We start from the raw sequence: 1,122,547 nt of genomic DNA on the forward strand, positions 1-1,122,547 counted from the left end.
AAGCCCCACGTGGGGCTCGATGTCACAAACCTGAGATCAGGACCTGAGCTGAAAGCAAGAGTCAGACATGTAACTGACGGAGCCACCCAGGCGCCCCTCTAGCTTGGGAGAGTCTAAGGCAGCAAATCCCCAGCTGGACCGGAGGGGTCTGATTGTAAGCAGCAGCCGGGGAGACTCTGATGCATTTGGTCCCTGGAGAAGTACTGGTATTGCTAGCAACAATTCCAGATTCAAGGAGCCGGATCTGGCTCCTACTCACCAAGATTGCAAGGAAAGCTGTTCGGGCCCGAGAGGAGCCATTCTGTGAGGAACTGGGAACTCAAACATTGGGTCAGGCGGACGCCTACTCAACCTGTTGAGCCCAGAGATGGAGTTAGGGGTAAGGGCCAAAGGATTCCAGAGAGCCAGCTCTCTGAACCACAGCACAGCCAATGTGAGGCTCCTCTCACACGTGCCCTCTGACTGCCGGCGAGGACTGACTACCGGCTCTGGAAGGCATGTTTTCCTAGGAAATGAGCCAACCCCAAAGACTTGGCAGTTCCTCCAAGTTACTTCATGAGTGCTTCTGCTCTAAGCAGCTTGCAGTCCATATTGCCAAAGTGGAATCTTGGAGGATCATAGAGTTAGCTGTAAAATTAATAATCCAGGAGCCCAGTGCCATAGAGCTCAAAAGGCAAAAGCTGGATTATTTGAAACCAAGGCTGTCAGGCGAGGGATGCCTTACTGGGCATGCGTCACCAGAGGGCGCTAGAGGATCCTTCGTCAATAGAAATTTCTGTTCATTAAAACCCGTTAGGCTTCGATTAAATACAATACTTGCCCAAAGCGACAGTCTCCACGGAAATAGCCCTAAAGATGTAGGAGAGCGGACAGGTGGCCCCTTAAAGAGTCTCCCGCGGGCATGCAATTTTGTTGATGTCATCAGTTTTATGTTAAAAACTGATGTAACTTTTCACCGAAGCTCCTGGTTTGTCTCAAGAGAGGATACGATGTTTCACATTCCTTATGCCCAGTCAACAGGATGCTCCGGAGGACGCTGGTGTCGGGCGCACACTGGCGCCTACTCGCCAGCCTGGATCGCTGCAGCCCGGACTCGCTGGGGAGCGCGAACCCACCCGCCTGCTGGCGGCCTCCTGCCAACTCCGACCCTGAGCTTGGAACCCCCGGCTGTCGCGGCTGATGACCTCGGAGAGACCCTCTTCTAGTGTTCTCGTTTCATCCAGGGGGAAACTGGGGCTCACGGAGACGCAGGGACCTGCTCGGGTTAGTCTTGCGGTCGAGGTGAAACATTTTTTTAACCCATGAACGGACACTGGGGTCCCCACTAGGAAGGGGTCTCGGTCCGCTGATGTTCTAAATCCTCAACAAAGATAGTCTGAGACCCGGGAAACAGGGTTCAAAGTGCAAAAAGCTGGCCTGGCGGGCGGGGTGGGGGGCGTGAGGCGGAGGGGTTGGCGGGGCGGATCTCCTGCAAAATTCCTGTGGGGTGCTGCCACCTTCTGTTCAATTAGGGAATTAAACTCTCACTGTCCGGAAAGAGCTTTTTCCAATAAAATGGTATTTTGTGAGAGAGCTGGGACTTGCTGTATTTCTTTCGTAATACTGTTTTCCTAATGCCTTTGCTTGGTATTTTCAAGCTCCATGATCTTCACTAAAGAAATACGAAAAGACAAATACGAAGATACGTGAAAATTTCACAACTAATTACTAAAATTAAATTTTAAAATGTCAATTTCTTCTAGACTCAGCCTTTACGAGTGTAAAGAGCTGTGGATCTGGCATATTTTATAATGGACATTTGCAGTATAATCACTGACTCACAAAACATATTCTGAATTAAAATAATAGTGAACATTTGAGTATTTACTGTATGCCATATCCATTTTTTATGTGGAGGAAGTATTTTGTGGATGAAATACTTTATGGATACGGACAGTTCCCATATTTCATGTGGATTAATTTATTTAATCCTCACCATAACTCCCCCCCCCTATAGATGACATTATTATCCTCATTTTACATAGAAAGGAACTGAGCATGGGATACTGAATATCCCAAGGTCACACAACAAGTGGTGAGCTGGGAGTCCACCCCACTGAGTCTGACCTGGACCCTGTGATCTTAACAAAAAAGCCAGTGGTTCTCAGACTGTCACCCCCGGACCAGCAGTGCCCTCATTATTACCTGGGAACTTGATAGAAATGAAAGTTCTCAAATCCCACTCATAGGTTTCCTAATCAGAGGAATGAAAACCACCAGAGTTTTAACCAGACTTCCAGGTGATTCTGCCACAGGCCAAAGCTTGACAACCACGGATCCAGGCGATGCTATCTCCAAATGTTAGAATATTTTACAAAAACAACTTTGGGCCTCGACCTACCCTAGAGAGCAGAATGATAGATACGGTGTAACTTTACGCAAGTATGGTATATTCAAAAGACACTGTCCTGGAATTAAGTAAAAATATTTTTTGAAGATAATGCTTATATAATTAAAACCCTAAAAAAAAAAAAAATTGCTGCACTTGCCAAACTCCTCAAGAGCCCTGGTGACTCTATGGGATTTTCTGTTTATCGTGACTGAATTTTGACTTTGGGGAGAAAAGGTCCAAGGACAGAGGTTGTGGGTGGTTCCCAAGAGAAGCGAAGGACCCACTCAGGTGTTCAGACCAGCAGCTGACAGCAGGGAATACGCCTTCGTTTTACAACAAAACACAAAGTAAATACTAAAGAAAGGGAATTCTGTAGGCATTTTTTCTCCCTCAGCTTTTTGGACAGCCATTAAGATATGATGGGGTTTGCATGCTCTCCTTCCCCTGATCTGCTGGCTGACCTTGCTGCAGACAGTGGCTGGGCTCACTGCTCCTCTGCCTCCATGAAAGCCTCTTCTAGCTTCTGGCTCTTGGGGTGAGGAGTGTGTATTTAGGGGAGACTATGTATTCCCAAATTTGAGAAACCAACAAAAGGTAGTGGATCCCAAAGGTGGCTTTATGTTAGAGTCTTCTGGGGATTTCCGTAAAATACACATGCCAGGCTCTATCCCAGACCTACTAAATTAGAATTCCCACAAGTGAAGCCATTGCTCTCCAAGTGATCGCGATGATTGGCCATTTTGAGAACCATTGATTGAGAAGCTCCTTTATTTCTCTCCATCAATTAGTGCTTAAATGCATTCTACATTTTCCTGACAAACACTCATCCTGTGTTAGCCTGTGTTAGCCCCAGCGAGGGACCAATCACTTTCCTCTGAGTCAGCCCATTCTAGAGTAGACACTATTGTTTATTTTTTTCTTATATTGAGCTGAACTCCCTTTCCCTCAAATTTTACCTAAGGGTCAGTCTGATGATAAAGAGAACAGACTTAGATCAGAACTTGGAAAATTATTATTAAACAATAATATTTGTCTAGTAACCCTCTTGAGACACCCTGTCTTCTAAAAGGCTGGTAATTCTTGGACAGATTTTTTTGGACACAAAATCCCAGAGTCAACATGCTATGTTCTATATGCTGGGACTGATTGTTATATGCTTTATTTAATCCTGATGATTCATAAACTGTGGTCTGGCTGGACTCATAGGAAGTATGTGTTATTTTCTCTGGGAAATTTTGGGAAAAAATATGTACAAGGATTATATTCAAGGAATGCAATTTGTTAAGGAAGGTAGTTTTTATATTTTTCTCATGATGAATCTTTCTGTTGGTTTCTTTGTTTGGATACCGTTAGTTTATTTTAAAGGAAGTCCATGAGAATTATTTACATGAAGAAGGATTTCACAACTTCAATGGACAGCTTCACTTGATGTCATTTCAGTGATTTATTTTAGTCTACATACTTTCTGAGGATGTCACCATCTCCAAATAAGAAATAATCCTTGTCACCTAGAACTACTTTGGTGCCTCCATGTTCTGGGAAAAGAGCTTTATCTCCAATTTCCATGCTAACTGGTTGAATGTCTCCACTTTTTCCTTTAAAGCCTGACCCACTGGCTACTACTGTTGCTTTTCCTTGAGGTTTTTCAGGAAATATAATACGTCCTCTGGTTACAATTTCAGCTGCACTGCTTTCAATTCAAACTCGGTCAAAGAGGGGAAGAAAGTTTCTAAATGCCTGTTCTGCCCTGACTCCAGCCTCCACAGTTTACACTCTGCTCTCTGGAGCTGTCAGGTCAAGGAGACCTATAGTCTGACCCTTGGGCCACACAAATGTTGGGGGGGAAAAGGGTCTCATGATGAGTCTTTTGATTTTGTCTTCAAATTCTTGAAATTTTTCCAGTATTGTTTTCCTCCTGCCGTCCCTCATTCCTTCCGCCCCTTCCTTCCTGCTTTCCTGAGGCTTGCCAACATGTATTTAGTCTTTCTCCTATGGGGCCGGGGAGAGACTGGAGGAGGAGAGCCAGTTTGGATTTGCTACAGCAACCTAGGAGTAAATAGACAGAGGATAGGGTAGGGGCCATGAGGGGGAAAGAAGAGACAGAAAGGAGAGTCGGGGAGGGAGACAGGCCAGGATGGAATCACCACACGGACACAGGGCACAGAAGGTGGGGGAGGGAAAATTTACTCCAAGATTTAGAGGCAAGGGAAGAGTGATTGACAAGATCTAAAGGAGTAGATGCTGAGGAGAAGATCATATACATTTGAACATACTGGTTTGAAGAACTGGTGGAGAGAGTTTAGTAGGCTTTTATAATGTGATGCTAGAATTTAGGACCAAGGTTAGGACAGAAGAAAAAAGCCTTAAGCCAAAGTAATAAGCCTCAAAGAGATGGAAGGCGTCAGTGAGAAGGCTGGAGGAGTGTTGGTGGAGGCAATATTTCTTAGAACTCCTAGAATTAAAAAGAGAGACTCCATGCCCAGTGATCCCTATTTAATAATCCTTTACTTGTAATCTTGAAACACCAATGTGTCAGGGTCAAATTCCCTTTTGGTTGAAGTTTTCCTGATTTTCTACATAGATTTATCTTAGATTTTTACAATAAATTTTACTTTTCCTCAGGATTGGATTGGTAAATTTTTACTTCCTTTAGGTGACCTGTTTTGTTTTTGTTTTTGTTTTTACTATAGCCATTTTCTGTCCAAACTATATAAGTTATTTAGTCCGTCCTATAGCAAGTTGTCTTTATAACTCTTTTTTTTTAATTGTGGCAACGTATAAATAGATAAAATTTACCATCTTACCAACTGTTAAAAAACATACTGAAATTGCAGTGGCATCAGGTTCATTCACATTATTGTGAAGCCACCACCATCATCCATCCTCAGAACCCTTTCATCTTGCAAAACTGAAACTCGTAGGTATTAAACACTAACTCCCCATTCTCCCCTCCCCTTGGCCCCTGGCAACCACCATTCTACTTTCTATGAACTTGAAGGCTTTAAGTACCACATCTAAGTGGACTCACACAGTATTTGTCCTTCTGTGACTGGCTTACTTCACTCAACATCATGTCCTCCAGGTCCGCCCAGGTTGTAGCTGTGTCAGACCTTCCTTCTATTTTTAAGGCTAAATAACATCCATTCTATGGATATGACACATTGCATTCGTCCATTCATTGATCGTTGGATACTTGAGTTGCTTTCGCCTTCTGATATACATGGGTATATAACTACCTCTTCAAGATGGCTGGGGTGTATACTCTTCAATTACTCAATACGTCTTCATTATTTGGGGGTATATGCTGGGTTATATGTTAATTCTATGTTTGTGGATTTTGGGGGGTTGAGGGGTGGACCTCCATACTATTTTCTGTAGTGGATGCATCATTTTATATTCCCATCAACAGTGCACAAAAATTCCAATTCTCCACATCCTCACCAACACTTGTTATCTTGTTTATTTGTTTCCTTTTTGAATAGTCACCATCCTAATAGGTGTGAGGTGACATCTCATTGTGGTTTTGATGTGCATTTCCCTAATGATTAGTGATGTTGAGCATCTTTTCATATATCTTGGCCATTCTTCCTTGGAGAAATTTCTAATCAAGTCCTTAGCTCGTTTTTAAATTGGGTCATTTGCATTTTTGTTGTTGAGTTGTCCATGTAACTCTTGATGGTTGTGTTTCTCTAAGTAATTTCCATCCTCCTCTTTTTTCTTTTAGCTTTTTTTGTATTTTGCCAGCAAAGCGTGTAGCTTCTTGTGTAGTTTCAGTGTTTATTTAGGAATGTAAACAACTTAAAAAATAAAAATAGAAGAAAGCAAAAGAAATGTAGTAGCTTCCAGCTGGAATCTGGTGAATTATTACATATTTCACCAGCAAGTCTTATGAAAAAGGAATTTTTTGACTCACATAAGCTGAAAAGTATAGATGAAGAGCTGATTCACTAATTTAAAACTTAATGTAGGGCTCCAGCAAAGTCACCCAGACCCACGTCTTGGCTCTGCTTCCTTGGGTCTATTCCATTCTGAGACAGCCTTTCCCAGTGTGGTTTTAAGATGGTTGCCAACAGCAACTCTTTTCTTTTTCCTCCTCCTCTTCTGCCACTTCCTCCTCTCCCTCCTGCTCTTTTTTCTCCAGTAAACTTTATTTTGACATAATTAGATTTACAGAAGAGTTATGAAAATAGGAAAGAATCCCTTTATATCCTCTGTAAAGGAAAACTCGCTTCCTGTGTGACTCCTTTGCTCTCAACACCACTCCCACACTTCACTCCTGACACCAAAGGTGTGCTAGTTTTACACACATTAAGCAATTCTGCAACACCACCTGGGTGTCCTGCAAGTAAACTCAGTTCTGACACTGTCTAATTGGACATAGTGTCAGATCCCACAGTAAAGGGCTGTTTCCGTTTTCACATGGCAATCACAATTCACATGTTTCTGACAAACTGGCTATAAATGGAAGGTTCCCATGACCTTCTTCTTAAGTTTGATTACCATGTTAGAGTCACTCACAGAACTCAGAGAAACATTTACTTCCATTTACTGGTTTATTATAAAGGAACAGATGAATAGTTGGATGGAGAGGTACAGAGGGTAAGGTCTGGAAGCTGGAAGGGCCCCAAGGATAAGACGTTCTGACCCCATGGAACTGGGATGCAAAACCATGGATGTTTTCACCAACCCTAAAGTTCATCAAACCTTGTTCAAGAGTTTTTATGGAGCTCAATCTTCAGCCCCTTCATCCTTCCAGAGGTTGGTGGGCATGGCTGAAATTTCCAGCTCTCTAACTATTTGGTCTCTCTGGTGACCAGCTCCAACCTGAGGCTAGATTTGGGACCCAGCCTAAGTCATCTCATTAGCATGAAAGTGCTCAACACGGGCCTGTTGTGAATGACAAAATACCAAGGGTTTTCAGGACTCTGTCCCAGGAACCATGGACAAAGACCAAATGTATCTGCTAGGGCCCCTGGGTGGCTCAGCCATTAAGCATCAGGTCATCAGGTCATGATCCCAGGGTCTTGGGATTGAGCCCTGCATCAGGCTCCCTGCTCAGCGGGAAGCCTGCTTCTCCCTCTCCCACTCCCTCCGCTAGTGTTCACTCTTGCTGTGTCTCTCTCTGTCCAATGAATAAATAAAATCTTAAAAAAAAAAAAAGACCCATGGGCACCTGGGTGGCTCAGTGGGTTAAAGCCTCTGCCTTTGGCTCAGGTCATGATCCCAGAGTCCTGGAATCGAGCCCCACATCAGGCTCTCTGCTCGGCGGGGAGCCTGCTTCCCCCTCTCTCTATCTCTACCTGCCTCTCTGCCTACTTGTGATTTCTGTCAGATAAATAAATAAAATCTTAAAAAAAAAAAAAAGACTAAATGTATCTCTTATTACACCACACCCTTTAACCAGGTTTCTCCATTGCTAAGTTTTCAGACCATTTGCTCTACCATTCTTTTTCTTGTCCCCTACTTTAATGTATTATCCCTGCATGTGTGAGAGTGTGTGTGTGTGTAATGTAATTCTTCCCGAACCATGGTGACTGAGTTGCAGATGTGATGATGTTTTATGTCTAAATACTTTAGTGTATATCACCTAAAAATAAGGATATCAACCACAATACAGTTATCAAAATACAACGATCAGAGTCCAGATAATATGGTTGATAATGGTGCCTGCTAATCCACACACCTTATTCCAATTTCACTAATTGTCTTAGTAAAAAAAATTTAAGATTTTATTTATTTATTTATTTGAGGGAGAGAATTAAGTGGGGGGTGGGGCAGAGGGAGAAGCAGACTCCCTGTGGAGCAGGGAGCTGGACTCAGGACTCTATCCCAGGACCCTGGAATCATGACCTGAACAGAAAGTAGATGCTTAACTAACTAAGCCACCTAAGAGCTCCCTTTTATAGACAAAGAAAACCGTAGATTAGAAATCATGTTCTGTTGTCAGCCTCTTTGGATATTGCTGAATTCGCCTCTGTAAAGCTGTAACATTTTGCATTCTCCCCAGCAATGCATGATAGCAATAGCTCTACTCTTTTTTGTTTTTTTATTACTTAAATTCAATTAGCCAACAAATACATCATTAGTTTTGGATGTAGAGTTCGAGAATTCATCAGTTGTGTATAATACCCAGTGCTCATCACATCACGTGCTCTCCTTCATGCTCGTCATCCAGTCGTCCCATCCTTCCACCCGCCCCCCTCCAGCAACCCTCAGTTTGTTTCCTACAGTTGAGTCTCTTATGGTTTGTCTCCCTCTCTGATTTCTTCCCATACAATTTTCCCTCCCTTCCCCTATGATCTTCTGTCCTGTTTCTTATATTCCACATATGAGTGAAACCATATGATAATTATCTTTCTCTGCTTGAATTATTTTGCTCAGCATAATGCCCTCCAGTTCCATCCGTGTTGATGTAAATGGTAAGTAATCATCCTTTCTGATGGCTGAGTAATATTCTATTGTGTATCTATCTATATCTGTCTCTATCATCTATTATCTATCTATCTATCTATCTATCTGTCATCTATCTATCTATCATCACATCTTTATCCATTCACATCTTCGGAGAAAGAATCCCCAGGTCCAGGTCACTCATCATTTTTTTTTTTAATTGAATCTTTTATGCCCTGATTGGTCCAATTTGGGTCATGTGTTCTTTCCTGAATCAATTACTGTTGTCAGGGGAAATAGTGTTGATTAGCTTAGCCTGGTTCACACACCACTCCCTGGGGGCAAAGGACTGGATTCAGGTTCATCTGCTGGCCGCAGACTTGGGGGAGGGCTGGTTTTTCACAGCAGAATTGGAATACTATTTCTACAGAATAGAACTGGATGAAAGCAACAGAAACAACAACAAATATCCAATGCATTCTCCCCATAATGGATGCCTGACAGTTACACATACCAAAACAATAAATGCCTACTATGTGTGGCAAAAGTGAGAGATACCAAAATCAGAACGTACGTAGACCCTCACCTAATTTTTCATTTTCGTGCAATAAATATTTTAATATCCCTTCTTCTATTTGTAGCACCACTTACTCTGAGAGATATTTGGATCTGTCTAATTTTATTTTATTTTTCAATTGAACTAACTCTTAGCTCTAGGTAGCAGGAGGAAATTGCATATGTATCCTACTTTTGCAAAGTATGTGCTAAAAAAATAAAAGTATGTCCCTTGAAATAATTTCACTAAATGTTACTCAAGTAAATAAACGTAAGCCCAGTTTTTCCTTTTGTTGTTGTTCTAACCTATAGGTCTTTTTTTTTTTTTAAGATTTTATTTATTTATTTGACAGAGAGAAATCACAAGTAAGCAGAGAGGCAGGCAGAGAGAGAGGAGGAAGCAGGTTCCCTGCTGAGCAGAAAGCCCGATGTGGGGCTCGAACCCAGGACCTGGGATCATGACCTGAGCCGAAGGCAGTGGCTTAACCCACTGAGCCACCCAGGCGCCCCCTATAGGTCTTTTGAGACTGTGATCTGTCTAAAAGAACTTGGCCTCTACTTTCCTCTCAGTTCCACAAACAAACAAACAAACCAAAAAACTGTCATTGTTAGAATGTTTATTTTCCTGCCTTTTCAAATGACAGAGAGTTTTCATCTTGCACAGAAACTGGAGGGCTCTTGGTATAGGGTGATGATCTGTGGCTGTTCCTCACTTCTTCTCATGTTTGTTTTTATTTGGATTATAGAGCTTCTAAGTGATCAAATGCCATCATAACAGACCCTATGGAGTTGTGTTCCCCTGGGGCAGTTTCTTTAAGCCCAGCGGCATTGACCTTCCCAGATGTATCTGTGCCAGGACAAAGGGATCTCTTGTTTTACATCCAAAGAGTATTTGGGAAAATCTTTTCTGAACCTAAGTGCTTAGTGTATTTTGAAGAACACACATTTTATTCCTGTAGTCATCAAACCTCAAAAAGTCCTACCATTCCTTGATGTAGGAATGCATTCATTTTTCCTCTTACTTTCCACTCAGTAGAGTCCAGAAATATCTTAAAAAAAAAAAAAGAATCCAATTTAAGTCAGTCTCTCTCTATTCTTAACCAACAATTAGACAAATATTAAACAAAGGAAACCCAGTGATGGTCGAACCTGTATCTTTCCCTTCATGTGGATCTGAAGAAGAAAAATACAGGGGTGTGTTTTAGAGAGGTGTTGGAGGCTGCAGGGAAGGGGCATGAGCCCTGGGAGATGGACGCAGGACACATGCGTCCTAAGAGGGCTGGGTAACCACAGCCAAGCCACAGATATTTTCTGGAGGTTAGACCATGATATCAAAAAAGCACAAAAAACCCCCAAAACTTCAGAATTTAATCAAAATCATAATTGTCCCCAAAGTGACAATGTGTGTCTTCCTGAAAAAAAAATCATAACTTTGAGATCTCATAATTCAGATAGTCCAGACAGATGTTATTTGTATAAATTCTCCCCCTAATATAATGACAAAATCTGTCCTATCAGATGGATACATTTATTCTATTTGAGAGGGGACAGGGAGAGGCAGATTCCTGTGACCAAGCTCTCTTCACCCAATGCAAGGTCAACCTGAGGCCATTTCTATTATAATAAGGAAGACAAGCCTTAGGAAAAGAAAGGAAAGACAGATGACCTATTCCTTTAAAAACAACTGATGTGACTTCAGATTGAAGGGGCCTGGGAAGATCACTTGAGGTTCTTGTCTTGAGTGATGTTGGCTACTTTTCTGGAAAACCTCTTATCCCAAATTAAACAGCAATTATGTCTTGGAACCCATTTTAGGGGATCTATTTTCTGTAAAACTGGATTAAAATGAAAGACTTTTGAAATAAAAGAGAAACAGAATGGGACAAAATAGTCCCTGAAACCTCTTTAAAATAAAACAAGAGATCAAAATCAATTTCTAGACTTCCAATGGGCAACTCTGGATAGTCCCATTTCATATCAGAGGAACTGTTTTGATAAACAACCAACAGGTCTGAAGGCTTTGCCTCCAGGTCTTAATTAAAAAATTATCCCACAGTGTATGTTCATTATTTTTTAAGGCAAATAGTATCTCAGATTTTCCTTATGTTACCATCACTTAGTCTAGAAGCTACACTTAACTGACCACTGTCCCTCCAAAAATAAAATAATTTAACCACCAGGAAGTGTCCTGGGAGGGATTCTTATTAGAGAATATTTATTCATTCATTTAAATGTTAATTAGGAGCATCTGGGCATGCAGTAATGAACCAAAACAATGGCTCTGATCTCATGAAGCTGGATTCTAATGGAGAGAGACCTATAAGAAACAAATACATATATGACATCAGCTAAAGATGAGTGCTACCAAGAAAAATAAAACATCATATGGATGGATGCAAAGAGCAGATGGGGGGGCATGCATTCCATTGAGGTAGGGGGGTCCACGAAGACTTCTCTGACAAGGTGACATTCGAGTGGAGACCTGAATGAAGGGTGGGAGGGAAATGTGAGGTCATCTAGAGCAAGAGTTTGCAAATTTTTTCTGTGAGGGGACAGACAGCAAATATTTTTGGTTCTGCAGGTCATATGGTCTTTGCTGCAACTGTTTGACTTCACCCTAAGGGCAAGAAAGCAGCCACGGACAGCATAAATGAGTGGATGAGGCTATGTCCTGCCAATCCCACACTTACAGACAGTAAAATTTAAATTTCATGTGCTTGTCATGAGTCACAAAATATTATTTTTCTTTTGTCTTTTCTAACCATTTTAAAATGTAAAAAACATTCTTGGCTCAGAGGCTATACACAAGTAAGCTGTGGGCTATGTTTGCTGACTTCTGATCTGTGACCCCTGATCTTCAGTAAACATTCCAAGAGACGGAAGCATCGGGCCTGGAAGCAGGAGCATGCACAACTTGATGATTGAAAGCAAAGTTCCATCCAGAGACCTCAATCAGTAGTCATCATGGGAGAGAGCCCCCTATACTCATTTCAAATTATTTTTACCTGGATATGTCAAGCTTCTAATTGTTAGGTATCTTTAGGACCAAGATGTGTTCTGTTGGTTTCCCTTCAGAAGAAAGATCTCACATTTCAGAGGGGTGGATGTATTTGGAGAAATTTCTCAGAGGCAGCAGGTTTTGAACTGGTTTGGCTTTGAACAATGAGCAATGTTTTAACAGACAGGCCTGGACGGGGAAAGAGAAAAGAATATTCTAGTTAGAGAAACAAACCTGAATAAAGGCCGGAAAGTAGGAGAGTAGTATCTTGTGGGCTGTATATTTGGTTCTGTTCCAAGTACTGTGTGTGTGTGTGTGTGTGTGTGTGTGTGCGCGCATGTTGCATACCTTGAAATGCAAGCCTCCAAACAATGGTTCTCAAATCTGTCCTGCATCAGAATCACCTGGAGGGCTCATTGCTAGACCCCACTTGAGGGTCTCTGATTCATCAGGTCTGGAGGGGAGCCCGAGAATCTGCATTCCTAGTAAGTTCCCAGGTGAGGCTGCTGCTGCTGGTCCTAGGATCCCACTTGGAAAAGCATTGCTCTGCAAGGGTCGTCTGCTGCAGAGCAAGGGTGGGGTTTGGCTATCGTCTCTTGCCGGGCCTTCAAAATGCGCTAGTCCCTGACCAGTCATGGAATGCATGTTCATCATAGACTTCTTTATACGTGAATTCTGTTTTTAAAAAAAGGTCAGAGAGACAAGTTTTTTTTGCCATCAACAACAAAGCAATAACACGGAGCAGCACACACCACACCGAACATTCAGGGACTCCTAGGATGTCACCAGAGAGACAAAGGAAACTGGAGATATTTTGGGATTGACTCACACAGTGCATTTCTGTATCTTTCTCACAAATTAAAGGCTAAGATTCAACTTAAATTCTCCAGCAGCTAAGAATATCATAATTAAACTTTTTATTATGCATTCTATTGATTCTTCTGTCATAACCATTCTTTAAGACTGGCAGGTAGCAAAGCTAAGCAACATATTATTTCTTTGAAATCATTCACTTGCATCAAATTTCCAATGATTAGCAAAAAACCCAGAAGGTAGGCAACTGGGAGATCAATACGCTCCAAAAGAAATGTTTTTTTTTTTTTTTAATGGACAATACCAAAAATAAAAATTCTCCCTTGTGTTCCAAAATTAAACAGCGGAAGTGAAGTAAAACACCCATATGTATTTGGAAGTGGACTTCAAAAATAATTAAGGTAAGGGGTGCCTGGGTGGCTCAATCAGTTAAGCTCTCGACCTTTGATTTTGGCCTGGGGCATGAACTCAGGTTTGTGGGCTGTGTGCTCAGTGAGGAGTCTGCTTGAGATCCTCTCTCTCCCTCCCTCTCTGCCCCTCCCCCCACTCACATACCCTCTTTCTCTCTAAAATAAATAAATAAATCTTTTTTTTTTTTAAAGTCAAGTTACTATTGAAGTAAAATCTAATTAAGAATGTGGAGCAAAAACTCAAAATTTGAATGATCAGAATAATCTCCGTGTGCTGAGCTTGCTGCTGTCCAATCTCCTAAGAAATAAGGCCCTATTTACAAATTATTTAAAAATTCTGTGGACTTACCTGGCTCATTTGTGTCTCACGACCCTGTCCCATACCCCCAGCTATGGCTTACTGAGCTTTTGATCCAATGGTTACCCATCTCAGGCAAGCCAGCAACCTATGATGTTGGAGCCACTGGGCCAGCTAGCTGTGAGAACCAAGGGAGGGCTCACTGTGGACCACAGGCAAAGTGAAAGTATGAAGAAGCCCAGGGCTAAGAAGAAGAGGGTGGGGTAGACAGACTCACAGGAAACAAGAAGAGAGGCCATTACTTAGAGATCACGGGGCCACTACTGGAGAAAGGGACAGACTTGTTCTGGATAGTTCTCTAGTCCCAGTACACATGTATTCTTAGAGTCAACTACCTTTTCCTTGAGATAACTAACTTGTGTAAGTTTCTTTAAAGGGACCTAATGCAAACAGCATCTATGTTTCTAATTATTATTATTATTTCTCAATGGGAAAGCAGCAAATTTTTTTTTTTTTAAACATTTCAGCACATTGACTAGGGAAAAAATGATTTAGAAGCAGGCATGAATCAGGTTTTGTGCGGTCTGAAGCTTATACAGATTGGGTGGCTATCTTTAAGAAAAAGAATGCCAAGTTACCCATTAAAAAATAGGTAGAGGGCCCTAGAAGAGGAGGAGCCTTAAAGCTCAAGCTTCATTAACTTCATGGTAACTTCAACTCCATCCAGAAGTGAGTACATGATCCAAAGGGCCACTTCTTTCTCCAACAACCGTGTTTAAGTAAAAAGTGTCCCCCAGAAAATCCTCATGCTTTACTTCAGTGTTTAAGCTGTAGCTAAAGAATTAGTCACGGGCATGACTGACACTTTTTAAAGGGTGAAACAGAATAGGAGAGAGAAGAAAATATCAGGATGCATCACATGATATCAGGAAACAATTGTTCTATGAGATTTGTATTACAGTTTTCCACTTAAAATGCCACTGGTTCTTAAGATCTCTTCACAGGCAGGGCCTCCTAAAGTTTTTTGCTTGTGTGGGATACATCTCTTGATATTTGCTGTATTAGAAATTAAATCTGAGAATTAAAATATATACACATGTATGTATATATTTTAGACTAGTCAAGTGAAGTTGGTGAGAAGGGGGGAAAGGGTAGAACAAGGCATTCAATCTGTAATTGTGAACGATCAATAGAGATAACTCACTACCTTCAGCCAAGCCTAAAGCATAGTAATTTATTAATTTTTATATTAACAACTGCTGTGGTCACCCCAGGGAGGCAGGAGGAGCCCAACAGCTGTCACAACGAACGGGGTGTTCCAGTGGTGACCACCGCCAAGAGTCTCTCTTCTCTTGCTTTGGTTTGCTAACTGGCTCCGCTGCCCGCTACTGAGCATGTATTTTGAGCTGCTGCCTGTTCTTTGAGCTGTGCTGCTACCTGCTGGGGACACTGCACTTCGAACTGTGCTATTTTGTGCTGCATTTGCTGTGTCCTATCAAGCCTCTGTTAGAAAGGCAAGCAACCCAAGTGGAAAGTTTCAAGAATTCGTGTTTAGGGCCTGGATCGAGACCTTCTTTATTTATTTTGTATTTTTTTATAAAGATTTTATTTATTCATTTGAGAGCAAGACAGAGAGAGCACAGCAGGGAGACAGGGAGAAGCGGGCCCCCCTGCTGAGCAGGGAGCCCGACATGGGGCTTGACTGCAGGACCTGGAGATCATGACCTGAGCTGAAGGCAGGCGTTTAACCATCTGAGCCACCCAGGTGCCCCAAGACCCCCTTTCAAGTAGTCCTGGGCTATATGTCTCAGCCTTTGCCAGATGCTATGATGCTGGAGGACCCCTTGGCTCCATTAGGAGACCCTGGGGATCAGTAATGAATAGCAATAGGGGTTTGCTACTTTATGACGGTATGGCCATCATCACACATGAGGGAGCCTGCTGGAGAGTTGCTGGTTTCCATCTCTTCCCCGGGACATCCTTTATTAAGGATGGGACACAAGGGTGAACCCAATTAGCTGCACTACAGGAAGTCAGCTTAGCACAGGTCCCTGGCCAACAACTGACCCCATCTGCACATTTTTTACAGGTACTGGGGTCATTTGTTTCCAGTGCTCAGCCATCTGGTGCAGCCAATGGCAGCAACAATTCCCTATCCAAGGCTGCATCCTTATGGATAAAGAATTCTGGAAATCTATTGCTAACAGACACCCAAATTATAAACCAAGTTTACCCATATCTCTGTGCATACTAAAACCACAATATGATTCTAAACTTTACTGATGGTGACCAAGGCACACATTTCACTTTGCAAAATACACGAAGCTGGGCCCTTGAACAAGGTCTTCAACTGAGCTCCCTAACCAGACTCAGGCTACAGGTTTCATCAAGCACTGTAGTAGCTTATCTGTTAAAGTTCACGTTCAGTTAAAGGAACCATGGCATTTTCGGTCGTCAGCCAAATATCAGGAGTGAATTGTGATAATCAGTCTGACTCCATTTTGTATATTGGAGGGCTGACGTCTTTCAGCCTCCTTTCCTCACGTTTCCCTCTTGCCCACATCTGTTAAGAAAGCTCATGAGCATCTTCTGTTGGTGCCAACAAAAAATTCAGACACACAAGTTCTGGTCCATACGAGAGAACACTTGCTCCAGCCCTACGTCCTAACCATCATAAAACTCCAAGCCAGTCACCTCTCTCTGCTTTCTTAAGCCATTTATGGACCATCTTGGTCCCTTCCCTGCTCTTCCCAGAAAGCCTCATTATGTGAGTAATATTTGCTTTATGCCCTCTTGGGGTATATGTGATGTACCAGTCTAAAAAGCTGAGCTAGGGGCGCCTGGGTGGCTCAGTGGGTTAAGCCGCTGCCTTCGGCTCAGGTCATGATCCCAGGTCCTGGGTTCGAGCCCCACATCGGGCTTTCTGCTCAGCAGGGAGCCTGCTTCCTCCTCTCTCTCTGCCTGCCTCTCTGCTTACTTGTGATTTCTCTCTGTCAAATAAATAAATAAAATCTTTAAAAACCACAGTTCTTTAAAAAGCTGAGCTATATTTTGGGTGTGGGGCCCATACAGCTCCAAGAGGTGACCACAACAATAACAATAACAAACCCATTATGTTAAGTAAAAAAAAAATTTATATTTAAAAATACTTATTTATATTTAAAATATTTTAATATTTTATTTTATATTTAGAATTTGTATTTATATTTAATATATTTGTTAATATAGTAAATATTAATATATTCAATATAATTATTAAATATGAGTAATATATTTATTTTATATTAAATATTAAATATATTATTTATTTTTAAAATATTTTATATTTAAAATATTTATATTTAAAAATAAATATTTTTTAAAACAGGAAAACATTCAGTGAGGAGAATGGCATTTTTTTTTTACATTTTGGGGGGAAATCTCTTTGATACCTAGTTTTATAGAAGACACTTTGATTCTCATATTCTTCATTCAGTTAATTGCAATGAGCTTCTCTGGTTAAAGTGTTTGAAGAAAATTCATCCCCACTGTTATACATCTGGAAAGAGGAAGAGTATTTTAATAACATCTTTAGATAACCACAGCTATTTCTGATACTGCCCCAGACTTGACAAGTGGTAGTTTCCTAAGTTTCAGTGTGGAACCTGAAACCATATCAATGTACTTTTCATACTCTGCTGCTGCATTAAAACCCATCCTGCATTTTGAATCGATCTTTTACCCATGCATGTTTTTTTCAACATTATGCATTGATCATTTGGAAAATGCTGATTAACTGAGTTATACAGCTCTTATAAAATGTGACATATTTCATAATATGATATTTTTAAAAACCACCTTTGTTAATATGACTATCAGTCTTAATTATCATATGATCTCCCTGATATGAGGAAGTGGAGAGGCAATGTTGGGGGTTTGGGGGGTAGGAAAAGAATAAATGAAACAAGATGGGATCGGGAGGGAGACAAACCATAAGAGACTCTAAATCTCACAAAACAAACTGAGGGTTGCTGGTGGGGGAGGGGGTATGGAGAGTGTGGTTAGGTTATAGACACTGGGGAGGGTATGTGCTATGGTGAGTGCTGTGAAGTGTGTAAACCTGGCGATTCACAGACCTGTACCCCTGGGGCTAAAAATAAGTTATAGGTTAATAAAATAATAGTAAAAAATAGGACTATCGGTCTTATTCGAAAAATCTTTATATGCTGGAAAACTGTCAAGTTCATACTGGTGGATACGAGTTTTCCAAAAATTCTAATTTTTACTTGAAAACTCAAATTGTATCACTGCCAACAAATGCTGTCAATTGTTGTCCTTAAAGTAACAGGCTCCCTTCATTCATTTTCCAGGAAATGCCTGCCAAATATTCAAGGGTGAATAAACCTGGTTTGTCTGTCTGATGTTCTTCCAGGAAGTAAAAATGGTGCTTCACGAACACTGCAGCTAGTTCAGTCTGCAACTCAAACAGTGGTTCCAGCGCTCTTCTTGGACAACCATTGGACTTCACTTTGCTGCAGAGTGCTTTATGCATACTTATTTCATACACAGATATCAAAAAGATGTGTATGCGAGGAACGAGATTTGATATAATGTGTGAGTTTTTACTGCTTTATCAATAATGTTCTTAAATGATATTGGCTTGTAAAACAACCGACAGGGCACGGAGATGAAGAATGCCACCATGACTCGTACAATTTGGCGCCGCTGCCTTCACTGACACTGACTGAGGCACCAACAAATTTACTGCCACTGCTCTTTGCCGTAACTCAACACAGCACAAAGGCAAGTAATGTCTTATGTTCAGAGGCAGGGGACAGGAGGTTGTAAGCTGAAACAGAGTTCTGTTGTTGTCGTTGTTTAAAGATTTATTTATTTGAGGGGCGCCTGGGTGGCTCGGTCGCTGAGCATCTGCCTTTGGCTCAGGTCATGATCCCAGGGTCCTGGGATCGAGTTCTGCACAGGGCTCCCTGCTCCAAGGGAAGCCTGCTTCTCCATCTCCCACTCCCTCTGCTGTGTTCCCTCTCTCGCTGTGTCTCTCTCTGTCAAATAAATAAATAAAATCTTTTTTTAAAATATTTTTTTAAAGATTTTATTTATTTATTTGACAGACAGAGATCACAAGTTGGCAGAGAGGCAGGCAGAGAGAGAGGAAGGGAAGCAGGCTCCCTGTTGAGCAGAGAGCCTGATGCAGTGCTTGATCCCAGGATCCTGAGATCATGACCCGAGCTGAAGGCAGAGGCTTTAACCCACTGAGCCACCCAGGCACCCCAAATAGATAAAATCTTAAAAAAAAAAAGGTTTATTTATTTGAGAGAGAGAGCATGAATGGGGGGAAGGGGAGAGAGGGAGAAGGGGAGAGGGAGAGAATGTTGAGGAGACTCACCACTGATCGTGGAGTCCAATGTGGGGCTCGATCCCATGACCCATGAGATCACAACCTGAGCTGAAATCAGGAATTGGACCTTAACCAACTGAGACACACAGGTGCCCCTGAAACAGCATTTTAAATAGGAAAAAGCAAAGACCAGGAATCAAACAGTCATGGGTTCTAACCTGGTCCCTGTACTACTGAGTATAGAGATTTTCACGTAGTAGGGGGTCAGTAACTATTTTGTTGGTGACTGATGAACTGTGTGGTCTTGGGAAATCACTCAACCTCCATGGGGCTCAACTGACTATAAACTGAGGTGAACCTGGTTCCTCAAGGCTCCCAAATGATGGTGATTCCATGTTGTTTTGCGGAACGTCAACATTCACTACTGGTCAGGTCTCCCTGGCACTCCTGTCATTCCTTCACTACCTTCCTGAGCGAGCCTTTGTTCCTTGCCAAATTCAAGAACACGTCAGGAGTTTTCTTTATTTTCCCCAACTTTCCTTGAAAAAGAGAACCCTTCAAAGGTGTACTCTCTCCTACATCTGGAAAGGTACCAGTGGGCACAGGTGGTGAAACCCTAAAGGACGCTCCCCTATCCACGTGCCTTTCTATCGGGGAGCAGAGCGCAAGGATAATTTGCTGTGCTAATGCACCTGGGCAGAAGAATATCCTTTTCTGTTCTTTATAAACTGCCACCAGATGGTCGGCAACGACCATTAAAAATCCTTACAAGACTCCAGTTTATTTGGAGCCAGGGGAAGCGAATGAATCCAAATCAAATGAAAAACCAAGAGCTGCACAACCGAGGAGAGAAAACATCTCTCCTGCGTTGAATAGGGTCCCCGCTCTGCCAAATTCATGTCCATCCAAAACCTATGAATATGACATTCTTTTTTTTTTTTAAGATTATTTATTTATGTATTTGACAGAGAGAGACAGCAAGAGCAGGAACACAAACAGGGGGAGTGGGAGAGGGAGAAGCAGGCTTCCTGCCGAGCAGGGAGCCCGATGTGGGGCTCGATCCCAGGACTCCTGAGCTGAAGGCAGATGCTTAATGACTGAGCCACCCAGGTGCCCTGAATGTGACTTTCTATGGAAGGAAAGTCTTTGCAGATGGAATCAAGTTAAGATGAACTCATACCGGATCCAGGGAGGTCCTAAATTCAGTGACCAGGTGGCCTTCTGAGGAGAGGGATATTTGGAGACCGAGACACAGGGACCAGGACAAGGTCGTGGGGCCATGGAGGCAGAGACTGGAGGGACACAGCTGCGTGCTGAGAAGCACAGAGGACTGCCAGCCGCCAGAAGCTAGAAGAACCAAAGAAGGTTTGCCTACAAGTTTCTGAGGGAGCACGCCCCTGCTGACACGTGTTTCGCACTTCCAGCCTCCCACATTGAACACATTGTTCAAAGCCTCCCAGTTCAGAGAACCTGGTTAGAGCAGTCCTAGGACACGAGGACAGCATCTTACATACCTTCCACGTGAGAAAATGTAATGGCAGGAGTTATGAATAATTCTGGGACATCTCTAGGCCCGAAGGCATGCATTTTCTAGAAATATTGCCCTGCGGCTGTGACTAGTAATTAGAGAGATCAGTTTGTTTTTTTTTCAATTTTTATTTATTTATTTATTTGACACCGAGAGAGAGATCACAAGTAGGCAGAGAGGCAGGCAGAGAGAGAGAGAGGGAAGCAGGCTCCCCGCTGAGCAGAGAGCCTGATGCGGGGCTCGATCTCAGGACCCTGAGATCATGACCTGAGCAGAGGCTTAACCCACTGAGCCACCCGGGCGCCCCTAAAGAGATCAGTTTTTAAAAGGTAACAGCGAAAACCCACATCATTTATATCAGGAGGGTTTGTAGGTATGACGTTTGGACGCAGGCCACTGGTGCCAGCTCTCTAAGAAGACCCGTTTCCCCCACACGATTTTAGGAGACCCCAGAGCCAGGCCCTGACTGGGGTGAGGTTAAGCGGCAGTATGAGTTGTTCTCTAAATGCTGCACCTCGGGGCCTGCCTTCCACCACCTTCAGCGGTGCCCCAGTGCGCTCACAAGTGTGCACAAAGAAAAAGCCATATCCGCAAGCCATACCAAAGACACCCCGGATAAGATTTCTCGGCGGGCAGGTGCACCGTGCATTTGATGAAACTCTCCAGGTGACTCGAAGGATGAACCAGGTGGTGCCGGTGGAAGTGATCCCCGCCAGGGCCAGAAATAGGATTCAGGATATATACATGCTTCTTGCCTTACACCTGCTGCGTTCATATCAACTTAAAACGCAGAGACTCCAAGGGATGTTAACACAGGCTCATGCTTCGAAGAGGGAAGTGTTGAGAAGCTAGAGAAGAAGCTGACCACGAGGAACAAATGAATTACAGACAAGAGGGTAGAGGTGCTTGGGGGGTTCAGTCGGTTAAGCATCTGCCTTCAGCTCAGGTCATGGTTCTGGGTCCTGGGATCGAGGTCCTCAACGGGCTCCTTGCTCAGCAGGGAGCCTGCTTCTCTCTCTGCCTGCCGCTCCCCCTGCTTGTGCTCTCTCTCTGTATCTCTCTCTGACAGATAAATAAATAAAATCTTAAAAAAAAAATAAAGACAAGAGTGTAAGGAAGGCAAAGGAACTCATGAGATGCCCTTTGTACGACATGTCTAGATCGGCAAATCCATAGAGACCAAAAGAAGCTCAGTAGTGGCCAGGGGTTGGGGACAGGAGGGCATGGGGAGGGGATGCTTAATGGGTACAGGGTTTCCCTCTGAGGAGATGAAAAGTTTCTGGAATCTTCAGCAGTTACAACATAGAATGTTATTTAGTGCTGAAAAGCAACAGACCATCAAGCCATGAGAAGGCATGGAGGAAACTGAAGTCCGTATTACAGAGTGAAAAAGCCCATCTGGACAGGCTACACACTGAGTGATTCCAGCTCTAGAACATTCTGGTTGTCAGGGAGGAGGGAGCGATGGCTCGGTGGGGCACAGAGGATTTTCAGAGCAGTGAAACTGCTCTGTATGACACTATAATGGTGGATACAGATTATTATAAATACATCCAAACACACAGAATGACAACAGCAAGAGCGAACCCCAGTGTAAGCCATGGACTGGGGTGGCTCTGACGCCTTGATAGTCTACGTAAATAAACCAAAACCAAAGCCAGAGTCAGTGCCCTGGAATCCCAGAAAACAAAATTTAAGGACAAACAGCCAAGTAGGCTATCCCAAATATGGCCACCACTCAAGTGACAGCCAATCACATCATTGCTTGGCTTCCAGACCTTCTCCATGAAAACCTTTCTGCCGTCTCCTGTCCAGAGGGCTCCAGACCGCTTTTTGCTAGTACTGCCTGATTCAAAGGATGCTTGCTCAAATAGCCCCAGATTTTTAACGTGACTCAGTTTACCTATTACTAGTCACCATGTGCTGATGTGCACATTATGTTGGGAAGAATGGCTCTAAACCGTCCTCCAGCTCTGGGATGCTGTGATGAAGGTGACCAGGCAATTCAGCAGAGTCTCCGAAGAAGTCTCCGGTTCTCAGGTCTCCACAGACACCTTCTCTGCCCGCCTGCTGAGATGTGGCACTTTATTTTGTTTTGCACCTTGGAGCTTTTCACTTCACAGTTAATTTTAGAGGCATTCCCACATCAGCATATTCTGCACGACTGCATTCGAGTCTTAAAGCAGCACGGACAGTTTTGCTACAAGAAAGCACCCAGCTTAGTATGCGCAATCCATGCATCAGGGGCTATCTGAGCATAATGGGAATTTCATATTGGCTTCTGTGTGATTTCTTGCTCCGGAAATGCTAGGTGACGCGGAAAACTGCTCGCTGCTGAACTGAGTCCCAGAAGGATCCATGAGCCATACACAGGGCCACAGCTCAGACACCCTCCGGAGGCTCAATGTGCTGCTGGGCAGTGGCAGTGAGCCACACCTATGTAGGGGACGTGGCACCTCCGAAGAAATGTTACACTCCCGCAAGAAGGGATCCACCCAATCTGCATTCTAAACGCCCGAACCTCCTTTTCTGCACAGTTCATGCCAAAACACTGGAACGGCAAAATCACAAGCAGTCAAGACATTTAAAGAGAGCCTGAAACTTCTCCAGTGCAAGAGAACCACATTTGCTTCTGACATTCTAGAGGTTCTGAGCGCTCACGTGGGAGGCTCGGATGAACGCCGATTGGGGAGAGGAGTAACAAAATCGTGAGGCCAGGAGGGGGCGCCTGGCGGCGCGGAGGGAGCCTTCTGGAGAGGACAGGCTCCCCCAGCTGTGAGGCCAGCGCGGAAACAGGGCCCCCGGCAGGAGGGGGGCGATTTTAGTGGCCCAACAGCAGACCAGAATGACTTCTTGCATCTCCCACTCACTCCCCAGCATCAGCTAGTGGTGCGCAAAATGTCAACGGACCCCAACCCAAGATTCAGACCAGCAACTTGTGCGAGTTATAAGCGGCGGCTGGGGAGAGCCTGATGTGGGCGTGGTCCTGAGGTCCCAGGTCTCACGGTTTTGGAAGAAAACAGCACGTTTTGCAACTTCAGGTTTGAGCACATTGATATGGAAAACTGAACCTCATTTGAAACTGAGAAGTACCCTTTTATAAATTTTTATAAAGGGGGGCCCGGTGGGGGGGGCGCGCCTGGGTGGCTCAGTGGGTTAAAGCCTCTGCATTCGGCTTGGGTCGTGGTCCCAAGGTCTTGGGATCGAGCCCCAGAGCCCCGCATCGCATCGGGCTCTCTGCTCAGCAGGGAGCCTGCTTCCTCCTCTCTTTCTGCCTTTCTCCTCTGCCTACTTGCGATCTCTGCCTGTCAAATAAATAAATAAAGGGGGACCGGGAAGATCCAGGCCAGCTCACCACCAGAGCCTTCCATGTGCAATGCACGTGCCTGTTCCCAGGCGGCTTCCCCACCTCCCCTCCCCCCCCCTTCCCCCCACCCTGCACACACACACACCAGGGCCCAGGTCAAAGCCAGACCAGGCATGGGGTAGCTGGGTAGTTCTCCAAACCTGAGATCCAGATCCCCTGGGAACCTGTTACAAGTGTACTTTTGCACGGCCCGCACCAGACCTATGGTTTGGAAACCTCAGGAGGGGGACCCAGCAATCTGTGTTTTAACAGGCCTCTTGAGGGGATGCTGATGCTTAAGAACCATGGAGCGACCTCATCCAGACACTGAAACTTAATGGCATCCTCCATGTCCAGATCCCCCACCACACTGTTGAGCGAAGCCATCACTGGAGGGATGCCGGAGGGTACGGGGGTTCGGTGGGGGGGTGACGGTGAGGGCAGGCTTATTGCTAAACCTTTCCCTCTGGTCCAGCGTAACCTGGTGCCTAGGGCTCCCCCATTTTCTTTTCCTTCTCTGAATGGCTACCCTCTGCCCGCAGTTCCACCCTGCTCCCCAGGAAGTTTATCTGTTATCAGATAAACTTTATCAGAGCCTGCCTGCTTCTTGGCCTCACCCTTCCCTCCCTCAGGCCATCTGGCCTTCCAGACTTCTCTGTCAGGGGCACCAGCCCACCCTCCAGGAACGGACACGTCCTCTTCTTCCGGCTGCCTGCCTGTGACCTGCTGCTGGCTTTCGCTTACCTCTTTCCAGTCGGGCTGTTTGGCTCTAGAAAGCTGAGAATTCCCTGCCTCCCACATGGAGAGGGCTGATACCTTGTCTTGTCTGCAGCACAGGCTCAAACAGCTCCTTTGTGACAGCTTTGCCAGGACCCACCCCAACACCCCAGCTGGGGTGTTTCCAGGAAGAGTGAGCTGGTTCCTTCTCCGGGCTCCTGGGGCACCTGGAGCTCACCTCCAGCACTTGCCTCACTGCGTAACCCCCTGAAATCCTTTTTGGATTCCCAGTATCTGTGCCTATTCCTGGCCCCGTAAGTGTTCAACGGAACATACTAGATGATCCAAGCACTAGCTGGGATGGATGTCTGATTTCCTCCCAAGCGCAGGCTGTGATCAGTGTACCTTGCTTTGTGCATGCGGGTTCCTAGAACGTGGAGCCCAAGCATGGGCGCTCACATAAATGAAGGGGAGCCAGACATGGAGGTGAACCAGAGTGTGTATCCTTGCCATCTGGGTCTGTCCTTTATGAGTCTAGAGCAGTCTAGACCATCTTGCGCCCTCTCCATTCCTTTTACTTCTGGGGAACCACTCCCATGACCCTGGACCCTTTCTCCAAACCCAGGCTTCCAAGTCTTGCTAACTCTTGAAGGAGCAGATCCCAATCAGGTTCCTGGTAAGGAAAACCTGTCACTTATCCCCCATATTGGGGAACTTTGGAGAGAGAAAGCAGCAGGATGAGTCGTGACACCAGGACAAAGGCGTACATGGGGCGTGTTGCAGGCAGGCTGGGAGATGGGGTCACCATCTCTCTGAGCCATGTGACTGCTCCCTCCCCTGGCACTCAGGAGCCGGGTTGGGCTGGGCTGGGCCCATGTGGCAGCTGGACCTGGAGCCCTGAAAGTGGTCACAGGGCTGAGGCAAATAGCCTTTTCCCATGGAAACTAGTGCCCAATTTTGAACTGTGGGCATTCCACTTTGGAAAGAAAATTACATTTTGGGGTGCCTGGGTGGCTCAGTCGGTTAAGTGTCCGCCTTTGGTTCAGGTCTTGATCCTGTGGTCCTGGGATGAGCCCTGCCTTGTGGGGGGGGGTGTCCCTGCTCAGCGGGGAGGCTGCTTCTCCCTCGCCCTCTGCCCCTCCCCCTCTGACTGCTTCGGCTCTCTGGCTCTCAAATAAATAAATTTTAAAAATTAAAAAAAGAAAAGAAAGAAAATTACATTTCAAAGGTCTGATTTGACCTTAAGCTGCCTGGGGCATCACTTCGTTTTTTTTTGGCACTTCCTCTTCTTTCTAATTGGGCTACCTCTGGTCCCAGATGCTCAGGGACCCCAGGAAGTCATCTAATTTAATTATAACCCCCAACCTGTCTAGCTCTTCAGTAAAAAACCACTTTCACACACTAAATCTCTTCGGGGCCACACCATGGCTTCCTGGTGGGCGGGGGAGGCAGTGAGTGGACCGAGCGGGTGTCTGTCATAGAAACACAGGACACAGCAGAGTGTGAGTAAAAGGGATTCCGTGTGTCTACTGCCCACACTGGGCAGTCGTTTACCTGATTAAACAGAAAGCTTCTCACTTACTATCTTACTGCATCAAATTAGAGGGGAAGTTATTCCCATGACCAAAGGATTCCCCATTTTTTTAAGAAGCGGCTTGTCCTGCGTTCACTTGCAGATTGTTAACACGCTTAACAGAGGGAGAACCCAAAAGCTGAAGTGTCCCAGCTTGCTGCTTATTAAACAGAATTAAAAACTGAGGTAAGTCTGCCATGATGGTGCCTAAAAACGTATTTTTATATGTTTCTCTCTCAATGGTCATTTCACCAGTGATGGTTTTTACTTCACTGGTCAGGAAGCTACAACGCCAGATGTTCAGCTCAATGTTGGACGCAGGGAGAGTTAGGTGATTGGCACTCACGCATCCATAGAAGGAGGCCGACTCTGGACCTTGACTCAGTTTCCCCAGGTCCACACCACCTCCCAGACAGGGCCGCTGCACCACTCACTTCCCGCCTCCAGCTCCTTCATACCCTTGGCCACTTCCTTGGGTCTCTCCGGGTCAGCCAGAGTGGTGAGGAGCACCGAGCACTGTGTCCCCAGATGATCCTGCAGATGCTTCCCCACACGGGATGGGAGAGGGGATGGGAAGTGGGGAGGAGGAGGGTGGGGACTCCTTTCAGGACACGCCCCTTACTCACTATAACCTGGCCACAGGCTTCTGTTCCTTTCTCCAAATGTGCTCAGCTCTGTCCCACCACAGGGCCTTTTCCCAGGTGGTTGTTTTGTCTGGAAAGTTCTTGCTTTTACTGGGTAACTTGTGGAATCTCTCCGGTGTGTGGAAACTCAAAACTCTCTACGCGCCTTTAACATCATCTGACGGTTGATGACTCTTCTCAGCACTTAGTCCCTGGCACATGGCCAGGATCAGTGACATGATCCCGTCTGCAGATGTTCCCTGGTCAGCAGGAGTAGAAATTCTGCAGCGACTCCCCAACTGGGAACGCTTCCAACACCACCATGTAATTTGGGATTTCTCTGGAATTCTATGTTATCTTTCACCACCATGCAATTAAAAGCCAAGGGGACACATTATTAAGTCACTGTGAACATTCTAAATGATTGTTTACAAACAAAAGATACAAGCAAAATTTCTGTACGATAACTGAATTTCTAAGCAGTACTCATTTATTTCTTTTGTGCAGTGTCATTTAAAGACCTCCCTAGAAGAAGATCCTATTTACAAAGACAACCAAAGATAAAAACTATCGAGGAATAAACTTAAAAATAAATGCATCAAATGATGTGAAGAAAACTGTAAAAATTTGCCAAGAGACATAAAGGTTTTGATAAGTAAACACTAAATGAGGGGCACCTGGCTGGCTCAGCTGGTGAAGCGTACAACTCTTGATCTCAGGATTGTGAGTTCGAGCTCCATGTTGGGTATAGAGATTACTTAAAAATAAATTCTTTAAATAAACACTGGGGGCACCTGAGTGGCTCAGTGGGTTAAAGCCTCTGCCTTCAGCTCAGGTCATGATCCCAGGGTTCTGGGATAGAGCCTGGCATGGGGCTCTCAGTTCAGCGTGAGCCTGCTTCCTTTCCTCTCTCTCTCTGCCTGCCTCTCTGCCTGCTTGTGATCTCTGTCTGTCAAATAAATAAATAAAATCTTAAAAAAAAAAAAAGAAACTAAATAAACACTGAAGGAGAATTTTCAAAATTAAGGTATTAAATTAACCTATGTGTTTTGCATTACCCAAATCAAAATGCTAACGTTAGCTTTTCTGAGGTTTTTGCCAAATGATACTAAAGAATATCTATGTGAAATAATTACATACAAAAATAGCCCAAGAATTCTGAAAAGGAAAAATAAAGGATAGGGACATTTCCCCTTCAAATATTAAAGACATATACAAGAATGTCCATGTAGAATTATTGCTAGTAGCCAGAAATTAGATAAAATCCTGGTGCCCATCAGCAGTAGAATGGATAAGAAAATCATTGTATATTCATAAAATTTATTTACAGCAATAGAGAATGATCTCCAGTTGCACCCAGCAATGTGGTTGCCTTTGAGAGATATAACGATGAGGGAAATAAGGCAGTCATCAAAGAATACACATACTGTATGATCTAGTTATACAGAAAGTTCAAAAATAGACAAAACAAATCAGGCGTGATCAGAACCAGAAGAGGGGTTACCTTTTAAAAACAGTGACTGCTAACGGGTACAAGAGAGGCTCCTGACATGCTGGTTTCACATGAATATACACTTATTTATTTTTTTATGTTTTTAAATTTTTATTATTTTTACTGTTATTATTAAAGATTTTATTAGGTAATCTCTATACCCAAGGTGGGACTCAAACTTACAACTTCGAGATAAGGGGTCACATGCTTCACCAGCTGAGCCAGCCAGGTGCCTGGAATACAGACTTTTTTTTTTTTTTAATTATTTTTTTTTTAATTTTTTTTTGGAATACAGACTTTTAAAAAATTCACTATTAGAATATACCAAAAAAATACCTCTGTGAGAATGAATGAACTACTGCTGAACCAACAACACGATTAAGTTCACAAGGACAATAGTGAGTGAAAGAGATCAGACACAGATGAGTGCACACTTCTATGGTTCTATGTGTACAAAGCAAAAAGAGCTAGAATCAATCTTTGGCATTAAATTTCAGAAGAGCAGTTACATCTGGAAATGTGAGGGTGGGAAAGGATAGGAGGAGGGACGAGAGGGGTTCTGGTTACTCACATTTTTCTATTTCTTGCTTTGGGTAGTATTTACACAAATGTGTTCCCTTTGAGATACTTGATCAAACTGTATATGAGATATCCTATAATCTACAAATTGGTCTTTTCCCAGGTGCCTTCCCTTTAACCCTGCAATTTCACTTTTATGATTTTTTCCCCTAAGGAAACAATAACAAAATTACCCAAAGATGCACAAAGAAGTGTATCAGAGCACTGTTCATAAAAAATAAAACTAAGAAACAATCTAAATGTCTAATGGTAGGGGCATCAGATGAATAATTTAGGGGGCATACACTGAGATACTATCCAGCCAAGCGTAGATGACACAGATCTACATTTATTGACCTAGAAAAAGGCTCACTACACAGGCTCAGATAACAAAAGCAGGTGAATGTATTGATGTTTTCAGATATAATCCTAAAATGTTTTCGGCAGTAACTTGGGATGGGGGATTGATTATTTGATTGCTTTTGTATTTGCCTCAGTATATTTTCCACCTTTTCTATAAAACCCGTATTTTTCTTTTTAAAAATTTCTTTCTTTATTTAAAGTAGGCTCCATGCCCAGCATGGAGCCCAGTGTGGGGCTTGAACTCACAACCTTGAGATCAAGACCTGAGCTGAAGTCAAGAATCAGACACTTGACTGATGGAGCCACTCAGACGCCCCATAAAACCCACATCTTTAAAAAAACATTTAGTCATTTCATTCACATCAAGACAGTCCAGCAGTTAGTAAAGAGCTGACTTACTTCCCCTAAGAACACAGACTCTGTAGATAGATCCAGAATGGCGTTCCAGCCTTAACCACTTGTCAGCCACATTACCTTGGGGGTGTTGCCTCCATTTCAGAGCTTCCTCTTCTAACTTCACCGCTTCTAACTTCCTCTTCCAATTTCAGAGCTTCCTTTTGCAAACTAACAAAAATGAAGATAATTGGGTTTACAGGATTTGAAATATTTCATTGTACGTAAAGCATTGATCACTGGCTGATGCACCAAAGATGCTCCTAAATGCCGCGGCCCTGCTTCTGCTGTGTTCAAGCCTCTTCGTATCAGAATTTGGATTTGGGATGCAACAATCCTTCCGACAGATGCTCAACTTCCCAGGGAATTAGAAAATGGTCTTTTTTGTTCTTATGAGGTCCTTTTTTGCCTTGTGGTAGCAGCTTTCGATCAAAACTGTTGACAGTTCCTGGACACTTTTCCTTCAGGAGGACGGAAATGTGATTGCCTGGTGAGGGCAGAATAGTCTTGTTCAACCTTGTCAGCAGGTGGCGCTGCTACACCTGTGCTCCAGCTTTTTTTTGTTGTTAAGATTTTATTTATTTATTTGACAGAGATCACAAGTAGGCAGAGAGGCAGGCAGAGAGAGAGGGGGAAGCAGGCTCCCTGCTGAGCAGAGAGCCCAATGCAGGGCTTGATCCCAGGACCCTGAGATCATGACCTGAGCTGAAGGCAGAGGCTTAACCCACTGAACCACCCAAGCGCCCCTTGTGCTCCAACTTTAATATCTGCAGGGTGAGCAGCCCAGAGCACTTGGAAGGAGCTCTGGTGACACAGGAGCTCAGACAAGCTGAGGTCAGGATTCCTGGGCCAGAGCAGCTGGGCTCTCACTATTCAGCATCCATGACCCAGCGACTTCATACAGACAGGGCACAGCACACCCAATGGTCCCTGGTGCTAGAGTGTCAGCCTCCTGAGTGTCTTGTTCCCAATAATCTAGACCAGGATGTCAGGCCACAGGTATAAGCCCCGCATTTGGGTGGTGCAGGGAGATATGGGGTCCTTCCCAAATGTCACTCCATGCCCCAAAAGGCTACAAGGTGCCTTCTCAAACACGACAAGTCCTAGTGTAATCCCCAATGTCTAGCGCTGATGTTCCAAAGGAGGAAAGTGCAATGATCGGAAGTCTGTCGGATCATGAAGCATGTTAGTGAGTGAAAACTACATGATGTGTGAAGCAGAAGTTCACTGATGCTGGGACAGTGTAAACACTGCCACATTTTCATTAAGATAGGAACTAGAGGGGCACCTGGGTGGCTCAGTGGGTTAAGCCTCTGCCTTCAGCTCAGGTCATGATCCAGGGTCCTGGGATGGAGACCGGCACTGGGCTCTCTGCTCAGCGGGGAGCCTGCTTCCCCCCCCCCCCCCGCCCCCCGCCTGTCTCTCTGCCTACTTGTGATTGCTCTCTCATTCTCTGTCAAATAAATAAATAAAACCTTTTAAAAAAGAGAGAGATAGGAACTAGAGACAAAGTTGTCTGTGAACACCTTCCTATAAGGAGACTCCACTAGTAGGGGAGGGGGGGTCCTCCTGGTTTATCCACTAAAACAGCTACCCTGTTTCCTCACCTCTCCAAGCCATAGTCATCGTAGCTAAGACTTAGACTCTGATTACTAACACTTCAGTAGACTGACTCATTTATTCCCCATCATGACTTATGAAGCAGGTAACTTTCCAGTGAGAATGCTGAGATCATCAGCCCATGAGATTGGGCAATACGAGCCTTACTAGTCCTCTTCATCATCCAGCTCTCTCAGCCGCTTTTGTGGTCTGGCTAAAGGCCAATCTTCCCCAGCCAGGCCTCTTGGTGATCAGATCGGAGGTACCAGACCTTGATCCACCCCAGAGATGGCTCCCTGCTACCCGTCGAGATTGGTGATGCCGGATTGTCTGTAATTGACTAGGGCTGCCATTTCCGAGACTGCTGGTCAGATTGACGTTCCCAGGGCTGTGCCACCCAAGTACAGTCTCACCCCATTGTCCCACTGAGGCTGCTTCTACCACTTGAGCAGGAGGGGACCCCAATGATGCCTCAGATCTAACAGTGATTCTGAGTTTGGGGGATGCACACTGGAATCACTGGGAGAACTTCTAAGAATCCATTGGCCAAATGAATACTGTTATGCTGAAAAAATAAAAAATTAAAAAAAAAAAAAAAGAATCCATTGGCCAACCAAGCCCTGGACTAATTACACCAGAATCTCTGGGGGTGGGGATGAGGCATCAGTATTTTTTAAAACTCCCAGGTGAGCTCTACTGTCAGCTGTCACTGACTGGAAAGGGGAAGACGAGATCTCCATGAAAACGGTCTTGGAACGAAACTGTTAGAAAACCCAATACAGAACTATGATCTGCCCCCCCCTTCTTTTCAATTTGTTTATTTAAAAGTATAAAACTTCTAAGTGGGCTAGATTTCATTTTCCTGTTACAGAGAACAGAAAGATAAGCATTCTGTAATAGACATATGGTACACATTATTCTTTCAAATAGAAAGTACTGAATAGAAGAACCCTCTTGGCTAGACCAGAAAGAAGAGTCACAGAATGACCACTTTTTAATAAATATTTAATGAATATCGACCCCTATGTCAGGCACTGTGCTTGATGCTGGGGAGGACAGACAGATAGTATCTATAGTGGAGAGGAATACTATGAAACCATAGTACACACAAAGATAAATACTTGTCAATCAGTCAGTTGCGCCAGAGATCACTCCCCAGACCTGAATGTCAGAGTGTCTAAACAGTGCGGTTTTGCCTGAGATTTTGGCAGGAATGAGTAGGCAGGTTAGAGGTGTGGAGAACTAAACAGTGGGATTGTTTTGCAGTTAGGAGAGGTCTCAGGCAGCTGAATGGACAATGTTTATCTCTGTATCTACCTAGTTTCTTTTTATTTTATTATTTTTAAAAATTTTTTTAAAAAGATTTTGTTTATTTGGGAGAGCTAGAACAAGCAAGCGCAAGCAGGGGGAGCTGCAGAGCTCGATCCCAGGACCCTGACATCATGAGCTGAGCCAAAGGCAGATGCGTAACTGACTGAGCCACCCAGACACCTTTCTGTCTACCTAGTTTCAAGGGGACAAACAGTTCTAAGCCAATCACTCATGAGACAAAGAACAGGATGTTGACCGAAGGCAAAGGGGTCTATGTCTGGCCTTGTCTCTCCTAATCAAGATTTTGTATATTGTATATAGGTGCTTTTCCTCCCTCTCTTTTTTAGTTGGTAGCATTTCAAATATATGCAAAGGAAGAGAGACTAGTATAATGAATTCTCACATACAGTCCTCCAACTTCATTAAGTATCAAAATTTGGTCACTCCTGATCATTTATCCCTCTTTACTTTTTTCAACATAATTTTAAGGCAAATCCTAGACATGTGTCACTTCATTCCTACATACTGTGATATGTATACAGTTAATTATATTTAACCAATTTTTTTAGATTTAGGAAGGCTTCCTCAAAGAGGTGACATCTAAGTTGAGATCAGAAGGATGGGTCACAAATAGCCTGGTGAGGATGTAGGTGGCATGGCCGGGACAAGGTGCCAGGAATGTTCTAGACAGGGAGAAGAACATGCGCTAAGTACATTTTGAGGAGAAAGGGATCCATAAAAGGTTTCGAGAGCCTCGAGCTCCAGAAGGCCTGAGTTAATTAGAGGAGAAGGGAGGAAACGGTGTATCAAAAGATTTCCCTAGCCCAGAGCTCTCTGTAGCTTCACTCTGCTGGGGTCCACTTTCAGTTCCTGCCTGAGTTGGGGAATCTAGAATCTCGTGGGTCTCAAAGCATCAGACTAAGCAAAATGTGTACAGGCGCTCAGTTCTCTCACACAGCATCCCTCATTCCTGCGGGCCGAGGTAGGTGGCCCCCTGCCTGCCCCACCCCTTACCATGCTGTTAGATCCGAAGCGGGGGCTTGTCTTTCACTGATTTGTTCCTCCTGAAACCCACTTAGAGAAGTGAGGAGGTCCATGTTCTCGAATGGAAGAATGAGGACATTGCACAGTACACAGCTGAGTCCACAGGTCAGGAGAGATATGAGCTGGCACCAGATCTGGGAACCGTCTGCAGAGATGCGCTTGAGGTGAAAAGTGAGCCTGGGCCAGTAGCCAGAGGGATGCTAATATTTAATTGCCTAGCAGAGCAGTTCCATTATATCTTGGTATCATTTCCTTAAGCTTCATAATTACATTGGTTCATTATTTTTCTTGCACCCAATTGTGTTCCTGCGCTAAGAACTACAAAACTATTAATTATGGCAAAATCTGTGGCCTTGTCTTTGGAGATAGTAAACCTAGGAGATGGCAGCAGGTTGGGGTACAGGAGGTTGGGGTGGGGGAACAGTGAAGCGATGGGGAGAAGAGAGAAGCAAGCTGAGTCCCTGGGAGTTACAGAATTGAGGGTTGGGGGAGGGAGAAGCACGGGAAGCCAGACTCGCCAAAGGGGGAAATAGTTTCCCACAATCCCAGGGACACCCCACTGAAGGACTCGCAGTCCTGTCTACAGTGAGGAAACGCGGGCTCTGGAAGATCACCCAAGGCCTTGCTGGTTCGAAGCGCTGGAAGCGACCTACGTCCCGACTCAGCCACTGTCTAACTGTGGGACCTGGGACAAGGGCCTTCATCTCGAACCCCTTAAAGACACCAGGCAGTTGAGGGACCCCGGGCTTGGAACCAACAGTCTAGAGGGGCTCTAGCGCCCCTGCACTCCCGCTCGGCGGTCCAGATCTCACCATCCCTATTTTACAGACGAGAAAACGGAGGCCAGAGGCAACGCCGGGTCTAGAACGCAGGGCTCCGGGAGTCGACATGAACCTCTCCTTGTGACTCTGAAGCCGCTCGCGGGCCAGAGCGGACAGTCCCTTCCCGGGGTTCCACGGGAGGAGAACACGCCCGGCGCCAGCGTGAGAAGAACAAAGCTGGCGGCCGGCGCACGGCTGGAGGCTGGAGGCTGCAGGCTGGGCGCCCGCCTCCTCACCGCGCCTCCCTTCCTCAGGTGCGGCCCGGCGGGAGCGGGGAGGATCCGGCTTCCGGTTTCCGGGCACTAAGGACGAAGCCGCCTGTGCCCTGGGAGATCCCGTCTCCTAGAGGCGGCCGGGGAACGCCCAACTTGGTTCCTTCCTGCAGTCGCCACGGAAACCGCCTCTCGCGTCACGGGGGACCACAGCTCCCCCCTCCATCCCACGCAAGGTTTCGACCAATGAGATAGCGGGAGTCCTGTGACGTCGACGGTAGCTAGGTGGGCGTCGGCCGAGAGCTGAGCCCCGGACACGGATGGAGCTTCTGGCTGGGGGTTGGGAAGGACGGGGCTGGGCGAGGAATTGAGGTGGGAGTCCAAGAGGCACAGCTTCCTCTCCTCCTGGATGCCCCACGGGCACCTCCTCTCGCGATCTCTCCAGATTCACCTGCCTCCCCGGCCACCCCCCTACTTGCTCCTTCTCCTGAATTCGGTTTCCAAGCTGGTGGCCCCTGGGTAGGGGAGGGCGGGAGAGGAGCATTGTCAGAGAAGCCTGCGCTAAGGAGTCCGATGGCTGACTGTTGCTTCTGCCTGGGGAGGTTGAATGGGGCGCAGGCAGCAATGGGAGGTACGGGTGAGGAAGGCTTTTCTTGACTGGGGAGGGTGGAGGAGGGAAATTCCACCCTGGAAACAGAAGTCGGCTGAGCTGAGGCGTACCTGGGGGAAGGAGGGGACTGGCCCGAGCGGAGCTGTACTGAGCCTGAATGCCAGCCTCCACTTCCTCCTCCTGGAGGTGACCGGCAGACAGTGAAAAACGTGGGTCTGTACACCGCGGAGACCCGAGGGAACATTCCTATGTGGAAGCGTGTCCTCACTTGTATTTGTGGTTGGGGTCAGGAAGGGGGGTGTCTTTGTTAAGGATTCTTTGGGCCCAGAAGATCCTGGGGCTGTTCCTTAGAAGGCCATAGAACCTGGCTCAACCCAGCGTGGAGAGAGTCCCTGGAGGGAAGTCCATCATTCTTCCTTCCTTCCCTTTCTCACCTCCCTCCCTCCCTTTCTCAGCGCCTGTTAAGGGCCAACTGTGAGCCAGGCCCTGTTCCAAGGACTGGAGGTAGAGTAGTGCGGACCACACACAAGGGAGTTCAAGCCTGCCTTCTAGATGCTAGACCCCAGACTCTGCTCTGAAAGTGATCATTTGTGCTGAATGCAGGGAAGAGATCATGACCAGACATGGTCCTAAAAGAGGGTACCCCCCTTTTTAAAAAAAATTTCAGCTTTGTTGAGGTATAATCAGAATATACAATTATAAGGTGTTTGAAGGGTAGGGATGCCTGGGTTAAGCATTTACCTTCGGCTCAGGTCATGATTCCAGGATCTTGGGATCGAGTCCTGTGTTGGGCTCCTTGATCAATAGGGAGCCTGGTTCTCCTTCTGCCTACCCCTCCCTGTGCTTGTGCTCTCTCACCTGCGCACACGCTCTCTCTGACAAATAAAATCTTCTAAAAAAAAAAAAGATATTTGAAGGGTACATCGCAGTGATTTGATATAGGTTTGTATACATTGTGGAAGGATTCCCCCATCTAGTTAATTAACACATTCATCACCTCCTCAGACCTCATTCATCTTACAGTTGGACGTTTATACCCCTTTACCAAATGTCCCTATTCCCTCTCCCCATCCTAGCTTCTGTTAACCATTTTTCTACGCTGTGTTTCTGTGAATTTGGCTTTTTTTTTTTTTAAGATTCCACATATAAGCAATCCCATGCAGTATGTGTTTTTCACTGGCTTTTCACTAAAGAGTGTATCCTTTCTTCTTCTTCTTCTTTTTTTAAAGATTTTATTTATTTATTTGACAGACAGAGATCACAAGTAGGCAGAGAGGCAGGCAGAGAGAGAGGGGAGAAGCAGGCTCCCTGCTGAGCAGAGAGCTGGATCCCAGGACTCTGGGATCATGACCTGAGGCAGAGGCTTTAACCCACTGAGCCACCCAGGCACCCCAGGAATGTATCCTTTCTTAATGGCATCCCAAGCATATCCCCAAAGCTGCCCTTCCCTTGTGCTAAGGACTAAGGCCTCAGGGCCAATTCTCCAGGCCTCTGGGTAGTATCCATCCCCTCGGCCCCAGTATATTCTCTCCCCTTTGGTCTGGAATCAGAAGATTTACCCAGGAAGAATTGGGCTTGGGTTCGAGCATCTCGGTCCTATCCTCAGCTGCAGTCTTAGGAAGGAGTAAGAGGGGGGTAAGGTATCGAGGTTCGAGGGATTTGGGGCCCAGCCAAGGAAAAACATATGACCTTGAGAGGCAGTAACACACACACCAGTTTAAACAAGGTTGGGCTTGAACAAGAGTGCACTCCGGGGGAAGTCTCTGAGGGCCTGAGAAGCTTAAAGTGAGCTGAAGGAGCCCCCACCCAGCAGAGGGAGACAAGGGAACGCCCAGGGAGGTGGGACTCAGCGAGGGGGCTTACAGGTCTAGCTACTGGGGCTCAGCGGCATGGGGGGCGGGGTAGGGGGTAGTGTCTGAGTCAAATGGCAGCTCGGAGTCATAACTATCAGACTCTATCTTATCTCTGGATCACAGACATCGGGGGGAGCTGTGCCTTGCACGGTATGTGAAGCAGGCAGGCTCTAAATGGCTAAAAATCTGCTGGTTAGAGCTACTTTTTAAATAAGGGGATATGTAAAAATTTGAGTTTTGCCCTGGGAAGGGGGGAGTGCTTTTGAGCTGATGGGTCTCAGCCCACAGTGAAGGAATGAACAGCCTAGGGACTGATACATGGATGCAGGCTGCAGGAGTCTAGAAAGTTCTGTTGACAGCCTTCCCTCTGCACATGACCTTGTCTCAGGATCCTCTCAAAGAGTGAATGCGGGCGTCTGGTGTTGGGTGTTTTCCACCCTTGGAGGACTCCGAAGACTGCCGTTCAAGATCCTTTAAGATCCGGACCCTGCTGGCTCCCATACCAGTGGTTAAGTATCCTAATGGCGCAATAAGGAGACAGTCTCCTTAGAACAACTTTCTTCACATCATTATCACAGTCGGAAGCCACAGTGGCTCTCTACCGTCCATTCCGTCCCACAGACTAGGTGTGCTCAAACAACAGAACTTTATGGTGTCACAGTTCTGGAAGCTAGAGTTCCGAAATCAAGGTGTCACGGGACCGTCTCTCTCAGGAGGCGCTAGGAGAGGAATCCTCTCTTGCCTCTTCCAGCTTCTGCTGCTTGCTGACATTCCCTGAGTTCCTTGGCTTGTAGAGGGATGTCTGCCCCCCCCCACCCCCGCATCACGTGCTGTCTTCTCCCTACGTGTCTCCCAGTGTCTGTGTGTGTCTCTCTGTCCTTACGAGGCCATGGGTCATGTTGGATTAGGGCCCATCCTTGATGACCATCTTAACCTGATTGTATCTGCAAAGATCTTATTTCCAAATGAGGTCATACTCACAGGCATGGGGATTAAGACTTCAACATATCTTTTCGAGGGACATAATTCAACCCATAATACGAGGTGACTAACCTCCTGTTTAGTGACTGTGATAGAAATATGCAAGAGCCGGGCATCTGGGTGGCTCAGTCGGTGAAGCATCTGCCTTCTGCTCAGGTCATGATCTCAGGGTCCTGGGATCGAGTCTCACATTGGGGTCTGTGCCCACTGCAGAGTCTGCTTGTCCCTCTCACTCTCCTCCTGCCTGCTCTCTCTCTCTCAAATAAATAAATAAAATCTTTAAAAGAAAAAAAGAAAAGAAAAGAAGTATGCAAGAGTGTCCCTAGCCCGCCCTTAGGAAACAGCCTGTGGGTTCCCTTTGTTTTGTCACTGTCTCTTCCTCTATCTTGCCACCCAGAACTTGAACTCTGATGCTGAGACCATAGCAAAGCAATGCAGAGGAGCCTGGGTTCCTCATAGTGGGGAGCACATTTCTAGCCCTGGACACCCAACCTGGACTTTTACTTTCAAGAGAAGTAAATTTCAGGGGCGCCTGGGTGGCTCAGTCAGTCTGCCTTCGGCTCAGGTCATGATCTCAGGGTCCCAGATTTGAGCCCCACATTCGGCTCCCTGCTCAACGGGGCAGCCTGCTTCTCCGTCTGCTCCCCCCGCACCCTGCTCTTGTGCTCTCGTGCTCTCTCTCTCTCAAATAAATAAAATCTTTAAAAAAAAAAAAGAAATAAATTTCAGTGCTCACTTTGATATACTAAAAATTGGAAATGATACAGAGATTAGCATGGCGCCTGAGCCAGGATGACATGCAAATGCGTGAAGTGTTTTGTATTCTTATGGATGGATCTAGAAGATATCCTGGGGTCCTGCTTAGTGAAATAATCCAGTGGGAGAAAGACAAATGCCACATGACTTCACTCATATGTGGAATTTAAGAAACAAAACAAATAAGCAAAGGGGAAAAAAAAAAAAAGAACCCAGAGAGAAGAACCAAGGACCAGACTCTTAACTGTAGAGAATAGTCTGATGGTTACGGGGGGGGGGGGGGGGTGGGGGGTGGGGGGGGGGGTGGGGGGGGGTGGGGGTGGGGAGGCAGAGGAAGCAGGTGACCAGGACTGAGGAGTGCACCTGTCAGTGATGGGGGGGGGAGGATGTATGGAAATGCTGGATCACTATATTGTACACCTGAAACCAGTATAACACTGTATGTTAACTACACTGGAATTAAAATATTTTTTTAAAGAAAGAAATTTCAAAGTGTATAAATACTTTATTGTGGAGATTCTACCCATAGCAGCTGACTCCAGTTCCTACTAGTACACTTTGTGCCGTCCTGGGCTTGGGATTTCACTGTGGGGATTGGTTCCCCCTCAGAGTTACCACAGGGAAATGAGCACAGGTCCTTTGGCTTTCAGATTTTCCAACTAACTTGGGTTTCTATCACGTCCTCCCCTTCGCGGGGCCTCACCAGTGCCTCATCTCTCTCTGCTCCTCTGAATTTTTTCTCCTTTCCTCACTTCAGAGAGTCTCCTAAGGCAGGAAAAAAATTACTCCTTTGCATGCACCCAAATCTATGATTTCTGCCATAAACAGCCGCTCTGAGTCCCTTGGGGCTTTGACTTTTGAAACTCAAAACCTTTCTCTCTCATCCTGTTGTGTCAAGATGTAATCCGAAAGCCAGAACTCCAGAATGGACATTTTTGTGTGACTGTTCCCTTCCTTTCCCTGGGGTTGAGAGTCCAGAATGCCATAGCTTATGCCCTCACAGGGGAAAGGTCATGAAGGCTCACAAACGACCAGGAATGAGGACAGGCTGGCTAATTTATCAAATATGAGCCTGCCCGATGAGCATTCACCTCTATGCGGTGTCCGACAATGCCAGTACTGGACGATGTCTTTAAGAATCTACCCCCAGGGGCACCTGAGTGGCTCAGTCGGTGAAGCGTCGGCCTTCGGCTCACGTCATGATCCAGGGGTCCTGGGTTTGAGCTCCACATCAGGCTCCCTGCTCAGCGGGGATTTTGTTCCTCCCTCTGCCTCTCCCCCTGCTTGTGCTCTGTCCCGGAGAAAACGTAAGCTGGTACATAGGATGGCTTCTGGGAATCCAAGGTGGGAAGTTGACTTGCTTTTCGCTGTACAACTTTTGCTCTTCGGGGTTTATGCTTTCTAAGTGCAGGTGTTACCCATTGATCTGGAATGGGCTCGAACTTTGGAAATGAGCGGGTGAGCCCAGAACCCAGGTTGGGGCGGTGGGGGAGGGGGTGGACAAATTGAAAACTTAGCTCTTGGCTGGGTTTGCCAATGCTATTGCTGACCAAACTCAGATAGACCTGTAGCAAGAGAAGCCCGTAACTCAAGAGACAAGGTTTTTGGAAAAGAGAAAGGGAGACACTTATTTCGAGTGCTGGCAGCCAGGACAGGTGTGACAGAACAGGCAGAGAGCCAGTGATCCTACGTGAGGTTGGGTGGGGGGGGGGTTGCTCAGCATGTGATCATAGGCGAGGCGGTGGGGGCACCTGTGGGGGTGGTCTTCTAAGGCGTTTCATTGCTCTCAGGGCTTTCCCAACCTGGCATTGGAATGTTCTAACCATTGCAAAACATCTTCCATGCCTCAAGAAGTTGCAATGAGAAATGAGAACCATGGGTTTCAGTGACAGCATGAGTTGAGCTGTCTTGTCTCTTGTCTGTTTCTGATTTTAATGGTTGGCGTTTATAGTTGAGCAAGAGGGCTTGCTGACTCATGTATTAAAATAGAGACAATGAATTGACAGTTGCTTAGATAAGCCCCAAACCCGTTATCGACTTTACTGAAACCTCCTGGGGATGGATAGCTCTTGTCCTCTACTGAAGGTCTTTATAAAAAGCATCCCGCAGAAGCTCACCACTGAGGGCGATGTAAGAAGGACATTGAGGGTACTGTGAAATCGGAAAGCAAGAAAAACAAGAGCAAAATCTGATTTAACTGTTCTGGTGTGGAACTGGCTGTGGCAGATGTTTTAAAAGCTCTAATGTGTAGCCATAGTTGAGACCCGCTAGGACTGAGAGGGAACAATTCGAGATCTTCATCCAGAACGTGTTTCTCTTATTTTGGGCAAGGCACTGAGGTGGGGGGTGGGGTGGGGGGGGGGGGTTTAAAAGTAAGACTTGGTCTCCAACTTCAGATGTCTCCTGGAGCTGGAAGTTGCTCTGTTTCTTATTGAAGATGTTTCTGGAAAGAGCCTCTCCCCTACTCCCTGTCTACTTCCAGTTTCATTATGTAAGAGCTGGGTCTGGGTTTGCTCAGTGAGAGCTGAACTGAGGCATCGTGTCAGCCTCAGAAGATAAAGAACTTTGGGTCACCTGGAGCCTTGAGGGCAGCTGGCCCTTCCAGGCACTTCTGGGAGAATTCCACATTCCAGATCACACACTCAGGCCTGGGGAACCCCAGGGTGGGGGTGGGGGGCATCCCATGGCTTGCAGAGCCACAGATCCAAGTTTTGCTCTGGAAAAGCCTTTCCGATTGCCACCCCTTCGACAAACTAACTATATATATTTTTTGCCATCTTGATAACGGAGTCACGTAACCTTTTTCAAACTGTAGCAATGGATGGGGGTGCCTGGGTGGCTCAGTGGGTTAGGCCTCTGCCTTTGGCTCCGGTCATGGTCTCAGGGTTCTGGGAGGTTCAGAGACCCCTCATCGAGCTCTCTGCTCAGTGGGGAGCCTGCTTCCCTCTCTCTCTGCCTACTTGTGATCTCTGTCTGTCAAATAAATAAATAAAATCTTTTAAAAAAAACTGTAGCAATGAAGAAATCATCATTTCTCAGAAGAGAGAGCATTCCAAGTTTGGAAAATTCTATTTAATCTTAAATTTTTTATCTTGAAATAATTATAGGCTGTCAGGATACTGCACAATTAGTACAGAGTCCTGTGTCCCCTTCACCTCTCTCCCCCCACCAGTGACATCTTATCTGGCGGTAAGACAGTTTCAAAACCAGGCGATTGACATTGGCGATTGACAAGAGTGTTCTATTTCCTTTGCCTCTGGAGACATGTCTTGAAAGAAGTTGCTGTGGCTGATGTCGAAGAGGTTACTACTGCCTATGTTGTCCCCTAAGATTTTGATAGATTCCTGCCTCATGTTGAGGTCTTTCATCCATTTCGAGTTTATCATTGTGTACGGTGTAAGAGAATGGTCAAGTTTCATTCTTCTACACATAGCTGTCCAATTTTCCCAGCACCATTTATTGAAGAGACCGTCTTTTTTCCACTGTGTATTTTTTCCTGCTTTGTCAAAGATTATTTGACCACAAAAAGTTGCGGGTCCATATCTGGGCTCTCTACTCTGTTCCATTGGTCTATGTGTCTGTTTTTGTGCCAGTACCATGCTATTTTGGTGATCACAGCTTTGTAGTAAATCTTGAAATCAGGCAACATGATGCTCCCAGTTTTGGTTTTCTTTTTCAACATTTCCTTAGCAATTAGGGGTCTTTTCTGGTTCCATACAAATTTTAGGATTGTTTGTTTCAGCACTTCAAAAAATGCCGGTGGAATTTTGATCGGGATGGCATTGAAAGTATAGATGGCTGTGGGTAGTATAGACATTTTAATGGTGTTTATTCTTTGGATCCATGAGCATGGAATGCTCTTCCATCTTTTCGTATCTTCTTCAATTTCTTTCATGAGTGTTTTGTAGTTCCTCAAGTTCAGATCCTTTACCTCTTTGGTTAGGTTTAGTTCTTTCAAGACATGTCTCCAAAGACAAAGGAAACAAAAGTGAAAATGAACTTTTGGGACTTCATCAAGATCAAAATCTTCTGCACGGCAAAGGAAACAGTCAACAAAAAAAGAGGAAACCCACAGAATGGGAGAAGATATTTGCAAATGACACTACAGACAAAGGGCTGATATCCAAGATTTATAAAAAACTTCTCAAACTCAACACACAAAAAACAAATAATCATGTCAAAAAAATGGGCAGAAGACATGAACAGACACTTCTCCAAAGAAGACATACAAATAGCTAACAGACACATGAGAAAATGTTCATCATCATTAGCCATCAGGGAGATTCAAATCAAAGCCACATTGAGATACCACCTTACAGCAGTTAGAATGGCCAAAATTAACAAGAGAGTAAACAACGTGTGCTGGAGAGGATGTGGAGAAACAGGAACCATCTTATACTGTAGGTGGGAATGCAAGTTGGTACGGCCACTTTGGAGAACAGTGTGGAGATTCCTTAAGAAATTAAAAATAGAGCCTCCCTATGACTCTGCAATTGCACTACTGGGTATCTACCCCAAAGATACTGATGTAGTTAAAAAAAGGGCTATCTGTACCCCAATGTTCATAGCAGCAAAGGCCACCGTCAACAAACTGTGGAAAGAACCAAGATGCCCTTCAACAGACAAATGGATAAAGATGTGGTCCATATATACAATGGAGTATTATGCCTCCATCAGAAAGGATGAATACCAAACTTTTGTATCAACATGGATGGAACTGAAGATTATGCTGAGTGAAGTAAGTCAAGCTGAGAGAGTCAATTATCATATGGTTTCACTTACTTGTGGAGCATAAGGAATAAAATGGAAGACATTAGGAGAAGGAAAGGAAAAGTGAGTTGGGGGAATTTGGAGGGGGAGATGAACCACGAGAGACTGTGGATTCTGAGAAAGAAACAGGGTTTTGGAGGGGAGGGGATTGGGAGGTTGGGTGAGCCTGGTGGTGGGTACTAAGGAGGGCACGTATTGCATGGAGCACTGGGTGTGATGCATAAACAATGAATCTTGGAACGCTGAAAAAATAAAATAAAAAAAAAGAGTGATCTAGGCTACAGGTCTTATTCACACTTCATCTTTTTTGTTGTTGTTGTTTAAGATTTTATTTATTTGTGGGGTGCCTCGGTGGCTCAGTTGTTAAGCGTCTGCCTTTGGCTTACGTAATGATCCTACGATCCTGAGATTGAGCCCCGCATCAGGCTCCCTGCTCCGCGGGGAGCCTGCTTCTTCTTCTCCCACTCCCCCTGCTGTGTTCCCTCTCTTGCTGTGTCTCTCTCTGTCCAATAAATAAATAAAATCTTTTATTTTTTTTTAAGATTTATCTATTTATTGGACAGAGAGAGAGAGAGATCACAAGTAGGCACAGAGGCAGGCAGAGAGAGGGGGAAGCAGGCTCCCCACTGAAGGCAGAGGCTTAACCCACTGAGCCACCCAGGTGCCCCAATAAAATCTTTTTTTAAGATTTTGTTGAGCCTGGGTGGCACAGTGGGTTAAGCCTCTGCCTTCGGCTCAGGTCATGATCTCAGGGTCCTGGGATCGAGCCCCACGTCGGGCTCTCTGCTCAGCAGGGAGCCTGCTTCCTCCCACTCTCTCTCTGCCTGCCTCTCTGCCTACTTGTGATCTGTAAAAAAAAAAAAAGATTTTATTTATTTGTTTGTCAGAGAGAGAGACGAGCAGGGGGAGCTGCAGAGGGAGAGGGAGAGGCAGAGGCAGGCTCCTCACTGAGCAGGGTGCCCAGGACCCTGGGATCATGACCTGAGCCAAAGGCAGACTCTTTACCAACTGAGCCACCCAGGCGTCCCACTTTTCATCACTTTTTAAATTAAAACAAACAAACAAAAAATCTGTATTCATTTGTGTTTGCAAGTTGTATGGATCTGCATAGAAATTCCCACATTTAAGATACAGATCTGTTTCATCACTGAAACAGAACTCCTTCCTTCTGCTTCTTTGTGTTCACACCCACCCATTTCTAGATGAGAAATGTTCTATAAATGGACTCGTAAAGTATGCAGTCTTCATTTGAAAGGTGACAGCTTGAGGGATATATAACTCACATACCATTCATTTAAAGTGCACAGTTGAGGGGCCTTAATGTAGTAAAAGACGTCAGCAACCATCAGCATAATCAAGTCAGAATGTTTCTGTCACCCCAAAAAACTTTCCACCAGTCTTCACGGGCTTCTGATTTCTCCCCAACCACTGATCTGCTTTCTGTCTGTAGAGAATCGCCTGTTCTGGCCATTTCCTACAAATGAAATCATCTAATATTTATAATCATATCTATTTAGCCTTTTATAGTCTGACTTCTCTCACTGAGGAGGATGTCATCAAGGTTCATTCCAGCGGTAGCAAGAATCAGGACTTTATTACTTTTTTTGTTTAAAGATTTTATTTATTTATTTGAAATAGAGAGAATGAGAGAGCCGGAGAGGGGGTAGGGCCAGAGGGAAAAACAAACTCCCCGCTGAGCAGGGAGCCCAATGCGGGACTTGATTCTGGGACTCCAAGATCATGACCTGAGCCGAAGGCAGTCTCTTAACCAACTGAGCCACCCAGGTGCCCAGGACTTTATTCATTTTTCCTGCTGACTAATAGTCCCAGGAATGGATGTAGCACCTTTGTTTCTCCATTTATCCATTGTTTCCACTTTGGTCTACAATGAATTGATTGAATTGGTTGGCTATTTTATTGATTGAATTGATTGGCTCTTATGAATTGATCAATTGTTTCTACTCGTGGCTATTATGAATAATACTACTAGGAAAATTTACATACAAGCTTCTGTGTGGATCTAGGTTTTTATTTTTTTTAGGTTGTACCTAGGCATGGATTGCCAGATTTTATGGTAACTCTATGTGTAACCTTTTTGGGAACTGCTAAGGAAGGATAGTTGGAAGAAAGGCAGGCAAGGACCAGGAACCCCTGCCCTAAGAGGAAACCATCCTTAAAAGGATTTGACACACCCTGGAAGGAGCCCTCCACCCTTTCCCAGGTGATAGATGACAAAAACCTGACTGGATGCACGTGAATGATAAATCAGATTAAAACAGCCTGCCCACAAACCCAAACCCACAAGCCCATAAAACCCCCTAGACTTAGAAAATCCAGAGGCAACCAACTGGGGTTCCCTCCCTCTTCTGGAGGTTTGCATTATCGCTCAATAAACGTTGCTTTGCTGCCCACCACTCTTTGTCTGGTCTATCTCCTCATTCTTCAGAGCTGCTCGACCACGAACCCTGGACACTACAGGCAAGGGAATCCTGTAACACTGCCCAGCTGTTCCCCAAGCAGCTGTGCTAGCTCATGTTCTCACCAGTGGTGGACGAGGGTTCCCATCTCTCCACATCCCCACCTGTGATTGTCTGTCTTTTTGATTCCAGCCATCTTGGGGAGTGAGGAGTAGGATCTCATTGTGGTTTATCAAAAAAGATTTTATTTTTATTTATTTATTTTTAAAGATTTTCTTTATTGATTTGGGAGGAAGAGCGAGAGAGCACAAGCAAGGAGGAGAGGGAGAAGCGGGCTCCCCATGGAGCAGGGAGCCTAGTGTGGGGCTTGATCCCAGAACGCTGAAGGCAGATGCTTAACCAACTGAGCCCCCAGCTGCCCCTAAAGATTTTATTTTTAAGGAACCTTTACCCCCAACATGGGGCTCGAACTCACAACCTTGAGATCAAGAGTCACACACTCCGCCGACTGAGCCAGCCAGGTGCCCCTCACTGTGGTTTTGATTTGACTTTTTCTAATGACTAGAGACATTGACCATCTTTTCATATGCTCTATGGCCTTTTGCATATCTTCTTTGGAAAAAATGTCTACTTGAATCCTTTGTCCATTTTTAAATTGGGCTATTTATCTTCTTATTGTTGTAAGAGTTTTCATATATAATCTAGATACAAGTCCCTTAGATTTATGGTTTGCAAATATTTTCTTCCATTCTTTATGCTTCCTTCGTGGTATTCTTTGAAGCACAAATGACTTTAATTTTGATGAAGTCCAATTTATCTATATATGTTTCTTTTGTTGTTTTTGTCTTTTTTAAAAAGATTTTATTTATTTATTTGAATGAGAAAGAGCATGAGAGAGAGCATGAACAGTAGGGAGGGGTAGAGGGAGAGGAAGAAGCAGGCTCCCTCTGAGCAGGCAGCCCGACTCTGGGTTCCATCCCAGGTCCCCAGGATCATGCCCTAAGCCAAAGGCAGACGCTTAACCAACTGAGCCACCCAGGCGCCCCCTCCTTAGGATTTTCTATATACAAAATCATGTTGTCTGCAAATGGAGAGGGTTTTTTAGCATGCATTTTTATTTTTTATTTTTATTTATTTATTTTTAAAGTTTTATTTATTTGAGAGAGAGAGCATGCATGTACGTGGAGGGTGGCGTGGGGGGGGGTTGCAGAGGGAGAGGGAGAGAGAGAATCTCAAGCAGACTCTGTGCTGCCCGCAGAGCCCGTCACGGGGCTGGATGTCCTGATGCTGAGATCACGACCTGAGTTGAAACCAAGAGTGGGACACTTAACTGACTGTGCCTCCCAGGTGCCTGTGTTTTTAAAAATAGACTTTAGGGGTGTCTGGGTGGCTCAGTGGGTTAAAGCCTCTGCCTTCGGCTCAGGTTGTGATCCCAGGATCCTGGGATTGAGCCCCGCATCGGGCTTCCTGCTCAGCAGGGAGCCTGCTTCTCTTCCCCCTCGGCCTGCCTCTCTGCCTACATATTATCTTTGTCTGTCAGATAAATAAATAAAATCTTAAAAAAAATAAAGTCTATTTTTTAAAAAAAGATTTTATTTATTTATCTGAGAGAGAGAGAGAATAAGAGAGCAAACATGAGAGGGTGAAGGTCAGAGGGAGAAGCAGACCCCCTGCTGAGCAGGGGACCCCACCGCCCCACGTGAGATTCCATCTGGGGACTCCAGGATCATGACCTGAACTGAAGAAAATTGCTCAACCAACTAAGCCATTTTTAGATCAGCTTTACGTTCACACCAAAATTAAGAGACATGGACTCCCTGCCCCTACACATGTGTAGCTTCCTTCATTATCAACATCCCCCATAGGAGTGTGGGGCACATTTATTATAATTGGAGAACCTATACAGACACATTGTTATCACCAAGAATCCATCATTTACATTAGGTGTACATCCTGGCATTGCACATTCTCTGGACTTGAACAAATGTATAATGACATGTAACCATCATTATGGTATCGCATGGAATATTTTCACTGCCCTAAAAATCCTCTGTGCTCTGCCTCCTCTCTAAACCCTGGCAACCACCCATCTTTTAACTATTTCCATAATTTTGCCTTTTCTGGAGTGTTATTTAGTTGGGTTATACAATATGGTGTCTTTTCAGGCTCTCTTCGTTCCCTTAGTGGTATGCACTTAATTCTTCAGAATTGAACAACATTCCATTATTAGATGGACCACGATTTATTTATCCATTCCCCTACCAAAGGACATCATGGTTGCTTCCATGTTTCCGCAATTAAAAAATAAAGCTGCTATAAACATCCAAGTTCAGGTTTTTGTGTAGATGTAAGTTTTCAGCTTCTTTGGGTGAATACCTAGGAACACAATTGTTGGACTGTATGGCGAGAATATGTTTAGTTTTCTAAGAACCACCCCGCTGTCCTGCTAAGGGGCTGTTCCATTTCGCATTCCCACCAGCAACAAATGCGGGTTCTTCTTCTCCACATCATCACCAGCATTTGGTGTTGTAACTGTTTTGGATCTTGGCCATTCTGATAGTGGGTAGTGGGATCTCGGTTGTTCTAATCTGCGTGTCCTCAATGACTGAGGATGTGCAGCCTCTTCTCGTATGATTATTTGCTAGCCTGTGTCTTCTTTGATGAAGTATCTGTTAAGTTCTTTGGCCCATTTTTAAATTGAGTTGTTTTCTTATTGTTGAATTTAAAGTGTTCTTTGCGTATTTTTGGATAACGGTTCTTTTAACAGATGTGTCTTCTGCAAATATTTTCTTCCAGTCTGTGACTTATCTTTTCATTATCTTGACAGTGTCTTTAATTTGCATTTTTCTAGTGGTTAATGATGCGGAACATCTTTTCATGTGTTTATTTGCCAGCGAGTGTAATACCTGTTTATGCCTTTTGTCTGTTTCTTGGAGTTTGCTTATCACTGTGGAGTTTTGAGAGTTCTTTGTAAATTCTTGATATAAGGTCTTTGTTGGGTATGTGTACTTGTATACTTAAAAAAATTAGTTTCGATCATGTAAGTAGTACATGAATGTATTTCTCTCTCTCTCTTTTTTTTAAATAGGCTTCATGCTCAACACAGGGTTTGAACTCATGATCCTGAAATCAAGATCTGAGCTGAGATCAAGAGTCAGCTACTTGGTGACCAGACACCTGGTTGGCTCAGTCAATTAAACGTCGGCCTTCGGCTCAGCTCATGATCCTGGAGTCCTTGGATCGAGTCCCCCATCTGGCTCCCTGCTCAGCAGGGAGTCTGCTTCTCCCTCTGCCTGCCACTCCCTGTGCTTGCGTACTCTCTCTCTGACAAATAAATAAATAAAATCTTAAAGAAAAGAGGAGATCCTCAACAAATTGAGCCACTCAGATGACCTACATGGATGTGTTCTTTATTTAAAAATAGTAAAGTAAGTTTGATAAAGTTTCAACCCCCAAATCCATTCCTTCCTCACCATCCCCCCGGGGATAACCATCATAATGTATTTGAGGTATAGCACCTAGATTTTTAAAAAATACTTTTCTCAAGATACACAAACTCACAATGTATATAGTGCTGTTTTGTATATGGGTTTTACAAAAAACTTATACTGTTTATATTGCAGTGCAAGATACATTTTTTGAATGAGGGATATTTTTTCTATTTTTATTTTTTTTTAAGATTTTATTTATTTATTTGACAGACAGAGATCACAAGTAGGCAGAGAGACAGGCAGAGAGAGAGAGGGAAGCAGGCTCCCCGCTAAGCAGGGAGCCCGATGTGGGGCCCGATCCCAGGACCCGATCATGACCTGAGCCGAAGACAGAGGCTTTAACCCACTGAGCCACCCAGGTGCCCTTGAATGAGGGATATTTTAGTGAGCTTCTTAATGTTGATAGATATCTCTGGTCTGTTCCTTCACACTGTCATAAAAAGCCTTGCATTGTGTCACTGAATTATGTTTAGTCACACCTCTGCTCCTAGAACGTCCACGTGGGTCCCAATGGGTCTCCAGCAAACAGTGCTGCAATGAACCGCCCCGTCCAGGGCTCTGGGCACACGTGTGAGTGTTTCTTTAGCACAATACTCCCAGAGAAAGGGAGTGTTGAGAACATTAAGGTATTATATACATATATATATATATTTATATACACACATATGTATATACACACACACACATATTAAGATTGTATTTATTTTAGAGAGGGAGGAGGAGAGAGAGAGAGAAAGAATGAGAGACGGGGCTGAGGGAGGAGAGAGAATCACAAGCAGACTCCATGCTGAGTGCGGAGCCCGACGCGGGGCTGGATCCCACAACTCTGAGATCATGACCTGAGTTGAAATCAAGAGTTGGACACTCAACTGACCGAGCCATCCAGCCACCCTGTGCTTTTTATATTTTAATAGATCCTGCCAAACCACCTTCCAAGATGTTTCTCCACACCTTGGCCGAGAACCACATGCCTTTTGAATGTAAGACCCTCTATTTCATATGTCGATCGCCTACCAGCTGCCAAGATGGGGGCTGTCTGGGGGCGAAGAGGAGTGGGATTCAGACTCGTGGCCGGTGAGGGGAAGCGGGGAGCTCACACCGGACGGTGCCTTCTCTGCCACGGGGCCGTGCTCACACACTTTCAGCTCAATTCTGTTAGGAACTGTCATCAACTGGAGGGGACAGTGGAGACATGAAGACTACGTCCAGTGCGGATAGGGGGTTAGAACGTGAAACAGAAAGAGTGGGGACACGGGTGGTATCCCATGAAGTCCGTAGTTAACTGCTGTGTACCAATGTTAATTATGCCTTGTGACAAGTGTGACTGGGCTCTGCTGGGAGGAGATATACAGGAACGCTCTGTCCAATCTTGGCAACTGGACTGTAAATCTAAAATTATTGTAACACAAAATTTGTAAAATAAAAGACTTGAACATGAAATAAAATATATGATGTGTGTACCGTATTTGGATCCCAACAGAAACAAACAAACAAACAAACAAAAAAGAGAGTTGGCAGGAGAAAACAGCAAAAATTTGAATATAGACTGGGTATTAGACAGTATTAAGGGATTACTATTAATTTTGTTAGCATGTTTGATGAACAAAAATCATCTTTACCTATTGAAGGTTCATCTTTACCTATCTTTACCTATGCTGAAGTATTCACAGGTGAAATGATGTAATAGCTGGAATTTGTTTTAAAATATTCAGAAACAATGGGGGTGCTTGGAGCGTGCGACTCTTGGTCTCGGAGTCGTGCGTTTGAGCCCCATGTTGGGTGTAGATGTTACTTAAAGAAGATAAAAATGGACACATCCTTTAAAAAAAAGTTAAAATATTCACGAACAAAAGAGAAGTACGGGGCGCCTGGGTGGCTCAGTGGGTTAAGCCTCTGCCTTCAGCTTGGGTCATGATCCCAGGGTCCTGGGATCGAGCCCCACATGGGCTCTCTGCTCAGCGGGGAGCCTCCTTCCCCCCCCCCTCTCTCTGCCTGCCTCTCTGCCAACTTGTGATCTCTGTCAAATAAGTAAATAAAATCTTTAAAAACAAAAACAAAAGAGAAGTACTTAAGGGTAAAGTGTTATAATTTCTTGGGATTACTTTAAAATATTCCAGAAAGAAAAATGTAGTTGGCAAAATGTTGCTGCTTAGTGAACCTGGATGGACCATACAGGGTGTGTGTGGGTGTCTGTCCTACTTTTCTCTCTACTCTTATGAATGACGAAGTTTTTCCGTAATAAAAAGTTAAATAGACAACACTGGTCCATGGATAGGAGTGACTCGGTGACCCCCCCCCCAACTTTTTCTTCCCACGGGACTTTTCCACGCTTCGATAGCACTTCCTCTGTTGTTTGATGCCGTCCATAGAACCTGTCTTCTCTCTGGTCTGAAGGCTCCTTGCGGCTGTTTTATCTGTGGGGCAACTTCATCCAGTCCTGTAAACCCTTGGGGAGCCTTGCTAAGTACCAGACTCTGTGCTGCCCTGGGGGATGGGCTGGTAGGGAAAAGCAACATTGTTGCTAACTGATTGAATTTATAATCCACTCTGGATCAGATCCTTGGGTCATGGCACTGAATCGCTTGGCTCTCTGTTTCTGTTGTCCTGACTCCTTCTCTGACTTTAACTCTGACCTTTCCGCCTCCAGCATATAAATCTTGTGATTACCCTGGGTCCACCGACATAATCCAGGATGATCCCCCATCTCAAGATCCTTACTTCCTCATGCCTGCAAAGCCCCTTTTGCCACGTAAGGTAGTAACATATTCGCAAATTCTGGGGGCGAGGACAGAGACATCTTTGAGGGGGTGTTTTTGAGCCGACTCCATCTTATTTTTTTGAGTTCTGCGTTCATCCTGAAAAGGACCTGTGAAACCATCTCAGTGAATGAGATGGTTTAAGCCAAGGGAGGACCCAATCAGGTCCGCCCTTTGCCCTGATTGTTGTATCCAGAATGGACTGGGTGGGGGTTAGGAGGGGAGCAAGGGCAGGGTAAGGTGGGAAACTAGGAGTCTGTTGGGTGAAATCCTTTAGTCTGGATGAGAATGGAGGTGGTAAAGATGGAGAAGAATGAAGAATTGTGTTTGATGAATGAATGAATGAATGAACAGTCAGTTTTGGAACAAGAGGAACGTGCTTCCCCGCTGTGAGGTTTCCACTCTGAAAGCACAGTGTGCTGCTGAGACGGGCAGCCCCTGACCATCACAGCACGGCCTTCCAAGGCCCACGTGGTTGAACGTTGCACAGACACGGTTTTTATTAAGAACGGAGGCCAGGCACAGTTAGAACCTTCCTCTGCATTAAAAAGCATATGCCCTCTAGTAAAAATAGTGTATTCTCTGGGCCCTCTTTGTAATCATCCCAGGAGGTAGGCAGTGACTGCCTGTTTTACAGTCAAGAACCTGGGGTCTGTGGGAGCTCCTCAAGGCCACAGAGAAGTCACGGAGGCCAGACAAGTCAGCTCACCGGGTTCTGGGAGGCTGGGTCTCTCTCGAGCCGTCTCCAGGTCAGGCAGCCTCGACATCACCCCCAAGCTGGTAAGGGGAAGGAAATTTGATCCCAAGACTGCACACCTGATTCTGGTTCTTACCTGACTCATGGGATCTTGGGCAATGCCCTCCCCCTGCCGGCCTGTAAACCCGGTGAAATGGTGGTTACGGCCCTTTCTAAGCCAACTTCTAGGACCCTGCTCTTTCCACCGCATCAGACGTCCTTTGCCAAGGTCAGTCCGCAGACAATTCCGGGGGCTGCAGCCTGAAATTCCTTGCCCTTGCTCCGCAGAGGCCCCAGGGATGTCAGCTTCCAATCTCTCTGCTCCTTTCCCTTCCAGTCAACAGACCCTTGTGTGTGGAACGCTCTGCCCTTAGGAGCATTTCCTGCGGGGGTGTGGGGGGCTGGAAGCACCTGAACACGCCGCCGGCTGCTGGGTTTCGTCGGGGCTTTGGATAAAAGCCGTCTCGTTCTTCTATCAGATCAGCGCCCCCCCCCCCCCCGCCCCGGCCGCCCCCCAGGAGTGTGTTCTGCGGAGACTGAGACTACGGATGGCCCAGACTCCCCGCTCCCCACCCCGGCAGCCTCCAGGCCTCTGTCCGCAGCAGCTGTGTGCGGGGCTGCTGGAGCGCAGGGCCAGGACGTTACTCTGCAGCCAGGAGACTCTGGATGAAACTGCTGGCCATCCCCGAGGAAGGCTGCTCCTTCCCGAGGTTCCGGAAAACGCACAGTGAGACCTGAGTCTGCGGTGGAGCACTGCACAAAGCTTTCCCTCCGGGCACTTGGCCTTTCTCTTACCAACCAGGCTGTCCACACAGGGGCCTCTTCGCCTCCGGCTCCCAGCCAGGCCATCAGCGCTGAAGCGGCTGCCGCCACTGTGGGGACACCTGGGGCGCATCCCACCTTGGTACTGGCTACCCAACAATTCGTTCTTGTCTCCACTCTGCTCCTCCTGCACTGTGCAGCGGAGAAGGGCATGGGCCCCCCCCTGCTGTACTTCCTTTGCCGGCTGGTAGTTGCTAGCCTTGTGGCCCTGGGCGTTACTGGTCCTTCATCCGCAAAATAGGGGTTAGTGACAGCACCTGCCTCGTAGGATGAACGTTAAATTTAACTACATGTACACAATATCTGGCACATAAGATGCATTGTTTGCTATTATTAAGTAGGTTCCGTACCCAATGCAGGGCTCAAACTCACGAACCTGAGATCAAGACCCGAGATCGAGTCTGACGCTCAGACTGAGTTGCCAATCAGGTGCCCCTTCTTAGGATTGCTTCACATGTTGGCAATCATAAGAAATAGGGAGGCGGTCCAGCCCAGAGTAAGTAGACCTAATTTTTTTTTTTTTTATATTTACCCTCTTTCTACATGGGGTACAGAGGTCCCTTCTTTTTTTTTTTTTTTTAATGGATAGTTAAGAATTTTTTTTTTTTAAGATTTTTTATTTATTTGTCAGAGAGAGGAGAGCGAGCGAGCACAGGCAGACAGAATGGCAGGCAGAGGCAGAGGGAGAAGCAGGCTCCCCGCCAAGCAAGGAGCCCGATGTGGGACTCGATCCCAGGACGCTGGGATCATGACCTGAGCCGAAGGCAGCTGCTTAACCAACTGAGCCACCCAGGCGTCCCCAGAGGTCCCTTCTTTAGTGTGACTCCCTAATCGCCCCAACCCCTGTTTGTCCTTTCCCTGTTCTATTCCCAGCAGCGCCCACAAATATGGACTGAAAAGGAAAGGCACGAACGAAGGCCTCTAGTGACCGGCCACTCTTGCGGTTGGCTGAAGGAGACTTACAACACTGGATTCAATCAAAAGGGTTATTTTGAAAACTTTGCAGGAACTTTTGGTAAATGATTTGACAGTTTTACTCTAATGGTGGTAACATAAGGTTGCCAAGTATTTTTTTTTTTTTAAAGATTTTATTTATTTATTTGACAGACAGAGATCACAAGCAGACGGAGAGGCAGGCAGAGAGAGAGAGAGAGGGAAGCAGGCTTCTTGCTGAGCAGAGAGCCCGATGCGGGACTCGATCCCAGGACCCTGAGATCATGACCTGAGCCGAAGGCAGCGGCTTAACCCACTGAGCCACCCAGGCGCCCAAGGTTGCCAAGTATTAACTTTTATGGCCCTGTCGCACAATTTTGAGACATGGCATTCTGATTTAGTTTAAGACTGGAACTTACTCTAACCTTTGTTGGTATGTAATACTTAACAGCATACTCCATATTGGTGTTAAAAACAGGTCCAGGGACTCAGTTGGTCAAGCGTTTGACTCCTGGTTTCAGCTCAAGTCATGATCTCGGGTCATGGGATTGAGCTCCATGCTCAGTGGAGGTCCCCTTCTCTCCCTCTGCAACCCCCTCCATCCCCGCTCATGCACCCTCACTCTCTCCCCGCCAAATAAATAAAATCTTAAAAAAAAATGGGTCCAGTGAGGTTAAAACTATGCCAACTATAACTCAAATGTGCTCATTCTAGCACTGTTTATGAATTAAGAAATTAAAATCAACTGGCTTTTGAATAGGTAGTGCTCAGTCAAAATTGGGCCAGATCGTTCCTAACCCCCAGGCTCTTTGATAGTTCCCACCACCATTTCCCACCAGACATCCGATGTGAGGGAGAATGAATGGCCTGAGGCTCGTGAGATGGTAGCAGCGTGGTGACTCCTGCCACAATTTGGAAATTAAATTACCTGTGGGGATCATTCTGATTAGAACATGAATATAAAGCCATCCCCTGATCACTCTGGACATCAGCAGTACTCAGAAAGTACTGCACACAATGTGACTTTCATGACCACATAAGGGAATCTTCCTTGTAATTATGCTCATGGGATTCTCCCACCGAGCACCAAGGCTAGTCACTGAGGGAATCTGGTGTTACCCAAAAGCAAGCCCTAAACTGAGAGTTCAAGAGATTTAGTGTTTTTTGTTTGTTTGTTTGTTTTTAAGGTTCTCTTTCTTTATTTGACAGAGAAAGTGCACAAGTAGGGGGAGCAGCAGGCTACCCGCTGAGCAGGGAGCCGGACACGGGGCTCGAATCCTGGGATCATGACCCAAGCCAAAGGCAGATGTTTAACCGACTAAGCACCCAGGTGCCTGGAGATTTAGCGGTTTTATTTATTTATATATTTTTAAAGATTTTATTTTAGAGAGAGCGAAAGCGATCACAGAAGCAGAGGGAGAGGCCGACTCGCTGTGGAGCTGACAGCCCGACACGTGGCTCGATCCCAGGACCGCGAGCTCATGACCCATGAGGAAGGTAGACGCTCAACCGAATGAGCCACCCAGGTGCCCTGAGATTTAGCGGTTTTAAAATCTCCTGTAAAGCTGCCCAGGTTGGTAAGTCTAAATGTTACATATTACATATATATAATAAACATCAAGTAACACCACAAGCATTTAAAAAAAGGAAGTTTATTGGTCTTTAAATGGCTCAATTTTGCAAATAAACCATTTGGGTAGTGGCATCAGCCTAAGACATGTGATGCATCTTTGTCAGTTGGCTTCATAGCACCTCAGTACCCAGGAGAGGAAAGGTCTAAAGCAAAGTCACAATGTTAGTGGTTAGGACCCCTGGTTAGATGAGACTGCAGTGAGTACACACGGAGATCGCTGGGCCCGCGGGGCGGCTGTCACACGGGTAACTTAAATTCTGCACATGGCATAGCCTATGAAAAATACGAAATGAAAGATGTACATCTCCAACCCTTTAAGGACAAATATTTAACAGGACAAGCCAGATGGAGTATCTAAAGAGCTGAGTTCCTAAAAAGCCTATTTTTGTTAACTTTACGTACACACCTGTTACCTGGAATGCCTGAACACATCTTGGACTTGTTGAAATTAGGACTGAGCCAAGAGAAAGACGAACTTTGTTGAATCAACTCTCTTAGACCCATTCCGAGGAAGAAAAGAAAACTCTGGACAGCAGTGTATTTCCTGTTGAAATTATGTTCCCAGATAGCATGCTAGATTTCTTCTAGGGGACGCACCACACAACGGCCTGCGTTTGCCACACATGCTTCCTGCACTACACTCGGGGCTGACGGCCTGGTGTTAATGTCAGGACAATGTGGCTCTGGTGTTCTTCGTGATGACTCCTGAAAACTCTCCCAGAGCCCAGCTGGCCAGCATGCGCGCCTTCCCCAAGTGTTCCAGGGCAAAATGCACTAACGACGTTCTTCCCGTGCCCTTGTTCCAGAGAGACCAACAACAACTTAACACATGCTCACCACTTGCAGAAAGGGATTTCCGGGCACCAGCATTTTAAAGAAAAAGAGGGATCACTGAAACGTGACTGCGCTGAATCCTCACGGCCTCAAGGTATCTTACAAGCATATGCTGGCCCTTTTTTGCAAACTACCTTACAGTTAGTCAAAAGTAATCGAGGTGCTCTGGAACCTTACTTTCAAGAACCAGAGTATGGCACACATTGTAAATTTGGACAGATCCTAGCAGACGGTTATTTTTTTACGAATCTTCTATACAAAAGTTGTACTCCACACCAGGCAAATTTTCTCACCAGGACACGCGGGGCGATGGGCCCACGGCACCAGTGAGGACACACCCAGGATGATGTCACCGGGTATTTTTCGGTTTCTAAATTAAGGCATATTCAAAAATTTCCATGTACAAGTTTACACCACTTTTCCACGTTAATCACCAGGTAATTAATGCAGGTTCACAGATGAATCACTCTCAATTGAACTATATGCAACAATCATGCCAACAACTTTGCTTCTATATTTTGCATAACAATGGTTTAAAAAAGTGGTACAGTTTAACTACCATGTTCACAATTGTCATTTTTCAAGGCAGTAGAAGACCAAGACATTTTAAAATGATATAAAATTTAAGCTTTATAATAAACCAGAGGAAGTAGCCTTTCCTCCCTTCCCCCCAACCCCATCTCAGCTCTAACAGTTCCAGAAAGACTGCCCTCGAAACACAAGCCCACACGCTACGTTCAGGACCGCAATAAATGTAGGCAATTATGAAAGAAGTTGAACTTTGCTTCTTGGTGAAGCCACATTAATTTCTTTTTTTTAAAGTGAATTTGACTTTCAGTGCAGTTCCAATTCATGCTTTTAGTGATACATGACAATTTCCAAATTGTTAAAGTAATTTCAGTCAATTGAGCCTTCGATGGCAATGCTTATAAATTATATTTATTAGTATGGTCAAGATAAGAAAGGAGTTTGGGCTTTGATTATAAAATGCAGCATCTTTCTCTGATTCTCTTGGCTAAACTTTTCCTCTTCTTTTTTCCATTCTTTTCTTTGCTGTCTTCCATCTTTCTGGCTCGAATTTCCCTCATCAGATCAAAAAATACCTGGAAAGAAGAAAACAGGGTACATAAAGCCAACAGATAACATGAGCTTGGTACTTCTTGGAACCACAGCAGTAAGCCCTGGGAATGAACTAAGAGTAACTACTTAAGTGCTCTTGTTTAGGGAGTACAGGGAGAAGAGAGCATAAAACCAAAGTCTCCTTCTCCAGGTATACTGAGAAAGCTGGGACATTTTCTGAGTTACACTTTTTGGTACAATTGTTCACATCATATAACCTAATCTTCTCATCCCAATTTTTAAGATAAAGAAGATAATAACCTATAGATGACGACAGCTCCAAAGATAAAGACGATAATAACACTATAGATGATGTGGATTCTGTTTATACAATAATGAATGTATTTCACCAATTCATATTTATTTATTTATTTTTAAAGATTTTATTTATTTATTTGACAGAGAGAAATCACAAGTAAGCAGAGAGGCAGGCAGAGAGAGAGGAGGAAGCAGGCTCCCTGCTGAGCAGAAAGCCCGATGTGGGGCTCGAACCCAGGACCTGGGATCATGACCTGAGCCGAAGGCAGCGGCTTAACCCACTGAGCCACCCAGGCGCCCCACCAATTCATATTTAAAGGTAATTTATGTTTAATACAATTTATATTTAATAACTTGTTTGTTTTCAGCTCCATTTTGAGAAACAAAGCTGAGGAAAATGAGTGCTTCCTTTATCATTCTGATACCAGGTACTAAGAAAACAATTTTCTTTGTGGCAACATACTTGAGATTTTATCAATTCTGTCTCCTATCCAGAAACTGGCAAATGAGAGCTATTAGCACAATAACTAAAAAATTATTAGAACAACTCAAAAGTTAAATATTGCTGACAAATGCCGGAGGGCAGACAGACAAGGGTCTAAAAGGACATGGGCTCACATCGTACGTAAGTAGTTACAAGTATGTGTATGATGACTTTATGAAAAAATTTCAGGGTCTACACTCTAAAATTCTGAATTAAAAACATTCAGTTATTACTTTGGTTTTGTTTATTTTTCTCATAAGCATGAAATAAGAAGTGACACCACACCGACATATTAAGAACTCAGCTGAATATAAAGATTTCAAAATTTCTAGTTGGCCTGTGCATTGCGAAGGTGCAAAGTAAACAAATGTATGTTACATAGTGGCCGGCGCGCCTCTAGCTCTCTGAAGGAAAGGCTAACTGGGAAGGCGCGGTGCTGTAAAGCTCAGGCAGAGGGCTACCTGCAGGAGTTATGTGGGTTTGCCTGCATTTGAAACAGAAACAATGAAAGAATAAACCAAACACTGCTATTATTTTCAGGACGAAGGGAACAGGGGACACAGAACAGTGAGGCATCTGTGAATATACTTCATGGTACAACTTCTACTTTGGAACGGTAAATGTTTTACATATTAAAAAATGGAATTAAACACAAAAAAGCAGCTGCCGAAAACTGAAAATCAAACTAAAACACTTTAAGGCGAGCTACACAGAGAGTTGGTGACATAATCATACAGAGGAGAGAATTCAAGAGACTTTAAAACACGGCATAGAGAATATACATCTCAGACTAGAAGCTAAGAATAAAAATTTTAAAAACCTCAACAAATAAAAAAACAAGACAACTCTTGAACTTCACTTTGTAACTGAGCTGTTCACAGCAACGGCGGCGTTGCTGACTTGGAACAATCTTGTACAACGGGTTGCAGGACACTGCAAGAGAGCAATCACGCTAATGCAGGTAAGGAACCAAGACTTCCAGTGTAAGAGAGAAGATACGAACATAAAGTCAAAGAAGCAGAAAGTCCTGAATGCTAAAACTGAATCAGAAGTAACAGTATGCTCTCATGATTTGTTTTCTTTACTACATATTTCCCAGCACTTCAAGGAAGGCCACGAAGCAACGACAAGGCAACAGCGGTGAGCACATTCGTCCTCAGGCTATGGCTGCTAAATACCATTCCTCCCAGGGGAACTGTGTTCCTTAGATAAATGGCTGATCCCTGATCTGGAGTAAGAAACAGAATGTGAGTCAGAAAGCAAGGAAGCTATTAAAAAAAAAAAGGCAAGGAAGTGATTAGAGACTAATGGCTTAAGTCAAATGGACACAGGACCAACACTCAAAGGGGTGCAAGTGGTTAGAACAGGGAAAAACCGAGCAGAGAAAACTCACAGAGAATTCAGGAGACTGAAACAGGTGACACAGACGCCAGAGGTCTCTGCCCCCCCTTGATGCACCTCGGCTTCCCTGGGGTGATTTCGGAACACCTGCCCTTCGAGTCTACAGCTGGCCCGCCGAGGCAGGAAGCTTCCAAACTAGCTGCAAGTAACATCAGAGGACGCCCCTGCAGCCTTCTGATGCAGATATATCACTATGGACTGCACTCCAGAAGGTGGTTTAATTTTTTTTTTTAATTTTTTTTTTTTTTTTTTTTTTTTTTTAAAGATTTTATTTATTTTATTTATTTGTCAGAGAGAGAGAGCAAGCACAGGCAGACAGAGTGGCAGGCAGAGGCAGAGGGAGAAGCAGGCTCCCCACAGAACAAGGAGCCCGACGCGGGACTCGATCCCAGGACGCTGGGATCATGACCTGAGCCGAAGGCAGCGGCTTAACCCACTGAGCCACCCAGGCGTCCCTAATTTTTTTTTTTAAAGTAGGTTCTATGCCTGGCACTTGATCTCACGACCCTGAAATCATGACCTGAGTGAAAGTCAAGAGGTGGACGCTCAACGGATTGTGCCACCCAGGTGCCCTGTTATAAAATTCAGAAAGCAAACTACAGAAATGCATGATCTACACACACAGAAATACCATATGTGTGTGCGTGTGTACACACACATATACATACATTATATATATATACATATACATATATATACTATATGTACACTATGTATATATATACATAAATATACTATATATGCGCTATAAAAATCCTACATATACAGGGGAAACACAAGCAAACACAAGTCTTCCCTTAGACTCTATAGACTGGTCTTTAAATGTGGATAAACATCTGGAAAGACGTCTGAGTTAGCAGTGGTTACCTCACAGCAAGGAGAGTGAAGTGGAATCTGGGTGAGGAGTGACTCCCTTTTTCTCCTTACTACAAATTTTTCTTTATACAATAAGCATATGTCCATGTTTTTAGTGAAAAAAAAAAATTAAAAACACAGTACATTTGTACTAAAATTCTCTCCCCAACATAAACTTGGCTCTCTTCATGTAATAAATCATCCTCTCTACCCATCTACTTGCTCAACCTCTTCCCATTCCTTCAAGATGTTCCTTAAAAATTAGGAGCAACCTTGGAGTTACGCTTCAAGAGCGAGAGCGTTCAGCCAGAAGGCCGCTAACAAGGTCATGAGGACGAACCAGCACCCAGCGAGTCCGTGAGCAGGACTGCCAGGTGTCCTCTGTGACAGGCGTGGCCTCTGTGATGGGCAAGGCCCCTGCTCGACCACTCAGATGGTCATGAAGCTTTTCACAGAGTGGATTCAAAATCTGCCTCTTTGAAACTTCTTTGCAATGGTCTATGTGGAAGCCAGAGGAGGGCACGGCATGAGCCCTTACTGTCTTGTAGGGGAGCTAGGATTTGTTTCCTCTGACAAAACAAGATACTTCCCAATATAATAGAAGGAGACAGTGTTAACACGCACGACCCCAGGAAACCTGTATGTGGCTCCCACAGAGGGTGACATACACCTGGGGGATACCTCAGGGGCTCCAACCATCGTGTGGAGTAGAAGAGTGAGATGACGTGGGCTCCAGAGCCGGCCACACGCAGGGCGAGCAGCTGCCATCACAGGCCTTCTGAACTCGACTCAGGTATGTAATCTCTCCACATCTCAGTTTCCTCATCCCAAAAGTGAGCATGAAAAGAGTCCTTCTGCTTTATTGGGTTAAAGATGCATGGCTAGTGCTGGCCACAGTGCCTGCGTCTTATAAACGCGACTGAATATGAGCTCTTTTAACTACTAACATTATTTCCTCAGCAAGAAACCAAGTATCACCTAATTCTAGAAACTGAGTAAGTTGCAGCAAGGCTACTTCTACGTAGCCACTGAGGTGTTTTATGCGGCCCGGCACGCACACCGCTCAGGGTGTAGCAGCACGCGCAGCGAGAGCAGTTAGCGGGAACTTCTACCCTGCTGTACAAGCCGCCACGTTTCATCTCGTTTTGCTTTGGAGAGGTGACCGTTGACTACAGAGCACATGTTCCCACACCGGCCACAGCAATCCTCCCCGCTTTCTTCGGGCATCTTGCCACTCTCCATCAGGAGGTGGAGTCCATTTCCCTCCCTTCTGACCCGGGCTGGGACTCTGGGACTACTCTGGCCAACAGAACGGAGTCGAAATTAAGGCTGTGTAACTTCTGTGGCCAGGCCAGAGAAGGTGATGCGGTTTCTGCCTGGTTCTTCTTCTCTTGTGACACTGGCCCTTGGCACTTACCCTGCCTCCCTGCCGGAAGAAAGCCTGAAGTAGGACACCTGGAAGAGGTCACATGGTGAGGAACCGAGGCGTCCCTGGACGACAGCCAGCATGGACTGGCTGAATCAGACATGTGCGAATGGTGTTTAGAACCTAAGCCGAGCCGCTTCCCGTTTCTGGACTTGAAGCTTTTCAGCGCAGGCACCAGACACTGTGGAGCAGAGACAAGCCATCTCCCCCGTGAGCTGTCCAGATTCTTGGCCCAGAGATTAAAGGAGCATAAGAAATGGTTGTTTTCACCCATAAATTTTGGGGGTATAGTCTATGTTACACAGCCAGAGTAAGCCCTATCCCTTGACCTTTCTTTCTTTGACAATACAAGCATATGGCAAAAAACTTCACTCCAGCAGATGACAGCACAGGGATTATTAGAATGACAGCTCTGTGGCTTGGATGGTTACTGGTCACCTCCTCTCCCCACTTTCCTCAGTTTAAATAGGTTTTAGAGTGTGCTCTATAGCCTGCTCAAGACCTCAATTAGGAGGAACCCCAAAACACACATAATGATAATATCCAATGTTGCCTCTCAAAACTCCAAACACATTGAACTTTAAGACATATTTTCATTACCAGTTTAAATACATTTGCCGTAGCTTTAGAGAAAACTGGTATACTAAGTAGAAATCTTGTAACACTCATTTTGTACAGATATCTTGGGCCTATGGGAATCTGACCACGTGGCCAAAAAAACCTAATTGGCTTAAGACAGTATAATGACATTGTCATCAGGCCCACAGAAACTGAACAGAACGAATCTCTAATTTTTCTTTTTTTAAGGATTCCTAATTTTTTTTTTAACTTAATGATTTCTGGATCGGTGTTATAAATCTACAGGCACAAGCAGACCAGTTCACTAAAACTCGAGGCCACCTAGAAGTGGTGTTACTTGAAGTATGGTCCCCTGGGCCATAGTCTGCACTGCAGGGGAGCTTAGTGGAAATGCAAATTCTCAGGTTCAACCCACAGCAAAGGAATCACAATCTCTGGGGGTCAGACCCAGGAATCTGCGTTCATGGAGTTTCACAGACGATTCTGCCCATTAGAGTCCAAGAGGCACTCGGTAGAGCCTAGATGCTTGGTGTCGGACAAAGGCCCCACGTGGGGGCTCAGGGAGCCCATGCCTCGGCCCAGTGGACGGCCCCCCGAACACTGAAGATGTGGGTCTCCGGCAGCAGGATGAAATAATGCACTTGGGCCGGCTCCTAGAAAGGACCCCGGACTCAGGGAAGGGCCACCTGAACAAAGGGGGGAAGATACAGAAGAGGGCAGAGAGGAGAAAAGAGGTTGAGGGTGGGGAGTGTAGGTGCAGTAAAAGATTTCAAAGTCCTCTGGCCTGCGGCTCCTTTGTCTTGGGAGCGAACCTACGTGGGGCCGGGCAGGTGTCAGCTCAGAGGACTTACGCCATGCCTTCTAAACTACCCAGCCCATCACGATAAGAAAAAAGAAAACTTTAAAAAGGCCAGGGATTCAGGTCAGAAATCCCGTCAGCGCTAGAAAAAAAGTCGTGTCTCGTGTTTCAGTGTCTCTTGGGAACCTGAGGACAAGGTAAAGCAACAAATTCCTAACAGGCCGTGCTTGAGCACTCAGGGCGGATGAGAATCAGCACATACTACATCACTATCTGCAAGTGTCACAAATCTCTAGACACAATGGAGCTGAGTTAGAGCGAATCAACTTGTTAACACGATGTAGCCTGATGTAGCCGTAAGGAGGGCCGCCCTTTACCTTGTCAACATTAGCTCGAGTTTTAGCAGATGTTTCCACATAGTTGACATTCCACTGGTCGGCTCTGGTTTTTGCCTCTTCTACGGAAACCTGCCTTTTATCTTCTAAATCTGATTTGTTACCAACCAGCAGAAATGGAACGTTCTCATCTTCTTTTACTCTTAAAATCTGCTCCCTGGATAAGAGGAAATGAGAAAGAAATATTAATATTATCCCCGTGTCTGACCAACAAAACAACAAACACCAGCTGCAATGAGCATTTATTCACAGGATTCTTTACAGTAACCACGAGCTCATTCATTGCATGATGGGAAATGAGCATCACATCCTCCTTATTTTATCATCAATCACTTGCATTACATACTCACTTCTTGGATGAAGGAAAGATACACCAGAGAAGGGAGTATAAAATGGCAGTGGAGGTACAAAATGGAAGTGTCAGAAGCAACTTCCTCCTTTTCCTGCTTTTTTAAAAATACACTTTTACGAGAAGGGTGGTTTTAGATGTGCAGAGAAGTTGTGAAGACAGTACAGAGTTCCCTTCCCGTACTCTCTGCACCCAGTGTCTCCTACTGGTAACATCTTACTCTGGTGTGTGCATTTATCACAACTAATAAGCCGATCTTGATCCGTCTTTATTAACTGAAGTCCAAATTTTATTCAGATGTCCTTCGTTTTTACCTAATGTCCTTTTCCTGTCCCAGGATTCTGTCCAGGATCCCATGCGACATTTAGTCATCAACTCTCCTTAGAGTGGCTCAAACAGTTCCCAGACTTGCCTTGTTTTTGATGACCCTGACAGTTCTGAGGCTTGCTGGTCAGCTCATTTGTAGAAAATCTCTCAATAGGGATTTGTCTGATGTTTTTCTCGTGTGATTAAACTGGGGTCATGGGATTTGGGGAGGAGGACCACGGAGGGAGAGAGTGCCATTCTTATTACCTCAGATCAATGGTCCCACTAAATGTTTTTAAAAGCCCCGCCTAGGCCAGACATCTCTTGAGTATAGATTTTGTGTTCAGAGAGAAGTTATATGCCATCATCAATTTTATTTTATTTTTATTTTTTTTAGATTTTGTTTATTTATTTGACAGACAGAGATCACAAGTAGGCAGAGAGGCAGGCAGAGAGAGAGGAGGGGAAGCAGGCTCCCCGCTGAGCAGAGAGCCCGATGCGGGGCTCGATCCCAAGACCCTGGGATCATCACCTGAGCCAAAGGCAGAGGCTTTAACCCACTGAGCCACCCAGGCGCCCCGCCATCACCAATTTTAAAGGTATGACGGCTCTCTGTTCCTCCTAATCACGTGCCTCTAAGCAATGAGTACTTCTCTGCCTCGGTCTCCTCGTGTATAAAATGAGGCTAACAACAGAACAGTTGCTCGGAGGATGAAACGTAAAGTGCTTACAATTGGGTCTGACACACAGGAAATGTTCAACAAATGCAAGCTATTCTTAATGATTACTAGGACTCTACTGGAGAAAGAAGTTTTCTTCTAAAATCATCATTCTCTTGCTACCCTTCTGATGCCTCTCCTTTGAAACAAAGAGACACTGAAACTACAGGAACGATATTTTAGACTAAAAGAAAATGAGAAAATTAAAGGGGTGATTAGAATGGCAGGTCAGCTGAGGACACTGACCTTGCAGGGATCTATCATGATATTTGAGATGGAACAGGAATCTCTGCCAATCTTAATCTCAGATCTGTCTACACTGTGCTTCCTCGGCAGTGTCGCCTGAATACCACTGCCACCACCACCACCACCACGGTGAGCCATTTACTGAGTGTTCCCCATGGGCCCCGGGCTTTCAGTGCCACTAACTGCACACAATACGTTACGCACCGCAGAGAAAAAGCCGCTGCCACTTACAACCGTAGGCTGTCCTCCTACAGGACATGGCCCCGATTTTGAGAGATGATAAAATGCAAAAAATGTGTGTCTTCGAGTCTATGAAATTCGCTAGTATCTAGCGCATGTTGTTGATGCTCAGAGCAGTGCCTGGTGTGTGGTGAGCGCTGCGTGAGTACTAGGCAGGGTTACTTTCAGCATTCCTTCATTCACCTGATTGCCGATGTCGTCAACACCCGAGCAGGCTCCGTGTATGCGGGCAGCTCTCTGGACCCTAATTCCTAGTTTCTAGCATGAACGGATTATGGACTACACAGTCACCTCCATCTTTCGGGGATCTGTACTTACCTTAACCACCCCACTGAGGAAAGAACGCGGTCACTGGGGCATAGTAACTTGGGGACACAAGCTGAGCTGTACAGGACTGGAGGGCTGGATGTTTCCCACCACACAAGCAACCTCTTGCAAGGAGTGCATCCACGCTCACCATTACTACTGTCACATTTCTGATGTGGTTGTGAAGAGGATACTGGCCAGCCATCATCTTTTTCCCGTAACAACAAATGTGCTGGTACCTTCTTAGCCAGCTTCCTTTGTGATCTACAGTCTCAACTAAGATGTTCACAACAACAGACTTACCACCTGTCTCACTAACCGGTAGAGACCGACACTGGTTTTCAGGACTCTGGTACTTCTGGTCATATGTGTATATGTATATATAGTCATTAGTTTATTTCTTAATAAACACCCACTAAGGCACTCTGAGTCCCTCCTTCAGGAAGACCAACAGAGAAAGTGCAGTGATAGCATTAATCAGTGCTATCAGAAACGTGGCCACGGAAAGCCTGGACTTAACTGGGTTCAGGGGTGAGAGGACAACATTCTTAAGTTAATTAGTTGGTTTGAATGAGCTACTTTCCTGGATGTCGGAGAAAGGCAATGTTATGTCTACAATCTTCAGACACATTTTATTTTAAATTGAGTGTTAGAGGCTGTTACAGAATTTTGGAATAGCAAAGTACCTTCACAAACTGGTCCAATTTCTTCATTTTTGACATAAGAAAAGTGAGAACCCAAAAAAAAAAAAAAAAAAAAGAGAGAGAGAGAGTTTCCTAACACTTCTATCAAATGTTTACTGAGCAGGCCCTGTATGATACATGGCAGGAACCGTGCCAAATATGGGCACTAGGGATACTTGGACAGGTGGGAAATGGGTCCTGCTCTGAAGAGTTTTCCACTCCTCAGGAAAAACACAGGCACATCAAGCTGACTCTGGAGAGTGTAGTAAGTGTGCCAGTGGCACTGTCGCAAACACTTTACCACATACAAAGCTCCTACTTTAGAGAAGCCAACAAAGTTAATTTTATAAATAAATCAGCATTTTATTTCTTTATTTATTTAAGAGTGAGAGGGAGTACAAGCAGGGGGAGCAGCAGGCAGAGGGAGAAGCAAGTTCCCCACGAGCAGGGAGCCCGATTGCAGGGCTCGATCCCAGGAACCTGGGATCATGGCCTGAGCAGAAGTCAGACACTTAACCAACTGAGCCACCCAGGCGCCCCATAAATTTGCATTTTAAAAGTTTCTCAATGACGTTTTTTTGCAAAGAATGCTCTCTTAGATTCCTTTAAGTTCTTGAGACTTTCAAGTGTACATGAAAAGCAAGCTTTATATAGGCTCAGGTATACAGGCCCAGGTTCAGTTTTTGCTCAACCCCTGGAAAACTTTCCTCATCGGTGGAAATCCTTCTTATCCTTCAGGCTCAGCTATCTCATGAAGGCCCCCGGGCTTCTCTCCTCTCCTGGGTCCCTGCAATGATCACGGGCCACATCTCCTACTTTGTCACCACCTTGCTCTTGGTTTCACCCCCTTTTCAACTAGGCTGTATGAATCTCGAAAATAGAGGATATACTACGTGTTTCTTTTGTGTCCCTCATACCAAGGCAAATTCATAACACAGAAATAAAAAAGATATAATTAAGGAATACTTTTGGGGATACCTGGGTGGTTCGGTGGGTTGAGTGTCTGTTGGTTTTGGCTCAGGTCATGACCCTGGGGTGGTAGGACTGAGCCCTGCATCTGGCTCCGCACTCAGTGCGGAGTCTACTTGGGATCTCTCCCTCTCCCCGCTCACACTCTCTCTCTCTCTAAAATAAATAAATAAATAAATAAATAAAATCTTTACCCCCCCCAAAGAATACTTTTGATTATGCATATAGGATATGAGACTACTCAAGAACTTATTTATGCCGTATATCTCTCAGAACTTCTCTCCCCTTCACCAGCCAACCCCCTGCAAACCAAATGGCTGACAGATTTTGATTAAGTAAATAGTAAATAAGATATTAAAAAATATATAACACAACCTCGTATGCCAATCTATAGTATTTTTATTTCTATTAAAAAAATCAGTGTGTGCTGTCTGGCATCTGTGTCGTGAGAAGGATGGCGATGAGCCCGCTGAGCATTACACAGGTGCGTGACACCGGTGACCAACACTGAGAGATCTAAAATCTGGGGCAGAGCTCCATGATATGAGCCAATGTCAACTCTGATGGCAGCAACAATGTTCTACTCCAAAGAGAAATACTTCAGGAACAGGTACTGAGGCTGTCACAGTGTCACACCCCGGTGCAGGCGGCACGGGGACAGCGGTAAGACAGCAGTAAGGTGTACGGGGTATCTGAGTGTCAGTACACCGGGGATGGAGTCATAGACTGCCATCAAAGAGGGAGTGAACACGATCACAGCAGAGTGCAAGACTGACAAATAACCACCTCTAGCTGTCCGCCTGTTTCGGGGGAAGACACTACTGTGCACAAAGTGCGAAGGCCTCAGTCCCCGCCATACCTGAAGTCGGCTGTGGCTGCAAAGGATTCCATTTCTGTAATAGAGAAGACACAGAGGAAACCCTCCCCGCTCCGAAAGTAGTTGTCTCTAATTGCAGCATAGTCCTCCTGCCCAGCTGTGTCCAAGATATCGATCTGCACTTCCTCCCCATCCAGCACTACCTTCTTCCGATAGCTGTCGGCTTTGGTAGGCTCATAGTCCTCCACAAACTGGAAAAGATGAGATACAGATTCATGTGAAGTTGCCAAAACAGTAGAGAGGTCCCATGCACTCTTCCTTCCATGTTCCTCAATGGTTAACACTATATTAATTCACATTTTCATTTTAGATAATTCGGTGGCTTCTACTCTTTCAAAAAGCAAGGGTTGAAGGAGTACGTCTAGACTCTTTACAGCTTGACAGCTAGGCCTTTTTCTTCCTGAAAACACCATACCTGCAAAAACGATTATATATCTGTTCAAGAAAATACCCAAAAACTCCTTTCAGCGTGACTCTAGATAAAAATTTTCATGCCAGAATTGTGGAAATAACTTGAAAGTGAGTCAATATTGAGGTGAGCACTGAAAGCTGCTATGAGATCTCTTCTCTAAAATGAACCAAGTCAATAAGGTGGCTTATACTACTCGGTATAATGGCAAAGCATGGACTTTTGAGATCGTTCTCTAAATGTCTGCTTTATAAAATAATAAAATTAAACAACTTTACGTTCCCACATCTATCTTCAACTCTGTAATCTCACCTTGGTATTTTTGATAAGTGTATCACTGTTAGCATGTGTCTATGTATACATACATACTTTTGCAAGTTTTTCATGCTTATTTTTATAAGCATTCAGTATTTATGAAGATTTAACAAATAGAAATATTCAGATATCATATCAGATACTACTGTGAATATTAATATTGTTGAATACTAAGTGAAAGCTTAACCATTTATCAAATGTCAGGTATGTGACTAGTCCTACCTTTGACCTCCTCCTTACTGTTAAGGGGCTGGATTTAGCTATTAGTTTGAAAGACTAGCTATTAAAATGAATAGTATAGAAAACAGATTGAACAGATAAATTAGCAAGTTCAAATTCTTTGTTATGGTCCCCTATAAGCAAGATAACGGCTGGGTTTAAGCTGTTTGCGGGTGTGACAGATGCTGATGAGCAGCATCTGGGGGGTAAGGCAACTGGGGGGTAAGGACCTGCAGGGTCTGCTGTTAGAGGGGACCAGGCTTCAGGCTCTGTTTCTCAATGGAGATCACTCCTCTGGGGCAGGTTGAGAAACCTCTCCGAGGTTCTGTTTTCTCATCTGTAAAATGGGGATACTACCACACCGTGCAGGATTGTTATGAGGATTAAGTAAGAAAGAGAAACATATAACCTTGCTGCTCTGGAAGGAAGAGTTGAGGATAAATGCTTCAACTGGATTTTCAACTCTTAAATCATTCAAGCTTGATAAGAATCTTCTAGGGAAAGAATATACTGCTGTATGTGGGCTGAGACCTTAACTCTGGGGCAGTCAAGTCTGATACACATACAGGCACACAAATCTGTAGCCTTCTCAGAATTATGTTTTAGGGATACAGCCTTTACCTAATGGTGAGTGTAGCGCCATGCCAAATACTACAACTAATTTTTCCACTATTATTAGAATTGTTTTATTAGTATTACTATTATTATCACAGGACACCTTATTACGTCAACTTTAAGTCTCAATTAGGTACTATATCTACCAGTTCCATTAATTCAAGATGGGAACCTCCATTAAACACTTAAAACGAAAAAGCCAAAGTTAGATTGCTTTAAAGGCGGTACTGCTTCCAGGTTTGATTTGTTTTTAAAGTATAACGTTTTTAAGGCTCTTGAGTTATTGACTTGCTAAATCAGGATGTGTATAAATGTTGCCTCTGAACTGAAAAATGGGAAAAAAAAAGTTTAGTAGCTTTCAAGGATTCAGGAATATATTTAAAATAGCACCAAAACGAAGCCATAGAAATCCTCTCGAAACCCAAAGTTTGCTATCCATTATAAAATGGGCACTCACCTCATCGTACATGAACTGTAGGGTCAGAGCAGACTTGCCCACACCACCACTGCCCACCATGATGACTTTGTGTAGGGCCAAAGAATTCTGACCCTTGGGCTTGTTTGCAGCCATCTCGTGTCACGGAGTTTGCAGCAAAGAAGTAAGAAGAATCTAGAAAGGATGAAAAAATAAGCAACGTTCAGTACATTCTTCTTCAGAATCACAAGTGTAGGGAAGAGATACGGTGTCCTTGGGCTTCAAGATACTAGTTTTCATTTTCATGAAATCACTGTGGTGATTTGAAACAGATGGCAAATGAAGTATGCTCCTTTAGAGGAAGAAGCACTTATCAGGGAACACCAAGACAATACGACAAGTATATGAGTCAAGGGCATTTCTCCTAGAACAGCTCATTTTCAGTAATGAGCTGTGACCCACAATGAAAATTTCCCAGTGCAACCACATGCTGACGATAATGGAGTACTGCAGGTATTAGAGCATAATCACAGACTATGAAAACACGCCAAATGATCACTCTGTTCTCATGTTAACCTTTACTGACAATAATGAGAGAGATGTTTCTTCTAATTCTAGTAAGAAACAACTGACGCCCCTCCCACCCCACCTGCCAAAAAAAAAAGGTTGCCGACTGAAAGGCTTACTCCGTGTCAGTTTATAAATGAAGGAATCTCATCCCAGTAACTTGGTAGCAGAGTTACAGATAGACTCCGATACTGTGTATCACACCTCCCAAGGGATGCCATGGAGTAGACGTAATTTACATAGCGGGATCCAGTGTGCCCCCGCTTTCTCCATCCATTTTTTTTTTTTTTAAGTTTTATGCTGTTTACTCAAACAGTATTCAAAGGTTACTTAATAATAATAATAATAATAATACTCAAATAATAATAACCTTACAGGTTACTCAAATAAGCAACACTCCAGTAACAGGTGAGAATCAGAGATAATATAATGCTTAAAATTTATACAACCAAACCATACCTCAAATGTGTATTTTTCTCTATTATTAAAGAGCATTAATATGGTCATCTGGAAAGTGGAGACCTGCAATATGTGCTTCCGCGTATTAGAGCCAGTTACTTGTGCCCCTCCAACACGAACTTCGGATCCATCTTCCTTTTTAACTGGTCCATAAAATGTAGCATTGAGATCTGCAGAACCCATATGATGCTGGAGTGTGAGCTGTCGACCACTGTGTTTGGCTAAGTAAAACCTTCTGAATATCTCAAAAGCATGTCTTGGTGCTGGTGGGATGTTACACTTTGGTGTGGCTGACTGAGTGGGCCAATATCCTGTCGTGAGCACCCGGACTGTGAGATCAACACCACCTAAAGATATCCCAGTTGCCTGTAGATGCTGCCTGAATTCATCCATAGTTGTGTTTGAGATGCTCATATCCCTAAACATTCCTTCCAGTTTTGACGTGGACATGCATTTGTGTACTACCTGTCCGTCTGCGCTCAGGGTGGGAGGACCAGGTTCCTCCAGAAGCTGGCTGCTGCTCTATGCTAATGGCACCCAGTACCCAGCCTTAGAGAAAGAGGCCATGAGGTCACAACCAACAGCCTGTGGGCAGCCCAAGCCAGAAGCCTTTTTGTTTTTCGATGTTCCAGGGGACTGCTGCTACCCTTCCTTCTCAGCATCCTTTGACTGCTTTTGGTTACCGTTCGGCTTTCCCAAATTGCAGCTTGCAGGGCCACACCGCCTCCTGCCTGCCTTCCCGTTCCGTGCCAGTGTCTCCCACCTCCGCTGCACCAGATCCCCACTGGCCTCCCTCGGTTCTTCAGGTATCCTGGCCCTTGCCATGCAGTATCCTGCGTCTGGATTCCAGTTGGCTGAGACCTCTCAGTTTGGGGTCTCAGCCTTACCTGAAACTCTCAGCTCTCCCCTGCCCTGTGTTCTCCTACAGCATCTGCTGATACTTTCCCTCATAACCATTATTCCAGGTTGAAACTGCCAGAATGTGTTAGCTGCTTCTTCAGAGGTCTTCTTCCCTAATACACCAGAAACAACTCGAATGCCGGGAGCCAGGTCTACCTGCCTTACTCTACACCCGACATGAGTAACACAATTTGGCAAAATCAGCCATTTGGTACAAACATGTTTAATGAACAAATAAATGTTCTCAGACTGACAACTGTGGGGAGTGATTTAGACAGTACTGGTATAAAGTGGTCATTGCTACTAGAGATCCGACCACAAGTCCGGGCAAGGCCAGTCTGCTGGGGGTCTGGGCCTCATCCACTAGCTTACAGGCACCCAAGAGTTGGGCAATTCTCAGCTGCACCCAGAAATCACACCCATATGACTATTTGCCCAAACAGAAAAGTCTTTTTTTTTTTTTTTTTTAAGATTTGTTTATTTATTGTACAGAGACGGAGAAAGAAAGAGTGTGCAAGTGAGTGGGGAGGAGGGGCAGAAGGAGAGGCTCCATGCTGAGTGCAGAACCCCACAAGGGGCTCAGTCTCAGACCCACGAAGTCATGACCTGAGCCAAAACCAAGAGTCCCACACTTGAGCCACCCAGGAGCCCCCTCAAACAGAAAAGTCTTAAGGAGAAAAACAAAACAAAATAAAACAAAACACAACCTCCCATAATCTTACTATCCATTTAACAACATGAACATGTTGTACTTTGAGACTGCTTTCAAACTGTATGGAGCATAACTTGAGCTGACACTATATATGCAATTTCTGATCCTGTTCTTAGTGTGGATCATAAACATTTTAGCAGAAGCAACTTGCACTGCAAAGTGTCCTGTAAAGAATCCATACTTGGAGGCTAGCAATTTGATCAACTCAACAAACAAGCATTGAGTCCCCCCTTTTTCTGGGTACCGAGGACATGATCATTAGAGTGTGAATGACTATCATTCCTCAGAAATAGTGAAAAATAACAGCATATTGCAGATAAGGAACTAAAAGCCTGAAGTCCTCCCAGCCTACGCAGTTTATGGAACACAATGCTGCTGGTGTTCCTGGGTGAATCAGGAAATGACTTCTCACCATTATGATCCTTACTTGCTGGTAGATGCAATCACTTCACGACTATGTAACCACTGTCTTATTTTTAAAACAGTTAAGTATACTCTACGAGCTGTGTGTGTGTGTTTTGAAAGCAAAACATTTAGCAGCTATAGCAACTGGGTTAGAACACTTTTCCTTCCAGAGCAATTTAAAATACTGTTTAAATATTTGTAAATACGTAATTTAAATAGCTACATTGTATTTATTTCAAATATACACATATGTAAAATTTAAATATTATAAAATATTGTGACGTAGATGTAAAAAAAGCAGATTCCCAAAGACATTCTTCCAAAGTGCAATCGGTTCCTAATAACTAGGAGCTGCACGTCCCATACATTCAAGAGGTTATGCAGGGTGAGAAGCTTCCACTGAGGAGACACTCCGCTCTCCCCAGTTCAAAAACTTGGCATTCCACAATTTAGCTCCCAAACCCTAGCCTAGATGTTGTTTTGATGGTAAAAAGCTGAAGCCCTTGCCTACCTAGAACTTAGAACAAACACATATGCAAATAAGAAAATTCCATAGTGCTGAGTGCAATACAGAAGATGAGGGGCACAGGGCTAGTTTAACCAGGACAGTCAAGGATGACTCCTTTGAGGAGGTGGCATTTGAGCTGAGACCTGAATTTTAAGAGAGAACCAACCAGGCAGCTCTGAAGGAAGAGCATTCCAGACAAATGACAAATGCGAAGACCTAAAATGGGAGAGTTTGGCATGTTTTAGGGACCAAGTGAAGTCCAGAAGGGATGGAGCCTTGGGGGTAAGAGTGGGGAGAGTAACAGGAGGTGAGACCGAGAGTTAAAAGAGGCCAATGACAAAAAGCCTTGAAGGCCATGGAAAAATTTTGGAGTTTACTTTTAATTGTAATGGGAAGCCCTGGAGAGTTTTTAAGCAAGACAGCGACATAACTTCACTTCTATCTTTTAAAAGATCAGCCTGGCGGGTGTGTGCAGAGTGGCTGGTAGAGGTGCAAGGGCGGAGAGCACAGGTGGCTGCCTCATGGTCCATGCAGGAGAGGTCAGAGGCTTGGCCTACGGCAGCTGCGGCCCAACTGGTAATACTACTTGTCCCCCTAACTAGTACTTGCATAACTACCAATACTATCTATACTGGGGACAACAATGACAAATCTTCACTGAGCACTCACTAGTGCCAGGCACTGCTCGGAGCACCGCAGACGTATCAGTTCAGTTGGGTACCACAGGTTATGAATGAACAGTCCTGTGAGATGTGCAGCATCTTAATTTCATTTGAAAGCTGAAGAATCTGGATCACAGAACTTGACTCGCTCAAGGCCGAGTCAGGACTCAAACTGAGGCAACCTGGCTCTCCCAACTACTATGCTATGTGGCATACTTCTGGAGAAACAGCTGACATGGGGGAAAAGCGGAGCGGGGGAGGGTAAGAGTATCTTCTAAAAATACTGAATGGGTGGTGGTACCACTAGCTAACAGAAAAAGACAGGAAGGAATAGGTCTGGGAAAGCAATCCTAAGCTTTGCTTGTATATTAGATATCCAGTTGGGAACTGAAAAGGACATTGGATGTTCTGGTCTGGAATTCAGGAGTGAGGGCAGAGATGGGCACAAAAATTTGAAAGTTAGTTTACAGACGCATTTAAAATTTTTATTTATTTATTTATTTGAGAGAGATGGAGAAAGCACATGCATGCATGAGTTGGGAGGGCAGAGAGAGGAGAATCTCACAGACTCCCCACTGAGTGCGGAGCCTTATGTGGGGCTCAATCTCACATCCCTGAGATCGTGATCTGAGCTGAAACCAAGAGTCAGATGCTTAACCAACTGAGCCACCCAGGAGCCTCAGTTTACAGATGTATTTAAAGTCACAAAACTGAATGAACTCACTTGGAGATTGAGCCCCATATCTGGTTCTGCGCTGGGCATGGAGCCTGCCTGAGATTTTCTCCCTCTCCCTCCAACCATCACCACCAGCCCCCTATATTCTCTCTTTTAAAACAAATGAAGACATGGGGCACCTGGGTGGCTCAGTGGGTTAAGCCTCTGCCTTCGGCTCAGGTCATGATCTCAGGGTCTTGGGATCGAGCCCCACATTGGGCTCTCTGCTCAGCGGGGAGCCTGCTTCCCCTTCTCTCTCTTGCCTGCCTCTCTGCCTACTTGTGATCTCTCTGTCAAATAAATAAATAAAATCTTAAAAAAAAATGAAGACAGCACTTATTGTGATGAGCACCAAGTAATCTACAGAATTGTTGAACCATTATATTGTACACCTGAAACTAATATAACACTGTATGTTAACTGTACTTCAAAAATTAAAAAAACAGAAATTAATGACATAGAAGAGAGGGTACTTCCAGGAGCAAAGTGCCTTTAAGAGAGTGGCCAGAGGAGTGGAGATGCATCACGCAGGAGGGCCATCTCTTTCTTTGTAACAGGAGGGGAGTTAAAGCGAAGAAAAGGGGTCCAGGTGAAGGTTGCAGAGAGATTTGATCATTTCTCTATTTAACTACATCTATATTTCCTCCATGAAATATGATCACACAGCAATTCAGTGAGGGAGTTGTAATTCAAAGGCAAAGCCTGTCTAGATAGATCAATGGAACAGAATATACAGCCATAAATCTGACTACATGCTATGGTTTAGTGCGTAATTTCAAACAGAGGTGTGGAGGGAAGCATGGAGGATAATTTAATAAGTGGTACTGGGACAACTGGTGAGCCATCTGGAAAAAAATAAAGTTAGATCTCTTCTCACACCAATATAAACTACCTGGATCAAAGATTTGGATGAGAAATTAAAATCACAACAGCACTGAGGGCGCCTGGGTAGCTCTGTTGGTTAAGCGTCTGACTCTTGATTTCAGCTCAGGTCACAATCTCAGGGTTGTGGCATGGGCTCCTCGCTCAAAGGGGTGTCTGCTTGAGATTCGCTCGCCCTCTGCCCCTCCCCCCACTCATGTGCACACACTCACTCTCTCAGATAAATAAATAAATCTTAAAAAAAAATCACAAAAGCATCAGGGGGGGGAAAAAACTCCAGAAGAATTGTTTGATAATCTCAGAATGGGAAAGGCATGAAGTATTACATAACACTCATCATCAAATAACTGACAAATTTTACTACTCAAAACAATTTCTTTTTTTTTTCTTTTTTAAGATTTATTTATTTATTTGACACACAGAGAGAGAGAGAGAGATCACAAGTAGGCAGAGAGGCAGGCAGAGGAGGAGGAGGAAGCAGGCTCCCTACTGAGCAGAGAACCCGATGTGGGGCTCGATCCCAGGACCTCGAGATCGTGACCTGAGCTGAAGGCAGAGGCTTAACCACTGAGCCATTCAGGCACCCCTCAAAACAATTTCTACCTGACAAAATCTTCTACGAGTAAAGAGATAAAGATAAAACTGGGGAAAATATTTGCAATTCATTTCAAAGAGATAATTTCCCTTATATAAAATGCTACTATAAATAACAATCATAGGAGAATGGACAAAAGATATGAACAGTCACAGAAAAGAAAATGTAAATGGCTCTGATATGCTCAACTTTGCTGATAAGAAAAATACAAATAAATTACACTGGGACACCATTGTTTTACTCGTCACGCTGATAACAATATGTTTGCAAAAGTCAGCAAACTATAGCCCCTTGGCCTCCTTTTTGAGCCAACAATGGTTTTATGTTTTTGAAGGATTGTAAACAAAACAAACCAAACAAAACCAAACCAAGAATATACAACAGAGTATGCCTGTGAGCCACAAGTCTAAAATGTTTACTTCTGGCCTTTACAGTTTATTTACCCCTGGTGGAAAGAAACGGGCACATCCATTCACTGCAGCAGGAGTGCAAGCTGGAGATATGGAATAACCCCAACCACGAAACACAAGGATGCTCTTCACCCAGTGACAGGGAGGGAGCTCCGACATATTGTTAAACCGAAAGAAACAAGAGGTAGAACAATGTATGAACCGCATACACAGATGAGGAAGAGGCTTATTTAGGAATTCACTTGTCTACTGTATCTGGAACAATATAAAATACTGGTAACAGAGGCTGTGTGAGGACAGAAATGAAATCGCTAGCGGACAGGAGTGCGACAATGGGTTTTCACTGCACACCATTTTTTGCATTTTGATTTTTGTATCGTGCATATACAACTTGTTTTAAACAAAGAATTAAAATTAGTCACAAAATAAAATAAGAATATATGCTTGTTTATTGCTCGCATTCACTTGGCAAAAGTGCAATTAAGTACCTCGTTGGAACTTTCATCCCAACTAGGAATTGGAGGACTGAACCTACATTTTAATTAAGGTATGACACCTCCATGTGTGTGCATGGGTTTTCCCCCTCAACTCACGAGACAGAGATTCTTGGATTTCAAATGGTTTGGTTTATTTGGTTTCTCAATTATCTTCTACTTTTTACTGTTCAATTTTTAATAAGGAATGTCCTAGAATAATACTATAGAATCTACTGGTTATGGGTAGGCTTCAAGTTTTCAGCCTACTGTTTTTCTCTGCTTCATTCAGAAACTAGACACCTGTACCATGCTCAAAAAGACTCGTGTAAAATACAAATCCCCTGACTTTCCCTTCCTCTTTGTCTTCCTCTATTCACAAAGGCACTCTTTTTCCGGGCTGGGGCTGTGGAGTTGAACCCACGGGCGGAAGCCTGGCTGCCGAGGTTTAGTGGATGGGTAGCCACACTGCATGGGCTTCCTGCGGCTGCTGTAACAAATCACCACAAACCTACAGGGGCTTCAAACAACACACATTGATTGTCTTACGGTTCTGATTGCCAGAAATCCAAAATGAGTCTTAAGGTTCAGTCAAGGTGTCAGCTGGGCAGATTCCTTTTGGAGGCTCCAGGGGAGAATCTTCTCCTAGCTTTTTCCAGCTTTTAGAGACTGACTTTCCTTGGCCCTTAAATCCCTTTGCAAAAAGACTTAAATCCCCTGGCTACATCACACAATCTGTTTCTGTGGTCATACTGTGTTCTCCTCTACTGTAGTCAAACCCCCCTCTACCTCTCTCATAAAAGGACACATGATTACATTTAAGGTCCACCCAGAATTGTCCAGAATAAGCATCCCATCGTAAGATCCTTAATTTAATCACACCTGTAAAGTCACTTTTGTCACAGAAATAACATTCACAGATTCCAGGGATTAGGTCATGGATGTCGTGGGCCATTACTCAGCTTACCACATACAGAAAGGGCAAGGAGATTCAGACTACAAATCTTCAATCCAAATACTAAACTATTTTAAACTTTAAGAAACTTTCTAACAAACGATCAGTCTAGTTCTCCAATACTGAATAAGGAATACTTTATCAAGTAAGAGATCAAATAGTCCCTGCCACCCAAAACAAAAATCCCAATGGTCTTCATATTTCCAGAGTTCATTATTGTCTTTAGAGTTTCCTAATAAAGGTACTTACTATTGGGCTTTAGTCTAACAAAAATGCTAGCTGTAAAAGCTCCTAATGAGAGATTCTTTGTAATAAAGAGGTTAAATGAAGCATTCACCTCCCCTCCAATTTCAATAGTGCATTAAAGGTTTATGATCATTCAAGTTTAGTTCCTATCGCCAAATCAGTGACTAATTCTCAAAATGTAAGGTACTTCATACAAACAACTCACCCACGACATTCCCTATCTGCATTAAGAATATCTGCTCAAGGGCGCCTGGGTGGCTCAGTGGGTTAAGCCTCTGCCTTCAGCTCAGGTCATGATCCCAGAATCCTGGGATCGAGCCCCGCATCGGGCTCTCGGCTCAGTGGAAAGCCTGTTTCCTTCTCTCTCTCTGCCTGCCTCTCTGCCTACTTGTGATCTCTGTCTGTCAAATAAATAAATAACACCTTTTAGGGGAAAAAAAAAAAAAAGAATATCTGCTCAATAAAACAAAACAAAACAAAACAAAACAAATCCAACCCAGGAATTTCGTATAAAATCAACAATTTTAGAAGAGTTAAGAGTATACTTGACCATGGAAATGAGACACACTATTGTTTTTTGAAAGGGCTTTAAGACTATTTAGATTTACTACCAGCCACAAATAATATCACTGGTATAATTTTTCCAGCAATTTAAACAGGTATTATCAATACTATTTACTGTTCCAGAAAAAGCTTCCAAATTCTCTTCAGAGAGCCAGCTTAACACCAATGAAATCCTAACAAAGAGAGACTAGAGGAATTGTAGATTACCTGACCTATTATGTGAACACAGTGCAAAAACTCTAAATAAAAAAAATGTTACCATATAGAATCCAGCACATTAAAAGAATAAGTCAACGTGACCAAATAAACCAATGTGACCAACCAGATATTGCAAGAACAGCTTTATATTTTAGGACGTCACTATAATTCCTCATATTAACAGTTGAAAAAAATCATATTAGTACCTTCACAGGATCTAGAATATTTGATAAAATTCAAAATCCACTACTTATAAAAACCCTTAATAAAGCAGAAATTTATTAGTACTCACACAGTAGAGAAACTGGTGACCTTAAAACCAAAACCCTAAAAATCTCATTGTGCTTCATGATAAAAATAAAAGCATTCCCACTAACGTTTTTGTCAGGAGTAAGACAAGAATGCCCACTACCATCACTCCTTTAGCACCGTTCTGGAAATAGCATCTGATGACATCAGAAAGAGAAGTAAGGAGCAAATGATCATTAACTGATAATATAATTTCATATTTAGGCCAAAGGAACCAACTGAAAAATTGCTATTACAAGAACATTTCAAAGAGTAAGTGGTTCTACTAACAAATATGTTATATAAAACATAAATTTCTTTTCAAATAACCAGTTAGCATGTATAATGAAAGAAGGGGCCAAAGCAATTAAATGGGAGAAATGACAATCTTTTCAACAAATGGTCCTGGAACAACTATATAAATCTTGGGAGAAAAGAACCTCTATGCATTTCTCACACTACACCAAAAAATTAATTTGTATGTACGACAGGCTCAAATGTAAAGCGAACATACAAAGTTTTCAGAAAACAGGAAAATACTTCTGACCCTGAAGGAGAAAAAGATTTCTTAGAGAGAACACAAAACATATGAAGTACAAAAGAAAACACTGAAAAATTGAGCCTATCAAAACTAACATCTTTTGCTCACCAGAAGAGATTGTTAAGAAAACTAAATGGTAAGCCACAGCCTGCGAAAAAATATTCGCAATATATATGTCTGTCAAAGGACTTGCATCCCTAATATATAAATAACTCCAACAAAGTAATGGAAAAAATACAAGCAACCCAATAAAAACTGGACATAGTACTTGACCTTCATAAACGCTTCATAAAAGATATTTCTTTGGCCAAAAAGTTCATTAAAAATTGTTCAACGTTGCATTTACTGCATTTGTTACAAGATACTGCCTTGGAGAAAAGCTGCAATGGAGTGAAGCAAGAAGTGGTCATTCTCTGGAGGTTACTGAAAAGCAGACTGTGAGGCTTGTGGTCAGACATGGTAAGAAATGTCAGGAAATAAGAAGAACAGAGAATTGGATCAATATTTTGGAATAAAATCTGGAAGTAAGAAATCCTCATATTACCATCAAGGAAAACCACAGGAACGATACTTCCATCATTTGGTTCCTTTGTGCCTTTCAGTATCAGCACCTCAACTCTGCAATGTATAATGAAGTCATCATTATTCTGACTTCCATCAACACTGAGTGGAAGCTCTTTTTAACAGAATCAAACAAAAATTTCTTTTGTGCATCTGCCTTCTTTTTCTCAGTGTTTATGAGATGCAAACTTTATAATGTAACCAATAATGCTATTGCTTTCTCTGAATCATTTGATATTTTCAGATATTATGAATAAAAATGCTATAATCCTCCCTATTAAAAAAACTGGTCATCGTTAGAGGGAAATTCAAATTAAAGTCAGATGCCCACTAGAATAGCTAAAGCTAAAAAGTCAACATTGAATGTAGGCAAGGATGTGGAACTATCAGAACTCTTTTGCTTTGCTGATGGGAGTGCAAATATGGTACAGTCATTTTGAAAAATGGCAATTTCTCAAAAAGCTAAATAAAACACATACATACCCCATGACCCATAAGTTCTACTTGTACGCTTTACCCAAGTGATATAAGTCCACAAAAAGACTTGTAAAAGAATGTTAGTATTTTCATCCACAGTAGCCAAAAACTGGTAACAACCAAATGTCTAACAATTAAAAAAAAAAAAAAAAAAAAATATATATATATATATATATATATATATATATAAAAAATGGAAAAAAAGACTGAATTTACAACAGCACTCACAAAGGGTACATAAGAAAGAATAAGACTGACACAAACTGACTAAGATATACATGAAGACAATTTAATAATATACTTAGTAACTTTATAAAGATTCAAATAAATGAAGAGAGATCCTGTTTGGGGGGCAAGAAGATTATACATTGATACAGGCACAAAATCCTATAATAAAAAAAAGACTATTACTTTTAGTACATAAGAATTTATTCATGATTTAAAAAAACACCACTGAGTCAAAAGACAAGGGACCTGATTTAGGAGTCATCTGATCTATCTCCTGGAGTTTTCTTTACCCTTATATTTGTGAAGATAATTTCCGATGGTGAAAACTGGCTTTAACTTTTTCTTTAAAGGCAGTTTGGTTTGCATACAATAAAATCACACCTACTTTTTCTTTTAAGGATTTTATTTATTTATTTGACAGAGAGAGAGAGACACACAGTGAAAGAGGGAACACAAACAGGGGAAGTGGGAGAAGGAGAAGCAGGCTTCCCACTGAGCAGGGAGCTGATGTGGGGTTTGATCCCAGGACCCTGGGATCATGACCTGAGCAGAAGGTAGAAGCTTAATGACTAAGCCACCCAGGTGCCCTGAAATCACCCTTTTAGTGAATTTTGATAAATGTATAGAGTCACATAACTACCACTACAGTCAAGAAACATAACATTTCCATTCCCCCCAAAAAGTTCCTCTTACCCCTTTGCGGTCAATCTTCTCCCATGACCCCATCCCCTGGCAACCACTGATCCAACTTCAGTTCCTATCACCTTTCCAGAATGTTATATTAATGGACCATATTGTATGTAACCTTTTGTACCTGGTTTCTTTTACCTAGCTATGGCTTTTGAGACACATCCATATTGTTACATGTAGCAGTAGTGCATACATCTTTCTGTAATGTTGGATGGTATTCAGCTGTCTGCAAATAGCACAATTTGTTTATCCATTCACATTTATTTGGATTGTTTCCACTTAAGATGTTAAGGATAAAGAAACTATAAACATTCACATACAAGTCTTATGTGTGTGTTTGTAGATAAATAAATAAATAAATAAGTAACTTCCTACCTCTCTCGGGTAAATACCTAGGAATGGGATTGCTAAACTGCATGGTGTGTTTAAATATGTTTTCCAAGTGGCTGTACCCTTCTGCATTTCCACTAAGATACAGAAGATTTCTATTGCTTTCTGTCCGGGTACTGTTAGTCTAATAGATGAGTACTAGTATTTCACTGGTTGTAATTTGCATTTTCCTAATAGCTAATCATGTTAAGCATCTTTTCAAGTGGTTGTCTACCATCTATGTTATTGGTGTTCAAATCTTTTGCCCATTTATAAAAATTGGGTTTTGTTTTTTCAGGGAGTTTTAAGAGTTCTTTATATTTTCTGGAATAAAACCCTTTACCAGAAAATATTTTCTCCCAATCTGTGGCTTATCTTTTCATTTTCCTTACATGTTTTTTTGAAGAGGAGCAGCTTTTAATTTTGACAAAGTCTAATTCATCATTTTTTTGTTTCATACTTTTGGAATTCCAATGAATCTTTGACAAATATTAAATGACAAAGAAACTACCGTTTTGAATATTTATAAACAAAACCTTATTAATTTGTCATTGTTAAAAAGAGAAGGTGGAAGGAAGTCCAGGTGAAACATGACATTAGTAGTAATTGTCACCCTAAACTCTTAGGAGGTCTTCCTCCACTTTAAAGTATACAATCAAGGTCTACATGAGCAACATTCAAAGTCAGAAAGTTTAATTTTTGAGGCACTGTTTTATTTTTGAAATATAACAACATAATATTTTCTAATTATTCAAGCTGTACTGACTAAGGAGAGTACAAAATCATAATAAAGACTGAACTAAGGAAAGCAATACTGTTTTAAAGGCACAGTGGCTGGAAACCACTTAAAGATGTCCTAACATTTTGCTTTGTCTGAATAATAACATTATTTATATGACTTGCCAAACATGTCAGATATCAAAGCACAGACTTAAAATCACAAAGGCTTGAATTATTTTATCTCCTTGGGTCTCCACCTGTTTGTAAAGCCAAGGTTAACGTGAATAAAACAGTACTGTAAGATGTCTGATAGAGTAAGCATGGATAATATAAACATTCAACTTTTTAAGCATCTTTTCAGAAGATCCAACCTTTCTCTGCAGCAAATATTCAGCCACCAGTCAGGAAAAATTACTATTATCAGCACAAAGGTAAAGCCCTTGCCTCAGTTAAAACTAACAAAAAATTCTCTAGAACAAATGAGAAACTGAGAGCTGAGACTTAAAAGACAAAGCACTAGCCAACCAGAGGTAAACCCAGGAGGGAGAGAGTGAGATGAAGCCAGAAGTAAAAAGGGCCAGGAATAGAACCTTATGTACCAGGAATTTAGATTTTTGTCTTCAGAGCAGTGGAGACCCACCAGGAGTTCCGAAGAGAGAGACTATTACTCAGAGGCTGGCAGAATGGCTGGAAGGCTAGAGGGCCACGTGAGCTTGAATGTGGACCAGGGAGAAGGTGTGGATGGATTTAAGAGATACTCAACCAGTCTGGGGACAGATTAGATGTGAGGGGTGAATGGGGAAGTTCAAGCCAAATCACCCAACTTTCTGGCTAGAATGGACATGGGTAAGGAAAAGAGGAGGAAGGAGCAGCCTTTTGTTGGCAGGGGGGCAGGGGGGGCTTGGGGGTTGATGGTGAGAAGGATTCATTCAGGGAAATAATGGAAATCAATACTGATCTTTTAACAGATCAAAATAATTTAAAACAAGGTGCGCCTGGGTGGCTCAGTGGGTTGGGCCTCTGCTCAGGTCATGATCTTGGGGTCCTGGGATCGAATCCCGCATCGGGCTCTCTGCTTGGCAGGGAGCCTGCTTCCTCCTCTCTCTCTCTGCCTGCCTCTCTGCCTACTTGTGATCTCTCTCTGTCAAATAAATAAATAAATAAAATCTTTAAAAAAAATAAAAAAAATAATTTAAAACAAGAATCTAAGTATAGCCTAAGTATAAGTGTCTTTTTCTCACCTTAGCCTCAATCTTTTGTTACCACATTATGACTTGATTTCTTTCTTTCTTTTTTTTTTTTTTTAACGATTTCATTTGAGAGAGAACAAGAGGGAGAGAGCCCATGAGTAGGGGAGGAGGGGCAGGGGGAGAGAGAGAGAAACAGACCTCCTGCGGAGCAAGGAGCCGATGACAGACTCGATCCTAGAACCCTGAGATCATGACCTGAGCTGAAGGCAGACACCTAACCAACTGAGCCACCCAGGAGTCCTTTTATGACTTGATTTCAGTAATGTTGAGAAATAAACAACAGAGTGGAACCCGAAAGGTAAAAGAAGAAAAAACTGATAAAACTACTATTTACAGCTATTTTAACACTTGTCTTTGAGCCCCTAAATGTGGTTTTGAAATAAGATTACATAGTTTATGAAAACAGTAAATAATAATTATAAATAATATACATTTTGCTTCTGTACTGCTATGGTAACTATGGAGGATACATAACAGATAGTAATCATCTGAATTTTGAATGATGCGAATATGTTACTTATTTGAAAATTAAATACATTAAGTGTTATTTACTGAATTTTACTAGCTACAAAACTGGATGAAGAAATAATACTCAGAGCCTGGATGCTTAACAGATCAAATAAAAAAGTATGTAACATATCTGCTTTAGGTTCCACTGGGTGTGAGCTATAAATTATATATATACATATATATATAAAATTACAGTTTCTCTTATTGATAGTTTATGAACTTCATATTGTCTATCAAAGCTCTGCTAAGTTAAAAAATGCAACCAGAAAAAATAACTGAATTGATCATATATGAATGATTCAGCTTAAAAATTATTCAAATAAGACATATCAAACCTAGATATTAGTGGGGTGCCTGGGAGGTATGGTCAGTTAGGCAACTGACTCTTGGTTTTGGCCTGGGTCGTGATCTTAGGGTTGTGGGATGGAGCCAGTGTTGGGCTCCACGCTCAGCATGGAGTCTGCTTCAGTCTCTCTCTCTCTCCCCCCCTCTGCCCCCTCCCTGCGCGCTCTCTAAAATAAGTAAGTCAATCATAAAAAAAAAAGCACTACATATTAGAATACAAAAAGTTTAACAGTAAACAGTTATGAACACATGAAATATTTTTAAGGAATCTAATTTCACATGAAGACATCTGTTAAATTCCACTCTAACGCATGTAAGTTAGCTCTCTCTGTGTAAAGTGGCTTCTCCGATCTTTTGGCTTATTTCTGGATTTCCTTCCCGTTTCTTTTTCCTACGCCCATCTTCGGAGTCAACATAATTACTGAGAGTCAGGTACCATGCTAGGCATGGGAGGGGGCAGTAGTGGATGGGCAGAGAGATATAAGCGAGTCATAATCAAGCACTGAGACAGGATGGGAAGAGGTCAAGTTGCAATACACAAGTTCGCTTTCTGCCTCCCTTTCCATTTAAGTCACACTTGTTTTCCTGTGTTTTGTTGACTCGATGGTTATAATTCTTATGGCTATTTAACAGTCATTCTGTAGATGTACATCAGTTTGCTTACCAAGTGTTGTAATAGAAGATGCTATAGCCAGTTAGAATTCTTCAGTGTAACAATGAATGACCATTTATTTCTACATTCAAAATGCTTTTCATGAGGTAGAGTCTAAGAAATAGAAATGAATGAATGGATTGTTTAAGGTTTATTAGGCATAATGTCCAACTCCTTTTCAAAAGGGCTGTACAATTGTTCAAACATTCCTGTTAGCAATTGGTATTCTTTAAAAGAAAAACCTGCTTAAAAAAATCTGCTCATTATATATTAGGAAAAAGATCTCATTGTTATTTCTATTCCGTCTTTGATTACATGAAGAGGATGAATATCTTTTCCATTTAGTTATTTTGTGAACTGTTAATTCATATCCTGTACTAATCCAGCAATAGTATTGTACTACATTTTATAAAATTTCATGTCACCACTGGTTAGGCTTTATTTCCTCTAGCTTCCCCAGGCCATTTCCACTGGTGGTGGGTGACCTACTTCCCGTTACAGATCTGGAGACTCTAGGTTCACTGGCATTTTAACAGACACACTTCACTTCAGGGCTCTTGGGCAAGGAACAGCATGACAGGTTGGATTCTTCCCCAAAGATCAAACCAAGGAGAGTTTACCTTGGGTCACTAACACTTTCACTGGAACTCCGAGTCCTCCTCAGGCTGAGAGTTTAAAAGGAAACGTTTTCTGAACATCGATTTCCAAAATTACCATGGGAACCAGTGTTGTTGCACCATTTGTATAGGCTGGGTGTATGGGCAGGGATTATCCAGTTAACTCTTGACACATACATACATAATACCGTGTCCTATCATCTCTTCTGCTGTTCCTCCTGACTCAGCACCAAGCCTCTTCAGCAACCTATGGGAAGAAGAGATTCCCCTTGCAGGCTTTGCTCCTGGGTATGCCGGACTGGGGCTTCCACCACCCCGGTTCATCCCTCAGTGCCATCTGTTTTCTGTCTTCCAAAACCTGGAAAGTCTGCTTTGTTGATGGTCACTTCATCTGTTCCCATTCTCAGTGCTGTTGCAAATTTACAAATTTCTGTCTGTAAATTTTATTTTCCTCTGTCATTTGACTGGGAGCTCTCCTTGACACAGAGGAGTCAGTCTACTGGCTTTCACTTACACAAACCTTAATTAAAATCCTTGGTGATGAGGAGCCTGGCTAGCTCAGTCGGTAGGGCATGAGACTCTTAAAATCCTTGGTGACTTCCTTGAAATCCCAAAATATTTCAAATTCAGGAACTACAAAAATCTCATTAAAGACATCTAATTAAAATTAACCTCAGTTTTATCTTTTAAGATTATTTATTTACAATGGGCGCCTGGGTGGCTCAGTGGGTTAAGCCGCTGCCTTCGGCTCAGGTCATGATCCCAGGTCCTGGGTTCGAGCCCCACATCGGGCTTTCTGCTCAGCAGGGAGCCTGCTTCCTCCTCTCTCTCTGCCTGCCTCTCTGCCTACTTGTGATTTCTCTCTGTCAAATAAATAAATAAAATCTTAAAAAAAAAAAAAGATTATTTATTTACTTATTTGAAAGAGAGCAAGTGAGAGAGCATGGGCTGGGGGTGGGGGGCAGGCAGGAGAGGAACACACAGACTCCCTCCCTGCTCAGCGGGGACTGTGACACAGGGCTTAATCCCAAGACCTTGGGATCATGGCCTCAGCCAAAGGCAGATGCTTAACTGACTGAGCCACCCAGGTGCCCCAAATTTGCATCAGTTTTAAAGAATACAAGTATCCAGAACCAGTTTTAAAAATAAATAGGTTTCCTGAAATGAGTGACCAAATAATCATAAATAAAAAAGTTAAGATTAGGCAAATTCTGGCACAGAAACGGAGTAGGAGTGAGGCACAAGTGGGAGAAAAGAGAAAGGAGAGCCAGTAGTCTTCACTGCTGCTATAGAGAAGTGTTGAAGTGATTTTTTTTAAGAGATTTTATTTATCTATTTGACAGACAGAGATCACAAGTAGGCAGAGAGGCAAGCAGAGAGAGAGGAAGGGAAGCAGGCTCCCTGCCAAGCAGAGAGAGAGAGAGCGCCCGATGCGGGGCTCGATCCCAGGACCCCAGGATCATGACCTGAGCCGAAGGCAGAGGCTTTAACCCACTGAGCCACCCAGGCACCCCTAAAAAATGTTTTCTTTAGAGCATTGAGACAGGTTAGCTAAAACTAGGAATTTACAAAGGGCCATACTGATCAGTCATGCTCTGCAAATGAAGTACTGAAACTATTTTTATAAACCAGGAATTTAGTTTTAAGATTTTACGTATCTGAGAGTGAGAGAGAGCGAGCACGCACAAACGGGGAGGGGCAGAGGGAGAGGGAGAAGCAGACTCCAGGCCGAGCAGGAAGCCCAACACGGGGCTGGATCCTCCAAGTGCCAGGATCGTGACCTGAGCTGAAGGGAGATGCTTCACCACCCGAGCCACCCAGGCGCCCCATAAACCAGGAATTTAAAGCTAAAGATTAACTCTACGGCAATAAAGAGAACCTTTGTACCAACTGACCTCTACTACAGCTCTTTCCTAGACCACATGCTGAGTTCCTACTTTACGGAAATAAGGTTCAAGAGCCAATGGTTTATTTAATTTTATTCGGCGCGGGGATCTATAGATACTTTAGCAGAGAAACCAGACTGTACTGAGTCTATGTGACTGGAGCAGCTGACGGTCATCTTTCCAAAGGGAAATGTGGAGCCTGAGTGCAGCTGGTGGCACACACAGGTTACAACTGGAGCCAGGATACTCCTCTTTTCTGGTTCTGCCCTGCATCGCCCGCTCATGCGGTGAGATGAGAGACTGACGGCTGTACTGAAGGAAGGAAGAGGTCCGACGGGCAGAGGCGGCATCCCGACAGGAGACAGTCAATCACTGAAGAGGAAGCCGAACTAAGCCCTATAGGACTGGGTTGACGGTCAAGCAGTAGGACAGGATGAGAACCTGGGCTCGGTACAGATCTCTGTGCCTAATGAAAAGAACAGCAATGCTAAGGGAGAAGACAGGAACGTTAAAATGCCTGAAAGTATTAAAAAGAAGAGCCTATTGTCTTTATTAAATAAGACAGGAAATGCCGTCTTTATTTTCCTCGCGGCAGGGGAAGCACACTTGCTAGTTTTCATGCACCACGATTTCTGGAACGAGGCCTGCGGGTCGGCTCGCTCAATCACGGGAGGACGAGCACGAGGCTGCCTGCTAATGCCGGAGCACGGCTTCCCGCAACACCGCCCCGTGGGTGCTATGCTCATGCTGGATCTACAGAGCTGCCCCCAACAGCATCATGTGCAGCAGCGAAAGCTTCTGGAACATCGCAATGGCATGATCGACAAGTGTTCTGTTTTGTTTTGGGCCTATTTCTTGCCTGTATGTGTAAACTCTTTTGAACAGCTGGAGTTAACGGATGAGCAGGAGTTTGGTTCTGAGCCACAAAGCTTCAGACACCCGCCACAGATGCCTCTGCCCTATTTCACGACATGTCCTTCTCTAAGAAACACATTCAGTGATCTCTTCCCTTCTGTGGCCATCGCTGAGGCTCCTGTGGCCGAGATGAAGTTCAATCCCTTCGTGACTTCCGACCGGAGCAAGAACCGGAAGCGGCACTTCAACGCGCCGTCCCACATTCACAGGAAGATCATGTCCTCCCCTCTTTCCAAGGAGCTGAGGCAGAAGTACAACGTGCGCTCCATGCCCATCCGGAAGGATGACGAAGTGCAGGCTGTGCAAGGACACTACAAAGGTCAGCAGATTGGCAAGGTCATCCAGGTCTACAGGAAGAAGTACATCATCTACATTGAACGAGTGCAGCGAGAGAAGGCGAATGGCACAACCGTCCATGTGGGCATTCACCCTAGCAAGGTGGTTATCACTAGACTAAAACTGGACAAAGACCGCAAAAAGATCCTTGAACGGAAAGCCAAATCTCGCCAAGTAGGAAAGGAAAAGGGCAAATACAAGGAAGAAACAATTGAGAAGATACAGGAGTAAAGTAGTCTTCTCTGTGACTTGAAATAAAAACTGTTAAAACGAAAAAAAAAAAAAAAAAAAGAAACATTCAGTGGCTGAGTGTTAAGTCCTGTGGTTGAAAGAAATGACGAGCGGGCCACCACCCGCCCTCCTTCTTCCTCCGTGTGAACCTCAGTGGAGGCCATAGATGGGAAGGTTGTCTCTGTTTCCTCTCACCAGGGAAATGACGTGGTGACCTAGTGAAAGGCATGGGCAAGGTAGCCCCCTGCCACAGAGGTGCGGCCATCCTCTGTCATGCAGGCGGAGAACTCCTTGGCCTCTCAGCCTGCTCGAGCTTTAGTTCTGTGAAACAGAACACGCCAGTCTGGTCGGTGATGTGCTGCCGGTGTGGAAGGAGCCCTCTTTGAGGCTGGAGACCAGTGAAGTCAGCACGCTCATGATGCTGTGGGCCACACACACAGGGCCTGCCTCCTGGTTGGGGCTGACCAGGATGGTGGAGGCAATCTGGGCCCCACGGATCAGGGAGGGTTGGAATACGTCGGGTGGATCAAGATCTTCAACTGTGACTCCGCCCTTCTGGCTGTGTCAGCTTCTTGGTGGACCACAGTGAAGGCTCCCATGTGCTCTCCATACAGACCCCTGTTCTTGGCACGAGACTGGCAGAGGCCAACCTGAATGTCCTGTCCGATGAGGTGGCGTACAGCCCAGGCGTCCTTGTTGCCATCACCGCTAGCGAAGCCTTGGGAGGCCATGTCAAAGAACGCAAAGAAACTTCTTCACCACCATTGCAATTTCCTTCCACTGCTCAGGGTGAGGGTCCACTCCCGTGGGACTGTGGGCACAGGCATGCAGAAGAACACTTTGCTGCGGCATTTTCTAAATGTTCTCCATCGTGTCTGTGAAGTCAAAGCTGCACGTCTTAGGGTTATCGTATCAATTAACCTTGGGGCTGCATGCCAGCGTCCCTGATTTCCCCAGGATGATTCCCCAAGAAGATATTTGGCTGAACTTAAAAAATCTCTGCAGAAAACTGGCTCCAATCCTCAAGGTCCAGAAATGGTCTTCAGGGTGACCTATGTGCTACTTTTCAGCACTTGGCTGGTCTTACCCGGGGCTAGTTCTGCAGCTGCCTTACAAAATTCAGCAAGGCTCATGACACGCAGGTATTCTTGTCCACGTATTTTGGAGCAGTCTCGGCCTCTGCCTTCCAGACACTGGGAAGCACATAGGCTTTCCATACCACCCAGTAGGCACCAACTCCCAGATTCATCTTTTTGCTGTTGTCTCTCTGAAAGGCTTCTGGGACTTCCAGGATGGAATCTGGGAGTCCCATTTCCACATGGGTCCACCAGGAACTGGCTCTGGCAGAGACCGCAGAGAGAGGCCTAGGTGGAAGGTGGCAGTGAACCGGGACAGTACGCCCGCGGGGAGGCGCAGCAAGGCCAAGGTGGGCGGAGAGAAGGCAGTGGTGGAACTGCAAGGTGGAGCAGAGGGCCAGCCGCCAATTCTTCTTAAATAATAGCAGGGAGTCATTCAAAACACAGAAAGAAAGAAAACAGAAACTGGTAACCTCTGAAATTCTGACTTGCTATCACGCATGGCACGAGGCATCCATGTAGTCTCATTAAGCTTCTAGTATGTACTCTCTGATGCTTGCTGTATAAACATGACACAGCAAAAAACCAGGAAATATCAATGTTTTTCATTAAAAACTCTAAAAATGAATATAAAAATAGACAATCTGAACTTATGTTTAATAACAGCTTGAGTATTTATCAACTTTCTCCTTTGCAAAACTGTTTACCACAGGCTGATTTCTTTTCCTGCTTTCTTTCTTTCTAAGATTTTATTTATTTACTTGACAGAGAGACAGCGAGAGAGAGAACAGTGGGAGAGGGAGAAGCAGGCTTCCTGCTGAGCAGGAGCCCAATGCGGGGCTCGATCCCAGGACTCTGGGATCATGACTTAAGCTAAAGGCAGATGCTTACTGACTGAGCCACCGAGGCGCTTAACCACAGGCCCATATCTGAAGGCTATCTTGAATGCTGTTGAGTACTCTTAATGTTACCAATAGTGTTGATCAACCGCCCACATGCATACACACACGCACATGGGATGTGTGCTTCTCTTCCACTAAATTTTTCATTATATATATATATATAAAGATTTTATTTCTTTGGCAGAGATCACAAGTAGGCAGAGGAAGGCAGAGAGAGAAAGAGAAAGAAAGAGAGACAGAGAGAGGAGGAAGCAGGCTCCCTGCAGAGCAAAGAGCCCAATGCGGGGCTCGATCCCAGGAATCAGGACCTGAGCCGAAGGCAGAGGCTTTAACCCACTGAGCCACCCAGGTGCCCCAATATTTCATTATTATAAAAAGCAACATGTATTCATATAAAACTTGGAGAGTAAAAGTAAAAGGGAAAAGTCACCTGTGTGGTAACTTAATGTTAATATTTTTGAATTTTATCTTCTTCTAGGACTACCTTATCTTTTTTATAAGATTTTGTTTATTTATTTGAGAGAGAGAATGAGCAGAGGAGCAGGGAAGGGGATGAGGGCTGCGGCATAGAGGGAGAAGCCGACTCTCTGCCAAGGAGGGAGACCCACACAGGACTCAATCCTGGGACTCTGGGATCTGGACCTGAGCCCAACGCAGATGCTTAACTGCTTAACCGACTGAGCCATCCAGATGCCCCACGAGAACTATTTTATACAGAGCATTCAACCGATCATATGGTTCAAGAAACTGGGAGAAAAATTCCAAGGAAAGCAGGAAAAAGAATAAAAGGGAAATTAAAAAAAAAAAAACAAACTGAAGATAAGACAGTAACACTGCAGGAAAATAAATATTTTCATTTATTGAGTATTTAAGTTGGACACTTTTTCAACTACTTGATTATCTTAAGAAACTCTTAAAGGACATCAAAACTATAACCCACATTTTACAGCTCAGCCACAGAGAGCCTTGAGAAGGTGCCCAAAGTCACACTGTTGGTGCGAAGCCAGGATTTTTTAAAAAATCCACATCCTAAGTGTTTACCATCTAAACTTTACTACCACTATGGAAGAAACTGATAAGATTGACCTTTCTACAGGGCCTGGGCCCCAGACAGTTTTTGTTTGTTTTTTAAAGATTTTATTTATTCAAGAGAAAGAGTGAGTGAGTGGGGAGTGGCAAGGGGGAAGGAGAGGGAGAAAGAATCTGAAGCAGACTCCTCACTGTGCACAGAGTTGGACATGGGCCTCGACCCCACAACCATGAGATCATGACCTGAGCCACAGCCAAGAGTTGGAAGCTCAAATGACTGAGCCACCCAGGAGCCCCAGGCCCCAGAGAGGTTTAAAGGCAATTCCTCTTAAACCTAAAGAGATAATTCTCATGGGTAGCACAGAAAAGCTACCCTAATCATTTCATTTGGGTAATAAAAGCCAGGGGTACTAAATGGCAGCAATCATACTAAAAAGAAGGCCACATTGTAATCTCATTAAAGAACAGGCATTTCATAAAATATAAATACTTCATTTTTACCTCTTAGTAATGTATAATCCATTACAGTTAAATGTGTTAGATCCCAGAAATACTAACAGCTTAATATCAAGAATGCTAGAGTAAGATCTAATCACATGAATAAGCCAAATGAGAAAACCCATATAATCAACAGAAAAGAAAAAGGCATTAGGTAAAATTCAATATTCCTTCCTCAGAAAAAAATTTTAAGGTAACTAAGCAAAGGCTGCATGTTGTTTAGTGTATATATACACTTTAATGAAGTGCTTTACAAATTTGAGAGTCATTTTTCTTCAGGAGCCGCACTGAACTTAAACTTCTCTGTATTTTAAGAAACTATATATGCCACTAAAGCAACCCCACTTCATGAGTAAGGAGTGCAAATCAGAGAGAACACAGTGGTGGGAGGTAGAAAAAAGCCCAGAATTCTCTTTTCGGGGTTTTAATATTTTGTCTACAGCTGTCAATGAACTAACAGAAATTTTGCTCGTAATTTTGGGCTTATCTAGAACCCACTTACCAGAAATTTCAAAACACTGGTTAACAATAAGAGAACAAGAAACAAATTCGTATCAGTGAAGGAAGAAAGCTGCTGTTCAAAGAAACTCCCTCCATTTTCTCTTGGCTACATTAAAATTATGTGGGTAAGCTGCCATTGTGAGTCAGGTGAGTCAATGTATGTTACACTGAATTGTGGCCTGCTTACTACTACTTATTCTCTTTTGCATGAAAAGGCAAAAGTATATTGGAAAAGTGTAAAATCCTACATTTAAGCTGCATGAAAAATAATGTGAAGTGATCTTTCAGAACTGGGGGAAAAAAGACCTGGAAGTTCCTTGAAAATCATGAAAACATCCTATAGCACCTAGATTTTCCTCCCCAAGATTAAATACTGATAAATCTAAATTCGAGATTTGATCATATCTTGAAGTTAAAAATGACAATAATTTGAGGAGTCATAAAAATAAAGTTTCAATTGATGACCAAAAAATGGATTACATGAGAAACATAGAAGTCTGTAGAAAAGAACTTGTACGTTAAAAGAAAACAATCTGAAAGGGAGATTCTCTGACAGGTATTTTAGCAGAAATATGAATTTGAATCATCTGGAGAGCTTTTTAAAAATGCTTTACTCATGGGGCACCTGGTTGGCTCAGTGGGTTAAAGCCTCTGCCTTCAGCTCAGCTCATGATCCCAGGGTCCTGGGATTTGAGTCCTGCATTGGGCTCTGCTGGCAGGGAGCCTGCTTCTCCCTCTGCCTCTGCCCTTCTCTCTCTCATGAATAAATAAATCTTAAAAAAAAAAATACATTTACCCAGGGGGCACCTGGGTGGCTGTTGATTGGGTGCCAGACTTGATTTCGGCTCAGGTCAGACAATCTCAGGGTTGTGAGACTGAACCCAGCAGTGGGTTCAACACTGGGTGTGAAGCCTGTTTGGGATTCTCTTTCTCTGTGCACTGACCCCCTGCCCCGCTCATGTTCCCTCTCTTAAAAAAAAAAAAAAAAAAAAAAGGGACTTATCCAGGACCCATGCATGAAGATCCTGATTCAATGGGCTGGGATGGGGCCAGTGTATATTTACATACAGTAAAATGCTGACTAGATAATTCTAATTCGCATCCTGGTTTAAAACAATCACTCTCTGTATCTATAAAGTTGAACTATATAAAACTGCCCACATTAGATTTCTTTTTTAGCTTATAAAACAGCAGTTTCATATGATTCATTTAATAGGAAGTGGCCACAACTAAAAACAGCTAACATTTACTGAATATACTACTTTGTACCAGGTACTAAATTCTGCACACCTATTGCTCCAAGTCTCCTAACACTAGTCAAGAAGTGGGCAAAAATATACCCGGATTTTGATGGGGAAGTGAGAGGGTAAGAAATGCAGCTGAGAAGAGGAGTGATGGTCAGGGATGATACCACAGGACAAATCATCATTACATCTGGAATAAAGACCACTGGGGTTCTAGATGGATTGATGGAGGCAGAAGAAGAGACTGGACAACATTAATTTAAAATGATTCCCACACAGAGCGACTGTCTATGTGGTCAAGGAAGGATAAGCCTCCTCGGTCATTTCCAACATGTCTAACAGCCAGAACACAGAGCAGAACGCCTGTCCTATTACTCTGGGGGTGGGGGCTGGCTGTGGGCGAGAGTGGGTAGAAGGAGCTGATTGGGGATAGTCAGAGCTCATCATGAATGGTCAAGAATCATAGGCTGGGTAGCAGGCCCATCTACAACGAAGCTTCCCATCTCAACTGCATCACCCAAAACCAACCATGTATTAAAATGAAAACACTACACATGTGCACCAAAATTCAAACTGGGGGTTAGAAGCAAAGTTGTAGCATGTCATTATCATCTCTGATAATCAAAGTGAAAACATCTGGAAGGTCCAGGCCCCATAGAAAGTGATATTTCCTTAGGGACCTCATTCAATACAATATCCCCTTTGGTATACAAGCCTAGTTCTTCCAGTTTTATATGTGATGGGATTTAAAAAGTCATTTCCATTTTTACCTAGAAGTTTCACTGCAAGATGTTAAGTCAAGTCAATACAATGTAACTGAAGAACTACAGAAGGAAGTCTTAAAATAGTCAATTCTCTCATTTTTCCTAAGAAGTATCAGGGCTAGAGAAGAGTTAAGTCACTTGTAAGAAATTCCACAGAAAGCTGTGGTAGAGTTAAAAAGAACTGACCCAGGATGGTAACGATCCGGCAGAATCTGTGTATCTGCGTCTATGTAGTTAGAGCAGACGTGAAATCACTGGGTACTCACATATGACTTTTGAAGCCAGTATCCCTTATCCTCTTTCGTTTGCTCTATCCCAAAACCAAGGGTTCATTTCAAGGGCTGAGCATGTTTATTTTACTAGTAACTGGTAACCACTTATGGGCTTCCACAGACCAATCCATCCTACTGAAGGACTGAGTTCAACTAACCTCTCGAAGGATTGGTCTCTTATGATTTAGTAGTTTCAGGTTATGCCAGGTGTTGAAAAACATGGTCTTGGTTAGGCAGTGACAGGTGCTGTATGAAGACAAAGAAACTTCTAACCATAAACTCACTTTAACAACAGAGCATTCCGGTTGCCAGAAAACTGGCCGCTGCTCATAAATCACCTTTGTCCTTTCTGGGTTCTTGCCATCCCTTGCTGTCATGAAGAATCAGTAGTGCCTTACTGAGAATGGTGACTAATCCCAAATCAGTGAACCTTGACTCTTAAGGTTTGAAAGGAAGAAAAATATAATATTAAAACCACTTACATGCCATTTTATAAGATTTCATACTCAAAAACAGCAAGGATGAATATGTGAAGCCTGTATTTAATTCCAGCAAACTAAATTCTTAAGCCTAAATATAGTTGTCATTCTCATAAATCCAAGAAGCAGAAGCAAGAAAATTCAGGTAGTTCTGAACTTTGAATTGTTAGCTATATTTCACCAGACAGGATGCAACTATAAGGTACAGAGCCTGGGGATAAATTAAAGTATCAGAAGAAGAGTACTGACCTTGCCACCCCCCAAAAACTACATATTAACTAAAATACCAAAGAGACTGACATGAAGCCCCTCACTGTTAATATTGCCTGCCTCTTTATGTAACCACGACCTATCACATTAGAAGGGAAATTAGTCCAACATGGCCTAAGATTCCATAGTGCTCTTAGGTTAAAATCTAAATTCTGAATACTGTCTCCCTATGTCATCTGCCCCTGATCATTTCCTTTTTTATACTTCTCCCCTTAAACCTTATATATCTTGATCCTATGCATTTTTCAGTTTCTACTAGTGAAATATGTGTGGACATTTGGGGAAGTTTGAGTTAAATGGATAACAAAATGGTTTGTATGCAGTTGAACAATGGTAACAAGGAAAGATAACAGACCTTGTAGGAACTGACAGGACATAAGGACTTGAATAAAGAAGTAGAAGGTATACCTGAAGTGAGTTTACAAATCACATTTTCTGAATGCTATATTAAGAACTACACACCATTTAAAAAAAGATTTTATTTATTTGTTTGACAGAGAGCTCACAAGTAGGCAGAGAGGCAGGCAGAGAGAGGAGAAAGCAGGCTCCTCGCTGAGCAGAGAGCCTGATATGGGGCTCGATCCCAGGACCCTGAGATCATGACCTGAGCCAAAGGCAGAGGCTTCACCCACTGAGCCACCCAGGTGCCCCTACACATTTTTTAATAGGAATAACAAAGCGGGAGTTATTATACGAAGAAAAGATTAAGGAATAAGAAAAGAAAAATTTTAGCTATCAAGACATAGTTTGCTGTATTATTCTATAAAATTTTTAGAATTTTATTTGTAACAGCTTTATTGAGGTATAACATATAATAAACTGCACGTATTTGAAAGTCTGACCCATTGTAATCTCCCCTTCCATTGTCACCCTCCTTAATACATTGAATTACATACATTACATACATACATACATTGAATTGTTTTCTATATAGGTTAATTAGCATTTTCTAGAGTTTCTAGAATTACGCTGTATGTATCCCTCAGGTTTCCTGCACTGCATATAATTCTGAGATACATCCCTGTTGTATCAGCAGCCCTTCTTTTCCTTCTACTCTGCACAGCACTCTACTGTATGGATATACTACTACAATTCGTTTATCCATCCAACACCTGGTGGACAAGTGGGTTGTTCAGATTTTGACCCCTGTTGACAAAGGTGCAAAAGGCAATGCGGTACAGAAAGTCTTTTCAAAAATGATACTGGACAATTATGATATCCATACGTTAAAAAAAAAAAAAAAGGAAAGTACCATATACAAAAGTTAACTCAAATTGGACCATTCTTACATGTAAAACCTAAAACCCTAAACTTCTAGAAGAAAGCACAGAATTAGGCATGTGGCCTTGGATTAAGTAATGACTTCTTAGATAGAGTATCAAGAGCAGAATCCACCAAAGAACAAAACGATAAATGGGACATCAAAATGAGAAACTGCTACTCTTTTTTTTTTTTTTTTAAGATTTTATTTATTTGACAGACGAAGATCACAAGTAGGCAGAAAGGGCAGGTAGAGAGAGAGATAGGAGGAAGCAGGCTCCCCGCAGAGCAGAGAGCCCGATGTGGGGCTCAATCCCAGGACCCTGGGGATCGTGACCTGAGGCGAAGGCAGAGGCTTTAACCCACTGAGCCACCCAGGAACCCCGAGAAACTGCTACTCTTTAAAAGACAGTTAAGTAAATGATTACACCGTCATCCGCTATATTCCTACGGTGTGCCTTTTATTCCTGTGATTTATTCATTCATTCATTCCAAGTGGTAGCTACATTTGTGGTGAGCACAGCGTAACACAGACTTGTTGAATCACTATGCTACACACCTGATACTAATGTAATGTTGTGTGTCAGCTATACTCAAAATAAAGAAATAAAAAAACATATTTTCTGCCTTCAAAAAATAAAAGACAGTTAAAAAAATGAAAGGAGAGGGACGCCTGGGTGGCTCAGTTGGTTGGACGACTGCCTTCGGCTCAGGTCATGATCTCGGAGTTCCGGGATCGAGTCCCGCATCGGGCTCCCAGCTCCATGGGGAGTCTGCTTCTCCCTCTGACCTTCTCACTCATGCTCCCTCTCACTGTCTCTCTCTCAAATAAATAAATAAAAATCTTTAAAAAAAAAAAAAAAAAAAGAGAAAAAAAAAAAAAAAATGAAAGGAGAGGTGCCTGGCTGGCTCAGTTGGTACAGCATGAGACTCTTGATGTTATTAGGGTCACGATTTCAAGCCACATACCGGGTATGGAGCTTGCTTTAAAAAATGAAAAAAGAAATGATGCAGGTAGAAGAAAATGAAAGGACAGAAAGGTCCCAGTGAAGAAGCTGAGGTCAACACGAAATCTGACATACTCAAAAAAGATACAAAACTGTTTGAGCACTGCAGATGTAAACAAGGGCACTGTTGTGCGTGATGGGGCCGCTGGTAAAAGGTGTCTCCTGATTCCCTACATTTCCATCTGAATATGGACCAACTGTTTTTGACAACCATGCAGTCATGGTTATGATCGGTGGAGAGCCACATACTCTTGGACTTTGTGTGTTTCACTGTTTTCTCTGTCCTCATTCAAACTGTGAGAGAATAGTAAGTGCCTGCGATAATTCACCACCGTGCAAAGACTCCTTTCTTGCTTGCTGGGATCCAAACTGATCTCGGAGATGATCCCTCTCCGACTGAGAAGCTTTAAGAACAAACAGAAGAAGCCTAACCAGAGACTGCTTGAATGCTATCAAGGACACGGAGGGCTTTGGACTCACACAGAAAGGCCGAGGAAGAGCTGCAGATGTGCGCCGCTGTGAATGTCTCTCCAGAGCCCTTTCTGCACAGCTGGCATCAGCATCGTACTAAATGTAATGTTTTACTCAAGCCAAAGACGAAAAGTAAAAATTTGTCTTTCCAATAATGACAAATGCCCTGCACCTTCCCACATGCACTTGTGTGAGACAAGGCCCATTGGTATGACCCCCCCCACCTCCCCCAATACTAGTTAATTCTGAAGAGTTCTATGTTGTCAGAAAAGTGGTCAGTACTGGTCTTTGATCTGTAGTTTCCAAAAAAAGTAATGCTTTCGTTGTTGTTTAAAAGCCAGGCATATTTGAGCTAACTCTGTAACAGACTAATCTGGACTGCGGAAGCTGCTCCCTGGTTCCACTTGGGAGAGTAATCAGGGATATCTTAGTGGTATCTGTTTCTTTTCCATTTTCAGGGTGTGTGCTTGGTTTGTTTTTATTTAGTCTTTTAAAAAAAGCCATTAATCAGTGGACAGCTGTTAAGGTGTAGAGGACAAACTGATTCCACTTCCTAGATCTAGTTTAAAAAACATGTCGTTGTCCCCTACTCTGCGTTTCCCCCCACGCTCCCGTGACATGCTCTTAGGAAGGCGTGTAGTAAAAGCCTTATGAGTAATATACTCCTTTTTGAGAGTTGACTTTTCTGTTCACCGTTGAGTAGGTCTAGTGTCCGATGAACCTCATAAAAGCAGGTGGTATCTGATCTGCCCCTCCTCTTTTCTGGGATGTTTTCTCTATGTGACTGTGACTTCCAAGATTTGTCTGCCATTTGCTGAGGATTTTTAAAGCTAATTTCTAACTTCTACTATTAATAAATGTACTGAAAAGCGCTGCATCTTTTGAGATAATATCAAATGGACTGAGTTCATAATTTAAAAAAATTTTTTTTCCTCAAAAAGAAAATGAGGGGCGTCTGGCTAGCTCGGTTGGTAGAGCATGTGACTCTTGATCTCAGGGTTTTAAGCTCAAGCCTCGTGTTGAGTGCAAAGATTACTTTAAGATAGTATCTTTAAAAAAAAATAAAATGAAGGGATAAACTACGGACTGGGAAAAAATGTTTAGAATTTAAAACTAAAAATACTGAGGAAAAGGGGCTCAGTTGATTAGGAGGCTGCCTTTGGCTCAGGTCATGATCTCGGTGGGCCTGCATCGGGCTCTCTGCTGAGCAGGGAGTCTGCTTCTCCCCTTCTCTCTGTCCTTCCCCTTGCCTGTGCTCTCTCTAATAGATTAAAAAAAAAAAAAATCTTAAAAAATTAAAATACTGGGCGCCTGGGTGGCTCAGTGGGTTAAAGCCTCTGCCTTCGGCTCAGGTCACGGTTCCAGGGTCCTGGGATCGAGGCCCGCATCGGGCTCTCTCTCAGCAGGGAGCCTGCTTCCTCCTCTCTCTCTGACTGCCTCTCTGCCTACTTGTGATCTCTCTGTCAAATAAATAAATAAAATCTTTAAAAAAATACTGAGGAAAAGAAAAAGGCAAATTTTGGCTCACTCGCAGATTCTTTCTGATTACTTATTATGGTAAAAAATGAATGAACTGTATATAAGCTCCCAACAAAGGATTCAAACAGTAGGAAAGAGGGTGGTAGGGACTCAGATAATTAAATTTAAATTGCTTCTTACTCTGTAAATATACTTTTTAGCTATTTCTAAGATGACTAATTTAATGCATATTGATACCATATTAAATCAATGAGGAAAATAGTTCTTGATCCATACAACTTGATCAAAACATTTTCAATGAAAACAACAGCTGAACAGGGTGATGTGAAATGTGTACATAAGGGTAAAGAAAGCTGTTTAAACAGAACCTCTTTTGTGAAGCATGTCCAGCCCTCCGACTGCTCTCTGGGGCCTGAGTGGCTACTTCCTCAGTGATTTCAAAGCACTGTGGACATAACTTCTATCAGTGCTTCACACCGCATTAATTACTGGGGGCTTTTCAACAGCAAAGAGCTTTTTTTTTTTTTTCCAGTTCTGAAATCCCTGCATCGAGCACAGTATCTAGCAAATACTAATACATACAAATATTTTGAAAAAGAAATCAAACTCTAGAAAATGACTGAGGAACAGGTAATCAGTATTGGTAAAATCTTGACACATTCCCCCAACAAGAATAGGAACCCTAGTTAAGAATTGTTTATTGAGGGGCGCCTGGGTGGCTTAGTCATTAAGCATCTGCCTTCTGCTCGGGTCATGATCCAAGGATCCTGGGATGGAGTCCCGCATTGGGATCCTTGCTTCTCCCTCTCTCTCTGTCCCTCCTTCCCTGCCCTGTTCATGCTCTCTCTCTCTCTATTTCTTACTAAAAAAAAAAAGAAGAAAAAAAGATTGCTGATTAAGGGAATGGGCAAAGGAAGGAGAGCCAGCACAGAGTCAGACTGCTCCCACATCTGATAATGCGATGTTGTATTACTTGGAATTACAATGTATTTTGCATTATGGACAAATTAAACACTGGTCTCACAAGCTAAGTTAGCTTTTCCAAGACTAATGTACTTAAAAAAGCCTCAGAAAAAAATTAAATGGAATAGTAAGAGATAATTTTAAGCTCAGCAGATACTTTATGCAATTTTCTTAATAAAATTAATATAACCATGTCAACGTTATATAACATCTGACTACAAAGCAATTCAATCTTCTGACAATGAGGTCATTTACTAAGATCACCATAGCAAGTGGCAAATCTCCACGAACAGATTTTTTGCTTTTTACCTTACATATATATTATAAGATTTAGGAGTCTGGGGGATATTAGATATGTGCTATGTTCTTATATCCAACCCAAGAGGTTTATGTAAGGTTAAGTTTGTAGTCACTGACCTATTTTTGCAAATTAACTGAGGACATGAATATCCCAGTCACTTCTGAGAACATTTATGGACACTCAACATAGAAGTCTCACCATGGTCCTATTTAAAAACTAATATAAATGTTACAAAATCAATACCTACAGTTTTCGCTTTTGTTGAATTTGTGTATGAATTATTAGTAAGAACTGATAATTGAAAAAAAGGCTATCATAACATGGCTGTGCAAAGAGAATTAACAACAAGGATATTTACAGTAACACTATTCATAATAAAAAATGAAGAATTAAATTATGGATAGTCATATAATGGGATTATAAAACAGTCATTAAAAATGAAACTGAGTACTGAAGGACACTGAAAAATGTTCACAAAATACGTGAACGCAGCTCACAAATAAGGTGAAATAGGAAAACAGATTACATATTAGTACAAACAGGAAAAACATCAGATAGCAAAATAAGTAAGAGCAGGAAGAGCAATCAAAACAGAGGCACAATAAAAATGTTTAATTTCCAGAGCATTTTACTTCTCTGAATTCCAGTGTTCTATCATGAATGTTGCTTCTGTAAAAGAAAAAAGCTTAGGAAAAAAGAAAAAAATATTTAAACAGTGTTTGTGGCTGGACTTTAATAAAATCGAACTGTCAATAACAGCTGCTCTGGGCAGTGAGGAAAACACTGGTCACCACCTGGCAAAGCTGGAGGTCTACAATGTAATTCTGTCAAAGTTCAAGTGAGTCTGTGTAGTCAGCCTCCAAGATGGCTTGGACAACCCCCGCCTCCCAGGATTCACACAGTATCCTCCTGTAACGTAACCAGGATTGATCTGTATGACCATTACAGTACAGCAGAAGTGAAGGCATGTCACTTCCGGGACTAGGTTATAAAAGACTAAGGCTTCTGCCCTGGGCGCACTCTCTCACCACTCTCTTTGGGGGAAACCGTGTTGCGAGTCGTCCCACGGAGAAGCCCCTGTGGCAAGACACTGAAGCCTCCTGCCAGCACCGTGTGAGCAAGACAGAAAGCCAGACCTGGAGACCGAGCCAAGTCTCAGATGCCGGGAGTTCTGGCTGACACCTTGATTGCAGCTTCATGAGAGACTGAGCCAGAACCATACCACTAAGCTGCTTCTGATGCCTCACCCCCAGAAACTGTAAGATAATAAATGTTGGTTGTTTAAAGCCGCCAAGATTGGGGTCATTTGTAACACAGCAATAGCTGACTATACGGTTAGCTTATACCTTTGGAGACTTCGGTCCTTCTAAGAACCCAACTTAGTTTGAAAAAGCCCCTAGGCTGTAACTCATTTTGCTCTAAATTCAAGGTTCTGATTTCCTTCTGATCTGACCCAAACCAGAAATGACATTTGAGTACCCCTTTCAAAATGTTCAGTTCCTTAGAACTGCCTTCTACTTCTCCTCTCCCACTCGTATTTCACCTCCTCTTTCAGTTACTGTAAATCTAGGGTCGACAAACCCGTTCTGCAAAGAGCCAGACAGTAAATATCTTGGGCTTCTCTGTAGGAACTATCACTACAACTTGAAAGCAGCAATAGACAACAGCTAAATAAATGGGTACAGATGCATCCCAATAAAACTTTATTTCAGTAACAGTTGGTAGGCTGATTTTAGCTCCAGAACTGTGGCTTGCCAACCTGCTATAAATGAAAACTGGTAAGATCAATGCTTCCAACTCATGCAGTAGATCCCATTCCCTCTAGCCGACTCCAAATATTGCTCCAGAAAGCCCAGAAAACCAATGTATCAATTTGTCCCACTCTACTAAAAGTACACGTTATTTCTTTTTTAAAAAACAAAATTCAAAACAAAACAAAACAAAAAACCCAAAATGAACTCTCTCAACCCAGCTTCCATTTCTCCAATTCACTGGCTTTATGTTCCTCCCCAAGCCTACTCTTAACAGGCTTTTGTTAAGATCATCAATGATTGTCAATTCTCAACCTTCATTATACTTCACTTAGCAGTATCAGCCGACTCAGATGATCAACCCCTTTTTCGTGAAGTGTCTGCCTTTGGCTCAGGTCCTGATCCCAGGATCCTGGGATCAAGCCCCACGTCGGGCTCCCTGCTTGACGGGAAGCCTGCCCTCCTCCCACTCTGCTTGTGTTCCCTCTCTCACTGTCTCTCTCTCTCTGTCAAATAAATAAATAAAATCTTTTAAAAAAATACCTTGTTTTATTTCCTGGATACCATAATCACTTGGTTTTCCTCAAATTTCTATGGCTGCTCCCTTTTGATCCCCTTTGTTCTAAGTGTGGTGGATCTCAGGGTTCAACTTGAACCTCTGTTTTCTGTCTATACTCATTCCTTCATAACCTCACTCAGTATATTTCTATATGAGATAGCACCCAAATTTATACCTCCAGATTTCATCTCTCCCCTGAAGGCCAGACTTATATTCGGCTGCCTACTCGACATCTTCAGCTGGTTGGGTTCCAAACTCCAAGCTGTCCCAAACTAACCTCCTAGTATCACCTACCTCAACCTCTCTCTTTCTCAGTTTTCCTCTTTTCTTAGTAAACGGCAACCCCATTCTTTGAGTTGCCCAGGCCGAAACCCTTGAGTCATTTTTGCCTCCTTTTTCACAGCCCACATCTGATGATGTGCTGGCAAATCTGTAAGCTCTACCCTCAAAATAGATCTACTCCTGTGAAGAATTTCCATGTTACTCTGAATAATACAGTCTTACAATGAAATGTAAGGTCCTAAGTTATCTTGCCATTCCTTCTACTAGAAGATAAACACATGGCTCACTCCCTCACATCATTTAGGACTCCCCTCAGCAGAATGTGAGATTTATGGGGGCAGGGAATTTTTCTTTGTTTACTGTTTGTTACATCGCCATTACTTTATATAGTGCATAACACACACTGGATCCTAATGTAGTATTTGCTGAATGAATGAGTTAACTGTGAAAAATGACAAAAAATATTTTCTAGTTGATGGAAAACTTACTGGTAAAACAGATGGGTATGTTAACTTTTCTTCTCATTTCCTACTTTCATAGTGTTCCTTAAATATAATCAAAGCCCCTGGTAACACAGAGTATAAAAAAAGACTAGAATATCAGTCAGTGGTCTAGGTTCTGCCACCTACCAGCCTCTGAAGTCTTTAGCTTTTCTATTTAATGACCATGGTTTTCAGATCCGTAAAATGAAAACTGCACTAGGAACCCTGGATCCTTTTAAAACTGACAAACATCCAAAATTGTGCATATGACTTCAGAGACTTAAGCAGTTACAGATACTCTTCAAGCCCACGGGCATCTGACCGCAGTCTCTATAAAGGTGTGCTCATAGGGAAGTGTAAACCTAACTTCCTGGAAAAAAAAAGTGTAAACCTAACTTCCTATAGGAGAAGTGGCAGAGCAGCTGATAAGTTGGTGACAGGAGGTAAAACACTTACTTAAGGGCTTTAAATGTCCAAGGCTTTATGTTAGATACAATAATAATGCTGGAAAGTAGATAGGAATTTTCTTGGTTTATTTATTATTTTTAAAGGTTTTATTTATCTGAGAGACACAGAGGCAGTATGAATGGGGGAGGGGCAAGCAGATTCCGTGGGGAGCTTGACAAGGGGCTGGATCCCGGAACCCTAAGATCATGACCAGAGCTAAAGTCGGATGCTTAACTGACTGAGCCACCCAGGCACCCCAAGAATTTTCTTTGCTTAGATTTCTGTAATAGACCATGTAAATTATGTAATAGCCCCCAAAGTTATGTAACATATCCAAGGCTATGCAGCTAATAAATGGCTGAGCCATTTATTCAAATACAGGTTTATGAAATTTTTCATATTAACGCGCTGAGTGGTGATGTGAACAGAGCCCATGTTTCCAAGTGCTACCACTCATACGTATTCGGATATTCACAGACAACTGAAACTCAAATGATGATCCATTCAGGCTCAGGGACTCATACCAGAAACTTCACTTATTCTTCATGCCTCTCCTCAACTTTTCATGTGTCATTAATCACTCAAGCCCTACACGTTCTATCTCCTCAGTATTTCAAATTGAGCTGCTTTTCTTAATCCCCCTTATCCTTTTTAGGAACCTATCCTATCAGCCTGGGCTGTTCTAAGAATCTTATTAGCCCTGCCTGATAGCCTGACCCCTTCCAGTGCCTTCTCTAGAGACTGACCCCGAAAGTAGGCTTATATGCACACCAGGATGAATAGAAAACCAGCCACAGGAATATGGGAAAATATTACAACTTGTTATTTTTATGTGTTTGTCATCTTAAAAAATGAGAAAGAAATTAAACTTTACCAATAGCCAACATGCTGACTTACACTGGCATCCTCACTGGGTCTCTGTCAAATGGAGAAGGTCAGTGTGAAATTTGAGGGGTCGGATCTAAAGGAAGAGCGAGCAATCTGAGAGACGTGAAGAGTGGTGCTTTCCCAGCTGTTCAATGTCAGGATATCGGGGGGGTATTTTAGTCTACATGACCAAGGTAGATAGACATAAAAAATATTATCTAAGTTTTACCTAAAACATCTTTACAAGATAGATAATTTAATAAACTTCCTGAAAAGAAACCATGAATTAAAAAGATTCGCAGAAGCACGGGTGAGCAACAAGACAATGGCAGAATGTCAACTCATTTTCACTTCTAGTGTAAGCTCTCCAGTTTCATTGAAGAAAACAATGACAAAGTAAATCAGATCTGAGAAGTAGGCCAACCTGAATGAAAGACGGAAATGGTAATAGGGATTTATAGATCTAATTCTGTGTTAGGTTTAGGTTGGGCTGCTAATGACAGAAAACCCCAAGTAACAGTTAAAAAGAGAAATTAATTTCCATGATGATGTAAGCATACAGAGACAGGCAATCCAGCGCTGACAACATGGCTCCATAGTTATCTAGCCACCAGCATGCTTCTGGTTTTTTAGGGAGCAGCTGTCCCCAAGGTGCAGAGGATTCCCAGTCATTTTAAGTAAGTTGAAGGCGTGCAACCCTCTCAACTTTGAGAGCCCTTCACAGAGTTTCACCAAGCACTTCTGCTTGATCTCACTGGCCAGAAATGAGTCAGCTGGCCATGGTTAATTGTAAGGGAGATGGGGAATTGTAGTCTTTATCCCGGGCAGTAGCATGGGCAGTAGCACGCTCTGCCTCTATGCGGGAAGTTTACAAAAGAAGGGGAACACTGAGATGAGCTGTCTCCAACAACCTATCAACAATAACCCTCATTTCTGTTCCTCATTGTTAACCAGGAGTCAGCCACAGTATCAAAATACAAAAAGGTCTGAGTGATGAAGTTTTTTTCAGGTGAGTATGGTGCAAACTGATGTGAGGCAAACCTGAACTGAACAGACAAGAGGTTGTTTGTACTACTGATTTATTTAGTGTGAATAGTCATACATTTTGATGTATAAATACTATCTGATTAATGGGAACTGCCCCAAATTAGAAAATATTTAATATATGCATAAAATTATCTTTCTTAAATTCTAAGGATTCCAAATCCTAGAACACATCCGTTTTGGATAAGATTATAGAATGGTAGTATGAAAGTACTAGAACTACTAAGGTATTTGAAAACTAAGTGTTAGAACAAGAAAATCTCCATGTTTTTTGGTCATCTTTAAAGTAATCCAATACTGAGTCAAAACTTTTATTACTTGTAATTACTCTGAAATTAACAATAAAGGTTCATAAGCATCCAATAAGGCTTCTTACTTAATAGCGAAATCCACATTATATTCTATTAAGACTTGTTCTTCCTGCCACGGTAAACATGTCTAAACACACACAGAAAACAAAAGGCAAAATTCAACTGAATTTCACTAACAACAAACACTGCTGGAAATCATATAGGTTTTAGGTAAACAAGAACAAGATTCTTGGACAGGCAGATTTAAAGGGCAAGTGTTTAACGTATTTTCTAGATTCTAGAATAATGTAACACACAAGAGCTGTTTTTTAATTGCTAAAAAAGCAAGAGGTAGCAGAGAAGAGATCTCCAAAAGTAAATTACTTCTTTCATAAAAACAATGTGCTACATGGAAAAACTATGTAAATGTATCCCTGATGGAGCTATTTGGATGAATAAGAGGATTCTAGGATAAGCACAGAGGTAGCACCACGTCTGAAATTTATTCTCTGCATAATTCACAGCTAGTGTAACAAAACTGAAACTGGAAGTGCACAAAGTGTTATGCCATTAATATGGTTCATTTTATAAAAATAAGACCCTTAAAATACAGAAGAGAAGAGGGGCTGTATCCCCACTCATGTTGTAATACCAATCTAATCTTGACATAAAAAACTGAAAAGGAAAAGAAGTTAATTACAGGCCAATCTCTCAAAAAACAAAGATGTAAAGACATTAAAGATAACAGCAGACCAAAACCAACAATACATCAAAAACCAAACCAAACAAAACCAAAAACCCAACATCATGATCCAACTGGATTTATTCGAGGAATATAAACTTCTATTCACAAATCTATGTGTAATTCACAAAAGGGGAGAAAATCATATCATTATCTCAACGAATGCAAAAAATTGCATCTGACAAAATTCAACATTCATTCATAAGAAAAGCCTTATTAGCAAACCAGAAACAGAAGGAAACCTCTTAATACTGATAAGTAATATTTACAAAAACTTCACAGGTAAAAGAGCAAAATGTTTTCCCCATGAGATGAAGGATAAGACAAGACTGCTTACTATCATCACTGCTAGTCAGTAAAATCTTGGAAATTCTAGTCAGTGCAATAAAGCAAGACCAGAAATAAAGGGCAGAAGACTGGATAGGAAGAAGGATAAATTCAAAAAATTGAATTTATAGGCAACATTCCAAAAGAATCAAATTATCAATATTAACAAGTGAATTTAGCAAAATTGCTGAAAATGTGGTCCTAACTTAACATTATATTTCAATATTTAAAAAGTAATTACAGGATAAAGGACCTAAATGTAAGACCTAAAACAATACAACTCTTGGAAGGAAAAAAGGACAAAAGCTTTATGATATTCGATTTGGCAATGGTTTCTTGGCTATGACACCAAAGGCATAGGTAACAGAAGAAAGTATAGACAAACTGGACTTCATGAAAATTACAAGATTTTGTGCATCAAAAGATGTTATCAACAGAGTAAGAAGGCAACCACAGAACAGGAGAAAATATCTGCAAACCATATATCTGACAAGGGATTGATATCCACAATAAACCATTTATCTGACAAGGGATTGATAGCCACAACAAAAGCACCAAGCAACCTAGTTTAAAAACAGACAAAGGACTTGAACAGACACTTCTTCACAGAAGATAAATGAATGGCCGACAAGCACAGGAAAGGCTGGCTCAACATCATTAATAGTTAGGGAAATGCAAGTTAAAATTACGATAAGACACCAACTCACATGCATTAGGATGACCACTAAAAAACAAAACAAAACAAAACAAACCAGAAACAAGTGCGGGCAAAGACGTGGAGAAATCAGAACCCCTGTGCACTGTGGTAGGAATGTAAAATGGAGCAGCTGCTGTAGAAAACAGTATGGCAGTTCCCCCCACCCCAAAATAAAAAACACACTTAATACAGGATCCAGCAATTCCATGTCTTGCTTTGTATCCTAAAGAATTGAAAGCAGGGTCTTGCAGAAATATTTGTATACCCATGTTCAGAGCAGCGTTATTCACAATAGCAACCCAAGTGTCCATGGGTAGATGAGTACACATACACACACACACACACACGTACTGAAATATTATTCGGCCTTAAAAAGCAAGTAAGTTCTGACACATGCTACAACATGGATGAACCTTGAGGACATTATGCTAAAGCAAAGTAAGCTAACACAGAAAGGCAAATACTGTAAGATTCTGCATATATGAAGTACGTCGAGCAATCAACATCATAAGGACAGCAAGAATAGTGGTGGTTTAGGGACTAAGAGGAAGGGAGAATGTGAAGTTATTATTTACTGAGTCCAGAGTTTCATTTTTACAAGATGAAAAGAGTTATGGGGATGGATGACAGCAGTGATGGTTGCTGAACAATGTGGATGTGAATGTATCTAAAACTGCAAAATTGTACACTTAAAATGGTTAAGATGGTAAATGGCCAATGTATTTTACCAGAAAAACAGGGAAACAAAACTAGTAATTACATAGAATTTGAGGATGAAAACTTAGAAGTATGTATTAAGACTGTTGTCTTTCAGGGGCGCCTGGGTGGCTCAGTGGGTTAAGCCGCTGCCTTCGGCTCAGGTCATGATCTCAGGGTCCTGGGATCGAGTCCCGCATCGGGCTCTCTGCTCAGCAGGGAGCCTGCTTCCTCCTCTCTCTCTCTGCTTGCCTCTCTGTCTACTTGTGATCTCTGTCTGTCAAATGGATAAATAAAATCTTTAAAAAAAAAAAAAAAAAAGACTGTTGTCTTTCAGTGCACAACAAATTACCCTAAAACTTAGTGACTTAAAATAAAATTTATTATCCTACGGTTCAAGCAGCCTAGCCAGGTGCTTCTTCCTCAAAGACTCTCATAAGGCTTCAGTTAGATGTTGTCAAACTGCAGTCATCTAGAGGCTTAAACACTGGAGAATCTGCCTCCAAGATGGCTCACTCACATCACTGTTGCGGCAGAAAGCCTCTGAGCTCTTACCATGTGGGCCTCTCCACTGGGCTGTTAAATGTTCTCTTAACATGACAGTTGCTTTCTCCAGATGAGTGACCCAAAACAGCAAGGCAGAGGCCAAAATGTCTTTTATGACTTCGAAGTCACACAGTGTCATTTGGTCAATGTGAAAGGTAACGAAGAGGCAACAATCTTTGGGGGCAATTTGGAGGATGGCAACCACAGAGAACTTCATATAGACAATTATAAAACACTGATGAGAAAATTTAAAGAAGACCTAAGTAATGCTTTAGTTTATGTTTACGGATTGGAAGACTCATTACTGTAAAAAAATGTCGATTTTCCTCAAATTTATTTATAGATTTAATGCAATCCCAATCAAAATCCCAGCAGGCTTTTTGGTGGAACCTGGCAGTTGGTTTTAAAATTTGTATGCAAACATGGGGCACTGGGGTAGTTAAGTTGGTTGAATAATCCGTCTTCAGCTCAGATCATGGTACTGTGGTCCGGGGATCGAGTCCCGAGTCAGGCTCTATGCTCAGCAATGATTCTACTCCCCGCCCCCCAACTCATGCCTTCTCTCTCTCAAATAAAGAAATAAAACCTTAAAAAAAAATTTTTTTTTGTATAGAAACAGTTACACCAACAATATCCAAGACCAATGTTGAAGAACAGTCATCAAAGTACCCAGTGGTTGGCAAATTAGGCTGCTTGGGTTTTTTTCTATAATAAATTTGTTTTACTTACTTTTAATGATATGTATTTATTAAATGTTGGAACAATCTCAAATTTACAGAAAAGTTACAAGTACAATACAGAAAGTTTGTCTCTGAGCCACTTAAGAGTAAGTTGCTAGGATGCTTGGTGGCTCAGTGGAGTAAGGGTCCGACTCCTGATTTCAGCTTAGGTTATGCATGATCTCAGGGTTGTGAGACTGAGCCATACATCTGGCTCTGTGCTGGGCACTGAACCTGCTTAAGGCTCTCTCTCTCTTTCCTTCTCCCTCTGCTCCTCCCCTGCTCTCTCTCAAGGGAAAAAAAAAAAAAAAGAAGAGAAGAGTAAGTTGCTGATATGATGCTTCATCTCACCCGAACACTTGAGTTTATTTCCAACAAACAAGGACAATCCCCTACAAACCAAAACACAGTCATCACCCCTGGGATATGAACGTCAACAAAGTCCTATCACAGAATCCTCAGACCCTACCCAAAGTTCTGCACAGGCTTAGAATCCGATGTTGTGTTGAGTTGTTCCATCTCTTTGGCCTCCTTCGGTCTAGACCAATTCTTCATACTTTGACTTTCATGAACTCAACCATTTTGAAGATTACTAACCAATTATTTTATAGATTGTCTCTTAATTGAATTTTGTCTGATGATTAGATTCCGGTTATGCGTGTTCCACAGGAACACCACAAAAGTGATGATGCTGTTTCTTCTCTCTGCACTTCTTTTTAATGGACTATTTTTTTAGGGTGGTTTTAGGCTTATGGCAAAATGTTTCTCTTTGTAAATAAAGTTTTACTGGGAAAATGCCACTCCCATCTGTTTATGTGTTGACCATGGCTGCTTTTTATTATAGCAGCTGAGGTGAGTGGTTTTAACAGAGACCATATGGCCTACAAAGTGTACACTGGATATTTTGGCCCTTTGAGAAAACCTTTGCTGACTCCCACTCTAGTGACTAAAAAGACTTTTTATAAAACTACAGTAAATTAAGATCTGTGATATTAGTGAATGGATACACCAAGAGCTGGCAAATTTTTACTGTTACGAATGTAAATGTACCCATTTTAAAAGATAATCTCACCCGAACAGCAACTTGCAAATTAATTTCTAACCTGTGTAAATCTATAGATACACTGGATTTTGAAAACATTTATTACAAATACACACAAAAAAGGAAACACATTTTGATGAATTTGCAAGAACCGACTAACATCAGAGAAAACAGAAATCAGCATGACAAATTTCATTAAAAATCTGTCCTTATTTATTAGATAAAATTAAGAACTGAGGATTATCATTAAGCCAAAACAATCGACAACATCATTCTCCCATTTTTGATCTATATCTTCATAAGGCATATGTTTCAAATGTGGCAAGCATTCAAACAAATATAAAACAGACTGTACCCAAAACCAAGCCTTTGAATCACCATTTCACGAAGTGTTAACTTTCACTAGAATGAAGACCATGGGAAGCAGAGACAGTTTTTTTTAGTATATATTATGGTCTACTGTATCCCCCAGCATCTATAAGAGGGCCTGAATAATACTTTTTACTTTTTTTTTTTCCTCAGCTTTATTGAGGTAAAATTGACAAATTTCTATTTGGACAAACTGTATACCACAAGATGATTTAATATACTATTTATCTGTTGTATGAATGAAACAAGACTTGTACAAGTTATAATAAAGCACATCTGACTATAGTGCTTTCACTAAATAATGTTTTAGTGCCAACAAAAAAATTTTATACTACCAAAATTTTTAAATTTAAAATAGCTTATATAACCTCCCAATATTTTACAATTTATATTCTTTGATTTGTAATGTATAACTGCACAGCAGTATACGTGTGTTATTTAAAAATAAATATACACATGGGAGTTTCTAGAATTCTGTAGTGATGGGGCATATGATCAAAAAGAGATCACTCCCCTGTAGCAGAGGTACCAAAAGCCTAACTAGTTAACGACCAGGAAAGAACTAAATTGAGAGTATATATTCAGAGACTTACAAAACTTAAGAGTAATTGTATGTCGGGGTGCCTGGGTGGCTCAGTGGGTTAAAGCCCCTGCCTTCGGCTCAGGTCATGATCTCAGGGTCCTGGAATCGAGCCCCGCATCGGGATCTCTGCTCAGCAGGGAGCCTGCTTCCACCTCTCTCTCTCTGCCTGCCTCTCGGCCTACTTGTGATCTCTGTCAAATAAATAAATAAAATCTTTAAAAAAAAAAAAGAGTAATTTTATGTCTATTCAATCTAACTTTTGAAATGGACTTGTTTTCTGTTTTAAAATTTCATTTTTCTGGTAATTAATTTTTATCATATTGTATTTTAAAAACTCCTCAGTCTGATATATATTGAAAATTTTAAAAACAGTTCTTCACCAAAGTTAATTTCAGAAGCACTGCTGTAGAGAATGATCAAAACACAAATCTGATCATAATGCTTCCTAAATGTATTTGATGGCCCCAAGGGCCTGAGATGACAGGCTTTATGATCGGTCTACAACCCTCAGGGCCTTTGCACTTTCTCCTCCTTTCCCCTCAAGAATACACCACACTCACTCTAAATTCATGGCATGAATTTGATTCCCCAGTCCTGAACCCTCAATGTCCAATTCAGCCAGACCCTGATTTCTTTTACCAAATTCCTACTCATCCTCCTGGTGGTCACTTCCAAAAAACTCTCCTTGTTCCTTAAGCCTAGGTTGAGTGCTTGTCCTTTTATGTGTCCAGCACAGTACCTTGGCACACAACAGGTGCTTATTAATTCAACAAACATTTTATTAAACAAAACCTACGCTCATGTTGCCACACATACTGTCTCCCCCAAAGTGTTCTATACTTCTCTTAAAAACATTTCATACTACTGACAAATAAATGCGTATCTATCAGCTTCAAATATTAAACAAAACAAATGATAATTTCTAAAAGGAAAAAAAACCCTCAACTACTATCAATCTTCCCTTTCTTGTTTCCATTTATGAAACATTATTGGCAATGTGTCCAAGTTTTGGAATGAAGAAAACACACATTATTAACAACTTTCATCTCAAAATTACTTTCATATGACTGCCTTAAAAGGGAATCCTTCCTGGGATGCCTGTGTGGCTTAATTGGTTAAGTATCCGACTCTTGATTTCAGTTCAGGTCGTGATCTCAGGGTCCTGAGATCCAGCCTCACGTAGGGCTCTGCCCGGGCATGGAGCTGCTTAAGATTCTTTCTCTCCATAAATGAAACAAGATGGGATCGGGAGGGAGACAAACCGTAAGACTCTTAATCTCACAAAACACTGAGGGTTGCCAGGGGGAGGGGGGTGGGGAGAGGGTGGTGGGGTTATGGACATTGGGGAAGGTATGTGCTACGAAGTATGTAAACCTGGCAATTCACAGACCTGTACACCTGGGGCTAATAATACATTATATGGTAATAAAAAAATAAAAAATTTAAAAAAACTCTCTCCTCCTCCCCCTACCAACTCCCCCCACCCACTCCCACGAGTGCACGCACTCTTGAGCTCTCTCCCCAAGAAAACAAAAACAATAAACGGAATGCTTCTTTCTAAACCCTTCTGCCCTAAAACAGAGGTTTACTGACTAACCTACAAAAATAAACTACAAAAAGTAAACCTGCTGCTATTTACCCTTGGCCCAAATACTTTAATGTCAGTGAAAATATTTTACACTGACAGTAAGTAAAAAAATGAGTCCTGAGTTCTGAACCCAAATGATGTTATAATTATACTCTCGGTACTTTAAGCCAAAGAGCACTTCACACTTTTAAGGAAAATCACTGGAAAGTCTGAATGTATCCTACTTCTTCATCTACCAACATAAAGAAACAGCACAAAGTAATTTATAAGCAGAGGTTGGGTTTCCCACATTTTTCACAAGTCTGTCAGGTAATTATATACGTTCTATAATTCTATATTGCATTACAAATTGTTCTTAGTGTGAAGTTACTAAAACTTCACTGAAAGCACAGATAAGATTACTACTTTATAATCGTCAATGGTAGCAATGCTCTGACAAGATTACTGCTAGGTTTTGAGCAACCAAAAAAAACCCCCCAAAAACAAAAAACCAAAAAAACAAAAAACCAAACCCCCCAAAACAAGACCCCATCAATATTCTGGCACTATACACTTTTATCTTTTTTGATTGAAAAACAAGGTGTCAATATGTACATCAAAGACTTAAAGATGTAATAATATTAGAGACAGTTGAAACTTATAAGAATAAAGGGCAATTGACTACTTCTATCAAAATAGGAACCAAATGAACAGCTAGGGTTTGGAAGAAAAGGAGAGGAAGGGTAAAATCTAAAGTATTTCCGGAGTAATAGAATCTTAAACTTTTACTTCCCAATCCAAAAGAAAGCAACTGCTAGTTAGGTAATTTTAAAAGTACTCACATACCTTTTTCTATGAAAAGTTAAATAGCATTCTCTAAATATTTATCAACTGATGGCAGGGAAAGTGGACCAGAATGTGCCCGCACACAAAGGGAAGACAAGTTGTAACAAACTGTTAACACATCAAAGACGGGAGAACCTTGGTAATTCAGCCAACGTTATAGGGTTATAGGAAATGACAAATTCTAACTGTATAGGTCACCTCCCACATCAATCAACAAGTAAACAGCTTATTCTACTTAGTGCTTAACATTCATTAAAAAAGAGAATCAGGGGCGCCTGGGTGGCTCAGTGGGTTGAGCCGCTGCCTTCAGCTCAGGTCATGATCTCAGGGTCCTGGGATCGAGTTCCGCATCGGGCTCTCTGCTCAGCAGGGAGCCTGCTTCCCTCTCTCTCTCTCTCTTTCTCTGCCTGCCTCTCTGTCTACTTGTGATCTCTCTCTGTCAGGTGAACAAATAAAAAATAAAAAAAAAAAATCTAAAAAAAAATAAATAAAATAAAAAAAATAAAAAAGAGAATCATCATGGGACTTTAGTAAAGATCTGATAACCGATGAGAAGCGATTTAGCCACCAGCAGTATCCAGGAAGGATAGTAGCTAATTTTTGAGGTGCACTCAACAAAGATTTTGAGTTCCTAATCGTATGTCTCACAAATTCCTCAACTTAACTGAATAGTTTTTAAAAAATTCCTTGATAACCCAGAATCATAAGGAGCCACTATTCTTCTGTTCTCAGAGGTTCTTCTGAATCTGGGGCAGGTTTCCCTGGATGCAGTAGCCCTAGACTATGGAACTCTGAATTCTCCTAAAGTCGTGTTTTAGCTTTGTGCCTCCTGCCTTCCCTTCATAGTTGTCCCTAACTGATCACTACTGCCTACGTGCTTGCCTTCAGCAGCATCCCTTCACCCCTAAAAATTGTTTGGACGCACACTACCAGGCTTACTGCAACTAGATATAAAGTAAGACTTCGGAAGATGGCGTAATTATTCTCTTGAGCATCAGATGCATAACAGCCTGTAGTGCTAGGACCTTGCTTTTCTACTGTGGATGTTCAAAGGTATGTTGTTTTTTTCTGTGTTTTTATACTTGAATTCCTGATTCTTATAGCCTTTAATGTTTCCTTATCTTCTGCCCCATCTGGCTGAATCTGGACAATTAAATGGAAATAATGAATCTGATATTGTTTAGGATCAGGGCCTGGCCATAGAAGGAAATCTACAAATTCTAGTCTCCTCCTTCCTCTCTGAGTGTGTTTAATATTTTAAGTTGTAAAATTTGACCTCAAAATAAATGAATGTTACTGCATTATTATAGGAAGCCTGTGATCAGGAGAGTTACGAACTAACTAAAGAAATGAAGGACGTCTGGCCTGAATAGGCAGACACTTGGGAAGCTGGCAAAGAAATTGTATCACTGCCATCTTCAATTATTTGAAGAAAGATATCTGCAAAATGCCTGTTCTCAATTCCATCAACAGATGTACTGTTTAACAAGGGCTCAAAAACGTTTGTGTACCAAGTGCTTCTTTAGAGAGCAAACCAGGCACAGAGAAGTCACAGGATAACACACTTCAGTACAAAACAAGAATGAATTTTAAATGCAAACATCCCCAAATGGCCCAGATTTCCACAAGATCACTGCAAGAGCTTAAGCAATGGCTAGTGGCTGGGTAGTTTTGAAGGGATTTTTGTTAACTGTGGAAGAACACACTAGAAAACCGTTCAAGGCCCATTCTTCTAACTCAATGAGACATGACACATTTTATACAGACGACCCCAAACCGTAAGTTCTCATTTCTGCATTTCACTTTCATATTGAAAACAAATCCTAAAGAGCACTGGAAAAGTATGGAAGCAACGTAAGAGCCACACAGTATCCAGAGTTATTTGTTCAACTTCAGGGACAGACAGTATTTATACAGCAATTTTATCTATCTATTAAAGGCTTTAGACAAGAAACATTTTAAGTGATAAAAATTATTTCCTTTTCAGAGCTGGAAACTCACAATTACATCAACAGCACCGTCACTATCACCATACACATCATAAACCCAATGTCATGAAAAGGAATTGGGAACTATCCTTACTTTAAAAAAAAAATCACTTTGAAGATGAATCATACAACATATGGACACTGACAGAGCTTGAGAATCCAAGTAAATGAAAGAGGAGAGGAAGGAAACTAATTATAAAAAATTGATTTCAGCAATCTGTAGGAATGTAGGAACTCCAAGACAGTTGGATACAACCCCCACTCAGCTAAAGAAAACTACATGAAAGAACAATCAAGACAAGTAGAGAAAAATCAGCTACAATTACCAAGTTGTTACCATTGTTAATGTCAGTTGCTCCTCACCTCCACGGGAGGAGGAAAGAGGTGAGTGGGATGCTTTAGTTTAAATCAAATACTGCATCAGTTTATTTAAGAAAAAGTACTACTGGTAAAGGCTCATTCAAGGTTAAAATTAATCGGATAACAAACGTGATTTTTTTCCCCCAAACTCCAGATATCAACTTTCTTTGTATTACTTTCGGTTTAATTTCATAAAAGTGGGCAAAAAAGAAGGACCCGAAACCCCTAAAGAAGCAGACATATGGCTTGTCTGCTGAGCATTCCTTCTTCTGGTGGGAACCACCCTCTCCTTACTCACCGCATCACAACAGGCCTGCAAATCTGGATGCTCTGCCTCCCTCAAAAGCGGACAAGAGACCCAGACTGGCCAGAGTGCTCCTTTCCCCGGGCTACAGAGAAAGACTGGCTCTTTCTGCTGAGCTGGGAAGAACTGAATCTGGAGATGAAAGTGGGAACCATGTGAAGAGGTGGCCAACAGAATGAAGAAAGAATCAGAGCTGAAGAAGGGAGAGAAAAACACCAACATTCTGTCTTGCCCAAGACAGTCAAGGGTTGTGGGCGTGGCTCACTTTGCTGAGAGACTGTCTTCAGCTCAAGGTCATGATCCGGGGTCCAGGGATGGAGCCCCACGTTGGGCTCCCTGCTCATCGGGGATCATGCTTCTTCCTCTCCCACTCACCCTGCTGGTGCTCTCTCTCTGTCAAATAAATAAAATCTTAAAAAAAAAAAAAACCAAAACCCTCAGTCTTAACAGGATTTCTAGATGTTATGGTTCAGAAGGGAAGTTTCTCACTGCTTAATTGCAGAATGAAGATCAAGGTAACTATCACTGTCTTTAACTCTGCTTCTGTAGTAGCTAGACATGTGGAAGAATTAAGAAAAGATTTATCTTTTATTTCAATTGTCTAAAAAAGCCCCATGGCAAATGAGAAAAATTAAGCAGAGCTCATGGCTAACATCATTACAAAAACCAAACAGCATTCTCTGGGAGAAAATCCTTGCAAATCACATATCTGATGAAGGACTGTATGCGGAACACACAGAGAACCCACAATTCAATGATAAGACAGATAACACAATTTAAAAAAAACAAACAGGAAAAAGATCTGAGTAGACATTCCACCAAAGAAAATTTGTGAATGGTTAATAAGCACATGAAAAGATGCTCAACACCATTAGTCATTAAAGATGCAATTAAATCACAACGAGATACCAATTTATACCCAGCCGAATGGCCATAATAATTACTGGAAAGACTATAACCACTGTTCAAGATGCAGAGATAGGGGAACTTTCAGGCATGGCTGGTAGAAATGCAAAATAACATGCAGCCACCTTGGAAAATAGTTTAGCACCTCCTTAAAAGGTTAAGCATAAATGTACGATACCACTAAGCATTTCTACTCCTAGGTATATGCCCAGGGGAAATAAAAACATATGCCCACACACCGCAGAATTATTCATAATAACCAAAAAGGGGAAACAATCCAAATGTAAACGGTAAATCAAACTGGTAAATGGGGGCGCCTGGGTGGCTCAGTGGGTTAAGGCGCTGCCTTCGGCTCAGGTCATGATCTCAGGGTCCTGGGATCGAGTCCCGCATCGGGTTCTCTGCTCGGCAGAGATCCTGCTTCCCTCTCTCTCTCTCTGCCTGCCTCTCCGTCTACTTGTGATCTCTCTCTGTCAAATCAATAAATAAAATCTTTAAAAACAACAACAACAAACTGGTAAATGGATAAGCAAAATGTGGCGTTTCCATAAAATGGAATACATACCTACTGCTCGCCAATAAAGAGAGTTATGGACACTTGCCACAACCTGAGGAACCAGGAACAAACAAACAAGCCCAACGACGACTTATGGAATGATTCCATTTATAGTAATGGCCAGAAAAGGCAGATCTGTGGAGACAGAATGTACGTTAATGGTTGCCTGGGGCTGGAGGTGCGAATGGGGATTATTGACTACAAGTGGGCAGAGGGATTTTACTGAAGTGATAAAAATGCTTTAAAACTGGATTATGGTGACGTTTACATAATCAGTTACTAAAAATGACTGTAAACTTAAGCGGGTGAATTTTATGATACGTAAATTATCTCTCAAAAGAGTTAATTAGAAAAAATGAAATAAGAGACTAAAGAAGACGTAATAAGCAAACAGAAATCCTGAACCTTGATCGGACCCAGCATCACAGGAAGAACAGCTACTAAAGACACTGGGTGGCAGCGAGGGAAGGAAATCTGAATTTGGGCTACATATTAAATGATGGTATGGAATTAATACTAATTTCCTTATGCGTTACAATAGCATTAAGTTATACAGGAGAATGCCTTTATTCTCAGAAGATGCAAGATTAAGCATACAGAGGTCAAGTTTCATGAGGTCTTCAGCCTTCTTTCATAAATAGTAGAGAAAAATAAAAACATCTAACTTAGAAAGATGAAGCAAATGGGGCTAAATAATAACTGGGGATTGGGAAATACAGGTTTACAATATAATACTCTATTAATTTTTTTATAAGTTTGGACTATTTCAAAATACAAGGCTGGTGGGGTGAGCAAAGAGCACTCTCATTTTAAAATGTAACCACATGTTGAAGAATCACCAATGCACTTCTCTATGCATTTCAGAAAAAGGCCTATAGTTGAGCTAGAGAGATCGTCCTCTCTTTATGAACATGCAGATAATAATAGGGAACAATGGGAACTAAAGTATAAGATAATTACGCAGAGACTTAGCAAGTTAGAGCTTTACATGCTAATACTAACCAATACTTTTTGAAATAATCATTGAAGACAAAGCATCAGAGTTATTTGTTGGTGTGGAAATATTTAAGTTATAGGTATATCCAAGAAAATATTGTTGAATGAAGGTCAATTTTCCCACCCCAAAGAGCACCCATCCCACCTATAACTCTTGGCTGACATAAAGATCAAACGAGATCATGTACACAGGAGTGCTAAATTTCAATTTTTAAAAACTTAGGCATTTATACTTGGTACCTTCTGGGTAAGAAGAGGAATACAAACATAGGATCAAACCTAACATCTTTTTTGGTTACTCTTGTGTATAATTGGTGTTTCTCAATTTTGTAGCCAACACTGCACAAGCAAATCTTCAAAACATTGTCAGTGTCCACTATGAATGATTCCCCTTCACTCTCTAACTTAGGCATTTTGTCTTTCTACTTGTTATGCCACATTTTTTAACAGTATGCTTTTAACAGTTTAAAGTTATAACAGCTTGAACCTCATCAGACACACTAATATAAAACAGAAATCTTGTTATGAATCAAAAGCAAAGTTCACCTGGAAGTTCGAACAAAAAGCCACCTTTATTATAGCTTTTACAATAAAGAAAACATTCTTGGAATTGGGCCTCAAAGTAAAATATCTAAGAAGAAAAAGACATGCTATGCTAAGATGTCATTACTTCACATACACAGGGCAGCTTAGACAAAGTATTCTAGCAAATGAAAGAAGACAATCACACCCACTTGGATGGCTGTAATTAAAAACAGGGACTATACCAAATGTTGGGGAGGAGAAACTGGGAAGGAGGAGGAGAAAATGGGAAGCCTCATACACCCATATTGGGCAAGTAAAACGGTACAGGTGTTTTAGAAAACAGTTTGGCAGCTTCTCAAAATGTTAAGCATGGACTTACCACATGACTGACTAATTCCGTTCCTATCTATATCCCCAGGAGAAATGAAAACACATGTCCACGCAAAAACATGTACATCAATGTTCATGGCAGCATTTTCCATTGTAAGTCAAAAAGTGGAAACACCCAAATCTGTCCCTCAACTGATAAACAAACAAAATGTGGTACATCTATTCAAGGGAACATTATTCAGCCATAAAAAGGCATGCAGTACTGATACATGCTATAACCTGGATGAACACTGAAAACACGCTGAGTGAAAGAAGCCATACACAAAAGACCGCACATTGTATGATTCCATTTATGGAATCGAGCAATGTCCGGAATGGGAAAATCTGTACAGGTGGCAAGTGGATCAGAGCTAGAGGGAATCAGGAGTGACAGCTAACGAGCATGGGGTTTCTTTTTGGGGTCATGAAAATGTTCTTAAATCAGACAGCAGTGATGGCTGCACAACTCTGTGACTGTACTAAAAACCACTGAATTATACTTAAAAGAGTAAATTTTATGGTATGTGAATTATGTCTCAATAAATCTGTTATCTTTTTAAGTCCAGCCCCTCCATTCCCCCAAAATAAGCAAATGACATAAAGACAATTCACAGAATAAAAAACATAAATGACCAGCTGCTGTACAAAGAGTTTAAACAGTTGTACCCAAATAAACTTAAACAAAACAAAACAAAATATAAAGACAAGAAGGAGTTTTATGATCTGAGCCAAAGCAAAGAATAAGAAACAAGCAGAGCAACTGATCAAGTTTTATTTATTCTGAGGGATCAAGAAAGCTACTAAAACCCACCAGCAGCAAACAAGTATAAAGGAAGTAATAGACACAGAGAACCATCTCAGTTGTAGCATGCAGACACAGAAACAGGAAGACCCTGGAGACCAACAGGGTAGTGGGAAAGTTACCAATAATTCAAGCATTAAGACTAGGACAACTGAAGACCTCGGGGAATGGGGATTTTCTGTCACAGACAATATGTCTTACGCAGAAGGTTAGGGGAAACAGGGACACGGTCCTCAGCCTTAAAAGGTGGGGGTAGGTGAAGTAAGGGGAAAAAATATGAATAGAAAAAAAATCAGCCTCCTCCCCAAACTTTACCATCAAGGTGCCATCCATGTACCAGAGGGTGGGATGTGAGGGTCTTCAAGGCAGGCAGTCCCCACACCACGTTAAGGCTGAACTGCAAGCCAGAGAGGCCACATGACCCAAAGAGAAAAAGGCAACGCAGGTCCAGGAAAAGTGGAGATGGCCAAATGATCGTGGATCACTCACCAGGTGAGTGAGAGCTCTTCAACCTAGGGACAAGAAGAAATTATTGGACACCCTACCTATCCGTGTTCCCGGGCCAGTGAAGATGGACAATAGGCCAAGGACTAAGACTTGTAGGGATTTCTGGGGAGGAGCTCCTCAGCCTAAGGGGCAAGAAATTAATAAATATCCTGCCACCCAGCACTCTTGGGGAAGGAAATACTTAGAATGACAAAAACAACAGGATGTGGATTGGGAGTTCACAGATGGACCTAGATAATTGTGAAATTATAAGAATCTATAGAAAGTATGCTATTATAGAAACTTCCTGGGTGACTTAGATGGCAGTGAAATCAAAGTACCCTCTAGAACTTGGGAGACAGCACTGGTGTGTGTCCACAACTGACGTGTGGATGGAATGTGTGCTGGATGCCCAACACGTGATTCCACACAAACACATCGCTTCCAGCTAGAGGACTAAATCTTTGAAAATGCATTCTGGAGAAAGAACAGATGATCCAGGCTCTACAAACTTGTCAGGAACCACCCCACATCTGTGTACTTTAGGTCACCTCCATGGATAAACTCATCTAATTACAAACCTGCCTTGCCATATGACCTAAAGCCCCAAGAAGCCAAGCCATAACCACATCAATACAAGGTAAGCCTAATTTATCTGTTTACAATGGAAAGAAACCACTTGAGACTGCGAAAGCCAGGAAAGACACCCTTAGATCACCACAGACCCACGGCAGCTTTAGCCTAGAGGAGAAAAGGAGGTCACCCTGTGGCATCCATGACTGACTGAGAGAAGATCACAATGAAGTTCGACAAAACTGCGTGGCAAGATAAGAAAGAACAAAACTTAGGACTGGATGCGTGAACTGGGAAACTATAGATCAGTCCTTACCTTGCTTATCTTTGTACTTTGCCCGCTAGGAAAGTCCATTTTTCCTGCCTCTCACCACACACATCTCCATTAATAATTACAGAGACAGTGAAGGACTGCAATCTTCGAAAGTCACTTCCATATCTACGTTAGTGTCTAGTACAATGTGTATCTTTGTATATCCACAGGAAAAAAATAATAAAGCAAGCAGCATCTCTTATTAAAGACACGGTTAAAGTGCAGTTTAATTGTCCTGGAGAAATTAACTGATGCGGTTAGATAGGATAAACAACTGGAGGCATAACCATTGGGAAAGAAAAGACTGAAATCTCTGCAGGTGAAAGAACAGTATCTGAGCCTAAAAGAAGCAATGATGAAAGTAACTCAAACACTGAGTTTAGCAAGGTAGCAGGAAAACGTGCAAAAACCTGCAATATCATACACGTGAGTAATAACCAGAAGATATAATGTACAAGAAAATTCTATTTATAATAGCGGCAGCAACAACACAGCAACAAAGATAAAATGCCTAGGAATAAACTTAACAAGAAACGTTCAAAACTGGTATGAAGAAAACTATAACCATTCTGCAAAGACATAAGAGTAGTTTTAAGAAAATGAAAAGACATTGCTCGTTCTAGGTTAAGATGTCTCCACACCATCAAGAAATTAGTTCTAAGCTAAATCAGAAGTTTAGTGCAATCTCAATAAAAATAGCAAAACGCTTTTTAATGAATGGACTTAGACAAACTGATGCTAAAGTTCATATGGAAAAGTAAACATGCACGAATAGTAGGGAAAACAATGAACAGGACGAACTATAATGGGGACTAGTCCTACATGGTATGAAATCATATACAACACCTCTATGACTAAACAGTTTCATACTGGTGCATGAATAGTCAGATAGTCCAACGGAATAAAATACACCCAACTACATAGAGAAATCTAGTGTACGATAAAGGAAACAAAGATTTTCTAAAAATAAATAGCACTGGGACAACTGGATAGCCATGTAGAAAATGGTAACATTATATCCATTCCTCACACCATATACAGAAATATCCTCCAAACGATCAGAAAACTAAATGTGGTAAATGAAACTATACTGAGTATTAGAAGGCATGGGTAAATTTCTCTATAACCAGGGGATAAAGAAAGGCTCTCTGATGATAACTAAAAATCCAGATGTAATACATTTAAGATTAATATATTTGATGGGACACCTGGGTGGCTTAGTTGGTTGGGCATCTGCCTTCGGCTCAGGTCACTATCCTAGGGTCCTGGGATTGAGCCCCACATCGGGCTCCCTTCTCAGTTCTCCCTCTTCCTCTGCTGCCCTCCTGCTTGTATGCTTTCTCTCTCTCAGAGATATAAATAAAATCTTAAAAAAAAACTGGGGCGCCTGGGTGGCTCAGTGGGTTAAACCTTCTGCCTTCGGCTCGGGTCATGATCGCAGGGTCCTGGGATCCTCGGAGCCCCACATTGGGCTCTCTGCTCAGCGGGGAGCCTGCTTCCACCTCTCTCTCTCTCTCTGCCTGCCTCTCTGCCTACTTGTGATCTCTGTCTGTCAAATAAATAAATAAAATCTTTAAAAAAAATAAGAGTGGGCAAATAACATGAACAATTCTTTTTTAAAATGTAAAAAATGGCACTTTAATATACAAAAAAAAGTTCAGTTCACAAATTAAAACTACACTGAGATACCATTTCTCACCTATTAGATTGGCAGAAATTCAAAAGCCCGGCCATATACTCCATCGGTGAGGCCATGGCACTCTTACGCACTGCTGGTAGGTATTCAAAATAGTATATAGCTCCATTAAGGAGCAGAATCTGGCAAAATCTAACAAATCTTGTATATGCATTTATCCTGAATATCTACTTCCAACAATACAAAGACACATGTACGTAAAGATTTTCATTATAACATCATTTGTAATTGAATAATACTGGAAATTACTTAAATGTCCAAGGACATGGGGCGCTTCGGTGGCTCAGTCGGTTAAACATCTGCCTTTGGCTCAGGTCATGATCCCAGGGTCCTGGGATTGAGCCCCATGTCAGGCTCCCTTCGTAGCAGGGTGTCTGCTTCTCCTCTCTCTCTGTCTACCACTCTGCCTACTTGTGCCTCTTCCTCTCTCTCCAAATAAGTAAAATTAAAGAAAAAAAAATGTCCAAGTACAGGAGACTGGTTGAATAAACCATGGAGTACTATGCAGTTAAGAAAGAAATTATTGGGGGCACCTGGGTGGTTCAGTGGGTTAAAGCCTCTGCCTTCGGCTCGGATCATGATCCCGGGGTCCTGGGATCAAGCCCCACATCAGGCTCTCTGCTTGGCAGGGAGCCTGCTCCCCCCCACCCCGCCTCTCTGCCGACTTGTGATCAGATAAATAAATTTTAAAAAATCTTAAAAAAAAAAAAGAAAGAAAATTATTTATTTTAATTCACATGTATTTTTTTTTCATGTAGCTACTGAATTTTTAGGACTTAAATACTTATTAAGTTGCTTAGGCCTATTTAATAAATTAAACCGTTAGGTGGTTTTTTTGACCTAGGGATGCTGTGAAACAATTATTGGTATGATAAGGACGTCATGAACTAAGAAAGTTTGGGAACTTCTGGTAAAGGCCTGTGAAGACTTTTAAGAGTGTATTTATGTGTGTAGTTATGAGCTCTGCGTGTAGTTACTATGGATTGTGGTCAACAAAATTTTATGAAGGCACTGCCCATAGTGGTAAAAGTGCTATGCTGGATTTTATGGCAGCCCATAAAAAGAGCAACCAGTCCAGTGTCGAAAGTTGTTGAAGTTTTTATTTGTTGGTTTTTCAGTTTCTTGTTTTTAGAGATGAGATCAAGAGAAAGAATCTAATCCAGACACAGTTTTTGGAGAGGCATAACCCACAGTGAGTGCTGGGAGACAAGCAGGCATACACCAGATTGGGGTAAAGAGGGATGGCTACAACTACCAGAAGAGGAAATGGGGCGCCAAGAAAACGCTAGCATTCTAGAAGTTTGGTCCTGCTGGAACAGAATATCCTAGAAGAGAAGAGATGAGACTAGAGAGTTAGGGAAAGAGCAGGTCTTGAAAGTTTCGTATGTGAGATTAAGGATTATAGGAGTTTGGATTTTATTAATAGGCAAGAAGGAGCTAGGAAAGGGCTTTAAGCAGGGGAGTGTCACAGGGCTGCCCTAAGCAAGAGTGGGTGGGGTGGGCAACAAAAGGCTAAGGAGCTGCGGCAGCAATCCAGAACAGACCTAGACCGAGCAGCTGAACTAAAGCACTTGCAATCAGTAGCGGCCAGCCTCCATTTTCAATGAGGAACGATGATAGCTACTCAACTGCATTAGGAAGCAGAGGTCCTGTGGCTTAGAGGACTACCATCACGATCTTTGTGGAAACGGGATCTCTGCCCACCCTTCATTATGCATCTGGGAGTAGAAGTCATTTCATAATCTTGCTATGTTTTATTCTCCAACCTGACATTGTCAAACCCGATACCTAGTTCCAGTAAGTGAATTCAGCAACCCAACTGGATCCCAGACATCAAAGGGATTATGTGTGTCAAGCGTTAGGTCTATTCCATCTAACAGGGAACTCTAACTGTGAAGGACCTGGAGAATAGTATCCTAATACTTTACGTACTTTAAGTACGTAATACTTTGCTGGTTTTGGCTTGTACAGACTACCCTCTTGATGCTGAGGAACTGTACCTTAGTATAATTATATCAAAGATTCAAATTCTCTTCCAAAATTTACTCACATGACTATTAAAACTCACAGAGCTTTACTTTCACTTTTTCTATATTGTAACCAAATCCTCTGGAGTGTAATAAGGTAGTAAGAAAGGTGTCTTAGAAAAACAAAGAATAACTCTTCCTAATGGGGGCTGGGGAATGAGCCATTTTTTACTCAGAGCTACATACTTTAAAAAAAACAAAAAACAAAAAAACAAGAGATGAACACATCCTTCAAATTAAGCCCATTAAAAGCACATTCCCCCCCCCCCCAAAAAAAACAAAAAAAAACAAAACCAAAAAAACCCCAAAACCGCACAGGCTTGGGAAGAGTAAAGAGAGTTGGCCAGCACTGAATAGCAATCAGACACTTACAAGAACTCGGCCACTTTTAAGCCTCTATATTAAACCCAAAGTGAAAATGATACCTGGTTTGAAATGGTAAAAACAGATCCAGGATACCTTCGCCTCTTCTACATTCTTCCCAATTCCGCCTCCGGCTTCCCAACATTCCCCCACCACCTCCTTTAGTCAAAGAACTAAAAAACAAGGTTTCAGGAGAGGTCACCACAAAATAGATTTTCCATGGTCCTCTCCAGTAGGGATTATTCAGGTATTTCAGAGCAAAAAGCGGTAATCGACTGCTTGAGTTCCTGACATTCTACTCCTCCAAGACTCCTATTCCAACAAGACCCAACCACTTCTTCACGGCACAGCCAGGCGGATGAACACTGCATCTGTAGGCACTCACAACAGAAACAGCCGCAACCCTAGGGCCCACTGGATAGCCAAGAGGGCTGAGATCATTGGATTCCTGTTCCTGAAGCTCAGCTCAATCAGAAACTTGTTTTTCCTCAGCATTTAAGGATTAACTGCAATATGCAATGCTCTCAGAAATCGGTACTTTCAAATCCCAACTCTCCTGAATACTAGCTACCAGCCTCCAGCCAACAGCTTTTCTTAGCCTTAGTAAAGTACGGAAAAACTACCTATCTTACAGAGGTACTGCGGAGATTAAGAATAATGTAACTAAAGGTCTTATCACAGTGTTTGGCAGGCAATCAATGTTATATGGACTGTTATTACCAAGAGGGTTGCTGAATTAAAAAAGAGATCTCACCTCTGTACAGAGATGTTGCTAAGAAACTGCAGGCCTCCCTCTCCTTAGTGTCTAAGAGTTAAAACATTTTACAAAACAATAAAAATCATAAACTTTCTCCCTACTACTTCCAAATCATAATATTTTTCCTCATCAAGAATACATACTATTTTTTAATTTTATTTATTTATTTATTTGACAGAGAGAGAGATCACAAGTAGGCGGAGAGGCAGGCAGAGAGAGAGAGAGGAAGAAGCAGGCTCCCCGCTGAGCAGAGAGCCCGATGCGGGGCTCGATCCCAGGACCCTGGGATCATGACCCGAGCTGAAGGCAGAGGCTTTAACCCACTGAGCCACCCAGGCGCCCCAAGAATACATACTATTTTAAAAATGACTGTTCTTGCGACCCATTTATATGGATTACAAGTGTGTATAACAGTGATACACACATATCCAAAAAGTGATTCTGGTACATTCATGTATATCCTGCAGACACTGAGCTTTGGAAACAAGTGTAGGACCATCACCAGGCATTTGGAGAGGAAAGAAGATATCAGCACTTTTTTTTTGGACCTCTCAGAAGTGAAAACAACCCGACCATCTATACACAAAAATTATTCCCCCACACAAATGGCAGAAAAGATCCTTCCCTATAATTAGCCCTTCTTTTCCCCTGAAAGCCCTGCAAAGAAAGGATTGTATGAAACTACTTTAAAATAAGTGATAAGATGGCTGCACATTCAGCAGACACACTAGAGAACACCAGGATCTTGACAAAGAAATGTGAAAGTGGCTACTGGTAAATCATGCCAAGGTCATATCAGGATGTCAGAGGATTTCCTCTACCCATGGGAGAAACAAGCCACTATAAGCAAGTCTACGATGTGTCGTGTTTTCCAAACAGTGGTGACTTCTAATTTCCTCTTTTGCATTAAAATTACTGTATGGCTATCAACCCCAAACATAAACTTACTATCACTAGGAAATCTCTTCTTAATAACCCTGGATAAACATGTTTAAGTAGTTAAGTACTGAAGACTGGAATACAAGCTATTATAATGCCCAATCACAATATCCCAAATATAATTTTAACCTTTCAGAGGATAGTTTTGGAAGGACAGCAAAGGATTCTTCTTAAATTGTCCTTTTCATCACGTTAAAAAACATTAAGACAAAGCAAAGTCTGTATGTGCCAAGAAACTGGGACACAAACAAAAAACCAACAAAATAAATGATTCCTGAGGCAACTGTGGGGTCAGCTACACGTTCATTCATTCAGTGAAGAAATACGGGAATAACTTCTATGTATCAGTCATCACTTATGAACACAGGGATGCATAAGACATAGTTCCTGGCCGCAAAAAATTTAAGTCTAAAATTAACGTCTGAAGAGTCACAAGTCATTTTACAATAATATTGTATTAATAGACACAGAAATATATAAACTAGTAAAATACATTTAAATATATTAAGAAACAAGCTGCGGGGGGGGGACCCTCTACTGCAAATTTACTAACAAATTTTGTTATCCGAGTCTGGAAACATGACTAAAGTTGTACTTTCAGGACAAAAATTAACTAATGACACACGTTTTACAAAGGCCTCCACACTCCCCACCCCTCCCCCCAACACACACCAAACACAATTTGTAAACTGGGTGCTTTTCACCTTGACACGCAGGGCGTGGCACGGGAGTTCTCACACAACCCCAAAGACACCTGGATAAGCTCTCACAAGTCTGGACATTCAGGTTTCTCAAGCAAAGGTCAGTTAACTCCCTAATTCTCCTTAAACCTTGAAACAACACTGCCACCTCTCTGTGCTGTCATCCCTGCCCACTTACACACATATACCCAGACTAAAACATACAAATCACATCTTCCACTCCTGGAAAACCTTAAGGAACAAATCCAGAGGAATTACCCTCTCACTCAAAAAATATCTGTATTCTCTTCCTCGCTTTAGAGGCTAGATTACCTTAATACGGGTAAAGCTGTGCAGTTCAATGCTGATCATCTAATGACTTCAGTCTGAAAAAGCCATTCCTTTAACTGGCACAAAACCCTGGCGGAGATGCTTAAAAAGCAACTGCTCTAGTACAGGCGAGGAGTGGAAGAAAGGGAAGGAGGGGAGAGGGGCGGAGTGAAGCGCGGGGACTGCGGCGGTGGCGACGGGTCCCCCCAGGTCGCGGGCACCGCCCAGGCGGGGACCTCGGCGCGGCGGGCCAGAGATGCAGGGTGACCTTCCGACGAGGCTAACTCAAGGAGGTGCTGGGCTCGGAGGACCGAGCCGCAGCCGCCGGCTCTCGGGAGTGCACTCGCCCGCACAGCAGTGAACACCGCGCCCCGGATTCCAGCCCGGGCTCGTCCCGCAGCTCGTTCCGGGACAGAACGCGGGATGTGCAATCTCGGCGTCCGGGCCCTGAGCCTGGGCCTCGGCCCGCTGCCGCCCGGACACACCCCCGCCGCCGCCGCCCCGGCCGCCCCAACCCCTCCCTGGGCGGCCCGGGCAGGCATCGCTCACCTGCACCGCAAGCCGGTCCGCCGCCCCGCGGGTTCCGGAAGCCGCGGCTGGGCTGGCCTCGGCCGGAGAGAGCTTGGCCCTGACGTCTGGGAGGCTCCCCGCCGCGAGCGGCAGAAGGACGAGTTCGACGGGCGGCGGCGGAGCCTGGGCGGCAGGAGGAGGAGGACGACTCGGGGTGCTCCGATCTCCGGAGATCCACCCTCCTCCTGGCCGCTCTGCAGCAGCCGCCACAGATCACTTCCGGGGCGCTGGGGGAGCGGGGCGGGGCCGACTGGGGAGCAACTTCCTGTCCGTGGGCGGAGAGGAGGTTGTTGGGGGCCGGGGCTGGAGAACAATGGCCAGCAGGGCGCGGACTTGCCGGCGTCTACCCGCTGCGTGCCGAGAGCTGGCTGCGCTGCCTTTCGGACCGCCCCACCCCCGGCTCCCCGCGCCGGGCGAGGTGGAATCGCCTCCCGGGGGCCCGGGAGCTGCCGCAGGCCTCGCGGAGGTTCCCGGATCTCGGCGTCGGCGCCGCGACGTCCTTGTCTCTCTTCTGGGGACCAAGAGGGGGTTCTCGGGGAGGGAGGGGAAAGCGGAGGCCGCCATCTTGCTTTCGGGGGCCGCCGCTTCTCCCTGGTTGTCCAAGGGTGGAGGCCGCTTGTCCCGTGGCCGGGGTTTTCCCGAGTGGAGCTGGCTTCGTGGCTCGTTGCGGGCGGAATACTTGGAGATGGTTTGGTCAGTTCCCTGCCCTGGCTGGAGAGTTTCGGTAGCCGCCCTGGGCCTCAAGTCTAACTGGTGATCCCTGGAGAGCTCAGACCTTAGGGTGGTTTGTGATCTTTTACTGAGGGTCCTCGAGCCCCCGGACACCGCAGGTCTCGAGTCTGGTGCGGCCCTGAGATCAAACGGCGCCCCCATCTTGTGATTTGGTAGCTTGAGTTAGAAGGAGTTGCACTAAATCGGTTGCTCTATTTGACTCCTTCCACAGATTTGAAATAGATCGTTTGCCTAAGATCCATTAGCACTTGGAGTCTTACCTGTTGACATTTATTTACCCCCTTATCTCCTCCCACTGTTGAGTAGCAATTCCCAGCTTTGCGCAGCTCGTTCAAGGAATGCCCACTCTGATGGGCCGACATGGAAGCAAATAATTATGATTGGAAGGATGGTGTATCAAGGTATACAGAGGAAAGAATGGATGACTCATAACTGCGTTAGATTTTCAAGATAAGGGATTTTCCAGCACAAACTTAAGGGTGGAATGGTAAATCCAGATCCTAGCAAAAAGGACATGCAGCAAAGGGAAAAATAATATGTGTTTAGAAGTCTGGGTAGTAATTACTGGACTTAAAAGTTAAAGCCTGAGTTGCTGAAAAGGATGAATCTGGAGAAGCAGATAGGAACCAAATTGTGAACCGTCTTTCACTCCTTGGTGAGGCAATGAATAGAGGAATTACCCCGGACAGTTTTACAATTTAGGCTGTTGGTAGAGGACATTAGTTGAGGGGAAGAAGAGGGGAAGAGGACTTGTGGACAAGGGGACTTGACAGAAATCAAGAGAAAGGATTAGGACCATTATGGGGAGTGTCTGTGAGCACCCAAAGAAGATGGATTCCTAAGATACCAGGATGCCAAATCAAGTGATTGTAATTGTAATTGATTGCTGGGGGGAAGATTCTGGGTAAGCCAACGGAAGTAGCAACATGATGCCTTGTTTTGCGTTGGGGAGAGGGTAAAGGTGTAATTTACCAAATGGAATAGGGAATGGCTGGGATGGGAAAGGGGAGGGGACGTGGAAACAAGTGCTGTTTTGGACCTGGCCAGGTGATGCTGTCTCATGGCAGTTGCTACATGGGTCTGGAGTTCTGGGCTGAAGTTAGAAACACCACAGGCTTGTATCACCACATCCAAGCCCACTGCAGGCCCACTTTGTCAAGCACAGTTTCAAAACCACTTCTCCCTACCTTTTCTTGGGAAAATTGCGGAAATACTACATTTTTAAAATCCCGATGTGGTAATCATACATATGCCCATGCCAATACTCCAATGTTTAATGTTTCTATTGGACCGGAAAGGTCAGGCTTACGAAAAACAGTATGACAGTGATAACTAGTATATAAGCATAAACTCAAAGATGAAATATCATTAATTTTCAAAATTGTTAGGTTTAATCATTGACAATAAACAGCTTCTTTAAAACCAGCCAGAAAGGACTGAGGACAGTAGTTTGCACAAATACCTGTTGAGTGGAGAATGAGGAAGATGACTTCAAGAAGAGTGAGCAATGGGAACACAATGACAGACAACCTCAAGTTCATTAGTCAGCCTGTCTCAGTTGCTTCTTCATTGTTGATAGCCACGCTAACTTAGCTGAAAGCAGTCAGAAATAGAATGGATCATTTTGAGCAGAGGCTTTGGAAAGCAACAAATAATAAAAGCCCTATGAATAAGAGCTACAGTGGCAAACCAAAGAGTAATTATTAGTTTTTATTCAACATTTTTGAATATAAAAAAGAATTCTCACCTTTAGTCCTAGATTATTCAAATACATTATTTGCAGTTTTCCTAGAGTAGAAATACATGTAGGCGTATTAAACAACCCTTTAATGGGTACCATACTGAACTGGTAATGAGAACAATGATCTCGAGGCATTTTTTGTTCTTTGTTCACCCTGTGACCCTAGCACAGTGCCTTAACCTCTCCATGCCCTAGTTTCTTTGTAAAATAGAGATAATAATAACCCTCTACTGGCCTACCTCTCAGAGATATTATAAGAAATAACAAATTAATGCTTTAAAAGCTCTTTGAGGTACTTGGATGAAAGGGTATAATTGTGACTACATTTCATTAATAATTAGCACTAATATCCAGTAGAACTCATGAGCGTTCCTAAATTTGCTGCCCGGGCAGCTCAAAGAACCTGAAGGATTCTGTTTATAAAATAGGCTTAGATTTTAAAAAAAAAAATGAGATTTCTTCTTGTGAGTGTAAATTTTTATTATGATCAAACCTTGTGTATTAAATATACTATGAGTAAGAAGTAAAATGGAATTTTTAGTAACTACAGTTCTTATGTTCACTGCTGTTATAGATAATCTATTTTAGGGGGGATGTATAGAGTGGTATGCTTTTGTCAGAATCTTGTTTTAGAACTAATGATTAGTTTACTGAAGTTAGTTTACTAGAATTTTCTATGAAAGCATTACACGTCACAAAAGCATAGTAAGAATTTTATCTGCAGTTCCGTGTTTATCTGAAACCTGAAGCATTCCTGTGAATCTTTTGTCATTCCCATCATTGTTTAATCAGAAATACAGAATGAAATATATAGGTCCCTGAGGTTTTATCCAAAGTCTACCCCACAGTAGATGAAATTTTGCCCATTAGATTCGTGGCTTCGGTATTTCTATGTTGAAAGGCATATGCATAAACCCATTTAAACATATTCATGGGTATATTATGTGCATATTTTATACATATACTTATTACATACCAATTTATAAAAATGTTATATGAATGTACATTAACTGCACATATAGAAACAACTGTTAACAACAAAAACCTCTTTGGGTGTATTGGCCAGATAAGAAAGCAGTGGTTATTAGCAATTTGTCATTATTGATGGAAAAACAACTCAAAATACATGTCGTTGTCTATAATACCCATGGTACCTTAACCTTTATATTACTTCATTTTGTTTTCACAACAACTTTGTGAGGCACACATTATTCAGAAAAAGCGGCCCAGAGGGCTTAAAGACTTGCTACAAATTGTCCAGTAGCATACTCAAAGTCAAACTTTGGAGACTCCCAGAGACACTGTTCCCTGTAGTACTTGATACTGTGATTACCAGCTTGATAAGACTGTTAGACCAGAACGTATTTATAATATGACATTCCTGGCTTATGAGTGATAGACTGCAGGATCTAAAATTCAGCCACACTTGAATTTTTGAAAATTAAGCCGCTATTCTTATGTTTATGGCAGTGTCTTCACCAAAAACTTTGTTTTATTCATCTTTGTATTCTTCATGATGTCAGGCATAAATACTCAAAGTATTTTAGGGATGAAAATAAAAAGTATACTGTGATGATCAGTTGACTAAGAAAAAAAAAAATATATATATATATAGATGAGTGGCTCAGTCGGTTAAGTGTCTGCCTTCAGCTCAGGTCATGATCCTGGGGTCCTGGAATCAAGTCCTGCATTGGGCTCCTTGCTTGGCAGGGAGTCTGCTTCTCTCTCTGCCTTCCACTCCCCAGCTTGTGCTTTTTTTTTTTTCCCTCTCTCTCTGTGGCAAATAAACAAAATCTTTTAAAAAATTAAAAAACAGGTGGGTGTGTGTGTGCACGTATAACAGCTTCCTAATTCTGATCATCAGTCAAGTCAGGATTGGGAAGCTCCGGTTTCATTAACTTATCCAAAGTCACCCAGAATCATAAATAGAGCCAGAAACAAACAAATCTTGTAAGTCCAAGCTACAGATCTTTTCACTGGACCTTTACTGTCTACATATGACAGGGTAGGAGAGCAAAATAGCGATTTCATTTTTAAAATTATTTGTTTTACTATATTGTGTTGTACGGTTTTATTTTTACTTTTTAAAGATTTTATTTTTAAGTATCTACACCCAGCTTAGGGCTCAAACTCATGACCTCAAGATAAGAGTTGCATTCTCCACAGATGGAGGCAGCCAGGTACCCCTCTGTTACATGGTTTTAAGATTAAATGAGTTTATACCTGTGGAGTGCTTAGAACCTTATCTGGCATGAGGCAAGTACGGTGTTAAATAATAAGTTTTCCAACTACATTGCTCCCGTTGCCCAGGGTTAAAATTGGTAAGATTATGTTAGATACAGGCATTTTCTATGTAGAAAAAAAATGTATGTAAACAATGGTGGAATCCTTTTTTTTTTTTTTTTTTGGTCCTAGAAGCTTTAAATTTGTATAGCTGAAAGTATTTCTATGTTGTTTCTTTTAATCTTTCCTGACATAGTAAAAGAAATGTTAATAATATACCTATTAAATAAAGTTTTGGACTTGAGACTGTGTAGTATTTTCATATCATTTTCTTAAGACATAGTTAAGGTACATGAGATGATGTACTTTATTTTACATTGTCCTCCTATCACTAAACTAGTTCCAAAAATTGATTCTTACTGTTGTGTAATCAAATATTCACTGTTTAGAAGCCATTGGCTGCTCGGATTGACCTTTCAAATGAAATATTTCCCTGGAACAAGGTAATAGATAAACTCGGTTCTTTTTAATTTCTCTACTTCTCTACAGGTTTCTCTGTAGTCTTTCAGCCTTGAACAAATGTTTGTACTTGTTAACTATAAATAAAATCGTACATTTTCATCCCGAGTAAATGAGGAACCCAATTTGATATTTAAGGGCTCTTTGATATATTTGGAGAAAGTCTGGCAAAGTATGCCTTTGGTCATCATCTGTGACTGTGAAAATTGATACTCATCTTAGTTTTCGTTCCATTTTATAAGTTGTATGACTTTTCAGAAGAATTATCACATAGCAGCAATTTCTAGTGGCTCCGGTATTCCTTTGTGGGGGGGGGGGCGGGCATACACATACACGGGGTGCCTTCACATCTTCATGCAGAACATGAATTTAGTCTTTAATATACTTCATTAAGTGAATTATACTATACCCTTTCCTGAAGGTGAGGATAGACCAGAACAGAAGGTATTTACAAAGTCAGGAGGGACCTGGTAAGTAGGATTAGACCAGAAGGTACAGATCTGAGAAGCCAGACGGGAGAACTAGATGCTGTTAGTGGTGAAACATCTGACTACTGCAGTCCAGAGTCAGCCAACAGAAGGGAATTAAATTAGCATTTATTGAATATCTACTATATTTCAGACTTTGCAGCCAATTAGCTTACAAAAGAAGGAACATTTGGCTAGGCTTCATAAATCTAGGTGGTTTGAGTCTTGGAAGTCAGAGAAAATAGTATTAATAAGCAGGACACTCGAACAAATCCCATTATTCTCTGCCTTTTAAAATACTTATACTGGGGGGCGCCTGGCTGGCTCAGTTGATACAGCATGTGACTCTGATCTCGGGGTTGTGAGTTTGAGCCCCACATTGGGTATAGAGATCACTTAAAAATAAACACGTAAAAAATATTTAGGGGCACCCGAGTGGCTCAGTTGGTTGAACAACTGACTCTTGATTTCAGCTTAGGTCATGATCTCAGGATCGTGGGAGCATGCTTGGACTCCACGCTCAGTGGGGATTCTGCTTGCCCCTCTCTCTCTGCTCCCACCACAACCCGCTCATGCTCACTTTCTTTTTCAAATGGATGAATGGGTAAAATCTTAAAAAAAAAAAAATACTTTTACTGTGTAGTTTATCATAAGAATTAAAAATTACATGAGATGTTATGTTAGTTATTATAACCAAACACACGTCTTTTGAACCGTATCCATCCCTTCTTTGTTCTTTCTACCATAGACAAGCATTGTTCTGTCTGTTCTGAATCTCAACTCCTCCTATCTACTGGAGGACCTATCTCCATCCGTTGTTCTCTTCATTGTGTACTCAGCTCTTACCCTACTAGTTCCTTGTCATTGGTATTTTTATTGGTACAAGGTATCTCCCTCATATCCTCTCTCCCTCTAGCTTCCACCTAGATTCTTCTTCCTTTCAGTAAAGAAAATTTTCCAGAGAATTTTTTGTGCTTGTTATCTCCCCTTCCTCACCTCCACGTCACTCCTCAACCATTTGTAGTCAAGCTTGCATCCCCAACACTACTCTGAAACTACTCTGATAAAGTCACCAATATCACCCCTATTATATGATCTCTCTCTCTCTCTTTTTTTTTTTTTGAAGAGGGTGAGGGGCATAGGGAGACAGAGGGAATCTTAAGCATGCTCCACTCCCACCACAGAGCAGGACATGGGGTTTGATCTCACCACCTGAAATCACAACCTGAGCTGAAACCAAGAGCTGAATCCTTGACCAACTGAGCTACCCAGGCACCCCATGATATCTCTAACTTCTTAATGTTTCAACAACTTTTGAATTTATCGATCATTCCTTTCTTTTTGAAACAATCTGTTCTCTTAGCTTCTGTAATACTACACTTCATTGTTTCTTTTCTGGCCACTCCTCGTTATCCTTGGTCCTTCTGTCTTCCTTGGTCCTTCTGTCTTTGCTTAAATTTTGCCATTCCAAGGAAGTCTAAAGCTCTTATCACTCTTCTCTGGTCTACATGTTCTCTTGGATGATCTCATCCATGCCCAACATATGGATAATATGTTGATGACTTCTAGCCATGAGCCCACTCCTGAGCTCCTGAGCTCCTGAGCTCCTGACACCCATATATTCAGTTCCTTCCTTATATCTCTTTGGTGTTTCATAGGCATCCAACTCAAACACAGAATGTCCACACTGAACTGATGCCATCACTCACCCCAAATGCCCCAAACTGGAAATCTAAATGTTTACTTTGCATTTTCCATCTTCTCCCTCAACATCTACTCTATCACCACAATCTTTTAAACTTTCCCCCTTAGGATATCTCGAAGTCATCCATTCCACTCCGTATCTACTCCCACTCTCCTAATCTGAGCCATTTCTACCTGCTTACCATTACTGCCGTCCAGATCCAGTGAGTTTAGTGTATTCCCCCCTATATCCACTCTTTATGCTGCAACTCTTATGATCTTCCAGAGGCAAATGGATTCATATAATTCCTCTGCTTCAATACTTTTGGTACTTCCATTAATCTCAGGATGGTTCTGAATTCCTTTATGTGTCCTATGCAGCCTTATACAATCTAATGTCAACTGATCTCTGTAGTCTCATCTCTGGTCACTCATCATTTCCCTCATTACACACACACACACACACACACACACACACACATATCCAGGTCCAAGAATACAAGTAGTTGTCTGCTTTTATATATTCTGTGGTCCCCCAAAATGTGTGAAAGTTAAATGAACAAAAGTTAAGATATATTGTACAAGGTTTGTAAGATTATAATACAAACACTAGAATATTTCCAATTATTGTACAAAGTTTTTATTTTTTCACCCCTGCCATACGTATACCTAATATATTTGAAACCTAGGTTAAACATTGAATATGATAAATTTCTTAACACACATTCCAGTTCTCCCACTTATGGTGACATTTAGTAGACAAAATTCATTTTCATGTTGGAAAGAAGTTGGTGATGTATATTTTGTAGAGTAGTGATCATTTTTGTTAATGTTAGGAAATTACTGAGAGAAACTTGAATTCCAGCTTTCTCTTGGTAACAGGTTCATTAGTGAGGTGTGTCCCTATATCTGTTTGCACAATGTTTTTTCTATGTTCTAATCACTAGAATACTTAAGGATGGCAATGAGCAATCCATAATTTTAACAATATCTCCATTTCCATTGTCACTGTATTTTATGTTTTAGACACAACTGTAAAGGGTAAATTTCCAGGATTTTTAAAACATGCTTGAATAGCATTCTTTTCTTTCACTGAACTCACAGGAAATCCACTTCAACAAGCATCTGATTTGGGCTAAAGATTCACAACATGAGGAAAACCTAATGATTTTTTTTTGGCCTTTGTCTCAATTACACTGTTAGTAGCAACATTTTAAAATTTCTTTCATTAATTTTTATAAAAGATGAAGTTCCAATGCAGTAAAATAATCAAATAATTGCACAAGCACTGCAGTACAAAGATTATCTGAAAGTCAGTTGTCAGATGGCAATGAACATTGCTGTGTCATAAAAACTTCCCATTTTTATCAGTGGATATGTTGTGATCTCAATTCAGCCTAGGAAAATGTAGAGGGTGGGGTGGGAGTGGATTCAGTGAAGTCTAGTACCACTTCATGTGGCGTTCTTGTTGCTGCTGTGTCTCCTGCCTGGAGAAAATCTCTCACCTCCCCCTCCAGCCTCCTACCTCCACTTCGCTTCTCTTTCACACCACATGGCAACCACTCATCACTACATTCTACTCTCCTTTCACATTGCAACTTAGATGTCACTTCAAAAGGACTTTCCACACCTTCCCTGACTACCGCAGGGCTGACATAGGCATGGGCTCCCTTCGTGTCCCTGGGGGCTTTGCTTAACACCTAGTACAGTATATTAGAATTGCTTGTTTGTATTTCTTACTTGATAGGGAGGGAAGGAATTATATCTATTTTGTTTATAGTTATGTCTTAGATTGATATCAACTTCTTATTTAAAGATTTTATTTATTTGAAAGAGAGAGAGCACGAGCAGGGAGTGGGATGGAGAGAGAGGGACAAGAAAGATCTCCATTGGGCGCCTGGGTGGCTCAGTGGGTTAAGCCGCTGCCTTCGGCTCAGGTCATGATCTCAGGGTCCTGGGATCGAGTCCCACATCCGGCTCTCTGCTCAGCAGGGAGCCTGCTTCCCTTCCTCTCTCTCTGCCTGCCTCTCTGCCTACTTGTGATCTCCGTCTGTCAAATAAATAAATAAAATCTTTAAAAAAAAAAAAAAGAAAGATCTCCATTGAGCTGAGCACAGAGCCCGAGACAGAGCTCCACGTGGGGCTCAGTCCCAGAAACCTGAGATCGTGACACAAGCTGAAGGCAGGCGCTTAATTGACTGAGCCACCCAGGTGCCCCAGGGATTTTGAAGTTCTCAGAGACCTTTGATGTGGTCTAGACCAGAGAATTTCTCAAAAATCATTTTACCATCACCCCTGGAGGTAGGCCCAAAGATCCTGCAGCCCACCAGTTTCAATTTTCTTTTCTTTTCTGGTTTTTCTAAGATTTTATTTTAAAGTAATCCCCACACCCAGTGTGGGACATCCCTGAGATCGAGTCTCATGTTCCACTGACTGAGCCAGCCAGGTGCCCCTGTTTCCATTTTCTAATGAAAAGAACTCAACAATGATGAATGGATCAATAAAAATTGTAGAACCAGAATTCTAGTTTTTCCTCAGACCAGCAATAAGTAAAAAGGATAATCTACAGAACATGAATCACTCACCTGTAAAAACTGAAGAAAAGGCTTGACTTATAAAACGTTCTCAGTACATATATGTCAGGGTTCTCTAGAGAAGGAGAGCCAACAAGAGATTATCTATCTATCTATCTATCTATCTATCTATCATCTATCTATCTATATCTAGGAATTGGCTCACACAACATGGAGGCTGAGAAGCTTCAAGATCTGTAGTCAGCAAGCTGGGGACTTGGTAGGGGGGGACAATGCTATACGTTCCAGTCCAAAGGCCAGTAGGCCACAGAGTCAAGAAGAGCCAGTGTTTAAGTTTGACTCTGAAGGAAGAAAAAGAGCTGATGTCCCGGTTCAAAGGCAGTCCGGTAGGAGGAGTTCCCTCTTCTCTGCTGGAGGGTCAGCTGCTTTGTTTTACTTTGTTTGATTAACATTGAACATAACACTTTGACCTGATCTGGTTTCCTACTGAAGCAAGAATCTGTCGATAACACCGCTGCAAGCTGGCTATGTTCCTTGACTTGAAGGATGTCTCACTATAATTTTAGCCAATTGTCCTACTTTTAACCTGTTGAACTATCCAGGAATAGTTCTATACCATATCCCCCATACTAACTTTTCAAATAAATTAAGATTCCTGTTATAGTCTCCCAAGTGTTTTTCTTCCCCCAGGTTAAATAGCCCCAGCTTATTCTTCTAATCCTCATAGTACAGGATTTCTTTGATGCACTCCACTTTTGTCAGTTTTCATAAAATATAATGCTTTGAACTAAAAACATTTCCTAAATGGGTTCTAACTTCTTTATGCTGAAAAAAAAAAAATCAACTTTGAGTCTCTGTTTATATTCTTACCATAAAACAAAAGGAACTTCCTGTTGTGAGAACCACTAAAACCATTATTTATGACTAATAATCACACTAGTCTTAATATAGTATACATTATATTGTGTGTATACACACACACACACACCCTACAAAGTATATATGTATATATGTATACGTTTTACACATCCAGCAATGAATCATTTTCCTTGAGACTCAAATACCTGTGGAAGTCACACTGTGGACCTAAAATCCTGATTTTTTAGGTATCTGCCTATACCTGCTTTGTGACTCAGGTGAAGATGACTCATACCCAACCTAGGAGAAAATCTTGATTGGTTTAAACCAATTAGGGTGTTTCTGAAGGGAAGCAATCTTCCTTGTCAGGACATTGGCTTAATAGCAGGCGTGCGATATAATTCTGGCCAACTGGGTATGTAGGGAAGTCTGCTGGAGTTTCTTCTTGGAAAGATTTCCTCTTCGTAAAAAGGAGATTCCAAGAAATGGCCTCTTTCCTGCCTCTGGATATTATATCAGGATGTGTTGCCAGGAACTGCTTTTTGCTGTCAGCCGGAAATGTCAGAGTGAAGATACTGAAAGCACCTAAGTCCTTAACATCAATCAACCCCTCCTCTTATTTTCTGCCCTTCTTTTATCCTTGCTATTATGTGAGATAATTAACTATCTTATCATTTAAGTCAGATTGAACCAGGTTTCTCTTGCATCCAAAATCATCTTACTTGATAAACTCTGCCCTTGATCTATTTCCCAAAAACCGAGTTAACCCTCATCTTGCCATTGGTGGGAAATCCAAAATCCTCCCAATATTTTTTTTTTTTGAAGTTCCTCAGGCTGACATTCTTCAAGTCCAACTTCTTGGTTCTACTGAATTCTTCACCACCCATCTCCTGCGGCAAAGTGTGTCCTTGTGCACTGTGTTCATCCAACCATTGGAACATGACTTCTTTTCCTCCATATAAAAAAACCCATTCATATCAGACACACAGAGCTATGTGTATGCGTGTATGTGTGTATGTGTGTGCACCCAACTTTACTGAAGTTTCAGAATAAGGGAATAGAGCTTACGTTACTCCAGTTAGACATCTTAAAATGGACATTAATGTTTCTAGACATCCTCAGGAATTCTGTCTATTGGAAATTTTCACTGATCACCTTCCACAGTAGTCTCTGCTTTCAATCTTCAAGCTAATCTCTTCAGGATGAAGTACTTCATCACAATTCTCAGACCTCGTTTTCAGATTAATTTAGTTTTCCACCTACTTAGGGACTGGGGCTTATCTTTGCATACCAAAACTCATTAACTGCACTGCTGAATTAAGAGGCATTTACTTCAGGTCTTACTTTTTGGGGAATGTGGAAAAGTTGGCAGATACTTGAAAACTTCAGTCCCTGCTATGAGTATCTGCCAAAGGAAGCAACAGGTAGTAATGTTCTCCCTGATAGGAATTCTGCCACTTCATCTTAGAAGAAACAGCTGTAGTAACTGTGAGTTTTGTTTGTTTGTTTGTATTTGTTTATTATTTTAGAGAGAGAGAAAGAGGGAGCACACATGAGCAGAGTGGTGGGGGGAGAGCTGGCAGATGGAGAGGGAGAGAGAGAATCTTTTTTTTTTTTAAAGATTTTGTTTATTTATTTGACAGACAGAGATGACAAGCAGGCAGAGAGGCAGGCAGAGATTGGAGGAAGCAGATTCACCGCTGAGCAGAGAGCCTGACGTGGGGCTCGATCCCAGGACCCTGGGATCATGACCCGAGCCGAAGGCAGAGGCTTTAACCCACTGAGCCACCCAGGCACCCCGAGAGAGAGAATCTTAAGTAGGCTCCATGCTCAGCGTGGAGCCGGATGCAGGGCTCGACCCCATGACCTTGAGATCATGACCTGAAATGAAACCCAGAGTTGGACACTCAACCAACTGAGCCATCCAGGCGCCCCAAAGTCACTGTGAGTTTTAAAGAATATCTTTCCTTTGTATATGCATTACATGAATGCTAATACAAGGACTGTGTGAGAACATTTGTAAAATGGATCTTCTCAGAAACCTTGAATCTTTTTGTGTGCTAACAACCTCTACGGCATGGGAATCCTCTTTTCATCACCAGTTTCTATTCATGGTAAAGCTCTGAGTAGGGGCGCCTGGGTGGCTCAGTCAGTTAAGCGACTGCTTTTGGCTCAGGTCATGATCCTGGAGTTCTGGGATCGAGTCCCACATCGGCTCCTTGCTCAGCAGCGAGTCTGCTTCTCCCCCTGACATCTCTCCTCTCATGCTTTCTCTCTCTCTCTCAAATAAATAAATAAAAATCGTAAAAAAAAAAAAACCAACTCTGAGTGAAATAAAACTTGGCTTTTAAAAACTCTTAGAGGGGCACTTGGGTGGCTCAGTGGGTTAAGCCTCTGCCTTTGGCTCGGGTCATGATCTCAGGGTCCTGGGATCGAGCCCCTCTGCCTGCCTCTCTACTGGTGATCTCTCTTTCTGTCAAATAAATAAATAAAATCTTAAAAAAATAAAACCTCTTAGAAATGTGCTGTCTACCTACCTCTCTGCAAGACTCTTCAGTATCCAGAAAACCAACTATGTCACTGATTTGCTTCAGGGGTGTGTTGGTTGGATTGGGCTGGGGTGTGGCACGTTTCTGGCAGTAGCAGATTGGGGAATTTTCAGGGAGAGACTGGATAGGCTGAGTCCGGGCTAAATTTAACCACGTCTCTCTAACCAGATATTCTCTTAGCTCTCCTTTCTGACTGGCTGTCTTTTTGAGTCCCTCTGATCTGCTTCTAGAAAGGATGGAGGTAGCAAACATGATCCCAAGACAGTCACTAGTCCACAAAAATTCCCACTAATTACTCTTTTGGGGTTCCATTTTCAAAAGTAATCTGCTCTCTCTCTCTCTTTTTTTTTTTAAGATTTTATTTATTTATTTGACAGACAGAGATCACAAGTAGGCAGAGAGGCAGGCAGAGAGGCAGGCAGAGAGAGAGAGGAAGGGAAGCAGGCTCCCTGCTGAGCAGAGAGCCCGATGCGGGGCTCGATCCCAGGACCCTGAGATCATGACCTGAGCCGAAGGCAGAGGCTTAACCCACTGAGCCAACCAGGCGCCCCAGTAATCTGCTCTCTTAATCCACTCATTGTTTTCATTCATTCCTTCATTTAATATTCATTGTTTTCTATATACTGAGTATGGCTCATCATTAACTCTCCTTGAGGTTAGAATATTCATGAATATACTTCAAACTCTTGTTATTTCATATCAGTGTCAAATCGATATAATGCTCTTCCTAAGAATCTAAATGGGATTCAACGCAACAAGGACCAGTTAGGTCAAGGAAAGCTGGGCTGTTCTTCATAGTTTATCGTTACACTTATTGTCAGTTATTCTTGAGAATTCAAAAACAATAGTGCCATAAACAGATTTGCTTACTAGTGTTACTTGACCCTGTAAACATTTTACAGTGTTTTCATAAAATAGAGGTAATTACAGAACTTTGACTTGAATAAAATTAAACAATGAGATTTCTTCTGCTGCTGATCTCAGTCTGCTTACTGTAGCTACTGACTTAGCTCTAATGTCAGATACTGAGCATGCTCTTGGCATAGGGTTTAGTAATATGACGGCATTTCCAAAAAAAACTTAGATAACTTCTTAGAATTGTGCCTCCCAGAAAACGATTTCATTTTGCTCTTGATTATGTTTGGTTTGTATAACTTTTGCTTAGGCAAAATACTACCAACCAAAGCATCTCTTTCAGAATAGATTCAAACCACCAAGAACTACACTTATAAATAAACATACCCAGTTTTTTAAAGATGATGATGTCACTAACTTAGTGAATTCATTTCCTGAGGCTGCCATAACAAAGTAACAGACTTGGGAGGCTGAAACAAGGGAACCTCACAGTTCTGGAGGCTAGATGTTTAAGTTCAAGGTATGGTCAGGGTGGTTCCTTCTGCCAGGATGGGGTTGTGAGGGAGAATCTGTTCCATCCTCCCTTGTGGCTTCCGGTCTTCTGTTGACAATCACGGGTTGTCCGTGGCTTGCGGAAGCATCCCCCCATAGCTGTCATCATCTTCACATGGTGTTCTCCCTGACGTATGTGTCTGTCCCCAAATCTACCCCTTTTTTAAAAATATTTTTTTCAAGATTTTATTTATTTATTTGACAGAGATCACAAGTAGGCAGAGAGGCAGGCAGAGAGAGGTGGGGGAAGCAGGCTCCCTGCTGAGCAGAGAGCCCGATGCAGGGCTCAATCCCAGGACTCTGGGATCATGACCTGAGACGAAGGCAGAGGCTTTAACCCACTGAGCCACCCACGCGTCCCCAAATCCCTTTTAATAAGGACATCAATAATCCTGGATTAGGGTCTGCACATCTCTGGTATGACCTCCATCTTAATTATATCTGCAAAGACCCTATTTCCAAATGAGATCACATCTGAAGTACTGGGGATTAGGACTTCAACATAAGAATTTGGGGGGACAGTGGGTACCTGGGTGGCTCAGTCAGTTAAGCGTCCAACTCTTGATTTCAGCTCAGGTCATGAGCTCAGGATCCTGGGACCAAGCCTCGTGCCACGTTCCTCACTCTGCTTGAGATTCTCTCTCTCCCTCTCTCTCTGGCCCTCCCCCATCCTCTCTCTCTCAAAATAAATGAATAAAATCTTTTAAAAAAGAATTTGAGGGGGACACAATTCAACCCTTAATACTTGTAATTAGAATTATGTTTTGTAATAATTGTTCTTCCTTCAACAAATATTTACCATTTGTGTGCCAAGCACTGTGCTAGATACTGGGAATAACAGAATAAATAAGATAGACACCTTGACCTCAAAAAACTTTAGTTCATGGATTTGTGCCCCTTCTCACTTCTGAGGAAATGAAATAAAACACAAAGGGACTATAAATGATCATAAACCATATGGCAGGGCAGCTAAAGACAATAATAATGGCCAACTTTTGTTGGACACTATGCAGTGTCATCCTGTAAATTATCTCACTGAACGCTTAAAACAACACTACGAAGTAGGAACTATTGTCACTTCTATTTGTAGATAAGGAAACTGAAGCTCTGGGAAGGCTAACAGATGGCCGTGGGAGAATTTAACCCGATGGTCTGGTACTTGAGCGGGAGTCCCCGTTACCTACTCCCTACATTTACATACATCTAATAATGGCAGGAAGAATTGAAACATGGCAGGCCTGCCTGCCTGCCTGCCTGCCTTTCTTCCCTCTTTCCCTCTCACCCTCCTCCCTCCCTCCCTCTTTCTTTCTTTCTTTAAGATTTTATTTATTTATTTTAGAAAGAGAGAGCGAGCAAGAAAGAGCAGAAGGGAGAGGGAGAAGCAGGTTCCCTGTGGAGCAGGGATCCCAAGGTGGGACTTGATCCCAGGACTCTGAGATCATGACCTGAGCTGAAGGCAGACGCTTAACCAACTGAGCCACCCAGGTGCCCCTGAAAACATGTCTTTTCAACATCTTCAGAGGGTGTGTAAAGTAATACTACGGTTAATCCAGGGTAGGTTATAATTTCTTCTCTTTCTCTGTTGCTTTCTTTCGGACTTGTCAACATTCACAATCCATTTGTTCCTTTTGTCAGCATTTCTTCCTATATATCTTATTTTGCCTTTCTTCCCCCTTCCCATAGAGGGCTCCCCTTTCTGTGAATTTGCACCACAAACTATGTTAAATCCAGTTCCATGAAATCCAGACTATGTTAAAAACTAAGTTTATTTATTTATTTTTTTTAAAGATTTTATTTATTTATTTGACAGAGAGATCACAAGTAGATGGAGAGGCAGGCAGAGAGAGAGAGAGAGAGAGAGAGAGAAGCAGGCTCCCTGCTGAGCAGAGAGCCTGATGCGGGACTCGATCCCAGGACCCTGAGATCATGACCTGAGCCGAAGGCAGCGGCTTAACCCACTGAGCCACCCAGGTGCCCTTAAAAACTAAGTTTAATGGGAAGGTAGTAGGCATATTATTCTAGGACAGAGTACAGAAAACATCTTACCTCTTAGAAATAAACCGCATGGAAAGCGGAGGGGTGGGATTCAGCTCTTTCCAGAATTGAAAACAATCCTGTTTTCAGCTATATCTAGTGATTCTACCCCTTCCTCTATCAAAAGTCCAGGATTTTGGTGCTACTGCTGGTTTCTTCTAGACCAGGTGACAGTAGATAGGGGTTGCTGGCTGATCAGAGGGGTATCTTTCCTCCAGGATTTAAGGCAAAATCATATTTCGGCAATGGTACCTTTGTGGGAAAAAAATGCAATAAACTGAGGCCAGCTAGTTCCTTGAGCTAATAAGTCTCTGAAATTAAACAGTAAATTAATAGATAGGTGCTCATTCATATGTTCCACTGTCTCTTTTCTAATAAGTGACATGATTCTGAGGGTGAAACTATTCTGTTTGATTATGTAGAACATCATGAGTAATACAAATGTATCATGAGTAACACAAAAAGGATATCTAGACTAAATGTGTGTGTATATATATATGTGTGTGTGTGTGTGTGTGTATATATATATATATATATATATATATATATATATATATACTTTTTTTTTTTTACATTCCCTAAAGACTTTAACAGGATCCTTTCTATTGTGAAGAAGGCACAGTTAAAAAATAACTCCATTTTAGAGACAAGTCTTGCATTTCCAATCTGTTACATGATGGCAAACCCCACAGTTACTGTGACTTATTCCAGGAATGTCTTTAAAGTTTAGGTGTTAATTGTCGCTGGAAGCACAAAGGGAAAGAAGGTAAATTCCAGTGATACAGAATCATGTTTGTTTCTAAAATCTTTCCCTTGAGATTTGTATAGACATGACCTGTTTACTTCTTGTAATGTTAATTAATTTCCCTATATCAGTTGTGTCTTGGGCACAGTCATTCATTTATCCAACAAACATGTATTGAAGGTTTACTTTATTCCAGGTACTGACCTAAAAGCCAAGGATTCAGAGTGAAGTGAGACATAAGAGCATATCCTCAAAGAGCAGATGGTCTAATGGGGGGAGACAGGGAGGTAAATTGGGCATATCATTGTAGTGTGGTAAGTAATAGGTCGCAAGCCGGTACAGAGGGCATGCCAGCCCCAGCATAAGCCAGGCTGTGAGGTGAGTGGAGTCAGAAAAGTGGTCAGGAGACGGAAACATTTAAGCTACCTCATGGGGAATATCTATTGTTAGCGGTGACTTACAGATTGTGAGATTGGGTAAAACTCAATTTTGTCAGTTCCCAAATGTTCCAAATAATAAGTGGCTTCCTTTTGCAGACTCTAAAAAAAAATTATTTTAATGACAGAGAATTCAGCCATATGTGACTTCCTTTGTCTTTTCTACTTCAAATCATTAAGGCCAGAGAGACATTAAGAAAAAGATGTATTCAATAGAGAAAATGAACAACTGGGCAGAACCTTAACTGCTTGAGTTAGAGAAAAAAAATACCCCGTATGCAGCCTTAACCAGGAAAAAGCAAGAAAAATTCCTTCTCATCTTAGGAGGGCTTGAAGTGAAGCAGTTTCCAAATGCGTTCCTTAGATACCAAATCTTGGTTCTTTCCATCTTTAAGCCCAATCATTCCAGGCTTGAAAGGTAGCCAGGTATCTGCTTATGGCCACCACACACAGCTTTGAATAAGTGTGATAGTAGCAACACTAATTGTACTTGAGAGTTGGAGGTGAGGGGCCCATTTCCCCCTCCTTTTGTAATACAGTAGTTACTGAAAAATTTGTCTAGGAACTTTGTATTCATTTATTCCGATAGTATTCATCCTTAAAAAATTATTGTATGGGTGGGGCGCCTGGGTGGCTCAGTGGGTTAAGCCTCTGCCTTCGGCTTGGGTCCTGGTCTCAGGGTCCTGGGATCGAGCCCCGCATCGGGCTCTCTGCTCAGCAGGGAGCCTGCTTCCCCCCCCCCCCGCCCCGCTCTGCCTGCCTCTCTGCCTACTTGTTCTCTCTCTCTCTCTGTCAAATAAAATAAAATCTTTTAAAAATTATTGTATGGGATGTAAATTATATCTTAATGAAGATGTTTTATTATTTTTAAAATGTTTATTTATTTGAGAGAGAGAGAGAGGGTGTGCCAGGGGAGGGGCGAAGGAGAGAGAGAGGGAGAGAAGCAGACTCCCTGCTGGGCTTAATCTCACAACCCTGAGATCCTGACCTGAACGGAAATGAAGAGTTAGACACTTAACATACTAAGCCACCCAGGCACCCCCAAAACACTGTTTTAAAAAGATACTTATAGTGTGCTCCAATGTCATCTTCCACTCCCAGCCCCAGTGAGATCAGCAGCATATTTGGCACATAAAGATCTTTCTTCTCCTTCTTCTTCTTCTTCTTCTTCTTCTTCTTCTTCTTCTTCTTCTTCTTCTTTCTTCTTTCTTCTCTTCCTCCTCCTCTTCTCCTCCTTCTCTTCCTCCTCCTCCTCCTCTCCTTCCTACTTCTCCTCCTTCTTCTCTAAGGTTCCTTGAATTGAGTAGACCATGCAGCCTAGTTGTGTCTCCATCTTCTTTGGTACATTGTGACAATCTTTCCTCCTTTCATGGTTATGCCATTAGATATGAACTAAAAATCCCTTTTATTCAGAAATTGACTGTGCAATCCTCTAGAAAAACTCTAGATAAACACTTCTATCAAAAAAAAAGAGAACAGGGGCGCCTGGGTGGCTCAGTGGTTAAAGCCTCTGCCTTCGGCTCAGGTCGTGATCCCAGGGTCCTGGGATCGAGCCCCGCATCGGGCTCTCTGCTCAGTGGGGAGCCTGCTTCCCCCCTGCCCTGCCTCTCTGCCTGCCTCTCTGCCTGCCTCTCTGCCTACTTGTGATCTCTGTCTGTCAAATGAATAAATAAAATCTTGAAAAAAAAAAAAAAAAAGAGAACAATTGAATGGAATGCTTGGAAATGCTCCCGGGCACTTCCTCAACCTTGGGAAAACAATCCCCCATCTATATTGTTTCTATTCACTAATCCACAGGAATAGAATTGGAAAGATAAATCAGGACAAGTAAAAATCCTATTAGTAGAGCGGTTCTGGGAAAAAAGTAGCCTGACAGCTTCTTTTCAGCAAAGAAATGAAATACAAGCACCAGAAGATGAATGGAGAGGTTGTCCTCTTTCCAAATATTTTATCTCTAAAAGGTGAAAAAAACAAATCAAAGCATATTATGGTAGGGAGCAACAGGGTTGGTATAAGTAAATACAATATATATTATAATTATGTCTATGAATATATAGGCATAAATATATAGACATAATATCTATTATGTCTATATATGGAGCAGATTTTTCTTGGTTAAAGGAAGAAAATGAGGTTCCACTTCTATGAATGGTTGAGTAGCTTGTACCAGATCAACCATTCCATAGGTAACACTTTGAAGCTCTGTGTAAGATATAAGAAAACAACTATATGAAAGCACTGAAAAGTAACCAAATCAGGCAGAAAGTGGAGAGAGTGGACACTTGGAAGAAGGGAAGGACATTAGATGAGTTTTCAATTTTTAATGACTCTACCTGAGGGCCAACTCCCATCAGCATCATGCAGGCTAGCTAAGGCTCAGTAACCTGTGATCTCACAGGTTAAATATTCAGAATCAGTGCCTGGAGCAACTACAGCAGAAACATGAAGGAGAATAATCCAGAAAGGAGAGAGCCATAGAGGGGTCTCCAATTTAAGAGTATAAACTCTGCACGAACTTCTGGCGGACCCCTGTACTATGTGTGTGCAGGGCAGAATCTAAGCAGCTTCTGGAATACTAAAAGAACTGAACAGAGATTTCAGCTGCTGCCCAACAAAGAAGAGTCAGAGTTTGGAGCCCACGTTCTGCCAAGTTAACTGTCTTCTGTAACAAAAATTGATACTTTTGAGAACATAATGGAGGTCAGTCTCTACAATGGAGTTCAGTCTCTACAATTCAACATGTCCAGTGCAAGATCCAAAATTACTAGAGTGAAGAAGACACAGGAAAGTGTGACCAATACTTAAAGAAAAAGATAATGAATAGACACCAACCCTAGGATGTCTCTGATTATAATCAGCAGACAAGGATTTTAAAGACAGTTACTATAACATAGTTAAGGATATAAAAGAAAATATAATTGTAATGAACAAACATTAGGACACTCCAGCAGAGAAACAGAAATTAAAAAGAAATAGCTAAATGGGGGCACTTAGGTGGCTCAGTTGGTTGAGCATCTCACTCTTTTTTTTTTTTTAAAGACTGCATTTATTTATTTGAGAGAGAGCGAGAGAGAGCATGTGCTCGTGAGCGTTCACGAGTGGGGGGTGGGGAGCTGAGGGGGAGGGAGAAAGAAACTCAAGGAGACTGCACTGAACGTGGAGCCCTACACGGGGCTCAGTCTCATGACCCTGAGATCATGACCTGAGTGGAAACCGAGAGTTGGACACTCAACCATCCAGGTGCCCCAAGTATCTGACTTTTGATCTCAGCTCAGGTCTTGGTCTCAGGGTAGTGAGTGCAAGCCCTGTGTTGGGCTCCAAACTGGGTGTGGAGTGTACTAAAAAAAGAAAAAGAAAAAGAAAAAAAAAGAACAAAAACCACACATACAGAGAAAGAAAAGAAAGAAATAGCCAAATGGAAATTCTAGAACTAGATATTAAAATACCTGATATAAAAAATCCACTGGCTAGCTTTAACTTCAGATTGGAGATAACAGAAGAAAAGAATTAGTACCCTTAAAAATAGGTCAGTAAAATTATCTAATCTGAACAAACAGAAGAAAACCTGGGGGAAAAAAATGAGCAGAGCCCCAGTGACTTGTTAAACAATATCAAGAGGTCTAACATTGTGTGCAAATGGAGTCCTTTAAGGAAAGAGAGATGTTTCCAAATTTGGTGAACTATCCAAGATTCTTGGCAAACTCCCAAGCACATTAAGTACAAAGATAACCACACCTAGGCACATCCTCCTTGAACTAAGGAAATCCACAATTAAAGAGAAAATCTTTAAAGCAGCCAGAGAAAAAGAGCACATTGTAAACAGGGCAAGCAATGATACAAAACGGCAGCTGACTTCTTACCAGAAGCCAGAAGGCAATTAAATGACACATTTAAGGTACTCAAAGAACAAAACAAAACAAAAACCAACTTGGAACTTTACTTTATATCTAGTAAAATTATCTACAATTTAACAGCTGGCAAAGATACCTTCAAGAATAAAAATGAAATAAGGTATTTTAATGTCCATGAAAACTAAGAGACCCCAGTGCTGGTACAACAGCTTTTTTCAAAAAACATTAAAGAAATATTTAGGATTGGGACGCCTGGGTGGCTCAGTTGGTTAAGCAGCTGCCTTCGGCTCGGGTCATGATCCCAGCGTTCTGGGATCGAGTCCCGCATTGGGCTCCTTGCTCGGCAAGGAGCCTGCTTCTCCCTCTGCCTCTGCCTGCCATTCTGTCTGCCTGTGCTTGCTCTCTCTCCCTCTCTCTCTGACAAATAAATTAAAAAAAAAAAAAAAAAAGAAAGAAATATTTAGGACTGTGTGCCAAACAGCACCCTTCTTGTTTGATGTAGTTGTTTGTGTTCCCAAGAAGCCAAGCCTGGAACAAAGTTACAGCTGAAGTAGTGTATTTAGTAGAGGTTATGGGCTGAATGGGGTCCCTCCCCAGTTTATATGTTGGAAGTCCTAATCCCCAGTACCTCCGAATGTGACCGTATTTTGAGACAAAGACTTTGAAGAGCTGATTAAGCTAAAAAGAGGTCTTCAGGGCAGGCCCTAACCCAGTAGGACTGCTGTTTTTATAAGAAGAGTAGACAGGAACACGGGAAGAGATAGCAGGGCTGTGAGTGCATGGAGAGACGACTCCGTAGAGGACACAGGGAGGAGGTGACCATGTGAAGTTCTATTATGAAGCTGTGTGGGCAATGACCAAGATGGGCCATCCAGTGGGGAGGCCCGAGGGGATGTAGCCAAAGATCACACTGTTTAGGGGCACAGGGCTTGCTGCCAGGCAGGTACGGGTTCAATCTTATTGGCTCTTAATTTATCTGTAAAGTAGTTATAACATTAACACTTACTGAGAATAACAGTTTTTCTACAAAACCCAAAACCAGTGTTTGACACAATCAAAGCGCTCAGTAAGTGTCATGATTTTATCATTTAACAACTAGGTAATAAATAAATAAATAAATAAATAAATAAATAAATAAATCGTTTCATGACAACTCTGTGAGATTAGTGTAAGTGATGATAATTACACCTAAATATGTCTCCACTAACTGAAATGATTAAAACTTAAGTTATGTTGGGAATCGTAACCCTATTATTGTAGTTTATAAGTGTTTAGCATAGTGTCTTAGTATATATTTAATATACTTAATACTTAAATATGTAGTATATACTCGGTCATAATCCATTTGTATACACATGCAGTTTTCACGCTGATGGGGCTGGGCTGTACGGAAATGATATTCCCTCGTGTTCTGACTTTCCTGCTTCCACAATCACAAACTGACAAGTATAATACATATTTTATTAGTGACACATATCAGGTGTTTACTTCCTCTAAGGCCCAAGGTTTGGAAAGGGACTTTTGGTGAGTCATCGTCTCCGTGTCTCATGATGTATGACCTCATTGTCTGCCTGCTACCTCCAAGCATGGCTTCCCGAAATAAGGCTGCATTTCCCTAAATTTTAGGTACCTTTTTTACTGCTCTTGTTGCTGGGGCCAGATTCCTGGAATCGCCCTTGATGGGCTCATGGTGTCTCCTGGCAAACACAAGTGTATTTTGTGACAGAGGTATCAGTAAATCTTACTTACAGAGGTAAGTAAATCACCTTCAGTTATGGAAAACACAAAGGTTCATAACAGTGTTAGTGATCAAAACAGATTATCCTTTCATAAGTTGCAGTTAAGAGAAATAAAAATTTAAATATAGAAGTTCTACTTTCATATTTTATTTTTTTAAATTGTTTCAGATTTTATTTATTTATTTAACAAAGAGAGAGAGAGAGAGAGCACAAGTAGGCAGAGGAGCAGGCAGAGGGAGAGGGAGAAGCAGGCCCCCCGCTGAGCAGGGACCCTGACACAGGACTGGATCCCAGGACCCCAGGATCATGACCTGAGCCGAAGGCAGAAGCCCAACCAACTTAGCCACCCAGGAGCACCGCCCCTATTTTCAAATTTTAAAAAACAATTTTCGGGGCGCCTGGGTGGCTCAGTGGGTTAAGCCGCTGCCTTCGGCTCAGGTCATGATCTCAGGGTCCTGGGATCGAGCCCCGCATCGGGCTCTCTGCTTGGCGGGGAGCCTGCTTCCTCCTCTCTCTCTGCCTGCCCCTCTGCCTGCTTGTGATCTCTCCCTGTCAAATAAATAAATAAAATCTAAAAAAAAAAAAAAACAATTTTCAGGTCATGCAACTGAAACTAAAAGAGCCAATTCACTTTAATTTAATTTAATTTATTTATTTGTCAGAGAGTGTTAGAGCACAAGCACCACCCCTTTACTGTGCCTTCTAGACGCCACCCCAGACAGGCCACGCTCCCTGGGGCTGCAGCCGCCCAGAGAAGCTTCTGTCACGTGACACTTTCTAGGCTTTTTAAACATGTGGCAGGCAGAGGGACAACCAGGCTCCCCACTGAGCAGGGAGCCTGACATGGGACTCGATCCCAGGACCCCGAGATCATGACCTGAGCCGAAGTCAGACGCTTTACTGTCTGACCCACCCAGGCATCCTGAGCCAAGTCACTTAAAAAAAAAAAATTCTTTAAAAGAATGTTGAAAACACATTTTTAATAATTTTGTTTCTATTAAAAGCATAAGCATTTTACTGATGTCAATGACAGGAAAAAAAAATCAATTTGTGTCTTATAACCAGTATTAGGAATTGGAAGATTTATTTATTTATTTTTTAAGATTTTATTTATTTATTTCACAGAGAGAGATCACAAGTAGGCAGAGAGGCAGGCAGAGAGAGAGAGAGAGAGGAGGAAGCAGGCTCTCCGCTGAGCAGAGAGCCCGATCCCAGGACCCCGAGATCATGACCTGAGCCGAAGGCAGCGGCTTAACCCACTGAGCCACCCAGGCGCCCCCAGGAATTGGGAGATTTAAAAAAAAGAATTGATTTAAAATATTTACTCATTTTATTTATTTATTTAGTAAGATTTTTATTTGGCAGAGAGAGAGACATCGAAAAAGGGAACACAAGCAGGGGAAGTGGGAGAGGGAGAAGCAGGCTTTCTGCTGAGCAGGAAGCCCAATGAGGGGCTCCAGCCCAGGATCCTGGCATCATGACCTGAGCCCAAGGCAAGTGCCTGAGCCACCCAAGTGCCCCCTGCTCATTCATTTAAGATATTTATTAAGCACCACATATTACTGAGCACTGGTCTAGGTGGGGTATTCACAACTGTGAATAACATACAATTGTTTCTTGAACAACACAGGTTTGAACTGCGTAGATCCACTTATGCACTTTTTTTTAACAGTAAAGTATGTAAATGTATTTTTGTTACGATTTTCTTAATAACATTTTCTTTTCTCTAGCTGATTTTATTGTAAGAATACAGTATACAATACCCGTAACATACAAAATATGTGTTGATTGACTCTATGTTATCAGTGAGTTTTCCAGCCCAAAGCAAGCTATTAGCAGTTAAGTTTTGGGGGAGTCAAAATTAAACATGTGGATTTTCAGCTGTGCTGGAGATGAGCATCCCTAATCCCTGCATGGCTCAAGGGTCAAGGGTCAACTGTACATTTAAAAAAATTACTCTCAGGGTGCCTGGCTAGCTCAGTGGCATAGAGCATGAGACTCTTGATCTTGGAATCATGAGTTCAAGCCCCATGGTGGGTGGAGAAATTGCTTAAAAATAAAATCTTTAAAAAAAATTGACTACTTTCACATTTGAAAGAATTATTTCAATAAACAAAAATATCTGGAATAAATTACGAAAGAATAAGGAACAAAAACAGTTCCTGGCATTTAGCAAATGTCAAAGACACAGTCAAATCCCAGATGAGGAGTCAGGGATAGGCAAATTATTTCCAATTTGGAAGGTAATCGACTGAAGACAAAAGAAAAACAAAAATAGAAACAGTAACACATTACACATAATCAAAAAAACTACCATGAAAATGGTTGGGTAATAATGGCACAAAATAGTCAAGGAATCTTGTCGGCCATTTAAAGTTTTGAACCCATGCACCAACAAGCAATCCCAAAGGGATCTTAGCCATCAGATCCAATAAGACAAAATTCTCGGGATGGAATAAAATAAAAGAGGAAAATCCAACAGTCATCTGAATGTTCCACAAGGTCTATGTCTTGGTGGACTCTCTTGGATGCTTGCAAGGCTTTTAAGCTGTGTTCAGCAATTCTATGTCTTCTGTTCAGAGCCATTAAGTTCTGTCAAATTAAGTCATCTAGACTAAATTCAAGAGACCCAAACAAACCAGGGCAATTACGTCACTTTATGCATTAATACCTTTCCAATGGACAAAATCTTCATAGACATCCAAGATGCCCTTCTCCGGAAAACAAAGTGACTTGTATGCATTTAAGGAAATGTTGTCTAGACTGTGGGAGAGAAAAGGATCATTCTGTGGAATGTTATTTGTCTAATACATGTATACTGAGAACTTACTGGATGTCTAGCAGTGTGCTAAACGTCAAGGATCCAGATTTTAATAAAATCTGTTTAATCTTTGTAAGAGCTCACAGACCAATGGGGCAACCCTGAGGACTAATTATACTGTGTGATGTGGCAAGGCAGGAGGTCCCAGGGAGGCAGGGAGGAAAACGTTATTACTTTAGCCCTGGCAGAATGAGTAATGCCTTCCTAGAGATGGTACTTTAGTTGGATGTAAAGGAGAAGACAGTGGAAAAAATTTATTCCAGGCACAGCAGTAAATACTTAGAAGAACACAGAGTACTTACAGAACAGCATGTGTTACTCTCACTGGTGGGTGAGGCTCTGTTGTACTAACAGGAGATGACATTGAAAACAAGGCTGGGTGGGGTATCGGGCGGGCTCAGTTGGAGGAGCATGGGACTCTTGATCTTGGGGTTGGAGTTCGAGCCCCATGTAGGGTGTAGAGATTACTTCAACAATTAAATGAATTAAGAAAAAAAAAAAAAACAATAGGAAGGCTAGGACCAGTTGTTTCAGTCATGGAGACACATAGAAGAGAACAGTATGACCAAACGTGAGTTAGAAAGATCCTCCTTGGCAATATTGCGCAGGACAAGGGAGCTACAGGAAGTAAGTAGGGAAGTTGAGAGGGTATTCCAATGGCTCAGGTAAAAATGGTAAGGCAGTGGAAGTTAGAGTCAATGCGTTAACATTTGTCCCTGAGCATGACTGGTGCTTAGCTAAAGAAAATAATTTTTTTCCTTAGGGCAGTGTTCGATGCATACCAACAAATATTTCTTCATGGATTCTCCTTTTTCTCAAATCTATCCAAACAATTGGTGAACAATTAACTCAATAGACAATTAACTCTTTTAGACCTTAGACTTCTGTCTCCCCCTGAAGTTCAGGAGATAGTCTAAATCACTCACAAGATTTTAAGAGAGGGTAGCCTATTGTGTATTGAAGTCTAATGTTGCCTTAACAGGAAGAAACAGGTCTTTTGTTAACACCACAGTTCCTCAGGTGTTTGGGAGTCAAAAGGGAATACTATTTTTGGGGGGTGAGGAGGGTGGGTGGAATTTAGACTCTGCTGGTGAAACACCAGCTTGAAGAAAATCGGGTTTCCTGCATAGCTAAGAACCAAGTTTGAACTATTTCATAGTCTATCAAAAAGAATATGGGGACTTCTACTAAAACTCAGTAGGATTTGGGGTCCCCAATTATATAAGAAAAGATAACTTATCTATACATATTTTATACACATTAGTAAGTTTGAACACTACTGTATTCTAATTAAACAATTTAGATGCTGCGAAATTGGCATGCCATCAGAAGGACACATTTCGGTTTTGGAACATCAGCAGAGCACCAGTAAGTACTTCTTTGTAAATGTTTAAGGACGTTCTTCCCAAACAATCAAAAAATAGCTTCAATTTCAGATTTCAGATCCTAAAATCCATGTGAGCTAGCTATACAGAAGGCTACACAGTAGGGATGTTTATCTAGGACAACCACTTTTCAAAATCCATCAATTTCCAAGGGAAATTAGTTTCTATTGCTTCTAAAATGACTGCAAGTGGCTTACTTTATAACTTTTTTATTTTACACTAAACTAAAACTAAAATTGCTCAGTGTATTCATTTTTAAGGTAAATTCTAAACACAGAGGGTGATGTCTTTAGAAATCAGAAGCAAGAAAATAAACAGGAATCCTGGCTTGTTGCAAGTGATGTAATCAGCAAACAGCTTGTAACCAAATAGCTACATACTTGGTAGGAGTGGGGAAGCCTTCTCCTTTGAGGGGAGACTTATTGCCCAAAAAGAAACACTGGAAATTCTTGTCCCTGCTGAGCAGTGTGGGGGGTAGATGTGATGTTTCCTTCTTCCAAGCTTTGCCAAGTTTACAAGCTCCCTACATGTACACAAAGGACTAAGGGTCACTAGCTTTTCAAGACCAGAAAGCCCACAGTAATATATTAATTAAATCTAGGCTCAAGCAAAAGAGAGACTGGAGAAAATGTAACATCTCTCAGAGACAGATATAGTTTGGGAGCTTTAAAAAGACCTGGGGAAAAAAAAGAAGAAGAAGAAGAAAAAAAAAAAAAAAAAAAACCCTGGAAACCAGTAGAGACTAAGAATAAATCGGAGCCAATTAAACCAAGAAGAGGAAACAAAGAAACTAAATAGAATTTTAAAAAAGTAAAAGGTAGTCAGGAAGATACATACAAAATTTTGTTTTCCAGATTCTATCCTGAGTTGCTACCCTTAAAGCAGTGGTTTTTAAACCCACATTGACCCATGTGTCTACTCACTTTTCCATGGGTAATAGGTTGTAATGAATCCTTGACTCCCTTGAAGTGAGATTTATGATAACTTTACCTCCAGACATAATTTAAAAAGTTGTGATGGAGCTCAGTTGGTTGGGCTTCTGACTCTTGACTTCCACTAAGGTCATGATCATGGGGTCGTGGAATCGAGCCCCGCATTCTGCTTGGGATTCTCTCTCTCCCTCTCCTTCTGCCCCTCCCCCTTCAACGAAATAAATAAAATCTTTTTTTAAAAGGGCTATAATTGTAATATAAGGGAGAAGTAAAAGGAAGATAATTATCAGCCAAAGCATCGGTATTTTAAGATGTGAATGTGTGGGCATTACCTCACCAAGGCAGGACAGAGTCTGCAGCTGACAGGGTCATGTGACAGAGAAGTTAGCAGCCTTGGTGACTTGATTCCAGGAGCTGTTTTTTGTCAGTTGGCAAAATTCCAAACACAACCTATTACAATGCTCTTTCTTTTTAGGTAGTAGTTGTATCCACAGAAAAATTCTGTGTGTACTAAACTGCACCAAAAAAAAAAATTAAATTAAAAAAGATATCTCATGTTTTATTTTATTTTATTTTATTTTTTGATATCTCATGTTTTTAAAGAAACCATGGTACCAGGGTGGGAAAGGAAGGGGTTGTAGAACAAAAGATTGACCTGAAAGTCAGGACACCTGGTCCTGAGCCCAAATCTCCCCTTTGGTGGTAGACATGGGCTGCTGTGTGCCCACCATCTGAGTCTCCTTCTGTGACTGGGGGATCCTCCCACCATCTGAGGCTTGCTGGTAGACACAGCTCTTCCCCAACAATGTGAGCTACCACACAGTCCTTCTGCCTGTCTCTGACAGAAAAATTAGCTGAACACTCTTCCCTAGAACTTAGAATCTGAAGGGAGAGGACGAAAACCTTGGAGTAGTTCTGGATTGTTTCTGGTGGCAGTGGTGTTGTTGAGTCCAATGGCAGACTCAGGAGCCCACGCTGCCTGGGGGCTCACAGTGGCTGGGTGAGCTGTGGACCCACTTCCTTAACCTCCTGAGCTTGGTTCTTCTGTGGTTACCCGAGATCCTGCAAGAAATTATTTTTTGGGCTTCTGTTGACCAGAATCAATTTAAGGATCCCAGCCACGAGCTCTGACAGGCCCCGTTTCTCCTGGGTCTCAGTTTCCTCCCATGTATGGTGAATAAAAGCTCCTTCCAGGTTTGATGGTTTCCAGTCAGTGAATCCATGAAGACCACTGGTGGGGAGACCTCCTTTGCATGTAGTTTAAGCTTTAGAGTTTCCAAAGGGCTCTCAAGTCTATTATCTCTTCTGGCTTCGAGGAATAGGGAGTAAGACATTGCAAGCAAAGTGTTTATTCCAGTGCCTGGAACATAGGAAGCCCTCAGTAAACGACAGAGGCTGACACCTAGGATATGTTATAAAGTGAAGAGATCAAGCTGCTTTTTGTATATTTGGTATGATTTCATTTTAGTAGAGAATTTGTTCTGCACCACAAAGTATCCTCTCTGAAAATACTACATATTCAGTATGTCTGTTGAAGCAATGAATTTCTATGAAATAAAATCGTGCCATTTACTAGTATGTACCTAGAAAGATTTTTTGGAAGAATCTGGAGTGGGGGTGGTGGTTATCAGTTTGCACAGGCTGCCATAACAAGGTAGTAGAGACTGGGTGGCTTAAACAATGGAGATTTATTTCCTCAGAGTTCTGGATCAAGGTCAGGACGTCAGCAGGTATGTTTCCTTCTGGAGCCTCTCTTCTTGGCTTACAGACGACTGTCTTCTCCAGTGTCCTCACGTGGCCTTTCTTCTGCGTCTCCGTGGATGTCCAATTTTCCTCTTCTTCTAAGCGTTAGGGCCCTACTAGTCTCCAACCTCATTTTAAGCTAATCACCTCCCTAAAGACCCTGTCTCCAAATACAGTCACATTCAGAGGTACTAGGGAATAAGATTCCAACGTGAATTTCCGGGGGTGGGGTGGGGAACACAATTCAGTCCATAACAGGTAGCAATATGAAAGGCTTACTTTCCCTAAATACTATTTTCTACCTTCTTTCTATAATGTTGAAGATACTTCATGAAGAACCTAATTATTTAAAACTTGGAAAAGCAATAATGTTTGAACAGAGAAAACCCATTTGTGTTCATATTTAATAAGTAGTTAGATTCTAGGCTTAGATCATCATAAGCAGATTTTCCAGTGACACGAATGTCTCCTGGGGCGTTTGGGTGACGTGAGCAATGCAGGACAGTTCTGTGTTGTGAAGGGTCGACCAGGCATTACAGCTTGGACGGCAGCGCTTCCCTTACTACTGCCAGAGACACCCCTCCTCTATCCCTCTGACAACCAAAAAAAGGTCCCCACCGTTTCCAAAAACTCCCCCATCGATCATCACTTTAAAGTATAATTTGATACTAATATCTGTAAATCTTTAAAGCATTTTCTCCTTTTCTCTCCGTAACCATCCTTCCTCCCAACCCCTGTGAAACAAAAAAAGTAAGAGAGGAAGAAATCATGCTAATTACCTTTAGGCAGGGCAGTGGTCCCGGCAGAACTTCGGGATAGCTCAAGTTGTCTAAAGGCAGCTGTTTACCCAAATAACAGGCAGAAGCTCTGAAGAGCAGAAAATAAACAGCTGCTGGGGAGTGAGCATCGCAGATGTACCCGGCATTGTCTGGAAGGCTCCACCTGTAGGAATTCGTTTATTCTTCTCCACAACCCCATTAGGTAGGCTCTATTATTTGAGAGATGAAAGAACAGGCACGGAAAGGTGATGGGACTTGCCAATGACGGAGCTTCAGAGCGGACGATCTGCGGTTCAACCACCAGGGGTATCAGCTGTCGGTACCGAGCATCTCCTGGGTATCCCACAGACGTTACGGCAGGTGAGCCTCAGAGAAACAGTGAAATTGCTACTGTTACCTCCATTTTACAGAAGTGGGAATGGACAGGCTCCAAGAGTTTGCGGAAGCAGAGAGCATACAGTATGTCCGGATGCATACAGTTTATTGACATGCACGGAATAATGGCCGGTTTGACCAGTTACTGCCCTGGTCCAGTCTACACGGAGAACCAAAGAAATGAGAGGGACATATTTGTTCTCTTCCGAAGCTACTTAACTTAGCAGTCGGTCACTTCTTGCTGAATTTTTGGGGGTTCTGGGTATCTTACTATTGGGTAAGACGTATTGTGTACAAATGATTCATAGATATGATATTGGTTTTCCCTGGGAGTCAATGAAAAATAACTAAATTGGGCTAAGAGGAATTCCAATTTTGTGAGTGATCTTTCTCTTTTAAAATGGAAGCAATATTGCGGACAAATCCAATAAAACACTTTTTTTTTTTTTAAAGATTTTATTTATTTATTTGACAGACGGAGATCACAAGTAGGCAGAGAGGCAGGCAGAGAGAGAGGAAGGGAAACAGGCTCCCTGCTGAGCAGAGAGCCCGATGCGGGACTCGATCCCAGAACCCCGAGATCATGACCTGAGCCGAAGGCAGAGGCTTAACCCACTGAGCCACCCAGGTGCCCCAATAAAACCCTTTTTTAATTTTAATTTTTTTTTTTTTTAGTTTGTTAAGGCCAGTCTACTCAGGCGACTGAGAATGTACTCCTGGGGCACTCCTCCTCCCCCGCCAGCTGGTATAATTGTTAGTATCTTACTATTGTTAGTATCTTACAAGGGCCACTAGAAAGTGCACTGAAAGCAGGTAGAAATGGCTTCTAGCATACCCCCCTTTCTCTTCTATTGGAGTTTAAAGTTGACTATGTATACTTCAAGGGATAAATTTCAGGTTTTGATATAATTGAAAAAATAGTAAACCATAAATATATTTTGATTTATTGTTGTATGCCTCCTCACCAGACAGTAGCCAGAGATGTTTTTCTGATCCACTGTTTTGAATTAAGTGCATTTGCTTTTTTTCCAGAGTCTGATTTTCAGGATAAAGCACACGTGGTTCCTTTTCTTAAAAATGAATAGTTGTCCAAATATTTTTCTTACTGTAAAACAGCTCAACATAGAAGAAAATTCTGAAAAAGGAAAAACTCCTCTAATCCTATCACATTAATACATTACCATATCTGAGCATAATCTTCCTATTTTTATCTGTAAAATACACATTTTTTAACATAATTTGTCCACATAGGTATGTAACATATTACTGTGGCTTTCACTTAAAAATACCCCTAAGTACCTCCCGTTTCTCAAAATGATAATCTGTAACGGGTGTGTGTCCTTGCTGTGAATAGATGGGTTATAATTTACGTGGCTATTCTTTTTTTTTGAAGACTTATTTATTTGAAAGAGAAAGTGTGCCCAGGGGGAAGGGCAGAGGAAGAGAATCTTGAAGCAGACTTCCTGCTGAGCACGGAGCCCAGGGTGGGGCTCAATCCTATGACCCCGAGATCATGCCCTGAGTCATGACCAAGAGTTGGACGTTTAACCACCTGAGCCACCCAGCTGCTGGTTATTTAGGTTGTTTTTAATTCTTCTTTACTTTAGATAGAATGTGGCAATGAGTATCTTTGGGCAGAGTTTTCATAACCTGTTCAATCATTTCCTTGGATCAGTCCTAGAAGTAGGGTATCTTTGATTTGATACAGACCCTACCATAGCAGACAAAAAGCTGTGGACCTTCAGTATTCTTCTTTGTCAGCCTCTCTACTCACTCTCTCTGTCAACTGAAAAGTATCTGTCAATGGCCACTTACTCTGCCTGACCTTTAACTCCCCATCGTCCCTTGGTTGCTTCCCTTGAGACAGCTGTAACCTGGGATGAGGTCAGGAGTGTCATGTTCACACTACAGGGATAGAGCCAGCGAGCAGCTGAGTGAAGCCGGATCACATCTCTGACCCCGTTCTGCTGCTACCTTCACGAAGGCAGTCCTTTGTTCTAACATATGGACAGAAATAAAAACTGTCTCTGAGCGGAAAAATGGGGTCATAATGAACACTGCCAGATTGCCGATTTTGTGGGAACCTCATACATTCCTATAAGAAGATTAAAACATAGATTAATATATCAGTTGGTAACTTGAATAGCAAAACAAAGTGATTTCATGTGACAATAGTTTAATTGACTCCTGCTTGGGATTTAAATGTCTAAGTGCACTAAGTGAATTTTCCTTCTGTAATCGACTCTGTGACCATAATTTCTAGTAGTGATGAAAAATTTGTGGTTAGTTTTTAACAAGTAAATGAATTCATCATTGAGGTTTCCTAAAGTATGCTTTGATGTTTTACAGGATAAGTTTATCATCACAAATGAGAGTCCCTGGTTATTTTAGGATCTGAATTTGTAAGAAATATCTTGTAGTGTTTCCAAAGAAGAAAAAGGAAGGTCTTTTATTTTCAGGTTATTTACGTTATACCCTCATTTCAGTCCAGTTTTGCTTTATTGATAAGGACTGTCAAATCACTCTTATTGTTGTCAAATCACTCTTATTATTATAAAAGATTTGGCAAGTTATTTATATTTTATGTTAAACATTTTCTTATAGAACTTATATACTTATTTTATAGCTAATTTTACATAATGGTGACTATGCAACTCCTAAGGAAACAGACTTAAAGAGTAGCTGGAAAGAGATGTATTTGATAGGAGGAAAACCTCTGGCTGTCGACTTATTGGTGAAAAAAAAGAAGGGTTGTGACATATTGGAGAGGTTAACAAAGTAAGTTGTTGTCTCTCCCTAAGTTTGAATCCTGAGAAGTTGTGTTTGTGTGTGTGTATGAGAGAAAAAGAGAGACACAGAGATGAGATAGAGGGAAAGAGGAAGAGAGGGAGAGAGGGAGGGAATGTGGGAGAGTGGGAGAGAAGAGAGAGCTAGAGAGGGAGGGAGAGAGGGATGGGGGGAGAGATTAAGATTCTTTGAAACACGTTAGGGACAGTCCTGGTTGACAAAATGGAGATGCTTCAAGCATGTGAAATTATAATTTTTTTTTATCACTTCTGATTAAGGTTCCTATACTTTACGTTCTAGGTGTTTATCTTTAGGCCACAGGGATTTGGAGAATAAAAGGTGCTTTTTTTCTTGCGAACATGTTTCCTTAAGATTGGTTATTTCGATTTAGAAAAATTCTACCTTAAGATTGGTTATTTTGATTTAGAAAAATTCTCAGCCTAGAATTGAAAAAGGCTGGGGGGGAGGGGCTTCTCATTTCGTGATTTTCTTCACTCCCAACCTTCCCAGCATTACGCGTGACTCAACCTGTCTGACATAGCTACAGGCATAATCACCGGCTTGTCCTTGTGACGCTGAAGACCAAGCAAAGAGCACGTTACATTTCGGGATGCAGCAGCGCCACCCAGTGGCCAAGGAACTCCCTAGCTCCCGGGAAATAAACAGGATCCAGACCGTCCCCGCCTCCTTTCCCGCCGCGAATTGCGCGCGCAAGCCTTAAAAGAACAGGGAGCTCAACTTCTCAACCTCCGCAGCATTGAGTCCATTATAGGTAGGTCTCATTGTACTTGGCTATCCTTCTTTCTTGAAAAATCACACTGCTTACAGGGCAATGAAATGGAACTTGGTGTACGTTAAGGACTCTTAAGCTCCTTTGGGCAGATCGGTAGCAATGCACGTATTTTGTAAGCCCTGAGCTTTTGTGAAAGTTAAGTAGAAATTTATGAAAGCTAAAGGAATATTATCACAGAATAGATGGCACAAATATCCTCTTCATGAGCAGTGTAGAAAGTCTAAGGAGTCCAAGGACAATTTAATTTCGTAATATGCTAAATGCACCTTGCTGTACCACTCCCTATGGAGAGATTTTCTCCCCCTTCCTCCCAAGAAGGGAATGGTATTTTTCTTTTTCTAGGTATATGGCAAACAAATTAATGATCAATTTATTGTTATTTGTCACTCTGATTATTATTATTTTTTAAAGATTGTATTTGTGAGAGAGAACGTGCACACGAGTGGGGGAGGGGCAGAGGGAGACGCAGACTCCTCGCTGAGCAGGGAGTCCCATGCAGGACTGGATCCCAGGACCCCAGGATCATGACCTGACCTGAGGGCAGATGCTTAACCGACTGAGCCACCCAGGTGTCCTGTAGCTGCTGATTATTATTAACATTTTATTAGAAAATAATACTCGAGATGATTTGAAAAATGCAGAGAAGTAGAAATGAATAATGAAGACAAAATGCAGTTCATAGACCCTCTACTGAACGCAGCCCCTGCTACTGGGCTATTACTCAGTACACAACTACCCTGAGCACAGAATCTGGAGTTAGATTCTCCTTGATTTACATCTCATCTGAGCCATATACGTAACGGCGAATTGGAAGAGTTACTTGGTCTTCTCAGTGTCCTGGTTCCACATTGCTGGGATGGGGATAATTAATAGCTCGGTCACATGGGGTTGTTGTGAGAAATGAGCGAATTAATACATGCAAAGTTTTCAGAACGGTGCTTGTGTATCATGAACACTGTATTTTTAGCTATTACCCCCCCCCCTCCTGCATTTCCTCCAGCTCCTTACTGCTATCAGAGATTAGGCACCAGGCATCCTGCTAGAAACAAGTATTTTTCTTTCTTTCCAGTTTTTTCACTTGTGGTGTTCTTCAGTCCCTTCTTGCTTAATAGCTGAAACTGAACTCCAAACATAATTTTGTATCTTTAAAAATTATGCTGTAATTTTATTCATTAGTGCAATTTCAAATGGTGAGTAGTATTGCTTTTTTTTTTTTTTTCAAAGATTTACTTACTTTGTTGGGAGGGGGAGGCAGAAGGAGAGAGAATCCCAAGCAGACTCCCCGCTGAGTGCGGAGCCCTCGTGGGGCCTGATCTCACGACGTTGAGATCATGACCCTGAGATCATGACCCTGATATCACAACCTGAGCCAAAATCAAGAGTTGGACGCTCAGCTGACTGAGCCACCCAGGTGCCCCGGTGAGTAGTAGTGTCTAATGCTACTGTTAGCCTGGTATAAGACGATGACACAATTTGGGTATGTGGATTTTATTAACGTGCAAAATGAAAGTAAATTTTTTTTCTTCAAGTTAAATACAAAGGTTCCTTTTCCCTTTTAAAGACAAAAGAACATGATGTATTTTTAATCCTAAATTTCTGGGCTTATTTTCATTTTGTCTAGTTGATTCACTTGTTCTCTAATCAGGCACCACCTAAGTATGGGCACTGCTGGGACGTAACAATGAATAAGGCGATTTCCTGAATAAATCTGAAGACCGAGAGTCAAAATGATGCAGAGGGAATACTGGGGAGAACAACTAACTCTGCCTGAGGAAGTTGAAATTTGAGGCGGTATTGAAGGGTAAGTAGGAATTTGCTGGGAAGGAAGGATGTGGAATAATATATTCTGGGAAGAAGAGTCAGCAAGGAACAAAATTAGAAGCTTGTAACTGTCCATAAAGCATGGAGTATTTTTTTTTTTAAGATTTTATTTATTCATTTGACAGACAGAGATCACAAGTAGGCAGAGAGGCAGGCAGAGAGAGAGGGGGAAGCAGGCTCCCCACTGAGCAGAGAGCCCGATGTGGGGCTGGATCCCAGGACCCTGGGATCATGACCTGAGCCGAAGGCAGAGGCTTTAACCCACTGAGCCACCCAGGCTCCCCTAAATAAATAAAATCTTTAAAAAAAAAATCTGGCGATTAAAATGAAAGGGGACCAGGGCGCCTGGGTGGCTCAGTTGGTTAAGCGACTGCCTTCAGCTCAGGTCATGATCCTGGAGTCCCAGGATCGAGTCCCGCATCGGGCTCCCAGCTCCACGGGGAGTCTGCTTCTCCCTCTGACCTTCTCCTCGCTCATGCTCTCTCTCACTGTCTCTCTCTTCTCTCAAATAAATAAATTAAAAAAAATGTTTAAAATGAAAGGGGACCAGATTCAAGGCATTTTTTAAAAAAAGATTTTATTTATTTGAGAGAAAAAGAGCACGATTGGGGAGAGGAGGTGGAGAGAGGGAGAGGGAGAAGCAGGCTCCCCGCTGAGCAGACAGCCCGATGCGGGGCTCTATCCCAGAACCCTGGGGTCATGACCTGAGCCGAAGGCAGAGACTTAACCCACTGAGCCACCCAGGTTCCCCTCAAGGCATGTTTTAAAGTAAGACGGATAAACTCCCCAGTGGAAGTAGGGTCAGATAGCAAAGGAAAAGCAAAGAAAGACTTAAATGTTTCTAGCTTTTACAAACTATAAAATAAATGTCATGGGGATGTGATGTGCAGCATGGTAACTACAGTTAATAATTCTGCATTGTATATTTGAAAGTTGCTAAGATTAGATTTCCAAAGTTCTCATTATAAGAAAAAAAATCATAACTGTTTGTGGTGATGGATGTTAATTAGCTCATTGTGGTGACCACTCTGCAACATACACAAATATCAAATAATTATACCGGCCACCTGAAACTAATATAGTGTTTATGTATCAATTATATCTTAAAAGAAAAGATTCCTGGCTTTGAGTGAACAGAGATGACAGGAGAAGATCGCCAGCGCAAAAGGCACAGCAGTTTGGGCGGGTGGGAGGGGAGAAGATGGAAATGAGGACAGTTTTAGACATGCTGTGCAGCTACGCCGGGAGACAGGCAGGAGAAATTGCCATTGGAAATATGGATCTAGAGCTTGGGAGAAAAAGAGGGGTGGGAACATCAGCTTTGGGATAGTCAGTGTATTTGAAACTGTGGGATCAAGTGAGACGATCTGGTTAGAGTATAAAAACAGAAAGAGGTCCAAGGATGGAAGTATCATAGCCTCCCGCAAGCAGAGAAGGGGAGACTTGGCAGAATGATAGGACAGAGTGAGAGACCAGGGTAAGCAGGAGAAGAAGACGTGCCGCTGCAGAAGGCAAGCAGAGGGACCATAAAAAGTCGGGGATGGTCACCATGTCCGGTGACAGGGGAGACAAGTCAGGGAGGGGCCGCTGTGGGACCTCAGCCACAGGTGACCTTAACAAGAAGCAGTTTGATGCTGAGGAGTGAATGAGCAGAAAGCAATCTGAGAGTGACAGCAGACTCCTCTTGTGGGGAGTTTGTCGGGAAGAGGCGATGACAGCCGAAGCAAGAAAGGCCGACTGTGGGTCAAGTACCACCAGGATGGAGAGTTGAGAAGTTCTGTCGAGCCAGAAGTCTGACCGGTAGTTTATTAGCACGACATATTACATTTACTTCATCCACTGGTCTGGAATTAGTAAGATTTTCATTTTTATTTGATTGAAATTAGAAAGATTTTTAAAATAAGGCCTTTTCCTATATTATCTCTATGCCTCTCTATCTTGGACTGGAACACAAACCTTCATCTTTAGTTTGAAGGTGGGTGAGAGTCCCAACTTGGACTTGGTTCAAGGCTCTTATTTGGGTTTACCACAAAAGCAGTTCATAAGCAGGGCTAAGGATATAAATGAGATAAGGATGCAGGTAGGGTAAATTCAGCTGCCCACTTCCTGTTGTCTTTCACACACATTTTCCTGGCCTCAGCAGCTCTAGCAACTGAGATAGCCAAAAAGCAGGGTATTGTGGACTCTTTCTCCCATTGAAACAAAAATGGTCTAGGGATTTCAGTAACTAGAAATTATTTAAGGTGAAAATTCTGTTTGTAAGGAAGCCATGCCACTCGGGCCTCATGTATGGGTTCTGGGCCTTAAAACTCTGGCTGTGCCTGCTTTGGGACAGTCTTGCTTTAACCTTCTGTTCTAGAACCAGCAGGAGTGAGGAAAAGAAACCGTGCTTGCCACGTGCTTCTTGTCCTGACTCATGCTATAGGCCTGCTGGCTGTTACCATGAAAAGGCCCTAGATGACCATAAAGGTAAAACAGAGGCTCTGTTCATTAGACACAGGTGTAATGGGTGTACCATTAACATTCCTCTGCATCCATAAACTTCTTTAAAAGGCAAAGCAAGGGGCACCTGGGTGGCTCAGTGGGTTAAAGCCTCTGCCTTCTGCTCAGGTCATGATCCCAGGGTCCTGGGATCGAGCCCCACATCGGGCTCTCTGCTCTGCAGGGAACCTGCTTCCTCCCCTCTTTCTCTCTGCCTGCCTCTCTACCTACTTGCGATTTCTCTCTCTCTGTCAAATAAATAAAATCTTTAAAAAAAAAAAGGCAAAGCAAGTTTAAAAGATGTTTTTGACCAAATTGCTTCATCAGCTCGGCTAATTCTTTTTGATTTACTTCTCTATGAACATCTGCACAAAAACACCATATTATCAGTGGTGGCAAGGAGTATTACCTTCGGAGAATCTTAGCAGGGTGAGCCCAAATAAAATCTCAAGATTTACTGCACTGGTGAAATTTCCATTCAGGGTGTGACTTTTTTGAGATGCATCATTAGAGATGGAGATTTCATATCTGATATGCAGGGCAGAACAACACTTTTTAAAGATTTTAGAGTCTGTGCATAATATCCATATATATATAGAGAGAGAGATTAGTAAATATCTGAATTAATGTTTATACCTAGAGAGATATAAACACTTAAAAAAAAGATTTATTATTTTTTAAAGTGTTATTTGAGAGAGGGAGAGAGGAGAGCACCAAAGCAGAGTGAGAGGGAGAAGCAGACTCCCCGTTGAGCAGGGAGCCCAACGTGGGGCTCGATCCCACGATCCCGGAGATCATGACCTGAGCTGAAACTAAGAGACGCTCAACCGAGTCATCCAGGTGCCCCTAAGAACTTTTTTTAAAGTAGCTGTCAAGTGTCACTTGATATCTTCAACATGTTTTAGAAATCCTCAAACAGTATATGGTCTTATTTTTAAAGATTTTAAATAATCTCTAAATCCAGTGCGGGGCTTGAAGACCAAGAACCACATGCTTTTCTGACTGAGTCAGCCGGCGCCCCAGGATAGGAACTCTGACTTCAAATTTGTTGCTTAATTTCTTAATGTTCTGTGAACTTTGAACTTTTTTTTTTTTTAATATTTTATTTTTAAGCAATGTCTATATCCAAGGTGGGGCTGGAACTCACAACCCTGAGATCCAGAGTCGGATGCTCCAACAGAGCCAGCCAGGCTTACCTTTCAATGTTCTATGAGCTTGAAGGAGGTTGTGAGATCACAGTAGAACATTTTATCAATCTCTGGAAAGACTTATTTTCTATTCTCTATCTGAGTAGGTCTATCTTTTAGAGAAAAGAAGGCACCTCATACAACTTTGTATTTTAGCCAAGAAGGTGCTGAAAAATCCTTTCCTGTTCTCATCTGCTTAGGTGCTGGAGCAAAAGCTTGAATCTTCATCTTGTCTGTGCTAGACTAAGAATATTGCTACAAGGTAATAGAGAAGTCAGTGGTTCCAGTGTTTATTCCTATTTGAATACGTGAAACAAAACTCGCTTAGAAATAACCTGGCACATTGTTAGAACCACTACTAACTCCTTACTATGTGGAAAAACCAGGTACTTGAGCATGAAAGGTATTTTTTACTTCCCATGGAATTGTATGTCCTTGTTTTTAACATAAAACGAAAATGAATTTTATGGGGCGCCTGGTTGGCTCAGTTGGAGAAGCAAGTGGCTCTTGATCTGGGGGCTGTGAGCTCCAGCGGGTGCTGGGTGTGGAGATTACGTGAGAATAAAAAAGCAAAACAAAAACAAAAATGAATTTTAATATTTTGCTTTTAATCATCAGTATAAACATTTCTTCAGTTTCTTACACTTATAGCCTCTTAATTTCAGTATATATATTTCTATATACTTACGTGTGTCTATTTACAATGTTATCCACTAGATTATTATTATTTTTTTAAGATTTTATTTATTTATCTGACAGACAGAGATCACAAGCAGGCAGAGAGAGAGAGGGAAGCAGGCTCCCCGCCGAGCAGAGAGCCCGATGCGGGGCCCGATCCCAGGACCCTGAGATCATGACCTGAGCCGAAGGCAGCGGCCTAACCCACTGAGCCACCCAGGTGCCCCTCCACTAGATTATTTATGGTAACTTTGGTCTGATTAGTTGGTGGTAAGGCCCTAACCGCTTGATGGTGACTAAATCAGGAAAGCAGGGTTAGGTCCTTACAAAATGTGTTTGATTCTTTTTCACATTTGCTAAGGAGTCTGAAAAATGCTTGATTTTGATCAGAAACTTGAAAATGACAATGGCAACTCGAGTCTCTGAGCATATCTTAAATGACATAAAAATTACCAGTGGCAAAGAAAAAAGCTCTTATTACATTTAATAGTGTTAATTTTGAAGATATTGCACATTTCCATGAAGGATAACCTACAAATGATGTGTTCAACGTAGAAACTGGTACAAATTTTGGTTAGTTTGTTAAAAAACAAAATGTTCTAAGACATGTTATGAACATTACTTTCATCAAAAAAGTGAAGAGAATTTTTATAGTTGTTTGAGGTGCTGTAATATGTCGAGTGACATTCCCAGCTGTTTTACTAAACCGGCTGTCTGTTCTAAAATCCAAGTGAGGCTTGGGTTTTCAGAATGTTCACAGTCCTGCATTCCACAACATTCTAAAGAGGAACAACCTGCCTCACTAAGGCTCTTGCTGCAGTTTTTGTGAAGCTCAGCGTTATTTTCACAGAGTCTTTCATCAGTAGCTTCATCCATCTTTTTCTCGGCTGGAGCTACGTGACAAAGGTCCATATCCTCAATAGAGTCCAATAAATCTACAACGTGGGGCGGGGAAGTGATTGATTTTAGATGTTTGAGCACATAATCTTCACACTGGCCAACTGCATCCAGAAGATTATTTATTTTACTGATCAGAGCCGAACCATTATCATGAAGGTGACACCAGGAGAGCAAGGCACTGAATGAAAATATTAACAAGAGTTAAATAGGAAAAAAAATGAAACAATCACAGGCTTTTCAAATTTTTGATGCTAAACCCTACACGTTTCTTTTCCAGATAACACAATGCAAAAATGATTCAATAATAATGCAAGTCAAAATCAGGAAAGTAATGATGCTAAAATGGCTTTTAATGTATATAAAGATTTATCTTTTGATAAAAATTAAACTGGAGGGGCACCTGGGTGGCTCAGTGGGTTAAGCCTCTGCCTTCGGCTCAGGTCATGATCTCAGGGTCCTGGGATCGAGTCCCGCATCGGGCTCTCTGCTCGGCAGGGAGCCTGCTTCCTCCTCTCTCTCTGCCTACTTGTGATCTCTCTGTCAACAAAATAAATAAAATCTTAAAAAAAAAAATTAAACTGGAAGTAATCATATAAACTGCTTATAATTCCTAACATCTTCTTCACAACTCCACATCCACTTTTCTTGATTTTAGATTTTTTCTTTATGACTGTGTAGCTTTCGCTGAAGAGGGATGCAACTCAGAGGAAGAGATCACTAAAATCAGTTTCTCCTTGAAGGACATCACACGGCTTCCGGACTAGTGATTCTCAGACTTGGATGTACATTGGAATCACCTGGGCGGCTCTTAAAACTGTCAAGGCCTAGGTCACATCCCAGACCAATGAAATCAGAATCTCTGGGGTTTTTATTTTTTAAAGCTTCCCAGCTGATATCAAGGTGCAGCCAACATTGAAAACAACTGCTCTAAGCATATAGTTACTTGCCATCAAAACTAAAGGGTAGAAAAAAAGTTCTGAGGCAACTTTCCTGACTTTGTTATAATCACTGTTGAATTAACTAATCATCTTCTTAGAGAAGGTAAGAATGTGGGACACCTGGATGGCTCAGTCGGTTGAGCATATGTCTTTGGCCTAGGTCGTGATCCCAGTGTCCTGGGATCAAGTCCCACATCGTTCTCCATCTGCCTGCTGTTCCTGCTTGTGCACGTGCTCTCTCTGACAAATAAATAAAATCTTAAAAAAAAAAAAAGGTAAGAATTCTTCTAGCCTATTTCTACTACAGATAACACTTTTGTTTTCTGACATTTCAGACTGTTCAGGTAACCATGACATAAAATAATGGTTACTGAGAAAAGTAATCCTGTCTTTTTTTTTTTTAAAGAGAGGGAGAGAGAGGTGGGGAGGAGAGGCAGAAAGAGAGGGAGAGTGAGAATCCTAAGCAGGCTCCATGCCCAGGGTCCACCCTGACTTGGGGCTCAGTCTCACAACCCTGAGATCATGACCTGAGCAGAAATCAAGAGTTAGACGCTTAACTGACCCAGCCCCCCAGGCGCACTGAAGAATAATCATGTTTTAAAAATGGAATCAAGTGATATACAAGATTTAGTAATAAACTTTCTGAGCTTGTAGAAGATTTAACTTGATGTAAAATGAATACTTGATCATTTTCCTACTGGAGACTTATAAATTCTGATTTCTGACAGCTGAATTTTCTAAAACCTCAAACAATGAATTTTTTTGTTTTGATAACTTTTATTTCCTACCCTTTTTAAAATTAGTGATTCTTTGAACCATTTTATGTTTTGTTTGTTTTCTACAGAGGACAATTTAAAAGGTATGTGTCATACCTTTTAGTGTCAAAGTGTCAAAGATGACAAGTCTGTCATACTCCTAGCTCTTTCCGTCATTTGACCACTTGGCTCTGATATATGCCATTATTACTATGGAATCTTGACAGGTATTCAATGTCCAGCACTAAAGTAAATGGAATCATTTTTCTCTCTATTACCAGTTATAATTTTCATCATTTCTAGTCTAGAAGTCTGTTATACTGTGTTCTGTCACATGTGCAAGATTAAAAGCTTTATTCAAAACCTGAAGATCTTTTAAATTACTTTGAGATACAGATTAGTGGTAGTTCAGGCAGCAAAAGATATACACCTTCCTAGCATTTCTTTGCAATAAAGGACAATACCTTTATTGTTGTCCTTTATTAAAGTGGGTGAACTTGTTAAAGTTCACATATTAAAGTAGATGAACTTATGATTTTGACTTTTTGAAGGCAATATTATTCTGTGCTCCGCAGTACTCTTTTGTGGATTTAACACTAGAAAAAGTACTTCAGTATAAATGCTTTATTTTTACGTACTACTTTTAAAACATCCTCCGGTAGTACTGGGGTTAAAATGACTCAGCATTTAAGTTTTAAAAATTACCTCAACGTTCCTCGGAGTTGTCCATAGTTTATAATGATTTCGGCACCTTCCTTGTAACCTTGGTTGAAGCCTTGTTGAAGAGTAACTGCTTTGCCGGCATCTATTCCATCTCTATAGCCTTCCTAAAAATAAGTAATGAAGAGCTGCAGCTGTAATGAACACCAGGTAAACCACTGTAGGTTTTTCTAGAAAGTCATAGAGCCAACTTGGAAAGTTGATGAAATAGGCCTTTGCTACTTACTAGTTAACATAATGGTTCTACAGCAGATGACACACACAACCAAAGCAGACTATGCCTCTCGTAAAGGTTTATAATTGGCATATCCCGCCTTTGAAGTCGACTTATTTGGCACAAATAAATACTGATTCTTATACAGCTTTAAAAACCTTGTGTTAACAATGCCTTCACGGAAAGGATACAGAGGGAGTTGCATGTCTGGCCCCTGGGCAACACTGACTGAGGTGGGTGGGAGAGAAGGCAGGGCAGTAAATAGGTTAACCAAGGTCTTCAATAATCAGCTCAAGCAGGGAAAGAGGAAACTGTGTTAGCAAAAAAGATGGGAAGTGTGGTTTTAGAAATTTTGCTTGATACCTAAATTCAAATAAACTGCGAATTTTCTGTCAGTAGGGATTTTGTCCTGCATCTCCGATGGCGCCACAGCACTCAAAGATGATGGCGGCTTACTGGTCTAACCCCCGCCTCACATAAAGCGTTTCTGAAACTGATTGCGCGGTTGTTGGGCTAAGCAAACATTTTACTGAAGCAAACAAGGGCGGATCAGGGGCAATATTAGGTTGGCAAGGATTCTAGGTGGAAGCGGACCTCACCATGTGAACTCAGCTCTGAGCGCTCCAGCTGGAAACTGAGTGTGTGGTATTAAGCTTAGTTCCAATGAACAGTGAGACACAGTAGATATGGGTAACTCACACCTAACAAATAAAAAACCGACTCCGGCGTTCCTTCACCTAGCCGCCAGTATTCCACAGTGGCTTTCCTTTATTGCTCTTCGACATTCCTAAGTTCATTTTTCCCCTAAGTCTCGATTAATGCCATTCCTAACTTCAGGGTCTTCACTCATTCAAGCACGCATGTGCACATGTCCTTCGACAGCCATAGTTGGTATAGTCTGGGTCTATGTTTCTCCCCCAGCCTCTCTGCGATCCTCGTCAAACTGCAATCTCTTCAAAGTCTAGACCTGCTTCATTCTGTCTGTTCCCAGCGTCTAACGCGCCCCGTGGTTTCACACGCTTTAGAGCGGAACATCCCAGCAGGATCTGGGTGGCAGAGGGAGGAAGGGCAGCGCCGGGCCAGGCTGAGACCACGCTGTCCTCTCCTCTCGCGACCCTGACTCCCGACAGCTCCGTGTCCCTCTCCCCGCAATCCGGCATATGTCCCCCGCACCCGCCGCGCAGCTTTACTTTGACTCGTCTCTGCATGTGGCTCCGCCATTCCCGCTGCACCAGGAGCGACTCGTCCGCTTCCTCGTCAAACACGTCCCCCTCCTCTCCGGGACCCCCGACCAAGTGAGCCCTTTGAACCCACGACATCACCGAGGCAACCACAGGGCGGCTGGGCGCCGGAAGCATCATCAACTTCTTCCGGTCCGAGGGGCGGGGCGAGGGCTGCGAGTCGGGCTCGCCCGGCGTCTGCTACTGCGCATGCGTGTGTGATGCGGGTGATGCCGGTGTTACCCGTGTTGCCGGTTAGGCTCGGTCGCGGCTCTTCCTCGCTGGTGTGTGGGGCTCCCTCCGTGGACCCAGTGTGGCGGCGAGTGCCTGTTGTGGGCGAGGCGGGTGGCTTCCTCGCTGGGTCCGTCCGAGCTTGAGCTCTGCGGAGGGCAGCCGGAACGCTCAGTGAAGCACTTTGCATCCCCGCCGCGGTCTCTGCAGTGTTGTGGGGTTTGGAGCCCGGTGCCTTGGGAAAGCCATTCCAGGTCGTTCAGGGGATGGGCGATTACCGGCCAAGGTCGCTGTCTCTTTTAGAAGCCCCCCTCAATACATTTTATGGATTTGACAGCCGATGCTTTTTAACTGTGAGAAGCAGAGCACAAGAAGAGTCGAAAAGGTGGCCACTGCGGCCATTTTGAGATCAGTACACACACAGAATACATTTACGAGAAGAATCCATTTCTCGTGGATTCGCGGTGTCCCGGCTCCCGTTCCTTTTCGGATGCCCTATAGGCTGGGTGAGGACGGGGACTTGTCTGTTTACATATATGTAGCACCTGCGTGGTTCTGACACGTGGCAGATGTCGAAACAGATGGTCGTGAATGAACGGACACCAGTCGTATTGCTATTTTGCTTTTTGTGTGATCATGATGATTTATGTATTTTAGTTTCTGGTGCCAGGCTCCGTTGTAGCTTTTGGGATACATCAGTGAGCGGCAGCTAAAACTTAGCGGCTCTGCTCCGTCTTACAGTCATGTAGAATTGACAGGATAAACAGTAAGCACTGTATAAGTAAATTACATAGTTTGTTACAAGAGCATAAAGGATATATGCTATGAAAAAATAAGTAAGGGGAACCATGATCGTGTGTGTGAGGGTGGGTGGGCGATTTAGTTGATAATTTTATAAATGCTTAGAATTTTGCATCAAATATATAGTAATTACAACATATAGTACATATGTAGTATATATATTATATATATATAGTGTGTGTGTGTGTGTGTGTGTGTGTGTGTGTATACCTACAGGTCCGTGGACTATGTATAAAAACACTTAGCCACATAAAACAATCTTAATAAACTTAAAAACTCAGACATTTTACAAGTCATAATCTCTGATCATAATCCTACAAAATTAGTAATAAATAGTAAAAGACTCCAATAATTTAAACTATTACAGGGGGCATTAGAATCACTTTATTTCCTTTTGAATCAAAAAGGAAATAAAAATTAAAATGATATACAATAAACAATTAAAATATGAACACTTCCTACCAGAAAACATGGGACCAAATGAAAGTTGTACTGAGGCAATACTATAGGCTTAAATGTCATTATAATTTAAGAAAAAAGAAAAAATACATAAACTTATCATGTATTTTAATTGGCAACGAAATGGTAGTAAGAGAAGCAATAAAAATATCATTGAAATTAATAAAATAGAAAAATCCCCGAACTCACATAAATAAATCCTAAAGCTAGTTCTTTGAAGAGACCATTAAGATAGATGATTCCTTTCTTCTTCTTCTTCTTTTTTAAAGATTTTATTTATTTATTTGACAGAGAGAGATCACAAGTAGGTAGAGAGGCAGGCAGAGAGAGGGGGAAGCAGGCTCCCGGCGGAGCAGAGAACCCAGTGAAGGGCTTGATCCCAGGATCCTGAGATAATGACTGGAGCTGAAGGCAGAGGCTTAACCCACTGAGCCACCCAGGTGCCCCTTCTTTTTTTTAAAGTATGCTCTACACCCAGCATGGGACTTGAACTCACTACCCCGAGATCAGGAGTCACATGCTTCAGCAACTGAGCCAGCCAGGGGCCCCATATGTGTGTGAGTGTATTATTTTTTACTTTTTATTTTTTAAATAAGACATGCCCAATGTGGGGCTCAGACTCCTGACTTTGAGATTAGGGTTCACATGCTTTGCCAAATGAGGCCAGCCAGGTGTCCTAGGTAATCCTCTTTTGACCTTGATTAAAAAAAAAAAAGAACAAAATTATACAAGGTAGAAATGAGAAAGAAGGTAATGATAGAGAAATAAATTCGAGTACTATAGGGAAATTCAAAAGCCACACATTTGAAAACCTAGGAGATGTGAATGACTTTCTAATAAAACCGACTCAATAAACAAAAAACAGAAACTAATTGCCCTAGAAAAATTAAAGATTAAATATCCATTATAAAAAATAGCATGAAGACTTGACACACAAGTAAATCATTTAAATCCTTTTTAATCTTTAAAGAACAATGGATGGGGCAACTGGATGGCTCAGTTGGTTAAGCCTCTGACTTTGGCTGAGCTCATGATCTCAGGGTCTTGAAATCGAGCCCCAAGATGGGCTCCACACTCAGTGGGGAGTCTGCTTGAGATTCTCCCTCTGCCCTTCCCTCCCTTACTCTCTCTCAAATAAACAAATCTTTAACAAAAAGAACAATACATAATTAAATATTTTTTAGGGTAAAGGCAAAGAAGCTCCCTAAATCATTTTACGAAGCCAGCCTTAGAGTAACCTGATAAAGATAGTATAAGAAAATTCCCAAGTCAAGTTAGCTTATGAATATGTATTTAAAAGAGAATCCAGTACCACAGCAAAAGAGTAATTCAGGATGTTTTATTCAAGGGAGTCAAACTATTGCAATATTAGATATATTGCAATATTAAATATAAGTATATTTAATTGGAATCAAGTTTTTTTTTTGAATCAACAGTTTAAAGGAGAAAAGCTGTATGTTATCTAAGCTGCAAAGTCATTTGAAAAAATTTAACAAAATGAAATGGAAAGAAACTGCAAATTGATAAACAGTTTACGAAAAATCCAACCACAAGTAGTAGTGTAAACACTCAGAGATTTCCTTGACGGTCGAGAAAAGAAAGGCCATCTGGTGATGCCCGTTATTATTCAACATTATTTTGAAGACTCGTAAATGCAATAAGAGAGGTAAAGTAATCTATAAAATGTTGGACAATAAGAGATGAAGTTATTTCTTTTTGCTGTTTATATGATTATATGCCTATAAAACCCAAAAGATTTCTGTCAAAAAACAGAATAAGGCCATTGGCTATAAGAAAAATAAACAGACCAACAGCCTCTTTATTTTGTAGCAATAACCATCTAAATGTAAATGAGATAAATATTCCACTTGCAGTACCAACAGATACTCTTAGATATAGTATTTATATATTTGCTTAGTATTTATTTAATAAAGGATTTACACATGCCAGGAATATATTTTAAGGAATCAATTTTATTGAGGTATAATTTACTTGTAGCAATATGCATACATTTTGTGTCTAGAGTTTGATGAGTTTTAACAGATATATACACCTGCGTAACCACCACTGAATCAAGGTATAGAAATTTCCATCACCCCAGGAAATTTCCTCTTACTTCTTTGCAGTCTGTCCCTCCCTCCTTGATGCACCTCTGATTCAATTTCTATCACCCAAGATTAATTTTGCCAGTGTTAGAACCTTATAGAAATGGAATCATAAATGCCCTTTTAAGTATTTGACTTCTTTGATGCAGAAGCCACTTTGACTCAGTGTTTTTGAGATTCAGTCACGTGGTTGGACTTACATTGTTCTTTTTAAGTGCTAGGTACTCTTCCTGGAACGGACATACTGTAATTCACTTATTGTTTGGGTTCGTTCCCATTTTGGCTATTGCCAATAAAGCTTCTGTGAACATTTACGTACAAGTTGTTCTGTGTGCAAGTTTTCATTTCTCTGGAGTAAATGTCTGGAAGTGTTGAGTCATGTGGTAAATACAAATTTAACTTTATAAGAAACTGCCGAGCTGGTTTCCAAAGTGATCGTACCATTTTACACTCCCACCAGCAATGGATGCAAATATCAGTTGTTGCACATCCTCTTTCGCACTTGGAATTATCAATCTGTTCAATATTAGCTGTTCTGACAGGTGTGTTGCGGTATCTGACTGTACTTTTACTTTGCATTTTTCAGCTGGCTTGTGATATTGGCCATCTTTTCCTGGCCTTGTTTACCATTTGCATATCTTTGTCAATGAAGTCTTTGTCCATCTAAAAAAAAATTGGGTTGTCTTACTGTATTTCGAAGATTCTTTGTATACTCTGCCTTTGTCACATATGTGAATTGTATGTTCTTCACATTAGTTGTATCCATCAGGAGACAGCCGTGGAGGTAGAGTTAGGAGTTCATGAAATTTCCTGGGGGTTAGGCAACATAATGCCTGTGTGAGCTAAAAAGCTGAGGAGGCATGATTAGGTGGAGAAAGCCTATGCAAAGGGATGCTGATCTGATCCCTGTGATAGGAGGTGTGAGCTAGGGAGATCTCAGAGTCCTGGGCCACATAAAAGGGAGCTTGGGAGCAGAGGGCAAAGAGGAGGCTTTTGTTAGGTGCACAGGGCCAGACTTTGGTAACCCGGCGGTGCTCAGTTACTGGCTGGGTGATGCCCTGGAGGAGTGTGACCTTGGCTAGAGGTCTGAGACAGATGCTGCAGGTGCTGCTGGAGGCTGACAGCTGTACTCCTTTGTCAAGAATCAGATATCTTTCAAGGTCCTTTCAAGTGTGCGATTCATTTTTTCCCCAAAATAGCTATCCTTTTCCTTTTTTTTTCTTTTTTAATGAACTGTAAATAACAATGACATCTCCTGCATAAATTTTGGTGTCGTAGCTTTGCGCAGTGGCAGTATCGTAGCCAATGAGGTTTATCCGAGGCGCGATTATTGCTAATTGAAATTTTGGTGTCGTGATGTGAACTTACTCAAAGTATTTAGCAAACTTATCTTGCAGCTCCATATCTCTTATATAAATACTCTGTGATGAGGTCAACCTTTAGGATTCACTCTATCCCTTTTCTGTTCTTCTGCTTATCATTCATCCTTGTCTTTTTTTTTCAAAGCCTTCAACAATTCTTTTTTATGTCCCTCTATTCCCCATTTCTTGCTAAGTTTCATTCTTTATCTCAGTCTTCCACACTTTATTTGTGCCTTTGCAAACTGCTATTTTGTAGTTAGTGTAATAAACTCTAAGAGGGCACTGACCTTTTCTAGGTTTCTGTTCTGAGTTTCTGGCATACTGGCTTTAATCATTAAGCACTGGCAGCCAGCCAGCAGAACTCCTAATTTCCATATGCCTAGTGAAGTAGTTTTCCACTTTTCCTTATCCTTCCTAAACTTTCATACATTCTACGATTCTCAGTGGTATTCAGTGATTAAGTCCTTGGGTGCTGTCTTTTTTTTTTTTTTTTTTTTTTTTTTTTTTTTTTAAATAAGATCCGTGCCTAGCATGGAGCCCGACATGGGGCTTGAACCCATGACCCTGAAATCAAGACCTGAGCTAAGATCAAGAGTTAGATGCTTAACCCAATGAGTCACACAGCCGCCCCTGGGTGCCGTCTTTTAATTGCTTATGTCAGGTTTGCTCCAAGGGCATATAAATTGTAATATGATATATAATAGTAATACGAAAAATAAAACTGTTGGTGGTGAAAATGAAAGGAAAGCATTCTTCAGTATAAGGCTTTTAGAGAGAGCCTTAGAATAAGGTGAGTAGGTAGTAGGTAGATCCTAGGCAGAGTTGCCTTCTTCACGTTCTGTTATTGTGTCTGTAGGAGACTCCAGTTATAATATCGCTGTCAAAGCTAACAGGAAAATTATTAGTCCAATACAGAATGTTTGGTGATGATGTGGAACTGTCAGACAGGAAGCCCGACTGATCGTCCTAAGGGCCTATTGACGGACAGCTGGGTCTAACAGCGTTTAAGCATGTTCAAGTCAGTCTTATCTTAAAAAAAAAAAAATCCTTTCTCAACCTTACCCTGTCATCTAGCTATGGCTCTATGCTTCTCTGTCCCTTTACAACTGAATTTTCTGAGTCCATGTCTCCACCGCTGTACCTTTCACTTCTGAACCCACTGCCATCTGGCTTCCAACCCCACTATAGCATTTAAAACAGGAGAGGGGGTGGCGGCAACTTCCACAATATTTTTACTGGTGACTCAAACCTCTGCTCCCAGCCCAGCTCTTGTCTGCGTGTCAGACTCGTGTCTCTAACTGCCTACAGGAGGAGAGCGCCACTTGAATGTACCATATGGATTTCAGTGCGTTACATCTCTTTTTTCTTTTCTTCCTCCTCTTCTGTTTTCTGCTCCTTGATGTTCCCACTGTGCTGCAGGCACCTGGGAGCTGTCAGAAATGCGGAGCCCTGGTCCCATCCCAGATGGGATGGGTCAGGGTCTGTGTCCTCAAGTGATTTATCTGCTGAGTCAAGTTTGAGAGGCTTTGCAGCTCACTGAATGGCCACCGCATCCGCTAACTCACCATGTCATAAATTTGTGCCCATTTTCCTTCATCCCCACTTCCACTTCCCTGATTCAGGCTACGATCCCATTCTACCTGGATGTTCTAACAGCCTCCTAACTGGCCCCGCTGCCTGGTGTCCTATCCCTCTTTCAATCCCTTCTCCCTAGTCAGAGCATTATTCCTAAAGCAACATCTGATAGGACGATCCCTTGCTTAATTCCCTAGGGTACCTTCTGATTGCTCCCCAGAGACACTCCAAATGCCTTTATGTGCTTAGTTCCTACTTATGTCCTGGCCTCGTTTCTGGCCACTCTTCACTTGCACACATCTGTTTTCCGGCCTTTCCCAGATAGCTTTTCCTCTGCCTAGAAATGTAGTCCTCACCTCCATCAAAGCCCGCTTATATTAGATGTCACTTCCACTTGGAAGTTTTTTCTGGTTAGTTGTCCTTCTTACGTGTGTTCTGGTATTTACTGCCTTATATTATAAATGCCTAATTGTCTGCCTTCCCTTCTAGACTGATAAGCTCTTTGAGGCAGGGACCGTGTGTCCTAGTTAACTGTTTTATCCTTTTTGCCTAGTATAATCCTCAATAAATATTTATTAAATAAATGAATGAATTTCATTAAAAATGCTTCAAACACTATATTCTAAGCAGTTCCGTGTTCCAGTTAGAATTATGTAGTAATAAACTGTGTCTATAAATCCAGATTAAATAAGAATTAACTAAGATTAGGTTGTTACAGGGGAATGTGGTTGGGGAAGATACAGAAAGTTATAATAAAAATCACATTTCATGGATTTGTAAGAACTTTCAGGTTTTATAATCATGTTTTTATATTTATTCTAAAGTCTATATATTTAACTGATTTTGGCAAGCACAGTGAACCTTATGTTTCTTGGTCTTGCCCATGTTGTGTTTCTAGTTTTAACTCACTTCTCGGTTTTGAGATCTTCAGGTTCTCCAGTGATGACTTACGAGTGATTCTTTCCTGACTCCATGTATATCTGATGTCAACATTGTCATCCCTGTGTCCTTTTTAGTTGTATTTGACTGATATTTAATTACATGTCCTGTTACTTTTAACTTTTGGATCACTTTAGGGGCACCTGGGTGGCTCAGTGGGTTAGGCCGCTGCCTTTGGCTCAGGTCATGATCTCAGAGTCCTGGGATCAAGCCCCACGTCGGGCTCTCTGCTCAGCGGGGAGCCTGCTTCCTCCTCTCTCTCTCTGCCTGCCTCTCTGCCTGCTTGTGATCTCTCTGTCAAATAAATAAATAAAATCTTTAAAAAAAAAACAACTTTTGGATCACTTTATGATAAGTCTGTCCCCTGAACAGATCTGTATTATATGTGAATGTATGCTCACACACACTGACACATATCCTGTGTGTGTTTGTGTGTATGTGTGTGTATTTTGGTATGCTCTGAGAGACACATGTCCTATATATGGATGTATATGTGTTGTGATATGATCTGAGTTTTAACAGGGATATTTAGTCCATAAACATTCGTTACACTTTGGCCATGTAGTTGAAGTATAAGCCTATGGAGGAGATCTTTTTTCTCTCCTTTCATGAGAGACAGGGTAGAGGCTAATGGGGTTCAGAGGATTAGGGAACAATGCCTTGGAAACAGTAGGATCCAGGAGCTCCCATAGGCTGTCAAACAGCTTCTGATTTTAAAGAGAAGTGTCAGAGGTCTGCAGGGTGGTGGTGATATAGCAGAGACCTCTGGCTTCAAGGGGTGTTAGTGCATTCCTGCTTTGTTAGCAAGAGGTCAAAACAACCAGGTCTGACCTTTTGGGATCCTCATAAACATCCCTGGGGATTTGTTAGGCATAGAAATATCGAGAAAGTTCCTCAGGGAAAGATTGGAAGTGACTCCAGTCAGGTTCGGTTATTAATAATTGTTTTCTCCCCTCTGTGTCACACATTAAATGCAGCAATTACTGAGGCAGCTGGAGTGGTCGGCACAGAGATGAACCGGGGTTCACCTTCTTGCCTTCTTCCCACTTTGGTTTTCTCTTCCTCTCTTGTGGTTTTCTCCTTCTTTGGGATGGGCCGAGTTGAAGCCAGCATCATGCTTCCTGTGTTCCTTTAGATCCAGTTACTGGGCAAGTGAGGTCACATGGCATTATACCTCAGTGACACCTCACCTGCGGGGGCTACTTGGCCTATCAGGTCCATGGAGTCATACTCCCTCGGGGTGATCTCTTGTTCAGGTTCTCTCTGTATATACCTTGGGAGTGAATAATTGTCCCCATAGGAACTATGATAGACATGGCTAATACCCACCATTACCTGCTTCTCCCATTTCTGGTTACCCATAGTACTACACTTCCTAAAGTATTGGCACACTTAGTGGGGGCCAAACATAACTAGTAAGTGACTTGTAAGTGGCATAAGAAGCAGTGATGCTCTTCACTCCCCAACCTCAGCTGTTGTAGCTCCTGCCTAGTGCAGCAATCCTTAGTGCTGATGGATCAAAGTGGTGGAGGCACATGGTGGAGCCAGCCTGGGTCTCTGAGTTACCACTTGGCGGGAGATTCCCTGGAGAATGGATGGACCCATAGTAGACCCTGTATGTAGGAGAAATGAACTTTAATTTCTTAAAATACTGAGATTTAGGGGTCACTGTGTTATCTAGTAAAGCCCTACAAATACAATACTATATGTGCTCTGTCTCATCTCTCTGGATGTTTTCCAATACACTCCCATGGTTTCAGCGTCCCCTAGGTGTTTCAGCTCGCCCTCTCCTCATCAGTATGTCCGTACCAGACCTTTAGACTGCTTTACACTTGCCCATTGAACTTAAACAACTGGATATCTGCATCCAGAGGTACCACAGGAACTTCATACATAGTATGTCTAAAACTAAACTCATTGTCTTTCTGCATTAAACCTGGTCTTCCTCCTGTATTCTCAGTATCAGACAGTGATGGCACTCTGCCCTCTATTCTGATGGGCCACGTAGTAGAGAAGTTTGAGTATGAGTCTGAATGGATAAACAGATGGTGGTATATCTATACAATGGAATATTATTCAGCCATAAAAAGGAATGAAATTTGGATACATACTCCAGCCTGGATGAACCTTGGGAACATGCTTAGTGAAAGAAACCAGTCACAAAAAACTACATATTTTGTGATTCCATTATATGAAGTGTCCAGAGTAAGCAAGTCTATAGAGATAGGAAATATATTAATGTGTGTCTGGGGCTGAGAGAAAGGTGAAGTGGAGAGTGACTGCTAATGGGTACAAGGTTTCTTTGGGGATAATAAAAACATTCTGGAATTAGATAATGTTGATAATCATACAATTTTGTGTATATGCTAAAAGAAATTGAATCATACACTTAATTTTTTAAAAAAGATTTTATTTATTTATTTGAGAGAGAGAGTAAGTGGTGAGGAGGGGCAGAGGGGAGTGGGGAAGGGAGAAGCAGACTCTCTGTGGAGCAGGGCGCCTGATGCAAGGGTCGATCCCAGCACACTGGGATCATGACCTGAGCTGAAGGCACCCAGGAGCCCCCAAATCGTATACTTTAAAAGGTGAATTTTATGCCATGAGAATTATATTTCTTTCTTCTTTCTTAAAATATTTTTTTTATAAACATATAATGTGTTATTAGCCCCAGGGGCACAGGTCTGTGAATTGCTAGGTTTACACACTTCACAGCACTCACCATAGCACATACTGTCCCCAATGTCTATAACCCAGTCTATAACTCCCCCCATCAACCCTCAGTTTGTTTTGAGAGATTAAGTCTCTTATGGTTTGTCTCCCTCCCGATCCCATCTTGTTTCATTTAGAGAATTATATTTCAATTAAAAAGATTACCAGTAGAGAAGAATGAAATTAAATCAATAATAGATTATACTTTAAAATAAAACAGAAGATTGAAGGTCAGTTTTTAAAAAAAAAATATTTTATTTACTTATTTGACAGAGAGAAACACGGCAAGAGAGGGAACACAAGCAGGGAGAGTGGGAGAGGGAGAAGCAGGCTTCCTGCTGAGCAGGGATCCCAATGTGGGGCTCAATCCCAGGACCCTGGGATCATGGTCCGAGCCAAAGGCAGATGCTTAAGGACTGAGCCACCCAGGTGCCCCTGAAGGTCAGTTTAGAAGATAGTCTTTCATTGCACACATTTCACTGAAAGAATAAAACACACCATCAGTGTTTAGAAAGCACGATGTCTCCACTAATGATATAACATTAGTGTTTATACCTTGAGGCCAAATTCAGCAGTGCAATTTATACTAAACAATATCACTTCAAGATGGCTAGTAGAATGAAAATGGAGGCAGGGAAAAAGTTTTAAAAATGTGTTAGGTTGGGGCACCTGGGTGGCTCAGTGGGCTAAAGCCTCTGCCTTCGGCTCGGGTCATGATCTCAGGGTCCTGGGATCGAGCCCCGAATCGGGCTCTCTGCTCAGCAGGGAGCCTGCTTCCCCCTCTCTCTCTGCCTGCCTCTCTGCCTACGTGTGATCTCCCTCTGTCAAATAAATAAATACAATAAAATAAAAATGTATTAAGTTGAAGCATATGCAAGTGTAAGGTTACAGACTACATCGTACAAGTTACGAAATCAGAAATGTTTGCGGAATGTCAGTTAAAGTTATATTCACTTGTACAGTTATTTATCATCTACTTAAGGTCTAGTTGGTTAAAAAAAGTGTCGGTTCTGGTGTTATGATGCCTGGGGTCAGTAAAGATCAGTTCTTAACAATTTTTAACTCTATAACCTTGGACTTAACTTTCTTATGCTTCATTTCCTCACCCATAAAATTGTAAAATGTGTCATTATGAGGTACCACTAAAAAACAAATGCTGTGATCCAAACCACAGTGAGACACCACAAAATACCCACTTGACGACTATAATCAAAAAGTTACTGAGAGACTTCAGTTTTGGGGCTGGCACATAAGGGACTTAGAAGTTGTCACTTCACCCTAATGACAATTAAAATGCTGAACAAATATAAAAATCAGCAACTCTTCTTAGATCCATGAGAGAAGTGAGGTCACAGAGCAAACTTCTGTCCCCAAAATTGCAGAGAGAGATAAGTAGATAACAGAGAATCCCAGTTTACTAGAGCACAAACCTGAAAGCAGAAACCTCTGTGGGCAACAGTGCCAGGGTAGAAAAATCTGGACTGGTATCCGACAAATTTCTGAAAGCCCAATGTGAATAAATCTAAGAGTTAAAAGTTCTAGGGAGACCCCCACTTAGAAGCAAGTAAGATGGCTTTCAGTAGGTGCATGGGTTAATAAATTCTGGTACATCCAGGCAATGGAATATTAGTCAGCACTCAAAAAGAATGAGGTATCAAGGCATGAAATGATATGGAGGAAAGTTAAATGCATATTACTAAGTGAAAAAGCCAGAGTGAAAAGGCTCTGTATTATATGTTTCCAACTATAAAGACATTCAGGAAATGGCAAAATTATGGAGATAGTAAAAAGATCAGTGGTTGTCAGGGTTTAGTGGAGAGAGACTAGGTGGTGTACAGAGAATTATTGGGGGCCAGTGAAACTACTTGCATGATATTTTATCGTGGTGAATATGTATCATAAATTTGCTTAAATCACAGAATGTATAACACCAAGAATGAATCCTAATGTAAACTATGGACTGTAGGTGATGATGATGTATCCATGTAGGTTCATCAGTTGTAAAAATGGACCACTACAAGGTCAGCATTACCTTGATACCAGAACCAGATAGACACCACTGAAAAAAGAGAACTACAGGCCAATATCCCTGATGAACATAGAAACAAAAATCGTCAACAAAATATCAGTAGACTGAATTCAACAATACATTAAAATAATCATTCACCACAACCAAATGGGTTTTATTTCTGGGTTACTGGATGGTTCAGTATTTGCAAACCAATCAATGTGATACATCACATCAATAAGAGAAAAAAATAAGAATAATATGATCATTTCAATAGACACAGTAAAAGCATTTGACAAAGTACGACATCCATTCATGACAAAAATCCTCAACAAAGTAGATTTAGAGAGAACATACTTCAACATAATACAGGCCATTTATGAAAAGCCCACAGCTAACATCATCTTTAGTGGGGAAAAACTGAGAACTTTTCCCCTGAGTTCAGGAACAAGATAAGGATGTTCAGTCTCACCACTTTTATTCAACATAGTACTGGAAGTCCTAAAAAACAACCCTAAAATTTGTATGGATTCACAAAGGACACTGAATAGCCAAAGCAATCCTGAAAAAGAAAAGCAATTCTGGAGGCATCACAATTCTGGACTTCAAGTTATATTACAAAGCTGTAGTTATCAAAACAGCTAGCACAAAAATATGTGCTAGCACAAAATTGGTACTAGCACAAAAATAGACACATGAATCAATAGAAACCCAGAAAATAAACCCACAATTATATGGATAATCGATCTCCAACAAAGCAGGAAAGGATATCTACTGGAAAAAAGACACTCCCTTCAACAAATAGTGTTGGGAAAACTGGACAGCCACATGCCAAAGAATGAAACTGGACAACTTCCTTACACCATACACAAAAATAAACTGAAAATGGAGGGAAGAATTACATGTGAGACCTGAAACCATACAAATCTCTGATGAGAACATAGGCAGTAACTTCTTTGACATCGGCCATAGCAACATTTTTCTAGCTGTGTCTCCTGAGGCAAGGGAAACAAAAGTGAAAATAAACCACTGGGACTACATCAAAATAAAAAGCTTCTCACAGTGAGGGAAACAACAAAACTAAAAGGCAACCCACTGAATGGGAGAAGATATTTGCAAATGACATCTGATAAAGGATTCGTATCCAAAACATGTAAAGAATTATCCAAATCAACACCCCAAAACCAAATAATCCAATCCAATAAAAAATGCACAGAAGACATGACTAGACATTTTTCATATAGATGGCCAACAGACATGTGAAAAGATGCTCGGTATCACTCATCATCAGGGTACTGTGAATCAAAACTCTAATGAGATATCACCCTGTCAGAATGGCTAAAATCAACAACACCAGAAACAACAGGTGTTGCTGAGGATGTGGAGAAAAAGGAATCCCCTTGCACCATTGGTGGCAATGCAAATGGTGCAACCACTCTGGAAAACAGTATGGAGGTTCCTTAACAAGTTAAAAATAGAAGTACCTTATGGATCCAGCAATCACACTAATGGGTATTTACCCCAAGAATCAAAGATCACTAATTCAAAGGGATACATGCATCCCTATGTTCATATCAGCATTATTTACAATAGCCAAGCTAGGGAAGCAGCCCAAGTGTCCATCAATCGATGAACAGATAAAGAAGATGTAGTGTGTATACGTACAGTAGAATATTACTCAGCCATAAAGAAGAATGAAATCTTGCTATTTGCAATGACATGGTTGGAGCTAGAGACTGTAATACTGGGCAAAACAAGTCAGTTAAAGAAAGACGAATACCACATGATCTAAGTCCTATGTGAAATTTAAGAAACAAAACAAACAAGCAAAGGGAAAAAAAGAGAGAGAGAGAGAGGGAAATCAAGAAATAGACTCTATAGAGAACAAATTGATTGTTACCAGAAGGGAGAGGGTGGGGGGCTGGGCTAAATAGGTGTTGGGGATTAAGGAGCGCACTTGTGATGAGCACTGGGTGATGTACGGAATTGTTGAATCACTATATTGTATTGTGCACCTGAAACTAATATAACACTGTATGTTAACTGGAATTAAAATTAAAACTTAAACTATAAAGAGAATGGACCACTGTAATTCAGGATGTTGACTGTGGAGGAGATAGAGGCTGGCAGGAGTTATAGTTGAAACTGGTGTACCTTCTGCTCAATTTTGGTGTGAACCTAAAACTACACTAAAAGTAAAATATTGTTTAAAACAACCTGAGCAGCTTCTTAAAAAATATTTAATTTTTTAAGAGAATGGGAAGGGAGCAAAAAAGAGGTAAAAAGTTTTCGTCTTCATATGACCCTGCACTTCAACTTTTGCTGGCCATTGTAAAAATATGCACAACAGAAGATTATGGCAAACGTTTTGCCAAAGAAGATACACAAATGAAAAGATGCTCAACATCACTAGTCATTATGGAAATGCAAATAAAAATAAAAAGTAGGTACCACCTTATTTAGAATGGCTAATATTTAAAACACTTACTATACTAAATGCTGATGAAGCTGTGAAGAACTGGAAGTCTTGAACGCTCCCAAATGATGTGAAGTGCTATAAACTTTTATGGCCACTTAGTAAAACATTTTGGCAGCTTTTAAAAAAGTGTCATATAACCCAGCCATTTCACTCAAAGATAATTCTGCAAGAGAAAGTAATATGTCCATACAAAGACTTATACATGAATGTTCATAGCAGGGTTTTTTTAAAAATAGCCAAATTGTAGTTTATCCATCCTATGGATACCACTACTTAGCGATAAAAAGGAATGACTATTGATACATGCAACAACATAGATAAATTTCAAAATAATTATGCTGAGTGAAAGGAGCCATATAAAAAAGAATATATACCCTATGAGTCCATTTATATAGAATTCTAGAAAATGAAAGCTAACCAAAGGGACAGCAAGCAGATCAGTGGTTGCCCAGGGATTAGCAGGTAGAGAAGCAAATAGCGTGGGAGGAAAGGATTATAGAGATGTATGGAGAAATTTGGGGGTGATGATATGTTCATTATCTTGATTGTGATGACTTCATGAGCATAAAAATATGTCAAAGTTTACCAAACTGTATATATATATATATATTTAAAGATTTATTTATTTTAGGGAGAGTGCACGTGCATATGGGGTGGGGGGAGAAGGAGAGAGAGAATCTCAAGGAGACTCCCCTCTGAGCATAGAGCCCAATGCAGGGCTCGATCCCACCACCTGGAGATCATGACCTGAGCTGAAGTCAAGAGTACAACACTTAACCCACTGATCCACCCAGGTGCCCAATCAAATTGCATATTTTAAGCATTTGCATGTCTAGGAGAAAAAAGGATAAAAATCAGATGATCATCCCATTGGATGCACCGTTAGTACTTGACAATATTCACCAAAATTCACAATAAAAAAAACTTAGCAAAGAAGGCAAACCAGTAACACATAAAAAATAGCATTCATAATAGCATCAAAAAATCAAATATTTTGGAATAAATCTGACAAAAACGTGTAAAACTTCTATGCTAAAAATTATAAATATTAGGTAAATTAAATAAGAGTTTCATGGATTGAAAGAGTCAATATTGTGCAGATGTTGATCTTCTCAATCTGATTTGGGTTAGAGTTAGGACTGTGAGGAGTGGAGCAACCAGAATTCTCAGACACTGATAGTGGGAGTGTAAATTTCATCGTCACTTTGAAAAATTGGCAGTACCTGAACATCACATAGAGCTGAACATAAACATTTCACATAGCTCAGCAATTCCACTCCCAGTTATATATCCCAACAGAAATGAGCATACAGTGACCAAAAGGCATGGACAAGAATATTCATAGCAGGGTTATTCTTAATACTTAAAAACCTGGAAAATGCTCAAATATTCATCACTAGTAAAATGGATAAATGCCAAGTAGATGCAATGGAATACTGAACCTCAATGAGAATGAACGAATTACAGGTTTATATGGGTGAACAGCATAACATTGATCAAAAAGAGTTAAGTACAAAAAAAAAGTACATACTGTGATTCTATGAATAATAAATTCAAAACCACCCAGAATTAACTCACAATATTGGAAGTCAGGAGACTGGTTACTCCTTGAGAAGAGCAGTGAGTGACAAGGGGCACAAAGGGGCTTTTGGACTAATGTTCTATTTCTTGATCTGTGTGCTGGCTACACATATTTGCGCATGCTTCTGTATGTGTATTATACTTAAAAAATATTTATATAAAAATGAAAAACACGTTTGCTTAAAAAACATGCATGTCAATAGTACTTCAATAAAACTGTTCTCAAAAGAGACTGTATAAGGATAAGGAAATGCTTGACTTGGGAAAAAAAATGCATTACAAAGTGAAATAAATGGGGCGCCTGGGTGGCTCAGTGGGTTAAAGCCTTCGGCTCAGGTCATGATCCCAGGGTCCTGGGATCCAGTCCTGCATTGGGCTCTCTGCTTAGCAGGGAGCCTGCTTCCCCCTCTCTCTCTGCCTGTCTCTCTGCCTACTTGTGATCTCTGTCTGTCAAATAAATAAATAAAATCTTAAGAAAAAAGGGAAATAAGCTAAAATAGGAGGAAAAACTAGAAGACCAGCCTAAGAAAAATGGAAGAAAGTGAAGACTAAAGAAAATGTTATAGGCAAAGGAAACATGAAAGGGAAAACAATAACTGCTAATATTTATTGAGAAATTTACTAGATTCCAATTTTTCTTTAATTAATACACTTTATTTATTTATTTTTTTAAAGATTTTATTTATTTATTTGTCAGAGAGAGAGAGGGAGAGAGAGCGAGCACAGGCAGACAGAGGCAGAGGGAGAAGCAGGTTCCCTGACGAGCAAGGAGCCCGATGTGGGACTCGATCCCAGGACGCTGGGATCATGACCTGAGCCGAAGGCAGCTGCTTAACCAACTGAGCCACCCAGGCGTCCCTAATACACTTTATTTTTTAGAGCAGTTTTGGTTCACACCCAAATGGAGCAGAGGTAGAGAGATTTCCTATACAGCTCCGGCACCCTTCCATCTCCCCTACTATCAACATTCTGAACTGTAGTGGTGTATTTGTTATAACTGATGAGTTTACATGGACATGTTATCACCCAGAATCCGTAGTCTACTTGGGGGTTCACTCTTGATGTTGTTCATTATATGAGTTTGGACAAATGTATAATGATGTGCATCCACTGTGATAAAATAACATGCAGGGTAGTTTTACTGCCCTAAAAATGACCTATGTTCTACTTGTTCATCCCTCCCTCCCTCCCAACTGATCTTTTGTCTCTGTAACTGTGTCTTTTCCAGAATGTCTTATAATTGGGATCTACAGTGCATAGCTTTTCCAGACTAGCTTCTTTCACTTAGTAATATGTATTGAAGTTTCCTCCCTGTCCTTTCATAGCTGAATGGTTCATTTCTTTTGAGCACTGAATAATATTCCATTGTCTGGATGTACCAGGGTTTATTTACCCAGGTGCCCCCAAATCATTCTTTTTTTTTAATTAAAGATTTTATTTATTTATTTATTTGAGAGAGAGAGAGAGAGAGAGAGAGAGAATGTGAGAGGAGAGGTCAGAGGGAGAAGCAGACTCCCCGCCGAGCAGGGAGCCCGATGCGGGACTCGATCCCAGGACTCCAGGATCATGATCTGAGCCGAAGGCAGTCGCTTAACCAACTGAGCCACCCAGGTGCCCCCCAAATCATTCTTTTTAATGATTGAGAAATACTCCGTTGTGTGTGTGTGTGTGTGTGTGTGTGTGTGTGCGCGCGCGCGCGCGTGCCCGTGTGTGTGTACTACATCTTTTTTATGCATTTATCGTTCTATAGACATTTGGGCTGCTTCCCTATCTTGGCTATTGAAAATAAAGCTGATATGAACATAGGGATGCATGTATCCCTTCTTCTTAGTTTCATTGATCTCTTTTATTTTTCTAGTCTCTATTTCACTTTGCTCTGATTTTTGTTATTTCCTTTCTTCTGCTAACTGTGGGCTTAGGTTGTTCTTTTTCTAGTTCCTTGGATGTAAAATTGGGTTCTTATTTGAAATCTTTCTTTTTTTTTCCTGAAGATTTTATTTATTTATTTGTCAGAGAGATAGAGAGCAGAAGTAGGCAGAGCAGCTGGCAGAGGGAGAGGGAGAAGCAGGCTCCCCGCTGAGCAGGGAGCCTGACATGCGACCCATCCCAAGACCCAGAGATCATGACCTGAGCCGAAGCAATAGACGCTTTACTGACTGGGCCACCCAGGTGCCCCAAGATATATATATATATATATTTAAATATATGCATTTATTGCTATAGACTCCCCTCTAAAAACTGCTTTTGCAGCATCCCATTGGTATATTGTGTTTTCATTTTCATTAGTTTGGACATATTTTTTGATTTCCCTTTTGATTTCTTCTTTGATTCATTGGTTATTCAGGAATGTACTGTTTAGTTTCCGTGTGTGTGTAAATTTACTAGTTTCTCATGACCTTGACAGTCCTGTGGAGTACTGGCTAGATATCATGTAGAATGCTCCTGATATGAGTTTACTTGATGTTTCCTCACAATCAGACTAGAGTTAATGTTATTTTTTTTTGAAAGAGCACCACAGAGGTGAAATGCCCTTTTTATCATATCAGGGCACAAATGATGTGGGAAAAAAAATCCACGCATTATTGGTGATGCTAAACTTCAGCATTTGATTAAGGTAGTGTTTGCCAGGTTTCTCCATAATAAAGATATTATTTATTACCTGTCTTCACCATTAGAATGTATGATCTATGAGCCTAGAAATGCCATCTGATTTGTTTACTGCTATATCCCCATTGACTAGAGCAGTGCATGGTCTTAGGTACTCAGTAAATATTTGTTGAATGAATAAATCTAAGCATGAATTAGATGATCCTTAGCTTCCCATTCTACTCCATTCTTTTTTTTTTTTTTTAATTTATTTATTTGACAGAGATCACAAGTAGGCAGAGAGGCAGAGAGAGAGGAGGAAGCAGGCTCCCTGTGGAGCAGAGAGCCCGATGTGGGGCTCGATCCCAGGACCCTGAGATCATGACCTGAGCCGAAGGCAGAGGCTTAACCCACTGAGCCACCCAGGCGCCCCTCTACTCCATTCTTTTAAAAAAATTTTGGGGTGCCTGGGTGGCTCCCCCAGGTTGGTTAAGTGGCTGACTCTTGATTGGTTAAGTGTCTGACTCTTGGTTTCAGCTCACGTCAGGATCTCAGGGTCATGAAATTGAGACCCACATTGAGCCTCTTTTGCAGCGGAGACTCTGCTTGGGATTCTTTCCCCCTTCTTCTCCCTCCCCGTCCACCCTCCCCGTATTCATGCTCTCTCTCTCAAATAAGTAAATAAATAAATAAAATCTTAAAAAAAATTGGTTCTGACAATTTTTAAAGGAGATTTTATTTATTTATTTGACAGAGAGACAGTGAGAGAGGGAACACAAGCAGGTGGAGTGGGAAAGGAGAAGCAGGCCTCCACTGAGCAGAGAGCTCGATGCAGGGCTCCATCCCAGGGCAGAGGCTTAACAACTGAGCCACCCAGGCACCTCTGTTCTGACCCTTTTTTTGACCAGCAAGTCTTCTGTTTTGCTAACAGCAATTATACTAGGGCATATAGTCTGTATGTATGAAATATCCAGTGCATGCCACCAATTACTGAAAATATATGAGCATTAGCACCTGTTGGTTGATAGGAGACTGACTTACTGCAGATGATTAACTTATATTTAATTTTGGCTTGAAAAGCAAGGGCAAGAATATCTAGGCCTACTTTGTCCAGGTTGGGAGTTAGCATACGGCATTTAAATGAGCTTAGTTTTTAGTAAGACCTAGATTTTCAAGTCTCATTTCTACCACTTCTTAGCATTATGTCTCTGGGTAAGTGATCCAGGGTCTTGGAATTTTCTCATCTCTGATATGGGAGTAATTTTTCTTTTTTGTAGATTGGTAATAACAAAGTCACACAGCAAATGCCTACTCAGTGCCTGGCATTTTGCTCAATAAATATTGGTTTTGTTACCTTTCCACAATCTCCTGAAGCATGTGGTTGAATTAACTGTCCTATTCTGGGATAGTCATCTTCTATGAAAGAGCATCTTTTAGCTGGAAGATCCATGTAGACAATTCCATTTCATTAAAAAGCTGATGATTTAATAATTTATTTAGAAATAAGCTATGGCTTCTATAATTAAATTCATCTGGCATATGTACAAAGCACCATGACTTCTTTCCTCTGGCAAGAAAGCTGATGGAATATAAACATTTTACTGGCGTGCACAGCACAGTTTACCTTCATGCAATGCCCACACCTTGAAGAAATAGCATATAGTGCCCTGCAGTGGATGTGACTCAATATAAAATTTGCCATTTCCCAAGCCCTTGAAATATTGTTCCATTTCTTATACTTATGCACTGCACATGCTAATTTGGTAATGCCAGTCTGCTTCCTTATTTCAGTAGCTGAAGTGACATAGCCCTGTTCTAGAATTTGCCAAGTGATTGAAGGTGCCAGGCAGGTCCATATTATCCCAGCAATGTCACTGATTCCTAGTGCTTGAAGAAGGGAGGACGGTGAGCACTTAGCTTGAGGGTGATATGTTCTGTGGGAATGTATGTTCTTGGCAAGTTGTTTATGACTTTTTTTCTTCAGTACAGCCGAAGAAGCAGAGGAACATATTTCAAATTCCCATTGGCAAGGGCTCCCAGTTCTTTAGTAAGGATTTGTAAAATTCCATCCCTTTGAATCTTGTCAGCAATCTCTGGATATCCTGCAGGCTCTTGTTCATAAAGCGTTCAGTGCCCAGAGCTGAGGGGGCTGGGCAGGGAGCACGCATGAAAGAGTGTGTGCTTGTGCGTGTGCATGTGTGTATTTATGGGGGGCTTCCGGCTTGAAATGACCATATTATGTTGCTTTCTGGTTTGAATTTACTACAGCAATGAAATGGAAGCATCCCCCTACATAGTGAGGTATAGCCAGTGAGTCTCACCACTTGTTTAGTTGTCAGTGTTCAGGTCTTCCTTTTGGTTCCTTTCCTGTTTCTCTTCTTCGGAGCTTCTCATCATTTGCTGAGTTTAGGGGAAAATGTTGTCCTGGAGCTGTCATAGTTCTCCACAGAGAGAGAAGGAGGGATCCTGTTCAGGCTTCAGGGATGATCACTGTGGTAGAATTTGCCATATTTCATTGTTCGAAAGTGTGCACATTTTTTTTAAGAGATTTTATTTATTTGACAGAGAGAGAGTGTGTGCACAAGCAGGGGAGCTCCAGGCAGGTGGAGAGGGAGGAGCAGGCTCCACGTTGAGCAGAGGGTCAATGCGGGGCTCCATCCCAGGAGCCCCGGATCATGACCTAAGCCAAAGGTAGATGCTTAACTGACTGTCAACCGGGTGCCCCAAGTGTGCACATTTTCTATTTGTAACTTCTTTTGGAAAGTATAAGTCACCAAATATTGGTGAGACAGTTTTCACTTCTTCCCAAATCATCAGATAATGGATATTGAGGTTGTCTAACCACAAGTTGGTTTGTGGTTTGCAGGTTCTAAAAAGCACTTCATAACTGATGTTAGAATTTGGCATGGCCTAGAGATTTTGAGGTTTGGGAGAAAAGGACAGAAAAGCGTAGTCATCTGACTAGGAGGAAGGACCTCAGTGATTTATTCTTTGGGGGTTGATTCAGATCCCAGTTCCTTTGTCCTAAACCAGGATTCTGGGCAAAAAATAAATTGGGTGATAAGCACAGTTGAACAGGTTTGATTTCCTCATGAGCCCTATGATGGTTAATTTTATGTTTAAACTTGATTGGATACCCATGTAGCTGGTAAAACATTATTTCGGGGTGTGTCTGTGAAGATATCTCAGGAAGAGATAAGCATTCAAATCGGTAGACAGATTAATGAAAATTGCCCTCACCAATGTGGGTGGGCATCACCCAAACCACTGGGGGCCTGAATAAAACAAAAAGGCAGAGGAAGGGTGAGTTTGCTCTTTCTGCTACAGCTGAGATGTTCATCTTCTCCTTCCTTCAGATACTGGTGGTCTTGGGCTTTTGGACTCAGACTGGGACTTAAGCCATTTTCCCCCTGATTCTCAGACTTTTGGACTTGGACGGAATTACATTCCTCACTCTCCTGGTCATGGGACAGGTTGGCCTATATAAGCAAGTCAGCCAATTCCTAAAATAAAACTCTTCTTACATCTCTTTCTGTCTCTATATATATCTTATTGGTTCTGTTTCTCTGAAGAATCCTGATTAACACAAGCCCCATGTGTAGAAAGGGTCAGACTTTTTACTTCAGATTTTGCATATGTTCAGTTCAGTGATCATTCTCTTGAGGCTGGTAGGTTTCATGTAGCACGTTTGGAATTGATTGACTCATTTATGGAATTATTTTGTGAATACTGAGAGCCAAACACCAAGCCAGGTTGTGAATACAAAGATAATTCAACCAAGGATCACAATATATCTCCCTGACTCGACTGCGAGTTCCTTGTCAGAAAAGGGTTTATAGCCTAGTAGGGAAAATGAGTGATGAATGTCAGAAAAACATAATATAAGATAGAAAGTGACATGTCATTAAAGTATATAGGCCAAGAGAGGTAGAGATTAATTGTTCTAAAGTAGGGAGGGATGACATTTGGTGGAGGAATGTGGTAAGATTTTAAGAAGTTATTTGAGCTGGACTTCAAATTTATAGGAAAAGAAAGCAGACATTACAGGTGGGCAAAGACACAGATGTGGAAAGGCACAGGGCATAGAATACAGGGATTTCTTGTGGGGGTGGGCAGGGGAGATGAGAGGAGAAAGGGATTGTTTCATAGTTTAGGACCTGTTTTGGATTTAGGATTCATAGAGTTCTTGGAGTCCTTCTGGGGATCCAAGGAGAATGGTTAAGGTTAGGTGGTACTTGGGGTGTGGGGGTTGGGATAGGAAGTCTGGGACTGGGTGATGTTTTCTGATACCGCTTCTGATAACAAATATGTGTCATTTTTCTACATCACTTCTCCAATACTCTGACACCAACTGAGTGTCCAATTCAATTCAATTTGGACCCTATCTACCTGGAGTTACTGTCGAATCCCACAAATTAAAGGGCCCAGCTCCACAAGACTGCCCTTACTTCAGATGCCAGCTGTAAGTGGGATAACCAGGTGGCCCACACTTCTTCCCAGCTAACTACATATTTGAAAATTCCCTTGACCAACCCACACTAAGTTTGATAATTGACCAGATAACTCACAGAACTCAGGAAGTGCTCTACTTCCTATTCCAGTTGATTATAAAGGGTCCAACTCAAGAAGAGCCACGTGAAGGAGATGCATCTGGCAAGGTATGGGACAAGGGTTGTAGAGCTTCCCTGGTGTCTCCAAATGCACCAGCCTTCTAGCACACTGGTGTGTTTACCAACCTAGAAGCTCCCTGATGTCTGCCATTTAGGGTTTTTTTTTTTTTTGTGGAAGTTTCATTACATAGGCATGATTGATGAAATCATTGGCCATGGATGATTAAACTTCATCTTCAGCCCTTCTCTGCTCCCTGGAGGTTGGTGGGAGAGTTGGAAGTTCTAATCCTCTAATCATGTGGTTGGCTTTTCTGCTGACCAGTCCCCACTATGAGTCACCTCATGAGCACAAAAAAGATAATAAATTCCATGGATTTTAGGACTCTGTGCCAGGAACCAGGGTCAAAGACCAAATATTTATTTATTTTTTATTATACCACAGAAGTAAAAACCAATTACCTCACAGTCTCGCTGAGAGGACAATGCCTAGAGCAGGCTTGGTGGGGCGTCTGCGTGTAGCTTAGCTCTGATGTAACAACAGGTAACACGGCTTGGGTCAAGGCTGAGTGTGCTGTGGCTTTTCTGGAACAGGATGAGAGCCTTGGGCCAAGGTCGAGTGAAGCCGGACAGGGTTGTTGAGACCTTGCTAAAGATTAGTTTACAATGTGTGGTTTGTGGGCTCTGCCTAGAGATTTCTGGCTCTAACTTAGGGCAACATGGGGGAGAAAATGGATTTACCTTACATTTCTATTTTGTTCCTTTTTAAAGAGATAATTCCCATCGTTGGAATAATGTCCTCATGGAAAAAGGAAACTAGTTTCAAGTTACGGTCAGTTCTGGGATAATCATCCAGGGTAGTTCCTTTCTCTGACTGACTGAGGATGGTCTGTCCTGTTAATAATCAGAGAGCACATACACATAAAGATGTGACCAACATGTTAACCAGCTGGCTTGAATCCTTTAAAATAGTCACACTTCTCAGCGGCTGGCGGAAGGATCTTCGCAGGCAAGCACTTCACTGGTCCTAACAGCGAAATAAAGAGGGTGCCTCTGGACTCCACAAAAACTGAAGGTTTCTGTCCATATGACATCCTTGAGTGCTCCGAGGAATCAGTCTTAGAATCTGTCTTCGTCTGTTCGGGCTGCTGTAACTGAATCACACAGACTGGGCGGCTTGCAAACCGCAGACATCTACCCCTCACCGTTCTGGAGGTGGGAAGTTCAATATCAGGGTGCCAGCCTGTTTGGGTTCTGATGAAGGCCTTCTTCTGGGCTGCAGACCTGCGACTTCTCATTATGTTCTCACATGGCAGGAAGTGGGCAAGTGGCTCTCTGGGGCTTCTTTGTGAGAGGCGCGAATTCCATTCGTGAGGGCTCTGTTCTCAGGACCTAGTCACCACCCCAAGACCCCACCTCCTAAAACCATCATATTGGGCGTTAGGATGTCAACATATGAATTTTGGGGGCCATATCCATTTAAACCATAGCAGAATTCTTTTTCAAAGACACCCTAATGCCTTGAAAGATACCGAGCAGGACTGGGAGCCTGCTCCAGGTGTAGCACAGCAGGAATGCTGAAAAGGGAGAAGGGAGCTAACATTTCAAGAGCACTCACCATATGCCGGCCCCCATGCTGGCTGTTTTACCTACCTGATCTCTTACTTCTCTCCCAAAAGCTCCGAGAGGTTGATTTAACCCACTTCTATTTACAAATAAGGAAGCTGAGATTCAGAGAAGTTAAATAAGTTGTCTAAGGTCATTTGACTTGTTTAAGGTCTGCGTGGTAGTCTATCTGACCACAAGCTGTTCTCTTTCCAATACATAACAAAAGAGTTGTGGGTACTAAAGTTCCGGAGACTGATTTTCGAGTTAGAAGTGATCTTGGGGTAAACGGAACAACGACTAAATAGACTTAGAATGATTTTTAGTGATTACCCACTCCCATACCTCTACCAGGTGGCCTCCGGGCTTTGGTTTTACTTCCAGTCAAGGGAGCCCCAACTACCACTAAGGCAGAGCCCAAAGGGTCAGCAAATTGAGGACCGATTCCAAACTTAACCTACAAGAATAGAAAGATGAAAATGGGAGAAAGTATGAAAAGAAGATTAATGGAAAGTGAAGGGCTCATCTTGTGAGAAATTTAGAATATTGTATCTGAAATAATTAGTTAATGTGGCTCAAGGACAGACTCATACATGAGTGGAAAAGAAGATACTTCTGTGGAAGCAAACTCAAAGTTAACACACAATAAAGGAAATATTGCAAGTCACTGAGAGATATTAGTCTGCATAATTGATAGTTTGTGGAAATTTAGATAGCTGTGTAAAAAAGAATTAATGCAAATCACAACCATAGGTTATGCCCAGGTAAATTCCAGGTGCATGAGTGAATTGTATTTAAAAAGTGAAAATACTCTAAGAAAATTAAGAATAATATTTATCGGGGGAAGGAGTCAAGATGGCGGAGAAGTAGCAGGCTGAGACTACTTCGGGTAGCGGGAGATCAGCTAAATAGCTTATCTAAAGATTGCAAACACCTACAAATCCAACGGGAGATTGAAGAGAAGAACAGCAATTCCAGAAACAGAAAATCAACCACTTTCTGCAAGGTAGGACTGGCGGAGAAGTGAATCCAAAGCGACGGGAAGACCGACCGCGGGGGGAGGGGCCGGCTCCCGGCGAGCGGCAGAGCAACGGAGCAAAATCAGGACTTTTAAAAGTCTGTTCCGCTGAGGGACATCGCTCCAGAGGCTTAACTGGGGTGAAGCCCAGGCGGGGTAAGCGCGGCCTCAGGTCCCGCAGGGTCGCAGAAGGATCGGGGGTGTCTGAGTGTCGCAGAGCTTACCGGTATTAGAACGGGGAAGCCGGCTGCAGAGACAGAGCCGAGGAGTGACTCTCAGCTCAGGGTTGCCTTGAACCGGTCGCAGGCTCGGTCAGCTCGGAGCGCGGCCGGAGGCCAGGGTGACGGGAGTCATTTGGCGCTGTTCTCTGAGGGCTCACTGAGGAGTGGGGCCCCGGGCTCTCGGCTCCTCTGGGCCGGAGACCGGGAGGCCGCCATCTTTATTCCCGTCCTCCGGACTCTACGGAAAGCGCTCAGGGAACAAAAGCTCCCGAAAGCGAACCCGAGCGGATGACTCAGCGCGGCCCCGGGTAAGGGCGGTGCAACTCCGCCTGGGGCAAAGACGCTTGAGAATCACTACAACAGGCCCCTCCCCCAGAAGATCAACGGGAAACCCAGCCAGGACCAAGTTCACCTACCAAGGAGAACGGCGGAATTCCAGAGGAGAAGAAAGCAAAGCACAGAACTCATGGCTTTCTCCCCATGATTTTTTAGCCTTGCAGTTAATTTAATTTTTTTTTCTTTTTCAATTTTTTTTTCTTTTTCTCTTCTTCTGCTAATTTTTTTTTAACTTTTACCGTTTTCTTTTTTTTAACGTTTTTTAAATAGTTTATCTAATATATATATATTTTTTCCTGTTTTTATATTTTTTCTTTATCGGCTTTCTTTTTTTTAATAGTTTTTTTTTTTTCTTTCTTTCTGAACCCCTTTTTATCCCCTTTCTCCCCCCTCACAATTCAGGATCTCTTCTGATTTGGCTAAAGCATATTTTCCTGGGGTTGTTGCCACCCTTTTAGTATTTTACTTACTCCTTCATAAACTCTTATCTGGACAAAATGACAAGGCGGAAAAATTCACAACAAAAAAAAGAACAAGAGGCAATACCAAAGGCTAGGGACCTAATCAATACAGACATTGGTAATATGTCAGATATAGAGTTCAGAATGATGATTCTCAAGGTTCTAGCCGGGCTTGAAAAAGGCATGGAAGATATTAAAGCAACCCTCTCGGGAGATATAAAAGCCCTTTCTGGAGAAATAAAAGAACTAAAATCTAACCAAGTTGAAATCAAAAAAGCTATTAATGAGGTGCAATCAAAAATGGAGGCTCTCACTGCTAGGATAAATGAGGCAGAAGAAAGAATTAGCGATCTAGAAGACCAAATGACAGAGAATAAAGAAGCTGAGCAAAAGAGGGACAAACAGCTACTGGACCACGAGGGGAGAATTCGAGAGATAAGTGACACCATAAGACGAAACAACATTAGAATAATTGGGATTCCAGAAGAAGAGGAAACAGAGAGGGGAGCAGAAGGTATATTGGAGAGAATTATTGGAGAGAATTTCCCCAATATGGCAAAGGGAACAAGCATCAAAATCCAGGAGGTTCAGAGAACCCCCCTCAAAATCAATAAGAATAGGTCTACACCCCGTCACCTAATAGTAAAATTGACAAGTCTTAGTGACAAAGAAAAGATCCTGAAAGCAGCCCGGGAAAAGAAGTCTGTAACGTACAATGGTAAAAATATTAGATTGGCAGCAGACTTATCCACAGAGACCTGGCAGGCCAGAAAGAGCTGGCATGATATATTCAGAGTACTAATGAGAAAAACATGCAGCCAAGAATACTATATCCAGCTAGGCTATCATTGAAAATAGAAGGAGAGATTAAAAGCTTCCAGGACAAACAAAAACTGAAAGAATTTGCAAATACCAAACCAGCTCTACAGGAAATATTGAAAGGGGTCCTCTAAGCAAAGAGAGACCCTCAAAGTAGTAGATCAGAAAGAAACAGAGACAATATACAATAACAGTCACCTTACAGGCAATACAATGGCACTAAATTCATATCTCTCAATACTTACCCTGAATGTTAATGGGCTAAATGCCCCAATCAAAAGACACAGGGTATCAGAATGGATAAAAAAACAAAAACCATCTATATGTTGCCTACAAGAAACTCATCTTAAACCCGAAGACACCTCCAGGTTTAAAGTGAGGGGGTGGAAAAGAATTTACCATGCTAATGGACATCAGAAGAAAGCAGGAGTGGCAATCCTTATATCAGATCAATTAGATTTTAAGCCAAAGATTATAATAAGAGATGAGGAAGGACACTATATCATACTCAAAGGAACTGTCCAACAAGAAGATCTAACAATTTTAAATATCTATGCCCCTAACGTGGGAGCAGCCAACTATATAAACCAATTAATAACAAAATCAAAGAAACACATCGACAAGAATACAATAATAGTAGGGGATTTTAATACTCCCCTCACTGAAATGGACAGATCATCCAAGCAAAAGATCAACAAGGAAATCAAGGCCTTAAATGACACACTGGACCAGATGGACATCACAGATATATTCAGAACATTTCATCCCAAAGCAACAGAATACACATTCTTCTCTAGTGCACATGGAACGTTCTCCAGAATAGATCACATTCTTGGTCCTAAATCAAGTCTCAACCGGTATCAAAAGATTGGGATCATTCCCTGCATATTTTCAGACCACAATGCTCTAAAGCTAGAACTCAATCACAAGAGGAAATTTGGAAAGAACCCAATCCATGGAGACTAAACAGCATCCTTCTAAAGAATGAATGGGTCAACCAGGAAATCAAAGAAGAATTGAAAAAATTTATGGAAACAAATGATAATGAAAACACAACGGTTCAGAATCTGTGGGACACAACAAAGGCAGTCCTGAGAGGAAAATATATAGCAGTACAAGCCTTTCTCAAGAAACAAGAAAGGTCTCAGGTACACAACCTAACCCTACACCTAAAGGAGCTGGAGAAAGAACAAGAAAGAAACCCTAAACCCAGCAGGAGAAGAGAAATCATGAAGATTAGAGCAGAAATCAATGAAATAGAAACCAAAAAACAATAGAACAAATCAACGAAACTAGGAGCTGGTTCTTTGAAAGAATTAATAAGATTGATAAACCCCTGGCCAGACTTATCAAAAAGAAAAGAGAGAGGACCCAAATAAATAAAATCATGAATGAAAGAGGAGAGATCACAACGAACACCAAAGAAATACAGACAATTATAAGAACATACTATGAGCAACTCTACGCCAACAAATTTGACAATCTGGAAGAAATGGATGCATTCCTAGAGACATATAAACTACCACAACTGAACCAGGAAGAAATAGAAAGCCTGAACAGACCCATAACCAGTAAGGAGATTGAAACAGTCATCAAAAATCTCCAAACAAACAAAAGCCCAGGGCCAGACGGCTTCCCGGGGGAATTCTACCAAACATTTAAAGAAGAACTAATTCCTATTCTCCTGAAACTGTTCCAAAAAATAGCAATAGAAGGAAAACTTCCAAACTCATTTTATGAGGCCAGCATCACCTTGATCCCAAACCAGACAAGGATCCCAACAAAAAAGAGAACTACAGGACCAATATCCTTGATGAACACAGATGCAAAAATTCTCGCCAAAATACTAGCCAATAGGATTCAACAGTACGTTAAAAGGATTATTCACCACGACCAAGTGGGATTTATTCCAGGGCTGCAAGGCTGGTTCAACATCCGCAAATCAATCAATGTGATACAACACATTAATAAAAGAAAGAACAAGAACCATATGATACTCTCCATAGATGCTGAAAAAGCATTTGACAAAGTACAGCATCCCTTCCTGATCAAACTCTTCAAAGTGTAGGGATAGACGGCACATACCTCAATATTATCAAAGCCATCTATGAAAAACCCACCGCAAATATCATTCTCAATGGAGAAAAACTGAAGGCTTTTCCGCTAAGGTCAGGAACACGGCAGGGATGTCCGTTATCACCACTGCTATTCAACATAGTACTAGAAGTCCTAGCCTCAGCAATCAGACAACAAAAGGAAATTAAAGGCATCCAAATCAGCAAAGAAGAAGTCAAACTATCACTCTTCGCAGATGATATGATACTCTATTTGGAAAACCCAAAAGACTCCACTCCAAAACTGCTAGAACTTGTACAGGAATTCAGTAAAGTGTCAGGATATAAATCAATGTACAGAAATCAGTTGCATTTCTCTACACCAACAACAAGACAGAAGAAAGAGAAATTAAGGAGTCCATCCCATTTACAATTGCACCCACAAACTATAAGATACCTAGGAATAAACCTAACCAAGAGACTAAGAATCTATACACAGAAAACTATAAAGGACTCATGAAAGAAATTGAGGAAGACACAAAGAAATGGAAAAATGTTCCATGCTCCTGGATTGGAAGAATAATATTGTGAAAATGTCTATGCTACCTAAAGCAATCTACACATTTAATGCAATTCCTATCAAAGTACCATCCATTTTTTCAAAGAAATGGAACAAATAATCCTAAAATTTATATGGAACCAGAAAAGACCCTCGAATAGCCAAAGGAATATTGAAAAAGAAAGCCAAAGTTGGTGGCATCACAATTCCGGACTTCAAGCTCTATTACAAAGCTGTCATCATCAAGACAGCATGGTACTGGCACAAAAACAGACACATAGATCAATGGAACAGAATAGAGAGCCCAGAAATGGACCCTCAACTCTATGGTCAACTCATCTTACGACAAAGCAGGAAGAATGTCCAATGGACAAAGGACAGCCTCTTCAATAAATGGTGTTGGGAAAATTGGACAGCACATGCAGAAAAATGAAATTGGATCATTTCCTTACACCACACACGAAAATAGACTCAAATGGATGAAGGATCTCAATGTGAGAAAGGAATCCATCAAAATCCTCGAGGAGAACAACAGGCACACCTCTTCGACCTCAGCCGCAGCAAACATCTTCCTAGGAAACATCACCAAAGGCAAGGGAAGCAAAGGGCAAAATGAACTTTGGGATTTTATCAAGATCAAAAGCTTTTGCACAGCAAAGGAAACAGTGAACAAAACCAAAAGACAACTGACAGAATGGGAGAGATATTTGCAAATGACATATCAGATAAAGGGCTAGTGTCCAAAATCTATAAAGAACTTAGCAAACTCAACACCCAAAGAACAAATATCCCAATCAAGAAATGGGCAGAGGACATGAACAGACATTTCTGCAAAGAAGACATCCAGATGGCCAACAGACACATGAAAAAGTGCTCCATATCACTCGGCATCAGGGAAATACAAATCAAAACCACCATGAGATATCACCTCACACCAGTCAGAATGGCTAAAATTAACAAGTCAGGAAATGACAGATGCTGGCGAGGATGCGGAGAAAGGGGAACCCTCCTACACTGTTGGTGGGAATGCAAGCTGGTGCAACCACTCTGGAAAAACAGCATGGAGGTTCCTCAAAATGTTGAAAATAGAACTACCCTATGACCCTGCAATTGCACTGCTGGGTATTTACCCTAAAGATACAAACTTAGTGATCCGAAGGGGCACATGCACCCGAATGTTTATAGCAGCAATGTCTACAATAGCCAAACTATGGAAAGAACCTAGATGTCCATCTACAGACGAATGGATAAAGAAGAAGTGGTATATATACACAATGGAATACTATGCAGCCATCAAAAGAAATGAAATCTTGCCATTTGCGACGACGTGGATGGACTAGAGGGTATCATGCTTAGCGAAATAAGTCAATCGGAGAAAGACAACTATCATATGATCTCCCTGATATGAGGGAGAGGAGATGCAACATGGGGGGCGAGGGGGTAGGAGAAGAGTAAATGAAACAAGATGGGATTGGGAGGGAGACAAACCATAAGTGACTCTTAATCTCACAAAACAAACTGAGGGTTGATGGGGGGAGGGGGTGGGGGGAGGGGTGGAGTTATGGATATTGGGGAGGGTATGTGCTATGGTGAGTGTTGTGAAGTGTGTAAACCTGTCGATTCGCAGACCTGTACCCCTGGGGATAAAAATATATGTTTATAAGCTGTAAAAAAAAAAAAAAAAAAAAAAAAAAAGAAGGATGAATCCCCAAGTTTAAAAAAAAAAAAAAATAATATTTATCTGACCTCTGATTGGGAAAGGGTATTTTAAGCATAAAATTTGTAGGAGAAATCACAAAAGAAAAGTTGGATAGATTTGACTATAGACAAATTAGAATTTTGTGTATATAAAAAAGAAAAACTTAAAATAATTGATAATTTGGGGAACATTGCAAGAAATATGATAAGGGTGAGTATCTTTAATATGTAATGTGTTCACTAAATCAACAAGAAAAAATGTTAATGTCCTAAATTAAAATTAGCCATGTGTATAAATTACCTCAAGAGAAATTATAAATGATTAGTTAACATTTAAAAAGTACACCCTCACTAGTAACCAAAGCAATGGAAATGAAAAATTTCATTCAATCACTGGGAATTATCAGAAGTAAGATTTAAACTTGGTGTGGGAAATGTGTGCTCACATACTGTAGGTAGAGAGTAATCTGTTAATCGTTTGCTGTAGGCCTATCTCTGACGTTTGGGAGCCTGGTCCAAAAGTATAAATGGAAGTTCATATACCAGTTATCTAAATATTTAAAATATATAATTGTATTCAAACGATATACATCTGGAAACGTCCCCATTACACATATAAATTAAAGGAATAGAAAATTAAAGTTATGTATTACATATTTTTTTTTAAAGATTTTATGTATTTACTTGACAGACAGAGATCACAAGCAGTCAGAGAGGCAGGCAGAGAGAGAGAGGAGGAAGCAGGCTCCCCACTGAGCCCTATGCGGGGCTCAATCCCAGGACCCTGAGACCATGACCCGAGCCGAAAGCAGAGGCCCCAACCCACTTTTAAAAGGTTATTTTTCTTCCAAAATATTCAGAATTATTTTAAAATTAAAAGGGTCAGTCAGTTAAGCATCTGACTTTGGCTCAGGTCATGATCAGAGTCTGGGATCAAACTCCAGTTGGGCTTCCTGCTCAGTGGGGGAGTCGGCTTGTCCCTCTGCCCTTCCCCCCACTCATGCACACGTGCACTCTCTCTCTCAAATAATAAAATCTTAAAAAAATTAAAAGGCAAAATGAAAATTATAACTAGTGACTATCAGAATTTTATCTTAGTTTTTTTTTTTAAAGATTTTATTTATTTATTTGACAGAGAGATCACAAGCAGGCAGAGAGGCAGGCAGAGAGAGAGGAGGAAGCAGGCCCCCTGCCGAGCAGAGAGCCCGATGCGGGGCTTGATCCTAGGACTCTGAGATCATGACCTGAGCCGAAGGCAGCGGCTTAACCCACTGAGCCACCCAGGCGCCCCTTTATCTTAGTTTTTAAAAAAATTATTTTAGACAGCATGTGAGCAAGTGTAAGTGGGGGAGGGGCAGAGGGAGAAGAGAGAGAATCATAATCCCATTCCCCCCTCAGTGTGGGGCTAAATCTTATTAACTCTGAGATCATGATCTGAACTGAAACCAAGAGCCGGGCTCAGCTGACTAAGCCACCTAGGTGCCCCTGACGGGGGCATTTTGGATAATTTTGGATAAAACTTATTTAGATAAATTTTAGTTTAATTTAAATATTTAATTAATATTAGTAAACATTTTTATGAAATAAAGCTACTCAAAATTGTTCAATGTCAATTTCCATGGACTTAAGTAAAGAACTTATCATGCATCATGCACGTTATGTCTTTACCAACATGGACTCTAATTTAAGGAATCGTATAATTGGTTAATATTGCAAAGTGCCCCTCCTCAAAGTGCAGAGCACCAACTCATGAGTATGTCAGGAGCTGTACATTTACAAGAAGGGAAGTGGAAAATAGGCACCAGTACCGCTTTTCTAAGTGGTATTCTTTTTTTTTAATTTTAAAAAAGGTTTATTTATTTATTTGACAGAGATCACAAGTAGGCAGAGAAGCAGGCAGAGAGAGAGGGAGAGGGAAGCAGGCTCCCTGCTGAGCAGAGAGCCCGATGTGGGACTTGATCCCAGGACCCGAGCTGAAGGCAGCAGCTTAACCCACTGAGCCACCCAGGCGCCCCAGTGGTATTCTTTTCTAAGAAGCTATTGCACTGATATTGATGGGAAGGGCTTGTCTGGTTAACTTGTCTCTTTCTTACCTATGTGCTTTCTATCTCTGCAGAGAAGTGTCCATCTCTGAGGTGGGAGGGGCATAACTCCTAGATCTTACAGGTATTTAGATGCAGCTCTTCTTTGTTGTAAGGACATCAGGCAGGAGAGGTGAAGCTGTGTGTTCCTGGGGTCTACATAGTCTTATTCATGCTGTGCCCTGGAAGCTGATTGATTCTGGCCCCGACGTGTTCTTACTAAATGTAGAGTGTGCATGAGTGTGCATGTGCGCACGCATGTGTGTGTGTGTATGTTTTGACATTGGCGGACTTCTGATGTGTGGGCCTAGGGCAGGATTCCTTGTTATCTGGGTTCAGAGGCAGTTAGTACAATATGCATCAAAAGCCTTAGAACTATGAAGATGCTGTCATTACATCTTTGTTAGGCTAGGTTAGGGTAGGACAAAGGAATTACATAGGCTTTAACTCGTGATTCCATTAAAAATAAAACTACCCTAAATAATGAATGAATACTAGAGAGTGTGAACAAAAATTGACATACCAAGGTGCTTGTTAGACAGTATTTTTTAAATATTTATTTATTTAGTTACTTATTTTTTATATTATATATATTTTTTGACTGTTTATAAACATTTGGAATTTTATTTAAAAAAAAAAAATCACAACCATGAACATTGTTACAGTTAGAGGCCCTCTTGGTTCTCCACAATGATACTGAGCATGCTCACAAGGGGTTCCCATTATTTAGTCTTAGTTAACAACCATCTTTAAAAGAAGGAAAAAAAAAAACTCGGCACACTACCATTTAACTTGTTTTAATGTTTCTTCACAAATGGTGAAAAATACTAAAGTACAGACAAGGAATAATCATAATGTTGTGACCAACATTATAAATATGGAATTATAAATTTAAAACATTTTCTGGTTTAAAAAATAAATCTGGTAGTCAATGCAGCTCTGCGGGGTCTCTGCGTCTAGTAGGGCCGGTCTCTGCGTTCCTGACGGTGCTCGCCTTTATCCATTTTTCCAGGTCCTCCACGCCCACCTCTTCTTCCTCCCATCTGTTCCATCAAAGGTCCAGGGGGTCCGCCGGGGCCACCCGGTCTTCCTCCACCAAAGCCGCCTTGGTCCATGCCCCGGCCACCACGGAAGCCCCCTCTGTCTCCACCACGGCCACCTCTAAACATCCCACCAGGACCACCACGGTCCATGAGGCCGCCTCTTCCGCCCCGGATTCCACCAGGGCCACCTCTGCCACGGTCACCGCCAAGAGGTGGAAAGGGTGGTGGAAGGAAGCCTTCAGGCTTCGGGGCCTTACACTGGTTGCATTCTGTTCTCCAGGCAAAGTTCTGGTTTCCACAACCCGGATTGGGGCACTGCCAGTCTCCAGCTCGGTGCTGGACATTTCCTCCTCCAGATGGGTTCCCTCGGGAACCCCGGGGCCCTCTTGGGGGAAAGCCACCTCTGTCTCCTCCACGGCCTCCCATGTGACCCATGGGGCCCCCAGGACCTCCTGGGCCCCCCAGACCTGCACGGAGGGGTGGCGGCATCCCTCTGCCCTCACGGGGCGGCATGCCACCCCTCAGGCTCTTCATTGGAGGCTTCTTCCAAGCAAGAGACACCTTAAGTTTGCTCCCTTGAAAATCTTTCCCATCAAACCACTCCACAGCGGCCTTGGCAGTTGGTGGGTCTTCATAGGACACTGTAGCGTCACCTTTGGGCTTTCCTGTTTCCTTGTCCAAGTAGATATGGATCATGGGTTGTCCGGTTCTCTTGTTCATCTTAACAACTCCACACTGCTTAAAAAAGTCAGCCAGATCATCTAAAGTCACATTGTCATTTAAGCCTTGCACATAAATTGCACTGTTGTCAGAGTCTTCATCTGGATCTACAGGTGGGCCTTGATCAAGATCTGGTCCTTCATCCATGGGTCCACCAGGCTTATTGAAGCCACCTCGCTCTCCAGCGCTGCCCATTCCACCGCGTCCTCCTCCCCGCCCACCTCTGCTCATACCTCCACGATCAAATCCCCCTCTTCCCCTGACCCGGTTATCAGGGCCACTCATGCTCCGGTTTTCTCCTGGTCTGGAAAATCCTCCAGACTCCTGCCCATAAACACCCATGCTACTGGGGTGGTCCTGTCGGAATGAACTCTGCTGCCCGTAGCTGCTGCTCTGTTGGCTATATTGACTTGGAGCCTGGCTGTAGGATCCAGTTTGGGGGGGATAACTAGTGGGCGGCTGCTGCCCATAGCTGCTTTGTTGACCATAGCTACTCTGCTGTCCATAGCTGCTCGGCTGCCCATAGGTGTTCTGCTGAGAGTAACTGCTCTGATCATAACTAGTCGGCTGTGTAGAGGAGTAGCTGGTAGGAGGATAAGATGGTGGTGCCATGACTGGCTGCATGGGGTAGCTCCCAGGTACCTGGGGATAACTGTAGTTACTCTGTCCATATCCTAGGCTGGGCTGGTTGTAACCCCCTGTGCTAGATTGAGGTTGACTAGTCTCAGCGGGTTTGTTACCATCCTGCGGTCTTGCAGGTGTGGTGGCTGCCGGCTGCTGCCCATAGGCTGGGTAAGCAGGTTGAGTGCCATAAGCAGACTGAGCTGCATAGGAGGCCTGGGTGGTAGTGACCGTAGCAGTGGTGGTATCATAAGCACCAGTGCCATACCCCTGGACAGGCTGGCTGTATGCCTGGGGGGCAGTTGGAGTAGTATAACCAGCAGGAGGCTGTCCATAAGAAGTTGCATAGGCGGTCTGCCCATAGGTAGCAGTGGTCTGGGCTTGGGTATAGCTGACATCAGTGGGCTGTCCATAGGTTCCATAACTTTGTTGCCCATATGCCTGGGTGGTCTGTGCATATCCTTGAGTGGGTTGGGCGGTGTATGCACTGTAGCCCTGCTGGGCTGCAGCTTGGCTGTATGTACTGTAATCCGTGGACGCCATTTTCTCTCCTTCCTTCTCGTTCCTATTTTTTATATTATTTTAAAATGTCCAAGTAGAGGGGACTAGCACATAACATTGTGGTGTCTATATAGTGGAATGCAATGCTAGGTCTTTTTAAACATGTGGGAAATACTTGTGGCTATGACGTGAAGTCACAATTTAAATTGCATCAAATAGGATCCCAATTAGGAGAACCAAGTGCATAGAAACAAAGACAGGAAATGCATTGACATTTTATAGTGTTTATGTTTGAGTTGTGGGTACATGGCTAATTTATCTTTTAAAAAATATTCGTATAATTTTCCCAGTTTAGTATTACAAGCACATTATTTTCAAATGAAGGAAAGCGATTTTAAAGAGAGAGCACTAATGTTAACATACTGCTTCACAAGTACTCCCTGGGAGCCTTAGAGGCAATGCCTAATTCACAGCAGAGGGTGAGACCTGGAGCATTGGTTCTTGCTAAAAAAGGGGGCTTGGGGTTATTCTAAGGTTCTCTTAGATGTCTCTATGATCAAGTAAGTTTGTCACATCTTTGGGAAGCATTGGTTTTAACTAGGGCACACTACCTAGTTGTTTCTGTTAGGCTATATTCTGGAGATTCCTTTAGGTCTCCTGAAAAGAAAACTGAAAGAATAAAAGGTTCTCGGTTTGATAGGAGAAGAAGGGGATGGGGATGCATGAGCTGGTAAAAAAGAATGTTTTATCTTGGCTTGAAAAATCATAAGGGCCAAACATAGTTTTAAGTTCATTGTCTGACTAAACCTCATAATTGGCTTTATTGACAGCCCTTTGTCTGTTACCACTGGGTAAGTATTAAGTTACAGTATGCAGACTGAACCTGAGGCCACAAAACTCCTTTCTCCAACCCTAACTTAGCCCGACAAAGTGGTAATGGCAATGTTCTTCCTCGTCCGTAGACTGGTTGTATTCTGTTTCCTTCCCGGGCAAGCCTCTGACATGGAGAGGCAGCTTAACCTAGTAGTTGAGAACTCAGGATTCAAGATATGTTACAATGAAAAGAGGAAGTCTTAAGAGTGATATTTATGTTCTGAACAGTTGTTGAAAAACACACAGTTGCATCTTTTGTATATTGTATTAGGCAGCTTAGGTTAGGATATGCTGCAGTTACAAACAATCCACAAATCTTGGTGGTGTTCAATAATAAAGCTGGTGGCTTACCCACATCACATGCTGGCTGTGGTTTGACTGTTGCTCTGCTTTTCTTCTTCACTCTGGCATCCAGGTTGAAGGCGTAGTCCCTGACAGGGACATCACTATTCTCATGGCAAAGGAAAAAGAAGATGGTGGAAGACATGATGGCTTTTAGAGCTTCTGTTTGGAAGTAGAACATACCTTTGGCCAAAAAAGACACATGAGGAAGCCTGAGGTCTATGCGGCAGGAAATGTAATCCTTCCTGTGGCCCCTACAGAGGGGCTACAAATGTTTTGAATAATAATTTAACCTACTTCATATATGTGTGTAATTGTGTGTGTGTGTGTGTGTGTGTGTGTGTGTGTGTGTGTGTGTAAACAGCAAGAATTAGACAGAAATCAATAAAATTGGAAGCAGGGGGGCGCCTGGGTGGCTCAGTGGGTTAAAGCCTCTGCCTTCAGCTCAGGTCATGATTCTGGGGTCCTGGGATCGAGCCCCGCATCGGGCTCTCTGCTCAGCAGGGAGCCTGATTCCCCGCTTTCTGTCTCTGCCTGCCTCTCTGCCTACTTGTGATCTCTGTCTGTCAAATAAATAAATAAAATCTTAAAAAAAATAAAATTGCAAGCAGGAAATCAATAGAGAAAGTCACCAGACCTTTTATTAGTTAAGGCACACTATAGCTAGGTAGTAATACAACTCCATAAAATACTTTTGACAGCTTCCTAAACAAAAGTTTTTTCAAAAATAATCTTTAGATAATTTAGACAAGAGAAATGTTTGAGGAGGATGTACTTTCGAAATTGAAGCAGTAAATTGGTTTAAAAGAACATAGGGACTCATTGGGAAAGGTCTTGGACAAGCTAAGAGAAGTCAGGACCAACACACATTGTCAAGGAGAGACAATGAGACCCAGAGCCAGAACTCTGGGCGACAGACCAATAGTGTCTTGCCCTTGGGTAGTCCATTTACCTCTGCCCTCCCTCACATTTCTCAGATTAAAAGCATCTGCTTCACCTGATAGGGTTGTAGAGAAGATCTTTCTCAAGATAGCAAAAAAAAAAATGCTTTGTAAACCTAAAATAGAAAAGATTGTAATTTAGGTCATGAGACAAGTTTTGCCCGATTATTTCAGTTGGAAGTTTTTTTCTTCTTTTTTCCTTTCTTAAGTCATGTGAATATTTGTCTCAGCTCTTTGGAACACTTGCTATCATAGTCTAAGTATGGAAAATATCTTAGCAACAACCATTTCCCAGAGAAATCCTATTTGGGCACCACGACCTCTTGGTAAAGCAAAAAGGAGTAAATGTGAAGTTTTATGTAGCAACCACACACCTTTGGAAAAAAATTAATTCAAGTATTCTAAGTATTTGATTATTGATATCATATACACCCATGCTGCCTGTTATAGTAACAACTAGTGGCATGTGGCCATTTAACTTAAATTAATTAAAATGAAAAAAGTTCAGTTCCTTGGTATGATCTACCCCAGCCCTCATCCACCCCAACTTCTATGACTGTCACCCTCACTCACTTGGGGCCCCCCATCCTGGCCATCTTGGGTTTTAGGACATAGGTCCTACCTAAGGGTCTTTGCACACACTGTCTGCCCCTCTCTCTGCCCCCGCATTCACTCCTCAGTTATTTTTATGACCCACTCTCACTTCATTCAGGTTTCTGCTCAAAGTCCCTTCATCTGAGAAGCTTTTATTTTTATTTTGTTACATTTACCATATGTAAGGTAAATAAGTAAGATATATAGTATGATAGGTAGCAATAGATGATTAGGAGACAAGTAAAGGAGGTGGGGGGAGAGTTTTATTTTGTTTTGCTTTTGAATGATTTTAAATAATCCAGGTCCATGAGACATCTTAGTAAAGAGTTAAGAAGGTGAAGAAGCGAGCCATGGAGATACTTGGAGAAAGAATATTTCCAGCAGAGAAAACAACAAATGCAGTGACCCTGAGGCAGGTGTGGGCTGGGCCTGTTGGAGAACTGATGAGCCATTCCTAGCTCAGCGGTGCTTCACTGCCGTTGAACTCCCTTTACCCTCCCTGCACCTTTGTAAATATTCAATATACTCTTCTCAGTTACTCCTCGTGAGGGTGCCATCTGTTTCCTGCAGGGACCTGATGTATATGAGTGAATCCATCCTGTTCGGGAAGGTTGTACAGTTTATAAAAAGAAATGCTGGAGGAGTTCAGAGCAGGAGAAAATCACTGTAGGATGAAGCATGTGAATCTTTGTTTTGTCCTTGAAGGGAATACAGTAGAACCAAGTTATTTCTAGGACTATGCTTCAAGATTAATGGTAACCCTTCAACATGTGGCCTCAGCCAGAAATCTCTCTGGGTATTATCTTGGATTCTTCTTTCTTCCTCACCCCAGCATATAACTGATCACTAAATCCTGTCTGATTTTCTAAGTTTCTCTTGCATCATGCTTTGCAGGACCTTGTTATCCAATCCTGGGTGTCTACAGTAGCCTTCCTGGTTGTGGTCTTACCCTTTCTCCAAAGTGACCTTTATAAAATACAAGTTGACTATCTTACTGCTCCTTTGAAAACCACTCACTAGCTCTCCCTGGTCTCTAGGAGAGTGTCCATAGTCTTTGGCCAGCATTTCCAGCTCATTACCCACCATCCGTCTTTGGAACTTTATGTTCAAGCCATACATAGTAACAGTGTTCTTGTGTGGTCATGCCTCCAGATCTGCATATGCCTCACCAGAAGCCAGCAATGCCACTTCCCTGTTAACTAACTCTTGCCTGTCCTTCAGGACTCTGCTCAAGTATGACCTCATCAGAAAATCACTTCTTCTTTTTTAAAACAGAGATAGAGAGAGAGAAAGAGCACAAAGAGGGGGAAGGGTAGGCAGAGGGAAAGGCATGCTCCCCACTGAGCAAGGAGTCTGACTTGGGACTTAGTCCCAGGACCCTGGGGTCATGACCTGAGCTGAAGGCAGATACTTAACTGACTGAGCCACCCAGGCATCCCAGGAAGTCATTCTTTCAAGTATTTGTTAACTCAGTCTATAAAGGCACTGAATTAGGCATTTTGTGTATAAAACATACAAGTTCCTTGTTTTCATAGAGATTCTGTCTAATAAATCTTACTTTGTTTTTAAAGTAATTGAACAAGGCAGCCACTGTACCAAAATGGTTCTAATGTCTTGGCAGCCTATGCAAATGAACTGAAAGCCAAGCCAGAGTCAAGTCCTATAAATACCTCAAGGTTAGGAAATTGAAATTTAAGAACCATAAGTCACAAGCAACCAACTAGGCTTTCCTAAATCAGACAACTCAAATTAGAGCCAATCAAGTAACTTCTTTGCTGTGTTTCTGTGTCTTCTCTCTAAAAGTCTTTCCCTTAGCTTCTGTCAGTGGAGCACGTCTACTCACCTTTGGTTTGACATTACCTGAGTCAACTCAATCATTGTTCAGAAAAATTTAAAAAATTTGCCTCATTTTATCTTTTAGTAGACTAATTTGTCTTTGGAAAGATAAACACTAAATGGGGAAGTGTACAGATAAATATATAGCAAAAATTATGGGAGTTGCCTTGAGGGAAACAGAGAACAATGAAAAGTGACTGTGGAATGGGAAAGGGACATGGGTTGGGTTGGGTTGGGCATCTGCTCTAAGTAGAAGGCTGAGGAGGTGACAGTAAATTCAATACCTGAGAAATGACAATGAACTAGCCAGGTAAACCAGGTGATGCTGTGGAGAGAGTTGATGCTCATTGGAAAGGATTCAGGGCAGCGTTTCAGACAGGAGGAACCAAAGGAGAATACGTATGTAGGAAGGCTCTGTGCAGACAAGAAGAACTGTATGCATTCTCAGAATTGAAAGCAGGTAAGTAATGGAGTTGGAATTTGGTGGGCCATGGAGAGTGAAGGAGGTGGTGGAGGTGCAGAGGTGGGTGGGGTCAGACCTTGCGTGACCGGGTGCCCACGCAGGAAGTGTGGATTTGGTTTGAATATATAGCAAGACCCTGGCTTTTGCTAAGCAGAGGAATGACCTGATTTTGTTCATGTTTTAAAAAGTTCACTCTGACTACAGTCTGGAGAATGGCTTGAAGGGAGCTCAAAAGGAAAAAGAATGATGCTTCCCACACTGAATTTGAGGTCCCCCCTATATATGCTAGAGTACCTGGAGTTCAAAGAGTGCTTCTTTGAACATAGTGGTATATTGATCACAATTACAATTTTCTATTCACTTGTCCATTGCCTCCACCAGCCTGAAAGCTCCTTCAGGGTAGGGATTATGTCTTTTATCTCCATGCCATATGGTAAGTGTACGAAGAATGTCTTTCTTAAGGAAGGAGAGAGAAGTGCACCAAACTGAGTATCAGATCCAACTTTCCTCTCTAGGAAAGGTATCAGAGTATCAGAGAATCAGATCCAACTTTCCTCTCTAGCTGTCTTGTCTGAAAGAAAAAAAAAAAGTCTTAACTAAGGAATTGTCCAGCTATAAAATTCAGTGACCATTGTCTAGAGAAAAAAAATGGACATCTTGGTGAGGCATCATAGTAAGAGGTCTGAAGGAGATTGGACTGAACAGGGTGTGTGCTAGATGTGGGGTGTGGACAGGAAACAGAGGGAGACTCGTTTGACTGGAGTAGGCAGTTGAGTAGCCATTATTAATTACTGGAGTTTTCCTGGATTGTGAATAAAGGTTCTAAATGTAGGGAGAAAACAGCTGACTCTCCCACCATTCATCAGGATGGTAATGAGGCTAATGTCCTCTTGGGCAGCCCACTCTCAGGGCCCATTCTGACTCCTTTACTTACAGCAAGGAGCTGGCAAGCTCTTGACACTCCCAAGTTTGTGCAATGAGAATTTATACACCAGCAGCATAACACAGTAAGATAAAAAGTCTACCAAGTGGGGGCAAATGCAATTAAAGATACATATGAGAAGATAAATTCAGCATTTCACAAACTCATTTTGGGGGAGGGAGAACTCATTAGGTTGTGAAAATGAATCATGGAGAGAAAAGGGTCCCCTTGGCAAAACATCGCTCACTGCAGAGTAATTCTCCTGTTGTCGTGGGGTTCTGCGTAGAGGGTGGATTGATGATGATCCCTTTATTGAAATTTTGGGCTCACATCTCATTTATGTTTATGCCTGCCAGATGGCAGAGCCTTTATTTGTCACTGCATTCCTTAGCCATTTTTTGATCTCTGAGACTCGAGTGCAGAGATGCTGAAATGGTACAACAAGGATATCCGGGAGATGCATCGGTAAATGCTTAAGGGAGACACACAATGCCAAGGGCAAGAGTTTATTCCACAGGATAACAGGGATGAAGTTAAGAAGAAGAAATATGGATGTTCAATATCAAGGAAAAACATCCTGGCCATTCGACTTTAAGAATGACTTCCCAAGGGAAGCTCTGAAAATCCCACTACTTGAGGCATTTGAGAATACTCAAGTATTTGAGATATTTGAGAATACCGGATGATGTACTGGAGATTATCCTGCAGGGAGTCCAATGTACCGTCGTCCAGGGAGTGAATGAAAATAGCCACAAAACCCACAAAAACAAACAAACAAAAAATAGCCACAAAACCCACAAAATGGTCATTTGTGGTTACGATTCTGGCAGCCCAGGAAGGTCTTGCTTTTGGTACAACCAGCTTTTTGCTACAACCAGTATGAATTTCCCAAAGCTGAACTGAAGAACAGCACCTTAGAATAGGAGCCTTCGTGGGCCCCCATGTTCATGGCCGGGCTGGCTAAGAGGAGATGCAATGTGGCATCTGTCTTACACATTGCCCTGATTCCTCCATATCCCTCCTCTCCGCTCTCTTCCTCTTTCCTCCTTTGCCCTCTCCTTCTCTTCTCTGCTCTCCCTTCCTCTCCTCCCCTCCCTTCTTTATTCTCTTCTCCTTAATAAAGGAAATAGATAAGGGGTGACAAAGCCTTGGGAAACCATTCCTCTGAGTCTTCTGATGTGTCTGTTGGTTGCTTGCTCTCTGCTGTTCACTGTCCTGTGGTTTGGTGTTTGGTGGGTTGAAGTCCACCGGTCAGTGTGAGACATGGGAACTGCTGAGGTCTGCTGGCCATTCCCCAGTGAACAAGCCCTGCCAAGCCTGCAAAACTGCAGTAAAACTCTCTTGTCTGCTTCTGCCCCTGCCCACCCAGAAATGTGCTGGGGGTTCTGAGTCTTCTCTGGTTCACAGCTATTGTTTGTGATTTGGTGGAGGCGAGGTGAGGGAGGAAGGTTTTCATTCCCCAAGGACAGACTGAACTTGTCATTTAAGTTCAGCTGGAAGTATCTAGAGTGTGATGTTGAAGGCCAGATGCTCATTTTTCTTTCTTTTCCTGTTTAATTGCAATTGATCTACAAATACTTGTATTGGGGGGAAAGTCTGAAGCTGGAGGTGGGACGAGTTGCTGACACAGACTGAGGCAAGCACAGGGGTCCAGGTAAGTCAGGAGGCTGAGGAGGACTGGTGAGTCACCCGTGGGGGTTTCCCCCTTATTAGTTGAGTATATTCTGTACATTCTCAGTTGATTGCGAGGCTCAGCAATTTCCCCGTGGAGTAGACTCTGGCTATTTATGGTTGTAACATTTACGTTTAAGTTACTTGAGTGTGATCTGGACGTCCATTCTATAAGGTAGAATGCAAGATGTTGCTGAGGCATGAACTTGAATCACTGAAACTCTAAGGTCATTGTGATCGAGTTGTTACCTAGGGACTGGACCCCCTTGTGGGCCAGTCTCCACTCCTTATTGCAACCCTTCTCATTCTTTGTGTGTGTGTGTGTTTTTAAATTTTGTATTTTTTATTAACATATAATGTATTATTAACCTCAGGGGTACAAGTCTATGAATTGCCAGGTTTACACACTTCGCTGCACTTACCATAGCACATACCCTCCCCAATGTCCATAAGCCCTTCTCATTCTTAATGTTCTTTCTGTGTGAGAACTTTGGCAAGACACATCCTTGGTGAAAGCCATGATTCAATGCCTTGTCACTCCACGCGAAAGCCCAGCCCGCCCAGCTCTGCCTTCCTAAACACACACGATCATAAAGATCCAAAAAATTTTTTGACACACAAAAAACTGGAACCCGTTCAACATAGTTTATCCATCTTTCATTGTGGGCTAGGTCCTGTGCTAGGTGTTGTAAGGAATACAAGGATGAATAAGACCCAGTTGGGCTCTCAGGGAAAATAGAACTAATAGGAGAAAAGAGGAAAAAAAAAACCAAACCAAAAACCGCAACACAAATCATCATAACAAAGGGCAGTGCCAGGGGTGCCTGGGTGGCTCAGTGGGTTAAATCCTCTGCCTTCGGCTCAGGTCATGATCTAGGGGTCTTGGGATCGAGCCCCTCATCGGGCTCTCTGCTCAGCAGGGAGCCTGCTTCCTCCTCTCTCTCCGCCTGCCTCTCTGCCTACTTGTGATATCTGTCTGTCAAATACATAAATAAAATCTTAGAAAGAAAAAAGAAAAGGGCAGTTCCAGATAACCACTCCAGGGTGTTTCCACACCAACAACCAATTCTCTGATTGTCCAGACACCAACTCGGTTTGCAGTGATTCCATTCATTCTGACACGACTTTGTGTCAGTGCAGACCCCACAGGTCAAGGGCTCAGTCCTACAAGACTGCCTGCCTCCCACTTCAGAGGCAAGTCACCAGTCCTGGGCCTCCCATAATTCTGACCCATGAACTGTAAATGGGAGGGGTGTCATATGACTCCTTCCTTAGGTTCAGTAATTTGCTAGACTGGCTCATAGAACTCAGGAACATATTCACTTACATTTTCTAATTTATTATAAAGGATATTATAAAGGACGCAAATGAACAGCCAGATGAAGAGGTATGTATATAAGATGAGGTCCGAGGAGGTCTCGAGCACAGGAGTTGTTGTGCACCACCATACCAGCAAGGGGATACGGTCACCAACCTAGATGCTCTGGGAACTCTGCTGTTTAAGGGCTTTATGGAGGTTTTAGTACATATGCACAATTGATCGAATCATCTGTCATTGGTGATTAAACTCAGCCTCCAGCCCCTCTCCTATTCCTGGCGGTTGGAGGGTGAGGCTGAAAGTTCCTAGCTTCTAATCAAGACTTGGTCATTTTTGAGACTGGTCCCCATCCTGAAGTGAAGTAGGGGACCCCAATCGCCAGTCTTCTCATTAGCATGCACAAGACTCTCATCATTTTAGAGATTCCAAGGGTTTTAGGACCCGAGTGTTAGAAACTGGGAACAAGGGCTATTTTTATTATGCTGTAACCACCACAAGGAAATTATATGGAAAGTGTTGTGTGACTTTAAAGAGAAGAATATCCGATACTTTTTTTTTTTTTAAGACTTCATATTGTCATATCACGTAACGTGACAGAACTTGGATTCTGGAGCGAATCTCATAGCCACTCTTTCGCTTCCTCATTGGAAGCCTCAATCACAAAATACAACAATGTCAGTTCCCCTGGAAAGAGTGTAAGGCTCCTCAGATATCTTCCAAGATGGGAACCTCTTGTTGCAGAATATTATTTTGCTTGTCTGTTCAGTCCTCTGTGGAGCTCAACTACATTGCCTTTTTTCCCTCCCAGAAATCACAATAAGATGAGGAGATTACTGCTTGAAACTTGGAATCCCATTATCTGTCAGCCTATGAAAGATAAAAAGTGCCACTAGTGTCTCCAGAAAGTCATTTTTCAGTAGCCATGGGTGACAAGAATTACATTTCTTTGCCAGGACATCTTGATGTGGCATATCATAAATATTCAGGTTCTGTAGACTTTTAAAGAAGATATAATATCTCCTTTTTTGTATAACACCAGCTTCAAGGTCAGATTCAGGATGACTCAAAAATAGGAACTAGGAATTCTTATGCATGAGCATAAAGTAGCAGTTGGGGAGAGGGGCTGAAGGAGGCTGAGGAAGTAGAAACTGAAAAATGAAGTAGGGGTTGGGGCCTGGGTTTGGTAATCCTATGCTGGGGTCTTTTACCCTTAGAAGCAGGCAGATGGGCCTGGCTCTGGCTCTTTCCCCTCTGCACCTGCCCCATGGGATGATGTCCCCACGGGATGAGAGGTCCAGGAGGTCCATGTGTCCATGTGGAGTCCCTGCCCCGCCCCCCCACTTCAAAAACATATCCTAGGTACCAGGGACACCAGAATTCCTTGCCCGATAACTAAGGCCTGTGTGAGAGTCTGTCCTTTTGAGTAATGGCTAACAATACCACCTGTGTACCCAAAGGGTGGCCAAGGACTGATTGTGTGGCAGGGATTGGGGGAGACAGAGATAGACTGTGTGAGCTGGGATGCCCATATGCATATGGAAAAGGTCGTTTGTGGTCCGAGTAAAACTAACAGAGAAAAGAGAGAAATGAATGGGGTGTGGGGCAGGGGTCTCCATTTGACTATTGCCCTAGACCTGCAACTTTTAGGGGCACGCCTGTGCCAGAGTCTGGGCTTCTAATTTTCCAGGCAGAAATGATAAATTTGCAAATAGCTCCTGACAGAATTGAGCTGGCTTGTCCTTGTGCCTGATTCAATCCTAATTGTTTCTTTCTCTATCTGCCGTGTCACAATAGAGCAAATAGTTCATGGTGATAGCATTAAGACCTCCTGGTCCATAGCAATGGTCCTTGAGATACAGGAGTAACCTGAAGAGAAAGACTGTCTGGCCTAGAATTTAGGAGAACACCACATTGTCCACACACTGAGAGCAAGGAGGCAATGTTCCTTCTGAGCCTGATTCAGAGAGGGAAACTGTCAGAGGTTTTGGTGTCAAATGCAGTCCTGTCCTGAGTCCTGGCCCAGCCCAGCGCCTCTGGGGACTCTGCTTTTTGGAGTGCCTTCCTTGGGCTTGTCTCATTCCCTGCTCAGTGCTGGAGTCAGGCAGGAGTCAGCCGTGCCACCCAGGGGGAACTCTTTGGGTCTGAACCAGGACCCATGTGGGCTTTGGTGCAGATTTCTCCCCTGTAGGGCTTTCTTCCATCCACCATCACTCCCAGAGGGTTGACCAGATGCTCCAGAAAATATGAGCGCCATGCCTGTGACTTTGTCCCCAGACTGGGACTGGGAGCAGGACACAGACCCAGTTCCAAGAGGGTGGTCTGGAGATTAGATATCTCCTGCTGACTGATTGGTTTTTCTTTTCCTTTTTTAAGATTTTATTTATTTATTTGTTGGAGAGGGAGAAAGAGTGCAAGCAGGGGGAACAGAAGGCAGAGGGAGAAGCAGGCTTCCCACTGAGCAGGGAGCCCGATGAGGGTCTCAATCCCAGGACCCCAGGATGATGACCTGAGCTGAAGGCTCAGGTGCCCCATGATTGATATTTCTTCCATGAGATCATCTGAAATTGGGCTGCCAGATGTGCTAATAGGCAGATTTTGGCGACTCAAATTGTTTATACATAATTGTTTATATATTTGCCTGAGCCCAACACACCCTGGAAACAGCCCTGGTCAAATGCTTGTGCAAATATCAATCTTTCCCCCAGTTTCCCTCCTAATTTTGTTGTCTCCTAAATCCCACAACAAGGGCCCAGATTCTATAAAGAGCAGAAACACAGAGGCAGAGGAGGAAGTCCCAAGTGTTTACTTCTGTCTTCTCAGACATAGAAGCCCTAGTTTCCCGACGGGCAGCTGCGCGGAGTTTTGCCTTCAGTTTTCACATGGGACAGTGGCTTGGTTGAATCCTATGAGACAGGAAGCTGGAGGGTGCCCCACAGGCACTGGGGGTAATTGGTCGAGGCTTTAAGGAAAACATTGTTGGATCTAGAGTGGCTAGAGGAGGAGGTGATGTGGAGAGGTTTTCTGTCGACATTGTGAGCTCCCCACCCATCCTACCAGGTCCAGAGTGGACCCCTCTACCACCAAAACCTCTGGTGTCTGAGAAAGGGCACGTGGACGAGACCAGATGCACAAGAGTGAGAGACGTTGCCGCAGCTACTGCCAATCCCGTTGAGAGTCTCGACTCACACTGAGTGGGCACCTGCTATCTATTACCTGGGCTGTTCCCAGTGGTGAATTCGAGGTGGCTGCTGCTGTTATTTCCACTTCATAGATAAGGTAACAGAAGCCAGAGGCTGAAATAATGTGCCCAGACTCATGCAGCCGCTCAGCGGTGGAGCCGGGACTTGAACCCAGGGCTGTTTGACGGCTCCCGGCCAGCTTGCGCTCTGAGGCCCTTACTGCTGGGGTGGTGTGAGGCAAAGCTGTCCTGCAAGAGAAACTCAGGGGCCCGGAGGGCCTCACTGGGGCCCGGGAGTGAGCCCCTGGATGGGCTCTTTTAGCTGTTTTTAAAAAGCCCTGAAGTCCTTTCAGTGACTGATTCCTCATTCCGAGTCAGCAGCCTTGGAGCAGGACGCACATCAGCGGCTCTTAAAAGGTGACTGAAAAGTGGGTGTGATGAGGTATTGACGTTCCTCCCCACCCTCCAAAAAGAAGATTATATTACGGTTCTTTTCACCCAAGCACTTCAAAACCTTTCCAGAACACCTCATGGGAAATGCTATTATCACACTTTACAGAGTAACAACTGAATGTCTGATCCAATCAGTCAGGAAACCAATGGCCGATCGAGTGTGATTTGGGGAAATGGAGGCTGGCTTCAGCCCCTCTCGCCGCTCAGACTCAGGCTGTGCCTGGCGGCTGGGCCAACCCTGTCCTGGGCAATTTGGAATCTGCATTATCAGTGGCTTTCTTTTTCATTCATTTACATGTTTTCTTTTTCAAGGAGGTTTTATATTTTACCGCGCGTTATGAAGGCCTCGGAGAAGACTGGAAATATGACTGAAGAGCATAGAAGGGTAAGAAAGTCAGATAAGAGTTGGCCACAAAATGGTGCCTGCGAACACGGGGAAGCCAGCCTGGATGAAGTCGGGAGCTCGCAGCCACAGGCTCCTCAGATCGCCTTTGGGGAGCGCCGGGCACAGGAGCCTTCACGTTGAGGCCTCCCTCTCCCATCACACACATTTCTCAAGTTCATGCTTGGAGCCTGGAAGCTCTGATTCAGATCTGGGTCCGAGTTAACTCTGTGCTTTGGAACAAATGATCTAAGGGCTCTGAGCCTTGGTATCCTCATCTTCAAAAAGGGATAATAGAATCTCCCTCCTTATATTGTTTTGAGGAATAAATGAGGACAGATGCAGACTATGTAGTGCTATGGTCTAAAAACGTTCATGTCCCCATGTTGAAGCCCTAATCCCAAGGTGAGAGTGGGTGGGCCCTGGAAGATGATTAGGTCATGAGGGTGGGCCCTCAGCGTGGATTAGTGCCCTTATGGAAGAGGCACCCAGGGAGTGTCTGCCCCTTCCCTGCCTCCCAAATGGTAAGAGATAAATTTCTTTTTTTTTTTAAAGATTTTATTTATTTATTTGACAGAGAGAGATCACAAGCAGGCAGAGAGGCAGTCAGAGAGAGAGGAGGAAGCAGGCTCCCTGCTGAGCAGAGAGCCCGATGCGGGGCTCGATCCCAGGACCCTGAGATCATGACCTGAGCCGAAGGCAGCGGCTTAACCCACGGAGCCACCCAGGCACCCCAAGAGATAAATTTCTGTTGTTTATAAGCTACGTAGTCTATGGTATTTAAGTTACAGGTGCCCAAATGGACCGAGGCACTTAGCACAGCATTTGTACCTTGCAGACACTTAGAAAGGGTTACGGACTTGTCTCCCTCTTTCCCTTCCTCTGTTTTTCTTTCTTTCCTCAAGTTTTCTTTCAAAAGTGATAGAAGCAAATTCAATTTTTCTTTTGGAATTGGTCGAATCTTAAACTGCTTCTTCTAGGAGCATAACCCAGGACAAACAGACTTTCTAGGGGAGTGGTGTTTGGGATCCCCAGTCCCTGGGCACCGTTCCCGAGGAGGATCAGGCTTCAGGTCGTCTGTCCACTGTGCGGCAAAGTACGGGGCTGGTAGGTGCTTAAAGCTAGGGGATTGGGGGTTCCCAAAGGAGAGGTGTGAGTGTGAGTGTGTGTGTGTATAGGATCCGAGGGAAAGTCTGCCTGTAGCCCAAAACTCGCTGTTCACTCTGGAGGTGAAGAAACTAATTAAGGGCATCCTCCTCAAACTTTTGGTGTTTGCCGAAGACTGGAGGCTTCCCCCGCTCTCAGAAATCCCTTGAGAGAAATGTGGATGCAAGGGGAAACATGTGAAGTCTTTTGGACAAAGGCCCTCTTTCTTCAGGTGTAGAGGGCTCTCTGGGTCCATGGTGAGAGCTCCGGACTCTCATTCTACCTCCACTTCCCCCTTTTCCTTTCTTTGCTTCATTCCTTCGTGTTGACTCTTGCTCCTTGTGGCCCCGCCCCAGCCGGGTCCCTCCCGCATAGCCTCTCCCAGGCTTTTTCAACGATCCTTCTCATTTCTCCTCTTCCTTCTCTTCTTCTTCTTGCTTTCATCCCAGAACGAGGGAAGCATGGTAGAAAGGGCCTCTTTTCTCTTCTCCTCAACTCCTGTTAACATCCCAAGGGCCTGAGAAACGTCTGTTTCTTGGTCTCCTGTTTCTGGAAACCATGATTTATTTAACATTTTCTCTCTGGCTTGCTGAGGCTACCTGTTCTTCTGTGGGATATTCCTGACCAGGATTCCGGAGCCTGCTGCTAAGAAGTGCTGTCGTTCCTATCTTTTCTGTCACCAAACAATCGCCAGCTTCCTTCGCGTGAGCAGAAGTGGGAAAAAATGCCAGCGGGGCAAAACTGCCCCAACCCACGGCCCCCTCCCTCGGGTGCTCCAAACCGCCATGGCCCACCGCGCAAGAGTGGCTTTACTTAAAAAAGAAAAATTTACCTGAGCTGGTCTTTCTAGTCATCGTTTTTGTTTAAAACACGTGTCTCTATTTTAAATAAATAGAAGAGGAATTAGAGTCCAACTGGTTCCCAGTAATAAGGATGGACACAGATTGTGCTTTTAAAATTATTGGCCGCCTGTCAGCGTCTGTGGCTTGAATTATTGATGCTGGGATAGTTACAGGCGGCGAAAACAAAGGCCTTCCCAGAAGACAGTGGCCCTGTTAGTGGCTGAACCCAGGGCTGGCTCCCTCCAGCTCCCCCAAACTTTCTGGGGCAGGAGGAGCCTTCAACTGGGAGAGGCTGGCGGGGATTTTCCTGCTGCTTTTGCCAGAAGTGGGCTCAGGCCACACTCCGCTGGTAATGAGCCTGTGACACTTTGAACAAGTAATGTTACCTCTCTCAACACGGTTTTCTCCTCCACTCTCAAACGCAGAAAACGAGTATGTGCAGGAAAGTGTGAGGAAGACGTGAGAATTATATTTGCATGAGGAGTTCACTGTTGCCCCTCAGAAATCTTCTCATAAACAGTGTGCGACAGATGGAGTATGTTCGAAGCCACAGCCTTCTTCAGCCCCGGGGGACGTACTGTGAGGGAGGCTAGTGTTCCTAAGATTGTGCACTTTCCTCCTCCTTCTCGAGAGATGAGAGAACTTCTCTGAGGTCTGTGCTTGTGGCTGAAGAGATTCCTGGTGTCCCAGGAGGGGTTTGGGTAAACAGCCTGGTGGTGGACTGTGGGCAGGACATAGGGGACAGGCAGCCAGGTTGGACATCACAAAACAGGTGACCAATCTGTTGTAGACCTGATTTCCCCCTGTCCCCTCATCTCCTGAATGAGGTCATCCATTCAGTCCTGCCTCGTCCTTCCTCTTTCAGAACACATAGCTTGTGTTTCTTGTTTCTCACACGGGTCTTGCTATGGCCCAAACCCTCATCTCCTGCCTGAGTTATTGTCAGGGTTTTTCTCCACAATGGCGTATTGTCCCGCCATAAAAAGAATGAGATCTTACCATTTGTGACAACATGGACAGGCCTGGGGGGCACTGTGCTGAGTGAAATGAGTCAGAGGGAGAAAAAACAAATACCACGATGGAACTGGAAACACAAAAAATGAACAAACGAACAAAAAAAAGGGAGAGAAACGACCCATAGATGCAGAGAACAAACTGGTGGGTTGGTGGGGGGTGGGAGAGGGATGGGCAAAATGGATGAAGGGGAGTGGGAGGAGGGGCCTCAAGTTACAGAATGAGCAAGTCCCTGGGGACAAAAGGGACAGCACAGGGGATATAGTCCATGGTGATGTAATAGTGTTGGGTGGTGACAGGGGGTGGCTAAGCTGTGGTGAGCATAGCATCCTGTCAAGACCGGTTAAATCACCGTTTGCACACCTGAAATTATGGGACATTGTGCCAAAACACACTTCAAAAAAAAGTCTTTCTCCACCCTGGCTTACGTGTAATATATAAAAAATTCAAAGTAACTTCAATTTCTTTTTATTAATGAAAGATTCATTATAGAAAGGTATGAGAATAAAGAGAATTTAAAGGAAAATGCAAACAATCTCTCCACTTAGAGATGCAATATCTGTGATTTTTTTCCTATACAGGCATAGATATATTTTCTTTTTTTAATTTAAATTCAGTTGATTTAACATATAAGGTATTATTACTTTCAGAGGTAGAGATTAGTGATGCATCAGTCTTATATAATACCTATACTCCTTACATCACGTGTCCCTCCTTAATGTCCAGGACCCAGTTACCCCCCTCCCCCACCTCCTTCCCCTCCAGCAACCCTCATAGGTATATTTTAAACAACTAAAAACAAAAGGAATCCATAGTGTGCGTATATTGCGCTACTTGCTTTTCCATTCAAGAATGTAGACGTGCTTTGGAGGTATCGTGGGTTTCAGTTCCAGAGCAGCACAATAAACTGATTACTGCAATAAAGCGAGTCAAATGAATTTTTTGGTTTCCCACTGCATATCAAAGTTATGTGCACACTATACTGGAGTCACTTAAGTGAGCAATAGCATTATTTCTTAAAAAAAAAAAAAACAACAATGTATATACCTTAATTAAAAAAAAAATCCTTTATTGCTAAAAAATGCCAATCAGCATCTGAACTTTTAGGGAGTTGTAATGTGATCACCATTACAAATATAATAGTAATCACCATCACAAATACAATAGTCATAATGAAAGAGCCTGAAACGTTGCCAGAATTACCAAAATGTGACATGGTGACACAGCAAGCAAACATTCGGAAAAATGGTGCTGAGGGCCTTGCTTGAGGTAAGGTTGTCACAAACATTCAGTTTGTAAAAAACGCAATTATCTGTGAAGTACACCACGCAATAAAATGGGGTATGCCTGTATGGTCTACTGCTGTGTAACAATTACCCCAAAACTCAGCAGCTTCGGCAACAAACTCATCATCTCACAGGGTGTGAGGGTCAGGGGCCCTGGGGAATGGCTCAGCCTGTGGTTCAGGCTCAGGGAATCTTGGAAGATTCCAGTCAAGAATCTCAACCAGGGCTTCCGTCACTGGAAGGCTTGGCTGGGATGGAAGATCTGCTTTCAAGATGACTCCCTCCCATGGTTATTGCCCGGAGGCTGGGTTCCTTGCCACATGGACTTTCCCAACATGGCGGCGGGCCTCCTCCTACAGTGAGTGATCCAGGAGAAAGCAGGAGCAAGGCAGAAACCACACTTTTTAAAAAAGTTATCTTTTTGAGATATCATTCATCTACCATCCAATTCACCCAATTCAAAGTATATGATCAATGTTTCAGTATATTCATAGGATTGTGCCAATGTCCACCAAGGCCTTGTTCCGGAACTTTTCAGTACTCCTGACAGAATGCAATCACTCCCCACTCCCTCCTCTTCCCACCTCCCTTGGCAACCACTGTCTACCTTCTCTCTGTGTAAACTTGACTATTCTGGACATTTGTATAAACAGAACATATAATATGTGGCGTCTTTCACTCAGCATAATGTTTTCAAGGGTCAATCCATGTTCTAGCATTTATCAAGTATTCTCTCTCTCTCTTTTGGTTTTATATGTCTCTTTATTAAAAAACAAAACATCCCAAATCCCACATTGTGCTGGTCCCAGAACATGAAAAGGTATTTAAGAGACAGGCCTACGTTCTCATTTCTTGACGTATTTCCTCATCAGGATTGGTCAAGGGAAGCACTGAGTTCTCATGACCGGACAGCTTGGAACTGCATGGGGGTTCTTTCTTCCCTCCCCCCTGCCCGCCCATTCTGATGGCATGTTCTGGAGACATCCCTCCCTCTGCATCATCATCAGCGTCACCCATGTGCTTGGAGAAAAGCTCTGCTGCAGGACCCCTGTGTCGGAACAGCAGTCATGGGAGTCTGGGGAGAGTTCACTGATTCCCCGGTCTGCCAGAGTGAAGTGTGTTCCTTGGCTGGAATCTGTCTGACTCCCACTGAATGGCTTTATGGGAGGGACCCACTGCAAAGCCAGCAACAAAGAAGACTTGGTCTGCTTGGGCAGGTACAAAGCTGGATGTAACCCAGAACCTTCTTTCCCTGGGTTTGCAAACCTGTTCTCCTCATTAGTCCTGTCATCCATCAGTATCTTCCTTTCCCTGCTAAATACCGTTCATAGTCTATGCATAAATTTGGTTCATCCATTCATCAGATGATGGACAATGGTTGTTGGCACTTTTGGCTAACGTGAATATTGTCGCTATGATCATTCACATATGCTTTTGTGTGGACAGTTATTTTCATTTCTCGTATAGATGGTAGAGGAACTGCTGAGTCAACGGTAACTCTATGTTTAACATTTGGGGGAAACTGCCTGTTTTCCAGATTGGCCGCACCATTTTACATTCCCATCAGCAGTGTATGGGGGTTCTGAGTTTTCGAATCTCGGCTGACACTTCGTGAGCCGAGGGTTTTCTGTGTAGTTATCCTGGTGGGTATGAAGCAGTGCTCTCGATTTGCATTTCCCATCATGATTAATGGCGCTGAACACTTTGTCATGTGTTTTATTGGCCATTTCTCTTGAGAAATGTTTGCTCAGACTCTTCACCCATTTATGAAACTGGGCTGTTTTTTTTTCATTATTGAGTTGTATGAGATTTTTTTATATACACTGGAGACAAGTTTCTTTTCAGATATATGAGTTGCAAATATTTTTTCCTAGTCACATTCTTGATGGTATTGTTTGCAGCAAGAAGAAGTTGCACTTTGATGTTGTAGAAACCACACTGACCTCTAGGGAACCATTGGCCATCCCTCTGCCATATTCCCTTGGCTAGAATGAGTAAAGTCCAGCCACACTCAAGGGAGTACAGCGGACCACGTTCTACCTCTGAAGGAGGAGAATCAAAGAATTTGTGGACATATTTAAAAATGACCACCTATACTAATATCCATTTAAAATGCCATATTCAGTGGCTACAAAATAAGAATCTATAGCCAAGGTGGGTTTCAACGGTGGTTTCGTCACATCATTGCTGTGTGGCCCTGGAAAGAGTGCCTCATTCTTGTTGCTTCGGTTTTCTTCACTGTAAAATGACAGTGATGATAATATGTATTTCTGCTTTACTATCATATGCCTTCCACACATTCCTAAAAAGCACACGTTCTGCCAAATCGTGTGATCAAAGTAACAGGGCTGATGGGAACTATAGGGTTGCGTTGTGCCAAGTAAGACCTGTAGGGCTCTGTAATCAGGGTGCTAATGAAGAGTCCCAGTCATAATAAAAGGATGAGCGTGGTTCTCTGCAGGGACTAACGCCTAAAATCTCGGTCAGTCTGTGCTCAGCAGCCTTTACACTTGGACTCGTGTTTCTTCCTTCAAGTTGCGGGTCCTGGAGGGCATTTTTTCCTCATTTTCATGAATGTGCTGTTTTAATAAAGAAGCTAATTTTCACACCTTTTCATGAGCAAATGTTGTTTTCTCAAATGGATCAGCACGGTGGAAAGCTGAGTGGTCTGAAGCCTCGAAACCAGGCTTCGCTTGCAATAAATAATGACAACTTGATACTTCCCCCCTTTTCTCGAAGTCTCTATTTATTGCTAAGTCTCCTCTTTCATTGTGAGAACATGTGTCTCTGATTACTTTCCCACACTCATGTGCCGGGAGGAATCAGGCGTGGGCTAGCATGATGTGCTGCAAACACCAGTCTCCATTAGCCATCGTGTCTGAGCTAATCTGTGACGAAGCATCGTGGTACTCCATCTCCTCAGGTGGTTGTGAAGATTACCTCCGATGACACGTGTTCAACACCGAGAACAGCACTGTTGGGGAGTAAGTGCTCAACAGTTAGTTGTTTTGATTATGCCCATATTTGTTTACCCAATTCCTTCTTAGTTTCCCCATTCCAATATAGGAGAACTACACCACTGGAGAACTCTTTTCCAGATGACATATTTCTCATTATTGGGTAGATCACAGCCCTCATTGATTTCTTTTGGGCCTTGAGTCCTTGGGGCAGGTTAGATATAAGAATTTACAAAGAGGCATTCACTTATAGTGTATTCATGTGTATATAGTCTGGCTTTAATGTTTTGCTGTGCTTAGTTTTAGGGAAAAGTATAATGATAAAACACATATATCTGCTTTCAGGTACACCCTGAATTCTGAGTAGGTGTTTGCCTTCTGTGTGTACACTATTTTCAGAAAGATAACTTCAAGGCCCTGAGGTAATCCTGGAAGAATCAGAGCTTCTGTTATTTCTTATATTTTCTCAGGGGGGATGGGCACCGATATCCCTACTTTACAGGGACGTTCTAAATGGTGCAAAAAAACAAACTTGTTATTTTCATTAACCTTTTTTAATGGGTAGAATTCAACTAGGGAAAACTCACCTTTGGGATTTTAATTACACAACATATTATCTCTTTAACAATAAAACTGCATTTTTTTTTTTTTTGAGAGGGAGAGAGAGGAAAGGAGGGGCAGAAGGAGAGAGAGAGAGAATCTTAAGCAGGCTCCACGCCCACCCCCACCCCTGATAGGGGGGGTCTTGATTTCACGACCCTGAGATCATGATTTGGGTCTAAATCAAGAGTCAGACGTTTAACCAACTTAGCTACCCAGGTGACTGTATTTATTAGATTTTCAAGTAACTATTATTTATGCCTCATAAAAGGCAATTCATTGATAATTTGCAAAAGCTGCTATATCAGAGACTCTGCAAGTTCTCCTGAGCCTCCCTCCTTTGAGTTCTTGGGTAATAACAACCGTGACAATAAAAACAATGTTTGCTGTAGCGTGTATGGTGTGCTATGCCCTGTGATTCACCAACTGAATGGCAACGCTAACTTTGTCCTTTAACCTGAACATGACCTGCATATGTGAACTTGTGTTCATCAGACTTTTGTGTAGTTAGCACTTTTGAAAAAGAAATTTATAAAGGTATTCTTCATTTTATGGACTAAAGCGCGATTAGCGAGGTTAACACCAGGTGGCGCTAAAGGACTGAACTTGGAAATACTCCGTGCTCTTACCTGGGACTGAGTCTGGGCGATGCTGTTTATTTAACCGGTGGGTTAAAGGAAAAGAAGGGCAAGCGTTGCCCTTACTGCGCCCTGTTATCCGCTCACGCTAAGGATTGCTCCCGTCAAATTGTCTAGTTCCCTTCTCTGGAGAGTTGACACTCCCTAAAGCTATGGAGCATACAGTAGCTTTCTTGAGGTCTCGAGTGGTAAAAAAAAATATTCACAGTTTTTCTAAAGGAAAATGAAAACAAATCTCACATGAAATTGCTTTTTGGAGTGGATTCAGTCCTGCTCTCACTGTTGTAGGTGCCCAGGAATGTAGATTGGATGAGAGTAGCAAAAGAAGAAGATAAGGTCCCCTGAAACTCCTTCCCCCAGGATTAGACTGAGCAAAACCAGCTTTATCACTGTAGGGTGCCTGGGATGAGAATTCCCACCAGCTCAGGCTTTATTACTTAATGCAACTCCCTTTCCTAGAAGTCTTCAATGTGCTCATAAGTGTTTTTCTCTAGGGCTGTTATAGGGAAAATAAAATCTCAAAACAGAGATTGTAGATTTAAAAATGAGAACAAACTTCCAGTGGGCATCCAAGGGGCCAGAAAAGAAAAGAGCAGGAGGTGAAAAGGTGTGCCACAAGGAAATGTGGATGGAGGAGCCTGACACACGGAGGCTGCCAGGTTAGAGAAGGACAAACACTCCTGGAAGGAGCCAGGCACACTGAAGGCGGTCCCAGGAAGCACTGATGGACCTGTGGGAAAGGACTTTGGGGATAGGATGGGGAAGGAGCGAAATCCGAAGTGTTCACTAACCTCTTTTCTGGTCAAGTCAGTGGAAAGAGTAGCCAAGAGTGAAGCATCTTGTGGATTGCTTGATTTACACAAATCCTTGCAGAGTGGTCATGGGCACCTTTAGAGGAAGGTGTGTGTCACCAAGGGACATTTTTAAAAAAGACTTTATTTATTTATTTGAGAGAGAGAATGAGAGAGAGCATGAGAGGAGGGAGGCTTAGAGAAAGAAGACTCCCCACTGAGCAGGGAGCCTGATACAGGACTTGATCCCGGGACTCTAGGATCATGACCTGAGCTGACGGCAGTCACTTAATCAACTAAGCCACCTAGGTGCCCCACCAAGGGACATTTCTGATACAACTTTTGAACCAAGCAATTCACCCCCTATCAGTGATTCAGCACCTTGTCTAACCCCATCCTGCCTGGGTCCACATCACGTGTGCACCTGCTGTCATTTCCTGTTTGGGTCTTGCCGTCAGAAGAGAGGTTGAGTCCAGAACTCCCCTGAGTGGGATAAACCAGGATGGGGGCACCAGGAGCTGGGTTGATGACTTGGAATCAAATGATTTATTCTTCTCTCCCCACTCTATTTCCTCCTTGTTTCAAGGTCCTCTGCGAGATGAGGGAGAGGAGAAGTTGGTGGGAGGGAGCACCGTCTCGGCATCTTTGACTTAGTTTTAGTCATTTTGTTTGGTATCACTTGGACGGCAGGTCATTCCTTGGCCAAACAAAGAATAACATTTCTCCTAGGTCTTCTGTGCTTGTTCCATTTATCTCAACAGTCTCCTTTGGAATCTCAATTTTGGCATTTTGCTGCAAATTGAAACTCAGTCAGCCTCTGGAAGCAGTCGGACCAGGGAGAGCATGTCATTAGCTTTTTAAAGAGTTGATTCTAAAGTTAGAAATGAGATTAAGATAAACTTGTCTTCCTAAAAACAGCCAGTGATTCTACAGGAAAACAGATATCCCTCTACACTATAATGTTCTTCATTTAAGGCCTCAAAAGGTTTTATAAACATGTGCTCCTGTGGGTGGGAGTGTAAGATGGTTTTTTCCCCTGAGTTTAATTGACAGATAACATTGTATAAGCTTAAGGTGTACATCATAATGATCTGATATATGTATGTATTACAAGATGATCACCACATTAACTTCAGTTAATATGATATGGTTTAAGATGGGTAAATCATGTAGGAAAATGAACTCAGTATTTGGAAACCAGAGTATGAATCTTGGCAAGAATGATTAGCTGTGGTGTCATCTCTGTAGGTTTCAATGGCTTGTGAGCAAAATCAGTTGTCATACAAAGGAGGTGCCCCCTTCCCTCAAAGGGAAGGGTGGACCCTCCCACTTACATTCCTGTCCTGAGATCTTGCCTTTCTTTTTTCTCTCTTTCTTTCTTTTAAGATTTTATTTATTTATTTGTCAGAGAGGGAGAGAGAGAGAGCACAGGCAGAGGGAGAAGCAGGCTCCCCACTGAGCAGGAAGTCCAATGTGGGACTCGATCTTGGGACCCTGCGGTCATGAGGTCATGACGTGAGCCAAAGGCGGATACTTAACTGACTGAGCCATCTAGGCGTCCCGAGATCTTGCCTTTCTAATACGATAGGAAGATGCGCCACTCTCTGGCTTGTGTTACTCCAACTTGCTGGGGCTGAGGTTTTTCAGTGCTTCTGCTCCCCACAGCAGAGACCCCGTCTCTCCAGGCCCTACAGTGAAGAAAAACAGGAGGATGAGGGGGGCCTGAACCTATCGAGAACTGTCCTTTCCTACCTGTCCTAACAACAGGCAAAGCGATGCCACTCAGGTTGGCCCTGCTACCTTGGCTGTTATTTTTAGCAGAGTGAGTCCTTTCAGGCTTTCACACAATAGCTTCTGTTGACACAACTTACTATCCGGTGATTACAGAGAGGCACCATTATACTGGGCGGCGGGACAGAAAAAGCACAGTGTGTGTATTATTCAGAGGTGACCAGGACCGGCTGCATTCTCTAAGTGCATGTGGCTCAATAACCGAAGTGTGGGCCCGGGCAGGCCACCGCCACCCTTTCCGCCAGGAGAAGCGATGTTCTACAGACTTGTGTGGTGTCTGGGCAAAACCACCACAGACAGTGTTGAAAAAAACGTCTTTTATTCCCCTTTCAAAGGTGACTTCCTTCTGTGTCAGTGAACTCAAAGTCTTGATGCTTTGCAGGGACTTCTCCCTGAGTAGATTGTGGGAAAGAGGTGGGATCCTATATGAGTTAGTAAGATACTTATGAAACCACCTCTGTCTGGAAGGAGACTTGGGGCTGGAAATCAGGCAGGGACATACCGAACACCCCCAGGAACATCAACCTCTTGATGTCCACTCAGTGTCCAACCGAGCAGAAGTTCCCCCCCAACCACCCCAGCTATCTCAGTGGACAGTACCAGGGAGCCCTGTGCATTTAGGAACAGAAGGTATTTAGAAAACACTGAAGACACTGATTACAATGTAAAGGGGCATTTTGCTAGTTCGGATATATCGTCCAGGTCTGTTAGTACCTGTAAAGTCTTACACATAATGTGCTATGAAAAAATCTCCACATTCAGTCTACTCCGTATGGGTGCATGAGCGTGTGTGGGTGAGTGTGTGTGTGCATGTGTGCCCAGTGCTCACTTATTGACACACTGCTTGTATTTTAACATTTTTATAACGACAGGGTGTATGTACAGATGCATTTTTTTCTTCTGTCACCAGAAGCTTTTAAGGAGTCAGAAAATTTGAACTAATAAGGATAATGTTTTATGTAGTCCCCGAGTGCCTTTGTTGAACGTATAGTCAAAGGAGTTCATTGAAATAAACACCGCGGTTGAATTTTTAACAATGGCTGCATAAACATGGGACCATCTATAACCTTTATGCCCACGGGAGCCAGGAAAATGATCTGTATAATTAACCCCTTGATTGATCTGGTCTTTCAGCTGTCAGGGTGAAGAGTCTGATTTCCTGCGTGGAGCGAGATGTACCTGAGAAGCTCAAGGCAGCTGGGCCTGTTTGCAGGGGGGTTTCTTTTGGAGGACTTAATGGGCGTTTGTGCGACAAAATCCTTAAATTATTCTCTCTCCTTAAGTTTCTCAGTTTATGCTGAAGATGTGGGGGACATGGAGAAGGCATCGGGATCTCAGATTGGGGACTGAGATTGGTGTAGCGGGTAGAATTGTGGGATGGACCCCAAGATCTCACCCCATTGTCATCCTCTCCCTTTGAGTGTGGGCAGGGCCTATAAGTATGATGGCATGTCACTCCCTCAATGAGGTTATGGATATGGCAAAGTTGATGAGACACTCATCATGACAGTATGTCATCTTTGGCTTTGTCCCAGCAGACTGGAGAGATTCAAAGCTGGAGAGTTCTCCTGCTGCCTGGAGGAAGGCGGCTGCCATGGTATGGAAGAGGGTTCTGACAGGGAACAGCGACAACCTCTAGGAGCTGGAATGACCCCTAGCCAGCAAGAAGGCAAGCCCAGCCCTGTAACGGCAAGGAATTGAATTTTTCCAACAACCAGTGACCTTGGAAGAGGACTCCACCTTCAGATGAGATCACAGCCCCTGACAATGCCTTGATTTTCATCTGATTTGGATGTGGCTAAACCAGTGCCTACATCCTAACCCATTAAAACTGTGAGATAACACACATGTGTTGTTTTAAATCGCTTAATTTGTGCTGATTTGTTGTGCAGAGAGAGAAAACTAAAAAAAAAAAAAAATACGGGTCTGGTAGGCAGCAGCTGAGAATTTCCATCTGTAATAAATTCTCAGGTGAAGCCGGACTGCTGGTCCAGGAGCTCCCCTTTGAGAACCACAGTCATACTTCAGCCTCCTCTGGTGCTGGGTTTTCTTCACAATGTGATGAATGGACACTCTCTGTGCCCTTCTGGAATATAGCCAAGATAAACCAGAAGGGATTCAGCAGTGTGGTTTAAGCCCCAAATAAATATAAGCAATATGGTTCAAGCCTTTAAAAATAATTTAAATGTGACCAACAACAATAAATATGCAATACAATATTAGAAAAGCCATTAGGAAATGAGAGCAGGAAAAATAACGTAAAACAAAGCATGAGGTTGGCACGCAAAACGCACACTCACTGAAGTTCACGCCTATGTGGCAAGAGAGGCTTAACTATGGATTCCTGTTTCTCCTTTTGAGAATCCTGTCTCATCCATACTACTTGTGAACAAGCTTGATGTGATTACTGTACTCAATTAAAAATAAGTGAAGATTTTATTTAAAGAGAGTGAGAACGCGTGCGTGCATGCATGGCTGCGAAGGGGGACGGAGGTGCAGAGGGAGAGAGACTCTTAAGCAGGCTCTATGCCCAGCGCGCCCCCAGTCTGGTGTTCAATCTCACAACCCCGAGATCATGATCTGGGCTGAAATCAAGGGTTGGGCGCTAAACTGACTGAGCCACCCAAGCATCCCCGAGAAGTCAGTGACAATTTCTGACACCACACAAACTTTCCAATTTCTACCACGATAGAGAGGATGAAAGATGGGGTACATTTTGTAATTCTTGAAAATACTGGCAAATTCTCTGGCGTTGCTGGGTCTGTGTGGGTAATTGGGAGGGCCTCCTTCGTAGGCAGATAAATGAATTCCGTGTGGCTACCTCTGTGTGTCAGCTGTCTTCAATTACTTTCGAACCCCTTCTGTGACCAACGTCTTCCCCTCCCCACCTCTCTCTCTCCTGTCTTCCCTTGTTTTCGTTGAGCCATTTTTGAAGTTAAGAAGAGTCAGCTCCATTGAGGTTTTCCTAGTAGAAAACAGCTAGAGCCGTGCTTAATCCTGAGGCAGTTTACTTCTCTCGTCGTGATCTCAGTGCCCCCTGGTAGGATAGAGGCTTACTGCTGGGGCTCTATTACCGGAACCATCTGGACGGTTGTTGTTCTTTTGTTTCATACTGTACCCATCACCCAAATGTGAAGGCTTTCCAGGCACTTCCGTAGCGGGAGGTGTTTTCCACAGCCACGCCACAGGGGCTCTGAGGGAAGAGTCCGAAACCGGATTTTGAAACTATTCTGAATGTTGCTTGGTGTGATGGCTGTCCTGCCTGGGTCTGTTGGAAATTGGAGTGTGAATATGGGTGTGAGAGTCTGTGTGTGTGTGTGTGTGTGTGTGTGTGTGTGTGTGAGTATGAGCGAGTATGAGCGAATGTGAGTGTGAGACGAGCAAGTGTGTGTGAGTGTGAGGGTAAGTGAACACGAGTGTGAGTAAACCCATGTATGAGTGTGAGCATGATGAGTGAGTGTGGGCGTAGAATGAGCATGGGTCCATGTGTGAATATGAACATGCACGTGTGTGCATGTGAGCATGAATATGTGCGTGTATGTGGGTGCGTATGAGTGTGAGCATAAGTGAGTGTGCGTGTGTGGTGGGCGGGGCAGGGGCTGCGATGCTGTGTGTTCCAAAGAAGTCCTGCACAGCTCGCTCTTCTCGGGGAACCAGACCCAAAGGCAGGTTTCCTGACTAAGATTCTTTGTTCAGCCCTCTTGAAATGGTAACTTTATTTTTATAATTTTTTTTTTTCTCTTTGGAGATTCCTGAGTCTCTTCTGCAGCCCAGGCACCAGCCAGGAAGTAAGCGTCTCCAGGCTTTCACCCAACTGTGGTCCCCTCTGCTCGATTCTCTGTCATTAAGAAATAACTTTACATGCGTTAGCAGCCTTTTGGTGGTGTACCTTCATCTCTGGGTTTGACTACTAATTTAATATGTTTCTCCCCCCTGAGGAAGTTAAGAGGTAGAAGAAAGTATCTTTAACTTGCACGGTCTTCCCTCATTTATAAAGCTTCATAAACAAATAAAAATGTTGTGTTTAGGATGACTCCTGGGGGCTGAGGAATCACATCCAAGCGTGACACGTGTGATCTTCTGATGTGGAGACCGAGTTAGGCGGCTGGAGTGCTTGCAATGACCTCTGTTTTGTAGAGTAGGAAACAGGGGTGCAGAGGGGTGCTCAGCTTCCCGAGTTACTGATGAGGATGCTGGTCCACACTGCCAGTCTGCACACACGCAGCCTCTTTGGACAAGGTTGCCACTCAGATAGGAATACGGATGGAAGACCCAGCTTGGTGTTTGTGGCGTCAGAAATCTCAGACGTGGGCAGCTGAATTCCAGTTCTATTCTGGAGCAGTTATGGGCCCTTAAGAATCCTGCTGTCTGAGGGGCACCTTGGTGGCTTAGTCAGTTTGAGCATAGGACACCTGACCTCAGTTCAGGTCTTGATCTCAGGGTCGTGAGTTCAAGCTCTGTGTTGGGCTCCATGCTGGGCTGAAGTCTACTTAAGAAAAATAGTAATCAGGCTATCTGACAGTGAAATTTCTCTAGAAAGTCTATATTTAAGTTTAGAAATATGTATTGTTTAACAATAGTGATTTGAAGGCAAGTAGTGTGAGACCTACAGGTGGTGATTAATAGAGATTATAAACTTGACTGAGAAGTTTCAGGTTCTGGGAAGTCCAGCTCTCTTGTGGATGTGTTCTCTGTAGGAGGCACTTCTCTGACAATAGCTCCTTGTCAGCACTGCTCCAACTGTTGCCATGTGCTAGATTATCAGCTGGCCAAGGATGGCAGGCTATCTGAAGAGTGAGTGGGCTTTGGTCATGGATCTGAAGTCTGGGGTGTTTGAATCTATGTGTTAACTGATCTCATAAATGGTCCATATACCCAAGGGTGTACCTTACTTTTAACCTTAAGCCTGGTGTTAAGTGATCTTGGAACACTTACCCAAAAACAGCTTTGAGAGCTTTGCTTTGAGTACAGTGCCGCCGATGTGACTGGGACTCAGCCCAGAGGCACGCACGATCTAGCACACATCAGCTTCTTTGGAATGAGAATTGTGGCGTGGAACGAGTCAGCTCAGTGATCCCTATTTGGACATGGATGAGGTCCAGCCTGGGTGAGCCAGCTGGGAGCTGAGGAGAGAGAAGTGCTTGGTGCCCAGGAAGGAGTGCAGCGAGGAGGGCAATTTCATGTCACCAAACCAGTGTCGGCTTTTAGCTTATAGCCTGTGACGTTGCCTACAATGCCCCTGAGACTGCTGGGGAGACTCTGGAGGACATCCAGCATCTCACCTCAGGGCCAAATTTCCTCAGCTGTGTTATGCCAAATGTTAGGGTTTCTCAAGATGTCAAGACTTCCAAGATTGAGTGAGTGTGACAAACACTCCATAGAATGTCCTCATTATGAAATTCATAATACAAATTGGCTTGCTAAAGATTCTAGTTAAAATTATGAGGATACAACCCTAATTACTTTGTTTAATTGACCACTTACTGCACTTACCTGACCATGAAGATGCCTTTAGCTCTTAGTTATACAGCAAGAAGACCTACAGATGTTCAATGGGTGACCCAGCCTTTCTGGTCCAGCTTTTTAATCCTGTGGTTTTCCTCTGGTTGTCTCTAGATGATTCTGGTGAGCAGTGGAGTGAGGGATCATTTCCATTTTTAAAAGAGCCAAAATACCTAAAGCATATATTAACAGTGACAGTCACTATTCTCTCTTTAGTCTTCCATGCTTACAATGACTTAAATTTTTACAAATCTCTTTAGACTCCATCAATTGAGAAGTTGAGTAGATAGTCCACAATCCTGGGAGACTTGATCTTTGTTCTATAAAATGCTATTCTAAGATGCCTAGTAAAAGCATCAGGAAGAAATTATAAAGACCACTGTATACATTGAGGAAGAATATTTTAGTTGAGGGAAGCAAGCAATTTCTCTGACCTGTTACATAAAATACAATCTAAATATTCCCTCTCTGTTGTAGGGATGTCTAATGCTTGCTCGGGTGTAGTTCTCTTCTTTTAGGACATGCAGATGGTTTTTCCCTCCCTGTAGGTAGGCGGGTCCACAGAACTAATTCTGGCTAATGCATTATAAGTAGAAGTGACTTGTGTAATTTTCCAGCTGAAGCATTTAAGTGCTGGTGTAAAAAACTCCAACCCTCTCTTCTATCTCTGCTCTGCGTTTTTTTTTTTTTTTGAGGTTTTCAGTTCCAGACGACGAGGCCTGGATCTTTGAGTCTCTGTGTGGAGGATAGTGGCCTAGGTGAGTCACCTGGATCCACAGCTGAATCATATATATATTTTTCATTTTTGCCAATTTGAAAGGGGACAAAGGTACTTTGTTCTTGTTTTTATCTACCTTTATTCCATCACCAAAGGTCTTCTTTCAGGATCTGGTCAGATACTTCTTTGCAGTATCTGTTTCTCCAGAATAATGATGACTGATTTTTTTTTTTTAATTAGTTGGAGGGGTTCAAATTTACGACATCATGATGCTTCCCCTACCTGATAGATACTCCACTTCTGTCACTAAATATTTAATCATATATCAGGATGTGTTAGTCTGAGTTCCAATGAGAAGCAGATGTCAAGACTGGAGTAAAAGTGGAGTAGCTTACTGGGGGAAACATCTGTGTGAGAGAAGACAGGAAAGGAGCTGTGAGAAGATGGGAGAGCCATCAGACTACAGAGTAAGTCTGATCCTGTGAGAGGAAGAGGAGGAGGCAAGGTTGGATGCAGATATCCTTAGACTGTCTTGCAGTCTAAGGCAAGTTAGCCTCAGCTGTATGGGTGTCCTTGAGCTGAGGTTTTTCCTTAGAGAGGCCTTGCATCTTCTGGGAGAGGCCTGCCTTGGGAGACCTGCCATGCTGAGTTGTTGGCTGAGCACCCAAGGGAAACATGGCCTTGGCAGACATGGTGATGGTTTCCAGAGCACAGCAGCTGGGTCCTTAGGTCCATAGGCTCCCACAGTGCATGAGTTTGGGAGCCTGAGTTCTCTTCCCTGTGGAGTTTCTCCTCCAGTGGAGCAGGCTTGTTAGAAGACTGTTTGTAGGAGGGACTAAGAAGCCTTGTGGAGAAGAAGTCATTCTAGAAGAATAGCTAAAGCTTCCCTTGTGATGGGGGAGCAGTTCAGAGTAAAGTCTCTTGCCTGGTTGTTGGCTTGGCCTCCTGGCCAGGAGGGGGGGAAGCTACAAATACCAACCAAAAGAGCTGACTCCACTAAAATTCTGAAAGATATAGGCAGGGCTCTTATCATAGTCTTCAAATAGAGTAACACACAGAGGACAAGGAGAAGTATTCTTGTCTGTGTCTCAAAATCCTAAACTATAGCCCATTTGCAGGCCCTGATGGGAAGTGGTGGTAGAAACAGGGAACTGCAGTGGTGCTAGGTGGGGATGGCATCCCCCGATAGAGAGGTGCTGTCAGAACCACGGAGGGAGCCTGGCATGGGATGGGGGGAAGGAGAGAGAGAGGAAAGAAAGGAAACTAACCCAGGATAGGCTCCTCCATGAGCCACATGCAGTAGCCCCTGGGAATTCTCAGAGGTAGTTGTGGCGGGCGGGGTATCGGGGGGGAGTATTTTGGGAGGCCAGTTAGATAACTACTTCTATTTAGAACTGGCATAATTTTAGGGCATTTCTCAGGGACCCCGTATCAGTCAGGCTGGGCAAAATAGCTGCAGTAACATACCCCCCCCCAATATAGTGGTTCAAACAACAAAGGTTTACTTCTTGCTTCTGTTACTTTGACAGTGGGTTGGCCAAGGTCTTTGTTCTGCATCATTGCCTTCCTCATCCCAGAACACAGTCTAATAGGACTGTCATTTCCTGGAATACTGTTGGTGCCTTGGCAGGTGGGGAAGAGAAAGGACTCAACAAAGTGCAATTTAGCTGTAAAACTTTTTCCTGCGAGTGACACCCGTCACACATCATTGGTTCAAACAAGTCCTGTGACTCCACCTGAGTTCAAGGAGGTGGGCAGAACAGTCCCTCCGGAGGATGGGGAAGAGAATGTTGGTACAGAGTAATCAGGTCTGCTTTTCTGGGGGCTCCTCCTCAGCTGTTTCAGGTGTCAGAGCATTGAAAGGAGGAGGAAGTAGGAGGCTGTTCTATGAATGAGTTCCAGGCATCCGTCCCTGCCTCTGCTGTACCAGTACAATCATGCCAGGCTTATTTCCGCTTTAGGGATGTTGCTCTAGCTGTTGCCTCTTCCTTGCATGTCCTTTATCAGACAAAACAGTTCTCTCAGTTGTTCACAAGACCAGCTTTCCCTTGTTGCTTAGATGTCACCTCCTCAGAAATGTCTCTCCTGGCTTCCTAATCCACGTGACGCTGGTCCTCCTCCCCAAAGGCTCTCCTTTGCATTTTACCATCTCCTCCCTTCTTTGTGGCACTGTGTTAATCAGAAAACACACCCTAGGGGGTAGGTTCTGTTCACCGCTCATTTACTTATTGTCTATTTCCTCACCAGAATGTAAGCTTCATATTTGTTGCCCAGTGCTGTTTTTGCCAGCCAACATCCAGGCTGTTATGATGGGGTAGAAAGGGTCTGACTGGGGGCACAAGGAAAGGGGAAGGGAGCAAAAGCCAAAGCAAAGCCTGCATGCATGGGGGTAGGTCGCAAGAAGACCTTGGATTTGAGACAAGTTGGTGTATGGAGTGAGCGTTTTCCAAGGGCCAGGAGATGTGAGGAGATAAGAGGGAAAAAGAACAGGACTTTTAAAGTGCTATTGAGTGTTAATCTTCCTTGAGAGATTCAAGAAAAGGTTAAACTACTCTATAGTTATCTCGATGGCTGTAATGTGTGTATTTGATCATGACATCCTATAGGAAAAGTAGCCTGGCTTGCCCAACCCAAGGACTAGGCGTTGCTAGAACATCATTCTCTGCTGAGATTTTGGTTGTTTGTATTATCCTCCATAAAGGTCGTGCCTGGAATAACCCAGGATGACTTTTTGGTCTCTATAACTGATCAAGGGTTTGAGGATTCTGAAGGGGTCAGAACAATACTTAGCCCATGATGGGCACTGAAGAAATGTCAGCTCCTGGGGAAGCTGTGGTGCTCACAGGCCAGCGGGGGAGAGGGTGGTGTCAGAGAGGTGGGCTGATGCTCTCCTACATTCCCTTGAAATTAGGTCAAGGGGGCAGTACTGGAGACAGAAAAAGGGCAGGAAGAAGGAAGGAGAATCCTCTTGTTTGGACAAGTTAAAACATTATATTCTTGGACTTGTCCTTTTGGGAGAGTACACTGAGAAGAGAACATTCTAGAAAGTGAAAGTTTGCTGAACAGGAACAGAAGACCTTATACTACTCTTTCCCTACCTTTTTTTACTTGTAAAGTTACAAGTTAATATGGTGTCCTATGAATTGTGAGGCTACCCAGGGCATTTCAGTAGTTAGGTGTTAAGTAAGATGCCTCTGAGTCCTGCAAATGGGATATTTAAGAGAGAATCTGACCGCATAGCTAGACCTCAGCCTGACAGCCCGATGATGAGGAAGATCCTGCTTTGGCAGATAGCCAGGGGAAGGGGCTTCTGAGTCTAAGTGTCCTTGATAATAACATATCATTATCTGAGCTTACACTCTGAGGATCAAAACTTCTTGGTGTACCCCGTTCATGTTCCTGGATGGGACAGGCCTGAAGAAAAGGTGTTTTGTCCAACCCCTTCAAGCCCCAGCCCACTTTTCCCAGTAAACTTGACCATGGGCAGCACATCACACCCTAAACAGAAACTTGTAGGCCACTTTCGAGTAAAGAAATCAGGGTGTGTGTCTGTCTGAGGTGTAGAGACTAATATAATTTTCATGACCAGGCATGAAATAGTTGAATAGTTGAAGGAGAGTTTTATTCTAAATTCTTTTTGAATAAATAACAGCAAATCCTCAAGACATCCCTAGAATTAAGTATTTTTTGTCAATTATTTAGTAAGTGCCTAATTTGCTCTTGCTAGGGAAGAAAATTACATGTTGTTCCTAAATTATTAAACAATATTTTGATGGCATTGACAGAACAAGTAGTGAGGTATTGACCAGTTACCCTGCTATAGGAAAATTCTAGCACAGCTCTGTCTTATCTTGCTAGGTGAAATTGAAGAGAACAAAAGTCATTAACTCCTGTGAACGACATCTGCAAAGGCTGATGGAAAGTCACACATAAAGTTCATTGTCCTTTATCAGACAAAGTGGAAAAGCCCACAAACTAATTCTTTTGAGAAATGCCTAAATGAACCTCAAATCCAAAATCTGATTATTGTTCTAAGTTTCACTGTCTTGGCTTCTTCAGGGAAATTTAGTTTGGTGGTAAGATCTTATTCAAGTTTTCCATGAGTGTTCTGTAGTTCCTCAAGTACAGATCCTTTACCTCTTTGGTTAGGTTTATTCCCAGGTATCTTATGGTTCTTGGTGCTATAGTAAATGGAATCGATTCTCTAATTTCCCTTTCTGTATTTTCATTGTTAGTGTATAAGAAAGCCACTGATTTCTGTACATTGACTTTGTATCCTGCCACGTTACTCAATTGCTGTATGAGTTCTAGTAGTTTGGGGGTGGAGTCTTTTGGGTTTTCCATATAAAGAATCATGTCATCTGCGAAGAGAGAGAGTTCGACTTCTTCATTGCCAATTTGGATACCTTTTATTTCTCTTTGTTGTCTGATTGCTGTTGCTAGGACTTCTAATACTATGTTGAACAAGAGTGGTGAGAGTGGGCATCCTTGTCGTGTTCCTGATCTCAACGGGAAGGCTGCAAGTTTTTTCCCATTGAGGATAATATTTGCTGTGGGTTTTTCATAGATAGATTTGATGAAGTTCAGGAATGTTCCCTCTATCCCTATACTTTGAAGCGTTTTAATCAGGAACGGATGCTGGATTTTGTCAAATGCTTTTTCTGCATCAATTGAGAGGACCATGTGGTTCTTCTCTCTTTTATTATTAATTTGTTCTATCACATTGACTGATTTGCGAATGTTGAAACATCCTTGTAGCCCAGGAATGAATCCCACCTGGTCATGGTGGATAATCTTTTTAATGTGCTGTTGGATCCTGTTTGCTAGGATCTTGTTTAGAATCTTAGCATCCATATTCATCAGTGATATTGGTCTGAAATTCTCCTTTTTTTTTTAAATTTTTTTATTTTTTCAGCATAACAGTATTCATTATTTTTGCACCACACCCAGTGCTCCATGCAATCCGTGCCCTCTACAATACCCACCACCTGGTGCCCCCAACCTCCCACCCCCCACCCCTTCAAAATTCTCAGATCGTTTTTCAGAGTCCATAGTCTCTCATGGTTCACCTCCCCTTCCAATTTCCCTCAACTCCCTTCTCCTTTCCATCTCCCCTTGTCCTCCATGCTATTTGTTATGCTCCACAAATAAGTGAAACCATATGATAATTGACTCTCTCTGCTTGACTTATGAAATTCTCCTTTTTGGTAGGGTCTTTGCCTGGTTTGGGGATCAGGATAATGCTGGCTTCATAGAAAGAGCCTGGAAGTTTTCCTTCTGCTTCAATTTTTTGAAACAGCTTCAGGAGAATAGGTGTTATTTCTTCTTTGAAAGTTTGGTAGAATTCCGCAGGGAATCCGTCAGGTCCTGGGCTCTTGTTTTTTGGGAGTTTTTTTTTTTTTTAATTTTAAAACATTTTATTTATTTATTTGAGAGAAGAGAGAGACAGTGAGAGAGAGCATGAGCGAGGAGAAGGTCAGAGGGAGAAGCAGACTCCCCGTGGAGCTGGGAGCCTGATGCGGGACTCGATCCCCGGACTCCAGGATCATGACCTGAGCTGAAGGCAGTCGCTTAACCAACTGAGCCACCCAGGCGCCCTTTTGGGAGGTTTTTGATCACTGCTTCAATCTCGTTACTAGATATCGGTCTATTTAGGTTGTCGATTTCTTCCTGGTTCAAGTTTTCCTTTATGGGATTTCATAATCCAGCCTTCTTTGCCTTTTAAGTTAATCTCTATCACCTTCTCAACATCTAGCATGGTGAATAGATGAATGATCTTTCTGGAAAGTTTCTCCTAAGTTTGCCCTCCCTGTTGCATCCTCTGAGGAGGATGAGTTTTGGGAGAAAAGAAGGAGAAACGCTAAGATTAACGCTAAATCCTGAGGTTAATTGTATCTTGACTCCATGAGTTGTTTCAGCAGTTTGGTTTGGACCGCTGTATGCAAGGTCAAGTTGCTCTCTTCTGGGTCAGGAACCTTCAGCATTCAATGAATGAGGAGATATGATATTTTGGGAGAATTTTTGACCCAAGACTGAAAGACTGAATCCCATCCCTCTTCGAATCATGGGGCAGGCAGAAGCGTTATCTAGACACAACCTATCAAAATTAAAGAAGGTTTCTTTAGGAAAAAGGAAAAAAGTGATTTATTTAGGAAAAAGGTGATTCTTTTATGGAACACCTACCAAGTGCCCATCGTGTGTTAGGTACTTCTGTCATCGGTTCTCACATGAACCCTGTGATGATTATTATTTCAGCCTCACCTGCTGAGGTAGTTGGGACTTCAAGAGACCCAATAACTTGTTCAAACTTTCACAGGTAAGGAAAGGAATGGTGGATAGGTGGGGGAGATTGGACTTGAACTCATCATCTTTACCTTCAACTCTCACCAGGCTACCTTAGAAGTGCCTAAGGAGGGAAGTGGCCACTGCATTTGAGGAGCTCACAGTATAGTTGGAAAGGTGTGGTGAAGGGCTCAAAGTACGGGGGCGGGAGGGATTAGGACGTATTGAGCATCCACTGTGAAGTAGTGTTCAAGTCCATTCTTTCGAATCAAGACCTCTCAGATGGCTAATGGGCCAGGAAGTTAGGCTAAGCAAGCTAAAGTCATTTTTCCAAGGGTCTCCCCATCAGCTCTTGATCCCAGTTTAGTTTGATTCCAAATGTCATGCCTCCCTAGTGCTTCACCCTTCCACTTACAGCAAAGACCTCCAAAAAATATTGTCAGGGAATAATGTATGTCAGTGTGCTTCTGACTGAGATGGAAGGAAGGGAAAGGACACAGTGAGCTGAGTTAATTAGAAAAGGTAGAACAATTTGAGTCAAAATAGAGATTAGAAAGATGTGCCAGTGGTGGGACAACATGGAATTCCATTCTAACATCAGTGGCATCCCCTGTTTCCATAACTGAGATAGCACCTAGCATGGGGTGCCAGTGTGTGCACGCATGCCTAGTGACAGGTGCATGTACAGTGGGCTCTGTGATAGCCCGGGTGCATAGCTGGTTGGTGGCCTCCATGACCCCCCAACCATCTGAGTATGGGACAAAGGAAGCGGGGAGACGGGTAGATGGGTTCTCCTCATGGAGTTTTGGGCTTTCTGCTATGCTGCCTGGGCTCCTCTTTTAGGGATTATGCCTTTGTAACCTGTTATACAACAATGCTTAAGATGAAATGTTCCAGACCAGAAAATGTGATTCCAGTACACCAATGACTTTTTCAGAGGACATATAGGGATGTTACTTAAGCGGAAGCAAGGGCTTTCTTAAGAAACTTCTGCTTACCTTGCTAGTTCTAAAATTTTCACTTTCTCGCTACATAGTTTGGGAAGAATAACTGAGAATTTGTTCTTTTTAGAATGATTAAGGAAGGAGACTCTTTCGAATTAGTCGCAGGTGTATTTTGAATATCTTTTTTCTCTTTCAACATTGTTTCAAGACTGGTTTGGTTTAATAGAAACCAAGGACATGCACAGGCACTGTCATTTGGGCTGTCGGCAAACATTACGAGTCAGCTGAGAATTTTGGCATCAAGTTACCTCAGAGCCGACAAAGTCAGAGGGGGATTGGATCGAATCATTGTTTTAGGCAAGCATTTACTTTTCAAGATCGACCACATCTGGAGACCCCACAGGACTTACTGTAAATACCTTTCCCTCAACGCATGCAAATACTACATCGTCATTGTGCTTGTGTACAGAAAACACCTCTTATTCAGAGTTTGCAAAGGGGAGTACCAGGAGTTCTGAGAACATGATCTAAAAATCTTCTCAGTAATCTTTTAGAGACGTCCCGTATATTGTAGAAGACATCAGAATTCTGGAACCAGTAGACAAGATGGCCAAAGAATAAATTCTCAGATTCCTTGTTCAGTGCTCCTGGCCTTACATTGCACTGGGATAGGGCTCGATCTGTTTCTAGTATGTGGGAGGGTGATGTTCTAATGTAGAAATAAGAGAGAGACTTTCTGAGCCCTGATATTTAGGATCCTCTATGAAAGTGAAATTATTTTGGTATAATCAATTATCATGCCAAGTTCTTCAGTCTTCATTTGCTTAGGGGAAGATGTCAGACTGGATTTTGACAGTTCTCTTTTCATCTGTTCAGAAATCTTATATTTATTTTGTGATGGGCCTAGCAGATCTGCAACCAGGAAAAGGAATACTGTAATTCCTCAGATGACTGTGTGTTAGGACATACTGTGTTTAATGTGATTTCCTCTTCCCAGTTGCAAGCAGGGGCGAGGAAGCATTCTCACGTAACTTTGTTAAGTCATCGAGTATTCAGTTTAAGAATAATCCACACTTTTTTGAAGAGTGAAATTCATACTATCTTAATTATACCGAGGGGTCACTAATTAGAGGACCTGGGGGGCTCAGGCTGCTCTAGCAAATTAAAATATGGAAATGAGATGCCTTCTGTGGGACTGTGGGCTGGCAGGCCATCCAATGGGCTCTAGCTTCTGTTTTCTTCTCAAAGGTCCTTTTCTCCCCCTCTGAACAATGAACATTGTCCACGTGAGCCATAGTCTGGAGAGCAAGCTGTTAGGCCCGGATAACAAGATGCTCTTGGAAGCATCTGGAGTACCGGAGCCCACCCAGCAATTTCGAAGCTTTTCTTTCCTAAATGTAGGTCTCAAGATATTCTGCTGGCATCTCTACTTACTCCCGAGGAAGAGGAGTCTAATGAAGTCACCATGGGTGATGAGGCTGAGCCCCGTGGCCCTCTCCTGCAGGGGCCGTTTCTGCTGCCTGGTTGTTAGCTGTGTGACTGCTGTTTTTGCCTTTGGTATCTGCAGGGAAAGGTGCTCAGAGAAGGAGGTGAGCCTCACCTTGGCAATTCCTCTCCCAGCAAAATGAATACAAACATCTTGTATCATGACCCTCCCCCCTCCCTTTTCACGCATTCAGCATGTTTGACACTGTTAGCTGCCACAGTGTGGGCCCAGAGTACATCAGCAAGTAGATTAAAATGTCCTTTTGCACTGGGAGATAAGCCTGCATCTTGGTGGGCAGGGGCTGGGGGCCCGACACTTGGGTGGAGATGCTGCAGAAGCAGTCCTGTGAAGGCACGTGCATTATTGACATACTCAGCGGGTTCCATCTTCCTTTTAATTTTTCTCTCCCGATCCAAAAAACTAACCAGGAATTTCTGCTGTCTTTTTTTTTTTTTTTAAATTTTTATTTATTATTTTTTCAGTGTTCCAAGATGCATTGTTTATGCACCACACCCAGTACTCCATGCAATCAATACATGCCCTCCTTAATACCCACCACCAGGCTCACCTAACCTTCCACCCCTGTCCCCTCCAAAACCCTGTTTGTTTCTCAGAGTCCACAGTCTCTCATGGTTCGTCTCCCCCTCCGAATTCCCCCAACTCACTTCTCCTCTCCACCTCCCCATGTCCTCTGTGTTATTCCTTATGTTCCGCAAGTAAGTGAAACCATATGATCATTGACTCTCTCTGTTTGACTTATTTCACTCGGCATAATCTCCTCCAGTCCCGTCCATGTTGCTACAAAAGTTGGGAGTTTGTGCTGTCTTGCCAAGCAAAATGGAAAGCTTAGTTGTTTGAAAGCAACCCCTTGTCTCTGTGTTGGTTTTTGGCATAAAAAGCTTATTGAGGAGACTCAAGGGGGGCGGGGAGGAGAGGGGTGCATGTCTCTTAGGGAAGATGGCAGAAAGCTGAGAGGATTGGGGATCCTGATCCTTGGCCCTAGAACTCCCAGGTTGGCAAGGTTTTCTGTCTCTGAGTGAGAACCACCTGCTTTCTAGAACTCCCCACGGTGACCAGTATGGCCAGAAGAACAGAAGGGTGTCCCTGAACCTTTGCTCTATCAAAATGCTGGAGCCTTTTTGTCACCCTGGGGATGGAGAGACATTTCTCCCATCCAAGTACTAACCAGGCCCGACCCTGCTTAGCTTCCGAGATCAGACGAGATCGGGCGCGTTCAGGGTGGTATGGCCGTAGACTGGAGAGACATTTCTAATGAGGACTGACGGCCTCAGAATCAGACTTCATTTGATTGGAAGGAAATAAAGCCAGGAGGATTTGCATGTAGTAGAGTCTGGGGAATTCCTCCCTGCCACATACCAACTGCGCAAGTTGGGAGAGGCCCTGAAAGCCAGTGACATTAGCACACACGAAGAGTTGGAACTTGCCTCTTGCAGAAGTTTTTAGCTGAAGAAACCTAACAGACAGGAGAGGGAGGAGTGTTACTTTATATGTGACAAAGACATTACATTGTCATTAATATTGCAGGTCACTGCTTTTGGGGAAAAAATCTTTGTTTTATTTTAAGATTCTTAGTAGGGTTTATTCTGAGGCTTGGAAAACTCAGGAGAGTTGGGCCTTCCAGACAAATGCATTTGCCTTGACGAAACACATTTGCAATAGCTCTCCAACAATGGCCTAGAGACTACTCCCAACTCGCACTGGACTTAAAACATATACATATATTTTTTACCCTGTTTTGAAAATGGACTTGGGTTTGGGGCACTAATTCACATAGCTACCACACCCACTCTTTCTGCCCAGAGAGTGAGGAGAATGAATGGGTCAATCAGCTGACATATTTCCATCCAATTTCAAGGATAGAATGTGTTCATTTTCCGACTAATGGCATGTCATTTTGCAGAAGCCTTTGGTTGTGAATTAATCCTGGAATCAAAACAGATTTTCCGGGGAGCAATCTTCCATCAAGTATTGATTTTTTTACACTCATGGAGTCTGTACTCCCTAATTTAACCTGACAATGATTCTGCACAATGGCCTGGGAGCACCTTGGCAGCTCACTGAAGGAACTTTTACTGTCTTTTCTCTCTGCAAAGTAGAAGGGAAAAAACCCACACAGCTAGCCCAGTCAGTCACTGGGGGGCATTTATGACTTGATACTTTACTTCTGGCCATTTGGAACAGGCAGAGAGATGCCTTCTAACTTTTAAAGAAGTGCCGGGAGAGAGAGCTTCGCCTTGCTGAGACTGTTCAAAGAAACATTTTTTTTTTTAACTGCCAATATAAAAGAAATCTTTAATATATCGTTCAGTCATGGCCAATGTTTTCTAATGATGCCATCTTGCTGTGCCCACTAAGCATGAGGAAATGAGGAAGGATTTTTGGAAGAGGGGTTTTTGCTTCTGAATTTCAATAAACATGGCTGTTCTTTTCTTCCCCCTCTGTTTTCTCAAAGGTGCTTTTGGATTTCTATATTGTTTGGTTCCTATTTGATTCTTGCGAACTCAGCAAAGATTCCTGAGTAGTGCTAGGTTTGAAACAGAGCCTTACAGAGCGGAATGTGACATGGCTCCCTACTTCAAGAAGCATAGGATTTGGAAAGTGTGGATAAAGCAAGCGCACTCCACCTATGGCAGAGACTATAAATGATGAAGGATGTGGCTGTGGGTCCTTGGGACGTGGGGAAGTTGAGAAAGATTGGAAAGGACTTTGTGGAAGAGAAGACATTTGAGTTGGGTCTTGAAGGATGGTGTCAGAGACTGTTAGTAAATGTTTCCTAAGTGTCTAGGTGCTTCCCATCATTTCCCAGCTTCCCTTGCAAGTGGGTTGGGACCATGTGACCAGTTCTGACCAATGGACTATGAGTTCAAGAGACAGGAGTCACTCTTATGAGGGGGCAGTTGCCCCCCTCCATCTGCTCTCTTCCCTGGCCATAGTGACTGGCTAGAGGATGACCTTGCTCTCCAAAACAAGGACTTGTATGAGCAAAACCTAAGTTTACATTATAAGCCACCAAGAAATCAGGGTTTATTTGATTTCACAGCATGGGTTAACCAAACTAATACAGATGAGTAGGAAGGATTACTTAGTGAGAAATGATATCAAAATCCAGAGTGATGTAATTAAGAAAGTTCATTCACAGATAAGAATTTTGATGGACTCCTGTTCCAAGCTCATAAAAAATAAGTGCTTAAGTAGCTCATGGAAACTAGTGGCAGGTATTCAGTGAGGTTGAATTACCTGATTCTTACTGAGACTTTTTTTGGAAAGAGGACACATTTATTACAGATGGAAAATAAAATCAATAAACTGAATAATGCATTAAGCAGTATTAGTGAGCCCTGAGTCATGGGTATCCTCATAGATTAGAGTTGTTTGGAAGTTATATCACCTGCATTCAACATCTTCAACCTGAATGAGAATAAAATGATCACTGGTGCATTAATTTAACAGGTGCCTGGAATGACAGAAGAAATAGAAGGAGAATTTTGAACCTTGCAGAACTTAGTCTGGCTGTGGAAGCAAGATTCCAAGCTCTGTGATGAAAGAAGGAAGGGAAGAGGACTCAGGCATGGGGAACAGCAAGTCAAAGAAGGCTTTCTGGAAGGTGAGAGTTCGGTTCTGGAGGAAGTGATTTATAGATTTGTGGAAAGGAGGTGAACAGATAGTCTGACTGGAGTGAGTGAAGGACTGAATGACCTAGAACTCAGACAGTTTGTGGGAAAGCAGTGCCAAGTGCCCTAATCAAAGAAAAAGGAAGGGATCTAAAGAAAGGAACTGTGAGAAATTCTCTCTTCCCAACTTTCCCCCACTATCTGCAGTTTCTTGCTGACCTGGCAATCTCATTAAATGTGGCCAGTAGCTGGCCATGACCATGCTACTCTTTTGAAGAGTGGCCATCCTGCCTATTAGATCTGAGCCTTCTTTCTTTCTCGCCATTGGGTGTTATTGCCTGTGAGAGTCATAAAATTACTCCATCGGGCCAACTATGCATCTTACAGGAGCCAAGACGATGGCCTTACCGGCGCTTCCTGGTGCTGTGACCCTCGTGAGCGTTAGTTTCTGCATATGCAAAGAGAGAATTAAATAATTTATACAAAGCTCTTAGGAAAGTATTGGTTTAGGAGAGACTTTTAACAATTGTTAACATTATTATTACTCATCTATTGTTTTCATCCTTATATCAGAATGTGATCCTGGGGAAAACTCTTTTGGTTGATGATAAAAAATGAAAATGGACTTCGTCTTAAAACCATTCCAGGACATGCTTACGTACCCTACTAAAAATCCACATTTCCAAACTGTTGAGAACGAAGCTATGACTAATATTTACGGTTTTTAGCAATTCATCTTTTCCCCTGCTTTTTCCTTTCATATCATCAAAGAAGCTGTTTCCATGTACGTGTTCCACAAATGAGAAATAAACATACTAACTCATGTTTAGTAACTTTTGAAAATTCCCAATTTTCAAAAACGGGGCAAGATACATCAATTATTATTTTGGAAATTCTCGGAAATTTCATCTTCCCTTCTTGTTGCCTTCGTGGTGGGAGACATCCAGCTCTTTCCCCTCTGCCTTGACCTAAAACGGGAGAAAGCTACAGTTTCCGTGCCTGAAATTCTTGCCTTTTTTTTCACTTTAGCAACGCAATGTTCAATTAAAAAAGAATACATCAAACGTTATTTGAACAAGGGAACAGTACAGAATGAGTTTTGAGGAGGTTAAACTACAGGTTGTCATGTAAAAACTACAGTGGTCATGTAAAATCCCTTGTGTTTAGGGAACAGTGGTTGAAACAGCCCATTTCATCCACTTAACACAGATGTTGTTTTAAGGAAGAACTCTTTTCTCCTTCCTTGCAAATTAAAGGAAACTTCTGCTCCATTGAAAGAGTACCACTTTTTTCTTCCTTTTAACTCTTTTTTTTTTTTTTAATCAAAGCAGGTCTGTACATTAGTGAAGCACTTTATAACAACCTCCTCCCTGCACAATCCCGAGCGCTCAATTGCGCAGCGAGCGCCACATGGAGACAAACGGCACATTTCATAAATTGTAGATTCCAAACTTTCTCCCTTTTAAAAACATATCAGTGATTCCGCTGCAATAAAGATATTTAGATTTGCGTGAGACCACTTTTCGATTCTCGAAAGATGGTAACATTTTATTATATTTGGGGTTGGAGTGGTGTTTTGGAATCAGTCGCCAAAGCAGCGAGAACAGCTAAAGATTCCTCCGAGCCTATAATGTGGGAGTCGTTTGCAGGGCTGGACACACTGGTTATTATTATTTTATTTCTTTCCCCCTGACTTCCAGGTGTGAGTGATTGTTAGAGAACACACATGGCAAGTAATCTTCATTGCCTGTGTAGACCTCCGTGTTGAGAAATTCTAGAAGCCTCGGAAAGTTGGAGAACTTTTGCTCTGTTTCCAGTAGGATAGGTGGAGACCTTCCTCTGATGATTCTGGGGCTGGAGACCCATGTTCTTAGATGAGAAGCTCTTTAAAAATGAGGAGTATACAACAAATATGATATGGGGCTTTTGGGGAGAGATTCGGGGCACAGATAGGCATGGGTTTGATTTCTACTGCCAACATTTTCCTGGGTAACATACTTAAACTTTCTAAGCTTTCTTTTTCTCATCTTTATAAAGGAGGTAATAAAGCCTCTTTCATTGTCATGGAATCAAATACCCACAAGTCCATGCATGTGCAAATGCACACACGTATGCAAACACACACACATACACACAATTTTTTTGTGAAGTGCTTAGTTCAGTTCCTGGCAGGAAGTTAATAAGTAACAGTTATTATTCTTATTAAAGCTAATTAGCTTTTCTAAAACCTCTGTTGTACTACTGTAGGGGCCCCTGGATGGCTCAGTAGGTTAAGCGTCTGACTCTTGATTTTGGCTCAGGTCATGATCTCAGGGTTGTGAGATGGAGCCCCAAACTGGGCTGAACGCTGGGCATGGACCCTGCTTAAGATTCTTTCTCTCCCTTTCTCTGTGCCCCCCAACCCCATCGCTTGTGCTTGCTCTCTCTCTCTAAATTTTTTTTAAAGAAGGCATTATAATCAGATAAAATAAAAAAAATCGAAACAGAGAGATAGTTGTCCGTTAAAGTGAGATGAAGAAAAACCACATTTCAGTTTCAGTTGGCCTGTTCCTTCTGTGCACACGCTGGTGTGTCTTTCCTGTCTGGGCATTGAGGATAGAAACAAGACTCTGGACATCTGCAACGAGTACTCCTCAGGTAGAATCCTGTTGTATTTTGACGGTTGAATAGAACCAGGTAGGAAAAAACCAGGACATTCAAGTCTGGGATCAATCAGGATTGTGTGTGTTTTCAATGAGTATAATCTCGTTGGCAGAAGAATGAGTGAAGGGTTTAAATCTGGGTTTCAAGATCTTAAAAGCCATTTAAAGTACATCAATACATAGAGTTGATTTACACAGTTTAGAAAAAGTGAGGAAAAGGAAGCATCAAAGCTTAATATTTTATTCTGGTTTGGCTATTTTTGTTTGAAAAGAACTTTAAAATGCAGGTTCTTAAAAACAGTCTCAAGGGCTGTTCTGTTCACTTTTTTTTTTTGATATTTAAGCTTTATTTTATTTTTTCAATGTTCCACGATTCTTTGTTTATGCACCACACCCAGTGCTCCATGCAATACGTGCCCTCCTTAATACCCACCACCAGGCTCACCAAACCCCCCATCACTTTTAAAGATTCACCTGCTCTCACTAAGTGGTAATGATCCTTTGAAATAATGAGATTTAAAATCCCAAACAGAAAAACATGTAGTCATGTCACAATAGTGCCAAACATTAATAAAATTTTGTGGAAGTTTACATTAGAACAAAGAGAGACACGAGCCCAGAAATTACACGTCAAGAACACAAAACAGAACAGATCCAAAGATCTGGTTTTCAGCTTTTCAATATGTATAAAATCCCATAGTAATTACATAATAAAACACCTTGTAGGTGGCATGCCCCTAAGATGTTTGCATTTTAATTTGGGGATTTTGGAACCTGTCTTATCAAATACAATTTTCCAAACAAAATTTGGTAGACTTGAGCAAAATTTCTGATGTGCAGTGGGAAAACAAGAACCTCAAACAGTTAGAAAGCAAATCGTCTTTGTGGATTTAATTGCAATTGACAGAGAAAGGCCGTTGGGCTGGAAAGATAATCATCGTTCAGCCAAAAGGCACGATATAGTCTGAAATTAAGGAAAAAAAATTCTATCAAGTTAAAACAGCTGGAAAATGAAATCTAATAAAGAAAATATTTAATTTAAATGATTTGCTTTATTTTTTATTTTATTTTTTTGGTCAGTGAACTTTCTCACTGCAAATGTGACATGTATGGCCAAATATCACATGTCTAGGCCAGGTATAAATGGATATTTATTGATAAATGTCAATCTTGAGAGAAAACATAATGGACCCACTGCTTTTAAGTTTATTGCATTTTCATACCAGGCCAAGTTTTTTTTTCCCCTCTATGGCTTAAGAAGAAGAACCCTAGTCCATTTTATGTCCAGGCCCAGGGAAGATATTTTTTAAAAAAATGTATTTACTTGAGAGCGAGAAAGAGAGAGAGAGCCGAGAGGGAGAGGGAGAAGCAGGCTCCCCACTGAGCAGAGAGTCTGGCTTGGGGCGTGATCCCAGGACCTTGGGATCATGACCTGAGCCCAAAGGCAGACGCATAACTGACTGAGCCACCCAGGTGCCCTCAGGGAAGACATTTTGATCCAACAGTGCCCTCATAAAGGGGAACTCCCCTTCCCTTCCTGGTTTGGACCTCAGCTCAGATGAAGGCATCTGTCCCTTCCAAACCGAAGCTGCCGCCGTGGCTTGGTTTCGTGTTTGTGGAGCGTGCTGTCTCTTCTGGTTTCCTTGCTGCCTTTTCTCACTTTGCTCCCTTTGCGAATGTCCTAGCCTAGCCTGACCCCGATGCAGAGCACCTTCTCTCAACCTTCACCCTCATGCTGGAGAGCCACGGCAGCCACGACTCCTCCAGGTGGGCCCTGCGATTGAAATACAAGCAGTGATGCAGACATGGCTTGAATTTCAGTGAGCTTTCCCCCCATTGCCCAGAGCCCGAGCCCCCGTACTGAAGACAGACAGCACCTGCTGTCTTCATATTCATGGGTCTGAATGAAGTCCCTGGGCTAATATTGGTTTGACTATTAAGTCTGTCGTTCTCAAATCTCCTTTCTTCAGGAGACATTAAGTTCCCCTAGTTGGGGAACCACTAATTCATCTACTTGTTCGTTCATTTATTCATCTTGTTTTTATGAGGGGCCGGACACTTGCATCCGTCCCTGGAAATACAAAGATTATTGAGAAGGAGCCAATGTTAAAGGAAAAGGGGTGCTTTCAACTGAGGCTGGGTTTTCTTTCACAGTGTCCCTGAGATCGGACCCGGCGTTTAGGCGTCCTAGACTCAGACCTGTTCACTCGACTTCTGTTCTTTCTCATTAACACTCCCCTCCATCCCTGAAGGGTGCTCTGGCCTGTTTGCCCTCTCTCATTACTGTCATTCCTATTGTAGGAATTCAGGTCCAGAATTTGGGCTCAGTATTTGGAGATGAGGTAAAAATCATGGAAGCCTGTATCTCAGGGCCTGCATGTTCTCTGTGCAGTGGGAGGCAGACACAGTGCCCCAAGACAGGGTAAAAACTAAGGAGAGCAGTCAGTCAGCTGTTCCCGTGGTCACTCTAGCTCTACATCTCCTTTTTCATTAGAGCCGGCAACCCCGCCAAAACCCCCCAAGTACCCCAGAGGATACCAGAGCATCTTTTTTTTTTTTTAATTTATTTGACAGTGAGAGAGAGAGAGAGAGATCACAAGCAGGGGGAGAGGCAGCTAGAAGGAGAGGGAGAAGCAGGCTCCCTGCTGAGCAGGGAACCCAATGTGGGGCTGGATCCCAGGACGCTGGAATCAATACCCGAGCCGAAGGCAGATGCCTAACTGACTGAGTAACCTGGGTGCCCCACCAGAGTATCTTTTATAGGCTCAAGGACACATTCACTCCACAGTGTCAGAGTTTCCATAATGCCCGTGGGCACTGTGGGTTTCCACCAGTGGCCCCAGCAGGTGGCTGCTGCTGCACAACTAGGTACAGAAGCTGCGCCTTGGACCCTTTGTGCTCCTCTGGGCTGTGATCCCGCTCACTGCTCCTTCCGGCCTGGTAGTTCCAGCTGAGGCCCCTCTGAGCACTCTCCGTTAGCGTCCTCCAAAGCTGTGTTGCTGAGGGCTTCGTGGGCTCTAATATGAGAAGAAACAGCTTATTCCATTTTTATTTTCTCTCTTGTATACAGACAAGCCCCTCAAGGGCTGGCTTAAGCATACATCTGAATGAGCCGCCTTGCTGTTCTCAAAATCTCTAGTATGTTTTATGGACTAAGGCTCTGTTACTCAGTTAACATCACCGAGCTGGAAATGAATTCCATCCTGGAGGCTCTGCAGATCCCATCATCTCCCACCTCACCCCATTAAATGGTCTCGAACCCCACTATGGATACAACCTGAGTCACTGTGTCAGCAGACCTCAGAGAACCCTCTCTCCATAGCTCCCCAGCCTGTCTACACAGCCCAGAAGGTGACAGCAGTAAAGTAGGCTTAGCTTAAAACCCATGCCAAGAAAATTTTAGAACAAGAAAGTTTTAGAACAGCTGCCTAGAGGCTGGAAAATGTAGGAGACCAAGGAAGGTTACAAACTGCTGAAAGTTACAAAATTCTACTCACTTCTTCACGGAGACTAGAGACCTTCGATTGAAATGGCAGCATCCAGCATCTGTCTGTAATTTTTCCAGCAGTATTGGGCAGCCCAGGAAGAAAAGAGAGGTTTGAATTGAATCAGGGTTGAGGATGAGCAGGGCTGGTAAGGTGTGGTGATCCAGAGCGTGAGGGGACTGAGAAAGTTTGTAAAATTGTTGTTGGAATGATGGATTGGGAAGCTCAGCTGGGTGGAGCCCAGGAGGAAGGGGAATCTCGGGAGTTGGTAGAGTCATTTGTTCAGCAAATCTTTATTGATCACTGATGATGTGCCAGGCAGGTACAGGTACAAGTTCTAGGAAAACTGCCCTTGAGAAGTTTACAGGCTAGTTGGAAAGGTAGATCAGTATAGAGAAGACTATGCTCCCTGCTATGATGATCCACAATGCATTAGGAGTACAGCAAAGGAGCACTGAACTTTATTTTGGAAGCTTGATTTGAGGAAGTTCTACCTCCACGGAGACCAGGTAGGCAAGAAGGAGTTAACCAGAGAGAGGGAAATGTGCTCCCAGGCAGATGGACCTGCTGGGTGAAGGCTGGAAGGTAAGAGGGAAAGAGGATGGCAAGATCACGACCCGAGCCGAAGGCAGAGGCTTTAACCCACTGAGCCACCCAGGTGCCCCAAGGATGGCAAGATCAGACTGGGATGGCTGGGGCAGAAAGATCACAGAAGAGTTGTGACAGATGAAGTTGACGGGTAGCAGGGAGCTGTATCAGGAGGAGTCATGTGGCCTCGTAGGATGCTTGCAGGGTTATCTACACAGCCTGGTCCTTCCCCTTTCACCCTGACCCCCACTAAACTGCTTCACCGTCAAGGGGAGAGTCCAAAATCCAACTCTGTGTGATGCTGACTGGGCTTCCCCTGTCATAGCTGGTCCGACCACCAGGATCATAGTCCAGCATATTCACAGAGGAACATTGAGAGCTGGTTGATGGAGAGAGACAGACAGACAGAGAGAAAGAGAGAGTGAGAGAGATGCTGAGAGAGAGGGGGAGGGGAGAGATTTATTGAGTAGCAAACTTCCAGGTTTTCCAAGAGGTTGTAATAAATAACAAAGCTGTGTCTATGTAATTAATTACCCCCCTTTTGAACCCAATCTAGCACAAGTGGGCAACTCTTTCTTTCAGCCGAAGGAGCTTTGGACTAGGCTTACCAGGGCCAGATTATAAAATGATAGGAATGAGCCCCAGGTAGAACTCTGGAACAGCAATAGGAGTAGACTTGTTTTATGTTTGAAATAGTCACAGACTTTTCTAATCAAGTCTGTGGTTTCCTTGCCTGTACAAGAGACTTCAAAGCTTACTGAGTTCAGGGGTCAGCAAACCATGGCCAGTGGGCCACATCTAGGCCACCACTTATTTTTGTAAATAAAGTTTTTTGGAACAGAGACATCACTTCCTTTACATGTTGTTTACAGCTGCTTTGACCCTACAACAGTGGAGTCCCATAATTGTAACAGAGACACAATGGTCAGCAAGACCTAATCTCTTTCCTCTATGTCCCTTTATAGAAGTTTGCTGACCCTTGATCTAGTTGATTCCTCTGTGTTCCATGACCATGCCCACATGCCTTTTCTAGATGCACTTCTTAAGTTTTTTTTTGTTTGTTTGTTTTTTTTTTTTGGTAATTCTTTGCATTCTTATCTCCAATCCAGTTCTTTCTTTCTATTATCCAAATTGTCCAGTCCCTTGAGCTTGTCAGGGTGTGGGTGGAAGATCCACACTTTGTCTCCGTTGACTGAAGTGTTCCTTCCAACAGAAAGGATTTTCTGTGCACCACACCTTTGGTTGAACCATTCTTCTGATATGCCTCAACTCGTTCAAAGTTTTTAACAACAGTTCACAGCGTGGCCTTGACCTGACCCTTACGGGATAAAGCTGGGTATTATTTGGCCCTTATTGCTTAGAGGCCTTCTCAATTTTATCTTTCCCCAGTTGGCCTCCATTGGTTTTCTTCTTTCAGACTACAAGTCCCTGAATTTCCAGACTTCTGTTTTGTTCATACTCGTAAACCTGCCAACACTTTTCTGAACTCATCCTTTCCTTGTGCTACCTTGTCAGCCTCAGCCAACAACAGCCAACATGTCTACTAATGCTCTGTTTTCCGATCATCTCTCTAGAGTTGTGAGTTCATGAAGTACATGATCTTCCTTCCATGTAATCTGAGTGACAGGTTTGCCCATTTTTCACCACTTCATGCTGCATGTCACCTTCCCAGCCTCCAATGACTGGTTCCCCAATGCACTAAATACTTGCTAGCCAGTGGACTGTATTGTAAGTATTTGGTATGGTGGCACCTCGCTTCTAGGTACTGTGGAAGCCTATTCACGAAAAGGCACTGGAAATACTCTTACAGTCAAATAAAACTCACTTCATTGCAAGTAGGGGCATTGAGGGAGGGTGTCTTGGACTATGAATCAGGAGAGACTTGCTGTAGGACTTGGGTTTGTACACAGCGGTGGCAGAGAGGGTTTAAGGAAGTGAGGCCTCATTTCAGATTGGGAGCTTTCAGGAACTGGGGGCGGTTCAGTGATGGAGAATCTCACTAATTTTTATCTAGGAGATGAAAGGCACAAAGTGGGGCTAAGATTGTCACTGGTAAGGAAGCAGCGATTATTCGTGTGGTGACAGTCCTGAGGTCTGTTCATTAGGACATCCAAGATATCCAGGAAGGACCATGGGACCAAACCCAAAAAAAGCTGGTGATGCAACAGCTACTGCCCAGGGTGGAGGAAACTTTCCTTTTGATCTCTTGAGCAAACCTTCTTTGGATGGTTTGACCTTCAGTGCATGGCATAAAGTCTATCCTTTAATGTGCATTAAAAAAAAAAAAAAAAAAAAACCCTTGAGTGGCAAGAGGAAGCCTTTGGGACAAAGAACCTCTACCTCTTTATGTTGCTTAATGTTACTGTCCTAGAGGTGCCCAGAGACCTTGGCAGTGAGTGCATTTCTATAAATCTTAAAAATCAATCAACTGATCAATATGTAGGGAGGGTTGGTAGATGTGCCCACTTAAAGCACTAAACTCCTGGTCCAGGTTGGCCTTTCTCATTATTGAGGAGACATTGATAAACTGGGGATGTGTAAAGGATCATAAAGATGACCCTCGTTTCACTCTCTCCTTCCTACTCGTTTCAAAATCATGCATTTTGAAGTCATCTGGGATCAAGGGAATTGAATATGCACATTTTGAAGGAAAGAAACCACTGAAGCATCTATAAATACTGAGGAAAGATAACGGAAGGAAAAGGGACAAGTTATTGACTGTCGTTAAAAGTACAGCAAAGAATAATGGGCCTCACCGGGATGAGGATAAACTTTTCAGTTATGATGGATCCAACTTCTAACGCTGAGGAGTGGGGAGAGGTCTATAGACAGAGACCACTTTCTGGGTGCTCAGAGGCAAGCAGATGAAAATCGGAAGGGTTTAGTACAGCGAACAGTATTGCCTCCACCAGGGGCTTTCCGTGGTCCTAGGGGTTTGTTTTTTCGTCCCTGAAATCTAGAATCCAGTTTTTCTTTGTAGATTTTGTGTTGACTCGCTTTGATTCCTTCATTTCTTCCTCCCCTGGCCTCCTGTGCCTGTGGTTGTCTCTTTTAAAAATTTTATCTTGTGAGTCCAGTTTACTTTCCTCTTCTTGTTGATCCTTATGGTCCACTGAACGCGTACCATGTTCCTCATTCAGATGCCTTTCCTCGAAACTCTCTCCTTAGGGTGGACGCTAGGTGATTGGAACATAGGAACTACCCCTTGAGAGACATTTTTCTTTTACTCACTTTCTTAGCCCATGTTGCTTATTGCCATTCTTCGCAAAGCTCATGTTTGACTAAGAAGCTCATGACTAAGAATAATTGGTCCAGCCCTACTGTCTTTGTGCAGGAAGGATTTGAAAAAAAAAAAAAATGTGGCTTCATTTATCCTGGCTCCATGAGGTAAAAAGATGGCTTTTTGCAAATACGATACAAATAAACCAGCATTTATATACAAAAAACAAAACTAACAAAAACCAGACTATCCCTCACTGCAGCCTCCTTATTCTACTGCTATTGCCAAAAATAAAAAAAAATCTGGACGGTTCTTTGGGAGTTGTTTACGGAGATTATTTATAAACCATCCCGGGAAAGTAGTCTCATTGCTTATTAATCGCATCTTTCTATTTTACCTAAAATTATGTTACCTAGCATTGACACGCATCTGATTTAGTTCAATCTGCCTCATAAGGCTTTACTTACAGGATGACATCAGGATGATCATCAACGTGTTTGACAACACATTTCATTCAGAACAGATGTGGATAATGACCAGCAGTGGTATACATTGTCTGAATATCAACTCTGCTCTGTGATATTCCACATTTTTTGAAATAAAAATACCCTATTTATGGTGAACTTCGACATTTGTTTGACTTTCCAATGTCCAATCCTAAGTGCTCCAGTGGGGAAATCCCCGTAGTGTGTGGTCTTTTTGAGACATGGACGGTACCTTGGCTTCTCACTCCTGATGGGAAAAGACTGGAAACTTTCCTCTCCCCTTCTGCTGGCTTCCCAGGTCTGTGGCAGGGTCCTGACCCGTTAGATACTCTGTCGAGCAAGTCCAAACAAGGCATGGAGGTCAAATGTCAGTTTCTTTCTTTTTTTTTTTAAGATTTTATTTATTAATTTTTCAGAAAGAGAGAAAGAGTACGCACACAGAAGCAGGAGGAGCGGCAGGCAGAGGGAGAAACGGGTTCCCAGCTGAGCAGGGACCCCCATGTGGGGCTCGATCCCAAGACCCCGGGCCCATGACTCGAGCTGAAGGCAGATGCTTAACCAACTGAGCCACCTGGACACCTACGTCAGTTCCTTTTAATCCTTGTGCTTATACTGTTCTCCTGGGTTCATTTGACTCATATACATTATCTCGCAGCCCTGTAAGCATTTGGGTTTATGACCTCTATTACAACTTTAATTCTCGTGAAAAGCCACATATAGATGAGAACCAAATGAGTATTTTATTTAACCACCAATGTTGAAGGGAAGTCTGTTTATGCCTGTTGTCCTCAGCAGCATTCCCTCCAACGTGCCCTCCATATGTCATAGCCAAAGCTGACATTTATCATCAGCAGGATTCCAAATAACAGACAAGGGAGCATCCTTCCCATCTCTCTCTGCTCAGATCTGGAGAAGAATGCTGGGCCATTTTGGTATGATTTATCAGAGTTTGGCTGAAAACTCTGATAGTGATATCTGTCACTATTTAAGACATTCATCTTCTCTCAAGTTGGCCTTGTGCCTCCTCTTTCAGACGAAAGGTCTGGGGTAGGATCTGGGGTGAGCCCCTGTAGCTGGACAGAGCCTAGGCTCAGCCCCAGGGTTTCCGCCAGCGATGAGGGTGATTGCACTTTGTCCCATCATAATTAGACTGGGAGGGTGAATAGGCCAGGTGGCAGGTGTTGGGAGGCAAAGTTGTGCTGGGAAGAAACACAAAGGAAGTGCCTCAGAAGGTGTGCTTGTGCATTCCATGGGCATCTGGGTTAGCGAGAACCTGCATTTTGGTGGTGGGCTTAGGGTATGTCAGTATGGCCTTGACCTGGCAAATAGGCCTTTGGGTCCGGACAGACCTGGTCTCTTATCTTCATTGTCCCACTGACTAGCTTGTGGGACTTAGGGCTGGAGACAGCCTCTCTCTGCTTTGGTTTTCTTTTTTGCAAGAGGGAAGAAACTGGTAGTATCTTCTAGGGTTGTTGTAAAGATTAGATGTAAAAACACAGTGCCGTGCCTGGTGTGTGACAATGTTCAGCCAACAAATAGTACTTTCTGTTGTTGTAGTAGTAACCCGTGTAGGAAAAATACAGAACGCTTGGTGCCCAGCTACCCTTGAATTTCAGGTAGACTACATACACACATAAATGTACGAAGAAGTCCCAGGCAATACTACACTTACACTAAAAAATTTTGTGGTTGATCACAAGTTCAAATGTACCTGAGTGTTTTGTATGTTTATTTGCTAAATCGGGTGGCTCTAAGCAGGTGTGCTCCCAAACCTCATTCACTCAGGCAACACATGTTTATTGAGTGCCTAGTAAATGCCAGGCACTGTTCTTGGCTGACGGAAAAGAAATCGAACAAGACTGCTGATTGTGGGGGCACCTGGGTGGCTCAGTGGGTCAAGCCTCTACCTTTGGCTCAGGTCATGATCTCAGGGTTCTGGGATCGAGCCCCACATCGGGCTCTCTGTTCAGCGGGGAGCCTGCTTCCCCCCACTTCTCACTTGACTTTCTGCCTACTTGTGATCTCTCTGTCAGATAAATAAATAAAATCTTAAAAAAAAAAGACTCCTGAATGTGAGAAGGTTATATTTGAGCGGGAAGAGACGGGTAATGAATGGCAGGTATTAAACAATTAAACTGTGTAGAATAGGAGAGGATTATAAGTGTTATAAGGGGGAAAAAAGAAGAATGAGTTAGGGTTCAGGGAGTGTTGGGGGCTGGTGGTATAGCCAGTGACTTCCTTTAAGGGGGTGCCAGGAAGCCACTTGAAAGATGAGATCTGAGCAAAGACTGGAAGAAGGTGAGGGGCTAGGAGCCTCCAGGGCAGTGCACACGGTTGGAAAAGCTGCAGAGCTAGGGTGGGTGTCCAGCACATTCAAGGAAAAGCAAGGAGGCCGAGTCCCTTGTACACCACGGAGAGCACAACCACAAAGCTGGAGCCAGTACTTTAAGCCGCCAATGTCTGCGCGGAAGCTGCCCTCTGCAGCTCTTCTTAGGTCAGCAGAAACTCTCCTTCAGCTTCTTGGACCAGCCCCCTAGAAAGGCCCTGACCAAGGTGAGGTCACTGAGGCACCAGGAAGTGAAATTTCAGGAGATGCTCACACTCAGGGGCTTGTCCTGGGCTCTTCTTGAAATTTTCTGCCCTACGGACTTCACCTGTGTCACTCTAGTCCTGGCTCTGCTTCTAGAGATGGGGAGTTCTTTAGTCCTAAAGCCTGTTCCCTTCCCACATGCCCACTTCACCCCTACTGGAACATGTGCTCTCGCTCAGGTGAAGCTCAGGCTCGTCCTCTCCACTGGGTCCTTCCATGCTCACCCCCATCTCCTCTCAAGGACCCCACTCTCTCCCTCTAATCTAGGTTCTAGAGGGACCCTCGTGTCTCAGGTGTTCTGCTTATATTTGAACCTCAATTGTGGGATGGGTTAAAGGTCTTTTCCATAAGGCTCCTAGACCCAGTGCAAATGTGGGCTGTGTCTGACCATTTGTTCCAGAGTCAGTAAACATTTCATGGAGGCAAGAATTTCCTAGAACATTCTGAGATGGTGCCTGATGTCAGGTTCCCCAGAGATGAGGATTTGGGTGCTTCAGTGATTTATTAAGGAAGATCTGCCAGGAAAAAACTGGCAAGGGAGCGGAGAAGTGGGACAAGCAAGGGAGAGATTTCAGGCAGATCCCTGGGGAGGGCAACTGCAGCCGGATCCCTCAATCTGGTTGGATCTGAAAAGTACAGGAGCCTCACAGATGTTCAGACCAGAGGCAAGGAGCTTGCAGACATCCTCCCACACCCATCAGTCATAGGCTAAGGGCTGCCCTTGGCTGGGGGGCTTGGGGACATACATTCCCAGGGACTTGGAGCTCTGTGCTCCTGAAGGCAAAAGTGACTCCAGTAGTTTGAGGGAGTTTTCCAGAAGAAGAGTCGCTGGAACACAGTTTTGAGGGTGAAGGTTTTTGAAGCAGGTGGAAGGATGCATAGAAGACAGGTAAAAGAATTCTAGGGGGTCTGAGTGGAACAGAAGGCAGGCCGGGGTCTGAGTCTGTGAAAGACTTATGGGGACTCTGTTATCCCCAAACCAACTTAATCTAATAGCCCAGGGTGAGCAACCTTCAGTCTACAGGCCAAATCCAGCTATGGCTTATTTTTGTTCATAAAGTTTTATTGAACAATCATTTCCATTTTGCTTACACACTACCGATGAGAGCTTTTGTGCTAAAATAGCAGAGTACCATACCTCAAAGCCTGAAGTATGTGCTGCCTCCGGAAAACGTTTGCCAGCCCCTGTAGCAGATTCTCCTCTTGACCTCTGCTCTAAATATTCAGTTACACAATTATCTTTTCACATATTAGGGTTCTCATCTGGACTTTGGATGCTGATTGGGCTTTGGGTGTGAGAACAGGGAAGGAGCAAGAGGCCGAGAGAACACAAAATGCAAGGAGGGGACCCTGGCTAAGAAAGTTGAGGAAGTGTGTGCAAGCAACAGTGAATGATCTCATCTGGTGAAACTGGTGATGCTTCTTACCCCTCTGGTTTTGGGGAAAGCAAGGAAAAGTAAGTTTTAAAGAGTGGCAGAAAACAAAGGACTAGGGAGAGAAGAAGTGGGGTCAGTTGGCTGTTCTGCCAAGGGCAGGCCAGGTGGCTTTGGGGTGTCCCCAGGTTTTTGCTCTCTGCATTAGTATAAATAGTTCCCTCAGAGGCTAATGCTTCCTGTGGAAGCAGACATTTTCTGCTCGTATCTTCTGGGAGCCTTCATTTTCCTCTTTGGGTTCCTCCTGAGAGGTCTGATAGTTGTAGTAGCAGACATAGAGAATACGTACATACATGGCAAGTGTTTGAGCCACATCCGTTTTTGGAAAGACAGATTGTACTCTAACCTCCCAGGAGGAGAGCCAGGAGCCTATGAAGGATTTCTCTCTCCATTTAAAGCAGAAGTAGGAGATGAGCATCCATGGCATAGCTGGAGTTGGAAGGTAAGCATGAAGCTTGTGTCATTGGAAAGAAACAATTGAAAATATCTGATGTGTGTGTGTTGGGGTGCGTGTTGTCAAATTAGACGGCAGGGAATGGGTTTGGTGGATTTCAGTTGTCTTTCTATGCTGTTACAGCTTAGACTGGGTCCCCATGGGGTACATGAGTAAAATGCTTAGTGCAAAAATGGTATGGTCATCCAAAGTGTTGATATGGCTTCGACTTATCGGAAGATAAAACCATTTTTTAAAAAAATGCAAGGTAGAGGTTCTCATCCTAAGAAGGAATTCTTGATGTTGGCCACTACAGTCCTGCCAATGCCTGGGGACACCCACTTTTCTTCACTACCATCTCTTGATTGGTTAGTAGAGTGCGGAGACAGTGTCAGGCATCATATCCCCCAGACAATCAGGGTCTGTTGTGTTTTCCTTCAAGATGAGCTGCATGATGGGTCTAGTTAAAGTTCTGGGTGAAGAGTTACTAAGTTTAGACAACTCACACAGCTATGGTGTTTTCACAGAGATGGGATTTAAGATACATGAGTTCCATTTTTGATTTCCTAATTTGCCCTCTATCTCTGTAGTTCAAGACAGTCATGTAAAGCAGCTCATAAATGTTAAAATAGAGCAATATAGAGATGAACAGTTGACCTATAATATGCTGACAATGGAAATATCATTGTGTCTTGGGATTTTCTCATTTTTCTCCAACAAACAGAGTAATTTATAAAATATAAGATATCAACAACAAGAAAAACTGGAAGCAAAAATGTTTCCCTGTTGGTATCTTGTCCTTCATCTGTAGTCATGATGTGGTCCAAGTGACCAGAACCACAGGATCCAAAGTTGACTCATCTGAAGCCCAGTGATCCACTTCGATGATGCATTAAAGAGCTTAGTCAGTCTGCATGTAAGTAAGTCTTGATGGATCTTCCTCTTTGAGAATGTTTATTGGTAGCATAAGTAAGTCTAAGCAAGCTGTGAATCTCAGATAAGAGTGCAGGATTTGGAAATGAGGACAGTAATACTTACATATAGTAGGAAGCTAAAAAATGCCTGTCTCTTTTCTGCTTGTATCCAGCATCTTAATAAGAGCATCAATGAAGGACATCAGTAGTACTGTTCACCACTAATGTTATTGCATATGGGTGGATGTCTTATCTTGCAGAAGTTCAGTTTTTGGAACTACTCCTTTCTGGTTCTGTGTGATGATATTGGCCTCCCTACCATTGCATATGTGCAAATCACCAAACATCCTAGACACATTGCCAGTTTCAGAGATCATGACCTTGATAATGAAGCCCATATACATATACAAAGGCTGACACACAGATGCCAAACTATAGTAGTACAAATAAAGCAGAGGGTGTGACTCGTTCCTGAATGACCAATCAGCAGGTCTGGGGAAGCTAGAAGAACTTAACAGCTGGGAGCACACCCAGAATTCTTAAGGAGTAGCAAAGAAAATTCTGGAGTGGACTCACTACTGTAGGTCCAAGGTCAGATTCCTGATTCTACACTTATTCTTGTTTTTCACCTGCTGATGAGATTAGTCAAACAACCTGTACGATTTATAAACTTTCTCTTTCACTTTTCAACTGGTTTCAATGCCTTTGTCTTTGGATCAATTAGAATTCTGTATTCTAACCTGGAGTTCCTGACTCTCAGTGGTAATGGAACGGCATGATGTATGGAGGCATTTCTAATTTCCCTTTATGTATCTTACTGTTTCTGCAAAGCAGCAGTAATCATTCAGGCTGTATTCATCTAAATCATAGTGGACTTGGTAATTAGACCATTGGAATTTATCTTCAACAACAGCCTTTCCTGAACTATACAATAGATCAGATACTGTATACTGGTGGATTGAGAGACACGGTCTCACTGGGGTTCAGTGTTTACCCACCTTGCTGAGTACTCTAATTCCTAATATATTTAAATGCCAGCTCTACTCATGAACTCTGGAGTCTTCGTCAAGCCCATTAAATTTTATGATTCTTAGTTCTCACCTATAAAATAGAAATTACTACACTTCCAAGGGTTTATGCTAGGAGAAAATTAAGAAAAACATACAGTAGTCTCCTCTTATCCAGAGTTTTGCTTTTTGTGGTTTCTGTTGCCAATGGTCAACCACGGTCTAGAAGCAGATGAGTCTCCTTCTGACATGTCTTCAGAAGGTCAGGAGTAGCTTAATGCTATGTCACGTAGACAGTCTATACCATCTGCCATCATCACAAGAAGAATGGTGACTACTCTACAATAGGATATTTTGAGAGAGACCACATTCATATAACTTTTATTACAGTATATTGCTCTAATTATTGTATTTTATTGCTAGTTATTGTTACCAATCTCTTGCCGTGACTAGTTTGTAAATTAAGCTTTACTATAGCTAGGTATGTTTAGGGAAAAAACATAGTACATACAGGGTTCAGTATCATCCACAGTTTCAGGCATCCACTGGGCGTGGTCTTGGGCCATCTCCTCTGTGGATAAGGGGGAACTAGTGTACATGAAGGAACTTTGCAAATTATACAAATATAAAATTGTTACTCTTACCAGACAGGAAGAACTGTCACACACAAATGACAGGTGGCTAAGAGAATATATTGCCAAACTACAAGTCCACAGGTAAGCCAGATCTGTGGGCATTTAGAATTCTCTGTCTGTGATTCTGTAATGTGTAAATGGTGACTGATAAAAACACAGACTCAGTGCCTGTTATGATGAAGGCAGCAGAGTGCCCAGCACACAGTAGAATAACTATTTATGTAATGGAATAGAATGGAGTCTTAAAGAGTGACTAAAGTTAGATAGGCTGACAAGGCAGGGGCTGGCCTGCCAAGCAGAAGCACAAAATGTTCCTTGGCTATTGGAGAAATTTTAGGAAGTTTGGTTTGAGAGTTGATGAGAGATGACACCGAAGAAGTAAACAAGGGGGTCGGGTCCTAAAAGACCTTGTATGCTAGGCTGGAGTTTCTTGTCCACTCTGAAGGCAATGGCAGGCATTGGGAAGATTTTTAAAAAAATTTTTTTATTATTTTTATTTTTTAAAATATTTTATTTATTTATTTGACAGACAGAGATCACAAGTAGGCAGAGAGGCAGGCAGAGAGAGAGGAAGGGAAACAGGCTCCCTGCTGAGCAGACAGCCTGATGTGGGGCTCAATCCCAGGACCCTGGGACCATGACCCGAGCTGAAGGCAGAGGCTTTAACCTGCTGAGCCACCCAGGTGCCCCGAGAAGATTTTAAATAAAAGAGAAATACATTCATATTGGCCTTTTAGAATGATTTCTTTGGTGGCACGTTTATGATGGGTAGAGAGACCAGGAGAAGCCTATCATGGCGGTCTGGGTGAGCAGTGGGTAGGTTTGAGCTAAGTAGAAGCAGTGGGAGATGGAGAGAAGGAGACAGAGTTGTGAAGAATTGACATGACTAGAGCCATTTTTTAACAGACGGGAGTGGCCAATGCAGAGAAATTGCCTTACCTGTGTTCGTTTGGACTGGGCCAAATGGCAGTTGTTTGAATAATGGCTTGAGAAGTCAGTGGGAGGAAGACATCCTGATCGTAAGACCGGTGGTTGTGGATTTTCTGAAGATAGAATGTTTAACCCAAGCAGTTAGCTTGTTAACGCCTATAGAAAATGTTTCTCCCCGCCTCTACTCATGTAATTGTCCCTGTCACTCACTATAATCCCTTCCTTTCATCCTACAAGCGGGACACTATCTGGGTTTCTATCTGCATCTGTGCAATTCTCTGATGCTGAGTAAGTTCTCATTTGCCTCTTACTGTAGCTCTTCATTTTTGGGTTAACAGTGTCAAAAGGAATTCATGAGGTGTAATTTTCAGTGACTTGGGTGTGTGTACGTGGGTGTGTATGGGGTCAGGATAAATTCCAGATCTCTGCTTTGGATGCCTGGTGGATGGAACCATTAACAAGGATAAAACAAATAGATAGAGAGCATCCATAAAGAAGAGGGTGAATTATGTCCACCATCTGCTTTAAGAAAACACAGCAGTGTTTCATCTGTTCTAGATAGATTTTCATCTAATATCCAGAAACCCTCCATAGGTGTCTTCTTCCCTTGACCCTGACTTTCCTCTTGGTACTGCTGATAAGCTGAATGGTTCTTAAGGGCTATCTGTTCAGACTCCTTTCAAAGGGTCAAATGATGGATAAGGAGCCCAAACCTGTGTGTGTTAGTGAGGAACTGGTTTCATCTACTTTGTGATAGCTTCCCCCTGAACTCTTTCCAACCATGGATTTTTGATTATATTCATCAACCTTTGTCTTGCTACAGTTGCCACTGAATAGATTATGTGTAGATGGTTGGCTTAGTGGAAGATTTTATTGGAACAGTTTTTGGAATCATTTAAAACAGATATTGGTGATTGTCTTGTAACCGAGGCTGGGTCTTTTTCCATTCATTTACTGTTTCAAAGTCAGTGTCAGAACTATGTTTCGTGATTTTAATTCTGAAATTTGTGTTATTTTTGAAATATTACAGGAAACATGGGATGATTCCAGTTTCTGTTTTTTGCATTATAACTATGAGTTTCTTGAAGGCAAGGATTCATTTTGTTCATTTCTGAGTTTTCACAACAAAAAGTTTCTGGCACAGGGGCGCCTGGGTGGCTCAGTGGCTTAAAGCCTCAGCCTTCAGCTCAGGTCATGATCCCAGGGTCCTGGGATTGAGGCCCGCATCGTGCTCTCTGCTCAGCAGGGAGCCTGCTTCCCCCTCCTTCTCTCTGCCTGCCTCTATGCCTATTTGTGATCTGTCAAATAAATAAATTAATAAAATCTTTAAAAAAAAGTTTCTGGCACATATGAAGTGTTTAACACATATTGGTGGAATGTGAAATGATTGAATTTAAGTGATGGGTATCTTTATTTTTTCTTTTATTTTGAACTATTTTTTGTCTATTTTATTGTATTTTGTTACATGACTTTTTTTTTTTAAAGATTTATTTATTTATTTGAGGAAGAGAGAGAGAATGGGGGAAAGGTACAGGTGGAGGGGAGAGAGAGTATCTCAGATTTCCTGCTAAGCACAGAGCCAGATGTGGCAGTGGATCTCACAACTGTGATCATGACCTGAGCTGAAATCAAGAGTTGGGTGCTTAACCGACTGAGCCACCCAGGTGCCCTGTTCCATGACTTCTAATAGGTAAAGAATATTGGCACAATGATTGGCACAATGAGTACAAAGTGATTATACTTATATCAGTGGTTGTTGTCCAAATATTGTATTATTATGTCCTTGTTAGAATGGAGACAATTATTCCACTGTTTCTCTTCCAGTCAGCATGACAGTAGAACCCAGCTCTGCTGAAGGTACTGGTGTTGGGTGGTGAAAACTATTTGATTTTTTATTGTGACAGTTGAAATAACTGTGTCCTTTTATTATTTATTTATTTATTCATTTTAAGGTTTTTATTTATTTATTTGAGACAGAGAGAGAGAGTATAAGCAGGGAGGAGGGTCAGAGGGAGAGGGAGAAGCAGGGTCCCCACTGAGCAAGGACCCTGACTTGGGACTCGATCCCAGGACCTTGAGATCATGAACTGAGTGGAAGGCAGCTGCTTAACCGACTGAGCCACGTGGGTGCCCCAAACTGTGTCCCTTTAGTATATTAAGCATTTGTATAATGAACAAAAGACAACACAGTTTATTTTTATATCTTGGCTACTGTGAATGGTGCTGTAATGAAATGGAAAGTTAAAATCTCTCTTTGAGATACTTGTTTTATTTTTAATTTGGGTATAGTTGAGAAGGTTGTCTTTTTAAAGACATGTTATCAAACATATTTTATAATGATGGGTTTAATCATGGGCATGGCCTTTGCCCAGTGTATTTTTAGAGGACTCGAAATGGAAAGAAAGTTCAACAAGGACTGTATCTTGTCTCTACCCACGAGGGCAGAAGTGTTAGTATCTTCTCGCTCCTCTTAGAAATCCATCTCGAAGTTTTCTGCCACTTTCCTCGCCTATTTATAATGTCTGAGCACTCCAATTTTTGGTTCCGTTGCTTGTCCTAAAGCACTTCTTATCAATCACAACATGAAGTCCATCTATGGACCTCCCTGCAGCCTAAGAAATGTTTGCGAAGGTCACTAAAAGTATGCAGATCGTCATTCTAATTAAAAAAAAAATTTTTTTTACTGGCATTTTAGCAAGATATTCCCGTCTTCCTTTTGATCTAGTCAACTATAAAATGACGGTAACTTACCTCTCGTTCTCACATTACAATTAATCAGGACCATATGCTAAACGCTTTAATGTTCCAGAACGCGCAACAACAGGCATTGCTTGGGGGCAGCAAAAGCTCTTTCCCAGCAGAATCCTCTGCAGTACTTGGCCTGCGGTGGAGTGTTAATAGGAGACTGGGGTGGCTGTGGGCTCCATCTGCCTGGGGTTTAACATCTTCCGTCTTCAGGTCCTTGTGGAGACCTCTTCTTTCCATCCTGGGGGTCCCGTGGGGTTGTCATCATGAGGCCCCATCCCCCAACCACAGACATGGTGGGTCTGTGACCCTGAGTGGCCGTTTCCCATGCATCACCCCCCAACATAGCGCCTTGTCTAGAGACATGTGCGAGACTCCACATTGTGGGGGGTCAGGTGTCTCCATCTGAGAAGGAAGCTGAGTAGGGGAGGCCGATGACGTCCTTGGAACCACTGTATCCAGCGGTGCGTGAGGTCCCCAGCAGGATTTCCGCGTTGGTGTGAACAGCATTGGCTCTTTTTGTCTCCGCAACTTCAAGTTGGAATTCTGTAACCTACAACCAGCGGAGTCCTAATTTATCTAGTATTTTATTTGAAAAGTGAAAATAATCATGATGTTGACCAGTCTGCCTGGTGCCCCTGCCTTTCCTGAACCCCCGGGGCCATAACACACGCTCATTTACATGCTTGCCATTTAAATGACATATCTGAGTTCAAGACACACTTAGCCTAGAAGCTCATGTCAAACAATTCTTTATTTTTTATGGTACAAATTAAAAGTGACAGATCTGAAGCTGTTAAGAAATACACAAAGTGCAGCTTTACTGACCATACAGATATTGCTCTAGATTAAGTACAGTTTTGTCAGTTTTTTTTTTTTTTTTAAACGTTAAGCAACCTGTGCAGATAAATCAGCTTTGGTTTCAATGTCAGAGCAAGTAAGGAGCTTTTAAATATCAAGTTTGGCTTCTCGGTCACAAGTCCATCATGTCAACTTCTCATCATGACGATTTTTTTTTTTTTTCCAAAATAACCCAGTCTGTCTTCCTGCCCTCCTTCCTGCTGCCCCCTCCCCAATGTGGGGGGAGCAGGCAGCTGTCTGTGGGGCCTCATTAGTGACCCTGGGGACCAGTCTAGATCACAGCACGTAGGACAAAAAGAAAAAAAAAATCACTTTCTCAACAACAAATAAAACAAATGTGCCTCACACAATTTCAGGTTGAAGACAAGCAAACCACATGACGAAAAGCTCATTACAAAATGTTATCCGAACAGATTTTACACTCAAACATTAAAATGAAAATCAATTTCTTTTTTCTCCATTTCTTTAAGCTTGGTCATTAACTGGGTACAAGTAGAGTGCTGAGGTAAAACATTGATGAACAGTTTGTATTTCTTTTTTTTTTTTCTTAAAATAGGAACAGTTTAGTATTGCGAGATTGTCAGCAACATTTAAGCCATATCTGTACAATGTGCATATACCTACATTGAGCTTTGGTCCAGCGTAGAGAAGATGAGCAAAGGCATTTTACAATTTCTTTTTGGTTATAGCTTGAGTTCTTTGATACGCCTCTACTTGGTTTTCTTTTTTCCTAGCTCCTTTTGCTTTTTTGTTCTCTCTTTTGTGGGGTGTTTGTGTGTATGTGTGTGTGTGTGTGTGTGTATGCGTGTGTATGCGTGTGACGGGTGTGTGATTACAACATGTAGAAACCAAAACCTTGCAATGCAATTAAAACTCTCAGTTGTTCAAAATGGTTTTTGGTTGGAAAAAAAAAAAAGCCCACAAACAAGGGTGAAGTTGAATCAGTCCTTTCTCTATTTTATCAAACAAGGAAGGAAATGAGGATGACCATGATTAAAGACTACGTAAGAAAAATATTGAAGCTTGAAATACAATCACGTATGCCTGAAGTGGCTTTTATTTTTTTGTTAGTGGCAACCTTATCCTTCAGTTCATGGAAACGTAAAAGACACTTAAGAGCTACTGGCATAGACAAAGTTGTTTACAGGAATAAGGAAATAAGAAATGTCATAATAAAATTAAGCAGTAGGTGAGGTCCCGAAGACTTACAAATCACACAGTATAATTTATATTCCTAGGAATTTGTTCAGGCACCTTTTTATGCCTTGTAGCAAAAAATTCATCTGTAAAAAATTAATATAAGAAGCATTACAACACCTTATAAATAATTTATAAAACAATACAAAATTATAAAACTATAAAAAAAAGCACTGCACATGAATGGTTTTACGACTGTGGGATGAATATATTTCTTTTTTATTCCACTCTGGAAGATTACTTTTATTTTATATTTTCACTGTCCTAGTTATACCCTCCCAATTATAGATCTCCGAACCGAGCAGGCCTTATGTAACTGCTGCTGGCGTATGTTTAAACATTTAACATCCATCATACGTCCTCTTGTTAACTTCTCTTCCTGGGGAGTTTTTCTTGATGGAATTTGGAGCAGGTCCTAGGAGAATACAAAATATGTCTAATCGATACATTTTTGGATTTCTGGGTTGTCGGTCTTTGTGTGCAGTTTTGGAGGTGGAGAAATGGGTACCATGATCTTGTTGGCATCGAAGATCAAGTTAGCTGTGGTCCAGTTAGCCTCAGGCTGGCAGAATGGAGATGCCTTTACAAGCAAATGATTCCACTTGCAGGATTTCTTTTTGAGTTTCCTTGATGGTGGTCTCCTGCTTGGCACAGGAGCCCTCTGGAGTTGGGGGTAGGGGATAGAGTGGGGACAGTCCCACCATCGCACTGATACCGGCAGCAAAGGGGCCCACTCACACTCCCATGGGGAAGGGAGCGTGTTAGGGGAAGAAAAGGACATTTCTATTCAGTTGGGCAACTTGAGGTTTTGTTTTGTTTTTTTTTTTTTTTTTCTTTCACAGTTTACTTCTAGAGAGTACATGAGCGTGATTAGTAACTAATTACTCGGGAATATTTGCATCTAGACAGCAGGCGGATTGGTGATTCCCTTTGACTAAACACATTGCACGTGGCCCTATGGGAAAGAGCAGCTGTGGGCTCCACGTGGCCACCTGCCCAGCCATCCTCACGTCTCATCCCCTCCTTCTGGCTTATTGGGTGATTTTGGCCCATGGACCTTTGGAGTTGGTTATCTTGAAACCTGAACTAATCCCCTAGTTCTAATGGTGAAGGCTACTCTGATGTGTTAGAGAAGCTCCTTCTAGAATTTTCCTTGTAGTGGAGGTGCTTCACTGTTACAACTTCTCTTCCCCTCAAGAACACAACTTCCAAACCTAATTGTTTAAATCCGTCCTCCAACTTTCTGCTTTCTTGCTCTCTCTATATACATATCCCAAAAACAATGCCTCCCCCGCCCCGCTGAAAAAAGTCTGCCATCCCTATTGGAATGACAAGAGTAGCAGAAAAGATGGGATTTACAGGATGCATGATGGCCTCTAATGATCCACTTACCATCCCTTTCTTTTTGGCCTGTTGTCTTTGTGTGTGTGCATATGGGTGTGTGCATGCTATGTGTGTGTTTTGACTGAAATCTTGAGACATTTCTTTGGCTATCAGACTTCTGAGAGAAATTGCTTTGCACAGAAGCATAACATAGATGTAAGTATTGAACCAAATGTGCAGTTTATGTTTATATTACAAAATTAGTTTTGGTCAGCTCTCCATGTACGTGGCCAACAGACTGAGAAAAATCCCAAGCTCTGGTGTGGACAACAACGGCTTATGCCAGTGTTGACAGTTCATCGAGCAAAGCCCTAGTTATTTCGGAGTCTCTCCTGCATTTCACTGGGATCGGAGTGGAAAAGACACCGTTCCCACTCTGTGGCCCTCCAGCAGACCCTGGAGGCCGCACACGAGGGAGATGGAGATATGGAGGAAGAATGGGAAATGCGAGCTCCGTTTTCTTTTCTCAAACCCACAAGTCATAGTGAGAAGAAAGCAATGGATGCTTTGGCACACGATCCAGGACGTCCCCTCCCTCCGCCCCCTCCCCCCCCCAAAAAAACAAAACCAAGACAAAGAAAAAAGAACCCCCCCACCCCAAATGAAAACCAACAGTGAGCCTCAGAGAATGGCTTCAACAACAGCACCCACCCCGCAGGTGGGGACAGAGATGGGTAAGATGGGAGAAATCAGGCTTCTTAATTTTCCTTTAAGTACAAATGTAAAAATTCGTAACACAACTTTACACGCAGAGAAGAGTAGACCAAGGAGATCGCGTTTGCAATGCCATGTTTCTGACTTTGGTTAATAGGGTTTCAGAGTGAAATCAGCACTTGGAACCTGAAAGAACGAAGTCCCTCCTCCAGGTGGCAGGCTTGTGTTTGCTTTGAACAGATACAAGTTCTTGTTGGTTGTTGGGTCTTCCATTCTTTCTCTTTCCTTTTTTTTTTTTCCGTTTTTTGTTTTTTTTGTTTTGTTTTGTTTTTTTTTTTTGTTTTTTTTTTTTTGGTTTGGTTGTTTTTCTTTTTCCTTAAAATGTGTTCACATTTTCATAATATACACAAAAAAAGTTTGTGGTTATTTGGTTTAAGTCCTTTAGAAAACTGGCTTCGGGGCGGGGGGGCGGGCGGGCCAGGGGACTATGCTACCGCACACACCAGCAGGTATGCTGTGTGCCTTGTTAAAAATTTTCAAAAATTGTTTTTTTTTTTTTTTGTTGTTTTTTGTTTTTTCTAACTTTTTGGAAAACCAACGGACACGTATAAACCATTCTGTCCGCTTGGTAGTTTTCTTAGTCTTTCTACTTACAAGGGTGACTGACGACGGGGGCTCTCTTTCGATTTTATTCTCAACCTATTATTCTTAATGATCGTTATTCTCACGAATTCTGAGCTGCGGCGTCCGAGGGCGGAGCTGGAAGTTTCTGCGGGTTTCGCCTCTGCTTCCGGGCTGGGCGTGCGTTTAGGCGTTTTCCTCCAGAGAGTCCGTCAGGGGCTCCAGGGGGACCGCCGTGGCCGGCTCGTGCTGTTTTAAGCGCTTAATGGTGTTCTTCAGGGCTTGCCTCTTATTGCAGAACCAAACTCTAACTACTTCCCGGTCATAGTTCAGCTTCTCGGCAATTTCGGTCATTTCCTGCCCCGAGGGGTGTGTGTTCTTCTCAAAGTGGGCATTGAGGATCTCAAGGGCCTGGGGTGTGAAGGAGGTGCGCCTCTTGCGCTTTTTGGACGGCTCACTCCCGATAAACTCGGTCAGGTTCTGCATACCTGCTCGATGGCGGGCCTCAGCCTCAGCCATCCACCGCTCAAGCACCGGCTTGATCTTCTGGGCACTTTTAGGGGTGATGTCCAGCTTTTCAAACCTGGCAGGATACAAAAGGCCAGGGTTCAGTTTGGCTGTCAGACTGCTAGCTATAGTGTTCTCTTGGGCTTCCTGTGGTAGGAAAAAGTGGCTTCTCAGGATGGTGTGTCTGGGGGGAGAATTGAGAAAGAACAGTCTTACACTGAGTCCTCTGCCAGGGTGGGCCTCCTGCCTGCCTGCCTGCCTGCCTGCCTGGCAGAGCCACGTCCCTCCGGATGAGCAGCCGGCTGCGAGGTAGCCCCCCCCAGGCCGCTCAAGCCAGCGCCCCCCCGCCCCGGCCCGGCCCGCACGCATGCTTCATGCCCCGCATGCAGCCCGCCCCGCACGGCCACGCGGAGGGGGATGGGGAAGGGTGCAGACGGCAGGACCCGGGAGCTCCGGGCACCCACACCCAAACCACCCGCCCATCTTTTCCCTGCACGCGCTGGGAGCTGAGCTTTCACCACGACCGCCTGGCAATGGTCTCCCCCCAGCGTCAGAAGCCCCCAGGCAAAAATGAACCCCAGGAAGGGGCGTCGGAGACAACCGCTGTCATGTTCTTTCATTTAAAACGATTCTTTTTGTGTGTGTTGCGTTTAGTTTTCCTGAAACTCCTCCCATGGACTCGGTGATGAAAATCTTGTATGTTACCAGAGTCAGGGATGGCGACTGGGACGCAGCTCTTTTCAGCTCTGTTTAGTGTCTCATTTTAATCTCTCTCTCCCTCTGTCTGTCTCTCCCTTCCCCCCACGCCTGTGCTCTCTCTGGTAACAAACAATTTGCACCCTATGTCAGTTAACAACTTGCCCCCTTTCCAGGTAAAACACAGCCCGTTGCTGCTTTACTGGGGGGACCCGAGCAGCTGGACACCTTGTAATTGCTACGAACCCCCACTCCCCGGATGTGCGAAGGCCACCTCGTGCCTTTCAAACGCTGTCCGTTGTAATGGTGTACTTTGGCACCGAGGCATCAAGCTGTGTTTAATGTGTGATATCTGCAAACTGCACTCCAATGATATCATTTTCTGGAAATGAGGTCTTCTATGTATCAATCGCCATCAGCAATTCCTTGCTACACTGATTTTAAAAAGTATGAAGCATCTTGGGACAAAATTATATGGAGTGTTTTAAGAGGTCATCCTGGTATCAAATTCAGCCTCACGCTCAATGAAATATACCAAAGTGCCAGTTGCTTTTCTTCCTTCATTTGTTTATTCTAAATCCAAATTCAGGGCCCTCCAGTATGACGACCTCGGATACACAGATCCTCTCTTTTGGATCCCCTTTGGATACACGCTTTCTAAGTGTTCAGCAGTCTGACTGCACAGTACATCTTACAGGACCAAAATGAACCTGCTCTAGCCAGTCAGGGTATGTTTCAGAAGGACGCTTGCAGGAGGACACAAAAGGATAGGCTTCCTTTCCCGGCTATAATCTTATCTTTGACACTGCATTTTTAGATACTGTGATAAGCAGTGCAAAGAGTATCAAGTTTTAATGTGATTTCCATAGCTTTGCCTTCCCTGTAGAATTCAAGGGTTTTTTTTTTTTTTTTAAACCCAACTTCCACTGCTGATCAAAGGGGGAAGAAGTACATTTTGCTTTCAATAGAAAATGAACTAATCATGTCATGTCATTTAATGAGCTTACCACAAAGCTCTAACTTTCGTGGTAATTTGTCACATACCACATTTTACCGTGGAAGCCAAGCCGCAGAGCTTAAACTCTGGACAGCACGACAGTAGACCTCACAGTGCCAGGGCGTGAGGCACAAAGTTTGCACTAGGGATGTTCAGTGTGTTGGTGGTGTTTCCTTCTCTGTGTCTCTGTTACGGAGGGACTCGTCAGAGCTGTGTCTAGGAGTCGCCCAAGTGACACCTGGGTGTGTAGGCTGAAATGCGGATTCTTTCACTCCTCTTCAATAAATGTGAATTATTTCAATGTCAGATCTCCGTCTCTTTCAAGACTTTCATTTTTTTTTTTTCTCTTGGTAGTAAGCTCCTAAAACTAGCTCACCCAAACACTAGAAACTAGAGAAAGGCTGTCAAGTCAAGGCATCTGGCATATTCTGTGATATGAATTCCCAGGGTCTCTCTCTCTCTCTCCATTTCAGCCATAGCTTTCTTGGCTTCCCTTGGGGAAGACTTTAGAAATCTACATATTCGATTGGGAATGCCCCAGACACTCTATGGGTGTTGGTGAAAACATTAGATGGCACTTAAGCCAATAAAAGGAAATCACATTTTAGGACTAAAAATAAGCCAGAGAGGACTTTAGCAAAAATAACAAATTGACAACTTAAAAAACCTGTGGTTGCCTTCATCACAAGGCTGTCAAGATGAAACGAAATTAATGTTTCCTAGCAGGGAGCAACAGTATTCATATCATTGATGCTGCTTGTTAGTGTTGATGTTTCTTTCCGTGTTGTTGGGAATAACGTATACAAGCCTTGAAACAAATTTCCCAGCAGTCGTATCCTTGTATAGACTGAATAAAGGTTATTTTCTGCAGGGAGGTATCTTATAAGAAAAAACAGTAGGGGAGACCATAGAAGTGAGAGGATCCTATGGCGCTTTTTGTATTTAACAACAATCAATGGGTTTTATGGAAAATCATTGAGCAAAATGTGAGCTGCCAGCTACTACCCCATACTGATGTTATTTATAACCTTAGTCTTAAACTGCAGGAAAAGTACACTTCCGTCCTTTGGGGAATACATTAAAAGTATAAAGAGCAGATAAAAAGACAGCATTTCATGGATCACCAAGAACAAAATCCACTTAAATGAGTTTAGAGTTGGTTTCTTGGCTTTTCCTGATGGAGGAGGACTCATAAGGCATTGCCCAAGAGGGAAAAGCTCTTACAGAAGTGCCTTTGTTACCTCATGCATAAACATGGGATTAGTGCAACACACACACACACACACACACACAGAGGCATGCACGGGGTCTGCTGCTGGCGGCTTGACCCAGATCAACTTGAACACAACCAAGGCTGGATTCTGTCATTTATTTATTTATTTATTTATTTATTTATTTATTTATTTGGAGGGGTGAGGACAGTGTAGGCCAGGTTCTCATTACCCCTTTCTGAGCCACGTAAAGCAGCTGCTTCTTTGGAATGAAAAAAAAAATGGGCTTTTAGAGTTATGTCTGGGAAGGCAATGCTAAAGCATTCCTTTGCGGTCACGAGAGGGTTAATTTTCTTTTTAAGGTATTATTTCCTTGGAAAAATCCCGATAGCCCTCCCTGGGCAGAAATGGGAGGAGTGTTGGGACTGGCAGCTTTACCGTGTTTGCTCGGGATACCCATCTGCAGGTGGGAGATGGGGGCTCTCAGGGGGTAGGAGGGTGGGTCCAGAAGGAAGCTTCTGGCCCACAGTGGGTGGGGGTTTTCCAATGACACTGCCTTCTTTGTGAGTTGACAGGAGTTGTCAAGCCAGGCCCCAGAATCTGCTTTAGCACCTTCGTTTCTGTCAATATCACCGGTTGCAACGTATCAACACCCCACCCCCCAAACTTAGTCCCCATACTCTACCCCTCCAGCTCTGCCCACCCGAAGAAGAAAAGCTGAGCCATGAGGACAAACGAGGCCCAGGCCGGCCAGGAGAGGTGACAGCACGTGGGCACGGGTTACCTGCAGATGGCCGACTGGCTGTACGCGGGGCCCTCGGTAGCACTGAGAGCCTGTCCCACCTGAGTCTGGGTCAGGCCAAGGGACAGGCGCCGGATTTTAAAAGCTTTGGCAAATTCTCGGATCTCTTCCAGATTAACCCCATCCACCTCACCCGCTGCCGTTTGAGGATCTGTGGAGATGTTTTTAAAAATAGGATCAATACATCAACGCACATCCAAGTAATATCTGTTTGTTACGGTTTTTAGGAAAGCGGCTCTCTTAACAGCAGATGCTGGGGAAACTGACCCTGCAGGACGTTCTCTTTGTCTCCCAAGTGAGGCACCCGGGACTCCATCCTCAAGTGGTTACACCTCCACAAATCACCCTTCGGGATGTTTCTATCCCAGATAAAACCACGGGTAGTTCACCCACGGCCACTTTCATGATACGACAGCCTGTTCCCCTGGGCTTAACGGGTAACAGCCAGGGGAAGGCATGAGCTAGGGGATGCAACTCCATTTTGCCCGTCGATAGTTCAATTACGGTACAAAAACATAAACATGGAAAGCTTTCAATGTGAAATGCCTTAAATTGGGTTCTTTAGGGCTAAAATTTGCCCTTGAAGAAAATACGATTTTTGGTTTTTTTTTTTCCTTCACCAGATCACTGCTGCAGTCAGGCTACCAGATGGTAATGTTGTCTAATTTCTTAGTTCACGTTAGCCCCTCAGAAGAGAGTGCTTATGAAGCTGTGAGGATAATATTGTCTTTTTTTCCCCCTGGTAGCAGTTTACTGACACAATGTCTTTGTCCCCTAAAAGGGCACATAATAAAAAATGCCTACTGCAGGAAGGCTCCTTTGGTGCCGGATAACGCGGTCAATTTAGGACTTATCAAGGGAAATGACACAACAGCTGGAGAACGAACCCCCCAGCTTCCCGCTACTGATCCCCAGATAAATGATAAATGAAAGCATACACCAAGCTGGAGACAGCATGGGTTGGGATAGGGGAAAATTTCAAAGTGCCGCTCGCTCCTGCCTGGCGCGAAGCCCTTCTCCCTGAGAGCTGACTCTATTGTTTTCCACCTCATTCCTCGTACTTAGGTGAAAAGTTTTTCTCTTCCTCTTTCTGCACAATAATCCATCAATTTCAGTAAATTCAAGTACTTGTCTAGGGACTCTGGTGGACTAGATTCGCCTTTTGGGCTACGGGGAGACTCCCGTTATCATGAAGAGAAATAAACATTTGCATTTCAAGGGCCAATTGTTCAAAGACTTTTAAATAAACATGTTAATATCTGTGGGGGCTTGGAGCTTCCTAGTACAGATCCTCTCAATACAGGGGAAGTGGACTCTGTCAATAGAATCAGCAAGACACTTCTGCACAGTACCTTCTTTATCTTCACATCCAAAAAAGTCCTGTAAAATTTTTGCATGTCATTCATCGTAAGTTTGTTGAGGAAAGATTGAAAAGGGGTACAACCACTGAGACCCGTCTGTGAGTATTTAAGATATACTCCTGGGCATCCAACCGAGTGTTAAGGGGGAGCAGGAGAAATAGGGGAGGCAGTTCCAGCTTCTTGTGGGATTTACGGTCTAAAGGGGGTTGGGGCTCAATATTATGAATGAGAATCACCCATGAAAAATACCAAGCTGAGTAAAATCAAGAACTAATGGTGTCACCCCCACAGCAGAATTTACAGAGAAGCATGGGTTGACTGGAGGGAGGATTCATGTGGGTCCTACCCCATGGCCAGCTGTTGCAGAATGGAGGGGCCACGTTCTGGCCAGTGGGAGCCGCGGGCAGACAGGCAGGAGCAAAGTGCCGCGGGGGTGTCTGCGAGCATTTTGGCAGGATGGACTGGGGAGCTCGTGCTAGGAGTGGCGGCTCTTTCATTGTAAGACACTGAGAATCTGTGTCCATGGCAAGGGCAGAGGGTGACTATAAAACTGATTAAGATTAATTAAAATCTTACTCCCCCTCCCAAATCCCCCCCAGGAGGGCTGGCAACCCTGGTTAAGGAGAGACTTGTTTGGGTTGTCGTGAGCGGCTGCCCTCTGGATCTTAAATCCCACCAGCGCAGCAGCCTGGAAGCAACTTCAAGGGTTTGCTAAGGATTCTGGGAAGTCGCGTCCGTGCACACAGCAGCCTGGAGCCTCGTCTCTCATTTCTTCCTTTAAACATTCCTAGAGCAGAAGTTGCAAATGAGCAGCTTGCACAAACAGCTCAGCTTTCCTAGAGCTTACAGGTTTTTGGAATTGCCAACATTTAAACATTGGGAGGTTTCTCAAGAAACACATCTCATTTTTTTTTTTTAAATGTTCTTTTGGAATGTTTAGAAGGTTTGGCTGTACCAGGCCTCCATTGGCACTTAGTTGGGCACAATCAGTCAGCTCGAACTGGTTCTGGCTGCCTGTTCTGCTCGTCCTCCTCCTCCTCAGCAGCCCCCCTTACACCCGCTGCTTGGCTCAGCCTAGTTTGGAGACTCTATGTTCAGGTTGTGCATTCTCAATGGGGGGGTGGGTAGTGCCCCCCCAGAGGCCTGTGGGACATAAACAGTAGAGAAGTGCAGTAGATGTGTGATATTAACATTTTGCGGGGGAAGGAGGGCAACCGGGATTTAAAAAAGCATAACAGGGCTTCTTGTAGGGGAAGAAAGTGATGATAAAATAGTAGTCAGGAAGATCTGGTTTGGAACTGAGCTGGCCACTTGGTGCAGATGGGCGCAGGGAGGGAAGCCTGAGAGTCCTGGGAGGCTTACCAGCGTGGGCAGCAGAGGTTCAAAATCAAGGGTGAAAAATTGGAAACTGCAGACTTTCCTTATAACGCTATAGCTTTTAGGACGGTGCTTTCTTCCTTTGGCAGGACTAGGAGTCGCCCGATGGGGCCCGGGACATGCATTTTGAACAAGTACCCCACGTGATTCTGCAGCAGGGAATCCCTTGCCCCCACAGATGGGGGTCTCTATGTTTCTGGCCTGGCCTGGGGCCAGGAGTGTCACCCTCTGCAAATGGCTGTCTTCTCTCCACTCTTTACCGTCCTTATTCACCAGGTTCTACCACACAGGAAGGTTGCTGTGCCACCTGCGTAAAGAGTGATGAGCCAAAAAGGCGCTGGGAGTGGGGACCCCGGGCAGGCACCCCATCCCTTGCGTTCCCTGAACCCAACTCCTCTATTTCTGGCAAGTGGCAGACGTCTGGACTGGGGTTGCCAGTGTAGTCCCTAGTTAGGGGGAGAGTTTTTCTCTGAGTCAAGCTAAGTAGTCCTTGTGGGAGATAAACCTATTGCCTTACATTAGCTCCCTCTCTAGATCAACAGGAATCAGTGGAGTTACCCAGCATGTGGGGGGTGGGTCTTCCATCTCGGAGAACACTGTGTTCCGCTTCAGCCCTGTCGTCTCTGCGGTTGCATTTTATGTAAATCCGTTCTCTCTTACTTCTTCCTTTCGCCTGCTGCCTTTCATGCTTATATCTCCTTCCTGGTTCCCGGAGACTAGCGACAAAATCTATGCATGTGCCTGATTACTGATGATAACCAGGGTTGACCAGAAAGCTGTGGGCTCTTAACTCCCTGCACTGAACGGACTGTCAAAGCTGTCACTCTAGAGCTCAGAGAGGTGGGCCCCTGCCCCACTGAGCCCAGGGACCTCCATGGGGCTCCGGAGGAACACTCATCACAGCAGGAAGCTGAGTTCCTTCTTCCTCTTCTCACACATTTCCCTTCTTGTCTTTTTCCTCATTCTACTCAGAGAGCTGATGAGACAGGAATTCTTGTGAAATTTAAACAGGTTGATGATGGGTTGGATAAAGGCCCAGGGAAGGGAAGCCAGTATCTCCTTCTTTGCGCAATTTGTTAATGCTGGAGATGAGCTGCCCAGTTTTCTTTATATTATTTTTCTTACTCATAAAATCAGATGGTAAAATGTCTTACTACAGTTTTCTCCATGAGTCCCAAGACTACAAAGGCCTCATCATGCAAAGAAGGGGCCCACCTGTGGGCAAAAATTAGTTTTATCCTGATTACAACATGTGGGAATTGTTTTCACACTTTGGAAGAATTCATGAGGTGGTTTTTATAAGATGTTTTTGAATTGATAAAAAAAATTGGTGTTTTCTTTTCTTCTTCTTTTTTTTTGATACTAAAGTTTCTGTTTTAAACTCTTGAGGATCCCTCCCCAGCCCCATCAGAACAATACTCTTCCTTAAGAGATATATGCTTTTCTGTCTGAGGAGGGGAAATGTAATGGGACCCTCTTCCCTGAGATATGACCTCAGCCCTCAGTCTGGCTCAGAGATTGACATTCCATCCTGGGACAGCTCAGTCTGGTTTTCCCTCACCCAGTCTCCTGGCTTGGGGAGATTGGGTTAATTTCAAGGAGAATTCTGGGGCTACCTTGATGGGGGCCTCAGAAGGATCTCTCAGATCCCCTCCCGGATCGATCCAGCACTAGGGCAACCCAGTCTGGAATTTCTGTGCATTGAGGAGGAAGTGACACCTTTTCGAGACGTTTGCTCCTGATGAAGTCAGACCAACAGATTAAGTAATAGGGTCAGGAAGCAATGACTGCCAGAGTCTGCCCCAAACCTGACCTTTGCTAGGGGAGCCAGAAGATCAACCCACAGAGAGATTAACTGGCCCAGAGATTTAGAATGAGCGGGCCTTGAAAACTGGCAAGATCTCATAAGCAGGATGTTTCCCAAATCAAATCTGGAATGCAAGGGCTGAAAAGCATTTTTTTTTTTTAAATGGTAAATAAATGCAAATTGGGTGAAAAAAATCCTGTTCTGCAGAATCTGGTTGTATGGTCCCTGGGTCCACACCAACCTGAGGGCCCAGGATGGACCAGCACAGATGCTTTTTTTTTTTTGTTTAATTTTTAAAATTTAGCTCCTTCTACCAGTTAACGTGGACATCAGTGTAAGGGTTTGCTAAGTGGGTTGAACTATCACCATCCATCAACATCATCCTTCTACAACCTCTGCTTATGGGATTTTTCTATGAATAATATGCAATTTTAAAGAAGCTGTCAAGTCTGAATTAACAGACTTATGTAAACACCCATCTACTTTTTTATGCAATTCTCACAGCAAATAATGGGTGTATTTACCAAATATTTCTGAGAAGTAAGAAACTGCTTGAGAATGGGCAATGTAATTTGGGAGAACAGTTTACTTGCAATACGGTGACTTCATTGTGGAAAATGGTGGAAGTCGTGATCATGGGAATCAGGGGTGCCATAAGCTATCACCATGCATCTTTATGTTCACTTTATGGTTTGTTTTTTTCTGGTAATAGCCAGTGGTCCTTTGCTGTCTAAAAAAAAAAAAAAAAAAATCAAGTTTACAGGCCAGGGGTTTAAAGAGTGTGCACTGAAAAATAATACAAAACCAAACTCAGCAAGGAATTAAAAAAAAAAAACAAACAACCTGAAATCTACCTGTTTTTAAACAGTGCTGTGGAAGTCTTGAGCCAATTTGGGACATCTGTCAAGTCATTTGTTTGACTCTGTTCGACTTTCCAAAAGCCCTGCTTTTAGAAAATATATTTACCTCTGATGACTGTGAAGACCAAGCAAGGTTTAACACAGGGTACAGGGTAAGCTGTATGGGTACAGAGAACAGGTGCCCACAAGGTGTTCTGGGAAGTAAGGAGTGTGCTTATTTGGTGATGCTGAGCTAAGATGTGATGTCCTTTGCATATGAAGCTCCCATTATCATTGCTAAGGCATTAACTCTGGGTTCTTTTGCCTGGAGTGGGGAAGATTTGAGGGTGACTTTTGGTCCCATTTTATCTGGGATAGTGGCAAGTTGAGCAGTGTTATGACAGTCTTTGACCGTGACATGGGAGGGATCATTGACCAAGGTCTTGGCCACAGGTTCAAGTCCAGTTTGACCTGGTTCCTTCTATGGCCTTCGTTTCTTGGAGGAATTTGTTGATTAACCATCCAACTCAAGGATTATTTATTCTAGGAGGTCCTTCTGGTCTGTTCAACCTCTAAAACCAAGTTAACCATCGACTGTATTGCCATAGTCCTTGTTCACGTGTTGATTATAGCATTTATTTCTTTTAGTTATAACTGTGTTTCTTTGTTACCGGTTCATGACCTCCCCCAGGACAGGGAGCCCATATTACTTATTTTTGCTTTCTTAATTTCTATTCCCGTGCTCAGCATATACATGGCACTGTGTTTTTATTTTTAAGTTGACAGCCTCTAATGAAACCACCCTTTTCCCCCTGTAATTTAACCGGTATCACAACTACATCTGAAGTATGGGGTTAGGTCTCCCCACATTATCTTACCTGCAGATTTGGTGAAGTGCCATCTCAGACAAAAATAATTCTAGATGGATATTTCATGCTTGAATACAATTTCAAAACATGAACGATGTCTAGTTTTTCTCTTTATATTATCTCAGGGAAAGGCCTGTGCTTTAATTGTAAGGCATGGGTCCAGGCTTTTAAAGAGCTATTGAGGACTATTTAGGTAATCTGATATATGCCACTGGATGTATGTCAAATGTCACTGGATAAAATTTAGGTGTAAACATCCTAATTTTTAAGGCAGCTGTGCTGTGTGTCGTGTGTGCGACCCATTGAATCAGACTCTTCGGGTCATCATCCTTGCCTGCCACCCGTTAGATTTCTCACACAGACTGTCACAGCCTCTCAGCCAAGACAGAATGTGGTTCCTCGGACAGAAGTTGGCCAAAATGGGTTGCACTTTCAGGAGCTATTCGATGTCAGTTTCAAGATCTGCGAATGAGGATTTCTATGGCCTTGGTGTATTAAAATGAGCAGAGTATTGAAAGTGCTTTAAAACCCTACTTTACAAATCAAGTCTTAGACAGAGATTTGTTCGGGGGAATCAGCATCAGAGAAATGCTCTGTATATCATTCACTGTGTAGTTGGGTTTTGAGACGGAAGTCAATTAAACGACATGCTCAAAATTGGTAGCAATTTTAAGGCAAGGAATGGGTTTCTGTAAAGTCTGACCCTCCATGTAATTGCTAGAGCCGCTCCTGTATCTTCCAGAGAAGGTTTCTCATTCGAGCTCTGCGTATGAGTTTGGGGTTTCATGCCTCAAGTGCATATAGTAAAGGAGTCTCTGTCCCCATTCTTTATATCCAATACCAGGATATGTAATATGGTTCACTCATTATACACCCAGAACTCAGATGCCCCATTGGCAACTGTGCAATTGAAATTCCATCTGTCCCACCACTCTGTGATGGATTTCTGAAAAAGGCTACTCCTTTCCTGCCCAGTTTGAGACAAGTGACGAGAGAGAACCTGGTATCATCCATCTGTCTGTCCGTGCGTTCAACCACTCACTCATCTCCAACGTGGACTGAGTGTTTAACATTGTGCAAAATGCTGTATTTGTGGGGGTGATTAGTCCTGTATTTCATATTTAACTTATTTTTTCTCTCTGTTTGATCTCAGTTCCTTTTCTTTTAGGACCAAAGCTTAAAAGCCTCTCCTACACTTAAGACCGTGCTGCTATCTACAACTAGAGTATTTTGCAGAAACTTATGCAGAATATTGAATGGGAATGACATTGAAACCTTTTCTAACACCCCTATGAGGAGTGTCTTTATCGGGGAAAATCTGGCTATAATTAAATTAACTTTGTGGTTTTATTCCAGTAAAACTAGAGTTTCTGGCCCAGACGAGAGGGGTTGTATATGCAAACATCCTATAATGACTGGTTGATGGCCACTCTGTGTGCACCCTGACACTGTGTTTGGTGTTGACCCATCTTTGGGGTCAGGGGTCTCCAAGCTAGTTGACATACTTGGGCATTTTAATATCTCCCCATAATTCCTCATTCTCTTCTCCCTTCCATATCCTTTTTGCTGGAATTATCCATGTACTTGAATGTACATGTATGTATGCACGCACATATATATTCTTTTTTGCAGGTGGGGTTGCTTGCATGGGGTGGGCATGGCAACCCTCCGTTTTGCTTCACATTACAGATATGTGAAAATCCCTGCTGTTCCCATTATAACAAGTTATTCATGACACCTGATCAACACAGATACTCAGCTGTATCCTTATTTTACAGCCCAGATGTCTATGCAGTACTTTAGCCCTTTAAACCTGTAATTACTGGATTTTCGGTTACTGGAGCATTATAATTGAAGTGCACACTCAGTGATTTTATTCACGAGTAAGAATGGCACCGACAGTCAACGACTAACCTGGAAGCAGACCACGGTCCCAGTCATCTTCGGCTGTTTCGATCTGCGTGTGATACGTACGCTGTCTTTACGTGGGGCCACATACCAGCTCTCAAAATTATGTATATATGTGGCCCCCTCAGGGAAGCAGACCCGTAGGCTTCTTTTATTTTATGAATGGTGGCTCAGAGATTTCCCATCTCGTTCCAGCCCAGGCAGCTTCCCCACGTGCCCCTGGAGGCCGCTCGTTGTGCGTACACACCCACCCGCCCACGGGCACGCTCTCTTTTATTTCCTCTGACACCTACAAACAGAATGGCAGGGGACTTCAAACGCACGGAAAAGCAGCTTGACCTGCTGGCTGAGTGCCTGTTGTTGGTTTATTTCAGTTCTGAGCTCCGCGGCTCATGGCCTGCAAGCTGATCAGCTGCTCCCTTCTGAAAGCGGCAGGACTGACTCAGTGTGGCAGAAAGCACTTGAGATAGAGACCGGCCCCTGAGCACACTCATCAAGGGGGCGTGCTTTGGGGCCCTGATTCCCTAAGGAGCCATCTGGCCCTGGGCAGAGACTTTATTCTGCTATTGGCCTAGAAAGGCCAGGAGATTCCTCTTTGATGTTGAAAAAGAACAAGAGAATGAAGGACGGAGGGCCGGTGGGGAGAGAGACAGGGAGGAGGAGGGGGAGAAAGAGAGAGAGAGAGAGAGGAGGGAAGGCATTGCAGATAGGCAACAAGAAGGCCACCACGATTTAACCGAGCCAGAAAGGATACTTACTGCTGACTAACTGGCCCACGCTCAAAGCTGAGGAAGAGGAGGATGAAGAGGAAGAAGAGGAAGCCTGGCGGACGGGGCTTTGAGACATGGATGCTTGGCTGTGAGCCAGGTGCAGAAGGCTGCCTTGGGAAGCTGCTTGACCCACTGACGTCTGGGAGGGTTGGTGGAGCTACATGGGAGGGGGATGTAAAAAATACACACAGGAGTGAGAAATCAGGGTGGGGAGACACCAGAGGGTAGAAGTTTCATCTGGGGTTGAAGCATTTATTTCCAAGAACATTATACTTCTCAGGAACAGTGCAAACTCTACACCAACTGGCAGGAATTTTGTGTGTGTGTGTGTGTGTGTGTGTGTATAATATGTTGCTGCTTGCTTGACAGGCATTTTATTAGTAATCCTAAATATATTATTAATTCCCTACTTGGCTGGCAGGAGCATCCAATTTTCTACCTTTCTAGACCACAGTGTGTGGCTGGACTCTTTTCTGCCTGTTCACACAATTATAGCGCACTTGACAGGCCTCTCCGGGAGGTACAGATAAAATACAGTGTTTGCAATGAACTTGGAGTGCGCAACTCAGGCTCACGGGTGTGTCTGCGCCCAAGCATTTTGGCTTCTGTAACTGGTAGTTTTAGGAAAGTTCCCCTTTAGGCTCAGTGTGAATTGAGTCTAGGAACTGTCTGTTCCCCCTGATCCAAGAATCTGGCTGGATTACTATAAAGTGGGGGGAAAACGTTTTCTGATGTCCTGTAGGAACTGGAGAGAGAATTTGGGGCAGCCGGGACAAAAACAACCTGTAGAATTTGCATTTTCCAGTTGTCGCTTTCTTACTCTGTGCTACTCCGTGTTAAGGACTTTGAAACCCTCGCTCATTTAATTCTTACATCGGCCTGTGAAGTGGGTGTTATTTTGACCTCTGTTCTGCAGACAAGGAAGCTGAAGCTCTGAGAGGTTAAAGGGTTTTGTGGGTTCATCCGGTAGGTGTGGGGGAGCTGATGTCTGGCCCGGAGGCTTGAGCTCTTAATCATCATGCCAGAAGCAAGAATAAACCTAATTTTCAAAATTCAGTGTGCCTTGACAAAGGCTGACTTTATGTCCATTTCTTCATGACTCCTTTAGAGCCTCTCAAAGGCTGGTTGTTCTGAGGTGAAAAAGCCCAGCTCAGGAGAGGAAGGTTGGAGGGAAGGGAAGCGAGTGCCAGTACCAAGTTCCCTTGAAGGCCCAGGAGGGGTCTTTCTCCATCTGCGTGTTGCCCTCCCCTCCCCCGCCGGCCAGGAAGTTGACACAAAGGGGGCAGCCCAAGGTCCCAGACAGGTGCATGACCAGGTCAGCCATTGCGTCCTTTGTGATTGAAGATGGCCCTCCTTGGTTTACGAATGTCTTTCGTGGCCATCTTCACACTCACAGAGGTGTAGCAGAGTTTCTACAAAAGGAAGTCAGCTGGGGAGTAGAATCAGGTCAGGCCCGGGAACGGTGGTTGGCCCTCCCACCAAAGTTCACGGCCTCACCTGATCTCTGACCACCTTCTCAGGATCTGACAGTCAGCCTGGGACGTGTCAACTGCACATGTGTCACTGTTTCCCCTGTGTGTTGTGTGTGTGTTTGTGTGTTCATTTTTTCATTCAAATTTACCAAGAGATCATTTATACATAATAAAATATACCCATTTCAAGCCTGCAGTTTGAAGAGTTTTGTCGAATAGATACTCTGTGAAAGCACCAGCATAATCAAGACGTAGAACTTTCCTTCCCATCATTCTGTAAAGTTCCCCCATCCCCTTTGAATCAGTTTCCCCCAGTGGGACATTGGACTTTGTCACAACGGACTCGTTTGGCATGATTCTAAGAACGGAACCGTACAGTACGTACTCTTCTTTTATCTGGCTTTTTTGGCTTGAATATTGTTTTTAAGATTCATTTTGTTGCATGTGTCAGCAGTGTCATCGCTTTTTTTTATTGCCGAGTAGTATATATAGTATATATTTGTGGTGCATATCTCTATATTTATAAAGATATCTACGCCACAAGTTGCTCATCCATTCACCTGTTGATGGACATATGGGTTATTTCCGTTTTGGGGCTATCAAGAACAGAGTGGTTGTAAATACCGATGTTCGGATGTTTGTGTATACCTGTGTTTTCATTTCTCTTCTGTAAATACCTGGGAGGGGAATTGTAGAATTCTTGCCTCGTACTATAAATGCATGTTGAACTTTTTAAAGAAATTATCAGACAGACTGATTTCCACCGTGGTTGTAGCATTTCGTGTTCCAACAAGAAATGTACGAAAATTCCAGCTGCTCTCCGTCCTTACCAACGTTTGGGGTTTCTCAGTCTTTTAAATTCCTTAACGAGTTTTTAACCATCAATTAACATTTTACCCGCAAAGAGCTGTTAGTAAGATGCTACTCTGGAAATGCATAAGAAGCTCTTTCCTCTTCTGGTCCCTCGTGGTAATGCTTTTGCTCCCCGGGATTCACATGACATTCCCATGCAGCAGATACACCGAGCATGATTACGAGGAGTGAATGGCCCAGATCATGTGTTCCGGAGCACATTAGAACCCGAGCTCTCATTCATAGCTCTGGGCTCCTTCTGGGTGCCATCTTGTCCCCCTTCAGAATTGCTTGAAGTTGCCTTCCAAGTGCACGTCCTTACTGTTACTGAACTGTGCTACTAAATGGAGGCTATATTGTGAATAAAAGATAGTGATAATTGACATGGAACCCAAATTAATATGCATCAAGTATATGTCCCAAGGTAATTAGCCAATCTACCAAGCACATAATCAACATTGAATCCCGTAAATTTTATTCTGTAGGGACACATATTAAAGATTAAATCTATTTTTAATTTGCTTAATAAAAGGTGATAGATATTTGCATGTCAGTCTACCCCTTCTAACTTATTGAGTTGTCCTTCTAAATATTGTTACTTGACAAAAGCTTTTCACAGTTTTGAGTCACTGGATCATGAGATAGCCTTCTATTTTACCATTCCATCAATATTTTATTGGCCCTGGGTGTGGTAAAGTACCATCAAGGAACTGGGTAAGACAATAATCAATTAAAATTTTCTTCCTCAGATACAACTCAGTAGAGAAACAAATTAGTGGGTTGCAGCCTCACTAAGGACTCAAAAAGCAAACTAAGGCTTATGCAGGAGAAGAAATTCAAGAAGAAAATAAAATAGTTCTTTTAAGAGCTTGTGCGGTGTCCACACAGTCAGAGAATGAGATGATTCTAAGATATCTAAGAATCTAAGAAAGATACATTTCTTCCAAAGAAAATAAGCATTTTCTTTTTAGGACATTGGGGTTCTGCTTTCCCTCCAGAGTTTAACCAGACAATATGGAGAGACCAAGAAAAATTCTGAGAAGTTCTTACTTATCAAGAATTGACATTATATAAGCAGTAGCATCCTTACTGGAGCCCATATGTCTCACTCCAATGTAGGGAATGTATAAACATGTATCTGTTAATTCTAGAATCACTTGTAAGTCCAGATGGAATGGCCTTTTGTACACATCAAAGTGAGCCCAGAGATTGACCCTCTTTGATAACTTCTTCCCTCAGAAAAAGATGATGTTAGAGTAATACATCTGTTACTTCCCAACCCTAACATTGTATTTCTTTGAGGTAAATGACAAAAAAAAGCTTTATCTATGATATTCTTAGTCTAAAGATTCTGATGCATTAATCTTTAGAAATATCATACTTAAAAATACATGTATCAAATAAAGAAAGGGAAAGCAGAGATTTAAGCTCCCTCATGAAACAACTGTGGTTTTCCATATAAAAAGTTCAAAGACTTTAAATAAGAAGCATTAGAAAAATGTCATTTAATTAGATGTAGCTTTGCAGACCCTGACTTGAATCTGAAAATCATGTATTGTAATGTGCAATTACTGGCAAAAGAAATAGGTGTATAAATACCTCAAACATAATGGACCACAAAAAGTGACAGAAAGTGCAGGGAATTCGGGAATAAGGAGAAGCCTGGAGGAAAAGCTTCTTTCCTTTTCCTTCCTGGAGAAAAAGGAGAACTTGGAAGCTTCTATAGAGGGAGATGTTTTATTACATTGCCTTGATCTTGAGAAGCCAATTACATAGGTACCATTGATGGGATGCTTCCTATGTGTTTTTGTGTGTACTTTAAAAAATTTTGGTATTAGCCCTCTTGGTTAGATGATGGTGTTGTCCTTATAGAAGAGGAAACAGACTTAAGATGGCTTAGCTGGGGTCACACAGCTGGTATAACTGAGCTTTGAGTCCAGAGAAGTCTGACTCAGGAGCCAGAGCTCCTTCCAGCAGGCACACCGCTGCCCCACTCCTGTCTACCACTGGAGGCAAGTATGAGTCAGGGAGATAGCAGGAAGCTCTAGCTGGGGGTGTGGGAACAGACGAGGTGTGTTCAGACTGGGCATGCTGAGCTACACTCTAGAGTTGATCAGCATGAGCGTACATTGTGGTCTATCATTTTGAACACATCTCATCTCTTTTTGCTAAATATGACAATTTAAGTACTTTTCCATTTAGGATTATTTTCTACATACAGGTCCTGAAGTATTTAAAAATGTCATATTTTTTAGGGAAACATGGTAGTCAGAGGTGGCCAGAGCATTATGACTTACTTCAGTGTCGTTTGGGACACACCTCGGATGGGGTTGTCTATAGATTGTCCTTTGTTTAATGTAATGAGTCCCAGTTATTTGGAGCACCCCACATTTACTTTTCTCAGTATCCTGTTTATATGATCATATTTCCTATTAATTCACTATACCCCCTCTGTGCTGCCTAAAGGAGCTGGAGTTTATTTTCATTAAGTTCCAGGAATCCCTTGCTTGCCTTTTACTGGGCTGTAAGTCAGATGTAAATAGGCTGTGTTATGGACTGAAATGTGTTCCACCCCAAATTCGTATGATAAAGTCCTAACCTCCTGTATCTCAGAATGGGACTATAATGGGAGATCGGGTCTTCAAAGAGGTAATTAACTTAAAATGAGGTCCTTAGGATGGGCTTCATCCAGTATGACTGGTGTCTGCCAAAGAAGAGATTAGGACACAGACTGGAAAAGTGGGGAGACCACATGAAAACACATGAAGGAGGTGACCACCTGCAAACCCAGGAGAGGGGCCTCAGGGGAAGGCATCCCTCCCCAACACAGTGATCTTGGACTTCCAGCTTCCAGAACTGTGAGACAATAAACTTCATCCTATCTATGGCATTTTGTTATGGTAGCCCAAGCAGGCTCATACAATCTGAGAGCACAGAGTCAACAAAACAGGAGAGGGAAGGGGCAATTCATGTTAGCTGGGCTTTGGATTACCCAGGGAAGGAGGGAGGAATGTCCATCTCCTCCAGGAAATGGCAAACAGGGAAGGACAGGATTCAGGGACTCAAAAACTTCTCCCTTTCCATTGCTTTTCAGAGGCTGGCTTCATTGGTTTGTTTGTGTTGGCTGGAACTGAAGGATGTTTAATATATTCAACAAAAGTAAATTCAAGTGCAAGCATGCTTTATAGACGTTCTTGCTTTTCTATGCCCTTGGCTCCCTGTATAGCTTCCATGGGTAATATAGAATATCCTTAATAATGTTTTAGTTTCTGGAATAAAGCATCTCTTCCAATTGAATCCACAATTGCTATAAAAATAAGTGGAGGTGACAAGTGTCTTGGAAGTGGAATAAAATGTGGAATGTGCTAGACAAGTTGGAAAAATGAGTGCATATAATGAGTAGAATTCAAATGGAATTAAATATAGAGAGATTAATTCAGGGAAGAAAAAACTCTCCAGTTATGCCAAGGCCAAATGCAGGAGGTCTGGCCTTTTACAAGTATGTCAGGGAGCCATAATGAATGCCAGGCTGTATCCCCAGGTGGTGCGATGAGAATGTGAACACAATCCCAAGAGTTCTAGCAGGAACAAGAGCATGAAGGAGGATATGGTGATTCTCCCTCCCTGCACTGGCTGGCATTTTTCTGAGTACCTACTGTGTACCTTATAATAGCCTGAAGAGAAATTAAGTCAGTGGGTCTCAAGATACAGCATTTGTCAGAATCACCTGGAAGGGCTGTTAAAACACAGATCATACCCCACCCTTGCCTGGAGGGTCTGATGCAGTAGATCTGGGATGAGGCTCAAGAATTTGTATTTCCAACAAGTTCCTAGGTGATGCTCATGGTTGGGGGACCACACAAAGGTTTTGAAGGAGCTTTTCTTCAAAAAAGGGTAAAGGAATAGGATTTATTATGCCCAGACGAGAGAAGCAACAACTCAGACTTAATAAGAACCTTCAAGAATGAGGAGGACTGCCTGAGTGTTACTGTGTTACTGAGCTGCTCGTTCTACGGTGGGTAGGACAGGAGCCCAGGTCTTAGATCTGTTAAGATTTAGAGTTTACATCAGGACAAGCCAGCTTGAAAATTTTGAGGACCTGGACCATGACAGGAAGTGGACATTTGAATTCCTTTCTAGAAGGCTTGAAAAAAGCAAGGAGGGAGTTGTCCTTTTGGCAGGGTCCAGGAGAATCCCTGAATTTTCCTTCCAGTTCTCTCCATGACCCTGAAACAGCTCTTTAACTTGGGCAGGAAGAAGAGCCCCAGATGTAAGCCTCCCTCAGACACTTCCGGTCTGCAGAGTTGTTAAGCACCGGAAGCGGAAACACCAGTGGACGCAAGAAGGCGTCACACTCGGCACTGGAGCCTGGGGGGAGATGAGGAGAGGCAACATGGGGACGGGATTCAGGGAGATCCCTGCACACAGGCAGGCAAGGCCAGTGGCAGTCCTGAAAAGCACCAGGGACACACAGTGATGGGACAGAGCAGGGCACAAAACCAGGGAGTACACGTAGTTGAGAGGGTAAGGTGGGCGAGTGCGGTGGGCAAGAGGAACGTGTTGACATTCAGAAAAGAGGTGACTAGAGAAGGACGTGCTGTGTGGACTTCTCAAGCTCCTCTGCAGGTGCTGACGTGGAAACTACAGCAAACCGGCAGAAGGCACGGCAAGGCCTGGGCTGGGCTGCTCTGGAAGCATGGCTCTGGGACGCTGCTGCCTGTAAGTGGGCAGCGATTCACCCGAACGCCATCGACTGAGCCCCCATTGTGGGCAGGGCCCAGAGCGAGGCCAAGTCAGTCAGGTCCCCGTCTTCAGGCAGGCGTAGATTCCAAATGACAGCACAAGTGATGAAAATGAATGGAACGGAGGGGAAAGCAGAGAGGAGGGAGCGTGTAGGGAAGCTTCGAGAAGGAGGGATCCGGAACAGAGGGACGGTAGCCGGAGTTTGCCAGACAGAAGCGGTGGGAAAGGCACTGCGGGCCAGGGCACTGTGGCCGGGCTTGGCAGGGAGTGACAAGGGGAGACCAGAAGGCGAGATGCTCAGCTGTGTGGCTGGAAGGTCAAAGGGCTCTTCTGCATTGGAGTCAATGATACACGTTGTATCCATCTAGGAAAATTCCTATGCTATTTCAGATCCCTTGTGGGTGGAAACGCCTCATTTATGTCTCATTGTGGGTGGCTCCAAGAAAGAGATCAGGGACCACTGTTACAGGCAGGTAGGGGCTGGGAAGGACAGCTGACTTTCAAAAACAGGTAAGGGAGTACATGTTGTATTTACTTGAAAAACAAATGAATGGATTTGGATAATCAGATGGCATTGGGGGGGGCAATTTAAATGAACTACCTTCCTTTGGTTTCCTATTAACACCAAGATTACTTTTTGAAGAGAAGTCACGTGCCTTCGTAGATGGCAGTCTCCAAGGATTATATCCACAGCCTTTAATTTTTGAAAAATTTCATTGCTTTGATTTTACAGATTGCAACATTTTTTCCTTTCAAATGTCCATACGCTCTTAAGCGTGCTAAAAACTCCTGCTAAATTTTGTTGGAATTTAGTCAAAGGGAGAATAAATATACATAAAAATGATGTTTGTGCTGCTTATGGACAAATCGTTAATGCACAGTCACAGTTGTAAAGGGATCTGGGGCCTCTCACTTTGGTGGGGAGTTAGTTCACCATAATCCTCAGTAGCTGTAGAGTCCCATGGAAGGAACAAAAGGCTCCTTTCAAAAATCCACCAAATATTTTGGATTAAGTAGCTTTTTTTTTTCCCCATGCACAGAAAGATACTTACATCTATCTGTCCCCCCCCCCTTTTTTTTTTAAAAAATCTGGTCTTTTTCTGACTTTTATTCTCTTGCATTGCTCACCAAGAATCTCTGCTGTGATACTGTGAAGACTATATCTAGGACCATCAAGTCGTGGTATGTATTTAAGAAATATTTTGCTTGCATTCCAGATGATAACTTTGTAGTTTCGCAGTCTTTTATCATTGGCATAAATCATCATCAAGAGTAGCTGAGGGTTCACTCTTAGAATGCATTCATTCATTCATTCATTCATTCATTCATTCTACCCTTAGATTTTATTCAGGTTCTTTTAATTAATGCTAGGCAGATATAAAAATAAAGTTAAAGATGTAATTATTTTTGTTAAATTAAAACAAATCACCCCAGGCAATCTGGTCCAAGCTACTTCACTCCATGGAAGTGAACTCCCTTCTGAGTGTGAGTTAGGGAACTTTCTGCTCCTATAATTTATGATGTATTTTACTGTTGGAACTAAGCTCTTGTGAGATCAGGCATTTGTCATAAATCACATGAAAAAATAAATTGAGAAAGTTCTCTACTGTATGATAGAAATCCTTTATTTTTTAGTGGTTGTCTGTATTATATTTCTTCAATGTAAAGGGTAATATTTAAAGAAAAAAAATTGAAGACCACTATCCTTACACCTCCAGCTCTGAGCTTTTTACTCTTGGACCCTTGGGCATTTTATGATCCGCTCTCCTCAGGATCCCAGCTTTTATATCCAGGACTCAGACTTGCTCGTTTCCCATCAATTCACCCAACTTGTTAACCATACTAGGTGCTCTGAGGTGTTTCATGGTGTTTCAGAATGGATGGCAAGAAACAGTACCAGTAATTCATTTCTTTCCACCATTTCCTGATATTTCCGACCAGGTTCAACCACTGGTTCCCTCGAACTTTCTGGGACTAGAATAGACCATGGGCATGTGGCTAGAACAAGAAGGATGCGCCCCGGGGAGACTGCTGTGACTTGGAGTTTCAGGAAGGTTCGCTTGCCACTATTCTCCAGCTGTGCTCACGTGTTCTCTCAGCATGAAGGTACACGAGAGGCACTTGTGCACACACCAGTCCAGGACAGTCCTGCTTGTAACTGATGTGAAATGGATTTGCAAGGCACACCCCCCAGGGGCTGGCTGTTTCTTAGGAGTTGCTGGGTCCCAATTCTACAGTAAAGAAGACAGCCATGGAGGTTAGAGCAGCAGAGGACCAAATCTTCCCGCAGTGATAATGAAGTTTGCTCCAGCGACCAACAGGTGCAGGGTGAGAACGTTTCTGAGGTGTGTCTGTGCTCACAAGAGAGGCTGCGGAAATGGATCAATGATATGTACTTTGGGCAAAGAGTGAAGGAATGGCACCATATTCTGCCTTTTTTTTTTTTTTATGCCATTTCTTGGTTAGGTCCTTCTCCTGGATTAAAACCGTTCTACCTCAAATCTAGAGCTGTAATTTTATGTAACTCGAATTGTCTATCACCTACACGCCCTCCACTGAAATCCAAGGTGAGAACGAGAGCTACTTTGTACTAAATGTTGATGATTTCTAATTAATTCATCACCTTCGTGGCAATTTACAACTTGGCTTTGCTGACAGAAATAGTTTTAGCATATTGTATGAAAAGAGGCTGATCTCATTTTCTCCCCCCTAGAGATAATTTTAGCCTAAGTTTGAACAGATAGAAATAAGTCTTAAAAAGCCAATAAAAGATAGAATCTCTTGCCTTATTTAAGGAACCATTTAGAAGGCAGAGAGTCCAATGGCATCTTGTATATAGTATAAGAAATAAGCCAGCTGAGAGACGGGGTGGGGAGGAGGAGTGACGTCCTCAGTGGTATATTTGGCAGGGACTGCACCACGGCCTAGGATTAAGCTGAGGAAGAAGAGGGGAAGAGGGATGCTGGGAGCCTTGGCTCTCCAGGCAGTAGACTTACAGATTCGATGGGAGAACCAAAGGGCATAAGACCAGAGTCACCATCTCTGGGAAGTGTGTTCAGGCCTGACTTGGTTTTTTCCTCCTCCCTCAGTGGAGGAGGTGTCCTTGCTGGACCCGCTCATAGATCCCCTCGCTACTCCCTCATGGCATTTACCAGAGATCTCAGGTACATATTTGTGCAAGTCTTTGATGAATGTCCGCCTTCCTCCCTAGACTCATGGTATCTGTCATGTCTATGACATGACATGTCTATGTCTATGTCATGTCTATGTCATGTCTCATGTCATGTCTATGAGCCTAGCTTCCAGGAACAGTGCCTGACAAATAGCAGGTGGGGACATACACACACACACACACACACACACACATATATTCAGTTACTTGTTCAATAAATTTTTTTTTTTTAAAGATTTTATTTATTTATTTGACAGAGATCACAAGTAGACAGAGAGGCAGGCAGAGAGAGAGAGAGGGAAGCAGGCTCTCTGCTGAGCAGAGAGCCCGATGCGGGACTCGATCCCAGGACCCTGAGATCATGACCTGAGCCGAAGGCAGCGGCTTAACCCACTGAGCCACCCAGGCGCCCTCAATAAATATTTTTAAATAAATATTTTTTTAAAAATCTGTTTTATACATATATACACATATATATACATATATATGTATAAAACAGATTTTTAAAAATATTTATTGAACAAGTAACTGAATTTCCAAGCATAGCCTTCAAGTGCCACCAAGAATGGGCTCTATGCATGGCTGGATCAGAAGCCAAATGGCTGAGATCTCTGGAAAGATACTTCTACTTTGTTACAGTTGAATGATGAATCGAGCAGTGCTTTCTTCTTCCTTTTTCTTTCACATCCTATTTCCTTGCTAGATGCTTTCCATTATAGAGTTTTCCAACAACTCATAAGGCCATGTACTCAGTCACGTACTCACTGTTAGTATCTGTCTTCTCCCACCACCTTTCCTGGTAGTGCACCCTACAACTGCAAATCTGGGTCTCAGCCTGGTCCAACTTTGGCTTCTTCACTCACTCTGCTGCTGGTTTCAAAATGTTTCAAACAGAGCAGCTCCAGACTTTAAAGCGTTACAACAAAGAGAGAACTGATATTTCTCCATTGCTTTACCCGATATCATCTCTGCAGTGTTTGACACTGTGTTGGTTCCTCCTTTAAAAAAAAAACAAACTCTTGGATGCTCAATCATTACCCTCTAGATTCCTTGCCTCCTTAACTAGCCATTTCTTCCATCTCTCCCTTCCTCTTCCATTCCTTAAAAGCTGATGTTTCCCCAAGTGACTCCGTTGTCTTCCTTCCTTCTCTCGCTCCTCCTGAGTTTTCTGAAAGTTGGTTTTGTTTTCAGTGACAACGTATGCACTCATTGACTCTCAGGTCCTGTCCTGGCACTACTACAGTTCCAGACTCTTGGTTTCAGCTGTCCGGCACATGCTTTCATAAATTCCCATCCGTGTTTTACTATAGTCTCCTAAATGGTTTGTTGACAATCGATGTTCCGCCTCTTCAACTCAGCCTCCATCTGCTCCCCAAGTTAGAGTTGTTTTCTTGAAAAATAAAACTGAACATGTCACTCCTCCCTTTAAATACCTCTTATAGATTTCCAGGGCTGCGGAGTAGACGGTCATTACCATCATCATGAGCATGTAAGCACTTACTGTGTACCAGGCACGAATCACTTCATCCAGATGGACTCATTGAATCCTCATGACCACTCTGCGAGATGGGTACCGGATATTCCCATTACTCAGATGAGGATGCTGGGGCACCGAGATGATGCATAATGCGTTCAAGATCACACAAAGTCCATCCTTTCCAGCTTGATTATGGAGCCCTTTCCATGAGCCTTTCTTCTGTTTTGTGACATTCCATCCTCTTCATTTCCCTGTCTTTGTGCCTGCTGGTCTTGTGGCCTGGATGTTGTGATCCCATCATTGTTCCATCTTCATTCATCAAGACTCTGTCCCCAAACAGAGTCTTTTCTCTGTAAGAACTCAAAACTCCTCAGACAGAGTTGGCCGCTCCCACCTCTGTGATGATTCTAAACCTTGTACACACCCGCCCTGCTACAGGACAGTCCCTGCTTTATTTCACAATGGAGCAATTTTTTTTCATTCACAGTTAAGGCATAAGTGGCCTTGGTTTCTTCTTGACCCCTTTTTAAATTGTCTGAAAATTAAGTATCACCAGGGTCCAAGCAAGGACGCATCCCTATTGAATTTTAGGTGGTTATTTGTTTATAACTTAATATATTCATATTTGTAGCTTAGAGAACTAGCTCTTACCCATATTTTCTAAGAATGAAAAAAGAGCTACTTGCCTTTTAAAATTATTGATGTGTCAGGATTCAGGTTGGAATCTTATGTGGTTTTATAAAAATTACCCGTCATTGATTGAGCGCAAACAGAAGACGAGTGGGAAGGAGGGGGTCCATGCAGCCACGGCTGCCTGGACATGGGGCTGTTACCTGCTGGCCGGGCTTGATGGGTGAGAGCGTGATGCCCTGGGTGTTGATCACTGGCAGGATCTGGTTCCCGATGACTGTGGCAATGATCTGGCCCTGGGCATTGGTCAGGAGCTGGGGGGTGATGGGTTGCACTTGAAGGCCCTGAGTGCCACTCGCTGCTTGACTTGATGGCCCCGGATTCGGCATCAGAGGGATGGTCCCAATAATCTGCAAGAGATGGGCCCAGAGGTGAGGAGCCGGGCTCTGCTCTGGTTCTGCACATGCAGCTGAAGGTCACTCATGCCTTGCTCTGTGCAGGAGCCTCCCAAGAGCCAACGGAAAGACTGCGACCAGATCTGGAGGAGGGTGTAGAAGACAGGGGTAGGGCTCGAGCACCTGCAGGAGAGATAAGCACACATGAGCGGGATGCATGGAAAGGCAGGGGAAAACACCTTCCTCGAAAGCAAAATCAACCTTCAGTGAAGACATAAACCTAGGGTTTCACAGACATCTGCTTTGTTGTCTCAGAACCAGCCAGAAGATGGACTTCTCATGGTACCCAAGATGCTCTTCTAGCAGGGAAGCCACATCCCTTCCCCAGAGGAGCGCCTCAGATGGGCTGTGGTCCCTCACATCTTTCCCCTGCCTTGTTCTCTTCTGCTCTCTCCATCCCTGCATCCTTTCACCTTCCATCCTACTCCCCCAAGGTCCCCGGCAGCCCAGCCGGAGTGTGTCTCTCCACCCTGGTTCTGGCATCAGGGAGACACGGTTGCCTTCCCAGCTCTGCCACCTACCAGCTCAGTCAGGGAGCTTCCGCTTTCTGAAGGTTTGAGAGAACTGGGATCATAAACAAATGTCTGAAACTCTTAAAATAGAGTTGGAATGACAACTGAAAACGGCAATTTTTGAAAATGTGCATTTTAGATAACGTGTTTGCAACCGGGTCTTAAGGGTTAGAAGTTCAGGGCTTCTGTGGTGGGTGGCAGAGAAGGTTTCTGCTTGCGTCTAGCAACTTCTGGCTTCAGCGAGGGGATGGGGCGGAGTGTTGCAGGAGGGACCTGGCTGGTGACGGCGCTGAGGAGGAAGGGAGCAAAGGGAGCGTGGGCAAGACGGCAAATGGTCAAGGTGTCTCTGAGAGCTGGAAACATGGATCACATTCATATGCTGCTAGGGGCAAATTTAATCAGTACAGAATGAAAAGACGATCTGTCTTTCAAAGTTATGGACTCATCTGGGGGAGTCACGGAGCTGGCGGTTGGAGGCTTTCCTCTCCCACACAGCGCAGAATGGTTCAGCAGCGCTGCTCTTGTAGTCACATTCCGGATTCTCTCCCAGGGTGAACCGTGGTCGCATGGCCTGGGGACCACCCAGACGTATTCATAATATTGTCTCCAGAAGTGCTTTTACGTTCATGGTTTCGTTTCCTTCCATGTTCTTACTTCCATTAGTCTGCCCCCTTTAAGTGGCTGGGACCGTGGAGGCCCAGCTGTCGCTTGATGGAGGTGGTGGTAGGTGACAGCGGGGCAGTCCAGGTCCTCCGAGCCCCTGATGGTGGCGCTTTCATCATATGACATCATATTCCTGATTTCCTTGGAATACACCGCAGGGAGGACATGGGAGAGGACCCACTCTTCGGGAGGGCACTGTGTCCCATGGGGATCTTCTGTCCAGACAACATGCAGCTTGCAGTCCGAGTTTATAAACGACTCTGTTTTCTGCCCCCACAGCCCTCCAGAGAGGGCTTTTAACACAGGTTCTCAACACACGTCTTTCTGACGAATGGTTTCTAGCCTCTGCTACTCCCAGGATTCCAGAAGCAACAAGACCTGCAGGAGAACCACAAGGGCAAACATGGTTCGGTGATGAGGATAGCGATGAGAGGGCACCCCTCCTGGCGTGGCCGTTGCTCCCACCACAGGAGCCCTCGAGGGACGGTGCTAATGGAGCAGCTGTGTGCATACAAAGCAGCGGCGGCCGTTGTCATCGGATGCTGGTGGAGGTCACGTAATGCGTGCGAGAGCGGTCAGCAGGCCCTGAAGGAGTCCGTCGCTCTGCGGGTCTCCCTGAGCAAGCCTGCGGGTCCGTCTGGCAGCATCAGCGGTGAACCCATCCCAGCAGGGCAGCCAGGTCAGGACGAGTCCACATCAATAGACGAGAGCACATAAGTGCTGCACTGATGAGTGGTCTTGCACGAAGTAGCTCAGGACCCAGAAGCTATCCCTCTGGCCCCACAGGCGGTGTGTAGAGACCTGGGGAGCAGGCTCCTTGTCCCACACCTACGTGCACCTGTCCGGTCTGGCCTTCCTGTGTCTTCAACCTGAGAAACCCCAGTCCACCGGGTTGGCCTGAGTTGGAAGCCGAGAGAAGCCAGATTGGTTTAGGTGGCGGGGTTGTGGGTTCTATTTTAGGCAGCATGTCAGTGTGTTTATGAGCTTGTGTGAGTAAGTAAGCCGGGAGAAGGCTTCCGAGTGAGGCACAGCGCCTGACAGCTAAGCCCACTGCAATGCTGGGAGGCATTTTGCTCCCAGAAGATTGACATGAGTCTCTGCTCCCCTCACGGTAATGAGATGCTTTGCCTTCTTTCCCAGTGCAAAGAAGAAAGGCAAATGCAAACGACTCTCCAGCCTTTCCCGAAAGTGCATCCTTGCTCCAAACACTGTGCTTGACATTACTAAAACATAGCGCCACTAAAACTCCTCCCCACCGGCTCCTCTTTTCTTTCGGGGGCCCCAGCATCACTTGCCGTGGCTAGCGTGGGAGCCAGAGGGATCTGGAACTGCACACCTGGAGGAATCCTTTAATAAGGAGGCTTTGTCTGCCAGGTGGTGGGGTGGGGTCGGACCGTTCTAAGGTCTGGAAGCCTTCTGTGAAGCTGTGCATTTCTCATTTTTGTCCTTGCAGGGGAGTTGGGATGACCATCTGGGCACGGCAAGAACTTGGCAATGCTGTGGGGGTTTCCCAACAGCCCCCAGTGAAAACCAGAACGCTGGTTTTCATTTGCTCCCATTCATTGAGGGTAGAGATGATCACACAGTGTGGTCTACAGATTCCCAGATGTGCCTGTTTTGTTCAGGTTGGCCCCGACTCCTCTCAGTACTTCCACAGACCTCACCAAAAAGCTTCCTCCGATCCTGATGCCAGAGAGATCTCAACAAGGAAGCCAGAGATGCTGAGGCAACCATGGTGTGAGGCTCTTGGCACTTGTGTAAAGTTGACAGTTTACTTGTGGAAACTGTATTTGAAATCAGAGGCCTTTTAATATTCAAGGGAAGTATTTACATCAACATGTATTCCAAGGAAATCAGGAAATTAAAACTGACCTTTGATATTTGGAGAGCTCCTTCTTGAGGGCAGAGAGAGAAGGGATGCTTCTGAGACATCTGGAGACCATGCCCTTTGGAGTCTGAGTTTCTGGCTCCCAGAGCTAAGGATTTGCTGCTAGGGGAGTCCTGAAGGAAAGACGCGGTGCTGAGTGAGCAAAGCCAGCCAGTAGGCTGTGACTCCTGGTCAAGGCATTAACTACAACAAGAGAACTGACTTTGTCAGAGCAGCCTAGTGCCTGCTGACTCTTCTCTGCGTGGAGTGTGGCATCATGTGCCATGGAGAAGACCGAGAAGATGCAATTAGGGATGAGGAGGGGGTAACAAGGCAGGCACATCTCATGCAAAGATTCTATCAATTCAACAGAAAAATGATATATACCAAACAAGTAGCAAGGACTATTGATAAGAATCTCTATATCCACGTGGTGGGTATTCCAAGGTCTATTGGGAATGAAGAGTGGTATCAGAGGAAGAACGATGAAGGAGTTCAGGGAGACTTGACCGAAGAAATGGGGCAGAGCCGAGTCTCGATGTTTGGGTGGGATTCGGCAGGGCAGAGAAACCATTCCAAACAAGAGACGAGCTGGCCATGAGAGACACGGGGGATGGGGCATTGACTAGTTTTCAAGCAAGAGGGTTGAGACAGTGGATCTGGGACAGGTCAGCACGGAAGCTGTCAAATCGCATCCAGGCAAGGAGGTTCAAGGATGGTTTTGAGCATGTGGAGAGGAGCGCTGAAATGGGAGTTACTTCCAGGATAAAGACAAAGATGTGGACGGAAGAGACAGAAGTAGTGAGAAGCTCTGCATAGGAGCTCCGTTGCCAGGATGCCATTCTAGTTGGCCAAGGGTGAGGCAAAATGCCTCCATGAATCCTTGACAGAGGGGTTGTTGGAGTCATTGACTGCCACCTCAATTCAAAATGCATGGCCTACTTTATGCCTTGGTTACAACATTAGAAATTTTGGGGTGAAGTTATTAGTCTCATCAGTCCCACAGCAAATAGCTTGGGCATTGCTTGCAATGATCCTCGATGTCTTTGCCCTGGTTCTAACTGTAATGACTCATCTTCTGATGAATGCTGTAACCGGGGCTGGGCCCTTCGTATCGTAATGACATCTTGAGATCTAAAAAAGAGTTCTGGCCTCTTTGACAGAGGACTTCCTTGGCTGTTGCTGTTCGTGTCCACCTGTCTTTGTCCTTAGAAAAGTTATGAGCATAAACCACAACAGAAAATGAAGTCTGTGGTACAAGAGCAACTAAAAAAATATAGTTAAAATGGCCGCTGGTGTTCGTTAGCACGTGTAATCCCTGTTTCCGTAAAAGTTTGGGTGGCATACACATAAAAGTGACTGTTGTACATTCAGCGGCAATGAGGACTTTAGCCATCATAAAGATTGTCTTGGAACTGTAGCAAATTTCAGCAATTTGGGGTCACCCGGTTAACTTTACAGTGTCCTTAGAGACTTCGTATTAGTTGAGGTGCTTAGTAGGGACGAATTAGAACTGATGGAGATAACATGTACTGAATTCATTCACTGCCTGCATGTGGTGTCCTCAGCAGCAGCAGACGCTGGCATCACAGAAGCCCAGGGCACCAGACAAGTCATCTGATGGGCCACGTGTCGTAATTGTCTATGACATGCTGTTAAACTCTGCCACGGAGAATGTGTTTGCAGATGTCACATTGACAAGTAATTTCGTTGCATGTATCTTTAAGAAAAGGAAATCCGTCAATGCTGTGAATCGGTGACTTTCTCAGCAACTTCAATCCATCAGCAGAGACGATTCTTTGCCAAATATTTGTGTAACCTCAGCACTTTTTGGTCAAGAGGCTTTTGTTAACACTAGCATCCAACAAAGAGCACCAGAGAGCCAAGGAACCGGTGTGAGTGATCCCCAGGATAGAAGCAGCTCATTACCTTCTCCTTCCTCTCTGGTCTGGCAACAGCCATTCTCTCTCTTTCTCCGAGGGAGGATTTTGTCTTCTTTATATAACACATTCAGTGTGGGGTGCCCGGGTGGCTCAGTCAGTTACGCATCTGCCTGTGGCTTAGTTCATGGTCCCTGGGTCCTGGGACAAGTCCCACATCGGGTTCCTTGCTCAGCAGGGAGCCTGCTTCTCCTTCTCCCTCTGCCTGCCTCCCCCATGATTGTGCTCTAGCTCTCTCATTCTCTCTCTTTCTCTCTCTCTCTCTGTCAAATAAATAAATAAAATTTTACAAAAATAACACATTCAGTGTGATTTCACTGGGCTCCAACTGTAAGGTTAAACCCACTTAGCATTATTTTGGCAGCTCCGATTAGGATGTTGGTTCCAGGAAAGGTAGGAGAATACAGTTACTCCTCAAACGAAATTTATTTTTTCTGAGATGCAATGGTGCCTTCTTGCATTTAGCACTCTGTCCACGATGGGGAAGAAGAGAGGCGTGGGTGTTGAGAGGGGCTTTCGCAGAGAATCTGAACCGGAGAAGAGTAAAGGCACGAAGATAAGCAGATGAAGGAGCTCAAAAGAGGGAGACGCTCAACTAAGGACCCTTGGGTTTAATCTTGGAGGCAACGCCCATCAGTTGGCCGTGGCTTCCCCGAACTCTGGAGGTGTCAGCGTTCAGGACAAATATACCATGAGGGATGAACAATGTCTGGCTTAGGCATGGGCAGCGGGAATGGCGGTGCCTGAAGGTGGTATCACCGAAGCCCAGGAGAGGAGGCAAATTATCTCAGACCAATTTGCAAGAAAGGGACACCACGTGGTTCTTTAATGAGCAACTGCGAAAAAGAAGGGCTGAAGGTGTACATTTTGATGCTTGTGTTCTGGGTGTTGAGAGGTGTTCTACCCCTGGGAACATGTACCTACTCAGTGTTTCCTGCTGTCAGTTAGAATTAGGATCCCTGTTGGATGATTGGTTTTCAACTTCAGAAACCCACTCACAGACAAGAGTAAAGAATTAGAAGTGCCAGGATCTTTGCAGTGTCACTTGTGGTCACATTAGGAGAAGGATAATTTGCATGAAAACCAGATGTTGTAAAGACAGCCATAATATCAATAAAAATAATCCTCTTCTCTAAAATCTTCCTAAGAGCCATTAAAGATCATTCTGCTTAATGGAATTTAGGATATGTTTATAGAGGAATTAAATTCTCCACTGCCCAGGTGCAAACCCAGGTTTTGCCACTAACTGGTGGGAGATTGTTGGCAAATGACTTCACTACCTAGAACCTCAGGGTATTCATCTGTAAAATGGGAATAATGACATCCACTGCATAAGGGCATTGTGAGGACAAAATGGGACACAAGTCTCCGAACAATACTTCACTAACGAAATTGACGTTCAATAAATGTTTGTTCTTAGCTTAATTTTGTTTATATGCGTATGTGTAACTCCTGGCATTTGTACTAATTTGTACAACTCTCTTGTATTTTTCTGAGTGGTATGACTTTACTATGAAAATAGTTTACCAAGAAGAACAGAAAACAGTAGTTCACCATGAAAAATAATTACATCCTTCCTGTCTTATAATAGAATGCTAAGCCGAAAGTTTCCATCGAAGCACCAAGATTCAGTAGGTGTTGCGTTCCAAGGGAGGGACTGGACTATGCTGCTGAAAACCAGGAGGACAATTCTAGAACTCAGAGGGCAGACACAGAAAGATTTTGAAATTCTGTGTGTCTTCCTCACTCCCAGGAAGGGGGCATGGGGAGTTTTTCCTCACCTCCAGGTTAATAAAGGTAGTTAAGTATATAGTGTTCCCTCAAAGTTGGGGAACATACACCATAAGGAATCTAAAGGTGAGAGGCTATGGTTTTTGAGCTGAGGAGGGAAGAGAGAAAAAGACAGAAGAGCAAAGAAGAGGAAGGAAGAGAAAGGAGAGGGATGAGAGGGAGGGGGACAGAGAGAGAGCGCTCTACTGCATTGGCCTTTGCTACCCTCCCACTGAGAGCAGGCAAAGATGGGTGAGTGTTTTCCTGGACTCATTATCAGGGATCTGAGCCATTTATAATCCTTTCCCAGAGGACCCCCTTGGGGAATGGGCACTGGGACAGAAAGCCTTGGAGAGTAGACTTGGAGAAAACCAATCCCTGGGAGGGGAGGGTGTAGCTGGAAGAAAACACATTGCCTATAGCACTGTGCTAATAACATAACACAGAGCTGTAGCACTGTCCTATAGCTGTTGGAAGGTCCCAGCTGGGCCTCAGACAATCTCGTGGGAGAGCTGGCTTGAGCCATCTGCTGGCCCAGAGGGAAGAGGCTGTCTCTCAGCAGTTCAAACTAGGGCCGCATTTATGCCCATCTGTCCTCTCCCCACCTCAGCCTGCCCTGTCAGGAACGGAAGCAGCAAGCTGAAGGAAGGAGAATCACTCCACCAGAGAAAGACTACCCTTTCCCACAGCAGCAGTAGCAGGAAGGAGGCCCACCTGGGGACGCTTCTGGTGGCTGTGGGACATTTAAGTTAGGTTCCAAGTGTTGATTACTGTCATGGAATGGGGCATCTTGTTGGCACCTTAAGGTCACTCTAGAAGACTCTGTTTCCTTAAGGGCCTATGAGAAGTTGTGGGACAAGAGTCTGAGGTTTAATCCAAGGGGAGGGGACAGCCTGTGGCCACCGAGCCGGTTGACAGGGACAGTGAGAGGCTCTGAGGATCTTACCCTGCTGGGTATCACTTCTGTCCTCATTCCCCACTTTAGGGGAAGGGTCTTCATAACTGCCAATTACCAAGAGATTTAAGTTCGTCCTTCTCTCCTGACCATCTCTCATCACTGCCTGTGAGAGGGCCAAGTGTGAGCAGAAGGTACCATCTCTTTATGTTTTTCTTTGAATGCTAGCATTTCGGGCCCATAGTTCAGTGGGTTTTCTTAAAATAAGTTAAACATGACTTAATCATGAATATTAACAAGTATTTTCTAAGCCATTCCCATCTATAATTTTAAAAACAACTAAAGAGAGGGGACCGCCTTTACCTCAATCATCAAGGTCAGTAATACTAAAAAAGGAGTCCCTGTGGGTCACGGGACTTTGTTCACTAAGAACACTTGCAAGGTAGAGGAGAAATAAAGGCAAGAAGGAGGCTTGGAAGACGAGAGAGAGTGATGGCTACTGGAGGAGTTACAGCTGTGAGCACAATATACACGTTCCCACGGACTATGAACTTGGTTTGGTTCTGAGAGCCTGGGCTGCTATATGCTGACTGTGGACAGATCAGCTGGTAAATTACTGAAATCTACATCCAAAACTCATGAAGTACTCTATGTTGGCTAATTGAATTTAAATTAAAAAAAAAATGTCAGCCGACTTAAAAATGAATAGTATGACAATGGCTTCATTGCTGAAATGCCACTGAGGCTCTTGATAACCTGGGAGCTGCACTAGGGAAAGCCAGTGGCCCCCAAAGTAGGGGAGGGTGTCAACACCCAAGGGAAGGTCAGAAGAGTCAGGGGGATTTTCAACCCGGTCGTTTGGCAGTTATCTTAGCAAGACCGTTCTCATCAGCAACAGCAGATTTATAAGATGTGATAAAGATGTGCATATGGGTCTACCTTTCTTGTCTTAACTTTAATTAAACATATGATTAAGGAGCACAAGACCACCCAGAACTCCCAAACGCAGCCTGGAACACGGTCTTTAATTTGTTTAATTGTCGAGAAAGAAAAAGTCTAATGTAAATGTGTTTGTTTTCCAATTCCAAATGGTGAGTCAGGGGGAAAGGGATCCCACTCATCTTCACAAGGAGAATGATTTGCTTATAGAGCATGGCCTGAATCCTGGTTCTGTGGCCCATTAGCAGCAAACACTGTGGAAGAAACTCCACATCTCAGGGAACTGACAGGCCTCCCAGGTTAGAGTCAACTCAATTGATACAATGATCATTCTTATTGGACCTGAGTCTTTCTTGAGTCCTTTGGCAAAATGAAGTTAGCAGCTGCGGCCACGGTCTGAATTGTTGACAGTTTCTATTATAATAACACCTACAACTGAATCTGGAACACTCAACACTCTGCATGCAGGTGTTTTTGTTTGTTTGTTTTTTTCCCTTAATTTTTTTTTAATTTTAAGATGCATCACAATATGTGTTCTTACATATTTTACTGTAAATGTGAGCTTTTTCTATTCTCTCTTTTATTTGGTTTTGTACTCAAGCATTAGGAATCATTGATAGAATAAAAGTTTTGATCTAGAGTGTAGTCTAAAGATTAAATTAAATGTACACAAGATGATCCTACAGTGAGATAGGAATTAAGTGGGGAGTCATTGTAATTGACTGCCTGTCTTACTCATGGAGTGACTGATGGGCAGGGATCAGTGTCCAGGACATTAATGCTTTTCTTGAGCACAGTATAGGTGCCCACTGTCAACACAAGCTCTTTTTTTTTAAGATTTTTTTAAAAATTTATTTGTCAGAGAGCGAGAGAGAGCACAAGCAGAGGGAGCAGCAGGTAGAGGGAAAGGGAGAAGCAGACTCCCCACTGAGCAGGGACCCCACTGTAGGGCTTGATCCCAGGACCCTGGGATCATGCCCCAAGCCAAAGGCACGTGCTTAACCACTGAGCCACCCAGACGTCCCTCAACACAAGTTTTAAAATTGTATCTGAATTATAAATCTACTCTATTGAAAGGCATATTGGTAAGCTCTGGATTATTTAGGAGTTCTTTATTTCTCTGTGGTGCTATTTTCCCTCTACTACTCTGCTTTTACTTAACTAGAAGGTGGGAAGAGGAAGACAGAGAGGGGAGAATGAATTTTGTAAAATATTTGCCCAGAGTTTGATTAGGCCTGATGTGGAATTCAAAGCTGACTGACTTCATCTGTGATTGGACAGAAATATCCAGTGATACAGAAAAGGTTCTCCTAGCAAAGCTCAAATAAACACAACTCTCAGGACTAAATGCAATTTTCTTTGGGGAAGGGAAGTGGAATTTGGAGAGATTCTTTTGGAAATGGAAGGAGAAATTGCCACTTTGTTCGATGCCCATCTTCCCCTTGGAAATTTATTGCTTATGGTTAGCAATTTTTGTTTGTTTATATGAATATTAATATTTACATATTAAAAGTATTTTTATATAAAGAGATAATACAGACATATTAGCAATTCTTTTTTTTTTTAATTTTTTTTATTTTTTTCAGCGTAACAGTATTCATTATTTTTGCACCACACCCAGTGCTCCATGCAATCCGTGGCCTCTACAATACCCACCACCTGGTGCCCCCAACCTCCCACCCCCCACCCCTTCGACATATTAGCAATTCTTTCATTGTCAGAAAGAGTAGGGGATTGAAGTGACTGTAGATGATTCTAGCAAAGAAAAAAAAATCTCTTCCACATTATCTGGAAAAGTCAGGTAATTGAACATCTCTGTTTTATTCTGAACGGCTTCAAAATTAGAAGTGTTGCTTTATTCATTCATTTGTTTCATGCACAAGTTAAGCCCTTATATACTCACTCACTCACTCAGCAAATCCTTTCTGGGGTCTGCTCTGTGCCCATCACCCAGCCATACCACCTGCTCTCATTCCTACTGTAGAAGATGGGGAAATCACCCAGCCATCTGAGTTCATGAAAATCCCTTCTTTTGGATCAACAAGAGCATTCTGCAAAGCTTGCTGTCTATGGCACCAGCAACTGGCCAGTGAAGAAGACAGCCTAGGTTTCTAGTAGGCAGGACGGTCGAGATGGCAGCCATTGTATAAAGCCCCAGCCCTTGCTCTTGACGAGTAGGGCTACAGGCTCTTTTCTCCTTCTGGGAAACAGCTGCACTGATCAGTGGCTTGAGGTGATCTCCCGAGTGATCCCCTTTTTAAGGTGATCCCCTTTTTAAGGACTGCCTGTTTGCATGCTCACATGTGTCATTGGACAGCTGAATTCACCCATCATTGAAAGAGGTCCTTATTTTCTCCTGAAAAGTAGCAGAGTTCTTTGTTTAATCTTTGAAGAAGGCCACTAGGTGCCAGGCACCGTTCTAGATTTTGGGAGACTGAGGGGAAAAACAAAAGAAAAGGAAGAAGAAGCTGGATTTGATGCCTGCAGAAATCAGGTAGCTATCAGGGGGCTAGGTAGAGGTAGATCCATTGGGACCTCTGGTCCCCAAGAACATAAACAGAAACTGCTGGTTTCCCACTGGAGATGAGGAAGGACAGGGCCGTGGTGGGGAATGCCCCTCGGTTTGCACAGAATGACATTCTTCCTCAGCGACCACACCCCAGTTGCAAGACCTCTGCCATCTTGATTCCACTGCAGGGATCCTCGTATGAATTCATTTTTGTGGTAAACGAGGGCTCTGGGTCACTGTGCTGTCACATAGTTCCCCCCCTCTTCATCTGTGAACGTATCAAAACTTTCCTATAGAGAATCTGAATTGGAATTTAAGGAATGCATATTTCAGCGCATGGTTAATACATAAATAACAAGGGCAAGCGTGACGCCTGGTACAAAAGCAAATTCCTTCAAGCCATTGTGGTCCAGGCTTCTCACTCGATATTCAATGGTAGGGAGTGAAAATGTTTGTAAATATGATCTAATGCCCCAATTTCCAATTCTCTGCAGAGCCTTTACATTTCCGTTTTTAATAGTCGCTATATTTGCCCGGAGGGTTGTTCCACATACCAGATAGCAAAGACAGATTCTTAAGGATGAACTGTAACATTCGTTATTCATCATCTTTCCCTTTTCCCCCAACGACTACAAATTAAACTCTGAGTCCTATTTATTTTCTTTGCTGCCGCTAACGCTGTGGAATTCCAAAAACATTATTTTTCCCTTCCAAAGAGGATCATCACTGTAGTGAAGCCATCATTTTGCAGACAGACCAACTTTGTAAGATTTTATATGGCTTTGCCTAAGAGTTTAAGTTTTAATACCAGCAAAAAAATACCTAGAATGTGGGGAAGTATTTCTGCTTCTGCCTGCCGATGCCAGATTAAGTGACTAAATCAGATTAATGTTATTTATTGCTTGGGAGAACACCTTTTAGTTTGACTCAGCCTTGGTCCTTAGAAGCTTTAGTAAACATCCCTAGATGAAGCTCTGGACCTATGAACTGTATATTTTATATTTCTTCCCAGATGGGAGGGGGAAAAAAAAAAGCAATAACAATGAGCTAAAAACAAAACCAAAAACAAAAACAAAAAAACAAAAAAAAATCAAAAAAATACAAAAAACCCACAAAAAACAAACAAACCAAAAAAATATAAATTGGGGACCAGTGATCTCCAACATTCTAGGTTCTTTGGAGCAGTGGGTCCCAGCGAAGGAAACGTTTGGCAATTGCTCAAGAAAAGTGCTGCCCACATTTAGCATTACCTCGTGCTGTGAGGGCATCCAGCCTGCAAAGCTGAATTTAAATGAATATAAACAAGAAAACAAGCATCTAAAAAAAAAAAAAAAAGAAGAGTAGGGAATGAAACCACTCCAAGCGTCATTAAAAAATGCATCTATTTATTACTACCTGGTTTCATGAGTCTGAGGTGATTCATATGCTTTTTGTCAAGAGAATATCCATTGTTGTGGCAAAATTAAATGTATTTTGACACTGCTTGCCATATTTATCTATCTGTTCAATCAGAAAAAAAGTTGCCTCATCACTCCGACATATATTACTTTTTCAATTTCCTCTTAGTAATTTTTTTTAATACTCTTTAGGGTGAGACCACGGAGTTTCTCATTTCTCACAACAAAGACGGTAACTCATTAGAATGATGCTGATGAGTTTTTCTCATAAAATTGCAACCTCATTTTCAAAGGTGACCAATCTGCCCCCTTAGCCCCAGCCATCGGGCAGGTGTCGATGGATGTGATTGAAAGGGCCAATGCACCTGTCCTGGTATGGTTTCTCATGGTTTTGTGCTTCCTATTTTAAATGTCCCTATGTGTGTGTATGTGTGTGTGTGTGTACTGACTCAGGTTCCTCTAATGCAGTCCGAAAAAATGTAATTTATCATAATGAATCAACCACCACTGTAATGATTTTTTAACTGTCCTCTTCTAAGCTCAGTAATGTATAATTTATACCAATGGAATGAATTTTGGAATTTTTAATTTCAAAAGCTGTTTTTGAAGTATAGCCTTATCAGGAATAAGTTTGGTTCCTTTTAGGATTTTATTTATTTGAGAGAGAGCATGAGCGAGAGAGAGCACAAGCTGTGGGAGGGGCAGGGAGATAGGGAGGAGCAGACTCCCGGCTGAGCAGAGACCGGATGTGGGACTCGATCCCAGGACCCTGGGGTCCTGACCTGAGCTGCAGGCAGCAGCTTAACCACCTGAGCCACCCAGGTGCCCCAACGTTGTCACCTTTTATATTAAAAAACGCAAATAGTTCCTTTCTAATTCAATGATACTGAGAAGATCCTACATTAAAAATCCATCCGTAACTTGCAATGAGATCCTCCAATTCCGTGTCAGGTTAAAAGAGAGTTTTGTTTTGGTAGCTATACATATCACTAAATCTCTTCCTTTTGGTTGCCTGGGAGAGCTTGCTAACGTCACCTAAAGATTTACTGAAGGCAGGTGAACATGTTTTTTATTCTAGAGCATCAAGGAAAGCAGCAGTAGTTAAATGAACCTAGCAGGTAATAATACTCCTGTGCCCCTGCCTTTTGATTAAATGAAGTCCAGCAGCCACGTAGTCATGATAGAGAGGGAAAGTACACATTGCCTAGCCTTCTGCTGCTGACACTGTAGAGAAAGCGAGGCAGCCAGCTTAACCTGTTACTAACGGTGTGGGCAGTGGATTCAAAATCCTCCTCCTGGCCCTCCATGTGCTGGAGTAGGTCCCAAGACGCACGGGGTCAAGGGAACAAGACGGCAGGGGCGGAGTTTGCTGGCTAACTCCGCTGTGTTAAGCATTTAACATCCTTTCTGACTTGTACTCCTTACAGCAGCCCCTAAATGTTAGTAGTTTAAAAAACTGAACAAAGTAAACAGACAATGCCATTTTCATCAGGCACCTTAATGCTGGGTGTTTAAAAGCATTTCCCTGTAGACTTCAATATAGTTAACAACTCTACTTTAGATCAACCACCCTAAGTGGATTAAAATATATGCGGGTGAGGAGCCCGAGATATTTATGGCAAGGCTGCCGTATGGCAGGCTGTGTCTTAAGCACTCATTCCCGAGGTGCTGAAAGCGGTTTCACTCAGAAGAAAGCCGAGCTTCGAAGAAACTAGATCTGCCCTCAAATCCACACTCTTTCCCTTACTAACCGTGTGGCCATGGGAAGCTGGTTCCCTTCTCTGAACCCGTGCTTGCTCAGCTGTAAATTAGAGATATTAGGCCAAGAGCAATGTGAGAATGAAATGAAATGATGAATTTTTGTACAATGCTTATCGAATAGCGTATTAGCTTATATGAAGTGCTCTATTCATTCACTCCACAGATTTTATTACTATGTTTATGCTTACTGTGGGCCGGGGTCATTCTAGCCGCTTGGGATACATCGGTGAATAAGAAAGTTTTAAATTCGTATCAGATCACAGTGATTAAGAGCGATCACTGATAGCAGACAAGAATTGAGCTTGTGTCCTGCCATCAGCTGGGTGATCTTGGAGGTTTGTTAATCTGTACGATAGGGATAAGGCATTGTCCATGGTTGGGGTAAAGGTGAAATGAAATAATAGAATATTATTGGATGCTAAGCAAATCTTTGCTATGTAGAAAGTGCTCAGTAGGGGCACCTGGGTGGCTCAGTCAGTTGAGCGTCTGCCTTTGGCTCAGGTCATGATGCCAGCGTCCTGGGATTGAGTCCCGCACGGCGCTCCTTGCTCAGCGAGGATCCTGCTTCTCCTTCTCCCTCTGCTGCTCCTCCCCACCTTGTGCTCTCTCACTCTCAAATAACTAACTAACTAAATAAAATCTTAAAGAAAAAAAAAAAAAAGAAAGTGCTCAATAGATGGCAGGAATTTAGGAATTTTATTACTGTTAGTACAAATCCCTCTAACAACCCGGAGAGGAAGGGACTGTTGTCAGTGCACAGAAGCGAAGACAGCCGCTGAGTTAGACTAGCTGCCTTGCCTGGGGTGGCAGAGCTGCTTGGAGATGGTGCCTAACTTGGAAGCCTGTACTCTTTACAGTGGGCGCCTTCCATGGGACCAAGTAGACCTTCCTACTGTCCACCTCTAACTCTCAGACACAGTGTTCTGGTGAATATCTATCGAGAAGTGTCAGAGGTAGGGAGTGTGTAACGTGTTTCCTTTGTGTACCGGGGTGGTGCTTGATTGATGGCATTCACTTCTAGTTACAAAGCTGTATCACATCTCGACTTTGCTGTCACCTTGAATGTCCCACCTTATGACATCTCAGGATCTACTTATATTGTTACTTTTATAAGATGGAAAAGGTTAGTTGATGAACTGATTCTCAGTTTGGAGCAATGTTCTATGTGAATGCATTGAATTCGGTTGGATTGTGCAAAGGCCTCCTTCTGTATGTTTGAACTCGAACCTGGCTCTTCCCACTGTTCTGAATTATGACTTTTCCATTCCTACCTACTTCTGATCTATTTCTCATTTCTCTCTTATTGGCCTGTGAGTTGAGGACATGTTGCCCACGTCTTTAAGAAGAATGTGTCATGTCAACAACTGACAAGCCAACAAAAAGTTGGGTGTATCATTGGGCATCTGGTGTAGTAAACGGTTGGGTGAACATTTATTTGGAGGTTGAATGCATCTTACATGTGAATTTAACGTTTTCTCCTCTTTAGGAATGTTCTGCTTAACCATAAAAATCTTTCACTGAAAAAACTGATATTGATATAGGGATGCTAAGTCAAAATTCAGTACTTCCTCTCTTTCCTCACCCTCAGACCCAAATCAGGTTTAATTTTCATTCTCTAGTTGTGAAAACTGAGACATAAATAGCTTCTACTTCCATCCCTGACTTTCTACTATAAAATGTGATTACTGAAAAGAGAATCATTGTCAACAGCCCAGTCTTTTTGATATTGTATTTGGTTAAGGTTATTCATCAAATAAATAATACACTTCCTCAATTATAAGAGTCCCACATTTTTTCTATTTTTAATATCTGTGAAATCAGGTTGCCCTAACAGTTGATGTATCTGTTTAGTGCGGTAGTATTTTCTTCCATTGTAAAAAAGCTGTTCTTAAACTGATGGTGTAATTTACTATCAGTGACTTCCTAAACTCAGAATACAGTATTAGCTATTACTCTTTTTCTTTGGAAGGGCTTACTTCCTTAGAAGGCAGCTTCCAAAGGTAAGGATATAGAAATGTATAGTGCCTTGCCACTCTGGGAGCTTCCTCAATTCCAAAATCACTTTACTGAGGGATACTACAAAAACCTCCAAGCCAAGATTCGCTGACATTGAGTTTCCTATGTGGCTCTGAAAGGCTCACTTTGACGAGCACCCATATCAAGCACACACCATGCACTCTTCCAGCCTGTCTCAGCTGTCTGTCTGGCAGGCAGGGGACCTGCAGTCCCCCAGACCCTGATGCCCTGGGGCTGATATTCCCCTCGACAAGATAAAGTGGAGACCTAAGGTCATTTTTTTCAAGATTATCTCATTGCTTTAGAGACTCCCTCCTTTTCTGGTTCCTCGGATCAGCAAAAATAATAAGGTGATAATACTGATTAAAATAACATATTTATCTTGGCAAGGTTTACAGTTTTTTATAGTTTTCAAGTGTGTGTTTATATATCTTCAAGAGAAATCTTTGAGGTTCAAAGGGTGAGAATTACAGTTACCATTTGCCGATGGACCGAGGAAGTTTCTGGAGTCCGTGTCCTGTCTAACAGAGCATCCAGGAAATGAACCCAGGTCTTTAAACCCAAGAAAGTGATGGTGGTACTGGAAGATGAGGTTGGACTTGGGGCTCAGATCTCAGTTCTGCCAGTTTCTTAAGGTTTCATCTCAATAGTTTGCTCGTGTGCACGGCTGGGGTAATCAAACTGCATGCTCTTCTAAGAACTAACACGGTTCTAGAGCTTTGCGCACTGAAATGAGCTAAATGTGCACGGGTTAGTGATACTACATTGCGGTCGGGATGGAATGTCAACGCTGCTAGTCAAAGATGCGAGAAGTCGGATCAGTTCCGAGGGAGCTGTCTGTGAATAGTACCTCGAAACCCATTACCTGTTTGGAATTATAGCTCTTAATAGGTTGTTTCATTAGTTAATTGGCCCCTTTCCTATTTACCCTGAAAGAATGTGCCCATTCTCCATTCAGGAGCCTACACAAGAACACATTTCCCTGTTCCCAGGAAAATGAAATATTATGTTGAAGAATTGAAAAAAAAAATGCAGTGGAGAAAAAAATGTAACGCCACCACCATCCAAAGTTCTGCTGTAGATAAGAGACCTTGGTTCTCTCTGGCTCAATCTACAGGGTAAATCCCCTAAAACAAGATTTTTTTTTTTTTTTAAATTGTGTATTTCTGGCCACTCCTTTAATTGCGCACGACAGGTTGCACTGGGTGGAGCGTGGGAAGAAAGATTTCAGAGGGTGCTTCGTTTTTAGTTCAAACTGGCCAGCTCTCCGGGGTGTTGGCATTAATAGGATTAACCCTCTCATTTCAGAAATGGGGGCTGTAAAGAGGAACCACACGGTGGGGAGGGACAGGCGACCTCTGGCCCGGCAGCCAAGGTGTGGGCTGAACCATTCACTGTCAGGGGCAGGGGCAGGGGCAGGGCGTGCTCCTGCCGCTGGCGTTGACCAGCTCAGAGACCCCATTACCGTCCCGCGCGTCAGCAGGCGAGCCACTGCAGATGCAAGGCCTCCCATGAAATCCATCTCCCGCGAAATCACTGCGGAGCCCAGGGCCAACAGGGCTCATTAGCGCCGTTTACCATCCAGGGAGGCCCACTCCTCAAAAGGGCGAGGACCCAGGACCCGAGGGCCAGGGCCGGGGTCACTCCACCAGCCGGCCCCCTCCTCTCCGGTCCTGACCGGAGGATCCGGGCGGCGGGTCCCCAGGGGACCTGCGATGGCCCTGCGCGCTCTCGGCGCAGCCGCGGGGTCAGAGCGGCGTCCCCCCACCTCCCGTCTCCGCTCCCCGCAAACGTGCTCTGGGATGTGCGCGCCCTCAAAGCCGGGAGGGGGCTCTTTCGGACTGAATCATCAGCTCGCAATCCAAAGCGCAGACAGGAACCAACGCGAATGACTCCCCGCAGCATTTCCCAAAGCGTGCTCTGCAGAGGTCCATTCTGCGAAATGTGGGGTGGACAGGAAGTTTAGGGGAAAGCGGGGTCCGACAAGTTAAAGGGGTCTGGGGCGCGTCGGAGCCCAGCTGCCCGGGCCGGCGGAGCTCCTACACGGCGGAGCCCGCGCCCCCCCCCCCCCCCCCCACCTCCCGGCCGGGACCCTCCTTCGTGCACCGCCCCGGGGGGCTCATTCATTTCCAAGGCGCACACTTAGGGAAACGGGGCTTTAATGCAATGGTCTCTCCTGAAATGAGGAAATAAAGCTCTCAATCGGGCTCGAAGGGGAAATTTGATATGTTAGTAGAAAGATTGAGGTTGTTTATTGTTGTTACTGTTTCATCTTTATTACTCAGATGAAGCCAGGGTAAAATTCTTATAATATTACTAACCCCATGAACATTTATTTCCCAGTCTCCGGAAAGAGCCGATTTTAAAAGTGTTAAAAAATGCTATTAAGGGGCGCCTGGTGGCTCAGTCGGTTGAGCCTCTGATTCTTGGTTTAGGCTCAGGTCAGGATCTCAGGGTCCTGAGCGGAAGCCTCCCTCCCCACCCCAACTGGCTGGTCCTGGGTTTGGAGCCTGCTTGGGATTCTCTGTCTCCCTCCCTACCTTGCACATGCACGCTCTCTCTCCCTCTGGAGATGTGATTAACAAAATGCATATTTGATAAGTATTCTACTGCATGTGATTGAATTTTTACACCCTTTTAAGACTTCATAGAATGATATTTGCAAGTGAGAGAAGAAAATCTTTGGTCAGACTGTTTTGAGTTTTGGTTTAGAAAATATGGCCAAAACCATTATCTAAATAGATTGTTCTGTTCATATTTGGGGAAAAATATACAGACACCAACCCTGAATTTTTAGATACCTACTCTGAATTTTCAGCAAAACATACTTGATTCTTAGTTATGCAACATGTCTAAGCAATATGTTCTATTTTTTGTATTAAAAGTGGTATTCTGTACATATGATTTTGTAGCTTTTTAGAAAGATACCTTTTTTCTTTTTCTTTTTTTTTTTTTTTAGTAAAGATGTAAAACTTGCATGAAAGGAATTACCAATGTTATAGTATCTATCACCTTGGAGGGGAGGGGCATGAGGAGAAAGTGTCAAGGCCTCAACTGTATCAGTAATGTTTTATTTCTTCTAAAAATAAACAAGAGAACTAAAGCTTATATGGAAAAATGCTAATACTTAACATTTCTGAAGGATACTTTTTTTTTTTTTGTAAAATATTATTATTATTATTTTTTTAAGTAGCCTCCATGCCCAATGTGGAGGCCCACTTGGGGCTTGAACTTAAGACCTTGAGATCAAGACCTGAGCTGGAATTAAGAGTCAGATGCTTAACTGACTGAGCCACCCAAGTGCTCCTGTAAAAAATTATATTTACCTTTTCATACATCTAATGTGTTTTATTATAAAAAATAAAATAAGAGGCACCTGGGTGCTTCCATTTTTTTAGCATCTGCCTCTGGCTCAGGTCACAATCCTTGGGTCCTGGGATCAAGCCCTGCATTGGGCTCCCTGTTCAGCGGGAAGTCTGCCTCTCCCTCTTCCTCTGCCCCTACCTCTCCCACTCCCACGCTTGTTCACTCTCTCTCGATTTCAAATCAATAAATAAAATCTTTAATAAAATACAATAAGAATATGTGTGAAACTCCCTAAATTCCTGATCCACTCGCTTTAGCTGGGTGTGTGTGAGGCACCCCATTTGCTCTAGTCACATTGTCCGAGTTAACACACTTTATCTCCTTTGCACAGGGTTTGAAATTCGTTTTACAAAGGTGGGCAGCTATGGCTTTATTTGTTCTCCTGTACAGATCTAATAAAGCCCACAGAGAGGTTCAATGGACACTTATTGAATAAATGTATTACATCTCAATTCTCTGGTGGAGATTTGCATTTATTATAACTTCATCTTCGTTCATCTTGTAGTGATTTTCTCTGAAAGAGTCTCCTCTTTCCATTTAAATTATGTGTTGGATTACTTTAGCCACCTATAGTTCAGGGCCACTTGCTGGCTTTTCATTTAAAGAAGAATAGCTATAACATGAATTTATTGATAACAATATACTTTATTAAATACTTAAGACATATCGGGCACTGTGCTCAGCCCATTGCTTGCTCTCTCATGTTTAACGCCCTGTGAAGTATGTGAGATCTCTTATCAGTCCCATCTTCACTGATGAGGAGATAGGGGCCCAGACGAGCTCTGTAACTTATCCAAGGCCACATAGCTAGAAATGTGTGCCAATCAGACCTGTTTCCTTCAAAGCCTGGCATTCAAGCTGCTCTACTCCCTTCTAGAGATGCTCTTCAGCCTTTGAGGATTATAATTCAGAGGAATGTCCCAACTTAGAATTCTTCAATTCTAAGACATGTATTTTTCACATATTTGAAAGTTATGGTATTAGGATGGTCTCCCAATTGATGTGTACAGACGCGGGGCTGGTGGTGTTCCTGCCTTGGCGGTGTTCCTGCCTTGGCCTTCTCCAGCCCAGGGCTGCCATGAATAGAGGCAACTCACCGTCCATGGTTTTGCACAGTCAAGGGTGTACTTTCTAAGCTACATTGCAGAGGCTACTACTGGAATTGGGAGATTGCTTTTCTTTGAGCATGACCTGTGGTCCTTTTAGATGGCAGCACCTCCCTACTGCAAATCCTTCTGTCTTGCCAAAGCAGCTCTGCTCAACTACTGTTTATTCATATAATGCTGTGTGTATTCTTGACTCATGAAGTGAAAGGGTAGGTCCTTTAAATTTTTCTCCTTTTTATACATTAAAAAAAATAAGGGCGCCCAGGTGGCTAGTCCATTAAGTGTCTGCCTTCGGCTCAAATCATCATCTTGGGGTCCTGGATCGAACCCTTGCATCAGGCTCCCGCTCAGTGGGGAGTCTGCTTCTCCCCCATCCTCTGCGGTACCCCCTGCCTGTGTTCTTTCTCTCTGTCAAATAAATAAATAAAATATTTTAAAAAATAAAAATAATAAAAAGATTAAAAAAAGTAATGTTGTTTTGTTGATTTTTTTTTTTTTTTTTTTACTCGACTGTTTCTTTAAGGATGGTTGGGAAGGACTTTGGTTTGACTTGTTGCCACTTAAGAAAATTTCACAGCGGTCGAGAACTAATTTCATCAGGAAACATTCTGAGCTTCAGTTAAAATGTAAAATGCTTTTCTTAGCCCCAGGATAAAATGAAATTTCATTTGCTTTTACTTTTCTGCAATAATGCCAATAAGGAGATATTGCCAGGGGCAATAGGGAAGCCAGTTCTATAGCTGAACAAATCGATGGTAAATCTACTTGCCAAATCCTGAGTATACCCACTGTACGAGTGTTAACACACACACACACACACACACACACACACACACATCCCTACTGCACTATCTGGGGTAAGGCTAAAATTTCCTTAAAATAATTTAATGTTCTCCTGCTAAGATTCTCACATTTTCAAACTCCTTGCACACACAGTGGGGTTTGTGTGCACAGTGTGAACTGAAAACACATAGCATCTTAATTAATAATAACAGCATATACTGAGTGTTAGCCTTATTGAATGATGTCTATGTGCCTGACCACTGGCTGAACTATTTAATCCTAGAAGATGGTTCCCTTCTTCTCCACATTTTTCTTTTTTAAGTTTACTTATTTATTTATTCGAGAGAGAGAACCCACATGACCGGGGGGAGGGGCAGGGTCAGAGGGAGAGGGAGAAGCAGATTCCTTGCCTAGTGTGGAGCCTGACGCAGAGCTCGATCCCAGGACCCTGAGATCATGAGCAGAGCCGAAGGCAGATGCTTAACTGACTGAGGCACCTAGGTGCCCCTTATCCCCACTTTTCAGATGAGGAAATTAAGGCACGAGAGAATTAAGTCAACCTGCGGTCTCACCGCCGATGAATGGCTGCCTGGTTCCAGAGCCCATTCGTTTTGCCTGTGTGCTGTACTGCCTCTTCCTATATATCCAAACCAAAGAGAGGTTTCCAGAAAATGCTAGACCGAACTCTAAACCATGATGATGATGATGATGATGATGATATTGATAATTTCTGCAGCCGCTAATTATTACTGAGTCTTTAACTATATACTCCAGAACTATGATAGGCTTCTTACACAACTGACCCCACTTAATCTTCAGAATCTAGGGACTTCGATTTTATTATCTTTATTTCATAGTGAAACTGAAACCCAGAGAGCTCACGTAACTTGCTTGAGGTCAGAGCTAGTTAGTTATTGGCTGACCTGGGATTCAAACATGTGTCTTGCTAGTGCCCATTCCCTTGTCTGGCTTCCACACTCACAGGAGTTCCTGATTTAGGAAGCAAAGGGAACGAGAATGTTCTTCTCAGATGTGTGATAGTCATTACACATTCCAAGATTATGAATTACCAATAGGACACTTGCTACCTTTTCACCTCAGAGTGAAGGTGGGTATGATACCATTTTTTAAAAATGGGGTACGATATTGCTTTGTGACTTCGGAATATAGTGTTTCTGTGAAAACGAATCACTCTTTGGAATAGTGCATGACTTCTGAATTAACCATAAATGGATGGCAGAGGCAGAAGGGGAAAAGAATGACTGAACTGGTTAGGGGGAAAAAAAAGGAACTAAAAAACTAAAGTCCTTTAATATATGGAGATTTCCCATCCCTTTAAATTCATTGAAAACCTGTAAATGGAAACATTCAGATTCCAAGATAAGGAGACAAAAACGGCAAGTCCCCGATAAAGGGGCGCTTTCTCCCGGTTGAGATGGGGGCATGTCTCCCTCCCCGCGTGGGGTGGGCATCTGTCCTTCTCTGCAGGAAGACCGAGAGCCTTTTGCCCAGAAACCATGGTCCATGGCCCTGGGCCTCCTCACCGAGGTTGTCTTAAACTTTGAGGATGAGGCTCTGGTTTAGAAAGATTAAATCACTGATTGCCCCAAGGTCCAAATTTAGAAACAGGTAGAGCTTGAACCCTATTCCAGGCAGGTCTGAAATTAGTCAGGGTTCTTTTCCTGGGTAAAACCGTCTCCGTTTCCAAGTAGCCAAGAGAGAGAATCTTAGCAGGAGGGAGCAAGTTTCAGGGGACCCCCCCACCGGTGCCTTCTCTGCAGCCCCGACCTCCCCAAATTATCAGCAGAGTAAAACAAGCTTTCCAAACCTAGGTGTAGATTTTAATGTTATGACTTCTGCACAGACTTTCAAATGTAAAAAAATAGTTGATGTCAAGAACTCAAATGAAAGGATCTATAAATATATTAAGAGTTTTCTCTTTGTACCTTCTCTGGTAAAGCTCTGTGGAGATTTTTAAGGAATTGAAAATGGGCTGGGTGAAGTAATTCTCATTTACATGGGTTTTTGAGCAAGGCTAATTATATGAACCTGATTCCAATGCAGTCTTATTTTTTGTACTGCATTAATAAAGGGTAAGGAACACACACACACACACACACACAACCCAAATAATGTTTGCCCTTCTTTTTTGTTGTAATCTCACCACTTCATGAGGTTCAAACAAGTATCTTTATGCCAAGAGGTACAAAGCATGCACTTTTCTCTGGAAAGATGAATGTGTTTATATTATAAATTTTTTAAAAAACACACACAGACACACGCACACACAGACACACACACAAACACACACACACACAGAGCACTACGGGAACGTGGCCAATTCATTAGCTTTGGAAACTGAGTACCTCGGTCTTTTCCAGCACTGGGAGGAGTACATGACACCCCAGGGTATGTTTCTAAAACTCTCAGACAAGACTTCACGAGTGGGCAGTATCGATTCCTCTGTGATGTGGTTTTTTTTTTTTTTCACTTTAGGAGGTTTGTACGCCATATCAAATCAACTATTACAGCATAGTTTCTAGGACAGAAGAATTTTACAATTAGAACCAACCCTTATTCGATATATGCAGAGTGCCCATCAAGCCTTTAATGGGAAGCTCATTTCCCTGTGGGTCCTCCAGGGAGGGAGAACCATCCCTGGGGGTGGGAGCTGGCAAAAGCCAAACGGAGTGGAAAGGCTGTAACTCAAGCCCCTGAGAAGGGGATGGATTTGTAACTGGCAAGATGACCCGCCATTAAATCACGGGAAGAATAAACTCCTAATAATTCCTTCTCAGCAATAAAGCATTTTCTCCATCACAAACTCACAAGTGGTGGGGCAGAGTGGGACATTTTCCTTGGACTCTGGTACCGGAAAAATCAGGGGGAAATACACATCAGTGGATATGCTTTCTATCTGGAACTCGTAAAATCTCCATCTCAAGGGCCAGCTGCTGGCAGGAATGAATCGGGGTGTTCTATTTTGGGCAGAACTCTGGGAAGCAGCTTCCAGGACCGACCCGATCGGAGTATGAATTACAGATATTATAACCAACTTTTCCTCCATGCCAAAACCCCATCCCTCCAGAAATCTTAATAGGCTTTTGAGAGCCTCCATTTAGAGCCGGCTGCATAAAATGATCCTTTGATGAAAAGGGATTGGAACAAGGGTTAAAGCCGACATTGAGAGGTGACTGTGGAGGGCACGGTGTTCATACAACCCTCCTTTAATATGTGTGGTGTGCACCTGTGATAAGATGATTCATTACCTGGGGCTGCTCTTTGACAAGCTCCATCGTTCAGCCCTCGGGGTTCTGACGGGACAATCCCGCACCCGCCCAGGAAATATACCAAGGTCAGCTTTTTTTTCCCTGGGACGTAGATTGAGACGGTTTAGCTTATAATGCATCTCTGTTTACTCTTTATGTAAAATAAAAACAGGGTGCAAGACGTCACCATTCCTGTTCTTCACAGAGCAGGCCAAGCAGGGATCCGTAAACTCACTGCTGAGTAAATAAGTCTGGGAGGGAAAATCCTGAGAGCATGCAAGCTGCTTCCACCTTGGGCTCCCACCCTCAGAAGTGGCCACACTTGAGGTCAAGGTGCTCTATCCACTGAGGGTCAATGTCGAGACTTTGAGTGGAGGGCGCTTCTGATACCCTCAGCTTTAACTTTGGTTTGCTTTCCCTGCAGCTTTTAGGTTTACTGAGGTCTTAAAGGGGGAGCCCCGTCATCTGAAGCTCTGTCAGTGTCCTCGGGACCATGAGGCGGGCGCATGAGGGGCGTAAAGGGACCAGCATGCTGCCTATGACACGAGGAGGGTTTGCCGGCCCTGGCCCTGGCTGACTGAAGCAAGCCTTTAGACATACCCGACCCAGCCTGGCTTCCAGAAGAAGAGACCCTCACCCCTTCCCTTTGCTGCTCTCCCAAGAATGCACTGGTCCTTCCCATCACGTCCCCACACATTCAGAACCTGGCTTGCTTACGGCTACTTTAGAAATCTTAGAGCAATTGGGAAAGGAAACGTCCCAGTTTCCCCCCGCTGTCCAAGTTTAAAATGAATGAATGAATAAAAGAGGAAAACTGAATTTTTATTTTAAAAATTACCTTTAAAAAAAAGAAAAAGAAAAAAAGAATGCCCTGTCATGGAAAGTGTTTTCCTTCAGTTAAGGTCAGAACACGAGCCATTGTACAGAAATAAGAACAAACGAAAACTTAGCCATTCTTGGGGAAGGAAAAAAAAAATCTTGCTTCTAAAATATAGAAACACCTCCCAACCCTTCTCCTATTCTTGACGTTGCTAGTAAACATTATTTATTTGCCTCGAATGGATGCGGTTACATATCATTGTCATGCAAAAGAAATTCATTTCCTTTCCGAGTTCAATCTGCCATAAAAATTCACTCTTGTTCCCATCTCCCACTCACCTGTCCTTGTGCATTAGTAACTAGTTGACCCGTGACCCCCTGAAGACTGGAGAGAGCATTGCCAAAGGCTTGTGAACTTGCTATGGAGCCCATGGCGGCTGCTGCAGCAGCCTGACTTGCTAGTGGATTATTAACCAGCTGCAAAGAGAGAAAAGATCAGGGTGAAACCACCAAGAGAGGCACAGGCACAGCACACCATACGACATTCACGTGGGGGAAGGACGGTCCCCCTCCAACTGGTTCATGCAAAGGGCCCGGAACCTCCCGGAGGGAGCCTGCTGAACAAGCTGTGGGCTCTTGGGGAGGTTGGCCATGAGGCGGGGAAGAAAACAGGCTCCACCGACCCTGGGCTGCTTAGTGGAGCCCCAGGAGAGAAGGAGGTGGACCCTGGGGTTGTTTGGGGGGCTGTCAGGGTCTTGCCAGGTGGATGAACAATTTTGGAGAAGTCCCTGGATTGTGTCCTCTAGCCTACCTAAAACTCTGGGAAAAGGTCTCCTTTCCTTGAGGCCAGCAGACGGAATGTGGATTCACGTAGGTTGGGAGTAGAAGTGGAGGGGAGGAACAGATGTTAGGGATTCTGCAAATGAATTTATCATTTTCATTTGTGAGTCGCTCCCCATGGTGAAAGGCAGGTGCCTCACCCCACCTTCTTCTCCAAGGAAGAAGGAAACCAAAGTCAGTAGCAATGGAAACCTCTAACCTCTGTGTTCTCAGAGAGCGAGTCCAGGGTTGTGACTTGGGGGGAGGGGTGGCTCATGCCAACCATGGGATTCAAGGCCAATGAGGAAGGTCCTTTGGTGATCGGCCAAGTTGAAGCCTAGCTGCTTGCCGTTGGACTAGTATGTGGCCTTGCCTGGGTCTCTATCCTGGGACCCGGGTGAAATAGGGAGGAGAATTTGACTTGGGTGGGGGGACCCACTCGAGGAGCAGGGTATAGCTGCCAAAACCCGTTTTTCCATGGAGACCAATTCAATATTCTTTATCCTGCCAATTTTCCACGCCACAGGTTTTCAGGCCTTCTGACCATGAGGCAGAAGTGTAGCTTGAACTAAAATCTGCATTTAGGTTAATGACTAGATATAAATTCAAGAAACATTTAAACTATTTTCACAGTATTGGTTTTGATACATGAATTTCATTTGTATTTATTCTAGGGTGTTATTTTTTCCCATATAGTTCCTCTCAAGTACAACGATTGTTGTGTATAATAATGCATTTTCCATCACCAGTTCCCACATCCATGAAATTCCTGCATTTTAGAAGAAGCCTGCCAAGACTAAGACTTGGTGGGAAAAAAATTAATGCCATACTTAATTCAGGTCCCAGAAGCTTTTCTTCCACTTTCTTCTTTACTTTCTCAATTCTCTTAGTCTTTCTTATTTCTTTCTTTTCCTCATTCCCTCTTTCCCTCAAATTGTATCTTATTGCTTACCTCCTCTGGAAATTTGCCTAGAGTTTTATATCATCTGATGAGGATGGGAAAACTAATTGTCAGGGGAAACATCAAAAGGGACAGGAATTTAACAATTCTTTTTTCATTAATGTGATATCCTTATCTCTCTGGTTTCTTTATTCATCTATAACTGAATTTCACGTAACTAGTTCTACAGAAAATCCCATTGACCTAGCGCATTTTTTTTTTTTTAAAGAAGTGAAAAATCCATTTTAAGCTCATTACTTTATGTGTCTTTTGCCTTTATCTCTCTCCTAAAAGACAGGAATGATTTTCTTTTTAAGGAGAAAAAAAATTCTCATTCATCAGCCTCAAAGAAACCCTGTCTCATCCCAGATTACCACCATGGGATTTAAAATTCAGGTTGGCTGTGTTCTTGACTTTCGATGTTTATAGTGTAGATGAGGCAAATAATGGTGGATGGTAAGTGGAACCCTCCCTATTTACGGATTGACTACCTTAGGTGAGAGTGTTTGTACTGTGTACCTTTTTTTTTTTTTTTTTTTTTCCCCACTGATGAAGTGAGAAGATCTTTGGGAATACCTTCCCCAAACTGCCCGGACAGATCCTGCCTAGAGGCATACTATCTCGGCTCATATGCCATATGCTATGTTTACTCTTCTTTTATGCCATACAAGTTAAAATCACAATGAAATTCCCCAGGTTCAGAGAGATCTCCAAATAAGCTTCTCAATCTCGGAGAAAAATGAAATCATGTGCTGCTTGGTGTTTGTGTCGAATATGCCCTTTTGTGCAGGAATTTTGGGTGCAAAATTTAAATCGGTATGTGCAGAATGTTTTCTGAAGAAGAGAGACAGTGATTCCTCCTTAATGAAGAGAAAATATTTTCAGAAGTTGTAAGACATTTCCCTAACATCTAGGTCAATCAGAAATTCAAAATAGGAAATTAGGGAATTACTCTCTGGAGACAGTGGTGTCCTAGGAGAATTCCTTACATTTAGGATTTGAGTGTATGTTCCGCTGTAGTCCCATATATTTGCTGTAAATTCAGGCGTTCTACAAAGAATGAATTATGGTTCTGAATATGAAACAAAGTAGCTACTTAAGCCTCCTTGTCATGGGAGCAGGAACAGGTATCCTTGCCCTGTTCTGGAAGGTTGCCAAAGCAACCGCAAACGCAAGGATCTTGTTGATTTTTAATGTTTCTTTCCTCTCTATCCTGGTCTTAGTTCCCCCCTCTTTGCTGCCTTTCCCTCTTACTGGAACAAGAGCCAACTCGGTGACTCTCTTCTTTCCTGTCCCCATCCCTAGGTCTTTGCGAAAGGCGTAGGGGCTCTGGGGAGATGCCCCCCTGCCCCCCGGAAGTACAGCTAGAGCTGAAGGCAGGGGGGTGTGGTGCAGAGAGACAGCCCGGACGAGTCAGTCTGCACGCTGACAGCCTTTCAGGTGGACCATTGGTGGTGTTGACGGATGCAGCTCTGTAAATATCTTTGGGCTTTTCTGTCTGTGACTGCCAAGGCAGGGATGTAATATGCTTCGAGATTTGTGGCAGAGAGGGGGAGGGAATGGTCGGGAAACCATAAGTGTTTCCTTCATCACCTCGGGTCACGTCACTCTGTATTGTCCCCAGTCATGTCATATTAGCAGTGTTCCTATCAGTCCTTCTCCTTGATTGGAGGCTCAGAGTAGATTTGGACAGCGAGGAGCCCGGGCACAATAAATGTACATAATGAGCAAGTCAACATTCTAGGAATGACTGGATATTTTGAAGTCACTGCCAAGTTTATGCCTTCAGATCTTTCATTGCCGATGTACCTAAGCAGCTAAAGGATGGCCCTGATGAAGTCCGATTGTATTGCATACTTGACTTTTCCACAGACCGACTCAAAAGTCAGGCTGAATTCCGGGGCAGGCTTGTTTATAAATGTGGACGCCCCCAAGCAAGCGGGAGCAGAGCGCTCGAGCTCTCATGCTGCCTCCAAACGGAATCTGGACCGCGAATGCATCAAGCTTTAGCTGTATAATTCACAGATAGTCTAAATACCTTCTAATGGAAAAACTAACTTCTTGAGATAGTTCCCTGCCTCCCCCACAATATTAGAGAGTAACATAACAGGGAAATTTTTAAAAATAATTTTTACTGGGGGAGGGGTGGGCATCGCCTCTGAAACCAGACTGCGTTGGCTTGTGACTTTTAGCAAATCAGGTCTCATTGTCTCATGGGTAAAAGGAGTATAAAGACGGTACCAGCCACAGAATTACCATGAGGATGAAATGAGCTAATACGGACAAAAGTTTTAGAATAATACTTGACATTTATCACGTTCTGAATACATGCTCACTATCATTCTCACGGTTCATATGGTGCAGGAGGGTTTTGAACTCATCAGTATGTCAGAATTAGGACTCACCTTTACAAAAATCTTCTCCCTTTGGAAATAATGGGGATGCAGGCAACTGCATTCTCTATTTTGATATTTTAACTGTATTCTCTGATTTTATTTGACTTATTTTTTTAAAAGAGTTTATTCATTTATTTGACAGAGAGAGAGAGAGAGTACGCACAAGTCGGCAGAGTGGCAGGTAGAGGCAGATTCTCCTCTGAACAAGGAGCCTGATGTGGGACTCGATCCCAGGATGCTGGGATCATGACCAGAGCTAAAGGCAGCTGCTTAACCGACTGAGCCACTCAGGCGCCCCTATTTGACTTATTGTAAAGAGTAGCTTCAAGGAAGCTATTAGCTAACTAACACGATTATTAGGTGAGGTGAGTTTCGTGAGTTAAAAAAGACAAATCTGCCCCCTGAAAATATTTCGGACTGGAGGACATCGAAAAGAAGTACTGAAAACCTGACATTACCTGCTTATCTTGGGCTTCCTGTAGTTGGTTATTTATAGAGAAATTTAGAGGGAAGGCACAGTTCTGACTCTGAGGCCGGGTTGTTCACAACAGACCAGCAAAAGGGGACCTTTCTAGCATGTTATCCTCATACTTTGTTGACAACATTTGTTGGGTATCCACAAGGACACCCATTTTGGAGTTTAATTCCTGCCTCGTGTCAAAATATTGTGAATGAATCTACCCCATGCTTGCTGATTTGAGAGTGAAGGCATGCAGAGAGAGCTGTAAAAATCTTTCCTTAGGATTCGCAATGGTTTATTTCCATACAAACATATCAATACGGATATTGGGTGCTCACCTCATAATGAGAAAAAAATCCATATTCCCAGCTCTACAGAGCTTTGTGCTAATCTTTGTTCTCTGAGGTCACTAAATGGTGATGAGAGGAAAAACTCAGATAGAGTCTCTTCCAGGAGCATTCGATGATGTCATATGTAGGTCACTGCATAACTGTCACATAAATTATGTCACTCCCTGATGGAGGGCTATCTTTCTCCAAGTCCCGCCCCATCTTCTCTTTCTCTGAAAGACTCACAACCTAGAGCCTGGTAAAGAATTCAGGTTTCTTGAATCTGGGCATTAGCAGTCAGAATACTTCTCAGGAGACATTGCTGATTACAGTATTCTATTATTATGAACCTTATTTATGAAAATAAGGCAGGACGATGAGGCAACTGACTTATGGTGTCATATTCTTCTTATGCCTAAATTCCGAGAGGGACCTGTGAATGCAGCAGGCTCAAAACATTTCTTTGGAGCAGAATTGCCCGTGATGGATAATTTTGTCCTACTCTTCGTGAGCTACGTGGATTTCATAGAGCATGGACTGTGGAGCAGCTCTTTTTGTTACTAACTTCTCAATTTAGAACCTGGAAACTGTGGCGCCATTTGTTTTTAAATGAGGATGTTGATAAATGCATTCATCATCGCTCACTCCCGCAGAAGGTCCTAGAGACTTGCAGGGGCTGCCTGGACACAGGACGGCAAATACGGCTGCCTGAGTTCATTTACGTGCATGAGGTCCTTGTCTTTCTTAGGCACTAGATGTGACATAGTTTGGTCTCCTGTGACTCTTAACTGAATCAGTGCTTGCATTCACTACCCTCAAGTCTTCTCTTAAAAGGGGGAGGAAATACCAGTAGACAAGTGTTGGAAGGTTGGCCACGTTTATCTCAACGACCTATTTGATGAGGGTTTTATTCTACTAGGCTTTCCCCCTAGGTCTCATGATTGTTCCGTGATACAAACAGAAAGTTAGGAATCAGGTTGGTGAGTTTCAGTACCAAGCCCGGCTCTTCCACTCGCTGTCTGCCCGCTTCTGCGCAGAGACGGTGAAGTGTTAGATGCCAACCCTCTGACCCTCTGCCTGTCAGAAGTCTCTGGCTGGAGGGCCTGAGGTTTGCAGGGATGACCCAGGCACCACCATACCCTAAAATATCTTTGGTTCATCAATGTCAAATCACACTGATTTCACTATAGTTTTAGAATAAACTTGACTTTATTTTTATTTTTTGACAAAACTGTAAGTATAGTAACTTCCAAATAATGCTCTACTGTCCAGCCACATTCAGTAACGAGAAATTTTCATTTTATTTTACTTAAAAAAATTTTTTTAGGATTTTATTTATGTATTTGAGAGAGAGAGAGAGCGAGCGAGCGAGCACAGGCATGGGGAGCAGCAGAGGGAGAAGGAGAAGCAGGCTCCCCACTGAGCAGGGATCCCAATGTGGGGTTCGATCCTAGGACTCTGGGATCATGACCTGAGCCGAAGGCAGCTGCTTAACCAACTGAGCCACCTTGGCACCCCAACAGATAAATTTTTAAAGTGATCTCATGTCTGAGGTTTGGGTCCCCAGAACCAGGGTGGAGAAGGGAAGGGTTCTGATCCTGTAGGGGCTGTGGAGTGTGACTAAGGTTTCAGAGCTGTCCTACCCCAAGGCAAGGAAGTTGGATGCTCTCCCTTGACACTTGATGCTCCCAGTTGAGAGATAGCCCCTAGGGTCAAGGAAGGGTTGGAAATCAAATCCCTGGCCCTGGTGGCTCTTTGCTCTTGGGGTAAAGTGTATATGGGGGGCTGAGGGATGGAAGAAGGGCTGCAGGTGCTGGTTGTTGAAAGCCCCTAAAGGGGTAAAGGCAACTCACAGAAAAGAGCAATTCCAGGGACCTGGGTGGGACATTATCATGACCTGCCACAGTGCAAACAACACTTCCTTCCACTCATTATGTCTTCATCCCACAAACACTGATTCAGCACCCACTGTGTTGTGGGCACAGTATGAGGGGAAACAGTGTGATGACCAACCTATCTCCTCCCTACGCTCATGGGGCTTTAAACAGGGAAGAGCCTTTGGTGGAGAGGGAGGGGAAGTAGGAAAAGATGAGGGATGTCTCATTAAGGAGGGATATCCAGACCTGGAGAGGGTGGTAGTCTGGGGTGGTGTGTCCAAAGAGACCTAGAAGGGGCAGCTCTGAGTATTTGCACCTGTAGTTCCTCCAAGTTGCACAGAAATGTGCCTGGCAAGAGACAAGCCATTCTACTTGAGAGGATTAAGAGGTGGCATTCTGGAGCCAGATTTTTTGGGGTCTAATTCTGAGTCTGCTAGTAACTAGCTGGTAACTAGAAGTACCTGTCTGCTACAGTCTGAATGTTAGGGCCCGCTCCCCTCCTGCTTCATATATTGGCACCTTAACCCCCAAAGAAGATGGAATTAGGAGGAGGGGCTTTGAGGAGGGACTTTACGTCACAAGGGCAGAGCCTTCATGAGTGGGATTAGTGCCTTATAACAGAGACCCTCTAGACACCCCGAGCCCCTTCCACCATGGGAGGACACGGTGAGCAGGTGCTGTGAACTGGGACCAGGGCTCTCGCCAGAGCCTGATGGTGAGGGTGCCTTGCTCATGGACTTCCCAGATGCTAGAATTGTGAGGAATAAATTTCTGTTGTTTATAATCCATCCAATCTGTGGTCTCTCATTACAGCCCTCTGAAAGGACTGGCACACTTTCTGCATCCAGGCTCCCTCAGTGTTTGTAAAAGGGGACTATTAGTGGTGGTCGTGACGTCACAGGGGTATTGGGAAAAACCACACAGCATATGCAAAACATGGGAGGAATTTCTGGCACACGGTAAGCATGATACATGTTTTGCTGTAAGAATTTTCTCTCCTTCTAGGAACTTCATGCTGTTGTAGGATTGGGTCCCCTCTGGCCCTCACTCCCTCCAGGGCGGACACACTGGCCCTTTTGCTGATCCTCAACTATGTAAGGATGTTCGCATTTGCTGGCTCTATGTCCGCAGCTCTCTTCCCTGTCCACACATCTCTTCCCCCAGGTCATCCCTTAGAGGCACCTGCCTGGACCACCTTATCTGAGAGGTCATTCCCTTTCTTTCAGAGATTTATGCCAAGACATGTATAAGGAAACCGTAGGGTGCCGGGGATTTTTTTCTACGCAATCCGTGGTGGGATGGTGAGAATGGCGGGAAGGACGAGGCGGTCTTGGGTTGAGTACATGGAAGCTGGGTGGTAGACATACACGGTTTGTTTGACTATTTGTTCTACTTTTGTATATACTTGCAATTTTGCCGCTGTAAAGTTTTTTGAAAACTCTATTCACTCGTCATCTTGTCTTCTTGACTGCTTACCTCGTAGCACCAAGAGAGCTTCATAGTCTCATTTGTTTATCCCCATCACCCCCCTCTCTAGAATATAGATTTCGGCTCACTGGTCTGTCTTGGGCTCCTCCAACAGTGCCAGGCACCCAGGGGGCCCTCAATCAACGTTTAGTTGAATGTAGGAAGGAGTGAGTCGAGGATGTGTAGGCCTGACTGGGACCTCAGTGGGAGTTTGGCCCTTTATTTAATATTTACAGAAAAAAGCAAACATTTGGGAGGCAAATTCATCTAAACTCTTCTTTTTTAAAACACAGCACCACACCTTATAGTCTCTCATGACACGCTGGTTGGACTGGCAGGAGCCTCGAACATGGTGACGCAGTCCTGAGGTTCTGGAATCTTCCCTGGTGTGTCCCTCCCTCCTGTGAGTCAGCCCTTCCAGGCTCCTCTCAGTGGCTCAAACAGAATCCTGCCAGGAACCCTGGGATCCTCCAGGGTATAAAACTCAATAATGGCAGGCTCTAAAGGTGACGACCCAGGCATTCTGGACACAAATTTTGGACCCAAATCCCTAGACATCCCTAGAAATTGCATGCCTAGAATTGGGTGTGGATAAGGCTAGGTGGAAGGCTTCATCTTTAGGTATCTGGAAGCTGCAGGACAAGGAGGCAGGGAAGGAAGCTTTTATATTTTTATATTTTATATAAAATATATTTTATATTTTTATCCTTGGGCTGCGGTGGTGGAAATGGAACTGGGGGTTGGGAGTCTCCTTCCCCAGCCCAGCCGCCTAGGCTATATAGAGCAAAGCCCATGTAGACAGCAGCAAGGGTGGGAACAGAAGGGACAGTTACCCCGGATAAGGATGGATCTATCTGTCATTGGGCACAAGCCATGATGCTTTGAAGACAGGTGATAAGGTGTGGATCTATTAAGGAGAGATATGTTTTCTCTTCTTGGGGTCCCACTGGAGTAGGACTCAGGAAGTGCTGGGCAACTTGGGTATCTAGATGGTTCATGGCTCCTGATGGTCCTGGGTGCAGGGGCAGAAGGGAGACTCTGACCAGAGGGGTTTACAAACCCTGAACATCATTGTGGGTGGACAGAGGGGACTCTGCAAGCACAGATGGATGCCCTAGAGTCTATTCTAGAAGTACCCTCAAGAGAGAGGTGGATCCTGCAGGGGCCCCCGGGCCCAGGTAACGCAGGATGATCAACAGATCTGTAAGGAGGAAGCGACGACACTGGAGGAAGGGAAGGAAATAAACAAGTGGCCAGCGCACTGTGATTTAGGAGCAAATTATGGCGAAGCTCTTCGAAGGGATGCACTTCTCTTTTATTTTTAAATTTACTGATAAAACAGTCAAGTCCAGAGTTGAGGAGGGAAACAAAACAAAACAAAACACCAGCTTTTAACTCAACCCAATACATCTGATTTTGAAGTAGAGAGGTCAGCATTATGGAAGCACACCAACTCTAAATCAGATTTTATCCAAGTTATATGGAGCCCAATACTGTGTTACCACAAGCTTACACATCTCATTTCCTTTTCCGTCTAGTCCTCCATTTAATAACCTGAAAATCTATCCTTTTATTGAGTTTCATGCTATTTTCTTACTTACATACAATAGTGCTCCTCTTACCAATTGCCTATTGTCATGGCACATTAGTTAGGTGAATTTGTTGATATTTCAAAATTACTCTTCCTGTATTTTTTATTCTATCATCCAGTTTAAACAAGTGATTGGGAGCACTCCTGGGATGAAAGAAAAAGGCTTTACTTTTTTTTTCTTTTAAAGAATAAATTGCTGCTACAGTAGAGTAGTTGGCATTATTCTGGCTCCTAGCTATGGGAATGTACAGTTTAGTCCATCCTCGGCCGTACCTAATGTACTTACGGTGCTTCCCCAATCGAAGAAAGACAAGGCACAGTCTGCCCTATGGAGCCTCTGGACGATTTTGGACATGATCTGTTTCCTGATGACTATGGTACTGGCTCCAAGCCAGACCCCAGGGGCACAGACACAAGGCAAGAGCCTCTGGCCCTAGGTGCTTCCAGTCTGGTCCAGAACTGTGGATTTCCATCCTGTAAGAAGGGGGCGCCCCGAGCCCAGGTGAGCCCTCATGAGGCCTCAGGCAACCAGACCACTTGGGAACTGAATTTTAAAGGATGATGAGGAGTTGACTGGGGAAAAGGTGGGAAGGGGAGAGAAAACTTCCCGATCAGCGGCGATAGTAGGATTGCAGCTTGGAGGCAGGGGGTGGTGTTTTGGGGACGTGGAGCCCCTCAGTTGTCACTTAGACCTTTGGGAAGACAAAGTGGAGAGAAGGAAAGGGCAGAGACAAGGTAAATCATGGGATTATGGAGGGATGACTGTCACTTTAAGGGGCTTGTCCTTTATTCTATAGGCAAGGGTGGAGAGGTGTGATGAGATCTAAACTTGAGAGTCATTACTTTGGAGACTGAGTCCAACTGGGTAGGACTGGGTCAGACTAAGGTAGAGGAGAACAGAAGGCTGCTGGAGCCAGAACAGGGGCAGAGGGTGGCCCTGCACTGGGGGAGGGCAGTGGCTTCCTGTATTCACACACGGAATGAAGTCTGGTTCACGGTTCACTGATTCAGCAAACACTGAGCACCAACTATAAGTCAGGTACCTCGATATGGTCTTTCTCCCCAAAGAGCTTTCAAGGTATGGGGAAGGCAGATACACAGACACATGAATCAAGAGCCAACAGTGCAAATCACAGTAAGCTGTCACCTCACACCTGTTAGAATGGCTATCAGCCAGAAAACAATGGATAACAGGTGTTGGTGAGAATGTGGAGAAAAGGGAACCCTTGTGCCCTCCTGGTGGGAGAATAAATTGGTGCAGCCACTGTAGAAAACAGTATAGAGGTTCCTCAAAAAGTCAAAAACAGGATTACTGGGTCCAGTAATCCAGCAATTCCATTTCTGGATATTTATCCAAGGAATATAAAAACACTCACTCGAAAAGATATATGCAATGGCCGAGATATGGAAACAGCCTAAGGGTCCATTGTGATTCTGTGTGTATGTGTGTACATACATTTATGTATATATATAATGGAATATTATTTAGCTATAAAAAATAATGAAATCTTGCCATGGGCAACAACATGGATGGACCTCAAGTTGCATTATGCTAAGTAAAATAAGTCAGACGAAGAGTAATATTGTATGATCTCACTTACATATGGAGCAACAAAACCAACAACAACAACAAAAAAACCCAGGGAATATGTTCCCTGACAGACACAGGGAACATATTGGTGGTTGCCAATATGGGCGGGTGGGGTGAAATGGATAAAGGGGGTCAAAAGGTTCACACTTCCAGCTACAAAATAAATAAGTCATGGGATGTAATGGCATTAACTATAGTTAATAATACCGTGTTGCATAGCTGAAAATGGCTAAGTGAGTAAATCTTAAAGTTCTCATCCCCCCCAAAATAATTTTGTAACTACGTGTGATGATGGATGTTAACTAGACTGATCATGGTGATCATTTTGTAATCCATGCAACTATCAAATCATTACGTTCTACACCTGAAACGATACAATGTTATATGTCAAGTATACATCAATTTAAAAAAAGAACCAATGGGTACGAGCCAGGCTAGGGATATGCTCCGTTAGCTGTGGGAACACTGGGGAACTGACTAGTTCAGTGGGGGAAGAGAGATGTCAGGGAAGCTTCCTGAAGTAACTGACAGGAGCTCAGTCCTGAAAAAATGGCAGATCACCTAAGCAGACAGAAGAAGGGCAGATAGAACAGAAGAATAAGTATAAAGTTATGGAAACATCAGAATGCCTGGTGTGTTCTGAAGGGCCAGAGCACAGTTAGGGCAGGAAATGGGGTTAGGAAAATTCTGGGTGGGGTCCTGAAGGCCGAGCAAGAAGGTGGGAAGATATAAATTAGGAAGCACACGTGTGAGTGGCATGCCAGTGTATCTATGGTACAGAGCATTTCCTGAGTGATTTCACTACAAGCTGTTGCTATGAAAGTACCTGAATATTACCATTCATGGAGATAGTTTAGCAGCCTTGCGGCACAGGAAACAACACTACTTATAGTAATTGAGTCATAAAATCCTTTCATGTATTTTACATAAAGGGAAACCTAAACTGCTAACTGACCAAAAATTAACCATTGAATTTTGATTAATAAAAAACCAAAGCCATCATCTTTTAAAATACGGAATGTATTTCATAATTTTATGAAAAATTACAAAGATGGATGATAAGTGATACATTGTATCTGTGTATTCACCTTGGTATCCACAACTGGGTCCCTGTGTGAAGACTGAGCTATGAATTTAGAAATTATAATTTTATAGATTAATTATACAGGTTGCATTAGTTTATAAGACTTCAGGTCTCTGACATGCTGCGCAGAGAAGATGGAAGTCTTTATTCACTTTGGAGTTATTTTACTCCCGAAAACATATATATTGTATGGGTAGATAGTAATGTTACTATTGAAACTCAAGAAACTTTTTATTAAGTGCAAACCAGTTAAATTTATCACTTAGGAGGAACACAACATATGCTTCTTCTTCCTTTCATCCCTATAGCCACATTGAGTATGAAAATGTGCTTGTAACAAATGTTACACATTATATCGTGGTTTGATCCTCCCACTGGCAAATGGGAAGGCTGTTTCAACTGTTACTGATTTTTATTATTATGCATAATGTCTTGCTTGCCTCATAAAACGGATTCACTGAACAGCTGTTGCACACCAAAGCTAGTGAGAAGAAATGTTACGCTTCCACAAAACAATACGACGGTTGGGTCACTCATGCATGTCTTTTTCCCCAAGGACAGCAAATCAGCAGAAATCAACCCATTTCCTGTTGGTCTGCCATTGACCCTTTAGAACTTCTACTTCCTTGGATTCACAATGAGGGTCAGATGGACCATTTAAACTCTAAGATGAAGAAAATGCCATTTTTGGTCGGGTCACCCCCGTCTCCTTCTGAAGAGGTGGGCGAAAACCTGGGAAGAGTTCCTTCCTTCCCTGTAAAGAGATTTGTGGCAGATGTGGGCATGTCTGCCTATCCTAAGAGCCCCCACCTGTGCCAGACCCATGGCCGCCTCCATGCCCAGAAGAGAACTTTGACATTAGGAAAAACGAATGGTCCAAATTATTAAAGGAAATACGATTCTGTAGAAAGAGGAAGAGAAGTACATGAACGAGAAAGCAAAAAACACGGCCAGAATGCTCAGAGGTAAATAAAATTCTTCTGCGTTCACAAAATATATTGGTTATAGGTTGTTCTAAAAACATTAAGCTAACAGTAAGAACCGCTACCTGTAGGAGCCGTAAGCCAGGAAAATATAAAAAGTTGTTGTATAGATCGTTCGGGAAGTTTCCATTAATAAAACGGAACATAGGTTAAAAAACATAAAGCTTAATCTCACCAAGAGCAAAAGCAAAGCTGGGTCAGAATTTTCCGCGTGGAGGGAGAAGAGAGCAGAAAGTCACTGGAGAAATCAATCCACCCAATCAGCAAGGAGAAAAATCGGTTCAAAAATTTCTTGCCAATAATGGTAACTTCTGAGCAATGAGTGGCCCTGCATTTATAGGCAGAAACCAGGCAACCAGGAAGGGACGAGGGAATGTGCGGAAAGGGTGAGAAGTCAGGGCGCACGGGGACTCCCTCCCGAGTCTGCAGCTGACAGGGTCTGTGTGGGCCTCCACGCCCTGCCCAAGCTCCATTTGCTGGTCTATGAAATAAGAAGGTTGAACTAGATCCACTAGATCAGTGGTTCTCGAAAATGGTCCCCGAAGGGCAGCTAAGCTGCAGCAGTTTTGGGGACGTGTGTTTTGGAGTTTGCCTTTCCTAATGGACACCCCTGATGAACAGTAAGGCTCACCCATCCATCATCCCCCGAGCTGCCCGCAGGCCTAGAGAATTCATGATTTCCTGCCTCCACTGATAGCTCTGCTGGGTTTGGGTTTCCAGCCCGCTCCAAGAATGTTCAGTCTCTGGAGTAGACTGGAGAAAGGCTTTTCTAGGATAGTGGTTCCCGGCACAGGTCCTGGGACTAGCACCATTGGCATCACAGGGGAAATGTGCAAAATGTCAATTCTTGGCTTCATCCAGACCTGCTGAATCAGAACCTCTAAAGGGGGAGTGGCAATCATCTGGGTTTTAACAGCAACCTAGGGGGTGCTAGCTAAGGCACACTGAGGCCTGGGAACCCTGAACAAGATGATTTCCAAGGTTCCATCAAACAGTAAAAATCTATGGTGATGCTAAAATGATGGAAAAATATTTGGAACAATGCTATACTCTTTCCAGTTCTCTTCCTGTAAGAGGTACAAAATGTTTTCTAGATCTGCCCTGGCATATGGGGACATAGTGCTGGAAATGTGTTTAGGTCAGGGCTTAAAGCAAATTCCCAAAGTGACCACACTGTTCATTGACTTCTGGGCTGGTGGCCAGCAGCCGCCAGGCAGCAGTGGGAGGGTGTAGCACATGGTTGTAGCACATGGTTGAGGTGGGGGCTACCGGCCTTTCCAACACGATCAGAGCAATCCCAATGTTCTATCATTGAGATCAGCAGTAGAATTTTAAATCTGTGATAGAGCTTTAATAAAAAACTAATTACTTGGGAGCGGGGTGTCTGGGTGGCTCAGTCAGTTAAGCATCTGCCTTCAGCTGAGGTCATGATCCAGGGGTCCTGGGATCAAGCCCAGAATCGGGCTCTCTGCTCAGCAGGGAGCCTGCTTCTGCTTCTGTCTCTACCTCCTACCCCGCTTGCACACTCTATCAAATAAATAAATAAAGTCTTAAAAAACCCTGATTACCTGGTATTAAAAGATAAATTACTACAAGCCAACCAAGCCAAGGCTTTCAAGGACAAGAACAAAGAAAGACTAAGAACTGGCATATTCCAGTTCTGTCTGAATACAGAGGAAAACCACCGCTGACGGGAGGCAGGAGGGCTGGTCACCGCTAGTAAACCTGGGTGGACGCACATGCCGGGGATTAGCCTCCGAGTCTCTTTAGCATAAAACTCCCATTCTTTAGGTTTGGGGGGATATATTCCTGGGCCTGGATGGTAGAAAGTTTTCCTCATGCTTTGTTTGAGTTTTCAGATTAGCGTATATGCTGTTTACTTCTTGTTTGGTACCTGACTTTAAAAAAAATAAGAGTACTTTTTTTTGTACTTGATATCCTGTGTTTCTATATTGTAGTACATTAAGGAAAAATAAAGCAAAATGGCCAAGAGTTAAAAAAAAAAAGAGGTGATTATACAATCACTTTATAGAAAATATCACTTAAAATACAGAAATAGAAGATGAAAAAAATCACATTAAATAAGCAGGTATACTTCCCCTAAATTTTGGTTTCAAGAACTTGGACACATTAAGTAAGATAGATTTTGTTGTTGTTGTTGTTTGTTTTTTGTTTTAAGAAAAGAGGCATGCAGTGAAAAGGGGAAATGGACTTTCAAAGGACTTATCAAAATAATGTGGAAGTCCATGATGCCTTTCTTTAGAGCTCTACATGCTAGAAGCAATGAAATTTTGGCGGAACCCTTGAGAATTACAGCAGTTCCCAAAGTGTGCCTAATAGGACTCTGGTCTTGGGATTTGTTCTGGAATAAAAGGTCTGGGAGTAATATAGTTTTGGGAAACATTGCAGGAAGCATCTGCCTCTAGGTGATGGACGGTGTATCTTGGTATGGTAATGGTTCTGGAAATTGCCCAGAGGTAAAGAAACCTGTTCATCTTATTGAACTCAGCATTCCCCAACATTTGATTGTATTGTCCCCTTTGCCACTAATGTCCCTAGAACTTGCGTTTCTTGGTGTGCCATCTAAGAAAAGTTGGGTGATGTTATTACTTGGTCATCCACAGATTTATCAAACGGGCTAGTGCAATAAGCTTGCAATCCACCTTGGCTAGTCTCATCTATGATAACTAAAGGAAAGACTTTATATTCCAAACCCAGATGTTCAGACCATCTAGGTCTCATCTATGATAACTGAAGGAAAGACTTTATATTCCAAACCCAGATGTTCACACCATCTAGGTCTCATCTATGATAACTAAAGGAAAGACTTTATATTCCAAACCCAGATGTTCAGACCATCTAGGTCTGAACAAAATTCCCTCTGGTACTTTTGCAAATGTTCATGCAGACTGGTTAAGACAAAATTCATGGATTGAAAAAGAATCCTGGAGATCACGCACACTTTGAGAATTCACAAACACGTATGTTCACAAACACATGTGAGCAGGATGATAATACTTTCAAATTACCATTAGGGAAGTATCACTGTGAAGTGAGCACGACGGTGTCCTCACTATTATCTCCTGCTGTGGCCCAGGATGTGACCTGCTGAGGTCAGGATGGCCTGGAGTGCAGGAGAAACCAAGCCCTTGTGTTAGAGAAGAAACCCACGTGAAGGGAGGGCTGGAAGATGATTCTCTGTCCTCCTACACAGCGCTGTGTGTGTCCATGTGTTTACTTTGAAGGCTATGCATTTTGAACTTGCCTCACTTGCCTAATTCTGGCTTGAAAGTAAATATTCTTTTCTTTTTCTTTTTTTTAAAGTTTTTTTATTTATTTGTCAGAGAGAGAGAGAGAACACAAGCAGGGGGAGTGGCAGGCAGAGGGAGAAGGAGACTCCCTGCTGAGACCGGTGATGTGGGACTTGATTCCAGGATTCTGGAATCATGAGCTGAGCTGGAGACAGATGCTTAACTAACTGAGCCACCCAGGTGTCCTTTTATTATTATTATTTTTTATTTTAAAAAGTATTTTTATTATCACTTTATTTATTATTTATTATTATTATATTATTATTTTTATTTTGTTATTTTCTATTGTGTGTGCCCTAGTAGATAATTGCTAAACAGAGGGGGGAAGTTACCAGGAAAGCTTTTGTTTTGTTTTTAAAACATCCATGGTAACGAAACCAAGAAAAATATATTTTCATATATCCAGGACATTATATAGTTAAGAAAAAAATATTTTGGGGCAATAAGAAGCAAATTCACCAATTCACATTTGGTCTTCATTTTCCTTATTTCCTGTCACCACAGCATTTTTTTTTTTTTTAAACCTTGGCATCTAAATATATTTCCATCTCTGGATGGGTTGCTTTATCTTACAATTACAAAAAAGGCGAGTTACTCAACGGTGTTGGTTTGGCTATATCCAAAGTCCTGAAAAAATAAAGTTTCCTTAACACAAAATATAATCATTGTACATTATAATGAAATCTCACAATTAAAAAGCCTGGTTCTAAAATAACTCCATTTTGTATTTTATTATTATTTTAGAGAGGGAATGGAGGGGCAGAAAGAAAGAGAGAGAGAATCTCAAACAGATTCCGTGCTGAGCGTAGAGCCAAACTCGAGGCTTGATCCCACAACCCTGAGATCATGACTTGAGCCGAATCAAGAGTTGGTGGCTCAACTGACTGAGCCACCTAGGCTCCCCACCCATCTTGTTTGAGAGCTTGTCATTGCCAAGGTTATTTTGAAGCATGTCAGAATAAAACCAAAGCATGTGGAATTATTGCTCTGGGAAATAAACTTATTCAAAACACAAGAGAATCATGTATTACTGTCTTTTCTCCTAATTATCTCTTGAGTGTTTAGAAAAGTAACAGGATACAGGGACTTCTATATTTCTATATTTGAAAACAAATAACACTAGTTTTCCTTCCCATAGCCATTGTTACTCCCGTTAGGACCACCATGGACACAGTTTTCTGCAGCAAACATCTTCACAGGGAGGGGTGGGGGGGAGTCAGTAAACTGATGGCTATAGATGTCTACAAATTGCCCAAAGTATAACAGTAAAACTATGGTAAGTAAACCCAGGAAATGTCCTGAAAATTGCATTCCATTTCAGAAAATTTTTGAAACAATACTATAATTTTCTAATGCATTTCCCTTCTGTGAACTTTGTCACCTAGTATTCAAATAGTAATCACGGAATACATTATAAAATAGGTTACTTCAAGGAAAAATGATTTTGAATATAAAAGGGGGTTAATGTACCAGCCATTAATTTAACTGAAGATGTAGAATATGGACTTGGCAGAAAAATCAGGTCTTTGCCCCCACTTTCTGGTTTTTGTTTTTCTTGGAAGAAGATCAGGGAATTCAATTCACCATTAAGAGGGTCTTCCACAGCCAACTTTTCTTGGTTTAAAAAATCATTTTGACAATCAAACAAGGATACTAACAGGACATTCAAATAATAGAAGCAAGGAGGTGATTCTTATTGGTTGGGGGGAATTGTGGAGTTGCGCCCTCTGGTCCTGCCCGGGGTGGTTCAGTTCTCCACATGAGCACTGCACAAGGTAGGGAAAACCCTCACCCAGAAAGCAGTTGTGGGGTCAGTTCTTGCTTTCGGCCAAATACCTCTTCGTTCCCTTCCATATAAAGGCTGGAGAAACATGTATTTTGCTCCTTGATGGAGGGGTCATAAACAGAGATATTATGATTTCCTAGAAATAACTGCTTTGGGAGGTCCCTTTATTTTCATGTTCTGAGTAAATGATATGAAGTGATTTTTAGACAGTTGGGATGGTTGCTTTTGAGACAGGAGGCCAGTAGACTAGAAGCAGCATCAGCAATCAGACGGCCACGTCAGACATGCACATTGAAGGCAGTAGCTGAATTCTGCATCCATTCCGTGACTTCTATGGGTAGCTCAGTGTCTGACATTCAAAGGACCTTATCAATGTTTGATTAAAGCATGATTCTCCACTATCAAGACAGCAGGTTAAGAACACTGTATCAAAGACAACTGCTTTGGTCAGAAATTATTTTTTATCCCAAAGGACAAAGCTAAGTAACTGGACCCGGATCATCAGTTCTATTGTTTGGAGGCAGGAAACCTTCAACATTGTGGAGGTTCCTCTGGATACAAAATATGCTCCCAGCATAACAACTGAGGGCCAGCATTCCAATGCAATCCCCTATTCTTTAAAGGGGAATAATAATGGACTTGTTGGAGCCATAATGGAATTGTAGGCAGTACCTACTCTCAGCTACATAAACTGAAATGCAAGCCACGTTTCTCTGGGTTCTGCCATTGTGACATATGTTCAAAGGTGGGAAGATGGACAATAACGTCAGGATTGCGAGTGCCTTCTCATGGAGATAGCCCAGCGTGGAGAGAAGAGCAGTGCTGTCTCCTGGGTGACCCCAGCTTCCTGGAGGATGACTTGGGTCCAATGGCTTCCCATTCCCCCTGCAGCAGGTGCTCCATGTGGGCTCAAAAGGGCCTTTTGGTACAACTGGTCCCAGGCAGCGTGTGCTCCCAGTTGACCTACATCTCCTCTGAACAGTCCGTGCTCAAGCTTAGACTGTTTCTACTCCACTTTCAAGACTGATGTCATGAGCCCAGTAAAAGGGGAGAAGCAGGGGGAGCCCAGCAATGACTCTTCCAATCATCTCCTAACTGTGGACCATGACTTCAAAGACCTTTTTGTGTTGAAGATAAACTAGAAGTCAACGATCTACCTGAGGATTATGCACGGGATAAGTGTGCTCCTGTGTATCCTTCCACTAATCCAATTTATGTCTGTTTTTTTTTGCATTTTTTTCAGAAAGTTAAAGAAGGGTTTGTAAAGAAGGCGAGACTCATCAACAGCCATTATGGAGATAAGGTGACCTTTCCCTTATTGTCCAGGCTCTGTGATGTTGCCATAGAAACCATCTTAAAACATTTGCTGATATCACCTTCCCATTTAAAATCCTTGCTGGATCCCCCCTGGACTTTGAATAACATCTCACCTCTTTGGGATGACACAAAAGGGCATTCAAAGCCTGGCCCAAATTGATAATTCTGACTTCATCTCCATTCTGCATCTCCATTCTGCATCAATAGTTGAGCTCTGGAGTCCTGTTGTCTGTGTTCTAAACAAGGCTCCAGCACCCTATCACCTTGACTGAGTCACAGGTGGGTTGGACAGGAAGCCAACTTTGAGACTGCTGGTCAAGGACAAGGACTGTCTGCCTTTGGGACTGACCCCTGAGGGAGGGCAGGGTGGAGACATCCAGCTGGGACACCGGCCTGATGTCACTGCCAACCTCATGAGGAAGCTTTGGAGCCAGAAGTGTCCATAAAAGTGGCCAGAGTTGAGCCTTTGAACTCCCACATGGATAGGTCCCTGGAGGTGGACCATCCTGGAAGGGCCATGGCCTTGGGCAAGGCTTTGGATGAAGAGGTTTCTCTGCAACTGAGGCCATGCCAGAAGGGTTGTTGGGAGCTGAAGCCCGTGTGACAAGAGCATTCCCAAGCAGCCAGGGTGACAAGTCCTCAACACCCCTTCGCCACTCTGACTAACTCGCTGCTCCAGGAGACCCCAGCATGCTCTCACATCTTCGGGCCTCTGACTGGAATACTTCCCTATCACTGGTGAGCTTCTTCCCAACCCGAAGCCGACACGATCCCCCCTCCAACACGTATCCCCAGGCCGAATGAATTGCTGCCTACCTGTTACTCCCATTGCACTTTGTATATGACTCTAATATAATATTTATCTTATTATAATTAATTATGACCATAATTAATTATAGCCTGGTCTGATCCTTTCCCCTTCCCCCAGGACCATGAGCAGAGGAATGCAAGGGTAGAGCCATGTCTTTCTCCTCTTATCTCCTCCCTGTACTTCCGGCACGGAGCACACAGACTTGCCAGGAAAGCAGTGTGTGTTTGCTGAATGAATATACGAAAGAGAGGAGGGTCATTTGTGACACACTCAGCTCTTCCTCCTGTAAGGATTTAAGATTTACAGAAACCATTGCTTCCTTTTATATCTTTGCCCTGAGAAGGTCCTGGGTTAAGTTTAACGAGCAACTGTAGAAATGCTATCAGCCTTGGCACTGAGTGTCTTCTTTTTATACTGCATGGATTTGGGTGTTTGTTTTATTGACTCTACTTATGAGTATTGTATGTTTTCGATCCTACATCATCTCAGATCACTTTTGGAAGCAGGCAGGTATAAATTACATATATGCAAATAGCAACATCTACTTAATTCTGGCCTTCAAAACACATGGCTAGTACTACCTGATGAAATTCATCCCTCCACTTATAAGCGTTTGTTACAGAATGCAGAGCTTCTAAATGTGTTCTGAATCATCTTGTCCGAATATAATTTGTTCCCATCTGACATTTACAGGGACATAGGTAAGATATGGTGGGGATTTTGTCTAAATATGGTCCACACAGCAGAAACATAAATGCTGAAACAAAGGGGAAGTAAGTAGAATCATCCATTCGGCATGTATTTACTGAGTGCCTGGCATTTTCTAGGTAATTGGGTTGGAATAAAGGGCAAGATCAATGCGGGGGACAAGGTGCCTGCAGTCTAGTTGAGGGAAGACAGGCATAAATGGGTAAGCAATAGGCAAGATCACTGTAGGCAGTGGAAAGTGCAAAGGAGAAATCAGAACAGGAAAATGTGATAGAGGGACTGATGGTGGGAAGAGGGAACACCTGCTTTCGATAGGGAAGTCGGGAAAGATCTTTGTGAGAAGGTGGGATTTGAGGTGAGAGTTTAGAAAGACAGAAGCTAGCCATTTAAATGTCTGGACATAGAACTGTGCATATGAGGGACAGCAAGTGCAAAGGCCCAGAGGCAGGAACAAGCAAGGCTGTTTACAAGCCCTCTGCTTGAAAATATGCATAATTATTTGGATATTAGTTATTTCAATTTATAGTCAGTACATATGAAAATTTTTTAAAAAATTAAATTTAAAATTTTAAAAAATTTTTTCACAGAGAGAGAGAATTTCAAGCAGGCTGCACGCTCAGGGCAGAACTGAACGTGGGGCTTGATCTCATGACCGTGAGGTCATGACCTGAGCTGAAATCAAGAGTCAGACACTTAACCAACTGAGCCACCTAGGTGTCCAGGCAAAATTTTTTACCTTGGTAAAGAATCACAAAAACCTTCTGCAGACTCCAAATGACTCTTCCATTCCCACAGACTTCAGCCTCAGCCATGAGTGTGAGCCTGCTCTGGGTCACAGCATGCTTTGTTAAAACTTTAAAGAACTCAATAAGGTTTTCACCATAGTGATCTGTCATTACTATTTGCAAGAAAGGAAACATCCCGGCCGTGGTGGCTAGCCCAATCTCCAGAGCATTTGATCTGAACCAACTGCAAGAATTTCTAGGAATGGAGTCTCTACTATTTTATGCAGCACAAGCACAAAAATCCCTCTCTCCAGATGTCAGTGGAACAAACGAGAACCACTGGGGCTACTGTGGATTGATCCCCTATTCCCTGACCTCTAATCCGGACAGTGCTTTCAGTTATTGAACTCTTTGAGTTCCTTATGTTTCAATGGTTTGTGATTTACCGCATATGTCAAGACCCCTATGGGGGGGCGTTGATTACATTCGAATTAAGCATCTAAGGAGAAGGTGATAGAATGAAACGTGTGGCTCTTGCAGAAACGGGTGAGAGAAACACCGAACATGCATTTGCGTGGGATCTCATACAACAGGGATGCTGGGAGGTATGCGACTGACAAATGAAGAAATCGAAACTCAGGGAGATCTCGCAGGGGCTTACAGGTGCAGAAAGCCCTGACTACTTAAAACTCGTGCAGCTTTCCCAGCATGGTTGGGAATCCCTGCGGCTTTGGCAGGTAGAAATGCAATCATCCTTCAGGGGCTTGGGTTCTAGCACCGTAATCACTGGTGTGTTTTGTGACTGAGGACACCTCGTAACCCTTCTAGGGTTTGGTCAAAGGATAAACACCTCTGAGTGACTTCTACGGACTCCATGCTGATTTCAATACTCTGCTGGTGGAAACAAAAGACGTCAAAGAAATAGATCTTGATGCTAAAAGAGTTTGCATGGGTGGATTTACCAAATTAGAGGTCTTTGCTCACAGAAAATATAACATCTTCCTTGTAAGAATAAGATACAATGTTGCAGGAAATGGTGGCACGGGAAGATTCTGTTGGCGTGGTGTAGACTGAGGTTCTCATTTCACAGACAGAAGAAAATCTTAGCTGTCTGGGGTTCCTAGAGGCGTGAATTACTGCAGAACACCAGGAGTTTAGACTGAGGATTTTTTAAATCCTATTTTAATCTTGTACATGGAAATATTAAAAAAATGCATTGCCAATGTCTCTACCTTCTTTTTACCCTTTATCACTTTTAGTATACTCCAGGCACCTGTTTGTCATGGAAAATTGTGAAATAGAAACAAGCAAATAAGATATAAATTAATACTACCCCAATCTCAGAGATAAAAATGCCAACATTTGGAAGCCTGTCCCATATGTCTCTCTGGTGATGCACATTTTAACAGTAATAGGAGCATAATATGGGTACTTCTTGGGGGGGGGGTAAGGTAATCTTTACTTCGCTTTTTTTAACTGCATTATATGTGATCCATATTTTGTCACACCAGTAAATTTTTTGTGCCTTGCTAAGCTTAATGGAGTTTCTTTTTTCTGATGACTCTAGGTCATCATTCTGAAAATCAATTAGTGTCGTAGGCCCTGCCAGGTTGTCTGTCCCAGGTCCTGTCCTCTCTAGGAGCTTAAGAATCTTGGTTTGGGGAACTCCACCCTTGAAGGACAACTGTATCCTTCGAGCTGCTCCAATTTTGTGGCTGACTGCAAGCTCTGCTAACAGGGTCCCTGATCACATTCTCTCTGACTTCAGTTCTCCCCTGAGACCTGCTAGGTGGTGTTCTTCCAGGCTGGGCGCTGCTCTGCCTTCCCCGCCTCCCAAGGGAGCACAACTCTGTCCTGAACTTGGTCCTGTAGGGTCTGCTTGTCTCTGTGTCTGGGGAGTTCCTGGGTGCAGTGCTCTGTGTCCTCTGCCTGGGGTCTGTAGCTGGGGTCTGTTCCAGTTACCTGCCTCCCCGCGTCTCCTCTCTGGACTTGGTTCCCCCTGTTGTCCCGGAGCGGGGACACTGAGCTGGCATTGCCGTCTTGGCTAATGTGCATTTGCTCCCTTTGCTTCCATCCTACACAGGCCCAAAGGGCTGTTCTTTCTGAGTTGTATGTTTCTAGATCTTCCAGTCCCAATAGTGCTATTTTTCTCAGCTATCACTGGGTCTGTTTCTAAAAGCAAGTCTACCTCTTCTTCTCCTTCTTTTAAAGCTTTTATTTATTTATTTGAGAGAAAGAAAGAACAAGCAGTGGGGAGGAACAAAGGCAGAGGGAGAAGGGAGAAGCAGACTCTGTACGAAGCAGAGAGCCCGATGCAAGGCTCAGTCCTGGGACCCTGAGACCATGACCTGAACCGAAGGCAGACGCCTAACCACCCAGGCACCCTGACTCTACCCCTTCTCATATGTTGTTTTATAATCTGCTGTGGCTTTGGGAACCAGAAAGTCCATCTGGCTGGTTCTGGATGAGAGCTTAAGTGTCTTCTCTCTCCTCTAAAGGACGTGCATGGCTATTCTGACAAAGAGCTCACAATTTTTATATTATTATTATTATTTTCTGCTTGTCTCTTGGTTCTCAACTGTTTCAAAGAGTCAAGCTGATGGATAGAGGAATTTCCAATAAAAGAGGTGTTTACCCTGAAAAATTTGTTTTTCTTACACTCCATCTGGAATGGCATAGCTATTAGCTCAAGAGATTTCTAAAGGTATAAACAGGTTCTAAGAAAGAGTTTGTCTAACTTTACGAAAGATACAGGCTGGGTTAAGAAGCGGAAATCAGGAATCTAATCAACTGATAATGAGACTCCATTTCATAATTAGGTCACTTTTCTGTTTAAATTGGAACAGGGGCATGGTTCTCCCCGCCCCTCCCATCATGCAAATATCCTGAGAGGGAAACACTGAATACGTACAGATCAGTCTGTTACAACCCATACTGAAAGACCTTCCTGGGCTTCTCCTGGGAGAGCTTTGGATGAGTTGGTGAGAGCTGGCTTAAGGTGAAACTTCTGTGTCTGGGGAGGAGGAAGAACCCACCAATGATGTAAAAATGGGAAGACGCAAGAGGTGGGAATGCTGATTGTATCTGGGCTCCATGACATACACGCTATATGGGCTCATGGGTAAGCCTCTATCTCATCTGGGGGATGGGTAACTGAAGAGTAGCAAGCCTACCCACCCCCCAAGTGTTGTGTGGCGTTTCTAACAGAGACCCCTGATGAAACCAGTGGTCTGGGTAGTATGAGCAGAATTTCTGGTAGACATGGTGCCCAGAAACAGGAGCTTGGAGTCTGTTGTGAAATCTGTCTTTCCAAAGACATTTATTAAATATCCCAGTGAAGGGAGCCCGAGAAAGGAGAACTTCCAGGAGCAAAAGGGCAGGAGGCTGTGCCTTGGCAACTTTTCAGGACTTTGTCTCTGTACAGAGAGTGATCACACAAGCAGGTAGCTCATACGATGATAAAATAGAGTGACGTGGGGCACCTGGGTGGCTCAGTGGGTTAAAGCCTCTGCCTTTGGCTCAGGTCATGGTCTCAGGGTCCTGGGATCGAGCCCCACATCGGGCTCTCTTCTCGGCGGGGAGCGTGCTTCCCTCTCTCTCTCTCTGCCTGCCTCTCTGCCTACTTGTGATCTCTCTCTGTATCAAATAAATAAATAAAATCTTAAAAAAAAATAGAGTGACGTAAAAAAGAACTCGATGTATAATGAAGCGATTTTTTTTTTATTGAGCACTGTCACCCTGACAATGTTCTTATTTTATGATAGTCTAAACATCTCCTGTAATTTGCAATACAGTCTGTGCTGAATTGAGAACAAATGTGTGAAATGGTGTCCTTTCCATCAGGTGTGCAGAGCAGCATACGTACGTGGATAAGGTTCTGGAGATGCAAAAAAGATCCGTGCAAAATATGACTTTTTACATGTGATAATATTTACCACATCACATCGTATGTGTCAGATGCTTAACATCTCATTGAATCCCTCAATACCTGGAAAAATAGATTCTATTATCCTTGAAGCTCAATAACTTGTCTAAGGGTCATGGGAGCAGCTGCCATTAGAATCTGGGTCTCACTCACTCCAGGGATTAGGCTGCCTTCTTCGAGTGTCACAAATAAAAGTGAATTTTGTAGGCCAGGTTGATACAACCCAAATTAAATGGAGCTGTGAACATATTCAGTGGGAACATCTATACTCCTCATGTGAATAATATGGCAATTTTTTCCCTGTTATCTATATTTCTTCAATTGGGTTGGGATGAATAGATCATTTCTAAATAAAACAGGAGAGCATAAAAAAGTAAAATGAATGGGCTCAATCCCAGTTGAAGCAAGAAGAGTAAAATACATTTCCCTGCTTGAAAGAAAACGATTCATCTATTTGAGGTTCAGTAAATGCCCTCTTTCAGAAAGTCATACAGCTCTGTCTGGAAGGGCATTTTACCTCAAAATGACAAGGGCTTTCATTTTGAGAAGGAATATCCTCACACACATTGACCCAAGTGAACAGTTCCCTCTGAAAACCAAGGGAGCTGGTGATGGTTGATATGGAGGGAGGCAGCTTGGTAGAACCAGGACGCAAACTGGCCCTGGATTTCTTTTTGTTTAAAAGAATTTTTTTTTTTTTTTTTTTTTTTTTAAATAATGGAGAACAATAATAACTGTGGTGGGAAGCAGCGGAGCTTGTGAGCTATCTGGCTCCACCGGGGGATCGGAGATCTTGGGTAGAATTTTTCCTAAGGAGCATTGAGTGGTGGGTCATGCCAAAGAAAGACAATAAACTATGAACATATGTTCCTTGACCGCTATGTCAGGAGGGTTGGAACTTGAGGAAAGGAGCTGAGCTAAGGCTGGCCGGAAGTGGGTGATGGGTACAGAGGCTGGTCGTTTGGGGACAGAAGGGGAAGGTGGGAGCTGAGTGGCTAAATGGACTCAAAAATACAATAGGAGCTATAAAGCCAAGAATATACACACAGGGCAGTGGTCGTTGGAGGACAGGCAGAGTAGCAAAGGCCGTGCGCCCCCCCAGGAGAGATTTTAGTCCCCATAATTCCATATCAAAATCTACGACTTCGGCTCCAGCTTGGCCTGCCTCCAGACAAATCTCAAAAGTCTGCTGTTTTATTTCCATGGAAGGGAGAACAGCCCCTAAAACTCTGGAACTCAATTTCTCCCCTGAACCCCATCTCCTCATTCCTGGGTCATTCCTCCCCAGTTCCTCTCTCTCTCCACTTCTCAACTCCAGTCAACGACTAAATCTTATCATTTAGATTTTGAAGCTCCATTCATTTCTCTGCCTCCTTTCTACCCATGGTGGTCTCGTTCAGGTCCCCATCTCTTCTCGTTTGGAGGATTATAAGATCATCTCTTTGTTCTGCTTCTAGAATTTTCTATGTCTAACTAATCTTCCCCACAGGAGAAAATCTTGAATAACCATATAATTGGGTCACAAAATGAACGTCAGACATTTCTGCGCTCACATTAATTGTCAAGAATGGCTTTGTCATTCAAATGATCAGAAATCATCTAATAAGGATCTCACGTGGGTCCTCCTAGAACATGAAGAGTTTCTGCCACTGTTTGAATGACCCAGTTACAAGGGGGACACCCCACATTTTCTTGGATAAATGTCACAATGCTGGAGAATGACGGGGTCTTTCATATGAGCTATTGATGGGCTCATTTGTCAGAAGGAGAAACTGAGGCTCAGGGATGACAACAGATTTATAGGACCCAGACTGAGTGGCAGAGGTAGCCCTTGCTTGCACTCTGCCATCTGCTTCTCCATGCCAGGCCACACCATGTTCCATGACACGTCATGCCTCCAACATGAGCGGGTCATTGCTCATGTTTCAGAAGTTTGTCTTGGTCTGTACAATGGGTTGGGAGGGGCCTTAGGGAAGCATGGAGTCAGGGAAGCCGGAAAGAAGATCCAGAGCTATTACACCCCAGATGTCACCTGGGATGGCGGCAGTGGGGACAGAGAAAAGAGAATGATTTTGAGAAAGAGAACACAATTCTGCACCCATAAAACCGTGCCTTTACTTGCATAGTTTCCTGGGACAGAGACTGTCTCTTGAAACACAATTTCATCATTTTTTAAAAAAAGATTTTATGTATTTATTTGAGAAAGAGAGAGAGCATAAGCAGGGGGCACAGCAGAGGAAGGGGGAGAAGCAGACTTCTGCTGAGCAGGGAGCCCGATACAGGACTCGAACCCAGGACCCCAGGATTGTGACCTGAGCTGAAGGCAGATGCTTAACCAACTGAGCCCCCCAGATACCCAGCATGTTCTCATCCTTATGGGAGGTAGAGTAGTGGCAAAGGGCCAGGAAGCTCACGTCAGCAGATGGGCTACGTGCACACACTTCTATCAGTGGATAAATTGGTTATGCAAAATATCTGGCATTATGTTTTCAATGTCCATTTGAGTTGCGTGCATCTAGGCTAGATTCTGGAGACCACAGACAAGAGATTGTGGTTATTTTAAACAGCAAATAGTCAAGAGGATCATAAACTCAGAAGTGGAAAAGTCCTTAGACATTATTTACTTACTGGGCACATGTGGCCCTTAGGTTTATTTCTTAAATGCTCTGGGCCTTACTTTTCCTAATCTGTGGAATGAGCGTGGCTGAGAGTGGCATTCAGGTGTAGGACCCAGGAGACACCAAGTCCCCTTCAGCGGAAAGCTCAAGACCCTTTCAAGGCTCATGTGGACACCGCAAGACCAGGCAGCCTCTGTCATTCACAGCTCGATGGTCCAGATGCTCCAGCCGTTGCTTCCCGTCCTGTGGCCACCCCCCACGCCCATGCCAGCACTTAGTTTGTCCATTTGCTTTGACTCAGACTTTGAGCCCTTGCTGATAGAGCTCATGCAAGGTTCAAGCAGTCCTGCAGTCCAGAAAAAAAGCAAGTGTCAGGTTCAAACCATGAATCTCTTTGATTGCCTCCTGAGGCACGTACCCAGTAGCACCTGCCACTGAACAGCTTGACAGTGGAGTCTCAACTGATACCATAAGGCAAATTAATCCCCAATTTGTGATATACTTGCAAATCTTTTTGAGTTCACCATAATACCAGCTGCAGTTTATGGAGGGCACACAGCAGTCATGCCAAGTTGTTTCTTTTATTTTTTTTCAAGTTGTTTTTTTTTTCCCTTCCAACAGAAAAGCTACTATGATAGCTCCATTTTACAGATGAGGAAACAGGTTCAGAGTGTTTAAGGAGTTTGCCCAGGGTTACACAGCTAGTGAGCGGCAGAGTAGGATCTGAATGACAGTATCTCCAGCCTTCCTGAAAGGGGTCAAGGATAGTTTGAGGGGGAGGGCCAGGAGCCACAGGACAACCTCCCTCCCAGTGAATGACTCTGCCAAAGTATAGCAGGGACCAGGAATGCTGATCCGAAGGCTTAGACAAAGGACTGCTCAGGGTGTGTCTCTTGGGATTGGTTCTCCTTTAGGGCTAATCACTTCTCCTATGTTGTGGGGGGTGGGGGGGTAGGAGGCAGTGTTCAGTTGTACCTTCTGCCTTCCCTTCTATTTCCTCAGCTAAGTGGGAAAATTAGATTTTTTTTTTTTTAAATCAAGGAGGAAGCATCAGCCCTAACCAAAGAGCTCAATGATTCTCACATCCTGGCAAAGGACAAGGGCAGTGGTGAGCGCAGGGGGGGACTCCAAGGGCATCAGAGACTCAGGGGACATGGCCCAAATGAAGGTTGAATTTACCAGCCCTTGCGCTCATCACCTGAGTAAGACCTGGAGAGTAAATGAAAATAGCCATCCCCAAGAGAAACATATTTATTCATTTAATGGCCAAAACAGAGTACCATCTCTGTTGTGATGACAAAAGGTTTGAAGTGCATTACTGTCGTTTCTCAATACGCTTGTGGTCTGGCTGTGGGGTCATATGGAGCAACAGCCCATGTAATCCCCTGAATGGAAAAAAATTAGGCTCAAAGTACCAAATGGACGCCCACAACATAATATCAGGTAAAACAAGCATATTCTTTCTCCCACCCCCTCCGAAACCTCCCCAAATGTTAGAGAAATAGAGAGAAATTCCAGTCATTTCTCATTACTGTGAAGGTCAGCCTGGCTGGGAAAATTGTTTCTGCTTTACAATTCCCCAAACTGTAGAAAGCAGTTAGACTTCTGGACAAAAACTAATGTTGCATTCAAAGGGAAAAGAGGCTGAGACGGCATTGCTGTAGTAATAAGAGAATTTTTTACTCTTTCCACTTCCCTGTGAACCTAATCAACTGTGACATGAGAAAATATACTGGGCTCACCCAGCCAGAATCTGACTGCCACCTGAAAATGTCCTCAATATTCCACTGTTTGGGACTTTACAATGATCTGTCTGACATCAATTTCGTGCATGTACATCAAAATGCCATTAGAAATGCCTACACACTGCTCCGTTCATGGGCCTGCCCTGGGCCTCCAATAGAAGGCTCCCAGGGAAGACCCCCGTGGTTGACTAATGGTTCCTTCCTGTCACCCGCGCGAAAATATTTGCTTATATGGAAAGTTGTCTTGGGAAAACACAAGAGATCTCAGGATCATGATGGCCGATCTCTCCTCAGAAGCATTCTTGAATAGAACGAGGCAGAACTTCGAGAATCAGAGGGGATTTAAGGATCAGCTCCAAGCCCGTGATTAGTATTATTCGTTGACTTGAGTTCTAAGGCTTTCCTCCAGACCCAGAAAGCTGGTCAGCCTCCCATAGCAGATTGGAATGCAAGGAAAGCGAACCCACACGTGTCTGTGTGCAGGGCCTGTTGCAAATTCCTAGCAGCTATCAGACACTGAGAGGCATGGGCCCAGCGTAGGTGGACAGGCAAACAGATGGCTCCCCCATACATTCTCCTCTAGAGGACATGCGTGTGCACGCTTTCTGGGCTCATCCACCGGCACGTACACATGCATAAATGATGTGCAGCAGGTTTTGACAAGTGCTTGGCATATATAATGAAATTCTTGATGACACTTTTATTATTTCTCAGTTATGTAAAGTTGAACAAATCTGATGTGACTCTTCACGGTGGCATTATCATCGTTTCCCTTGCCCTAATATTTACAGGAAATATTACAAGTGTTTGACATATAAATTCAGCATTTGACTGGCTTTAATAACCATGTGATCAATAACAAGTGATATTTTTGTAGTCTAAGTTCAATATTTAAAGGGTCATGGGTGGCAAATTTTCATCAAAGCAATAAGCCTAGATCTTTTTGTTTTTCAGAATCTATTCTCTCTCTTTTTAAAAATTCTCTTCAGAATGAGTACGATTAAGGGTTAAGATCTAGAAAAAGTTGGCCGCATTTCAAAGTCGTGGCATTATAGGGGCTCAGACGCATAGATACATCTATTTCCTCCATGGCTTCATTTTTGGATACTAAGGAGAAATTCAACGTGATGAACATAGATAGAAACTGGATAGGAAATCAATGAATGTAAATCTGGAACTTATTCTTTATTCAATAAGGACACCAATTCCCACCTTCTTTGTAAAATTATTACTTCTCCAGTAAACTCACAGTTAGCTAAGACTACTAGGTAGGCAGGTCTTCATCTCCTGTGTGCTGGGTTCTGAATCACCTCTGAGCTCAAGTGCCAACTTTCTCCTTCCCTTGCCCCCACATCTCTTCCAGCTCACAGTCCTCCAGATCGTAGGGTCTCCAGAGTAAAAGAAACACTCATAATCTTGCTGAGTGAACTGTAACCCAAGACCATGACTCTCGGTGCTTGGAATTCCAGTGGAAGTCCCACATTTGGCTTGCCACGTTTGGCAGGCTTGGCCAGTCTCAGAAGGCAACCAGTTTCTGAGCAGCACTCCCAGCCTGTGGAAACTACTCAGGGCCCTGGCATCATGAGGACTCACTGGCCATCTTCTTCATGGCCTTCCTTCTTCCATGATCCTGGCCAGCATCAGCTTCACATCTAGCACTTGGGCAGTGCTCACTCTGTATCAGGCAAAGTTTTTCTAAGGACTTTACAGACAACTAACTCCTTTCGTGTCCACAGGAAGCTAATGAGGTAGATACTTTTATTTGCATCTTTGAAAGCAGAAAACCAGAAGCACAGAGGGGTTAAGGAACGTGCCTAAAGTCCTGAGCTCACAGTGAGAAGTCAGGATCCCAGCACAGACTGTCAGGTTTCAGCCTCCTCTCCTAACCATTATTCACCACACCAACTCTCACTACCTTCCTTGTTTGGTGGGGCAGGGTGCTGTCATTATTATTATTATTATTATTTTTTAAAGATTTTATTTATTTATTTGACAGAGAGAGATCACAAGCAGATGGAGAGGCAGGCAGAGAGAGAGAGAGAGGGAAGCAGGATCTCCGCCGAGCAGAGAACCCGATGCGGGACTCGATCCCAGGACCCTGAGATCATGACCTGAGCCGAAGGCAGCAGCTTAACCCACTGAGCCACCCAGGCGCCCTGTCATTATTATTATTAAAATATTATTCGATAGCAATTATTGGCAAACTGTTGCTCATAGACTGAATTTAGTCCACAATCCAAGAATGGTTTTTACAGACGAACACTTACCATTGCCTTGATGAGGAGGAACACTAATTTTGCCCTCCAGTTAACGAATCATTATCCCCCTGTGATGGCTAACTTTATGTGTCAACTTGACTAGGCCACAAGGTGCCTCAGAAAGTTGGTCAAACTTATTCTGGATATTTCTGTGAGGGTGTTTTTAGATGATTTACATTTACATAAGTGGGCTTTGAATCAAGCAGACTTCTCTTCTCAATGTGGGTGGGCCTTTCCCAATTCGTTGAAGGCCTGACTAGACCAAGAGCTGAACTTCCTCCGAGTAAGAGGGAATTCTCTTGCCTGTTGCCCTTTGGACTCCTGTTGGGACATCAGCTCTGCAAATTTGGATTTGCCAGCTTCCATGATCACATGAAGTGATTTCCTGGGATAAGTCATATATACATATATATATGAAAATACAGCCCTATTGGTCTGTTTCTCTGGAGAGCTCTAGCTAATACACCTCCCTCAGAAAAATACCAGAATTCTGTTCTCATTCAGAGCCTGTATTAAAAAATTCTATTCAGCTACTGTTATAATATTTTGGATTTCACCAATAAGAAATCTGTGGAAATCTGTTTACCCTTGTTATTATATAAGCACATAAAAGTATCCCCAATTTTTCCTCAACACACAAAGCCTAAAGCATTTTCTACTTATCCCTTTACATAAAATGTTTGCCAACTCCTGCAGTATAACAAAAGCCCATGGTTGAACCTGAACTAGCTGGTTAGTTTGGCCAATCATCCACCTAGCTTGAATGCTTGGAGGAATTATCAGTGGAGTCAAATGACAGAAGGTAACCGCAGGGGAAAGAGATAACAGACCCACTGCAGAAGAGCAAGGGATGAAAGATGGGGCTTCTGACACTCCAGGACTGGGTTACGCCCAGAATGCACTCTGAGAATCACTCGCCAGACTTTTTGGATTCTTTTGCCCCAATAAATAAAGCAATGTCTGTGATCCTATTGACTTTATGGGAAAGACTTCCTCCATTCTCCCACAGGTCTGGAGAAGAACTGTACCCCTACTGTCTTCATATAATCCATGAGAAAGGGACAGGATGGTCAGATTCTCCAGAAAAACAGAACCAACAGAATGTGTGTGTGTGTGTGTGTGTGTGTGTCTGTCTGTCTCTATCTCTATATATCTATATCTATCTATCTATCTATCTATCTAGAGACAGAGATAGATAAACAGATTTGTTTTACAGAATTGGTTCATGCAAATATAGAGGATGAGTCCAAAATCTGCAGGGTAGGCTGGCAAGATGGAGATCCAGGGAGAAGCTGATGTTGAAGTTCAAGTTGGAATCTGCTGCAGAATTCCCTCTTGCTCAGGGGAGAGGTCAGTCCTTTGTTCTCTTCAGGCCTTCAACTGATTGGATGTGGCCCACCCACAGCATGGAAGGAACTCTGCTTCACTAAAAGCCTACTGATTTAACTGTATATTCCTTCCAGAAACACTCTCATGGAAACATACACAATAACGTTTGAGCACATATCTGGGCACGATGGCCCAGTCAAGTACAGAGGGCACAACTGGCCAACGTGGTGGTGCCTATCTGCCACAAAGTAGAGACCATCTAAATGAAAAAACTACTATTCAAACATTCAGCAGCATGATTACTTACTATGTCTTCCTCTGGATTTTCCTGCCCTTCTAAAATCTACTAAACTTTGGAGCCCTGCTCAAGTTCCACCACCTCCAGAAAGTCCTCTCAGACATTCCCCTCTTCAGTTGGCTCCTTTCTTGGTCTCTGATAGCCCTTGCTGTCTGTCCACCCAGTTTGATCCTTCATGATGTTGTCTTACAGTGCACAAGAGTCTTGCTTTCCCAGAACATATATAATTTATATTGACAATAATGATCCAACATCATCAGGAAGTCGCAGTTATGTTCCCTTTCATCCACACCTGGCAAAACACACCCCTGCGACTGTCTATCTCACCAATCTGTCAAATCTGTGAAATGCCCACTTTGCTGGGATGTTGGTAGATAATAGGAGATAATGTTTGTGAAAGTACTTTGTAAACCACGAGGCATGATACAGATAGAAGATTTTTATTATGATGATACTTTGTTTAAGAAGGCAGGGGATGGGAGTAAAATGCTTTTAAGTGATTTACATTTTCCAACTTTTATAGTTCTGGCACTAAAAGGTTTAACCCTTAGCTCTTCTGGGAAAACTCAGCTATAAAGAGGAAGTTATTTCTTTGGGGGTGATGAATAGCCAACCTTTTCCTGTGCTATCTTGATGTTCTATGTGCAACAGATCCCATCCCTCCCCCCTCTTCCAGAATACCCCTGATTTGTTTCATCAAATGCCCCTCTCTATTGGATCACTACCATCTGCCTGTAAGCAAGATGTTTCAATTTCCATCTTAAAAAAAACAGACCCATCTTGACCACCCCCCTCCAGCTAGTGCACCAGTTGCTTCCTTTCAGAGAAGGTGCTTGGAAAGAGTTGTCCATTCTCAATGCCGCCAACTCTTCTCTTTTTGTCCTTTTTTTTTTTTGTATCCACTTTAATCCCTGCAATCCCTTACCACCACCCCTCAGAAGCTCTTGTCAAGGGCACTGCTTCCCTACACATGCTGGCTCCAATGTTTATTCTCAGCTCCCCTCTTACTTGATCTGTCAAAACTAGTTGGCACTGTTGATCACTCCTTCCTGGAAGTATAGATTTACTTCAGCTTCTGAGTGCTTCTCCCTTCCTTCCTCCTTGACCTCTTCTTAGTCTCTTTGGATGATTTTTTTTCCTTTATAGGAATTTTTCATATTAGGTGCTTCAGAAATGCTTGAACCTCTTTTCTATCTGGGCCCACCCTTTGGGTGATCTGGTTCAGGGTTATGGCTTTAAAATACCAGGGGAACACCAATGAGCTCCCAAATTTATCTCCAACATGGACCTTTCTCTAGAACTTGAGATCCACCTGCTTTCTCAACCTTTCCTCCGAGACATTTAGCAGCTCTTGAACATAACCTGCCCAAGACTGACATGCCAAAAACCAAACATGTCCCCAAACCTCTTCATCCTATCGGCTTCCTCATGTGGAAGCTCCATGCCTCCCGTTGCATAGACCAAAGTCATTGGAGACAACCTTGACCTCCTGTCCTTTTCTTACGCATCAAAGCCAGTCCTTTAATGAATCCTGTCAGTTCTTCTTCATACTACATGCAGTTTGATTACTTTGCACCATCTCTACCTCATCCAACTTGGTACAAGACCTTGTCACCCTGTTGAAATCAGTGCAGTAGCCTCCTAACTGGACTCCCCATTTTTGCTTTTGAGACCCCACAGTCTCTTCCCCTGAGAGGGTCCTGATTCATTCAAGGTGATTGCTGACATCCTAGCAGTGGCATACAGGCTCCAAGACCATCTGGTCCCTGCTTCCTTTATGGCCCCATCTGCTGCTACTACCGCCCTCACTCAAGACTGTAGTCTTGTTGCCCTTCCTGCTCTTTCTGGAATCAGCCCAGCACCCTCCTACCTCAGGGCTCTGTCCTGGTCTCTCCCCTGGAGCCCATTCTCTCCATATGTTGGCAGGTTCTCTCCCAACATCTGTAGATGCTCAAGGCATCATTATTGAATAAATGAATGCATGACTTAAAGGATTTGAGTGGCATGAGAAATCTAATAAGGAACCTGAAAAAAGTTCCCCAGATGTAAAGGTCTGGGTTAGCTTGCCACAGAATCCCAGAATACTCTGTGAATCTCAGTACCACACGAATCCTTCTGGATTTGCTATTCTTCTAAGCAGACATGCCCAGAAAGGAGAGACCTCCCAAGTCAAACCTGGGAGGTTCCTTCCTGGGCTACTCAGCTCTTATATGTGTTGCAGTAAACATTTCCATTTCCTCCTCTCCCCTCTTCCTTTTTTTCCTGGAAGTTGATAGATTTCAATAGGAAATAAAATGGCATTGACTAAAAGCATGTTCTCTGAGTTTGGGGCAGGAGTGGAAGCTTCAAGATATATTTTTAGTGGAGGGTATTTTTTGAGCAATTGAAGACTAGATTATAATTTTGTTTGGACTCTCCAAAACAGGAACTCATATTTGCAGACAAGGGAGGCAAAGACTGCTATAGAGATGGAGGCTGAGTGAACAAACACGTTCTCAGACACTGCCACCAGGGGATGGTACCCAGAGGGAGTCAAGAACCGTCCTGCATGGCTCAGTACTTTGTCCCCTGGCAGCCGGTGAAGGACGGGCTGTCTCTATGTGACAGAGACACTTTCTATGGGCTTTTCCCCATTGTCTGACCCACTCATTTCTGCAAATAACCTCAGGTCCTCTCTACAACCAGAGCTCAAACATTTGTGGATGTTCTTTCTTCAGACTCAAGAACTGGCAATTTCACGGTGACCCTTTCAAACTGTGTGAGCCGGGCAACGTGGTGAGAGAAACACATCTTTTGGTGCTGTTTCCTGGCTCTAAACTAAGTTACGTAAAGAGGGAGAGAATAAACTTTAAAATGTTTTTTTGAACTGTCATTTGATGATGTGTTCTGCAATCTTCAGAAAATAGGTACATGTTACTACCACATTAGGGAGAAAATAAGTTAAATAAAAATTTCTAGCAGCAAGCCTGAAGGCTATCATATTATCACTCAATAATCTTTTTCTGAAAATCCCCCACTGCATTTTAGTAGGTCTGCAAGCTTTCAACTTTCTGGATCACATACCGTGTGCAGTACACCCAAAAGAAACAGAGGCAGTCAAAGTGACAGATTCTAATTTAGAAACCAAAAAGTGAATTTTCTATTGTTTTTGAAGGTAAAAAAATGACAGTCTTGCCTCTTCTCCTGAAAACTTATCTATAATTATGCTTTGTGGTAGAAGGAAAACAGCCTACTTGCTGTGCACAACACTTGGGTTTTAAAAGCTGCTTTTGATTAATTAATTCATATTTTTATCAGGAGGTCAAGAAGTCGGCTTTTCAGAGCTCCACCTACATTTTGCAGCAAGTCTTGATTTATGAGACAAATCAAGCTGAGCCCAGTCGAATACAGGGAAATCACCACCTACAAAGGGAAAGGAAGTTTTCCAGTGAGGGCTTCATTAGATTAGGATCTTTGGTCTCTTTGTGGTATGCTCTTTCCTGTTGTGTTTCTGGGTTCCTTCAGGCTGAGAGAAAAACCCCTACTCCCCACGCTTTAGAGGACTCTTGCGTCTCAGGAGTGCTGGCGCCTCGGATTTGGTCAGGCTCTCAGTGCACACTCAGAAGGAAGAATCAGATGTCTTGGCAGCATCTCCAAAGGCAACGCTGTCTTGGTGAGAACAGACCGGTGGGGTGGTTGGGTTGAACCAGTCAGCAGAGAAGAAGGGAGGGAGGGAGCCAAACTCAGATGCGCTGAGTGACTACTGCGTTCTACTTCCTGAAAGGCACTTTAGCACCTTTGTTTATTTAATCCTCATGACAAACGAGCGTGCCTTGTAACATTTCACAGTTGTAGAAAGTCTCAGAATGTTTCTATGTGACTTCAAAGATTAGGTACCTGGAGTTTACAGAAATTGTTTCTGTTTCATTCACATCTGTGCCTTGCTTGTAACTCATCTCTAAGAATACATCCAGGGTATTCGTGAGAAAGTTTTTGGCTGATACTCAGTAACTAATACTAATCAACAAAATCTTAATTGGTAAAGAATGGCATTGAGGGACACTTGGCCTTGGCTCCTATTTCACAGGTCCTCTCACAGACAATGAAGATCCTATCTGGAAATGCAATTCTAAATAAGGACATTAACTACTCCCTTGAAAAGTACCTGGAAACTTCCCCGCAAGCCAATCTTGCACGTGAAATACAAAAATCCTCTGTGTTGCATTTGAAATCTGATAAATATTTATTATCAATGCTGTTTGCTTTTAATCTGTTCAGGATATCATTTCTCCAGCTTCTTAGTAGTTAAACAAAAATGGCATTTACATTACAATATTGCTTGCCAACAATCTCATTTTCTGGTTTAGTCAGCAGCCCTTCATGCTTGATTAGTCTTTAATTACACAAATACCTACATATTAAAAAAAGTTTTCTTTTTTCCATACTTTGAGCATGTAATTATTTTCTCTTGCATGCAATAACCTTTAATTTTAGGATTAAGCAACTGATTCTTTTTAGTATGGATGGGCCTTTTCAAGTGTTAAAACAAATTTGGTTATTGTATTATGAGAAAAATTAACTTTGGGAAACCTCTCATCAGTGTCTTTGACACAGCACTCTGATCGGCTGTTACAGAAAGCGCCGGGTATCCAAAAGATAAAACAAGATTTCATTCCTCCAGTTTTTTTTTTTTTCCCCAATTTCTCCCTCCCTGTCTCTCTGGTCTAGGAATGTGATAATTTAAGCACTGAAGACCTGAATATATCAATTTTCCAATTTGTGCCAATTAGGGCTGAGAGCAGATGTTTCATATAGAAAATATTCCAACACAAAGGCTGTTTATAGTCTGAGTTGGAAAAATCTACAAACTATAAACTTTTATAATTAAAGATTTTCCTATAAGAAATCCACAGAATCCTTAAAAATATAGGAGTATTTTGTTGAGTTACATGGCGTTTCTCTCCACACATCATGTGTAATACTTGGGGCCAATGAGAAGCCAGAGCAATGAAATGGTGCCTCCCTTTCTAAAGCCAAACAGGGGAAATCCTTAATATACTGCCTGACACACTTCTGGACATTTGCTTTAGTTTTCTTCTCTCTCCTCTCATACTAAACCTGGAAAAAATGACATGCATTTCCTTATGAGAGTCCTCTCCAGGAGCAAACTAATCTCAGAACTTCATGGCATTCAGCTGGTCATCTTAAAGATGCCCCAGGTTCTGGGTTCCAAGTGAGGCTTGCAGGATACAGAGGCAAATAAGACTCACAGATGAATTAAACCAAACCCATGCAGTAAGACTTGAGCCAGGTTCAGCACTTGAACTTGAGTTCAAAGCATTGCCAGGAAGATATTTTAACTTTCCTCCATTGCGCATTGCAAAGTTTAGTCCAGCTGATGATAAAAGCATCATCCTCTCATACCCTGCTTTTATGGAGAGGTATAACATTCTCTTTTGTTTTGTCCTCAGGACTGATCACAGGATCTGAGAACTGGACGGGATCATCAGGCTCCTCTGGTCCAACGTCTCTACAAGAGAACCTCTGAAGTGGCTACCCCTTTTCTGAGAGGGACATCTCGCTGGCTTTCCCAACAGCACACCCCTCTGTGCGTATATCTCCTAGGAAGCTCTGTTTTCTAGAGATTGCCCCTATAGTCCTAGGTCTACCAGTGTGGGCACTTGACTCTTGCTGGATTGTAGCAGTGAATGGGACAAAGTCTTGTGATTATGAAATTTCCATTCTAGTCGAAAGAAGAAAAAAGACAAGCAAGTCATCAAATAAATATATAGCGTATCAGGTAGCAATAAGACCTCTGAAGAATGATGAAGGAGCAGAGGTGTCTTGTGTGCAATTTTATATAAGATCGTGTGGGTAGGACTCCCTGATGAGGCAAAATGTAAGGCAAGACCTGAATAAAGTGAGGGAACAAGCTGGATATCTAGGGGGAAAGTGTCCAGGCAGAGGGATTGATAAACACGCAGGGTCTTGGTGTAGAAAGTCGAACACAGAAATACACTGAACTTGTGTAACTCAAGCCTCGTTACTCCTAAAACCAAATTCCCCATGTTCTCCAAAATCTTTTAAATGTTCCTTTTGGGATTTGCCTCCCCTATTTCTAAATAATAGCTTCATTGTTTTTCTTGATTTGCCAGTTTGGGGCACTAGTGATTGACTTCTAGTGTGGAAGGTGAGAATTGAACACCGACGCACCCACTCCCTATTTCCCCTCCTCCTGCGTCCCTTTGTTCTGACAACAGAGTTTCTGATTTAATCAGAACTTCTTTTGGGGGACTACAAAAGTTCTGTTTACCTCTGACTCTTTTTTTTTTTCTCCTTCCTTGTAAAAGGTTTTGCTCTTATCAAAGTTAGTCATTGCATTTCTATTTGCTTAGTTTTCTTTCTTTCTATTCATAATTCTTCCCAAACTCATCTCAAGAATGATGAACACTGCTTTCCTTTAGGTTAACCATACCAGGTGTTCTCTTGGTTTCTCATCTGCTCCCTTCCCTCCCCCTCCCCTGTCTCTTCTCCAGGGACAACATTTCTAGAGTCCTCAATGTTCTGCCCCAGTGGAAACTGGTTGCTTTCTAAGCCTGCTATGTAACTATCAGCCTGGGGGTTCCTTCATGGCCCTTTTGATGGTAAAGCTCCAATCTTCCTGTCCTTTGGCCTATTCTCTTGTTTTGGTGGAACGTTTTCAGTTAACGTTGATGATGAATGCATGACAGATCAACTTGAGACAAATTTTCCAGAGACTCTACACCTGGATCGTTAGTTTACTCTTATATTTGATTGGTTGCTCAGCAGTATATTAAATACAAGCTAAAAACCATTTTCCCTCAAAGTTTTGAGGAAAATTATTCCAGCTTCATTGTCTTCCAGCTTCAATAATTGCTATGGAAACCCAGTGTTATTCTGATTCTTGATTCCTTGTATTTTATCTATTCTCCCCTAGAAAATATTCACAATGATACATTTTAGGTGTTCTGTTTTGTTTTCATTCATTAGGTTATTTACTCAGTGAGACTTTCAATGAGGTAATATCCTTCAAGTCTGGGAAGTTTTCTTGGATTATTTCTTTGATAATTTTCTCTCTCTCTCTCTCCCCTCCCTGCTTTGGATTCTATAATTCTGTTAGTCAGAAGTTAGATCTCCTGGATTGATTTGCCATTTTCTCCTTGTTTTACTAATTTGTTCTCTTTTTTGTCTTTTTGTTCTACATTCTGACAGATTTTCTTTATTTTCTAAACCTTCTACTGAATTTTTATTTCTGCTATAATTATTTTAACTATTATCTATCTCCTGAATTATTTTTAAGTGTTCTGTGTGTACTGCACCTATTACATGTTTTGTGGATACATGATCTCTATGGATATTCTATAGGATATTAGTTTTAACATTTTTATAGAATTGTTCTCCTTCCTCTACTGCTTCTATTTCCAACAAATGTCTCCTCTCATTTGTTTTTGTTTCTGATTTCAGACAAAGGCATTTCTCAAATATTTAGTAATTCTTTGTTGTCTTTTCACATGTAAAAATAGAGCAGGGACCTGGCGATGTTGGAGATGGCAAATATTGATAACTGAGTCTTTTCTCTCTCTGATTAGTGGTCAGGTTCCTCCAGAGAAAAATCCACCAATTACCTGGGGTGGTTGAGGTGGGAAGGCAGTGAGATGCCTGCATACTCGAGCATCTGTGTACCATGTAAGTGGCCCAGGGAGGCCAGGTTTTATCATTCAGGTTATAGACTTCCCCTTTGATGCCCTGATCAGCAGTAAGGAGCTCTCTCCAGCATGCAGCCAGCCAGACTTATATCTCCAGTCTAGAGGGTCTCTTCTTTCAATTTCTCATACATAAAGCTGTTAGAAGGATAGTTGCCTGCCTGCTTGGATTGGGGAAGCAGCTGAGAGTCTAACTGTTCATTATGCAGTCATTAACTTATGTCCTTGTTTTCAGCAACATGGCTTGCCATCCCCATCTTCCATGGCACCTGGCGTCTGCAACCCCCAAGTGCTGCCTTGCTTCTTGCTGTGTCCCTTTCAGACCCTTGGTGTTTAGCTTTCTCAGCTTGGTTATCTCCTCCACCTGCTTCTCCAGAATTTGGTTGACATTACTTGCCCACTGTTGTCTTTTCTACACTTCTCTTTGTCCTTTTGGATTTATATGATTAAAAAAATTTTTCCTTGAGTATTGTTTTAGTGCAGTTCCCAGAAGATGTATAGAGATAAATGTTCATATTCAATCTACTTCACTGAAGAAGAAGCCCTCCCATTTTCTTTTTCTTTTTGAGAATTGGAAAGATCTTTTCTATCTTTAGTTTCCTAGTACTCTTCCTATTCTTATATTTCATCAGATATTAATAACTATCTTCACTTTTCAATCTTACACTTGAAAAAACCTGTTTCTTAAGATGCTGTGTTTCAACCCATCAACCATTTTTCATCTGTATATTGCCCTGAGCCTTGGCCAACCTATCCTGATCTAAGAAACTGTTTATAGTTCCATAGGGCAAGAGTTCTTCAACTTCTTTGATCATCAAAATCACTGGCTTCACCCCAGAGATTCTGATCTTGTAATTGTTGGGTGGAGTGAAGGGAATCTATATTATTAAAGAATCCTCAAGTCATTTAAACTTCTTTCTTTATTTTTTCCTATGGAAAATTTTAAACACATGTAAAAGAAGACACAATGTTATCATGAACTCCCATGGACCCATCACCCAGCTTCAATACTTATCAGCTCATGGCCAAACTTCTTTTATCCATACTCTACACAACAACCTCCACCAGTATTATTTTCTTCCTCCGCACAACATCTGAGGAAAATCTAGACATCCTACCATTTCATTTGTATTTAAGTATGTATCTTCAGAAAACACTCCTAAAAATATAACTACATACCACCATTACACCTACAAATATTAAAAATAATCCCTAAACATGATCAGACATCCCATCAGCAGCCATATTTCCAACTGCCTCATAAATGTTATTCTTTTTCCTTTCCACCTTTGCGTGAACTGTAATCTAAACAAAGCCCACATCATGAAATTCTTTGCGGTATCTTTTGATCTACATGTCCAACCTCCTCTAGTCCTTCATTTCAATCTCTCTTTCTCTCTCTTTCTTATGATTTACTTGCTGCAGAAACTTCCCATGTGGTTTTGATGTGTGGCCAATCTGGGAATTATGGCTTCTCTGAAGCACCCTCCAGGCCCACCTAAATGAGAGAGGCTGGAGCAATCAGTACTCTGGAGCCCCCACTTTCGTTAAGGAAATGTTGTACCCCTTCCCCTCCATGTCACCTGCAAACCTTTTAATAATATTGCATTTTTGGCTCCCATTCACCTTGATTTTAAAAATCATTAGTTCTGGGATGCCTAAGTGGCTCAGTCAGCTAAGTGTCTGACTCTTGATTTTTGGCTCAGGTCATGACCTCAGGGTGGTGAAATGGAGCCCCACATTGAGCTCCACACTCAGCATGGAGTTTGCTTGAGGTTCTTTCTGTCCCTCTCCTTTGGCCTCTTGCCCCATGTACATGTGCATGTTCTCTCTCTAAGTAAATAAACAAATAAAATCTTTTTAAAAATTATTAGTTCTTTTTTTGTGCATGTGAGTGTGAGTTCTTTTCCTCTCCTTATAATTTATGTTGAACACCATCTTTGGGAGGTGGTTTGTTGTTGTGTTGAACATCTCATTGAACATCATCTTTTAGGAGATGGTTGGTAAAGCTTTCTGTTCTAAATTACAATTCTGTTAGCATGGTGTTAGTCACCTCAGCCAGGATCCAAGAACCATCTCAGTTAGGTTTTTCCAAATTATTTGGGAAAAGGAGGTGTCTCCTGTGGCTCTCATCCAAAGATTCTCTTGTCTCAAATAGGATTGTATTTGAAAAATTATTAAAGTTGCCAAGTAGAAAGAACACAACATATTTCTAAAAATGACTAATTCCATCTTTTCACTAAATTAAGATGACATCCAAATGCCTTAGCTTTTATGGCCGAACAATTTCACCCGTGAGGTGAAAACAGGTAGAGGTAGTTTGGACAAATGTTGGAGGTGACATAGAGAGCAGAGCTTGGGAGAAGGGACTCCAATGATTTATTGTCCAAACCATGACAGTTCTGAGTGTGAAATGGGTTCTATTAGCAATTACACTGGTCAACAGGCATACAGAGACCATCCCAGTTAAAAGACTATTTGACATCCCCCAGGTTGGAGCCAGACACTCTGGACTCAAATCCCAGCCCCACCTCTAAGAAGCTGTGGTCTTTTGGTGAATTACTGGCTTCTCTAAGTCTTGGTTTTCTTACTACTATAAGTGATTGTAAGGCATAAGTAGGAAAACAGAGACAAAACACCTACCACAGTTCCTGGCACGAAAAGCTCAATGGTATTTTCATTTTTAAACTGGATCATCATTTTTCTACTGGGAGATTCTGTACCAGTGGGGTTTGGGCAGCACAGCATGTCACATGAGAGTTTCTGGTATCCATGTGGGGGCCTGAAGTACACCCTTGGTGGGAGATTCCCTTTCATCTTCCTTGGATCTTTCTATCTGTTTTATAATACTTTTATGCTTTGGAAAATACGACTTAACTCCCAGATCAATCAGATCTATAAAATACTAAGAAGGCCTGCATTTCTCTCTATTATCAAGAACCACCATGGGTCATTGAGATGAGGGGGAAGGAAACAGAAGATTAAATGGAAAATGGTGGTCCTTGCTTTGATGAACATTGCCCGCCAAAGCAAAGAAGCTGATTTGAAACAGTCTAAATGAAGTTCTGGATTTCCCCAAGCCCACTGAGAAGACACTGCAAAGAACAACAGTGTTAGAACCATTTCAAAGAAATCATAATCATAGGGGTGCCTGCTGGCTTAGTTGGAAGAACACGTGACTCTTGATCTTGGGGTTGTGAGTTCAAGTCCCATGTTGGGTGTAGAGATTACTAAAATAAATAAATAAACAAACAAACGGACTTGGGAAAAAAAAAGAAATCACATTCAAAACAAGATCTAAGGTTTGGGGTGCCTGGGTGGCTCAGTGGGTTAAGCCGCTGCCTTCGGCTCAGGTCATGATCTCAGGGTCCTGGGATCGAGTCCCACATGGGGCTCTCTGCTCAGCAAGAAGCCTGCTTCCCTCTCTCTCTCTCTCTCTCTCTGCCTTCCTCTCCGTCTACTTGTGATCTCTCTCTGTCAAATAAATAAATAAAATCTTTAAAGAAAAAAAAAAAAGATCTAAGGTTTTCATAGTCCTTACTATGTATGAGGCATTGTTCTAAATATAAAAATAAATGGGTAACATTTCTTTCATTACTAATGAAACAAACATGAAGATAACAAGTACTACTTGTTATCTTCATGGAGTAATTTTGCAAATAAATTTAAGGTAGTCGGATAACAGGCAGCTAACGTATTTGTGCAATAAGTAGCTATGACATGAGAAATCACCAAAAAAATTGTTGACAGTCCTGGGATGTACCGAGGTGTGAAACATAGTATCTGTTCTTAAGGGGCTTATAATTCAAGTAAGTAAGTAAGTAATGTGTGAGTCAGAGAGGAGTGCACTCACTGAGGGCTGGACAACCAGGTAGGGAGTAGGAAGTTCAGGGAAGTGTAGGGAAGCATGCAGGGCAGTGGTGAGGAGAACAGGCATGCCTGGTAATGGCCAGGGGCCCAGCACAGCCAGTGAGGTGGACTGCACAAGGCACCTGAGGCCTGAGAGGTGGGGGGAGTCCTGGGCGGGGGTCAGTGGGAGATGGAGTGGAAGGGAGGGCTAGAGCACCCAGGATAAGAAGGCCCAAAGAGGGCTTTTTAAGTATGAGGGTGATGGAACAAAGCGCTCTTTTAGGCAGGTTAGCTTGGACGTGGTTTGCCCAGTGGATAGGATCAGGGAGGAAACAGAAGTAGGAAGACCAGGTCAGGGAGGATGATGCTAGTTCTGCCCCAGGGTAGAAGAACCGAGAAAGTTTCTGATACTGTGGATGTGGAGCTCTCCAGCCCATGAGTGTTCTGAGAGCCCGTGGACCCCGCTCCCATCCTGTAACTCTCAAGACAGTATTTTCCCCTTGATTAATGTTCCAGGAACCCAAATCAGTGTGGGGTCCTGGGCTTCCTTCCCACCGCATTCTCTCTCCCCTCCCCTTTCCACTTTCTCTTTAGAATGGCTTCTTCACTTTCCCTGGGACTGCTTTGTCCTTTTTAAATATGTTGCTCCATTTCTCATTTAATAGGTTTGTTAAGCTATGAATTTTATGTGAATTTTCCACCACGGGGGCAATGGTATAACGTTGAAGACCGCTGCAATGTTGTGTATGTGGCAGGGTTGGGAGTGGATGGCAGAACTGTTCAGGTCCTTTTTGACTGTTGGGGATGGTGGTCAGTGTTGAGGAGCTCATCGTCACTTTCAGTATGTTGGAACACCAATAACCTGGCTTCCTGCGCTATTCTATGTTTAAAGAATTCCCACCTTGGCCTCCCTGAAGAGCTCGATTTTTCAGGACAGTGTTCTTCAAATTCTTGTGACCTTGCTTCATGGTAAGAAATACACTTGACAACTCAATCTAACACATAGATACATAGAGAATACACACAAACGTATATGAACGAATCTCTCTCTATATGTATCTCTATCTGGAACTATATACATGTATCTATATGTATATACTTTAAATAGGAGCTTCAAGAAAAAACATGTAGCTTTACTACCTGTGATAGGATGTCTTGTTATTTTCTATTCTCTTTTATTATTTTCTTTAAAAATTTAGGTTACAAACCTGATACTAAGCCCATGTAATAACCACGCCAAATGTGGTTATTATATCCTCCCCCAATCTGGGCACGTTGTCCCACCTAAATCTTCATAAAGATCCAAAGAAAGGTGCAGGAAGCAGAGTCTCTTGAGCGCCAAGGCCATCATTATCTTCTGTGACTGCCTAGCTCCCTCATTTACAAAATGTACCCGATTTATTACTGGTGGTATGAAGACAGGATGGGGGCCTTTTCACACTGGGGATGAAAAGGTATAAGCATCTGGTATAGGGATGACTGGATGGGATTTGGGCCACCATCATATGGTCAAAGAGGAAGAACGTGGTGCCCCAAACATATTATTCACCATTGATTGGGAAGGAAGCTTCCTTTCTCTGTACCTTCCTGTCACCTCTGTTTTAAAAGGGCTCTCCCCAAGTGAGGCGTCCATAGCTCCCCGATAAAGCAGACCTGGTTGGAAAGAGGTTCTACATTGCTCCTAAATTCTAACTTCTGAGGTCTGCCAATGGTAAGTCTAGACCGGGATGTCCTTTAGGGCACCTTCTCTGCATTGCTAATAGGGCAATGTGTTTTGTAAATACTGAATGAATCACTGCTCAGTGTCAAGGCTCCTGTTGAAAAGAATCTGGACTCTGAATTGTTTTCTTAAAAAAGTTAGTGCACAGCTACCTACTCACCTACTTCTCTCTCCTGCCCCACCCTAACACACCACGTGGGTTTATTTAAAATATAGAAACTCGGTGTTTATTTAAAAATTAGAGTTCCAGGACCACACCCTCTTGGGGGACAATCAGCTCTTACAGCTGAGGTTTCTTCCCCTTCTGTTGGGACACTTTAGATTAGTTCTATCCGGGCCCTAGTTGTAGAGCCCTGTTGGCAAGGAGATTTTTCTAAAGGCCTATTTTCTCATTGCTTAGAGCCAAAGATTTTGTCCTATGACCTTTTGATTCCCGTTCTGCATCTAATCAATGTCAGGTCACCGCAAGGAAAGCTAAGATGAGGTTAAGTGGAAAAAGCCAGAGCAAAAATCCCAACTAGATACAAAGCCCCTAGCCCGCCCCGCTAACTTTTAAAAGCTCACCATGTTGAAATAGTACAATCACTTGGATAAGAGAACATTTCTGGCTTACCTCCCCACTCACCGCCCCCCCCACCCCCATTTGTTTGGTGCCTGATTTGTTTCTGGTTGCAGCAGGGAGGTCAGAGGCAGCCCGGAAAATGAATGGAATCAGCCTCCTGCCCGGGCGCCTGGAGCGGGCGGGTGTTACGGATCAGCGTAAAGCCAGCTCCCTTTCCCGGGCCGGGCCGATGTAACTCACTGGAGTGGCAAATTACATCAGACCTACAGCTGTAACCCGACATTATGATTAATTTGATCAGTAATTTCTCCTGTTTTTCATTTTAATCGGTGTGACTATTCTGCTGTGGCAGGTCTTTCAGATCTAATTAAGATAAATTTCCGAGTAAAAGACTTGGCAGACTTTCCGAGTCAAATCCAGGCATCGAGTGTGAAGACCTGAAGCCCCAGTCAATCACCTTCGGGGAGGGCCAGCACCGCACGCGGCAATCAGCCATTCACACTTAAGCAAATTCATAATCTCTGGCACTGCTTAGTCATTCTCTCCAAAACTTCCTACGCAGAAGAGGAAAGAAAGGAAGACTGCAGACAATGTCATTTCTCCCCTTGGGCTCACACTCCACTGATCTGGCCAGACTACATGGATAACCCTATAAGTGGACACTCTACAGAATTCCTGAGTTGATGTTCAAAAAAAAAAAAATTAAGTAAATATGTGCCAGTACATACATTGAATAAACGCAATTATATATACACACACAGATGTGGAACACACATACATGTAACTAGGAAGACTGGAAAGCCTACGTAATAGGTCTTTTGCAGCAAACGCCGAGAGTGAAGGGCTTCTTTCAGGATAAGACAGAGGACGGGAGAAAGCCGTACCATGAGAAATGGAAGTATGAGCTGGGAAGCCTCAGTGCCAACATTAAGATGGGGCCTCACCGCCCAAATACACGTCGTCTGCTTTCAGGGAGGCCAGAAGAAGTCCTGTGCCTTGAGGGTGGACGTTGCGGACATCCCCGGGGGCTCTGAGGGTCGTAAGTGCAAAACGAGGGTTACCGATGTTGTCTACAATGCTTCCAGCAAGGAACTGGTCCGCACCAGTGATGAACCATATTGTGCGCAAGGAAAGTGCCCGCTCTGAGGGTGGTAGGAGCCCCACTACGCACTGCCTCTGGGCTGCAAAAGGGGGCCATGCTGACTGCCCAGGAGGAAGAGATTTTAAACAAAAAACAATCAAAGAAAATTTGGAAGAAATATGTGGAAAGGCAAAAGAATGCCTAGATCAGCAGTCTTCTGGAGGAACATTTCCAGCAGGGCGAGTTTCTCCCGCGCATCTCTCCGAGAGCAGATGGACCCGCGCTAGAGGGGAAGAAGCTAGAGTTCTTCCTGAGGAAAATCAAAGCTGGAAAGACAAATAAATCTTCCTCCCTCCTAACACTGGTGATGTAAAAAAGGTGTTTACTGTTCAAAAAGAAAAAAAAAATGGTCTACGTAATACGCATACAGTTGCTTTAACGCAAATACACATCCATGCACATATTGGACTTGGGTGGGCAGGGATTAAGAGCTTAATTCCCCTGTTTGTTTTCTTGTAGGTCAATCCATGCATTCATGTGTGTATCCTAAGGCTAGCGACTAATATTTGCACAAGTTCTGTTAGGTTTCTTCTGTTCCTTGAAAATGAAGATGTTAATGAGATTATTTTTTTCCTAAAGCCATTTAATCAGCAAGACCCGCCTGTCCAACCTGGTAGAGGCAGACACTGGGCAAGTGGTAAGGATTTGCCTGGGCTACTGGGTTTACATGTCCACTTACAGGAAGTCCAAAATGATGTGCTTAGAACCTCGAGCGGGTGGATGTTCTTGAAGACTTCTCTTGCATTTTATGAAGAATACATCACTTCACCATGATGGCACCCCTCCTGATGATCACACAGCAAATTCTCCATTCTTATGGAAACAGCCATTTTGGAAAGTAGATGTGACTGGAGAGATAGTGCTCGATGTGAATGTCGCTGTGTACCCTACTCCCACACTCCTGATGAAGACGGGAAGGAGCTTTAACAAAACACACTATTGGAACTTTCATCAGGGAAAAAGGACTATGTTCTGACTCTGTATGGCTTCTACATCTAGAGGATGATTTTGCTACCATTTTACATTTATTTTGGCTTTTGCTCTTGAAATGATGGTGTAGAAGACTCCCTTGCCCCCCACTGAAAGAGAGTCTCAGGTGCAATTCTGTGGCTGTATGACAGATGGTGGGGATATAGGAAGGGGTGAGCTTCCCAGTCGTATAGCCAGGCGATCTTGGGCCTAAAAATTGGAATGAGACCCACCAACTTTACAGCTCTGATTTTTTGGTGGTCACAGAGCATTTCAATCTCTTTGTACCTCAGTTTCAGTTGGGTAGAAACGGTTCCAACAGAAACTAGTAGATTTACCAAATAAAGAGAAGAATGTGAGGCTGTACCCTCCTCCCTAACTTCAGAGTTTCTGTTCACGAGCAATGATAAGATTGAAATTGAGATCAGGAGCTATAAGACAGACCAAAGAGGGGATGGAGAGAGCCTTTCTTCTAACTGTGCAATTACCTCCATCTTCATCTGCAAGCGAGAAATCCTTATGGATTTAAATGAGATCTTTTCAAACAGATGGACATCCACAATGAAAAAAAAAAAAGACTAAAAAGAGGCAGTTGAACACAGTAGACAAGGTCTTATGTCAGACAGACTTTGGTTTGAATCTTGACTCTTAAAGGTCCTTACTTCTAACTTCCTCGCCATGAAGAGAGAAATTGGGACATATAAGGTTCATTGAGCTTTGCTACTCCAGATGTGGGCAGAAGGCCAGGTGCATCAGCCTCACCTGAGCTGGTTAGAAATGCAGAATTTGGGGTGGGCCCTCTAACCAAGAGCTACTGAATCTGAGTCTACATTTATCAAGGTCCTAGGGGAATTCGTATGCAAAGAAAAGCTTGAGAAGCCCAGGTATAGATTGGATGAGACATCATCTAGCAGTAGTCTGGAGATCTAATAAACTCCCAGCCAGTTGCAGATAGTTCTTATTTGGAACAAGAGGGTGTTAAAAGATTATTTATTTCTCCTATTTTGAGTGTCAGAGGTGAATCACAAGGTGTGAGATTCTTCTGCAAATATTGGCTAATAACCCAACTTCAGAGTCTGGGAAAGGCTCCAGTGGATAACAAAGTACATTTATGGCTGTTTTCATTTCCTGATGGGCTGTGAATCTGGGGAGGGAGAGGGTCGAAGTAACACTGGCTCCATCTTCTTAGAAATGAAGACCTAGTTTTATTATATCATAGAAGTAAAGTTAGCACCAACTCCTGCAATGGACATTTCATGTAAAAGGCATTTTGTAGGAATAAGAGGTAGGAACTTGCTTTTTAGTAATGAATAATTAGGAGCCTATTTACAAGACAATAGGTAGTTGTCCTTAACCCTTGCTTCAAGTTGGAATCATTTGGGCTGCTTTAAGAATGCTGATGCCCATGCTTTACCCCACTTGGGTTCGCCCAAGTGTTGGCATTGAAGAAAAAAATCCCCACAGAGGATTCCCAAGGTGCAGCTAATGCTGGGAACCACTGCCATTGAGTTTGTAAAAGAATTGAACAAAACACAGTGTGGGCATGGCCACAGCTATTTGGAGATGACATTGCTTGTGTGAGCCAAGAAGAAGGAGGGGGGTCAGACAAGGCAGCGAATTAATAGGGCCCTATGGCCCTGAAAATATTTGATTACATGGAGGTCTGCCTTTCCCGTATGAAGATACCTCCTTTATCACTTAAGGAAATCCAGTAGTAATGAAAATGGTATGCACGTTGTGCCTTAAAGATGCTTAAAATATATTCATGGTGATATTTACACTGGGGGAGCTTGGAAAATACCCCATATTTACTTTCTGCCTTTAATAACTTTCTGTCTTGTCCAGGTTGGTTCCAAGGACAATTTGGTTTTCTAGCACTAGATTGGTCAAATTCTTTCCATAGTGTGCAAAATACGGAAGGTGGTAATTACACTAAGGAATGTTAATTTTTAAAACCTCAGACAGAGGCACAAGATGACTGACTTTCCCTCTGATTTAACAACATACAAGTTTCCAAGACAACCAGACTCAAGAGAGCTTTCTTTGGGGGGAAGTGAGAGGGTTTCTCTGAACTCTTCAACATTGCTTTGTTCTCTTTAAATGCCACATTCATAACCTCACAATGCAATGACAGAGAGCTCAACTCTGGAAAGAGCGGCCAGCCTCGGGGAGGATATGGAGCCCAGCTGAGAAAAGAAGGAGCTCCCTGACTTGACTTCTCTTTTATGACAGTTCCATTTCTTCTGGTGTAGAAAACTAAGTGATGGTTGATCCCAGTGAAATGACAGTTCAGGCGAAATGTGTCGGGCTGGAAAGTTGCATTGATCAGAGCCCAACTGGGCTTTCAGATGAGAGCCACTAGTTCCCAGAAGAAAGCCATCAGCATCTACATGCAGGGAGCTCTCCCAACCACTGCGTTCATCTCTGTCCTCACAGGCATCCCCACCGAGGGGCCAAGGTCTGGGAAATTCCCTGCCAGTGGACGGCCACTCTAAGGAGCACCCGAACCTTTGCCATGTGGATTCCTCTTACACATGAAAGAAGAGATTCTCAACATGGCACCTTTCTATGTCTTATCTCCGTACGGAAGCCAGAATGCCCAATTTAGTTCTCCACAGAGAAGGATGAAAGAGAAGGAAAACACCAGTGTCTCTGAGGCACTACCTCTCTCTTTTCAAATAGGAAAGAAGAAAAGAGTCAGGATGGGAGAATTACCGCTGAGAGAGAGTGCCCCACAGACAGAGAGTACTGAGATCCGGTACTCTAGATGCCTGACACCTGTATGCCAAACTGACTTGACCTGTTGCTTGGATTCCAATCACTCTTAAACCCGGGAGTTGAGAAGGTGGTTACCCGGGAGTTGAGAAGGTGGTTGTCAGGGTATTGGGAAAATGTCCTGACCACCAGTCAAAAGGCAGGAGGGTGGAGGTGTAGTGGGGAGGGAGCATGCTCTCTCTGCCCTGTTGATTCCACGGGGTTGCCAGGGGCCATGGGGTCCCGGGGTACCCTGCTGTACTTCTCCATGCCCTGGCATGGTAGGCATGACTCCAGGTGCAGTGCTGTGTGAAAAGGAGGAAAAACAGGCAGTGAAGAAGAGGAAAAGGGGGAGCCCAGCTGGAGGAGAAGCTCTCTAATACCTCAGCTGCCCTGAGGGGCAACCCAAGCAGACCTTCCCTTAATTTTTTGACCCACTGTTTTTTTTTTTTTTTTTTTTCATTGCCAACTATAAGGACCATGCTTGGTTTTAGCTTTCCCTCCTCTTACTTTGGTTTTGAAATTTTTTCTTCACTCTTTCCCCACTTTTCTATACTTCGTTTTCTCGACTGTCTAGTCTATAGGATTTGGTCTGTGGATTTTTGCATAATGTTCTAGGTAAGAAAATGCAAGATTATTTTAGTTGTGTGGATGCAGCTGTGATAATTAGAGAAAGCAGGCTTAGAGTAGTTGCTGAGGGATTTTTTTCATGGGATATTAATTAGTGTTATGTGAAAAAAAAGAGGTTCAGAGGTTACATGAGTTTGAGAATTTCTTGGTTAAATAATGTTGACTAGACATCTCTACTGCAGGATGTGTTTTAGCTTTTAGTGTCTTACTATTCATTGAGAAATATCTAAGAGTGGCATTCAGTGTGTGGTATCTTCCTATCTTTCTCTCTGTCCATCCATCCACCCACCATCCATCCAACCATCCATCCATCCATCCATCCATCCACCCTCCTGTCCATCTATCTGTCATCTCCTTAACTACCATGAAATCTGTTTTCATGCAATTTCTTTGGCCTTGGTGTTTAATGGATGACACTTTGGGAATGCCGCCTTAGAAAATGCTGACAGCCAAATAAGGGAGTAAGAATATATAACTCACCAACAACCCAAATGAACAATAGCAGAGGCAGTAAAATATAAACAGAGATGCTTTGAGGTCTGCCAATAATGTTGAGAATGTCCCTTCAGCTTTCTGACAGTCTGCTTCCCTGTATCTGAACCGAAGATCCAGGCTCTTGTGAGGAGGAAAGGGGAGGCCAAAGTACTAAGAAAGTACAAAGATACATAGATAGAGCCCATAAATGATAATGGTTATTCCAGGAGACCACTGCATGAAATACTGTTTATAAAATGCACTTTGTAAATTTCAAAACACACTGCAAATACTGGCCACATATTATCAGGAGTCTTTCTGGAATGTTGCATACCTGTTCTGGGTTATGATGTGGTACATACATTGCTCTTTCTTTCCATGGAATTCAAACCACCTTATTTGTGATATTTCATAAATAGAATGTGGAGCTGGAAAGGGCTGTAAGATCATCTAATACAGGGGCGCCTGGGTGGCTCAGTGGTTTAAAGCCTCTGCCTTCGGCTCAGGTCATGATCCCAGGATCCTGGGATCGAGCCCTACCTCAGGCTCTCTGCTCGGCAGGGAGCCTGCTTCCTCCTCTCTCTGTCTCTCTGCCTCTCTGCCTACTTGTGATCTCTCTCTGTCAAATAAATAAATAAAATTAAAAAAAAATCATCTAATACAGAGTTTTCATATACTAAGTGACACAATGGAGGCCCTGAGATTAGGCAACTTGTCCATGGTCAGTCAGTGGCAGAATCCAGATTACCAAGATTCTTCCTGTTCACCACATATTAAAAACCCACAACTTTGGGAATTTAGAAGGAAGAAAATAATTTTGGGATCTTAATAACATTGGTGGATAATCTGACATTCTATGGGTTGAAGTGCTAATTCTTTAAGATTCCAAGAGTGCATGGCTTCAATTCGTTCTTGCTCCCCACCTTCTCCAAGGCCTTTGTGCAGACTTGCCTTTGCTGTGTATGACCAGCCCTGCTCTGCCGTGTTCCCCATCTCAGAAATCCTCCTTGCCTCTCCAGCTGGACTCTGCAAAACTTATTAGCCTCATGTTAGCTTAGATGGGTTTTCTGGTGGTGTGCTGTGCATGATTCTATTGTGGACATGTAGAGTTTTATATTCCCATGAATATTCACTTTTTATTCAACTTCAAGTGGGTCTTTTTGCCTCCTGTCCCTCTCAGATGGTAGTATTGGTAGTCAAGAATGAAGGCAGGCAGGATACTGGTATTTTTTCAGTACCTGTTATCTATCAGGGACCCTCATGTAAGTCATCTCATTTACCCTCTCATCATCCCTCCAGCCAAGGAGGAGATCGAGGCTAAGGATGGGCAGACCTCACCCAAGTGCCCAGCAGAGCTGGCATTCATTCAAGTTCAAGTCTGTCTGCTTCTAAAGACCCACGTCCTCTATGGCACCACACCGTCTGTTCTGCAAACCTTCCCTGGGGCCCCCAAGCACACCATAGATACTCCCTAAATGTTTGCAAATCATGAGAGAAGTGCTTCCTCTACAACCTGGAGAATATTCACTTGCAAGTCTATACTGTGAAAGTCAATTTAAAAGCCCGTGGAAAATTTATCCCAAACCTGTGGGAAGTGAATTGAGGCTCAAACACAAGGAGTAATGGTTGATCAGGCAAGCCCCAAGAAGATGGTATTACGTTAGCATAAACGTGGCTGTATTTTGCTCATTCGGAGCGAGGTGCCAGCCAGCCCATTTGGGGTATCTCAAATTGCCACTAAAACCTGCATCTATGCACCTGGAGGCGAAACGGCTTAGAAATATTCTGAACTAGGCTTTGAGATTCGCTTATCAGCCCCATCCGACAGACGGTGACGGGACTGGACGTCGTGTGTGGCTCCAGCCTCATGGCTGCACTTGTTGCCGATGAGCCACAGATCTGCCCACTGTGATGCTCAGAGTGGGCTGCTTCCCTGAGGAAGTTATAACTTGCCATGTCCAATGCAGCAATAATCTCTCCACCCTCTTTGAATCTGGCACCCCTCCTATCTATCACTACTTGACGTGAGCTTCCGTAGTCAGTGGGGTGAACATGCTGTCTGCTTTGTTAAACCCTTTTCTACATGATTTGACTAATCTACACAGCACTACCCAGAAATGGTAAATCTAGACAATGACAAAGAAGCACCACACTGTATAAGTATATTCTTTGTAAACTAATTTTCCCCCTGCCACTCTCAAAGCAATATAAACTTTGTTGTTCCTCCTGGATCTCAAATGCTTGTAATAAATTCTTTGAAATGTCAGTAATGTTGAACTGAGAGTTTTTTTTTTTTTTTTAAGGAGATTTTCTTTCTTTCATAAAAGGAAAGACTGTCCCTTGCAGACAATGTGGATAAATATGTTTTGTTTATTTTACTCAGTGCTGAGTATGGTTGGGTAAAGGGACTCCCGTTTCCCACCCAATCTCTTGCTGAAAGAGTGAATGATAAATGAAACCCTCAGTTTCCTGGACAGTAGTATAGCCAAATAAATTCATACTCTTTCATATATGTAGTATAATCAACAATGCTGCACGCATTTATAGCCTATAATAAATATAAATATAAGTATAAATATAAACACTGTCACCAAACTCACTCATTTTCATAAGACCATAAACCAGTTCAGTGAAAAATATCAACCAAATTAAAAACATTTCAATTCAATCAAAATGATTGGTTTATTAGACCCATGGATACACTATTTAGTGAGCATGGATTTCCACCATACCCCCCTGCTCCGATCCACTCTCCAACACACACTTGTCTTTCTACTGCACAAAATTTGGTACAACTGTCAAGTTCAACTGGAAAGTGGGATCCAAGACCTGGATGGAATTTATATTGGATGCAAAGTCACTGGCCTTGGAGGGTATTTGCCAACTGAATCATTTACACAGTTGGTATCCAAATGGTGGGGGTTGAGGGTGAGGGAAGTGAGGCAGTCATTTCAGGCACAAAATTAAACAGTTTCCCCTAAAACACAATTATCAAGATGAATCTAATGTGATATTTAAAAAAATCAAAATGAATGCAAAAGAATTCATGATCAACAAAATCAGTATTGCTGACTTTTTATCTTGCCTCAGACTCCAATATGACTCAAGGTTATTACTGATCCTATATCCAAAATTTTGATATCCAGTGCATCATGGATTTTGGCATTCATTTTGATTTCTAAAAATACTGCATTAAAACACTATCGTCAGGGTGCCTGGGTGGCTCAGTCAGTTAAGCGTCTGCCTTCAGCTCAGATCATGATCTCAGGGTCCTGGAATTGAGCCCCGCATCAGGCTCTCTGCTCAGTGGGGAGCCTGCTTCCCCCTCTCCCTCTGCCCACCCCCCTTTGTGGTCTCTCTTGCTTGTTCTGCCCTCTCTCTCTCACACACAAATAAATAAATTTTCAAAAATCTTTAAAGAAATATCTGTCTTGACAATTGCATTTTTGGGGAGCACCTTGAATTTTGCATCTGAGTACATCCCTTGCTTCACTTTAGTTTTGGTCCAGGCCAGGAGAATTCTACACTGTGATTCAGCCTCATGTGGGCATGGAGATATCTGAGTTCTCTTAGAATAACCAAGGCCCCAAAGGGGTTATGTGACTATGCCTACAAGGGTAGCAGACTATGCCACCCCAAAAGGTGTCACTTCAGCATGAGGATTATTTTGAGTTGAGGACAACTGAGAAGTAGATATAGGAAAAGCTCTCTAAAGAGGAACTCTTCTACACTGTTGGTAGGAATGCAAGTGTGGAGATTCCTTAAGAAATTAAAGATAGAGCTACCCTATGACCCTGCAATTGCACTACTGGGTATTTACCCCAAAGATACAGATGTAGTGAAAAGAAGGGCCATCTGTACCCCAATGTTCATAGCAGCAATGGCCACAGTCGCCAAACTGTGGAAAGAGCCAAGATGTCCTTCAACAGACGAATGGATAAGGAAGATGTGGTCCATATATACAATGGGATATTATGTCTTTATCAGAAAGGATGAATACCCAACTTTTGTATCAACATGGACGGGACTGGAGGAGATTGTGCCGAGTGAAATAAGTCAAGCAGAGAGAGTCAATTATCATATGGTTTCACTTACTTATGGAGCATAAAGAATAACACAGAGGATATTGGGAGAAGGAAAGGAAAAGTGAATTGGGGGAAATTGGAGGGGGAGATGAACCAGGGGAGATGAACCAGGAGAGTCTGTGGACTCTGAGAAACAAGCCGAGGGTTTTGGAGGGGAGAGGGGTGGGAAGTTGGGTGAGCCTGGTGGTGGGTATTAAGGAGGGCATGTATTGCATGGAGCACTGGGTGTGGTGCATAAACAATGAATCTTGGAACACTGAAAAAAAAATTAAATTAAAAAAAAAAAAGAAAAGAAAAGTTCTCTAGCATTCCTTATTTGCCAAAAGCAGGACATAAATGTGTTAAAATGTCCCTCCTTCCTCTTTCTACCAAGAAGGACAGCAGTTGGTGGCAAGGAACAACTGGAGACCTTTCTAGCATGAGAGGAATTGATAACAGATTTTGCCAAAATTAGCCTTTACTTTCTATGAAATTCTCAGTACAGGGGTGCCTGGGTGGCAAAGCCAGTTAAGCATCCTACTCTTGGTTTCTGTTCAGGTGGTGATCTCAGGGTCATGATCTCAGGGTCGTGAGATGGAGCCCCCATGTCCAGCTTTGGGCTCTGGGCTCCACACTCAGTACAGAGTTTGCTTAAGACTCTCTCCCTCTCCCTCTGCCCCTTTCCATCACATGCATGTGCACGCATTCTCTCTCTTTCTAACATAAATAAATCCAAAAAGAAAGAAAGAAAGAAAGAAAGAAAGAAAGAAAGAAAGAAAGAGAAAAGAAATAATTTTCCCATATTTGCCTTCCCACAATCTGCCTTCCCTGGAAGCTCCAAGTCCTTCTCCTTTGTCTTGTCACTTCTCTGCCAGTATATTGTTTTGCTAAAATGCTGTGTGAACCCACCCCCTTTGAGTTACTCCTCACTGAGTGCTCCCACCTGTGATGCCCAAGTTGATAAGCTCCTATTTATTTTCCTCCTGTTGGGTCTGTCTTTTGTTAGTCAAATTTATGGGCCCCAGCCTAGGAACCTGGAATGAAAAGAGAAAAAAGATTGTGTTTTTCCCCTGCACCTGTATGGGTCAGTCAACACAGTTTCAGAGGTTTGTTAACCTAAAACTGTAAGAACAATGGAAGGTGGAGCTCGAGAAAGTTTCATTTTACCCCCCTCCCTTTAGAGATGAAAAAACTTCCGACCCACAGAGTTTTGACTAATCCCATGTTAAATTAAGACTAACCCCTAGAGAAAAAGGAGGTTGGCCCAGGGCACCAAGCCTTTCTTTTCTTTTTTTAAGTTTTATTTTTAATTCCAATTAACATAGAGCGTTCTTTAGAGCCTTTCTATAGGAAGAAGCCCTTTGGAGACTATTTTCTTTTCTTTTCTTTTTTTTTTTTTTTTAAAGATTTTATTTATTTATTTGACAGTGACACAGCGAGAGAGGGAACACAAGCAGGGAGAGTGGGAGAGGGAGAAGCAGGCTTCCCGCCAAGCTGGGAGCCAGACACAGGACCCTGGGATCACAACCTGAGCTGAAGGCGGACCCTTAACGACTGAGCCACCCAGGTCTCTGTTTTAACAAGGGATACTGTACCATCCTCTCCATCACTCACACACTTTGGAACTTCATACTGAAAGTCTGCCAGGGGGAAAATGTCCCAAATCAGATTAGGAGGCGGGGGTCCGCTACATGGCACAGGTGGAATCTGGACGCAGTTTTACTCCCGGATGCCTGAGTGGTAACAAGACCTTTACCTTGGCAAATGCACACGGTCGAGAACAATTTTACACTATCTCTCGAGCAACTTCACCTCTGAGGAGGTGACCATGCCCCTCATTCCTCATCCAAGCACAGATAACTTTCCCTCCCCTAACTGCTTCCACAGATCTCTCTCTCCCTCTGTTATTTATTAAAATGTGCAATACAACAAGAAAAGGAAAAGATTATCCTGCCTCCTGCCATGCAAGACAGCATGCGGAAGTCCAAGGTTAAATGCAGCATTTGGTTTCTTAAGCTTCTCTAATGCATAGGTGTGGAAAAGCAATCTGGGACCAGAGCTTACAGCGGTGACTGTCTAAGGATAAAACCTTGACTTTAATTTGGACTCTCTGGCTAAGATAAAATCTGCTTCTGCTATCATTATCCCACTTATGTTTGTCCCCACTCTCTTTCCACTCTGCCACCCAGCTGAGTGGGAAGAAATTAACATGACCTTGAAGAATACCCAGAGACTCCTTAGGACCATCGCGTTTTCAGTGGCCAATACAGAGGCCTACGAACATTTTCATAGACTCCGGGGCCTGAAAGGGATCTTAAAAATCATCCAGACCACACATTTAACAGAGAAGAAAAATCAAGTCCAAAAGCTCATGTGACTTGTCCCAAATGGTCAGCTAGTTGGAAGAAGGGTCAGACGAGTATGAAACCTCAAAACCGGGAGCTCCCTTCCCAGGGCACCGTGACTAGTCTCCAACCACGGCCGGCTCACCCCCAGATCACTGACCAAGGAACATGCACACATTGGGGCGTTTATACACATTTAGAATTTCTCTCGGGCCAATAAAAAATCTCAAGGAATGGGATAAAGACAAGCCATCTCAAAGGTCACAGAAAGGAGGTATTTCAATATTCTTCGGTTTATAGGGGCTTTATCCAGATCAAAATTATGTACTCAAATTAGAACTGAACATTTTTTTCCTACCTAGGAATGAGACCCTCTGTTTTCTGCCCCCGAAGTTGCTTCCGTTTATGTTTCTGATTTGCTCCTACCCAACACACTCTGTTTTTCTAGTTTTAGATTCCAGCACAGCCCATGGCCAGTGGGTTAGAGGAAAAGGATGAAGTGTGGATTGATATTTATCCAGGAACCTCTGGATTAAATTCAACCCACCAACGTGTTTTGTAAATCCAATCTGTTTTTCTTATTTATACTGGGAAGTGTAAATTCTCTCTTCACCCCTGCTGAGAATGAATTTGTGGGTGGGTAGCCTTTAAGCCTCAATGTAAAGACAGCCCTCCAGGGGCCAGATGCTGGTATTCATGCTGGATGGCGGGCTCCCTTATAACCCTGAGCAACCAAGATTAGTTCTCGGAAGTGACCATCCTAGAGACTCCTATGTGTCTGGAAGCAACAACTGGGTTTTGCAAATGCAGTCAATTTCATGGACTTGAGTAAAAGGGTGAAAACCTTATATGGCAGTCTTAGAGAAAAACCTGACAAGAACTATTTGGAGAATTTCAGTCTAGAGTGATACTCTCTGCCAGCACGATTCATCTTTTTTCTCATCTCAAGAAATGACCTCACCCAACTAGACCCACACAAACCACTGCTTTTAATTTATTTTTTTCCCGAAGATACGACAGCCTCTGCACACTGTAGAAGTAATTATTATCCTTCAAAGTTTTTGGTTTTTTAAACCTCCTGCATTACTGGTTCTCCCTGACAACCTAGGTTGCGTTGTTCTTAACTACTCTCTCTCAAGCAGAGTTGGAAAAACATAGGACAAAGCCCACATGAAAATAAAGAATCACAAAATAGAATTTAAACCGTCACATATGAATTTAGTTGATCTTTGTTCCCCTTAATAATATTCAAACAAAAACACTGTGTTCTGGTTCATGAAGATCATTACCTTTGAGAGTTAAATATCTTCGCAGGTCCTTTTAAAGTTTTCTCTTTAAAAAGTTCAAACATTTCATGTTCCACAAACTCAAAAATCCTTCAACTAGTGTAGAAAAAACTGGTATTTCAAAACCATGGAATTAATTTCCTTTACATACGTCTATCGTGAAGGGAAAAATCCTTTTATGCCCACTGATATATATTTATTCAAAATTAGTTCTCTATCTACTCGGTAAAAATTTTAAAAGCTCTACAGATTAATTCCTTCAGTGGTCATCCATTAGATCTACAGAAGTTACAACGTATTCATTAAGTTTATAAGTTAAAACCCCAAGAGCAAAAAATGAGAATATTCTCTCAAGGTTGTAATGTAAGGAATGAAATGTGGCTCCAACCCTTCATTTCTTGCAAAATAATACAAAACAAAACATAGCCCCTGGACTTTCATAGGAAACCATTAGGACAACTTTGGGAAATTCTCCTAGTAGAATTTATTTCCATGGGGCGGATTGGTCACCTCATCCACAAGTCCTGTCAACAGCCATTCAGATGGGTTGTCTACACCTGGCTTTCACTGGCCAATAGAGAGATCTATAAGATGTTGACAGTGTTCCGAGAAGACTGTTGTCCACAGAGTTCAAAGTTTCACTCCACCGTAATGAACACCGGATTCTACATGAAAACAGAGGACTGAGCTAAGCAACCTCACCCCTCAGAAAAGGACACATTTTTTCTTTAGTAATTTCACCTGTTTAGGTGGTTCAGGTAGAAGAAGTCTTTAACCGGACGGTGTATAGGTCCGTCAAATTTAACTGCTCCTGAAAAGCATTAAACTCATTCTTTGGAATAACAGAGTTGAATTCCGGACATTAAAAACATTGGGACGGCTACGATTGTGCATCTTGTAAGTTTGATCGTACCTTTTTTCTCTGTAGATGTCAAGTGCACACTGAAGATGTTTATAGCCTGTGTTCATGTCAGTCCCAGGTCAAAGGTATTACGCTGTCTCACACTTGTAAGATTTTAAAAAACACATCTTCAAAACCGACTCAAGAGAGCGTTCACGTTGAAAGTAGTCATGACCCAAGTGCCAGGGAAAACGCAATTACTCATCTCACTCAAATGCTTTCATTTCCAAGAAAACTTTGGACTACCATTGAGAATTCAAGTTCACAGAAACAAAGGGACAACAAACAAAGTCAGTTCTTAAAATACTAAGTCTCTAATCCACTTGCCTTTCTGTCCGTGTGTCATTCTAGCGTGACCTCGCATACTTTGCTGTTGGGGACCTAAGGATGCAGTGTGACTGTCGCCCTCAGGTAGGGGAGGGCTGCCTGTGTCCCACACTGAGGATCAAGGAGGAGGTTGAGTTGGCATTTGAAATGAGCGCCCAGGCTGCTCACTTGGTACTAAATCGTTGGTCATCTCACTGGGAGCCCATCATTATATAAGTCAAAACCTGCGCTATTAATTTCTGGATTGGAGGTGCTGACGTCATGGCCATTATGTTTTGAAGCTAATTTATTTTAAAGGTATCTAAGTTAAGAATGGCTTTCTGAACTTTAAAGTTATGTACTCCCGAATGAGGGGAGATTAAAGATCAGCTTTCATAATTAGCCTGAATATCTTTTTTTTTTTTTTTTTTTTTTTTTGATGCCCACAGCCTCAAAGTAATAAAGTAAATGTCCGGAAGCTTTATTATTTTATAAAGATGTGGATTTGTTGAGGCTCTGTGCATCATATTAGAGGACTTGTTAGAGCATGGTTGGAATGGTTGGAATCTGGGACACAGACTGGGGCTGAATTTCTTTACCCTCTTAACCCCAGAGAGTCTTTAGAAAAATAGAAACAAAAGAGCACAAAGTACTTAAGGTAAGACACTGTTGTATTCATAATATAGAGAAATAACCACCATGCCTCATGGACAGGAGATGCAGTTCTCCACGGGGCTACAAAACTGTGCTAGTAATAATTTTAATTGGATGCTATCTTTGCTGCCTTCAGAAAGTATCATAAAATGGAATTATTACGGGCTACAAGTGCACTTCCAGTGCCGGCCTCTCACAGGAGGAAAGAGAAAACATTTATCCATCGGAGGGCAACATCAGCGGGCTTCTATTTGTTTCGTTTACATGCCTCCCCAGCTGCCTGCTCTCACTTCCTCCTCCCTGGGTCTGAGAGATCAATTCGAATTAGGCGCTGTGGACCCGGATGCCAAGTTTTGCAGGCCCTGGGCTTCGGTGGGGGGTGGGGGGAGGTGTGTGGGTGCTGGGGGGGCGGGGAGGGGGTGAGGCCGCCCGAGGGCAGGGCCCGGGGCCGGCAGGGCGGGGCGGGGAGCATACCTGCAGAGGATTGGGTGGCGTGAGCGGCGACGGAAGGCCATGTCCCGGAGACTGGCTGGGTTTCTGAGGGGGGCTTGCACTCTGCTGAGTTGGAGACGGTTGGTTCTGGTTCTGGTTCTGGGGGTGGGGGTGGGGCTGCTGGGGCTGAGCGGGCGGAGCCGGCGGCTGCTGGGAGGCGGGAGGCGGCTGCTGGGGCGGGGCGGGCTGGGGCTGCGGCTGCGGGGGCTGCGGGGGCGCGTGCGGCCCGGGCGGCGGGTGCTGGCCGGCGGGCGGCGGCGGCGGCGGCGGCGGCGGCTGGAGCTGCTGGAGCTGCTGGAGCTGCTGGAGCTGGGAGTTCAGGGATGAGGTAGCTACAAGGAGAGAAAGGGAACGTGGAGTTGAGACACACGCGACCACAGCTGGCGGGGTCTCCGACAGCTTGTCCGGCGGGAGCCGCGAGGGGAAGAGTTTGCTCGCCCGCCCTCGTCTCTTCCGGGCTGGCACTGGGAGACAAGAGTCCCTTCGAGGGGGAGACTTTGCCGTTGGGAGGGGACCATCCTGTCCCCCATCAGGCGTGACTTTCAAGGGTACCGAGCCGAGTCAGGCAGGGCTGCGCCCGAAGTGGGAGTAACGTCTACTCGCTTTCTCTCTCTTCCTTCGCACACGGGCCTGGGAAAGCCACGGAGGCTTTCAAGATTGGCTTTCCAGTGTAAAAGTTCAGTCCCTTTAGTTCTTTTGGCAAATGCCCGGCCGGAGTTAAGAACAGAAACTGAACTGTAATCTGCTTTGGATCACAGGTCCCATCAACGGCGTCTCTCCCACCTGCCGCTTCAGACCTCCCCAGTTTGCACAGACATGTTAGTTTCAAGTTTCTACATTTTGGGTGGCTTTTTTTTTTTTTTTCTTAAACGTGGCACATGCTTCTAGGCTTTGCAGAGACAAAAGCCTGAGTCTGAATATTTTGTCTGCTGATCAAAGAGACAGAACCCCCTCACCCCTCACCTCCACACGGAAGGGTCAAAGTAGGCTACTGCGAACTCTGCAGTGGTAACTAGACATGACCTGTCAGCACCTCAAAAACAGGCCAGGAACTGAGAGAACAAAATCATCTTTTTAAGATTTCCTTGCTATTTGAAAAGTAAGGTGAGCTTCTTCACACTAAACACACTAAATTTGTTCTATGCCCATCTAGCACTGGACAGTTTCTGCAGCAGGAAGATTGTGAGTTTGGCCAGTGAATGATCTAGAGAAAATTATTGCCACAAGTTCACTTCCTCCTTTACCTGAATCTCAGGCTAAAAGCTTTCCGACACGCCTACAAACACATACAAGGATCAATGTTGAACCCATAGGTCTTGACTGAAATGTTTTCCTGCTTTTCCTTTACTTAGAATTAATTAGTCAACAATTTGAACAGTAATAACTCCTGTTTGTAACATTAAACTAGTTCCTATTTTTTTTTTTTTAAGTGCTCCTTTAGGGACGATTGAGTGGTTCAGTCAATTAAGCATCTGCCTTGGGCTCTGGTCATGATCCCAGTGTCCTGGGATAGAGTTCACATCAGGCTTCTTGCTCCGTGGGGAGCCTGCTTCTAAGTCTGCCCTTCTGTTGCTTGTGTGCATGCTCTCTTTCTCTCTCTCTCTCTGTCAAATAAATAAATAAATAAATAAATCTTTAAAAAAATGCTCCTTTAGAAAAAAATCCAGTGGTTCTGTAAAGTGGAATATTGCTTTACCTGCCTTCATACAACAAATATGTTCTTGAGAAGTGTGTGCACATTGAACCCTATGTTGAGGACACCTAGAGGATGTGGTAAGAAAATCAAGCAGTGACTGTAAATTTAAGAATCATTTTGTTAAATTTATTGAACATCAGCTAGGCACTAGTACTGCGCCAGACAGTAGGTAGGATTTAATCCTGCCTTCAAGGAGTTCATAGTCTATTTATGGAGATAAGATTAACTCATAAAAAAACAATCAGGTCTGGGAGTAACTGTTATAGAGCCCTACTGATGGTAGACCAGAAGGACCCAGGGAATCAGGCCAGGGGTTTTCTGTGGGTTAGAGAGGCCAAGGCAGTGTCCATGGAGGTTGTGGAATGAGAGCAGAGAGGGTTCAAGAGAGAGAGGGTCATTCCTCGAAAGGAAGGAAGAGAGGATATTACCGTCTGGGATGTGAGAAATAGCCAGATGACACAGCATGGCCTAAGTGATATTTCTGAAGGACAATGTGGAGAACGGAGTGCCTGCAACAGAGGCTCTGGGAAGTTTGAATGACTTTAAACCTTAGAGAAAGAGGAGAGCTTATCTTTTGAAAGTGGTGCAAAGATTGCTCCCAGTTAGCCGCCGATGTTAAGTCAGATTTTAAACCTATAATCCGGTTTATTAGTATTTCTTTTTAAATTGGGTTTGTTCAAAGCCAGGCACACCTGTATCGGCGAAATGATAGCTTGACAGTTCCCAGGGGCACCAAATACCTATCTGTGCCCCCGAGTCCCTTGTAGAGCTTTCCTGTTGGACGGGTTGGGACGGCCAGTGCTCACTGGGTTGGTGAATGACTCTAGGTCTATTCAGCACTTGGTGCAGTGCATGTCCTGCCTTGCATGGAAGTCCGGGGTGCTCTGGGACTCCAGAGGTAGAGATAGTGTGTATGAGACAAGGCCGCGAAATACCCAGTCAGTGGGAACTCTCTGAAGCTTCTGCTCCGTTCTGCAGCAAACCTAAAAATGCTCTGAGAAATTAAGTCTCTCTGGAAAAAGTACCCAGTCTTTCCATGTATTGGAACCTCAAGAGACTGGCCCGATTTTGTCACTCGCACATTCCTATTATACAAAATCACATTTTATTGAAGATTTGGGAGCCCCGCTCAATTCTGACCTCCCAGGATCTCCCGCAATCTGTAGGGTCCCAGGAGAATGGGGTTTGATCTTTCCTTTTGGTGAGTTTACAGATTTGGGGAATCTGATTGCATCTGGCCTCCTGCCTGATTCAAATCAAGCCTGTCCTGCTTCCTTTCAGGTGAGGGGCACATATGTCAGTGCTTATTTTCATGGTTGACTTAAATACCATACTGTTTCATTTTGGTTAGAAAAGCATTTATCTAAATCAGCATTTAGAAGCAGGATAGACTGGGGAATATTGGCAGACAGATATTGGCAGATGGGTAGGTGCAGCAGACCCTAACCTACTAATGAGACACCGTTCCAAATGTGTCTTCGTTCCTTTATGTTGGTGCGTTCACGCTGCTTGGCTATTTCTTTCCCATAATCTGCAGCTTGCCTGGGAAGGCATTAAATTAAGCTAAACAAAACTTCTTTGAGTTACATAAACTAATTTGGCATCTTCAAGCAAAAAATGGTGGACTATAAAATATGTCCAGGTATGTACTGGGTGCAAAGAAAGGCACAAGGGAGTGATACAAGAAGGTAACTCTGGTCTGAAGAACTAAAGCCACTTACATAACAACAAAAGCTTTAAAAAAGTGGTAAAGCAGGGAGCGTCTGAAGGGCTCATTGTGTAAAGCATAGTGAGATACGGACACAAGGTAGGAGGGTTCAAAGACATTTAACTACAGAGAATGTGGATAAAATGAAGATTTTTAGGGATGAAACCCTGACCTTATGCATGAAAGATTAGAGATTTTTATGGTAGATGGTAAATATAAAATGTAACTACAATACCAATAGCTATGAAAGAAAGAGATGCATAGAAATATACATTAGGGCATTTAACTTTTTTTTTTTTTTTAACTTACAATGTTAAAAAAGAAACATAAAACAAAACTCCAGCAAACTCTGAATTTCCTAGAGAGAACACTATGGCAAAATCTGTGGCTCGAAACCTCCCAAATAATTTAATATGACAAAGGAGTAGCCAAGAATCCTCCATTTCTCCATTTGCTCAGTTTCTATTTATCAACTGTACATTAGGAAAAAATTCTTCTTTTGAATCTTTGTGAGGGGTTTCCTTGGAAGTCTCACATGTAATAGAGCCATGCCACCAAAGGAATCAATTACATTGGCTGGGATTTACGTAGACTACTTCCAAGGCTGGGGAATGGAAAAGGGGAAGCATCATGCATATCCATGTTTGAAGGGCAAGTCCACAGAAGATTCTGGAAGATGCATATCTGCATTGGAAGGGCAAGTCCACAGGTGTGTTTTATGCCTTCAAGATATTTGAAACATCTTGGGATAACAGAAAGCAAAATGGCAAATACTACAGGAAGTGTTCACTTTTGTTAACACCAAGTATAACATTGCACTCATATAATCACTCCATCTGGGATCTCAACCTCAGCATTTCCTTGCCCTTTCCAGGGCTCAAGCAAATGTGGGCTCTGTTGGCAAACTGGTGATTTGGGTTTGACGGTGGGCAGGAAAGAAGTACAAGCTATTACTTAGCTGTTGATGCCATACCTCTGGGCATGTCTGGGAACTAGAGGAGCCTCATAGAAATGCTTTTACAGAGAGTAGAGCACTCATGCTAAGGAGAAGGAACCGGGAGAGGGCTTCTCATTGAAAGTGCCCAGAATCCTGAAAAGAGCAGCATGGTAAAGACTATTCAAATTCATCCTTAGCCCTGTCCCCTGGTGCAAGCCTGCTCCTAGGGAAACAGAGGGCACCAAGTAAAAACAGAAAGGGCAATGTGTGATGCAAAGTGTAAGAAGCCAGATGCCAAAGGCCATATACTGTATAATTCCATTTATATGAAGTGTGCAGAATAGGTGAATCCGTAGACACAGAAAGCACATTATTGGTCACCAGGACCTGGGGGTGGGGAATGGAGAGTCACTGCTGACAGGTATGGAGTTTCTGGAAAGGGTGATAAAAAGTTCTAGAAGTAGGTAGTGGTGGTGGTTGGACATCACAAATGTACTTAATGCCATGGAATGTACACCTTAAAATGGTTAAAATGACAAATTTTATGCCATGCATATTTTACTGCAATAATAAAAAAAGCTGCTTTTCTATATCCACACACTGGGGACCAAGCTATACTGTCTTGGGATGCCACAAGGGGAGAGGACAGTCCTTCTCCACTCTGCACATCTTTGCAGTTCCGAGGGCTCAGGGAGACACCAGCAAAAGTTGTGCCTGGTGGAGCAGAGGGAGAGACACAGGTGGGGCCTCTGGTAAGAGAATGTCTCATCTACACTTAGACATTGGGCAGCTGCCTCACTGGGCTCATCTTGACATTTTAAGGAAAGTAACCAAGTAGGGTATCAGCTTATGTTGCCCATAGAACTCTGTGACATTGTCGTCTCTGGAGTATTATTGGTGGCAGTGAAGAGTTCTCTAGATAGATTTGTCCTTCATTGGAAACAATGACTAGACTCCTAAATCCATTCAGTTTTACAAATCAATGGGCTCATGGGTCTCCAAATAGAAAACTTACGCTTCCTAATGTGGCCTTTGCTTCCCTAATGCTGTATTTATCGTTCATGTTTGTTGCTCACTAAAATCCCTAGGAGAAGCAAAAAGAACAGAATCTAGGACAACCCAACCAGAAGAACTTAAATTGGTAAAACTGGATATCTGCCCTCCCCCAGTTCCCCAGAAAATAACATCCAAGATGGCAGAAGCAAGTGCACAGGTCAGGAACCCTTTGTTTCCCTGATTAAGGGCATTTTCAGCCTGCACCAGTAGACAGAAGCTTCGCTAAGTGGGTGGGAAAAAGAGTGTGCCCAGAAGGGAGGACTTCAAAAAAGTGCAGAAGGTGAACTTTGGGGGAAAACTGTTTTTATTTTTGGCAATAGTGTTAAAAACAAGCAAAATCAGTTCTGCTTCAGAGTATGACATACTCATCTCACATGTGGTCTTTGTTACCATCTCCAGAGATATCTTTAATCTGTTCCTTGTTTCTTTTGCACGTAAGGCAGAGATCTCAGTATCTTTTGGATAGCAAGAGAAAACAAAGAGAAAAATACTCTTCCAATTAAAAATCCCTACAAATTACCAGCTAGTGCTGAACCATGCAAGCTTCTTTCTTTTGTGGGTTGTTTTTTGGCCAACTCTAGGCAGCCTATCTCAAATTGTGGACAGAATCACTTGGGGAGCTTGTTAGAAAAGTCAGTTCCAGAGAGTAGGCCAAAATCTGCATTCTAAAGCACCACCCAGGGGGTCTGGAGCCCTTTCCATTGGGGGTCCCAGCAGCCCAGACCAGAGGGAGTGGCTCTTCCCCTGGCCTTCAACTGGAGCAGCTTGCTTTGCCATCTCTCCGTAACTTTGAGAATGTTCTTCTGAAAAATGAATCTGTTCTTCCACTAGCAAAAAAATATTGAAATAAAACCACTGTTTGGGAAAAAGGGGAAAACAGACACCTGGGAATCTTTCAGTATCTTTAGCATATTTTTTAGATATGAGGGCAATTTGCCACCCGTTACTGCCTTTGTGGACATATTTGGGGCTACTCTTGTTGGAGTATTTTTACAAGTATTTAAGTATGAGACATAATGTTAGCTTTCAGATGCTGCATTAAACAAGGAAGATTAAAAGCAAAGGAGCACCCATAGCAAAGCAAAAGGAAGAAGCTGCAGCACGGGCCATCCCAAAGGCAGCCGCACCTTCCCAGAATGCATCAGGGAGGCTGGGGACTCATAGGTGGCCAGCAGGATTTGCCAGGGAGCCCTTCGGTGACAGCTGATCTCCTACCATCACCACAGCTAGGACAACCTAAACTCTCAGGAAAAATCATGGGAAGGCTCTCCTCTAAAGAAATTGAGAAGCATGTCTGGGGAAGAATTAGCATTTCCAATGTGGATGTAGGCACATCAAAGTAAAGTCCTCTTCTTATGTACCCTAAAAAAGCCAGTCAGTTCCCAATCTCACCCCAATACACTGAGCTATCAACACTCTTCCAAGCCCTTAGGAAGCCATTCCAGTTTCCAATTGTTCCAACCAAGTTGGAAGAAGAGAGGACCAATTGGATACTTTCCCATTAAATTGCAGAATACCAAAGATAAAGATTTTTTTAAAAACTTAGAAAAATTTCAGAGAGACAAGAGGCAATCTACAAAGCAATGTAAGTCAAACTAGCATTAGACCTCCCATTAGCAAAACCATATGGCTAAGATCAGAGGAGCACTGCCTTCAAAGTTCTGAAAGAAGATGATTCCCAGCCAAGAGTTCTATTGCTGGCTCAACTTTCTGTCAAAAGCAAGAGCAGAGTAAGGTCCATTCTGGAAATTGTCAAAGCTTATACATCCTATCTTTACACACTTTTTTCTTAGGAAATGAAAAGGTACTTCAACAAAATAAGGTGGTGAGCCAAGAAAGAGGAATATTTAGGACCCAGGGAGCAGTGTGTGACACACAGGCCAGAAATACCAGAAGCCCCACTACAACCATGTCTGGAAGTTCTAGAAAGCAATGAGTCTAGATTGCAGCATGAAGTCAAGGTTTAGGTGAACTCTCTCCAGAAAAAAAAGGAAGATTCCATAGAAGTGATAGAATATATAAGATCATGGAAGAATTTGAAAATATGGAAAAAAAGAAAGGAAACTAGAAACTTTAGCAAAATCAAAAGCTCTTTGGGAAAGCCATGATCAAGAAATGAAAGGTTTGTTCCAAATCAGAACAAGAAATCACTGAGCTCCAAGGAGAAAGGTGGAACCGGTTCAATGCTGTAGAAAAAGAAGAAGCTGGAAGATGGTAGCCACTTCCTAAAAAAAGTATACATTTCTTCTCACAATAAAAAAAGATGGATAATAAGATACTTCAGGCAAGACAAACAAACAATATAAGAACAAGGTATGGTTTTATAAGAAACAATAAAAGAAACAGACAACATGACCCAGTTGTGCAGTGAGATGTGGTGTGATTTTGAGGACTTGGTGAAGGACAAAAGGAGAGTCTATCTGAATGTTTTCTTTGAGTGGCACTAAAATCCAGACTAGAAGGGCATGTGATCACAACACATGTCTTGGCTTTGTAGGAAATAATAAGGTAGCCATATTAAGGTTAAAAGTATTTACTGGCTTTCAAGTTTTGAAACAGCCTGTAAATAAGGTATGCAAGATTTAATGAGAACATAAATGCTACTAAAATCCTTGACAATGTGAAGTGAAAGTTTCCTGGGAGGGAGGAGGGGAAGTGAGAACCAGAGCATTAAGTGGGGACTCAAGAGACCCCTCCATAGGGGACCGAACAAATGGGGATTTAAAGGTGATATTTGAAGTCACAAAGGTAACTAAGATTAGGGCTATATTTCCATCAGTGGATGGGAGGAAAAGGAAGCAGACATTGTAAAGGAACTAAACCCTCATACACCATAGCAGGAAATGAGCAGATGAGACATCCAGCTAATAAATGAAGAGGCAGATAGAGATGGAAAGTATTCAGAAACACGGAGATAAGCCCGTAAGACCTGAATGAAACTGGGAATTGTTCAATGTACTCACCTTGGAGGAGTACTCCTGAGGGTAGGGAGGAGTACAGCTGCATTTCTTCACAAACCCTCTCACTGTAATGATTTTTAACTACATGCCTGCATTACATCAACAAAGGTTTCTAGAAAATCAGTGTCAACTCTTGGGCTGCATCTTGTAGGACAATAGCTAATTCTTTGGGGCCAGGCATGGTTCTAGACCCTCATATTTCTTTTCCAGCCTCCCAACAACCTTATAAAGTCAGTCTCCTAGATTCAATTTTTCCCAGTGCAAACCCTGAGCCAAGGCTTCAAGTGGCAGTGACTTATTAAGAAGGGCTTCCAGAAGAAACTAGGATGGGAGTAAAGAAAAACAGGATAGAGAAGGGCAAGAAGCAAAGGGTGGTGAGATTTTAGGTGAACTCCCCACCCGTCCCCTATCTCATCCTCTCCCCAGGGGCTCTGAAGCATGAACTGCACTCAGAGCCTGTCCTGTCTTGAAGTTCATCTTCTCCTCTTCCTGCACCAGGAAGTCATTGGCTCCAGGTGGTCTGTAGCATAAACTCCCGGAGCTTCTTATTCTCGAATGGGGGGAAGTGACTCCAGTGCCCCAGAATCAAAGAACTTCCTAAGAACCACCATACAGTATCTGAAAATTACCACCAGAGGTCATGATGCTGTGTAGCAGGCCCAGAAGGGTACTCAGAAATGCCCTCAGAGTGACAGGATATGAATTTGCATGGAACTCATCTATAATGGTTTGGTCACAACACAATCATATCAGGTCCCCTTGACTATTTCTCTATGTAGACAAGGATATATCTATTTATATCTATGAATACACCATCACATACATATCTGTATCTGCATTCATGCCACCATATCTATATATAATCCCATACCTACAGACATAATGTATGTCATCTGTATATCTATCTATATTTACATCTATATCTGCACCAAGCCAAGTTAAAGAGACAGGTGGTCTCCAGCCTCTAACACTCTGGTCAATTAATTACTGAACAGAATGCTGGTGATAGAGGATTGAACAAAACAGAAATGGGTGTTGCTATTATATTGCTTAGAGATCATTTCCACTGAAGGCCTTGAACTGATGAAAGTTTTAACATAGCAATAGGAAGTAACTAACCATCAGACAGAGGCTAGTTATCACCAGAAGCACAGAAAGAGATGTGTTACAGAAACCAGTTCTGGGCTTGGAATGGTGTTCTGAGGCCATGACCTACCTGGCCCAGGGGACAGATATACCTCCTTGTGCCATATTATCTTTGAATAATCGACATGCTTAATTTCATATTTATGGTCATCTGCAAATCTTCTGCCAAGATTAGAATTTTCATGGTTTTGTCCTTCTATAAGCAGAGAAATTGTTTGCCAAAGGACAACCATATCAGGTCCACTTAACAATTATATTTCTTTTTGTAAATTAAAAAAGACATTCTCGTTTTGTAAACCTGTCTTTTTGGGTGTGAGTGAGTATAGTGATATTTGGATCCATTCTGCAACACTAATTAGATAGAGGTCCTTGAGCTCCCTGGGCTGGATGGAACAAATTTCGGCCTTGTGCTCCATCAATGACACCAACTGTGACTTAAACCTTCTTTTGAAAAGTCCACAATAGACATTCTTTCCTCATGTGAGACATATTCCCAAACATCATTCCATAGGATCTCATGAAAAAACAGCATTCTGTGGTCAAATAATTTGAGAGATACTGTATGTTGTATTCTATATTTGGAAACCCACAGTGAGCATTAGAATATCAATAACTTAGAATTTTGGCATTAAAGAAACCTGATTAGCATTTTTCATTCAACACTCACCAAACTCACTTGATCTGGGAACACCATCATCTTGCTTTTTCTGACTCAAACTTATGCATGCATATATGTAGAACTAATACTGTGAATGGTCCAATTAGGAGTAATCTAAAGATGTTTCTGTCTGTTGTAGTCAAACATGACCGTTCAATAGATAAAGAAATTATATACCTATATGTAAACAAAAAATGTACATTATACAATGTATATATATATAATGTACATATGTACAATATAGACACATAATTGCAAATATATATACACATATATACCGTGTATATATAATGTACATATACATAATATGCATATATGCAATGCATATACATATGTATATAATGTATTTTAATATATTTTTATATATACAATGTACATATACATACAATGCACTTATATACATATATACATATGTATATGTATATATACATACATATATACAATGTATATGCACATACATAATTGCATATATAACTATATATATGACTTACATATATATCAGTGTCTCTGGAGAAAATAATAAACTATTTTTAAAATAAAATAAGTTTAATAAGATTGTTTTCTTTTTGGGGTATAATTGATTGTATTAGGTTTAGGTGTATGACATTATGATTGTTATATTTATATATTGCAAAATAATTACTAGAAAAATTTTAGTTAACAACCTTCATCACACAGAGTTACAATTGTTTTAGCCTTGCAAGATGAGAACTTGTAAGATCTTCTCTCTCAGTAATTTTCAAATATATGATCTAGTATTGTCAACTGTATTCACTATGCTGCGTGTTACATCCCCAGAACTTATGTATCTTCTAACTGGAAGTTGGTAATTTTTGAGCACCTTGACCCATTTCATCCACTCCAAATCCCACTCCTCTGGCAACCACCTATCTGGTCTCTGAATCTATGAGTTGTTTTTTTTTTTTTTTTTAAAGATTCCACATATAAGTGAAATCATACAGTATTTGTCTTTCTGTCTGGCTTAGGATATATGGATATCCTGAGGATAATGCTCTCAGGATCCATACAGGTTGTTGTAAACAGCAGGATTTCCTTTTCTCTCATGGCTGAAGAATCTTCCATGGTATACATATGTACCACATTTTCTTTATCCTTTATCTGTCAGTGGACACTCTAATAAGGCTGCCTGGATTAATCTGTAATCAGATTTATCCAGTGTGGTGAAACCTAGTTAGTTCATGCTGAAGAGAAGCTGTAAGTGAGTGTGGTAAACATCTTTAATTGATTAAAAATGTAAATAGGTGTTAAGAGGGGTTTACGCATATGGATTTCTTAACCAATGCAGTTTTTTTGAAGGCAAAGACAGCCTTTCAGGTAGTTAGACAAAAATATAAAGTAGAAAAGAGAAAGACATACAAAAAAAGTTCTTGAAAGGTGCAGAGGGAAACTAGAGCTGGAAATTTCTATGACTTGCTAGAACAACCTGGGAACTAGCCAGACTCTTCCCAGCACTGGAAAAGCATCACTGTGAGCTGTTGAGGAACGTGGGATGGATATCGTGGGATATCGTGGGATATAACGTGGGATGCTTATCTTCAAATAAGCATACAACATGAGTAAAGGACGAAAATGCAGTTCTATCAATACTAAACCTTTTTTAAAAATAAGATCTTCCTTCCAAAAAAGATTTAAATAACCCCCTCCTGCTTTTTCCCATCAGATTTTTAAGTCTTCTTCAGGTGTTAATAGCATATCAAATGAGAACGCCTAGGATTTGAATGTGCATTTTGACTAAATTCCCGTGGATAGATTCTACATGTTCCTTGATTTTGCTTGATTGATTTTTCCATAACCTGCAGGGAGTCATAGACTGTCTATGGCAACATTCATTCTTGATTTGAAATCTATTTGTTCGACAGATGAGACCAAATTTATTCATCAGCAAATCCTAACCCTTCCATAATAACTGGTTTCCTTCTCTTCTGGAGGTCAGCAGAGACTCAGCAAAGAATACGGTTGAAAGCAATGAGACCCCTAACGGATGATGGTTCTCCAACACAGGAATAATCAGGGGTAGGTTTTTGTTTTGTTTTGAGAGATTTGAGGGTCCGAGAACATCACTGATTATGACACTTCACCTTCTTAAATGCCATGTGAGTTAAATGACAGAAAATGCATTTGGGTAGAATAAGAAGCAGCTCAAAGAAGTGCTTGCGTAACATTCGATCCCATTATTTTCCCCCCATAAATGTGAGAAACAGTTATTAACTTCCTTGGTGACCTCTCCTCAAAAGGCCAATCCACCTTTTAAGTGGAGGTTAAAAGGTTTAAAATTATAGCTAACATTTATGGAGCGTGGTGTTCCCAGAGAAAATTTCAAATCGTTAGCGTAGAAGTGAAGCCGTGTTCACTAAAAAGGGAGCTATGGGTATGGGGGAAAGAGAAGGAGTATGTCCATCTGCTATTCCTATGCTAAGAAAATAATAACATAATTCTCTACACTTATCAGACAAAGCAAGATGTACGCTGGCCTTCAAAACAGCAGTCTCTCTTCGCTTTTCCCTTCCAATGAACATTTGCAGGAGAACATATTACAGGCGATTCAAAGTATATGGTGCCTGGTTTAAACACAGCACTATGTTCACTCAAATTTCTTTTAGGCTATAGACACATGGGCCAGTGCTTATTTTCATGGTTGATTTAATCCATCCCTCTGCCACTGTGGGGATTATTCCCTACAGTTATTCTCCAGTGAGCTGTCAGTTCAGATTAAAAAAAGTTAAGTGACAAAGATGCGGTAGCTGATTCCTTTCGAAGGCTCTGGATGCTAGAGTGTACAGCAAGAGAGTTTTTTTTAAGAACTGGACCGGGATCTCCTCTTTTTCACTTCCCCCATAGTACTACAAGCCTTCCTTATGGGGACTGAACGTCAAACTCTATGCAGGTGATGCTCTGTTGTTCCCATATGACAACGTCAAGGTTACCAATAAGGCTTAATAGTTCTTATCTCATGGGTTCTTGCTTATTTCTCAAAAAGAGGAAATGTATTTCCTCTTACTTTACAGATGAAGTTGTCTGTAGATGGAGAATCTGCAGATGACCCTAGGACCGCGTGTATCCTAGCATTGTTTGGCTCACGCAATAAATGATAAAACTCTCCTTAAGCTACACCTATTTTCGTATTTTGAAACAAAGGAATTAACCATATGTCCTTGCTAGATTTGCAGTTCCATTCCAGATTCATTGAAAAGAAACCTGTTCCAAAATGACTTTAATTGTACGGCAAAAAGTTACTCCTCTTACATCACCAGATTATTGTAATTCTCATTTGTGTTTTCTTTTCCCAACTCTGCAGCAAAATTCTTTAGTGGAATAATTACTACACCTCAAGGCTAATTTGATGAGGTTGCATTGACATGCAAATTAAGCCACCCGATTCACATAGTTCGTTTTAAGCTTTCGTATGTAGTAAGTTAGAAAGAGGAAAACTAATAGTTTCAATGAAATAATTATATTAATGAAAACCCTACTGGAAGAACAGAGCCATCAAAAGAAGAATTTTTGGAAAATTCATAAAAAGCAATAGATGCTGGAATGTAATATGGTCTCACCTATGCTGGCACCCGTGTTTTTGCAATAAATTTTGTGGATTTCTGCCAGTCTGGTTTATCTTGCTCATGAAAAGTAAAGCAACATTATTTTTACTTTGTTAATGCAGTATGGACGCAAAAGGCAAACACAAACGTGATCAGTGAGGGTAGATCAGGTTATACTGTGGTAATAAACAGCCCTAACATCCCAGTGGATTAGCTCAACAAAGTTTATTTCTTTTCATGTCATCATCAGTTGGCAGGGGGTCTTAGCTCGTTGCAGTCACTTCCGTGTCCAAGCTGATGGAGCACTCACTATCTTGAACGTGGCCAACATGATGCCAGAAGGAATGACAGCTTTTGAGGGGTGGGGATTAAACTCTCCGGTTTGGAAGTCACGTCATCACTTTCTACAGCAGCTCATTGGCCATTAACAACATGTGGCAGTGCTAAATAAAACACCAGACCAGGAGGTGTTATCCCATCAACTCCCAGGGAGGAGGAAAGCCAGACAAATTTGGGAGAGGTAATTAATGACCTCCATGAGGGCATCACTCTGCCTCTCAGATAGTCTCTGTATTTATTACTTTCTTTCCATGTTTGTTTTCCTAAATTTAACCTCATTATTGTCTGGATCATTGAAAGAGCCTAATTACCTGGCCTCTAATGGCTTAACTCTCTGCTCTTTTGTCTCATTCATTAATTCGACAAATGTTATCAAGTCATGAGTTGAGTGCCCATCTGCCACCAGAATTATCTTCCTAAAACACTGCTAATGGAAGAAAAAAAAAAAAAAAGACTGCATGATAGTTTCCATGGTCCGGAGAATGGAACCAGAATGCTCTATCCATATTTGAGAATGACTGTCTTTGCTCCAGCCCTCCTTTCCAGACTCATTTTAACCCCATCTGAGAACTCTTAGTCCAAATCAGAGGGAGAAGGTGGTGGTACAGAACTCAGCACGACTTATGGAAACGGGGCTTTAAAAAAGTTTGAATTGGTTAACAAAATTAAAGAAGCAGGAGATCCTGCATAAAATATGCACTGCTCATTTTTCTAAAAAAAAAAAAAAAAAAAAAAAAAAAGTCCAGAAGATCTTGCAGCAAGTTCTGGAGCTGAGTAACTCTGTACTGCTAGCCAGGGCTGGTCCCCACTGTAGCCAGAATGAACTGCTCTTCTCCCCACACCTGTAAGGAGACAGTCATGGGGCGCCTCGCATTATGATGAATAACATGTATCCGGTTGCTTCTTTTGCCAAATATCTTCCTACAGGAAGTAACCATTTCAGTCAAGTCTGTTTTTCCCTCTTAATCTTCCTCCTTCCTCTCAGCAACTTGCATATAATAGATGCTCACTAAATAATTGAGAAATGATAATTGTGGGGAATGTAACCTGATTTACCACTTGCTCACTTTATCTTGTTCCTTTTTTTAAAAAGATTTTATTTATTTACTTGAGAGAGAGGGAGAGCACAGGTGGGGGAGGAGTAGAGGGAGAGGGAGAAGCAGACTCCCTGCTGGACAGGTAGTCCGACACGGGGCTGGATCCCAGGACCCTGGGATCATGACCTGAGCCAAAGGCAGACGCTTAACTTCCTGAGCCACCCAGGCGCCCCTGTCTTGTTATTTTTACCTTGTCATGTGCTTGCTCTGGCTTGGCTCACAAGAGAAGAGATGCCATGGGAGAATTCTTGAGGTTAAAGAGATTCATTGCCGAGGTTTCTAAAAGACTAGGATCTACAATCAACTTTGTGGAGGGGTATGGATTCCTGTGTTCCTTTTTGGTGACCATACAGGCAAAGGTAGACATATGCATCTGGAGCCTGGACCAAGTCCTAAAAATTCTGTGGAATAATTTTGTTTATGAACTAGGATGTTCATAAAGGAAGTCCATGAACATTTAGGGATTCCAGATTTGAAGGTGTGCTACAGAAATTCAACATGAAATATGCATATAAAATGTGGTCAAAGAGGAAATGACAAGCTTAGAATGCTCGGAAAGGTTATCTGGAAAAACAGTAAAGAGCTTCAGGTGGGTCTGCCACAGACAGATTAAATCATAATCTTAGAAGTGCAAAAAATGTCATCAGAACCCAGGACTGATCCAAATTCCCCCTAATCTGAGAAGAAACATCATAGAGCATGTGGATTAGAGAGTCTGAGTTGAAGGTCAGGTTTTTAGTACATCCCTGCCAGCAGTATTTGCGAGTCAGCCAGGCATAACAATGGCTTTGGCTGGTTAAGTAGGAAGCGAGTAGTAGAAGGGCAGGGACAGATGTAGTAGATGTGGGGGCCCCATGGGTCAGTGGCTGTCTCCTCTCTCCATGCCCACACTCTACTCCTCACCATCAGCAGATGCATGCTCTGTTCATCAGGGAAACCGGGCAAAAGTGTGGGATGGATGATCGTAAATTCACTAACAGCGTTGGTAAAGCAACACTTACAGATCCTTTCTACTTATAATGAATTAAGATATTAAATAAAAATCTTGAACATGTTGTAGATTAACTGTTTAGAGGAAGATGAGAATTTGAATTTTATGGCAACACTAGCTTCTCATAAATATAAGTAATTCTCATTGTTGCTTGCCTGGACCAATGTAATGGTCTTCTGTTTTCTCTTCCGTTACATATGTGTGTGTGTGTGTGTGTGTGTGTGTGTATGTGTGTGTGTGTGTGTGTGTGTATTTTTTCACCTTCATAGCGATAGTTTATATATTGTAAGTGCTCCTTTTCTTTTTCTTTTACTTTTTTTTTTTAGATTGATTGATTGATTGATTGATTTGACAGAGAGCGAGCACAAGCAGGGAGAGCAGCAGGCAGAGGGAGGGGGAGAAGCAAGCTCCTCACTGATCAGAAAGCCCAATGAGGGGACTCCATCCCAGGACCCTGGAATCATGACCTGAGCCCAAAACAGATGCTTAACCCACTGAGCCACCCAGCTTCTTTTTAAACTGAAGCATAATTGACCCATAATGTTACATTAGTTTCAGGTGTACAACATAGTGATTCAACAACTCTATACTTTATACTATGCTGACCACAAGAGTAGCTACCATCTACAAAATGTATATAATAAAAAATACATTTTGAAAGTACAGTTCCCCCTTTCTTTTTCTCCCTCTGCTTTCTTCCTTCTTTCCCCCATTTTCCTCTCTTCCTTCCTTTTGCCCTATCTTCCCTCTTGACTCTAACAAGTTATTAAGCATCTAAAATTGCGAGGGAAGTATTAACATGAATTAGACTCTGATTTCCCACAGTTCATTTACATCCCACTGGGGGGAAAGACAGCAGAAGGCCAATCGCAACACAATGTGATAGTTTAATACTCTTTGTTTAATTGTATTCCCCTCTTGCCTTCTTCTCCAAGATGAGTATAAGTCTTCAGCCTTCACATTAAAACTGCCCACAGCTTAGCCTCAGCCCCCTTTTCTGGAGTTTGCTCCCCCGATTCTCCTACGTGAGACCTCCAGTCTGACTGAATGGCTTGAGTGCACAGTAGGTGCATCACAATGCTGTCCTGGCTATGGGATGTATACATATCCTCTGTAGCTCTCACGCAGACTGTGTTACAGTACAGTGTCGTTGTCCTTGTTGAGACCATGTTGAGACTCTGAGGCTGCGTTGAGCCCGGATCATGAACCCTCTTGAGAATCTGTTAAAAATACGTACCTGTGTTTGATAGACGTGTTCATATTTGAAAATTTAACGTAACTTTTCAGGAGATTTCAGATGCCTGTGAAGCCCACCCATAGATGTCTACCCAAGGCTAAGAACTGCTGGGATCAGGCTACAGGTGAGGGTGAAGGGCACTGGCTTTCTCTGAAACATGGGGCCCCCAATGGTGTCCACTGATGTGGAGAGGTGGGTCTTTATACTGAGACTCAGAGTGCGGAAGGTGGGCTGCAGGTGACAGAGGGAATTCCAGCCCCTTTGATGGTTTTATTCTCTTGGGTCCGGTCTTGACAGTCCTTGCTTATGCTCTGGACCTCCCAGGCGGGAAGAGTTAAAGGTCTCTCTGCCACATGGAGATTCATTCTGAGTGAGCTCAAAGACTATCTGATGGCAGCTTACTCTTTGAGCTTTTAGTAAAGGCATGATAAAATATTCCAGTGCAGTCTCATTCTGTTAGAGGGGTTAACGTGATCCTGTAATGGCAGATATCAGACACTATAGAACATTCCTGGACCAAGGGGCTGATTTTTTAAAGATGCTGTCTGAGAATGAGGTGGATGTCTCGTAACTCTTCATCTACATCATAAAGGAAAATACTTTTAAATAGTACATTTGGAAAGAGTTATTGGTGTTCTGTGAGTAGAGAGTAGGGACTCTGTATCCTTCACTTCATGTCAAGAAAGAGGGGCTTCATAGAACAACACGGAGGGCTTATTTGTATCTTGGCACTGGGGAGACACACTGGACTTGTGTAGGGCTTTAGCTCGGAAGATGCAAAAGGTGGAAGACAGGCTGACTGGCTTCTCTGATGGGGAAACAAAGGAAAGATGGCGGGTCTAGTGGCTGGCACCTCAGGTTTGTGTGAGGATTTCCTAGGGGCCAGGTGTGGGCCAGGTGCCTGAGGGAGTGCTAGTGTGGACCATCTTAGATCCCATCTGAGAGAGTTCTGAGGAGGGTGAACAGATCTCAGCATGAAGCATTTAGAGGTAGAGTATCACCCACATCAAAGGATCTATAGTCAAAAGGCCAGGACTGGGAGGTGGACTGGAAATTTTCTCAAATCCACGAAACCACCCCTCAGAGAAAGAAGAGTCGCCTATAAATATTTCCAAGTCCAGTGAGCATGAAGGTGGCTGACAGACTGCCAGTCAAGTTGGGTGTCCCTGCCCTCCTCACCTCTGTAGGAGTCAGAACCTGTCAGTGGTCAGGGGTAGAGGAGCTGGAACCTGAGGTGGGAAACAGCTGGGATGTTGACTGTTACTGCATCTGGACATTGTTCTTATTAAAGTGAAGTGGTGTTGGGGTGCCTGAATGGCTCAGTTGGTGAAGTGTCTGTGTCTTGGTTCTGGCTCAGGCCGTGATCTCAGGGTTCTGGGATCAAGTTTCACACTGGGTTCCCTGCTTCCCTCTCCCTCTGACCCTCCCCCTGCATGCATGTTCTCTCTCACACACGCTCTCTCAGTAAATAAAGAAATAAATCGAGGTAGTGTTTCTATTACTCAGGAGTGGCCAAAGTGGGACCTCTGTGAATTGTCATCTGGAGGCAGGGGAAGAACCAGCCCTAGTCCATGAATTTGAAGTGACAGCAGGGGTCACTATGACGTTGAGCAAGTCCTGCTTGTTCAACCTGTGGTTACACTAATGTTAGAGGATGGGAGCCTTGGTTTGTTTTTTCCTGAGAGGGAAGATAGGGTCCTTTGCAGTACACACTTGGTAACTGCTGGTTTGAGTGCTAAGTACTTTTTCTGTGCTTTTTCTTCCTAGTGTTACCCTTGTGAGGCCAAGACCTTTGTCGGGGAGAAAGGGTAAATGTCCTTTCCTTTGGAAACATGCATTCAGCATTGGGCACGTATTTATTGACTGTACTATTAAGGAAGCTGTCAATTTTTGGGATGTGGGGGGATCACTTAGGATGCTTATAAAAATGCTGATTCTAGGCTCCATGGATTTTGATTAGGTAGACCTCCAGTGGGCTGAGGAACTAGCCACTTTTCACCAAGCTGCTCCTGATACATGAAGGAAGTAGTTCATCCTCGAGTAGCACTGGCCTTCAATGGGTTCTAGGCACTGTGCTGGGTGCCTGGGAACGCCCAGATAACCGAGGATATTTCTTACCCTCCCAAATCTAACAAATTGGGGGCACCTGGGTGGCTCAGTGGGTTAAGCACCTACCTTCAACTCGGGTCCTGATCCTGGCGCCCTAGGATCGAACCCCGAGTGGGGCTCCTGGCTCAGCAGGAGGTCTGCATCTCCCTCTGCCCCTCCCACTGCTGGTGTGCTCTGTTTCTCTCTCTTAAATAAATAAATAGATAAATAAATATCTTTAAAGGAAAAACGCCTAACAGATTGATGGCATATGTACATTGCCTGTAAGTTATTGACATACATGAGTATGTATTTCTTTTGGAGGCATTTACAAACCCCTGGACAGCAGTAGGATTAGTGTGGGGGAAAGAGAGAGAAAACCCAGCGCAAGTGGCAAGAAAGAAGGGTGTTTCTGCTGGTGTGAAGATCAGGTTGACAAGGGAGAGAAATAGAACGCAAAGTCTTTAAGAGGCCAACTGCAACAAAAGAGTGACTTCTAATTTGATGGTTCCTCTGCCAGGATTCTGCCAAATGTATGAGAATCAGAGCTGGCAAGGTCCTTGGTACTTATTGCACCCAACCTCACCCTTGAGAAATAAGGAAAATGAGACCCAGAGACCTCATATGATTGGCCCAAGTGCACACAGAGGACAAGGTAGGCTTGTATATCTGTAAACTTTGGATATATTTTGAACCAATAACCGCTTATACTCAAGGTAGACTCTTACTGGCTTAGAATTCTAGGGGCAGTTCAAGTCCAATGGGTAATAACCCGGCAAACACATGGTTGAATGAGTGAACTAATTAGAAAGGCCTCCAAAAGTGTCTTCTTAAAGAACTATTTCATCGCAGATAACACAAGTAAGTGAAAAAAAAAATCCTCACGGTAATTTATTATCGCTTAGCTTTTGACCATAAATTATTAAACTTGAAAAATATCATTGGCACAGAAACTGAATTGTGTATACATCTTCATTTGTTTAGGCAACAGATATTTTCCGAAGGCCTCCTATGTTCCAGGCACTGGGGCCTCTCCCAAGCAATCTGGCATGTGAAAGAAGGCGGTGTGCACGTTAGAAGGGACCGCAGCTCTCTCTGGGCATCTGCTGCCTTTCATAAACCATCAATGAGGGCCAGCCCTGTGGGCAGCGTATTTCTAGTTCAGCTGGGAGTCATTTTATCTGTGAGTGACTTAGGGGATCCTCTGGGAAATAGAGCCCTTCCCACACATTCAAGGCCAGGTAAAGAATTTCAGTGATACCCATTCCCTTTTAGCCTATAGAATGGCTTTCTGCAGAGGGAGAAGGATTGAAGAAAGAGATAGTGCTGCTCTGGAATAGAGTGACTTGCTTATCTTTGCAGGAAGGGGAGCTCTTGATGCTTTCCTCTCTCAGATTGAGACAACCCCACATCACCAGGGATCTCCTGTCATCTTGCACTGTGTTTGCACTGGACCTCTCTGGTTTTGCCCCTTGCTTTTCAAGTGAAGGTATACAAGCAGAGATTGGATATTCAAAAAGACTCAAACCCACAGTAGTAAAATTTTTTTCCCTTTTTAAAATTATTAGGCAGTTAATGCAATAAATTTCTTTCTTGGAATTCAGAATTGCCACGATGTCTCCTCTTCCTCCTGCCGCAGCAACGTGGGGCCAGAGGACAGAGGAACCTCCTGCCTTGCCTTAGAAACTCCGACTTCAAAAAATATGCAGATGCAAAATTAGGAAGATGATTAAGAAAATGAGTCTTTCAGATGATACTGTACCTAGAGCACCGTGTGCTAGACCAACTGAGGTGTTCCCAAGTCATACAGAGCTGGACACAAAAAACTTCTCAGATGTAGGAACTGCTGGTGATGCCCCCCAACCCCTGCCAGCCCCCCAGCCTTGATTTGCCTGCACCTGCCTGACACACAACCACTGGGATCTGGCCAGGAGCTCAAAGGGGTCTCAGGGTTCTTAGGTCTTTCTCAGCCTCATTACGGGAGATCCGAACACCTTGCTGTCAAACCTTTTCATTTGAGTCTCTGGATCTGGCGGGGATGAATGTCAAAAGCAGCACTGCACAAGATCACAACGCTTTGTTAGCATTCTAGTTAAAAATGGAAATCAAAAACGATGTCCTTTTTAGTGTTCAGGGGGTCGTTGGCAATGGCATAAATTCAATTCCATTGACTGAGGGACCTGAATAGCACCATGTGAGCATTTAGAACAGGAACGCTGAAAAGACCTCACGTTGAATATTGAAGCCTGTCAATAGGAGGGGGAGGCATAAACCTTCTGAGATCTCTGCTACCGTCATTACTACTCTTATTAGTGTTGTTGCTATTATTGCTTTTTCTACTCTCATTGCTGTTATTCTCATTGTTACCAATATTACTATTAAATAGAACTTGAATTCAAGGAGGGCTTCAGTCTGCTCTCCACCAACATCTCCCACCTGAACTGGCAGGATTTCCCCATAGGACAAGTATAGCAAAAGGATGAGGTAATTAATTTTGGGCAAATGGTTTACTGAATCTTAGGTCTTAGGAAAATTAGGGACTCCACATGGATATTATGAACAAAAATGATACAGCCCATGTAGAGCCCCTAGCTCAGAGCCATCTAAAGTAGGAACATTGAAAGTGTTTGTTCTTTCCTCTTTTCTCCCTAATCTACCACTGTTTCTGCTGCTGGAGACTCCAACCTGGACTGAAGTAGGAGGTCTGTGAGATAAGCCGGGTGGGGAGGGTTCTGGAGGGGAGACAGGTGGAAAAGGGAAGGTAGACCCCCAGAAGAGCAGAGCCGCACTGTTCCAGAAGCTACAATAAGAGGCCATTGGTACAGAAAGGCTGCCTGCCAGAAACAGAGGAGAATGGAAATTATCCCTAAACTAGTGGACTTAATCTTTCTAACAGTGCAGAGTTCTCAATCTGAAAACACCAAGTAACACAGCCAAAAAGTTTTCTGATGATTCACTTATTACATGCAGCATTCCACCTCCTATGGTTCTTATAAAAAGCCTTTGTGGTTAACCGGCACCAGTCAACCCAGCAGAATCCTTCTTGCTGTGACTCCAGAGTCCTTAGGCTTCCCTGGAAAAATCAGCATTGTACATTGCTAAGGAAACATTTACAAAAGAAAGGTTCTCTCAGATGGTTTACAGAATTAGAACAGCCAGGGAGCTTCCTTCAAAAGTCCTAACCTATACATAGCTGGCCTCCAGCAACGAACTGGAAACACAAACCTTTCTTTCTATGGCTGTAAAAGCAGGATACTAAAATAGGCAGTGCCATAAATCTCAGTCACGGAAATGCTGCGAAACACAGTGAAATGTTGTACGTAAGACCCCAGAAGTTTGGATTTTTGTTGTGTTTTAATTTTGATCACCTGATGCTTCATCCAAACCAGCTCTATGAAGGTTATCGCTGTCATGGTTCCATGGCCAAGAGATTTTTGAAAAGTTACCTCCTTAAAGGCCTCACTGAAACTTAAGGAGGTGGACTTCTGAAGAGCTATTGGGAGTAATTCTTTCCTTTCTTTCTTTTTTCCCCCCAGAGCCTTGTATCTCTCTGTCTTTGCTACAGTTGAGTTCACGTATCCCATAAAATAAAAGTATGACTAATTTATCTCCCAACTTTCCAGTACAAACAAGTTGTTGTTGTTGTTTTTTTTAATATAGCAACACAAGTTCAAAATTTTCATTGTTGCAATGAACAAGAAGGCTGTATTCTGTCAGTTGGACTCAGAAACAACATTAGCCACACACAGTATGATTATTAGAAAAATGAACACAACAAAACTGAAATGCAGACAAACAGAAACATTCTTTCCGTGCTCTTCCTTCTGACACCCAGCATGAATGTGCCTCTCACCGAAATGCCTGGTACCAGCTCAACCCTGTTTAGACACTTTAGCACCGTCTTATAAGTCTTTTATTTTCACTGCCAGGAAATGTAGGATCTTGCTTTAGCCAGGGCCCACGTCTAGCTTGGAGGAATTGCCTAGAGGTCATATTAATGTAGTTACAATTTTCAAAAGAAATTGGAGGTGTCCTGCTTACTCCATTACAGGAGATGGATTTCTCCAGTTGGAATTAACTGATGAATTGTAAATCTTTTCAGGAAAGACCAGGCAACCAGCTGTCCACTGGAGGTGCTGCGATTCAATGGGTAGTCCGTAGGAACAGGTGAAGCAGCTGGCCACCTGCAGTCAGGAGTATAGTTCCAGTCCCCAGATGTCAACATCTGCAAAGCACCATTACTACAATGGAACCACACGTGCATCACAGAATCTCAGAGCAGAAGAAGACCTTGGGGGCTCTCTCTAAAGGAGCTGGACTGAACTCCTCTACATGGTGAGAATTTCTTGCCTAGGGTCCCTTTCAGGAAACATCCAACCTCTGTTTTAACAGTCTTCCTTGGCAGGGAGGCCAATTCTATTATCAGCTCTGACTGCAAGATGATTGTCTTGGAAAACTGAAAAAACTACCTCTCTGTCAATGTCCAAACTATTTTTACAACAATCCAAAAGAAGCAGTACAAGACTTCTTGGATGTTCTTTCTAATTCATTTAGGTTCAATTTACACAAAGGCTCAGTATTCATTAGGAGGTCCTAACAAGACGTGGGTTTCAGACTCCTCAGACTCATCAACTTCTGGGTTCACTCTGGTTTCAAAATTGTAAGGAGATTGATGGGAAGGGATGGAATTTCAGTCCAGGGGATTTATTCCTTTATTTGGTAAATATTTGTATGCCTACTATGCTTCAGGACTGTTAAAGGAATAAAGAGATAGATAGAAATTTGTGTCCTTAGGGAACTTTGTTCTAGTGGGGGAAGAGAGATAGGAAACAAGATACATAAAGGAAGTCTGTGAGGTGGTGATAATAGCTAAGGAGAAAAATCAAGCAGAGAAGAGAAAAAGAGGGTATCTGTGGGTACTGACATTTTAGATAGGATAACAAGGGGGGCACAAGACAGGTGAGAGAATAAGACATTCCAACATGTGGTGAAAACCCTCTAGGAAGAGGACACAGTGCAAGGCCAGTGGTGTGGTTGATGTGTTTAGGGATCAGCCAGGAAGTGAGTGAGTCTGGAGTACGTGGGGCAAGAAGGAAGGGAGTGGGCAATGGAGTTAGAAACATGGAGGTGTGGGATCTCGTAAACCATTGTAAGAACTTTGGTTTTTACTATGAGCCAGGTGGGTCTCTATCCATCTCCTTGCTGAGTTGGTATTCAGTAGAGCCACGTTCCTTGGGTTCTTACACAGTAGTGATATTAGTGCTGGGGGATAGCTTGGCTTGGGATAAAATGCTTAGGCCATTTTTCTCTCAAAGGTTTATTGACTTGGCCTCATCATCTTCTGAAATATTAGAAGTTGGAGACCAACTTACTAGTTACTCTTTCTAGATAAGTTCCTTTTGATGCCTATGTGTTTGAATAATTAACCTTTAAGTTCTGTAGTAGTACCAAAAATATGTCTTATAGCAAATATTCTGCATTAATTCCCTCCCCCCAAACATATTTTTCATGCTGATTCAGTCCTTCATTCATGTCCAGATATTTTTTCTTTTTTTTTCTTTTTTTTTTTTTTAAAGATTTTATTTATTTATTTGTCAGAGAGAGAGAGAGCGAGAGTGAGCACAGGCAGATAGAGTGGCAGGCAGAGGCAGAGGGAGAAGCAGGCTCCCTGCTGAGCAAGGAGCCCGATGTGGGACTCGATCCCAGGACCCTGAGATCATGACCTGAGCCTAAAGCAGCCGCTTAACCAACTGAGCCACCCAGGTGTCCCCATATATTTTTTCTATTACATCTCTCATTTTCTTTGGAAAATCACTTATATTATGTTGGATCATCATTGTCTATTCTCCATATCTTTTTTCCCTTCTGGTTTATTTAATCTATGATTCTTTTATTTTCACCACATAAAGGTACATTGTATTCTGTTTTCCAGCTATGTATATTCTGTTCATTGATGTTTCTGATAATTCATGTTGTATTTTGCTAGCTCCTCTATTCTTTCTTTATAAATTTTGTTCAATGTTACCATCAGCTCTTTGTAGTCTGTTCATTGATGGCTCTGGTTTATTCATCTATTTTTAAATGGTATTATTCTGATTCGTTTTGTGTTTTGGTAGCTCCTAAATTCCTTACAAATCTAATTCAATGTCACCATCACCTCTTTGAAGTCTTGCTTTATTAATTTCATGTTCTCTTTCATTTCCTTTCAAGAGGATTTCTTTCTTTTAAAAAAATTCTTCACTTAGTTTTTGCACACTGTGCTCCTTTATTTACATCTACCCATACGTATCTATCTTTAAAAAAAAAAAGATTTTATTTATTTATTTGAGATAGAGAGGGAGCATGAGTAGGAGGGCAGTGGGAGTGGAAGAGGCAGGAACCCCACTGAACAGGGAGCCCTATATGGGGCTCGATCCCAGGACCTTGGGATCATGACCTAAGCTGAAGGCAGCCACTTAACTGACTGAGCCACCCAGGTGCCCCCTATGTATCTATCTGCCTTTTCATGTGGCTTTTTCTACCATCATAGCCACTTTCTTCTATATTTTTATACTTACACCCACATAACTGCATCATCGAATTACTTCCATCTTGTTTAGTGCTGTAATGTTATTCATGGATAACTAATTCGTTAGTTCAGCAACACTTATTGGGCTCCTAGCGAGGGCCAGCTACTATTTTAGGTACTAAAGAAAAATAAGGGAAAAAAGCAGACGAAATCTCTGCCCTTGGGGAGCTTACATTCTAGTGGAGAGGAACAGAAGGCTACTAACTATAATAAGTAGGTACATTTCATACGTGTGAAAAGGTGGTAAGTGTTATAGAAAAAATCTGAAGCGAGAGAAGGCAACTAGGAGGGACATGGTTAACCATTAGAAGGTTTTGAGAAGACCGATGCGATTTTATGTATTTTTAAAAATAAGTGGGGCACCTGGGAGGCTCAGTAGGTTAAGCCTTTGCCTTCGGCTCAGGTCATGATCCCAGGGTCCTGGGATCAAGCCCCGCATCAGGCTCTCTGCTCAGCGGGGAGCCTGCTTCCTCTTCTCTCTCTGCCTACTTGTGATCTGTGTCTGTCAGATAAATAAATAAAATCTTAAAAAAAAAAAATAAGTACCCAAGCTGCTTTTTTACATTTATAGCTTGTGCCCCATCTGGCTACTATTTCCTCCTGCTTAGTAGGAATAGGTTCTCTCCTTGACTCTTCAGAAAAGAGCTTCAGCTGAGGGCTTTTCATTGCTTCAGGGAATGAGGAGGGGAAAGAGGTCAGTGGGAACCTTGGGCAGACCCTGGGAGATAATCTACTCCCTACCCTCTCTTCCTGAGATCTCATTAAAAACCATGCACCATGATGGCTCTCTCCAAACAGGAAGGCAGCCTGCTTCCCTGGAGTTATTTCCTTCTGATCGTTCCCTAGTTCAGGTTGAGGTCCCTTCCAAGCGGGTCCACTGCAGGGGTCCATTTCCCTGCTTTCCGTCTTCGCTGGCTCTTCTCAAGCAGCAGTCCTTGTTCGGCTCTTGAACAGAAGGTGGAAAAGGCACAAGATTGCGGGGGCCCATGGCCGAGGCACGGGCAGGTGGATTTCCTGCTGGTGCCTCTTGACTCCGTGGGTTTTCGCTCTTGTCTTCAATCAGTCAAGTCCGTGGTTTTGGCTCTGGGTGACGACAGTAGTGCTGCCTTCCTCCTGGCTGGGTGATCAGAACTGGTGTGCTCTATGTGAGAAATTGAATACCGTCCTTCAGCATCACAAAGTTGAAACCTACATGTGCTGGTGTTCTCTTCATTTTAAAAGAATCCATCTCAGTTTATGGGGGCCGCATTTTCATATTGATAGTTAAGGCAACAGGTGTTTTTCATCAACACTTGAGGATCTGGATTTCTATCTCAAATCTTGTTATAGGAAGGAGGTTTTTATAAATAAGTCTGTGTTCATGGATGGCAAACTCCTGTGTCTTCCTGAGTCTTCTGAGATGAAAACATAAAAAGACATTTGTGTATAAACCAATAAGGACACTCATCCTTTCTGTACCTTCTATGTAAAGCTTTTCTTTTCCTAAGTGTCATTTTCCTAACGTGTTGAAACTTACTTCAGTTACTTTTCCACCTTGCAGAGTTATTTAAAAAAAAAAAATTAGATCCAGTGCACAGATCTGAAAGGCTTCCCATCTTTTACAAGATTTTTTTTTTCTTTTTCTTCTGCCGCTCATTGTAAAACACTCTGAAGCATGGCACGGTGGGGCTGTATCCTCCGGACTGCCCTAGATTCAGCGAATTCAGAGTTAAGGCTCCAACAGTAACCTTGACTTTGGCTTCTTGCAAGGTTACGGCAGCCTTTTGTTATGTGATCCCATCATCCCAAAGAGCTATATTCTCTGCGGCTGATCTGCCAGTCCACCTGCAAACCCCTCTTTGAAGCTGATGGGCTCTGGGCACAGAGAGGCCAGACATACTACAGGAGAATTAGGCCCCGTGCATTCAAAGCTACAAAACGACACACATATGTGCATTTCTTATCTGTGAGGAAAGGTTTAAAAGGTCACCATTTAGCTACTTTAGCTACTTGATGGCGCCTTCTGGAGGAGCTATATGGGAAAAAAGAGTGTGAACTCTTCCATTTATGTAAGTCACATTCTGTGTCATGGCTCCAACTCGCATATAGTTGGTGGATAAAAGCCTCCATTGTACAGGAAAGGTAACCTTGTAAAAAATGACAAGCGTAGGCTTTCTTGGTGTTTTATGCAATTAAAATGTTAACCTTGACATTATACTAGCCCTTCAGTTTTCTTTAAACGTCCTTCAGTTTGCAAACCAGAGGAAAATTTTTTTCTTAAAGTGTGGCATATCTATAGCTAGGTAATCTGCCTTTTCACTTGTGTTCTCTTCACCGATAGCCACGGGGATGGGCTGTCCCAGCCAGTGGCCATGGCCATGTTGGGCTCCCCTGCACTATCATCATTCCACTGTCTCTCCCCAGAACTTTCTTCACCCTCTCCTGCCTACCCTGCTATGCGGCAATAGAGCATTAGGGGAGAGAAGGGAGAGGCCAGAGAGTGAAGGTCGCTCCCCCTGCCTCGGTCCTCCCCAGCGTGGACACAGGGAGGCAGGATCCTCTGTACCATGGTCTCACTCACAGAGGGCCCTGGGTTGTTCCTGAGAGAAAATTCCTTCGATCTTCTCCAGGTCCTGATTTCCCTAAAAAGCAGTGGAGTCTTTTCCAGTTCTGTTTCCATTCCAGGCCCTTTTCTTTGTTATCTTTAAGCAGGCATGCATCGTTTTTATCTATATAGTGGAAATACAAAAAGGGAGATGGAAGACACGGAAGGAGCCTTTTAGTGGCTATTTGCCTGCAGTAACGTCCTATTAGGAAAAAATCCTAAAGGTAAAGGAGGGGGATGGCAGTGTTTTAGCCACAGGACATAAGGGCGAAAGCTGTGGGACAGCTTCCAAAACAGCCATCAGAGCCCTGTGCTGACAAGATGAAAGGCAGTAAGGAAACAAGGCGGGGGTGGGTCGGCTCCTGGGGCCCTGAGTAGGTGATGGGCAGCCAGACTGTTTGCTGAGATGCGATGGGGTACCCGGGCCTGTAATGCAATCCTTGGCCCTGGCTTGGGAGAGCCAGAAGTGCCCCCTTGGGCACTACCCCAGTGGCTTGGGGCCAGATGATGTTCTGCTTCTGTCTGGTGGGGGGAGCAAAGGAACCGAAAGTCTTACTGTTTTTAAGGAAAGTGTTCTGGTATTCCATTTGGAACCATCAGGTTATTTTTGCAGAGAAACACAGACTACCTGCTCATTCATGTCTACGATCCAGACTCTACTTGGGGTGGGTTCTGAATCGAAAGCTTATAGAGACACCCTGACAATCTTACTTTTCCCATGAAACTAATGAAGCTTAAGCCCCAAGCCCCTCTTTAAAAACCTTCAAAGCCCCTGGGGAATGTCCACCTGAAGACATGCTTTACTGAGATACTTGACAATTGGCAATACCTGCTGAGTCTTTCCAGTGGATCCCTGCCCCACCCCCCACCTTGGAGTGGTTGTGGGCATTTGTGGGGAAGCTGAGTTGAGACTATACTTAGTATTGGTTTAATGGGATGTCTTTATGCGGTTTGCAGTTCCCTTCTACGAATAGTTTAGCTACTGCTAGATGTCTTAGAGTGGGAAGTGCTTCGAGTGATATCCTTACCACCTGCCTGTGATAGGCATGATGTAGCACTTGTCCAATGGTGTCCGGCACCAGAGATCTGTGGACATCAGAGGCCATGAATGTAATGTGCAAAGGCAGAAGTTGTTTGTGAAAAAGTCTTCTAAATGTCACAACTCTCCTAGTGAAAGTGACTCCATAGAGATTTTTCTCAAATTTGACAACAGTCCTAAAACTTCACAATTCCAATAACAAATGAAGCTCCAAGAAACCTCTGAAGTATCAATCATTTCTTTTTAAAAGATTACTCAGGACAAAAGAAACCCTGAATTATCTCTTAATAATCACCACAGAAAGTGATATTATAAAATTTCTGTCATGTGAAGAGGTGATCAAAATATATTAACCAAAAAATGTAGGTGATATAAGAGTATGATTGATTATACTTGTGGGTTTTGTGATACTTGTAGGCTTTTCCAACATTTATACTTCTGCTTTCTTTCCCCATTCTAAAAAAACTATGAACCCTAACACATAATTTTGTATTCTTAATTATATATTCTTTTTTTTTAAATGAAGACTTCTCCAAATTATAGAAGCTTCAGGCTCTACAACCCTAGACTTGCCGCTGAAGAAAGAATATTCTGATTTGTTAAATACTGACTTAGCAAAATGTTGTCTGCTATTTAAAGTGGTGGTTGGCTGTCAGTTATTTAACCTGTACAATAGTAACTACAAAAACGGTCCCTTGAGAGCTTTTTAGAATTCTAATCAACATCTCTTAAGTCAACACTTGGTGATTTTCTTGGACATCTGAAATAATGCAATGCCCTTGAATACCTCATCCATGAACGACTTCTTCTACACCTCTTCCAATGGATCCTCCCAAGTCCTGACCTCAAATCAGAGCCGAATGTTTGTGATATTGAAGACAATTAAAAACAGAATCCAAGAAATCCAGGGACAATGTAAATCCCAACACTGACAGAAGCAACCAATAAACAGAGCCCTCTGGCATAGGAAATAGAAACTGGAAACTCCTGTTTGGACAGAAGTCTCCAATCCAAGGAGTGACATGAACAAATGATGCTCCATGTCTTCTGAGAATAGACACAAATAGCATGCCTTTCTATTTGGGATGGCAGCCCCCAGGCTTTTGGTATTCTGTAGAAATTTCTAAAATCCTGGATAGTTTTTCTGAGTTTAGCTAACTATTAAAATTAGGTAATGCCCCCCAAAGTGAGCCTGGAGCTAAAAATCCGGAGGCAATGATGACACCACATGACACCACATTCTAGAAAGTAGAATCACACAAAAAATCTCAGCTGCCATCTTTGTAGTGATATAATAGTGGCAGGGTGATGGCGTGGAGGGACCATTAGTGATCCTGGTTATGTTACTTAATCTCTCTGAACCTCGCTTTCCTTATCCATAAAACTAGCTTAATGGTACCTACCTGCAAAGATGTTAGCAAGAGTAAATACTGTGTTCTGGGCAAGTGTCTGGATACCAACATGTCCTCAACAAATGAGAGCTATTATTCCTCTATGCGCTTATGCCACCACTGCTGTTAGAAGGTCAAAGTCTCAGGCTCATTAATAAAAGCTGTTTTTATAAGCAAAGGTGACTTTATTTTCAATCATGCTAATGTATTGGCTACTGACTGGCTGGCTGTTCTGGTGGATCTAATGGGTTGGGGCTGTCTTGATTTTTGAACATGGTTTCTTTTTGTTACATGCCCGGAAATTTCCAATATTGTTCACAGACTGAACAATATTTGAACAATAGTCCCAATATTGTTCATGGAGTGAATTTGCAAATATAGTGTCTGTCCCTAAGCAACCACAGATAGAAGAAAAAAAAAAGAGAAAAGAGAAAGAAGCAATAATGAATGCTACTCTTAAAGGCAAGGAAATTGAGTCATATTCCAGGAACAAATCTGTCTCATATCTCTTCTTTTATAAATGTTTGGTGGAAATCACATAGATGACAATTTAAGGAATCTTGCTTTGGGATGTTCTTAGCACACTGGAGAAATTAGCTAAGACTTGTTTACTATCTTACATTTTCTGAGGTGTATTGTCAACCTAAGCCAGCTTTTTCCCCTTCAGGCGGTACTTGTATATTCTTATTGGAATTGCATAGCAGGGAAAAAGCCACTAGCAAAGTCCCCACATGTAAGTATGATGCCTGAAAATCTCCACATGGCCTGTGTCAAGGACTACTAATGGAAGTCATTAAAGCTTTCAGGACAGCTGTATAAACGTTCTACCTGTGGCATGACCACCTGTGACCAACCCCGTTCATACCGGATCTATGTTAATAAGCTCAGTATAACATTAGAGTGCCATTATGATTTTTGTTACCCATGAAGAGTTATAAGAGAAGCATTTTCCAGTTAATACATTTTGAAAAAAAATTAGATAAATAGCTGTCTTTGATTATAGAGTAATAAGTACAAAATTAGTGCCATTATTATTACTAATGGTATGGCCTCAGGCAAGTTACTTGATCTCATTAAGCATTAGCTTCATCAAGAGTAACATGGGGGAGGAATGTCTTCTTAATAAAGTTACAGAGGAGGGGTGCCTGGGTGGCTCAGTGGGTTAAAGCCTCTGCCTGCAGCTCAGGTCATGATCCTAGGGTCCTGGGATCAAGCCCTGCATCGGGCTCTCTGCTCAGCAGGGAGCCTGCTTCCCTTCCTCTCTCTCTGGCTGCCTCTCTACCTACCTGTGATCTCTGTCTGTCAAATAAATTAAAAAAAAAAAAGTTACAGAGGAAATCATGTGTCTACAGAATTTATTTTAGCACTAAACATTCAAAATTGGTCATTGTTATTTTGGCCTGTAAGACTTCTATTGATTTTTGGCATCAAAAATGCTAACTTATGAATTGTTATATTATATATGGCTGAAGAAAAGTTTTTTTTTTTTTTTTTAAAGTTAGGTTGGGGCGCCTGGGTGGCTCAGTCGGTTAAAGCCTCGCCTTCGGCTCGGGTCATGATTCCAGGGTCCTGGGATCGAGCCCCACATCGGGCTCTCTGCTCGGCAGGGAGCCTGCTTCCTCCTCTCTCTCTCTCTCTCTCTCTCTCTGCCTACTTGTGATCTCTGTCAAATTAATAATAAAATCTTTAAAAAAAAAAAGTTACGTTGTGAACTTGGGCAAGGATAGGCCTAAAGGGATAAATCTTGCCTTTTTTTTTTTTTTTAACATACCTTACTGAACTGAAACACTTTGAACTAAAAGATGGTCTGTGTAATTCCACTTTGTAGAATGAGTTCTAACATCCATAGTAATCTCTGTCTCAGGAATTTTAGCTCTAGGTTCACATCTTGGAGTCACTACCTAATCTAAGAATCTAGTGAAACTATCCAAGAATTGAGAGTTTTCTGCAGAATACTCCAAACTGAGGAACTTCTTTTCCAAATAGAAAAGCATACATTTGTGCTTGTTTTTGGCTTGTAGGTAGCATCATTTTTATGTACATTTTTGGATAGGGATTTCTGTCTAAAACTGAGGAGATGATTTTCATTTCTGGTGCCAGGGGACCCTATTTACATTGAGTTTCACTCAGGACTGAGATCACAATAATGCCTTGATTTCTTTGCTCCTTTAAAAAAATTTTTTTTAAGATTATTTATTTATTTATTTGACAGAGAGAGATCACAAGTAGGCAGAGAGGCAGGCAGAGAGAGAGGAGGAAGCAGGCTCCCTGCCAAGCGGAGTACCCAATTTGGGGCTCGATACCAGGACCCTGGGATCATGACCCGAGCTGAAGGCAGAGACCTTAACCCAATGAATCACCCACGCGCCCCTTTTGCTCCTTTTTTTTTTTTTTTTTTTTTAACTTTGCTTGGTTTTACTTAATCTCTTGGCTCTGATTTGGGGTAGGAATCTTGGAGAGATCCTTTTAACACAGAGACTTGTGAGGTGATTCGATTGTTCAGCATTCCAAGAGACCTACCAGATGTGGGCTCAAAAAATATTGAGTTGAATTCTGAAAAGGTCTCTGAAGACTATTTCTGTTTATTCATTTGCATTGTTTTTTAGATTCCACATATAAGTGAAATCATATGGTATTTGTCTTTTTCTGACTTGCTTCACTTAGCATTATACATTCTGGGTCCATATATGGTGCCGTGAATGGCAAGATTTCATTCTTTTTTATAGCTGAGTAATGGTCCATTGTGTCCAATGGTCCAATGGTCCATTATTGATTCAGTATTTCGTACACCCGAAACTAATGTGTCAATTATACTTCAATAAAAAATAATTTTTTAATTAAAAAAGACTTTTTGTAGTTTGCACATTTTTCTTTTGTGTCCTTGCCCATTTTTTCCCTGTAATGAGTCATTCTTTCATTATTAATTTGTAAAATCTTTGTATATTAAAGGTATTTCTGTCATATTTGTCTCAACTCTTTTTTCTCTATTTTTTTATTTTTGCTTTTTTAATTTAAAATCTTTTACATTTTTGTATATTAAATTTTTAAAGATTTCCCTCTAATGGAGCTTTTTTTCTTTTTGCTTTCAGTTTTAAAAATATCTATTCCCATTTGAGATGAGATTAATATCCTATATTAAAATACTATATTTGGGACGAAGTGTGTTGAAGTGGGAGTTGGGAAGTGCCGAGTGTAGGAGATCATAACATTTTGAGTTGGTGGTCTTTCATAAATTAGAGTTCCTAACTACTTTTTTTCCTCTGAGAGGAATCAATGAGACTATTTCTTAGGATCTAAGCACAGTCTTCTCTTCCTCTCTCCTTTCCTTTTCTGTGAATAGGCAGATCACATGGGTATTCCTTTTTTTTTTTTCTTCCAGATTCCATTTATTTATTTGAGAGAGACAGAGAGAGAGCATGAGTTGGGAGGAGAGGAGAGGAAGAGGCAGACTCCTGGCAGAGCAGGGAGCCCAACGCGATGTAGGACTCAATCCCAGGTCCCCAAGATCATGACCTGAGCTGAAGGCAGACGCTTAACCGACTGAGCCACCCAGGCACCCCATCCATATGGGTATTCCTAAGGATGCAGCCTGATGGGCTGGGCCAGGCTGGGTGTGCTGTGCACATCACCACATCGGACATAGCTGATAGCAACATTTAGTTCCCACATTCTCTGAAGGAGGGGAAGTCAGCCTGATGTCCAGAGTGCCGTCCACCCAATAAACTTGGTCCACAAAATCAACTCCATTTGCACCTTCCAAAAGCCACAGGGATGATAATATTGTGAAAAGATTAAGATAAAAACAATTACAATCAGAGAGTGTGAGGTGTTTCTACATAGTCATATAAAATATCCAAGCAGAGGAACAGAGACCTAAAGCAGCGTTAGTAGTAAAGGAGGCATCTGTGTTCTAACAACACATCAGCAAGAGTGGTGTCCCTGTCTGACAGTATCAGCATCATCTATGAACTTGTTGGAAATGCAGATTCTCTGGCCCCATTGCAGACCAACTGATGGAAAATTCTGGGTGGGGCCCAGCAATCTGGGTCCTCACAAGTCCACGGGATTCTAATGCATGTTCGAGTCTCAGAATCACGGGACTAAATTAGACCTCAGATTTAGGATCTCTGACAGTCACTCATCACTCAACAAACATGAATGTCTACACTTGTGTTCCATTCTACAAGCACTGGTTCTGCTCTGCCTGTGACCACCTGATGATGATTGAACTGAAAAGAAAGAAAAAATACAGGTGCTCATCTTACTTAGGAAAAACATAATTTTGATTTTATTCCAGTTTCTTGGCTCTCATCGATTGTTTCTTTCAAGACCGGACATACTAGTATATATTGAAAATCTGTTTAAGTCTTGTGTTCTTCTAGTCATGGTGGAAGCTCCAAAAAAAGATCAGATATGACCCCCACCCTTGAGGAACTTAGAATTTCATCTGGCCAGATTAAACATGCAGGAAAGAAAGTGCCATGATAAGGTGTGGATTAAGAACTTGATCCAGTGGTACAACCCTGAACTACTTAAGAGTTTCTCCTTTCCTCTCTCTTGTCAAATGACTTTTACTCAAACATTTTGGCTTTGGCAAAAAATTCTCAAGAACATGGCATGTGAAGGAAATAAGTATCATTGTTAAAAGCCTGCATTTTGGTATGGCTTCTGTCTGTTTTGGTCTTTATTCCTGGAGTGGGGCAGATTTCTCCTCAAGTCCTTTATCCTCCTTTTGGGGAGTTGTTAGGTGACACTAATTCAAAGCTGATTTGAACAACACTTGCCTTTATAACTTGTGAACTTGCCTAGGAGAATGGGTGTGAAATTGAGAAAATGTAAAAACTTTCAAAAGAGGGAAGAAGATGGTCTTTGACAACTGCAGACTGGAGAAATTAAATTTTCTCTCCTACAAAATTCACTGCATATGTATTAAATAAGTGATTTGCAACTGCGTAAAAGGGTGAGCACTAACAACTGAGAACAGGCATACATTAAAAGGAAGAATTCACTTCCCCTCCCCCACCACAAAACATATTAGTTTTGTAGATTTGGGGGAAGCTGTAAGCAAATTTCTATTATTATTTTGGTTTAGATAGAATAGTCTAATAGCCTCTCATATGTCTGTGTGAATATGTTGGGAAAGTGTAGACTACTGGGGGATTCATCAAGTTCATAACTGGCTGAGCAAACAAACCCAGAGGACTGTTTAATGGGCAGTGTGGAGCCAGACAGAACCCTCTGATGTGCTGCCTCTCATAGATCTGCCCTTGACCTTTCCTATTTAACATGTTCATTACTGACTGGAGTACAGGTACGGAGGGTGTGACTGCCCAGGCGACGAACAACTGAACGAGGGTCTAAGACGTTCGTGAGAGTTTGGATGGTGAAACGAAGGTGACAAAATAACCTATGATGAAGATAGAGTAGACAATCCGTGTGGTGGTTTAAATACACGCACTGACACCGGCATGCACACAAGCACACGTGTGCACTCATGCTCACGCACAGAGGCATACACGTGCACAGACGCACGTGCCTCTGCAGAAAGTGCTAGAATGGGGGTCTGGGGTGACAGCGGCACATGTGAAACAGACTTATGGGTTCTGGATGACAATGAGCAGCAACATTCAAGAGAGTTGCCCAAAGCTGATGTGTTTGATAGAACAACAGAGCCTGGAACAAAGACTGTAAAATCCCCCTGCACGCAAGGCTGTCAGGTCCTACTGGGGGATATAGTGTTCAGTTCTGGACGCCATGACTTTTAAGGGGCACTGAGAAGAATCCATCTTTTCTTGGTGCTGCTGGAAGACCCTAAAGTAAACAAAATGGAAACTTCTAGAAATATGTCAATTCTTATTTCACAAGATGGCCAAGAAGTGGAGTTAAAATGCTATTAAATGACACTGAAAAACACTTTTGAACCTCTAGATAGCGTTTTTCCATCACAGAGGACTGAAACGTAATGATCCTGAGAATAAAAAAGACAAAATTACTCTACAGAATTTCATCAAAATACAAATGAGGTACAATTTTCTCTATAAAATTAAAGAAAGCATGCCAAGGAAAATGACTTCAAAAGACTGAGTGGTAAAGTTTGCAGTAAGAGGAGGAGTCAAAATGGCGGAGAAGTAGCAGGCTGAGACTACTTCAGGTAGCGGGAGATCAGCTAGATAGCTTATCTAAAGATTGCAAACACCTACAAATCCAACGGGAGATTGAAGAGAAGAAGAACAGCAACTCTAGAAACAGAAAATCAACCACTTTCTGCAAGGTAGGACTGGTGGAGAAGTGAATCCAAAGCGACGGGAAGATAGACCGCGGGGGGAGGGGCTGGCTCCCGGCGAGCGCCGGAGCAACGGAGCACAAAATTGAGACTTTTCAAAGTCTGTTCCGCTGAGGGACATTGCTCCAGAGGCTTAACCGGGGTGAAGCCCACGCAGGGTCAGTGTGGCCTCAGGTCCCGAAGGGTCACAGAAGGATCGGGGGTGTCTGAGTGTCGCAGAGCTCACAGGTATTAGAACGGGGAAGCCGGCTACAGATACAGATCCGAGGAGTGACTCTCAGCTCGGGGTTACCTTGAACCGGTCGCAGGCTCGGTCAGCTTGGAGCGCGGCCGGAGGCCAGGGTGGCGGGAGTCATTGGGCGCTGTTCTCTGGGGACGCACTGAGGAGTGGGGCACCGGATTCTAGGCTCCTCCGGGCCGGAGACTGGGAGGCCGCCATCTTCATTCCCGCCCTCCAAAACTCTACGGAAAGCGCTCAGGGAACAAAAGCTCCCGAAAGCAAACGCGAGCGGATTACTCAGCCCGCCCGGGGTAAGGGTGGTGCAACTCCGCCTGGGGCAAAGACGCTTGAGAATCACTACAACAGGCCCCTCTCCCAGAAGATCAGCAAGAAACCCAGCCAGGACCAAGTTCACCTACCAAGGAGTGTAGTTTCAACACCAAGGAGAGCGGCGGAATTCCAGAGGAGGAGAAAGCAAAGCACGGAACTCATGGCTTTCTCCCCATGATTCTTTAGCCTTGCAGTTAAATTAATTTTTTTTTCTTTTCTTTTTCAATTTTTTTTCTTCTTCTGCAAAATTTTTTTAACTTTTACCCTTTTCTTTTTTAACATTTTTTAACTAGTTTATCTAATATATATATATATATATATATATATATATATATATATATATATTTTTTTTTTTCCTTTTTATACTTTTTCTTTATTGGTTTTCTTTTTTTAATTTTTTTTCTCTTTCTTTCGAAACCTCTTTTTATCCCCTTTCTCCCCCCCCACGATTTGGGATCTCTTCTGATTTGGCTAAAGCATATTTTCCTGGGGTTGTTGCCACCCTTTTAGTATTTTACTTGCTCCTTCATATACTCTTATCTGGACAAAATGACAAGGCGGAAAAATTCACCACAAAACAAAGAACAAGAGGCAGTACCAAAGGCTAGGGACCTAATCAATACAGACATTGGTAATATGTCAGATCCAGAGTTCAGAATGACGATTCTCAAGGTCCTAGCCGGGCTCGAAAAAGGCATGGAAGATATTAGAGAAACCCTCTCGGGAGATATAAAAGCCCTTTCTGGAGAAATAAAAGAACTAAAATCTAACCAAGTTGAAGTCAAAAAAAGCTATTAATGAGGTGCAATCAAAAATGGAGGCTCTCACTGCTAGGATAAATGAGGCAGAAGAAAGAATTAGCGATATAGAAGACCAAATGACAGAGAATAAAGAAGCTGAGCAAAAGAGGGACAAACAGCTACTAGATCACGAGGGGAGAATTCGAGAGATAAGTGACACCATAAGATGAAACAACATTAGAATAATTGGGATTCCAGAAGAAGAGGAAACAGAGAGGGGAGCAGAAGGTATATTGGAGAGAAATATTGGAGAGAATTTCCCCAATATGGCAAAGGGAACAAGCATCAAAATCCAGGAGGTTCCGAGAACCCCCCTCAAAATCAATAAGAATAGGTCCACACCCCATCACCTAATAGTAAAATTTACAAGTCTTAGTGACAAAGAAAAGATCCTGAAAGCAGCCCGGGAAAAGAAGTCTGTAACGTGCAATGGTAAAAATATTAGATTGGCAGCAGACTTATCCACAGAGACCTGGCAGGCCAGAAAGAGCTGGCATGATATATTCAGAGCACTAAACAAGAAAAACATGCAGCCAAGAATACTATATCCAGCTAGGCTATCATTGAAAATAGAAGGAGAGATTAAAAGCTTCCAGGACAAACAAAAACTGAAAGAATTTGCAAATACCAAACCAGCTCTACAGGAAATATTGAAAGGGGTCCTCTAAGCAAAGAGAGACCCTAAAAGTAGTAGATCAGAAAGAAACAGAGACAATATACAATAACAGTCACCTTACAGGCAATACAATGGCACTAAATTCATATCTCTCAATACTTACCCTGAATGTTAATGGGCTAAATGCCGCAATCAAAAGACACAGGGTATCAGAATGGATAAAAAAACAAAACCCATCTATATGTTGCCTACAAGAAACTCATCTTAAACCCGAAGACACCTCCAGGTTTAAAGTGAGGGGGTGGAAAAGAATTTATCATGCTAATGGACATCAGAAGAAAGCAGGAGTGGCAATCCTTATATCAGATCAATTAGATTTTAAGCCAAAGACTACAATAAGAGATGAGGAAGGACACTATATCATACTCAAAGGAACTATCCAACAAGAAGATCTAACAATTTTAAATATCTATGCCCCTAACGTGGGAGCAGCCAACTATATAAACCAATTAATAACAAAATCAAAGAAACACATCAACAATAATACAATAATAGTAGCGGACTTTAACACTCCCCTCACTGAAATGGACAGATCATCCAAGCAAAAGATCAACAAGGAAATCAAGGCCTTAAATGACACACTGGACCAGATGGACATCACAGATATATTCAGAACTTTTCATCCCAAAGCAACAGAATACACATTCTTCTCTAGTGCACATGGAACATTCTCCAGAATAGATCACATTCTTGGTCCTAAATCAGGTCTCAACCATTATCAAAAGATTGGAATCATTCCCTGCATATTCTCAGACCACAATGCTCTGAAGCTAGAACTCAATCACAAGAGGAAATTTGGAAAGAACCCAAATACATGGAGACTAAACAGCATCCTTCTAAAGAATGAATGGGTCAACCAGGAAATTAAAGAAGAATTGAAAAAATTCATGGAAACAAATGATAATGAAAACACAACGGTTCAAAATCTGTGGGACACAACAAAGGCAGTCCTGAGAGGAAAATATATAGCGGTACAAGCCTTTCTCAAGAAACAAGAAAGGTCTCAGGTACACAATCTAACCCTACACCTAAAGGAGCTGGAGAAAGAACAAGAAAGAAACCCTAAACCCAGCAGGAGAAGAGAAATCATAAAGATCAGAGCAGACATCAATGAAATAGAATCCAAAAAAACAATAGAACAAATCAACGAAACGAGGAGCTGGTTCTTTGAAAGAATTAATAAGATTGATAAACCCCTGGCCAGACTTATCAAAAAGAAAAGAGAGAGGACCCAAATAAATAAAATCATGAATGAAAGAGGAGAGATCACAACGAACACCAAAGAAATACAGACAATTATAAGAACATACTATGAGCAACTCTACGCCAACAAATTTGACAATCTGGAAGAAATGGATGCATTCCTAGAGACATATAAACTACCACAACTGAACCTGGAAGAAATAGAAAGCTTCAACAGACCCATAACCAGTAAGGAGATTGAAACAGTCATCAAAAATCTCCAAACAAACAAAAGCCCAGGGCCAGACGGCTTCCCGGGGGAATTCTACCAAACATTTAAAGAAGAACTAATTCCTATTCTCCTGAAACTGTTCCAAAAAATAGAAATAGAAGGAAAACTTCCAAACTCATTTTATGAGGCCAGCATCACCTTGATCCCAAAACCAGACAAGGATCCCATCAAAAAAGAGAACTACAGACCAATATCCTTGATGAACACAGATGCAAAAATTCTCGCCAAAATACTAGCCAATAGGATTCAACAGTACATTAAAAGGATTATTCACCACGACCAAGTGGGATTTATTCCAGGCCTGCAAGGCTGGTTCAACATCTGCAAATCAATCAATGTGATACAACACATTAATAAAAGAAAGAACAAGAACCATATGATACTCTCCATAGATGCTGAAAAAGCATTTGACAAAGTACAGCATCCCTTCCTGATCAAAACTCTTCAAAGTGTAGGGATAGAGGGCACATACCTCAATATTATCAAAGCCATCTATGAAAAACCCACTGCAAATATCATTCTCAATGGAGAAAAACTGAAAGCCTTTCCGCTAAGGTCAGGAACATGGCAGGGATGTCAGTTATCACCACTGCTATTCAACATAGTACTAGAAGTCCTAGCCTCAGCAATCAGACAACAAAAGGAAATTAAAGGCATCCAAATCGGCAAAGAAGAAGTCAAACTATCACTCTTCGCAGATGATATGATACTCTATGTGGAAAACCCAAAAGACTCCACTCCAAAACTGCTAGAACTTGTACAGGAATTCAGTCAAGTGTCAGGATATAAAATCAATGCACAGAAATCAGTTGCATTTCTCTACACCAACAACAAGACAGAAGAAAGAGAAATTAAGGAGTCCATCCCATTTACAATTGCACCCAAAACTATAAGATACCTAGGAATAAACCTAACCAAAGAGACTAAGAATCTATACACAGAAAACTATAAAGTACTCATGAAAGAAATTGAGGAAGACACAAAGAAATGGAAAAATGTTCCATGCTCCTGGATTGGAAGAATAAATATTGTGAAAATGTCTATGCTACCTAAAGCAATCTACACATTTAATGCAATTCCTATCAAAGTACCATCCATTTTTTTCAAAGAAATGGAACAAATAATCCTAAAATTTATATGGAACCAGAAAAGACCTCGAATAGCCAAAGGAATATTGAAAAAGAAAGCCAAAGTTGGTGGCATCACAATTCCGGACTTCAAGCTCTATTACAAAGCTGTCATCATCAAGACAGCATGGTACTGGCACAAAAACAGACACCTAGATCAATGGAACAGAATAGAGAGCCCAGAAATAGACCCTCAATTCTGTGGTCAACTCATCTTCAACAAAGCAGGAAAGAATGTCCAATGGAAAAAAGACAGCCTCTTCAATAAATGGTGTTGGGAAAATTGGACAGCCACATGCAGAAAAATGAAATTGGATCATTTCCTTACACCACACACGAAAATAGACTCAAAATGGATGAAGGATCTCAATGTGAGAAAGGAATCCATCAAAATCCTCGAGGAGAACACAGGCAGCAACCTCATCGACCTCAGGCGCAGCAACATCTTCCTAGGAACATCGCCAAAAGCAAGGGAAGCAAGGGTAAAAATGAACTATTGGGATTTTTATCAAGATCAAAAGCTTTTGCACAGCAAAGGAAACAGTGAACAAAACCAAAAGACAACTGACAGAATGGGAGAAGATATTTGCAAATGACATATCAAATAAAGTGCTAGTGTCCAAAATCTATAAAGAACTTAGCAAACTCAACACCCAAAGAACAAATAATCCAATCAAGAAATGGGCAGAGGACATGAACAGACATTTCTGTAAAGAAGACATCCAGATGGCCAACAGACACATGAAAAAGTGCTCCACATCACTTGGCATCAGGGAAATACAAATCAAAACCACCATGAGATATCACCTCACACCAGTCAGAATGGCTAAAATTAACAAGTCAGGAAATGACAGATGCTGGTGAGGATGTGGAGAAAGGGGAACCCTCCTACACTGTTGGTGGGAATGCAAGCTGGTGCAACCACTCTGGAAAACAGCATGGAGGTTCCTCAAAATGTTGAAAATAGAACTATCCTATGACCCAGCAATTGTACTGCTGGGTATTTACCCTAAAGATACAAACGTAGTGATCCAAAGGGGCACGTGCACCCAAATGTTTATAGCAGCAATGTCTACAATAGCCAAACTATGGAAAGAACCTAGATGTCCATCTACAGACGAATGGATAAAGAAGGTGTGGTATATATACACAATGGAATACTATGCAGCCATCAAAAGAAATGAAATCTTGCCATTTGCGACGACGTGGATGGAACTAGAGGGTATCATGCTTAGTGAAATAAGTCAATCGGAGAAAGACAACTATCATATGATCTCCGTGATATGAGGGAGAGGAGATGCAACATGGGGGGTTAAGGGGGTAGGAGAAGAGTAAATGAAACAAGATGGGATTGGGAGGGAGACAAACCATAAGTGACTCTTAATCTCACAAAACAAACTGAGGGTTGATGGGGAGGTGGGGGGTTGGGAGGGGGGGTGGGATTATGGACACTGGGGAGGGTATGTGCTATGGTGAGTGCTGTGAAGTGTGTAAACCTGGCGATTCGCAGACCTGTACCCCTGGGGATAAAAATATATGTTTATAAAGCTGTAAAAAAAAAAAAAAAAAAAAAAAAAAAGAAAGAAAGGATGAATACCCAAGTTTTGTAGCAACATGGACGGGACTGGAAGAGATTATGCTGAGTGAAATAAGTCAAGCAGAGAGAGTCAATTATCATATGGTTTCACTTATTTGTGGAGCATAACAAATAGCATGGAGGACAAGGGGAGATGGAGAGGAGAGGGGAGTTGAGGGAAATTGGAAGGGGAGGTGAACCATGAGAGACTATGGACTCTGAAAAATGATCTGGGAATTTTGAAGGGGTGGGGGGTGGGAGGTTGGGGGCACCAGGTGGTGGGTATTGTGGAGGGCACAGATTGCATGGAGCACTGGGTGTGGTGCAAAAATAATGAATACTGTTATGCTGAAAAAATAAAAATTAAAGCTCAAAATAAATAAATAAATAAATAAATAAATAAATAAATAAAATCTTAAAAAAAAAAAAAAGAAATGAATTCTTGCCATTTGCGACGACGTGGATGGAACTAGAGGGTATCATGCTTAGTGAAATAAGTCAATCGGAGAAAGACAACTATCATATGATCTCCGTGATATGAGGGAGAGGAGATGCAACATGGGGGGTTAAGGGGGTAGGAGAAGAGTAAATGAAACAAGATGGGAACGGGAGGGAGACAAACCATAAGTGACTCTTAATCTCACAAAACAAACTGAGGGTTGATGGGGAGGTGGGGGGTTGGGAGGGGGGGTGGGATTATGGACACTGGGGAGGGTATGTGCTATGGTTAGTGCTGTGAAGTGTGTAAACCTGGCGATTCACAGACCTGTACCCCTGGGGATAAAAATATATTATATGTTTATAAAAAATAAAATTAATAAAAAAATTTAAAAAAAAAAGAAAATAACCAAAAACAAACAGTAAAAAAGAACCCACTTTTTTTTAAATGGGGGCTTTGCTTGTTTCTAAATGTAAATTAAATAAGAGTATGCTGTTTTTACTGGTATTTTCATCGCTTTGTTTCGAGCTTGGCGTCAATAATTTATACACATAAATATAGCAAAATTTCTTCTCTCAAAGAGCACACATACAATAATAAAAATTACATTACAATGTCAAGAAAAAAAAAAGTTTGCAGTAAGAGATTTTATAAGCTACGTTGTGTCTCCCCTGAACTTCCTATGTTGAAGCCCTTATCCTCAGTACCTCAGATAGGACTGTATTTGCCAGATAGGTTCTTTAAAAAGGACATTTCGTTAGAATGAAGTCATTAGGGTGGGCCCTAATCCAATAGGACTGTTATCCTTATAAGAAGAGGAAATCTGGGAGCACCTGGGTGGCTCAGTGAGTTAAAGCCTCTGCCTTCGGCTCAGGTCATGATCCCAGGGTCCTGGGATCGAGCCCCACATCGGGCTCTTTGCTCAGTGGGGAGCCTGCTTCCTTCTCTCTCTGCCTGCCTCTCTGCCTACTTGTGATCTCTGTCTGTCAAATAAATAAATAAAATCTTAAAAAAAAAAAAAAAGAAGAGGAAATCTGGATACAGACACAGAGAGAAGATGCTGTGAACACACAGGGAGAAGATGGCTGTCTACAGCCCAAGGAGGGGGTCAGAACAGATCCTTCCCTCATGCTTTCAGAAGGAAACAACGGTGTTGACACCTTGATCTTGGACCTTCAGCCTCCAGAACTGTGAGAAAATAAATTTTTATTGTTTAAACCCCTCAGTCTGTGGCCCTTTGTTACACAGCCTGAGCTGACTACTACAGAACTTCAGTGAGGGCTGAAGGTGTTGGCTGTCCTCTGGTGCCAGCATTTGTCACTGGCTATGGGAGGAAGGGCCTGAGAGTCACAAGCCCCTCCCCAGCACTTTCCTAAGGTCCCTGTCACTGCACTACCAGCTTTCCATTCCCTGGTCTTCAGGGAATCTTGGCATGTCCTCTATTATTTGGGACATCTCCATTCCACACCTGACTGAATTGTGACTCTATTTCTAGTTATTTATGACAATACTAAGTGGAGTTGTGCCAAAGTTTTAAACTTGTACAAAGTCATATTTATTCATCTTTTTCCTTACAACCTTTTTGGGGAAAGGACGTAACTTTTCTGTACTTGGGCTTGAGGGTTTTTCTTCTTTTTTTTTATTTTTTCAGTGTTCCAAGATTCATTGTTTACACACCACACCCAGTGCTCCATGCAACACAAGCCTCGTGGTGGGTATTAAGGGGGCTTGAGGGTTTCATTAGTGACTGGAGGCCATCCATTTTGGGAAATGTCCCAGGTCACGGGTCTTCCCGGTCAGGCTCGCCTTGAGGAGGGGAACAAGAGCTTTGCCTCCTCAGTCAGGCAGGCAGGATGTGGAGTCTTGCCTGCCAGCAGGAGGAATAAAAGCTCTCTGGCAGCAATCAGCATGGCCTGAAGGAAGCCAGCCACCTAGGGGTCAATCAAGCTGTAGCTCACCACGGCTTTCCTCCCCGAGGAATTCTCCCAGGCCTTTCCTGCCTAAGGGACCCTGACATCACTAAAGGCCCTTTGGAGTTGAATGAGGACCCACATGGGGCACCAATCCCAGAGCAAATGTCAGTGAGGTGGAGAAACTCCTAGCATTGTTTAGGTTATAAGCCAAGGCTCCTTAAACCCAGTGTATTTAATTCTAGCAATCTCTGAATTTTAACATTCAGTTTTGAAGGAAGCCCAGAGCAGATCTGAAACAACTCGGGTCCCTCATTACCAGTAGCAGCTTCCTGTGGGGCAGGGAGGGACGTTTTATGGCCTTCTGCGAAGTCGACACACTTCTAGCTGGTTCGATTTTGTTTATTTTCAGTGCCTTTCAGACGGGCCATTGCTGGGGGCACAATTCAGGCAGCAAATTATTTGGGCTCCCTCTCTAAGCGGACCGGAGCAGAGCTCTGCGAGAGGGTTGAAATGCACAGCAGTAGCCAAAAGGGTGGGCAGAGAAGATTGTTTATTCAAAAGGGATGAAAAGAAATTACGAGAAGCAAGTGATGAAAATTAAAACTGCAAGTATCTGACAGGCCACCGGTGGGAAGCCAGTGAAGGGCGGCTTCCTTTGACGGCGCTGGGTCCCAGCCCACACTGACAGTGACATTACGTGAGCGCTCCCCACCCTCTCCCCACCCTCTTAGCTCTTTTGTAGGAATATTGGCGGTTACCCACTTTTATTGAAGACTGGAATGAAAAGCTAGAAATGGATGTCAGAAGGGTTTCCCAGAAAAATTCAGGCGATGATGATATATGTGAAAGCAATGGATTTCCAGTCCCCCTACTTTCCGGTTCTAGGAATAGTCAGATAAGGGACTGGTCTGAGGCAAAACTACCTACTTAACCAACTTTTTTCTTTTATAATGATGATGTGGCTCAAGGCGTCACTTACTGAATGTGTTCCAAGTGATTTTCTTCTGGTACAGGTAAAATGCCAACAGGAAGCTGGTGATGGTTAGTTAGGGTGTCCTGGTACAAATATCCAGATGTCCATGCTTAATGTGGTCTAAGGAAAGAATGTCGTGTGTACTGTATAGTGTGTTGTGTGTTTGTGTGTGGCTCAGTCAGTTGCGTATCTGCCGTTGGCTCAGGTCATGATTCCAGGGTCCTGGGATCAAGCCCCCGTTCGGGCTCTGGGCTCAGCAGGATTCTGCTTCTCCCTCTGACCCTTCCCCACGCTCGTGTTCTCTCTCTCACTTTCTCTCAAATAAATAAATAAAATCTTTAAAAAACGTGAAGCACAAACATTAAAGAATACAACTTAAACAGCATTTTATTTTTATTTATTTATTTTTAAAGATTTTATTATTTATTTATTTGACAGGCAGAGATCACAAGTAGGCAGAGAGGCAGACAGAGAGAGAGAGAGAGAGGAGGAAGCAGGCTCCCTGCGGAGCAAAGAGCCCGATGTGGGGCTCGATCCCAGGACCCTGGGATCATGACCTGAGCTGAAGGCAGAAGCTTTAACCCACTGAGCCACCCAGGCACTCCTTAAACAGCATTTTAATTGGAGATTTTACTCTCATCAATGGCTCTTAGTTTTCATCAATTTTGTTCACTTCTCTCCGAGGTATAAATAGACCTAGGCTTTTAAAATCATTTTAAAATATGGGGCGCCTGGGTGGCTCAGTGAGTTAAGCCTCTGCCTTCGACTCAGGTCATGGTCTCAGGGTCCTGGGATAGAGCCCCGCATCAGGCTCTCTGCTCAGCAGGGAGCCTGCTTCCCCCTCTCTCTCTGCCTGCCTCTCTGACTACTTGTGATCTCTGTCAAGTAAATTAATAAAAAATATTAAAAAATAAAATAACATCATTTTAGAATAAAAAACCCTCAAGTTTTACATATTGTTGGGATACCTTAGGGTTTCAGAACATTTTAGTGTTAAAAACTCTTGTGTCCTTCAATAAGATCTGAGCCTTAATGGAGCAGCTAAACCATTCATTCATTCATTCATTCATTGTCTGATACAGGCAAGGCACTGGGGAAACAATAGTGAACAAAACCAGGCATTGAGCCTGTTGTCACAGAGCTATGAGGATCTCACTTTTAAGAGGGGAAAACACACATTTGGCCCATAATCACACATAAAAATGCCAAAAAGACACTTTGCTTTCTTCTGGGAGTGGTGCAGGCAGGAGTCAGCTTCTAGGCACAGGGACTAGCATCTGTGAAAACTCTGAGCAGGAGGAAGTGGGTGTAACTGGAGATGGAACTAGAGATGGGGGCTTCGGGGCTGTGTTTAGGGATTTGGGATTGGATTCCCAGGCCTATAGGGGTGCAACGTGCTAGGGTTTGCATTTTGAAAAGATCACTTTGTTGCAATGTGGAGAACAGATGGGATTTGTGGAGGGGAGAGGAGAGAGGACAGTGGCTTATTTAAGTGCATTTACAACTAAGACAGTATCTTGTCCTCCAGGGTGCTTAGCAGGGTAGACAAAAATTAAGATTTAACATTTGTTTGATAGGGAAAATAGAGGGGAAATGATTAACTCTAGAGTTCTTATCATTAATAAGCATCAACTAACTCTTGTTTTCTCACGTTTCCACAAAAGATAAAAAGCCAGAGAATTCTCCGTAGGAGTTTTTGTGGGAAACCGGACTCCACTCTGAAATCACTAAATAGAAAATTGTAAACTTACTATCTCTAGGTTTCTATTCCCTTAAATCTGTGATGTGACTTTGTTCTCATCAAGCCCTCCCAAAAGACATTTATGTGACAAATTCATTCACGTTAAGGTGTGAAGGGCTGATAACTGTGAAACACAGCTCTGCGAATGCAGGGACCAGGTCCCTCTTTATATCCTCAGGTCTGGTCTGCTGTCCAGTATATAGTTATTCATATAGAAGGAACTAGGTCACTTGTCCTACATGGCTTCTGTTTTGAAATAACATGTACGATAACATATAGGAAGAACTTTCTAAGGGGTGAATTTTAGACAATTTGGTATAAAGATCAGGGAGATCATTTTTAGTAATATGGTCTTCTTGATGCTGGACAAGAAGGACGACAAGAATTCAAACCTGTAAATGGGGTCCTTTGGCTAAGGTAATTAGCAATTACCTTGCTAAAGTAATTAGCAACATGACTCACAGATGAGAACATGTTAACAGTTCTTTCTCCATTATGTGGGAGGTTTTTTTTGTTTTGTTTTGTTTTGTTTTCCTGGACCCATCCCCGATCCAACTGCGTGCATTCACGGATCCCTAGTCCCAGATCTGACTCTGGAATAGTCTCCTCTCCTGGGCTCAATCCAGCAAGTGTCCCACCAGAGGTCTTTCCCGAGGTCAAATATGAGTCAGGCTTGAGGGAGGAGGAAGTCAAATGACACATCTATCACATGCTGGTCAGGCTGTATAAGTGACAGTCACCCACATGAAGCTGACTAGCTCTAGGTCCCGCAGTCTTGGTGATCTGGCTTTACCACGATCAGCCAATCTCTTTCTTGAGCTCTGGAATGAATCAGGATACATCTGGTAGACCCCAATGGGACAGACACTAAGCAAAAAAATGTTTTTAGTCCATAAGATTCAAGAGTAAGATGAATGTTTGTTGTTGTTTTTTCTCTTTCTTTGAATCAAGTTGATGTAAGCTTTGTTCTGGAGTCAGACAGACTTGGACCACTTGCTACTTCATTTGTTCTTTGTGTCTAGATGGGCAGAAAAAAGAGTAGTGTGCTTTTATTTATTTATCTAACTATTTTTCTTTGTTTTTTCACCATTTCTGAACAATGAAATGCTGTTAGCAGAAAAATTATACACAACGCACCTTGTTAATAATTTGGCTGAGGACCCCTACTTTTAATACTTTCAGTTGACAAGTCATACTGAGTCAAAGTAAAAACTGAGACAGCAGCCTCCATCATGGTGGCAGCTTTCTGGACAGATGGACATTCGATTCTCCCACAGTGAAGTGATCCCATTAGAATGAATTCTCAAAATGTAAAAACAGGCAATAATTTATTCCGTTACTAGTCAACCTTGTCTGTGACTAGTTTTTCCAAGTAATAATTCTACTGGCAAACTGTCTCCTCATTTTCATGCCAGAAATGATTTTGCTTATCTTCTCGTTTTTCCTTCTTCCCTTTCCCTTTTCAAATCTTTTGCTCTGTTCTTATTTCATCCAACTTGTACATCCATGTGGAGTCTTCCCTGATTGTTCAGGTCACGGTGGTTTTACTCCAGGAACAAGACAATTTACCTTCACTTCACAGAGTTATGGAAAAAAGAGATGTCCCCATTCATTGGATTTAAAAGGACATCGGACTTTAAAAAGGAACTGCCACAAGTTTCTTATGTTAAGCTGAACATTTGAACTTGGTCTTGAGATGCTGCCAATTTGACAATATGTTAAGATTTAATACGAAACCTGACCAAGGGCCTGGCCCACAGGACTCTCCCATGGTTCCCATGTAGCCCAGAGAGTGGGCCCATCAGGCCTTAGGAGGAAATGCGCCATTTACCTCAGCTACGCCGGGGTCCAGAGTAATCATGTTCTATGTGGATCAGAAAAGAAAGCCAACAAAAAGGAAAGAAGAAGAAAAGAAAATTCAAGGGGAGGAACGACCAGCCCCCAGTGGCCTTATTATATGAATAGACTGTAGATAACTCCATCTTTCTACCACAGTGGTTCATAAATTCTGTCATCTTGTTAGCACTGTCAGAACACTGACCTCACTTCCTCCATTAACGAGCTCACCCTATTTTGAGGGGAGAGTCTTTACGAACACACAGCCCAGAAACACCTCATAAACAGCTTGTCAGCCTTGCGATTCTGGAGGTAATGAACTCCATGCCAGGGAGAGGGAGGGCGGCGGGTGGGAGACCAGGGGACCGCACAGGTGTGCCTGGCTCAGTCAACGGTTGAGGAGGGGCCACACACGACTAGGTCTGGGAAGGGGCTGGAGACAAAGTGTAATCCTATTTACCCAGAAAGGTGTCATCGACGGATTGGTGGCTTTTCACACAATAACTGGGCTTCTTTTTATTTGCCTGGGAGCTGTCTTTATCCGGTAAGAGAGAGGCAGCCTGAGTGCATGAGTCAGGCACTGCAGCAGGCTCCTGAAAGAGCCCATTTATGTAAACCCCTCCCCCCACCCCCACTATTTCACTTTTGTTTTTGAGAGCTACTGGAAGACTCCATCCATCTCCCCCGCATCCATCCTGGTTCTCTTATCTCGGGCTAGATGAGTAAAACGGCTTTGAGTTCCCAGGGATCTGGGATGGATTAAATGGTCAAAAATTGCACTCCGATTCTAAGAGCCTAAATTTGCGTGGAGTCTCCAGCATGGCCATGAGAAGGAAATTGCAAATCTATAAAGCCAAGGAGAAGTCCCCGCGGCGAGCTCGTGCCCCAGGCAAGCTCCATAAAGTTGCTTTTGCGGATGAGCCTGGGTTTGAGGGTCTCAAGACACACAGCGTCAAATTATATATAAAAACAAAGCATTTTGAATGCCCAAGAGGACCTTGTGGCTCATTCGTAAGGTCTCCTCTCCCACCCCAGCAAGAGACTTTTTACCCCTGTTGATTTACGCTCCCTCAGCGGACCCAAGGGGGAACGGAGCACACACTGTCTAGTGCTTCTTCTGGTGCCTTCAATGCATAACGAAAACAGCTCGGTGGCCTGGACACAGTGTCCTCTCTTTCCTGCAATGGTTGGCACCAAAACCCTTCCCAGCACACCATAATCAGAGTCTGCACACAAGGGATGGATTCATCAAAATTCATTTGACACCTTTGGGGGCCAGTGGAGATGGGGAGCAGAGGTAGGCTGAGCTGGCGGGCGGGCTCAGAGCTCACCCAACTCTTCTGGGTGTCTCCTCTAGACCAGGTGTACAGGGTCATCCATTATTTCCAGTTGCTATTTTGGTCAGCCCCATAAAAAATATCCCTGACAATTCTGAATTGCATGTATAAACCATTTTATGGCTGTTGGTCTTGTTGCTCTCTCCTCTCTTTCTCAGGTTTTTTTTCCCCTTCTGAGGATCCCATATTTCCTCCTCTCTGTTGTATACAACATAAACATTTATCTTCTTGGACCATGTATTCAGAAAAAAAAAAAAAAAAGGTAAAGGGAATAGTAAAAATCCAGAGTCAAATGTGAGTGGCAGAGCTATAATTCTTTATGAAGTAGCAGGTAAGATTGATTGTCAAGGGTCAAAAGGCTAGGTCAAACTCCGCTCATTCGTCAGCTGAATGTCATTTTTGTTTTCCCTGTCACCAGATAGCTTTAAAAAAAAATTGCAACTCCTTCCTCATTATCTGGGACTTGGCTCCTTTTCTGCCATCCAGTATTAATGAAACCGTGCGTCAAGCCTGGCCCTCATCTTCTGAGGTTCTTCTTCACGTCCTGCCTTCCTTTCTTAAGCACTACAGAGAAAGCGCCATTTCAAAGGCCATTTTCTCCCACAGCCATGTTGGGGAATTGCTACTAGCGTGAGGATGATTTGCAAACACACATGGAGTCTAAGTGTTTGAATGAACAAAAATGTAATTAAATCTAGCAGGTGTAAAGCTCGTGACCCAATGTAATTGGAGGGTGGCAATATCTTTGCCTCTCATAAGTGGGAAAATAAAACAAGCTGTGAAATCTGGAAGCCATCTCAAATTACGTGTCATGTCTATAGAAAAAAAAAATTTCCCTTGTAATCACAGCCGGTCACGACAACATAATGCAAAACCTAAAAGAACACACTGATTTCGCTGGGAGTCTGACATGTCACCCACAGCAGGTCAAATGTAGGTCAACAGTATCAAATTCCTCCTCCAGAAGATTCACTTAATTAGCTCATGTTTGCATCTCCTGAAGTGAAAGAGAATGATGATTAGCTAGATGGGGATTCATTTGTGAATTTTTAAGCATACATGTGCCAAACGCTGTAAGTTATCAGCTGAGAGAGATACTCTTGAAACACGAATTTCTATCCACAGCTAAATAAAAGCGTAGAGTTGAACCTTTAAGCAATCACTATGAGTTCCTTATTTTGTAAGTCTGCGCTATTTTGTTTTCTAACCCCTTTGCCTCTAAATAGTGTTAGTACAGAGATGTGGACCAAAGTGCATTGATAAATCAAAGTTAGAGTTTTCTTTATAACAGTGACATCATTTGGGCCAATCATATAGTCTTCTCTACAAGCGTTTATAATTTCCATTAGTTTGGTTCATTCCTATTGGTTGGCAACCATATGGTGTGACCAAAGTCTTAACATGGGCCAGTGAGTTTCGCTTTGTTTCTATTTCCTGATCATGGGCCTATAGTCACCACAGAGGTCCTGCAAAGTATCTCAGGAGGCTGGAAAGAGAGGGCATTGCCGGATGGGCTTAAGATCAGCATACAGTCTCCTTAGGGAGGAAGAAGAATGACAACAGCAAACCAAAAACCTCAGTGAAATTCTAGGCTAATTTCAATTTACCAGAAATGATAATTCACTTTGAATATAGCATCTATTGATTTTGCAGCAGTATGTTTGGTCTTGGAAAAATGGCCCTCGCAAAGCCATCCACTAGGTTCAGCTCACAGAAGTTGATTAAAAGGAAGATGGCTCAGGGGCGCCTGGGTGGCTCAGCAGGTTAAAGCCTCTGCCTTCAGCTCAGGTCATGATCCCGGGGTCCTGGGATCGAGCCCCACATCGGGCTCTCTGTGAAGCGGGGAGCCTGCTTCCCTCTCTCTCTCTCTGCCTGCCTCTCTGTCTACTTGTGACCTCTGTCTGTCAAATAAATAAAATAAAATCTTAAAAAAAAAAAAAAGGAAGATGGCTCATCTTTAGAATCTGGAATATAAGAGCCAAAAGCCCAGAGGAAAAAAAAATAATTCTCCATGGGAGTGGCTTGCTAGAGACGCTTGTCCAGCCAACCCATAACTGTTAACCCAGCCCCAGGGAGAGGCCCCAGGGGAAAGCTGACTGGCTGTAGCGACAAGGGTCCTGGGAGTGAGATTTGGATTCTGAAAGTGTGGTGGGAGGCCCCAGGGGTGGGAGCCATGAAAAGCAATTCGGTCCATTCTCTAATAAGGAGACAGACTAGTATGAAAGAGGAAGCTGACAGCCCAAAACCTGAAAGGGATGAAAGAAAACTCAAAATCCATGTAGACAAAAAAGGACCTAAAATAAACTCAATAAAATGTTATGTTAAAAAATATATACTTTTCCTTAAGTTGTATTTCCCCCCCAACTTTGGATGGTGTTTTATTTGATACTTTCTAATAAAAAGAAATAGATTCACCTTTTGTTGTTATGATTCTTATTCTTTGTAAGTTTTACCAGGACTGCCCAGGGGTCAGTAGGAAGGCCCACGTCCATGTTGTTAGACTAAGATGTCTTAACAGCAACACTGCTCACCCTGCTTACAGTGACTAAGAGGAACAGGGCCAGACATGATATAATAAATCCCATGAGGATTGTCCCAAACCACAAATAATAATGGCAATGTCACATATCTGACTGTAAATGGCCTAGATTCTATCTTGTGACACCAAGGTGTTTGTTCTAATGGACTATGAAAAGCAGGGCCAATCACTTCAAACCATGAATTCAGATTATTGGAGAGAAGTATTAAAAACCGACTGCATGCATTTTCCTTTAAAAGACCATGTTCGTGTTGTTGAAAGATCAACAGCCACACTGGAATTGCAAACCGCCAGGCACCAGATCACTGATAGACGTTATCAGTGAAAGAGGAGAGCTAATATTTTCCACAATTGAATCAAATTGCTAAAAGACTGATAGTTTTTAACGTGGGCATCGTCGGGAAAAATGTGAAGTCCTGCTTTTAGGTTAGCAAAAGAGCTCTAAGCATAAAAGAGCAGGAGAACTTAGCTTCACAGCAGCTCATATGAAACAAACAGAAGACTTTATTATAATCCAACAATTTGACACTGTGATAGAATGGTGATGTGGTGGGTGGATTAATGGCTGGAGTGGTATCTAAGTCAGGGATACACCAGCCTGTCTGGCCTTTGCTGTCTACTTTCTGGTGCTGGGCCAGAGTGGCCCCTGGGAAGTGTAGTTTGGTTGGGATGACGCTGGGGATAGAAGACCTGTGGCCAGACAGAATCGCCAGTGGTGTCTGCCAGAGGCAGCTGGAGGAGGTGCCAACATGGAAGGGATCATGGGGAGAGGGGATATCAATGGAAAAGGGAGGTATTGGTGCTACATTTTGAGATGTTCTCAGAAAAGCAATGATATTTAGGTAGCATAGCTCTAGTTTAGGGCAAGATCAGGAACAATGTTTGGAAGCTGGATGAAGGTGAGATTTGGGCTCAAAGTAAACACAAAGTCTTAATAATTTGATTATAAGGAGAGAATGTGCTATCTTGGGAAGCCCCTAGTACCTACCACTAGGCTTCCAGGTGGAGACTGGGTGACCACCTGTATTGTAGAAGAGCTGAACTGAATGGGGCTTGGACTACCCATCCTCTAGGGCTATATATAACTCTCATTTTATTGACCAACAGATGAATAAATTTGAAAACAATGATTGAACATCTTCACTGTACTGGACACTATAATCTTATGAAGTATCTGGTATGGTCCCCACACACGTGATGGGCTGATTCGACTGCTTTTTCATCATGTAGTCTCCACTGGGGGTAAATGGAGAATGGACTGAAAACTCCTCCCTTTGCTCACCACGATGACTACAGCACTGTGGGACAGGTGGTTCATGATCCATGCTTCGAAGATGGGCTTCCAAACCAATGATCGTGGGGCTGTACATCTAAAGAACTTCCTGGTTTTCCCCTCCATCATGGCTTTGATGAAGAGAAAGTTGGAACGTGCTGAAAAGGGAAGGAATATTTGTGGATTTGCTGTTCACGTGTGAGTCACTGTGCTAGAAGCTCTGTGTATATTATATTAGCTTTTCCTCCTTTGCCAACATTACATAGACACAGAGTTAATAAGAGGTGGAGCTAAGCTTTGAACTCAGGTCTGTCTTAATGCAAAGACCATAGTCTTGACCTTACCTCTTATTGCTTCTAAGGATAACTATAGCCCACTGAATTGTCAGCACTATCGCTTGCATTTAGAATTTGATTATAATCAAAAGAAGATTAAGTAATGAGAAAACAAATCAATGAAAAGATAATTCAAAAGCAAGGTTTTTATTTTTTTAGTGTTTAAAACTGTTTCTGTGGGCGCCTGGGTGGCTCAGTGGGTTAAGCTGCTGCCTTCGGCTCAGGTCATGATCTCAGGGTCCTGGGATTGAGTCCCTCATCGGGCTCTCTGCTCAGCAAGAAGCCTGCTTCCCTCTCTCTCTCTCTCTGCCTGCCTCTCCGTCTACTTGTGATCTCTCTCTGTCAAATAAATAAATAAAAAATCTTAAAAAAAAAAATAAAACTGTTTCTGCTCTTTGATCTTATGTAAACAAATTATAGTAATTGTTTTGAGGCAAGCCCCTTCCTGTTTACTCTATACATGCCTCTGGCTCCAGAATTTTCCAGTTATCAGTCCCCCGTACTAACAAGTTTCATGCAGCTTCAGTTAATAAGCATGGCTGCTAGAAAACCCCATTGAGTCCCTGCTGTGTGCAAAGTCCAGGCTGGGTGCCATGAAGGATGGAGGCTCAGGGCTGGGCGCATCATCATCTGTAGACTATTGCTTCTCAACCCACATAACCACAAATCACCTGGAGATCTCAAGAAAATGCAGGTTCTGATTCAGTAGTCCAGGCTGGGTTCTGAGAGTCTCCATTTCTAACCAGGTCCCAGATGATTTTGAAGTAGCCAAGCTCTTGGGAACCAAATAATGACCACGGACAGGTAAGATTTAGATCATTACATGATTGACCCAATATTTTGTCTGTGTGTGTCTTCTAGAATCTGAATGTGAAAGGTAAGACTAAAACACGTGTAAGAGGAACTAAGTCCTAAATAGTAGAGAAGATGGAAAAACAACACACAGCTAACGCTTTATGTACATTAACATACTTAATTTTCAAAACTACTCAGCGAGATTGGTTGACTTTGACTTTTCATACTTGTAAGTGAGGAAATTAAAGCCAGAGGGGATAAAGAACACATCCAGCAGCAACTACAGGTTTGGAGTTCTGCTTTAACATGTTGTGTGTTAGAAGAGGTATAACGTATCTAGAGAAGAATCTAGGGGAGAGGGTCTAGGATGCAGAGAAGGTCTATAAACCTTATCACAGGCACAGTTCTTTGAGAAACTAGGATATTTAGGCTGGATTTTTAAAATTTTTTAATTTTAACTAGGCTCCATGCCCAGTGTGAGGCTTGAACTCATGATCCTGAGATTAAGAGACACGTTCTGTACCAATGGAGCCAGCCAGGAACCCCTAATCTGGATTTTCAACTTACGTTCATTATTTTTTTTTTCAGATAGTATTTAAAGAGCTTTATGTGGAAGGAAAAGTAGATTTGCTTGATGTTTATTTTGCATAACTGTTTACAAACATTGCTTGCTGAATGAATTTTTAGAGATGCTCTGTAGAACAAGAGATGCTGTGGTCACGAGAACACCTTATCGTCCCCCCACTCCTTGCAGGGATTCACAGCATCCAGATGTCTAGTAAAGGCTCTGAGAAGTCCCAGTGCAAGCTGCCCTTTTAAGTTAGGATTTTCCTTCTTATTTGATCACAACTCCAAAAACCATACTTCTTAACTAGTCTCCTCAGGTCTCACTTGGGAAAATGTTCCTGTCCACGGATGAGGTAGGGCCAATGAGTGAAAGTTTCAGGGAAGCAGATTTCAGAGTCATAGAAAGGAGAACTTTCCAAATATGTGGACTGTCCATACCAATAAACTCCCCACCAGGGGAAGGGAGAGAAGATTCACCATGTCTGGAAAGACACACCATTCTATGGAACAAGTGGTTTGTGTTATAACACTATCTGTGTCTTGGGTGGTCTTGTTGATTTTGTCCTATAATTTGATGGTAAGATTAAACCATGTTATGGTACTCAAACCACCACATTAGGAAGTAACGTCATAAAAAGAGTAAATAATAAAAATCTTTTAGATTCACTGCCGAGTCAAGAAGTTTTCTACTTAAAACCACTATGTGTCCCAGGCATCCTCTTCCAGTAATACCTTTGTAATCTTCAGCCCAGTAACAGCTGTAGAGTCTTCCAATTTATGTAACATGGCACAGAGACCCACCTCATAAATAAGTAGGACAGATGTGTGCCCATATAAACCATGACTTCAGAGGTCCTTGCCCCACCCCTCACTTCATAGCTAACTTGCTCAGGGATGCCCTGAAGGCTCAACTTCCTTTACCAAGGGAAAAACTGTACAGTTAATAAGCAGAGATGAAGCTTCCAGTTCAAATGCTGGTGAGAGAAGGAACTCACTGACTCTGAGTCACCCATTCATTCATTCACTGATTCACGCCATCAATCAACATCTATGAGCATCGACTTATGCCACGCACTGGGAATACAGAGCCACGTGTTCCCTTCCCCAGGCAGCAGATGCCTTCCTGAATACAGGTTTAGATAGGACGATGGGGAGGAGGTCTCTGGGAAGAGGAAATGGTGGGAGGAGCTACGCTAAGGGGAGAACATGGAGTTCCCTAGATGGTATTGAGAAACCTCTGCATCTCCTTAAGGCCAGTCCTATTAAGGAATTTTAGATAATTTCAGATTTCTTAAATATTTATTTACTTATTTGAAAGAGGGAGAGAGAGAGAGCAGAATAAGTGAGAACATGAGCCAGGGGAGGGACAGAGGGAGAGGCAGACTCTCACTGAGCAGGGACCCTGGGATCATGACCTGAGCTGAAGGCAGACACTTAACCAACTGAGCCACCCAGGTCCCCCTATAATTTCAGATTTCTTTACTCTATGGCTAAGATATATATTTTTTCAAAATCTAAATCACATGTAAAAGGAAAAAGGTTTTCGTTTCTTAATAAGGGAGTGTTTGAGTTTGAAAAGTGTGAAAATCCATACATTTAGGTTTTTGAAATAATACATAGCAATTGGGTTCTGCCCAAATATGACTTTTTAAAAAACTTAGTTGGTAAGTCTGCCTATATTCCCAAGTAGGAATTCCTAAATCTTTACTTCTTACCATGGAAATAAACCTCATGTTCAAAAGGTCTTTTTGCTGGTTGGTCAGTTGGTCAAAAAACCGTGGGTGACTAACACATCAGGTACACAATGAATATAGCAGCCATACATCCTAGGTTTCTGGGGGTAGTCTCAAAATATCCTGTATTCATTTCCAGCATCACACACATACCAACCATGGTCCCAGAGTTTTTAGTGGGGTATATGATATCCAGAGTGAGGGGGTACAAAGGTAGAGGAGGAAAATTCTAACAAATAAAGCTGTGGCAGAGTAGAAAGAATTGTTGATTTTGGATTTGAAGGCCTGGGAGTGAAATCCAGACTTTGGCACATTTGGTGTGACCAAGGCAATCCACTGCAAAGGCTGGGGTTCCCTGTCTACAGAATGGGAGGTTATCCACTGTGAGGACCTCACAGCATGCACTACAAGCTCAAGAATTATGTGGAGAGGCCCACGGATGAATTTGGCATAGAGGGAGTGAAGCCTTCAGATCATGTGTGGACCCCATAGGCTTGGGTGAGAAGCAACGCTGCTGAGAACACCCCCTTCTGAGGAGTCAGGCCATCAGGTATTGGGATATAAATATACCTGGGGATCTCACACAGCGGGAGGAGGAGGAGACAGCCCCTGAGAGGGCTGATACCACATTCTTTCCAACCTTCACTCAGTTTAACTTGGAGGGGAAAAAAAAAACCCTTTCTTATTCCTTGAATACATGGAAAAACCCAATCCTGTTATGATGTTAATGTTGAGTACTTCCCAAACAGAAGTATTTCAAAGCACTCGGAAAAAGAGATTGTGTGTTTCTCCAAAGGATATATAACATCTTATTCCCACTCAGAAGGCTGTATCACCCTTCTAAAGAACAAAGATCAAATTAAGTGTTCGGCACGGCAATGTGCTGTCGCCAAGTATGTCAGTATATTTATGAACAATTTATAACTTGAACTGCTTTCCAGACAGCTGGTCATATGTACATTAAAATAGTCATAATAACCTGTCAGGAGAAATTTCCGATAGCATGTTCACTGCAGAAAATACAGAGAAGCTTGGCGGCCTTTTCAAACTCCACCAAATCCCGTTATCTTCTAAACAGAGACCACCACAGCTGCAAACCCTGCTGAAAACCCAGAGCTCACAAGGGTTTATTGTATCCCTGCCTTGTCCGTTTGCTCCTCACTGTGAAGACTTTGGGTTACAAATATTCCTTTACCCATACAGAGTTGCCCCAGAACCGCCTGGGATGTGTTAAAGTCAACCAGATCTCCAAAAGACATAAGAAGGCTCTATCTTCATCATGTGCCAGCAGGGAAAATGGATCTCACTACCAGGGATCTTTTACAAAGGAAATCTCCTGGCTCTGTGAGACTGTAGGATCTCTATAAGGTGAGGAGGGCTTGGACAGTGGAAAAGGGAAAAGGCTCAGACTTCATTGGTAAGGGAATCAACTTTTGTGTCTTGCATTCTTGGTATTTTCCATTAGTAAGTATTAAAACTTGAAGATGCATTCATCTTGGAAAGTGTCCTTTGGTGTAACCCTAAGGCATTTTGCATCAAGGTGCTGTGGATTCTAGCAAGGTCGTGAATGTCTGGGAATTCACTGGTTTCTGCCAAGTGGATCACCACATCTTGGGCACCTAGAAAGGTATTTGATGATCACTTTGTAGCAGAAGGTATCTTTACTCACAGATCCTCCCCAGTGCTCCAGTCATGAGATTCTAGTGAAATCCCAAAGCAATCAGCATGTTAACTTATTTTCTCTTGGTTGCATTATCTTATGCTCACTTACGTGGTTTTCTTCCTCCATTACGTTGCTCAATTATCTTGTGTGAGCTTTCAGGGAAAGAACCCACATATCTTACTTCACTGCCCCCTTAAATTACCTATGAGAAATGGATCAAATACATAATTTCAGAAAGTAGTCATAATTATTTCCATTACCAACATGCAACTGTAATTTCCTCTTTAGCAATTTTTGGAAGCAGTTGAAAGGAGAGTAAGTTTCAGATACATGGTCCATTTGAATCTTTATATTTGGGTTTGTATGTAGTTTTGGATTCTGGGGTTCCTAAAGGTGAGCTATGAATGCGTTGAGGAAGGCAGGGGAAGAAAGCAGCACCAACTATCTTTCCTTTATCGAACATACATGTTAAGTCACCTGTTCTGTGCTGGTGTGTGGGGGGGTTGTCCCTGAGAGTGGAAGGGGCAAGGCATCTGAATGCATGGTGAGAGAGCACAGGCTTAGTACATACCCTAACCTGCTATTTATTATTTCTCTCGGGTTGACGTAAGTTCCCCCCAAAGATACATTGAAGTCCCAACCATCAGTACTTTAGAGAGTGACCTTACTTGGGAATAATGCCTTTATAGATGGAATCAAGTTACAATGAGGTCATCAGGGGGCTCTCATCCGATAAGACTGGTGTCTTAATAAAGGGGGAAATTTGGGTACAGACATGGACACACACAGGGAAGGTGGCTATGGGAAGATGGAGGATTGGGAGGACGTATCTATAAGCAAGGGGTGTCAGATTGTGCTGGCACACCACAAAAAGCTAGGAAGAGGCAAAGAGGGATTTCCCTAGTGTTCAGAGGGAGCAAGTCCCTCTCAGTCCCTTGGTTTTAGACTCCTGGTCTCTAGAACTGTGAGACAATGAGCTTCCTGGTTGTGATACATCATTATGACAGCCCTAAGAAACCAATGTGTTATTTCATTTCATTTCTCTCACCACCCTACGGGACAGGTGTTATTTTTTTCTATCCTATTTTGTGGATGTAGAACTGAATTCAGCTCAGAAAGGGAATGGCTGTAATAAAAAGCCCCTTGAACATCATGAGAACCTCTAGGGTGCCTAGGGTGTCTGTGAAGGTTGGTTGGTGGTGTCTGAGTTGGGCTCATGGCATGTGCAGAGTTTGCTTGGTGGAAATAGGAGTGCATTCCTGGGGGATGTGAGAGAAGAAGTTGCCGGGCATGAAGGGAAGTTCTTGATGGCTAGAATACAAAATGTGAAGCATGGACGGCCACGAGGTGAGGTGGGAAAGAGTGATCAGAGCCCAATTCTGAATAACCATGTGTGTCATGCCAGGCAGATTGGAGAGAATCGAGCCAGCGGAGAGTGGAGGACAGGCTGCGCAGCTCCTAACCCCAGTTAGAACCAGTGAGGGTTGGGATTAAGACTGTGAGAGTGGGGATAAAGAGTAGGAAGTGAATTTGGGGGACATTTCAGAGACAGAACCTAGAATGGGGGGGCTCATGGGGTTGGATATTGTTGGTGATGAGGGAGAAGGACGTTTCAGACACAGTTCTCTAGTCTTTGGGATTTTGGATGTTGATGCCTTGATTGAGAAAGGTAATACATGGGAAGAAATGCACAAAAACGCATCTCAGCCAAGTCACGTGCTTGACTTAGTGACAAGCACATGTCTCGTTCATGAGTGAATACTGGTGTGAAGAAGGAGCATGAGCACAGAGGCCCTCAGAGAGGAGGCTTTGCTGAGTGAGTAAGCAAAGGATTATCAATGGTCAGAAAGAAGGGCCCTAAAGCATTCACAGGGATCTTGCCACCAGGAACAGAGTGGGACAAGTGCAAGGGCGTATCTACTTAAGAAGAAGATCTAGAAACCAGCACTGGAATCCACTGAACATCCTTTGTTTACTGCACCCCCTGCATCCAGTAAGTTGTAGAGCACTCGTGTTAGAGAGTGTGGGCTCAGCCACTGTCTACTAACTTCTTTTCATGAGACACAGGCTAAAGAGTGTCACCACCTGGGCCATGTGGACTCTGATCTCTGTGGAGAATGAGTAACACAGGGTGGGCAAGCCCTCCTTGGCCCTAATACCACACTGAAGGATAAGCTGTAAACATACTCATCACCATCGGCTTGGGCTTTCTAGACCCAGAAGTGGAATGGACTTTTGGTTTCTGACCACACTCAAATGCTGATGTGTCCAGAGGCTTGTATCCCAGGGGATCTTTCTGAAATGCTCTTCTTTGCCTTTGCCCTGCGTTACTCTGCATATGGGCCAGGAGGAGCTCTTCCTTACATGCGGTCCTCCTTGTCCTGCCCTATATGTACCTTCCCCAGGACAGCTTCCCTCCCACCATACTGGTGACCCCCGATCAATGTGTGTGAAGGGGAGTTAACCTGGGAGTCAATCTTCTCCCCTTCCCTGAGCCTATCCAGCTCCATTGATAATGACAAAAGTTCTGCCATCCTAATCCTCCCTACTCCTCCAGGGCTGAAATCAGGGCACTGGGGCCTGGAGACTCGATGCTGTGTGTTTTTCTGATTATGTCTATCTATTAGCTAGAGGATTTGAAAAAAACAGAGATCTTCCTTTCTAGCTTTGTTTACTCGAACTTGTACTATTTCTTAAATCTTAGTTATTGTTTTTCCAATTGAGAGACACAGTTTGCCCAGAAGCACAATGCTGTTAGCAATGTTCTGAAAAAGAATTTTATATATAGTTCGTTCAAATTAAATGCCAGTGGGCAACAATAAATATTTTGGTGAGTAGTTTGAAGGTGAAGTGAAGTGGTCACCAAACTCTTGAATACAGTTGCTATTTATGTTAAGCAAATTAAATTTGTTGGGAGTAAGCATGCAAAGTTGTTATATCCATAGGGTTACTATTCATATTTTTCTTCATTATTTTTCTCCTTACCTTTATATTTTGTAGATGAATAAAGTGATATTGCTATATAATCTTTTACTCATTTACATTTTTTCATTGCTAATTACTAGAATTTTGTCAACACAGACTTCTTCTTCTTCTTCTTCTTCTTTTTTTTTTTTTGGATACATTGTAAAAGGATTCCTCCCATCTAGTTAGTTAACACATTCATCACCTCATAATTATTGTTTTTTTAAATTATCGTTTTTTTCCCCATCTGGTGAGATCATGTAAGTTCTATGTTCTTAGCAAATTTCAGTTCTACAATGCAATGCATCAACCACCGTCACCACGTTTTTACGTTAGATCCTCAGATACTTACTCATCTCAACACAGACTTTTACAAACTTTAACTTTAAAGACTTTAACTTTTCTGAAGCAGCAAAAGTGTTATATTGAGAAACTAGTTGACATGTTATAATCTACCAGGATAAAGGAAGGAAAAGGGCAGAATTAAGCTTCACGTCCCAAGGGGTGGGGCACATCTATGTATCTCATTTGGAATTCCTCTTTAAGGAAGATATGAGGCTGTTACTTGCCAGGTTGATAGTCTAGGCTTCCTGGTTAATATCCTGTGAATTCTTGTGTTCCCATAATTTCCCCTAAAAATTTCCCTAAAAGGTTTATAGTTTGTTTAAAGTCATCTTCCATCCTCAGTATCATGGGCTTCCAGAAGGAAGTCAGTGGCTCTAACTTCCTCACTGCTGGCTGCTTCACCAGTGTGGAGTGCAGAGCTTGCTTCGGTAATGTCATCTAAATATTCGCTGGTTCCCTTCCTACTTGTTTTAGGATGGAAGATTTTAGGGGAAGGAGAAATATTTAGTCCTGAAATTATCACTTTTATTTAAGGACTGTCCTTTTTTTTTTTTAAGTAGGTCTTTCTAAAAACAAATAATTATGAATCTAAAAGTAAAACATAGCAAATTGACTCACATTTTTTGGCTGATGTGGGTTTAACCAATGCTTGAGGAACTAGATCTTGAAATTTAGGTTTAAATAATGTTTGGTACTGTTTATTTTCAGAGAGATCCAAACTCAACAAGAAGTTCCTCCTTCCCACCCCCTCACCAAAGTTGAGCTCACTAGGTATTTGTTTTTTGTTCAGCAGACATTTTATTTATTGGGTGCCTATTATGACTCTGGCCTTGAGGGCAGCCCTTGGATTCCGTGAAGAAGACTTCCAGGTTGATAGGGAAGGAAGACACATCTAGGGAGACATTCAATGCAATCTGGCAATGGTGGGATGGACAGAGGGTGCCCCGTGTGCTGTGGGAGCCTTGGAGAGGGTTCCCTGGCCCGGAGGGAGATTCCAGGGTGGGGTGGCTAGGAGGAGTCCCGCAGCTGGCTGTATGTCTCTGTGGTAGCCACAAGGATGAGGAACTGAAGAGTCAGCGCATTTCCATTCAGTATTTCTGACTCCTCTCTGTCCACCCAACTGCTAAGTGCTGTGTTTTCTTCAACACGACAGAAGAGTATCTGTCCTACAACCCTGAGCTACCACCGGATCTCCCCCAACTGTCTATGGCATCCTAATACTTAAATTTCTCTCCACGTCTATCACTGACATGTGTTTCAGAAGTACCAGGCTTTGGGAAATCTGATCTAACAAAAACCACACACATACACACACACACACACACACACACACACACACACACACACACACACTCACACTCACAAAAACCCATTCCTCATCTTCTTCCTCATCTTATGGATCCAGCCTCCTACTTGATCAGAAATAATCAAATCTCTGGGCTTTTTTTTTTTTCTTCCACAGCAAATTGGTTTTCCTGAAAATGTTTTCCATTTCCAGGATTTTTAGTATTTTTTTTTTTTCAAGGGAAGAGTAAAGTAAATCGAATGACCAGTTGAACTCTGCCAGGGTCTCTCACTCCCACCCCCACCCCCATTACAGCAAATTATCCCTCCTGGCAGAGATAATGTTTGAAAATGAGCATTTAGGCGTGTTCCTGATGGAAAGTTGTGGCCCACGAAGCAGGTTTCCTCAGGCACGAGACTGGGGCATTTCGAGAAGCTTGTGCGGCTGCTATAATCTGTTGCTCCCTATGGCTCATGCACGCTTCTGTGGCCCGCTGCCAGCGCCCGGGCTGTCTGTAATTTCTCGACCGTGGGGACGGCTCCCTGCTCATAAGGATTATTTGTTTCATGGACTAAACACAGGACAGGACCTGGGATTTCCTTTGGGAAAGAAAAACAAAAAAGCCAAACAAAGCCAACCTGGAAATTTTCTTCTTGCTGTTCCTTGAATTCCAGGGGTGGTAAACTTTCTATAAAGTGCCAGATAGAACAGGCTTTAGGCTTTGTGGCTACATAATCTCGATGACAGCTACTCACCTCTGCCGTTGCCCGCAAAAAGTGCCAGACTCAATTAATACGTAAAAGAAGGAGCGAGCCTGAGTGCCAATAACACAGCATTTATGAATGCTAAAACTTGGACTTCATGTAATTTTCGTGTGTCATAAAAGGCTGTTGGCTTTTTAATTTTTTTCAACCATTGAAACATGTACACACCATTCTAAGAACATGGTGTATGGAAGTAGAGGTCGGCTGGGTTTGGCCTGCTGGCTGTTGGCCGACCCCCATTCAGAGGAATACAAGGAAGGATCACCCAGTTGGTCTCCGGGCAACACTGGCCTCCCTCCTGCACAGGGCTGCTCCCTGCTCTGTGGGGTGTGTGATGGTACTCTGGCCTAGGACTCTGAAAGAGAGTCCAGAAATCCTCAAGAAGGAAAGGGGCTTGGAGCACATAGAAATCAAACAGCCTGGTTTTACAGGGGAACAAAGGGAGTCTAGGTGAGGTTAACCGGCTGATCTGTGGTTAGGAGACAAGTTGGGACCAAAATACTGGTGTTCTGCCTCTCTAATCTAGGAGTCTTCCTACTATTCCATGTTTTCAAGAATGAAAGATAATTGATAGGAAAACAACATTTGAGTGGCACTGTGACCCTCCATGCGTCACAGTGACCAACAGAATGAATGTGCGCCATAGCCTCATTTATTACTGTGACAAGACTCAGGTCGTGGCGGTATAAGCTATGAAAACAAAAGCCCCATGGACATTGCAAAGGCTTGTGCCCGTTCACTCGCCTCCACCCCACAGAAGAAGGGAAGAAAAATAGGGATAACAGTAATCACAGCTACCATTTACGAAATACACTTCCTAGAGACAGTATAGCATAGATGTTAAAAGCACGCTCTCCAAAATCAAGCTGCCTGGATTCATGAGCCGTTCCTACCATGTGCTCCCTAAAGGGACCCTGGCGAATTCTTTAGCCTCTCTGTACACTGTATTGAGTCCCTACTGTAAGGTGCTTACGCTAGTACTAGGCACCTGTAGGTTTTTCCTCTCTCCATCCTCCTTGGAAGGACTCTTAGAGGCAGGTGTCACATGTCACGACACCAAGGCTCAGGATAGTTCCCTCCCACTGGAACTGCATATTATCTTAACTATGATGTTGCTCTGTGTCCTCTGAAGGGAATGACAAGGAGAGATGCACAGGGATGCTGTGGACTCATTACCCCTCTGCTCTCCTGTGTTCTGTCATGGCTTCTCTCCTAATGATTACTGTTTCAGCAACGATACTGACAAGGCTACTTCCTGTGTTTGACGAAATGTGGAGAATCCTTCTTGACTCTGTCCTGGCATTGAGAGTCCAGCTTTGGGGAGTCTGGAACTGGGCACTGTGATTTCATTCTATCTACTCTCCTTTTTTTTTTTTTTTGATGGGGTATATGATGGCAACAAAATACAGCAGGAGTGGCCATGATTATATGCCTCTCACCCTCTGATGCCTCACTTCTCCATGCAAACAATACTCAAAAGAGCCCACGGCAGGTCCATTATCCACATCAAGAACTGAACATAAAGCCCAAGCAGGTGGCGCTCCAACAGGCCCAGGCGGGCCTCCCAGGGAGAAGAGTTGCCAGGCAGCCATGTCTGGCCTCAGACTCTGGAAGACAAGATGTCCTGGGAGGCAGATCCTGTGCCCTGAGTTAAAAGAAGCTAATGAAGACAGGAGAGCCATGAGGAATTAAAGGAATAGTTTGGCCCTGGTTGGCTGGCTTGTAGAAGCCAGGCTGGGCAGGCTGTCTGCACCGGCCAGGAGGCCTCCATCTCAGGGCTCAGGTGTGTCCCATGGGGAACCTTGGGAAGGTCATGGTGTCCCTCCTGATCCCCCCACCCCCACTTACTGGCCTAAAATGAAGCAGTATAACTTTCCTATGCACAAAATTTCTTAAGAAATAATCAATATGATCTCTCAATTATACCATCAAGAAGAAATAAAAGGAAGATAATGGATTAAAAAAAAAAACACATATTTCCACCTGGAAATGCCCAAGCATGACTATTCTAAAAGACACAGAAAGTCTGATTTTCGTACCTACAGGTGGAATCTGAATCCCACGGAGATTACGCTATTAGGCGCATGATGCGGGAGCATGAGATGAGCGAGATAAACACCCCCAGTGGCATTTGGATTGGAGTCTTTCTCAAAGCCATGGACACTCTTGGTAAATCTGACGGCAGATCAAAACAAGCCAAAGTCCAGCCCTCCCTTGATGTCAACGTCAAGTAGTCGCATCCTGGAAAACTCGATGCATATTAATTCTGTACAAAAAAATCATTTGGATTGATTGGCTTTCAGTTTTTCAGTTTGGATCATTATAAAAAGGGTTTTCCTGAATGTGGATGCCTGGCAGGACATGGGGGAGTCCCGCTGAATCAGAGCAGTCTTCCTTGTGCGAGGCTGGCCCCCGTGTCCCAGGACAGCAGCTTCTCTGTCCCTCACCCATTATTCTATGGACTATGAGGCAACGAAGGAGTTCTTTCTAAACAGGGCTATTTGGAGTGCCCGAAAATACTTCTGTTTGAGCAACCTCACAACAGTTCTATCTCTTTGCTTAAAAACACCAACTAAAAGTCACCACGTGCTTTGTGCCTCGGTGTTTTATGTACTTTCCACCCTCACCAGGATGAGCCAGAGCCTTGGTGTGCTTCTACGACTGTCCCACATGTACAAACACTCATAAAGAGAACATCAGGCAGATCTAAAGTGGCACCAATTAGTGTCCTGGCCCTGAAATTCCAGCTTGGATGGGTGCAGAACGGGCATGTGATTTTATTTTATCTCCTTTCCATTATCTTTGATGGACTCGACAGCGGTAACAAAATCACAGTCCATCTGGCATGTGAGTCCGTGACTTTCACACTCTGTTGCCACATCTCCCTATGCACACAACACATAAAAACACAGCATATTATCTCGGAGGCTAAAATTGAGAAAGTCACCAAGAGCTCATGCTTCTCTGGAATTAGTTTACTTTAAAGGGAAGCCCAGCAATGCTATAGGACACACCTGAAGGATGGGCGTCAGTATCCCCTTCTATTCAAACTCTCCTCATCAGCGAGCCCTGTATTAGTCACTTTGTTTCAAGACCTGACAGTTGGACAATAAACCTCTTATTAGGACTAAAGTAAACAGTGGAAAAAAAAATCTGACGAGAGGAATTGGAGTGTTAGCAGAGGGCTAAAGGGTTAATAGTAAGTGCTTAATTAAATGTTATAAATTACACACAAAGTCACAGATAGTCCTTATCAGTTGGAAATGTTACCTTACAGGGGAAATCCTGCAAATGACAGAAAGTTCCTGGGATTCTCCCTGTGTCAGACTGATCACAGATTGGATTTTCACTGGATACGCAGTGACAGGCAACATTGCTGCTTTCCCAGGGCCTGGCTCATGTCCTGCTCAGGGAGGTGCTCTGTGAACATGTATTCAACACATAAATGAGTGGATTGGGGAACAAATGAAAATAAGGGGTGCTCAAAGGGTATGGACACTATAGAAAATGACGCTTGTGTATTTGAAGAAGAGGAGCCCAACTGTGTTTTTCTACAATGAAACTTTCCAAAATAGACTTGATTTTTTTCAGAGAAGGTTTTGGTTCACTGCAGAAGGTACACAGATTTCCCATATGCCTCCTGCCCCCAGTCACGCAGAGACCCCAACCTGTTACCATCCTCCTCCACCAGACTGGTTCGTTTGTTACAACTGTTAGCACTAACACAGCATTGTCATTGTTCATAGTTTACATCAGGGCTCTCTATTTTTTTGGGTTCAATCTTGATGTGGTACATTCTAAGGATTCAGACAGATTTATGCTGTCATGTATCCACTGTTGGAGAATCGTACAGAGTATTTCTGCTGCCCCTGATAATCCTCTGTATTTGTCTCTTGCTTTCCCCTAACCCCCGATAACTACTGGTGTCTTTCCTGTCTCCCCAGTTTTGTGTTTTCCAGAGTGTCATGTAATTGGAATCATATAGCATATAGTCTTTTCAGATTGGCTTTTTTAAAAAAGATTTTATTTATTCATGAAAGACAGAGAGAGAGGGGCAAAGACAGAAGGAGAAGCAGGCTCCCCAAGAAGCAGGGAGCCCAATGCAGGGTTTGATCCCAGGACCCCAGGCTCATGCCCTGAGCTGAAGGCAGATGCTTAATGGACTGAGCCACCCAGGCACCCCAAGATTGGCTTTTTCACTTAGTAATATGTGTATGAGTTTCCTCCATGTATTTTCATGACTTGGTAGCTCATTTCTTTTTAGCCCTGAATAACATTCCTTTGTCTCCATGGACCACGTTTTATTTATCTCTTCACCTGCTGAAGGACATCTTGGTTGCTTCCAGTACGATACAACTTTTGTGTCGTGTGTGTTCTCTTTCTTATTTCCATTCTCTGCGTACACTGTTACTCAACTATCATTTTTTACCTGGTTCTTTAGTTTTCTACACTTCTGCCATTTTACTCTCTGGTTACATTCTTCAAGCAAGCACACCACCCCTCCTCCCCCTGCACCCACCAGGATAATTCTTGGCATGATGATAATAAACACAAGGCAGCTTGTGTTCAAAAGATGGAGTATTTCACCTCAAAGTCGCTACATGAAATGCAAGGGCCAAACCCAGAAATGGGTTGAGGGTGATTCTTGAAGGCCAGATGAACAGTGTAGATGAGCAGTGCCTGAAGGGTGTCCCTCTGCAATTTCCTGGGGAAAGCAGCTCACCCAGGAGCAATTTGCTGAAGACCTACTACATCCTTGCGATCTGGGGCAAAATGATGTCTGATGACCTTGAACCCTTCTTCCAGTCAACACGGGCTTTCACCTGCCCCTGAGTACATGGATTTCCCCTGCCCCCAATTCAAGTTGTCTTCTGGACCCTTTTTAACTACCAAAACTACATTAAAGTCTCCGTCGATCTTTGCCAAGGGAACTCAACTGGTGGGTCCAACACAAACCCACTCCATGAAAAGGGCTGAAGGATTCCAGTGTCTTCAAGGGAACCCTTCCTTCCTAGGGAGGTGAGATGTTTGGATACATCTGAAAACCCACTGTTGGAAGGAGAAGGCAGACCAGGCTTTCTCTTCCCCATTATTACCTGATATTTTAACAATGAGAAAATGTACGGACTTTGAACAGGAAGGGTTAAACAGACTTTAACTGATAAGGGAGAATTCTTCCTGGAAACTCCTTGGAGACACTTGTAATTAATTTGATCTTCTTCAGTCATTAACTCAGACCCATAGTGAGTCGTCGGCACACTGCTCTATTAATTCACTGGAGATCACTTCCTAGGATTCATTTAGTTAAGCAGCACTGTTGGATTACATTTTAAAACCCTTAAAACTGGTTGTAATTGATGTCTGTTTATAGAAGCTTACTTTAATGGAGTCAAAGTGAGATGGAAATGTCGCCTGCCAGCCCGAGCCGCTGCCTTCCTGCATAAAGCCTGGCTCTGGGAGCCCCAAGCAAAATAAAAATCACTGCTGATTAAAATAAATTATTATTTTAACCTGGATAATAGTTTCTAAAATAGGGAGTATTTCAACTGTAACAATATGAATAAGTTATTTAAAACTGCACGGTCCTCTTGAAATGCACATGTAAATGTACATACTTGCTTGGACTGAACTTTCGAAGAGAGGAAACGTAAGTGAGAACAACATGGGTTAGATTAGATGGGTCTGAGTCTACGGCCATACCACCCTGAACGCGCCCGATCTCTTGTCTGATCTCGGAAGCTAAGCAGGGTCGGGCCTGGTTAGTACTTGGATGGGATATTAGATGGGTCTGAGATTTTGTGGGGCTCTGGTTTTCTCCCTGGAGGAGTCAGGGTGGAATGGTGGTAACGCCCCAGTAAGCCTCCCCGAAGCCGGCTTCGTACCCGCATCACCCAATAGGCCTGGCTGGCTCTGTGAAGGCAGTCCAAATGCTGACCGTGCACTCTGACCCCAGGCCTGGGGCATCGATCACAGGCCTGGATTTTCTATCCCAAATGCTCAGAGCCAGAGGGTCTCAGTGTTTCCACTAGGCTGCTGGGGGGGTGTCTTTATTTTTTCGATGAAACGGTAGATCACGAACTGCCTGAGACACACATTCTGACCTTTTCCATTTATTTCACTGGGCCAGCTTTTCTCTGCTTGGCCGACCTTTACCTTTCCTTCAAAGTTCACCTCCAGGCCTAATGACCGCTCTCATAATCCTTCTCTGGCCACACCTGACAATACGAACTAATTTTTTGTTGTTGTTGTCTAGACATTTTCAGTTTTTCCAATCAATTTTGGATACCCTCTTAGACTTAAACTCTTGAGAACCATTCTGACAGTATAGACAGTGTGTGTGTACGTGTGTGTATCTATATACACATCTGTACCTAGACACACACACATACTCATACATATACACACATACTCTGAACACTTAGACGATTTATTGAACATATTATTTATTTGTTGACTCATTCATTCCACATACATTGAATACTAAACTGGTGGGGAGCACTGGCTAGGTACGAGGGATGCAGACTTATAACACGGGGTGGGGCAGATGGGTAAGTGATGGATGACGTTACGCCCGGCCCCCCAATGGCCCCTACCTGGCCAGGCAAGACAGAATCAGAGGGCACGCACCATTTAGGCACAAAGTGGGACTCTCCCCACATCCAAAACAACACACTCTGAGAATAATCTTATGGACCGCAAGCCCACTTTTGGAGTCAAAGAGGCATTTTCTGACCTTCATTATAATTCAAGGATTGAATTTTCTAACGGGGCAATTTACTTTCTTTGAAAATTGCTCAATTTCCCATGTCCAGGCCTCAAACCCCTATTTGTTACCTACTCTCCAGGGGACACACACTCTTGTTTGCCTTTGTAGTCCAATGACATTTTCCCAGAAGCGACAGCTTACATGAGGAGTGGAGGCGAGAGCAAAAATGGGGACCAGTCTGGGTTGGGTGTCCAAGTCCCTGGGAAGAGCGCTTCCACCTCTACTTCCCTACTTGCTCCCTGATTTCCTTTAATAACAGCTAATGCTAACAGAGCACTTACTACACACCAGACCTCATTCTAAGAATCTCATGGATATTAACTCACTGAATGCGCATGGTGGCTGAGAGGCCGCACAGGTAGGAAGTGCGCCAGTGGAGAGCACAGACCCAGGAAGTCAGGTCTGGAGCCCGAGTCCTGACCCTGACACTGAGCGGCCTGTACTTTTGTTCCGGTTTTGATCTCCCAGACACCTTGGGACTATCGAGCCACATAGGCTGCCACAGTCAGCTCTTCTGTTAGTGGGCAGAAAATCAGTGAATTGGCCCCAGATGCCAGACCCAGGGGTGGAATGCAAAACAGGAAGTGGCCCTGGGTCTATATGCCCCAAGTGCTTATTGAGGACTTACTATATGCCAGGCACTATTCTAGGCTCTGGAGATATGAGAGGGATGGAAACAGAGTCCCTGGCTTCATGCAGGTTATCTTTGGGAGCGATAAGCTATAATAAGGGCAAATAGGAAACAGGCAGCAGGGCAGGTGACAGAACACGTGTGGTTTAGGAGTGGAGGACAAGACTTTCTGGGGAGGTGAAGCTTGACCTGAAGAAAGTACGGCAGGAGCCATGTGAATATGCATGGGAAGAAAATTCTAGGCACGGTAAGTAATGAGTATGAAGACACAAGCACACCTGTGTGTGTGTGTGTGTGTGTGTGTGTGTGTGCGCGCGCGTGTGTGTGTGTGCACGTGCTCACGTGCGCGTGCGTGTGGGAGATCATGGGCATTGTTAGCGGTTTCATAACTCAAAGACCAATATGGGGTGCCAGGGTGGCTTAGTCCATTAGGCATCTGACTCTTGGTTTCAGTTATGGTCATGATCTCAGGGTCCTGGGATGGAGCCCTACATCGGGCTCCCCACTCGGTAGGAACTCTGCTTGTCTCCCTCTCTCTCTGCCTCTCTCCACCGCTCATGTGCACTCTCCCTAAAATAAACAAATAAATCCTTTAAAAAAAAAAGACCAACGTACATTATATCAGAATTCTGCTTTTGACTCCATTTTTCTTTATCTAGTACACCATAGTCAAGAGGAAGCGACATTATACAACCATTGTTATTTTAATGAAACAAATATATCAATCCTCTGAAGTATACAGGTTCACTTACGTTCAAAGCTAAAGGAACAGCGTGAGGAATACATTTAAAATATGCTAAATGAAAAAACCCTGGCTCCTATAAAGAGCGGGATTTAAAAATTTTAAGACATAGACCATATAGGTGTGATGAGATAAAACAGTGGAAAGAAAAACACCAAAATATTACGAGTAGTTAACTGAATTCTAAGAATCTGAGTGATTTTAAAACAAATTTTTTCATTTTAATAATGCGAGAAAGAGAAAGAAGGATATAAAATTTTCCTTAATCTCATGACAAATTAGGAGTGATTTTGATTTCCTTTTTAATATTTTTCTGCATTTTTTGAGTTTTCAAGTTGTGCATATATGTCTTTATAATAATGAAAAGCACACAAAAGAGGTCTCTAAAAATGTGATTGAATTTCTGGGGACAGCATGTGGTTTCACAACAAGAAGAAACAAATTGCCACAATCATCTTTAACGTGATCTCATATCAGATGAGCTGAACACTGTACCTTAGGAAACCCATAGAAACTCGGCTGTTTTCAGCCAAATAAAAGTGAAGGGAAATGGTGATTTTCTGAGCAATAGCACTCTTGTTGTCAGAAGAGAAGGTAAAAGGAGTTGGGTACTATTCACAGAAAATGCACTGGGTAATTTTGTTAAGTATATGGTATAGGTGCCAATGCATTTTATATTAAAAAAAGTCCAACTTCATGATTCCTATAGGTTGGGGAAAAAAACAACAACTATAAATAAAATGCATACTATAAGACTTAAAAGTGAAGAAGTTTATATTCTGATCTGAGAATTCTATACATTTCTGAGCTGATAACTTTAAAGTTTTCCCAGTGTGACATTGATCAGTATAATATGATGCTTTTCATAAGAACTAAAAAAAAAGTCCTAGTTATTTATAAAAAGGAGCTCAAGTTGCTCCCTCAAAAAGGTGGGTTTGGCATTTGTAGATTAAATAGCTGAACAATGATCCAATGAGGGTTCCATTAATGACCTTTTTTTTTTTTCAAAGAACAACAAAATAATTTATTTAGAATATTATCAGACACATTATCGTTTGGGCTAACCAACTAAAGAAGGGTGGAAAATGAGCCCAAATCTAAATTTCAGACTTCCTACTGTATTCAAAACTTAATCATTCCTTCTGAATCTGAGTCTAACGACCTTTTATTAATATCCATGCACACTGAGAAAAAGAAATAGGTTCTAAAATTGAGTCTAATCAAGTCTGATGGGACTTGAGCCTGTTGTCTCTAGCCACTGTGACCTAGATACAAGTGCAAGGGAGTGGTTCAGAGGCCCCTCGTTACTGTCCTGCTAAGCTGTTTCTTTCCCAAATCTGACTGTTGGTAGATGAGTCTCTTCCTCTTGAGGTCCTACTGAAGCTTAAAACAACCTTATTGAGCCACTGTTTTCAACTCAGTTCTGTCATGTATGAAGCTCATCTATGGCTTTAAATTTATTTAAGGTGAAAGATTTTGAGCCTCAAGAGGTCTCCCAAAACTGATCCCATTGAGCAGCCTTTTCTTTGTGCCCCAGACCCTTCCCCCCCTGGTTACTCCACACTTCTGCATTGCTGTCTGCAGCCGCCAACTCAGGAAACACATTTCGAGCTCTCCCTCTCACACCGATTCCCATGGGGCCTAAAATCAAGAAGGGAGAAAATACTGAATGTGTTTTAAATTTACTGGCTCATTTCCTTTACCTCTACTGGGTCTTCTTAAAGACCTAAGCCCTAGCGTATTTTCTGGTTAAGTCAATCTGCATAAATATGACAAAAATAAAAACCTATTTACCTGACTGGCATCGTATGGAAGCATCACCGAACTATACAGATGAGAAGGACCTTGGGGATCGCTAGCTCATTTCGCCATTTCTTAGTGGAGACATGGCAGCAGAGGGCAATGTGGTCAGGTCCAAGCTCAAATGCTGTCTCTGCCACTTGCCAGCTGAGCGGTCTTGAACAAATTAAAGTTCGGAGCCTCCGTTTTCTCATCGGGAACACCACCACCCACCTGAGCAAGTCACGTCTAGCAAACTGATGAGAACAGTGTCTTCTACAAGTGGGTTCTGGACAAGCTCTTTTCTCAAGGTAGCCTGAAAGAGGAAGTTGGTGCCAAGCAAATAGAGAAACACATATCATGGCCTGGAAAAGTTCTAAGGTGATCATTAGCATTTGCTACTTCATAAAGCGACATGAAGAGTTAGCAGAGGTGCTGGGGAGGAATTTGACATATTAGAGATGGCGGGCTGAGTGAAGGAAGGTGAGCCAGTGGCAACAGGAAGAGCCTCTGGTTATAACACGTTTCCAGCAGGACAGGCAGCCTGCTTGAGCCCTGGCTGGCTGTGGAATTAGAGCTGCCAGAACTCTTGCCTAGATGTCTCCACCGCAGCTCTTGCTGTTGGCTCAATGAGGCAGGAGACAGACCCATGTGGGGTGTGCACGCGCACCTATGTGTGAGTGCGCGCGTGTCTGCGCTTGGGCCCAAATGTGTGCGTGTGCGTGTTTGCGTGTGCACGTGTGTGTGCGTGCACGCCTGTGTGTGTGCACTCTTATGTCTGCGAGTGCACGTATGTGTGTGTGAGTGCGCACATGCATGCACATGGGCTCCCAACCGTGTCTGAGGTCGTAGTTATGCTCGCAGGCTGGGGAATCCCTAGGCATCCAGGCTCTGCACAAGTTATAACAAAGCTGGGAGCTGGGGGTGGGCAAACGGCTGAAATGAGCTCTCCACAAATTTCCCTAAGGAGCAGCGGAGGCTGTTAGAGAGTACAAGGAGACCAACAAAGAGCTAGAATCTGGAGCAGGCTGGTGAAGGGCGGAAAGTTTTAGTGCATGTACAAGTCTGTACTTGGCAGGGAAATGCCAGGTTCGTCCAAGTGGAGGTGGAGGGATGGGGAAGTAGCGGTTGGGGAGGAGAAAAGCTTCATTCAGAGAAACCGTGGGCAAGAGGGGCTCGACTGGTGCTTCGATGGGCTTTTCCAGGTCCCACACATGTGCTCTCAGGGCCTGGGGAAACTTGGAATGCACGTGCCACGCCACCTAATAATCATTGACTTCAGAGGAGCAACTTTGCCCTTGGGAGTCCTCAAGGACGAATGTGACCCCATACAGGGTCGGGGCTGGGCATGTTCCCCAAGCTTGCTGCACACCCCTGGGCCATGTCCAGGCTTGCTTCTTGCCTTTAACCTTGCACACAATCTGAACAGCCCTGACATCTCCCTACGAGGACCAGATGTGTTACATCCAAAGAAGTAGTTGATGGGCTTAAAAAAACCCGTCCACTGTTAATTTAGATTTTTTCATCATTCTAGGATAACACTGAGACTGGAAAACCAAAATCAGCTGCTCCAAAGTTCATAGACTGTACTGTTATGAAGGCCTAGTTGGCCGGATTTTTTTTCTTTTGAATCAGTCTGTGGTCTTTAAATGTCTCTGCTTAACATGGCTTCTAGATAATCATCCAACTTCTGATGGAGTGATTACCAGGTAATGCTATCAAATAACAATCATGATTAAACAAGTTACGTGAACCCTCAGGCCCTGAAGCAATTTCTGTGAAGAATGAGTTTGGCCTTCAAATGGCATAATAAGAAAAAAATTAGGTGCAATTCACCCTGAACGGTGTGTTATGCTGGGAGAAGCATAATGTGTTTATCCATTCTTAGCAGTTATAAATGGCCTACAATTAGCTTGCTTTCTTCTCAGCTTCCCTTCTTTCTCATTTGTGTTTTACATTCTTCGTCATACGAAATGAGCGAAGTAGTTTATAGCTGCCACTGGCTTTTTGTGTCTACCTGAACCCCTCTTTTAGATCATCACAAATTCTGGCCCCTGCTTTTTATCATCTAGAATAAAAACACACAAAGTGGGAAGAAAACATTTTGTGGCTCTGGGTGATTTTTATACTTGACATGTCGAAAAGCTGTTAAACATAATTGAGCTCAGGGGCGCCTGAGTGGCTCAGTGGGTTAAAGCCTCTGCCTTCAGCTCAGGTCATGAACCCCGGGGTCCTGGGATCGAGTCCCGCATTGGGCTTTCTGCTCAGTGGGGAGCCTTCTTCCTGCTCCCCTCCCACCCCCTGCCTGCCTCTCTGCCTACTTGTGATCTCTGTCAAATAAATAAATAAAATGTTATAAAAAAAATAATTGAGCTCAGTAAAAAATGAGCAAGCAACAATTATGTTACCACGCTACAGATTGTCCTAGATGAGTCTCTGTGGACCGAAACAACTGGAAAAAGGATGGGTTGGTTGATTCATTATATGCAAGGTTTAGGCACAAGATTCTGATTGATTCATTATACGCAAGGTTTAGACATAAGATTCTTAAAATGTGGAACTTGGGGCTCATGCCAGCTAGCAAAGAGAAAACAGAGAGAAGGGAAGCACAGTGTAAAAACCCACATGGAAATCTGCAGATGAAAATCCAAACCTCCAGAATAAAGGTATTGTGAATATTCCTTCCTATTTTTCTCTTCTACACCTGGGAAATGTCTTCAAAAAGTAAAAGGCAAATCAGCATCTGCTGTTGCCTCTGCATTTTTTTTTTTTTTTCTGTTTGGGGAGGCAAACAAATGAAAACATAAAAATACGTAATTATTGTTTCTACTGTGAGTTACTGTCATAACCAATGGAAGTGAATTCCACCACCCAAGCATAGTAGCGCCTAGAACCTTTGATGTCCTCACCTCTGCGCAGTCTCCATTTAAGTTTCCTTTCCACAGCAAATCTGGTACTGGTACCAAATGGGGGGGCGGGTGGGGGAGATACACTGGTGGACCCAATAATTTAGTTTCAAAATTGTGCATGTAAATAGCATTCAGCACTAATATTTTCCTTTCAGAATTTTTTTGTTCCCTTTCCATAAAAGTTACAGATGTCTGAAAGCTGTTATATGCATGAAAACATGTCTATGGAAGGGGAATAAAAATAGAATCAGCGTGGGGGTGTGGGGCACATATACATTTCCCCTGTTCTCATTCTGCCTCCTAGGCACACAAAGGTTCAGTAATGTGTATTTTCTCAGTGGAAGATGGGATGCTGCACGTGATTTTTATTCCAATGCATAAACATTATCTTTTTATTTGAGGTGTTCAAGGGCTGGGCTTGTAGTTTCAGGCTCTAATTTAAGCCCGTTTCTGTAATCTTCTTAATTTTGCTCTTTATTTCCCAGAAGGTGTCTTCTTGAAGCTCACTAGGTATGCGTGGAGTCCAAGGGTGGTGCCTTTCACGCCCACCTATGGCTGGCTTGGTGGTGCCCATCGTGTGGAGACAATGTGTAGGCAGTTTCAGGAAGGTTGATGATGGTTTTTGTTACTGGATAGTGGGTGATGATTTTCACCTGGGCAGCGGGGAGAGGAAAGCCAGTCCAAATAGCAATTTAGAATTTTACTGTGTGAGTAAGATGTCATCTCCCTTTCAAAAGTTAAAAATTATATCTATGCATATTAAATTATTTGAAATTCTAACTAGGCTTTCTAGTGGCTGATATTATCTAGGTTTTTCAGAACTCAAGTTACTCCTGACTCTGGGCACAATGCATTTTTCCTAACATATTAGGAAGTATATCGGTCACAATACTAGGGAGCAGAAAATCTCCACCGGTACCTTCCCTCGAGAACCCATTCCTCTTTGTTATCTAGGCCACGTTTCCCAAAATATAAATATATGTGGTTGCTGAGTTTAGCTCTGGCTTGGAAACCACCAGATGTGACCGCCTGCCTTTGAGAGGGTCTGATGGGAGTTCTCCATGAAAGAGCCACTGAACTTTTATGTGCATACGTGCCAATTCATGATAGACTCCCAGGGCACGTATAAGTTTTCTGTTTGCTGCTGTAACAGATGATGCAAACTTAGCAGTAAAAACAACATGAATTTTGTTATCTTCGATTTCTAGAGGTCAAGAGTTGGAAGCGGGTTTTACCATGCTAAATTCAAGGTGTTGGCAGAGTTACATTCTTTCTGGAGGCTCGAGGGGAGTATCTGCTTTTGAGCCTCTTCCTAGCTTCCAGGGAACCCCAACATTTCTTGGCTCGCAGTCCCCCTCCTCTAGCTTCAAATCCAGCAGCGGTGGGGCAAGTCATCTCTTGATGACTCGAACTCACAATGCCAAGGTCAAGAGCTGCATGCTCTACTGATTGAGCCAGCCAGACACTCCCTCTCTTGGGAGCCTTCCTTTGCTCCCTGGCCTTTGAGCACATTGTTCTTTGGCTCCATCAGATTCCATCCTTTTTGGTCCTTGTTAGTAGATAAACGAGTACTTTGTTACTTAGAACTAGATACTCCTGGTACTTGATACTAGGTACTAGGTACACATAAAGCCATGTGCTTTATGAAGGAGAAGTATATAAGAAGCTTATAGGGATGAAAGTTATGAATGAGAAAATGATAGAGACCAGGAAAGAGGAGTACAGCAGACGATCTCAACATGGACTGAAGAAACGTCAAAGGAGACTCAAGGGACCTAGTTGGGAAGCACAGAAGTCCTTCTTGTACTTGTAGTCCTCTTAAATGCCTCAACCCAGTGAAACCCTATTCCATATTCTTAGGTGATTTCTGATCTTATCCACATATGGGGCAATCCATTCATTCAGCAAACATGTACTAGGCACTGTGTTAGAAGGCAGAAAAGCAGAAGGATATACTTATTCCTCAGAGGGAGCTCACGGTCCAAAAATTGGGAGGGAAGAGAGGAACTGTTTTTAAAGGGGAAGGAAAGGAGAAGAGAGATAAGCACCCACCACCTTCTTCAAAAGAAGTCTTCTGGAGTCTCCTAGAGCACCCTCAGCTTTGGACGGATGTTGTCTGAAATGTCATTCCTTGCCTAGGAAGATACTGTCACTTCTAAAGCTAGACAAATTACAGATGAACAATGATTTGTCTGGTGATTGGTGAAACCAAACCAGGCATTTAGCTAGTTTAATTTTTAAATAACTTGAGCTAAAACCTTTTACTTCCCCCAAGTAGTTTACATTCTGCTCCATTTCCCAAAATATTAAGACCAGAGTCATTTATTATTAATTTCCCAAACATTTATTGACCACCAAATATGTGTCAGATTCTGAGCTTCACACCAGACACACAAAAATGAAAAAGGCTTTTTCCTTGTCCTGAATTGTAACCCAGAGAATAAAGTATTTTCTTTCCATTAGGTATGTCTGTTAATTTGGTGGACTGTGTTCTCATCCACTTGGTGAAGGTATCCTTTTATAATTTATCTTTCTATCTAGGCTTTGTAAGATTTTCTTCTAATCTAATAGTTGTGACTTTCTGATTCCCAGTGAAAATAATTTTAACAATAGTAAATGTTTATAATTAAGTGAGAAGGCCCCTTGCACTTAAAAAAAAACAAACAAACTACTATTCGTTGTCAAAAGTTGCAATAATTTCTTTAAAACCAAAGCTTCCTTTCTTGAGAGGGTTTCAAACTATCTTTTCTAATTTGTATGTTCAACTATGAATCAAAGGATACACTCATGCCCTCAAAATTTGTCTAGATGTTTTATAAATCTATCATAGTATTAACCTCTGCAGATTAATCTGTGTAGTTGTTCTTGGGCTGCAAAATGACCTGGATGGGTAGAGAAGAATGACAACAGGATTTTGAAATGTTCTAGATTTTGAAATGTCTAGAGCTTCTGTCCCTGCTGGGGCCACGAACTGGTCCCATGAAGCCTCCACAATATCCCAGCTCACAATTAAATCTCTCTTAGAGGATGTCTGTGTTGTGGCTCAAATGAATAAGCAGAAGCAATCATATTTCTCTCTGAAAGTTGACATTAGGAACTAAAAAACTTTAGTGATGGCCTCTGAAACTCAAGTTATCAAAAGGAGCCAGAAAGCAGACTGAGGGTGAGCTGCATGGCCCCAGAAGCTGAAGGTATAGGGGATTTAGAAATCACTGGAGTTCTACAGTTTGGGGAGGGAGGGCAAGAGCATCAGGCAGAGAAGCCAGAACGCTGTGAAAAAGCACATACAAGCCACCAGAAGCTCCAGATGGTTTCTCAAAAGTTGGTTCCCCAGATGGTTTCTCAAAAGTTGGCTTCTCAGAACAACTGTTCTACTATTTCGTGCCTAGAGATCCTCATTCATATCCATAACAGAGTCCCTCCTACTTGAAGCAACCCAAGCCAGCCTCCGCTTCTCACACTAACACGGAAGTGGAGGGTGGACATATTCAAGCTCATTCATTGTAAGTATCTTGATTCTTCCATTTGACAACTTTTGGTATGCGAGAGCTGCCCTTTTCTTGGAAGGAATGGTGCAAAGATTATAGCTTGGTGGATATTAGGCTGTTGGGAATATCTTAGCAAAAAAAAAAAACAAATAAAGAAAGAAAGAAAGCAAATTTTATTGTCATTGGCTTCGAAATTCCTCAGTGTTTCATCTCTTCAGCAAATATTTGTGCAAGGGTCTGTGTTAGGGGTCAAAACTACAGAGAGGAATGAGCCAGTGCCGACCCTGGAGATGTCTAGCCTCGGGGTACGGCTTGGGAAGATTGTGCAGTGAGGAAATTATGACACGGAGCAGCATGTGCAATGAGGAAAGGAAGCCTAGATTCATGAACACTTCCCTTGTGCTGATTTTCCACTGACCCTAAAGTGTGTCCTGCCTTTGCCATGGGCTCATGCAGCTCCTTGTGGTTCACGGTCAGGTACTTACAAGTGCTTTCCAGGCAAGACCAATGTTAGCAAATCAGTGCGGATGAATCCAGATATAAAGAGGCAGAAATCTGGTGACGAGTAAATTCTAGAAGGAAACCATGGTTTGGGGACCTCAGTGGAGAAGCATAATGGGAAAAAGTTAACTTCACCCTCCGCTTATAAGGGAAAGGAAGCATAGCCTGCTTCCCAGTGTCTCATTTTCCAAGGTTGCTCTAGGCATCTCTGTGCCTCCTCTCCTCCCTGCTCTGAGCCTTCCTCTACCAGCTCCACCACTTTGCATGAGACTGGGGGCCCAGGCTTCCCCATCTTGTGACCTACGTTACCTGCTTCTCACTCCTACAGCCGGCAGTAGTGATCGGCTGTTGTTCTGGGCTGAGTAGCAATTCTGTAATTTTGTTCCCTCATTAGAAGGTGTCTGTTTATTTATTAAAGCTGCACACTGCCCAAAGGCAATGAACAAAAAATATAGAAATACCGAAATTAAATAAAAGCTATTATTGCTGTTATTTTATAAAGCTTGTCTCTCACAAGCCACTGTGTAGCTTTGGAGAATAGAGGCTCTGTTAATCAGGCACTCTCAGGCACCTCAGTCAGCAAACTTAGTCACTACCCTGTTCCCTGCTTCTGTCCATGCACAGGCCCTCTTTATCTGAGGTTCTTGCGAGAGGCCCAGAGGGTGGCAGACATGTCTAGAGTCTCGCACCTTCTAGAAAATTCTGCAGCCTCTGAACCTCCACACCAAGCAGTGCCTCCATGGGGTCTTTCTGCTGAGCTCAAACGCCCTGGAGACAGAAGGAACATTTTTGTTCCTAAATGGGTCTTTCCTCAGTTGGATAAAGAAATGCAGGGAACTACTGAGTCTCCTTTTGGTGCATGGCTGTTGATGGGATGCTCACGGGGGCTGAGAGGCCAGCAGAGAGCGCACACAGTCACAGCCCTACAGGAGCTCATGCATCATGGGGGAGGCAGAAAATGGCAAATACTCAGGGCAATATATGACCTCTCACATGATATTAGAGCTATGGCTAAAAATAAAGCCAGGAGAGGGCATCAGGTGTGCCAGTGGGGTTGTTCTATAGGGTGGTTCAAGAAGGTCTCACTGAGGCAGTGAGTAAGAGGGTCATGTGGACCTGGAAGGGAAAAGCATTGCAAGGGAAGGGAAGAGCAAACGCAAAGACTCTGAGCACATGGGAACAAAAGCATAGGTTGTATGTTTTTCTAAACACAAGTGTTAGCATTTGTAAATACCTAGCTCCCTGCTGTCACTTAATAAAGAGTAGTCCCTCCCACCCCACCCCTTTCTCTCTCTATCTCTTCATTTCTCTCCTAACACACACACACGCTCACACACACACACACACACACACACACACACACATCCCACATCCGATTGGATTTGGGATCAGAAGAAGCTCCGGGAAGCTGTTTTGGCAGCATCCCATAATGCTCATTCCTAAAAACCCATAAGAGCAAGAAAAGTTCTAGGGCTGCTCAAAATTGTGTGTGTGTGTGTATGTTCCTGGTGACTGTGGAGAGGCTATAAAACCTTTGAATGCAAACATTGCAACTCTCCTGTAGGAGAATCCCAGCCTCCCCCTCTTTGCCTCAGTGGGGCTGGGCCCGCTTTCAGGTAACAAGTAAAGGGAAGCCTGTTGGGGTGTTTGCCCTGGGATGAGAAATGTTGAGAAACTCATGAAGGGGCGGGGCTCCTGGGACAGATTCTGGCCACGGAGTCACTTCATTTCCTTCCCTATTACATCCTGATCTCTCTACAGAGACTCGATGGGAATGAGAGGGAACACAAGGAAAGCCACGTGCTCAGAAGTCTGTAGGGCTGGCCATCACAGTTCAGACAGGCCATGAACAGAGGGGAACAGTTTTTAGATGAAGGGACGGATTCGAGGCAACAGGCGCTAAAGGGAACCACTATAGAGTCGGCTACTAGCCCTTTGATGACTCTGAGCTTCCTTATTTTTTTCCTTTGGTTATGATCAATTTCATGGAGGGGGAAGGGAAAGGAGGGGGGAAAAAAACAAAGACAGGAAAGAAGACAAAACAAAGGAAAGAAGAAGGAGCCCCTTTCCTCCCCAGGCTGGTGGTCTGGGAATTAGGTTCTGTTTTCTGGGGGACACAGTCTTAACCCCTGTCCTGGCCCCCAGGTCTTTGAGAGTATGTCCCAGGATCCAGAGTTGCGACTGCATTTTAAAAATTTCCTCCCCAAGGGGCGCCTGGGTGGCTCAGTGGGTTAAAGCCTCTGCCTTCAGCTCGGGTCATGGTCTCAGGGTCCTGGGATCGAGCCCCACGTTGGGCTCTCCACTCAGCAGGGAGCCTGCTTCCCTTCCTCTCTCTCTGCCTGCTTCTCTGCCTGCTTGTGATCTCTGTCTGTCAAATAAATAAATAAAAATCTAAAAAAAAAAAAAAAATTTCCGGGGCGCCTGGGTGGCTCAGTGGGTTAAGCCGCTGCCTTTGGCTCAGGTCATGATCCCAGGTCCTGGGTTCAAGCCCCACATCGGGCTTTCTGCTCAGCAGGGAGCCTGCTTCCTCCTCTCTCTCTGCCTGCCTCTCTGCCTACTTGTGATTTCTCTCTGTCAAATAAATAAATAAAAATCTTTAAAAAAAAAAAATTTCCTCCCCAAGAGACACCCCTCAGAGCGGGAGCTCAGCTGGGGCCAGGAGCCATTTTTCCCTTTTATTTCTTTTTAACGTTGAAGCAGCCTCAATTTGACCAGTAGGTACTTGTGCCAATTTTCAGGGTAGGAGACCATCAAATAAGACATTAGCAAGAAAGTTTAGGATATTCTCCACAGATTTCTAGTTTCCTATAAAGAAGAGACAAGCCTGGCCTGCCTTCCCCCACACACTCCAGCCTGAGAACAAACTCTTCTCCAAGCTTGGCTCACCAGTGTCATTTTGCTCATTCTCCTCGGCCAAAACTCATTTCAGAGAACACTGCTCGCTATAATAACTTTGCTTTAAGTAGAAATATCTCCTGTGATGCCATCAACTGGAAATAAAAAGAATAATTTTCAAAACTCTTTTCAAACAACCAGCAGCACTGATGAAGCCGATCCCAGAAAGCAGGCAGCTGCCACCGGCAGGCGGATATTAAAAGAATTAAAAATGATGGAATCGTGTCCCTTTTCTGAGCAATGGACAAATTCCAGATGAATGCAGGGCCAGTTCTCTTAAAAAAAAAAAATCAGACCATGCTTAGGTTCACCATAAGCTCATATCTCCTATGTATCAAGTTGGGAGCCTTTATAAGATACTGGAGTTTGAAGTGCTTTATTCCGGCTATAGCTCCTTGCTTCCCCCAGGTTAGCAGGCTGCAAGGTGAATGTTATTTTTGCTATTCCAAATGGTTACACAAAAGGAAAAAGCAAACACATTTGCAATTATTCATTAGACCAAGCCTCTGTTTTGCACCATGATTTTTATTTAACATAAAATAGTGTTTTCCTTCTGGTTGACTCTATCTGGCCAACAGGGACTTTTTTTTTTTTTTTTCTTGGTTCTTTTAATAGATAATTTCCCTTCCCAGGCCAATTCAACTTGAGAATTCTTCCCATAATGTAAGTTAATTACATCAAATTGCTTAAGTTTGTGCGAGGGGGCAGGGTAGCTGTGACTCCTCTGGGCTAAGGGGCCCGGGTGGGATGAGGGGGAATCAGATCCTTGGGGGGGGGGATTATATTCACCTCTTGTTTCCACAGGCACAATCCCCTAACAGAATGATTGCACTTCCCATGGAACGTTTTAAATCATAAGGACACAAGCTAGAGAACTATTAATGAATAAGGAGCGCTCCAAGAGGGCCTGTGCAGGTTAAATGGAATGCGGCTATTAAGGAGGTTGGTTTTTCTTGTCCCTGCGTATCAATGAGCCACATCTTTCGATAAGGCTTTTTTTCAGCCCGATACCAGATCTTATCCAATGTTGTTACACACTGTTTAGTCTCCGGGGCCGACACAAAAGAAATGACATCAAGGTCGGATCGCCCCGAACGACGTGGAGAAAACCAGAGGGAGGTGCAGCGAGTGGGCTCAGTGGCCGTCGCAGGGGTGCTCTCTCCACAAAGCTGAGCGTCCCCCCCTCCCGGAGTGGGTGGAGACCACCAGACGCGTGCAAGCGAGTGTGCGAGCGCGTGTGTTGGTTGGGGGCGGGCGGGTGTGGGGGGAGCGCTTTCATAAAAGGAGATCCGTGAAAACGCAGGAAGGGAAAGAGAAAATAATATGGCACGCGGGCTGCCAAGATGGAGATGGAATTTGTTTTCCCTGGTGCGGCCCCGGCCGGGCAGCCCCCCGCCCCAGCCAGCTTTTGTCCTTCAGAGCCGCGAGAGCCCACGCTTTAATGCCTGCAGGTTGACCATGCATTGTTATTATACAGTCTTCATGTTCACATCATGTGTCATCTGACCAAAGGAGAGTCTACAAAGTGAAAGGCTCATGCAAAATTTATGCTTATATGGCTGTTTCAGTCAGTGGAAAAATCAATACTGCAGGCTTGATGCACAGAAATGACTGAGTGCTCTCTGACTGACACTAAGAGCACGGGGAGATTGAGAGCAGCATTTGCTGTTCAAGGAATGGAGTGTATTAGAGCTCTTCTAATAGTCTGCTCACCTTATATTAGCCTTTCCTTGGGATTATTTTTTGATAACAATTATGATTGTGGGGTTTAAGGCAATTACACTATTACAAAGAAAAAGCTGCTTTTTATGTCCTGTAAAGCTGTCATATATTTCACACCGCAACTGCCTTCCAATTATTTTGCTACAATGCACTTTGGAAGGAAAATGTCCTAACGGATATATATTAGTCCTTTATGTTTTATAAATAAAAATCAAAGCCGTAATGTAATCCTTCAAAAGGAGCCTCTCAGTTTCCCCAGACATGATTTTAGAGAGAGCAGGAACGGAGTGGGTGCCGTATGTTTTGAAAGAGACACATTAGAGCGTCTGTGGTTCCTGGAGAAGATGCACATTCCAGGGGTGCCGCCGAAGATAAAGAGAGAGACCCCATCTGGACCTGGGTGGAAAATGCTAATAGCCTCTGTTACGGGTGGGTTCCAGGGAGGGGGAGCGCTTATAAGTTAGAATTTAATGATGAAGCCAAAAAACCATCCTTGAAATTAATTCAGTCAGAAAGGAACTCAAAGCCATGGGACAGAACATTCAGGAGTCGGCAACAATATGGATAAGATTTTTCTCTTATTTTCCAAGCCCTTTCATGGTGAAGATTTGACAGCTATACAGAGTCCCCTGTGTCCGAGGGTTGGGCAAGGGGAGTACAGAGACCGGCACACAGGGAACCAGGTAGGAAAATCGTGGACCACAATGAGTCATCACAATGGGGATCTGGAAGTTAAGAAGAGGCAAGAGAGAGCTCCTTGTTGGTGAGCCATGAAAAACCATGCTTACACATTCTTGTCCCGGGGATGGTGGGAAAGGCTGTTGTTTCCAGCCCTGAAAACCCTCCAGCAAGCTGGGCAGTCAGCTCAGGGGGTTCGGGAGAGACCCCTGTGTGGTGACTGATGACGCCTGCCTATCTCTTTCACCATATGACCCATGATTCCTCTGCAGCCACCAAGGCAAGTGAGTTCAGCCTCTAAGTGAACGGTAGGTATGAAGGTTGTTTTATGTCTGTGTTCCAAAAATTAAACAACAGCATTGCTGGAAACAGCTGGAAGCACACTGGTTATTCTGATGATAAGGGTGCGACATAGAAGGATGCATTCCACAAAACTGATCCACCAAAGAATTTTATCCACGCGTGCATGGAGGAGGGCCTTTGGGGCTTTAACACTCAGTGTGCAAAGGATTTCCATGATCCCTGGGATGCCATGTTGCAGTAGAGAGGCACAGCCATCTGGCCGGCCTGGGAGCACCCTCTCGCTGGAGTTCTGTGATTGGCCAAGGACAGGAAAGCCAAGAGAAGCAGCATGGATGATCTTTCATCTTGTGTGCATTCTTAAACACACGTCACCATTTTGAAATATGTTTCTATTAGCTCCCTGGTAAGGATTGTTTCCTCAGGACTGTTCCATTTTTAATTGGAAGATCCCATTTCCTTTTGCTGATGCTTAGTCCCAAAGTGAGCTCATCGGCCAGAACTACTATTTCATCCCATATCCTGTTAAACATCTTGCTGGCACTTGAAATGTCAACAGTATCTTAGTAAGTCAATATGGCCACTTCCCCCGGAGCGGTAATGCCACTGTGCTTTTGTCCTGGGAAACAGAACACTTACTGTGAGATCTGTCAGAATCAACACACCACATCTTCCCTTTACTTTTTAGTATATTCTGAGGCTTCCACCTGTGACACATGCTAAGGGATTTTATGTAGTTTATAATTTCTTAGGAAAATGATCCATCTCAGACTTAGAGGAAATATCTAACCTCTACCTGGAAATAGCAGTGGAAAATAAAAAGATCTAGGGATGCCCAGGAAATCGCAAAGGACTTCCACACTCTGACAGGGAAACCATGTACTAGATGCCCTGGAACGTTGTGTCAGAACCTGAAACCTGAAAAGTCTGAAACCTTTTAACCTGAAAGTCTGGAACATCTTGATTTTGGTTGAAGCCAATGGTAGCCCAGGGAAGTGGGTGGTTTCTGAAATTCTATCATAGTTTCTTCTGGGAATGAGGCTGATCATTAAGTAGATGTTGATGAGTATGTTCACTGGTATGTCAGTGAACAGACCAATGTGTCCATGACCACGTAAAAGGAGACGGGGCACTGGACTTGAGGTCAGATAGCCTCACTCTAGATCCTTTTCTGTCCTTTATTAGCTGTGTGACACTAAGCAAACATCTCGAGCTTCATTGAGCCTCCATTTCCCCATCTGTACAGAAGAAATAATAACCCCTGTCCAACAATGGCCTGCTGAGGGGGTGCCTGACACAGTGTGTCAGGCAGTGAAGAAATGTTTGTTCTTTAACTCGTTCCCTAATCAGAGTGACTCCTGGCTATAAATAAATAAATAAATAAAGCCATCCTGGATCTGAGGTGAGCTGGAGTGTGTCTCAAAACTGAACAGAAAGACCATTTTCAATCTCTCTCTCTTTGGCTAGAAACATCCATGGAACAAATGGCTACAGAAAAACTGAATGAAAAAGACTGTCCTGATTTATGAGATTCCCTGGGTCTCCGCTTGTTACTATTATCACTACTGGCAAAAACACCACTGATGATGATGATGATGATGATGATGGTAGCTGATATTTATTAAACCTTTTTATTAAAAACTAACCTTTCCTAGAGAATCATCCCATCAATTCCATCAGATAAATAAGTGATTATTGTCATCCTAATTTTATGTGAAGGAACCAAGGTTCAGGTAGGTTAAGTGACTTACCCAAGGTCAAATAAGACCCAATACTAGCCAGCCTGGCTTAACCACTCCATCACATTGCCTTCCAAAATGTTCCTTACATGTCACTTTCAGGATGTGGTAAACCTGAATTGTTTTCATCTAAATTACACACCCCTTTTTCTCTACCCTGACAGTGTTTTCCCTCTTCATACTACCAATAGGTACTATGCTGACCATTCATTTATTTGGTTAAATGACTGCTCTTTAGTAGAATGTCCCTGGGGCACCCATCCTGTATTATAGTCCCAGTGCTTACCTCATGCCTGGGACACAGAAGGGACTCAGTATGTATTTCCTGATGGAAGGAAAACATGACTTCATTGATTGTGTTTCTAAAGATTGACCAACAGCCATCGAATGAGACAATTTTTTAAGGCCGGTGATATCAAGTAGCAAAAAAGGCCTTGGATTTGGTCTCAAGCATGTCAAAATCTTGTTTCTTTCTCTCTTAGCAGTTACCCCAAGACTCAGGAATATGCAGTTTCGCGGGGAAAAGAAAGAAGCTGAAACATACATCTATATCCCCACATCTTATCTCCAAATGCCATCTTTGTCCCCTTTACCATGTTGGTAGAAAAGGGTTGGAAATGGTGGTAAAGGAAGCAACAAAGATCATCAGACAAGCTTGGTCAAATCATTTGGTTCTTTTCCTGGTTTTTAAGAATTCTTTCCCCATCAGTGCCCTCTACTGAAAATCTAGCTGGTGCCACGGACAGTCCCTTTTGTTACACTGGAGACAACTGAGGACTTTACTGAGGTGGACAACATGATTTTCTGAGAAAACTAAGCTCTTCCTTAGATAGAGGCTTGTATTCATGTTCAATCTGATTCAGCAGGTAGAGTTAGGAGACTGCCAGACAGTGGCAGGGACAACAGTCTCTTGCTCATAGGTTTAAAGGAGAGGTGAAAAATTGATCAAAAACCCAGTGATAAAGAAAAATTTTTCTTTCAGATTGGTAGATACTGTTCCTGAGGCATTATATGAGGCTCATGACTTTGCTAATTTTTTCCCAGTGTGTCTGAATAACAAACAGAATGGGGAGACCCCGATGACTTGGTGCAGAAGTGGAAGGGCAGGTGATCACACATCATTTACACCTTTCAGAATCTAAAACTAGAGCAGAACTGGGCAGTCCTCAGAAAAACTCTACAAGGGTCCAGTTTTATGAAGCTGTCTGCTTGCTTCTGAATAAATTAATTTTGATATTATTTTCAACTCAAGATCTTAAAGGAGAGCCAGATATTTTCCCCCAAGCAGGCTTAACCTTTAAAGATATTTACTTCCATGATTTTAGAGATATTTATTTCCATGACCTAAAGAACCAAGGTAGACTTTAGCTTTGCGGGGTAGTAATTCACTCAACAAAATTCTACTTTTAGTAATTCATTATCTAAGCCCCACATTATTTCTATGAAATACCTGCAAGGTTATAGAATTTTAATTTTAATTTTAATTTCAATCTTATAGAATTTGGACACCTTCAGGACCCTTTCCCCCCCCTCAATCTTAATTGATAACCAAATTCTCCACAACGGAGGAATCATTTCTGGGCGAGGACAGCTGTAAAGTGATACTGAGGAAGAAATGATGGCGATTTGGGTCCTCTGAGCTGGAGATGGTGAATATGCTCATGGTAAGTATAATGGGAATCATGACTTTAGACACCTGGCTTGGATTTGGGGTCTTCACATGATAGATCATCTTAGGATCTTTCCTATATTAACCCTACACAGTTCATCTGAAACATATGTGTGTATGTGTGTACACATCATGAACTATTAGTGTTTATGGGATTCCTTGAGATTTCATAATATTAGAATTTTAGGAAAAAAGGACTATGAGTAAGTCAATGACTATTCAAGGTTCACACACTAATGTAATTAAGACTTACAGCAACCCTAAGTATAAATATTCTCATGCTACTTTATTGATGAAGAAATTTGGTCTCAGAGAAGGAAATTCATCGTGGCTTATAGGCAGTGAGTGGGGTAGTACCAAAACCTGGTTCTTGCCCCCAGAACAGATTTTCCACAGTTAACCAAATGGGTATGTGTGGGATTTTTCATAGTATAGACATAATACTGAGGGGGTAAGGTGTTGTTTTCTGTCTTCCTCTTAGAAGCAATTTTAAATATGACTCTGCCTCAGAAAGACAGCACAAAGTTACGGATTTCATTATAAAATCTCACCGCAAAATTGTTTTTCTTTTTTAAATAGGAGGTTTTAGAGGGTTTCTGTTTTTCTACTTCATTGAGAAATATTATTTAGGAGAGGTTAAGTCAATTAATGGTAATTTATCAAATGTTGTTACCTTTTTGATTAAAAAATTTCCTTTCTCAATGAGCAGATCTTGTCTTAAGAAGTTGAAGACCACTGTTGTAAGTCTTGAATTGTCAATGGCCTGAAAACTTTCTGCCCTCCCAAATGGGCCTGACACTTCTACGCAACCTCCTACACCTTTGCTCTCCACAGAGGAATCTTTGCTAGAGCACAGTATCCTACACCTGTTTCAAAGGAGTTTCCCAGTTTGAAAAAAAAAAAAAAAAAGAGCAAATTCTCAATTTCCTGACTGACTGAGGGACAAATCAGATAGATTCCTGGGACTTCATATCTGGGGATTAATGTACTATCCTGACAAAGCTGGGCTTTTCACACTCTTATGATATACAATCTCTAAAAATATATCCATTTTGATCTAGTAGCACAAATTGCCCAGGTCTATAGACTAAATTATTGATACTACAATTAGCACCTCTTATCTCTTCTTGGGGAACTCAGCAAAATAACTCCCCTATAGCTGGGCCAAGAAATGAGAAAGGATAAAAGAGCTTTTTGTTGTGTTTTTTTTTGTTTGTTTTCCCTTATCCTTCTGGCACCGTACAAGTGGTTTCAAAGGTGGGTGCTGCCATGCCCTTGAAGGGAATAAGTGCTCCAAGCAGTGATGCTGGACATCCATGAAAACATGGACCGGAGAGAGGGAGGAAACTGCTCTAATATGCACTGGCTAAGTGAGGAAGGAATGAAGAGGTGTGTCTCCTTTCTGCCAGCAGAAGAACAAATCTGGGCCAGAATCACTAAAAATTGATAAAGAATCCTACAGTCTGCCAAGTTTGGGGGCCACTGATCTTAATCCAGTTGGATAAAGAAGAAAGAACATCATCACTATTATTGTCCAAGCAATATGGCATATGTGCTGTACATTATGGAGAAGAGTTACATTTAATGTTTGTTGGGCCAGTTTTGATTCTCAGTAGGGATGACTGATGATTTCCCATCGTTTATTAATTTGGTTAATTCACCAACTATGAATGGAGGTGCTTCTGGGAGGGCAGTATTGTGTGGCAGGCAGAGACAGATTATGAGCATTCAAATCCCCCCGCAGCCATTTACTAGCTATATGACTCTGAGTGGTTTTGCTCTCCATACCTCAGTTTCCCCAGATATAAAACAGGGGAAAGAACTAGAACCCCACAGTGTGATGTGAAGATCTATAAAGGTATATGTGTGCCTACATGTGTCTTGGGTGTCATCCAATGGTAGAAGTCATTGTTTTCTAGGCAGGCACAGTGCAAGGGGTTTTCATGTCGGGTGTCTGCATGTTAGGACAAATATGCCAGCTAGAGATATTCTGCCCAACTCATCGCCTCCAACCCAGCTTGTGCAGTAGCCCCTATCTGATCTCTGCCTCACCGGCACCCTGGTTCCAGACCCAGACTCATCTTTCCTAAGTTCTGCTTTTACCATGTCATGATACAAAAAGAAAAAATAAATAAGACCTTTCTCATTAGATACTTTACCAAAGAAAATAAGTGGAAAGCAAAGAAGCACATGAAAATGTGCTCAATATTCTTAGTTTTTAAAGAAATGAAAATTAAGGCCACGGTGAGACCCCACTAGACAACTGTTAATGGGCTAAACTGAAAGAAAAAAAAGAGAGAGAGAGAGAGAAAGAATAAACCTAAATTGACTAAACACAAATGCTGAAAGGATGTGGAGTGACTGGTCCCTCAGATATTGCTGATGGGATTACAAAATGATAAATAAAAAAAGAGCCTAATTTTAAAAAATTAAAAATAAAAAAATAAAAAGATAAAATGGTAAAGCGATTTTAGAAGATAATTTTAGAAGATAATTTTAGAAGATAATTTAGCAGTTTCTAATACAGTGAAATAAATACTTGCCATACGACCCAGTGGTCTCTTTCCTAAATATTTGCCAAAGAGAAATAAACACTTATGTCCATAGAAAAACTTGTATGCACATGTTTGTAGTGGCTTTATTTATAATTGCTAGGAAATGAGAAACTGTCCAAATACCTTTCAAATGGGTACACAAACTGTGGTATATCCATATAATAAAATCCCACTCGAATCAAATGAACGACTGCTACACACAGCATGGGTGAAGCTCCGATGGATGAACTAAGTGAAAGGAGCCACACTCAGAAGACCACATATGACATTCAGGAAATGTCAAAACTTTTGGGACAGAAAACAGAGCAGTAGCTAGCAGGAGCTGGGGGCCAAGGGGGAGTTAGCTGCAAACAGACAAGAAAGTTTTGGAAACTACTCTCTACCTTGATTATGGTAGCAGTTACACCGGCTGGATGCATTTGTCAAAACTCATGGAAAATATACTAGAAAGGGTGAATTTTACTTTATGTAAAGTATAGCTCAATAAAAGGGAGATGTGGTATATATATATATATATATATACAATGGAATACTAGGCAGCCATCAAATGACGTGGATGGAACTAGAGGGTATTACACTAAAGGGAATAAGTCAATCAGAGAAAAACAATGATCATATGATCTCGCTGATATGAGGAATTTGAGAGGCAGGGTGGGGGCTCATGGGGGGAGGGAGGGAAAAATGAAACAAGATGGGACCGGGGAGGGAGACAAACCATAAGCGACACTTAATCTCAGGAAACAAACTGAAGGTGCCTGGAGTAGTGGGGGAGGGATGGGGTGACTGGGTGGTGGACGTTGAAGAGGATATGTGCTACGGTGAGTGCTGTGAATTGTGTTAAGTCTGATGATTCTCAGACCTGTAGCCCTAAAGCAAATAATATACATTACATGTTAATAAGAAAAGAACTTGACAAAAACCCAGTTCTTTCCATTACCAATAGAATAAAGGCATTCCAATGAGCCGAGCATTAAAATCTGCTCTTCCAGACCAATCCTTAATTTTTGTCCCCCACTGAGTCTTCCTCTCTTCAATCTGTCCTCCTTGTCATAACACTTGTTTTATGTGTTTCTACTGCTCTATGTTGGATCAAATGGTCCTGACAAATAAAATAACTTCACCAGCCCTTGAGCCATACCAAACCATCCAAATTCAGGCCATATGCTATTATCTCAGTGGTCTCTTCCTGCTCACACCAATCCCCAGTGATATCTTCAGAAAACTCCTTTGGCATTTATTCTTTGGATCACTCGCTTGGCTGTTGTGTTTTTTTGTTTTGTCTTAATCTTGATGCCATTGGTTCCCCTTTTGTTCATTTATTAATTCATTTATTGATCAGGTACTTAATACAGGTGTGATCGCTATTGGCTGATCACTATGATCAACCTATTCCTATGTAAGCCTATTCCTTTGCTTCCTTCTGTGTAAGATGATCCTGATTTTGTTTCAGGAAGATAACCATGCCTCTTAATTATCTAAGACAGCAGGGATCCCAGACCTTCTGCCAGCGATAGATTAAGGGTGGGCATGTGACCCAATTCTGGTCAATAAGAAATGAGACAAAGTCAGCTGGAATCTTCTGGAAAAGGTGACACCTGGAAACTGCTACAACTATTCTGTGACAACAGGTGAGTCAGCTGCGAGAAAGCTAATATGCCAAAGACAGTGGGGTACAACGTAGAAGAACACTGGGTCTTTGGTGAGCCTTTTGAACCCTGAATGAGCCAATATGGGTGCTGTCTACCTCTTTAATTCTTTTTTGTTTTGTTTTGTGTTCCCCCAGTTTTATTTAGATATAATTGACATATAACATTGTATCCATTTAAGGTGTACCACATATAATGATTTGATATATTTGCACATACAACAAAACCAATTGTTCTAATCGATGGGAAACTGATGCTTATAGAGCATAATGGATTGTGAATAAGCAGGTGATATTCACAAACTTTAACAAAACACCTAAGTTATAATAAAAATACAGAATATCTGCAAAGCCTTATTTTCTACAGTGTAGGTTTTAGTATGGAGATATTTTCAATTATTACCAATGTTATAAGTAAGATACAAGATATTTTCATGAGATATGTTTTACCTACAGCCAGGTAACTTAAAATAAGTCATAATTCACACTCAGTTGATTTTACCTCTTTAATTCTTATTGCATGTAATTTTCCATATGGCTGGAAGTATCTTACTGGTTATTTACAAGAGTCATGGAAGAACATAAACTTCCTTAGTTTCTATTCATCAAAGAAGCAAGCATGAAAATTACCACTCATTCATTTATTCAGCAATAATTTTGAGCACTTACATTGTGCCAAGCCCTGTTTTAGATACTGGGGATACCACAGTAAACCAAACAAAGTCCTGTGTTCAAATAACTGTTTTGTAAGCTTCCTCCCATCTGTAGATCCTTAAGTCTTATCCTTATGTCATATGTAGGATTTTGAAGTGATTGGTAAGAACTGGTTTCTGGCCTTCTGAAATTGAGACCATCGGAAATTCACAGAACTGGGTAAAGGTAAGGAATTCATTTCAATCTACAAGATCCCTTTGACTCACAAATGAGGAAACTGAGGCACGCAGAGTTTAAGTGGCTCGTCCAACGCTGCCCAGAGAGTAGTGACAAAAGCCAGAGCGGGGTTTGGTCCCCAGAACCAAACATGTCAGTACCCTTTCCGCTAAAGCAGGGACCTCTTCTTTTGATTATTTCTAGGTACATCTGGAAAATCCTGGCGCGGGATCATTTCTGCAGTTTGCTTCTCTGGTGAACTTTTCTTTCCCTTGTCCTAATTTGGGGGAATTTCCCTGCTCACTGCTCTAGCAAGCAGAGATGTCAGGGACCTTGGAGTCCTTTCACTGGAATGCTTCAAATACACACAGCACAGCAGGAACTCTAGAAATGGTGTGATCTTAGAAAACTCAGGTAGAATCAGCACTAGATAAAACCCCTCACCTAGTCCTTCAGAGAAACCCTCCTGCCCTGTTCAAGGACACTTAGCAATTTCTGTCTTAGTGGAAGAAGTTGCCACTTTGAGATGTGGTTGAACACAGCCTCTCTTAAGAGAGTCCCATTTGTGCAGTTTTCCTGGTGATAATTCAGGGCTTTGCCCCTTTATGAGCTTTCCACCTCTCTCCCATCAAAGCTGCTCCAAGAAAAGTTTACAGGTTATGGGCCCTGGAGATTGGGTATCAACTAGCTCTATGGAAACTAACAGTTATGACCTTTCTTGGAATGGGAGCAGAGACCACAGTTAATAATAATATTAATCTTGTGTTGGCTGTTTGCATGGGACAGGCGTTGTTCTAAGTGCTCCTTAGGCATTGCCTAATTTCATTCTCCTAAACTCCAGGAAGCAGGTATAAACCCACAATCCCTTATAAGAAACTCTGCATCAGGTGTTTAAGAATTCAGAATGTTTTATCATTTAAAAAGTTAATATGGAAAATATGTACTATACATCACCTAACAGCCTCTGTATGATCTAGGGCAGGATTCCATAATCAAACACATCAATGATTCTGTAACAAAACCTACTACTTTTCATACTAAGCGAGACCGATAAGAACTCCAAATATCCCGATACTAGTTCAGCTCAGTTTTGCTGCCACATGAATTATGAAAACAACCTTTTGCTTTTCAGAGATGTCTGGGATTTTGGAATTGTAGATGAGAAAATTTAGGGCAATACAACTATTTGGCCATTTCACAGTGGAGGAAATAAGAGGTTGCCCCAAGTCCCATGACTGGCCAGGAGGGGAGTCAGGATTCAAACCTTGGCAGCCTCCTCTCAGAGCTCTGCTTTATCGTTCTCCTGTCTCCTGTCCCTTTAGTCTCATGCATTCAGATACAACATACCAAGTACAGGAAGGGCACTGACTCTAAACATACAGCTCAACGCAGTCTTGCCCATGTCACTCCATCTTGAGCTTAGTGATCAAGGTATTTAACAGAAAGTCCCCCTTGCACCTCTTTCCAGGGACTCTCCTTTCCCCCACGACTCTGACTTGCATCTTCATGATTAATTTTGCACATTCTAGAACTTTATGAACAGTCAAGGAACTGAATGTGCTCCTTTACACCCAGCTACCTTTGCTGGCCCAGTGTTTCTAGTTCATCCTTTTCATTGCTGTATACTATGTCCCTGTACCAATGTCTTATCCATTTCCTCCCCATGGACATTTGAGTCCATTCCAGTCTGGAGCCAGAGTCTTAACTATCAGACCTTCTTGCCACCACCTGCCAACATCCAGATCATCAACTAACCCTAGAGAATTTATTCTCTAAAGAGCCTGAATAGTAGATACTTTTGGTTTTGTGAGCCATGTAAGCTTTATTACAACCCCTCATCTCTGACATATAGCCTTAAAGCAACCACAGACAATCTGTAAACAAATAAGGGTGGTTGTGTTTCAATAAAGCTTTATTTAGAAACACGGGTAATGGATCAGCTGGCCCCACCCTGCTCTGCCATGGCTGACTGCTGCTTCCTGGTTAAGGAAGCCAACCAAATGGGCACTAAATGGAACAGTACTACGTGCCAGGTGGAGTCTGTCTTTGTACACATATTGTCTTGTTTCCTCTCCACAACAGCGCACTCAGGCAAATATCACCTCTGTGCCCATTTTACAGATGCCCAAACTGAGTTCAAAGAGGCCAAAATACCTGCCCAGTCTGCGGCTAGTGATTTGAAGGCAGTGCTCTTCCCCCAGTGTTCAGGGCTCCCCAGTTGAAGCTCAGAGCCTCTGTATTATATGCAGACCTCTACGTGTCCCCACTGCATGCATTTTTCTATGGAGAAGATCCACAGCTTTCATTAGCATCTCAAAGACTTTGTGATCCAAAGAACAGGAAGAAACAAGACATAGCGACAGTTTTGTTAACACAAGGAAGGGAGAAAACCAAATGGCTTGTTGCCTTCTATGTAGTCAAAGTGTTTTCTCAGTGGCCAGAAGTGATGTTCCATTTAAATTCTGCAATCCTAATCCTATATTCCAGGAAGGGAATTTTTTTTTTTTTTAATAAAACAATAAGTGAGTTTTCATTTGAGAGACATCTCCCCTTTTATGTGAACACCTCCTACCAGCCAGGCAGGCCGGGCTGAGCCATATTTACATGCAAATAAGGGAACTCAGGCTGAAACCCACTGAAGGACTGTGGTCCTATATAAATAAGAACACAGGGGCCTCTGTCTATATTTACATCTTTAAGTAAGTGCCTGTAACCATCATCTGTCTGCCCGGGTTCCCTTCAGCCGAGCTCCTTCCTAGACTAAAGAACAGGGAGACAAGCAACTGTGTAATTATGAACTGTATTTCACGGCCACAATTCCTTTGAGAAAGGCCCTAATTAGTCTAAGCCGTGTTTAATGTAAATCAAGTTTCACTTTCAAAATTTCAAGGGCCCATTCTGACAGAACGTAGATTTTTTTTATGCTCCGCATAAAACATGGGTGCTAGTAAACACAGTAATGACAGGCAGGGAAGGGCAGAAATCAATACATGAAAAGTCACTGAAATTAGGTAGGCCTGACCTCCTGGAGCTGCCTTGGAAAATCACCCTTTAAAAAAAAAGACTATCGAAGGGAGATGCTCGAGCTGTGTTTTTCTTGCTCTCCCTTCACAGATGCCCACAGAAACCCCAAATCATAGTGTCTCTCTCCAGCTTAATTCAAACTTCTCACCGTGTTGGTTCTGACTCATGGCAGGACTCCCGTAAAGGAAAAACGTGGTAACCCTTCCTCTGGTGAGAAGGGTGGTTCCCCAGAACCCTTCAAGCACTGTGGAGATTCCCCATAGTCCTGATTTATTTCACAATGTAATTCAATTACTGAAAATACCATTTTTATATCTTCCAATTCTCTTATAGACCAAATCACAAAAGCCAGATCCTTTCTATGAGTATTTGATAGCATGTGGTTAGCAGGGTTATAAAAAAAAAAAAAAGGATACTTACAGATTTAGTATAAACTATGATTAATTTTTATTAAGAGGATACATTTATATATCATAAACCGACAATTTATTTGAAGATCTTTTTTTTTTCCCCTTGTGAGTTAGGTACTTCCACTCGGTGCCGAATGCAGAATTGTATATGAGATATTTGAGTGTCTAAAACGATGTATGATAAATGAAGTAGCATGCTACTTATACGCTTATCATGTTCTCTGACTAGCAACAGGTTCAGCAAAGGGCACAGCCAGTAAATGAAATTTTCCACCAGGACAATATATCATCACAAAAAGGAGATGCGCTGGAAACTTACAAGCTTGCTCAAGATGCGGACAAGGTGTGAAATGGTAAAAAATGAAAAGCAGAAGCATCGTACAGTAAATTTCAAATTCAGCTGCATATTGGTTGCAGATGATGCTTTAATTGTTTCAAACCACAGGAATGAGCGAAAAATGCAAACGCCATCTGAAGGCAGAAATAAGTTTCCACTGTTACTGAATTTCTAAATTATTTTTATCATAGGCACCACTGAAGCAGAGAAAAGTAAGGGGCATGGAAATGTATATGACTGTCACGGTATTAATTTGAGGGGAGAGAGAGACACTTGAGTTATATTTGAGGAGCCTTCACCGTATTTAACCTTGAGTGAATCCCTTAGTCTTTCTGTACCTCAATTTCTTCACTTGCTAAACAGAAGGTGGGGACAAATAATTTCTAAAGTCTCTCCCATTTAACAAAAGCTCAGTGGTTCTCTGATGCTGATCTGTGAGCACTCAAAAGGAAACGGTCAGTACAGTTTTTGTTTTCGTAACATATGTCATATTAATAGTTTCTTGGGAGAATATTGTAACTGCATTTGCCCATGTAAAAGATCTACTGAAGGAAGTTCCAGAAAATGCAGAAGCTCCTGTCCAGTATTTCATTTCAATAGTGATCATATCTCAGGAGTTAATTCCCTCTACTGGCTCCCAAGTCGTCAAATGATGCTCTTATTGAGAAAAAACAAACAAAAACCAAAAACAAACAAACAAACAAAAAACCATACAGGTGATCCAAGAGGTACAGACTCATCTTCCCTCACATAAGGGTGGGCTGCATCAGGGAACACCAAGGTCCTCTGTTGATAGGCACCATGCATAAAATTTCCCTTTGCTAGCTACTTCGGGTGACAGTGCACAGTGACAGTTTGCAAGGGTGAATTACCCGCAGCATAGTGTCAATAGGTATAAATTACAATAGACCCAAGTGACAGCTATTCTAAGAAAGGGCTCCCTGTATGTTAAAAAGCTCAGTGAGACAATGCAAGGGGAATAAAGGGCTAAAACTAATCTGATCTAGACTAAGGCCTTGTCAACACCAAAGACCTCCATGAGGAGACAGGCTGAGACTGTGACTGGGGGAGAAAACCCAGAGAACTGGAAAGAGAAAAGGCAGTGTGGCAGAATGGTTAAGGCAGGGAGTCTTTGGTGTGTGTGTGTGTGTGTGTGTGTGTGTGTGTGTGTGTGTGTCTGTGTTTAAATAATCTCTGTGCCCAACACAGAACTCAAACTCATGACCCTGAGATCAAGGGTGGCACACTCTCTCGACCGAGCCAGCCAGGTGCCCTGAGACCTTGGTTTTGAATCTCAATGCCACCACTTACTGTGTGACCTTGAAGAACTGAGATGACAATAACTACCTAGCAAATCATAATGTGTATAAATGAGATAATAGATGGAAAGTCGTGCGCACAGGACTGGATACTTGGGAGCTATTTTTATTACCGATCTGCCTAGATACATCTATTACACTGCTTTTGTTGCTACCTTTCTCTTTTATAAAAACGAGTGGCTATAGATCCGGGTCGGATAAAGGTAGGCTGCCAGGAGGGGTGAGCATGTGAGCAGTAGGTATGTATATAGCAAGGAAAGGGAAAGGTGGTATAATATTAATTAGGAAGGTAAGGGTAGCAATCATAGAATGTAAGAGGTTGAACCAGAATCACCACCTTGGAGGTATAGAGTATAACATCAAAAAGGCAGCAGAGTAGGGATCTACAAGGCATCAGAAATGCAGGAACTAAAAAAAGGAAGAGAGATGTTTTTGTTGGATTAGCATGAAAGCACAGGTTTCTGAACACAGCAAGAAAGCCAAGCCCAGGGAGTAATGCGCAAGATAGCTCATATTCACTTAGCAGTCTGGCCAAAAAAAAAAAAAAAAAAAAAAAAAAAAAAAAAAAAGTTATTTTGTTGGCGGACGCCTTATCTAGTTAGTTTTACCTCTGGAAAAAATACTATGTGTAACAGAAATAGATGGGAACAATGGCATTAATGATGCATGGAAAATGCAATGTGTTGGCAAGAAAATTGACATTAGTAGAGAACAAATTTCTTGATAAGCCTCGATTAAGTAATCGTTTTGCTCATGCGAAAAAGCAGTGAGTGGATTGCAACCAAAGACGCTTTTGCGTCGAGACAGAGGTTGTGCGTGAGGCAGCCAATAGACAAGCAAGAACACAAAGAAAAGAGAGTTTCCAAAGCATCACACTGTGATCTCATTCCTTTGCTGTTGGCTTCCTTCCCAGAGATGAACACGCAGCAACACTGCTGTATTTTGTGCTCACCTGAAAATATCACTAAATTCAATAACTGATGGAAATGAATCTTCTACACATCAAAACTCATTGAGGCAAAGGCTTTGGAGGGTGTGGGCTATAGGATCGCACAACAGCAGGGGGCGCCATTTGCACTGTGTTCTATGGGATGAGGGCGCTTCATTGGAACACAGTGAGCATGGTGCTCGCTGATGAGAGGCCACAGAATATTTCCATTCAGACTCTTTTTCTCCCTCAATAATCTAATTTTAATCATGAGGAATCCTGAGAGTACCATCCTATTCAATATTTGAGTGAACCAATTTCCTCATTAAAAGTGAGGCATGCGTTTTGCCCAACAGAAATTACAATATCCTTGGATTACTTTCCACAGGGTTGGGCTCCTATGGCGCTGTATGCTTAGCATACCCTAAAGATGAAGTTTCCATAAAATTTATACCCAGACAAGCAGGACAGGAGGCCCACATTATATGGGTAGTGGAACATTAAAGATTCAACACTGCCTTTCTCTGTGCTGAATACCATTTAATGAAAAGTCTCCAAGGAAATATCCACATGTCCTGATTTCACAACTGGGAGCCTGGAAAACACAAGAGGGGGACAACTGAGCAGATGGATTGATATAATTAAAGTTATCGGGTTTTATGTTTTTTTTTTTTTTTCAAGACCCAGCTATGCGGGAGAAAATGAGTCATCAGGAGGTTCAGTAATGTGACCACACTGGTTCACATTCACAGAACCCTGGCCACTGGCATTAATAGTGTGATCACATGGAGGGAGCACAGCAAAAAATAAAGAGCCCCAGGTCCTTAGCCTAAAATCCAGCTCACCATCTAACCCCTGGACATGCGTTTGTCTCCACGTAATCAGGGAGGGGCAAGGATCATCCTGGGGACAGACTCTTTCTACAGCCCCCAAGAATGAAAACAAATAGTGTGAGAAGATTTGCAGTCACAGATTTCTAAGAAAAAAGCTTTATATTGTTGACAATATTGGCAACTCAACAAGGAAAAACGTTAATGATAGTTGTGAGAAAAACCAAATGCTAATGGAGATTGGTTACTGCTTAGGATGAATATATTTTGGGCAAGAGAGATGAGACCACCATTTCTTTAGTTCTCATTTGTTTCCATAGTATGTATGTATGTATGTATGTGTATGTATGTATGTATATATATATATATATTTTTTTTTTTTGAGAGAGAGAGAGAACATGTGCGTGCATGTGTTTGTGTGCATGAGTTTTAGGGGGGACAGAGGGAGAGGGAGAGAGAGAATCTTAAGCAGGCTCCACACTCAGCAAGGAGCCCAATGCAGGGCTCGATCTCACAACCCTGGGATCATGACCTGAGCCGAAATCAAGAGTTGGAGGCTTAAACGACTGAACCACCCAGGTGCCTTCATCTCCATATCCTATTAAATTATTTTGTAAATTGCCTGTTTATATGTCTACTTTCCTTCTAAACTACGAGCTCTGTCTTATTTGTGTTAGAATATCACAACAGCGAGAATTGGGTGAGATGCTGGGTAACTGGAGCATAGCATGAGCTAGTTAGTTAATAAAATGTCTGATCCATAAATGAATAAATGAATCAAAAGCACATCATTTGTAAGAAAACATCTTAAATGTATGATAAGACACAACATGATCCACAGTAAGCTAGACTAGTGTTGCCAATAATCTTCAAAGCTTAAAGACCAAAAAATTGTCCCCCAAAGAATGAAAATATTTACATGCAAGAGTCAAGAAATCTTGTTGGTGTTCCCGAGAGAGCACAAAACTTCATTTCATGGGCGAGTCCTTAGATTAATGCCATGGAAATTGAGGCCACACTAGAAGATTCCTCCCTTTTTAGCACATAACCTCATTCCAGGCAAATGGCATGAACTATACCTACTTCTGATGTTAGCATGTCATGGCGATATAAAATGATTGCTACTGTAATAGTATTTGCTCGATATGTTGAGTTCAATGAAATCATTGGCAGCAAGAAGTGAAAGGAACCTTACCAACAAATTCAGTATGGTTTTATTGTGTTTCGATCTGAGAACTATAATAATAGAGTACTATTCAGATTCATTCGATAGGTATTTGAATACTTCCTATATGCTGGAGGAAGCTGTACATATTCTTATGAAATTGCACCTTTTCTATTTAGGGGAGTTCTCAACCGGGCAACCATGGTCTCAGTCTTAGAGACTCTCTTCTTGGTTTCTCAGTTTGGAAATGCAAAGTTTGCTTTTCTAGTTGATGGCCCCTACCATTCATCAAGAGTCAGCATTTTTATTTAATTTGGAATAGGAACTAGTAAGCAGCACTTGGTTCTTCTAGTCTAGAAACCTTTTTTCTCTTCTCTCCATGTTTTTTTCTGAAATCTTTGTAACCCATTTACCTGCATTTTTGTGCTTGGAAAGTGGAACAACTTGTAGGCATCTAGTTAACATCTGAGGAACATGTTAACAACAGTGTTTATTCATATGGTAATCATAAAATCACACATTTTTATCTGCTTCTAAAATTTTTGACTATTTATACACTCCAGGGCTATATTTGTATTGATTTATGAAATCACCATAATGAGAAAATTTCAATGATAGCTATATACTTTGACTTTTCTATACAGAAGAAGCACCGAGAAAATTATAGATGTCTTTTCCTATCTATTGCTTGAAAATAATTTGTACTTGTCTTAAAAACATTAATAATCATTTATTTGTGGCATAATGTAATAGACATGACCTAGGGCTTTGGGAACTGAAAAACATGGGTTCAAATTCCAGCTTACTTAATAGGTACTTGTATTTGTCATGACACATCAATTGTTCCAAGAAAAAAATCCCAATTTCTTAATGGCTGCAAGCAATAGAAGTTTTATTCTCTGTCACATTAAGGCCCCACAAGGGGCCAGGGGAGCTCTGCTCCACACAGTCATTCAGGATCCAGGCCATTCTGTAGGACCCCTGGAGTCTTCTATTGGATTCTTTGTATCTGGCCAGCAGCTGAGGGAAGAGAGAACATGCAAAGGATTGCATAGGAGAGATTTTTAGGAGACAGTCCTGGAAACCAACCCACTCTACCCATTCCCTTGGCCAGGACCAGTCACAGAGCCTTGCTTATGTGCAAGAGAGGATAGAAAATATGGTCCAGGAGGAAAAGGAAAGAGGGTTTGGTGGACAAGGACTAAATATCTCTTCTACACTGTTCCATCTCTCACAAGCCAAAATTTCATCATATATAAAAGGGTAAAATTCTATGCATCTCAGAAAGTTGTGAAGGTTCAATAAGATATTTGTAAAGCATGAAGTAAATGCCTGGCATATGGCAGGTGGTCAAAACATACTACTTCTTATCATGGCTGTTTTCCAGGAATTTGACTCCATGGCTGATTGAAATTTCTTATGAGGCTAATCCCATTAAACTATGAAAGATACTGAAATAATTTTTCAATCAAACTAACCATATTAAGACTTTTCTTATCTCAATTTCTAGCCAGAACACACTTTCACTTAGAGATTATAAATTCAATCACATTTCTTTACCTTTCATCATTTTCCCCCCCTAACATTAATTCTCTAACTCAGGGGTTCTCAGTGTTAGCACAATTGATATTTGGGGCCAGAAAATTCTTCCTTGTGGGGGCTGTCCTGGGCATTATAGGATGTTGAGCAACATCGCTGGTCTCTACCCTCTGGATGCCCCACCCTCGGTGGTAACAAAACTGGTTCTAGAAATTACCAAGTGTCTCCTGCTAGGTGTTAGGGGATCTCTCTCAGTAAAGTACCATTGCTTTAATCCTTTGTTTAGCATCTTCTGACTCTATTAGCACACTGATCTATTGTGGGGAGGTTTTAATTCTCATTTTAAAATTCCAGCAATAATATGCATCAGACGTACACACAAAAAGCCACATTAAGAATACTGACTGGTACTCGGGTGCCTGGGTGGCTCAGTGGGTTAAGCCGCTACCTTCGGCTCAGGTCATGATCTCAGGGTCCTGGGATCGAGTCCCGCATCTGGCTCTCTGCTCAGCGGGGAGCCTGCTTCCCTCTCTCTCTCTCTCTGCCTGCCTCTCCGTCTACTTGTGTTCTCTCTCTGTCAAATAAATAAATAAAATCTTTAAAAAAAAAAAAGAATACTGACTGGTACTGACTGACATTCTTCCTTTGCTTATCTATTTTCAGAATGACAAAAACGATTTGAATCAGTTCTGATATTGCTGTGGGACCCCCAAGAATTACCTCCCTTTCTGGATTGATTTACAAATTCTTCCACTGCTGTGGGAAGAAGAAATGCTGTATTAAGAGGCATGAGGCTGCTCCAATTAATCCACTTAATTGTTTTACTGAGCATCTTAGCATCCTGGGATTATGCAATCCAACCACACCACCTTGAATTTTTTATAGAGCTTGTGGGAGCCATTTTAAATCTTCCAAACCAATGGCAGGCAAAGACTTTCCAAGTCACTGTAGCATTTTAGTAGAAGGAGAAAGGGAGGAGAAGCCAGAGACTTCAAGTTTAGACTTAGAGGGGGGCTACTTCCTAGTTGTATTGTTGTGGGGAAATCCCAGAAGCACATCTGTTCCTCCACTAACTACTGTGCACAGTGAGGAGAATAATGTCCACTCACTGAGAGTCTGTGGGAGGAAAGCGAGATGAGTTTTGAGAACACTCAGCATTTAGCATAAGCTCAATAAATGTGAATGGGATCTGAATCGGAACACCACCATTAACATCCTGACAATATTTTCATTAGCTTCCCCCTTCCCTCACCATGTCCAGGACCACACGGCTTGTTTAGGGCAAAGATTGCGGGGTAAATAGAGACACCTATGGCTCTTAGAAAACACCCACCTGCTTCCCTAACACATACACTTGGAAAGTGTGGATGTGGATGACGTCTTCTGTGTAGATGATATTTGGATTATTGTGGAGAAAATTTTGATCACCAGTGGGTCTTCATACATCTTACAGGGATCAGTTTACACAATGAGTAAATCAATAAATCAATGAAGATAGCAGGTCCTCAATACCTAATACCTCTTTAGTGAAGTCGATCGGGTCACATACAGGATGAGGCTATAAGGTGAATATTTTTTTTTTTTGCCCCTTCCAAAATAATGCCCAAACCCAGCTGACTGATGCCAAGCTTGTGATTTTGCTTTCTTCTAAGTATTTCTGGAAGCAATATTGGGAAACTATACCTCAAACGTGCAAGTTCATTGGAATCTTTTCCAAGAAGAGGTTTGGACCAGAAGAGGAAGCAGGCGCAGCCACCCGTCTGGACAGTTGGGGGAGGGTGAGGAGGGCAGAAAAAAACAAGCATCACTAAAGAGAGCAAAGGAAAACGGAGGGCCAGAAAACAAACTTGGCCTTGGTCACAGTTTTGCCTAGGCCCCTGCCCTTCAGAAGAGAGTCTGTCTTCATCTCTTAAAGATGTACTGAAGTAGGACTGGAGGGTCCCAAACAAATCTGTCCTGGTGTTCTGTCCCTCCAGCTCTTTATAGGAGCACAGGCACAGGTCGAGAGGGCTGCTGTCTCCCCACCAGAGCTTCCAATCCCCCGGAAGCAGCATACATTGAAGTCTCTCTTTCCCAAACAGGAACTGAGGGCAGAAACGGATCCCCTCACCCTACCCCGCGGCCCCCGCTCACCACTTTGTGATCTGTGATAAGAGAGCTGTCTGATCACCAGGGATGTTCTTGTGGTTAGGAAAAGATGGGGGCCAGGAGGCCTTCCCCAGGGTCTGTTTACCTCACTGACACTTTGGGCAGAGCCCAGAGACACTCCCAGGACCTTGATGGCAAACTCATGCATGCGCCCAGCAGCAAGGGTCCAGGGTTTAACAGCTATTAATTAGGGTAATGATTCCCAGGGCTGCAATTACAAACCCAAAGATCCACTTAGCATCTCCTCTTGAATCTCTTGTTTCTGTAATGCTGATGTCCCTAAAAGATTCATTTGCAACCACTTACTGATTGCATTTACCCAGTATATTGTTTCGGATGGACGGACGGAAAGCCGATACGGAATATTGACCTCGGCGGCATCCTGTGATTACTCGGGCTGCCCCAGCTATCATTAACCACCCCATTTTATTTTCTGAGTGCCACGAACACTGTGGTGACAGATCCGTGACCTTTCCCCTAGAAATGTTATGAAGTGAATGTGCTGTAGAAATGACAGGAGGGACGGATGTCAAATGGCTGTTTAAATGCTACGTCAGCAGCCACAGCCATGGTCTTGGGTTCTGACGTTAAAGGACATTTCGATTGGGGGTCGGGGGTGGAGGGTGGGGGGTGCTCTGTTTGCTTTCCACTTGTAGGAAACAACTAAAAACCAAGCAAGAAGAATGGAAACCATAGGCCGTCCTCTGCCTCCAAAAATAGACACTTCACCTAGCTCTCAGAAGTAAGTCTGAAGTTTTCTAGTCTTTTATTTTAAACCAGAACAGAAATCTCAATTTAAGTCATTAAAGAAAAAAAATTCAAAGTGTATTTTGAGCATATGATTGAAAATGCAATTAAACAACGCAGAAGTCTCTGGGAATCTGATTATGCATATTTAGGTCACATGTACACATCCACATACTGAGGGTCCCATAATGATTCCTGGACCATAAGAACTGTATGTAGAGGAAGAAGGTGGAGCTGTGTCCTTGGGTAAAGCGAGTGAATCCAGCTCCCTCCTCTTGCCACACACATACAATAGAGTAATCTCACAAAGAGTTTTTCTAGGACCTGTTCTTACAGACTATAGGCTGAATCCTGGCTGTGCATTTAGCTCCACTAGGGAGTTTTAAAAAGGTACCAATGTCAGCACTGACCCTGGACCCATTAAACCAGAACCCTGCGATGGGACCTGGACAGTGACATTTTCTGTAAGGCTTCTGGGTGATTCTGATGGGCAACGCTGCTTGAGAGCCATCCCCAACCCCCAGCCCCGCCGTAGTGTGCAGGGATGGAAAGCTGCCACTCTGGTCGAAATGAAGATGGTCCTGCTGAATCTACTGAAATAACTAGCTATTTTCTTATTAGAGAAAACAGTGAGGGAAAAATGAGAAACTTCGCAAATAAGAAATACTGATGAAAATTATTTCAAAGAGGAAAATCCAAACTGTCAATTCCTAAAAGTAAGATTCCCTACATGGTGGATTTATTTAAATATGCACAAGTAGGTATCAATTTAGCCCAAAACCCTAATCTTTGAAATTGTGGAAGTTCTACCTACCCTCAGCTGTGGTTCCTGGAGCAGGCGATTAAAGGGAAAAAAAATAAAAGAGATAGAATTTGGATTTTGAAATTCTAGGGTAAACAATTTCATGGCCTATGCTTCAGTGCAGGGTCAACATATTTAAATGATATCAAATGTTTAAGTTACAGTAATCCAGAAATTATATACTTTCGAAAAGTTATGGCCATCTGTCAAATACATTAAAAGCAGGGAGAAAAAAAGAATAGCATATGGACTTAAACCCACTAGGTATTCTCCCTTATAATATTTATATCCACTAATTAATACTGAAATCTGATGATGTTTCCTCCTCAGCAGAAAAAGAAGAGAGTCTTCTTCGCCTTTTTGTACCAGAACATACTTCTCTGACAACAGAACAACAGGGATTGCTTTTACAAAATTGGAATAGAAGGAGAGGAAATGGACAATTTCTGAATGATTTATTTCTAGGAAGGTCAGAATTTCCCATTCTGCTAACAAGCTCTAGGTTTTGGTGAGGGGTTAATTGGAGTTTTGAATCCTCCCCCTCCCCCAGGCCAAATACCCAGCGTAGAGCACAAGCTTCACATTCAGTGTCCTTGGTTCTTTTGTGAACATCTTGGAGGTCTCTCCTGGACGTGACCTAGACAATGCAGAACTAAGCGGAAGTTGCAAGACTGCTTGAAATGTGCGCTTAGATTGTATTTGTGAGCGTTTGATGTTCTTCTTTAATAACCTCAAGTAAAAGGCTGAATGCATTCAACAACAGTAGCTGAAAAAAGTGCAATGAGTCATATTATAGGAAAATGGAGAAAAGGATACAGGACTCTCCACTGAACACAATCCTATATTGTAGGCAATCTGTGATAACACCCTTTTCATTTCAGTTCAGTCCCATAAAATTACCACTAACATTACAACTCATGCAGAACACAGATAAATGTAAAAATGTCACAGAATTCTTCCAGATGGGACTTTTAGTTCCACTAGATCACCATCTACTTTTTTACTTGTCTAATATTTCATTACAACCTTCCATAAGTTAATTTTCTTTCCACTGACCATGTAAATCACAAATCAATTTTCATTTAAAATGCCTGACTACAGATTGCTCCTGAAAGCTCAGAGCATATGCTTCAGTGAACTTCTCCAACATCCTTAATGTACATTAGAAAAATGTTGTGTTCTTAAAAGTCTTTTTTTAAGAAGAACTAATTGTACATTAAAATCTGGCATGAGACCTGAGGCATCCTATTTCCCCCCTAAAATGCAGATGTGTTATTTGTAAGGCATGAAATCACACGTGGCCAAATATTTGTATGACAAAATTGACAAATACAGCAACATTTTACACCAGCAAAAAATACAGCACATTTGCTAAGGAACACACATGTACATACATATATATTACACACAGAAACATGTGGCTAGATAGTCTAGTTTTTAAAAATAAAATTATAGGTAGGGGCACCTGGGTGGGTCAGTCGGTTAAGTGTCTACCTTTGGCTCAGGGCATGATCTCAGGGTCCTGGGATCGAGTCCCGCGTTCCTGCTCAGTGGGCTGTCTGCTTCCCGATCTCCCTCTGCCTGCCCCGTCCCCTGCTTGTGCTCTCTCTCTGTCTCACTCACTCTCTCTCCAATAAATAAATAATAAAAATAAAATCTTTTTTTTAATAATTTTTAAAAAGATTTTATTTATTTATTTGACAGAGAGGAAGAGATCACAAGTAGGCAGAGAGGCAGGCGGGGGTGGGGGGAAGCAGGCTCCCCGCAGAGCAGAGAGCCTGATGCGATGCGGGGCTTGATCCTAGGATCCTGAGATCATGACCTGAGCCTAAGGCAGAGGCTTGACCCACTGAGCCACCCAGGCGCCCCAATAAAAATAAAATCTTAAAAAAAATAAAATTATAGATAAAATTTTTTATAAAGTCTTTGTGTCTTTCCTATCTGCTAATTCCATGAATGTTTGGATGTGGAAATTTTACCTGGAAGGGGAATGTGCTTTGGAATCTGGGTTTCTCATTAATGGAGAAGGAGTTGAGACTCAGTGCACTGAGATTTTCTCAGAAATATTCAGACCAAAAAGGCGATTGTACACTTTTGTTATGAGAATATAAAATACCTTGATTACAACAATAATGTGGGAAGAAGTTGGGCAGTTATGGACAAAAACGTCATTATGAAACAGGCCTCTTTTCAAGTTTTAGCTCCTTAATTAAATGCTTATTACTTTAATGGTATTCTGAATTGAAAAGGGTTTTTTTTTTAATTTGGTAATATTCCTAATTTCTCCTAAGAGCCTGTGAAAGTCAAAGTGCTTTAAAGTTGTTGTTATTTTTTTTTTATTTAAATTCATAAATGGTATTTCTGTGTGAAGACAGTATTGAAATACTTCAGGCGAAAAGAGCTTCGACTTCTCATTTTTTAAAATACAGTTGACAGATGACTGTAAATAAGTAAATCACATGGTCCTATAATATTCCAGAACATTGAGGAGGGCAAGAACCAACATGGAAGTTTGTCCCAGGTCTCAGAGACAAGACTGCACTTCCAGACTCAGTCACATTTACCGAGAGATACCCAGAATTTCTGAAAAGCTGTGATGGTGGGTGGGCCTGTCCTCTTTCTGTACCATGTGAGTAAATATATGTACTCTGTGACAGAATCTGGGGACTGATCTGGGGACTGATAAGGTAAGCATGCATCTGTGGGTCTAAGATATGTGTGCTGGGGACTCTTGCTAGCATTCTGCTCCAGCATCCTCCTTTTCCTCCCCACAAAGGGGGTACTTTAGCTGAAGACACACCTGAGCACACACCTGGCCAGGTACACCGGCTAGCTTGATGATTTCCACAACTGCTTTTCCTATTTTTATTTCTTTACCAAGTGAAGAAATCCAATGGCATTAGTGTTTTGAACTGCAAATATTCTCAGAGCAAGTCTCTGGCAGCTGGGAAACACACAACTTTCTGACTGGAATTTGGCCAAAAAATTAATGCTGTTTTATGACCCACTCATTAATCTCCTGAAAAAGTGTGCAATACAGTTTTATGAGCACCAATGACTTTATGATTTTGAGGGGCTTTTGTATACCTGCTCTTTTCTTTGAGGTAAGCTGTCTACTTTACCCTGTATTCTCTTCCTTGCGAGAGTAGAGGGCAGCCTGTGTAGATTATGAAAATGATAAACAGACCAAAACTTGATGGTGAAGTGTAGCTCTGCTAAGCATAGTTTGCACTTTTTTTTTTTAAGATTTTTTTTATTTATTCATTTGAGAGAGAGAGAGAACCAGGGGTGGAGGGAGAGGGGGAAGCAGACTCCCTGATGAGCTGGGAGCCTGATGTGGAACTCAATCCCAGGACCCAGAGACCCCGACCCGAGCCGAAGGCAGATGCTTAACTATCTGAGCCACCCAGGCACCCCAAGTGTAGTTTACACTTGACAGACAATACCACCTATTGCACATGAAGAGGCACCAGAAATGTCTAAGAAATATATTAGGCATGTAAGATTGGACAGAAATGGTGAAGTGGGGAACAAGTTTACTTCTTAAATAGAACTTGAAGCCTTCAATGATAAAAATTTAGGCTAGGATAAAACAAGAACTAGAGTATAGAATTTATTAGAAAAATAAACATCAACCTCTTAAGGATTTGAGGGTGGTTTCTACCAGACCGAAGCATGAACATGGTAGAAACATCTGTGGCATTCAAAACAGAAAGTAAAGCAGTGCCCTGGCATGGAAGGAATTCTTATGATTCAGAAAGGTGCTTAGAGAGCTCTCCAAGGTAGGGAACATTTCAAGATTGAAAAAATGCCACAAAGGAAAGGACAACTATCGTCTAGGCCCTGAATGTCTTCATAGAGTCTTTCCATTGGATTCCAGTAGTCAGAATCCCAGGGAGTGAGCCGCAGCTTGAAAATCTTCTTCAAGAAAAGTTTTCATTTTATCTATAGGTAAATACATTTTTTATTTAGTGGACTCTTTAATTGTAAGGGAATTCAATAGGAAAAGAACATTTGCACTGAAGGGATTTCTTTCATGACGAACGTTGCTAGTGTTCACCTGTATATGAGATACGTTTATAGGTCTTGAAAATGGAAATCCAACTGCAATTATACCTATAACTGTACCTATAATAGTTACCATTTGCGGGCCATGAAGCAAAAATAAGGCAACTTCTAAAGTGTACATTCTCTCCTTAGGGTTATTTTCTCCCTAGGTTATTAGGTTATTTGGAATATGTGATTAAGCAGTATCAGGAGAAGTCAGTAGGTAATTAATTATTGTCTCAAAAAGGCTCTTTCAACAACAATGAGATACCACTTCGTACCTGTTAGTAGAACTACTATCAAAACAATACAAGAAAAAAAAAACAGATTTTAACAAGTATTGATGAAGACGTGGAAGATTGCAATCCTGTGCGTTGTTGGTGGAATGTGAAATGGTGCTATTGCTAAGAAAAATGGTATGGCGACTCCTCAGGCAGCTAAGCACAGAATTACCATATGATCTTGCAACTATATTCCTGGGTGTGTACCCCCAAAGCACTAAGAGCAGGGACAAACAGATTATTTGTACGCCCACATTCACAGCGGCATTATTCGCTATAGTCAAAGGGTGAAAGCAGCCCCAAGTATCTATTGACAGATGAGTGAATAAGTAGCATATGCTTACAATGGAAACTTATCCAGTCTTGGGGAGGAAGGGAATTCTGACACGTGCTACAACATGGATGAATCTTGAAGACGTTATGATAAGTGAAATAAGTCAGTCACAAAAGGACAAATGCTGTGTGATTCCACTTAATGAAATACTCAGAGCACTCAAATTCATAGAGCCTGAAAATAGTAGGGTGGTTGCCCGGGGCAGGGAGTAATGGAGTTATTGTTTAATGGACACAGAGTTTCAGCTGCTAAAGATGAAAAAGTTCTAGAGATGATGATGATGATGATTGCATAATAATGTGAATGTGTGTAATGCCCTGAATAGTGTTTAAAGTGTTAAATATTATGTTATGTATATTTTAACCATAGCAAAAAAAAGAAAAAAAGGCAAAAAAAAACCCCCACAAAAAACAAATATGACGGAGGAATATGGGATCTGGGAGTATTATAAAGACCACTTACAAATATTTGTAATATTTTAAAGAAGTAATATGAAGCAAGAAGGGAAAAATGTTAGAATTTGATAGAACACTGCACATAGGTATTTACTATATTCCTCTGTTATGGCTTGAATACTTCAGAATAAAAACATTAAGAACTTTTAAAATGCAGAATTAATTCAGAATTAACTTCCACATCCTTAACAGATACAAAATTTATTAAATTAATAAATTAAAATTTATTTTAAAATCAATATCAGAATTTAGAAATATCCTAAAAACAAAAACTAAACTATGTTTTTCTGAAACTGAGAAATTTCTTAACTTTTTTGTGATCCCTGCTGGTTACTTATTTTTGAGACCAAAGCTTAGCTGAATAATCTTGGGCATCCACACAGAATTTGGTTTATTTAATAAGAACCACAGATATATCTATTATTCAAGAATATCCAGAGGATTACAATATTAGTATTCGTAATGGTCTCATGCTTTCTTTCTAAAAGTTTCCAATAATTCCACAAAGAGTATTTACAAATTTCTGAAAGCTCCAGAAAAAATAGAATTTAAGTCACTACCAAATTTAACTGAATGCTTGAAATGTTTAGGAATCATCTATCTGCTAAGGATTAGTTATCCAGACTTGACTTACTTACAGAAATTGAAAAAAGGGAGAGGAAGAGACTTTTCATGAAAAATATTTGACCTAACATAGACAACCTTTCTGCTTCCAATATATAGAAATTATGCCTAAAATATGTCAAAAATTTAGATACACAAGCAAAAAGGGAAACCCTCACATATCAGAAATCAAGAACAGCAAGACCACTAGCTGACACCTTGGTCCTCTGAGGCCAGACCATGAGTTAGGCCTGGCCAGCATGAGGCTGATGTTTGGCTACCAACAAAGGGACAGGATCTGGGGACTTGGGCCCATGGGAAAAAAGCTGTTTGAACTGAGCCCCTTCTAAAATTCCGAAACCTGAAAGGGCGTTGGTGGTATAGTGGTGAGCATAGCTGCCTTCCGAAACCTGAAAGGGCTGCCCCAACAGTGAAAAGAGATGAGATGGATCCCATTTACTAGTCCAGGGAATTAACAGAAATGTTTGTTTCTGTTAATGGCCTCAAGTAGGGAAAACTCTGTGAGAATACTTCCTAATGTAGTTGAAATTTATGCTATGTATATGGTGCAGGTATCTCCAAGCAGAGAAATAAATCATTTATGAAACTTGTTGGGCATTTGACACAAACAAATAAATATTTAACAATATTTATGGCACCCCAAAGTTCAAAGGACTTTATAGAAAAACTATCTCTGTTTAAAGTGAGTTCAAAATAAAAAATTTCTTACCATATATGGACAGACATATTCCACTATGAATAAGAAAAAGACTGCTATCTCTTTAATCAGCTCCTTGAGTACTTAAGCTAAAAGACAGTCTGAAGATATAAAATGAGCATACTTAAAGTGATTTTAAAAATCTAGAAAAAAAAACCCAGAAACCATAAAGGAAAAAAAATATGTAGTTTCTGCTAGTGAAAAATACAGTCTTTAAAATGAAAAATTTTAAGTGAAACAAGATTAAACATAACTACAAAGAGAATTAGAAAACTGGATGATTGATCTAAGGAAATTACAGGAAAAATGCAGTACAAAATATAATGGGAGAGAAAATATGAAAGGCTCAGAGACATGGAAGACAGCGGACATGTAACAGGAGTTCTGGGAGGAGAGAAGTGAAAGACTGGGGGAGAAGACGTAATAACGGAAATGTAAGGATTCCCAAATACCAAGCAGGATAAATAAGAATAAATCCATACCAAGGTCTTTCACAATAAAACTGGTGAATCCCAAAAACAAAGAGAAAAATCTTTACATCAGCCATGATTAAAAAAGGCATTTTGTCCATGAAGGAATGACAATTAAACTGACAATAAACTTACTATCAACAAAAAACAGAGCCCAGAAGATAATTTCTTCATCTGCTGAAAATATAAGTTATTAACCTGTAATTCTAACTCCAGCTAAACAATAGAAAATAAGGACAGAAAGAGTCTTTTAAGCAAATGAAACTAAGCTTATCATTCAAAAACCTCCTTTAAAAGAATCAGAAAGCTCTGAAAGGAAGTAATGGGATATAAGACATAATGAAGGGTAAAGAATTTTGCAAATGCAATGAAAGCTAAGGGAGATTCTTAACTAATGCTGGAGAGTTACATTATAGAAGATGAGAGGAGGTGATCAAAAAGTTGCAATGTTATTTGGGAGGAAAGATGAAAATACTGACGTGACACCTTAAAACATATGTTCCAAATATATGGATAACAACGAAAAGAATAAAAATAGATGTTTAGTTTCTAATCCAGTAGGTGGAAAAAAGAAAACTCAACAAATCCATTAGAATGCAAGGAGGGAGAAAAAGGGCAGAAGAAGCATGATGAAAAAAACCACACGAAATAAGATGATCGAAATAATTCTAATAATTTCTATCTACATGTATCAACATATGACAAACCTCAAATGAAAAATGCAAAATATAAAAATATATCAAGAGTGTGCTACCATTATGTAAAATTTTAATACACCCCAAGTACTATATATTTATAGTAAGTATACTATACTTATACTTTATAGTAAATATACTATATATTTAATGTATATATGTATATATAATATATATATAACCATATATATTTAGTAAATTTATAAACACGGGGTAGTGGTTACTTCTAGGAGTGGGAATACTATGGAATGACTAGAGAGAGGTAGAAGAGGATTTCAGCATTTTTGATGATGTTTCATTTTTTTAAGATAAAAGATTTCAGGCAAAGTTGGCCAAATGTTAATGGCTATTAATTCTAGATCATTTTATTGTCTCTCTCTCTCTCTCTCTCTCTCTCTCTCTCTATATATATATATATATATATATATATATATATATATATTCCTCTATATTTCAAAGTACAAAGTACAATAATTTTTAAAAAGGAAAGAGTACTTTAGATTCTGATCACTGGAAGTTGTTAATAAAAATTATATATACACAGTATCTCCTAATCAGTCCCTAAACTTCAGCAGAGAACCTCCAAATTTTATTCTCTCTAATTTTTGCCGCCAAAGCGGATCCTTTGTGATTTTTCTGCATGAGGGTCCAAAATTTAAATGTATGCTAAAAATGTTCATTTTTAATGAACATAACTTTTAATTAGTGCCCCATGTATATGGGATTTAGGGAGATCCTCCAGGCCAGGCCAATGTTGTCCAATAGAAATATAATGCAAGCCCCAAACGTGAACCACATACATAATTTAAAATATTCTAGTATCCATATTTAAAAAAATAAAAAAGAACAGGTGAAATTAACTTTGATAACATATTATATCCAAATTTAACAAACTAATATATCCAAAACATCTTTTCAACATGGTATCAAGATAAAAATATTAATGAGATATTTGCAACTGTCTGGATTTTACATCTATAGCATATGTCAGTTTGGACTTCCTTCCTTCCTTTCTTCCTTCCTTTCTTCCTCTCTCCCTCCCTTTCTTCGTTCCATGATTGTATCTCTTTATTTGACAGAGAGCTAGAGAGAGCAACATTTCAAAGGCTCGATAGCCACATGTGGCTCATGGGTTTCATTGTGGACTTTGCAACTCTAAGTAATAAAAGTACAGTAGTCCCCTTTTATTTGCGGTTTTGCTTTCTGCAGTTTCTGTTACCTATGGCCAACTGTGGTCTGGAAGCAGATGACCTTCCTTCTGACATGTCATCACAAGGTCAGCAGTGGTCCAATCCCACATCATAATGCCTACGTCATTCGCCTCACTTCATCTCATCACACGGTATTTGAACATCTCACGTCAGCACGAGAAGGATGCATTACAGTACAATAAGATATTCTGAGAGAAAGACCACACTCACGCATTTGTATTACAGTATACTGTTATAACTGTTCTGTTTTTTATTACTACTGTTAACCCCTTACTGTGCCTAATTTATAAATTAAACTTTACCATAGCTAGGTATATATAGGAAATAGCACTGTACATACAGTGTTTGGTACCACGAGCAAGCAGCGGACTCCCCGCCCATTCTGTTAAACCCTTTGCTCAACAGTTACCTTCTGCTGATCAAGCCTCCCTTGGCCATTTAGCTTCTACATTTACCAAGCGCCTCCAATCTTATTGTCCACCAGGCATGAGGGTTTTCAGTCAGGTAATCCCCCTCCCCCATCTGCTGGGCTCAGAAATGGTGCCGAGCACAACCCTCCTTTTTGCCCATCTCCTGTCCAGGGGCAGAAAAATGAGATCTAATACTTGCCCTGACCCACGATGTCTTCAGAATGAGCCTAAACGCAAGAGAGCAGCAAACTTGCCGAAGAAAGGGACAGGCTGATAGCATTCAGCTTGGCACGCTCTAGCCATTTCCCATCCTTTTGTCTATAGCTGCTGTTCAAATATTTGACAAACTTCTATTTCTAGCCTCTCCATAAAAGTCTCCCTAGTTGGGCAAGTCGTGCACCTTTCATGGTTTCCTAATAAACTGGAGGGGAGCACCAGTACGGAATCAAAGGAAATAAAACTCTAGTTGCTGTTGCTGCTAGGGCTGCCTTTTGAATGTGGCTTATACAATATTTCATCTGTGCTGACACCTTTCACTCTCAATTATTTGGCTGCTGTCAAAACAAATCAATCAAATTATAGCACTGTGTCTTCATGTTACCGTTCTATTGTAAGTTAGCAACATTAGCTTTGAAATATATAGAAGTATAAATTTTATCTCTATTATTTATTTAATGCAACTTTCTCCCATGTGAGTTATTTTCCAAACACAGCAAACTCAAATTATCTTATGTCAAGTGTTGAATATATATATGTTCTGCTAAGAATTTCTAAAATAATGGCACACAGGGGAACAGAGATACGTAAGAATGTTTTAATGGACCTGCATATTTGTGCTAATCCTAATCTGGTGGCAAATGGCAAATGGACTAAGTTTTTGGGGGGGGGTTTTGAAAGTTCTGGCTAGAAAGTTGGTGAACCTGGTTGATTAATATAATTGGGGTAATGATGACACTAATATCAAAGGAAAGGTTAACGTGAAATGAAAGGATGTTCAGAGACTAATTTTGCTAGCAACAAGACGTCATTTCTCAAGAGAAATAATTTCCAAAAATTAAAATTACATTATCTGAACTACAGTTTTTCCCAGGCCCAGATATCCTCTTCTACCCAAACCCCAGTACCCTCGAGCTAAGCCCAACTTGCTGCTTCCTCTGCCCTGCATGGCTATAATGGGCATGACCCAAAGAGCTTTAAAAAGAAGAATGGCAGGGGAGAAAAGACTCAAACATTTTCATTTTGAGATTTTTAAGATGACAACGACGTTTTTAAATAATAGATTCAAATCAGTGGAGTTACTTTTCAGCAAAAGAGCAACACTGTTGAAGCTTTTATGTACATGCTCTCAAAATAGCTTCTTTTATACATGGAAACTTGGCGGGTTTTCAGAAGATAAAGAGCAGACTGACAGACACAGTTTGTTGGCTCCTTCTTGTGGCACTCTGGCTATTAAACGGGTAAGCAACAACCAAAGCTGCAACGTGAATGTGTAGATTATGTCCAAAGGAAGAATCCAAACACGAAGACCCACAGGAGCCCCACATTCCGCTGGTACGGAGCAATCCTAACGCACTGGGACCTCTCTCCTGGGTCTGTGCTGTGTCTGCATCTCCCTCTTCTGATGGCCTGGACTGTGTTCCTTCACTAACCTCTTCCTCCCCAGAAAGTTCTTCCCTCCCTGGCTTCTATCACATCCGTTGATGGTTTCTACATCAGAGTCTCCAGCATCAGCCCCATTCTGAATTTTAGATCCACGTATTTCCAACCAGCTCCTGGTGTATCCACTTAAAACAACCACAGGAAATGAACTTACAGGTCCAGCTGAACTACCCGTCTCCTTCTCTGGCCTCCTACCCCTCTGTATTTAATCCATCACCAAGTCTTCCCAAATGAACCTCATTAATGTCTCGTAACTCAGTCTTCTGCTCTTCATCACTGTCACCGTGTCCCTTTCTCAGGATTACCACAGTAGTCTCTTTCCTAACTAGACTCTGAGTGCCTACCACAGTGCCTGGCAAAGAGTAGATGCTTAGTGAATATTTGTGAAATCAATCAATCAATCAATCAATCAGTCTTTGTGCACGCCTCAGGACAGGAAACGAGGACTAAGTTTTGCCCTGGAGGGGCTGAGAAATAATAGCTGTGACCTCTCACTGGAAAGCTGCCCTGTAAGAATCACACACGTAAGAAAAGACAGGACTTGCTTGGTGAACTTTAACTCTTCATTCTCTGAAAAGTGGGCAGAGGAGAAGGGAGGACCAGCTCCCACCTCCTTATTTTCAGTACCTCCCCTCTCTCTGCCTGACCCCTCTTCACTTCCCTCAGATACAGAAGACATTTTTATTTTGGTTCCAGAGGAAATTTGAACACCCCATCCCGGTTCCCTCTCACCCTTGGTAACGGAGTGAGACTGAGAAGCATTTCGAGCATAATCTTTTCCTTTGTTTATGTTCAGCACCATTCTAGCGGCAGCCATCTTGGAGCAGAGCGCTGATGGCTGCTGCCTTGGAATCTAATCCAGTTTGCACATCCTAGTGTAGACACATCGCTGCATACCATCAAGAGCCCTGATGGATTTACAGCCTTATTATGTACAAACTGGGGATCACATTACTTCCCTGCCTTTTGCTTTGAAAATAAATGCTTTGGCTTTGCTTTGACATTTATGTGGCAGCTGGAAACCATTATCCTTTGACAATGCTTTATTCCATTGACAGTATCTCTTAAATACACAGTATACTAGTCATACTCCTCATTCATGTGCTTCCAGTTTAATCCATACCCCAGTGCCTCAGTAACGCCTGCTTCAAGGATAATGTACTGCAGACCAGGCTCTCCAGGTATTTTAAATAAGAAGTCTGAAGCCTCAGAGATACAGAGGTTTGAAAAACTGTCGAAGTTAAGACACATGCAACAACTTTGATAACTTCTTTATGGTGGATGGGGTATTATTGTACACTGTGTCATGTGCAGCTCTTCTGAATAACACCGCAGATATGAATTTATGCACTAGGTATTTTTAATATTGGACTTTGTGACAGCAAGCCACCTATCAGAGGTTGAGAAATCATTGCATACTAAAAGCCAGAGTCCATTCTTCTTGTTTCTGTAGCACGAGCTACACTGCCCTTTCTGTGAGTGGTATCATGCTCTCGAGGTCCCTGGGGATGCAACTTTCTGTGTGTAGGCATCACTCGAATAGCACGAAAGTAAATCATTAGGAAAAGCAGCATACATGGCCACCTACTGTTTTCTTCTTCAAGAGCGGTACCAGAATGCTCAGCACTCGTTTCTACCCCTCACCCGCTCCCTGACAATAAATCCTCCTTTGATCAATAAAATCAGGCACATTTAAAGGCAATTTTACTGGTATTAAAGATTGCTCATACATAATAAATGCACAGAGTTGCTTTGTGGTTGTATTGTTAATTTGAAAATTAATCCACTTTGGGTTGAGGGATGCTTTTTTAAAAAGGTGGTTAGAAGGTCAAGATGGCAGACCTATATAGACGTAAGCTCATCAATGCTAATGATGACGCTTTGGATATGACTTTTAACCTAAATGAGTATAAAGTATAAGAAGGAAAGCAATCATTCATCATTTCTTACTGTCTAGAGTCTCCTGGTAACTCTTCGTCATATGCAGTATTTTTCTTTTCCTCTCTCTGTGGGGTATGTGTGTGTTTGGGTTTCTTTCAAACAACCGGGATCAAATTGTGCACATGTGAAATCTTTACTACTTTAGAGTTCATTTGTACATCTGAGAAGCAGAGCCATTAACACTTTAATGGGAGAACCTGAGTCTCTCATTTCCATGAAGCTTTCCCCAGCTTTCATTTCATTAACAGTTTTGTACTCCCATGTTCTTTTCTATGTTTTAACATAAGTTGGTATTTTGTTGATATTTTATAAACACCACGCCACCTACTTCCCTTTTTTTTTAAATTGAGGTACATTTTATATACAGTAAAATTCACCCTTTCCAGCATTCTGTTTTAAAAGTTTGACACATAGAGTCATGTAACCACCACCAGGATCAAGACAAGAGCACCATCGCGTCAGCCCCCCAAATTCCCCTGCACTGCTTTATAATCAACTCCGACTCCAAGCCCCGCCCCTGGTCACCACTGATCTCCTTCTGTCGCTGTAATTTTGCCTTTTCCTGAATGTTGCATAAGTGGATTCATGCTTTTACATGTGTTCATGTGCTGTTTTTAAAAGTCCCTAATTTTTCCATCTATTTGTAATCTATTTTTATATTTATCATTTGAATGTCACACTTTAAGAAGTTGTTCTTGTGTTGTGTTCAAAGGAACCACATGGATAGCCCATGTTACCTCATGGACTAATGGAACTGTAGAATCTCAGTGTTGGAAGAATCTTCCAGGGGACTCAAGTCAAATGTTCATGCAGTGTATCTTCCATTGAGCAATGCAGCACCTTGTAATACAGTTTCTAATTATGAGCTGGAGAAACGGCCCTCCCTTTAGGAGCATCCTCATCTCCAATGGCAGCAGGCTTGCGAAGGACCTGACTGGAAGTGATACGGGCCACTTCCAAGCCAAAGCTTTGAAGGCCATTGCTGTTCTGCCATTCTTTCTTCCCTCTGTGATGAGAAAGGCCTACCCCAGGAAGAGGCTGCTTCTTTAGCCTGATCCTAGATTGAGCATGGACAGCAAGGCCACTGCTGACTGCAGCTAAAATGTATTATTAAATAAAGACACAAACCTTGGTTGTACCTCACTGAGATTTTGTGCTTGTCTGTTACTATAGCGTGACCTCGTGAAAGCTCAAAGAGAACCAGTGTCCTGCCCATCAGGTGGTTCCATGTTTCTTCATTGGCAATCTGTGTGATTAACTCTTCTTAGCACCTCCAACTTCAACCCGGTACACTCTTCATCCAGGTATTGTATGGCTTTGTTGCTCACGTCCTTTGGGTCTCTGTCTCTGTCCCCATCCCTGCCACCCTTCATCCTGTCCATCTTCTTTATCCCCTGCACGAGCACAGAGGTGCCTTCCGAGACTCTCTTCACTTTGTTTACTGTTATACCCTAAGCTGAGATCATAACCTAATATGCTATGGAAGCTCAGTGTTGAGTAAATAAATAAAATCAGTGAAAAGCAAAAACAAAAATAAATAAGGCTTTCTTGTAAAGCTGGTATGTTTCTATTTACTGTCAGATAATTAAAAGTATGGAATGTGATGTGGCTCCTCTTCAACTTGTCCCATTGTTCCAAATCTCCATCTAGGTTTCTTCCTTTTCTAATAAACAGTGTCTGGACTTTTTTTGTTTCTTATATGAAACCTGCTCTGAGTCCTTGGAATTACACAGGCATAACATATAAGTGTAAAACTATATAAAAAAATATATCAAAAATATCATTGTATAATTACACGTCTTTAAGTGTGTTCATCTCTAACGCATTAGCCCTACAATGCCCACTCCTCATGCATATGCAAGGTGTACGCAGCCCTCCTTCCTGCCCCTCTGGTCTGATTTCTTGCCAACTCAGACTCTTAACCTTCATTTGACCAACCAACAAAACTGTTCAGAGGACTCTAGACTCCATGTTCCTCATGTCTTCTCCTCTACACTGAATGTCTCTTTACTCCTTTTCACTTAACTCACTCCTACTTTAAAATCCATCCATCCATCCATCAATCCTTGAGCACTTATGAGCCAAGCACTGTTTGAGTTCTTGGGCCATATCACCAAACCGAACACAGATGCCTACTGTATGGCTTACATTCTGAGGGCAGGCCAGAAAAACACTACATCTTACAAACACATTGGACGCAGATATCGTCCCTTAGACCATCAGTGCCAAGCATCACGATACTGCTACCACTGCCCAGTGTTGCTGTAGGAAGCATGACCCAAAGTGCTTATAGAGAAAGAACCAAAAATGTCTCAACTTTCTGAGATTTTAAGGCTCTGTAGAAGGTAGTAAGTATTATGGACAAAGGAAATAAAGGAAAGCAGGTAGGGGGGAACAATAGTATTGAGGGGCCGTGGGGAGAAAGTAGACTGATGCTTTCTGGGGAAAGAGTCCTTCAGGCAGAGGAAATGTTCTGTGCAAAGGCCCTTGGGTATGTGTGTGTTTAGAGAACACCAAGGAGGTCAGAGTGCCTGCACCCCGAGGCCGATTGAGTTGAAAGAACCGTGAGAGTGAAAAAGCAAAAATAAATTAGACTGAAGATGTATGCCTCAGAAAAAACTGTGGCACCTGGAACTGACTGAAAGCAAAAAGATCGGAAGCATTCTCGGTTTCTGAGAGAACCACATTCCCAAGGAAGCTACAAATCTTTAACTATTGGAAATTTCAAGCAATCCCTTCAGCCCCCAGAGCTTCCATAAGCCACACATGGACTGAGGAAGTGCTCAAATAAAGGCATATTTCTCAACTTTCTCTTCAGATGTGGTCAAGAAAGATAATGGACAGGGAAGAATCTTCCAGGGGTAGAGATAAGGACCAAGGAGAACCGTGGCCAAGCATGCTTCCTAAGGGATGTCCAATGGGGGAACCTATTCCTACCCCCAGAGGAGGGGATCTTCACCATATCTGCCCTGCTAAGACATCAGACTAGCTATGGATAAACCAATTGTGGCATATTCTTACAATGGAACACTGCTCAGAAATGCAAAGAAAGGAAACTCTGACACACACAATGGCATGGTGGAATCTCAAAAACATGAGACTGAGTGAAAAAAGCCAGAAACTAAAGTATACATACTATAAAAATCCATTTACATGAAGTTCTAGAACAACGACAACAAAAAAACCCAATCCATAGTGATAGAAAGCAGGTCAGGGTTGCTTGCCTGGTTGGAAGGCCAGGACTGACCACAAAGAGACACAGGGGAACCTTTTGGGGAGAATGAAATGTCTTTTGTATTGACTGTGGTAGGCGGAGATTGCATGGGTACACACAATTATCAAGACCCATTGAGCTATACTCCCAAGATCCATGCATTTTATTGTATGTAAATGATGCCTCAATTCAAACAACAAATACCAACAAAACAAACAAAAATGAACTGTGATGTGACTCGCACATGAAATTCCTAAAACCAAAAGCATTCCCACATACTTTACCCTGAACAAGCTTTAATTTGGAGAGTGAGAGAAAACCAGGGCTGGTTTCCTGCCAGCATGAAGGGTAGGAAATCCACCCTTGGTCTTGATTTTTCAACTTTCCTTGAACCTAATTGCTTTTCCATGTTCAGGTTACGCAGCTCTCTCTAATGAATTTTTGGTCATTAATTTAAATGTTATGCTTGAATGAACTGGAATGTTCGCACTTTGATATAAATCTCCTACGTAGCACATTTATATTCTCCATTTATGTTGCCCGCAGTGGTTAGTGGGTTATCTCTCAGCCTGTGCAATGAGAACAAGTCACTAACTTGAATCATCTGTCCTAGACGTAGAACCACCTCTGCTGTCCTATTAACCCTTCTGCTGCTTGCCACTTGTTTGGGGGTTCTATTTGACTACATTTTCTGCCTCAATTGAAAAAAAGCAGAAAACACAACCCATTTGCATGAATTCCATCATGGGGACTTTATTCTGCCACATCAAATAATAATCTAGTTCCCACACTAGGACAAATGCAAATTATATTTTTAACACTGCTATTTGTGTGTCAGAATGGTAAGTAAATGGAAGCCTGACTTTCAACAAAGTTCATAAAGTATGTGACAGAGCTTCCTGAGCCGTTTTTCCTTCTTGAAGATTCATGGTCAGCATGAGTCTCCTCTCACTGGTGTGGGTTCGCTGATAGTCTCCTGAAACTGAATCCCTGTGAGCAGAGGACAGACAAAGGACACAGCAATGGAAGGACCCAGAGTGGTGATGGTGGGAGGTGCTTGGCATGGGGCAGGGCTCTCAGAGGAGAAAGAAGAGAATGCAAAATTTTATCTATTTCATGCAAGGACATAGAATGTTGAGGAGTAGATCATTCCTAGGTCTCATCTGATTTTAGGGCACATCTGGGCTTGAATCCCAGCCAGAACTTCCACAGACTTCCCCTAAATTATTCAGAACCTAGACCCCACCCATGGCATCTCTGAGTTCAGAGCTGTTCTCCATCTCTGCCCAGGCACATAGGAGGGCCTCCTGATCTGTATGGTAATCTCAGCAGACAGGCCAATACCTAGCCTTCTCCCTCGGTGCCCTTCTACTGATGAGGGAGGCCCTAGTGTTTCTCTTCAGCATGCTGCGCGTGCTCCATTTCACATCATCCCGGCTCCCCCTTTCACCCACATTACACCTGACTGGACAGGAATGCATACTTCCACACAGGGCAGTCAATCTCTAGTCTAGCTAATGACCTACAAGATAGCCTAGAATGCAAAAATCTCACCCCATTGGGAATCGGAATGTTGGTGAGTTTGAGCTGTTGATAGACATAGAGATGCTAGAGATAGCAATGGAGTGTTCCTAAAAGGTACATGGGTTGGGAAGATGTGTGTACTCCAAGAAGACAGAGTGGAATATGAGTGAACTAAAATTAGGGGCTAGTCAGAAGTCAACCAACACAGCAGAGAAGAGTCACATGGAGATACAGGGAAGAGTGGAGACAGGTTAGAAGTAGGGGTACAGGCCTGTCTAGTCAGAGGGAATGAGACAGTCTGCAACTTGGTGGTTCACTGGATTCTTTGATCCCCAAACTCTAATCCCTATTGTCTAATCTCTAATCTCACTGGGTCCTCTGATCCCCAAACCTCATGTCCAGGGCCCCTGAGGCTGGGCCATAAGGTGTTCCTAGGATTCTGCAAGATTTCTATCTCCTAATTCCCAGCCGTTTCCTTACAAGAAAAGCCCTTCTTTGATGGCGTAGGTGTGCTCTCTTTCCTGCCTGGAAGGATCTGAGGAGAAAGGGGAAACAATCCCCAGGCTATGCAGATGGCTTTCCTGCAGGTCTCTTTTTCAGCAATGCAAGCTTTTGTTGGATAAAATCTCAGAGCAAGGGCTTTAACCGTGCTTTAATTGTCTAAGAGAACGCCTCTTGGTCTTGGGGACTTGAATGTCCTAACAGGAGCAATGAGTTAATTCCCAAATAAGTTATTCCTTTCAGTCCTTCTCCTCATTAGAGGCCAGGTTTGGTGAGTTAGAGCCGGAAAGTTAACAAGGGCACTCCTCACAAGCACATGGCTCCCATCACCCTAGGATGCTCAGAATCTGGGCAGACTGCTGGAGATAGCAGGGGAGTTGCCAAACGGATTTTGGAAAAGGCCCCTAGACCAGGCTTCCTTAAACTGTCATGTAAGTAGGAATCTCCTGGGACTCTTTTAAAATGCAGATTCTGTTCCATGAGCCTGCATTTCTAATAAGCTCCCGTGAGGGCTGATACCGGCTGGCAGGGAGTACGCTTAGAGAAGGAGACAGTGATAGGACCCCTGCTGCCTGAGCAGAGAAAAGCTGCTCAGTGTAACATGATGTCATTAGTGCTCATTAAAATACATGCATGAATCATGGCCTCTGAGGGTCTGAGAGTAATTCCGTGTCATTTGACAGTGAACGTAAATGAACCGGCTCCCAATCCCTTTAGTAAAGAAGAAGATACTTGAAAACTTATCCCTGAATGCCAAACCACAATGAAACTGATGTCAGCACTTTTCTTTCGTAGCAAATGTGTAGCTTTTGAGCTAGAAGCATGGACAGGCTGAAGGGCTGGGCAGGAAGGCTGGAGGAGAGTCAGAGATAATTCCAGATGGCAGGCTTCTTTCATGAATAAACCTTAACGTTTCACAATGAGGAAAGGGGGAACCATCCAGGGCCAAGTGCTCAGGTTGGAAACAGGTTCTATTTCAGAGCAGGGGTTTAACACTTAAGTCCCTCCCCATCACATTGACAGATCACAGCTCTTTTATAAAACCACCCAAGATGGTGTGGTGTTAATTAGTGTTGGGGAGACTTACCGGTGGTTTCAAGACTCGTAAAAGCCTTGGAGGCTACTGGGCTCCTTGTCTAAGGTGGGCCATGGGGAGGGGCGGAGCATTCTACCCTGTCAATGACACAAATGTGTGTAAGGACTTCCTCTGGGGTATCATAGCCCGTGAGCCAGGTTGCCATCCTCAAAAGAGCCTGAGACTGGATTATGTCAGGATTGGCTCAGTCTCAAAGTCAACCAGGACTCTGGCAGATGGACTGCCAGCCAGCCAGCTACCATCCCTGGAGTCCCACTACCTTCTGTGATATAACCTGGAAAACCACACAAACCATAGACACTGCCTATGGATTGCCAAGGACTACAGTAGGTTTCCTAAAGGGGGTGAGATCACCCTTGGGTTAGATGCTGGCTGACAAGGTAGCCAACTGCCATTGCCCTTCTGGCCGTGAACACCCATCTTGGGCACTGTGGAGATTCAAGACATTTACCTGATTCTCATTCTTATTGCCCCTGGACTTCTGGCAGGGTGACCAACTCCTTCTTGTTTGCCCAGGACTATCCTGATTCCAACAGTGAAAGTCGCATGTCCCCAGAAAAGCCCCAGTCACCAGCAAACCAGGACAGTTGGTTACTTCTCAAACTAGTGAGGTCTGGGTGGTCCAGAAATCATGTGGGAAGATATGAAAGGAAGAAGAAGGCCCAACAGAACTGCATGGGAATTTACGTGGATCCTAACAGTGACTTAGGAACGGGGATTCATTCACAAGGTTATTAAAGAACAAAGTGTTGGAAGAGAGGCTTGAGTGTTAAGACTGATGAGGAAGGTTTCCTTATAATAGGCTGACTTGCAACCAGGAGGTGTTTTATTTTAATGACCTTACCACCTGCCTTCCAATGTCACTGAGATGACAAAGGGAGACATATTTCCTTGTGTTTGTGCAGTAGACAAGAGCTTAACCATCAACTCCAATCAACACACTTCTGAAGATGAGACCATTAAGAAAATCATGTAAGGGGCGCCTGGGTGGCTCAGTGGGTTAAGCCGCTGCCTTCGGCTCAGGTCATGATCTCAGGGTCCTGGGATCGAGGCCCGCATCGGGCTCTCTGCTCAGCGGGGAGCCTGCTTCCCTCTCTCTCTCTCTCTCTCTGCCTGCCTCTCTGTCTACTTGTGATCTCTCTCTGTCAAATAAATAAATAAAATCTTTAAAAAAAAAAAAAGAAAAAAGAAAATCATGTAAGAAGCACCAAGCAGTAAAGAGAGTCAGAACTCTTGTTGAACCGACTCACTCAAGACACAAATCTTAGGATTTCTTTTCTGAAACCAAAAGTGCCCCAAAGAACCAAATTCCAAACTATAAGCACTCCAAAATTTGATATTTAAAGAAAAGAGAAAATCTTGATGGAAGTCCACATTCCACATTAGTCCACAGTCACTAACTTTGAGCCTTTAAAATAACCAGGTAATAAAATCCTAAGAACACCAAACCATAATAAAGATACAATAAGCTTGATTTTTTTGGACTCTGACTTTGGCATCTATTTTAACCAAGCAAGATTAATTCATGACCTAGGAGCTCTGTGAGCTTATGTTTATTTATAATATTCAATATTCCCATAAGCACAGATGTTGCAAATGGAAGGTTGCATTTTGATAATGCCCATTTCTTCATTAAGATTTCATCATCCACCTGCATTAGAAAGCCTCTCCCTACACTTTGTTACTTCTGCTTTCACCTTGTTTATTCCTGCCTTATTTGCTTAATCTTGGGATCCTGGCTCCCAGGCACTCTCAAATTTTAAACAAGTGAAGTTTGTGCATTAGCGTGTCCTGGGCATGCATGATTTATGAATGGCGGGCTTCTTGGCACAATTTAATGGTATGAGAGAGACTTCGTTTTAAACATTAAAGGGAAAGTCAAGAAGTGGCAACAATAGGAGGGATATTAGAACATACGGTGTGTAAAAAAGTTTGGGTTGAGAATTAACTAGTTCTTCTATGGTTTGTTTCTTAGTCTTTGGGCTGATGACATTTGACCAACTACAAAAAGTGCTTTAAGTTAACTCTGATAACTTAACCCATTGAACTTACTCTGAAAAAAATAAAAAAAGCAAGCAAGCAGAAAAATTTCTTTCTAATTGCTAACATCAAAGGGGAAAACAAACATCTTTGAGCAGCCTCAAACGAATTCATTTTCTCTTTGTTAGGCATCCTATCATATTCCTATCATATTCAGGCCATTTTTCACCATAAAATTCTTCCTCCGACAGAATCTTTTGTAAATCAATCTAACAATCAGTGTTAGCAAATCTTTCCTAGAAAAGTGAAACCCTTTGTAAAACCGAAAGAAATATCCTTCCAGAGTTAAATGAGTCCAGCTCTTATTAAATGCCCACATAATATAAAGGCCCGATCTACAAGTCTGTTTTTCTCATTATAAAGTATGATCCCAAATAATACATTTCTGTTTAATAATTAAAACTAAAAATACTTAGCAAGAGAACAATAATTAAGAATTCCAAATGCTACTTTGTATTGGAGATTTTCCAATCACTTCTCACACAAACAAATCACGTATAACTTTTCTTTGTAGATGGCTATACTGAAGAAGTCACAAAATCATAATCTGGGTCCTCAAATAACAACAGAATAATTTTACATCTAAGTTTCTGATGATTTGCAGGACTGACAAAGCCCAGGGCTTGAGCAAGCCAGGGATTCACACACAACTTGAAACTTTGCTTCCTACACAAGCCTTCCATCTCCCTTGATAATGGGGGCTGCTCTGAACCATATTCACCAGCCGAGGGCATGTGAGCACTGCAGAGTACAACAGGCAGCGGATAGAGCTCTACATGGTGCAAGGAGACAATGGGTTACCTTGTAGATTTTGCAATGGTAGAGTCATTATGCCTCCGGCTGCAGCGGCTGCTACCAGCCCTTGGATGTTGGTGAGATTCGCGGTAGGCAACGTGAGGACCAGTCCTTGTTGTCCTCCTAGCTGTCCAGCCATGTTGAAGGGGATGAGGATGGGCTGGTTGAGGGCTGGCGTGCCTCCCGGCATCACGCCAGTGACAGCAGAGGCTAACTGTTGTGCTGTCAGAAGTGGCTGCAAGGAAACAGATAATCCTAGCTCACTTTCCAGTAGAACCAAGACGTGGCCTTTCAGAGCATTTTCTTCTCAGGGTTTAGTTTTAGCAGGGTCTAAAATTTCCTGAACAAGGAGTAAACACACACGCTCTGTTCCAAAATGAACCAGTAGGAAAAAAAAAAAAAATTGAAATCACATTTCATTTATTTCCTTGGCAAACTTCATTTGGTTTGGATTTCTTTTGAGGAACTCTAATACCTTTAAAAGTAATACCTTACACTTATATATTATTCTTCTAATAAATTTCCATTTGATCTTAACCTTACATATTTGAAATTCTTTGCTAATTTGTTCTTTCTTGTTCCAGAAAGAACTCATTGGCATCAGAGGGTTTTGTTTTGTTTTGGCTCAAAAGTAGCAATAAAATACTATTTTTTATTTATTAAGTTAGCAAAAATGATGTAAAATAGTTACAACATGCTGGTAGGTCTCTAGTGTCACCATCATGTGGATTTAGGACATACACACAATTGTAAGCCTTTTGGAAAGCAATTTGGAAATCTATATCAAGAGCTGCAAAATATTCAGTCCCTCTTGACTCAGAATATACTCTTGGGATGTAGCTCAAAGATACCATTCAAAAAGACAAAAAACAAATGCATAAAAACATGCATTACATTTAAAAATATTTAAATGTCGAAAAATACTTTGTTAACAGTACTAAACCTGACAAGATATTACACGGTCTTTAAAGTGGATCATTATGACCGCCTCTTTAGAAAACCAGAAAATGTTTATAATACGAGAATACACAAAATAAACTGGATAATCATTCAACAGTGACAATGAAATCATTAAAATGGTAAAATTGTGCCTGTATACTTACAGTTCTGAGAAAAGCATAGGAAAACAAAAGTGTTGGCATTTGATGTGGATAAGTTGGAAAAACTTTTGAATATGGCTTTTGCTATTACTCTAACATCCTTTGCTCAGTTCATACGAGATCAGAAACACGGGTTTGTGTCCACCCTTCATCCAATAGCCATTGCTCAAAGTGGAAAGGCAGCGCCGCCGGTGTGCGCTGTGGGCACCAGGAGTATTTGAGCCCGGATGTGGGCTCTTCACCGGGATGACCTAGGCAGTATTCCTGTGCTGAGCGGGCCATGTGACCAGAAGGGTCATTGGTTTTATAGTCCTTTATCCAGGACCTTCACTGCTCTCTTTTGGGAACCACGTGACAGATAATGCCACGTCCATTTTTCTTCTGGAGGAACCAAGACAAAACTCTTATGGAGGGGTGGCAACTTTTTTTTTGTTTTTGATGCAGCATGATTCTATAAAGTAACAAGTAATTAAATATAGGCATAATACAAAGCCCAATGAATTATAGGCAGGCACTATTCTAATATTGCCATGTATGTATTAATGCAGTTGTCCTACTGGTGAGATACAGAGGGATTAGTAATTTGCCCAGAACCCCATATCTGGTGGGCGTGGGAGGGTGGGGTCATGCCAAGGCAGGCTCCTCCAGAACCCATGGCTCACCCCTTTCTGGCCATGCCCTGTCATGCATGGAAGTGATTCAGAGAAAGTAGTGTTGCTCTATATGCAGAAGGAGGGGAGGAGGGCTGAACCCGACCTCTGACCGCTGCCTACAGCCTCCCCTCATGGCTCCTTCTGGTGAGGCCTCTGCAGAAGCCCTGGGACACCAGATGCAGCCTGGTTTTAGACCACTCCAGTCTCCAAGGGCCTAGCCCCTGTTCGTTAGAGTCTACTAAATTCACAAAAAGTAACTGCCTCTCTTTAGAAAATAAATAAATAAATAAAGCTGCCCTAAAGCACAAAACCAACATATTTTCCAAGAGTAAACACAAAAGTGATAAACCAGTCCTCAGATCACTGATTTCCTATCACTGCCCACAGCAATATCGTGATAAGAACGGGGGCCAATGGCTGGTTCTCAGACCACGCAGGTCAGAGATTTGGGGGGTTGGTATGTAGTATTTTCTTAAATTCAATTCTTGGTGTGGAAGCAGAGCATGCATTCTCCAGCTTGTCAAGGTGCCAACCATGTCTCACTGTCTGGGTCTGTCACACACTTACCTGACCTGGAGGCATGACTTTGTCACCCCTGGTATGTTCACACACATGCATGCACATACACACAATGTCACAAGCGTGGGATTTTTAGAAAAGGCATAGCTAGGAGATTCCGGCTTCCGGGGGTCCCTATAGAACCTTCTCTGGGCTTCCATAGACGAGCACACCCCTCCCCAACCTTTCTGTCCTTGAGCACCAAGGCATCCATGCTCTGAGATGGATCTTAGGACCTGAGACCACAGGGAGACTTGGTGGCTACTGGAACAAAAGGGAGGACCAACCCAAGCCCTACATGTGGGTTTCCAAATCTTGAATTGGTGAGCCCTCAAAGGGCTGAAGGTGATTAATTTGCAGGAATAACAATGACTGCAAAGGGGAGAGATGGGCTCCCATAGCTGCCTCTTCTCCCATAAAAGCAGGTGAACTCTGAAAGCTTCCCACTAAATGCCAGAGCTAAAACAACAACGGCCAAGAGCCCAGCTCTCATAATTGTGTTCTACACCTCCGTATAACCATACCAGGCTGCAAAAAACAAATATTGGACTTTAAAAAATAATGAATGTATTTCTTTATTAATGCAAGAGCTGTATGTGATATACAGTATTGTCAAACCCAATAAGCTGAACTTGCATTAAAATTGCATTAACTTTTTTATATTAAATCACATCCTGTATTTCAAAAATGGTTCCAGTAAGGTTGAAATAACTTAATTTTCTTCACACCCCAGTCATTAAAGTTTTACTTTCTCGAAAACTGCATGGTAACCAACGGCACATTGGTAAGTAGGTTATAAGAAGATGAAAAAAAAAGTTTCCAAATGATTAAAACCAACATTGCCTTTAAAAAGAGAGGAGTTCTGCAAACACTTTTTTTTCCCTTGATGGCATTTAATAAATAATGCAGCCGTACAGTTTCCCACACAAAAATTTATCACCATGTTTGCTCTGTTGGAGTTGATTGGATTTAACTCATTACTATTTATTCGGTTATTTATATGGTTAAACCATCCTAAATGCAGCCTAATGGAAAAGTAGTTGAGAGATACTGACCTGCGGCCCAACCGGGAAAGAGGGGTGGTTCTGACTGGCCTGGTGTTGGTCAGGAGTGCCTGGGTCTGATAGAGCCGGGTTTCCTCTGGCCCCTGGAATTCAAAAGAGAAGTGCTCCCTTTAATAGAAGATCCAGCCCGGGAACTGCCCATGACCCCATTTTCCTGTGATGTCACATAACATTAAGGTACAGACGACATGCCAGAGTGGTTTATCAATAGCTCCAGTGCTCAAATCACTTGTCAACTGCATAAATTATGCTAATGGATATTCAGGATGGCCAGTCATTCCGGGAGGGAGAAGGCTGGGACCAGGGCGGGGGGAGTGACACCATCATCAGTCGCACTAACAGGCTTCCATGATCCATCGGTTTGCACCTCGTATCCCAATGCCCTGTGTGGGTGGGAAACCGCATCCTTTATGCACAGGTGGGCGATAGCTAATCTAATTTCCCAAAGCCAGAGAACTCGAGATCTCAGATGTGACCAAGTACATCTGTATTATCCCTTATTATGACTGTAGAGCCTTGGAAGCCTTTTCTCTGTATCCATTGCAGATACCAACTCATATGAATGTGTTTTCTTAGAGACGGCCTTTTTCAATTCACCTTAGGTGATACCCTGGACATCACAGGGATGTCCTGAAGCCAGTTTCCTGGGCGCTAAATGAAACAGTAGGAATAACACCCTAACTCCGGGGATCCCCGCTGTGCTGTGTGTGGATCACAGTTTCCTGCCTGTGCCAGAATCCTGTTGGATGCCAAAGCACAAAGAATGAATTCCCACCAAAATGGCAAGTCTTTCACATCTTCTTCAAACAGAGTAGTTTCTCTGTGTGTGGCGGTGTGCTCTGTTTTCCGAATAGACGGGAGCAGGTAACATAGCCGTAGGAACCATAAACAGATGAATAGGTAAGCAAAAAATAAATAAATAGATCCGGCTGCAATTTTTGAGGGGCTTGACTCAGTAGCTTTTGTTTTCTTGGTGGTTGAAATCCAATTCCAAGCCACCCTTAACGAGATCCTCTTTCCTGATGTTTGTCCTATGAATAGCAAGTGGGAGACAATTCAAACTCTGTTTACTGGCATGCCATGGACAGCGGAGAAAAAAAGATACGATTCTGTCACGCTTATAAATTTTAAAGAAGGTATTATTGGCTCATTTAAAACAAATTCTTCTATATATTCTCCAAAGGGACAGACTTATAAATAATGGAAATGTGGAAAAAAATATTTCAGCACATTAAGCTACAAATAAAATTGACTGCTACATATTATTCAATTGACTTCTATCTCCACTGCGATGTGTCAATCATAACAGCATTTTATAATAGGATTAAGCAATAAATGTGCAAAGCCATTATGCAGAAATCTGAAAATCTGATTAATTTGTAATATTTTTTTTTGCAGAAAGTCAGGACTGGACATTGCTTGGGGAATACTTACAAGCATTCTATTGAAATTTCTAAATTGATTTGGAACAAACTAATAAAAACACAGACTTGCTGACATTTTATAAAGTGAATTCTGTCAAAATATGTTTGGCATTTTAATGATTGCTGTCATTTAATAACAAGGCTAAGATGACCCATCATAAGACACCAACAATTTCCTCATAATGTGCATGAGAGCTTTCTTCTAAATTTTTTATAGGTGATGTATTCATTATGCTTGAGTAGTAAGGCACTTTAAATGGTGAACTTTGCTGGTTGAATCTCATATTTTCTGTTCTCATGTAATCAAGTCCAACTTTGCCTTAAAATTCTCAGCAGGGCTTTGTGGACTTTTATAGAGCAAACCCAGGTCCCTGAGGGATGCTTTTGGTCACTTAGGCATATTCTGAAATAGCTAAAAACCCACTTTGGTTTAGTTTTGAAGACACTTTAAAATTTTGGGGTGGCTTCCTCATTCCCACTGGGCATGGATTTTGACACCAGACTGCGGAAAGAAAGTTTTACAATACACAGAAAGAGAGAAAACCCCTTCTGCACCCATTAAAATACATGTATGTCTTAATTTCAAAACTTTTCTATGCTATGCTAGGCCCTCTGGCCTCAATTTTTTTTCATGTGGACCAGGTCTGCTTTTGGACCTTGTTCTTAATGATAAGCCATTGTAAGGGATAGGATCTGTCCCGAACAAGCGCTGTATCAATGAGATGTTGTTTGTTGTTTGTTGCCCATAACTTTACACAGATTACATTTGCTTACAATTTATTCTTTGTTGCTGGAGGCCCACCCCAGCACAGGGCAGCTTGTCTTGAGGCTGATTATTCTCAAAAACCATGTTCAGGGCAGTACAGGGCAATTCCACACAATTTCATGTGTAAAATGAAGTCTTTCACAGGCTTTAGAAGAGATTATGTATGCTCTCCTGCAGGATCAAAAAGTAATGTCTCTTCTTAATGCACGTCTCCACTTTCCCCAAACACATGTATCATGCTTAACCTTGTAGGACCATAAATGGATCTGTCTGGTCGGAAGGCATCTCCCAAATCAGGGGCCTTCTCAGAGCCAGAGCGGGGAGCCAGCAGTCAGAATGAATAAATGATGTTGGCTAAGGGTTTCCGAGAGATTTGAAGCAGCACGTAGCTGCGTGTTAGGGGAGACTGTGAGGTCACCTATTTCCCGTGCCACAGATGTGAAAACATGAACTTTAACAGGTTGGGCAAGTTCCTCTTGATCAGGATCCTAAGACACACATTACCTCTCTGGAGATCAGGGATGCCCAGAGTGCTCTCCATGGCCTGTTCTGAGTGTAATAGGCTGCACTTACCAGGCAGCACCTGTGGGCTTTCGTGGAGCAGGGACAGTCTGCACTCTGCACACCCAGTCCCTAAGGCAGGCAGGGTATTTGCACTGACTGAAATCTTCACTTAGTGGAAATAGAGGTTTGGCTTTTAATTTGGGAGTGGTAGAATTCCCAGAAGACAGGCATTGACATCCACCTGACTATTTACTATTTAGTATAAGCCTGGAAATACCTTTAAATGATTAGCTTATTGGCAGATTCTACCTCAATTCCAATTCAGAGACGAGAAGGAGTTTGATGTCCAGGTTAAAAGCAAGGGCTCTTTTAAACTTTAAGCTCTGCCTGGGTCTCATTTTATGCCACTTAGCTAGGTATGGGAACTTGGGCTTGTTTTCCAACTTCTTTATGCATCAGCTGGCTTCTCTAAAAGTCTGGGATGATAATAATGCCTCCCTCATAGGGTTGCTGTTTATAAGGATTAAATGAGCACAGAGATTTGTAAATTTCATGGGTGCTAATTCTGTTGACTGCTATGATTTAACTCAATTTGTTTTTAATGTATTTAATATTATTTAATTTTTAAAAGATAGATTTATTTATTTATTTATTTATTTATTTATTTATTTATTTAAGAGAAAGAACAGAGGGAGAGTAGAGGGAAAAGTAGACTCCTTGCTGAACAGGGACCCCAATGCAGGGCTGGATTCCAAGACTCTAGGATCAGGACCTGAGCTAGAGGCAGATGCTTAACAGACTGAGACACCCAAGTGTCCCAATATTATTTAATTTGCCCATGACATTTGCCTTCCCCACGTGAACTTAATACATACTCCTGTCCCTATGTGTGTGGTACACGTTCCCACCCATGCTGCTCTGTGTATTCTGTATCATTTGATGAATGTATGACATTGAACCGTAAGAGCTCACAAAGCTAGAGGTTTACATAGAACCCTTACTTCAGTCCATGGTAACGTGATCAGGAAATGTGACAAAATGATACTGGCAAACAGCTTCCGAATTCTCACAGACCAGGGCTTGGACCTGAGTTCCTGCTCAGGCCTGAGATCCAGAATCACTCGTGGAGCTTCTTGAACATAGAGATTCACATCGCTCGTTGCTCACATGTGTGTTTTCTGAAACCCACCAATGACTGAGGACCCCAGAGGGGACAAGGGGTGTAGGTGCTGCCCACACAAATCCGGATCTGCCTTGTGCTGAGGAACCACACGTGAGGAGTTCATGAGCAGCACGTAGGGCACGAGCTGGCACGGCCCCCTTGCCTTCCAAGTGTCTGCACCCAGAGCCGCCTTCTGTCTGATCCTGATTGACTTCTAGCTTCGCAAGGGGAAGAACCATCTCAAATATGTCAATTTCGTAATCAGGATTTGTTCCCGGGTAATCAAGGACTAATTCAAGGAGTGTGATAACGGGTTTTAAAGGGATTATAACATAAAATGTTCAGTAGCTACACAATAGGAGTCCATTCTCTATAGATACAGGGACCCCTAGTGTGAGTCTCTTAAGGAAAGGATAGATCCTAAATGGTGAGATACTGGAACACTGAGGAGGAGTTACGCTCCGGTAAAACTTATTTTCAATTGTTGAGATGCCTGCTTGTCAGAGCGTGGGTTCCTTCCACACCATCTTTCCGGTGTTGATCTCACATCTGAAACCTGAAAAGCTGCCTGCAGATCTCTCTGCTGTGGAGGGAATGGACAGTCTGCAGAAATGAGAGGGGGACACCCAGACTCTGTTCTTCGGGGCGTTCCTCAAGTAGCCTTGCAGGTTCCACCCCCGACCCAGCTCAAGTTGGGAGTTCGCTGAACTACCACTCACTGTGTTCCTTATATCAGGTTCATTTTTTTTTGCAAATTTTCCTTCTCCTCCTCCTCCTCCTCCTTCCTCCCCTCCCCCTCTCCTCCACTCTTCCTCCTCCCAACTTCCTCCTCCCCCTCATTTTCCTCCTCCCTCTCCTCCTCCTCCTCTTCCTCTTGCCCTTCTTTTCCTCTTCCTCCTCCTTCTTCTTCTTCATACAATGCGTTTTCATTAACTAAGGCAAACCCAGGCTTGGCACCTCCCTGTTACTCTACAGGTAACAAAGGTATTTATTCTAGTAGAGGATTAAATGCTCCCAGCCACCCCTCCCCCCTTCCAGCCCTTTTGGGAGTTGACTTTTCCAAAAAAGTCATTTTAAGAAGCAAATATAACATCTTTAATCCTGAGACGGTATACTCCTTTCTGGAGCCTTATCCTGTTCCCTTTGTGAAGAGACTACGAGGCCAATATAGATTGAGAAGGAACCAGAACTGCAAATACGGATTGCTTATCCAGAATAAGCCAGTTCCACCTTCTCCCCCGCGCTGGGCATCCCTCCCACGGATACATTTTTAAAAACTGGTTTCTTCAGAGAGAAAGAGTTTGGGTTTCTGTCTTCCACACATTAGCACGGACATAATCATGTAAAGGTCGCAGGGATCGCTTAGCTTTTTCTGGTATTCGGACCTTCCTTAGCCACTGTTGGCGGTTTTCACCGGCCAGCGAGCGGACGCAAAGGTTGCTTATTATAAGATGGACAGTTGAAGGCATTATTATTTCATGTTGGGTATGTGAACCCAGCTAAACAGGGCAGAGGCCCCCCTCAATTACACTCTGTTTTCTTTCAGTTTCTTCAAGATTCCTAAATGCCAAGGAGGGAGTGAGTGTGTCTATAAAAATCTTTTTCAAGCCTCTCCCATGGCTTGCCCCTGCTTTTGCCAGTTGGGATTTCTTTAGGATACAGGCCGCACATGAATCTATATACAGAACGCCGTCCAGACTCCTGGAAGAATTGGAGACTCTAGAGTAATAAGCCGCACTTGGAAATTAAATGTTCGTTCATTCACGTAAGGGTTTGCGTGTTTTTTGCAAGTCCTGCTGACAAGTACTTATAGCTCCACTCATGGAAGCCTGGAGAACAGAGGTCTGATGACATTCATGTGATAAATGAATTTCTTTATTCTTCTAGCAGGTGACTTCCCTGGCCTTTAGTGGAGGGAAATCCAGTTTTCTCTGAGGGAGGGTCTAAGTCTTCAGTGGTCCTTAAGGCTGGTATTTATTTAAAGGCTGCACGTATGCATGAGAAGTCGAAGGGAGATTTGAGATATCTCGATAAAGTATAACAAGAAATCCTACAAATCCTTATTTGAACTTGATTATCTTCAGGTGTTTTGTAATATCTACCAGAATTATTCCAAAGTAGAAAATTCTGTTCTACCAGTGAGCTTAATCTATGCGTGCTGGAGAATAAAGACATTTTTTTTTTCCTTTCTCAGAATTTACTAAATCTCTCTCCAGTCTCCCTGCAACAATTTTTTAATCATTTGTTTTCACATCCATCTAATAAAAGCAGAGCTGAACTCCTGTGATATCTAGGCCAGTAAAGGTCTCCACTTCTGTAAATGCTTCCTTTCGGAAAAGAGATGAAAAAACAGAGAGTCATCAAACCCATTAAAGCAAAATTCCATGACATACTACTGGCACAGAGGGAGTTTTGGGGTATGGATTATTCCTCGAGGACTGCTATCTTCACAAGAATAGGAGTTCTTCCAGGGCAAAGATTCGCATCTCCTGCAGGCCAGCTTTTCACCATGTACGTATGTAAATCCATAGGTATGCATGTATGTGTGCATGGGAAAATATGCATGCATGCCGGTGAATATGTATGCTCTAGTGAGTTGGTATTTTTTTTTTAAGATTTTATTTATTTATTTGAGAGAGAGAGAGAGAGCGAGCACAAGCAGGGGTAGCAGCAGGCAGAGAGAGAAACAGACTCCCCACTGAGCAGGGAGCCCACTGCAGGACTCAATCCTGGGACTCTGGGATCATGCCCCGAGCCAAAGTCAGACGTTTAACTAACTGAGCCACCCAGGTGCCCCAAGAGTTGGTATTCTTAAAATGATGGAGATTTGTATCAAAGTGAACTGAACACATTTAGACACAGATTTTAAACCACCTGAAAATGGTTTGTCTAATTTTTACAATGTCTTTTTAAATCAACACTATTTCCAACTCAGGGAAATGCGATTGATGGGACTCTGCCACAGCCCAGGGAGAAGACGGTCGAGTATACCCTGTGCTTTTAGGCCTATATATGGAGTCTCCTCCTTTCATGCTTCATCCATGCTTAACCCTACACCAGGTCCTGCTGACATAATTTGTGGGGTTCGTTGCCAAATAAAACTGCAGGTCCCTGGTGTGAGGCTGGGAAGGCCATCTCCTCTTTCCCGAGACTGCTGTTTCCCTCCATGGCACCTGGGTAGACCCACAGGTTTGCAACCTCCTTGCTGGGATGAGCTAAACACCTGAATCCGGGGTAGGTGGGGGAGCCTCTGTTGAAATGTACACTGAGCAGATGACCCTCTGTGCACCTGACCTTGGCCCCCAGGAAAGGCAGGATGGAGAGAGTGACAGTCATAGCCAGGCTTCCAGGGGTCCTGGGGTGCCAGGGGTAGGGAGCAGGTCCTGGGGGAAGTGAGGAGACAGCGGCTAGACTGCCAGAGACTCTAAGCCCCCACCCACCCACTCACTCACTTTTGTTGTCCCATCAGTCTTGACTTAGAAGACATAATTTCAAAGGTAAATTATTAAGAATGGCCAGACAGTGGTCTCAGAGCCCTGCTTTGTGAGGAGTCCCGGGTGCCTACAGCCACTCCCAGGCCCATAGAGTGACCCCTGCTTTGGCTCGCTGTCAACTCCCACTGACAATTTTGGATTACTAGTTTTCTGTCGAGGGACTTCCTTATAAAAAGGGTCCTCGAAATTTGAAAGTTGCACCTATACCCTCATTGGGGAGTCATTTTTCCAAATCAATACAAATTTTGAAAATAATGTTTGCATCCACAGAGGGATTTAGATACGGTCTTTTTCCCCAACAAGAGACTGAACTCACAAATCATCAGCGCATCTATTAGACATCACTACCAATGACCACATAAACATTTGGTAGAAAATTAAGATAAAACATGGCTTTATTTCCTATGACTCCTCAGTTACCTATCCCTAAATTGGGAGGACAAGGCATGCATCCGGCGAAAGGGAAATCATAGAGAACATGTCACATATCTTCTTGAGTTGTAGACCTCGCTTTTGAACAGTGTGTTCTCACTAACAAAAAACAACAATAAAAAAAACCAAACTCGCAACCTTTCTCCTCTGACTAGCTGTCTACTGGACCTTCGCCAAGCTTGCCGACAAGGGGACATGATCTAAATACTCCAGGACGATATAATCGGCCTATTGTAAAAGTTCTCCCACATTAGCTATGGATGGTACAACGTGCAAGAAGAACTGAGAACTCCGGGGCGTCCGGGTGGCTCAGTGGGTTAGGCCGCTGCCTTCGGCTCAGGTCATGATCTCAGGGTCCTGGGATCGAGTCCCGCATCGGGCTCTCTGCTCAGCGGGGAGCCTGCTTCCCTTCCTCTCTCTCTGCCTGCCTCTCCGTCTACTTGTGATCTCTCTCTGTCAAATAAATAAATAAAATCTTAAAAAAAAAAAAAGAATAACTGAGAACTGACCTTAAATGTGCTTGAAGGAGGGCCAGAGCAGTTAATTAATCTGCTTTAAGAGCTTAGGTGAAAACACATGTGTGCGTGCATGTGTGTTTCAGAGTAGGAAGATGAGGCCAAAACCGGGGAACCTGGTCTACCGTCTCCCACATAACACCTGTGCTATAGCGCTGCGGCATTCCAATGGTATGGGGTAGAGGTCATTGGAGCTCTTGTGATAGTCCATCCTCCAGCCTCATCTAGCAACATTCAGGTTTGTTTTTGAATATCTGCAAGCCTGTCTTGCGGCCCTACAGAGGTCTGTAGGGCTGCCCCATCAGAAGTCTCAGTAGCAGATTTAGACTGTTTCAGTGTTCTGATGCTCTTCACTGAGCAGCCCCATACAGACACCTGGAAACCCCAAGCCTGAAAGGGAGGGGGGATGTCAAACAGACATTGCTGTGTCATGGTAACATGAGCCCCAAATCCTGGCTCACACCAAAGTGTCCTGGATCATCCCCACTCTGCTCCTCAGCGACCCTAGATGCCTTCCAGAGGCCTGAACTCAGCACCATCCTTCTGCTGCAAGGAGGCCAATGATCCCACGTTCTGAACATGATTTAACCATTAGTTACAACGGAATAAATCATTATTTCAATTGGAAAGGATAGCCTCTGGGTACAGTTCCTTCTGATAAAATACTCAGAATACAGGATCTCAGAGACATCCCCCTACCCTGGTGCAGAAACTTGTGGTCCTCTATCTTCGGTGGGTGCGTTTCTGACGCAAAGATCAGGTGGTTGGATTGTCACAGATCACGGGCTTTCCCAGAGTCTGGTATGTCACAGATCAGTCAAATTAAAGGGGCATGCTAATAATTGTGTGGCTAGGAAGATCTTAGCATTTAATTTTGCCAAGCAAAAATATCTTTAAGAACTGCCAGGAACAGGGGCGCCTGGGTGGCTCAGTGGGTTAAAGCCTCTGCCTTCAGCTCAGGTCATGATCCCAGGGTCCTGGGATCGAGCCCTGCATCGGGCACTCTGCTCAATGGGGAGCCTGCTCCTCCCTCTCTCTGCCTGCCTCCTCTGCCAACTTGTGATCTCTGTCTGTCAAATAAATAAATAAAATATTAAAAAAAAAAAACCTGCCAGGAACTGTCGTTATCAAACAAAGGCATTTTAATGTTCCTCTCTTACCCAAAAAGATGTGTTTACATTTCTTTGTTTTTTTTTTAAATATTTCATTTATTTGTTTGAGAGAAAGTACACAAGTGGAGGGGAAAGGCAGTGGGAGAGGCAGAGGGAGAAGAAGGATCCCGGCTGAGCAGGGAGCCCGATGGGGGACTCAATCTCAGGACCCTGGAATCATGACCTGAGCCAAAGGCAGACACTTCACCCAGGGGCCCCATGGGTGTGTTTACATTTAAAAGATAATCCTTTAAATAGAAAAAAATTAGACTAATGAAAAACTCCCTGCGTTGGACTTTTTTTTTTTTCCATCTTCCACTTAAACAGTGTCTGTTTAATCTTAGGGGACACTGGTGTGTCACAGAGCACTGGGGATCTTTTTGTTTGCATACTACGGTTTAAAGAATCAGTGTGCCTCTCCCTAGCATCCTCCAGAAACAGAATATATCTGAGAAAAACTCTGAAAATATTTCTTCTTGAAATAACTAATCCCTCTTTTCCCCTCCATCCTTATTTTTAGAGACATCAGTATAATTTTCTTTATATAAAGTTCTTTGTGCTAAATAATACATTGATTTCTTTGTATATATTATTTTATCAACCCTTACAATAACCCTGTAATGTAAGTTTATGACTGTTATGTCCACTTACGCAGGAAACTAAGCTTTATAGAGGTTAACTCACTATCACTTACATAACAACTAAATGACACCTTATCCCAGGCCATCTGATCAATGGAAAGCCCATGTCCTTATCAGCTAGACTATCTACTACTCAAATATCTCAAAACAGCTACCATTTACTGAATGCTTACTGAAGGCCAGACACTTTGCTCAGTATTTTATGTACATTTTCTCATTTAATCTCCATAGAAGCCCCGTGTTATCAGGATTATCATTCCCATTTTATAGATGCGTAAGCTAAGTTTTAGACATGCTAAGTAACTCATCTGTGGTCCCAGAGTTAATGAGTGATAGCTTCAGGATTTGAATCCAGCTTCACTAGACGCCAAGGCTACACTATCCCATGCATCAAATGCAAATGTTTTAGGGAGAGAGAACACAATAAGTCCCCAATGCCATGATAGAAATGATGTTTTTCGGGTATTTTCCTAGTGGAACTTGGCTCTGGAGACCTCTAGGTTCCAGGTGTGGGAAAGAGGGTGATGGAGGACTAGAAATGGTGCATGCATGACGGGAGGAGAGCAAAGGGTGGGTCCCACCAGATACAAGATTTTTCTGTGCCACATTTTTTCCCAGAGAGACTGTGACATATTCTTAAGAAATAAACACCCCCATCTTCCTTAAAATAATGTTTATAATGAGTTAGCTACATGACAGCTGCATTCTTAGGGTCCCCATTCTCAAGGCATGATCTCTGGGCCAGCAGCAACTCCCCTCTGCAGGTCCCAGCCCATCCGGGCCTGAGATCCACTGAATCAGAATCCACATTGTGACAAAATCCCCAGGTAATTCACACCCACAGTGAAGTGTGCAAATTACTGGTTTTGAGTTTGTAAATAAGTCTTTCCTTCCCACCCACCCCTTTCCTTCTTCCTTTCTCCTGCCCGCATCCCTTCCTTGTTTCCCTTCTCCTTCCTTCCTTCCTTCCTTTACTTGCGTGGCCTTTAAGCACAAATATACCTGAAACACCTAACTTTCACCAGACGCTCACAGGAGACTGTGGTATCCTATCTCACAGAAGTCAGGGCAGGAGCACATGGGGATGCAGAAAAACACATTCAAGAGGAATACTCTGTCACAGTAATAACCCTCGACAAGTCCTCACCGTGCGCAACCTGTGGGAGGACCCTCAGCAACGAGGTTCACAGCAGGAAGAGTAGGTCCTACATTCTTAAAGGGAAGCATATTTATCCTTTTTAAAACACAACAAAACTGATGCCAGATGCAGCCCCGTATTCTTGCTTTGTGATTTATGGCAATTTTCCTGACACTTTCTCCTTCCGTATCCACATCTTCGCTTTTCCATTTGTGAGGATCTGTGTAGATAAGAGTCTGGCCTATCCATTTCAGTTATTTACTCTCAGAACAGCACATTCTTTGCAAAAGTAGCCAGAGCACCACTTTAAAAAGGGGGAATAAAAATTTTAAATCTCTTAAAGCTGAAATAAAACCGCATTTCTACGGATCCACCAAAAGTATAGGGTTTGCGATCATTCTTGTGTGCAACTCAAGATGGGTGGAAGAGGAATCATGCAAACCTCAGCAAAGCACAGGAAGGAGAGCCTCCCAGAGGAACCGCATGATGTGTGCCTGTAGCATCCCCTCTAGTTAACAGCCCCTTATGGTCCCAGAGCTTCTGTGACAAAACTGCATGGGAAGAGACAGAAGGATGTTGCACAGCTCACTGCGAACAAGTTACCAAGGGCTACCAAATCTTCAGAGAAGGGGTAACAACACATTGCAACTGTAACACGATTGAAGGGATCCAGAATATAACACGCAAATTCATGCCCCATCCATAGATCCTTGGTTAGACGTTTTTCCCCCAACAGTTGGTTATAAAAAACCAAACAGCCAAACATCTAGTCCGATTCCTGTGTCCGTGACCATTTTTCTCTCACTTAGTCTATTTATACCTTAGCATTCCTGTAATTGAAAAAGTATCTATTGCTAAAAGATGCTATTAACTTGAGTGCATTCATAGAGTGTTATATCGCTAATAGACTTAGGTCATATTCTCTTATCCTTTTAGCAAAGCATTATTTTGTTGTCCTCTTGTTCTGAAGGTTTCATTCCACTTAAAGTCAAATAGAACAAAAGCTTCACAGAACTTGTTCGTATTGTTTTTTACCATTATCTTCACTCCATTACATGACAGTATCAAATGTGTTGCAATTTCTATTTGTTATATCAACTTATTTTTGGATCTGTGTCAGAGCTCATAATGTAAAAATGTGCCTCCCAAATGTGACTTGGACTCAGACGATAACTGTAAGGTTTTAAGTCCAAATACTTTTAAGATCTACTTGTTGAGTTTACATTTGACTTGAGAATGGTAAGGTCAGAACTGAAATAAGAAACAGCAAACCACTAACTACAACTGTGAAAAGGTGAAATAGTGAAAGAAAACATATGCCATCATTTAAAAATATATACAGGTTTCTTCAAATCTCGACTGCTATTGATGTATAACTCATGAATATTTTATGTTTTCACTAAGAAAGAAAAAAGCTCCCGATTAAACCATGACATGCTGCTGATTATAATACACATCCATTTTTTTATCCCCAAATCTTCCTCTTAAGATATCACATTAAAATATGGGGAATAAGTTGCATTTCTCAGAATGAATAAAATACATTAGTACTCATTGACTTGATTATATCTATAAAAGTTTGGGCACAGAAAACATCCAATAGAATAAACTGGAAATTTTACATACAATGTTCAAATATCTTCAAAATTTGGTGGGTTAGAATTTGTGAGTGGACTATGGTAGTTGGATAAAATTCCTTACTTAGAACGAACCAATCCAGTCAAGAAGGGATCCCAGGAAGACCCCAGAGAAAGGTAACAGTCATAGAGTATCAGGCAAGAGTCTGGCAACACACTAGAATATTCTCCATAGGTCATCTCCTTCAGTCCTCATACCAATCCCATGACATTAGAATTCAGGCTCTGGAAATTTAAGTAACTGACTCCAATCCACAGCTTGTTTAAAAAAATGGAAAAAGGGGTGCCTTAACCTCAGTGGGTTAAAGCCTCTGCCTTCAGCTTAGGTCATGATCCCAGGGTCCTGGGATCGAGTCCCGCCTCGGGCTCTCTGCTCAGCAGGGAGCCTGCTTCCTCCTCTCTCTCTCTGCCTGCCTGTCTGCCTACTTGTGATCTGTCTGTCAAATAAATAAATAAAAAAATCTTTGAAAAATAAAAAAAATAAAATAAAATAAATTTTAAAAAGAAGAAGGAGGAGAAGCTGGGGTTCAAACTCACATCCGGTCAAGTTATTGTGTTCTTTCAAACCCACCCTGCCTCGTAAGCAAATCTTTGGTTATATGCGAATCTAAGAATGTATATAATGAGGAGTGTCTAGGTAGGTCAGTCCTTCAGCAAGGACCATCATGTAGTTGAGCTAATTTTGATTTATAGACTCATTGGAAGGAGGGAGAATGCTTACCACGGAAGCCAAGAGGCATCGCGGTAGGAAGGTGTTGAAAGTAATGACTCAGAGGGTTTGGGCTCAGGTCAAGTGATTTGGGGAGGCAGAGGTAAGTGGGACTTTGCTCCACATTGGGAGTGGTGGCAATTTAATGACTGAGTGTTTTAACAAGTCTCGTGAAGAAGACAGGAAAGGCGAAGTCAAACCAAAGCTGTTTATTGGTAAGAGCATGGTATTCACTCACTGTAGCCAGGATGGATGAATATTTGGTCATTTTGTAGTCTGGACAATATTCTTGTGTTTGTCTGCCTTCAGACATGATTATGGAGTGACCTTAGTTTTGTCCCGACCCATCATGGGCAGAGTGGTCCTGTTTGACGTTGATGTTCTATGAGATTGTGTTTAGGAGGTGAGTGCCAGGCCAGCTCCTGAATGTTGGGGACTGCTTTTCTCTTCCTCAGTTAAAAAATATTACTTCCATTTTGAGGATCTGTGTAGATAAGAGTCTGGCCTTATCCAGACTCTGGATATCTGGTATCTGATGGATCCCAAATCAGATGGAGGATATGGATGATGTTATCTAATGCAAATTATAAAATTTTTGTTTGGGAGAAGTGTTTGGTGATGAAGGGTTTCTCCTGGAGTGTCTACTAAAAGCAGAACATCTGATAAGTTCCTCGTTAGTCTGTCTGACAGTTTCATCTCTTGGGAGGCTGAGCAAGCAGGAAGTGGTATTCTTAGTCTAGACTTAATTCCCAGCAACAGGGCCACGCTGAAGTAACAGGATCCCAGGGATAATATGACTGTATTTCTAGACGGTTTATTTGTCAAGAACAGAAATGTGGAGCAGAGTCAGATGTCTAGAAAGTAGGATTCTGAAAAATGCAAGAAAATCATTTTCTTGAGCCCATAAATAGAACTCATAAAAAGGAGGATACAGAAGTCTTTAAACAGAGTGTGGTGTCAGAATGACTTGTGTTTTTAACTTTGCTTCATGGGTGCCATCTATGTGACTTTGGATAAGTTACTCAACCTCTCTGATCTTAAGTTTTCCCAACTGTAACATGGAGGTAGTCATAGCAATTGCATTACAGCTGTGAAGGTGAAACAGAGTACTGAGTAGAAAGAGCCCAGCATTGTGCCTGGAATGTAATAAAAGCTTCACAGTGTTAGCTGTCTTTATCAATTATAACTGGAGTATTGTTACAAAGGATCTAGAGAAAGAAGGAAAGGAAAACATGTGGCCATAGAGGACACCCTGCAGTGAAGGGACACTTCAGAGGAACATGAAAAATCAGACACATGGCAGCCAATGTCTAAGAATGAATTCAGGAAGGGGAAGACAATGCTGGAAGACTGGAGAATGAGGATGTTTTCCAAATCTAAATGGTTACATCTAAAAACTCCTCTGAGATCCTGTCCAGTGTTTCTCAACAGCACACCTCCCACAGGTCCAAAAAAACACAGCATCTCCTCTCTCAAAAGCTCCAATGCCTCCTAACTGCACAATTTCCACTCGTGTTCACCCTTCTAATCACACATCCTCCGAAAATAAATCTCTAACTTCCTTTTGCCTGGGTAGCCCCAGGGAGGGATCTAACGAGACCATGAGAGCCTTACGATGAGGAGCAGAAGCTCTGAAATCAGGTTGCTCATCTCTACCACTTACAAGACGTGGGACCTCAAGCAAGTTGCTTAATCTTGCCAGCTCAATTTCATCATCTGTAAAATTGAAATAAGAACGGTACCTTCTTCAGAAACGAGGATGAAGTACACTAATCCACATAAGGAAGTTGCATCACCTAGTAAACATGCAGCAAATGTGAGCTTGCTCATCATCGCCATTGGGTCTGGGGGGAGTTAGACCCCTCAGCCTGGGCTTCACAATGCATCGCAGGGCTCCAAAACACAGAGCAGGCAGTGCTCCACGCAATGCATGGGAAACCCGCCACAGCTGTTGGACTTGACAACCCGCCGAGCCTTCACCTCTGACAATGTCAGTGCCTCGAGGGCAGAGTAGAGCCCACAGGTATGTCAGGAAAAGGAACACAGAGGCAGGATGGAGCTGCACCTAACAGCAACCTCCCCTAGCATTTGCAAAGGCTCTGGGGGTGCAGGCGTGACAGGTATCGCTCAGACGCAAGGGAGACAGAACTCAGGACAGAAGTACCTATAATCATATGGGGCCAATGTGGGAAAGAAGGAAAGAAATGATAGCCTTGGAACAGGAGGTATGATTTTCAGGGCAATATCTGGTGGGGATGGCTTTGGTCAAAAATGGCTCCATTGTGCCTAGGAATCAAACATAGGCTGGGGTGGTGTCTGAATGTGAGTCCAAAACAGAACTTGGCTCTACATTAGGGCAAAGAAGCACAGATGTGTGTACAGGGGGACTCAGAAAATAAAGACAAGGTGTGCCTGGGTGGCTCAGTGGGTTGGGCCTCTGCCTTTGGCTCAGGTCATGATCTCGGGGTCCTGGGATCAAGTCCTGCATCGGGCTCTCTGCTCAGTGGGGAGCCTGCTTCCCCCTCTCTCTCTCTCTGCCTGCCTGACTACCAGTGATCTGTCAAATAAATAAATAAATAAATAAATAAAAATTAAAAAGAAAAGAAAGACAAAATAAATACCTAAGGTCCAGGGAGACCAAGCCACAAAGGAGGTGGTCACAGTCCTCATGGGTAAGCATGTGGCAAGTGATTGCTTAGAGCCCAGCCTGGATTCCGTTTGCATTTTCTACTTTATTTTATTATTTGATTTTATTGTGGTAAGAACACTTAACATGAGATCTACCCTCTTAATGAAGTTTTAAGTGTACCAGTAGTATTGTTAACTATAGGCACAATGTTGTGCTTAGAGGATTTAGTCATCTTATATAACCAGAACATTATAACCACCCAACAGCAACTCCCCCCACCTGTCTCTCCCCCACCCCAGCTCCTGGCAACCACCATTCTACTATCCATTTCTATGAGTTTGACTATTTTAGATGCTTCATATACATGGAATCATGAAGTATTTCTTTTTCTGGGACTGGATTATTTCACCTAACATAACATCCCAAGGCTCATCCATGTTGCGTACAGCAGAATTTCCTTCCTTTTTTAAAGGCTGAAACGTGTTCTATTTTATGGATCCACCATATTTTCTTTATCCATTCATCCATGGCTGGGCATTTAGGTTGTTTCCATACCTTGGATACTGTGGACAATGAGTTATCATCTGACACCTGTTAGGATAGCTGTTACCAACCCCCCCCCCCCAAAATAAAAAAAGATTAGAAAATGTCAGAGGGGATGTGGAGAAACTGAAACCCTCGCATGGTACTGGTGTGAATGAAGATGGTACAGCTTCTGGGAGAACAGTAAAAAAATTCCTCCCCCACCCCCCCACATTAAAAATTGAACTGCCATCTGAGCCAACAATCTCCATTCTGGGTATATCCCTGAAGGAATTGAAATCAGGATCTCGAAGAGACTGTGTCCTATGTTGATTGCGGTATCCTTCACGATAGCCAAGATATGCTCACATTTTCTTACAAGATGCCTTTGCTCTCTGGCTCTTGCTCTGTGGGGCAGCTGTTCTTGGGGGACTCTGAGGCCCAAGACCTGTGTCCGAGTTCCAGGATGACAACTGACTCTGAATGCTAGCCACCTCCTCTGGGAAATGGTGATGCTAAACAACCCTTCGCTCATTCATTATCCACGAAATTAGGTGGGGGGCTATTTTGCAAGGTGCTGGAGACACGTACAAAGAATAGTGTGTGGTCCCACTTCTCATCATTTAATTTATCCACTCATTCCCAACAAATATTTACTGAATGATGACCAGGCAAGACCCTTGGGCCTTTGGAGCTTCCAGCTAAAAGGGAAGCTATGCTTTAGACTAACAATTAAACAAAGAATTATTTCTAGAGACTCTGAACAAGGCTACAGGGAACTGTAGGCAACTAGGGACAGCCCCCAGGATGTCCTCTCCATTTCCACTAGTTGCCCCGTCAAGAGAAGACTTTCGGGAATATTTGATCCTATTCGTATCAAACTTCCTTTGAGACATACCCTTCATGTTTAAAAATCTAAAGCCTGGAAGAAAAAAAACTACAAAGACTGGACTATAATCATAATGGCTTGTATAACTGAAAAGGAAGTTTAAACACCTGGATCCTTTAAGCCAACCTTCTCCAGTGACAGTTTTCCCATGCTGGCCAAAGGAGTAATAATTCAGCGACTCTGTGAGCGATCTGATTACCCCCAAGATTATTTACTGTAGACCTTAGCTGGGCTGAGACCCCCTCCTTAGTTCATTCTTGCTCTTTTGCCTGCAATCCTTTCTTCTCCATAGCCTATTGTAATGCTGTTCTAATGACCACAGGCAGGTGTATGCGTACCCTGTCTGCAACTTCCTTGGGTAACAATGGATAAACATCAGCTCGAGAAATCCCAGGTCTATATTATTTATGAAGCAGCAATTCTCCTGTAAATAACCCAGTTGTTAAAATGATATGTATCTATGTAATTGAGTCTTCTGTATACAAATAAATAAGACTTTATTGCAATGTCAGAAGTTAACAGACCAGTCAATAAAATCAATAACTCACTTTTTCTTGCTTATATATCTAACTTTTCTCCACCTTTCCTATGTCCTCTGTTTGTTCTGGTTACATATTACTGCTCACAAGAAAACACAGCTCTGTGCTCTGCCTATTAAATGGTAGGTGGGGGGAGCGGCAAACAAAGGGAAAAAGAAAACCATGGAACCTTCTACCCAGGTGGTGTTTCAAGTTTCATGTCTATTTATTTAAGGAAACTAAAGAGTGCAGATAGTTCTAATAGGAGTGCCCTACTGCGAGCACAAGTAAATCAGGCCACAGCCACAGGCTGGGTGAGCATCCAGGCGTCCAGCCTGGTATGGCTTTGTCCCCTAACTGCTGTCAGAACGACGCTGCTGGATTAGAGCTGCACTCTTTTGCAACCACAGTTGAAGTTCCTGTCAGCATTTCCCTTGTAAATCCCCAGTTTTGAGAAGCTGGTATTCAGCTGGCAAAATTTGTCCTGCATAAACCTTAACAGGCACTATCTCTGAAGTAGGGAAGAGGTTATTTGGAGCCGGTAGGTTATTTTTTAAAGCAATTTGCTTAATTGATTTGGCCCTTGTTGAGCTCACTGAAAGAGCTCAGAAGGACGGCTTGGTATTTTTTTGTGTCTATGCTTATTTTAAAAATCCAATTAAACAAACTGGCATTGATCCAAATTTTCTGCACCTGAGGGGGGAAAGATAACCAAAAGAGAGAGAGAGAAAAATTAATGGACGGGGGTCACTCTAATCTTCATGATGGTTCTACTGCTGTGCAAATAAGTCCATGATTTAATGGTCCATTTGCATGGACCAGTTTGTCCTCTCCCATGGACTAGATAGATACAAGAAATTGTCCTCGTTATTATCTATCAGAACAGTAATGGGACTCTGGGGAAAGGAGGCCCCTGGCATAAATTTATGAGACTTGATGGAGAATGCAGGTATCATCCTGGACTGACTTAGCCTTTAATCAGGCTGGGTGGGATCCTAGATTCTTAGTGGTTTTCTGTTAAGAACATGGTAGTGTTCATACTTGGGCTTGGAGCATGAAGGACTAATTCAGATTTGCATAGCCTATTCTGTATTATAATAATAAGGCATTACCTTCATCACGGTGGATCATGAATAGCAATGCCAAGTTTTAAATTTATTCTTTGGCAAGGTAGGAGAAGATAGTTATAGGAGAAGGTAGTCTACGAGAACTCTTGGTGTCTTCGGGGCTAGGGAAATGTGGAATTATCTGTCTAGAGAATACTGTAAATAGTAGCCACTATTTTCTCCACTGCATTTCTCCCAAAATAAAAAGTTCAGGTTTGGGTGTAATGCATCCAAAGTGCCTGTGGACATGTTGATCCTGCCAGATGCTCAAGGAAGAGAGGCTAAGTGTAGACGTGGACTTGGGAGCCATCAAGAAACAGGTGGCACATAAAAACTGTAGAGTGGATAACTCCCAGGACAAGTGTGTTAGAAGAGCCACGACTTAAAGATGCAATTTTGGGGAACAGCAACAGTTCATGACTGCAGCAGGAAAGATGGGCCCAGGAGTTCACTGAGGGGGGGAAGACTTCAGGGTTCAAAGTCATTTAGTGACCAAGGAAGGAAAGACTCAGTCAGAGGATGGTGCCATTGGTCATCCCAAATGCTTTGAAGAGTCAAGTAAGAGAAGAGAAAGACATCTACTAGACTCATAAATATGGGTGTTTTTTTTCTATTAAAATATGTTAACACATCCTAGCTACTTAAAATATTATTTAGAATGATAAAGGCTAACGAGCACTTTCATTGGAATAATGGAAACTTACGGCTGCATTTCAGGGAGTGGAGGGATGTTACAGGAAGTGAAGTATAGACTATGTGTTTAAACAAGTTAGTTTAGGTCAGTGATTTTCAAAATTTGGGGTATAGTCTTTAGAGGGTATGAAATAAGTTTAAGTGAGTTGCAACCAGCATTTAAAAAACACATCATAGTAAAGAATATAGTAGAATCGAGTAGAATAAGATAGAAATAAAATGTTTGGAACATATTAAGAGCAAATGCCATTTTAAGAGATTTTTAGTTTCAGCTACATTTATTGTGTACACTAAGTTCAAATGTGTTTTGTAATGTGTTTTGTACTGCAAATCAAAGTTAAAAAGTTGGAAAATCTTCTGGACTAAAATACAAAAAAGATAGTTTGGAGTTAAGTTTTTTGTTTGTTTAACGAAAGTACAGATGAAAGCCTGTTATCTGGGTAGAAGGAGATGGTTAAGAAGGAAAGGTTAAAATTTTTTAGTAAAAACATTGGTGCTCCTCATGGAATAAGGACCTCAAAGAAGTGGGGGGATGGACTCAGAGCTCAGGCCAGGTGCTGGCTTTGAACAAGGAGAAGAAAAAATCACTCTTGAGACCAGAAGGAAAGAGAATGAGCATGTTTGAATGAAGCAGGTAGAGAAGAAACCTGATTACTTCAATTTTCTAAGAGAAGGAGGACATCAGCTGATCTGCTATGAGAGAGATAGGAATGGCTTGATTCCAGGGGGCAACCAGTGATGTTCTAGACAGCTGCTGAAAGCAGTGGGGATGTGAGCTTTTGTGAACAAGTAACAGGACAGGTTAAAGAAATTCCTGGTTTTGTGTGGTTCCAGTCTACAGAGCCATATGCTTGTGTAGTGAAACACAGGGGAGCCCCCAAAAGACATATTCATCTCCTAATCCCCAGACACTGTAAATGTTGCTTTTTTTGAGTGGGAGCATAGGCATGGTAGGAATAAGGGCTGAGAAATGACCTTAGAACGAGGCCAAGCTCAGCCCATGATCTTTGAAATGGAAGAGTGTCAGGTGACAAGAGTTAGGTATGACAGTGCATGTCCACAGAGAGAAGATGATGCCCCATAGCATGGAGGGGGTCAAAGAACGTCACCTTCAGTAACAGAAACAACATCTGTAGTACATCCCAGAAGAGCAAGGTTCTCATTGGGATACGACAGAGGAGTAATGGTGTATTGCAACATTTGGGGAATGTGATGATACTGACCGGCTGATGCCATGCTGTATATATGGGACAAGAATGGCAGTCTCTACTTGAAAGAACGCTAGAGAAAGCCACACCCATGATAGAAAGCCAAGTTTTTTTTACAGCCAGAAGATAGAGAATGCTTTCTGCAAATAGAACACTTATTCTCAACCCTGGACGGGATGCACGTTAGAATTATATGCATACCTTCCTTGTGCTTAAGACCCAGCCCCAGAAATTCTAGTCTGATTGTCTGGGGTAGAACTTAAATATTAGTTTTGATTGATTGATTCATTTATTTATCTGAGAGAAGGAGGAGGGGCAGAGGTAGAGGGAAAGAGAGAATCCCCAAGCAGACTCCCACTGCTCGCAGAGCCAAATGTGGGACTCAGTCCCAGGACCCTGAGATCATGACCTGAGCCAAAATCAAGAGTCAGATACTTAACTGACTGAGCCACCCAGGTGCCCCAAATATTAGTATTATCTAAAACGCTTCAGCTGATGCTGAAGGGTAGTCACTTGAGAACAGTCCATGGGACTAATTATCCTAAAAAGGTATTCTAGAAGGCAAAAGGAAAAGGTTGGCAGGAAGGTCAGCAGTGGGTAGTTGGTAAAGAGAGGAGGGAACCGAAGCCAGTGTGGGACCCAGCGCAAAATGACAAGGCAGCATCCCTTGTTCAAAATGATTAGGAATTTCAAGACAAGGACAGCAGAGCCTGAAACTAAACCCAGGTCCTTCTGAGGGCAGGGCCTGTGCAGCTGCCCAGACCACGCTCACCAGCAGCTGGCCCTATCCCAAGTAGGAGGCAAGGGATCAAGATGGCAAAGGTATAAAGCAGGAGTTCCCCGTACAATTTTGGGATCCATCCTTTGGTGCAGGGACCAGCTAATCATTAGCAGCACAGGGGCCTAACAGAGCCAGTCATCACTGGGCAGGTGTGTGCAGGGGCCACTATGTCATGCTTGGCAGCTGGAGAGCCCTGTCTGCTAAAGGAGAAACATGGAAAGTGCTTGGTCACATGATTCCTTTTGTCAAAAGGTTTCAATGGAGAGTTGAGATGCAGCATTTTACCTTCTCTTTTATGCTCTTATCCTTTGACAACTTTTTTTTTTTTAAGATCTTATTTATTTGACACAGAGAGAGCACAAGCAGGGGGAGAGGGAGAAGCAGACTCCCCGCCGAGCAGGGAGCCGGAAAGCAGGGCTCAATCCCAGGACCCTGGGATCATGACCTGGGCTGTAGGCAGACCTACTGAGCCACCCAGGGGGTCCCAATTCTGACTACTTTTCTAAAAAACCCAGTAGCCCATTAACTCTTCAGGATAGACCCTCCATGGAGGACCCCAGGAGCTTGCTGTCCTCCTGTGTGCCTGGGCACGTGCAGCTGGACTTCATTGCTGCTGTCTTTGTGCCCTTTTCTGCATCAGCAGTTACTTCTCAGTTGGAATAACAGTGAATGGGCCTCTCTTGCCGCCTCCTTCCAACACCAGCTCAGAATTTACTCTTCCGGGGAGCTCTCCATTACCAGCCAAACATCACTCAGCCAGCCCCTCCTTCCGCTACTATTGATCCCTTTACAATTGGGCAGCACTTTTAATTTTTCAAAGAGCTTTCACATACATTTTCTCATTTGACCCTTACAACAATCTCGTGAAGTAGGTAAGGCAAGTATGATTATCCCCATTTGGAAGACGGAAAATGAAATACGATGCACTTAAGTGGCAGGTCCTGAGTGATGTGACATGCAGGTGGTCCATGGCCACGTGGGCCAGAGTGGGACCCTCCCCACTCCCCACCGGTGCGGAGAACCTGCCAGTGGACACAGAGTGATTGTAATGGGGGCCACGTTAATTTTCCAGTCTCAGTATTTGCTATAAACACTGTTCTTGGTCTGCTCCAGGGCCCTATGACTCAGAGCATGGTCCATGGGCAGGCAGTGACTGCATAATCTTAGATCATCCTAGACTTATAGGATCACAATTTGTGGTCCCCAGATTTAAGATCCCCAGATATCTGCAACAACGCAGATGGACCTCGAAGGCATTATACGAAGTGAAATAAGTCAGAGAAAGACACATACTGGATGAGCTCACTTATATGGGGAAATCTAAAAAAGAAGAAGAAAACAAACCCAAACTCATAGGAAAAGCAATTTGTGGTCATGAGAAGTGTAGGAAGGTGGTAGAAGGGGGAACTGGAGGAGAGGAGACAGAGGAAAGGTACAAACTGCCAGCGTGATGACTACAACTACCACTGCTGTATGGTACATTTGACAGTTGCCAAGGGAGCAGATCCTAAGAATCCTCATAATGGGATAAAAATCTTTTTCTTTTTCTTTCTTTCTTTTTTTTTTTTTTTTGTATCTACGTGAAATGACAGATGCTAACCAAACTTATTGTGACAATCATTTCATGGCATAGGTAAATTAAATCATGATGCTAGACCTTAAACAAATTATATCTCATATAATTTATCAATTATATCTCATATAACTGGGGGGAAAAGTCCCAGGTGGTTTCGAGAGCCACTGCTGTTGATCATGTGCATGTGTGTGTGTGTGTGTGTGTGGTCTCTCTGAGTCTCATGAACAATACCAACAGCAAAGTCTCACGTAGATATTATTACACATAATATCTGCAAATTCAGTTACTCCCTATGCCAGGTGCAGCTGGAGAAGAGGAGGGTGCCATTGCAGTCTATCTTCTACAAACAACCAGCTCAAAGCATGGGGAGGTTAAGTGACTTTGCCCAACCCAAGTAACAGTGACACAATTGGGATTTGAACCCACGTAGTGTGGCGCCAGCATGAGTGTTTTTGAGCCCACCTCCCTGGGGCAAGAAAGGCATGCCCTCCCTGGTCTTTGCAGACTGTTCCAGAGCACTTAAAAGACACCAGTCTCAATACAGTAGTGGTGACATAGGTTTTCTGCACTGATCAATAATCCTATAATAAAGTGAATACAATCACATTATCATAATGCAACTGTCTCTGCAATTATCTGGAGTCCAGCACCCTGGAAACTCAGGCTTCCAGAAGACCTTCAGAGCTCCAGGAAGCAATTTAATTAGGAAAAGGTGGCTTTCACTCCCCTAATGAAACTCCTCCCCCAGAACACCCCTCCCCCAGGTCATTATTAGTTAGACACCAGTAGAGCAGTGATGATTGAGGAAGCATGTTTTAGGAAGTGAAAACTTTCTTGCCTGCCCTAGTCTTGCCTAATGGGACCAATCTGTGGAGCAGATGCTAAGTCACCAGATAAAATGTGACAACAGAGGGGGCTCAGCAATGGTGTTGAATAACCCTCCGGGCAGGAAAAATCCAGGCACCGCAGAGAATTCTCATTCTTGTTAGCCATCACATTAAAGATGAAATCGACATTCTCTACAGCTGTGATTTCTCTCAAAATCAAACATAAGGAATAATCCAGAAAAACGTGAGGCTGCTTTGGTGATGTGAGCCATACTTGTTCTCTCTGACAAAGTTATAGGTTGAGGAATGAGCACTCCAGACCCAAATAGCACTGCAGAAATCTTGAGGCGGGAGATGTTCCTCCTCCACTACTCGTGGGAAAGAGGAGACAGGGTCCTGCACAGGGAGGGATCGGCTGGCCAGTGGTGGCTGTGTGGTAGAGGTTAAGTATGTCGCTGCTGGCCCAGAGAAGGGTGCTGACAGCTCTGAAGGAGGGAGAGGAGAAAAGATGAGGGAAGAGAACAAGAAAAATGGGAACAAATCTGGCAAAACTACACTCTTTGCTTTGCTGACTGACTTCAGATAAAGACACCTGTGGGACAGAATGGCTAAATCACAGGGATCCTTCTGGTAAGTGGTATGAGCATGGAAAGGGAGGGGTGGAGGGCAGGCAAGGGTGAAATCCAGGTGTTCAGTTTGGGATCTTTTGAATGGAGGATGAGGATGTCAGTCTGTGAGCTGAAGAAACCAGCAAAGGAAACAATGATTTTTGTGGATCCTTAGATATTGAAGCTTCTTCCACACACACACACACAAAATTATATTTTAAGATTGCATTGGTATAAAGACAGATATAATCTGGGGGATTCATTATTACATTTATTATTATATGTGTTTATTATTATTATTATGTGCTATATTTGTAAACTGCAAATACCTTTATTACATTGGTTTTTCTTCTGATCTTAAGCACAATTAAAATTAAAACATTGTCATGGGACCCTACAAGTATCAGGGTCACTGGGCTTCACCTATTGTGCCTAACAAAGTTAGCCCTAGACATATGTCCTTACTTGCCTGGAAGTCAAGGACTTGCCTTGTCTGTTCTTACGGCTTCATTGTTAGTAGTGTACCATTTTCACATTCAAAATTGACCTAATTTGGATGGTCAAACATATGGTCACCTTACAGTGATGCCCTATGTTTGGGAAACACTTAGTTTGGGGTGCCCATTGAGACATCTGAATGGTGTCTAGTAAAACATTGACGGTACGATTGGAAGTCTGAGTAAAGACTTGGAGTTGAAATATAGGGTGTGAACTATTGGTATTTAAATCTCATTAAAGCCATGGGACTGAATGTATGAGAAAAACAGAGGAGGAAAGACAGCACCCCAGGAAAGCACATTCCAGGGAGGGAGAGAAGAAGGACTACCGAGGGAAAAAAAAGGGGGGGGGGTAGGAAGAGAAAATAGTGTGGTGTTGCAAAACCAGGGAAAAATAATTTGATGTTGGAGGGAAGAGACAACAGCATGGAACCCTGAAGAGAGGTCACGTGAGAAAGGGAGTCAAGTGCTTCTGGCTTTGGCTACAAGGATCATGTTACCACTCCAGGTGAGAGAAATAGGACTGCAGTGGTTGGAGGGGTCCACACGACAGTAACTTGAAGAGGACATGGGGTGCGGGAGGGGATGCAGCCAGCAATGCCCTCCCTCAGCTGTCAGGGCCCTGACAGGGAAGAGAGAGAGCAGGGCATAACAGGCAAGGATGTGGGGACTTTGTTTTTCTTAAGATGAGAAGGACATGGCTGTCTGGGTGGCTCAGTTGGTTGAGCAACTGCCATCAAGTACTGTGTAGGGCTCCCTGCTCAGCAGGGTGTCTGCTTCTCCCTGTGACCTTCCCCCTCTCATGCTCACTCTCTCTCAAATAAATGAATAAAATCTTAAGAAAAAAAAAAAGAAGGACATGAGTAGATGAAAGACTAGACCTGAAGGAGCCACTTGAGAGCGATCAGCATTGAAGACTGAGGAGAGAGGAGCAATCACCTGGGGAGATTTGACCGGACCAGGAACACCTTTTCTACATGAACAGGAGCAAGGACAGGTGTGGCTGCAGGTAAGTGTATAGATGTTTTCTAAGTACAATGATAATGAAGAGATCACAATAATATATGAATGCAATGAAAATCAGACAGTGCTGGTCATGATTTTCTAATTACAATTACCCTTAAAAATAAGACTCTTTACGTACACAATATAAAAACACTGAGACTAAAATCCAATTTTCAAGCCTGCAGAGCTGATAGAAGTGGCAACCATTAGAAATTCATACTTTATTGTGACCTCTGAATTCAACAATGGGTTCCAAGTTATGCCTGTGAAGTTCATTCTGCCTGGGGATGTCTGTTGGTCAGCAAGAGTGCTTGCCTTTAATATAGCATTTCCATCAGCTTCTGGCACAGTCTCCAAGAGCAAAGCTTTTGTGTGCAGCCAGGGTCCTTCTGCCCTAAGGAATCCAATCCACTTCCAAGGTGAACCCAAGGGAGCCTTCTTCATTCACATCCCCACATGGGCTCTCCATGGGGTCTCTCTCTTCATCTGGCAGAAGCACTGATGCACCCACACTTGAACTAGCGTGAAAAGCAAGCTCTGTGGCTCAGAAATTTCTGCCAAACTCTTTGATTGTTTCTGTTTCAGGTTGGAATATTAGAAGTTGAGAAGAGAGGCAGAATAGGCTTAACTCTTTTCTATATAGTCCTTGCACACTATCATGGCAGCCCGCAGGCAAAGAAGGCGTCTATGCTAAGAATCTGTGATTCCCATCCACCACTTAGAGGAACTATGTTTGGAACATATTATCATATTTGGTACATATATGTATGTATTTGGTACATACATATCCAACATATTTGGAACATACATAGCCACAAGGAAATAGTGCAGATCTTTACTAGAAGAGGCCCAATATGAGTCATAGAAAAGGACCATCATCAATTTATAAAAATAACAAAGAGCTACAGGATTCCATGTTGTTTTGGTTATTAGGGAATGGATTCCATGAGAGACCAAAGCATGAGAGCAGTGATTATCTTCTAAATAATTCATTCTTAGGGAAAATAGTGACAAGATTAAGAGGGAAGATCATGGATACTGAAACTAGTTGGTTAAATTAGAGTCAGATCACTCACTACACTTTTTTGGGATTTCCTATACAAAATGTTTATTGAGTCCTTCATGGATTGTCTCATGAATCCCTACATCAACTCTACACAGTAGTTACTGTTGTCATTCCCATTTAACAGATACAGAAAACTCATTAAGAAAGTTAAGTGATTTGCCTGAGGTTAGCTAATCAGTGATAGAACTAGCTCAGACTCCAGATGGAGTCCACATTTTTATCAATTGCCCATCCTTTTTCTCTCTACAGCTGTGCTTTCCAATATGGTAGCCACCAGCTCCACATAAATACAGAGCTCTTGAATTGTAGCTAGACTAAATAGAGATGTGATGTTAGGATAAAATACACATCAGATTTTTAACACAGTATGAGAATTATTTGTAGAATATCCTATTCTTGAGCACCTGGGTGGCTCACCTGGTTGAGCAACTGCCTTCAGTCATAATCCTGGGGTCCTCGGATCAAGTCCCACACTGAGCTTCCCCTGGTCTGTGAGGAGACTGCTTCTCCCTCTGCCTCTGCCTGCAACTCCCCCTGCTTGTGCATGCTCATTCTCCCTCTCTGTCAAATAAATAAATAAAATCTTTTAAAAAATAAAATAAAATATTTCATTCTTAAGTTTTTAGACTGACTGCATTTGAAATGATAAGATATTGGGGGTTTTTTGGAATAAGTAAATTAAATTAATTTCTTCTTTCTACTTTTTCAAAATTTAAAATTATATCTGTGGCTTGCATTTGTGGCTCATGTCATATTTCTATGGGGCAGCATTTCTCTACAGTTTTAAAAAGGGATCTGAAGGGGTAAACCTTTGGCAAGTCTCATCTTCAATTTTCTGAAACATGGGGGAGAGATATGTAGTAACTGATTTTCAAGTATTTTCCTATGCTCCCATGGTTACATATGTCTTAAAAATAATAACATTCTAGTTAAAAATGACCTTCCATGTATTAGGTTCTATAGAGTAATCCTGTAAGTTTTGTAGAATAAGCTGTTTATGTCTATGCAAGCAAGGAATTAAACTGAAGTAGGAGTTCAGTCTAAAACAACATGTCATAAATAAAACAAGACAAAATCAGAGAGGGAGAAAAACCATACAAGACTCTTAATCACAGAAAATAAACTGAGGATTGGGGGAGGTGAGGGAGTTGGGAAGACGGGGTAACTGGGTGATGGACATTAAGGAGGGCACACGATATAATGAGCACTGGGTGTTATATAAAACAGATGAATTGGGGCGCTTGAGTGGCTCAGTGGGTTAAGCCTCTGCCTTTGGCTCAGGTCATGATCCCAGGGTTCTGGGATCGAGCCCCGCATCGGGCTCTCTGCTCAGCAGGGAGCCTGCTTCCCTTCCTCTCTCTCTACCTGCCTCTCTGCCTACTTGTGATCTCTGTCAAATAAATAAATAAAATCTTAAAAAAAAAAAGACTGATGAATCACTGACCTCTACCTCTGAAACCAATAATATATTATATGTCAATTTAATTGAATTTAAATAAAAAAAAACAATTTTATGATCAATCATTAACAGTCTACATATCCAACAAGAGAGAATGGTTATAGAAATTACAGAATATATGGAAATTACAGAGGTGAAATGTTAAATAAAATATTAAATATGATGCATCTAAGATTTTACAATACTGGGAAATGTTTGTGATCTAATGTTAAATGTATACTATTATCTTAACTATAGGAATTATATATCTTAACTATGGGAACATATATGTACAAGGACAAAGTAGAAAACAGAGCACTGAAATGTTAACAGTGGCTATCTCTTGGGAAGAATAAGGTTTGGGGTGATTTTTCTAAGAAAACTAATCTCCTTATACCTTTCTGATTTCTCTACCAGGAGCAAGTGTTTCTTTTCAAGAAATGATGCTTTAGCAAAGCCAACAACCTTTCCTTTTCCAGACTCTCTGCTCTCCTCCTCCACTGACATTAAAAACAAATCAACAAGTAAACACACAAACAAAAAACAATTGCAAAAATTGTCTGAAGAAATCTTTAACTCTTTGGCAATCATAGAACTGTGGAACGTGAGGAAGTTAAGTTAAATAAAGGCCTGTCTCATTTTATTGTACTTCACAGATGTTGCATTTTTTACATATGGAAGGTTTGTTGCAGCAAAGCTTCAAGCAAGTCCTTTGGTGCCATTTTCCCAAAAGCATTTGCTCACTCTATGTCTCTGGGTCTCATTTTGGTCATTCTTGCAATATTTCTAACTTTTTCACTATTATTATTTTTTTATGGAGATCTGTGATCAGTGATCTTTGGTATAACTATTGTAATTGTTTGGGGGCACCAAAAACATAAGACGACAAACTTGATGATAAATGTCAGAGTGTCTGACCATTCTACCAACAGGCCATTCCCCCACTTCTCTCCCCCTCCTTGGGTCTCCTTGTTCTCTGAGACACAAGGCTATTAAAATTTGGCCAACTAATAGTGGCCTCTGAGCGTTCAAATGAGAAGAGTCGCATGTCTCTCACTTTACATAAAAAACTAGAAATGATTAAGCCTAGTGAAGAAGGCATGTTGAAAGCCGAGACAGGCCTGCCAAGCCAAAAAAACCAAGATGTGAGTGCAAAGGAAAAGTTCTTGAAGGAAATTAAAAGTGCTACTCCAGTGAACACATGAATAATAAGAAAGCAGAACAGCATTACTAGTGATGTGGAGAAATTTCAAGTGGTCTGAATAGAAGATCAAACCAGCCACAGTATTCCCTTAAGCCAAAGCCTGACCCAGAAAGAGGCCCTAACTCTCTTCGACTCCGTGAAGGCTGAGAGAGGTGAGGAAAGCTGCAGAAGAAAAGTCTGAAGCTAGCAGAGGTTGGTTCTTGAGGTTTAAGGCAAGAAACCATCTCCATGATACAAAAGTATAAGGTGCTACAGCAGATGCTGATGTAGAAGCCACAGCAAGTTCTCCAGAAGATCCAGCTGAAATGCTAAGTGATAGTGACTGCACTAAACAAGAGATTCTCAGCGTAGATGGGACAGATTTCTACCAGAAGATGATGCCATTTAGGCCGGGCTTCAAAGTTTCAAAGGACAGGCTGACTCTCTTAGAGTCTAATGCAGCTGCTGACTTTATGTAGAAGCCAATGCTCATTTACCATTCTGAAAACCCAAAGGCCTTAAGAATTTGCTAAATCTACTCTGCCAGTGCTCTCTCAGTGCAACAACAAAGCCTGGGTGACAGCACATCTGTTTCCAACACAGTTTACTGAGTATTTTAAGCCCACTGTTGAGAACTACTGCTCAGGAAAAAAAAAATCAAAATATGACTCTTCATTGGCAATGTACCTGATCACCCAAGAGCTCCAATGGAAATGGACAAGGAGATTATTGCTGCTTTTGGGCCTGCTGACACAATATCCATTCTACTGCTCATGGATCAAGGAGTAATTCTGACTCTTAAGTCTTATTACTTAAGAAATACGTTTCATAAGGCTATTGCTGCCACTGATAGTGATTTATCTAATAGATCTGAGCAAAATAAATTGAATATCTTCTAGAGACCATCAAAAACATTCACAATTCATGGGAAGAAATCAAATCAGAATTAACAGGAATTTAGAAGAAGCTGAGTCCACGCCTCACGGATGACTTTGAGAGGTTCAAGACTTCGGTGGAAGAAGTCACTGCAGCAGTGGTGGAAACAGGAGAGAACTAGAGTAAAAAGTGGAGCCTGAAGATGGGATTGAATTGCTGCGATCTCATGATAAAACTTGAACAAATGGGGGCGCCCGGGGGTCTCAGTGGGTTAAACCTCTGCCTTCGGCTCAGGTCGTGATCTCAGGGTCCTGAGATCAAGCCCCACATTGGGCTCTCTGCTCAGCAGGGAGCCTGCTTCTCCCTCTCTCTCTGCCTGCCTCTCTGCCTATTTGTGATCTCTCTCTCTGTCCAATAAATAAATAAATAAAATCTTAAAAAAAAAAACCTTGAACAAATGAAGAGTTCCTTCTCATGGATGAGCAAAAAAGAATTTCCTTGAGATGGAATCTTACTCCTAATGCAGATACTGTGAAGATTATTGAAATAACCACAAAGGAGTTAGAATATTATCTAAACTTAGTTGATAAAGTAGAGCAGGATTCGAGAAGACTGACTCCATCTTTGAAAAAGTCCTATTGTGGGCAAAATGCAATCAAACAGCATCTCATGCTACAGAGAAATTATTTGAGGAAGAAAAAGTCAATTGAGGCAGCAAACTTCATTGCCTTATTTTAAGAAATTGCCAGGGCCACCCCAACCTTCAGCAACCACCACCCTGATCAGCCAGCAACCATCAACTTCAAGGCAAGACCCTCCATCAACAATAAGATTACAACTCCCTGAAAACTCAGATGATAGCAGTTTTTGGCAATAAAGTATTTTTTCAACTATGGTATGATTAATTTTTTTTAGAAATAAGGCTATTGCACACTTAATAGACTCCAGTATAATGTAAATATAACTTTTATAGGCACCAGGAGATTAAAAAAAATTCATTTGACTGGCTTTATTGCACTATTTGCTTTATTGTGTGGTCTGGAACTGAATCCACGTCTCTGAGATATGCCTGGATAAGGATGTCTTTCCTGACTTTCGAAATTGCTAACACTTGGACGTGTTACAGCCTGGAGTGATTTTCAAAGAGGAGCTTGAGTAGATGATGCTGCTGCCAAAGACAGGGCCAAGAACAGGCTACCAGGTCTTCCTATCTGAAACCATATGGAAAGAAATAATGGTGGGTGTCTTAGGGCTAAGTACTTGGAATTTGGATTTCTTGCTAGAGTCTATTAAGGATGGCCATTAACCAACTGAAGGATTATTTTGTTTTATAGTTGAACATTTTTCTTTTTTTTTTTTTAATTCGACAGCCTCCTCTTCTTTTTTTTTTTGACTCAACTTTTTATAACATAACACTGAGGGATGCTTGCTAAAACTGGCTAAGAAAAATCTAAATCTAAGTAATAGAAATCTTATAACTTACAGATTATTTGTTTTCCAAATTAAAATGCCCCCCCTGATGATTAAAAGTCAGGTATTCTGTCTTTAAATACAGCTACTAAAACATTTCGACTAAAGAAAATTATTTAATTTCTAGCTAATAATCTTATAGCAGAACTCACAGCAGTATTACATAGCAGAACTTGTGGGATGAATATATACTATAAAATACATCTAAGATATAAGTAAACTCCATTTTAATTCTGATGTTTGTTCCATATTTGCTAAAAAGTAATTTAAAATGGTTCATCATTATAAGGAGATATGGAGGTTCTTGGATAAATGAAGATTAGGTAGGTCTCAATATGTCTTCTGTGTCTATTGTTCCTCCTCTCCGATTAAGTACATATAAGGATTTTGCAACATTGAAATTGCATGGTTACGTTGTTCAAAGCCAGGAAATTGGAAATTTTCAGCTCTTCTGGTCATATGAACTCATCCATAGTACACAGATTGCATTGCATGTAGTACATGCATAACAATTCTCTGCAAAAATTTGATTCTCAAAGCATAATGACTTTTATTTTATTTTATTTTATTTTAAAGATTTTATTTATTTATTTGACAGAGAGAGATCACAAGTAGACAGAGAGGCAGGCAGAGAGAGAGAGAGAGGGAAGCAGGCTCCCTGCTGAGCAGAGAGCCCGATGCGGGACTCGATCCCAGGACCCTGAGATCATGACCTGAGCCGAAGGCAGCGGCCTAACCCACTGAGCCACCCAGGCGCCCGCATAATGACTTTTAAAAATTAAGTAATAAAGGAGAGGAATCAAAGGGGGTTTCTAATCATTTTTTTTTTTTTTAAAGAACAGGAATTTTCTCTGAGAATAGAAATCAGGAGGGGTTAAGATAATGGTGTGAAATTTAGATGCTGGATCTAATCAGATCTCAAGAGCAGTTGTCCAAAGGAAATAAAACTCTCTTTTGCTGTTCAAACTTCCTCTCCCCTGATCTGCGTTCTCTTCGTGGTCCAGACTTTCTTTGCATAGGACAGGGGCGGGGCCTGTGCTATTGAAATGTACATCTCTGCTAATTCCACAATGTAGGATTGTTAAACATAAAATAATGTACTGAGGTAGAGCATCACGCCATCCATCACAACAGACAAGTCGGGAAACAGAAATGCACTGCATTTTCAGAGTAAAATGCAATATAATGACCATTGCTTTGAAATAGATCAATCTGGCCGCGCTGGCGCAGCTGCCCGGCATTCAAAGCAGCAATCACCGCCGGCTCTGGTGTGGTACTTTTCTTCCCAATGTCATCTCATTTTATCCCCTCGGAAAATGGCAGTGGGGACAAAAAGATGCAGGAGACACACATCAGGTTTTCCTCCAGAGTCCTTTCTATTGTGTTAACAACTCTCAATTGTGCTAGCAATTTTCTCCTGGCTTGTATTAGGAATTACAGGGGCACAATTTGTACCTCTCCAGGTAAGCCTGCACCTGCACCTAGCCTTGTCCCATTTCCAGAGAGTGTGTAACTCAGTCACAGTCATTTATATTAGGACAGAGATGGGCAGAAAGGCCTCATGACCAATGGTTTTAACAAATCTATACTGCTTAACCTACGTCTTTCACTTTGATCATAGTCAAGACTTTCTGCCTTGGGGGTTCTTTCTCATGCGGAAAGGAGGGAAGACGTCGAATGCAGACAAGGGAAAACATCTATGTTGTTTGACTATGCTACCTTGTGATTATAAATGCTGTATATAGACAGAGTACTGGGTTTAAACAGAGTTGACCTCTAGTGTCAATACAACCATTAATTATCTCAGAGACCTTAGACAAGTCATTTGAGATAGATAATAGCTCCTGCTCTGTCTACCCTGCTGAAAAAGAGACTCCAGATACAAAGATGTTCGGATGATTTTAAGGATCTTCACAAATACAAAGCATTTTGTCATATGACTCTTAAGAAAATAAACATGGATTCTCACTGAACCGATACTTGACCAAAATATCTAATTTTATTTTTCTAAGACTTTAAAAATTCTTTGGTAAGATGTAATAGAGAGTGTTAATATCCTTCCCAACTTGAAAATTCCTACTGCACGCCATCCCCCAAAATAAATTCCATATAGATTAAATATCTGTTTGTAAAAAAAAAAATTAATAAACTTGAGGAAGTGCCAAATGAAAATATAGGCATAGTTTTATAGGCCTGAGTTAGAAAAAGCCTTACTAGCATAACATGAACCTAAAAGGCAAAAGAAAAAGTGTTACATATGTGACTATATAAGATTTATAACTTCTCTGGGACACAAATGAATTTGGAAGACCATAAAGAATTGGTATATGATCTTTCCTTATATAGAATAGTCAGAGTACTAACATTCATACAATATAACATCGCTATAAATCAACAATAAAATATAATCTAATAGGAAATAACAAAAGACATGAATAAACAATTCATAAAGGAAATATAAATAGCTAACAAACATGAGAAAAGGTGCTTAACAGCCTTAGGAATTGGAGAAGTATATATAATGGTACAGTCCTTTTGAAGGGCAAGTCTGTAGTATCTCTGAGAGTGAAAGACAATCATACACGAGACATAGAAATTTCATTTCTAGATGTCCCTTCTGTAGTAAGAGTCATGCTAACGTGAAGATGGTTACAGGAGCATATTCATGGGGACATTATCTTTACAGGTAAGTATTTTACAAATGACTCAAAGATAAACCAATAATAGGAGACTCCTTAAACAAATTATGAATCATCCATATCTTGAGATACTAGGATACTATGTAGATATCAGAAACTAAGCCATGGAAAGATGTGGATGATATTTTGTTGGATAAAAACAAAAGTTCTAAATGATATTCCTAGGATGAATCTACTTAGTAACAAAACAAAAGTATTTTTTGTAGACCTATATATTATCTATTTACTTTCATGTATATATGAGTTTGGGGGCACCTAGGTGGCTCAGTTGGTTAACCATTTGCCTTCGATCAGGTCATGATCCTAGAATGGAGCCCCATGTCAGACTCCCTGCTCAGCAGGGAGCCTGCTTCTCTCTCTCCCTTAACCCCTCCCCCTGCTTTTGCATGTGCTCTCTCTCTCTCTCTCTCTCACTATCTCTCTCTTTCAAATAAATAAATAAAATCTTTAAAAAAATAAAGTTTGTCTGAATATGCACAAAGTCTTGAGGAATTTAAACCAAAATATTTGAAATGTTTACTGGAGAATAAATGGGACATGAGGAATGAGGGAAGAAGTCTATAACTTTTGACTGTGCTACCAAGAGCATGTCTTAGAAGAGAGCAGCAAATGCCAGAAAAATTCCCCAAGATCTTGGTCCTTTTTATCCATATATAAAACTCACTGAGCTTAGTCTGTAAGGAAATCCCCTCAAAGTTGGGACCCTATTGGTAAGAGAAATATCTCTTTTATCCTCTAAAAAGTCTCTTTCCAAGTTGAACATTCCAACTGCATTCCACAGGTAGGTTTAACAGTTCATCAATCATGAGCAAGGATCAGTTAGGGGAAACAAGGATCCTAGGGAAGGAAAAAGCTTCCGAGAGCCCAGGAGTGGGAATAGGTAGGGACAAGGTCCCAGTTCCCTTGGGGTGTGATTCTTTTAATCGTTAGCGATATAATCCAGCTTTCACAGGTGATAGACTGACCTTGGGCTCTGACAAAATTGAAAGTCTACTGCATCTCTCCCTAATCACATCTTCCTTCTCCAAAAAAGTGTTTTTAGTGTCTTGCAGAATATTAATTCCCAGGGAACTATAAGTTAGTGGGTAAATAAAGTTTCCATGGTCAAATAAGTTTGAGAAATACCAAGTCAAGTCAAATTTATCTTGGTGAGAATGTCCAACTACTTCTACTAATATGTAAAATGTACTATGAACATGTATAAAGTATGATGGTATCTAACATACTGCGAGGTTATTTTTTAATTGTGGAACCAACAAACCAAATGACTGTCTATAGGATACTAGTTTGGAAAAATGGGACTAAAATGATAAAATATCCTAGGTCTTGGCAGCAAGGCTCATTCATTTTTTAATTAATTCAACCAACATGCATGAAATACTTCATTTGTATTTGACACTATGCTGGGTACTGAAAATGTCAAGATATTTGACAGAGTCTGGTGGACTAGAGAAACACAAAGAGAAATTCGTGGCTAGGTGTAATGACAGAGATACGACAGAGATATATCAGGAACAGATTGTTGACACGAGCAATCCTGAAGGGGTGGGGAATGGATAGGGAGAGGTTCTTTGGAGGCTCTGCTTACTAATCACCAATCAAGAATTCTCACTTTGGATCTACAACACTTGACATGGATTTGTGAGTTGGGATTGAGAAAAGTTTTACTCACTGAGGTTGATCAGTTCCTGATTTCATTATATTTATTGGCTTATTATTATTATGTTTGCCTTTGGATCTTTATTCACCTAGATCCCTTATTTGAAGAACTCTGTTTTTCCTCCCTCTTCTTTCTCTTAGGTTCTCAGGTTTTCCCGCCATCAAGAGCTTGACTAATTTTTTCCCCAAAGGGATACAGGTCTTACAAAACTTTTCTGCCAAATAAACTGCACTTACTTAACCATAATAATACCTTCATTTCACTTTTATTTACAAAACACATATGAGAGGCAGCTGGGTGGCCCAGTTCGTTAAGCATTCAACTCTGGATTTCGGGTCAGGTCATGATCTCAGGGTTGTGAGTTCAAACCCTGTGTGGGGCTCTGCCCTGTGTGTGGCTCCTGCTTGAGATTCTCTCTTTCCATCTCCCTCTGTCCCTCCCCATCCCCAAGCACGTGGACTCTCTCTCTCTTTCTAAACACACACACATGCACACACACAAACACATACACACTATCTTTTAGAGTTATAGCTTACCATGTTTCTACAAAGGTAATATCATTTCAGCCTAACAAAAGAAATCTGATTTTCCAGGTGCTTACCATGAATAAATCTGCAATTCTTATTTATTTCTGAAACAAGAAAAATGGTTGATGAACTGTCACTCTTGTCTTCAGAGTCTCTAGGGAATCCAGTGACTCAAGTAAAATATCACTGTTTTAGGCAATTAATTTTATATCTGGTCTAACTTTAATCTTTCATATTTTAGTGGAAATACATTCCCTCATATAGTCTTCATTTGGGGCTGAGGGCAAAGAGGAAATTTGGGAGTTGAACATACTTCTAGTACAAGGGAACCATTAAGTAATTCATTTTTTAGTCCTCTCTGTTGTGGGCCAGGGGAGGGGTGCCCTGAACTTTTTTAAAGATCCTGAACAAAATTTTCACACTGCATAATTGTTAATACCAGGAATTTTCTGCATGATGGGAAAAGGTGATGGCCTGCAAGTTGTATGTATTTCTCAGAACTATCATCATTTCCTGGTTTAGTACGTTTTTTTTCTTAAGGAAACTAAGTATTTCTAAGGGATAAAATTCAAACACAAGGTTCTGGGAAATACCTATGCCAGGCATGGAGCAGTTTAAGAATCATTTACATATAATCCCCTCTAACATCCTCCATCCTGGGCTGGGAAACATGAACACAACTGTTACTCATTCCAGAGCTCTCACTCTGATACTAGATGTCTGCCCAGCTCTCACATCCTGTTATTTCATTATTTTTTTAACAAGAGAAATACACATTTAATAATATGCATACCTTCTGTACACATGCGAGAGGTTCAGGAGCATGGAGTAACTCCCTCTCACCTCTTTCTAGTATGAAAAATTGGAGGCTACTAAGTTAGAGAATTCCTGCCTGTGGTTGAATTGGGTCCGGGAAATCTGCTTCATCTCTCCACATGTTTGGGGTTACTACAGGAGAGGACTTTACAAAGTAGCCTGGAGATGTTTCTGATCTGGGAAATGATGGATCAGACGAATTGTCCTCTAAGATCGGTGGTGCCTCTTGCAACACAGCAACCACAAAATCAACAGAAGGAAAAGGAAGCCATGCAGAAAAATCACAGGCAGATTGAATTCAAGGTGTTTATGGAAAATCCAGGTGGAGATGGTCTGGACACAGACAGATGGGAGTCCCATGCTCCAGACAGAGGTTTGAGATAGAAAAACTCAGATTGGAATCATACAAATAGGAATGAAAGCTTGGGACTGAAAAAGCCCAGGAAGGGCATGGGGACAGAACACTTGGGAACACCAGCATTTAAGTGGAAGGTGGAGGAAGGAAAACCAATAGAGACAGAAGAAACTATCAGAAAAAAAAAAAAAAAGAAAGAAATAGAAGACCTAGAAGAGAATGATGTCACAGAGCCAAAGTAGGAGAGAAATGGTCACAAGAGAGCCAACTGTGTCCAAGCCAACAAGAAAAGTGAGAAGCCCACTGGCTTTTCCAACAAGGGGGTCATCTCACAGCAACCCAGTATGTTAAGTATGGTAGGTATGGTAAGATTGGTGAATGTGGACTTTGAAGCTATAGGCACATGCGCTGGGGTGTCAGCTCTGTCAGCTGTATGAACTTGAACTAGATATGCAACCTCACTGAGCCTGAAAATCCTCATGTACAAAGTGAAAATTCTGCATATATGTCTGATTTTCTAGGTGATCTGTGGAATGAATGAACCAATGCATAGAAAGCTTTTATTATAATGTGTGATACTGTGTTCATAAAGCAGAGTCTCAATAAATTTTGGGTTTCTTCCTCAAAACAGGATCTCTACCAACACTCATGTTTGAAATCCTGGAGCCAGTTTCAACTCACCCCCTTCATCTTGCATGTCTAATAATCATATACTTTTGTTTTATCTCTGTTAGCAGCTCACCTCACATCCTTATTCCCCCAGCCACCAACTCTAGCTTCTCACTACCTTGTGCCTGTTTTGCTATAGCGAGCTCCTGTCTGCTCTCCCTGCTGGTGTCGGTTCCCCCTTGCTCCCACTCATCCATCACACATCATTGTCATTAAGTTTTCCTGACCCTTCAGTGCTCTGCACCACCCTTCGGAGAAAGCATGAGTCTTCAAAGGAGTTTCTGAGTCCCCTACCCCAGGGTCTGGGCCTTTCAAGGTGACCCTTATCTCCCAGGACTGCTCAAGTTGCAGAGCAAATTTAGCCACAGTCTTTCCAACCCCTTCTGACTGAGTCACCTGTGTGCACAGGCTCATGTGTGGCTCTTTAACTCTGTCCCTGACATCTGTGGACCTGGAACATTCTCTTCCTATTTGTCACAGTCAAGCCCACCATTTGAGCTCCAGTTCAAGTCCCTGAAATCCATAGACTGTTTTCTCTGAATAGCTCTGAGGGCATTTACCACCCATGATGATTTTTTTTTTTATTTTGTACATTCAGTTTAAGCTGTTTCCTGATTTTATGTCATGCAGACTAGAAGCTCCTTAAGGACTAAAAGTGCATGTTACACCTCCTTGCTCCCTTTCACAATGCTTAGAGGTATACTGGACAGGTTTCAAATGCTTGACAAATACTCATTAAAATAAAATAAAAATTTTGAAACTGCCCAAAGCAACTTAATAATTGTTTTAACGGGGTCAAGATGGTGGAGGAGTAGCAGACTGAGATGACATCAGGTCGCAGGAGTTCAGCGAGATAGTTATCAAACCATTCCAAACACCTACAAATGCAAGAGGAAATCAAAGAAGAGCAGCAATTCTAGAAACAGAAAATCGACCACTTTCTGAAAGGTAGGACATGTGGATAAGTGAATCCGAAGCCACGGGAAGATAGACCGCAGGGGGAGAGGCCAGCTCCCAGCAAGCCATGGAGCAACAGAGCACAAAATTTGAACTTTTAAAAGTCTGCTCCACTGAGGGACATCTCTCCAGAGGCCAAGTGGGGGTGGACCCCCGGCGGGGACAGTGTGGTCTCAGGTCCCGTGGGATCACAGAAGGATTGGAGGTGTCTGAGTATAGCAGAGCTCTCAGGTGTCAGAGAAGGGAAGCTGGCTACAGAGACGGAGCTGAGGAGTGAGCTCTCAACTTGGGGTTACCTTAAACTGTGATCCGTAGCACAATCAGGCAACTGCTCTTTGAGCAGGGACCCCCACAAGTGGCAGATCTAGGGAGACCCACCTTCCTTCTCTGGAGGCAGGAATCTGCTGGGTTTGGAGACTCCATATGGGGCTGTGTGCCAGAGATGGCGGCACCGGGTCACAGGCTGGGTGAGCTTGGAGTGCAGCCAGAGATCGGGAGTGATTGACCGCTTTTCCCCGAGGGCACACTAAGGAGTGGGGCCCCGAGCTCTTGGCTCCTCCGGGCTGGAGATTGGGAGGCCACCATTTTCATTCCCATCCTCCAGAGCTCTACTGAGAGTGTTCAGGAAACAAAAGCTCCCAAGAACGAACCTGAGAAGTTTACTTAGTCCCGCCCCTGGCAGCTGCAGTGCAATTCCCCCTTGGGCAAAGACATTTGAGAATCACTACAACAGGCCCTTCCCCAGAAGATCAGCAAGAACATCCAGCTAAGACCAAACTCACTGATCAAGGACAATAGTGGAATTCCAGAGGAGGGAAAAGCAAAGCATGGAATTCATGGCTTTCTCCTGCTGATTATTTAGTCTTGCAAAGTTAATTAAATTTTTTTAATTTTATTTTTTCTTATTCTAATTTTTTAAACTTTTCTTCTTTCCTCTTTTAACAGTTTTTAACTAGTTTATCTTAACAATACCTTTCTAAAAAAATCTTTTTAAACCTTCATTATTGTAGTCATATTTTATCCTTCATTGTATCTAAATTTATTTTTTGTATACATATAGGGTTTTTCCTTCTAAAAAATTTTTGGGATACACTTTCTTCTAATAGATCAAAATATACCCTAAATATAGCACAGGGCTTTGTTCTAGTCTCCAGCCTGAGTAAATTCTCTCCACTTGCTTTTTCCAACCAACTTATCTTATCAATTCCTTTATTAGAATTCTTCTTAAAATTTTCACCTTTACTGTTTTATTCCATCCCTTCATTGTGTTTACCCTTATTTTTGTGTGTGTGTGTATATATATATACATATATGTATATATATATATACACACTACTTTGGAAACTACTTCCAAAATTTTAAAGAAAGAAAAACTTATATATATATAAGTAAATTTTGGAAGTAGTTTCTTCTAAGAGACCAAAATACACCCAAAATCAAGTGGGTGGCTCTGTTCTATTCACCAGTCATATATATGGTTTTGTTTTTTTTTTTTTTTAATTTTTAACTTCTTTTTATTCACTTCCTTCTCCCCCTGATTTGGGGTCGTTGCTGATTTAGTTAGCATGTTTTTCTGGGGTCTTTCCCACATTTTTAGCATTTTATTTGCTCATTCATATATTCTTATCTGGATAAAATTACAAGGTGGGGAAGGGGGAGTCAAGATGGCAGAGAAGTAGCAGGCTGAGATGACATCAGGTAGCAGATCAGCTCGATAGCTTATCTAACCATTGCAAACACCTACAAATCCAACAGGAGATTGAAGAGAAGAAGAGCAACAATTATAGAAACAGAAAATCAACCACGTTCTGAAAGGTAGGACCGGCAGAGAAGTGAATCCAAAGCTACTGGAAGATAGACCGCGGGGGGAGGGGTCGGCTCCTGGCAAGCGGCAGAACAATGGAGCACAAAATCAGGACTTTTAAAAGTCTGCTCCACTGCAGGACATCACTCCAGAGGCTAAACCGGGGTGAAGCCCATGCGGGGACAGCGTGGCCTCAGGTCCTGCGGGGTCACAGAAAGATCAGGGAGACTGAGTGTCAGAGAGCTCGCAGGTATTAGAGTGGGGAAGCCGACTACAGACAGAGCCGAGGAGTGAACTCTCAGCTCGGGGTTACCTTGAACCATAATCCGTGGCACAGGCCACTGCTCTGTGAGTGGGGTCCCCACAGGATCCCGGGAGACTCCCTTGGAAGAGCTCAGGGATGTGTGGGGTTCAGAGACTCCATGCAGAGTGGTGTGCCGGAGACAGAGATGCTCATTAACAGGCGGGGTGAGCTCGGAGCGAGGCTGGAGGCCAGGGAGATGGGAATGATTGAGTGCTTTTCTATGAGGGCACACTGAGGAGCAGGCCCGAGCTCTCGGCTCCTTCAGGTCGGAGACTGGGAGGCCGCCATTTTCATTCCCGTCCTGCGGAACTCTACAGAAAGCGTTCAGGGAACAAAAGCTCCCGAAAGCAAACCTGAGCAGATTACTTAGCCTGGCCCCTGGTAAGGGCAGTGCAATTCTGCCTCGGGCAAAGATACTTGAGAATCACTACAACAGGCCCCTCCCCCAGAAGATCAACAAGAAATCCAGCCAAGACCAAGTTCACTTACCAGGGAGAACAGTGGAAATCCAGAGGAGGAGAAAGCAAAGCATGGAATTCATGGCTTTCTCCCCATGATTCTTTAGTCTTGCAAAGTTAATTAACGTTTTTAATTTTTTTTCCTTCTGCTAATTTTTTTTTAACTTTTACACTTTCCTCTTAACGATTTTTAACTTATCTAACATTTTTAACTTAACAATACCTTTCATAAAAAAATAATCTTTTTTGAAACTTCTTTATTATAGTCATATTTTATCCTTCATTGTATCTAACTTTAATTTTTGAATACACATAGGGTTTTTTCTTCTAAAAAATTTGGGGTACAAATTCTTTTAATAGATCAAAATACACCCTAAATCTAGCACCAGGCTTGTTCTAGTCACCAGCCTGAGCAAATTCTCTCCACTTTCTTTTTCTTTATTATCCTAAACAACTTACCTTATCCACTCCTTTTATAGAAATTAAAATAAATTTTTTTTTCATCTATACAGTCATATTCCATCCCCTCATTGTGTTTACCCTTATATATGTTTTTCATTCTTTAAAATTTTGGGAGGTAGTTTCTTCTAGGAGAACAAAATACTCCAAAATTAAGTGGGTGACCCTGTTCTAGTCACCAGTCTAATATATATATATATTTTTTTCTTTTTTATATTTGTTTTCTTTTTTTAATTTTTTCTTTCTGTACTTCTTTTTACCCCCTTTCTCCCCCACCATGATTTGAGATCTTTTGTAATTTGGTTAAAGCACATTTTCCTGGGGCCTTTGCCCTTTTTATTTGCTCCTTTTATTTGCTCCTTCATATATTCTTATATGGACAAAATGACAAGGCGGAAAAACTCACCACAAGAAAAAGAACAAGAGACAGTACTGAAGGCTAGGGACCTAATCAATACGGGCATTGGTAATATGTCAGATCTAGAGTTCAGAATGATGATTCTCAAGGTTCTATCCAGGCTTGAAAAAGGCATATTAGAGAAATCCTGTCCAGAGAAATAAAAGCCCTTTCTGGAGAAATAAAAGAACTAAAATCTAACCAAGTTGAAATAAAAAAAAGCTATTAATGAGGTGCAATAAAAAATGGAGGCTCTTACTGATAGGATAAATGAGGCAGAAGAAAGAATTAGTGATATAGAAGACCAAATAACAGAGAATAAAGAAGCTGAGCAAAAGAGACAAACAACTACTGGACCACGAGGGGAGAATTAGAGAGATAAGTGATACCATAAGATGAAACAACATTAGAATAATTGGGATTCCATAAGAAGAAGAAAGAGAGAGGGGAGCAGAAGGTATATTGCAGAGAATTATCGTAGAGAATTTCCCTAATATGGCAAAGGGAACAAACATCAAAATCCAGGAAGTACAGAGAACCCCCCACAAAATCACTAAGAATAAGTCCACACCCCGTCATCTAATAGTAAAATTTACAAGTTTTAGTGACAAAGAGAAAATCCTGAAAGCAGCCCAGGACAAGAAGTCTGTAATATACAATTGTAAAAGTGTTAGATTGGCAGCAGACTTATCCACAGAGACCTGGCAGTCCAGAAAGAACTGGCATGATATATTCAGAGCACTAAATGAGAAAAACATGCAGCCAAGAATACTATATCCAGCTAGGCTATCATTGAAAATAGAAGGAGAGAGAAAAAGCTTCCAGGCAAATAAAAACTGAAAGAATTTGCAAACACCAAACCAGCTCTACAGGAAATATTCACAGGGGTCCTCTAAGCAAAGAGAGAGCCTAAAAGTAGTAGATCAGAAAGGAACAGAGAAAATATACAGTAACAGTCACCTTACAGGCAATACAATGGCACTAAATTCATATCTCTCAATAGTTACCCTGAATGTAAATGGGCTAAATGCCCCAATCAAAAGACACAGGATATCAGAATGGATAAAAAAAAAAATCAGGGGAGGAGTCAAGATGGCGGAGAAGTAGCAGGCTGAGACTACTTCAGGTAGCGGGAGATCAGCTAAATAGCTTATCTAAAGATTGCAAACACCTACAAATCCAACGGGAGATTGAAGAGAAGAAGAACAGCAATTCTAGAAACAGAAAATCAACCACTATCTGAAAGGTAGGACTGGTGGAGAAGTGAATCCAAAGCAACGGGAAGATAGACCGCGGGGGGAGGGGCCGGCTCCCGGAGAGCAGCGGAGCAATGGAGCACAAAATCGGGACTTTTAAAAGTCTGTTGGGCGCCTGGGTGGCTCAGTGGGTTGGGCCGCTGCCTTCGGCTCAGGTCATGATCTCGGGGTCCTGGGATCGAGTCCCGCATCGGGCTCTCTGCTCTGCGGGGAGCCTGCTTCCCTCTCTCTCTCTCTCTCTCTCTGCCTGCCTCTCTGTCTGCTTGTGATCTCTCTCTGTCAAATAAATAAATAAAATCTTTAAAAAAAAAAAAAAAAGTCTGTTCCGCTGAGGGACATCGCCCTAGAGGCTTAACCGGGGTGAAGCCCAGGCGGGGTCAGCGTGGCCTCAGGTCCCACAGGGTCACAGAAGGATCGGGGGTGTCTGAGTGTCACAGAGCTTACAAGTATTAGAACAGGGAAGCCGGCTACAGAGACAGAGCCGAGGAGTGAGCTCTAAACTCGGGGTTACCTTGAACCGGTCGCAGGCTCAGTCAGCTTGGAGCGCAGCCGGAGGCCAGGGTGATGGGAGTCATTGGGCGCTGTTCTCTGAGGGCGCACTGAAGAGTGGGGCCCTGGGCTCTCGGCTGCTCTGGGCCGGAGACTGGGAGGCCGCCATCTTCATTCCCGTCTTCCAGAACTCTACAGAAAGTGCTCAGGGAACAAAAGCAAACCCAGCAAACCCGAGCAGATTACTCAGCCTGGCCCCTGGTAAGGGCCGTGCAACTCCGCCTGGGGCAAAGACACTTGAGAATCACTACAACAGGCCCCTCCCCCAGAAGATCAACGAGAAACCCAGCCAGGACCAAGTTCACCTACCAAAGAGTGCAGTTTCAATACCAAGGAGAGCAGCGGAATTCCAGAGGAGAAGACAGCAAAGCATGGAACTCATGGCTTTCTCCCCATGATTCTTTAGCCTTGCACTTAATTTAATTTTTTTTCTTTTTCAATTTTTTTTCTCTTCTTCTGATAAATTATTTTAACTTTTACCATTTTCTTTTTTAACGTTTTTTAAATAGTTTATCTAATATATATATATATGTATATATATATATATACATATATATATATATATTCCTTTTTATATTTTTTATTGGCTTTCTTTTTTTAATAGTTTCTTTCTTTTTTTTTTCTTTCTGAACCCCTTTTTATCCCCTTTCTCCCCCCTCACGATTTGGGATCTCTTCTGATTTGGCTAAAGCATATATTCCTGGGGTTGTTGCCACCCTTTTAGTGTCTTACTTGCTCCTTCATATACTCTTATCTGGACAAAATGACAAGGCGGAAAAATTCACAACAAAAAAAAAAACAAGAAGCAGTACCAAAGGCTAGGGACCTAATCAATACAGATATTGGTAATATGTCAGATATAGAGTTCAGAATGATGATTCTCAAGGTTCTAGCCCAGCTTGAAAAAGGCATGGAAGATATTAAAGCAACCCTCTCGGGAGATATAAAAGCCCTTTCTGGAGAGATAAAAGAACTAAAATCTAACCAAGTTGAAGTCAAAAAAGCTATTAATGAGGTGCAATAAAAAATGGAGGCTCTCACTGCTAGGATAAATGAGGCAGAAGAAAGAATTAGCGATATAGAAGACCAAATGACAGAGAATAAAGAAGCTGAGCAAAAGAGGGACAAACAGCTACTGGACCACGAGGGGAGAATTCGAGAGATAAGTGACACCATAAGACGAAACAACATTAGAATAATTGGGATTCCAGAAGAAGAGGAAACAGAGAGGGGAGCAGAAGGTATGTTGGAGAGAATTATTGGAGAGAATTTCCCCAATATGGCAAAGGGAACAAGCATCAAAATCCAGGAGGTTCAGAGGAACCCCCTCAAAATCAATAAGAATAGGTCCACACGCCGTCACCTAATAGTAAAAGTTACAAGTCTTAGTAACAAAGAAAACATCCTGAAAGCAGCCCGGGAAAAGAAGTCTGTAACGTACAATGGTAAAAATATTAGATTGGCAGCAGATTTATCCACAGAGACCTGGCAGGCCAGAAAGAGCTGGCATGATATATTCAGAGTACTAAATGAGAAAAACATGCAGCCAAGAATACTATATCCAGCTAGGCTATCATTGAAAATAGAAGGAGAGATTAAAAGCTTCCAGGACAAACAAAAACTGAAAGAATTTGCAAATACCAAACCAGCTCTACAGGAAATATTGAAAGGGGTCCTCTAAGCAAAGAGAGACCCTAAAAGAAGTAGATCAGAAAGAAACAGAGACAATATACAATAACAGTCACCTTACAGGCAATACAATGGCACTAAATTCATATCTCTCAATACTTACGCTGAATGTTAATGGGCTAAATGCCCCAATCAAAAGACACAGGGTATCAGAATGGATACAAAAACAAACCCATCTATATGTTGCCTACAAAAAACTCATCTTAAACCCGAAGACACCTCCAGGTTTAAAGTGAGGGGGTGGAAAAGAATTTACCATGCTAATGGACATCAGAAGAAAGCAGGAGTGGCAATCCTTATAGCAGATCAATTAGATTTTAAGCCAAAGACTATAATAAGAGATGAGGAAGGACACTATATCATACTCAAAGGAACTGTCCAACAAGAAGATGTAACAATTTTAAATATCTATGCCCCTAACGTGGGAGCAGCCAACTATATAAACCAATTAATAACAAAATCAAAGAAACACATCGACAAGAATACAATAATAGTAGGGGATTTTAACACTCCCCTCACTGAAATGGACAGATCATCCAAGCAAAAGATCAACAAGGAAATCAAGGCCTTAAATGACACACTGGACCAGATGGACATCACAGATATATTCAGAACATTTCATCCCAAAGCAACAGAATACACATTCTTCTCTAGTGCACATGGAACGTTCTCCAGAATAGATCACATTCTTGGTCCTAAATCAAGTCTCAACCGGTATCAAAAGATTGGGATCATTCCCTGCATATTTTCAGACCACAATGCTCTGAAGCTAGAACTCAATCACAAGAGGAAATTTGGAAAGAACCCAAATACATGGAGACTAAACAGCATCCTTCTAAAGAATGAATGGGTCAACCAGGAAATTAAAGAAGAATTGAAAAAAATTATGGAAACAAATGATAAATGAAAACACAACGGTTCAGAATCTGTGGGACACAACAAAGGCAGTCCTGAGAGGAAAATATATAGCGGTACAAGCCTTTCTCAAGAAACAAGAAAGGTCTCAGGTACACAACCTAACCCTACACCTAAAGGAGCTGGAGAAAGAACAAGAAAGAAACACTAAACCCAGCAGGAGAAGAGAAATCATAAAGATCAGAGCAGAAATCAATGAAATAGAAACCAAAAAACAATAGAACAAATCAACGAAACTAGGAGCTGGTTCTTTGAAAGAATTAATAAGATTGATAAACCCCTGGCCAGACTTATCAAAAAGAAAAGAGAAAGGACCCAAATAAATAAAATCATGAATGAAAGAGGAGAGATCACAACGAACACCAAAGAAATACAGACAATTATAAGAACATACTATGAGCAACTCTACGCCAACAAATTTGACAATCTGGAAGAAATGGATGCATTCCTAGAGACATATAAACTACCACAACTGAACCAGGAAGAAATGGAAAGCCTGAACAGACCCATAAGCAGTAAGGAGATTGAAACAGTCATCAAAAATCTCCAAACAAACAAAAGCCCAGGGCCAGACGGCTTCCTGGGGGAATTCTACCAAACATTTAAAGAAGAACTAATTCCTATTCTCCTGAAACTGTTCCAAAAAATAGCAATAGAAGGAAAACTTCCAAACTCATTTTATGAGGCCAGCATCACCTTGATCCATAAACCAGACAAGGATCCCATCAAAAAAGAGAACTACAGACCAATATCCTTGATGAACACAGATGCAAAAATTCTCGCCAAAATACTAGCCAATAGGATTCAACAGTACATTAAAAGGATTATTCACCACGACCAAGTGGGATTTATTCCAGGGCTACAAGGTTGGTTCAACATCCGCAAATCAATCAATGTGATACAACACATTAATAAAAGAAAGAACAAGAACCATATGATACTCTCCATAGATGCTGAAAAAGCATTTGACAAAGTACAGCATCCCTTCCTGATCAAAACTCTTCAAAGTGTAGGGATAGACGGCACATACCTCAATATTATCAAAGCCATCTATGAAAAACCCACTGCAAATATCATTCTCAATGGAGAAAAACTGAAAGCTTTTCCGCTAAGGGCAGGAACACGGCAGGGATTTCCATTATCACCACTGCTATTCAACATAGTACTAGAAGTCCTAGCCTCAGCAATCAGACAACAAAAGGAAATTAAAGGCATCCAAATCGGCACAGAAGAAGTCAAACTATCACTCTTCACAGATGATATGATACTCTATGTGGAAAACCCAAAAGACTCCACTCCAAAACTGCTAGAACTTATACAGGAATTCAGTAAAGTGTCAGGATATAAAATCAATGCACAGAAATCAGTTGCATTTCTCTACACCAACAACAAGACAGAAGAAAGAGAAATTAAGGAGTCCATCCCATTTACAATTGCACCCAAAACTATAAGATACCTAGGAATAAACCTAACCAAAGAGACTAAGACTCTATACACAGAAAACTATAAAGTACTCATGAAAGAAATTGAGGAAGACACAAAGAAATGGAAAAATGTTCCATGCTCCTGGATTGGAAGAATAAATGTTGTGAAAATGTCTATGCTACCTAAAGCAATCTACACATTTAATGCAATTCCTATCAAAGTACCATCCATTTTTTTCAAAGAAATGGAACAAATAATCCTAAAATTTATATGGAACCAGAAAAGACCTCGAATAGCCAAAGGAATGTTGAAAAAGAAAGCCAAAGTTGGTGGCATCACAATTCCGGACTTGAAGCTCTATTACAAAGCTGTCATCATCAAGACAGCATGGTACTGGCACAAAAACAGACACCTAGATCAATGGAACAGAGTAGAGAGCCCAGAAATAGACCCTCAATTCTATGGTCAACTCATCTTTGACAAAGCAGGAAAGAATGTCCAATGGAAAAAAGACAGCCTCTTCAATAAATGGTGTTGGGAAAATTGGACAGCCACATGCAGAAAAATGAAATTGGATCATTTCCTTACACCACACAGGAAAATAGACTCAAAATGGATGAAGGATCTCAATGTGAGAAAGGAATCCATCAAAATCCTCGAGGAGAACACAGGCAGCAACCTCATCGACCTCAGCCGCAGCAACATCTTCCTAGGAACATCGCCAAAAGCAAGGGAAGCAAGGGCAAAAATGAACTATTGGGATTTTATCAAGATCAAAAGCTTTTGCACAGCAAAGGAAACAGTCAACAAAACCAAAAGACAACTGACAGAATGGGAGAAGATATTTGCAAATGACATATCAGATAAAGGGCTAGTGTCCAAATCTATAAAGAACTTCGCAAACTCAACACCCAAAGAACAAATAATCCAATCAAGAAATGGGCAGAGGACATGAACAGACATTTCTGCAAAGAAGACATCCAGATGGCCAACAGACATGAAAAAGTGCTCCACATCACTCAGCATCAGGGAAATACAAATCAAAACCACAATGAGATATCACCTCACACCAGTCAGAATGGCTAAAATTAACACGTCAGGAAATGACAGATGCTGGCGAGGATGAGGAGAAAGGGGAACCCTCCTACACTGTTGGTGGGAATGCAAGCTGGTGCAACCACTCTGGAAAACAGCATGGAGGTTCCTCAAAATGTTGAAAATAGAACTACCCTATGACCCAGCAATTGCACTGCTGGGTATTTACCCTAAAGATACAAACATAGTGATCCGAAGGGGCACGTGCACCCAAATGTTTATAGCAGCAATGTCTACAATAGCCAAACTATGGAAAGAACCTAGATGTCCATCAACAGACGAATGGATAAAGAAGAGGTGGTATATATACACAATGGAATACTATGCAGCCATCAAAAGAAATGAAATCTTGCCATTTGCGACGATGTGGATGGAACTAGAGGGTATCATGCTTAGCGAAATAAGTCAATCGGAGAAAGACAACTATCATATGATCTCCCTGATATGAGGGAGAGGAGATGCAACATGGGAGGTTAAGGGGGTAGGAGAAGTATAAATGTAACAAGATGGGATTGGGAGGGAGACAAACCATAAGTGACTCTTAATCTCACAAAACAAATGAGGGTTGATGGGGGGAGGGGGGTTGGGAGAGGGGTGGTGGGGTTATGGATATTGGGGAGGGTATGTGCTATGGTGAGTGCTGTGAAGTGTGTAAACCTGGCGATTCGCAGACCTGTACCCCTGGGGATAAAAATATATGTTTATAAAAAATAAAATTTAAATGAGCAAAAAAAAAAAAAAAAAGATCAAAAGCTTCTGCACAGCAAAGGAAACAGTCAAGAAAACAAAGAGACAACCCACGGAATGGGAGAAGATATTTGCAAATGACAGTACAGACAAAAGGTTGATATCCAGGATCTATGAAGAACTCCTCAAACTCAACACACACAAAACAGACAATCATATCAAAAAATGGGCAGAAGATATGAACAGACACTTCTCCAATGAAGACATACAAATGGCTATCAGACACATGAAAAAATGTTCATCATCACTAGCCATCAGGGAGAATCAAATTAAAACCACATTGAGATACCACCTTACACCAGTTAGAATGGCCAAAATTAGCAAGACAGGAAACAAAATGTGTTGGGGGAGGATGTGGAGAAAGGGGAACCCTCTTACACTGTTGGTGGGAATGTACGTTGGTGAAGCCACTTTGGAAAACAGTGTGGAGATTCCTCAAGAAATTAAAAATAGAACTTCCATATGACCTTGCAATTGCACTACTGGGTATTTACCCCAAAGATACAGATGTAGTGAAAAGAAGGGCCTTCTGTACCCCAATGTTTATAGCAGCAATGGCCACAGTTGCCAAACTGTGGAAAGAACCAATATGCCCTTCAACGGATGTATGGAAAAGGAAGATGTGGTCCATACACACTATGGAGTATTATGGTTCCATCAGAAAGGATGAATACCGGGGCGCCTGGGTGGCTCAGTGGGTTAAGCCGCTGCCTTCGCCTCGGGTCATGATCTCAGGGTCCTGGGATCGAGGCCCGCGTCGGGCTCTCTGCTCAGCAGGGAGCCTGCTTCCCTCTCTCTCTCTCTCTCTGCCTGCCTCTCAGTCTACTTGTGATCTCTCTCTGTCAAATAAATAAATAAAATCTTTAAAAAAAAAAAAGAAAGGATGAATACCCAACTTTTGTATCAACATGGACGGGACTGGAAGAGATTGTCCTGAGTGAAATAAGTCAAACGGAGAGAGTCAATTATCCTATGGTTTCACTTATTTGTGGAGCATAACAAATAGCATGGAGGACAAGGGTAATGGAGAGGAGAAGGGAGTTGAGGGAAATTGGAAGGGGAGGTTAACCATGAGAGACTGTGGACTCTGAAAAACAATCTGAGGGTTTTGAAGGGGCGGGGGGTGGGAGGTTGGGGGAACCAGGTGGTGGGTATTGGAGAGGGCACAGATTGCATGGAGCACTGGGTGTGGTCCAAAAACAATGAATACTGTTACGCTGAAACAAAAATAATAAAAAAAATGCAAGAAAAAAATAAAAAAAAAATCAATATGCTGCCTACAAGAAACCCATTTTAGACCCGAAGACACCTCCAGATTTAATGTGAGGGGGTGGAAGACAATTTACCATGCTAATGGACATCAGAAGAAAGCTGGGGTGGCAATGCTTATATCAGATCAATTAGATTTTAAGCCAAAGATTATAATAAGAGATGAGGAAGGACACTATATCATACTCAAAGGGTCTGTCCAACAAGAAGATCTAACAATTTTAAATATCTATGCCCCTAATGTGGGAGCAGCCAACTATATAAACCAATTAATAACAAAATCAAAGAAACACATAAAAAATAATACAATAATAGGAGGGGACTTTAACCACCCCTCTCACTGAAATAGACAGATCATCCAAGCAAAAGATCAACAAGGAAATCAAGGCCTTAAATGACACACTGGACCAGATGAACATCACAGATATATTCAGAACATTCCAACCCAAAGCGACAGAATACACATTCTTCTCTAGTGCACATGGTACATTCTCCAGAATAGATCACATCCTCGGTCCTAAATCAGGTCTCAACCGGTATCAAAAGATTGGGATCATTCCCTGCATATTTTCAGACCACAATGCTCTGAAGCTAAACTAAATCACAAGAGGAAATTTGGAAAAACCCAAATACGTGGAGACTAAACAGCATCCTTCTAAAGAATGAATGGGTCAATCAGGAAATTAAAGAGGAATTGAAAAAAAATCATGGAAACAAATGATAATGAAAACCCAACGGTTCAAAATCTGTGGGACACAGCAAATGCAGTCCTGAGAGGAAAATATATAGCGGTACAAGACTTTCTCAAGAACCAAGAGAGGTCTCAAATACACAACCTAACCTTACACCTAAAGGAGCTAGAGAAAGAACAACAAAAAAACCCAGCAGGAGAAGAGAAATAATAAAGATCAGAGCAGAAATCAATGAAATAGAAACCAAAAAACAGTAGAACAAATCAATGAAACCAAGAGCTGGTTCTTTGAAAGAATTAATAAGATTGATAAACCCCTGGCCAGATTTATCAAAAAGAAGAGAAAGGACCCAAATAAATAAAATCATGAATGAAAGAGGAGAGATCACAAACAACGCCAAAGAAATACAATTACAAGAACATATTATGAGCAACTCTACACCAGCAAATTTGACAAATCTGGAAGAAATGTCTGCATTCCTAGAGACATATAAACTACCACAACTGAAACAGGAAGAAATAGAAAACCTGAACAGACCCATAAACAATAAAGAGATTGAAGCAGTCATCAAAAATCTCCCAACAAACAAGAGCCCAGGGCCAGATAGCTTCCCAGGGGAATTCCACAAACTTTTAGAGAATTAATACCTGTTCTCCTAAAACTGTTCCAAAAAATAGAAATGGAAGGAAAACTGCCAAACTCGTTTTATGAGGCCAGCATTACCTTGATCCCAAAACCAGATAAAGACCCCTACAAAAAGAATTACAGAACAATATCATTGATGAACACAGATGAGAAAATTCTCACCAAAATAGCAGCCAGTAGGAGCCAACACTACATTAAAAGGATTATTCACGATGACCAAGTGGGATTTATTCCAGGGCTGCAAGGTTGGTTCAACACCCACAAATCAATCAATGTGATACAATACATTAATAAAAGAAAGAACAAGAACCATATGATACTCTCAATAGATGCTGCAAAAGCATTTGAAAAGTACAGCATCCCTTCCTGATCAAAACTCTTCAAAGTGTAGGGATAGAGGGCACATACCTCAATGTTATCAAAGCCATCTATGAAAAACCCACTTCAAATATCTTTCTCAATGGAGAAAAACAGAGCTTTTCTGCTAAGGTCAGGAACACGGCAGGGATGTCCATTATCACCACTGCTATTCAACATAGTACTAGAAGTCCTAGCCTCAGCAATCAGACAACAAAAAGAAATTAAAGTCATCCAAATCGACAAAGAAGAAATCAAACTATCACTCTTTGCAGATGATATGATACTTTATGTGGAAAACCCAAAAGATTCCACTCCAAATCTGCTAGAACTTGTACAGGAATTCAGTAAAGTGTCAGGATATAAAATCAATGCACAGAAATCAGTTGCATTTCTATACTCAAACAACAAGACAGAAGAAAGAGAAATTAAGGAGTTAATCCCGTTTATAATTGTACCCAAAACCATAAGATACCTAGGAATAAACCTAACCAAAGAGACAAAGAATCTGTACTCAGAAAATTATAAAGTACTCATGAAAGAAACTGAGGAAGACAGAAAGAAATGGAAAAATGTTACCTGCTCATGGATTGGAAGAACAAATATTGTGAAAATGTCTAAGTTACCTAAAGCAATCTATACATTTAATGCAATCCCTATCAAAATACCATCAATTTTTTTCAAAGAAATGGTACAAATTATCATAAAGTTTATAAGGAACCAGAAAAGACATCGAATAGCCAGAGGAATGTTGAAAAAGAAAGCCAAAGTTGGCAGCATCACAATTCCAGACTTCAAGCTCTATTACAAAGCTGTCATCATCAAGACAGTATAGCACAAAAACAGACATATAGATCAATAGAACAGAATAGAGAGCACAGAAATAGACCCTCAGCTCTATGGTCAACTAATCTTCAACAAAGTAAGAAAGAATGTCCAATGGAAAAAAGACAGTCTCTTCAACAAATGGGGTTGGGACAACTGGACGGCCACATGCAGAAGAATGAAACTGGACCATTTCCTTATATCACACACAAAAATAGACTCAAAATGGATGAAAGACTTCATGTGAGGCCAGAATCCGTCAAAATCCTTGAGGAGAACACAGGCAGCAACCTCTTCGACCTTAGGCACAGCAGCTTCTTCCTAGGAACATCGCCAAAGTAAGGGAAGCAAGGGCAAAAATGAACTATTGGGATTTCATCAAGATCAAAAGCTTTTGCTCAGCAAAGGAAACAGTCAACAAAACCAAAAGACAGCTGACAGAATGGGAGAAGATATTTGCAAATGACATATCAGATAAAGGGCTAATATCCAAAATCTATAAAGAACTTAGCAAACTCAACACCCAAAGAACAAATAATCCAATCAAGAAATGGGCAGAGGACATGAACAGATATTTCTGCAAAGAAGACATCCAGATGGCCAACAGACATGAAAAAGTGCTCCACATCACTCAGCATCAGGGAAATACAAATCAAAACCACAATGAGATACCACTTCACACCAGTCTGAATGGCTAAAATTAACAAGTCAGGAAACGAGAGATGCTGGCGAGGATGTGGAGAAAGGGGAACCCTCCTACACTGTTGGTGGGAATACAAGCTGGTGCAACCACTCTGGAAAACAGCATGGAGGTTCCTCAAAAAGTTGAAAATAGCGCTACCCTATGACCTAGCAATTGCACTACTGGATATTTACCTTAAAGATATAAGGTAGTGATCCGAAGGGGCATGGGCATCTGAATGTTTATAGCAGCAATGCCCACAATAGCCAAACTATGGAAAGATCCTAGATGTCCATCAACAGATGAATGGATAAAGAAGATGTGGTATTTATATACAATGGAATACTCTGCAGCCATCAAAAGAAATGAAATCTTGCCATTTGAGATGACGTGGATGGAACTAGAGGGTATTATGCTTAGCGAAATAAGCCAATCAGAGAAAAACAATTATCATATGATCTCCCTGATATGAGGAAGTTGAGAGGCAGAGTGGGGGGTTTGGGAGGTAGAGAAGGGAAAAATGAAACAAGATGGGATTTGGAGGGAGACAAACCATAGGAGACTCTTAATCTCACAGAACAAACTGAGGGTTGCCAGGGGGAGGGAGGTAGGGAGAGGGTGGCGGGGTTATGAACATTGGGGAAGGTATGTGCTATGGTGAGTGCTGTGAAATGTGTAAGCCTGATGATTCATTGACCTGTACCCCTGGGGCTAATAATACATTATGTGTTAATAAAAAAATAATAATTGTTTTAACGGTGGCTAGCTCACAAAAACTGTCACTAATAGATAAAAGTCTTTTTAAAAATTCATAAATAATGCAGGAACATGATACTAGTGCTAGAGATACACAAAGAAAATAATCTTTCTGGTGCAGGGAAGAAACTAATAAGGTACATAGATCCCAGCGCAGGTATAATATGAACTGTGCCCAACCAGGGTTCAGGAACTTGGCCTTAATCTATACCAGTCCTTCACAGCTGTACTCTGGTCTAGGGGTGGGCTGCAAACCCAAGCAGGGTGGGCTTCCAAATTTTGATGAATGTATATCTTTACTTGTCCTACAGCTGAAGAGATATTTACTATGATATGTCCATTAGACAGAACTAGGAGCCGAAAAGTTCAAAGATATGAAGTGGAAAGAGATAGTTGCAGCAGATGAAACTTAAAACCAGAATTCCTGAGGCGCCTGGGTGGCTCAGTGGGTTAAGCCTCTGCCTTCAGCCCAGGTCATGAACCCAGTGTCCTGGGATCGAGCCCCACATCAGGCTCTGTGCTCAGCGGGAGCCTCCTTCCTCCTCTCTCTCTGCCTGCCTTTCTGTCTACTTATGATCTCTCTCTCTCTCTCTCTGTGTCAAATAAATAAATAAAATCTTTAAAAAAAAAAACAACCAGAATTCCTATCTAAGCACATTCCTATCCAGAATGTGCTAGAATGATACACATCAAGAAGAGAGTGTCGTTTGGGCACTGGGCAGCACTAGCAAGAGGGCAATACAATCTGACAGGGAGATTGACTGAGCATTGTAGGCAGGTTGTTTTCCTCTAGTTTTCTTCCTTCCTTTTCTTCCTTCCTTCCTTCCTTCCTCCTCCCTTTCTTTCTTTTGTAAGAATTGCATTTTTCAATTGCAGAGCCACCAAAAACTCTAGTTTAATAATATAGCACAAGAACATAAAAAAACAAAAAGGCAAGTACCACAGTTCTAGGCATTGCAGTGGGGCCAGGAAGGCGGGGAGGTAGGGAAATGGGGAGCAGGGGAGGTGAGGGAGAATATGCTCTGAGCCAAACAGAAGGGGTTCGGTCAAACCCACCACTGACGTGTCACTTTATGGACTTGGACAAATGACCTAAGTTCCATGACCTTCAACTTTCTCATTTGCAAAGTGAGGCTACTATTTCCCTCCCGGCAATGTTAGAGAAAATGAAGCTCAATAATATGGAAAGTGCTTAGACTGTGCTCAGCACATGGCCAAGGCTTAGAAAGGGCTGTATTATCATCTCACCTCTACTTTGGCAAGTCACATCTCTGCATTCTCTCATATGAGCCAGCGTAGAACATGCAACACACATGATCTCTGCCCCTGAGTTCCATTAGCTTTCCTCCCATCAACCCTAACCAATACACAGTCTAAGCTGTGCTTAAAAGGGTCAACATATGAAGGAGGAGTAGTTCCAACTGGGGTGCACTTTGTGAGGGGCTGGGTGGCGTGGCTGCTTCTCCATTGAGTACTTTAGATTACAGTCAGGCTGGAAAAGCCTCATGAAAACTCTGAGCGGGACTGCCAGTCACAGTGGGCTTAATCCCCTGGGAATTGTGACACAATCATTGATCCCAGTGAAGTTGTACTCTTGGGGAATTCAAACTCTTTGCATAATTGAAATAAATAGGCCAAAGAGGACTTTGAAGAGCTAGAAACATGGATGGTGTGGTGGTTGGTATGAATGAGAAGGAAAAGCAGGGCCCTACCCAATGCCAAGGTGGGAACTGAGCTCCCTCAGGGTGGAGAACCTTACCTGGCTCCTGGAAGGACCCACACCACTTGGTAAAGTCTTCTGTAAAGAAATACTTGGTAGACAAAGTCTACAAAGTCCTTGATAAAAACCCACTTTTTTTTTCCTATCAATTCTTTTTTTTCAAATTTTTTATTTTTTATTAACATACAATGTATTATTAGCCCCAGGGGTACAGGTCTGTGAATCGCCAAGTTTACACACTTCACAGCACTCACCATAGCACATACCTTCCCCAATGTTCATAACCCCGCCACCCTCTCCTTACCTCCCTCCCCCTGGCAACCCTCAGTTTGTTCTGTGAGATTAAGAGTCTCCTATGGTTTGTCTCCCTCCAAATCCCATCTTGTTTCATTTATTCTTTTCCTACCCCCTAAACCCCCCACATTGCCTCTCAACTTCCTCATATCAGGGAGATCCTATGATAATCGTCTTTCTCTGATTGACTTATTTCGCTAAGCATAATACCCTCTAGTTCCATCCACGTCATCACAAAAGGCAAGAATTCATTTCTTTTGATGGCTGCAGAGTATTCCATTGTGTATATATACCACATCTTCTTTATCCATTCATCTGTTGATGGACATCTAGGTTCCTGCCGTAGTTTGGCTAATGTGGACATTGCTGCTATAAACATTCAGGTGCACGTGCCCCTTCAGATCACTACATTCGTATCTTTAGGATAAATACCCAGTTGTGTAATTGCTGGGTCGTAGGGTAGCTCTATTAGAAACCCAGTTTTAACTTCAGGGGTAGACTTGAGTTTTCCTTTCTGTCTTTATTGCTTTCCTTCGTATAAACAGGTAAAGCCCACATGCACTTTCCATCCCTTTCCTGACATGGGATGGCACCATATACACCCTCCTCATGGGCTTTGGGCCTGCAGCCCCCTACACTCTAATGACTACCAGAAGCTTTGGGTGGTAAGTGCCTGTGGTCTCCCTGCCCACCTGACACTGGGCCCAGCAGGACTCAGTGGGAGCATGGCCTGATGGTTGATGGGGCCTGAAGGAGCAGTAGTGCTCATATCGCCAGGCCCCCAGAGTCCTGCCTGGGGCTCCCGGGAGTGTGCTGGTGCTTCCTCTGGGGAATGAGGGGACAGGACGGCAGAGCAGTGGAACTCTGAGCCCCACTTCCATCTTAGTACACAGCCTTTATCCATTCTATAGACACGATCTTGTTTGGAAAAAAGAAATGGCAAAAAACATCAGTGGTTTCACTGCCGTATGTGAAAGAGGAAACTGAGGCCAGGAGAGGCTTTAGGGGATATGTGTAAAGTCACCTCCTAAGGAAAGCATCAAAGTAGGAACTAGACCCTGCATCTCCCTCTACAACCTCACCCATTACCTACAGTGCCTCACGCTCAATGCTTGGTTCCCTGTGCTGCCTCTTCCATTACCACGTGCTCTAGAAACTCCTCCATGATGCTATGACCAGGCAGCCTGCTGTGTCCCCTAGAGAATCAGGCAGGTGGGGGGCGGGGAACCAGAGCAGCTCCTTTAAATCGATACCAAGGGTTTAGACATGCTTCTTAGGGACTTTTCAGAAATGCTCTAATGGACTGGGGCTTGATACTCATCTCACCTCTGTCAGCATTTATTTGACCACACCCTCTCCAACACCTTGCGTTTATAGTCGTCTCTGAAGGGAACATAAGAGTTAATTAAAGTCATGCTGGCAAAGGGTCACAAGTCAGCTCTCTGACAGACAGAACAGCAGCATGTGGACCCTCTAGCATGTGTGGGGAGGCAGGAAAGGCAAGCGGTGACTAGGTCCTACCTTTCCTGGGGTGATGCAATGACTGATGTCACAGGTGGTGCCTACAAAACAGGATTTATGCCATGTCTTTGTGTCTCAAAAGATCGTAATGTATGTTCTAGGAAAAGTGTTTTATTTATTTAGAAGTCTGGGAAACCCTGAATACCAGCTGGCCCCCACCCCAGAAATTAACCAGCGGAATGACATAATGACTCTGAGAAGACCAGACTGTTAAATTTAGTTTATACTGAACTTCTTTAATCCCAGAACTGTAGCTTTATCCCCGTGAAAATTCTGCTGAAGTGGTACTCCATGGAACACACTTTGAGAAACACAGTACCACAGGCCCGAGAACAGCCTGCCTCGTGGGGATTTATCTGAATTGCTACATGGAGAATATCTGATTCTTGGGGAAAATGAGGGCTACCAGAAATAGAACACAGTCAGTTTGGCATGCAATCACGCCTGCTGAGTCGACATGTACCATTTTTCTATAGAGCGTCCATTGTGAGAAACAAAAATTTAAAGAAGAAAGAAGAGAAAAAGAGAGGGAAGGAAAGAAAGAACAAACAAACGACGAGAAGGAAGAAGGGAGGGGAGGAAAAGAAAAGAAAGTGCCCTGAGTTACTTTAAATGCTCCTCACTAAGTCTTAGTCACGTCTCCCCCTCCCCGTGCAATTTCCATAATATTACGTGGCTGCATTTACAAAGTTCTCTTTTGCTGCACGCACTTAGCTTTTTCATGTTCTACAGCCACAGATGGTACCCATAGCCCCTAACCATGTGTCTTGTAATAATGTATCCTGGTTGCCATGGAAACTCCATGAGAGCATATAGATGGACCAGTGGAAAGGAATCCCCACAAACAGGAAAAACCGCCCAAAGCTTGTGTCATGTTGGATGGTGGATCAGGTGCATGTTTTCTGATTAAAGGGCAGCATTACTACACCATGCAGATTAAGTGAACGTTGAGGAAGATGACTAGTACATGGGATACTGATGGGTAAGAAGACACCAAGTTCTTACCCTAAATACCACAGCAAAATGGACTTACGTAGGAACAGGGCAGTCTATGTCCTCTCATGCACTATCTATTTACCTTTTCTCCTCTTCTTCATCACTTTTTCCCTGATAGTCCCTAGCTTCCAGAGTAGTGCTTTTCTATCATGAAGCTGAGGGGAGATGAGGCACTGTCCCTGACCAATGGAACCAGGAACCCAGTGACACCCACTTGGCTTTGCTCTCAGGACTTGAAGGATACCTCATCAGTTTACATGGGCCATTCTGCAGCCAGCTGCCTTGAAAAAAATCACTTGACCTCTCTGGGCTCCTTTGTTTCACCTATAAAACAAAGACACCAATACAGATCTGTCTCGCAAGGTTAATACTTATGCCAACATATCTGTCATATGGCTGTCTTTGGCAGATTGAAAACTGGGAAAATACTAAATTTTAGTACTACAATTCTAGTGACCTTTGCAGAAATGAGACCAAGTGAGCACGAAGAAATATACTCGAGGCAGATGGAGGTGACTCGAGTAGCATATCCGTTTCAATGTAGGTGATACGCTTTTGAAAAGATAAAGGACTTGATGAAGTGTTAAGGTATTAAGCCATGTCCCTATCAAGAGATTTGTGATGATAAATCTCGGCATTGAAAAGAAAGCAAAAAAGGAGGAAAAGAGACTAAGAGACTGTGATGGTGACTAGATAGTGACTAGAATACGTGGTGATGAGAAGAGATAAATAGGATGTGGTGAATCCCTTCTTCAGCGTTTGCTACTACTCCAAGTGCTCACAGTTCTGATAGTCTGACCCAGAATTTTCATCGTAATTTATTCCCACTTTGTGCCCCAAGTATGAAGACTTGAAGATTAATGGAAGACATCTGTGATTGCCATGAGTTCAAGTCAACATCTTTTTAACAAGTAACTGTCACGTGCAAGACACTATGTTGGGAATTCAGGGAGGCACAAAAAGGCGGAATGTTCTTTCTCAACAATTCTCTGACAAAGGTTATCCTCTGGGAACTTACAACACTCCAGTCGCCAGCCCTTCCGAGGGACTCACCTCCAGCAAGGAAATGTTTCCAATTCCACAACTTTCATATGAGTTAGAATATTACACATGCTTTCAGAACAAATATAATATTCTAAATTGTATGAAGAAATCATTTGCAAAGAATTACTCAGCAACGTCTTCACGAAGGATGCTGAAGTTACATAGAGCTTGTGGGTGGGATTCCTTTTTTTTTTTTTAAAGATTTTATTTATTTATTTGTCAGAGAGAGAAAGAGAGAGACAGCGTGAGCGAGCCAGGCAGACAGAGCGGCAGGCAGAGGCAGAGGGAGAAGCAGGCTTCCTGCCAAGCTAGGAGCCCGATGTGGGACTCGATCCCAGGACATTGGGATCATGACCTGAGCCAAAGGCAGCCGCTCAACCAACTGAGCCACCCAGGCGTCCCTGTGGGTGGGATTTCAATGAACAGAGGGGAGAATAGGCTTGAGCAGGCATCCAGAAGTGAGAAGACATAAGCCCAGTTTGAGATGCATATCAGGTTCAAATAAAGCAGTATCCCATTAGCAGAACACAGAAGGGCCCCCTCTTATAGATGACTGAGGAGTGGGTCATGGAGTAGTGGGGACCGGGAAGGGGGACACTGAAGGGTTTGTGTTGCCCCAAGCCAAGACACCAGTTGGAGACACTAAGGTGGAAGGAACCAGAAGAGTCATGAAGGAGGGATGAAGTGACCTTTCTCTTGCCCTACTATCCCCTAAGCTCTAGAATAAGCCTTCTACCACCAGTTTATGGAAACTATAAATTCCACTTGCCTCTTCCTACTCTTCAACTTATTGGATGCTCCATACAGGATTTATGAGTGATTTTAATAGCTAGCATTTATTAAGTATTTGCTATATGTTAGAGCTCTAACATGTAGCCCCATCCTCTTTTGGAAACAGTCTCTCAACTTTGGGGAACTTGCCCTGCCCAGGGTCTCCTGATAGCTCCCCAACTCCCCAAATCAGTGTCCCTTACTGATTCCACTTCTGTCCACACCGTCAGACACACTAGGTCAGGAAGGCAACCCTCTCATGTTATATGAGAATCTCAGCTTGTGGGTTGGCTTGTTTAAACTGTGCATGCCATCCTAAGATTCTGAGAAGGCATGTTTTTCTAGTTGGGAACCCGGTCCTCTCTCATTTCAACAAGTTTAAGTAGATTCTTTTCTTTGCTCTTCCCTCCCCTATCTTCGTCTCTCCTTTACTTCCCTCCCCAACTCCCCTCTCTCATTTTTCTCATTACCAAATTCCCAAATTCAGCTCTGCATTTTGCCTTATTTCCTCCCTCTGTCCGTCCTTCCCTTCCCTCCCTCCTCCTTCCTCCTCTCATTTCTATTTCTCATCTATCATCTTCCTTTTTGTTACCTCTTCCCACTGCATTGCCTAACATAACACCCATTTCAATACGTGTTTTACGCATTTTTTTCTTGAAGTGCCATGCACAGAGTAGGTCTGCAATAATTCTGTAGATGGGGTTATATGCTTATCTGTTTACCCCATAGAAAGGCACATACAATTTCAACCTTCAGAGAACACTGAAGAACCTTCATATGAACCTTCATAGAGAGAATTCTCTATGGGAATTAAAAATGATAGGCAAGGCTATAACAGTGAGTCTCTGAACAATATATTCTGAGAGGCTTAATTATATTCAGGAGCTTCACAGAGCTGAGACTTCGGGGACCTTTCTGGCCAATAGCACTCTTTGGATGAGCATTGAAGACCAGACTGGGGAAGAAACAGAGAAAGAAAAAGCAGCTGTTACATCTTTGAGTAATTAGAAAGTGCCAGTGAACGATGAGAGTAAGCCTGGGGACGAAAGGCACAGCCTCGGGGACCTAGTCAGTGGCCGATGGTAGCTACACTTGTGGTCAAAAGAGCACGATGTACAGAGTTGTCGAATCACTGCACTGTACACCTGAAACTAATGTGACATTGGATGTCCCCTGTATTTCAAATAAACAAAGAAATAAAATTTTAAAAAAAGAAGAAGAAGAAGAAGAAGCCTATAAGAACACAACAATCCCATAAAATCGCTAGAGGAGGGCTTTTAAACTCCCTCAGCAAAATTTCCAAAACTCAAGGAATAGTATTTATCACTGTATCCTCAGGCCTGCCAGATGGCATAGTTAACAATTCCGTACTATAACTTAATACAATTTTTATTATTAAAAATTTATTAATTTTTATTATTTCTTCCTAATTCACCAGGGTGAATGAAAACCACTCTTAAAAAAGAGCTAACAATTACTGAGCACCATGAGCAGTGTACTTTGTTTCATGCTTACTGGGTGCTAGTCCTTCTATCTCCCAACCCAGGAGGAATGTATCGTTGCTGCTCTCACCCTACAGATGAAGATACGGAAGTTCAGAGAAGTTACGCAACTGGCTGAAGTTGGAAAAATGGAATCCAGGCAGCCTGCTTCCAACCCCCGCTCCTGAGCGAGGGGTGGTTTCCTGGGTGAATGACTGGCATCCTGAATGTTTATCTACTCTATGAAGCATTTTACTCCAAGGAGAAAAATTGGCTGGTAACCATCTAGCATTCATTTTTCCTGCTTTATTACAGTCCCGAGAAGGAAGAGAAGTTAACTATTTAGGGATGCCTCAATGTTTGGGAGATTACTGAAGTCACCCCTCCAACAATTTGCTGCCCATTAAAAGAGTGCATGTTTAATCCAACTCGATTCTTTATGGCCATTCAGGATCCAGCCACGGGATAGAATCACTTGCCATCACCCAAACCATTCACCAGAGGGATGTTTACAATGTGCATTTTGTGCAACAACAGGGCAAAACCTTGGAAAGGTTTTATTTGCTGAGTAAATGTAGCTTCAAATTAATTTCTTGCAATCATTGTTCATTAATATTTAATATATTTATATGAAGGATACCACTTCACAATTCCCTATACGTTCAGCATTTAATAATGTAGAAACAGCTTATCTTCAACTCATGGAGACTGGATTTGCAATAACTAGTAAAGTTAAATGTATTTTTAAAAAATCAATAATAAATAAATGCATAAGCACTTCCCTCTAGTGCTTCTGATGTTATTTACAAAATTAAAAAAAAGATGACAGGCCCACCAGGGACTTTATAACCATTTCATTACCACCTCCCTAATTGTATATGGTGGAACTGCGTAATCTGTTTATTGAAATTGAAATCTTTGGAACGGGTCCTCCCCACAGACATTAACAATAAGCATCTCGTGCAATAACATAGTACTTAATGTAATATTAACATTATATGCAGCAGGCCTTAAACGCTCGCTGGTTCCCCCGCTGGAATTGAACATTTTTAACACTCTGTGCTCTGCCTCGGTATCCAATTCTATATCTAATTTACAAGCTGTAAAACACAATATTCACAGATTACAATAAATACAAAGAAATTCTAAGGACATATCTGGTGGTGACTAGGATGAGAGAGAGCACTTTCTCTGAAGTAGAAACAAAGGAAAACCCTACTGGAAAATGCGAGGTATTTATAAAGTCTGATGAGGAAGAAAGCCGTTCTGTTTGGGGCCACCTGGCCAGGGGACACAGAAGCATTATTTTGACATCAGGTGAAGGTTTTGTACCTATGTGGCCCATGGTTCAAATCTAGATATCCCTCCCCGGCTAGATATCCCTTCCCAGAGGAAAGCAGGGAAGGGAGGACAACCTGGAGGTGGGGAGGGCTGGTTTCCATCCTGAATCTTCTCAAAGGATCCTGAGTGTTTGGAGCAGGTTCTTTAACTTCTCTGCTGAGATTCTCATCTTCATATGAACGGGATGAACTGGACCATCTCAAAGATTCCTTCCAGCCATAGAGCTCTAAAAATCTTAAGACTAAGTCCTTCATGTGTAATAACTCGTTTGCAAAGCCCACCCTGAGATTTTGTTCTTTTTTCCTTTAACAGGCCCCTTTGCACCTCTGGCTTCTTTGTCGCTAACAGAGCAATTACAACGACATTTATCTTGTGCTGTACAGTTCCACAAACCCTTTTAACATATTATCCCAATTCATCACAAGCACAGTCCTGGGCATATGAAGCTATGATGAAGACTAGTGACAGGGCTAGGAGGGCAGAATCACAGGAAACTGCAAAATAACTACTGAATAACGGAAAAGTCTCAAAAGTCAATGAACACTCACTAATTCTTTCATGCTCATTCAGCTAACTAAAAGATGCAGGTCTGTGGTTAGGATGGCCTTTTGCAAAATGTGTGTTTAGCTATCACACCATAATCCAGAAATCTCGGCCAGAGGCTATATAGCCTTCCATTACTTGTGTTATATGCCGCGCTAGGCAAGAAACTCACAATTGGGATTTGACTTGGTGATTTAGACAAGATACCTTTAGACATTTCCTTAGGTCATCAGATCCCGATCAGCCCAACTGTGTACTTGATATGCATTTGTGGGAAAATGTTGGATAGTTATTTGATATGAAAAATAATATGACCTACCAGATGAAAGATAGGTGTCACATTTTATTTATTTATTTATTTATTTATTTATTTATTTATTTATTTGAGAAAGAGAGAGGGAGAGAGCATGAGCAGAGGGAGCAGAGGGAGAGGGAGAGAGAATCTGAAGCAGACTCTGTGCTGAGCTCAGAGCCTGACCTGGGGCTCGATCTCCCGACCATGAGATCAGGACCTGAGCCAAAACCAGGAGTTGGACACTGAACTGACTGAGCCACCCAGGCGCCCCTACATGTTACATTTTAGAAATAGGGACGGGAATTTGTTCAAGGAGGGGAACTCAGGGACTTCACCTGTAGGCAGTGTTACATTGCTTAATCTGGGTGGCTGGTAGCCTGGTGTTTGCCTTATTGTTATTTACATATTTTATCTTAAACATATAAATTAAATTTTCAGAGTAAAGATTAGATAATAGGTTAACCTTTAAAATGAGCTGTGTTCTCTCAAGCCTGTCTTCCTTTCAGAAAGCCTAGGGGACAAAGATTAAGACCATTGAATTATAATGTGAATTATACTATTGGGTGTTTTCCTTTTTTAGTTTATTCTCTGACATGACATAACATTCTCTGACATGACATAAAACATAACAGTAAACATGAAACCAGTTTAAGATAAATACTACAGAATACTCTTGATTTAAATCTGCTAACAAAGTTTTTCGAAGGCATTTGCCATATTAGAGATTACTTTTTGCAAGTTGAGTTCTTCTGAGTGAAATTATACTCTTTCAGAAATGCCTTCCAAAAAATCACCCTTTTATTCGCTTCCTTCCCTTCCCAAAATGAAAATTACTTTTTACCACCTTCTTAGACCTTTAGAAAGCAGGACATTCCAGCTATAGTGAAAAAAATACTTTCTTTCCAAAGCCCCCCTTCTGCCCCTTCCTACCACAAAAGTTACTCCAACTCATGAAAGAAAAGGAAAAAAAAAGAAAAAAAGAGGAAACCTCTAGGACTCCTCAAAAAAAAAAAAAATCAATAAATGCAAGAGAAATATTGGTTTAGAATTATCATTCCTTTCTAAAGTTGCTCAGTGCCCTTCAAACCCCCAAATGCTTTATCTTCAGTCTGATTTTCCTTTGTCTGCTTTGGGGAGGAGGTTGCTTTATTACTCTCCTCATTGCCTCAGTCATCTGGGAGAGTCACTGCTAAACCTAACTTTATGAAGAGGATCCTTCAGGTATGGGATGGGGTTGTTTTGCTTTGTTTTTTGGGGGATGCATGTAGTGGAGTCATTTCATCCAACAGGTCCACCTCCTTTACACAGATCCAATTTTCCTACAACCTGGAAGCCTGAATCAGCACACAGCTTTGGTTAGACGAGGTATGTTGAAGTATGCTCCAATTTCTGTGCCTGGGATCTCTATAGAGATACAGCTGGGCTCTCCGGTGGTCTGGTTCTCCCCAGATTAGCAGCAAACAGATGGCTATCATCACCGAGCCATGAAAGAGGACACTTAGCAGCATTTTCCTTGCGATGGAGGGATTATTGTCCTCCCCAAACACCATCTTCATTTCAACTTAGCCAGGGGGCCTCAACCTCACCCAGAGAACCTCTGTACAAAAGAATGACAGGAATTCATATTGCGCTCAGGGTCTGTCAACACTTGGAAGTGGCTCTACCCATAGGTGCAATTTTGAACCCAAATAATTAAAAAATGAATCAACTATTCTCAAATGTATCGCGGTTCTTTAGAAGAGCCTATGATGTAAGACTTGCCCTTAAGGATCTTACATGTTTCTGAACTGAGACATAATTATCAGACACGTAAAAAAGCACGTAAGAATAACAGGCACTATTAGGTGGGCACTTACTATGTCAGTCACTAAGCCAAGACCTGTATCTATCTTAGCTCATTTAATTGTACAAGAATCTCACCTGCGCATTATTATTCTGGGGCCAAGAGAGCTTACATACCAAGGTTGTAAGGCATTGTGACAGCAAGAGGCAAACCCACGTCTACCTTTCTCAGAAGCCCGGGCTCTGACGTTATATGTGGCAGAGAATATTAAATTAGCTTTCCCTTCTTCTTACCACCCAGAGCAAGGGTACCCATCTGAGCAAGGGTACCCACCCATCTGGTCCCTTGCCCTCTTGGCAACCTGGCTGAATGAGTTTGTCAAATGCAGCCTCTTTGCCCCAGAGGCCAATCGTGGTACTGCAGCCCCTTGCCAGGACACTCAGGGACTTGGCTACCTACTGTTAAATTGTTACTGGTTAGAAAAACAAGCACCATGCAAAAATAAGGGAAGAAAACTGAGCAAGTAGCACCACACTTTCACTCTGGCTATTGAAATCTAAAGACCATCAGCTAAATCACTGCACTATATCCGTACCCTTTTTATATTAATGTTTAAATTAGTTCTCAAGCATGGGGCTGGTATGAAGACTGATTTCCCTGATTTACCCCAAAATAGAAATGCACCACAACCCTTCTGTTGAAATCCATTTCTGTTGAAATGTTTTGAAATGACTTCATTTTTTCATGCTCTTGGCTCCCTTTGTCCCAAATAATAGGATGCAATCCTGTTGTAGCAAAATGAGAAAAGACGCCGTGTCTGGGCACCTTGGTTGGTGCTGGGATACTGCTGGCTATCTCTCCGCCTGGCGTCATGAACAGATGTCATATCAGTTCAAGTACAGATCAATTTATTTCTTTAAAGCAATAAAAACTGCCATGATTGGTGTTGAAAGCTCAGGATCACTCTTCCACCTGTAACCTTAATAATAAATAAATTAAATAAATAAATAAATAAATAAATAAATAAATAAATAAAATATGTATATATAATATATAAAGGATATATATATATCTATATATATATATATATCCTTTTCCTCCATCAACATTACATCAGTTGCTGCCTTTGACACTAAGTCTCCCCAAACCACCTTTGTCCAATGCACATCACTGCAGAAACCATTTCTTATTGGCTAAAAGCAGATAAACCTGCCAAAAGCTAGCGCTTATTTCTCTCCCACGAGACCGCACTTGAGTAAGCATAAGCGAGCATAACTCTGTGTGTTTCCTTACCCAAAGTGACAGGCAGCCTGAGAACAGAAGATCTCCGTTTCTTAACGCGGCACCCTGGATTTGGATGATTTAACTATATATAAAGGCAGCACTGGGTTGATTTGAAAGATACATTTTATCAAGTTGTCAGCTTTCCAGGGCCAACTGTTTCAGAATCACTTATAAGTAAACTAGAAAATGATTTGGATTGTAGGAAATTCAAGCCTTACTTTCCCGGAATGTTGTAGCAAATAGCTGAAAAATAGACATCGAATCAGACTCTGAAATTAAAGTGTCCTGAGTGTGTCTCCCTGGTGGGGAGAGGCTGCATGGTCTAATGGATGGAGAGGAGGACGTGGAGTCAGGGGACCTAGGAACTGATTGCCACATTGGCAGCATCGCACCGAATGACCTTGCAAACCTCAGGCAGCCCAGCCACAGAGAAACTAGAGCCCTTGCACTTGGGCTGCTCACTGCCCGCCCACCTGCTACCTCCTTGGTGGGCTCTGCCAACAGGAATGAGAGAGTCCTCGGTAGAAGGACAAGGTAGGAGAAGCTTAGGATCCGAACAGAACTACAGCCCCACACTTTGCTCACATCTTTCTCCAGGGGCCAGGACGATGGGTAAGACCTTTGGGGATCAAACGGTTCTTAAGCCATTTCCAGCCTGGTGAGATAAACAATTGCCATGGTCAGTCCCTAACGACCATCCGGGGGCTCCTTCTCCATGCACAAGCCCAGAAGATAATATTGACCCTTGGTTGACTTCCCAGGGATTCTTGGATGAGGATTCATCATGTATGGACTGTTGGGGACTTTTTTTTTAAAGGATGCTGAATGTCTCAATTAGGGGACTATTCTGATACTTTCAGATTCCAGTTTTAGTCATAACCGTACCCAACTAAAACTCATAGTTAGCTGCATTTCTATTTCAAGGTAAATCATAGCCGGCTGCATTTTCTAACATTGCACCAGCGTGTGCGTGTAAATACACAGTGTGAGCAAGGTCCCTGGGCCTTCAGGTCGCTCCTTCTTTATCGTGTGCCTTCCAGGCGACAGAATGACAATAAGGCTGTTACTCTCATCCTGATAATCTCACCTGTCACAAGCCACACGGAGAGAAAAAAAAAAAATACCTAACAGAAATCTCTGTTAGCGCCTGATAGGGAGAATCCCGGTGATAGGACCTCAACATCTTCATTGACAGCCCTGCCTGGGACTACAACGTGACAGAATGCGGTAGAAGGCCAGTCCCCATCTTTTCAAGGCGGCTTACAACCGTCCCATTCTTTAGTGAGTCCTGAGTGTGACCACCTTCTGTAGTTTGGGGATCGCTGGTTTTGCAACCAAAAATGTCTATTTTTCAGCATCTGGCCACAGTCAAGGGTGCGGGATTATTGACAAAAGGCCTTCTTTAAAGAATCAAATGAGTCCAGCCATTTCAGAAGCCATAGATCTTCCTTATTTGACAGTTGGATGAAAAGAAAAGGTATAAAGAGAGGATCGGGCATTGTCTCCTTTTAAAAAAAAGGGGGGTGGTCAGAGATATTGTTCTGCCACTGCCTAGCAGATGATGTTTTGTAGAAATCTCTATACAACAAACTGCGGAGCTCAATTTATCTACCTCAGAAGAGCCAAGAGCTACCCTAGCTCAACAGGGATTTGAACTCGCAGTCCCAAGGACTTCTGGTCTAAGGAAGCTGATGGTGAGATGACTAAGTCATCACCACTGGCTAATGGGCCCCCAGAGAGGATACATATGATCAGAATGATTTATTGATTAATGCTGACCTCTAAAGCTACTTTAGGACGGACATCGGAAACATAAAACCACTTTTACTGTGCAGTGGCTCAGACTGTAAAATGTCATGCGGGGTTGGGATCAATCATGGCTAGACCTTGCAGTTTGTTGACCTCCAGCAGGAAAAGAACCTTCCAGAAGAGGCAAAAAAAAAAAAAGAAAGAAAAGAAAAGAAAAAACCCCGTTTAATAGCAAAGACAGCCATGCCACTTCGGCATTGTATCTGAGATCATGGGACCTTAGAGGGCAGAGCTCCCCACTTCCCAAAGGACTAGAGATTTCCAAGAGAATGAGGGCTCGAAGATCCAATCCCACATAATCCCCCAGGAACAAGTTGTATTACCAGAAAAACCTTTTATTTTCCAGAATGAGGAGACTTCCCTCAGTTCAATAAATTACTTCATCTATTTTTTTTTTCAAAAGGAATTCCAATGAGATTTTACCATAAAATTTCCTGCAAGTAGGCATATGGCTGGATATAGACTGCACTTTTATATGGGCTCATTAATGGATGCTCCATGATCATTAAGAGACGGCAAGCCCATATCTTATCTGGAGATGTGATGGGCTTCTCTGCCTGAGGGACCCAGAGAAACAGTCATGGATGGAACAAAGCAAATGTAGCAAGAGCTACAGAACGCCAATTCAAGAGTGCCTCAGCCAGAGTCTGTTTCCTCCTCAATTCCTTCTTCCCCCCCTTGCTCACCACTCCTTTCATCAATACCCCCGCCCAGATCCTCACCTTCTTCTCTACTAGGGCTCTCCCCTCTGCAGATACATATGCTCAAGTTTCTACTATCAAAAAGCAAGCCCTCTATCCTTTGACATAATTCCTTCCACTCTCACGGGCAAAATTCTTAACTCTTAACTGCTCAGTCTCCGCATTAACTCCCATCCCTGCTCACCCATGCTCTACCCACCCTATTCAGGGTTACCAAGAAGTATTTTGACCAGATTGCATCCTTGGTGTCAGATGCTTGGCTGGAATGCCAGGTCTGCATTGCCCTAGCTCCATTAAAGTAAGCAAATTACAGGGTGCCTGGGTGGCTCAGTTGTTGGGCGTCTGTCCCAGGGTCCTGGGATCCAGCCCTGCATCCAGCTCCCTGCTCAGCAGGAAGCCTGTTTCTCCCTCTCTCTCTGCCCCTCCCCCCACTTGTTCCCCACCCCCAGCTTGCTCTATCTTAAATAATTTTTTTTTTTAAAGAAGTCGTCATCATCATCATCAAAGTTAACACTTCACTGGGGAGGGAATTCAAGACCAGTGTTGACAAAAGAAATTGAAGCTAGGACAAGCAAACGATTGTGCCAGAGGTAACAAAATTGAGAGTAAGAATGTAGAAGCCTAAATCCAGTGAGCAGTAAGGGGCGGCCACAGTCAGAAGGTAAACAGGCTCTGAATCTAAATGCCCTGGTCTCGCCCCGGGTCTTATCCTCTCTGCTCTCAAAAGAGATCCAACCTGAACTTTGAGCCACCTGTCTACAGGGCAGTGCCCGGGGCAAAGAGGCTGATCATACCCCAATCAAGATGGAAACTCCTCTGTTCCGGGTCAACCTTTCTGTCAATGGGCAGACGGAGTTGTCCCAGTTGTGAAAAGCATCTTTATTTCTCAACGAGAGCTCCTGCCAAGTTCATGGTTGTGAAAGTGATGAAAAAGGATATGGTTGGGAGCAGAGCCTGGGGGGGAGTGGGAAGGAGCAAAGCCCCCTTTGGAAAATATCTAAAATATTTTAAAAACGACTTTTTGAGGATTGTGTGTGTGTGGGTGTGTGTGATTTACTGCATAACGTGAACGTCAGTGCAGATTTTCATCCCTTCTAGGTATATGGGTTCTGTGTGATAAGGACGTCTTCTGAAATGAAGCATGGGGTGAAAGTATATGGTAGAAAGTAGGCTACAAGCTGTAGCCCAAGGTTACGTATTTGTTCTCTTGTTTCAAATGATTGCCCCCTATAATTTCCAGGGCATCCTAAGTTCCCCCAGTAACCTAGCCCTTCCTATCCCTCTCAGTTATGTGCAGGCTGGAAAGGAAAATAGAAATTCACAAACACTGGAGTATTTTTTCCATGGTGGAGGCCCAGGGGGAGGGGAGGAGAGAAAACTGAATGGCGTGGAGACACATCTACCCTGGTCTGGGGCTCCTTCCCGCTCCCGTGAAAGGCATGGTTTATGAAATCCATCTTTACCAATGAAAACTGCTTTATGCATAAGCAACTTCAGCTAAAGTATAGGTTAAAATTGCATTTTTCCAGGATGTTTGTGTTCTCTACACTCGGATTCCAATAGCTCACAGAGCGTTTCCTACAATAAAATACACACACTTGTGCTCTACCCTTGCCATAGGATTTACTTGATTATGCTATACTTAGTTTTCCTGAAAATGTTTACACACAGGAAAATATTTACAACATAAAATCATTTTTAATAATTTTAAAAAATATATTGCTTTTTGTAGAACATTTGGAAATGTTGTTCTCTCTCACACGCATGCCCTCTCTCTCAAATAAATAAAATCCTTAAAAAATGAAATTTTAAAAATTTTAAAAAGAATTTTAAAAAAGAAGTATATGGAAATGTATTTATTTAGTCAAACTCTTATTTGTATCTAGTGTTATGTGACTTAATTTTTCACACAATGTTATATATTTGAAAAATATTTATGCTATTAAATTCTCTATAAGACTATTTTAAGTGATGGGAACTGATCATTTTAAGCATAAAAATGAGCCTGGTGAAAAGATCTCTTGCCTGAGGATGGTCTGCTCTGCTACTAACATGCTGTGTGGCCTTGGGCAAGTCACTATACTTCTCTGACTCTTGGTTTCCTGTGCGTTGATTGAGAGTTAGGAACAAAATAATTTCACCAACCCACCCCTGCCACCTCCATGGAGGAAATTCATGACTTGAATTCCCAGCCTTCCCTGGTCCCTCAGAAGCGCTTCCTTTCCCAGGCTCTACTGCAATCTCTCTGCCCATTGCTGGGCTCATTTTTTTTTCTCTATGTTGTGACCCTGTTATCAAATATATGAAACCTTATTCACTGTGTCTCAACCTCATTTTATCTCTCTTCTGCTGTTGTTGTAAAAACAAAGCTAGGGCGCCTGGCTGGCTCAGTTGGTGAAGCATCTGCCTTCAGCTCAGGTCATGGTCCCGGGGTCCTGGGATCGAGTCCTACATTGGGCTCCCAGCTTGGCTGGGAGACTGCTTCTCCCTCTCTCTCTGCCACTCCCCCTGCTTATGATCTCCCTCTGTCTCTCGATCAAATAAATAAATAAAATCTTAAAAAAAAAAAAAAGAAAGCAAAAAACCCAAATCTAAGACATCGTTCTCTGGATGATACTCTTCAATAGTGCATAATTGCTTTTCCAAAGCTCCTGCCCAAGGTCCCCCCCCACGCCCCCCCACCGTCCATCCCCCTCGCCCCCAGCCACCAGACAGCCTCTGTGCTCACTGGCCTTCCAACACTCCAATACCTTCCAGTTCCTGAAAGGCATCAAGTCCTGAGGCCTGGGGGCTTTGGTGTCCACTGTTCCCCCAGCCTGTGACTGCCACATTCAGCAGAAATAGCTTATCTTTGTTTAACCTTTAGGGAGCGCTAATACTATCCATCTTCCTTCCCTTTTGTTAATTAGATCACAGTTTCTTGCTCTCCTTCTCCCATAACATTTATCCTAGTGTGTACGTCTGTGTGTGAGCGTGTGTGCGCGTGGTCTTTTGACAGCTACCGGCCTTCCTCTCTAGACTCAAACCACCACAGAGGCAGAACCGTGTAGTTCATTACCATCTCTCTGCTGCCTAGCCCAATTCTAGCACATAGTAGGCACTCAATAAATATCTGTTAAAAAATGAATGAATTTTATCTATGCCTGTTTCCTTCTTCAAATGAAGTTGACCCTTGAACAGTACAGATTTAAACTACACGGGACCACCAACAAAGTGAATATTTTTTTGATAAGTACAGTACGGTAATGTAGATGTATTTTCTCTTATGGTTTTCTTAATACCATTTTCTCTAGCTCATTTTATTGTAAGAATACAGTATATAATATTTATAGCATACAAAATACGTGTTAATCAACTGCTCATGTTATTGGCCTACAGTAGGCTAAGTTTTGGGGAGTCAAAAGTTATATGTGGATTTTAGACGGGGTGTTGGTACACCGACTCCTGCATTGTTCAAGCTGACTGTATTTTAAATGTCATTTCCCCTTAAATTCTGTTAAGGTGAACTTTCTTACCACCTTTCTGTATCCAGGCAGAGAAAAGGAAGGAAATAAATGAATGAATGAATGAATGAATGAATGAATAAATACAAATGCTTTTCTTTCTTGAAGAAAACATAAAAAACAAAGTAAGAATCACCCACAATCTTACCTTCTTAAAAATATACACAGTAGCTCCCAAAGAAGGTGCAGAGAGGCCCATTGCTAGACAGAAGCAGAAAAGTCTGGATTCAGGTATGTCCTCTCTGCACATTCGCAAACAGGCCCAACGAATGCACCAAAGTTATTTTTCTCTGCTTGGGCAGGTTGAATTGGGATGCATCTAATAAATGACATAGGTTTGTCAAAAAGGAGTAATGCGGCTCTTTCTCTGCCCACCAATGCATATGCCCACCAATTCCCAGTGTGTTCTAAAATGGACTACAACTGTTTCCAGAACCTGTTTTTATATACTACCTGGTCTTGGTGCAGATTTCTTAATGAGCTTGTTGATTGTCAATTTCTGGAGGGAATAATTTGTTTTGATGTTTAGTAAATGTTTAAGGATATTAGAGTGTCATAAAAAACTAGCTTACTTTTGTCTTGAATTACCAGGTTGAAGTGGAGAAAGAAGTCTGAAGAAGGTGCAGCTGGGAAATCGGTCTGGAAAATCCAGCGTGAGGGACTGAGCATGCTGCCGCGCAAGAGAAGCACGGCCTTCTTTAGATAAAGCCATCCATGTCTTCGAGCTAATAAGACCGGCCTAAGACCCCCGGTCTCCCCTGGAGAAAGAAGGCAAGGATAGGCCAATGATGCCTCCAAGAGAAGCAAGAAGAACCCTCCGAGTCTTCAGAATTGTGCCCCTGAAATATGTCCAACACCTCAGAAGAAGAATTACAGCCTTGGGCGATTCTCAGGAGATCTGTTACCACAATTACACTAAATGAGAGTTTTGTCTGAGATCTTCCACGTAAAAAGTAAGTATTTTGAGAAAGATCGTTGGTAATTTCCATGAGGTATATGAGAGCAAGAGAGACGATCGAAGCCACTAGAGAAACTCACAAAGGGGCTGCCTGACTGCGGATAAATTATGGGGTACTACTCACACTCCAAATGCCACTTCACCTTACAAATATTTCTTTAAACAGCAGCTTCCCAAATAATCTAGTTATTTACTTGGAGTGTCAATTAGGGATGGAAAGAGGGTGAACAGGATGACAGAATAAAGCTGGAAGAAACTGACTCAAAGGCCATGGGCAATCAACTGATTAAGTTTTTTAAAGATCTGTTTATTTGAGAGAGAGTGAGAGTGTATGAGAGGGGATGGGGGGAGAGGCAGAAAGAAAATCCCAAACAGACTCCTCAGGGACCACAGAGTCATACAGGGGGCTCAATCCCAGGACCCTGAGATCATGACCTGAGCCAAAATCAAAAGCCAGATGCCTAGCCAAGTGAGCCACCCAGGTGCCCTTTACCTGATTAATTAACAAAGCTCTGACAAAGTTCTAATGCATGTCAAGGGAAATATGACTTCATTTTGAAATTATGCCTTTGTCCATAGTTTTTCAGAAATAGTCAATTATGAAGTAGAAGCTTTTTCTTTCAGATCAACACTTTTACTTCTGATATATGATGGTCAGACATAGATACTCCTTATTAAAAATGAGCTTTTTCGTGTATTCACCCTACAACGTCATGCAGAAGCAAGGAGAGTATAGTAGTTTTCTTAAAAAGCCAAATTCTTTGAAGGCAGAGGCCAAGAGGTGTTTCATTTCAGTTTCTCCATGCTTGACACCTGATAACAGGTGTTTATTTTGCCTACTTAATAAATATTTGAAGAAGGCAGGGAGGAAGAACAGGAAGGAAGGGCTGTTTTGATGTTACCAGCTGTTTGGCTTGTGGTGGTAACCCTAGCATTTGAGAAGTCTAAATATGTCCGCTCCTTTTGCCTACTTGTCCAAAGTCCTCCATTCAACTTTTGAAACCTTTTGAAGACTTCTCAGGAACTCAGCTTCTTCAGTCTGTCAGTGAACCTTTAAGAAGGCCACCATACATGTCATAATTCAATAATCCTGCCACCTAGAATGCGCTAATTCAAGTTCGGGCTCTTGAATCCAATGGTCCAGACCCTCAGGAAGGCTCCTCCCTTCACCTCCACCCCCAGCCCCCTTCTCTTTCTTTAAACAACGATCTGAGTGCCTATCACATGCCAAAACCCCAGTTAGATCTGGGAGATTCAAGGGCCAATGCAAAACCCTCTGCCCCCAGCTCCCCGAACCCTTCATTTGCTCTTCATCCCCCAAATGCTCACCTCTGCTATGTCAAGAAGATACACTTGGCTAAATGCTGCTGTTTGTCTGGCATACAACAGTCCTCCTTTTTGCTACTTTTAAAATGCTTCATCTTCAAAGTCTTTAACAAACTGAGCCTTGAGGAATCCTTCATTGATGAACCAAATCTGACTTCAGCCCATCCTCTCTGCATGCCCGGTCAGCAGTTCTCTGGAAACCATGCATAACCATTTTATCGCCTCAATTAGACCAAATTCTTTGCTGGGGAGTTCATATCCTTATCTTCCCACCCCTCGCTAGGCACTGAGTTGTTCCTTCCTTTAGGCCCTACGTTCCCTCTGACAGCTTCCTCCTGACTCAAAACTATCACAGGGAGGACTGACTTGAAGACCACCCATGGTAGGTGACCCCCAAAACTGTTTCAGAAATACCACACCTTCATCTCCTATATTCCTTTAAACCAGAGTTATTCCAGATCTTGAGACTTTCATCAAAAGAAACAACAACAACAAAAACCCAACAACAATCCCACTAGAATGTGAGGACAGTGGTTTTTATTGGTTTTGTTCAATCTTATATCCCCAGCATCTAGAACAGTGCTGGATGCACATAACAGTCCAATGAAAATATTTTGAATTAATAAATTATTACTTTAAGTAAGTGTATATTAAATAAATAAATGTGTGTGCTTTTGTAAATCTAAATATATTTACATATGTTTTTAAATAGGTAACAAAGCACATAACATGTGGAAAATTGCATGCACAACTGCTCACATCCATTAGCTCAGGGAACTGATTTAAAGTGAAGGAGGTGGGGTGACTTTATTTTTCCTTTCTCCAATACAAGGAGAATAAGATGACCAAGTAGAGGACTTCAGCTAAAAATGCAAAGTTTTTCCAGGGTGATAACTAGGTGACTCCATGTATTTCTGATAGCCAAGAGTTTTATGATTCAACAACAGCAAAACATCAATAAGGAAACAAAATCAAGGGTAGATGAAGTTTCGCGAAAATCTAATCTCATCATGTGAACTTTATTAAGTCATATTTTTATCTGTGTCTAAAAAGCGGTCTTTGTCTTTTCTTTTTTTCATTAGTTACCAGAGTGATTCCTTCTCTTCCTCTGAAACAGACTTGCAGCCAAATGCAAAGGAACATCTACAAGCATGTAAACAATTTTTGGCTGCTCATTACCCAACTCTCTGCCTGACGGAAGGTATGACACGACAGTAGCAAGACAATAACATGAACACTCTCTCTACTGGCTCATTGGTATAATGTTCTGAGAGCAAGGAGCAGACTCTGGCCACTAGGGCAGCCCTCATACCGTATGCTTTCGCAGAATTGGATAGAGAGCTGAGCCCTACATTATAGGACACTTACGTATTTTGTTGTTCAGTGTGACAGTATGGGTGATACTTTTTTTTATAGCATTCATGAGGTTCCATCTGTAAACATAGTTTTTAATGATGCAAATATTCATCATGATTATTACTGGTAATATATTGTGTAGCTGAGCCCAGAATTTTTTTACTTGTGGTATTAGGATATATGCTTTGGGACAGTGGGATAAACCCTAAAGATAAAATGACATAATACCAAAGATCTCCAGAATTATGTTTAATACATATAAAGAATATGATAAGACTTCATTAAATGAGGCTACTGGTAATCTCGAAGACTAAATAAATCAGAGAACTTTAGTCTTGAGTCTCCCTGCCTTTCCTCATCCTACATCCCAACCATAAGGAAGCCCCAGATATCTGGCATACATTGGGATCTGGGACTTCCCCACAGTGGGAAGGAAAGTCCGTTTTCCCCCTACCCTCTTACAGCTGCTTTCCAGCCAAGTTGCTTTATTAAGACGTTGTTGCTCATTAAATTAAAAATATTCCTGGGAAAGGTGAGATGTTGCAGCATTAGTCAGTCCAGCTTGCATGGGTTAACTCTCCCCTAGTGAAAGACAGAGAACATGAGAATGGGTGTGCCCTGTGGAAGAACACAGTCCCTTGGATGTTTGAGCTCGGGTTCAAAGGCTCCGGTGTGGATGAAGTCAGAGGACGCAGATGACCTCAGAATAATTTATGACTTTAAAACTGGCCAACAAAACACTCTCTCCAGAGTTGAAGGAGGGGGCACAGGGGCCCCCCAGTGCCCAGGCATGGACTGGAGTACTTCTCTAACAAGGTTTCCTATCTCTGTGCTGGATCCTTCATCCCAACTCCTCAGATCCTTACAAGCCTCCAGTGCCTCCCCACTGCACTCCGGATAAATTCCAAACTCCCAAGCAAGGCTCAGATCAAGATCCCTCCATCTCTACCCCTAATGGTAGGCACAATGATGGCCCTTCAAAGGTATCTACTTCCTCATCTCTGGAACCTGTGGATGCTACCTTATATACTAAAAAGAGATCCTTGCAGATATGATAGAGTCAAAGATCTTGAGATGGGGAGATAATCCCGGATTATCTATGGGAGCCCTGAATGCAATCACAAATGCCCTTAAAAGAGGAGGGGCAGAGGGAGATTTGACCACACAGAGGAGGAAGAAAGATGTTCCCAGAGGCAGAGCCTGGAGGGATGTGGCCCCAAGCCAAGGAATGGCAGCAGCCCCCAGAAACTGGGAAGAGGCAGGAAAAGATTCTCCCCTGGAGCCTCCAAAGGAAACCCGGCCAGCTGACACTGTGATTTGGGACTTCTGGCCTCTAGGACAGTGAAAGAATAAACTTCCGTTTATTCCCCTGGGCTGTGGGAGTTTGTTAGACCAGCCACAGAAAACAAACACACACCTCCCCTTCCACCTCTTCTGGACCCTGGCCTTCTGAACCGATTTGTCATTAACCAAATACATGGTTCCACTTCACCTCTAGCCCTTAGCATAGGCTATTCCCTCTGCTGAGAGACTCCTGTCCACTCAAAGTCAGGAGGTGGAGGGATGCCAAAATGGAAAATAGAAATAAACTTTGGTTCTGTGTCTCAATTCATAAAATAGGAGTTGCAGGTGCAGATCGTACACATGCGCAGGGTTCTGCAGGTTATGGAGGGCTTGTCCACATCCCATTTGATCCCCACAATAGCCCTAAGATATAGGGAAAGGGAAGGAAATAATACCACCCTTTCCATGTAAGAAAATTGGGGCTAAGAGACAATCTCCCGACAGCTGGTCAAGGACAACATTAGGCTCCTGGCTCTGTCTGCAGTTCCTTTTTTTGTTCCGAATCTACTAATGTTCAGTGTCCCATAAAAGCAGCACCGGCATCTAATTTCCAACCCAAGTTCAAATTGTCTTGCTACTGGTTGCTCTTGAGGCTTTCCTAGATGTAGGACAGCCATTAAGCACCAGGCCGACTCAGATATCGTTCTAGGAGGGATGGCCCGGATCAATCTGTAAATCAAGAACTGACAAGTCCCAGAGCAAGCCAGGACTACGGGCCAGCTGCACTCTCCCGGTGTTCCACTCTCCTGGTGTTCACAAGCAATGAAAAACAACTCGGCAAGCTGCCCTGAAGCCAAGAAACCCTCTTGTGTTTGCACACGAGATCACTCCCTCAAAAGACTTTCCCAGCCTAGCTTCTGAAGCCGTCCTCACAGGAGAAGGGGGATCTAAGTGCCAATGACAGTGGAACCTTGTCCAGAGCCTCGGGATTAGAAAGCACAAATACCACCAGTGGCAGGAGCAATGTGGCTTTTTGTAATGTATAAAAAATAAGCAAAAACCAACCACAGTTAGTGTCCATGGCAAAAGAATGACGGCCACTCTTCGGAAGAAATCAGGTTGCAGACCCACAAGCAGAACGGAAGAGATTTAAACCCAGACTCCTAGGATGAGCAATAAAACGTCAGCATCCAAAACAAACAAACAAACAAACAAAAAAGGTCAGCATCCCAGCCACTTCCAGGTGCTGCCCCTTTAAGGCAAAGGCAGCTTCTTATTACCTCGGAGGAAAGGTAGACCGTTAGAAGCCCCTCATGCGTGGGGAATCTAGGAGCCACCAGTCCACCAGTGAGCGTAACCTGCCCACTAGAGAGCTCACTGGGCTGGCTACGTCACTGGCATCAACCAGTGCAAATTGAAAATGTGGAGCCCCTGGTACGAAATTAGTAAAAACGTCACGATGGTGACAGTAGAGCATGAAACAAAGCATAAACCCTTCTGTGCCCAGGCCCTTTGTGAATGCTTGGGTCTCAAGCTCCTGCAGCTGCCCATACAAAAACACGACAGCTCCCTCTCCGTACAGGTGATCAATGACCGTTTACTGTGTCAAAGCCAGAGGGAGGCTCTCTAGCTATGACTCTGTGATGTAAAAGATGAGATGCGGATGTTCCCATCAGACTGCTGTAACTGAGTTCTCATGGTGGCGTATTTCTGTTATAATAGACTCGTTGTGGGTCAGACATTTTCCCTGCGAACTTGCATCATCTTATTTAATTCTCACCACCATCCACGAGTGCATAATAGTGCTCTCTCCATTTTATAGGTGAGGAAACTGCTTATTTTCCCGGGTTTAGTGTCCAAATGTCTCATTCCTAATTACTACATTATACCATTGCCTTACACTCAACAAGCATCCAGAGAAGCACCACCACCTACACGAACAGCAAAATATTACTGAGCCCCGCCCACTGTAATACACACGAACACACCCACTTGCTAGGGCAGACTTTGCCTTGCACTCATGCCATTCTACGTCCATGCTGAAGCATCTCTTGACAGGACTCTGTACTTGCAGACATTTTCTGGAATCTCATAATGTACCTCAAGGGAGGTCCTTAGTTAGGACACGCAATCCTGAGAAGCCTAGAATCAAATGGAAACCTCAACATGCATACACTTAACTGCACCTCACCCAGGAGTATTATATAGAGAGGTCCAAAGAGACACAGGCAGTTTATGGGAGCTTGAAGAAGGGAGATTAATTCTGATTGGGAAATTTGAAAAAATTCATGGATGAGGTGATAGTTGAGTTGGGCGTGAAATGACATGAGTGTTTAATGTTTGTGTTATGTTTGTTAATGTTTATTTTTGTGGTAATTAGAGAAGTTGACAAATTAAAGGCTTTTATACCTGTAAAAAATCTATAAGCCCATCATCTCAGAAGTAATCACTATTGACAATTAGATACATTTCTCTCTATGATATTTTGCATGTGTGCATATTGATTAAAGGTGGGATTTTATAGTGAATATGGTTTTGAATCCTGGTTTTTCACCTAACATATCTGGGTCAGTCAAATCACATTTTTTAATAGTTTCAAAGAATTCCATTTTATGGAAGGGCCATAATTTATTGACACGTTCCTTGCTGGAGGTCACTTATATTGTTTTTAGTTTCAATGTTACTATTGACAGTGTTTCAAGGAACATCTCTAGTCCCATCTGATTTGTACCTCTAACTACTCCTTTCTAGGATTCTTCGAGGAAGAGTCAGTGGATCAAAGACTATTGTTATATTTAAAATTGCATGTTTTAAAAGCATATGAAAATCACTTTCTTAAAAAGTTTGTTCTGGGGCACCTGGGTGGCTCGGTCAGTTAAGTGTCTGCCTTCAGCTCAAGTTATAATCCCAGGGTCCTGGGATCAAGTCCCACATCAGGTTCCTTGCTCAGTGGGGGGTCTGTTTCTCCCTCCCTCTCTGCCTCTCTCCCTGTTCATGCATGCGCTTGCTCTCTCTCTCTCTCTCTCTCTCTCTCAAATAAAATTTTAAGGAAAAAAAAAAGTGTGTTCTGTGGGACACCTGGGGGCTCAGTCAATTAAGGCTCTAACTCTCGATTTTGGCTCAGGTTGTGATCTCAGGGTCCTGAGATTGAGCCCTGTGTTGGGCTCCATGCTAAGCATCGAGCCTGCTTAAAATTCTTCATCTCTCCGCCTGCTCCCCCCACCCCTACTCACACACTCTCTCTCTCAAAAAATTTTTAAAAAGTTTGTTCCACAGATGTTAGCAAGGATATGGAAAATAAGAACCCTTGGACACTGATGATAGGAAGGTCAGTTGGTGCTGTCACTGAGGAAAACCAAAAAATAAAAAATAGGAATACCATATATGGCAATTCCACTATTGGATATTTACCCAAAGAAAACAAAAACACTAGTTTAAAAAGATATATGCACCCTATCTTTATTATAGCATTATTTACAGTAACCAAGATACGGAAGTAACTCAAGTATCCATCAACAGAGAAATGGTTAAAGAAGACGTGGTACACACACACATACACACACACATACACACACACACACACACACGTATACACCCTGGAATATCACTTGGCTATAAAAAAGGAATGAGATTTTGCCATGGGTGGACTTAGAGGGTATTATACTAAGTGAAATAAGTCAGACAGAGGAAGACAAATACCATATGATTTCACTTATATGTGGAATCTAAAAAACAAAACAAGAATAAACAGATGGTAGAATCAGACCCATAAGCACAGGGGATAAACTGACAGTTGCCAAAGGGAAGGAGTTGGGGGATGGGAAAAATGGATGAAGGGGCATGGGGGACAGTTCACTTTCAGTTATGAAATGAATACATCATGTGGATAAAAGATACAGTGCCGGGAATATAGTCAGTGGTACTGTAATAGCATTGGATAGTGACAGATGGTAGCTACACTTGTGGGGAGCAGGGCATAAGGTAGACTTGTGGAATCACTATGTTGCACACTGGAGACTAATGTAACGTGTGTCAACTATACTTCAACTAAAAAAAAAAAAAGTTGGTTTCAATGCGTACTAAACTTATTTACACCCCAGGGTCATTAGGCTTCAGTTCTCATCTTGATCCCCTTCTACCCCAGGACTTTGGCACATGCTCTTCCATTCACACTGCTTGGAACATTCACATATCCCATCCTAGGATCTGTCTCAGAAGTATCTGTGACTCTTCCTCGGACTGACCTTTAAATCTCGGTACAGTACCTTGCTGTTTCAATGTTTACACCATTATAACACATTTTAGTATTTACTATCTAGGCAAATCCTATTCTGCTTACTCTCTCATTCATTTTTCAAATTTTTCTTGACATTTTTATATCTTTTATTTTTTACATTTAGGCTTTGTCCAGCCAGCCAGATAATCCCATATGGATTTCAGTGGGAATATGAGAACTGTTAGGGAGGAAGTAAGATCATTTGATTTTACAGTATTTCCATCAAAGAACACAATATGCACTTCCACTTACTCAAATCTCCTTTGCTATTGCTCAGTAAAATTGTGTGGTTTGCTTCACACAGCTATTATACATTCCTTGATAATTCATGGCTTGAGTTGCCATTATATCTTCTAACATGTTTATTGCTGTTATATAGAAATGTCACTGGTTCTTGCATACTTATCCTGCAGCCATTCACTTTTGATAAACTTGCTTATTAATTCAAAAGATTATTTAGTTGTTGCCCTGGATTTCCTAGATGTGTCTAATCATACTGTCATCATATTACCATAATTTTATCTCTCCTTTCTATAGTTATTCTTCTTATTTTCATGGCTTATTGTATTTGGCTGACTTTCAGACAAGGCTACATAACAACAGTGACAGTAAGAATTCATCTCTGGTTTCTGGTTTAAATGGAAATGCCTCCACTGTCTCACCATGAAGTATGACATTGGCTCCTGGATTCAGATATCCCTTATCAGGTAAAGGAACTCTCCTCCTCTTACTGTTTCAAGATACAATAAATATTTAATTTTATTGAATATCTTTTCTGCATCTACAGAGGTCAACATTAAAATTAGTGGATATATTGATTTGATGCATTATATTAATGCATTTGTTAATATTAAACTATCATAATCCTGGACTGAGTATGGATGAGTGTTCTTTTAATGTACTGTTGAATGTAGCTTCCTTTTACTTATAGTTTCCCATCTTTATATATGACTGCTCTATTGCCTTCTGTGTGTGGGTTTTGGGGGTTTGACACTCAAATTCATAAAAGTAAACTACAAGGTTTGGGTTTTTGCTTTTTTGTTTGTTTTTTTGTTGGGTTTTTTTTTGCTGTTGTTGTTTTTTTTTTTTTTTTTTGGTCTGTTTTGTTCACACTCTTCTGCTTAGGACAGTGCCTGGTGTACAGTAATGACAAACTCAACTATCTATTAATAGACTATAATTGGTATTTTTTTAAAGTTCCTGAGTCAGTGTTCATAAGTGCTTCCTCACAAAATGTTCCGTTTCATTGTTTTCACATTTCTTGGTAGATGTTTGTTCATGTACTTATCAGAGGCTTGCACCTTACCAGTTCAGTTTCTTGAAGATCCATGGTCTAGATTTCTCTTTCCTTTCTATTTGTCGTTTTCTTTTTCTTTACAGATTTATTTATTTGAGAGAGAGAGAGAGAGAGTGCACCAGCAGGGGTAAGGGGAGAGGGAGAGAGTGAATCCTCAAGCAGACTCCCTGCTGAATGGGGAGCCCAATGCCCAGGTCTCACCGACGAATTGAGCTAAAACCAAGAGACGCTTAACCGACTGAGCCACCACGCACCCCTAATTATTGTTTGTTTGCTAATTTATTGAATCCTCTTGTCCTCATTTTCATCTCCATCTACATATTTTCTTTTATTCTTCTCTTCCTAATTTCCTAACATTGCCTCTTTCGATTGTTTTTATTCATTTATTTGTAGTGAAAGATTATGAAGTTATGAACATGCTTTTGACTATAACCTTGCCCACATCCTATAAACTGGTAGTTTAGAGCAGCAGTACATGAGAACTCCTCGTGAAGCTTTTTGAAAAGGCAGGGCTCACCTGGGACCTATGGAACCAGACTCATTGGAACAGGGTCCAGGCATCTGCATCTTTTGAGAGCTCCGTGAGTGATTCTGACACAGAGCCAGGGTGGAGAGAAGTTGTTCCATTGTGCCTGGAGCTTGCACACAGGGTCCAAGCTGGGGTAGTAGAGGATGGCTGGTGGCTCTCAATGATGACAGATGGGTCTAAGCACTATGTGAAGGGATTTGGACCTTGTGATACAGATTTAAGAGGTGATACAGATTTACAGACAAAAGTTTGTAGCAGGGTTGGAATTTCGATTAGATCAGTTCTTTGGGATATGATCACTACAGTTCCAATGTGAAAGACAGAATGAAGAAGGAGAAAGAAGAGCTGTCATTTTCATCAGCTCTCATCACTGTTCTCATCATCATTACCTGTGGGCCTGACAGCAGTGGTTTTCGAACTGTGGTTCTGGACCAGAAGCATTAGCATTCTCAGGAAACTGTTAAAATGTAAATTCTTGAGTCTCACTCCAGATCTACTCTCTTAGGCACCCTGGGAGTTAGGCTCAGCAATTTGTGTTTTTAAAGACCTTCTAGATTATTCTCATGCATGCCAAAGAACAACAGGCTTAATGTTATTCATTGTTCAGTCATAAAAGGAGCGTATTTTATCTATCCACAGTGTTTATTATCTGTGTTCTAGCTCCTCAGGCCTCCCATGTAGAGCTTATGCAGATGGTACATTATAATCTATATGAATAGCACCCCTGGAGTAGTGCAGTGCACAACACAGTCTACCAAACCATAGTTTCTTGCTTTGCATTAGGGTGATGCTATGGAGAACAAGACAGACAATGTTACAATACTCATGGAGTGTCCATTCTACTGGGGGAGACCCACATGAAACTGGTAAACGACCAAATGCATAAGATAAATATAAATTCTGAGAGGGCTTTGAAGAAACTAAACGACTACACAATAGAGACATCTATTTCACATTCAAATCCTTGAGTATATTCACCAATGAACCTACAGTCATTTTGAAACAAAGCAAGGAAAGAGATGCCTCCCTTTCCACCATATTGTAACTCTGGACCTTACTCACTGCAGAGACAAGACATTGACACATTCCTGCTCTCTCTTTGGCAGTACTTGAAAAATCGCAGCAATTGATGTGGGTACTCTTGACTCAAAACACACACTCAGGCTACACACAGCAGCTCTCTCTGTGATGGGGACATTCTCTTACTAGCCATATGCTTAAGGAGGCTTAAGGCAGAAGAAGCCCCAGAAATAGCTGAGTACAATGTTCAGAAGCACCATGAGGGGGGCACCTGGGTGGCTCAGTGGTTAAGCCTCTGCCTTCAGCTCAGGTCATGATCTCAGGGGCCTGGGATCGAGTCCCGCATCGGGCTCTCTGCTCTGCAGGGAGCCTGCTTCTTCCTCTCTCTCTCTCTCTGCTTGCCTGTCTGCCCACTTGTGATCTCTCTCTGTCAGATAAATAAAATCTTTAAAAAAAAAGAAGCACCATGAGGAATGATATGGCCTGGCTTTCCTGGCCACAGGAGTTTGCAATATTCTTTGACTACATGCAAATGACAGAAACATTTCCAGAAATTATAACTGACAAGCAGATTCCTGCTCATAGATATAGGGGCTATAGTAGAATGTGATGTTTTATGCATTAGGTTGACCTGTTTTGTTGTCCACAGGAATCCGTAGGACTTCTGTCAAAGAGGTAACGTCACTTGCCAGCAAGAAGATGTTCCTTGAGTGTAATACCATCTCTAAACTCTTAGAGTGAGCTATCTCAAGTTCCTTCCTCTATGCCACCAATGGAGAAAGAGTCAAGGTCCTGACTCCCACAGTGATGTACAGTGACTAAAGAAAACAAAAATCATGTTGTAAGTAGATGAAGCAAAAACAATTCTCATTGCTCTCTCCCCTGCCCAATAAACCCAGAGTCTAAAGGCTTCAGGCTACTTCTACCCTGAACTCTGTTTTTGTCAGATCAATGATAAGTCACGTTAACAGCAGTGTTTAATTCTATCAATATGTGACCAATTGTGTTAGATTGTTTGGCCATTGATTTTACTTAGTGCTACAGTTGAGTCTGAAAGGAAATGCTTTTCCTTGCAATGCTTCACACAGTGACAAATGCCGAGTGCTGACTTTCTGTCAGGCTCGTACATACGGAGTCTACCCAAAGAATAGTCAGCTCACATATCAAAGCCCAACCACACGATACAAATATTATTTCTGAAATCATAGGGTCATCACTTGCCCCCTTGATCAGCCCTGAAAGAGAGCATGGCCCAAAATGAACAAGGACAAAGAAAAGAAATCAAGAGGTATTAGAATTAAGCAACTGAAAAAAAATTCAATATCCCAGTTGGTCACGAAAAATAGAGTCATGAGCACTTCTGAATTCAGATGGGTAGATTCGGATGCTTTTCTATCACTTCAGCCTTATCAATGGTTTTCCAAAATGGCCAGCCAAGTGATTTTTTGATTTGGAAATATGGTTGTTATTCATGACTCCCACCAGTTCTCTCCGTTGCACATTCACAAGCGCTCCTGGACCTATTAGTACATCTCTCCTTTTCTTCCAGAATGGTTGCCACTCATAGGAAGGTGAGTGGATGGCTCAGCGTGGGAGGGTAGGGGGGTGTCAAAGGTGCCTTTCTATTGTCTAGGTGAGAGATCATAAGATAAGGCAAAATAAAGTTAGTAATTTCCTCAACACCAAGCCACTTCTCAAAATGGGCTTAGTATGGTACTTACACTCCTAGTCCCACATCCAGGATGTGGACAGTGAGGATTATCCTTGAACAAAGAGGAGACCCCAGTCATTCAAGGGGACCTTAGGTTTCGAGGCTTCGCTCTTCTGACCCAACTGAGCCACCATCAAGGGCTTTTTTAAAAGCAGGCAGCTGTGGTCCCTACAGGGGGTCAGAAAGGATCCTGGCCCATCCTCTGATCTCCAGCCACCAGGCTCCAGCAGCCCGTGCCACGGCCAAAGTCCTGAGCCCCTCAGGCGCCCGTTACAGCACTCAGCTTATCAATTTACTTGCAAATGGCTCCCTGAAGTATTAACCCAGGTTAATTATTCGTCAAATATGATTATGCAATGGTAATGTAAAAAATCGGAAATGCAGGATGGAATTTTTCACTCCAGCGGTTTGGCGATTGTGGCAGCTGGCGGAGGAGCTGGAGTAATTACCAGGCCATTCCAGCTGGTGGATCAGCACTCTGGTTCAGGAGGGGAAGGGGAAAAAAAAGCAATAAAGAACTAGAGGAGCGGGAATATGAGCCGTGCCAATCGACGTGGGGAAAATTTCACAGCTGCTGGTGGTGATAAATGAGAAACGGTGGCCCTACTTCTAATCAATACATGTAAATGCTACTCATTACAGCCTTTATACACACTTCTCAATTAGCCTTTCCTCCCACTGGTAACAGGGAATGTCATGCTTTCTGGACTGTGAAAGTGGTTCAGTACTGGGTTCACCTGCATCCGGGAGCCACAGCGACAAGCCTCGCAGCATGCTGGGCAGCAGGTGGCAGCGCTCAAGGTCCCGATTCCTCCCAAAAGCACGGAAGCCAAATCCGAAATCCCACGTGAGCCTTTTTAATTAGACTGTCTCTTTGAAGGCACCACTTGCTCATTTTGGGTGACTGACGGTCTTGCCCGAGCCCTACTTAGCATCCCAAAGCTCAGAACTGTTTTAGGATAAGGTCCAGAAAAGATCGTTTTTAAGCAAATTACTTTCTTCCTTTTAGGAAACAAATGTGGGGTTTTTTTTGGCGGGGGAGGGGGGGACGTTATTCTTCTGAGTAAAAAAATTCATTGGGATCCAGTTATTTTCCATATAATTACAAAACTTCTTTCTAAAAACCTGAAAGATCCTCTAATTTGTTGTGTGTAGTTTCATTTTACTTTTGTGTAGGGAGCTGAGGGAACGCTCTGAATCAGGAAATTCTGAGACATAGTCGCTGAACTCGGCAGGCTGGTTGTACTGAAATAGCTTCTCTCCAGTGGATTTTTGACAGCTATGACGCGGTTGCATACACTGTCAACAAAGTCAGATACGATGGCCTCTGTGTGTCTAAATCGGGAATCCTGTTTTTAAAGAGTAAAATTCTTAAGGACAAATGCAGGTCTCCTAATCTATAGGTAGGTGGCATTTCCCTACCTTCCAAAAGTTACTTTAATTGGATTACCTCTGTTGGTTTTATTTTGTCTGATAAGAAATATCATTTTTCCCAGTTAATAAAGAAGATACACACATGCCTTTTTTCAGTTCTTTTAATGATATTTTACTTGAGTCTGTGCTGTAAAAATATTATAATTATGCTAGTTAAAGTTTGAACTGTTACCTGATGGGGGGGGAAGCCTTCAAATTGTGTGAAAAATAATGAGTAAGGAGCTGGAAGTTTGACGACCTTTCTATCTGTCTATCTGTCTATCTATCAATCTATCTGTCTATCTATCCATCTATCATGGCTGTGTTACCGGGTTGAAGATGATATTATGATACTACAATTCAGGGGCGCCTGGATGGCTCAGTGGGTTAAAGCCTCTGCCTTCGGCTCAGGTCATGATCTCGGGGTTCTGGGATCGAGTCCCACATCGGGCTCTCTGCTCAGCAGGGAGCCTGCTTCCTCCTCTCTCTGCCTTCCTCTCTGCCTACTTCTGATCTGTCTCTGTCAAAGAAATAAATAAAAAAAATTAAAAAAAAAAAAGATACTACAATTCAAATTTAAATGCTAAGTACTGTCCCTTACTACACAGTCAAATTTCATAGATGAGTCCACGTTCAAATAAAGTGAAGATGCAGGGAGGGAAAGCAGATGTAATTTTGAAGGCTGCCCTAAAAGATATTTTATATTTAAACCAATTCAGGTCAGATTTCCCCTCACTGGTATTTATAGAGCAGCCATTGTAGGCTAAGTGCCCTTCTAGACATTAAAAATGTTTTGGTGAATGCGACAGGCCCAGTTTCTGCTCTCGTGGAACTGGGGATTCTAACGGACTTCTTTGGTGTTACTAAATCTTGGGACTTCCAAGGAGAAAGCTGTTCTCCAAAGAAAGCACAGATACGATGGCCAGGCACAACCTTAAAAAACAATTTTTCAGACCACACTAAGAAATGGCCAATTACCAAGATAAAGAGTGTCCCCTTTGAATCCGATGGCGGCCTTTTATTCAGTCTGAACTCCTGAGGGGGCATTCATGTCTTTTCAGATATGTTTATTTTCACCATGATATTCCAGAAGCAATATCCACTCGTATTCTGATCTTGGATTTTGTCCTAACTGTATTTAGAGAGTCTTTTACTAAATAAGGATGCCGGCAAGAGATTTGTTCTTAGAGTCCAATATACTCCCACAGAATTTCAGTTGAATTCTTTCTCGGAGGGAAATGTACTTTCCTCACTCTGCAGAAAACTTAAAGCAGAGAGCAGGAATAACTTATGATTCTAATAGGAGATAAGGCTGGTCTGCCTGAGAACACATGGTGATCAGAGATCCAAGTAACTGGAAACCCTTTGGTTTTCTTTCTTTTTTTTTTTTTTTTTAGATTTTATTTATTTATTTGACAGAGAGAAAGAGGTCACAGGTAGGCAGAGAGGCAGGCAGAGAGAGAAAGAGGGGGAAGCAGGCTCCCTGCTGAGCAGAGAGTCCGATGCGGGGCTCGATCCCAGGACCCTGGGACCATGACCTGAGCCGAAGGCAGAGGCTTTAACCCACTGAGCCACCCAGGTGCCCCTGGTTTTCTTTCTTGTTTCCTAGCAATACACATGTTGAATAAGAATAAAATACCACCAGTTTCACCCTGTGCACATTCAGCACTGATGATAATCGGAATTTTGTGTGAAGACTGACAGAAGGACTTGAGTTCTGCGCTTATGCACCCAAAAGTCTGAATATGAAGTCTCTGTGTGCAAATATTCCCCATTAATAACCAGCAAATTAAGAGACACATCTAACGTAACCCATTTTTTAGGTAATAATCTGCACATTCCAATTTTTGCTGGTGTTCAGATGAGCTGCTTGATCTCTGCATCAGCCCGAACATGCAAGATTTGTCTGGGACCCAGCTCCTCCCTATTTGAGACTGATATCTCACCATTAGTTGCATAGTTGATAATGGCATTGTTTGAGTAGAATGCAGGAATGTCATTTTGCCTCCTATTGAATTTAATCTTGGAGAGATGACACGTTTCAAAGGGAAATGGACCAATACAAAGAAATAAACATATATATGCATGTGTATCGAAATGATACTGGCCTCTCTACCCAGAATCCCCAAACTGTCTATTTTCAAAGAGAATCTAGATAATCTTGTCATTTCTTGACTCAAAACTCAAACAGTGGCCCACGGGACCATTTGAGGCAGGGCCTTCCTGCCTCAGGGCCTTTGCAGCTGTTTCCTGCAACAATTTCTTTCTAGATAGCCACAGGACTCAATGTCTCCCTTTTTCTAGGCTTCTGTTCAAATGTCCCCTTATCAGACACCTGTGTAGTCCCCTGAAACCTAGCATGGTACCCCACCACACTCTAATTCTCTCCCTGTTTTATTCTTTTTTATAACGCTTGTCTCCAACATATTCATTGGTCTCTCTTCCTCTATCCCCCACTGGAATGTCAACTCCCTGGCAGAAAAGACCTTGTTTGTCCCTTCCACTTCTACACACTGTCCCCATTCCATCCATGTTACATGTCTTGCATGTATCATAAAAGTACATGGTTGGTATATGATGGGCCCCAGATACTGGCTGAATGAATAAAACTGATCCAATATTTCTAGCCTAAGCTGAGATGCAATCAAGATCCCTGCTATGGTCTGAATGTTACTGCCCCCGCCCCCCCCCCCAACACTCCTCCCACCCCAGGCACAGAATTCTAGTTTTGGAATCTTAATGGCCAATGTGATGGTATTAGGAGGTAAGAAATCTGGGAGGTGCTTAGGTCATGCAGGTGGAGGGCTCTTAACAAGAGACTCCACAGAAATCCCGAGCCCCTTCCTCTATGCTAAGGCAGAGTCAGACCTCTCCAGCACATGACCCAAAAGAAGGGCTTTATTAGAACCCACCCACGCCAGCGCCCTGATCTTGGACTTCCGAGAACCATGAGAAACAAATCTCTGGTTTTTTTGGTTTAAGGCTCCCAATCTGTAGTATTTTGTTATAGCAGCCTGAACAGCCTGAGACAAGCCCCTCTTCGTTATTTTTAACATGGTCACACTTGAGTTCCTTCCAAGTCACTCTGTCTGTCTAAAGCTATTACAGCAGCCGTGAGCCCCGTGTTGCTGCTGAGGCACTTCAAATGTGACAAGAACAAGTGAAATGCACTATACGTGAAAACAACATACTATATTTCAAAGACAAAATACAAAAAAGAATAATGTAAACAATCTCAATAATTTTTAGCTCATACATACATTTAGCGTGTATACCGGCATTTGCATACATTAGCTCAAACAGAATAAGTTACTGAAACTGACTTCACCTGTTCCTTTTTACTTATTAAGTGTGGTTACTAGAAAATCTAAAATGACCTGTGAGGCTCACATTTAATTTCTACTGGGCTGTGCAAGTAAAGCGTATCCAAAGCATATTTTACCTACATGTTAGGTCCTTCATCTATTCTTTTAGCCCACGGATCTAACTTCTCCTGTCTATACTTGATACTCAGTACCAATAAGCCCCTTGCAGATAAGTAGATCCTGGCATAGGCTGTAACATCTCTGTGGATCCCTGTGCACATTCAAGGAAATGATACACACAAGTGATTTCAGCTTTCTCACGAGCAGCCTTAGAGAGCGTTAGCTTCCAGGAACTCAATTACCAAAAAACTGAGAATCTCAGTGGTTGGCTGAGGCCTGCTTAGGAAAAGCTCAGGCTAGATTTGATAATTTCCATTTCTAAATAAAGGCTGAGTGTGGCAGAAACCCATGAACCATGGCACAGTTCATGAAGCCATTGCTAGAAGAAAAAGAAATGCATCCCACATGCTTAACAGGCATGGACTAACTCGATCTTCTGTTCAACGACTGAGCACTCCCAGACCACTGTGACGATCACCAGTAGCCATCACAGAGAACCAAGGAGCCCTGGTCCCATTTCCAGATCCACATACTCAATCTGCTTTCCTTTCTCACGACTGGACCTTCCTCAGAAGTGTTCCTGACCTCTCAGTGGGGGGTTTCAACCAAACAGAAGTTTTTCAGCTTATGAATCCTGAGGCACCAGGCCTGGTGTCCACACACCTCTTCTTTTTCCCAACCCCTCTGGATTGCACGCATGCCCACATTATTTTATACCTTAAACCTTAGCCATGGCCGAATTCTGTTCTCATGGCGGCCAGGGTTGGTGTATCCTTGCCGTCTGGTGTAAGAGCTGATAATGAGCCAGACTGGAATGGAAGCTGTCACTTTGCATCGCATCAGAGCAACCTGAACAATGTAAAGAAATTAAAAGCTTCCAGTGGCAATGGATCCCATTTCAGTCATTAGCTGCGTGGGAAGCATAGGCACCATTCAGGAGACCCGACCCAGTGGGAGTCTTTGGTCCTCAAGGGAATTTGCCACTAATGTTGCTTTATGCCCCCACTTCTTTTTACTGCACACAAAGTACAAATGAATTGTTATTCTTTGTTTTTATTATTATTTGGGTCTAGCTACTGTAGATGGAGGGAAGAAAACAAAAACAAAAACAAAAACAAGGAAAGCAAGAAAGACCCAATTCTTTAATCTAGCAATCAAGGTAACAACATTTTTTTTTTTAACAAATGGATACGCAAAAGTATATTTGTGTGTTTACATGACAGCTCTTATAACATAATGAATATAAAAATGTGACTTCTTTCTACTTTTTCTCTCCCCCCACCCTCCCTCTCCTTTCTCTCTTGTGGGTTGTTTGGTGAGGGTTTTTGAAGCTGGCCTGGTGAAAATGAATGAGACAAGCAAACCCACGACTGACTCTTATTTCAGGCTCAGAAATATGAAAAAAACGTAATATATTTTTTAACAGAAAATCTCAGAATATATGCTTCAATCTTGGAGTTTCAAAAAAGGCAGCGAATCAGGCAGAAGGACAGAAGGTTACAGATTAGTACTGGTCATTGCTCAAAGAGTACGGGTTATAAATAATAAAAGAGGAAAGGGTGAAGGACACTCAAATAGAACTGGGGACCCACAATGAAATAATCAAAGCAGAGAATCTAATTTCAGCTTTAAAAATACCATCTAACATTGAACTCCAACTGTATGGGAATCTTTCTGTGAGAGCTCTGCTATGGATACAAAAATGCCTGCCTCCCCTACACACGGTCTTCAGGTTTCAAGGTAAGTACTGGACTAGTATATGATTTCAAGTCTAACAGCTTGGTCTTTTTTTTTCATTTGTCAAGTGAGTAATAATATTTTCCATGGGAGTTTAAGTGCAAATAAAAAGAAAGGAAAAACAAAGAGTATTGTGACAAGTATTTTCAAGTAAAGGTTCCATATCTATAATTTTATGCATCATATAAATTATATAATAGATAGACATTTTGACAGACATTTAACATTAGGGGCCTGACACACGCTTGGTTGGTTTTGGGAAATGTATCTATGGGCGATATCGATTTTGCCTTCCTCCATACACAAACATCCATGTAAAGAAAATATAAAGCTCATCATCCCAACCAAAATGTAGGTAACCTCAACTTCTGAAAATACATGCAGCTTTACAGTGATAAGAAAACCTAGTAGAGGAGCCTCCATCACTATTTAGTTACTCTGAGCCTCATGATTTGTGTCCACTGAATGTCTGTGGTGGTTTTGCTACAAGACCCAGCCTTGTAATTTACTTTTAATCTGCTTCTACCTTACTGGGGTACAAGAGGACACTAAGGAATTACATTCTCCAGGATGTCTCAGAAGCCACTGTTGTTGTCACCAGCATGATGACAGCTATGATGATGAAAATGGCAGGAGTCTTCATGCTCTTAAGGGAAAGCTTCTCTTATTTATTTCAAAATTTAAGGGGCTGTTTCATGGAAAGGATAGTTGGAGATCACCACATGCTACACTTGCATGTGCAACTTCATTTCTGAAAATAATAAAGGGAAACTGAGAGGGGGAAAGGGAAACTGAGTCTCTTCAACTGTTAGTGTGCAGAAGGTCCCACAGGAGGCAGTGGAATTTTTTTTTTTTTTTAAGATTTTATTTATTTTTCAGAGACAGAGTGTGCACAAGCAGGGGGAGCCAGAGAGGGACAGGGAGAAGCAGACTCCTCACAGAGCAGGGAGCCAGATGTGGGGCTCAATCCCAGAACCCTGGGATCATTACCCGAGCCGAAGGTGGGCGCTTAACCAACCAAGCCACCCAGGCGCCCCTGGACTTTTGAGTGGAAATCTGGTTGCCTCACAGCATGTGCTCCTTCCACTAGGTAAGGAGAAACAGAATTTCCATATCAGTGGAAATTTAGTAGCAAACTGAATTTTGTAGCAAACTAACCATGAATTGAAGTGTTCTTTTCCACTGACCTTATTTCCCAAAGGGTTCAGATAAAACGTTCCATAGATGTGAACGCATTCATCTGCACATATCTGCGTTAAGTCAGGAAAAGCCCACTCTACAGATGGGAAAATGAAGGTAGCACAAGGTCACGCAGGGACTGAAGAACACTTTTGGTTTCTTAGTCATGTAGCCTCATGTGGGTATCCATGTATGCAATTTAATCTACATCCTATATAGGCATACACACGCTTATTAGTAATTTACAGATTTCAAAACTAGTTACTTGATTTTTTTCTCCTGACAAATGTGAAGTTGTCAAAATGTTGATATATATCCTGTAATTTAAAAAAGAATAAAACAGGTCAAGGAAAGCTGAAAGTTCCTCTCTGAAACTGAGGAACCATTGCTTTGAGCAGACGCGATCGAATAGATGCCCAAGACATCTTGAAAATGAGCAAGAGATAATAGAAATGTTATTGTCTTTTAAATCCTGGCCAGGCCAAAAGGGACAACAAGAGAAAGTGCAACAAAAAGTTTGAAAAGTCCCCAATTCCCAAGCAACTGATTCTCTACTATTGGAGATAATCGTGTTTTAACTGTAAGGAACTACATGTTAGGGGTGGGTGTGTTATTCAGGCCCAAAGCAGAGAAAACAGATTTTTTTTTCTCACAAATATCTAATCAAACAACAGCTCTATTTCCTACCAACTTTCAGAACATGTGATTTCATGATTATTAACTTAGATTTGTGTTTGGAATTTTCCTATTTCCACTGACAGAGGAACCGATCTGCCAGTTGTCCCTGGGGGATGAGCCGTGTGTATATCTGTGTGGAGAAAGCGTGAAAGTCACACTACACAGGACACAATGGCTTCTGTCGCCTAGATACCTCATTTGCATAATTTTAGCACTTATTAAGGACCTACTATTTTTATTTGCATCCTTCATGCTCTTTTTTAAAAGACATTTTGATGGCTTATACCACATGAGGCCAGTCTTCATTTCACACATTGGTCTCTGAACATGCCCATTTAACTGAAGGGGAAACTGAGTCTCTTTAGCAGTTAGCATGTGTTCTTTCCACTAGGTCATGCTGCTTCTTGGACTTCACCCAAATTCCAGTCCGTGTGAGTCGTTTGAATTTTATAAATTAGTCACATTCTGAACATACAAGGGACGTTCATGACTTAAAGGTGGGTTGCAATACAACTTTCAGGAAGTGTAGAATCCTTCTGGAAAAAATACATATCTATATACACATTTCATAAAACAGATATTCACCCAAAGGCTCAAGTGATAGGCTCAAGATTGCCTTACAAATGAGGTATGAACATGGGGATGGAATCAGATCTCTTACTCTTGATATACTACTAGTGATCACCACCATTACCTAAACCTGGTGATCAAGTATTTATCTGCATACGGCATCATCTTAACTAAGTTAATGCACACAAATCTTTTCCTCCTGGATGGACATAGAAACTTACCAAAAATGATACACTGGGCAGAGACATAAATTATTTTTTCAAATGCATAAATTAAATAAGAAAACAGCAATAGATTATGTGCCTGTTCTAGAGTAATGGATGAGGGAGAATGAGGAGAAGCCCATGTTTTGACAGAGAAATCTGACCAATCTTTTCTAACTACTTTGGAAAAATAAGTTTCCTGTCTTAACTTGGCCCCTTCACAAAGAATTCTGAGAAGACAGAAATCTGGGTGGGAGAAAACATTTGATAATGAAAACCAGCATCTACTGCTCTGAACTGGGAAAAACACCATAACGGGGATTATTACATTTAATCCTGGAAAGCATCATGCGAAAACTATACTAATATTCCCACTTGCCAGGCGAGGAAAGTGAGGTTCACAAAGGGTAAATAACTTGCCCAAGTTATTAATATTAATATTAATATTAATGGGAAAGAGATCTCATTGAAACAAAAGTTTTACAACAATAACTTCCATTTTTTTTTCATTATGAGTCATGGTAAAAACAAACAAACAAATTAAAGTCATCATACTCTACAGTACCATCCTCAGGACTTTCTTATATTAAAACTAAGGTTTGTACTTTTTGACCACCTTCACCCATGTCACTTAGAACACTTTGATGGGATTGAAAAAAATAACTGAGTGGCCTAGCAGAATCTTGCAAGTTGACTGGAAAGTCTGTCAGGTGCCCCAGATTTCTCTGGTTTATGTTATTCCTTTTTTTTCCTTTTTTAAGATTTTATTTATTTATTTGACAGAGAAAGAGAGTGCACATGAGCTGGGAGCCCAACATGGGGCTTGAACCCAGGACTCTAGATCAATCAATCGATCGATCTATCTATCTATCTATATCTCCCCCCACCCCAATATTGAGTTCACCTTGGGGATGCCTGGGTGGCTCATTCAATTAAACCTCTGCCTTCAGCTCAGGTCATGATTCTGGAGTCCCAGGATTGAGCCCCACATTGGGCTCCCTGAGGCAGGGAGTCTGCTTCTCCTTCTGTCCCTCATCCCTCTTGTGCTCTCTCTTGCTTGCTCTCTCTCTCTCTCTCTCTCAAGTAAAGAAATAAAATCTTTTAAAAAATCACCTTGTTGAGTCAATAAATTAGAAAATTTGGGTCTTCCCTTCAGTTATTTTCTATCATAGAGTAGCTATGAAAAAGCAATGTATTCCATTGCTCAACAGGTTGACATAATCGTCAGAAATATATTACATATGATATTATGTTGCTTTTTATTCAAAGTATGAATTTTCATGAAAGAGAGAGGTAATATTCCTTTGCCTTCATTGGTATCTTATTCTAATGTTATAAGCAATTGTTGAAGTATACAGGGCCTATAATCAGACACATGAAGTTTAATATAGTACTGAATTTGTTTGATATTGTCCTACCCATGAAATGAAGGGTCTTCCAATCAGTAAATGTCTAGTAGCTCTCGTAGAGAAGAGCCAGTTTACAACTTCTTCCTACCCCACCTTCACGTGGCCTGGATTTTATTTTATGCCATGTCAAGTCAGGGCATCAAACTGGGGCCTGCTGCTCCCCTGCCTGGAGAACCCTAATTCGTCATACACACCTCCCTCTTTCATGAATAATAAGCCCTTGGTTTCAACACATTGCCCTGCATCTGAACCATTCGTGACATATATCCTTTAAAAAAAAAAAAAGATTTTATTTATTCATTTGACAGAGAGAGGAAAAGAGAGAGAGAGAGCACAAGCAGGGAGAGGGGCAGAGGGAAAGGGAGAAACAGGCTCCCGGTTGAGAAGGCAGCCCACTGCAGGGCTCAATCCCAAGACCCTGGGATCATGACCTGAGCCAAAGGCAGATGCTTAACTGACTGAGCCAGCCAGGCATCCTTATGACATATAATCTTATTAACCTGAAGAAACTGTGGCATAAGTAACCAGAGCCATTATTAATTTCTTTGGGGTCTTAAATAAGAGTAACTTTTGTATAGGCCAAGTTTTCAGGTTTCTTAACTTAGTGTTAATTTTTACTGAAGTAATACATTGGTGCATTTTAAAGTCAAGCAGTATAAGGCTTATAGGAAAAACTGCTTATCCCAACTCATCTTTCCTCACTCCTTGGTCCCCAGCACACATACATTTCTACATGCGCTCACCATGGTGTGTCTTGCTTTTCCCACCTTAGCTGCTAGTTACAGGTTTTCTTTTAAAAGATGAGGACTTTTTTTTTTTTAAGATTTTATTTATTTATTTGAGAGAGAGGCAGTGAGAGAGAGCATGAGCAACGAGAAGGTCAGAGGGAGAAGCAGACTCCCCGTGGAGCTGGGAGCCCGATGCGGGACTCAATCCCGGGACTCCGGGATCATGACCCAAGCCGAAGGCAGTCGTCCAACCAACTGAGCCACCCAGGCGTCCCAGATGAGGACTTTCTTATCTCAACCCCATTTTCCTTCTCCTCCCCCACATCCTTCTTGAGGCCCTACTCCTAAAATAATATCACTGCCTCTGGAAAAATCAGTTTTTGATGTCTACACTATTATTATGCATTTATATTTCACAATTGAGACTCTTACTGTGCAGTTATTATATTTATTCTTAAAACTTTTTGAGTAATTAATCATTGCTTTGTCTACCAGCAAATCATTGTTTCTTCTCCTGAACACTTTAGTAAAATGTCTTCAGCACTGTCGAAAACAGCAGGCGTCTAACGGTGCCTAGAGACACCCCTGGACACCCCAGCTCTTTCCTCTTCCAAACAGGACCTCCTGTTCTCCAGACCCTGCATTATCATCCTCCTGGGAATTCCCTCCGCCCATCTCCCAGGTTACAACCCCTTTATGACTCTTGGGTCTTCTTTCTTGGTTTATCCTCTCATTTTGGTGGAGCACATCCTCTGATAGCTTCCCAAGAAGCAGTGTATGAAAAATACATTTTCTGAAAGTTGAGCATGAGTGTTTGAAAATTATCTCCTGCTGCCATACATTGGCTGTGCTTTGAACCCTAACATTGTTCTGTTGTCCTCTCACTGGCGGAGTTACTATTGAGAAATCTGCCACCATCTCAATTCCAAGTATGTGTCCTTTTGCTTCTGAAAATGTGTAGAACCTTCTAAAATGTCATGATATGTGATATGTTGTCATTCATTGTATGCAGGGTGCTTGGTGGGCCTTCTTGATCTGGAAGCACCTGTCCTTCATTTATTTATAGAGCATGTTCTCATGTCATTTCTTTGTTAAATTTCTCTTATTCTTCTGCTCCTCCTGTTAACCAGACAGTGAATTTCCTGGTTCTATTGGCTCATTTTCTCTTCAGTCTTTTCTGTCCTATGTTCAATCTCTGTATGTTATGAAAACAACCGGTAGATTTCAATTAGGCATTTCAAACCTTCTGTTGAACTTTCTATTTCTACTATCATATCTTTTTATTCCAAGAGCTCTTTCTTGATCTCTGGAACATCCTTTTCTGTAGCATCCTTTTCTTGTTTCATCATTATAATGTCTCAAGTTGCTGAGGGGGTTGTTCTATTCTCCAAGTTTTATTTTGTTGTAACCATGTTTTATTTTTTTTTTCAGAGTTCCTTCTTCAAAACCTGTTTCTTTATTATCTGTCCTTCCTATTGAAAGTTTTCCTCAAATATCAGTTCATCCTTAGCTAGTAGCAGTTGTTTAAAAGTAGGGTAATAAAAGGCTGACTGGTCTATGCATAGGTGAGTTTTATCGACTTATGATTGTTAGGCTGAGAACTTGTTATTTTTCGGAAAACAACCAACATCAAGCCTGTGGGGCTTTTCTGCTGGACCGTACCATTTCTCCCAAGAAGATTCCTCTAATCTTCTGGTAAGAGGGTACATAGCGGTGTTGGTATAAGGGCATAAGACCAACTACTGGCATTGTAGAAAGTGAGCAGGAAAAAGGAATCGAGGGTCTGACATCACTATGTCCAACTTTTCATTCATTGCCTTTGCTTTCAGTGCTGTGTGTTTCCTCCTTGCTGGTCTGGTTGTTCCTGGGATTGAAATCTCTCTGTTTCATTTTCCCTAAAGAGTAAGACTCCCAACTCTGCTGGATGGCAAACAATCTCTAACCTTCTAAGGGGGAAGCAGGGAAGGTCTTGAAGCTCTAACTGCCCTTTATGGGACTTCCAACCAATTGTCCTGCTTGCAGTTACACCCCAACACAACCTGTGGGGAAGTCCTAGGCATCCCCGGGTGCAGAAAGGAAAGGAGCTCCAGTGTGAGGATTGGCTCCCCTCTTGCTGGCTTTTCTTCCTGCTGGCCGGAGAGGCTCACCTTTCTCTCCTCAGTTATATTAGCAGTTACTCAGCCATTTCCCTTCTTCTGAAAGCTCATGGACATGTCTCATTCAGGCTCATCTCTTCCCAGTTCCACATCGAACTTATAGTTGTACAACTTCTTTTTTTTTTTTTTAAAGATTTTATTTATTTATTTGACAGACAGAGATCACAGGTAGGCAGAGAGGCAAGGCAGAGAGAGGAAGGGAAGCAGGCTCCCTGCAGAGCAGAGAGCCCGATGCGGGGCTCGATCCCAGGACTCTGGGATCATGACCTGAGCTGAAGGCAGAGGCTTTAACCCACTGAGCCACCCAGGCGCCCCTAGTTGTACAACTTCTAAAATTCTTTTTTGGTATGTTCATCATGTTTCAGTACAAGTGGAGAGAAATGCATGGGTTCAATCTCCCATGTTTAACTAAAAGTCTACTGTAGTATTTTTGGTTTTGTTTACTTGTTTGTTTGGTCTAGCCCCTGGTGGGGTCAGTGTGGGACTTGGTTTCCCGGCGAGGTAATTTGGTCATTAGAGTGTGTCTGTCTTTGTGGAGCATTTGTGTTTATCTCTCTGCTTCTTATACCCCTATACCCAAACTGTCAGCAACCACACAGAGTTATCATCATAATGATTTATGATACAACAAGTGAAGCAATAATTCACTTGCTATTAAGTAATTTTCTGGGGGCACCTGGGTGTCTCGGTCGGTTAAACGTCTGCCTTCAGTTCAGGTCGTGATCTCAGGACCCTGGAATCGAGTCCCGCATCAGGCTCCCTGCTCAGAGGGTGGCCTGCTTCTCCCTCTCCCTCTGCTCCTCCCCCTGCTTGTGCTTCAAATAAATAAATAAATAAAATCTTTTTCTTTAAAGTAATTTTCTGGGTACACACTACGGAATTCTCTTGAAACATGCCTATCTTTCAAAATACAAAAAATTGATATGCAACTGAATACATGACCTCCTGGCTGTAATTCACCTGAAAAAGGAGATTTCTCAGGCTCGATATACAAAAAAGAAGGTACCCACTATGGAACGGTGTTTCAGAGAATTCAGGATAGGCTTCTAATCCACTCTAAACTCCCACAATTGCAGTCCGACTTGCTGCCTAAAATTCTACTTTTAGTTAAAAATTTTTCCCCCCAAGACTTTCCCCTCCTTGATGTGCAAGTACTCTTGGGAGGTGTTAACACACAGAAGTCTTGGTATAAATTAAAAAATACGAAGATTTTTACTCAGAGGGAGGGAGACTTTCAAGGACCTGATGTTGGAAGGAAATGAGAAAGATGTTCTAGAAAAAAGAAGGGCCTGAGGTGGTTGGTGAGGGGAAGGTACCACACGTCTGTTTTATGCAGATCGGTAGTGTAGTGGCTAAGAGGAGGGCTCTGGGGGCCAGAGAGACATGAATTCAAATCCCACTTCTGTCATTATTGGCTGTGTACTGTTAAACAGTTAGCCTGTCTCTGTGTTTTCTCATTTGCAAAACAGAGACAATACCTATTTCAAAATAGTCTTTAAGAATGAATGGGGTTGTATATGTCAAGGGCTTAGCAAAGTGCTTGGCACCTGTAAACGCTTGATAACAAGTAACCAACAAACACATGTAGTGATCATGATATCATGACCAAACTGCCTCCAAGTGGTTTAGCGCCCAAAGATGCCCATAGTGGAGGTGCAGTTCTGCTGGGTCGATTTGCCCAAATTCACTGTAAGGCAGTGAACGGCTTACTTTATCTCAAAAGGATCTCCTACTTTCTGCGAATGAGAATAAGTGCTCAAGTTTGAATTTGGTGCATAATCCAACAAATTCTTCCATAATCCAGGGAGGAAGAGCCACTGCCAGGGTTAGATACTTAGATTATACAAAGAGAAAATGTTTTGTTTTGTTTTTTCAGATTTTTTTATTTATTGGAGAGAGAGAGAGAACATGAGCTGGGAGGAAAGGGAGAAGCAGGCTCTCTTGCTGAGCAGGGAGCCTGACATGGGGCTCGATTCCAGGACCCCGGGATCATGACCTGAGCTGAAGGTAGATGCTTAACCGATTGAGCCACCCAGGAGCCCCATAGGTGTCTTTTTTCAAAAAGAGATCTTACGGGGCGCCTCAGTGATGGCACGATCAGGGGCTCCAGTCTAGATTCCACACTCCTTGTCTGTGACGTGAAGAGTGGGGCAATCATCGCAAAGGTTTGATTTCCATGCCTGCGTGGTATTTGGGGTGTCTCTCTTCTCTTCCACAACTGGGAACATAAACTACTAATTATGTATCTTTTAGCTGCTATATGTATTTTTGCTACCTAAAGTCACTAAAACACATACCTGTATGAAAGGAATACAAGCAGATAACACAAACCCATCGTTACACACGTATCTACCTCCCTATCAGCATATGTACTCACATGTGTATGTGTGTGATTACTTGGTTATACATCTTCTATAAAATTTAAAATTCCTCGTCAGCAGAGCTACATTGGTAATTTCTCCAACTGACAGCAAGCATGGTGTTTCCAGCACAAAAATTTTTATTACGATTAAGCATTTAAAGACAATAATCTTCCTTTGTATAAGGGTTAACAACTTCTTTTTTATGGTAGAAAAACCATAATTCGGCACCTTGCCAGCAACAATTTTTTAAATAAAATTCCTTGCCTTTAATACCATCAAAAATCAATTCCATCTCTTTCTTTCTTCCTTCCTTTCTTTCTTTCTTTCTTCTTTCTTTTTTCAGAAAAATCACCTTTTCATTAAGTCTAGGTGATGATTTCCATGTGAATGATATTGTTTATCTGCACTTTCCCCACATTTGACCTTATTTCTTCTAAGAAATATGGAATATTGCTTTGGGCCTTTGAAAGGCAGGGGGCTGGAGGAAGTTTCTATTAGAATAATCTCCACCTAAAGAGGTTTTAAGACTCACCTATCCATTGACCCATGAAGGGTAAATGCTAAATTCCTACAGTCAAATATTCATTCTTACCCTTCAGAATAGATGAATGAGTTTGCCTCTTATTTAAATTACTCTAAGATGGATAAGATTTTTACTGTCAGATGAAAGGTGATAATCATGACCAGCACCATCACTATCACTTGGGTTGTTAACAATGACAAAAGTGACAAAGAAATTTGGCTTCTCCCAGTGATTTCCTTTGTAATGTTTATTTGTGTATGTCTGTGTGATCTCGGCACTTTTCTGTGGACTCCCGAGTCCATATTCAATCTATGTTTACCTAGATCCTCATGTACTCGCGCATTCTTTGTGAACCCTGTTGTCTAGCTTCCTGGTGGGCCCTGAATTAGCATTCAATTAAGTGTTTCTTAAGAGCTATAACCTGCTGACCCTTGCATATTTCAAGTGTGCTCTGGACGTGGTATTTTCCTCAAATTTCCTTCCTCATCATGGGTCATCCATTCTTCACGCTAGCTCACCTTCGGTCAGCCTGTGACACTCAGTGATGCGCCATGTTGGAAACAAACCTACTCTGGTGAATTTCCCTTGTAAGCGTGGTTCCCAGAGGACTTTGATCTAGGGTCGATTTCATTGAAATGAGGCACTTTTCCCAGCTTACAGAAAGAAGAGATGAGCTATTTCAGAGGCCCAGTTTCTCAACAGCCAATTTGCAATGAGAAAAAACACATCTAGGGTGGGAGATGCTGTGATATCATACCCAGGACGCCTTCAAATTTCTTCCTCATTTGTGAGTCGACTGGGTTGGTTGCCACATCATCAGGACTCCTGATTTCACCCTCGCCCATTTCAGCCCTTGTTTCCCCTACATAATTTTAGGGAAGATGTTCTGTTCCTTTGCTGTTTTCTCTCCTTGTATGTTTTCTTCCCTTCCTATTCAGACTTGAGGAGAAGCAGAGATATGTTTTTCCCATAGTGACCTACCCCAAGCAGTAGCCCAGACTAGCAGCAGCAGTGAACCTCTGTGACTTCACCGCTTGCCCCAGGAAAAGATGGTTTGGTCATGTGGTATTAAAATTCTAGTAAATTCTACCCATTCATTGCACTTAGAGTGTTTCTCTCTTCTATCTCTGACGCTTAAAAAATTAAATTAAATGGGGCACCTTCATGGCTCAGTTGGGTACGCTTCTGTCTTCAGCTTAGGTCAGGATCCCAGGGTCCTGGTACTGAGTCCCAAATCAGGCTCCTTGCTCAGCAGGGAACCTGCTTCTCCCTCTCTCTCTGACCCTCCCCCAGCTTATGCTTTGCTCTGTCCCGCTCACTCTCTCTCTCAAATAAATAAATAAAATCTTTTTAAAAATTAAGTTAATTAAAGTCAAATTAAGTCAAAACTAAACTAAGAGCAGTTTCTTTTCCCTCATTTCATTGTTTTACAAACAATGGCGATGTATTTTCATGAAGTGGGCACCAAGGGGCATTTTTCTGATTTTAAAGTCAAGACAATGGTATACTTTAAGTTTTTCCCATTTTTTTAATATCTTGTATTTCTTTGTAATTTATATTGCAAACTGGCACAAAGATCAAACCAGGACATTCATACGAGCTTTCTTATCCCTGGAAATAGGTGTTTAGTTTTTTTTTTTTTTTTTTTTTCCTGTAAGAGTAAAATTACAACTTAAAAATTTCAACCGCCTTGTAAAATTCAAGAATAGTTAATTAGAGGGTTAAAAATATAAACATCTAATCCATAATAGCTTAAGATGGCAGTATCTTGTCTCTGGGGAAGAGAAACTTTAGAAATCTGATTAGCATTGCTAATCAACACAGATCCTTTTAGTACATAGTTATTATATTGCTACATGCCAAGTCTAATTAATATTCCAGAGTACCAGTCATGATTCATTTTTGTTCATTTGATCTATGAACTTTTTCAAGTAAACCACTGATTTGGGGGCTATAATTGGCCCCTAGAGGGTATACTGTATTTTAAAAGTAGAAGAAAAAAACCCACCCAATTCTTATGCCTTAAGCAATTCTATGAGGATACTTATTGAAATAGTTGGCCAGTGGCAACTCATTTCAAATAGTAGTTTTCAATGTTTTATCTCTGCCCTGCCCTTTATTCTTTTCATTGGTTATAAAATAACTGTACCCCCCAAAAAAGGGTTGGCAAAGTGGGAATTTGTGATCAAGCAGAGTACTAATAGTATAAGCATAGAATACAATGGTATCATCTACTGCTAAGAGATCACAGGGCTTATGTGCTATGTGCTACCTTCAATATTCAGAAATATTTTTTGTTATAGAATGCAGTTCTTTGTAGAAGGATTTATTCCAATGGGATTTTACTTGAGTTCATTCATTTAGTAGTATATGATCATGTATATATTTCAGTTATCATACTTGCAAGACTAATTTCAACATTTAACTTTCTAAGGCACCACTTTCAGCAAATTTCAGATAAGCACATTCACAAGGACTAGCTCCTGCTCTGCGTTTAATATACAAGTGAGAAGTCGAGTCACTCAGAATCACAGAATTGGAAAGGTCCAAGGTCAACTGAATCCCATCTTTAACAACTCTCAACCCCTCCTGAGGACTTCAAACATGAAGAAATCACGGCCTCGTTGGGAAGCACATTTTCATTTGGACAGTTCTAACTACTGGATAATTCTTCTTACATCGGACCAAATCTACCCTCCCCCTAAAAAACACATACATGACTCCATCCATTGGGCTTTGTTAGGCCCTCTGAAACCACCTAGAATAAACCTAGTCTTTCTCCAACATTTTAATAAAACTTTCCAATATTTACAGCCCTCTCTCCAAGCTCTCTTGAGTGCAGACTGAATGTTTTGTTTCACTGTTCAGTCCTTCTGTGCCATGGCTGTGAATCCTTTGTTTTTTCCAGGGCATTCTCATTTGAACATGCTGCATTTCTGTACTTTCTAAACAGAGCAGTGTCTAGAACTAAATGTTCTCCACTTTTAAGAGAATTGTGTCATTTTAGCTTATATTTATATATATAGCACATACATGCATATATATACTGTTTATATATATATTTATATTTATATATCATGTATATTTATATCTGTACCAGTAATCAATGTATATATATATGCTTATAATACAGCTGTGGAATATAATAGCTAACATCCATGATTTTAATCTTTCTTCAAGTCCTTTTTTATCCTTCAATTCCTTATGCAGAGAAACATGAACCCCAAGAACTAAGAGATTGGGCAGAAAGGCTATATTCATCTAAATTTTCTAGATTTTCACTTTAATTTTACTATCCACAGAAATCTAAATCATTCATAAACAGTTTCTTCTTTCAGGAAAACAAAAAATGCATTAGTATTAAAGGCAAAATACTACTATAGAAATTCTTCCTAAAAGTCTTCAGGATATTTCTGGGGTCAAACTTTTCTTAGTAAAACTTTTTAATCTCTTTGTGGATCCCCACAAACCTACAGCTGGTATGTTGAGACTAAGATGCAGAGTGTCCCAGACTTGTTAAAGAACTAGTAACGTCCAAACAATTGTGTGCTGGTAACTGCTTCCCAGCCAGCATTCTGGGAAAAATAAAAAGTATGCATATAGATAGGTGCATGCATTTATTATAAACTGTTATAAAGAATGGTAACAGTTTACAAATAATAACAAAATATACAACATTATTTATTTAAAATTCTGTACATCTCTAATTCTGTTCTTTTACTGTTTCCTGCAAAATTCACTGTAAGTTTCTATCGCCAACAGCAGTGTTACAAAATTAGACTACAAATAGATGTTTGATTACTATGTGATTCAGCAAAAAGCCACTCGTGCCATTAACAAATATCCTGACTGAATACTGGATGATAGTTTCATTTATGTTAGCAAAAGGAAAGTGAAATACTGAAGTCTCATGTTGGAAATTCACTCATTCATCAATGATGTAAGTGATGTCCTTGTAGAACTGTATTATATTTTTTGAATACTAGAAGAATATTTATTTCTTTGTGCTCATCACAATCTAATACCTATCGAGACAGCACTCTTTAAAGTTTAATTTCCATTATTAGCATTTTCTCCATCACTTTCTCAAGTCCAGATAATAACACAATCAATAGAAGTCCTGATTTTTAGCATTTGCAAATTTCCATAGTATACCCTCTCCATGGCCAATTTCAAGCTACCAAAGTTACCTCACTGAATGTAGGGTTGGGAAAAGATACACAATATCATTGTATAGTATTCCTACCATACAAATACAATAAATACATAGGACCATAAATAATAAAGTATAGAAAAATATTTACGAAATGACGAATTTTGAGCATTTACTATCTTTGTTTTAAAATATAATTTATGTAATTATAGACGTATATAATCTAACTCTTGGTAGTGATTTTGTTTAACAACTGGCTCACAAAATTCCTGAATGTGGGGCGCCTGGGTGGCTCAGTGGGTTAAAGCCTCTGCCTTCGGCTCAGGTCATGATCTCAGGGTCCTGGAATCAAGCCCCGCATCGGGCTTTCTGCTCTGCGAGGAGCCTGCTTCCCCCTCTCTATCTGCCTCTCTGCCTACTTGTGATCTCTGTCTGTCAAATAAATAAATAAAATTTTAAAAAAAATTCCTGAATGTTTACAATCATCTCTCACAAGGCAGCGTGAGCTGGCTTCAGCGTGTCACTGGCAACAGACCTGGAGAGAGATTCAAGTTTTTAGAATCTACCTTGATCGACTCCTCCCTGAGCTTTAGAATCATTGACTCGAACTGGAACTATGACTCAAAATTTAAATCCAAAGTAACTTCATCAGTAATGCCACTCATATGATTTACATTTCCTACTGTGCAAATAAATGTACCAGAACACCATCCCTAATATTTATTCTGAGTCATTTAAATGTGACATAAATTACTCTATGAAACCAAACAATTCTTGTCACCAATGCTATAAAAACACTGTAAGCCCATACACAAGAACTAAAGTTGCTCTTAGAATAATCTAAACTCCCCATCAAACAGATGGAGGGAATATCTCACCTTACGCTCATATTTATCAGGCAGAATTTATTGCTTCCCAAATACCAACTCAGGTTAGATATCAATACCTTGAATTCATACCAACAAACACAATGTGGCAATTTCATACCTATTAGTGAGCATTAAGATGACAATAATTATATACAGAATTATCCTTACTTCATTCAGAAATTAGTAACCAACAGTAAACTCAAGTAACCTAATACACAACCAAAGTAATTTCTGCTCATAACTCTATGCTCGAAATTTTCTTCTGGTTTTGATCAGGAAATTCATCTACTAATGCTACAAAGGAGATATACTTTTTGTTGCAAATTATTACCTAGAAAATCTAGATTACATGTAACTACACGTATAAATGCATACTTAATACACCTCTCCACATACTCAGCTTGTTGGTTTGATGATTTTATTTTTTAATCCAGAAAACTAACATTGAAACAAAAAAAAAATCTGTAGATAGCTTCTAGAGACCCAAGTCATAAGGTTATTGTGAGAACAAGAAAAAACTAACTGGTAAGGAGTATATTTATTTTATTTCACAGTTTCTCTGAGCAAGTTGAAAGCATCTCTGGGAAAGAGCACCCGAGTGTGTGTGCCACAGCTGAGAGTACCTAGGCCAAAGGAATGTCATAAAACATCTGGCATGACACAGGGCAGCCCAGAGTCTCCCCTGGGTCGGTGGTCTGAGGATCCACAGGGAGATGTGTAGGTCTGTCTGGATGCTGGGTGGGAGCCATTGCCACAAACTCTCTAGCTGAGCTCTGGGAATAGGTTGGCCCCTGGTGATTTACACCCTGGGTGCCCAACAAAATCTCAACCAGCCACCAGGCTAGGATGGAAACAGGGGTTATTAAAGAAGACTAGAAAAGAGAAAGAGAAAGAAAACATTCCAGCTTCCTTAGACCCTCAACTGCATATATACTAGATACACTCACTACATGTCAAGACTGTATCAAGGGCTTTAACTCCAACTCTCACAGTAGCAGTGTAATACAGGTATTATGTGTTCCTCACGTTACAGGTGAAGGTCATAGATGTTAAGTAACAGTTAAGTGGCAAGGCTGGGGACTAGAGCCTTCTTGAGACCAGTGTCAGAATCACAGTTATATTACACTGTGCAGAAACCATGTGTCCCTCCAGATTATTACTCTCCTCTTTTCCATCTTCCTCAGTGCCCCAGGAACCTGACCTATATGGGCTACATCAAAACCTCTTTTTTCTCTCTGGTTTCTAGTTGAGTTTTGTCAATGGAAGGAAGGAAGAGAACAAAATTGGGACATTTATTCCCTCATCTCTCTTCCTGTGGGGTCTAAGAATGCCTGTATCATCCAACAGAGGTTGTCCTATCCAAATGACATTCCCCTTCTAGGTTTTGGTACCTGCCCAGTCTTTAAACCCTTTCAAGATAACTTTACCCTTTTAAGTAAAGGGAGAAACCATGGGTCCAGGGATGATGAGGTCTAAGGGTTGAGGGTGATAAGGACACTGTGTTACTAATCTTTGGGAGAGGAGTTTTCCACTATTCCTTATATTTCGCTACATTCTATCTAAATCTGTGTAAATAGTACCATTAGTGAACTCAACTTCACTCATTTGAGTGTGCCTTCTCTTTCTTGCCAGGATCCTGACTAAAACAATTACTGTATTATTCCTCCATGTATAGAAATTTTTGGTCTTTAGATAACTAGCTAATTCAAAAGGAAATGTTTTCCTACCATATTCTTGTTTTATGTTTCATTTGTTCTTAGGTAGCAAAGTCTAGGGAAGTTTATAAGTATGGGAAAATTAATACTGGTGTCCTTTTATATAAAAAGCTTACATAAAGCAAAAAGAAAAAAGATGGATTCTCCATTAGAAGAAGCCAAAACAGGAAATTCACAGAGGAATTACCAATAGCCAAAAATCACAAAAAGACTATTTAAACCTGATTAGTAATCAAAGAAATGCAAAGGAAAAGAAATCCCATTTCTTACCTAACAAATTATCCAGGATCAAAAATAATTTTTAAAAATTCAGGTTTAGTGGAAGACTCAGAAAATGGTTAATCTCAAATATAGTTCACGGATATATAAATTTGCATATATATATAAATATATATATATGCAAAATATATAAATTTGCATATCTTTTATGGAGGTCTTCAAAATGTGTATACCTATTAATCTAGTAATTATCCTTAATTAATTAGTTAATTAACCCTAAGAAAATGATTCAGGATATAAACAGAGTTTAAATTAAAATTAGAAACAATCTAACTGTCCAACTACAGGGGATTAAATAAATAAATGATGATTTGCATGCTGTGCTCTTCACAGCATTATTTACTGATATGGAAGCAACCTAAATGTCCATTTCTAGATGAATGGATAAAGAATACATGGTTTATATGCACAATGGACTACTACTCAGCCACGGAAAAGAATAAAATCTCGCCATATGCAACAATTTGGACAGACCTAGAGGGTATTATGCTAAGTGAAATAAATTAGACAAAGACAAACACAGTGTGATTTCACTTATATATGGAATATAAAAAACAAAACAACTGAACAAATGAAACAAACAGAAAGAGACTCACATACAGAAAACAAACCAGTGGTTACCAGAGGGAAAAGCCTGTGGGATTTGGGTGACCTAATGATCCCGGACTCGATCCCAGGACCCTAAGATGATGACTTAAGCCCAACACATCATTGAGCCACCCAAGCACACTTTAATTTTAAGTTTTTATTAAAGAATAACTAATATAGGGGCACCTGGGTGGCTCAGTCAATTACCCATCTGCCTTCCATTCAAGACCCCATGTCGCTGGGGCACCTGGGTGGCTCAGTGGGTTAAAGCCTCTGCCTTCAGCTCAGGTCATGATCCCAGGGTCCTGGGATCAAGCCCCGAATCGGGCTCCGCTCAGCAGGGAGTCTGCTTCCTCCTCTCTCTGCCTGCCTCTCTGCCTACTTGTGATCTCCATCTTTCAAATAAATAAATAAATAATCTTTAAACAAACAAAAAAAAGACCCATGTCGCTGGGCTCCATGCTCAGCAGGGAGTCTGCTTCTCCCTCTCCCTTTACCCCTCTTCCTGCTCATGCTCTCTCTCTTGCAAATAAATAAAATCTTTAAAAAAATTAAAATAAAAAAAACTATCTTGCTACAAAGCCAATAGATAAATAAATAAATAGACACATCCATATGATAAAATATTTCAGTCATTTAAGCTATTGCTATAAAAATCATTTACTTTTTATTTTGTCTTTAAGATTTATTTGTTTGAGAGAAAGAGTGCACACAAAGAGAGAGGGAGAAGCAGATTCTTCACTGAACAGAGAACTAAATGCAGGGCTCAATTCCAGGACCCTGGGATTATGACCTGAGCTGAAGGCAGATGCTTAACTGACTATAACACCCTGGTGCCCCTAAAAATGTTTGTTTAGAAAAATGTTTACCTCTCACTCTCTCTTTCAAATAAATAAATAAAATCTTAAAAAAAAGTTTAGCTTGTAGACACCTTTGGAAATCTACTTTATTATGAAGTTCTTCTCATGGGGTTTAAAGGAAATCTTTCTGTGAAGGGTTCTGTAGACTGGCATTTCATATTTCATATTTGTGGCATATGCCCTGACCTACAGAGGATGGTTACAAGTAACAAATTGGACATTTTTCCCATGGGCTCCCCTTCCCCTGTGGGCTCATTTGCTGACAGCATTGCATGTGAAGGCTGGAACTGAGGGAAGTTCCATCCTGGCTTCTCATGTATCTCCTGAGGGATAGAAGGGCTGGAGGGTATTGGTCCAAAAAAACTAAGATTCTGAGCTAGAACTTTTGTCATGGTGAAAAAAAACCCTCAGAATTCAGTTCATGACTTTCCAGTTAATAAAAACCTCTCAGTCTGGCCACTATTTGAAAAACTTAGAGCAGCTGAGCAGATTTTAATTTGCTGAATCCATACTTAAAATAGCAACAGATAACTCCGAGTTTTAGTGGAGCCTTTTGCTCCCCACTTTACTCAACCAGAAAAAAACCTTCTATTTCACGTATATACCTGTCTGTGTAAAACACCAAGAACAGGGCACCTGGATGGCTCAGTCTGTTAAGCATCTGCCTTTGGCTCAGGCAGTGATCCCAGGATCCTGGAGATCATCCCACATTGGGCTCCCTGCTTAGCGGGGAGCTTGCTTCTCCCTCCCACTCTGCTGCTCCCCCTGTTTGTGCTCTCTCTTTGTCAAATAAATAGATTTTAAAAAAGAAACAGAAAATAAAATACCAAGAACATGCATTCTTGCCCCTGATGATCCTTCTTTATAGAAATTCCATACATTAGAAATGTGGAATCAATTAAGAATTCAAGATTTTTAAAGAAAGATTATTTTAGATATAGTCAGAAAAAAATTTTCAAGTACAAATGTAGAATTCATTTAATTTTAAAAGATCTTTAGAAAATTGTGGTACAGATGATTTTCTTACAAACAACAATAATTACATGAAATGCCTTCAAACATACCAACTTCCTTTTACTAGCACATCCTTCTTTAGAATGTCTAGTGGTAGACATAAAGGCTCAGAAATGGTTTATTATAACTGAAATTTCTGTCTGTTATTACCAAAGAGAAATGTATTGAACTTAATATGTTAGGTTTGGGAAATCTGTTTTCATTCGCTATAACCAATGGTCTGTCATAAGTGTGGACATAGTGGGCTTTCAGATTCTACCCTCCATCTGCCCCTGACACCCTAAGATGAGACTTCCTTTATTTTTCTTGTGTTTATAAAAACCCAGTTTCCAAAACCTAAACTAAATCTCTTCATCTCTAAGAAAAATGGAAGTGATAAAGAAGGTAACTTTCAGGAGAACTAGACACACAAATATCTAGAAGATATTGATATATGCTCACTAAATGGTGTAGAAGCTATCCTTCGCTTACCCTTGTCTCAAACAAGGTCTTCTGATTTCCTTAGGAATACCTATTCACTAATAAGGGGACACTCCCCCCTCCAAAAAAAAATGACATTTACTTATTTTAATTTATCAGAAAGAAAAGGAATAGATGTGTAGAAGTAACAGTGCCTTTGTGGTGGTTTTGAAAGTTTCCATGAATTTGTTGATAGTCTCCTCATCAAAAAAGTATAGACTAGTTCCCCTCTTGTTGAATATGAGGGAGCCTTAATGACTCATGATTCTAATGAATAGAAAGTGGAAGAGATGCTGTTGACTTCCAAGGACAAGGTAGAGAGGTCTAGTTTATAAAAGCCAGATTCTCCTCTCTCTTCTCTCCCTTTGCCCTGGGAATACAGCCACCATATTGAGAGGAAACCCAGGTCACATGGAGAATACGTAGGTATTCCAGTCAACAACCCCAGAAAAGATCCCAGCCAACAGTTGACATCGACCGCCTGACATGTGAAGAAACAAGCCTTCAGACAATTCCAACTGCCTCTGCTTTGAACTGCCTCTGCTGACATCAAGTGTAAGAAAAATGCATGGACTCCACCAACCTATCGGCAAAGCAAAGATTTGTGAGCAAAATAACTGTTGTCATTGTTTAAGCCACTAAGTTTTGGGTTGGGTAATAATGCAGCCACAGATAATGTGATCAACCATATGACTGTAATGACAGTATTTGTACTTTAAGAAGCAATGGCATTTTAACTGACACTTCAGTAGAAGGCATTAGTGCTGGTGGTAGGTGCTCTGGATAGGTCTGAGGCTAGGCAGGAGGAATGGGAAGAACGTTTAGAATTCTAGCCTATGCCCTTTCTTCTCTCAAACTTTCCCAGCTTAGCTAATTCAGAAGGCCCATTTCAGTCTTTGTAATTAACACTCCACCCGGCCCTACCCCTCTTTCTACCAGGATGAATTAGAATTCTTCTCATTCCTTAACTCCTATCAGAAAAATTTATAGCTGAACACAACTCTCTCACTCTGTTCCCTTTGCCCATGGAATGGCTTCTCTGTTCTAACTTGGAGATAATCAATCTTAGAAAAATGTCTTGTCTAAATGTAGCTCTGGAGATCATGAACATACAAGTACAAGTGTTATTCAGTTGCATGTAACATGACCCTAGTCTGGCCTACTTAAGCAAAAACAAGAAAGTGGGGGAAAGGATTTGTTGTAAGGGTCTGGAGTTGTTCATGGAATCAAAGGAAAAAGCTAAACATCTAGATCTTCGAAAAGATATTAATCAAGACTTCTAGGAAATCAAAGTGGTAAAAACTACAGGCAGTTTCTAGGATCACCGCCATCTTGGATATACTCCAGCTGTTTTTCAGTCCTTGGATACCTCAGTTCAAGAATTATCTTCCTAGAAGAAAGCAAACTAATTCTCTACTTTGGGGCACATACAATCTCTTTGTCCAGAAGAAGATGGAACATCTAGGTTGATAGTTCCAGCAAGACTATCTTTCACTGGAAAGGGGTCTTTTGCCAAAGTAATACCCACAAATTGTTCACTCAATGTCCACCACAACACCTGATCTTTCAAACTAAGTTCTGGCCCTCAGTTATTCATTTGTCTAGCATCCAGTGCTTCTCTTGGAAAATACTTCTCACTATGGTAAATTTCCTACCATCTATAAACTCCATGAAAACAGGAACAAAGTCTAATTCATTAGGACATTCTCAGCCCTCAGCACAATGCTTAGTGCAAAGGTGTTCAATAAATATTTGTTGAATATGTGAACAAACCCTTATTTACCTTTGTTTTGTGATTCATTTTTGCTCACACACACACATACACATGCACGCACACACATTCTTCCTTTAGCTGAAGAGTAGACTCCTGTGGGTAGAGTCTATTTCCCCTTAATATTCACTAAGTATTTACCAGGTGTGGATGATGTCTAGAAACATCCAATTCAGAAGCAGTTCAATTCAAAAAACATTTATCTGGCACTTAATATATGCAAGATCTATTATCTGTCCTCTAGGGACTTGCTACTCAGCAAGGGAGGCAGACAAATGCACAAGTCATTATAATACTAGGCAAACAGTGGAAATGGCTGCAAAAGAGGTTAAAAAAATGAGGGAATAGTTGGAAAGCAAGGGAAGGCAAGATTCATCATAATGTGTGAAATCAAGAAGCTTGGCCAAAACATTTTGACCACAGAAAGGGGAAGGGACAGCAGAATGGGACACACTCAGTAAGTGGATCTAAATAAATTAACCTCTCAATAAGTTCATTATAAGCAGCTTAGAGAACACATCAAGATATTAAATGTTATTTGTCCCTGGCCCCTTTCACCTAATTGAAATGAAGTGATGGTAGCTAACAGTGTATGGCTATATAGATTCTATAGATTTTTCTCTAACAGAATGATACCTGAATAGGAAAAAAATCCCTCTCTGAGGGGTCATAAGACCAAGAACCAAAAGGTCCTTCCAAAAGGTAGTATAAAAGTATTGCCATTTTCATGAGGCAAATAGCCTTTAAAAAGGTCTAATACAAGCCCACTTTAGTATTTATTTTTTTTAATTTTTATTTATTTTTTAATTTCTTTTCAGCATTCCAGAACTCAATGTTTATGCACCACACCCAGTGCTCCATGCAATACGTGCCACTTTAGTATTTAAATGCAGAAGGTAAGCTATGAACGCCTACAGGTGTCTAAGACTGTTACAGTCTTGAAGATTTTTGAGCCACCAGATATAAAAGCAGAGAAATCAGTAAAAAAAAAAAAAAAAAGAAAAGAAAGAAAGAAAGAAGAAAAAAGAAAAAAAGAAAGAAAGAAAGAAGAAAAAAGAAAAAAAGAAAAAGGTCTTAACCTGGAAGAAGCAATTCTTCTCCTAAGCACTGACTTTTAGTCAGGACTGATTAAAAAGGCAACTTAACAACTTCTTCTCCTTCTCCTCTTCCTCCTCCTTCTTCTTCTTCTTTTGAGATTTTATTTATTTATTTGACACAGAAAGAGAGAGAAAGAGCACAACCAGGGGGAGAGGCAGAGGGACAAGCAGATTCCCTGCTGAGCAGGGATTCTGATGAGGGACTCAATCCCAGGACACTGTGATCATGACCTTAGCCAAAGGCAGTCACTTAACCGACTGAGCCACCCAGGCACCCAGCAACTTAACTTTCATAAAAATATGAAAAATTGGGCAATTCAGCTGTTGCATGCACTGCTTGAAGAAAGTATCTTCCAGGTTGTGGTTAGAAGACACGGGTGTGGGAAAGACACATCAGAGCTGGAGGTGAGGCTCAGTAAATAAAACCTGTACCCAATCTACAGCACAGCCTGAAGAGGGGAGTTCCCTTCTCTCTGTACAAACCCTTAATAGAGCCACACATCATGTTAGATTTCCCAACATCATCCTTTCCAGGCTCATTACTACCCAACGGCACAGCCAAGTGGAGACAGGTCTGTACGGTTACCCAAACAAAAGATCACAGAGGGTGATAAAAGTTGGGACCAGTAAGAGACAAAACATCCTACATATACACTCAGTGAAGAAACTCAGAACTGTCAAATAGACACTTTATATGAAGGGGAGGGTCACTGGCATGAACTTCAAGGAAAACTTTTCTCCTCTACTTAAAAATTTTTAAAGGTTTTATTTATTTATTTATTTATTTATTTATTTATTTATTTGAGAGAATGAGAGACAGAGAGAGACAGATAGAGAGAGAGAGCACAAGGGAGAGGAAGAAGCAGGCTCCCCTGCTGAGCAAGAAGCCCGAGGTGAGGCTCGATCCCAGGACCCCGGGATCAGGACCTGAGCCGAAGGCAGAAACCCAACTGAGTGAGCCACGTAGGTGCCTCAGAAGTGCCAATAATTTCTGACAAATGTACATGGGGCATGGATAAATATGTAATTAAAAATGTGTGGGGTTGTCATGGTAACCACAACAGAAGGATGCTCCTCTAGTGATCCTGACTTCTTTGGTGGTGTCTATAAAAGGAAGTAGGTTTTAGCGATATCAACCAAAATCTCTAAATATCCTTAATAAATGTCATAGCACATTGCCCCCTAAATATGGCCTCAAATATCAATTTAACCTACTTAAATTTCACAGCATGTTCAGCTCTTTAAAATGTGGCTTTTTGAAAGACTTTTTTGAGGCTGTCATTTTATTTTAGGTTTATTCGTTAAAAAAGAATGTATAAAGGGTTCATTGTGGAAGATTAGAAAGTCCTAATTAAACATTGGCTATAAAAAATCCCCAAAGGAATGAAGACACCATGGATTTCTACTTGCAGCTCAATTCCAATACTTAACACATAACCAACGCTTTGAGAGGAGGGCATTACTGTGGAGACAGAAGAGAGCTCCCCACTGGGACAGAGAAGACCCACAGCTAATTTAATCCTCTTTAGTTCTGGAGCAGAGATGATTCTCTCTATACCTAGCTCCAGTCCTGTCTTTTATGGAGAAAGTTAGATTAGGAAGACAGACCTTAGTGTTTAAAACACTTACCTCGTTTGACCATTAATGTCTGATCCACACTTCCTGTGGGGGCATTTCTCAGACCTGAGAAAGGGAACACTATTGGTCCAAGAAGTGGGCAAAAGAACCTCACAATCCTGAAATCTACCCCCCCACCCAAGTACAGGCACTTCACTTGCCTTCCTGTACATAATTTTCAACACCTTGTCAGATGTGATCTGACTTCTCACATTATAGAGGAGGAAATGGGCGTACAAGAAATCATACCCATCTGTGTAGGTCAAGAGCAGTATTTTGAGCCCTGGTTACAATCCTTCTGGCAAGCCATTGTTCCCCTATCTTCCTGGGAGTTCAATGGAATGTTTCTTTCTCCGAAATGTTGCAGAGTTCACCTTGGTATGGTGAACATCGGAGGATGTTCTGAGAAGATCTCTGAGCATTGAATCAGAGGCAAATGCTATGCTCTCAATTTTGGCAACAATGTGGTCCAGGAGGAAAGAAATAAGGGCTTGGCCTAAGATCTGGCAAGTGCCCTTGGAGAGACAATGAACTCGCCTCAGAGGGAAAGCACCGAGAGGCACGCTGCCATCAGGGTAGCGACCTAACCACACGTTAGAGAAGCATTTGCTGTCGCCCACGGACATCTGGTTTCATGTCACTTCTCAGTGCCAAAATTATTTTTAGAATTTCTATGATTTGAAAGAATCACACACTCCAATATTTTAAATTTAGAGAAGAGTAAGATATATAACTGCCCACTTCCATCCTTGCCCATCACACTGCCCACATACTCCCCAAGATGAAAAAGTGAATTATTGCCTCCTCTAGAACTTGTTTGACATCTACTTGTAAGTCTGAATCCTTTCTTCAACGGACTGTGGAGGAAAGCAGTACCTTATGTCCTAAAGAAGGAAGGAGTGTTGTCTCTAGGAGAAAAAAGATCCCCAGAACTTTACTTTGGCCAAGAGAGCTCTGGGGGCTGACACTTCCTCAGGGAGGAGTGTGGCTAATTCCGCAGGCCTCAGAAATTTCCCTGTTGGTTTTCTAATATCTGCTGCTAAAATTTAATTGAATTCCTTCTAACAACGGCAAGTTGAGTTTCAGCTCTTAAGAAAAGTGTGGGATGGCTGATATTTGTTGAATGCTGGGCTTGACACACGTCACCTCATTTCAACATGAAGCTGCCCCATGAAGGAAATACCATCAATGGCTGCATACAGGAATGGGGAAGCCGAGGCCTGGACACGCTCCGCACCTCGCCCATCCAGCCAACAAAAAAGCAGCCTGTCTCCAAAGCCTGGACCCACTACATTATATTACACGACAAACAAGAATCTTGGGAGGAGAATGGAAGCGGGAGAGATGGGGAGGAAAAGATAAATTCAGTTCATTCTCCCTTTGGACAAGACGGAGAAACAATGGCTGAAGAATCCCAATTGTGTTTTAGAGTGTAAGCACCAAACCCTGGGATGAAAACATCATGAACGCAGTGTGTCCTGGATCATACCAAGAAGCCTTTCTTCCTCCTCACTTTTTTGGGGGATAATGGTTTTTCTCAACTGTTTCGGCTTCTGACCAATGAACTACGCCTGGTTTTGACGGTGAAGTTTTCCCGAAGAGGCATGGGAAACGTGGAATGTCAATATGCCATGTGGGTCTAGGGAGCGACCCTGTCTGCCTCAGCATCCAGGGTAAGGGGTGTTCAAGACGGGGCAGTTGATTCTTTCCAGTGTATTCTCCACTGAGGCCACAGAGCACATCACCGTTCCTACCACAGAACACACACTCAGCTTGCTGAGTGGATGAATTCACTGTTGAATGTGGAACACACACACTGCACGGCACGGAAAAGGCTGATATAACAAACAGAACAAATGATGAGATTCTACGATGCCATGAGGTACCTACACTGGGCATATGCTCATCTCCTTTGTCTGGATGCGTGAAACATAGCACGAGAGCATGGAAGTTAGTTTCAAAACACTTCGCAGCATAAAAGAGAAATATAAGAAACGCCGACGCAGAGTGTTGAGGAAAATTCCTAGGAAAAGTAATTTTGAAGACTCAATATAGAAATGATCCCAGGATATCATGGTCTTATTTTCATCAATTGTTTTATTTTGAGACAAAAACTGGCTCTTCTAACTTCTACAGATGCACTCCCTCCACCAAAAATAAAAAAATAAAAAAGAATGTTATGTGATATAGCTCTCTGACTGTCACAGAGCAAAGGAGGAAATGTGATAAATTTTGACAGAGAATAATAATAATAATTTAAAAACTCCTTTATTTATTCTTTAGTGCCCTCCCTGGAAAAGGGCACAAATACTAAGAATGGCATAAAATGACAAATATAATGATGTTGTAATTTCAAAGAGCGCCAAATGTTAAAAATTTGATGACCAGCATAAAATAGCCTCATAATTACATTTATATTGAAAATGTCATCCCCTTTTACCTATATATTAAATATATGAAATCAATGTTTCACGTATTTAAAAAATAATCTCACCTATGTATTTCTTTCCTCCGATAGGCACACCTGGGCTGTTTTGTTTTGGCGCTAAATGAAGAATTTCGTTAGATAAGCTAATTTTCAAATATTGTTAAACTAAGCCATTCAATTATTTTTACGTTCACTTGTTAAATGTTCAAATACGGCCACATTATAAGCACCAATTTTTGCGTTTGGCTGTCTCTCTTTAAATTTTAAGTCGTCTTTTTTTCTTCTTCTTCCCAGGCTGCAAAAGTGTATTACCAAATGAACTAACACAACATCTGAGCAACTAACATAAACGTGCAATTTTAATGCCTTCTAATCACACAAATCAATATGAGATGTTTGTGCCTGCGCCTGACCTCCTTCAAATTATCCCCCCATTTTGGTGGAATCAGAACGAGTGTGGGCTATTTGATAAAAAACCCTAAGTGTGTGAAATGAGAGCTCTCGCCTCTTCTGCCAGACTCCCCTTGACAGAAAGATGATAGAAGCATCACATCCTTGGAAGAGTAAATGCAAACTGACAAGAGATGAGCCTTTAGATGTTGAATATAATCTTGAATTGTGCTTGAAGTGTCTTATTATCTTGTCTTTTGATGTCTGAAGGGGCGGCTCATTGTTAGAAAAAGGAAAAGCCGCTGCGCATCTTTGCCATCTTTAAAAATTGTTTGGCCTTTAACAACTGCTTCTCCAACTAATGTCCATTTCTCCTGACAATAAATACGGCAGGTCGTCAGCAAGTGACAAACAATTTACTTTACATGCCACACTTTTATGGGTTTTGAGAGCTCATGTGGAAGCAGATTTTTTAAAAGTCCGGAGAAATTAGCAGTGTTACGAACGTTAAGAGGACAGAGGTCTCTGTGCGTACGCTGATGCGGCCACGTGGTTATTTCCTGCTGGCCTGGGGCTCGTTTTCTTCCTCACTCGTGCTGGATTCAAACTTTCAGCTCTTTATTTATCATGGACTAAAAAGGTCCTGGGAAAATGAAACTGCAACACCCCAGTCTGAGATATCCCATGAAGGAAAGGCCCTACAGCGGAATTTGGAACCGTACATAAATGGAAGCATAAATGAGACATAATGAGACATACATGTCTCAGAAGGGTATCAGGTTCAACACGGGGTTGAAGGAATTTGGCCTTTGCCCTCAGAGCCTTTAGCACTTCCTAATTTCTGCTGTCCTTCTGGGTGCCCCGCACCTTTTGCGTCTACCATTTGTTTTGTGGGTTTTGTTTTAACTTGAAATTTTAATGATGCTCCCAGTCAACGGGATTCCACAGGAGCTAAATCACAGGCATGCTACTTTTCTGTCACCCAGCCAGATTTTGTGAAAGCTTTCAAGATCTTTTCTCAGACCTCCGTCACTCTAAGAATCCATAAGAATTCTCAGAAGGACCATAAACTGTTACAGGGTTCAGGTTATTGTATCATTATAAAAACATATTGATACACTGCAGACGACAAGAGAGGTGACCACCAGCCTAAGCTTGTATGGCCATCCCCATGCCATCAGCAATGGCCAATCTGACCATTTCTGGTTTTGTGAGTGTTTGCGTGTGTGTGTGTGTGTGTGTGTGTGTGCGCGCGCGCGCGCGTGTGCGTGTCGGTACACATGTGCTTGTTTGATTGTTTTAAGCAGGCAGCATAGCCATTAATCCCTTTTGAGGCATGGCAGCTAATTTTCGACACTTTTCTGATTGCCTGTGGATTCTGATTGGATTATTCGCAAATTACAATAAACGTGAATTCTAATGGCTGAAAGAGAGATTCTGACCTACGGCAAGGAAATAGATGAGCATCCCTGAGAATCTAATTTTTTGGTGACTCTTAAGAGTAAAACCTGCCTTAATCTAAGGCATCAGAAAGAGAGGAACCAGTCAATTCTAAAATAGTGATGTAGGTTTCTTTCCAAAAGTTTATGAAAGTTTTCCCACATAATCCAGATAATCTCTTTTCTGACTATTCATGCAGGGATTAAAGGATAGCGTGTTTGCTTTCTTCCCTGTTTCTTTCCTGCTTCTCCTTTTGAAAATACTGGGCTTCCTCTTTTAACATGTTTCTATCTCACGATATTTTGCTATATGAAATTAGATCTATCAAAGAGAAAATGCAGGTTTGGAAAAGGGCATTTCACTACCCCCCCCATACCACTACACAGTTTTAAATACAGGAAAATGTGTTTTTCCATTTGATTTTTTATTCTCTTCTACCCTTGGTTGATTTTGGCAAAAAATTCACTCTGCAGTAATAATTTTTCATGCTTTATAAACAGCTTCAAATGTTTGCATTTTTAAATCAAATTAATCCCTCACAGCCCTTCTACTTTGACGGTGGTGATTCTCTCCTGCAATAAGTCACCCCAAACCATTCATTCATAAAAGTAAATCTTGCCATACTGCTGTTCAAAGACAAATCAGCACATACGTGGCCATCAAGAACTGCGAAAGGAGATTCAGTACACCATGCTATTTTAATAGCAAATGTTTAAAATGTGATTTCTTTATTGTGCATCAGACACCCATTCTATCTGGATGTGCGTCCAGGTAAATGTTCATTTAGGTCCGTGAAATCCTTCTAGGCAAAAATTGTGTTTTCAGTGCAGCGAACAAATGCTTTTTACTTAAAAGAGAAAAAGATAAATGTTGGGTGCATATACCCACAAGTAGACAAATACTCAGGTTCCTAATATTTAGATTCCAAGCGTCTTTCTCTCATTTGGGCAAGTTTTGCATGCTTTAAATATATATATTGCCTATAAATCAAACTGTGCAGAAACGCTCAAATCTCTTTGCTGCATTAACTGCACAAATTCTAAGAAATCCTGTTGTCTCCTCCGCTCAGTAAAGAGCAGCTTCAAACAAGACACTAGAGCTTGGATAATAGCCCAACTATGCCCGAAGCAATACTATGTAATATGATTAGTTGTCCTTTATTGGTAAACTATTCATTTTGATAATTTTACCTGGAAACTATGTCTTTGAGAGTTCATAGGTACAGAAGAAGCACATTTAAATGATCGTGTGAACTAAAAAAAAAAAAAAGCCTATTATTATAAATTAGGCTTTATTAATTTTATGATAAAGACATACCTATGACAAAGTGAGTGAGACAAATCTGAAGTATCACATGAACACAGGAGAAAATACGGAGAACACGCCATAGACACACACATATGTGTTTGACACACCCATGTTTTACATGGATAGCATTGCAATAATTCACTGTGTATTCACGGTGTTGAAGAAAGAAAACACAGGGAAACAAAGTATGAAAGTGATAAGAAAATGGAAAACATGCACTGTTATTTTAAAACACTAGGCTAATATGAGTCTTTAAATATGAGTTTCTTGGATTTCACAAACTTTTATCACCATTTCTCATCATTAATAGGAAGAAATCAAAGTAACGCAAGAGATTTGGAAAGCACATCCACCTAAAAAACATTGATTATTTCAGAAAAAGACATAACACTGAGAAATGCCAAACAGCACAGAGCAGGACAAACACATTCCTGACATTGTGAAATTTTTTCATGGTAGCTACCACTGGCACATACTGAGTGTCCTAAAAATCCCTTAATAGTCTACCTCGTCATCATTACCAAGAACATTTTTTAACCATCTCAATAAAGGCAAGTTTCATCACAGAATCCCACTTTCCAATGAACTTCAGGATGGCAGGCGGCTTAAGCATTTACTTTCTGTGTAATGCTATCATTTAATTCCTTCATTGTAATGTGATCACTTCCCTTATATTTTCAATTTGTTTTGAGGACAGTGCAGTCCTCTAAGAATAAAGTGACTTAGATTGCATTAGTTCTGTTGTTCCAGGTGGCTAATTTTTTAATGAAAATAAAAACCAATGTATTCTCACCACATGTAGCACTTTCAAAGGAAAGACTGTAAGAGCCATTTGAGCCTGGATTTTCTTTTAAATTCTCAAATAAAATAAAGACATTCATATAACATAGCAGGATGTTCAAAAAGTAGCAGCTAACTATTACAAAGAGATGTCAAGAGCTACGCATCTTTATTAGGTGGCTTTTAAAAATGATCTTTGAATATCTAACAAAACAAAGGGTTGGGTTTTTTTTCCATTTCTCTGAGAATGACAGACTTCAACCAAAAGAGAGTCAGTGTTGTTCTTGCTGACCTCTGTGTTCGCATTAAAATGGCTGAGTCGATTTTTGATAGCTCACAGTAGTAACACAACACAGAGGAAGAGCTGTTACCCAACCAGTCTGCACTTGTTTCATATTTTTATAAAATCTAACTCTGGGAGTCAGGAGGTGGGAGTTCACATGGAAAAGGCTGAGTAAAGTCCACATGTGTAATAAACAGGCATCCTCAGAAGCCCCCATACTGCCAAAGCCCAAATACTCCTTCTGAACAAATTTTAATATAAATATTACTATGGTCTTTCCAAAGAGAAGTCCAGTGTTAACAGACTCAGAGCACCGCCCAGCTCATAGCACGAAGGGACATGCCCCACTGTAAACACCAGCTTGCAACAAATCACGCTCACTTACTTCCCTCTTTTAAAAAAAAAAAAAAAGATACTTGAAATTTTAAAGGATAAACATTTTAAAAGTAAGACCGAAATGTCATTAATAAAAGGAAAGCTGAACAAAAACACCAGCGAAGTAGAGACCCTCGGAAGACAACAAACAAGAAAATTCCAGAGCCATGCTGGAGAATGGCAACTGTTACTAGAAACTCTCTCTCTATCTCGCTACCTCTGCCTTTGGATATTTTTTAAAAATTTATTAACCTGACAGCAGGAAACTTTACACAGATTGCCCCCTGACAGGGTGCCAGTTTGGTATAAACACTTTGCTATCTTTTTCTTTAGCATAAGAAAATCAAGAAACATGTTAAGTGGAGCCAGGTACATATTTGGGCAAACGTGACTGCTCCTTGCCCGGTCTCGGCACCCAGGGGAAGGCCTGAGAATAATCAGGAGCCCAATAGCAGAGCGGCACCCTTCCTCCTTCCTCCTTCACATCCACTTTCTTTTTAATGTGTGGGTGTCTGATGTATTATTAATCCCCAAACATAAGCCAGCAAGATCGCCAATCAAAGGAAGTACCAGTCTTCTCGCAAATTATTTGTTTACTGTTTAAGAGCAAGCAAGGTGCTTTCGAAATAGTCACTTAAGTCTCATTTCTCAAGTGGGGGAAGTTTTTATTTGGCCAGTTCTTACAAGAAGAACACGATCTCTATAATTAAGTCGGGTAATTGAGAAAGAAGACAATCTACTTAAGGGCCGAGCCTTGGGAGCTTGAATCTGGAATGCACCTCTATTTATTAATTATGACACAAACTGGGCTGGGTGAACGATAAAACCTCTCCTGTGCCCCGTAACCTTTAAGTCAGAAACATCCAAGATGCTAAAAAGACGAAAATGAATGCCTTAAAAGGGGGGGATGATGCAGATTAATGTAATTCCTAATACTTTGTCTTATTTCCAATCCTATATAGGACCATTTAACAACAATGACAACAAAATAGAAGAATGGTAGCCACCAAGGTAGAAGAAAAATGTAAAACCATACCAGCATTTTCGTTTGCTAGTGTGTTAGCACGGACATCTTCAGACACTTGCAATATCGAACTTTCTTCTATAAACAGATGTCTGACCTGAGCACCCCAGGCTCGGCAGAAACAGAAAAGGGAGCCACTAAGAGAGTCCCCACTGAATCTCGTGTCACGTACTGTGTCCATTAAAGTGTCACTTAGAAATGAGCATAGCTCAGCCAACAAATATGGCGAAAAGTTTGAACATCCGTGCTAGTGCCTATGGATTTATTTGTATTTCAAAACTTACACATTAACCCTATTTCAAGTGGATTTACTTATCAAGGTAGTATCACAATGGTTTTCGGGGGGAGGGGGAGGAACACTAAAACGAAGTCTGTCTACATACACGGAGTGGATTTTTTTTTAAAAAGAAATACCTAGGTGCATTAGGTTGCCCTAAATGTTCAGGAATGTATCCAAATGTGCATTTCCACCTCAGTAGTCAGAGAAAAACACCATAAGGGTTTGTTTGCCTATTAAATAATAACTGATGTTTGACAAATACTTTATCATGCATCTCATTTACTTACACAAATATAGGTTTCCATTGGTTTCTTTTAAATAGCTATTTGGGCATAGAATCTATTCTCCAAATTATTTAGTTAAAAGTAGAGATCTTGGATATTTCCCAAGCAACATACACTTTCTTCAGTGAAAAAATTGAGTACATTTTCCATTAAAAGACTATCAAAACTCATAAAAATATAAAAGCACAATGCATATGGTAAATAAATTTATTTCTCTAGGGAATATTCCCCATCACCTGCCGGCTAAATCCTTCTTGGGCTTCAGCCTGACATCCTGGTTACTGGTCCCAGCATATTTCATGAGAATATTATAAATATCCAAGACACTGGAACCTTGAGAGAGATGTTTCAATAAAGTCATACAGTGATGCCATAATGAAGGCTTCTACTCGTTCACAGGCAGCCTGGCCACAAAGAGCAGCCCCCCCCCATAATGCCCCACCAGTGACCTCCATGTTGACCTGCAGGGACCACTGTCTCAAGGGGTGACAAGACAATTTAATCCTTTATCCCTTTGTCATTGAAAAGGACTCCACTGCCATAAATTCTAATCAAGTCAAACTGGCTGGCAATTAAAAAAAAATCTTATAAAGCATGTTTTTATGAGAAAGATAACAGAAAGGAAGGGAAAAAGAAAAACCCTACAGATGGGACATTTTCCAGCCAGGAAGAATCACTGACCCAACTTTCAACCCTTTTCTGAAAGTTCACAGGTAAATGATATTGAAAACACCCACGCCTGCACGTATCTGCAATTTCTCTTAACCCAGAAAAACACAGCAGCGTGACAGAAAACTAAGCATCCCTCTTTACCTCGGGTCCAACATGTATAAATGTTTTTTCTGTTTACATCTCAGCTCAGGGCTTTGGAGCTGTGTGCCCAGTTCACGGACGGTGGGGTACAACCGAGCAGCGGAGCAAGTCAGGGGCCCAGCCACCCGAGGTCGTTGCGACTTTAAGAAAAGCAATCATGAGGTTTATCTTGAAACAATAAAACTACTCCCAGGAGGAGCACAGTTAATAAATCATCTTTCAAATTTCAAATATATCTGGGAGAAAATATTTAGGGCCTGTTTTATGCGCTCTCGCTTCCTCAGCCAAGACTGCATGGGAAAACTTTAGTACAGATATTTTTCTGGGGATATATATTACTTTTATCCTTCCTGTGGCCATCTTTCCGATGAAGTTGTTGATGCTCCACCATTTGAATTTTAGCATCCAACTTGACGGAATGGGGACCACTGAATTCTTGATGAGCATGACTAAAAACGAAGCACCACATTTAGACGGGGGCATAAATGTCACCCAAGAAACACAGCAACCTCTTCCTTTTGAGATCCTTTGCCAAAGGCCAGTTCTGAGAATGGTTTCGAATATGTACATCACCGGTCACATATTAAATGGCTGGCCCCGTGCGCCATCGCTCATTCGATCCTGCAACGGAAACCCAGGGAGATGGGGAGCCCCATTCTCTGATAGCACCCTCCACACACACACCATCAACATGCAAGTCTCTTCTCGTCCATACCATTTCCTACAGCTCAGAGCTCAGCAGAATACAGTCAAGGACCGAAAAGAAGGAGACGGTTATTCCACAGGCTTTCCAAGAATAAATAACGTACCACTTAATGATATCACAGAGAACTACCTCCCGACACGTTTCTCAATGAAACGTGGATTCAGCTCTCCTAAGTGTACTTGAGTCTCCATAGCTGTTCAAGTTAAGCAAAATGTTACCTCTGATGTAATTACTTCATAAAACACAAGGGCCCTTTTCTGAACTTTCTACTGAGGCTGGCATATGACTTCTGGTTTTCTCCTTCCGGTATTCTGAGCTGCACGGAGCACGGAAACATCCTGGACAGTGTGTTTCCCTTTGGATGCTGTTAAGAGCAGAGGTGCAATTTCAGGAGAGGCATCAAAGACCCACCGGTTCCTGGAATTTCCTTTGTTTATCCATAGAGGGCATCCGTATTAGCCTTTCTGCTGCAGTTTTGGGCTGAAGGTGCCCATACTGTGACAGAAACAGGCTTGTGCTCTGGGCTGCTGATTTCAATGAGGCAGAGAAGGGGGAATAATTTCCAAAGAAATCCATCAATACTGAAATTTCAGGTACAGTAAAAAAACAAAACAAAACTAAAAAACAAACAAAAAACCAAACTGAGCTCTTCTTGCCTCCTGTTGTTGCTAAATGTCTCTCCACAAAAGTGAACACATCGAGATGTTCACAGTTTGTCTTAATCTGCTCCTTTCCTTACGGGAAGCAGGGTTTTCAAGAACGCAATACGCATACCATGAGGGTGACCGTTTGAGGGAGTGTTTAGGAAATCACGGTTAAGAGCTAAACCTGGATGCTCTCAGTTATTTGGGAAAAAATGTAATTCTTCATTGTCAGGCTAAGAGGATCATGAAAACCATGGATAAGAACAAAACCACTTGAGTGTATTCATGTCAAATGAAACAATGGTCCATTCAATGGTCACTCGTTAAGGGCAGCCAAAGTTGATAAAAATCCTGGGAGAGAATTATTCTAAAAAGTTTTAGTCAGTTACACAAGCTGGGATTTCTAAGGCTAAGTCTCAGTGATATTAACAGCATAGAACACAATAAAAAGCTCAAGAAGCCTCAGGGAACATTGGGTGCTTCCTTCAATGGACCTTCTAGTCCCTCTGCCTCCCAACCTCTCCAGCAGTTTTCGAAACTGCTAACCTACTGGTTGCTTCTTTACTGAACTGGAAACTGGAAAATAGTCACACTGTATTCAAAAAGCACTCTAGAGACCAAATAAAATTAAGTGACTCTATAAGGACTATAGATGAAAGGTGGAGATTTTACCTGGTGCCCTCTCACAAATTCAGAAGTTGGGAATTTTAAAGTGAGGAAGAGTGCCTTTAAACGCCCACCATGATTTCTACCCTGTAAATATTCCACTTCAGATTATATTTTCAATGAACTTTTAATTCAAACCTCTTTGACTCTCTTCGGGTTTTTAAAAAAAATTTTTAAGTTTATTTCCCTCTCCATGTAAAATAACAGATCTATAACAATTTTCAAAAGCAGGAAATCTAAACAAATATTGAGAAGCCAAATGAAACATCCTTCTATTGGTTTACTTGAAGGAAAAACAAAACAAAACAAAACAAGTTGGGGTTATAAGTGAAAGTCTCCAAAATGTATTTACTTTTTAAAAATGCATGCAAAGTTTAGGAGGAAGTAACCCACTATCCACAGTTCTGTTGAATTCACAGTTGATTACTTTTTAAAAGTCAAAATGCTCGGTATTAGCATCCCCAACATCAGAAAGACTGGAGCGTGGCTTTGTCCTTCTGTAATTTATAATTTTATCTGACTTCTCTCCCTAACCCCCTGAAAGGAAATGAGTGTTCTAGGACATGACTCTCCCTACACGCATAAAAACTGAAACTACAACAAAATATTCCTTTAGAGGGCAAATGCTAAAATCTTAATGCCTATGTGTAAAAAAGAAAAAAAAATCTATGTGGCAGGTGGAATCGCTGCTTTTTGAAAAAGTGTAGCTTAACAAGAATTTCTTGAAACTGAGATCTATTCTACTCTGAACTATAAAGCTGTATTTTACCAATAGAAAATCTGAAACAGAAAGTTTCTCAGCAACACCCCTCTCGTGTTTGACTGAGTGAGCATTTCAAATCAAAGAAAAGCTCCTCTGTTGAAGCTGGCCTAGAGTTGCCAAACACCGAAGCTGCTTTCTTCCTGGAGGCTAAAAAAAAAAATTAAGGATTTTTTTTTTTTTAGCTGAATTAACGACTTTCTCAACAAAGCAGTCTATGCAGCAGTGTTGTTTCTCTTTGACATTCAGGCACACGGCTGTGTTTTTAACCTGAGACCCAGCAGTGCTCTGCTCAGTATACATGTATCTCTATCTATCTATAAAATCAGGTATATATCAGGTTAATATACATAGGTATAAACAGGTTAGTAGGTATATACACATATTCAGTGTTATGAGTATACAAACACTGGAAAATAATTAAAAGCAAGTGTTTCAGGAGCAAGGTTTCTGAAAACCTACTGTCACTCTATCCCACAAAGTGCTTCTCCAGCCCAGACATCTCTCGCCATCCATCACTCAGTCACGCGCCTCAACAGCCCGCTCCCCTTTCTGATTAGAGATCACAGTTGCTTGAGTTGGCTTACAGAGTGTCATCTGTTTGAATGACAGATGTCTTTGCTGGAGTGGCACTCTGCTCGCTCTTGTTTTGTTTACGGAACAAAGATTCCTGAAAGGTCCTGGGCTGCCTGCACGTTTAGGAAGAGCCTGTAAACACCTGGTCAAGGGAAGACAGGCAGAGGAGGGCTGCAAAGGACTTCTTCTCTTCCCTGGCCCCCCTGCTAGAAGGAGACATACCCACTCTAACCGTGATCACAAAAATGTTATTTCTCTGAGCAATTCCCATAGCCACCTTTGTTTACCTGGCACACAGAGACCTGTATCGATATTTCCCAGTTCCCTCTTTCGTCTTTTGACTACAGATAATAACTCTTAACTCTCCTTCCCCTTAACAAAAGGCTGCGAAGCAACCCGAAACCGAGTCGATATTTATTCAATAAATGTTAACCAATTCTCACAATGGAACTGATTTCCTGATTATTATTACCATCTTCATCTTCATCTTCTTTTCCTTCTTTTTTTTTTTTTTTTTTAATTATTTCTAACCCCGGGGACTCTGGCAGTATCTGGCAAGCCCCAAGGAGCAGCGAGGAAGTTCCTTGCTGGGAAAAGTTTGGAGGACATCCTGCCAGCCGCCTGGAATGGGCTCCGGTGGCTCGGCCCCTCCAAGATGCGACGCTCCTCTTTAGCACTTACAAGAAAATTGAATGAACAACAGGGAAAAGGTGGTGGGGATGGGGGGGGTGGATTGCTCTTCCGGACAACATGGTAGGGCTGAAATGAAATACCTAGACAGACTTACCGAAGAGCTTGCTGGGAGTGTCCTCGCTGTCATTTGATTCCACAGGCGCAAGCAGGGGCTCATTCAGCTCGCTGTCTGAAGTAGCAGCCTTGTCCTCACCTCTCAACTCCGCATTCATTTCACTCCGCGCTGACAGCGAGGGCTTACTGACTTGTCCAGCTATCATTGGATCCTAGGATGGGGGAAAAGAGTGAAGGGGAGGAAAAAAAAAGTGGCAGCTTTAGTGTGCGTGTCCTCTCTCCCTCTCCCTCTCTCCTCTCTCTCTCTCTCTCTCTTCCACACACACACTCTCCCTCTCTCCTCTCTCTCTTATCTCTGGCTGCTCCCGCTGTTATTGCCGGCTGCAGTCAAGTGAAGAGCTATTACAGATCCGAGGAGTTCTCCATTACTCCCCACCCTATTAAAGCTCCGCTAGCATGTGAGAGATTCAGGAAGCTTCGGAGGGAAGAAGGGGGGAAAAAAAAAACTTCTTTGAAAGCCACCTAACCAACACAGCTTTAATTGTGGGATGTGCTTTTTTGTACGAATGTTTTTTACACCTTGTTCGGTCTTTAATGCAGTAAGAAAAAAGAAAGTGCTGGGTTTGTACTTCAGCAACACACTCAAAAGGAAGGAGCACCCTATGGAGGAACCAGGGGCTATTTTAAGAAGCACTCTCCCTGGGGGAGAAGCAATTAAACCCTATCCCCAGAGCAGAGAAAAGAGATAGGGAGAAAAGAGTCCTCAAAAGGCTTTCAATGGAATAAAAGAGATTTCTCATGTAAATTCCATCAGCACCCTTAGAAGTTGACTTGCTGTTCCCAGATTTGGGGCTGAAGCTGACCCCGAAGCCAATGAACATGTTAAACCAAACAATACACAGCAAAACAGATGAAAATTGGTTTAAAAAAAAATTTTTTTTAAGGAATTGGAAAAATACTTACAAACTGTGTTCAATAATCCCGAAACCCAGAGCATCGTACGCTCCGAGCATGAGAGAAAAAGAAAGCAAAAAAAATCACCTCCAAAAAAGGCAAGCCTCCCCCCCTCTTCCCAATAATTTGAATCTGCTTTATCTTCAGCTCATTAGGAGGGCGTCTTGGGATCAGAAATATTTCCCAAGGAGAGCCGGCTCTTCCATTTGCCAACTAAGATGCATGATACTGTTTGGGCACAAACGTCGGCTGCAGAAGGCAAAGGAACGCAAAAGTGCCCTTTTTGCGTTATCTGGGAGCTATTTATTGCCAAGTTCATGCCTAAGTGGTTCCTGAGCAGGAAACAGGTGACCAGCAAAGGAGCAGGTGGGGCGGCAGGCTCTCTTGTCCCATCCTTACATTGGTCGCGGTATGCCTGTGGTTATTTTTTTTTAATGTATTCATGCCTGAAAAGTGAATTTGATATGACACATGATAATCTATGAAAATGTTAATCAATACAAATAGTTTAAGCTGTCATCAAATGCACTTCTTTGGTCAATACTCATACCACTGAAAACAATGTCACTGTCACCAGGGCTTAATGTGCACAGCACTTAATATTGGACTCTGTGCATCAATGCACTTCTTCTTCAAATACTGTAGGTAAACACATTTTCTCCCTATTTAAGGCTGAGGCACTCAGCACGCATTTAGCTGAGCCGAATCCTCCCTTTTGAATACCTTGATAGGTCCACTGGAGGGCAAAATTAATACTTAATTGAATCTCACAGTCATCAAAATAATCAATACTTTTTTATTATTTATTCTTTACAGTCTGTTGACTGTTTCAAACCTCTGAGGGAATGGTGGAAAGGATTCATGGCTTTGAAACACTGTCATTTAACAAGGTAATTTTCAGTGGGGCATTAGGGGTTGTGAAACATATAATAAAACAAAAATGGTGGCTTATAATAGGAAGAAAGAAAAGAATTATATTTCTGCCATCTAACAAAACAGGATAAATAAAAAAGCAAGTGCAGAGAGAGAGAGAGAGAGAGAGAGGGAGCGGGAAAGGAGGGGGATGAGGGAGAGAAAGACTGGCTTTTGAAGGGTTTTATCATATCAAGAGCAGAGCCGGGCTTTCATAATGCTGACATTTCTCATCCTGACAATCCTAAACAAGTGGAAAGGATGAGATCGTAGATATCATCTTTCATCACATTCCCCGGCTTAAGAACCAACATGACAGCTCCTCTCCCCTTTACACTGTTAATTACTAAATAAAATACTACTCTCTGTCAGCATCAGATGATTGCAGATAGCAACCACAAACATTTCTCCATTGTTTCCCCCCTCTGGATGGGTGATACCTACCTTGAACTCTTTAGAAAATAAATTAGGCTTGTCTCACCATATTGTAAATATTTGAAATATAATCAATGTCATCAATGTGGTCGATTCACGGTATTGTCAGCCTGAATTTGCTGGTGATAGATTAGCATTTCCTTGACTGTGTTTGGTCACTGAGATGGGGAGGAAAGCAGGCGCAGGGGAAAGGAGACGCGAAATTCTCAAATTCTCCCCCAATTTCTTTCCTAGGCAGCTAAGAGAATGTGTTTGGATTCTTCTGAGTCAGTTCCTGGAGCAGGGTGGAGAGGGAAGGGAACATGGTCTTGCCTCCCGCTTTTGGTTAAGTGTACTCCTCACCCGAAGTAAAGAGCCCAGGTTTAAATTCTAGGACATTTTTACTTCACAAAAGGCTGAATACTCAGTCTGTCTAATCTAGAGGAAGGGTTGCGATCTGTGCCTTTGAGACACCCTATCTCTGAGGCCACATGGCTCATTTTGGCTTTCTTTCTTTTTTTTTTTTTTAAGAAAGCGTTCATGGGAAACTTATGTTTAGAATGGCATTCAAACCCCAGAATCAACCAAACATGGTATCGGAGAATATCTGAGTAGTCTTCCCCAAAACAAAGAATATTTTCCTTTTGTTTTATCTGTGAATGGTCAAACTGAATCCTGAAGCATGCAGAGGAGCCGAAATGCAGCTGCTAAGTTCAAGGTGCACTTAAATCTTGAAGGCGTTCAGTCTGGCTGATGTGTGCAAAGCATGTGCTGGCGGATGGTATGTGTTCACTGACCATTAGCTCTTCTTCCTTAAATTACTTTTATGTACCTCATACATGGCTAGGTTCCCAACTAGTGCCTCTCGGGGACTCGAGCTTAGGAAATTCAGGAGTTTGTCAACCAGGTACTCATTTGATTTTTCATCTTACAAAACACTTTACGTTTTCCATGATGCAGCTGTAGCCCACATCTATATGTGCATGACATGGTTAAACAGCAAACCCCCAGTGAGGCAGAGAGCAGACAGCTTTTAATCACAGCTGCAGCCACTGGGGGGTCCATTTGAAAATGTGTCACAAGCAGTAACCACTGAGTACAGTCATAAGTGATGCGGGAGTGCCTCTTTCAAGCAGCACTCGGCTCAGAAGTCATTCTTCCCCTGCCAAAAGGGATGGCAGTCCATAAAAATCCTTTCTGCCAGGGCGAAGAAAGGATTTTCCAAAAGGCACCAACATAGGTGCTTGCGGGAATGCAAGAGAGTTGCAGTGGTACCATGCACAAGGACCTCTGCAGCAGCCTGCGGGAACGGAAATAGCTAGGAGAGGCAAAAAATAGAAGCGGCGAAGACATCTTACTTAAAAATCAGAAACTGTCATGACTGCAGGCGAAGAAGCTGGGACTTCTCTGCAATTCTTTTATCAGCCCTGATAGAGGAAAAATGACTGATTCAATATGGAGGAGTGGCGAGTAGGTGTAAGAACAGGACATGGTGGGTGTCAATAGAGGCCAATCCATGACGACGCATGAGGCTCATCAGAGACCCAAGAGCCAGACGCTGAGAGAAGAAACAGGAGAAGTGGCTTCCATGAGCAAAATCTGAACAAGAAGTTTCGCCATGTCCTACAATGAAAGGACTGTGATCAACATCACACCCACCCAGCGATGACTGAAATTCCAGCACTGTCAAAGAACAAAAATCGGTCCCATGTCTCAAAGGAAGAGAGACACTTCAGATGTATGTAACGTCACCCAAACTGTGCAAGGCAGTAGTCCCCCTTTGAGGGACACAGGTCTGAGACTCAGCAAAGCCGAGTGACTTGTCCCAACACAGCTCGTGAGTGGTGATGCAGTATTTTGAACTTTAGTAGATTCATCTTTTAATACTGCCCAGTAGGCACTGGATGAAAAACTAAGGCTCATAAATTTAGTAACTCATGAGGTGTCCCAGAACTTGAATTATGAACCCTGAAGGGCATTAAACCCTGGATAACTGATTCCCAGAGCATGTTGTGTGTAGTGCCTTCCTCCCTGCAGACTCTAAGAACAAAACACTTCTCTGTCCAACACTGCTCGTGTGAAATCTATGGGATGATACAATGTAGTAGACAGGACATCAGATAGTGTCAAACATCCAGGCTTGCATTCAGGTTCATGGCCTACAGAAACTTAGCAAATCATTTGACTACCAATACCCTCAATTATTTCATCTGGAAAATGAAAAGGTTGGAGTAAAACAGCATTTCCCAAAGTGTATTCCCCAGGACATTTGTCCCCCAAAATATTCTACTTAAAAGAGTTTTGCAATCATACCCGCATGGAAAATGCAACAGACGAGTCTTCCAGGAAAGAAACCAATTCAGCTCTGCTTAACCCTGGCATTTCCCCAAATCATCTGAATGCAGAAGGACCTCTCCTTGTAATCTCTGTTGCATTGTCCACTGGATCCGGTGCCTCTTGAAACTCATTTTAGAGTTTCTCCTAAATTTACATTCACAGTACTGCTAACGTAAACTAGAGCTCTAACTATCAGTGATGCTGCAATAATTACCCAGAAGCCTTCAACAAGTACACATCTGCCCGGTGCTTCCCACACTTTAATAACTTTTACCTACAGCTCATTTCGATATAGTCACATACAACTTAGCATATACTAAATGTCTATATTCTCACTGTATACTAATTCCTGATGTCTTTTAATATAATTTTAAAGTACAGATGTCCCTGTACAGCTCAGGTCATGATTTGAGGTCATGAGATTGAGCCCCACGTCCAGCTCTGTGCCCAGCATGGGGTCTGCTTGGGATTTCCCTTCTCCCTTTGCCCCTCCCCCACTTGCACGCGTGCTCTCTCTGTCTCTCAAAATAAGAACAATTTTTTAATAAAAAAAATATATCCCTGTGTATTTCCGTTGTAATCCCCCCTTTATCTGAAGAGCAGATATAGGACACTGTATGAAGGAAGAGGATTCAGTTTGGGCTTTCACTCAGCTGTCAACAATCACCCCCAATAAACAAAGAGGTAATTCAGCTAAAGGCCTGCAGTAATTTAGCCAACAGAGTTTTTGTAAGCAGAATCATTCTCATTTGACAGTCAGAGAAACTTAAGATAGCGAGATGATTAACTCAGCAAAGCATCCGTGTCCAGTGGCACCCACATGATAGAAATAGCCACCCCCGTCTAAACTGAGCTTGAACAGGGTCCAGCATATTTTTATGTACATACAAACCAACTATGAAACAGGCAATCAGAAGATTTTGAGGGAAGTGTAAATAAGACAGGCAGGTTTCACAAATCTGAGGAAACAATTCATTTGTTTGCAAAGTGCCAAAGTATGGCAAAGTGATGCTCAACGGATCTATTTCTAGAATTCAATAGAAAAATTATATCCATTATAAAGAAAAAAAAATGTATCAGGCCTTCCCCCACCCCCTTAGAAGACCACATTTCAATTTAGGAAAAAGGTCGATGCATTTACCTACAGCTCATTTAAGATGCAAAAACAGCACGATATTTTGTATTTAATTTCTCCCGCTGAGAAGAGGTAAAATCAAAATCACAGATAATTAAGAGGATAAAACTAGATTTTCATGGGTTTTGGGAAAGAAAATTTCAGGTGTGAATTTTGTTACCTTGATTATGAAGTAAAACAGTCTTTATCTTTCTTTTACCAATTACCAAATATTATTAAGTCAGTTGGTTCTCATTAAAATAGTTAACGTACTGAAGAATCGTTCCTCGAAAGTTACGAGGCATTTCTATTTTTTTTAACCATGCAATATTTCCTCTTTTTAATAATAATTTGTAAAGACATTCTATTTTACTTTTAGAAATAAGATCATTGTGGGGTGCCTGGGTGGCTCAGTGGGTTAAAGCCTCTGCCTTCAGCTCAGGTCATGATCCCGGGGTCCTGGGATTGAGCCCCGCATCAGGCTCTCTGTTCAGCGGGGAGCCTACTTCCCCATCTCTCTCTGCCTACCTCTCTGCCTACTTGTGATCTCTGTCTGTCAAAGAAATAAATAAAATCTTTAAAAAAAAAGAAAAGAAAGAAGACCATTGTTTATTTTTATATTTTTTCTACTGTTGTAAGTATATATATTTATTGTTGAAAATTCTGAAAATTAGTAACGATCGAAACACTAAAAATACCATAAATTCACCCACCACCATGTCTTTCATTTTAAATGTCACTTTCTAAACTGCGAACAAAAATTGTTTTGAAGAAAGCAGAAAAACCCACATTTTTAACAAATACTCAATAGATAGAAATTTACATTATAATGACTTTAATTACAAAGCTTACACAAACACACTCTTGTTCATCTCGCAATAGATTTTCACAGTGAAATGTTGATACCAACCTGGGTTTCTGTCCTCAGCCCAAGGTTCCCAACTGTTATCTATCTCCCCCACCTCTCCACCTCCCAGTGTGGCTGGGATATTATTGGACCCCATCCCAAAAGAAACGAGCTGAGTATTCTGTGCAAATCAAGCAGGCATTCAAACTTCAAAAGAAAGGCTGGGTTTGAGGGTAAATCACTAAGGAGGCTTCCCAAGAACTCATGGATATTCTCTGGTTTTGCATCAAGCACCTGCATGACCACAAGTGAGTCACTATGTCTGCATCTTGGTTTCCATACCAACGGGGCTTTCTATTCTCAAGGGGGACCCTGCGAGACTTGAGTGAAGTAATGCACAGATAATGCACATGAGTATGGTTAGAAAGATAGATGCATTGCACAGAAACACCACCTTCCATCACACCACCTCCCGCATTGAGGCATCCAACGGACCATGGGTCCAGTTGGACCAGAAGTCTACGCCACAGTGGATGCTGTGGTGTGCCTCCCAGAACCCCCTTCACCACCAGCATACTCATTTCCCAGCTGTCACGAGTGCTGGCCGAGATGGCTCACAGCTGAGTCCTCCCTCAGGACTTGCCTTTGCCCAAAGGCAGCTGCCTCTCCAAGGTCATGTCCCTTCTTCAGGAGGCAGCCTCCATTTTGTTGTGTGGGCTGCAAAGCTGAAAATATTTACTCTCTGTCTCCTGACAGGAAAGGTTTTCTGACTCCTGAGCTCCACCCTAGCTTCAGTCAGTTGCCTCAACCAACAATCCTGCTCTGGGAGCTACCATTTCCTCAGAAAGGCCCTACCTCAGGCTTGGATACCATCCAAATTCAGTTACCTCCATTCACCCTCCACCATTCCCTCACCCTGCATTTTGCTGATTTGTATAATTGATATCAATTTTCGTGAGATTAGGATCTCATTGACCAGCCTTACTGGAAGCTAGAAATGGGTTTTCATTTAGTTAGTCACATTCAAGATATATGCCCGAACTAAAATATCCCTCCCTTGAGCGGAATCAGAGGATATTAAGAACCTAGCAAGTCCTGTTGCCTCAGTGTTTCGGGCTAGAAGCCTAAACTGTCCCACATCCAGTCTATGGTTCGGAGAGTTCTAGCTGCCTGATGCTGTGAGAGAAACAGACCTTGCTTCTGAAATCTTGCCTTATCTGCCTTAAGAGAACTTCCATCCATGCTGTGCTAGGTTCACCTGAAATGACAGATGGTTATAACGTCTTCAAGCTTTCAGAGAGGTTGAACGAACAATTTGGGGATTATCTGCTAATAAAAGTGTGCTCAATAAATGTCTCTATGTATGGCAATATCTGGCCTCCGAGCTTATTTTCATTCTAAGCAGGTGGCAAGGCTTTGGGGACATAGCAAGCCCTCATCCACCTGTAACCACGACCGACTACCATTATCCACCAGAAAGAACCCAACAGCTGTGTGTAAGAAGTGTACTCTAGGCCATTTGCAACACAACCCGCCCTACTAGATATCGATCCCCAATTAGAGGAATGTTGTCTTAGGGGTGGGCAGGTCATTACAGAGTGAAATGGGGTCCCCTCTTCAGAAGACGGTCTCAGCAAATTAGACTCTTTGCTGCCCCACCAATCCCCAACACTGTCTCAGGTTAGTTTAGTTAAGGTAGATGGCTGCAATCATGTTGAAAGGAAAAATAAGACTGCCAAATATCTGATTTGCCTGGATGTCAGAAGATGGTATTTAATTTAAATGTACATATGGGCACAGTCGAAACATCTCTTGTCTTCTTATGGAACCTCAAATAATCAACCTCCTCCTCCCCTATTAATCACCACCCAGGGGCTCTATTTTTCTCCTAGCACCACCTCCTTTTCACTATGCTTATACTTCTGTTGATTAGTGTTAACCATCAACACATTTATGAGAACTCCAATTAAAGATGACAGAATTAGACATGGAACTACATCTAAACAGAAACAAGCAAATAAACAAAACAGCTCATCAGTACCAACCTCTAAGTTGGAATAACAACGTAACAATCAGTCAAATGGGAGTCTGTGAGTTCTGGACTTCTAGAGTGCACTCAAGACACAAATCTAGATCATCACCTTGAACCCATAGCTCTGAGTTCTTTTGGCCCCAAGAGGTTAAAATGACGGTGTGGTTGATGCTTCATGTATACTTACTTATCTGGGAAAAAAGGGAGACATTGCTATTGATAACTTAATAACACCATCAATTCCATTTCTGCTGCTTTGCGAAAAAGCATCAATAAAAGTTCAGTTCAGGCTCATCGAGATCTGGTCTTTTGGTAATGGTGTTACATAGCGGTATTGACATCGCATATGCACACCCCCTATTCACACATTCTTCATAATCTGATGGCTTCAAATAGGTATCAGGATTGAATCAGAATACAACTCAAATTAAAGCAAACTGGCATTTAGTGGTTTGAATGTACAAAGAGAGAACAACCAATCTCTGTCCTAAAAATGCTTTCTTTCTGGAGGTACTCACTACATATAATCTCAGACATTTGCAATCTTCTGCAGAAGTGGATGATGCGGTAAGTTCACAGAATGGAAAGACCATGCCTCTAGTTTCAGAGTTTGCAAACTGAGTACTGAACTGAAAAGCCCTAAGGTTTTAGGGAGGGGCCTCCAGGACCTCCAAGGGAGAAAAGGGAGGACCAAAGCATCCACTCCAAGCCTTTAACCACCATATTGGCTTCTCTCATCCATTTTGGGAGGAGTTTCCAATATACTTGGAGAAAGAGTCTCATAGTTCTGCCCATCTTAACCTATTTGTGATGCATCACAGATGCAGTAAAATCATGACAGTTTTCCATTGGTTAATCACTTCCTTTTCCAGAATACTTAAGCCTTTGCCTCAAGCTGAGATGTTTGAGTTTTTTGTAGGTAAATAAGTCTCAGAGTTCTGAATATTGTGTCTGATACAAAATAGGCTCTTAATAAATGTGTTTGGATTGATTGATAGGTTGATTGATGACTGATTAATGACTGTGAGGAAGGCAGACAGGAAGGAAGGAAAGTGTATGTAGTACACATATGTGCACACACATACACACTGACTTGTATCCGGCTTCCAAAAATGTGAGTTTGGTCTTGTGCGCTGTGTTACTTTATCACAGGATAAAATGGAAGAATTTAATATGGACACTGAAAAGGAATAAGAAAGGTTCCTCCCCCCACACCCCCCCGGGACTGAGGTTGAAAAGGAGAAAAGCTAACACTGGCAGGGGAGATAAGATTTCCCAAGCAGCGCACCAATGCTGGAGCTTGGGGTGGCCCCAGATGAGTCCAACACCCACCCCCAATCCAAGCCTGGGCCTCCTAGCTCTGTCATGTCCTTTGTTCACCTCACAAGAATCCCCAACTCACCAAGGGGAGTCTAACACTGTTCCTACACAATTGGCTCTCATGTCATTCAGGGGCAAGTGTCGCCAAACCCTCTGAGCATATTAGAAAGAGGATTTTATTACAAATGCTCTAACTCCATCATTTTTCTCAGAGGCAAATACTCACTTAAATGAATAATACATTAAATATGGGGATCCTTCTCATTCTGTTCTTCCAGCACAAATGGGAAAGGACACACAGTTGGGGCGAAAAACTTTTGATTCAAAAAATAGCCCAGTTCCCTATAGTTTCAAATTTCCATAAATAAATAGAAAAATCCATTCTGCCCCCTGCTGACAGACTAACATTCCTAAAAAAATCCAGCTCTGAAACCTGACAGTCTCACAGTACCTTCGGAGTTGGGTCAAAATTCCTGTTTAGCACCCCAGACCCTCCACACTCAGCCAGGGTACAGCTTTCCCCTGGTGGTGGCATGTGGGTAGGCACTGCTTGGCCAAAAAATGCATCAGCCACATCTTTCTAAGCATTGTAAACATACTGGGACAGTTTTCCCGCAGGTGATGATACAATGTCAGCTGACCACCTGGTCTACCCCGCACAGACGCCCTCGCTCTGGCCCACCCCGGGCAGCGGTGGTCAGCTTCACCGGGACCTTGCAAGTCCCCAGGCCAGCGCTGGCCACTGGGGCCGAGAGCCTGTGCTAGCGCCAGGACCACTTCCTACTCACCGAGGAACCTGGGGCAAGGGTCGTAACACATCTTTCTGCACAGTTTCCCTGGAAGGAAAGGGGAATAATAATACATGCCTCTCAAGATAGGTTTGCATCTAAATAAATAATCCACAGAAAGTGCTTACAGTTGACCCCGTTGCATAGTTATAATCAGAGATGTATATACTGTTCTGTCTAGCAACTGTCCTGACAAAGAATGAGTGCGTGTGCATTTTATTACGGGGAAACTCCTTCGTCTTCAGCACATTTTCAAAGGGATTCAGGATCCATCTGCCAATCCCCCCCACCTCCCTCCCAAATCGGGAGGGAACCAAAGCTGACAAGTAGGGGCCTGCCCCTACGTACGTCCTCCCTTTCCAAATTTCAGGGCAGTGCTTGGCACATACTAAGTCCCCGCTAAATATTCATTGATTTTATTTAAGAAAACAAAAATAAGGATCAATACCTATAAATGATGGAAGAAAGGTCAAAACACAGATTTCTGAAGACTAAATTACTCTGACATCTTTTGAGTAGGAATTTATAAATCTTAAGCCCTTGTTATTTTAGGAAAGAAGTATCGGTCCGCCGGCTGTAAATCTTATAGAACTGGATCCTTGAATTAAAATAGTCCCTTGGCTTTTAATTTTTCAGGGTTCAAGTTTCCTGTATCCGCGGTCTCTAAAGAAACCCTTCTATTTCTGTTCAAAGGACCATAGCCTAATTGATTTCGCTAATACGTGTTTTGCTTTTCTTTCCTCTCAGACTGCAGCAGCCAGCGCCTGGACACGAATAATGTGGGTTGTGATGTTCGCTACTACCTCCCGTCCTTTGGAGCAATCCAGACGCTCTCTCGGCCAACACCAGCTCCTCCGGAGTTTTCCTCCCATTTTCCGCCCTGGGTCTGCACAGGGCTCCGCCTAGCCCAGCTGCTCCCTTTCCCTCCCTCTCCTGTAATCCACTTGCCTTTAATATTCCGAGGGTGACCCTTGGCTGTCCTTTGAATGCCGCTCCAATTCAAAAGGCTTCTGAGCTTTTAAAAGGAGCAGAGATAACATAATTCCAAGGAGCTGGGGGTGGGGAGGGAGGGAGACTGTGATTGGAAAGATTAGCTATATGTTCCCCTTCCTGAGGATTTGGGCTCTCACAAATACGTGAACTGGGAGGTTGGTTTTTAGGGGTTCTCCCCACACCATCAGCTATCTTATTAACCACTATTAAAAATATTTGTTTCCAACCCAAACTATAAAAAGAGACTTAGCTAAATATTTCTTTGAATCTCGGGTCTTCGAAATCGAGTTAAACAAGGCTGGCTTTTATTAATATTTATTTATGTCCTCTTTAGTTTGCAGGATTGGGGCGATGGTTCTGAATCAGGGTCTACTAAGACAAGACGGATGCAGCTCGAGAAATATTTTATTGACAATTCATCACGTGCGAAGTGTTGTGCTGGGGACTGTGGGGCATGAAAGGATCAAGAAACATTTGCTACCATCAAAAATTCCGCCTTCTAGTAGACACCAGTAAAGGAAAGAGAGTAACGGTATTAGCGTCTTCTATGAGCCTAGTATACTTGCTTTCACAGACATAAAGTTTTCTTGGCATCCTTATCCTCCCGTTCTGTAAGACACCAATGTATACCCAGCACGTGGAGCACGCGTGCGCACATGCGCACACAACATCCTTTCTTTGAAGCACTGTTTTACGGATGCTAATGAATAAACATGCTATTCTGCCCGGCGATCTTCAACTGGCCTTTTCTGGACCTCATTCTTTATTTTAGGGAGCTAACTGGGAACTGATGACTTCCACAATAAAAATAAGGTATCAATACAGCCAATGGCAGGATCACTGACAATGAGGGCCTGCCCCTATGGTGTAGATGAGCATCTGAGTTACTACTGTGTGTCACCGAATATTTTTAAAGAATCTCTTCCCTAATATCCTCAAGTACCTAGAGTATTAAGAATAGGTAACATGTTGGGGCACCTGGGTGGCTCAGTGGGTTAAGCCTCTGCCTTCAGCTGGGGTCATGATCCCAGCGTCCTGGGATCGAGCCCCCGCATGGGGCTGCAGGGAACCTGCTTCCTCCTCTCTCTCTGCCTGCCTCTCTGCCTACTTGTGATCTCTGTCAAATAAATAAATAAAATCTTAAAAAAAAAAAAGAATAGATAACATGTTGTCAGAGGAAAACAGATCCATTTTTAACAAATCAGTAAGGCACACTCACTATCTATCTATCTATCTATCTATATATATATATATATATATACGTATACACACACACACACATATAATATACGTACATATACATATACGTGTATATACATATACATAATATGTAGATGTTATGTATATAATATATATACTATAGATGGGCTACGGTCTTTATAAACAATTGGCTCTTTTCAGTGGCTTTGGAAGCCTTTTTTCCCTATTCTAAACCCATTGCCATGAATTTGCTCAGACAAATCCTCAATAGATTGAAAATAAACAATTTCAACTCAGTGCTGGCTGACTTATCCCAAATCTGGTGGGCAAGTGGGTCTACTCCACTGACATCCATGTACCAGGGCCCCAAGAGGGCTCCCTCATCCATGGCTGGAATGTAGCGTCATTACACAGTCCTTTCTCCTTCTGCTCCACTGACCTTCTGTATTCTTCCTCTACATGCCCATGCCTTTGGCCTAAAAAGTTTTCTGTCTCCTGCACAAAACAAATGAGACATGGATTGTTCCCAGGTTCCCTTACTTCTTACCTAACCCCAGCTATGGGACCCATGTCTCTAATTCCCTGCTGGGCAGTCCTGTAGGATCTGGGGTCCGCCTCTAAGGCTGGCCCCTGGCTTTCAGATCTTTCGGGGTCTGCTTGTGGGAGCTCATTTCCTTGGTATGTCAAGCAAACCTGCAGAGGACTCCCTGAAAAAGAAATCAGCAAGAAATCATCTTATTGGTTAAAAACAAGCAGAAAAGTAAATTCAGATGAGCACTGAAATAACCTGGGAAGCCAATTTCGAGTTTTTTCAATACAAAAATAGAGTCAATTACAATCAGTTTTTAATAATCGGATACATTTGTTTTTGATCCGGTGGAAAACGGTTTGCTTTGTTGTTGTGTGAGAATTATGGGAGATTTTTTTCCCTCCCCATTTAACTTTGATATGGGGGAGTGTTTTTAAATGCTAGTTATTCATTTATTTGACAAATATGTGTTGAGGGAATATTGCCTGCCATTCACTCTTCAAGGTACTGGGCACAAATCACGGAACGAGATGGATCACATGCAGGCCCTCGCACACTGAAATGAGCCTGGGAGACGGACAAACACTGTTGAGGTGATACCACTGTGCTGGGGAGTGGGAAGGGTTATAAGCGGAGATAAAGCAGGGTCAAGTGTGCAGAGGAATGTGGGTGTGTAACTCACATAAGAGGAGAGAGGTCACACAGATAAGGGAGTGAGGGGAGGCTCTGGAACATCATAAGGGGATAGTGAGAAAACGGCCCTGGTCTGGGAGTCTGCGTGGTGGTCTCCAGAGATCAGGAGGTCAAGGTGGCTGAGGGCAGGTGGGTGGGCGTGGTTGGAGGTGAGGCCAGAGAAGCGGGTGCCAGAGAAGTGGCCAAGGGCAAGATCAGGTGGGATCTTCTGGGCTACTGTGGGAACCTGGGATTTAATTCCCAACATGAGGAGAAACCATTTGGGAATGGGAAAACATTCCTAGCATGTGAGGAAACCAAGATGTGACAGGATCTGGTTCACCTTTCAAAAGGTTGCTTTGTGGGGGAGACAGGAAGGAAGCATAGAGGGATAGACCTTGTCGTTTGGGTACTAGATTAAAAACAAAAAATAATTTAACAACTTCACTGAGCTATAATTGATAATTTTTTTTATAATTGATATTTTTAAAGCTGCACATATTCAGTGTATGCAATTTGTGAGTTTGAACATACGCATACCCAATATGCGTACCTGTGTGAACTCAACCCCACAATGTAGGTAATAAACCCATCCATCACTCCCGGAAGTTTCTTTGTGGCCCCTTTTCCAGACAAAGTTTTCGTTAAAAATAAAGGATTGCGATAAACCATAAGTGACTCTTAATGTCACAAAAAACTGAGAGTTGCTGGGGGGAGGGTGGTTGGGAGAAGGGGGATGGGGTTATGGACATTGGGGAGGGTATGTGCTATGATGAGTGCTGTGAAGTGTGTAAACCTGGCGATTCACAGAGCTGTACCCCTGGGGATAAAAATATATTATATGTTTAAAAAAAATTAAAAAATTTAATAATAAAATAAAGGATTGCAGAAGGCATGCACTCAAATCTTACAAAAACCCAAATTTAAGCCACATTTTTTTTCTCACTACCTTATCACACAGCCTTTCTGTCAACTTAATTTCTTTTGAAAAATTTATCAAATGAACTGTCTCTCGGCTTTAGCTGCTTTGGTAGAACCTGTACTGGCTGTCTCTTGCTCACCTGTGAGGCCTGACGGGATTGTTACCGAAGTGCCCCTGGGCAGGGGCGGGCAGGTGCAGCCAGGAGTGGCCAGGTGAGGAAGGCGGGAGTCCCCAACATCACTGAGTCGGTCCTTGTGAACAGTCGACTAGATAGACCCCAATGCAGTTTTAGAAAAGTGTCTTTAACCTCTCTGAGTAGTTCTTTCATCTAAAATAATATCTGTCACTTCCCAGTGGGGCTTAAGGATGACACATGGAAAAAGACCATCACCTACAGGAGTCTCCCAGCATTAAGGCCCCTCCCAAGCCTGGGAACAGTTTTGGAAGCAAGTTCTCATGGTCACTTGGGTTCTCTGATCTCCACAGGATAAAAAGCACCCTTTTCAACTGTTAATAGCTTGCACGGACTTCAGTTTGGAAATTTCTGCTCCTCAAGTCCTCTTCCTAAGGCAGCTTTGGGTTCTATGGTGGCACTTGGAAGAAGCTAGTGCCTTTCTAGCCTCCTTTCCAGTCTACGCCATCTCTCTGTTGCCATCCACTCTGGGATGGGCCGTGTCCCTGAGGTTCTGTGTGACTCAGGACAAGGGCTTGGTCCTACTCTCTGCAACCCCCAACTGTGAGTGTCACATCCTGGGGATCAGACCCAGCTGGGGAGGGTCGCAGGGTTGGGTTCCTGGACCCTTCCTCACACCTGCCAATCAGTATTGCAGAGGGAGGGGCTCAGGAATCTACACTTTTAACACGTTCCTCAGGAAACTCTTCAGAACATTTACATGCGAGAACTCCCAACATAATGGCATATCCTAAGGACCCAGATGGAAAGCGGAAAGCATCACCAAGTGTCCCCAACTTTTCAGAAGGAAGCATGCCATAGCACTACCCAGATTCATAACTTTGACATTGGAGAAACCCTCTATAAATGCCTCTTATTCTGTCCTCTGAGTCATACAATTTGAGGTCTTGAACTGTTTATTTCATATTCTCGGTATTTCAGAGTTTATCTTTTATCCTTTGAAAATTGTCGTTCACTTTGACAGTTATATTTTGAGCTCCATTTTTTTAATTCATTTCTACCTTGACTTTTAGTTTATAATTATGTAATGCATTGTAGGAGTTTTTGAAAATTATCTCTACATATTATATATATATGCATAATATGTGTATATGCACACACATACATAGTATGTCTGTATACAATTTTTGTCATCTTTGTTCATGCTTTTAAATCCACATCGCATATACAAGCTAGTGTCCTGCTTTTGTAATTCCCTTTTTCCTTCAAGAAATATTTATTGAAGACCTAACTTGCGCTTACCAGCTGACAAACAGTGAGCCAGCTGGACACTACATTCGCCTTCACAAATATTATTATATAGAAACCATGTTCTCAAAATTCAACATTATCCAAAATTGTGATCTCAAATAGCTAAATAGTTTTTACTGATGGATGTGCCATGATTTATTTAATTATTTTCTAACTGCAAAATATTCTGGGCTGTGGTCTTTGAAATGGGATCCCTGCACGTTAGGAACTAGGCAAAACAATGGAGTAAGTAAGGCACAGGAAGAAAGTATTAAAATTTCGATTTTTATTTCAACTTTTTCAGTTCTATTTGGGGTATGTTTTTAAGTGGTAAAAATAAATGGTACAAAAACCCATAAACAAATAAACTTACATACATTAGGAGTATAGGCAAAAATTATTTTCATCAATAAAGCTGAGTTATCACAAAACCCTGGAGTCCCTTGATTTAAGATGTGTCCAATTATTCACACAAAAATAAAATTTTGACAGTTTTAAATATATTCTCAGGAGTGAAATTACAGGTAAAAGAGTGTGGCCCATTGCCAAATTGCTTTCAAGGTCAGTTGGTGGGAAATTTATGCTCCCAGTGTATGAGGAAGCTTCTCTTTTATATCATATATATATTTTTAATTTTTTCTAATTTATTAGATGGAAACTGGCATTTTTTAATGTTTTAATTTGCATCTCATTAGCAAGGTTAAATTTTTCAAGTTTATTAGCTAATTAAGTTTCTTCTTTCATAAATTACTCACATCCTTTACCTGTCTTTCTGTTAGGGTCTAAGTATTTTCCACATTGAACTTTCTATAGATATAGAGTACAAGAAAGAATGGCTAACACTTACTTTGCTCTAAGTATATACTTTATTTCTAGTCCTCTCAACAAACAAGAGTGTTATTATCCCTGATTCACTGATGATGAAATTGAGATGAATGAAGTGAAATAACATGTAAGTTGGAAGCCTTCTTGATTCTAAGCTGTAAGAATTCCAAATATTTTTTCTAGAATTTGTTATTTCCCTGTGACTTTTTTGATGTTGATTTTTAAAGAAAGTTTTAAAGAATTCTTATCCAGTCATATTTATTAATTCTTTCCCTTATGCCCTATTCTATTGCTTTTGTGATGAGAAATCATCCATGAGAAGGCATATTCACCAATATTTTTTATTTTCTATGATTTTTAGTTTCAGTGTAAGTTTAGAATCTGTCTGGAATTTGTGTGAGCATATGGCATTAGCTGAAAATGTTAAATTTCCCCAAGTAGAACATTTTTAGATCACAATTAATTGAGTAACCCATTTGCATATTATGCTTTTTTTTTCTTTTAATCAAAAACCAAGTTCTAATGGAATCTAAGGGAACATTCTAATAGAACTCAGGCCTGGTTTTGTACGATACATATGTGTGACCACACATAATACCATATGTATGTATTAAGCATAAAAATATATACCATATATAATATATACATTTTAGAAATTATATAACATATATTTATATGTAATTGTATGGTATTATATATTATGTACTATATATATTAGAGCAAAAATCCTCTGTACTCTATTCTTCTTTTTCAAAAGTTTCTGCATATTCTCAGCTGTTTAGTTTCCAGGAGAAATTTAGAATCACTTTTGTCACATCCGAAAATTTAAAAAAGGAGAAATAAATGTCATCTTTATAATACTCAGTGTCATTACCAAGAAATGTCCTTTTTCTTCATTTATTTAAATCGTCTTTTATTATTACCAGTCGTGTGTGGGTTTTTTTTTTCATATTTATTACAGACATTTTCATCTAAAATTTTCCAAATATTTTGTTTTATTCCCCTTTTGAATAAAATCAATTTCTCTGTCTATAACAAAGTTATGTATATGGTTACTGTTCTTATATAGAAAATATGAGGAGTCAGCAGTTGATTTTATCTTATTTTTATCCCCTAGTATTTCTTGTCTTGAATTCTACTTTTTGTTTTTTAAATTTTACTAATAAACATTTGCTTTTCCTTTGCTTTTACCATTTTTATAATATTTTATTTTAGTTGTGCTTCCTGTTACTAAGATGTTTGGATTTTTTAATTTTTAATTTTTATTTTTTTTTAGTATTTTATTTATTTTTTTGACGGAGAAGGAGAGGGAGAAGCAGACTCCCCGCTAAGCAGGGAGCCCTGTGGGGGACTCAGTTCCAGAACTCTGGGATCATGCCCTGAGCTGAAGGCAGACACTTACCCTGAGCCACCCAGGTGCCCCTGTGTATGGATTTTTTTTTTAAACGATTATTTATTTATTTATTTGACAGAGAGAGACAGCGAGAGAGGAACACAAGCAGGGGGAGTGGGAGAGGGAGAATCAGCCTTCATGTGGAGCAGGGATCCCGATGGGGGCTCGAACCTAGGACCTTGGGATCATGACCTGAGCCCTGAAGGCAGACACTTAAGGACTGAGCCACCCAGGCGCCCCAATGTCTGGATTTTTTTAATGCAAATTTGCAGTTTGTATCTCATGGAGAAATTTAAAACATTTATGTTCATTTATCAGTATATTTGGTCTTATTTCAGTTATCTCAGCATTTGTTTTCAGTTATTTATAATTTTCTAATTTTTTATTATTTTTATTTCCATTATATTTAATTATTATTATTATTTTCCATCTTATTTTAATTTTTTCAGTTACTCTGCCTCTTTATTTGTCTTGTCCGGTTTTTGTTTCATTTCTCTGTGTTTGTATTGATCTTTGCTAGAAATTTAAAGTTTTATATCCTGCTTTTAGTCCTTTAACTGGTCACTATTTAAAAATTTAAAAGTATATATATTAGGTTTTCGTTTTTAACTATTGTAGTTGAGAATACAAAGATACTAATAAAGCACCACCTCTCTTTAAGATTTTTTTTTTAAAGAATGGCTTCATATAGCTGTATACAACCACTCAAGTCTTTAAGTTAGTATTTTACACCAAATTTACTATTATTATAGAAGTTTTTTGTATTCTGCAACTTTTTATTTTTATTTCTTTTCAGCGTAACGGTATTCACTGTTTTTGCACCACACCCAGTGCTCTTTCAATATTATTTTGTCTCTGTATTTAATTTCTTAACTATTAAATATATAATATTTAATATTTAGTCTACTCTATATTAATTGGGTTCTAAGTTCAATAGCAGCCCAAGTTCAATAGATTCCCCTTTTGATTCATCTTTCATTTGCCTTTTACTAATTTCTAAAAGAAAATTACGCATGTGGTATATTGTCCAAGTTCTTATTTATCTGGTAATGTCTTTCCAATGCCTTCCCACATTGAAGATATCTTAACTGAGTAAATTTCTATACTGCCACTTGAAACTCTACAGAGATTCTTCAAATGTCCCTTGAAATTTGCTTCTAAATGATTCCCATTAGTTTGAGACTAACCCAGTTTTGGTTCCTTTGTAAATAACTTTATTTTTGTTTGTTATCACACTCTTATAAAATTATTCTGTTTCTCTTTGTTATTAAAGAAAAAAAAAGTCCAAGGCATCTCTGGGGTGGGTCTCTTTCACCGATTTTCTTAGAACTGAGAGAATCCTCTCAATCTTCATTTCTCAGGGATTTTTCCACCATTCAGTTTCAAGTTTTACATCATTATGGCAATAACCAATGCTTTAAATTCTTTCCATGTAGTCTTCAGGAAATCTTAGACTGTTGTCCACTTTCTGTCCTTTATAAATGATTATCTCTCACCATTTTAAGGTCCTCTGGCTCTGGTTCTGTTTTCCAACAGTTTTGTTGAGTCTCTCTCTGTACACTCACTTAATTTGTCAATGGAAAGCCTACATGTTTATCCTCTAATTTTGTTAACCAAGTGACCTAAATCTAATGGATTTTCTAAAGCCTTCTTCCGATTCTCACCATAAATCACATCTCCAAGCTTGTTTTTATTGAGTGTTCATAATAATGTCCTTGCCCCATAGCATCTTTACATAAGTCCAATATTATAATTTTTTTTCTATTATCTGTACCTCAAAAGAAAGCTATCCAGGCTGTTATTTACGAAGCCAAAAGGTGACGTTGGCCACATTTTCAAAGTCCACATAAGTGAATCCCCGAACCTGTTTCTCAAGATTACGGTAACGAGGAGTTTGCTTACCAGAGAGCTCCTGGCTCATTTGCACCGTCTTGTATTTCTTCTTCTTTGTCTCTACTCTGTTTGTTTCCCTGCCCTGGCCATTCTCCCATAAAAGGCTCTCTATCTATTCCAGCTCTCTGGAGTATGACTGACCCTGGATATTCTGCTCCCTCTGCTTGACTGTCTGCCCCTCTGATGTCCTACGTGAGAAAGTGCTGTCCCTAGCATGCGGGACTCGTGGGCTTCTGCTTCTATCTGCCGCCACTCGCTGCCTTCGTGGGCAAACTTCCCATCTCAGGACAGAACGGCCAATTGCCTTCTCCCTTCTACGTTCTATGCTGTTATTTTTGGCAATAATATATGAAAGGGGAAAAAAGAGTGGAGGAAGGTTCACAGTTTGATTCATGTTCAAACTGTCTCAAATGCGATATGCCGTGAGAAAAGGGACACCTTTCAAGTTCTTCCATTCAGCAGTTCTCAAAGCACGGTCAGCAAATCCCCTGGGGTCCCTGAGACTCTTTAAAGGTAGCTGCAGGGTCAAAATTATTTTCATAGTAATGCTGTAATGTTGCAATGCTAAATACTTCGTGATAATGTTAGACATTATTTGCCTTTTCACTGAGTTGTCATTCATACTCATGATGCAAGAGCAATGGTGGAAAAAATTGTTGGAGTCTTGTCATAAATCAAAATAATGGCACCAAACTATGCTTGTAGTATCCATGAACTCACACTAAAATTTTAAAAAAAAAAAAAAAAAAAGGAGGGGGCGCTTGGGTGGTTCAGTTGTTAAGCTTCTGCCTTTGGCTCAGGTTATGATCCCAGGTTTCGGAGATGGAGGCTCAAATTGTGTTCCCTCCTCAGCAGAGAACCTGCTTCTCCCTCTCCCTTTGCCTTGCTGCTCCCACTGCTTGTGCTTGCTCTCTCTATATCAAATAAATAAATAAAATCTTTTTAAAAAGCTAATATTACTTAAAAATGTCCTTGATGGAGTAGCAAAAATATTAATATGATTAAACTCCAAACCTTGAACACATTTTTTTTTTTAAGTACGCATGAAGCACCTTGGCTGCATACCAAAGTATAATGATTGCTTCAAAGAAAAGCACTTGCATGATTATTTGAGTCGTATACTTGAAAGACCAGCAATAGACAAACTATGGTTTTTCAACCTCGGGTATTTGGCAAGCAGACTTGGGGAGGGGAGTGAATGAAATGAGCGTGTCACTTCAAAAAAAAAAAAAAAAAAACACAACTGAAGGTACGTGTTTCCAATGAGAAAATTCAAGCACTAAAGAGAAAATTAGAATTCAAGAAACATACTTGCCACCAAAAGTTTAAGAACTGCCCAATACTTATAGCTTCTGATAAAATAGTGATATTAATAAATTTTTTATTGTGCAATGAAACATGTCAATGTTTGAAAAACCTGCCAAACACACTGAATCAATATTTTCCAGATGACCAATGCATGATGCTGCAAAATTATGCATTGGTAAAAGGTCCTTTCCAAGCACAAGACAGATTAATGGATTTTAATGTTAATGGTGTTAGTATGGCTTTTGGTACCACATTGCAATGAAGCTTTTTGAAACTGCCACTTGTCAGATTTTGGTGTATCAAAGAATAATCACAATTGTCCTAGAAGGCAACTAAAATACTCCTTTCCTTTCCTATCACCTATCTGTGTGACACTTGATGTCTTCGTAAATCTCCACCAAAGGAACATAGCACAATAGGATAAATAGAGAAGCAATGGTCTTCTATAACATTTTTATTAAAGAAAATTTTCAAAATGTAAAACTGTCACCCTTCTAAATTATTGTATTTGAAAAATAGTTTTTAATAATAAAAACATCTATGCTGACACCTACCTTTGTTATTTAAAATGCATTTATATAAAAATTAAATGTATTAATATAATTTTTCAGAATTTCCTCAACCTCTATTTCTAATTTGACAAACATCATTAGGTGTTACCCACATAAATGAAAACTCTTTGTGGCTTTTAGTAATTTGTAAGATTGTAATGAAGTCTTAAGATCAAAAAGCTTGATCTTAAGACTTCATTACAATCTTTCTTTTTGCCTCTGTGGATTACCTGCTCTAGACATCTTGTATAGAAGGAGTCATTCCCTATGAGACCTTTTGTTCCTGGCTTCCTTAACTTAGCACAGTATTGGCAAAGCTTATTCAACTCATAGCATGTGTTAGTATTTCGTTTCTTCCTAACACTGAATACTATTCCATTGTATGAATTATTGACTGATGGGTATCTCGGTTGTTCCCGTTTTTTTTTTTTTTTTTCTGTTGTGAGTAATGTTGCTATAGACACTTGTGTACAAGTTTTTATATACACATGTTTTTACATCTCTTGGAAATATACTTAAGAGGATAATTATAGGATTATATGGTAAATATATGTTTCACTTTGGAGGCACTGCTACTGTTTTCCACAGCATCTACGACATTTCTTCTCCCACCAACAATGTATACAGGTTCTGATTTCTCTAGATCTTTTCTAACACTTGTGATTTTCCACTTTTTTTTTTTTTAAACCGTAGGCATCCTAGTGGTATCTCATCGTGGTTCTGAGCAATTGAAAATGTTTTTATTATTACACCTATGAATGAAATCTGTTCACTCATTTAAACTATTACATGCAAGTCTGTGAAGTTTTTCAATCAGCCTATGATTCTTTTTTTGGTTCTCCTGAGCCTTCTAGAATACATATGCATTTATTTATCTGAGAACTTGGTCTCAAGGATCTTGGCATTGCCATCTTCCTTAATTAAAAGCTTTGTCATGGACATTGGGGAGGGTATGTGCTATGGTGAGTGCTGTGAAGTGTGTAAACCTGGTGATTCACAGACCTGTACCCCTGGAGATAAAAAAATATTATATGTTTATAAAAAATAAAATTAAAATATATATATATATAGAAAAACAACAGCTAAAAAAAAAAAAAAAAGCTTTGTCTTATCTGTAATATCCCAAAATTCTTCTTGGAGCCTATGATTTGAGTTTCTGTGCGAACACTTAAGAATGACTGGCTCATTCTCTGAAAAGTCATGGAAATGATTATGCTGCTTCATTATTTCCATACTGTTTTGTCAGCTTACCAAAAAGATGCCACACAGAACATTCCAAGAACCTTTGTTTGCTGTGACAGCATCTGTCTGAAAGGTGTGTATTTTTACATTTTTATTTTCCTACTTCTTTGAGACTGTTTCTTACCCTCTCAGGAAATTAAACACTTGACTTTCATAAAAATAAATATAAAAAATAAAATGGGTGCCTGGGTGGCTCAGTGGGTTAAGCCGCTGCCTTGGGCTCAGGTCATGATTCCAGGATCCTGGGATCAAGTCCCGCATCGGGCTCTCTGTTCGGCAGGGAGCCTGCTTCTCCCTGCCACCTCCCTGCCCCACGGCCCTCTGCCTGCCTCTCTGCCTACTTGTGATCTCTGTCTGTCAAATAAATAAATGAAATCTTAAAAAAAAAAAGATTTTAAAATGAAGATTCTGAGCGTTAGTTTGAAGTCAGGAGCCATGAATACCAAAATTAACAAAACTCCTTTCCGAATTACAAATTACCCACAATTTGAATTTTCATAGATGTTCCTTTCATCATTCAAATTACATGGAAATGTTAATGACTATTTGCAATGCCAAACTGATAAGTAAGTTAACCCCCATACATATCTAATCATATAAAAATATTTAATTTCCCTAAGACTTTGCAAGTATTAGAATCATCTAAATCTGTTCCTTGTAATTTCAGTTTTCCATGGTGATAGATTCACTCATCTCCAAATTCTAGTCCTTGAGAACCTGACAATGACGAAATTCTAGAAACAAGAATGCAGACTAATGAAAAAAGATGATTTCCCAAATTCCAGGGGGAGATACAAAGCAGCTGCAGTGCCTGTGATGGGAGATGAGTTGAAATCACTGCAGAAATGCACTCCCACAATGTAGGCACTCTGAGGTGTGCAGAAAACTGGTTGGTTCATGCCCTGTGTCTGGACTACTCCTGATACATAAGGATTCACCACTAAGAATCTTACACCTTTTCTAATTTCTCTTCTAACTTACCCCTCCCCTCAGTAGCTCCTTTCACTATCCCAGTTCATCCATAAGACTTTGGTTGACTCCTAGCATAGAATTCACTAAGATGCTCATGTATTGCTCTCTGGTAGACCAAGTCACATAAAGGAAGTGCTGGAGGATGCTATGCTGCAGGTACATTTAAACAAAGAGCAAATAGACACCATTACTGGCTTTATAGAACGATGAGAAAGTCCAAAAGTTGGAAGAAGAGAAACATTAAATTGAGTCTACCAGACTTTATAGTCTGAGGATCTGCTGGGCACAAGAGGCAGACAGATTCTATTCATTAACCTCACTGGTTAGCCAGGAGCTGTGGACAGGAAGACTGCTGGAGACAATACCGATCGTCATCCAGAGTAATAAACCAACATCTAGTGTGAGCCTCCCTATGTGAGGAATAGACTATGTTAGAAAACACTTACCATAAAAAACATCACAAATCACTGGGAAAGGAAAAGAGTTTCAGTGAATGATTTTGGAAAAATGACTACTTGGGGAACTCTCAACTGAAAGTCTCATCTCACATTAAACCTAAAATAAATTCAAAGAGAATAAAAAGCTAAACACAAAGAGAAAACTAAAATAAAAATACAATAAAATGTGAAAATTAACAGGTCTTAGAATAGGGAACAATTTTCTAATCATAAAGCAGTGAAAAAAATAAGAATTAAAAATCACAATATCAATTTACACAAAACTATTGAATTTCTTTGTGTTAAAAACACTCCGAAACAATTGTGCAAATGATAGGCTGAGACTGATAACTTCGGCTTGAATAAACTAAAATCACAATCTACCATTTTTTTCAAAATTAAAAAAAATTAATTATATTTTTGGTTTTAAAATGGAGGTGTAAACATGAGGCTTCCCCAATTAGCTATTTAAAGGCATGAAAAGTAGTAAGGATAGTGAGGAATAGAAGTCACGAACTTCACCTTCAACAAGATAATGAGACTAAATACTTTAGCCATAAAGCAGTGAAAGTATAGTGGGGTAAGGAAAGACTTTGAGAGGACAGCCACATCTGCAGAGCTCAGAAAATGCTGTCAAGCACCCTTCTCCAAGATGAAGGGTACATTCTGAGGTCAAAACCAACAATCATTACTTTTTAACAATGGAACTGGGAAACAGGAGCTAACAGAGAAATGAAGCTCTTCTCAATCTTGTTTGATTCCAAAAGGAAAAGAAGGAAAAAAAATCACACATACAAGTCATATTTTCAAAAAGCATTCTACTGGTAAGACAGAGTAAGGAAAAATTTACATTATCAGCTTATGAGCAACCCTGCAGTGCCTATTTCAGTTCTCAGTTGACTGGGGATAAGTAAGGTCTAAAAGAGCACCCCCATATGCACAATCTTGTCACTAAATAAATTTTTGCTGGCACAGAACACAGCATTGTCAACCCCTGCCATCACCATCACTGCTCCCAATATACATGTATAGCTTCAATTTCACTCTAATCCTGAGTTCTAGAAAGTTCTGAGTTCCTACAGTAATAACAAAAAGGAACCAAAACTTTATCCATATAAAAATAAAACTATAAAAAGGATGGGATACCAGCAAAAAAAAAAAAAAAAAAAAAAAAAAGGCAAGGAACATACACCAGAAAGGTTCTGTCATGAAAGAGTTTAAAAAACATGTCAAAATATGTTGTTATCCATTTTTAAACCTAATGGAACAATAACCTATATAAAACAAGAATACAAAGCAGGGATTTAATAACTCAGGGAAGACATGATAAGACCACAGAGATAAAACATGAGTTGGCAGAGCTCAAGAGAAAAGTAGAAAAACAAAATCACAAAAATAAAGACAAAACTGAAGCCACACCTGTGAAAACAGATATGCTAAAAATAGAATGGACCAAAAGCCAAGCAAAATTAAATGCAACAAAACAAAAAGTTGTATTTTTTATAAGGTTGGAGGGCTATTGGTATGTGAGGAATCCAGATAAAAAATATTCAAACTGAGTACCAGAAGAAGAGAACCAAAATATTGGGAAAAAACAAAGCATAATTTAATGACATTTTTAGAAATTAAAGAAGACTTGACCCTAAAGTTTGAAAGGGCCACCATGCCTCAGGAAAAATTGACAGAACAGTCAACATCAAGACACAATAATATTATTAGATCCAAAAAAGAAAACAGTGTGTTGTGTTTTTATGGATCTAGAAGCATTCTATTATTTTCAGTTTTAGGAGCATTTTTTCTATCATTATCTAGAATATTATTTACCTGTTTTGAATGTTTGTTTTGGCCAAACATATAGAATATAACCATGAAATGAAAGAAACAGGACTTAACAGAGAAGGGAAAGAAGAAGAAAAAGTCATGGTTTGAAGGAAAAAGAAATTTTCATTTGCCTAATTGAAGGGCTTAAGAATAAACATCCTTAACAGGCAGAGTAACCTCAATAACATTTATTTAATATTCTCACTCACGAGGGACAAATTTTTTAAAATTATTAATATGCCCATTACTGTTCAGAAAAGTAGGATTTGCTGTCAAAAATAAGATTCGGGGCGCCTGGGTGGCTCAGTGGGTTAAGCCTCTGCCTTCAGCTCAGCTCATGATGTCAGGGTCCTGAGATCGAGCCCCGCATCAGGCTCTCTGCTCGGCAGGAAGCCTGCTTCCTCCCCTCTCTCTCTGCCTGCCTGTCTGCCTACTTGTGATCTCTGTCAAATAAATAAATAAAATCTTAAAAAAAAATAAGATTCAAATCTGGCAGTGTTCTAAGCCTGGTGGCTTCTGGGATACAAAGATGAATCATCTTCTGTGTTAGGAAGAAAGCCTGCCATTGCATCTTTTCTCATATCCAAAGAGAAAGCTGCAAATGATGTATAAATCATTGTACCACACAGCTCTTTTAGAGCTTAAAGAAACAATAAAAAAAATTCTAAAAACCACACATTCAAATACCATTTCCCCTTGCTCACCAACAACACTTAATCCCCAAATCTAATAAATTTATTCTCCTGATGTCTTTTGACTGTTTCTACTTTGTGCCTGTGGGCCACCATTTCTTTTTCTTTTTTTCATTTTTTTTTTTTTAATTTAAGATTTCATTCATCCACTTGTCAGTCAGAGAGAGAGCACAAGCGGTGAGCGCAGCAGGCAGAGGAAGAAGCAGGCTCTCCGCTGAGCAAGGAATAGGTCACCATTTCTAGCCCAAGTCACTTCCCAGTAATCTTGCCCCCATTCAATCTACTCTCTTCTCTGTACCCAGTGATCATTTTCAGTGGCAAATGTGATCATGTCATCTCCCCCCACGAATAGACTCTAGCACTCTTTAAGATTCTTCAGGACTTCCTATGATCTGGAGAATAATGAATAATCCTTACACGATGTGCCCTCACCCACCTCTCTTCAACTTCTACAGTTTTTTCCCTTGGGCTTACACTGTTGTTATTTCAGTTCCTTCAAAAGGTCTAATCTTTGCCTATGCTCTGTGAGAAGCATATCTCTCCTTCCTCTTCCTCAATCCCTACCTGAGCTCAAGCTGTCTCCCACTCAACTTTTGTCTCTGTACCAACATCCTTCCTCAGGGCAGCCTTTTCTGAGCCATTGTTCCCCTCTCCTCTCAATATTTGTCTCCTCTAACTCTATGCCCATATTTGAAGAAATGTGATGTATATTAATTTATAACTATGTTTTACCTCTCAATCCCAGAAAATTAAATAAAACCTGGTTATTTTGAAGGTATCAGAGATCCAAAATGACCCCCCCATTTTAGATTTACATTCACTCCAGTATTCAATGTCACCATAATATTGTAGGCTTGAGTAAGTTGCTTAAGCTTCCTATGGCTTATTAGTCTTACCTATAAAATATAAACAATTATACCTTCACTGACTGTTGTGAGGTTGAGAATGGTTAATGACTTTTACAACTTTTTATAAAGGATTGTATAATGGTAATTAAGAGAATAATCATTATTGTTTGCAAAAGGCATTATTTGACTGGTCATATCTAAATATAAGATGTAGAAAATTGCCTTCTAGTTGCTCTGATTATAAAAGGAAGAAATACAAACTTTAAAAATGTTTAAGAATTTTTTATTTTAAGTAGGCTCTGTGCATGGAGCCCAACATTGGGGCTTGAACTCACGATCCTGAAATCAAGACCTAAGCTGAGATCAAGAGTAGGAGGCTCAACTGACTGAGCCTCCCAGGTGCCCTCAAGGGAATATTTTTTTCAAATTTCATTTTGTTGTTTCATTTGCCAGCGCTGATTTCTTTTAAATCAGAGACATGGAAGGTTCAAAATTATTTATACAGCATTTCAGCCTGAAGACTTTCTAATGCCCTCCAAAGAATGGTAAAACTAATGGTGAAGGGCAGAAAAAAAACTGGCAATTACCTATATCATATGCTTAAAGATCATCCAGTGCACATGTGACCAATTCATGTATTTAGAAAAAGAACATTTTACATATTAAGTATTCCATCTTCACCCTGGAATCTTCTGAGAGGAAAAAGGGTAGTGGTGGTATTGTCAGATGTGTATATATATTTCATATAGCTGAGGAAGAAGGAGAGAAATAGGGAGAAAGGGACAGAGGGACAGGGAAGAAAGGGAAAAGGAGGAAAAGAAAAGAGAAAAGAATTACCATTCTCTACCATAGAGTACCTTCATGGACAAAAAGTTACCGGGAATTAAATGTAGAAAAGGAAGTTTGATATAGTTAATACATGGTAAACTACCCCCATTGAAAACCTACTTTCCGGAATAAACATAAAAGGCCCATATGATAGACTTGTGATGTAGTCTTTGAATTTTCCTTCTTTACTTTGGGAGTTATGTCTGCAAAAGAACCAATCCTTTCTTCTCCCATTATCCTTAAGGGACTGTTCCATCATAGATTGGCCCTGCCATGGCCTTTCAAAGAAGGTGAGAGATTCTGCCTCTTCAGTATATTCCTAGAGTTTCTGATTCCTAGGACTGGGGCAGACCCAAGAATTTGCCTTTTTATTAAGTTCCCAGATTATGCTGATGCTGCTGGTCTGGAAGTCCTTATATTTGGGATCAGGAGCTCGAAAGCCCAAAGGCAAGGACAGAAGATCTTAGTCATTCAAAAGAGCTAAGAGAGTGGACAAAGCCAAGAACTAGCATGGTTCTGGCACATTTTGGGCACCCTATAAATACTGAATATACAAATAAATGAATGGCTAAACGAATGAGGGACATTTGTTTTTTGCTAAGCTTCCCTGAATGGCCCATAGAAGCCATATATCAATTTGGTCAAGAGGACAGGCATTGCAATCAGATACATGAAATTTCAAATCTTACTTTCCACTTACTGGCCTTGTCACATTGGATTATTATTTAGTTTCTCCATGTCTAAATATTTCTCAAGTTTATACTGGAGTCATATCTATTTTATGGAGTTTTTCTGAAGATTAAGAATAATGGACATTAAACCAGTCTAGTACAGCACCTGAAACATTGCAAAGACACCCTATGCTTGCCTTCTGCTGTTATCCCAAGATTCCTGAAAGTTGTTTGTGTCATTTGGTAGGTCCTGTGCTCCAGGGCTGGGTCCTCTGACACTCAAATGTTCAGTGGTCACTCTCCCATGACCTGCCATAGTTACTGGAAGGAAAGAGCCTGGCCATGAGTATGTGAGAGGTAAATAGCCATACAAATGACAAATATATTATATATGTATTTGTATATGTAGTTGATTTATGCAACTCTCAACATATTATTGTGCATCACAAGAACACCTTTAGCTTCATTAATCAAAGACTAAATGAACTAGAGGAGTAAATTACTCATGGATACACTGAATTTGAGTAAGGAGATAGAATCAAACACTTTGTCAGGCACTTCCTGTTCCCTTGCCAACCCACTAGATCCATACTGCCTCTGAGAATATGCCTTAATAACATGTTTTTCAATGGAACACACTTCCTTTTCCTGGAGAGGATAGCAATCAACATGAAAGGAATAGTTACATCTCAGTGCAAAAAAATTCTCTCCATAAAAGTCTCAAAGATTATTACTAAATGCCCTACTCAAACATTGTTCAATTCTTATACCACAAGCTTTGACTTGCTTTTTCAAGAGAAATATTTCTGCAGAGTATCTCTGAAGAGCATGGGTACAAAAATATGAGCATTCCTCAGATGTTCTGATGGTTTCCAGCAGATACCTCAGCACTCTGGATATTATATGCATATAAACTAACAAGTAGACTATTGAGCACAGGATCTTATGGGTATTTTCTAACCAAACCCTTTCAAACATATACATTAGGATACAGAACAACATGAAAAGTAGCCAGCTCTACAGTTTGATTTTTAACAAAAACAGAAAGTGAGTTGTCTATGTTCACTACAACACGACTGGGGTTCTTCCTTTCCTTGGGGTCCTCCTTTGCTGCTATCACTCTTGCCTATCAAAAACTCACTCTAAGTAATGACCTGAGACTCACCAGAATGAAAATACAAATGACTTAAAACATATTTAATTCTATCTTCTCCAGGAGGCCTGAACCCCTTCATTAGAGCACTAGACTGGGCTACAGGAGGTATCTTATGACCTGGACTAATCTTAGGACATGCAGGTTCTCAGGAAATAATTCAAGATGCTACAGTTTGTGGGGACACAAAAAGCAATGCAGGTGGACTGGTGGAGTGAGGGGGTCACCAAACAGTTATTATAAAACTGGACAAATGTTTCAAAAACAAGAATTACAGTACCCTAGAAATGGACCAAATGCTTAAGACAAACATATAGGCACAGATTAATGAAAAACTACTAAATTTGGGGTCAAAACAGTGGGACTCCATCAGCTTAACTGTAGGAGGAAAGGGACTTGATTTGGAGCAGTAGTTGGAAAATTCCATGCCTACCAGTTTCATCGGTGGTGACAATCTCAATGACAAATGAATTGGGGCAGTCAGCATATCCGATAACCTGAGGTTGCAAACCTGGTAGACCTGGTGGGCCAACCAGAACTTGAACAGATCAGGGAAATGAGACAGTCATAGAGACATTCTTGACTTATTCTTGACTGATGGAAGGGCAGGTGCACACATGAGGAAGAATGGAGGCCCAGCCTATTCACATACCTATGTTGTACCAGGAGACTTCCTGTATTGGCAGAGAAGATACTAGAATGTCTGGTGGGAAGGAAGAGAAGGAAAAGATCTGAAAACTGCTTACACTTTGAATGTGTTCAGGAACCCACATACAAACCCACAAACTGAGAGGAGGAGATTTACCAGTGTTAAGATGTTTGAGCCCAACCTCTGACCAATCACTAGTTCACCACTAGGCCATGTAGAAAGAGAGGAACTCCTAAGAGGCTGGGCTGAAAAGCAGGAGCAAGATGGGAGGGGAGAAGTGAGCCAAGAGATCAGTGGCCACATATTGCAGAGGATATGAATTTCAAAAATTCAGTCTAAAGAAATTATTAAATAAAGATCTAAGCAAATTTTTAAAACAGCAACGATAATAACCCTCTGGGAAGGAAAAGTCAGAAGCCAGAGTTGCTATCATATGATTCCCAAAAATGTTCCATATTCAACAAAAAGCCATGCAAGGAACCAGGAAAGTGTTAACCAGAGCGAAGGGGGAAAGGGAAGTACATAGAAATTGCTTAGTGTCCTCAGATGTCAGATGGAGCTGATAAAGACTTCAACTTATTATTATATGTATGTTCAAAGAACTAAAGGAAATTACATTTAAGAATTCAAGAAAGGACTCCTGGGTGGCTCAGTTGGTTAATTGTCTGCCTTCAGCTCAGGTCATGATCCCAGGGTCCTGGGGTCTTGGGATCTAGCGCCCCATTGAGCTCCCTTCTCAGCTGGGAGTCTGCTTCTCCCTCTGCCTCTGCCCCTCCCCTACTCCATTTGTGTGCATGCTCTCTTTCTCAAATAAATAAATAAAATCTTAAAAAAAGAAGGAGGAAAAAAAATTAAAGTACCATAACAATGACCAAAATAAAGGACCTCAATAAATATATAGAAACTATTTCTAAAAACCAAATGGAAATTCTGGAAAAAAAAACAAGAACTGAATTAAAAATTTCACTTCAGGGGCTCAATGGCAGATAGGACACAGCAGAATTCAGTTAGTATTATGGTGAGGCAGAGTATAATAAGTTAAGAGGTATGGATGAGAGTCAAGATGGCAGAGAAGTAGCAGGCTAAGACGACATCAGGTAGCAGGAGATCAGCTAGATAGTTATCAAACCATTACAAACACCTACAAATCCAACAGGAGATCGAAGAGAAGAAGAGCAACAATTCTAGAAACAGAAAATCGACCACTTTCTGAAAGGTAGGACCGGCGGAGAAGTGAATCCCAAGCGATGGGAAGATAGACCACGGGGGGAGGGGCCAGCTCCCAGCAAGCGGCGGAGCAACGGAGCACAAAATCAGGACTTAAAAGTCTGCGCCACTGAGGGACATCGCTCCAGAGGCTAAACTGGGGTGAAGCCCACGTGGGGTCAACATGGCCCCAATTTCCACAGAGTCACAGAAGGAACGGAGGTGTCTGAGTATCACAGAGCTTGCAGATAGTAGAGCGGGGAAGCCGGCTAGAGAGACAGAGTTCAGGAGTGAGCTCTCAACTCGGGGTTACCCTGAACCATAATCCAGGACACAGGCCACTGCTCTGTGAGTGGGGTCTCCATAAGATCTGGGGAGATCCCCCCTGGAAGAGCCCAGGGATCTGCAGGGTTCAGAGACTCCAGGCGGAGCTGTGGGCCAGAGACAGAGATGCTTGGTCACAGGTGGGGTGAGCTCGGAGCGCAGCCGGAGACCAGGGAGATGGGAGTGATTGAGCACTTTTCTCTGAGGGCTCACTGAGGAGGGGGGCGCCGAGCCATCGGCTCCTCCAGGCCAGAGATTGGGAGGCCGCCATTTGCATTCCCGTCCTCCGGAACTCGATGGAAAGTGTTCAGGGAACAAAAGCTCCTGAAAGCGAACCAGAGGGGATTACTTAGCCTTGCCCCTGGTAAGGGCGGTGCAATTCCGCCTCAGGCAAAGACACTTGAGAATCACTACAACATCCCCCTCCCCGAGAAGATCAACAAGAAATCCAGCCAAGACCAAGTTCACTTACCAAGGAGAACAGCAGAATTCCACAGGAGGAGAGAGCAAAGCATAGAATTCATGGCTTTCTCCCCATGATTCTTTAGTCTTGCAAAATTAATTAATTTTTTAAATTTTTTTTAATTTTTTTTCTTCTGCATAATTTTTTTTAACTTTTACCCTTTCCTCTTTTAACATTTTTTAACTAGTTTATCTTAACAATACCTTTCATTAAGAAGAAATTTTTTTTTGACCCTTCATTATTATAGTCACATTTTATCCTTCATTGTATCTAACTTTATTTTTTGTATACACATAGGGTTTTTTCTTCAAAAAAAATTGGGGTACAAATTCTTCTAATAGATCAAAATACACCCTAGATCTAGCACTGGGCTTGTTCTAGTCTCCAGCCCGGGTAAATTCTCTCCACTTTCTTTTTCTTTATTCTCCCAAACAACTTACCTTATCAACTCCTTTTTTAGAAATTTAAAAAAATTTCTTTTCATCTTTATAGTCATATTCCATCCCTTCATTGTGTTTACACTTAATGTGTTTTTCATTCTTTAAAATTTTGGGAGGTAGTTTCTTCTAGGAGACCAAAATTCTCCCAAAATTAAGTGGGTGACCCTGTTCTAGTCACCAGTCTAATATATATATATATCTTTTTCTTTTTATAGTTTTTCTTTGTTTTCTTTTTTTAATTTTTTTTTTCTGAACTTCTTTTTACCCCTCTCCCCCCCGCCACGATTTGGGGTATATTCTGATTTGGTTAAAGCACATTTTACTGGGGTCTTTGCCACCCTTTTAGTATTTTATTTGCTCCTTCATATATTCTTATCTGGACAAAATGACAAGGCGGAAAAACTCACCACAAAAAAAAAGAACAAGAGGCAGTACCGAAGGCTAGGGATGTAATCAGTATGGATATTAGTAATATGTCAGATCTAGAGTTCAGAATGACGATTCTCAAGGTTCTAGCCGGGCTCAAAAAAGGTATGGAAGATATTAGAGAAACCCTGTCTGGAGAAATAAAAGCCCTTTCTGGAGAAATAAAAGAACTAAAATCTAACCAACTTGAAATCAAAAAAGCTACTAATGAGGTGCAATAAAAAATGGAGGCTCTTACTACTAGGATAAATGAGGCAGAAGAAAGAATTAGTGATATAGAAGACCAAAAGACAGAGAATAAAGAAGCTGAGCAAAAGAGAGACAAACAACTACTGGACCACGGGGGGATAATCCGAGAGATAAGTGATACCATAAGATGAAACAACATTAGAATAATTGGGATTCCAGAAGAAGAAAAGAGAGGGGAGCAGAAGGTATATTGGAGAGAATTATTGGAGAGAATTTCCCTAATATGGCAAAGAGAATAAGCATCAAAATCCAAGAGGTGCAGAGAACCCCCCTCAAAATCAATAACAATAGGTCCACATCCCGTCATCTAATAGTAAAATTTATGAATCTTAGCGACAAAGAGAAAATCCTGAAAGCAGCCCAGGACAAGAAGTCTGTAATATACAATTGTAAAAGTATTATATTGGCAGCGGACTTATCCACAGAGACCTGGCAGGCCAGAAAGAACTGGCATGATATATTCAGAGCACTAAACAAGAAAAACATGCAGCCAAGAATACTATATCCAGCTAGGCTATCACTGAAAATAGAAGGAGAGAGAAAAAGCTTCCAGGCAAATAAAAACTGAAAGAATTTGCAAACACCAAGCCAGCTCTACAGGAAGTATTGAAAGGGGTCCTCTAAGCAAAGAGAGAGCCTAAAAGTAGTAGATCAGAAAGGAACAGAGACAATATACAATAACAGTCACCTTACAGGCAATACAATGGCACTAAATTCATATCTCTCAATAGTTAACCTGAATGTAAATGGGCTAAATGCCCCAATCAAAAGACACAGGATATCAGAATGGATAAAAAAAAAAACAAAGCCCATCAATATGCTGCCTACAAGAAACTCATTTTAGACCCAAAGACACCTCCAGATTTAAAGTGAGGGGGTGGGAAACAATTTACCATGCTAATGGACATCAGAAGAAAGCTGGGGTGGCAATGCTTATATCAGATCAATTAGATTTTAAGCCAAAGATTATAATAAGAGATGAGGAAGGACACTATATCATACTCAAAGGGTCTGTCCAACAAGAAGATCTAACAATTTTAAATATCTATGCCCCTAACGTGGGAACAGCCAACTATATAAACCAATTAATAACAAAATCAAAGAAACACATCAACAATAATACAATAATAATAGTGGACTTTAACACTCCCCTCACTGAAATGGACAGATCATCCAAGCAAAAGATCAACAAGGAAATCAAGGCCTTAAATGACACACTGGACCAGATGAACATCACAGATATATTCAGAATATTTCATCCCAAAGCAACAGAATACACACTCTTCTCTAGTGCACATGGAACATTCTCCAAAATAGATCACATCCTCGGTCCTAAATCAGGTCTCAACTGGTATCAAAAGATTGGGATCATTCCCTGCATATTTTCAGACCACAATGCTCTGAAGCTAGAACTCAATCACAAGAGGAAATTTGGAAAGAACCCAAATACATGGGGACTAAACAGCATCCTTCTAAAGAATGAATGGATCAACCAGGAAATTAAAGAAGAATTGAAAAAATTCATGGAAACAAATGATAATGAAAACACAACGGTTCAGAATCTGTGGGACACAACAAAGGCAGTCCTGAGAGGAAAATATATAGCGGTACAAGCCTTTCTCAAGAAACAAGAAAGGTCTCAGGTACACAACCTAACTCTACACCTAAAGGAGCTGGAGAAAGAACAAGAAAGAAACACTAAACCCAGCAGGAGAAGAGAAATCATAAAGATCAGAGAAGAAATCAATGAAATAGAAATTTAAAAAAAAACAATAGAACAAATCAACGAAACTAGGAGCTGGTTCTTTGAAAGAATTAATAAGATTGATAAACCCCTGGCCAGACTTATCAAAAAGAAAAGAGAAAGGACACAAATAAATAAAATCATGAATGAAAGAGGAGAGATCACAACGAACACCAAAGAAATACAGACAATTATAAGAACATACTATGAGCAACTCTATGCCAACGAATTTGACAATCTGGAAAATTGGATGCATTCCTGGAGACATATAAACTACCACAACTGAACCAGGAAGAAATAGAAAGACTGAACAGACCCATAACCAGTAAGGAGATTGAAACAGTCATCAAAAATCTCCCAACAAACAAGAGCCCAGGGCCAAACGGCTTCCCAGGGGAATTCTTCCAAACATTTAAAGAAGAATTAATTCCTATTCTCCTGAAACTGTTCCAAAAAATAGAAATGGAAGGAAAACTGCCAAACTCATTTTATGAGGCCAGCATCACCTTGATCCCAAAACCATACAAGGATCCCAACAAAAAAGAGAACTACAGACCAATATCCTTGATGAACACAGATGTGAAAATTCTCACCAAAATACTAGCCAATAGGATTCAACAGTACATTAAAAGGATTATTCACCACGACCAAGTGGATTTATTCCTGAGCTGCAAGGTTGGTTCAACATCCACAAATCAATCAGTGTGATACAATACATTAATAAAAGAAAGAACAAGAACCATATGATACTCTCCATAGATGCTGCAAAAGCATTTGAAAAGTACAGCATCCCTTCCTGATCAAAACTCTTCAAAGTGTAGGGATAGAGGGCACATACCTCAATGTTATCAAAGCCATCTATGAAAAACCCACTTCAAATATCTTTCTCAATGGAGAAAAACTGAGAGCTTTTCCACTATGGTCAGGAACATGGTAGGGATGTCCATTATCACCACTGCTACTCAACATAGTACTAGAGTCCTAGCCTCAGCAATCAGACAACAAAAAGAAATTAAAGGCATCCAAATTGGTAAAGAAGAAGTCAAACTATCACTCTTTGCAGATGATATGATACTATATGTGGAAAACCCAAAAGACTCCACTCCAAATCTGCTAGAACTTGTACAGGAATTCAGTAAAGTGTCAGGATGTAAAATCAATGCACAGAAATCAGTTGCATCTCTCTACACCAACAACAAGACAGAAGAAAGAGAAATTAAGGAGTCCATCCCATTTACCATAAGATACCTAGGAATAAATCAAACCAAAGAGGCAAAGAATCTATACTCAGAAAACTATAAAATACTTATGAAAGAAATTGCGGAAGACAAAGAAATGGAAAAATGTTCCATGCTCTTGGATTGGAAGAACAAATATTGTGAAAATGTCTATGCTACCTAAAGTAATCTACACATTTAATGCAATCCCTATCAAAATCCCATCCATTTGTTTTTCAAAGAAATAGAATAAATAATCCTAAAATTTATATGGAACCAGAAAAGACCTTGAATAGCCAAAGGAGTATTGAAAAAGAAAGCCAAAGTTGGTGGCATCACAATTCTGGACTTCAAGCTCTATTACAAAGCTGTCATCATCAAGACAGTATGGTACTGGCACAAAAACAGACACATTGATCAATGGAACAGACTAGAGAGTCCAGAAATAGACCCTCAACTCTATGATCAACTAATCTTCGACAAAGAAGGACAGAATGTCCAATGGAAAAAAGACAGCCTCTTCAACAAATGGTGTTGGGGAAATTGGACAGCCACATGCAGAAAAATGAAATTGGACCATTTCCTTATACCACATACAAAAATAGACTAAAAATGTATAAAGGACCTCAATGTGAGAAAGGAATCCATCAAAATCCTTGAGGAGAGCACAGGCAGCAACCTCTTTGACCTCAGCCACAGCAACTTCTTCCTAGGAACTACACCAAAGGCAAGGGAAGCAAGGGCAAAAATGAACTATTGGGACTTGGTCAAATTCAAAAGCTTTTGCACAGCAAAGGAAACAGTTAACAAAACCAAAAGACAACTGACAGAATGGGAGAAGATATTTGCAAATGACATGTCAGATAAAGGGCTAGTATCCAAAATTTATAAAGAACTTATCAAACTCAACACCCAAAGAACAAATGATCCAATCAAGAAATGGGCAGAGGACATTGACAGACATTTCTGCAAAGAAGACATCCAGATGGCCAACAGACACATGAAAAAGTGCTCCATATCACTTGGCATCAGGGAAATACAAATCAAAACCATAATGAGATACCTCCTCACACCAGTCAGGATAGCTAAAATTGACAAGTCAGGAAATGACAGATGCTGGTGAGGATGTGGAGAAAGAGGAAACACCTACACTGTTGGTGGGAATGCAAGCTGGTGCAGCCACTCTGGAAAACAGCATGGAGGTTCCTCAAAATGTTGAAAATAGAGCTACCTTACGACCCAGCAATTGCACTACTGGGTATTTACCCTAAAGATACAAATGTAGTGATCCGAAGGGGCACATGCACCTGAATGTTTATAGCAGCAATGTCCACAATAGCCAAACTATGGAGAGAACCTAGATGTCCATCAACAGATGAATGGATAAAGAAGAAGTGGTATATATATATAATGGAATACTATGCAGCCATCAAAAGAAATGAAATCTCGCCATTTGCGACAACATGGATGGAAGTAGAGGGTATTATGCTTAGCAGTTCTAAGTCAATCGGAGAAAGACAACTATCATATGATCTCCCTGATATGAGGAAGTGGAGATGCAGCATGTGGGGTTTGAGGGGTAGAAAAAGAATAAATGGAACAAGATGGGATCAGGAGGGAGACAAACCATAAGAGACTCTTTTTTTTTTTTCTAAAGATTTTACTTATTTATTTGACAGACAGAGATCACAAGTAGGCAGAGAGGCAGACAGATAGAGAGAGAGGGGGAAGCAGGCTCCCTGCAGAGCACAGAGCCCGATGTGGGGCTCGATCCCAGGACACTGGGACCATGACCTGAGCCGAAGGCAGAGGCTTTAACCCACTGAGCCACCCAGGTGCCCCCCATAAGAGACTCTTAATGTCACAAAACTGAGGGGGACGGGGAGGGAGTAAGAGGGTGGTGGGGTTATGGACATTGGGGAGGGTATGTGCTATGGTGAGTGCTGTGAAGTGTGTAAACCTGGCGATTCACAGACCTGTACCCCTGGGGCTAATAATACATTATATGTTTATAAAAAATAAAAACATTTTAAATAAAAAAAGAGGTATGACCACAAGCCATAGTTTGCTGATCTTTGTGCTCAGCTATACAATAAATCTCAACAAGTTCAAAGGGTTGAAGTCATGTAATATGTTTTATGACTATGACAAAATTAAATAGATCAACAAAAGAAAGAAATCTGATAAATCCCCAAGTGTTTGGAAATTAAAGAACACACTTCTTAAAGCTCATGGTCAAAGAGAATTGCAAAATATTGTGAACTGAATCAAAACAAAAACATGAAATATCAAGATGTATGACATGCAGCTAAAGCAGTGCATATAGGGAAACTGATAGCTGTATTACAAAAGAAGAAAGTTCTCAAATCAATAACCTAAACTTTTATTTAAAAAACTAGGTAAACAAGAGTAAACTGAAACCCAAACAAAGATAGAAATTACATAGGCTCACATGGAAATCAAAGAAATACTAAAAAACTAGGGAAAATAGTCAAACCAAAGGGTGATTCTTTGAAAAGAGCAACAAAATTGACATATCTTGAGTGAAATTAAGAAAAAAAGAAAAGGGGCGCCAGGGTGGCTCAGCGGGTTAAAGCCTCTGCCTTCGGCTCAGGTCATGATCCCAGGGTCCTGGGATCAAGCCCCACATCAGGCTCTCTGCTCAGCAGAGAGCCTGCTTCCCTTCCTCTCTCTGCCTGCCTCTCTGCCTACCTGTGATCTCTGTCTGTCAAATAAATAAATAAAATCTTTAAAAAAGAAAAAAGGCACAAATTGATAAAATGAAAACTAAAATAGAGAACACATTACAGAAACTAAAAAGATTATAAGTAGATATTAATAACAAAAAATGTGACAAATTAGATGAAATGGACGTTTCTAGAAAGAGAAATTTTCAGTATATGTGCTGCCGAAGCGAGCACAGAAAGAGAAATTTTCAAAGCTGACTCAAGAAGGAATAGAAAATATGTATAAATCTTTAGTAAAGAAATTGAAGTAATAATTTAAAAATCTTCCTATAAAGCAAGCCCCAATTCTGGATCACCTCACTAATGAATTCTATCATCCATTCAAATACCAATCTTCCAGAAAACAGGCAGAGAGGAAAGAATCTCAAAATCATGCTATGAGAGCCAAAAACATCATAATAAAATAAAATCGTATGACAAGATTCCTCAGGACTAGAGAAGCATAGGTCCTCTTAAAAATTCGCAAACCACAGATTAAAAAATATTTTTACAGCATTACCAACTGAGATTTATCCTAGGAATGCAAGTTCAATTTAACATCTGAAAATCATCTTATGTGACCACTTCAATAGATACAGAAAAGAAAAGACACTTGACAAAACTCCACACCCGCTCCTAAAAAGTGAAACATAACTATATCAATATGACCCAGAAATTCCACGCCAAGGAATCTACCTAAGAGAAACAAAAACACATGTCCGTACAAAGACTTGTATATGAATGGTCATAGCAACATGACTTATAATAGCAAAAGATTGGAAACAATCCAAGTGTCCATCAACTGTGAATGGATAAATAAAATGTGGTGGAAATTAAAATAAAACCAGATAAATAAAGCATTTGAAAAGGGCAAATTTGTAGTGACAGAAAGCAGATCAGGGGTTGGGAGGGAATGGTTGGAGGAGGGAACGGAGACTGGTTGCCAGTGGGCATGAGGAAACACTGGAATGATGGAAATGTTCTAAAACTGGTCTGTGGGGATGGCTGCACAATTCTGCAAATTTACTAGAAATCATCAGAGTGTTACCTTCACCATGAGTGAATGAATGGTATGTAAATTATGCCTCAACGAAGATTCTTTTTTTTTTTTTTAAATCAAAGTTGGCCATCACTCCAAAGAATCTAGTCTCAGTGTAAAAATGCAGGTAATGATGGAAGAGAAGTCAGAAGAGAGCAAAGTTTAAGGCAAACAGACATTGGAAAATACCATCAAGTCTAATTGCAGTGTGCTGAGAATCCCGGTGAGGAGAGTAAAAAGAGTCATAGCCTAGCCTGGAAACTCCTCCTTCCACCTCTTAGGATACATGGGCTTGCCACCAGTTTGCTTTTAGAAAGCCGCAGTGCTCTGGAGCATTCGAAGGTGGAGCATTCCAGGCCCCCTCCTCTGGCCTCCACCTACTGGGACCTGTAGCTGACCAAGGTGCTGACAAGTTCTCAACTCAAGATGTGGGTCTAGGTGTGAATTCACGACTTCATAGCATGCAAAATTGAAACTGATAGAGGGGAGTGTACTAGAGTCATAATATTGGGTTATCAATCTTAAAGAGTTTTGAAGAAAAGTATTGCAAGGTGTGGGGTGGTGCATGTATATGTAGAGAAGTCACAAACTAGAAAGCCATGTACCTGTCGCACCAGCCTGCCTTCACACACGTGCTCCAAAGTAAATCAGATACGATTTGCATATGGTAAGGGCTCAGAAATGGGTCAAATCACACCTCTGGAATGATCACAGATAGGAACCCACCTTTTGCACCTTCAAGGAGGGCTGGTGGTAATTATTGCTTCATATGTGTCCCAGCTAAACCAATCACAATTGCAAAACAATAAAAATAAAAATAAATACATCACACCCTTCTTATAAAACATCATATGAAAAGACATCTTTTCTTAACTTTGAATGCTAACTTGACCACATTTTTTTTTCTGCAGAAAAAAATGTCCATATTTATCAACTTATTCATGACTCGGTCAGCAATTTTTAGCCTATGAGAAATGACATCTCATGTTGACCACAACTTGTAAGAAGAGAAAATGGATTTCTAATTTAATCACATCACAGTAGTGGTCAGCCTCAGAAAACATTTATTATTTCACGACAGAGGTGGCAATATTTTTAAGATCATTTTATAAACTTGGATCAGTCTCAGAAAAACTAACATGTTTTAATTTCCAATATAAATGCTATATTCTGCTCCTTCATTAGATACAATTCTCTCAAAATATCTTGAAGCATTTCAGTGTTGAAAGTGTCACAGGTGAACTCCAAACCAGGTCTTTACATAAAATATACATATATAAGATCTATTCTTAGGCACGTATTCTTATGCACAACAAATCTTTAAGGTGACTGTGCCTGAAAGCAGTATGAAAATTATTTGGAAAGCTGATATAAACTTGGATTTCCAGGTTTTTCTGAACAAAGGTACAATACAAATGTAAAACAAGATGATAATGAAAGTGAAACGTATACATTCTTTCTTTTTAAGATCTTATTTATTTATTTGACACAGAGAGACACAGCAAGAGAGGGAGCACAAGCAGGGGGAGTGGAGAAGGGAGAAGCAGACTTTCCGCTGAGCAGGGAGCCTGATGCAATGCTGGGCTCCATCCCAGGATCCTGGGATCATGACCTGAGCCAAAGGCAGATGCTTAACGACTGAGCCACCCAGGCACCCAAACTTATACATTCTTTAATATTTTCATTTGAGTCATTGTTTACATTCATCTTTCCTCACTTCCAAGTACCCACACTCTGCTGGGCGTAAGAATCTCCTAGGGTGTTTGTTCAAAATGCAATTCTCAAGACCCCACTCCCTTGAGAGCCCACTTCAGTACCTCTGAGTCAAGGCCTAGCAACCTGGTGATTCTGAGGCAGGTCCTATGAGAATCACACCTTGACAACATTACTCCAGACTCAGGTGCTCTGCTGAAAGAGAGCAGTATTTCCTAAAGTTTTTGTCCTGGAGAGCCTGAGGTATGTTGAAGTGTATAACAGAGAATGTTGATGAAAATGTGGACAGTTGGAGACCAAAGAGACAGAAGGAGTCTAGACGAAACCAAGAAAACAACAGGAAGATGATTTTCTTAGGATGATTCAAATGTGTGTCCTAAAACCCAATCCAAGCCATACAACATCTGTGCCTTCGATGAGTATTCAAGCATGACAATTGCTAATAATAACTCCCTGATTACCAACCAGCCATAAATGCAGGCAGCCTGAGGAATCTGTGTGGGCATTACCATGTTCTTTTCTGGTCATAAAATCCAGTTGGGGTGCAATTACTCCAATGTGACACCTTATAGAAGCTAGAAATCATGTCTTCACTTTCAACATTGTAAATCAATGAAATTACATTGTAGCCATTGACAACACATACAATTTTGCCTGTTTGATGCCCCATTACTGCAATGGCACTTGCCTTGGTTTGGAAAACAGTCCTTCTCTTCACTAAGTGGGCATTACAGGGGAGTTCACCCTCTGTGGTCTTCTTTCATCTAGGACATATTTATAGATAGCAGAATAATGTCACACAGATTGCTCTCACAAACAGTCCTTACTGCTTTGCAGTATTGGTGTCCATTCTTCGGCCAGAGAGTGAAATTGCCAAGGGTTACATTTTTTCTCTAATGGAGTTCCTTGCCATTTTTACACTGAAAGGTGGTGGAGTTGAGGACTGCATTCCTGAATTAAATGTGTCACATTAAACACAATAATGTGCAAAATATAACTTGTTAAAACTTCACTCTATGATCTAAATATAAAATTCTTACAAGAATAAAACGAAGGAGGATATCTTCTGTGGGATATTAAAAAGTCCAGTACTCTCCATTATCCCCTCTGGGTTCCAACCTACAGAGAACATATACACATTCAAGAATCACTTGCCCAATGGGATCAAAGTGCCAGTTTTATTCATGTCCTGGCAGGTGTTCCCGATACCACCACCCCCTGCGCCCCTCCCCCAACCCCCCCCCCCCCGCAAAGGCAGTCCTTCTGATTGGAGGCAGCATAGGAAAGAGCCCAAGATAAAAAGGTTTCTATTCACTCTGCCCCAATTAAAAACAGGTCAAGTGTGCACGACTTCGCCATCCACATGGAAATGAAAAGCTGAAACAGGGGAGGGGCAGGCATCTCACTGGGTCGCCAGCAGGCTCAGATAAGATCCATTTACCACTTGGAGACAGGTGGCGCAAGGCAAACTCCACTAAGGAGGCTGACATTAAAAGGCATGAGCTGAGGGGTGGGGCTGACGCCATTTGCTGGCGGATGGGACAGCCCCAGAGGCTGCATTAGGCTGCGGTAATAAATGACATCAGAATCTCAGGGACGTTAAAACAGGGCTGTTTTCTTGCTCATGCTACATCCTCTGTGTTGGCAGGAGTCTCTGCTCACAGAGTCACTCAGAGACGGTGCTGACAGAGGCTCCTCAACACATGTTTCCATGACCACTGCCGCTGAAGGTCTCACAGCCTCCTGTGAACACTCTGGCTGGTCAGTAACACACATCACTCCTCCCCACAGTCCACCTGCCAAGCTGTCAGATGGCTCTCTCTAACTGCAAAGGGACAAAAAAGCCCAATCCTTCCATGAACCAGCAAACCAAACACTATTCCTAGTAGTAGGAAAATATGTGCTTGTGTATTTGCATATGAGCATAGAGGTGCAGGAAAAAAAATATCAGAAAGAGTGAACAGAAACAGAAGCATAATGTAGGCTACATTGAGGGGTAGCATTTTGAAATCACCATTTAGGGGGAGCCTGGGCGGCTCAGTTGGTTAAGCATCTGAATCTAGATCTCAGCTGAGGTTTTGCTCTCAGGGTCATAAGTTCAAGCCCAGAGTTGGGCTCCCCACTGGCTGCAGAGCCTAAGTAAATAAAAAAGGTAAGTAAGTAAGTAAGTAAGTAAATAAATAAATAAATAAATAAATGAAATTGCCATTTGTTTTACTTCCTATGTATCTCACATCTTGACCACTCACATTTTATTTTTTATTTTTTATTTATTGACAAAGAGAGAGACAGCAAGAGAGGAACACAGGCAGGGGGAGTGAGACAGGGAAAAGCAGACTCCCCACTGAGCAAGGAGCCCAATGCAGGGCTCGATCCCAGGACCCTGGGATCATGACCTGAGTCTAAGGCAGACACTTAACAACTGAGCCACCCAGGCAACCCAACCACTCACATTCTAATTGTCTGGTTCTTCGTTTGTTTCTCTCCTCAAATCTCTTATTTTCATAGTTTTAACAAGCACTGAAAAGTCCCTTCTATAAAACTGTGTGATGAAAGACCAACAGTTTTCTCCACATCCTCTTCTGCCCACCTCCTCTACCTCCCACTCCCGTGCTTTAGTGTATATGCCCAGGAACCAAGAGTCGGTGCCACAGAAAACTATGACTTTTAATACTCAAGTCACACATTTGTAAATCTGGCTCCAAAACACTCATAATTCTCACCAACCAAATTAATAATTTCTCCTCTCACAGGGACAAGTAAAGAAGCAGAGAGGAGATCATTCCAGCATTCCTTGGGTTTTTGATTAAGAACTGAAGTGCCCTTTTCCATGAAAAAAGAGGGAAGAAGTCTAAGGACATCACCTAACAATTTTACGGCCTAATTAGAGAAAACTTTATAATTCTGACAGGAAACTTGGATATCATGAAACAAGATTTTAAGTCTCATAAGGCAAAAGAAGCCTTAAATAAGATAAAAGAAAAATAATATGTTGGAAGAAAATGTTTACTACACATATAACAGAAATGTAGTATCCATAATATGTAAAAAGTGCCTACAAATCAGTAACAAAAGACTAAGAAGAAATGGGTATGAACAATAAATTTGTAAAATATGATTAGTTTATTAAACAGAGTACCAATTATTTTGCCTATAAATTAGAAAATTTTTAAAAATGGATAATATCAGGTTGTGGTTAGAAGGTAGAGAATTGGTTGATGTACAAACTAGAACACTGATTTTAGAGAGCAATTTGCCAGTAGCAGTCAAACTTGAAATTTATATGTTTTAAGACCAAAGAACATCCACTTCTAAGAATGTGTTCTATAGAATGACTTGCATAAGATTCACAGACCGGTACCCCTGGGGCTAATAATACATTACATGTTTATTTAAAAATTTTAAAAATTATTTAAAAAGAAAAGAGAAAACCAAAATACCAAAAACCTAGAATATCAAGTTAACTGTAGCCCCTGTGGTGCTTATCATGAATGTGTAAACACTTCAAGGGAGAAGTTAGTGTATCTTTTCACTTGGAGATCCCACACTTAACTACACATACTCAGTAAGCTTGTTGAAAGGAAAAATGAATTGGGGGAAATCAGAGGGGGAGACAAACCATGAGAGACTGTGGACTCTGAGAAACAAACTGAGCGTTTTTGGGTGGGGCAGATTGGGTGAGCCTGGTAGTGGGTATTATGGAGGGCACATATTACATGGAGTACTGGGTGTGTTGCATAAACAATGAATCTTGGAACACTGAAAAAATAAAATTTAAAAAAAAAGAATGACTTGCACAAATACGTCAAAAGATATAAGCATGGTATGTCTTACAGTATTGTTTCTGGAAAAGTTATAAAATTTTATCAATAGAGAGATCCATACAAAAGAAGATCATGCAACGAGAAAAAGACTCAGATAAGAGCTGTATTTACTGACATGGAATATGGTTTGCATTACTAAGCAAAAAGCAAATTATAGAATAAAATATATACTATGGGTCAGTGGGATATCGAGAAACCAGCTCTCATTTAAAGAGGAAGCTTTGATTAGTGTTGCTGATATCTGCAAGGTAAAACCTCTCACCATGGCTGCATTGAAGCCACTAACAGTTTACTAATTGGCTTACAAAATTCTGGAGGCCATTATAGGAGACAATTTTTATTTTTATGTGTGGGGGTGCCTGGGTGGCTCAGTCAGTTAAGCATCAGACTCTTGGTTTCAGCTCACGTCCTGGGATTGAGTCTGTGTCAGGCTCCACACTCAGTGGGAAGTCTCCTTGTCCCTCTCCTTTTGCTTCTCTCCACACCCCCTCTCTGGAATAAATAAATAAAATCTTCTTTAAAAATAAAAAAAAAGTACATATGCATATGTGAGTAGGTAAATATGTGCATGTGTATTTGCATATGAGCATAGAGGTGCAAGAAAAAATATCAGAAAGAGTGAACAGAAACAGGAGCAGGACCATAGTGGGACAAAGGGCAAAGTGCTACTTTGTACTTTTCATACTTTGGTATTGTTTGAATTTGTCCCACTGAACATGTATTGCTTCAGTAGTTAAGTTAGGATTTAAGAATTTTATTATGGAAGTAATACATTATGACTACAGAAAAATTGCAAAATATGAAAAATAATAAAAGGAAAATAGAAATTATCCATAATTCTTCTATTTCTACTTCACTGTAATATTTTGGAGTATTTCAGTTGTTTTTCCCAGAAACAGCTTTTTGTTTTTTTCAAACAAGTTCACATTTTATGAGGAATTTGTTAACATAAATTCTGCCTCCATTTCAGATTATTTCCTTAGGAAATAGTGTTGTTTATTTTCTTAGGAGTGGCATTAATTATTGATGAAAGGTGAGAATACAAAATAGATCTTAGAAAGAGGATGACTACATTTTATTCAATGCAGTTCAGACCAATACTATGTCACCAAATTTTATTTCTTCAACTTACTAAAAACATATAGGTAAGTTTTTATAGCAGTAGAGAAAAAAAAAAGAGATTTGTTATAGATTTTACTACACACACATTATCTTATATGAAGAGAACTGTTGGCTCTGTGATGCTTGCAGCAGACACAAAAGACAGTGCAGATGACTGGGTAAATTCCAGATAAGGGAGTTTAAGGAGGAAAAGATGGGTTCACAGATATGTCAGGAAGAAAAAAGGTATCAGAGAGGAAACAGGGCCATTAATAAATGGGAAGGATGATGAGATTGGTGGTGACTAAAATGGTAGAGCTACCAATGGCTTTTATACATATATATATGTATATATACATATATATATATACATATACATATACATACGTATATATATGTATATTGTATATGATATATGTATATCAAATATATATATTTGATATATATATGATATATATATATATCAAACTTTAACAAGAAAAATAAAGCAAGCCAGCGCAGACATTTAGGAAGTAATGAAAATCTTGTCAATACAGCTGCTGATAAAAGGCAGGTGAGGGAATTCAGCACAACCACTTAAGCCCCGGATTCCGGACACCTGCAGTCCCTAGGTATTTGAAGTCATCCCCTGGAGCTCTGGCTTCAGCAATTCACACCCCAATCAACACCCCCCCCACCCCAATCTAATTTCCAAATGCATTCTTCTCTTTACCCTTGGCTCAAAAACAGGAAATGCAAATTTCCAGCCATCTTTCATTGGGTACCACACTCAAGAGGTATCTTGAGACTAGAGTGCAGGACTTTACCTGCGTTGCAAGCCAATTGTTTTACTTGGGACCACCAGTCCAAATGCTGATGGCTCTTCACCCCACAGCCCCCCACTCCTTAAGTTGTTTAAGTAATTGATAGAGCTCATATATCCATTGAACTAATTAAGATTCATTGGGAGAGCTATTGTACTTTTCTTTTTGCAATTAGGAAGAATGTCTACTATGAATGAATGAAGGAAAAAAAATAGTCTCTTCCTTTTTTCTTTAACCCAATGCAATTAGTTGATGCATCCATAAAGGGGCTCATCTGTACTTCGCAAAATTAAAGATGTCGCTGTTAGAAGATTTAGATGACCAAAAAAAAAGTCAGATTCCAATGGAAATTAACTATTAAGGTTGCTCAACTATTGATTCTTCTTCTTCTTTTAATAAACTGTAGAGAACAAAGTGAGTGTCCCAGAATCAGGGAAATTAAATGTGATGCCGGCATTCTGAACAAGACTACCCCTTGTATCTGTCATCCCCAAACAGAACTTTTGACCACAGTAAAATAGCAAGGGAAATGTTGAGAAAATCAGTTAGAGAGTAATGGAATCGCAGAACCAATAAACTGCAAATCAGTAGAGAAAGGGGCACCCCAGAGGCCCTAATCTGGACTTGAGTCAATATTGTGATACAATTGTCCAACAAAAGTTATGTGAATTCAGACTGGCTTGAATGTATGCCCTTAATCCATGTATTTATATATTACCTCTTCCCAAGGAACTAAAAGCATTTTGTAAGCAGTTTGGTCTTCCACCCTTATTAAGCACCCCCATTTTCCCTTCTAGTGATGTAAGATTCTCCATCAGCAGAAGATAGAGGAAGCCAGGGTAAGAGGAATCTTTTTCATTTGCCCAAGAGAAATCAAGAAGGTATAACTAAAGTCAGCCCCAAAAAGTGTTATTTTCATTGGGGCACGCTCTACACCAGCTAGGTTTTAACTAGGGGACTGAACGATTTAATTAAGGGAACAGGAAAAACTCAAGTGAGTATAGGTAAGGAGGCAAAGTTTTTAGGAATTCAACAGCACTACTAAAGACGTTTTCAAAGGATCTACAAGAAAGAATAAACACTGCCCTGAATTCCAAGGTTTAATAAAGTCGAGCCATCTTGAGAAGTGGGTAGACTTTTCTTCAAGATCCAAATTACCTTAATTAAGGCTAAGGTTTAGGGAAAGAAACTTTTTGTGGGTGGTTCTTGTTACTGGTTATCTTCTTTCACACATAAACCTTTTGGGATTCCCATATATTTACTCTTGGCAAAATAAAGCTACCATTTTCTGTGATAAATAAAGGCCTTCAAATATCTACAGGAGTATCCAAGTTCCTTAGAAATAGCTTAATGTCCACCAAGATTTTAGTGTCCAGAGGGACTGGATAAGCTAAATGGGGGGAAAGGATGATTCAAAAATGAGGAGACATGTCAGAAAAGCGTGAGCAGCACCTATATCCTGGTGGGACAGAACGTCCCACAGACGGTTCCTCTCAGTGGAAAAGAACAACCTATGCTGCAAACGAGAAGGACTCGAGGATCAAGAAGCCACTCTCTTCCTTAATCTGTGAATCCTCAGTTAGCTGTAGCTTCGATTGGCATGGGTCTGTGGGCAACACCCATCAGTTCAACCGGTCCCTTCAGCAGACTATCCAAGAGAGTAAAAGTTTCCAGTGAGGGCCTCTTGCTCTAGACCATCAACAGATCTGAATTATGGGAGACTTATGGGAAACTGCTAATTACACATTTCCTCTTTGCCTAATCGAAGCTGGGGTGATAAGTGGTGAGGAGATATTTTATTTTCTAACCTCTACCGATGGTATTTCTAACCAATCAGGGTGATTGGTAAAAGGATCTTTCCAGAGAGCTTCATGGATCAAACCCTTTCCTTGGGACTAAACCAGTTTTTGAGAAAAATCAATAAATATGACTTGTTGGTCTGCACTACTGGCAACAAGGAAGGGAGGCCTCCAAGTAAAAACAAAAACACGGAAGTGCAGAATAAGATCATATATTCCTTTACTCACCTGCTATATTGCTGGAGAAGCCCCGCAGAAGGCAAACATGACAGGAAAGTGGGAATTTCCCAGAAAGAACCACCCCCCCCCCGCAAATATTAAGGAAAAAAAAAAAGGCAGCCTTCATCTCTGAAATCTAGGAAAGGCCTCTTTGGGTCTAAGACACTGAATTGATTGCACATGAGCAGCTCATCTGGGTGAAAATATGACCTCTGTGCGATTGTCAAGGTCACTGAGCCTGGGGTTCTGTTGAGTAAGTGCCAGTCACATAAAGTAGGGCAGCTAAAGGGACACTTTAATTTATATCCTCAATTTTCCTGAGATCTCAAAAAAGAAAAAAAAATGGAGGTGGGGGAAGGGGATGAATGAGGTTAATTTTCAGGGTGGCACATTCAGGGATGCTTTCGAGATTAAGAGTTTTCCCATTACCCCAGTATCCTCATCTGAAGAGAGGAGATTTTATAGGAAGAAACATCTCAGGGACAATCTTAATTCACCCATTCACCCTCCCCAAAAGACCTCTGTGCCTCTAAACAGGGACTGAGCCTCTTAAATCCATTTTTCAAATGAAAGCTATGTAAGAAAGATTTCAAAATCGTAATTAATGAGAGGGTACCTTTTCACTTTCCCAAGTTAAAATACTAGGACACTAAAGAGTTAAATGGAATAATAAATATAATAATAAATATAAAAGATAATAAATATAAGGAATAGTATGTATAAATGGAATGATAAATATAACATAAAAATATAAATAAATATAATATCATATATTGCAAAATACAAAATGGCATATGTTGTAGGTTCACATGCAAAGTACATTTCCTCTTTTCCATTTATCAGGTGTTCCTTCTTGGAATATAAACATATGGTTCAGGTGCATCTGGGTGGCTCAGTCAGTTAAGTGTCTCCCTTTGGCTTGGGTCATGATCTCAGGGTCATGGGATCAAGCTCCACATCAGGCTCTCTGCTTAATGGGGAGTCTGCTTCTCCCTCTCCCTCTGCCTCTATCCCTTGCTTGTGCTCTCTCTCTCACTCACTCTCTCTCTCTCTTTCTTTATCAAATAAATAAGGATAATCTCAAAAAAATAAAACAAAGTTAGAAAGAAATCTATGTTGGGGAAAACTTAAGCATCCTATTATTTTCACAAATAAAGTTATTCTGGAAAGAATCACAACTGAAAATCTCAAAATTTCCCCTTCCTCTCCTTTCTAAAGGGCACATGTCTTGTAAAACCACTGGTAAGACAAAGAAAAAAAAAATCATTCTGCCTATATGTGAATTTTGTATTTAGTATTATGTAGAATAAACATTGAGGACTCAAGAAAGTTGCTTAGTAATTAGATTCAGACAATACTGCATCACTGATGACAATTAATTATAATTAAACCATGCTTTCCACACCAGATCTTTACATAGTATTTCAAAATCCTGAACTTAAGGTTTCACCCAATGGAAACATACTCTGAAATGCCACAGCTTTATTTCTGAGTTGTTTGGAGATTGTAATAATTAAATACACAAACTCAAAACGGTTGGGCCAAAAATCCTAATCATTCCCACTGCAAGCAAGAAAAAAAAAAAATCTCTAGAGGTCATTAAAAGAAGACTTTTGAGGGATAAACCCAAATGTTCCAATTGGACCCTAGAATCAAAAGAATCAAAAGACACATAATTGAGGGCTAAAGACTCCCATCCAGGTTACAGATGTCCAGGTAGCCAATACCCCATAGGCAAAATTCTTCATCTGTTCTCCAACACCTCACCACCCCACAATCTTACCACCTTCTATTCTCTGGTGCCATCTTTCCAGTTTCAGCAAATAAACTTCAACCTCTTTGTACTTGACCTGTACTATTACATATACTATACTCAAATTAGCTCTGGGTTTAAAAAAAAAAAAAAGTTTATTTGAATGGGCAAGGCTGCTAGGTCCGAGTGAGGGAGGGTGAACTTGGCTTTCCACCACGGGCCAACAGTGATCTCAACCTATTTCCTCCCACCTTCTTTTACTAAATTAAAACCTGAAAGTTCAAATCAAATTAAGTTTAAATTAAAAGCCAGGTAGCTTAGAGTGGAAGAGAAAACATCAAGTAGCAAGTCAGTGGTAAATGTGTTCCAATTTAATGGAAGATTTATGTTCCTTAATTTCTCCAGCTTTTGGCCCTTTCAATAACTGAGAGTCCTTGGCTTATTTTTCTCAGTGGATTAGAAGAACCCTGATTTGCAGGAAGAGGAAAAGTATTACCCTAAGTAAAATGCAGAATCTGCCAGTTACTCTCATCTGTGTCCCTGCCAGTCCTCCTGGGGGAGAGAACAAAAAAGGTGTCCGTCGGAGACTTACATAGAGTATTTTATAAATCCTGGTCCTTCCTCACTTGCCTTCTCCCCTAAACAGAAAACGACAGTGCCTTCCTTCAGCAATCTGTTTCCCTAAATGACACAAAGCCTCTCTCACTGGTGATGTGACATGATGAAGAGAAACCCATGAAAGATCCTTCAGCAGCTCCAGAACTTTCATTCTGCTGGGAAGACTGCATTTATAATTTCTTTTTTTTTTTTTAGATTTTATTTATTTATTTGTCAGAGAGAGAGAGGGAGAGAGAGCGAGCACAGGCAGACAGAATGGCAGGCAGAGGCAGAGGGAGAAGCAGGCTCCCTGACGAGCAAGGAGCCCGATGGGGGACTCGATCCCAGGACGCTGGGATCATGACCTGAGCCGAAGGCAGCTGCTTAACCAACTGAGCCACCCAGGTGTCCCATAATTTGTTCTTTTAAATAGAAAGCTGCTTGCTACTGCAGAGACGCAGAGAGCCCGAAGAATCAGTGCAAAATCGGACCTCTTCTAGCTTCGAGGGCAATCAAAAAATCTTCCCTCCGCACTCTGACCAGATCAAACTTTAAAAATTTTAATTGTAGAGGAATGATACTAATAACCAAATGTTACTGACACAACATTGCTATGATATTGATAAGTAAGTCATAGTCATGAAAAAATACACATTAAAGAACCTTTCTTTTAATCAACAAACCCTTATGATGGATAGGTAGATGGCTGGTTGGATAGGTGGATCAAGAGAATCTAGAAAAGATGCAGAAATGATTTGTATTGGTAACAATTTATTTTTCATTTTAGAGTGTTCATTTGTTTTTTCAAATCATTAAAATTAGCAACATAAGCAGAGAACCAGGTATCCCCCACCAGTCAAGTGGCTACTAATTTGGTTGCTCGAATAACAGGGCGCCAAACTCGAAAGAAGCGTTTGCAGACTGCCTCTCCTGTTCTATGTGCACCGTAGCCTCCCACCTCAATTATGATAATCAACAAACAGCCCATTTACATTGCAATCTACTCTTGATCCAAAAAGCTGAGCCAAACCACATTTGAAGCTTGAGACTCCCACCCAGCAGTGTCCACTTTAAATAGAAAAATCACATTGATTGCATGAAACTCAGGGCTCATTTTGGTCCATCGATTCCCCTAGTGACCTTCTGCAGCATCAAAGCCCAGAGCGAACCCAGTCTGACCCCGACTTTATGTGCATTATTATATCAAGAGACAGGAGCTACTTACAGTCTATGCCATTGTCTCCATAGATAGGTAATAAAGTATTCTAGAACTGCTCCTGCCGACAACAATTCAGGTGCACGTCATCTTCTCTAGCTTTCTCTCCCCCTCAACCCCTCCTACTTGCATGCAAACACATACACCCTAGCCTCCTGTTGCTATTAAAATTCTCATTTACTGAACATTTCTTTCCCTCCCGATACAGAGCGACTGAAAGAGCAACTTCAGACTTTGACTAACACTCAGGTGACTCCCAGAACACAACATCCTTTACCCAAATCCATAACTAATAATAACGCTCTTTATTAAGCTCATCTGTGAAACAGTAAGTCTAATACAAAGCTCCCCTCCACACTGTTTTAATTATAATAAATCACCTTCGTTATGATGCATTCTTCAGTATAACACGCAGGCTCCCTCGCTACCTCAGATACTCCAGTAATGAGAGGAGAGCAGAAATGTATGATTCCAAAAAAGTTATTTACACACACACACACACATGCACACACACAGAGAGACACACGGAGAAATTCCACAGCATTCCACGGCTTTGCAGCATGAATTTCAACAACTTTTATCTTACCTCACTGTTCATAACATCACAGCCGAGAAGACAGGGGGAAAAAAAGAAAAAGAAAAAGCACCACATCTGAAAAACGCTGTTTACACAAATACGGGACCCTGAATATATCCACTAGCATGGAAAAATAAGTCCTTGCAGTACAATCATTTCTCTATCAATGTATGAAAGTATTTTACTGCCTGGGGCAACAAATCAGTGATGAGACTCTGGGCTGCGGTGCGAGCGTTCCAAGGGACTGCGAGTCAAAGTCAACTTCCCCCGGCAGTCCCCTGAGAACGGCGCTGGGCACATTCTCCTGAAAGGTGTGAAAATCTGATTTTCTAAAATGGATCAGTAATTCTCTATGAAGGGGGAAAGGATCGATAAATCTTTGCTAAGTAGATTGTAAAGGAAAAATTATTCTTTCAGTGACAGTACATTAGGTCCCTCCAAACAATCTCAATAAACTAAAGACGAAGCGTTTCTCCACCAGCTACTTTTGACTTCTGATCTATTTTTGTCATCTCGGATCATTCTGCAACGCACATACATTTATATCTGCTCAGCAACGCTCCGTGTGGATGTTGATTTATGGTGTGTGCCATTATAATGTTTGGCTGTGACTAGAAAAAGAAAATTATAAGCTGCTTGTAACCTGATAGATAGGATACAGGGAAATGTGATTATAGGCGGACACACATGCATGTTTCCAACTACATCGCTTCTCCCGGCAGCCGCCTGACACACTTCTCAGCCACTTACGCCTGTGTTCCTTTTAGGTACCTGTTCGTATGCATGTGGCGTACACTCCCTCAATGCCTAAAATTACCTGAGCTGTGATATGCTCAGAATCGCGGGTGTCACTTGTCCTTCCAGGAATATTTGTCTCTCCCTACACAAAGACCAAGGAAAGCGCCCACCCGGGTTTTGTCACACACACACCCCATGACGTGGAACTGGTGTAGCCACGATCGTCACCGGGCTCACGATCGGGGGTGTCCACACCCTTTACCACACAGAGGCCTTGCTAAAGAGTTTAGACAGACGATGTGCGTCACGAGAAAACAGGCCCAGGGGAGCGGACCGACTGCTCCCAGGAGGCTCCCGGATTAGAGCGTCCAGAGCCGCGCGTGGCGGAGCCGTCCCTGCACCGCGTTACAGTGGTTAGTAAAAAAGACGGCCTGTGTGCTGGCGAGGTGTTTCGGGGCTTCAGAGCATGCAGGATAGCCTGCGTCCTGGAAAACAAAGCAAACTCTCCGCACAGCAGGCTTCACAGCCCGCACTTCCCAGTCCTCCGTGCAAGGTGGTGCCGGAATTAACGTCGGGACAGCTCTCCGGGGAATACAGCCTCTGCCGTGCAACGCACCACGTTTCATGGACAGCATCCTGGCTCGAAGAAGGGGAGGAGGAGGATGGGCGTGTGGAACCCTAGCACACGGGTGTGATGCGTGTACGGATACCCCGTTCAAGCCACTGTCCTGCTAAATAAAGCTCCCGCACGAGGAATTCCATCCGCGAGTACGTTTCCAGGGGCGGGGCTGTGCCAGTGTTTTGATTAAATACCTTTTCTCACTTCTTACTGAATAATGCTATATTGGTGCTCATTCGGGTACAATAGAGAGGGAATCTAACTTCTCTTAGCACGTAGAAGGACTATGATTATAAACTCTCCCACAATCTGGCCTTTGTGAAATGTTCTGATGGGCGGTGCCTGGGTGGCTCAGTCGGTTAGGTGTCTGCCTTCCATTCAGGTCATGATCCCAGGGTCCTCTGACCCAGCCTGGCATGGGGCTCACGGATCAGTGGGAGCCTGCTTCTCCCCCCTGCTCCCCCTGCTTGTGTTCTCTCTCTTCTTGTCAAATAAAGAAATAAATAATCTTAAAAAAAGAGAGAGAGAGAGAGAAGGAAGGAAGGAAGGAGAGAAAAGGAAGAAAAAAGAGAAAAGGAGAAAAGAAAAGGAAAGGAAAGGAGAAAGTTCTGACTAGAGGGTTGAAGAGTTCTAAGAGTCTAAGCTTCTCCATCAAGCCCACCATTCATGCCCGCAGGGAGGTCTGTGGAGATTGCAAAAGAACCAGCTCTTGGCATCTCTAAACATTTTAGGGATATGTGTCTTCATTCAAGCATCCTAAACACAACATTGGTCTAAAAAAAAATGGGTAATATCCTTTTTGGTTCACAAGTCAGATCCAGTAAAACGTACTAGTAAAACATGAAAACACAAAATCTTCAAGTCAGAGACTGTGAAAGCATGGAGTCCCGAGTCATATCTATCAGATGAGAAGAGCAATTCTAAGAGAGGGTGAATGAGGGGCACCTGGGTGGCTCAGTTGGTTAGGCGCCTGCCTTCAGCTCAGGTCATGACCTCAGGGTCCTGGGATTGAGACTCACATTGGGCTCTCTGCTCAGTGGGGAGTCTGGTTCTCTCCCTCCCTCTGTGCTCGAGCTCTCTTTCTTTCAAACAAATAAATAAAATTTTTTTTAGAATTTTTAGAATTTAGAATTTTTAAAGAAAAGAAAAGAAAGAAAGAAAGAAAGAAAGAGAAAGAACGAAAGAGCAAGCTCAATGATACGATGGAGGAAACTCAGCTCCTAATCAAAGGATAAATCAGGGCCATTTAATGAATAAAACACTAACACATAGAGGTCTGGAGTAGGTGTTTTGTTGCATGCTCATACTCAAATGACATGTTTTCTCTGATACTGTTTCAATCTGAATTATACACCTGAAAAGTATTCTTAGTATCACAAACTCATTTTGCTGATTCTAAGAATTGTCCTTTACTAAGCTTCTAATACGAGGCTTACAGATAATTTTTCTAAAAATCAGTATAATGGTAGGTTCTGGTCAAAGGCCCTGCCTCTTGGGCAACATCCTGAGGTGACCGTGACACACAGAAGGTGCCAACCACCAAAAGGGCCATTTCGCCCACCCTCTGGCCCACAGCTGCTACATCAAGGTTTTGGTAAATGTAGTAGTTCTTCTTGTCCCCTTTTGTTTATACTTGGAGATATTTTCTTTGTGCAAGGAAATTATTTCAGTGATCCAGTTGATAATCTTAGGCAAAAATGGAAATCATCACATTCATATCTCTGGACCAGCTTCCTCAAGGCTTGGGAAAAATCAATTCCATCAGTTCTCTAGAGACAGTTGTGAAAAATAGAAAAAGTATCTGCCTTAGAAAATGCCCCTTTACCCCCTACATGGCCCTGGATGAATTCTACAGTCCTTGGTAATATCCCTCCTGGGTTTTATTTTTTTTCTCTTGGCCTCTTTGCATTAAAATAATACTTATTATTAGAAGTATTAATAATATAAGAATTCATATATTACTAAATAGTATTTAAAGAAGCACAAGCTTATTGAAGAGAATTTGGAAAATGCATATATATATATTTATTTATCTATGTATATAAAAAATAGAAAAAATATATCAACCACAGTCACACTACTTGATATATTTCTTTAATACATACATACTAATGCAAATTTGGTATCATATAGCCTATTTACTATCCTGTTTCATTCCCTTAAGATTATATTGCTGGGGGCGCCTGTGTGGCTCAGTGAGTTAAGCCTCTGCCTTTGGCTCGGGTCATGATCTCAGGGTCCTGGGATCGAGCCCCACATTGGGCTCTCTGCTCAGTGGGGAGCCTGCTTCCCCTCTTTCTCTCTGCCTGCCTCTCTGCCTGCTTGTGATCTCTGTCAAATAAATAAATAAAATCTTAGAAAATAAAAAAGATTATATTGCTGCCATTTTTCCACTCATTATTCCTCAAGAATCTCACCATCACAGTTGTGTAATATTTAAGGTAACCACTGTGTATGGTGGGATACTTAAAGCTATTTACAATATATTATTTTTTTAAGATTTTTAAAATTTGTAGAGAGAGAGAGTGGGGGAATGGGCAGAGGGAGAGGGAGGGATAATCCCAAGCAGACTCCATACCAAGCATGGGGTCCGATGCAGGGCCCCATCTCACGACCCTGAAATCATGACCTGAGCTGAAATCAAGAGTCAGGCACTCAACCAGCTGAGCCACCCAGTGCCCCAATACTTTAATATTTAAAGAGAATATGATGTCTATTTTGTTCAACATATATAGCCTGGATCACTATAATCACATAATGGTTTCTAATATGAAAAATTTAAATAATCATAAGAATTTTAGTCAGAATGTTTTGACTAAAGCAAATAATGTCAAATTGTTTTCCAAAAAAGGTCTAAGTACCATGCATTTCAACACACTCTTCCTTGAACATTTTACATATTGTCAATTGTTTTCATTTTTGGAAACTTCTCAGATGTAGAATAGCATCTCATACATTTAACTTTCTTCTTTTAATTTGTGGGTGTGTCTAGATATTTCATGTATTTTTTACTGTATGTGTTTATCATTTCTTTGAACATTTTCTACCCTGGAGTATTATTTCAGTAATCGATTGGGGGAATTGTTTACAAGAATGATGCCAACCCTTCATCATATTCATGCATATATTTTTGAGTTTCTAGTGTCTTCTAAAGTTTGTTTATAGCATGTTTGCCCTATAGACATTTCACATTTTTATTTAGCCAAATCCCTTAGCTTTCCACTTCGGCAGCTTTTCCTGGGCTTCTTTATACCTGGGGAAATTTCTTTCTGAACCAGGGGCAGGTAAATATTCTCCTATTTTTTTATTCTATCTTTTTAATATTAGTTCTTTTTCTATTTAACTATTAAATATGTCTGGAATTTATTTGGGTGTACAAATGTGAGATGAAGTGCTAACATTTTTTAAAGAGATAATCTATTCAATAACAGCTCCTGGAGAGCCATCTGGTCTACCGACAGAGGCTTTCTTTAGCACTGAATGAGATTCTCTGTTAAAACACAGATCACCTGGGGCACCTGGGTGGCTCAGTGGGTTAAGGCTTCTGCCTTCTGCTCAGGTCATGATCCCAGGGTCCTGGGATCCAGCCCCACATTGGGCTCTCTGCTCAGCAGGGAGCCTGCTTCCTCCCCTCTTTCTGCCTGCCTCTCTGCCTACTTGTGATCTTTGTCTGTCAAATAAATAAATAAAATCTTTAAAAAAAAATAAAATAAAAACACAGATCACCCATATGCTGCATGTGGGCACTGCCCTGGCCAGGCTCTCCTCCTACTCCCCTGACCACTCCTTCCCAATCATCTTTGCTTTTCCTAAACATCCTAGGGTTTTCTTGAAGACTATCAGTCATAAACCTGTATCATTGGCTCCCCCTAGCTTCTTTCCTGGCATCCTCTCTCCTTGCAAAACTCAATCCATACTCTGTCCACGCCAGTTATTGGAAGGGGACAGGGTTAACACTATTTTTTTTTTATTTAATCAAGATTTTAATTCTGCTGTAAGAGTGACAGTGTCTCCCCAAACAACTCGTCCCCAGGGTTTGTATTTATTTTTTATTTTTTTTAAAGATTTTATTAATTTGAGAGGGAGATAGAGCACAAGCAGAGGAAGTAGCAGGCAGAAGGAGAAGTAGGTTCCCTGCTGAGTGGGGAGCCCAATGTGGAGCTCAATACCAGGACCTTGGGATCATGACCTGAGCCGAAATAGACAGCCCCCGACTATATTCCAGGGCCTGGCTGTGGTCTGCCTGGAGTGCCACTGCTGCTCCAAAGCAGAGGGAAAGGATTGGCCACCATCCTCATGGACCATACCTCCGGGGCATTCTGTCACTGGGAGAGCACAGGAGGTGGCCTCTGTCCACCCATGTGTTACCGACACCCCGTGTCTCTAAGGCAGCAGCACGTGGCTGGGTGGAAACACTGATCGTTCTTTGTGACAGTTGTTTCCTCCAAAGCGAGGTAGAAGCTGAGCTCTGGATTGGTCGGATTAATGGGGATGCCAACAGTGAGGGGGCGCTCATTTACATGGTGCCCGATGCTGGACGTGTCTCTCCTCTCAACAGCCCAAGGAGGTAGGTACTGTTGACTGGATATTGCTCTGCTAAAGGTCACCAGATCAGCCACATTTCTAAATCCAATAGTCAATTCTCGGTTCTCATATGACTTGACCTTTTCACAGCCTTTGACACAATCAATCACTCCTTCTCCTGAAAACCCTCTTGGCTTCCAGGACGCTACATTATTAGATGTCCCTTGTCCTCCCAGGCCTCCGCTGTCCCCTTGCAGGTTTCTCTTCCTGGCCCATCCTCTGAGCACTAGAGTGCCCGTGGGTCCGGTCCTCTGACTCTCTGTTCTTTCCACCCTCTCTCCTTCGGAGACACTCCCCAGCCTCCTGGCTTGAAAGCCCACCCATGTGATGACATCCCCAAATACTTAATTCCAGCCTAGAGCTGGTTTCTAAGTGCTAGTCTCAAACATTCAACTACTCGCTCAATATATTTCCACTTGAGTATCTAATAACATCTTAAGCTCTACTTGTCAAAAACTGAATGACCGCTTTTCACCCTGAAAAACCTGCTCCTCCTACAGGCTTCCCCATCTCAGCAAATGGCAATTTCATCCCTCCAGCAGTTCAGGGCAAAGTCTCTGGGTCATGCATCTTTTTTTCTCACATCCTGCTGCCAATCCAACAGCACATCAAAATATGCCCAGGATCCAAACAATTGTGACTGATTCTAGCACATCCGCCTTGGCCCATGCTACCACACCCTCAGATTATTTCAGCGGCTTCCTCACTGATCACCCTGCTGTCACCCTTGTCAGTGGACCATCTGTTGTTGTGTTGTGGATCTGTTGTTCGTGTCATGGCACTCTGACTAAAATCTGATGGCTTTTAACGTACTCAGAGGAAAAACCAAAGTCCTTATAATGACCTAGAAGCCATGCAGGGTATGTCCACTAGCTTTGCACCCCTTCCTCTCCCCCCCTTGCCCCCACCCCAACCAGTTCCCTCTGTTGGCTGCCCTGGCCTCCCTGCAATACCTCTGACCCCCAGCACACTCTCATATCAGAGTCTGGGCACCTGCTGTCCCTCTGCCTAGATGCTTCTCCTTTAAAGAGCCAAACTGCCTTTGTATCCCTGTTTCAATTGCACTTTGTGGGGTAGGTTCATTTAAAAGCAAATTAGGTATAATCAAAGTCAGAATCGAAATACTGAAAGATATAGCTAAAGAAATGTTCTGGGGTGAGGTACAGAGAAACTAGCAGAAGGAAAATAAGAAAGAGAAATTAAGAGACATAGTAGATAACATAAAATTCAACATATCTTTAATTCTTGGAAGGAGAGAATACAGAGAATTCAGGGAAGGCAATATTTGAAGAGATGACTAATCCAAATTTTCCAGAAATGTTGGAAGTATAAATTCACAGACTTAGGAAACAAAACAAATAAATAAAAAGAAGTGTGAACCTGGACGTATTTTAGTGGTACTGCAGAACACCAAAGACAGAGTTATATATCTACAGAGATTACCTTTCAAGAATGGGGTGAAAAAGAGACATTTTAGTTAAGTATAAAGAAATTTACCACCAACAGATTTTCATGATTAGAACTTTGAGGGGAAAAAAAATGTAGTCAAGAGAGAAGAATGAAAATGCTTAAAATGCTAACCATGGGGCAACTGGGTGGCTTAGTTAAGTATCAAATTCGTGATTTCGGCTCAGGTCATGATCTCAGGGTCATGAGATAGAATCCAGTGTCAGGTGTGGAAACTGTTTTAAGATTCTCTCCCTCTCTCTCTCTCTCTCCCGCTCTAGCCCTCCTTTCTTTCTCTCCCTCTCTTAATAAAATAAATAAGTAAATAAATAAATAAAGTGCTAACACGTAGATAAATCCAAGCAAACATATCTATATAAAACAATGATGACTAACCTGTAGAATATTCAAAATAACTAAAATATCAAACACAAGTAACATGTAACTAGGGAAGGAAGTAAATGGAATTAGATTTTTAAACTATCCGTTTATTATTTCTAAAAGAAGTTAGAAGTGTTCTAACTTCTGGAAGAAGTTAGAAGTTAGAAGTTTATTATTCCTAAAAAAAGGTTAGAAGTGTTAGAAGCTAGAAGTTAGAAGCGTTCAGCTCTTTGTAAAAGTTAAATATGCCTGTAGAAATAACAAATGTAACCATTTACTGAATCAAAACAGTGTAGGATCACGTAAACAGTAAAGATAAGAAGCTGAGATGAGAAAGGAAACAGAAACCTCAAAAACTCAAACTGTCTCAACAAGGATTTTAAAAAAAGAGCCAGCCCGAGAGAAAAATGCATAGAAACAGTTGTAGATTGTAAATAAAAATGAAGGGGGGGAGAACGAAAATGAGGGGGACCCGGCTGTATCAGTCGGTGAAGTGTGCAACTCTTGATCTCAGGGTTGTGAGTTTGAGCCCTATGTTGGGTGTAGAGATTACTTAAAAATAAAATGTTTATAAAAAAGAAGCTGAAAAACAATCTGAGGGTTTTGAAGGGGCGGGGGGTGGGAGGTTGAGGGAACCAGGTGGTGGGTATTGGAGAGGGCACGGATTGCATGGAGCACTGGGTGTGGTGCAAAAACAATGAATACTGTTACGCTGAAAAAAAATAAAAAATTTAAAAAAAAAAGAAACTGAAAAAAGTAAGCCCAATTTTATATAAACCTCATAAATGTAAACAGTTTTAAATCACCATTTCATAAAGAGATGGTCAGACATTATTAAAATCAGTTCTGTGTTGTTTTAAAAGAGACATTTATAAACCATAAGAACATAAAATGTAGGAAGGTTAATACGAAAGTTAGAAGAAACATATATCAGACATGTACTACTCAAAAGAACTGAAGACAAACTATATTAACTCAAATAATCTTTAAGAAAAAACTTACTTAGAGATGATCACTAGATAGCGATAATTGTTCATCTGAAAGCTAAAAAATATTAAACTTTAATGCATCTCACCAAAACAGACTAAAAATATATAAAGAAATAATGGACCTGTAAGAGACGTTTTTTAAATTTACCACCAGAGTGGGAGATTTTCATATATCTCTTTCATATATCTCTATTTTTGCTAGGGCAAACATATAAAAATTGATAAAATACAGACAATGTGAACAAGACCAGTACCAAGCTTGAGATAATGGACCTGTACAGAATTCTGTATCTAGTAATAATAAAATTAATATTTTCAAAAACATGGAACAATATGCAAACTAACAAGGTCATAAAGCAGATCTCAAATTTCAAAAAATTTCAACTTCGAGTATACTGCATTGTTAGACCAAAATATGACTAATTTAGAAGTCACTATCAAGGGGGCACCTGGGTAGCTCAGTCAGGTAAACGTCTGCCTTCAGCTTAGGTCAGGATCCCAGAGTCCTGGGATTGAGCCCACATAGGGCTCGTCTCCCTGCTCAGCAGGGAGTCTGCTTCTCACTCTGCCTCGGCTCCTCCTCACTGATCATGCTCTCTCTCTCTCAAATGAATAAATAATACCTTAAAAAAGAAATCAATGTCAAAATATATTTTTTCAGAATCTCCATATATCTGATAATGTTTAGAAAATCTAGTAAATAATTCATAGGTCAGAGAAGAAATCATGACAGAAATTTAAAATACTTAGACCTGAATTATGATGAATATATTATATAATAAAATTTGTTAGATATAGAGAAAATAGTTCTTCTGGGGAAAGTTACAGACTTAAATGTATACATTGGAAAATAAGAAAGAGGAAATTAATGACCTAAACATTCACTTCAATAGTTAATGAAAAAATAACAGAATGAACTCAAAGATAGTAGAAGAAAATAACTAATAGAAATAAGAAAGTTCAGCTAACTTTAAAAAAATGATTCAATAGAGATAAGCAAAAAAAATGCTCCTTTGAACAAGCTAATAAACATTCAGATCTGAAGCAAGAACAATCTAGATCAAAAAAAAAAAAGAGAGAGAGAGAGTGTGTGTGTGCAAGTAAACCATATTAGGAATAAAAATGGAAATATACCTACAAATAAAACAGATATTGTAAGCAGCTCCTAAATTAAATCACACTATCAAATTTAAATATTCCAAGATATTGAAAAGATAATGAGAAATGAAAAATGCTTGCCAATAAATATTAATTCCTGGTCAAATTGATAATTTTTCAGAAAATGAAAGCCTCCCAAGGGACTCAAAGCATGGACACCTCCCATCATTATTAAATAAATTAAATCCTTAATTTCAAATATATATATATAATATGTATACATACATATTATATATATATAATTTGTGTGTGTGTGTGTATATATATATGTATATATATATCCAATTTGTGTGTATATGTATAGATATACACACACACAAATTGGATCAGATGATTCTACAAATAAAACTTATAAGAAGTCGGGGTGCCTGGGTGGCTCAGTGGGTTAAGCCTCTGCCTTTGGCTCAGGTCATGATCTCAGGGTCCTGGGATCGAGTTCACAGTCTCACAAAAAGAACTGTACAATTTCTCTATGAATATGTATAAATTATTATGAAAATATACTAATGAAACCCTATTAATTAAGGAGGTATACCATGATCACTGATTGGAAAATTCAATGACATCAAGATGTTAATTCTCCCCAATTCTTTAAAAAAGACTTTCAAGTCAAAACCTGATCAAGATTTTGGGCACTTGCCCTTCCATATATCAGGACCTTTATGAAGCAGAGTTAATTAAGACAGAATGTAAGTAACAAAATTAAAAGCCAAGAAACAGACACTCACATAAATGAAATTTTAGTCTATGACAGAGCTAACAGGGCAGATAACTGGGAAAAGATTGAGGAGTGAGAAAAGATTGAGACATTGGGTTATCCATTTAGAAAAGAAGAGATGAAATTTGATCCCTGTACCCAGCAAATGAAAATAAATAATAATTATAGGTGGACTGAAGACTTAAATGTGAACGGCAAAAGTCTAAATGTTTAAAAATATAAGAGAACATCTTTAAAACATGGAGGTGGGTCAAGATTTCTGAATCACAACACTAAAAGCAACAAACATAAAATATGACATTCATTCTTCTGCATCAACATTAAAAACTCTGCTTACCAAAATGCACCATAAGGAAAGTAAAAAATCTAAGGGCAAAAATAGGGATACTATTTTTAGAATGACCATTACAGACAAAATATTAGTATTTTAAGTACCTAATGAATATGTAATATGAGAAAAACAATATAAAGTGTGAGCTAAACAAAAAAATAGACTTTTCAAAGAAGATAAAAAAGAAAGAGTAAATAAATGTATGAAAAGATGCTTAACCTCATGTATACTCAAGGAAATCCAATTAGAAAACAATGAGATACAATTTTACACTCCTTAAATTAGAAAAAATTAACAAATTTGATTACACGAAGTATTGGAGAGCACATGGGTCGATGGACCATCTTATATATGCTCTGGAAGAACATAAATTGGTATATCCATTTGAAAGACAAACTGGTGTTATCTTTTAAATTTAAACATGGGAATGGGAATACCCCAAATAGAAAGGAATGTCAAAGAATACAAAACAAAACAAAACAAAACAATCCAGCATCTACTAAGAGACGGAAGTATGGAAAAAACAAGACACCTTCAGATGATTCCAGAGAACAACACAAACTTTCTATGGATGGAGCTCAAGTTGCATGTTCATGAGGGAGAGAAACAGAAGTGATCAGCAACATTGTCAAAGAGGTAACTCACAGTCCGCCATTTTTTCAGTGTTAAATGTTTGTGCTTTGTCCCACATATCAAAAATTTTCAAGCAATTTTAATCATAAAACCACTTGAAATCGAACTTCAGAAATGTAAAAAGAAATCACAATAGCAGAGTTGCTCTAAATGAATTTAGAGGACCTTGGTCCAGGTGGGCACAATCCCCCACTTTGCTCTCCTTGGAGGTCCCTGAGGACACAACATTGTATTCCTCAGGCTTGGGCACAGGTTGAAAACAGCTCTTGTGGACAATGGGATTTTGAACTCTGCGGGACCACAATCTTAATTCACATCACATGGGCAAAGAACATCAATGCAGTTGGATGACGGCAGAAAGCCTAATGAGTGATTTGGAGAACACCTGCTCAATGTGTGGTAATGGGTGGGATTTCTGGAAAGATATCCAGTTGTAGTATCAAAGGTAACCAATATTTTTCAAAGAAGCATCAAAGGTGTCCGCATACAAATATGTTTCCTATTACTCATTCAAATTGCTCAAAACACTCTGGAAGTACACTACAATTTTCATAAGTAATTTATTTACATTGTTTTCTGGGCTGTCAGGAAAAATTGCTTATATCTTTTATTAATCCTAAGCAAAACCTACTCTATACTACTTTCAGTCATCAGAAAGTTGGACAGTCAGATAGAAAACAAAAACAAAAATAGAGGGAAGAGCAATAAATTGCCTAAATTCATTCCTGGGTATCAGAGGAAGCACTTGACCTCTGTTCCATAGCTGGGCATTCTCTAAAGTGTAAATGAAAATATCTATCTCCTTACTGCACCATGATTCAACCTGAAGTGTTCTATCATCATAATGCAGGCAGAGCACACCTTTTTTTGAGTATCAGTATTATTATAATTATAATATTAAAATATAATTATTTATTTAAGCGATAATTAAATTTCATATGAAAATAAAGACAAAGAATACTTTGAGCCTTATAGGAAACTATCACACTGATCTGGACAGACATCTTGGTTCTTTGACCTCTGGGGATTTTCCCTTTCTGGCTTCAGTTTCTCTATCCGTAAAGTGGGGAGAACTCCTACTTGTCAGACATTGAGTACATAGGATATGCTTGACGAATGGTAGCTATGGTATAATATAGATTACAAAACCTTACAAATGAATGAACTGGAAAATGAATAAATGAATTCAATGGAAAAAACCTCCTAATAAGAAACCTCCAAAAGAAAAATGGAAAAGTCATTTGGACCACATTTCTTTTGACACTATTGACATATGGAGCTGGATAATTCTAGGTTGTGAGGAAACTGTCCTGTCCGTGGCATGATGCTCAGCACTATCCTTGACCTCTACCCATTAGGTGCTCGTAGCTCCCCACCTACCCAAGTTGTGACAAAAAAAAAAAAATGTCTCTAGACATTGCAGATATTGCCAAGTGGCCACTGGGGGACAAGGCATCTTAGACAAGATACAAAAAGCAGCAACCGCAAAAGGAAAACATAACACATTGGGCTTTATCAAAATCTAAAATATCTGCTCTGAAAAACTTTAGTTTAGAAATAAAAATGCAGGGGCGCCTGGGTGGCTTAGTCAGTTAAGGGTCTGCCTTCGGCTCAGGTCATGGTCCCAAGGTCATGGATCAAGCCCCCCCATCGGGCTCCCTGCTCAGGGGGAGTCTACTTCTCCCTCTCCCCCTCCCCCGCTTGTGCATTCCTCTCTCTCTCTGTCTCTGTCTCTCTCTCAAATAAATAAATAAAATATTTTTAAAAATGCAAGCTAGAAATTGATAAAAAAATCCTCCCTATATAGATATAGTTATAGAACCAAGATATCCATTAAGGGCTAGCATACTTATATATTTTAAAACTACCACAAAATAATTCTTTTTTTTTTTTTAATGAATTTTGGGACACCTAGGCAGTGCAATCAGTTAAGCATACAACTCTTGGTTTTGGCTCAGGATGTGAGATGGAGCCCCACATCAGGATCTGGGATGAATGGTGGAGTCTGCTTAAGTTTCTCTCTCCCTCCCCTTTCCTTCCCTCTCTCTAAAATAAATAAGTAAGTCTTAAAAATAAATAAATAAACAAATAAATAAATAATGAATTTTTAAAACTAGGTAAAAGACTTAAACAAATACTTGAAAAAGGAAGACATACAAATGGTCAATAAGTATATTAAAAGATGTCCAACATCATTATTTGTCAAGGAAATACAACATAAAACTACAATGAGGGTCGCCTGGGTGGCTCAGACAGTTAAGCACCAGACTCTTGATTTCAGCTCAAGTCATGAGCTCAGGGTTGTGGGATTGAGCCCTGGGGCTCAGCACTCAGCAGGAAGTTGGCTTGAGATTCTCTCCTTCTCCCTCTGCCCCCGCTCCACTCATGCATGCACACACATACACACTCTCTCTCCCTCTCCTTTTCTCTTAAATAGTAAATACATACATTTTTTTAAGCCACAATGAAGGACCACTACATACTTATTAGAATGGCTGAAGGTAGACTCAAACATACCAAGTGCTGGTGAGGATATGGGGCAGCTTGACTATCATACACTGCTATTAGATGTGTAAAATGGGTCAACCTTCTGGAAAGCCGACAGTTTATATACCTACAAAGATATATACCTACCCAATGATTTAACAATTCCACTCCTAGATATTTACCCCAAAGAAATGAAAGCATATGTCTCTACAAAGACTTGCAGAAGAATGTTCATAGCAGTTTGTTCATAGAAGCTCAGAACTTCAAACAACCCAAATATTTAAGAGATAAGTGGGTGAACAAGGTCTATCTGCCAATGGTACACTCCTCCAAGTTTATTTCCCAATGGAATATTCCTCAATACTCCTCAAAGGAAAAAGGATGAGAGAAAGAAAAGGGAAGGGAAGGGAAGGGAAAGGATGGGAAGGGAAGGGAAGGGAAGGAGGAAGAAAGGAGGGAGGGAGGGAGAAAGAGAGAGAGGAAAGAAGGAAGGAGGGAAGGAAAGTAGCTTGGTTCATCTTGTAGACATTATGCTGAGGGGAAGAAGCAAGTCATAAAAGGGAACACACTGTATGGTTCTATTTATATGAAGCTCTAGAACAAGAAAAACATAAACTATAATGACAAAATTAAAATAACAAATGCCTCTGAGGCACTAGGGAGCTTTCTGGTCCCTGAGATTGTTCTATGCCTTGGTAGGGTTGGTGGTAACCAAGGCACACACACGTCAAAACTGACTGAAATGCACATCTGTGTGTTTTATTATAAAAAATGAGGGGTGAGGAGGTAATCAGGATATGCAATCAGAATTAACAACACGTATAGAAAATATCAACGTAGGAAACTGGACAACATTTAGTAGACATATATTCAAACCATTTCAGTGGATTTTGAGAAAACACTTTATTCAGAAAAAAGGATGGGGAGCTGCCAGGCATAACAAACAAACAATTGGCAAAGGGGAAAAAGACAAATTAAAAAAACTGGAAGGCCAAAGGAAAGAATGCAGAAAATAGCACATACAAGATATCACAAAAGAAAAGAGAAAAGAACAGAGAAAATCAAAGAAAAGCATTACTTAGAGATAAAATAAAGACATTTTTCCTGAATTGAAGAAAGTCACAAGTCCTTATATCCAAAGGCCTTCTAGGAGCAAGGCAGGATTATTCTCTAAGGCCCATCTCCTGACATATCCTGACAAATTTCTGGATTCCAAGGATAAAGATAAAATCATGAATATGTATAGAAAAGAAGTGCTAGAACTGTGGGTTGCCAGAATTGGATTTTAGAAACCAATATAAAAAATCTTGAAATGCTTGCCAAATTTTATTTGCACACGTAAAATACTTAAAATATCTCCTCTACTATCACCATCACCTAATATCATGAAAAGAAAACAGGAAGAATATGCCAAAATTACAGGCAGGCCATTCCTCAAAAATGACAGTATATACATATATTCACACTAATATACACATTGTCCTTAATGCCTCAATTCTTTACAGGTAAGTCAAAAAAGTTTCTCACAAGGATCTTCCAACTAACACTAAGGAATGCAGTACGATTTCTAGAAATATTTAGCAAAACGAACTACTTTCCTGGAATTCTATTCTTACATAAATCATAATTTTTCACTTTTTTAATGCAGTGATTGAGACTTCTATGGTCTTTCTACTTAAAAAAAATCACTAAGGCAGATGGGAATCAACATAATTGTAATAGAATAAAAGGAATTTTTACTATACATGAAATGTTTTGGGAATAAAATCAAGAAAATAAATGTTAAGTGTAAGAAATTACTAACAATGTATTTTTGAAGCCTAGATCAATTATGAAGAAAGGATTTTTAAAGGAAAAATAAACTTCTTTTTAATAAATTCTGAAGCTAAAATTTCATATACTTTTTTTTTTAGAGAAGGAGGGAGAGAGCAAGAGAAAGCAAGCAAGCTAGCAAGGTTGTAGGGCCTGGGGAAGGACAGAAGGAGAAGGAGAGAGAGAATTCTAAGCAGGCTTCAAGCTCAGTGTGGAGCCAGATGCTGTGCTCAGACTCATGACTCAGAGATCATGACCTTAGCCAAAATCAAGTTTGTCACTTAACCAACTGAGTCAACCAGGTGCCCCCCAAATTTTATATACTTTTAATAAAAGATGGCATTACTGGGATAGAGTGAATTAATATTAAAATTCTTAACTTTATCCTGGGATTATGGAGAGAGGCTACAAATACAAGTTTAGATCTTGTTGTTAAAAAAAAAAAGTTGGTCAAGTACATTTCTTACGAAAATTCCTCACTAGTAGAAGATAAATGAGATGCAGAATTAAATCAGTAAGAAAAAAATTAATCACTCCCAGGGAAGGAAGGGAGGGAGAGAGAGAGAGAGAGACACACAAAACATAGAAGGTATCAGGTAAGAATAAGACCAAGACCAAACAAATCGATTAACATAACACGTGGAGTGAACTAAATTTCTGTATATAAGACAATGTCTAAAATTAGAGAAGAAAGGTAAACCTCAGTTCAGAGGCTGTTTAAGAGAGCATTTTAATAAAATGATAAAGGTTGAAAATAGCTGAAGATATGCAAAGCAAATGGAAACAAAAGGAAAGCAAGTGGTAATATTACTATTAAAGTAAAGCTGAAGCAAAATGCACTAAATGGGATATTTCATATTTATAAAAGGTACACTCTGCCAAACAGTTATGTCAAGAAACTTTTTACACTGAAAAAAAAAAAAAACTAATCACGAAATATATTAGACAAAGAACAGTCTGCAGTCTTAAGGGAAATAACATGCCTCTTTCAAAATGTGACAGATCAAGTAGATAAAAAATGCAGAGTACTTAAATAACACAATTATGAGTCTGATTTACTGAGAAGAAAGAGTAAGAGAGAAACTTCATATGTTACAGATGTAAAATACATATTCTTTTCAAATTGCCAAGGAACAGTAATGAAAAGGAATCATGGATAAGACTATACAGACCATCTCAACAAACTCGTTAAGCAGATACACCAGTTAGCCCACACTTGGTCCTGACTGCCATAATTGTGGAAACTAACACTTCTGCATAGACTTTGGAGATGAAAGAAATCACATCATCAATAGTAGACTTATCAATAGTAGACTGAGAAAATAATATGGGTGATACCTGATTGTTATATAACAATATCCTGATTAGATATTTGAGTATTGGGATTAATATCATTTTCCCCTTTTTCTTACCATTCTGAATATTTCATCTCATTGTCTGATAAAAAGATTTCATTATATAATCAGGGCCTGAATAAGGCAGTCCCCTCTGATCCTTGTCAACATTTTTCAAAATGGAGGCACTGGCTTCCAGAGTAAGGATGGGACCCCAGAGTGGGGGCCAACTTTCTTTTGGGGCTGAGAGGGCACACCCAACCTGTTCAACTACTCCTAGTTCCATACAACCTAGGGTGAGGTCTGACATAGCTAAGCAGCAAAGGAAAGCCATGAAAGCAACATGTAATGCTTATCCTACGCTTTATTCATAAATACAAATGGATAATCAACTATTGTCAATTACTTGAGAAAAATCATAGCAAAAAACAAACCAAAAGTGGGCACTTGGGTGGCTCAGTGGGTTAAGCCTCTGCCTTTGGCCCAGGTCATGATCCCAGGGTCCTGGGATCGAGCCCCATATCCGGCTCTCTGCTTAGCAGGGAGCCTGCTTCCCTCTCTCTCTGCCTGCCTCTCTGCCTATTTGTGATCTCTGTCTGTCAAATAAATAAATAAAATCTTTAAAAAAATAAAAAAATAAACCAAAAGAATCCAAACAAACAGCAATATCCACTATTGCTAGAGGAAAGAGAAACAATTCAAGGAAGAGCAAGGAATCTTAAAATAATTTTAGTTGGTTTTATGAGGGAGATCTGACAAATTATTTTATTCATAAAACAAGAACACTTTGCAATGGTAAGAAGAACAAGGTTTATCAAAATTCATAATGTAATTCTTGACATTTGAAAGTTTGATAGAATACTAAATGAAAAAAATCAAGGAAACTTTGCAGAATCTAGGAAAAAATGACAAATAATCAGAAAATGTGAAGAATTTCAGCACACTCAATCCATTAGGACCCACATCTACTACTAGTAGTTCCAGAAAGAGGTAGGGAAGCAAAGGGATGTGAGTAATTTACCAAAGGAATAAAAAGAATGAAATTATTCAAAGATGAAACAAACCAACAAAAAGAATATGTCGTCATTTTGGAAGATTCTATATGGTGCTGAGCAGAAAGAATGGGGGGAAAAATCTGAATACAGTATTATAAAATTTCAAGAACATCAGGATTCTTAAAGAAGATCCTAAAAGCTTCCAAAGAGATTACATACATCTTCAAACAAAGAAGGACCAAATTGGTTTTGGACATTTCTAAGTAGCGCTATATGCCCAAAACAGTGGAGCAATGCCTTTGTAAGTTCTGAGTGAAAATGATTTTGAGTCTAAATTCTAGCTGTCCATAAAGAGTAATGACAAAATAAAGTCATTTTCAGACATGCAGGGACTCCCAAAATTTACCATCTACAGATTTGTTCTTAAAGAATTACTTATAAAGGGATGGCTAGGTGGCTCTGTCGGTTAAGCATCTGTCTTTACTCTGGTCATGATCCCAGTGTCCTGGGATCGATTCCGGCATCGGGTTCCTTGCTCTGCCTGCCACTCTCCCTGCTTGTGCTCGCTCACTCTCGCTCTCTCTCTCTGACAAATAAATAAACAAAATCTTAAAAAAAAAAAAAGAATTACTTGAAAATGTACTCCAAGAATAAAAACAACAAAAAATGGAATTTAAGAGTGAGGAAAATATGAGATTTAAGAAACCCTGGACCAAATAAGGCAGCAAAATGAAAGGAAATTCCAGAAGATAGCCATGCAGGGGATCTGGAAAGCCAGGCTACAACAGAACTTGGAGCCAGGGAACTCTGAAAAGGGTGTTTCCAAAAGCAAATGAATTCTAAGGAATGAATTTCTTGGCAGAGGAAGTGAATCTTCTTCAGGAAAAGGCAAAAGCTTATTAAAATATTCGAGAATAAAAATATCCTGCTCCATTTCCCTCCCTACTTCCAATTTTCTATTTCTACTTTTAGTGACCCTGCTTTGAAGACATAAGATTCTATGTCTTAAAATACACTTTTGTTGTTGTTGTTGTTGTTTTAATTTTTATGTATTTATTAGAGAGAGAGAGAGAGCACAAGCACAAGCAGGGGGAACAGCAGGGGGAGGGAGAAGCAGACTCCCCACTGAGCAAGGAGTCTGATGCAGGGCTTGATTCTAGGATCCTGGGATCATGACCTGAGCTGAAAGCAGATGCTTAACCAACTAAGCCACCCAGGTGCCCCTTTTTTGTTGTTTTATAACAAAACACACAAACAAACAAAAACCACTTAATTTGGTTTTATAGTGACTATTTCAAATACTGGAATTTTTTCCTCATTTTTTAGACTCAATTTACGGATAAATATAAAAACCTAATTATATGGGCTCACAATCCCTTATATGATTCCACTGGAGCAAGATATGAGTCAGGACTCAGAATCTGAGAGATTTTATAAGCATAATACAATGCTTAGGATATATATTAAGTCACAGTCCAGCACATTCTGGAACATAGCACTAATTAACATTTCTTCAGAAAAAAAATATGTAAGTGATTTGAATGATCTGAACATACCAGTTCAGGTGAGGTTTTGTAACCACATAAGTTCAGGTCATTGCCTCAAGCACGGTTACTCCTGCCAATTGAGAGAAATTGAACGAGCAGTCAGAAACATTGCATATTTCCTACTGCAGGAGAAAGTAATGGGAGAAAGAAAGGAAAATACTGGTGAGCCACTGAGACAGAGACATAGCCCTGATAGAATTATTTGAACCTCAGAGTCTGCCTCTGTCTGAAGATAATCCTATCCCTGGATTCATCAATTAGGTGAGCCAGGAATTAGCCCCTCTGTTACATAACAGCTTGTTTTTGGTTTCTGCCATTTGCAACAGAAAGAGGTCGGACCAACGCCCAAAATAGCCATGTCAGAGTCAAAGGGATGTGTGGCAGATGAGGTCTCCTGGTAAGAAGACAGAAACTTTACTCCTCATACCATGATTCTTAGGAATGTGCTCAGCTCATAGTAGGGACTCAATATTTGTTGGTTGGATGAATTAAGGCAAATATCATTACATTGTAATTATGTGTTGACCTTTTTTTTTTTTTTTTTTACAATAAACCATAAGCTCTTTGGGGGCAAAAAAACATGTGTTTTTTACTTTTTTCTTCAGTATTCAACAAAATCCTACCAAATAACCGTTGATTAATTGGTGAGTGAATAAGTGAATGAATAAAACGAATGAATGAATGAGTAAACAAATGAATAAGCAAATTAATCTGTTTCCAAAAACCAACTTCTACCTCCAAACTGAACGTCCTACTTTACATCATAAGAAAAGAGATATAGACATAATTAGAGCTACAGGTACAATTAATAGTCTTCATGATATTTTTTTTTAAGCAGAAGGAGAAAATAGATTTGAAGAACAAGAAATTCGTAGGCATCCAAGGATTTTTGAAATTCTGCTTGTCAATGAAATACAACATTCTGACAATGTTACTAATATAATTGTTTAAATTCAGTGGAGTTTTTTTAAACATCATAATTAAAAGAAGCTAAATATTCTCAGTGTTCATCTGAATGGGAACTACAAGGAGGAAGACAATTATTTATCTTCATATGCCATACGTCTGAAAAAAAAGGGGGGTCATTAGTACTAGAAAGAAGGAAGCAATGGCTTTATGGAAATAATTCAGCTTCTGCCAAAAGGAAACTAAGAATGGGGGAGGACCCACCATTTTTTTTTTTAAGATTTTATTTATTTGACAGAGAGAGAGATCACAAGCAGAGAGAGAGAGAGAGAGAGAGAGGAGGAAGGAGGCTCCCCGCCTAGCAGAGAGCCCGATGTGGGACTCGATCCCAGAACCCTGAGATCAGGACCTGAGCCGAAGGCAGAGGCTTAACCCACTGAGCCACCCAGGCAGCCCCGGACCCACCATTTATTAAACCAGGGGTATATTTTTATTGCCTTCTGTGAAAAAAAGCTCTCCAACCTGTGTGAGACAGAGTTCCACACAATCCTCCAAGTTCCAAGGAAGCCCAGCAAACAAAACACAAAAACAAAAGCCTGCAGTTCCCTTTCCAGGACTGAGCCATACTGACAATTAGAAGGTTTCAGAAGAATAAAAAATAAGTTGACCAAGTATAAAAAGTCTATAGTTCAGTTTCCTCTGAATCCATGAGATTCCACATTCAGTATTTTAATGGGATGCATCAGCTGGAGTAGGACGTGCCATACCCATAAGCATCCCATGCAAGTCAGTAATGTCATCTTCATATTACCCAAGGCACAGAAGGATTTTTAACATTATAAGTTGCTGTAGAGTATCTAAAATCTTATTATTTCTGGAAAACTAATTTTATCCATTTATTTTACTGTATGTTCACCTTCATTTTTAAATGTAAAGCGTCTACTGTCATGAAAACCTGCTTTTCCAATCAGCTGAAAGAGAACTCCATGCCACCTGCCATTTCCACAGATTCATCTGAAATAATCTCCTGTGGGGAAATGTTCATTTAAAGCAGCTTTGCTGAACTGCTAGCGTCGGGTTATGTTTCTCTGAAAGTTCTGCTGGTAAACACTGGCTTTTAAATAACCGCTTAAGGACACTCCCAAGAGATACACAGTTAACGGTCCCATAATGAGTCGCTTCTTCTGGCAAGAAAAGATATTTCTGCAACATCCATATTTGATTTTCTGGAAAATCTATAGTAGTCTAAGCTTCACGCATGAGCCAGTATAAGCTTATTATAAGCCTATAGTTTTTCTCTTTGCAGCAGCTCAATGTGGACTCTCCCCATTGCTCTGCGGGGGAAAATCCAGAAACAAAGTAACTTGACAAGCTGAGTACATAAATTAAGTGCATAAATTCTTTACAAATAGGGCTCTTGATAGTACATTTAAAGTACAAATAGGAGTTCTGCAGCACATTCAAGGAGTTCGTTTTTTAAATGAATGAAATGGTGCTGGAGAGATGACATTTCAGAATTATTGCCCTCACTCGCTGACTTACAGCAGCTCTACATTCTTAATGTTTTTAGCCAAATGCTGTTATTGGGAAAAAAGGGACACAGTTTTACATAAATGATGCTTTCTTCCAGCTAGGGGCCACCACAAAATAGCATTATCACAGCAAACTTGCTGATTATATTATCTCCAGGGTCTAAAACTCTATAGATCAAGACATTCTAAATGTTGTCCCATTTTAGAGATGCAAACATCTAATACAAAGAGAAGAAAACTAGAAAGCTGCAGTCAAGTCCTGCTCCCAGACCCAGGAGCACTGACCTAGGCTGCCCTTAATCACAAGTCTTTCGTGCCTTCAAAGAGTACATTCAGCTGAAATTTTTGTCCCATCTTCTTCATGAGGAAGCTATGAGTTTCACTGAACTAATCCCCTGAATGCGTTTGGGCTTTCCAGATAGAAAGATCTATCAAAATACAAGTGTAAAGTAACACACAAAGATCTATAGCATCTTTCCCCATGAAAGCTGCAACCCCTTCATCTTATTCTTTTAAATGAGATAGAAAAAAAAATTCCACAGGGGGCCATCTAGACACAGTTTGTGTTCAGAATCTAAGCTCTAACAGTCAAGTGTATGAACAACATGTACTCGATGTAGGTGTTCAGCAAAATAAACCCCAATAGCACTCATGGATACAGAACTAACCAGAGGCAAGACCAGGCAATGAATTAAGGAATAATTCTGGCCAAAAAAAAAAAAAAAAAAAAAAAAAAGAATTTTAACCTTTGAGAGAAACAACACATCAGACCAGAAAGGTGATCATACTCGTTTCACTAAAGGGAACATATGACAATGCTTTCTCCCAGATTGATACAGTAAACTCACAAGTTATGGTTTTGTGGAAATGTTCCTATTGGTAGGCAGTCTGAAAAATCAACAAAATACCTGAAGAAGAGCATTCATTTGCCACTTCCTCTTGGGTCATTATAAGAACATTCTCTCAGCGTCTTGACAGTAAACAGGAAACAGGGTAACACAACCCCAGAGAGTTCATGCCTAGAAGAAAACCCCAACATTTGATTTCAATGATGGCATTGCAAAGAAAACTCAGCTGAAGAGACACACACAGTAGTTTTTATAGGACTTGGCGGATGGAACACCGAGCCTCTGAGTTCCCTCTGACTCGGCCACAGATCTCCCAAGGAACTCTATGGAAAAAAAAAACCCAGAAACCCATATGTCAGTCCTCCGACCTCATCTCCAATGAAGGAAAAGTAATTTGGAAAGTGTGGCTGGTAGATTAGTTTTGGGTTTGGGTTTGCTCTTAACTGATCTGGGCTCTGCTAAATAACATGCTATTAATGAGGAATTTGGAAAGGTGACCAGGTTTCATCAGTGTATGGATGCCCTGACCCCCACAGTTTTAAAGTGTACTTCTCACCCCTAATCATGTTCTCCAACACCACCAAAATGCTGGTACAAGCTTCCGTCCTCCAGGGATTATTTTTCAGGTGGAAAATTTGCTACCGTGTTTCTATCATTAAATATTGTCCTGAGTCCCGCCTCCCCCCAGCAGAGATTGAATAAATATTAATTCGGGTGGGGATCGCTCCTTTCTGTAATGCTTCTTTTACCTCTCGCTGCCAAGATGTGATGAAGAACTCCAGTTATTTCTGAAAATAAACTTAAACTTGCAGAGATCCGGTGGACCACTTAAAAGAGAAGGCCTTATTATAAATGACTGGCCTGCTACAAGATTTTGAGAAAAATCTCAAAACTCATAACCAAACCAGAGAGCTATCCATTCCCTCCCGCTTATGCTCAGTCGACATTGGATCACATTCACTTCAGGGATGAAACAAACAAACAAGAAACCCCACCCCCGTTGGTGAAGATCACACGCGGCTATCAACCAGACCTGTGCACACGTTCCTCCCTTTTCCCCAAAAGCATTCGTAGGATATCTCCACGCAGACAAAAGCCTCCTTTGCCTACTGCTTTTGTGTGCTGTGGCAGGAAGCAGTTGTCGGCGGCCTTAGTGGGGGGGGGGGGGGGGGGGGACAACCGCAGACACTCAGATACATGCCGCAATGTTCCCGTGGAAATCAAACTCTGAGAAATTTTTTAAATGTTTTCAACACATCAGCATGAAGCATCGACCTAGTTGGAATCACTTAGATCTAAAGCAAATGCACTGATTGTTTTCACAGCAGGCTTTTCTTCTTGGAGCTGAAACAGGCACAGTGGCGCGGGGGGGCGCGGAAAGGTTTTCAGCCCCCTGCCTTGGTCGGCTATAGCCTGGGACTCGATCAATACCAGGGTGAGCCGCAGAGGAAGCTCAGGGAAGATTATGAAGATGAGGTGAGTGACAGAATTCCCTTACAGGATTTGTTCTTTCTCTCACCTTGAATCTCATCTGCCTCGGACAGAGCTGGAACACCATCAGGGTGCGGACCAAAACGGAACGGTGGGCAGGGGGGTGAAGGGCGTTAGACATCACGGATGCCGAGAGCCTGGCCATTGTTTCTTTACATGTTATAGCCATCAGGAGAAGGCGAGTCCCATAGCAGCCCTGGGGTGGGCGCCACCAGTAAACGGGAAGACAAACACCCAGCCTCTCTTGCAGGGCCTGGCGCGCTGCAGGGGCACAGTAATTGGCAACTGGGATTTTCAGTATCTTTTTATTATTGTTAATACAATTACTCCTCCTGGCTTTGCCTTTTTACCCCAGACAGGGACCATTCATGTAAACAGCATACATAAAGTATCTGCTTTGCAGTCAAAACCCTGGGATGGGAGATGGTCAGGATCAAATGTGCTTTAGGTGCCCCTGACCGGTCACCTATATACTAAGGACCTCCTCTGTATGTCCACAGCCTTCGTCCCCTAAGCCAGAGGTCCAAGGATGTCCAAGCGATTGGTCAGTTCATACAATGGGTATGTCCTGTAGCTCAACAGGTCAGTACAGCCCATTCTTATTCTCTACGTCCAGTATGCAAGACAGCCTTTAGGAAACTCTCCTGTGGCTTTCTGATGGGCTTGAACTCTCCTGATCAATTGCACAGAGTTGGTAACATGTCTAATAATCATATGAACAACAATACATACGAGCTGTGACCGGTTAGACAAGCCAATAGTCCAGCCCTGAAGCTTGGGATTTCTTTGAATTTCTCTAGAGTTTTGACAACGTCACAGAAATTCAAGGCTATTATTTGCTATTGTTTACTTGAGCCACAGGATGAACGCAGAGGAAAGTAAGATGGTGAAGGGTTAATTATTTTCACCAAAACATCTGAATAATTCCTGTCTGGGTCATCCTGTTCTGACTCGTTAAAATAGACGTTTTTATATATGTATATTCATTTATGTATTTCATTTTAAAGGGAATGCTTATTCATGGAAAAATGAAGAAACATGATTCCCCGCACCTAGAAATTACCATAGCCAAAGTGTGCTTATTTATTTATGGTCTTTTATCCTACATCCATATATTTTCACTTTTATGTAATTAGTATCTTACTACATAAACTAACTTTTTTCCACTTAACATTCACATTATAATAGTCATTCAAAGTCTTTGAAACCATAATTTTGATGTCACGTGATCTATGGATTTACCTTCATATATTTAACCACTCCCCTCCTCTTAGACACTAGGCAGTTCCTTTTTGTGCACAAGTGCTAATATAAGTGACAAGAGGAACACAATTTGTTCACCCAAATCTCTGATTATTTTCTAAGTGACCAGAATAACCAGGTCAAAGGCCCAAACATGCCAGTGTTTTGTCTGTAGTTTATTTCAAAGTTATCCCTTTTATCGCTGAAATTTTAGAATTTAGAAAAAGAAAAAAAAATTTTTCAAAATATCCCACTAGTAAGAGATTAACATCTTATCATAATCTTGATGTTTTATGTTTTTGTATTTATAAAATTGAAACATTTAGTCCATAATGTTTTATAACTTGCTTTTTCAATTAACAAAAATAGCTGAGATTTTTTTCCATGTCCTTAAATCTCAAATTCAAAAACAAAAGATAAATAAAATAAAGTGTGTTGGTTTTTCACCAGTGCTCTGCCATAGATAATGCAGAAGACTGAATATAATCAACAGCAACTCAGCAAATTTTAAAACTTATTATCTCTATATTGTCACTTAACATTAATACCTGGTCCTTAACGAAATCCACACATTTCTATGCTGAGGCTGTTTCTGCAGAGCAGGAGGGGAAGGAAAAGAGGGAAGATCATGGCAGGGAAGAAGGAGATAATCATCAGGAAGTATTCAGAAATTCTCCCTGAAGAGAAAAATAAACTTAGTGCTTTGAAGAAATTGATCAAATCAATAAATTACCAAAATAGCATGTCAGTAACCAGTTTGCTGCCCCAAAATGTTATTCTTCTCCCTGATACTTGTAAAATCATTGACCTCAAGGCAAAACTAGTACTATATTAAGAAACTGCTTTCACAACTCCGGGATTTTGCCTAAAGAAGAAAAGAATCAAAGCAGTCACCTTGTATTTTTCTAGGATTCATTATCAACAAAAGAAAATTCAAAAGTGATGGAAGTATTTCTTGCTCTCTTGTTACTAAGAATAGTTTCAAGGATAAACTCTTCCCTGGCAAAGGTAAGATTAAATAAGTTATTTAATATCATTCTAATCATTATTATTTCTAGGTCTTCTTGGCTAAAATGTCAAGCAGTAACATTTGATGTAGCTGTTTTTTTTTTAACCCGTTTTTACTCTTTTGTTTTTTTTAATCCTCATTATGACTCGTAAGCACTGTCGCCACCTCTACCTCCATCAACCGTCATCAACATCACATCACCACCACCAAATCCATCATCATCCCCGTCTCTCCCACCCCATCACCAACCCCATTCCCCATAAGCTGACCATTCAACTTTTAGGATTTAGCTTAAACATGGCCTTCCCATATATCCCCATCTAAAGTAAGTTTTACACCTTCAATCATAATTCACCATCTTAGCCAAAATTTTTATCTCCTTCCTGGTACTTATCACAGCTTTTTTATTTCTATATATTTTTTACTGGTTTTTCATTTCTTTCCTTATCTACACTGCAATCTAAGTAAGGACAATGACCACAATTATCTTGGTTATCATTCTATCCCCCATGCATTATGTATTGCCTGACCCATAGCCAGTACTCAATAAAAATCACATGAATTAATTAATCAATCATCATTGACCTGTCGTCAACTCAGACTGTGAACTCTAACCCAATGCAAAAAAAAAAAAAAGACAAGGAAAAGGAAAAGAAAAAAAGTCAGAATTGGCTATGATACAAAATGATCTTTCTAGCATATTTTGTCTCAGCATGGGAATTGAGTGATTCCAGACCCATAAGCGGTCATTTTTAAACTGTCTGCAACCCATACAGACACTATCAAGTACAAGCATTGCCTAAGGGCAGAGGAAGCGGCCTTGTAAGTGGTATGGGTTGAGAGGGTGAGTGAACTATTCGCCCAGAAACATCTGTCTCACCTGCCTAATGTGAAATCTCCATCATTACATTAATATTGAAGGTTAATATACTATAATGCCATGAAACTCCTTTTAAACTATAAATATGGTGTGGTAATTCACATATTAACACTTAGGTATAAATTCATTTATCAGTCTATTTGAACAGGTCATTTTTGACTTGCAAGAGGTGAGGTATTGGAAGATAGAAGGAAAAGGAAAGGTCGTGTTGTTGATGTTGAGAAGGAAGTACAGACACTGCACCAGACCCTGTGCATGGGGACCATGAAGGCTTCACCAATGGACAGTAGTGGGAACAAATGCCTCCTTTAAGTCCAGCCTTTCCTAGATATTCTATAATTAAAATTTCAGAGCATTTTTATTCCATTGCAACAAATATGTTTGAGTGTACCCATTTATGTCTTACGAAAGAAACAAAGATCATAAACATTCAGTCTGGAGGCCAGGGCTCAAATGTAAAAGAGAGAGATTGGTATCTAGCTGTCATTTGGGGAGGGTGGTGTCCCCGCGTGTATGTACATGCGTGTTGAGAGAATAGAGAGGGTGGGAGACATGGAAGGGACGAAGAGAACATTTAGCAGAAGAATCACACTGGAGTCTGATGCTAGTTGCTGATGTGTAATAAACACTGGTAAAGAATCATACTTGTTTCACTAACCGTTTAAGTCATCACCAGACGAGTAAAAGCCTTATATGTAAATCAGCCTGAAACAGTAAGGTGCTCTCAATTTAGGAAGACATAGATAAATTGAGGTATTCCCTTGAGAGTACAACAGATAGCTCACCAAGCAGAAATATCTGCTGGCTCTGGGCCAGTTCGCTTCAACAGTGTGCTCCCATGCCCACCAGCGCGTGTCTGGGCGCCTGGGGAAGAGAATGTTCTACCCCACTACACTTCCCCAACTGCCCCCCACCGGCACACTGCCCCCTTTCTTTGGTTTTCTGTTTGCAAAGCTGAGTTACAAGAATAACTAAGATGAAGTTTAGTCATTTCTCTAGGCGTCACCAAACTCCCTTTTAAAACTTTGCGATGCTGAACAGAAGAGGAAAAGTTAAGAGTATCCACTCTAGGAAAACAGCCAATGCTTTTCAGTTTTGGTTGCACAAGGCAGGAGGATGAAACATGGGTGTTCTATGTCACCGTCCTTCGGAACATCTCACATAACCAGACCAACTCTTGAACTGATCCCTCTTTTCCAAAGGCAGGTACAACATAAAAGCACCCCCCAATAAAAGAATAGTAAATATGAACGTGGCCGTGAGAAATATTAATGGCATAGTGCAGCTAGCACAAGGCTAGTAAACACTGAGTTGTCATTATACTCAGTACCTATGCTTGAAACTGGATGTGTCTACCAAATTGGGGGTCCGAGGTCAGGGGGAGGGAGGTAGGGATGAAAAGGTCATCCAGTGAATGTTACCTCGTCACAGACCAGGATGGCTGGCTAGCAAGGGCTTATTTTCGATGGAAAAAAGCCTGTGGTTCCCAAAACAACTGTAACTTAACCAGTTACATATATAGTATATTATGACATGAGAGTTGACACTACATACAGAAATACTAAATACTACATATGCTCCAGGGGTACAAGTTACAGTTGCTAGGGGAGCCATAAGTTCAGAATGGCAATAAAAAAGGAGTAAGAATCACCTGAACAGTTTTGGATCATGCCTTTATGGAAACCCTATGCATTCATACGCTTGACACATCTTTATTGAGTGCCTACTATGTGTTAAGCATTGTATTAGAGGCTGTGGGAAAATACGGCCCCTGCCTCAAATAGCTTATAAGGAAATATATCCACTGGGACCATACAGTTCTGCAAAGAATGGGGAATTCCTTCCTCTGGCTAGACAGCAGAAACTTGCCACAATATTCTCCAAATGTCATGTGGAGAAGTCTGTAAAGTGGAAATGTTATTAGAATCGACCCCCAAATGCCCACTACTTCAACTCTAGCTAAGTCTCCTATAGCTAACCCTCTAATGGCCATTACTGGGCTTTCCACTGTTGGGTCTTTAAGCTTAATGGTCTACCTGTCTTCCCTTGCTCCCTTCTAACTCACCCTTAAGGAACTAAAACAATTAACATCAAAACATGTTTGTTTGCTGCTTAAATTTTTCTCTCATCCCCCTTGCATTAAAACTACAGAGCATGTCAATACTTATAATACATGTTCAGGTCTTCTAATGTACACCTTTGCATCCCAGGAAATCTCAATAAATATCAAAATGTTCCTATGTCTAGATATAGGTATGCTTTTTAAACATGAGACATATTATATATCATGTAAGCTCCCTCTCTCTTTGGGATTTGGCTGCAACCCCATCTTCCTGAGTTGTTAAAATTCACTCTAACCCACCTTAATCACTTAAGACAGCTCAAGCTAGAATGTACCTGGTGAAGAATATGGGAGAAGATTCCTTCCCTGACTCCTAACCTCAGGAAGTTTCAGGGTCTAGGCAATGTCACAGGTAATTTATTAACTGGGATGAGGAGTAGAGCAATACATAACTACATACATTGTTCACGTGATTGTTTAGGGTGGGGGCGGGGAGCTGGCAGGGGTGGAGAGGGAGAGGGGGGAAAGAGAGGGAGGGGGGAAAAGGGAAAAGAGTTCATCATTATAAAAACGGAGAAAATAGGATATAAAGGTAATTTTGCAAAGAACAGTCTTTGTTTTGCACATTTTTCTAAACTAATAAGATATTATGCTTAGGGACCAATCAGAGGGTGGCCTAAAAGCTGTGACATGATGCTTAGCGAATGGGATCTTTCTCACCCAGGCCTGGCCACTAGCCTTGGTCTAATCACTTCATGTCTTTGAGCAAAACAAGGGGCTTAGGTCAATTGGGCTGGATGACCTCTTCTTCGTCTACAACTTCTATAACCACGTGAAATGTATACTTCTGCAGAGGAAAACCATTTCTGCTTATTCCATACCTGCTGTCAGTGCCGTAATAGCTGGAACCCTGTATCCCCAGGGCCTAAAAACTTGCCTAACAAATACCCTGAAATCCTTACTGAATGGCTGAATTGTTTTCGCCATATGCAATATGTTTGGGTTCAGTAGGTCTGGATTTAAGGCTGTTATGTTTAGTGCTGGTGCCAAAGGGATACAGAGTGGACAAACCCTGTGAGGGTATCATCTAATGGGAAATTGAACACATGTTTACAATAATCCCAGTACAAAACAGAAGGTGGATGCCACAAGGTGGCCCATCACACTCTCAGGGCTCAGATGGTTAGGCCAATGGGTTAAGGCTTCCTGGAAGAGCTGTCATCTCAGAAAAATAGACAGCATTTCAATAAACAGAAATTGTGGTGAAAACTGAAGGACATGAGGAATGATGTTTTAGGAAAGGGAATAGTCTAGTTCCTCTAGACTAGAGTGGGAACAGTGAAAGGACACAAACAACTGGAAAACAGAGTGGGACATCACCGAGTCTTTGAACCATCGAGTTCCAGATGGGGAAGGATACACTCAGAGCTGTGTCATCAAAAAACGATCCAACAACTGGCTCAGTAGTGGATTTTATACCCCGAAGTTTCCACTGAGGCACCAGGAGCCACCATAGGGGACAAAGTCAACACAGAGCAAGTTGGAATCGGGGTTCCTCTCCTAACTTCTGCCAGAGCTCCACTAACTTTGCTCTACATTTAGGGCTTTTGTGTAAAATTTATCTGAAAGTAGAAATGTTTGAAGGTCAGTGATGTGGAACGGAGAGACTGGAGGGCAGCTGTTAGTTTAGTAGTCCAGGTGAGAGGAACAAAAGTCTGAAAAGAGAGGGTGGAACCAAGAGTAGACAGAGAGATTTCCAATCCAGGTAGATCCCGAGAGTTCTGTCCATTCATAAAACGTGGGAGGTGAGGGAGAGGGAGGAACTGAGGTGAAGAGAAGGCTGTGATAATCTCTGCAGAAATGAGCAGGTCAAGAGCTACAAACATAGTCAGACCACCAGAATTTGAATCCCAACTTTGCCGCTGGTTCTGCTGAGCCAGATACACATATAAAGTTATGAACACCGTCTGGCACACAGTAGGAGTTTAATAAGTTCTCATCATTATTCTTGTAGGTGGAATGGTTTTGTAGGAAAGATGTGTTTAGGTTCCAACATGATGCTAGTAAGGGAGAAACCGAGTGTCCAGGTCGATACGGGTGAAAAGGTGGTCAGGGCTGGAAGTGGATTCAAGAACAGATGTGCAGAAAAATGCTAGTTGAAGTTACTGAAGGTGATGGGAATATAGAAGAAAACAGAAGAGAACCCAGGACTGAACCGTGGGGGATGCCTGTTTCTGGGAAGGAGACAAAGTAAGTATCAAGTTAAACAGAAGAGAGGTAAGAAAACTAGGAGAATCCTTGGGTCGAGGAAACCAAGATGCTAAGGAACTTCAAGAAGTGTGTTCAGCAGTGTCACACACAAAAGGCAAAGGTGGAGGGCTACTTCCATTTCTCTTACAAGGAAAGTTCCAGTAGAGAGGGAACGGACAAGGAAAAGTCATTGGATGACAATCGTTAGAACAGTGAAGGCACGGTAGTGTTTTCTGTGCACCCGGCACTGCGCTTTGTTCATATGAATGGTCTTATTAAATCACTCTTTGTGAGGGGGGAAGTTCAACACCCCACCTCACCATTCAAGAAACTGAAGCCCAAAGAGGCCAAGTAAGTTGTCCAAGGTGTAAAGGGTCATGGGCCTGGTATTCCAAGGCTTGCATTCCCATATCCCAGCCCTCTCTCCTAACCACTGGGCAATATTCTCTTGAGGATGTGGGAGGAACAAATGCTATACAGATAGCTCACTGAAAGAGACAAGTTTCAGAGGTGAAATTCCTGGAAGTTAGTTCCTTTAATAATATTTTAGTATTTTTGAGTATGAAAAAAATCACTTGGGGCCCAATGTTTCAATTTTTCTAATGAAATTGTCCTGGTTTGTATAGTTCTAAGACACAGTCTCAAGACACAGATAGAACAAATACACAGTCGTGATCCCAAGGAATCTCTGGGAAGCAACTCTGTAGTTTCCATGCCTTTTTAAATAGAAATAATTGAGGCACAAAGGCATCAAGATGCTACCCAATGAGATAGGGGAAAGATCTTGTGAACTAGGCTGCAGATTCTGTGACTTATACAAGTGCTAGTTTGTTCCTTTCAGAGGATTTCCCCTGGGGAATGAATCCCTGTAGAAGGCGCCATAAGGAGATCTGAGGAGACTGGCCTGGAGCAGGGGCTGCAGGAAGTCAGGCCCAAGGAAAGTAAGCTGGTGTTAGAGGCAGAGGGGACAAATCTGGCCATAGTAGCCAGAGGCTGTGGCAGGGAGGGGAGCCTGAGCAGACAAGTGATGAGATCAAAATGGCACATGTGAGCACTTACCTGGGGATTGAAGGAACAGGGAACAGAGTGGAGGCCTGAGCTGAGGAGGGGCTGAGCCAGGGTAGGAAACGGAAAAGGGGGAAGAAACTGGGCAAAGCAGAAAATAAGACAAGGCCAGCCTGATTCTCTGCCCTCACCACCCTTCTTTATCCAGAGAGCCGCTGACCAGTGCCTCACGCTCAGGCCTGCGGGGAGCGTTAACCATCTCTGTCATGAGCACTATAACCCAGTCCTGCTCTGTCCCTGTGCTCTGAGAGTCATAATCAGACCACCATCTTGCTTCTATGCCCAAATGCTCCCTCTGCACCCTGGTCCCGGGGGGAATGCATCTCCTGGCCTAAATTACCTTCCCTTTCTCCTCTGGGTCTTGTAGAATTCCTTTTCCTCCCCATTGACCCCTTGCCTCGCCTGTTACCAGCCAGCTGCCAGTCCTTCTGCCCCCACCACAAGACACACAGCACCTCTTCCGGCTGGCCTTCCCTGTTTCCGGGTTGTTGGTTCCCGCCCCTCATCCAGGGGCGCTCCTGCAACTAGGGGCTCCCATCCTTTCTGGAAAGGATGACATGCTATTCATCCAAATCTCAACTAATTGAGACTAACAAAGAAGAATTGGCACTAATATGATCGATCGGTTTGCCCTTTTATTAGCTTCGAATATTTTGAATTACAGGTGAACAAAATGTTTGTTCCGCCAAGGAGACACATTTTAGGAGAGGGAAAAAAAAAAAAAAAGATGCATATTACAGAGGGCAGTAACGGTACCAAAGAATGGAGTTAAATTTTGCCTGCCCCCAAGGTGGGGGTGGGTGGGCGGGGGACAGTGCTCAAACCCCTGAGAGCATGTTGCTTCTCTGGGTATTAAGAGGCCAGATGTTCTGAAACATGAACTCAAGCACCTGACTCATCCTGTTCCATGGAATTCCATGTTGACAGATTAAACATGAGGGTTTCACAAGCTTTGACCTCTGTGAGGAAAAACAAAGTAAAGGTTTTCTATATGGAAAGACCATCGATTTATACATGCGTGCGTACCTGTGTGTGTGTGTATAAAATCCTGAAATTCAACTATCTGTATTGTTCAATCTCACTTGAGATCTTAGATGGACTTTCCTTTCACTTGTTTTTGGAACTGTAAGCCTAAACCTATAACCCTTGAAAAATCCCCGTTTTGCCCTTAGACATTATCCCTGACATTTTCATGGTTTTTCTTTTTAGATACCATTCATATTTTATAACATTACAGAATTCTAATTTGAGACTCGAAGCTCCTAACTGATTCGGCACCATACTCATCCAAACAAACAACACTTTTTTACTAATCTGGTAAAACTCTTTTTTTTCCCCCTAAGTAAGCCTATATTTCGTTTCCCTCAATTTATATGCAAAACAGCAATACTTATTTCATTAAAAAAGGAATAGACAATCATATATATATATATATGTATTCTCTTCATTGTTATGTTTAAAATTCAGCATGAAAAACCAAGAAAAAATTAAATGTCAAATATTCAGATATTGCTATTTGCTTATCCCACTGAAATATAAATTATGAAACAGTTCATTAACAGAACTGTACTTGTGCGTTATTTTGAAAAAAATTTTATTCAAGAATCAACTAGAGTCGTCTAAATTCATGCTTTTGTCTTCTAAGTACCAAAATAATTTCTTTATTCATTATATTCCTTATTCATTAACTTTTTCAATTCATAAGTACACATGTAGCTGCCAACTTAACAGGATCTTCTGTGGCCCTTTGTATTAAAAGTTTTAAAACATGATTTGAATAATCCGTATCCTGGACTGGAAAGATGAAAATTAGTCACAGTCAATTGATTTGTGTTGCATAAAACACTACTAAAGTGAGGAGTAATACAAGCTTTCCACTCAGAGTAGTATTTTACGGAACATGTTTAGAAGCAGCGAAGTGTTAAACAGACTTGTTTTTACCACTAAACAAAGATAAGAGTATTTTCATGAAACTTCTGAAAATGATATCGGATCTATGAGGTGTCCCTGAGTTGTGTTGTTCTGATCATGTCTTATTTATTTGATCCACATACAACTTACCAGCTAGTCAACATAAACTTCTGAAACACAAATTCTATGCCCTCATTTCCTCACTCCTCTTTGTCTTTTTTTAAATTAACATATAGTATATTATTAGTTTCAAAGGCAGAGTTTAGTGATTCGTCAGTTGCATATAACACCCAGTGCTCATCACATCAGCTACCATCCTTTATGCCCATCACCCAGTTACCCCATCCCCTCATCCCTCCCCCCTCCAGAAACCCTCAGTTTGTTTCCTTTACTCAAGAGTCTCTTATGGTTTGTCTCCCTCTCTTTGTCTTTTAAGTCTTCTCAATAAGACCTTGTATCCTCCTTCATTTTTTAAGATTCAACATTAAGATGTGCCAAAAGTAAGCAGCCATTGAATATCATGGGGATGGTGGCTTAAATTAAACACAATACGAAATATGAATAACAAATTGTGGGTGAGGAAGCCACTTTCCTTTCAGACAGCAATATGAAAATGGAAAATAATTTTCAAGTCCTATTCCCATATTCTAAAATGAAATTAGTAGCACAACACACAAAAATTCCCAGACAAGGAATTTTGAGAGGAAACTTAGAGCAAAGACGACTCAAGATTTCAAACCACTTGAGAAGTCCATTCTACTTCTAGAAAGAAGAGAGAGAGCTGTGACGGAGAAGAGCTCTGCAGCGGGTACCAGGTGCCCAGACATGCCAGCAGGTACCTCCAGAAAGACTTAGAGTTGTGAAAAGTGGAGGGCAGGGGAGGGTAAGACAGTGAGAATAAAGAAGACAAACCTATAGCATCTCTAGCAACTCCTTCAATTCATCTAAGATGACTGTGGGCCAATTTCACAGAAAGAAAGGTGGCAGGCAGGAAGGACTGGAGGGCAGGGGGGGGATGGAGAAAGGAAGGAAAAGAGGAAAGAAAGTGATAAGGATAAAGAAGCAGCAGAGGAGAGGGAAATGCAGAAATCCCAGAGCCTTATTTTATCCAAACCCCATTGTTTGGATTCTCAGTTTGACAAGAACTCCAATAAGATACCAATACCACCCATTTCCTGTAAAAATAGGCCACATAGAATTGCCCAGAGAAATGGTGTGGGTGGGGGTGGCGCTGATCTCTTGACCTCTTGTTTTCATGTGAATGGACTTCTCACCCCCACGGAGGAGGAATTCTGTATCGCACTGGTGGGTGAAAAGAGTGTGATACTCATGGTCCTCCACATCAGTAAAGAATTTGTTTCCCTCTTGACCCCACTCCCCAGGGGAGACAGAAATCCTGCGTAAATGGGTCTCTTCGTCCCATCCAAACTCTCCTTTGATCAAAATATAAGCAATTAGCAGGCCCGTCTGGCTGCAGACACGAAGCCACATTTTTCAATGTAGCTGTAAGTAATAAAGGGAAAATAAACCTGAGAATTAAAGAAAGGGTCTTATTTCCTGTCCATTAAAATCCCAATGAAAGAAATGAGCACATTAGGCACCAATTTATTTTATATTAATACATAATCATAATTTTTCCCAATCTTAAATAACGGCTAGTGGGTCAGGGATACAGTCTTCTGTTTGTTTGCTCAGAAACATAAGATAAGCCCCTGTTCTGTGACGTGGTATCAACTTTTCCCGCTGATTTTAACCAACCAACCAGGAGGTAGCATGGTCTCTTGCCTTCGATGTTTCCTTTAGAGCTCTCCAAAAAAAATTTGGTCAAACTGAAAAGAGAAAAAAAACTTCCAAGAAATATTGAAGGGTAAGAGGTGTGAACAGGTGAGAAGCCGTCCAAACTCTTCAGCTCATATCCTCATCTACCTTCTTTTTTCTAGCACACACCTCACTTTTTTGTGAGGATCCCAGTGTCAGGTTTGACTTGCCTTGTATTTATTTGTCATCGTGGCCATGATCCTACCCCGCCAAATGACTGTTCGGCCATTAGGATTCGTGGATTTATCCTGTACTAGGTCCACTGGGGTAAAAATAGGAGAGAAAGCGAGAGAGCCGAAGAGAAGCAACATTCATGGGTTAAAATAAGAGAGTTAAGTTACTAGTAGGGCTTCTACCTGACACTGTCCAAGGAAGGGAAACGTCCTGGCGGGGTCACCATCTTGACATAAGGAAGTCTGACAGATCTGGTTAGCCTAATTTAGGTATGCAGAAAAATTCTTTTGTCACCAATATCGTGGTAACTACCAAGCCACCCTCCCGGCTGACGTGCTCTGAATGTGGCACAGGAGAAGAGGAAACACCCCCCACCCCCGACCATATTCTTGTTGCTGTATCTCAGACAGCACTAGAAGCCCCTGTTTCTTCTAATGAGCAGAGACAAGGGTGGTCTACAGTATAAGAAGTGGACAAGGAAGAGAAGTTTTCAGCACGCACACTCCCCTCTACGTTGCATTGAAACGAAGCTTGAATGAAAAGTGAACTAAGAGCACCTTGTAGACCCTGCTGTTGGGCATACACCTCACTTTGACTCCCTCTCCACAAGCTTAACCCAGTGTCTCCCAGTGCCGGGCCCCTGCCCGAGGTGTTAGCCACGCTCGGCTCATCTGTCAGGTCAGCGACCATGTCTCCTTCCCATGTCCCCTTCCCGTGATGCACGGTGGTCACGGAGAGGAGGTGGAGGTCTGAAAGAGGTGGCAGGCCAAGGTATAAGATGAATTATACCACAGGGGATTACAAGCTCCAGGCAAAACCACTATCATTTTTTTTTTAAGATTTTACTTATTTATTTCACAAAGAGACACAGAGAGAGAGGGAACACAGACGGGGGAGTGGGGTAGGTAGGGAGAAGCAGGCTTCCTGCCGGGCAGGGAGCCCAACAGGGGGCTCAATCTCAGGACCCTGGGATCATGACCTGAGCGGTAGGCAGATGGCTACTGAGCCACCCAGGAGCCCCACAAGCTGTCTTTACCAAGTGTTCTGTTCACTTCTGGTGTTCCAAAGTAGTGAGTGCTTTGTTGAGGACCGTGGTGATTCATTTCACCAAACCATTCTACTACTAACCATATATCCGTGCGTTCTAACCTAACTGCGTTAGGTGTAAAGGTTAAAAAGATACTTAAAAGTAAACTCTAGGGGCACCTGGGTGGCTCAGTGGGTTGAGGCCTCTGCCCCGGGACAATGGCTCCGGTCATTGTCCTGGGGTCCTGGGATCAAGCCCCGCATCGGACTCTCTGCTTGGTGGGGAGCCTGCTTCCTCCTCTCTCTCTGCTGCTTCTCTGCCTACTTGTGGTCTCTGTCTGTCAAATAAACAAAATCTTAAAAAAAAAAAAAGTAAACTCTACTTGGTCCTACATCCATAACACACAAATGTAAACAGAATTAATGTTTTACTGGGTAGAGAAAGATTTCTCCTTTCCAGCCCCACAGTGGCCTCCAGGGAGACAAATGTCAAAAATGCCACTTGACAGGAAGAAATTTCATTGAAAATAGTTAAGCAGGATAGAAGAAAACCTTTATTTACCTGAATTTTTTAAAAAAATGGAATTGATACAGGAAAAATGCCACAATATTATTAAAGTTTTCCAAAATTTGAGTTAAGAAACATCTTCTTGGGAAAATCACGGATTTCCCACCACCACAATCTTAATTACAAAACATAATTAGTTTATAAAAATTAGTTTCAAAGTGTCAATGCACATTTGGCTAGAATTTAGTTGAGTTAGGTTTTTCTTGTTTTTGTTTTGTTTTGTTTGCTTTGGGTGTTTTTATTTTTGTGTTTGTCCTTGTTTTTTGTGAGAGGGAGAGCAAACAGGGGGGAGGGGAAGAGGGAGAAGGAGGGAGAGAATCTTAAGCAGGCTCCATGCTTAGAGCAGACCCCAATTCAGGGCTTCATCTCAGGACGCTGAGATCATGACCTGAACAGAAATCAGGAGTTGGATGCTTAACCAACTGAGCCACCCAGGCATCCCTCGAATTTACTTAAGTGTTTATGAAGAATTAATAGAGAAAGCAAGGTCATCTTATAAATTTAACTCACTGACTTTAAATGCAAGTAAGATTGTTAATCAGTTAAAAAACAATGTTAATCAGCTAAAAGATAAAAACAAGAGTTCTGAGACAATTAATCTCCAATAGTGAGGACCATTATAAAATACATACTTGTTTTCTATTTTACATATTTATATATTATAATATGTTACGTATGACATAATATCATATATCAATTTGTTTTGAAAATGTTCAAGCCCTCCCCAAAACCAGGGGAATTTTGTTCCTCATACACACAGAACAGTGCCAGCTGTGCTCTGTTTAAGTCTGTTGTGTCTGAAGGCATATCTCCCGGAGCACAAAGAAATGGAGGCCAGGGTGACCCCTTGTTTAGTAGCAGCAGCTGTTTCTATGGAAGCCTACCATGGAGGACCAACCTACTCTTCCATCCTTCCATTCAGCGTCTCTTCTCTTGTTCTGTATAAAAGACCACCAGGTACAGCCCAATTACAACAGGTCATGATACCAACAATAAAATTCATGTATAGGAAACACTTAAGTCATGGATTCTTCTCAAGGAAGGGGAGGAGAAAACAGAAAAAGAGAGGGAGAAAAGAAGGGAGGGATGGTGGAGTGATGGGAACAACGAAAGGCATTTCTGTCATAAACTCTGCCTTCATCAAGGGATGATACTAAGAATCATACTTTCCGCAGGAAATGTGTAGGCCATGCTACATTTCTGTGATTTTATCTATGATTAAAGGCTTCCAGCATCCTTAGCTGAAATTCCAGCTTTGCCACTTGGGACAAATTTGTGTCAATTCCTCAGTTACCTAGTTGGTAGACTGGAAATAATAACAGTAATTACCTCACAAAGGTATCATAAGGTTTAAAGTATGCTTATAATGTTCCCAACACCTGGGAAGTGCTTACTAATTGGTAGATCATTATCATTATTGTTATTTTCAAGATGGTTAAATACCTAGTTCTTTTCTAGGTATCAATGGGATCAAGCCCCATGACAGGTTCCACACTCAGTCGGGAGCCTGCTTGAGAATCTCTCTCTCTTCCTTTCCCTCTGCCCCTCCCCACCTCAAAAAGAAATAAAATAACTCTTAAAAAAAAAAAAAAAGAACTTCTGAGGATGGATCCTGGATACCAGTAGATTTTCCAACAGTGGCTCCTGGTGGTTCTAAAAGGCAGCCAGGGTAAGAAGTGGTTTAGAGGAAAACCTTGAACCCTTAGAAAGGATTTCTAAGTTTGTAGCTCATTTCTTTTCTTCACTGGCAATATGGCTGTGAAGAAGGCATCTAACCTCTCTGAGCTGGTTTCCACTTCCATAAAACGGGAATGATGAGTTACACCTAACTTCTCAGAGCTGTGGATTGCAGAGGAGAGCAGAAGGACCCAAGCTTTGCTCTGCAGCTTGTTCTTGGGAAGCACTTTTGAGCGCCGCGTGAGGGAGCCAGCCACTTTTAAACTCATAAATGAAGCACGATTGTTTCCTACTCGGGTTACTTGACCATCCACCCACCCAAGGACTCCGTGCTGGGAATCTGGACAGCGAAAGACGTCCCAGTTAGCTCACACTCCCATCGCTTACACAAATAAAGATTACTACCCACTTCCTTTCCTTAGTATATGTGCAGTGATGTGGTTAAGATGAATGAGCACAGACCTATCCTAAAAGAAATGTAAAACATAACTTCACATTCTCTTAAATATTTAAGGAGCCTATGTTTTGTCCACCTTCCCCAAAACCCTAAATTAACCGAATTCAAGGGCTATGTTTGATTGGTTTTGATCCGGCCCTTCTCCTGACTGCATTATTTAACCTATGAATCATGGTTGAAGGATTGGTCTGACATTATGAAATATAGAAAACAGGAATTTAACTGACATGCATTACCATGAATTTGTTCTGGTCTCTTTTTCACTAATCTAGGTGTACTAACTGAATCATGCATTGGAAACATACATCTCTGTCAATTATCTTAATAAATAGCACTGAGACCCACGTGAGAAAATCAGTTATGCGTTTTGTTCAGCTGAACTGGTGGCTCAAAACAAACACAGAAGTTTTAAAGTCATAATGCATCTGATTGAGAACTGGCTCCCTATGTTGTTATCACTTAGTCTTCTTTCACTAAATACGATGTTGCGGTCTTTACTGGGATTTTCATGGGCTCGAGTGTTCAATATAGAAATGATAAATCTGTATTCTTATGGCATAAAGCTAACCTTCACCTCTAACATCACTCATCATCTTCTCTTAGGAGATACTCCTTACGAGTTCCTTTGGTAAAGCAAACCCCAGTTAGAAGATTCTGGGATTTGTGGATGCTAAGAGAAACGAAACATCTCTGTGTGTTAGTCTTATTGCCGAGGCTAACTTATTTCTGAAGAGTAGTTGGTCATCAGGAGAGAACTGGTTACATATTTTGATGATCATTTCACAATACACGCAGATGTTGAATCACTATATTGTACACCTGAAACTAACATAATGCTGTATGTCAGTTAGAACTCAACGAGGAAAGGAAATGGTTTAATAGGTCAGTGTCTACCTGTATGAGGGAATTCCATGGAGAAAGATGGAAACCTATTCATAATAGGATGAGATGTTGAATGTATGTTTTTAAACTGTGGAAGTTGTAGAACTCTGTATATAGTATGAATCTACTTGGGCTATTTGAAGATTATCTGTGCTTACACATGCATAGACAATTTCTGGAAAGATATGATGAATTATTGATGATGGTTATTTGTGGGGTGGAATGATGGGCTACTTTACTTTTCACTTTATATTCTCCTGCGTTGTTGAAATTGTTTGTCATAAGCACACATTGCTTTTATAATTTGTTTAATAAAACATTTAAAAAGACTCTTAGGATTCTACTATGTAACTCGCCTCAATCATCTGCATATAACAATTGTCTTCATGTTCTGTAGGTTTTACTCAGACGCTCCACTCCTTGCCTGAACTAGCTATTTAACTCCTATTTGATGGATTATGATAGAAAGAAAGAAAACCATCCCAGTTAATATGTCTCAGCATATGTAGAAAGTAGCTACAAAATGGAAATACACTGCAAAACAAAGTGCCCTTGTTTTTGGAAGGTACCAAATGTATCTTGTACATGTACATTACCATGTAATGGTAATCCATTACCATAATAATCATCCAGTAGAGTGTTCAACTATGTACTCAGCAGTAATCCTGATTTCTAGAACTTGTAAAGTATTTTCCCATTCTCTTGAACAACTTAGTTGAAAGGAAGAGTATTTTAAATCATTTTTATGATTATATTTTATTTTTATTTTATTTATTTTATTTAATATTTTACTTATTATATTTGATTTTAAATTTTAAACTAAATTTAAACTAAATAATTTTTATATATTAAAATTGAAAACAGTTCAAATATTTTTACATTATTAGAAGTTAAATAAGCACATATTCCCAAAATGTCTACGGTGTGTGTGTGTGTTTTTACTAATTTGATTGCCTCATTTTCATTTTTATTCCAAATTCTTTAGTCCCTGGAAATCTACATATAGGTTTGTTTACAAGTGGAAAAAGTTTTCAAAACAGAGAAACTTTAGTCCCTGAATCAGGTATTAACATTTTGCCAAGAAACACAGTATAACTGTCTTGGATTTGAGCAATAATGTTCATCTTTGCTCCTAGGAACCTTTTGAATAGTATTTCCAGTGCCTACATATTAGCAACATCAGTAAGACACTAAGAAATACATCTCAGGATGTGTAAAAATTAACTCTGTTAACGAGAGCTTTGAAACAGAAAAAATGAATACAGCCAAAGATGTACTTCTCAGACCCTTGAACACCATCTGCAGATATGAGCACTGAGAAATTTTCAAATTTGGGGTTCTTCCAACACAGCCAAATTTCCACAAAATCTCCTCTTTTCCCAAATTCTGACCTGGGGCATTTCATCCTTACAATCACTTCTGCCTCCCGTTCAACCAGCATCTTGTCAAATCTGGCTGCAAGATTAAGTTTCCCGATTCAGAATTCAATATTGTAACCCTAAGGATATAAGATCCAAGCTGGAACATTCTGTTTTTTAAAAAAAAATGGATAAAATTGTTTCAGCCCAGAGACCACAGTTTGCTCTGACCATAATGATGAATCATCAGGGCTGACACTAAGTGAAATGAGCTTGATGTTCCTGGCTTTATTCGCGCAAGTTAAGCAGGGTTTTACATTTGTCCCGACCCTCAACCTTTTCTCTAAAAGGCTGAGAGAGCCTCGTTTGCTAGTATTATTTAAGGCTTACGAAATGAACTGGTCTATCTGTAGCAGGTTTGGCCAGCCAGAGCCCAGGACTGTGTACCCAGCCCCATCCGCGCCCACGCCGACATCCAATTTTGAAAGAATACAACTGACAATCTAAGAAATATCTACTCCCCTCCACCCCACACACCTTTCATTCTAATTAGGGTTTCTGATATCCATGCTTCTCTATTGGCGATTTGCCTCTCACTCTCAACAATAAAGTATTACATTTAAAAAGGTGAGAAAATACCGTTTAACAAGTATTTAATCTTTTTAAAGTAGGTCTGTTTCTGTAAGGTTTTAGGTGCTAGACATAGATATTTTCTCCTTCAAATACTTTCTCATTAGTCCTGAAAAATCAAAGTTGTCCAATATGCAGAGTCAACACCCTATTAGTCACACAAAACACCTATTTGCATAAGACTGCTCTTCCCGGGCGCCCAAGCACCTGTTCAACTCTAGTAGAAAGCTCCAGAGATCAAGTGCTCCTTAATTTCAAAATTCCTGTTTCATGGCACTAGGACTGCAAAGCTTTTTTTTTTTTTTTTTACCCCTTTTGGCTTTGTTTTAAAATTGTATTTGTTTTGTCCTAAAGTAATTGTCTCGCTGCTTATTTCTGGGATCGGAAATCACTAGGTGAGATGAAAGCAGCTTACAAAATAACTTCACACAAATACTAACTATGGAGTGTTGGTGAGTTTCCTGCTCCGTGTCTGCTTTGTTTTGCTTCTGGTCTCGCCTCTCTCTCTCTCTCTCTCTCTCTCTCTCTCGCTCTCTCACTCTCTCTCTCTCTTATGCCCTTTGCTGCCTAGGCAGCCCACAAGGATTCACTTTTCACTTATTACTCATCAAACTGACTCTGGATTACAGTGAGGAAGAGAGGAAAAGCTGAGGGCAGAGATGACAGTGAAGGAAGAGAGCAAAATACCAGAGCAATGCGTCTGAGTTACTATTTCCTTTTCCTTCACTGAAGGTGTGGACACATTTATTTGCATCTCTGACCTTAGGAGGCAGGAGCTGGAAATTGCATGGGCGTCTTTCCCCACCAAAATAACCCAGCCCTTGGTTGGGGTTGGGTGTGGGAGGACCCTGAAATAGGTGAAATTTAAAAGATTCTGTGGATCTTCAATTTTTTTTTTCTTGTGCTTCTGGTTAGCTGGTTAGAAAAAATGTGGCTGAAGGGAATCGGGTTGCAGTTCACCTGGAATCAGTACCAAGTAACAACAGCTAATCTCAGTTTTTTAGAGTCTTTCCTATCACAGGGGTTTTAAAGCTAGTGATAAAAACAAAACGCTATTTTCTGAAACCAACCAACTTGAAAAATACTTGTTTTAAACCCTGGAGATTTGCCTTTGGTATAAATAATCAGAAATGTTTTCAATTATTTTGCTCTTCTTTGCGTGCAATGGTTTTATATTTAGAAGTGGTGGGCCTGAGATAATAATATGGCCATTTATAGCTTTATAGGTAAAGTGAAGAAAATAACACAAACATTGGGCAAATCAGGGGGGAATTCATCAGATAAAAATTAGGCATTTTTCACCATCATTGGTTCCCATTGAAGAATCAGGAAGAGCAAGAAAATATTAGAAAAGAAAAAATGAATTTTAGTGAAATGGAATGACAGCTTCTCAGAGCTCCTTCTTCAACTTAAAGTTCAGAAAAATGTGTAAAGAGCACCACTGGCACAAATTTTGATTATAATTTTGGACCAGCTCAAGACAACTTGACTCTGAACAGATATTGACATGTGATCCCAGAACGGGGTTTGGTAATTTACTTTCTTGGACATATGTTTCACCAACCCCAGTCCCCTCAAAAAAGGAGGGAGGGGAGGGAGAAAAAAAAGGAAGTACATAAGTGAAAATGAGAAATTATAGTGAGAACAGCTACTAACTTCCTCCCAGGTAAAAGCTTGGCCCCAAAATAAGAATGAATTTCAACATCGTATCATTTAAATTTTCTGTTAGTGTTCAAAATGATGGTCAGTATTTACCTTGTTGCCTATTTTTCTTCAGGTCTGATCTTTTGATATTTGCATTATATTTCACAACCTTACTTTTTACTCAGGTGTTAGAAAAAAGGAACAGGTATGATGTCACAATATAAGGAAGGCGGAGCTTCTCGTTATTTGCAGACATTTCTTAAATTCCAATTTTGGGAAACCATAAAGACGAAAACAGAAAGGTGCTTTCAACCCGTGGGGAAAATGCAGTTTACATGGCAAAGTGACTGTCAACGGGGGGATGCCCTCTTTCACTCACCTCCCCAGGAAGTACTGAAGAACTGATATACAGGAAACATATTACATTCAAACTTTCTTTCGTTAAGTACTCATATTTCAGTGTTCCAGCAACCTCTCTCCATATTCTAGAGACGTGAATCCAAAAGCTTCAAATTCTTAACCACTGAAATCTATACCCTGATAGAGTTTCATTCAGTGATCTTAGAAATAGAAAAGAAGGTGTGATTTCAAGACCAGCTCTCATGGGCTTGGTGAGTATTATTAAAGACATTATTGTACAGTATCATTACTATATTGAGACATTGTTACTTTAATGGGCAAAATTGGCTTTACAATTTAAACACGGCTCAGGTAACACCCTGAACTTCAATTTTAAAATATTTTAAAGGTAATACAAATTGAGTCCATTCAAAGAACACAAAAAGCCAGCCCTCCTTTAAGTCTAAGAGTATTGACTCAATCGGAAATACATGGTACTGATTCAATTCCTTACAAAAGGGGCATTGGCACCATTTTGTATTCAGAAAGAATAATCCTTAATTAATTTATATTTTTCTAGTATACTCTTCACCGATAATACCCTGAAAAGAAGTATTCTCCGTTAAATCCAAACAACAATTTCGGAGCCCTCAAGTATATGAATCCGTTGAAGTGATACGTTGGTTTCCCAAGGAAAGGGCGTTCACACCTCCAAAAATGAGTTTTTAGAGCACGTGCAAGTTAGGCTTGGCATGGGTAAAACAGGGTTAAGTTAGTCCTCAAGTATAATTTTTATATGAAGGGCATGAAAATCAGTCAAAATGGACTGAGGACGATAGGCAAGTGCATGGTCTACATACCCGCGGGGTCCCCTCTCCCTGGACCACCTTCATTTCATGTCAGCCTGGGTATGTACTGGTTAAACATATTGTCCTCAGAGCCATGCTAAATACTTTTGGGAACAGGAACAGTATAAATAAACCCACACACACACAATTGTTTTACTGCCACAACAACGAAATATTTCTGTTTTAAAATCGTCATATGAGAAACCACGCACTGATCAGCGCACACACTTGAGCTCGGTCTCAGATGACGACATTCCCCTTCTAACGTGCCACCTTCAAACACTTTAAGTTGTCTACACTTATTGTGTAAGTGGTTTTTTTTTTTATTTTTTGAAAAAAAAAAGACCCATTTTACTGATAAGGAAAACTGCAAAAGCTTTTGAATGCACTTCCAATCTACTAAGCCTCCTTTCTCCACTCTTCCACTGATCCCTTGGCCACATCCATTGGACGTGGATCCCTGAGCACTTTTACCCAGCTGTGTCTCTCCCATTCCTAGCAAACTCTCAGATATGCTTGATAAATATCTTTATCTAATTTGCCTCATCTGTTGTTTTTATTAACAACTAATTTAATATCCTCTATTCTGTAATATCTGCAGAAGCCAGTATAAGGAAGCGTGCATCCAGCCCAGACCCTCAGGCCTGTGCATCAAGATGGCAGGCTGGCCAAGGATCCTCTGGGGACAGCAGTGCCAGAAGGAGGATTGGACACGGTGACCCGTCTGCATGAGATGAGGGGGGTGGGGGGGGAAGACAACCAGGAGGTCTGTAATACTGATGAACTAATCTGTCACTCACAAGCTCAGGTCTGCAAAAAAGAAAAAATGCAGTAAACATTTAATGACCATGAGAGGTGGAAATGCGAGTCCTCATTTTTAAATCGTATTCAAACCCATGGCTCAGATTCTGAATAACTCTTTAGTTGGAGTCGATTTGAAAAAAACATTGGAAGGCAGCAAGCCACCCTGTAGTTCAAAGGGTTAGGAAGCGTGCTACAGGTAACTCTCAAAAATCCAGGTGATTTCCAGGAACTATATGAATGAACCAAGTTTCTTGATCTTGGTATCCTAGGTGGGGAGTTTGTTCTTAAATACTAGACTGCTTAATTGCTTGCTGGGGGGAGAGAAAATCCTGGGGGAAAGACATTTATGAACAATATCTGTTCTATGGAGCCAGGACACTGTCTCGAGCTGGATCATGGCCAGCAACACAGAAAAGTCCACTCTTCCCCTCCAGTGGAAGCAATTGGATATTTGATCCTAGACATGAATGAAAAACCTAAAAGATCATATTTCATGGGAATCTTTCAGTATTCTGAATGGAAAACATCATTGAAAATGGGTTATATGCTCCTCTAACCCAAGTCCACTTAGGAACAGAACTAAGAACAGGGAAAAGAAAAAAAAAAAAGACAAATAATTATCATTCTAATATGTATCTGAGGAGGAACGCAAACAAACATTTGCATGATCAAATGGAACAATTCACACCTGCTGAGTAGGTATGATACAGCTGAAAAAAAGACATTTCTTTTTTATTATGATTGATTGAAAAGCAGCAAAGATTATTGTCACTTTCTCTTCATTGTTTGAAGTAGTCATTTGGGAAAGTATTTTTATCTGTGCTTCAACAATTAAAAAGGAAATCATTTCAAATATCTATGCCTTCTTCGTTTTTCATCTATAGACAGGGGCTCAATTTAGGCTTCTGACTTTTATGATATGCAGATGGGGTAGTTTGCCATTTTTCTTTCTTTTTGCATACTAGTGTTTCAGTTTCAGAAGAAGTAAGCATTGTAGTTTGTACATTTTTAATACAGACAATTTGTATAACCTTCAGAAAAACTGCTTTTATAATTTACCAGCTTGACAAAAGTCTCTGAGTTTTTTTAAGCAAATAATTTATGAGAAAAGAAATCTTCAGAAAACATGCAGCTACTTTGATGCAACTATTTAGAAAGTATTTGTGACAAGTCATTACATGTGTAATTCCTGGACGTAGTGAGTCTCTAAAAATTAGAGTACATACAAAATACCCAGCTATGTAATAATAACAACCAATTTTAACTCCTGACAAATCAGAAACTTAAATCTGGCATCTGTAAAATCTATACCAATTTCCTTTTTTCAAGTACATAGTTGAACCTTCTAAAAAGTATATACATTTGCAGCTATTTCCAAAAAACAATACTGATTACAAATTAAAAATATCTCTCCTGTCTTTTTTTTAAACCAAGTTTCTTTTCCCAACTAAGGGAAATGTACATGAAATGAAATCCTATTTATTTTGGGGGACTGAAATACAGTAATTTTGCACAAGATTATGACCATACCATGACATGCAGGTGACAGAACATGTTTGCAACCCGAGAAAAGTTTTATTAAACAGGACAAAACTGGTATCAGGAGCTCAAGCCTTATTTATCTACAAAAAGTCATCTTTTTTTAACAGGTTATTTATTTAATCCTATACGTCAGGATTATTTTAGATAAACTTGATATCCTTACTTGCTCATCAGTGAACACTTAACACCGAAGTGGGTATTAGCCACATGTAAAATCAGTCTTTACATATTTTCCCCTGCCAAATATATGCCCAGAGACTTCACTTTATATCTGTCTGTATAACAAAAACCAACTTGCAAGTTTTTAAAAAATATTATTCCACCAAAGCAGATATCTACTGCTTTTAAGAGTGTGAGCCTGTGGAAACATGGTATTATGTATCTGACATTTCCCATCTAAAAATACATTATGAAGCATGCTGGTATTAATAAACCATGTGCCTTCAGAACCCGAAAGTGCTTTGCTATAATTTGGTTGAAAACAGAGTCAAACGGTATATTTTCCACCATGCTATTAACATAGAGCAAACAAATTTCACAGCATCCCTTTGGCAGCTTGTCTCAATTGGAAAGTGTGCAAAGAAAAAAAAAAAACTTTTAGGAGTTTATCAATATTCGTAACCCCATTCAGACTGATGAAGTAACAGTTCATAAGGAAGTCTGGATAACTCAGAGAAAATCAGATCAAAAATACATTACCAGAAGAAGAAAAGAAAGAAAGAAACCACATATATTCTCATTTTCCTCACCCCACCCCCATCACAGAAAATTCACCCTTCCTTTGCAGCTGGGCACTATCATTCCTTTCCCCTCCTCAGTTATTGGAAGGCAAATGAAAATACAAAGATCCCTTCCTCTCCTGATTGAGCTCTCAACGCAAACATTTAAGCACAAACATAAAGTACCGATTTCATAGAAAGCGCGGAACGAACGGAAAGATCAAGACTCACTGACCCATTTGGAAGACAAAGACGACAGAACAGCAAAGCTCTAAAAATCAGCTTGTGAGGCCTCAGAGAGAGATTCTTCTGGCATTTCATCACAGCAGCCCCAGACCAGTTCACCTCCCTGGATCCAGGGAGGGGGAACTAAATAGAGCTGTTTATTAAAGCTCTGGTGCTGGATTGCATTAGGAAGCCGAGCAGACCACCTGGACCTTTCGGAGTGTGGCAGTGTTTAATTTGCCGCCCGTCCCTCTGCAGCGGCCAAAACCCCTGCCACGTTTACCAGGCTCCATCCCACATTATCTGGGTTAGAAGTAAAGGCACGTGTGTTGCTATATTTCCATTTTCCATATAGACAGGGAGAGGGAGAGGAAGAGAGAGAATACAGCCCAAATAAAAATATGGAACAGAACAATTTTAACTACTACCTAGGAAACATAGCACTTTATTCCCTCCTCACAGTTTCTTCCAGAGCTCACCATCTCAACAGAAAATAAATTCTGAGACATAGATTTTTTTTTTTTAAACATCCAGGCCAAATTATAAATTAGAGCCATCCTTAGATTTTTTTTTTCCCCCTGTTGTTTTAATTTTTGTTGTGAAGCCTGGCGTGGAAGTTTGAGGCTGAGGTTCCCTGGCTAGATTTACTGGGTGCCTTTTGCCTCTCACACTTTCAGCACTACGTAGCAGGTCGCTGGAGACACAGATAGAAAGATGGTACTGTAAATATGAATTATGTGAATCATATGGTGAGACCCTTGTGGAAAAAAAGGGGAGTTGAGAAATGGCTGACTCCATACCTGACCAATTACAGCTTGCATGGTCCCCGTATCCTGCTGGGCTGAGAGATCGCAATCCATCATATGTTGTCTTTGAAAAGGAGAATGGGGGTTTCTGGCATGCATCTGTCAATCAACTTCTGCACTCACAACCATCACCAAAAGCAAGGGGAAAAAAAGTCAAGCTGCTCCACCAAATAGGATGAAACCGTCATGTGACCTCCGGCAGACACACACACACACATTCACTACCTCCATAGAGCGTAAGAATTTTCTGTAGATATGAAATGACATTGACAAATATCCAATACCAAGTAAATAAAGTGAGACAAACAGCTATTCGCCAAAGACAAAACATGGGCTGTAATCTTCCGCTAAAGGTTTAACAAACCTCTGAGGATTTTTTTTTGTAATGCTCTAGCAACCTGTGTTTAAAACCAAAACCAAAAATAATTAACTATTTCATGTGATAATTGAGGCTTTGCTTGATACTCTACCACATATATTCTTTTCAATTATAAGTCATCACCCTACTTCTGAGAAGCTGTCCCTAATGATTTTATTTTCAGATTCTCTAAATGACCTTTGGACGAGATGCAGTAATCTTTGCAGTTTTCTATAACATCACCTTTACAGAAAAGCTTGAAATGTTAACCGTCGCATAACACGGATACCCTGATATTTGTTGATTGGAAATGGATATATACAATCATTTGTGTAAACTGTGATGACCACTCAAATATAAAATATTCAAAGCGTGTAAATAGTCGTCACTAAACTTTTCACTTTCTAAAAGGTTAGGAAATGATTTACTTGCCGCTCATCTAAACTGATGTAAGATGATGACAAAGATTTCAACCCTTTTTCATTTAATTTAAGCTATTTGATCCCACACACTTGAGGATAGATTGTTGATGGATTATGGGTCAGCTGTTATAAGGGTGACATGTATGTAACTTCGAGCTTTTTAACCCTTTCAGCATTGAGATCACAACCTGATTTCCTACACAACCTGATAGGCATTGCCAAGTTGCCCTTGGCAATCCAAAGCCACGAATAGTAACTATTAGTCTGGTGGCTTTGTGAAGGTGTTAACGTTGGCATGTGTCGGCTTTTTAAACTTCAGTTCATCAGTTGGCATACTCCTGACTTGTGGGAGAAAATTTTGCAGGGAAACTTGGTGGTATTAAAATGGGGGCACTTTTTCAAGGTTCAAAACTAACATCAAGCCCGAGAAGTAGAGCGGTTTTGAGGAACGTTTAATACAGACTATAGACCACATATATACTCTAGCATCGTATTATGTCATTGCTCAGAAATTAATTAAAAGGAATTTCAAGTAAGAAAAAACACTTTTTTGCAACATTTCTAAAGACAGCTTTAGGAGGAAAGAACGGAAGGTTGAAGTCTCATAGACTTCTCATCAGGAGTTGCCCCACAATATAAACAAATTCACACACACACACACACACACACACACACACACTCACTCACTCCTAAGTCGGATCACCAGACAAAACGAAACCGTGCACCAACTGGGTAGCCCTCCTGGGAACTGACGACTGGAAAGGTCCTCCTAACGTGATTAAAATGCACAGCTCGCGCGGAAACCCAGTCCTTCCGCGCCCCTGCAGGCACAGACCTCCCCGGGGGTTTCTGCGGCCGCCCCGGGTCGGGGAGGGGAGGCAGGGGTAGCCGAGCCGGGACAGCCGGGGGCCGGGCCGCAGTGGGCAGCGGCGAGGGCCGGGCCAAACTTGCCCGAAGCCTGCGGGCTCGCGGGGGTCGGGGGACCGTGGGGGGACCGGTGCGGGGTGGGGGACGATGCGATCGCTGCCAGCGCGGCCTTTCGGGACCTCGCGCGGGCGCACCTCGGAGAGACGCCGAGAGCGGCGGGACCAGGGAAAGTTGGGAGGAGGGGCGCGCCGAGCGGCCTGCACTGCGCTCCGGACCCCCGGCGCCCCCGCGGCGCCGCCCTGCGGGAGCCCCGCACCCGCCGCCCGCGCCCACCCGGGAGCCCAGCTTGAAGCTGTGCGGCAGCCCCGCAGCGTCCGAGCGCTGGGTGTCGGCTGCACGCTCCGCCTCCCGCCGAGATCTTCGCCGCCTGGGCGTCTCACCCGGGAGGGGCCTGCGGGGTGCAGGTTGCAGGATGAGGCCAAGACCCCCGGGAAGCTCCACCCTCCAAATTAGGGTGGGCCCGGTCCGCAAAGGGACGACTGTTTGCCCGCGCTCGGGTTATTTACATGACCATCTGGCCTGTATTAATTACAGTCCTTACTAGTCCACAGGGCTGGAGCCCCCTGCCAAGCACGGTGTCAGACGCTTGACAGGACATTAGCTTACTAAATCTGCCTAACAACTCGGTAAGGCTGGTACAATTATTCCCATTTTAGAGAGGAGACACAAAAAGATAACTGCTCGAGATGAGCAGGACCATGATTTGAACTTGCTCTGAATCTGAAGCTGGAGTTTTTCATAAGACACTCGGGAGTCTGGTAACATTCAGAGTAATGGTTACCATATATAAAGTACAGACTCAGTCAACAATTATTTATTGAAACTGTACTATGTGCTGGGTACTGTATTAAGCACTGGAGGTACAGCAATACTGACAGTTCCTCAGGGGTCTTATATTGGAGTAGTTTGGCCAGATATTTGTGGAAAATCACAGAAATGTAAAATGTTAAACTATTCTTAAAACTATGGAGGAAAGGAAAAGAGTTAATAGAAGAACCTGTATCAAAGGAATTGACCTAGTGTCTGGTGTGTATGTGAGCAAAGGGAAATGAGCAAAGCAAAGGGAAATTGGCAAAACTTCCCTGAGCAATTGACTTGAATTAAACTAGAATTGGAAGATGGTAGGAAAAAAAGAGAAAGGGGTTATAGGGATAAACATTCTCCAAAAAAGAAATGTGCAAATGGTGGAGAGGTATATGGCTGATTGGAGAAGCTTAAGGAAAGCACAGACCACAAGTCAAGGCGGGAGGCAAAGACCAGAGCACACCCAGTCTCTTAGTTTGTATCCAAGATTCTTTACCTTAAGCACTGGGAAGCCTCAGAAGAAGCATGTAGTCTCACACCAAAAAAAAAAAAAAAAAAAAAGTTAAAGAATTTATTTATTTATTTATTTGAGAGATAGAGAGAGAGCATGAGCAGGGGAAGGGGCAGAGGGAGAAGCAGACTCCCTGCTAAGCAGGGAGCTGGTGGTGGGGTTCTGGGGCCTCCATCCCCCGGCCCTGAGATTATGACCTGAGCCAAAGGCAAACACTTCACCCACTGAGCGACTCAGGAGCCCCTCACACTTAAATTTGAAAGATGTCTCTGGTTATACAGTGAAAAGCTAGCAGTGTGTGTTGAGGGGATGGGTAATAAAAGTGGATTTGGTGAGCTTATTTAGCTATGGGGTGATGGTGCTGGTGTTGCAGGGGATGGTTTCAAAACAAGATGTATCATTCACAGAACCCAGTGGCTGGTTGACAGTGGAACTTGAAAGAGAGACAGGTCTCCTTCTGGTTTGTACAAGCATGTACCTAGTGATGCCACTCACCGAGCTAGGGGAGCAGGCAGAAGACAGGGTTGAGGAAGGGCGGTAGGAATGATCATTTTGGTTGGAGACTTATTTTCACTGCAATCCTCAGGGTAAGAATGATGAGCCCCTCCGCCCCTTTTTCAGGTGAAAAATCAGAGTCTGAGAGATAAAACAACATTGCCCATGACCAGAGAGGAGCAGGAAAGTTTCCTCTGAGGGAAAATCAAGGTTCTTGACCCTTGCATAAGACTGCTTTGAAATGAGTTGGTGGTTCTGGGGTTTTCCAGTTGATTAAAATCTTCCTACCAGGAAACCAAAGTAAAATTGAAGGCTAGAGCCATTCTCCTAAGAACCAGTCCTCATAATGAAGAGTCTTCAGACAGCATGAATTAAGGCATCTCCTTTTGCCAAAGGAGAAAGTTTGGCTGGGACCCTAAGCCTCTGCCCAAATAAAATGGAGGGACTAATTTCTAGGTATAGCATGGCAATGGCAAGAAGGATGTACAGATAAAAACACAAAGGTAGTTTTGAATTATCTAACTAACAACTTATATATTTATTGTGAATAAGATCTCCTAATATGCTTGCTGGATAATATAGAGACTTAAATAAGACCCATTTCCTGACATAATTCATAATCTAGTGGGAAACACAGATACATATACAAATGACTTAAATTCAGCATAGATTGCTTTTAAAAAATAAACCGAATGCATAAAAGATTTATCTGAGAGGATTGTTCAATTTTTTTTCTGGCGAAAGATGCTTATTATTTTTAGGTATCATGATATACAGGCTTGGGTTTGGATCCTCTCTAACCCTTACTTCTGACTAGGCATGGCCTCAGGGAACTGGCAACTTCCCTGGGTCCTGAGTTTCTCATCTTCTAACTTCTCAATGGTGCTGTCAGAATTTGGGGATATATTTCCTAAGAGCTATTGAGTTATACTTTTTAAGTTAACCGGGAAATGTTAATCATTTTCCCATATGGGAAGACTCCAGAGGGGCAGGAAAGATGAATTTGGCTGGGAACGGAGGAAGATGGGTGGAAGGATTTTGACTGTGATATAAACAGAGGGAATCTTCTATTTAGGGCAAAGGGAATAGCATCACGAAAGCTCCTGTTCCTCCATCAGTGTGGGTGGCCGCCATTTTTAGGGTTAGAACAATAAAAAACCAAAGAAGAAGGGCGAACTAATTTTTACTCCTACTTCCATACTAGAATTTAGCAAGGAAAATTGATTAAGTCAAATTATTTGCCCTTCCCATCAGCAAATATGGTGCTTTCTCTCCTTGCCTCACAGCTTAGACATACCTGCCCTTTCTCAGCAGCTGGTGATCTTGAATACAAGAAGCAACAGGTCACCACAAATCAGGCCAAGTCCCCAGCTTCTCAGGATAGGACACCCTTCATTTCTTAATCACCAAACCACAAAGGATACTGAGAGACCAATGCTACGCAGGGGACCAGGAGACAGTTGGAGTTGTTGGTCACGTCTGTCATTCAAGAAATCCTGGCAACGTTTAAGGTAAAAAGAGATAATGTAGCTGAGAACCACTAGAACAGAAGAACCAAAAGAAGCAAAGGTTTAAGAAGTCACCAAGAGGAATCGACTCTGGTTGGACTTGGTACATTTTCAATCATGCTATCACAACACGTGGGTTTACTTCAATCCTATATTCCTCTTCTTTTTCTCTGTTAAAATCTGTTCTTTCTCATGTGTATTGTTCAGTCCTTGGTTCCAGTTGTATTTTCTCATTTCTTTACTACTCTTTGCTTTCCATTCTTCAGCTTGCTGGTCTCTCCAAGACGAACCTCACCCTTCCTCCGGCTCGTTTATTTATATTTTCCCCCAGATCTTGGGGGAGAAATGGGGGGAAATGGGGAAGGAATGGTTCCCCCCCATTCTTCTTATGTGTCCTCATGACTTTGGCCTTTTTCCTAAAATATGAATCATGGCAGAACATCCTCTAGAGTATGCCCACCATGCTGCGGTCACGTGACTTCAAGGCTGATGTAGGAACCAGGTAACAGGTGGACAGGAGACAGTCCTGGGGGCGTAGAACATAGTCAAGTCTTCTCAGTGGCTCCATTCCTCACAGTCTTAGGTTCGCCACTGTCAGACACATCTCCTGCCCTCTTTCTTCATGGTCTGTTTTTTCCTGGGGTTTCACTGGGTGCCATCAGTTTCTGGAATGATCTTTTGCTTTCTCTCTTTGTACCCCACTCAATACCACATTTTTGGCTATACTTTCGAGTTTTGTAGACCATTTCTCTGGGACGGTCTTTTTAACCTCCATCAGTTAGTTTCCTTAAGCAACAGGAGACAGATTTTACTTCCACAGGCCTCTGAGCAGTTATAACTAATCTGTACCCCGGGATCTTTCATTGTTGTTACTTTCATATTTCTAGGGAAAAGGAGCACAGGATAAGGACCCAAAGCAAAATGATTACTTTTAAAAGAGAAGAGTGGGAGGAGGGTCACTCTGACCCGCCACGACCCAGGACTGCAGATTTGGGGGCAGCTTGGCTGTGCCGAGTCACATGCTATTGACCTTGAGGACCTGTTATGCAGTTTTCATCTACCACAGGAATTGGGAGTGCTGCTTTTCCCCCAAGAGACGGTGACAAGGTTTTACCTTTCAAATGACTAGCTGAGAGTCCAAGAGCCTGTTGACTCCGGACCCGTGAACATACTAATGCCTGATCACACCCCAGACTTCGTCACCTTTTCTACCAGAAGACTGTATCCGGACCGCAAACAGAAAAAGCTGGAGCAAGTAGCCAATTGTCCCTTAATTTCCATTTGCCCCTTTCATGAAGTGCTTTGGTTACAGCTGGGCATTTTGTTCTTCCAGAAATATTTCTTCTGCTTGCACATCCTCAGAAAAAGGCTTTGAAATGCTCCTGGGTTTCACTGTACTCTCCGCAGTGTTGGCGCCTGAGTCCAAATGCTAACCCATAACTTCCCATGAAAATTCTCCACGGCGGTACAAACACAGCCTCTGTCTCCTTACAGTACGCCAGGGAGACTTTTTCCTCTTTATCTCATGGCTATAGCTCCACATGCCTGAAAAAGCTAAATACTACTGTCTTTTTATTCCTCATCTCAATAGGTTAACAGCACTTCGACTTAAACGCGTTCCTGTCTGTTACAGACAAGCGTTTCTAAATGAACGGGTGCATGGAGCCAAGTGTGAGAACTTCACAACCCACAGCTCTAATTTCTGGGCATTAATTTCTATCATCAATGTTGTCATCAATAATTGTAACAATAAAAACAGGAAGTATTGGGGTGGTTCTCAAGGTACAGTTTAATTTGAGGACTCCTGATGGTTCCTGAGATCCCTTCAGAGGGTCCTCGAGGTCAGAGCTCATTCAAAATAATGTTAAAGTGAGATTTTCCTTTCCACTTTCGGTTTCTGAGGAGAGTATAACAGACTTTCCCAAAGCTTCTGACGTGTGATTTCAGAGCAGATTGAACGAAGAAGAAGCAGGTTCCAAGTATCTTCTAGTAAGTCAGACATCACCAAGATTCGCAAAAATGTAAAACATTGTCACTTTTCTAACTAATTGTTTTGTTTAGGGAAAACTCTGGTTATTTTTTCATTTAAAAAATTATGTTATTGGGCGCCTGGGTGGCTCAGTGGGTTAGGCCACTGCCTTCGGCTCGGGTCATGATCTCAGGGTCTTGGGATCGAGTCCCGCATTGGGCTCTCTGCTCAGCAGGGAGCCGGCTTCCCTCTCTCTCTCTGCCTGCCTCTCTGCCTACTTGTGATCTCTTTCTGTCAAATAAATAAAATATTTTTTTTAAAAATTATGTTATTATGTAACTACCTTAAATACCTGTAAATACCTTAAGTGATTTCATAAATATGATTAAAAGCTTCTTGGTTTCGATTTCTAACATAGTAAATATTGATAAATGTAACCCACAACACAGAAACATCTTGGGGTGCTAGAAAATTTTATAATAGTGTAAAGAAATCCTAAGACCAAAAAGTTTGAGAATTGAAGACATACGAGAGTATTGACTATATGCCAAATATCCTAAGCACTTCACACACACACACAAACATATTTCATCCTCACATCGCCTGTAGGAGGCAGACTTTTTTTTATCTTGATTTTACAAATGAGGACACTGATTGAAGTATTTTGACTTTTATGGAGGCAAAGTTTCTTAGAGATGAACCCACCCAAAACAATAATTATAATTACAAAATTATAATTATAAAATTACAAATTATAGGGGCGCCTGGGTGGCTCAGTGGGTTAAGCCGCTGCCTTCGGCTCAGGTCATGATCCCAGGTCCTGGGTTCGAGCCCCACATCGGGTTTACTGCTCAGCGGGGAGCCTGCTTCCTCCTCTCTCTCTGCCTGCCTCTCTGCTTACTTGTGATTTCTCTCTGTCAAATAAATAAAATCTTTAAAAAAAATTATAAATTATAAAATAAAAATAAATTATAAAATTATAAACTGAGCTATGCAATGCCTCCTGGATGGAAGTGTTGTAAAAATCATTAGAGTCTTTAAAAGTTTTATGCCGAATTGAATGGGTGATGAGTATCAACCCTTTGTTCAGTAATTCAGAAGTGTCCCTAGTAACAGCCACATGCCTCAAAGTCGAATCCAAAGGAGCAAAACTGTTTGGTTCCTCTACCATCTCTACCACTAGCAACTTTACGGGATTGTGCCTGAGCAAGGTGTTGGGCTTTTAATACCCTTTCCAGTGACAACATTTTGTATCTACCAAATCCCCAAGTCAAATAGACAAATCAACACAGAACATAAAAAATACAGGGTATGCTTCTGAAACAGCTATTTGATTATAAAACTACAGTTGAAGTACTAGACCAAAAAAAAGATGACAGTCACGAAACAGAATCTAATGTGTATAATAGCATAATCATCCAACACATTAGTCCAAATTCTAAAAGGATTATCCTTTTAGGGAGGGAATTTTATTTCTTCAGGAAAATATGTGATGAACTGCTTAGCCAGGAATGTCTAAGGGCAAGGTAGAAGAAGACAAAGTAACAAAGACAGAGCTCAATAAAATTAAATTATGGGTCAGGAAGAACAGAAAGGAAGGGCAAGGAGCCTGAGAGGGGGGAGTGGGTGAGATGTTCCCCACCATACCCCAAGAGGTGAATCAGCGAGACTCTTACGAGTAAGAATAGCTAACATTCAATATTTTTTTTAATATGTTGTTGCCACTGTTGTTTTTCCCTGCAACTGCGTATACTCTGATTCCCAAACCTGCAGCAAACTCTGCTACACACACAAACCCTTGTGTGAGAGATAATTTTTTTTCCGGGTGAAGGAAGAGCTTAATGCCACATCTGAGTCAGTCGCCACAAGCAGACAGGAGAGCCCCAGGAAGTGAGATGTCATGAGTTCCAGCAGAGCTTGAATGAGAGACAGCATGTAAACTAGTATTTGTTATGCAAGAAATGCAAAACTAGACTCTGGCTTTCTCAAATAACAAAGGGAGTTTGCTGGCTCACCACACTGGAAAGTGCAGAAGTGGGTAAGCTTCAGGTCTGGCTTGATCTAATTGTTTATAATGTCAGTAGAGCTACATCTCTCCATCAGTCTCTTGACTCTTTCAAACTGAGCATCGGTTTGGCTCAGACTGGCTTCCCCCAGGAGAGCAGTGGTTCTAACTGTGCCAGCCCTTACACCACACCATTAGCCATATCATCCGGAACAGGAGAGAGGCTTTTGTTTCAGATGTCCAAACAAATGCCCAAAGATTCTCTCTGATTAGACCAGACTAGGTTATACATCCAGCCCTTGGTGGCAGAACACACTGGACGGCTTCACCTAGGATGTGTGACCCACTGTGGTGATCTTTGGCTGGAGACAGAATCAGGAGCCCTGAACACGTGTAAATCCACAAATAGCAATAGGGAGTTATAGGAAAAAGAGAATGAATGCTGGGTGAAAAGCAGGACAATAAAAAAGAAGTCTACTGTAACAACCCCTGAGAATTCACTACCCTTTCTCGAATCCCTGAGTAATGCATGATAGGGAGATTGGCATATATTTTATTTACATGTCAAAGGACAGGCTGACTTCAGCTGGCCTGATAGGTGTATAGAATTTAATTAATTTATTTTTTTAAAGATTCACTTCTGTATTTGAGAGAGAGAGAGAGAGATAGTTCATACCCAGCAGGAAGGACAGAAGGAGAGGATAGGAAAGAATCCGTTGTGAGTGTGGAGCTGGACTCAGGGCTTGACCCCGGGACCCTGAGATCACAACCTGAGCTGAAATCAAGAGCCGGCCACTTAACTGAATGAGCCACCCAGGTGTCCTGGTTGTATAGAGTTTTGGAAGAGAACATTTCAGAAATGCCTGTCCCAGTGCCCAGAATAATGGGACATTCTTACAAATTGTAATTCCCTCTTCCACTTTCTTTTTTTCCTCCTACAGAATATAGTGCATATGACTTGGAGTTTAAGGGAGAGTGTTGATTTTTGGAAACACTGTTCCTCAATGAGAAAGAACACTTGCAAGTTATAAAACTACATAAAAAGAACAGGTGGTCATCTTGGCATAGAGAAGAACCGTGGTAGTTGTGTTTATTACAGCATATAGAAATTTGAGGACACAAATAGAAACAGAAATGAGAAACACATCAATAAAACCCTGCAAAGTGCTTGTTTTGTTTCACACATCACATTAGTGAATGAATTCACATTTACAGATGCTGTTGTTGGGGACACTAAGGTGTCAGCAATGGTGGGATTTACCAGAAGGAGGGATGCTGAGAGCAAGAAAGAGTCCAGTGAAGACTGGCCTTTGGCTGGGCCTGAGTGAAGAGGAGAGTTGATCTGGAAATAAGACGAGACTGTAGCTTAAAACACAAAAATCACACTTAAAGGAACAGATTATTCTAAACAGATTATTATTATTATATCTAAAGATAAATCTTATTAAATACCCATTGTATTGGCAGTCTCCTTGAGCACAAATTGAACACTTCCTAGAGGCAGCAGCACAAACCCACGTAGTCAAAAATGTAGCATTTAATCTACTTTAATCTCTATTGGTTTACCCACCAGTAGACGACCCTTCCAGGATGTTAGCCCTTCAGCAGCTCATCCTCAGAGCTCTCGTCCCTACCCCATGTCAGCCACCCACTCCGCATCATACCCAGAGCCCACCAACAACTATTTATTGCCCTTGATGTCATTCCATCCTTAAAAAGCTTACATTTCATGGGTCATAGTTACAATCATTTTCTTGTTGGAAGGAAAAGATTGCCAGCTGGTTCTTTGAATGTTCCTCTAGCCTCATGGACAGAGAATTTGACTAGTGGTTGAGGACACTTGCAACTTTAACGCAAAGAATTGTTAGGAGTTCACCTCATGCCAGATTGAAGAATGAAAATCTGGTGAAGGACTAGGCACCAGACCAAGGCTTTGGGAACTGTAAATTGAGAACTTGCCCCTGAGGGGGCTTCGTGGCCAGCTAGGTAAAAAAGCTGGGGAGATCCCGAGCCCATGGCTTCCCCAAGCTGATGTCATCTGGGGACTAAGTAACTCCCAAGTGCAGAATGACTGGGAAATCGTGGTGTTCATAGAGGAGTCATACACAGCTTCTATGCTGTCACTCCACACATTGTATTGCCCATCACTTATTCGTTCTTAAACCCAAGTGAAGCCCATTGGGTCTCATGCATTTGATTGTCTAACTGAACCCAAGACCCCTACAGAGAAGGCATTGCATTGACCACAATCTCACCGCCTCTTCACCTGTCATACTAATAACAGAACCCAGCCCACATTCAATACAACACTTCGTGGACTCTGTTCTTGCAGAAGAATGTAGGAGGGGTAGGACACAGAGTCATGCCCACTGGTTTCACTTCAAACACGTTTACCTCAAAGGAGCCTTTGGTGCTGCTTTCAGTTCATGACTCCATTTTCCCAGTCAAGTTCCTTTTTTCACTTTCCAACTGACAATTCCACATTTCCTTCTCCCTCCTTAAGCCTGTAGCAATCTTGGGCCCCTCCATCCTCTCCATGACAACCTTCCTTCTGCTTTCACCAGAGCTGCAGAAGCGGAGAATGTCCACCCATTGTTGCCACCGAAACTGCCAATCTGCACGCAATTTTACTGAAGGCTCTCCCTTCGCTCTGCTACAATGGTTGACCTGTCCTTGCTTCTGAGTAAGAACGCTGCCACTTGTGCATAACATCTCATTTCCTCTCAGTTACTCTAGGATTTTGCCCTTACAGTTTTACCCTCTCTCTCCTGCATTAGTAAAACTTCTATCTCCGGCAGATCACTCCCATTAACATAAAGAACACTCTAGATTATCTCTTAAAGCACCTGCCCCCAGCATCTCTTTCAGGTATCACCCCCCCTTTCCCTGCTTTGTTTACAGAAAAAGGGCTCAGAATGTCTCTATCCCTATCTCCTCCCATTCCCATGAGAGTTAAGGAAAACTAGCATACTTATACTTCTATTGTATTAAAACTATCCTTTTAAAACTTGATGTAGAAAAGCTAATGAAATATACCCCCAGAAGCTACTAAGCTGATAAGTGAGGTCAGAAAGGTTACCAAATTCAAGAGCAATATACAGTAATCAATTGCAATTCAGATACTAGCAAGAAGCCATCAGAAATTGAAATTAAGAAACAATGGCATTCAAACAAGAAATTCTGTAGGGATAAATCTGGCAGAGAATGTAAAAGACCTGTATCTTAGAAACTACCCAACATTGCTTGAAAGAAAGTAAACACCTAAATAAATGAGAGATTTATTATGCTCTCTAGGCTGGAAGACTCGATATTGTTAAGATATCAGTTCTTCCAAAATTGATCTATGGAGTCAATGTAGTAACCATCAAAAGCAGAGCAGACTTTCTTGTAGCAACTGGCAAACTGGTTCTAAAATTCATCTGAATGCCGGAGTATCTGGAAGAACCCAAACAACATTGAACAAGACGAAAAAGTTGGAGGACCAACATTAGCTGATATGAAGACTTATTATCAAAACAGTGCACTGTAGTACCAGCATCAAGACAGGCAAAGAGATGAATGGAACAGATTAGAGAGCCCAGAAATAGACTCACATATATATGGACAACTGAGTTTTTATAAAAATGCAAAACCAATTCATAGGATATTCTCAACACATGATGCTAGAACAACTAGATAGCTCCTCGTATAAAGTAAGTGAATTTTGAGCCGTACCTTATGCACTGTAAAACAATGGGACTCAAAGTGGATCAGAGACCTAATGTTAAACCTGAAACTCTAAGATACTTAGGAGAAATAAAAGAAAAACCTCCACTACCATGGAGTAGGTAAAGATTTCTTAACATGAAACCAAAAACACAGTTCAAAAAAAGATCAATATGATAAACTGGACTTCATCAAAATTAAAAACACTACTTTTCTCAAAAGCCTCTGTAAAGAGAATGAAAAGACAAACCACAGAATGGTAGAAAATACCAGCAAGTTATATATCTAATAAAGCTACTACACTCCTAACTGGAATGGCTTGAGCCATCCCAAATAAGGGCAAAGATGTGGAGGAACTGGAACTCCCTTATGCTGCTGGTGGGAATATAAAATGGAACGACTATTTTATAAAAGTTTGGATTGCTTAAAAAGTTAAAAACAGGGGCGCCTGGGTGGCTCAGTGGGTTAAGCCGCTGCCTTCGGCTCAGGTCATGATCTCAGGGTCCTGGGATCGAGTCCCACATCGGGCTCTCTGCTCAGCAAGAAGCCTGCTTCCCTCTCTCTCTCTCTCTCTGCCTGCCTCTCCGTCTACTTGTGATCTCTCTCTGTCAAATAAATAAATAAAATCTTTTAAAAAAAAAAAAAGTTAAAAACAGATCTCTGACATGGTGCAGCCTTTCCACTACCGGGTGTTTATCTGAGAAAAATGAAAGCATATGTCCATTCTATGACTTGCACACAGATGTTCATAACACCTTTATTTGTAGTAACCCAAAGCTGAAAACAACCTAAATGTTCATCGATAGATGAATGGATAAATTGTGTATATCCATACAATGGAATGTTACTTAGGAATAAAAAAGAATTGAACAGTTGATATACATGACAACATGAATAAATTTCAAAATAATTATCTGGAGTAGAAGATGCTAGATTAAAAAAAAATAGTATAAAAAAATCCTACTGTATGATTGGATATATAAAATTCTAGATAATGCAAACTAGTGCATAGCAACAGACAGGAGATAAGGGTGTAATGGATATACAACAAGCTGCTGTATTTAAAACATGCTAGTTGGTAACTTTTGACCTGTACATGGGGCCAGGAACAGAATAAGGAAGAGCAAGGAGGAGTTAAAAGGGTCCCAAGAAAACATTTGGGGATGATAGATAATGTTCACCACCCTGATTGTGGTGAGTGTTCCAAGGAATACAATCATGGCTGGTATGTCAAAATGTACCAAAGTGTACATTTTAAATATGGCAGTCTGTTGTGTTTCAATTATACCTCAATAAGGCTGCTAAAAAGTAAAACTTCCCCAACTCTGAGGTGTTATATTCATCTTTGGGGATTTTGCCTTAATGAATAATTGCAATTTATTATTTAATTATTTATTCAAAAAATTCTTAAATTCCTATTACGTGGGGGGCATTATGTTAGATGTTGGGAGCCTGCTGTGATGAAAATTAAACACACTTTTAGAAAGTGGCCCCTGCTGTTAACCAGTTTACAGACTGCTGAGTGGAGTCAGATCTTAGTGAAATAAACTTATAAATAGTTATGATAAATACTATAAAGGAACATAGATAAAGGTATGTTAAGGAACACTGGGTTCTTCTATCATTAATTTTCTTTTTTTTAATATTTTATTTATTTATTGTCAGAGGGGGAGAGAGAGAGAGAGAACAAGCAGGGGAGGGGCAGGCAGAGGGAGAAGCAGGCTCCGTGCTGAGCATGGAGCCCGATGAGGAACTCCACCCCAGGACCTTGGGATCATGACCTGAACCAAAGGCACACACTTAACGGACTGAGCCACCCAGGCATCCCTTATCGTTAATTTTTCAAAACTACATCATGTTTTACAAAAATAATTAGCACAATTATTTCAAATTATCTCATGATTGACTGGACTCATGCTTTTCACCATAACACAAATCCTCCATTCATAGATTCCTGATTTTGATTAATCTTGAAGTAGACTGGATTATTTTTCCAAACTGGATTTTTAGGCTATTACAGTCCTGAGTGATTGCATATTTAAAAGCATCTTCTCTGTAGCCTTGATTGTAATTAAGTTCCTGGTTGGGTAAAGGGGCCTTGAATTACCTTATGTTTTTGGCAACCCTTATAGACATTTCTCCATGATTTCTGATTTCCTGCTGTTTAATTTATCAGAGGAAAAAAAAATTTTGTGGGTGACCGGCCTCATATGCATAACTACTTGAAGAGTTTTCCTTTTTCTTCTTTAAATTTTCTGCTAAGAGACACATCATTCTCCTTTGTTGCTTTTATTAGGAAAAATTTCAGAATACACAAAAGAGTACAAGGAAACTCTGTAACTACCTTTTGACCCCAACAACCATCCACATTAATAGACTTAGCTTTTGGGGGGGAAGTATTCCAAAGGAGATCCGATGCCAGTTCTTTCACCCCTAAACACTTCAATGTGGATTTAAAAAATAAAGGACATTTTCTTACATTATAAAAACCGGTTACATTCCTACTTAATATAATTAGTTGTTTTTTTTTGTTTTTTTTTAAGATTTTATTTATTTATTTGACAGAGAGAGATCACAAGTAGACAGAGAGGCAGGCAGAGAGAGAGAGAGAGAGGGAAGCAGGCTCCCTGCTGAGCAGAGAGCCCGACGCGGGACTCGATCCCAGGACCCCGAGATCATGACCTGAGCCGAAGGCAGCGGCTTAACTCACTGAGCCACCCAGGCGCCCCTAATTAGTTGTTTAATAATGTTTCATATTATCTAACATTCAATGTTATAATATTCAGCCCATATTCAAACTTTCAAAATCGATATTTTGTCCAAAAATGTCTTCTTCCTGTCGGTTTGGTTGAACAAAAATTCAAATAAGGTCCATTATTTGTATTTTCTTATATTGCTTAGTTTCTCATTAAGTTCTTACTATAAAACATTCTTCGTTTTAATTTTTTTTTTGCTTTAAATGTTGAAAAAAGTGAATCTGTTCCCTGTTCTGAATTTTCCCAACTGTTCTCTCTGAATATGATTTAACTTGTTTCTCCTGGGAGTTGGGTGTGGAGGGCTGCTTATATTTCAGCTCAAATTTCATCGCGGATGGTGCTGTCATTTTGCACTGCATCTTAGTAGAAGGCATTTCAAGTCTGGTTGTCTCACTTTTAAGAGGTACTTGGGTTCAGGGTTCAGGTGCTGACACTGTTTCCTTCATTATAAAAATTTCCATCAACATTTCATCTAGCAGTCTTATAGCCCATTGATGAAAATTGTCTGAAGTGTTTATTTTTTAGAAGTTGTAAAACGGTGCTTTTTCGAATTCTGGAACTCTTTCTGCACTTATTAACAGGTTTTATACAGACCAAAGCATGCTCCCAACCACTGAAGATATTTGATTCCTCTGAAACACACAGTTCATGCTGCAAAGACAGGATAAATGCTGTTCTTTTCCTTTTGTTATCAATTTTCAAAATGATTTTGTGCCCTGGTAACCTCCGATATTGTGCAATGAGTTATACTTTCTTTCTTTTTTTATTCTTTTTCTAATATCCCTAATAACTCAGAGAATTTTATATTTTTTTAGTGAGTTTTAAACAATTGCAATCATTATTCTCATTGATGCTCAAATTGTCACATCTTTTGCCATGGGAGCCCATCAAGCTGGCTGTATATACTTTTGACACAATCCATTAGCCTTTGGTGTCTTCCTTGTTTTTTGTGCCAAGATGTTCCAGAATATTCCTATACATTTACTATAGCAGCTCTAGGTTCTGTTCAGAGAAGAATGGTACATAGAAGCACTGATTATACATTGTTTCAGAGGTCAAAACTAGGAAGAAAAATTGTAAGGGAGAAAAATCCTGAGTTTACACTGATATTTCTAATTGAAAATTTAAGATTAGAGATTTGTTGTAACTTATGTTATGCTTTCATCTCCTGTTTGCTCTTATAATAAATATTGTGGTTCAAGATAATATTAATGTAATTATGTGCTTATTTTACCGTAGAGAATAAGTAAAATATAGCATAAAATGAAACTTATTCTTGGTTATTTTATGTATGTCTAGTGATTTATTTTTCAGAAACAAGATAAGCCATTTTTGTTGAACATATTCAGTCTTTCATTTGTGGGAAATGAGTATTTTTTGTTCATTTTTTGTGTATGTATCATTTGAACCTTCTTCCTCTGCTATACATATTTAGCATTTATTATATAATCACTTAAATCTGTTAGTCCTTTTCCTTTCTATGGTTTTCTGCTCGGTTGGGTGAAGCCCATGTGGACAGCACAGGGCCGAGTTTCAGGAGAGAGCCCCCTTCCTGTTGTCATGGTTACCATTCATGAAAGTATGAGTGGTCTTATAGGATTTGAGGATAAACAAGCTGCTTTAGTGCCAAATAGTCTGTGTTTAGATATGAGTATCTGGAAATTTTGGGCATTCCCATCTGCCTCAAATTTTGGGCTTGGATGCAATATCTCCCACTGGGGACACACTAGTCCCAGCAAATGTGTAGATCTTTCCTTGGACAGGTAATTCTGACTGCTGAGCCCACTTCAAACTATACATGTCACATGTTAGGGTATCATTTAACAGTACATTTTTAGAAGTAAAACTGGTCTGATCCGAGGGAAGGGAAATATTAGAGAAACAAATAGAAAGAAAGTGGGAAACCTACATAGTAAGCAATTGAGTTCACAAGAAAACACCAAGAAAGACGTGGGGGGTTTTTTCAAGTTTTTTTTTTTTTTAAGATTTTATTTATTTATTTGAGAGAGAGACAGTGAGAGAGAGCATGAGCTAGGAGAAGGTCAGAGAGAGAAGCAGACTCCCCGTGGAGCTGGGAGCCCGATGCGGGACTCGATCCCAGGACTCCAGGATCATGACCTGAGTGAAGGCAGTCGTCCAACCAACTGAGCCACCCAGGCGTCCCATTTTCAAGTTTTTATTTAAATCCCAGTTAGCTAACATAGTGTAATACTAGTTTCAGGTATAGAATTTAGTGATTCAACACATACAACACCTGGCGCTCATCACCAATGCCCCTCCTTAGTCCCCATCACCTATTCAACCCATTCCCCCACCACTGCCACCCCTCTGGTGACCATCAGTTGGATCTCTATAGTTAAGAGTCCCTCTCTCAGTTTTCCTCGCTCTCTTTTTTCCCCCTTTCATTTGTTTTGTTTCTTAAAGGGAATGAGCTTTTATATTTGGTAATGAAGAGGGACTGGGATTTTATTGCCCTGTAAGGACAGGTAATGAGGCTTCCAGGTAGTGATAGATATGAAATGGAATCAAGCATCTTTATATAGCTCATCTTTCCAATTGGTTGAAACCCAAAGCTAGTCTTAGCAACTAGAAATAGTTTGAAGCATGAATTTACTTCTTCTGTTTATTTACACTGTAATATAATGAAAATTCATCCAAAGCTTTATGACTTACCTGGGGTATCCAATAGAAGCAAATGCAAAACTATTCTAGAAGATAGTGTCATAATTTTTTTGCATATAGAATTCCTACAGGGAGGAAAAAAAAAACTTAAAAAATGAGCTTCTAATTTAAAAAAAAATTAAAATATGTGACGAAAGTATCCACCAACAGGAAAAATCAGAAACAACAAACAGGAGAATAAACACCCCACACATTTTAGATTTAAAAATGGTAAAATGGGAAGCACCTGGGTGGCTCAGTGTCTTCAACCTCCGAATCTTGAGTTTGGCTTAGGTCCTGATCTCAGGGTCCTGAGATCAACCCCTGCCCTAGGCTCTGCATTGGGCATGGAGGTTGATTAAGTTCCTCCGTCTCCCCCTCCCTCTGCCCCACCCCCTTGTGCACAATCTCTCTCTTTCAAAAAAAAAAAAAAAAGACTAAGCAGGCATGATTGTAATAACTAAACAAATGAAAGAAGGTACTAAATCTTAAAGAAAGAAGAAAACCAGTGGAAAAGAAGAGGGTCACAGAATCAGATCTTCTAGTAATGAAAAACTTCTCTATACTCAAAGCTTGAGGGACAGGCTAAATAGCAGAATGTAAGTACAGACAGTAAAGCAAAGAGGGGGAGCTCAAACACAAGATGACAGTTATACAAGTGCACTTAAGAAACAGGAACAAAAGGGGGTCCAACATATGTCCAATGTGTGAGAAGTATTGCTGAAAGAACTATACTTTTCAGTTTTCTTGTAGACATGAAATCAGTATCATGATTGTATACATGAAGTATCATGAATGATATACATGAGATATCATGTATATCATATTGTATACATGTATACATGAAATATCATGATCGTATACATGAAATATCATGATCGTATACATGAAAACAGAGCAAAGGATTCAAGAACTAGTGGTAAACCCCCCCAAAGCTCCCAAAACAAACAACCACAATTTAAAAAAACAATCTAAACTAAAACAAAACCATGGATGGATCTAAATAAGCAAAGAGTGGGGGGAAAAGAGTAAAATATCATTCATGGTGGATTAGATATAAATATAAGGTGGAATTAGAGTGCTAAACTGTAACTTATAAAATGGGAGGAATGGAGATTGGAGTTAAAATATTGAAAGGTCTTTTATTATTCAGAAGAAAGTTATAAAAATTGATCATCTCTAGGTATAAAGTATGCATGTTAAATTTTTATGGGCAATACTATTACTACTACTACTACTAATAATAATAATAAATAGTAATATGACTTCTTAGCCAATAGAGATAAAAGTAAATAAAGTATAATCCACTTAATAGAAGGCAAGAATGGAAAAAATATTAAAGGAATGCATCATTGTAAATATACACTCTTAGCATTGTACATTGTATATACAATGTATACAAGTATACATTGTAAGTATCAAGTATAAAGCAAAACATTTGATGGTATAAATAAATATATATTGAAAGTTTTTAATGAAATTACTTGTGGATTAAAGATATGATTATATTAGAAATTATAAAATACTTAGAATGAACAGTGAGATCATCACAATGACATCAGTGTATGAAATGTAATAAGAGTGCAAATATATAGCCTCAAATACTGTGGTTAGCAGCTTCTGAAACGGTTCCTCTTCATTCCATGCCCTGGTATTTTGATCCTTGTGTAATCCCGTCCAGCTGAGTGTGAGCCGGACCTAATGACTTGTTTTCAATGAATAGAACATAGCAACATGGGAGTATGTCACACAGTGACATCCTAGGGTGTAGGAGATGGTTACTTCTATCTTGCTCGCCCTGCTAGCTCTTCTCCTTGCTCACTGTTGAAGCTGCCATGCAGAGAGCTGCTGTAAGGGGAGGCCCATGGGGTAAGGAACCCGGGGCAGCCTCTAACCAAGAGTCAGCAAGTAACTGAGGCCTTCAGTGCAACAAAACGTGAAGAACTAAAATCGGCTAACACCCCAGTGGGTGCACCTGGAAGTACTTCCTTCCCCACTCCAGCCTTGAGCTCACTGCTGTCCCAGCTAGAACCTTCCCTGCAGCCTCTTGAAAGCCCCAAAGTCTGAGAAACCAGCTAAGCTGAGCCCAGATTCCTGGCCCACAGAAGTCGTGAGGTTACTAATGTTTGTTGTCTTAAACTACCACCTTTGGGGATCGTTTTTTATGCAGAAACACATGATCAACACAAAGACCCTTGCAGGACACAGCAAAGAATTAAAAATTACAAGCTAAGCATCCAACTGAAGAAATTAAAAATGGAAAAAAAAGAAAAAGGAAAAAGAGTAAATCAAAATAAATAAATAAATAAAAAGAAGGAAATAATAAGAGTAACCATGGGGGCGCCTGGGTGGCTCAGTCGTTTAAGTCTCTGCCTTTGGCTCAGGTCCTGATCCCGGGGTCCTAGGATGGAGTCCCCCCTCAGGCTCCCTGCTCACCGGCGAGCCTGCCTCTCCCCCTGCCTTGTGTGCTCTCTCTCTCTCTCACTGTTGCTCTATCTCAAATAAAAAAAGCAAACTCTTTTAAAAAATTTTTATCAAAACCAAGAAATTAACGCAGTTAATACTATACCGCTAACTATTCTATCTACAGGGTGTCTGCTGTTGCTTCTTGTTAGGCTCACGATTCAATCCAGGGTTCCAGGCAGCATTCAGTGGTTGTGCTCTCGAAGTTTCTTTAATCTGGGAAAGTTGGTATTCTTCCTTTGTTTTTCATAAACATGAGAATCTTGAAGAACTGTATTGTAGAATGTCTTTCAATTCAGGTTCATCTGATGCTCCTTATATTTAAATTTTAGTTATGCATGTTTTGGCAAAATGTCCACAGAAACAACATATGCTCTCCTCCTTATAACAGAAGATGCATGATGTCAGTATAGTTCATTACTGAGGATGTTAATTTTGATCACCTGGTTAAGGTGATCTCTGGGAGGTTTCTCCAATGGAAGGTGCCTTTTTTACTCTTTGTACTTAACACATATCTTGTGGGGAGATAATTTAAGACTCACAAATACCCCTTTTTTTTTTTAAGATTTTGTTTATTTGACAGAGAGAGAGAGAGAGATCACAAGTAGGCAGAGAGGCAGGCAGAGAGAGAGAGGGAAGCAGGCTCCCGGCCGAGCAGAGAGCCCGATGTGGGGCTCGATCCCAGGACCCTGAGACCATGACCTGAGCCGAAGGCAGAGGCTTTAACCCACTGAGCCACCCAGGTGCCCCACAAATATCCCATTTTTTAAATCAAACTTTGACCTATTAATTTTAGCATCTACTAATGATTCTTGCAAGTTTATTACTGTGGTGCTTACCAAATGGTGATTGTCTATCCTATCATTCCTTCATTTATTAAAGATATTCTCTAGAGGAAGAGATGTCCCTTCCCTTCCACAGAAAAGCTCTTTTGTTGTCTTGACAAAACAAATAAAATGGACATTATTGGACTGTGATGATTATCTCAAAAATGAAAACATGCAAATGAACAATCTTAGGGTTAAAAATGTGAAGATTATCAGAGATCCAAGAGAGATTTTAGAATCATAATGAGTAAGGGACAGGTGAGGCTAGGTAGGGAGAGAAAGTTAAAGGGCTACATAACTAGGCTCAAAGAAATCCCAGGTGTGGAGATGTGTTATAAACAAGATAGTAACCAGAGAGCAGGGAACATAACAGATGGACCTTGTTTGTTCTAAGTATAGATGAGGTATTTACAAATCCACCTTGTTTGTCTTACGTGTTATAGACAAGGTATTTACCAAGTTTCCTGGTCAGTTTTCTACAAAAGACCGAGCATAAAAACGCTCAGCGGCAACCCATTTGGGACCTCTCTCGCTCTAGAGAACTTTTCTTTCTTTCTGTTCTCACCTTCCCTTAATAAACTTTCCCTTCATTTCACCCTTTTGTTTTGGCGAGATTCATTCTTCCACCCGGTGACAAGAACCCTGCAACCCTGCAACTATACCAATTTATAACACTTCATGCCCATGCATTAGAAAACAGTTGAAATGAACAATGTCATGTAAAAATCTAAATTACCAGAAAATTTTTAAATGATGAAAAATCAATAGTTAAGTATCTACCCATCATAGGTGTCAGGCCCAGGTATTTTCACACTCCTAACAAATATTCAAGGAACGAGTAATGTAATTATTATAACTCCCTTATAACCTGTTACCATCTTTTTAACAAGCTGGACAAGGACTTACAATAAAGGAAAATGATACATTAGTCTCACTTAACCAAAGTCACCGAGTTCTAATAAAATGTTAGGAACCAAATGCATCAATGCCTTGGAGAAATAGGTGATTTTGCATTGTATTATACAGTTAATTTTGAAGTCACTTTTTTTATCTTATTTACAAAATAACTTTTGCAAGGACAGCTCCTTTTCTTCCAAGTTGCCTTCTAGATTGTCTCATTAACTTGGGTTGGTATTTGGAAATGCAAATTATTTGGGGTTTATCTCTTTTTCTCATCATATTAAAATACTAGTAATCAAAAAATATCATAAGTAGCAGGGGTTTTGTGAATGCAAAGAAGGCTTGCACTCCCAATAAATTGGAAAATCTATTAATGTGTTAAATTATATAGACAGATTAGCAGAAAAACCATTGGTACATTTCAATAGGTGTAGAAATGGTATTTGATAAAATTCAACAAACATTTATGATTTTTTCAAAAAATTTCTCAGGCCTAATTATGAAAAGGAAAAACTTTAAACTTTGAGAAGGTCCATGAGATTATTTTATTACATAAGAGAAGAAATAGTGTCTTTAGACATAAAACCCAAATCACAAATGGCAAATTCTGTGCATTTTAAAGTTATAGATTTCTGCCTAACAAATAAATAATTTTAAACATTAAAGGAAAAGTTATTCCTTTTCAAGAAAATATTTGCAATTCCTTTAGCCCAGGAAGGGGCTAATAAATCAATAAGAAAAGCCAATTAACCCAATCTCAAAATATATGAATGAGCAATTCACATAAGTGGACTCATGATGGGCTATGAAACTTAGGAAAATTTGTTCAACCACATAGCAATCAGGGAATGCAAATTGAAATCACTCTGAGTTACCATTTCATGTTATAAATTGTCAAGTGTTTGGGAAGGGCGGTAGGAAATTAGAACTATTTACATTCTGATGAGAATATAATTTAGAGAAATATTGACAATACATTGTCAAGTCAAAGTTGTACATAGTTTTGACCCCCTTTTAGGAGTCTACTCTAGAAGAGATTTTGCATCTATCTGAGCTTAAGGAGAAATAAAGGGATATGTATTCCAGAGCTATTTGTAATAACAAAAGGTAATTAAAGAAAATCCTAATATCAGTAGGAGAATGGATAAGCTGAGGATTATTTATGCAATGAAATGCTAGACAGTGATTTGACCGAAATAGATCAATGTGAAAAAAACTTTTTTAAGGTAGTTCTTAGTTTAAAAAAATGAGTTACAATAGTAATATGTAATTTATATAATGATATGGGTCATGTGAATTCCAGAAGCATAAAATACTGTTATTCATTACTTATAATCACATATATTTGTAGTAAAGGTATGAAGGAAACACACCAAATTAGAATATGATTATGTTTGGGGATGGAAGGATTAGAAAGGAAAGGGAGATCACATTAGCTGTATTTATCCTGTTATATGTCTCTTACTATAAAAGATATTTGAAACAAAAAAATGTAATGAGTTTTATATCTACCATTTTTTATAGCTCTAATGGTTCCATTTTCATTTCTTACTGTATCACATATTCTTTGGTGCTTTCACAGCACTCAAGTTCTTTGAAATTTTCCTAAGTTACTATTTCTGTATAAAAATGATCTTTTCTAATTCTCAATCTAATCTGTGGTTGGCAGTCTACATTTTTCTTATTTACTTCTTACATATCTTTGCAAGATGCTTCCATGGGTTCTATGTTGATTTATCTTTGGTTTTTAGTTCTTCATGTTGGAATGGGGCCCCCACATCCATATCCATGATTTTGCCAAGAATAGGAATGGCGGGGTCCTTCTAGACTCTCATTTTGGTATACGTACACACTTACTGAATCATTCCCTTTTAAAAATGGGTGGTGTGGGAGCTGGGTGTTGATAGTTTGGATTCTTTATTAAACCACTTGGGTTCTCACGGGTCTTTGGGGATTGAGTTGGGACAATGAACATCCATGGCCCAGAAATATTACTTTCTTTTTATTCTAAATCTCCTTTGTAGAATGTCTACCACATTTTAGCTCTTTCTTTAATGCATTATTTTCTCTCTTCAGTAGATAACTTTCAGTAGCTATAAAATTGGCCCTGAGCTTCCTGTCTCATTTCTTTCCAGCTCTCCTATCTGGTACCACTCCCTTCGGAAGTTCAACAAGTAATTGAAAATAAAAATAGTGTGTGGCCTCTTAGTATCTTCCCACTGTTGGGTAGAAAATAGTTCGCAAGCTGGATTTTTTAAAAATTCTTTCATGGTTAATTTTTCTTGGCACAGGGTTTTTGTGCTTAATCTTCTATCTTGGGTCTTTTTCAAATCTAAAAATTTTCTTAGTGAAGTCTAATACATTTTCTTTCCTCTCAATTTGCCTTGTTTTCTTCTAGAAGATAGTTGCAATGCCTTAATTAATTCGTCATACCTGATTTCTCCCTCATCTTCCCATTTCTTTGTTAGTAATTTTGTGATGTTTGAAAATATTTGGAATTTATGTTGTCATCAGAATTTTTTTTTTAAGATTTTAGTTATTTATTTGACACAGAGAGTGAGTAAGACAGGGAACACAGCTGGGGGTGTGGAAGTAGAAGAAGGATTCCCGCTGAGCAAGAAGCCCAATGCAGAGCTCCATTCCAGGATCCTGGGATCATGACCTGAGCTGAGGGCAGATACTTAACAACTGAGCTACCCAGGTGCCCCTGTCATCAGACTTTTATCCAAAAGAAAGGGATCATATTAAGGTAATGTCTACAGCATTTTTACATTCAGCCAATGTATTATTTTTCTGTGGGAAAACAGAGAGATATTCTCAGGAACATAAAAATTTAAGATATATCTTATTACTATATTCTTGATCCGAAAATTACCCAAAGAATTGATTAAAAAAGAAAACACAAAACCAGATTTAAAAAATGGGCAGAAGACCTCAACAGACACTTCACCAAGGAAAATATACAGCAGGCAAATAAGCATATGAAAAGATGTTCCATATCATTTATGATTAAGGAAATGCAAATTAGAACAATGACATACGGGGCGCCTGGGTGGCTCAGTGGGTTGAGCCGCTGCCTTCGGCTCAGGTCATGATCCCGGGTCCTGGGTTCGAGCCCCACATCGGGCTTTCTGCTCAGCAGGGAGCCTGCTTCCTCCTCTCTCTCTGCCTGCCTCTCTGCTTACTTGTGATTTCTCTCTGTCAAATAAATAAATTAATAAAATCTTTAAAAAAAAAAAAAAAGAACAATGACATACCACACCACACCTATTAGAATGGCCAAAATCCAGAACACTGACATCAGCAAATGCTGGTGAGGATGTGTGGCAACAGAGCTCTCATGTATTGCTGGGGGATGTAAAATGGATCAGGGACTTTGAAAGACAGCTTGGTGGTTTCTTTCAAAACCAAGCATACTCATCCCATATGATCTGGCGTTCTTCCTCCTTGGTATTTACTCAACGCAGTTGAAAATTTATCTCCTCACAAAGCCGTGCACATGGCTGTTTATTCATGCTTGCCAAAACTTGGAAGCAACCAAGATGTCCTTCAGTAGATGAATGGATAAACATGTTTATCCCGACAGTGAAATGCTGTTTAGTAGCCACCCCCCAACACAAAAAAAGAGCTATCGATCTATAAAAAAGCATGGAGGGAACTTAAATACATATCACTAAGTGAAAGAAGCCAATGTGAAAAAAAAAAAAACTATATGCCGTATGATTCTAACTATATGACACTCTGGAAGAGGCAAAACTATGGAGACGGTAAAAAGATCCGTGGTTGCTAGGAGTCAGGGAGTGGGAAATTGGGACGAATAGGTGGAACACAGAGCATTTTTAGGGCAGTGAAATATTCTATATGATAATAATGATGAATATATGTCATTTTACATTTGTCTAAACCCAGAGAATGTACAATAACAAGAGTGGAGACCTCTAAAGTCAAGACCTCTAAAGTCATGGATTCTGGGTGATAAAGATACATCAGTGAGGTGCATCAGTTGTCATAAAGTATGCCCTCTGGTGGGGGTTGTTGGTAGTGGGGGGCTATACACGGGTTGGCGGGGGGGTGAGGGGGGATATAAGAAATCTCTGTACCTCCTTCCTCTCAGTTTTGCTGTGAACCTTGAAGTGCTCTAAAAAAAAGTAAGTCTCAAACACACACACACACGTGCGCGCGCGCATACACGGAGTGACCCAGATAAATATTTTTTAGCTCAGTGAAAGTAACCAAAAGTAAGGAATTCAAGTCTGGGTGCAAAGAGGTCCAAAAGAAGAGACAGAGAACAATAAAACCTATAGAACATGGGGTCATGGCTAAGTACACATTGTGGATGAGTTAAAGAGATCTATGTTACCAACTAGCACCGGACTTCCTCCTAACATAGAAATTTTTGTTTACGGCAATGTTTTAGTAAGCCTGGTTAGATAGCAAGTAAACATAATTATAAAATGTGTATTTCAGGTCAGTTTATGGAGTCTTTCTCTACCTCCAATATCCCACTTGTAAAATGGGGATGGTTGATTCCAACTCACAGGGTTGCGAGAGTGGACAATCTATCTAAGGCAGTGAGTACATAGTCAGTAATGTCATTAGTCATTGAGTGGGAATTTGAGTGTGGGAGCCACGAAGAGAGGAGAGGGAAAGGGCTGCACACCTTGGTAAGAACTACAACTGAGCTGATAGCATGGAGGCTTCCTAGGAACGGGCAGTTTGTCTTCTGCTCTGTTATCCACTCTGTAGCACTGGAAGGAGCCCAACTCTACGCCCCACCTTCCCACCACGGGCTTTACGCTCCCTAGAACTCCTCCCTGGCTGAGTAGCATTTTGAAGGATGGAAGACTTAAGGAGAAGGAGGTCTGTTGTATGATTGGGAGACAGTGGGCTAGGAATGTAAAATGAATTTTGAAAACCCAGAACCATAGGTAATTTGGATGAAAGCAAACTTCGGAATTTTTTAGAAATCTTGGTAAAACCATAGAGTTTCCACAGACAGGAGTTTGAGGAGATCATAATATGATCCTAAAGGACAATGTTAGCCCTATTGATATCTGGTTTTGCAACTTGATTTCGAAAGGTAATACAGGTGACACGAATAATGACTTAAGAGATAGATTACATTAGAGATAAGCATAAGGTAGACCTAAAGTTTTGATATTTCACCCCAAAACTGAGGACTGAGGAAAAGAGATGAAGCAAACCCCCCTAAGTGCATCCTACACAGTCAATAGTTGCAATTTCGTGCTTTGTGTTAATATACGAACTCAAGTTTATTCCTGCAAGACATGACATCAGACTGGTCCACTATCTTAATGACATCCTACTGAAAGGGCATGGAGAGCTAGAAGAATCAGGAACCCTAGATACCTTGGTGACACACCAGCATACCGAAAGGTGTGGGTAAATCTCTAGAGTCAGAGTCTCAAGGTTCTGGCTCTGGTATTTCTGATGGCTCAGTATTATAGGGCATGTGAGCCTATTTCTTCCAAAGTAAGCAACAAATCGTGCACGCATAAGAAGAGTCAAAAAACTTTGTGGGCATCTTTAGATATTAGGTACCGATTTTAAGGTACGACTTTGACCCATTTGATCTGAAAAGTCACTTACTTGGAATAGAGCACTCAACGAGAGAAGATTCTATGGCGGCTGCCTACAGCAGTGCACGTGGCTATTCCAACTGGGTACTTTCCTGATGGACCCTAATTGATAGTAATGCTAATAAAGCCCCAATAAAAGACTAAATCAGGAATTCTGGTTTGCAACTATCTTAGGAAGAGAAAGTTATTCTCAGCCTAATAGCAAAAGAGAAAACTAAGTTAGAAACCTGTTGCTTCTTGCTAGAAGAAACTAGGAAGGCATGGCTGTTTTCTATTATAAGCCTCTTACACTATATGACTTGTGATTAAAATTAAGATTAATTTGAAAATTATTCGTTTTTGTTAGTAAATTAATTCACAAAATGAAAACGTCCTGTTTTCAAAAGTAATCTCCTCGTTTTCAAAACTATATGTTCAGTAGAAAAATTTGGGAAATCAAAATCTCTCTCTCTTTTTTTTTATCAGTTTTTTGGGTCAGTTTTATTTATTGCCACATTTTATTCTACCTTTCTTTTTTCTTGCTGGAAAACCTCTTTTTAATACATTGCTGGGTAACACATGCTTTTTGAGCCATGTCTGTTTCTTCACTGAATTATTAGGGAAACAGTAGGTCCACTAAGTTAAAGCTCTGATCCTATCAAAGAAAACACATGTGCAGCCTCTGTGAAATCTAGGTGGCATGCGCAACGTGGAGAGGAGATTCGCTGTTGCTATATGAAGGACACAGGAAACAAACATTGTTTAGAACTTACGAGAAAAACCAAAAATGTACACTGTATTGGATATTTAGATTTTGCAAAGAAGTATGGAATTACATACTCACAAAAGTTAATCATTCAGTGGGTTTTTTAAAGCCGAAATCTGTCCTTTCTATACAGCACTATCTGTAATCAGTGTTGGCATCATTGCTGCTACCGGTCAGCTGAGTGATGGGCAGCTAATGACTGGCTTTCCAACACACCAGCACTTAAATTCCCTTCTAGGTGAAGAGTTCTGGCTAGGGTTTAGAAACTTCTTGATGGGGTGTGCTGGTTTTTCATTAAAACAATGGAAAGCTTTAAAATACCTTCAGAGCTTTATGACAATCCTGTTTTCAATCTGGTGAAATTTCTATAACTTGGTGATGTGACCTCTCAGGTAAAGTAAATTATCTACTAAAAATAAACGGGGTGTTTTTGTTTAGGTTTTAAAGAGAAAGAAGAGAAGGCTTTCCTTGGAGTTCGGGGAAAAGCAAGAACAAAAATCACTCAGTGTTCCAGGTCAGGTCAACCTGTACAGTAGCTTAGGCTGTGGACTGCACAACTCCAGAGAGTGATACTCACATAAACTGTGATGAGAATGGTACTCCCAGAGATGCACAGCACAGTGGCCCTGCAGTTTCAACTAAAGACACTGGATCTTGAGATTACCAACAGAGGAATTTTACTGTAATTATGAGCAGAGTAAAATTCTAATAACTTGTATTTCTGATTTTTAAAAAATACACTCTTTTTACAAAATTTAGTATCTCCTGGAAAGCATAACCAAGAGAAGAGAAATTACCAGAAATATACCACAAATGTATCTATTGGGATTGAATTAATTTGCAAATCATTGACATCTTCATTATATGAAGAGAGTCATCCAAGATCCCCACTTAAAGTCACTTCCTTTTACTTTTCTTTTCTTTCTTTCTTTCTTTCTTTCTTTCTCTCTCTCTCTCTCTTTTTAAGAGAAAGAGAGTCAGGGATGGAGGAGTTCAGGAGGAGAGAGAGATTTTAAGCAAGTTCCACTCTCAGGGCAGAGCCCCACGCAGGGCTCGATCTCACAACCCAGACATCATGACCTGAGTCAAAATCAAGAGTCAGACACTTAGTTGACCTAGCCACCCAGGCGTCCTTTCACTTTTTTTTTTTCAAGTTTCAATGAAATTTTCTAATTTTTCTAATTTTCTTCTTATAACTTCCTCACAATTCCTCCTAAGGTTCTTGCTGGACGGCTTTTGTTTTCGGTTCTTACTGTACTTTTTTTTTTTTTTAACTGTGTAAATCCTGACCTCTGGCTATACTGCACTTCTTCTAAATGTACTCTCCTGAACCCTCCCAAACTAGGCTGTTTACCTTCTCTTAACACCATCCTTTGATTCTGTACTCCTCAACTCAGAATATCTACCGGTATCTACCGAGTGCTCAGTAACTAGGTGGAAACCATAGATCAAAATGAAACCATTGATATTTTGTTATTTCTTGTGTTCCCGTCAGAGCAAATGATTAACACTGTGTTTGACGCCCCTGCTGCTACTCTGAAAAAACTCTGATCCAAGACATACTCTTGCTATGTACTTTATTCAATTACAGATATAAAAAGCGCCCTTCATGATAAATAGCAAATCATTATCATGTCCCTCTAAATGAGACATCTCACTGGTTAAGGAACCCTGTAACAAATGTTTCATCAGGTTTTTAGCTTGAATAATGTAATTCTATTCAAACTGAGGTACTTTAAGTATATCCTGCTTTGAGTATTTCCAACACATCTCCCTCTGTGTGTACAATTATGTCTTCCTCAACAGCAGGTTGAAGTGCATCAAAGGGAACAACTACTTTAACCATCCAGTGCCGTGAATAGGATGTCAAGAAATCTTAGTTTTGCAACCACCGAACACAGATAATAGCATTGCCTATAACTTGCGTATGAGTATTGAAGGTTAGTACTTCCCACTGAGAAAATATTTGCAACTTCAAGATTCCTGTGGCATTAATGTTGAGCACAGTAAACAGAGCAGACTGAGAAGCAACAGAATTGTCTAATATGAAATTTGAAAGAAATGAAATTTGAAAGACCACCCAGCCCAACTCTTCCAAAAGATAGGTGTGATCTAAGGATGTCTTTTTAAGGATGACAGCAAGATGAGACTGTAGACTGAAACCAGCCCACAGCTATCAGCTACAACTTAGCTACCCCAGTAGAACACCTGATCCTGTAACGTTCTAACTACTGAATGCTTCATAAAATAGACTCTAAATAGGGGCACCTGGGTGGCTCATTCTGTTAAGCGTCTGCCTTCAGCTTAGGTCATGATCTCAGGATCCTGGAATATAGCTCCACATCAGGATCCCTGCTCAGCGGGAAGCCTACTTCTCCCTCTGTCCCTCTCCACCCCGTGCTCACTAGCTCTCTCTCTAAAGTAAATAAATAAAAGATATTTTTTAAAAAATAGACTTTAGGGGCTCCTGGGTGGCTCAGTGGGTTGGGTCTCTGCCTTCAGCTTGGGTCGTTGTCTCGGGGTCCTGGGATCGAGCCTCAAGTTGGTCTCTCTGCTCCGCGGGGGGGCCTGCTTCTCCCTCTCTCTCTCTCTGTCTGCCTCTCTGCCTGCTTGTGGTCTCTGTGTGTCAAATAAATAAATAAAATCTTAAAAAAAATAGACTTTAAATTGACAGCCCAGGGCATAAGAAATTAAATGCCATTAATGCATATTTTTCTTACCAATCTCAGCCATTCTTAACAGCAGATTAAAATATTTTCATTTGGCATTTAGTATTTTCCTATTAAAAAGCCAACTTTGGATCATCTACCAGTAGTTTCTCTACATGATAAACCCTGATGGTTTGTTTGACACATATGTAAATTTGGGGGTGACTACCTGAGAGTAATCAAAATTAAATATTTAACTAAATCACAAGATGCCAGTCCCTGTGTGAGTCTGTTAGGGCTGCCATCACAAAGTACCTGCACTGGATGGTTTAACAGCAGGAGCCTATATTTTCACAGTCCCAGAGGCTGAAGTCCAAGCTCAAAGCATCAGTGGGGCTGGTTTCTTCTGAGGCCTCTTTCCCTACCTTGTAGACGGCTACCTTCTCCTTGTGTCTTCATTCGGTCTTCCCCTGTTTGTGTCTGGGTCTTTATCGCCTCTTCTTTTTCTTTTTTTAAGAGTTTATTTATTTATTTGACAGAAAGAGATCACAAGTAGGCAGGCAGAGAGAGGGGGCGGGAAGCAGGCTCCCTGCTGAGCAGAGAGCCTGATGCAGGGCTCGATCCCAGCACCGTGAGATCATGACTTGAGCCGAGGGAAGAGGCTTAACCCACTGAGCCACTCAGGCGCCCCCTTATCGCCTCTTCTTATAAAAATACCCCTCATGTCAGATTAGGGCCCACACACGCGACCACACATACTACTACTAATTACAACCCTGTTCTAAATACAAATCACATTCTGAAGTACAGGGACTTAAGATTTCAACATGTGAACTTTGGGAGGGATAATCCAGCCTGTAACAGTTCCCCTACTCAAAAACTTTCCCTGCCTAGTTTTAAAATCTCCTCCCTCGCAATGCTCCCTTTGCTTATTAATCTGCGGTCCAAACCTCCACAGTGCTGTTGGCCTGCTCTTAATGACTAAAAAGCACTGAGATCTTTTCTGCAATGGCCCCCTGAATTGCTCTGCCTGCCCAGCCTATTGCATAGAAAAAAACTGCATAAAATAAGATAGGAATATATCCATCTGTGTAAGCAGCCATCATCAATATAAAATGGACCACATAATCTAAGAAAGTGGGAAATATTGTCAGATTGGCTAAAAAGCACAAAATCCAGCTCTATGTCATCTACAAGAAACATAAGCTTGAAAATAAAAACAAAAATGATCTATGCAAATCATAATCAAAAGAAAATTGGTATGTCCACATTAGTGCCAGACTAAACAGAGTTGAAACACAAAGAATAAAAACCAATCTTTTATGAGTGGTAAAATTTATAACATCAAAATTATGTCCTTCCATTTCTCAAAGTGAAATGATAAGCCATAAAACAACAAAAAAAAAAGATATTTTCAAAACTACGCCTGGAAAACAATTAGAATTTGTAATATATAAATAACCTCTTCAAATTAATGACAGTGAGACAAACCCCCCCATAGGAAATGGAGATATCATTTCAACAAATAACTCATTAAAGAGAAAACACATGAGAAGGTGTTCCTTCTCATTAGTTATCAAGGAAATGCATTTTAAATCACAGATGGCAGTTTGTCCCCTTTAAGTTAGCAAAAGGATAAAAATCTGATCTTTTCAAGTCTTGGCAAGGATGTAAAGCATCTGGAAACTTTCTAAAAAGCTGGCGGGGATGTAAATTGATGCAATCACTCTGGGAAACAACTTGCCACTAAAATCAAGTTAAACGTAAATACGCACTAAATATGACTCAGCAGTTTCACTCCTACTTAATAACCAGGAGCAGGGGCCAACAAGCCATGCTGTGATGGCCCAGTCCAGCCCCGTGTCCATGTGCTTATGTATTGTCTATGGCTGCTTTCACAATACATGGGCCGAGTTGAATAGTAACAACAGAAAACATGTAGCCCAAGGGGTGCCTGGGTGGCTCCGTTGGTCACGTGTCCGCCTTCAGCTTAGGTCATGATCTCATAGTCCTGGGATCGAGTCCTGCACTGGGCTCCCTGCTCAGCAGGGGTCTGCTTCTCCCTCTCCCTCTGCTCCTCCCCCCTGCTCGGCTCTCTCTCTCAAATAAATAAAGTCTTAAAAAAAAAAAAAAGAAAGAAAGAAAACATGTAGCCTTCAAAGTCTAAAATATTTACTATTTAGCCCTTAACAGAAAAATTTGCCAACCCCTGACCTAAAGAAATCTTGCATTTATCCACTGAAAGAGATTCTGTGAGGCAGCTGGAGCCGGAGCCTGGTGTCCGGCTGGCTGGGTGTCCGCAGAGGCCATGAGGCGGAGAGGCCATGAGGAAGAGGCCTGCGGTGTGTGGCTGGACGCTGCGGCGCTGAAGCGGCGGAGAGTGCAGTTCTGGAAACTGGAAGCCCAAGATCAGAGTGCTGCCATGGTCAAGTTCCAACATATTTAATGAAGCCAAACACCAAAATGTTAACACACTTTCCTGGAGAGAAAAAGGCTAAGATTTCTTTTACTCAAAGAATTCCACCTACAGGCATTCGGCAGACCAGCATGGCTTCCTTCTTTACCGTGCAGCCAGGAAAGATGAATGATGGTGACCAGAGGAGTGTTTCCTCTCATATAGAAAGATCAACAAAAGTCTGAGAAAGATGCAGCCCATCTAGATCATCTGATCCAGGGCTTGGAGGACGAGTGTATGTCACCCCCATTAGCCACTTCAACCCCTGCAGATACCCAGGAAGCTGGACTTTCTCTTCATTCCCTCCAGGCTTCTGACCACCACAGAATGGGAACTTCGTTTTGGACTATGCTGTCTTTGCCCCAGCCTGACCCCTTGGTCTGTGCTGGAAAGAGCAAAGCCTCATTCTCTTGTTCCTTCGCTCAGAACTTGGAAGGTCCTTACTTGCTGGACCAACAGGAAGGAGATAAAGACTCTTTCTGGAAAAGGGAATGGCTTCATGGATCTAAGGAAAAAAACTATCAGGATGTGGAGAGACGCATTCAACCACCGGGGGGCAAAGGCCTTCAGTCCTTGGACAAGATTAAATTGGGAAAGGTGTCTGCCCGAGAAACCAGGCAGGACCCCATCCTCCTTCAAACATTCCATTCCCGGAACGGAGAAAACACAGACTTAGTGAAACAAAGCCCTTGTCCTGTCCCTGCGTTTTCCTGGGACAGTGAAAAGAATGACTCCTGGAGTCAGCTTTTCACTGAGGATTCTCAGGGCCAGCGGGTCATTGCCCACAACTCTAGAGCTCCTTTCCGAGATGTAACGAACAATCAGAATCGGGACTTAGGGCAGTTGCACAATAGCTCTTGGGCTCAGTGCCAGGAGAGGCCAACTCAGTTAAATCTGCAGCCTGATTTGCTCTTTACCCAGGACTCTGAAGGTAATCAAGTTATCAGCCACCAAGTCTAAATACCTTGATGATGGTTTGGTTCTAGAAGTACCTTGAGATGACAGAGCTATAGGAAAATATTGGGCGGGAGGGCAGCGGAGGGAGGCGAGGGATGAAGTTATTATTGAGCATTTCTTTGTGTAAATAAACCAGGTGGTGGCACTTGTTAAAAAAAAATAATAATAATAAGGTTCTCACATACCCTAAATCCACCTGCCATTTACATTTTCTAGTTTCATTGCCTAAGTTTGTTTGTCCTTTCCCTAGCAAGACGAAGGATGCAGAACTGTTCCCATGGGAAGCTGTGTCAATGGTCTGGTACATGAAAAATAGCTTTGAATTTCATGAACACCCCCCAAAGTTTCTTCATTTACTAATTGTCCCATCCATTGCAAGATGAACTTTTAAGGTGAAGATAACAGAAGCTGGTGCTGGAAACCTGAGCTCTTGCATTTCCTCTCGGGGAGAGTTGCAAAAGAATGACATTTTTCCATATGTAATAGACCTCAGATATTTACGTGCTAACACACATATAATTTACACTTGTGGCACACAATGGCTCTGTAAGAATATGATTATCTGTTGAATCTGTTTCCACTTTTATGATGCAGACCTCAATGTAATATTTCATAAAGTCTCTGCCTTCTCAAGTTTCAAGGGCTCACTACCTCATTTTCTTATGTCAGGACTTGATGAGTTAGTCATTTTTGTGTATCCATCACATTTATGTCATTATATATTTCAATATAAAAACAATAATAAATAGTATTTGTATAGTACTTTATGTTTTGCAAGATGCCTTAACATTAAGTATTTCATTTGTTATATCTCTTTGATTCCAAGATTTCACATTTTAGCAGTTCCAACATCAGTGTGCATCTTTTTTTTTTCTTTTTTGAGAGAGAGAGAGTGCACAAGCTAGGGAGGGGCAAAGGGAGAGAAGCAGGTTCCCCACTGCATGGGGATCCCAACGTAAGACTCAATCCCAGGACCGTAAGATCATGACTTGAGCTGAAGGCAGATGCTTAACAGACTAAGCCACCTAGGCGCCCACAGAGTGCATCTTATAGTTGACAGTGTTATACTCTGATTGGCGGTTTTCCTCTTAGTTGTACATAAAACAATTTACTTACAAAAACTTACATCACTTAGAATCATTTACATCACTTAGAATCAAACCTATCTTAGAGTCTATGAAATATTATAATTCTGACCAAAATCTTCCCTCTGATATAATCATAATAATTTTACTGAGGGAAAAACCGAGGCTAAAAGGAGTAATATTTTTACAAAGATTTGTAGGTAGTTAGTAGTGAATCCTGTGTTCGAAACCTGATTCTTGACCCATTATTGATAGTGGTGGTACCCATCCAGGGTGGCCAACTGGTGTGGGAAATAAAGAGCACATAAAAGTGGGTCTAGACACAGAACTATAGGTGATGGGCTAGAACACGAATCATCTCTTCACATCTTTGCAAACTCCTCACCTGTGTCCTCTACCCCAACACAACCCCTCATATATCCAATCCCAAATCCTGTTCCTTCAAGTTATTCCAAGTCTCCCCATTTCTGCCCTAAAGACCACAACTCTAAATACTCAGATGCAGTACATTAAATCTTCCTCTATGTTGCAACTAACACCTATCTGAGTCAGTGTACCAAAACACCCCAAAAGTAACTCCCCCAGCATTCTTTGGATTATATCACTCTCATCTCAGGAAGCCAAATAAGCCTCCTTTTTAATATTATCTGGATGTTGGGGCGCCTGGGTGGCTCAGTGGGTTAAGCCGCTGCCTTCGGCTCAGGTCATGATCTCAGGGTCCTGGGATCGAGTCCCGCATCGGGCTCTCTGCTCAGCAGGGAGCCTGCTCCCTCCTCTCTCTCCACCTGCCTCTCTCTCTACTTGTGATCTCTCTCTGTCAAATAAATAAATAAAATCTTTAAAAAAAATATTATCTGGATGCCATGTAGGAATGAACTGTGAGTATACCTACAAAATAAAAACAATTCAGATGTTCCAAACAAGAAAAAACCACAGCCTAGATATGTTAAAACCCAAATTAGACATGTTAAAACCCAAATTAGGTCAACGGAAAGCCCAAAATGATCAGTGACCTTGAGAATCATCATAACTGCTTGGATGGGGAATGGGGAAGAGGCAGAGAAATTGTTTATAAATAAATTTTATTCTAAAAGGCAAATGTGGCCTCCTCAGAATCAGAATCTAAAGTTGAGCCTTCCCAGAATATCCACAGTTCAAAGAATCTCGCTGGGAAACATTTTTGAGGAATGCCTATTTTATGACCCTGAAGTCATCATGTTAAGTTTTGGAAGGCTGCTCAGGGTGAATGAAGAAGAAGCTCATTTCATTAAATTTGACAGTATTTATCTTTCTGCCAGCAGCAGCTTGAATATGACAGCAAACTTCTTTTTCTCTGTGTATTTCCAACACTTAGTACCATGCCAGACCCATGGTCCTGGGCAGAATCTATAGGCAGAGCTGCTAAGATTTATGACATGATCTTGCTTTAAGCACCAAATCATTCTGGCATCAAAAAATTTTGAATGAGAACATATTTTTAATCAGAGAGAATATTGCCTCTAAAAAAATTCCAATGTAAGAAAAAAATTCATTTTCTTAGTTAAATAAATACAAATGTCTTAGAAACTCTGTTTATCTGGGAACAGTTAATATTGGATGAGACTTTTCTCATTATTCTCCTTGAAGTTCAACTTGCTTTGTTATCTAAGATGAAATCTAACAAATGGGTCATATAAATATCAAGGGTTGCATTCTAGATTTAGATCTGCTTTTATTTGATACAAATTCTAGGTCTAGATGCCTATAATCTCCTGGGGCTATTCTTTAGTTTATAGCTAGAGTAGAATGCAGCAACCTATGCTACATATATTTTAGGAAGTCCAAACCTTCCCCAGGGGGACCTTACAAGCTCACGATCACCTCCCACTGTAATGTATAATCTTTCTAAATTCTCAATTAGTCAGCTGAGTTCAGAGACCAGTCAGTACTCATTGGTCAATGCCCAGGCTGCTATCCTCTCCTGAACCTCCTTAGTCCATGCTCAACCCCACCTCTCTTCCATCATTCTCTCAAAAGACCAATAACCACAGCTGTTCTGTGTAGCAGACATTTAATTGCTGGCTTAGGCTAACAGAAATGAATTCCATGCAGACAGGTTAGAACTGGCAACAGCATAAAATTGAGTATTAGACATCACTGTGCTAAGATCTGGAGGTCATCTCTACTGCAGATAATATTTTGTGAATCCTTCCTCTTCAGTCTTCACTTGTTCCTCACCTATCACATGTCTTCTGCATCTTGGCCTCTCTGATCCCCTCCCGCTCAAGCTGGGAGCCTCCTAATGACTCTCTTCATCCAAGAGGGAAAAAATTCCAGTGACTTTGTAATGAGGAGTAATTCAGTTCTTTTTTGTTGTTGTTACATTAAAATTTAACTTAATAAATTTTTTTGAGGTTTTTGCTGCTTACAGGGAGAAACTGTTTAAACATTCACGTTGATCAGAGGTGATGACCATGGCACTTATCAATCAGGAAAGGCACAAATTCAGTGTCCTCAAGGTGCCCTACTATAACAGGATTAACCTTTTATTTTATTGTATTATTATTTTTTTTCATCATGGTCAGTGTACTCCTTAATCCTCATCACCTATTTCATCCACCTCTTACTCCCTCCCTCTGGTAACCATGAGTTTGTCCTTTATAGTTAAGAGTCTGTTTCTTGGTTTGTTTCTCTTCTTTTCCCATTTGCTCATTTTTTTTCCCCTTAAACTCCACATATGAGTGAGATCATATAGTATTTGCTTTTCTCTGATTGACTTATTTTGCTTTGCATAATGCTCTGTAGCTCTATCCATGTTGTGTATATGGCAAGATATCATCCTTTTCATAGCTGAGTAATATTCTATCCTCTATATATACCACATCTTCTTTATCCATCCATCAATGGATGTCTGGGCTGCTTCCATAGTTTGGCTTTTGTAAATAATCCTGCAATAAGCAGTGATTCATGCATCTCTTTGAATTAGTGTTCTTGAATTTTGGGGGGTTACTACCCCATAGTGTGATTACTGGATTGTAAGGAAGTTTTTTAATTTTTTGAAGAACTTCCTTACTGTTTTCCACAGTATCTGCTTCGGCTTACATTCCCACCAACAGTGTAAGAGGATTCCTTTTTCTCCAAATCCTTGTCAATACCTGTTGTTTTTGATTTTAGCCATTCTGACAGATGTTAGATGATGTCTTATTGTAGTTTTGATTTGCCTTTCCCTGATGATGAGCGATGTTGAGCATCTTTACATGTCTGTTGGCGATCTGGATGTCTTCTTGGAGAAATGTCTGTTCACGTCTCTGCCCATTTTTTAATTGGATTATTTGTTTTCCAGATGTTGAGTTGTATCAGTTCTTCATATATTTTAGATACTAATCCTTTACCAAATATGTCATTTGCAAATATCTTCTCTCACTCAGTAGGTTGTCTTTTAGTTTTGTTGATTGTTTCCTTTGTTGTGCAAAACATTTTATTTTGATGCAGTCCTAATAGTTTATTTATTTATTTTTGTTTCCCTTGTCTCTGGAGACAAATGTAGAAAAATGTTACTAAGGCCAATGTCAGAGAAATTACTGCCTGTGCTCTCTTCTGGGATTTTTATGGTTTCATATTTCACATTCCATTTTGAGTTTCTTTTTGCGTGTGGTGAAAGAAAATGGTCCAGTTTCATTCTTTTGCATGTAGCTGACCAGTTTTCCCAACACCATTTGTTGAAGACTGTCTTTTCCCTTTGTATATTCATTGCTCCTTTGTCAAAGATTGTCTATAAAATTGTGGGTTTGTTTCTGGGTTTTCTGTTCCATTCCTTTGATCTATGTGTCTATTTTTATGTCAGTACCACACTGTTTTAATTACTACCACTTTGTAATATAATTTGAAGTTTGGGGTTGTGATATCTCTAGCTTTGTTTTTATTTTTCAAGACTCCTTTGGCTATTTGGGGTCTTTTGTGGTTCCATACAAATTTTAGAATTGTTTGCTCTAGTTTTGTGAAAAATGCTGTTGGTATTTTGACTGAGAGTGCATTAAATCTGCAGATTGCTTTGGGGAGTAGAGATATTTTAACAATTTTGTTTTCCAACCCAACTCAGGAGCATGGAATATCCTATCATTTCTTTACATTGTCTTGAATACCTTCTATCAATGTTCTATAGTTTTCAGAGTGCAGATCTTTCACCTCTTTAGTTATGTTGATTCCTAGATATTTTGTTGTTTTTGGTGCATTGTAAACAGGATTGGTTTTTTTACTTTCACATTATGCTGCTTCATTATTAGTGTATAGAAATGCAACAAATTTCTGTAGGTTGAGTTTGTATCCTAAGACTTTGTGGAACTCATTTATCAGTTCTAAATTCAGTTCTTTATGGGCCTCCATTTTAACTTTCCTAGGCTATACCCTACAGAATTTCAGTATCAAATAGATGATTTAACTCTACAAAGGGAAATTTTTACCCTATGAGGAATTCTGCCTTTATTCTACGTTGGTCAGCTTAAACTGAAAAATAATTGGATAGGTAGATAGATAGATAGATAGATATGTAGATAGGTAGGTAAATTTAAAATAGCATTTTTCCTTTCCTAGGTAAAGTTGTCATTAAGGAGTATATTTAATACAAATCATTGCAGGGAAGGGGACAAAAGTCTGTTCTTTCTGACCTCTAATACTATTTGGAAGAAACTGAAATAGTATTAAAACTGTATAAATCTTAAAACCCTGTTTTATAATGTCTATAATTTGCTTAAAAATGCTTCAGTACAGACAGCATGATGTAGAGAGATGTTGTGCGTTAATTTTAACGTACACCCTAGGGGCTGTCACTTATCCTAATCAGGAATTTACACTCAAAGGGGGGTCAGCTAGCATTTAATCAGAAAGGCCACAGCTATGCAGAGACCACAGCTATCTTAATCTTCAATCAAAACTAGACACTTGTCTAATTTACATATTGAGTATTGAAATGGATTTGTGTTGGTGAAATTACTGGCTTGATCCTTAGTGCAAAAAAAGTTAGAATTGTCTAAATTAGTTAAACAAGTGGCATTTGAGATAGGAAAATTGAGTACATTACTTTAGGTATGCCCTTACCTTACATGAACCAGCAAGTCCTCAAGATGCCATGTGAGATATGATTCCAGGCTCCACTTCAAAGGCTCACTGGTCATCTGCTACCAATTATCGGGTAAAACTACACCTTTAGACTTTGACTTCTGTTTCTATTGAAGTCTTAAATAGGATTTTCCTTGCTCATCTCGCTTCAAGTGAACCTTCCATTTAAGGTGTTTGCAGATCACCTGAAGTACCGAGAGGCAGATCTTCATGAATTCACAGAATGGGTTCTTTGATGGTTAATGGGCCTGCTTACTAAAGCTGTTTATCTAATAAATGTTTGCATGTGTGGCAGAATTTGTCCTGCGACCTTTCTTTCCTTTAAAACCAGATTGTGGAGGATTAGTTAACTATTAGAGTACCGACATTTGTAGCTACTACTATCTACCAAAAAGGACCTAATAGTTGCACATCCCCAACTGATTTAGGTGGGTTCAAAGCCCTCTGTGTAGCCAACAGTTTCACTGTGCCAGGGTGAATATCTGCTCCCACAACACATTGCAGAGGGCTGGATATATAACGCTTTTCTCTATATGTGTTCTATGGATGCGTAGCAAGGGTATACCATAAATCTCCCTAGGAGATAAGAATGAGGAGAAGACGGGGCGCCTGGGTGGCTCAGTGGGTTAGGCCGCTGCCTTCGGCTCAGGTCATGATCTCGGAGTCCTGGGATCGAGTCTCGCATCGGGCTCTCAGCTCAGCAGGGAGCCTGCTTCCTCCTGTCTCTCTGCCTGCCTCTCTGCCTGCTTGTGATCTCTCTCTGTCAAATAAATAAATAAAATCTTTAAAAAAAAAAAAAGAATGAGGAGAAGGGATTACATTGGCTCACTTTGTCGTTTTGGTGTATCATGGAGAAATGTGAATATGGGTGCAATAGAGGTGAAATCAGATAGGGTGACTAGAGCAGGACAGGGCCTCTCAAGGAATACCTGAATTAGATACCTATCGGTGTGCAGGAGTGACCAAGCCCAAGAAACTTGCAAAACTAAATTGTTCGGAAAATGAAGGTAAGCACAGGAAGTACCAGGCTATTGATTTGAAATGAAAAATAAAGGTCATGTGGGCTAAATTTCTGGCATCAAGATGAGCAAGGAAAATCTTATTTAAGACTTCAATAGAAAGACAAGTCAAAATAAGAAAGTTACCAGGGGAATACAGGTGTTAAGTAGATGAACCAACAAGTCACATGTTTAACATCTGGATTATACTGTTTCAACTTATCTTCCTCTACTTTAGTGACAATATTGACAATAGAGCACAAAGTCAATGGCCAAGGCTCCTTCTCCATTGACAAGTTGTGTTTGTGTTACAAGTCTGCCTTTTTGTGGAAAACTTGTACCTTAAATTTGGTCACCATCAAATCTTGCAATCCTATGTTCGTTGTATCACTTTAAGGTAATTTTTCATCATATTTTATGTGGTCCCTTAAAGATATGCTTCGATTTGAAATCTATGTGGCATCTTCCAACCTTGGTAACAATAGCTCATAAATAACATTCTTTGTGTAAAAAAAAACCAAAAACAAAAATAAAAACAAAACCACAACACTCATTCCAAGACCCTCCACAAATAACCTGCTTTACTTTGTACATTTTTGTGAGAAGCATGGTGATCTCAATCACAAAGCTTGAGAAGATATTTGAAGATAGTCTGTTCTAAGCTCCCTTTCTTTCTTAAATATGAACATCTAAATTATTCTGTTTACCATATTTTTCAGAGCTCATTATTATGAAAACATCACATTAAGCTTTATGGACCAATCAAAGGAAGCACAAAAATTGTATTCCTATTCATGAGGAATCTTGAATTCAATTGGGAAAACATATTCACAACTTTGCTCATTGTTACCTCATGCCTGCAGCTGCCATTACAGGAGGAAAAAATAGTGAAATAAGACTATAGAGATCAACATGGGGTGGAATAAGGCAAAGAGATGTCTTGTAGAAAGGGAAGTGAATTGGATCTTGTATGATATTTAGAATGGGTGAAGGAGGTAGGAAGAATTTTCTAGAATAGAGGCACAGCAGGAGGAAAGGCTGAGGATAGGAATGAACACAGTGAGTGAGGGAGGGGGAGAAGATATAATGAAACTGGCGATGTTGGAGCCAAGAGACTAGCCTGTCAATGAGAGAGAAGAGAAATAACATGTCAGGTCTGTATGTTCCTGATCTGTTGAGACCTCAAGAAAATTTAGGGAGGTCAGTATAAATATCCCCATTTTACTGAGGAGACTAAAGCTCACACACAAACTGCCCCACAGCTAGGGGTTTCAGAAACAAAACTCTAGGAAAGAAATACTCTCGTTTCTCAAAAACAGTTAAGTAGGCTGCTTTGTCCTGTGAGGCAAAGGGACCCTGATGTGACATTAAGCAGGGGTCACATACTGGAGAGCAACTCCAACAGAGAACAGCCCATGAGTTTTGGTTTTGTGGTTTACTTTTCTGATGGTCATATCTAAAGAACAGGACGTTTCCCATAAAGATACTGAGTGCACGGTCACACTGAGCCTGCTTTGCTGTTCAGATGGCATCAGAAGGGAAGAGTTAATGGGCACAAGTGACACAAGTCCTCTGCAGTCATCAGTGTGGCTGAGTAAAGACATTCTACTCGTGTTGAGAGGTAAGCTGAGCTACATCATGGTATCACTACCTTGCCATCCATTTTGTTTGGCCAGGCAGTCTGCAAGTACCTTAAATTAACATCAGCCTCTCACGTATATGTGTGCCCTAAACAGCAGCTTGCAGAGTCCCCAGCAAACATAAGTCCCCAATATGACTACCCCATGGCTCTTGTGATCCACAGTCTCCCCTGCCTCCTACTGCCTTCCCTTTGCCCACCCTTTAGGTATGACTCCTGTGGAGTTTACCAGAAGCCCACTCTTTGGGTTGGAATTGACCAGTCAGGCTCTAGCTTGGGAACCCCAAACACTCCACTCTGAAACCCTGAGAGAGGCATTGTGCCTCAGGTCCTGCCCTGTTCTCTCTGCCTGCATTCCACCTTGACCTCCCCATGTGGCCCCTCCCGACGTGCCATTTACTTCCTCCTGAACGTGGGAGCAGTAAACTCATTTTCAATTTCTCTTGAGGTTTGTTGTTGAATTGTGACTCAGCAACTGGTCCCCTGGGCTCCACAAGACAGATGTTAATTTAATAAAATCATAACAACTCATTTTTTACAACCACCGGCCCCTTTGAACATTTGCAAGCCCCGCATTAAGAGAATTCTTTGGAAAAAATTATGGAAGAAAAACAAAGAGTTAAAATCCCATACATGTTTCCCAGAAGGCTTTCTGTCCCAAGAAATCCCTTCCATCTCACAGAATTCCCGATTCTGTTTGGGACTCAACCCTGGGGGTAGAAGGGACCCAGCCTCTTGGCCCCATGTAGTCCTTTCCCTACATCATTGATCTGAAAATAGCTGTCCCCAAACCACACTATTCTGATAGACTTCTGTGAAGATAGTGCAAATGGACTTTGACAGACTTACAGATTCAAGCTATACAAATCCTAAATAGCCCATTTTTGTTGGACTCACTCAGGCCCAAGGAGGGAGGCAGGAAGATGCCAACATCAAGTCTTAATTACAAGTGTAATTAAAAGCAAGTGTGCCAGACTCTCACTTAGGTCATGGAAACAGAAAATTCCATGGTTAGAGACTTGGCATGTCTGTCATTCCAGTGTTGTTTCAATGCCACTTTTATTCTCTGAACAGAAAAGTTTGTGATTTTTATTTTTGAGATTATACCAAATTGTTCCACTGATCTTAAAATCAATTTCAAGAGACATGAAATATTGCATTTTATTCCTAAAGCAGGTGGTATAAAATGCAGAAATTGTCATACACAAGAGTTTCCTAAAAACCTGGAGTGTCTGTTCTAGTCGAATGTGTTTTTGTAAGAAGAATTGTTGATTTTCTTTTCATGATTAAAAAGCCTATTTTAGCATCTAATCAAACCTGGTGCGTGCAAGCCATTTTACAAAGAGAACTGGTTGACAACAACTACAAAATCCCTTGTAGTCTCATCCCATGATAAAAGAATGATCCCTTAAAGTACTACCCAACATTTTTCATGTGGACATTCATATAATTATAGCCTAAGAAAGGAATTTATCAAGAGACTCATACATGTTTGAGATAAATAAATCTATTTTATAATGAAATGCTAGTTATCCTCTCCTTTGAGACCCCTGGCAGGCAGTAGGGGAGGCATTGTTCTTGGCTCCTCCCTGCACCTTGCCATAACATCATTGTGACTGCAGGCCCTCAACTGTCCCCAGCACCCTCCCTTGAACTGCAGCTCTACCACCGGGCTTCTCTCCTGTGCATGGGTGAAATCTGCGCCATATTTAATGCTCAGCCATTCCCAAGAGTTTCCTTGGATTCTCTCCAGTGTTGAGTGTTAACATTTTCTTAAAATATGCTATCTGTCAAGCAAAATATGAGTATTTCATTTTTATTTTAATCTTGCATTTTTAAACACAAACCATGTTAATTTCATCATGTGCTTATTGGCATTTTCAGTTTCTCTTTTGTGAATTGATTGTCTCTTCCCCCTTTTCTCCTTGAATAGTTTCTTACTAATTTATATGTGATCTTTAGCATTCAACATTTTCTGATAGATTTGTTGTTTCCTTTTAAAATGTTTTGGATGCACACAATTTTTATGAAATCTATCGTTTCTCTTTTAATATTTATAGTCAGGAAGTCTTCCTCCAGACTAAGATTCGTGAACTGTATTCACCTGTATCGTGCTTTGTTTTTAAATGTTAAATATTTCACTTACATTCACTTGCTATTTTTATTTTGGTGTGTTAGATCTGAAATAAAAGCTATACTATTATTGTTTTTTCAAATAACTAATATCCTGGACACCATTTGTTGGATATTTCATCTTTTACCATGTAGCTGCAGTGATTTTTTTTCATCGAATATTATTGAATATTTTCATTGAATGTTTTATTCATTGAATAATAAGTAAAATTTATTTTAGGCTCTTTATTCCATTCCACTAATCTGTATTTACACAGGTTTTTTTAAAAGATTTTATTTATTTATTTGACCGACAGAGATCACAAGTAGGCAGAGAGGCAGGCAGAGAGAGAGGAAGGGAAAGAGGCTCCCTGCCTAGCAGAGAGCCCGACACAGGGCTCGATCCCAGGACCCTGGGATCATGACCTGAGCCTAAGGCAGAGGCTTTAACCCGCTGAGCCACCCTGGCACCCACACAGTTTTAATTATTGTAGCTTTGTTATATGTTAATAATATATAATATATATATTTAAAATAAGCATTTTCCATTTTTTTATCATGCAACTTTTGCTAATGGTTATTTTAATCCATGCTGAATTTATGTTGTTCTGACCAGAGAGTTATATTTTGCTATTTATTTATTTACATATTTCTGTTGCCAATATAAGGGAAATGTGAGTGATTATATAATTCTAGAGCCACGTCTTTTCTCCCTCAGGCCCTGCAGATGTTAATCCACTTTTTTTCCCCTCAAATTCGGGATTAAAAGAATAAAAATGGAGGCCAACTGGAGTCTGACCGAATTCGTCATGGTTCTCCTTTCTACGTATGGACAGAGTGGGAACCCAGCAGCATCTTTGAAGCCCAGGCTACAACTGTTGGTTCCACAGGCAGCTCCACAGAGGTCCTGTCCCAACCAATGTGTTTTCACTAGCTGGTCTAAGCTGCCTCAACAGTTACCTAGAGTGAGGAAGCCAGGACTCCCCCTACTCTCCATAACCCCACATTGCTACCCCCAAGGTCACCAGTAAAGGAGGAAACCTGGTATTTAGTCAGGGAAGGCTAACATGTGCTGCAGTAACAAACAACCCCAAAACCCAGAGTCTTCATACTACACAAATTCATTTCTTGCTCCTCCACATCTCCTGTTTACAACAGAGGACAACTGTCCTCCTCATGAAGTAGATTTAGGCTGCCTTCAACTTGCTTTAGTTTCCTCTCAACACAAGGCCTTCTCTGTGGTGGCTCCATGATGGGTGAGTGTGCTCACACTGGCAACTAGATACACTCACATCACTTCTGCTTATGCTGCAAGACTCTCCATGCAGCGAGGAGGTGTGGAAGTATAATGTTCATGGGTACCTGCAAGGAGAGCAGAATGAGATGGAGGTTGAACAAGGTAAACCTTTAACTACAGCTCTGTTTCTGCTGGACATGCTGAATTTTCCAGCCAACAATGAACTGGAAAATGGCTCAGGTAGAGCTACCTGCTCTTACTGCATTCCTGTAGATCTCTGTCAATTCACCTCGAAGTTGACAGCAGATGATTCTATGAGGCAAGATGGAGATTATAAGATTCCTCCCTCACAGAATGTCTCCTGGGAAAACTAACCTGGGCTCAACAATCTTATAGTTTTCAGTAAAATCTTTCTTTCTAGTTGTATACACTCATATGTGTGTGTTTTATCCAAGGAAGTGGCAGGAGATGATTTGGGGACTAGTATATATATTGCTTCTAGAACTTACTCTTTCCTATCAAGTCTCCCTATTTGTCAAGGGTTCTTTCTTCCTGATGATATTGTTTTCATATTTATCTGATGTAGCCACTGCCACTAGTACTCAATTTCACAAATTCTTAATTTCACTTCTGTGATTATCTTGATTGATCTGTGATTATCTTGATTGAGCACAGATATCCCCTGGCTGAAGTCTGCCTGAGCCATGTGTACTATGGCCTGTGTAGGACCTGTGTAGGGCCTGTACTGTGGTGATGTAGGGCATAGGGAATGAGAGGCCTTCTCCCAAATTTATGTGGCCCTGAGATGCACATTTTATGCTGGACCATGTAGTTGGTCCACATTGGTCCTTATCTCCTGGTATTCACACTCTTGTATAATTCTCTCTTTTTAAATATGTCAAGGATTCAAACACTTGCTTCCAGAGAATAGAACACATAAGAAGAGATCAAAAGCCACGTACTAGATTAAGTTACAAAAAAAAAAAAAAATGGCATCCATCATAAATGTTCTCTTGCTCAGTCACTAAGGGAAGTCAGCTGCCATGTTGTAAACTTTCTTATGGAAAGCCACATGTGGCAAGGAACTGAGGGAGGCCTCTAGCTAATAACCAGCATGACACTCAAGCCCGTGAGGAGCTGAATCCTGTGAACTATATGAGCCAGTTTGGAAGTGAAACCTTCCCCAGTCAAACCTTCAGAAAAGACCACGACTCAGGCTGACACACTGTGACTGCAGTTTCATGAGAGACATTGAATTGGGCACATGAAAACCAGATTCCTGAGCATATAATATAACAATGTTCATTGTTTTAAGCCACCGAGTTTCAGAGTCATTTGTTACACTGCAGGACATAACTAAAGAAGATCCACAGTCACACGAGGCATTTCACAAATAGATCTCCTTCCATTTCAACTTCCCAACTCTTTCTTAAAGGTCCAAACAACCCCTCAGGCCAGTGAACTCAGTCACTCTCTTCCATTTTGCTGCTTTCATTCTTTCTGTCAGGCTGGTACCTCTGCAGTACACAAACAAGGAAGGATACATCTTCTGAGATATTATTAATTAATTAGTTAATTAATTAATAGACTTATGTTTCAACAAATGGAGTTGGGAAAACTGGATATATGCATGCAAAGGAATAAGGTTGAATCTTACCTGACAGCGTGTACAAAAAAAAATAACTCAAAATGGACTAAATAACGAAATATCAGAGCTATAACTATAAAACTCTCAAGAAAAAATATTGGAAAAAAACTTTTTGACTTTGGATTTGGCAATTTCTTGTATATGGCACCAAAAAATAGGCAACAAAAGAAAAGAGAAGAGAAATTCATAAATTATATTTCTGATAAGGGGTTAATATCCAGAATATATGAAGAGCTCCTACAATTCAACAACAGCAATTTTAACTTGATTAAAAAAGGGGCAAAGGGCTTGAATAGACATTTCTCCAAAGAAGACATACACACAGCCAATAAGCATGTGAAAAGATGCTTAACTTCACTAGTCACTAAGTAAATGCCAATCAAAATCACAAAGAGATACCATCTTGCACCCATCAGGGTGGCTGTCATCCAAAAAAAATCCCCCCAGAAAATAACAAGTTTGATGATGATGTTGAGAAAAGAAAACACACTGTTGGTGAGAATGTAGAACGGTGCAGCCACAATGGAAACCAGTATGGAGGTTCCTCAAAAAATTAAAAACAGAATTACCATGTGGTCCAGCAATTCCCCCCTGGGTATATATACATGCAGTAGAACTGAAAGTAGGGTCTCAAAGAGATATTTGTACCCCCGTGTTTATACCAGTCTCATTCACAATACCCAAAAGACAGAAGTGACCCAAGTGTCCTCCAACGAATGAATGGATAAATCAGATGTAGTATATTTACAATGGAGTGTTGTTCAGCTTTAAAAGGGAAGGAAATTCTGACACACGCAACAGCTGATAAAGGTAAGGACGTTATGTTAAGTGAAATAAGCCAGTCACGAAAAGACAAATACTGCATGGTTGCACTTACATGAAGTACCTAGAGTAGTCAAATTCATAGACACAGAAAGTAGAATGATGGTTGCCAGGAGCTAAGAAAGGGAGAAATGGGGAGATGTTGTTTAATGGGTACAGAGCTTCAGTTTTACAAGATGAAAAGAATTCTTGAGATTAACTAAACAACAATGTGAACTACCTACAACTACTGAACTACATCCTTAAGAATGGTTGAATGGTATATTTTGTGTTATGTGTATTTTATCACAATTTTAAAAAAATTTTAGTTGGATATCTGGAGGACAAATGGGGGTAGAGAGAATGGGAGGGGCAGAGGAGGACTGCCTGATCCCAATCACCAGAAACCTCCGTTCCTACCAGGGCCCCAGCCATTCCCTAAGTCCCGTGCAGCTGCAGTGCTACATTTCCTGGATACTTCAGAGGGAAAATGGGGCAGACTGAGTCTGTAGCTGTCAGCTAGCCATCATTTTAAGATCTTCCTTTTAAAAAATACGCATACGGCATTTAACAAAAATACTCATGTCCAATATCATGCTGGGCCACATGATGGTACTGTGGAAGGAGTGGGAAAGAATGCATATTTGTTTTAAGGCTTATGGTATGCCAGGGCATTTGGATGCTATTCCTTTTCACCTTGGCTCTTCTGATTCCAAACTTAGAGGTCCACATCCTCCTCTTCCTAATTCTTCCTGCTCATTTTAAGAAGCAAACTGTGATTTAGAGCAATAGCACAGGGACAGGAATATAATTTCAACCACTGTCCTTAGAGAGGACAGGCTTAGTGTAAACCATTTTTTTTCCCTTCAGGAGCTCTGTGTGTGGGTGAGTGTGTGCATGCGTGTGTGTGTGTGTGTGTGTGTGTGTGTGTGTGTACACCTTTGAACTGCTTATTTGCCCATTCGTGAAGGAGGGATTCCCACCTTGGGGTTGAAGGATGGTTGAACACATGATACCAACATTGGATTGAGATGATGAGATAGGGAGCAGTTTATTATTTACATATACTCACAATCCAGAGAGGGGAACACCACAGGCGCCATGCTGGACCACGTGGAGTTTGTGCTCAGGAACAGACTGAACTGTGAGAGGCAGTCTTTGTAGTATCAAGAGGATGAGGTGCCTCTGGGAACGTGTGATTGGCTCATTTGCATAATTCCATGCTCCCAGAGAACTGAAACTCCTAAGGAATAAGAAGGAATTGTGCCTGGTCCTTTGATGAGGAAATTTATTTAGGAAAGGTTCTTATCCAAAGTAGCAAAATTAGGAGGGGAATTTGTGATCAGATCATTTAAGGCCCTCCAAATTTTACAAGGTATCAAGGCAGTATATTACACCAAGCCTTAATTTGAGGGCTTCAACCACTGTGTGCGCATGTGTGCCCATGTGTTGGAGTGAGGTTGGGATGGAGATCTTTGGGGAAACGGAGGACACTGGAGAGAAGAAGAAGCTGACACATGTCCCCTTCCTTCTCATACTCAGACCAGTGCTCCTCAAAGTGTGGTCCACAGACCAGCACTGGTCCATAAACCATTTGTCACCCATCCACAAAAATGGTTGAGACAGGTACAAAAATCCAGAGTAAGCATTTAGATACTTTGATGGCGGGGCACCTGGGTGGCTCAGTGGGTTAAAGCCTCTCCTTCGGCTCGGGTCATGATCTCAGGGTCCTGGGATCGAACCCCACATCGGGCTCTCTGCTCAGCGGAGAGCCTGCTTCCTCCTCTCTCTCTGCCTGCCTCTCTGCCTACTTGTGATCTTTGTCTGTCAAAAAATAAATAAATAAAATCTTTAGATACTTTGATGGCAATGTGACCCAGTTCTAGTTGCAGGGTTCTTGTCTCATCGAGTTGAAGAATGAATCTCCCAGACAAAAGGGTGTAGTGAAGTGAAGTTTATTAAGTAAAGATGAAAACAGAGAGTAAAGAAAATGTGCTCTCTAGAGTGAAAGCAGTCCCAAATGGGTTACCACTGGGGACCTTTATGGTTTCTCTTTTATAGGAAACTGACCAGGGAACTTGATAAATTTGTCAATATCATGGTGGATTTTTGAATATCATGTCTATATTTAGAACAAACATGGCTGGACTTATAACATGAGAAGGAACAAGGTGTTCTTATAAATATCATGTCTGTTTCTCCACATCTGGGATTTCTGAGAGCCTGGTTATATAGACCCCTGCCTGACCCTGGTCACGTTGCCTCCTACCTACCTCTCCCTACCTAGCCTCATCTGTCCCTTACTCAACAGTGCATAGTTCTAGGCACAAAGCATATGTACCTCAGTGGACATGGTTTCACACCAAGGAATGTTCAAGCATTTTGCCAACCAAGTTAGAAATTGGGGAATGTTGGTCAAAAGGAGTCTTATTTCATTAATGGTTAATTCTGCTCCTGTGCTCCTATCCCCATTCCAATTAAGTATAAAATACACATTTCAAGATTTGATGCCAAACCATAAAGGCTAGAGACAAGCCTTGCCACCCAGCAGTAAATACTAAGGGAAAGATTTAATGTAACCGGCAGCATATGGCAGGGCTGATGATTTCTCATAAACTACATGGACTAATTTAGAAAGCAAAAAAAGAAAGAAAAAAAAAAGGCAGAGAAGCCTTCAAGGAAGTAATAACCCAGAGGTAAAAAATATTGATTAGGGAAAAATATTATCTTAATCAAAATATGTCTTTTAGCTAGAAGTTGTTTGGGCTCCAGAAAGAGAAAACAAAGTATGTTTCTAAGATGCACATTTTTCCTTGTGGTTTTGTTGAATAATGAGTAAGGCCATCAGTCTTTTTGACGTATTTGCTGTGTAAATCAAAATAAAGGCTTTAATAAGTCTACAGGAAACCTTATTTACTACTTGGATAAAAAGGAAGCAATATTAATTATTTTAAAAATATTTCAATATGTACCTATGGCTTTTGGTATTTCTTGATGATACATTCAGATAAATTTTATTTGGCTTGCCACATACTATATTTTCTTTTAATTAGAGTTTTTTACTTCTGATCTTTTTCATCTGTCTTCAGAGGCAAATGATTCAAAATAACTTGTTTCTGTCAGCATTTGTCAACTGTTCAGGCAACTTCTTTTTAATCTCCTTCCCAGTTTAAGCTTGATCTTTTAAACATTATGATCAGACAATATTTGAATATGTCACATGTACTTTTATTTTTAGGGATCTTATGAATTCAAGCCGAATCTGAATCTAAGTCTGTAAGAGCTACTTCAAATCCTAACACCTCTCCAGTTTTTCCTTAATCTTATAATGTATGGCTGTCCTCCAAATTTTATATACCAAAATGTCTTTATTATTTCCATTTGCCATTTGAACGTCAAGGGGTTTATTCATGGCAGAAACTGTCAGTGGGAACGCATGATCCCATTCGGCATTCTATTCATGGAGAAGCCAAGACTGAATGCTTAGTGATGTGCTAAAGAGTAACAAGGAAAAGCAAAATTAGAACGTATTTTCTCCAGTCACTCTGTTTCTATGTACACAAGGTAAGCAGTTGATAAATTATCCAATAAACTTAGTCATTATAGCTGAGAAAATTCAGGTGTAATTGATAGATCAATGACCCAGATCCTTCAGGGACCCGATCCCCCAAACCTCAATCCTGCCTCGTGTATAAATTCTGCCTCTCCCCAAGGTCCTCTTCACTAACCTATGCATTTCCTCCCTTTGCTTCTGAGCATATTTGCAAAACCTTTGTGTGTGTGAGAACTATAGTCTTTACTTTTGCATCCAAAGTAGAGACAAATAAAACTGAAGATTGTTAGGAATGAAATCTTGTTTTCCCTTCATCCAAATATGCATTGAGCACCCCCTGTTGGCGGCCTACTAGCAAGCAGGTTACAAACACTGCCTCGCTAGTCATCAATGCACAAAGAAGGAAGCAAACCAAAAGGGCCATGGTCATTTGGACTCTTGGATCAAAACCGGAGGGAGGGGAAATCAATATATGCTTAATAGAAAAGGAAAACATTGATAGGGAAGGAAGTTTTATTTTCAAGATTTTAATATGGTGCTTCAATGTTAGGGAAAGAAAAATCCTCTCTCTTTTTTTTTTTTTAAGCTTAAAGTTATGTTCACTTTCAATGTTAGATGAGTATGTTTCTGAAAAGAACAGTGGGCAGAAAACCTAACAAATATATTTGTTTTTATTCAGGCCACGTATTACTTTATAGGTTGTGCCTCTCCTCTATTCTATGTACAACAAGGGCTAAGAAATCTACTGTAAATCCTAGATTTCCCCTCATATTTTTAAGCAGGACCACCTGGGCACTGAAGGGAAGAAAAATGCTTAGAAGATTAATACATAAGCATTCATATATATATATATATATATATATTCATTCTGATATCCTAAGGATTGAGTCAATAAAAATAGATTTCCTTTCTATTTATCATAAATGTGCTTCTAGCCCCTTTAAGCTTACAAAATCTGATTTTGTTCATCTACAGAGAAGCATAGATTTTACTTTAAAATTCTGTTTTAAAAGAACAATAATGGGTTACTTTTAACAATAGGTATTTTGACAATCTTGTCAATAGAAGAGTAGGATGAATTTTTCTCCACAAAAAATCTCTTCCTTAGGAAGTTTAAATATTCGTTCTTTTATTGTCAATTACACCCCTCTCTAATTATAAATTTTAAATATATGATTAGTGAGAGGCTTGGCAAGAACAATAGACTAAGAATCAAAGGACTTGGGTTCTAATCTTGACTTTGCCACTTTCTATCCCTAGAACTATGCAGGCTGCTTAACCCCCCTGAGTTTCAATTTCCTCATTTGAGAAATGGAAGTCATTAACCTGATCATTAATTCAAGACACATGAGATGCCAATTACCAGAGATATTGTCAGGTGCTTAGTTCTGGAGCCATGTGGGTGAGGGACTTAAAATAAGCTTGTATTGTATTGAATTTCTGCTATGTCCCAATCACTGTGACTGCCTGTCATTGACTTGACTTAAAGGAACCCATAGGAGCTCAGTTCTGGAACCAAACAGACTTGGTCCTAATCCCATCTCTGCCATTTTCCACCCAAGTAATCTTGGAGAAACTAGTTAATGTATCTGAAACTCAGTGTCCTTATATGGAAACACTGAGCTGTTTCTCCAAAGTCACACAGATGGAAAATGGCTGAGACAGGATTATAAGGCAATTATGTCCTGGAGGACCACAGTCTAGAAGGGGATTGGTCACAATTAAAACATTGTGGTGCTGTTAAACTTTGTTCCTTTATTTTTCTTTCTACTGCTTGAAGGGCCCTGAATGTCATGCTAAAGAGTTTGGAATCTATCTTGTCATTAAAGGGAAGTTTGTGGAATATTTTGAGTAGGAAGTAAACCATGATCATGATTTATTCACCAGGATGTTGAGAAAATTTGAAGAGCATCTATATATGAATAGAATACATTTGTGTAAGTAATTATGGTTCTAGTTATTATAGATGATTGTGTAGAGAAAAGACCCACACATTATCTCTTATCCTGATGTTGGACTATGTGTGTTAACATGATATCCTATCAAGATAAAATAAGCCCAACCCTATAGTTGAGAAATATTTTCCCCCAGAGGAGGAAACTTCCTCGGTGTAAGTCATACTAGATAGCATATCCCAGGACAGGAAATTCGAAATTGGTAATTGAGCCTTAATGAGTGGCCAGAGGCAAAATCTTCCTGTCTCCAGTCATTTCTTCTGAATTCTAAGAAAACGTGAGAATAATGTGTACATTGATGTGGGGAGAAAATGGCCTCTGCCAAGGGAGGCAGCCAAGCCTGGGCCGCCAGTCCTTCCCATCTGAAAATTGTCTTTCCAATGCCAACCTTGGAACATATCGATAAGATGAAGTTGCTGCTGTACATATGAAGAGCATGAATGGAGTTTATTTAATTATCTTAAAGAAGGGCACCCATTATAGTGTTACTTTAAAGCAAATATAGATCAACAATGGCACTTAGTTTCAATTTCTAATTCTTGACAATCAATAGGGATATGTCACATTTAATAGGACATCTAACTAATTTGTTGCCAAAATGCGACAGGTTTATGTTACACGTTGGCTGTAATAATTCCTAGTGCGTGTAGTTCCCGGCTTTTTTTTTCCTTTAAAGTTCATTTTGGGCTGGGAGTCAGGAGGGGGTGAACTGAGCTTATTTTGAAAGGTTAGCATGCAATGACTCCAGCTTTTCTAAATCTGGGGCGTGGGTTCATGAAAGGCTTATGATCCTTCAAAATACCTTCTCTGAACCTACGGAATGAAAAGAATGTAGAAGAACTATTGTTCCCAGAAATGTTTTGTCTGTTCCTCAGATGTGGTCAGTTCAGTTACTAACTTATTCTGTAGAGCAGTCACTCAATTAGAATGTTCTACTTAAAGTGTAGGTCTTTGGGATGCCACCTAATCTTTTCAAAATCATAGGTCTTCCATTTCTGAAAAATTCCTTTCCCTCACATGTCTTAGGAAGGCAGTTCACTTCCTTACGACGGACAGCCTCCTCCTGTCTCTGGGGAATCTCTGGGCTCCATTTTGACTATGGTGGCAGGGAGTCCCCGGGTTTTTAATTCCTTAGACTCTCCACCCTGGAAGAGGCTCTCAGCTCCAAATGTATCTCTTCAGTAAGGCTCACTGATAAGAAGCTGAGGGGGAAAAACCACCACAAAGCCATGGACTTAAGCAGTCTCTTTCAAGCACCACTTAATGGCGTGGAGCGGAGTGCAGAGCTCAGGATTCAGACGTGGGAACTCAGCGGCTTCTTAATCAAGAGCTGCCCAAGGTTGGACGTCCGGGCCTCCCGGTGCTGGGTTGGCGTCAATTATTGAAGGAGTCTGAGGAGGAAGAGAGGAAATAGGAAGGGCTGGCTATTTCTGTGAAGAGGAGAGAAGTGATAACAGCGCTTAAGTGGAACTAGTACAGGAGGAGGCTGTTGGCTGGCAAGGCTGTCATTGGGAGCCAGACCCCATGGAAAGCCCTTGCCTCACGTGGAACTGGCGCCATGCTCTTCCGCCAGAGTTTATCAACAGAGCTGGGGAACGCGATCCATCAGAGGCTCTCGCGCGCATCGTTTACTCTGGGCTTCTTAAACTGCAATTAATGTCAAATTTCTCCCCTCAGGAAACAGGGGAACCTCCTTTATTGAACATTACCAGTGAAATGTTGATGGCTAAACTGAAATGAAAAGTGTGACAATGCAGGGTAGTTTTTGACACCCCCTCCCCGCACCAAAAAAAAAAAAAAAAAAGAAAGAAAGAAAGAAAGAAAAGAAAAAAATATCTATGATAGAATGGAAGTGGCCTTGGGACGCCACCCAGGAGGGACCCCCTTTCTATCAACCCTTTCAGTGGGATAGTTACACACATTTCTGCATTCACCCACTACCCATTGCTGTGGGCAACGATGAGATTACGGAAATCTGTATTATTCATCCTTATATTACCAATGCCCCATACCCGGGCTTGATTAACATTTGTTAACATTCACTGAGAAGCCATGTAACAAAAATGTGTAAAATATTTTATTGCTGATTGACTAAATCCCTGCTCAGCACAACATAAAATACTCAAGTGTGATGGTGGTGGAGCTACTGGTGTGTGGGTGGGAGGGAGGCTTGGGGGGTCAGCTCAAGGTTGTTGGTTTTTGTTTTTTGTTTTGTTTTGTTTTGTTTTTTAATTACTGCCTGATTCTGGAGAGAGTTCAGGCTGATAAGAAATTGCTTCATCCAAGTTCACATTTCTCCTCAAATATCTCTCCGTATCTAAGTCCACTCTCCATTTCGAGGGGCTTTGGCAGATTCAGGTGGGTGTTGGCTACCTAGCATTAGCAGGATCATTACATTGGGACAGAGAAAGGCAGGCAGCTTTCCTACCTGACTGACACTCAGCAGGTCATGCAGTAACTTCTGTGGGAGACAGATTCTCATGAACCCTTTATGCAAGAATGACTGACAAAACTCAGCACAGGGACTGTGTAGTCTTCACCTAAATGCAGCTGGCAAGTCCCCCAAGGATTGGTGTTGGCCCTTGTTCATGGGACCAGAAGCTGAAGCAGAACTGGGTGGCATTCTCTAGGGCCTCTCCTAACTCTCCCTCACATTCTGTCTCCTTTATCTGTCACTTGCCTCAGCCTGGGAATTCCTTTCGGATGTTATGGCTAGAAAGCTTTTTGTCTTACTCATCACAACTCTTTCATGGTCTTCTGAAGCCTAAACAACTGAAAGCAAAAGCCCAGACTTTGTGTTTCTGGGGGTGTCACCCCTTTTCTGAGGAAATGAATAAAAAATACCAAACTGGCTGAATTGAGGGGTAAGACAAGGGCTATAAGAACTGGTGGGAGAAGGACATATGAGTTAATATTGAAAATATTCTTAAAATATATTATCCTGCTATGTAAGTCACCAGATAGCCCATTTCTCAATGGACATAGAAGGGAGGCAGAGGATAGCTTTTATGAGTATTTCCAGTATGGTCATAAGCATGTGGTGTTTGCATTGCTTAGCCATGCTATCAAGACTCTTCCACCGGGCAAGTGAAAAAACTCCATTCAAAACAGCTTAAAGAAAAAGGAAACAATAAGGCAATTTAATACGCCAATTAAATTTAAATTTAATAAGATAAATTTAGAATTCTTCAAGCTTGATCCAATCCCTCACACATTGCTTCCATGGCACTCTCTCTTTCTCGTCATCCCTCAGCAAAGCTTGGCTCCACTCTTCAATCAAGCTTTCTCCATACAAGCAAGATAAAGATGGCTGCCGACTGTCTACACCCACCTCATCAAAGCTGAGCAGCCCCAGAAAATAGAGACCATCTTCCATACTCATTCTAGCAGAGAAGTTTTGATCAGTGCACCTGGGGTTAAACATACTTACATGCAAGAATTATGTGCCCAGGAGGAAATCTTATAACTGACTCAACTTAGTCACATGTTCACCTCAAAGACCAAAAATGTGAAGAAGCCACTGTGACTGAGCCCCACCTGCATCACCTAAAGATCAAAGGATGAAAGGATGGCGAAATGTGCCAGAAAGCCTGCCTTACTTGCCTTGTTATTTTCTTATTGTCAAAAATTATAAGGCAGTGTTTATCAATTGCAGGTAATGAAATCAACTTAATGGGTAGTAAACCGAACATTGTAGGATAGCATAGGGTTGGATAGAATAAAAAAAATGTCAATGATGCCAGTGTGAACCACGTATACCAAGGTTCAATATTATTTATGGAAATTTTGTTTCAATTGAGTGTGTGCATATATATATATATATATATATATATATATATATATACACACACACATATATGTGTGCATATATATATACACACATATATATGTGTATATATATTCTTTTGATGTGTGTGTGCATGTATGTATATGTATGTGTGTGTGCATATATATATACATATATATGTATATATATTAAAAACACCTGTTTCTCACTGTGAGATGCAGTAGGTAAAACAAAACAAAACAAAAAACAAAATAAACAAGCACCTTTAAGATGCACTGAATGAATCCACCTAGCAGTGAGACGTTCAAGCACACTCTTAACTCTTTAGAAGATGAAAATTAACTGTGATCAGCACTTGGAAAGATTAAGTTCTCCCATTAAGAAACAAAACTTGCCTTCCATATTTAATGACTTTATGCCAATATGTTTCTAAAGGCTTCGGCCATGAAAGTGATAAAGCAAAAACAATTCCTATTGGCCTAGCTGTATGTGCCCACGGTTTGAATGTTCCACGCTTGGTACTGTAAACTCAGCAAATAGATCAGAACAACAATCTGCAAAGATTCAAGAAAACTGGGTCACCCGGGTGGCTCAGTTGGTTAAGCATCTGCATTCGGCTTGGGTCATGATCCTGGGGTCCAGAGATCGAGCCCCACATTTGGCTCCCTTGGTTGGTGGGGAGTCTGCTTCTCCCTCTGCATCTCCTCTACTCCCCAACTTGTGCTTTTTCTCTTTCTCACTCTCTCTCAAATATATAAATATGATCTAAAAAAAAAAAAGAATTAAGAAAACTAAGCTAAGGTTTCAAGAGTCAGAGGTTGTTTTGAGAACTAAGTTATTTTAGAAGTTATTTTATAACTTCCTGGGTGGAAGATACAAAGTAAAATATCAAGTTGTTTTCATCAAGTGATAGGCAGGAAGAGTAGGAAAAGTTATTGTAGGCAGTATTAGCCTAAAGAAACTTACTCAACTCAGAGTCAAAGTAAATAGTCATATGTTTATTGAATAATAACCTAGTGGCTTGAAAGAGCTCTAGTTTGCCAGGGTCCCTAATTCACTTGCTTAGGACAGAAGCACCAGTTTATGTCTGCAAAAGCTATTAGAGACTCATGATAACCAGGCGTAGGTAAACTGGCACCATGACCTGCCTAAAATTCTAGGAAATGTGCTGCAAGTACAACCTAGAAATGGAAAGCATATTTCCTTGAGAAAAGATTATTAATACAGTTTTTCTTGCTGTTGTTAGGGCAATAACAATGAGTGATAGTTCTGAAGCCAGGTGCTGCTGTGGTCAAGTATGGAGGTGGAGTAAGGGAATAGGGGACAAGGAGGATCTTCCAGATAGAGAATGGTCCATCTGAAGGCCCAGAAATTGGAAGGAGTGGGACACATAAGGTGCTCCAAGTGATTCCATATGACCAGAAAAGACAGTGAAAGAGGAGGGGCATATGGGGCTGGAGAGATGGGGAATACAAAGCCATTGGATTTTTCTCCCCAGAGCAATGGAGAGCCAGTGAAAGGTTTGAAGCAGAGGAGCTGTCCCATTATGTCTCCTTCCTAAAGTTTCACTGTAGCAACAATGAGATAAGGAAGTAGACAGAGAGGAATAGAGGCAGAGAGACGGAAGGAGGGCTGTTATAATAACCTAGGGGGAGGTTGATGGTGACACGAACTGGGGATAGGCAGAAGGCATTGAGAAAGATGTTCACAGGACAAATGAACAGAGCTTGGTACTTGTTAGGGTCTGTGAGCAAAGGAGACACCCCAGGGAAGATATCTCATTCTGTGACAGGTCAAGTGCATGTAGAATGGAGCCAATCATCAAGAAAAGAATTGGGAGGAGGAGGTATTGGAGAGCAGGTGATGGATTAGGATACATCCTCAAAGGGGGATAGGAAGAGACAAAAACTTCGTCAATAACTATATCAGGCAACAGCAATTAATCTGAGTCTCTATAAATTTAATCCGACAGTTAGGGAGTCTTAGGTAGAACTGTCCCCTAATCTTTGGGTTGGTGTGCCTACCCCTAATACAGGCTAATGGTTAAATGAATGGATGCCTTCTGTATAAAAACTCTTGCCTTTTGATCAATCCTCAAAACAAGTTATATAATAATATTGTACTATTGATATTTCTGAAAGGGAAATGGGGACCTTTAGACACATTTCATGGGTGAAAGAATCTGGTAAATAGATCAGGAACAAAGTTCTAGAGTTCCAGAACAAGCTGCTTCCCCATATAAGTCTATGAATAGGCTGAATAAAACCCTCCCAGAAACCTTCTTGCAATAAACAATGTGAGAAGCATTTAAGCACACTTTACTCTGACAATATTAGCTACATATCACCAGATTTAGAATATTATACATGCCACTATCTGGTGCATGGAGTGAGGAACGGCTTCCAGACACCAAAAATGAGGGCGGTGCCAAGGGAGGAAACAATGACTCCTTGCTTTGCAAGAATCCACATCCTGTTGAGGGAGGGAGAGGGTTCTGTGGTTGAAATGGCTATTATCTGTAAGGGAGTACAGATCTTACATGGATCTGGGAGTCACTCCGGCATTATCTCTAAGAGTTTCAACTAGGCCAGCCCAATTTGTGGAATACAGAACATGCAAACATAGGAAAAAGCCACCATTGCGGGATAAGATGACTCTTGGGGTTTGTAGATGCACTGAAGGCATTGATTCTCTGGCCATTTGCAGCATTGTGGCTCTTGGAGCATTTTATATAACTGTCACCAGTGAATCCTTTTCCAGGTATGAAATTATATTGAAATCATATCATGTTTGCAAAGACTATCATTATTAGAGTCTGAATATTTGCTTCCATTGCACAGTTTAGCAGAAGAGAAGTATCTTGGATAATATTTACAACTTGTGGACCAGAATGCAAACTTTGCAATACTTTAGATCATTAGAAAGAGAAAAACCTGTTGATTAATTTTAGTTTGTTTGTGGAAGAGGAAGACTTCCAAGCATTACAAGATGGGAACTCAAAGAAGGTGGAAATTCAATGCTCTAAGAGTAAACTATATTATTATTAGTTAGGAAGTGTTTTATTGCAAAAAGGTACGTCTAGGTCTTGGTTGTTCAGTACTTTATTCCTTTCTACCAATAAGAAGGAGCCTTCTTGCCAACCACATGCCACTTAAGCAAGAAGGAGGTGTGTTCTTTTTAACTCAAAGTGTGTTCTTACAGTAAGAATACTATTGTGGCAATCACAGGTAGGTTTTCGGCTGGCTGCCTGGTTGGCCTCAAGATTTTCCTGAACGCTCTCTCCTTCAGAATCATCCCACCTCTAGATCAGCCAAGAATGGACATGTAAGACTAATACCATCTACTTCCTGAACCAAATAATTGATTCAGTATCTTTGAGGGGCTCAATATTATAATTTCTCCTGAACTTGAAACTGCCTTTCAAAATGGCTCCTGGCCTGACATCCAGGTTCATCTGCAATTACTTACTCATCTGATATCTAGCTAAGAAGGCATGGCAAAAATCAGTTACTGGGTGAAATTCAGCTGGCATTCAAACAGTAGCATAGTCCTTGCAAATAAGGGAATATATCAAAATGAGGTGGGAGTGGCAATTGAATGGACCATCCAAAGATCAGGGAATTCAGGCCTGTTTCTATTCTGACTCCCTCCTTTAACCCATTAGGGCTGAGAATCAAGACTGGTTCTCTGGCTGCCAAAGTCCTTTTATAAGAGCGAAAAAGCAGGAAAAATATGATATAAAGATTGCTTAGAGGAGAAAGCCCACATCTGTGTGTGTGTGCGCACGTGTGTGTGTGTGTGTGTGTGTGTGTTCATATCAGTTCGAGATCTTTTAACTGTAAGTATCAGAAAACTAATTTGAAATTGTTTCAACCACAAAAGATTCCTGGAATATTTCACAGAATCAGGAAATAGTTTGATTTCTTTCGGTCTTAATTCCTAAATTCCTAGGAAAGGGATAAAGATCAAGAAACTGAATCCAGTAAGTATAAAGACTTTGCAGGTACCCATGGGCCAGGAGCATGGGGTGGTAGGGAGGCCAATCCCAGGAAAGGGGCTGGGCTGACAACCCAATAAATGCCTACTGCACATATCATAGATACTTAAAATAAGCTTTTTCTGCCATTAGGTCTTCTCAGTTGCAACACACAGACCAGAGATAGGAGAAACCCAGTATCAGACTTGGTAGAGTCTATCCCATCATCTGTATCAACAGAGGGTATGGCACAGTTTTTTTTCTCCCTGGCCAATCCTATCATAAAGACTTCTCCCTTTCCTCCTTTCCACTCACCTGCACCATTGACAGGCATTGAAACACAATGAAAAGAAGAGGAAGTAGGGTCTGCAGCATGGGATAAAGGAAAAGGGGTAGGAGCTGGTTTATGGAAATAGCAAGGCCAGAACTTCCCAGTTTGAAGCAAGATCTTCAGGAACCAGAGTGAGGGACGGGCATAGAGGGAGAGCATGTCAGATGGCTCTGGGAGGCAGTTGGTAGGGAGTTAGGGTTTTTGGTGGTGGGGTTCCTCTCTTACCTTCCAGGCGCTTATATGTCAAAGAAGTTCATGAAGTATATCAACTAGGGACACCAGACCTAGCTGCTGCATTTGGTGAGGACCAAGGCAATGATTTTTCTCCAGTAGCTGTCAAACCAGCTGGAAATACCACACGAAAGTCTAACACAGATTACCCAAAGATGCAGGTCTGGCTTCTCCTTAAGTGTGCAATGTGATCTTACCTTTCATTTTGTAAACCTCCTTTTTCTTCATATTTTCCTTGGTATGGTCTTTTTTTGGGGGGATTTCCCTAGTGGTGCTTAAAGTCATTCTTCTTCTTAAAGGGACAATCAGAAGGCTCTAGACTTCATATCTGAGTCAGGGGCTGGAAGCTAAGGCTGTGCTGTCCTGTGAAAACAATGCCAGAAATGGTAGATAAACTCCTTGGTTATCATATTCCAATAAATGACTGGAGAAACACAGTGAGGTAAACAAAGACAAAAACAAAAACAAACAAAAAGATCCTGGGATGATTAAGTTTGGTTTTCTTCATGAACCAATATTCAAAGTAAATACGAACTATTAAACCAACATACAGTGTTTTTTTTTTTTTAATTTAATTACTGGGACTGCAATGGTAGTGTTTTCTATTGTTCAGACCATACAGATTCAGCAGTATTGTGGATTAGTTTTCTAGCTAAGAAACATATTACTATTTAAACTAAACAAGAGATTATTAAGTTTCAGTGAGCTAATATGCTGGTTATGTTACATTTTGGAACATGGTTGGGGATGGCCATTGTTTTCACCTGGAACAGTAGAACCATCTTCCTCCTCCTTTTTTCTCCTGTCTTCTTGTTCTTTTTCAATGTTTAATGTCTTTGTGTCTGAAGGATGTGAGATATATGGAAGAGAAAGGGTCTTGATCCACAAACATACCTTGAAATTGGATTCTTGCTGAAAAATGGACCTTGTTTCATAAATGATATTTGGATCCAATGGCAGGATGTGTTTAAGTATTTTGTTTCAAAATTTTGATTGAAAATGAAAGATTCTCTATAAAATAATACATTTCCTTGGCACAGCTAAACACCTGGATTCTGAACAGATTGAATTCATGCTTTAAGTTAAAAAATTAGTTTTGTGCTCTTCTGTCAAAAATATGAAAGAAGTTCGGTAAGTGGATTGCACAGAAGCAGTCTATGTCTGGGGAAAATCCAAACAGATGGTCTTTGAAATATTTCTTAGTAAGACATAAAATAGGAAATCCAAAGGATAAATAAAAGACTTAATAAATTATTCAAAATTACCACATAATAGTATTCAAAAATTATTTTTAAGGCATTTCTTGATAATTCCAAAGAACTTTTATGACAACTTCAAGGGACCTCTGACCAAGCCATTCCATTTCTACACAGTTTTCTAAGGAAATGTTTGTAAAATGGACAAATGCTCAAAGAAACAATGTTTATCACAATATCATTTATAATAGTGAAAACTGAAAGCAATCTACACATTCAAAGTAAGGGATTGGCTACATAAATTATGATAACCAACTCAATAGAAGACTATACAAGCAACAGCAATTCTGTAGCCCCATATTTATATAAGCGGAATTGCGTTTATGACATATTAATAAATTTTAAAAATTTGCCATATATCTGTAGATTACAATCCAAATTATGTTCAAAATTCACATATAGGTATTCCTATGTAGAAAATCTGGAAAAATAGTCCCCCAGAATATTGCAATGAACATACATACTCTCCATACATTACTGACTTATATTTGACAGATCACTTACATATTACGATTTTCTTTTTACAAACAAATTAATCTTCATCATTCCCTTTAGAAATCCATATATGTGAAGTACTAACATACATAAAGTGATGATCATTTATGGGAAGTTACCATGGAAAGAGTAACCACAGGGATTTTCCACCCTCGCAATGGGTAAGATACTATTTTATGTTCTCTATAATTGTACAGAAAATGACATTTTCTTTAAAAAGGGGGGAATGGCAGAGGAACACAGAGAGAGAATCCTCAAGCAGACATCCCCTTGAGCACAGAGCCCTACTCGGGGCTTGATCTCATGACTCTGAGATCACAATCTGAGCCAAAATCAAGAGTTGGCCACTTAACTGACTGAACCACCCAGGTGCCCCCTCCCAAAATACTTCTTTAAGAGCAGTTTTAGGTTCACAATAAAGTTGAAAGAAAGGTCCAGAGATTCCCCTTATTATGTCCTGCCCCCACACATGCAACTTCCCCCTAGAGTGATGCATTTGTTTCAATGGATGAACCTGCACTGACACATCACCCAAAATCCATAGTTTACATTACATTTCACTCTTGATGTTCATTCTGCGGGATTGGACAATTGTATAATGACAAACATTCAACATTATGATAACTTCAGAGTATATTCGCTGCCCTAAAAATCCTGTGCTCTTCCTACCTATTCTAAACCCCTCTTGGCCACCCCCAGCTCCTCACCACTGGCAACTGCTGATCAATTTACTGTCTCTATAGTCTTGCCTTTTCCAGAATGTCATTTAGTTGGAATCATACAGTATATAAACTTCTCAGATTTGTTTCTTCCAGCCAGTAATATGCACATCACTTTGTTCCATGTCTTTTCATTTATTGATAACTTATTTCTATTTAGTGATGAATAATATACTGTTGTTTGGACATACAATTTATTTATAGACACTAAATAAACTGGGCATACAGTTTATTTGTTTATTCATCTTTGGAAAGACATCTTGTTTGCTTCCAAGTTTTACCAATTGTAAGTTAAGCTGCTATAAATAGGTTTCTGGATAGGTTTTTATGTGGACATGTGTTTTCAACTTTTTTTGGATAAATACCAAGGCACGTGATTCCTAGGTTGTATAGTAAGAGTATGTTTTGTTTTGAAAAAAATGACAAACTGTCTTCTAGAGTGGCTATACTCTTTAGCATTCCCATCAGCAATATACAGCACATCCTTGCCAGCATTTGGTACTGTGAATGTTCCAGATTTTGGACATTCTAATAGGTGCGTAGTGCTGTATGTCATTGTTGTTTTAATTTTCCTTTCCCTGATGACATGCGAGGTGGAGCATCTTTTCATATGCTTATGTGCTCTCTGTTTATCTTTTTTGGTGAGCTATCAGCTAAGGTCTTTGCCCCATGTTTTGTTTTTGTTGTTGTTTTTTGTTTTCTTACTGTTGAGTTTTAAGAGTTCTTTGCATATTTTGGATAACAGTCCTTTATCAGGTAAGTCTTTTGCAAATATTTTCTCCCAATCTATGTTTTGTCTTCTCATTCTCTTGACAGTTGTCTCTTCAAGAGCAGAAGTTTTACATTTTAATAAAATCTAACTTATCCTCAATTTCTTTCATGGATCGTGTCTTTGGTGTTGTATCAAAAAGGCATTACCACACCCAAAGTCATCCAGGTTTTCTCCTTTATCATCTAGGAGTTTTACATTTTTGCATTTTACATTGAGGTCTATGTCCATTTTGGGTTAATTTTTGTTATGTGTGTAAGGTCTGTGTCTAGATTTTTTTTTTTTTGCATGTGAATAGCTACCTAGTTGTTCCAGCACCATTTGTTGAAGAGCCTATCTTTGCTCCATTGTATTGCCTTTGCTCCTTTGTCAAAGATTGCTTGACAACATTGAGTCTTCCAAACTAAGAACATGGAATGTCTTTTTACTCATTTAGTTCTTTTTTATTATATTAATCAGTATTTTATAGATTCGTTGTATAAATCCTGTACATATTAGTTAGATTTATATAAAAGCATTTCAATTTGGGGGATGCAATGTAAATTGTGTTGTGTTGTTCATGTCAAATTCTACTTGTTCATTGTTGGTATGTAGGGAAGCAATCAGTTTTGTATACTAAGCTTGTGTCCTGAAAACTTGCCATAATCACTTAATACTTCCAGAAGATTTTGATCAAGTCTTTCAAATTTTCTAGATAGACAATCATGTCAACTGTGAACAAAGAGTTTTATGTCTTCCTTTCCAATCTGTATATTTCTGTTTCTTTTCTTTTTCTTTTTTTTTTTTTTTTTTGCCTTGTTGCATTAGCAAGGACTTCCAAAATGATGTTGAAAATGTTGAGAGGGAATATCTTTGCCTTATACTTGGTCTTAGTGGGAAAGCTTTGAGTTTCTGATTGTTAAGTATTATATTAGCTGCAGGTTTTTGTAGATAGTCTTTAACAACTTGAGAAGGTTCCCTCTATTTCTAGTTTACCAAGACTTTTCATCATGAATGGGTATTTCTGTATTTATTGGCATGATCATGTGATTTTTTTCTTTTTGAGTCTATTGATTTAATGGATTATGTTAATTGATTTTTGAATATTAACCAGTCTTGCATACCTGAGATAAATCCCACTTGATTGTGGTCTGTAATGTTTTTATATATTTTTAAAAAGATTTTACTTATTTATTTGACAGAGAGAGACACAGAGAGAGGGAACACAAGCAGGGGGAGCAGGAGAGGGAGAAACAGGCTTCCTGCTGAGCAGAGAGCCCGATGTGGGCCTCGATCCCAGGACCCTGGGATCATGACCTGAGCCAAAGGCAGCTGCTTAACAACTGAGCCACCCAGGTGCCCTAAACATTTTTTTATACAATTTGTTAATATTTTTTTTTAAGATTTTATTTATTTATTTGACAGAGAGAAATCACAAGTAGGCAGAGAGGCAGGCAGAGAGAGAGGAGGAAGCAGGCTCCCCGCTGAGCAGAAAGCCCAACGCGGGGCTCGAACCCAGGACCCGGGATCATGACCCGAGCCGAAGGCAGCGGCCCAACCCACTGAGCCACCCAGGCGCCCCACAATTTGTTAATATTTTGTTGAGGATTTTTGGATCTGTTTGTGAGAGATATTGGTCTATGGCTTTCTTGTAACCTTTTTTGTCTCATTCGTTTTTAGAGCAATGCTGGTCTCATAGAATGAATTAGGAACTATTCTCTCTGCTTCTATCCTCTGAAAGAGACTGTAAAGAATTGGTATAATTTCTCCTGTAAATTTTTGGTATAATTCACCAATGAACACATCTAGGCCTTTTGAAAAGTTATCAATTATTATTATTATTATTTTAAAGATTTTATTTATTTGACAGAGACAGCAAGAGAAGGAATGCAAGCAGGGGGAGTAGGACAGGGAGAAACAGGCTTCCCGCTGAGCAGGGAGCCCAATGCGGGGCTTGATCCCAGGACCCTGAGATCATGACCTGAGCTGAAGGCAGACACTGACTGAGCCACCCAGATGCCCCGAAGTGTTATTAATTATTGATTTTCTTTTTTATAGAGAGAGAGAGAGTGGGAGGAGGAAAGGGAGAGGAAGAAAGAGAACCACACACAGGTTTCACACCTAGCTCAGAGTCCAATGCAGGGCTCTATCTCATGATCCTGAGATCATGACTTGAAGCAAAATCAGGAGTCGAACACTTCATGGACTGAGTCACCCAGGTGCCCTGATCTTATTTTTTTAATAGATATAGACATAACATTGTCTATTTCCTCTTGGGTGCTTTTGGCAGATTGTATCTTTTAAGGAATTGGTTTATTTCATCTAGATTATCAAATTTGTGGGCATAAAATTATTTACAATATTCCTTTATCATCCTCCCAAAGTCCACAGAAATTGTATTTGATGTCTCCTCTTTCATTTCTGAGATTAGTAATTTATGTCCTCTTAGCCTGCCTCTTAGCCTGCCTTATTGATTTTACTGATCTTTTCATAGAACCAGCTTTTGATTTTGTTGATTTTCTCAATTGACTTTTGGTTACCAATTTCATTGATCTGCTCTAATTCTTAATATTTTTCTTCTGGTTACTTTGGATTTAGTTTGCTTATCTTTTGCTGGTTTCCCAGTGTGGAAACTTAGGTTATTGATTTTAGAGTCCCTCTTTTTTTCTAATGTATGCCTTCAATGCTACAAATTCCCCTCTCAACACTGCTTTTACTACATGCTACAACTTTTGACAAGTTGTATTTTCATTTTTATTTATTTCAAAATATTTAAAAATATTTCTCAAGGATTATTTTTTGACCCAGGTACTATTTAGAAGTGTGTTGTTTAAGCTCTATATTTATGATTTTCCAGTTATCTTTCTGTTACTGATTTCCGGTTTAATCCCATTATGGTCTATGAAAAGAAGTTTTATGATTTCTGATCTTTTGAATTTTTTAAGGTGTGTCTTATGGCCAAGAATATGGTCTATATTTGTGAACTTTCCATGTGAGTTTGAGAAAAATGTTTACTCTTACTATTATCTCCACAGTTTAAAGATAGAAGGGTGAAGGAACGATGGGCAAGAAAAAGCAGTTGATTTGACATAGAATGAAAGACTGTTGGGTTGAGCACGTTTTAGACTCTATTGTACATATATTTCCCCTGGGGTTATTATTAAAGCCCAGCTTTTGGCTCTAGATTTTTGGAGGGCCTTAAACTCTTCAGTTGTAACAAGCTCCCAGATGATATTGATGTTGCTGGTCTGTGGACCACACTTTCAGTAGCAGGAGGTGAGAAGATCTCTTATACAAGATAGCCCAAAACTCTCATTTCACAGGAAAAAACTTAGGGCTCTGAGGTCACATGTGAATTTCATCTTGCCCACAGGCACAGTGTGAACCTGCTAGCCTGTAGTGGGTTTCTTCTGCTAGTGCATCATTCAGTATCCCAGTCTCTTCACTTTCCAGTCTGTCCAAAAAGAAACAAAAGATCCAAGACAGTACACTGAATGGGAACAGCCTCGGGGAATCCAGAGTCTCTGAGGTTTGAGGGAACAGAGGAAATTCTGCAGTAAACTTTGGCTGTATCTTCCATCAGACCCACTAGAGTTTTATGGGTGAGCCTAGATCTTATTGAAAACATAAAATTACATTTTTTTAGGAAAATCTGAAAAGTAGAAGGGCTAGGCTTATTTCTTTTCCCTGTGGATCGAAGGCTTGCACATCTTTGTGGTCTGTATAAGGGTTCTTGTAGGACTTGAAGTAATGGAACTTGAGAGCAATGTTTGGGTTCAAGCTGCTTTACAAGAGATCTTAGAAACTCTCTGATTGGAAAGGTCAAAACTTAGGGTACTTGGCGCTTGGTTATAGATACATAAAGGCCTTGAGTTGGTCTTTTATCATTCCTTTGTGACTGACTGATCAGCAGACTGGGAGAGGGACCCCAGCAAGCATTAGAGAAAGAGGGTGGGGCTAAGACCATTTAAATCCTGGGGAAAACACAAGTGTCTCACACGAGGTCAGTTACTTAGACCACAGGAATCATGGGTTGACCAGGCTACAGTTACAGACCTCCTTTTATGAGTTACTTCTAGATCAGAGTCAGTGAGGCACGGGAGGCAAAAAGGGCACTGGGAACCCACCTTCTATTGTCATTTGTGGCACTTTTTTGCTAGTTATCACCTCCTGGAGATAACCAGAAAGAAGAAAATGTCTATTTTTGGATGAGATACTACAAATGTCTGAGGATTAGAAAGAAGAGCTCATAATGTCCAGAAACATGGAGAGGATGAAAGAAATACAATGGTTTTACAGATTTTACCAAGGACAAATTTATATTCTATCTTAAATATTTACCTATAGAATAGATCCAATAAAAGTTTAACAATTAATTTAATGAAACAACAGTTTTTAACTTCAATGTCCAGATGCCAAGAAGATTGCAACTTAAAGCAACAAGCAGTACAAGCTAACCAAATATTTTTGAAATATAAATTTGTATCTGATTCTCCACTGCCAAGACTGACGTATGCTTTATATTCACGTAACATTTTTTTTAAAAAGGACAAGAACACTCGTAGACTGAGCAGCATTTGCTATAAATGGGGAAAGCACTAGGGATTGCCGGAAGGATTAAATGAGAAAATTCATCCAAAACTCTAACCCCAGGCCCTGATATATAATAAATATTAGTAAATAATATCATAATCATGGGACCAGTAAGAGCAAAAGTAAAATAAATCATAGAATTAACAACGGTTCTGCTCAGATTCCGCACAGTACAACTCCATTGAGCTTGGAAAAGTCAAAAGCAGAGATGAAGCCCAATCTGCTCACCAACTGGAAAAGAAGTCCCGGTCAGATGCTGCTGAAACTACAGTTCCCAGCAGCCCCTGGGCCCCAGTGTCTCGGTTTCCCTCATTTCCGGGTCTGTCATGTGACTCCCCGGGGACACCATGGCGGAAGCGGAGGAGCAGGTAAAGGCTGTAACTGTTAGGCAAGGGAGTGAGAAGCGAGGATGAGCCGGTTGGGGCTTGGAGCGGAGGGTGATGGGTTGCGGAACTGCGGGAGGGCGAGGCAGGTCCGCCCACGGTGGGGCGCGCAGCTGGCAATGTCCATTTCGGGGAGCAGAGGAGTGGGTGGGGTGTCAGCTCTTGGAGGGCACCGGGCGGGGGGGAAGCGCTCTGACTGCACCCCCCGGCGCTGGTGAGGCGGCCTTGCTTTGCCGCTGCCCCTGTGGCCTTTCCTCCGTGAAATTTTGGCTTGAAGGCAGCCTGGCTATCCCAGGGACTGACTGCTCTTGGGGAAGCATAAAAGATGGCTTGAGTTTTGAGGCCAGGTGATTGAAATGTAAGTTCCTTTCCAGTCGAAGTTAAGGCAGAGTTGCTTTGCAAAAGAGCTAGCTAGGAGAAAGGAGATGATGAGTTTTGTTTCGTACCTATTGCTTTTAGGTACAAAGCTAAGTCAGCTATGGCGTGCAGCCGTGGTTAAGTGCATTTGTTCTGGATCAAAAATACCTACGTTCCCGTGGTGGTTCTCTTTCTTAATATGTGACATTGGTCTAGTTATTTAACTTTAAATCTAAGATGGAGATAAAAGAGTAACGTTCTATGAGAGTGGTTTAAGAAAAAATAAGTTAGTACAACAGTTAAAGTGCTTAGTAAAAGTTTGGCTGTAAGGACAAAGAATTGCGTGAGAGTATTTGTTGCTGGCAGAACATCAGGCGGCAAAGCCAGTCCACACTTGACAATGTGGCGCTGGAGTTTAGAGTAATAGTTAGTGATGGCGATAAGAGTTATTTTCCTACAGGCAGTAGTGGTAGTAAAAGTTAGTTGAAATGAAAAAGTGATAATCAAGAAGACAGAAAAGTGCAAAGGCCAGAACGTGAGGAAATACCCCCCCCCCCCCCCATTTCCAGGGCCATTTCAGGTTGTCAGAGTTTTTCCTTACAAATTAACAGGGTCATCAGTTTCCGTAATTGCTTCTAAAAAGTGATTTATGGTGAGCTGTACCATAACAAAAGAAGTTTAACTAGTTGATAATTTGTACCATTTGTAACATACTTCATTTACATAATGAAAATTTGCCTTGGGTACATTTGATAAATATCAGTAATTAAGAAATAAGGTAGAAATTTGGTTTGGGTGGTCACTGTGTTAACAGGAGTGTTGCTACCAGCCACTGAAGCCTCCCTTTTCTGATCCCATCACTTTAAAGGAAAAATGCTCTTTAAGCACATGTAATTTCATGAGTCATTGCTAGGTTTGATGATAGTGGTGAGATTGGTTTTCACACTCTTGGTCTTTCAGGTTGAAATATAGCTTATTTGTAGTCTGACTTAAAAGTAAAAAGCCAAGATCTTAGATAGAAGGTAGTAGAAATGGAGAAAGTAGCGCTTGGTATTTATTTAGTAGTGTTTTGTATGGAAGTTTGGCAAAGTTGTCTGATGTAAAGAGCACATGTAGAAAGTTAGTGATATAATAAAAGTGCTTTGAATTTTTATAGCACTTTCCAGTGTAAACCCTTTATGTCACATTTGGTCCTTGCAAAAGAATTCTGTATGGTTAATGATTATTCTGATATATAAGTCAGGACAAGCACTTGCTGTGTTCCAAACATTGTAATGGCTTCCCATTGCCCTCTGAGGAAAAGCCAGACTTGCTTAGGATACTTGAGTTGCCCTATAGAACCTTGTCCCAGATGCTCGTTTTCCCTTTTCTGACTTTATTTTCCACTACTCTTCTCTGCTTCCCTTCTGTCACTGGGTGGCATCAGATATACTTGGCTTTCTTACTGTTCATTCAACAGGCTGGCATGTTTCTACCTCAGGGCCTTTACTTATGCTGCTCCCTTTTTTTACCCCAGATATCTATAGGGCTTTCTCCCTCAGTTCTTTCATGTCTTTGTCCAAGTGTTATCTTTTTCAGTGAGATCATCTTTGATCATTCTTTGAAACCTCTTGCATTATTTTCCTCCTTAACACTCATCACCATCTGACATAGTGTGTTTTAAAATTTCGGTTATTTGTTCTGTATGTTTCTATGTTCATTTCTGTATATTCTCCCCATTAGAATGTAAGCTTCATGATGGCAAGGATTTGTTCACTGCTGTTTGCCTGATACCTAGAATAGTGCCACAATATATGTTAAATGATTGAATTGTACACATAAGCAAATGGAAGTTCAGACAACTAAAGTAACTTATTCAGGCTTGTATCTATAATAAGCCTCCAGTCTTCTATCGTCAGAGTTCACAATTTTTCACTAAAATACTCCACCCCACCTTTTAAAAAATACTAATTCTCATTTTAACTGGTTAATTCTATTAATTCTATATTATTCATTTAATTCTAATTTTTAACTAGAACCTAATTCTAATTTTTTATTTATTTTATTATTATTACTTTATGAAATAAAGTGAGCCCTTATCACCTTAATAAATGTCCTTCGAGTCATAATTTCACCTTTGACACTTTAACAGTCTGCATACAGTTAGAGCAGGCATTCATTCTCCTTTCACTATCATTCTCAAAAAAGACCAATATTTTGTCAATTGCAGAAAGAAGCAAACATTCACAAATTGTCCTGTTTATTTTTTAAAGCTAGTAAATAATTTTACCTATATTATCAGTCCTTTATAGATTAACGATGGTTAGACTTTTCTCACCCTGCTTGGTTTGTGCATTTCACAGTAGGAAGCCATTAAAATCTGGCCTTTTGTATATAGTTTTTTAAAGGCTAAAAGGGCACAAAAGGGGAGGTAAATGAATTTGCTAATTGTTCTGTTCTGCCACTTTGAACCTTTTAGAAAATCTTGACATAATTTCCCCCCCGGAACGCTTTATGAACTGAGATGTGTATTAAAATTAGCTACAGTGATGGGTTAAGTCAAAAGAAGCTTTCCTTGGCATCATGCACTCTCACTACAAACAGCCCTTTATGATGCGCAAGACAAAACTCAATCTCTCCTCTTTTCTGAGCATTGTATTCTTTGGTGATTGTGGTTTTTTCCCCTTTAATTCTAGAAAGAACCAAAATAGTAAGATCTGTACTGAATTAACATAATGTAATGTAGTTCATAGGCACTCAAACTAGAAAATCATTTTTTTGGATATGATTGAACATTTTTTGAAGTCAATGGGAAATCTTTGTTGGTGCTGGGTATGGTGAAGGTAGTTTGCAGAAATAAATACATATATATTACATAGTTCACAGAAAGGACTAATACCCTTTATTCTGCCTGGAAATCTTCTAACCAGCAGTTTTACTTAGCTCTGAAGTGATTTATAGGTGACCTTCATTATCACAGATGCCCAACAGTATTTGTTCATACCTCTTTTATGGATAACATTCTGCTTGAAGTCTGGTTGTTTGTGTATTTGTCTTATCTCTACTACAGATTGCTGAGTCTTCAAGAATAAGGACAGAGCCTACTCATGTCTGTATCTCTCACAGGGCTAGTGCTTTACAGGTACTAGGTGCTTAATAAAATGTTTAAATGAATTCATTAGGAGGAGAATAGCCTTCTGAATTGAAAATGTCAAATTATAAATTAGATGCAGTGGAATTTGTTGTTTTATCTTAACTTGAAACTTTTGCAAGTTAGTAATTCAAATGTATTGTAGATTACATTTCCCACATTCCTGCTCTGCCATCCCCCCCAGGTACCCTTTCATCTTTCCAACCAACCATCAGGGAGCCTAGTCTATTAAAATATTTGATCAGTCAGACCACATATTCCTTGACAAGAGAGGAGAGTTCCTTTTTTGAATTTTCCCTTTACATTTTAGAATTTGGGGAATTCTTATCCTTATTATAGAACATTTACTGTTTATCAGACGGCAGTTCAGGAGCACGTATACTCCCACGTGATTGTGCTCCATGTGTAAAATATAAGTCAAACCAACAAATACTTCCCTCCGTTTTCTTGCCTGCAAACTGGGGCATTTACTTTCCAGAACCCTTGTGAGTATGAAATGAGATAAAGTATGTTAACGTGGCCAGGTCAAAGTGTCTTTCTATGTCGGACATAGTTTATTATTCAAACTTGGGCTTTGCTCAAGTATGTAGTAGTCTCTTTTTTTTAATAGTTTGATCGAGATCTTTTAAAAGCAACTTCACTAATCACAGAAGAAATAAAGACAGACAAGAGTTTGCTAAAACAACGAATCAGAAATTTGGGGAAGATCCACTCTTTACCATCGTGTAACTAAAGTGTAGTCACAGATTGGCTTAGCTGGACGTGCTTATTGCCTTATGAGTTTTTCCTCTCCTCTGTGTCTGGGCTGGCTGGCTGAAGGCCGGCGTCACCAGCTGATTATTCGTAGTTTCTCTGGTACCCACATCACCACTTTGGAGAGGGAGCCCTCCTCAGGTCTGGGGTTCTGTGTTTCATGCAGCTCCCCGTTCTTGGCTGTTCAGTCGCCCTTGCCTCTGTTTCTTCTGGCTCCCTCCTCATTGCTTTTGTTACCACATGCTTGTGATTCGAGGGTCTTATGTAGACTGACAGCATCAGAAACTGTGAAGATGGAGTGTTTGCCTGGGTGTTAGCCAGTTCCCCAAACTGAGTTTCTGTGATCGTGATGCAGTCAGATTTGGCGCTGGGTCACTAGGTCGCCTCGCTGGTCCCTTTTTCCACACTGGGCAGACATCCAGGTTTTCCTTCCTTTGCAGATTAGGATGAGTGTGGTAGCTGAGCCTGTGAGGCTCAACGGGGTTGGTACCCTGAGTCTGCCCACTCTTGCCTGCTCCCCAGGTGCTCTTTCATCTTTCCTACTCAACCAGGCTTTTAGAAATTGAGGCCTCAATGATACAGGAATAACAGATACGTATCACACAAATATATCCTCTTATGTCTGCCTGTGTCTGACATTGGGATCTCTCTCACCCTGTCTTCCACTAAGCTTAGCTGTGTCATGCAGTCTGTAGGGAAGGAGAGAAGGTGGCAGTGCACCATTGAGTATTTCAGGTCCGTCCCCAAGCCAGGCTGATTGCCTGGGGCCTGGGCTGTGCTGTCTTTCTTCATCCTGCCGGCATCAGAGCAAACCTTCCTGGGGCTCCAGCCTCCATTTCTTCCCCAGATTCTGCACATACCACCCCCCCCCCCCACCGCCAATAATATACAGGTTCAAGAGGGGCCATGTCAAGGCACCAGGATTGTTGGATACGTGATTGAGTGTAAGGGATTGGTTTGCAGAACAAGTTGTTGAGTTTAGCTTTCAGCTGTTGCCTAGATTTTGTTCTGCTTCACATTTGCATCACTCTGTGCCTTCTAGCTCATCATGTTTGCTTCGAACAGAGCAGCATAATTTTTTTTTATTGTGGTAAAATATACATAATATTTACCACTTTAACCATTTTTAAGTGTATGATTTGGCGACATTAAGTCCATTTGCATCGTTGTTCAGCCATTACCCCACCATCCAACTCTAGAACTTTCTGTCATCACAGACTGAAACTCTGTACCCAGTAAACACTGATCCCCCTATCACCCCGCCCCAACCCCTAGTCTATTCTGTTCTACTTTCTGCCTCCTATAAGTGGAATCTACAGTATATGTCTGGTTTATTTCACTTAGAGAACAGCACAGTTTTGTAACTTATATTTTCAAGATTTAAGTTCTTTAAAAGAGTGTGAAGTTAAAAAATGTTTGAAAACCACTGACTCTTTCTGAATTGTAACCTTTCTCACCGTTCAGCCTAGCTTCTTGGATCCCTCCCTGGGACATTCACTTGCTAACTTCTGGTTTGCCCCTCAGTCTCTAGAACATTAAACACAGGGGCTTATTGAGTGGATGAAGCTAAGAAACAGGAGGCCAGACTGATTCCTGAAGTCACTCATGCATTGCTTCGGTGGGATTGTGGACAATATGTGATTTCTCTTGAGGCCACAGCTACATTTGGGAGGATTTTGCTGGTGCTGGGGGTCGGTTTGAGAGTGTCTTGGAGTAAATATTCTCACTGATACCAGCAGCCCCAGGAAGCTTCTCTGAGAGCCTGGTTTTCCCTGAAGACTTGGTTTTCTGAGAGCTGCATGCCGCATGGTGTCGGATTCTGGTGCTGCATGGTTTTCAGTACAGAGCAAGAGTGTAATTTGATTTTGAGTTTTGGGTTGCTGGGCGGGGACATATACTTTTGTTTTAATGAAGAACATGAATGGGACATTTGCCCCTTTCCCCCTTGTACCTAGTTGAATGGATTTCAAATAAGAAATTTCCTTAGGTTTAATGAAATTTTTCTGGAAAGAGCAGTCCAGCGTCCTTTTAGAGTCTTGAGTTGGGGAATAGGAATCTAGGTGCAGGTCACTGGCATGGTTGTCAAAGCCTCATTTTGCTGATATTAGTAACTCAATATTCAGGAACAGTCAGGGGTGGAAAGGGTGTCAGAAGTCATTAAGTTCAGCCTTTAAGCCTCAGTGTTCTTACCTCGAGGGTCATTAGGAAATTCTAAGATGCTAGGTGCAAAGCATTTAGCATTGCAGGGATATATATAATAGATGTTCAGTAAAGATGTCAGAATGGTAACTGTTAATAATAAATGGAGTGTGTCCAAAAGAGAAGGATCAGGATGGTAAGTGGATGAGAACCAGGATCTGGGGATGGTTAGCACAGAGGAAAAACAATTTAGAAGGGCAAGCATGATACATGTCATTAACTCTGGAGAACTGTCAAGTAGTAGAAGAATTGGATTTTTTATGTGTCTTATTGGTGCTAAGAACAAAAAGTTACTGTGGAGAGATTATAGCTCCAAATTAATGGGAATTTTCTAGTACTTAGAAGAACATTCAAACTAAATAGGCCACGTTGAGATTTAGAACAGATTCTTAGATTCCTCATGGGTAATGATACAAGTACAATAAAACTCTTAATTACAGGTAGCATTCATCCCCATTTTACAGATGGCCTTTGAGAGCAGGAACTATATTGTCCACAAGGCATTCCACAGGCAGCTGGCCACCTTCCAGGTTCTTCTTAATTTTCCATGAATGAAAATAAAATTTTTTCAAACACCAGATTTGTGTCTCTGCTGCTATACAACTTGTGCCGAGTAATATATGCATCTAACTTGCTTTAAAATGTTTATTTTTTTTTCTTGAAAAATACTAGTCATATCTAAAATGTCCTTGCCCCATTTTTTTGTTCTTTATCTCATGGATCGTTGTAAAATGCTTACATTCAGTGTCAGCATATTAGTTGTAACCTTTTATTGCTATTGATATCTATAAGTACGTTAAGTAAATCTTCATTTTGCTGACCTCTTTGAGGATGCATGGCATCAGCAGATTCTCTCTTTCACTGGACAGGTGAGAGATTAGCGGGATCAAGTCAATTTTTTCCCTTTTTGCTTTGTTTTCTCCAGAGCAGCAAGATTCATTGTCTAGCAAGGGGGAAACTGTGTTAAATGGCAGAATTTGTCTTCCAGTTAATGGTTTAAAGAGTGAATGTAAATTATGGAGCTTGTTTGCACAATGTCTGATAGGTACTACTATAGGGGAATTCTTTTGTAAAAAGCTGTTTAAGCGAGACAATCATTTTGACTTCACCAGATTAATAGCACAATAATTAATAGCACAAGGGCTTTTCAGTATAAAAATTGGCTTATAGATAATTTGAGATGGCAGTTTCCTCTTCCCTTCCAAGATCAGTAAGTAAGGCTGCTTTGCCAGACCTATTTCCATTTTTAGCGAAAGAAAGAGCTCTCTGTGTACTCACACGATAGTTCCTGAGGCCATTCGTTAACCTGCTGTCCACTCGAGGGAGGTCATGGGGGTCTGAGTGGCCCCGGAATAACCATCTCAGTCCTGCCAGATGTGGGAAGTTGTGGGAGGCCCACAAGGCGTGGAGTCTTTCCACTGTAGCTGCGGATTACTTCCCAGAAAGGGCAAGTGGATTCGGATGGTGGGGATGGGATGACTCTTTTCCCGTATTTTATTCTTTTGTCATCCTTCTGACTATTTTCCCCCTCTGTGCTTTGTAGGAAACTGAGTCTCTCGAAGAATCGACAGATGAGTCTGAGGTAAGATGGTGGTTCGGGAGCCTAAGGATTTCTGGCTCACCATGGTATCTCGTTCTGCCTTATTAAATGAGACATTGCTGAGGATTGGGGGGTGAGGTAAAATAGGGCCATGGGTGATTGAGCCTTGGGGAAGAATGTGACAGTTGTCTTTAAAAATATTAAATGGATTGACTTAAACAGGAAAAGGAATGCTTTCTCCTGATCTTGAGTAGTAGTTTAACCCAAAGTCTGTTGGCAGTGGGAACTTTGATGCAGAGTTTTACAGACTAATTTTGACACTTAAAAAAAAAAAATCTATATTTTAGGGGTCCCTGGATGGCTCAGTTGGTTCAGCGTCTGACTTGATTTCGGCTCAGGTCGTCCTCTCAGGGCTGTGAGATGTAACCCCAAGTTGGGCTCCCCACTGGGTGTGGAGCTTGTAAGATTCTCTCTCCCGGGGCGCCTGGGTGGCTCAGTGGGTTAAGCTGCTGCCTTTGGCTCAGGTCATGATCTCAGGGTCCTGGGATCGAGTCCCGCATCAGGCTCTCTGCTCAGCAGGGAGCCTGCTTCCCTTCCTCTCTCTCTGCCTGCCTCTCTGCCTACTTGTGATCTCTGTCTGTCAAATAAATAAATAAAATCTTTAAAAAAAAAATGGCAAACTGTTTAAAGATTCTCTCTCCCTATGCCCCTCCCCACTCCCCCCTCTTGCGTGGGCTCTCTTTCAAAAATCAGTCAGTCAATCAGTCTGTTTTAAAACAATCACTGTAGGTTCTCTAATATTTATTCTTTCTTCATTCTTTTAATGAATATGCCATGTTCACTGATGTAATTTCTAAATCATGGAAATTATAGTTTATTTCATAAAATAAGAAGGAAAGTAACTACCTGAAAAACTGTTAAGGAGCTAAGTTGTGCTAAAGGTTATATTTTAAGGAGAATAAATATATAAAAAATTTTATGTATCTATAAATGTATAATATATATTTATAAAGGTATATTTATAAGTATATAATAAATATAAATATATATTTATAAAAATAGATTTTTAAAAAAATTTTTAAATATTTTATTTATTTATTTGACAGACAGAGATCACAAATAGGCAGAGAGACAGGCAGAGAGAGAGGAGGAAGCAGGCTCCCCGCTGATTAGAGATCCTAATGCGGGGCTCGATCCCAGGACCTTGGGATCATGACCTGAGCCAAAGGCAGAGGCTTTAACCCACTGAGCCATCCAGGGGCCCCAAAATAAAAATTTTTTAAAAATTTTCAAGTCTATGCATAAGATATAAATTTAAGTATAACAGTAGTGAGCTACCAATTTTATGGGTGGACTATTAATAATAATTACATTTTTTCCTTTTAATATTTTATTTAGCTCAGAGGAATGAAACAATATCTATGATAACCTGCTGGAAATTCACACCAATGTGACTGTAACCAGTAGAGTCTATACATTTAGGTTGATGCTGCATACAGTTATTATATGGATTTTGTTTGCTTGTTCAGGGAAAAGGTGGGTTTAAACGTATTCTTCTAGAGAACATCTTATATGTTGTGCTACTGTGCATTTGCAGTTTGGCTGTAGAGCCATGATTCCTAATATCTTTACTGCTGAGGATCTCTCATCCTCTCTTTGGGGCTCCTGATAAGGCACTACAGAATTTGCTTATAGATACGGTATAATACTTGTTGATTTTTTTTTTTTTTTTGATAGAGAGAGATCACAAATAGGCAGAGAAAGAGGGGGAGCAGGCTCCCCACTGAGCAGAGAGCCTGATGCAGGGCTCAATCCTAGAACCCTGAGATCCTGACCTGAGCCAAAGGCAGAGGTTCAGCCCACTGAGCCACCCAGGTGCCCCAATACTTGTTGATTTTTTTTTTTTAAAGATTTTATTTATTTATTTGACAGAGAGAGATCACAAGTAGATGGAGAGGCAGGCAGAGAGAGAGAGAGAGAGAGAGAGGCAGGCTCCCTGCTGAGCAGAGAGCCCGATGCGGGACTCGATCCCAGGATCCCGAGACCATGACCTGAGCCGAAGGCAGCGGCTTAACCCACTGAGCCACCCAGGCGCCCCTACTTGTTGATTTTTTTTTTTTTTAATTTTTTTATTTTTTTCAGCATAACAGTATTCATTATTTTTGCACCACACCCAGTGCTCCATGCAATCCGTGCCCTCTACAATACCCACCACCTGGTGCCCCCAACCTCCCACCCCCCACCCCCTCAAAATTCTCAGATCGTTTTTCAGAGTCCATAGTCTCTCATGGTTCACCTCCCCTTCCAATTTCCCTCAACTCCCTTCTCCTCTCCATCTCCCCTTGTCCTCCATGCTATTTGTTATGCTCCACAAATAAGTGAAACCATATGATAATTGACTCTCTCTGCTTGACTTATTTCACTCAGCATAATCTCTTCCAGTCCCGTCCATGTTGCTACAAAACTTGGGGATTCATCCTTTCTTTCTTTTTTTTTTTTTTTTTACAGCTTTATAAACATATATTTTTATCCCCAGGGGTACAGGTCTGCGAATCGCCAGGTTTACACACTTCACAACACTCACCATAGCACATACCCTCCCCGATATCCATAACCCCACCCCCTCTCCCAACCCCCTCCCCCCATCAACCCTCAGTTTGTTTTGTGAGATTAAGAGTCACTTATGGTTTGTCTCCCTCCCAATCCCATCTTGTTTCATTTACTCTTCTCCTACCCCCTCGACCCCCCATGTTGCATCTCCTCTCCCTCATATCAGGGAGATCATATGATAGTTGTCTTTCTCCGATTGACTTATTTCGCTAAGCATGATACCCTCTAGTTCCATCCACGTCGTCGCAAATGGCAAGATTTCATTTCTTTTGATGGCTGCATAGTATTCCATTGTGTATATATACCACATCTTCTTTATCCATTCGTCTGTAGATGGACATCTAGGTTCTTTCCATAGTTTGGCTATTGTAGACATTGCTGCTATAAACATTCGGGTGCACGTGCCCCTTCGGATCACTACGTTTGTATCTTTAGGGTAAATACCCAGCAGTGCAATTGCAGGGTCATAGGGTAGTTCTATTTTCAACATTTTGAGGAACCTCCATGCTGTTTTCCAGAGTGGTTGCACCAGCTTGCATTCCCACCAACAGTGTAGGAGGGTTCCCCTTTCTCCGCATCCTCGCCAGCATCTGTCATTTCCTGACTTGTTAATTTTAGCCATTCTGACTGGTGTGAGGTGATATCTCATGGTGGTTTTGATTTGTATTTCCCTGATGCCGAGTGATGTGGAGCACTTTTTCATGTGTCTGTTGGCCATCTGGATGTCTTCTTTGCAGAAATGTCTGTTCATGTCCTCTGCCCATTTCTTGATTGGATTATTTGTTCTTTGGGTGTTGAGTTTGCTAAGTTCTTTATAGATTTTGGACACTAGCCCTTTATCTGATATGTCATTTGCAAATATCTTCTCCCATTCTGTCAGTTGTCTTTTGGTTTTGTTCACTGTTTCCTTTGCTGTGCAAAAGCTTTTGATCTTGATAAAATCCCAAAAGTTCATTTTTGCCCTTGCTTCCCTTGCCTTTGGTGATGTTCCTAGGAAGATGTTGCTGCGGCTGAGGTCGAAGAGGTTGCTGCCTGTGTTCTCCTCGAGGATTTTGATGGATTCCTTTCTCACATTGAGATCCTTCATCCATTTTGAGTCTATTTTCGTGTGTGGTGTAAGGAAATGATCCAATTTCATTTTTCTGCATGTGGCTGTCCAATTTTCCCAACACCATTTATTGAAGAGGCTGTCTTTTTTCCATTGGACATTCTTTCCTGCTTTGTCGAAGATGAGTTGACCATAGAGTTGAGGGTCCATTTCTGGGCTCTCTATTCTGTTCCATTGATCTATGTGTCTGTTTTTGTGCCAGTACCATGCTGTCTTGATGATGACAGCTTTGTAATAGAGCTTGAAGTCCGGAATTGTGATGCCACCAACTTTGGCTTTCTTTTTCAATATTCCTTTGGCTATTCGAGGTCTTTTCTGGTTCCATATAAATTTTAGGATTATTTGTTCCATTTCTTTGAAAAAAATGGATGGTACTTTGATAGGAATTGCATTAAATGTGTAGATTGCTTTAGGTAGCATAGACATTTTCACAATATTTATTCTTCCAATCCAGGAGCATGGAACATTTTTCCATTTCTTTGTGTCTTTCTCAATTTCTTTCATGAGTACTTTATAGTTTTCTGAGTATAGATTCTTAGTCTCTTTGGTTAGGTTTATTCCTAGGTATCTTATAGTTTTGGGTGCAATTGTAAATAGGATGGACTCCTTAATTTCTCTTTCTTCTGTCTTGTTGTTGGTGTAGAGAAATGCAACTGATTTCTGTGCATTGATTTTATATCCTGACACTTTACTGAATTCCTGTACAAGTTCTAGCAGTTTTGGAGTGGAGTCTTTTGGGTTTTCCACATAGAGTATCATATCATCTGCGAAGAGTGATAGTTTGACTTCTTCTTTGCCGATTTGGATGCCTTTAATTTCCTTTTGTTGTCTGATTGCTGAGGCTAGGACTTCTAGTACTATGTTGAATAGCAGTGGTGATAACGGACATCCCTGCCGTGTTCCTGACCTTAGCGGAAAAGCTTTCAGTTTTTCTCCATTGAGAATGATATTTGCGGTGGGTTTTTCATAGATGGCTTTGATAATATTGAGGTATGTGCCGTCTATCCCTACACTTTGAAGAGTTTTGATCATGAAGGGATGCTGTACTTTGTCAAATGCTTTTTCAGCATCTATGGAGAGTATCATATGGTTCTTGTTCTTTCTTTTATTAATGTGTTGTATCACATTGATTGATTTGCGGATGTTGAACCAGCCTTGCAGCCCTGGAATAAATCCCACTTGGTCGTGGTGAATAATCCTTTTAACGTACTGTTGAATCCTATTGGCTAGTATTTTGGCGAGAATTTTTGCATCTGTGTTCATCAAGGATATTGGTCTGTAGTTCTCTTTTTTGTTGGGATCCTTGTCTGGTTTTGGGATCAAGGTGATGCTGGCCTCATGAAATGAGTTTGGAAGTTTTCCTTCTATTGCTATTTTTTGGAACAGTTTCAGGAGAATAGGAATTAGTTCTTCTTTAAATGTTTGGTAGAATTCCCCCGGGAAGCCGTCTGGCCCTGGGCTTTTGTTTGTTTGGAGATTTTTGATGACTGTTTCAATCTCCTTACTGCTTATGGGTCTGTTGAGGCTTTCTATTTCTTCCTGGTTCAGTTGTGGTAGTTTATATGTCTCTAGGAATGCATCCATTTCTTCCAGATTGTCAAATTTGTTGGCGTAGAGTTGCTCATAGTATGTTCTTATAATTGTCTGTATTTCTTTGGTGTTCGTTGTGATCTCTCCTCTTTCATTCATGATTTTATTTATTTGGGTCCTCTCTCTTTTCTTTTTGATAAGTCTGGCCAGGGGTTTATCAATCTTATTAATTCTTTCAAAGAACCAGCTCCTGGTTTCATTGATTTGTTCTATTGTTTTTTTGGTTTCTATTTCATTGATTTCTGCTCTGATCTTTATGATTTCTCTTCTCCTGCTGGGTTTAGGGTTTCTTTCTTGTTCTTTCTCCAGCTCCTTTAGGTGTAGGGTTAGGTTGTGTACCTGAGACCTTTCTTGTTTCTTGAGAAAGGCTTGTACCGCTATATATTTTCCTCTCAGGACTGCCTTTGTTGTGTCCCACAGATTCTGAACTGTTGTGTTTTCATTATCATTTGTTTCCATAAATTTTTTCAATTCTTCTTTGATTTCCTGGTTGACCCATTCATTCTTTAGAAGGATGCTGTTTAGTCTCCATGTATTTGGGTTCTTTCCAAATTTCCTCTTGTGATTGAGTTCTAGCTTTAGAGCATTGTGGTCTGAAAATATGCAGGGAATGATCCCAATCTTTTGATACCAGTTGAGACTTGATTTAGGACCAAGAATGTGATCTATTCTGGAGAATGTTCCATGTGCACTAGAGAAGAATGTGTATTCTGTTGCTTTGGGATGAAATGTTCTGAATAGATCTGTGATGTCCATCTGGTCCAGTGTGTCATTTAAGGCCTTGATTTCCTTGTTGATCTTTTGCTTGGATGATCTGTCCATTTCAGTGAGGGGAGTGTTAAAATCCCCTACTATTATTGTATTCTTGTCGATGTGTTTCTTTGATTTTGTTATTAATTGGTTTATATAGTTGGCTGCTCCCATGTTAGGGGCATAGATATTTAAAATTGTTAGATCTTCTTGTTGGACAGTTCCTTTGAGTATGATATAGTGTCCTTCCTCATCTCTTATTATAGTCTTTGGCTTAAAATCTAATTGATCTGATATAAGGATTGCCACTCCTGCTTTCTTCTGATGTCCATTAGCATGGTAAATTCTTTTCCACCCCCTCACTTTAAACCTGGAGGTGTCTTCGGGTGTAAGATGAGTTTCTTGTAGGCAACATATAGATGGGTTTTGTTTTTTTATCCATTCTGATACCCTGTGTCTTTTGATTGGGGCATTTAGCCCATTAACATTCAGGGTAAGTATTGAGAGATATGAATTTAGTGCCATTGTATTGCCTGTAAGGTGACTGTTATTGTATATTGTCTCTGTTTCTTTCTGATCTACTACTTTGAGGGTCTCTCTTTGCTTAGAGGACCCCTTTCAATATTTCCTGTAGAGCTGGTTTGGTATTTGCAAATTCTTTCAGTTTTTGTTTGTCCTGGAAGCTTTTAATCTCTCCGTCTATTTTCAATGATAGCCTAGCTGGATATAGTATTCTTGGCTGCATGTTTTTCTCATTTAGTACTCTGAATATATCATGCCAGCTCTTTCTGGCCTGCCAGGTCTCTGTGGATAAGTCTGCTGCCAATCTAATATTTTTACCATTGTACGTTACAGACTTCTTTTCCCGGGCTGCTTTCAGGATCTTTTCTTTGTCACTAAGACTTGTCAATTTTACTATTAGGTGACGGGGTGTGGACCTATTCTTATTGATTTTGAGGGGGTTCCTCTGAACCTCCTGGATTTTGATGCTTGTTCCCTTTGCCATATTGGGGAAATTCTCTCCAATAATTCTCTCCAACATACCTTCTGCTCCCCTCTCTGTTTCCTCTTCTTCTGGAATCCCAATTATTCTAATGTTGTTTCGTCTTATGGTGTCACTTATCTCTCGAATTCTCCCCTCGTGGTCCAGTAGCTGTTTGTCCCTCTTTTGCTCAGCTTCTTTATTCTCTGTCATTTGGTCTTCTATATCGCTAATTCTTTCTTCTGCCTCATTTATCCTAGCAGTGAGAGCCTCCATTTTTGATTGCACCTCATTAATAGCTTTTTTGACTTCAACTTGGTTAGATTTTAGTTCTTTTATTTCTCCAGAAAGGGCTTTTATATCTCCCGAGAGGGTTGCTTTAATATCTTCCATGCCTTTTTCAAGCCCGGCTAGAACCTTGAGAATCGTCATTCTGAACTCTATATCTGACATATTACCAATGTCTGTATTGATTAGGTCCCTAGCCTTTGGTGTTGCCTCTTGTTCTTTTTTTTGTTGTGAATTTTTCCGCCTTGTCATTTTGTCCAGATAAGAGTTTATGAAGGAGCAAGTAAAATACTAAAAGTGTGGCAACAACCCCAGGAAAATATGCTTTAGCCAAATCAGAAGAGATCCTGAATTGTGAGGGGGGAGAAAGGGGATAAAAAGGGGTTCAGAAAGAAAGAAAAAAAAAACTATTAAAAAAAAGAAAGCCGATAAAGAAAAAATATAAAAAGAGGAAAAAATATATATATATTAGATAAACTATTTAAAAAACGTTAAAGAAAGAAAACGGTAAAAGTTAAAAAAAATTTAGCAGAAGAAGAGAAAAAGAAAAAAAAAATTGAAAAAGAAAAAAAAATTAAATTAACTGCAAGGCTAAAAATTCATGGGGAGAAAGCCATGAGTTCCGTGCTTTGCTTTCTTCTCCTCTGGAATTCCGCCACTCTCTTTGGTAGGTGAACTTGGTCCTGGCTGGGTTTCCCGTAGATCTTCTGGGGGAGGGGCCCGTTGTAGTGATTCTCAAGCGTCTCTGCCCCAGGCGGAGTTGCACCGCCCTTACCCGGGGCTGCGCTGAGTAATCTGCTCGGGTTCGCTTTCGGGAGCTTTTGTTCCCTGAGCGCTTTCCGTAGAGTCCGGAGGACGGGAATAAAGATGGCGGCCTCCCGGTCTCCGGCCCGGAGGAGCCGAGAGCCCGGGGCCCCACTCCTCAGTGCGCCCTCAGAGAACAGCGCCAAATGACTCCCGTCACCCTGGCCTCCGGCCGCGCTCCGAGCTGACCGAGCCTGCGACCGGTTCAAGGCAACCCCGAGCTGAGAGTCACTCCTCGGCTCTGTCTCTGCAGCCGGCTTCCCCGTTCTAATACCGGTAAGCTCTGCGACACTGAGACACCCCCGATCCTTCTGCGACCCTGCAGGACCTGAGGCCGCGCTTACCCCGCCTGGGCTTCACCCCAGTTAAGCCTCTGGAGCGATGTCCCTCAGCGGAACAGACTTTTAAAAGTCCTGATTTTGCTCCGTTGCTCCGCCGCTCGCCGGGAGCCGGCCCCTCCCCCCGCGGTCTATCTTCCCGTCGCTTTGGATTCACTTCTCCGCCAGTCCTACCTTGCAGAAAGTGGTTGATTTTCTGTTTCTGGAATTGCTGTTCTTCTTCTCTTCAATCTCCCGTTGGATTTGTAGGTGTTTGCAATCTTTAGATAAGCTCTTTAGCTGATCTCCCGCTACCCCAAGTAGTCTCAGCCTGCTACTTCTCCGCCATCTTGACTCCTCCCCTGCCTCTTTTTTTAAGGTTGTATAATATTCCATGGTATGCCCATACCACATTTTACGTGTTCACCCACTGATGGACACTTGAGTGGCATTTACCTTTTGGCTTTTATGAGCAGTGTTACAATGAACATGAGTTTAAAAGTATCTCTTTGAGACATTTTGCTTTTAATTCTTCTGAATATGTGCCCAAAAGTGGAATTGCTGGATCACATGGTAATTCTATTTTTAATTTTTTGAGGAACCACTATACCATTTTCTCATTTTCCATAGAGACTGCACCACTTTATGTTCCCAGCAGGAATGCACGGGTGTTCTAATTTCTCCACATCTGCGCCAACACTTGTTTTTTCTTTTTTTTTTTTTATAGTAGCCGTCCTGACAGTTATGAGGTGATATTGTGGTTTTCATTCATTTTACTAATGATTAAGTGATATCAAACATCTCTTCATAAACTTTTTGGCCATTTATATATTTTCTTTGAAGAAATGTCTGTTCAAGTTCTTTGCCCATTTTCAAATTGTGGTTTTGGTTTTTGTTCTTGAATTGAGGAGTTCTTTATATATTCTGGATGTTAGTCTGTATCAGATAAAAATGGATGGATGGATGGATGGATAGAAAAGGATAGAGATATACATATTGTATTTATATATAATTCAACAACCTGTGCATAGAATAGATGGATAGATATATTGACATATAGATACAGATCTATAGAGTTGTGATTTAACTATGTCTCTATAAAGAATATAAATAATGTAATACATAAAAAATATAGGGGTGCCTGGGTGGCTCAGTGGGTTAAGCCTCTGCCTTTGGCTCAGGTTATGATCCCAGTGTCCTGGGATCGAGCCCCGCTTCCGGCTCTCTGCTCAGCAGGGAGCCTGCTTCTCCCTCTCTCTCTCTCTGCCTTCTTGTGATCTCTCTCTCTGTCAGATAAATAAATACAATCTTTAATAAAAGAAAAAAATATGTATATATATCCATATCTCAGTTATACAGTTCGCAGTACTTGAATAATTTCTCCAATTCCATAGGTTGCCTTTTCACTGTTGAGTGTATTCTTTCATGCATAGAAGTTTTAAAATTTTGATATACGTCCAGTTTACCTATTTTTGCTTTTCTCCCTGTACTTTTCCTGTTGTATCCAAGAAATCATTGCCACATTCAGTGTCATGAAGTTTTTCCCTTATGTTTTCTTCCAACTTCTCATTTTGTGTGTTCAAGAAAGAAGTATTAACTGCTCAAAATTGTCTTTGATTTCTTCATTATTCTTGAAACCTGCAACCAAATGAAATGAAATTTCCAGGTGTAGTATAATTAATGTAATTGAAAGTGGTGTATATGTCAGCATGTAAAACTTAGGAGGATTTTAAGTTGTGCTTTGCTGTTAAAGTAGAAATTCAAAGCCGTATTAACAACCAAGAGAGTACGTTAAGCGTCTTGCCTTCATGTTAATACTACATGAGTTTTGGCAGATTTTGTAGGATAACTAAAGTGTTCCTCGCCTCTACTATTTTTTTTTTCTAACATATAATCCACTGTGTATTCCACCTTGATATGATAAGCCAGACTGTTTCTTAAATGGTGTTTTACTTTTGAAAAGAGTAACACAGAAGTATGTGGTCAGAAGAACTCATTCTCATTTTGAAGCTCAAAGCTGCTGTCAACCGGGGGACAATTGCTTTGGTCTGGGTGGGGGCTGAGTGCTACAGGAGCCTGGAGGAATGGATGATAAGTCGGGAATGGCTTTGCTTGGGGTCTTGAAGATTGAAATATGGAAGATAAATCTAGGCAGAGGCTGCCCCAGTCTTTGGGAAGAGACTGAGTGATGGAGGGGCACACACGTTCTGCCGGCCAGCTGGGAGGCTCTGGGTGTGGCTGGAATGTGGAGGAAGCTGGGAAATGAGGCTGGACGAGGAACTAGGGTGAGGTTGTAGAGCTACGAATGTGTCAAGCCAGACAGTTTAGACTTGATCTGATGGACACTGGGGAGCCAGCGAAAGGCATGCTTATGGGGGGTGGGCACAGGGGTTGGTGACAGATGAGCTGGAAGGAGAGACCCAAGGCAGGTAGTTCTAGTGCAAGCCCCTAAAGAGATAACAGGAATGTAGGTGTCTGGGCTAGGCAGGAGCAGAAGACAAAGAGGAAATGCTTCTCAAGTTCAGTCAGGAGGAAGTGTGGATAGTATGTGAGAGTCGATCTTGGTAGGGGAGTCAAAAAGATTCCAAAGCGTCTAGTTCAGCTGTGTTGTAAGAAATTGAGTGAACTCCACTTTTAGGCAGTTAAAGGAAAAAGACATTTTAAACTTGAAGTTGACACCTCTATATCCAATTCTTTCTTTGAAGTGGTACTTTTCTAATCCATTGGGGACTCCCTTTCTAATCGTTGGTCAGGCTGATACAAATAATATGCTTTTATATTAAATATGGTTTTAAAGAAAAGCAAATGAGCAAGCTAATCTCTGGGATTTTATTTCTCAAAATCCTCCAAGGTACTTGCTGTAGAGGAGGTTTGGAGCTCTCTTTGGAGCAAAGATGGTGAAGTGGATTGAGCAGTGTTCAGAATCTATTTTGATAATGAAGATTATTACAAAAACAAATTTATTGTAGGAAACAGCAGTTGGCATTTTGGTAAGCTCCTTAGATATGTTCATTAGCCCAAGTTTTGGCCATGGTTATTGCTTCTCTTTTACAGATGAAGAAATAGACTTAGAGTGTTTAGGTACCTGCCAGGGACACTGACTGGTAAATGGATTTGAATCCCACAGTCAGACTCCAAAGCCTGGCCTTCTACCGTGTCCAACTTCCCTGTGATCTCTCTGATTTTATTTCAGACTCTTGCTCTGTGTTCCTTTGTAGAACTGGACAAAATTAAAAAAAAAAAAATCTTCCTTGGAACTCCTACCTATGTATAAAATGATATTTTGGGTGATGTTACAGATTTTGGCTTGTTGAACTAGTAGGAAAAGCAATTTCAGAATCTTTGAACTTTGCCTTATTCTCTAGAGAATAAAGAATTGTCTTGCTAATTTATAGATAACATTAATAGTTATAATAAACTCATGTTTTGCCATAAAATAAATGATTCATTTAGAAAATAATTATAAACATTTATAAAATATGAAATAAATGTTAGTTACTAAGTTATATCCCCTTCAAAAAGTACATTCATCTTTGGGTGGGGGGAGTTGAGCTGCAAGAGTGTTCATTGCAACTTTGTTTATAATATAAAAATTTGGAAACAGGCCAAATGTCCAGAAAGGAATTATATTATCTTTATAATTGATAAAAGCATTCTACGAAAATGTCATTTAGAGCAGAGGCTGGCAAGCTATTTCTATAAAGGTATAGGTAGTAAATATTTAAAGATTTGCAGACAAAGAATACTGAGGATATTATGTAGGTATGTAACCATATGAAAATATAAAAACCTGCTTGAAAGCTGTATGAAAACAGGTATCCAGCTAGATGGGCTGTTTGTAGTTTACTGATTCCTGATTTAGGGTATAATCCAGTTTTTTTCCACCCTCCAAAATCCACATGTAAGCACAGAAAAAAAGGCCACAGGACTATAGTGTCACTGGGTCATGTGATTCTTATTTTATTTATTATCATCTGCCTTTATTTTCTAAGTTTTTATAAATATGCATTACTTATATACTTAGCAAACTGATACAATTTTTTTTAAAGATTTTATTTATTTATTTGAAACAGAGAGAGAGAGATCACAAGTATGCAGAGAGGCAGGCATAGAGAGAGAGAGGAGAAAGCAGGCTCCCCGCTGAGCAGAGAGCCCAATGCGGGCCTCGATCCCAGGACCTTGAGATCATGACCTGAGCCGAAGGCAGAGGCTTAACCCACTGAGCCACCCAGGCGCCCTAATACAATTTTTTTAATGAAACAAATTAATCCCTGTACATATTCTCGTAGTCTTTTGAGTCGATGTTACAGAGCTTCTGGTTTGCAAAGCAGTGGGACTCAAAATAAAACTGCATGTCTTTCCTTCCTTACCTCACACTAAAATAAGGGAGTTAGGGAAAAGGTTTGGTTTCTTTCATGCTCTCTTTATTTCAGCCAATACTTTACATAAGGCAGAAATTGTTTTTAACGCTAATAGATATTTTTTCTTAAGATTTTTTTTTAAGTCTTAAGTGTTGAGAGAAGTGTAGAGTCACATGCAGTTTTAAGAAATAACAGAGATTCTCTGTACCCTTCACCCCGTTCCCAAAGGGTAACGTCCTGCATCACTCTGCTGCAACATCCTCACAAACAGGAAATCAATATTGGTAACAGTCCAGAGACCTGACTCAGATTTGACAAGTTTTACATTCACTCATTTGTGCGTGTGTGTGTGTGTCAGTTCTTTGCACCTCTGTCATGTGTGAAGAGTCATGTGACCACAACTGCAGTCAAGGTGCAGAACTGTTCATCGTGGTTCCCTTTTATAGTCACAGCCACTCCCTCCCCCCAGCTCTGCAATCTGTTCTCCCTCTCCCTAACTTTGTCATTTTGAGCACATTATATGAATCGAACCATACAGTGAGTGTGTAACCTTTTCAGATTGACTTTTTCTACTCTGCCAATTTGTCTTTTAATTTTTGTGGTTAGGTCATTCACATTTAAGGTAATCATTGACACGTTAGGGCTTAAGTCTACCATCTTCTGTTTTCTCTTTCCTCTGCTTTTCATTTCTCATATTTCTCGTTTCTTCCCTTTCTGTGAGTTAATTGAACTTTTTTTTAAGGTTCTAAAAATTTATTCATAGGTTTTTTTTTTTTTTTAAGTGGTTGACTGTTCTTTTCTTTCAGAACTTGAGAAATGTTCTGCTATTTTCTTCTGTCCTCCGTCATTTCAAATGACCAGTATGTTGTCCTTGATGTTGTCCTTATGCTTCCCTGTAAGTAATTGTGTCCTGTTTCCCTGGCTGCTTTCCAGATTTTTTTTTTTTTTTTTTTTTTTTTTTTTTTTGCCTTAGTTTCCAGAAGTTCAGTTATGGTTATGATGCCTCTTGGTATGGATTTCTTTGATTTATCTTAACTGGAGTTTGCTCAGCTTCTTGAATCTGTAGGATTATGTCCTTCACCAGCTTTGGAAAGTTTTCAGCCATTATTTCTTTGAATCCTTTTTCAGTTCCACTCTCTCTTCTCCTGGGACTTGAGTAATTTGAATGTTAGCCCTTTTGTTATTGTTCCATAGGTCTCTGAGACTCTGTTCTATGTTTTTCAGTCAGTTTTCTGTCTTGTTCAGGTTGGGCAAATTCTATAGATCTGTTTTCAAGTTCATTGTTTATGTTCTTTCTCATATCCACTCTAATGTTGATGCCATCCACAAAGTTATTTCTTTTGGTTATTTTATTTGCCAGTTCTAATGTTTCCACTTTTTTAAAAAACTTCTATTTCTTTGCTGAGAAAGCCTATTATTTCATTTGTTTCAAGAGAATTTATAATTGCTCCTAGAAGCACTTTTGTGATGGTGGCTTTAAAATCCTTGCCAGATAATTCTAACATCTGATTCATTTCATATATATATGCATTTTAATGAAGACAATATTTAATTTTTTTTAATTTTATTTATTTATTTGTCAGAGAGAGAGAGGGAGAGAGAGCAAGCACAGGCAGACAGAATGGCAGGCAGAGGCAGAGGGAGAAGCAGGCTCCCTGATGAGCAAGGAGCCCGATGTGGGACTCAATCCCAGGACGCTGGGATCATGACCTGAGCCGAAGGCAGCTGCTTAACCAACTGAGCCACCCAGGCGTCCCTGAAGACAATATTTAAATCATGAAGAATCATCAGTTTAATTTTTTTCAGGTCCATTTACGTGCCATGTGTTGTGCTGAGTGCTTTGAGTGGATTATTTCATTTTAAGATGAGCCACAGTCCTATCAGGTACTACACTAGGCAGGAGAAGTTGGCTATGCCACAGTATAGTATGTTAAACTGTAACAGCTTAACACAACAGAGATTTATTTCTGAGTGTAATCAGTAGTGCAGAGAGAAGTTGTAGCATCAACAATACAGAAATGTCATCATTTTCCATAGGGTCTTTCCTATTAATGGACCAGAAACAATATGCCGTGGCATACTTTGGCCATGGAGCTGGAAACTGAAGCAGCTCTGCTTTGTGGAGAGATGTATTTTCTTAAACCTGGCTTACTTCGAATAGGTGCTTGGTGTATTATTTATTCAGAAGTATATTCCATCTTTCTTCAAAGAGCTTAGTGTGCTATACGAAGAGCTTTGTAGGAGAAGCATCAAATTGTTAGCGTAACATTTCAAGATGAAACTTGCACAGCAAAGGGAGAAATAACAAGGGAGACCACCAAGCTAAGGAGGGGGCGGCAAGGAAGGAGAAGAGCACCGAGTGAAACAGAGAGGTAGTGAGCGCGCTTTGTACCAAGTGCGGGTTCCAGCGAATGCGGGGCCAGTAGCTACACCAGAGCTCATTCTGCCTGTGTACATTCCTTCGAAGTGAAGAAAGCATGTAAATCATTGTACGCTGGGCCTGGGTCTGGCATGTAATAGCAGAGAGAGTTAATTAGTGTCATCGTTCTCTTTCTTTTTGCTACCATTATTAATAAATGTGCCTCCTAAAGAGATGCCCATTCAAATCTGGCTCACTTCTCACAGATACGTTCAGAATACCTTGAATATGTTAGATATATTAATTTTAATAAGTGGAGGGGCGCCTGGGTGGCTCGCCTTCGGCTCAGGTCATGATCCCAGGTCCTGGGTTCAAGCCCCACATCGGGCTTTCTGCTCAGCGGGGAGCCTGCTTCCTCCTCTCTCTCTGCCTGCCTCTCTGCCTACTTGTGATTTCTCTCTGTCAAATAAATAAATAAAATCTTTAAAAAAAAAAAACTATTTAAAAAAAAATAAAAAAAAATAAGTGGACAAGTAGCTCAACCTATTTAAAGTAAACCTACATGCATTTTATATTGAATGAGAAATTAATATTAAAATAAAATGTAACTTCTGGATGCATCAGCCACCAGGATTGTTCTTTTTCAATTTTGTTAAAATGAAAAGCAGTCATTGTGAGAAATCAAGAGATAGCTTTTGTAATCAGAAAATGCATCACAGAAAAATAATTTATTTATCTTTCCTGGTGGTTAGAACACTGTGAATCATTTATTGAAACTTAAATTGATTCTTTACATGTATTAATTTTAATAAACAAATTTAGAGCAACTAGTAACTAAAATGGTAATGTTCCTTGTTAGGAGATTGATTGCTGAGAAAAATGGAGCATGGGGTTATAATATATCCTTCCAAGTAGCCTTTGGATCAAAAATTTGCTCTTTCATTTAATGAGCTATTAATATTAACAGGTTTTGCTGATTATTGTATCACCCAGACATGGATAAACATTCTCTTTGAAGCATATATTATAAAAATTATATGTTTGGAAACGTAATAGAAACTTTCCAGGTACAAATAGAGATTTGTGAACCTGTATTTCTGCCATTTGTTAGAGACTGAAAAGATGAACATGACTCTGGTATGATATATCTTTGAACAGAGTTTATAATTTCAACTACCTAGGAGAGAAATTATTTTAGGCAGTCCAAGATAGACTGATTGATCATTTTACTTATTTGGCAAATATTTATTGGGTACTTTTATCTTGTGGGTGCTAGGCTATGCCAGTATTTTATGAAGGAGGCAGACAATAAAGAAAAACTTACATATTTGATGGTAATAAACGTTGTGGATAAAAATAACGTTGGATTAAGGGATTGTGGGGTGGGCCGAGGTGCTGTTTCATCCTGGGTCCTCAGGGAGGGCCTCAAATATGACATTTGACTAAATACACGGGAGAAAGGTTTTGTGGGTAAAAAGAAGAGCAAACACAACACCTTCACGTAGGGTTGCTGGACGTCTTTGAGGATGTGAGGGGGGCTGAGTGTTAGGAAATGAAGTAGCGAATGGCTAGAACAAAGAGCCTATAAACCAACTTATGGACTTGGTTTCTACCCTGAGTAAGATGGGAAGCCATTGGAGGCTGTTGTTTTAGTGAGAGCGCTCTGGATGCTCTTTGAAAAAAGTCTTGGACAGCAAGTAGGGAGCAGCAAGACCAGTTATGAGGCTTTGGCAGAGCCCTAGCTGGAGGTGAGGAAGGACTTAGGGTAGTTTCTGAAGTAGAGCCAGTAGATTTCTTGACTAGGACATGGGGCTGTAAATGGAAGAGAGGAATCAAGGGTGAACAACTAGAAAGGTGGAGTTGTGAACTAAGATGGGATAAGACTGGCTAGTGCTGGTTTTGGTGCTCAGGGTAAGGTGTTGGTGGGGTATTTCAGAAGTTCCATTTTGGCTCTTTTAAGTTGGAGATGTCAATTAGGCATCCAAGTGGAAATTTCAAGTATGTAGTTGGATAAAGAAGACTAGTGCAGATCTGGGCTAGAGATAAGAATTTTTTTGGATAAGATTTTATTTGAAAGAGAGAGAGAGTGTGCACGTATGCACAAGCAGGAGCGAGGGGCAGGGGTAGAGAGAGAAGCAGGCTCCCCCTGAACAGGGAGCCCAATTCGGGACTCCATCCCAGCACCGGATCATTACCTGAGCCAAACGAAGGCAGATGCTTAACGGGCTGAGCCACACAGGTGCTCCGTAGGATAAGAATTTTTGAGTCAGCATTTAGATGGTGTTTAAAACCATGAAACTGGATGAGATCATTTAGGGTCTGAGGTCAGATAAATGAGAAGCCTGAGGCCTGGAGTTAAGGGTTACTATAGCATTTTTGAGATCTGGTAGATGAAGGGAAATCAGCAAAGGGCACTGAGAAGAAGTAGCTAATGAGTTAGGAAGAAAGCAAATGAGAGCGGTGTCCAAGAAGCCAAGGGAGGAATGCATCTCAGGAAGAAGGGCATGGCCAGCTGTGCCAAATACCATGGAAAGGAATAATAAGAGGAACTTTAGAGACTTGCCCTTGAATTTATGGTGAGGCCATTGGCCATCCATATAGGAACAGTTGTGGTGGCTCATGGCAATGGGGGTGGGGTGGGGACTGGACTGGTATGGGCTCAGGAAAGATTGGGTTGGCAGAATGTCTTTCGTGCTCTCAGAAATTCTTGTACTGCCTGTCTCAAAATGGTGACATGTTGAATGCTTATAGTGTGGAGTGGCTGTTGAGGGAGATAATGTGTCTTTAGCACTTGGCCAATCATGAGAAGGCATTCATTAAACATGCTGCTGCCACTGCTTTGTTATTTTTATACCACTTCAGTGCCAGGTTCTTTCATGAGGGCTGGGCCCCTGTCCCTGGGGTCTCACTAGCAGAGCTGCTTGTGAATGAATAAATGAATTGATTTCACAAATCCTTAGAACAGTTACATGAAACTGGTTATAGTTCATATATATATGAAACAGTTATATGAAACTTTCTGTTCTTATTTTGGAAATTATAAAACCAGGACTTTAAGAGATCCCTTTATCAAAAATGGATGTCAAGGACCTCCTGACTCAAGCTGAGAACTGGTTTATCCCATGCTGTGTCATCAAAAGGATCATGGTTTAATTTAGGGACAAGCAAGTGAGAACTGTCTTTTAGCTTTGGCTTGAGGGCATCCAGCTCCATACCCACTATCATTTTTATCTTCTCGCAGTAGCAGGCAGAATAACGGTAGGCAGGGTCATGGTCCTCAAAGATGTCTGTGTCCTAATCCCTGGAACCCGTGCCTGTGTTATGTTACATGTCAAGAGAAATTAAGGTGGCAGATGGAATTAAGGTTGCTAATCAACTAACTATAAAATAGGGAGAGTGGGGCGCCTGGGTGGCTCAGTGGGTTAAGCCACTGCCTTCGGCTCAGGTCATGATCTCGGGGTCCTGGGATCGAGTCCCGCATCGGGCTCTGCTCAGCGGGGAGCCTGCTTCCCTCTCTCTCTCTCTCTCTCTGCCTGCCTCTCCGTCTGCTTGTGATCTTTCTCTGTCAAATAAATAAATAAAATCTTAAAAAAAAAAAATAGGGAGAGTGTTCTGGATAATCCAGGTGGGAACACTGTAGTCACAAGAATCTCCACAAGTGGATGAGAGGCAGAGGAGGCCAGAGTGATGTGATGCGGGAAGAACTTGACCCACCTTTTTTGGCTTTGAGGGTACAGAAAGGAGGGGGCCCACAGCGAATGAATGCAGGTGGCGTCTAGGAGCTGGAAAAGATGAGGAAACAGATTCTCCCCTAGGGCCTCCAGAGGAATGCAGCCCTTCTGTGTATTGATTTTTGCCCAGTGATAACTGTATTGGGCTGTAAGACACCAAACTTGCGTTGTTCTAAGCCACTGAGTTATGGTAATTTGTTACAGCAGCCACAGGAAACAAATACAGTAAATAATGTGATTGGATGATCTTATCCCCTTAGCACTTTTCATTCAGCACAGAAAACAGTTGAAATGAAACTGCTGATACATTTGGGAGCTGTGTTTATAAAAACGTGTGTGTCTCTTCTGATACTGGTCCAAGAATGTTGTTTATATAATCATTGCACTTGGCAATTAGAACCTGATTCTACTGTCAGGACTTGAAAACATTCCTTTCTCTGAAGATTCAAGAAATGCTGTAACAAAACTAATTCCTAAAATCTACAGATTTCTTTTCTTCCATGAGCTATTTCAGTTTTAGTGCAACCGTTTTTAAGTATAAAGATTCATAGGTGTCTGTGTTACCATCATTCTTTACTTTTAGAATATGATTGTTTTCTCCAAAGACCTCAGTGAATGAAATAAATCCCTGAAAATAGTATCAAAAGGGATGAGAGAGAGGAAACCTTTGATGAAGCTAAAGGTTTTAGGCTGTTGTCATCATTTCCATCAGTGATCTGGGGCGCCTTTGACATATTTGGTCTGTGATGGTGTAGGAGTGCTGACACCACTGACTCCAAGATGTTCAAGAGAACAAGATGTTCTCTCCTCTGGCTTGCAGGGGCGCCAGGGTGTACCACTCTAGATAACTAGTAGGGATCCGCTGGTGCACAGGTGGCACCACTCTAGATAACTAGTAGGGACCCTCTGGTGCACAGGTGGTGCCACTCTAGATAACTAGTACGGACCCTCTGGTGGTGTCACTTTACGTAACTACCCTGTGATCTCACTACCATGCCGCTCACTCTATAAAAACTGTGGATTGAGGTCCAGGCTTAGGTGGAGAGTATATGGTGGAGAATATGAGTGGAGAATAGTAGCGATGTAGTGCTCTGGATCGTTTTTCTGCCTCCCACCATTGCTCCTATCAGTAAGTTACCCTGAATAAAACTCTGTGTAAATGGTATAGAGTACTTTGCTTCATTTCTTTGGCATTAAAGTGCCTTCTGAGTCTGGAGATCCTTTACTGGGCCTCCTCCAGCCTCTACGGGTTAGTTACTTCAGGTATTTGCAGGTTTCCAGTAGACACCGTGGCATTCCCTCTCCATTCCCTCATAACAATATTCATACTTGCGTGTGTTTGAAAATATTTTCTTAATGATGTGGCTAAATCAAAAGTAATGTATCTTCATTTTTTGAAGTACTGTAAAACTAGGAGGTAATTAGATTTGGGTAATTTTCTCTCCTTTTCTCCCATCTTTTTTTTTTTTAATGACATTAGTGAACTTTACCAAGATTTTTCTCATTTCTCATTATTTATTTTTCATATCTCTTATAGCCTCCTTTAGATTTTTTTTTTTCTCTTTGAATGCTTCATTGAAAAATGTGTTTCAGTGTGGGAATTTGTGCTATGAGTGTTGAGTCCTTTTAAAGTGCCCGTGAGGCAGATCTGCTGGAGGGAGCAGCACTGAGAAGAGTTAATCTCCATTTCATAGGGGAAGGACAGAAGAGTTAGGGTTAGGGTTGAGGAGTGAGTGCCGCTCCTTAGTGTTCACCAGTCAGGGGCAGAGCTGTTGCTGCCCATTTCTCTAGTGAATGGGGTAGCAAAACCTCAGAGGGTGAGTGCTGCATCTAAACAGCTCCCCCTTCCCAATGATTCCAGTTGCCTCCACAGTTTCTCACTTGGGGCTGTTAAGTTCTGGAATTGCTCTCTCCTTTTATACTGTCTTCGGGGCTCATTTGGGCTTAAGAGGCCAGCAGCCCACACAAGTTTTCTGTCTTGGCAGGAGCTATGTTGTGTATCAGGCACCGTTCTGTAGAGAAACAGAACCAGTAGCCTCTGAGAGAGCAAGAGAAAATCTGAGAGAGGTCAGTGGGATCTGAGAGCGAGAGAGAGAGATTTGTTATAAGGAATTGGCTCATGTGATTATGGAGCTGGCAAGTCCCCACATCTGCAGGGTAAGTCAGCAAGCTGGAGACCCAGGAGAGCCAGTGGTTTCACAGGCTCGACACCCAAGAAAGAGCTTGTGTTTCATTCCGATTCGAATACTGGAATAAAAGCTGCCCAGTTTGAAGGTAGTCAGGCAGAAAAACTCTACTACTCCATAGTGTCAGCCTTTTTTGTTCTATTCAGGCCTTCAACTGATTGGATGAAGCCCACCCATATTGGGAACGACAGTCTGCTTTAATCAGTCTAGCAATTTAAATGTTAATTCCTCATAGATACACCTGGAGTAATGACCGACAAATATCTGGGCATTCCATGGCCCAGTCAGGTTGACACAAGATTAATCATCACAAACCTTAAGAGTTTTGTTCTTTCCCTGTAGTTATATCATCTTTAATTAAGACCCTCAACAATGATACATTGTTTTCCATTGTCTGGTCTTTTATTTTGACTAAAACTTCCAAATCAGGTTTTGGGTTTTTGTTTTTTTTTTTAAGATTTTATTTATTTGACAGAGAGACAGCAAGAGAGGGAACACAAGCAGGGGAAGTTGGGAGAGGGAGAAGCGGGCTTCTCGGGCTTCGATCCCAGAACCCTGGGATCATGAGCTGAAGGCAGACGCCTAACAACTAAGCCACCCAGGTGCCCTAAATTAGTTTTGAAAAATAAATCGATAATAGACACCGATGAGTTTCCTGTTGTTTGTCTTCATTGTTAAGTGTCATGTTGGCTTTTGATTTCAAATGTTCAACTCAGCTTTTCAAGAAAGAAACCTTTTTATTTACTGTAAGTTTTTTGTTGTTGTTTAAAGAATCGGAAATAGCGGAAATGAGGGTTGAACTTTATAAATGCTCTTTTAGTATCTGTCATTTTGGTTCTACAGTTTTTCTTTGGCCTCTCAAATGATGAAGTCAGATTTCTTACGGATCAGACTGAATAGTCTTTGCATTTCTGTGATATTTGATCTTTAAAAGTTTTCTATTAATACATGCAGGGCTTTAATTTATGATGTTCTGTTTAGAATTTTTACATTTAAGTTCTGACCTGACGTGTCTGAACTGTTTTTTCCTCCTCTATGATGTTTGGGAATTTTGGTGTCAGGGTTATGCCACTTTTTTTTTTCTTTAAGATTTTTTTTTTTTAATTTGAGAGAGCGTGTGTGTGCAGATGGGGAGAGGGACGGGAGGGGGGAGAGACTCCTCAAGACTCCTCAAGACTCTGCTGAGCACAGAGCACAATGTGGGGCTCAGTCTCATGACCTGCGGGGAAATAAAGAGTCCGCCCTTTAACCAACAGAGCCACGCAAGCGCCCCTACCGCCTTTTCAAAATGAATTGGGAGGTTTTATTATTTCCCTATTATAGGGCAGTTTAAATAGCTTAGGGACTTTCTGTTTGAGGGTTTTTAATAGAACGTGAAGAAACAGTCTAGGCCAGACCTCCTTCTGCAGGAGAAGACCAGTACTGGGATGACTTATTTTCTCAGTGTATTCTGTGGTTACCTTGTGCTATTTGTCTTTAAAAAGTGCTAGCCCTTGAGCTTATTAATGATTCTGTTTTCTGGTTTACTGTTGCATTCTTACTTTAACCTTTCTGAGTGTTCTCTGGTTCCCTGCACTGCCCCCCTTCCTGCTACCAGTGTTCTCTTGGTCCTACAGTACTTACTGCTGGGACTGTCAGACCATCAGCAATGCCCTGCCACATGTCAGTGGCTTTTGGTCTCTGCCAGTAGGAGGAGGATGTGGACAGATGGAGGCTGGGGCCTCAAGTGCAGGCATCAGGAAATAGTGGGAAGAGGTTGCAGAAAGTTCCCTCCTTCTGGAGAAGACCGTCCCTAAGGGACGTGTGGTTGAGTTGGGCATCTGGTCGAGTAGGACAGGCTCTGGGTCACGGGCACGGGAGGGTTGGTGGGTGGGCGAAAGCAGCTTTTGACTTTTGTTCAGATTGTATTTCCGTGAAGCAAATCAAGGGGTGTCATGAACTCCCATTACTTGAATGTATTCTTGAAAGTATTAGTCTCTCCTTGATTCTAGTTAACACTTTGTCTTAATTGTTACTGCTACTGTAGGTTTTCATCCTTATTTTTTTCTTCGTGGAAAGTTTTGGGACACCGTCAGTGACTTTGGTGGGGGGACCAACCAGGTGCTTCTTTGCATCTGGAATATGGAGTGTGCAATTGAAAGATGTTTGAGAAATACTTAATCTCCTCTAAAACGTAAATAATCTCAGGGACTGGAGCATCTTTCTTGTCCATATAACAGTAAACATATAAATTATAAATGTAAGTTGTTCATGAAAATTGAGTTTGTAAGGTCTCTATCTGCTCTTGTAATTGGGGGTAGAGCTTCTTTTCTGTACATTCGTAATTCTGATTTCTACTGTTTCGGAAGAGCTACGCTCTTCCCTCTGTTTAGTGCCTCCAGCTCCCAGGCTCCTTCCACCCCACCCCCCACTGTGTCTATAAAATAACCCGTAGTTTAGGTGATCTCTGCAGTTCCTTTTGGCTGATAGCTTATGATTTGGATTTTCCTGTGTGGAAATCCAAATGAGAATGTCTTAGAAAAGCTTCTTACTAAACTCGGTCTGTTGGTATCGCGTACTTTTGTTTCCATTGGTCTTTATTAGGTACCCACAGTTTTGTTAGGTGAAGTTCAGAACAATGAAAAGGCATAAACCCTGCTTCTCAGGATCTTGTGATCACCAGGGGATATTGGGAAGAAAGGAAAAGAGGGTTATGTTGGCTTTAGTGGCGGAAATTGTCCACCTGAATGGCATACCTTGAAGATTGGTGAGGTTATTCCATATGGCTGGAAGGAAATGAAAAGCATATTTGCTTTTTCCTTCCCCCCCCCCCCCGCTCCTCTATATATTCTTATCGCTTTCCCAATATAAAATAAATGATGGGAGTTGATCCTGTTTATGGTATGTGGCTCAGGGCATGGGAACTTTCACCTTATTTTTTTCCGCCTTGAATTGAACATGAAATTCTGATGCTATAGGGCAGAGGAGAGACCAGGGTTTATGAAGACTGCATAGCCTGTGAATCTTAAGTAGAGCTCTTCAATTATTAGAGGTTCAACTTTTTCTCCCTTTTCTACTCAAAGTGTTATGGTAAGAAAAGCAGCTTTAAAAGATAAGAATCTTAGTTTAGTAGGTAGAGTTTGGAAGATTGAACAATGGCTTCAAAAACAGTATTTCTATAATAAATGTAATACGTGTTTACCTTTGAAAGTATAGAAAATGTTGGCAATAGCTCGCAGTAGTGATTATTTGTTATTTTCTATAATGGCTTCAGCAACCCTGTGATGTGGGTCGTGCTCTTTCCCCCGAGTGGACAGATGAAGAAACTGAGAAGGTCACTATTTTGCTGCTTATCCTTCTGATTCCCCCCACCAACAGAAACTTGTTCGATACTTCCCTTTGTTATTAAAGGTCTTTGAAAACCGATTTTAATGTCCTTAGAACATTTAATCTTATGAAATTTATTTAACCCAGCATCTTAATCTTGGGACTGTTGGCATTTTTCTCAGGATAATTTTTGTTTTGGAAGATTGTCCTGTGTATTATATGATGTTTAGCATCATCTCTGGCCTGTACTTACTAGATGCCAACAGCATCTTCTCCTCCCACTCAATCGTGACAACAAAAATGTCTCTAGACATTGCCAAATAAATGTGTTGTGGGGATAAAATTACCCTTGGTTTGAGAACCCCTTATTTAACCATATGTATTTTATGCTTTTAGAAATATAGGGATATGGTGGTGCCTAGGTGGCTTCAGTTAAGCATCTGACTCTTTGGTTTTAGCTCAGGTCTTGATCTTTGGGTTGTGAGATCGAGTCCTATGTCAGGCTCCACTCTGGGTGTGGAGCCTGTTTAATTAGATTCTCGCTCTCCCTTCCCCGCCACTCTCTTTTCCACTCTCCCTCTCTAAAATTAAATTAAATTAGGGGCACCTGGGTGGCTCAGTGGGTTAAGCCTCTGCCTTCAGCTCAGGTCATGATCTCAGGGTGTTGGGATCAAGCCCCGCATCAGGCTCTCTGCTCAGCGGGGAGCCTGTCTCCCCCTCGCCGGACCCTCTGCCTACTTGTAATCTCTCTCTCTCTGAGAAATAAATAAATAAGTTCTTTAAAAAAAATTATATAGATATGAATAGACTCATTGTGAATTAACTATATGAAAAAGTGGACCCATGTCATCTAGATTATATTTATCAGCTCTAATTTCACCTGCTTTCTTTGGTTAATATGTTTTCTGTAATAGCAGTATTGCTTGAAAGTCAAAATTTAACAACATTATTTGCATTCATATAAGAATGTAATTGCTTATCTGTCACCAGTCTGATGGAAAGGCATCCTGGGAGCTTTGACCACAGTTGTTTTATTGTGGATGAATTCCATTATCTCCATGTCACTTTCTTTTTTTTTTTTTTTTTTAATTAAGATTTTTTATTTATTTATTTGACAGAGAGAGATCACAAGTAGATGGAGAGGCAGGCAGAGAGAGAGAGAGAGGGAAGCAGGCTCCCTGCTGAGCAGAGAGCCCGATGCGGGCCTCGATCCCAGGACCCTGAGATCATGACCTGAGCCGAAGGCAGCAGCTTAACCCACTGAGCCACCCAGGCGCCCTCCATGTCACTTTCTTAAAAAGTTTGGTCATTGAGGCAGCTATAATACCTTGTGTTATTAATGGAAACCAGAAGTTACTCTTTTGACTTATTTATGTAGTTTTCTTGATATGTTTTCACATTTTGGAAGGATATATAAAGCTGTCTTTCCTACCAGCCATCTTTTTTGTGTGAAGAAAATTATTTTCTGTAAAAGAACTCTAGCCTACAATAATTAATGGTTGCATTTGCTCTTTTAAGGAGGTAGCATTCATTTGAAGGGGGGGTGGTAAGCAAAACAGGGCTAATTGGAATCATTAGTCCTTGATTAGTTATGAATCTTATGTTCATATATTCATATGTTCATTAGGGTCTTTATGCAGGTTTTTCTCACCATAGATCTCTTTTATTCTTTAGTGTAAAGTTCAAGATTGACATGACGTATTTGGGGATGTCCTGTAATGTGCATGTATATGCATATATGTTTACTGATAACATTGTAGTTTCAAATACATGTACTTAACACAATAAAATGTATAGTTCTTGACTTTGTTGATAATACCCTTGTAGTCAATAGGATAAGTCTGTTTCTTAAAAATTTGTTAGTCATGTTTTGGAGATTCAAATTATGTGTTTTGATTGACTTACGGTATAGTTTGAATTGTGCTTTTAAAAAAAAATTTTATTTGTATTTGACTCAACTTTTTTTTTTTCTCTTCTCCCTGTGTCTTCTCTATTGAATAGTGATTACAAAAGATTTCAGTATGTCATGGGACTTCTTTCAAAGTGAATTATTTGGGGGTGCTTGGTGGCTTAGTCGAGTGTTCAACTCTTGATTCTTGCTCAGGTCATGATCTCAGGGTAGTGAGATCAAGTTCCACGTCATGCTATATGCTGGGTGTGGAGTCCGTTTCATATTGTCTCTCTCCCTTTCTCCCTTCTCTACCACCGAACAACAAATAATAACAACAACAAAACCAAAAGTGAATTATTTGTAAAGAAGGAAAATTTTTTAAAATATGGAATTTCTATAATTCAGATATTCTGAAACTAGATTTCAGTAGGTTTTTTTAGTATCAGACTTACAAGGGTGTCTACCAGTTTTGAATATTTCAGTTCCCCTTAAGCGAATTAGAATTCTATAGAGAATGTTCTGGCTTTTCTTTTATACCTTCATACCCATGGTTGATGATTCTTTTGCTTTTTATTAACATTCAGTTTTTTTACCCTGGAAGTTCAGACTGCATTTTTTTTTAAACAATGACTTTTTTTTTTTTTTTAAGATTTTACTTATTTATTTGTCAGAGAGAGAGAGAGAGAGAGCACAGGCAGACAGAGTGGCAGGTAGAGGCAGAGGGAGAAGCAGGCTCCCCACAGAACAAGGAGCCCGATGTGGGACTCGATCCCAGAACGCTGGGCTCATGACCTGAGCCGAAGGCAGCTGCTTAACCAACTGAGCCACCCAGGCGTCCCTTTTTTTTTTTTTTTTTTTTTTTTTTAATGTTTGTAGTGTTCCTATTGTACCTGGCTTTGGATTTGCTCCTTGTCAGATGCAATGGTGACATGAGGCCCAGTAAACCATTCATCTTACCATAATTTCTGAATGTTCAGCTGAGGTCTTTCTCATAGGTGAACCTGGAGGCCATCTTGGTAGAGAAAGGTTGTAATTCGTCAGGGAGTGCTCACGTGATCATATTTTCCACTGGCTTTACTCGGGTCTTATAGTTCACCCCTCCTTTTCGGTTTTTCTGGTATTTTATTTTGGGGGGAAAAAGAAACCGAACAACAACAACAATAACAACAAAACCCAGTGCATTTTAATAAAGAAATAGTATCCAGAAATAAAATTTTAACTTCCATATTAAGAGTAACAATAAAAAAGTGTAACAATCTTTCCATTTAACTCCCTGAATACATACATATGACCCATATTTTTTAGAAGTAAAATTCAGATCCTCCTCTGGACTGTAACATTGGTATATAAAGTGTACTGGTGTGTGAAAGATATGGAGAAAGTTAAAAGAGGATGAAAAATTGGTTATAAACACCAAAAAAGTTTTTCTTGTACATGAATTTTAAATTATTAGGTGAAAAGTGCAATATTCTTTTGGGTGTGCACATCTGACTTAGGTGATAGGACTTCTGCCATGAAAATTTACCCTACAGTGTTAGTAACAAATTACTAAATAGTTTTTCAGGCAGAAATCTTTAATTGCCCTAATCTGTTATCCACAAAAATAATTTTTTTGCTTTTAAGTACAAGCTCTGTAGGAATGACTGTGATATGAAATTTATTTTCAGGTAGTGTTTTAGAATCCTACATAGGATGGTTTAAAGGACTTGTCTTTAATTAAAAGTGCTCTACACTTAGTGAAAATCCATGTTAGTTGAAGAATTGATTCCTTTTAAAGGAAAGCTGCAAATTTTTCTTGTATGGGTAAATGTCACTCTGTTCATATCTTCGCTTAGCTGCAAGTCAAGACTTGTACTATTCCACTAGGTTGTCATAGAAACGCAGTTAACTGTCATCTCAACTCAGACTGTTGATGGTTTTATTTGTAGCTTTGCAAGATTATTAAAATTTAACAAAAATTATTGATTGCCTTTTATTAACACTGGGTTGTTTTCCATGGAAATTAAAACTGCACAAAAACCTTTCTTAATTTTTTTTTAAAGGTGAAACTATATTGAATCTGCTTGATTTAAAAAAAATTATTTAAAATGTGATATATAGTCTGCGGCAGTGGAATAACTTCCATGAATTGTATTTTTGAATCATTTTCCATTTTCTTTGTTTACAGCAAGCAGAAAAAAAAAAGCCTTAAAAATTCACCTTTAGCCTGCTTTTTAACTTAACATAAAAGATACCTCTCAGAAAAGCATGAAATGCTACATCAACTGCGTAATATCAGAGTTTTCATTTTATTTATGGGTTTTGAAGCCTAGCACGAATGCTTCAGTGAGCTGTGTTGTGAAAGTATTTATTTTTGTATATTTATGTGAGAGAAATTATTTGGTTTTCACTTATAAATAAGACCCGCAAACCTTATTTACAGTAACTTTATCTAATGGTCCGTGGATGAGTGCTTTTATGCAAAACAGTCAAGAGGCTAGAATTAACTTTTCACCTTGGATGCACATTTGATGTCCAGACTTGAGCAACCTGTGGCATCTTATTATAAAGACCAGCATTCAGGATCCAATTTGTATTTAACACATTTACTTGAGAAGGCACACGTCCTCTTTGCCACGTTTAATGTTAACTTTGTAAGGATTTCTATTTCTTGCTTGTAGGTACATAAGTAGAAGTGTTTATTTATTGCTTTTTGTAATTTTCCTTTTTGGAGGTTTTTTTAGATGTAATTAATTAGCTATTTTAACAAGTCAGTTTTGACATACGATGGCTTCTGGGGTTGGTTATCGTCAGTTATCTTTTTAAAGAAATATAGGTGGTTGTTTGTTTGTTTGTTTTGTTTAATGTCGAGCCTGATGTGGGGCTCAAACTCACAATCCTGAGATCGAGACCTGAGTCGAGCTCAAGAATCAGAAGCTTAACCAACTGAGCCACCCAGACACCCCAGTAGTATAGGTCTTTTATATAACCATGCCTATTATACACCCTTCTGTCACTATTTGTTTTTAAAGTTATTCTTGGAAAGTTTGATTTTTAATACTCTTACTAAATAAACAACTGATAGCTGGTATATACTGGGGAAATAAATTTGACAGCTCATCAAAGGCATGGAATATTGATTTTATTAAAAGATTTATTTGAGAGAGAGAGGAAGCGCAAGAGCACGAGTAGGGGTGGGGTGGAAAGGGAGAAGCAGACCCCCACCACTGAGCAGGGAGCCTGATGTGAGGCTCGATCCCTGGGCCCTGGGATCATAACCTGAGCTGAAGGCACATACTTAACCAACTGAGCCACTCAGGCGCCCCTACTGATTTTTTTAAACCATCTTCATTGCTCTTAATTTTATTACTTTTGTAGCTAGCCTGCACAGTGGCCCCCAGTGATCCTCACCTATTACCCCTGCTCTTGTGACCCCTTCTCCCACACTGAATTGTGGCTGACCTGTATGATCAGTAGAATATTGCAGAAGTGTGACCTCTTAGGCTACGTCATATTCAACTTTGCTTGCTCTTGGATCACTCATTTCAGGGGACTTCATTTTCCGTGTCCTGAGGACACTCTAGCAACCCAGATAGAGGTCAGTGAAGTGAGGAACTGAAGCCCCTTGCCAACATGCAGCACCAGCTTGGCCACATTTGAGTGAGCCATTGTGGAAGCAGATACCCTAACCCGAGTCACGTGTTCAGATGGTTGCAGCCTCAGCAGACATCTTGCCTGCAACCCCGTGAGAGACCTTAAGTCTGAACCACCCACCTAAGCCAGTCCTGTATTGCTTACCCACAGAACTATTAAATTTATATTTAATATGAATAAATATTATTTATATAAATATGAATAAATAATTTACATAAATATGAAAAAATAAAATAAATAATTTATATAAATATGAATAAATAAAACAAAAATAATACATTTATTGTTTTAAATCAGCAAACTTTGGCATAATATGTTATGCAGCAATAGATAACTAATGCATCTGCTAAATTTTTTTTAAGATTTTATTTATTTATTTATTTGACAGACAGAGATCACAAGTAGGCAGAGAGGCAGGCAGAGAGAGAGGAGGAAGCAGGCTCCCTGCTGAGCAGAGAGCCCGATGTGGGGCTCGATCCCAGGACCCTGGGATCGTGACCCGAGCCGAAGGCAGAGGCTTTAACCCACTGAGCCACCCAGGCACCCGCTAAATATATTTTTAAACATTTCCTATTGATCACGCAGTTCATAGTTATTTGTAGGCATAGAAATTGTGGAGGCTTTTGTAGCCTCATTTTCTGTTGTGATGTGTAGCATCATTTTCATAGGCGATTGGGTAGTGTGTTGTACAAGTCATTAACTTTAGGCGATTCATAACAGTTTGAATTTTGGCTTTGTGTATGTGTCTTGGTGAAATTAAAATTTCTGATCATCATTGTACTAAAAATCTATAAAATGGAATAATTACATTTAACTCTCCAGTGTTTGTTTTTCTAAAGTCAAGAGAATGGTGGGATCTGATAGATTAAGTCTCTTTCATGATGTTTGATGAATATCCTCCTTTCCATGAGATGATACAGTTCTGTGCCCCAGAGGCAAAGATTTCTCTTGACATTTGAGTTTGCATCTGCCCGGTGTGTCTTGTCAGTCATAATCTTCACCAGGCCCAGCGTTTAACCATTCTACAAGTCGTTTTTCTTTTACTTATTTTTACTGTGATGTACCTAGGTGTTATTTTCTTCATATTTATCTTGCATGGGATTACAAAGCTTCTTGAATTCCTGCATTGATGTCTGTCAGTTTTAGGAAATTCTCAGTTGTTAACTTCTTTAAATGTCATTTCTGCTTTTCCCCCCTGCCATTTTTCTTATTTTTCTGGGACTTTAACTAAAAATGTTAGCCCCTTTCCCTGTATTCCACATATCTCCTATTCTGTATTTTTCATCCGTTTTTCTACTCTGGCTTCCCTTTGGATATTTTTTGACCTGTTTTACACTTCACTAATCCTGTCTTCTGCTAAGCCATCTGTTGCGTTCTTAGTTTCAGTGACATTTCTCACTTTTAAAATTTCCATTTGAATCTTTTTAACGGATTACAATTCCCTGTTGAAAACTGCTATCCTTTCATCTGTCTTCTTTTTTTTTTTTTTTTGAACAAATGAATCATAGTCCTATTAAAGCCCTTTTTGCTAACTCCAGGTCACCCATGGGTCTGTTTTTATGGTCTTCTTTTTCTCCTTGACTTTTAGTTACTTGGTCCTGTCCTGTGGCATATCTGGTGATTTTTTTATTGATTTTATTATTTTTTATTCTCAGTATCATAAATGAAAATAGTAGAGGCCCGAGTAGTTTTCATCTTCTTTCTCTCAGGAGTCACCCTGTCCTTTGGACAGGTAGGTTGGGGATACATACATACCTTAATCTAGTCAGGGGTTGAAATGAGTCTGAGACAGATTGAAGTTTTGGTAAACACTTTTTTGTGTGTCCCCTCAGGACCAGGAGTTCCGATTAGCCTGTGGTATTCATCAGAACTTCATTTGTTGTTAATTCCTGCAATCTATTTCTTTTCTTCTCAGCACACAAAGGCAGCTGGTTTGCATTTTTGAGGCTTTCTGTTTAGCTTTTTACCCTCTTGTCTCATGTTGGTTTCGAAATTGGCGGTTGTCTTATGGGGAGATGTAGCTGTGTAACAAGCTTACTTGTATGCCTCTCTCCTCCACTGGGATCTTAGCCCCTCAAGCTTCCAGTTTTGTTACTTGAGCCCTATGAGTACCAGAAGGTTTGCTGCTTTTCCTACCCTCAGCAATGGCCATCTTCCAAGGCAGAGCTTGGGTTCTCAGCCTCTTGTCCTACACTCCGAATTGGTAAATACCTCCAGGAAGAATGGCTGGCGCTTGGCCGCTCACCTCCCCTTGTTTTCTCCGGTTTCTCCACCACCTTGGAATCTTGGTCCTTCTAGCTCAGGTAGTGGCTTCAACAGCCCTTTCACTGATGCCTTTGACTGTTGCTATGTATTTCGTTAAGGCTTTCTGGTTTTTCTGGGTGGGAGCATTGGTGTGCCTCATACTACTTTAATGTTAGCTGGGAAATGAAGACTATACAATTTTTTTTTAAGATTTTATTTATTTACTTGACAGAGAGGTAGAGAGCACAAGTAAGCAGAGCGACAGGCAGAGAGAAAGAGAAGCAGGCTCTCTGCTGAGCAGGGAGCCCAGTGCAGGGTTCAGTCCCAGAACCCTAGAATCATGACCTGAGCTGAAGGCAGCCCTCTAACCAACTAAGCCACCCAGGCGCCACATATACAATTATATTTTAAGAGAATGTCAGTGAGTAGATTATGTTTGTGAACTTCTATTTTGGCCCGCTTTATCCTGTCACAGTTGAAGGTGCATGCACATTTTATGGTTTCTTGTCACATAGTGATACAGTAAAATAACATCTTTTTCTGAGTCATTGTAATAATTTTTATAATTATCCTTGATTTAATTTAGAACCATCGTAGTCAATATAGGTTCCTAACTTTACTCCATAACTGTGAGGATTAGGGATATCATAAGGTATGCTGTATCAGCAGTGAGGTTGAACATACAAAGTTAGTAATAGTGCATACAGAATGATTAAGAAATTTAAATACATTTAAGAAAAAGAAATTTTTTTTCAAATATTTTCCCTTCTTTTTTTCTTTTCTTTTTTTAATTTTTTCTTATTAACATATAATGTATTATTAGCCCCAGGGTTACAGATCTGTGAATTGTCAGGCTTACACACTTCACAGCACTCACCATAGGACATACCCTCCCCAATTTCCATAACCCAACCACCCTCTCCATACCCCCCTCTCCCCAGCAACCCTCAGTTTGTTTTGTGAGGTTAAGAGTCTCTTATGGTTTGTCTCCCTCCCGATCCCATCTTGTTTCATTTTCTCCTTCCCTACCCCCCAAGTCCCCCACTTTGCCTCTCAAATTCCTCATATCAGGGAGATCATATGATAATTGTCTTTCTCCAATTGACTTATATCACTCAGCATAATACCCTCTAGTTCCATCCATGTCGTTGCAAATGGCAAGATTTCATTTCTTTTGATGGCTGCATAGTATTCCATTACTGTGGAATAGTACCACATCTTCCTTATCCATTCATCTGTGATGGACATCTAGGTTCTTTTCACAGTCTGGCTGTTGTGGACATTGCTGCTATAAACGTTCAGGTGCACATGCCCCTTCGGATCACTACATTTGTATCTTTAGGGTAAATACCCAGTAGTGCAATTACTGGGTCGTAGGGTAGCTCTATTTTCAACTTTTTGAGGAACCTCCATGCTGTTTTCCAGAGTGGCTGCACCAGCAGTGTAGGAGGGTTCCCTCCTCTCCTCTCCAACATGTGTCACTTCCTGGCTTGTTAATTTTAGCCTTTCTGACTGTTGTGAGGTGGTATCTCATTGTGGTTTTGATTCCCTGATGCCGAGTGATGTGGAGCACTTAAGGAAAAGAAATTTTTATGCATTAGGTTTATTCAAATGAAAGTAAATACATTTTCTAACAAACACAAGTGATCATGGATTATTAGTTTTGGAAAGTAAATATTAAAATATTTTTATCTGAAGGTACAAATACGTTTTGTTGTATATAAAATTTCCAATTTCCTTTCTTTGATTTTATAACTATGTTTTTCTAACTAAAATGAAATATTCTGAAATCTGACAAAAATATTTATAGTCTTAAGATACAAAATCCATGTCTTTGGAGTTTTATTGTATTCCTTTCTCCCTGCTGGGAGTGTTTTATGCCCATGAGGTCAAACTGAGAAGTATTTTGCCCACACATCTTTTATTGGCTTATGTGGCCAGATAGTTTTGTATTTACTCTAATATACCAAAGTTGAATTCTGTCAGCAGTAAGAACGTACCCTCCTGTTTTCAACCTTTGAATGAATTCTGCTGGTGAAGTTGTAGCAGCTGATACACCCAGGAGGAAAAATGAAACATGATGATCTTAACCTTGAGCTGTAGTTGTAGTTATTGACAGTCATGGAGGAAGCCCTCTCTGGGTTCCCCGTAAGGAATGTGTTTTGAGTCTGACTGTTTCAAATGAATCCGTGATGGCTGTCATTTTCTCTGCTCTTTGTGCAGGAAGAAGAAAGTGAAGAGGAGCCCAAACTGAAGTATGAAAGGCTTTCCAATGGGGTAACAGAAATCCTTCAGAAGGATGCAGCTAGCTGCATGACAGTTCATGACAAGGTAAGGTAGCCCTTCCAGAGGATCCTTCTGTAAGTTGTTTCTCTTATAAGTTTGTTTATACTGTGGAATCCTGATGCTCTTGATGGTGGCTCAATATTTGTGTCTCCCTTCCACCCTTCCTTTCTTCTTCCTCTCCAACAAAAAAATGAAAACGACAACCAAAACATTATATGTATGTATTTGCACACACAGGCACCCCTCCCCATACTGCAAGGGTGTATCAAATAGAATTTAGATAGATGTGAAAGATTTATAGCAAGTAGTTCTTGGCAACTCCATCACTTTAAATTCCTCAAACCAGAAGTAGTAGAGTTGGGAAGTGTTAAGATTGGAAATGGTATAGCACTCAGTGCTTTTCATAAGTGAAGAAAAGATTACACTGGAGGTGTTAGGCATCAGTAGAAAGGCCCCAAATGATTACTTATATGATCTATGAGTGAATTAATATATTCCACATTTTAATCCTTGCCATCACAAAGCCCCCACAAAATTTGAGTCCAAGCTAAGTGCTATACAGCACCCTTAGCCTATTCTTAGACCAAAACAAAATGTGTTGTAAGTGGAGTGCTGGAGACTGGGCCATTTGAACCGTTGCCCTCTTCTTCCCCATGGGCCCCACAAGTGAGGCAAGCCCCCAAGTCTGATCCATCCCCTGGCTTTATCCTGTGTTACCAGCGGTGTCGCCTCATCCTCCTCCTTGCCCCTACCCTTCCTTTTTCTTTCAGGACTCGTTCTGCTGTGAACAGATTTTTGTATTCACTCAGCATGTTAATAGAATGCTTGTTAGCTCTTACTTCCTCAGAAACCCCCTTCTTCGGGGCATCTCTTGTTAGGTTGTACTACCCCTTCCCATGGTTGCCATCTTCCCGCTCCCATTGCTGTCATGTCCCAAATTCCTCTTTGCTTTGCTTCACTCACTGAAGAAAGGCCTTGCTGTCCTTGCATACCTTTACCTCTGCCTTGTCTCAGCTCTCCACCAGTAAGATGGCATCCATACCTGGAATTTGAGTATCTTCCAGTGTGCTCTCTGGTGACTCCTCTTAATCCTTCAAGCCCTTGTGTTAATTTTACTACTAACCCCATTCTGTGACTGTAGGGAGCCCTAATCTTGATTTGGTTCTTTGTTTAATTTCTTATCTCTGTCAGGTGGTTAACTAGCTTTGCTTTCTACCCATATATTCCGTTCACTTACGTCCCTGTCCTTTGTTACCCCCTCAAGCCACTATAAACACTGTTGCAGTTCCAGATTTGTATTTCATCCGCTCCATTAGTCCTTAGTCTGTCTTTTCAGCCATTATCCCTTCACTCCAAGGATGCCATTTCTTTATAATTAAGAAAATCAAATCTCTCAGGCATGCAGCCTTGGCTCCTGACCCCTTTCCCAACTCATCTGGATCCATGCCCAGCCTTCCCCACAGAGGCTTTCTTCTTCCCATTCAGAGGTCTTTTTGTCTACTGTTGATCTGCACCACATCTCACTCCACCCCCCGCCCCCAGTGTTGCTAACCCTAGCCCCACATCACCATGTATCTCTTTCTGTGTCTGTGGATTTGCCCATCTTGGATATTGCATAAACATGAAGTCATACATTGGTTTCTTGTCTGGCTTCTTTCACTTAGCGTCATGTTTTTGAGGTTCATAGGTCATGTAGCCTGGATCAGTACTTTACTCCTTTTTGTTGCTGAATAGTATTCCGTTGTATGGACATACCACATTTTATCTGTCCATTCCCCAGCTGACAGATGTTTTTGCTGCTTTCAGAAGTGTGGATCTGACCTTTCTTCTACACAGAGGCTGAGAGAAGCTTTCTTAAAGCCTTTTATCATGGCACCATTCTTTTATTATTCTCTTGATCATTGCTATGATTCCCTTCTCGTTCTTTCACTTTTTCCTTCCCTCCACCTTTCCTTCATGTGTTGGTATTCCCAGGATTTGGTCCATTGTCCACATTTCTGTTTAGTTTGTACTTTCCTTCATTTTAAATGTCATAAGTCCTGTGACCACCTACACACTGACTCCTCCCCAGTGTAGTGTGTGGCTTTGTCCCCATGCCTCTTGAACAGTTTTTACTTTTGTTCTGTTTGTACCTGAAACTCAGCACACCCATAATGAATGCATCTTCTTTTCCATCTCTAATCTCTCATCTGTTTTTTATCCCATTTGGTGGCATCACAGTCTCTTTTCACCGAAGCCAAAGCTGACTTTCCTTTGCTTCTACCCAGTCATTCCTAAGCCCTGATGATTTTCGCACTTCCCCTGCCTGCACTCACAGACCTCTCACTTTTCTACTTTCAGGCCTTCTGCCACCTGGTTGCCAGGATGATGTGTTGAAAATACAGGTTTAAAACCCTAGTGTGATTTTCACCATCTGCTACATAAAGTCTAAGCTCCTTACTGTGGTGTGTAAGGCCCCCTAAGATCTTGCCCTCTCCTGCTATTGGCTTTATGTCTTCCCACTTTTTTCTGCTTGGGTGGTGTTCTGGTAGCAACACTTGGCTGTATTTACTCATAACGTCCCTTCTCCCATCTCACCTGCTTGAGCCCACTTCCATCCCGAGCCCTCATCTTTCAGTTCAGGCACTTGTCGTTTCTCCCAGAACCAACACACACCTTGCCAGGCAGTCTACTCTCCTACAGATTTGCTTTCACTCTGGTCCAGCCACAGCTTTCTATTTCTTTCTATTAAAGTCATCTTCCAGAGGGTCAGATCTGATCATGTAATTCTCCCTAGAATTCTTGATTGTTTTCCTGGTGTTTCGTGATTTGGACAGCCTCTCCCACACCCTTTTCCTCTTCTGCCTTTCAGCTCCATAAATATTCAGATGTTTCCTATTAACCGACCTTCCAGACTCATCACTTGTCTCTTTCCCTAGGCACAAACTGGATGCCGCTGCCATGTATAACCACTTGTTATTTCTTAACTTTGTCCTCTGTGATTTTATGTGATTCCATATATATCCATTCTGCCTGAAAATGGTCTTTACTACAAGACTGTCTGCCTCAGGGTCCATTGTCTAACTCCTCCTTCAGAGTTAAGCACAGCTGATACTGGCCATGTTCCGTAGGGTCTTAGAGATGCTGCCATTCTAAGCATACTCTTTAAATTTAATTAATGTTTCTATGGGGCGCCTGGGTGGCTCAGTGGGTTAAGCCACTGCCTTCGGCTCAGGTCATGATCTCAGGGTCCTGGGATCGAGCCCCGCATCGGGCTCTCTGCTCAGCAGGGAGCCTGCTTCCTCCTCTCTCTCTGCCTGCCTCTCTGCCTGCTTGTGATCTCTCTCTGTCAAATAAATAAATAAAATCTTAAAAAAAAAAAATTTAATTAATGTCTTTCTAATCTGTCTCCTTTATTATACCATTATACCTGCTTTTTATCTGAGCATATATGGTTGAACCTCTGAATGGATAAAAAGGAGAACAGTTTGCCTGCCAAGAGTTCAAACTTTATTAACATTATAGTTAAACCAACTCGGTGAAGGAGCCTTCTGACAGTGGGAACTGTAATCAGTGCTGACTTATAGAACACACACTCTTAATCTGATGCCCATGTTTCTATTTATGAGGCTTCTGATCCAATTGAGAGTATTTTGGCTCTTAATTCAGGCCCTGTATCTGCCACTGATTGACCATTTCCAGGGAAATCACATCAACTCCCGGGACTTAGTTTCTCATGTGTAGTTCAAGGCACTCCCTGCTCTGATGTTTTGATACTGTAAAATGCCATGGGGAGAGTATAGATGACACTATACAGCTAATCACATAGGAAATGTACTCCTAATTGTCCTTTGTGGTGCCCAAAGCTTGTCACTTGTTCCTCTTGTTTACTTACACAAAGTCCACTTGATAAAAGTAGAAGCCATTATGCCAGTGGATGGGATGGGTCAGAAGGATTGGACATCCATCTGGTAGTTTATAAAAGGAGTCAAGTTTCTGTAAGTAAACATGAAGGAGGTTGATTAAATTATGCTTATTCTTTCTCCATCCAAGATTTTAAGTGTCCTCAGGTTAAAAAAAAAAATTAATACTTAAAAAAGCTCAAGGCTTTTCATGGCTACAAAGAGTCGCATTTCAAAGGATTTGAATTTACTTTTGTGATTTGTGGCCAATTGTGCATTTTTTTGTTGAATTTTTGAGTTATCAAAAACACTAGCAGGTGAAAGCATCAATAATTTCAGTAGTTAAATAAATTTTCTAAGACCTATACACTTGTCTTATCAGACTTTTTTTTTTAAAGAGCAGTGAAGTTATTTATTTTGAAAAGGCAGCAGCAACAACTTATCTAATCCAAATGATGAAATGTTTTAGTAAACAAAAGGTAGCTTGTTCTAGAAACCACTGCATTTTTTAATTTTAATTTTAACTTTGCGGGGCGGGGCAGGGCAGAAGGAAGGAGAATCTTTTTCCTTTTTTTTTTTTTCCCCTTCAATTTGACAGACAGAGATCACAAGTAGGCAGAGAGGTATGAGGAGAGAGAGGGGGAAGCAGGCTCCCCGCTGAGCAGAGAGCCTATGTGGGACTTGATCCCAGGACCCTGAGATCATGACCTGAGCCAAAGGCAGAGGCTTAACCCACTGAGGCTCCCAGACGCCCCAGGAAGGAGAATCTTAAGCAGTCTCCACACCCGCCACATGGATCTCATATCCCTCGAAGATCATGACCTGAGCTGAAGTCAGGAGTTGGACACTTAACTGACTGAGCTACCCAGCCACCCTGAAACCACTGGATTTTTTTGTTCAGAAGTAAAGTAATTACAGTTTCAGATTGAAACTATAAATTCAAAATAATTATTTTATGTTTTCTTTCCATCTTAAATGAGTCAAACTAGTAATTTCAAAAAAGGGAAAAGGAAGGAATTAATATTTGGGTACTCTGCATAGAACCTTTGAAACTTCTGATAAAATAAAGTGTCACTGGAAGCTCAAGAATGGCCTTCACCGAGGCATTGGAAAATCACCCAGTACTGAAGCACCTTTAGGATCCAATCCCCTTTACTTTTCTAACAAACTAAATACAGTATTTATGAGGAGAATCAATACTGTCGAATACTTGGGGTGTGGTGAGCTTTTAAGACACATTGTTTTATCATAGCCTCAGAAAGAGGCAGAGTATTTGTTTTTAGTTAGTATTATGCAGGTTTCTTTTCTTTTTTTTAAATTCAGATATTGTCAGAGTCACTGGGTCAAAAGAAAATGACAACCGTCTGAGCCATCTGAGTCCTCTGTTTCTGATTAGAATGTTCTTTTGCTTTGGATGCAACATTAGAATGTTTTTTTGCTTTGGGTCCCGGTTTGGTTTAAATATTCAGACTAATTTCCCCCTAGAATTACCTCTTGCCCCTTCCTTCATGGGGCCCAGGCTTCCCGTTTCCAGCACGTTTGCTGTCTGCCCTGGATGAGTAATCGGCGTGGCACCCGGTGCATTCAGGCAGGCCTGTGCGCTGGGATCGTCATACCTAGTTATGTCTGCACACCTGATGTTTTATTAACCAGTATTGATTTTTTTTACCCGGGGGACTTTTTTCTTCCTGAAAAAAGGCAACCTTGCAGGAGTGAAAGGCATTGCAGGGGAGGAATTTCTAATGAACCCCTTCTTTCCCTTTTTGTGACTTCTCTTTAATGTACCTTCATATTTTAAGTGCCTGAACTGAAATTTCATTTTAAGCAATTCCATTTCGATAAAATCCTTTTAAATCTTGACTTTCTGTAAGGTTATTTTTATAAAGATTGTGCTGCTTGACTGAAACGCTTAGTAGTGCCTGTAAATTTGAGCATTTCATTATAGGTTGCAATGAAGCATGCTCCCATGCAATGAAATGCATAGAATTTGGAACTCTTTGAGTAAGGCCGCAAGAAGTAAAAAAGAAGAAAAATCTCTTGTCATATTTCAAGTAGTCCTAAAGTTTCTCCATGTTTGTTTAAGGTTAGTTCAGAGAATTAAAGGAACAGTGGGACGTATGAACTCTTTCATACCGTAAAATGAATATGTAGCTCAGCCATTATTTTGTGACAGAAAAGGATTTTTTTTTGCATTAGAATATAAACATTTACACTCAGTATTATACATTAACTTTTATAGAGGCATCTAAATGCTAACTGATAATATAAATACTTCCAAGTTTTTTCATCTCTCAGCATGACTTAGATTTTCCTTTCTTTAAAAAAAAAATCATACTTTGGCATTTGTGCATGTGTATATATTTGTTCAACTTAAATGATAGCACAGATTTACACATTTGCCATAAATTACGTGGGGGTTAATCATTCCCTTCTGACTTGGAGCTCAACCATAGGTTGGTCGTATTTTCCCAGCTGCACTGGAATCTGCAGCCTCAGTCCATCAGGCATTGTGTACGGACTGCATCCACACCATTAGTTGTCAGCAGATGAGGGTCCTCATGAGTCATTCTGACAGCCGACTTGCACTCTCACAATAAAGTAGGCCCTGCTCTGTTATTTCCCTGAAGCCGGAAACAAGCCTTCTCCAAGGAGGGCATCCCTGGCAAGGCGTTGCTCACGGCTTATGCATTCGGTTTTGACTTCGAAAATGGTTTGATTACTAAATGTGTATTAATAGTACATTAATAAACTGACCCCTCTGTTCCTCTTGCAGTTTTTGGCACTGGGCACCCATTACGGCAAGGTTTATTTACTTGATATCCAGGGGAACATCACTCAGAAGTTTGATGTAGTAAGTATACAGCATCAAATAATGTCTGAATTAGACTTTGTGCTGAAAATTTATGCTTTACAGTATTAGCTTTAGCAGTTTGTTGTAATAATCTAAAGAAAGGGCCTTTATCAATTCAATCAGAGTGCTTAAGAGTATAACTCTGACTTTTATAGTATATGCTAAAAATTATAAATGTGAATGTAAAACGAAAGGTCTATAAATACATGTATAAGCATATATATATACATTTTATATTTTGACTTTGTATCTTTATATATAAACCCCATTTAAAAATTTATTTTTATAAATCTGTTGAATTAAAATTCTTTAGTTAAATAAATTAAAGTTAAATAGGTTTTTTAGTTAAGTAAATGAAAGACTTTATTATGGTCATCCATTTGACTTTAAATGAAGTATTTAAAATACTTCTACATGTGTTCTTTTCAAATTAGAACAGTGTGGAATATCTAGATGAGTTGTAATATTAAAAGAAAAAGTACTGCTTTTATTAGTAAATACTGGTCCTAATTTACACATACAGGGGAAGTTGTGAAATCCTTAAAGTGTGAAGCTCCCTCATTTGGTCAGTTGTAAGTACGTGCCCCACCATCTTCTCTAGATGCCAAGTGTAATGGAAGATTGATCACCTTACTGGTTCAGTTTATCTCTTCTAAATAGAGAAAGCTAATGTTTTACGTGAATATTTTGGTGCTTCGATTTTGGGGGGATTCTTTGGGGGATTCTGATTGAAAGTGAAGAGCTAAGCTTTTTAATTTTTTGGTTGTGATTTGGAATCATTGAGGATGAAGAAAATGTGGAATTTAAAGCTTGGTTTTGGTGTTTGAGATGTTCCTTGAAAGGTTCAGGAGCATCCGTGGTTGCGTGTGTGTGAACATTCGGAGTGCGCAGGACACTCATTTAGGGACAGGTATTACATCAGCACTTGTTGAAAGATCTATTACAAGGGATTGGTATAGTTTATAAAGGAGACCACAGTTTCTGAGGCTGGCACATTGTGTAGGAAAGAAATAGGTTGCTTCGTTTTACTTAAAAGAAACTGAAACGCTGAATGTTGACAGAATCTTGGGAACAGCCCAGGAAGGGACTTAACGCGCGCGAATCGTACTAATACATCAGGCAAATTGCGGGTTCTTGTTTTGCTTCAGCATCTTTCAGACAAGAGGAATGTATGTTGGCCCTCCTCCATCTATGTCCCGGACACCCATCTTGGTCACTTAAACGTGTGTTCTTTCAGTTGCCATCCGTTCAGACTTGTAGCTGATGCTGGGAAGAGCTCTTTTTCGCGGTGTTACCTGTAGCTCCTCACCATTAAAGCAAAACAAAACAAAACAAAACAAAAACCACAGACGAAAAACAACCCAATAAAATCTCACCTGTGTGTTCTCTTGAACTTCCTGCTCTAGGTAGAGGATTATGTGACACTCTGTTTCTAAAAAAGTCCTCTGAACATTGTATAGAAATTGCAGTGCTTCATTACTGAGGTTCACGCGCCTGTCTGCGGCTCCATTGCCGAAGGAGAAACCAAGACAAATGCTGTAGGAGTTTATTTGTGTCTTTGGTCACTCATTCATTCATTCAGTCTTTGTGTCTACACAGTATAACCCTTCACTTATACTCTTTCTGATGTCAGTTTTATGTCAAGTATATCCCATGTCCTCTTGCAGATAAGTTATGGTATCATCCTCCCTAAATTTGCCCATACTTTTTTCCTTTTTTTTTCCCAATCTGCCCAAGTGACATCTTCAAAAATGAAGTTCTCTGGAGCCTTGCCTGCCCTCTTACCTTTTTTCTTATTTTTTTTCTGGCAGGAGAGGAAAACATTTTGAATGTATTTTGTTTATCAAAGAATTTGAGAGTCTTCTGTGGAAAGGTTTTTCAGGAGACCCTGGCGTTTTTGTGAACATTACCATATTAGGCATTTGACTTTCAGATGACACACATTGTCCTCTTTTGAAAGGAGCTTTAGTCTACAGCTTCTCATCTCCAAGTTTTTCCCTCTATTATTTTATTTTCCTGTTTCTGATGATGTGATTGCTTTGTGAGGCTCTCTATCGCTCTTTTTAAAAAAGGATTCTTTCGGTTCTAAAATACTATTAGGAGTTGAATTTGCTGCTTTTCTTTCAATGTAATGGTTGCCATTTTAACCCAAAACTTTATTCTTCATTAAAATGCAGGGAGAGTGAACAAATATTTTTAAAAATTAATGAATAAACACTCCTGACTTTAGTTTTCACTTCTAAGTGGGAATAATTTAAGCAAATTAAAATTAGATAAGATAAAAAGATCTTAGGTTTGCACAGTGTTTATTTCCTCAAGCAGTATCTCTTCACCCCATTCACTGCATTTCTAGTTTTGTTTGGCAGGGGGTGGGGAACACAGAGGAATCTCTAACGAAGTTTCCCAAGGGATTCTGCTATTTGAGCTGGGGTGGAATCATTGCACTAGAGGCTGTCTGACTTTACTTTAAAAACATATGAGGTAAAAGAAATAACCAAACAAATCATTCTGCATGTTGAAGAAAGAGATTTGTTTTCCCGTTAATTTTTCAGGAGAAATACTGTGTGGTGCACAGTTCCACTTGTAGGTATATATTCAAGACAAATGAGTGCAGTGTTTATGTCCACACACACACACACACACACACATACATACAAAAGATATATAGGGGAGTGTTACAGTAGCTTAATTCATAATAGCTCCAAACTAGAAACAACCCAAATATTCATCATTTGTCGAATGGATAAGTAAATTGTGGTATATTCTGAGCAATTAAGAACAGACTGTCTATACACATAATAACATAGATGAATTTCACAGATTTAACATTTAGCCAAAGAAGCCAGACACAAATGTGTATATGTTGTATGATTCCTTTTATATGATGGTCAAGAGGGCGCCTGGGTGGCTCAGTGGGTTAAGCTGCTGCCTTCAGCTCAGGTCATGATCTCAGGGTCCTGGGATTGAGTCCCGCATCGGGCTCTCTGCTGACAGGGAGCCTGCTTCCCTCTCCCTCCCTCCCTCTCTCTCTCTCTCTCTCTCTCTGCCTGCCTCTCTGTCTACTTGTGATCTCTCTCTGTCAAATAAATAATAAATAAAATCTTTTAAAAAATGTTATATGATGGTCAAGAAAAGGTGAAATCAAACACTGGTGATAGAAATCAGATTATTATTTTTTGGCCTGAGAGAGAGCACAGGAGAATCTTCTGGAATGCTGATAATATTCTCTATCATTATGGCTTCCCATATACACACAAATGTAAAAATCACTGAACTGTAAATTGGAGATTTGTAGTCTTTAGTCTGTATTAATACCTCAGTAACACACACACACACACACACACACACAGGTACCTGTACACTTGTTTGTATCTTTGCCCTTGAGCAAAATTCAAAATTCAAATTATCCTTTGTCTGTTGAAGCAACCCTTTCTTCTCATTTCTAAATACCATCAAATTTGTTAAGTCTCTTTCCTGTTCAGGGATCTTTATATGAATGGATCACACCACAGAGGTTATTCCTACCCCTGTATATTCTTCTACAATTACATAAAATGTAGATAAAGAGGATTCTGTGGTACCCAGCCATCTGTGACTGTTCTTTTGTTGGTTGAGAGTGAAAACCACCAAAATGATGCTTTGTTTTGCATGTTGATACTCATATTTCACAGTACTTATAAGAATATTCAGATATGCTAACGTTTTAATATGTTTTTTAGAGGTTATTTCTAGATATGACCTTATGTTAATTCAGACTTAATTGATAAAGTTCACTTCTCTTTGAACTCAGAGTAAAATGAAAGTGGGCCTAGTTTCCCATGTAAAATGCTCAGGTTGCTAAGAAAATTACCTTTAATATAGATCAGGCCATATTCCCCTGAAAAATGGCTGTCTTAATGAACTTACACAGTATATAACATAGGACTTCAAAATTCTTACGGGATCTCAGATACCTTCTAAATTTCCCTATGGTATCTATGCCCCTATAATGCCTTTAAATTATTGTAGTTACTTTCCCTTCAATAGCATCCACTTTCCTTAAGCTTATTAACTTAAGGCTTACTAATTAGGAGTATTACTTGGAAAGAACGAGCAAATTATTTTGGAGCATTGTTCCATATGTTTTAAATCTTTGTTCTTTTAAGTGTGCTAGAGGGAGAGCAGAGAACTCCACTGACCAAACATAAATTTTCTGCTGTTTACCTTCATGTGTTTTTCTTCCTTTGCTTGAAATAGAAAATGATACAGCTTTGCTGTCATGGTTCCATGGCAGGAGACATCCGATAAATACCTACAAATGGATGGTTACAGAAGGAAAAGAATAAGAAAACAAAATAAAACAGAACAGGGGTTTATTGGGCATTTTGCATTAAGATAAATACCAATTTTTCAACTGAATCTCTTAAGAGGTAGGTTCAGAATTCTTCCTGAACTCCTGATAGCGGTCTATTGATGTTTCTGTTCCAGTTCTTTTTTTTTCTTTTCTTTTTTTTTTTTTTTTTGGTTAGGGATTATACTAACACTGTATTTCTTACTGCTAATCTTTTGTACTTCCTCATGTTCATATGCTAATAAAATCCCAGATCTCTATCAGAATTTAAGTAGCTTCACTAGACGGTATCTGAACATCCCTTCTATGGGGTCTTAGTTTCTGTTTAATCTCCCACCGTCAGTCTAATCACTGCCTCTGAGAACACTGGATGGCTCCTTAGGACTTCCCAGGTGCATCAGATCTCAAGATCCTGGTTGGTCATGTGGCCAAAGCTCCCTTTGTGATCTTTGTTTTCTTTCCTTTCTTCTCCAGTCATCTGATCCACTCACCATTGCCTGAGGATTGTCTTGGACCTGCATGCTTACGTCCAGGCTTTTCATCACATCTTTCTGGAATGCCCTTCTTCCGTTGGTTCCATTCTTCCTTTTGAGATTTGAACCTTAACTCCTGCTTTTAGAAAGTAACCCTTTTATTCAGTAGTACTTACCAAGTATTTAACATATACTCAGATTTTTCCTAGTTGCTCTGGGTAATTCAGAAAGTCATCAGAGTTTAGAAGCTGAGGAGACTTCGATCGTTCTAGATATAAAAGGTGCCAGGTAAGGAAGCCTGAAGGAAATTGGGCCGGGGCTGCTTTGATTCTGAGTTCCCTGCCCCTGTACTCGCTTGCTTTGTCTGGTTTAGTGTAGGCCTCCCTCACATACCTAGACATTCTGACAGGTCATTTCCCCTATCCAGCTTTGAAAAGATGTTTCTGTGACTGCTTCCGGGCCTCTGAATGAGCATGGTGTCATTTTTGTCTCTGGGCCATCTTTTGGATTGTACTCCTGGCCTTCTGCTTTGTTTGGCTTAGAGGAATTCATTTCTAATATAGATCAGCTCCTCTTTCCTGGGTATTGAGACGTTAACATTGTTTGCAGGATCATCCATCTTTATTTCATATTTCAGGGAGAAGAAGTACTTATCTGCCCTCTCATCTCTTTGCTAATGTAATCCTAAAAATTTAATGTTCCTTTAAGCTTCTTAGACTGCATTCGTAATATTCACAAACACCTTTTATCATTCACATGATTTGACCTCCTCCTCCTTCGCATTATTGCCACGTCTTGAACATGCAGTATTTTTGTTGAGATTATTTGCATCTGTCAGTCTCCCCATAGAATGTGAGCTTCCTGAGGACAGTTACTGTGTCTGATTTAGCTCTGCATCCTTAGTGCTCAGCATTAAAAGTGGAAGATAGCAAGGCATTGATACAAGTTGGCTGAACTCTAACAGTTCCAAATCTGCTGTAAAGTTCCTTCTATCTGGACGGTTTTCCAGATAAACAGGGTTTTACACCTTCCTTTGCCACAGCCAGGTTATTGTATGTACATTATGGAAAATCAGACAGACATGACCATTTCTTTAGAGTTAGTACAGATACCATACATTAGTTATTACCCTGAGGAGCCCAGCTATTTTGGGCTCATTCAAAATGTGGACAGGATAATATCGGGGTGACTGTTCATTAAAAGAGCCGTTGGAGCAGATCTAAGAAAAAAAAATGGAAGCTATCATTGAACAGAGAAACTCTGCTCTTCTCTGGGTCTCATGGCATTCACCAAACTGAAGTAAACCCCATCTATAGTAGGCTCTGCCAGACGTGGCATCATTACTTGGGAAGCATGGCATGTATCTTTTGATAATATCAGAGTGGTACATTGTTGGCTCAAATGTGTCAGTGTCTGTAATACCTGTTGAAGACTAATTGACAGGCCTCAGATTCTTAGGTGTTGAATCTGTCTTCTATATTTGGACTCTGTATTTTGAGCGATAAGAAATGTGTCAAATGAGTTGAGAATTACTTAAGTGGAACTCATTCTAACTGAGGCCAAGGAAAATCTTATTTCCAATTTTCTGCATTTTTGTATTAAATCATCTGCAGTTTGTGGATTATTTATAGATAGCTTTATAACTTTGGTCGCTTCTATGCACAGAGGCGGCTAAGAAAACATACTCATCTTTAAGGATGCTTCTGTCACTTAGAACAGTTGAAGTGTTATGCTTACAACACGTGGTAATATAGGACTTCTTAGTGGAAACTGCATTTGGGCAAATATCCCTTAAATAGCAGAAATTGAAAGTATTTCTTCACTGAACGAAATCACCCTGGTACTCCACACATTTCAAAGTCAGAGTTGTAGTGATTTTAGCTGTTGGAACATGACCCTGACCTGGGTAGAGAGAGAACGTGACTCTGAGACTGGAGCCTGGCGGAAAACCTGTGGACTCCATTCTGTAGTAGAGTGGATCCTCCGTCTGGTGCTTCTTTCTTTAGAAGTCAGGCACCTGTGGAAAGTGAGCACATTGGAAGGATTATGAACAATGTGGAGACTCAGGAGATGTGGTTAACTTTGCGAGTGGGAGAAAGTGAAAATTTGAGGTGAATCTTGACAGGTGAATGAGCATTTCTCAATTGTTGGAGTGGGTCTGGACAGGGTGATGCCTTCGTACACAACAGGGAATCTGGAAGGGCAAGGAACATTTATCACAGCCTTTTTATCTACATATGTATTTTGCTTTTCCACTAGTGGCTTGTGAGTAGGGGAATGGACAAGGGAAAATGGGGAGATGCAGTGAGAGAGACTTCTTCAGCAGGTTTGGCAGAAGGACCAAAAGGGAAAGAAAGGGAGTGTTTTCCTGAGAGTGTCTGGCTTTGGGGTTGAGAGTGTTTAGGGAACTAAATGAAACCATTAGAGTGATGGTAAATCAGATGACATGGACCAGAAGGCTGGGGCTTTTATATATAAGTGTCTGTGTATAGTTTGATAACAGATAATTTATACCTTGAGTTAGTGGTATATTACTTTTTCCTTAAACAAGTTCTCATTTTCTATTTGAACAGCTTTGCTTTATTAGCCTTTTCTAGAAATTGCTTATTTGCCTAAAATTCCTGGGTATTTTTCATTTTATGGAATCATGATATATTCTGATAATTGGGAACCTAAAGAGTATTTAGTCATCTCCCCACCCAAGACATGAAATTTTTCAAAAGTGTTCTTGTCATTTGCTTGTTCAGTCCTTTTTTTTTTCTTTTTTAAAGATTTTATTTATTTATTTGACAGATAGAGATCACAAGCAGGCAGAGAGGCAGGCAGAGAGAGGGGGGAGGCAGGCTCCCCGCTGAGCAGAGGGCCCGATGCGGGGCTCGATCCCAGAACCCTGGGATCATGACCTGAGCCGAAGGCAGAGGCTTTAACCCACTGAGCCACCCAGGCGCCCCTCAATCCTTCTTTTATTTTTTTTTTTTTATTTTTTTTTCTTCTTCTTTTTTTTTTTTTTATTTTATTTATTTATTTGACAGAGAGAAATCACAAGTAAGCAGAGAGGCAGGCAGAGAGAGAGGAGGAAGCAGGCTCCCTGCTGAGCAGAAAGCCCGATGTGGGGCTTGAACCCAGGACCTGGGATCATGACCTGAGCCGAAGGCAGCGGCTTAACCCACTGAGCCACCCAGGCGCCCCTCAATCCTTCTTTTATACCTCCAGGAAGAGGAAGTGTATCGCTACTGGGGACAGCTATTAGGCCAGAACATTTTAGGTTTTGTTAGTTTAATTGATAGCAACAAAACAAAGTAAAATGGAAGAATATATACCACTAACAACCTCTTAGATCGGCTAAAATGACAAAGACACCATCAGTACCAGGTGTTGGTAAGCATGTGGAAAAACAAACTCACACTACTGGTGGAAGTGGAAAATGATAGAACCAGCTTGGGAAGGCAGTTTAGCAGTTTTCAGAAACATTAAACATAGACCTACCCTGTGATCTAGTCCCTTGACCCTGAGGAAATGAAAGCATATACTTGTACAATGACTTGTGTGTGAAAGTTCACATGTAGACGGACAGGGAAATGGATAATCAAAATGTGGTGTAACCATACAGTGGCATTCTGCTTATCAGTAAAAAGGAATGAACTATTGATACATGCTACCACATGGAAGAATCTCAGATCTGTAATGTTAAGTGAAAGAAATCAGACTGAAAAGCCTATCTATCGTATGGTTCCATTTATAGAAGATGCTGGAAAATGCAAACAAATCTAGAGTGACAACAAGATCAGTGATTGCTTTGAGAGAAGCAGAGGGCTTATAAAGTGGCATAAGGGAACTTTCAGGGGTGATAGATGTATTTATTATATTGATTTTGGGGAGGGTTTCACGAGTGTGTATATACGTCAGGACTTATCACATTTGCACTTTAAATATGTGCAGTTTATTGTATGCCAGTTGTATCTGAGGAAAGCTGGTAAAAAATCATAACTATAGAAAAACAAGCTACAGAAAAAAATGGAATAATGTGTTCCAGGAGGTGATATTTACACATCAAAATATTTGTTATTTCCATTCATGTAAGCCCAAATCATTGGGTATTCTTTAAGGCGCTTCACATTTATAAATGGCACCCCACAGAATGGGATCTAGATTATCTAATTACTGGCTTCTTTGGCTTTTCTTTAAATTATGAGTCAAAAGACAAATACTGTCTTCTATAAATTTTTATATAACTTCCTTATTTCCAACCAATGATGTATGGCTGGGAAAAATACCAAAAGTTTAGCTTCCATGAGAGGTAGAAGAATTTTACCAATATTATCAATATTACCAATATTGTCTGTTTCCTATTTTGGTCTGTTTTATGTAAGTACTATGTGTTCTGTATTGCATATTCCTTTTTGGGAGGAGCATCACCTTTTACAGAAATGATAGAGTGAGTGAGGGTGCAGTCACTGGACAGGTAAGGATTTGTTTTCTGTTTCTGAATAGCATGGGCACTCTCAGGTGAGATAAAAATGGGTTTCTTTGAAATAATGGAGTGAGCACCTTCTGTGCTAAGTATCTTGTTGGGGTGTACTTAGTTAGCAGAAAGGCAACCAGTATTTTGTTAATTTTTTAGAAGAGTTTCATCTCAGAATTAAATGCCCTGGGAGGTAGTGAGGTAGTCTAAAAATCTAATTCTGTTTTACTTTAGTGGAAAAAAATTGAATACATTAGGGCACTTTCATTGCTCAGTGATGGAAACCTATTTCTGCCAGGCTTAATGGACAGTGAGAAATATTGGCTCCTGTTGTAAATCAAGTTGAAGTGGGGATGCCAGACTCAGAGGTACCCATCTGAGAAGACCCATATATGGTACCCATCCCTGGGATAGGCTCTCTTCATCTAGTGAGCATCACGGTTAGCCCACGGCCCAAGACTGATGTTAGGGCACTATCATCCTCATAAGCGAGACAGGACTCCTTCATCAGTAACTCTGGCAAGTTTGATGGGCCTGGTTGGGTATATAATTCTGTCTGAAGCAGTCACTACAGGTGTTTAATAGGAAGCTCTGGCCAGGCTTGAGTTAGGAGAAGGTATTGGATGGGGGAAGGAGGGAGCCCCATTCTAACAGAATCAGTTTCTTCTAAGTAAAAAGCTGGGCTATTACTGCCCAGAACTGTCCAGGAGCCAACTTCCCCAGTGCCTAATCCGCTTCTGCCCGATGCTCAATCTAGGAGTGATACTGGGGTAAACAGCCTTGGGTAGGCTGAAGACTGGTGACTGAGTCTTTGGACACATCTTTGAGGTGAAATTACTCATTCAGATGCTATGAACACTTTGAAGGTTTTGCATTTCAGTATATTTAGATTATACCAAATCGTACTCCTGCCAGCCCTGTATGTGTATACGTCACTGTATCTTGTCACCAGCATTAGCTGTTATCATTCAGAAATTCTCTGCCACTTAGATTTCTAGAAAATGGGAATTTATTGATTCACTTTGTATTTTTCTGATTACTAATGAGGCTCTTTACTCTTTTGGGAATTGTTAGTTCATATACTTTGTGAGTATGTGTGTAAAGTTCTAAATTGATTTGTAATTAAAAAGTTCACTGTTTACAAGGAAAAATAACAACATTGATCAGGGTGGGTTGTGTGAAGGCTCGAAATCAGAAGTTGCAAGTCAAATTTAATACTTGCCAATAAGTCTTTCTATTAAATGAAACTGATGATTTGCATTTAGGACTTCATCCATTTTCACACTAAATAAATACTTTAAATCTCAGCTTTTTTTTAATTGTTTTTGTTCATTTACTTGTTTTGATTCTTTACGTTCTGTAGAAGCTATAATCATAGGGTGTTTGTAGCAAATGTTAACCACATATTTTTGTTAAAATATTCCTTCTACAATGAGCTCTTAGAGATCGGTGAGGAAAACACAACCCAGAAAGAAACTGAAACTGGACAAAGAGATGAACAGGAAGTTCTCAGATGGAGAACCCCACATGTCTCCAATAACCACATGACAGGATGCCCAATTTCTCTGGATGGAGAATAGTCAGGGAAATGTTAAATTTTCTGAACCATAAGATAACCATTTCACAATCATCAGTTTGGCCAAACCCTTCAAAGTCTGATGAGTACCAGATACCAGACACTGATGGGGGGCCAGGGAATTGGGCGCTCTCTTCAGGTGGCTAAAAAAAAGAGTCTGGACACATCTCCTTGTCAGAAGCATGGCAGATGCCTTCTAGTCTGTGGTTTATCTTTTAATTCCATATTTGTGGTATTTTCAGTTCAGAAGCTTTTCATATGAATGCAATAAATATATATTAATCTAATCACTTACAGTTAGTATTTTTTAGTCTTCTGGGGGAAAAATATTTTGCCCTTACTAAGTCATAAAGATATCCTCTGTATAAAGTTTTCCTTTTTACATTTAACTTTTTGTTCTTCCTCAAGGAAAAAAAAAAAAATCCTCACTGTTCTGTGAAGACAAGAATTTATTCCTTGGCCTCAAGATGGAGTCTGCAATTCCTGCCTTGCTGGGGGCGGGGGGTGCGGCGGGGACTACACAAAAATTTGCAACCCCCTGAACCTGCTGGTTTCCCATTTTCTTTCCCCTTTGGACCTTGACTCAGTTGCATTATTGGACATGCAGCTAGCCTGGAACAGATGTGGGAAGAGAAGCACTGACTGGATGGTTGGAGATGAAGGCAGACAGGGCAGCGATGCCCAGCAGAAGGGAGGCTGGGTTGGCAGGATGTGGTCCTGAGGTGGGAGACAGGCTGTATGGCACCGTGGCTGCTGGCCAGGCTTGGGCTCTGTCTCCCCATGTTCAATAGTTCGGGCAGGTTATTTAACCTGGCAGTTTCTTTCTCTGTGAAATGTAGAGCATATCCCACCCTGGAGCAATATGATTAATTTGAGGATTATTTGAGATACCTGTGTAAAATATATAGTGCAGAGCTCAGTATCCCATCACAAGGAACCAGATCAAGCCAAGCATCTGTCCGCCGGCATTTATGACACTTCCTGAAAGAGAGCTATTACTTCTTTTAATTCATTGATAGGATTCACTTTAACTGTGTTCTTTGCGTATAGGACATGCAAAGTTAGAAGAAGGAGGGACAAAGAAAAGGGGAAAAAAGGAAAAAGGGAAGAAAAAAGAGAAGCTTCCTCAACATACTCATTTTTACAGACTAATCTTGCTGCCTGCTTCATCCCATCCTTTGTTTATTTGGGGCGCGGGTCCCTTTTATAGCTTGTCACAAAGTGACAAAGTGGTGTTGTGGGAACACGCTTACTTATGTACTGATGCTCTGTGAAATGTTCCCGGTGCAGGTCTGGTGAACTGACTTCAGGAATTTCTTTTTAGTGTAGAGACATTCCAAGTTCATTTACAAGGTGCTTCTTTTGAGAACTATGGAGAGATGACCATCTGCTTGGGAAATGCCTTAGCAGAGAATTGATAAAGCAATGTTTTTACACTGGAGAGCCTTATAACAATCTCTGTGGTGAAAGTACAGCTGCATTGGTGAGATTTTAAGTGGTCTTTCTTCATCTTATGTCTGAAAAATAAGGCGTTTTCTATTTGATTAATAACTTGGTCTCTGTTATTTAAATGATATATGCTGACCTTTTTTAGAGAAGTGATTTTTTTTTTTTCCCTCAACCTGTGGAAGCACAAAGCCTTTACTTTCTCAAATGTTTTTAGGTAAATAGAATGCATTAGCGCTGTTGCTATTATTCAGTTATAAATGAAAGAAAAGTAAGAACATCTTTATTCCTTATAGATTTTTCGTTAAACACTGATGGTATCATCAGTGTGCATATCGAGAATTATGCAGGGTTATCTGTGGGCCCCAGTGGGAGAGCTCTGCCATCATCATGGATTTGCACTCTGTTGGTCTTTCTGGACCTGCTTTTGGTGATGAAGTTTGTTCTTCAAGGTGTACGTAGGAGACACCTAAGCTTGGGGATGCTTGTCCAGTCTAAGGGGTATCCCTCTAAGACTTAATTTTAAAGAATATGGGCATCTGGGCGGCTCATTCATTAAGCATCTGCTTTCTGGTCAGGTCATGATCCCAGGGTCCTGGGATCGAGCCCCACATCAGGCTCCTGGCTTAGTAGGAAGCCTGCTTCTCTCTCTTGTGTTCCCTCTCTCACTGTCTCTCTCCCTCTCTGTCAAATAAAGAAAATCTTTAAAAAAAAAAAAGTCCCATTTCTGTTGTATTAACTCTTCTAGAAAGAGTTATGTGCTCTAGGGCGGCATTCTCTGTGGAAAAATGAATTTTATTTTCTGGAATTGTAGCATTAGAACCCTGTAGGCTAGGAACTTCAGGGCTGCCTATAGAGGATACCTTGTTCATGGTGTCCCCCTTCAGGTGAACTTCTTTGGGTATTAAAACATCAGTATCTATTTCTGTGCTAAAGTATCCTTTGAAATAATTTAGATGAGTTGGGTTATGTGATTCATGGAGACATCTGTGTTGGGAATTACCACTAGAATAGAAGGGACTGCTCTGTCCTTCTCTGCTGAGTCCTGGCTCCCCCGCCTGACTGCACTCAAATGTCCCCCAGCGAGGTCCTGCTCTTGAATTCGACCCTGTATCTTTTGGAAGTCCTTGTTTCTTTATCAGCAGGTAGAGTGGGTCAGACAAGGTATAGTCTCTTTTTGAATCTAAACACTATAGCCAAGAAGAAGCTCATTTTTGCCTTACCACAAAGACTAGGCTTTTCCAGGCCCCTGCTGGATGTCATGTCTTTAGAAGGCTCCATTCTTTTCTGCTCCAGATTTGCTTCCATCTCTGGGATGTTTATCCTCCATGTGCCTCCATTACCTTGTATATCCCCTGAGATTCTTTTCTGAGCTCGTTCTTTCTTTTGCTCCCTCTTTATATCGCTACCACTCTTGGTCAGTTCTTTATTGAAACTCACTTGGGTTATTGCAATGAAACCCAGCAGATCTCCCTGCCTCTTACCCACCCCTCCCACCCCTCCACTGAATCCATCCTTCACACAGTTGCCCAAGCAGTCTTCCCAGGGGAAATCTGGGATTCTGTTACTCCTGTCTCCGAAAACACTCGCGTGCCCCCTTGATGCCTGTGGAATAAAACAGAGCTCCTCTCTGTAGCCCCCAGGCTTCTGCTGTCTCGGCGACAGGCTTCCCCATCATTGTGGCCTGAGCTGTATCCAGACTTTGTGCTTTGGCTCTTGCCGCCATGTGCTTTCCTATCTTTCCCTATGGAAATGCTCCATGTCCCACGTTCTTTATGATAGCTTTCTGGATGACCCCACACGGAAGAGCACCTTTTTCATATTCATTCACTGATTGCTTCTTACTCCTTCAGTCAACATTTTGTAAGTAGGTGCACGGATTATAAAGAATGACAAAACACAGCCCCCGTTCTCAGGTCGAATAGGTTGTGGAGCTAGTCATATAAATAATGATCTGTAATATCATGGTTAAATGATAAAATAGAATGTCACCAAGTACTGGATTCCCAGAGCCTGTGTACACAGACACCTTGAAGGCAGGCACTGTTTGTCCACTTTTTCTTTAATCTGCTTTGTATCATGGAGGGTGTCTGGTAATATTAGTTGCTCCTTTGTGAAATGCATTTATTAGGAAATTTCTCTTCTGCACTATTCGCTCGCTAGGCTGGTGACTTTGAATTTCTTCGGCAGCTCTGCTTTCCTTTGTCACTCTTTCTCTGTGTCTTTGTTGGATGCACGTATAAGTAGGGACAAATAACTCAGTTTAAGAACACATCATTTTCTGTCATACTTCACACAAATTACGTTTCACCATTTTGAAAACTGTCAGTTGTATTTCTTTCCAGGTCATTTATGTATGTAACACATGTTTATTCTTTTAACAGTGGTTTTCTAGCAAAACAGACTGTTTCCCATAAATGGCATCGTGAACTCGGCACCGTGTTGGGTCGCGGGCCGGTGCTCAGTAATTCTGGGGTGGATACTAGAAAAAGACACTTGGCTTGCTCCTTATGCTATTGCTCAGACTGATTTCCTATTAAAGTTTTCCTCACTCAACTGCCAAAGTTAGTACCCGAGGCATCAGAAGGAGACTTAGCCAAAATGCCCCCTCTGAATTGTTCAGCAGATGGGCATTGCAGGCTCTGGGGAGAATGAACTTGGGGATGGCTGCAGGTCTCTAGTGGCCCTGAACGGTTATAGTCTTAAATAGGAACAGCTCTTCCGTGGGCTGCCAGCCTCATAAAGGCAAGGCCCACATTTACCGTGTTCACCTGGCATCCAGCACCGTCCCTGGAGTGTGAATGAAAGAGGACTAAATAAATACCTAAATAACAGTAGACCAAAAGCCTGACTTGGCCTTAGACTGAAGCCGTGTTTTCATCCATGCCCAGGTTGGTGAGGCCTTGTGTTGAGCAGATATTCTGTGCAAGCCTGCCTCCTGCCGTTGTTGGTGGGGACATAGCAGGTGCGGGCAGAAGATGCAGTCAGCTCTAGGAATCAGCAGTGTACCGGCTTCTTAGGAGGCAATCCCTTCCAAATCCTCCCTGCGCTTTTTTTTTTTTTTTAAGATTTTATTTATTTATTTGAGAGAGAGACAGTGAGAGAGAGCATGAGCGAGGAGAAGGTCAGAGGGAGAAGCAGACTCCCCATGGAGCTGGGAGCCCGCCTCCCTGCGCTTTTAAAGGTTGTCAGGATTTAGAACACGAACATCCATGTAATAAGTCTTCTGCAGGCTGGAAGGCCATTCTCTGCTCCTGCCTCCGTTGTCCTGACCTGGTGGGGTATGGCCATGGGCCGGAGGTCTGAGTCTGTCACCAGCCGGCAGTCCCCGGGGACTGTGGGTCTGGGCGCTGGCAGGTGCAGCAGTCTGGGCTCTGATGAGTCAGATGAGGTGGTAAATGCTACTGTCCCTTTACAGCATCAAAGTCACCCCCACTATGCTCTTAGGGAGGTGGTGAAAACTCTTGATTAGAGGATACTATTTAATTCTTTCTTTAAGATTTTATTTATTTATTTGAGGAGGGGGAGGAAGGAAGGAAGAAAAGGAGGGAGGGTAGGAATAGGGGGAAGGAGAAGCAGACTCCTTTCTGAGCATGGAGCCCGATGGGGGGCTCGATCCCCTGACCTGAGTAAGAATCAAGAGTAAGATGCTTAACTGACTGAGCCAGCCAGGTGCCCCAGAGGATACCCTTAAAAGGTCAAAGTATTTGGAAATGTTTCAGTGGCTTGCAAAGACTGATTATAAGCAGTCTTATAAATGCAGAAAATTTAAGCTCAAGTTAAAACCGCCATGACACAATGAATGGACAGAATTCTTTTCTTTCCCAACAAGGTGACTCTTCCTGAGAACTTCTTTCCATTCTTCTCATTTCCATTTCTTCTCATTCCCAAGACTGTCAAGGAGTTTTTACTTCTTGAGGTGCCTGGGTGGCTCAGTGGGTTAAAGCCTCTTCCTTCGGCTCAGGTCATGATCCCAGGGTCCTGGGATCGAGCCCCCCATAGGGCTCTCTGCTCAGCAGGAAACCTGCTTCCCTCTTTCTCTGCCTGCTTGTGATCTCTGCCTACTTATGATCTCTCTCTGTGTCAAATAAATAAAATCTTTAAAAAAAAAAAAGTTTTTACTTCTTTTAGATGATTTTCAAAACACCAGTTAGAGTTTAAATCATTTTCTGGGACATTGATTTTCTAACAGGGTAATTTCAGTTTTTGATCATGAAAATACAAGTTAAATTTAAGTGGCAAATTAGAGATACTTAATACATTTGTTTTGTCCTACCAAACAGTATTTTTGTGGAAGTTACAGAATATTTATTAAGGCTATCAGGAGATGTAGACAATGTACTCTCTCTTAAGGTAATTTTAATATTTACTCAGGGTTTTGCAGCATCAGAAAAAAGCTTTGATGAACCATAAAGCTACTTGAATCATGGAAGGGAATGTTCTGTAGTTCAGTAGACTGTGATGCTGGGAGGGTATTTTGGAATTCTTGCATTAGAAATACAATGGACACTACCTCAAATAGCAGACATGTAATTGTTTCACATTAAAATAACTGTGCTTAATATTTTAACTAACATATAAGTTATTTAAAATACTTTTTGCTCAGAAATCATCTGTGTTTACATAAAAGGTTAGTACTTTATTTTTAGAATATGCAGTTTCATTTTTTCAAGCTTTATTGCAATATAATTGATGTATAATATGTAAGTTTAAGGTGTACAGTGTTATGAACTGACACACACACATATTTCAAAACGTTTACCACAGTCAGGCTAACTTCCGCCTCATATAATTACCGTTTGATGTTGTTATGGTGAGAACATTAAAGCTCTTCTCTCATAGCAACTTTCATTTATAGAACACAGTATTGTTTACTGCAGTCACCATGGTGTACCAGAGAGCCCCTGAACTTCCTCATCTTATAACTTTGTGCCTTGACCAACATCTCCCTATTTCCTCACCCCCTCATCCCTGCAACCACCATTTTACTCAGTTTCTAGGAATTAGGTGTTTTCAGATTCCACATATAAGTGAGTATTTGTCCTTTTTGGTCTGACTTACTTCACTTAGCATCATGCCCTCAAGGTCCATCTGTGGGGTTGTAAATGGCAGGATTTTTTTTTTATAGCTGAATAATATTCCATATATATATATGGAATATATAATATATACAATATACATATGTGTATATACACATATATGTACATATACATAAAAATGTATATATATGTGTGAGTGTATGTGCATATATATACATCCAGCTGTGTGTGTGTGTGTGTGTGTGTATATACACACACACACATTTTCTTTATCCATTTATCTGTCAGTGGACACTAAGGTTGTTCCCATATCTTGGCTGTTATGAGTAATGGTGCAGTGAACGTGGGGGTACAGATCTCTTTGAGATCATGCATTATTACCTTTGGATTTATACCCAGAATTGAGATTGCTGGATCATGTGATAGTTTTAGTGTTGATCTTTTTGAGGAGTCCCCACACTGTTGTCCATAGTAGCTGTACCAACTTACATTCCCAGCAGCAGTGCACCAGGGTTCCCTTTTTTCCACATCCTCACCAGCATTTGTTAGCTATTATAATAGCTTTCCTAACAGATGTGATGTGATAACTCATTGTGGTTTTGATTTGCATTTTCATGGTGATTAGTGACATCGAGCACCTTTCCTGTACTTGTCAGCCATTTGTCTGTCTTCTTTGGAGAAATGTCAGTCAAGTCCTCTGCCCGTTTTTTTTTTTTTTTTTTCTAAGATTTTATTTATTAATTTGAGAGGGAGAGAGAGAGTGAGAGAGAGCCTGAGAGGGGAGATGGTCAGAGGGAGAAGCAGACTCCCTGTGGAGCCGGGAGCCTGATGTGGGATTCCAGGACTCCAGGATCATGACCTGAGCCGAAGCAGTTGCTTAACCAACTGAGCCACCCAGGCACTCCCTCTGCCCGTTTTTTTTTTTTTTTTCTAAGATTTTATTTATTAATTTGAGAGGGAGAGAGAGAGTGAGAGAGAGCCTGAGAGGGGAGATGGTCAGAGGGAGAAGCAGACTCCCTGTGGAGCCGGGAGCCTGATGTGGGATTCCAGGACTCCAGAAGCATGACGTGAGCCGAAGCAGTTGCTTAACCAACTGAGCCACCCAGGCACTCCCTCTGCCCGTTTTTTTTTTTTTTTAAGATTTTATTTATTTATTTGACAGATCACAAGTAGGCAGAGAAGCAGGCAGAGAGAGAGGAGGAAGCAGGCTCCCTCTGAGCAGAGAGCCCAATGCAGGGGCTCGAACCCAGGACTCTGGGATCATGACCTGCGTGAGCCGAAGGCAGAGGCTTTAACCCACTGAGCCACCCAGGCGCCCCCCTCTGCCCATTTTTAAATCAGATTGTTTTCTTGCTGTTGAATGGTATGAATTCCTTGTATATTTTGCATATTAAGCCCGGATCAGATACATGGTTTGCACGTAGTGCTCTCCGTTCTGTAGGCTGCCTTTTTCATTTTGTTGATTGTTTTCTCTGCTGTACAGGCTTTTAGTTTGATGTCATTCCACTTGCTGAGTTTTGGTTTTGTTACTTGGTGCTTTTGGTGTCATGTCCAAAACAATCATTGCCCAGACTGTCATAGGAGATGCCCCCCTATGTTTTCTTCTAGGAGTTTTATGATTTCATATCTTACCTTTAAGTTCTTAATGCATTTTGAGTTAATTTTTGTAAGTGGTATAAGATAGGGGTCCAGTTTTATTATTTACATAGGAATATCCAGTTTTCCCACCATTTATTAAGGGGACTGTCCTTTCATCATTGACTATTCTTGAAATACTAGGTGATAGCATGGGTTTATTTCTGGGTCCTTGATTCAGTGTCCACATTTATGTCAGTCCTATATTCTTCTGATCAATCTAGTTTTGTAACATAGCTTGAAGTCAGGAAGTGTGAGGCCTCAGCTTTTTCTTTCTTAGGATTAATTTGATTATTTGGAAACTTGTGGTTTCCTATTAATTTTAGGATTTTTTTTCTATTTCTGTGAAAAAGAATGTTTTTTTGAAAGTACAGATTTATAATTGGTCCGTAGTTGTTTGTAGAATAAAGAATATTTCAGCCACATTATCATACAAAATTTGAAACATAACTTATATGAGGTTGTGCCTCCTTTCTCCATTACTCCTTCCATTTCTTCAGAGTGGAAAACAAGGACTTTGTAGCTTTTTAAATTTTCCAATTATTCCCAAATTGGAATGAATTTGCTGCTGACAAAGTGTTTTTCTTCCACCTGCAGAAACAGCAGCTTCTGTTAAAAGCTGAATTATCACATCAAGAAGCTCAAATTAATGTAGTTATTAAATCTTAGAGAGATAGGATCATCTTTAAAACCTCACAAGAACACACTTTTCTTGCATACTCGTTTTAACAGTGGAATGCATCATAGTTAGTATCGTGGGGCAATGAGTGCCAGATGGGGACTGTCAGTTCTTCAGCTATTCAAGCCCTGTACTGAGTATTGAAACCCTGAGATGAAATCTGAGAGCAACGGAGACAATTCGGGAGTTTATAGCTAAAGGTTAGGTTGTTCTGGCCATAGAGTAAGTCAGCGAGAAAATAAGGGTTTGTTTTGTAGATGTGTAGAAACCCCTCAAGTAGATGTATTTTTCAGAGACTTCCTACATCCAGCTGGAGGTCTTGCTCACCTCGGGGTGTATCATCAGGGGAGAGTAAAATAAGCAGTAAAAAGAGCTTTTCCTAAGTATGAAAGAACAGGCGTTTGCTTTTCACACGTGTAATGTAAGTGCAGCTTGCTCGCTAGGTGTGACTAAAGAGCATGAGGCTGCCTGGGCAGCCATGTGCATGTTGGGATTGCTAACTAGCGGATCTCAGAGAACGAAAGTGAAATCCATCTTCCTTCTTATTCATTCCACTCCGTGTCCGTGGGGATGCAGCATTTGTGAAGGAATCAATTATCCATTTGTTAGTCAGAGGAGCCTTACAAATTATACATTAGCAGATTGATTCCTTAGGTTCGCTGTTGGGGGACTGATAGCTTAAGGTGGGATGATGAGGAGCGTCGGGGGAAAAGAAGTTGCCACAAAGAACACCATTAAAAGCAGCTTTCGAAATGACCGTGAATTTATTCCTAATTGAAGAGCTGACATAATCCATACTAAGTGTATTTATTTCAGGCATTTTACATTAGGTAATTGATTATCACATGAGGTGTACGTGTTGGTAATTTCGCCTTTTCTTTAAATTTAAGAACTTGAGACCACCTGTGGTGGACTTGGCCTTAGAAGGTATGGGCTGGTCCGCACCCCCTCCTGCTTAGTCAGGCCTCTTTTTTTGTTCCATTAAGGAAACATTTTTGTATGTTCTATAGTGTCAGCTTGACATTATTGATTTTTGAACAAACTCACTTATATTGTCCAGAATTCCAAACATGTCTCCATTAGGAATAAAATTGTAGCTAATGGAAAATACAGCTGAGGCCATTTTTCTCAGGTCTTTTTTTTTCCTCGGGGTCCCTTTTCTTGTTTACATCTACTCCACTATCCCAGCTGGGCAGACACACCCCGTAAATTCTGTGTGTAAAACAGGCAATTAGAAGATTCCACATGGAAGAAAGATGGACTCCTGCACTACGGTTTCCCCCCTTACCCTTTCTCTTTTTCCCATTTATTTCAAGTATGCAGAAATGGCAGAAATGCGTAAGGCATTTGTTCCTTTTTCTGTGAGGACCTGTGCCAGACCTGCTCCTTGTGCCATTGACAGCTGTCATGCTGAAATCCTGTTCTTTATTTGTTTTTTATCAAGTATTACGGAACCAGTAATAGAAACTGATGTGTGTAGTGATGACACTCAGTTGTCACTTGAGGTAAAAATGGGTGCTGCGGGTCCCCAGAGTGATGGCTTTGACAATTAAGATAAATTTTGCTATCTTTTTGGTTTTAAGTTAAAAAACTGACTACATGATTTCTCTCTGTCAAATAAATAAATAAAATCTTTAAAAAAAAAAGACTACATAATGTAAAAATATTTATCTTTGGATTACAAACAAAATATATGCTCTAGAAAAGGACAATCTAAACAATAATAGTATCTCAGATAAAACCAGTGCTAATATGTTAGAGTATCTACTTCCAGTCATATATGTTATGTACAGATGCCTGTAAATACAGTTGTATTTATAAACCCTGGGTGGGGTTTACTGAGAGCTAGCCGAATTGTGAGAATTGAAGGCAGTCTTCCAGATGAGTGAGTTTGCTGAAGACTTCCAACACCAACTACAAGATCTGGAAGTTCCCAGATGCACTCTCGTGGTTGGTAATTAGTTAGAGGCCTTAAAGAACTCACTGAAAGTTATTATACTCACAATTACAGTTTATTACAAGGAAATGATACAGTCAACAAATCAGCTAAAGGAAGAGACCGCATAGGGCAGATGCAAAATTCCATTGGAATGGGATGCAAAATTCCATTGTCCTCAGGACGTGTTACCGCCTGGCCTACTTGTGTGACAACCCCGGAAAGCTCCCATTGCTGTTTAGGATTTTTACGAGGGATCTGTTATGTAGGAATGATTGGTTGATGGGTTGTCCGTATGGTTGAATTTAGCTTCTGGGTTGGTTGATATCCATGATCACAGGGGTTAGTCTTTCTGGCATGGCCCACTGAAAGACTGTAAGGTCTTTCACCTTTAACAGACATTCCTATCAGGATAGATTATCTCCCAGAAACCAAGGGTAAAGACCTGACTTCTCTTGGATTAAGTCAGATTCTTTATTTTTTTAAGATTTATTTGAGAGCGAGAGAGAGGGAGAGTGTGCACACACATGAGCAGGGGGAGGACAGAAGGAGAGGGAAAGAATTTCAAGCAGACTTCCGAAGAGTGTAGAGCCTGACTTGGGCTCCATCCCGTGACCCTGAAACCATGACCTGAGCCAAAATCAGGAGTTGGACACCAAATCAGCTGAGGCACCCAGGTGCCCCGAAGTCAGATTCTTTATTATATAATACATTTTTTAAACTTAATATTTTTGTTCTTTTAATTTTCATCATTTATATTTGCTTTTAGAAATTTAAGTAATTTCCGTTTCTTTAGTGTCTTACAAAAGAAACCTGCTGTGGAAGGCATCTTTGTAAAATAATTTTTTTTTAAAGATTTTATTTATTTATTTGACAGAAATCACAAGCAGGCAGAGAGAGGGGGAGAAGCAGGCTCCCTGCTGAGCAGAGAGCCCAATGCGGGGCTCGATCCCAGGACCCCAGGATCATGACCTGAGCCGAAGGCAGAGGCTTTAACCCACTGAGCCACCCAGGCGCCCCAATTTTTTTTCTTTTCTTTTTTTTCTTCTTTTTGGTTATTTTAAAGATTTTATTTATTTATTTATGAGAGAGAGAGAGAGAGAGAGAGAGAGAGCATGAGTTGGGGGGAGGCAGAGGGAGAAGGAGACTCCCTGCTGATCTGGGAGCTCAATGCAGGACCCAATCCCAGGACCCCAGGATCATGACCTGAGCCGAAGGCAGATGCTCAACCAACTGAGCCCTCCAGGCGCCCCTCTTCTTCTTGTGTCAAATAGGCAATACGCATGTCTTTTGAAAGATTTAATTTTTTATCTCAGAGAGAGAGAGCAAGTGAGCACTGGGGGTAGAAGGGGAGAGCGAGAGAGAATCTTAAGCAGACTCCACACTTAGTGCAGAGCCCAAAGCAGGGCCAGTCTCACAGCCCTGCTTAACTGACTGCGCCATCTAGGTGCCCCAGAAAGTACATATTTTAAAGATTTTTGATACGCATTGCCAAATGATCCTTAGGAAAATTTCTCCATATTTGAATTCCCACCAGTAGGGGACAAGGAGTGTCTCTTTGGGGACTTCTTGGCCAAAACTAGATACTTAAACAATCTTTGCCAATTCCATAAGCAAAATATCTTGTTTATTTATATGTTATTTGTTATCACTAAGGTTGACTCCTGTTCTTGTTTACCTATAATTTGTACTATTTCTTTTGGGAGTTGACTGTTTTACTTGGTTTGAGTTACATGAATAAGAAGTCCAGATATTTTCAAAAACTAAAGAAGAATAAGCTGTAAAGTTCTTTGCAATGTATATGACAAGGGATATTTACCCTAATCTTTGACTGATCTCTCATGAATCATTTTTAAAATTATGGACATCCCAATAGCTAAATAGTTTCTTCCTCTAGATTGATTCATGCTTAGAACTTACAGTTTAAGGTTGTTATTTTTACTGACATATTAACTGGATTTTCTCTCCAATTTTATTTGGTGTGACTTATGAAATATAAAATATTTGTACTTTCACATTAAAATAGGGAAAGGAAAGAGGTAGTAAATAAAGATGGGCTAAATACCTCATCTTCTAAATGAGTCAGTGTATGCCATTGCACTGATTAGAGCGAGAGATAATTCAAGTATAATTCCTAAAACATTTTTAAGTAATCACTAATAGAATACAAATAGAATGAACAGCATTTAAAATGTCCCTAGATAGACAAAAGAATTTGAGTAATATAGCAAAAAAGTAATAATGGAATAAGGAAACATAATTCTAAAAAGTATAAAATACTTTACTGTTCACTAAAAGAAAAATATCCTCAGCTTTGATATGAAATAAATATTAAGCATATTGGCAATAAAAATGCAAGAAAAAGTAGAATTTAAAGCAAAAGAGAATTAGCCAGCAGACCACATATTATATTGATTACATTTAGGGGTAAAAGGAAACTTTTTCATACCTTTGATGTGCCCAATTATAGGGCATCTAATATCTAGACCAAAACTTACTTGAAATGCAGGGAGAAATGGGCAAAACTGCAGTTGTAATGGGAAGTTTTTGAGACATGTTTCTATCAGTCTTTGATGAGTGAAGAAGAGAGTAAGTAAGGATATATAGAAACTAGATAATAAAAATAACATTAAAAATATGTGTATTTTGAACCAGAGAATATGTGTTAGTTGGAAATGAATAGCTTAGATTTCAAAGAACAATTTTTAAAAAATATACGAACCACATTTCTGACCACAATTGTAGTTACACTAGAATTTTATTAATAACTAGATAAGTAACCAAATAATGCTGTCACCATTCTTAGAAATAAAACAAAATGTTACTTTTCTCAAAGAGGAAATAATTATTGTATTATACATTATTTTTTGGCCTCTAATTTATGACCAGTTTACATAATAAGGTAAATGCCAGACACTTGATTATTTTATGGTTACTAGATGAGCAGTAACAACTAAAGCACACTATATTAATGTCAGGAAGTTAGAATAAGGTCAATGAAATTGTTCTAAGCCAAAAAGGGAAAGTTAATATACAATAAGAAATTAATAAAATAGAAAACATTAAAAATGAATTTTCATATTTGCAAATATGAAGTGGAAAAAATAATAGTACCTTTTTCCTAGAATTGCCATGAGGAATAAATAGTACATGTATAAAACTCTTAGAGCCTGATGCCCAATAAGCCTATAGGAAATGTTAACTCAGTAGTAGTAGTAGTAATATCATTATTATTATTAAAATATTAAAAGAGGAAAAGGTAACGAAAAAAATTTTCATCTCAAGAATATGAAATGCAGTATTTTCTGGGAAAACCAAAATGACCAGAACAGAATGAGAACATTTGAGTTCCTTGACAGTCATGGAGGAAAAAAATGTGATCCAAGAAATAAGCCACCGTAGGTATTAACCCCAGACGTTTTCATGCGCAAGCTCTTTTTAATTTTAAGTTTTTTAATGTTTATTTTTATTGTGAGGTACAACTTGACAAGGCACATAAAATATTCCGTGAAATATTCCGTGGTCATAATGCAAACCATCATGTAACTAGCGTTCTGTTGAGAATAGACGGTGTGAAATCCCCCTCTGCTCAAAGTCGCCTTAACGGGACCCCACTGCACTGACCTTTATAACTGAAAGTGCTTGGCTTTTCTTTTTCATTTTCTGCCCTCTCTGTGTGCCCCCTCTGCACTGTCATAGAATTTTGTCTAATTTTGTATGTCGTATAAACAGAATCCTGTTATACATACCAGGAAGGAGAAAAGGGTACTTGCAGACATTGCCACTATTGGAATAAAATAAAGTGTAAGACTGCGAAGGGGAAAATCATCAAATTTTATTTGGAGATGTTAAAGAAGGTCTAATAAGTGGAGAAATGGATTAGAAGAGTCAATATTGTAGAGATATTGAAGGAAATGCTTTCAACATTTCACCATTAAGTGAAAATGAGGACTTTTCATCCCACGAGTTTTTACCAGGAATGCAAAGAGTTTTTTTTTTTTTTTTAAACCAGGAATGGTGTTGAGTTTGATAACTTTCTGCAGCTAATGAGGTGATCTTTGAATATTCTTCATTTATTTTCTTAATGCAGAGAATTATATTAGTTCATTTCCCTATATTATACCAACTTAGGATTTCTGGAATAAACTCAGCTTTTCTATATATGCTGACTTTATTAATATTTTCTTTAGGATGTTTCCATTTATGCTCATGACCGAGATTCACTTGTACTTTTTGTTTCTCATAATATCCTGTTGAGCTTTCTTATTTTAAGAGTATGCTGGCTTGCTAAAAAGATTTGGGAAACATATCCTTTCTGTTCTGTTCTCTGGAAGAAATTGTGTGTGATGGGAATTTTTTATTCTTTGAACTGTCTCTCATGAATTTAATATTGTAGTGAGTGAGTTTGACAGTGTAAAAGGTAAATAAGTAAAATACATAGTAAGGTAAGTAGTGGTAAGTGCTGCAGGGGAAATATAAGCCGGTAAAGGAGTCGTGATGTTTGGGTAAATGTTGAAATTGTAGGTCGGTGGCCAGAGAGCATGACTAAGGTGACTACCTGTGAAGATTTGGCGGAAGTGCATCTTGGGCAAACAGGTGCAAAGGCTCTAAGGCAGGAAGACAGCAGGGAGGTCATCGTGGCTGGAGAGAGAGAACAAGGCAGAGTGTAGATGAGGGAAGAAGTTGGCGTGAGGGCTAGAACCAAATTGTTGAGGACTCTCAGCTCATAGTAAGAACTTGGGGTTTGCTTCTGAGATGGGAGACCATTGGCAGATTTTCAAGCAATGACATTGTCTGGTCAATCTGTTAACACTATCTTTCTGCTGATTTTTGGGAAACAGACTTCTGGGAGAATGACAGCAGAAGCAGGGTCCACTAGTTATGAAACTATTAGGCTGATCCAGACAAGAATGATGGTGGCTTGGATGGCAGCTCTAGAGCTGGTGAAAGTGGCCAAAGTCTCGATAAATTTGGTTTACGTGATGATAAGAATTGCTGACAGAAACACAGTAGAGTGTAAAAGAAAAACAGAAGTCAAGAATGTCTCCAAGGTTTTTTGCCCTGAGCAGCCAGAAGAATGTAGTCATCTGTAACTGGGATCAGGGAAACATTAAGAAGGGCTCTTTCATAAGGGAGCATTGGGATCTTGGGTTGGGATATACTTTAGCTGAGATGCCTGGTAGGCATCCAACCACATCTGTAAAATAGGCAGTTCTAAATATTGGTCTGAAAGAGGGAGAGGCCCAGTCTAGAGATAAAAATTTAGGAGTCAGTTCATGGCTTGGAAGAAAATAACCAAAGGAGAAAACACAAATGTTAGAAGAACCTCAAAGGACTGAACCATGAAATATAGAAATCAGGAGATTGGGAGAATCTGACCAAAGACACAGAAAGGGGAGCTGGAAATGTCAAAGAAAAACCAGACAAGTGTGGTATCCTGGAAGCCAAGAAAAGGGGAGAGTTACCAGCAGTGTTATATCTTCCTGTTAGTTAAAGTAAGTTAGGCTTGAACACTGACCACTCTGTTTAGCAACATGAGGGTTATTTCATCTTTAACTTCACACAGAACCATACAAATCCTGAGAAAACCCAAGGAAAGTATGGAGAACTATGGCTTGGTCTTGCCTTTTACCAGACCACAGAACATACTATGTGTATTATAATTAAGTCAATGATGAATTGATACAGCAACGGACAAAGAGACCACAGTTGAAAACCCAGAAGGATATCTGAGGTGAATATTTATTATATGACAAACAGTTCTCTTCAGAAGAAGGATGGATTATTTAGTAAATGGGGCTGCCCCAACAGGATATCCATTTGGGGAAAAAAATGAGTCCCAAAAGTATTAAAGACTTTAACATTAGAAATAAAGCAATAGCCGTCTTCCAATTTAAAAAAAAAAAAAAAAAAAAAAGACCACATACAATGTCCGGGTGAGGTATTGTACCACGACCTCATACCCTAAAAATAAAAAGGAAATTAACAAGAAAATGACAAACATGTCCATAGAAAAATGAGTATGAGCTGTCTGCAAATAAGTATAACTGCTTGAGCAAATTAATTGGCCAACAGACTTAAGAAAAATGCTTATGTTTATTAGTAGTCAGGGAAATAAATCAATGAATATTGATCTTTGGCAGAAAATTAAAGATAAAAAATACTGTTGCTCACAGAGCTGTGAGGGAAAGAGGATTCTCAAACCTTATAGATCTGCTTTTCCCTGTAACATTGCTAATGTGGTGGTACAGATTCTGCTGAGGGAGGAATTCGTTGTAAGGATAAAGAAGGACTGCATTCAGAGGTGGGGCTCGGTTTTGTAGGCCTGGAACAGTCCTGTCCAGTAGAACTTCCTTCAATGGGGAAAATGTTCTGATTCATGTGCTGTCTGATACCAGCTGCTGGTCACATGTGGTGCACTTTGATTTTCTTCAGTTTTTGATTCACATGCAGAGACTACCATGTTAGACAGGACAGGAAAACTCAGCATTGGCAGGCTACGTACCCCTATTAAAATGTAATTTGAGATAAATATGTTATATATTATATATAACCATACACACACACACACACACACACCCCAAATATAACCAAGATACCTTATAACCATAATCTATGCTTATGTCATCTATGTAAATAGTTAAATTACAGTCAGGGGGTTATATTTGCTAGAGTAAATGGGTATTAAAATGTTGTTTGATGAACAAAATGATGAACATTAGGAAACTGGTCCCAGAGGATACTCAGTGAGGAAAGCATTTATCCAAAGAAGACACAGAAGCTGAGCATTCGGGCTTCTCAGCCAGGAGTCCAGATGCTCTGGCCTCACTGCTCTCCCAGTTCAGCTTGTGTTTTGTTTTGCGTATTCCTTGCCATCCATCATCCATCACGCTCCCTGTGCTAGACGCCTGTCCCCTGCTCTCTAGGTTGGATCCCTGGCACTTTCTCTTTTGTGATTCTCATCCCTGGACTTTGGTTTATTCCCCTGTAAAAGGGATCAAATGTCTATCTACAAGGTCCTTTCCTCTTTTAACGTTCTAGAAACTTTAAAATTTTTTTTTACTTATTTGAGAGAGAACATGAGTGGGAGCAGGGGGAGAGGGAGAAGCAGACTCCCTGCTGAGCAGGGAGCCACATTCGAGGCTGGATTCCAGAACCCCAGGACCTGAGCCAAAGGCAAACACTTAAACCAATGAGCCACCGGGGCACCTCAACATTCTAGGAACTTTTAAGGAGATAAGGTTCATTTTCATAGACTGCATTTCAGGAGTGTTGCAATGACCAACATGAGGAAGGGCTCTGGGGCCAGCTGTCTCACCCTGCAATGGAGGAATTTCTCTCAACAGCATCAGTCAGTGGGTGGCCTTCTGAGGTCTGGGGATTTTGGTCTGCCCTAACCTTTGGTTACTAGCTCTGAGATACTTTCCACTGAGAAAGGAACATTCCATTTTGTATTGTTCCATTAATCCTTATCAACAACCAAATTATCTTAAAGTTAGATACTTTAAAAAACTAATTTGCAGACTCATGCCATAACTGATGAAGGCTTTTCTTTCCATGCTTAGTTCTATCATGTTTTGTGTAAAAGAGCAGGAAGCCGCCATTATTTAGGAAGAGAATAAAAGCTTACCATTTTTTAGTGTTGTCATCATTTACCAGTCTTGACTTCTATTGGAAAATCCACCTATTTGAATGTTTTAGTAGGTAAACAGTTGGCTACATAGAAAACTAGAAAGCTGTGAAAAATAATAAAAGTCCTATTGTTTATTTATGCTTGGGAAAATACATTCAAAGTAGAATGCCTGGTTTCAGTCTTGACAGATCTTTAAAATTTGAGATTACTGAAAAGAAGAGGGATAACAAATTAGTGAATATCAACCACACCCTGTACATTTCCCCCCAGAAAGTACTAAGCATAAAGTTTAAATACAAAGTCAATTTAGTGATTTATGAGAGAAGAATGTACCAAACTGGAACAGTCAAAATTTTTCTTTGCCTCATGATTTTTTATTTTGGCGTTTGATATGTTCTTTTAATGGATTTGTTTGGGAAGGAGTTTTAGGAATGGGGAGTAAATAGAAGAGAATACATAAAAAGGCGTATAACCTGTAACAAAAATAACATTTTTGGTGGGACTTGAAGCTCGTGCAATATGTAATTTTGGGAAGTCTTGGGTTTCCAGGTTTATTATGTGTGTGAGAGCAAAGCTGTACTTTACCATTTTCATTTCCAAAAACCAAATATGTCTTACACTCACACATCTAAACTAATAGACGTTTGTCTCACTGAAATATTACAAAGAGCAAAGCATTTGGTTGTTGATGTATATATTTTCCTGAAGTTTTACATGTTTGTTTGTTTGTTTGTTTGTTTGAATAGAGCCCCGTGAAGATAAATCAGATTAGCCTGGATGAGAGTGGAGAGCACATGGGCGTGTGTTCAGAGGATGGCAAGGTATGGCAATGACATGGGCACATGGAAAACACGGTCTGGTTCTGAGACCTGGGATGGTCTCCAACTCCAGGGGCTTGGAAACGCACCCGGCTTACTGTATACCTGCTTTAGGAGAACCTTGATTATTCTTTTTGGGTATTGGACTCGCTTCCGATTGCTCATAATTAAAGTAAAATATATGTCGCACAAATGTGCCTTAGGAAAAGTAATTACAAGAATGTCAATAAAGTAACTAGTATTAAGCTGATTAACAGCTGTGGCAGGGGGACGTGTCACCTTAATCATTACTGCTGTGCCACTTATACTTCAGTGACTAGTCTGCAGTCCCTGCAAGACAAGTAGTTTAATGCCTTTCTGCCATAAATCCACAAAATTGGATTTTGTGGGCATGATTTCTGTGGGCCGGTGGTTTTCATTTTCACACAAGTTATGAATGTTTCTCTTGAATTATAGAATCTTTTGATAAGCAATCATAGTTTATCAGAAGAATAAAGTGTCTTACAATGGCCACATTAAATAAATGTAAAATCAATATATGTACAGTTTTCTTAAAACCTGGCACCCACTTCCTCAACCGAGGACATACATCACTTGCGCGGGTGTATAACTAACAATTATCAGTGCTTCTTGCTGATGTTGAGCTGCGACATTCAGTGGTTGTGGTGATTGATTTTCCACTTATAAGAATGTCTTTTTTGTTTTTCAGTCGATGGAAGTCTTTTCTACTGTTGGTTTGCAATGATAAAATTCTGATACACAGTGTATTTAAGCTACTTTTCTAAAATAACAGTCCGAGAAAAGTGCATTAAGAATCATTACACAATCTTACATACTCCTGACTGAATAGAGCACATTTCCTAATCTGATTTTGTATTTTTACATGATCTAAATTCAATGGGTCATTAAGATGAGTAAATGAAAAACAGTGTGCTCCATGTAAAAGATTTATACCCATTTGATCTATTAGCAAAAGAAAAATGAAGTCCTCTTGACACACAAGAATGCATTTTATATATCTAAGCTTAAAGTTGCCCAAAGGGTCCTTTGAAATGGTAGTTGGAACCCTGTGCTTTCCAAAGATCACTGTCAAATTTTACAGTACTTTCTAAAATCCTGAGGTGGACCAGACTGTCAGGGAGGTGAGGGATGAGCCTGGTACATATGGAAATTGAGAATTATCTTTTAGTATTTATGAATTTGTAAAGGAAGGTCATTTTTATTTATTTGTTTTTGTCCTTAAAGGTAAGGAATTTGTTCTGGGCTGACAGCCAATTTAGTTGAACTAAATTGTTGGAAGAGAATATTCATTTTTCAAATTGGAAAATAATTTTTACTGAAATAACTTCTGAATATTCAGAGCTTTAAATGTTGAATAATTATTATTTGATGTGGCAAAGTGGGATATTTTAATTCTGTCTAGTGTATAATGACCCTCAGATATCACCTGGTATACTTCTTGGCAAATACCTGTTTTCCAATTTAGGCAGATTTTTAACTGCCGTATTTTGGTGTAGACCTGTGATACTTTTTGGTTTTGTTTTTTTTTTTAGATTTTATTTATTCGACAGAGGAAGACACAGGGAGAGAGGGAACACAAGCAGGGGGAGCAGGAGAGGGAGAAGCAAATAGCGGGGGACGGGGGTGGGGGTGGTAATCCCGTAACCCTGGGATCATGACTTGAGCAGAAGGCAGATGCTTAATGACTGAACCACCCAGGCACCCCTTGTGATACATTTTTTAAAACAGTTTTCACATATGTCTTATTAGCATTGATAGAACTGAAAATAAATATTTTGGTGCACATAATTTATGTAAGCTAGCAGTATTGGGAAAATTGAGTAGCTAGTATAGAATGATCTGGCAAAGCGGTCAGTAATGATAAAAACACAAAGATTATTACAAAGATAAACACAAAGAATATTACAAAGATATTTAGATCTAATGCATCTTTAAATGGCTGTTGTGATTTTTCTTTCTTTAGTGTATTAAGACCCCTAGATAATATACATCACCTTCATACATAAGCTAGAAGCAATTTAGTGTAGAGTTCAGGGTGGAGATATTTTCTTTTAAAATTTTGGAGATGTTGCTTCCTTTTGTCTGACCTTTATTTTTGTAAACATGTCTGAGGCTAGCATACTTTTGTTCTTTCACAAAACCTTTTAAAAAAAAATTTTTTTTTTTTTTTGGTCCTACCTTGGAGCTTAGACTAATAATAATAACAACAATAAAACAACAATATACGGCCCTTGTAGTTCAGTTTGCTAAGTTATGTCTTGTTCAGGTCTATTTTCATTAATTTTGTCTGGAACACAGTAAGTCCTTTTGATCCATATACTGAAGTATTGTTTTCATTTCAGGAAAGTTTACTTCAGTTCTGATTTTGATTATTGCTTCAATTCCATTTATTTTCATTTCTTCAAAGAAACCCAATAATACTTAGGCTGGAGGCAGTTCTGGGGCAGAGGCTAAGCACTGGCTCTGTATTCCGCCTGCCTGGGCAGGATTTCCGCTGCTTCCTCCACTGGGCCCTGGGCATGCTAGGGGGCCGCCTGGGAACGTTGCCAGGTGCTGGGTGTATGGTGAGCGCTCTGGGTTTATTTATTTTTTTTTTTTTTAAAGATTTTATTTATTTATTTGACAGAGAGAAATCACAAGTAGGCAGAGAGGCAAGCAGAGAGAGAGGAGGAAGCAGGCTCCCCGCCGAGCGGAAAGCCCGATGTGGGGCTTGAACCCAGGTCCTGGGATCATGACCTGAGCCGAAGGCAGCGGCTTAACCCACTGAGCCACCCAGGCGCCCCGAGCGCTCTGGGTTTATGTCACCTGTTTTTACTGCTAACCATTCACTTCTTAACCCATCGCAAACTGGCGTTTCCCCCTCCTGCATTATTGTAGCTAAACTTTTCAAGGAAAGAGGGTGAATGGATAAGCACCATTAACCCTTCTCCTTTCGAAAGTATGTATATTGTTAGGAAAACCGGTCATACTGCGTGTGTGATGCACACGTGGGCACACACACATGTATGTGCTTTTCTTTCTCATTTTCTCCTCCTCCTTTCTCTGTAGTTAGGGAGTCTCTTGTTTGTTCCCTTTGCTGATTTGCTTTTATCCCAGTCTCCATGTTGCCTCATGGAATAGCATTTTATTCCATCTTGGATGTTTAATTTTCCTGAAGTCTTTCTCTTGCTCCTGGCTCTGTTTTCATATCAGCCAGATATATATTTAATTTAAAAAATTTACAACTTCTTTTCTTTCTTTCTTTTTTTTTTTTTTAAGATTTTATTTATTTATTTGATGGAGGGGGAGCAAGAGAGCACAAGCAGGGGGAGCTGCAGGCAGAGGGAGAGGGAGAAGCAGGCTTCCCACCAAGCAGGGAGCCCGATGTGGGGCTCCATCCTGGGACCCTGGCATCATGACCTGAGCCGAAGGCAGATGCTCAACCGACTGGGGCAGCCAGTGTCCCTTTTGTGTGTTAGAGTGCCACGTACTGTAGTCTAAAGGTTAGGAATGGAATCATGCTGCCACATTTTAGCTGTGTGATGTCAGGTACATTATTCCTATCTCTCTGTGCCTCAGTCTGTTTCCTCCTCTATAAATTGGGGATAATGATGGTGCCTGCCTCATTGATTATTAGAAATAAATGAGTTAATATTTATAAATTGTTTGGAGTAGTAGAGGGACAGAAGAAACATGTAGTAATCGCTAGCGATCATCAGGTCATCTTTTGGCTCCAGACTCACAGACGTCTTTTCTTAGTGAAGTCACTGAACAGTTTTCCAGTTTTCTTTCTTTTTTGGCTACTAGTAAACATTTTAAAAAGCATGCTTTTTTTCCCTCTGAGTCATCGGAATTGTGTTCTGCAATATCGTTTTTACAGACCTGTGTGTGTTTTTTGTTGCTTTTTTATTCGTTCTAGAACAAGAAGAGCTCTTTCTGAATCCGGGTTAGCAAACAGAGTTTGCGTCTGATTGCTCTTGGCCCTGCCTGTTAGCATTTTGGGTGTTGTGGAATCACCTTCTTCTCTCCACGCAAGGGCCCCGGGAAATGAGCTTGATACCCTCTGACCAGAGCTCATTGGTTAAGACAGCTCCCCCAGTGACATGGGAGCCTCTGCTGCTGCTCCTGGATCTCTGACACTCTTCATGGGTGGAGAAAAGGAAATCCAATCTCCTCTGGGAGGGTCTCTTCAGCTCCTACCCCAGATGGAAGGCAGCTTCCATGTTCATTCCTGTTCCTACTCGCCCTGTTTCTGTTGGAAACTGGGGTTTGAGAGAAAGGCCTTTTCAAGGGAAGTACAGCCGGGGAGGTTGTCTGAGCCTCTGGCCACCTCGCTCATGGTTCCTTTCCATCAGATGGGCTACATTGCCCGGTTTTCTGGTTGGCAAATACATAGAACTCCATGCTTACTTGGTGAAGATCTACACCTTCCTTACAGTTCCATGAGGGCAGGTTTTCTTTACTTTAAGCAGTAAAACATATCACATGCCTTCCGTGGTCCTCACATGGCCCTACGGGTCTGGCGTTAATGAGAAATTTGCCAGGACTGCCATAGATTGGCCGTAAGGGCTCCTGCTCTGAATTTTCTCTTTTTCTTCATTAAGTATTTTTGTGACTAGTTGGGGGAGGTTGTTAGAAGATACCATTTTCAAAAAGACCCCCTCTGTTTTAGCCTTTAATTACAGGTTCTTACCTGGGATGAGATCTTCCTTAAAGCCAGAACTCTCTAGGCAGACATTCAGCAGGTTCCTTTCACAGACGAGTATGATATTCGCTGACAAAAATGGCAAAATAAATAAAGAGGGAGGGAGAAGAAATAAATAAAAACTGTTTTGGATTTTATTAGCTATGGTGTTATAACTTACGACCAGCTCGTTTGGCCTGTCACATTAGTGAAATGAACCAAAACAGTGCAGATTTTACAAATCACCCTGGTTGTACCGATCAAGTTTATGAGAGCTGTCTTATGGAAGTTCTAGTGTTTTCCATACTGAAGGAGGAAACAGGAATATTTGAAGAAGAGGTTATTCAGTCAAACGTAGCAGTCGGGTATGAACCCAGAACCAAGAACCTAGTCTGTTCACTTTTCTTTTGATTCCCCCTTATTCTACTATTACATCTCCAATATGGGTTGTTTTTTTTTTTTTTTAATGTGGGTTCATAATTTTTAAAGGGACACTTATCCCTGGTAATTTGTAATTTAATTTCACCATTCAAATCACGGTCCTAATACTTATCTTCTATTTACTGATGCCTCAGTCTTTTTCAGAGGGCTTATACTTCATTTATTTACATCTCATATACTTTTCCCCACCATAAAAATCACATAGCTTTTGTTCTTAAAATCACCTTTACCTTCATGTAGCCAGAAGGAATTTTATCCTTTGGAATGAATGGTCTGCTTCATTTAGTGTCAGCTTTGATCACAGAGTTGCCTAATACAGAGTCTGACATTCACCTTCCCTTTATTTTGGTAAATATTTGAGGTTTTTGATAAAACATTCAAAAATCCTCTATCATTCCCTCATTCCATCATTCCCTTTCCGGTTCCACTTTTCCTACACTTTCTGTAAAAAGATATCTTATTACCATATTTTAAACTGTCTCATATAATGTTAGTGTGTAAGAGAATAGGGGCTTGGAAAACTCTTCTTGCTTCTTACAACCTTGGCCAAGTCCTTTATTTTTCTGCAGGATCACCTGGTTAGTAGGCATAATGGTGTTTGCTATCATACCTACCAGTGTTGCTATAAGGACTGAATGAGGCAGGGCAGGATTTTCAGTGCTAGCTACGTATAATTAAATATTTAAATATTTATAATTAAATTAAGTAAGTGTTAAATAAATTTAATAAATAATTTAAATACATTTTATTTTTTTAAGATTTTATTTATTTATGAGAGAGAGAGAGAGATCATAAGTAGGCAGAGAGGTAGGGTGGGGGAGAAGCAGACTCCCTGCTGTGCAGAGAGCCCAATGCCGGGCTCAATCCCAGGACCCTGAGATCGTGACCTGAGCCGAAGGCAGAGGCTTAACCCACTGAGCCACCCAGGCACCCCAATTTAAATAAATTTTAAATGAATTAAAATACCATTCCATCCCACCAGAACTAGGGTCTGGCCATTAGTATCCAGGGATCACATCAAGAATACCTTCAACAGACCTCCTTGGGGAAAATCATATACCCTCTTTGTTACAGTGTACCATGTGCTGTTTTTGGAACCCAGAAAACATACTTAGTGCAGGATGTAAAAACAGTAGTCACAAAATGGTTGCCCTTACAATTTTATCTCTTCATGAATGAATTTGTCTCCAAAAATTGTATCACAAGTAAATTTTCTTCTTCGAACTCACAAAAATGAACCACTTACAACTTACTAAGATGAAAACAAGAAGAAATCAAAAGTCTGACTAGTTTTATAACTACTTAAAAATTTGAATTTGTAATTAAAACTTTCTCACATAGACCCCACCCTGGATGGCTTCACTAGTGAATTCTTACAAAATTAAGGAAGAGGTAATACCCCTCTTCTAGAGACTAGAAGAGTCTCCCAAGTGCTGGGAAGTAGTTCTAGGTGCCGCTAATAGCTCCAAGTATCTGAGAGCTCCTGGAATCTTAAGCTCTGCTGATGAGAGTGTAAATTGATCAAAACCCCTTTGCAAAATGCTTTGGCTGTTTATTAAATGTGAACAGATGCATAGCCTATGACAACAGTTCCAGTCCTACTTATGTACTCTTCACAAATGTGTATCTTAGTGCCCCAAAAGATTTGTAAAGAGTGTACATAGCAGCATTATTTATAATAGCCCCAATTTGGAAACAACCCAAATGATCAACAAAAGGCAGATACATGAATTAGGGTATATTCATACACTGAAGTACTATACAACAATGACAGAGAACCAGCTACTGCTATACATAAGAGTTTGGGTAAATCTTGTAAGGAAGATGGTGAGTGAAAGAAACCAGTGAAGTAATTCATGTTCCTGTGTATATAAAATTCAGACACCAGCACAGTTCATCTGTGGTGATGGACTTTAGAGTAGTGGCTCATTTGTTAGGTGGACGAAGAATACGAAGAAACACAGAGGTGCTTCTTGGGTTCTAGTTCTTGATCTGGATGGTGTCTGCAGGGATGTGGTTAGGTCATGAAAGTTTATCAAGCTGTAAATTTATGATTCGTACCCTCTGCAATAATGTATATTATTCTGTTTTTAAGTAAACCACTCAGAGATTTGGTATGGTTAAAGTAGTCTGGAACAACTTTAAGGTTGTTAGATGGTAAGTAGAAACTTAAATCTTAATTTATACACTCGCAGTAGATTCAATGTAAGATTATAAATGAAGTGCAGTTCACCTAATCTCTTGCCACATTTATCTGCATGGTTGATTATATATATATGACTCAAAAAAGAAGGACCTTTTTCCTTCAAGGGAAGGAAAAAATAATTCCTTTAGGGGAGCCTATGGGAAGTTCATGAAAGAATATTAATAACCTATTCGTATCTAGTTCGTTTTTAAAAGCTGGCATCCATTTAATAAAACAAATTTGTGGTGAGTAAAGGGAACTCTATCCATGAGATGCTAATAAAACCTTAATTGCAGTGGAGTACTCTCGCCCTGATAGAATTGTTTTCATTGGATAGTTAATAGAGATCACAGGGGCCTTAGATTATTACATATTCTGCTTTTTTTTAATCAATAGTTTGTATTCTTTCTGAATCAGCAGCCTTCTTTGTTGCTGTCAGGGTGAACTGACAGGATCCATTTTACTTCTCAGGTGCAGGTGTTTGGACTGTATTCTGGAGAAGAATTTCATGAGACTTTTGACTGTCCCATTAAAGTAAGTATACAGTAAGTTTTAATTTTTCTAAGGGCTTTCTCAGTGGAGGCAGTAAGGATTACAGCACTTTGAGCCCTACCAGTGTTGCATTAATTTGGTCAGTAAGCATCTCTTCAACACTTACGGAAGCACTAGATACCATTTGATGGCATAAAAGAGCACAGGATGTTTGTTATACGACTGTGCTGTCAGTCTGTCCCCAGGAATCTTTTCTTGTAGTGAGTGAGAGGATATGTACACACAGTCTGCGATTAAAGACTCAAAGAGGTACAATATTAAGGAGTCCAAAGCCGAGAGGAGTTACTTTAGTTGTCTGTGTTAGTGATGGCTTCACAGCGGGAGTGATATTTGGGTGGGCTTTAATAAATGGACAGGGCAGACGGAGAAACTGGCTTTCCATGTGGAAGAACAATGTAATGTAAACGGAGAGGCCAGAAAGTTCAAACTGTGTTCAGGAAGTGGCAAAAAAAAGCCTAGTTTAGATGGCACATAAAACACTGACTCGTCAGGAGAGCTGTACGGGCAGATTGGGGCTGCTTATGTTTTCAGGCTAAGAAATTTAGACTCCATGTGGTAGATAAGGAGAAATTATTGAATGTTTAAGAGCAGAGAAGTGACATAAACTGAGCTACGCTTAAGGAAAATGAATATGGCGACTATATACAGTATAGATTGGAGGGCTGATAGCTGTGCGGCAGGAAGAGCGGTCTTAGATAACAGTTATGGTCAGTAAAGTGACGATGAGAGTTGTTGAAGGGAGAGGTCATCCATTGTTTTCACTTGTTTATTCAAACCCTTATTGATCAACAGGTAAAGGAGAGATAGGATCTGATATGTGTTTTCCAAAGGCATCTCCAGCGTGGAGGGTGATTTAAGCAGGAGAGGGATTGCAGGCCAAAGGCAATTTAGGAGGCTAGTGATGTCCTCGAGGCAGGGCATCACAGGACCTCAGTAACAAGAGCATCAGTAACAAGAGCATTCAAGGGGAAGTCGAAGACGGGAATGTAGAAAGCCGATAGGAGGTCGACTTGACTGCAAGCCATTGTGAAGGGTTGGATGGGGTGAGGGAGGAGGCAGGAGCTGGTTCTTGCTGTGGTGGTGGTACATGGCGATGCCATCAGTTGCAGGAAGGGATGTTTTTGAGTCAGGACGTTGCTAATTAGGTCTTGAGTTCAGATAACTCGTACATCTGGTGAAAATGGTGTGGATGTTTCGGAAACGTGAATGTGGAGCTCCGGATAGAGATTGGCCCTAAAAACACAAAGTTGATAGCCACAGTTGAGTAAGATAAAAACCACTGCCCCACCTGTTCCACTTGGTGCCCTCAAATCATTGGAAGGCATCCGGGACAAGGAGATGGCTGGGTACTTTCTCTGGGTTTCTTCTATGAATCCTACTCAGTTACAAACATTCGTGACATCTTGTTGTCTCGATTGAGCCTAGAGAGGGGATGCCCACTCAGAGAAACCTCACTCAGCCAGAAAGTAGAACTAATTCACTCTCATCTTTTAGCTTTGACCTGGCTTCACAGGATAGATCTTTTCACAAGAGAGCAAAAACTCAGATGTCCTCAGTTGCAGACTATTACCTGAATAGATAACTTCTTCCCTAGCTATCAGGATAATTTTTAGATTATGCTGCCTGTCAAGTATATAGAATTTTCATTCCGTGCTTTAACTGTAACTCCTAAACCAATGATGGGTCCTCATTCCCTTGTAGATCATTGCCGTGCACCCGCATTTCGTGAGATCCAGCTGCAAGCAGTTTGTGACTGGAGGGAAGAAGGTAATTGCTTTGTGTGTGCCATTACATAGTGACTTGGGGTGGATATGGAGGTTCGGTTTGGTTTTTAATTTATCCATAATATTTTTAATGTTTGACTATTCAGAGAAATTTTGAGAAAGACCATGTGGTGAAATTGTAAGACCGTCCTCTTTTGGGGAAGCTGAGACCTCAGTGCTTCTCACCTCATCTGTTTCTTTGGAGTAGATACAGAGCAAGAAAAACAGAGCTGTCACTGGAACTAACATCTAGCGCTTTGAAATGTCCCTTCCACAAACAAAAAAATAGCATTTAAAAATAACAAAAGGGGACGCCTGGGTGGCTCAGTTGGTTGGACGACTGCCTTCGGCTCAGGTCATGATCCTGGAGTCCCGGGATCGAGTCCCGCATCGGGCTCCCAGCTCCACGGGGAGTCTGCTTCTCTCTCTGACCTTCTCCTAGCTCATGCTCTCTCTCACTGTCTCTCTCTCAAATAAATAAATAAAATCTTAAAAAAAAAAATAAAAATAACAAAAGAACAATTAAACACATTTTTAGCTCTCATTGTAGAAGTCTCTTGCAGGCCTTAATAAAGTTTTGGAACAATTACAGCTTTTTTTACTGGCCTATTTCTGGTGTGTTTTCATTATCTTAGTGCTACTTAAAAATTAAGAGAGGAAAGTAATTCTTTTGTACATTTACATGTTTATGTATCGACACAGTAAATTGTAAAATTAAAGAATCTTCCTGCTTATAGGATAAGTCAAGTTAATTCTTTTTTTATTTTTATTAACCAGTGGTATTTTTAAACCATTTTTATAACAAAAATACTGTTAGTGTACTGGAATGTTGAATATTACTTCATATCCAGTTTGGAACTCAGGGAAAATGAGGTGGTCTGTGGTTATTTCTGTAGCAGTGTATGCCTTTTGGAATGGCTACTCGGAGGTTCAGCTACCAAATGGTTTTTGAATGTTTTATGGTAGTTATCTGTTGCTTTCCTTTGGTTTGCTGCCTCATGGACTGATGGGGCAGGAAAGCGTACTGGTCATTACTTCGTATTTCTCAAACACTGGTTTTAGCTCATTGTAATGGGAGCCCATTGCAGCTGCTATAGATCCCGATTCTGTTCCACAGCATGAAGACCACATTCCCCCAGCTCTGATTTCTGGTTGGGAGCCAGGCAGCGTCTTCCTTCCTACAGCCCAGCTTATGGTTATCCTTAAGCTGTAGCCTCATCAGCCTCTCTTAAAAATGTCTGTCGGGGGGCGCCTGGGTGGCTCAGTGGGTTAAGCCTCTGCCTTCGGCTCAGGTCATGGTCTCAGGATCCTGGGATTGAGCCCCGCATCGGGCTCTCTGCTCAGCGGAGAGCCTGCTTCCCTTCCTCTCTCTCTCTGCCTGCCTCTCTGCCTACTTGTGATCTCTGTCTGTCAAATAACTAAATAAAATCTTTAAAAAAAAAAAATGTCTGTGGGATCAGTCACTAGGAATTACAGATTTAATCTAACATTCTCTAGCTTAGATCTGCAGCTGATTCACTCCTGGGGGAAAAAAAAACAAAAATAAAACCAACTATCTCACTTGTTTTTGTTGACCTCAGGAAGGAGTAGCTTTAAAATTCCTCTTACTAAAGTATTTATTCATTAAATGCTTTTCTAGTTAAGGAATTTTAGGTGAGATACAGCATAAATTCACTCTGCTATAATTTAAATCCCTGCATTTTTACTTAAGACTGTGTGGAGATGAAGATTGCTGAGTGGTTTTTGTATGTTTGTGTTTTTAAGTGGCTTAAAAAAAATAAACTTTACTATCTCAGTTTAGAAATTATGGAGTGGTTTACTTCTGTAGCACTGCCTCAGAGTTTCTCCCTAGGCCCAGCCTACATTTTGGCTGGGGCTGTGGTTATCTCAAAGCTTGACTGGGGCTGGAGAATCTGCTTCAGTTGCCTTCTTTTTTTTTTTTTTTTTAACTTTATATTGGAGAACACAAGCAGGGGGAGCAGCAGAGGGAGAGGGAGAAGCAGACTCCTCGCTAGGCAGGGAGCCGGACACTCCTGACCTGAGTCAAAGGCAGATGCTTAACCGACTGAGCCACCCAGGCACCCTCAGATGCCTTCTTAATAATAATCCCTCATATACTTAAGATTGATAAATCACTCTGGTTTAAGTATTTTCCTAGTGTAGGATGCCAGTTCTGTGTTCCAGTTTCCAATTTTAGGAGTTAGAAATTTTACAGTTATCCCCTCTTTCTTGAAGGTATTGTGTGAAGAACATGGAAATAATATGACTGGTGATGTCCAAGTGGTAGGACTCAGACTCTGAAGGTGGAATTTTTCCATGTTAATTTGAGTTCTTAGTGACCTGGTTATTCTTGAAGTTTAGTAATAGCTGTTGTACTGTGGGGCTACCTGGAACCTCATCAAGTTTGCCATAGTAGTATTACTACATGGATGTCTTGTCCACCTGCAGGATGCCTGGGTGAACTGTGTCAATTACGTATTCTTCATCCTTCGACTTAGCATTTGATATCATATATAGACATCTGTAGGAAGGAGAGTGTGGATGTGGCTGTTTGGGCCAGAGCTCATTGAGTAGGTTCATGAGCATTGCGTAGACAATCAAGTAGTCCAAGTGTGAGTGAGCGAATATGGGAAGGATTGGAATTTATATAAAGATGAACATTGTGATAGGCGGTATAATAAGTAGAAGTACCAAATACTGAACGGACGAGAACATCAGGGCTTTGGTTCATCTCTTTGATTATCATTGACTACTTAACAGTTTGTTCTATGTTCATTGTTTTATGAGAGAGCATTGTGATTTCTCCTTTTTTTCCTATTCAGTTCTTCAGAAATGCATCTGTAGACATTTCTTTTCAAGTACAAAAAGATATTTAATTATGTGTATATAAGATGAAAGTAAAATAAAAACAATTCAGGTCCTCTGGTGAAAGACTCTTAAAAAGTGATACTAAGTTAGAATTTCTGGATTAAAATAATTTCAAAAAACACACTAAAGGTCTAATGCATTATATAAAGGGCTCAGTATATTGGGATTGATAAAAGCGTTTATGTGTGATATTTTGATGTGAAGTATCATGATTACATGTCATTGTAAGTGATATAAAATCATTTTTAAGATTTTTTTATTTACAATTTTTTAAGATTTTTAATAGCTTTATTGATACATAATTTGCATATCATAAAGTTACCAGTTTAAAGTGTACAATTCAATTGTCAGTTGTTTCCAGAGTGGCTGCACTAGTTTACATTCTCATTAGCAGTATATGGAAATTTCAGTTTCTCCATATTCTCACAAGATTCATTTTTTTAAAGATTTTATTTGTTTGGTGGGGGGAGAGAGAGAGCAAGCAGGAGGGGGAGGGGCAGAGGGAGAAGCAGACTCCCCCTGCTGCACAGGGAGCCTGATGTGGGGCTCAGTCCCAGGACCCTGGGTTCATGACCATGACCTTTGTAGATGCTTAACCAACTGACCTACCCAGTCACCCCACCAACATTTTTTTTTTTTTTTAGATTTTATTTGTTTATTTGACAGAGAGAGATCACAGGTAGGCAGAGAGGCAGGCAGAGAGAGAGGAGGAAGCAGGCTTCCTGCCGAGCAGAGAGCCCGATGCGGGGCTCGATCCCAGGACCCTGGGATCATGACCTGAGCCGAAGGCAGAGGCTTCAACCCACTGAGCCACCCAGGCGCCCCCACCAACATTTTTATCTGTCTTTTTGATTATGCCATGTGGGTGTGAAGTAGTATCTCATTGTTTTGATTCTAATGATTAATGATGTTGAACATCTTTTCATGTGATTCTTGGCCATTTGTCTATCTTCTTTGGATAAATGTCTCTTTGGATTCTTTGCTCATTTTTTTTTTAAGATTTTTTATTTATTTATTTGACAGACAAAGATCACAAGCAGGCAGAGAGGCAGGCAGAGAGAGAGAGAGAGAGGAGGAAGCAGGCTCCCTGCTGAGCAGAGATCCCGATGTGGGACTCGATCCCAGGATCCTGGGATCATGACCTGAGCCGAAGGCAGAGGCTTTAACCCACTGAGCCACCCAGGTGCCCCACTTTGCTCATTTTTTGATTGGGCTATTTGCCTTTGTATTACACACTTATGAAAAATTGTTTAGATATTGTGTATACATGTCCCTTGTCAATATATGATTTGCAAATATTTTCTCCCAGTCTATGACCTGTCTTCTCAATTTACTGATGGTATCCTGTGAGGTATCAAAGTATTAGATTTTGATAAAGTCACATTAACCCCCCCCCCTTTATTGACACTTTGCTTTTGGTGTCTTATCTAAGAAATCATTGCATGATTCAAGTCATGAAGATTTATATATTTTTTTAAAGATTTTATTTATTTATTTGACAGAGAGAGATCACAAGTAGACAGAGAGGCAGGCAGAGAGAGAGAGAGAGAGAGGGAAGCAGGCTCCCCGCTGAGCAGAGAGCCCGATGCGGGACTCGATCCCAGGACCCTGGGATCATGACCTGAGCCGAAGGCAGCGGCTTAACCCGCTGAGCCACCCAGGCGCCCGTCATGAAGATTTATAAAAGCCTGTGTTTTTTCTAAGAGTTATGGAGTTCTAACTGTTAATTTTAGGTCTAGAATTTTTTTGAATTAATTTTGTGTATGGTGTGAGGAAGGAGTCGAAGCTCATTCTTTTACATATGGATATCCAGTTGCCCCAGCCTCCTTGAAAAAATGATTCTTTTGCCATTGTCTTGGCCTCTTTGTCAAGTGTCAATTAATCATAAACGTTAGCATTTATTTCTGGACTTCCAGTTTTCTAGATCTGTGTATACTTGTGCTTGCGCCAATACCCTTTTTAGGTTTTAGAGTCACTAGTTTTGCTGTAATTATTTATGGGATGACGAACAAATTAGCTACTCCTAAAACATTTTAATTTTGAGTTCTTTCTCTTTAAAAAGCCATCATAATTTCTCTTACCTACATTAGAGACTTAAGAAACATTGCTATGTAAATGTGTCTTCCATTCAGGGACTTGTAACATGCAAACTGTCGAGTGATTTCTCTGGATCCATTAAGTGTCTTATATAAATATGTATATATTAAGCAGTAAAAAAGCAGTGTTTATTCAATAAACTGTAATGACCTCTTTGTATGCAGTTAACTAGCTGGAGATTTCCAAAATGTGCACCATTTTGATGTGGTTTGCAGAAATCCCCAGAGTGATTTCTTCCTTCTGTGTTTGTATAGTGTATACTTTTTTTTTTTTTTTTAGATTTTATTTATTTATTTGACAGAGAGATCACAAGTGGGCAGAGAGGCAGGCAGAGGGGGTGGGAGGAGAAGCAGGCTCCCTGCTGAGCAGAGAGCCCAATGTGGGACTTGATCCCAGGACCCTGAGATCATGACCTGAGCCAGAGGCAGAGGCTTAACCCTTGAGCCGCCCAGGCGCCCCTGGTGTACACTTTTAAAGATCACTTATGCTGCATGGTTTTGGCATTAGTGTGTTTTGTTTGTTGTGAAATACATTTATTTAGTTGAAAATATTTCAGGAAATATTCCTGATTTCATTAAGGAATGTATCTTTGATTTTAAAAACTAAGAAAAAGGCTTTGAGAAGGTGAGATTAAAAGGGGGGCACTACTGTGAAATGATCATTTTCATTTTGAAAGTGTTGGCAAGTTTTTAGGAGGATCTGCCTTTTTTATAACAAAGTTCTGGCATTTTATATGTTTGAAAAATGAGAAAAACAAAATGACATTGGCCCAGCTGCAACTCTGATCTTTCCAACCGCAATTTTCAACTAGCACCATAAACTAAGCTGAGCAAGTTTGAAGAGTCCAGCATTTAGCAAATGGTGATAACGTTGTGATAATCATATATTGTAGATATATCAAGACCTCTCTGTTTAGAGCAGATGGCGGATCCTATAGGGAGAAGAGAGAGTAAAAACAAATATCGTGTCGATATTTAATCGAGGTTATGACCTTCCGCCTTTGAAAGAGAAATTATTCTAGCCAGATGAAGGTGCAATATGGAGTAAAGGCATTTTTAACCCTTAAGAACACTGATCTTCCCTAGACTGACGCTAAATGAGTCTTTGAATTATATGTCAACTTCTGTAAACAATGGTGAAAGGAGCACAGAGACTAGAGAAGCGAAATGAGGAAAATGGAAGTCCTACAGGGGGATATTTATAAGAAAAAATAAAAGAGATGTCTAATTTAATATTTTAGTTTTTCTGACTTTATTAAAAGTGTGATTTCTGTGAAGACATTTTTTCAAGTAATTACAACATACAGTTCAGTATAGCCCTGCAGTCTACGGCCATACCACCCTGAACGCGCCCGATCTCGTCTGATCTCGGAAGCTAAGCAGGGTCGGGCCTGGTTAGTACTTGGATGGGAGTATAGCCCTGCAAAACAGCAACATAGCAGAAAAAACTCGAGACTGCAGTTTGACACATTTGTTGTTATTTCCTTTTTAAGGTTCCAGCTTTTTAGGTCTTTAGAGATAGCTCCTTATCCATCAGGGACTAGGCGGAGGAGGTGTAGTTCTGTTTGGCATAAACTTTTATTTTAGGTTTTCAAGGTAACTTCTCAGTAGTTGAATGCCAGAGCTGGATTTATGGACTTCCCTGCTTGACACATGAGCATAAAAAGCTTATTCCAAATTCTGTTTTGTTTCCATGTTGGAGGGAAAAAAAGAAAGAAAAAGCACGTCTCTTTAAAAGTGCTATTGGAGAGAGCTTTCAAACATGTGACCGTATGGATTTTTTTTTTTAAAGTGTAACCTCTTGTGTGGCAAAAATTCTAATACATGAACATAACAATGAGGTTTTTATTTTAGAAATAAGGCTGCCAAGCAGTTCTTACCTGGATTTTTTTTTAATTGCTCGGTTTTCTCTGTCAGCAGATAAACTTCCGCTTCCTACAACCTTTACCTTTGAACTCTGAAATACACTTCATAATAGTTGGTTCTCCCGCTCTGACAAATTATTAAATTGTCACGATGCTGTTTGCAGCCAAGTTCATTTTTAGAAATGAGATAGTCAGCTGTTTGGCGTTGTGGTGGGATAGAATGAGGGGACCTGGCCGCAGGGACAGGTTGCTTTGTAAGCTAGAAAATGTCCGAGAACAAGGAAAGGGTCTGTGTGCATGAAATGAGGAGAAACACTTTGCTGAAGGCTCATGGCAGATTTTTCCCAAAGGACAGAGGTGGTAGCATTAGCTAGCTTCTGTAAGTTTCCAACAGTGATCTGCCAATTCAGAGTACATTCTTTTTTTTTTTTTTTTTTTTCTCTCTCTTTCCAGATTGCCTTCTGCATCCTTTCTGGAAGGGGATTCAATAGAGTGCCTTTTTGTACTAATATGGATCTTTCTAGAATCCCGACAGCCCAGTGAACCACTAAACATAACATGGAGAGGTGCTTCCTTCCGTGTTTGCTATTTTCTGCTGACGTTGGAGCTAGGATTCTTGGGGCCAAAAAGGGATTTGACTATCAGTTATCCTGCTCGGTTTGTTGTCCAGTGAATCTCAGGGGGTGATGTTTCTGCATATGGTCACGTGGCAGCCTTTATATGTGCAAACGTTTGTCACGCATTACTCCATAGGTAGCTACCAAATTTACGTCCAAATTTACGGTTGGATGTTGAGCCATTGTACATAAATACCTTCATTTCTTCAAGTACTATGTTATAAATTGTGGTACCATTACTAGAAATTCATTTCATATTCTACTCATACCAAAATTGATTTAAAAAAAAAACCATTAATAAGAAGTACTACACAAGTATAACCTTCACAGACATTTTTTTTAGATATGTAAAAACCAAATCGTGAAATAGCTGTGTCGTAAAAGTATATTTTGGGGGCGCCTGAGTGGCTCAGTGGGTTAAGCCTCTGCCTTCAGCTGAGGTCATGATCTCAGGGTCCTGGGATTGGGCCCCGCATCGGGCTCTCTGCTCGGTGGGGAGCCTGCTTCCTCCTCTCTCTCTGCCTGCCTCTCTGCCTACTTGTGATCTCTCTCTCTCTCTCTCTCAAATGAATAAATAAAATCTTTAAAAAAAAAAAAGTGTATTTTGGCAGGCTTTTTCTGTACCTACTGAATTTGCTGAAGCTAAAAATAGAAATCCAGTTCTTAAAGTAGAAATCATTTCAGTGTCAATAGGCATTCTTCACTGCTTTCAAAATCAGGTTCACTTGTTTCAAATATTCATTGCTCTTTTGATATCAACATGTCGGATTCCCAGAGTCTTTGAGATGGAGTCATGGAAGCCTTGTTTTCTTCAGTGATCTCTCTTGTTTCATATCTATCAAAAACCTTTTGACAATAGAAGCTTTTTTCTTTCATGAGTTCAGCTCACTTTTCCATACGTAATGTTTCCATATTGTTTGCAGCTTACCCCTAGTTCTGACGTCAGGTTTACCATCTGTCTTCCTGGAGCAATCAAACCATCCTTTGCTCCTTACTGAAACTATCTTCCTTTGCATGCTGAGAGTGCTGTGGTTTTTCTTCAGTATTTTGAGTAGTTAATGACTGTGTAAGAATAATTGCCTGCTTCAGATTGCTCATCGTGTTTTCTGGTGAGGTTTAATACCTTGACTGTCATGAACACTGAGAGGTGTTTTCTGCCTATATAAAAGATGTGTAAATACTGTCATTAACTTTGGGAGGTTTTTCCCTCTCTTTAAGATACGGCTATTGAGGGGCGCCTGGGTGGCTCAGTGGGTTAAGCCGCTGCCCTCGGCTCAGGTCATGATCCCAGGGTCCTGGGATCGAGCCCCGCATCGGGCTCTCTGCTCAGCAGGGAGCCTGCTTCCTCCTCTCTCTCTGCCTGCCTCTCTGCCTGCTTGTGATCTCTCTCTGTCAAATAAATAAATAAAATCTTAAAAAAAAAAAAAAGATACGGCTATTGAAACAAAGGCATCTTAGCTGCAAGTATTGTAGGTTGTTGTCACCGATACAAGCTGAATCACAGGCTTTTCACAGGACTGTTTCGCCCAGATCTCTGCTTCTTGAACACAACTTTGTGTCAGGGTCCACTCTAGGAGCTGTGACCACACAGTGCCTGGATTTTAGGAATGGCATACAGCATATTTCCAAAAGTAGATGGGTGGCGTGCTGTTGGTGGAAAGCAGTTGATCCATTAGACTATGAATCAGAATGGGATTTTGCAGAAAATGAGATAAAATATTACCAAGCCTTTTGAGGGGGAAGAACGTGTATGTGTATATATATGTATGTATCACTGTGGGGTAATTTTGCCCTCCTTTGCCTTTACACTTGCTCCCCTATTGTTTGTTTCCTTTCAGTTTTCAGAAAGTAAGAGTAATGCTACATTTGGGTATGTTAATAAATCTTGTCTAGGAGGAGGGAAGAATCAAGGCTAAAAATATCATTGGTAAAGAAGCAGCAGTCTCTCATTTTAGCCAGGATAGGGAGATATTGGATCATTTACGTGGCTTGGAAAATGTTCTTATTTTGTCTGTGTTCAGACATGCTTATGGAGTGGTCTTGTTTTTGTCCTGATCTTTCATGGTCTCGAGGCTTTGTCTGATGTTGGTGTTCTGTGAAATTGTTTATGTTCACCCAGAGAGCACCAAGGCCTGTGAGTGCCTGGCCAACTCCTGGCTGTCTGCTTTTCTCTTTCTCAGTTGCAACGAATAAAATGCCCGACATTTGCTAGATTGCTTGTGTTGAGGTACTTTACAAAAGTGTATATGTACTCTGATTTCTTTTTTTTTGTAGAAATGTAATTGTATGTATTGAAATGTTCATGAAAGGCTACCTCTGAAATTATTGGCAATATTAGTAATATTAACTTTAACAATGTCTGGGCAGGATAACAAGTGGGATTTCCATGGCATTTACTGCCCCCCCTTTTTTTAAACATTTTTTATTTTTTTAAGAAAACATGCATTACTGGGACACCTGGGTGGTTCAGTTGGCTGAGCCTCTGCATTCAGTTCCAGTCATGATCCCAGGGTCCTGGGATGGAACCCCACCTTGAGTCGGCTTGTGCTTGCAACGTGCATGCTATCAAATACATGAATAAATCCTTAAAAAAAAAAAAAAAAAGATACTTGCATTACTTTTGTAAGAAAAGGCAATAATAAAAGAATATATAAAGTAACCTCAATATTTTGGATCTCTGCTTAACTTAACATTGTAAATCACATGAAATTACCTACACTGTTGAAGTCTAACTTAATTCGGACATTTTTAATGGTTATATAATATTCCATCCTATTGATCTATTTAATTTTTCTTAACTCCTAGTATTAGACCATTAAGTTCTATCCCAGTTTTGATTATCATAAATCATGATGTACTGAAGCTAGAAATCTTTGGGCATGAACTGACACTATGCTTTTTAGTTCTTCCCTAGCTCTGATTCCTAGGATTGGGATTACTGAGTCAGAGATCCTGATTATTTTTTAGGATTTAGATGCATACCACCACATAAGTTGCATTTGAGGAAACATACCAGTTTACACCAGCTGTGTATGAGGCTACCTGTTTCTCCACATTTTCTTTGCCAGTTTTGATATACAAAGAGAGATAGTCCATTGTCCTGTTTTGTAACTTCTTTGAATTATTAGCAATTTCAAACATTTTTATTTACCAGCCACTTATATATCTTCCTTTGTGATTTGTCTGACTGTATTCTTTGCTTGGGGCAGCTTTTAATATTACCATAGAAGCCAGGACAATGAAGACTGTCCATTTGATATTTATTGTCAGTTTGAGCACAAATTATTGCTGCTTACTGAATAGCCTACAGCCTTTTCTCCAATTTTGGCTAAATCTGGAATAATTATTCTTGTTCCCAGGGAGGCATTATATAGGAGTCCTAATGAGACTTAGAGTAGACACTGACGTCTGTAAAAAGAGGGCACGGAGAAGCTCCTACATCCATGTGAGTGTATACATGTGAGTGTATACAGTGTATACATCCTACATCCATGTGAGTCTGCTCTCACACCACCGGCTCTCACACCACCGGCTCTCCCACCACCACTCTCCCACTTGCATGGAGGCTGTCAAGGACAGAACAATGTGCCCTCTGAAGGGCAAGTTCAGGAGACTTGGTTTCTTCTGCAGACGGTACCCTCTTTATTTTTTCCCCTTCTGCTTTACTTTCAATTGAGTGAAGTGCTTGTTCTAACACATAAACCTGTGTGATCAGGTGACTTTTTCCGTTCCTCAAGACTTGGCAGTTTTTATATTTTTCATAATCCCCACCAGGTGAAGATCTGCTTCCAGTTGTCTGTGATTGAGATTATGCGTATTTAAAATTAGAGATCCTTATGCATCGCACTGAGCATTAATTCAAGTTTAATCACCCAGTGGATGACTTTTGTGTTTACACTGCTGCTAAATGGCTTCAACCTTAACACCAGCCCCAGGAAATGTATCCTTAAACAGCTGCAAATTAAAAAACAGACCCAAAGTGTTTGGCTTGACCAGCAGCACTGTTAAGTCTGTGGGACCCATAATGGAAGTTTTTTTTTTTTTTTAAAGTGGTAAAATTATTTCAGAATACCTTATTTACTTTTAAAATCATAGTTGCAGTTGTGCATTTGCATATGCAGAAATTGCAGATTGCTGGTTTAAGTAGGGGCCTCCCTCACATGTAGCCACAGGTAACTGCTAAACCCATATTGATGGGCAGGTGGATACACAGATCTCTGTCTGTCTGTCATCACTAGTTTTTAATATAAAGGAAGGTGCTCCTACATGTCACCTCTAGTGTTTAGCTTCTTTTTGTTCTCATTGAACCTGTAGTTTGGAATTCTTGGTCACTGAATTGACTGTTACCTGATGTCAGTAGGGTGTTTCTCAAATTTCAAAGCATTTTCATGGGATTGGTTAACTTCAAGGGCTTTTGTCCAAAAGCTGCGTTGCATTGGCGTTGTGTTTACTCAGACATTGCTCGGAAGCAAGTGGTCAGTCAGGCAAACCCTGGAAATACGTCTGGGTACAGAGACTTCCTGTGGTAGCAGTTTTGGACCCATGTTTAACCTCTTTTAAACACACTAAATTACCTCTAGGGAAAGGAGATTGAAGGATTATAACTCATCCCGCAAACCACCACTGAATTTAAGCAATACTGCATTCAGGAAACTTTCTCTTTCTACATGCTTTATGTTCTTTCTGGATGGTGTTTGGAAAAGCTGTGTGTGTTAAACTTTGGTACTGAGCCAAAGCAGGAAGCAAGACAGAGAGGCACCTGCCATTCCTCTTTGTGGTCACTCCTGTCTCCATCCAGATCCAGGACTCCTGTCTGTTGTCAGCAGCCCCCCAACACTATCCCAGCTCTTCTCTGTGCTCGCTCACTTTTTCTTACTTGCTTTCTTGACTTCTTGGGTTTCATTTCTTTTTTTTTTTTTTTTTTAATTTTTTTATTTTTTCAGCATAACAGTATTCATTATTTTTGCACCACACCCAGTGCTCCATGCAATCCGTGCCCTCTACAATACCCACCACCTGGTGCCCCCAACCTCCCACCCCTAACCCCTTCAAAATTCTCAGATCGTTTTTCAGAGTCCATAGTCTCTCATGGTTCACCTCCCCTTCCAATTTCCCTCAACTCCCTTCTCCTCTCCATCTCCCCTTGTCCTCCATGCCATTTGTTACGCTCCACAAATAAGTGAAACCATATGATAATTGACTCTCTATGCTTAACTTATTTCACTCAGCATAATCTCTTCCAGTTTGGGTTTCATTTCTAATCTTTTCCAACTCTGGATGTTTAAATCCTTCTGTGCCAGGTCCTGCCCATCCTTATGTCCTTCATCTCCTTGGCATGTTCTAATGTTCTGGGTTTTCCTTTTCTTTCTTAATCTCTCAGTTTTATTATCTCGAGCTCCAGCATCTTCTGGGATTTGGTATTTTGTCTTTATGGAGTCTGTTTTCTCCAAGCCCCTCGGTCCTTCCTGCAGTAGCGCACCTGCCATCTAGGACTCGCCTGTGGGCTCTCCTCCACCCTGGCCAATCTTCCCACACCATTGTCTGCCTCAGAGCGAGCGGTGCTGCCGGTGTGTAGGAAGCCTGAAGGACTCAAGTGATTTATATACTTGAAAGATCACAAGATGATTAAAAAGGGGCCAATCATCCTCCCTTTCCTCCATCAGGGAAGAGTGGGCGATGGGTAATGATGGGTGTTATGTTGCCAGAATCGGTGGCTTTATTACAGCCCAAAAGGAATCCCGCCCTGTGTGGGGAAGATTCTAGGATGTGCATCCTTCCCACTCTGTAGTGTAGCAAAGTACTAGATAGATTTATCAGCACAAAACATAGGAGAATAAAGTATATTGCTGAGGATGTGAGGGCTCCTATTGAAATATAAGTACCAAGAGTGCTGACTGCCAGAATGTGGATTTATGGGAAATAAAGCCCTAGAATACTTTCTCCAACAAAAAATAGACCTCTTGGAAACAGTTTTTCCTCTCTATGTACTTAGCTCCCATTGAGCTTAAATTGCTCTCAGTATTGTGATAATGACAATTCAATATTATGGGATGTGGAAGATGAACCAAATAAATTAACCAGCTGCTTTTAAAGGTAGTTCACTCAATGACTTACCCTCTAAAATGCTTTGTAGAACATTCATGCTCAGTAGGTCTCTAGGCAGTTTTATGACTAGAAGAAAGAAATGGATTTTATTAAATGTCAGTGAAATACAGGCAGATAGTTCTGCTGTAGTTAAATTAGTGTAGACTGTTTGTAAGAAGAGCAGCTTATCATTTCTTAAATCACTGAAGTGGAACTTTCCTTGGCATTCCTGCCAGACAGTTTGTTTCTGCTTGAATTTCCCGTAGATTAGGATTAAAAAAGCAAATGGAGAGTGGATTGTCTGGTCCTTTTCCCTCCTGGGTGAAACCGTGGGTCCCACAGAACGCTGCAGATCAAAATCCTGAGGGGCTGCCTAGTTGTATTCCAAGAGTTTCAAAGAACAGTAATGGCGACGCTTCCATAATTACTCGCTGACATTTAAGGTTTTCGGCTATGTATGGATTGGGAAGTAGGACTCATGAGTAAGGAAGAAAGTAGAGTGGAGAGGGAAGGCAGAAATAAGTGCCTTAAGGACCAGGGGAGATACCAGAGAGGAGAGAAGCAGGCGAAGGCTAGACCACCAGGAGAAGAGGGCATGGCAGTGATAGGGGGGCGTGTCAGCAGTGCACAAACCCAGTTTAAATCATCACCGTTTGGGCCAAGTGGGAGGCCAGGTGGCATCCCCGAAATGAGGGAACTGCAGTCAGCTAATTCTGAATAGAGGAAGACTAATCTTTTTTTTTTTTTTTAAGATTTTATTTATTTGACAGAGAGAGAGAGAGAGAGAGAGGAGGAAGCAGGCTCCCTGCCTAGCAGAGAGCCTGATGTGGGACTCGATCCCAGGACCCTGAGATCATGACCTGAGCTGAAGGCAGAGGCTTAACCCACTGAGCCACCCAGGCAGCCCGAGGAAGACTAATCTTAAAAGCACTTCCCAGATCTGTGATCTGTTATGCACAGATTATCTCCTCTGCTGCTGAGCAAAGGGAACTGGACCGACATTTCAGGTGTAGGACAGGGAGTCAATATAAATGAGCCCTTTCTCAAGGGATGTTGTTACATCGACGATGTAGTAACTGTGGACCAGTTAGTCCACAGGGTTCCTTCCCTTAGGTTTTTCAGATCAGGGCAGATGCCAGTATGTCCAAAATAGCTTTAGGGACATCACTAACTGAAGATGGGCTGAGTACCTGGCGGGCTTGGGTGTGTGATGTAGCTCCTCCTTCAGCAAGCACACTGTGCGCATAGACAAGGGAAGAAAGGAGACTGGTAGGGCCGGGGAAGCCTATTCAGTATCTCCTATTCATCGTACCCTGTGCGTCTAGCAAGTCAATGTGGTTTCTGTCCCCCCATGCATTTGCAGCCTGTTGGGGTATGAAAAGTAAATACATGAGTGCCAGTGAGCAAGATATAGTGTGGTATTCATTATCCTGTGATAGAACCAGCATGACCCTAAAATGTGTACAGAACCGAGAAATTAGGAGGACTTACAAAAGAATTTGCTTCCCTAATATATTGAAGGCCATTTATATACACATCATTTATTCTCTTTCATCCACAAAATATGAAGGGAAAATGATTGAATTTGCTGCTATTTGAGAAACATCAGAAAATAACACAAATCATGTCTAAAACTGTAAATTCGTTAAAATTTGTTTTCCTTTCCAGAAGACAGTATATCAGCCTCCCCCCCTCCTTTTTTTTTTTTTTTGAGCACTCCTCAGTGCCACAGGATGATGTGTGCTGTCTGTACTATAAAAATATTAAGGAAGAAGCTTCCTTGATCCCATGTCAGAGCAGGGTACACAGGGTGTTTTGTAATAGAACTCTGGAAGGTCAGACTCAACCCTGAGACCAGCTGAATTCAGAATTCTTCTCTCCCTCCTTTTCTTCCTGCCCCCTGCTGGAAGTTTTCCTTGGAGCTGGAGCAGGAGACAAAGGAGGCCGGGTCCAGCCACCGTCAGCAGAAAGGCTCAGCAGGACTGAGTTTGGGTCTTGGTTGGAATTGCAACGAGACTTCACTAACATTTTTATAAAGTTAACATTTTATTTAAAAAGTCGGTACAGTTTATGTGAATTAATTCTAACACATATTTATTATGAATGAATCATTCCTTCTTTCTCTAGGTTTCACTGAATTGATACTGTTTTATTTGGGCTGTTCTCTTAAGTTATGTTGATTATCAAAATTGGAGAATGGATTTTCAGCTCTCTATGTGTGAACATAAAAATAATTCACATGTTCCAAACAGAATAATCATGAAATAGAAATAATATATAAATCTCCTGTCACCTGTTTCTAGAATTATAATTACTTTAAAAGGTATCCTTCAGATTTTTCTATATGGATACACATATTTTATTTAAAGGTCATCATATTTAATACTATTTTGCAATCTGCTTTTTTATTTAATGGCCCTGAACATATTTTTACATTAAATAAACGTAGGTGTATAAAATCATTTATAAATGGACGCATCCTCTTCTTGGGTGATCTAGCTCTGCCACGCTTTAGTCGATCATTTCCCAGTCATTAGTCCATTTCTAGCTGTTACAATAACTTTACATACTTCTTTACTCACTTGTCTGATACCTTCTGAGCATAAATATCTAGGCACAGACTTCTGAGGTCATTTTTAAAGCTTTGACTCCCCAGTGCTAAAGGATTCTCCAGAAAGGCTGTGAGTTGAGGGCACCTGCTTCCCTGCGTAGAACCATTGCTGTACTGTTCTAAGTACCAATTTTACTAAACACCCAGCCTTCCACCCACAAATCGCTTCATTAAAAAAAATTCCTATTATTCTCACATATCTTCAAATGAATTGATAACATTTTTGAAGTTCTATAAATAATTCCTTTGGGGTTTTCTTTATGCTCCCATTAAAATCACAGATTAACTACTAAAACTTGGGCTCTTCAGTGAGAATTTTGAGTCTTATTATCCAGGAACATAATGTACATTTATGTAGCTCTCCTTTTATATCTCTCAATAAGAAATTTTTGTTTTTGTCATGTAGCTAGTGCACCCACATCTGTTTCTGCTCATTACTCACTTTTAGAGCTATGGACTTACCCTGTTTACAACTTTGACTGCATCCCCTAAAGTTTAGATGTGCAGTATTTGTGTTCTCATTTTCAAAGTGCTCTGGTCACAGTTTGATTTCCTCTCTTACTCGAGAGTATAGTTTTTTTGTTTGTTTTGTTTTGTTCTTTAGTTTCAGCTTTGCTCTGTGTTTCTTATCCTTTGGTGTTCATTTGCTTAATTTTGTTGTCACCTGAGAAGAATAATTATTTTTTAAAGTTCCTGTCTGTTTGATGGAAGGTCTCATTCATGCGGAATCAGGAGTGGGAGATTTCCCTTATTCCCTAGATAAGTCCTGTTGTTTTCAAATACTGGATTCTTCCATATGGCTGGTGTTTTTTCTTGTTCTTGTTTACTGGGAGAAGTCAATATTCAGTATTCACAGTTGTAGTTGCTGTGAATATGTCATAGATTTTGTGAGGATTTGTCCAAATCTTTTATTCTGGACATGGTAGGAGAAGGAAGTTCTGTGTTTTCCTTCCTGCCTGAATTGGAACACAATTGCCTGTTGGGGAAGTGGCTTCCAAAGGGTGTAAATATTGGTGTATGTGTTAAGAGCCTGCTTGCTGTATCCACTGAGGTTTGAGGTTCTCTTGTAGGGCACAGCCTGCCACTGATGGGCACCCACCGCAGTGCCCCCAGACCTCTTTCCTCCTTCCAAGCTGTGTGGCCCAGTGACAGCGTGAGTGGCTACTCGGGTTACACTACCAGTGCTGACCACTCCCTCTGTGTCCCTGAGTGCGATTTTCCCATGCCGCCCCTTACCTCCACCACCATGACGCTGAGCATGAGGTGTTTGGGCTTATTGGCATCTGCCCTACCACCTACTTCCCATATGGGCTCTTTCTTGTAATGAGTTAAATTGTGACCTTCACTGAGGTCTTGTTTCTGTCATAGTTTATAGACCTCTTCATTTAGAATTGGGGGCATATTTCGTTTTCCTAGCACAACTGTGGAATGTTCCCCTCTCACACAGCATTGGTCATCTCTAGGTGGGATCGGAGGGAGAGGAATTTGATGCCGTGTGACACCACACTTTCCTCCTCACTACCCAGTCAGCCATTCCTCCTAGCAGGTGGTTATGGGGTGCTTCTGGGGCCCAGCCCACTTCTGAAAAATCCCCTCCCTCGGATCCAAGCCACAGGTGGAAGATAGACATTGTGATCTTATCAATTCCTCATGTTTAATGTCATTGTTTTTAGTTACCCATCTTTAGTGGAATGTGTAGCAAGGAAGGATAATCTCAGGCATTCTCCTCCTTCCCCAGATTTCAAAGTTACCCTGTCACAAAATAGTGAACCTATTCAGCGACCTCCTTGGCTCTGTTTTTTGCATCATGGTGGAGGGAGAGGAAAAATCACAGAGGATGGACCTAAGGGTCTTTAACTGGGAGTAGGGAGGCGTGGTGGTGGTGATTTCTTACTTAGAACCTGGATTGGAAAGGGACAAGATGGGTGGCAAGATCTTTGAGAGCAAAGAGGATAGCCTGTATCTGTCTGGTGGGAAGACGAGATACCATATGGTCAGTAAAAGCCCTCCCTCCAGTCTCCACTATGGACCGGGTGAAGCCACCTTTCTTTTCATGGATAATAGAGAACTTCAGACGTTTATGTCATTTTAAAGTGACCATTCTCAGTGTATTTGTGAATGTGGACACTTACTTAATTTTAGGGTTTTGGTGCGTATTTGTCTTGTGTTTGCCCCTTTTGACTATGGGAGCCTAGCTACTGAGAAATATCTATAAGAAATATAAATAAAATGTGAATTTATTCTCTTTCTCCTGGTACCTGTTTTTCCCCTTTAGGGGTGGGAAAGAACACAAAATACACTAAGGTAAACTGAAGTTTATTCTAAAGATAGGAATTTTTACAATTCTGTGATCAATTCTATCCTTAGCCTTGCTTTTAAAAGATAAACATATATTTCATGATTACATGTCTGAAGTTATATATTATAAATTATATATTATATAAATTATATATATTATGTTATATAAATGTCTTAAGGGATTTAAATTGGGTACATCAAGAAAAAATACTGTATCCTTAATAATGCATGAATTACTAGAACTATATCTTCACTAGTCTTAGAGATTTTAACCAGTTATATTTGGTAATAAAATTTATCTGGCAGATTTTTTTTTTTAAGGATTTTATTTTTAATCAGTCTCTACACCCAGTGTGAGGCTCGAACTTAAAACCCTGAGATCAGGAGTCGCAAGCACAACCGACTGAGCCAGCCAGGCACCACCCTCCCCAGCAGATTTTTTTTTTTTTTAATAGATTCTTCCTTTTAAAATAAAGACTCTGGCTAACTACGAACTTTTTAAAAAAAGTTTAATCCTAAAGCAAGTTTATCTTATTTTATGACATGAATTACTGTTCAAACATTATTGTAAAATTATTTTTCTTGGGTTAAATGAAAAACCGGCTTCTTCTGACTAATACAGTTTAAACTGTGACTAGTATTTTACTTTCAAGGGAAAAAATTACAAAGTTTTGATTTCCCCAGTTACAAAATAAATTAATTTCTAGGCAATCATTTAAAGAACTTTCTGTGACACAAATCTTGACTGACGAATTTTTCTCCATGAATTTTGGTATTTTGGTGCCATCTTGTGGCTTGACTTTGTAGTAACTTCAACATTCCGAAGACCAGCCAAAAAAAAAACAAAAAAAAAGGTAAGAAACCTAATATATGCTTCTCAGTTTCTAAACATCCTTTGTATTTGTCCCTAGTTGCTGCTCTTCGAACGATCTTGGATGAGCAGATGGAAGTCCTCTGTTCTGCACGAAGGAGAAGGGAACATAAGGAGCGTGAAGTGGAGAGGCCACCTGATTGCTTGGGCCAATAATATGGTAAAATCATATCTTCATCTTCCTGATCCTTCTTCAGAGCCAGAAAAGTGGACACATTGGGAGAGCTGTGACAAAGGGAAAGAAGCCACTGGCTGCAGTGGTCTTTTCTAAGACATACAAGTGGCGACTGCTCTCATACCTGGAAGGTTAAAGAGATTAGATTGCTTTCGGCTTTCATAATAGAGTAATTCCCAACATATTCTGGACTTTATCTTGGAGTAAGAAACCCGAGGCATGGAGAATAGCCAAGAAAATGAAAAGGCATCTTAATAATTGAAGGGTTGCATTGGGAATGCGGTATTGAAAATACTATTTGCCTATTAGCCAAGGGCAAGTATGTTGCTGTGGAACAAGTACAGGATATTGCTGATTTCATTTTACTCCCCATATAATCACAGGTGAAAAAGAGGCCTGCCTTTTAAAAAGTAGATTGTAATTTTTGGTGTTGCACTCTATTTAAAGTTTACTCAATAGGAGAAAGGCTGAGTAGAAACTTTAAAAAAATTAATTTTTGACATCTGGCTTATCCTTTAAAATTTCAAGGTATAATTTAGTAAATTTGTCCTATTCAGTTTTAATGGTAGAACTCTCCCAGAACCCACCTTGCTATTCAGGACTTTTCTTAAACTTCTCCCAGGTCACAGTTAAGAGTAAACAAACCTGTGGCCTCTTGATTTATTTTTAGTTAGCTGCTTGCTTGATGTTTCCATTTCAGTGTTTTAAAATGTCAGGTATAGTTTTCTTCACACATAGTGGTTTGTCAGATTCAAAGCTTTTCTAAAAAAAAAAAAAAAAAAAAAAAAAAAAATTTTTTTTTTTAGCGGAACAATACAATTAGAAGTGTTACTTGTCCGTCATTTTGGAAATGCGGTGGTGGATATCTGTCCCATTTCCCATTTGTGTTGTGTTTGAGCCCCTGATGCCATCTACTAATAAAATCTCTTTTGTCCCCAAAGAAGGGTAGAGGTTTTCTTTTGTTGTGGGTCCTCACAGGGTTTGTGTGGAGTGGAGCGTTTTCTTTCGCATGGCTCCCAGCGGTGCTCAATAAACACTGTCAATATTTCCTGGTGCTGGTTATTGGTGGTGTGTGGCAGGGGCTGTTAATAAGTTTTCCTCTCCTTTCCTTCTCCCGAGTAGAGGATACTTAATGCTCTTGTATTTTTCAGGGTGTGAAGATTTTTGACATCACCTCCAAGCAGAGAATCACCAATGTGCCCCGGGATGACATAAGTCTTCGCCCAGATATGTATCCGTGCAGCCTCTGCTGGAAGGACAGCGTGACGCTGATTATTGGCTGGGGGACTTCGGTCAAGGTGGTTTGCTTGTCTTGATAATAAGTCCATGTTGTTAAAGATCCACTGAGGAGGGTCCGAAGGAGTATGAGGTCTTGAGTGGCTTCTAGGAAGCAAAATATTTACCCCTGAATATTCATGTTGTGTGATATTTATGCTGAAATCCTTTCATATGCAGAAATTTGGAGATACCGTCTTTCTTTGCCTTTTGTGTGCAAAACACACTGTGAGCTCTTCCTTGCTGCCACCTGTGATCTTTAAATCTCCCCCACCTGGTCGACCTTAGCTATTTATGGAACGTGTGGTTGTTTTCGTTGGTTTGTCAGGTTTCCCATTCTTTATTGTTCTCTCCATTCCCCTTAGTTTCTTCATTAGAGTTGATGATCGTGGGAAGAGAGTGTTAAAACTGAATCATCCCACTTGCTTGGTCATAGTTGGATGGAGCAGAGGCCCAGACTTATTATTGTTAAGATTAGGGGCTGTTTTGTGGCATGCGGCCTTCTGCTCCTTGTATGCCTGGGTAAATGAAATTCTGCCATTCTACAAAAGAGGACCCAAAGCTCACTCACATTTATTTTTCGTGTACCAGTGTTTGTCTTGTATTAGGTATTTCAGAACCCAAAGTTGTTGACTTCCCTTTAAAAATATATAGCTTAATCTAAACAAAATAAACCAAAAAAATTGCTAAGAGTGGTACAAGACCGTATCCCAGCGATAGTCTGGTGGCACAGCCAGGCTTTAGAGTCAGACAGGTCTGATACGTACTTCCTGTGTGAGCCTAAGCCTGACTCTCCTCATCCACAAATGGGAGTATGGATTGTTCTCATGTCCTGAGCTCTGGGGAGGATTGAGTGAGGTAATGCCTACAAAGAGCTTAGCATAATCTGACATGTTGTAAGTGCTTCATAAACCTCAGTTGTCATTATTTTGCCGCAAAATTCTAGAATAGTCTTGAAAGAGACATGGTTATTTAAAATGTACTCTTTTCCGGAAAAGGAACGCTCAAAAATTATTAATGCAGTGCTGCTTACTAACCAAAACTAGCATTGTTAACTTGAGGTAAGGTCCTCCTCGCCCTTAGGTTGCTATGATTTTAGTTCTCCTTTCTTTAATTGTTTTCATGTATCAAGTGAACATAACCTGATTCATATTTAGGATAGCAGAAGGGAAGGCATGCCCAATAGTCTAGGGTAAAAAAAAAAAAAAAAAAAAAAAAGTGAAAAGTGATTCTCTAGTCTCCTTATCCCATTTGTGTGGTTACTCATCCAATAAATGGTTCTTGATACTTTTTTAAATTTCCTTAAGTGGACCAAGTGGCTTTTTGTTGTTGTTTAAAGTTGTGATTTTCTTTTCTTTTGGTGAAAGACAAGGAAAATTAAGCTTTAGGGACACAGAAGTTTATTGAATGCTACCGGAAATGCCTTCTTTCTTAAGCTGAATAGTGGCCCACAAAGATAGCACATCCTAATCCCACGGCCCATAAATGTTTCTTTATATGGCACAAAATACAATTAATGAAGGATCTTGAGATGGGAAGATTGTCGTGCATTATCTGGGTTGGCCCTAAATGCACTCCCAAGTATTCTTAAAGAAGGAGCGCCGCCACAGGAAAGGGGGAGGCAGCGTGAGCAGAGAGGCCGAGACTGGAGCGTCATGCGCAGCCAAGGCTGTGCTGGCAGCCACCGGAAGCTGGAGGTGGCATGTCGCAGACAGATTCTCTAGTACAGCCCTGCCAACACCTTGATTTGGGCCCCGTGAAACTGGTTATAGACTTCTAGCCTTCAGAAGTTGGAAAGGATAAATCTCCGTTATTTTAAACCGCCAAGTTTGTGGTAATCTATTAGAGCGGCTGTGGGAAACTAATATGCTTTCACTGTGCCCATATTATGATCCAACTCATGTGTGAAAATGTTTTCATGTCAAATGTTTCTTTTCATTTATTGGGGATTCCTCTTCTTCGGACTTAGTTAGTAGTACGTTGGGTACTTCTTCTCAGTTGAGAATCCCCGTGTTCTGCTGAGGGAAGAGAAGAAAAGACATAATCTTTCCTCTCAGAGAGCAGCCTTACTGGGGAGACAGCCACAGGGTATAGCAGAGTTTGCAGTCCAAGCCGTTCATTCATTCATTCACTCTGCCAGCAACCACTTACCGAGTTCCCGCGATGTTCTAGTGGGGCAAGACGGACAAGCAAGTGAATATGCCACGTTGATGGAGGTAAATAGCAAGGAGGGTAGTTAAAGAGGGAAATGGGGAAAGGGCCAGGGGTGGGTGCCTGAGAGAGATCAAGGGAAGAAATCTGTCATAAGGTATGTGTGCTTTGGCAGAGATCTGGAGGGAGATCTGTGCCAGAGGGATGTTGGCAAGGGTAGCGGCCAGGGCAAGATCCTTGAGGCAGCAGAGTGATTGGCGTGTCTTTGTGGAGTATAAAGCCGTTATCACCAGCGTGGATGGAGCAGGTGTGGAAGAGAGAGCTAGAAGTCCTGAGGGGGGAGAAGGAGGGTGGGAGGGGGTGCATTGTGGAGGGGCTCACTGGCCTTGGTGCCAATTTTGGCTTTTTTTTTTTTTTAAAGATTTTATTTATTTATTTGAGAGAGAGACGGTGAGAGAGAGCATGTGAGGGGTGAAGGTCAGAGGGAGAAGCAGACTCCCCAACGAGCTGGGAGCCCAAGGCAGGACTCTATCCTGGGACTCCGGGATCATAACCCAAGCCGAAAGCAGTCACCTAACCATCTGAGCCACCCAGGCACTCCCCAATTTGAGCTTTTAATTTGAGAGAGGTGGGAAGCCAGCACAGGGGTTTTGAGCAGCAGACTTAAACAATCAAATTTGGATTTTGCATAGAGCCAAACAATGAAGGGTCCGTAAAGATGGGAGATAGGGTAGGAGGCTACTGCAGGAACCTCCCTAAAAATCCTGGCATGTTGGTCAACCTCTTGGAGCTGGTGGGGAATGACTGGATTCTGGGTGTATTTTGAGGGTAGACCCTGTCATATTTATTGACGGTTCAATATGGGATGTAAGAAGACAGAAGAAAATGGTGACTCTTTTAACCTGAGAAGCTGGGAACCGAAGCTGCTTTTTCCTGACATGGGTAACACTGCTGATTGAATACATTAAGAGAGCAAGTCAGGAGATGTTTTTTGTGGGTCCACTTGAGATGCCCGTTAGGTCAGTGGAGAAATGGAGGAGACTGCTGGATGAAACACATTAGCGTTCATGGGTGAGAACCTGCCTATCAGTATAAAGGCTCTTGAGATCATTGATCTGCTCTTAGGGGGGACATGAGCTCAGGGCAGTATTTCACCCTTCCCCCACCTGCAGCTGCTGCTGCTCCTCTGAGGCAGGTGTGGGATAGAGCTCAGACCACAGAACTGGGGAGGGGTGGGGGATGGAGAGGAGAGCCCAGCTGCCAGAACTTCCACACGTCCCAGTCTTTCGAGAGCTTGTCACGGGGCCAGAGAAACAGTCCGGCCTTAGCCTGAGTTCCCTTCTCCCAAGGAGTCTTCCTCCTCTGCTGGTAGACACCACTGCTTTGTACTTCTGTACTTGCCCTTCCCACTTGAGTAAAAAGACTTCTTTGTGTGTCTTCCTCACTGCCCCATACTCTTTCTAAGGAAAGAGCTATGTCTGTTTCTCCCAAAGCTCAGGATTGGTGCCCAGTAGTCGCTCAAAGTGCTGCTTAATGTTGTTCATTTACTTTCTGTTACTCTGCTTCAAACCATTTGAGATGCTACTCATGTGCTTTTATCAGCACATTAAGACAGTTGTCCCTTGGGCACTGTGAGGCATGGCTGATAGACCGGTAGTTTCCCTCGCAGGTGTGGACAGAAGAATCAAAAGTCTAACAAAAGGAGAAGGAAATTGGGGAAACGGACAGGACACTGTCTGAGATGGACAGGAGACAAAAAACAATAATGGTATGGTAATTGTTGGGTTAATAAAAGTAGCTTCCAAAAAACAACCAAAAAAAGGAGCTTCCAAACAAAAACGATTATTAATGTATTCACTTTGTACTGGGACAGTAGGTAATGTTTGTTTTTTCTCTTTGGGTTTTTCTGTATTTTAGAATTTCCTATATTGTAGCTAAATTTAGGGTAGTAGTATTTATTGTGTTGTTTTATAGTTACCTAAAGAAAAAGGAAAAAACCTGATCCCTGATGAAAGTTGTATAGAATCAGTATTTAACTTCAGATTGTCTTACCTTGATGGCAGAATTTATGTAAATTTTTGTTGTCTTACTAAAAAATAGAATATATTCATTTTAGAAAATGTAACAAAGAAAACAAATTATCCAAGTTTCGTCACACTAAAATAACCATGGTTAATACACATGTGTTGTTTGGTGTGTGTGTGTGTGTGTGTGTGTGTGTGTGTGTAATAAATGCACACATGTATATATCCAAACTGTATCCATATAACTTAAAAGAGAAATTGGCAAACTTTTTCTGTAGCAAGTAGTAAATATTTTAGACTTTGTGGGCTATTACTGTTTCTGCTGAATATTTTTCTTTTTCTGTCTTCCTTCCTTTTCTAGTCTTCCAAAATGTAAAAAACTCTAGTTTACAGGTCATAAAAAGACCAGTCAAGGACAGGCTGTAGTTTGCCTACCCCTGATTTAAAGTATATAATACACTGATTTTAAAACACTTTTTTTTTTTTATTTTAAAACACTTGAGAGAAAAAAGAAAAAAAAACAAAAAACACTTGAGAAAAGAGCTTGATGCCACTTATGCAAAGTATTACTTAGCAAGAGTGAAATAAATGATGGGTATGTAGTCAGAAACACAAGCCCTAATGTGAATGTTGTACAGATTAGCCACTGGGCTTTTGGTTATGTGCTTCCACCAGAGCTTTGTTTGGATGATGACAGAAGTAGTCCCTAAGTAGAGTTGCAGAGAATGGGTCACTGGAAACATGTTAAAACGATATTACAGTTTCCATTCTTTCTTTGTCCTTGAATATCAAGACTTTATTGAAGAATAATGTTGGAGAACATGAGTAATGGCTGCTATATGTCATTGAAATTAATTTCTATCATTTAAGTCATTGAGTAGATTATGTGCACTCCCTCTCAGTGCTACATGGCTAATTTAACAAAAGTATCATATATTGAATGAAATGTTACAAAGAGTTTTCCATCACCTGAGTAAAATAACCTGTGAATTTATTTTCTAGATCTGCTCAGTGAAGGAGCGGCATGCCAGTGAAATGAGGGACTTGCCAAGTCGCTATGTTGAAATAGGTAAGCCTTCTAGGAGTGAAGAACGTCCAAAGAGAATCCATTTTAGTAAAGGGAAACCCAAAATCATGTTTGTCTTCAGGGCTCATCACTTGGGACCTGAGTGAAGCAGGTCAAGAACTTTTAAGTTTTGAAACTTTGCTGTAGAGTCCCTCTTTTCTAACTGTATTTCCAATTTTTACATGGTATTTTTGTAGCTGGCTTTGAAGGTACGTAACCGTGGGTTCGGGTTCTGTTGTTTCCTGTCTGCACTTAGGACAATTGCTCCATGCACTCTCATCTAGAAAAGGTGAGGTGGAACATCTTTCCCACAGGTTGTGGTTGGGAGTTCAGAACATTTGTGCACGCGCAGCTCATCACACGGAGCTGACACCTGGTTCTGTCCACGTGTACCCTCTAAATACGAATTTTCATCATCACTGGTCTGGGCCCAACTGCTGTAATCTTTTCTGTGGATCCCTGCAGCAGCCTCCTGACTGGGTTGTCTCCTGCCACTGTGAATTACAGTGATCTGGTCTCCCCACTGCAGTCAGCATACAAACCAGATCATGTCCCCACCCTTCAGCCTGTCCCCGTTGTTTGTGGCACGGAGAGGAGACTCTTGGCGTGAGCGCAGGGGTCTGTGCTGGCCCTCCCCAGCCTCCACAGTGTTGGCTGAGACAAGGCTTCTCCTTGGTGTCTGCACTGCAGCCACACTGGCCACCTTTCACCCAGCCATGCTCCCTCTTCAGGTCTCTGTAGAAGGCCCTTCTCGCCTCTTGGCACTTCCTTGACCCTTAATCATTCCTCAGCTCAAGTATTGCTTGAGAAAGCTCACTGGGAGAGCCCACGGGACCTTGACAATGAGGTCAGACCCTCCCCTGCGAAGCATGGGTGTGATTGTGCAGTTGTTCAGGGCAGGTCGGTCCCTTCCCCCACACTGTAAGCTCCCCAAGAGCTCGCTCTGGGTCTGTTCTTGCTCACTGTTTGTATCTCTGGGGCGTGGCCCAATGTAGGTTCAAAGTAATACCGAGTATTGAAGGGATCCGTGACTCAGGGAAACACCTATTTGGGAGAAGGATGCCAAAGATGAGCTACCACTACTTTTTACATCTTGGTCTTATAACTTAGTGTAAAAGTGATTCAGACAGAAAGGATGAGAGGAGAATGACTTTTGCCAATTAAACAGATATAGTATAAGCTGTTTGGGGACTGTTTAGAACAAAGCAGTAGGAGACAAAGTTGTGTGACAGAGAAGTTTTTGCCACATAAGTCAGCTGAGACGTTCATTTACCTATTTGGATGATGGGTGGGGAATACCACTTTGAGGGGTTCTTGTAACAAGGCGAAGCGAAATCACTTGCACATGACTAATTCTAAAACCAGAATGGTGTGTATTACTCCTGTGGCTCATGGTCAGAGCATTTCAGTCTGGGGTATTTTGTACTTGAAGACGGAAGTGGATGGTAGGGTTTTAATAATTTTTTGCCTTAGAAAGAGAAATACGTGCATAGTTGGGATTGCTCAGAGTATGGACAGAACAGGCCTATGTAGGATATAATGGTTTGAGAAGAACTGAGGAACAAGACTGGAGAAGACTGGAAACTACCAGGTCATGATCATTACTTCAGTGTCTATCTTCTTTTCTGCCTCCCAGCAAAATCCTCTGAACACCTCCCGGCATAGTGTTCTGATAGAGAAGTGTTCCAATCTCTTAAATACAGATGAGCGGGGAAAAAAAATTTTAAACTCTGGGAGTTTTTAAGGATGGAAGACTTACCAGGAAGACATAAAAGTGTCGCAAGTGTCCCCTCCTTAGCTGATATTGATTGCTCACACACGAGGCGTGGGCCATTCCCCTGTGTGCTTTAATGAGCATTGGTTCACTTCACCCTCATCACAGCCCCCGTGACCGTGGGGGCTCAGGGATATAAATACCCTGTGTCAGATCTTACTACAGTGGCGTTAGAAATGGACAGGATCTAACTGCAGAACCACCACCAGCTTCTAGAGACACAAGGCAGTTTGCCAAATTCCTGTATGACCTTGATGAACTTGCTTCACTTTCCGGAGTCAGGCTTTCCCCACCTATAAAGCGGAGGTGATAGTATCTACCTTTGCAGTCGGTTGGGAGAATGAAACTGAAATAACGCCTTTATCACAGTGCTTGGCATACAGTAGGCATTCACTGAATCATGGTAGTGATTATCACTGTGCAGACTTCCAGTCCAGTTCTGTGACTGCTAATAGCTGGCCCCGTGGTGGCCCTCGAGCCCTGGGATCACGTTATTAAAGTATAGTTCATATGTCCTACAATTTACGTGAAATAGACCATGTGTAGGTGCTGGCAATATCACATTACTGGCGTTTTACTACTATGGTTAGTGGTTAAGTACCATTTTTCCCCCCCTTGAGAGCAAACCTTTAAGAATATAAACCATTTCCACAGTGGGAGGCAAAGTGGTTTAGATAAGAGTCCTTGACGAGGATAGAGGGAAAGAGAAATATTAGGAGGTCTGGATTACAATTTGCTTTAGCCCTGAACAGTGTGAGCCACTGTTCTTTAGTAAATGAGGTAAAAATGGCATTGAGGTTAAAGAACTATTGGTGGCTGTACGTTTCTTAGAAGCCAGATGTTTATAACTCTTACTTATAAGTCAGAATCTCGAGAAAAACACAAGAGCTTTCGCTCTCCATAGGATATTAGTTGATTCTTATAAATGAAAAATAATAACGATAATAAGGATTAAGCTTACTGGGCAGTCACCAACCCATGAAGACATTCTCTGTACATAAGGTTTTTTGGATGGCATTTCTTTTTCCAAACTACATCATTAAAGGTAGGTTATGGTTCTAAGCCTGGCATACTTATTGAACTTGTGTCTCTTGCGTTATTACAGGACTCCCTCCCTCTTTGGCCAAAGTCTTTCACCCAAGGAGTCCAAAGACTTTCACCAAAGTCTTCCAAGGGCTTCATGGGGCAGTTAAACAGTGTGGAGAAATGAAGCCAGTGTTTGTGGGTCATTTTCTGGGTATCTCCTTCGAGGGATAGAGGACTTACATGCAAGGAATTCATGAACGACTTCCCGGTCTTGATTTCATTTGGAAGCTTATTTAAAAAAAACTAATAAAGGGAAAAAACTATATGGGAATCTATTTAAAATGGCAGAAGCCAGGAAGAGAGAGAGGGCGGAGGGGGAAGGGACATCTTTTTCTCTTTAATTAAGCAGTGTTCATATCTTCAGTTGATTATATGCTGTGGCTCTTAGAATTTAGCACATTGTTCTATTTTTAGCCTCTTGATTGATTGGGAAAACAGTGACCTGGAAATGAGACATCTGTGTAGTGGTGGAGGCGAGCTGTGAGGTGAATGTCTTTCCTGGATCTGAGCGTGTCTCACCATCCACCTGTTGGGCTGTGCTGACCCAGTCATGCAGCTTCCAGCAGGAGACAGTTGTCCTGCCCTGAGTCACGTGGCTCATCCGCTAGCCTGAGGCTCAGCAGGAATTGGGACATTGCTGGCATCCTTCACGGTGTTTTTGCTTAAGGATCTAGCTTTGAATGGTGTTCTGTTATAATTCAGTTTGACTCTATTATCTCTTAGTTCTTCTGTTAAGCATTAAATTTTTTCCCTGACATTTTATTATGAAAAAATGAAAACATACAGACAGGTGAAGAATTTTCACAAAAATAGTGAGCACCCACATACTCAGCCCTTAGGTCCTGCAATGAAGATTTTATTGTACTTGCTTTATGACATGTCTATTCCTCTAGCCACTCCTCCCACTCAGTATGGGAGACTCAAATGTTTGTTGTTGTGTGTTAAATTCATAAATTTTCTCAGTAACAAGTATTGGAAAGAGATCTGAAACACCTGATGTAACAAATATGTTTTGCTCCTTTTATGAAAACGACCACCAAGCACATGCCAAGTACAATTTCATTTGATCTTCACAGTGATCCAGATGAGTAGGGGCTGTCATCCCATTTTATCCCATTCTTCTATCTGAAGAAGCTGAGGTTCAGAAGGGTCGGGTAACCTGCTCAAGATCATTCCATTCGTAAGCAAAGAAGGCAGCATTTGAACTCAGGATAGGCCGAGTTTCAAAGGTGTTGCTCTCAATCCCTGTCCTATATGTTCTTCCATGCGTTCCTCTCTCTGAACCTGCCCTCCATTATAGCCAGAGGAACTGATGAGAAGGATAGAGGCTTACTCTGGGCATTCAGATAAAAACCATAGGGTAGAAATTGTCTAGAATCCAAACACCCATTTTAATATGACAGCAATCCTGTCTGCTCACCTTTTCTTCAAATAGCCAGATGAAATGGAGTTGTTTTTTCTTTATTTTGGTTCAGCAAAGTATCTCATTTAGAGTAGAGACTTTAGTTCCCCTTGTTTTATTCTAGGGCTGATAGCCCTTCCTTGTTCTTCCTCCAAATTGCTAGGAATATCTAGACTATAGTTGCCTTGGGTGGCTAACAAAATGGTTTCTAAGGAAAGAGAACCAAGTCCAGAGTATGATGTGATTCTTTCAATTGTCTGAAAAAGAAGAAACGCTCTCGTTTGCTATTTTTTAGTGCTTGTAGTTGATGCATCAAGGTAGTTTTGGGGGTGTTTTTGGTCTCTGAAATTGTTTTTTAAGTTTTATTCTGGGAAGAACACTTAAGTTGAGATCTACCCTCTTAAATTTGTAAGTGTACAATACATTATTGTTGACTGTGGGCAAACTGTCGTACGGCAGATCGCTAGATCTCATTCATCTTACCTACCTGAGACCTTAGGCCCATCGCTCAGCAATTTCCCATTTTCCCCTTCCTTCCACCCTTGGCAACCACCATTCTGCTCTTTGACTCTATGAGTTTGACTTTTCTAAATACGTTAGAAATGGAATCATGCAGTATTTGTCTTTGGCTTGTTTCATTCATAGTGTAATGTCCTCGGGGTTCATCCATATTGTTGCATGTTGCGCAGTTTTCCTCCATTTTTAAGACTCAGTAATGTTCCAGTTCCTGCGTCCACATTTCCTTCACCCATTCCTCTGTTGATGGGTATCTAGCTTGTTTTCTACATCTTGGCTATTGTGAACAGTGCTGCAGTGAACGTGAGAATGCTAATGTCATTTTAAGATCCTGATTTCAATTATTTGGATAAATACCCAGAAGGAGGACTGCTGGATCATGTGATAGTTGTATTTTTAGTTTTTTTGTGGACCCTTTATGCTGTTTTTCATAGTGCGATGCCAGTCTGCATTCCTACCAGCCATGTGGAGGGAGTTCGAGTTTCTCCACATCCTCACCAACATTTGTCGTTTCTTTTTTGACAATAGCCTATTTACAACTCAAAGTATAACTGCTTGGTTTGACCCTTTTGACCCAGCAGGTCCGTCACCATTACCTTTTCTGTCGTGTGAGCAGTGTGTGGTGAGCTACTTGCTGAATCACTGCTCATCCGTGCTGCTTCCTGAGCGCGAAAGTTGAGCGGATGAGCTGATCATATCAGCTTAGCTCTGTCGTTTAGCCCAGTAGTGTGCTGAGTATCAATTAGAAAAGATGTAATTAAACTGCAGACTAAACTTGCTTTAAGTGGTTTTTGCCTGTGTGTACTATTGGCTCCTGGCTTGCACGTGTTTGTTATCTTGCCTAATAGGCCTTCTCTTCTTATTCCTATCTGTTAGGTCCTCTCCACAGTTTGCTGATGTAAAACATGGTCATGCATCTGCTTCATAGCACAGCCCTGAAGATGTTGGCATGTTGTGGTTTCCAAATGCATTTTCTTAGATCAGTGGTCAGGCTGACAGAGTGTCCAAACTTCCTGAAAATCCTGTGGATAGTATATCCAGTCCATTAAGAAATACTAGCATCTGGTGACTTAAGGGTTGGATTCTCTGGAGAGGAAGGTGCTATCACAAAGGGACCAGGGTGCTTTCTCGTAAGTGAAAGATATTCATTCCTGTTTATATTTGCTTGAGAAACTCTTGTTTGTTTGCTCTCTTAAGAATCTTAGAGGCCCAGATCTATAGCAGATTATTTTATTTAGCTCCAGTGAAGACATCAGATTCCTCCAGGTCCCATCTGATGGGCATTTTGAAACCCACAAAGGAAAAACAAGGACCAAAACAAAAGCAGCTGCCGCCACAGAACCTCCCAGAGAGTGGTCAAGGCCATAGCTTGCGATCCTGCTACCTGTAGCACACTTCTAACCTGAACAGCTCCGTGCGACCGCCCTCTGAGAAAAGGAAGACTTCAGATTCCTGCTTGTGCTGCCTTCCGCTCAGGTGACTTTAGTCAAGTTACCTAACCGCACTGAGCTTCAGTGCCCTGCCATGAAGGAAGTAGAGGGTTGAAATCCTGCGTGTACAGTATTGCACGCATTGCCTCTTGAATGGGGAATATTCCTTAAATAGGAGCTGTGAGTAATATTACTATCATTTTCGGTTACTCCATGAGAGAGAAAAACTCGTTTCTTTTAACAGCTGTCTTTTTTTAACAATCAGAAGACAAAAATACCATTGTCCATAAAGTCAACTGAATGAGAATTGGGGGAAAGGCATAAATAAGCTTTGATTGAATTATCCTGAAGAAATTAACATATTTCATAGCTACATTTTTCAATAAAATATATCTATAAACCTATGATACAGGTGCAAGTAATCAAAGATTGATTATCACTTATAGGTCTGAATATACTGATAGTGACATAATCTACTTGTGAATTATTTGGAGAATGGTCTTTATATTCAGACCTAGAATCTTGATTTTTGTCCTTTACAATTTAAAGTACATTGTATGTTTTTTAGATGAAAATTTTTTAATTTACATGAAACGAAATGTTTTATCTTATAAACACCATGCCTGCCCTTTGGGAGCTTATAGTCATGATTATTGCTGTTTTTCACCCTTATCCCTACCCCTGGAAATAAATTAACCTGCCTTGTACTGTATCTTGCTTTATTTCCATTTTTGCATAGCATGTGTTATTACTATTATTATTATTATGGTTATTCATTATTATTTGCTTCTAGACTCACAGTGCGTTTTAAGTCAGACAGGGTCTTTTGCATTCTGATGCTTCTGAAAGAATGTTTTATGCCAAATTGGTGCTCAGTAATTCTTTATTAAGTAGTTGATGACCCTCAAAGATGTAAGACCCAAGGTACAAGAGAGTTGTTAATTTCTTTTGGCCATCATTCTGAAACAGATAGTGGGTATGCAATGGTAGGCCCAATGGTACCTGTGTATCTGTGACTGTAACCCCGACCCCGTTGCCCCGGCTGATGATAAAGTTGGCGTGTCTCACGGATAGCTTAACATTTTGTGCTTAGAGGATTCTCAGAAGATGGTGGTAGGGGTAGCATAATTTTTCAACCTGCCTGAGTCATCACCTAAAAATGGAACAACTAGATCCTATAACCAAGGACTCATCGACAACATGTACAACACAACTGAGCGACAGAGTAGTCCTGAGAACCCCAGATATAGGTGAGTGGGAGAAGGCACTGACAGCCACAAGATGGGCGATGGTGTCAATGTCTGTGTGAGAGAAAGTAGAGGGGAGCAAGGGGGCATCTGGTGAATTTGAGATCAGAAGAACTCCTGGTCAGCAGGTGTGTATTCCCTGGGGAAGACCACCGGTCAGTGGGCGCAGGTTAGGTAAGGGGCTCACAGCCCACTGGCCTCTTTGAACCCTTAGCGGTTGAGCACCTAGTCCTGTGTGCTGAGGCTGGAGGAGGATAAAACCTGAAATCAGGATATGGACTGTAGAAACAGAAGAGAAGAGACAGAAGTAGGGCAGGGGCAGTGCCAGGAAGACTCAGAAAACAAGAGGCCAGGTTTTTAACACTAAATGAAAACAGCGTAGGAGGGGACTCTATGAATTGAAGAGCTTCCCAGTCCCTGTCTCTTTCTAAGAGATCGGGGGACCATGACATCACCCACGGATGAGGACTGGAAAGGTACCAAGGTCAGATCTCATACTGAGGGTTAAGGAAAAGTAAATAAGATGCAGAAGGACATTGTTGGCAATGAAAGCAAGAAACCAGAAAGAGACACCCACAACAAGCTATAAGACATTTCTTTTAAAATAATAGCAAGACATGAAAAAACAAAGTTCAGAATTTTTGAAAATCTCAAATGAGATGACAGACCCCAAATATTTATAAATAATAGGACAATTTTAAAAATCACAAAGCAATAAGAAAAAAAGGTCTGCAGTGACATGGTAAATACTGAAGACTGGCAAAGATGATTCAGCCTACAAATAAGAGTCCCTGAAGAAAAGAACAAAACAAAGGAAAGGAAAGGAGCAGATACTAGAAAACTATAATTCAAGAAAAGTTTCTTGAAACTACAAAGAAACAAAACTGAAAGCTATAAATTAAAAATATACCCTTGTGTATCTAAGCGAGTGACCCACGATGAGCACCATCAAGATCTATTTGAGTACAATTACTGGACTTCTAAGACAAACAGTCTGTTGGGCATCTCGATCTGTGCTACAAAAGCCACTGGCCACATGGAATCCTTGAAGAGCGGCAGGTGTGGGTTGAGCTACGTGGCATACAGGATTCTATAGACCTAGTATGAAAATAAATAAATGGCCCCATTAATTTTTTATGTTGTTACATGTTGAAAACATTTTAGATATGTTGTGCTAAATAAAATATATTTTTAAAATTCTACCTCTTTGGGGGTGCCCGGGTGGCTCAGTGGGTTAAGCCTCTGCCTTCGGCTCAGGTCATGATCTCAGGGTCCTGGGATCAAGCCCCGCATCGGGCTCTCTGCTCAGCGGGGAGCCTGCTTCTCCCTCTCTCTGCCTGCCTCTCTGCCTACTTGTGATCTCTCTCTCTCTCTCTCTGTGTCAAATAAATAAATAAAATCTTTTTTTTTTTTAATTTACCTCTTTTTACTCTTTAATATGGCTACTGGATCATTTAAAATTGCATGTGCAAGTTGTCTCTTTGGCTTGCATTAATATATTGTTGGACAGTGTGGATTTAGGACTCTAACCTCCCTTCTGCATCAGGGTCCTCATTCTTCATCCAGAGGACCTCCCTGAATAAAAATTTCCTATGAATAGTCCTTTTGAAATTTTCTGTCCGTATGCTTGGAATCTTTACTTTTGTCTTTTTCCTTGAATTCTTTCTTCTTGCGTTTCAAGGAATGGCTACTCCAGAAAAAGCCAGAGCACAGCAGCGCTTGCATCTGTGGAGGCAGAAAAAGAAAGCTGTGCCTCATTCCTGACCAGTACCCCCTTGCCATGTCCATCCTACTCAGAGTGAGCACAGCGCTCCCTGCAGGGCTGGGGCGCCATCACCACACTCTGTAGATTGTGTCCTGAGGTATAGCTGCTGGCTTGGGCTTTCTCTGGCAAGGGCATTCTTCTCTCCTTTTTCTTCCCTCTTCAGCTTTTACCTTCTGGTTTGTTTTAGTGCTCTGCAACCAAGTTTGTCTTTACTGTCTTTGTGATTTATCTTTTCCAGATAACCAGTTTAAAGATGAGCTTCTGTGGTAATAGACCCATAAACTATCTGTATTTAAACTAGCTCTCCTTTAGGGAAGAACAAGTAATCTTCATTAAAATGATTAAAATCACTGGTATGTGTAAAAGAAGAGAATTTCCGGGAAAATAATTAGCCAGAACATCCACTGGTCCTTTAAAAATTTGAAATAGAAAACCCCATAATTACTTGAAGGTATTCTACAAAATCAGCCCATAAACTTTTACATCACTTATGACGTTCTTCAGGAGAATAAACATTGCCATTCCACATTTCCTTCTCTTGACACTAATCTTAACACTGTTTTTACATGCGACATCTTGTCTTTGTAAATAACATTTTTCCAGTTAGTTTGTAATTTAGCCACTTTGCGTTGTCTGCCTAAATTATTACTGATTCTCAGTGAAGTCTGGTAAGATCTAGTACTTAACAAAAGCATTTATTACAGTGTCTGGAATTGAGAAGTGAAATAGCTATGTGGTTCTGCACATTTTCCCTTGTTTTCTTTAAGAACACATTAGATTTTCTATCATTCTTAATTAGAGAACAGGAACTTTCCTGTCTTATAAAGGGAAGCTTTTGAGGACTGGGAAGTAAGTATGTCGAGAAGGGAAGATTTGGATAGAATTATTTTTCTAGTTTCTCTGTTCTGTTCCTTACAGTGCATTCATTGAAACCAAGGCTTGATGTATATTTGGTTACCTATAGGAGAGACACTGATACTCTCTGTCACTGTGAGCCTAGGCATATTTGGCGTCCTGAATGGGGAGAGGACCTTGTTCACCCACCACTGGCTACGTGAAAGCTTCCTTGTAATTCCCGAGAATCTGTGGCATCTCTGGCTGGTTGTTTGATTGACTGATTGAACTGTTCGTGTAGCATTTCAATGATGAAATGTTATTTAGTAAAAGAAAACTCAAGTCTTTTTCTACCAAATGGGGTTTAACCACCTCAAGAGTGATGGCAATCAGAACCTCTGGTTAATGTGCCCGGATGCCTTCTAGAATGTGAAATTGCCACCTCTTTGATCACTGGGCCTACATGGCCCCATACTCTTCAGTAGCATCTGTATATTCCAGCCCTCCCCTGTCCCTTCCCTACCCCCTACTCCTGTGTGCAGCTCCCCTGTGGGAGCTTGTCTAGAACCTTCCATGCCTGGCTACCCTGGATGTGCTCATCTGTACATGTGGTCATGGTGGAGGTGGTTCTCTGCATATGCACTTCATGTGAACATGTATCACATTACCATTTTACCAAAAGTAGTTTTAAATGCCTGAAGAAAAATACTGAGTTCGAGCTCACAAAGACTGAGGAAAAGTGTTAGTGGCAGTGCTGAGACCAGAGCACCTGTCTTTGGAGCTCTACTCTTTGGTTCTTAACAGGGCACCATGGCCACCTATGTGATCTAACTAAGGACAAAGCATAAGAAATACTACCTTTTTAATGTTTATGTTACTAACTAGTTAGTAATTTTTTTTATTTTTTTTGGTCAACCTCAATTTCATTTTGGTGTGAAAATTAAATTGTGAAAACAGTTGTGTAAGAAGTTGACATTAAAGATAAAAGACAACATTAAGGGATCTGTAAGGAAAGTGGAGAAGAGGCAGAAGAAAAATTCAGTAGCCCCTCATTTCATCTGTGTTGGGGATTTTATTTTCACTCTGAGTACATTATTTTATAGATGGGAAAAATTATACCTACAAAAGTTAAATGTTTTTTCCAAGTTCAATTTACTGGAAGTTATAACCCAGATTTCCTGACTCTACATTAAATATTGTTTCTTTTTTACAGAGGGAGAAGCAGACTCCCCACTGAGCTGGTGGCCTGATGTGTGGCTTGATCCTAGGTCCCTGGGATCATGATCTGAGCTGAAGGCGGATGCTTAACTGACTGAGCCACCCAGCTGCTGCTACATTAAATATTATTTCTGATACACTATACTGACTTCCCCTAGTTTGGAGAAAAGAGCAGTTTCATCATAGAACTTAACTGAATCTGGGGCGCCTAGTGGCTCAGTTGGTTAAGCATCCAACTCTTGGTTTCGGCTCATGTTGTGATCTTAGGGTTGTGAGATCAAGGCCCCACACTGGGCTCCACGCTCAGCATGGAGTCTGCTTGAGATTCTTTCCCCCTCCTTTTCTCCCTCCTCCTCTGCTCTTCCTGCTGTGCCTGTACTTTCTCATAAATAAATAATTAAGTAAATAAAATCTTTAAAAAAAAAAAACACACACAAAACTTAACCCAAAGCTAATACCAAAAACTGGGGAGAAGGTCTGAGTCAGGAAAGTCTTAGAAAATATGGTGGGTCCAAATGAGAGTCTGCTTCAGAATGAATCTGTAAGTACAATGCATGACTCCTAGAAGGGTCTCTGTCCCCACCACTACTGTGTCAGCTAGCTTTGCTGTGTAGCGAACCACCCCCAAACTTAGTTGCTTAAAGTAAAAGTCATTTATTATAAATATTTTACAGTAGCTAATTATTAGACTCACCGTGTTAGCAATATTAATACTTCTACCACTGAGCTTTCCTGTTGGGTCTGTGAACGCCAGTGTAATTAAATCCGTATACTTCTTAAGTGATGTACTGGTTGTACATTTTAAATGCCTTTAAAAAGATAGAAATTTATTTTCTCTGACCTTTATTCCAGTTAGGAAATAGTGGTCTTTTATCACAATATAATTTGTATTAACACACTCTTTTTTTTTTTAACTTCTGAGTCTTCAAATAAAATGTTCGTTATTAAAAAAAAAAAAAAAAACAATAGTTTCATAAGTACAAGTAGCATTCCTTGTGACCTTTGGATCACTATAATGCCCTAATTGTGAAAAACCTAAATTCAGGTATTTTTTTTAAAAGTATTACTGTCATTAATATTAGTTTACATCAGGTTTCCTGGGTTTACAAGTGTCTTCATGGGGTTTAATTATGTCATTTTTAAACTAGCTGGTCCCAGTGTCACGTGTGACCATTCATGCTGTTATTATCAGGTTTCCTTTTGATGATGCTAGAATATTTTAAGTTTGAGTTTCTGGATATCCTTTTCTGGCCTTTCATTATTGTCGAAAAAGTGTGTTTATCCACACCCCCTTTATGTTAGATTTCTACGGTAAATCCACCCAGCATTCATAGTCGATGTGTCCTTTCCTTGGCGGGCTGCTTTTTGTTCCTGTTAACACTGAATCTTTTATCCCTTTTGTTTGCAGTGTCTCAGTTTGAAACTGAATTCTACATCAGTGGACTTGCACCTCTCTGTGATCAACTTGTTGTTCTTTCCTATGTGAAGGAGGTGTCGGAAAAAACGGTAATTTTTTTTTATACCCCAAATGCAGAGGGAAGTGTGGGTTCATTTTTTAGCCTTGTAGCCAGATCAGGTTGCCCATGAAAGGGCCGTGCTGTAGTCTGAGCAGAACTTCCTGACCTATAAAAGAAGGTCGGTGGAGATTATGTATTTACCTTTCAGAAGCTTCACTCATTGCCTGCCTTTTGTTCCCTTTGCCGAGCCAAAGGAAGTCATTTTTTTTTTCTCTTTTTTTCCATCTCTTGGTATTTTCGTCGAAAGGAATGAAGGATTTCTTTTGCTGAAGGGCAAAGAAACTAAGCTGACACTGTGCATTAGCAGAAATGACAGCAATGAAGTTGATCTGCCGCAACAGGAGGGGCCCCTGTGGTCAGAGGGAATTATGGAAAGGGCACTTCATTTCCTGTGGTCCAGACAGATTTGCTTACTTCCCAGTGGCCAACTGAGTCTCAGTAGCTTGATTTTTGCTTTGAAATGGTTGTGGCGACGTCTTAGTCATCAATGCAAATGAGAGTATGAAATGCATGGCCAATAGAAAGCAGCAGAGAACCCAAATTTTGTTATACGTGACTTTGGAGGAAAGCCTGTATTTGTGATCCAGTGGAGGGCATGCCCAGTGGAGACACTCTGTCTTCCTTTGAAGCCTAGGTGGGCCCCATTCCCAGCTTGTCTTCACTGTTAGAGTCCAGGGGTTCTGCCAGGAAGGGGGACGCTAGGGATGGCTTCAAGGCATAAACAAGGAGAGCTTATTGTAAAGGATTTTCTCTTAGGTGCTGTATATAAAAGAAATTACAAATTGATTGTCTAGCCCTTTACAGTAAGTAGGGCTCTCCTTGTCTGTATCCTCTCCTTTTTCCCCCCCTTTTCAATTGGCTAGGAATAAAATGGGGGGGACCCTGGGAGCCCCAGTTTTGAAGTGGTACCTGCTCTTGAGCATTTCTGCGAACAAGCACTTGTAGTGGGAAGCCATCGCTATAGTAACCTGAGGCTCTGGGCGCCCATGTTGCTAGGCAATGGGATGCTGGAGACTTAAGTGAATACTCAGAGCGACTAAAATCAATAGGGCTGGCTTCTAGCCCTGTTGCAGGACATCACTTTATTATTTTATTTATTTTTTTGAAGATAAAGAAAAGCAGTGGCTCCCAAGGGACTAAATATAGTGCTTTCTGATGAGGGAGGTGGGGCAGATTGAGAATGTGATTGAAAGACATAGGAAAGCAGCAGTAAAATGAAAAAGGGAAAGCCTCATAAACAACTGAGCAAAAAAAGAAAGGAAGCAGGGAAACCTTTGTTGATAAAAGGGAGTATTACAAAGGAGTAAAGACCAAAGAAAGGCCAACCTCATAGAGCAAATTAGAAAATGAAATTGGAAAGAGAAGAAAAAGGCATTTTTTCAGAGGGAGAGGTGTGAGAGTCTCGGAGAGGACTCACGAGTGTGTGTGCCAGTGCATGTAGCTATTTTATATGACACCAGCGTACACCTTCGATCCTTAAACACAGAGTAAACTGATAAAATTATGACAAAAGGAGTAAAGCAAGCATGGGGCCGAGCCCCTCCCCCTTTTTCTCTCTTTTTCATATGAGAAAGACAGTGGAACTGCAACATTAAACAAAACTTGCCTTTATATCCTGCATATCCTCCCCCAGAATGTTCTCCCTTATACCTGTCACATCATGAGTGTGTCCTCACATTGCCATCATGGTGACACTCTACTGATTTCTGTGAACCTTATTCTGCCTCTCTCTGTGCAGCTCTGTATTCCCCATCATTGTCATTTATTGTGGTTGTGAACTATTTCATCTGGATTTAGTAAGCTCTCCCCCCATCATATGTTTCTCTTTCATCCACTAATAAAGCATCTATGTATCCAGAGTCATGCTAAGCATTGGAGATCAGAGACCCAACAAGACCAAATTCTTGCTCGTAGGAAGTTAATAAGCAGGGCTGCTTGACCATTGAGCAAAGGTTATAAAGTAACAAGATGAATCACATCACCTATGGTTTCCTTATGCCTCTCAGGGAGCTGTTTATGTGACCAAGCAAGGCCCTTTTCTTTTATTATTATTTGCTTCAAATATTTTTTCTTTTCTTGCTATTCTAATTTTCTTATTTTTTTGTCATTGTTAGAGCAGTTCATTTTTTAAATATTCAAGTCTTTACATTTTTTCTCATTGTTTCAAAATTGAGATAATTCTCATTTTTCCACAGATGTGAAAAATTATGCTGTATATTCGCTATTTTTTTTTCCCTCTACTAGTTGATCTTTTATAGTTGCTGTTTTAGTTTTGGAGGGTTTTAAAATGTATGAGACGCAAAGCTAATGCAGTTGCTTCTCAGTTAACCTAACGAAATGGACCAGACTACTCTGTGAGGCTTACAGTGTTCCTCGGGGAACTTGGGGAGTTGGGGAGGCCCTGACTTGTCTCACGCTGTCCCCTTCATCTGGGTTTTCTGCGGTAGTGTCACACGGCTACAGGTCTTACTGCTTTGGAAAATGCTCGACTGTGTGTTTTTTGCCTGCGTGCTGAATGCTCAGAAAGCTCAAACTTTCAAAGTAAAACAAACTTGACTTCAGGATTCACTGTAAGTCCCACTTTTTCAACAAGTTGCTGTCTCACCATTTACTTATGTGACTTTGACCTTAGTAGAGTTTTTGATCCCCATTTCCTTCTTCTGTGATATTCGGAGCAGTCAGTCATTTAAGACCCCATCACCTTCTAGGTTAGGGGAACTGCATCAGCCTAAAAAACTCTCCTTCCCCCTTCTTTCTTTTTCTTCTTTCTTTTTTTTCAATTTTATTTATTTATTTGACAGAGAAAGAGCTCACAAGTAGGCAGAGAGGCAGGCGGTAGGGGGTGGGGGGGTGAAGAAGACTTCCCACTGAGCAGAGAGCCGGATGCGGTACTCATCCCAGGACCCGGAGACCATGACCTGAGCCGAAGGCAGAGGCTTAACCCACTGAGCCACCCAGGTGCCCCCCACTTCTTTCTTGACCTACAACTGCACTGTTCAAAAGTGTGGTCACTAACCTGATGTGGCTATCTAAATTTTAATTAATGAAAATGAAATAAAATGAAAAACTTGGTGTTTTGGTCGCAGCTAGCCACCAGTGACTCCTGCCCTTGACATACACCCCTGCCCTGGGCCTGTGCTCTTGGTGACCATTGCCTTCTCAGCGTGTTCTGTTTTCGACCTAGCTCTCCATCTCTGTGGCTTTTCAGCATCACCAGTAAGCTTACCAGTAGTGACAGTGGTTTGGCAGTTGGTAATATTATTTTTACCCTTTCTCACATTGGTGAGGAAGAGACATAAGCTGATTGTGGAAGTGTGTGGTGGCTGTGCCCTTGGAGATGAGTGACGGACGGCTGTAGGGACACAGTAGCTTCTGTCCCGTTGACGTCACACAGAAGGTCAGGAAATAACATGGTGTGATGAGGCTGTTGGTGCAGGTGGATAGAGGGGCTCACATCTGCTGAAATTATGAAGTCCTGTGCATTTAATCATGACTGACTGGAATGAATTTGTACGGTTTCTGGAAACATATTGAAAACACATCCTTCCCTCTCTTTTCCCCCCAGGAAAGAGAATACTGTGCCAGGCCGAGACTGGATATCATCCAGCCGCTCTCTGAAACCTGTGAAGAGATCTCTTCTGATGCTCTGACCGTGAGAGGCTTTCAGGAGAACGAGTGTAGAGATTATCATTTAGGTGAGAGACCAAGGCTCTGGCTCAAGCTATTTCTTATACTTGTGGGTTTCTTCCCTTTCATGCGATTAACACAACCAGTAATTTAAATTGAGGTGCTGCAAGGGTCGTAGAGACTACCTGGGCAGACCTCTCGTGTTGAAAATGAGGGCACGAGGCCCAGACATATTGCAGAATGTGTCTGAGCTTGCACAGTAGGTGGGAGGGGTAGGCTTGGGGCCAGGACTGAGGTGAGTAGGCTCTGTGGTCTTTGTTCTTACGTCTCTTGTCGTAATTAGTGTAACACTTAACATTGACATCGGGCAGCATGGTTCTGTGGTTGCCGTATGACTCCCAACCTCATGTATCTGGAAAGTGTGCTGTGGGTTGGCCGAAAAGTCATCTTTCTGTTTGTGACCAAATGCGCAGAGCCTGGAAGAGGGCCTGACAGCTACTAGATGTTCGCTGGGTATTTGCAGAGTGGAGGAATGCATACACTGGTCAACTGCTCAGAAATAAAGAACAGACCACTGCTCTTTGGTCATACTGGAGCCTCTGTGCTCAAATGTCCTCCTATCCTTTAAAAATACATTGATGAAAGTAGAACAGCCTAAGATTTTTTTTTTTTTTTAAGAAATTCTTTCCTGGGGCACCTGGGTGGCTCAGTGGGTTAAAGCCTCTGCCTTCGGCTCAGGTCATGATCCCAGGGTTCTTGGATCGAGCCCCGCATTGGGCTCTCTGCTCGGCGGGGAGCCTGCTTCCCTTCCTCTCTCTGCCTGCCTCTCTGCCTACCTGTGATCTCTGTCTGTCAAATAAATAAATAAAATCTTAAAAAAAAAAAAAAAATCTTTCCTGCTTCAAAAACAATTGACATGTTTTCAGAATATTTTCAGTTCTCATTTTGGCCAAAGGAAACAAAGAAATACTCTATACAGTTGGAGCTTTCTTATATATGGCCCCTAGTCAGTTGAGAAGCGTGAGAGTCTATTCCAGACTTGGCAAAAAGCAAATGTGACTCAAACTAGAAGTGTCTGAACTAGGTATTGTGCTCAGAGAAAACTCTACTGCACCCTTAGAAACCCTTCAGAACAGGTTGTATAATTGAATTCTGCAGGAAACCCTCACGATCGGCATTCTGCACAACATGCCGATATGATAGATTATGTCCCCAGGGCTTGGGGCATCTGTCATTTATGCTGTAGATGGCCTTGACCTTGATGAGCAGGAGACATTTATCGCCAACTGTGGGGTGTAATTGTTCTGTTAAAATAGAACAGTGCTGTAAATGGCCATAAATTAAGTTTATATACAGAAGATGAATTCTGATACACCATAGACCTGGAGAATTTTGATCGCTATCTTTCAGTCAAGGTCACAATGTTAATGTGTTAAACACAGAATTATAAACTACCTTACTTTTTTGAAGTTTTTTTGTATTCCTTCCTTCCCTCCCTTCTTTTTTCTTTCAAATAATTTTACATGTAAATGTTTTTTAAAGTACTTGCACCTTCAAACAGAGCCAAACACACTTGCTCCAAAGGCAGGCAAGTTTTCTGTTCCCTCTGGAGTTGGGTTACCCAGCCAGGTCTCTGAAACTACAGCCAAGGTTTCTACTGCTGAGTCGCCCACACTGTTTCTTTCTTCCCTCACCTCTAGAGTACTCTGAAGGGGAATCGCTCTTTTACATCGTGAGTCCAAGAGATGTTGTAGTGGCCAAGGAACGAGACCAAGATGACCACATCGACTGGCTCCTTGAAAAGAAGAAATATGAGGTAGTTTTGATTTTCCTTTCTTTAAAGTATTGACACATCCGTAACAGGGAGAGGACAAAAGGTTTCTGTAATAAATCTTTTGTGTAAGTGAATTAGAATGCCCCAAGCTAAAAATATGTAAGAGACTAATAACTTTCCAATGCTCTTTTCAGAAATTAGGGGGGAAAGGATTACAAGGAGGTTAACTGGCTTCACTGTTCAGTGGAGGAGGAGGAGGTGGTAGTAGAGGGAGCAGGGTGGGTTTGATTCAGCCTATGCAAGTGTTTGTTTTGTGGCTTTTCGAGGAAAATAAAATGGAGCTAGTATTTCAGAACTGTCTCCTATATTTTAGTGGTACTGTTTATTTGTGCTTATTTCATATGTAAAGCCAGGCTATTAATTTACTGTTCACTGAGGATGGTTTGAACACTTTGCAGACAGAATGATGTGGTCCACTTCATTGAGTCTTGAATCAGACTGATATGAGCAGAAAACTGTCCCATGATGAGTTTCTCTTTTTCAAAAACAGAAACCTTTCTGACTTTAAAAGCTGAAAAGGCAAATATTATGTTGGTTTGGTTAGAGAAATTCTCTGGTTGGGCTTCTATGCTAATTAGCTAAAAACAAAAACTAATCCACTGTATGTTGCTTTTAAGTTTGTGACCACCTGAAAGGATTTGGGGGAAAAATGTTTCTCATGTATAAACTAGAGCCCAGGTATTGACACAAAAAGTTTATATTTCAGTTACTACTATATTGCTTCAGATCCAGTAGTTCCCTAAATAATTTTATGTGTTTTTTAATGATTTTATTTCCTGGGTAGCTCAGTCAGTTAAGCATCTGCTTTCAGCTCAGATCATGATCCCAGGGTCTTGGGATTGAGTCCTCCGGCGGACTTCCTGCTCAGCGGGAGGTCTGCTTCTCCCTCTGTTCCTGCCCCCTACTTGTCATCTCTTGCTCTCTCTCAAATAAAAAAATGAAATCTTTAAAAAATTTATATATCTATATGGGTAGGAAGAGAGAAAGAGAGGGACAAGCCAACTCTGCACTGAGCCCCAGTGCCGGGCTTGACCCGGAGATCACAATCCGAGCTAAAACCAAGAGTCAGATGCTTAACTGACTGAGCCACCCAGGCACCCCAATAATTTTATGTTTTGATGTCTGTGTTACAGTAATAATAATGAACTTTCCAAAATAAAAGTAAAATCAAGGATTTTCAAAATCTTAATTGCAGATATACCTGAATGTATCCATATGGTTTATTTTTTGCATTTCATAAAGGAAAAGTGCCACCTTGTCAATGTATGCCATGCAGATTTAGAATGACAGATGAATTTTTTTTGTTGTTTGAATCTAGGAGATTTTGTCTTGTTTTGATTTGTGCCTGAAATGTGATTCCAATATCCTAATGTGGAAATGCATTCAAATGGAAATAAGAGAAGTCTTCATTTTGGTTGACTGCTTTTGTTTGAGTATGAATGCAGTGGGGTTCATTCAACCATAACATTAAAAATGCCCGTGCTTGAAGCAAAAGCCACAGGAAAATGGGGCTTTATTTATGTAGTCCAGAACTTAAAAACATAATAAATATAGTGTTTATAACCTCAATATCTTTCTTTCCCACTCTCTCTCATTTTCCCTCCCTTCTTTTCTGACTCCTTTTATCATGCTTCTATAAATACAGGAAGCTTTGATGGCAGCCGAAATCAGCCAGAAGAACATTAAAAGACATAAGATTCTAGTAAGTATGTAATTTTATCATTTGAAGCATAACTTTACCTTTCAATAAGTTATAATGAGACTGAAAGTAATTTGAAAAGAACAGATTTTTCCTATGTTTTTGAGACTTTATTTCAGACTAATTCTCCAACCTGCAAGGTCAAAATATTTCAGTTTATTGACTCTGTTTCTGCTTGTAAACAAGAGACTTGAACACCAGCTAGGAGGCAGTTTTAGGTAATTTGGAACCTGAATTTGTGAAATGCACTTTAAATACAAAGCCTTCCAGTTATGTGTGGGGAAGTTTCTTTAAATCATAGGTAAAACCACATTGTCACAAAATTTATCAAGAGTAGTTTCATAAAACCAGATTGCTTTAGTGTCTCCATAGTAAGAGTCATTTGTGTTATAGAGACTAATCTAGGACCTTAGATATGTTTTATTTACATTTTGGACTCTGGAAAAATTTAGTGACCAAAAGCACATTTCTTTACTAACTGTGACAGTGGGTGGGCATATAGAAAACCGGAGAGAGTGTGAAGGGTCCTTAGAGATCAGTGAGTCCAAGACCCTTATTTCTAGATGAAAACTGCGTTTATGGCTATTTGGGGTTGTGGCACAAATTCCTCACCTTAAACTTTCCTAAAACTCCACATAAAATGTCTAGAGAGTAAACAAGCAAAATAACTCAGGAACCCAAAAGAAGAGAGAGAACCAGAGCATATCCCTGCCCCTCCCCATTCAAAAGTGTGGAGATTAAACAAAGATTATCTAGAAATGGAGCAGAAGGTATTCTGCCCAATAGAACAGTATATGGGACGGTGCAGAGAAGTGAAACCACTTGGCCTGCTTGGTTATGTGGGGGCAGTGGCAGAGTGTACATATGGGTAGCAAGAGCCAGATTCTGAAGGGCCATGTGTAAGTGGGAGCGTGGCTCCATCTTGAGATCCCCTGCAAGACAGTTTATGCTCAGTGCCTCATCAGATCTGCTTGTTAGAAAGATTCTCCGATGGAGAAAGGGGCTAGAGGGAGGCCAGCTGAAATGAGAATCAACAGAACAGCTTCCTTCTTGGTAGAGAAGTGGTAGGATGAGACCTACAGAGTCAGTAGGAATGGGGAGGTGAGGACAGGCGGAGGATACATTCAGCTGGACTCTGCAGGATACAGTGACTGGCTCCTCATGCACAGGAGAGTGAGAAATCTAGGCTGACGCCCAGTCTTTGGTGGTTGACGCCCAGTTTTTGGGAATGGTGGTTGTGTTGCCATTCCCTAAGAGAGGGAGACTATGTGAGGGGGAACAGGCTGGGAGGAGGGAGTGTGGGAGGATTAATACTGGTTTTGACACATTGGATTTGGGCCATCTCTGGGACATCCTAGTGGAGCTCAGGGAAGAGATCTGGACCCAGATATTTGACAGCAAACAGGCATCAGTGGAAGGCACGAGTTTGAAGCAGTCCACACGGGGTGAGTATCTAGCCTCAGAAAACAGAACTTGAATGGAACCATTGGGAATGCCAATATTCAAAGGAGAAGTGCCCAAAGTAGTTTGGAATGGCTAGAGGAAGGTTTTTGTGGGAGCTGGGAGAGCAGTCAAAGGTAAGACAAGCTCAGCCAGTCGGTGGTATGCTGGGTGTGGCAATATGAAAGTGACGAGTGAATTTTTTCTGTATTACTCATTCTCAATGTGCTGTAAGGAGTGAAAAGTGAGGAGGAGATGATGAAGTAGAGTTGCATGTTGGCTGTGAACTGGAAGGGAGTGCAGACTGTGCCTGGGGCCGGGCCATCACAAAAAGGTCATTGGTGATGGTGGATATTTTGTGTGAGAGAGACACTGAACATGCTTACGCTAAGGAGAAGAGAGAAAATAGGATTGAGGTTAAAGGAGGACAGAGAAAGAGGATGAGTGGCACGGTAAGCTGCACAGTAGGGTAAGGGCCTGGCATGAGGAGAAATGGGCTCTGCAAAGGGCACATTCTCTTCTCTGACCCTGGACAGAAAGACTCTGTAGTACTGTGATATGTGGTCTGTTTGCAGAAAATAAACTTAGGCACCCTTTTTTTTTTTTTTTTTTTTTTTTTTTTACTCTTTAGTTTCTACAGATTTGAAATAGGATTTCCTATATAGTCATTATTGGGGTAAAATTTAATAAAATAGGAACTGTTAGTGTTTTCCCATAGCCTTGCCACGGCCCCGTCCTATACATTAGTTATGCGTGGACTTTTTTTTCCCTCCTAGCACAGCATAATTTCATACCATACGGGCAGAGACAGAAATGGGCCGCTGCCATTTCTGCCATCCGGGAAGAAATTCCACAACACCTTTTTTTGTACATAAACTGGAACTTAAAATCCAAGTTTTGTTATATAATAAGTTTAAGCTTCTTATGAAAATGCTTTTAGTCAGGAATAATATTTCACAAGAGTCCTGGGGGGAGATCAAGCAAGAACTCTCACGTCTTCGGTGACTCAGGCCACCTCAGATCCTTTCAGAACGGAGGTGGTGTAAGAAAATGAATTTTACTCAGAAGCCAGCCCAAGCTGCAATCCCATTTTCCTCATCTGTAAACTCATGGGTGTGAATCACATGTTTTTGGACATCATTTGCACATTAATGTTAACCTTAAGATTCAGCATTTCCCTTTAATATGATTGTTCTGTTGTCATGTGTTTCTTAACAGCATTTCTTCAGACGTGATATAGAGAAGACTAGTAGCTCACGTCTTACAGATGAAAGCACGAAAAACCACTTTATATCCAGTGACAGCATGAAATTATTGAATCGTGTTTATAATATTACAGATTTCTTCTGTAGAAAATCTCCTAATCGGGGGCAAGTTAGGAGCCTTTACCGTAGGAATGTTATTTTTGTGTGAATTCTAAAATTTGTGAAAATATAAATACAAGTGCATTTAAATCTGTTTAGGAAGGAAATGAGCATAATTGCATATAGCACCCTAGGGTGTATAAAACAGGTTCTAGCCCGTAGTGCCAGTAAGACCCTGATGTCATGGGCTGCTCAGGAAATGAGGCTCAACTTTGCGGTTGTTCTGGTTAATTATGAAATTCCTTCATTTAATTTTCCCTAGGATATTGGCTTAGCGTACATAAACCACCTGGTGGAGAAAGGAGAGTATGACATAGCAGCACGGTAATACTGATATTTTCACAGTTATTTGTTACTATAAATAGAATTGAGAAATAAATTTTAACACGAAAATAAGCCATTCTCTGAGGTCAACCTTTTTTTTGGGGGTGGGGGTCGTTCTTGCAGGGGTAATTTTTGAGTATTGGTGGCCATAACCACAGAATGGATTTGTGAGTTAACCACCTACTGTCTCATTTTCACCAAACAAGAGAATTTAATAGAAAGATGTCAAAAGTCACGAAGAGTTGGAGAGGTTACCCTTTTTGTAAGCTAACAAGTTAGCACATGGGTCCTGGCATAAGACATGAGACTCCCGGGTCAGAGACACAGGCCTAACTCAGCAGTGGTAGTAGCCGTCACATTGGCGTTTGTGCCAGATCCCACAGCTCCGGTTCCCACAGCACGACACACTGGGCCAGCCAGGTGACATTGCACAGACCATCGCTCGTATTGCAGGAAAGGAACCCTGAGCTTAGGATCTCTGACTGTTTTATAATGGACAGTGATCGTGCCTGCCTTCAGAGGAACCTAATATAGTTATTATACCAAACACTAAACAGTCCTGCCCTTTGCTCTGGAGGGAAACATCAGCTGTGTCTCTCATTTCCATTGCTGTTCTACAAGCATCCTTGAGAAGGCAATCAGTGCCACTGCTTGTAATTCAAGGAGAGTTGTCTCCCAGCAAGAGGGTGGCAGTTCAGTGGAAGTGACCAGATTTCAGGTTTCAGGTTTGCAGGGGTCTGTGGTAGACAAGAGCGTAAATGTTACATAGTGGCCATGTGGGTTGTGTGAGTGCCTCCCCCTGGAGCTTCATGGTGCTCCCTTCTAGTACCTCAGGACAACCTGAGAACACAGCCTTCAGGCCGACCTCTTATTTCCTGAGATTTAGGGAGACCTGTTTCTTCAATGTGTAAATTAAGTTTTTATTCATATATAAGTATTTCTCCAGATTATATACTATGATAGGATCCTAAGTTTCTGAAGTCTGATTTTGTAGTCCATTATTTAAAGTTCTTTAAGAAGTGGTTTAAATCGGTACTTTGGGATATGATGACATTTCTTCAAGGTGAGAAAGGTCCCAAAACCAGCAGGGCTCATCTGGATAAGTAGGAAACTCAGAACAGGATTCATTGGGAAAGCCCCTAACCAGCATCTTCAGAAAGGGATTCATCTTTATTTATAAGTATTTTGTAATAATTTTTATGATTTCTGTCCACCTTGTATATGCAATCAATTGGTTATCTAGTAATACCTTTATGTGCATTGGCACCTGCGATAGAAATTTGTCAAAACTCTGGGACGAGAGATTTCTCTAACCCAATAGAGGAAATGTCTACTTACTCTTCTTTTCTTTTCTTTTTTTTTTTTCTTCTTCTTTCTTCCTGGGATGTTTTTACTGCCAGCAAATGCCAGAAAATTCTTGGGAAAAATGCAGCACTCTGGGAATATGAAGTTTATAAATTTAAAGAAATTGGACAGCTTAAGGTAAGCACAGCTTTATTTTTAACTCTGAATTTATGTATGTAGTATATTGAGATTGAGATGGAAATAAAATTAAGACAATAGTTATCAGTTCTTTCCTGGGAAGCAAGTGTTAAGTAGGAAGAAAAACCAGAATATAGATCTGTTTTATAGTTTATGTGTGTAAAATGTATACATATGTGTTCTGTCCTCTTATATCCCGCCAATTCTGTGTTTAGATAATGTTTTTATGGATTTTTTTTAAGGAATGATTTAATGAGGGAGGGAAAGAGCAGGGAACGGGCAGAGAGAAAGAACCTCAAGCAGACTCGAGCACAGAGCCCGATGCAAGGCTTGATTCCACAACCCCAAGATCATGACCTGAGCTGAAACCAAGAGTCAGATGCTTAACTGACTGAGCCACCCAAGTGCCCCTGAAGTTTTTGTTCTTTTTAATGAATATGGAGAACGGGTATAGTCTCATCCTGCAGGTTATAAAATGGGGCTTTTTTTAAATGCGCTGAAGAATTAATGCATTTTTCAAATAATATTTTATTTGCTGAAAGGCAAATAGAAAAGTGTGACCATGCAGCAATAACAAATAATTTGATACTTCATGTTTTTACCTTTTTTTTTTCTTTTTCAAGTTTTCTATTAATTTATAGTTGGTTAACATACCATGTAATAGTAGTTCAGGTGTCAAATTTAGTGCTCCATCACTTGCATACAACACCCAGTGCTTATCACAGGTGCCCTCCTTAATACCTGTCACCTATTTTATCCATCCCCTACCCATCTCCCCTCCAGTAACCCTCAGTTTGTTTTGTATAGTTAAGAGTCTGTTTTCCGATTTGCCTTTTTCTTCCCCCGCCTCATGTTCATCTGTTTTCTTCCTTAAATTGAGTGAAATCATAGGCGTTTGTCTACCTCTGACTTACTTTGCTTAGCATAATACTTTCTAGCTCTGTCCACATCATTGCAAGTGGCACAATTTCTTTCTTTTTTATGGATGGGAAATACTCCCTTGTATATATGTCTATACCTATCTTCTTGATCCATTCATTAGGGCTCTTCCCATAATTTGGCTACTGTTGATAAGGCTGCTATAAACATCACAGTGCATGTATTTCCTTCTGAATCGGTATTTTTGTATTCTTTGGGTAAATACCTAATCGTGCAATTGCTGGATCATAGGGTAGTTCTATTTTTCACTTCTTGAGGACCCTCCATACTGTTTTCCACAGTGGCTGTACCAGTATGCGTTTCCCACCAGCAGTGTAAGAAGCTTCCTCTTTCTCCACATTCTCACAAATACCTGTTGTTTCCTGTGGTGTTAATTTTGGCCATTCCTACTGGTGTGAGGTGTGTGTGGTTTTGATTTATGTCTCCCTGATGATGAGTGATGTTGAGCATCTTTTCATGTCTGTTGGCCATTTGTACGTCTTCTATAGAAAAATGTCTCTTCGTGTCTTCGGCCCATTTTTTAACTGGTTTATTTGTGTTTCGAGTGTTCAGTTTTATAAATTCTTTTTTTTATATAAGTTCTTTGTATATTTTAGATACTGCCCTTTCCAAGACATGTCATTTGCAAATATCTTCTCCCATTCCAAAGGTTGCCTCTTAGTTTCGTTGATTATTTCCTTCAAAGGAAGCAATTTACCTTTCAACTTAATGCATGACCTTCAAAGTAAACGATAAAGTATTCCTATGTTTGTTTAAAACATTTAAATTTTTTTCTTTTTTATTTAAATTTTATTATGTTATGTTAGTCACCGTATGGTACATCATTAGTTTTTGATAATGTTCCATGATGCATTATTGCATATAACAGCCAGTGCTCCATGCAATATTTATGAGCCTTTGCAGTATTCTCTTGAAATTCTGAATATGTTTTTAAAAATTCCCAGTTACAGGGCACCTAGATGGTTCAATCAGTTAAGCATCTGCCTTCGGCTCAGGTCATGATATCAGGGTCCTGGGATCAAGCCCCACATCAGGCTCCCTGGGGAATCTGCTTCTCACTCTCCCTCCTCCCCACTTGTGCACGCTCTCCCTCACTCGCTTTCTCAAATAAATAAGTAAATAACATCTTTAAAAAAAAAAAAAAAAATTTCTCAGGTTGCCTGCGCTATGAATAGTGCACTTGCCCCAGAGAATCTTCTCATCTTATTTGTTTGGCTGCTCCTGGAGGATCTTACCCAGTTCTGTGATCGTGTTTAGCCTGATGGTTTTATGACCCAGACCTTTTTATTCAATTCAGTATCTGTGCTGGCAGTGTGTGATGGCTCTTTTTCCTTGTAGGAACTACTGATAGTGATCACTCAAATCATTGTCAATCCATTTCTTTCCCAATTCCAGTCTGTATCTGTGACCTCATGGCGTACCCATTCCTCCATGCTTAAGAGCTCACAGCCACTGCCCACATGAGAACATCTGACTCACGTCCTCATGATGTTTCGTCTCTGGTTCTCATCAGTCCTTCCTTGTCCATACCAGGCCTTTCCTCCCCTGGGGGCCATGGCCTCAGCTCTTGTCTATGCTGTTGCAGGGGCCTTCTGACAGATCGGTGAACAACCCTACCCCAGAGTTAGCTGCTTAAAAAATAAATCTGCTGGGGCGCCTGGGTGGCTCAGTGGGTTAAGCCTCTGCCTTCGGCCCAGGTCATGATCTCAGGGTCCTGGGATCGAGCCCCGCATCAGGCTCTCTGCTCAGCAGGGAGCCTGCTTCCTCCTCTCTCTCTGCCTGCCTCCCTGCCTACTTGTGATCTCTCTCTCTCTCTCTCTCTCAAATAAATAAATAAATCTGCTATTCTCACTTCCCTCCTTCTCAAAGTATAAAATCCAAATAGTTTTCATTGCCCCGCCTCACTTTTCTCCCCTTCTGGGGACCCGCATCTCGGGGCCACTCTGATCTCCCTGAATACACAGCGCACATCCATGCTCCGTGCCCTTCCTCATGCTTTTCCTTCTGCCAGGGTGCCCTGCCCTGTCTTTCTTTGCCTGATGGACTCCTGGCATTTGTCTTTTCTGCCTCAGGATACAAAATGGGCCCCTGCTCATCACAGCACCTGGTTAACACCTTGCTTATGTAACACTTAGCAGCCAGTGTTCCGGTTGGCTGTTTAGATATCTGCATAGTGTTCCCCTGAGGCTCTGAGCCCCCTAGTTCTGCGTCCCCAGAACAAAGTGTAGTGATTGGTACATACGCCTGCCAAGTCAGTCAACAGTGTTTGTGAATTCAACATTTAACATGCACCGAAACAGCTAATGAATGCGAGGTGTGTATTTTCCCTTAATTTCAAACTATGATTATGAGTTTTAAAAGAATGATATATTCCACTTTAAGGGAAAAAAATATGAATAGATGACCTGTAACTCCTTGACTCCTTAAGGTAGCTTTTATCTCTGTGACATTCTCCATCCTATTTAGATTTCATTTAATTCCTCTGGAAGAACAGAGAGAGAAAGTTTAACTTACCTGAGGCAGTTGTTTTATTCACCGTTCATACCTATATACACCTCATAGATACTTTTGAGAATATAGTGTAATGGGTCATAAGAAGGTAGAGTTGATTTGAATTTTTCTTTTCATAATAATTTTCCAAAACACTCTGGTGCCTTACATTTTAAAAGTAGAGATATGCAGATGGTCTCCTACTTACAGCAGTTCAGCTTATGATTTTTCAACTTTAGAGGGGTACAAAGGCGTTACACATTCAGTAGAAACAGCACATTGAACTTGGATCTTTCCCGGGGGGGAATGACACCCGGGATGATCCTCTGTCGGGACGCCGGGCTGGGTTTCGAGCCACACACTCACACCATGGCCATTCTCTTTTTCATTTTCAGTACAATATTCAGTAACCTAAATGAGATACTCAACACTTGACTCTAAAATAGGCCAGGTGCTAGAAGACTTTGCCCAACTGTAGGCTCACATACGTGGTTGAACGTATATAAGGTAGGCTCGGCTAAGCTGTGGAATTTAGTAGGGGGCTGTTTCAGTGCATTTCTGACTTAAAATATTTTCAATTTCTGATGGGTCTATCAGAATGTAACCCTATAGTAGGTTGAGGAAGTTCTGTACTTTCATATTTTCTGCATAATTGGAGTCTGGTTTTGTTTTGCCCCTTCTGAAATGACCTTTTTCCTTCTTCTTCCTTAGGCTATTAGTCCATACTTGCCAAGAGGAGATCCAGTTCTGAAACCACTCATCTATGAAATGATCTTACATGAATTTTTGGAAAGTGATTATGAGGTACGGCCTTCCGACGTAGTCATATTTACTTGCTCTCAATGGGAAAATGGTAAGAAATCGAGAAAAATAATACAGTGGATCAGGCAGTTGAGAGGGAGCAGATTTGCAGGTTGTCGGGGATGGATGAAACTGAGGTGACGCGCTCATGACAGCTCATGTCTCTGTGGACAGTGAAAACCTCTCATCAATGCAGATTTTGGAGAATTCTTAAGTTTATAGTTTCCTAAAGCCACTTCGTTTGGCTCCTTGAGAAAGCTGAAGAAAAAGGACAAGTGCTGTGTGGTGATTTCATACATAGAAGAGCAGCTACTGTTGCTGCTTAAAGCCTGAGACTCAGATCTCAGTTTTTCTGAGGAGGACTGGGGTGGCAGGAATGGGGAGGGGGCTTGGATGGGATCTGTTTGCTTACTGATGAGGGAGAAAGGCAGTAGTTAACATCGTTCGCCTGCTGTGTACTCCCCACTCTCATGCGCATGTTGCGATTTTGTACTCCTGACAACACTCTAAGTGGTAATATCCAATTTTATAGATAGGGAAACTAAAGATAAAAGAAATTAAATAATTTGTTCACAGGCGTACATTTAAAAAATAGGCCTGCCTGGATTTGAATTTAAATTTGGTGTTCGTATGCACCCAAAATGGATTATAATTTTTAAAGTTGGTTGATTTAAGATGAATTTATTCAGAAAATACCTGTGTGGTATCTACTATCTTGTAGGCACGTGGTAGGCACCAGGCGTGCAGGTGTGAACAAAATGACACGTGTTCTGCGGTAGCTCATGGCCCGAGTCACCTGCAGGCATGTAAACCGCTGCTTCTCAATGGGCTGAGTATGCCCTCTGGGGACATTGGGTAGTGTCTGGAGACATGTTTGGGTTGTCGTGACTAGGTAATTTGTGCTACTGACCCCAATTTAATGGATGGAGGTGAATTTTAGATCAAAAGATCTACAAGGGTCCTTTATGATAATGGTCCATACCTGGATACCTCGGATGATTGGTCAGTCATCGTCAGCCAGTTGTTCCTGGATGCAGATGATTCAGGCAGCCTGAAGCTCGTGTGGTCCGTACAGTTCCTGTGTTCTTATCATAGAAAGGGATCAAGTGCTTCAGGATGAATTAAACTTGAACAAATTACCTCCTTAATAATTGTGCATAATAATGGGAACAGCATTTTCTCATTTTCTCTTATTACTGTGTATTGTAATCCATTCTGCTCTAACAGCAGGGATCTCTTTCTTTCTAGAGTAGATGTACGTCTTCTAGAAGAGCTATGGTAATAGTTTCTGTTGTTTGTGTTGGGTGCCAGCTGATGGAGGCTAGCGGCATGCTTCCTATTCCTTTCCTAGTCAGTTCAGTTCAACATAGCTTTATTTAGAACCTACCATGGCCTAGAACTGGGGTGAGTACTCAGTTAGACCCAGAGAAAGTTAAAAAACACAGTCTTGTCTTCAGTAGATTTATAGGCTGAGAGGAGAGATGATTTTGATAAGCTTTAAGCAACTAGAACATAAGTGACAAGGGCAAAGTGATTGTTCTGTAAAAGATCTGATGAGAGGCCATTATTGGCCATAGTTATTGGAAAAGGTTTCTTCAGTGAATGAAGACTTGTAATGGACTTCTCCTATTTCTTTCCATTCTGTTCTGAGCACATAGAGTGGCTCTCATAACTATTCCGTCTTTGTACATCTTCCCAAAAGAAAGAGAATTATGAGTGTTCTATGAAAATGATGGGGAAAAGTATGAATTTTATTGCAAAATATTGAAGCTTGGTATACTTGTCCTCTTTTTAAAGTAATGCAATTTAACCATGAGAAAGCAATTCTTTTTTTTTTTATGATTCTGTTATAATTCTTTCACATGATTCAACTCTTTTTCTAGAAATTACTTTAGATTCTGTATCATTAAAGTTATCCTGTTGATTCATGTCTGGAAGACTGTTGACGGAGACAGAAAGGACTATGCATAACTTAAGCTCAGTGCTTATCAATGTTTTTTCCTGAATGTTTCCGTGTGTCTTTCTTACTGTTAAGAAAGGTATAAGTAATGTGTTGCCATAAGCTCTTACAAATCTTTTAGCTTTCATCCTTCTTAGTTTCATGTTTAATTTTGAATTAAATTGTCACATAATTGACTGGGGTGCAGTGTTCTGTAGCGATGCTTTTGATCACATATCATGTGCCCTACTAAACAGCACTAGAAAAACAGCTGTACTTCTGTAGAATATTGCCTTCTCAGTTTTCTTTTCTTCCTAAAAAGATATGAAGTGACAGTATTTACTTGGAGGTAATGATGATGCTTCCTGATTTGTTGGTGTGGGCTTCTACTAAAATGTTTTGTCTTTTTATTTACAACCTAGCAGAATTATTTTATAAGTACTGTGTGCCAACTTATCATGGCCCCGGAGCTCCTCAGAGAGTTAAACTTTGTTTCATATTATTAATGACAGATACATAAACATACTAAAAGTGGGCCAATTGCCATGGCATTTCATTCAGTGAATACCTTTAACCTTGTACTTAACTATGATGGGCGCTGAGATGTTCTCTGACTTCACCTGCTCGATAATAACAGCTCCCTGATAAACCGCATCCTCTGAAGAATATTCAAGGCCACGGGGCTGATTGCATCAGTATTCCTTAGCACATTAATTCAAGGGCATATGGAGCCAGTTTAGCGGAGAAAAACCTGATGTGAAATGTGGTGTTTATGTAGGTTGACGGAGGCATCATGTTTTTGTCACACGATATGACCGGTTGTTTTGTCTTTTTTTTTTTTTTTAAGATTTTTTTTCATTTATTTGACAGAGACACAGCGAGAGAGGGAACACAAGCAGAGGGAGTGGGGAGAGGGAGAGAAGTAGGCTTCCCACCAAGCAGGGAACCCAATGCGGGGCTTGATCCCAGGACCCTGGGATCATGACCTGAGCCAAAGGGGCCATCAGGCCTTTGGCCACCCAGGTGCCCCATTTTGTCTTATTTCGTATTAGGAGTCGGCCGTACTGCCAGGCTGTCGCATGAATTAGGGAAAACGGAAATCGGAGCCAAGCCTCCTCCTTCCCATACAGTATGATTCTTGGTCTCAGGGCCACTGAGAGCTGCCAGTGTTTGGATGGGAATCTTTTCAGACATTTTTATCTTATACATTACTGAGTCTTAAAATAGAAACCCAATCCAAAGTGTCGTTTTGGCTGAAAGAACATTTTAATGTTCTGATTCAGTGGTTTTATAAAATACATCATCTTTACCTGGAGACACCCCTCCCCACATTTCTCAGATGAAACTGCAATCATGCACTTAATGTGGGAAGGTTGCAGTTTGAATGGAAAATGTGTGGCCTGTTGTTCTGGTCTCTTGCCATCCTTCCCAGGGCTACTTGGGTAGGACTTTCATAGAGACTATATCCTGATTCTTTGTGATTTTCTTTTTACCAAACCTTGGTACTTGACAGAAGCACATTCCACCGTACCAGTTTCATTTCTAAGTGTCACTTAACTAAATTCATAGTAGTTTATTAAAGCATTAGTTGAGATGCTTAATATGAATAATACAATTTTTTTTCGATAACATGAAGATTTTTACTTCTTTTTGCTGTCTTGATTACATCTAAGGTTTTTCCTCTACCAGCTGCCAAGGATCAGTAAGTAAACTGCTCTGCCATACTCCGAGTTACAAAACACAAGCTCTAATGTCAGGAATCAGGACCCTGGCCAAAAATCAACGGTAGGAAAGAAACAGGATCCAATTGAAGGATCTAGAGTTTTCTATCAGAATGGCAAAATTTGAGATCCAGCTAGGGGATAAGACTTGAGCCAAAGTCTCAAATCCTCCAAACAAAACTAGGTTCAGAGGCAAGAATGGAAAGAGGACCAACAAGAACAAAGAGGACCAAGGTGGTAACTTGTTGAAGGTGGGGGTTCCAGTGACTGCAATGACTGTGGAAACCAGCCATTGTGTAGAGTTTTGCACATGGGAGGACATACGCGAAGGCACAGAAGTTCGGGGGGAGGGGAGAGCGACCAACTTGGACAGTATCTTCAGGATATTCGGGGTATCATCTGAATGTTATAGTTAGTCCGCACTGAGGTTACAGCAAGTCAAAGCCAAAGTCTGTGTGTGCAGTGTTGTTTTATGGAAGAACTAGGGGGGCCTTACTTACAGGTGCGTTTCATCAAATAGGTAAGAGCACCACCCACTTCCAGGAACGGTAACTGGAGAGTCGTGTGCAGTGCTTCTTGGGCTTTCTTGCCACCCCCAAACCCAGAGTCTGAAAATCTGTGATAGGTTCATGCCAGAGTTTTAAGCATAAAATTATTTTGTCTGTTTACATGAATATTTTTTATGCATTGTTTAAACTATTTGGATCATTTAATCTATTTCAGGAATGTTCTCTTGTTCTGTTTAGGGTTTTGCCACTCTGATCCGAGAATGGCCTGGAGATCTGTACAACAATTCAGTAATCGTCCAAGCGGTTCGGGATCACCTGAAGAAAGATAGTCAGAATAGGACCTTACTCAAAACCCTGGCAGAACTGTGAGTCGAATTTAGTGCTGCTTTTTTCTAATTCAACCTACGTGAAGAGTTTTTCAGGGGAGTTTTTCAGGAGGACACAGAAGAGGGAGGCTTGTATACCATTTCCCTATATTCACCCTTAGTAACGTCCTCTCGTAAACCTCCAGTGAACAACTAGCAGGTGAGGAAAATGTGCGAGATTAAAGTTGTGGTGCAGTGTGGCTCCCACAGGAGAGGAACCCTAGTCAGCAGCACTGCGTAGGGCAGGGAGGGAAGAGTGCTGGGGCTCAGACTACGCAAGGAAATCGGCTTCCCAGGGAGGCTCTGGATTCTGTCATTCTTGGATCCACATGTCACGTAATGTCTCAAACCTGATCCTTCTCGAGGTGTATACGTTCCTTATGGGACGATTTCAAGGCTTAAAGGAGAGGTCATAATTGAAAACTAATTAAGCGCTATGCCTGGCACTAAGTCAGAGCTCAGAAAATGAAGCTTAGTTAAAATTTTTCATATTTATTGGGCACTTTTGGTGACCCAGGCTTTCTCCTGTAGGCCTGAGATTCAGGGATAGATAAGATACACTCATGTCCTGGAAGAGCTTTGGTCTAGTAAAAAGGGAAGCACGTCGCAGGTAAGCTCGGGAAGGTGGTTCCTGCTTCAGCCCCTCCTTGGCATTCCCATCACCTCACACCACCTGTCCCCCATCTTCTTACAGCTTTTGCCAAGACCAAGAAAGGTGTACCAAAGTGGCTTGGAGTTCAGGGCTGTTTGTCCCCCTCTGAGTTGAAATACGGACCATTTTCTTCTGGAAACCTAGATATTCCTTGGGCTCTGTACGATAATTATTCGTACTACTAATGGGGTCACAAAACAATTTGGTTTTCAGGAGCTGGCTTGGGAATTAATGTGAAAAACAGTGCTTCAGTGGAAAAACATGTCAGTTTTATAAACTCCCCTCACAAATAAGCTTTGGAGATGTAATCCGTTTGGCAGCTGAACACTGCTTGTAAAAATTTTAACTGCATTTTTTTATTACTGGAATAAGAATTTCCTTTTTTCTGGATCATAGTTTCTTTGTCAGGTATATGGGGTTCTATGAAGAAGTTTTGAGAACGTCTATAAAAGAACATTTTTATTACTTGAACATTGTCAATTTTTGGAAATTTAGGGGAGATGGGAAGCAAGGCTCTGAGAAAGAAGTACATACTGGTCACATACAGTTAAGTCTCAAGGAATAGTCTTCCAAATAAAGTTGACTTGTCTATTTAAAGAAGTTTTTCAGTTTTTCATATTGCAAAACATGAAGTGTATGTGTATTTGTGTGTTTTATTAGAAGTGTTGATGAACTTTAATATAAAAAATTTTGTATTACCAGGTACACCTATGACAAAAACTATGGCAATGCTCTGGAAATATACCTAACATTAAGACACAAGGATGTTTTCCAGTTGATCCACAAGCATAATCTTTTCAGTTCTATCAAGGATAAAATTGTTTTATTAATGGACTTTGATTCTGAGGTAATGTGTTTCTTATTTTAATACCCTTTATTTTTACTGTTCCAAATTTTTAATATTTAGACATCTATTCAGATGCTGGAGAAGTTAGTACATCACAGAGCTTGGCTGTATGCTGATCATGTTCAGAACACTGACCCGTACTAGATGTTCTGAATCTTTACTTGATGTGGTTATTTTATAAAAGCAATCATAATTTGATATGGAACTTTGAAAGAGTGTGTGTGTGTGTGTGTGTGTGTGTGTGAAGTAATTTTTTAGTAAAAGAATTCACATAATTCATAGGAACAAAGAAACTAGCCATACACTTTGGCTCATTCGCCTCTCTTAATTGTATGTCTCAGGATTAAAATTTTAGGGAAATTTCTATTTTGATCCATTTATTGTGAATTTATACGTCGGCATTCACAAATTTAGCACGTGGCATTTCCACTGGTCTCAGCCATGTGGGATGTGTTATTATATTTACAACAAATTCAGACAGTGGATTGCTTGACTAATGAGGGCACCCAGCCTCCACAGCTCACAGTGGCTAATAGACGTGCGCGCGCGCACGCGCGTGTGTGTGCGTGTATGCGTGCACTTTTAACAAGTGACAGTGATGGAAATGAAGTTTTATGAACTTAGTTTATATGAACCTAATACTTCTCATTCAGAAAATTGAAAGATTAGTTAAAGAGTAGAACTTGAAAGCCTCCAAAAGGATTGCTTGGATTTTCCTATTATATTTTATTACATTTAAGAGTATTCTGCACTATATTATATGTATACGTATATGTGCATACTATATCTGTATTATATGCTTTAGATTAGTTATCACACACTTAAACTTAATTTAAATAGGAGCTAAATCTACTTCTTTCTTTCTGAAAGATGCTTTTAGCCCTTTTTTCATAGTGAATGATTTAAGTCCTTAGGGACTACTGATCTAAAAAGAATTAATGCAGTTCTGAAGAAGTCCAGGTGCAGAGGTTCTGCTTCTCTGCAAAAGATGATTAAGAGGATGGAGTGCTTCTACAAAAATTAATTACTTTTCCCTACATCCATTTTCCCCTTATGCCTACCCGCTCTCCGTGCCATGTGTCTCAAGAGCTGAGTTTAGCTTACGTAGCTGTAGAAAAAATGAACGAGCTGAAACTGATTGCTGTTCAAGAGTATGAACCAAAGTTAGGGACTTGTAGTTTTCTAATTAGAAGATACCCTAAGGATAATCTCTTCTAACATCTTCCTATTTTAGAGGGAAGAAAAAAATGGAGTGGCTAACTAGGGGGTAGCAGAGTCAGGAGCAGAACCCAGGTGTGAAGAGGACATTCAGCCCGGTGGGCTGTCTTCCCACCACCTGTCGTTAGAGACACCATCTCCTTTGTGTTTCATGAATGTTCATGATAAATAAAGTAAATGCCACAAGTGCGTAAGCTTTATATCATCGTAAAACGTCAGCTCTCTTGATTTTTTTCTGGTTCTTACCCTCTCCTCCTACGTCTGGGAAATCTGTAGAAGGATTCATTGACGGTGCAGGTGGCAGGAAGCCAAGCTCATTTTTGTGTTCTGGGGACCAACACGCTCCCCGTGACCAGTAAGAGTCCCAGGAGTGCTGTGGTGATGTATCCAACAACATGGAGGCTACAATATGTGTAGACAAGGTGTCTTGTGTTTGGGGAGTGGTAGCAGGATGCTGTTTTAGTGGTAGGCAAAGCATGGAGTTCTCAGACCGAGACCCATGTTAAAATGCATTCTTTTACAGAGCTCTCCCTTAAGGGCTACTGCAAAGCGACAGGCCCCTTGTGTGTAGAAAGAAGCCATCCACCTGTAACTGTGACAGCACGTACAACGTGGCTGTGGGTTCTCTTCTGACACAGCAGGTGTCAGTGACTGTGGCTTTTTTTTCTTTTTATTTCAGAAAGCTGTCGACATGCTTTTGGACAATGAAGACAAAATTTCAGTGAGTGTCTTTTGCTTTTATGTGTTACTAGACGGGTGTCTGGGAACACCCAAGCCATAAAGGGGAGAGCTGTTGGTCCGATAATCTTGCAGCCATGCTTGTGTCCTCATAAATCAATGGTTAAAAATGTCTTTTCTCTCTAGATTAAAAAGGTAGTGGAAGAACTGGAAGACAGACCGGAGTTGCAGCACGTGGTGAGTGTGACCATCTTCCTTTGCCCTTTTGACTGCGTCAGGAGTGACCCGCCTTTCAGGACTGGTGTGGGGTACTGGGTGAGCTCGCTCAGGTCACTCCTTGGCGTGGAAGTTTGACCACAAACAGTAACCTGTAATCAGTCAAATGCAACAGAGTCTCTCACCCTGGCTAGGGACTAATTACAGACCAGGTACTTTAACTTGGACTCACCATTGAATTGTGGTTTAAGAAAAGAGTTGTCACATTCACGTTTGTGGCCCCAAACCGTGTCTAGGAGTAAGCACCTTGCTTGTGTAGTCCGCACTGAATATAATTTCACCATGAATTACAACCCCTCAGAAGGATCCAGGAGCAGAGCCTCATTCTTCTGTCCTCCCCCTCCCGCTAGCGAATCCCACTCTGTCATTTGGTCTCGGTGGTAGTACTGTTCAGGCCTACTGCTCCAGACTGCCTTGGAAGGCTGCTTTGATTCCCTGTGTTGCTGTCACCGTGGGAGTAAAGCAGGAGCGCATGGTTTCTATGTCCTATAAGAAGAGGCCGGAGGGGAAAATAGGTGGGTCCAGTAGGACTGTGGGCCACAAATTCAATGGGGGCTCTTATATGTTTGCCCACCTCTCTGCACCCCAAGAGGACAATTAGGGGGTAGAGTTTTCCTTCAGAAGTCAATTTTATGCCAGAAGCTTCTGAAAACCCCAGGATAGGAATGGAAGGTACTTTGTTCTGCTTTGTTTTGGTCAGCGGTTGTACGGATGCTACTGCTGTGCCTCGTGATTGGGCGTCTCAAGATGGTGGGTGAGCTTAGCCAAGCGGGGCACCACTCTGCTGGTCCCCTCGGGACTTGTTGCTGAAGCGGTGACTTCGGCCTGTGGCAGACATGAGCAGGATCATAGCAGCTGGCATCTGTGCGCCGGTGTCTCCTGTGCAGTGCTGAAACTGAGAGCCCCCACTCAGACGGGTCATCTTCCCTGTCAGGCAACAGAATGTCTGAAACTTGGCCTTGGCAGTTGGGACAGAGCCTCCCAAGCCTGTGTGCCCGTCTAGGAAATGGCACTACGTGTCGGGCTCACATGCTGACCCCAGTCCGAGCACCATGGACGGCTGACCCCTCCGCCCCCTCTTGGCATTGGGGAGACATGACCAGTTGACCAAAGGAGCCTTTTCTCTGTGTGCATGTGGCCTAGTTAGACTTGTTTAGTGACCGTGCACGACAGTGGCTGGCAGACTGCAGCTAACCTACATACAGTCCCGGCATCAGGGACAGACTGCTGTTCGGTTCCTCACTCAAGGTGTGAATGTACTTTGATTGCTACAGTCCGGGCTTTCCGCCTCTCATGGGTGATGGGTGTTTATTTATAGTTAGCAGTAACTACCCTTTGGACATCGATTTCTAACTTGCGTCATATATTGATAGACTTAATCTTGCCTCTGAGTAGAAAGCAAATTACTCACTTTCTTTGAGGTCCATTAACTTTTTCAGACAGCTAGGGAAAGGAATCAGTTTTGAAAATGGGTTCAGAAGATCTGTATTTATCTTGATTTTTACCTTTGATGTCACCAGGAGAGGCAGCATTTCATAGCACAGATCTCTACAAGACTTAACAAAGAGCAGGGGCGCCTGGGGGGCTCAATTGGTTGGGCGACTGCCTTTGACTCAGGTTGTGATCCTGGAGTCCCAGGATCAAATCCCACGTCAGGCTCCCAGCTCAGCAGGGAGGCTGCTTCTCCCTCTGACCCTCTCTCCTCTCACACTCTCTCTCACTCACGCTCTCTCTTGCTCTCGCTCTCACTCTCTCTCAAATAAATAAAATTTAAAAAAAAAAAAGACTTAACAGAGAGCAGATGTAGAATGTATGAAAAATAATTTAGCACTTGCTGCTTGATTTTTTTAAGAACATTCTTTTATCTCATAACTATATCCCTTTTATATAAAAAAATGAGAATTTTTAGGATTCAGGAAGGCCACTAATCAAGCATTTTATTTCTGAAGCCACGCAAATGATGGTGAGGATATTAGCTCTCATTAACATTTCCCTGGAGCTCAGTGTATGCCACGTGCAGCAGCGCGAATCTGAGTGTTTTACGGATGGTAATACATTCAGTCCTCACAATGACCCAGTGAGATTTTTGGCAGATAAAGAAACTCAGTCACAAAGAGGTTGGTGACTTGTTCTTGTCGTATGGCTGGTCAGCAGCAGAGCCAGGTCACTCAAGGCCATTCCAGAGAGAGTGTGAGATCGCCCTTGTCTCCTGAAGGTCTTCTTTCCGCTTTTCCTTCACTGAGACATTTTCCTGAAAACCGCTTCTCCCCCAGGCTCTCCATGGAGACTGTTTAGAACTGAGTATAGCAACCTTCAACAGGTCTTGCTTTTCTTATTTTTATAATTATGGTTTACTTCTTTGTTCTTTCTAGTATCTGCATAAGCTTTTCAAGAGAGACCATCATAAGGGACAGCGCTACCATGAAAAACAGATCAGCCTTTATGCTGAATATGATCGTCCGAACTTACTTCCCTTTCTCCGAGATAGTACCCATTGCCCACTGGAAAAGGTACGTCACAGACTTGCCCCACACACTTCAGGCGAAGAAGTTGTCCTTTTTGGTAAGCTGTGGGTCATTCTCCTCTTCCTGCCGCTCAGGGCGTGACTGCTGCTCTCAAAGCAAAGCAGGAGGTTTTGCTGGGCCTTCTGACGAGGACTGGAGGTGCTTTCAGCTGAGATTTTGTTGAGCTAGACCATTTCTGTGCCAGGTTTAATTAGAATAAAGGTTTAATTCGGGGTGTAGGACTCAATCAACCACCAAGCAAAAACAGTGTCAGGAGTCTGAGTCCGTTTACCTGAGCCAGAGCGGGGCCAAAGATCAACCTGGGAGGGACACCCAGGCTAGCCCATGCCAGAGGCGGTGGCCCCAGACTCAAGGTTAGTAACTTAAGTGCTGTCCCCTGTCTGCTCTCCACATCCACATTGTGTATTTCTCTATTTCTCTATCACATTACTTTCCATTTCTCTATTATACTGCATTACATTATAATTGTAAGAAATTACTAATCTCTTTCCCATTAACTTATATATTCTTAAAAGGTGGTTTGTCTCATTCGTTTTGATAAGCCCAGCAGCGGGCACTCATTAGACACCTGCTAAATGTTTGTTGCATCGTGAGTGAGGGAGTGAATGAATAAATGAATACATAGACGAGATTGTAGTCAGGGCTGCATATGAACTAGTAAGTATATATGTATATACTAGAAACTGGGCAATCTACGGCCCCCAGTGTTGTTTCCTGTGGTTCTTCATATGGTTTGGAATGCCATCTGACAGCCACAGGTATCTTACTAAATTCAGATAGCCAGAGAGCAAGCACTTTGTAGTCAGCTCTGTGTATCCAGAGAACAAAAAAAAAAAGCGACCCCTTAGAGATATGTATTACGAAGTTGACCGCACCTGGGTGCCCAGCCTGCTGGGCCTCTGACTCTTGGTCTCGGCTCCGACATGATCTCAGGGTCCAGGTGGGCTTCTGTGACTCAGGGTCGTGTCTACTTTGGATTCTTTCTCCCTCTCCCTCTCTCTTGGCCCCTCCCCACTCACACACTCTCTTCAAAATAAATAAACAAAATCTTAAAAAAAAAACAAAAAAGCAGTTGACGGAGAACATGCTGTTCCTGCGCACTGACAACTTTCATAGTTGCTTCTTCAGCCATGGTGATACAGGTATTAGATATGTTACGAACCAATCTCAGCTCAGTGGATTTTTGAAATCTGAAGTTAATGAAAAAATATCTTGCCTGCATATTAATTTATGAAAAACTAACATTTTAAATTTGGGTCTTAAGACATTTTCTCGAGGCTAAATTTGGAAATTCATCATCTTCCTCTAAAAATAAAAGCAAAGGTTTCCATCTTCTCATTACAGAATCTATAACCTAGGGGGGAAACGTGAGAATCTTATTCTTTGAACGGTACCCCTTCATTTGTATCTCACTCTTCGACGAAACCATTCATTTCCAGGAGCACGGGGCGTCTTTTGTTGACCCCTCAGACAGAGCTGCACACCTATGACCAGCAACCACCCTGGGCTCCTTCCCTTTCGCGAAACTCGGGTGCACAGGCACCACCCAGATTCTAGTATGTTTGTGCTTCTCCCACACTTTCAACCCATCTTGTTTACAGTTTTCCAGTCTAGTATGTTCAGCAGAAGACACACTGTTCTTACTAAAAGAGGAGCATCAGAAAACCGCACAGCTACACGTGGCATTTCTAGTACATAGAACTTGCTTAGCATGTCATGTAAACCTTCCAGAATTCTTCTCTGTGATCCACTGAGAAGAACCAGTTGCATGTAAAAGAATTCAACAGAAGCATAATGAAACCAAGTATTTTTTTAAGATTTATTTCTTTATTTGACAGAGAGAGAGCACAAGCAGGAAGGGGCGGCAGAGGAAGGAAAAGCAGGCTCCCTGCTGAGCAAAGAGCCCAGTGAGGGACTCGATCCCAGGACTCTGGGTTCATAACTGGAGCCAAAGGCAGACGTTTAACTGACTGAGCCACCCAGGCATCCCAAAAACCCATTATGTTTTAAATAGTTTTTTGTTTTGTTTTTTTAGGTTATCTTTTGTTTTTCACTGAGAGAGAATTTTGAAACTAACGAATTAGAGCTGGTAATGGTAGAAACATGCCATTAAAAATAATTAAGTCAGTAATCTACCTTTTTAGAACTTTGTAGATGAGCTGTCATGTTACAGATCATTGCGATTTCTTCATAAGAGGTTCTCGTTAGGATCCAGTGTGTATATCCATGTGTATGTTTGCAAAAAAAATGTATTCTTATCCTTGCTCAGGTATGTAAAACCATGCTAAAAGAGGCTATTACTTATACCCTGAAAAAGCTAGCAATTCATAAAAAGCAAAGTAGATGTGCCAGGCATGCCAGGCATAACTTCACAGTTAGTGAAGTGAAGGTCATGAGTTACAGGTTCACCTGTTTTGTCTAGAGAGAGACTGAGAAAATTTGGTACTAAATATAAAGTTAAGAGCTTAAAATTTGAATGCCCACCAAAGAAATCTCTGTTTCAGAAGAGTATATATATGTTTAGTCCTATAGATGCTTTGGTGATAATTTGGTGTTCGTTTTCTTTTAAATGGGAAGTGTTTAAGGTTTCACGGCTTTACTCAGAGCATGTTGGCCCCCTCCCCCTCCCCCCCTTGTTGATTCACTTCTGACAGAATAGCAGCTCTGTCTGTCTTTCTCTGGTTGTCTGCCTTGGCGAGTTTTGGATAATTGTTGAGAGGAGGGGTGATTTCAAATGACAGCTGGCTGAAATCTTCAGGGTTTCCAGTCAAACTTAGTTTGAATTGATTGAAATCCCACAATCAATATTTGGTCAAAAACTTTGTGGAGACCCTGCCATCATATCAGAAGCCCTTTAAGAAAGTGGTATTCCCAAGGTTGGCAGTATTTATCAGACTGGAGTTCAGGACTGAAAATCACCACAATGCATAAATCCCAAAATTAGTCATAAGCTTTTATGAAATTGTTCCTTCTAAAGGAGATACAGAGGTAGTAGGAATGTATAACTCTGACAGCCATTTAAAAAGACAATAAAAATCATTTATGGAGTTTCCACCGTGCTTTATAACATGGGCTGTGCTTTCATGTGCCTTATTTTTATTTAATCTCTACAGTAGGACAGGCAGGTGGATGAAGTCGTTTTATCCACAACAAGCTAAGTCTTCAGGAGTTTGAAAGAAGCAATCCAGAGTGTAGCGCTAATAAGGCAGAGGGCCAAGACTTAGAACCTGGATCTCTTAAGTCAGGTCCCCTATTCTTTCCACTAAGGTGAGGAATCATTTTTCAGGTTTAAGATGTTAATTAAAGGGCGCCTGGGTGACTCAGTGGGTTAAGCATCTGACTCTTGGTTTCAGCTTGGGTCATGACCTAAGAGTCTGGGATCCTGCCCCATGGGGCTGCTGCTTGAAATTCTTGCTGTCTGCCCCTTCCCCAACTCGGGTACTCTCACTCTCCTTCTCTCTTCCTTTCTGTCTCTCTAAAATAAATAAGTCTTGGGATGCCTGGGTGGTTCAGCCATTAAGCGGCTGCTCTCAGTTCAGGTCATGATCCTAAGGTCCTAGGATCAAGCCCCGCATCGGGCTTCTTGCTCAGTGGGGAGCCTACTGCTCCCTTTCCCTCTGCTTGCCATGCCCCCTCCTTGTGCACTCTCTCTCTCTCCCTCTTATTAAAAAAAATAATGATAAAGAAAAAACAAAACTAAATAAATCTTTAAAAAAAAAAAGGCATTTGTTTTTAAACTATTAAACGGTGCTTTGTTCTATTATTTCCAGGCATGATCATCAGGTGCTAGTTTTCATTTACAAATCTCATTTGCTTATGCCTAGAATAGTTAAAAGCAGAATATCGGCTCTGCAGATTTGGGAATTTGTACCTGAATTTATGATTTCTCTCCTCTATTTTATGGCATTTATAAGGTGGCAGTAGTTACGAATTTGCAGGAATAAAGCTAGAAAATGCAACGTTTACAGATTTCCATTAATGCCATGTAAGAAGGCTGGATAAACGATGGCAGGGTCAAGGGGTAGAAGAAATCCTTATTTAATTTATAGTTCTTGCTAGTTACCCCCAAATCTCTAACTCTCTTCCTTGCTTTTATACTAAATCAGGAAAAGGAAAATTACACATAGCTTTTGCATCATTTTTTACTCAATTTCTGTCATTATTCTGTCTTTTCACTTTATTTTTACTGTGATTCTCCCTTTCCATGTGTGTGTCTGTGTCTGTTTCTGTTTCATTCCTCTGGACTTTAAAAATCTTAGTTTTGCTACTCTTTCCTCTAGAGGGAGCACGTGTCCCCAGAACATTCAAGAATCTAGGGAAAGGTGGTTTTATACTTCACTTGTGTCAAGAACAAAACATTCTATGTATCGGAAGTATTTTTTTTTTTTACATTTTACTCAAAACATCCAGAGATTTCTAGACTCTCTGCTTTCTCATATATGAGAAAAGAATAATTTCAGTACTGTTAGAAATTAGACATAAAACATTTAAAATCTGTGGAACTCAAATTTCAGAGACTCAGATTATCTTTGAGCTTGGCGTTACACATCTGCTTGCATTTCAGACCCTTCTTGACTTCAGACTTTTCTTTAGACATTTCTTCTCAGAGGACTTGTCATTTTTGATGAAATCCTAATAGCTTCCAGCAGCACCATCCTATAAAATGTTCTGCAGTGAGGAAAATGTACTGCTCTGACAAGATAGCCAGCAGCCACATGGGCCAATTAAGTAGTTGAAGTGTCTAGTGGGGAACTGCATTTTTAATTTAAATTTAAATGACCCCATGTAACGAATGGCTCCTGTCTTAGTACAGGTGAGCCTGCAGACTACAATGTCTGTGTGCTGGGAGGGAAGCATGTTCACAGATCTTCAAGAGAAGGGGGGGATGGTTTTGTTGGAAACTTATGAATGGTACTTTAAAATGTCAGTAAATTTCCAAGTACAAATATAGATACCTTTCAGTAAAAACTAATTTAGGCAATATACTCAATCTTTATTCACACTCTCTCTAAACTCTCTATGTATCTACTCATATTACATTTTCTTGTTCATCTGTGCGTGACATGGGCCCAATCGGCCACAAACTGTCCATCTGTATCTCTCACAGTTTGCATGAATCATGGCCCTCCGTTGGTTTCTTAGTAACTTTTTGTTAGAATGGTCTCAGGTCCTCCGAACTTCATATTTTTTGTTGTTTCCTTTCACTGTCTACTTCTCACATGGGTATCCTGTCTCTGCTCTGGTATCATTCCAGAAGGGTAAGAAGTAGGTAAGAAGATTCCATTGTTTATGATCATGATTGATTGATAGGCATAAGTGAGTATAGAGATAAGGTAAATCGTGTTTTTAATCAAAACGAATCAAGTGTCAGGATTAGGTTCAGCTATGGGTGAGAAAAATGCCAAAATAATAGTGTCTTCAACAGAGTAGCAGTTTAGTTCTCTGGCCCATGGAAGTGCTGGTGGCAAGCCACGCGGTTGGAGACTCGGGCTCTTTTCTCTCCTTCCCTCACCTTGTATGACCTTCAGCTTGTAGTGTAAGATAAGATTGTTCATGTTTCCAGGAGCAGATTGGGTGAAAGAACGAAAAATAAGAAAACAAAGGGATGACTGGCCTTGCTTCTTAAAGAATATCGCCAGAAGCTACCACGTTGCCTTTTCCTTCCTGGGACCATATCCGTCACATGGCTCTCCCGTGGCTGGGAAGGCTTGGAGATCGTTCTTTAAATTCTGGGCAGTCACACACCCACCTAAAATCTTACTACTCTAGAAATAGGTAAGGGATATTGGGGGATAATTTGGCTGTTTCTGCCACATAACTATTAAAGGAGCCTTGTGAATAATCAAATTAATATTTTCCTCTTCATTGTGACCTTTCTGCCTTCTCACTTCCTCATTTAAATGATTTGTGTTCCTCAAACTCCACCCTAATTTCACTGTAATTCTAAAGGTGTTCTCTCCTTTTTTTTTAATGTGTGGTTCAGAACCCCCCCCCACCCCCAACATTGATTTCTGTGTTCAGCATTTTTTCCTCCCTCTTGGCTATTACTTTCCAACCAGAGACACACACTTAAATATATATATATTTTTTTACATAAAAATTTTAAGTCAAAAATCAAAATGTTCAAACCAGCTCCTGCTGTTATTTCCCAGGATAGATCACTGAGCCAGCAGAGCTGCTGAGTTTATACTCTTCTTTTTATCTCTTTGGTTCTTGTTTTTAAAACAACCGTGGGCTGCTTGTTGGTATAGCTGCATAACCCAATGATCTTCCTCCTGAAACCTTTTCTGCCTGTTCATCTATTTAAAAAAATATATACTGCACACCCAGGAGTAGCCAGGCACCCTGTGGGACACAGGACTGGAGTCAGGCCTCGGAGTCCTCAACTGCGCCTGTGATTGGTTGGGAAGAAGGGTGTGGGCCATCACCAGGGTGACTCCCTGGGACCTGGCCTGGTGGTGGGGTCCGCAGAGTAAGTGCCTGAAGCACTCGTCAGGGGTGGAGGGTAGGGAGTGAGGGCCATAGTCCAGGTGGAGGGACCACAGTGGAGGGGTGAGCAGGCCTTGAGGGAGGTGTGGCTGCCCAGAAAGGCAGGGCAGGTCACAGATGTCACAGGGAAGATTCTGGGCTGTGAGTCAGAGCAGAGCCCCGCATCAGGGAGGTCACGTAGTTGGGGTGGGAGATGTGGTTTCCTGGGGATCTCATACTCGTCCTGCTGCACCCAGTTCGGATGCCACCTGTGCTGTGAAGCCTTTTACAGGAGGGCCACACCTGAGCCCATGTCCCGTGTCTGTGCACGCGCCCCTCTATTCACACTTACCCCCGTCATGGGATTGGGCGTTAGATTGGGCAGTTCTGTGAGCTTCCCCGGTGCCTGTGCTCCCGTGGGGGCTGCGTTCTGCTTCCACACCTTCCCTCCACCCCTCTCGCCTGTCGTCAGCAGCGGCATCTTTGTGACTCCTCTTTGCGTCTCTATCCAGCCTGACCCTCCAGCGCCCAGCAGAGTAGAGTGTGCAGTGAATGTGTGTCAGTTCGCTTAGAGTTATTCAGTTATATATAAACACAACATGTCTTGTTTCTTACGCCCGAGGAAATGCAGTCACCTGTGAGGTTCCTCGTTTCTTTACTTGATCTCTTCCCTTTTGATCCTTCTTGATGGTCAGATACGATTTTCCCCCTCTCATCTTCTGACAGATGCTTGAACAGAGTTTTCTCTTAAACCCTGTGATCTGGGAACAGAAATATTCTGTTGACCCATGTGTTTATTTAAGCATCAGATGTTTCCCGAGCCGTGGTCTGCCCAGTACTGGGAACGTGCAGCGGAGAACAGCTTACATTCCGGTGGAGGGACGGGGAGCTTAAAGCTGTCATGGGGCATTAGGTGGGGCGCATAGCTGTGAGGAAACCTGAAGTAGCATCAAGAGAAAGCTTGGCGGGAAAGTCCTTCTCTTCAGCACTGGCTTTCTACCTTTGCTCACAGAGTGTTCCGAGTTGTCTCAAATACAGTATTGGTTAAACTGTGTTCGGTCCAGCACCTGTCTGAGAGGTGAATGAGGACAGCCACCAGCAAAACCCAAGATTTGCGTTTTGTTTGTTTATACTTCGTTTTGTTTTTAAAGAAAGGCAATGGGAACTTTTTTCTAACTTGTATGTTTAAGTGAATCTGGTCATATTTATTCATGGCTGCTAATCCACAGTAACATTTTTGCCCTGCTTTACTTAAAGGCTCTTGAGATCTGTCAACAGAGAAACTTTGTAGAAGAGACAGTGTATCTTCTGAGTAAGTAGCTTTTGGTCCCCATGAGCTGGGAAACACTGTGGTAAAGTGGTGTACATGGTCTAAGAATGGACGTAGGTTTTAGACCAAAGGCACACAAAGTGTAGAGCCTATTCTCTTTAAGAATGGAATGCATAGAAAAGGGGACTTTGCAGCTCAGTAGAAAGAAGCGTTATTTAATAAATGCTGTTGAAGTAACATCTGAATATTGCATAGTAAGTCTATTAGCTCACACCTCACAAATGAATTGTAGAGGAGTTGACAAGTTGGTTCATTTGCAAAAAAAAAAAAAAAAACCAAGCTTATTTTACTATCATCCCGGTAGAAAATAATGTTCATTGTCCCTCATCACACCTTAAATAACTGGAGAAAATGCACTTGAATATGGACATTTTGGAGAGGGGAGAACTTTGGTATCATCTAGCTCTCCATTGTCCCTGGGCCTCTGGCACCGCCTCTGTTTATGTCGTACTTACTATCTTTCACCTTCCTCCAGAATGAACCATTTACATGAAAGCAGGGTAGATGCCTGCAGGTTCCCCAAGGAAGCTCTATGCAGGTATTCATAGCAGAAACATGGAGTTCAAGCGTGAGGTGTTTCTCCAGTGTCTCTGCCCAGAAAATACTACAGAAGAGTCCATTTTCATCATGATGTCGTATTGTCCCAGTAGACAAGTAAGGGGAGAACTTAAAAAGGGAGCCATAATGTCCTTTTCTGAAGTTATGAAAATTTAAAAATCCTATACACATTTTAAAAATTAACCATTTTTAGGACCTAAACCATGGGAATAATACTTGTTGGAAGAACAAAATGCTACAGAAGGTAGAACAAATCGGACATCATTTTATTCACAGGCCCACTATTCTCACTTGATAAGGGCTGCTCAGAATGAGAAGGATTGAGTTGCCGTCCCTCCTCTGAGTAAAGCTTTCTACATGTACTATGTAAAACCTACATGTACATGTAAAACCTCAGGGAAACTGTTAAAGCCATTAAAATGCCAATAGATCAATGAGCAAAGTGTATAAAGATAATTGGCCAGATAGAAGCATAGTAGATAAATACTCTCATTTAATGAGAGTTATTGGAAGGCTTTCCCCCAAACTTGGACAAGTAGGAAATGAGGTAGCCCTCTGATAGTTGAGTTTGTGTTTGGCATAGAGTGTGTCAAAAGAGCAAATCCAAAACTACTTAAAGAGGCAGAATGGCTCCAAGGCCTTTAAAAGTCTTAACTGTATCTGGGTATCAAGATGTCCAAAAGAAATAGGGAAGTAGGAGGGAATTAGGGATCTGACAGACTTGGGTTCAGATTCCAGCTGTAATGATCTTGGCAAGTTACTAATGTTGCTGCATATCCTCTTCCGTAAAGAAGAAATAATAGTAGAACATACCTCATAGGATTATGGTGATGACTAAATGATGTAATTTATATGAAGCACTTAAATGAGTATACAGCACAAAGAAAACACCCAGGAAATCATTATTTCATTATGTTATAAATGGCAAATGCTAATGTCCCATTAAAAAAAGTGTTTTTGTCTTAGCTTTCAAGAGATATGTAAACAAGAAATATGCTGATTCTTCAAAAATGTTTTATTAAAGCATCCTGAAAGTATTTCTCAAATCTTTGCTAGGCCGAATGGGTAACAGCCGCAGTGCCCTAAAGATGATCATGGAGGAATTACATGATGTTGATAAAGCCATTGAATTTGCCAAGGAGCAAGATGACGGAGAACTCTGGGAAGATCTGATTTTATATTCCATCGACAAACCGCGTAAGCAGAAAAGCCATCTGCAGTCAGACCCGTTTCTTTCAATACGTCCAGTTACATCTACAGCAGGAATTATCTCAAGACACATTGGGTGAAAAATATGGTGAAGTATCTATAACAAAAACAGGCTATGTACATTGTAACGATTTCCAGTCCTCCTGAGCAGAGAAGCGGTACCTAAATGTGCAAACGAGCAGGTGGTTATGTCTTGAAACTCATTCTCCGAGTCCCCATGAAGCTCGTTCCGACACACTGTACCCCTACTGAATAAATGTCACCTGACTTAGTTTAGTTTTGTTTTGTTTTGTTTCTTTTTTTTTCAGTTTGGATATAGGGGTATTAATTTTGAAAATGTAAAGCTCTCACCAGTTTCTTTTCATCGAAACCTAGGCCTGTCACTGGACATTGTCCATATTCAGATGTTTGCTGTGACAGTACCTAATCTCTGTCCCACCTCTCTTCCTTGTGTGGCACCAGGACTGTGTGTGTGCTGCCTCCCCGTGGCTGCCTCCGCATTTTAGAAGGAGATACACAGTCACCTGACAGTAACCCAAACCCTCTTTTGAAGATCTAGAAATGATTCCAAAACCGGCAGTTATGGTTTAAAAGTCTGCACCCATCCCCTTCATTTTTTAAGAAGAATATTTATCTGCTTCAAGTTTTAGAAACGACTCTTGTGATTGTCTTTTTATAAGAGCTACAAGAGGATAATGTTATTCAAGTCAAGTTCAGATGTAGACCATCACGTGCACATGCATCTTTGAGAATCAAGCTTAGATGATGAAGTTGTAATTTACGCACCACCAAGGACACAGGGTGGGTGAGATGGAACACGTCATGACTGGGACCCGCGGTCTGCCCTGCCAGTGAACTGGGGCATTTAACTTGCTAGCTCTATGGCCCGGAATGAATTACTTAACCAACTTGTTTCCCTTGCCTGTAAAATGGGGACAAATACATTCATACCTTGCAGAAAATTGGAGAAAAGTGTGTGACAGCTGAGCTGTAGTGTAAGTTCTCAATAAATGTCAGTTGTACCCCTTTGCCATCGAAGGCTGTGTTCTGAGTCATCATTGTGCTCTCTGGCTCTTTTTCACTGACAGAGCTTCCCCTTTATGTCATGAAATAGAAAGTTTTTGAGAATTTGGAAACTAAGGTGGTTTTAACGCTTACCTTAAAGGAAATAATTTTTTTTTAAAGATTTTATTTATTTGTTTGATAGACATAGATCACAAGTAGGCAGAGAGGCAGGCAGAGAGAGAGGAGGAAGCAGGCTCCCCGCGGAGCAGAGAGCCCGATGTGGGGCTCGATCCCAGGACCCTGAGATCATGACCTGAGCCGAAGGCAGAGGCTTTAAACCACTGAGCCACCCAGGCGCCCCCAAAAGGAAATAATTTTTTACTTGAGTTCCTTTTGACTGCCTTATGTACATTGCTGATGTGCTGATGGTTCCACGTGGTATCTTGCAGCATTTATTACTGGCTTGTTGAACAACATCGGCACGCATGTGGACCCAATTCTGTTGATTCACCGTATTAAGGAAGGGATGGAGATCCCCAATTTGAGAGATTCCTTGGTTAAAATTCTGCAAGACTACAATTTGCAAGTAAGTATTCTTTCTTAGACAAATCAGCATGGGGAGGGAGTTGATTTGCTTTCCGGATAAACATTTCTAGGGTTATTTTAGGTAACAGAATTCGGTTGCATTGTTACATTTTATTTAGGCCCCAGATATATGGGAAGCTCATCAAGTAGAGAAACTAGAAATCTCTTCCATTAAGGAAGCCATCCAGTTTTTTAACCATCCCCAAATTTTCTCTCCTTGATGAGCAGGCACTTCTTTTTTTTTAATATTTTATTTATTTATTTGAGAGAGACAGAGATAGCAAAAGATAACACAAGCAAGAAGGAGGGGCAGAAGCAGATGCCCTGCCTGAGCAGGGCAGAGAAAGCAGCAGAAGAAAAGGGAGAAGCAAGCTCTCTGCTAAGCAGGGAGTCTGGTACGGGGCTCGATCCCAGAACCTTGAGATCATGACCTGAGGCAAAGGCAGACACCCGACCCACTGAGCCACCCAGGCTACATTTATGTGATAGATACAGCATGGCATTGGGAAGGGTGAGGGGTATTTACCGTGGCTGCCAGACCCCTCAAGCCAGTTTTAAATAACGTGAGTATTGTGTCCATTGGAGGGAATTAAAAGAAAGTTTTTCAAGGGGCGCCTAGGAGGCTCAGTTGGTTTAAGCATCTGCCTTTGGCTCAGGTCATAATCCCAGGGACCTAGAATTCAGCCCAGCGTCAGGCTCCCTGCTCAGCAGAGAGCCTGCTTCTCCCGCTCCTTCTGCTCTTACCCCTACTTCTGCTCTCTTTCCCTCTCTCTCTGTCAAATAAATAAATAAAATCTAAAAAAAAAAAAAAAAAAAAAAAAAGGTTTTCAAATAATTAATTATTTCCTTGAAGCTACTCGGTAATCCATTGCCTGAAACATGTTGAAATACATGATTTTATTTAACTTTTATCTGTTTTCTAGACTAGTACAACTTTGTTTTCTGTAATAATTCAGAATTTGTGATAAAAGCAATGGAATCCGTTGTTTTCATATATATCCTTAATGTGCTAATTACAAAGCATCCCAATCTTTTCCTGGTAGATGGTAGCTGCCATAGAACTTGAAATTGTTTAAATCACATTTATTTAACTATTTGGACTGTTCTTTCTCAACTTCATTTGAAAATGAGTTTTTATTATAATACAGAGGAAGTTGCTGTCCTGGAAACGTAAACATTTTGCAGACAGAACCAGAAGATAACGTGGTAGGGAGAGACGTGATTATCAGGTTAAGAAAGGAGAGGAGCATCGTGTTGAGGATTTGTGGGGCCCCTGGGCCACTGTGAGGGTTCAGTGTGGGGGGAGGGTGCTGCACTCGGGGTGCCGGGTAAAAGGAGCAGAAGTTGAGGAAGATTGAGAGCATCAAGAAGAGAAGGGAGATGTAAAGGAACAGAGCTGAAGGAACAAGAATGCGGGGTCTGGGAGTGGGGTGTTGGTACATTAACATTTCTGACAGAGCGCTCATGAACTTGTTCAGGAAGCAGGGGAAGGTAAGGGTCATTGGAGAGGAACTGGTTGAGAAACTGAGGGCAGCACGTCATCCCCGTGGGCATTGAGGGATGGGGGTAGGAGGGCCGTAGCTGGGCTCTGGCACCCTCCGTGAACTGGGAGGCTCCCCTCCCGCGCACTGGGGCTGGATTACTGGGCAGCACAGCCTGAAGGAGAAGAGGTTTTCCTGCGGGCGGGGTGGAAGAGGACAAGAGCCTTCCTCAGGTGGGCTCGCGGGAAGTCGGGGCACTGGGAGAGAAAGAGATGTTTGGTTAAAGCAGAGGTGGAGAGTCTGTCCTGCACAAAGCTTCACGATATGCAGGTATTTATTGACAGAGGAATTGGGAGGTCTGCAGACAACCCTGGGAAAGGGGTGCTGGGAGGGAGAATGAGCAGGGCAGGGAGGAGAGGGTAGGAGGGGAATGGGTGAAGAAGCAAGTAGAGGGCGGGGGGAGCGTTTGGAGATTTGGGCAGTGCCCGAGGGCTGTAGCAGAGTGGCCCAGGTAGGAATGTTTCCCTATTTCCGAAGTGGGAATTGGGCTTCGGGGAAAATGGCTTCAGTGTCCAGCCTCCTAAAGCCCTAGGAATGAGTGAGCTTGATGATCTGTCACTGGCTCTGCCTTCCTCCGTGTGCCGAGACCTGTGTGAAGCTGCAGATGCAGATGTATCGAGAAGTCATTTAGGTGTGGTGTCTCTGAGCATCTCTACCTCAGGGAAGGTGACCAAATGACCACTCCTTTGTCCTCCCGCTTAGTAGTGCATTAAGCTTGGCCTCTGGGTTGAAAATGTTCCTTCTTTTCCAGCCCCTGCAATGCCTACAGAAACACCTAATAAATCCCTCTTACTAGGCTCTTAATCCAGAGAACCAAGCTCATGTGCACCACTGGGTCTCACTGCTCATTCATTTTTTATGAATAAATTTGCATATTCTGAGTCAACCGGGAATAAAAATAAATTATTAGATGCAAAATGTATTCCATATAAAAAAAATCATCCACAAAAACAGCTGCTAAATCAGTATTTTTTTCCCCTATATTTTTTAATGCACTGAGAGCTTTCCCTTAAGATGCGGAAGTGTGCTATTGGTGACATGTTGAGAAGGCTGGGGGTTACTCAGCCAGCGGCTCTCTTAAACCTGGACCAGGGAGTGGCTTCCAGGTCGAGGGGAGGGACCCACGGGGAAGGCGGCAGAACCTGTGGGAACTGCCTCGTGGTCTCCAGTGCAGAGGGCTTGTTGGAGGGTGCAGAGAGAAACTGCTCACCTCGGGCAAGTGGTTCAAACAGTTCCAGGGGCACTGCCTTCTTATATATGAAGAGAGTTTAGAAGTTTTTTCTATGGAAAAGGCTACTGTTACATTGATGACCATTTATTTTCTTTCTGTGGCCACCTGTCAGAGATCACCGTAAAAATAATTTATAGAGCATCTTAAGTTTCTGGCAAGGTTTCACATACGTATTTTTTACTCTGTGTAGTCTCTTGTTTGTCCCATAAAAGTATACTTGATTTTCACATGTTCTCACAGGATAAAAAATGGCTAGCATGTTAATTACCAAAATTGAGGGGGAATTTTCCAGGTTCATGAATTTGTGAGAACCTGGAACCTTCTCTGTTGGGCAGGGCAGCAGGGAAGGACCCCGGAGGGCTGTTAGGGACCATTCAGCAAACCTGAGGATTTATGGTCAGATGTCAGGGAAAGGGCTTCTTGGGATCTTTTGCTAATATGCACTGGGAATCTCTCTCTCAGGGGCAGATTTATGATAAAGTATCCATCGCTGTAAAAGGTTTGTGGGCCACTGGAAATGGCTTTGGGAGCTCACTCACTGGCTAATAGCCAATTGGAAACAGAAGGCAGGAAAAGTTGTAGGAAAAAACTTAAAATCGGTATCTCTTCAGGTTTTAAAATCTTATGTTTCCTAAAATGCAACAACTTTCTTCAGTGACGTTTTTAGTATGAGGCGTGTTAGAGGTCTGTGACATCATTAAAGTGAAGGAAAATATGTCCTCAGTGATTTCAGTGTTGAAGTTGGTAAGTTTATTTTCATATATTTTTTATAACTTGTTACACTGTCAGTATAATTACTCAACAAATTTGAAAAGCTTCATGAAGTCGGTAAGATAAAAGTAGCCCTTATCATACTTAATAAACTTAAAATGTTTCTAGGCCTAATTTCACGGACAGATAGCATTTGTTGTTTTGATATAAAAATTATTTGCCCATCTGGGAAGGTGATGAACTGGGTTTGAGGCCAGGTCCTCTGCCTACATCTTGCGTGGACCGCCGGTGGTTCCGTGGTCTCCGGAGAGGCCTTCCTTGTGCTGGCCGGTTAGGACAGCAGACGAGGACACGGTGTTGAACAGGCGGCCAGTTGTCTCTGAAGAGCGGTGGACACCATGTGTGCAGAGTTGGACTCTAGGCCCGGCTTTCCCATCAACGAGCCTGCTGGCCTTCTGGAGGGCACCCAACCTTTCTGGATCTCAGTTTCCCCAGTATATTAAGTCAGTGTTTGTCAAGCTGACTCCACACCAGAATTATCTAAATTCTTTAAAAAATTACTTTGTTTCAGGTACCACCCCAGATAGGATAGACTAGAATCTTTGGGGGGCAGCTAGGAGACTTTAGCCTTAAATCACCTTGAGATTTCTTACGCTCAGCGTGGCACAGGTCTGTGCTCTGACATTTGTCCTTCAGGAATTTAGGATTAGGTGATCTCTAAAGTATCTTCTGGGTCTCTCAGGGTCTTAATATAGTTCTTTCAGAAACAGGCCTTTAGGTCATGCCATATTTCTTTATTGTTCCTCATCTCTCTACTTTGAAATCCAGAGACAAATGAATTAAGAGGAGATAGTGACGTCTTTCTTACCCACTTTTTTGGACTCAGATGGTTTCTTCTTGCTCACAGTACATAAGCTCTTAATATCTTCTAAGAGGTGAGGGACTTTTTAAATTTATAGATTCCTGAAATAAACTTTTAAAACGGATATTTTTTCCTTTCAGATTGTTCCCATTTGCCTCATCACTGCCTTTAGGTGACATAGGTGGCCTGTGACAACCAACTCTAGCTTCTTTAATCAGTCTGGCACATGTGTACTTCGTGCCGTCATAAATTCAGATATGATATTTGTAATGTTGCTTTTGAGCTCCAACATGAGACCTTAGAGCCTTTCTATCATTTCCTTATTCCTCTGTAGTTCATTATCTTCGATGACAATCCCAACAAAAAGCAACACTTTTCAATTAGAATTCAGATCCCATAGCATCATAGCCTATATGATAGATTAGAAATTAGGTAAAATGGTTTCCCAGGCTAGCTCTTATATCATACTGGGGCTTATAAACCCAGGTAACTGTCGTTTGCAATTCTAAAGATAAGCATTGCATTATGAACAAGGCAATGTCAGCAAAAAGTTCAACATTCAAAGAATCTTTTAAAATAAAAATTTCAGAAACTGCAATTTTTTTTGGCATTTTTCTCACAGCAGCTGTTTCTAAAGAATGATAATAACTTCACCGATGTACAATTCCTTTATCACTTTATAAAATATCTATAAGTCTGGTGCTTTTTGCTTTTCATTGGGATGATTATCAGTGATGAACTACAGAGAAATAAGGAAAAAGGAGGAGAATCTAGAGTCTCATGTTGGTTTTCAATAGCTAGCTTATAAATACGTTCTTAAATTTACAATACAACAAGATATGCTTCTAACAGATTGATTATAGACCCTACAACTGGCTGATTTGAAAATGATGGAGATAAAAGGATAAAGGTAATGCTGAAAAGCTTTGAACCATGGGGAAAACAGTGTAATGATAAGAAAACAAGAGTTGTTGAGAAGAATGTGTGGGAAGAAAAAAATAAAAAGTTCCATAAAAGAAATGAATCTCTGAAAGATAATACTGTATTTGCCTGTAAGGCCCTCAGGTACTTTTTGAGATGAGAACTTGATGCCATTATGAAGTTGAGCAAAGAAGATACCAGTGGTTTACTTACCTTGGTGAAATTCTTTTTTTTTTTTTTTTTAAGATTTTATTTATTTATTTGAGAGAGAGACAGTGAGAAAGAGCATGAGCGAGGAGAAGGTCAGAGGGAGAAGCAGACTCCCCATAGAGCTGGGAGCCCGATGTGGGACTCGATCCTGGGACCCCGGGATCATGACCTAAGCCGAACGCAGTCGTCCAACCAACTGAGCCACCCAGGCGTCCCATCTTGGTGAAATTCTAATGGGAGATATAGATTGTAATTTGAGCTATAGATTATATGGAAGAATGAAAAATGATACGACAATCCTAATATTTCCAAAAACTGGAAAACAAGATCAGTACCAAAGGTGTTATTAGTAAGCCCTTCTAAAACAAAGGCATGAAAAGAAAAAATAGGCCCGATAATAAAAAGTAGAATAATATGATAGAAAATAGGAATATTTGAAAAGTAACCAAGTAGAATTCTTTGAAATTATGTGTGTATTCATTTGAAATTTCAATATTCAGTGCTAGGCCAGTGGTAGATTGGACGAAGCTGAAAGGGAGAATTAATTGGAAAATCTGGTGACATTGTCTAGTATGCAGCAAAGAGTAATGAAGAGATGGAAGATACAAGAGTGGTTAACAGGGGCACCTGGGTGGCTCAGTGTGCCTTCAGCTCAGGTCATGATCTCAGGGTTCTGGGATCGAGCTCCCTGCTCAGTCTGCTTCTCCTTCTCCCTCTGCCCCCACTTGTGTGCTTGCTTGCTCACTCACTCCCTCTCTCAAATAAATAAAATCTTTAAATAAAATAAATAAATAAGAGTGGGGCACCTGGGTGCCTCAGTGGGTTAAGGCCTCTGCCTTCGGCTCGGGTCATGATCTCAGGGTCCTGGGATCGAGCCCCCCATCGGGCTCTTTGCTCGGCAGGGAGCCTGCTTCCTCCTCTCTCTCTCTCTGCCTACTTGTGATCTCTGTCTGTCAAATGAATAAATAAAAATATTTTTTTAAGATTTTATTTATTTATTTGACAGAGATCACAGGTAGGCAGAGAGGCAGGCAGAGAGAGAGGGGGAAGCAGGCGAGCGATGCTGGCTACTGTCCCAGCCCTGCCTTGTGGATTCAGTGACTGGAAGGGCAGAAACATTCATTAGAGAGAAACCAACATCTCGAAGAACTGCTTTCCTGCTCATCTGAACAAATAAAGAATAAGGCCTAAAAAACCATAACAACAACAACAACAACAAAACCCAGGCAGCCCCTATTTTACGTCAACTTTTCCAGGGAACAGAATGGAAAAGCTCCTCAGTTCCTCATGGGATGCTGGTCTAACCTTTCCTGCATCCTGAGACAATTAGAGCCCTGTTTCTTTAACACAAATGCAAAAAGTCTACATAAATCATTAGCAAACAATCTGCCCATGTAATTATTGAATGTGTATATCATAAATGTCATAAATTCTAAAGTAATCATCATCTATGTTTGATAAAATTCTAATCAAAACCCCCAAGGAATTTTTTACAGCTTAAATTTATGTAAAAAGCAAATGGCTTAAGATTATCTAAGAAGAATAAGGAGGGTAGATTTATTAGATACTAAATTTTAATATGTGGTAGAGTAAAATGGTATAACCACTTCCCCAAACAATAAATCAAAGCCTCATCAGGAAAAAGCCCTTTGCTTCCCACATCTTGTGCCTTAGGAATGTGGATGTAAGGCCTGGAGATACAGCCTCTAGTTTGTGGCTGTGAGGCAGCAACCTGGAGGTATATTCTCCTGTTGGATGTTTAGGCTGTTTCCAGCCTAGGGTTATTAAGGATAAAGTTGCAGAGGACATTGTCATACAGTTTGTTGATGACCTTCTTTTCATCTTGGTTAAGCACCTACAAGTAAAACTGCTGGGTCATGGAGCAGGGTATATGCTTAATTTCTAGGACTGTCCAATAGTTTTGCAAAGGATGGCTTTCCAGCCTCCCAGGTTTCTCTCATTGCCCAGATCTGTTGCAGGAGCCCCAGCCAGCTGCGTATGTTAGTTTGGGCACACACTGAACAAAGTTAAAATTGTGTTTGTAAAGGAGGAGGAAGAAAGGCACAAGAAAGTGTCAGCTCTGTGTATGCTATTGTTTCTTCTGAAATAACTCTGAAGCATATGGTAACATCTTAAATCTGTTCAACCCAAGTGGAAGAGACTGAAGTGTATGCTGTATGTTTGCAGTATTTCATATTTGTTTTTAAAGATTTTGTTTAGAGAGTGCCTGCAAGTGGGGAGAGGGATAGAGGGAGGGAGAGAACTTCAGGCAGACTCTGTGCTGAGCGCGGAGCCTGATGCGGGACTTGATCTCACAACCCAGAGATCGTGACCTGAGCTGAAATCAAGAGTTAGACGCTTAACCGACTGAGCCACCCAGGCACCCCAATATTTCACCTTTTAGAATGAAATGTAGCACAAAGTAATGGCAGATGGCATTCAGAATGTGAGTGGCAGTGATTTGGTGCCATTCTGGTCATAGAGATGTGGATGGCAGGAGAGCGTGCATGTGTCCCAAGTCTGTGAATGACAGCAAGTTTTGCAAGGCCGGAAAGCAGACTATGGAAGGTGAGCGTCCACAGGGATAACAGGCTGTGTATGATGACCTCAGAAGACAGAAGTTATCAGCAATCATGAATTTGAAGGTCAGAGAGGGTTGAAGAGGACTGATTTTGACTCCACCATCAGTGTTGTAATAAAGGGAGTCAGGGACAGCTGGGCGGCTCATTCTGGTTAAGTGTCTGACTCTTGGTTTCAGCTCAGGTCATGGTCTCCAGGTGGTAAGATCAAGCCCTGCATTGGGCTCTGTGCTAAGCCAGGCGTAAGCTTGGGATTCTCTCCTGTGCCTCTCCCCACCTCCTGTGTGCACGCATGCACTCTCTCTCTCTCTCTCTCTCTCTCAAATCTTTAAAAGAAGACATTTGTGGAAAGTACCAAGTATGAACTTTTAATGTGAAATTGGTGATAAAATGGTAACTACCACACGTTTTTCATGAGTCACTGATCGTCGCTGCAGGGAATAACCCATAGTCGACCTAACACCTTATCTGACGTTGAAAGCAGTACCTGAATATAACAGTACATTGTTCATGGACAGTCTTTCACTCACCGCCTCTGATTGCCTTCAGATCACTACAGGTTTTATGGAAGAAATGGCTCTTTTCCACAGTTACTTTTTTTTTGGTGTAGCTACTTACCTGTCTGGCATCACATAAATGAAAATGTTTTTGTGTTTTTCTGATTCGGGGCCTTGGACTTTGATCAAATGAAGTAGGAAGTCCCATACTAAGCAGTATTTGTGTATTTTCCCTTCTCCTGGCTGTGTGCCTCTGAATATTCAAGTTTTTCCTAGAAAATACTTTCTGAGGGCGGCAGATCATATATCTATTTCAACAAACATACTGCTGGTGAAGAGATGCTTCCTTCCTAATCTACAGACACGAGGCCTCTGGCTGGCCTGCGCGGTCTGCCCTTCCTCCTGTATTATGTATGCAGTAGGCCCTACACACCCACTGGGGGGCAGAGCCAACGCTCTGAAACATTTTACCAAACATTCTGCTTGACACTAGTTTTCTTAAGTTTTTATTTTGGTCGTGGAGGCTGGGCAGCTTTGTAGGTGTGCTTACAAATTTTCTTGGGTGTTACTGCTCTCGGTACTTCTTAGATATCTTTGCTATATTTTTCTCTTCCTATGTGCTTTAATGACATCTGTTAAAGTTTTCATGTCTTTTTTAAATGAATCAAAAATTCAGTTTCTATTAGCATTTTAAGGAATAAAAAGTCATAGGTGGTGTCTCGATACTTCCTTCTCATCTGTACTAGAAATGGTAGGTATAGAACTTTAATCTGGTTGTCAGCTCTGAGGTTTCTTTGTTTGTTTGTTTGTTTGTTTAATATTTGCCTTCATGTGATTTGGGAGAAAGCCCTTGGGCCACATTCCCCCGAAGCCCGTGCTGTCTGTGATTTGAAGGGAGCACGTGTGAGTGGAGACACCCCGGGGATGCAGGCTCCAGGTGGCAGCTCCCTGACTGCCCTTCTCAGTGGCACAAATGGAAAACCTGAAAGCAAGACACCCACATAGGTTCTAGAGGTGAGAGTGACTTCAGTGTGAAGAAAGGCGGGCTGCTCCTATGAGAGCAGCATGCACCGTGACCCAGAGCCAGTCCACAGTGACGCAGCAGTGACGTCATTATGTGAATTCCACCGAAGTTACATGGGAATACCCAGAAACACGTGCACTAGGACCCATCAGGCCAGAAGAGTGGGCCACAAACAGTGCGACAGAGAGCCTCTCTGCCCTTCAGGCCTTGAGCACCTCCCTCTTCAAAAAGCAACTAATTCTAGTTTAAAAAAAAAGAAAAAGGCATCTAGCTTAACCACACCTCACACAGCCACTCCGGGTTTCTGATAAAACACCTGAGAAATGCAGAACAGGCTGGAAGCCCACTCTGGGGCCAGCAGAACGGAGTGGAACGTAGGGTGGGTTGCCTCTTGGGCCGTGTCCTTGCTGAAAGCAGGTGGGCCATTTTTGTCTGCACCCCGCCCTGGCTCTGGAACACAGAGTGGGTGCCAACCAGAAACAGGGGCCTGCCCTCGGCGTCCCGACTTCTGAGTCTGCTGTGGTGGTGCCGCTGCTCCTAATCCTCCAGGCAGAGAAGGCAAAAATTCGTAATGAGGCCAACAGCATCCCAGGGCAAATGCATAAAGGAACAGAAAGTGCAGTACTAGGGTGAAGAAAATGAATCTTGTAGCAATGTTAATATCGGTGGTCATTTTTCAGTTGTCAGCCCCTTAAGAGTCACCAAATTTGACAGTTACCAGGGTCACTTTACATTCTAAGCGCTACGCTCAACAGTTTGGATTGGAAGGAAAAGAGGGATTGCAGCCAGGAAGGCATATGGGACAGAAATCACATCTGTTTGGTTTCTCTGTGCCCAGTTCCTTGTACATGATAGGGCCCCTGTATATACTAGTGCGGATAGAGCAATTAGTGCAATCAAATGAAGGATTTGGGGTTTGCCCAGGTTTTCCATCCTGAGCAACGGTCTGGAGGTTGGAATGAGCAGGTCACTTAGGGGCCAGACTGTCAGAGTTCGCATTAGGAAGCTCTGTAAGATGATGTTGGGGTTGGTTACCACAGCCTTCCTTGCCAGCCTTTGCAATTTCTGTTTAATTTCACAAACGGCACATACGTGCAGTGGTGACCGAATGGAGGCTGGAAGGGTTGGTCCGAGCAGTTTGGAGGGAAAAGTGTACCGAGGGCAGGCAAGTGCCTCATTGGACGATTTCAGTCACGCCAGTGTTCTGAATCCCAGTAAGAGGGTTTGTCCCTGCAGTTGAGTCTTTTTAAAAACGGCTTTTTCTTACAATGTATGCTTTAGATTCTGCTTCGTGAAGGTTGCAAGAAGATTCTTGTAGCAGACTCTTTGTCGTTACTGAAGAAAATGCACCGAACTCAGATGAAAGGCGTTCTGGTCGATGGTGGGTAAAATTGAAATAATCCTATTGGAGTCATATGCTTTCCTTTCAGAAGAGACAGGGCAAGTAGAAATACTGTATGATCCCAAGTGTGTGTGTTTCCTTGCAGAGGAGAACATCTGTGAATCATGCCTTTCCCCTATTCTTCCATCAGGTAAGGTGGTTGGCAGGGGCGAGATCCCCAAATGTGGGTTCATGAGGAGTGGAATTAAAATTTTGATGTTAACTAGTTACTAAATTGCATAGCTTTTGGAATAATCCATTTTAGAGAAGAATGTCAGCCCACAGCGCTCCTCAGTCGCAGCTGATGCCGCAATTCTTGAAAGCTGAGGTGCTCGCCCGGCAGGGGGTCTGCATTACTTGGGAGGTAAAGCCCAGATTGCTGGTCCCGCCCCAAGAGGTGCGGGACCCCAGAATTTGCAGTTCTAACACATTCCCACGTGGGGCCATTGTGTGAGATACCATGGCTTTAGAGTAAAACAAAACGAAAATCTACCATCGACAATGTTTAAATTCCAAGGGAGAAGAATCGTGTGTATCTGGGGGGGAAATTGAATAAGTACCCTCCCCTTTTCTTGAAACTTGGCTCTGCTCTGTGGTTCGAGGCACCTAAATTTCCCACATTTCGACAGAAACCTGTTCCTTGCCATCTAATCCGAACATAAGCCTGTGTTTATTTATAGTTGGCGGATCCATAGATCGTCATGTGTGATCAGAGCACCTTACATAAGGAGAGGACAGAAGAGGAAATTCCTTAATCTGAAAGTAGAAAGTAAAGCCGAGTTACTGGGATGCAAAAAGTGTTTTTATTGTGAATCCAGCATAGAGAGGTACTGAGAGAGCTGATGTAGGAATGTACTTAGCTTTATGGGATTAGAGAATAGGACTGGAACAGGACAAGTCATTCCACTCAGGGCCTTTTCTGGAGGAACTAGGTTGAGGTTGAGTGTTCATGTTGAAAACTGCAGTGGGTACAGGACAAGAAGGGAGCTGCCGTCGTGGTTGCTGGTAGCGTGTCACCAGCAGTGCGGACGCAGAGGCGAGTTCCTGCGGGAGCGTAGGCGGCGCAGGGCTGGCTCCTAGCCTGGGACGGTGGTGGGGGCTGCTGGCCCCGCTGTGCCCAAACGGATGCCGCCCTGCGGGCTCGTAAGAAGCAGTAGGCGAACTGGCAGGATTTTCCTAAAGCCACAGAGTGGATTCAGCATAGGGTGTGTTTCTCGGGTCTAGGGAAGGGAGGAGGTCACGCACATACTGATCCTAATTATTAGAATGAATGTGCTTGCATTCGCGGTGAGGTTGTCCCTCGTTTGTAGTCGCCACTGACGGGGAGACCAGGCACGTGACCTGGGACTCCGCCCCCGACGTTGGTACCTGCTCCTCATCTGACCACGGCCCCTCGGCGGGGGGGGGCATCTGTGGACACGCAGTCCTCCTAAGGCAGCTTATTGCTGGAAAATTAAACTGCAGCTGGACTTTCAGGCAGGATGGGGTCAAGTTCTCCACCTACTTGTCGCACTGAGTGCTTGTCTCTCTGCCGCTGTCCCCCACAGACGCCGCGAAGCCCTTCAGCGTGGTGGCCTTCCACTGCCGCCACATGTTCCACAAGGAGTGCCTGCCCGTGCCCAGCATGGTGAGTTGGCCCCTTGGCAGCCACCGACAAGAGAGCCATGTGGCCGGGAGGGTGCGCTCTGAAGTCTGCCCATCCTCCTGTGGCTTCTCGGGATTGGCTTTCTATCACACAGGAAAAATGAATTTATTTCTCAGGTGCAGAATCTCCTATATGGTAGGCCCCCCCTTATCCGCGGTGTCAGTTACCGTGACAGTCAGTCGTGCTCTGGAAGCAGGTGCTCTTCTTGGTGAATGGCCAGGAGGTCGGTAGTGGCCTCATGCTGGCCCACAGAGCCTCTGTCTCTCCATCCCTTCCTCTCAGCACGCGGGCACCTCTCCTGTCGTCACCACAGCAGGAGTGAGTACAGTGTAAGACAGGGAGACCCCAATCACATGACCTCCGTGACAGTGTGGTGGTAGCACTGTCTGTTACTAACCTCTTCTGCACCTCGGTTCTCGTAGGTAGGGATGCACAGAGGAAGCCTCGTGTATTTGGGGCTTGGTACTGTCTGTGGTTTCAGACAGCCACCAGGGGGTCTTGGAACTGACTCCTCCAAGATAAAGGGGGGTTACTGTGCTAAACATCAGAAAAGTACATTCAGGAGGTGAATTCTTTGAGGTAAAATCGATGACTGTCAAACTGTAGCGACACAACGTATAGTGAGAACCATTTTATAGTTTGTAGAACTTTCTTAGCCTGGTTTCTGTAGCAAGACTGCTGTGTTTAAGGTCCTGTTCCTGTGTTCCCCTTGGTCACCTGACACTTGTTTTGCTGTGGGGTATCCTCTGCGCCACAGTAACAGTTGGTGTAGACGGAGTCCTACGTGAGCCAGCAAAATCTCCAGGAAAAGGAGTGCTGTTTCCTAGCTTCCTCCCCACCACCACCACTGCTCCCGTGGAGTATTTCTGAATAGCAGAGTAGAAGGAGCTTTCTTGTTAAAATATGTGTCTTCTAATGACCCTTCTAGAACTCCCCTGCACAGTTCTGCGGCATCTGCAGCGCCAAACACCGAGGGCCAGGAAGCGCCATTTTGGAGATGAAAAAGTAGCCTGGCTCCGTCATCCTCTTCCTCACCACTCTTCTGAAGACTGTTTTTGTAAAAACAGCAGCATTTGTGGACCCCAGTGCTGTTACGAGACTTGTACGTGTTTATGTTCTGCTCAGAGAAACATTTCTTCATCTTTGCCTGTCCCCTAGAGTTTGCTCTGTGCGTTTGATGAAGTGAGGGAATACTCCATCCATGCCTCGAAACATTTGGGCTCACGGGCTGTACTTCATTATTTGTTTGGCTCATTCTTCACTTAGGAATAGAAAAGTCAGTCTGGAAGTTAGAAATGAATTTCTAGATCCTAGTCAAACTGTCTGGCCATTGAGCGGCCTGCCGAGGGTGGCCCCTGCTGCCCACAGGCACCACCCGGGAGCTGCCCCGCCAGCGCTCGCTGCAACTTGGCACCTGTTTCCACAGGCTCTGCTGCTGTCAGTCCTCACCTTCTGGGTTTGGCTTTTTGTTGTTGTTGTTGATGTCATCAACTGTGATTGTCTTCTTAATAGGCATTTAATGAAACATTGTGTAAATTGTTACTTATTCAAGGACATCTGGGAATAACATGAGCAGGCCGACGTCATGCTGTTGTATGGTGACTGATCACATGGTCCGTGTGTCTGTCGATTGAATAAATGTTAGCTCTCCCCATTATGAAAGACTCCCTTTTAGTGGGTTGAACGGCTTCATCCTAGGATTCTGGCACGCTGAGAGTGGAGGAGAGTTTCCACACCTTAGGCTGTGAGGGGTTATAGTTAGCTTTCGCCATCAGGGAGGAAGAGAGGGACGCTGCAGAGTCCGAGAGGGATTCTCAGGAGAAATGAGACTGTCCGGTGATGGAGGGTGGGCATGACAAGTTTCCTGGAGCCTTCTCCAGAGCCTCGTTGGCCCTTGTGGAACCTAGAGAACATAGAATGCAAGGAGAGAATTCAAACTTGGAATGTTTTACAGTTACTGGCTTCATCTGTCTTGGGATAGGTTGCCATCCTCTTGCTGTGGATGCAAATGTATGGAAAACACTGTCACCGCTCTTAGTCCCACAAATGCGAATAAATGCAACTTTCTGCTTTGTCGTGGGGAGAGGGTGGGATGCTAGTGAACCTGGCATCTCCTCTCAAGCTCCCTATGCCTACGGAACAACATACCGTGTCCCTTGGTTTCCTGACAAAGCGACTGAATTGTGGAGATGCTGTCACAGTCACGGGTGAAGGTGAGCTTCAGAGCAGGGCTCCTTTCAAGAAACCGAGGTTGGGGGTATTCAGAGGAAATTCACAGCACATCTCTGCAGTAGAGTCTAAAAGAATGTACTCTAGCAGACAACGGGCTTTTCCCATTAGTCTTAAATTATCCCAAAGTGGAAAGTTCTCAGCCCCCTCAGCATCATATCCTCTTATTCCAAGGCTAGTGCTCTTTCTGTTCTGTTTCCCTTTTGTTCTAACCAGAGAAATCCTTCACAAAAAAGCCTCACAAGTGAGCCCACCTTGAAACATTGGTAAGAAGCAAAACCACTGCACTTAGGTTGGAGGGGAGGCGGTGGTTGCAAAGGCACATTCATCTCCCCTCCTTACAGAAAGCCATTCTGAAACAGCCAAGTTCAAAGTTACTCTGTGATAGCAGTTTTCCTTTGCTTTTAGCCCCAAGGGTTTTATACTAGTTTAAGAACGAGAAGGTCTTAACAAATTTTTAATTTGGTTGTCATCGTGTTAAACTATATATTTCACATCCTAAAAACAAACATTTGAGCAGTTACTGTGTGTCAGGTGCCATTAGAAGCACCTGATGGGAGCCCGCACCCTCATCATCTTACAGGTGAGGAAGCTGGAGCACCTCGGGGCCAAGCCATCCATGTGAGGTCAGGGAGCAGGCCTGTAGCGTCTGTGATCTTAACCGCTGTGTATTTGATTCTTTGGGGTTTTTTAATGTATTTGACCTGTTGTGGTCAGTGCACAGAAAGCAAAACCCACTGTCATCACAGAAGAGGATTTATTATAAAGTAGCCAATGGCTTACAGAGTCACCAAGAGGACTGAGGAAGCAGACAATAGGGAGAGCTTTCAGGAGCACCTGACAAAGCCGACCCCGAACCGGGCTGCCCAGGGCACCCCCAGCCCACCTCCACCAGAGTTCGAGCTGCACAGAGCGTGCAGCCTGCTTTTAAGTAAACTGTAAATAAAAATACAGACGTTCCTCAGTTTCTTTTAAAGTTCACCCAGTAACACCGAATAAGGAATGTGATGTGTGTACATGCGTGTGTAGTAGACATTTCTCTGGGCTAAGCATCACCAGCTTTTTCTGGCTTCTCTGACCAAGACTCAGGCTCAGAAAACTCCACCAACTTGGATACGAAACCATCACTTGGGCTTCCCAGACACCTATCCCGGACTCGTAGCTGATCGTCACTGTGTGAAATCTGCAGCTCAGGTTGGGGCGGTTTGAATCTGCGCGATGTTCGTAGCACTGAGCTGAGTTGTTCTGCATCCCAAAGGGAGGGGAACCGAGCGAGGAGGATTTTAGGGAATGCAAGCAACTGGGATAACCAAAGGGTTTTTAAGAAAAGACGAGTATTCACGCCTGTATGTCACCTTGATGCCGGACCCTTCTACCTACCCCAAGGGTTCAGTAGAGTCTGGTGTCCAAACTGTCATCTGTGAGTGGGTTCTATGGGAAACTGAGGAGCTGTGCTCTACATCTGGGACCCTGAAGATCAGGGAGACAAAACAGTGGCAGGAGGCAAGAGCTGGGGTTGACTGGGAGCAGGAGCAAAGACCTGCATCTGACAGTAAGCATGAAAACCCCAGATATCCTGGCATGTTGGGAGAAGGCTGGTCTTCCTAAAGGGAAATGGATAAAGGCCTTGAGCCAATTTTATCAAAGGACTGGGTCAATGACTTCAGTTACCATTGCATCACAATGTTCATGCCCTCATTGATGACATCTGCCTATGGAGTTTAAACTTAAGCTTCAGTTTAAAAAAAAAAAAAAAAAAAGATTTGGGGCACCTGGGTGGCTCAGTGGGTTAAAGCCTCTGCCTTTGGCCCAGGTCATGATCTCAGGGTCCTGGGATTGAGTCCCAGGGACTGCTTGGCAGGGAGCCTGCTTTCTCCTCTCTCTCTCTGCCTGCCTATCTACCTGCTTGTGATCTCTGTCAAATAAATAAATAAAATCTTTAAAAAAAAAAAAAAAAGATTTATTAGATGGGGTGCCTGGGTGGCTCAGTCGTTAAGCATCTGCCTTTGGCTCAGGTCATGATGCCAGGGTCCTGGGATCGAGCCCTCCATCAGACTCCCTCTCCCCTTGCTTGTGTTCCCTCTATTGCTGTGTCTCTCTCTGTCAATAAATAAAATCTTTTAAAAAATTTATTAGAGAGAGAGAGAGAGAGTGTGTGTGTGTGTGTGTGTGTGTGTGTGTGTATTTGAGAGAGAGAGAGCGGGGGAAGGGCAGAGGAAGAGACAATCCCAAGCAGACTCCCTGCTGAGCATGGACCCCCCCCCACCCCCTCCGCCGCCCCAACCTGGGACTGGATCTCAAGACCCTGAGACCATGACCTGAGTCGAAATCAAGCATTGGACACTCAACCAACTAAGCCACCCATGTGCTCCTTAAGCTTCAATTTTTTTTTAAAGATTTTATTTATTTATTTGACAGAGATCACAAGTAGGCAGAGAAGCAGGCAGAGAGAGAGAAGGAAGCAGGTCCCCTGCTGAGCAGAGAGGCTGATGCGGGGCTCAATCCCAGGACCCTGGGATCATGACCTGAGCCGAAGGCAGAGGCTTAACCCACTGAGCCACCGAGGCGCCCCCATAAAAGCTTCAATTTTTTAGATGATTTTACATCAGAAACTATGTACGTGAGGGTCACCAGGCTTTTATTGTAATCCTAGTGCTTACCCAGTTTTACGGGCATGTCTGTACATGCTCATCTCTTCACGGTTGTCTCACATCTCGTGTAAACAGGCGCTGTCGATGGCACGGGTATGGTGGAAGGAAATCGCAAATGACAGAATCGAGAATGAAAGTCACCTTGTAATATTTAATAAGCGTGGAAAACTTAATACAGATGAAATGCAAAATTCTTCGGTTACGCTCAGAGAAATGATTTGTAGAGATAGATCAGGAAGGACCTGGTTAGCAGTCCATACGCACAGAGGCCTTAGCTAAATAGGAACATTTTGCTCTTAAGGTGGACCTAAGTTTTAACCCATGCTCTGTCACTACGAAACCGTTTGGATAAGTTAGTATTTCCAAGCCTCACTTGCCTTAAATGTAGGACGGGGTGATCACTGTACCTATTTTGGAGTAGGTTGAAAGCCTGAAGATGCTGCGTGGAAAGTGCTTAGCTAGTATAAGGCGCAGGAAAAGTAACCAGCGTGTAGCAAATGCTTCGTCAATGTCAGCCTCTGAGGTGGCCCCCATAATCCCTACCCTTTACTGGGGTTGGTCAGTGACCAATAGAATATGGGAATTGATGGTACATTCCTTCTAAGGTCCGCTCCTAAAGGTCACTGGGGCCTGGAATCATTTGCCCTGGAGGAATCCGGGCCATGAAGAGAGGCCCCTGTGGGGAGGACCAGAAACCCTGCCAGCAGCATGTGAGGGAGCTCTGAAGGGACCCTCCATTGCCAGATGAGAGCCCGCAGCCCCCACCAACAGCGTGACTGCAGACTCCTGAAAGGTGCTCAGCTGGAGCCGCCCACCTCAGCCGTTCTTGGATTCCTGATTCTCAGAAACCGAGAGAATGAATGTTTGTTGGTTTTCGTGGCTAAATATGGGGGTAATTTGCTAGGCAGCACTAGACAACGCATGTGGCAAGGGCCTCCTGAGCATTAGCTTGCATTTTGCCAAAGTTAATCTAGGTTGCTGTTGCTTGACCACAAAGAGGGAACATCAGTGACTAAAACAAATGCAAAATTGGAACGGACTGCCGGGCCAGTTTGCAGGAAGCAGAATCCTCCATTCTGCCGGTGAGGGCACTTTGTTGAGGACATTTTTTAGCAGAGGTTTTGACAAAGTAGAGAGGAGCAGCTAGGAGAGGACAGAATTCGGAATCCTACCGCGGAAGAAGCGAAGGAACTGGATAGCGCATTACTTCAAAGACATGAAAACGGAGGGGTGTACTCGTTTGCAAGGCTTACAAGTAGGTCCCGTACAAAGGGGAAACGTATGCTCTTGTTTCAGAAGTCCAGTTGCTGAGGTTAAGCAAGTTCTATTAGGAATGGTGTAAGCCCGAGAACTTTCTAACATCTGAGATGTCCAGCAACAGGTGCATGTGCCCCCTTGGCCACATCCTGGAGGTGAGGGGTGGGGGGTGTTCCAGCTAAGGCTGGTAAATAGCCATCAGATCTGTGGGTTCACCTCTGGGCTGCCCGTTACAATAGCTGGATTCTAAGTCCCCTGCCCTCTCTAAGCATATCCAAATCCCTCTAGAAACAGCACATTTAATCAGTTACTCTCACACTCTGTTATTTTTATACTCAGACCCAATGCCCATCTGTCGTGTGTCTAAATACCCACGTCTTTGGCTGGCTGATTAATTCAGTGTCACTACAGGGCCCTCACTCCCATCCTCCCTGCCAGGCAAGACCCACTTGCCTCTCCCATCTGACTGCTTTGCAGCTTCCTTTTACTTTTTGCCAGATAAATGTATGTTCTTTGGCTTATAATAATGCCAGTTCTTATCTGCCAATGTTACTTTTACTTAAGTGTTGTTGGGTTTTTTTCCCTAAAAGAAAAAAAAAAAAAACATGACTATGTTTCCACATGTGTTATGGGCCAAATTGTTTCCCCTTGAAATTTGTATGTTGCAAGACCCCAACCCCCATACCTGAGACTAGGACCACCTGGAGAGAGGGCCTCTAAAGAGGTAATTAAGGTAAAATGAAGTCGAAGGGGTGGGGTCTAATCCAAAATGACTGGTATCCTTATAAGAAGAGGAAATAGTGGACACAGCCATATGCACACACACAGGAGAGATCGTGTCGGGACAAAGGAGAGGCCTGCTGACATCCTCATCTTGGACTTCTAGCCACCAGGACTGTGAGAAAATACATGTCTGTGGGTCAGGCCACCTGTCTGTGGTATTGTGCTCTTGCAGCCCTAGCAAATGAGTATGACATGAGAATTCCTCATTCTAGAAAGGGGCCTGTTGCTGCAGAAACTCAGTGCCCACTCTCCGCCCAAGAGACCACTGCCTGTACTTCCCAACGCCAGGCATACCACCCGGGCCCCCTCACCTGCTGGCTCGCCTTCCAGAACACCACGGGTCTAAGGGTTTGATGCCCAGCTTCTCCGCCAAAATGTATGGAGGGAAGTATAGCAGGAATCATTTATTCAAACACTGTGAAAGTCCACAGCATAAATTTTCAAATTCCAAAAATGTGGAAGAGTTGCTCGTAAGAGCTCAATAAAATATTTGTAGATGGTATTACGTGAATCGAAAATTTGTTTTAACATAACTCTTCCTTTAAGATTCTTTTTAGCTTCAACTTTTTAAAAAGTTTGTACTAAGATTTAGGTTCAAGACATGTACTTTGACCTCTCTAGACACTAACATAACTACGTTCATCAGTCGGGACACTTGGTTGCAAGAGAAACTAAACTCAAGCCAAGCTTGGTCAAAATGGAGAATTTGTTGTGGGGTCATGGAATCATAAGAGAGCCGGTGTTGTACCCGGGCTGCAGGACTCCAATGAGGCCAGTACTTTAACTGGAAAGTACACCCTCACACAGACTGAGGACACAAGTTGGACTTCCTGAAGGAGGCGGCACCTGCCATCGACTTCCTTCGCACAACCCAGAGAATCAGACTGATGAGCCCAGAAGCAGCAGCGGCAGCTCACCGGTGTTTGAGCCAACACTTGATGCTTTCTCAGTTGTGAGTCATGTCAGCTAAAGCGTGGGGACCACTCCTCGAGCAAGGATAACATCTGGGCTCAACTTCTTAATACTGGAGGAGAAAGTGCTGACAGGAAGAAAAGAGAAATAGTCCCCAGATGCCTCCTCGCTCATTCCTACACATCTGTCAGCTTAAACATCGCTTGGTCAGAGTTGTCTTCTCTGATTCTCCAGGTAAGTCTTTCTTCCCTGTTAAGTGCCTTCATAGAACCTGGACTTCTCCTGTGAACTCCTGAAGTTAAGTACCCGCTTGATTCCCATTAGACTCTTAATTCCCAGATATCATATTAATTCTATGTCTATTCTCTATGCCTAACTAAGTGGCGTTTATATACAAGACACTCAAATGTGTTTGTGGACTACTGGGAAAACCGTTAATTCTATATTAACTGCAGTCTACTCAGCCCAAATCCAGTAGCTGAAGGGAACATAGCCAAGTGCATGCTAGCCCCTAACTGGCCTCATCCCAGGCCGGTCTTCATCCATCTCCTTCTGTTTTGCTCAAGTGGTCAAGTAAAACAGTACTGCCATTGTGATCTTTTTTTTTTTTTTTCAAGATTTTATTTATTTGACACAGAGAGAGATCAGAAGTAGGCAGAGAGGCAGGCAGAGAGAGAGGAGGAAGCAGGCTCCCTGAGGACCAGAGAGCCTGATGCCGGGCTCGATCCCAGGACCCTGGGATCATGAGCTGAGCCGAAGGCAGAGGCTTTAACCCACTGAGCCACCCAGGCGCCCCCTGCCATTGTGATCTTGAGATAGTCCAAAGGATTGGCTATGATCCTTTCTGTTCTGTGGTGATGATTAAAAAGGAGAAGAAGGAAAGAGGAGGAAGGTGAGGAAGGAAAGGGAAGAGAATAAAATTAATTTTGGTCTGAAAATTGGGAGGTCAAAGAGATCTATAGATTCCGATGAAGAGAACAGCATCTTGGGAGCTGTAACTCTAGATGACAGAGCAGTACTCCTAAGGGGCCCTCACCTTTCCCTAAAGCTGCCATTTTCCAGAACCTCTGGCTTTTCTAAATTCAAAATAAGTCAGAATTTGCTTTCCCCTTTCTATGTTCACCTGGCATCTTGTATGTTTCTCTGGCATAGCATGTGATCATCATGTGTCCCAGCTGCTTGAGTAGGCAAGGCTCTGGAAGACAAAGATGTCATATGTATATATATCCATCTCTAGGGCCTATTTAAAAAACTTGTCACAGTTCCAAGACTTAATAATGTGTTGCAGATACCCAGAAAGGTAGAATGACTGACCCAAGGGAAAGTGTGAGAATCAGAAGCTGTAAGGTCTGTGGGACTCTACCACTCCAGGCTCTTTGTTTTCACCTTGCGCTTTTCTCTTCATTTCTATCAACATGCCATCCTGTCGCAGGAATGAGATAAAGAATGAAAGCTGAAGAAAGTTCTAACAACGTATTTAGCACGCAGTAGCTTCTCAACATCTATTTCTTGATTTAAATGCTTCCAAAGGGAGCGGATCCATCGTAGCTGAGAGCTGTCCCTTGCTAGTGTCATCATCTTGCTAACCAAATCCAGAAGAAGAACCAGACGGTGGAGAATGATTCAGCCTCATGGTCATCCAGAATACTAATCAGACTGGCAGCTTCCCAAGGGGCACCATCCTCTAGCAATATACAATATGGAAGACCCACCAAGGAATGGAACTGCTTGGTTTTTAGCTTGCTTTCTTCGTTACACTTCCACAGGAACAATAGTCTTTTCTGAAATATCTTTGACTCTCTGCCATATAACCTTCAGATGACCCTGTTTTTAAGGCTGCACCCTTCACACACGGTTAGGAGACTCTTTCAAGATCACTGGAAACGGACTGCAGTTTTCTTCCCAAAGCACCTACAAATTCTTATATTCATTTAATATAGAAAAATGACTTTAATAATCTCCGCAGCCTGGTCACTGGCAGTAGCCGAGCTAGGGTTTTATGAATATAATTTTTCTTTTTGGCCACAAAAATAATGGAAACGTCATTTTTTCCCCCCAGGAACAAAGGGTGAAGTAACTGAGTGGAAAAGACAGATTGATCTCAAGAGACTTGAACTAAGGTCTTTCCCAGAAATGCATTTAGAGTCCCCTGAGACTCAAAGTGGGGAGAGTCCCCTCTTCCAACCCTTCCAGAAAATTCTATTAGCCATGATTAGCACAAACTGGTTTACATGTGTACTTGGAGCCACTGGATGGGAGTCGGTCCCATGCAAACCACACAGATTGAGAGTGGGGAGGAGGCTGTGGTTAGAAGGAGGTGTTAAACTGAATATATTTTTAATACATTTAAATAACCTGTAGAAATTAAAAAAAAAAAAAAAAACTCCATAAGCTTCCCAAGAATTTTCCACAGTCTACTACACCCTCACTTGCAAGACTGGTGCACTGTGTACTATACTGGGTAGAAGGGTTTAAATAAAGGATGAATAACACAGTCTCTGAGCTCAAGAAACGAATTAGAGTTTCTTTCAGACAGAAACTGGTCAGGTACAGAGAAACCTCCTACTCCGTTTCAAAGAGGACATTTAGCACAGGGAAGTGTGTGACAAACATGCGCTGATGGAAGCATGAGGGAGACCAGAGAGGCAAAAGGGAGGAAGGCTGGCAGCCCCGGGCAGCGCGCGGCAGCCGCTGGGACTCGCCCTATTGCTGCGAGGCCCCCGCAGCCGCAGCCGGTTCTGAGTCGGCCGAAGCCCAGCCGCACCGACCCGGGAGGGAGCTGCGGAAACGTGCTGCGGGTGTCCGCGGTCACGCAGACCTGATGTCCCTGGGGCCACCGCGCTGGCGACTGCAGCACATGCCAGCCACAGTCCCCAACTGCCAGGGCGTCGGCACCAGAGGTCAGAAGCCGCTCCCTTCCTCCTGCCCCCTGATCTCCCAGCTGTGTGCTCTGTGGGCGGGATGGAAGCACCTGGCCCGCAACGTGGCTCCAAGTCCCCAGACGGCGACGGAGCCGAGGACAGACGGGGGCGGGGGGGCGGAGCGAGAACAAGACCCCGCCCCGCCCCGCCCCACCGCGCCGCACGTGGTTAGCCACGCGGCAAACGCCTGAGACGCTACAGCTGTGTGTGAGGAAACCAGGCGACGCATCCACGGGCTGGGGACGGCCGCCAGAGCCAGCCCTGGAGGGATGCGCACAAATGAGCCCTTGGTTTACCCCTCCAGCCCGCAAGCATTAACTGCCTCCACGCGCCGCCTAAAGGGGCGATAGACTTCAGGAGGCCGCAGCCACTCGTGTGAAGGGGAAGAGTCCGTCACATCACCGAAGTGCACGAAGTGCGGGGAGAAGGGGACACTGAAGGCCACACTGGAGTCCCTCCTCAGCGCGCGTGGGGGCGGGGGGCGTCACTGGAGCACCTCAGTCAGGGAATGACAGAATCAGACTAATCTCCGGTCTGGAGAAGGTATTTTAGGAGGGACTAGCCCGGGAGGAGAACGGCCCCCGCCCCGCCGGTCCATGAGGTTGGTTGGGGGTAACAAGGCAGGCGGGGCCCGGGGGGCCCTCAGCGCCCTTCACGGCAGGCTCCCCGCCGCATGCAGGGGATCATGAAGATGTCCCACCCGAGGACGTTTACAAACAGAATTCCAGGTCTTGAGAGAGAAACATGGGTCTTTGGAAAGAGTTTCAAGGTCGACACTGCCGGTGACATGCATGTCATCAAAGCACGTGAGCTCGCCCGCCGTCCCCGCCCCCCACACCTACCCGTCGTCTACCGGAATCGGTTCTGATTTTTAATAGGAACGAAATGGGGGGGTTGTATATAAAGAAAACATACTGCGTCCTTGTGTTATCATTTCAAGTGAACAGGAACACTGGGGTCATTTGGGATGGATGACGGGAGACGGACCCGCAGCATGTCCCAGGAACTAATATGCCCCCTTAGAAGGTCCGTAAGGGCAGCGCGCATCCGCTCATCCGTCATGACACCAACACCCCCCCCCACCACCACCACCACCCGGGGCAGGAGACTGGGGGCAGAGGGTGGCGCGAGCACTCCCGCAGGATTCCTGGACAACAATGTCCAGCCCCGCCTTCCAGGGCTCCGACCCGCCGGGGACGAGAGGTGACCGGGGAGGGGGGGGCACCGCGTTCTGCCACACGGAACACTGTGAAGGGTTATCAAGGGTTATCGGGCCAGCGGGCTCCTGGCCAGGAGAGAGAAATCATTTGAAAGCCCATGACAGGAGCAAGAAGAGTGAAGACTGGGAGGTGAAACTGCTGCCCATGGGGGAGGCAACTTGGAAGTGGGCTGGAGGACGGGATGAGAGGGACAGCTGGGGCCAGAGGCGAGGACGGACGGGACTGCAAGTGGCTTCAGGGACTGATTGTAAGAAGCAGCCCTCTGCCCTGCGCCTTTCCTGTGCTGCAGGGCAGTCTAAGTTGGTCACCCAGTGTTGTTGTCTTTTCAAAACATTCCACCACAGAACTTTGCACACGCGTACAAAAGACGGAGTTTATAACCCTTAAGTGCTCCTTATCCAACCTCAATCATTTTTAGTTTAGTCACCCTTGTTTCTTCTGTATACCCTCCCCCCTACACCACCAGGTAATTTCAAAGCAATTATACATATTTCATTCTTTTTTTAAAAGATTTTATTTATTCATTTGACAGAGATCACAGGTAGGCAGAGAGGCAGGCAGAGAGAAGGGAAGCAGGCTCCCTGCTGAGCAGAGAGCCCAATGCAGGGCTCGATCCCAGGACCCTGGGATCATGACCCAAGCTGAAGGCAGAGGCTTTAACCCACTGAGCCACCCAGGTGCCCCTACATATTTCATTCTAAATATTTATATATATATATATATATATATATATATATATATATATATATATACACACATATATATATATATATATATATGTCTTGAATACTTTTATACCAAGATTACAGTCTCAGAGCTAAAAAGTAATTTCTTGGGCGCCTGGGTGGCTCGGTCTGTTCAGCATCTGCCTCTGGCTCAGATCATGACCCTGAGGTCCTGTACTTAAGCCCTTCTGGGGAATCGCAGCTCCTCATGGAGTCTGCGTCTCCTTCTCCCCCTGCCCGTCATTTGCCCTCTTTGTGCTCGCTCTGTCAAATGAATAAATAAAATCTTTTAAAAAATAATTTCTTAACAAGTATTCAGTCATTGGCCACACTAGCCTTTTTTTTTTTTTTTTTTTTTACAATTCGTTCACATCATGAACCAAACCGTCACATTGACAGGTTTCCTAACTCCTTTTTAATCTATAGTTTCCCCCCTGCCCCTTTTTTTTTCCTACTAGAAGTTTATTGGTAGTTTAATAATTTTTCTTCCAATCATAAAAGAAAGTTTACATTTGCATTGAAAAAAATTTGGAAAATGCCAAAATGCGTAATTTTTTGAAAATTACCCTGTATCCCAGTATCCAACTGAGTCAACATTTTGGTATTATCTCCTTCCTGGTACAGTTTGAGGTAAAAATTAAACAGAAAAAATAAGACCACTATCACAGAGTGACCTATCATTGCCTTTTCCTATAATCCCACTCCCTTTTCCTACACTCTATGTATAGATATATCTCTGCCTCTACCTCTATATATCAGTAGACAGATATAGAGATATAGGTTGATATAGATATCTTTGTTACATTGTGTCTGTCCTTAAAATAAATCCTCAGCGCCTACAATATGCCCATTCTTTAAGGTTCCTGGAACATATTAACCAGATTGCTCTCCAGAAAGACTACCAGTGTGTTCTCTCACCAGCAATGTTTGAGAACACAAGCAATCCTCAATGGTTGGTGGGGCTGAACTCGAAAATGACTTGGTTTGGAAAAATCAGGGAAGCCTTCTGGAAGCTAGAGTGGGCAGGGGGTAGGCTGCCACCAGCCTATGACACAGCCATGTGAAGACAGTCTACTGAGCAAGGAGGTGTCCACAGTCCCTCAGGGAGCTCTGCAAGCAGTGGAAAGGCAAGAGCAGTTGAATTCTGCTCACCAGGTCTATAGGAACAGAGTTGTCCTGAACACCGAGAGTTACAACCCTTCAGTCAGCCTTCCTGAGGGTGCAGACCGGATACATCCATCCTTGAACACAGCTTGCTTTTCGATTTCCCCTCTAATCCTGTCTGAATGTTTAATAAAAAGGATGTGCCAGTTTCCTCATACAATTTTGCTCAAATCAGTTTCATCTCCTGACCAGGTATTTCTGCACAGTTCTGATCCTCCTCAGGATTACTGATTTCTGGTATGTCTACTTGTGTGTGTGACTTTGCAAACTCACGAGTAGCTGAGCCTTACCCAAGAACAGTCTTTAATTTTGGAAATATCACAAAAATAATTTAGCACAGTGGTAGGTCCTTAAAAAGAATTAAAGCAGGATTCCTGCCTTCCAGAAGTTTGGAAATTCCTCTGAATATAGGAGCATATAATCAACTCAGATGAATTTTAAGAAGAAAAAGAGTCAAACAACCCAAGTAAGAAACAGACAAAAGATAGAAGCAATTCACGGAAAAGCAAAACAAATGGCAAAACCACAGAAAAAGCTCAACCTCACTGATATGTAGGGAAATGCAATAAAATATGCCCAGGCTGTTGGCAAGGTACTCAGAACAGATAGATTTATACACCGTAGGTTGGAGGTGTAAATTGGTCACAGTTTTTTGGAAGGTAATTTGGCAACATTAATTAAAGTTAAAAACATAGTCTCATCACAGTAATTCAACTTGTAGAATCTACCCTTCAAGAAATTCTCATACTTGTGCACAAAAAGCGCCATCAGTGATGGTCACAGTCAAGCATCTATCAGTCAAGTCCTGCCAAAGCCATGGCTCGTGCTCTGGAATTCTAGAGAACAACCTCAAGACTACAATAGACCAATCCCTAAAGGAGACCGAGCTCTAGGATATATTACATTGTAAATAAAGAAGTCGCAAAATAGCGTCCACAGACTGGTTCTATTTATGTACAATAAAGCAAACAATCATGTTTTTTGGGTATGTGTATACCCGTAAATGCATAGAAATAAGAGCAATAATTTGCCTCTCAGTTGGAGAGAGGCACTCTGGAAATCACTTGGGGAAGGGAGATTTTTGGCTTTGTATTGTTTGCATAAGAATGTATTTACCGGGGCGCCTGGGTGGCTCAGTGGGTTAAAGCCTCTGCCTTCAGCTCAGGTCATGATCCCAGGGTCCTGGGATCGAGCCCCACATCAGGCTCTCTGCTCAGCGGGGAGCCTGCTTCCTCCTCTCTCTCTCTCTGCCTGACTCTCTGCCTAATTGTGATCTCTGTCAAATAAATAAATAAAATCTTTAAAAAAAAAAAAAGAATGTATTTACCTATGACTTGGGTAACTAAGGAAGGATTTATATACAATGTTCAAAGGATCAGCAGCAGCAAGGTGAGATTCCTACAGTCACAAGTTTCATCAGAAAGGAGGGGTTATCTCTTGAACCTCTTGGACCTTGAAATTAAAGACCCCTTATAGTTTCACATCTTCTAATGTATGGTAGGTTCCTCAGTGTTTTCCTTGAAAAAGAAGTAAAATGGTCTTGCTGGTTCTTCCAACAGTTCAATGCCAAGTTCATTCTGACCCGAGGAACTCTGTATAGCATGCCACTAGTCAGTGTGTTAAGGCCCCCACAGGAAAACATTTTTATCAGCTACTGATTGTTTTGATATGTGTAGGTACTACCGTGACTTGGTGGTCTTAGCAAGGTCAAGACACACTTTCAGATTGAATCTTCTATGGCATTTTCTCAGAGCCAACTCAAGCTGCGGATTTGCCTTATCATCAGGCTTGTGGGTGATGTACTTTTTTTTGAGAAGGCGGCAAAACTTGGCTTGCCTTCTTTTGAAAGGCGTGATTTTTATTTTCTCAATCTGTGTATCTTGTGACAAGTGTTGGGAAAATTACTAGGATCAGTGATAAAAATTTAATTTTAAGCTACATTTGAAAAAGTAAAATCCTGTTTCTGTCATCCTTTTTGATAAAGAAGAGGATCGAGAAAATTTCATCAGCCAGACGAGATCATGATATCAACCATAATCTTAACGTTTTGAAAGAAATCTACAGAAAACCCATGAAGATGAAGGGGAGGGAGGAAGAAAACAATGATTCCAATATGTTGATCATAAGTAAGTGTTGGTTGGAAGAGGATTTTGCAGTGATTTAGAGGAAGCTCTTCAGGGCAGCCTGCTGGTCTCAGCATATGGAAGAAGGTTTGTATATCTAAGGTCTTTTGTTTTCCCCAGCTGCAGAAATTCTAAGTTACTTTGTCCATTTGCAGTGTTTCCCCCTACACACATGTCCCCACTGCTGACAGCTAAAACACAGGCACACTGAAATACACAGAGAAGAGGAATGGTGTCCAGTACCATCCTTGGGATAATTTGTGATCCGGGAAAAGCCCTGGTTCTCTGCCTTCTTCGAGCACTTCGTGGATAAGGGGACTTAAAAATAGAGGAAGAAAGGGGTTAAGGCCTCTGCCTTCTGCTCAGGTCATGATCCCAGGGTTCTGGGATCGAGCCCCGCATCAGGCTCTCTGCTCGGCGGGGAGCCTGCTTCCTCCTCTCTCTCTGCCTGCCTCTCTGCCTACTTGTGATCTCTGTCAAATAAATAAATAAAATATTTTAAAAAATAGAGGAAGAAAAAGAGAATTCCTACTACAGTGTACTGAGATGGCTACCAGACTATCTCACATACTTTCCTTACAATGTAATTACCTCAACCGCTAGAGGAAGGCAGAGGGGACCAAGGCTGGGTCATAAAAATGCCAAGCACTTCCACATTTTTCTCTCAGAACTCTACCAACCATGCTCTGAGAAAATCCCAGGCACACAATCGAAGAGGTCCTGAATAGGTGGTTCAGGTGACAGTTCCAGCTGAAGTCCCCGCAGACAGTCAGCTCAGCCATCATACCTCTGAGGAAGGCCTCTAGGTGACTCCCATTCCAGTCACTCCAAAATGCAACCCCCAGTGAGAACTGCCTTGCTGAACCCAGGCCACTCACTCCCAGTATGGGCAGAGATAATAAAATGGTTGCTATTGTTTTAAGCCATAGGTGTTTTTGTTTTTAAGATTTTATTTGAGAGAGAGAGAGAGCAAGTGAACATGGGCAGGGGGAGAGGCAAAGGGAGGGGGAGAGGCAAAGGGAGAGGGAGAGGGAGAAGCTGGCTCTCCGCTGAGCAGGGAGCTCGATGCGGGACTTGATCCCAGGACTCTGGGATCATGACCTGAGCTGAAGGCAGATGCTTAACCGACTGAGCCACCCAGGCACCCTGAGCCAAAGGGTGGGGTGTTTTTTTGGTTGTTTTTGTGTATTTGTTTGTTTGTTTTTAGTAGTGAGAATTACACTTCTTAAACAATTACTCTGTTGTAGAGCCTGTAAGTATTGTACATTTTGTCACCGACACCACAATTGTCCTACTGAAGAGAAGGCGGGGGAGGCCTGGTGGTCAGGGAACACTGCCGAGGTCACTCTCCGGGGAACTGGCCGTCTGCGGTTCAGATCCAGGGGAGGGTAGAGCCCGACCTCTTCTCTACCTCACGGTGGCCTGTCCCTTGGATGGCACAAGGCATGCCCTGGAGGCTCTTGGGAGGCCATCCCATCCCCCATCCATACCCCTGGTTCCAGCTGGGCAGCTTTGCCCTCCAGCACTTGGCAGAAACCTGCAGGAGGCACAGCAGCTGCGTCTCTAACTTCCTGCTCATTACTTGGGACTGACACCGGCCACGGCTGCACCCCGATGCCGGGTCCTCACTCTGGTCACGAACTGCAGTTTGTGCTCTTTTTTGGTGTCAGTGTGGTAAAATGAACCTAACGTTTCTGGATTCCAAAAGGCTTCCCTGACTTTTCCAAACCAATTGGCTTTCTATTCCAGCCCCTCTAACCACGGATTATGTTCACGTTCTCAAACGTCGCTGGGCAGAGTGCACCTGATGGTCCTGTGGCCGGTTCCACGGCGTTGCAAACGTTCACACAGCGTTTGCAACCACCAACCCAACCAGCTCTAGAGCTTTATCTACCCCTTTGGAACTCTATCCCGCCCCCAGTCCCGGGTAACCACCCTTCACTTTCGGTCCCCAAAATCTGACGAGTCTAGGTGCTTCATCGAAGTGCAATCGTGCAGGAGTCGTCCCTATGCGACGGGTTTATTTCACGGAGCATCACGCCCTCAAGGTTTATTTTGTCGCGTTTCAGAATTTCCTTCCCTTTCAAGGTTGATTACTATTCTAGTGTATGTCGATACCACATCGTCTTCATCTGTTCATCTGTCAACAGACATCGCGGTTGTCTCATTTTGGCTACTATGAATAATGCTGCTGTGAACATGGGTGTGCAAGGAATTGGGTGTGCAAGTTCCTCCTTTAACTTCTCTTTTGTATATCCAACAGTGGAACTGCTAGATCAGGGGTAGTCTTTTTTTTTTTTTTTTCATTCCTACCAACAATACACAAGGGTTCCAATTTCTCCACATCCTTTGCAACACTTGTTATACATTTGTTTTTTATGAAGCCACCCTAACGGGCATGGGGTGATAACTCACTGCTGTTTGCATTTCCTTCTTGAGAGCTACTAAGTTGGGGATGATCAGTCACACAGAAGTAGATAACCGGGACATTGATCAATCACAATGCTCTTGAGCACTGCCTTAGATAGACGGCCCTGTCTGTATAGAAACAGCTTATTATTCCCGTCCTTCTGGAGCAGTCTCTCCTCCTCTTCACGTTCTTAGAGGCTTAATGCTGTTGCCTACCTCTAAAAGAATGCTCAAATCCAGCTCTTCTCCCCAGCTGGCCACCGCGGCTCTAGTTCGGTTTCTTGGAACTTCGTACTTGGACTTCCAGTTTCCATGCAGGAATTCCTTCTCTGTACTGACTGAAAAATGTGTTTACACAAATCCTGAGGGGAAAAAAGTCAGCCAAGAAATTGGGAAAATGGAAAAAATGCTATAATTCAGTAATGCTCAATGCTTAACAGTCAACACAGAGAGGTCACTGTGTTGAGAGACTCCATCGGTGTCACGGGCAGGAAACCCTGATGAGGGAATCAAAGATACAGGATAGCATTTTCAGACACCAGGGCTGGAGCACGGAGCAGGGGGTGTCACCATCTGATCAGTCTCACTTAAAGCGGTTGCCATGTTACTAATGTATTTGTGGTACTGTCTGCTGATCAGGAATCCTTCTCGTAAGCAAAAGCAATGGTAATAAGTTTATACAGGTTCTACATTTCACATAATTCTTACGAGTGGGATTCCAATAAGTAACAAGTTTAAGAGGCAAAATCAGTCCTTTAATTTGGCAATTTCAACATCAACACGTGATTCTGTCTAGTGGTGTCAGCTTTGCTAGGAGAGCCAAGTGTTTACTTGAATACTCCCCGATCGTGTTCATGGTTTTCCAGTATTTATGTGCTATAAGCTCCAGTGCATCATAAATATTTTGACAGAAGTACAAAGAGAAGAAAATACGAATGTGGAATATTCCAATGGGGAATGAGAAACTGATGGAAAAACAATCAGCAAAAGCAGATAGATTATAAATTTGACAGCAAATCCCAAGGCAGGGCAAGTAGACACAAGGTGTTCATTGGTAAAAAGGAATAGGCTTCTGTGAAGTAGCAACTACCCTAAAGCCCAGTGTGAGGGTGCTTTGGGGGCACACCTGGAAATTCGACTACTGTCCAGGTGAAGCAAAAGAAAGCTTTGACTTCTGGGATATTTGTTATGAAATGAAAATCAAGACCGTAGGATGGGGCAGTTGGTGCTTTAGAATTTTTAAGTTTTCACTTTAAGAATGTGCAACTGACCTGACACTAATACAACACTGTATGTCAACTACCAAAAAAATAAAGAGTGGGAAAGGGAAACTCTTAGTTTCGGCTCAGGTCATGATCTCAGCGTCATGAGATCGAGCCCCACACTGGGCCGCACGCTCAGTGTGGAGTCTGCTTGAGATTCTCTCTCCCTCTCCCTCTGTTCCTCCTCACCCCTGGTCAATCTCTCTCGACGCTTAAAAAAAAAAAAAAGTGGGAAAATGGATAACTTAAATACTAAACATGATATTTCAAGTTTTTTTAAAAAATATTTTATTTGCGGGGCACCTGGGTGGCTCAGCAGGTTAAGCCGCTGCCTTCGGCTCACGTCATGATCTCAGGGTCCTGGGATCGAGTCCCACATCGGGCTCTCTGCTCAGCAGGGAGCCTGCTTCCCTTCTCTCTCTCTGCCTGCCTCTCCGTCTACTTGTGATCTTTCTCTGTCAAATAAATAAATAAAAATCTTTAAAAAAAATATTTTATGTGCTTGTCAGAGAGAGAGAGTATACAAGCGGGGGAGCAGCAGGTAGATGGAGAATTCCCACTGATCAGGGAGCCTGACACGGTCTCCATCCCAGGACCCTGGAATCATGACCTGAGCCAAAGGCAGCTGCTTAACTGACTGGGCCACCCAGGCATCCTGGTATTTGAAGTTTTAAAAAATGCTTTTCAGTTGGCATTTATGCCCATATTCCCAACCTATGTTTTTATCATTAGAGGTCTCTATTAGGTAGAGATCATTTTTACATGCTATTTAAACATATCCTGTCATAATATATTGGCCAGCAATAAATTAAAAAAAAAACTATCCACCTATTATTATATCTTTTCAGCAGAAAATTAAAAGTCTATAATCCCATCCCTGAAAAATTATTCATCATTTATTATGGTCACTCATTATTTAAAAACTAAATAAAATGTTTTTAAAAAGCAGAATAGTGGGGCGCCTGGGTGGCTCAGTGGGTTAAGCCTCTGCCTTAGGCTCAGGTCATGATCTCAGGGTCCTGGGCTGGAGCCTCACATCAGGCTCTCTGCTCATCGGGGAGCCTGCTTCCCCCTCTCTCTCTGCCTGCCTCTCTGCCTACTTGTGATTGATCTCTCTGTTAAATAAATAAATAAAATCTTTTTTTAAAAAAAGGCAGAATAGTTTAAAATTGGGGGATTTCATGAACGTCCCTGGGACTTTCACCTTCTTGTTCATGAATCACAAAGATTCAAAGACTGGTCTGTCAGGAGTCTGGAAACATGGCTGGTCTACCGCGCTCCCTGCTACCTGACCTTGCCATCATCTTCGTCACATTGTGTGTGTGTGTGCTCCTCCTGTTCTCAGAAGGGCCCGTGGGAAACCCAGAGCTGCACACATTCCTCTCCTGCGTAGAACTCCCCACCAGCTGCTCACAATGTTCGGGTGCATATATCCCCACCTATTGACAGTTTTTAGCATCCACCACAATACAGATGTATTTATAAACTGCACTGATGTGTTGCTGCACAAAACCAATACATTCGTCAAATATGCAAAATGTAATAATTTTTAAAAGGGGTGATTTTTAAAAATAGAGAAAGTATCATTTTATATCCCAGCAAGCCAGGGACTGAATCATCTGGGGTAACTTTCAAGAGGTCAGGCTTTACTTTGGGGTTCATGCATCTGAGGAACAAGAATTCAAATTCCTTAGCAATTGTCCTCACGATCAGGCCATCCTCACGCCTCTCTGTGCTCGGAGCACCTTGCTTGTACATGGAATAGTCTCACTTCTGTGCCCTCCATATTCCTTGCTGCCTAGAGTGACAGCCTCTGATTTTGCTCAGTGAAAGTCTTTCCAGTTTTAAGTCACAGCCTCATCACTACCTCTTCCAAGAAAGCTACTTCTCTCTAAGAAGAGTTGGTGAACAATACTAATCCTTGTTTTTATTATCCTCCTAAAGCAGCAGCTCCACCACAGGCTGCTGTCCTGCTCGGGGCAGTGTGAGAGGGGCGTGCGAGCAGGGCACACATGCCTGCTGTCACATCCCAATGAGACACGTAGTGCTCCCCCGTTATTGCATGAAGCAATAATGGAGGCTCAATCCACCTGGCTTTGGAGTTCAAACCTGAGACCGTTTTCCAGCAATTTTTTCCATGGCCCGATCCCTCACACGGCAGTGTGCCCTGGAAATCTGAGGCTGTTTTTCACCGATTTTTTGCATTCCTGCTGTCCAGCATCATACCTGGCCTAAGAAAGCAACTCAATGGTTACTGAATAACTTTGTAAGCAATTTTTAAAATAACCTTGTGACCCTTCACAGTTGGTACACTATGGGGTTCTTAGGCTAGTATAGAACATTTTTTTTCTTATTAACTATTTATACTCTTCTTGCACAAATAAAAGCTCTCCTGAGCTCTCATATCATCTTTCTTTGCTTCCTATGAAGAGAGTAGGATAGAGGATACAGTTAACAGATTTCTGAAGGCACGAGCTGGGGCCCAGTATTCACTCAGCTGCAGCTTTCCCAGTCACGGGACCTCCCTGAGCCAGACTTTCCTCCTCTGTAAAGTGGGAAAGCAGGTGTTACCTGCTTTCATTAGGAATAGGAAGCATTTCTAGCAATGACTAGCACACAGGTCTTGCTCCATATAGGTTACAGTTCGTAGAGATTTAAAAAGGATACCTCTGGCCCCAGTGGGTCCCAAGCTTCATAGAAGTTTTGGCATCTGAGGGGTTCCTCTACCTTGGACCTCTTGTCTCACTCTAAACCCCATCTCTGGACAATCACCTGCACACTTATGACTTCAAGAATCACTTCTGTTGTCAGTTATGCTAAATTCTACCTCTCAGTTCATGCCTTTAGCCCAGGAAGCTCTCTGAAACTTCAAACTCAAATATACAAATGGCTACTAGATACATCTCACCATGTCTCAAATACAAGGACTAGGACAAGGACAGACAAGGGATAACCAGATAACACGGACCTGAGTTTCAGATGGAAAAGGCAAGGGCATCATTAGTACTTTCATTCATAAAAGAGCCAGGTGGAGGGAGGAGCTGGGGACACAGAGATACAAATAGGATGAGCCAGCGAGTGTGGCTGGGACAGGTGGGGTCAGGAAGGTGGTGGTGGGGAGAAGGAGGGAGATGCAGGAACGAGGGTTCTGTCCAGTGACTGCTGATGTCTCTGGGAAAGCAGAGAAGACCCTGTTTGCTAGAAACACAGCAGGAGAAAGGGCAGCCAAGGACAGATTCAGGTTGTAAGAATTTCCATCTGCGGCCAAGGAATGGACAGGAGCTGCCTTGTGAGGTCCAAGAACACAAGTCTGGATGCATAGGTCTGTGAGAGTCTGCCTGGAGGGCAGAACCGTGAATGGAGAGGAGCCCTCAACAGAGAGAGATGCGTTACTGGAGCCAACGGGAGGGAGGACATGGTTATAACTAGAGCATGCTGACACACATAAGGACCCTGTGCCAAAGCAAGAGAAAGAGAATGAAAGAGTGCAGGGCTAGGGGGATAGGAGGCTGTGATCAGACAGCAGGGGTCTTGAAGTATAGTTTTCCAAGAGGAAGCATTCCAGGTAACCGCAGGTGTTACAGCGTGGCCTTGGCAGAGGGGAGCCCGAAGGGCGGTCCCTGCACATGCGCAGGTGTTGCTTTGGTCATGCCCCCAGACACTGCGAGGAGGAGGAGTCTGCAACCTGTGGGCAGGGCCAGCGCTTCAGGGGCTGAACCATGAACAATGGTGCCCAAAAGAACGAGCACAAGGTTTTGGGTCAGAAAGAATAAGGATAGTAGGAGGCGGGCAGCACGGCGGGATAGAGAATTCATGGACTCTTCCTGCTGGCGGGGAGGGCTGGCAGAGAGGAGCTGCGGAGATTGCTGAGGACTCCCGGGAACGTGGACCAGGAGAGAGTGGATCAGCATTGGAGGTAGATGGAACATGGAAGGACTTGTTCTAGGAGCTAAAGGAGCGTTATTTGTCATGAAGTAGGGGTTCAAGAATGCCCAGAAGGAAGTCCTGAAGCAGAGGACGGTTAAGGGGAAGGAAGAGCAAAGCAGGTTGGGGTTTCCATGAGGGGTGTGAGAAGCAGGTTGAGGGCTCCACCATCTGCCCTGTGGGTTGCTCTGCTAGGTGTGCTTAGGTGTGCAAGCTCCGGGTGGCAGGAGAGCCACAGAGAGATGGTTCCTTTGATGAAAGTCAGTCGGAAGAACACGTTTCAATTCCTAGGGCTGCAGTCACAAAACTGTCTTCCTGTCCATTTGGAGGAAGTAGTCGAAAAAATAAGAACATTCCTTTTGGGGGGGGGGGGCTGTTTGTTCACATGGAGGAAGAAGGCCAGAAAAGAAAGCAAAACCCACCATGGTGAGCAGTGTGGCTCAAGAGTGGGTACATGGAGGAGGACTCTCCCACCTGGTGGGGTTCCAGCTGTCCACTGAAGTAAAACCACACAGACAGAGCTAGATCTGCAAAAGTAGTAAAAAATGATCTAACTGGTCAACCTGACATCTATGTGCACAAACATGTGCCTTTAGGGGATACACTCAGTGTTGGGGAGAAAGCCCTTCGTAAGCCTCTCTCAGGGCAGCTCCCCCTCTGGAATCACCACAGGCAAACACTGGGACAAGTGTTCAAGTGGGAGCACTAACTCTTTCCTCTCCCTGATCTGCTCTCAACTATTTAAAAATGAAAGGTCAAATCTGCCTATCTTCTAATATCATTTTCCCTGAAAACATCATTAGGTTGAAAATGGATCTATTACTTCAACCAGTGTCCTAGCCATAACTAAATAGAAATTAAATTATATAAATATGGAAATATAAATGTATTATATAATAGGAAATATTATATTGTGTATATTATATATTATAATACATAAGAAAAATATAATATATACACATCTAATTATATATATTATATCAGTATAATTCTATTATATAGAGGTTTTGTTTTTCTGTTATAAAAGCTATTATACAGTCATTAACATTTTTTACAAAGTTACAACATTTAACACTTTGAATAAATTTCTCCACTTTTCCTGGCCTATACTTAGTGATCCTGACTATTTTGTCTTATCGTGACAGGACTGAACTATTGTCAAACCACTCTCTCCTACTCAATCCACTGTAAATCTTTCAAACAAAGCGATGGATCCATGGTCTCAAAGACCAGGCACTCAGGACTCCTTGGAAATTTCTGGTGGCAAACACTATTCCAGCAGACCTCCAACTGCTCCAAATCTCCTGCGCCCTCTCCCTGTTTAGATAGTTCCCCATTATGGGAAAGAAAAGCCTGCCTTCACGAGCTAGTCTGAAAAACTCCATTGCCTGCCCATCAGATGCACCTGTGAGACAGCCTGATAAGAGCCCAGGATGCCTGAAGCCCCGTGGTCACCAAAGTCAGTCAGGCAGATACAGAACACAGATGGAGAACAGTCCTTTACTTAGAATCCAGTTGACCTGGGGCACCTGGGTGGTGCAGTCTGTTAAGTGTCCAACTCTTAGTTTTGGCTCAGGTTGTGATCTCTGACTCATGAGATCGAGCCCCATGCTGGGCTCCACACTCAGGGCAGTCACAAAACTGTTCTTGTTCCTGTCCCTTAAAATAAATAAACTTAAAAAAAAAAATTCAGTTGGCTTATTCCAGCCCCTTTCAGAGTTTGCACTGCTGAGGAGATATGGATACACTTCTCTACTCAGATTGATCTTCCCAGGTCCAACAGTTGGTTTACAGCAGTGAAATTTCCAGCAAATTTGCTAACACTAATCCCCTCAGGGTCACACACATGGCCACCTGTCACACTCAGCAGGGACATTGACCTCAACCTCCCTCTTCCCTGGCCCCGGAGGGCTCATTTCAGCCTCTTCTCTACCACCACACTCAGGCTTGAGCACAACGTCTGTCAGATTCGCTTCCACTTGGATCAGCCAGAATGGAGGGGGAATCCCGCCAGATCCAGAGATTGGAGGGGACTGCCTGCCTAAGGGATATATCAGTATTTCACGATCACCCCCCCAAGCATATCTTCTGTGATTGTTATGTGAAAAAGAACATTTGTCCCTCTCTTCATCTTGAGTGTCAGAGACCCTTTTCTGTCACCTAAGTCATAGTACCTGCTAGGTCCCTGAACAGAACAAGTAGGTTTGATCTGGGGAGAAGAGGGTAGCAACGCATCCCACAACGCTAGATTTTCAATTAAGAAATATCCTGCAGGGGCGCCCGGGTAGCACAGTCGGTTAAGCATCTGCCTTCAGCTTAGATCATGATGTAGGTTCCCGATATCAAGCTCCAGTGTCAGGCTCCCTGCTCAGTGGGGAGTCTGTCCCTCTCCCTCTGTCCCCACCCATGCAAATAAATAAATAGAATAAAATAGAAATATCCTCCAAAATCCTAAGTTCTTAAGACAAATGTCTGCCTGGTTATGCAATCCTGACCACATTATCTGGGTTCATGGTTTAGGACATTTTCTTTCCCTAACTTGAACTTTGATAGAAAAAAGTGATCACAAGTGGGACCCCCCAGTGAAAGGATCCAGTGCAGTTTAACCTAATTAAAAGCTAACTAGAGGGTCCTGGGCTTGGCAGAGTGGCCCATATCTGACCTACCCAACAATAAAAGCCAGAAAACAACCACCACCCACTGACCCCTAACAAAACAAAACCGTTGAAAGCTATCTGAGGGCAGCAAAGGTACTCAGGACTTAGGAGAGAGAAGGCTCACTCAGGGAGGGGAGCCGGATCTCCTCCAGAGGTTTTCACCCACTGAGCCTTTGCTAATTCACAGTGCAGCCCAACACAGTCCAACACTGGACAGGGGACATCTACACTGGAGTTTGCGGTGACAGAGGCAACTAGGAATGGAGGACTCAAGATCCTGGAGAAAAAGGACCTGCAGAGAAAAGGGATCCACGTTGCACGTGGAACCTCCAGTAGAAGGACCTGCTGATGCCTGAGGTGCACATCGCAGAGTGGGACAGCACAACGGATGGGGCTGATGCAGCCAGGCTGGAGAACAATGCCTGGTCCCATGAGAGGAAAGCATGCCTGATGGTACAGCGACTAAGAATGGAGGAAGAAACAAATCAGCACAAAAATGAGCAAGCAGGGGTGCCTGGGTGGCTCAGTCATTGGGCATCTGCCTTGGGCTCGGGTTATGGTCTGGGGGTCCTGGGATCGAGCTCCGCATCGGGCTCCCTGCTCAGCCTCTCCCTCTCCCACTCCCCCTGCTTGTGTTCCCTCTCTCGCGGTCTCTCTCTGTCTGTCAAATATATAAAATATTTTTTAAAAAATGAGCAAGAAGCTGGTGCCGATCAGCGGACTGCTGAGCATGATTCACCCAAGCTTCTGCACTTGAAGTGTAAGGAAGAATGAAACCATAGTAGTAACTTAAATTGTAAGATATTTGCAAGCTGAGGCAAAAAGAAATGTACACGATGAATATAGAGACCTATGAATAATTGAATAACTGGAGACATCTTTGATATCTGGATAGGAAGACTCAAAATTATAAAGATATCAATTCTTTCTACAGTAATCTGTGTATTTAACATGATTCTGGTTGAAATCCCAAAAGATTACTGGTAACACTAGTTGAAAATTCTAAAATGTAGACTAAACCTGTGAGAGTATTCAGAAAATGTTCGAAAAAGAAAGTAGTGAGTTTAAATGGTTCCTGCCAGATTAGAGTATAAAGTTATAACAGGGATCATTCTCTTGATCACTGGGGTAGAGTAGATTCTAAATGGATTCATGAGAAGCCTAAAGAAACCACAAAACACAAACCATAACAGTAATGCAACATAATGTAGGTCTTTCCATATATTGTGATTTCATTTTTATAACATATACTTTGACGCATCCTGGATTTTTGTTTGCTTTAAGGAAGTAGAAACTCAGCGTTTTTCCCAGGGAGTTCATCATCACTTAGTGCCCACACGGATTACAAATAATTCTCATGTGCCGGCTTCCTGGGACTCATTCACAGTCTCGCCCTTTACCTGCACTTCCGTAATCACTGTAGTCTCATGCGTTTTTATGTGCAGAGGGCAAATAGACCTGATTTTTTATTTCCAGAATTTCTCCCAGCTACTGTTACATATTCTTTCATAGAACCTTTTAAATTATTTCACCAAGTTACAAAAATAAGTGTTTTTTTTTTTCTTTCTTTTTTTTAAGGGTGTGTGACTCATTTAATTTGTTGATATATTTGGGAAGAGGTGACATCTCTACCATGTTGACTCTTTGGACCCAATCAGAAGAGAAGTTGATAGTTTCCTTAAAGGAGGCATATTTCCAAAATAAAGGATAGAATGCATGTATTTCTTATTCAGGTATAATAATTTGTATAATCTGCCAATGACTGAAAGATTTAAGTTTCTATAATTAGGTTATAGTTTTGACAGTTTTTATCTTAAGGGTAATCTCTGCTATTTTTACATTTGATGTTCATGAATGTTGAACTCGCACATTTTTAAATGCTTATCAGTTCTTCTACGTCGGCTCTGATGTGCTGGATCAGACTATCCTATGTGAGCTTTTTCAAGATCTGAGATTTTTACGTTTAATTCCAGTATAGTTAACGGTGTTATGTTAGTTTCAGGTGTACAGTGTGATTCAACACTTCTCCACTACTCAGTGCTCGTAAGTGTAGTCTTTGTCTCCATCACCTGTTCCCCCACTCCCTGCCTCTGGAAACTATCAGTCTGTTCTCTATAGTTAAAAGTCTGTTTTTTGATGACTTTTTTGTTCATTACTTTCTTAAATTCTACATAGCAGCAAAATCACATGGCATTTGTCTTTCTCTGATTTATTTCACTTAACATGATACCCTCTAGCTCAATCCATGTCCTTGCAAATGACAAGATTTCATTCTTGTTAACAGCTGAGTAACATCCTATCCTGTGTATGCATGTATAAATATATACACATACACACACGCATCTTTATCCATCATTCAGTGGACACTTGGGCTGCTTCCATAATTTGGCTATTGTAAATAATCCTGCAATAAATCAAGGTGCATATATCTTTTTAAATTCGTGTTTCCATATACTCTGGGTAAATACCAAGTCATGAGATATACCATAGATCATATGGTATTTCTCTTTTTAATTTTTTGAGGAACATCCCTACTGTTTCCACGGTGGCTGCACCAGTTTGCATTCCCATCAACAGTGCAGGAGGGTTCCTTTTTTGTCACCTCCTCACCAACACCTGTTTGTGGTTTTGACTGTAGCCATTCTGACAGGTGTGAGGGGATAGCTCAGTTATTTGTGGCATGGTAGTAGTGCCTGTCAGCCAGCCAACGGTCCACTTTTGCTATTGTTACTACTTTGTCTTATGAAATTATCTGCATATTAACTGTATTTTGACCTTATAAACATAATTGAGACACGGAAACATAAATGGATTGGTGTTAGTAATAAATTCATTCTATTGCAATAAAAGAGGAATTCATCAGATAGATCTGAAGCAGCAAAACCTCAGCTTCAGCTAGGCATGTTACAAGGAAAATAAAGCAAAATTACATGAATTATATCAAAACTGTATTAATAAAGATGATTGTATAGAAGAACAATGTCCAATAGAATGTAGTACAAGCCACTTGGGTTGATTTTATGTTTCCCAGTAGCCATATCAAGGTAAAAACACAAATGAGATTAATATAGTTTCTTTAGCTTAATGTATATATTTCAACATATAACACATATTAACCTTCTTGATATGGTGATTTGTTGCATTTATGGTGAGATTTAGAAAGCTGCTACTTTACACTTTCCGAGTCTCCCCTCAGTCCAGCTACATTTTCAAGCATTCCAAAGTGCACGTCTGATAAGTGGCTAGTGTAATGGAAGGCAGAGTTCTAGAAGGCAAGGTATGATTAGGAATCTTACCATAGTTTAGCTCTCTTGGAATGAAATACCCTTTGTAACTTAAAAGATCATCCAGCTGTGGTGTGTTACGTTTTCATGAACTTTTTCATGAGTCTATTTTTTTTTTAAAGATTTTATTTATTTATTTGACAGACAGAGATCACAAGTAGACAGGCAGGCAGAGAGAGAGAGGGAAGCAGGCTCCCTGCTGAGCAGAGAGCCCGATGTGGGACTCGATCCCAGGACCCTGAGATCATGACCTGAGCCGAAGGCAGCGGCTTAACCCACTGAGCCACCCAGGCACCCTCATGAGTCTATTTTTAAAAGAACTGTTTGCATGGTATTTTAATGTTAGAGGTTCTTGGCAATTAGGAACATCTGTAACTTCTTCAACCATACGTATCAAGTGACTGTTAGGCCTCTTTAAAACTCTTTGCTTGGGGCGCCTGGGTGGCTCAGTGGGTTAAGTCGCTGCCTTCGGCTCAGGTCATGATCTCAGGTCCTGGGATCGAGCCCTGCATCGGGCTCTCTGCTCAGCAGGGAGCCTGCTTCCTCCTCTCTCTCTGCCTGCCTCTCTGCCTGCTTATGATCTCTGTCTGTCAAATAAATAAATAAATAAAATCTTTAAAAAAAAAAAACTCTTTGCTTAACTTTAATTTTGATAGTATCTTATGATCCGTGCTTTGGACTTGTTTGCATTTCCCTGACATATTGTGCCTATCCTTTTATCCTTTTATTTAAAACTTTGACTGCTCTTGTTTTAAAACTGTCTCATAGACCTCATATACCTTTCTTAATTGTTGAATGAGCTGGTTTTCAGCGAGGTCTCTACATCAATTGGTTTAAATTTGTGATCCAATATGTGAGCAAATACCATGTGTACATTATTATACTATTACTATAGCTTACTAATGTAGTTTTTACTATAATTATTACTGTATTTTTATATTATTATAGATACTATATTATATAGTATTACTATAGCTTCTCTGGTATTTTTGTGAACACGCATTTCAATTTCCTATCTCCACAACATGCCCTGTGGTTTCCTTGAGTTCATCTCACCCTTCTCCCTGTGGTAGTTTGAAAGTTATTAAGAATGATCTCAACTTTAAGTAACATACTTAAATGAGGATATTTCCAGTCGGCTTTACTCCACTTCGCAATCAGAATAAATTCTCTTTACTTCTCCCTGTGGAAGATGAGGGAATTCACCCACTTAGACTTCCTTCTTATATTGGCTCCAAGTTTTGGTTGGGATATATTAGGATTTTTGTCTATGATTGCTATTATCATCATGGGGCTTTTCTGTAAATAGGTATAACACCCTGTACAACAATAGGCATAACACTCTGTATTGTGAGCATGATTATTCTGTGCTTAGATAGTTTAATGTTTACTGTCAGCCAAGGCCAGCTACATAATTTGTAGAACCCAGTGCAAGATGAAAACATGGAGCTCTTTGTTCCAAAATCAAGATTTCTAAAATGGCAACCATAAAGTGCTTAACTCTATGAGAGTCATAGGCATAAAGCTCTGGGCCATGGTACTTGATCCTAAAGTCTATGAAGGAGACCCTTCTGTAGAGTTTTTATGCCACTTCCATGTTATTTTATCATTTAGTCGACTGGATTAAGACTCTGCACCAGTCCTGGGCCTACTAGCCTTCAACTGTCTTCCTCTCCCTGTCCCCATACAGGGGCAAGATGTTTTACCAGGTTGTTGAATGAGCTGGTTTTCAGCGAGGTCTGGACATCAGGAGAGGAACTGGGAGGCTGGAGAACAGGGTAGCAGACTATTTCCTCCCTCTCCCTGTCTAGCTCAGGTCGCATCCCTGGCACCCACTCCTCATGGGCCTCAAGCAACAGCTCCATTTCATGCCAGATTTCAGCTTCCTGCAGGTGACTGGTCCCTGGGCTCCTCTGTCCTACCAGCTGTGAGACTTGCCTTTGCTAATCATAAAGGGTCTCCTTGTCCTACATGATCTTAACTCCTCCAATAACCAGGAAACTGATTTTCTTCATTCAAGTCCACATTTCAAATACTCCTGAGAAATCAATGTCCTGAGCCTGTACAAAGTGATGGTAGTCTGTTACCTTCTCAAGTAAATGACAACTGAACATGGTATAGAATTCATGAGTTGTACTGTACTTATCTCAAAAATCATAACAAAAACATTGCTTTGGGTAGTATAGACATTTTAACAATTAAAACAAAACAAGACAAAATTTAAAAAAACAAACAAACAAAACAGCACCTCCAGAGCGGAGTTTCACAAACTTTACCATGCATCAGAAACCCCTGGAGGACTTATTAAAAACACACATTTCTGGGCCCCACCTCCAGAGAATTGAAATGCGTGTGTCCATGGTAGGGCTCTAGGACAGGCTGTTCTAAGAAGATGCCCCGTGATGAAGCCACCAGCCTACAGACCCACAGGCGAACACTGCTCTGAAAGCTGCTCCAAAATCTACTAGTATTTCATGCTACTTAAAAGAGGTTTGAGTTTATCTTCAGTTTCAAACTTCATACATAATGTGCATATTTATAAGATTCTGTCTTTAACCCTGGAGTTTAGCTGATTCACTGGAACATTATCATGGCATTGACCACACACTAAATTTTTTTCATCTGAAGAGGATCCTGTTCATCTTAGAAAAAAAAAAAATCTAATAATATTTAAGTACAGATTTGTTACCTTTGTTCTATGTTCCACTTCAGGCAGCAACAGCAAATTTTCCACAGATCAGCTCTCTGAGGCAGATCTCCGCCCCTCCCCCCAACCCCGTGGCCCTTCCAGGTTTCCTGCAGTTTGGTAAAAAGCCCTGTGAGGCCCAGTGTTTCATCTTCCCAGAGGACTGCTGGATTGGGAATGAAAGTAGGCTATCTGGGAACTTCGTGCTTCCATTTTCTTTACACAGATCTCTCGCAACCCATGGAGGACCAGCCATGGATCTGGCCTCTCACAGAGCCAGGGTCTAGATCATGAGAAGGGGCACACAGGGACCCACAACTTCTCGATCCTGCCACCAATGTGCTTCTGTGCTGAGGGACTGGCCCCCATTTCCTCCCTTGGCTTTCCCAGGCACTTCACCTCCATCCTCCACCTTGAGGTCTTAGTGCGACCATCACCATTCCTGCCCTTTCTCTCCTCTCGCTCCCTACCACAGGATTCCTCCTTCGATGTGGTCAAAATAAAAATGGTCTATTGGCTACTTTTTACAATCAGGGGAGTTTAAAGGGAAAAATACTTGGTTTCTGAAAACAAAGTTTTCTAAACTATTACAATTTTTGTTCACTTGGGCTATCAGAAAGGTTTTACTTTTTTTATTTCCCAGTAACTTTCCTAGTTTCAAAATAGCTCACTCATAATGGAGAAAACTAGGAATGCACAGAAAAGGGAGAAATAGGAAACAAAAATTGCCCATCATTTCACCATCTGGAAGTAACCAATGCTGGCATTTTTGCACACTTCCTTTCTATGTTTTTCTATGTATTTTAGCTTGTTGAGAGAAAAAATTATGTAATTCAATTTTGATCTTATATTTTTATTGGAAAACTATATTTTCCAGGTCAGATGCAGTGATCTGGCAGGAATATGTATATATTCCTGTTTATATATATATATATATATGAATATATAACCCTGTTTCCATGGCGTGACTAAAGATACACTGGATTACACCTTTGCCCGAGTGTAATTACTAGTAGTGCCTTCTTTCACTGTTAATAGTGTCTCAGTATGGCAAAGGTGAAGAAAGTTAGAGAAAATATTTTTTTTTTTAGATTTATTTATTTATTTATTTATTTGACAGACAGAGATCACAGGTAGGCAGAGAGGCAGGCAGAGAGAGGAAGAGAAGCAGGCTCCCTGCTGAGCAGAAAGCCTGATGTGGGGCTCGATCCCAGGACCCTGGGATCATGACCTGAGCCGAAGGCAGAGGCTTTAACCTGCTGAGCCACCCAGGCGCCCCAGAGAAAAGAGTTTTAAAAGATTCTGTTTTGTACTTATTTTTAAAGAGAGAATGCACAGTGGGAAGGGGCAGAGAGGGGCAGAGAGAGAGAGAGAAAAGCAGACTCACCACTGAGCAGGAAGCCCAACGTGGGGTTCTATCCCAGGACCTGGAGACCATGACCCGAGGGGAAGGTAGATGCCCAATCCACTGAGCCATCCAGGCGTCCCAAAACAGATTTTATTTATTTAAGGAAGTCAAAAACAGGTGACTGAACCAAAAAAAAGTAAAGCTTTCTGTATATTAAAGATTTGAAGACACCAAAAGCGAAACAGTGTAACAATAAAAAAGTTGGAAAGGCAGAGGGAGAGGAGAGGAAGAGAAGAGACAAGCACTAAAGTGAATCAAATGCTTGCATAGGACGTAGCCCACCAGGAACACTAGCATCAAACTGACTCTTCCCAGGAGCTGCTCTTCCAGAAACTCCACTGCCCCTCCCCCTGTTGCTTGGCATGGTGATGCTAAGGGTCAGAGGCTACACTAGACCTAGACCACAGACCCTCCACCAGTTAGTGCAAAATAGGCATTTCCACCCACAGATTTGCCAGAAGGTGCCACTATCTCAAAGTGCAATTTTTTTTTTCTTCCTAGTTCTATACAGGCCGTATGTCTGCTCAGTGAAAACTAGGTTCCATATGGATCTCCAGCTGCAAGAGAGTCTGGAAAATGTAGGTCTCCTTTTAAAAAGGACTTCCAGCCTCTGTAGTACAGGAAGGGAATAGGCGATGTCGGAGTTGGTGCGGAGGGAGCCAGTTTGCAGAATCTGCTGCCATCGGCTTGCCTAAATAACACCTGTTGGCAGTATTTTAAATACAAATACATGTATGTGAATAGGAAGTGCATCCAGTACCGAAGACATGGAGAGTAAAGCAGCTTCTAATCCTTTTCCACCCTCTTCCTGTAAAAGCTACCTCTCGCTGCATAACAGATGAACCCAAACGGAGGCAGCTTTTGAAACAAAACACTTAGGCTTGTTCTGTGGGTCAGAAATCTAGGCGCTGCTTAGCTGGCTGTCTCTGGCTCCAGCTGTTGACTGGACTGGTCTCCCATAAGTGCTCGGCGCAGGGGAGATCTCCTTCTGAGATCTTGGGAGGGTTTACCCCCTCACAGGTAATGCAGGGAGGGTCCCAGCTCCTTGTGGGGTCCGGGAGGCAGGCCCCCCTCCATTCCTTGCCTCCTGAGAGCCTGCGCAGGGCAGCTCACAACAGAATAGCCAGATTCCCTCCAAGTGAGCAGACCAGAGAGCGGTGTAGGGCCGAGGACGATACCCAAGATGGAAGCCACAGTCTTTCTAGAACATGATCCTGGAAGGGGCATCCACCTCCTCTGAATTCCACTTAGTAGAGGCAAGTTAGTAAGTGCAGCCCACACTCAGGGGCTGGGCTTACACAAGAGTGTGAGTGCCGGGAGGTGGGATCATCTCAGAGGCTCCCACCACACCTCCTCTCCCCCAGACACTGTCACCCCAAAGTAGCCGCTGTTAATAATGCCTTCTGATTCCTTTCAGGGAGAAGGAAAAAACAAAACAAAACAATTGAATTTAAGTCAATTTTCCTAAGTAACCTGGAAGTGTGCCAACAGTTGCTGCTAAGACTTAAATGTCAGCCACTTCAAAGTGGCATGAAAGTCATCCTCCCAGCCAAGCAGACCAGATGAGCACCAAAGCTCGCGGCTTGTGTTCAGCCAAAGAGGCAAACAGTACGGCAATGGCGATGTGGTGCAAGTGCCCAAACGTATGTTTACATTTTCACAAATAAAAGAAAAGAAGAAATCAACCACGGAACATATGGCCCATGCCTCAGAAGTTGTTTTTGGAGAGAGAAAAAAAAAAAAGTCACTGTGCTCAGAAAATATAGGTCCACCCATGTCTGCGGGGAACAGGGTGGCACTCCAGGACACGGACAGGTTGTAGCCTGATGCACAAATGACCGTGATCGGGGTCCACTGGCCCCAGCCACCACACCTGCCCACCCCCTGCCCTCCTGACCAACTCTGAAGAAATGAGAGGACTACCCCTCCTCAAAGATGAAGAGACCGATTCTGAAATATGTGATTTGCCCAACTTCCAACTGGGGTCTCTGGCTTCAAGGCCTTTGCTCTTCTATTGGACTCCCCAATGCCCAGGGTTGGCTTCAGCCTCTCCCCACTTTTACTGACGTCCAGACTCTTCCACAGCTCGACAGGGCAGACCTAGCTGCAGCCCACCTTGCCAGTGGTCTCCTTCTATGCAGAAGGATATTTTCCAGCGGTCACCTGCCAACCCCTCTCCCATGTGAAGGATTCGGGAAATAAGCATCAGATCCTTCTCATCTGGTTCCAAGCAGTGTAGACAAGGGAGACTCATAAGGTCTTCTTTTCCTTACAGAGGCCAACAAATATTTAGAAGTCCTTCTTAAACTGTTCACCTCACTTAAACTGTGAACTGTGTCCTGTTCACAGCAGGACATTGGCTGCTGGCTTTTGTCCTGAATTTAAATTAAGAATGCAACTATAAATAGATGGAAGACTCAGCTATTTGGAGAGAAAATTCTAGAAATAACACTTGTAGAGACTGCCCAAATATAACCACCAAGACATGTAATTATGTTAGAGAGGCTGCTGGGTATTAGAAACTACTAGAAGCTATTTGATTTAAGAATTTGAGCTGTAACTGTTGTTAGAAGGTGGAAGAGGGTCAGCAAAGTGTCCTCCAGACTGAAGATGTCCTTTAGGACAGAAAAAAGGAAGCCAGTCACTCTATACCATTTTCACAGAGCTTCACTCTGCATAACTTACAAACCCCGGGAGGGGGCGATCAGAAAGAGAGATGATCCAGGCAATACACAGTCACCCACCACCCCTATTCTCCATCCAGTCTGGACCTGAATCCCCCAGCTTTTATGGGGGGAGGGAATGGTGATGAGGTCACAGAGTAGTTCAAGTAGTACCACCTGTGTACCTGTCCTAAGAGACCTGAAATAGCATTAGGGAACATCAGAACAAGCCTGCCCACATTCTGGGCAGGGCACATGTTCACCTCCCCCTCCACAGGACCTGGAACATGCAGTTCCAAAGGAGGTCACTGCATGGGCATGAACAAGATGGAGATAGTGTTGTCAGCCCTCCAACATGCTATACCCTCCATCTTTGTGACCCATAAAATCTTAACGTGCCTCTGTTCCAAGATGCCCCTGGAGCCTCATACCAGGAGGGGTCTTGCATCCCTGTGCCACAGCAGCAATAGAAGCAGCAACAGATTAACCCATTCCTCCCCTGGCTTTGTGCCATTCCGCATTCTTGAGAGGCAGGGACAACAGCGGCTTGAGCTAACTTCCTGCAAGAAAGGGGTGTAGGTCAGGGTTTGAGGAAAGGAACAGCCTCATGTCCTACTGCAGATGTTCCCTAGTACGAAGTTGAGCCCCCATCCTTCACTAGAGCCATAATTTCAGAACTCTCATGTATAGAGTTAATAGCTTAGTCCACGTTTCATAACAAGGTCAATCGGGTCAGTTCAGTTAAACAGTGGGCTCATTTCAGGAAGTGGTCCTGTCGATGGGCTTTCAAAGTCAGGCCCAGAGTGTGCAAGCCATCAGGTAGAAAATTAGCCAGCTATGCAAGGAAACCAGAAGAATTCAGGATCCAGCCTAGTTTTATAGGTAAACATTCAACGACAGTTCATCATAACTAGAATCTAACACGCATGAAGGTGTGTTACTGAAATTTTTTTTCCTTTCTGAAATCACCATTTCCAAAGGTAGCCAAATTAAGACTATGCTGTTTATGAAACCAACCCAGTTTTAACAAACTTAGCCTAATTATTTATATAAATGCAGCAAGAATAAAGACTGGCCATTTAGATTCTTTTAAATCTGCTCTGTTAGAACTGCTCATGAGGAATTTCAGATTGACCCTCTAGCCACAGCCTTTCAAGGCTAAGAGCCCCACCGAATACTTGCCATCAGACTTGCCTGTAATACTCACAGAATTTCTAGGGTTGCTCCCTCTTCCTGAGGTCCCCAAGGACCTCGGTGTTCTTAAGCCTGCCAGGAAGTGACCTTCCTTATTCACTTGGTAAGGCTCCCTGGATCTCCGTAATTAGGGTACCAGGCCGATTTTGGCCATGGTTGATCGGCCCCATAAAGGCAACCTTAGTTCCTTAAAGCTGTCTGCTCCTGGGGGTGCCTGAGTGGCACAGTTGGTGGAGTGTCTGATTCTTGATTTTGGCTCAGGTTGTGATCTCAGGGTCATGAGATCAAGCCCTGCGCTGGGCTTCAAGCTCAGCCTGCTTGAGAGGTTCTCTCCCTCTGCTCTGCCCCCAACTCTAAAAAGGCTGTTGGCACCTATGTGAACCTGCACGGGTCTCTAAAAGATAGGACATCTTGTCACAGCCTCAGTAATAAAACCAATGTTTCCAACGGTATCGTGTTATAGGTAGAGCAGTTTTTTTAAATTATTTTTTTAAAGATTTCATTTATTTGAGAGAGTGAGAAGGAGTGAGTATGAGCAGAAGCAGAGGGAGAGACAGACTCCCTGTTGAGCAGGGAGCCCGATACAGGGTTCGATCCCAGGATCCTGAGATCATGACCTGAGCCGAAGGCAGATGCTTAATGAACTGAGCCACCCAGTTGCCCCAGGAGAATAGATTCTCATTGAATTTATGGGAAAAAAATATAATTGATTTCCTACCTTGTTCCTGCCACAAGCCCCAGCCAAACCCTCCTGGATATGAACTTAAGTCTAATTCACGACTCACATTGAACATTAACCCCCCAGGTCCTGTATTTGTTTTATTGGCATTTCTGCTGTTAAAGCCTCGTTAGTTAGCACCCCAATCCCAATAGCTTCCCTTTTTAACCAAGACATACAAAGGTCTTAAGATCTGTGTTAGATGGCAAATAAAAGGTTTCTAATAGCCCAACAATCCAATAAGAGGTTGTAATTCCTTACAGTTTTAGGGACTGGGAAGGCTTGTATCTTATCAATGATACCCAATGGCATCACTTTTGTCTTAGGTGGTCAGAAACTGTACTTTGACCCGGCCACCAGACGTTGCTGGTGTTTACCTCCCATCCTCAGGACTTTAGTTATGCCTGTAACCACAGCTCCTAGAGATGGAAAAGATCAATCACAGATTAACAAGACATCTACAAAATGACAAATCACCATCTTCTCCGGCAATTTCCATTTTTCCAAACCCCTGGGTCCCATACCTTGACAAACTGTGGGACTGTGGAGGTACTGCTGGGGCAACCCTGAGAAGGGCCACTGTCTCCCATCCCATGTGAAAGCAAAATGGTCTTGGGATTCAAGTCCTAGTGGAATGCTGAAAAGGGCAATAAATAGAACCAGGACACAAGTAGGCCTTGTGTGTCAGGATTTCTTCTGACTCTCCCCATCCCCACGTTATTATAACTATTGAGTTCCTTATAATCTGTTGCATTGAACAGGTCCCATTAGATTTCTTTATAAGCCACACCTGATTATCAAATGGGTTTGGACCAGGCTTAATCTTTTCTACTTTTTTCACGGTGGCAGTGATCTCATGTGCCCTTCCTCCAAGTGGGTAATGTCACCTTACAGGTATTACTTTTCATGGAACTGGAAGCTGTCTAGGATCCCAGTGTCCACACCCCACGATGATGGGTTTTGTCACTTGGATACAAAAGCTGAAGTCTCCTGTCAAAGAAGTTGTAATTAGATCCAGGTTCTGTAAAACATCTATGCCAATAAACACAATGCACCAGAAAGCAGCAAGAAGGAAGCCTGCCATTCTATAGATAGAGACTAATTTGACCTTGATTATTTGTCCCCCATAATCATCATCAGCCTTTCTTTCTCCCTGAAATTTAAAGAGTTTCCACAGATAAGTCGAATTCAGCTCCAGCATCTAGTCGAGTTAACAAAGTTGGTGAGAGTGAGACCAATAGATGGTTTATTAGACCCGGGGCCCTCTGGGAGCCCCTACTGCACACACTAGAAGGCAGCACAGCTCTAATCCCATTCCTGGGGGAGGGGATATCCACTCCCGAAATTCCTGGTACCATTGGAGGGGCACCCAGCAACACATCTGGGTTTTTAAACCTTCCCCCAAGGGGGTGAATTGCTCTCCCCTAGCCGAGGCCTTCCATAGGCTTAGCAAGACCAAACTGGGTTATTGGCCTGTATTTCCTCTTGGGGTCCCAGATAATGTTAGATCTTGCCACACTTGTTTACAAGAGGCTCTGATAAACTCCCTCCCCATTTTAATGTTGGCAGGAGGCTCTTCTTCTCCCCATTTTTCAACCCACCTCTTTCCCTTATGACAAATATTTTGGGTTTCACTTAAGTCCACCACCACAGTGGGCTGAGTGACCACAGGAGCAAGGACAGACACGGAAATCCTATACCATGCCCTTAGGACTGGCTGTGAGAGCTGGTCCTTTACATCAGAGGAAAAGAACTTTTCATCTCTAAAATGCTGGGCATAAATGGCACATTTCATCCCCAGTTCACCCACAATTCCTCGTCGTTCTTCTCTAGAGGTCCAGCATAACAGATAGGAGGGAACATTCCAGCCATCAGGCCAGGTTGTCTGAATGCCAGCATGTACCCAAATGATCAGATTAGCTAAGCACCCACCATTCTCAGCCACAAGGCCATCCCCAACCTCCCACACCTGTCCCGCACAATACCATCTCCCCCAATCTCCCCAGGGGGCAACACGCAACCTGCCGGCCCTTCTTGTCCCCACACCTTCACACCTCCACTTGAAGCCGCTGGTTAACTGTCTCCATTCAGCAGCAGACTATTATTTTCCTCTAAAGCCACTGTTCCTGTTTGTCCCAATTCTCTCCTTTCTGGAGGGTCTCCAGCCACGCAGTCTGGTGAGCACAGATGGATGGCCCAGCCATGGTCACCAGAGCTTGCCCACCTTCCCTCCTCCGCTTCCTCCCCCCACAGTCTCAGAGAAGATACCGAATATCCCCAGGGGCATTTTCAGGGGGCTCTTGGATTCACACACTGATCTGAAGCATTCAAAATGGCCAAGTCTCCCCACATAGCAGTGGGGGGGGCAGCCTGGGGCATCTCCCGTGTCCCCATCACCCAAGCTGTCTTCCTTTCCAGCCTCCTGGCTGACTCACTCACCTTAGAGGAGGAGGAGGGTCACCAAAGTATCCTCCAAATGGAGGAGACCCTTTAAGACGGCAAGACTGAGCTGGCCACCCCATGCCACTTTCAGTATTACTCAGGGTAACTCACTGCCAAGGCGAAGTGAGCAGAAGGACCCCTAGGTCGTAGGCAGCCATGCTCCATCCAGACTCTCATGCCCAGCTTTTACAGAGCGAGGGGCATGGTGGGTAAGGTCACAGGGCAATTATCTAAAGTGGCACCACCTGGGGACCAGTCCATGCTCCTCATTATCCTCGTTAAAGTGAGGTCTTCTGTCCACTGCTCTGAGGACAAGCCTTCCCACATTCTGGTCAGAGCCAACATCAACCTCCATGGGGCCGGGACCATGTGGCCCCAGGGCAGGCCACTACGGGGGCATGGAGCAAGATGGAGAGCCAAGGGGGACTCGGGGTTGTCAGCACCCCTACAGCTGTCTTCAAGATTAAGTATTCATCTAACAGCTATTTATTGAATGGAGTATCAGGCATCGGAAATGCAAAAATCCACAAAAGCATCTTTTGATGTAAATCTAGGAGTCTGGAAAGGCAGAGTGATGGATGATTGTACAGAAATAATTATGCCACTGCAAAAAGGGCATTTCTTCCCCAATTCTGTTGTCATGAAGAACTTGTGTTCGACAACCCAAGGCTTTTCTCCACCCCACTTCCCCTCTTCTCTCCTTTCCCTTCACAGCAAACGAGGCTCATGGTGGATTGTCTGATGGAGTGTGTGGAAGAGGAGATTGGACTTGTTTCTTTGCTCTCTCCCTGTCCCTCCCTGGCTCTCACCCAGGGGCTCTCCGCCATCCACTTACAGGAAGCCTGAGAGTGCAGCTTCCTCCCACGGGAGGGCAGTGTCATTGGCGTCAGCCCACATGTCCACACACACTCAAACTTCCCCTTTGAGGGAAAGTCTGCGGATAACAAAGCTGATAGTTTGATCCCCATCTGATGTTCCCTATGTGTCTGTTTGAACCAGGGGAGGAAGAGAGATGTTATTTACTGTGCCCCTTACAACTCCAGGAAAAACAGGGTATGCATTAAAGGACACATTAAGGACAGACTACCTCTTTCCACTGGACAGATAAAAGCCTCACAGCATGGATGTTCTTGGGGTTAGATGTTCAAGTATCTGGATGAGGAAGGGAGGAAACAACGTATCAGGGAAGATACTAGGAAAAGCTACCTCACATGAAAATGTCACACAGGAAAACGGAAGCATCTGTGTGGCCGCAGGGTGGACAGTTTGTGGGGAGGGGGAAGTAGGGCTGGGGTCCCACCATGGGGGCCGGGACAGCTCCCTGTCCGCCACCACCAGGAATTCGGTGGCTCTGAGATGGAGACCACGATTTGATTGTTTCAAGAGCTACCCCAGATAACCGCGACACACAATTAGCTTCGCTGTCCTCCTGGCAGAGAAGTTTGAACTTCACCCCATTAGTAATGGAGGTCTAAAGAGGAAGCTGACTTCAAACATCTGTGGAAAGACACCTGGTGGCCAGTGTGGACCCAAAAACAAGAGAGGGAATTGCTGGTGGGGTGCCGGCTGTGGGGATGAAAGGCGGAAACCACAGTGGCTGGAAAGGGACAGGGAGAGTGGGGTACATTCTAGGTGTATCTTGCAGGACGGGGAAAGGACTTGCTGACTGGATGTGGAGTAAAGTGTGGGTACACTAATGGGGAAGGAACAGGTTGGAGGGTTCTAGCTTGGCTCAGCAGAGATGGAGAGATGCCTGTAGGGAGTATCTCATCCCGTGATTCGTGCATCTCTCTCCATGCTTCTACTTACCTGTCCCTGTGCAGTGAAGAGGGGCTAATCTCAGTGGTCACAGTCTGACACTCTCTGAACCATGCTTCGCTGCTGGGTTAGGTCCCTGCACTGAGCAGTGCTGCAAATCTCCATGTCCTGAGCTTAGGTGAGTGAGGCAGACCTGTCCTTTTCTCTGTGCTCTGTTTGGTGTAAAGAGCCTCTTCAACTCAGGACAGAATAGAGGGGAGAGGTCTGGCTTGACTCTCCTGATCTAAGTCACAGTCTCCAATTCCAGTTTTAAGGATGAATCAGTAGGGTAACTATTCATCCCAGTTTATTCTGGAAAACCCTAACTAACACATGTTACATCCTGTCTAGTTTAGTTTGTGTCTTAAATCTGTTTTAAAGATTTTTATTTGTGTATTCATCTGAGAGAGAGAGAGAGAGCACATGAGCAGGGGGGAGGGTCAGAGGGACAGGGACCAGCCTACTCCATGCTGAGTAGGGAGCCTGGGGAGACACTGCAGGAGGCAGGGGTTCTCCTTCCAGGTTTTGGTGGGGTTCATGCCACACACATAGCTGCACCGAATTCCTGCAGAGCATGGCCATGTCCACTCCCGGTTAAGCAGTGACTGTAGTAGAGCCCTGATTCCCTCTGTGGACCAGACCACCCACTGTGGCTAAGCTTTGCCCTGAAGACTGGTCTCTGTGGCCCTCCTGATTCAAACACCACATGTTCCAGACCTTGCTCCTGCAGTGATACCCAACTCTCTGCCCACCTGTCCACCCACCCTGACTCGTGTGCTCAGAAGATTGTTCCTGCTTGCCCAGCAACTGTGGACAGCTCTGTCCAGAGCAACCCAGCAACTTCTCCATCACCCCTACCTTCTTCAGTGAATTCGGAGGCAAGCCTTGGGAATGGGGCCCCTTCCAAGTTTGTGCTTCCTTATGTATTTCCCCTCGGTCCTTTAGATTTCTCTTGTAGTCTTCAAAGTTACTCTCATATCCTAATTTAATAATGCTTTATATTAAATCATGAATAGGCAAACACTTGCTCTAAAGGACCAAAAAGTGAATATTTCAGACTCTGGAGACCCTACAATCTCTGTGACAACTACTCACCCCTGCTGTTGCACATGAGAGCGGCCACCGTTAGTATGCAAGAGAACTGCTGTGGCCGGGGCGCCTGGGTGCCTCAGACAGTTAAGCATCTGCCTTCAGCCCAGATCATGATCTCAGGGTTCTGGGATCAAGCCCACATCGGGTTCCTTTCTCAGCGGGGAGTCTGCTTCTCCCTCTGCGTCTCTCCCCACTTGTACTCAGTCTCTTGCTCTCTCTCTCAAATAAATAAATAAAATCTTAAAAAAAAAATTGGTGTGGCTGTGTGACATAGTAACACTTTCGTTACAAAGCTAACATTACTGTGGCAGTCATTTCCTTATACATGCGTATATCGAACCCCATGTTGTACTCCTTAGACTTGCACAATGTTATCTGTCAATTGTATATAACATAATATAATATAATATAATATAATATAATATAATATAATATAATATTTAAGCTATCAGCACTTGGCTCACACCTCACACACACAAAAAATGTGTTTGCCAGTACGTACATATTTATCAGCACACTGCCCTTGGGCCGCTCAACTCGCTTTGCCCCCACACACAGGCCCAAAGTACCTAGGAGAACTATCTTCAGGGGCATCACTTAACCAATAATTCAAGGTAATGGGGTTATAAATACACTGGCTTCCTTGCCCCTTGGCTGGGATTGTTCTGAGCTACGTGTTTTACAGGGATACAGACAGCTTCCCACAAGACTGAGCACGGTGTCAGTTGGCTTAGGAACGGACCTGTTATTGGCTTCTCCTTCCTTGTCCTACATCATCTGCCCATTCTCCTGATGGCTTCCCAAACCTCCAGATAAACTATGTGCACTCAGGGCTAGCCTCAGAGTCTGCTTCCGGGGGAAATCCAGCTGGGAAAGAGATACAAGTATTGGGCTGTTTTTTTGCTGAACTAAATACAGATATTGATAGAGCAGAGAGTTACAGTGAACAACAATGTTCTTACTAGATTAAGAAAACTGCACACCCTATGACACACAGTCGCACTCAAACATCCTGCCACAGAAAGAGCCGCCATACACGGTACATTTCAAATACTAGTATATATACCAGTACAACCAAATTGCATTTCTGGGGAGAGTGGAAGCTGAGAGTGAAAACAAAAACACTGGGAAAGGGCAATTCAAGTTTTTAATCCCTTTGCCACCTGTCATGGACTGGAGTTTAAATATGTTTGAGCCTTTGAAGAATTCCTTTGCAAATCACATTTGGTGTCCCACAGATGGTATTAAACTTTTTGCAATGTAGCAACTTAAAGTGTGTTTGTATTTTGTTGAAAATATTAAACAAATGTAGCCCCCAAAATCTCAGGGAATTTTTAAAAATTACAGTTTGAAAACAACACTTGCACTCCTACACACAAGAATGACATAAACAAACAACCCAATTAAAAAGTTGGTAAAAAACTGGGATAGGCATTTCCTCAAAGATGTGCAAAATGCCTCGTAAGACCATGAAAAGATGCTCAACATCACTCATCGTTAGGGAAAAGCAAACTGAAACCACAATGAGATACCACCTCGTATCCATTAGGATAGTTATCAAAAACAGAAAGAAAAAATAAAAACCACCAAAACCAGAAAATAACAGGTGTTGGCAAGGATGTGGAGAAATGGGAACCATTGTGTACTACTAGTGGGAAACAAAGTGGCAGTTCCTCAAAAAATTAACTGAATTACCATATGATCCAGCAACTCCACTTCTGGGTATATTTCCCAAAGAATTTAAAGCAAGGACTCCAGGAGGTATTTACACCCTCATGGTCATAACAGCATTCTTCACAATAGCCGAAAGGTGGAAGCAACCCAAATGTCCACTGACAGATGAATGGATAAGCAGAATGTGGAGCATACAATCAATGGAATATCGTTCAGTTTTAAAAAGGAAAGAAATTCTGGGGCTCCTGGGTGGCTCAGTTGGTTAAGCAACTGCCTTCTGCTCAGGTCATGATCCTGGAGTCTGGGATTGAGTCCCACATGAGGCTCTCTGATCGCCAGAGTGTTTCTCCGACTGTCCTCTCTCCTCTCATGTTCTCTCTCTCAGTCTCTCTCTCAAATAAATAAATAAAAATCTTTAAAAAAAAAAAAGGAAAGAAATTCTGACAAATGCTACAACATGGATGAACCTGGAGGACATAATCCTAAGCAAAATAAGCCAGTCCTATAAGGACAAATACTGTATGATCTCACTTGTATGATACAGTAGTCAAATTCATAGAACCAGAAAATGGAAGAGTAGTTGCTAAAGTCTGGGGTTTAGCAACAGGGTTTTCAGTTTTGCAAGGTGACATGAGCTGAGTTCTACTTTTTTTCAAGATTTTATTTATTTATTAGAGAAGAATGAGAGAGAGAGAAAATGAGCAGTGGGGAGGGGCTGAGGGAGAGGAAGAAGCAGGCTTCCCGCTGAGCGGAGAGGCCGACGTGGGGTTCCATCCCAGGACCCTGGGATCAAGACTTGAGCTGAAGGCAGAGGCTTAACTGACTAAGCCACTCAGGTGCCCCTAATTACAGATACTTTATTGTGTCCAGTTTTTCAGGGTCCAAACTATGACTTCAATTACAGTGAGTTATTTGTTTTAACTTTATTTATCAGTAAGTAGAATCAGATGTCTCAGGGCCTTTGGGGGCCTTTATATATTCCTACACAGTGATGGTCAGGAGTGGTCACATGACTTGTATTGACCAATGAAATGAGGGCAGAAGAAATGTGTGTTACTTCTAAGCACAGTCTTTAAGAGCCGCTGTGGTTCCCCATGTCTCTTTTCTCTCTACCACAGCAACTGAGAATATTTCAGGCAGAAGCTGCTCCACTAGCCTTGTTCCAGGAAGAAGATGACAGAGCAAACCCATAGCAACCTGTCACAACAGACAGGTAATGTGAGTGAAAAATAAAATCATCCTAAGTCTCTAAGATTTGAAGGTTTTTTGTTACTGTAGCATAACCCAACATATCCTGACTAATGCATAAATTTTATAAATCAAAGGTTAGAAAAAAAAATCTAAGTGTGTCCAGACACTTTGGTCAAAAGACTGCACAAAAAGAAGGGGATGAAAAGCCCCGGAGAGGCAAGCCAGGCAGGGTCACTGTAAGGTAGTCCCAGCTGGGCTTAGATGCTGGTGGGGGTGGGGGGGGGGGGCGGGAGGGGATGTTTCCTGGTTAAAACTGCCTCATTTAGGTAGATAGAGGTGAAGAGGTGGGCATGATTTGTTTGAGAAATAGAAGTTCTAAAGACTCAGAAGTTGGTACCTTCATTTTTCTTATTGTGGAGAACCTTAGAAGGTAGGTTATGGATGATTGTGTTGCGGAAACAAATGTGTAAGAGCAGAATAAAGAGAAAAGGAGTAAAAATCGTCCAGTCCACTGTACATTGTTAGCCCTGCCTGTGCTAACGGGGAAGCAGACAGTGCATTCGCGGGAGAGATCTCTGTCTTGGCTGGGCTGCGCGAAGACAGCAGGAAACAGGAAACAGAGCTCTAGAGGCTTCTCCCAATGTGACAAGAGGCACCAGAAGGATAGTTTTCTCCTGTTACAGAAGGCATACAAGCTACTCGAAGACTAGAAATAAGAAGCTGCTGCCTTGCTTTTTTGTTTCTGCTGTGATGACTCTGCCCTCTTTGGTGGCCCAATAAAGACCAGGGATGAGAGCTTACTGGGATGCCCAGGAACCAACACGGCTAATGTCCCTCCCCACATTTATTATCACAGCAGGCTCTTCCATGTTCCCCCTGCTGTTCTGTCTGGTGGGGACAGATTTGGCACACAGTGTTTGTGGGGGCAGGGGCTATGACTAGCAGGGCGGATGTCAGGGATCCTTAGCTTGCCATTTAACTCCTAACATGCATGTAATTGAATATATCTCAACCACTGGGACTGGTGTGTCTATAGGCAGTTTTTCACGAAATAAGAAGGTAACTAACTAGAGGGGAACCTAGAAGGCTCAGTTGGTTAAGCATCTGCCTTCAGCTCAGGTTATGATCTCGGGGTCCTGGGATAGAGTCCCTGCCTCAGGCTCCCTACTCAGTGAGGAGCTTGTTTCTTCCTCTGCCTGCTCTCTCTCTCTCTTAATAAATACAATCTTAAAAAAAGAAAGAGGAAGGAAGGAAGGAAGGAACGAACGAACGAACGAACGAACTAGAGGGACCCAATGTGCAGCTGGAGCGCCGTCCAAGACAGGTGTGATAGGATGTAGGGACAGCAGAAGAATGGATCCAGTGGCTTAAAGGGAATATGGCACATCTGCCTGAGGCCCTGGCCAGCAATGTGGTCCAAAATAAGACAACACTAAAACAAAGGGAGTACGTAATGGGCTTTTAAAGGGGGACACTCCTGCTTTATGGTAAAATATGAATAACTGATAGTTTGAGACAAAAATGGAGAGTCCTGTTTCCCTTTCCCCCATGACTAATGCTGTCATGCATGTACATGTGTGCACACAGACACATGTGGAGCCATGCAGAGACACGCAAAAGCAAGGACTAACATGACAATGTGACAGGCTGGCAATGGCTTGTCCTGAGACAGGTTCTGCTGGAAGAGTTGGAAGAGGGGAAGTTTGGAAAAAAGCACTGGAGGGGGAGGGAGCAATGTCATGTGCTAGTCTTGCCCTCTGTAAGGAATCCAGAAGGAACTAAGAAATCCTTCCCTGAAATTTGAGACGGATTCTAAATATAGATGTAACCGCATCGCCTTTGTGCTCTGCCCAGCTCCTGGGATGTGTTCTCTGCATCCTTCTCCCTGATTCCTTTGCTTTTGCCCACAGAGCTCTGCAAGTGTGATTCTTCCAGAAGACTTCCTCAGCCTTCCGAGGCAGTCTTTAAGTGCCTCAGAGATGCCCTCAATACTGATCAGTAATACTCTTACCTTTCTCTGATCAATTCCAGTCTCCTGCTCTCAGTAATGAGTATTTCAAATATTTTACTTTATTTGACAGAGAAAAGAAAGAGAGAGCACAAACAGGGAGATTGAGAGAGGGAGAAGCAGACTCCCTGCTAGGCAGGGACTCAATCCCAGGACCCTGAGATCATGACTTGAGCCAAAGGTTGACCCTTAACTGACTGAGCCAAAGAGGCACCCCAGCAATGACTATTTCAAATCATTCCTCATCCTTCTGAGAAGGCTTTTCATTTCAGCAGATAAGCCCATTCCCTATTTACTGGGAACTATGAAGCCACCAGACAGAGATTCCTTCAACTTCCTGATATAAAATCTATATAAGCTATGCCCATCTACACCCATGAGAGTTGGTTGTGTCCCGTTCCCGCCCCCCCCTCACCCCCCCGCGGCTGGCTGCCCCCTTCTCCTGGGCCTGGGACTCTATATGCTCCTGCCATCAAATATCCCCTTTCCCTCTGCATACCCAACCAGCCCTTCCAACTAGACTTTTCCCAACACCATTTAAATGTCTCTTCTGTCTTAAATGTGATTGGGGCTGGATGTGGATTGGGGAGGAAGCACAGAGACTTCTAAACTTCTGGTAATGATCATTTCCTGAAGTTGGGTGTGGGTCTGTGGGTATATATTTTATTCCTCAGAATGCATACATATTATATGTGTTCTTTTGTGTACCTGAATTCTTCACAATTGAAAAGGCAAAACAAAGCCAAACCTCTCAATCACAAATCTTTATCCTACCACCATATTTCACTTTTCTTTCATAAATAGGCTTCTTGGAAAAAAAATAGTCTGTATTTTCTGTTTGTGAATATTTTGCTTCTTTAGCAGTAAAAATTTTGAATACAGCCTCTTCTAGAAAGTACTTGAATATCAGATATTGTGTTTTTCATGTAATTCACGACATTAGGGAGTTTGAAGGGGTCTTCAACTTCAGAGATAAGCAACCATGCATTTCTCCCCCTCTGAATGATTCATAACATTTGCATTACATTAAACATGTAATTTTAAATCCTGCTGTTCGGGGTAATGTGTTCTCACCTTTGCATTGCATAAAAACCAGAAGGAAGTAAGGTATTATGAATCATAATTGTGTTATTACTGATAATACTGTCCTTTGGTGATGGAATTAATATGCTTTATTCTTCACTATTCTTCTGGAGAAAAAGAGAAGTCTGTCTCTTCTGTCTTTATTGTCTTAATTCCCAATCTCTTCTTAACCTACTCCAGGCTGGATGTCCTGCTCCCACGCTCTCCCCACCCCCAGTCACTCCTCTGAACTGGCTCTGATAAGGTCAACGATGATGTCCCTGTGTGCAAACAGTGGACATTGTTCTGACCCTATCTGACTGCACAATTCAGCAGTGTTCCTCAATGCTATCGACCACTTCTAATTCTTTGCAATTCTTCCCTGGCCTTCAACATTGCCTCCTTCTCCTGCTTTCCCTTCTACCTCTCCTAGCCTGCTTTGTGGACTTTCTTCCATTCAGCCATTAGATCTGGAGCTTTGCAAGGCCAAGGTCTTTGTTCCAATATATGCTTTCTTTTTAGGCAATTGTATCTAAGATCATTAGTTTTAGCTGATATCTCAAAGCTATTTAGATCCTGTTATATCTCAGGTTCATGCATTTCCTTTGAGTTCCAGGTGCACATATCTCACAATCTACTTAATATCGCCCTTTGGGGTGTCTCAAAGGCACTTCAGCACCTCATGTCCAGGACCAAACCCAGGCTCTTCCCCCAGAATTCTGGTCTCTGACAGTGGTCCCTGTCTCTGGGACAGCTGATGCCTGTTTCTCTGGCCATTTTCTCACCCACCATGGACCTTTATACATCTCAATCTAGCTGCATGGAATGCTCTTCCTTCTTCTCTTTCTTCACGTAACTCCAGACATTCTTTATATGTCAAGGGTCTCTTCCTCAGAGAAATCTACCATGTCCCATAAGTCTGGGTCTGTTTTCTTTCTTTCTTTTTTTTTTCTTTAAAGACTTATTGTTTTTAAGTAATATCTATACCCAACGTGGGGTTTAACCTCATGACCCCAAGAACAAGAGATGCATACTCCTCCAACCGAGCCAGCCAGGAGACCCTCAGTTTTCCATAGTACATTCCTTTTCCCTGGAGCCCTTATCTAAACTTGAAAGTTCGTATTTGTTGATTAGTGTGTTTACTTAGTAAACCTTTGGGGCTCTCCCTAAACTCTCAACTGCTTTCCCCCACAGAACTATACTTGTTAATGGCCCCAGTATGTCGCTGGTGCCTATAGAGTGCCTGACACCCACCTGGGTGGCTCAGTTGGTTAATAGTCTGACTCTTGGTTTCAGCTCAGGTCATGATCTCAGGGCTGTGAGATCGGGGCTGTGTCAGGCTCCATGCCCAGCACAGAGTCTGCTTGAGATTCTGTCTGTCCCTCTCCTTCTGTCCTTCCCCCACCATCTCTCTCTAAAAATAAGTAAATAAGTCTTTAAAAATATATATGTCTTTACGGCATGTGTGTAGAATCATAAATGAATTGATTAGCGTGTACTGTGATATACTTACCCCCTCTATAATATTTAAGTAATTTGGGTGCTTGTTTTAGTTGGAGGTCTGTATTGTAGTATTTTGTGCTTCTATTTTGTTGTGTGGCTAAAGTATAGAGAAAGGTGGACTTCGGTGACACACTGGACACTCTGCTGACCTGTAATTGGGATAGCCCTGTAGGATGGGGTGCTGGGCGCACACAGGAGGAATATTAAGAAAACTTTTCCTGAAGAGGAGCATTGAAAGCCTCCCACCATCTTTCTCTCTTGCTTAGAAGCTGCTCTTGTTAAAAGCTGACAGTACGTTATGCGCTATGAGTTATTGTGGAAACAGGAAGGCAGGGGGGTATCTGAAACATTGTAACACAGAAGGGGCTTCATCTGTGTAAGCTTCAGGAGAAAATCTCTTCTTTGGATATAGGCTTTAATTGTTGCAATGCCTGCTCTTCTGAATATAAAGGGCCCTTTGAGGACCATGAGATTATTCTAAGGTTCTACAAGCAGATAGATCTTTCTTTTCTATCCATTCTCAAAGGACCCCTTGAAGACCACAAAAGAGGTATGCCGGCAATGGTAAGAGGGGAATTGAAACCAGGGAGGCTGAAAACTGTTCTACATTGTGAGGAAAGAGTAGGGGTGAAACTCTGTGATCATCAGAATGAGGATAACCTCATTTATATAGCACTGATCATGGTCCTGACACTGTTCCAAGGGCTTAATATATATAAACTATTTTAATCCTCAGTACAATCATAGGAAAGGAGTACTATTTTTATCCTAATTTTAGAGATGAGGGAACTGGCAGAAGAGCTAAGTAACCTGCCCAAGATTATTAATGCCGGGCCATTGTTATCAAATTTTTCAATAGCAAATGAATTTAGACATTTTAAAAAAAAGCATACTATACTCCATAAAAGAAACAATGATAACTGGTAGGAGAAAGCCTGCCAGCTTCCAGAATTAAAAAGTATTCTTAATGGGAAGGTTGTTGATTTAGAGTTGGGGCAGTAGGTGTTAGCTGGGTGGTAGGAGGGGGGGCACAGTTGCTTGCAAATCTGCCTCCTCTGAACGTTGCCTCCTTCTTGGGTGAATATATTTGTCTATCTAAGTCTTGACGTTCTCCAGATTCTTCTGAACACATTACAGACATAAACCAAATCCCTCTTAGCCTATGGAACTGATGAACCTTGTGGAACTGAGTTTTTTTATTTTCAAAAAGGTGGGATAGAGTTGAATCTTGGAAGCATGGGAAGATTATGACCCTACTTCCTTAATCCATTTGTACATGGGTCTTTAGCATTTTGCTTGGGCTCAAGGACCATTTGGGTCATCAGCTATGTATGTCTCAGAAAATATGACATTATAGAAGATTATTCTCCTTTCTGTAAAGAGAGTGTGCACAGAGAAAAAGTAAGGATGTTCTTAGTTTAGCTTGACTCACTTCTCAAGTGACAGAGGGATCCAAAATTGAAAAGGCTTGACAAGAGGCCAGAGTTCTATGTGTTAGTGAAAATAGAAATACACTCAGAAAATGCATCAGTGTCAGAAAAATTGGGGGACAAATGTTTAAGCCATTGGAACCAGTGAATGACAACTGTAAGGGTCCTACCGCAGCCCAGGAAACAGGAACCCAGAGGTCCAGATAAGAACTTCCCATGAGACCACTGTGGGACGACAGTGGGAATAACACCCAAGTAAGGGGATCCATTTGGAGGTCTGCAGGGTCCGAGCCATTCCACTCCCTACACCTCTGGTGGATCTGGGCCAAGGACCATTAGAAGTGTCACCCTAGGACAGGGCTAGGGCTGCGGCCTAACTCTCCAGGGAGTGCCGGGCATCTGAGCAACTGTAGGTCCTCTGGCAAGTACTGGAAGGAAGCTGTGGAAAAGTTGGGGGTAGTGACTGTACACAAGGACCAGGAGAGTGCTGAGTGAGTTCTAAGGATTTGGAGAAGATGCCAAAAATGGAGACAAAGCCCCCCCAAACTATGAAAATGTGATGTTGTGATTTATAATAAAAATAAATATATTTGGTCATCCTCCACAGTTACTGACTCACAGATTACCAAACCCTTGGAACTTCCTAAGTGTTGAGAATGACAAAGGTGTCTATTGTTGTTTGAATGGGGTGACTTTGGGACCTCATCTATGGATGGGGGCTGGTTGCCAGGAGAACCAACCATGGGATACAGCGTTGGGACTTTCAGTCCTACCCTCCCCCCACAAACATCTCAGGGAAGGGGAGAGGGCCTGGAGGTTAAGCCAATAACCAGCGGCCAATAATTTAACCAATAATTACTATGTAAAAAGTCTCCACAAAACCCCAAGAGGACAGGGTTGGGAGAGATTTCGGGTTAGTGAACACATGGAGGTTTGGGGAGAATGGCACACCTGGAGAGGACTTGGAAGCTCTAGCCTCCCCTTTCCATATGGCTTGCCCTGTGCATCTCTCCAATCTAGCTCTTCCCAAGTCCTATCCTTTTACCAGCAATCTGGTAAGTGAAATGTTTCTCTGAGTTCTATGATTAATTGGTTAATTGAACCCAAGGACGGGTTTGGGGGAACCTCTGATTTGTAGCCAGTTGGTCAGAAGCACAGGTGACCACCTGAGGATCTGATTGGCTTCTGGGAATCTGATGCTATCTCTGGGGAGACAGTGTCAGAAGTGGATTGATTTGCAGGACACTGAGCTGGAGTTGAAGCATTGTTGGTGATGTGGGAACTCACCCCAGACCTGCCCCCATACAAACAATGGAATTGGGAGCAGGAGCCCCTTTAAAAGATGGGAGTGTAAGAGAATTTTATGTAATCAACTAAAGTCACCATTAAGGACATGAGGGGCAGATGCAAAAAGTAGTTAGTGAATTCCTCCTATCGCAGGGTTAACTCAGGTGAATATTTGGACAAGCTTACCCCCAAAGGCTTCATAGGAGGGCCTCTGGAGGTCAGTGCCATATGAGGGCACAAAAAAAAACATGAATAAACAGAAAGTTTTATGAGTTCCTGAATGAGATATTTTCATACCACGAAATGTGAATTCTCCCATCAAAATAGAATTGAGTGCAATCCAAATTAGAACCCTTGTATGTGTGTGGGTTTTTGAATTAAATGAACTGAAAGTTCACATGGAGGAATAAATGTTCAAGAAAAGCCAAGAAAACTTTGAAAAAGGGGGACCTTGTAAGACATTAAAACCAGTGGAGCCTCTGTAAATAAAAACAACTTGATATTAGCATAGGAATAGGCAGTAAGATGAGCAGAGCTGAGTAGAATAGGCTGCCCTAAATAGTTCCCACTGCCCGTGGGAAACTGATATATGAAAAATACATTTTAATTCAGCAGGGAACAATGGTTTATTTAATAAATAATACTGGCAAAACTGGCAATGCATTGGCAAAGAATAAATTTGATTTCTGTCTCTCATGCAAAAATAAATTCCAGATGGAATGAAATCTTAAACATAAAGAACAAAACAATAAAATCTAGAAGGAAACGTGCTAGAACATACATATACACAAGCTAGAAGTTGGTGAGGCAGGAAACACATAAGCTATTGAAAAATTAAAACTATTTTGGTTTTATAAATATTAAAACGTCTTAAGAAGTAAAATATAACAAATATAAAAGTAGCACACAAACCATGGATTGAAGAAAACTTTTGCAATGCTTATACACTTCACCCCTGAGCAACTCAAGTTTGAACTGCGCAGATCCACCTATAGGCAGAGTTTCTCAGATAAATACAGTACAGTACTGTAAATGTGTTTTCTCTACATCATTTTTTAAAAGATTTTATGTATTATTTGAGAGAGAGAGAACTGGGAGAAGGGGCAGAGAAAGAGGGAAAGAGAGACTCTCGAGCAGACTCCATGCTGAGTGCAGAGCCTGACGACGTGGGCTCAATCTCATGCCCCTGAGATCACAGCCAGAGCTGAAATCAGGAGTTAGATACGTAACCAACTGAGCCACCCAAACATCCCCCCCTTATGATTTTTTTTTTTAAGATTTTATTTATTTATTTGACAGAGAGAGAGACAGTGAGAGAGGGAATACAAGCAGGGGAAGTGGGAGAGGGAGAAGCAGCAGGCTTCCCGCTGAGCAGGACGGTGGGATCATGACCTGAGCCCAAGGCAGATGGTTAACAACTGAGCCACCCAGGTGCCCCCCCCCACTTGTGATTTTCTTAATAACATTTTCTTTTCTCTAGGTGATTTTATTATAACAGTATGGTATATAAGGCCTATAACATAAAAAATTAATGTTAATTGACTGTGTTATCTCTTGACTGTGTTAGACTCTGGTCAAAGTAGCCTATTAGTAGTTAAAATTTGGAGGAGGCTCAAAAGTCATAAGTGGATTTTCAACTGTGTTGGGGATGGTGGTCAGCACCCCAGCCCCCACATATTCAAGAGTCAATTGTAATAGATAAAGGGTATATTAAATACAAACAACTAAATTACACCAAAAAGATCACTGAGTAGGAAAATAGAGGTAATAAGTAGGCACATCACAGAAGGACAATTCCACATGGCTTGAAATAGCAAAAAAAACAAAACAAACAAAAAAAAAAACAGAAGGTCTTTAAGCTTCCTCCTAGCCAGGGGAAAACAAATTAAAGTAATTATAAAGGATCGCTGTATTCCAATGATCTTTGCAAAAGTGAAAAAGAAATTTCACCCATAATTGGGGTTTTACTGTCAGAAAATGGGATGCTCATTCACTACTGATTTACATGTGAACTGTGCTGCTATTTGTGAAAACAAACTAGAAACATCTGTTAAAGAAAAAAAATCAGCAGGGGCACATGGGTGGCTCAGTCCCTTAAGCAGCTGCCTTTGGCTCAGGTCATGATCTCAGGGTCCTGGGATGGAGCCAGGTGTTGGGCCCCTGCTCATTGGGGAGTTTGCTTCTCCCTCTCCCTCTGCCTCTGCCCCTCCCTGTGCTTTCTCAAATAAACAAGATCTTAGAGAGAAAGAAAGAAAAAAAGAAAGAAAGAAAGAAAGAGGAAGGAAGGAAGAAAAAGAAGGAAGAACCCCAGCAGTCTAACACCTGGAAATCTAACCTCTACATATAAGAGTAGCAATGCAAAAAGAAGTATGTGGTCAGATGTTTGTTTCAGCATACTTTGTAGAGCTAAGAACCCTGGAAACCAAGTGAATGAATATACCTCAGTAGACAGATGGTTACATAATATCTGACCAAGGCATACATTATAGGTATGAAGGACTCAGCTATGGCTACGCTAGTGCACATGGGGGAATTTCATGAGGCTCGTAAACCAGGAGTACAAGATGCAGATGAAATATATATAATACAATCTCACTTTTGTAAAAGTTAAAATGACAAACAAGCTCCTTGATTTTATACACATATATGTGTATGTCTATTGTATGTTTGTGTCATTTGCTTCCATAGTATGTATATGTTCATAAATATGTGCACAAAAAATCATGGAAGGATGGTCACTAAAAAAATCATTGGTGGTCACGACATGAAGTTTCTTTTTTTTTTAATTGTTTTAAAAAGATTTTATTCATTTGAGAGCCAGAGAGTGAGAGAGGGCATGAGCAGGAGAGAGGGGCAAGAGGCAGAGGGAGAAGCAGACTCCCTACTGAGAAGAGAACCTGATGCGGGGCTCAATCCCAGCACCTGGAGGTCATGACCTGAGCCAAAGGCAGACACTTAACCAAATGAGCCTCACAGGAGCCAGTTTCTAAGGGACCTTAGGGGCATCTGAGTCTGGAGATGGCCTGCAGAGCACAGTGGCTATGAGGATGGGCTCTGGAGCCAGAGAGGTTGGGTGAGAAGTCCACCTCAGCTGCCTTTTAACTGGGAAATTTACTCATGCCTCAGTTTCCTCATTGGCAAAAGGATTTATAATACCTAACTCACAGACTTGTTATGAGAATTTAATTAAATGAGACAATATTTAAAGCACCTAGAATAGAGCTTGGCAGACAGTAAGCAGTGTATAGGTCTTTGTTAATTAAGTTTTAACACATTGCTTTATTTTGTTCCAATAAGGTGTTATTTATGGGATCAGAACACATTTGAACGACATTAAAGGAACAAACCCAAGAGTTGTTATAGTAGAATTTTCTGACTTAAAAAATCAGTTTTTATCTTTAAGTAGGCTCCACGCCCATTATGGAGCCCAACATGGGGCTTGAACTCATGACTCTGAGATCAAGATCTGAGCTGAAATCAAGAGTTGGATGCTTAACTAACTGGGCCTCCCAAGTGCCCCCCACATCGTACTGTTTTTAAACTTCTTTTCATTTTCTGCAAAGTGTGACAATTCTGCAATTTTGTCAAAGTGTGTCACATTCTGCAAAATGTGACAACATTTCTCTTTCTGGGTGGGAAGTAAGAAAGAGGAGAAGAGGAGGAAGAAAGAAAGGAGGAAAGAGAGAAGGAATGAAAGCATGTAAGTGGATGGTGCCAGGTGCAAAACAACACATATAGTGAGATCCTCTGCGAAGTCAAAATAAAGACATGCACAGCCATGTCAGCAAGGTATGGGGATAGTAGGTCCCAGCACATGCTCCCCTACAAAAAACAACGATTTAACCAAATATCCACAGACTGAAATAGCACTGCTCTGGCATATGGGACCTGCAGCAATGGAGTAGAGCACAAAAACAGAGGGAAAAAAAAGATAGGAAATATTTTACTTGCATCAGGCCATCCCTCAGACCGGCAAACTCATACCTCTGGACATGAGTTCCTTCCATGGGACAAAAGGAGAGCAGGAGGAATCCGGCAGCCTTCCAGGGGGGACTCCCAAAGCCCCCACTCCTACTGTGGAGGTCCCTTGCCTCCCAGAGCTTTTGCCACTGAGAATCCCTGAAGTCTTAACTGATGTGGATGACAGCTGCCAGACCTTCCCAGAGCCCATGCCACTGAGCCCTGCCAGAGCCAGCATCGCCATACCTCTGCCCCCGACCCCAACACTGGCATCACTGCGCATGCACACCCTGTATCTGGTGGCCCTGCCCACTCTTGGGGTTGGTGCACGTGACTCTGGACCAGCCCCAGACTCCACAGAACAGATCACCCCATTGACCCAGTACCCTCACATCCACTCACAAGATCTTTCCCTGTGGAAGCCAGCTGATAAAGTATGGGGAGGTGACTACTTCCTCAGATGCGAGGACACCAATGCAAGACTACAAGGAACATGACACCACCAAAGGAAGACCATAAATTTCCAGTAACTGACACAAGAGAAATGGAGGTCTATGACATCTTTGACAAAAACTCAAAGCAGTTGTTTGAATGAAGCGCAGAGAGCTTTGAGAGAATGCAGATAATTCAGTGAAATCAGGAAAATAATGCATAAACCCCAAACAAATAACCCAAATTAAAAATGGGCTAAGGACCTGAATAGACTCTTCTCAAAAGAAGGTATACAAATGGGGAACAGGTATATGAAAATGTGTTCACCATCACTAACTACCAGACAATTGCAAATAAAACCACAATGAGGTATCACCTCATACCTGTCAGAATGGCTGGTATCAAAAACACAAAAGATAGCAAGTGTTGGTAAGGATGTGGAGAAAAAAGAACTCTTGTGTCCTGGTGGTGACAATGTAAGTTGGTGCAGCCACTGTGGAAAATGGTACAGAAGCTCCTCAAAATGCAATGTGGGGGAGTTGGGGGGTAGGAAAAGAAAAAATGAAAGAAGGTAGGATTGGGAGGGAGACAAACCATAAAAGACTCAATCTCAAAAACAGACTGAGGGTTGCTGGGGGGAGGGGGGACGGGAGAGGGTGGTGGGGATATGGACATGGGGGAGGGTATGTGCTATGATGAGTGCTGTGAAGTGTGTAAACCTGGCGATTCACAGACCTGTACCCCTGGGGATAAAAATACATTATATGTTTATTAAAAAAAATAAATAAATTTAATTAAAAAAAAGAAAATATTAAAAATAGAATTATCACATTTTCTAGCACTCTCACTTCTGGGCATATGTGCAAAGGAAAGGAAATCAATGTTTTAAGGAGATACCTATACTCCGTGTTTATTGCAGCATTATTCACAATAGCCAAGATGTGGAAATAACTTAATGTCTGTTGATTAAAAAAAAAAAAAGGATAAAAAAATGTGACACAGGCAGCACCTGGGTGGCTCAGTGGGTTAAAGCCTCTGCCTTCGGCTCAGGTCATGATCCCAGGGTCCTGGGATAGAGCCCACCGGGCGCTCTGCTCAGTAGGGAGCCTGCTTCCCTTCCTCTCTCTGCCTGCCTCTCTGCCTACTTGTGATCTCTGTCAAATAAATAAATAAAATCTTTTTTAAAAAAGTGACACATATATATCACTGATGTGGCTAGATCACATACACATATACATAATGGATTATTAGTCAGCCACAGAAAAGAAGGAAACCCCTCCATTTGCAACAACTTTCATGAACCTTGAGGATCTCATGCTCAGTAAAATAAACCAGACATAGAGAGACAAATACTGCATGAGTTCATTTGTATGTGGAATCTCATAGTGTCATACTCATAGAACCAGAGAGTAGAACGTTAGTTGCTAGGGGGTTGGGGGCTCGGGGACAAAGAAGGAGATGTTGTTCAAGTGTAGAAAGTTTCAATTATACAAAATGAGTGATTAGAATTAACAATATTGTATTAAGTATTTGAAATTTGCTAAGAGGGTACATCTTAGGTGTTCTCACAACTATTGTTAGGGTCCGTGATCAAAGGAACGAGACTGACACAAAGCGAAAATCAAGCAAAGCTTTATTTCTCGCCAAGCATAGAAAATCAAACCGACCGGTCGGGGCCATCTCTTAGGAAGAGGCAATGACGACAAGGACGACAACGCCGCTCCAGCGAGGCCTCTCCCCTGCGAGGCCGCTCCCCAGACGAGGCCGCTCCCGGCAATGAAGAGGCAACAACGACAGCAAGGATGGCAACCCTGACGACACAGACTCTGCTCTCCATGACGCCACTCCAACAAGGTCGCTCCCTGGACGACGCCACTCCGGACAAGGCCACTCTGGATGAGGCCTCTCCCAAGACAAGGCCGCTCCCCAGACGCGGCTGCTCTGGATGAGGCCACACGCCCACGAGGCCGCTCCCTGGAAGGACCCCGCTCCAGCGAGGCCACTCAAGGAGGGGCTGTTGCCCGGCAATGCCGCTCCCCATGATCCCGAAGCTCCGACAACCCTGAGGCTATCACTCCTAAGACTACCCTTACGGCTCCCTACAGCTATTCTAAAGGCTATTCTAACTCCTCCTCCTACTCCCCCCCCAACCTCCTCAGCCTCACAGACTAACCTTTATAGAGGTGGTTGAGCCCCGCCCACACACTGGTGACCAATGAGATTTCAACTCACCACAGTAAATATATGCACACCCCACTGATTGGATGTCTCCATCGGGCCTGACCCGTCCCTATATCCGGGGTTTGCAAGTAAGTTCCTCTAGGAGGGGTGGGGTCAATCTAAGTTTACAACCAAAGAGCTCCCTCTGGCTATCCAGGCCCCTACAATATATATATATATATATATATATATATATATATATATATATATATACACACACACACACACACACACACACACATACATATACACACACACACTATAATTATGTAATTAATAAGTACATATAATTATATAATTGCATATTATATATTATATATAAATATAATGATTGTAACAATAATATATTATATATATTGGTAACTATATGGGTGGTGAGTGTGATAATTACTTTGATTGTACACATCAATCAGAACAGCAAGTTGTATGCCTTAAATATATATATAATTTTTATTTGTAAATTATACCTCAACAAAGCCAAAAATAGGGCTATGGGCTAAATGTATGCTGGTATACATGTAAAATACTTTGTGACAGGAAATCAAAATAGATTTTTAAGACTTGTCACTTTTGAGGACTTCAGCTGGCAAAGGGAGAAAGGGTAATAAACTTCTGACTATTTTGTGTTTTTATTGTTTGAATATTCTAATCACACACATATATTATTGCATTCTTAAAAATGTCATCAGGATTTATTGGGGTGATAGGATTATGGGCCATTTATATTTCTGTTTACTTGATTTAAATATGTTGTGAAAGTTCTTTTTTTGTGTTTGGTAACAGCTTCCTTGAGATAAAATTCACATTACACACAATATGCACCTACTTCAAGTATACAAACCAATGGTCTCCCATATAACCACAAAGTTGTGCAACCATGGCCAATATTAATTTTATAATGTATTTGTCACTTCAGAAAGCAACTGTACCCTTTATCTGCCTCCCACTTTTCCCCCTGCCTCCTTCCCCTCTCTGTCCCAGTTTTAAGCCACCACAAATGTACTTTCTGTCTCTACAAATGTGTCTATTCTGGACATTTCAAATAAGTGGAGTCATACAATATGTGGCCTTTTGTGTCTGGCTTCTTTCACTTAGCTAATGTTTTCAAGGTACATCCATGTTATAGCATGGATCACTACTTAATTCCTTTTTACAAGTGAGTAACATTTCATTGTATGGATAGACCACATTTTATTTACCCATCCATCAGTTGATGAATATTTGGATTCTTTCTACCTTTGGGCTATGAATAATGTTGCTATGAATATTTTTGTATAAGTTTTTATGTGGACATATTTTTTTCATTTTTCTTGGATAGAGACTTTGAAGTGTAATTACCAGCTCATCTGGTTCTTTAGTGTGTAACTCTTTGATAAACCGCCACACTATTTTTCAAAGTGGCTGTCCCAGTTTACATTCTCACTAGCAGTGTAAGAAGGTTCTAATTTATCCACATGCTCACCAACATTTCCCGTCATTGAACTATTTTTAAAATTGTACTCAATTTTTATAGTATTTTTAGGTCCACAGCAAAGTTCCCAGGAAGGTACAGAAATTTTCCATAAACTACCTACCTCCATACATCCAGAACCTCCCGCATTATCAATATCCCCCACTAGAGCCATACATTTGTTTAAGTTGAACCACATTTCAGTGACCCTATATTGACACAAAATCACCCAAAGTCCACAGTTTAAATACAGTTCACTCTTGGGTGTTGTACATTTTATGCAATGGGCAAATATAAAATAACATGTATTAATCATTATGGTATCGTACAGAATATATTCACTGCCCTAAAAATCCTCGGTGCTTTTCCTATTCATCAATCTCCCACCCCAACTCCTGGTAACCGCTGATTTTTTTACTGGTGGATTTGCATATTCCAGAGTGTCATACAGTTGAAATCCATACAGTTTGTAGCCTTTTCAGATTGGCTTCTTTTGCTTAGTATTTTACTTTAGGGTCTTTCCATGTCTTTTCATTGTTTGATAGTTCTTTTCTTTTTAGCACTGAATGATATTCTATTGTATAGATGTGCCAAAGTTTACTTATCCATTTATGTACTAAAGGACATCTTACTTTCTTCCAAGTTTTGGCAATTATGAAAAACATTCTATAAATAGAAGGCTATAAATATGCAGGTTTTTGTAAGATGTGTTTTTAATTGTTTTGGTAAATATGAAGGAGCACCATTGCTGGACTATAATGGCAAGCATGTGTTTAATATTGTAAGGAACTACTAAAATGTTTTCCAAAGTGGCTGTACCATTTTGCATTCCCACCAGCAATGAGTGAGAATTCCTGTTGCTCCACAGCCTTGCCAGAATTTGGTGGTGTCAGTGTTCTGGATTTTGGCCATTCTAATAGGCATGTTAGGGATATCTTGTTGTTTTGATTTTCATTTCCCTGCTGAAATATGCTGTGAGGTATCTTTTCATATGCTCATTTGCCATCTGTTTATCTTCTGTCTGTTAAGGTCTTTGGTTCATTTTTTAATAGGGTTGTTTTTCTTGTTGTTGAATTTTAAGAGGTGTTTGTGTGTGTGTGTGTGTTTTAGATAAAAGTATTTTCCCAGATAACTCTTTTGCAAAAAAATTTTTTTCTGCTTTGTAGCTTGTCTTCTCATTCTTCTGGCATTGTCTTTTGTAGAGCAAAAGTTTTTAATTTTAATGAGGTCCAGCTTATCAATAATTTCTTTCACGGATCATGTCTTTGGTATTTTATCTAAAAAGTAATCAGGTCATCAAGATTTTCTCCCATATTACGATCTCATTTTGTAAGATTATATTTTACATTTAGGCCTGTGATCCATTTTTAGTTAATATTTGTGAAGGGCTTAAGGTTTAGATCTAGACTCATTTTGTTGCATGTTTTTCCAGCACCATTTGTTGAAAAGACCATCTTTTCTCCATTGTAGCCTTTGCTCCTTTATCAAAGATCAGTTCAAGTTTATTATATTTATGTGTGACCATTGCTGCTTAGAATACCTTCTCTTAAATACCCAAGAGGCCCCTCCTTCAAGTCTGCTCAATGTCTGCCTTCCCAATGAGACTCACACTAATCACCAAAGTTAAAATGGCAACTGCCAGTATCCCATCCCCTGCACTTCCAACAATTTTCCTCTACACATTTTCATGTGTTCACCATACACAGCATCTTCCAAAGTGATTATTAGTTTTACTGTTTATGGTCCTCTCCTTTATTAAAATATAAGGCATAAATACAGGGATTTTGGATGCTTTGTTCATGGATATATCCCAAGCTCTTAAGTTAGTGCCTGGTACATAGTGGACAATGAAAAAAAGTACTTGTCAAATGAATGAATGAGTGAAGAGTGGAGACATTTAAACAAAGACTGTATAGGGCCTCCCCTAAACTCTGCCCCACACCTTGCCACTAAATAGAACATGAACTGCTCAGCCCTCAAATTGAAATTTTAAGAGAACACAAGGTGTTCCATACAATGGGAAGAAAGTAAAGAAATCACTTACGTTATGACAGAGGGAATAGGATGTCAAGGAAGGGTTAAGAAATATAATTAAGATAAAAGAAACAGAACACCAACCTGTAAACATACCACAGGAAAAAAAAGAGGTAAAACTCAATTATTCCATACCAAAGACAAACACAGCCCAAGGTAAATAAAAATGTAACTTGAAGAACAGAAGGAAACTCCTCAGAGCTCAGTTTTGCTGTAAAACAATTACTAAAAACATAAACTCAATAAAGCAAGATCTTGGAATTGTGCTTTTGACAAACACACCATTTGAAGGCATCAAAGAAGTACCAAATCAGGGAGGACTGGTGGAAGTGAGTCTATAAATTAGGGAAGAGAGGTTGTTGAAACTTACATTTGGCACCATTTTTTACTCCTTACTCCTAGCTAGGAGATTTGACTGATAAGAAAGAAAGAAAGAAAGAAAGAAAGAAAGAAAGAAAGAAAGAAAACAAGCAAGCTCCAAGTCTAAAGTTTAAGAAATGGTTTACAGAGTGAGAAATTGAAAAGAATTTCTGGAAGGTTTGGGGGCTTGGGTATAATCACTGGAGTATGAGCCCCAAAAGGAAGAAAAGATCTGAGTATTCTATTGGGATCATGAAAGGATAGATACTCCAAGGTTACAGTGAATCATAAATTGCCCAGATTTCACAAAAAACAGGTCTGAATGAGTTCAGTCTCTATTGGGATTAATGTGATCTTCATTCCTCTAACTGCCCACCAGAAAGAAAAGTCCTCATTGGAGGAAGATACTATTGGGAGCCTCAATTTACCTTGACAACATATCACATACAATGTTTGATATCAACCAAAAATTATTTGCCATTCAAAAAAAAAAAAGGGGTGGGGGAGAATGGAAGGAAGGGAAAAGGAAGGGAGAAGATAAAAAATGATTTGACTGAGAAGAAAGGGAAAAAATAAAAGAAAATATTTAGATGGGAAATTTGATTATTAGAGCTATCAGATAAGAATATCAAAATACTTATAATTAATACATGTAAGAAATTAAATGATGAAATAATGAATTTCAGCACCTACTGGATGTTATAGAGAATAACCGTATGGGAATTCCCTGACTGAAAGATATATAACTGAAAGTAGTAAGAGTTCAGAGGTTGGAATAGTTTCACTGTAGATTAGGCTGTCAGTGTTATGTTGCCCAAGCAACATATCAGAGAAACTGAAAAATCTTATTTTAAAATAACATTAAAATGACACTGAAGAGCTGTGGAAACAATAAAGTCTAGATGATCTGTACTACAGAACACGGCAATCCCTTTCTGAGTGAGGAATGACTGGCAGCTATTTTCACATGTGGGAGTAATTGTCCTGTCTGGTAGCATGGATATGCCAATCAAAATCTTCGAGGAAGGACTTGTTGGCTCAGCAGCTGGGAACACTGTCAGAAGATAGCCTTTGGTTGTTAAAACCCTTTGGTGATTGCCTGAACTGCAGAAAGCCAACATACCTAAAGTCACGTTCTTCGCAGGGGCTGTGGGGTGGCCTTTATCTCATGACTGGTTAGGCATCTGACTCAACACAAGAAAACTGTGACCGGCCATTTTATTCTAGAAACCCTTGTGGGTTTGCTAAGACTACTGGGCCTGCACTGCAAGTTGACTTATCTCTCTATATAAATCTGGTTCTTTCCTCTCCCTTCCATAGATGTCAATTCCTAATAAACACACTGTCCATTAGACTTTTATCTCAGAGACTGCTGTATGGAGAACTTCACCTGTGAGGGTTACTGCCAAAAGTAGCCAAAAAAGTGAACATTAAAGTGGGGATTTGGAGCTAGATTACTCTCAGCTCAGCTGTCATCACTGGTGATAAGTAGAGCACAGAGGGTTATTAAAACTCTCAGTAGTGATGAATGTTGATGATACATACAGCAGAGTGCACTAGCTGGTGAAAGGTATGAGCCAATGTTTGGAAAAGATATGGGAGAGGAAAGGACTTCCATATATTAAAGCCAAATATGAAAATTCCATAGCTGATAGCAAACTCAAAGGTGAAACACTGAAAGCTTTTCTTCTAAGATCAGGGAGAAGAAAAGGATGACCACTCTTACCACTTCTAATCAACACAGTACTAGAAGTTCTAGCTAGAGCAATTAGGTAAGAAAAAGAAAAAAAAAAGCATCCAAATTAGAAAGGAATAAGTAAAATTGTCCTGACTGCCCATAACATGACCTTATTTCCTAAAGACTCTGTAAACTCCACTATAGTACCAGCAAAAAGACTCCTAAAACTAAAATAAATTCAGTAAAGTCGCAAGATATAAAATTAATATACAAGAATCAGAGACTGAGAAAATGAGGGAGAGGCAAGATGGCAGAGGAGTAGCTGACTGAAATGAGATCAGTTTGCAGGAGTTCAGCTAGATAGTTATCAAACTGTTCTGAACACCTACAAACTAAACAGGAGATCAAAGAGGAGAAGAGCAGCAATTCTAGGAACAGAAAATCGACCACTTTCTGAAAGGTAGGATGTGCAGAGAAGTGAATCTGAAGCAACAAGAAGATAGACCATGGGCCAGCTCCCAGCAAGTGGCTGAGCAGTGGAGCACAAAATGAGAACTTTTAGAAGTCTCCTCCACTGAGGGATATCGCTACAGAGGCTAAGCGAGGCTGGAGCCCTCACAGGGACAGTGTGGTCTCAGGACCTGCGGGGTCACTGAAAGATCAGGGGTGTCTGAGTGTGGCAGAGATCCTAGGTATTGGAATGGGGAAGCTGACTACAGCGACAGAGTTGAGTGAGCTCTCAGCTTGGGGTTACCCTAAACTGTGATCTGCATCACAGTCAGGCCACTGCTCTTTGAGCAGAGACCCCACAAGTGGCAGATCCAGGAAGACTCACCTTCCTCTTCTGGAGGCAGGAATCTGCTGGGATTGGAGACTCCAAACGGGGCTGTGCACCAGAAACAGAAATGCTCAATCACAGGCCGGGTGAGCCCAGAGCATGGCCAGAGACCAGGGAGACGGGAGTGATTGACCCCTTTTCTCTGAGGACTCAATGAAGAGTGATGCCCTGAGCTCTCTGCTCCTTTGGACTAGAGCTTGGGAGGCCGCCATTTTCATTCCTGTCCTCCAGAGCTCTACAGAAAGCATTCATGGAACAAAAACTCCTGAGAGCGAACTCGAACAGATTTATTAGCCTGGCCCCTGGCAAGGGCGGTGCAATTCTACCTCAGGCAAAGACACTTGAGAATCACTACAACAGGCCCCTCCCCCAGAAGATCAGCAAGAGCATCCAGCCAAGACCAAGCTCACAGATCAAGGAGAACAGCTTGAACTTTAGAGTTAGGGGAAAGCAGTGCATGGAATTCACAGCTTTCTCCCCATGATCTTTTGGTCTTGCAAAGTGATATTAATTTTTTTAATTTTAATTTTTTTCTTATTCTAATTTTTTTCACTTTTCCTCTTCCTTCTTTTTTTTTTTTAAAGATTTTATTTATTTATTTGACAGACAGAGATCACAAGCAGGCAGAGAGAGAGGAAGGGAAGCAGGCTTCCTGCTGAACAGAGCACCCGATGCGAGGCTCAATCCCAGGACCCTGGGATCATGACCTGAGTGGAAGGTAGAGGCTTTAACCCACTGAGCCACCCAGGTGCCCCTTCCTCTTCCTTCTTTTAACTTTTTTTAACTAGTTTACCTTAACAATACCTTTCTTTAAAAAAATCTTTTTAAACCTTCATTATTATAATCATATTTTATCCGTCATTCTATTTAACCTTATTTTTTGTCTACATATAGGGGTTTTTTTCCTAAAAATTTTTGGGATAAATTAGATTTTAAACTAAAGACTGTAGTCAGAGATACAGAAGGGACACTACATAATTCTTACAGGGACTATCTACCAAGAATAGCTAACAAGTGTAAATATTTATGCCCTCAATTCAGGAGCAGCCAATTACATAAGAAAACTGTTAATCAAGATAAAGACTCATATTGATATGAATACATTAGTAGTAGGAGATCTTAACATGCCACTCTCAGTAATAGACAGATCATCCAAGCAGAAAATCAATAAAGAAACAAGAGCACTGAATGACACATTGGACCAGATGGACCTCATAGATATATACAGAACATTCCGCCCTAAAACAACAGAAAACTCATTCTTCTCGAGTGCACATGGAAACTTCTCCAGAGTACATCACATACTGGGTCACAAATCAGGGCTCAACCGATACCAAAAGATTGAGATTATTCCCTGCATATTCTCAGATCACAATGCTTTGAAACAGGAGCTCAACCACAAGGAAAAGTTTAGAAGGAATTCAAACACCTGGAAACTAAAGACCACCTTGCTTAAGAATGCTTGGATCAACCAGGAGATCAAAGGAGAACTTAAACAATTCATGAAAACCAATGAGAATGAAGAAACTTCAGTCCAAAACCTATGGGATACAGCAAAGGTGGTCCTAAGGGGGAAACACATAGCCATCCAAGCCTCCCTCAAAAAAACTGAAAAATCCAGAATACACCGGCTGTCTCTACACCTTAAAGAACTGGAGAATCAACAACAAATTAAGCCAACTCCACACACAAGAAGGGAAATAAGATTAGAGCAGAGATCAATGAACTAGAAACTAGAGATACAGTAGAATGCATCAATGAAACTAGAAGCTGGTTTTTTTTGAAAGAATCAATAAGATCGATAAACCATTGGCCAAACTAATTCAAAAGAAAAGAGAGAAGGCCCAAATTAATAAAATTATGAATGAAAAGGGAGTGATTGCAACTAACACCAAGGAATAGAAACAATCATCAGAAATTATTATCAACAGTTATATGACAATAAGTTAAGCAACCTAGATGAAATGGATGCATTCCTGAAAAACTATAAACTTCGAAAATTGAACCAGGAAGAAATTAACAACCTGAATAGACCGATATCTAGTAACGAGATTGAAGCAGTGATCAAAAACCTCCCAAAAAACAAGAGACCAGGACTTGATGGATTCCCTGGGTAATTCTACCAAACTTTCAAAGAAAAAATAACACCTATTCTCCTGAAGCTCTTTCAAAAAATTGAAGCAGAAGGAAAACTTTCAGACTCTTTTTATGAAGCCAGCATTACCCTAATCCCCCAACCAGGCAAAGACCCCACCAAAAAGGAGAATTTCAGACCAATATCCCTGATGGATATGGATGCTAAGATTCTCAACAAAATCCTAGCAAATAGGATCCAACAGCTCATTAAAAAGATTATCCACCATGACCAGGTGGGCTACATCCCTGGGTTTCGAGGATAGTTCAACATTTGCAAATCAATCAATGTGATAGAACAAATCAATAAGAGAAGAGAGAAGAACCACATGGTCCTCTCAATTGATGCAGAAAAAGCATCTGACAAATCCAGCATCCATTCCTGATTAAAATGATTCAAAGAATAGGGATAGAGGAAACATTACTCAACTTCATAAAATCTATATGAAAAACCCACAGCAAATATCATCGTCAATGGGAAAAAGCTCACAGCCTTTCCATTGAGATTAGGAACATGACACAAGGATGCCCACTCTCACCACTGTTGTTCAACATAGTATTAGAAGTCCTAGCAACAACAATCAGACAACAAAGAGAAATTAAAGGTATTCAAATTGGCAATGAAGAAGTCAAACTCTCTCTCTTCTCAGATGACATGATACTTTACATGGAAAACCCAAAAAACTCTACCCCCAAATTACTAGAACTCATACAGCAATTCAGTAGTGCGGCAAGATACAAAGTCAATGTACAGAAATCAGTTGCTTTCTTATACACTAACAATGAAATTACAGGAAGGGAAATTAGAGAATCAATTCCATTTGTTATAGCACCAAGAACCATAAGATACCTGGGAATAAACCTAACCAAAGAGGTAAAGGATCTGTACTCGAAGAACTACAGAACACTCATGAAAGTAATCAAAGAAGACACAAAAAGGACCATTCCATGTTCATGTATTGGAAGAATAAACATTGTTAAAATGCCTATACTGCCTAGAGCAATCTATACTTTCAACACCATTCTGATCAAAATTCCACCAGCATTTTTCAAAGAGCTGGAGCAAACAATCCTATAATTTGTATGGAATCAGAAGAGACCCCAAATTGCTAAGGAAATGTTGAAAAAGAAAAACAAAACTGGCGGCATCACGTTGCCTGATTTCAAGCTTTACTACAAAGCTGTGATCACCAAGACAGCATGCTACTGGCATAAAAACAGACACATAGACCAGTGGAACAGAGTAGAGAGCCCAGATATGGACCCTCAACTCTCTGGTCAAATAATCTTTGACAAAGCAGGAAAAAATATACAATGGAAAAAAGAGTCTCTTCAACAAGTGGTGCCGGGAAAATTGGACAGCTATATGCAGAAGAATGAAACTCGACCATTCTCTTACACCATACACAAAGATAAACTTGAAATGGATAAAAGACCTCAAAGTGAGGCAGGAATCCATCAGAATCTTAGAGGAGAACACAGGCAGTAACCTCTTCGATATCAGCCACAGCAACTTCTTTCAAGATAGGTCTCCAAAGGCAAAGGAAACAAAAGTGAAAATGAATTTTTGGGACTTCATCAAGATCAAGAGCTTCTGCATAGCAAAGGAAACAGTCAACAAAACAGAGGGGCAACCCACGGAATGGGAGAAGATATTCACAAATGACAGTACAGACAAAAGGCTGACTTCCAGGATCTATAAAGAATTTCCCAAACTCAACACACACAAAAGAGATAATCATGTCAAAAAATGGGCAGAAGACATGAACAGATACTTCTCCAATGAAGACATACAAATGGCTATCAGACACATGAAAAAATGTTCATCATCACTAGCCATCAGGGAGATTCAAACCAAAACCACATTGAGATACCATCTTACACCAGTCAGAATGGCCAAAATTAACAAGTCAGGAAATGACAGATGTTGGAGAGGATGCTGAGAAAGGAGAACCCCCCTACACTGTTGGGAATGTAAGCTGGTGCAGCGACTCTGGAAAACAGCATGAGGTTCCTCAAAAAGATGAAAATAGAGCTACCTTACAACCCAGCAATCACACTACTGGGTACTTACCATAGAGATACAAATGTAGTGATCTGAAGGGACACGTGCACCTGAATGTTTACAGCAGCAATGTCCACAATAGCCAAACTATGGAAAGAACCATCAACAGATGAATGGATAAAGATGTGATATATACACACACACACACAAACACACACACATACACAATGGAATACTATACAGCCATCAAAAGAAATGAAATCTTGCCATTTGCAACAACGTGGATCGAACTAGAGGGTATGATGTTGAGGAAAATAAGTCAATCAGAGAAAGACAATTATCATATGATCTCCCTGATGTGAGGAATTTGAGGCAGAGTGGGTGGTTTGGGGGGTAGGGAAGGAAAAAATGAAACAAGATGAGATTGGGAGGGAGACAAACCATAAGAGACTATTAATCTCACAAAACAAACTGAAGGTTGCTGGGGGGAGGGGTGTAGGGAGAGAGTGGTTGGATTATGGACACTGGGGAGGGTATTGCTATAGTGAGTGCTGTGAAGTGTGTAAGCCTGATGATTCACAGACCTGTACCCCTAGGGCAAATAATACATTATATGTTAATAAAAATAATTAATGAATTTTTTAAAAGTTGCTAAACTGAATAACTTAATATTTTTTTAAATGGAAAAAAAAATCAGACTGAAATGGCAGTGGAGTAAGAGGGCCCTAAACTTGTTTTGTGTAGATAACTAGATAACTATAAAATCATCCTAAATATCTGAGAGATCAACCTGAAGACTGAAAGAACAAACTCCACAACTAAACGGAGAGAAGAAGCCACATAGAAGAAGGTAGGAAGTATGGAGACATGATTTAGGGAAGAAATGGATAGAGGGTACTGTGGAGGGGAGGGAGCTGTGGTCATGGAGTAGGGTGAGAGAGAAGGAGGAGCACACAGAGGAACCCAAAAGGAGAATATTTTCCTCAAGCCATTGGCTTGGAAAGTGAGAGCGGTTGAATTTCATGAGTTCTTACAACCAGTGGGACTTAAAGCCTGGAGTTTTAAAGGTCAGTGCCCTCTGCTGGGATAGAGCCTGTAGAATACTGTGCTGCTCCTAGAGAGAAATAGAAACCACCTGGGGAAAGACAGCATGGAAACAGTGATCTCAAGAGCACCTGGGGCACACAATGGACAGATTATTCACTCTTCAAAGTGTATCCCTGAGAGGCAGCAATCAGGGGGACACATCTCCAGGAATAAAGGAGCTGGCTGGAGCCATTTCCCTCTCTTACCCCTTAACATAATCAGAGGGCCACCTGTGAGAAGCAGAACAGTGCCCACACTAGCTGTCTAACTTGCATCCACCAAAACCCATCCCCCTGTGCTTCGGCAGGACTGCCTTTCTTAGTCATATTTGCCTCAGTCCCAGTGTGGCAGGTCACTACCCAGAAGACTAGCACAAACACCTGCTCACAACACATCTCCCAACCAGAGAGTTCTGCAGTGCCTCAGTTCTGGTGGAGGTTGTGTCAGATCTTTTTTCACAAGCAGACCAGAGCACACCTACTTAAAACTCACTACATTCAGGCCAGGGACCACGCACTGCCAACAGTAGGCAAGGAGAGCCTTTGCAGATGACTGGCCTAAAGGCTAAAACAGCCAAACACAACACCAGGAAATACTCCCTGAAGTGCCATGCCTTGGGTACACGACCACCTCGTCATAAGATCATTACTTTCAAGAGCAGAATACATAGCTGGCTTTCCAACACAGAGAAGAAGGCAGAGAGTTAGACAGAATGTGAAGACAGAAGAGTTTATTACTAATTAAAGAACAAGATAAGTCCAGGGCCAGAGATCTAAGTGAGACAGATATAAGTGTCAGACTTGATGGATAATTTAAAGCAATAGTCATAAGGATATTCACTGGGCCTAAGAAAAAAATAGAAGACGTCAGTGAGAACGTTAGCACAGAGATTAAAAAAAAAAAAAGTTTCAAAGAATCAATCAGGAATAAAGAGTGCAGTAAAAGAGATTGGAGACAGGTTTGGTGCAATGAACAGCAGGCTGGAAGAAGCAGAGGAATGAATTAGTGACCTAGAAAACAAAATAATGGAAAACAATGAAGCTGAACAAAGAATTATGAAACACAAGAATAGATTTTGGGAACTCAGTGACTCCATCAAACAGAATAACATTCATATTATAGGAGTTCCAGAAGAAGAGGAAAGACAAAAGGGGGCAGAAAACTTACTTGAAAGAAAAAACAGCAGGGCAGTTCCTTAATCTGGGGAAGGAAACAAACATCTAGATCCAGGAGGCACAGAGAATTCCCATCAAAATCAACAAAAGCAGGCCAGCACTAAAACATATTATAATTAAATTTGCAAAATATAATGATAAAGGAAAAAAAAATCTTAGAAGCACCAAGGCAAAAGAAGTCCTTAACTTATAAGGAAAGACCCATAAGGCATGCTGGAGATTCTCAATAGACACTTGGCAAGCCAGAAGGGAGAGGCATGTTATATTCAAAGTGCTGAGTGGGGGAAATCTGCAGCCACGAATACTCTATCCAGCAAGTTATCATTCAAGATAAGAGGACAGATAAAGATTTTTCTAAGACAAAAATTGGAAGAGTTCATGGTCACTAAACCAGCCCTGCAAGAAGCATTAAAGGGGACTCTGAGTACAAAGGAGAGACCAAAAGCAACAAAGACAAAAGAGTCAGGGAAAAGTCTCCAGAAACAATGACAAAATAGGTAATAAAATGGCAATAAATACATATCTATCAATAATTACTTTAAATAGAAATGGACTAAATGCTCCAGTCAAAAGGCAAGGGATGTTAGAATGGATTAAAAAAAAAAAAAAAGACCCATCAATATGCTGCCTACAAGAGACTAATTTTAGACATAAAGTCACCTGCATATTGAAAGTGAGGAGATGGAGAAACATTTATCATGCAAACATTTATCATGAATGTCAAAAAAACAAAAACAAAACACAGAGTAGCAATACTTAGAAAAACTAGACTTTAAAACCAAAACTGTACAATTATCATATGGTTTCACTTACATGTGAAATATAAGGAATAGCATGGAGGACATTAGGAGAAGGAAGGGAAAAATGAAGGGGGAGAAAACAGAGTGGGAGAGGAATCATCGGAGACTATGGATTCGGGGAAACAAACTGAGGGTTTTAGAAGGGAAGGGGGTAAAGGGATAGGTGAACCCAGTGAAGGGTTTTAAGGAGGGCACATATTGCATGGAACACTGGGTATTAGAATGCAAATAATGAATCATGGAACACTACATCAAAAACTAATGATGTACTATATGGTGACTAACATAACACAGTAAAAAAAACCATACAGGAAAAATAAGTAAGTAAGTAAGTAAGTAAGTAAATAAATAAATAAATCAAAGACTGGAACCCAAAACAAAGAAGGGCACTATATAATCACGAAGGGAGCAATCCAACAAGAAGATATAACAATTGTAATTATTTATGCACCCAAAAAGAAAGAACCCAAATAGATTAAGCAATTAATAATAAACATAGAGGAGCTAATTGATAACAATACAAACATAGTAGGGAACTTTAACACTCTACTTACATCAATGGATGGTTCATCTAAACCCAAAATAAATAAGGAAACAATGGCTTTGAATCATAGACAGGGCCATATAGATTCAACCAATATATTCAGAACATTGCATCCTAAAGCAGCACGATATATATATTTTTTTCAAGTACACATGGAATATTTTCCAGAATAGATCACAGATTAGGTCACAAAACCTTTTGTGTTTGCTTAACAAACACAAAAATATCTTAAAAAAAAAAAAGGCAAACACAAAAGGATTCTGGTTATATCATGCACTTTTTCTGAACACAACATTATGAAACTAGAAGTTAACCACAAGAAAAAATGTGGAAAGATCACAAATACATGGAGGCTAAACATCATGCTACAAAACAGTGATTTGGTCAACCAGGAAATTAAAAAGCAAATTAAAACATACATGGAAACAAATGAAAATGAAAACAGAACAGTCCAAATCCATTGGGATGCAGCAGAAGTGGTCCAAGAAAGAAGTATATAGCAGTACAGACTTTCCCCAAGAAGTAAGAAAAATCTCACATAAACAACCTAACCTTACACCTAAAGGAATTAGAAAAAGAATAGCAAATGAAGCTTCAAGCCAGCAGAAGGAAGGAAATAATAAAGATTAGAGAAAAAAATAAACGATAAAGAAACAAAAAAAATGTAGAAGAGATCAATGAAACTAGAAAATTGCTCTTTGAAAAAAAAAATAATACAGTTGAGAAACCCCTAGCCAGACAATCAAAAATAAAAGGAACCAAACAAATAAAATTCCAAATGAGAGAGGAGAAATAATAACTAACACTACAGAAATACAAACAATTATAGAACAGAATATTATGAAAAACTATACGCTAATAAATTGGACTAACTGGAAGAAACAGATAAATTCCTAGAAACAGTAAGGAGTCAAGATGGCGGAGAAGTAGCAGGCTGAGACTACTTCGGGTAGCGGGAGATCAGCTAAATAGTTTATCTAAAGATTGCAAACACCTACAAATCCAACGGGAGATTGAAGAGAAGAAGAACAGCAATTCTAGAAACAGAAAATCAACCACTATCTGAAAGGTAGGACTGGCGGAAAAGTGAATCCAAAGCGACGGGAAGATAGACCGCGGGGGGAGGGGCCAGCTCCCTGCGAGCGGCGAAGCAACGGAGCAAAATCAGGACTTTTAAAAGTCTGTTCCGCTGAGGGACATCGCTCCAGAGGCTTAACTGGGGTGAAGCCCAGGCGGGGTCAGCGCGGCCTCAGGTCCCACAGGGTCGCAGAAGGATCGGGGGTGTCTGAGTGTCGCAGAGCTTACTGGTATTAGAACGGGGAAGCCGGCTACAGAGACAGAGCCGAGGAGTGACTCTCAGCTCGGGGTTGCCTTGAACCGGTCGCAGGCTCGGTCAGCTGGGAGCGCGGCCAGAGGCCAGGGTGACGGGAGTCATTGGGCGCTGTTCTCTGAGGGCGCACTGAGGAGTGGGGCCCCGGGCTCTCGGCTCCTCCGGGCCAGAGACCGGGAGGCCACCATCTTCATTCCTGTCCTCCGGAACTCTTACCGAAAGCGCTCAGGGAACAAAAGCTCCTGAAAGCAAACCCGAGCGGATTACTCAGCGCGGCCCGGGGTAAGGGCGGTGCAACTCCGCCTGGGGCAAAGACGCTTGAGAATCACTACAACAGGCCCCTCCCCCAGAAGATCAACGGGAAACCCAGCCAGGACCAAGTTCACCTACCGAGGAGTACAGTTTCAATACCAAGGAGAGCAGCGGAATTCCAGAGGAGAAGAAAGCAAAGCACAGAACTCATGGCTTTCTCCCCATGATTTTTTAGCCTTGCAGTTTATTTAATTTTTTTTTCTTTTTCAAATTTTTTTCTTTTTCTCTTCTTCTGCTAAATTTTTTTAACTTTTACCGTTTTCTTTTTTAACATTTTTTTAAATAGTTTATCTAATATATATATATTTTTTCCTCTTTTTATATTTTTTCTTTATCAGCTTTCTTTTTTTAAATAGTTTCTTTTTTTTTTTTCTTTTTGAACCCCTTTTTATCCCCTTTCTCCCCCCTCACAATTCGGGATCTCTTCTGATTTGGCTAAAGCATATTTTCCTGGGGTTGTTGCCACCCTTTTAGTATTTTACTTGCTCCTTCATAAACTCTTATCTGGACAAAATGACAAGGCGGAAAAATTCACAACAAAAAAAGAACAAGAAGCAGTACCAAAGGCTAAGGACCTAATCAATACAGACATTGGTAATATGTCAGATATAGAGTTCAGAATGACGATTCTCAAGGTTCTAGCCGGGCTTGAAAAAGGCATGGAAGATATTAAAGCAACCCTCTCGGGAGATATAAAAGCCCTTTCTGGAGAAATAAGAGAACTAAAATCTAACCAAGTTGAAATCAAAAAAGCTATTAATGAGGTGCAATCAAAAATGGAGGCTCTCACTGCTAGGATAAATGAGGCAGAAGAAAGAATTAGCGATATAGAAGACCAAATGACAGAGAATAAAGAAGCTGAGCAAAAGAGGGACAAACAGCTACTGGACCACGAGGGGAGAATTCGAGAGATAAGTGACACCATAAGACGAAACAACATTAGAATAATTGGGATTCCAGAAGAAGAGGAAACAGAGAGGGGAGCAGAAGGTATATTGGAGAGAATTATTGGAGAGAATTTCCCCAATATGGCAAAGGGAACAAGCATCAAAATTCAAGAGGTTCAGAGAACCCCCCTCAAAATCAATAAGAATAGGTCCACACCCCGTCACCTAATAGTAAAATTGACAAGTCTTAGTGATAAAGAAAAGATCCTGAAAGCAGCCTGGGGAAAGAAGTCTGTAACGTACAATGGTAAAAATATTAGATTGGCAGCAGACTTATCCACAGAGACCTGGCAGGCCAGAAAGAGCTGGCATGATATATTCAGAGTACTAAATGAGAAAAACATGCAGCCAAGAATACTATATCCAGCTAGGCTATCATTGAAAATAGGAGAGATTAAAAGCTTCCAGGACAAACAAAAACTGAAAGAATTTGCAAATACCAAACCAGCTCTACAGGAAATATTGAAAGAGGTCCTCTAAGCAAAGAGAGACCCTAAAAGTAGTAGATCAGAAAGAAACAGAGACAATATACAATACCAGTCACCTTACAGGCAATACAATGGCACTAAATTCATATCTCTCAATACTTACCCTGAATGTTAATGGGCTAAATGCCCCAATCAAAAGACACAGGGTATCAGAATGGATCAAAAAACAAAACCCATCTATATGTTGCCTACAAGAAACTCATCTTAAACCCGAAGACACCTCCAGGTTTAAAGTGAGGGGGTGGAAAAGAATTTACCATGCTAATGGACATCAGAAGAAAGCAGGAGTGGCAATCCTTATATCAGATCAATTAGATTTTAAGCCAAAGATTATAATAAGAGATGAGGAAGGACACTATATCATACTCAAAGGAACTGTCCAACAAGAAGATCTAACAATTTTAAATATCTATGCCCCTAACGTGGGAGCAGCCAACTATATAAACCAATTAATAACAAAATAAAGAAACACATCGACAAGAATACAATAATAGTAGGGGATTTTAACACTCCCCTCACTGAAATGGACAGATCATCCAAGCAAAAGATCAACAAGGAAATCAAGGCCTTAAATGACACACTGGACCAGATGGACATCACAGATATATTCAGAACATTTCATCCCAAAGCAACAGAATACACATTCTTCTCTAGTGCACATGGAACATTCTCCAGAATAGATCACATTCTTGGTCCTAAATCAAGTCTCAACCGGTATCAAAAGATTGGGATCATTCCCTGCATATTTTCAGACCACAATGCTCTGAAGCTAGAACTCAATCACAAGAGGAAATTTGGAAAGAACCCAAATACATGGAGACTAAACAGCATCCTTCTAAAGAATGAATGGGTCAACCAGGAAATTAAAGAAGAATTGAAAAAATTTATGGAAACAAATGATAATGAAAACACAACGGTTCAGAATCTGTGGGACACAACAAACGCAGTCCTGAGAGGAAAATATATAGCGGTACAAGCCTTTCTCAAGAAACAAGAAAGGTCTCAGGTACACAACCTAACCCTACACCTAAAGGAGCTGGAGAAAGAACAAGAAAGAAACCCTAAACCCAGCAGGAGAAGAGAAATCATAAAGATCAGAGCAGAAATCAATGAAATAGAAACCAAAAAAACAATAGAACAAATCAACGAAACTAGGAGCTGGTTCTTTGAAAGAATTAATAAGATTGATAAACCCCTGGCCAGACTTCTCAAAAAGAAAAGAGAAAGGACCCAAATAAATAAAATCATGAATGAAAGAGGAGAGATCACAACGAACACCAAAAAAATACAGACAATTATAAGAACATACTATGAGCAACTCTACGCCAACAAATTTGACAATCTGGAAGAAATGGATGCATTCCTAGAGACATATAAACTACCACAACTGAACCAGGAAGAAATAGAAAGCCTGAACAGACCCATAACCAGTAAGGAGATTGAAACAGTCATCAAAAATCTCCAAACAAACAAAAGCCCAGAGCCAGATGGCTTCCCGGGGGAATTCTACCAAACATTTAAAGAAGAACTAATTCCTATTCTCCTGAAACTGTTCCAAAAAATAGAAATAGAAGGAAAACTTCCAAACTCATTTTATGAGGCCAGCATCACCTTGATCCCAAAACCAGACAAGGATCCCAACAAAAAAGAGAACTACAGACCAATATCCTCGATGAACACAGATGCAAAAATTCTCGCCAAAATACTAGCCAATAGGATTCAACAGTACATTAAAAGGATTATTCACCACGACCAAGTGGGATTTATTCCAGGGCTGCAAGGTTGGTTCAACATCCGCAAATCAATCAATGTGATACAACACATTAATAAAAGAAAGAACAAGAACCATATGATACTCTCCATAGATGCTGAAAAAGCATTTGACAAAGTACAGCATCCCTTCCTGATCAAAACTCTTCAAAGTGTAGGGATAGACGGCACATACCTCAATATTATCAAAGCCATCTATGAAAAACCCACCGCAAATATCATTCTCAATGGAGAAAAACTGAAAGCTTTTCCGCTAAGGTCAGGAACACGGCAGGGATGTCCGTTATCGCCACTGCTATTCAACATAGTACTAGAAGTCCTAGCCTCAGCAATCAGACAACAAAAGGAAATTAAAGGCATCCAAATCGGCAAAGAAGAAGTCAAACTATCACTCTTCGCAGATGATATGATACTATATGTGGAAAACCCAAAAGACTCCACTCCAAAACTGCTAGAACTTGTACAGGAATTCAGTCAAGTGTCAGGATATAAAATCAATGCACAGAAATCAGTTGCATTTCTCTACACCAACAACAAGACAGAAGAAAGAGAAATTAAGGAGTCCATCCCATTTACAATTGCACCCAAAACTATAAGATACCTAGGAATAAACCTAACCAAAGAGACTAAGAATCTATACTCAGAAAAGTACAAAGTACTCATGAAAGAAATTGAGGAAGACACAAAGAAATGGAAAAATGTTCCATGCTCCTGGATTGGAAGAATAAATACTGTGAAAATGTCTATGCTACCTAAAGCAATCTACACATTTAATGCAATTCCTATCAAAGTACCATCCATTTTTTTCAAAGAAATGGAACAAATAATCCTAAAATTTATATGGAACCAGAAAAGACCTCGAATAGCCAAAGGAATATTGAAAAAGAAAGCCAAATTGGTGGCATCACAATTCCGGACTTCAAGCTCTATTACAAAGCTGTCATCATCAAGACAGCATGGTACTGGCACAAAAACAGACACATAGATCAATGGAACAGAATAGAGAGCTCAGAAATGGACCCTCAACTCTATGGTCAACTCATCTTCGACAAAGCAGGAAAGAATGTCCAATGGAAAAAAGACAGCCTCTTCAATAAATGGTGTTGGGAAAATTGGACAGCCACATGCAGAAAAATGAAATTGGATCATTTCCTTACACCACACACGAAAATAGACTCAAAATGGATGAAGGATCTCAATGTGAGAAAGGAATCCATCAAAATCCTCGAGGAGAACACAGGCAGCAACCTCTTCGATGTCAGCCGCAGCAACATCTTCCTAGGAACATCACCAAAGGCAAGGGAAGCAAGGGCAAAAATGAACTTTTGGGATTTTATCAAGATCAAAAGCTTTTGCACAGCAAAGGAAACAGTGAACAAAACCAAAAGACAACTGACAGAATGGGAGAAGATATTTGCAAATGACATATCAGATAAAGGGCTAGTGTCCAAAATCTATAAAGAACTTAGCAAACTCAAAACCCAAAGAACAAATAATCCAATCAAGAAATGGGCAGAGGACATGAACAGACATTTCTGCAAAGAAGACATCCAGATGGCCAACAGACACATGAAAAAGTGCTCCACATCACTCGGCATCAGGGAAATACAAATCAAAACCACCATGAGATATCACCTCACACCAGTCAGAATGGCTAAAATTAACAAGTCAGGAAATGACAGATGCTGGCGAGGATGCGGAGAAAGGGGAACCCTCCTACACTGTTGGTGGGAATGCAAGCTGGTGCAACCACTCTGGAAAACAGCATGGAGGTTCCTCAAAATGTTGAAAATAGAACTACCCTATGACCCAGCAATTGCACTGCTGGGTATTTACCCTAAAGATACAAACGTAGTGATCCGAAGGGGCACATGCACCCGAATGTTTATAGTAGCAATGTCTACAATAGCCAAACTATGGAAAGAACCTAGATGTCCATCTACAGACGAATGGATAAAGAAGATGTGGTATATATACACAATGGAATACTATGCAGCCATCAAAAGAAATGAAATCTTGCCATTTGCGACGACGTGGATGGAACTAGAGGGTATCATGCTTAGTGAAATAAGTCAATCGGAGAAAGACAACTATCATATGATCTCCCTGATATGAGGGAGAGGAGATGCAACATGGGGGGTTGAGGGGGTAGGAGAAGAGTAAATGAAACAAGATGGGATTGGGAGGGAGACAAACCATAAGTGACTCTTAATCTCACAAAACAAACTGAGGGTTGATGGGGGGAGGGGGTTGGGAGAGGGGGGTGGGGTTATGGATATTGGGGAGGGTACGTGCTATGGTGAGTGCTGTGAAGTGTGTAAACCTGGCGATTCGCAGACCTGTACCCCTGGGGATAAAATATATGTTTATAAAGCTGTAAAAAAAAAAAGAAAGAAAGAAAGGATGAATACCCAAGTTTTGTAGCAACATGGACGGGACTGGAAGAGATTATGCTGAGTGAAATAAGTCAAGCAGAGAGAGTCAATTATCATATGGTTTCACTTATTTGTGGAGCATAACAAATAGCATGGAGGACAAGGGGAGATGGAGAGGAGAAGGGAGTTGAGGGAAATTGGAAGGGGAGGTGAACCATGAGAGACTATGGACTCTGAAAAACGATCTGAGAATTTTGAAGGGGTGGGGGGTGGGAGGTTGGGGGCACCAGGTGGTGGGTATTGTAGAGGGCACGGATTGCATGGAGCACTGGGTGTGGTGCAAAAATAATAAATACTGTTATGCTGAAAAAATAAAAAAAATTAAAACAAAAAACAAACAAACAAACAAAAATTCCTAGAAACATATAAACTACCAAAACTGAAACAGAAAGAAATAGAAAATTTGAACAGACTGATAACCAGCAAAGAAATTGAATCAGTAATAAAAAAACCCCCAACAAATAAAACTCCAGGACCAGATGGCTTCACAAGTGAATTCTACCAAACATTTAAAGAAGAGTTAATACCTATTCTTCTCAAACTATTCCAAAAAATAGAAAAGGAAGGAAAACTTTCAAGTTCACTCTATGAGGTCAGGATTACCCTGGTACCAGAACCAGATAAAGACATCATTTAAGGAGAGAACTATAGGCCATTATCCCTGATGAACATAGATGCAGAAACTTCCAATAAAATACTAGCAAACCAAACCCAACGATACATTAAAAAATTGGTCACTACAATCAAGTAGGTTTGTAAAGCATGGTTCAATATTCACAAATCTATCAATGTGATACACCACATTAATAAAAGAAAGGATAAGAACCATATGATCCTTTCAATAGATGCAGAAAAAGCATTTTACAAAGTACAATATCCATTCATCATAAAAACCCTCAGTAAAGTAGATTTAGAGCAAACATACCTCAATATAATAACCCAAAGCTAATATCATCCTATATGGGGAAAAACTGAGAGCTTTTCCTCTATGGTCAGTAACAGGGATGACCAGTCTCACTACTGTTATTTAACATAGCACTGGAAGTCCTAGCTTCAGCAATCAGAAAACAAAAAGAAATAAAAGGCATTCATATTAATGAGGAAGAAACAAACTTTCACTATTTGCAGATGGCATGATACTCTATGTAGAAAACCCTAAAGATTCCACCAAAAAACTGCTAGAACTGATCAACAAATTCAGTGAAGTCACAGGGTACAAAATCAACATACAGAATCTGTTGCATTTCTATACAACAATAATGAAGTTGCAGAAAGAGAAACTAAGGAGTCAATCCCATTTACAGTTGCATCAAAACCCATAAGATACCTAGGAATAAACCTAACCAAAGAGGTGAAAGACCTGATCCAGAAAACTATAAAACACTGATGAAAGAAACTGAAGATGACATAAAGAAATGGAAAGACATTCCAGGCTCATGGATTGGAAGAATAAATACTTGTTAAAATGTCTATACTTTCCAAAGCAATCTACACATTTAATGCATGCTTGTAAAAATACCACCACCATTTTTCACAGTGTTAGAACAAACAATCCTAAAATTTGTGTGGAACCACAAAAGACCCCAGATAGCCAAAGAAACCTTGAAAAAGTAAAGCAAAGCAGGAGGCATCACAATTCTGGGCTTCAAGTTATATTGCAAAGCAGTAGTAATCAAAAGAGTATGATACTGGCACAAAAATAGATATATAGATCAATAGAACAGAACACTCAGAAATGAACCCACAATTATAAGGTCAATTAAGCCTTGACAAAGCAGGAAAGAATGTACAGTGGGGAAAAGACAACCTCTTCCTCAAACAGCATTGTTTGTTGAGAAAACTGAAGAGCAGCAAGCAGATAATGAAACTGGACCACTTTATACATCATCCACAAAATTAAATTGAAAATGGATTAAAAACCTAAATTTAAGACCCCAAACCATAAAAATCCTAGAAGAGAACACAGTAACTTTTTGACATTGGCCATAGCAACTTCTTTCTAGATATGTCTCCTGAGGCAAGAGAAACAAAATAAAAAATAGGCTGCTGAGACTTCATCAAAATAAAAAGCTTCTGCAAAGCGAAGGAAGCAATCGACAAAACTAAATGGCAACTTGCAGAATGGAAAAAGATAGGTGCAAAAGACATATCTGATAAAGGGTTAGTATCCAAAATATATAAAGAACTTGTAAAACTTAACATACAAGAAACAAATAATTCAATTTTTAAAATAGGCAGAAGACATGAATGGAATTTTTTCCAAAGAAGACATACAGATGGCCAACAGACACATGAAAAGATGCTCAACATCACTTATCATCAGGAAAATGCAAATCAAAATCACAATAAGATATTACCTCATACCTGTCGGAATGGTTACATTCAACAACACAAGAAACAACAGCTGTTGGCGAGGATATGGAGAAAAAGGAACACTTGTGTACTCTTAGTGGCAATGCAAACTGGTGCAGTCACTCTGGAAAACAGAATGGAGGTTCCTGAAAAATGTATAAATAATATGACTCTAAAATCCAGTAATTGCACTACTAGGTATTTACCCAAAGAATACAAAAATACTAATTCAAAGGGATACAGGCACCCCAATATTTATAGCTGCCATTATATAGAATAGCCAAATTACAGAAAGACCCCAGATGTCTATTGATCAATGAATGGATAAAGAAGATGTGGGATAGATATAGACATAGATATAGATATCTATCTATATATATCTATAGCTAGATATAGATATAGATATAGATATAGATATAGATATCTATCTATATATATCTATAGCTAGATATAGATATCTATATCTATATATATTCAGCCATAAAAAGAATCCAAATCTTGCCAATTGCAACAGCATAGATGGAGCTGGAGAGTATTATGCTGAGTGACATAAGTCAGTTAGAGAAAGATAAATACCAAATGATTTCACTCATATGTGGAATTTAAGAAACAAATCAAATGAGTAAATTGGGGATAAAAGAGAGAGAGAGAAACAAATCAAGAAATAGACTCTTTGCTGTAGAGATCAAACATGGTTACCAGAGGGGAGGTGGGTAGGGGAATGGGTAAATAGGTGATGGGGATTAAGGAGGGCACTTGTGTTGATGAGCACCAGGTGATGTATGGAAGCGTTGAATCACTATACTGTACACCTGAAACTAATATAACACTAGGTTAACTAACTGGAATTTAAATAAAAACTTTTAAAAAATTAAGTATTTAAAAAAACTTTAACAAGCCCCCCAAAATACAATAAAATCAACATATAAATTTCACTTGCATTTCTATGCACTGACAATGAACTATCCAAAAAAAGAAATAAGAAAATAAATCCATTTACAGCAGCATCAGAATGAATAAAATATTTAGGAATAAACTTGATGAGGTGGAAGATTTGTACACTAAACACTATAAAATATTGATGAAAGAAATTAAAGAAGAGGGATACCTGGGTGGCTCAGTTGATTAAGCATCTGCCTTCGGCTCAAGTTATGATCCCAGGGTCCTGGGATGGAGTCTCAAGTCAGGCTCCCTGCTCAGCAGGGAGTCAGCTTCTCCCTCTGCCTGCTTCTCCCTCTGCCTGCTGCTCCCCCTACCTGTGTGCACATGCTCTCTCTCTCTGACAAATAAATGGAATCTTAAAAAAAAAAAGATATTTAGGAAGACACAAACAAATGGAAAGGCATCCCATGTTCATGAATTGGAAGCCCTAATATTATTAACATGTCCATACTACCCAAAATGATCTATAGATTCAATGGCATCTCAGTTGAAATACCAAAGGCCTTTTTTTATGGAAAAACTATTCTGCCATTCATAGGGAGCCACAAAAAATCCCAAGTATCCAAACCATCTTGAGCAGAATGAATAAAGCTGGAGGCATCACACTCCCTTATTTTGAAACATGTTACAAAGCTACAATAATCAAAACAGTACTGGCACATAAACAGACATATAGACCAATGGGATAGAACAGAAAGCCCAGAAATAAATCTATGCCTACACAGTCAGCTGGTCTTCAACAAAGGTGCTAAAAATACACAATAAGGAAATAAGAGTTCTTACCACAAATGGTTTTGAGAAAACTGGATAGCCATATGCAAAAGAAAGAAATAGACCCCTAAAATCAACCCAAAATGCATTAATGAGTTAAACACAAGACCTGAAACTTAAAACTCCCAGCAGAAAACACAGGGAAGAACCTCCATGATATTGAAGTTGGCAAAGATTTCACAGATATGACACTAAAGGCACAGGCAACAAAAACAAAAATAGACAAGTCAGACTCCATTAAATTAAATTTCCACACAGCAAAGAAAATAATCAGTAGAGTGAAAAATCAATCTAGAAAATGGGAGAAAATATTTGCAAACCATATATCTGATAGGAGGTTAATCTCCAAAATATGTAAGAAACACCTACAATTCAATACAAAAAAACTAATAATGCGATTAGAAAATGGGCTAAGGATTTGAATAAGTATTACTCCAAAACAGACAAAAAATGGCGAATATGTATACCAAAAAGAGAGTCCAATGTCACTAATCATGAGGGAAATGCAAACCAAAATCACAATATCACCTCACACCTGTCAGAACAGTTATTATTAAAACAAAATTGACAAATATTGACAAGGATATGAAGAAATATTGGTGGCAATGCAAAATGTTGCAGCCACCATAGAAACAGGTATGGAGGTTCCTCAAAAATTATAAATAGAACTACCATATTATGCGGGAATCTTACTTCTGGGTATTTACGCAAAGAATTGAAATAAAAAACTCAAAGAGATATAAGCACTCCCATGTTCACTGCAGCATTATACACAATAGCCAAGAAAAAACCTAATTGTCCATCAACACAAGAGTGGAGAAAAAATATGTGGTGTGTATTCACAACGGAATATTAGTGAGCCTTTAAAATCTAAGAAAATTCTGCAACATACATTGCATGCGTGTACCTTGAGGACACTATGCTGAAGCAAATAAGCTGGTCACAGAAAGACAAGTGCTACATGATTCTACTTATATGAGGTATCTATGATCAGTGTCATAGAATCAGTGTAATGGCGGCTGTCAGGGATTGGTGGGGGGAGGGGAATGGGGAAGTTACTAATCAAGGGGCATAAAGTTTCAGTTAAGCAAGATGAGTAAGTTCCAGAGATCTGCTTTGCAACATGGACAGTCAACAATATTGTATTATACACTTAAGTATTTGTTCAACATGTAGATCTCATGTTAAGTATTCTTATCACCATAAAAATTTCAAATAAAAAATTTTTAATAAAAGTTTTAAAAAGAGAAACTTGAGGGAAACAGTAAAATGATTATGGAGTTCAATGCTTAAGATGGAGATATCTAAGTTGAAAATCCTGAACATCTTAAATCCTGGTGGGTGTTGTTATTATCATGACACAAGGTCAGGAGAGGTACTCCCCAAATGCATAAGAAGTGGTACAGCCGAACTGCACAAAGCTACACTGTGATACACATGGAGATGTGATATCCAGATTCCCTTTAAAAGAAGGACTGTTGCCCCCACTGCTGGAAGTGCAACCAGCCCTTTAAGGATTGCCTCGATTACAGAAAGTCACCATACCTTTCTGGGGGCAGCCCACATTTTGTGAGTACTTAAGGCATGGGTATAAAGGTCTGGACATTTCTGCACAATGCAGGACAAATCAGATGGACCACTGCAGTTCCAGAGTTTTCTGTGTGGCTTGCTGAGGCCTTTGGATATGTATTGAAGCTCAACTTCCTTCCAGTGTCCATTTGTGCTTCTTTCCCAAAGATCTGTCCATTGCATGATCCCCAGAACTTCTGAATGCTAATGAATTTGTAGAAATGGTCTTTGCAGATGTACTAAGGTAAGGATTCAAGATGAGTTCATCTGGATTATCTGGGTGGGCTCTAAATCTAATGAATGGTGTCCTTATAAGAGAGACAGAAGAGAGAAATATGCAGAGATGAGAGAGGGAGACGGCCATGTGCAGTTGGAGGCAGAGACTAGAGTGAACAACTACAGGATGAAGAATGTTGATTGTCACTAGAAGGTAGAAGAGGCAAGGAATAGAATCTCCTTGAGTGACTAAGGTGGCAGCACAGCCCTGCCAACACCTTGGTTTCAGACTTCTGCTCTCCAGCAATATGAGAAAATAAATTTCCATTATTTTTTTTTAAAGATTTTCTTTATTTATTTGACAGAGAGAGATCACAAGTAGGCAGAGAGGCAGGCAGAGAGAGAGGAGGAAGCAGGCTCCCTGCTGAGCGGAGAGCCCGATGTGGGGCTCGATCCCAGGACCCTGGGATCATGACCTGAGCTGAAGGCAGAGGCTTAACCCACTGAGCCACCCAGGTGCCCCAACTTTCCGTTATTTTAACTCTAAACCCAGTTTGTGAAAATTTATAACGGTGGCTCCAGGAAATGAACACACTTCCTTTTATAGGTGTTGACCCCAAGGGGCACTTTCTGTAAACAGCCTATATACTGAACTCCATCTTAGTCTGGTTCCCTGAGAACCTAGCCTGTGGCATGGGTCGTGGACTGGGTCGGCCACGGCCAAAGTGATTTTTCCACAATAAGACATCAGCTGAATGTTTAATGTGAACTGTCACGATAGAATGGAATCTGCAAAAGGCCTATGGTTGGCAATTAATGGCTCTGCAAAGACATCCACATCCTATTCCCCAGAATCTATGAATATGTCAGGTTACATGGCAAAGGCGAGTTAGGACAACCAATGGAATTGACGTCAGTACTCAGCTGACTTCAAGATGGGGAGATTACCCTGGATTATTTGAATGCACTCAATGTAATCACAAGTGTCCTTAAAAGTAAGAGAGGGAGCTGGAAAAAGAACAAGACAAATGACAACGTGAGAAGAGAAGGATTGGGATTGAAATTGCTGACTCTTGCAATGGAGAAAGAGGCCATAAGCCAAGGAATGGAATTGTAGAAGGTAGAAAAGACGAGGAATCAGATTCTCTCCTAGAGCCTCCAGAAAGGAAGGCACCCAGCTGGCACCTTGATCTTAGGGCATTGAAATCTGTGTCTGACTTCTGATCTACAGAACCATAAGATGATACACTTGTGCTGTTTTAAGCTACCAAATCTATGGCAATTTGCTACAGTAGCTATAGAAAACCAATGCAAGTCCCACATGTAAAGCTAGCCCTCCACATTCAATAAATCTTACTGGCTTTTTCTGAATTAGTGGTGGCTGGTGATGAAACTGAGACAGAGATATCTCTCAGTCTCACGGTGCCTGTATCACAGGCTGGAAGGACATGATATCACCTCAGAACACTTGAAACTAGACGATAACCAAAGTCTAAACCCCAGTACCACTGGCTCAACTCTTGATGAGATCAAAAAGGTCAGTCCCTCAGTAGTATAAGAAGCTCAAAAACAAGGAGAGATCTCAAGGTCTCATAGTACTCTGGTGAATCGCTTGCAAGGCCCTGCTGGAGAGAGGGGGCTGACTTCTTTCTCAAGAGGACCAGAGGTAAACTGAAGCCATCTGAAACTGTTACTAATCCCCCATCCAGCTTAACTCCTAGTAGGACCAAAGAAATCAGCCTTTTACCTTAGCTGGCTAACAGAAAAACGTATACCATTTGGGGGAAAAGATTATTTGCTTCGATGTCTACTCTTTATATGCAATGTCTGTCATAAAAGTATAAGATGAATGATCTATTAATCTAGATTAGAAAAAACCACATTGGTAGAATCAGACCTGCAGATGCAGATGAACCAGATACTGAAATCAGAGACACAAATTTCGTAATCTCTTGTCATAACCTTAAAGAGATATTTGGGAAATAATCTTTCATTTGCTTCAGCTTTACAATTCTTTGTTTTTTGTTTTTAGATTTTTTTAAAACTTTTTTTATTTGATAGACAGAGATCACAAGTAGGCAGAGAGAGAGGAGGAACCAGGCTCCTGGCCAAACAAGGAGCCCGATGCGGGACTCGATCCCAGGACCTGGGATCATGACCTGAGCTGAAGGCAGAGGCTAAATTTAACCCACTGAGCCACCCAGGTGCCCCAATTCTTTCAGTTTTTTCCTCAGCCTTCAGATTGACAAAAATCCAAAGGCTCGGTAAATTAGCAAGACTGTGGGGAGACAGGCACTTTTATACCTTGCTGATTGGAATGAAAAAAAGTACTATGTCATGGAAAATAATTTGACAATACTGAACAAAACTACATATTTATGTATTCTTTGGCTTTTAGATTTCAATTCTAGGAATTCAACCTGAAGATACACTTTGAACAACATGAAAATATATATGCAAAGTTATTCGTTGCATCACTATTTGTAATTATAAAACATTGCAAACTACTCAAATGCTCAAATATAGGAGACTGCTTTCACTGGCTAAATCTGGGATAATGTGAGCATCAAGATAAATCAGGACAACAATTGTTGGTTAAATGAGCTGTGGCAAATTCATACTATGGAGTACTATCAACTGGTAAGAAAGAGGAAGAAAATGTCTAGGAACTGAAAAGGAATAATTTTGAGAACATATTTTAAGTTAAAAATGCAAAGAATACAGGTAGCATGTTACCTCTTTTTATAAGAAGTAAAAGAAAATTAAATCTGTATATTTATATTAATTTTGTATCAAAACTGTATAATTTTTTTAAAAGCCTTTGTTTATTTGAGAGAGAGAGAGAGCACAAGCAGGCAGGGGCAGAAGGAGAGGGAGAAGCAGGCTCCTAGCTGAACAGGGAGCCCAATGCATAGCTTGAACCCAGGACCCCCAGATCATGACATGAGCGGAAGGCAGATGCTTAAACAACTGAGCCACCCAGGCACTCCTATATCTGTATAATTTTGAAAAAATAAATATAAGAATAATACAAAAACTAATGAAATTGTTCATACAGAGCAATGGAGATGAAGGGGTTGTAGGGATAAGGAAAGGAGTGACACTTCCCTGAGTATACCTTTCTATACAATTTTGACCTCTGAATTCATATTAATGTTTTAGTATCTAATAATATTAACAAGAATGAAAGAAAATCTCAAACTAAATGAAAACAGTAACAAATGAACCTAACCATTTCCAATGAATAAAATGATTTGCCTGAGGGAGTTTTTCATGTTTTGTTGTGGTAAAATATACATAGCATACAATTTATCCTTTTAACCATTTTTAACTGTGTAGTTCTGTTGAATTAAGTACATCCATATTGTTGTGCAATCATCACCACTATCCACCTGCAGAACTCTCTTCATTAAACAGCAAATCCCCACTGCCCCCAGTTATAGGCACCACTGTTCTATTTTCTTTTTTGTTTGTTTGTTTTGAGAGAGAGAGAACATGCTGGTGAACATGTGGTCATCGGGGAATGGCAGGGGGAGAAAGAGGGAGAGAATCTTTTTTTTTTTTTTTAATTTTATTTATTTATTTGACAGGCAGAGATCACAAGTAGACAGGCAGCAGAGAGAGAGAAGGGGAGGCAGTCTCCCTGCTGAGCAGAGAGCCCGATGCGGGGCTTCATCCCAGGACCCAGGGATCATGACCTGAGCTGAAGGCAGGGGCTTTAACCCACTGAGCCACCCAGGCGCCCATGAGGGAGAGAATCTTAAGCAGGGTCTACACTCACTGCAAAGCCCCACATGGGACTTTATCTCACAACTCATGATTATGACCTGAGCCAAAATTAGGAGTTGGATGCTTAATCCACAGAGATACCCAGGTGCTCCGGCACCACTGTTCTATTTTCTGTCCCTATGAAATTTGACTATTCTAGGTACTTCACATGAGTGGAATCATGGTATTCGTTCTTTTGTGAAAAGCTTGTTTTACTTGGCATTATGTCCTCAAGATTTATCTATGTTGTAGCATGTATCAGTATTTTTTTATAAGTCTGAATCAAACTTTGTTGTATGCATGCCCTGTATTTGTTTATCCATTAGTCAATGGACACTAGAGTTGCTTCTACTTCTTGTCTATTACGAATAATGCTGCCATGAACATGGATGTACAAATAACTCTTTGAGACCTTGCTTTAATTGGAAGGGGGTATATATCCAGAAATGGAACTGCTGGGTCATATAATAATTTTATTATTAATTTTTTGAAGTACCACATTGTTTTCCACAGAGGCTATATCATTTTACATTCCCACCAGCAGTGCACAAAGGTTCCAATTTCTCCACATCCTTGCCGACAATTATTTTCTATTTTTGATAGTATACCCATCCTAATGGCTATAAAGTGGTGTTTCATTATGGTTTTGATTTACATTTTCCTGATGATGAGTGATACTGAACATCTTTTCATGTGCTTATTGGCCATGGGTATATCTTCTTTGGAGAGATGTCTATTCAAGTTCTTTGTCCATTTTTAATCAGATTTTTTGTTTTTGTTCCTGATTTGTAGTTCTTTATATGTTCTGGATATTAATCCCTTATCAGTTATATAGCAAACAAATATTTTCTTTGATTCCATGGTTTTCCTTTTGACTATGTTGTTTCTTTTGATGCACAAAAGCATTTAATTTTGTTATAGTCCAATTTACCTAATTTTGTTGTCCATGATTTTATCAAGATATCCAAGAAATCATTGCCAAACTCAATATCATAAAACTGTCTTCTTATATTTTCTTATAAGAGTGTTCTAGTTTTAGGTCTTGCATTTAGACCTTTGATCCATTTGGTATATAGTATAAAGTATGAGTCTAATTTCATTTATTTGCATATCGATACCCTGTTTCCCCAGCACCATTTGTTGAAAACAATGTCCTTTCTTCATTGTATGGCTTTGTCACTCTTTTTGAAAGTAATATGACCATAAATGTGAAGGTTTATTTCTGGGCTCTCTCTTCTATTCTATTTGTCTGTATGTCTGTCTTTATGCCAGTACCCCAAATAAATTATGAACAAAACAGTTTGATTTTGATCTAAAGAAAAATAAGTTAAACAAATCTTGACCCTTTTCAGTAAGTTTAGTTGTTGTAGTGATATAAGGATTATTTTGTGGGTATTGCAGAATTGGGCAAAAGAGGGACTATAGTGAGGTTTTTGGGAGCCAGAGCAATGTGGAAAATAGGGGATACAGATAACAAATATGGAATGGGGGAGGCAAGCAAAGACTTAGGTCGGATCCAAATTAGGGGTATTGGTATAAATTTATTATTTCAATGACACTCAGACACTCAGTGGCTATGAGCAGAGCCTGAGCCCAGAACTTCGTTTCTAAATACAATTCTCCACAGAAAGGAACCAGAAGTTCGCGGAGAAATGACTTCCTCAGAGGCTGGAGCCGGGAAAACACGAGATGAGCATGCCAGAAAAGAAGGAAGTGCCAGAAGAATGATGAGGCCATGTAAGAAAAAATGGAAGACTTTTCACTGGCCAAGTCTGGGATAATTTGGGCATAAGGTGAATAAGAACAAAAATAAAGTGAATAAATCACGAATCTATGGGTCCATAGTGACCATAGATAATAAATTAATAAATATGTGGGGGAAAAGGGACAGCTCTTCCACAGAGTAGAATGCTGATTAATAAACACAGTAACACTGATTCAATTAGAGAATCACCTTGAAAAATCACTTTAGCAAAGACAGATTTAGGCAAGAATTGTCATGCATGTCAGCCTGCGGGAGGGAGAGTTTTACGATAGAGAGGACACTTGCATGGTCTCCCTACAAGTTTCTTATCTATCACAAGTGGGGAAATTGTAGCTACATTGTGGAGAAACCTGACAACAGAGAGGACTGTAACTTCCTCAGGGACAAATGAGCTGTGTTTAAATGCAAACATCAGTGCCCCTAGGAGGATGACCAAGATAGTAAGACACCTTGAGAAACATCTCGGGGCGGGCAGGAGGCATGAAGACATGGGAAGTTGAAGGAACAGAAAATGATATTTTAGAGAGACCGAAGAACATGTACCTTGTCTGTGCAAGGAACTCTACACCTGAAACACAGAGAGCAGGAGAGGGTCTGCTGCCCAGATTCCCCTTCGAGAAGGCTTGCTGCCCCTCTCTGAAGGAGCCTAGTTCCTGGGCAGAGAGATTCCTGGCTCCAGTTGAACACTTCCTAGGGCCACCCTCCTCCACCGACTGGTGCGCAGGGCTGTAATGGTCTAGCCCTCAAACACAGATAGAGACTAAGGGCAGTGGTCACAACAGAGTCCCTCCCAAATTGGTCAAGCTTCGTCAGGCTCACCTGGCCACCGGACTTCCTCCTCTGCAAACCTCGCTTCCTCCCCCTGCCTCTCACAGCTCAATGCTCTAAGGAAAATAAGGACAAATCATACACTTATAAAAATACATTGTTTCAGAAGAAAGCAACAGATGAACACAGACTGTTCCAACTAATGAAAATCTTGTTTTTGGAAATCTGTTTGTCAGTTATTTGGACTGGGGGATATAATTTTTTCTCAGATCTGCTCTGCTAGGAAGAGAGAGGCTGGATTCTGTCTTTGTTTCCTTGGCCTGCTCTAACAAAATAACCCAATGTGGGCCTTGAAAGCAGAGAAATATGTTCTCTCAGTTTGGAGGCTAGATGTCCACAACCAAGGTGTAAACAGGCCATGCTCTGTCTCCCGGCTTCTGTGTTTGCTGGCAGTCCTCGGGGTTCCTGGTTTGTGGGTGCATTGTTTCAGTCTCTGCTCCCATCTTTCCTCTGTCTGTCTGCACAAGGTCAGTGTGTGTGTCTGTAATACTTCTCCTTTATTTGTAAAAATGAGTACAGGGCAGGCAGACTAGGTCAGGAGGAAAAGGTAGGGGGCTTAGGGAGGCAAGCCCAGAAATCCCAGGTGTGGAGTAATGTTACAGACAAGATATTAACCAGAGAGAAGGGAGCATAACAGATCCACCTTGTTTGTTCTAAATATAGATGAGGCACTTTTCATAACATTTATAAACAACCTTGTTTGCCTTAAGTCTTATAGACAAGATATTTACAAAGAACTCAGTAAATAGTTCCTTGGTCAGTTTTCTATGAAAGACTGACCATAAAAGTCCTCAGTGGCAACATATCCAGGACCCCTTTCCCTCTAAAGAGCTCTTCTTTTCTGCTCTCTCTTTTTAATACATTTCACTTTGCTTTACCCTTTTATCCATGAGATTCATTCTTCAACTCCATGAGGCAGGAACCCTGCAACATAAACACTAGTTATACTGGACTGAAGGTCCACCTAACCCCAGTAGGAACTCATCTCAACTTACAGGCTAGTTAAACTGTAAAGACCCTATTTCTAAATAAGGTCATATTCATAGGTCCCAGAGGTTATGACTTTATCTTTTGTGAGAAGTGTAAAGAAAAAATTCCTCCTGTATGTTTCTTCTCTACTCTCAATACTTCTGGCCACCAAATAAGGTGGGGGAAGGCTCAGGGGTTTCCGTGCCATGCAATTCTGCAATACCGCTGGGTGTCCTACAATTCAGTGCAGTCCTGACACCATCTACCTAGAGTTAGCATCACATCTCACAGATTAAGGGCTCAGTCCCACAAGGACTACCTTCCCCTTTCAGACACCAACTGCAAGTCTAGATTGTTACCCGTGCTTCTCACCAACTGATTATCAACCAGAGGTTCCCACACCCCTCTCCTTGGATTCAAACAATTTGCTAGAACATCTCACAGAACTCGGAGGAACATTTTATTTACTAGATTGCTGGTTTATTATAAAAGGATATAACACAGGAATAGCCAGATGGAAGAAATGCATGGGGCAAAGTATGTGGGAAGGGGTGTGCAGTTAGCATCTCCACGTGTTCAACAACCCAGAAGTTCTCTGGATCTAGTCCTTTTGGGTTTTTATGGAGGCTTTATGACTTAGACATGAATGATTAAATCACTGGCCAGAGGTGACTGAACTCAATCTCCCCTTCCTAGGAGGAGAGGGGGGATTGTGGGACTGAGAGAGGGGTAGAATGTTCTAATCCTCTAATCACACGGGTATCTTGACAAACAGCCTTCATCCTCATAGTTTTCCCAAAGCTGCCTCATTAACACACATCCAGGTGTTGTTTAAAGGGGTTTGCTTTTGAATAACCAGATACCTCTTTTTGCTCTAACCACTTGAGAAATTCCAAGGGTTTTAGGAGGTCTGTGCCAGGAACAGGGACAAGAACCAAACATAATATTTCTTATTATAAATCACAATATCGCAGAGACTAAATTCAACCCATGACGCATTATGTCTTAGACTCACTAACTGAAGCCTGTTTAAGCCCAATAAAGTTGAACTACAGCAGTAACACTGAAAGTAATATGTACAGGAACTATTTCTATCATCTCTCCACCCAGCCTACCTGATTCCTTGGCTTGGAACAGCTACATGTTGGGGGTCTTTATAGAAGAGAGATGAAGTGAGGGGATTTTGAGACATGAGAACAGGTAGAAGGGCACGTGGCCCCTGGAGACTCTAATGCAGGGGAGTAGGCAGGCAGGTGTTTGGGAGAACACAATCCCTAGGACAGGCTTCCTTCACATACTATCCTATCATGACCTTGGATTGGACTCCTTAGGCAAAGGTTTGGGCTGAAGTGCAGTCTTACAGTGCAGAGACATTGTGGACAATGTGGGGATCCAAGAACAATTATGATCCAAGGTAGGACCTCTACTGTGATGGTGGAGCCACCCTGGAGACAGAGGAGTATAGCAGAGAACCAGGTAAGGATGGTGGAGCAGGCAGGCATATCTGGATAGCTATATTCTAAAATACAAATATGGGCAAATTTAACTAAAACTAAGTTCCTTGAAGCAAAAAGGTCTCTGCCAATACAGGATAAAACTAAGTATTTGTTAGGAGGTTTTGAAGTGCATCACAGCTACAAAGCTGAGGTTGTCCAAGCTGAAAAATTCCTGATAAAATAATCTAGTTCTTAAAGTTATTAGGAGGGTGCTCTTGGTCACCCAGACAAATGTGCTCATACCCACACTGCACATGGAATTTTTATAGCTTATTTGTGGATAGAAAATAGCTTAAAATATTTGCAGGAATTTGTCCCTTTCTTCATAAAGAGTTGCAGCTAATTAGAATTTCCATTTTGTTTTGCTCTCTGACCTCTCTATTGGCTTGTAAGCTATTAAGTGATGTTCTAGCCATTGGTTTGGGATATGGGAGTTGTTTTGCATCTACTTTGCAAAAAAAGCATCAAACACTGTGTCAAAACACGTTACAGTTATTAGGCAATTTAAAACAATGTCATTGTTTTTCTTAGTGGCCAATGGCTCTGTGAAAAACAAAGCTCTTCCCGTTTATTTAGTATTTTGGGATGCATTAGTGATGCATTATTAATGTAGTGAGGAGGTTGCTATTTTTAGACCTGGTTATATTAGAAATAGAAGAAGCAAAATTTAGTAAAAATGTATGTGGCACTAAAATGTAAATAATTGGCCTAATTTGAGGAGTTGACTATGATCCACATTTGAATGTTTTCACTTGAAATGTACAAGATAATTGGTCAAAATATGTATCATTTTACAGGACATCCTCCTTTCACCGCTAGTTTAACATTTGTGAGAAAATAAAATTGCTTCTGAGTCTCTGAAGTATAACAACTACTCCTGATTTGGTTGGGCCCAAAATTCCAGTTAGGCTTCACTAAATGTTGAAGGGAAATGAATGCCTCCTTCATTATATATAGGAACACAAAGATTCTGTGGCTAATTAGAATATGTAGGCATGTATCACAACTCTTATAAATGCTTGCAAAGAGCAAGATACATTTAAAAATGGATTTAAAAGTCTCCTTAAGGGTCTAATTGGACTTAGAAGATAAGCAAGGATAAATCTCTGTGGCATTAAAAAATATGGAAAATGAGTTCTGCAGTAACACTAATAATTCTGGGCCTATTCCAAATTATCAAAATCTATCATAATTCATTTTTGACTTGTCAACCAATCTGAAGTGCAGTTTAGGAGGAAAGAAGGTAAACTGGAAGCTAAAAATAATTCAGGAATTCTGCCTGGCTTGGAGTTGGAGTCAGGATACTTTCTGTGAAACTTACCTGAATGAATGTTACATATAACTTGACACCTAAGCCTGACCTCAACATGGGAAAAAAAATTGAGGTTATT

General features: G+C 41.7%; 7 protein-coding genes, 2 long non-coding RNA genes, 1 other non-coding gene and 4 pseudogenes across 13 annotated transcripts; 8 read left to right on the forward strand and 6 right to left on the reverse strand.

Annotated features, from left to right (window-relative positions):
* Nucleotides 1–3,820: 3,820 nt before the first annotated feature.
* LOC125081302 (10 kDa heat shock protein, mitochondrial-like) lies at nt 3,821–33,770 on the reverse strand (annotated as a pseudogene).
* Nucleotides 33,771–38,918: 5,148 nt separating this feature from the next.
* Nucleotides 38,919–39,021, forward strand: LOC125081526 (U6 spliceosomal RNA). Its single transcript, XR_007121727.1, has one exon. It is a non-coding gene; the product is annotated as a U6 spliceosomal RNA (small nuclear RNA).
* A 17,486-nt stretch (nt 39,022–56,507) lies between these two features.
* Nucleotides 56,508–133,218, reverse strand: RALA (RAS like proto-oncogene A). The gene is made up of 5 exons (XM_047694677.1): nt 133,085–133,218; nt 71,369–71,521; nt 69,336–69,544; nt 64,641–64,815; nt 56,508–58,445 (listed from the first exon to the last, which is right to left on the reverse strand). The coding sequence occupies exons 2-5, from the start codon at nt 71,480–71,482 to the stop codon at nt 58,323–58,325; spliced, it is 621 nt and encodes a 206-aa protein (XP_047550633.1). The 5' UTR covers nt 71,483–71,521; nt 133,085–133,218; the 3' UTR covers nt 56,508–58,322.
* LOC125080708 (60S ribosomal protein L26-like) lies at nt 90,709–91,208 on the forward strand. Its single transcript, XM_047694678.1, has one exon. The coding sequence runs from the start codon at nt 90,756–90,758 to the stop codon at nt 91,191–91,193; it is 438 nt and encodes a 145-aa protein (XP_047550634.1). The 5' UTR covers nt 90,709–90,755; the 3' UTR covers nt 91,194–91,208.
* Nucleotides 91,259–92,652, reverse strand: LOC125080706 (aspartate aminotransferase, mitochondrial-like; annotated as a pseudogene).
* A 36,388-nt stretch (nt 133,219–169,606) lies between the features above and the next one.
* LOC125081199 (uncharacterized) lies at nt 169,607–176,128 on the forward strand. Its single transcript, XR_007121608.1, has 3 exons — nt 169,607–169,658; nt 169,885–170,040; nt 175,962–176,128. It is a non-coding gene; the product is annotated as an uncharacterized LOC125081199 (long non-coding RNA).
* Nucleotides 174,874–179,349, reverse strand: YAE1 (YAE1 maturation factor of ABCE1). Of its 2 annotated transcripts, none has more exons than XM_047695743.1 (3): nt 179,124–179,349; nt 177,705–177,826; nt 174,874–175,484 (listed from the first exon to the last, which is right to left on the reverse strand). In XM_047695743.1, exons 1-3 carry the CDS (start codon nt 179,292–179,294, stop codon nt 175,055–175,057), a joined length of 723 nt encoding a protein of 240 aa, XP_047551699.1. In that variant the 5' UTR covers nt 179,295–179,349; the 3' UTR covers nt 174,874–175,054. The 2 variants fall into 2 exon arrangements, with proteins under 2 accessions (XP_047551699.1, XP_047551700.1); XM_047695744.1 differs by having other exon boundaries at nt 179,107–179,240.
* Nucleotides 179,350–184,025: 4,676 nt separating this feature from the next.
* Nucleotides 184,026–184,189, forward strand: LOC125081474 (uncharacterized; annotated as a pseudogene).
* Nucleotides 184,190–214,227: 30,038 nt separating this feature from the next.
* On the reverse strand, nt 214,228–216,389 carry LOC125081303 (RNA-binding protein EWS-like). Its single transcript, XM_047695847.1, has one exon. The coding sequence runs from the start codon at nt 216,371–216,373 to the stop codon at nt 214,403–214,405; it is 1,971 nt and encodes a 656-aa protein (XP_047551803.1). The 5' UTR covers nt 216,374–216,389; the 3' UTR covers nt 214,228–214,402.
* Nucleotides 216,390–284,506: 68,117 nt separating this feature from the next.
* POU6F2 (POU class 6 homeobox 2) lies at nt 284,507–774,649 on the reverse strand. 2 transcript variants are annotated; one of them, XM_047695942.1, is made up of 11 exons: nt 774,569–774,649; nt 747,998–748,108; nt 669,744–669,915; nt 536,070–536,161; nt 532,710–532,938; nt 400,514–400,863; nt 336,653–336,790; nt 310,450–310,656; nt 297,889–298,057; nt 288,952–289,120; nt 284,507–285,447 (listed from the first exon to the last, which is right to left on the reverse strand). In XM_047695942.1, exons 2-11 carry the CDS (start codon nt 748,013–748,015, stop codon nt 284,943–284,945), a joined length of 2,049 nt encoding a protein of 682 aa, XP_047551898.1. In that variant the 5' UTR covers nt 748,016–748,108; nt 774,569–774,649; the 3' UTR covers nt 284,507–284,942. The 2 variants fall into 2 exon arrangements, with proteins under 2 accessions (XP_047551898.1, XP_047551900.1); XM_047695944.1 differs by lacking the exons at nt 747,998–748,108; nt 774,569–774,649 and adding an exon at nt 670,667–670,786.
* Nucleotides 346,521–385,969, forward strand: LOC125081252 (40S ribosomal protein S8-like; annotated as a pseudogene).
* LOC125081358 (uncharacterized) lies at nt 487,175–490,564 on the forward strand. The gene is made up of 3 exons (XR_007121653.1): nt 487,175–487,224; nt 488,595–488,687; nt 490,450–490,564. It is a non-coding gene; the product is annotated as an uncharacterized LOC125081358 (long non-coding RNA).
* Nucleotides 774,650–809,103: 34,454 nt separating the features above from the next.
* Nucleotides 809,104–810,221, forward strand: LOC125080827 (aurora kinase A and ninein-interacting protein-like). The gene is given in 2 exon segments (XM_047694938.1): nt 809,104–809,292; nt 809,294–810,221. Coding segments are annotated over 2 exon segments (969 nt in total). The 5' UTR covers nt 809,104–809,113; the 3' UTR covers nt 810,084–810,221.
* Nucleotides 810,222–846,635: 36,414 nt separating this feature from the next.
* Nucleotides 846,636–1,026,464, forward strand: VPS41 (VPS41 subunit of HOPS complex). 2 transcript variants are annotated; one of them, XM_047694499.1, is made up of 29 exons: nt 846,636–846,706; nt 854,704–854,742; nt 889,084–889,191; nt 895,801–895,878; nt 925,834–925,908; nt 933,687–933,749; nt 935,469–935,534; nt 954,881–955,000; nt 956,167–956,313; nt 961,468–961,534; nt 974,212–974,309; nt 977,886–978,015; nt 979,648–979,763; nt 981,427–981,483; nt 984,547–984,608; nt 986,009–986,090; nt 990,231–990,323; nt 994,727–994,854; nt 996,209–996,353; nt 998,251–998,292; nt 998,436–998,486; nt 1,000,898–1,001,035; nt 1,008,776–1,008,830; nt 1,010,463–1,010,603; nt 1,012,070–1,012,206; nt 1,023,063–1,023,162; nt 1,023,269–1,023,313; nt 1,024,710–1,024,789; nt 1,025,736–1,026,464. In XM_047694499.1, the coding sequence occupies exons 1-29, from the start codon at nt 846,686–846,688 to the stop codon at nt 1,025,814–1,025,816; spliced, it is 2,565 nt and encodes an 854-aa protein (XP_047550455.1). In that variant the 5' UTR covers nt 846,636–846,685; the 3' UTR covers nt 1,025,817–1,026,464. The 2 variants fall into 2 exon arrangements, with proteins under 2 accessions (XP_047550455.1, XP_047550456.1); XM_047694500.1 differs by lacking the exon at nt 1,023,269–1,023,313.
* The last annotated feature ends 96,083 nt before the right edge of the window (nt 1,026,465–1,122,547 follow it).

This window comes from Lutra lutra, chromosome 11, assembly GCF_902655055.1.
Source record: "Lutra lutra chromosome 11, mLutLut1.2, whole genome shotgun sequence".
In the NCBI taxonomy this organism is placed as follows: domain Eukaryota; kingdom Metazoa; phylum Chordata; class Mammalia; order Carnivora; family Mustelidae; genus Lutra; species Lutra lutra.

Bases quoted from the DNA above. Each gene is read 5' to 3' on its own strand.
- RALA (XM_047694677.1), bottom strand. From the start codon at position 71,482: ATGGCTGCAAACAAGCCCAAGGGTCAGAATTCTTTGGCCCTACACAAA. The intron at 69,545-71,368 runs GTGAGTGCCCAT...CATCTTTTCCAG, and splicing joins TACAGTTCATGTACGATGAG to TTTGTGGAGGACTATGAGCC. The intron at 64,816-69,335 runs GTATGGCGGGGA...CCTCTTATCCAG, and splicing joins GCAGCCACAGCCGACTTCAG to GGAGCAGATTTTAAGAGTAA.
- LOC125080708 (XM_047694678.1), top strand. From the start codon at position 90,756: ATGAAGTTCAATCCCTTCGTGACTTCCGACCGGAGCAAGAACCGGAAG.
- YAE1 (XM_047695743.1), bottom strand. From the start codon at position 179,294: ATGATGCTTCCGGCGCCCAGCCGCCCTGTGGTTGCCTCGGTGATGTCG. The intron at 177,827-179,123 runs GTAAAGCTGCGC...ACTTATTTTTAG, and splicing joins ACATGCAGAGACGAGTCAAA to GAAGGCTATAGAGATGGAAT. The intron at 175,485-177,704 runs GTAATTTTTAAA...ATTTTCATTCAG, and splicing joins CAACTCCGAGGAACGTTGAG to TGCCTTGCTCTCCTGGTGTC.
- LOC125081303 (XM_047695847.1), bottom strand. From the start codon at position 216,373: ATGGCGTCCACGGATTACAGTACATACAGCCAAGCTGCAGCCCAGCAG.
- POU6F2 (XM_047695942.1), bottom strand. The intron at 532,939-536,069 runs GTCAGTATCTCT...GTTTCCTTGCAG, and splicing joins CTTTCCCGGTTGGGCCGCAG to CCACTTCTGACAGCACAACA. The intron at 336,791-400,513 runs GTATGCTCCCCG...CTCTCTTTGCAG, and splicing joins CGCCACCCAATCCTCTGCAG to CTGGTTAATAATCCACTAGC.
- VPS41 (XM_047694499.1), top strand. From the start codon at position 846,686: ATGGCGGAAGCGGAGGAGCAG. The intron at 994,855-996,208 runs GTGAGTCGAATT...TTGTATTACCAG, and splicing joins CTCAAAACCCTGGCAGAACT to GTACACCTATGACAAAAACT. The intron at 1,010,604-1,012,069 runs GTAAGCAGAAAA...GGTATCTTGCAG, and splicing joins ATATTCCATCGACAAACCGC to CATTTATTACTGGCTTGTTG.